Source organism: Mus musculus, chromosome 9, assembly GCF_000001635.26.
Source record: "Mus musculus strain C57BL/6J chromosome 9, GRCm38.p6 C57BL/6J".
Lineage (NCBI taxonomy): Eukaryota > Metazoa > Chordata > Mammalia > Rodentia > Muridae > Mus > Mus musculus.
The window spans coordinates 120,777,046-121,921,883 of record NC_000075.6 but is presented as its reverse complement, the minus strand read 5'-3'; the positions used below and the strand labels follow the sequence as shown (position 1 = coordinate 121,921,883).

The 1,144,838-nt window shown below is 48.6% G+C and overlaps 16 protein-coding genes, 17 long non-coding RNA genes, 1 other non-coding gene and 1 pseudogene across 118 annotated transcripts, besides 1 other annotated feature; 16 read left to right on the top strand and 19 right to left on the bottom strand.

Annotated features, from left to right (window-relative positions):
* Positions 1-5,578: 5,578 nt before the first annotated feature.
* Cyp8b1 (cytochrome P450, family 8, subfamily b, polypeptide 1) lies at positions 5,579-7,528 on the top strand. Its single transcript, NM_010012.3, has one exon. It carries the CDS (start codon positions 5,620-5,622, stop codon positions 7,120-7,122), a length of 1,503 nt encoding a protein of 500 aa, NP_034142.3. The 5' UTR covers positions 5,579-5,619; the 3' UTR covers positions 7,123-7,528.
* A 3,280-nt stretch (positions 7,529-10,808) lies between these two features.
* Positions 10,809-23,529, bottom strand: Ackr2 (atypical chemokine receptor 2). 4 transcript variants are annotated; one of them, XM_006512203.4, is made up of 5 exons: positions 23,381-23,510; positions 21,254-21,373; positions 19,736-19,847; positions 15,302-15,530; positions 10,809-13,334 (listed from the first exon to the last, which is right to left on the bottom strand). In XM_006512203.4, exon 5 carries the CDS (start codon positions 13,321-13,323, stop codon positions 12,187-12,189), a length of 1,137 nt encoding a protein of 378 aa, XP_006512266.1. In that variant the 5' UTR covers positions 13,324-13,334; positions 15,302-15,530; positions 19,736-19,847; positions 21,254-21,373; positions 23,381-23,510; the 3' UTR covers positions 10,809-12,186. The 4 variants fall into 4 exon arrangements, with proteins under 4 accessions (XP_006512266.1, XP_006512267.1, NP_001263648.1 ...); NM_001276719.1 differs by lacking the exon at positions 21,254-21,373 and having other exon boundaries at positions 10,813-13,334; positions 23,381-23,529; XM_006512204.3 differs by lacking the exons at positions 19,736-19,847; positions 21,254-21,373; positions 23,381-23,510 and adding an exon at positions 15,699-15,715.
* A 39,146-nt stretch (positions 23,530-62,675) lies between these two features.
* On the bottom strand, positions 62,676-64,137 carry Gm47112 (predicted gene, 47112). The gene has a single exon (NR_168944.1). It is a non-coding gene; the product is annotated as a predicted gene, 47112 (long non-coding RNA).
* On the top strand, positions 64,088-73,327 carry Higd1a (HIG1 domain family, member 1A). 6 transcript variants are annotated; one of them, NM_001357838.1, is made up of 6 exons: positions 64,088-64,372; positions 65,012-65,163; positions 65,299-65,434; positions 69,279-69,393; positions 71,562-71,696; positions 72,195-73,327. In NM_001357838.1, the coding sequence occupies exons 4-6, from the start codon at positions 69,297-69,299 to the stop codon at positions 72,248-72,250; spliced, it is 288 nt and encodes a 95-aa protein (NP_001344767.1). In that variant the 5' UTR covers positions 64,088-64,372; positions 65,012-65,163; positions 65,299-65,434; positions 69,279-69,296; the 3' UTR covers positions 72,251-73,327. The 6 variants fall into 6 exon arrangements, with proteins under 6 accessions (NP_001344767.1, NP_001344766.1, NP_001344769.1 ...); NM_001357837.1 differs by having other exon boundaries at positions 69,275-69,393; NM_001357840.1 differs by lacking the exon at positions 65,012-65,163 and having other exon boundaries at positions 65,299-65,446; positions 69,275-69,393.
* Positions 73,328-82,368: 9,041 nt separating this feature from the next.
* Positions 82,369-124,260, top strand: Ccdc13 (coiled-coil domain containing 13). Of its 9 annotated transcripts, none has more exons than XR_379845.2 (17): positions 82,369-82,473; positions 87,931-88,157; positions 90,859-91,007; positions 94,509-94,651; positions 96,827-96,916; positions 101,108-101,224; positions 102,285-102,389; positions 105,130-105,291; positions 107,538-107,714; positions 108,392-108,598; positions 111,663-111,790; positions 112,720-112,803; positions 113,610-113,732; positions 121,233-121,381; positions 121,769-121,921; positions 122,159-122,282; positions 122,744-122,828. XR_379845.2 is itself a non-coding variant. In XM_006511904.3 (17 exons), exons 3-17 carry the CDS (start codon positions 87,937-87,939, stop codon positions 123,802-123,804), a joined length of 2,130 nt encoding a protein of 709 aa, XP_006511967.1. In that variant the 5' UTR covers positions 82,376-82,473; positions 87,531-87,823; positions 87,931-87,936; the 3' UTR covers positions 123,805-124,260. The 9 variants fall into 9 exon arrangements, 7 of the variants coding, with proteins under 7 accessions (XP_006511968.1, XP_006511969.1, XP_011241228.1 ...); XM_006511904.3 differs by lacking the exons at positions 121,769-121,921; positions 122,159-122,282 and adding exons at positions 87,531-87,823; positions 123,645-124,260 and having other exon boundaries at positions 82,376-82,473; positions 122,744-122,858; XM_011242925.2 differs by lacking the exons at positions 121,769-121,921; positions 122,159-122,282 and adding exons at positions 87,531-87,823; positions 123,645-124,260 and having other exon boundaries at positions 82,378-84,061; positions 122,744-122,858.
* Positions 110,321-118,391, bottom strand: Gm51698. Its single transcript, XR_003948281.1, has 3 exons — positions 117,910-118,391; positions 117,188-117,280; positions 110,321-111,116 (listed from the first exon to the last, which is right to left on the bottom strand). It is a non-coding gene; the product is annotated as a predicted gene, 51698 (long non-coding RNA).
* Positions 124,261-129,376: 5,116 nt separating the features above from the next.
* Positions 129,377-137,868, top strand: Hhatl (hedgehog acyltransferase-like). 9 transcript variants are annotated; one of them, NM_029095.2, is made up of 12 exons: positions 129,377-129,621; positions 131,123-131,241; positions 131,474-131,541; positions 131,994-132,107; positions 132,238-132,432; positions 132,680-132,889; positions 133,056-133,224; positions 133,581-133,725; positions 133,835-133,870; positions 136,631-136,832; positions 137,155-137,296; positions 137,644-137,868. In NM_029095.2, the coding sequence occupies exons 2-12, from the start codon at positions 131,136-131,138 to the stop codon at positions 137,766-137,768; spliced, it is 1,512 nt and encodes a 503-aa protein (NP_083371.2). In that variant the 5' UTR covers positions 129,377-129,621; positions 131,123-131,135; the 3' UTR covers positions 137,769-137,868. The 9 variants fall into 9 exon arrangements, 7 of the variants coding, with proteins under 7 accessions (NP_083371.2, XP_030100549.1, XP_006512443.1 ...); XR_003948043.1 differs by having other exon boundaries at positions 129,382-129,621; positions 133,013-133,224; XM_030244689.1 differs by lacking the exon at positions 129,377-129,621 and adding an exon at positions 130,246-130,327.
* On the bottom strand, positions 130,684-144,385 carry Klhl40 (kelch-like 40). 2 transcript variants are annotated; one of them, XM_006512296.4, is made up of 6 exons: positions 142,957-144,385; positions 141,801-141,961; positions 141,405-141,512; positions 141,127-141,312; positions 139,208-139,354; positions 130,684-130,961 (listed from the first exon to the last, which is right to left on the bottom strand). In XM_006512296.4, exons 1-6 carry the CDS (start codon positions 144,106-144,108, stop codon positions 130,940-130,942), a joined length of 1,776 nt encoding a protein of 591 aa, XP_006512359.1. In that variant the 5' UTR covers positions 144,109-144,385; the 3' UTR covers positions 130,684-130,939. The 2 variants fall into 2 exon arrangements, with proteins under 2 accessions (XP_006512359.1, NP_082478.1); NM_028202.3 differs by lacking the exon at positions 130,684-130,961 and adding an exon at positions 138,065-138,596 and having other exon boundaries at positions 142,957-144,277.
* A 5,756-nt stretch (positions 144,386-150,141) lies between these two features.
* On the bottom strand, positions 150,142-162,565 carry Zfp651 (zinc finger protein 651). 4 transcript variants are annotated; one of them, XR_001778915.1, is made up of 7 exons: positions 161,659-161,846; positions 157,763-159,265; positions 156,254-156,401; positions 155,845-155,939; positions 155,302-155,417; positions 154,501-154,645; positions 151,630-154,389 (listed from the first exon to the last, which is right to left on the bottom strand). XR_001778915.1 is itself a non-coding variant. In NM_001166644.1 (6 exons), the coding sequence occupies exons 1-6, from the start codon at positions 161,659-161,661 to the stop codon at positions 154,115-154,117; spliced, it is 2,190 nt and encodes a 729-aa protein (NP_001160116.1). In that variant the 5' UTR covers positions 161,662-161,851; the 3' UTR covers positions 150,142-154,114. The 4 variants fall into 4 exon arrangements, 3 of the variants coding, with proteins under 3 accessions (NP_001160116.1, XP_006512208.1, XP_006512209.1); NM_001166644.1 differs by lacking the exon at positions 155,845-155,939 and having other exon boundaries at positions 150,142-154,389; positions 161,659-161,851; XM_006512145.4 differs by lacking the exons at positions 155,845-155,939; positions 161,659-161,846 and adding an exon at positions 162,446-162,565.
* Positions 161,941-165,244, top strand: E530011L22Rik (RIKEN cDNA E530011L22 gene). The gene has a single exon (NR_033503.1). It is a non-coding gene; the product is annotated as an RIKEN cDNA E530011L22 gene (long non-coding RNA).
* Positions 165,042-208,003, bottom strand: Nktr (natural killer tumor recognition sequence). Of its 21 annotated transcripts, XM_030244119.1 has the most exons (19): positions 202,589-202,628; positions 202,339-202,425; positions 194,494-194,568; positions 193,199-193,306; positions 192,204-192,248; positions 191,860-191,887; positions 190,319-190,406; positions 183,469-183,496; positions 180,733-180,762; positions 180,141-180,286; positions 179,097-179,244; positions 177,740-177,895; positions 175,896-175,983; positions 175,294-175,439; positions 170,998-173,853; positions 170,122-170,217; positions 169,421-169,477; positions 168,792-168,896; positions 167,487-167,639 (listed from the first exon to the last, which is right to left on the bottom strand). In XM_030244119.1, exons 11-19 carry the CDS (start codon positions 179,144-179,146, stop codon positions 167,552-167,554), a joined length of 3,642 nt encoding a protein of 1,213 aa, XP_030099979.1. In that variant the 5' UTR covers positions 179,147-179,244; positions 180,141-180,286; positions 180,733-180,762; positions 183,469-183,496; positions 190,319-190,406; positions 191,860-191,887; positions 192,204-192,248; positions 193,199-193,306; positions 194,494-194,568; positions 202,339-202,425; positions 202,589-202,628; the 3' UTR covers positions 167,487-167,551. The 21 variants fall into 21 exon arrangements, 17 of the variants coding, with proteins under 17 accessions (NP_035048.3, XP_030099979.1, XP_030099972.1 ...); XM_030244112.1 differs by lacking the exon at positions 183,469-183,496 and having other exon boundaries at positions 179,097-179,319; positions 202,589-202,715; XM_030244116.1 differs by lacking the exon at positions 183,469-183,496 and having other exon boundaries at positions 202,589-202,715.
* A 959-nt stretch (positions 208,004-208,962) lies between these two features.
* On the bottom strand, positions 208,963-211,495 carry Ss18l2 (SS18, nBAF chromatin remodeling complex subunit like 2). The gene is made up of 3 exons (NM_026794.2): positions 211,413-211,495; positions 211,169-211,245; positions 208,963-209,319 (listed from the first exon to the last, which is right to left on the bottom strand). The coding sequence occupies exons 1-3, from the start codon at positions 211,479-211,481 to the stop codon at positions 209,232-209,234; spliced, it is 234 nt and encodes a 77-aa protein (NP_081070.1). The 5' UTR covers positions 211,482-211,495; the 3' UTR covers positions 208,963-209,231.
* Positions 211,496-216,335: 4,840 nt separating this feature from the next.
* Positions 216,336-241,839, top strand: Sec22c (SEC22 homolog C, vesicle trafficking protein). 9 transcript variants are annotated; one of them, XM_006512042.4, is made up of 8 exons: positions 216,336-216,670; positions 221,207-221,331; positions 226,142-226,350; positions 228,811-228,974; positions 231,469-231,648; positions 233,567-233,685; positions 236,296-236,361; positions 237,026-240,243. In XM_006512042.4, the coding sequence occupies exons 3-8, from the start codon at positions 226,169-226,171 to the stop codon at positions 237,224-237,226; spliced, it is 912 nt and encodes a 303-aa protein (XP_006512105.1). In that variant the 5' UTR covers positions 216,336-216,670; positions 221,207-221,331; positions 226,142-226,168; the 3' UTR covers positions 237,227-240,243. The 9 variants fall into 9 exon arrangements, 8 of the variants coding, with proteins under 8 accessions (XP_006512105.1, XP_006512106.1, XP_030100092.1 ...); XM_030244232.1 differs by lacking the exon at positions 216,336-216,670 and adding an exon at positions 216,766-216,960 and having other exon boundaries at positions 237,049-240,243; NM_178677.4 differs by lacking the exon at positions 216,336-216,670 and adding an exon at positions 216,855-216,960 and having other exon boundaries at positions 237,026-241,839.
* Positions 241,840-248,929: 7,090 nt separating this feature from the next.
* Positions 248,930-279,168, bottom strand: Vipr1 (vasoactive intestinal peptide receptor 1). 2 transcript variants are annotated; one of them, NM_011703.4, is made up of 13 exons: positions 278,958-279,168; positions 267,980-268,085; positions 263,730-263,837; positions 261,611-261,717; positions 260,816-260,922; positions 260,356-260,488; positions 257,207-257,360; positions 256,676-256,736; positions 256,363-256,432; positions 255,984-256,075; positions 253,321-253,450; positions 253,084-253,125; positions 248,930-252,510 (listed from the first exon to the last, which is right to left on the bottom strand). In NM_011703.4, exons 1-13 carry the CDS (start codon positions 279,033-279,035, stop codon positions 252,319-252,321), a joined length of 1,380 nt encoding a protein of 459 aa, NP_035833.2. In that variant the 5' UTR covers positions 279,036-279,168; the 3' UTR covers positions 248,930-252,318. The 2 variants fall into 2 exon arrangements, with proteins under 2 accessions (NP_035833.2, XP_006512131.1); XM_006512068.4 differs by having other exon boundaries at positions 248,937-252,510; positions 260,816-260,919; positions 278,958-279,155.
* A 594-nt stretch (positions 279,169-279,762) lies between these two features.
* Positions 279,763-344,043, top strand: Lyzl4 (lysozyme-like 4). 4 transcript variants are annotated; one of them, NM_026915.4, is made up of 6 exons: positions 280,290-280,394; positions 334,894-335,081; positions 337,301-337,550; positions 337,663-337,812; positions 338,825-338,903; positions 343,790-344,035. In NM_026915.4, the coding sequence occupies exons 3-6, from the start codon at positions 337,412-337,414 to the stop codon at positions 343,857-343,859; spliced, it is 438 nt and encodes a 145-aa protein (NP_081191.1). In that variant the 5' UTR covers positions 280,290-280,394; positions 334,894-335,081; positions 337,301-337,411; the 3' UTR covers positions 343,860-344,035. The 4 variants fall into 4 exon arrangements, with proteins under 4 accessions (NP_001344275.2, NP_081191.1, XP_006512311.1 ...); NM_001357346.2 differs by lacking the exons at positions 280,290-280,394; positions 334,894-335,081 and adding an exon at positions 279,763-280,021; XM_006512248.2 differs by lacking the exons at positions 280,290-280,394; positions 334,894-335,081 and adding an exon at positions 329,873-329,897 and having other exon boundaries at positions 343,790-344,043.
* On the bottom strand, positions 307,629-334,864 carry Lyzl4os (lysozyme-like 4, opposite strand). Its single transcript, NR_040740.1, has 4 exons — positions 334,652-334,864; positions 322,831-322,950; positions 318,939-319,039; positions 307,629-307,920 (listed from the first exon to the last, which is right to left on the bottom strand). It is a non-coding gene; the product is annotated as a lysozyme-like 4, opposite strand (long non-coding RNA).
* A 49,683-nt stretch (positions 344,044-393,726) lies between the features above and the next one.
* On the bottom strand, positions 393,727-430,226 carry Gm38661. The gene is made up of 5 exons (XR_001779325.2): positions 428,107-430,226; positions 405,849-405,946; positions 398,568-398,756; positions 398,165-398,310; positions 393,727-393,842 (listed from the first exon to the last, which is right to left on the bottom strand). It is a non-coding gene; the product is annotated as a predicted gene, 38661 (long non-coding RNA).
* Positions 426,190-432,060, top strand: Cck (cholecystokinin). 3 transcript variants are annotated; one of them, NM_001284508.2, is made up of 4 exons: positions 426,190-426,286; positions 427,352-427,567; positions 428,353-428,515; positions 431,683-432,060. In NM_001284508.2, exons 2-4 carry the CDS (start codon positions 427,354-427,356, stop codon positions 431,708-431,710), a joined length of 405 nt encoding a protein of 134 aa, NP_001271437.1. In that variant the 5' UTR covers positions 426,190-426,286; positions 427,352-427,353; the 3' UTR covers positions 431,711-432,060. The 3 variants fall into 3 exon arrangements, with proteins under 3 accessions (NP_001271437.1, NP_112438.1, XP_017168605.1); NM_031161.4 differs by lacking the exon at positions 428,353-428,515; XM_017313116.2 differs by lacking the exons at positions 426,190-426,286; positions 428,353-428,515 and adding an exon at positions 426,802-427,150.
* A 14,904-nt stretch (positions 432,061-446,964) lies between these two features.
* Positions 446,965-624,382, bottom strand: Trak1 (trafficking protein, kinesin binding 1). 7 transcript variants are annotated; one of them, NR_152160.1, is made up of 18 exons: positions 624,051-624,382; positions 557,585-557,883; positions 529,833-530,027; positions 490,329-490,405; positions 481,098-481,214; positions 479,092-479,192; positions 478,150-478,258; positions 475,991-476,069; positions 475,064-475,194; positions 473,702-473,776; positions 472,931-473,062; positions 470,157-470,233; positions 468,440-468,676; positions 467,289-467,605; positions 461,307-461,525; positions 454,907-454,977; positions 452,797-452,899; positions 446,965-449,647 (listed from the first exon to the last, which is right to left on the bottom strand). NR_152160.1 is itself a non-coding variant. In NM_175114.3 (16 exons), the coding sequence occupies exons 1-16, from the start codon at positions 554,778-554,780 to the stop codon at positions 448,885-448,887; spliced, it is 2,820 nt and encodes a 939-aa protein (NP_780323.2). In that variant the 5' UTR covers positions 554,781-554,926; the 3' UTR covers positions 446,965-448,884. The 7 variants fall into 7 exon arrangements, 6 of the variants coding, with proteins under 6 accessions (NP_780323.2, NP_001344898.1, NP_001344899.1 ...); NM_175114.3 differs by lacking the exons at positions 454,907-454,977; positions 557,585-557,883; positions 624,051-624,382 and adding an exon at positions 554,693-554,926; NM_001357969.1 differs by lacking the exons at positions 454,907-454,977; positions 557,585-557,883; positions 624,051-624,382 and adding an exon at positions 538,952-539,090.
* On the top strand, positions 466,958-470,163 carry Gm51661. 2 transcript variants are annotated; one of them, XR_003948094.1, is made up of 3 exons: positions 466,958-467,997; positions 468,146-468,316; positions 468,417-470,163. It is a non-coding gene; the product is annotated as a predicted gene, 51661 (long non-coding RNA). The 2 variants fall into 2 exon arrangements; XR_003948095.1 differs by having other exon boundaries at positions 467,600-468,009; positions 468,417-468,483.
* Positions 606,937-610,170: an enhancer, noted in NCBI's record as "VISTA enhancer mm1661". NCBI's record gives its function as "enhancer in: neural tube[3/10] | forebrain[3/10]" and the evidence as "EXISTENCE:transgenic organism evidence [ECO:0001131][PMID:17130149]".
* An 11,342-nt stretch (positions 624,383-635,724) lies between the features above and the next one.
* Ulk4 (unc-51-like kinase 4) lies at positions 635,725-957,430 on the top strand. 9 transcript variants are annotated; one of them, XM_030244183.1, is made up of 37 exons: positions 635,725-636,211; positions 648,828-649,011; positions 655,271-655,370; positions 655,537-655,676; positions 658,093-658,255; positions 659,215-659,316; positions 659,893-659,976; positions 661,800-661,875; positions 663,063-663,155; positions 664,466-664,584; positions 664,736-664,805; positions 665,490-665,586; positions 666,663-666,767; positions 669,171-669,231; positions 670,841-671,022; positions 672,913-672,959; positions 677,440-677,518; positions 713,620-713,727; positions 717,077-717,160; positions 729,089-729,250; positions 733,484-733,666; positions 753,573-753,700; positions 761,481-761,614; positions 764,597-764,718; positions 764,855-764,911; positions 769,555-769,606; positions 769,700-769,794; positions 776,498-776,549; positions 776,753-776,897; positions 779,958-780,050; positions 795,386-795,434; positions 818,232-818,337; positions 840,154-840,320; positions 847,868-847,966; positions 877,013-877,198; positions 955,402-955,487; positions 957,276-957,430. In XM_030244183.1, the coding sequence occupies exons 2-37, from the start codon at positions 648,874-648,876 to the stop codon at positions 957,337-957,339; spliced, it is 3,828 nt and encodes a 1,275-aa protein (XP_030100043.1). In that variant the 5' UTR covers positions 635,725-636,211; positions 648,828-648,873; the 3' UTR covers positions 957,340-957,430. The 9 variants fall into 9 exon arrangements, with proteins under 9 accessions (XP_030100043.1, XP_006512087.1, XP_030100042.1 ...); XM_006512024.4 differs by having other exon boundaries at positions 664,463-664,584; XM_030244182.1 differs by lacking the exon at positions 635,725-636,211 and adding an exon at positions 644,196-644,269.
* Positions 641,163-644,137, bottom strand: Gm34655. 3 transcript variants are annotated; one of them, XR_380015.4, is made up of 3 exons: positions 643,918-644,130; positions 643,035-643,145; positions 641,163-642,448 (listed from the first exon to the last, which is right to left on the bottom strand). It is a non-coding gene; the product is annotated as a predicted gene, 34655 (long non-coding RNA). The 3 variants fall into 3 exon arrangements; XR_380014.4 differs by having other exon boundaries at positions 641,163-642,642; positions 643,918-644,006; XR_003948091.1 differs by having other exon boundaries at positions 641,163-643,145; positions 643,918-644,137.
* Positions 651,538-654,115, top strand: Gm34735. 3 transcript variants are annotated; one of them, XR_871376.2, is made up of 4 exons: positions 651,538-651,724; positions 651,871-652,016; positions 652,583-652,728; positions 653,043-654,115. It is a non-coding gene; the product is annotated as a predicted gene, 34735 (long non-coding RNA). The 3 variants fall into 3 exon arrangements; XR_871377.1 differs by lacking the exon at positions 653,043-654,115 and adding an exon at positions 652,844-652,892; XR_003948092.1 differs by lacking the exons at positions 652,583-652,728; positions 653,043-654,115 and adding an exon at positions 652,216-652,267.
* On the bottom strand, positions 725,836-726,973 carry Gm18229 (predicted gene, 18229; annotated as a pseudogene).
* Gm34945 lies at positions 921,663-945,030 on the bottom strand. Its single transcript, XR_003948093.1, has 2 exons — positions 940,698-945,030; positions 921,663-940,453 (listed from the first exon to the last, which is right to left on the bottom strand). It is a non-coding gene; the product is annotated as a predicted gene, 34945 (long non-coding RNA).
* Positions 957,431-961,376: 3,946 nt separating the features above from the next.
* On the bottom strand, positions 961,377-988,484 carry Ctnnb1 (catenin (cadherin associated protein), beta 1). 2 transcript variants are annotated; one of them, NM_007614.3, is made up of 15 exons: positions 988,246-988,484; positions 971,651-971,711; positions 971,135-971,362; positions 970,737-970,990; positions 970,379-970,617; positions 970,097-970,298; positions 968,881-969,025; positions 966,633-966,736; positions 966,217-966,555; positions 965,912-966,070; positions 964,658-964,777; positions 964,217-964,367; positions 964,004-964,125; positions 963,232-963,292; positions 961,377-962,575 (listed from the first exon to the last, which is right to left on the bottom strand). In NM_007614.3, the coding sequence occupies exons 2-15, from the start codon at positions 971,661-971,663 to the stop codon at positions 962,367-962,369; spliced, it is 2,346 nt and encodes a 781-aa protein (NP_031640.1). In that variant the 5' UTR covers positions 971,664-971,711; positions 988,246-988,484; the 3' UTR covers positions 961,377-962,366. The 2 variants fall into 2 exon arrangements, with proteins under 2 accessions (NP_031640.1, NP_001159374.1); NM_001165902.1 differs by having other exon boundaries at positions 988,268-988,306.
* On the bottom strand, positions 966,737-966,798 carry Mir7090 (microRNA 7090). The gene has a single exon (NR_106058.1). It is a non-coding gene; the product is annotated as a microRNA 7090 (primary transcript).
* Positions 988,485-991,081: 2,597 nt separating the features above from the next.
* On the top strand, positions 991,082-997,429 carry 4930593C16Rik (RIKEN cDNA 4930593C16 gene). The gene is made up of 3 exons (NR_040753.1): positions 991,082-991,124; positions 991,217-991,514; positions 997,188-997,429. It is a non-coding gene; the product is annotated as an RIKEN cDNA 4930593C16 gene (long non-coding RNA).
* On the bottom strand, positions 991,675-992,881 carry Gm38502. Its single transcript, XR_380012.2, has 2 exons — positions 992,528-992,881; positions 991,675-991,821 (listed from the first exon to the last, which is right to left on the bottom strand). It is a non-coding gene; the product is annotated as a predicted gene, 38502 (long non-coding RNA).
* A 9,204-nt stretch (positions 997,430-1,006,633) lies between the features above and the next one.
* 1700020M21Rik (RIKEN cDNA 1700020M21 gene) lies at positions 1,006,634-1,008,110 on the top strand. The gene is made up of 3 exons (NR_040742.1): positions 1,006,634-1,006,669; positions 1,007,414-1,007,702; positions 1,007,794-1,008,110. It is a non-coding gene; the product is annotated as an RIKEN cDNA 1700020M21 gene (long non-coding RNA).
* A 10,356-nt stretch (positions 1,008,111-1,018,466) lies between these two features.
* Gm51664 lies at positions 1,018,467-1,021,536 on the top strand. The gene is made up of 3 exons (XR_003948099.1): positions 1,018,467-1,018,520; positions 1,020,024-1,020,135; positions 1,020,722-1,021,536. It is a non-coding gene; the product is annotated as a predicted gene, 51664 (long non-coding RNA).
* Positions 1,021,537-1,039,905: 18,369 nt separating this feature from the next.
* Gm39460 lies at positions 1,039,906-1,042,101 on the top strand. The gene is made up of 3 exons (XR_871374.1): positions 1,039,906-1,040,546; positions 1,041,091-1,041,400; positions 1,041,867-1,042,101. It is a non-coding gene; the product is annotated as a predicted gene, 39460 (long non-coding RNA).
* Positions 1,042,102-1,049,338: 7,237 nt separating this feature from the next.
* On the bottom strand, positions 1,049,339-1,052,630 carry Gm34425. Of its 2 annotated transcripts, XR_380009.3 has the most exons (3): positions 1,051,830-1,051,923; positions 1,051,453-1,051,579; positions 1,049,339-1,050,179 (listed from the first exon to the last, which is right to left on the bottom strand). It is a non-coding gene; the product is annotated as a predicted gene, 34425 (long non-coding RNA). The 2 variants fall into 2 exon arrangements; XR_003948280.1 differs by having other exon boundaries at positions 1,051,453-1,052,630.
* Positions 1,052,631-1,055,338: 2,708 nt separating this feature from the next.
* Gm19385 (predicted gene, 19385) lies at positions 1,055,339-1,062,071 on the top strand. 2 transcript variants are annotated; one of them, NR_166625.1, is made up of 3 exons: positions 1,055,339-1,055,571; positions 1,058,010-1,058,239; positions 1,058,901-1,062,071. It is a non-coding gene; the product is annotated as a predicted gene, 19385 (long non-coding RNA). The 2 variants fall into 2 exon arrangements; NR_166626.1 differs by lacking the exon at positions 1,058,010-1,058,239.
* A 15,883-nt stretch (positions 1,062,072-1,077,954) lies between these two features.
* Gm39459 lies at positions 1,077,955-1,087,515 on the bottom strand. Its single transcript, XR_871371.2, has 3 exons — positions 1,087,286-1,087,515; positions 1,078,684-1,078,808; positions 1,077,955-1,078,481 (listed from the first exon to the last, which is right to left on the bottom strand). It is a non-coding gene; the product is annotated as a predicted gene, 39459 (long non-coding RNA).
* Between the last annotated feature and the right edge of the window lie 57,323 nt (positions 1,087,516-1,144,838).

Sequence of the window (1,144,838 nt, the reverse complement as noted above, 5' to 3'; positions counted from 1 at the left end):
CCCACATGAAAGAGACAAACGTGACATTTAATGTGTAAGTGTGATGGTTTGTAGATGCTTGGCCCAGGGAGTGGCACTATTAGGAGATATGGCCCTGTTAGAGTAGGTGTGCCACTGTGGGCTTTAAGACCCTCATCCTAGCTCCCTGGAAGCCAGTCTTCTCCTGATTGCCTTCAGAACAAAAGGTGAAACTCTCAGCTCCTCCAGCCCCATGTCTGGCTGGCCACTGCTATGCTACAACCTTGATAATGGACTGAACCTCTGAACCTGTAAGCCAGCCCTAATTAAATGTTGTCTTTATAAGAGTTGCCTTGGTCATGGTATCTGTTCACAACAGTAAAACCCTAAGAAAATCAACACAAGAACTGAGCAGATATCTATCCTCTATGCTATTATGTGTATTTCCCAGCCAATAATTCCATTATATAATTTGCCATGTTTCATCTAGGCTGCTATTAACTTCGATTAGCCAATCCACATGGCCATTATTTTAAGATTCTTACCTCGTGGCATTTATTTATTGAATTGGCCAATACTTTGTTGTTGGCCAACCAACAATTTGTTGGACCAGGCCAAGGTATTTGTAAATATATTTTGAGTCTGAGTTTTATTTTTTGGAGCATGGAGGTGAAAAGAAGAACCAGGGCCTAACATGAGTAAAATACACCAATATGGGCCAATCTATACTCTTAATGACTCCAAATTGTTGGACTAAAGGCATGCTATGTTGGAGAGAGGCTCTGTTTTTCCTGTGTTAAAGGAAGACAGGAAAAGATTTGTTAAAGGAAGACTCCCTGAAGATCTTGGCTGCAGACAGGAAGAAAAAAAAAATCAAGAAAACCAAACAGGACAGGTAACATGATTAGCTGACCCCTCTACATGGGAACAGCCCTGAAATTGGCTGAAACATAAAAATGTCTCTAGCCAGAACTTCAGCTATACACAACCATACTCAGGTAATATTTATTTCCTTTTCAGGCCTCTGATGGGATTGAAGACTGGATAGTCATAGTCTTTCTATAAGCTTAAGTGGTTTAGGATTTAAGAAGTTGTTCTAGGTCTAAGAAGGTGTTTTTAGCATGCTAATACAAGTTAGGATAGAAAATAATTTAGATACAAAACTCTGAACTCACCAGGATAGGATAATAAAATACTTTACTGAGTTGCCAAATGCAAACAGACTGGACTTTTTGAATGTATATCATACCTTATAGTTTTTATAATTTTTTTTCATATTGTTCCTACTGTGTGCTGTTTATTTCTATAAGAGAAGGAGCCTTTTGTAATTAGACAAAGAAAAAAATGGGGGAGGGATTCTTGAGGTTGGTCTTTTGCTTTACTGTAATGCTAAATACTGGCTCCCAAGACCTGATTGCCTCCAGGGACAGAGTCTGCACTTACCCAACAGTGTGTAACCTTGCCCTGCACCCCCAAGCTATCCCTCCCTGATTGGCAAATAAAGATGCCGCCAACAGCCAATAGTTGGGCAGAAGAGAGACAGGCAGGGTCTTGGGTTCCCAGGCTTGGGTGGGGGGGGTGAGGAGACCACAAGGAAAGAGAAGAAGGAGGGGGAAAAAGGGAGGAAGCCACCATGGGATAAGAATCTTAAAATAAACTGGGCATGGTAGTGCACGCCTTTAATCCCAGCACTCGGAAGGCAGAGGCAGGTGGATTTCTGAGTTCAAAGCCAGCCTGGTCTACAGAGTGAGTTCCAAGACAGCCAAGGCTACACAGAGAAACTCTGTCTCAGAAAAAAAAAAAAAAATCTTAAAATAATGGCCATGTAGGCCAGCTAGCTGAAGTTAAGAGCAGCCCAGACAAAACATGGCAAATTATATAATGGGATTATTAGCTGGGAAATACATATAATAGCATGGAGGATCGATATCTGCCCAGCTCTTATGCTGATTGAGGCTTATTATAAATAATAAAAATTGTGTGTCTCTTTTATCTGGAGACTGAGTAATCAAAAGCAAGGTAGAAACCCTGGAGTGAGAGTAATATTTTCAGCAACACTTTTGGAGTCTACAAGCAGAACCCTAGCCTCTACCAACCCAATAGCTAAAACTTTTTGACAGCATCTGAGGCCTATAGCAGAGAGTCCCTGCTATTTTGTAACCACCTTCTTTAGCATCTGAGGCCTATGGCAAAGAGTCCCCGCTACTCTGTAGCCACCTTCCTAAAGTTTTCTCCACAGTTTCTGAAAAGTCTCTTGAGTCATGATGACCTTTGTTCTAAAAACTCTACAAAATCATCACTATAATGCAATATTAAATTTGAGGTCATCTAGATCTGTGTTCCAGGCCCATGGACACTCACTCACTCCACTCTGAAATAAACTGTGCCGTTCACCTGGAGGTGAAAGCTGTGTTTCTTGCACTGGCACGTTAAGCTGAGCATTCACTCTGCTTCCACCGGCACCAACGCCCTTCAAAGCACAGTGTGACCTTGTCTTATCCTGCAGGCTTGACTCGGTCACATGATTGATGTGGGTGGGTCCTATCGAGTTCTGCTTTCTGCATTATTTAGCATAATTGTACTTGTATATCTGGGGCAGTGGTCTAACAGTTCTTCTCCCTCGTTAGACGCTCAAGTCCACAGCTATGGAGACTGACTGGTTCTGTCTCAGATCCAGTTAAGCTGCCAGCTCTTAGCAAATCAGCCTCAGTCAGAAAGAGCCTGTCCTAGCTAGTTTTTGTCAACCTGATCCTGCAAGAGTCATCTGGAAAGAGGAAGGAACATCAGTTGAGAAAGAGAATCCACCAGGTTGGCCTGTTGGCAAGACTATAGTGCATTTTCATGATTAATGATTGGTGTAGGAAGATTAACCACACTGCGAGCAGTACCACGCCACGCTGGTAGTCAAAGTAGACTGAGCAAGTCATGGGACGCAAACTGCAAGCAGCATTTCTTCTACTTCAGCTTCTGCTCCTAGGTCCCTGCCTCGATTCCTGCCCTGGCTTCTTGAAGCGAAGTGTGACCTGGAAGATGAGATAAACCCTTTTCTCTTCAGGTTGTTTTTGTCATGGTGTTTTATTACAGCTATAGAAATCCTAACAAATGCATGCACATATGCATCACACACACATGCAGGCACACATTCTGACTGGCTAAAGAGGCTGCTCTGGGAAGGAGAGGGTGAATGGGAAGAAATTAAAATGCTCCATGCATTAAAACTGCAGGACAGATTTCATCTTGATGTGTTTGGCTCACAGTTTATGACTCAACCCGAAGCCCCAGAGATGGGATAGTCCTAACACATTCTGCAGTTGAAATCACAGAGGACTTCCTAGAGGCAGGGTGTCCCTGCTCCTTGCTGGGGAGAACTCCTTGAGGCAGAAAAAGCTCAGTTAGCAGGACTTACAGAGTGATGCTCTAAGGAATCTAAGCCCCTATTCATGGATGAGGAAGTTAGACAATAGTTTCAGAAACTTCCAGAAAAAGAAAGGCACCTATTCTGTTGTACGACAGAAAGTATTTATTCTGTTGGACTGGCTGATGAAAAGTCCAGTGGGTATGGAAAGCTGGAATGTGGCAGATCCAAATCCAAATTCTTTTAGGGTTTGTTGGCCCCTAAGTTTGTTGCCTACAGTCCTATCAGAGTGTACAAGCAGATGCCTGAGTTTCGTCTAACCCCAAAGCTAAAATTGCCATTAGATAGCATCTAATGGCAACTAAGGAGACACCGTCTCTACTAACCCAGTCACCTGCTGCTCCTGCAGGAAACTAGCAGATGTCTGATGGAGACTCTTCAACAGCTCCTGGTTTACTTCCAAAGCCCAAGGCCAGGCAGCTGTCAGAGGGACTCATGTATTGAGTAGAGGGATGTCAGGTCTCCCCACTGGATACTGAGCCATACGGAAACAAGACAAGGGCTTGAGGTCACTGTTGCCCCTGGCAATTTATAGCACAGGATTCCATCTTTGTGTTAGAGAGTTGAACAGGCAAGGCCCTGAGGGCAAGTCCAGATGAGGGACTCTGGGACGAGGGCCTGAGCCTCTTGAAGCGTTCCCAGTCTCGGGGGTTCTCTGAGGCCCCACAGATAGATTCACTCACACCACATCCACTGCTGGAGTTATCACCCTGACAGATGCTCAGCTTCCCTCAAGCCTAAAGCTTCACCAGACACCTTGGATAGCCACCCAGCAATTGTTCACCAGCTAGAGGTAAACATGACTCAGCAAGACTCTATATCATCTGAAGGCAGCTTTAAAACCAAAAGGCAAGAAACCCCAGGAAAGGATGCACAGTTGCCATGGGCACCATGGGAAGGAGCAAAGTATGTGATAAAGCTTTACAACAAGCAATGACAAATAGAGAATGCTAACCTGAGCCAGACACTGTCCTAAGAGCTTTTTATGAATTCTCTCTTCTGCCTCCCAAAAATCACTGACATGGGTGTACTCTTTTGAATAGGAATGGCCCTCACAGGCTCATGTATTTTAATACTTGTCTATAGGGAGTAGCATTATTAGGAGGTAGCCCTGTTAGAGTGTGTGTGACCTTGTTGGAGAAAGTATGTCACTGTGGGGGGTGGGCTTTGAGGTCTGCTATGCTCAAGCTAGGCTCCCCGGTACACGCCTGTAACTCCCAGTAAAGACAGACGAATCCTAGGAGCTCAGTGGCCAGCAGATGTAGTTAGTGAGCTCCAAGTTCAGGGAGAGATCCTGACTCAAAAAAATAAGTTACAGGGACTGGAGAGGCAGTCATCAGTTAACAGCATTTCTGCTTTTCCAGAGAACCCCAAATCAGTTCTAAGCACCCACACCAGGTGGCTCACAACCATCTGTAACTCCAGTTCCAGGAGATTCGATGCCTTTTTTGGTCTCCACAGGCATGGCTATGGAACAAGTACATATATATAAGTATATATATATATATATATACACACACACACATATATATTAAATAAAAAATAATCCAGGAAGGAAGGAAGGGAGGGAAGGAGGGAGGGAGGGAGGGAGGAAAGAAGGAAGGAAGGAAGGAAGGAAGGAAGGAAGGAAGGAAGGAAGGAAGGAAGGAAGGAAGGGGTAAATTTTTAAAATCTTAAACAAAATAAGGTGAAGATTTTGCAGAGGACGATACCAAAGTCAAACATGTACCTCTCCCAACACACACACACATACACACACATACACACTCACACATCTCACATACACACAGACACGCACTTTAAAAACAATAGTTTAGAGACGAGGAAAGAGATGTGTACATTTAGTGAATGAGCTAGCCAATGAACTGAGGTGTGAATGAACAGGAATGTGAGCAGTCGGTGGGGGTGGGCTCAAGGCAGGCAAACATGGAGATAACACACCAGAGCTGAACCTGAACAGTAGCAAAGTGCACAGCTGGCACACAACCTGTGGCTTTTCTTTTCTTTCATCGTCTCTCTAGTCAGCCTTTCCTCCTTTTACCTGGCCAAACTCTGCTGTGTCATGTATTAAATTAGAATAACATTTTTCCTCCCTGTGCCAGCTAACTAGAGTTATTTACCACGTCCGAGCCTCTGAGCAAAGTCCAAGGGCAGGAACCTTTGCATTGCCAACTTATAAAGGCCACATAAAGCAATTCCAGCGCTGTAGAGCTGACAAGTGGAGCTCAGCCTGCTGGAGCCTAGCCATGACGCTGTGGTGTACAGTGCTAGGAGCCCTGCTCACGGTTGTGGGATGCCTGTGTCTGTCCTTGCTGCTCAGGCACCGCAGGCCCTGGGAGCCACCTCTGGACAAGGGTTTTGTGCCCTGGCTGGGTCACTCCATGGCTTTCCGGAAGAATATGTTTGAATTCTTGAAGGGGATGCGGGCCAAGCACGGGGATGTCTTCACGGTGCAGCTGGGAGGCCAGTACTTCACCTTTGTCATGGACCCCCTGTCCTTTGGCCCCATCATTAAGAACACAGAGAAAGCGCTGGACTTCCAGTCCTATGCAAAAGAACTGGTGCTCAAGGTGTTTGGGTACCAGTCTGTAGATGGGGATCACAGGATGATCCACTTAGCTAGTACCAAGCATCTGATGGGGCAAGGCTTGGAGGAACTCAACCAGGCCATGCTGGACAGCCTATCCTTGGTGATGCTAGGGCCTAAAGGTTCGAGTCTGGGTGCCAGCTCCTGGTGTGAAGATGGCCTCTTTCACTTCTGCTACAGAATCCTGTTTAAGGCTGGCTTCCTGAGCTTATTCGGCTACACCAAGGACAAGCAGCAAGACCTGGATGAGGCCGATGAGCTGTTCAGGAAGTTCCGTCGATTTGACTTTCTCTTCCCCAGGTTTGTCTACTCCCTACTGGGGCCCCGGGAGTGGGTGGAAGTGAGCCAGTTGCAGCGTCTCTTCCATCAGAGACTCTCTGTGAAGCAAAACCTGGAAAAAGACGGCATAAGCTGTTGGTTAGGCTACATGCTTCAGTTTCTGAGGGAGCAAGGAATAGCTTCATCCATGCAGGACAAATTTAACTTTATGATGCTCTGGGCCTCCCAGGGGAACACGGGACCCACCTGTTTCTGGGTCCTCTTATTCCTGCTGAAGCACCAGGATGCCATGAAGGCTGTGCGTGAGGAAGCCACCAGGGTCATGGGTAAGGCCAGGCTGGAAGCCAAGAAGTCGTTCACTTTCACTCCCAGTGCCCTGAAACACACTCCAGTGTTGGACAGCGTGATGGAGGAGAGTCTGCGTCTCTGTGCCACCCCCACCCTCCTCAGGGTGGTACAGGAGGATTATGTCCTGAAGATGGCCAGCGGACAAGAGTACCAGATCCGTCGCGGAGATAAGGTGGCTCTCTTCCCCTATCTCTCAGTACACATGGACCCCGACATCCACCCTGAGCCCACAGCCTTCAAGTATGATCGGTTCCTCAACCCGGATGGCACCCGGAAAGTGGACTTCTACAAGTCGGGCAAGAAGATCCACCACTACAGCATGCCTTGGGGCTCGGGTGTTTCCAAGTGCCCCGGCAGGTTCTTTGCCCTCAGCGAGATGAAGACCTTTGTCCTTCTTATGATTATGTACTTCGACTTCAAGCTGGTCGACCCCGACATACCTGTGCCCCCCATTGACCCAAGGCGCTGGGGCTTTGGCACCTCACAGCCTAGCCATGAGGTACGCTTCCTCTATCGCCTGAAGCCCGTGCAGTGAGCTCAGGTCTGAGCATACCCTGCAGCCCAGAGCAGCACTGAATACCCATCCTCTGGCTCTGAGGCACTCCTTCCTCTCCCCAGCTCTCAGAGATCTGTCATGCTCCCCATAAGACGCCATCCCTCCAGCGGTCTCTGCCTGACCCTCCTCTCAGGAGGAACACATGTGGTCAGCTCAGTTTACAACTGATGGCTCACCCACACTTGACTCATCCTGGAGGGCAGACCAGCTCCCGTGAGTCAGATGGCATCTTGCAAATGCTGCCTCAACCCATCCAGCCTGCCTTACTCGATGCCCTTACTCCAAATCCTACCAGCTCAGACTCCAGGGATGTTGCTCAATGGAATCGAGCCATGTGTGCGACTGTTAATTTCCCACTAGATATAAAAGCAAGGGATTACGTTGAGGCTTGTTTTGTGGTGTGTTTCCCTTAGCCCAGAACTTCCAGAGAACTTCCTGAACTCTTTGGTGCTTTTGAAAGTGGTCTAGCCACAGGCTACGGGCTTGGGAGCCAAGCCTGGAGAATGGCCACATTTGATACAGGAACCACTCAGAGGTGCCCCCTCTATGTCTGTGTCTGCTCTGCATCTTTTCCCCGTGGTTTGCAAGGGCACCACTGTATTGGTTCTCTCTGCCCGCATGCCTTCCATCTCCCTGTGGGATCTCGCAGCTCCTCAGATATGCTTTGTCCATGTAAAACTCAGCATCTGTCCCACGCTCTGTCGAATGGCTCCCTTTCCTACTCTCCTGCCTCTCTGCTCCAGACTGCTCTTCACCCATGACCCTGAGCATACTCCAAGCACCTCACTTCCTCCCTCACAGACAACCGACCCAGTTCTGTCCCTTCAAACCCGGTAACGCCTCTGAGATGTCACTTTCTGTCACCTCTACTGCTGTCTCACACACCAGACCCGACACCCACCCTCACCCTTTGTTCACACAGTGTCCAAGGTCTTTTTCAAAAAGGTGATCTTTCTGGAAAGCTGCCCCACAGTTGAGAGCTTCTGGTTCTGACTCAGGAGACTCGGACCCTGGGTATGAGTAGTCCGTTCACAGGCCAGGCTCCTGTTCCATGCTCCCCTGCATATGTGGTAACGGGGACGCAACAATGTAGGCCTGGCAAGGCCACAGAGATTGCCCCCTTCCTGCTCACTGAGTTGGTCCATGCGCATCTCCTCCCCTTGGGTTCCTAGCCTTGTAGAAGTGGACAGGCTCTCTCAGTGCTCCTGGCCAGCTAGGGGCTCTATCAGACCTCAGATTGACTTCATTGGAGAGAGGTGGTTCTTGGTCACACAGCTAGTCGCCCCCAGTTTGGACTTCTGCCTAGTATCAGAGCAGTGCCCAGGACAGAACAGGCAGGCTGAGAGGACGCAGAGCAAGGTCAGGGGCAGCCCTTGGCCCCGGAGGTGGTGAGGTCATCTGCGCTGCCTGGACCCCCTTCTCCAGGATCTTCTCAGCACACTTGTCCGCAGCCTGTCTTCGCCCAGCCAAGCCCTGCTACCAGCCAGCCACAGCTCATGAGCCAACCCTTGCTCATCCTCCCAACCAGGGAACCATGTCTAGCTGTGAGGTCACCTGTTTCATGTACCAGGATGCTGAGGTCATGGGAGGGCAGGAAATTGTTTGAGTACAAAGTAAATTTGCCAAGGCTGGAAAGCAAGTTTCTATCAGGTCACACACACTCAGAGGATTGGTGGGCAGGAGAAATTGGATAGGTTAGCATACCCTAGCGGGCTCACTCCTTGGCTCTGGTGGTGCTGGGACCCGTCCATGAGGACAGATGGAGACAGCCCTGGCAGAGGGTACGGCTGGTCACACTGGTCCAGCCCAGCAGTCCTGGGTCCCTTGCATCACATCTGCGTCTCTCAGCATCTTCCTTCTCAGAATCTCCAAGGAGAGAGTAGCACAGAGATACTCTCCCTGGAGACAGCTCACAAGAAAGCCAGACTAGAGGCATCTTTTCAGCTGGGGCTGATGGCACACACCAGGGACTCAGCACTCAGGAGTCCAAGGCAGGAGGATTCGTGACCAAAAGCAGCCTAGGCTTCACAGTAAGAGCTTGTCATCCCCAAAATACGTAAAGACAAAACAAAATAAAGCAAAACAACTCTCCGCAATGGCTTTTGGGTCCCTGGAAAGGAAAAGACAATCCACATCCCCGCTTTGAATACTCCAGTCTCAAAGCACAGAGCTGAGAGACCCGCAGCTTAGCTGCAGGCAGTCACTTCTGCCCTCTCTTTCAGCCACCATAGAGAACAGAACAGCAGCCCCACAGAGCCTGGAGACTGCTAACTAAGGCTGGGCGGTACCATCAGGGAGCCAGACTTGGTAGGCCTTGTAAAGACAGAGCATGGAGCAGAGCAATGCACAGGCCTGGAAGTAGGTGTGGGGGGGGGGGGGGGGGAAGAGGCTCCGTCTCAGCCTAGCCTGTGAGGACTGGTGAGCTGCTGCACAGGGTCCCTGCAACGATGAGCAGTAGTGTGTGTCTACTGCCTATTCTCCCCCAGAGCGCTGCCGACTGAGTCTGTCTCTCCCAGGTGGTGCACACCCGCGTGTACATAGACGTGTAGGAACAGTTAGAAAGCCCGTAGGCACATACCAGATGCACATTCTAAGCCAATCCACACCCACAGCGATAAGTATTTACCCAACCCACACAACATACTGTCAGGGACAGACACATGTGTGTGCGTGTCCCATACAGATACACATACATCACCAAGGCTGGTGACAAGGGCCCCTGGATGCACGTGCCTGATGTACCATGTCTCATCCCATCTGCGCACCATGGGCACAAAGCGAGGGACTCAGGAGACACTGGTCCTGTCGCCATAGCTTGGGCTGTATCTCATCCGTCTGCCTGGTGTGTGTGGTTTCCGGAGTTCTAATACCCTTCCCGCACGTCCTGAGACAAATCACCAACTGCAGATAAAGAGCTGAGGGAGGCTGGGGTCCCTCCTGACATTGAGGACCTGGGGCCTCGGACAGAGAAACCTGAAGGCACTAGAGCTGGAACCAAGCATTTCACACGTGGAACTCAGATCCAACCCAGTTTAAGACTCTGCTCTACTCAACCTCCACTCAGAGCATGGGGCAGGGTGACCTTCCCCACAGCCCGTGGGATGAGTGAGGGCTCACATGGCTAGAAGTAAGCTGTGTTAAAGGAAGGAACAGAGAAGAAGAGAGATGTCAGGATGTGCAGAGAGCAGCAGGGAGTGGTGGGTGCTGAGGAGGCCGGGGGCTGGAGCGGGGTGGGAGGGACAGGGTGCGAGAAGTCTGGAAGCTGCTGAGAAAGTGCCATGGGCTGAAGAGGAGTTGGGAAAGCACCTGGACAAAAGCCAGGACCTGAGTCTGGGCCCAGGACCTGCACAGAAAAGCCAGGCAAGGTGCATACAGGTATAACCTCTTCGTTGAACAGGGAGACAGGGTGGTCAGCCTTGCCTGCTTCGTGAGTTCAAAGCCAGAAAAACCTGACTCAAAAAACAAAGGTGGATGACACCTGGGAAATGACACATGAGGTCGTCCTCCGATTTCCACACTAGCATATACATACTCATGTGTACCTGCACTCACACGCACATGCACATGCATGTGCACACACATGCACAGCATTTTGATTACATTTCTGTGATGGGCAAGAATGCAAAATGTTTTTCATGTATTATCAGCTCTTCTTTTGAAAGACATCTGTTCAAATCACTTACCCATTTTTTTAATTGGATTATTCAACATTTTTGTCCCCTGTACAATTTGAATATTGGGCCCCGTGAGGTGAAAGCTGGCCAAGTTGTCTGTAAACAGTCTCTTCATTCTGACCCTGTCTCTGTACCACGGAGACTCTAATTTCATGTGATCTGAGTATTCCCTGGCTATGGGGGTCTCTGCTCAGAAAGACCTTGCTTCTGATGATGTTTTTAGTTGTTTCCCCTGTGTTTTTCTCTGATGGTTTCGAGGCTTCAGGTGATATGTTAGAGTCCTTGATCCAATTTTAGCTGATCTTTGTATCAGATGAGAGACAGGAATCTAGCTTTAATCTTCTACATGTGGATACCTAGTGTTCTCAGCAGGATGTTTTAAGGGGATGCCTGCTCACTGGCATGTGTTTTGTAAAGTCTAAAACTTTGAACTTGACTGATAGTCCCCAAGACCAGAGCTGAGATGGTCCCAACCTTCCTCCTGCGGGATGCACACGTCCGGGTCATTCACTGGCTAGACCTCACACAAGGGCAGAAAGTATCCTCCTGTCTGAGCTACAGAGAAAGGGGCCCTGGAGGATGGAGAACCTGTGACTGTCCCCAGAAATGCACAGTGCTAACTCACATTCCACAGCAGCTTTCCAAAGGCTTTCCACACACAAGCTTCTGTGGTAGGAGTCTGAGGAGAGCAGGGAGCTGTTCACCGAGAGCCTTACTCTGCAGCTCACCTGCGTGGGTGGGCTCGAGGCAGTCTGCAGGGAGCACGACAGGAGAAATCCCTGTACAGAGTGAAAATATTGTGTGTGCAGAAGCACATGAGCATCAGTGTATAGACAGGGCATTGAGCAGGGTGGGCACAGTGCCTCCTTCCTCACCAACAAGGTGAGATCTGAGCCATGACTCCAGGAAGTAAAGGAATGAGCCAAACTCTTCCCAAGGAGAAAGGCCGGCGAAGAAGATGTCCAGAGAGATGGCATAGCTGAACTCTCCCTACTGGAGTGAACCTGGAATGCTTCAGAAACGAGTGGAAGCCAGTGTGCCCTGAACCCAGAGACCAGGAGGGAGTACGGTGGAGATAAAGTCACAGAATGATCACATGGCCCTTGAAGGTCTGAAGGCTAAGAGTGGAGTGACCTCATTGGCTGCTGAGGGCCAGGAAGCCACAGAAGCGCTGGGGTGGAAGTGGAGGGAGATCAGTGAAGAGCTGAAGTGGTTCAGCAGAGAGGATGGGGTCCAGGAAGCAGAAGGAGGAAGAGACAGTAATGAGTAAGGCCTGCTGGTGGTTGGGAACCACTGGGGCGAGCAGCACAGTCACGCTGTCCCTCAGAGAGAGCAGTGCTGTTCCCAGACCGTGGCTGATCACTCGGGCCTAAGTATTCCCCATCTCCCCCTTGTTAAGGGAGTCCTCAGACTGCCTCTCCCCAAGGTCATTCATGCTGACCACGTCTTCCTGGGCAGTAACCCTGCTGCTCTCAGAATGGTTAGAGGAAGGGGTGCCAGGTGCCTGGTGCCATCTCAACATCACAGACAGAAATGCCTTCAGGTACCGGCGGAAGCGGTGACTGCAGAAGGCGTAGAGGACCGGGGTGAAGCAGCAGTGGGAGAAGGCCAGGCTCTCTGTCACCTGCAACGTATAGTCCAGACGGTGGCTGATCTCACAGTTCCCAAAGACATGCAGGTCCAGCAACGAGTGCAGAAACAAGGTGAGGTTATATGGGAACCACAGCATGAAGAAAACTATCACCAGGGCCGCGGCCATCCTCAGAGCCCGGCCCTGGCCTGGCGGCCTCAGCCTGACCAGAACGCAACCGATGCGGGAGTAAAAGAAGATCATGGCCAAGAGTGGGAGGAGAAACCCCAGAAGGTTCAGCTGGAAGCGCAGGTACAGCTTCCAAATGGTCGCATGTCCGCCAAAATCCGCATAGCAGTGCCACACACCATCTAAGGTCTGGTGGATCTGCACAAAGACCATTTCTGGGACAGAGATGGCCAGGGATGTGATCCACACCATGACAATGAGAAGCAGGTTCCTGAACTGGGCCTTCGGTCTGTGGAGAGGCTGAGCGTGGACAATCTCCAGGTATTTGTCCAGGCTCATGCAGGTGATGAAGAAGATACCACAGTAAAAGTTAATAGAGTAGAGAGTGCTTATCACCTTGCACAGGAAACTACCAAAAACCCAATGCCAGGCCACAGAGATGGCCCAGAAGGGCATAGTCACTACAAACAAGAGGTTGGAGACGGCCAGGTTCAGCAGGTAAAGCTCCATCGTCCGTCTTCGAGGTGCAGAGTGGAGCAACACCACCAGGAGGAGGAGGTTTCCAGCCAAGCCCAGCACGAAGATCAGGCTGTAGACGACCGGCAGAAAGACTCTTCCAAAGGACAGGACCTCGTCCTTCCTGCAAACCAAGATGGTCATATCATCTAAGTAGTCGTAGTCGTAGATGGAGCTGCTGTTCTCGGAACCGACGGTGGTGAGAGGCAGTGGGGAAGCAACGGTGGGCATGTCCTCGAGCTCTGCAGAAAACAAAAGCCGCCGCAGTGAGGGCCTGAGGAGATGGCTCAGTGGGCAGAGGAGTGTCAGCTGTACGAGCATCCTCAGAGCCACGCAAAGCCAAAGGCAGATGGCACATCTGGAATCCCAAAACTCCTACAAGGTGGAGGCAGAGGCAGAAGCAGAAGCATCAGTGGCTCGCAGGCCAGCTGGCCTGTGCTAGCGAAGAAGAAACTGAGACACGAGCCTGTCCTCTGATGTCCACACGCATGTTCCCATGTTCCCATGCTCACATACACAGAGATTAAAGAAAGGAACCTGAACCATGAAGACTGTATCCCCACAAACACCTGAGCAAAATAAGCCATCCTTCCTTAAGCTGATACCTTTCTTGACGCTGTGGCTAAATGCCTGAGGTGAGAGGCCCCCTCAGCACACACAGTGCAAGTTGAGGTGTAATGCAGGTGGATTCAACACTGTCACTGGGCAGATTAAGGGGAGCATTGTCTGACCAGGGCTGTCACCTCTCCAGAGATTGTTAATATGTGGGCTCGGGATTGCCAGCATATAGACATGGGGTGGCCAGGATTTGGCCATTGTCACCTACTGGGTTTCAATGGCCTGTGGGGTGGCATGGTTGGCACGGGAGTTTCCAGTACATGTGTCCAGGGGTGTAGCTAATGACCAAGCCGAAGCTAGCTCCAGAATGTCTCTGCTACCAGAGCAGGGCAGACGCCACTGGGTTCAGAGTTAGAGTAGGACCATCAGCCCAGCGCCTTCAAGCTTGGCCCCAAGAGACCACCAGTCTCCTCTGGGTCAGAGGCAAGCAGAAACAGCGAGTTTATGACAGGCCTGGCCGCCCCTCACTCCAGATAGTTGATCTTACCTTCTGCTAAACTGCTCACTTACTAACCGCTCCTCCTTGACCCCACTCCTGCACCTGCCAAGTGGGTTGAGGTTTTGTCTTTTACTGTCTATTGTAATGCTAAGTTCACCACCCCCCAAGACACATAGCCCTTGGGACCCTGCCCCTAAGTTAATTCTGATTGGTGAATAAAGATGTCAATAGCCAATTAGCTGGCCAGAAGAGACATAGGTGGGGTTGAGGTTTCTTGGGCTTGGAGAGGAAGAACCAGGAAGAGGGAGAAGGAGAGCTGCCATGGGAAAAAAAAAAAGAATATGCAGGAGGGAGAACGATGGACGCCATGGGCTGAGGGCCAAGAGAACAGCCCAGAGGGCTGCCCAGTTGGGTTAAGTGCAGTCCAGATGGAACACAATAAATAGTAAGAGACAACTTGGGGTTATCGAAAGTAGATTCTAACAGCATGGAGGATAGACAGCTGCCTAGCTATGGTGCTGCCTAAGGCATATTAAAAATATAAAGGCTATGTGTGTTTTTCATCCAGGAACAGTAATGGTCTAAGGTGGGGAAGAAGCCCTGGGTTGGGATAATAGATATTTTTTACTACAAAATAAGATGTCAGGATGTGGGTTTTTGCCTTCAAATACCTCTTGCCTTGGACATTCATTGCTACACTTGGGTCCCATTTTCCTGAGTGTAGTCCCAGCCAGCTGGAATAAAGATTTTCAATTGGCTATAAACAGTCTGAGTGGTCACCTATGGAGGGCTCCCCGTAACCCCGTCATAGACCAAGCCCCTAACTGCGTACCTCCTTTGTGCCATTCTCCCCAACACTATGGCATCTGGCAAGCCTTCTTCCAACCAGTCAATGCAACTGGATGTCCATAGGCACCTGACTTGTGGCTGCCCCGGGTCCATTGGTTTCCAGGGCTCCTCGGTACAGTTGCTCATCATGGAGCCTTCAGAGCTGCAACCTGGATTCCTTCTTTGCATGCTTTGCAAAGTGGGTGTCATCTTTTGAGCAGATCCCCTGAACCGTATTTAAAGCTAGGAAGGAGTGTGGACGTCTCACCCTTGATGTCTGTAGGGTAGCTATCAGCACTTGGGCTTGGTCACATCTGGGCTTACCTGATGCTTGCAGGATCTGGTCTCTGCCCCCAGCTAGAGAGCTGGGCTTAACTGGTTAGCTGCGGATTGCTGGTTTGTTGGTTCCTCTGCTCCCCTTTCCTCCAGCTCTCCTGCTGCTTTGCTTTTTCCTCTCTTCTCAGAATTCTCTCTCCTTGTTGCCCTGACTCCTCGCTTGCAGAGTTGTGGGACAAGTGCTTCTCTCCGACTCTAATGAGAATCTGTCTTCAAGCTTTTAAAAATATAATACACGGATGCATGATTATGAGCAGTCACTGCACCAAGCAGCACCCCCCAGCACCTGTTCCTCTGCTGACTCTGTCCTCACCCCCTTACCCCCTACCATCCACCCCCCACCCCCCCCACCCCCCCCAGCCCTGTCCACCAGCCTCTCTCACACCTTCCGCAGTTGCTCATCTCACAACTCCTATGAGACCTGCCTCTTAGAGCATACATATGCATATCTCTTGTGGGTGGTTCTATTCTGAAGTTATTTTGAGAATCTGCATGTTGCTTGCCTTAGTAGTGGGGCATTTTCCCTGGGCCTTTTGGCCAAACTCAAAGCATGAGGTGGCTATGTTCATTTGCCTCTGGCAGCACACAAGCCTTTCCTTTGGCTCATGGCCAAAAGGGTTTTCTGCTGTTGTTGTTTTGGTTTTGTTTGGATGGCCTGGAACTAGCCGTGTAGACCAGGCTTGCTTTGAACTGGCTCTGGCTCCCTGTCTTCTATCTTTTTGATATTAGTCATTCTTACCAGAGTGGAGTGATGCCACATAGTGGTTTGTATTTGCATTTCGCTGATGGTTACCAATGTTGACTTTTGGGGATACAGTTGCGTGTACTATTGACCACAGTGTCTTCTTTTGAGACATGTCTTCACCCTCTCTTGCCTTTTGCTTGCTTTGCTCTGTTTGCTTTAATTTGTTTTGACTTTGAGCTTGCTACATAGCAGAGGGTGACCTGATCTCCTCCTGCATCCCCCAAGCACTGAGATTCCAGGCATGTGCTACTGTGCCCAGCTAATCATTTGCTCATTTTAAAACAAGATGGGTTGGCAGGGGGCAAGTAATGGTTTAAGGCCTTTATATACACTCCTGTATTAACCCCTCATCAGATCAATAGTTTGTAAATAATTTCTAATACCCTGTAGGATCCCTGTGGGATTCTGATGAGTCTCTCCTCTGCAATGCGTGATATAATCCCATCCCTGCCCCTCTCTATTTTTGGCCTGTGCTTTTGATGTTTTATCTTGAAAGCCTCCTCACACTCCATCTCTGAATCTTATGTACTGCTATATACTAAAACATGGAAGCAGCATCGGCTATAGCATGAACCAAGCAAAAAGGTTGTGCTCAGTTCTGTACTGAGTTATGCACACGCGCACGCACGCACACACACACACACACACACACAGAGAGAGAGAGAGAGAGAAAGAGGAAGAGAGAGAGAGAGAGAGAGAGAGAGAGAGAGAGAGAGAGGAAGGGGGTGAGCTGCTTCCTTACTCCCTGCCCAGTGTCGTCTCTCACAAAGCAGCTTAGTCAAGAGGGTGACCCTCCTTCATAGAGGAAGATTGCTCTTCGATCAAGGATATAGGACTAACTTCACTCCCTGTTGGAACCCAAGGATAGGGGGACCTTTATGTTCAACATATTGCATTGTTCACCAGTGAAGAGGAGTTTTGGGGGAAGAGAGAGGAAAAGAGACAAAAATGTGGTCCAACAAGAGTTATGTTGAGCCGGACAGTAGTGGCGCACACCTTTAATCCCAGCACTTGGGAGGCAGAGGATTTCTGAGTTCGAGGCTAGCCTGGTCTACAAAGTGAGTTCTAGGACAGCCAGGGCTACACAGAGAAACCCTGTCTCAAAAAAAAACAAAAAAACAAAAACAACAACAACAACAACAAAAAGAGTTATGTTGAGCCACTACTGAGGCCTATGGGCTAGTGCCGTTAAATGCATCATAAGGTTCAAAACCCACACCAGTTCCTCCTGAACTTCTGTATTCTGTTTCCTGCTCTCCAGTTCAGCCAGTGCCAGTTTGCATATTTATTTATGCTTTTAATGGATGGGAATCTCCCTTCGTAAGAGGTTGACTGTTGCATCGATCCTCCTGCCTCAGCTCTTAGGCCTGGCATAACTCCAGGTCTGTGAGGGCTTATGTGCCTTTTACCTTCCTCACAAATGTTGCAATGTCGTCCCTGGTTCTTTCTGGTACAAGGATTGTTTTTACTTTGTAAGAAGACTTTTGAAAGAGCTGTTGGCTCAGGAGGCCCACATGGGACTTTTTGAGCATCATGAGGCTGGGTAAAATAAACTTGTCTGGGAGCATCCCTCCTCCATGGAACGCTGGGGAACTCCCTTCAGTCAGCCTCTGCCCCACCCTTGGGCTCCAATCTAATAGCATGGGGACCAGATGTTGGGGAAGTCGCATGCATGCCCGGGAAGTTTTCTCTAGGACCCAGCTATCTCCTGGCCAGTCTCAAAGGTGGCTCTGTGCCAGCCTTGCAGTGGGGGGTAGTGCCTGTTCCTCTCCTGTGCAAATGGCCTCTCCTGGCCCTGAGCATCTCCCATCCCTGGGCTGTTGTCAGGACTTGAGCTGAGGAGGGGTACCGATGAAGAGAACCCTTCTGAGGCTCAGGGCTTGTCAATCAGGATGCCAATAACAACAGCACACCCTAGCTGCTCTCTGCACCTCCAGCCCTGGCCTTGATTTTGACCTAATTTCTTAATGTCCCTGACTTTTGCTTTAGCAAATACACAACCTAACAGATGTTTTTAGATCAGAATTAGAGTCAGCAACTTTAGTCTGGTCCAGGCCACTTCTGAAGGTCTCTCTCCCCTTAGGGCACTCTGGGAAACTCTCCAGGTCCTCTGAAGCAACAGGCCTCTACCAACACTTCCATCAACACCTACCAGGTGAGTCAGCACCCGTGTACCTGTGCACACCGTGGATGGCTGGCACGTGCCTTCCTGGCCCCTGTGCAGTCCTGAAAGTCCTCGAAAGAAGGGCCCTGTGCTGGCCATTCTCACTTCCCCTACACTCATCTGGCTTCTTCATTTAGACCTTAAGAATGAGTTGTTTACACCTCAATGTAAGTCTGCAGGTGGTGACTTCGACCCTGCAGGGAAAGTTTCAGAGGATCCAGAGAATCACTTAGGGGCTTCCAGTGAGAGGTTAACTTCAGTTGGTCAAGATCCAACACCAGCTGTCAAGATCAACTCCAACTAAGCTTCCCTGTCATAAAGCTAGGGGCATTAAGAGCAATGGGGGCCTAGGGAGCCCTCCTTACTTTCTTGAATATCATCAATAAAATTTGTTGCACCCAAGAAAGTAAAAAAAGATAAATAAAAAGCTAGGGGCACAGAGGCAGATGCCATCTCTAGGCCAATAAGGGTGCTACTTTTACACTGGGGCTGTAGCAGAGCTGGTCGTGCTCACCTGCATGAGGGTTTGACCCTCAGCACTGTATGGGTGTGGCGGCATACATCTTCAACCACTCAGGAGGTTTGACAGGAGCATCTGAAGTTCAGCCATACAGCCAGTGTAAGGCTCGACTAAGATGCATTAACCCCTATCTCAAATAATATAACAAAATAAAATAAAACCTCCAGAAACAAAATCAAACCAACAAACAATAGTTCCATCCTCGAAGCACGTGGCCTCGTGGGCCGTGCCATACGACATGAGAATGCTGGAACTTCGTCACAGGATGCTCAAAGGCTAACACAATGACTTCCATGTTCCAGAGGGTGAAACAGGCATGGAGAGGTAACACCCAATTCCCGAAGCCTCCAATGAGCTGGGTGGACTGGGGAAATGCCATCGCTTAGCCTGAGGTTCCCTTCCAACAGACTAAGCTTAAATTTGAGGGACATGGCTCCCACAGTGGAGTTCTACCCTGAACAACTTAGGCCAGAGACAACTCAGGAGGCTGAGGCAGCCCCTCAGGTGTGCAACTGGCATATGGAGTTGGCAGGCTCTCACACAGTAACCAGCACTTCAGTCGGGGACAGAAGACACCAGAAGTGTGGCAGATGCCACAATGGAGGTTTCCCTATGCTTGCATACCCCCACACTCAACGCAAGTTGCCTGTTGAAACTTTACTGAGTCACAGATTCAAGCCCCAGAGTTAATGCTGGGCAAACCTCCTCCTCCCACTACCACCAGACACCAGCTAAGAGCCAAGTAGGTGGGTCCCCCAAAGGGCTGATCTCAATCCATCCCAGTAGAAAGTGCTGTGAGTTATGCAACCTGTGACATGTACAAACTGTTCAAACAAACAAGATGAGCTTCTGGAATGTAAAAGTAGCTTATCTGATCAATTCTAGTGGACAGTGCCTCTGCTGGCCTGCCCAGGACCAGGAAACCAAGCTATGATTTAAGGACCCCACAAAGCCACCCCTCCCTGCACACCCCACCAGGTCCCCAGCACTCACACAAGGTACTCCTGGACAGCTTTCCGTCACCCTCTGGACACAGAGCTGGCTCCTCCTAAGTCTGGGGGCTGCAAATGTGACAGCTGTGTCTCCAGAACTCCTCAGAACAGGACTGGAGAGGATGAAATCAGCAAAATGACAGGATTTAAATGGTGTGGCCACCTCCTCTCCTCCCTCTCCAGTCATCTTTTCCTTTCTGATCTTATTTCCTCCCAGGCACAGCTGGGCCACCTCTGCCCCCAGCAGCCTCAGGAGCCTGTGACCCAGAGCATGACCATCCCAGGACCTCCACCCACTCCACCCTCCCCCAGGAGGCTCCCCAAACCCAAAAGCCACTCTTGCTTAGCTTCAGACGGCCCCTCTAGCTCTCAGCCTACTGCTCTTGCATTCTTGACATCATTCTGGGCTCAACGGTACCTGGAGACATTGGGACAGCCCCAGAAACTAGCTAGCTGCAGAGCATCCTTTGACCTCAAAACAGCTACACACAGGCAGGCTGTGCCAGGCCCCAGAAGCCTGTCTCTAGTGTCCTGGGGGCAGTATTGGGCTCTCTCCTTCCTCCATCCATCAAGGGCGTGGGCAACCATCAGTTACTAAATTCTACCAGCACTTGTAACACCACCCAACAATTACACGAGCTTACTACAGACCAGGGTCTGTTCTCACAGCTTCTCTCCTGCCGTCATTCACTAGGGTAAGTACAGTTTTATCTCTATGAGGGGACCAGACACCGAGAGGCCAAGGGAGTTGCCAAAGTCACTCAGCCAAACCAAGCTGAGCTGGGAGTCCAAGGAAAATCAGTGTGGGGAGTTGGGTGGAAGGAACTGACTGGATATATTAAACTGCGCCTGCTTAAGCTGCCTCACTGGGAGATGCCTCAAGGGCTGATGGTTCCCGGATGGGAAAACAAGCCCAACACCCATGGGGCACAGCAAAGGCAACCACTCACTGCCTCTGACCTGAGGAGTTAGGAAGGGGACATAGAATGACCCATGCAGGGACAGGGTTTGGGGGGTGTTGGGGATGCTTTGGAAACTCCAGGCCCAGCCAGCCTGCAGGGGAAACCAGGACCCCACTAGTCAGCTTCACTGTCCAGCATAGTTGGCTTACCGGTTCAGCTTGCCATAATCCTTGCAGTCAATCCTGGGCCCTAACAAGTGTGTCCCAGAAAGGGATTTTAATGCATTAAAATCCTTAGTCATTGTCTCTTTGTGTGGCTTCCAGAGGCCTCTGTCAAGACCTCTGACTCAAACCTGAGGCACTAAGACCTGATGAGACTGCCCTCTGTGGGCTTAGGGGTGCCCCAAAACAATCAAGGAGCCTCCTGGGGAAGGGCTGAACAGAGATGGAAAGTGACATTCCCAAGGACACACAGCAAGGGCTTTGAAGACACGATGTCAGAACCCAGCTACTACCAGGCCACAGCCCTTCCTTCCCCCCACAGATAGCACAGGCTCCTACTGAGAGGCTGCCTTTCAGCCCCTAGCTAAAGGACTCACAGGTGCCAGGATCTCTCACCTAGGGAGGCGAGACAACACCAGAGGGGCACTGGTGGCCACATGTCCGACAGCCTCGGCTGCAGGTGTGTGTTGTCAAACCACCTCCATCCTCAGAACCAGACAGGAAGAGACTCCACCTCTGCAACAGGGGTTCTGGTTTCTTCACAGCCATGCTGGTGTCTGTCTGTCTGTCCACTGAGTTAAGGACTCTTCCAATAACCTCCTTACCCCACCACCACCACCACACCCTCAATGTCCCCTTAAGAAGAGCTTCACAGTAAGCCTGGATGTGCAAGGTCTACTCATACAGATTTAGAGGAAGTCTAGCTGAGAACAGTAACCCATCTCGGTAAGTCTCCATGGGGCTAGGTACTCCCCAAGGCAGTGAGGCAAGAGGTGGTGTTCCAGTTTCACAGGGCATGCAGGACCATGGCGCATCTCAGACAGAGCCACTTGGGGCTCTGGTCTCCATGCCTGGATCATGGGCTATCCTCTTAACTTTGTTAGTTGAAGCAAAGTCTCCCTCACTCGCAGTGCGAGCTGGCCACACTTGCTGTCCTCCCGTTTCTGTATCCCAGCACTGGCACTACAGGTGTGCACAATGCCAAGCTCTCCTCTTTTAGCATGTTCTTCTTCTTTTTTATTTTATGTAACTGAATATTTTGCCTGGTTTGACGGATGTGTACCACATGTGTGCCTGATGGCCACAGAGGCCATAAGAGGGTGTCAGATCCTCTGGAACTATAGTTACAGACAGTAGTAAGCTACCATTTGAGTTCCAGGAACTGAACCTGGGACGTCCAGAAGTGCCTTTAACCACTAAGCCATCTCCCTCTCCAGCCTCAAAATGTTAAGTGGGTTCTGGACCAGTGAAAGACCCTGTCTCAAAAAAAAAAAAAAAAAAGCCTAAAAAAAATGACACCGAGGTTGACCTCTGACCTCCACAAGCACACGCATACACAAATAAATAAAAGTAAAATGTCCAGTGTAGAATGTACTATATAGACACAAGAAAAGTTGGAGATGATGCTAAGTCCATAGTCCTCTCTGTTCGTGCCCAGAGCCCCGTCTGCAGCCACAGTTGGTCCTCAGCGTGATAGGACCTCTCCACCCACCCACACTCCCTGAGTCTGAATTCCTCAGGGGTTCCTGGCTTCATTGAAATGCCTGGTGCTGATAACCTCCCAGGGAGCAGCCATGATCCCAGCACAACCCTCCACATGGGAGAGCAGGCACTCGCAGGGTTTCCAGCCTCTTCCCTGTTTTTGTTTGTTTGTTTGCTTTGTTTTGTTTTGTTTTTTAAACCTCCTCCTTGCCATTTTCCTGAGTTTAAAACGAATCACCTTTATCATCCCTAGAGATAGAAAACGACTAAAGCACTTTCCCAGATGGCTACCCACTCCTCTGAGCCATAGGTTTCTCACCTGGAAAAGACCTTGCCTGGGACTGCTGAGCCATACAAGCCTCTCACCTTCTGTTCAAACCTAAGCTTCATGTCAGGACCCCAAAGATGAACTGGGGAGTGAGTCACTGGACCCCTTTACTCTGCCCCTTCCAGTGTAGCCACATTTGAATAAATCTATCTCTGCTTTTTACTCCTGCCTTCCTACCTGCCATACCGGGAAATGGAGTCTGAGCCTGGCTTAGTAGGACTGTCAAAACCCAGTTTTTTTGCCTCTAATTCCAGCAAGAAGACAGAGTGAGCTGGGCTGTGGTGGCACACGCCTTTAATCCTAGCACTTGGGAGGCAGAGGCAGGCAGATTTCGGAGTTTGAGGACAGCCTGGTCTACAAAGTAAGTTCCAAAACAGCTAGGGTTATTCAGAGAAACCCTTTCTCAAAAAACCAAAAAATAAAAAAGAAAGAAAGAAAGAAAAGAAGGAGGAGGAGGAGGAGGAGGAGAAGGAGAAGGAGAAGGCAACGACGATGACGACGATGATGACAGAGTGAATCGCAGCCCTGGGTGAGAGGCCATGGACCCTATCTGACCCTTGGAATTCACAATGCAGGGTCCCAAAGAAGGGGAGGGGGCTCTCCCTGGAGAGGAAATCGCTCCATGCCTCCCTCTCCCAGTACCCAGGTCCTGGGTACCGGGACCACTGTAGACGCCGAGCAGCACCACCCTCCCCAAGGGCTGCCAGACCTACCAGAGCCAGACTGTTTGCCCCAGGACATCCGCCGGAGTCTGAGAGGGCCCAGTGGCTGTTGTCTCTTCTTCAGGGACGTGCAGAGTGAGCAGGAGTCTCAGGACACACATCCTGGTTTCCTGGGGTTGGGGAAGTCGCTCTTCCCTGGTAAGTCCTCCCATCCGCTGCACTGAGCCAAGCTCTAATGACTCCCACCCCAGGAAGGAGTGCCCCAAGAGCAGTCCAATAACCCTGGAAAGCACAGTCCTCTATGTCCCAGCAGTGAGCCAAGCAAGCTAACTCAACCTTGCAGCTTTCTGGACACCTAGCTGATCTTCTGCACTCTACCCAGCATTCACCTTTGTCTGTCTAGGCCCCCTCAGTGGGATTCCCCACTGTGCTGTGTCTGTGCACACGGGTCAGCAAAGTGGCAGCCTCGTCTCCCAGGCTCCCTGCCCTATCCTTCCTCTCCCTTCTTCCACCATCTCAAGGTGGCTCTGCCAGCTGTTTTGTTATCTGCTCCCTCAACCAACTGGGGAACTCGCCTGCAATGAATGAATGCATGCATGCATGCATGCATGGATGGATGGATGGATGGATGGATGGATGGACCAGTGTGGGTGGGTGTGCAATATGCTGCTGGCTGTACACTCAGCAGTCTTCGGCTGACTCCTCTCTCCTGTGGTCCAGGCCACCAAGCCATGTGTCAGTGCTCTGTTTGGCAAATGCTTTGCCTTCAAAGGAGCCATAATACCTGGTAGTGCCAGAATGACTGCCCTGCTGATCACTTGGAGCTTGCCATGCACCAAGCCCACACTCCACAGTTAACACCTTAGAAGTGACTGATGTCTTCGTTGGTTGGTTGATTGGTTGGTTGGTTGGTTGGTTGGTTGGTTGGTTGGTTAATCGTCCAGACAGTCTCACATAGCCAAAGCTGTCCTCCTGCTTCCAACTCATTAATACTGGGCATATGTGTGTGCCACCACACCATATTTATGTTCTTTTATAGAAAGAATATCACTTTGTAGTCCAGTGACCTCAGACTTGGTATGTAGCTCAGGCTGCCATTTGAATTTACCATCCACCTGCCCCTGAGGTTACAGGCCCATGTCAGCACTGGGCTTAGGGCGGCTTTGGTCCTTCAGACAAGAGAAGTGAACATGAACTTAGATATTTGTCTTTCTCTTGAGTCCACAGACTATCAGACTGGAGGGCAAGACCTGATGGGTTTTCTCTCAGACAGAGGAGGACCAGACCTTTCATGACGCTAAACACCAGTTATCAGAGAATAAGGCTCAGGGAGTGTTCCACAAGAGCCCAGAGCCTGCTTCCCTCCCAGGGATCAGCTAAAGTTCTAGGGCCTCACCCACCCCTCTCTTTGCTTATTTTAAACCTAATTTTAGAAGCAGCATCCATATATAGAAGTCAGCTAGCTTTCGCAAATGCTGGTGTCGCATAAACACAGCAAGAGAGCTAATGACTGTAAAAGAACACTGACCCAGACTATCACCTAACCAATACGTGTCACAGTTTGGATGTGGTTTGTACATGCCCCATATTATATTCTGCATATTTAGTCCCCAGGGCGGCTGTGGAAAGGAGAAGGAGGGACCTTAAGAAATAGGTCTCAGGGGAGGCAGTGACCTTAGAAGGCTTTGGTGCTGGAAGGTTTCAAGCATGGGCTGTTACTGAATCAGTTCAGTTGTCTGGGCTCTTGCTCCTGCTTCCTGCCTGGCCATCTGATAAGTTCTCAGTACTTTCATGCCATCTGCCTTGAAGCCGCTCACCAGAGTGGGTCAGATGCTGGCCCCACACACTTGAACCCTCTGAACACTAAGCTAAGTCAACTTATTTCCTTTTTAAAAAATAATGTGTGTATGTTTGTGTGTGTGTATGTGTGTATATGTGTATATATGTGTGTGTATGTGTGTGCATGTATATGTATGTATGTGTGTTTGTGTGTGATGTGTTTGTGTGTATATGTGTGTATGTATGTGTGTGTATGTGTGTATGTATGTGTGTGTATGTGTGTATGTATGTGTGTATATGTGTGTATGTTTGTATATAAGTATGTGTTTATGTGTGCATTTGTGTGTGTATATGTGTGTATGTATGGGTGTGTATGTGAGTATGTATGTGTGTATATGGGTGTGTTTGTATATGTGTTCATGTGTGTGTTTGTGTGTGTATGTGTGTATATGTGTGTCTGTATGTGTATTGTGTGTTTGTATGTGTATGTGTGTGTATGTGCATGTGCATGTGCATATGTGTATGTGTGCAGGTGAGGTCAGAGGACAACTTGTGAGACTGTTTTCTCCTTCCACCATGTGGGTTCCAGAGGTCAGAATCAAGCTGTCAGGCTTGGTGGCAAGCACCCTTACCCACTGAGCTTTCCCACTGGCCATCAACCTCTTTCTTGATAAAGTATTAGCCACTGGTATTTTGTTAGCACAACATGAAATGGACTAATGAACGTATTTGATTCCAGTTTCACCAACTGTCTACTGATGGCTGAGGATCTAAACCAGGATCCCATGTGACCTTTCTTGAGTTTCCTTAGTCCCTCCATCCTAGAACACTACCATGGTCTTGCTTTGTCTTGTCTAGCCTTGGTGGTTTTAAAGAATACTGGCCAGGTCATCTGTAGAATTTTATGTTCCCACAATGGCTTAGAAGCAGAGTAGGTTCTCCTCTTTTTGTGCAGATCATTATAGACTGGGTCTTTTTTTTTTTTTTTTTTTTTTTTTGCTTCTGTGACTGTCATAATTCATCTTGTTGGCCCAGCTGTCTCCACCCCTGTTTAAATATCTCAACACATCTGTATCCTGTCCAGCTGCATGGTGGCCGGAGGCTGTCATCTGGCCTGCGTGTCCCTCCCCAGCTGTGGAACCTCAAAAGACACACTCTCTGGAGTGTAGCAAAGGTGGCTGGGGACGTTCACAGCTCTGCATGGGCAGCCAAGTTTCCATAGAACTCACCAAAGCTTCTTCCCAGCAAGGTTGGCCTTTCCCCGAAATGGGTGGGCTACAGGGAAGCGTCATCGATCCAGAGACAGGGAGGAGACGTCAGGCCAGCACAGGGGTCAGACACTGGCAGCACTGGAAGCCCATAAGGACCTGGAGGGAACTAGCTAAGGGACTCTGGCCCCGGGAGAGACCTAACATTACAGTTGGAAGGGTCAGCGACCTAGCTAGGAGGCTCAGGAAGGAGGGATGGCCTCCTGGAAGGCAGATGTACCTTAATCAACACTACAAAGGTGGGAGGACAATTAGTCCTTTAATTAGACCTCTCCTTTGCCAGAATCCCCACCTCCCTAACGTCCATCCGTCCGTCTGACGTCTGTCCGTCCTTACTGGCTGAAGCATCATGAGGTTCTCGCCTTGATAAGGTGCCAGTTTTCTGATGTCTTTGTTCTGTCTTGTTCTTCCTGACTCTGGCTGAAACCTATGTAGGCTTTCTCCATACTCTTCTCTAAAGCTGCTTCCCTGCTGGGTCTGACCCGATGTGGGCCTGAGGAGGAAGGAGGGGACAGCCTGACTTTTTCTCTTCCTGCTTCCTCCCCTTCAGGCACCTGCTGAAATTTGCAGCTTACCTGCCCTGCGAAGTTCATTTTAAACGCTAATAGAATTGTCTTTGAGCGACCATGTGACTCGCTCTAAAATTCTTTTATTAATGAAACTAAGAACCCCTCCAGAAAGCCCCGAATTTCCCCGTATCAGCCTCATGGCCCAGGCCCTTCCTCTGCCCTTGAGCCCTGCGTCCCCTCCCAGTGCCACAAGCCTTAAGCCCTGAGTCCTTTGTTTCCATCCCCTCTGCCAAGCCCCTGGAGTGATGACCAGGAAATCTACATGGACAGCTGGCAGCACTTGCCCAAATTCCTACAACACTGAGAGGAAGTGTTCTCCACCCCAGAGATGGTTACCAGCTGTTCTACGCCAGCCATTACAAGGCCAGCCAGTGAGTCCAAAATGGAGCTCAGAGCAAAGCTGTGTGGGCGTAGGCTTCGTTCTAGAGGCGTTCTGGAGACCCCCTGCTTCTCTCTTCTGCAGAGCCCAGAGTGTTAACCCAGGAACCTTTGGCTGTAGCCAACCTTCATGTCTCCTACCACACAGCTCCATCTCCCCCTTCCTGCCTCGTAAACTCTTCAGATCTTCCTGAACCCCAGTTCAGATTCCTCTCAAGGTCTAGGGCAGCCCAACTACTACTACTCAGGTGTAGATGGTTCCCTACTAAGCTACAAGTAGCTTCTAGTCAGGTGCCTTGTTCTTTGCACAGCATGCCTGACAATGTCCCCCACGTGGGGCAATCTGAAGTCTGCAACAGCTTGCCTGTGCTCAGCAAGCGAGCGTTTGGCCCAGGAGCCCTGGTTGGGCCTGCCTCATCCTCATCCTCTGCCCCTCTCTCCTTTTCCCTTCTTCCTGGAGCAAGTTCAGTCCATCCTCACTAAGCAGATGAGAGTCATCCAGTCTTCCTCCTCTCTGGGCTCCTAACCCCACAACTGTCCATCAAGAGAAGACATTGAGTGAGCACCCACTTTTATTCACACTGGTAAGATGTCTGCTGGCTACGCAGTGGCCCTCTCGGGCCTTCTGACCTCTCTCTTCAGCACATCCAGTCACTCCTGGAGCTCTGGACTGTAGGGGAAAAGGAGTTGCTTCTTCTGAGGGAAGGATATATAACCCTTCCCACAGTTCTCTTGTCTTGGTTCAATTTTTTTTCTTTTGTTTATCAAAATATCTCCCGGGACTAGGGAGACGGCTCAGTAGGTAAAGGGCCTGCCTTGAGAGCAGAGGGCCTGAGTTTGATACCTGAAACCCAGGTAAAGAAAAGGCAAATATGACAACACATGCTTGCGGGAGACAGCTGCCAAACCATGCAGCATCAGACACAGCAGCGGCCTCTCCTGGAGCCCCGGCCAGCCTAGCCTAATGGAGGCGTCTCGGGCAAATGGGAGACCCCGCCTCAAAATAAATCAGATGGTGTTCCCGATGTACACACGTGCACACGCTTACAAATGCCAATGGGAGCCCTTAGTGGGCCTTCTTTGCTAGAGCTCTTGGATAGTCCATGCTTCTCCAGGATGTGTGTTCCCAGGGATCAAGGAGAGGAAGTCACACCCAACCACTGCATCTTCTCCTCTCCCTCTCTGCGTGATTGTTTAGCTCTTTGCTCCTCCCTCTTCCCAGACCTCCTAGCTCAGATCTGGTCACTCCTCCAAGACAGAACATTCCACTTGTTCTCTTGAAGATCCAGCTGCAAAGCCCGGCCAGATGGGCGCACACTTGTAACCCTGAGGGATAATCCCATGAGGAGTTTGCCATCGTCCACACTTGTAACCCTGAGGGATAATCCCATGAGGAGTTTGCCATCGTCCTCAACTACATAGCAAGTTTGAGGCCAGCCTGGGCCCTGTCTCACGGAAAACTAAAACTTGGGGGGCGGGGCAGGGAGGGGGAGCTGGAAAGATGATAAGAGTGCTTGTTGCTCTACCAGAGGACCTGAGTTTAGTTCCCAGTGCCCACAGCTGGTGGCTCACAAACTCCAGGTGTGGAGGATCCAATGCCCTCTTCTGGGTCCCTTGGGCATGGACACTCGTTTATACAGACACTCACATTCACACATTGTTAAGAACAAAATTACAGGGGGTTGGAGAGTTGGCTCAGCGGTTAAGAGCACTGACTGCTCTTCTGGAGGTCCTGAGTTCAAATCCCAGCAACCACATGGAGGCTCACAACCATCTGTAATGGGATCCAAAACCCTCTTCTGGTGTCTGAAGACAGCTATAGTGCACTTACATATAATAAAAAATAAATATTTTTTTAAAAAAATAAAATTACAACTATTTAACAACAAACAAACAAAAAACAAGTGGTAGACATTCCAACATGTGCTACGGTGTCCACCCTGCGAGGCAAGTGTTTTGGATGCTGTTGTGTCTGGTATGCAGGGCTCCTCCGGGCATCTCTTTGTCAGTGCACCAGGGATGATGGTGTCCGTCCCTGGCAGCAGTCACATCCTGGCTTGGGCCCTGAGAACCTGTCTTTGGCAGCTGTCTGCTCTCCTGTATAGTGAGACTCCTAGGCAGCCTGACACAGGGTGGCAACCAGTGGCTGTCAGCTCTCAGCTGCCAGTTTCTTTACTCAGAAATGTTTTCAGTGCTCTCAAGGTCAATTCCCAGAGGAACTGAAGACACTAGATGCTAATGAATCATTGGGAACAAGATAAGCTCTTCACCTTCTCACCCACTGTCCACACAAACCACGGCTCCCTCCTCAAGGAGCCAAAATGTGAGCAGCTGTGGCTCAGGACCATGGATTTCTGTTGCTCGGATATGGTTTGATGAACGGCTACAAACAGTTACAGAACAAAAGAAGTCATAAAACAAGGCACTTTTCGGGGCTGGTGAGATGGCTCAGCGGGTAAGAGCACCCGACTGCTCTTCCGAAGGTCCGGAGTTCAAATCCCAGCAACCACATGGTGGCTCACAGCCACCCGTAATGAGATCTGACTTCCTCTTCTGGACTGTCAGAAGACAGCTACAGTGTACTTACATATAATAAATAAATTAAAAAAAAAAAATAAGGCACTTTTCAAACACCTTGGTAGAAACAGCAGGTAGACCTACTACTGCAGAGGAGGGAATCTCTGCTGTGGGTCTCTTTATACTAGCTGGTAACATTCTTAGCTATTAGCTATTATGTCGTTTCAAAAGGATTAACCTGACAGTCACAAAGATCATAGGTCAGCTGCAGGGGTGGGCACTGAATGGCTGCTAGGAGGCTACGAATAGCCCAAGATAAGTCGGCTCTGGATCTGCAACATCCCGACTCTCCATTAAGTTCTGATCCCCAAAGGCTTGTCATGAGCCAGAGCCCAGATGAAAAGGATGAACGGACTTTAGCCCAGTACTTGGTTGGAAGCACACTGTGTTAAGGATGTAGGCCCCTTGCCTGCTCTTCTCTCAGCTCCATTTCAGAACGAAGAAAATTACAGAGACATTAGACCATTCAGATTACAGCACTTGGATCTGGACCTGACTATTCTTATCTCACCCTTAGCCTCCACCCAGCTGGTTGTCTGCACCCTGTTCCGAATCCAAACATGTATCCTCTCCCTGCGTCTGCGTGCTGTGGATGCACGTCTGCAGGTTTTTGTTCATGTGCGGAAGCTCCAGGCTGACGTTGGGGGTCCCCCTCCACCATTCTCACCCCTGTTCATTGATGCAGGTTTCCCACTTGAGCCCAAGCTCCCCAGTGCAGGAAAGCCAGCTAGCGAGTTTACTCCTGGGAGCCTGTCTCTGCTTTCTGAGTGGAAACGTTTCCTGCTTGTAACCATTTACCTGAAAAGAAGTGACTTAAAGGAGTCTGGGCTCAGGGAGGCACAGTGGCAGGAGCCAGAAATCCCAGTGTGGTGGCAATCATGAAGAAGAGAGTCGACAAGAAATGGGACCTAGCTATCAAACCCCAGGGCCTGGCCAAAACCCGGCCTCCAGCTGGAGTCGGAGCATGAGCCCGTAGAGACATTTCATGTTCAAACCACCCCTGCAGTTCAGGACGTATGTATCCCATCAAACCTCGGGTTGCCACTCTAAAGGAGTCAGTTGAGAAAACATCCTGTCCCTTCCCACACCAAGCAGTGGGTTGCAGGAGCTCGAGCTGCGCTACCCAGATCACGTGACCCACGGGAACCGGAGAGCAGGGCAAGGAAATGGTCCGTGATAGGGAAGGCTGTGCCTGGACAGTCGACAGGCAGCTGGGAGCGGGGGCTGGGTGTGGGCTCGGAGTCTGGCAAAGGGGGGAGGACATGACAGCTGTGAGGCCGCGTGCCGGTTTATCTGACTCATCTTTCTAGAAAATACAACCTCCGGGAGTTGAAGGTTTCTTGACATTTCAAAAGGCTCTTAAGCACTTGTCCAATCAAAGCCCCCAGCAAGGACCTCACTTAACCACCCAGCTGACTTCATCTGCCCCCTGCTTCAGAGGTCAGAGAGTCTGGCACGAAGGCTACAGGCACTACAACACTACATGGACGGACGGACGGGAACAAGTGAGGGGAGGTGGCCTGCTTCACCCACGGTGGGGAAAATGCTTTTGATGCCTCCTCCCCTACCCCCTGCCCCTGTCCTGGCACACCTGGAAAAAGAAATGTTTCCCGGGGCATGGTTCCTCTGCGTTCCAGAACACACACCACTATTTTCACATTTGCAGAGCTGGCTGTGACTCTTCCCCTACTTTCCTAAGTCTCTTCTGCACAGCGGCCTAAGTTTTGAAATGCTGCCCAGGAATGAGTGAGCATTGATATGATCCCTGGGTTGTTTTGTTTTTTGTTTTTTCAAGATTCTACATGCTCTCTGCTGACCTCAGTGTCTGGTCAGGGTTACAGGCCACAGGAACCCTGAGAACTCCTAAGGTGAAGGTGGCTCCCCTCTCCTAACCTGTGACTGGACCAGCCCCTGCAATCATGGGCATGCTATGTGACAAGCTGTCATGCCACCTGTGGTGTGTGTCACTGTTTGAACTTTCTCTAACCAATCAACGTGTGACATCTTGAAACTTAAACACTCAGTCAACCTAACCCCAGCTTATGAAAGAATAGTAAAACTGCAGCTTGATGTTATCCCCCAAGGAGAAATGATAATAAAAATATGCTTGTCTATGCACCACTTTAAGTCTTCACATAGGCAGCCAATTCCCTTCACAAAAAAAAAAAAAAAAAAAAAAAGAGAGAGAGAGAGAGACTCAGCCTTGGCACAGTCCTGCTGTCCCTGGGGCTGTGGAGATGTCTCGGACAGTATTTCCCATACAAGCACACTCAGGTAAAAAGCCAAGTGTGGTGCTGCATGCTGGTAATCTTAGCTTTTGAAACAGGAGCTCATTGTGTTGGGAGCCGACTCTTAGCAGAAAGCAGCTCTCATCTCTGCAGCCATCTTGGGCTATTTACTTACAGGTGGAACTTTTCCACCCGACGAGAGACTTGTTTTTCCTAGCATGATGTTTCTGCAAGAAGCCCACCATAGCTGAACACACTCTGATAACATCTTGTTTTTCTCCTATACATCCTGGACCTGTGATTGTCTCCAGCTGCACTCCCCAGCGAGTGCATATATACCCATAGTTGCCTTCCAATAAAAAGGACTTGAGACTTGAGCAGATAGCCTGTGTTGTCTCCATTCTTCGCATCTCTTGCCCCTCAGTCCCCACATTCTCTCTCTCTTGCAGACAATGTTGACTGACCTGAGAACCAGGTCATCACTGTGTAGCCCAGGATCCTTGGAATTCACTAGACAAACCTGTGAGCTCCACCTAGGGCACTCCATCCCCCATCCTTCTCTCTCTCACACACACACACAAACACACACATACACAGGGGCATGGGGTTATCTAACCCTCTCTGTCTACCTCCCCAGTGACATTATGACTAACTTTACATGTGGGGTGTGTTAGTCACTCCTTCTTAATAATGAAAACTTGCACTAGGATTTGATAGAATCAGGTCTTCAACCTAAAACATCTTGTGACCAAGCCTGTGTGCCTAACTACTGGACTTTACCGTCCCCCAGAAGCTGCCTGTCCCCACGGTCAGCACTACAGCTTTGTCGTGAGTTATAGGGACTTCTGGGTCTCTCTTCAAAGAAAAGAATTCAATAAAACGGCACAGGTAGTATCAAGAAAACTTTTACTAAGCAAAGCAAACACCCCAAAGAGAGATTGGAGTAAGTTTTCCCAAGGTAGGGAGCTTACTCAGGGTGTTCTGTATTGTGAATTTATTTACTTCTTTAATGCTGCTGACATCTCAGGTTGACCTCGAGATAGTACTCGCAGATGGTCCTTTACCCTCCCAATTCATGGTGGACCAGGTCTCTCTTTTAGGGTATTTCTTTCCATAATCCTCTAGAGAAGCCTCCAAGAGAATATCAAAACCACAGCACAAATGACACAATGAAGTCGAGTCACAAGAGACTAGTCTGCACAGGTGAAAGTGTGGACTACAGAAGCTACACAGCTTCTGGTGCAGAGCCCATTTCGGGCTCCAGACATCCGAGCACCTTCCCTGCCAGAGGAGAGGTGTCTGCCCCGTCCAGGAGAGCTTTGCTGGAGCACCTTGGGGAGCCACCTTGGTTCCAGGATCCCTCAGAGACTAATCTGCGCAGGTGAGAGTGTGGGCTACAGAAGCTACACAGCTTCTGGGACAGGTCCTGTTTCAGGCCTTCATCTTCGGCCAGGAGGCAGGTCCGAATGCCAGATATCTGTGCACCTTCCCTGCAAGAACAGAGCTTGCCTGCAGAGAGAACTCTGACCACTGAAACTCAGGAGAGAGCTAGTCTCCCAGGTCTGCTGACAGAGGCTAACAGAATCACGGGAGGAACAAGCTCTAACCAGAGACAACTATAACAACTAACTAGAGAGATTACCAGATAGAGAAAGGCAAACGTAACAATCTTACTAACAGAAACCAAGACCACTCACCATCATCAGAACCCAGCACTCCCATCTCAGCCAGTCCTGGATACCCCAACACACCTGAAAAGCTAGACTCAGATTTAAAAGCATATCTCATGATGATGGTAGAGGACATCAAGAAGGACTTTAATAACTCACTTAAAGAAATACAGGAGAACACTGCTAAAGAGAGAGAAGTCCTTAAAGAAAAACAGGAAAACACAACCAAACAGGTGATGGAATTGAACAAAACCACACAAGACCTATAAAGGGAAGTAGACACCATAAAGAAAACCAAAAGTGAGGCAACGCTGGAGATAGAAACCCTAGGAAAGAAATCTGGAACCATAGATGCGAGCATCAGCAACAGAATACAAGAGATGGAAGAGAGAATCTCAGGTGCAGAAGATTCCATAGAGAACATCGGCACAACAATCAAAGAAAATGGAAAATGCAAAAAGATCCTAACTCAAAACATCCAGGAATTCCAGGACACAATGAGAAGACCAAACCTACGAATAATAGGAGTAGATGAGAATGAATATTTTCAACTTAAAGGGCCAACAAATATCTTCAACAAAATTATAGAAGAAAACTTCCCAAACCTGAAGAAAGAGATGCCCATGAACATACAAGAAGCCTACAGAACTCCAAATAGATTGGACCAGAAAAGAAATTCCTCCCGACACATGATAATCAAAACAACAAATGCACTAAATAAAGATAGAATATTAAAAGCAGTAAGGGAAAAAGGTCAAGTAACATATAAAGGCAAGCCTATTAGAATTACACCAGATGTCTCACCAGAGACTATGAAAGCCAGAAGATCTGGACAGATGTTATACTAAGAGAACACAAATGCCAGCCCAGGCTACTATGCCCAGCCAAATTCTCAATTACCATAGATGGAGAAATCAAAGTATTCCATGACAAAACCAAATTCACACAATATCTTTCCATGAATCCAGCCCTTCAAAGGATAATAACAGAAAAAAAACAATACAAGGATGGAAACTATGCTCTAGAAAAAGCAAGGAAGTAATCCTTCAACAAACTTAAAAGAAGACAGCCACAAGAACAGAATGCCAACTCTAACAACAAAAATAATAGGAAGCAACAATTACTTTTCCTTAATATCTCTTAATACCAATGGACTCAATTCCCCAATAAAAAGACATAGACTAACAGTCTGGCTACACTAACAGGACCCAACATTTTGCTGATTACAGGAAACCCATCTCAGAGAAAATGACACACACTACCTCAGAGTGAAAGGCTGGAAAACAATTTTCCAAGCAAACAGTCTCAAGAAACAAGCTGGAGTAGCCATTCTAATATCGAATAAAATCAACTTCCAACCCAAAGTTACCAAAAAAGACAAGGAAAGGCACTTCATACTCATCAAAGGTAAAATCTTCCAAGAGATACTCTCAATTCTGAAACTAACAGAAGTTATTAAACAAATGGATTTAACAGATATCTACAGAACATTTTATCCTAAAACAAAAGGATATGCCTTCTTCTCAGCACCTCATGGTACCTTCTCCAAAACTGACCATATAATTGGTCACAAAACAGGCCTCAACAGATACAAAAATATTGAAATTGTCCCATGCATCCTATCAGATCACCATGGACTAAGGCTGATCTTCAATAACAACATAAATAATAGAAAGCCAACATTCATGTGGAAACTGAACATCACTCTCCTCAATGATATCTTGGTCAAGGAAGAAATAAAGAAAGAAATTAAAGACTTTTTAGAGTTTAATGAAAATGAAGCCACAACATACCCAAACTTATGGGACACAATGAAAGCATTTCTAAGAGGAAAACTCACAGCTCTGAGTGCCTCCAAAAAGAAACTAGAGAGAGCACACACTAGCAGGTTGACAACACACCTAAAAGCTCTAGAACAAAAGGAAGCAAATTCACCCAAGAGGAGTAGACAGCAGGAAATAATCAAACTCAGGGGCAAAATCAATCAAGTGGAAACAAGAAAAACTATTCAAAGAATCAACCAAATGAGGAGCTGGTTCTTTGAGAAAATCAACAAGATAGATAAACCCTTATCCAGACTCGCTAGAGGGCACAGGGACAGCATCCTAATTAACAAAATTAGAAATGAAAAGGGGGACATAACAACAGATCCTGAAGAAATCCAAAACACCATCAGATCCTTCTACAAAGGGCTATACTCAACAAAACTGGAAAACCTGGATGAAATGGACAAATTTCTAGACAGATACCAGGTACCAAAGTTAAATCAGGATCAGATTAATGACCTAAACAGCCCTATATCCCCTAAAGAAATAGAATTAGTCATTAATAGTCTCCCAACCAAAAAAAAACAGCCCAAGACCAGAGGGGTTTAGTGCAGAGTTCTATCAGACCTTCAAAGAGGATCTAATTCCAGTTCTTCTCAAACTATTCCACAAAATAGAAACAGAAGGTACTCTACCCAATTCATTCTATGAAGCCACAATTACTCTGATACCTAAACAACATAAAGACCCAACAAAGATAGAGAACTTCAGACCAATTTCCCTTATGAATATCAATGCAAAAATACTCAATAAAATTCTCGCTAACCGAATCCAAGAACACATCAAAACAATCATCCATTCTGAAAAAGTAGGTTTCATTCCAGGGTTGCAGGGGTGGTTTAATATATGGAAATCCATCAACGTAATCTACTATATAAACAAACTCAAAGACAAAAACCACATGATCATCTCGTTAGATGCTGAGAAAATCATCTCACTTCATTTGACAAAATCATTTGACAAAATCCAACACCCATTCATGATAAAAGTCTTGGAAAGATCAGAAATTCAAGGCCCATACCTAAACACGATAAAAGCAATCTACAGCAATCCAGTAGCCAACATCAAAGTAAATAGTGAGAAGCTGGAAGCAATCCCACTAAAATCAGGGACTAGACAAGGCTGTCCACTTTCTCCCTACCTATTCAATATAGTACTATAAGTCCTAGCCAGAGCAATTCGACAACAAAAGAAGATCAAGGGGATACAAATTGGAAAGGAAGAAGTCAAAATATCACTATTTGCAGATGATATAATAGTATATATAAGTGACCCTAAACATTCCACCAGAAAACTCCTAAACCTGATAAACAGCTTCAGCGAAGTAGCTGGATATAAAATTAACTCAAACAAGTCAATGGCCTTTCTCTACACAAAGGATAAAGGCTGAGAAAGAAATCAGGGAAACAACACCCTTCACAATAGTCACAAATAATATAAAATACCTTGGTGTGACTCTAACTAAGGAAGTGAAAGATCTGTATGATAAGAACTTCAAGTCTCTGAAGAAAGAAATCAAAGATTTCAGAAGATGGAAAGATTTCCCATGCTCATGGATTGGCAGGATTAATATAGTAAAAATGGCTATCTTGCCAAAAGCAATCTACAGATTCAATGCAATCCCCATCAAAATTCCAACTCAATTCTTCAGCGAATTAGAAAGGGCAATTTGCAAATTCATCTGGAATAACAAAAAACCTAGGATAGCAAAACCTCTTCTCAATGATAAAAGAACCTCTGGTGGAATCACCATGCCTGACCTAAAGCTGTACTACAGAGCAATTGTGATAAAAACTGCATGGTACTGGTATAGTGACAGACAAGTAGACCAATGGAATAGAATTGAAGACCCAGAGATGAACCCACACACCTATGGTCACTTGATCTCGACAAGGGAGCTAAAATCATCCAGTGGAAAAAAGACAGCATTTTCAACAAATGGTGCTGGCACAACTGGCGGTTATCATGTAGAAGAATGTGAACTGATCCATTCTTATCTCCTTGTACAAAGGTCAAATCTAAGTGGATCAAGGAACTCCACATAAAACCAGAGACACTGAAACTTATAGAGGAGAAAGTGGGGGAAAGCCTCGAAGATATGGGCACAGGGGAAAAATTCCTGAATAGAACAGCAATGGCTTGTGCTGTAAGATTGAGAATCAACAAAAGGGACCTCATAAAATTGCAACGCTTCTGTAAGGCAAAAGACACTGTCAGTAAGACAAAAAGGCCACCAACAGATTGGGAAAGGATCTTTACCAATACTAAATCAGATAGGGGACTAATATCCAATATATATAAAGATCTCATGAAGGTAGACTCCAGAAAATCAAATAACCCCATTAAAAAATGGGGCTCAGAGCTAAACAAAGAATTCTCACCTGAGGAATACCGAATGGCTGAGAAGCACCTGAAAAAATGTTCAGCATCCTTAATCATCAGGAAAATGCAAATCAAAACAACCCTGAGATTCCACCTCACACCAGTCAGAATGGCTAAGATCAAAAATTCAGGTGACAGCAGATGCTGGCGAGGATGCGGAGAAAGAGGAACACTCCTCCATTGTTGCTGGGATTGCAAGCTTGTACAACCACTCTGGAAATCAGTCTAGTGGTTCCTCAGAAAACTGGACATAGTACTACTGGAGGATCCCGCAATACCTCTCCTGGGCATATATCCAGAAGATGTTCCATCTGGTAAGAAGGACACATGCTCCACTATGCCTTATTTATAATAGCCAGAAGCTGGAAAGAACCCAGATGCCCCTCAACAGAGGAATGGATACAGAAAATGTGGTACATTTACACAATGGAGTACTACTCAGCTATTAAAAACAATGAATTTATGAAATTCCTAGGCAAATGGATGGACCTGGAGGGTAATCATCCTGAGTGAGGTATCCCAATCACAAAAGAACTCACACAATATGTACTCAATGATAAGTGGATATTAGCCCAGAAACTTAGAATACCCAAGATACAATTTACAAAACACATGAAACTCAAGAAGAAGGAAGACCAAAGTTTGGACACTTTGCCCCTTCTTAGAATTGGGAACAAAACACCCATGGAAGGAGTTACAGAGACAAAGTTTGGAGCTGAGACGAAAGGATGGACCATCTAGAGACTGCCACACCTGGGGATCCATCCCATAATCAGCCTCCAAATGCTGACACCACTGCATACGACAGTAAGATTTTGCTGAAAGGACCCTGATATAGCTGTCTCTTGTGAGGCTATGCCGGTGCCTGACAAACACAGAAGTGGATGCTCACAGTGAGCTATTGGATGGAACACAGGGCCCCCAATGGAGGAGGGACTAATACCCAATATATATAAAGAACTCAAGAAGGTGGACTCCAGAAAATCCCAAGGAGCTGAAGAAGTCTGCAACCCTATAGGTGGAACAACAATATAGACTAACCAGTACCCCCAGAGCTTGTGTCTCTAGCTGCATATGTAGCAGAAGATGGCCTAGTCGGCCATCATTGGGAAGAGAGGCCCCTTGGTCTTGCAAACTTTATATGCCTCAGTACAGGGGAACGCCAGGGCCAAGAAGTGGGAGTGGATGGGTAGGGGAGTGGGGGGGGGGGTAATGGGGGACTTTTGGGATAGCATTTGAAATGTAAATGAAGAAAATACCTAATAAAAATAAAATAAAACCGAAAAAAGAAAAAGAAAAAAGAAGTCAAGTCACAAGGATGGGATAAGGCCTGTGGGAACATCCCAAGTGCAACCTCCAGGTTGTTTACCCACAAGAGGTTATGTGAGCATCAGGAGGCTGCCTTCAGTGCACAGCCACAGCCTCTCTTATTCATGGCTAACTGCTTGGAGATTGCTCAGGGTCTGTGGTTGATCTCATGGCTGAATGTTGGTTAGGACAGCAAGGCTGTGCCACGAAGGGTGGGGTCAGTGTTTACAAACGGCTGACAGGCTGCACAAACGGAAAAACGGGACTCACTTCCTGCCCGTGCAGCTCATTCAGAAATCCATCATGACTAAGGGACACTGCCCTTTCCAGACGGGGGCTCCTGGAAGGGAGAATTGTGTCTTGTTTTTCTGTGGTACTCTGAGTCCACAGTGGCCCATTGGATACACTGAAGCCTCAGGAAGTGTCTGGGACCTTGCTGATAAACATGAGTCCCACACTGTGTTCACTGTCTGTCGGATGATGGACCAGGTTTCCAGTGACACAGGGCAAGGGAAACAAGTTGGAGGTGACAGAGGGAATCTGGATCCACAGCTGGCATGCAAAAGGTCTGGGGACTTGGAAGCAGGATTACACCTCCTCGTCATTCCTTCATTTGGAATATGACCCCACAGTTTGTCAGCACTAAAGCTGAATTTCATATCCCGTCAACAGACATCACCCATGACTTCCTGGAAAATCTGTTTCCCAGAACTACTGGTGTATCTTGAATTTAGAACACTAGTAAACATACAAAGGGCTGGGAGATGTCTCAGTGGGTAAAGTGCTTTCTGAACAAGCGTGAGGACCTGAGTTCATACAAAGAGCTGGGTGTTGGGGGCCTGAGGGCTGCTTTAGCCGTTAAGAGCATTGGCTGCCCTTCCAAGATCCGAGACTCCCAGCATGCACACAATGGCTCACAACTGTCTGTAACTCTAGTTCCAGGGGATATGGTGCAGTTATACATGCAAGCATAAAAATTAAATTTTAAAATTAAAAAAAAAAAAAAAAAAAGATGAGTGGGTGGCACCCATCTGTAATTCTATTGCTGGAGAGAGACAGGCAGATCCCTGGAGTTTGCTGCCCTCTAGCCGAGCTGGTGAATGCCAGGTTCACCGTGGACACATGTGTACACCCACATACAAATACACATAGACACAACATACAGTGTACCACAGTTTCTTAAAGTTGTGGCGACTGAGCCAGATTCTTTTAGGATCCCTACAATTTCGACAGGCTCCCAGATTCAAACATTCCAGAGATTTGAGCCGGAACAAGGTCATGAAACCAAATGTTCCTGAAGACGAAGAGTTCTCTGTTTAAATCCGGATCACACTCCTGCTCAGACCAAGGCCCCCTGCAGAAGCCTGTTTAATTTCTTTAGGATTTTTATTTTTATATGTATGCATGTGCTTATGCACACGTGTTCACGTGCTCAGGTAACCACGGAAGCCAGAAACGAGCTTCCGCCCACCCCCGCCCCGCCCTCGCCCCAGCGGAAGCCACAGGGAGTCGTGAGCCACTTGACCTGGGTGTTAAGAGCTGAAGTCAAACCATCTGGAAGAACAGCAAGTGCGCCTAACAGCTGAGCCATCTCTCCAGCCCATCAGCCACTAGCAAGGAAGAGACCAGCGCCCTCTACTGGGAGCACGTCTAAGAATCTGTAACATCCTAATAGCATCCATTCACCAAGCGTTTGGGTTCCAGGGCCATTTTCATTTCCCCAAGGAAGTTTGCAGGCTCATTACCAGAGGCTGGGACATCTTGGGGGACACATGCCTATGCCCACATAATGGGCACACCTTAACTCAAAGTGCCTCCCTTCACGCCCCCACATCCTTCATGTTACACATTCCTTCTTGGCAGTGCAAGATTCCCTCTTCCTTGCTTACTGGGAGTCAGGGACAGCCTGACTACAGGGCAACTCTCCCTTCCACTGAGACCTAAAAGAAACCCACACTTTGCCTTGAGGGTCTGAACTCTCATTGGAGCTTCCACCACGTTCGTGGTGCTAAACTAATAAATCTCTTACTAGACAGGATAATCTGCCTTAGTGTCCCACCTCAACCCCAAACCGGAGACCTTTCACTCTGTGGCCCAAAACAGCCAACCAATACGCAATCTGTGGCAGGGAGGATTGCGTCTGAGGTAGTTTGGAAGTGAGAGAAAGTTTTATAGAGGTCACCACGTGAGGAGTTTGGGGAAGATGCTAAAGCCTGCCGCACTAGTCATCTTTGCAAAGGCCTGAAAGAGGGGAGACCTGTGGACGAGGCAGTTGCCAACAAACGACTGGGTAGTCTGAGTGGGCATTCCTGGGCTCTCTGTATGGTCAAGATCCACCCTGCAGGATCTCACTTCACCTCCTGCACCTAAGGTGACTCCTTTGGCATCTGCACACAGTGCCAGGAACCTTCTGAGTGGTTGTGCCTAGTGCACCACGGTGCCTCACAGTGCACTGCCTCTCTCTCTGCAGGCTGCAACTGCTCCAGGGCCTCGGTGCTCTCTGACGTACATCTAGGCTTGTCTTGTCCTATCCATTTGATGTGTTTGTAGTTTGTCAACTCCTCTAGAGCCGTGACTTACAAAGACATTACCAGAATTTTAGGATCAAAGCCTAGCTCTGGATGTCCCAGTAAGGTAGTTAGTTCAGCCTCCCAGCCCCAATAATGGCAATCGATCAAAGAGTCAAGTAATAGTGAAAAGCAGAGAAAAGTTTATTCAGTCTGTGGCTACACTGAGATGAGGAACAGTGAGGTGCAGGACACCCATGTCTGTATTCAGGGTCATGACATGAGGTTTAGAATGCGTGTGTGTGTTTCTGTGTGTGTGTGTCTGTGTATGTGTCTGTGTATCTGTGTGTGTCTGTCTGTGTCTGTCCTGTGTCTGTGTCTCTCTGTGTGGCTGTGTGTTTGTGTGTCTCTGTGTGTCTGTGTTGTGTATGTCTCTGTGTGTGTCTGTATGTCTATGTATGTGTCTGTATGTCTGTGTCTGTGTTGTGTCTGTATGTGTTCCTGTGTGTCTGTGTGTGTTGTGTCTGTATGTGTTTCTCTGTGTTTTTGTGTGTGTCTGTGTGAATATGTATCTCTGTGTTGTATCTGTGGATGTGTGTGTTTCTGTGTTTGTGTGTGTGCATATGTCTGGGTCTGTGTTGTGTCTGTGTGTCTTTGTGTGTGTCTGTGTCTGTAGGTGTTTCTCTCTGTGTATGTTTGTGTGTATATGTGGAAGCCAGAGTTAGATATCAGTTATCTTTCTCAGTTGCTCTCTACCTTACTCTCTGGTTCTCTCACTGATTCTGCTAGACTAGCTGGCCAGCAAGCCCAGGATCCTCCTGTGGGAAGCCACATGTGCCGTTGCAGAGTAGCGCTGGCTACTGCTGGCCACCACGCATAAGTTTGGACAAATAACCAATGTGTACATATGCAGTAAAGTTTTTTTGTCCAGTCACTGCCTGGCCCGACGCATATTAATCAGGTACTGGTAGCATAACCAATCAGGTATGGACACGTCACTCCTAGGCCTATATAAGCAGCACCATTTCTGGGCTCAGGGTCTTTCGCCTCTGCAATCAATGCTCTCCCAATAAACGTGTGCAGAAGGATCCTATTGTGGCGTCGTTCTTGCTGGCGAGTCGGGCGCGCAAGATCCTCCTGCCTCCACTTCCCTGCTCCGGGATTATGCCAACCACAAAGCCTCTGTCTTGATCACTGAGTGGTCCTTGTGACCTCAGGACCATACTTGAGTCTAGCAGACCTAAGGAGCTCCCAGAGGACTTGGGGGAGTGGCTACAGGCAAATAACACAGAAGCTGTCGTCTTGACCTCTTGTGTCCTATCCTGGCTGCAGAATACCCTGAGACATCTCTAAGACAGTGATTGTGGATGGTTACAGCCAGGTCCAGCTTTGAGCATGGGTGCTGGAGATCCAAACTCGGGCTCCTTACTGACTGAGGTAGTTCCTCAACCAGAGGCTTGGGCAAGAGATAATCCTAACTCTGCAGTCCTGGTAAAGGTATGCCCCTGCCCAGCACGTCTACACGAGTCTCTTCTGTAAGGTGATCTGACTAGTTGTCAGACCGTGTGAAATAATCTCTCTGGAGACAGGCTCCTCCTTGAGCTAGCACCAGCATGTCAAGTATTCCCTGCCCCCTGCATAGGATTTCCAGGAAATTTTTATCCTTTGGGCCATTGTTCAGTAGTCTAACAGCCAGAGGGAGGGACACAGTTGTACCTCTGCTCCTGCCAGGGTAGTTCCAGGGAGGTTCATGGTCAAAGAAAGCCAAAGACACTTCCATTTGGGTTCTTTCTTGAACTTCATCTTCACAGAGCCCGGATTTGCTACAGCATTTGTAAGGATTTAGGTGCCCAAAGGAACCCTAAACTAAAATGACTAATTATTAATACGAAAGCAGATCAAAGGGGCTAGAGAGTGGTTAAGAGCACTGACTGCTCTTCCAGAGGTCCTGAGTTCAATTCCCAGCAGCCACATGGTGGCTCACAACCATCTGTAATGGGATCTGATCCGATGCCCTCTTCTGGTATTACTGAAGATAGCTACAGTGTACTCACATAAAATAAATAAATAAATAAATCTTAGAAAGAAAGAAAGAAAGAAAGAAAGAAAGAAAGAAAGAAAGAAAGAAAAGAAAAGAAAAGAAAGAAAGAAAGAAAGAAAGAAAGAGAAAGAAAGGGAAAGGGAAAGGGAAAGGGAAAGGGAAAGGGAAAGGGAAAGGGAAAGGGAAAGGGAAAGGGAAAGGAAAGGAAAGGAAAACAAATGAAAGCAGACCAATAAGGAACATCTCGGGGCGAGCTCAGCAGTAGAGAGCTCACTTTGAGAGCTCACTGCTCTTGCAGAGGGCATGGGTCTAATTCCCAGCAACTCACAACCCCTGTAATTCCAGCCATGTGGGTTCTGATGCACTCTTCTGGTTTCCTTTGGGCACCTTATATGCATGTAGTATAAAAAACAGAGAGTCAGGCATGTGCACACACAGAGAACACACAGATAACTGTCCTGGTGGAAAGAAACTGCTGAAATGAGGGCTGGTAGCCAGGCTGATGTGGCTTGAGTCCCAGGGCTGGTGACTGCTTCCATAGGTCTAGTGTCCATCTCAAGTCTTGGAAGGGCTTCAAGCCACTTAAGGTCTGCTGATGCAACACTTTTTTAGATTTGCAGAGCACTGTCATTTAGATGTATCTCACAGAAACTTTAACGCTTGTAAGTGGTGTGTGATTTATATACATGTTGGGAAACAGTCTTTTTCAGAGAGAAAGCATTCCTGGGATATTCCTGATGTAGTAGCATGTTTCTGCCAGTAGAGGTTGCCCTTGGGTCCCCAGAAGGTAAGCAGGCCAGTCCTGCTGAGGATTCCTACCTAATAAAATGCCTATCGTCTCTTGCAGGATCGGCCCCTGCTTTTTCAGCACTGAGGAACTGGTTAAATACAAAGCCATGTGCACAACAAGAATTCTTTTTTTCACACCACCTCACCCAGACCTTCTCCTTGAGAGAGCACTGGGCTTGGATGAGCAGGGAGAGGATGAGAGGACCTGGTGGACCAGTGCCCTTTCATAGAGGCTGTGAGTGCAGAGAAGGAAGGTGTGGGTGTCCAGGCAGCCTCCCACACCAAGGTCTGGTTGGTTGTACTCAGCTAAGGATACAGCAAGTGGCAGGGATGTTCACTGTGCTGCTGTGTTATAGGACAGTTGCTCCCGGGAAGCAGATTGCTTTCTTTAACACTTTAACCAAAAATCAAGCTTCTTTCACAAACCCAATAGGCTGAGCCCATAACAAAAGTCTCCAGGAGCTTTTGTGCTGAGAGTAATGATCTCGGTCTGAACACCAATGCTGGAGGCTCTCTGCTCTCTCCCTGCAAAACCTGCTGACTGTGCTGGCCAGGGGATCAGGTTTGGGCAGTCTTCACTCTCCAACGTCCTTTCAAGTCCTGGAGACATTGGGATATAAGGGACATACCTCGACAAACTGAGGTGGTCTGTAGCAAGCGCACAGCCAACATCCACCTAAATGGAGATAAACTCAAAGCATGCCCACTAAAATCAGGAACAAGGCAAGGTTGTCCCCTCTCTCCATACCTATTCAGTGCAGTACTTGAAGTCTTTGCTAGAGCAGTAAGACAACTGAAGGAGATCAAGGGGATACAAACAAGAAGGGAAGAAGTTAAATTATCTTTATGTGAAGATGATTGTATACATAAGTGACCCTAAAAATCTCATCAGGAAATTCCTAATGAACTCTTTCTGCAAAGTAACAAGACACAAAATTAATACACAGAAATCGGTAGACTTTGCTGGAAGGTGGTGGTGCGCACCTTTAATCCCAGCACCTGGGAGGCAGAAGCAGGCTATCTCTGTGAAGCTGAGGCCTGGTCTACAGAGCAATTCTAAGACAGTGAGGGCTACCCAGAGAAACCCTGTCTCAAAAACCAAAGTGGGGGGTGGGGGGGGTGATGGTGGTGAATAAGTAAATTTCCTATATACAAATGGCAAATGAGTTGAGAAAAAAAATCAAGAAAATAATATCTTCCACAACAGCCACAAGAAATAAAAGAAAATACCTTGGATTAACTCTAATCAAGCAAGTGAAAGACTTGTATGATTAAAAAAAAAAACCTTAAGACATTGATGAAAGAAATTGAAGAAGCTATCGGAGGATGGAAAGATCTCCCATGCTCATGCATCAATAGGATTAATAAAGTAAAAACACCCATCCTACCAAAACCAACATATCTGTTCAATATAATTTCCATCAAAATCCAACACAATTCTTCACATAACTTGAAATGGCAATTCTCAACCTTGTATGAAAATACACATGCACACACACAAACCATGATAGCCAAAACAATCCTGAATAATAAAAGAACCACTGGAGGCATCGCTGTGCTACAAATCTCAAACTGCACTACAGAGCTACAGTAATAAAGACAGCATGGCACTGGCATAAAAACAAGCACATTGATCAATGGAACCGAATCAAAGACCCAGACCTATGTCCACACACCTATGGACATCTGATTTTTCATAAAGAAGCCAGAAATACACACTGGAAAAAAAGATAGCATCTTCAACAAAAGGGGCTGGTTTAATTAAATGCAAACAGATCCATACTTATCACTCTGCACAAAACTCAACTTCAAATGGATCAAAGATCTCAACATAATGCCAGATACCCTGAACCTGATCAAAGAGAGCGTGTGGGTGTGGAATAGGCTTAAGCTCATTGGCACAGGAGAAGACTCTCTGAACAGAGCACCAATAGCACAGGCACTAAGACCTGGGATTAATTAATAAATGGGACCACAGCAAACAGAAAAGCTTCTGTATGGCAAAGGACACCATCATTCATACAAAATCAGGAAACAAAATGGGGAATAAATTACCAACTACACATCATCCAGAGAGCTAAAATCTAAAATACATAAAGAACTTTAAAAGCCGGACTTCAAGAAAACAAATGAGCCAATTAAAAGATCGGGTACAGGTCTCAAAAGGATAAACACAAGTGGCTGAGAAGCACTTAAAGGACTGTTCAGCATCCCCAGGCATCAGGGAAATGCAAATCAAACGACTTTAAGATTTCATCTTAAACCACTCAGAATTGTCAAGGTCAATCAGATGGCAGCTCATTCTGGCGAGGAGGCGAGGTCAGGGCAGGTCATCTGTTCCTGGTACAAACTTGTACAGCCACTAGGGAACAAGTACGGCAGTTCCTCGGAAAGCTGGGAATAAGCCCACCTCAGATCCAGCTCTACCACTCTAGGCCATCTACCCAATGGATGCTAAGTCACACAGCAGGCACTTCCTCCTCAAGCATGCTCACTGCTGTTCTATTCATAATGGCCAGAAATTGGAAACAGACTAGATATCTGTCAGTGGGCGAGTGGATAAAGAAAATGAGGTACAGTTATTCAATGGAATATTACTCAGCTGTTTAAAAAATGACATCGTAAAGTTAGCAGGTCAATGGATGGAGCTGGGGGAGAAAAACACAGCAAAGGCATCCTGTGTGAGGTAATACAGACTCAAAAGGACAAATATGGAATGTACTCGCTTTTATGTGGATGTCAGTGCAAAGCATTTGATAAGCAAGCTGCAGTCCATATAACCAGAGGTTAGGTATAGAGTAAGGAGCTGGCAGGAGGGTTGGATCACCCTAGGAAGGGGAAATAGAATCGTTATGGATGAACAGGGGGTGGCAGGTTGGAATGGAGGCTCAAATTAGGGGTGGCCGAGAGCACGTGGAAGAACAGCTAACTAACGGCCGTTTGAGGGACTTAGGGAAACCTAAATACAGTTCCAGCTTCCTAAAACATAAACATATATGAAGGTGATGTAAACAGGGGATACAAAGCCCCAGCTGGACATCTCTCCTCACCAAATGGAGCTTCCAGTTCTGAGAATGGGTTATGTCTAATTGAGTGGTTGGCCAAAGGAGCCGGCCCTATGAGAAGCCAGGAACAACCCAGGTCACTGCCAAGGATGCTCATAGCTCTCCACAAGCTAATGGCAGGGCCCTGTTGCTGAAGTCAGGACCTACCATCGCACTGAGCATAGAGAAATCAAGCTGGTAGCTTAGAGCCTTCACCCCTGCTGTTCATGATACTGGAGTGTACCATGTAACCTACCAGAGGAGAACAGTAAATCCCAAGCCAACAACAACCCTGTGATCTACAACAGTGGCCTGTCTGCAAGCTGCACTGGAGCAAGAGTGGCCCAGAGCTTGTGGGAGTAGCCAGCCACTATCTGATTGGATGCCAGGCCCACTCCAGAGTAAACAGCCAGTGTCTGATTGGATGCCATGCTCATTACAGAGTAGCCAGCCACTATCTGATTGGATGCCAGGCCCACTCATGGGATGAAACCTGTCTTAGGGTTTCACTGCTAAGAAGAGACACTATGACCAAGGCATCTCTCATAAAGGACAACATAAAATTGGGGTTATCTTACAGGTTCAGAGGTTCAGTCCATTATCAACATGGCAGGATGTGTGGCAGCATCCAGGCAGACCCAGTACTGGAGAAGGAGACAAGAGTTCTACATCTTGATCAGAAGGCAGTCAGGGGTAGACTGGCTTCCAGGTAGCTTGGGGGAGGGTCTCAAAGTCCCACTACCCCTGCAGAGTGACACACTTCCTCCAACAAGGCCACACCTACAGCAACAAGGCCACACCTCCTAATAGTGCCAATAATCCCTGGGCAACTATATTTAAACCACCATAGAACTCATCCCTGACACTGCTCAGGTGGCCAAATACCTGAGTCTGCAGAAAACCAAACACTACTGTTCTGCTGAAGAAACACAGCAAAAAAATGACTGCTACACTCATAGATCAGTGGGGGGGGGGGGAGAGGGAGAGAGAGAGAGGAGAGAAGAGAGAGAGAGAGAGAGAGGAGAGAGAGAGGAGAGAGAGAGAGAGAGGGAGGGAGAGAGAGAGAGAGAGGGAGGGAGAGAGAGAGAGAGAGGGAGAGAGAGAGAGAGAGAGAGAGAGAGAGAGAGAGAGAGAGAGAGAGAGAGAGAGAGAGAAAGAGAAACTTGGAACCCTCAACCCTGAATGAAATGTCTTCATCAAATCCCTCTGTAGGGCAGATGCAGAGGGCTGGTGGTCAAGAGGCCTCTCTGCTGGCCACAGCTCTGAAATCCTCACACTGAGGGATCCTGGGTTTCAGGATCCCTCATGTAAAACTAAAGTCACTTCAAGCATAGAGCCTTGTGACAATAATACTTATTGACAAGTTGACAGGCTCCTAGGAGATGAAACCTTTAGGCATGTCTTGAGGAAGTTTCCTGGACTGAAAACAAAACAAAACAAAAGAGCAACAATGTTGCTCCTTCTCTGCTTCCTAACCTCAGATGGACTAGGACCACAGCCTTGCTCTCCTGCTGTCAAGCCTTCCTTGACAGGAAAGACAGGATATACCCAAAACTATGACCTCAAACAAACCCTTCCTTTCTTGAGTTGCTTCTTGTAAGGTGTTTTGTCTTAGCAACAGGAAAAGAAGGAATGAACAGGAGAGAGCTAGCTGGTGTGATGGGGGCTGAGGGGGAAGGGAAGAGAGTGAGGCACAGGAGCACATGATCCCACTTGGCCTCCCAGTTGGGCACAGGTGACTATGGCTCACACCGCCCATCCCACAATACCCACAATCATGGCTAACCTCTCCCCTGACTTCTTTGGGAAGAGAATTTCTGAGAACTCATGGGTAATTACCTTAGTCACCAGTTTAACAGGGGCTGTTGTACAGAATGTTACATGGATAATCTACTTGTACCAAGTGAGCTAATCTGTTTTGAAAGCTGACACACCCATGTGAGTATGGCCAATTTTCTTGAGCTTTGACTTCTTCCAAAGTCCAGCTCTGCCACTGCCTTGACAGTACACATGGGCAAATGTGTGCCCTACTCTTCTAGACTTCTGTAACCCTCCCACTGACCCTCCTGTCTCTCCTACTCTCCACCCAAAGCTCACCCGTTCTTTTAACCCACTCATGTCTCTCCCATCCGCGGAGACCTACCCTGAGCTATTTCTAATACTGATTCCTGAGCTCAGGTGACATCACATTCTCCTCTCCCTGGAGCAGTCTATCCTCAGCTGGTTGTCAATAAATGCAACTATGGTGTTTATATTAAAGCCCACTCGCGTCAACCACATTATAGGCTCTATGTGCCATTAATCATATTAGCCTCCTCTTTATTGAGTGTGTAACACTAAGCATGCAGGACTTGTGCTTCATAATAAAATCCATCTGCAGTGTTACCAAGAACAGCTGATGTTTTCAACGTGGTGTACACCTAATAAGAGACCTCGGGGGATTCCCTCAGGTAGCCCAGGCAATCAGTCTTTATCCTGAATTAGACATCAAGTGTTAAGTTGGCTTGTGGGATTTCACTACCGCTCTATTTCCTGCCTCCAACACTCAAGCATCTGCATAACCAGTTTGCTATCTATGAGAACAGGAAGTCTCAGAAACAATTCCTTTTGGCAGGAGTAGGTATCACACACCTGTAATCCCAGCATGCAGGAGGCTGAGGCAGGAGCATCTTGAGTTTGAGGCCAACCTAGGCTACAGAGCAATACCTTGACTCAAAAAAAAAAAAAAAAAAAAAAAAAAAGGAAAACAAGGAGGGGGAGGGAGAAGAGGTGGAGGGGGGCAAAGGGAGGAGGAGGAAGAGGAGGAGGAGACGACAGTTCTGTTTGCCTCCTCCAGAAGAGGTCCTTAGGGCCCACTGGGCTAGACATTCCTTATCTGAAAGTCAAACATAATGTCAGCCTCCTCTGATCTACCTCACTAGGATTAGAGTTTATGGCTGGAGTGATTTCCTGTCTCTATTGACTTGATATATATCCTTTCCAGCAAACGTTTTTTATGGGAAAAATATGGGTATATGGTGGCTGATGGGCAATTTACCTTTCCCTCACTGCTCATGGCTGGCACACATCAGTTCCCGATGGGAGTTCTGGGCCCTCTCTTTGTGCAGTAGAGTGTCCAAGCACAGGCCAATGAGCAGCAACGGCTGATGGGTGGGGATAGGGACTCCTGCAGCTGCTTCCAACATCACAGCTCTGTAGGTTCCCTTTCCAGGCCTAGGGAGGAGAGGCAAAGGAGACAAGCCCCAACTCCCATTGGTCAGATCCTGCCTTCTGAGTTTCCAGGACAGATATCTTCCCTAAACTAAACTGTATGTTCCATAGCACTTACAGGTATCTGGCCTCCCGAGTGTTTAGACCACAACTCAATAATCTCTTGCATCTGTCAGCTGGGATGTAAACAAAAGGCTGGAGGTGACCTGAGATGACATAGAATGCTAGGAAAAGGGGTGCCTCTACATACAAGAGCTCAGCCTATGGATCCCAGGAACCCAGAGCACGCTCTTCAGGAATGGTAGTAGACATCTGTCTCTAAGCAATAGCCCAACTTCCAAAGAAAACACAAGCCGTAGAGCACATCAGCCCAGTTTCCCTGCCTTAGGCCTAACAAGGCAGCAGGCCAAGGTTGCTAGTTCATCTTAATTTGCTGCTGTTTTGATACCTGAAATCCTTTAAACTCCTGCTCACCATGAAGCAGGACCCAGAATGTGATCTGCTCTGGTCAGAAAATGCCTCTTTTCTCGTCTTCTTTCCTGGGCCTTGGCTTCCTCTCCCAGCAAGGGCATCAGCACAAGGAGTCACTGAGGGCCACCAATCTGGGTGAAGTATCTGTTTGCATAATCCACTTTTCTCCTAGAGCTGTAAAAGCAATTGCTCATTCATCTCTGGGAAAGAAGGACCATTACTGCAATTTGGATCTAATTTAAATGTCAGCTCCATTTAGAGCCCTCAATTCATTAAGCTGTTAAGGCAAACAGATGGTGCCTCTAATGGCAGTGAGGGCAGGGCGGCTCTACCTAGGAGAGCATGGAGATCAGTCAATAAAAACGTATTTGCACAGCCATTGAGAATGGCTACCTCCTAAAAGAGGCACCTCATCCAGAGAGCCAGCAGATCATAAACAGCCCTGAAAGCCTGAGAATGGGAGAGAATGGGAGAGAATGGGAGACGCTGGCATTCTAGGTAGACTGAGATGATGGGTGATCATGGGGGTTCAAACCCAATACAGGCTGGGTGTGGTGGCACACACCTATAATTCCAGCACTTCAGAGGTTGAAGCAGAAGGCCTTGTAGGTCAAGATCAGCCTGGCCTGAAAGAAAAAAGTCTACTGTAACTCCAGGAGCTGACAAGGCGGCCAGCATCACCTTATACAGCTGCTCACCCTTGTAAAGTCAGCCTGGAGTCAGTCAGTCAGGTTTTCAGGGTTTGATGGAGCTTCTGTGTGCAGTATACCAGCAAACCTGGGGTGACAGAAACACAAAGACAGTAACAGTTGCCGTAGGACTTGTAAGGCAACACCGATGACTGGTAACCACTATCCTCAACCGGTATCAGTCCTGATGCAGGTCCCAGCCAGGAAGCCAGGGAGCAAAGCTGTTCCATTCCTTTCTTTGAGAAGTGCTGTCTTTGTGAAGACTTCAGGAAGTCTTCCGCTTCCAGAGCTGGGGTTCTTTGTGCAGCGTAGTCTCACACCTGTGCAAATGCAATTATAAACATAAGCTATTCTTTCCAGCTATGTTTATTAAATTACAAGCTTCATCAACTAAAATGTCAACATCTACAGCTGAATATTTAAAAAGAAAACTCTGCCTACTTGTTCTCTAACTGAAAATAAAGAAAAGATGTGATGAGTGTGTAAGATTGCACACACTTTTACAGCACTGAAGTGTGTGGTGTCAGGCTGCACTCACTTTCACAGTACTGGGTGCTGAGTGCAGAGCTTTGTGAATCATTGGGCAAGTGCTCTACAACTGAGCCAAATGCTCTACAACTGAGCTACAGCCCAGCCATCATCCCAGATATATTTCAGTTTTGAAAGACTTTGTCATTAATGTGTACATATTTGTGCTTATGTGACAGGAGTGGGCACACATGCCAAGGCACACAAGTAGAGGTCAGGAGACAACTCTGCGAGGTTATTTCTCTTCTCCTACCTTTACAGTGATTGGGGGGGGGGGTCCTAACTCAGGTTGACAGGCTCTCGTGGTCTCACTGTCACACTAAGACCCCATTTCAAGAGTTAAAGTGTCAGGGAGGCCTTGAACTTGCCACCTCCCTGACTCAACCTCCCAAGAAGCCAATATTATAGACTGCATGCCCAATCCAAGGAACAATGACATGAAAATGGGTGTGCATGTGCTGTCAACTCAAACCTAGATGTTTCCAAAGCCAGCAAAAGAAGCAAGAGACCTTCAGCTTAAAAAAATAGACCACATTGCTGTCACATGCCCAGTCTCCATCCTCTCCAGCATATGTTGGGGCACAGATACTGTGCCCAGCCTTCTTCCTCATGCTGGCACAGCAAGCACTTCATCTATTGAGTCATCTCTCTAGCCGCTGATGGGTCATTATGTTAACGAGAATTTTCAAGTTCCAAGAAAGTAAGGAACTTCTTTGAGGTTGTACTCCTAACGGGAGTTCTATCAATCTTCGAACACATGTCTTTTGAATCCATAAACCGTGGCCATGCTGGAACCTCGGTCATGCTGGAACAGCACCAATGCTTCCCCAAGTGAGCTCCAAACCCCATGTTTTTCCTCACTGTTAAGTACGTCAGTGAATAAATCAAGGCTAAAATATTTAAAGTATAATATTTTTGTTCATGGTTACATAAACACATAAATTCCACTGCCCTTTTTGCTACTAATGAAAACATTTTTTACATGGTTGACTGAAAGCAGGGGTATAAAAATAAGAGATTATATAAACTATAGATAAAGTTTGCCTTTCCTTCACTTCTCGGCTTGTGTACCAAACTACTTGTGAGCATCCTGCATTTACGATTTTTTATGTACATCATCAGTAATAAAAAGAAAATTTAAAGTGCAAAGCTCATGCAAATAAAGTTGTGTATTATACATTTAAGTTAGCTAGGTAGGACCTAAAGGAATACACACACACCAAAAAAGGGGGCCAGGCAGAAATGTCACAATACTGATTGTTTTATATAGCACTTATGATGCCAGACCACATGAAGATTTTGGATATCACCTAACACAGGTCAGGAGCAGCTATCACAGATGAAGAAATGGGGGTGCGCGTGTTTTTTCCGATCATATAGCTCAGAAGCAGCAAGGCAAACGCAGTCTGTGGGCCGTGTACGTTTGCACAATGTCTCACCCAAGACTGGACAGATCCAGGCTGACATTTCTTTTCCAGTCCATTTTGTGACTCTGCCAAGAACTGCAAATGTTCTCTGTTCTTGTCAACATCCTGCTTGGACACCCAGAGAAAATGCTATCCATTTTAGGAGGTGAGCCAGGGTCTCAAGTAGACCAAGCTGGTGTTCCTTAAACTTGCTGTGTAATTAAGGTGACTTTCAACTTCTGGTCCTGCTGTTTCTACCTCGTGAGTTCTAGGATTACACTTGTGCGCCATCACACCCAGTTTATGCCACGCTGGAGACTAACCCAGGACTTTGGGTGTTAGCCAAGTGATCTACCTACTGAACTACTGTCCCAGTCCCCTGTATTTTTCAGAAAGGGTCTCCAGACCCCAGACTGACCTCAAAACTTGCTATGTGGTTTTGGGTGGCTTTAGAATCCAACTCCACAGAACTAGGATTACAGACGTGTACCACCTCCCCCAACCCTGTCTACATTCTTTAATAATAAATCTAAAGCAAAGCCGGGAATGGTGACGCATGCCTTTAATCCCAGCACTTGGGAGGCAGAGGCAGGCAGATTTCTGAGTTCGAGGCCAGCCTGGTCTACAAAGTGAGTTCCAGGACAGCCAGGGCTACACAGAGAAACCCTGTCTCAACCCCCCCCCCCAAAAAATCTAAAGCAAAGTCCTCCCAGCTCTGGCTGAATCCAGCTCCCATCCTTCCAACTCTGAGTTTATCACCGTGTTTTCCCTTCCACTTGCAGGCTCTAAGACAAAGCTATCATCCCATGGTTCCTCCCTTCTCTGCCCAGTCTGCTCTGTAAGAATTGCCCTCTGGAGCTCTGCATTCCAGTCATCCGGGCCCCTTCTAAGATCTGGTCTTCCAGAGTCTTTGCTGAGACAGTCCATTCAGGATGGTATGGCCAGAGAGTCGGTGACCTTTGACACTGTTCTCTGTACTGGGTCATCCACCTAACACTCCGCCCAAAGCACTTGCAGGCTTTCTATACACCTATTTCTTCAATCTACTCTGATTAAGTTAGTTCCAGGAAGAAACTAAGTCAAGTTTAGAGTCTAGAATGTTTCCCCTGAACCATCTTCATGTCTGCATTCCCAATCACTGGAAATGGCCAGGTGCAGTTTTCTCAAAAGATCTGGCACACACTTAAAACAACAACAACAAACCAAGTATTTTTAAAGAAGGGAACCAAGAACAAGACAGTGAAACTTTAAGAGTAAAGGGACAACTGGACTCAGAAGCCACTTTCCTGAGGACCACATAGAAGCAGCTGCTTGGAACATGAGCAATGGGAGGCTCTCTGAAGGGACAAGAGCAAGGCAGGCAGGTACCTCTGCGACACCTTCCTTTCTATAAACATATAGATGAGTTGAAACGATTTATAGGAGCCTGTAAGACGCATCAGCCATAAAGGTGTTTGTAATCATGCCATGCCCAATGACCCAAGTCCCACCCCAGACCGCACACAGTGGAAGATACAGACAGGTTCTCTCTCTCTCTCTCTCTCTCTCTCTCTCTCTCTCTCCCTCCCTCCCTCCCTCCCTCTCTCCCTCCCTCCCCTTCCCTCCCTCCCCCTCTCCCTCTCTCTCCCTCCTTCTCCTCTCCCTCTCTCTCTCCCTCCTCCCCCTCTCCCTCTCTCTCTCCCTCCCTCCCTCTCCCTCCCCCCTCTCCCTCCTTCCCCCCTCTCTCTCACACACACAAATACATAAATATGTTTCTAAATATTATTTATAGTGCAGAGAGTGGGATGATGCACCTTCTATGTCTCTTATCCATCACATCTGAGTTATGATAGATGTCTGTCACTGTTGTAACATGGTATGGAGTCAAGGACAGCAGATCAACGCTATTGGATCTCCTGGGCTCTGGGTGTTCAGTGGCAATATGTCTGTTTAGCATGGGTGAAGCTCCAGATTCTGTCTCTAATACTGCAGGAGGAAGCACAAAATCTCCTGAATCACAACACTGCATCTCGCAGCCTATCAGGAGAGTCATTTATCACAGCAGGGTATAACAGGGCCTCACACAGTCTGGCACAAACAGAAGCAGTCCCTAGTCATCACAGCAGGTTTCAGTGCTAGGGGCATCTGTCCTAATTTTGGGGGAGGGTTGAGGAGGCCCAGAACAAGACTGGGGTTATTCATGATACCAAGCAAACACCACTACCTCACTGTGGAACAAATTTCACGTTCAGCTCCAGTCAGCTTAGAACAGCAAAGTTTAATTGGTTCCAAAAAAGAACAAAGGCATTCTGGACCAGAGTGGCAAGTGTCTGAATTGTGTCTCTAGAATGGATGACACAGAAGAAATGCAGTCATGTGACATTGCCAGACTAAGAGCCCTGTTTAAACAGACCAAAAGTGGGCTTGGTGATGCATGTCTGTAATCTCAGAACTTGGAAGTTGAAGCTGAAGGACTGTCCAAAATTCAAGGACAGCTTGTACTATGTAAAAGTACCAGACTATTTTGTGAAACAGATAGATAGATAGATAGATAGATAGATAGATAGATAGATAGATAGATAGATAGATAGACAGACAGACAGACAGACAGATAATAAACCCAAAACAAAACTACTATTGCACTTGGGTCAGCCTTTTGCTTTGTCTTGTTTTTTGCTTCCTTGGTTAGTATTTTGTCCCAATAGTCCTGGTGCTAAAACGACATGAAATATAAAGTTTTATTTTGTTTAACACTAACATTTGTAGCACTGTTCATGTGACAAGTGTGAACTAGAAGAAGCCTGGAAATTACCAGTCCTTTCTACCAAAGCTTTGTACTACATAGATCTGAGCGTGTGACCTTGAACTGGTTCCAGAGAGGGCTCAATTAATTACTTAGAGCCGGCCTGTATGTCATCAAAACCAGACACTTAAGTTCTCAAAACTGGCATTCCCATAAAAAGAAAAGAAATGGATTAGACAAATTTAAAGCATGTAAAAATAACTAACACAATCTAAATGTTTAGAAAAATGTAGAATGTGTCCGTTGAAACTTTTCCTAAGGTTTATATTATGTCTAATTGTATAATCCTTAAAGTATTGAATGCATGGGGAAACCTGTATCCAGTTCATGATTGTTTTAAGTGGCTGCCATAGCAAAATGCAGTCTTTATGTGTATGGGTGCTTTGTTTGTGTACCTCATGTGTACCTAGTATCCAAAGAGGCTGAAAGAGGACTTCAGATCCCCTGAAACTGGCATTATAGACAGCTGTGAGCCACCATATGGACCCTGGGACTCAAACCCAGGTCCTTTGGAAGTGTAGTTCTCAATTACGGAAGCATCTCTCTGGCCCCACAAAAAGTAGCCTTATGAGAGTGCTAGAACCAGGCCTGGTCTGTTACTCACTGTGATGCACAACCCTCAGGGAAAGGACAGGGCAGTGACATATCTGGGCCTTCTTTTAAAAGAGGGAGGATATGAAGTTGGCTTATCAACTAAATCTTTTTAATAACAGCAAAAGTTTATTTCAAAGTTATTTTCTCTTTCTTTCTTTCCTTCCCCCTTTCATTCCTTTTCTGTATGTATGTATGTATGTATGTATGTATGTATGTATGTATTATGTATTATGTATGGGTACATAGGCCTTAGTACAAATGTAGAGGTCAGAAAACAACTTTTGGGAGTCCAGGAGATTGAACTCAGGCCATTGACTTGGTGGCAAGTACTTCCATGCTCTGAGCCATGTCACCATCCCTCAGTTTGATTCTTTATTCAGTGCTTTTATCAAATACCAATAAACTTGTCTAAAAGCTACATCTATTCTGTAACCAACATTTTTTATTATTTTGTGTGTAATCTGCTGTGTGTGCGTGCGTGCGTGCGTGCGTGCGTGCGTGTGTGTGTGTGTGTGTGTGTGTGTAGGGACCATTAGACCCACTAGAGATACAATCACAGGCATTTGTAAACCATCTGATGTGGGTGCTATGATTCAAACTCCAATCCTATGATAAAGCAGTATGTGCTCTGTCTTGGTCAGTGTTCTATTACTGTGAAGAGACACTATGATCACAGCAACTCTCATAAAGGAAATCATTTCACTGGGGCTGGCTTACATTCAGAAGTTCAGTCCGTTATGATCTTGGTAGGAAGCATGATGGCACGAAGTAGACATGGTACTAGAGAAGCAGAGAGTTCTACACCTGGATCAGCTTAGCAGGCAGCAGAAAGAGAGACAATGGACCTGGATTGTGCGTTTGAAACCTCAAAGCCCCCACCCCCGTGACATACTTTCTCTAACAGTGTTACACATACTCCAGCAAGGTCACATCTCCTAATAGTGCCACTCCTTATTAGCCTGCCAGGCCATTTTCATCCAGACCACCTCATGCTCTTAACTACCAACCCATCTTTTCTATTTCCCAAAAAATGTTTTTAAAAGGATGCTTAGAATTGAGGAAGTATCTGTACATACTGCTGTCTAGTTCTTTTTCTTTTTTGCAATGCTGGAGATTGAATCCAAAGCTCTACATGAACTAGGAAAGCCAAGTCCCTATTCCTTGTTTTTAGGACAGTCTCACTAATGTAGCCCAGGCTGGCCTCCAACTCACGATTCTCCTGCTTCAGCCTTCTGAGTGCTGAGATTGCAGGTTTGAGGTACCACAGTAGCTTCTCCTCATGCTTTGTCCTTCAACCCATTTGGCAAAAGATAAGCCTTAGCTCAGAGTGGAGGCATATACCTGCAACCCTAGAATTGTGAGTTCAAGGTCAATCTATTCTAGAGTTCTAAGGCTAGCTCAGAATACAGTTAAATCTTGTCTCAAAAGACCAACAGTAACCAGATCTGGTAGTACAAGCCCACAACACAAGTTATTTAGGAGGACATCAAATTCATGGCCTCCTGGGCAATTTCATGAGATCCTGTCTCAAAAGAGAGACAGAGAGAGACAGAGACAGAGAGAGAGAGAGACAGAGAGAGACAGAGAGAGAGAGACAGAGAGAGAGACAGAGAGAGAGAGGGAGAGGGAGGAAGGAAAAAGAAAGAGAAAGAGAAAAAGAAAGAAAAAGAAAAAGAAAGGGGGCAGGGAGAATCAGATAAGTTGCTGTTTTTAAGAAGAGGGTTGTACGTATAGCTGAAACTGTCTGTCTGTCCTGTGCAAGGCTCTGGATTCAATCACCAATACCACAAAAAAAAAAAAAAATGAGACAGAGGTATGATATAGCCCAGAGGAGGGCCTGCCAAGGCTGAGGCCTTGTATTCCATCTCCAGCACTAAAGGTCAAAAATAAAATTTGAGTCTTTATCTCACCTTCGAAATTTAAACCACTTCAAAGGAGATCTGACCAAGCAAAGTCTGGCCAAGCAGAATCTAACAGTAGCCCAAAGAGAAAGAATCCAAGGACCAAATACACATAGCTATTCTTGCAAGGGTCCTACACACTAACTTTCCTTAAATTACCTGTGTCATCCCAAAATAAAAAATTTTCCTAAATGTTTAAGAGAATGAGTTGAATATGCACAAAACTGAAATTCTTTTTCTGTCTTAAAACTTACCTGCTATTGTAGCAGCTTTCCTAATTACAGAAAAAAAATGTCTATTTACAATCTTGAACTGTGCTATTTCCAAGATTTTATTTTGTTAATTACTTATTTTTATGTTATGGTGTTTTGCCTGCATGGATGTCTATACACCATGTGTGTAATGCCCAAAGATGGTGTCAGGACTCTGGAAGCTGCAGTCATAGATTGTTGTGGACCACATACACACTGGGGACAGAAGCCAGGTTCTCCGCAAAAGCTGCAAGTATTAACTGTTGAACCATCTCTAGGGGACGGAAGCCAGGTTCTCCGAAAAAGCTGCAAGTATTCTTAACTGTTGAACCATCTCTAGGAGTTCCAGGTTTGTTTGTTTTAACATTTATTTATTTTGTGTGGGGATGTGTGATGGTTTGTATATGCTTGGCCCAGGGAGTGGCACTATTAGAGGGTGTGGCCCTGTTGGAGTAGGTGTGTCACTGTGGCTTTAAGACCCTCATCCTAGCTGCCTGGACGTCAGTATTCTGCTGGCAGCCTTCAGATGAGGATGGAGAACTCTCAGCTCCTCCTATATCATTCCTGCCTGGATGTTACCATGTTTCTGCCTTAATGATAATAGACTAAACTTCTGAACCTGTAAGCCAGCCCCAATTAAATGTTGGCCTCATAAGAGTAGCCTGTTGTCTGTTCACAGCAGTAAAACCCTAAGACAGGAGGAGATATTACATGCCTGTACTGGCTAGTTTTGTGTCAGCTTGACACAGCTGGAGTTATCACAGAGAAAGGAGCTTCAGTTGAGGAAATGCCTCCATGAGATCCAACTGTAAGGCATTTTCTCAATTAGTGATCAAGGGGGAAGGGCCCCTTGTGGGTGGGACCATCTCAGGGCTGGTAGTCTTGGTTCTATAAGAAAGCAGGCTGAGCAAGCCAGGTGAGGCAAGCCAGTAAAGAACATCCCTCCATGGCCTCTGCATCAGCTCCTGCTTCCTGACCTGCATGAGTTCCAGTCCTGACTTCCTTGGTGATGAACAGCAGTATGGAAGTGTAAGCCGAATAAACCCTTTCCTCCCCAACTTGCTTCTTGGTCATGATGTTTGTGCAGGAATAGAAACCCTGACTAAGACACATGCCTCAACATACATGTGGAAGACACAGAACAACTTCCAGGAGCTGATCCACCATGTGGGTCCCAACTCAGGTCACTCAGCTTGACAGCGAGCTGAGCCTTTCACTGGCCCTGACTTCCTAGGTAATACACCAGCCCTGTTTCTGTAAGTAATTGGTTTAATAGGTACATGTACTTTCTACAGAGGCTCCAAGGAGGAGGTCTGCCTTGTCACACAAAATCTCCACTTTTCATGCCAGGTATGAGGTCCTCATTCACAACTGGTACTCATAGTTCATAAACAGAAAAGGCAAGTCACTTCTCAGGCGTGGGGAGGACCCATTTGAATCCCAACAAGAATGAGGCTGGGGCAAGAATATTGCAAGTTTGAGGCCAGCCTAAGTTATTCAATGAGATCCTGGGTTTTTTTTGTTTTGTTTTGTTTTGTTTTGTTTTTTTAAATAGTGGTATCTTTTAGAAGTCCAGGGTCACTGTTTGTATGTGTTAACTTGGGACTTCCACTCAGATCCAAAGGAGCCTATATTTCATTTTCTGGAAACTGACAAGTTAGCTAAAGTACTCTGAAGTGTACAAATTCCTTGTCAAAATGAATATGCTTTGGTCATTGTTAGTGTTGACCTTTATATTTATAGGATCAAAGGATGAATGATTTTAGGTTTATCTTCATTATTGGTTAATGAAGATAATTTTAATATTATAAGCAAGTTATACCATAATCAATCACATTTATATCTTTCCATAATGTCAAGAGTTTATTGAATAATAATAAAGCCATAGCTATGTCCATTTCATAAGCTTCAAGCACCAAGTAGTCTTGATTTCATTTGGGAACATGACCACCAGTCAATTCCTTTTATTCCATTCTAATTCTTTTCATTTTTATTTAATGTGCACTGGTGTTTGCCTGCATGTATGTCTGTGTGAGTGTGTGGGATCCTCTAGAAGTAGAGTTACAAACAGTTGTGAGCTGCCACGTGCATTCTAGGATTTGAACCCTGGTCCTCTGGAAGAACAGCCAGTGCCCCTAACCACTGAGTCATCTCTCACAGCCCTCCATTCCAATCTTAGTTACTTACTCTCAGATTCCACGTTTCATGCCACACAAAATTATACCGATCCTAGAACTACTAAGAAAAGGCTGTGACCATCCTGGGTTTCAGAGGCCCTATTACAGGGTAAGGCAGAGAGTTAGCACTCGTGTAGTATCACTACTGACGGCTAGGCATCAAGGAATCATCAATAAGCTATTCAGAGCACTAGGCTGCCTAGGTGCACAGCTGGTTTAAGGTACAGCATTCTAGACACCTATATAGTTCTAGTGGGCAAATCAGGCAGGGTGGTGTACTCAGATGAAGTTCCTGGAACAGAATCAGGAATCCATACAGTGGAAAACGTAGAGTGACTCAATGACAGGTCAGATGCCAGAGCAAGGTCCTCCTGTTTTAGTTTTACCACACAGTCTTGCTGGCTTCAAACTTGCAATTCTCTTCAGACTACCAAGTTCTGGGGCTGTAAGTGTCACTACGCCCAGCACTACCTCTTGTCCTATGACTCAGGTGAGGAAGTTCCATCATTCTTTGGTCTAGTGTGTTTGCTAAGCTTGTGGGCCTGGTTTCTCTGATATGGTTTTGGTATGTCCAAGTGTTCTGATTTAATCTGATGACTTCATAAGACGGTGCTTTTTCATTGGTGTATATACATCCATGTCTTGTGGTCTGTGCAGCACAGTTGAATGTTCTTTGTGATAAGCTGTATGTCCAACATCTGGTGGTTATCTACTTACCCAGGTAAGCATCCTGCCTTAGCAAGAGATTTTAGAAATTGAACAAAGTGTTGGTGTAGAAAACAGTTACTCCAGGCAAGGCTCAGTCAGCCTCAGCAGAAACTCAGAGCAGGGCACTGCCGATCTCCTATGGAACATGCTTTCTCTAGTCAGGTCTTTCTTCGTTTACCACCACTGACTCCTGCTCAGCAAAGCTGTGTTTAGCACACCCATACAAAGAACATACTTTCAAAGACACAAAGCTGCCACATATCCAAGGTATGGAAAGCTTTATTTCATTTTTGTTCTTTGAACCAGGGCTTCTCTGTGTAGTCCTGGCTGTCCTGGAACTTGTACTGTAGACAAGGAAGGACTTGAACTCTGAGATCCACCTGCCTCCCTCCTAAATACTAGGATTAAAGGTGTGCACCACCATAAAAGTTTTATTTTAAAAATATGTGTATCTTGCCTGCATGTATACATGTATGTGCATCATATATACATGCCTGGTGCCTGAAGCAGTCAAAAGAGGGTTTGAGTTCCACTGAGTTGGGATGGTTGGGAGCCTCACGTTGAGTGTCAGGAACTGAACCTGGATCCTCTTGTAAGAAGAGTAACAAGTGCCTTTAAATCACTGGGACAACTCTCCAGCCACAGGCATAGAGTTTTATCATGTATAACATGGAATGTTTCCTACATATGACTTAACTCAAATAATTTTTAACCTGTGTTTGATCCTTGGAACCTGTGGGCAAAGGAAACAACAGGTCCCTTCATGTTGTCCTCTGCTCTCCACACATTTGCCATAGCACATGTGCCCCTCCCCACAATAAATAAAATGGTAATACAAAATTTTAATATTCAGTCATGACACCTGTTATGTAGTTATTGGAAGGTGGCTCATAAGACTACACCAGCCTTCAGGAAATTCAAGAAACGTATTGAGGGCCCAACAAGATGGTTCACTGGGTAAAGGCCACCAAATCCCACAATCAGAGTTCTAGCCCCAGGGTCCAGACATTAGGAGGTGACTGGTGAAGGTTGTCCTCTGACCTCAGCAAATGTTCACACAAGTAAATGTAATAAAATTAGTTTACAAAGAAAAGAAACATTGAGGTATGGGGAAGTTAGAAAGTTAGCCGATTCACTGTGGTTCCTCTTGCCAGTTTATATAATCGGTGCACAAAGGGGGAAGAAGCCCTCTGCAGAGCTGCCTCTGGCGGGGCAAGGGGTGGGCAGGGTAGACAAGACGGAATCCTTTCTCTTGTCCGTGGTTGGTGCTCTATTCGGGGTGAGGAGACAATTGTTCCTCTCCCTGAAGTCACTCAAAGTTGAGTACCTACCAGTAGCCTACCTCTCTCAGAGGCCGCCATGTTCTGCTACGCTGAGAGTCTTGGACAGACACGTCCCATAGTGGGGCTGTCGGTGTCTGCCATCCCCGGAGCCCACACGAAGCCCCGCCCCGGAAGCTGCCTGCCCCATCAGACTCCTCCCCAGGCATGTGTGAGGTCACTGCTCTCCGGCCACCACCAGCTCCGGGGAGGGACCCAAAGGCGCCCCGACGGCGCATGCTCCCGCTCGGGCGGGCCGCTCGGCTCACCTAAGCCGGTCTAGCCTGCGTGCGTGGCGTTCGCGGAGCCCAGCGAACCGGTCGCGAGAACCTCGAGGCAATTGGGGTTGGGAGGCAGCGGCCGCCAGGCGGCACCGCGCCAGCACTGCCGCCCAGGCCTCACGTCTGACACGAACAGCGCGCGCCGCCACGAACCGGGCCGGCCCCCCAGCCAATGGGCGCCGCGCTACAAGTGACCACGCCCACCGCCCCTCGCACGTAAAGGGAGTCTCTGGCCCGGCCTCGCCGGCTGCTGGCTTCTGATTGGCTGGGGCGAGCAGTGGCCGCAGCAGGCGAAGCCGGTGTTCTCGCACTCGGGTGGCGGCCAGAAACCGGCAGGACTGGAAGGGACCCCGCGTCTCGGTGAGTGAAGCGGGAGCCGGGCGGGAGGCGAGGGCTGCGGGGCGGGGGGTCCCTCGGGTGGGCGGAGGACTTGGGGTCCCCGTCGGCCAGTGCATGTGGAGCCGGAGGAAGGAGGCCGGAGCTTCTGGAGCGGATCGTGGCCGAGGGAACGAGAGTCGCGGAGGAGGCAACGATGGCAAACGGGGACCGGGCTGGTGCCAGCTTCGGGGATCCCGGGAGCAGTGGGAGGAGAGGGAGAGGGAGCGCGATCGCACGGGTCTAGGAGTCTGGACAAGGTCACAAGAAGGTGGGAGGTGAGGCAGGGCGCAGCGCTCGGGCACCTCGGCCTGGCCTTCCCGGGCGCCACCCGGGGTTTGCGCAGACCTTACGTGACCCTGTGTCACCGGATGGAGGAGGGAAGGCTGTGGCGGAATGCGAATGCCCCTGACAAGGGAACGGGGTGCAGAGATCACAAAAGCACGACTAAGGTTCAGGTGTGCCAGCCGTCCGGGTGACTCGATTCTGTTCTCTGCTTCCCTCGTTTATTCCTGGGGTGGAAAGCAGTCCTCTCTTTGAGGGGGTGATCCCTACCCGGGAATCTGCTTCCCGGACTACTGAGGCCCCCTGCAAATTGACAGTTTGGATGCAAATTCTTGACAGGTTCAAAAGGTTCTCGGTGCTCCTGGAATGTGCTAGAAGGTCTTCTCTGCACAGTATAACTTGAAAGGGCTTCTTAAGATACAAATCCTAGTGTTGTGCCCCTGGCCGTTTGAATCACAATCTCAGAGAAGCCATTTTGCACAAGCTGACAGGTAACTTAGGCAAAATCAGAATTTAAAATTTACTATTTTAGGTAATAGTTCTTAGGACCAAAGGGACATGCTGGGAAGAGTCTTCAGCTGTTATATCACCTGATGCCCAACCATTTTCTTATTTACCTCTTCTAGGTTGCCATGCCTTTGGAAAAGTGTGTCAGTAGTTATGCCTGGCCTTACAGAATAATGTGCTCAGCAAACTAAGTTTGAATATCTGGTTATTGCTGACTTAAAAATAAAAATATGTTCTACTTTCTGACAGATATAGGTCAGTCATTGGGTGAGTGAGATAATAAAAAAAAATCTAGTGGGAAAAAATCTTTTTAACTTGGAATTGAAATTGTTAGATAATTTAACTGAAGAGAGAATAGCCCATTTAACTATAGGTGTAATGTACACAGTTTTTACAGTTCAAAGACAGTATGAATTTTTATATTTTCAGTTCAGATTTACACCTGTAACATAAAAATGTTCATTTAACAATAAATAAATTGTCAAACAAAACTGTGGACTGTATGTGGGGAGTCAGATTGTAATCCTACCTTCCAGAAATATATTCCTGGTGTGGAACAATCCACATGACCCTTATATTATGGTCATATAATTCAAACTCATTTATCCACCTGTAAAATAAGGATATTGATCATCATCTCTTACTTAATTTCTTACACTTAAGTTATGATTTGAGCTTATTGACCGTGAGTTTTAAAGCATGTCCTTTCCTTTTCACCTAAGTGGCTATATTTCATAAATACTACCACCACTACCACCTCTTCCTTCTCTTCTTCTTCCTCCTCCTCTTCCAGCATGGTTTTGCTGTGTAGCCCAGGCTAGCTTCAAACTTGAGATCTCCTGCTTCCCGTAGTCTGATACTGACATTACATGCAATTTCCACCACAGCACACTCTTCAGTTTCCTCATCTTTTTGTAGCCCTTTCTGGTAGCCAAATGCATATATAATTGGTACAAATTCGTACCTTTGCATTGGAGTAAATGCCTTATCCACTGGGTCATATAATTACAGTTCTATCCATGTGGCTTTCTTTGTGCTCCAGACTCATCTTCAGCTTCTTGCCTGACATCTGCCCTGTCATGCCTGATGGGCGTCTTTTGTAAATTTGATTTCATTATTTTTGTTGTTGTCTTGAGACAGAGTGTTGCTTTGCAGCCTAGGCTAGCTTTGCACTCCTGATCCTCTCCCCTCTTGAGGGCTGAAATTATAGGCACATATCACCACTCTGGCTATCATTAGTCCCCTAAAAGAAATAATGGCTACATGATGCGCCCCAATTCTTAACCGCATTATGAAATTAACAACATTCTGAAAGTGAGGTCAAATGCCCCACCCATTCCAGCTTGATAATCTATATCACATACTCGTGATGAAGGGAAGGGATGGGTGTCTTCTGTTCTTTTATATACAGTAAAGAAATAGTTCTCTCTCCCTCCCCCTCCCCCTCCCCCTTTTGCTCCATGAACCCACTGGACAATACACATAACCACCTAGGAAATGGGGAAAAGATGCCAGCCATGGTTTGTTTCCTTATTTATGGTGTGTTTGTTGACAATGCTGGGGATCTAACCTGTGACCTCAAGCAAGCTTAGCAAGTGCTCTGTCACTGAGCTGTGTCCCCAGCACAATAGAGGTGCCTCTCTCATGATGAGTTCAGGAGGCATAAACACAAAGGGAGATTTGTTTTGTTTTATATTTTCGAGATAGAGTCCCTCTATTATGTAGCTCTGGCTGTCCTGGAACACAGAGATCCATCTGCCTCTACCTCTTGAGTGCTGGGATTAAAGATGTGTATTACCCTCCCCAACCACAAAGGGATGTTTTTAAAGTAGATTGTAGTCTGATAATTTTTGTCACTTGTAACTTCAAGGAATCAAGACCCACTCAGGATATTTTCTCATTTTCATAGATGCTGTGTAAGAACAATAAAAGGAAATGGGCATAGGTGTGTGCAGCTTGGTGGTCTCACATTGCCTGATCAAACTCTGAAAGTACTCTACTCACTATGTGCAGGCCATGGGGATGTATGCAAGAGGGCAGGTCTGCACCCCAGCTTCAGGAACTCACACAGGTGTTTGTCAGTGTTCTGTAGGAGGGCGTAACCAAAGAGGACCTCCCAGAGGAGGCCAATTCAGGCACAGACCTGCAAAACCAAGAGTTAACTGGGGAAAATTGAAGTAGAGAGGCAAAGGGGAGCTGTTGCGACAGAGCACTCAGCTCTGTAAATGCTTTGAGCTGGCCTGGAACTCAAGATCCTTCTCCTTCAGACTCTGAGTGCTGGTTTTACAGCCATGTGCACCGCACCTAGTCAGTATTTGTTTTATTTTGTAAATGTAATCACATCCTGAACCTTGAGCTTACCAAGCTTTGTATGTACAAAGCTTAGTAAGATGTAATGTGTTAGGAAGTATTGGGAGTACAAGAAAAGGGAAAGTCTTAGCCCTAATCTGAATATTCTAGCTAGCTAAGTCTTCTTCTCTGTTAAGGATAGTATTTACTCCTTAGGGAGTGTACGGCTTGGAGAGGTGAGCTCACTTTTCAAACTAAACATTGCCCCATTAGAGTTGGCTTTTCTTTGAGGGCTTTGCCGCATATGAAGAGTCCAGGATTGCATGCTAATGAGTGGATAGCAGTTGTCACCACTTGAAGATTCATGTACTGTATGCTGTGTTTGCCTCCTTTATTTAATCTGTGGGTCAGGATTACAGGCAGTTCGACAGGAGACACACAGTAAAGATGACATGGATTTGTCACTCCTGCACCTTGATGAACTTGCATGAGATTAGTGATTGTAGGGAGAGAGAGCCCTTGCTCTCTGTGATGGCAGAATGAATTCTTTTGCTCCTTTACTCATATAACCATTTGCTCATCTTGGCCTTGTTTGAGTGCCACTTAAAAGGATGTTATAAAGAGGAAGCTGGGGGAACATTAGGAAGGTGTGTAAAAGAAGGCGGATCAGAAGAGAAGCATAGTAGATGTCAAATAAGACCGCCCTGAAGGACTTGTTTTTCGTTGTTTGTACTGATGTTAACACTGATAACCTCAGATAGAAAGAAAGCAGGAAGGAAGGAAGGAAGGAAGGAAGGAAGGAAGGAAGGAAGGAAGGAAAAAAAAATAAACCAGCAGCATGGTGGTGTACGCCTTTGATTCCATCTCCCATGAGGCAGAGGCAGGCAGATCTCTGAATTCAACGCTAGCCTGGTCTATATATTGAGTTCCAGGGCAGCCAGGGCTATTCAAAACAAAAAAGAAAACCCCAAAAGCTATGCAGTGGAACATGGAAGCATGTCTGTAAGTAGCTATTTCGATCTTGTCCAGGTTCAGGGATCAGCGTCTTCTGGCCTCCTCAGGCATTTGCAAGCAGATACACAAACAGACATCTACACATTCTTTTAAAAGAATATTGCTATTTTCCCAGTGTGTTAAAAGAAAAATTGTTACATGAGAGAAAAGGCAAAGTGATGGAAGAATAAATATATACAATTCTCTTTAATTGTGAAAGTTCAATTCTAAAAGTATTTTTCAAGTTCACAGATAACAGATACCATGGAAACTAGGCATAGTTGTAGCCGGACTTTGTCTACTTTGTGGCTTCTTTCTCCTACCTTTTCAACCCCCTAACACTAAATAGAGAAAAAAGTGAGGGGGGTGGGGAAGTGTGACATTATTGTTAGACTACTTCCTGCTGACTAGGGGTGTCAAGTTCCTTGGGGACAAGTTTGATCTTCGCTGTCAGGAGATCTGATTTCTTCTCATTTCTTTGCATGTGACTACTTGACGAACCATACCACCTCCTGGGACCCTAGCCTTATATACCCTCTAAAAAGTTCCCAGAATTCCAAATGTCACATAATCACAGAAACTACCTGCAGCTGCAAACCCATGCCTCTGCTAGAGCATGAGGCAAATCATAGTCAGCTGCTGCAGACATCGGAAGCAGCCCCACATCTCACTCCTGAGATTAAAACGAAAGCATATCTCTATTTCTGTTTTTAAAGAAACCAAATTTCTCACTAACCATAGTAGTTCATTCAGTATTGAATAATATTCTAGGTGCTTTTAATTACATAACCTCAAAAAAAAATTCTCTTTCAGGAAGACTCTTCAAGAAATCACAATGTCAACCAACACAGACCTTTCTCTCTCTTCATACGATGAAGGTCAGGGGTCTAAGTTTATTCGGAAAGCTAAGGAGACACCGTTTGTCCCCATTGGTAAGTTGGCTGATGCTCTGATATGCAGCCTGCTGTGAGCTTGGAGCTATGGATGCATGATAAATTTGTATATTGAGTAGATCCTGAAATACCTTTTTTCTCATTTTGTTGAAATATGGTAAGATCAATATATAAATTTCATCACAAAAGTTCTATGTATATTCAGGTTTTTGGCTGTTATTTCAGGGCCCCATGCTCTATGGGGATCCCCAGACCACCTTCTGACCCAGAGACTTACCAGGACTCAAGACAGAAAAACCCTGTTAAGGTTTCTAGCATTGAAAGGATAGAGGTGAAAGTCAGCAAAGACATCTAGGATGAAATCAGGAGAGACAAGCACAAGCCTACAGGTGCTTCCCAGAGGACACTGCATTCTTCCGCCAGTGATGGGCAGCAACACTGGCAGACGCAGACTGCCAGACTCAGAGGCATGCAGCGGCCATGAAGGCCCTACTTCCCAGGAAACAGCAATATGATCAACAATGGAAATTCTAAAGTCAGTAAATTGGGATAGTTCATTCACTTAAAGCATATAGGAGTTATAATTAGTATTAAAGCAGTAGAAACATTCCCTTTAAAGTTGGGAATTGATCAGGGATCTGTGCGGACTCTGCTGTTGTTGCCTGGAGAGACTGACACTTTGCAAATTCAGGGCAGGAGCTGTGTACATACTTTAGGAAGAAACTCTGTTGGTCTATGGGCAATGTAATTCTCTGCACAGGGAATACAAGACAGTCTAATGAGAAGCAACTAGACCAGTTAGGTGCCACCGTTCAGACTCCTTTACTTGACTCTTTTAACAGTGCTTCTCAACCTGTGAGTTTTGACCCTCTCACAGGGGTCACCTAGAACCATGGGAAAACACACATTCACATTACAATTCATAACAGTAGCATAGTTATGGTTATTAAGTAGCAACAAATACGATTTTATGGTTGGGGGTCACCATAACATGAGGACTATATTAAAGGACGGCAGCATTAGGAGGGTTAAGAACCAGTGCTCCAGAGAGTCCCGTTCACACTGAACCCAAGTAGGAAATGACGTCATTGGTGCAGCAGAAAACACCAGGGGAACGTCTAGCTGGCTTTCCATTTTCTCCGTTCTCCTACAGCTTTCTGGTTTGGGTCTGACAAATTGTATTTACTCAAGAGTAGTCCTGTTGTCCTTTGTTTCTTCCTTTTCAGTGCTAACTCAGTTATTTCCTAATCTCCTTTGCTCTGTTTTAACATCCAAGCTCAATTACAAGCTTAGCCTCTTTAGTGTGTATGTATTGCCTATTGTATATTGACTGCTAATTTTAGTTTTAGGTTATGCAGTCTAAGTATTATTAGCCTTTTTGAAAGTCAATGTTCATTGTGGCCTAATGTGTGATTATATTTTGTCAAAATTTCCTAAACGTTTGAGAGACCATATGGTCTGTTTTAAAATTAATATGTCATTTCTTTATTATTGTCTATGTGTGCTATGTGCATGTGCCACAGCGCTCATGTGGAGGTCTGAGGATGACCGTCAGGAGTTGGTTCTCTCCTTCCTCTGTGTTGAGGCAGCTCTCTCTTCCTTTCTCTTCACTATATACCACAGGCTAGCTGGCCTATGGCCTCCTGTCTCCACCTTTCATCTGCCCATAGGAGTGCTGCTGGGATTACAGATAATTACCACGTCTAGCTTTAAAAAAAAAAAGTTGGATTCCAGGAATTGGGCTCATTGTCCAGCTTGGCAGCATGTTTACCTGCTGAGACAACTCACTAACCCTGGCATTCTTAAATCTGACTACTTACTCCATAAACCCACATTTGTTCAGAAGTAATCATTAGCTGAGCATTGTGGCTTGTGCTCTAACCCAGCACTGGGAAGGTAGGGGCAGGAGAATCAGGGAGTCAAGCTCATCTACTGCTCATTGCAGATTTGAGGCCAGCCTGGGATACATAAGACCCAGTGCTTAAGAGGCAGAGCCAAGTGGAGTTCAAGGCCAGCTTACTGTTCACTGTGAATTCTAGACTTGGCTTGTAAAGCAAAAATGATTGAAAATTTAGTTCATGTGTTACTTAATGAATGGTCTGATAAAGTATCCTTACAAAAATAGCAGAAAGTACATTGGCTAACGCTCACGTTGTCTTGGCTCCTCTCCCGTGCAGCTAACACAGTCACAATTCTTTGTGTTGCAGGAATGGCGGGCTTTGCAGCGATTGTTGCCTATGGGTTGTACAAGCTGAAGAGCAGAGGAAATACAAAGATGTCCATTCACTTGATCCACATGCGTGTAGCAGCCCAGGGCTTTGTTGTGGGGGCCATGACTCTTGGTAGGTTCATCAGGACATTTCTTAAATTTCTGTTTCTCATTGATGCTTTTCCTTACAAAGCAACGTAAATACTTTCTGCTGACCTTAAAACAGTTTGAAAATACCTTTGATTCATTTTCTTATGAAAGAATAATTAGTTAGAGCAGTGAAAAAGCTTTGCCTCCTGTAATGGGAAATCCTTATTCTGTAAGTCTTCAATTTCATTGCTCAGATTCTGAGCACAGGGTAATAGTAAGTTTTCTGAGAAGGATATGACGGGATTGAGTTTGGGAGGGTAGAAAGGATCCTAAACGTGCTTGCTTTTACTGGCATCACGGTTTATTGACTTGATCTTGTCCAATGTAGTGGGTGTTTTTAAAATTTCCTGGTAAATAGTGATTGCTCATTAAAACGGTGTGACACGCACGGTGAGCTGCTCACACTGGCCTGGTCCTGTAGACTGCTGTGTTTTCTGAATGTTGAAGGAGATGTTTTAATGCTTCTCTTCTTTTTCTTTAGGTATGGGCTACTCCATGTATCAGGAATTCTGGGCCAACCCTAAGCCTAAGCCTTAGAAGAGCTGGTGGCATGGGAAGTGCTTGCTTTAGTTAGACGTCTCATATTGAGGTTACGTGTTTGTATCTACAATAAATAACATGTGGGTTTAGACAAAACACGGTATTGAATATTGGTTTACTTTCTTGCCAGCTTGATTTGCCAAATTGTTAGTGACTGATTCGCTAACTAGGTCACTCATGGGGGTTAAGGTAACACAGAAGAAATCTGTCACCTGAAAGTAGTTGGGTACAGTGTTTTCCTCACACCCTTGTGATGAAAGTCATTGTAAGAAGGGCAGCTGACAATGCAGATACACACACAATATGTGCAGACTAGGCCATGCTTTGGGAGGGTGTCAGGAAAGAATCCTGTTTGCTCTGGTTCGTTTATTTTGTCTGCTTGTGGGCTGACTTCAGAACTTCAGGTTTTAAGGTTTGTTGGCTTCTGAAAACACTTTCCAAAGAGTCCACAAAATATAACTAGCTTATAAATCCCCTATAACTAAGTAGGAGGGAGAGAGAGAAAGAGATTGTGTGTGTGTGTGTGTGTGCGTGTGTGCATGCGTGCGTGCGTGCACGTACAGCAACTTGGAAAGCTGATAAGAGCTGCAGAAAGGCAGTGTTTATTAAAATCACACTTAGAAACTGGTTGTGGGTTCTGGTTAAGCTCTTTTATAATTGCAAAGTTCTATTTTTGCTGCTTGGTAGTAGGATAATTCTTAAACATCTTAAACTATAGGTTTTTGTTTCTTTTTTGTGGTACTAGGCATTACGTGCAGGGTCTCACATAGGCCAAGCAAGTGCTGTACCATGGAGTTGAACCCCGGCAGCAGTAGGTACTGTATGTTGTAACACAAGGATAAAGGAAATACATGGCCTAGTACAGGCAGTGTGTCTACTTCGTAAGAGCCGTGTCTATCCAGGTACCAAAAGTGAGAGGTCAGCAGTGGGTGGGCTGGTGTTTTGAGACATTACACACATACTTGGACATACAGAATGTTAAGTGCACTTTGAAATCCATGTCCAACCCAAACTAATATTCCATAGAGACAAGGTGTCATATGTATTGTTATTAAAATAACTCTGAACATATCAGATGTCTTGTTTTTATTTCAGTTTTGAAAAAGTAAATCCTTCCAGCACAAAGATTAGAAAACAGAATACCTGTGGTAGTAGACGGTTAGAGGCCATCTACAGCTAGAACTGAATGCTGCCATCTGTTGGGTACTTACTGTGTGCCCCACCCTGCTCTGAGAGAGTTTGACTTTCAGTTATTTGTGGTTGTGAGCGTGTGTGTGGTTATGAGCATATGAGTGCAAGTGCCCATGAGGCTGAAGGCATAGAGTATCCCTGGAGCTGGAATTATAGGCAGTTGTACTGGGAAATGAATTTGGGTTCTCTGCAAGAGCACTTCTTGCTCTTAACCATTGAGCCGTCTTTCCAGCTCCCTCCTTTTATCTTCGTTGTTTGTGTGCAGCAGTCACGAGACAATTTTGAGGAGTCAGTTTTCTCCCACCATGGATCCTGGGTATCAACAGGTTCATAGTCTGTGTAGCAAGCACCTTTTCCTGCTGAGTCATGGTGCTGGCCCTTTAAGAACTTGAACATACAGTGTCATTAAACTAATGATATAGGAGATAGTGCCCACGCCACAGACCTGCACATTCCAGGGTCACAGGGCCTGCATTCCAGGTGCTGTGCTGTGCTGCCTACAGGACTGACCATAGGGCTTTGTTTTTCACTGTTCCCGTGTAAACTGGAACTTTAGAAGAGTCCATGATAGCATGACAGGGGCCAGCAGATGTTAGGCACTTGCTGTGGTGGCCTTTGTGACATTGGAGTGGCAGTAGTGATAGATGGTATTTCATACAGTTAAACAAGAGGCTGCAACTCTCATGGTCCTAATCACAGACTGTATAGCCCGATCCAGTCAGAGTTTTCCGTCTTCCCAGCCGTGACACGAGAGTGTGGACTAGCCGTGCTACTGCGCCCCTGTCTAGCTGCTGCTGGAAAAGTTTGAGAAAGCTTTCCAAATTTTGGCTTCCTGCTTTAACAGTGTTCTGAGTTTTGAGAACTTGTTACTAAGTGCCACCTATACTCATGGTTCGGCCACTCTGAGCAAGAGAGCTGTGACTTCCTCATCTAAGGTAGAGACACTACCTAGGATTAGAGAAAGAAAGTCCAAGGGACCTAGCCTGGCATGTCACGCTTCCGTAACCCAGTGCATGGCTGCTGCTTTATAACTGTACTGAGTATAGGGGTGAAGTCCCAGCAGGCTGGCACTAAGTGATTGCGGCAGAACATGGTGGCTGCCAATAGAAGCAGCAGCAGGAGCAGCTGGCTGGGCTTCCAAGCCCAGGGTTGGGATCGGGAGGCTCTCCAAGGCAAAAGCATTCTACTTTGCCTTCTCAGGGAACTCTCCTCCTAAGGTTGGGTATAATGGAGTGTGGGGTGACTGTGTCAGGCCTTTCTTGCCCAGTTACCTGTCAGTGTATCCCAAGTCCCTTTCACCCAAAGCACTTGGCATTAGTTCCCTGTTCAGCCAATGCCTGCTGACTTCATTAGAGTGAATCTTGGGTTTGGTTTGGGGTTTTTGGTTTTTTGTTGTTGTTGTTTTTTTTTTTTTTTTTGCGTTTATGACGTTCCAGCTGGTCCTTTGTCCGTGGGTTCCACACCCATGGAGTTCGTCCCACCACAGATCTGAAATTGTTTGTTTTTGTGTCAGTGGTGAGCATGTGTGGACTTCCTTTTCCTGTGGGGGTTCCTCAGAGTGTTGTGTACAACTGTTACACAGCGTTGTGTTGCAGTAGGCAGTGTGAGTGAGATTGAGAGACTGAAAGACTGCGGCAGAACCCTCACCCTCTTGTTAGGAGACCTGAGCGCCCATGCAGGTTTGGGTCCTTCCTGGGGGCTCTGGAACAACTGGGGATGCTGTGTCTGAGCAACGGTGACATCTAGTGTCCAGAGTTGGGTATGACTAGATTTACAAGCTCCCTGATCTTGGTGCTCATGGAAACCATGCCTCCTGTCCCACAGCTGTCCAGAGTCCCTAGGATTCACAGTTAAGGTTCCATCCCTGTGTAATTCCTCAGCCCATTCCCTCGCAGCCGCAAAGCCAAAATAAAGCGGAATGATCTGAAGTGAAGGCTACCGTGTGTCAAGCAGCAGAGCTGCCAGGACCTATGTACTCCGCCCTGTTGAGACCCAGGCCATTAGATACAATGCACGTGACCAGTGATGGCTTTACCTGGGTACGTTCAGGAAGAACCAGTTCCTGGCTCAAGAAATTTGCTCTCCCTTAGCCACCTGCACTGGGCAGAGACAAAAGAGGAGAGTTACCCGGGTCAAGCTGAGGCCATTGTTGGGCTCCACCTTTAGCAGAGGCTGCTATCCACTTCCCTGGTTTGCTTTTCTGTCAGCAACACCACCTTCTACCTCCTCTTGCTCTGAATCTTACAGGAGTCTTTCCTGCCTCTTATCTAATGGACCAATAACCAAGCCCCGTCAGCTTGTCTCACATCTGTCCCCTCCTCTCCCTGTTCCCTCTACTTTTTACCTAGGCCTGTTTCTTCTCCCAGGTGCTAGTGAGGAAGAGGCTGAAGAGACCCACACACAAACTGTTCACTCTACAAAGGATGTCTATTACTAGTAAGCATATAAGGTCAAGGGGCTAGGCAGCAGGAGAGACTGGCAATTCCTGAGATCAGACGGCCTCCACCTGCAGCTGGGGATGTGGCTCAATGGTAAAGCATTTGTCTAGCATATTTGAAGCCTTGGGTTCGATGTCCAGCACCAGAAAGAGAGAGAGAGAGAAAGAAAGAGAAAACCAGCTAGATTACAAATATCAGACAACAAAAACCTGTGAGATGGGCTGAGAATAGAATAGAGAAATCTTGGTAGGAAAATCACAGTGTATTCCCACAGTCCGTTGCGCTGCTGACTTGGTGCAGGGCTGGGTCAGATCGCATCCATTTGGGTGGTCACCTGGAACAGAGAGCCACAGGATCTTGTCAGAACACTGGGCTTTCTGAGAAAGTCAACAGGGGTCTCCAGTATGAGATCCCCATATATACCAACGCATCTTCAGTATTAGCTTAGTTGGTAGACGCAGACTTGCCTGGAGCCAAGTGACAATCCACAAGGACAATGTTCCAGGGTTACAGGAATGGGGCCAGCAAAACCCAGGGCCATCACAAGCTGAAGAGGCAGAACTAACGCCAAAAAATCTTGAATCTGAAGAAACTGAACATTTTAATCCTCTGGGGCTCCTGAGTAGGGAGCTGAATAATCAGAAAGGCTTAAATTAAAACCCTGGGCTGAGCTGGCCTGTGGTGGCGTGTGCCATTAGCCCCAGCACTTGGTATGCAGGCAGATCTCTGAATGCAAGGCCAGCCTGGGCTACCAAAGGAGTTCCAGGACTACACAGAGAAACCCTGTCTCAAAAGCCAAACCTGCCCTTATGAAGCAGGACAGCTGGGTGTGTAGGTACTACTGACATACAAGGCCATTTCACATGTTACAGACCTCTGCCACGCCTGTTAGACTCCTACAACAATGGAAACCCTTCTGCTTATGAAGAAGGAAACCGGAGAGCCAGCTCAGTGGTTAAGAGCATTGGCTGCTCTTCCAGAGGACAGAATTCTCAGGTTCAATTCAAAGCACCCATATGGCCCCTCACAGCTGTCCTGTAATTCCAGGTCCAAGGCATCTAGTGGCCTCTTCTGGTCTTGGGCACCAAGTACACACATGGTGAACAGACACACATGCTGGGAAATATTATTCACATAAAATAATTTTTACAAAAGAAAATGGAAGTCTGGCTTGGCTCATGTCAGAGTCACTTTCCTGTTCAATTTCGTTTCTCATGGAGTAGAACGACTTAATGTTCATCATTTGTAGGAGGAATATAATTTCAGTGAGGGGAGTCTACCTGACGACCCTGTTCAAGAAGATAAATATGCATGGGCTGGGACGATGGCTCAGCGTTACCTTGCAAACCTGACAACCTCAATTAGGCAAGAACTCATATATAAAACGACAAGTATAACCAGGCAGTGGTGTAACATGCCATTAACCCCAGCACGGATCTCTGAATTTGAGGGCAGCCTGGTCTACAGAGCAAGTTCCAGGACAGCCAGGGCTACACAGAGAAGCCCTGTCTCAAAAAAGTAAATAAATAAAAAATAAAAATAAAAAGGCTAGTATAGAGTTACTTACACTTGTGATTCCAGTGCCAGAGAAACAAGCAGGCAGCCAGGCTAGCCAAATTAGTGATCCTGGGGCCAGAGAAAGGCCCTGTGTTCAAGAGCACTTTCTGTTGGTATGGAAAAGTACTCTAACAAAAGCCAATTAGGAGGAAAAGTTGATTTTAGAGCACAGTTCCATCACCTCAGGGAAGTGAAACAGCCAGCTACGTCACCGTCAGGAGCAGAAAGAAGTGAATGCATTCTTCTCTACTACCCAGCTTACTCGACCCTTACACAATTCACAGCCCAACCAGGGTGCCACCCTTAAACAGTTAAAGAAGACAGTAGCCCTCCGGCTGGCCTGGTCCAGACAATCTCACCAAAACTCTCCCAGGTCAGTCTCAAGTGTGTCAGCTGACAAATGTGACCATATCCCATCTCAAAAACTGGATCAGTGAGGGGCTGGAGACATGGCTCAGTGGCTAAGAGCGCTGATTGCTCTCCCAGAGGACTCAGGTTCAATCTCCAGCACCCACATGGCAGCTCACAACTGTCTGTAACTCCAGTTCCAGGAGATGTGACACCCTCACACAGACATACAGGCATGCAAAACACCGGTGCAAATAAAATTTAAAAGTAAACACTTAAAAAAAAAAAAAAAAACTCTGGATGAATGGATTCTGAGGAAAACCCTTAAGGTTGGTGTCTGTTCTCCACATGCATGTGCACAAATAATTAGCTTTTTTTAAATGAAGTTTATTGTGAGATTGTCTCTCCCAGATATGTCAGAAGCTACACCTATGAGGTCTCACCAACATGGCTGCCAAAGCAAGACCTGAACAAAATGATACCAACAGACATGCTAACATGGAGGGGGGAAAGTTCACAAGGCCTCAACCCTGGACAAAGACCTATGGGAAACTAAGGAACACTGAGGCCAGGAGAAATGCTCCTCTTAGAGACGAGTACACCAACTGTGTGTCCAATACCCAGTGATCAGTCAGTTCTGAAAACATACATACAAGCAACATTATGCAGACTAAGCATATGGCATTCATGTATTTAGGAATACAGGAATACAGGAGTGTGCACAAACACACACCATCACCACCACCATCACCACCACCATCACCACCACCACCACCTCCTCCTCCACCACCACCACCACCAACAACAATTAAAAAGAGGGCATGAGTTTGAAAGAAAGCAGGGACAGATACATGGAAGGTTTTGGAGGAAAGAAAGAAAAGGCTGTGCTTCCGGAGGTCCTGAGTTCAATTCCCAGCACCCACATGGTGGCTCACAACCATCTGTAACAAGATCTGCTGCCCTCTTCTGGCATGCAGGCATATATGTCTGTCTGCATAATAAAACTAATTCTAAAATAAAAATCTGCTGCCCTCTTCTGGCATGCAGGCATATATGTCTGTCTACATAATAAAACTAATTCTAAAATAAAAATATGTGGCATGGCTTCCTAAAAAAAATTTTTTAAGGGAAATGTTAGATTATGTCCCACTTGCAGAATATGAAGAATCGATGGAGTAGCAAATGTTTAGAATGTTGATTTATTTCCTGTATTTAATCTGAGTATTTTATATTTCTGAAAATGTTACAAATAGTTATAATTAAAGCATGCTACACATCAAGGTCTGGTGAGATGGCTCAGCAGTAAAGGCACTTGCTGCCAATCCTGATGACCTGACCACCAGCAACTCCCACAAAGTGTCCTTGAACCACTGCACACACGCATGGCATGGGTGCCCCCCTCGATAAATAAATACATAAAGTGTAATTCTAAAAATTAGCAGTATTTTCTGGGCAGTGGTGGCACACACTTTTAATCCCAGCACTGGGAAAGCAGGGTAGACGAGTGTCTGTGAGTTCAAGGCCAGCCTAGATTACAGAGAGTTCCAGAACAGCCAGTGCTACATGGAGAAACCCTGTCTCAAAAACAAACAAAAAATTAGCAGTGTTCCACAAGTAGCTTTGGCCAGAGAAACAGAATGTGGGGGCTGGGATAACAAAAATGAAGACATGGATCCCAATTCTCTTGTCTTCCTGTATTACAGAGAATCGGGTTTATACACTATACAAATTCTTCTGACTGCAAAATGAACAAAGAGCGGCAGAAGAGCCTCAGCGGGGACAGTAGGAAGGTTTAAAAAGAATAGAAAGTAGAGAAAAATATCCCTAGACTTGTGAGAATGGGCTACTGAGTATCCTGATTAAAAGCAACGCTCAGTAGCCGGGGAGACCCCTCCACCGTGAAGAGCACTCGCTGCTCTCACAGAGGGTCTGCATGCCATTTCTGGCAGTCATGTGGCAGCTTACAACTGCCTGTGACGCAGCTTCCTGGGGACCTGAGGCTCTCTCTGGCCTTTACAGTCATAGGACATACAGAGGGTGCACAGGCATACATGCAAGCAGACACTCCTATAAAAGTTACCTGGAAAGCCATCCTGTGACGCACGCGCGTGCACAGTGTGGCGCTGGGGATAGAACCAGGGCCTCATACAAAACAGGCAAGCACTGTACTGCAGAGCTTCTCTCTGTACTTCTCCAGTCCTTAGTCTCTTAGGACAGGCAGGCTCTCTTTATGTAGCTCAGGTTGGCTTGGAACTCTGTGTAGCGCCCAGACTGGACTTGAATCTGTGGTCCTCCTACCTGTGCCTCCAAAGTGCTGGGATTGCAGTACATTCATGCCTGAAGCTTTCTAATACATACCCTAGGAGGCCAGCTGAGATTCTATATCCTCTCATGCGGTGTGCTCTCATCCTAAGGGAAGCCTGGCTTGCTTCTAGGAGCAGCACTTTTCGAGGACCTTATCAGCACATCTGGCTCCTATTCTCTCCACAGCACCCAGCTGCCTCGTGATTATGAAGTGGGTGAATGGCACATGCGCAGTGTGGAGAAGACCCTGCCGCTTTGTGGTTCTATCTACTGAATCCACTCTGCCTCTTGGCAGTCATGCAGATTTTCAGTTCTCAGCCTCGGCCCAACACATAGGCCACTGAAGACCATAAAAAAGAAAGACCTGTTGGTTTGTGCTTTCTGGTCACATAGCACATCTGGAGCATCGGGAGGAGAAAGCAGAGAGGAAGCAAGGGCCCAGGGAAACTGAGCATGCAGTGGGTGTGGAGGGAAGCGAGATGGAAAAGGATTGGTTCCCTTCAGAGTTTAAATTTACCAAACTATGCTAAAAAAGAGTTGCCCAGCTGGAGTCATGTCTGAGCAGTTAAGAATTCCTCCTCTTCCAGAGGACCCACGTCAGGAGGTTCACAACCACCAGTGACTTTGTCTTAGGGTTTTACTGCTGTGAACAGACACCACAACCAAGACAACTCTCATAAGGACACTTAATCGGGGCTGAGTAACAGATTCAGAGGTTCAATCCATTATCATCAAGGTGGGAGCATGGCAGCATCCAGGCAGGCATGGTGCAGGAGGAACTAAGAGTTCTACATCTTCATCCTCAGGCTGCATGCAGAATAATGACTTCTGAGCAGCTAGGATGAGGGTCTTAAAGCCCACACCCACAGTGACACACCTATTCCAACAAGGCTGCACCCCCTAATAGTGCCACTCCCTGGACCAAGCATATTCAAACCATCACAGACTCCAACCCTAGGGGACCCAATGCCTTCTTCTGGCCTCCATGGGCACACACACACACACACACACAAAGAGAGAGAGAGAGAAAGAAGGAGAGAGAGTTAGAGAGAGAGAAGCTTTATGAAGGAGATGCTGTGCACCTGGACACACTGTACTGTACTGCGAGGGGGTGGGCAGGTGGATGCAGGGCTGTGGGTATCCAGCCCTGTATCTTCTTCACAAGTAGTGATGTACTACTCACGTTAAGTAAATGGGAAGCAGAAAAACAGGTTTAACATAGCTGGAGACTTTCACATTATAAAGGCTAGTGAGAGCATCTGGCCTCCCTCAGCTCATTTTTCCTATGTGTTTGCCTCCCTTCAAGTCCCTGAAATACAGCAATGTCAAACTGGGAGATTTTTTTTTTAAGTATTTTCTTAAACACACACACACACACACACACACTGTTTTTTAAAATCTTCTAAAATGCAAATAAATAAATAAATTCATAAATAAGAAGACCTAAAATCCTACCATACTGATATAATTGCCTGTGTGTTGTTTCACGTCTAGGTTTTCTTAGTATGGGTGTGTGCAATTGTTTGTGTCGGTGCACATGTGCATGGGATAGACAGAGGTTGTCTTCATTATTTGTCCTCAACTGCTCTCCACCTTTTGTTTTTTGAAAAAGGGTTTTGGGGTGAACTTGAATCAGCTCCTGGACTGGACTAGACTGACTGGCGAGGGATGTGTCTTGTCATCCTGCGATGTGACCCATAAACGCTTTCAACATTCCTCTTTTAGTTCTGTGCGCTGTTTGAAAAGGAGGAAGCGTTTTGTTTTGGTTTGGTTTTGGTTTTAGCATTATTAATTTTGGCCTACTCCAATCACAATCATAACCCAACATTCTTCCCGCCTTGTTTTGTATTTCCAAAGATAATATGGTTAACTATGTTACATTTCATAAAAACCGTCCACTTTCCAAAACCCTTGGAGGCCAGTAGGATATGCATCCTACTTTTTCAAAGACACTGGAGGTCGGTTGTGCACGGTGGTGCAGCCTGTGTCATCCAGCATTCAATAAGGACAGGAGGATGAGAAGTTCAAGGTCATGCATGGCTACAGAGCGAGTTTGAGGCCAGTCTGGACTGTATGATACCCTACCTTTAAAAACAAAAACAAACAGACCCCCCAAATCCTTAAATAAAATACACTCCGGAAGAGTGGAGGCTTCGTAGGCACTTTGCATTCTCATGTCCAGCTGGTGTGTGCAGTTCTGTGGGTCTTCCCGGACCCCTCAGCACGCTCAGCTCAGACCTTTAGAGGCTCTCTCGGCCCCCGTAGACGCGCGCGACCGTGCTGGTTTCCCTGGTGACGGTTGCCAAGGCAGCACATGCCGGCGTCGGGAAGGGCGGAGGAAGTGCCCGCGGCCCTTAAGACAGACCCCGAAGCGCAGCCGCGGTAAGTGGAGGAAGGCTGAGTAGAGCGGGAGTCAAGCGAGGATCGAACCGGAGCGGATCAGGAAAAAGAACCGGGGGCTGAGCGGGGAAACTGAACCGGGAGCCGAGCGGAGCGGGAAACCGAACTAGGAACCAAGAGTGGAGCCGAGAGCGGGGAACCGAACCGGGAGCCGAGCGAGGACCGAGCCAGGGACAGAGCGGGAAACCAAACAAGGGGCCAAGTGGGGACCGGAACCGTGGCGAGAGTGAGGAACCGAATCGGAAGCCTAGAGTGGAGCCGGGAGAGGGGGATCGAACTGGGGGCCGAGCAGCGAGAAGCCAAGACTGGGAAACCAAACCATAGACCCTGCGAATGGCCTCTCCTTGGGGCCGGGCTGTTCCCACCCCTCCCTGGGCAGACTCGTGTTTTCCGCGCGAGGAGGGTTCGTGAGGCAGAGGAACGACCCAGCGACCTGCGTGGGCATGACTAGAAAGCAGGTCTTCTGCAGCTGCCACTCAGCACGTGGCTGCTGCCCTGACTTGACCCTCATTCTGGCTTGTAAAAACATACAGGATGGGGAGGTGGGATGGGCTGCGTGGGTGAGCTAGAAAGTGGCAGGCTGGTGAGAAGTGATGGGTGCTCAAGGCCCCATCCACCGTCCTGCGCACAGCTTTTCTCTTCCTTGGTCTTTTGAGTAGGGTTTCACTCTGTAGCCTGGGATGGCCTTAAAACTCACTAGAAGACCCATGCTGGTCCCAAATTGGTAATCATACTCACATTTGAAGCAGGACGGGACTGCATACCAACATCTTGTCTTAAAGAGAAAACAAAAGTTGTAAGCAATTAGGGTTATCTGTGGTTTTAAGGTAGTTTGTTGGTTACAAAGTATAGTTGTCTAAAAAAAAGGCCAAATTCTTTCATGTTTTTTTTATAAATATTCATTAAGCACCTACTGTGTCCTGTTGTAGCATGGCCATGAACAAAGTGGATGAAAATAATGATCCTGGTAGGCGTGTTGGTACATAGCCAGCATTTGAGAGACCAACACAGGAGCATTGCCAAGAGTTTGAGGCAAGCCTGGTCTACACAGCAAGTGCCAGGTCATCCGGCCAGCCCTTGCAGGACCCTGTCTCAAACAGCTAAAAATAAAGTTAAAGTGTGTGTCCTCTGGTAGTGTACGTACTAGTGGGAGGAAGCACAGTTGGTATGTAACGTGTGCTACAGGTCAGGAGCAAAGGTGAATGACCTGGGCAGGGAGATGGTGTTCTGTGAGTACAAGCAAGGGTTGGGACAGTTCATACTCACTAGCAAGTTGACTGGATTTAGAGCCATCTAGGAAACACTCCTCTGTGTGTGTGCACGAGTGCATGAGGGTGTCTCCAGAGAGGTTTAGCTGAGAAAAGAAGACCCGCCATCCCACGGAGCCCCAGACTGAAAGCAGGAGTGGAGCCTTCATCTGTCCGTGCTTCCCCACAGTGGACCCCCTGCAGCCGTCCACTTGTGGGTGCTGTCCTTCCCCAACATGGTGAGCTGTATCCTCCAAGACTGTGAGCCAACTAAGTCACCTTGAGTTGCTTTGGTCACACGTTTGCCCACAGCAATGGGAAAGGTAACTCATATACAGTGGGGACAGGGGCAGCGCTTGTCAGGAGCTCAGGGGAGTCATCCCAGTGGAAACCCATTGAATCCAGAGATGTCCAGGAGGCAACCAGAGAACACACGGAGACAAGAACTTAGAAGGAGCAGTCAGAGTGCAAGCTGTGAGCCCAAGGCACCCCTAGTGCTGACGCGGGAGGGGAGGGGCCCTGGCTTTGTGCTGAGGAGAGCATGTTGGACAGTGTCAGGGCCAAGTGTGTGAAGAACAAACAGGCTGTGGTATGGGGTGAGGCAGGAGCAGAGAGAGACATGAGTTATAAACTATGGTAATAGCCCATTGGGTGACGGTCGTTGGTCTAGGGGTTAGGTAGGTGTGTCCAGACTCCTGATGGTCTGTAGGACCAAAGGCCAAGAGCTAGTCGGTTGTGTCGGCCATGTTCTCATCTTCCCCTCAGAGCATGTTCACTACATCTGTGTGGTCAGGGCCTGTCTTCCCTGACAGACCGAGATCCACGTGGAAGAACAGATCTGTGTGCACTGCCTGTATGAGGTTAGCATCTGCTCAGTCAACCTCAGACCCTCTGTTCCCAGGAGTAAATGAGTCTGGGCCGACCGCCTGCTGTGCTGCTCTCCCAGGTGCCCCGCCCGAGCTGCTGTGGTTTCCTTACTGTTCCTGAATGGCAGCTCTCCACCAACACGGAGTCCTCCATCCCACACTGAGGCTCTGAGCAAGGGGCAGTATGTCTCAGTCAGCAGATGAGCTGAGGCTAGGCAGGGCGTAGGTGTCAGTCAATGAGGGCCCTGCGCTCTCACAGCGACTCCACTGTGCCAAAGACACTAGTTTCCCACACACGATACAGTGCTTGGCACACATTCTCACACTTAACTGCCCCATCCTCCCTGGGAAGGCCATAATTATTATCCTCCATCCTTGTACGACTGTTGCTGGGTGTCTTTGGGGTCATATTGGGCATGGGAGGGGAAGTTTTATGAGAACTTGATGTTGGCTCTGGGCCTGGGGGCCTGGCAAGATCCAATGCTTGGGCCATGGTGCCTTTGGGCTTGGACCTCTGCGTTTGCACAGGGGCTTCAAGCTCACGGCTGTGCTTCTGAGAAGCGTGTTCTGTCTGCCAGTACAGGCCAGACCGCAAGTTGGGTAAGGAGCTCCAGGGGCAGCCGGGGCCTGCCTCATCCTAAGCATCATCAGTAGCTCACCAACATCTTATCTCACTGCTGTGTGCCAGGCCCTGCTGCGAGCCTTGGGGGTGGGAGGAGGACGGGAGGGGCAGTGAGCAGCACCTGTGTGGACCTCATGGTTGGTGGGACGGAGGGAGACAGTCAGTAAGCCTGCGTACAAGAATATACAAAGACACGAAATGCTCTCAAGGCAGATGACATGGCGCGGGGGGGGGGGGTGTTGGATCTGTCTTCTCTGCTACAGGAGCATGCGAGATAGGCCTGGTGCTAAAGGGTTAGCTGAAGGCAGGTGGACAGGTTGGTCACTCAGGGAGCCAAGCAGTGAGCGTAAATGTCCTGAGGCGTTTGTGAGCCTGGGAGTATACTGAGGGGAGCAATACAGAGACAGACTCGAGGACAATTATAAAAATTAAAATGTATGGTTATTGGATGATGAGTGCTCATTTTTCTGGTTTCAGTAGGGTGGGGACTGGCCGTGGAGTATGAGAGTGGGGGCCGCGGTGGAGTGTTAGTGTCTAGCTGATAGTGGTGGTCTAACTGAGAGATCATGCTGTCAGAAAGTGGCTGTGATGTGGGGGACGATGGACTGAAGAAGCTGTACAGGGATTGATGTGTGGGCCAGGACACAATTGTGCAGGACATGCTGAACATGTCCTGGACCCCTACATGAGTGACAACAGGCCAGTGAAACAGGAGAAAGGACCAGGTGAATTGTTCAATGTGACACATGTTTCTGACTACTGGTAGGCAAGCGTCCAGGGCAGAGGGAAGCAGGAGCAGAGACTTGGCAGGCATGAGTGGGCCTAGGTACAGCAATGGCCGCCGAGATTCTGATGGGAACTGAGAGGAGGCTGGAACAGATGGCCCCTTGTCTCAAGCTCCTCCTTTGAAACTGAGTGTGAGATCTCCGAGGGGATAATAGACAGAGGTGGCTTGGCTGGTGTGCTGTGTCTCAGGGGAAATGATTGCTACAGACGGGTCCCTGTTCGGGCGCCATTCTGCCATGGACCAGGCTCAGTGGGCCCTCCTCAATCTGTGCAAATCAGAGTCTCGGACAGATGGGCATAGAGTCAGTGAGAATTGGGGGGTGACAAACAGACAGGACACAGGGAGTGTGCTGGATCTGAATGTAATTTGTCAATTCGAGCATCAAACTTTTTATACAGAAGAAAATAGGGAAGTTAGGTGACACATCGGCAAGGTACAATAAGGTTACCGGATGCTTAATGACTCTTAAACGAAACAAAGGAAATGCTAACGCAAAGACTGGCAGGAAATGGTCAATAAAACAACTGAGACAAAGTCAGCTCTATCTAAGGTCAGCTATAGTCTTAAAAGCCAGTTGTGAGGTCTTTACACTTCTAGGGCAAGGGCTTTCACACCCAAGTCATGCTTCTAATTAGGGAGTTCCACTCTAGCTAACCTTCTCATGAATAATGCAATACTCTAGTTCCTCCTTAAACCACAGCCCAATCTACTTCCTAAACCAATGTAAATTCCTGTATATGGGAGTGACTTGGCTTTTATTCTAAGTGATAGTGTGGGGGGACTTTCTACTAATAAGTAATGTAGTCTGCCATACATAACTATAATAAGAATTCTAAACTTACTTTGCTAAGCTTGCCCTGAGATTTCTAACTATGTAGTAGATAGTAATGCCTGATTTCTTTCACTATCTCTCTTACAATACTAAAGGCAATTCTGAATGTCACTGAATAGGCAACATTCTTACTGAATTCCAAGCCCAGGGTCGGCTCAAGGACTATCTAGAGCATTGGTGAAGGCCAGGAAGCAAAGTTCAATTTTGCTTAGGTATTTGGCAAGTCATTGCTTGGAGGCACCTATAACAAAACAATACTGAAAAGAAGCACACAGATCCATTCGCAAGGACAAAATTGGAGCATACGTGCTATGGGATGCCACAGTTCCAGGACACTAAGTTTTCATGAAACTCTTCACCTCGGGACTGTTTCCCGGTTTCTAAACCTGTCAAGCAAGTCACTACTGGAGTGGATGTAGCAAATGATGTTTTCCTTACATCATCATAAGCTCTTTCCTTGCCTGTGGGAAGGAAGGACAGATGGACAAGGAGGCATATGTCAGAAGCACTTGATTCCAAAGGGCTTTAGGTCTAAACCAGTACTTTGGGGCTTGTCTTCTGGGTGAATGGGTGACCTCAAAGTATGGTAGGGACATTTGCTGAGCTGTCTGTTCATGTGTTTTAATATGTGTAAATTATACCTCAAATAAACTGTATTTACTTATTTTTGGTTTTTGACACACAGCGCTCTGTAGCCCAGGCTGGCCTTTAATGCCTGGTTCTCCTGTTGAGATCCAAAGTCTGGGACTGTTCGTATGTGCCACTCACCCAGCTCTAGCCCCCAACTGTGAAGAAGAAATGATGGCTGGAGCCTATGTCCAGAGACTGGGATCTAGCTGGTCTGGAGTTGAGCTCAGACATCCTCAGCTTTGACAGCTCCCGGGAGATGCTAATGTGCAGCCAGAGTTGAAAGCTGCTGACAGAAGGGCTACTCCTGCTGCCACCTGCAGTCAGGGAGTCTGCTCTGCCCCGCTTTAGGTGAGGGTGTCCGAGTGCGAGCAAGCGCCTTCTTAGATTCACTGTTGGACATGTGCTAGTCACGTGCTAGTCAGTCGTACAGTCAGCTCTGGCTTCTCTGTTCTCAGGGCAAGATGGCGGCTGATGAGAGCTCGGCAGATACTCTGCGACTCCAGTTCAAGGCCATGCAGGAGCTACAGCACCGAAGGTTACAGAAGCAGATGGAGAAAAAGAGGGAGAAAGAGCTGAGCTGTCAAAGCAAAGCTGACAACCAGGAAGGGTTCATGGTGATCCCGGATGGCCTCAGCCTCCTCGACACAGAGGAGCAGAACCTAAAAAACATATTTGAGAAGAGGTAAGGACCCTTCGGCCACACTGCAGGCAGGTGGAGAGGGCAGGGGTGCAGTGGACACAGTGCAGGCAGGTGGAGAGGACAGGGGTGCAGTGGACACAGTGGATGCAGGTAGAGAGGGCAGGGGTGTAGTGAACTCTCTGCAGGCAGGTAGAGAGGGTAGGGATGCAATGGACACAGTGCAGGCAGGTGGAGAGGGCAGGGATGCAGTGGACACAGTGGATGCAGGTGGAGAGGGCAGGGGTGCAGTGGACACAGTGGATGCAGGTGGAGAGGGCAGGGGTGCAGTGGATGCCGTGCAGGCAGGTAGGTGGAGAAGCAGGTGGAGACAGCTGGTTCTCCTGGGCAGGTGTTTGGAAGTTCAGAGTAAGTTTGACACAGATGTCTGAGGCCTCTTGTAGCTGACAGAGCTGTGCTTTCTGGGCGAGCACTGCTAGGCTGTGTATTTAAAGGCAGACAGAGAGACTGTAAGTGCATCAAGCCATGGTTAGTCCAGCTTCTCTCTCACTTTGCTTAGACCTGTGCTTCTAAGGACTGGGGTGGACTTGATAGTTTGTAGATCCTTTGGGTTCTTTCACCTCTGCCAGCACTGGCCGCCCCCCACACACACACCCGGAGAGATATTAGCACATAAATGTCACCCTGTTCTGAAGCTCTGCAGATTTCTTTAGTCATTAGTGTGAAAGTTGGAGATATCCAAAATGTTCTCAGTGCTCTGGACCTGACAGTTGTAGGGCTATAGGGGTCCCGAGTCCGCTCTGCCACAGGACTTGAGCTGCTTGGGAAGGTGGGATGTGGGAAATTTTTACTGCGCTTACCTCACATGGGTTCTGAGTGGGTGTTGGGCTGTGGGAGGCTGCGGGACACAGCTCTGGGGTTAGGGGGTGCAGTCTGAGATTCCAAGGAAAGCCGGAGCTGGCTTGGGGGTTCCCAGGCCTACAGGGAGACCTGGGCCATCTGATTCTCAGGCTCTTGGGCACCCAGGCACCGCTGGAAACCACAGAAGAGCTGAGAACAGAGTGGGGACCTGCGGGCTGGATCTAGCCCCGGGATGAGGGAAAGTGGGGGAGAGCTCCAGCTGGGTCCCACGGGGAAGAGAGTCCTTGGTCTGTTCGGTGGGTGGTTTGGCTTGGGCTTGATGGAGGCCGTGGCTAGGAGTGCTGAAAGGCCTTCTGTGGGAGACTAGATGGCCAGCTCTTTAGGTGAAGGCCTGCTCCATTGCTCCCCACGGCGGCTCTTGATGAAAAGAGGCAGTCCATGGTTTTAAGGCATTTTTTGTCATGACGGAAAGTGGATGAGTAAAAACCATACCCCAGTTCTCAGGGTGGGCCTGAGGTAAGATACCTTTTGCAAGGAGGAGTGTCTGGGAAAGGGTATTTATTGGCTAAGCCTCCAGGCCTTTAGGTACCTCATTAAAATGGAGATCTGTCTTGAGGCTGTGTGACCACAAGTCACTCACATCTTCTACCTGTAGAGGGGCTTGGGGTATTGTCGTTACATGACTGATGGCCACAGATCTATGGAGGGCTGCGGCCTGGTGTCAGGAGCCTGGCAAAACGCCTGCCGTCCCTCAGGGTCACTGGGGTTTCCAGCCTGTGCTCGACCAGGAACCAGGCTGCCTTTCATGGTTCTACAGTGCCACAGGAGCACGCAGACCTGTGTAGGCTGCCGCAGTACCTTGTGATAGCCTTGTCCCAAAGACCACAGCCATTGATGAGTTGTCTCTTTGCTTTTGATCTTGCCCAGAATATTTTTGCTGGATTCAAACTCATTTTTTTATGGTTTCTTGGTTTTCCAAATGACCTATTGTAAAATGCCAATGGGGGGGGGGAGCTTTCTCAATAATTAAAAAGTCCTATGGCTCTTAAATTTTTACCTCAGCTTGATCCAGACCTATCTATAGTGGGCCTGGCCCCAAACCATAGACAGTGGAGCTGACCTTTGGTGGAGTGACGTCAGGCACAGCAGCGCTCACAGTGGCCCTCACCTACAATCCCTGTCTTTCATAAAGTGCTTGCTTAGCTGTTTCCAGGGCCTGCTCTGGGCTGTGTCATCTGCCCCTCCCATCACTCTGGGCATGGTCTCATGCCTTTGTAAAGACAGGAACAGCAGATCCTTGGCTATCTGACAAGCCAGTCTAACATAGTTGGTGTTTTCACACAGGCACATACATTCATACACACATGCACACACACAGACATGTTATCCTGCAAGGGTATATAGAAATTCTAAGTCTTAATTAAAAATTGAGGCTGGTGTCCAGGTTTTATGTGAACTTGGCTTCTAGGCTAGTGAGTCACCCTGTCTCAAAGAAGGTAGATGGCATGTCTGAGCATAACCTCCACAGTGTTCTCTCAGCTCCACACGCATGCACATGTGCATGTCTGCATACATGTGCATCTGCACACACACAAACACACTCGTACACATGGACACACACACATGAGGATTTTTATATAACCCATATGAAGAAATAAGCAACGCTACCTGAGTCTTCTTACATAGCACATCCACACTTAATCACCCAGCTCTGAGAACAGTATGTTTAAATCTCCTCTCTTCTCTCATAGTGTTGGTCTTATTTTGTACAGACAACTTCTTAGTGCCCCCTAGTGGCCAACTCTGATACTACAGGTGTAAGCCAGCTGCAGAGGCCTGGGCACTGTTGCCTGTGAGGAGCAGTCGGTCCACCTTTCCCTTGCAGGGTGTTGGAAGATGAAATCCAGCATCTTCGCAGTGAGCTCCGGGAGACAGTCGATGAGAATGGGCGACTATATAAGCTGCTGAAGGAGAGGGACTTTGAGATCAAACACCTCAAGAAGAAAATAGAAGAGGACAGATTCGCCTTCACAGGTAACTCAAGCGTGGCTTGGAGTCCAGGTGGGTGGGCCCAGTTGTCCTGTAAGAGAACAGTGCCGGGTCAGGTGTGCTCACAGTAGTCGATGGGGTCTCTCTCTCCTTGGTACTTGGCTTACATGCTACACACACCTGCTGTTTGCTGCAGATGGAACGTAGGCTCCTCTATGAAAGGTTTCTACAACCCAAACACCCTCGACAGATGCCACCCTCAGCAGCCCTGTAGGTCTGGGCTGCACTTTAACTCTGGTGGAGAACTTAGCACCAGAGGTGGGAGAAGGACTCTGATTCTGCAGGTCTTCACAAGGGGTAACCTTGGCCCTGTGAGTGTGGGCTAGGCACAGGCTCTGCAGTGATGCCTCTGACCCAGCATGTAAATTGGTGGGGACTGTGCCTCTGATGGCATAGTGCTCCTGTGGACCACAGCAAACCTCCCAGGTGAGTATAAACAGAGAGCCAGTGCCATCCACCAGGGGGAGCAGTGGGACTGCCCTGCTCTTTCCAGAGCCCCTCCCTCCCTTCTCCCTAAACAGGTTTGGCAAAAGTCCCATCAGGAGGACTTGAGCATCCCAAAGGCCCCCAGTAGCTGGATGCACCTCTTCCTTCTGTTCTTTGGCTTTTCCTATCTAAAACAGAAAATACAGGAAGACGAGGCTTTGGGTTGTGGGGATAGACACTCAGCTTTGCTCCCTGCTGCTCAGGGGCATGGTTGGGGGTGGGGTGTGTTGGTTAAGCCAGGGCTCCAGGGAGGGGGGGGGAGGGGGATCCATCCCCACCAACAGGAAGGGTGGGTGGGCAGGGCTTGGGGTGGTTCCTCCTCCCCAGCCTGTACTGTTGCTTCACCTCTTCCATCTGCCAACGCACACACATGTGCACACATATGTACACACACCTGTGCTTTTCCTGGGGCTGCTTTGCTCTGCTCCCCATGCTGAAACTTGGTCTGCTGGTCCTCGCTTTCTGAGTATTTTCCCTGTCCCCCTCCCCTCCCTCCCTTCATTTCTCCCCTCCCCTTCTCTTCCCTCACATCTGTCGCTCAGGCTGTTCTAGAACTTGGGATCCTTCCTCAGCTTCCAGCTCACCACCAGGCACAGCTCCATCTCTTGCTTAATTCACACTAAGCATGGCATATACTCCAGTTACAATTAGTTACTCTTTCTCCACTTGCTGAGGGCTGCAGGAACTTTAGCACCATCTAGGTCCCTTTGTGTCCTGCTTATGTATTACAGTTTTGTGGGTTTATTAATTTTTTTCCAGATAATATCTCATATAGCACGGGGCATACTCTGTTTTTCTGTGTAGCTAAATCAAGCCTTGAATTCTTGATCCTTTTGTGTCTAACTTCCTAGTATGGGGAGTGCAGCTTGCACCACACACAGCTTTTAAGTGTAGTATGCCATCTGGAAGTGTAGCTGTCTGGAAGAGTTCAGGGTGAACGCTGAGCTCTGCTCTTAGCTGCTCTGTGTGCTGTAAGGACTGTTGTCAGGTGCTGGCCTGTCTGCTCGCCTACTCTTCTGACCTGTTTATTCCCAGGGCTGCCGCTTCAGGACTGAGGCTGTCGGGGGAAGGGCTGGGAAAGGCAGGGAAAGGGTGCTGTCACTGGGTCCTCCCGCTCCCAGGGCTTCCTTGGACAGTCTTCTGCTGGCTAATTGTGGATTTTTGTTGCTTTTGAGTCCTAAGAGGAAATTAGTCCCAGGAAGACCGTCTCTAGGCCACTCACATTTCCTTTACGAGTGTTAGTGTTTTTTTTTCCTAGAAACCACCTATTGCATACATTGATCTGAGGAGTGTGCTCCATGACAACATGGAGCAGGGTGTTCACACCACAACTGACCCTGAAACTCAGCTCAAATGGAGTTTCTTTACCTGCTGGAGCGCTTCCCTGTGTGCTTGTCTCTTTCCGTGGTCTGAGGCTTAGAGGGAAGTGACGTTTATTTTGTTCTTCCAGACAGGATTTCTCTGTGTAGCCCAGGCTATCCTTGAACTCACTTGTAGACCAGGCTGGCCTCCAACTCAGAGATCTGCCTGCCTCTGCCACCTGAGAGCTGGGACTAAAGGTGTGTGCCACCACCATTTGGCAGGGAAGTTGGCAGGGAAGTGACTTCTAGTTGTGTCCTGACCGAGCTCCCGCTGATCCTGGGCGCAGCGCAGAGAGGCCAGGCTACAAGAGCTCTTGCTGCTCACCAGGTAGCCCCAGCTGGCACTCATCCTCCTGCACACACCTCCTCCCCACGCCCACCCCAGCTTCTCGGGGCTGCCTCCTATGTTGAGAGCCCCTTCCCAGCACTCTGCCTCTTGGCTGGATCCCTCCCTTTTATTAACTTAGGCCACTGTTCACACTTCCTCTTCTCTCAGAGGCCCCTCCCTGGCCATCCCTGTCTAAAATGTCATCACCTACCACAGGCACCCCTCTTCATTCCGAGCACACGTTCCTCCCACATAGTACACACTTAGTTCTGTTTATTGTCTGTTGGGACTGCTGGAGGATGCGCTCTCCATTCCTACCGAATCACTTCCACTGAATGAATCTGCTTGTCTTGGTCATGTGTTACCACAGCTCAGTGTAACTCCCAACCACGTGGATCTCAGCAATATTGAGCGCTAAGAATTTATTCATGGGGTCTAGGGAGCTAGTACCCTGGCCTTGCAAACATAAAGACCTGAGTTTGATCCCAAGTATCATGTTTTTGAAAACACATTGCACTTGTAGTGCCGTGCTGGGGAAGCAGGTGGGGCTGGGGCTCCCTGGCCAGCCAGTATAGCTTCTGCTCTAGGCCAGTGAGAGGCTGGGTCTCAAAACCAAAAGGGTGGACAGCACCCTAAGGTTGACTCTGATTTCCCTACACACCTGAACCTATGTGCATGTATGCACACATACAGCATACAGTGTACACACACATAAAACACACATCAGCATGTGCATGTGCACACACAAATAGCATACAATGTATGCACATATAAAGCATGCATCGTTATGTGTGCACACATACAGCACACAATGTGCACACACATCTGTACCTTCTTTGGGGTTTGGCTAGGGTGCCACAACTTTGTTCCATGTGTTCCTCTTTAGGAACCAGCCAGCTGACCTTGGCTAGAGATATCTTGTAAGATGGCATAAGCAAGAAACCAGTTGGACTGTCTCCCTGCACACTCTCTACCAGCCAAAGCTGGTATCGGGCAGATACAGAAAGGTCAGGGGCTATGCCCTGCTCACTGAGGTTCATAGCTCACTCTCTGTGCAGTTAAGATCCTGGTATCTGATTATTTTTCCAGGTCTTAGTGATGTAGCCCAGGCTGAGCTCCCTGTGTAGCTGAGAATGGCTTTGGACTTCCAATCCCCCTGCCTCTGGCTCCTGACTTGGGATTACAGGCATTGCGCCCAGCTGCCTTCCGATCTTATAGTTTGCCTGCAACCTGCTGATGCTCTGAACAGCTGTGCAGATTTGAGGTGCAGGTTGTGTTTTTAAATGGACCTTGCGATTTCTTTCATTTTAGGGGCGTCTGGGATGGCTGGAGATCTAGTTGCCACCAAAATTGTTGAACTGTCCAAAAAGAACCGGGGGCTGATGGCCGAGTCAGAGAGCGCAAAGGTCAGGATAAAGCAGCTGACCAATCGCATCCAGGAGCTGGAACACCAAGTAAGGGCCTGGGCTGCTCTTCCTGGGGAGTGAACTCCAGAGAGAGGCCACACTTGGAGGTCTTGGGTCCTTATGGAGGTCACAGGGCACAGCTGTTTGGAGTGAGATGCCTGGTGTCTGCCACATGCAAAGAGAGGAAGTATGTCAGGCAGCTAGGGGACACTGGCCATTGAGAAGAAGCCTGGCATGGTCTGGCTAAGGGCGATGAACACGGAGTTTCACTGTGAGATCTGCATCTGTTCGCATGCCCCACACCTGTCTTGGTTCCCCATCCAAGTGGACAGCGTTGGCCCTGCTGCCAGGCTGCCTGGGAATTGAGAGATGTTGTGTTTAACTGTGTAGGACAGAGCCTAGCATGTAGAAAGCCCTAGATAAATGTGCTCAGCCTTCTCCCAGAAACCCCCGTTCAACTGAAGCCACATCCAGAAGCAGTGACATGATGAGTTCTGTCTCCCCCATTTCGCTGTCCCTTCCTCCCACCTAGCCACAGACCTGTCTGCTCCAGCAGGGCACAGCCCCATGGTTCTGGTTCCTGAAGAGTTGGAATGGCTCCTCAGACTGGAGCCTCTGTAGCCTTTTCTGAGTGCAAAGTCTATTTTCGAGTCTCTGCATGATCCACCCTGGTCCTCAGAGCTGGCACTAAGGAAGAGTTTATTCATTCTGCGATGTGTTTCTGGAGAGTTGGCTCATGTTCTGAGCCACTCACTGGAGGGAATAGAGTAGGCATGGGTGGTTCCACTCCTGGGAGATGGTGCTGTGTGGGAGTGTGGCACAGCACAGCCAGGGCAAAGGAAAAGGAGCGACACCTTGACAGGCAACAGTGGCAGGAGCTGCTTGAAGGGGCTTTCCCAGCAGGCCCAGCCAGAGGCTGTGGGAACAACATCCACTCAAAGGGCCTTGAGACCCATAGTGCCAAATGGGCAGAAAGTACAAGAGACCAGTATGGCCAAAGCCTATATAGGATGATGTCAGGGATGTGAGAGGGGAGGCCATGCCCCAAATCAGATTGACCACCATGTATGAAGAACAATTGAAAAGTCACTAAAGGGTAGCTGCCTACAGCAGGTTCTGTCACAAGGCTGTGCCCATGTGGTAGCCACCCTCTGTCTCACCTGAAACCCAAAGTCTTTGGTTCCTTTATTCTCTGCCTTCTGGGCTGAGAGTGTCTTAATTTGAGTTTTATTGCTGTGAAGAGATGTCCTGACCATGGCAACTCCTATAAAGGGAAACGTTAACTGGGGCTGACTTATAGTTCTGAGGCTTAGTCTGTTATCATTGTGGTGGTTTGAACAGGAATGGTATCCAAAGAGTTGTGTGTGAATGCCTGGCCATAGAGAGTGGCTCTATTAAGTGTGGCCTTGTTGGAGGAGGTGTGTGTGTCACTGTGGAGGCGGGCTTTGAGATCACAGATGCTCAAGCTATGTCCAGTGTGGTATGGTCTCCTGCTGCTGCCTGCGTATCAAGCCGTAGAACTCTCAGGTCCTTCTCCAGCACCATGTCTGCCTGCATGTCACTATACTTCTTGCCAAGACAATAATGGAATGCCAGTCTAGGGGCCTGTGTGTGCCAACAATGTACAGGCACATTTACCAAGTGAATCAATAGCCAGCCCCAGTGAAATGTTTTCCTTTGTAAGAGTTGCCATGGTCATGGGGTCTCTTCACAGCGATAGAATCCTAACTAAGACAATTGTCATAGCAGGAAGCATGGCGGCACGCAGGCAGGCATGGTGCTGTAGAGGAAGTTCTGAGTTCTACAACTGGATTCACAGACAACAGGAAGAGAGAGAGTGACATCAGGCCTGGCTTGAGCTTCGGAAACCTCAGAGCTCACCCCCAGTGACACACAAGAGTGCACCTCCCAATGGTGCCATTTCCTAAGAGTCTATGGGGCCATTTTCATTCAAACTACCCTAGAAAGTATGACTGAACTGTGGTCATTTATTAAGGTCTTAACAGATCTTTGGGCTGCCCTTCCTAGGAAATAGGGTTGATTACCAGGCAAACCTCTCCTGTCACAAGTAGCTTGGAAAGGAGCATTCCTTAGTGTTCCACATGTGAGCAAGAACTCAGACACTAGGACAGGTGGCCCACACATCCAGCAGCACTGGGTGCTTCGGCTGGCTGTGCAGCTGCTGAGCAGAACCAAGTCTTAGTGCCGCGTTTGCTTTTCCAGCTGCAGATGGCGTCAGCCAAGCCACCATCCAAGGGGGCCACTGATGCAGGGGCTAAGCCACTGAAGACCCAGACGGGAGACAGAGCTTTGGTATGTGTTCTCCTTTATGCTGCGTCTGTGAGGTAGCCATGACCTGGGCCTCCCCTTCCCCAGTGTGCTCTCAGATACTCTGCCACAGTTCCCAGCCAAGGGCTCTTCTCTGCCATTGTAGCCTTAGAGCAGTCCCAAGCAACAGATCCGGTCTATGTCTTTTGCCCAGAATGCCTGGCAGGGGCCAAGGAAGGCCCAGATCTAAGCCACTTTGCATGGGGGTCAGGGGACTATACAGCTATAGCCTCTAAGCCCTGGGAACACAGACCAGGAGGAAAGGATGGTCCACTTAGATGCCTGCTCCCAGGCTGATCCGCTCTGCAGTAGTCTCTTTACAGGGTGACAGCTACTACTCCTTGCTTTGCAGACAGACAGGCTTGCTCCTGGTTGCCCAGAACAATTCTGTTCTTTTCCCTTCAGTGTGTGTGTATATGTGTGTGTGTGTGTGTATGTGTGTGTGTGTGTGTGTGTGTATGTGTGTGTGTATGTGTGTGTGTGTATGTGTGTGTGTATATGTGTGTGTGTGTGTGTGTGTGTGTGTGTGTGTGTACACATACATGTGAGGTGTGCACCTGCACATTCATACATGGAGAAGCCAGAGGACAATCTCATGGGTCATCAGGAACGTCATCCACTCCTTTGAGACAGGGTCTCTCTTTGGTCCCAAGCTCAGTACTCAGTACAGGCTGGCTGGTTGAGCTATTTAGCCGGATTAGACTGGATCTTCTGTCCCTGCCCAGCATTGGCATTACAAGCTCTTGGCATCATGCCAGCTGTTTACATGGTACTAAGACTGAATTCAGACCCTCACACTTGCAGTGTAGTGATACAGCTGTCTCCCGGCCTCCTGAGAGCGCAGTGGCCCCGAGCAGCACTGCAGCCTTACAGATCTGTGCCTCGGACCTTGTTTTGTAGCTAGTGAACATGCCACAGATGTCGGCAATGTGAATGTGGCTTTATGAGAGGAAGGTAAGCAGCCATAGATGGGTTGCCAGGGATGTAGAGCCCAAGTCATGTTAAATCTCACCTGTCTGCAGAGTGTCCCAGCATCCACATCAGGGTTTTCTCAAGAAGCCAGACCAACTGTGACAGGTGGCCAAGCCCTGGAACCCCCAGCTCAGTGCCCCTCCTGCTCCATGTTGCCTCTGGCCCATGCCTTAGGATCAGGCCACTGCTTGCTGCTCTTAACAGGAATTTAGTCCTGGGTGTGCAGTGATGGGCCTCTTGGGATGCAGGAATGGGTGTATGAACCAGTCTTCTTGCTAGGGAGGCAGCCACAGTGCTCTTAGTAGGCAGTGTTTTTCATGGCCCTTCCTGGCGAGGAATACTGCCAAGATGTCCTTGATTTATCTGGACCAGTGAGATCCCTTGACTTGAGTTACCCTGGGTGAGAAACTGTTGGGTCCCTTGTTAGCCTGATAGAATTATCTGCCTTGCCACACGGGGATTCATAACTTTGGGTCCATAGAGGGTTCTAAGAGGAAAAGGACTAGCCATGTACAGGAGGGTGTGATGGGCCTTTAGAAATGGGCTAGCCTGAACTGGCAACAGGAGCTCACCCTGCATCTGAGAAGCTGGAGTAGGAGCTATCCTTGTACTACGCTCTGGTGAAGTAGGTGGTGAAGGCCTGCCAAGAGGAACAGTACCTTCAAGGCATAGAGGCTGGGGAGCTGGAACATTGTGCACAGTTGGCTCACCTGGGTGTCAGCTGCTTAGCATTTGGTTTGAGCCCAGAGCTCACAGGCAGGAAAAGGACATGAGCCAACATAAATCAGGGATGGGGGGGGGGTGGTTTCCTGGGTCACTGGAACAGGAATCTCAGATGCATTCTGTAACCAGCTACAAGAGCAGGGATCTCTAATAGAAGAGTGTGCCAGGCTACAGTTCTCATCTTAGCCAGACCAGGTCCTTTCCCTGGTATATACTGCTCAAGGACACGACCAAACCACGTCTGCAACACTGGACCCTGAGGGGCAGCTGCACTCTAGAGGTCTGGCCCCAGTCTCCTCTGAAGCACATTCTAGAGTGCAGGGAAGGCAAGAGGCTTCAGAAGGCTGTGCTATGAGCAGTCAACAATGCCTGTTCCCAGGGCTCTGTAGCTGTCCTTCAAAGGAAACAGCCTGCAGTGGGAGCCAGGCTGGCACATAGCCCCACCTCCCCAAAGCCTGTGTGGTGGCTGGGACAGAGGGTGGGCCAGCTGCTAGGCCTCTCCAGAATGCCATATGGCGTTAGTCACTGTCACCCACCCACCCAAGTCCCTTGCCCCGCCCCAGAGCCTGCCCTAGGCAGTGCCCTTGGCACTCCTCCCGTTGAGTGCCTCTGCGGGCAGATGCGGAGCTGAGGCTGGGAGAGAGCATCAGAGCCTGGCTCCGGGCCACAGTGGCACAGGGGTGACAGGGGGCTAACATGTCCTACAGTGTCCTAAACAGGGCTACCAGGGCTCTCAGTCTCATGACAGGAGGCTCTGAGCGTCAGCAGAGGGCTTCTTAGTCCAGGGTAGATTTAAAGCTACACATAAGCAGAGAGAAGACAGGTGCCTAGCAGAAAAGGGTAGCAGGCAGCCACATGGGCAGAACTCAGAAAATGCGTAGTTTTTCAAAGATCTATTTGCGTTTTTCAGAATTCTCCATTCTGTTAATATTGTTTACATTGATTTTTGACTTTTATCCTGCCAGTGGTATTAAGTGCACCCAGACTTCTGAACCCCATGTCCGGGCCTAGTTTCTATGACTACTGCTTTATAGTAGGCTGTTCCAAGTTCCATGAACTTCCTGGACTTGGTCTGATGGACCTCTCTTTCACACTAGCATTTACAGGAGTTTCTGATTGTTCCACTAAAAAACACCCAAAAGATTCAAAAGCCCCCGTTATGACCACCCTATTCCCAAAAAGTCCAGGCCCCTGGTCCACTGGGGCAGGAACAGAGGTCTTAGCAAGGCCTGATGGGTATTTAGCTTGCTAACCAACCTCTCTGTTGCCGTGACAATCTATGGCACCATTGGCAGCAGAAGCTGAGCTTGGGAGACTTGGCCAAGACAAGGGTTCTAATCCCATTGAACCATCCCAACCCCATGCATTCCAGGGCAGCTCTGCTCTTTTCTAGACTCGATTTTTGTTGCAGATGGAAGGAGCTTGAATAGTTTGATCATGGAGGTCCCAGGAATATCTAAGACAGAGAGACAGGTAGTATAATAATCCAGCATTTGCCTTAAACATATCATCACCATCGTCACCATCATTAAAACAGCGTCTCTCTGTGTGGCCCTTGCTGGCCTGGAACTCACTCTGCAGACTAGGCTGGCCTTGAATTCATAGAGATCTGCCTGCCCTTGGCTCCCAAAGGCCACCACACCCAGCTCAGATGATTTTTTTTTTAAAGATTTATTTATACGAGTACACTGTAACTATCTTCAGACACTCTGGAAGAGGGCATCTGATTCCATTACAGATGGTTTTGAGCCACCATGTGGTTGCTAGGAATTGAACTAAGGACCTCTGGAAGAGCGGCCAGTGCTCTTAACCGCTGAGCAATCTCTCCAGCCCAGCTTAGATATGTTTTAAAGAGAGAAGACACAAGCAGACCCTGAGTCCCAGCATGCATCTTTCGAGTGAGATGGGACACTTAAGGACTGGACCAGGGCCTTATTTCCATCCAAGCAAACACACAGCGCCCACCTCTGTTAGCAGAGTCACAGCCTGTGCTGACAACCCCAAATCCAGAAGACGAGGCTCAGATTTGGGGAATCATGGTGTGCCTGCTGAACTAGTGTGGTTTTCTGCAGGTGGAAAGAGGATGCTCTTAGCACGAGCCTGTCTCTGGGCACAGCACAGAGTGGCCATGCCCAAGGAGTGTCTGGGAGATGTGGCACCTGCTGCCTCCTCTAGATGCCCCAGCTGTGGCCATGCATGTGGCCACACATGTATGTGCGACACAGAGAGCAAAGAGCTCAGCCCTGAGATTGGGCTGTGCTGATTCAGTCCATGCTTTGTCCTATACTAGCCAGGTAGCCAGGCCCCGAAGACTTAGCTCCACCCACCTCTGCTTTGCATCTCAAGTAGCTGGGGATTCTGAGAACTCCAGCCCTTGTCAGTGCCTGGAGCATACATAGAGAAATAGTAATAGATAAATGACTGATTGTCATTAATATTTAGGCCACGAGTGACCGCTTCCTCCCTGTCCTTCCCAACCAGCTGGAGACCCCAGAGGTGAAAGCTCTGCAGGACAGGCTGGCAGCCACCAACCTGAAGATGAGTGACCTGCGCAACCAGATCCAGTCTGCAAAGCAGGAGCTCCGTGTGGCCCAGAAGGTCTTCTACACTCAGGGTGTGGGACTTCTTGTGTGACCAGGGTTGGTCCCAGGAAAATCCCGATGACCCACTGGCTTCTTTTCCAAAGCAGGGCTGCTTAGTCCTGCTTGTGCTGGGTCAGTCCTGTCTGGGGTATGGGGTGGCCGGCTTCCTGGAAGGGCTGCCCACTACCCTGAGATGCCCACTACCTGCCTATGAACTGAGGAGATTAGCTCTGCCAAGCAGAGAGAGGACTGGGAGCCTTCTCTGTACCTCCCCCAGTGGCTGCCCTGTGCCCTGGTAGACCCAGTGAGCTGCCTTACCTGTGACTCAAAGGCTGCCTGGCCCACCTGCTGCCTTGCACCTGTGACCTGCAGCACAGGAACAAACAGGGAATTTGTGCACTGAAGGCCCCTTCCCAAGGAAAGTGCTCGGTGCCAGGGTTTTGGATTAACATAGTGAATTTGGCATCTGCCTTCTTTGCTGGAACCACTCAGACTGGCCAAGAATTACAAAACAGTGTTCTATTGTGGAAACAAGGGCCAGAGACTTGTCCTGCTGGATAGGGATCAGCTTGGTGACATACGGAGGGTATTATTTCATCCTCAAAACCTTGAGGTAGGCCTAGCTTCATACAGCTTTGGTGGCCACAGTGTCAGGTCTTCCTGAAGCACGGCAGCCTCAGTTGACTTCTCTGTACTTACAAGAGTCACTTGGCAGAGGCCAGCCCCTGTGGTGTGCAGCACGCCTCCTGAGCCCTCCAGAATTCTGTGATCCCAGGCGAGTCATGCAAGGAGGCAGGCACTGGTGGCTGAATGTGCAGGGAGCAGGGGGCCCTCGGGGCAAGAACAGTGTTGGAGTGTCCCAGAGAAGGGCTGGCCCGATGGGCTCACTACCTCCCAGGCAGAGCAGATCTGGACCTTTAACAGCTGAGCTTTGAGGTAGGAGGGAGGTCATGCAGATAAAGCCATCAGGACCATCAGGAACTCCACCCCAGAACTGCCTGGGAGCCATGCAGTGAGGGCTAGAAGGGCTGGGTAGCCTCTCCCCTGCCCACACTGAGCGCCTTGCTTTGTTTCAGGTTCTGGCCAATGAAGTTGGGGAAGATGTAAACATCCAGCAGCTGCTGGCCTCACCTGGGACCTGGCGGGGAAGGGCTCAACAAATTCTAGTGCTGCAGAGCAGGGTGAGTGGGCTCCTCCTGGACCCCGGAGCACACGGCACTGGCGCAGGCCTGTGGCTCCCACACCATGCCCTTGCAGAGTGAAGGGGTTTTCATTTGTTTATTGCCTGCATACGCACTTACATAACACTTTGCACATGCCCAGTCCTGGCTCTTAACCAGCCCCACAGCCTTGGGTTTCATTTCTGTCTCTGCAGGCATGCTTGCCTGAGTTCGTTTAAGTTTGCGTGACTGCTGTAATGCTTTTTCCAGTTTCATACCAGAAGCTTTTTGTTAGCCAGTAAAACAGCCTGGTCTGCCTCTTTATTTTCTAAGTATTTTGGCACACACCACAGGTAGTTAAGAGAAGCAGTTCCAGAGCTGACTGGCTTGAGTTCAAACCCTAGAGATCTCCTCACCACCTGTGGACTGGCACGCAAATTACTCTCTGTGCCTCAGTCTCTGCATCTGTGTAATGGGGATAACAACACTTGTGCCTCCCTAACCCCGAATCCTTGGTCTGTTGGCAAGATTGATTGTGTTGGCATGTGTAGGGGTGGGTTCCTCAGCAGGGAGCCATCCTGAAGAGAGCACTAGACAGGTTAGCCGAGATTTACTACCCTACTCCCACCTCCACCCTCATTTTGCCTTTAGAGTGAGAAGCTTCCAGAAGCTTCCTCGAGCATGCCACCTGCATCCCCTGGGATCAAGTCTACACCCTCCTGGGTGCCTTTTAAATTAGGGTTATCCATGAAATCCTTGAAGCCAGCGTGAAGGGAAACAACATCCCCCAAAGCTTTGGGACCCTAGAGATGTGAGCTCAAGTCTCCTCACCGTTGCTCTGGTGAAGCTGTGTGAATGACTTACCTCCTTCCGTACCACCTTGAACACGCCTGATCTCATCTGATTCTTGACAGTGGTGTAAAAGAAACACATACTAGAGAAAAGGCTGCCACTATCATGTGGCACAGCTGTGGGGAGGCATAAAACCAGAGCCTACCTCTCACCCTGAGAAGTATCAGCTCAAAAGGCATCGGAGGCCTCAGTGTTAGGCCCACAGCCTGGCGATGCTCTAGGAACAGAACACGGCCCTCTGAATAGGGACACAGGGCAAGAACTGATAGGATGGCATTAAACGGAAAGGATTAGGGAACAAAATGCCCAGCAGAGTGATGAGAACCTGCTGTGTGGGCAGCCTTTGCCACCTGTAGCTCTGAAGATTGATAATCAGAATATATAAAGAACTCCAAAACCTTAGCAAAAGAACAAACAACTCAAATTTTAAATACACAATTATTTCCACATACACTTCTGAAAAGAAGAAATACAAATGGTTACGGAATGTATATATGTGTGTGCATGTGTGAAGAGGCCAGAGTAGACATGAGGCAGTGTCTCCTACACCCAGAGCTTCAGGCCTCCCCTGTCTCTGTGTCTCAAGCTCTGGGGTTACAGGCAGGCCGCCTGTTAATAGTCAACATCCTTAGCCATTAGGGTAAGGATACACTAAGATTTCCTCTCTTCGAGCCACTGCTTTATGAACATCGTGTCTCGGTGAGGATATAGGATGTAGGGACAGAGGAATGGCTGGGACCTAGCATGGTGTGGCCACTGTGGAGATGAGTATGGGGATCTTGAGAAAACTGAAGGCAGAGCTTCCATATGACCCAGCTCTACCACCCCTGGATATACACTGAGAGGAGACTGGGTCAGCGCAGAGGATCCCAGAGATACCTGTCCACTATGTGGTCTCAGCCTGGGTGCCCATCAGTACGTAAAGTACAGACGCTGTTGGCACACGGTGGAAGAGAGATGTGTATATGAACAGTGGTATTTTAGCCATAAATAAATAAAAAAACAAAAGTATGGTATTTTCGGGAAAATGAATAGGGCATGGGCATCATTGTTTTAAGTAAAACAAGCCACACTCAAAAAAGACAAATATTTCATGTTTTTTTTTCTTATAGAGGATTTTTTTTAATTGACATGAAAGAGACAGACAAGAAGAAGAAGAAAACCAGGGGAGGGAAAGAGAGTGGGTGTGGTTCACACGAGGTTCCAGATGTGAGGAAGCACCACAGAGAAACCAGACCCCTATGTGTGCAATCACTATGAGAATATTTATAATAAAAAAGAAACATTTCTTTTTTAAAAATCACCGCCGGGCAGTGGTGGCACACGTCTTTAATCCCAGCACTCAGGAGGCAGAAGCAGGTAGATTTCTGAGTTCCAGGCCCACCTGGTCTACAGAGTGAGTTCCAGGACAGCCAGGGCTACACAGAGAAACCCTGTCTCGAAAAAACAAAAAACAAAAAACAAACAAACAAACAAAAAAACCCCAACAACAATTAAAAATTCACCAATGGCTTTTGTTAAAATACAGCTTCCAGACCCTTCCTGCTCCCCGTCCCTTGTTTTGGGGGCATGCAGGCTCGGGATGGGGGAGGTGGTTGGGTGCCGAGTCTTTAGGGCATCACTGTACCTTCAGGCGGGCCCATTTTCCTGGGAGGGGATTAACAGTGGGTACAAGGAGCCTGGCTGGGCACAGTCAGGAGGAAGGATTCTCGCTGACCCAGAATCATCTCTTCTAAACAAGCCCCTTAGATGGTTTCTCCATTTGCCTAAGATCTTCCTAGCCTGTGCCCATCCTGTGCCCACCCTGGAGGGGTGGCTCCATCTTTAGCCCAGTACAGTCTTCCATGGCACCTAGGTGGCAGGACCAATGGATGTAGACTGGTGAGACAGCCAGCTTTCCTGCCCTTAGGTCCGAGATCTTGAGAAGCAACTGGGACAGCGTCAGAACAAGCCTGCAGGTTCATCGAGCTCTGAGGTGCCTCTCAGTTCAGACTCAAGGAAGATGACAGCACAGGAGAAAAACCTACTGAGGATCCGCAGCCTGGAGAGGGACAAGCAGGAGAGCTGGGAGGTGAGGCAGGCCCGGCCCACAGGGATGGGAGACTCACACGGGGGCCTTGGGCCTCACTTCTTGTCAACCAGTTTGAGCTGCCTGGGTGGGACCCCACCACCATTCAGTGAATGCTAGGTGGTCCAACTATGGCAGTTTGAGAGGAGCTATATGTAAACCTTCCTGTAAAGAAAATATGTTGGCCAGGTGTGGTGGTGCACGCCTTTAATCCCAGCCCTTGGGAGGCAGAGGCAGGCAAATTTCTGAGTTCGAGGCCAGCCTGGTCTACAGAGTGAGTTCCAGGACAGCCAGGGCTATACAGAGAAACCCTGTCTTGAAAACCAAAAAAAAAAAAAAGTTGTCCCTGTTGTGATAAAACACAAGATAAAACTAACTTGAGGAAGGAAAGGTTGGTCTAGCTCACTGTTTGAGGGGAACCCATCCTGTCAGGGTGGGAAAGTGTGGTGGGAATGGGATCCTGAGAAAGATGAATGCCAGTGTGTGGTGGCTCCATTTTCCCCCTCTTTATTCAGTTTGGTACCTAGCCAGTGAGCTGTGCTAGCCCATGAGCATGGGTGTCTTCTCATCTGGAGATGCCCCAGTGGGGTGCCCAGGAGTGTGTCTTCTAGGTGACTCCAAATTCAGACACCTTGACAGTGATGGTGAACCCTCACACTGGATCACACTCCCAATCGTGGAATAGGGTGAAGCCTAAAGAAAGTGCCCCAAGGCTGTGAAGGGGAGGAGGGGTAGTGCTTCAGGTGTGCCTCTCAGGTGTGCCTCACTGCCGACTGGGAGTCAGTGGGAGCTGTCTCTGGCCCTCAGCACCTGACACAGGCTTCCAACAGTGAGGCCTTCCATACCTGCCCACTGGGAGACTTCATCTGTAAGTGTGTCTGCCAAGCTCCAGGCCAGGGGTGTCAGGAGCCTCCCTGTGGCCGCCTCCAGCCTCCTGCACCTTGTATACCAGCCCAGTCACCAAGGTGCTTTAACTGTGAAGAGACATGGTCATCCGATCTTAGGACAAGTAATGTGGTTTGGGGGAGAAGGAAGTGGGGAGATGTGAGAAGCAGAGATATGACCAAGGATGAACACTAAGGTAGGGAACTAACAAGAGCAGGCTGGGATAACTGAGATGGAAGGACGGACGGACGGACAGGAAAGGGAGGTGTGGGAAAACTGAAGGCTCCACGCTGAGCATGAGAAGGTGATAGGATGGAATGTCTGAGTCAGTGTCTGGTCTGTTGCTCCGCCCTTGCCTCTGTCAGCCTCTCTTGACCTCTAGCCCACAAGGAACTTTGCTCTTCTCAGCAGCTCCCGAGTGCCCTCAGTTGTCACCTTTTTAGGAAGTCCTCCTCAGACTATATTCTGTTGTGTCCCCTCCCCTACATCACAGTAAGCAGCAGTCTGTCTCTCTGCTTTACCCAAGCATGTCACAATCCCAGACACATAGTAGGCCCACAGGAAATATAAGACTGAAGAAAGGAATGAGAGGCTCTGAAAATGTATGCAGCATATGAGCTTGTAGCTTACCGTGGTTAGAGCCAGGTGCACAGTGCAGAAGGGATCTGCATCCCCACACAGTGGGGGTGTCACAGAAGCCTGCTGGCTGTGCTTACCGAGTGGTCCCTCACCGAGTGGGTTTAATTGGGAAGAGGCCAGTTGTCAGCCCCCAACAGCACTATGTTTCTATTAGAAACAATAAATAAAACACAAGTTAGGTGGACACGAGCCATTTAGGTTAAAAAATGGGGTTTGATGGACAGTGCAGCTAGTTCTGGTTATGTGCTGTGTGTGTGTGTGCTCTGTGTGTGTGTGTGTGTGTATGTATGTGTGTGTGTATGTGTGCATGTGTGTGTGTGTGTGTATGTGCATATGTGTGTATGTGTGTGTGTGTGCATGCGTAGGGGCCAGAAGACACTTGCAGGAGTCATTTTCTGCTCCTGTGTAGGTCAAGCTCAGGTCTTTATCTGCTGAGCCATCTTGCCAGTCCTGATGTTCATGTCATAAAGCATGAGGGATGCTATGTTGCCAACCCATCCCATCCCATCCTGTCCCGTCCCTCCCTGTGCCATAAAGCTGTCTACCAAGTGCCTGTCAGAAAAGCGGAGAGCTGAGTCTGCATGAGTCAGGGCCCTGGCTCCATCGCTACCTCCTGTGCCCCTCAACAACTGCTCCCCCAGCCCTGAGTCTCCCCAGAGAGAGGGACCCAGGGTGGCCTGGGCTATGAACATAGGCTGGCCCTCAGCTTTCATTTTCTAATACAGAAACTGGCCAGCGAGCGGGACACCCTCCAGACAGAGCTGGAGGAGCTGAGAAAGAAGTTCGAGGGCATGAGGTCTCGCAACAAGGTGCTGTCCAGCGAGGTGAAGACCCTCAGGAGCCAGATGACAACCCTGGTGGAGAAGGGCAGGCATGACGATGAGCTGATTGATGCCCTTATGGTATGCAGGGGCGGGAGAGCCGAGCCACCCCAGACATGCTTCCTATACAGACGCCCTGAGTGCCTGAGGGAGATGGCTATGACCCTGGTCCCGGTGACACTGGGATCCCCCAAGGAGATGTGGGTGAGAGAGGGTGTACCTCTGGGGAGCAAGCAGACTGCAGGGCAGGCCTGCCTCTGTGGACACTCACTGATGGTTCAGGTGTGATGAGCTTCCATGTTCTCCTGAGGTGAAAACAGCTGCCTTCTCCTGCCCCCAAGTCACGCTGTCCGTCCCTTTTGCCCCAAAGCAGGAAGCCTCTGTTCTTAGAGTCTCTCTGGGGACATGTTCAAGGGACTGGGCCTCAAGTTAGGTGCTGGCAGACTCCTTGTGAGACGGCCTGGATCCTAGTTCAGGCCTAGGCACCCACCACCCACTGAGTTCCTTCTGGTACCTGAAGAGCACCTTTTCGCATGATGGCCCAGGGAGGAATCTGAGACCAGAAGGGATCAGAGATGAGCCTTGCATCCTTTGGGGAAGGTGTTCCTGGCTCTCAGAGGGATAGCTAGTGTCTCCTGCTAAAGTCTTCTTGGGCTAGGCAAAGTTGCATGGCTCCAGGGAAAAGTCAACTGTCCCTGTCCTTCCCTGCCCTAAGTAGCCCAAACCTACTTCTAACTGCCCTCTGGCTTGGCCCTCAGGACCAGCTAAAGCAGCTGCAGGACATTCTGAGCAGCCTGAGTGTGCAGGAGGAATCGAGACGCACATCACAGCAGCACCTGGACCAGAAGGTCAACAGTGAGGCCCAACGAAGCAGCAGCCTTGTGGCCCAGCTGCGGGCCATGGTGGCTGATCGTGAAGCCAAGGTGCGGCAGCTGGAGCTGGAGATTGGGCAACTCAGTGTCCAGGTGAGCTGGGTGCCCCCAGGCCAGTGTGTCTGCCCACACAGCACTCCCACTCTCCACAGTCACTTCAGCTCTGGTCACTGCATCGTCCCGGCCCCATGTGGATCAGCTGCCTCCAGCAGCCTTCCTTCTAATCTGCACATACTTTCCTTCCTGAAACACAAGCCCATCTGCGGCCATCACTGATCTTGTCTAGAACACCAACCTGATCATGTCCTTGCTCAGCTTAGAAGCCACCTGGCTTTCTGTCACCCTTCTTGTCACCCTGTCCTGTCAGCTTTACCAAGATCAAGAGGATCCAGACTCCTACCAGCTCACCCTTTCCCATCTGCAGCTGTGGCCCTCATCTTGGTGATCCAATGCGGTAGCTGTGGCTCCAGCCATTGTGGTCACATTGCAGTCAGTAGGATGGCCACACTTTCTTTTATTAAAACATTTAAAAGCTTTGACAATGTCATACATGTATACATGGTATCTGGGTCATTTTCATACCCCCTTTTACCCAGTCCTACCTCTCCCACCCTCCTAATCCCTCTTTGATCCCCTCTGACTCCTCCTTCCTCACGGGTTCTCCTCTTGCTTCCATGTCTTGTGTGTGAGTGTGAGTGTGTGTGTGTGTGAGTGTGTGTGTGTGTGTGTGTGTGTGTGACCGAGTTTAATTAGAGTTGTGTTAGCATGCCAATGGGTTAGTAACTGGAGCATGGGCAACTCAGCAGTTGGGTGCACCATGAAGAAAGTGGGTGCCCCTCAGCACCCATTGGCTGTCAGGAGTTCCTCAGAGGGGTGTAGTCTTATGAGCCCCTCCCCTCCCCATACTGGAATGTTAACAGGCCCCACTTTTCTGTGGGCCTTGTCTAGGGAGCCATCGATGCTAAGACTACATATGCACAACAGTCATGCCATGTCTAAGAGACAGTGTTCCATAGCTCCCCTTCTGTCCTTGTCCTCCATATGCGCCTCTGTCCCTTGAGCACTGGGTCACTTATTCTCAGCTCTCTGACCAGTTATAAGTCCCTGTAACTATGTAACTGTCACCCACCACAAGCAGAATCTTCTCTGACCAAGGCTGAAACCAGCACAAACCTATGGGTAAAACACACTTAGGAGGCAGTTTGATACCATGTAGCAAAACAGCAACAAAAGATCCCTCCCTGTGGGTGTGACCTCCCCAGCCATAGGCTTTGTCCACGTTTACTGTATCAACACAAATTGTAGCCTGTGGAGAAGGGCTCAGATCCATCCAGAAAGCTATTGGCTCCCCAGTAAGAGTCACAGGGCTGCTGCACCAGGGGTGCATTTTGTCTGGCGGGCTGCTGGTGTATCTTACAGGGATGGCAACTAGGTGTGACCTTTGACAACTGTTCTCCTCCAGCATCCTCTCCATCACCTTCTAGCACTATGAAAGCTAGCCAGCAAATGGATACTCCCAGCTTTTCTCCAGCTGTGTGATTGATTTCTCTGTGTCCTGCAACCAAAGAGTGTGGTGTCTTCATCAGTAGGATCTTACCAGTTAATTATGGTAGACAGCTAAGAGCAATTGCTAATAACAGCAATGCTATTGACACCTGCCGGTCTCTTCAGTTTCCGTGTGTGACCTGTGGGCTCTGGTAGCCATGTTACCCACTCATGCTCTTTCCATGTGTGACCTGTGATCTCTGGTAGCCAAGTTACCCACTCATGCAGTCCTTTTTATTCTTTATTATTATATTTTTAATTAGCTTACAAAATAGCATTTCCGTCTGGCTTTTTCACAATCCTTGGTTTCTGTTGTCCCCTTCCCCAATCCCTGCTTAGAGCTGCACACTTGAGGATTCTCCTCATTTCATTCAGATCCCGGCATAAACTCCAGTTCTTGCCATCTCTCCTGAGTCTTCCCATCAACTTCCCCTTCCTGCGCTGTCAGCTCTCCCTCAAATGGCCCTGCACACCGTCCCCTTCCTCCGCCTCAGGGAGCCCTGTGCTGGGTCTTGGGCCTCTCTTAGCTTCCAGGTCTCTCCAAGCTACTCTCTCCTCACACATGTGCCCTTGTTTTCCCCTGAACTCCCCCCAAAGACACAGACTACAGGGCCTCTGTGCCTGCTGGGGGGCCACATACTCCAGTGTCTAGGGAGGGACTTGGGAGTCTGCTCAGGGCTGCTTACAGTCAGGTGCCTTTAGGAATTCCTCCTACAGGGTGCTCACAGGGACAGCAAAACCTTCTCCCTTTAGACCTATCCTGGTGGTGACATGTTACAACAGCCTTGCCCTGTGTTTCTTTTGAGAGCCCCTGGCCTCTTCCAGCTCAGGCTGCCACTGACTGACTGGTCTGCTGTGTCCAGGGTAGCCTGGGGCTGTAGGACCAGCTGAGGGAGAGGTCTGGGCATCAGGTGGTTGGGGGACACCACCTTGCAGTCTTCAGCCCTAGTATCCTGGGGCGGAGCGCATGGAGACTCTGGCATCATCACCTCACTCTGTCCTTGATCCAGCGGGATCTTGCTCCACTCACCCAGTGTAGTCGCACCTTCTGGTTTTCTCAGAATTCCTGGGGACAGTTAGAAGCCATACTCACTGTTGTCCTTTGCTGATGGCCTAACCTCCTGCTAAGGATCGTCTGGTACCCGAGAGAGGACGAGGCTAATAGAGAGGCATTTGGGACGCTCCATTTCACACAGCCACTGTCCCTGCAGGCATCTGATGGCCAGGCGTTAGCTCTGGTGCTTACACTGACCTCTAGTCACACTGTGTGTGTGTGTGTGTGTGTGTGTGTGTGTGTGTGTGTGTGTGGCTACCTAGGAAAGCGGCCCTCACAGGTGTCAGCTCCTACCTGTCTGTAGCCCTGGCCTGCACTGTCCCCATATCTCCCTGTGGCCCTGGCCTACACTGGTCTCTCTGCAGCCCCCTTCTGAACAGAGGCATTGTGTGATGTCTTTGTTATGCAAGCTGTGTCTTTGCTGCCCAGGCCAGCTTTCACCCTGAAGAGAGACTTCTTTCAAACGCTTGGAGCTGGAAACTAGCCAAGGCACCCTGCGGCCTTCCCCTGGCCTCTGCACCAATGCTCTGACATCCAACCCACATCTGTTCCCTGCAGTATCTTCACGGTAAAGGAGGGGGTGAGGGGGCCAGCCCCGCCGATGCCAGGTTCCCTGAGGACCAGACCCCGATAACCAACTCTCCAGCCTCAGCAGGCGATCATGTTGGCAGGCTTGGATCTTCCCGGTAAGGAAAACACAGGATGGAGGATGGAGGGAGGGACTGTGAGGACTTGGGTACTGTCCAGAGAAACAGTATCCCCACCTCCTCTTCTGGAAGGCCTTGAGTGAATTGTTTTGTTTTATTTATTTTGAGACAGGATCTCACTATGTAACCCTGGATGGCCTCAAACTCACAAAGGTCCTCCTGCCTCTATCTCCCGAGTGCTGAGATTAAGTCATGTGCCATCATCTCTGGCCGTTTTGTTTTTCCATACAGGGATCAAGTGTCCCAGACTGGCCTTAAAATGACTCAGAGCTCCTGATCCTTCTGCCTGATCGCATGTACACACAACACATATATACCACACATACATATACCACATACACACACCACACACATGCACACATCACACATATACACATACACCATGCATAGTCACACATACCACACACCACACACACATATACACATACCACACAGACACACACACCACACACATGCACACACACCACACACAGACACACACACCACACACATGCACACATACCACAAACTACACACCACACACATGCACACACACCACACACTACACACCACACACATGCACACACATCACACACTTTTCAGATGGCTGCCCTGCTGCTGTTCTATTTGAAATCTTCCCCTATTCTCTTGGCTCTTCATGGCAGGAAGGCACTGTCAGCATGGGTGTCATCACTTGAAGCACCTGCTGACGGCCCCTTTGCAGCCTCAGAGCCCACTTACTCCAAGGTCTGTCAGACTCACTGCTGTGGACTGCTTGGGGTTCTGTTTTATCTTGAGCAAGGAAGGGCAGTCAATCCATGGGGAAACTGTGAGGCCCATGTGGCTTGCTGCATGGGCTCCCTCGATTCCTGTCCACCGTGAGGTGCAGTGTACCCACTTCTCTGTATGTCCCTTCTGCCTGCACACAGCTCTGTGACCAGCCTGGGCCATACACTTGTGGAATCTGCTCTCACGAGGCCTTCCCTGCCTAGTCCCCATGGGACATCGCCCAGGTAGGAATGCAGAATCCCTTAGCTCTCAAACCCTGCTCAGGCCTGAGGCCAGGTAAAGCCCCAGCATGCCTCCAGGGTTGTATAAGGCCAGAGAGGCTGGTGGTGGGGCCATCTGATAGAGTTAACAGCTTCAGAGTCAGAGCTTGGCCCTGATGGCCAGGCTGGGGAGTCAGCATGAGATTCCTGGCCCAGCCCCACCTTCCACGGCCTACTCTTACCCACTGAGAGTCCTTCTCCAGAGGGAGCACCCCACATCATGTGGGTCCCCCACACTAAGTCACTGATATCCCCTCAGCTCTCTAGCTTCTCCTCGGTGGATATAACCAGACTCAGGGCTTAAATGCACCCTTTGTTCTTCTTGTGGGCTCATAGACAAAGGATGGCTTGTGCTGCCCGAGACCTACCCACTATCCACTGGAGATCCTGCTGTCATTAACCCCCTCCCTCATGGAGGTCAGCTCAGGATCCAGACCAAGCCTCCAGTGGGCCCACTCTCACTTGAGGTTTACCATGTGACTATAAAGCAAGGTGTCCTATTGTTGGGCTAAGTCTCCCAGGAGGTACCTGTGACACTTCAGGCCAGACACTGATAGTTCAGGGACCTTTAGCCAAGGGAAGTTACTTGACTCTGGCAGGGAACCATGCCCCAGAAGCCACATCCTGATAGACAGACCTAGACATGGTAGCTGGGTTTTCCTCTCCTCTAGCCATCTCAGAACCTCTGAGTTTCCCAGTGCCTCCTGCCATTGTATGGGGATATGTATGTTTGAACTTCACATGACCTCTGTCCTCCACTCTGGCCCCAGGTTCTCGGACTCCCCAGAACAAAAAGGCTGGCAGGCACAAGCTGCAGAAATGAAGGCCCTCTGGCAGGCTGCTGAGGTGGAGCGGGACCGGCTCAATGAGTTTGTCACTGTGCTGCAAAAGCGGTAACACATGGCACCTAACCAGCTCTCCTCACTGCGGGTGGGGACTGGGCTCCCTCACAATCACAACTCACGTGCCCCTCCAGGGCCCACAGCTCTGGGCTCTGTCATCCGGGGAGGACTTGTTCTCAGGGGCAGCCCTGCACACTCAGGCAAATTCAAGGAGATTAAGCTCTGTCAAATGTAACCATCTTCCCAGAGCTACCAAAGAGGCTCATGGAGGAAAAGATACAGCCTAGCCTGATGCTAGTAGTTGCTAGGAACAGGAAGGTAGCTGAGGTGAGAAGCTGGGGTTTCTGAGAGGCAATAAGGGGTGTGCAGCTGAGGTGCCCAGGAGGTCCAGCTGCCTCCAGAGAGTTGCTGACAGAGTCCACTCACTCAATCAATGCCCCTGCACAAGTGACCCAGCTGGCAAGAACTGCAGGTACCCAGGCCAGCATGTGGGCCAGCCATGTGACCTCCCTCCTGAGAAATACAAAGGATACCAGCAAGCTTCTGTCCTCACAACAGTGTCATATGTCAGTCAGAGCTCTTTGATGACAGATAATAGAAACCAGTTCTGCCAAACATAGTAGAAGGAAGACCTGGAAAGTACTGGAAAATGCCGAGGAACCAGAACTGAGAGGCAGGGAGCAGTCTCAGTAGCAAGAGCCTAAGGGTGACTGTCCTTGTGAGAGTTTTAGCTCCTTGACTACCCCCAGACTGCAGGTAGCTCCAGGTGCTCACAGAATTAGGGGAGGAGGCTTACCAAAGGAAAAACGGGCAGTGCTACCAAGGGAGCCAGGGCGACTGGTACCTAAGCAGGAAAAGGCTGTACACGCAGGGTCTCGGTACAGAAAACACCTAATCTCTGTATGATTGCATTCATGTCTGTCAAAAGGCAGCCATGCTCTCCCCCTGGGCTTTGGCCTCCATTCCCCTAAGTTATGTCTGTGATTGGAGGGGCTTTGAGCACAGTGGTTGGTGCTTTTGAAATCCTGTGCCTCACTGAGAACTGTTCGACAAGATGTCAGCTCATCATCTACTGGCACTCCCATGGTCTTCTCTGTCATAAGTGGAGCAAGGTGACTCACACCTCCCCCCCCCCCCCCCCCCGCCAAAGCCTCCACCTGAAGTGGGCTTTCCTAGGGCCTCCCTCACAGGACTAGGTCTAGGGTGAGACAGGAAATCAGCCGAACATGTATAAGGCAGGCAATCTGTGAGTCACGAGCATCTCTGTCAGCTGCTAGGAGCCCTCAGGTTCATTCTGATGCCCTGTTCCACTTGGGGGCTCTGTGAGACTGTCCTCAGACCCAGCAGCCAAGTTACGTTGTCTTCCTGAGCATCAGCAAAAGGACCCCCAAGCACTGTCCTGAAGCCAGGCCCTTCCACGTCAGCCTTTCTTGCAGGTAGCCTGGGCTTCCTCTGTGTAGCTCTCTGTCTCTTCTGAGCTCCCACAGCTTCTGGCTGCCTCAGCCTGGTGCCACCTAGTCCCCAACCTCTGGTATCCTGGAGTTGTGTGCTCAGCTGGGACCCCCACCACCACCCTGGGGTGCAGTCGAGAGGATCCCCACTGATGTATGCTGTGGAAAGTTGGGTGAGCCAGCCCACCTCTGCTGTTTTCTTCCTCTCTCAGACTTGAGTCCAGTGTCAGAAATAAGTTATTTCTTAGATTTTTATCCATTTCTCTCTATAAAAAAAGTTTTAGTTTTTATCTATTTAATTATGGATGTGTGTAGATGTGGATGTGTGTGCCTGTGCATGTGTTGATATGTGTGTGGATATGGATGTGTGTGGATATGTGTGTGTGCATGTATGTGTGTGCGTATATGTGTGTGGATGTGGATGTGTGTGGATATGTGTGTGTGAGTGTGTGTGTGTGTGTGTGTGTGTGTGGGTGTGCGTATATGTGTGTGTGTGCGTATATGTGTGTGGATGTGTGTGCGCACACATGTGTGGGATTCTGGAGACCTGACTGGGGTTGTAAGGCTTGGTTGGCAACAAGTGGCTTTACCTGCTGAGCCTTTTCTCGCAGTGCTTAGAGCGAGAGGGCCGACTTCCATGGCAATGCCACTGGTCTCATCTCTTTTTAAAAGAACACCGTTGGCTTTGGTGTTGTGTTTTGTTTTGTGATAACAGTTCAAATGTAGCTTGGGCTGGCCTTAAACTCATGGCCCTTCTGCCTCTGCCTCATGCCCCCAGCCCCAATATTGGGTATTTTCTGTGTCTTGCCCCTCATTCAGGATGAGCTGAGTTTTACCCCTTTCTCTGCAACAGGCTAGGACTCTTCTTCTTATAGTGATGTCTTTTCTAGCATAAAGCTCCCTCAGCCATTCAGTGGCTCCCATTCATACTGCATCACCCCTGGGTTCTCACTCTGCACCCCCTTTATTGTTCTGATGTTTCTCTTCCTGCAAGTGAGCATTCAAGCCCCAGTTCACTTCCTCCCCCTCCCACTGTGTACACTCCAGTCAGGGCCACTATAGAAAGAAATGTCAGCTCTCTGGGCCTTTGTTTTTAAAAATATTTTATGGTGCCTTTCTCTTGAATGAAAACCTAAGAGAAATTGAAGGCATAGAATTCTAAAAGGATGGGAGAGCCATAAAAACTATTCTATTAACTGTATTTTGTTGCTGCTGGTGGTATTTAACATCTGTTTTTTGCTTTGTTTTGTTTGTTTGTTTTTTGTAGCCCAAGCTGGCCTCCCTAGATAGGTGAGGCTGGCCCTCCTGCCTCTCGCTCCCCAGCGGCATCCATCCATGCTTGCTCACTGTCCTCTTTTAACAATGTTAAGCTTACTTAGTTCTTTAAAAGTCATTCCCATCATTGGTCACCAGAGCAGGGGAGACAAGAAATGGATGACTGAGGCAGCTGAGTCTACTTGGTCACTTCCAGGCCAGAGAGAAACCCTGCCTAAGGATGAACAACAAGGTTGACCTGTCGCCTCTGCATGGGTTAAGCACACATCAATATACACATAAACCCTCCACACACACAGACAAGCACACATGTACACACACACACACTCACACATGCACACACACTCACAACATATGCACATACACACACCTACATACACATACACATTCACAAATGCACACACACATACACACACATTCACAACATACACACATACTCACATACACATTCATACGCAGCATGGTGGTGCACGCCTTTAATCCCAGCACTTGGGAGGCAGAGACAGGCAGATTTCTGAGTTCGAGGCCAGCCTGGTCTACAAAGTGAGTTCCAGGACAGCCAGGGTTATACAGAGAAACCCTGTCTCGAAAAACAAAAAACAAAAAACAAACAAATACCCTCACATGCACACTCTCTCACTATATGCACATGCACACACACTCACACACATACACTCACACACATATTCACACACACATGACATGCACATACACACTCTCACAACATGCACACACACACACAAACACATATACACACTTACATACACTATGGAAACTCACATCATGCTTTCCCATTTTCTGTGATGCCAGCTTTTGGTTTCTTAAGTCCACGAGTGTAAATGGAACCCACAGTTAAGCAGGACACACACATTCCTGAAAGAGCAAAGCAAAGCAGAAATGCAAGGCCCTCCTTCCCTGTGAGAGTCGGCGCACATTCCTGTTTCACTCACCGACAGAGTGACAGCAGCCTTGGATTTGTTTGCTTTTACATTTTTAATTTGTCATAAATATTTAAGTTGCACCATACATTATGCATAATCTCTGCCCATTCCACTTTCTGATACCCCATGAATCTTCGCTCCTCATCGAGATGGGTTCTCTCCACGGCTGTGAGTTGATCTCACGGCTTCCCTAGTTTACTTTACATTCCTCAGTCTGAGTTACTGGTTTCTGAGATACTTTCTTGTGTTTATTTATGTCCTCAGCTTACTTAGTTTTTGTTTTGTTGGTGTTTGTTTATTTGTTTGTTTTTGAGGCAGGGCCTTACTCTGCAGCCCTGGCAAGCCTTGCGCTTGCTTACTGGGTAGACCATGCTGTCCTCAGAGTCCTGAGCCTCCCCTCCCTGCCTCCCAGGTGCTGGGATTAGCGGTGCATTTTGCTTTATTTTTTCTGTGTGCTGGGGATGAACCCAGGGCCCTGGACTTGTTAGGCAGGAGCCCCACCAGCAGCTAGCTACACCTAGCCTCTAGGAACTTGGAGGATTGCGACCAGCGGTGACTTACCTGCGTGTTTATCCCCTGCAGAGAGGATCTTACCACCATCCCTCACAGCCTTCCAGACAGCTCTGATGCTGAGGATGCTGGGTCTCCAGGGGCCACGAGGTTGTTTTGTTTCGTTTCATTTCCATATGTGGTCATCCTAGTGAGTCTGAAGTGTTATCTCAACGTGGCTTCGGCTTCCCCAGTGCTAGCAGATACCGAACGTTTCTTTCATGTGCAGACAGTAACTCTTATATCTTCTTTGAGGCATAATACGTTTTGCCTACTTTTTAATGAGGTTGTCTTGAATCCTGTTTCTGTTAAATGGCAGACATTCCTTTCTTTTCCTGGAATTCTTGTATTGTTTGAAGACAGCAAGTCTGTGGTGACTCATGAAGTCATAAGAAACTCTCTGGGCTTGAAGGCTCAGGGTTGTCCCATGACAGACATACATGTTCTCTCTCTTGCTCTCTCTCTCTCTCTCTCTCTCTCTCTCTCTCTCACACACACACACACACACACACACACACACACACACACACACACACATACACACACACACGTGTGTATGCACACATGCATACCTGGATGCATAACTGTATATGTACACACACGCACAGGCACACATATGTGTGCACACACACACAATCACACTCAGTGAGTGGCAGACCTAAGAAGCTCTGGTCTCTCATTAGTGTAGGGAATTTGCTTTGCAGCTTCTCCTGAAGGCTTTGACGTCCGCCTGGTTTCTGAACTGTCGTTGCTTGTGTAGAGGATCCTTTGACCCTGCTTGTCTGTCATTCGTGAGTTCACTCATGACCACCCTTGTTTGTAAACTCCTGCTCTGGATTCCAGAGCCGTTCCTTCCTTTATCTTCAAGACTGTGGGGTTTTGTTTCATTTAGGACTATCATATCTGTCAGGAAGGGCAAGGCCATAACTCTTACTGAAAGCCCTGGGGCATTCCTGTGTTTCCTCCAGTCAGGAGGGGAGCGTGCCTGTGCTTATCTTCTTCAGCCTGACCCTCACCTACACTTCCTGTGCTGATGCCACACGTTGCTGCTCCGCCCTGGGCACAGTGTGGGTCCTTAATTGGGTTCTTCTCTGGGGATTGTGGTAGCAGCCAGGAACAGTCTCCATTCACAGTAGCTCCTCCTGTCCCCTGATGCCACCACCTTCCTTACATGGAGACAGCGGTCTTCATGGCATCCTCCCCATTCTTCGGTGATGCTTCTGTGACAGGAAAGCCCGGTGAAGGTCCAAGCTGCTCATCTGCTACATATGTATAGGAGTCTAGGTGACTGTAGGGCCCAGAAAGCTGTGGACAGGCAGAACTCACACACCCTTTCCCCACATAGCCCCAGCAGGAAGCATGTGAGTCCTCACTGTAGGTTTTGGAGGCGGCTGAGTTTGGGGCGTGGGTATCACTCACACACCATCACTACTCTGTATACTTGCATGACTGCAGGCACCTTTCTGCCACCCAGGCGACACCCCACAGGGCAGGTCCTTGGCCTTGCTATAAACCTCTACTAGCATAGATACGGACCAGAGCCATCTTGCTACCACGGCAAACAGCAGCCAGACTAAGCTGTCTGTCATTTTCTGATCCTGACCCTCGCCACTCCATCCTGTTGTCTAGGACCTCAGTTCCATCCACTGCAGACAGGAGCAGGGCGGCTCATGGATGCCGCCATTTAGTGAGCTTACTCTTGTCATTGTGCTATCTGCTTCCTCAGGGCCGTTTTGTTTCACTGACCCTGTGCCCCACAGAGCAGACAGAGTCGATTGAGGTCTGCGGTGGCCAGCTGATAAAGCCATCAGTAGCCACAGGAGGCTTCTGTCCTCATGTGCCTTAGGAGCTGGGGGTTCACTTCGTTGTTTAGCTGCCACCATGCTGGGCAGCTCAGCTTAGCTCAACTGCGCTGGCATGAGCACAGGTCCACTCTTCCATCCAGCCTTTGAGTTCGTGTGCATCTTGCTTTTGAAGATAACATGTACCTTGTGGCTGCTGACTAGTTAAACCAACAGGCTAGTGCCCAGTTTTTGGTTGGTAATTGGATTCTTTTCAAGTTTCTTGTTCTTCCAGTCCTTCATTGTCCCCTAACCGACACAAAAGATAATTCATTCCCCACCATCTGCCACGGACTTCGGGCTGCAGCTTTGATCTGCACCTATTCCTGTAACCTTTTGCTCAGAGTAGATCTCAGATTCCTGGCCTTCTGAGTGTTTAGTGGCACAGAAACCCAAAGTGCCTCACAGAGCCACAGCGAGGCCTGTGGGGTGGAACAGGCTGCAGTGTGAGACCATTAACCAGGCTCTCCCAGGGCCTTGAGTTTGCAGCGGACGTAGAGATGTGAGAAGCCTATGACACTCACAAAGTCCAGGGAAGTCAAGAAGTAAGGATGCATTGAAGGGTCATCCCAGTGTACCTGTAGAAGGCAGGGTGTGGTGTCTCTCTCTGCCTGGGAATACTTTGTACTGCATCATGGGCCCCAGAACAAGATTATCCACTCACTTCTGCCCATGAAAGCAGGGGAATCTTTGTACCTGGGGCCTGAATTCATGGCAGCTGTGGGGAACTCTCAGGTCAGCGGGATTCAGAGGCAGCTTTGAGGATGGAGGGGACAGTCTGCCCTTTGAAGCCAGCCAGAGGCAGGGAAGAGGCAGCTCCTGGTGCCACCATGCTTTGAATGATCTTGGAAGGGGATTCCCTCCCCGCCCCCCCCACACCACCACCAAGGACTCTAGATAGAAACGCAGGTCACTGTATTTCAACCTGTAGTGCATGGAGCCTGCTGCTTCAGACTTATAGAGCCATGAGACATTAACTTTGTGTTGTCTTCAAGCAACTTTGTACTAATTTTGCTCACTAATATTTGTTGGTTTTGTGATAGGTGTGTTATAGCAGCAATAGGAAACAGATACACCGCCTTGTGTCAGCTCAGCCCAGAAGGGGAGAAGTGACTGGGTTTGATAGGGGATAGCAAAATGAAACGCAGTCATTCAGAACGACAGGAAGCTAAGACCTGTTTAAGCCTCAAAGCTAGGCACGTGGACATATGCACGGTGTGGCAGAAAGTTCTAGAGGCAACCACAGAAACACCAGAGAGGTGGTTGCTCTGGGGACAGGGGTTGGGAGCAAATGGGAGGGACACCTGCCAGGTTTGCATCACAAGCCTCAGGGAACTATGTGAGTTTTAAATGCCTGTTCTGGTCTTAGTGCCATGAACATCAAGAAAAGGGTGACAAGCTACCACCTCCATAGTGTGTCTACCACTGTGGGGTCCGAGGACTGGATATGCTGGCACCTGCCTGCAGAGTGTGCATCTTGTGTCTAACGGCCAGGGTGGAGGAGAGCAGCAGCAAGCTGCTAGAAGCTGAGCGGAGACTGCAGGAAGAGCGCCAGCGAGCTGTGCTGTTGGAACAGCACCTGGAGAAGATGCGCCTAGAGCCATCCAGGGCCTCGGTGTCCCAGAAAACTAAGAACAAGCCAGGTAGGAGCCCAGGAGGTGACATAGTCTCAGGAGCAGGCAGGCACCTGTGTTCTTCATCAGTAAGTGTGGGAGCTCTGTGTGTGTCTGCTGTGGAGGACTTCTTGCCCCATGTCCCACCGTGGCTCCCAAAGACTCGGGTCCCAAAAGGTGTCATCTAGGAGCCTTAGCATGAAACGCCAGTGTCCCTGCTGCATGCCCTCAGCTACTATCCCATGCACCGGCTGCCAGAGCCTTTGCTGGGTCCTCAGCGAGCATAATGGAGCCCGGATCGAGGTTGGTCTTGTGCAGACTTGGTCTGCTGGGCCAGATTGTAAGTAGGACTCAGGTGGACTTTCCATGGCTGGGAGGCCCAAGTTCCTCTCTTGGGTGTCTCCTGTCCTTATCTAGGTAGCTTCTATCCTGTGGTCCAAGATGCCTGAAGGGCCCATGTGGCCTCTGCCACTCACTGACCTGTTTGAGAGCACAGCTCTCCTGCTCTCTCACCTGCCCCAGGAGAGCTCACGAGACAGTCATGTTGTGAAACCACCTCCCTGAGCAGAGGTGAGAGAAGGGAGGAGGCCAAGTACACAGAGCAGGGACCAGCAAGCGTAAGGATGTGGTGGGAGCACAGCCACATTTAGAGGCTCAGGAAGGAGGCAGGAGGCTGGGGCAGCAGGGTGCAGTAGGAGATGGCTCAGAGGTTCCTAGTCGGTGACCCAGTCACACAGGCTCTGAGGACAAATGTGAGTCCATCTGTCCTCGCAGTGCCAGGGACAGTGCTGTTCCCTTGCTTTACAGGTGAGGAGGCCTGTGGTTTACCCAAGGTCACACAGCACAGATGAACGCCAGTGCTGCTAAGGCTGGAGGTTTCCTGAGGCCGTTTTAGCTCAGGATATATGATGCCTTGACATTGTCACCCAAGGTCACCAATGGCTTTGTTCTCTTCCTCTATGGCTTCTGAGCCTCATCACTCTAGTCACTTCCTAGTATAAAGCTGCTGGACTCAACAGAGTCAGTAGGGAGCCAGGGTGTGGGGGATCAGGAACAGTGGCAGCCTAAGCTTGGGCTCGGCTCTCAGGCCAGCCCTAAGGTCCTACCATCCACCCTTGGTACAAGCAAGTGACAGAAACAAGGGGCGGAGGTGGATGGCCATGTGAGGGCCACTGTGCACAAGCAGGCAAAGCCAGGGCTGGGCTGGGGCAAAGTGCAGAGGGCAAAGGGCAAAGGGCAGAGCCTGGGCTAGAGATATAGAGAGCAGCCAGGAAAGGCTTCTAAGCAGAGGCAGCCCCCGCCCCCCACCCTCTGCCCCCTGGGGAGGGGAGGGGGAGGGAGAGCTTGCATAGTTCTGACCTTACTACAGAGTGTGTCTGCTGCTCCTCACAGGGCCTCCTGCTGCCAACACCAAGCCTAACTCAGCTGGAAGTGCCAAGAAAGACTCATCCTCCACACAGCTCTGCGATATGCCCATGGAGTCCCAGATACAGGAGCTGAATGCCAGGTGCTTCCTGCCCAGCCTTCTGGAAAGGGTAGAGACTCCTGGATGGAGGCTTCCTGGGCAGAGGGACCGTGTCCCTCTCCCTTGCACTCAGGACCTCTACTTGCCGGGAAGGATGCTTGTGCTAGGACTGGCCTGTGGAGGGTTCCACAGTGCCCCGATGACCCATGGTTCCAAGGGAACCTTTATCAATCCCGGGCTGTGCTCTTGTGTTCTCCAGCAGTTACCTGTAAGGAGGAACTGAGGGGCCAGGTACAGCCCAGGCAGCTGAGGGCTGTCACAGCAAGCACAGAGCCCTGGCTCCGTTCCCAGTGCTGTGTACAAGGGTGTGGTGGTGCACACCTGTAATGTCAGCACTCAGCAGTGGTGTAGCGTGGCAGTCAGTTCAAGCTCACCCTTGGCTGCAAATGGAGCTGGAGTCCAGCCTGGGAAACATACAATCCTGTCCAAAAAAAAAATCCATATATATATATATATATATATATATATATATATATATATATATATATATATATATATATTACATACACACACACACACACACACACATATATATATATATATATATATATATATATATATATATATTACATACACATATATAGTACATATATATATATTATAGGGGAAAACAAAACAAAACTAGGAATCTGGGTAGTTGAGGTTACTGGGGGCTTCTGGGTCAGTACTGTGAATAGGCTCAGATGCGTGAGAATCTTGAATCCGCACCATAGCTTCTTCTCCAGGCCCTGGGCCCAGTGCACTCAGCCCCGTCTCCCTCTGGTCCAGGCTGGCCATCCAGATGGAAGAGAACGGAATACTGAGGGACGCCCTGGGCAGTGCCCTGAGAGGGAAGGAGGAGGACTTCCGCATGTACCACCAGACCCTGGGCCAGGTGAAAGGGGTCTTCCTGCAGGCACTACGGCAGCAGAAAGCCAACAAGCAGTAGAACACAGCTGTTAGCTCAACTCCTGGAGGACCAACACTTCAGGTTCAGGCAGCGCTCACTCGGCTCCTCCTAGAAGCGGTTTGGTGTCGTAGCAGAGCAGGCAAGCTGAGGATACCTGAGCAGGGGCGGAGCCAGCCAGGGGCGGAGCCAGCCAGGGGCGGAGCCAGCCATTCCTGCCTGGTGGCTGGTGCGTTTCCCTGAGCAGGTGCTGTTGTCCTTCCTTGCCCTAGGGCCTCTCTGGGGCCCTGGGATGCTACTACGGGCTCTCCACACATAGATGAGCCCCTCGGTGCTTCCTGATGGCTCATCCACCTGGAGCCATCTAGCCCTCCCCTGTAGCCCCTCACTCGGCCCTAGCACCCACTGGCCATCCTGCTGTGCCCAGCCTCTCTGTGTACTTACTGCACAGGGCAGAGCCCTGAGCTTGAAATAACAAGTCTACTTTCACAGTCACGACAGCTCTCGTGGAGTGTGTTTGTGCCCCTGCCAGGAAAACCTGGCCCTTGGTAGGTAGGGCTTACAAGTGAGGGCCCAGGCTTCCAAATAGAAGTTGAGTCAATAGGTCATTCTGGTGGTCCTGAGTCCAAAGCTAGGGTTTCCAGCTGAGTGAATGCCCAGAGCTCTGGATGGCCCCAAAGCTCCACAGCTCCACCCATAACTGCTCCAGAGGTATAGGTGCTAGAGTCAGAAGGCAATCTAGGCAGGGCTGGGGCATAGGGTACACAGGTGAGACAGTGGGTCTTGGGACATGGGCAGTGTGTCTTCGTGGCAATGGTGAGCTAGAGGGTGCTGCAGGAGCAGCTCAGGATACCCTCATCTCAGTGACTGTAACAGTGTCATCCCCTTGAGTGCAGTTATAGCCAGTCATACGTAGACCCAGGGAAGGTCACCCATAGCTATAACACAGAGCATCCATGCATGCTCACACACAGACACACAAGCAGTGCTGTACAAGCATTGAACAAATGGGTAGACACATGCAGGTCTATGGCTGTCAACACATTTCCTCCCATGAGACACAACCATGTGTGTAGCTTGTGACACCGTGGCAGTACTCTCTGGAAAGCCTGGGTTTCCTGAGACCCTGGGTGTTCAGTCCATTCTCGGGCCACCCAGAGAGTCCTGAAATCTCACAGACAGATGCAGCTGAGGCCATTAGGATGAGGTGGCAATTCCAGTACCATCCCAAGAGTCTTGGGGAGAAAGAGTGTTCCCCTGGATGCTTATGCAAGCAGTGGGCAGAGAGAGGACGGGAAGGCTTGTGCTCAGAAGGGACAGTATGTGACAAAAGAAGCAGGAGAGTCATGGGCACGTTCTGCAGGCACCGAGAAGCCTGAGAGAAGTCTAGACATGTGGGAGTGCAGGTGCCAGACCTCAGCAGAACCGATGGAGTGGGGAGCAGGCAGGGACCAGCCAGCCTCCCTTAGAGGGATGCATGCCTGCTGTGGCCCCTCTCCTGGGCAGCTGGAGGGAGGAGCCCTGGCTTGTGCAGGTCTGAACCATAGCTGGGAGCCATGCAGCTTCACCCCACTCAAAAGTAGCTCGGCTCTGGGCAGATCATTTACTCTCTCTACCTCAATCTCATCTACCTTCATCTCTGAAGTGGGACAGCACTAGAAACCTTGTTTGGAGGGCCATTCAGAGTAAGTCATCTTGCTAATGACTTCTGTGCAAGGACGAGTGTCCGTAGGCTGGTTTCATCCATGCCAGGGAGAGAGTGGTGTCGGGCAGTGGGAGAGAACCCACGTCCTGCCAGAGCTCTGGTACTCTGGGTGGGCGAACACAGGGGAGTGCGGCACGTTCTCTATGCCGCCCAGGTGAGCATCTGACTGTGGGAAGCCACGGAACCCCAGTCCTCCGGGGTAGAGAGTGAGCAGTCTGGGGTCTTTGGGCTTCACAGAGGCCAGAGACAACAGGTTCTCAGTCTTGGGCATCTCAGACATTTCTGTATGTTTCAGAAGAGCTGAGAACAAAGTGAGGGCCCTGGGGGCAGCTCAGTCAGCCCCAGGGCTGAAGGGAGAAGAAGGCAGGGGAAGAGGGGGTGCTGGGTGGTCCCCATGAGGGTGAGAGCGAGCCCTTGGTCCATGGCTGGAGCACAGGAAGGCCTTCCGGTGGGAGGTTAGACTCGGCTCTTTAGGGGAAGGCCTATTCCATCATTCAAGCATGGCGGGTCTTGATGAGCAGAGACTGTGTGTGATTTTAGAGCTTTATTATAGAAAGAAAGTAAGGGGGAAAGAAAGAAGGTAGAAAGAGAGAGAAGCTGTCCATGGCCTCGTGGAGAGAGAGGGGAAGGGAGGGGGAGAGAGAAAGCTAGAGATGAAAATACGAGAGGTGAGAGCTTAAGAGAGTGAGGAGGGGCCAAGCAGACCCTTTTATAGTGGGCTGGGCTATCTTGCAGTCGCAGGGTACCTGTGGGGAGGAGCATTGCCTGGTTAACTGTGGGAGTGGAGTCTAGCCAGGATATCAGGAGCTTGGGACTTTGTCTGCATGACTGATAGTCACAAGATTATGAAGTTGGGGGCTCTGTGTGTCAGGTGCCTATGTCTGTCTGGGCACATGGCTCACTGTTCTGTCCTTTATAGAGTTTCTGCTGGGTCTCTGGAATAAGTCTCACTCTACCAGAAAACAGGCTGCCTTTCACGGTTCCACAGAGTAGGAGGGGAAGAGGTCCTGCTGCCAGATGCCATAGTGGGTTTCATTTGTACCCTGTGGGGTGAGCTGGCATCTTACAGAGATTTGTCTGCATGGGCAGTCCTGACATATGCTGGCTCCTGCAGGAGCTGGACTTAAAGGCCCTTGAGTATAGTTTATAACACCTCCAGGCAACCTCAAACAATTTATATGGGGCTTTGTGCCAGGGCCCATCCCCCACCTCTGCTGGCTGAGGTAGACCAGATTCCCAGTGTCCCTCACTGCCCAGCACACACTGAGCTAGGACATTCAGTGTGTGTTGGGCAGCAACCAGTACACAGTAAACACTCAGTAAGTGCCCAGTCTCTGTATTCTCCCTCTTAAGTCAACACACACTTGCTGAGCAGTGTCTCCAGGCACAGAGGTGAGGTAAGGCAGATGAGCTCCCTGGGCACCAGCTGGGTAAGGTAGCTGTCTCCAGCTGACCCAAACAGACTCCACTGTTACCAGGCCCTTTCCCCATCCCCAGAGAGTCCAGGACAAGGTGGCTTCTAGTGGGAGTATCCCAAAGCAGCCTGTCTCACATCAAGTCCCCGTGAGCCAAAATCCCCTCCACATGTACCTCAGACTCCTACACTACATAGCATGCACATAGCTACCATACCCAGCCGCCACCCAGCATGCACTGCTCAGCACACCCAGGACACTTGCCCACATTTATGTTAGGAAGCAACATACAAAAGGCTGAGCCAAAGAGCCCTGGCCGTCCCTCTTCACAACTTTCTCATGGAGCCTTGAGGTGGCAGGAAGTAGCTCCCAGTCCAGTGCAGGCAGGTCTCGGCCCAGTCAGCTTCCAGTCCCTTGTTTGTTGGGCCAGTGCCCCACCCTACAGCCTCCGGCACAAGTGGAGGGCTCACCAGTCTCTACCCCTCTTCCTGACCTCACACAGGCCACCTTCCTGTGTGCTGCAGTGTCAGGTTCACCAGGGAGAGGGCCATTCCTGAGTGGCCCTGCCTCGGGGTCTGGCTCCCTAGCACCTCTGTGAGCAATGAGTTGTGCCCACAGGATGAGTCACTGGATCCCTCAAGAGCAAGAAACCCAGATAATAAATGAAAATCAGAGGCCCCAAAACAGTGGCTTCAACTTTTCACCCTTAGCACCTCCTGAGGGTGTCATGTTCAGTGGCACCTCTCCTGGAGAGACTCAAACATGTCTACTCGCCCCAGAGGGAACTGACCAAATAAGGACACCACCAAAGTCCAACTTGGTAAAGCAGTGAGTTTTATTGGGATTGCTTACAGGAATATGGGTGAGGGGTTACAGGAGCAGAAATGACTCAGGGACAGCTGCATCACCAAAGCCACCCCAGCACAGTGACAGCTCACAAAGCTGGAAGCCTAGAGCACATTGCACAGCCTGCAGGCCTCTCAGCGTGTTCAAGAGTTTCCCTTCCAGGTGGCTCAGTTGACCTAAGTCCCTTCCAGGTGTCTTGGTGCCCTTACAGGGCGTCTCAGCAGCCCTTACAGTTAAATTGGGAAGGGTGGGGTCTAGTGTATCTGGTCAGTTTCGGGGACTTGCTGAAGCTTCTGAGTTGTCTACTTCCTTAGTCATGAGGAGCTTCCTTCCCTGAGGATAAAATGTCTCATCTCAGAGGACACTGCTACACAGCACACCAAGTGCGTGGCCTGCTCACGGGGCCTCACCTGCTCTGCTGTGGATAGACTGAGGTCTCCCCCTGTGGGGCAGTCCCTCCCAGAGGCTACTGGATTTGACCTTGACTATTTCACCTTAGGCCTCAGTTTTCTTTCTACCAACTGGAGACAGTCCTTGTGGACTGTGGGGACATTAAAGAGAGTTACTCTTCCCACGTCCTGGCTATTATTATTTACTATCCATGATAGCTACTAGTTGTGCCTCAACACACTGCTCTGGTGTCAACCACACCTGCCCAGAAAGCCAGAACCTTGCTTAACCTCCCCTCATCCTTTGATCCCAGCCTCCTCTAGCATCCGGATCCCAGTCACAGCAGCAGACAGCCCCTCCACTGCAAACCCCTGCCCAACCCTGTTCAGGGTCGGAGGCCAGCATCATGGCTTCTCAGTCACTCAGGAGAGTATGTGTAGTGCCCTCTCAGCTGTGTCCTCTGGGCCCACGTGTCTGCATTCCTGGGAGGAAGCTCATGGCCTAACTTCCCAGGGTTTTTACAGGACCCTCCTGGGTAGAGGCATACCTTCTGCCCTGTCCATCCTCAAGTGAGCTTATATGGGAGGTCCCAGGGCCTTTCCTTGAGCCCTCGCACGTGAGAGCAGCCACACATCCTGACCCCTCTACTGTGGGGATCTCACCCCAGAGGAAGACTCAAGAGTGGAGATCTCCCGGGCCCTGCCCAGCGGGCCTCAGGTGCTTACGGATTTCACATGAGGGCTTCTTGCCTGCCACTAAGAGGACACCATCCATTCCAGGTGACCCTGATGTCACCCCTGGAGCCTCCAGCACCATGGTCCTTGCCAGTACCAATTCTACCAGAAATGCTAGCCCTGCCCTAACACCCGTGCCTGTCTAGCCCAGGCTCTTGTCAGGATGGAGGCGCAGGGTGGGAACTAGGTAGACCTGCCCTGGGCACCCTTGAGGGGTCACAGGTAAAGGCTGTGGCTGGAGTTCACAGAACCCAGGTGTGCAAGCCTGCACATACAGTATATGGGTGCCCAGGCAGTGGGAGCAGGGCTGACCAGAGTTCTGCAGAGATTGCCTGGAGGCCTTCCTGGAAGAAGAGATCCTGGCACCGCACAAAGAGAAGCACAGGCTTTCCAGGGCTGAGGAGAGGGAGGTCAAGTGAGGCCCAGGTGCCCCTGCCTGAGCCTGTGTCCCCAGAAACCTCCTCTCCCTCTCATCACCCCCACATCCTCCCTGCCACTCCCCGCAGCTCCCTGTGGCCAAGTGCACTGCAGCACTCGGCTCTGCTCCACAAACGGTCTGCTCCACTCCAGGAAGGCCACCTCCTCCCCCCCCCCCCACCTCCGGCTGTCACCACTCACCGCTCTAGCCTCCAGGGGGTGGGGACCCCAGAGCTGGACACACCCCATCGAAGCCCCACAGCTCAGCCAGCCGGACAGACTCACGGTCGGACTCAAGACCCCGGAGCCCTGAGGTGGGCAGCGCGCCAGGGTTCCTCGCAGCCTCTTCAAGGTCAGTGCAAGTTGGGTGTGCAGCCCTTTGGAGCCTTTGAGGTCTGTGGGACTCAGCTCAGAACCCTCATCCCAGACCACGAGCCCCAAGGTGGGCTTCACTCCAGGTGCACCTGAGCCAAGTGCTGGGCAAAGGGCGCCCAGGTCCACAGTCAGCACAGGTCCAGGGGTCCATCAGGAGGGGCCCCAGGCTGGGGGCCAACCCCTTGCTGAGGCCTCTTTGGGGACACTCCCCACCGGCCATGGGGAGCTAAAATTGGAAAGTGGCGAGTGGGAGGCAGCTGACACAGCTATTTTGTGCGCTCTTCATCCGCTCCGGTTTCACTCTCCTGCTCCACTAACCTGATCCTGTGCTTCCCTCCCCCACCCTGCCGATGAAGAGGTGTCTCAGCCCTCCAGCCACAGTGCAGAGGCTGCTCAGGAGGGCCAGGCCGGGAGCGAGCAGGGCCAGCGTGGTCTGGTCTGAGCCGGGACTCACCAGGAGCACCTGCCCTTCAGAGAAGCTCACTGGATGGCCTCCCGGGTCCCTGACCCTTTGTGACCCACACCTCTCTGTCAGTGTAGCAAGGAGCGGCCTCCCAGAGCCCCAACTACAGGGCTGGAGGAGACAGATCTGCAACTGGGAGATCTTGGGTTGGGAGAGATGGGGTGACCCTACCCATCTCCAAAAGGGCACTGCACCGTGTTCCCCTTTCCCTCGGTTCCAGGTCTGGACCTAAGCAACCACTGGAAGACTGGCGGCCAGGCTGAAGAGGGTGGGAGGGGCTTAGGTACTGGCCCAGACCCCAGGGATGGCCCAGCAGGGTAGCCAGAGGGAGTGACCAGACACATCCTGGACTTGATACCAGTCAGCACCTTGGACAGCAGCCAGCACCCTCCCAGTTGCTGCCTGGCCCTGCCTGGTCCAGCTCTGGCCACTCTGGGGCCTCAAAGAGCCCAACATCCAGCCTGCAGCAAGAGCTTAGACTACACAGCACTTCAAGGGGGACAGTGGGTGAACACAGGCAGGGACCTGAGATAAAACAGACTCACGGCTTGGCGGAGGAATGGAGTCAGCAGAGCCCGGAGTTGAGCGAGTCTGGGAAGTTAGTGCTAGAGGAGTTCACGGGATCTCAGGGGACCTCGTGGGCAGGGCTTTGCTGAGGTTAAGAGAGGCTCACTGTGAGACGGGAGAACTGACAGAGTCTTCCACCATGGGAAAGACCCCATGGTTGGGGAAGTCTTGCAGGAACAGTTTGGTGTCCCAAACTTGTCAGCCCATCAGAGAGGTATGAAGGAGAGGAAGCTAGTCTGTGCGAAGTCTGGGCTTTGGAGAATCTTCAAAGGAAGCAAGATTGAGAGCTGCAGAGGAAAGGAAGAAGGTGTCTGGGTGTGTTGGGGGGGGTAGATTTACTGACAGCATCCCCAGGGGATGGCTGAGTGGACCAGTCTCCTCAGAGGGTCCACCAGGGGAGGCGAGGCAAGGCTGGGACTGGGGGTTCTCACTCATGCTTCTCCTTCAGCCCTCTCCAGGCCATGGGCATCAAGACAGCACTGCCTGCAGCTGAGCTCGGCCTCTATTCACTGGTGCTGAGCGGTGCCCTGGCTTATGCCGGCCGAGGTCTCCTGGAGGCATCACAAGGTAACGGGGGGAAGAGGGGGGTCTGGGACAGGAGCTTGGAAAGCCTCAGAGTTCTGACCAACAGGCCAGAATCTTGGAGGCTGCAGACCCTGAGGATCCTCTAGGCCCCGGATTGGGCACAGTTTCAAAGACCCCTGCAGCCCAGAAAGCCCCCCTTTCTCCCTCCTCAGGTGGGGTGGCCCAGGGAAGGCATATATGCGGCCCCTACTCATAGGCTACACTTTGTTCTCAGATGGGGCCCACAGGAAGGCCTTCCGGGAGTCTGTGAGACCTGGCTGGGAGTACCTGGGCCGGAAGATGGTAAGTTTCCCGTGCCTCTCTGGTCCCTGGCCCCTGGACACACCACACCCCACGTCCTTCCCTACTCTATTCTTGCTGTTGTTCTCATGCCATATGGCAAGGAAGGCTCTGCCTTGAACTTCAAGACCTTCCGGCTCATTTTGTACAAGCTAGACCGCTGGTTCCTGCCTTCCAGAACGAGGCAATGGTGGTGGCGGTGGCGGTGGCGGTGGCGGTCAGGGGGTGGGGTGGGTGGGTGGGTAGAATGTTAGGAATGAGCTGAGTACAGGGGAGGCAGAACTTTGAGGGGTTCTTTAGGACCTTCATCCATTCCCTCTTCCCAGACATCTCCCTCAGAGTGAGGGCAGACACCACCTACAGCCACTGTCCCAGAACTTGAACAGGATCTCTGGTTGGCTCTTCCCTCTCCACTGCCCTCACCTGCCTTTCTTCTCCTTGCTTGGGCTGTCCAGGATGTGGCTGACTTCGAGTGGGTGATGTGGTTTACCAACTTCCGAAATGTCATTGTCTTTGCCCTCTCTGGACACGTGCTGTTTGCCAAACTCTGCACGATGGTGGCCCCCCAGGTAAGAGGGGCCTCGGGTATGTGGCCTGCCCCTGTCTGCCCCTTCTCTGTCCTGAATGCCATGGGACACCTATCCCAGGGTCCCCTCCCATGTGCACAGAGAAGTTAACTAAGGCCACTTATGTCCACAGCTCCGCTCCTGGATGTATGCTGTATATGGAGTCCTGGCTGTGGTGGGCACAATGGGCCCATGGTACCTGCTGCTGCTGCTTGGCCACTGTATGGTCCTCTATGTGGCCTCACTCTTGGGCCAGCGTTGGCTGTGCCTTGCCCTTGGTCTGGCCAGCTTGGCGTCCTTCAAGGTTGACCCTGGAATCTCTTGGCAGGTATGCAAGAGTAGTGGGGATAGTGCCGAGACCCCAAAGGTCTCCCCTCCAAGCCTTTGAATAAGGTAACCATTTGCACCCCAGGTTATTCCTTGCCCTATCATCCCCTGCTCTGTCATGTTGCAGAGCTAAAGCCAGCCACTGTTGCCTGACAGGGCTGGACCCAGCTCCTATGGGAAGCTGGGAAGGGGCTTTCCTCAGAAGCACAGACCTGCTAGTGAGCCGGGGGCCTGCTGTCTCCTTCCAGAGTGGGTTTGTAACAGGCACCTTTGATCTTCAAGACGTACTGTTCCACGGTGGCAGCAGCTTCACAGTTCTGCGGTGCACCAGCTTCGCCCTGGAGAGCTGCGCCCACCCCGACCGCCGCTACTCCCTTGCTGACCTGCTCAAGTACAATTTCTACTTGCCCTTCTTCTTCTTCGGACCCATCATGACCTTCGACCGCTTCCATGCTCAGGTGAGGGGAAACCCCGTGGGCTCACAGAGCGTAGTCGAGTCTCCTTTTCCTGACCTGCCGTCTTAGACGTAGCTCCCAGGCACGAGCACCCCGTCCTCAGGACGCTGTGTCTCCTCTCCCCAGGCCTTTTGTGGTTTCCCTCTCAGACAGGGCTCTGCCCCTCCAGGTGAGCCAGGAGCCAGTGAGGCCAGAGGGCGAGCTATGGCACATTCAGGCCCAGGCGGGACTCAGCGCGGCAGCCATCGTGGCTGTTGACGTCTTCTTTCACTTCTTCTACATCCTCACCATCCCCAGCGATCTCAAGTTCGCCAGCCGCCTCCCAGACAGTGCTCTTGGTGGGTCCCAAGTGCAGGGTAGAGGCAGGGCCCTCATTGGCACACTATCATGCACACAGCACCCAAGGGTGCTAGGACTCGGAACTGAGTCTGAAACGTGTAGGGACGCTCATTTCCTTCATCACACCAAACCCTTACTATCCCAAACCGCGGGTGGCACTTGAGGGCGGTGGCTGATTTTCATGGGTCACTGGGGCCTGGCACATACCTCCAGGGAGGTGCAGGGTCTCTGTGAAGGTGAGCGTGGGACAGAAACAAGACTCTCTATCCATGGGAGAGGCAAGGCTCAGAATTTGGTTGTTCATATGGGGTGTTCAGTGCACTGACCCCCAGACAGTGATGTCACCTGTCCCCAGCTGGCCTGGCGTACTCAAACCTGGTGTATGACTGGGTGAAGGCAGCGGTCCTGTTTGGTGTTGTCAACACTGTGGCACGCCTGGACCACCTGGACCCTCCTCAGCCTCCCAAGTGCATTACTGCGCTCTATGTCTTCGGGGAAACGTGAGTGAAGAGGGCCTCGTGTCTCTAGTCCCCACCCCTCCTTAGCTTCGTTGCCCATGCCCAAAAGATCTGCATCTAGCAGACTCACACTCATGTGCTCTCCCCACAGGCACTTCGACCGTGGTATCAATGATTGGCTTTGCAAGTGAGTTGGAGAACGATACCAGCCTTCCTGCTGGGGGGGGGGGGGTGTCGTTGAATGTTTTAGAGATTGGCTCTGAGCCAGAGGAAGCAGGAAGCAGTGAGGAGCCTGTGCCAGCTGCCTCGGTGACAGACAGCTTTGGAGTTTGTGAGGTCCCAGAAATGGTGGGAGTAGAGACACAGTTGGCAGCTTGGTATGAGGTCATTTAGTAGGGGTATCCGGGGAGTAGGGCAGCACCCAAATTCCTACCTGCCAACTGGGAAGCTGGACAGGACACTTTCACACAGAAAAACCTAGTTGACATTGGGAGGGCCTACTTGTAGAGACTCAAGAGCCATCTTTGTGGAGACTTGAGGGAGTATTTAGGCCTGAGAGTCTGGAGTCCAGACAAGCCTGGAGGACTGATGGTCCTCCATCCAGTAAACATTATGCCTTGGGTGAAGGGGACCAGGCTCAGAGAGTCCAAGTCCTGAGAGAGAGTGAAGTAAGGAGGGCCAAAGGGGCAGCAAGATGGGGCCACAAGAACTGAGGAAGATCCAGCAGAAAGGCATGAAGAAAGTGGTCAGCAGGAGAGGACACATGGCCATGTGAAGCCCAGAAAACAGAATGTGCAGGCACAGAGGCTCCCAAGTGGCTGCTGCCACATGCCGAGGAAGGCTAGCACTGGCAGCCACGAGCCGTGGAGAGCTAGTGCTGGCATCCACGAGCCGCAGAGGGCTAGTGCTGGCAGCACGAGGCTTCTGCTTTCCTTGGAGAGGCAGGGCAGGGGGAGGAGCAGAGGACCTGCTGGGGAGTATTGCAGGGGATCCTGAGAAACCAGAAGAGCAGCTTCAAGAAGGAGTGGGACATAGTGGGGTTCTTGAGGGAGACAGAGGGTAGCTAATAGAAGCGGGTCCCAGAGGACAGAGGTCAGCCTTGAAAAGCAGGAGGAGGAGAGGGGTGGAGGAGCGGGAGAATGGGGAAAGAGGGGGGTGACCAGGTTAGTCACAGGTGCTGAAGCAGGCAGGGGTGCCAGTGGAGAGATGCAGTGGGCCAGGTGTGTGGTAGCCATTTCAGCAGGAAGATGAAGTGAGTAGAGAGATCCCAGGAGGGACTGGAGGGAGAGCATTTAGGATCCAGTACCTGAGGAGGGACATTTTTCGTGGTGTGAGGTAGGGAGTGACCAGAGTCTCTCGGGTGGGTGAGCAGGAAGAAGCAAGAGTTTGCAATGATGGTGGTGGCTGTGAGCCTGTGGAAGGTGGTAGAGATTTGAGAACTATAAGGCCAGTGGGCATGGACAGATGAAGCTGCACTGGGCAGAGTAGGACTTTAAAAGTGGTGAGATTTCATGTTGGGGTGTGATCCTGGGAGTGTGTGGGTGAGGTAAGATGGGGAAGAAAGAAAGCCTTGTAGATGAGGTCCGGGAGTACAAGGCTGGTGTGTGGCAGGCAGTGTGGCAGGTGCTGTGTGGTAGGCAGTGTGGCAGGCACGGAGTGGCAGGCATGGGGTGGTAGGAGCTGGGTGGTAGGTGTTGTGTAGCAGGTGCTATGTGGTTGGTGCTATGTGTGGAAGGCACTGTGTGGTAGGTACTCCAGATGCAGCACAATGCAAGGACCCTGAACTCACAGAACTTATAGTTGTGAGGAAAGTGGGCCATAAGTAGATGAAGATGCACACACACGCACACACACACATCTAGAGAGTGGAAAGTGGGAGAGGAAATGGTGTGACTGGGCAAGGGCAGCCGGCCTTGGATCGAAGCTTCTTTAGATTGGAGTCTGAGCAGGCCTCTAAGAGGACATGTCTCAACTCAGGCTTGTGTGAGGTCAGAGAAGAGGAAAGTGTACACTCTGAGGTGTGAATTGTGTCTGAAGATTCAGCTCATGAGGGGAGGAATGTAGGGTACGAAGTCAGGGCAGGAGGCAGACACGTGGCCACAGAGAGACTTCATGCCACAGAGAGCGTAATTTATATCGGAGGGTGAGTCATGAACTGATGTGACTTGAGCCACACTTTGGAATAAGATTTATTATTCTCTGTGTATACGTGTGGGCCTGCATGTGTGTATGTACACCACATGCCTGCAGATTATGCCTACAGAGGCCAGAAGAGAGTGTCGAACATCCTGAAACTGAAGTTGTGAGCCACCTGATGTGGGTTCTGGAAAATAAACCCAGGTCCTGTGTAAAAGCAGTGCACACTCTTAACTGCCGAGACATCCCTCCAGCCCCATGAGCATATATGGTGAATGGAGTGGGGGTCAAAGGCAAACACAGGACTAAGAGGCCCTGAGCAGAAGTGAGAGGGACCCCTGAACTTCAGCAGTGGGGTGCAGGAGGTGGGCAGGGGTCATGACCCAGCAGAGCTGATAGAACTTGTGCCTTGGATGTTGGAGCATCCTGACTATAGCCTACAGCCTGAGTACCTGTCCACTGGTGTTCAGCTGAGGTAGGGCTGTAGGCTGGGTGCTGGGCCCTGGCTTGAGAGGAAGCAGGAGAAGCAGTCCCTGGAGTGAGATGTCTCGTAGCAGATGAATGTCTGAGTCAGGAGACTGAGCCAAAGACATAGGCTTGGGTCATCCACAAACTGTTTTTGAAAAATCTCGGGTCTAGGTGAGTCAGAGCTGGGAACTAGAGAAACCCAGCCACAGATATGGAAGTCCAGGTTCGCCCTCCAGTTTGGAGCTGGGCAGAGAAAGATGCGAGGTCCAGAGGCTGACGAAGCACACACCGCCCTGCTGTGCATCCCACGCTCCTGAAGGCTCTTCTCCCGCCTTCCCCGCAGATATGTGTATGACCACATTGGCGGGGATCACTCCACCGTGATCCCAGAGCTGGCCGCATCTGTGGCCACGTTCGTCGTCACCACTCTGTGGCTCGGGCCTTGTGACATCGTCTACCTGTGGTCTGTTCTTAACTGCTTCGGCCTCAACTTTGAGCTCTGGGTACAGAAGCTGGCAGAGCGTGGGCCACTGGCACAGATAGAGGTGGGCAGGACGTTCCAGGCCATGACTGGCTGGGAGTGGTGGGCAGGAGGTTCCAGGCTGTGATTGGCTGGGAGCGGCCTGATGACAGGAGGTGGTGGCACGGTGCTTTCTGGAGTCATCCAGGCATGCTTGGTCCCTGGTCCAGAACTTTCTCCCTAAGCCTCTTGTGTATGCCAGGACAGTGGGAGCCTGGGTCTCCCTGATCTCTGAGTGGCAGGACCCGGCTGCATTAGTCAGCTCTTATCATCCCTCTGGGCCTGAGCGACTGACTGACCATGTCTCTCTCTCCTACCCCTCTTGTTGACATATTCTTGGACGGCAGGCCCGGCTATCAGAGCAGATGTCTCGGAGGGTCCGGGCCCTCTGCGGGGCTGTAAATTTCTGGGCTATCATCATGTACAACCTCGTGAGCCTGAACAGCCTTGAATTCACAGAGCTGGTTGCCCGACGCCTGATACTTACAGGTAAGGGGCAGAGTGAGAAGACGAGGTATGTTGCCCAACCTCACATGAAGGACAAGAACCTCTTCCGATCTACTTAGCACGCAGGCAACACTCTAGCGCCCGAGGGATTCAGCAGGGGTGTGTGATGCGAGGCAGAGTCTCAAGGATGGATCTACCTAACACACGGGCAACACCCTAGCGTCCAAGGGACTCAGCAGGGGTGTGTGATGCGAGGCAGAGTCTCAAGGATAGATCTACCTAACACACAGGCAACACCCTAGCGCCCAAGGGACTCAGCAGGGGTGTGTGATGCGAAGCAGGGTCTCTAGGATGGGATGCTCCAGGTATCATGGCTCCTTCTCCCACAGGCTTCCCCCAGACCACACTGGCGGTCTTGTTTGTCACCTACTGTGGTGTCCAGCTGGTAAAGGAGCGTGAGAGATCCCTGGCACTGGAGGAGGAGCAGCGGCAGGACAGAGAGAAGCTGGAGTAGGCATGGGGACAGAGGACCGGGCTCTGCTCAGCTGCTTCTGGGCCCCAGGCCCAGGCCACGGAGCCTGACCAATAGAATAAAAGACTTTTCTACCATAGTAGTCTCTGGGCTCGTTGTCCACTCTGGGCAGGGCGTGGGCGGTTCCCGGCTTTGGGGGAAAGGGTCATACACGAGACATGATGAGATGTCCTGTGACAGGACCAGCACTTGCCAGCCCAGTGCTGGTCAATCAAGCCCTTAACCCTCAGCCCTCGGGACACTGGTTCTTTGTGGCAGTTGATTCTAGATCCTGGGCTAGATGCTCGGAAAGCACTTTATTGTTCCTGAGATTCCTACGGGAGATCTGGGTTAGCACAAGAAGGTGCCATCGACGGAGACACTCCCATCTGATCAGCACGGGTACTGAGTCCCTTGGGAGACCCTATGGCACACACAGCCAGCCAGGGTAGGGCCAGGACACAACCTGGGATGCCGGCCTATAGCTTTGCAGTCCTTGGGAAGACATGGTGTCCCCAGAGGGACATTGAGAAGCAGGCAGCAATGTCCCTTCCCTGACTGAAGTACCCTTTCTGACTCATCCTGGGAACCCAAAGGGCTCTGGCCTCTCCCAGCTCCTCCCTGGATCTCATGATGCTCCTTTTTTTTTTTTTTTTTTTTTTTCTGAAGCCACAGGACAGGAAGGAGGCTCAGTGAGGGTCCTGCACCAGTCACATCGGTCACATCTTGGTCAGGCGAAGCACATTGAGGCGCACAGGGAGGAAGGTGGCGCCAGCTGCGTAGGCGATCTCCCGTAGGACCCCCTCCCACTTTTTCTCATCCTCGTTGTATCTGAGGGGAAGGGAAGGTGGGGACAGGGGTGGGAGCTTCATCAGCTGAAACCAGGCAGGGACCCCACAGTATGCCGCTGGTGGCTGGCGTCCTAGGCCACCTCCGAGTACATCTGTTTCTAAATGGCTTTCATGTGCTTAAATGTGGAATCCCCATACAGACCCCCTAAGAAAAGACACCTTGTGGTCTAAAGCAGCTCCCTCCCAGGAAAAGCCATCTCCCGGGTCCCCACATTCCTCGAAGTTCACTGCTCTCTGGAAGACTTCCAGTTCCCAACTCAGTCCTCTTCTCCTCTCTGCAAGAAGTCCCCTGACATGGCCACACCAGGGGGAGCAAGTGGAAAACAGCTCTTGGAGCTGGATCCAGCCTCCTCCCCCTCTCCCAGACTCACTCTTCTAGACAAAGCACCTCAGAAAATGGGGAGAACAGACTCTGGGCCTAAGCTGAGGACTGGCTCCTGTCTGTGACCTGGGGGTGCTCTGCAGTGGGGTGGGCCACCACATCACCTGCCCCATGGATTGGTGAGAATCTGGGGTGCAGGAAGACTATTTGATGACCTTGCTCTGAGACTACCCAGGATTCCCCCCTCAGGTCCTCAGGGCTGGGCTCACCTCCAGATGTCATTGAGCTCCGTGGGGACCAGCTCTCCAGACTCCGTCTCCAGAGTGGCAAAGCCACCCAAGGCATAAAGAGTGCCAGCTAGGCTGACCAGGCTGAGCGAGCTTCGTTCCTGTGGGAAGGCCTCAAAGGAGGTCCACCTGGGGATGGGGTGGGAGTAGAAGTAAGCAGTCCAGGGCTTCAGAAAACCTCTGTTCCCACCCCCTGGGAATCCGAATTCTAGGTTGCAACCAACTCTGGGCAATCTCCAGTTTACTAACCTTTAATCATCTACAATGCTTGGCTCCCCACTTTCCCTTTGACCTTTAATTCCCTTCCCATGCTCCTTCCCCTCCCCACCCCTTCCTCATCACCTTGCTATTCCATCCAATCTGCATCGTGAATGGAGCCCCCACCCCCACACTGTCTCTCTCACTACACCTGTGACCTGGTATTGCTGGACCCTGGCTCAGGCTGTAGTTACCTCCAATAGCCCCATTCCTTTGCATACCCTCCGTCCCTCTTTTCCAAGGCATCCTGATGGCTCTCCTGGTGTCTTCAGTCCCTGGCATTCTGCTATGGGGAGCTCCTCCTACACACCCCCAGATACTCTGAGTCTACATTTCCTCAATAGGCTCTCAATTTGCTGCCTGATGCCAAAGGTTTTCCTAACAACTAGCCTCTGAGACTTACTTAAAAACATCCATGTCACCCTCTTTCCCATGTAACACCCAACCACCACTAAGCCCAACACCCAACCCACAACTAAGCCCAACACCCAACCCACAACTAAGCCCAACACCCAACCCACAACTAAGCCCAACACCTAACCCACAACTAAGCCCAACACTCAACCCATAACTAAGCCCAACACTCAACCCACAACTAAGCCCAACACCCAACCTACCACTAAGCCCAACCCTCAACCCACAACTAAGCCCAACACCCAACCCACAACTAAGCCCAATACCCAACTTACCACTAAGCCCAACACCCAATCTACAACTAAGCCCAACACCCAACCTACAACTAAGCCCAACACCCAACCCACAACTAAGCCCAACACCCAACCCACTACTAAGCCCAACACCCAACCGACCACTAAGCCCAACACCCAACCTACCACTAAGCCCAACACCCAACCCACAACTAAGCTCAACAAATGACCCACAACTAGGTCCCACACCCAAACCACCAATAAGCCCCCCAAAAGACCCACAACTAGGCCCAACACCAACCTACAACTAGGCCCAACTAAGGTCCCACCACTAAGCTCAAAGAATGCCTGTTGATAATGCAGCTCCTCTTCCCCACCCATTCCTAAGAAGCCATGCTCCAGTGCTTCCCCTTGACTTAATACAGCACCAGCTTTAGGACTCTGTCACCCCTTGTCACAGCTATAACCAGACCCCTCTTTCTCTGAGAAATTTCTGAGTCTTCTGTCCCGTGACAGCCAGTGAGGCATGGAGCTTCAACCCATGGAAGCCATTTCATGGGCCTTAACTAACCCTTCATCTCTCCCATCCCAGGACCTTCCCATAGCCCTTCACCCACAGACCTTCATCCTGAGCATGGCCTTTCTTCTGAGGAGCCCCACCTTTTGGTGTTGGGCACCCACTAACCACCATCTTTGCTGGGTGGGTCCCACTGGCTTCTGTTTCCAGAGCTGACTCATTGCTACAGCATCAGAGCCAATCCGTTGCCTGGTAGCAGCCCCCAGATGAGGAACCCGTCAACCCCAGATCCTACACTGGGAGCCCTTCTGCAGAGTATCCTGCAGGAAAGCCTTGGATGACAGGAGGGGCTACTTCTATGCCAATGTCCCAAATCAACATGGGGACCTGGGCCTGTGACCCTCAGCAGGGCAAACAGGGGTGAGACAGGTGCACTGCCACGGGGTGGGGGTGGGGTGGGGGCAGGGCAAAGATCATACTTGTTGTCTGCAATGCTGTACACCTCTGAAGAGCTGGTAAGTCCTGTGTCTGTCACCCCTGCGGCCACAAAGATGCGGCCGTCATGGACCGTGGCCCCAAAGAGCGATCGGGCTGTCTGCATGGGTGCTAGCTCCTTCCACTCAAACTTCTTGGGGTCGTAGACACACATCTTGTTCAGACATTTCCTGTGGGGTGAATGGGGTGAGTGATGAGAGACCCAGACAACTGCCTGCCCCTCAGCCACACAGAACCTCCTCCTTACCAGGCTGAACCTCACCTGTCTTTGCCTTTGCCACCAATGACATAGACCAGGTCCATGTGGGAAAGGACTGTGTGGCCGTACACGGCGTAGGGCAGCGGGTCTGACTCACCCCATTTGAATGACCTGGAGGAACAAGCATAGCTCAAGCTTGTGTCAAGTCCGGCTCTCTGCACTCATACCCACAAGACACATGCAGACTGCATTCAATACACTCCTGGAACCCCTCCCCTGAGCTCTCCTGCCTTTGAGCCAGCCCATCTCCCCCTCTGCTCAAGGATTATTTTCAGGTCTTCACCCAATGGCTGTGCACCCTTGCAGGCCTCCTGGTTGCTGCTGTGGTCCCAGCACCACCCTAGGGCCCCTGCCCCAGACCATCCTGTCCCCTAAGGTGGCCCCGTCCTGCCCACTCACAGCCTGTCGTAGCACAGGACTGAGTCCAGGCTGTCTTCGCTGTCCTTGAGTTCCCGGCCGCCGACCACGTAGATGGCGTTGAGAGCCTCCCCCAGGCCGAAGAGGCAGCGAGGTGAAGGGAGAGGCGGCATCCCCAGCCACTCAGAGTCCAAGTGGTCAAACTGTGGGCAGGCAGTATCCTTGGGTCAGCCACCATGAGCCTCCTGTGCTCACCTCCTGTGCTCACCTCCTGGCCCAGATCAGCCAAGTTTCCCCCTCTGAGAGGGAGGTCCCCCTGTGGCTTTGGATCTTTGGTGACCAACTGTTCAAGGCTTCCCCCCCCCGCCAGCCCCCCCCCAAGTCCCTTAAAATCTATAGCCTTCCATGCCACCCTTTTTATCTGCCTAACCGAGTGGTTATAGGCACAAAGAGCCCACCTTGGAGAGTTGTCCAACAGCTGCATTGTGTGGATGGACACTTGATACTATGCAACCTCTGAAACTTCCCCCAGCCAGCTTGGGAGAGCTGCCCCTCTCCTCCTCCAGCTGTGAGGCCTGTGGACTTGACCTTGGCCTCCAGCTGCCCATTTGCTCCTGCCTGCCTATAACTGCTCACCTGGCTCTGCTCTGTCACAGGATCGCCAGCCTGGGTTACTAACTCCCTCCCCCCCCCCCCCTTCATATCTCCAGATTTCACCCAGCCGACAAGGCTCAAAACCATGGGACCAGGCTGTAGATTCTCCCTCCCTCTGAGGTCCCACAGTCACATCCTCAACCTGGGCCTGCTTGCCTGTCTCCCAGACCCTGCTGAGACTCAGTTTCCTTCCCTGGAAACGAGAAGGCAAGGTGCTTTCTGTGTAATAATCTGTCTCCCACCCCTGACCTGGCACTTCTGTCAAAGCTCTGCTTATGATTCTTCTCCATGTCTCTGCCCCCAACCCCTGTGCTGGGCCAGGGGGCCTCCAGCTCCCCAGCTTGTTGTACACTGAGCCTAACACAGATACCAGACTCTTTGGAAACTGGCTGTAACTCTTCCCACTTCAAGCAAGTGGCTGCCAATCAAAGGTCCTAGATCCAATGACAGTCCCAGGTAGACACAGGCCCTTCCCAGGCCCTAAGTTGCCTCCTAGTACCCAGAACCCAGCACCAGTCCCTTCCTCTCAAGACTGGCCAGGCACCTGCAGGAAGTAAGCACTCATAGGGTCCTCCTTGTTGTCCTCATTGTAGAAGAGGCCACCGGCCACGAAGACTTGGTTCTCCTTGGTCACCAGACTGACATGGTTCTTGGGGATCTGGGTGGACAGGGATGCACAGTAGCACTCGTTGGCGGCTGGGTCGTAAGCCACGGCGCCTTCCTCGCTGATCATGAAGATGAGATCCTGAAGGAACATGCCGAAGCGCAGAGTGTCATTGAGGATCCCGGGCAGTACTCGTTCCTCATCGTCCTCAGCCTTGGTGTCTTCTGTGCCCTGGTTGGCCTCCTTGGCCCGAGCTGTCTGCTCACCCTTTTCCTTCTTCTTCTTGCGCAGTGTAGTGAGGCGGCCCTCATGTGCATCCTTCACCATCTGCACCTTGCGCAACAGCTCGGGCTGGGAGCGCACAAGTGGGTGGCGCTCCACGCGAGTCTCCAGGAAAGCACGAGGCAGCAGGCGGCAGCGAACGCTCTCGAAGACCGTGGGCAGCGCGCGCTGGCGCTCCGCCTGCGCCTCAGCATCTCCGCTGCTGGCCCAGCGCATCACAGCCTCAAACACTGCCTCCTCCTTCTCTACGTTGAGGCCGTCGCTGGAGATGATGGCGATCAGCTCGTCAGCCGAGAGTCCCAGGAAGTCGTTGTCCCGCGCCACCAGCGGGAAGCGCGCGCAGATGAAGTCGCGCGCGGCCACAGCCAGACGCGCGCAGTCCAGCAGGAGGCCGAGGCGGAAGACAGCCAGGCAATTGGCCAAGCACAGGCGCTTCTGCAGAAACGACACGCAGATGGTGAAGATGGACGGGATCTGGAATCGATGCGCCGCGGCAAACAGGTCTTGCACGCTTGCCTCATCCAGCGCGATCTCTGATGTGTACAGGTAGTGCAGCACCTGGGACACTACGTCTGGCGACACCTCCTCCAGGCGTACCTCTCCCGCGCTATCTGGCTCAGCCAGGAAGCGCGCGCGGAAGTAGGGGCTACAGGCGGCTAGCACCAGGCGGTGGCACGGGAACTCGCGCTCACCCACGCGCACTACACAGTCTAGGAACTTGCCGTGGTCCAGCATGTCCTTGAGGCCGTCTTGCAGGAGCGTCTGCTGGTACAGACGCTGTTCCTCCGCCTGCTCCAAGCCCAGCGTCATGGTGCGGCTCCCTGGAACTCAGCAAGTCTGTGTATCGAGGGCAGCCCTGCACACCTCTGCTGTCTTGTGGGGCTGTGCACTGACTGCGCAGCTGTCTGCCCTGGGCTATATATAGAGGATGCCCAGAACCTGTAAGAGGAGCTGCTGGCCTCCTGCACATGACGCACAGAGGACAGCTGGGCAGAGGCTTTCTCTCTGAGCAGCCTTGAGTCAGCTATGGGGGCTCATGGGGCGAGGGTGGGGTGTGTCTGGGCCTTTCCAGAACTGGAAGGTCTCTCGACCCAGAACCCAGTTGCCTCTGGATTCCTTAGTCTAGAAATGCTGCTGCCTATGAAGAGGGCTCAACTCCCTCTCCTTTCCACTGTCTTCCAGGCCTGAGTGCTCACAGCCTTCCTCACAGACCGTATCTCATGTGGCCACTCCTGGTTATAGCATGTTTGGGTGTCCTGCTTGGTGAACATGTCTTTTTCCTTGGCAATCACTCCTAAAATGGGAAGGAGTTTCCTCTGCCCAAACTCAGAGACCTTCCTTTAAACAAACTCCTTAAGTCAATAAGGGTAGCTGTTTCTCTGTTGGGCCTCAGTTTCCTCTCCCATTCAAGGAGGGAGAGGAGCTAGAATCCAAGGGTCTCAGCTCAACTCTGCTGAGGGCCAGAGACCCTGGGGTAGCATGCTCCAGGTTAGGCTCAAAGGGGTCAAGCCTGCTAGAAAATTAATTTCCTAGGGTTCTACTATTTGGGGGTGTTTAGACCTTCAAATCTCTAATATTCTAGCAGTGTTCTGAATGGTAGTGTCCAAATGGTGGAACTTCAGGGACTCTCTCCCATTGTCCTTGGTCCATTTGAGGTTTACCATGTTTCTACCTGGCCTTGGGGCCCCTGTCATTGTCTGTCTGTCTGTGATTTGAGGGTTTGAGGAGTTGAGCCAGGATACCCAGTCTCAGCCCCCACCTTGCTCTGGACTCCTGTCCACCCCTCCACTCCCCAAATCTGCACATTGGCTTCAGACTCCAAGAATAACGAATTCTCCAAGTGCCAAAAGCTGCAGCTGTGGGTTAAATTTAGCCCCGGGACACTGGTAGGAGGCATAACGGGCGCTCCCCAACCATGCCTCTGAGTCACTTGTTTATAACCTTGGGCTTGTGGGGGGATAGGAGAAAATACCTAGTGGGGAGCAGGGGCAGGGGGAGAGGACTGAGTCACACGTCCCTTCTATGATTCCAGAAACATTATTGCCTGTCCTTCCTAAGTGGTGACGGTCACTCGGTCCTAGAGGGGCACATAGCTGGACAGGCTCCAGAGGTGTGCTGCCCACCTTTCTGCAACGTCAAGGGCTAGCTTGGGGCAAGCTGGGAGGGTTTCCATGTCAGTTCTGGACAGTGGGACATTTCTAGGAAACATTGCCAGCAATTCGCTGGGTCACACGACTGCTACCTGCATGAGCCAGAGCAGATGTGCCCACTTCTGACGTCATGGGGACCTCTCCCCAAGTGAACAAAAAAATGTCTGTGATCACAGCCTCACTTTCCAAGGACCTGAGCAGAAGACAGCGACTAGAAATTAATTCATAACTGCCAGATGACTTCATGTCATATTTTGGGTTTATGACGGATTCTACAGCGCTCGTTCCCTAGCAGGATTCCCAGCAGTATGTTTAAATGTGGCTTGTTCATCCACTCAGAGCCTACTGTGTACTAGAGCTAACACAGAGTTTAGTGGCGTTTGAGTCAGTTGTGAATACTGGCCCTGTGGAGCTTACGTCTGTTGCGGTGGGCATCTCGGAGGGAGAGCAGCACATCCGAACCTCTGTGGTACAGCAGGTGATCCTGAGAGCTACAGACAGGGGAGCCAGGGGCAGCGACAGATGACAACACAGCAGAACAGTGGAGTTGGTCCACCCCTGCCTCCAGTAGAAGACAACCCAGGCCTGCCTGTTCCTGACCCTACCTAGCAACAAGGCAGTGCAGGAAGGCTCATTCCTGTCATAAAGTAATCCCACATGCCTCACAAGTCCACGCAGGGACTGCTCAGGCTGATGAAATAGAAGCCCCACCAACAGCAAGCATCCAAGGGGTGTATTAACCTTGCACACTGGGCCTGACACTCATTCTCCCACTCAGAGGCACCAAGGAGGTTGGCCCGGGGAATGCTGAGTCCCAGGCCACACTGGTAGAGTAGGATGAGAGGGGTCTGCACAGCCTCTGACAGTTGTACTGTCCTTTGAACTTGAGTTCGCAAAAACAGACCAGGGCCAGACTGGAGGGAGCTTAGACCAAAGGACTTGTCCCCGGACTGGGGAAAAAACAATTTAACAAAGACCACGAGCAAGAAGCTTAATCTGACCACTTCTTACAATAAGAGACCATAAAGACCACGAGGAGCATTAAATGCTAGAATAGTCTGGAAAGGATTTGAAAGCTACAATCACAAAATGTTTCAATCTATTAAAAGTTCTCTTAAATTTCTCAGAGCAGAAACATCTCACTGAAGAAATAGAAGTGATACAGGAAAGGCAAGTGGGAATTATAGACCTGAGAAGATACCCCAACAAGGGAAAAAGCTTCCTGAGTGGCCCTGGTAAGTGGGAGAGAACAGCCCGGCAGTCATGGCGCACACCATGATCCTAGCACTTAGAAGGCAGAGCCAGGAGGATCTCTGTGTTCAAGGACAGCTTGGTCTACAGAGTGAGTTCCAGGACAGCCAGGGCTACACAGAGAAACTGTGTCTCGAAATAAGCCAAGAAGCCAAAAAGCCAAAAAGAAAAAAGAAAAAAGAAGTGAGAGAATAACCCCACTGCAGGGAAGACGCCGAGACCCCTCCCCTTCCAGGCAACAATGAGGTGTTACGATGAGGAACGTCTACAGTTACAAAGAGGGTCTCAGGCCCATGAGGCAACAGCTGCACTGTATCCTAACCCAGAGAGAGAGAGAGAGAGACAGAGAGAGAGACAGACAGAGAGAGACAGACAGAGAGAGACAGAGAGACAGAGACAGAGACAGAGAGACAGAGAGACAGAGACAGAGACAGAGAGAGACAGAGAGACAGAGACAGAGAGACAGAGAGAGAGACAGAGAGAGAGACAGAGACAGAGAGACAGAGACAGAGACAGAGAGAAGAGAGACAGAGACACACAGAGAGGCAGAGACACAGACAGACACACAGAGACAGACTGAAAGAGACAGAGACAGACAAAGAGAGACAAAGACAAACAGAGACACAAACAGAGAAAGGCAGAGAGAGAGAGAGGCAGAGGAAGAGATGGAGAGACTGAGAGAGAGAGACAGAGAGGAGAAAGAGAGTCAGGTCTAAAGGTAAGCTAAGCAAAAATTGCTGAAAACCCCTAAAATTAGTTAAGACAAATCAGAAGAGGCAAGATGGCTCAGTGGACAAAAGTGTCTGATGACCAGAGTTGGCTCCTTGGAACCACATGACAAGAAAACAACTGTATCCCTCATGCATGCAGTGGACACATTCACACCAAATTAAAAAATTATATATATATAATTTTATATATACATAAAAATTATATATGTGTAATTATATAATTTTATATACACATAAACTTATATATATATATATGTATGGAATTTTGTTTGCCCTTTATTGCTTTTTTTGTTTTGTTTTGTTTTGTTTTGTTTTGTTTTGTTTTGTTTTTTTGAGACAGGGTTTCTCTGTGTAGCCTGGCTGTCCTGGAACTCACTCTGTAGACCAAGCTAACCTTGAAAATCAGAAATCTGTCTGCCTCTGCCTCCCAAGTGCTGGGATTAAAGGCATGTGCCACCACACCCGGCTTATTTGCTCTTTAAAAGGAAGGGAATTCTGACATCTGCTACAACATGGATCAACCTTGATGACACTGAAATAAGGCATCTATGAAATAAATACTGTGCAGCCTCATTTGTATAAGGCTCCTGAGCACTGTTAGTTCTCAGAGCAGAAAGACAGTGGCCAGGGTTCTGGAGATGAAATGATGTGGAATTTGTGTTTAGAAAGTTCAGTCTTGGAAGTTAAAAATTTCTGATGCATGTGGTAGTGAGGTTACACACAGTGCAGGTGAGTTTGCTGACACCCATCTGTGCCTTGACAGCTGTTAACTTACGGCTGTCTTCTGGCCGTCTCAGGTACACTGTGACAAAAACACACCAGCATTTGCACCTCCCCGCCCCCCCCCACACACACACACACTACAAATCTTACCAAAGCTGTCTTCTGGCCACCTCAGGTACACTGTGACACAAACACACCAGTATTTGCACACACACGCACACTACAAATCTTACCAAAGCTGTCTTCTGGCCATCTCAGGTACACTGTGACACAAACACACCAGCATTTGCACACACACACACACACACACACAATTACAAATCTTACCAAAGCTATCTTCTGGCTGTCACTGGTACACTGTGACACAAACACATCAGCATTCTCTCTCTCTCTCTCTCTCTCTCTCTCTCTCTCTCTCTCTCTCACACACACACACACACACACACACACAATTACAAATCTTACCAAAGCTGTCCTCTGACCACCTCAGGTACACTGTGACACAAACACACCAGCATTTGCTCTCTCTCTCTCTCTCTCTCTCTCACACACACACACACACACACACACACACTTATAAATCTTATGTGTTTTATTATCACTAAGCACACTTATACATGTGCATACAGAGATGAAGTGCAGAGAGAGTGCCTTGGCAGCCCTGAGACTAGATTTGACGCTTAAAGAATAAAACAAGCTGGTTTAGTAATGCAGACACAGGGCAGCTGCAGGTGTTGGGGAGATTCGGGGGAGTGAGTCCTCAGTGCCAAGGACGAGACACATAGGAGGTCAGTGTGAACTAAGCCTCAAAAACCAAACCAAAAGCCTGTGTAAGAACGAGTGGGTATGTCCTGGGCAGCAGAAAACAACGGTAAGCACACTGCAGACTCCACAGAGGGCTGAGAAGAAGCCATCTTCCCTCAGACAAGGTTAGGTCTGCTTCCAGGGGAGCTTCTGGTTCTTGTGAAGATGTAGCTAGTGCCCTTCTGTTCAGCTGCTCTCTATTTAGCTAGATGGGTTCTGACACTTTTCAACTGATACCTCTGGTCCTGCTGAATCACATCATGTGCCCAGTGGCATGTGTCCATCTCTGAGAGAGAGCAGAAGAGGCGTGTATGGTGCAGAATTTACAGAGTAAGTGGCTTGGACAGACCTGGGATCTAATTCCTGTGTCAACCAGAGTTCGCTCACGTGAGGGGCTTCAGTTGTCTGAGTTCTGTTTTCTCGTGTCCTCGACACCATAGCAGGCTGCAGGCCAAGCAGCTACAGACTGCTGCAGAGAGCTTCAGAGTACTTAGGTCATACCCAGAAGCCCCAGGAGAGCATGGAGACAGGTATGGCCACAGAGCTTCAAAAGCCCCCATCTCTAACTAGGCAAGGGTGGGGTCATGCTCAGCTGCTTTTGCAGACATATAGAAAGGTGGGGCCTGTGCCCCCCACTCCCCACAGGCTCTAAAGACCACCAACCATACAGATCAAGCAGGTCTCTCCCGCCTCCAAACACATCTTTGGGGATGCCTCTGTTGCCTTTTCATCAAGACCCTGCCTACTTTATATTTTACATTCCCTACCTTGGAAGAAGGTATATTCATAAGATCTTGGGTTGGATTCTCAGTGCTACATACAGGCCAGTGTGGTGGCACATGTCTGTAATCCCAGCTTGGGGGACATGGACACAAGAGAATGAGAGGTTCAAGATCATATTCAGCTACGCGGTATGCGTGTGTGTGTGCATGTGGTTGTGTTCCGTGCATGTGTGCATACATGAATTCATATGGGAATCCCAGCAGCTCCATGGGAAGATGGGATATGGTGATCCAAGAACCTTGAAAGCTGAGGCTCAGTTAGCCTGGCCTATGAAATAGAAAACCAAGAAACTCCACCCCACCCCCAAAATGTGAGACTTGACATTGGAGGCCCCTCACCTCTACATATTTATGTATTCACACATGAATGCACACACATGCGCTCACACATACACACACGAGTACATTTTAAAAGTTGTATTTATTTTGAGACAAGGTCTACATTGTAGACTGGCCTCAAACTCCTGGGCTTAATCAATCCTCCTGTCTCAGTTCTCATCTACCTGGGATTTCAGGCATACCCTCAGCCCAGTAGACTGCCTGGCAACCTGGCATCAGGAGACTCAGCACCAAGGTGCAGGAGAGGGTATAGTTGTCCACTCTATTTCTAGAACTCTCTATGGTTCCTTTTCCACATCACCTTGAAGTAGGGCTTGGCCATGGTACTAATGGACTAATGGCGTGGAAACATGTCACTTTTGAATGGTGGTATGCAGTTCCAACCTTAGCTCTGGAGACCCAAGTCAATATGGTTGTGCCACAGATTAAAGCAATCTGTCATTCTGGGCCACCAAAGCCTCTCCCACAGACCTCACAGGGTCACAGGTGATGTCATTGAAGCAGGGATGGCTTGTCATAGCAGTGGGATCCAGCTTCACCTGAGTTACTCTACCAAACACAGCGAACAGCCGTGTCACAGCAAGGGAGGGCCGCAGAGCATTGCTAGGCTACAGCCCATGTCTCATTCTCCTTGTATCCAGCAGGCCTCAGAACCAGGCGTGCACAGATGAGGCGTGGCCTTCCCAACCAGGCCAGTCAGCAGAACCTAAGGGGCTGGAAATGTTCTAGATGCCTGATTTCTCTCTGCCGCCCACAGCCTATTTATTACCCGGGGCCCTGTTTGAAAGCAGCAGCACTGAAGCAAAGGACAGGAGCGCAGAGGTGAGAGAAAACAACAGGATCCTCCCAAGAAGTCCTTTCCTTAGGCCTTTGTGAGACTGGGTGTCAATTCCAAATGGCAGGCTGTCCTGGAACTATGTGGCAATGGGTGGCTTTTAACTCCTAATCCTCTTGCCTCCCAAATGCTGGTGTTACAGGTATGTTCTATCCCATCTTGTTTTTGAGGGTGTGAATACAACGAGTCTTCTGAAACAGGAGGTGGCGATCACGTCCGAATCTCCACAGGCAGCCACCTCACCCACAACATCCCGCACCGGGCCTCTGGATCTGTCTGAGGCACTGGGCACCTATGGGCAGGGTGATAGATCACACCGTAGAGATCTTCCACCTATGTCCCCAGGGCCCAGAATGCCACCAAACAGAACATGAGCAGCAGGAAGTACCTATGAGAACCCTAGGTGCCCAAAAGGGCTGAGCTGGCGGATGAAAGGGGAGGGGCCTACTGTCTGGGCTCCTGTGACTGACACCCTGGATTCTCCTGGGCTCTACCCTGGGGATTACCACTTCTGCAGGCTCCAGAATTTCAGGTCTTTCTGTGACAGACCAACAGACCCACATGGAGCATGGGGCCCGTATAATCCCAGCCTTGAAGGAGAAAGACTGGTCCTATGGATACCCTAAATACTCTTGGGACTTGTGCACTGGGATGCTGGGACACCTGCCACCCTTCCTCAGGACAGCAACACATAAAGAAGAGGCTGGGCCAGGGGCCAGGAGTGGAACTGAGTTTATTCTCCACCACTCATCTCGCTCAGATGCCTACTGTCCCCACCCTGGGACCATGGGCGTGTCACACACAGGCAGGCAGTAAGGCTTCACACACCTGGGCCTGGTCTTCCTGTTATCACCCAGACCCCAGTGAGGGGATGTGGGACTGGGCATCCCTGGGTTCCAGGTCTTCTATGTCTTCATGAAGACTCCCCATCAACTGCTCCCAAGACCAGAGCAGCCTGCACCAGTTGAGAGGCACAGGCCCAGGGCTAGACCAAGTCTAGCTGGGCAAGAGATCCTAGCAAGTCTCCCCAAAGGCTACGGTCCCAAGGCTACTGTGTCTCGGGCCTGGAAAATTACCACCATGTTCCAGTTCCCTCATGCTAACATTCAGGGACTTGACCATCTCTTTAAAAATAAAGTATATAGCTGGGGAGATGAGAACCCCAATTCCACATCATGGGGATGGGGGCTTATTGCATTTGGCAGTTAGGGAGTGCAACCTTTGTGGGCAGGGCAGGGAGTGTAGCACCAGGCACACAGGGGCCTCAGAGAGAGGGCTGTGCCCCCATCCCAGACAGAGCCCAGAACCCGTCTGGCCCCTGGGGGAAAGGTGTATAAAGGTGCTGGAGACCCAACTCCTGTGACAGGGTTCCGTTCCCAGCCTCTGCCCTTCAGATTGCTGTTTACTGAGGAATGGCCAGGGTTTCTGGACCCAAGAAGTCCACAGGGCCAGCAGGTGATAAGGATTGGCGACCCCTTGAGGTGGTCAACTCTTTTTTTTTTTTTTTTCGTTTTATTTAGTATTATTATTATTATTTTTGGAAAATGTTAAGCCAGCTCTGAAGAGCTGCCAGGCACTGGGGCCAGAGGTTAGAAACAGCAAGAGGCAGGGAAGAGTCCCTGAGGACATCACGGAAGCCCAGAGATTAGGGGTACCACTGGAGGAGCCTCACTGCAGGAGCCTGGAGCCCAACCTCAGGCAGTGGGGCAGGAGTATGCAAATGGGTAACCTTCCTTTCTCAGAGAGGGAGGGTCCCACCTGTCTCCCCAGTGGACATGGGGCGGGGCTAAGGGCATGCTTGCAGCCTGCTCCTCAGGCTAGGAAAGGGTGCCTATACAGGGACAACAGCTCATTCAACCCTTCCGTGCCCAGAAGACAGCCGACTCAGCCGAGCACCTTGGGCCTGCCCACACCTGTACAGAATAAAGTGCTTCGTTTATTGATGATTAAAATGTCCCCAGCCCGCTGTCCCAGCTCAGTGGGCCTCTGAGGAGGTCAAGGGATTCGGCACCCTCTGCCAGCCCCTTGGGCACAGGCCTCTTCCAAGTGTGGCCATGCTGGGAGCGGCTGGGAGCAGCAGGGAGCGGCGGGAGGGGTGTAAGGTGCAGAGTGTGACAAAGAAGCTTATCAACAGTGGGAGATCAAACCCGGGGAAACAGAGGACATGAAATGACAACAGAGAGGGGTGGCCTATGACTGCCTGCCCCCCAAGGGCAAACGCTGAGCACTGGCTAAGCTCCCTGCTCCCACAGAGGCCTAAACACATCAGCTTCTCTCCCTGGCTGCACTGTGGCACCCCAGACTGTACAAGAGTGCAAGAGGGACCAGGGGCCAGCAAGGGGCGGTAGTGGCCTGGCCCCAAGAGGAGAGGAGGCCTCATGTGGGCTTCTGGGGGAGCAGACATAGATACGTGTCTCCTGGTGGGGCAGTCCAGCCAGATAGGCTGGTAAGGGGCAGGGATGCCCTGTGGACAGCTCCCCATCCCCTGCCCCACAGATAGCACCATGAAACCCTGAACTACTTGCCTGAGGCTCCTGTGGGGCCCCTCCCTGGGATCTCATTCTCCTGCAGGAGCCCTAGAAGCTGGGGCCGGTGAATCAGGTTTTTCTCCCCTCTGGAGGCTTGGTCTCCAGCACCCAGAGACATTCTCTCCTGGATGTGGGGCTCTTTAAAAGTCCCAGTGCAGGGTGGGGATTCCTGTACCTGCCTGGTAGGGATGTAAGAAAGGAAACCCATGGGGGCCAGCCCCCACCTGCCCCAGTCTGCCCCACACAGAGGGGCAGCCTTCACACGCTGACACTCCCCTGCCCAGTCACACATGGTATCCTGCCATGCCTCCCCGGCCACAGGCCTCTGGGGCTCCAGAACTCCTTCAACGGGGCACACCCAAATCCTCCCCTCCTAAAGAGTCAGTTAGGGGCACAGGGAAGCCAGGAATGGGCAGGTGAAACTGACCCAGGCCCTGCCTGGCTCTCTGCCATGCCTGCAGCCCAGAGCTCCTCCTGCCCTGTATCGGCTGCCTCCAGCACCCCTCGCCTGGAGGGGTGCAGCCAACCAGTCCCTCTCTGTTCTTTTACTCCCAAGCACAAGGAGTAAAATCTCCAAGAAGCTGCACCAGGACCCAGGGCCACGGGTATCCAGCTGCAGCCCAGCTCCTAGTCTGTGTCTGCTGGCCCTGGCCAAGAGGGCCTGTGCTGGGGGTCAGTTAGTGTCCAGCCTGGGAGGTGCTGTGGGGAAGAGCGGAGCTGTGGGCTGCAGATGCGTGGCAGGCAGGGTGGCGGGGTCACCGGGCAGCGGGTGGCTGACACGGAAGCACTTTTCTTTGTGTGCCTTCAGCATGTTGGAGAAGCGGAAACGCTGGCCGCACACGTCACACGGGTATGGCTTCTCTCCTGTGTGTGTGCGTCGATGCCGCTTCATATTGGGGCGGCTGGTGAAACTCTTGCCACAGATCTCACAGATATAAGGCTTCTCCCCTGCAATGGGGGGTGGGGGCAGCAGGGGTGTTCACAGCCAGCTCTAGATCCCATCCCACCCCACCAAGGAGGGACAGAGGTAAACGGAGACCCTGGGGGTAAGGCACGCACCTGTGTGTGTCTTCATGTGCTCGTCAAAGTACTGCTTCATGTTGAAGTCCTTGCCACACCACTGACACATGAACTGCTTGTGGCCAATGTGGATGCTCATGTGTGACCGCAGCTGGTACTTGTACTGGAAGCGTTCGTTGCAGTTCTGTGAAGAAGAGAAAAGCTACACCTTCAATCCTGCCTTACCCAACCTGTGTGTAGGCCAGTGTTTCCTAAGGTGCCTTCTACCTTAGCTGTTTTAAGACAGGGCCTCTCAATGGCCTCACCTCCCTGCTCAGGCTGCGCTGACCGGTCAGTGGGCTCCAGGCACCCAACTCTCTTTGCCTTCACAGCAATGCGATTGTGAGCATGTGCCATCATGCCCGATTTATTTTTTATTATTTATTTGTTTATTTACTTTGTTTTTTTTTTTGAGACAGAGTTTCTCTGTGTAGCCCTGGCTGTCCTGGAACTCACTTTGTAAACCAGGCTGGCCTGGGACTCAGAGATCCGCCTGCCTCTGCCTCCCAAGTGCTGGGATTAAAGGCAAGCACCACCACCACCCTGCTACTTTTCCTTTTTTAAACCTGGGTTGATACTCAAGTTCTCAGGCCTGCAAAGAAACATTTCCCCAACTCACCGCCTCCCCAAACCCACTGAATAGAAGCCCTGCTCCTCCTGCCTCTGTCTCTCCTGTCCCAGGATTACGGGCATACGTGTGCCGCCACGTCAGGCGTGCAGATCCTCCTGACCTCCCTTCCTCCCCCTCCCTGCAGATGGGGGTGGGTGGAGGTGGGACAGCCAGCAGCCAGCAGAGCTCACCTCACAGCGGAAAGGTTTCTCCCCCGAGTGCTGCAGCGAGTGGACCTTCAGCGACATACTGCGCTTGAAGGACTTCCCACAGGTCTCACAGGTGAAGGGCATGTCCTTGGTGTGGGCTGCGGGTGGGCACCAGACGTCACTTCTTCAGGGCACCTATCTGAACCCCCACCTCCAGACCTGCCTTCTGGCAGCCCTGCACCCCACGCTTTTCTAGAGGGTGATACTGAACTCAACAGCATAATCAGCCTTGGGCCCAGTGACACTGAAGGCCAATAAAGAAAACAAGGAGATGGTCCTCCCAGCTTAAAAAAAAAAAAATCACCAACCTGGTTACCCAGCATGCTCCTGGCCAACACCTAGATTCCAGTGTCCCCATCCCATGCAATTTACACTTTCCAGTGGAGAAAGGGAGGCATGTCTGCCAAGGACTGTCTGTCTGCCCTGACCACTCCTCCCTGGAGCTTGGAGCCCAGACAAGCAAGAAAAGGTGACCACAGGATCCAGACATTCAGCCAGGCCCACCTAGAGGCCCTGCAGCCTTGCCTGTAAGTGGGGTGGGTAGCACACTTGGGGAGGCCTCCTTACTGTGTCCAGGTCTGACCCCTGGGGGAGGTTGCACTCAGGCGATGCCTCAAGCCCTGTGAGGGCCGAAAGGTGAGAAAACATGAGAGGTCTCATGGCGGCCAGAGACAGGGCTGGGCCAGCACGTGTGGAATCGTGTGATTTGGGGAAAGCTGTTCCTGGTCTTGGGCAGACATAACACCGTGCCGGGGTCCTTGGCTTTGCCCAGCCGTGTGTCAGCTGGATTCCCATCCCAGGTTTCCCAGGCAGCCTGAAGCACTGGGCAAACTGCCCATTGGTGCATCCCCTCACCTGGATGCAGAATCCCGACACCGCCGGCAGCTGGCAGCCTGCCCATCCTCTGCCCCAACCTGCACCAGCAGGGACTCACCAACCATGTGCTTGCGCACGTGCGCCATGGTGTGAAACTTCTTCTCGCAGATCTCACAGGAGAACTTCTTCTCCGCGTAGCCGTGCACTATCTTGTTGTGCTCATGAAGAGACCACAGTTTCTTGAAGGCTTTGCCACATGTCATGCACTACGGGGAAAAGGAAGGGCGCTTTGGCTGCAACCCAGAGTTACCCTTGGCCTCTCTCTGGGGCAGGCCTGTTCCTCCACTTGAAGAGTGCTGGTAAGAAGGCTGGATCATTCCCAGACTAGGTTGACTCCTTCCACACCTGCCCACATGGCTGTTGGGGTACCTCTTCCAGGATCCCTCTTCTAAGCACCGCCCCTTTGTCTGCTTCTCTCAGCAGGAGGCTGTAGGTCAAGTTAGTTAAGGCAGCTGTGCCTGGTAGGTAGGAACTTTCAGTTCTGCAGGTTCTACAGGCTGTGAGGCTTTAGGTCCTTCAGGCAGTGGAGGGTAGTTGGACCGAAAGCTGCTCTCCTGGACTCCTGCCCTGCACATCCCAGCATGGGCTCCAGAGGCTAGAGGCTGGGGTCTGGGCAGGAAGGAGTAAAGGTTTTGCACACTCGGGGTGGCTTAAGGTACAGGAATAGCTGACAGCCAGCCCAGGGTCAGGAAACAGGTGCACAGAGTGGGTGATGGGCAGGACACCAGGCACACCTTCCCCACTGGCATCCAATTAGCAATTAGTGCAGGCAATTAGCACCCGCCTACCCGTGGCCTGAGGTTTTCTTTTTTTCTTCTTGGGTCAGAAAAGGTGAAAGGCATGCTGGTGTGTGTGTGTATGAATGCTGATGTGTATGTATGTGTACATGCATGTTGGTGTGTGCGTGTGGTATGTGTACATGCATGTTGGTGTGTATGTGCACAAATGCTGATGTATATGTGTGTCTATACGCATGCTGGTGTGTGTGCACGAATGCTGATGTGTATGTATATGTACATGCATGTTGGTGTGTGTGCATGTATGCTGGTGTGTGTGCACACATACTGGTGTGTACACACGTGCTGGTGATTATGAATGCTGGTGTGTGGGTGTGTGCACACACTGCACATGCTGGAGTGTGCTCAGACAGTGCAGACTGGCCCAAGACCTGGCAGCCACTCCAGCCTTCCCCCACTCCCATTTCTTTCCAAATTCCTCATCTAGCCTTTTTCCTCCAGATTCAGAGTAGCTGGCATGCCAGAGTTGAACCCAAGATCCCTCTTGATTGGCTATCTATTGCTCTGCACGGTGGCTCTGGGGTGGGCAAAGGGTGATGCCCTCTCCAGATAAGCCCCTTCATTTCTCTGCCGGCCTAGATTTGTTAAAAGACACATCCCTCGGCAGTTCCTACTGCCCCGGGCTTCAGATAACTCCGCTCTCCCCCACATCCCTGTTGCTCTTGCTCTTCTGGGAAAGGTGCTGCCACAATCCTCTGCTCACAACTCTGTGGGCCAGAGCCCAGCTCCACCTGTCTCCTCCTGGGGGCTGTCTGGGCAGCATGTCTCACCTGGATGTTGCGCTCACAGTCCGTCTGTCTGTGCAGCTGCAGCTCACTCTCCAGCAGGAAGCGCTTCCCACACTGGCCACAGATCTGCATCCGGCTGTGGGTCACGTTCATATGCTTTTCTAGGTACCAGCGGTTGTTGAAGACCCGAGGGCACTTCTGGCACGGATGCTGCTGTTTTTCCTCCAGCTTCACCTTGGCCCCCAGCCCGTCAGCTGCCTGGGATGCCGGAACAGCTCCAGAGGCCTTGGGCCTCTTCCCACCTCTACGTCCAGCCTCCTCTGGCTCAGGGGTGGCCCGGCGCCGGGTGTTCTGTCCCCGGGACCGTGTGGACATTCGGCTATGTGGTGGAGGGTCCACCTGGCTGCCCTGACACCCAGCGGGACCTGCGGGGTCCTGCCTGCCCTCAGCCTCCCTCTCCTCCTCAGAACTCTCTGCATCCTGCTCACTGGGCCCATCTTCTTCATCCTCATCCTCTCGATGATCGCTGGGCCCTTCCTCCTCTTCCTCCTCCTCCTCTCCCTGGCTGCCTTCCTCTTCTTCTTCCTCTTCCTCCTCTTCCTCTCCCCCTCCACTCCCTCCTCCTTCCTCCTCCTCTTCTTCCGAGTGTCCCTGCATGCCATCCTCCTGGCCGAGCACCACAGTGGCTGGATTGGCACCAGAGCCTGGCTTGCCCTCGGGTCCGGTGGACACATGCAGTGTTTGGTTGTTAAGGTTCACCTCAACAATGATTTGTGACTGCTCCTGGTGCCCATAGGTGCCCGAGGCATCCAGTTCTGGCTCCAGCCCCTCTCCACTTTCCAGTTTGCACAGGCTACCTGGGGCCTCTGCCTCTTCAGGGGCCCCTTCCTTCTCCTCCTTGAAGAGTGTCTGTGCTGGCCCAGCAGTGGCAGAGCCTACATCCCCAGCAGCCCCTGCTCCATCCTCCACACGCACAGAGTAGGGATCGGGGCCCTCCCGGGCATAGATCTTTGGGAGGCCTGGGGCATCTGCCTCCTGCTTGATGTCACAGTAGTAGGGTGGTGGAGGCACCGGAGCACAGCTGGTGGCAGGCTGTGCCAGGGCCACAGGGCCCGAGGGCGCCAAGGATCGAGCGTCCAGCAGCTCCTGGCAGGAGGCCGCGATGTCAGCCATCTGCAGCAGCGAGGCCGCGCTGAGCACCTCGTGCACGTTGGCCGCGTTCACGAGCAGCTTGGACGTGTAGATGAAGTTGAGGATCTGCTGCAGGCCGCTGGGCGCGAGTGCCTCCAGAGATAGCTCGACCCGCTGCAGCTGCTTGTTCTGTGTGAAGAGCGAGTGGAAGAACTGGCTGTAGGCGGCCAGCACACCCTTGTGTGCGGGGAACACGCTATGCTGAGGCACCAGCACTAGGTCCACATCGCACAGGTCTGGCTGGAAGAGGCGCTGCTCATTGAGGCGGCCCATCAAGCAGGCGAAGTGCAGGGCCACGTCCTCCACCAGCGAGAACTCTGCCGCCGGGGAGTCTGTCGTCTTCTCAACCAGCAACTGTGGGGCCAAGAGACAGGAGAGGTGAGGGCCAACCACTGCCCACCCCTGCCCACAATGTGGGAGGTGCCACCACCAGAAATGATCTGATCCATCCATCAAGCTGGGGGAAGGACAGACGCACAGACGTGCGCACGGGCACGCAGGGCAGGGACAGCTGCTGCTAGGGCTACGATGTCCTGGGACCTGTGCCCAGGTAGCTGCTCTGGGCACTCCCTTCGCTCTTCCTCTGTGCACACACTAGGGGCCACCCCAGGATCCCTCTTCACTGTGCCCCAACTGGACTTCCAGCTATGCCTCAGTCCGTCCTGACCTTCCCACCATGCTGAGACAGGAGCCTGCCCAACTGTGAGCACGTGAACAGCAGAAGACACAGCTTCCGCTATTGCACCTAGGCTGTAGCATCCAGGGGCCGTTTCACTTGGACAGTGGCCAACAAAGGCCTTTAAGGGGCCACAGAAGACAGCAGGCTAAAGACAGCCAGGCCCACTCAAGCTACAGCAGCTTTTTGTACACAGGGTCCTGGGGGAAGACGGGCTGTTTTCTCTGTTTGCCACACTCCGGCACCCCAGCCCAGACGCAGAAGCTCCAGGCTGGTCCTGTCTTGGAGGTCGCACCTCCTGGAGAGCCCCCTAGGGACCTTAGTGACTGACAGATCAGACTGCCAGGCCTTTAGGCCCTGCCCCACTCCCAGAACAGTCCTGTTTAGTCGGGTGGTAGAGATGGGCCTGTCTTATCCCTCACATAGGGCCTGGGGCTCAGCAGACACTGGCCAGTCCGGCCCTACAACGGCTGGCTTTGGATGCTCCATGGGCTCTGCCTGTGGAGACGAAAGCTTCCAGTGTGTGAATGCCGATGCATCCCAATGGGGGACACAACCCCACCTTCCTTAGGGGTCCCAGGATGAAGCTGTCCCCTCTAAGTCCTCTCTCCTGTCAGCAGTGGGTGGGCCAGACAGAGAGCATGGACTCTGAGCTCCCTTGTCATTCTGCTAAAGGAGAAGCTGCGGGTGAGCCCCAAGGAGCTTCGAACCTGTGCCCTCGGCCAGCAGCCCAAGACATGCCCACTCTTTGCCCTCCGCTCCACCAACAGACGTTGCCTTCCTGAAGCTCCCTCCACCCCTCACACCCCCACCAGCCACCCATTCTTGAATCTATCCCAGAACTGCTGGGCCGTCCAGCAGGGACGTGGCACGGGGCCCCGCCCATCCCTCTCTGACTCACTCTGATTCATTTTCTGGGACCAATTCCTCTTTCTTAGAGAAACTGAGGCCCAGAGAGGCTTTACTCATGGAGCTGTGGCCATCCTGCCACTCCAGCACCCTTCCCTTCTGCCTGGTACACTTCAGACAGGCAGTTGGAGAGTCCTGGAAGTGAGGTGGGTGGAAGCATGAGGTGTGAGAACCACCTAAGCATCCAGACACAGTCACCACACCCTCTGGTCCTGCCTCCTTCCCAGTCATTGCACCTGCAGGTCCTGGTGTCTGTACTACTGGGGGGTGGACGGTGGCAGGGAAAGGCCCCCCCATGGCACCACTTATTCCAGGCTTGGGGTCCCCGTTTTTCCCTTTACAAAGCTTCCCCAGGGACCTCCTGCTTGGGCAGGGCCACTTGAGCCTGGCAGAAACCCAGGCATCCCTAAAGTCACATTGCAGCCTCCCCAGCCATGGACCAGAGATGCTGCCAGCCAGTGGCAGGGCCCCTTCCGGATCAGTGCCCACCAGCTGTGTAGCCTCTGGCCAGATGCTTCCGGCTCCTTGAAGCTGAGGAGGCTTCTCAACACCTGGGTACACCAGCTGCATCGCAGCCCTCCCCCAGAGGGACACCTGCAGAGGCCACCAAGCTTTTGCCTCCCAAAGGCCATCTGGTGAAACCCCGGCGGCAGGGGTACAGGCTCATGACTTCTGGATGCTTTCTTTGGAGAGGCCTGGGAAACAGGCTCAGAGACGGCAGGGGACCGGCCCAAGGTCACACAGGAGTTTCCACTCCAGCTGTGGGCGCCCCCCGCCTATGGAGCGATCCATCCTAGTCTCCGGCAGAGCGGCTGCAGCGCCCACGTGGCCCAAGGCCCGGGCGGGAATCCGACTCCCCCTTTTCCCCCCATTACCAGCCCCGGGGCGGCGCCGTCCGGACGCAGAGAAGCTCCCCCCTCCGCCCGTGCGCAGCAAGACCTCGGCCTTTCGCGTTTGCACCCCCCACCCCAGGAATTTCACCCCTGAGCCGCGCCGCCGCGCCGCACTCTGGGCCCTGCACACCGGACAGATAGGGTCGAGGACCCCGGGGGAGGGGCCAGGTCTTCCAGACCCTGCACCGGGTCCCAAGGGGCCGTGCGCTCTGAAAGGAGGCGCTCGCAGGTGGGCGGATAAGCGGGGGGACAGGCAGGGCCCTGCGTACCATGGTGCCGCGGCGCTGGGAGCTCACAGGGCCCCGCAGGATCGCGCTGCCCCCGAGGGCCGGGCCCGGGCCGCTCCATGAAGCGCCGCGCTGGGGGCCGCCCCTGCGCAGGGCCCCGCGACCATGGCCCCGGGGGCGCGGCCGGCCGGGCGGGCGGAGGCGCAGGGCCGCGGCAAGTCCCGGCCGAGCAGCTGCGGCCCGGGAGCCTCGGGCGCGGCGGGCGGGGGGCGCGGGGCGCCGATTGGAGCCCGCGCGTCAGCTGGGGCCGCCGTCTGGACGCTTAAAGGGCCAGGCCGCCCTGCGTGCTGGCTGGGGGCGCGGACGCGCGCCGTCTCGATGCAGCTGCCCTCGGGAGAGCCTCGGGGTCCCCGGACCGACCCGGCTGGTGACGTGGGAGCGTTTGGACCGCTCGATCCCACCCTCCCGCGCGAAGTCCCTCTCTGCCCTTCTTTGCTGGGAAGTTCGTCCGGGAGTCTAACCCGGGTGTCCTCCCGCTGCTCTGCATGGGCGGGGCCAGGGTAGGCGTGAGGTCGCTGAGCAGAGCGCGCCGCCCCCCGACCCACCTGCTCCCCTGAGCCAGGCGACTCTGATGGACCCGTACCCCAGCCGCGCTCATCTCCCGCCCCCTGTGACTCCGGCTGCTCCGACTTGGGGGTGAGTCTGGGGTCTGTAGCTGCTCCGGCCTCCCACGCGTTTTGCTCTGAGTCTCCCGAACCTACCTGGGGGCCTCTGGCTGCAGAACCTCCGAGCAACCGCCGCAACGACGGAAGCCTTTCAGATGACCTACCTGGAACAGCCGGGTGGGGGCCAGAGGCCCAGGCCCGGCCGAGGGGCCCTCCGCGCAGCCTCGGCGCTGGGAAGATGCAGCTCGGCTTGCGGAACGCTGCTCTGGCACCGGCTCCGTGGGGGCAGGGGGCTGGCTGTGCTGGCAGGAGGCTGCGAAGGAACGCTGCCAGGCCGAGCGACAGCAGGGCGGGACTACGGACTACCACCGTGGTCTCTCCTTCGGACGCCCCGCACCCCTACCCACTGTTCAGCCTAGTCACTCTCCCAACACTGCTCCAGCCGGGCCATTCCACTCCAGCCATAGCAGTCTCCTTGGGTGTGCGCCTTCCTCATGGTGTGCTGTAGCTCTTTCTCTGGAGCCAAGCAGGTGTCATCAAATAGTCGAAGGTCTGTCCCCTCAGAATGCAAGGATCTCTCACTGGACATGGGCTGACTACCCCTGAGCAAGGAAGCTGAGTAGGTGAAGAAAGGTAGGGACAGTGAGGAGAGCCCCTTCCTTCACATGCGCAGGGCATGCCCCTACCTGGGTTCCCGAATCTGAGGCTCTAGGCTGAAGCTGTGAACCTGTCAATTACCGATGATGTCTCCTACACTTCCCAAAACCCAAGTTTCTCGTCTGACCCAGTTGATTGCTGCACTGACCTGGGAGGTGGGAAGGGCAGGGCTGTCTACCTACTGGGTGGACAAGGAGAGTCCCGCAGAGAGAGAAAACATGTAGACGCTGTGCTGGGAGGTTGGAAGAAGCTGGTACTGGCCTTGGCTAAGGTAAAGGAGTGACACCCCTACCCCACCCCCTGCTGTCTCATTTGGGTTCTCTGAACTCCGACTGAGGGCAAGAGGGCACACTGGGCTTGTCACTGGCAACAGCTGCAAAAGCCAGAAGCCCCGTTGTGTTCATGGCTGCAGAACTGAGTGGTCTGGACATGGGGTACAGCCAACTGGAGGGACAAGATGGGAGCAGAGGAAGGATTCTAGGCCACAACCTCAAGTTCTGTTGGTTGGTTTAGGGGCCAGAGCACTCATTACCATGATAGAGGTGGGTGCTTTAGACCCCTAAAGCTGAGTGACTCCAGGCCAAACTTCACTTTGGAGAACAAGGAGACAACCCCAGACTGCTTGGGGTTCCTGCACTTGGCTGGGGAAACTACGCTCACCAGGTAACAGAAATGCAAGTTAGGCAGTCCAAAAAGTGGGTGGTGCAGGCTGGAAGGGGAGGGTGTACAGTACGTGGCCTCCATCTCCCTCAGTTTTGGCTGCTGAGTCCAGCACTAATGGGCCACAGCTGCACAAGGGTGGGAGCCTAATGCAAACCAGCAGGTTCCCTTTCCCACACCAAGTCCAGGGCCTTACAGGAGAGCCTCCCTGTTAACTTCCAAAAGGCTCCCAGAGACCCTAGTCCTCCACAACCTTGGGCCGTGGTACTTCTTGCGGAAGCCCCCATCCCTTTAACTCAGATGTGACCAGCAGCAGTGTCAAGGCCTACGTCCATCACTGCTGTGCAGAGACCATCGGGTCCTACATGTCTGCCCAGTAGTGGGGGTTCTAGAGGTCTTCTGAGCCCTAAGTGTTTCCAGACATAGTCTTCAGGGAGGCAGACTCCTCTTAAAGTTAGGGCAGAGACAATGGTCCTCAGAATCTGCATGTGGGCAGCAGGGATCAGGGTTAGGGCTCAGTGGACATAGGTGTAGTTCTGGCCCTTTTAAAACCCACATTCTGCCTTGGTATCTCCCAGGTGCCTCAGCCTCAGGAGTTTGGTCTTACTGCTTGTATGAGGTTTGGTATTGAAGAAGACAACACCGGGCTGCTGTAAACCACAGGGAGGAAGCAGCTATGGCAAGAGGCCCAGGCCTCAGAATGCAGCCTGTGCTGTGGTGTACTGATTCCTGAATGCAGAGCTCTAACTCCTCCCTCGAGGTGCCCGAGAGACTACAGCAACCAGTAATCTGTCTCAGCTAGACATTCTGACCTGTCTTTTTAACAAGTTATGGGTATTTTGCCTGTGCCACCACGCCCGGCTTTTAATTAATTAATTAATTAATATTTTTTTTTTTTTTTTTTTTTTTTTGGTTTTTCGAGACAGGGTTTCTCTGTATAGCCCTGGCTGTCCTGCCACCACACCACAAGAGTAAAGAGTCTTACTATGCAGTTCTGTCTGGCCTTGAACTCAAGAGATCCACCCTCTTCTGCTGGGGTTAAAGATGTGCACTACCCTACCACACCTGGCATTTTCTTTAAATAAAAAATAAAACACCCACATTCGACAATTTTCAGTTTCCCAAGTTGGGGAAACACTGTTTAGCAAACCCAGTTCTCTGCAAACAAGCTAGCAGGTTCACTCTGCTTAGCCAGCAGGTCCTCACCTGTATGTTCAAATGTCACATGGTCTGTCTTAGGAGGTGAGTGATGATGGGTGCCACAGTCAGATGACTTGCAGAGGACAGCGGGAGGAGACCTGGAGTTGCATCCCACCAGAGGGTATGTTTCTGCCAGGCTCTCCCAGGTCACTCCTGCACCCCAGTAACCTGCCAATGGACAAGTCTCTTCGCTTGGCTGTATCAGAAACTGACTGGAGTTTGAGCAAAGAAAGACCAAGCAGGCAGGCTCAAACTCAGCATGTATTTTCATTTCTACAAGATCCTTTTCAAGTTGTAGAGAAATTTCATAGAAGTATATACAAATTAGACATTGCTAGTATGTACAAAAGTATTTTCTACATTTTTGAACAATATCAACTATGCCACTTGCAGTAAACAGGATGTTACAAAATCATCCAATAAAGAAAGCATTTTCTATTAAGCACATTACACAACATAATTCAATTTTATTAAAAAAATAACTTCAAAATACAGAATGATCGTGGATAAGAAGAAAAGCCATTTCTGTATTCAGTCGAGTATAAACAGCAAGGTTGACATTACTGAACATGAGTGCCTGCTGGTACAGGTTAAGCCCTGTCCATGCAGCAGTAGGTGGTAGGTGGATGCCCTTCCTCTTGCTATGCTAATCCCCAGAACCCGACAATGTCTGTAATTCCTCTGGCCACGGGACTTCGAGTAGAGATTTATCTCTGGAGTCTGATCTACTTACATGGACCCTTAAAGCAGGAGGAGGGCAGAGGTTTTGAAAAAAAGACAAGACTCAAAGGGTCCCTGCTGGTTGAAGCTGGCAAGGCCTACAGCAGGCGATGTGGGCATCCACCGAGGGCTCTAGAGGGGCCCAGCTACAAGTCACGTCTTCCCAGAGTCTTCTGAGAAATGAGCTCTTCCAGACCTTACCTTGAGACCCTGAGCAGATGAGTCAACCCTACCATTGCCTGTTTGTCAATGACACATAGGCACTCTTAGGCTGAGAAATTTGGGATAACTTGTTACACAGCAACCAAATAAGAATATATGGCCCAATAGTGACCTTTTCTTACTAATTACATTTGCCAGTTTATTTGGGCTCTGAATGCATTCTTCCTACTGAATACTAGATTCAAACACCCTTCTTTGTAGGCAACTTTAAAGGGGGGGGGGGTAGAAGGACCCACTCACTATAAACCACATGTCTAACCCGCCAAGCACTGAGTTCCGATGTTATCCTTCTAATTAACTAATTTACAGACATGGTGAACAATAGCTGGCTGGCCACCAAAATGCTGCTTACATACATCACAGAGTAACACCATTATTTATTTGTGGGGTGCTGACCTCTGATCCCAGAGCTACTTACATGCTAAGCACATGCTATATATCACTGAGCCACATGGCCCTGGAAGACTACTTTCATATATCCAGTACTTCCCCTCCATCTGGCCAGGGCTTTAGTAATTTCCTCCAGCCCAAGGCCTTTACTCTTCCCAAATGCACTAGCAAGGCCTGGGTGGGATAGGAGAGTACAGACTTCTACACCATATACCTGACAGGAAGTCTGTGAACTGGATTTAACCGGCACTAAGGTGATTAAGTACACTTGGGGAAAGAATGCAAACTAAAGAGTAAAACAAAACAAAGAAACAAACCCACACTAGTTTTTACAGGTTAGATTCTTCCTGGAGGAGCCACACAAAGCCGTAAGAACCCCTTTCTGTGCAGCAGAGCCTGTGACCCTGCTGCCCCCAACTTTTGTCCTGGGTTTCCTCCATCAGGCAGGGCTTCATGGAGTCAGGGGGCAGCGTGGGGGTGGGGGTGGGGGGTGTCTCGACACAAACAGGGAATAGGATGGTTGGGGCAGGGCTGCTACTATTGCCACAGTGAGAGTGAAGCTTGGCTGGAGTGTCTGTGGAGCTGCTTCTGAAGGACATTCTTCAGCTGGCACTTTAGCACACATGTGCAGAACAAGATGACCAGCCATACAGGTTCTGTTCCAAGGGACCTCCACCACATATCTGTGTTTGGAAGAAGCCCCTACACTCACAGTGAACCCAGCTCAGAAGAAATTATTTTTGGTGCCAGTGAATTTAAAAAAAAAAAATCACAATTCATTTTCTGGCATCAGGAAATGCAGTATGTGACAATATGACATAGGGTATACGAGGAACCAAAGGCACCAAGCACCAAAGCAGGAGCTGGGGTGGCTGGGCTGGCATTCCCTGTGAAGTGTGGGTGCTCACAGCTGGGACACAGAGGAATGAGCTACCACCCTGCACACCTGGCCATGGTCAATATGGATGTGGACAGCCTCATCTGACAGCACACACCAAGACGACAACCAGCATGGGGACATGGGGACATGGAGAACACGTGTCTTGTGACAGCTCTCCATAATTGTGTTTGGCAGCATGGATGCTAAAACCTGAAACAAAAAGAAACCTGAATTCTACAGACAATGTGATCTACAGAAAACCCTATCTACAGTGACACTGCAAATTATACTTACATCAAATTTACCATTTCTTGATTCAAGAAAATGAAAATTCCATAGTTGCCTACTGTAAAATGGGTCATAGAAATATTTCTAGGGACATCTGCACTTTAAATTCTTTTGCGCACATGTAAATAAGTGACAAGAAATATCCACTATAGGATTGAGGTCTAATACTAAAACACAACAGACTGCCATCCAGTTTCTTAAGCTTTAAGTTACCAGGTATTTACACTTAAGACACAATCTGTACAGAGACATCTCAGCTGTATCTGCTGCTCTCGCTGGGACTCCGGTGATGAGAGTAACTTCTGTCACTTTCACTGTCTGAGCCATAGGATCTACCACTCCTGTATAAGAGAACAAAACAACGCCATCAACTCCCATTTTCTGTTCTAACTATTGCAACACTATGGGTTTTTCGAGGATGTTTTAAATGGTAGTAAAATCAAGGTTAAGATAGCAATAAAGAAACCTTTTAAGAGTGGGAAATTTACTTGAAATCCATTCATAAAAATGAGCAAACTATTTTTCTACTATATCCAGTAAATGTCAATGCTAGACTAGACTGAAGCAGGAAGGGGTTAAAGGGACAGAGTCTCACTAAAGTGGGTGTAGGCTTGGTTATGGTGGTCTTTAAGCTCATTTAAAAAGCTTTTCTGAGAGCGAGGCAACTTGTCATGGTAAGTGTCGTCCATCCCACCACAAGTACACCTAGAACAAGGGCTCAAGGGCAGCTCCAGACAGTGGACAGGCAAGTTTGTTCACTGAAACCCCCAGGGTTCTAGGGTTAGTGTGATGGAGATGGGGTATTCCCTGGGCAATGGGCTGCAGTGAAGAATATGAGACGTGGGGGCTGAGGGGTGGGAGGTGACTGATCACTTCAGGACACAAAGACTAGTGACAGAGCTGTCACTTGGATTTCTGAGCAGAAGGGAAGCTCTAGAACACTGGAGGAGAGAAGTCAGAGAGAGCTGAAGCTGGAGCTAGCAGGTGGAGGGGCTCATGCACTGGCATGCCCAGCTGGCCACCCCGAAACAGTTCAGTCAAGGGGTACCCATGTGCACGGTCTGTACCAAGTTTTCTGGACTTGCAATGGATAAGGAAAGGTGACAGCATCCATCAGCAAAGGACAATTCAAGAGTTATGATAAGGTTACATCTTACTCATTAAATAACAAGATATAGGACTCAACCCTGTGGCCGAGACAATCACAGTTTAATAAAACAGCAGACTGGCCTGATTTGCAGATGTGAGCCGTGATTTGGTCTTCTCCTTACTCCTCTTCCAAAAGAAATGTTTAATTAAAGCTACATGAATAAAACTCATTTTAGTGTCAACTATAAAACAGTAACTGACAACCTTCACCTGCCAACTCTCAGTACCAAGGCCACGTTTAATAGCTGTCTGTAGGCCAATCAAACTCCAGGGGAGGTGTTCCTCTGATGGCCCACTCACACCAAGTGCCTAGTCTCTCCCAGTGCTCTAACCCAGGGACCCACCTGGACCGCCTGTTGTAACTTCTACCCCGATGGTAACTGTCACTCCTCTGGCTGCGGCTGCGGCTACGACTCCGGCTGTAGTAGCTATCGTAGGTGTAGGATCTGCTTAAATAGCAATGACACACAGTGTTCCATTCAAATACAGAAAGGCTCTTTTTTAGGGCCATCAGAGGGTGCTGGCTCACACGGGTACTCTCCGGAGGTGTGAGGACAGTTGCATAAGAAGTTCTAGGAACATCCAGCAATTGCACCCAATTGGACTTACCATGTTAAAGAGAGAAATGTTAATTTCTTTTCTGCATTGAAAAATATCACAAAATTAACATGGAGTTAGTGTGATTGAATCTTGGTTTTATTGGATAATTATATTCACAAGAAATGACAGATATTGTCATTTCTGACTGGAGTACAATGAACCAACAGATAAAAATTACAAGATCTTTTTGTGTATGTGTAATTTTAGAAAAAATATGCATTAAAGTTACTTAATTAGAAATGCATCATTTAGGCTAAAGAATAAGATCCATGGCAGTAGATGTGCTGTATTTTGTGCCAGAGGCCCTGGGATCAATCCCCAGCAGCACAAGCCAACCCCTACCCAGCACTCTGGGCCTCCCAGCAGCACTTACCTGGAGCGGCTATGGAGGTCATAAGAGCTGCTCCTGGACCGGCTCCTGCTGGACGTCCTAGTATGGACCATAGAGGGCTATCACCTTGTGCATTAGGGCACAGGCCACAGTAACAATCTAGACATTTTTGCCCATCAAAGTGAAAATACAATGAAATGCAATAAGTATTTTGTGTTTATCTCAAGTGTGCTGGGATTTCTTTTTAAAACCTTTGTATTCCATTAGAAGACTAAGCTTTAGGTAGTTTTCTGAGGAGACTCTCAGTTGGGTGGGAAGGGAGAAGGCCCACTTATATGAGTGGTCACAGCAGAAAATACCACAAGGCCAAAGAGAGCAGCAGCAGGGAAATAGAAAACTTTGCACCCAGCACTCACTTTCCTCTTGGTTTCCTTGCTATAGCCTGTCGTAACCCCTAAGTAGGTCAAAAAGAGGTGACTCTACTTGTGACCTCAGTGACATCTATGCACAGAGCAGGTAAGGAGTGGCATGGCCTCTCAATCCGACTGCTTCTATTGCCTTACGCTGCTAAGATCTTATCTACAAACAGCCAGGCAGAGTTCCAGAGCTCTCAGAGAGCTGGATGAGAAACAGTTCAGGGTGGTATTTGACAAGGACAGATCAACAGCTGTCCTGCTGTGTCCCAGAAGTGGTCCACTGCAAATGACTGGACACCACTCATCAGGGTGAGACTACAAGCTCACCTGTGACTATGGAAACTTCCATAGGAACTGCTCCGGCTGCGGGTTCGGCCTCTGCTATACCAGTCCCTGCTCCGGCTTCTAGAGTAGCTTCTTGATCTACAATGGAGTGAGTGAGAAAGCATATACTATGTGCACTCCCCACACTGTTGGGATGAACAGAGCAGGAGGGGAACACAAGCAGGAAAAGGTCTCTTACAAACTCTGCTCACTGGACACTGTCATGGATTGCAAAAGAAGCAATCCAGAAGGCACCATGGTTTAACCAATAAAATAAAGTCACAAAAGACTGCAACAGGCCTATGTACATGTTCGTGAACACAACTACTTATTTGGCTTCCTGTTACTGTGAATACCTTTTCTTAGCTTTCACTCTCAGTCTTTGAACTCTTCAAGATGACAAATGCTGGATAGGTCTCCAACAAAAATTCCACCATGATCACCAAGGTCGACTTAGCAACTCTGCCTCCATGCATGGCATCTACCTTTTACAGGTGTAACAGAGTAGTAAGTTCAATAATCTGTAAGAATTCTACAGAATCTGCTCAAAGGATTCTATCCAAAGGCATGGCAACCTGCACAAGAAGGCCAGGTACTTCACATCTTTGAATATAAAGAACTCACCACCAGTCATGGCAAGAGGTTTCATTGCCCAAGTGATAAAACTACAGGTCTCTTCAGCTGAGTCCTTTTCCTGTCCTGAAATGCCCTCTCCCTACTTATGTCCTCTATCAGTGGTTTTGGTCATGTGGAACGCTTCTTATTCTCTTGTCAGATATCTGGAAACAGTGATCACACTTCTAATGCTAATGTTTTTCTGAGCTGACAGCAGACTCTCCTTAGGGGTAAACAAAACAAAACAAAGGGATTATTTCTTACCGGTAAGATGACGTAGAGCTTCTAGATCGACTTCGTGAGTGACTGTATGAGACAGACCTTGTTCTGTGTCGAGATTTGGTTTCGGATTTGCTTCGAGATCTGTGTGGACTCCTGGACTGGCTATCACCATCCCGACTAGGTGTCTGATCATCACTGGAACTCTCTTGATTCCGTGGCCTTCGATTTAGGCGTGCCGTCTTTCTTACTTCATCAAAGAGAGACCCAGGCCGAACCTTATTTTTGCTTTTGATTTCTATCCTCAAGCCTTGTGGTTTCACTTCAGGCACAGTAGATAATGCCTTCACATCCAGAGCACTGGATGTGGTTGCAGTAGACACTGACAGATTCCCTACACCTTGCAATGGCTTCCACTTATCTGTGAGGTTCATTTGGCTCTTCTCAGCCCCCTCCTTCTTTCCAGAAGTTTCTACAGGACTGGTCACACTGGTAGAGCTGTCCTGTTTAACCCCACTTTCACCCAAGGTCTTGCTTTCAGACATGCTACTCTCTTGTTCTCCTCCTGCTCTAGGATGTGCCATACACTCATCCTGCTCTGGAATAATGTTCACCTCTGGGCTGTCTAGCCTGTGGTTTGCTAAAGGGGACACCACCTCTCCCTTTGCAGGGGAAGTCCTATCAGGCGTGCAAATCTCCATGTTGTCATCTGTCTGAAGCACGTCCTCCCCTCCACCTGGGCCATGCTCTTCAAGGTGCTGGGCGCTAGGTGGAGAGCTGGCCGTGTTGTCCTCCACTTTCAGAGGTGCAGGACAAGAGCTGGGATCATGTCCACCCTCTGCAAGTGGGTCCTGCTCTAAAGTACCCTTCTTGGGTTTACTTGGAGAACTGCCTTCATCACAGGTTTTCTCGACGTTTGGAATGCCGTCTTTCACAGCTTCACACTTCTCAGAGACATGCCTTTTCTCTTTTGGGTCCTGTGTAACTTGCTTCCCATTCATCTCCTCCTCCTCATCGTCACCAAACTCGAGTGGAGGTTGCCAGTGGAAAGCTTGCTTCCGTTTTGGAGCCTTGTGTTTTTTGTCTTTTTTAGCTTTTGACTTCTCTCTTGCCCTTTTTGTGTGATCCCCCTTAAGATCATCCTTTGAGTGTTTTTGCTTCTGGGGCTCTCCTCTAATGTTCCCCAAGTTGGAGCAGGAGCTCTCTGACTCAGAGGCTGAAGACTGTGGTCTCCTAGACTTCCAGGCACCGTCGCTGCCGGGCAGAAAAGTGCTTGTTGGAGGCTTTGCTGGGGGTTTGGCTTTGATGTGACTCTGACCAACTTCTGACTCGGAGTCTGAAGAGGCTTCACCCTCCTCCTTTTCTGAACCTCTCCGGGGATCACTTTTCCTGCTCTTAGTCACATCTTGTTCTGAGTTTGATTCCGAATCCCATTTACTCCCCGCACAATTCTTCCCTTTGGACACACTGTCATCTCTAGAGTGATCTTTCGGAGTTCTCTTTTTAGAACGAGGACATTCCCATTCAGGCTTGGGTTTTCCTTCTTCTCTGCCTTTCCCCTGCTTATCATTCAATGCTTCCACTTTTCCCTGCTTCTCCTTCTCTGGGGCTGAGTATACTTGAACATGTGACTGGTCACTGTCTGAAGAGTAATCTAAAGATGATCTACTTTCACTATACTTTCTGTGACGTGAGGATTTCTCTCTGCCTCTGACATATTTACTGTGAAGTGTCTTTTCAGAGTTGCTGCGATGTCTTTTATGTGAAGTGACACTTTTTTTCCTGTTGGATCTAAACATGGCTCGTCTTCCATCATCACTGCTAACAGAAGTATATGAAGATGACCTACTGTGCTGGGAACCATCACTGTACTTATTTGGTGAGTGAGACCTAGATGATGGAGACCTAGAGAGTGAGCGTGAAGTAGGGAGACTTCTTGACCTTGACCTTGTGTAGGACCTGGAGGATGACCTGCTCCTAGAAGACTTGCTCCCCGACCTTCCTGAGCTTCCAGAACTTCTATCACTGTACTTTGAATAAGCACTCCCATCACTTTCTGAAGGTTTTTCTCTTTTGTGATAAGATGATGAACTCACGGTTGCTTTAATATTTGTTAAGCTGTATGTGCTTTGGACAGGCAGCAAGTGGGTTGTTTTAGCTTTCATCTCCTGAATTCGCTCGTAAGAGGGCTTCCAGGGCTTCTGCCCAGGCTTCCACCTAGAAGGGGGAGGGCTGTCACTCAATGGTATTACAGGAATGTTTTCTGCTGCCACTGGTTGCACTAGCACATTTCCATTCTGTGGCACTGACGGCCTTAAAGGTTCTGTCTTAACTGGCTTATTTTCACTCAGCTGAGCAGGTTTTTTGGGGGATATTGATGTTCTTCGGGGTCCTGACCTGGAACTAGATCTAGATTTTGATCTGTTGAGAGAACGAGATGAGGACTTTGACACAGCCCTTGATCTAGAGCTCCCTCTAGAATCTGATCGTGAATGAGACTTGGATCTGTAGGAGTCTCTGCTGGAATGGGTTGAAGCACTCCCGTCATCCTGGTCTGATTTAGACCAGTCGCGCTTGGATGAGTGATGAGAGGAGGAGGAGGAGGCACGAGATCTCCTTTCTCTAACACAAGAGGACTTCATTCGGTGGGTGGGAGATCTTGAGGGTTCCAAATCAGGCATAACTATTCTCCTCTTTTTTGTCTGTCTGTGTCTTCTGCAATGTTTCTGCTTTTTAGCTTTTTTTTTATGCTTAAACTTCTTTTCCTTTCTGTGTTTCTTATGGTGACCATCAGAGTGTCTCGCTGTACTAAGATCTGAATAGTATCCATTATAGGACCATGATCTGGATCTCTGGGACAGGCTTCTTTCATCCCATCGGCTTGAACAGGGGTCACTCAGCCTGTAAGAAGAGGAGCATAACGTGCATGAGGTTATCTGTGAACACTTTCTGTGTCTTAGAAACATACTTCTGATGAAGAGTACCCAATTCCACCAACACTTTAACATAAATCAGAGCGATGACAACTATTAGCAGACTCACAAAAAAAGACCCTTTTTTTGGGTGATTTTTTTTTCTTTCTAATTTATTTTCATTTCATGTACATTGGTGTTTTGCCTGCATGTATGTCTGTGTAAGGGTGTCAGACCCTCTGTTACTGGAGTTACGGACAGTTCTGAACTGCCATGTGGGTGCTGGGAATCGAACCCAGATCCTCTAGAAGAGCAGCCAAGGCTCTTAACCACTCAGCCATCTCTCCACTCCCACGATCCTTGTTTTTAAGTGAAGCAGACTGAGTGTTTGTGAAAATCATACCAACTAACCAGAAGTTCTGTGGAGACACACAGCTCGCAATATGATCTACTAACAACCTTCTTCCTCTAAGAGCAATTTCTCAAAGAGTGTGAAACCCAGGCCCCAAGCAGTCTTGTGGCTGAGTTACTTGTTTCTGTGGTACTGGGCATCACACTCAGGACCTTATGCAAGCACTCTACTACAGAGCTAGATGCCCAACCTGGACTCAACTTTGTTTTCTTATTTCTTCTTTTTTAAAAATTCACGTACACACGAATGTTTGTATGCGTGCAGGCGCACACATGTGCACATGTGCAGAGAGCACCTCAGGTATCATTCTTAAGAACACTAATTTCTTTGAAAAAAATCTCTCATTGGCCTAAGGTTCATCAGTAGACTGCTGCACAGCATGCCGCAAGGACGCCCCAGCCCTGGGATTATGAAGTGCTTGCTGCTACACCTAGCTTTCCATGTACATTTGGGGTCCTCATGCTTGCAACGCAGACACTTTACCAACTACTATCTTCCTAATCCCTATCTTTTTGTGAAGACAATATCCTGTTATGTGGCCTAGGATGGCCTGAAACTCATTGTGTATCCAGCCTGGCCTCCACCTCCCAAATACTGGGATTACAGTGCCATTAGGTCTGGATAAAGCTGAATTTTCTTTATTCTGGAGCCTGTGCACTTTAGAAACAGACACTGTACACTGTAGGGAATCACTGTTATCTGAACATATTGCAGACACAATAGTCTTTGGAGTCAGAAATGAACTCCCATGCTTTGCAGTCTCTCCTATTTACCAATCCACGCACCTGTGAGTAGGTATCTGTCAAGTCAGACATCTAGTATGCAGTGCCTGAGGCCTTATCACTTCTACAGTTAAGAGTCCACTCACACTCTCAGCAAAAGGAAGCAGCACCTGACTGAAGAGCCTTCGTCTCAGCGGCAGCAGTGCTGCTCCTATTAGAGACTGCCAGGCAGTGACTCTCCAGCACTGAGCTCTGCTCCAGGCCGTGCTCCCACTCCAGGTGCTTAGGTGCTTACTTGTCTCCTTTGCTCCACTTCTCTCCGCTCGGGGGCCTGTAGGCTCTCAGTCTCTGCATCTCCTCCTTCCAGTGAGGAGGGGTTTCACTGCTGTCATCATCTTTGGACTCAGAGTGGGATCTTGACCTTGGAGGTGTGTGATAGCGCTTTAAACACAGAAAGCATAGTAACTGTTCTAAAAATGCCTCTTGTAGGACAGAGTCAGGCAAAAGATCTAATGCAGGCATCAATTTAAGTATCAACTGAGGAAAGTAGGAAGTTATTTCAAATATAAGACATCAAGAAGCAAAAGAGGCAAGACATTCATCTGAAATCCTCAAGTTCCCTTTGCAGTCCTAACACATTCATTAGCCTCCATTACTCAGAGACCAAAATGTCTCAATAAAATACTATTTCATGGATTATATCACTGAATAATTAAATCCATCCACAGCCGTATCTACCAATAGCAGTACCTTTGCAAAACTTTGGGAAATAAAAACAATTCCTTGAATGAGAAGAATGTTCCATCTAAAACTAAACCTCTGACTTTTAAAATAAAATGTTAAAAAAGTTAGTATTTAGGTAAATAATTTGAAATTAGAAAGTTTTAACATACGTACAATCGTGCCTCTTCCTTTGATTTTCCGTCCAGACTTTGATACAGAGGGTTTCTGATCACTTACAACAGGTGCAACATCTGGAATGTTCCTGAAAGAGTTCATAATGACAATTAAAGGTGTACAAGAGACAGAACATCCTCTCAATGTTCAAGTGCACAGCTACAGTCTTTAAAATACCAAATTTCCCACTTCATGACATGAAATTCAAATGTCAACATGCATAGAGTTTCATGGGCACAGCCACATCATCCACACACTAACACATCACCACATAGAGACACGACTATCACCTGCTACACACACATGGATGGCCCTGCAAAGAAGAGGTGTGTGAACTTTTACTGCAGACTTCAGATGACAGCTCTGACAACTATTCTAACAGAGAACACTTAACTTGAACTCTAGAGTTATTCTGAGTTCTGAGTTATTATGGAGTTATTTTGCCCCAGGAAAATTACATTCATCCCATTAATAAATATGTATTTGGAAGAAAAATAAGGGTTTTTTTTATTACTTTATTTTGCATTTTTTTAAATGAAGACGTCTAGAGGGAGCCAGGCGCATTAACACACACCTGCAATCCCAGCATGTGAAGAAGCTACAGTACCAGTCTAGGTTAGACAGCAAGACCCTGTCTCAAAAGTAAACAAGCAAAGAAAAAACAAAAAACAAAGAAACCGTTGAAAGGCCGGGCACAGCTCACTTGATTCCTTTGCTTTCTAAGTAACTCCTCACAGGAATGTACGACTTATACCACCCACTGAAGCACTTTTGCTCAACTACCATTCTTCTCTCCTCCCTCTCTACCTCCTTCTTTTGAGACTAGACCTTGTTATGGGGTTTATGACAGACATCAATCCTACAGTCAAATAATCCTATCCATCGCCAGGGCTACATGCATATGTCACCATGCCTGGCTTGTGTCCTTTTAATATTTCTAAATTTAAGTCTAATATACAAAGTACATTAAATGGTATTTTCTGATATTAAATCTCAAGCCACAATTCAGGGAAACTACAGTAATATTTATGATACTAAATTGTATCTCTCATCACCATGTAATTAACTTTGCACTATTGAAATTGAAACTGATGTCACCACTCAGTTGGATCCACAGAGCTCAATGAACTTGATAATCCATTCTGAAAAGACTCACCCCCTTTAACACATGGCCAATGCAGCAAGATCAGTAATATAACCTTCCCTGACCTCTAATAAGCACTTCCCTCCCTGCCAGGTGTGGCAGCATATACATACCTGCAACCCTAATCCTCTAAAAGATAAAGCAGAAGGATTCCAAGTTCAAGGCTAACCCTGAGGCATGATAAGATGCTGTCTTGAAAAGTAAGCAGACAAAAAACACAAACCAAAACAACAAAACACACCCTCTTCACTAACTTGCCCAATTTCTTTTACCTATTTAGGTATTCAAGTGTGGATTCTGAAAGGGAGGTCCAGGCTATTCCTTGGACTAGTGACTGACTACCCATAACATCATTTTGTGTACTCTGAGCATGAGTCATGGGGAGGGAGTGTAAAGCTGCAAGGAGCTGATGAACTTATCCATCAGAGATAGAACACACAGTGCTATCGATAGCTAACCATCACTGTCAACCTGACTGGATATCCAACCCCTACAAGACTGTGCATACTAACTACCCCATGTTCAGATTAAAAGAGGAAGGAGAAAGCCAGCTGAGTGGCAGCGCTCCCACCTTCTGCTTCCTGTCCTGTGCTGTGGGCTGCTCCGTGGTATCCCGTCTGAAATGAACCATGAGCAAGGTGCTTCTGTGAGGTACTGGACACAGTGCAGAGAAGAGGAACACGCCCACCTGCCTACTTACTGTTCAGGCTCCACAGTGATAGCAGGCATATCTCTTCTAAGTAAAAATCGGTTCTCGGGAACTGGAGGAATCTCTTCTGGGCGGACAACAGGCTTTTCTCTTTTAGTGTTTGAGTCAACTGATCTTTTTTCATTCACATCACTCCTCTCAGAATAACTAAAATAAATCAAGTCACCAATTTATACATTAATGCTAGTATTTTATAAAATAAAACAAGAGCAAAACTTACACTCACCCTCAGTGTTGATTTGATTTTCACAAATATATAAAACAACACAGTAAAAAATCCAGAGCTAAGAAATTTTTTAAAAGAAAAATTTGAAAGAGAAAAAAATCAAGCGCTAAAAATTCTGAAATGGAAGTTGTCAATGATCTTAATGTTTTCCTTCTTTAAAAACATGTTCATCTGTCTATTTCCTGTGTGTGCTACTGTGCACATACCATGATATAGATGTGAGACAACTACTTGTGGAAGATGACTGTCTCTTCACAATGTGTATCCCAGGAATCAATTCAACTTGTCAGGCTTGGTGAGAAGCCTCTGAGCCAGCTCAATGGCCCAAGTTTTGCTTTAGGGAGAATCATTTGTCTTCAGGGGTGCAGTCTGTGTCTTATGTTCTACAGGGTGGCCCTGTGCCCCTGCACATTAAGTAGGCTCAGTAGGTTATTGAAAGAAAAGCAAACAAAGAGGAGGGAGATGTAGTGGGTAGGAGAATTCAAAGGAAGAATTAGAAGGTGGAGGACCAAATTACTTTGTAGACATGCATGAAATTCTCAAAGTAAAAAATACTGTATTTTAAGAGAAAGACTTTTCAGGGTTTGGAGAGATGGCTCATCAGTTAAGAGCATTGGCTGTTCTTCTAGAGGACCTGGGTTCCCAGCACCCACACAGTATCTTATAACTAACTCTCTCTAACTCCAAGATCTGACACCCTCACACAGCATACATGCAGGCAAAACATTAATGCACATAAGATTTAAAAAATTAGTAAAAAAGATAAACACACATATGAGAGAGAGGGAGAATTTTCAGGCATTAGGGCTGGCAAGATAGTTCAGCAAGCAGAGGCCTTTGTCGAAAGGACCTATCTAGAAGAGAGAGAGAAACTGCAAGCTGTCTTCTGATTGCCACACATATCTTTGAATATACAAAATTAAAAACTTTAAAATTTAAAAACAAACAAAAAGAATTTCAAGAATTATCTTCACCTGAAAAATCACACCAACTGATGCCTACACCACTCCTCGATTGTTACAGGGATCAGTTTAAAACCCAGTGCTCCTCACCTCTACGAGTATAGTACGAGCATGGAGCTCACTGGAGTCTGTGCCCGGGCTGCAGGCTGGGTGCTCTTACCCTTCAGGGCTTACTGTGCGCTTCCTCCTCGGTTCTTCTGAACTGCTCATTTCTTTCCGTCTCTTTTTAGCATGTCTGACTTTTGGCCTCCTCTTATGTCTTCTCCTTCTGATTGTCTCTCGCTCAACTTCACTCTCTGAGGAGGACTCTGAAGAGGAAGAGGAACGGGAAGAAGAGTCCGAGCCTTCTGAACAGGTTGGTTTCTTCCTTTTTTTCTCAAAAACTTAATAGATATTAAAAAATAAATAAATAAAAAATCAGTACTTGAGCCCAGTACACACCATCCAGAGTGAAAAACTGTGACTGCTGACTATCATATAATTGCTTCATGAACAGCAAACTAAAAATAGACTCAACTAAACTGTTCCCCAGTTATGTATAATGCCCAAGCCCTTACCCATCATGAAGCCTGTATTTTAAGCAAACGTGACAAGTAATGAGAGCTAAGACAGAATAAACAAATGTCAAGGGAACAGAGAGATACATATAGATATAGGTAGCTTAAGATTACCCTGGAACAGAGACCTAAAGTATACATGAGGGCAGGCACAAAGTCCCTAGTGTCTGAATAAACATCAGTGTAGCTGGAAGGCAATGAGTATGGAAAAATGTTGAAAAGACAACAGAAAGCTGCGGCTCTGTGCTGAGAGTACCACTGTAGTGTCTGTGCGGGGTGGGGATGGGGAGTGGGGGGTGAGGGATGTGGATTACCTGTCCCTTAAGAGGATCACTCTGGTAGCTGCTGAATACAAACCAAAGTAAACCAAGGGCATGAGCAAAGAAATTAGTGAGGACATGCCTGCTGACAAACGACCATAGGGAAACAGGGAGAGAGGTAAGGTAGGCAGCTGTGAGGGTACTACAATAATCCAGGCATGAGAGGTCTTATCAGCTGACAGCTGGGTAGTAGCAGGAGGAGGAGCTGGAAACATCTGCTGGTGGAGAGGATGCAGCACAGCACAGAGGCATCAACACTCCCACTACCCACACACATGCTTTACACCTCTCTGTTCCAGACTCCCCCCATCCTCCAAAGGCTCTTACCATCTTTTGTCAACTTTGTGGCCAGCACCCCACAGTCAATAACTCGGACATCTGCATAAGGTCTGCTTGCAGCATCTGTTTTCAGATTTTCAATCTGTTCAATTACTTCAAAACCAGATATTACCAGTCCAAAAACAACATGAACCCTGTCATAATATAAATCCAAGGAATGAATTAGTCTGGTAATAATTACAGTATGAACATAATTGGGACAACGGGTATCAAAAACTATCCACACAACTACAAACAAACCAAAGTGTTATGAACCAATTATAAGGGAATGACAACTTGAAATCTACTTCCTAACAGGAAGTAGTGACAGCTCATCTCAAGACAAGGTGGGACGCAGTCTCTGCTGTCAACAGCTGCTGGCCATTTTAGGGTTAAGAATCTGCTAAGAGAGGACACTTCATACTGAGAATTCATCTCAACAAGTATATGCAAAACTCATGGGCAAAAATGAGTCAGGCTCTCAAACTCCTATACCCTGTGCCCCTTTGGGAAGAGCTTGGCTACAAAAGACTAACCCAGGCCAGCAAGTCTTTCGGGCTCATCAAACAATTCTCTGAGATTTTAACAAACCGATGCTTACCCATCCAGGTGTGGAGCAGGCTTTGTAGTTCTGTACAATAAACATCAACACAAAGATGGTATCAAAAATGACGTATTCAGATGAAGAAAGCAGAGGGTTTAAACACAGCATGTAGTGAACAAAGAAATAAAGATAAAAAGACAGAAAAATGTTAAGAATAATTAATATACATCCAACTATAAAGACCCCCAAACACCAATAGTAGCCATTTTACTAATTAAAAAAACTAGACTACAATGAATTATAAAACCAACTCTGTTAGAATGTATGTAATAAATTTGAGTTATAGAAAGAAATATAAAGCATACACACTGAAATTAAATTTACTCTCAAACCAAAAACAATAATGGCAATGAAAACAAACATTAAAAAAAAAATTCCCAGCAGGATTATGTGAGGAGGAAGCCGCGGCCTCGGTGAAGAAGTGACAGCACTGGGCTCACGCCCACTGACACCCACTGGGCTCATATTTGCTCCTGAGACTGAGACAGTCTGCGTATTCCTTTTTAAGGCAAGCAAAGGAGGAGCCTCGGAGTCCTATCTCTGGAGTTTCCTGCTCTTCTTTCACTCAAAGTGAAGCTTTTGCAACTCATATTCTGAAAATGCAATAGGGAGGGGCTTTCAGATTGCTGATGCCCTTCACAACAAGATGAAAAATGAAGGTCTATGCATTATCGACATCTTCGATTTCCATGGTCCAGAAAACACCCCTCTGGCTGCCCTGTGGATGCCCCACTGTCGCTGTTGGGACTCTGTGAGGTACACTTGGTTAAGGTATTTTGAACCCAAGTTGGTTTTCCCATAACATTTTCAAAAATCTTTATATGTGAATTGTAATGCAAAAATTCAAAAGTGGATAGCTAGATCAGTATTAGAATACCAGAACCTTAATTACTAAGGATGAAAAACAGATGATACAGACAAGGCTACTAGGCTTTCAGGCCATATTAAAATAGTCAATTGTATAAAGAAAAACCCATATGCAGTTTAATGCCACTCTAAGACACATGAACAATTTAACCTTTACAACATGTCAAAAACATTATTGTACAAGAGACTATAATGTTTATACTTACTTTAAGAATATCCAGTTCTGTATGAAGACTATATAGATAGTATTTAACTTAAAACTTTTAATGTCAACTTAAGTCTCAGAACTTTAAATGAAGATTTGAGTTTTAAAATCACAACTCTCAAATATTTCTTATAAAATTGAGTAGAAATTCAAACCAGTGTAATTTAAAAAATAAAAACAGGTTTATAATAAGGGGGAGATGGGGTGGGAAGAAACGAAGAAAATCTAATGAACCGGTGAGCTAAAGACACTATGAAGCAAGCATCCAGAAGTCATGGTAGACAACAATTGCAAACAAAACCGCTTCCTGCATTGTACATGAGCTAGACAGAAGCCCCTTCTGAGAGGGGTAAAGGTGCTTCCAGCGAGACACAACTGTCCTGCCAAGCACAAGACGAAGCCACACAGCTGTTTACTGTCTGCGTGTGTTCTTCCTTTCTCCGGCCTTGTTCAGAAGAGCCTACAGTTGTTTCTAGCACACAATTCCAATTCAGCTGCCACCTTAGCTAACAGATGCTGTAACCACCAGGTATGGCAACCCTAGGGCAAATAGAGATAGTCTATCTGGCTGCAGCAACACATACTCAGATCACCAGAGGATGGAAGAATGCTCTTGGGACATTCAAGCTTGAGACAAGATAACTTGTCTCAAGTTGAGAATGAACGCAGAAGCAGGTTCCTCATGTGTGCTAAGCACACACTCAACCACTGAGTCACACTGTACAGTCAGTCCCTAGTACTTCTTTCAAGTCTAATGAAAACTTACCAATAAACAATGTACCTAGGGCACTGAGTACTAAAGAAGCACACGACTAGAGGACAATCTGCTCATAGCATCCAAACCAAAATCAATCATTTAAGTTACTGGCACCTGCAACTTAGGTACAGAAATATCAACTTTCACCTTCACTGGGATAAAGTACATGGGAAATATTTCACAAAAAAAAGGAACTCTCTGGACCTAAGCCTACAAATCCCAGGATTCACTGTAGCACAGGCTCACTGGAACTATGCTGACAGTACACACAAACAACAGTAACAACAACAAAGGGTAACAGAAAGGCAGGAGAGACCATGTGCTCAGCCAAGTCTACTAAAACAGAGAAACCTTGCCCACCAACTCTTTGCTATATTCAACATTCTCAATAGTGCCATTAGAGGCAGCGATAGAGATGCAGTAAATTAAGACTTAGAAGACCAGAGCAAAGGAGAAACAAACACCAAAAAAACCCACAAAAAAATTTATAAAGCTTCAGTGCTCAGACATTAATTTTTCTCCCACAGTCTTTCCCACCCCCATATCTACCTAAGACACTTACTGCAAGGGTTACTTAAACCACAAACCCTACAATCTAAAAACTTTACTGTTGTTCCAAAGAATGAACTATACGTATGCCATCATCAGAGCAGCTTCAGGACCTTACCAACTCCTAAAATCCCAATGTAAAACAGTGTCATGAAGCATACAAGAGTTACTGAAATGAAACTCTATTTTCAAGGTTAACCATAAGCAATGAACATGCTTGTTTTACATATATTGCAGAAAATTTTTTTTTTCTTAAGATGTTTCAATACATGTAACATTAGGATTAAAGAAACAAAGGCAGAGAGAGAAAGAGAAAGAGAGAGAGAAAGAGAGCCTTAGAGTAATGAGACATTACCTTTGGAGCGCACGGTGTAACACTGTTTCTGCAAATTTTACACAAAAATGGCAAGAAATAAATTGTAATACACTTTTAAGACAAGACTGAATTTATGTTTTAATATCAATATAACTTTGAAATTAAAATTTTAAGAGTTTTATAGAAAGCAAGAAAGCTTCTTTAAAGAGGGCTCTAAATTTTCTTTCATAAGATATTTATGAAGAGATGAATTTTGTTTTGAAAAAGCCTTGTAGAGGTCTTCCTAGACTCATGGTATTTTAATACAGGGTTGGTAACAGCTCATAAAACATTAGAGCTCCTTTTATAATCTCAGAGATCAACTATGCCATCTTTCTCAGTAAGATAATACACCATGAGTATGGACAGATATACAAATCTAAATACTGAGAAATTGGGACTTCTGGTAGAAGGCAAATAATTTCTCCCCAAAACTAAGTTTAGATAGTTCAAAACAAAACTTGAGGAACTTAACCAATGCACTTCGTTTTCATGCCTCTGCTCTTCAGACCTTTCCTGGTTGTGCAAAACAGAGCCCTGGGTAATGATTTGGTCTGAATCTGAACTGTGCTCAGTGCTTCATGCATGCTTCAAGCTGTTATGTCACTGGACAGAATAAACACAAACAGTAATAATGGCAAAAGCAGAACTTTAAGAATCTTCTCTGCAGCTTTAGCCTTAGAGAAAAAAGTCAAATCCTGGTCAGAGGATTTTCATGTCTAATCTGATTTCCTCTTATGTGAATTTTAAACAATAAACACTGGATTTTAACAAATGAAAATTAAAAAAAATCAGTGACTACACAAACCAAAAACCCTTACACCTGAACAAAAAATTTGATAGGATTTGAGATATGTCAAATATTAAAATGTTGTAAAAGTGACTTAAAATCTCTCATACAGGCATGAGTATAAAAAAAAAGTTTGAAATCATAGTTTTCACAGTGTAAAACTCCAGGCCTAAAGAAAGAGGGCACTAAAAGCAACTATTCTAATGTCATCTTTATCACACAACTCTTTTCATCGCGGCTTAAAACTAAGCTATCATGAAGTGGGGAATCCAAACTATGAGTAACACAGATTGTCTTTAAGGCAGCGGACATCCAATGCTGTGTTACCAAGATCACTCAGAAAGAAAAGCTTTCTAAATTTCAATATTAACATAAAGGAAATATACACAAATTATAATATAAATTATATATAAATATACAAATTATAAATGTCTTTCCTGACTGATATCATGTATATCACATAAACACATAAATTGTAAACATGGGTGTTAGATGACATCTGAAATTCGGGAAAAGTGGTATTAAGGTCCAAATATCACAAACTCCTTTCCTTTCAAAAAAAATTTATGAAATCAGCATGAAGTTATTACCTTCCATAAAAACAAAACAAAACAAAATCCAAAGCAACAACAAACAAATAAAAACACAGTGACTAAGGTCACAACATTTAATACCATCTTCTCTCACACAAATTTATAAATGTGTGGGTGAGACATTTCTCTCCCAAACCTACTTCTGCTTGCCAAAGTGTCAACACAGATTTATAAACTCCTAAACATCCTAGTCTTTCCTCTGCTTGCTTCCTACCTTGGAATGAATGTTCCTCTCTCATAGATGAAGAGTTGCTTGTAAGTTGGGTCTTTAAATGATATAAAGCAATCTTAGAGCCTTTTCCCATTTATGACTTACTGCTCTTCCAGGACCAGAGTTCATTTCATTTCCTAGCACCCACATGGCAGCTCACAACCAGTTATGTAATCCAGCCTCAGGGGACCTGTCCTCCAGAGGCATTGTATCCAGGTGGTACACAGTCATACATGCAGGTAAAGCACCCATACACATAAAATAAAAATAAATGAAGGAAAAAAAGAAGACCCTCATATGTATATAATCAATAATCTCGGTATGGTAGCACATGTCTTTAATGTCTTTAATGCCAGCAGCTGGGAGGAAGAGGCAGGTAGGTGGATCTGAGAGAAATGTTGGTTAGCATTTACAAGGTCATGAGTCTGATTACCAGCACTGAGAAAAACAGAACAAATTTTGTTTAAATATTAAGTTGGGATTTTCTATATTATCTTTGTTATAAAAGATAACATAAAAATTATCATGACTAGACCTGTGGCCAATGACAGTCTATTCACCAAAGCTTTGAAGCCATAAATGGTCTACAGTGAGGCTGGAGAGATGATTGCTCTTCCAGAAGACTCAGGTTCAATGCCCAGTACCTGAGTGACACCCACCGCCCTGTTTCTGGCCTTTAACGGCACTGCATGCACATGGTAAACACACATGCAGGCAAAACACTCATAAGCAGAATATTATTTTTAAAAAGGCCCGTACTGACAAATATTTCAGTAGCAACTGAGGGAGGGATTGCTGCTGCCTCTGGTGTAGACAAAAATGAGTCCCAAGCCTTTTTGAGGTGCTTTTCAGACATGAAAATTAGGCTGCTAGAGAATAATTTTATACAGGAATGTTTGTATACAAATCATTTGATTTATTCAGAAATTTAGGATCTTTCTATAAGACGTGCTCTTTCTTCCACATTTTTGAGGGTAGGTATAGTTCAGTGGGTATTTCCTGTGTTAAGCATGAGGGACCCTAGTTTGATAGCCAGCATCCATTTAACAGTCAAGTGTAGGAGCTATCTTAGGGGAGGACAGGGAAAGGAAGGTCAGCCACCAGGGCTTCCTAGCCAGCTAGCCTAGGAGAATCAAGAGAGGTCCACATTCATTGACAGACTGTCTAAAAACATAAAGGGAATGGGGTTGACAAAGGAAAACAATTGATGCCAAATTCTAACTTCTGTTCTCATGTGCTCTGGAGAATGAACACACACACACACACACACACACACACACTTTTTTTTTTTTTAAACAAAAACTCAGGGTACAGAAAAACAGTTAAAAACAAGATTTCTTTGGTGTGTGTACATATATGTGTGGCTTTTTTTTTTTTTTTTTTTTTTGAGACAGGGTCTTCTGCTTTTGTGTGTGCCCTACAATGACTGTACTCAAAATCGTTATGGTTCGTAGTGCTGGGATCGCAGGCATGAACCACCACACCTGGCTAAAACCAAGGCTTCCTGATGATAGCTAGCTACACATTCCATCTCAGGAAAGTAATAACAAAAGTTACAAACTAATCTTTCTAATATTGTTTTATAAAATACATTCCTATCTTCTCAATAACTACAGACAATAAAAATTAGTACCAGAATTATCATTAACTATGATAGCTTTCAAAAAACCACCACCAACAAAAAAATTTCCTTAACTGCCATTTTCTCAGCAGAATGCCCCTGCCTTGGATACTTAACTACGGTGATTCAGAACACAGTGCTTATAACCCTGCAGCATGCAGCCAGCAGCTTGCTTTTCCTCCAGAATGTGAGATAAGATTCTAGAGCAACCTGGACAGGGTGTGCTTTTTCTTCCTTACTTAGCATTCATTCTCTATTGAACATGAATCTAATTCTATAGCTTTTACCTGATTCATTCTTTAACTTGTTTTTTGCAGAGCTAGTGACTAAGCCTATAGCCTTACACACAAGGCAAGCTCTCCATCACTAAACTACACTTCCTGCCCTATAGCTTTTATTGTGTTTTTTTTCTTTTTTTCATACTTGACCTAAAAAAATAAACAAAATGTCATAATGATCAAACACTAATGTACTTTGGCTTGGTCACATGCACTGCTTAGTGAGCGTGGTGCCAGAAGTCTGAGCTCCTTTAAAAGTATTTTAGTGTGAGCAAACCCTCATGTCCTTAGTAGTTTGTAAGGATGGAGCTCCTTTCCAATTCCCAAGCAGTAATATTCCAAAGACTGTCTTTTTTTCTATATAAGCTCCCAAAACAGAAGCACCACAGTTGATGCCATAGTCAATATAAGCAGTTAATGGTAAAAATTACAATTAGTTGTAAAGAAAACCTCATCTCCCCTATATACATAATAATAAAAAAATATATATATACATATATATATATATTCTTTTTTCACACACAAAGACACACAGTTATAGCCAAAGAAAACAATATGTGCACTATTATATTGAAGAAAACAGTGTCCAACTTGGAAGGGAAGTTGCTACGTGTGAGACTAAAGACAACAGTTAGAACACACATCACAAAATTTCCTGAGGGACTGCCACATATTACACTAACAGCACCAAATTACTGGCCAGGAACTGTAGAAGGTTTGTAGGACACAAACTAATTACCATTTTGTGCAGATGTTTTACAGGTCCTTGCAAGGCCAATGAAACAATCCCTAACACACATCCGAAGCTGCTCTTACATCATCCTTTCTGCTCAGAACTGCTGCCCAAGGTGCCACATGCAGTGTGTGGTGGTGACAGGACAAACCCAAAGCTTACTGGGAAGCCACTGGGTAGGTCTCAGCTGTGATTATATACATAAGCCAAAGGCAGTACAATATTCTTTTACCTCTTCCAGTGACAAAAGGACATGGGCTTACAAGATGTAGAATTTCAAAGATCTCTCCCTTTATTGGCTGCCATTTCTGTTGTATCTATCCTTTCCATAGTAATGATACATTTTGTTTAGAAATGTGAACACTAGTTTGATTTAATCTTGCAATACATGGGAACTTGAACTTTTAGCCACCATAAAACAACACATAGACATATAAGTTACTTTTTTAAAAATTAGGACAAATTTTTGTGGATGTAAAATGTTACCTCTAAGACTGCAAACTCCTTTCAAATAAATTTTAACCAAACTAAAGATTGAAATTTTTCTCTTATCATGCCTTTAGTGGTTTTAGAGCTGTCTATAGCTAATTATAGAAACTGCTTAACATTTTTATTCCTAATCTATTGATGTAAATTTTTTCATTTGGTGTTCCTCTATCAACAGCAGTCCAATGCAAAACGAGGCCACACAGAAAGCACTAATAGACTTTACTAAATGTTCCTAGAGATTTAAGTAACTATTAAATAATACCAAAGGATAGAAGATTTCATATCCTAGATTCTAACAGAGGTCTACATAAATAAGCTAACTATATGTAATAATGGCAAGAAACTACAACTACCTGAATAAGGACATTTTAAATGTAATAATATAAAAAGAAACTTTAGAACCCTCAGATGGCCCCATCCTGACCAATGAATTGTTAGTTTTTCATGTTCACAGTTCAGATAAGCTTAAAAATGGAAACAAAGAGGCTTTGACATGGAGTTACCACAAAATTTTTGAAAATTTACTTCTTTGTACTGCCCCACCCCCAACAAAGGTGAAGCATAAGAAAAGTACTCCAGTGAAAACGTGTGTAACTAATCATCTGTGGGCTCAAAACAGGGCACGGGCACTCCTGTCTCAGGTTCCCTCCCCGTGTAACTCCAGCACCAGCCCCTTCTCCACAGGCATTCCTGTCTCAGGTTCCCTTCCCGTGTAACTCCAGCACCAGCCCCTTCTCCTAACTCTCCATTTTTAGGACATCCTTAGGAACAGAATGCCCCTTATCTGAACTTCTTCAGATCATGTTGAAAATCTTTCAGACAAACTTAAAATGTGAGTTTTTTTATACGAGTAACTGACTCCTTTAAAGACAGGGAAGCGCCATTCATATTTATCCATTCAGAAAGATGTAAAAGAAAACTTGTGATAAATCACAAATAAGATATTTCTCCAATATACATAGAACAGCAGGGATTATTATTAAAAGTACCAAGCTGCACGCTGGACAATTATATTTCATATTGTACATGATGAGACAATATAAAAATAAGTTTAGATAAAAGAATGTAATTAAAAGTATGCCAAAGGTTTTCTTTAGAATTCTCACATGAGAATTTAGTTTTTGGTTGTGCATATACATATACAAACAAGATATATTCTTTAAAAAATATATTTATTATTTTGTATGACATTTGTGGTGTGGGGAGCACATGTAAAGGTTAGAAGATACCTGGGGAGTCGGTTCTCTCCGTCTACCTTTATGTAGGTTGTGAGGATCACACTCAGGCTGCCAGGCTTTTGTGTCAAGTGCTCTACCCACTGAACCTTATAGCCAGCCCAAAAGGTATTTGGCTCTTTGAAAATTTAGTACTTTAAAATTTACTAATATTTACAAAGTTTGGCAAAAAGACAGCCAATGTTGTATTACTTCATTATGCACAGAGACCTTACAAATTTTCAGTAGTTAAAAATGCTGACTAAATAGCAAATCACTTTTCTACACCTCATCAGAAAATGTTACCTCTCACAAAACTGGCTAATAGTAAGAGAGAAAACAAAAACATTCACATGATGTTTACTCAAACCAACTCCTTCTTATGCCTAGGATCCATCTGGACTTACATCATGACCAGTTTTTTTCTTTCTTTTTTTAAGACAGGATCTCTCTCTCTGGCTGTCCTGAAATCACTCTGTAGCCCAAGCTGACCTCAAACTCAAAAGATCTGCCCGCCTCTGCTTCCCACGTGTTAGATTTAAAGGCGTGCACCACACCACACCCAGTGACATCATGGACAATCTTTACATGTTCATCATGAGTTCATATTCCAGTCTAGGTAAACTGAGCCTTCAAATGAGGAAGAAGCTAAAGCCTGATTCTTTCCTCATGACAGCATATTCTGAAAACACTATGTACCTTCAGGTTATATTTTTAAGTTCAATTCTTCAAATTTAGATATGTGCTGAGTGAGTATTGAAGCAGCCAGTAGAGACTACAGTTACTATGTAATACCAGAAACACAAAAGTCAAACCAAAGCTGTCAGAGTTTGAGCAGTAAAATGAGGTTGGCTATCTCATCTTTCTCATGAACAGCGCTTCTCTGTAGGAAAAGTTCATCTCTGCATTACGCCTACTCACATGAAAAACTGGGAACCATTGGTATGTTTCCCTCGATTTGCCATTGACAAAAGGAACGCTCTGTCATGTTTGAGAATAAAGTTTTCATCTGTTTGAAGAAAACACAAATTTGTTAGTCTCCAATTATAAGAAGCTTTTAAAGTAATGCTCAAGTACTAAATTGAAAGCAAAGGATGAAACTCCTCTTCTGGTCAGTAAGATATTTGGCAATATGTAGAAAAAAAAATTAACTAATTGAATAACAAAAGCACAAAAAAGGCCGAAAAGATACTAATTAAAGCCTTGAGGAAAGAGCAGGTATTTAACACTTTGTACAAACAGCCTTAGAACAGTCACTTCCAGCAGCAACACACTTGGCTAAATGATACACAAACTACTGACTCTCCAGGAAGTCTTGCCAAGAAACTTTTAGAAAAATCTCTACAGTAAAATGTATTGCCTTCAAGTTTCCAATTAGCCTGACACATGAACTATATACATAGGTGAGTTTTAATAAGTCTAATCTTGAATGCTTAATGTTTGTATGGGAAATTATTCCACTGAAGTCAAGCTGGTCTATGAGAAAAAAATATTACATATATTTAGTTTCAGGAAAACATTAAATTAAATCAAGTATCAGTAGGATCACAAAATTACCCAAGGAAGAATATTGTATAATTAACATTTTAAAAAATATTTTAAGATTAAAAAAGCATCTGCCACAGAGAATAGCAACATTAAAGCGACCCACCGCACTAAGTGCAAGTTGCTACACGCCATCACAACCAGCTAGAAAGGCGGAAAACCATCATCACTATCACTTAGTGATGGCTCTAATCCAGCAGAAATATCTTTAAGACTGGACAGCCATATCATCCAATGTGCCTGATCTCCTCTAATACCAGAAGCTAAGCAGGGTCAGGCCTGGTAAATATTTGGAAGAGAGAAGTATCTTTAAAGCCAAATTTCCTTCTACATTCATACAAACAAATCTTTCTTTAGAACAGAAACATAGAACTTAAAAAAAAAAAAAAAAGATGATTACCTTGGGGACAGGCTTCTGAAAAATAGTGATCCAGTTTCCCCAAAGGAAATATAAAAGACCATTATACACTAAAGCTTTGATGGCATTCAAGCCCAGCAATGCTGGAGCCCACCATAAATTCCTGCAACTGACTTTTCTAAGGCTTTTTGGGGAAGTGCAATAGTTAGACTTAATGAAATGTTACTACTGTAGGAATAAAATATAACCGTATAGTTCTAGTACACAAAAGAAAATATACAAACCTTTGAGAAAGGAAAAAAATACCAATTTGTATTCAAAGAAATTGCTTGGTTTAAGGGAACAAAAACCACAACTAGCTTCTTTTTTCTCTGAGGTAGAACTAAGGACCCATTGTAAAGAAACAAAGGCACAAATGCATGTATGAAATCACAGAGATTTTCCAAGTCTTCAAACAACACAGAAATCCAGGCACAACCTGACCAGACTGTCCATGGATTTATTAGGAGGGCACAAGGGAGCAGAGTGGAGTTTGTGTTACTGAGCTTCGTTCTCTTACCTTTTCATTTTGCAAAAGACCACATTCTCTATAAACAAAAGAATATGTTGACAGTTTTAGGCAGGAAGATAGGAGTTTTCATGTATATAGTTGCCTAACCTCCATGCTGAAAGTCATGTTTAACCTTAAAGTTAGCCTTAATTAATCTTGTCAATTAAAAGTTATATATTACAATATAATTTATCCCCAAGCTCATGCAAATAAAGTATTTTCATGCAGCATTAGTTTCATGCAAACGTGAACTACAAGTAAACCTCTTCTCATTAAAGTATGCGACCAAACTTGCTTTATATCAGAACTGAAACAAAAACAAAAACAAAAGAACACAAAATACTAGGCCTTACCTTTAAAGTATCCACCATAAATTGATTCTCCACCTTTTCCATTACCTGAAAACAATGAGTTATAATAAATTTTTAAATATTCAATGCATGGTAGTAATTCTATTTTTAACATGATTTTGTGTGTGTGTGCACATGCATGCACACGTGTGAGGGTGCGTGTGTGCAACAGTGTGAATGAATGTGGAGCTCAGAGGACCATCTGCAGGAGCTGGTTCTCGCCTTCCACCATGTGAGTCCCAGGGACTGAACTCAGGTTATGAGGCTTGGTCACAAGTGCCTTTACCTACTGAGTATGAGTACCTTGCTGGCTCACGTGCTTTGGATTTAAGACACAGTCTTACCATTGTAGGTCAGGATGACCTCAAAATCCTTAAACTCAAAATCCCTGGCCTCTGCCTCCCAAGTGTTGGGATCACAGCTGTGTGCCATCACACCCACCTCTATTACTATCATTACTGTTATTGCAGTACTTGAAAGTGAAACCAAGGCCTAGGACACACCAAGCAAATGTTCCACCATTCAGCTTCATTTTCAGCCCAATAAATTATTTTTGATGGCTTCAATATGTTGAAGGAACTCTGAAACCTTTTAATTGCTACAAATAAAACAAAAACCCAAAAAGCTCTGTGACTCTAGGAACATTCACTTAATCTTTAACATATCATGAAAAATACTATCAGAAAAATGACCCCTATGACAAAACTGTTTCAAGTAACAGATAGTCACACCAAGAAATTTCTAGAATAGATGTAATTGGACAGTACTGTGGTGTACACTGTAAGGTAATCTCTCTGATAATTATGTTACTAAATTACATAAAATAAAATATTACAGTCTTTACTTTTTCACAAATTCTAGATCTGCAACATTTGTTCATCCAACAAGGATGCACTGTGGATACATGTTCTCATTATTCTGTGACATGATATTTACAATTAAAGCAATATTGAGATTCTGATGGATGGATTTATTAGGAATATAACTTTTATCTCTACCTTCACTGAAGTCCCCACCCTGAATCATAAAGTTTTTAACCACACGGTGGAATGTAGAACCTTTATAACATAACTTCTTCCCAGTTGTTTTCCCAAGGCCTTTCTCCCCTGGGGGAAAAAAAAAAGAAGTTTAGCTACAAACCCAGCACTCCCCGGGAATAACCAACCAACTAATTTGCGGTGAAATCCCTCCCATGTGCTGATACTATGAGAGATGTAAGACACAGACAGATGACACAATGTATGTAGCATATATACATAATACACACACCAAAATAAATTATGCAAAGCAGTGTATGTTTTAAATTGATCCAGAAACAATTCTATGTGCTACTGGAGGTAAGAATGAAGAGAATTATTTCACTAAAGAATGAAAACAAGAAAATTGGTTCAAACATAGGTTTTTAAAAATTAAACTTGCTATTTTAAATGTTTAGCATTAAACCCGTTTTATTCTTCTTGGCAAGGGAGTAAGCAATGATACATAATGAAAAGCAATTTTTAAAAAGTGCTAAATGTATTTAAAGAATTAAAATTTGGATAACAACATTTTCCCGGGCCAAATTAATTTTGAAATGTCTTATTTGACGAATTAATACATAAAGATTTTATTATATAAAATAGATCCTTATCATTTTAAAGATTATTTCTTTTTCATACTGTCCTCTTTTAAGAAATGTTTCCTTCATTCATATTTCATATCATATTCAAGTTTTAGCTATATAACTCACTTAACAGATCATTGTATGTATTCTTTTAATGTTTTCTTTTTATTAGATATTTTCTTCATTTACATTTCAAATGCTATCTCGAAAGTCCCCTACACCCTCCCTCCACCTTGCTCCCCAACCCACAAACTCCTGCCTCCTGGCCCTGGCATTCCCCTGTACTGGGGCATATAATCTTCGCAAGACCAAGGGCCTCTCTTCCCGAAGATGGCCTAATATTCTGCTACATATGCAGCTAGAGTCAAGAGCTCCGGGGTACTGGTTAGTTCATATTGTTGTTCCTCCTATAGAGTTGCAGACCCCTTCAGCTCCTTGGGTGCTTTCTCTAGCTCCTCCATTGGGGGCCCTGTGTTCCATCCAATAAATAAATGACTGTGAGCATCCACTTCTGTTATTTGCCAGGCACTGGCATAGCCTCACAAGAGACAGTTATATCAGGGTCCTGTCAGCAAAATCTTGCTGGCATTCATTATATATTTATGAAGGTTCTCATTCTCCTGCCTTAAAACAGATACATCTGTAAGTAGCCAGTCATTCTTATTGAAAACAAGTTAAAAACTCACTCACCTGAGCACAGGCATAGGAAGTTTTTGCATGTTTTTGGACATATGTCTGAGAAGAGCTGAAACATAATTCGACCAACTGAAACAAAATATGAGGGGAAAAAACAGTGAGCAAGTTGATAATATAACAATATTTCATATAAGAGAACTTAACTAGAAGGTACCCAACAACAGTATGGTTTTTTTTTCTTTGTTTCTTTTTTTAATTACAGTACTGGAGATCAATCCCATACAATAAAAGTGTTTAAACTTATGGCTCTAGAACAAAAATTGTAGGATCTGAAATTTTGTTGTTGTTGTTTTTTTAAATTTTTCTTTTTATCTCTGTGAGTATACTGTCAGTGTCTTCAGACACACCAGAAGAGGGCATCAGATCCCAAGATGGTTGTGAGCCACCATGTGGTTGCTGGGAATTGAACTCAGGACCTCTGGAAGAGCAGCTGGTGATCTTAACCTCTGAGCCATCTCTCCAGCCCTGAAGTGTTCTTTTAAAACAGGGTTTTGGTTTTGTTTTTTTTTAGACAGGGTTTCTCTGTGTAGCCCTGGCTATCCTGGAACTCACTCTGTAGACCAGGCTGGCCTCAAACTCAGAAATCCGCCTGCCTCTGCCTCCTGAGTGCTGGGATAAAAGGCGTGTGCCACAAAACAGGGTCTTCTTATACATTAGATCCCTTTAATACTAATGACCTTTTAAAAAATGTTTGGTTTTGCTAGGCTAAAGATCAAACTTAGTACCTCACAGGTATGCACAGCAAGTACTCTATACACATTCCCAACTCCAAGCATTCTTTTTTTAATAAAGATTTATATATTTCATTTATAGGAGTACACTGTCACTGTCTTCAGACACACCAGAAGAGGGCATCAGAGCCCACTACAGATGGTTGTGAGCTACCATGTGGTTGCTGGGAATTGAATTCATAACCTTTGGAAGAGCAGTAAGGGACTCTTAACCGCTGAACCGTCTCTCCAGCCCCCAAGTATTCTTAATAGTGTGTGGCCTGTTAGGCCCTGTCAGGGACGAATGAGCACAACCCTCTTGAGAGTCTTTTCTGATCAGTAGTTAGAAGGAAAGCTTTCCCATACTCTTTGGTGCTTTCTTTCCTGAGATAACTTGAAGCCAATCACCTAAACTCAATGCTCATGTTCTACTCCCTGAAATCTAGGGGATAACAATTTGCTCTGAAGAATCGATGCCACTTACAATAAACAGCAATGAGAAGGAACAAGTCTGCAACTGATCTCACTACACACTGGAAAACAGTTCTCAAATTCTGGTTTCAAGATTCTTTCGAACTGTTAAAAGTTACTAAGCTGTTGTTTATGGGTTACACTTGTTAATTGCATATATAAATCGAAACTTAAGACATTTTTTTATGACACAATACTCAAGCACCCATTCCATTAGTGCTCAGGTCAGTGAAGTGAGATTTCCCTGTGAGAGCAAATCCTATTTTAGTATTATAAAAACAGTTCTGACTGTATAAACCTGCTTCAAGAATTATTTAGGTTTATTACATTTCCTTTTCCTTGGGGTAGGTGGCTCCCCATGTACTACAGAATATGTGTTGAATTCAGAAGACAACTTGCCAGAATGAGTTTTCCCCTCCCACTATGTGGTACCAGGGATCACATTCAGAGGGTCAGCTCAGCAACAAGTACCTTCTCCCACTGAGCCATTTCACCTGCCCCGAAGAAATGAAGTTTCAGTTTCCAATTCTCTCCTAACTCCATTTCCTCCTTCAGTCTACAAAACCCTTTCCCTTTTAGACATTTTCCTTAAAGAGTCAGAATAAGCGCCTGGCATGGAGGCTCATGCCTTTAATCTTTAATCCCAGCAGAGACAGACTGATCTCAATGTGTTCAACTCCAGCCTGTTTACACAGTAAGACCAGGACAGTCAAGGCTGTCACACAGAGAAACCCTGCTTGAAAAACCAAAACCAAAGAGAGAAGGGGGTTGGAGGGGATAAATCAAAATTATTGTAGACCAAGCATGAGCCACGTTTAGAACAAACACAAACCAAGTTCTACTGTTATCACTAAAGTTTTGTTTTTGTTTTTGTTGTTGTTGTTGTTTTTTCGAGACAGGGTTTCTCTGTACAGCCCTGGAGCTCACTTTGTAGACCAGGCTGGCCTCGAACTCAGAAATCCACCTGCCTCTGCCTCCCAAGTGCTGGGATTAAAGGCGTGCGCCACCATGCCCGGCTTAAAGTTTTAATATATTTCTAGCTATCCTACTGTCTTCTTGGCTGCACTACAGATAACTATCATGAATAAGAGTGGGATCATTACTGCCCATCATGGAAGGAAACTTCCTTATGTCAACACTCTAAGTCTAATCTCCAACTAAATCAATTTCTAAAACAAATTCAAAGCTGTAGCTGTTTTTTGAAGAAAAGGATGGAGAAAGAAAACAAAAAAGAAAAACTTTTAGGTAATAAATGACCAATGTGCATAAATACATGTCAGAATATTTCAAGAATACCTATAACATCGGAAACATGGAAATACCAGTGCAATAAAAATATCGGCATCAATCTTTATAAACTCCTGAAATGGCTGAGGTGGGCTTCAAGGTCACAATCATATGCTTTTCTATAAACAAACACACAAAATACAAAAACAATAAAAAGTTCTTCATTAGCCTTTAAGACTAGCCAATTAGCTCCTGCCCTCTATACTTTTTGAGATGTGGTCTCCATTAAGTTGCTCAGACTGGCCATGAACTCAATTTGTAGTTCAGGAAAACCTTAAACCTACAATCTTCTAGTCCAGGCTAACTTCTTCTTCTTCTTTTTTTTTTTTTTAATTTTTATTTTTTTGGTTTTTTGAGACAAGGTTTCTCTGTATAGCCCTGGCTGTCCTGGAACTCACTTTGTAGACCAGGCTGGCCTCGAACTCAGAAATCCGCCTGCCTCTGCCTCCCGAGTGCTGGGATTAAAGGTGTGCGCCACCATGCCCGGCTTCCAGGCTAACTTCTTAAGAAACTAAAAGAGGGGCTGTTGAGATGTCTCAGCAAGTCAAAGTGCTTGCTGCCAAACCTGATAGTCTGAGTTTGATCTCCAGGTTCCACACTGTCAAAGGAGAACCCACTCCCCTACTTATTTTTTCTTCTGATCTCCACATGCATGTACTCATACACATTAAATAAGTAAACGTAATAGAAAATCCTTCTTCAATAACTGCTAGGACAGTAAACATGGGATGTTTACTCCCCCATTGGTTTCCCTGGCTGACTATGTTATAACAAGTCTGCCTAATTGTGCTGTTATTAATACATCCCACTAAATTCATGATACAAAACCATACTCTATTCTCAAAGTTATATTACTTAGTAACTCTCTTCAACACAGTTTCTACTTCATATTTAATTCACGAGCAGTTAAAGAGTGGAGATCATATATGTCTAGTAATAAGGCTGAGATGCGAGGGACATTTCTGTTCTCCTAGTACAAATCTGGTCCGACACATCTACCCTGAGTGAGTCTAACGCTTAGAGTAGATACGAAGGTGAACAAACTACCACACTACTGTCTCTAGAGCCACAGAAAGACCGATGTCATGACGAAGGTCACAAGCAACACACACACATGCCTGACATAATTACCCCTTAATTTCTTAATAAAAATTTAAAATACTTCCACTGTTTTCTACAGACAGATTTTAATTAGTATTTTGTGAATCTTAAATAGAAAAGTAGAACATCCCTTTTAATCATATCCCCATTTTTATCCATCCTGATAAACTGCCAAGGATTTATGATACTTCTCTTGGGTCCACAAAAAACAAAAAAAAAAAACCTAAAGCAAAAAAACTCGTTAAAAAAATCATCTTGGGGCTAGGATTGTAGCTGGTAGAATGCTAAACCAGTATGCACAAGGCCAGAGTAGGAACAATTGCTCTGAGCTCTGGTCCTCGTCCTCTCAGCTATTAGGGTTGTAGGACACACACCTGGCAGAATAGTCCCAGACTTAGACATGCACACTAAAGTACTTCAAAGTAAAGAGTCATGATGTAATGCCCTTGGACATACATCAGGAAAAAAAAAGATGTATATTAAGAGAACAACACATTGGCCTTAAGAAATTTAAGGCTAGCCTGAGAAACAGCGAGACCTGATCTCACAACAAAATGAAAAGGCAATTCCAAACACAGAAATAATGTCTAAAGTAGTTAAACCTAAAGGACAGAGGTGGTCCAAAAAAAAAAAAAAAAAAAGTCATTTGTGATCTTAAAGTACCTTATTTTAAAATTTGCTTTCGGCACTCAAAAGGCAGAGGATCTCTGTGAATTCAAGGCCAGCCTAGTCTACATATTGAGTTCCTGGACAGCCAGAACTTCATAGAAAGACCCTATCTCAAAAAAGAAAAAAAGGATAGGAGTGGAATAAAAAGTTAAGTATCCTATTCAAAAGAGTCCAGTTCTTTCATTTTCACATGATACCACAAGTGAAAAATTTCTACCTGATACAGTAGCAGTCACAACACCCCCCACCACCACCCCCTCCCACAGAATTTTTGCATTGGTGGTTACCAATACAAAAATTACCCTCATGTCATATGCATATTCTCCAAAACATCTTTATTTAATATATGCAAAGGTTTCCAAAATTTAAAATAAAATGTGATCTCTGAATTCTTTTTCATTTTGAGCATTCTGGATAAAAAATGTTTAATCTGTACTTAGAAATAAAAATATTTGTAAATTCATGAGTTAAAGACAATCTTGAGAAAAGTTAGATATTTTGAACTTGAAGAAAATGAGTATCAAAATTTATAGGATACATTTAAACTTCCCATGTAAACATATAATTAATCCTTTATATTAGAAAAGGAATCATGGAACTGGAGATATTTCTCAGTGGTTAAGAACACTGGCTGTGCTGGGCGTGGTGGCGCACGCCTTTAATCCCAGCACTCGGGAGGCAGAGGCAGGTGGATTTCTGAGTTCGAGGCCAGCCTGGTCTACTAAGTGAGTTCCAGGACAGCCAGGGCTACACAGAGAAACCCTGTCTCGAAAAACCAAAAAAAAAAAAAAAAGAACACTGGCTGCTCTTCCAGAGGACCTGAGTTCAATTCCCAGCAGTAACATGGTGGCTCTCAACTATCTCTAATTTCAGTCCTAGAAGACTCAACTCTTTCACACATACATTCAGGCAAAACACTAATGCACATAACATTTAAAAAAGAAATTATAATAAAAAAATAAAACCAAATCAAACATTAGAAGGAAATGATAAAAACTAACAAACAGACAAACAAACAAACAAAAATCCCTGAAATTGATAAAGCTGAAAAGAGGACAATAACAGTCTAAGACACTAAAATCTGGTTCTTAAAAAAATGATAGATTAATGGTAGATTAAGAGGAATAAAAGACAACAGGCACACATTGTCCAAATAGTGAAAGAACAGAGGGAATTATGAATGCTTGTGAGAAAAATCCAAGAAAACAAGAGTCCTGTGACCTCAGTTTCTTCAAAAGCATGGACTTGTTCCTGGAATGTGCTTTCCTGGCCCTCCCAGCTGTGGCAGTCGGACAGTTTACTTTAGCTCATTCATTACAACTGGCTGTTGTCTATATGCCTCTCTGAAAAAAATGTTTTTGCCATGTTCTGCTTGTCATTGTGACTTTAAGCAGGTGACTCTTCTTAATCCTTGGGAGTTTAAATTGTCTGATGTGTTGAATAAATCAGGAGTCAACAGCCGGGGGTGGTGGCGCACGCCTTTAATCCCAGCACTTGGGAGGCAGAGGTAAGTGGATTTCTGAGTTCGAGGCCAGCCTGGTCTACAGAGTGAGTTCCAGGACAGCCAGGGCTACACAGAGAAACCCTGTCTCGAAATAAATAAATAAATAAATAAATGCAGGAGTCTTGGCCCACTCTATTTTTAGGCCCTGCTCTCCCAAGTTCATGCTACCATTAGAGCGATAAACAACATATTTTCCATCAGGGGTGAAAGATCAGCTATCACTACATACTAGGAAAACAATCCTAGCACATAAACCTGACAAGTTAGATAAATAAATACATCAGCTTCTTAAAAGCCACAAACCACCAATAATAAATCAATTAAATAACATACATGTGAATGAATAATCCTGTATTAATCAAAGAAATTAGAGCCTATGTTAAGAACCTTAATAACCACCAAATATTACAGGATAACAACAGAATGACTTCCAATAGGAACAATTTACTGGATTCATACAGGAAACCTGTTATACAATGTAAAGGTTGTCCCCCTTTTAAATCTGCATTTGCAGTCATCCAACAGTTTTATAATTCAAAAGAAAATCTGTTTTGTATTTGTACTCATGGTAACTGAAAGTACATACTTAATCCTTAACAGTACATCTTGATTTCTGCATCACCTCTGCTTATCAAAGTAAATCTAAATCAGATACTTTTATTTGTGACGCTGGAAATTGAACTTGGAGCCAACAATACAACAGGCAAGCACTCTTCCCAGACAAGCACTCTCCCACTGCTTCTGGCTGATTCTTAAAAATAAGTGGGGCAATAGTGGTGGACACCTTTTATCCCAGCACTCGGTTCTCTTTGAGTTCTACGACAGCCTGGTCTACACAGAAAAACCCTGTCTTGAAATACAAAAACAAAACAAAATTTAAAAGGTTAAAAATAGAAGACGCCTGAAAAAAAAAAGACATTAAACGAAGATGTATAGCCATGTTAAGTACATTCTTTTCAAGACTGACATCCATCTGTGGTGTTGGGGATCAAAGTCAGGTCCTTGGTTATTCGAGGAAAATACTTCCCAGTTATATTCCTATTACTTTCTGAGTATGTTAATACATTAGTTTTGCAAAAAAAAAAAAAAAATCCGTGAAAAATCTCCAGAGTAAGTTTGGTAAATGCTAAATAAACTGCAGCTACAGTCAGGGTCGAAATGTTAGATGAGAAAAACAGAACGTTTAAGATCGCTCCAATCCTTTGTTCAGAACCGTCACCGTCTTCCTTTTATCCTAGAGCCTGAGTTTTCCTTATTCTGTTCCCTCTACTCCAGCCAGACCGGGACCTTCGCTTTCCCTCAAGAAACACAAGCGCTGTCTCAGAACCCAAGCTAACCGTTGGCTGCCACTACCAAGCACAGTTCTCAAAGGCGTCCCTCCACAGGTTCGGCTTCGCACCTACTCAAATGTCATCTTCTCAAGATGGCCTTTCTCGCTCACCGCCTGACTAAAACAGCACTACTGGAGGGAATGCGGTTTTTACCCCTTCACTTCCTGCCTCTTTCCCCCAGGACGTCAACATAAAAGAAGCAGCAGCCCTGCTTTAGTCACTGCTGCCCTTCCAGAGCCCAGGACAAGCAGCTCTCCTGCGAGTCCACTGCGACCTAAGACGTGGCGCACACCACACACCTCCAGTTAAGATCCCTGTCGGTTGAGAACCGCGCATCCGTACACATGTTCCTGCTCGATACACACGCGACCTTTACATGTGTGCGCACCGATGTGTGCAGCAGCCACCTCTCTGCACACAGAGACGTCGACGCCTCGGGATTAATGAATGGCTGCACACTGGACTTCCAAAAAAAAAAAAAAAAAAACCAAACATCGCGGCCGCAGCCTAGGAGCAATCCCGGGGCTACAGAACCCGCACAAGCCCTTCAGTCTCTCCTCTCCAGCCACGTCTCCCGGAGCCAGTACATTCTCGGGAAGGCTCCCGAGGGACAGCGGAGGGCAGCTGGCCGGCTCGTGACCGCGGCGGCTCCGCAGCTCTGGCCGGCCGAGCCCGCCCCGCCCCGCCCCCGCCCGGCTCCGGCTCCGGCTCCGCCGCGTCCACTTCCACCCCGACCCGGGCCCACAGAGGGGCCCGCCCCGCTCACCCGGTTCCCGGTTGATCTCGATGTCGAAGTGACACTGCGGCCGGTCCTGGGCGCCCATCGCGAGCGCAGCAGCGGGACGGCGGCGAGCTGCGGACAGGGAGGAGGGCGCTGAGGGCAGGCGGGCGGCCGGGCGGGGCGGGGCCCGGCCCGCCTGACAGGGACGCGGCCGACGAGAGGCCGCCCCACCCTGCCCACCCGCCCGCCCGCCCACCCCAGCCGCGGCTACCCGCGCTCCCGTCGAGCTTCTCACCTGGCCGCACAGCTCCGGAGAACGCCCTGCCGGCGCCGCCGGAGCCTAACGTCACCAACGGAACGCCACCTCTTCCCCGTGAGGGCCAGCCGGCGAGCGCCACGCCAGAGCTCGCGAGGCCGGACGCAAGCGTCGCGAGAGTTCGTCTCGCCGCCGAGCGGGGTGTGGGGTCGGAGTAGGCGGTCCGCGCCAGGGCTCTCGTGCCCCGCCCCTCAGGATCCCCTGTCCAATCCCGAGTGCGCAGACGTGTGCGAGCTGTCAACCACGGCTCACTCATGCAGCACCGCGAGATTTCTGATTGCGTGGCCAGTGGATGAACGCAGGGTGAATCCCAGGCTTCCGGCCGACGTGGCGGGTGACCTGTTCTCTCTCGTGGTTGATGCGGTCACGCTGTTTGTCTCGCGTTAAAAGAATCGAGGACCAGATGGAGCCAGATGTGCCTCCCTTGCCCGCCAGGGTGAGACGAGGCTGGCCGCCGGCTCGAGGCCAGCCTGGGTCACTTGAGGCTTTCTCAGAAATACAACGAAAGGAAACAAAAATCAAGGCAACAACAAAACCCCGAAGCAAAACACAAACCGTAGCGTTTACACCTGCGCACCAGCGCTTGGTGGGTAAAGGCAGGAGATTCAGAAGTTCAAGGTCAGCCTGAGATACCTGAGACCTGTGAAGAAACCAAACCAGTTGACAGGAGCGATGGTCTAGCAGTTAAGATGGTCTAGAGGCCGCTTTTGCATTGGACCTGGTTCAAAGCCCAGCTCAATAACCGCATGGTGGCTTACAACCATCTCGTTTCAGGGTTTCCATCGCGCTCCCCTGACCTCCGTGGACACCAAGCATGCACATGGTGCCCAGACATACATGCAGGCAAAACAGAAAGTAAAACCTTACAAAAGGAAAGTCTGTGAGCAATAATACACAGCCTTTAATCCCAGCGGCTCGAGAGGCAGAGGTAGGTGGCTCTCAGTCTGAGGTCAGTCAGTTCTACATATTGTCTTCCTGGCCAGTCAGGGCTAGGTAGATCCTGTCTCAAAACAAAAGGTACACAATAAGAATGTGCTGTTGGGGCTGGCGAGATGGCTCAGTGGTTAAGAGCGCCGACTGCTCTTCTGAAGGTCCCGAGTTCAAATCCCAGCAACCACATGGTGGCTCACAACCATCCATAATGAAATCTGATGCCCTCTTCTGGAGTGTCTGAAGACAGCTACAGTGTACTTACATATAATAAATAAATCTTTTTTAAAAAATGTGCTGTTGTAGAAAATTTTAATCACAATCAGTGTTGAGGTTGGGTCTGTTACATAAAGCAAAATTCCATATCCAAAAACCTAAACCTACGAGTGACTTACCGTCTTTCCAAGCTTTTGTACCTTGTTCCTTAATTTAAAACTGTTGGTTAAATAAAATTGGCTACAGCCAATTACTGGAGGGATTCGAGGTAGGTGGATTTTGAGTTACCTGGGTGGGAAGAGTAAGGAGAAAAGAGAGACCAAGTGTAGAAGGAGGAATGGGAGAGAGGAAGCCCCCATGGGGGGAGGCAAAGGATGAGCACACAGCCAGAAAAAACAGTCCATATCTGGGGTACACCCAAGGGAGGTAGCCAGGACAGCAGTTAGAAGAGTACATTAGGAGTTACCCTCCACTCATTTATTTATAAGCCGGGATAAGCTTAAATCGGTTCTACTATGTTGTCTCTGTGTTTGGAGAGATGGCTCAGCTGTTGAGTCCTCACTTACGATGGGTATAGTGGCACGCACCTTTAATCACAGCACCCAGCACTTAGTAGGCAAAGACAGGTTGCTCTTTGTGACTCAAAGGCCAGTCTGTCTACACAGAGAGTTCCAGGAAAGACCACAAAGAGAGACTCTATAGTGAGAATTTTGGTTTCTTAGAAAACCCAGTTATAATTGTGTGAATGTCTTTATTTAACCCCAGGTGTGGGATAAGAGACTACTCCACAGCAGGTGATTATGATTTGCCAAGTGCACTGGCAGGGGCATGCTTTTGCCAGCTGTAGATAGTTTACATTCAGAAGTCTAGGGATGCTTCCAAGGGTATGAACCAGAGTCCTGAGATGAGGTGGGGCGCTCTGGGAATGCTGCTTCTCCTGGAGTTTTGCCAAGTGTTCGTGAGCAAAGAGATGAGAAGAAATTGGAGATATCCTGACCATGAAGATTGGACTTGCCTCAAGTAACTCAACATCCCCAGTCAGCAGGAAATAATCTAAAGAGGTCTGTGCCTCATTTCCTCTCTTTCTTTCCTTCCTACCTAGCGTTGGGGAGTTGGAAGAGATCAGGGTGGAATAAGGGTTGGAAGGGAAGTAGATCTAAGACCCCAATAAAGTAACTCAAAAAAATAGTACCAACACAAATCTGTGTTTAAAATAAGAGTGCTTTCTGTTCTTGCAGAGGACTGTATTAGTTAGGGTTTTACTGCTGTGAACAGACACCATGACCAAGGCAAGTATTAATAAAACAACATTTAATTGGGGCTGGCTTACAGATTCAGAAGTTCAGTCCATCATCATCAAAGTGGGTGCATGGCAGTATCCAGGCAGGCATGGTGCAGGTAGAGCTGAGAGTTCTACTTCTTCATCCAAAGGCTGCTAGTGGAAGACTGACTTCCAGGCAACTAGGGTGAGGATCTTTTTTTTGTTGTTGTTTTTGTTTTGTTTTGTTTTGTTTTTCGAGACAGGGTTTCTCTGTATAGCTCTGGCTGTCCTGGAACTCACTCTGTAGACCCGGCTGGCCTCGAACTCAGAAATCCGCCTGCCTCTGCCTCCCGAGTGCTGGGATTAAAGGCGTGTGCCACCACCGCCCGGCTAGGGTGAGGATCTTATACCCACACCCACAGTGACACACCCATTCCAACCAGGTCACACCTATTCCAACAAGGCCACAACTTCAGATGGTGCCACTCCCTGGTCCAAGGATATACAAACCATCACAAGGACTTACATTGTTTCTAGCACCCACACCAAGTGGCACACAACCACCTCTAACCTCCAGATTCTGATGCAGTGCTCTAGCCCTCCCAGGCACAGACATGGTGCACATAAACTCATGAAAGTGCATACACAAAGTTTTAAAATAAGCAAGAAGTAAAAACAAAAACAAAAATAAATACCAAACCTAGTAGGTTTGGATTCAGTGCTGTTGGGACAACTGTTTCTGTCTTGGCCTTTCTGTCACAACCAGAATTTTGTTCACCTTTTAAATACAGCCCCTGGTCTATGAAATGTGAAGAGATCAGGATATAAATGTTTCATTAGGAAAATACATGTTCTGAACATAACTCTTGTTACATACTCTACCAAATACTTTCTCATGGTCTTGGCCCTGGCTTTTCATTGCTTTTGACTGTCTTCTGTCAAAGGTTTTTATTTCATTTTTACAAATTCTGTTATCAATGAAAGAAAATGTTACTTCCTAGAGCTGAAAATTGTTTGTAGGAATTACAATACTTCTGTAAGTCTTTAAACACTAGTTTCATTTTGGGGGATAAATGCATCGTGTCTACATGTCTATATGTATCTATACATAAATATACACCGCTAAGCACAACCTGCTCAGGCTGCATGTTCTTTGTGTGTTTCCAGGACTGGTGTTGGATGACCAATTGCTGTTCCCTGGGGAAGACTGTTTCTCCCACTCTCAACACTCCTTAGTTGCTAGTAGTTCTTTGTGTAGAGTTGAGGCCTCCAGTTTGGTATCCCTATTGTCCTTGCTCAGCTCATGGTTTAAGCATTCAAGTTGGTGAAACTTATGGGTGTAGCCTCTGACATTACTAGGAGACAAAATCTCACAGCAAACTCCCTGATTCTCTGGCTCTTGCAATCTTTTTGCCCCCTCTACAGGAAATATTCCCTGAGCTTAGGTGCAATTGTTTTGTAGATCTGTTGGGACTGGACTCTATAACCCTGAGTTTTGACAAGTTGTGGTTTTCTGTAATGGTCTCTGTTTGTTGCAAAGGCTAGCTAGCCCTGGTAAGTGTCTTATTCTGGTGGTCAGTTGATCCTACTTTTCGTGGTTACTTCCTTCAGTTTGTGCTTCTGCACTCAGAATTCCCTAGAAGCTGGGGATGTAGCTCAGTGGAACAAAACATGCCCTGGGTTCTATCTGCAACACCAGAAAACAGAGGGAGAAGGGGAGAGAGGCAGAAGAGGACAGACAAGGGAAGGGGAGAGAAACGGATGTGTAGACTTCAAGTTCATGAAAACTTTCTCTGTTTGCATCTGGGAATTTGAGTTTCTCCTTTTAAGTTTAAATCCAGTCTTCCTGTTTCAGGTGTGGTGGAATTCACATCTTGGAACCCTACCTGGGCTTAAACAAATGGCCCTTTGTTAAAGACTATCTTTTTAACCCATGAGTTGCTTGGTTCTCTGACCTCATACCATTATCCGTGCCACCCTGCCTTTATAAAACTGTAAGGTTTGCATAATATAATCTTTACCATTTAAAAATCATCTTTAAGTGCAGTTAAGTGGTATGATGTACGCTCACCTTTGGTTGTAGCTATCATCAATCAACTCCAAAAGTTTGTTATCTGGAAGAATACATCTCCCTCATTCTCTTTCTTTCTCTTTCTTTCTTTCTTTCTTTCTTTCTTTCTTTCTTTCTTTCTTTTTTTATGCATGTGAGTACACAGATGGTTGTGAGCCTTCATGTGGTTGTTGAGAATTTAATTTTAGGACCTCTGCTCACTCCAGTCAACCGGGCTTGCTCCGGTCGGCCCTGCTCACTCAGTCCCTGCTTGCTCCGGCCCAAAGATTTATTATACATAAGTACACTGTAGCTGACTTCAGACACACCAGAAGAGGGCGTCAGATCTCATTACAGGTGGTTTTTTGAGCCACCATGTGGTTGCTGGGATTTGAACTCTGGAAGTTCTGTCAGTGCTCTTAACCACTGAGCCATCTCGCCAGCCCCAATATTTTATTTATTTTTAAGGTTTATTTATTTTATATGTATGAGGACACTGTTGCTGTCTTCACACATACCAGAAGAGGGCATCAGATCCCATTACAGATGGTTGTGAGCCACCATGTGGTTGCTGGGATTTGAACTCAGGACCTCTGGAAGAGCAGTCAGTACTCTTAACTACTGAGCCATCTCTCCAGCCCCTTCCCTCATTCTTTATACCCACTTTGTACATCCACACTTACACTTCCTGTGTGTAGAATCATGGTGGTGGTCTATTCTGGTTGTCAACTTAATGCATCTGGAACCTACTAAAGTCTAAGCTGCTGGCATCCTTTTTGTATTTTCGAGACAGGGTTTCTCTTTGTGTTTCCCTGGCTGTCCTGGAACTTACTCTGTAGACCAGGCTGGCCTCAAACTCAGAAATCCGCCTGCCTCTGCCTCCCAAGTGCTGGGATAAAAGGCGTGCGCCACGACGACCGGCATGCTGCTGGCATTTTTATAAGGGGTTTTCCTGGGTTATGTGAAAGCCAAAGACTAACCCTAAACTGAGCCACACTTTCTGCTGGCACCATGGAAGGAAACCTTATTTCTGCCTGCTGTGCTCTTACTGTCAAGTTCATTCATCCTGTCCCTGAGTCATTACGGTGTTGGTTGGTATTAGAACCAACTTATCTGGGATTCCTACACAGACTGAAGACCCTCAGCTCTCCAGGAATCTCCCAGGCCTTCAGTGCAAGATTGGGATCACTGAGATATCCAGCCCCAAGGGCTGAACAATTAACAGATTTTCAATCTTTTCAACAAAGAAGAGTAAGCCAGTGTCTTCCATGGGCTCTGCTTCAGTTACAGCCCCCCCCCACCCCCCTTCTTGTCCTGACTTCCCTGCATGATGGACTGTGATCAAGACATTTAAGCCAAACAGCTCTTTCCTCTACAAGATGCTTGTCATCATGGTGTTGTATGACAGCAACTGAAAGCAAGCAGATACGGTCTTTCCTTTATGGCTGGCTGGTTTCACAGTATAAAAGCAAAGTATCTTTACATTGCATCCATGTTGTGTATCAAGATTTTAAGCAGGAAGGGAACAAGAGTGAGTAATGGGGGTGAATGTGACCAGACACATTATATACATGTGTGAAAATGTCATTAAGCTATTATATATATGCTAACAAAAACATTTTTCCTTTTTGGGGGGGCTCATGTAGCCCGATTGACTTGACGTCCTGCCTACACCTCCTAGGTGTGCCTGGGGCTGGTTGTTATTTTTTCCTTCCTTTTGCCTCTCAGCATTGAATGCACCCTTTGCGTGGGCCTCTAGCAGGAGTACTTATTTCAACTTCTCTCCCTGAAAAGAGACTTTAACAGTTTATAACTATTTAAGGAGAAGAAAAGAGGTGAAAGAAAGGAGAAAATAGGGCTGTGTGAAGATGTAATTAGTTGACATGGGACACTGAGGACGGACGTGTATCATTTATTACATGTCATCAGATAATCACTATTGTTGACAATGACACCGCTGTCATACACCTCAGGTCCTCGCAGGTCCTCAGGTTCTACCGTGGGATCTGTTTTATTAATAAATATTTATAGTCAGAATACAGTAGAGTTGGTAGCGAGTTTCTTCACAGTCTAAAATGAATGGGACTTTTTGCCCATGTTCTGAGCAGCTCTCTGATTCCCAGGAGATGGGTTCCAATCAGTCCTCATTACAGCCTTCTGGAAAACTACTCCACTGCCTTTGTGAGACTGCTTGTGTTGGCGTCTGCGATGGTAGCTAAATAAATGAGATTTCTATGTAACACATGCTGATACCTATGGGTGAAAAACAGAAATTAGATGCTTGTTTTTATTCACCAGGCAGACTAATTAAACCCACTGAGGCAGAACAGCTTTCCCTCTGACTCAGTGTCACAGGTCATCAACCAAATGGTCTTACTATAGCCTTGGCTGTCTTCAAAGTCAGGAGATCCATCTGTCTCTGGCTCCCCAAGTATACCACCACACCAGGCTTTCCCAACCTCGTTAAACTTAGAATCTCGGCCATTTTCACTCCCACATCTGCCCCTCGAGATCAAACAACTATGCCTTTTTGGCCTGGACTACAACAGCAGTCTCCTCATCTCCTATATTGCAGCCCCGCTGTATTCTACAGAGCTGGAGTGATGACAGCAGTTTAAATCAGGATCCTGGAATGTAACTGTTCTAAAACCCTTAAAGATGCCATCACATTCCTACAAGGTCTTATGTGACGGGGTCTCTAGTCACTTCTGTGTCCTCATCTCCTGTGGCTTTCCCTTCACTGAGATCTGAACACAGGGGCCTCCTCGGTATGCCTGAGGATATCCAGCACCTTTGGCCTGCCTTATTTATTTCTGGGGCTCAGGCTTCTCTCAATGTTACCTCATGAAGGACACTCTGCACCCTGTCTTCTACTTACCCTACCTGATTTCTGCAGTGCTAGAAAGTGAACCCAGGGCTTCCTATACATGACAGGCATGCCCTGCCTTTATTCCATTTAAAGCACATATTCTTACATGTCTATTTTATTTCTCCACTCTGGTACTAGAGTCTAGAATGTCAGCTCCACAGAGAGTAGGAATCTCGTGTTTCCTATTCACCATACAATGCCTCCTTGTCTGTAGTACCACTGCTGGGTGTGGTGGTACATCTTAGTCCCAGCACATGGGAGGCAGAGGCAGTGGGAATTTCTGACTTCACAGTCAACCTGGACTACAGAGCAAGTACTGGGACAGCCAGGGCTACACAGGGAAACCTTTGTGCATTTGTGGGGGGTGGGGGGGATTAGAATAAAGGAGGCCCTTGTATGACCAAAGTAAGCACATGACATAGCCACTGTCAATTGCTGCCCATTCAGGAAGTCATTAGACTTGAGAAGTTCGACCTTCACAATGTGAAGAAACAGAATAAATTTGTAGGACCTTTGTATCTTTGCACAAGAGTCAGTATACCAAAAAGCATGTCTGCAGGCATTTTCTAAACATGAGAACGTGTTTAAAATGTAAAAAGGCAAACCTCAAATGCTGGAGTCAAACATAAACACCGCAAAATGGCAATTCTGCTGTTCCATTAAGATGCTTAGAGAATGGTTGTAAGTGACTTTTTAAGAGGCAAGGGGGGGGGTGTTAAAAATACTTAAGTAACGATACCGCATTGTCTATAAGAAATGGGACCTAGTTCTTGGACCAAATTTAGAAAAGGGTCTCAGATTCTGTTTCTTCCCATTCCGACATCTGGTTTAACGTAGAAATCCCTTTTTTGGTCGTATCTCCCACAGACTGACTGAGTGCTGGTTAACAAAATGGCCTGATTACTTTTGGGGGATGGAAGTGAAATCCACGAATAAAGAGACCAAGGCTCTCACGGAGCCTAGCTTTGAGACACTTTCCTCTGTCACCAGCTGACAGGGCTTTGTGTGAAACCCTGACTAACTCCAGGTTCTTACCATAAACTGTCAATATGGATTTGAGTAGTAAGTAAATAACCTTTAGAGGGCGGAGCACAGGCCATCCTCCGGCCGCAACCTGCCCAGTGCAAAGATTACAGGCATGCAGCACCACTCAAGCCAAGTAACCTCTTCCGCACCTCCCCTTTCTCGTCGGTTTGTCACCCAAGGCTGCCGCGCGTCCCCAGTGGCACTTACTGGACGCACTCGTTCGCTCGGCCCTTATTCTGATACTCCACGATACAGCGGATCAGCTGGTCATTCTCCTCCAGGAGCTGAAAGACGGGCGAGGAAGAAATGCAGGGGGCTCTCAGCTGGAGGTCCGGGGCAGGCGCCGAGCTGACCCTGCTCCCATTCCTTCCCCGGCCCACAGGCTGTCCCCACCACGGTCCGGCCCCTGCAGGAAGCTCCTGCACCAAATCTCCGGCTCTCGGTCGCTCACCCGCTGGATTGTCTCTTGATTGACCTTGGCTTTGCCGCGTAGCCAGTCAGGAGCGAAGATGACAGACATGCTGCAAAAAAAAAAAAGCTCGGGAGCCCCCGAGTCGCGCGCTGCTGACGCAAGCCTACACCGCCCCGCGTGGAGGCGGGGGTGTTAGAGACTCGACGCTGATTGGGTGCGACGCGGGGGCGTCACCTGTGATTGGACGCGCGAGCAAGCTCTTGCTTGCTCTTGCAGAGTCTATGACGCTACTCTGGGGGCGGGACTTTGCTGATGATTGATGGCCAAGAGCTGGCTGGTTTCTCAGCCTGGCTCTCCTGTCCCAAACCCTTCTAGTTCTAGTACAGTGGGAACTGAGAGGCTCCTTCCAGTCAGATCAAACCGGAAAGCACTGATATTAGCTGTTCTCTTATCCTGAAAGATACATGAGTGTGTCTAGATTCTTTCTAGGCAATAAAAAAATTTTAAAACCAGCGTATCAGGCCGGGGTCAGTGGTTAAGAGCCCCCTTGCCTGCTCTTCCAGAGGACCAGAGTTTGATTCCCAACCTCCCCATTTCGAGTGGCTCACAACCACCTGTAACTTAAGCTCCAGCAGATCTAATGCCCTCTTCGGGCCTGCACAGGCACTCAAATACATGTGGCAAACACAGGTGTAACACAGAAGTAAACATTTACTATGAAGTCGTATTGCTTATTGCCACCCTAAAAAGTACTAGCATTTTCTCCACTTTACAGAACAGAAAATAGATGCATTTTCCCGAGTCCTATTGCCAATGATGACCATCACCTTACACCTTCATTTAGAGGGAAGATCTAGAGAACTCCCTGGAGTTCTGTTTCTCTGCCCTAGAACGGGTTTGCCCACCCTCATTTAGGTGTTTAAGGCAGCAGCTTTCCCTTCATTCTAGGCATGAAGATCCAATAAGAGAAGTTGGGGTGACCTGTCTGTGTGGGGTTGGACTCAGAGATTCTTACTTCTCAAGTTCACACATCAGTCCCTCCCAGAGATTCTACAGAAGACAGGATGGGCAGAGTGGGGTCATCAAGAGCAGGGTGCACACCTTGCTTAGTACCACTCTACCCTCAGTAATTCCCATTTAGAGTGGAGGACTGATTTCGGCAGGAGGTGGTGTCAAATAGGCACAGATGTGTGTGTGGGGGAGGTGGGGAAGAAGTCTCAGCGTATAGGTGTGGATATCAGGGGGCTGGGAGGACTCAATCCTGGACTTTCTCCAGGAGGCAGTGGGAACTACGGATGGTCTTGGGCAGAAGACTGGTAATGCCTGAAAACTTTCTTGGCAGTGATAAGATGAAGGTGGAAAGGAGGTTGGGTTCGAGGAAGAGCAGTTAGAGGATGACTGCGGGTGAGCAGCCCAGAAGAGATGGATACTGTGAGAGAAATGTACACTTGAGGAAGGAGAGCTGGTCAGCCTCAGTGACTGAATGGAGAGGAAGATGCAGGAGGAACTAGGGATGGTGAGTGGGAGTTCTGGGTTTGGCATCTGAGAGATTCATGATGCCATTTATGGAATCAGGGAACATGCTGTGGGGGAGGGGGAGCTGGACCGAAGGCAACAGAAATGTAGTCTGAGGTTATCCCATGTGAAAATACTGAAGTTCATGGGTATTTGGGTCTGGAAGCATGAATGAAGTCTGGAGGGACAGAGCTGTGATAAACATCACTTGGGCAAACTGCTTCCAATCATGTGGTAGATAAGTCTGCCCAAGGAGAGTGTGGTGGTTTCCCTTATGCAGAGGAAAAGAAGTTGCAGAAGAGATAGGAGGGGAAAGAGACTAAAACCAGGGAACTGTGTGTGTGTATGTGTTGGGGGGAGGGGGTAGGACTTAAAGAAAAGAGTGACTCAGGAGTAACCAAGTGCTGAGCAGACAAGGTAAGACTAGGTCTTTGATGCCATAGAGGCAGAAGTCAGAATTGCAGGGTGCTTAGACGTGGTGGGAAGAGGCAGTGAATATTCAGTCGTTAACTGAGTTTCCCAGGAGGTTAGGCTGCAAAGAGGATAAAGAAAATGTAGGATGCTGGGTAAAGAGTTGCCAGCAACTAACGCCTATCACTTTCATTGTTACTTGTTCTTCAATGACAGAGGTGCCTGGGAGGGCAGAGAGGGGTCAAAGAGTGGGAGGTAAGGGAAGGGCACAAGGGAGATTTGGAACTGGGTGTTGGGAAGGCTGGGTGAGAACTGACTGGGCACCTGCTGGGTGCATAAAGGACCTGACTGAGGCTGGCATTGTGTGTGTACAGATCCATGTGTGGCAGCATTTACAGCCAGGGAGGACACTGGTGGTAGACGGAAGGATGACTCGCAAGGGTGTCAGTGTGTCAGAAACAGTGTGATAGATGTGATCATCCCTGGACTTCCAACCCATGGGAAACGAAGTGGACATTTAAAAAGAATTACTGAATGGAACAAAGTAGAGGCACGGTGGACAGTGCAGGAGGGAGGAAGCAAATGAGCCGGAGGGGAGGGCAGAGATCAAATGTCTAAAGTTATAAATAACTGGACATGAAAGCTGTCTGTGGAGATGTAGAGGTAGTGGGGGTGGAGAGCTGAAAAGCTTGCTTGGAATGGAAAGCCTCCGGAGGGGACAGTGGCCATGAGTGGTCAGTGATTGTAGATGTGGGCTGGGATCTTAGGCACTACACCTTACCCATTTCCCATTATATTCTATGGTAGAGCCTAAGACTCACCAGGTGTGCCAGACAGAAGGTGAAGGAACATTCTATCTAAATCACTCACGTCTCAGATACTAATATCCCAAGGCTTCGTCACATTAAAAAAGATCTTGTTCATTTATTTTGGTTTTAAGACAGTGTCTCTCAAACGATGACCTTGTGCTTCTGATTCTCCCATCTGTATCTTTTGAGTGCTGAGGCTCCAGATGTGGTTGCGGTGCTGGGGACAGAAGTCGGTCGACGCTTCACTCATGCATGCTCCACAAACACTCCCATGCATGCATGCTTCGAAAACATCCCCTCACTGGCACCACATGCCAGCCTGAAGTTCTTTATTTTTGCTTTATAAACATTGTGTTTAGATGTATTTTTGCTTTATAAACATTTTGTTTAGATGTATGTGGATGAATGTTTTGCCTGCATATGTGTATGTGCACCACGTGCCTGTCTGGTGCCTGTGGCTATCAGGGGAGGATGTCAAGTCATCTAGGACTTACAGATGTTTGTGAGCCACTGTGTGAGCATACACAGTAAAGCCCGGGTCCTCTGCAAGAGGAACAAGGTGATCTGAATTCCTGAGCCAATTCTCCAGTCCTCTTGGTTTTTGTTGTTGTTGTTGTTGTTTTAAAATAGGGTCTCTGTTCAAGCTTGCCTAGGATTCACTATTTCGCCCAGGGTAGCCGCAGATCCATGGCAAGGCTCCTCTACCAGCCTCCTGAACACTGGTGTGAATACTGGTGTGAATACTGATAACAGGTGTGAGGCACTACACTCCTGTCTTAGTTAGGGGTTTACTGCTGTGAACAGACACCATGGCAAAGGCAAGTCTTATAAAGGACAACATTTAATTGAGGTTGGCTTACCGGTTCAGAGGTTCAGTCCATTATCATCAAGGCCGGAACATGGCAGCATCCAGGCAGGCATGGTGCAGGAGGAGGTGAGAGTTTTACATTTTCGTCTGAAGGCTGTTAGCAGAATACTGGCTTCCAGGCAGCTAGGATGAGGATCTTAAAGCCCACACCCACAGGGCCACACCTTCTAATAGTGCCACTTCCTGGGTCGAGCATATACAAACCATCACAACTGCTAAATCTAGAGTTTTCTAGGTCTAATACCAAATATCCTCTATGTAGACAGAGCACACAGTGGACAGGGTGTTGGTCTCCTTCATGTTTTTCTCCTTTGTGAATGTTATGAACTAGCCTTGTTGGGACTTGTTACAGACAAGCCCTGACTTGGTGTGGGAGGGAACCATGGCATGACTTGAATACCAGAACACAATAATGCCCAAAGGCTATCTTAGGCTGTCACAAGTCTTCCTGTGTTCGTTTTGTAATTTGTCTGTGGTTACATAAGCCCTGCTTCCATTTCCACCCACCAGAGAAGTGTCGTTTAGAAGTCTTCACTCAGCTCAGGTCTCTCCATGTACCGTGTCTATCCAGCTGCTAGGTTGGCACCCACTGTAGGCTTCTCCGCAGAGATGGAATGGATAGGCTCTCTCTGACTATATGGTGGTTTATGAGGGGAACATGCTCATGTGGTGACAGAGGCTGAGAACCAGGGGAGCCAGTTCTGGGGTTCACTGACTTGCACTTGGCCTCAGAATCAGGGGAGCTGGGACTGGGGATGTGGCCCAGTGGGTAGTGCTCTTGTCTAGAAGGCAGGAAGCCCTGGGGTTGAGCTCCAGAGCCACACAACCTTGCTGTGGAAGCACACACACATCGGTAATCCCAGCGCCCAGCAAATGGAGTTTGTAGGATAGCCTTCAGAGTCAGCCTGCTACACAGTGAATTCAAGGTCAGCTTGGGATACACAAGACCCTGTCTCAAGGGATAAAAATGAAGTATCCGTGAAGCTGATGATGTAACATTAGTGAGAAGCTGAGGTCCTGAGAACCAGAGCCGGGACGTTCCAAGGAAAGCCTGGAGTTCTGATGTATGAAGAGGGTGACAGGCCTGACCCGGGGTTTTGTAGTTCAGTTATTCTATCAACAGAGATACATCCTCAGCCCCACAGAGTTCTGTGCACAAGCAAATGTCTCTGAAACACACAAACTCTCCCTTGCCCAATGGCCTGAGACTTGGAGAAGCTTTTCCTGAGCCCCAACTCCAAGACAACTGTTCCTGTAAATTCTCTTTGGAACCCATGCTTCTGTGAAGCATAACTCGTGTTTAAACACCAGAATTCCTGCCTGGTGCCCTACCCCCTTCTCTTGATTTGGTTTCTGTGTTCACACTTCCTGTGTACGCAGTGCGCGGCAAACAGCGGTGCTCAGCACTTGTCAAAACAGTAAGGGCCTAACTGTGCTACCCAATCTCCCTCCAGCCTCATAGCGAGGTGTGTGTGGCTCAGGGATCGGACTTTGGCACCTCCTCCAGGCTGGCAGAAGGCTGTGCTCTTCGGATCCTCTATCTCGGGCCTCTTGCCCAGCTGCGTAGCCTGCAAGAACCCACGCCCAGGGAGTGTCACTCCAGTCACACGGGGCCTAGACGCCTCTGGAGAACAGCCCTGTCCGCTCCAGGCCAGGCATCGTGGGGACGTCGGAGCCTCTTCTCACCGCTCGAGGTGAGACTCGCACGTGGGCCTGGGGACCTGCGGAAGAGACGCGGGCTGAGGGGAGCAAACCCGGGCCAGCCCTGGTAGATTCACTCAATTCCCGGGTCTGAACAACTGGACAGCAGAGACGCCCCACGATTGGTCTGTTTGGCGTCGCTTAGCAGCAGCGAATGGGAGCTCACGGTGTGCGCATGAGCACCACATCCTGCCTCCTACAGCCGGGCCGCGGGTAACCTGCACCCCGCCGGCCGCCGGGGTGGGCTGCGGTGGCCGAGGCGGAGGTCGGCCGCGGGGGCGAGGTGAGGTTAGCGGGCCAGGCGGGCGTGGAGAGGTGGGGTCGGGGTCTAGGCCACCGGGCTGCAGCCCGGGCCGGTGGGACTCCGCCGAGGCCCGGCCCCCTGCACGGTGCGTACCGGCTGGGATGCGCTGCCCGCTGTGCCTGCTGCCCGGGGCGGGGCCGGGGCGTGTCTCGGGAGGGCGGGGCGGTGGTTCCCTTTATGTAGACTGAACTCTAGTCCTGTCACTTGCTTCTTTTGAGAGCAAACTTTCCTTAGTCTGCTGGTCTAGCAGAACTTGGCTTCTTCAAGGCCTGGTCACCCCTACACCAACTTTCCTGGACTTGGATAAGCCGGGACAAAGAACCTGCAGAGCAGAGCGGGGGTCAAGCTTGCAAAAAGCCAAATCCAGGGAAGGAACTGAGTTACCTCTGATGAAAGGTGCCGTTACAGTTTGCGGTCTTGTGAAACGGAGCCCCATGTAACTCGAGTTTGGCCTTGAGCTTGGGATCCTCCTGCCTCCACTCCCCGCCCCGCAAGTTCTGGGATCACAGGTGTATGGCCTCCATGCCCAGCTCGGTTGGTGTAGCGGGTGACAAGATCAGAGAAACTAAAGCAACCCTCAGTGCAGAGCCAATGCTAGAGCAACGTGTCTGTAAAAGTCTACACAGAGAGTTTATTCAGGTAAAGAACTTGTCAGGGAAATGAGAACGGGGACAGCTTTGCATAGCCTGACACTGATATACAGGATTCATTCGCACCGCAGCTTTCTCAGGAAGACAGTTGTAGACAGGTCCCTAGAGATGCCTCGTAAATGTTTAGTGGACAACAGAGAGGACATCTTGAGGTCTCATAAAGAATTTCAGATCAAGGCTGGGGTGATGGTGCACATCTTTAATCCCAGCACTCAGGTGGCAGAGATAGAGGCAGTGCATAGCCAGACAAGACAACTGACTTTAGAGTATAATACACTAGGTAAGGAGAGGTGGTTTTATTTTATTTTAGAGAGGGTCTCACTCTGTAGTCCTGGCTGGTATGAAACTTACTGTGTAGGCCATGCTGGCCTGGGTCTGCCTGCCTCTTCTAAATCCTGGGATTAACGGTGTGTGCCTCTGAGCTTTAACTCCAGCAGTTTACTCACCACTTGGTTCTGTTTTAGGCAGGCTGTCCTGCAGCCTAAACTGCCCTTTAACATGCCACTCGCCTGGGGGTGACTTTGAACTCCTGACCTTCCTGCCTCCACCCCACCCCCCAAGTGCTGATATTATGAGCTTAAGCCACCACACTCTGCATTTCAAGGGGCACTTGTAGGGACCCTTCCTCTACCAGCAAGTCTCTGATTAGAGATTGTTTTTGTTTTTAAACATAGTCTCACTATAGCCCAAGTTCTCTGGTGCTGGGATTACAGGTTTGAGACCCACACTGCCTCTGGTTAGGTGTTGGCAGTTCTGCGGTGGAGAGGGCGTCTTTAGAGAGACAATAGCTGAGAACTCGGAGGTTTGGTTTTGAGGTCCACATACTGTGGAAAGAGTATGGAACTGGGAGACTGAAGTCTGCTTCTACCTCCTGATCCTTAGTTTTCCTCACCTGCGAAGTGGGTCCAAGGAAGCTCTGAGCACTTAGTAGCATTATCCATACGAAGGTCTTAGTCCCTCTGCATCCTTGGGAGATTGGGCTCAACCCATTGCATACAGTGGCTTCGTGTTTATAGAAATCTGTGCATATTCCCCGTGTGCCTCGGACAATATCTGCATTAATTAGAACATCTACATAGTGTGCTGTGTGTGTGGTTGCTGCATATTACATTGCTTAGGGAATCGTGGCAAGTCTGTACATACTCAGTACAGAAGCAGTTGTTTTGTTTTGTTTTAAAAATATTTTCCATCTGAGGTCGGCTGCATCTGCAGGTGCAGCACCCACAAATATTGAAGAAGGTAGGTGGAGTTCTTCTCAGCCCTTTGACTAAGATCAAGTACAGAGGGACGCCATGATATTCTTCGTATCCAGCTCAGCTATCTTCTGCTCTCAGCTCTTAGCGATGCCGTAGTTGGTCCCTGTCTCCTTCTGTATCTCATCCACGAGCAGCTTGGAGCCTAGAAGATCCCAAGCTGGAAATCAGGTCTCAAATCTTGTATCAGAGAGTGAATCCATCACGGGCTTACTGTCCCCTTAGCATGCTTTCCTCAGTACTACGCCTGTGAAGGGCGCTGGTACCTGGCTGTACTAAATTCAGCTCCTTTTGCTACGTTAAATTTGTATTTTGCCCCTTGCTTGTATCCTTACGTTGGGGAGATTTGAGTGGAAGATAAAGAGTAAATGTGAGAGGAAAATAAGAATAAAAGAGTGGCTTTGGTATAGCAACAAAGTGTGTGTGTACATCAGGGACAGTCTGTGATGTATGTATGACAGGGCAGGACAGTCTGTGATGTATGTGTGACAGAGCAGGACAGTCTGTGATGTATGTATGACAGAGCAGGACAGTCAGTGATGTGTACAGAGCAGGACAGCCTGTGATGTGTACAGAGCAGGACAGTCTGTGATGTATGTATGACAGAGCAGGACAGTCTGTGATGTGTACAGAGCAGGACAGTCTGTGATGTGTGTATGACAGAGCAGGACAGTCTGTGATGTATGTATGATGGAGCAGGACAGTCTGTGATGTATGTATGACAGGGCAGGACAGTCTGTGATGTATGTATGACAGGGCAGGACAGTCTGTGATGTATGTATGACAGGGCAGGACAGTCTGTGATGTATGTATGACAGGGCAGGACAGTCTGTGATGTGTACAGAGCAGGACAGTCTGTGATGTATGTATGACAGAGCAGGACAGTCTGTGATGTGTACAGAGCAGGACAGTCTGTGATGTGTGTATGACAGAGCAGGACAGTCTGTGATGTATGTATGATGGAGCAGGACAGTCTGTGATGTATGTATGACAGGGCAGGACAGTCTGTGATGTATGTATGACAGGGCAGGACAGTCTGTGATGTATGTATGACAGGGCAGGACAGTCTGTGATGTATGTATGACAGGGCAGGACAGTCTGTGATGTGTACAGAGCAGGACAGTCTGTGATGTGTACAGAGCAGGACAGTCTGTGATGTATGTATGACAGAGCAGGACAGTCTGTGATGTGTACAGAGCAGGACAGTCTGTGATGTGTACAGAGCAGGACAGTCTGTGATGTGTACAGAGCAGGACAGTCTGTGATGTGTACAGAGCAGGACAGTCTGTGATGTGTACAGAGCAGGACAGTCTGTGATGTGTACAGAGCAGGACAGTCTGTGATGTGTACAGAGCAGGACAGTCTGTGATGTATGTATGACAGAGCAGGACAGTCTGTGATGTCTACAGAGCAGGACAGTCTGTGATGTATGTATGACAGAGCAGGACAGTCTGTGATGTCTACAGAGCATGGGTATTGCAAACCTGATAAAGAGAATTAGGAAATGTGGGAAGTGGATTAGGAAATGTATATAAGCTAGACAGTAGTGGCATACACCATTATTCCCAGCACTTGAGAGTCTGAGGCAGGCGGATCTCTGCAAGTTCAAGGCCAGCCTGATCCACAGAATGAGTTCCAATATAGTCTGGGCTGCACATCAAAACCCTGTCTCAGCCGGGCGTGGTGGCATACGCCTTTAATCCCAGCACTTGGGAGGCAGAGGCAGAGGCAGGTGGACTTCTGAGTTCGAGGCCAGCCTGGTCTACAAAGTGAGTACCAGGACAGCCAAGGCTACACAGAGAAACCCTGTCTCAAAAAAAAAAAAAAAAAAACAACCCTGTCTCAATCAAACAAAAAAAACAAAGCAAAAGCAAAAAACCAACCAACCAACAACTAAACAAACAAAAAGCCACCCCAAAACAGTGCCCCAAACAAAGAGTCGCGCCATATAAAAGGTGAACGTGGACGTTTGGTCACCTTCCGTGCTTCTGCTGACACAGAGCAGTGCCACAGAAACCTCTCTCTCTCCAGTTGTTGTGTAGAATCTTCAATGTATCGTTCAGAATTATGGCGGAGACACTGCAGAAGTACATTTCTAGTTTCGGTGAACAGAAATAAGATGACTTCCACTTTCTCCTCAGTCTGCTCAGCAGGGTTCGTTGTTGTTGTTGCTGCTGGTGGTGGTTGTTGTTTTGTTTTGTTTTGTTTTGTTTTTCTGAGACAGTGTTTCTCTGTGTAGTCCTTGGTGTCCTGGAACCCGCTCTGTTCCATCCATCACCACTACCCGGCTAAAATATTTACTTTAAATTTTGTGTGCTCCAGGTGGCCAGGCAGACAGCAAGCACCTTTACTCTGTGTGATGTGTCAGGGCTTTGTTCCAGACCAGCCTTGAACTTGTAGTCCCACCTCCGCCTCGGTGCCAGGATGGCAGGCATCATCTGACCCAGGTTTGCACTCCTGTTTTAAATTGAATGCTAGCAGTCTCTGAGGTAGCTCTGTGTAATGAACCCTGGATCTTGTCATAGTATCTTCCAATTAAAAACGCCGTCTAGGTGAGGAGCAGCCGGGGATAAAAATCTCTCTCGGCTCACAGTCATCAGCACCACAGTTGTGAGCGGAGAGGGCCGTCACGTCGATGATCACATTTACGTACGACTCTTGTAGAAAGAAGCCCACCACGGAGACCTGATGCTAATTTCTTCTTTTCTCCTTTCAGTTTCTGAAATACAGTCACAGGAAAGATGTTACAGAGACATTGCAGAGATATGACAGAGAGAGCTACCATGAGCTCTTCACATTTTACTTATTTATCTGTGGTACTAAGGATTGAATCCAAGGCCTTGTGCATCTAATTCTGACCCGCATCCTAGCTCTTTATTTTTGTGACAGGGTCTTACTGCATAGCTTAGGCTGGTCTTGAGAACATTATGTAGAGGAATTCATACAGTATGCAGCCCCTTTTTTTTACTTTTTCTTGATGATGATGATGGCAGTTCTGAAACTCAAATCTAAAGCCTCACGCCCATGTTATTCAACATTTCCACTAAATTCCCACCCAGGATGTGACCTTTAGATACCAGATTTTCTCAGTCAGCAGAATGCTCTGATTTAATGTATATTATACATATTAAAAAACCCTGTTATATATATATTAATTAAAAACAGGGTTTCTCTGTATAGCCCTGGTTGTTCTGGAGCTCGCTCTGTAGACCAGGCTGGCCTCTAACAGAGATCCACCTGCCTCTGCCTCCCACATGCACCACCACCATGTGACCCTCTTCATTCTTATTTTAGATTTATCTTATCTTTCCTTAAGTGTATATGTGCATGTCTCTGAGTATGTGCACGTGAGAGCAGAACCTGGAAAAGCCAGAAGAGGCTTAGACTACATGGGACTGGAGTTACAGCTGGTTGTGAGCCACTATGTGGGTGCTGGGAATTGAACCTGGGTCTTCTGGAAGAGGGAGGTGGTGGTTTTAACTGCTGAACCATCTCTCCAGCCTCCAGACTGGTTTTTAATGTGAAGGTTTTCTGGTTTTCAAGGCTGCACCACCCCCTGATTCTGAGTAAAGTGAGCAGGTTTTGTTTAGTGGTGGGAGATGTGCCCTCTCCCTATTGACTGCTTTGAGGTGCCAGTTCTTCCAACACTAGGCCTGAGATGTGTCACAGAAGGGATTGAATGTGATCCCACCATTTGCCTTCCTGCTTCCTTTTAGACTCTCTTTGTGATTGTTTTATAGCTGATTCCCAGGGTTTTATCTGCACTTAGTAGGGCCTGGAAACGCCTCCTCTGCACTTTGGAACAGAGCAGCCACAACTCCCTGCTCTCCCCTTTTCTTGTATGAGTCTTGGAGGTAAGGTCTCACTCTGTAGTTCCAGCTGACTTTGAACTCAAGACCCTCCCCTCTCAGCCTCTGAAGAGTAGGGATAGCTGGGCCGTAGTCACACCCTCTTATTAGGGTGTAGGTTGCCCTATGGCAGCTCATGGCCCCAAGCTTACAAACATCAGTCCCCACAAAGAGCAGCCTCCCTTTCTTACAAGCTCTTCTTCCATCCTTGGGACTGTGGTTGTTTGCTCGCTGTGCTGGATGTCCGCACTGGGAGTTTTGTCCAGAGTGCATGGATATTCTACCCCTGAGCTTTAACATCCCACCCCAGCATGCATGTCACTAAAGGAAAATAGTGTGTAAAAGCGTTGTCTCCATTTTTAAACTTGTTCCTCAGCACCTCAGGCAGCTGCGTCTCAGACCCTCAGACACGGGTGACATGTCCAATGTCACCTTTATTCATTCCTCAGAGATAGCTTGAAGGATTTAAAGGTTTCTGTCTTGGCAGCTCTCGTACAGCGGGACAGAGCTGGAGGCAGCTAGAACTTTTAGTTACCTTATTGAGGAAAAGCAGGTTTGGTCAGTAAAAGCCTTGTTGGTGAAGTCTAGGTCTTCTGGGTCCTTCAGATAGCAGCCAGACTGGTTCTTAGGATTACTGTCACCAACCAACCCATTTCCCCCTTGCAGTCTTAGTGGGCAGTTGAATACTGTGGGTGTTCTACGTCAGGGTGTGGGCCTGCCTTAACCCTTCTGCTATAGCTTTGATTCATTGACTTTTTCATTTTTCTTTCCTGTGCTACACTGACCACGTGAGGCCTCGTTAGGAGTTAGTGTTTTGAACCCTAGGGTTGTTCTGTTCTCAAACTGATCTTGTATTCTTCCTCTGTATCAGTTTAAAAACATTTCAAAAATGTTCTTAAAAACCAGTTCGGTCCTGACAGTGGTGGCGCATACCTGTAATCCCAGCACTTGGGAGGCAGAGGCAGGTGGATTTCTGAGTTCGAGGCCAGCCTGATCTACAGAGTGAGTTCCAGGGCAGCTGGGGCTACACAGAGAAACCCTGTCTCAAAAAAAAAAAAACCCAAACAAACAAACAAACAAACAACAACAACAACAACAAAAACCCCACAAAACCAACCAAACAAAAAACCAGTTAAGTTGACCTCTGCTCAGTGTGCTTCGCCCCTGGAATCAGTCTCAGCACTGGCAGTGCAAGGCTCTGAAGCCTACAGTGCCCCCTGGTGGCCACTGGCAGTGCAAGGCTCTGAAGCCTACAGTGCCCTCTGGTGGCCACTGGCAGTGCAAGGCTCTGAAGCCTACAGTGCCCTCTGGTGGCCACTGGCAGTGCAAGGCTCTGAAGCCTACAGTGCCCTCTGGTGGCCACTGGCAGTGCAAGGCTTTGAAGCCTACAGTGCCCTCTGGTGGCCACTGGCAGTGCAAGGCTCTGAAGCCTACAGTGCCCTCTGGTGGCCACTGGCAGTGCAAGGCTATGAAGCCTACAGTGCCCTCTGGTGGCTGGCCTGGCTCTGCAGGTGCTGTTGGGAATTTGAAGCCTGGCTTTTTTTCTTAACAGCTGACTAGTGGAAGTGCTAGACCAGGGGCATTAGAAGAGGTGGCTGTCTGACAGAGGGCAGGAGTCAGTCCAGTCTGGCAAGCCTGGAAGGTTTTGACATGAAGGGGTTGAGATCTTCCTTGCTCTGTGTGTGTGTGTGTGTGTAGGTATGTATGTAGGGGTCTGTTTAAGATTGTGTGTGTAGGAGTGTGTAGGGGTATAGGGTGTGTGTGTAGATATGTGTGTGTATATGTAGGTGTGTATGTGGGAGGTGTAGGTGTGTGTGCATAGGTGTGTGTGTGTAGGTGTGGGGGAGGGTGTGTAGGTGTGTATGTAGAGTTATGTGTAGGAGTGTGTGTAGATGTGTGTGTGTAGGTGTGTGGTGCATAGGTGTGTGTGTGTGTGTGTGTGTAGGTATCTATGTGGGTGTGTAGGTGTATGTGTATATAGGTGTGTGTCTACCTGCCCCTGAGAAGGGCAGACCAGAAGCCAGGAGTGGTGTTGGCGTAAGACTGTCTTCCTGGCCTGTGCCACTAGTGTATCTATGAATCCTGCTAAACAGAGGGCCCATCAGACTTGATCACAAAGAGGGATGTGTAGCATGGAAGAACTAGCCAGAGCTGTTTTGGCCACCAAGGTAACCCTCCGAGGCCAGCCCTTGCTGGGCTGAATCACACACAAATGCGTAGGCCCTGTCCTGTCCAGATGTGCAGTGAAGTCAGCGGGTAGCCCAACCCCTGCCAGCTCTGTGGCCGTGCAAACATGGTTTCCTTCTGTCCTGACAAGTACATGGCCCAGATCTATTTCCTTTTGTTTCTTAATGTGTTCACATAGCATGACCAAATGTTTAATATCGTACCACGGTGTGATTTGCTAACCCACTCCCTTCAGCCATCTGTGAGGGCTCAGCCATCATCTCGAAGACTGACTGGCTTTATATCAGAGAATAGAAATTCCGGAGGATGTGCTCCGTCAGCTCTGCAGCTGCCTTCTGCCTCTCCCTGCCACCACCACTGCCACTACAGCGCCCAGACTCCGGCACAACCCTCCATTTCTTAGTGTGGCAATTGAACTTCTTAGCGCCTTCTTCCCGGGTGTATTAGTCAGAGTTCTCTAGAGTCACAGAACTTATGGATAGTCTCTAGATAGTAAAGGAATTTATTGATGACTTACAGTCGGCAGCCCAATTCCCAACAATGGTTCAGTCGCAGCTGTGAATGGAAGTCCAAGGATCTAGCAGTTACTCAGTCTCACGCAGCAAGCAGGCGAAGGAGCAAGAGCAAAGACTATACTCCCTTCTTCCAATGTCCTTATATTGTCTCCAGCAGAAGGTGTAGCCCAGATTAAAGGTGTGTTCCACCACACCTTTAATCCCAGATGAAAGGCGTAGCCCAGATTAAAGGTGTGTTCCTTAAACTCGGAGATTCAATCTTCTGGAATCCATAGCCACTATGGCTCAAGATCTTCAAACCAAGATCCAGATAAGGATCTCTAAGCCTCCAGATAAGGGTCACTGGTGAGCCTTCCAATTCCGGATTGTAGTTCATTCCAAATATTGTAAAGTTGACAACCAGGAATAGCCACTACACCGGGGTAACCTGACACACACACCCTGCTGTTGGGGCAGGCGCTTCTGGTCCCTATAGGGCCCTCAACTCTGTAACCTGCTGCTGCTGCTATTGCTCCTGAGCCCTGCTGGCCCCACCTCTTTCTCTATCCCTTTGTCCCTCGTCCCAGTTTGCTTCGTTCTGGGAAGGGAAGTGTTCAGTAAAGAGGAGAAGAAATGTTACAGATGAGGGAGGGAAAGCATTGGAGGTGAAGTAGGACAAACTATTTGCATTTCCTGGCCTCACTGACAAAGGTCCTTCCTTTCCTCAGGTGTCCCCATGACTTCTCTCTCGGACCATGTCCATGATCCTTTTTGCCAGCATCGTACGGGTGAGGGATGGACTGCCCCTCTCAGCCTCCACTGACTTTTACTACGCCCAGGAGTTTCTGGAATGCAGGAGGCAGCTCAAGACCTTAGCCCAGAGGCTGGCCCGGCATCCAGGCCGAGGCTGTGCGGAAAGTTGTGACTTCCTTATCTAGTACGTAAACACTTCTTCAGGACCTGAACGTCGACGTGGCGCTGCTAAAGGCAGCTTGGGTAAAGGGGGGTTTGGTCTCGGCAGTCCCAGGCTGCGTACACTTGGGACAGACTAGGGGAGGAATGGTGTCCATCTTCAGAACCCCGTTGGAGCACTGGTCATTCCTCTGCAGTCAGAGAGCACCCACGTGTGTGCACCTTCTCCTGTGGGCACCCTTCAGCTGTTTTATTTTCCACTTAGGTACAGTAGAGGGAAGATGATAGGAAGCTACAGGAAAGTGCCAGTGAGGGAAAAGGAGAGACACAGGCTTTCCCTCAGTCCGCTTAGACTGTAGCTGAGGCTGCCCTTGAACTTCCCATCCTCCTTTAACGAACAGGGGAGTGAAAATGGCTGAGGGTGGGTCTCTCTCAACTCAGAGACTTAAAGTGAGACATAGATTCTTGCGTTAGTACAACAGGGGAGGCCCCACTGTAGGATGGGTGCTGGCGACGCTGCCGCTAGAGGCTGTGGGTGCTTCCTGCCCTAACAACTTTCCTGTGCTTCCAGCGGGCGCACTTGGCTGGGTCAAGCAGGTCAGGCAGGGTCACGTGTTTTCCAGAGAGGAATTGAGGTCAAGCGACTTAGCCCAGGCTCCAGCGAACGTGCAAGTGGTGGAACCAGGATTTGAGGGCAGCCAATTGGTGCCCAGGTGTGCTGCCCATGTTGTTTGGTCCTTTCTTAACGTTGAGACTTGAGGCAAGAAGCCCTCGGGGACAAGGCAGACTTAAACAGCAGAAGGGCTTGTTACAGACTTTACACCTGAGATTTTACATATGCCTTTGTTTACCAAGTCCTTCTTGTTCCCTTCTTATAATTCTTATAAGTGGTGAGAGAAGTTGGGGGTCATTTTAGGCATTCTAGGGCCACTTGGTCTCAGAATCATAAAAGAAATGGAAGGTGTCAGCTATGCTGGGTGGAAGGCTGAAGGGTGCTGGCAGGCAGGGTGGTGGCTGGAGACCTGAGCTGTCACCTGCAGAGCAGACTCCTCTGAGATGCCACTGCCGACACCTCCTCTTCTTCTTCTTCCTCTTTCTCTTCCTCCTCCTCTTCCTCATCTTCCACTTCCTCCTCCTCTTCTTTCTCTTCCTCCTCTTCTTTCTCCTCCTCCTCCTCCTCCTCCTCTTCTTCCTCCCCTTCCTCCTCTTCTTTCTCTTCCTCCTCCTCTTCCACTTCCTCTTCTTTCTCTTCCTCCTCCTCTTCTTCCTCCTTTCTCCTCCTCTTCCTCCTCTTCCTCCTCTTTCTCTTCCTCCTCCTATTCCTCATCTTCCACTTCCTCCTCCTCTTTCTCCTCCGCTTCCTCCTCTTCTTCCTCCCCTTCCTCCTCCTCCTCTTCTTTCTCTTCCTCCTCTTTCTCCTCCTCTTCCTCCTCCTCTTTTTCCTCTTTTTCTCCTCCTCTTCCTCCTCTTTCTCTTCCTCCTCCTCTTCCTCATCTTCCACTTCCTCCTCTTCTTTCTCTTCCTCCTCCTCTTTTTCCTCCTTTTCTCCTCTTCTTCCTCCTCCTCCTCTTCTTATTTCTCTTCCTCCTCCTTCTCCTCCTCCTCTGAGCACCTTCTACACGAGTTCCAAGAAGGTGGTCTGTGCAGGACATCCTTTTCCTGAAAAAAACTCTATGGTATCACAATCAAATCTAAAAAACATGATGGTAAAATGTTCTGCTCTGTTGCTTTTTCTTGTTTTGCTTGTTTTTATGGTGCCAGTGGTGGACTCCAGTGACTTGTGCACAGTAGAAAATGTGTGGTGCACATGCACAAATGTATACATAATGTGTGGTGCACATGCATGCGCACACATGAACACATAAGTGTGTGGTGCACATGCACACACGTGCACATATAAATGTGGGCACACAGGTACACATAAAGGTGGTCACTCGAATGCCATGGCATGCACGGGGAGATCTGGTTTCAACTTTTGGGACCTGCTACTGTCCCCTCACTTTGTGAGATCAGGCATCTCTTGTTTCTACTGCACTGCATATTATGGCCTAGCTCACCTACGGCCTTCTGAGCAATTCTGCCTCTATCTCCCATCTTGCTCCAGGAGCGCTTGGACTGCAGATTCTCGCCACCACATCCTTAATGTGGATTCTGGAGCTGTAACTCGGGTCGTCAGCCTTGGCCGCAAGCTCCACTACTTACTCAGGCATCTTGGCAGCTTTAGTCTTTTCTTGAAAAATAATTAAGTTAGATTTATCTTATGTGTATGAGTGCTTTTCCTGTGTGTATATGTATGCACCAAGTCTATGCCTACAATCCTAGGAGGCTGAGGCAGGAGGGGCATCAGCTAAAGGGCCAGCCTGGACTACATAGAGAGATCCTGACTTTAAAGCAAAGAAAATAAAAAGATAGACAACAGCAAAGAAGACAAGGTGGGGTTGTTTGGCCTGTTTCCTGGCAGCTCAGACGTCTCCTTCTCTTTCAGTTTTTCATCATCGGGGGACGTGGCCTGCATGGCCATCTGCTCGCGCCAGTGCCCGGCAGCCATGGCCTTCTGCTTCTTGGAGGCTCTGTGGTGGGACTTCATAGCTTCCTACGACACCACCTGCGTTGGCCTGGCCTCCCGGCCTTACGCCTTTCTTGAGTTTGGTGTGTATCTGTCTTTCATGCTTCTCTCCCCTCGTGTGGTGTCATGTGCATAGAAGATAAAGTATAGGTTTGGCCTTAACCATCCAGGAAAACCGGGGGAGGTGCGAGCACTCACCATTGATTTCATGGTAATGGGAGTGGGCATGGAACTTTCCACAGTGGCTTTCTGTGTCTTCAGAGCCTATGGAGAGGTGGCAGAAGGGTGAGGCCTGTGTAGGCTATTCACCACAGGCCCTGGAAGTTGGGGTCAGCAAACCACAGCCTGTATAGACCAGATTGTGCTATGTGAACCAGGCCATAGTCTGTATAGACCAGATTGTGCTATGTGAATCAGGCCACAGCCTGTATGGACCAGATTGTGTTATGTGAATCAGGTTTGTGATGCTTTGCCAACCAGGACCTACCAGGAGCCGGAAACGTTTACTCTCTTACACTTGGAGAAAGTTCTGCTGATGGCAGGTCTGGGTTGGAGCCTCTGAGGGAGTGTGAATGAGCCTGGAAGACAGCGAATGCTTCCAGCTTCTGTGGTGATTACAGGCACACACGTTTCTGCAGGAGTTTGTTTATTTGTTGTTTTTCCTCCATTTTGTCAAAGCATCAGGCTGTAACAGTTTGGAAATGAGAACAATGTGGTCCTTCCCTCAAGCAGGTTGACAAAGACTGCTTTGGAAGAAGACATTTTTTGTCCTAAGATCAGCCAGAAGGTTCTCTGTGATCCCAAGTCTACAGAACACAGCCCGGTAGTCATGGGGTGTGTCCAGTTTGGCCAAGAGTGGTTCATTTTGAGCTCTAGGGCAGCATTTCCCAACCTGTGGCTGGCAGCCCTTTGTGGGGAAGGGAGGGGGCTTGAACAATCCTTTTAAAGGGTTCACCTAAGACCATTGGATATAGTAAATATTTGCATTGCAATTCACAACAGTAGTTGTGAATGCTTCTATATTCACTTATTACACTTATGAAGTAGCAACAAGAATAATTTTGTGGTTGGTGGGGGATGGTCACCATAACAGGAGGAACCATATTAAAGGGCGAGAGTTGTTGGGAGAGTTGGGAACACTGCTCTAGGGAGCAAGAGAGGTGGGCAGTGGATGTGTCGTATCTGGGATGGACTAGAACAGGGATCTGGAAGTGTTTGGCACAGTCAGGTGTGAGGCCAGCATTTAGGTCATCTGGCTATGACTGCCAGAGTCTTCACTGTCCCTCAGTGACCTCCGACCTGGGGCTGTCACTTTCAGGAGCAGGAATGCCCAGGTGGGGGGGCTGTGGCAGACCTGGGAGGCTTTTGTGAAGCTGCTGCCCTGGGCCCCTCTTAATCCCTGTCTGGATGGTGCTGGCTGTCTATAAGCAGGCCACAGCTGTGGCTCCCATGGCCCCAGTTGATTTGGGGGGGAAAAGAAGCTGCCTTCATTTGCCCTTCTCTCTGCATGGGCCTTCCTTGCAAAGCAGGAGCTATATCAGACGGGAGACCTTCCCTAGCACCACCATAGCTCCTTGGAGTCAGAGAACAGTGATATTAGAAATGCGTGATTGGGCTCCTGCTTCAAAGTTTGTTAGGCCAGGCGTGGGAGTGGGCATGGTTGTGCACTGGAATCCTAGCAGTTGGGACATCAGGAGTTCAAGGCCATCACTGGCTACATAGCAAGTTTGAGGCCAGCCTGGACTACACGAGTTTTAATTTAAAACAAATCAACAAAATCGTGTTATGATTTGTTGGAGTGGATTAATAGTAATATAACTAAAAGAATCAAAGCCGACACTTCTGTCCTGGTCTGTTTCCTCTCCCTGCGGTAAACACCATGACCAAGGGCCACGTGGGAAGAAGAGGGTTATTTGACTTACAGTCTATATTCGTAGCCAACCATGAAGGGAAGTCAGGGCAGGAACTCAAGGCAGGAACCTGAATGGTACTGAGGCAGACCGTGGAGGGTGCTGCTTACAGGCTTCCTCTGCACGGATTGTTCAGTCTGCTTTCTTAGAAGCCCTGGGCCACCCCTTCAGGGGTGGCACTGAGCCCACTGTGCTTAGCCCTCCACGTCAATCATAATTTAAGAAAATGCCACATTGGTTTGTTTGGTGGCCAGTCTCATAAAAGCATTTCTCAGACATAAACTTCCTTCTTCCCAGGTGGCTCCAGCTCATGTCACATTGTGTAAAGCTCAAACGCATCCAGCACACCTTCCAGATACGCCTTCCCAGCTTGTACAACAGAGTCCCATTTATTCCTGACTCCAAGCTTAGAGACAGCCTGAAGGGGCAGGCCCAGTGCTTCCTGCCAACTCCGGGGTCCCTGAGGGCTGGCGGCTTCTCTGCAGCCACACTTTAATTATTCTTCTTTGGAGAAGTGGATCAGACTAGTGTTAATACGCAGCAGTCACCTGACCTCCGATAACTGACTCTGTTCGGAATCTGACTTACTGGTTGCTTAGCAACGGGCGCTTCGCTTCCCATCTGCACCATTCTGACGATGCTCAACTTGGCCTCTCTCTTTCTGCAGACAGTGTCATTCAGAAAACAAAGTGGCATTTTAACCACATGAGCTCCTCCCAGATGAAGAGTGGCTTAGAAAAGATCCAAGAGGAGCTCGAGTTCCAGCCTCCAGCAGTCCTGTCCCTAGAGGACACAGATGTGGCAAATGGCATGCTGAACGGCCACACCCCAGTGCACTCTGAGCCTGGTAAGTGCCCGGCGTTCTCTGACGGAGACGAGGGGATGCATGTCAAGTAGGCTAGCAAGAATCTGGATGGGCCCCATTTCCAGGCGGTTTGTTGTAAAGGACAAAACCAAATGGAGCCTTACTGTTGTGATTGAGGCTCTCTTTAAGGAAGCAATCGGTGCCATTCTGGAGTTTCCATACTGAACAGCCAGGGAGGTTGTTGAAGGTGAAGTTCACAGGTTTTAGTGTTCTCAGAACTGTGCTATTGGAAGCCATTCATTGGACTCTATGGGGTCTGCTTGACTCACCACATCACTGGAAGCCCTCACCCTCTTCTCCTGTTGGAGGAAGACTGTGGGGAAAGTAGCATCTAAGAATCCTGCAACGGGGGCAGTGACGTGGCTCCGCGTAAAGCGGAGTCGCCAAGCTCGAGCTCCTGGGTTTGATCCCTGGAGACCCCATGGTAGAGGGAGACTTCATCCAGTTGTCCTCTGACCTCTGCAGAAAGGCCAGGGTGCATCTACAGCAAGACCTGTCTACATCGTAACAATCTAATTCTTTAAAACTTCTGTACTAAACTCACGGCTTGAAATGTAAATGGCACACTAAACTTGTGTTTGTGACATATTAAATTGCCTGTGGCAAATGAAAGTGGTTTTTGGCTTAATGCATTTAAACCAGTAAATCCCAAGATTGGCTCGCCTGCCAGTGGGCAAGCTGTCCCAGTTATGTTGGAGGACACTGGGCCTTCGGAAGAGAAGACTGGATTATTGAGTCTTGAGTGAAATTTCTTCCCTGCCTTGAGTAAACGTAGGGACACCTTTGTGATGTATGTTTTTTTTTTTTTTAAACACTTAGACAAGAGGAGGAATCCTGAAAGTGCCAACTAAGCCATTTTACTGTGGTTTCCCTCACCTTACTGTCCCGAGGCTAGAGGCCTCACAGGTAGCATGTTCTGTTCTAACAGGAACTCAAAATGCTCTGTGGGAACTAACACACTAACAGTAGGTGTTAGCTGGTCTGTGGGTCACAGGGCGAGGGCGCGCGTGTGTGTGTGTGTGTGTGTGTGTGTGTGTGTGTGTGTGTGTACACGCTTGTGTTATGTGTTGGGAAATGTGTGTGTGTGTGTGTGTGTGTGTGTGTGTGTGTACACGCTTGTGTTATGTGTTGGGAAATGTCAGGACCAGAAAGGATGCTCGGGAAGGGGCAGGACAGGAGACCGGGCTAGACAGCATCTGTGAACCAGACTCCCTTTCAGTTGTGACCTTTGGGAAGACAGCGAGTCTGTTCCCATTATCAGTCTGGCCATAGCTATAGTCTAGACATTCAAACTGTTATAGATCAAATACCTCCTCTCCCTGGGTATTTTAGAATTTATTCTGCTGTGAATAATTCTGGATGCCCACATGACACTGAACAGTGTCTGTACTGGGAAAAGAGCAGACCAGTTTACAAACTGAAGACTGAGGCAGGTGGCGGGGTGCTTCTAGAGTCTTGACAGTCCCTAAAGCCTGCAGCAGCAGCTGATTCTGTGTTGGGATCTTGTGTCTGGAGGGACGATTCCCGGTGTCACTGACGCTCACGTCTCCTGCTCACAGGTGTCTCTGCACCTCACTCCAGGTACAAGTCACCCCTGGCTAAAATAAAAAGGGGATTAAGTACTGTGCTTGACACAAAAAAGACCTTTTAAAAATTATAATTATAACAATAACTATTATTATTATTACTACTTTATTTTTTCTGGAAGAAGTTTACCTCCGTTTCTGAGATCCGTTCATTTCTCGCTTGCCCTGCTAACTTCCGCCGCTTTGTAAACGTGCGCATTTGTGGTCTGCGTTTAGCATGTGAGCCCGTTAGCAGAGGTCTAGTTAGTGGTCTTGTTCACCTGTCTGTCAGAAACAATTCTCACAAGACACTCTGCTTTCTGTTCCCTGTGAAGCTCCGAACCTCCGGATGAAGCCGGTGACAGCCCTGGGTGTCCTCTCCCTTGTTCTCAACATCATGTGCGCGGCCCTGAACCTCATCCGTGGAGTTCACCTCGCAGAGCATTCTTTACAGGTGACCCTCTTCACAGGGCTTTTTGTTTGTTTTTGGTGGTGTTGGGATTGATCCTAGGACCTTATGAACACTTTGGCCTGGACCTTTTAGCCCGGAGCTACATCCCCAACTCTTTTGACAAGTGACAGGAGCTAATGATGGGAGGCACATTTTTTATCAGATTGTTTTGGTTTTGGTTTTTGTTAAATTGTTCGAGACAGGGTTTCTCTGTGTAGCTGTTCTGGAGTTCACTCTGTAGACCAGGCTAGCTGTTCTGGATCTCACTCTGTAGACCAGGCTGGCCTCATACTCTGTAGACCAGGTTAGCCTCACACTCTGTAGACTAGGCTAACCTCACACTCTGTAGACCAGGCTAGCCTCACACTCTGTAGACCAGACTAGTCTGTGTGTAGCTGTTCTGGAGCTCACTCTGTAGACCAGGCTAGCCTCACACTCTGTAGCCCAGGCTAGCCTCACACTCTTCCACCTGCCTTCACCTCCTCAGTGCTGGGTTCAGAGGCATGTGCCATCACTGTCCAGCACTGGTAGGTTTTATGAATGTTAAAAATTGAAATACGGCAGTTTAGAAATTTAAATCCAAAGCTGGACGTGGAGCTACTCCTCTGCCATCCCAGCACTGGGGGAGGTGGAGGCAGGAGGATTAGAAGTTCAAGCTCATCTTCAGCTACATAAGAGTTCTGGGCCAGTTTAGGGTATCAAATAAAAGATTAAAATAAAAGAATTTCTCTCTGTAATACGTTGAACAAATCTGGAAGGATCCCTTTTGTGACTGTCCTCGGGAGTTCTGGGGTGATGCTAAGATGCAGGCAGCTTTGCTGCAGGAACTCTGGGATGCCTCTGTGCCCTGCGGGCTGCCTCTTGCCCTTAGGAACCAAGGTTGTCTTAGCATCAGGATGCAGGTTGGATTCTGACACTGTCAGGATCTAGGTAAAGATGTTACCACCGTGTATGTCATGTGTGGCAACAGAAGCCTCTTCTCTCTGTCAGAGAGACGCACACCGCCACATCCTGAGCCCCAGTGACCATTTCTTTAGTTGGCCACCGATGGGGAGGGAAGCCACTTTCTATTTCAAGCTTTTAAAAAATATTTCTTTAAAATATATTTAGAAGTATTTCAAATACTTGACAAAGGAATTGAATTATTATTAGCTCAAGCAGGTAGTTGTTGTTTTTAAAGATAGAGCCATAATGTTTTTGTAGATTTTTTTGTCTCATCTTGCTTGTTTTTTTTTTTAATTTTTAAAAATTTTACTGGTCTTTTGCTTGTATATTATGGTTTCTTTGTGTGTATGTGTGTGTGCCTGTGTGTATGTGTGTGCATGTGTGTGCATGTGTGTGTGCATGTGTGTGTGCATGTGTATGCATGTATGTGCATATGTGTATGTGTGTGTATGTGTGTTTGCATGTGTGTGTATGTGTGTGTGCATGTGTGTGTATGTGGGTGTGCATTGTGTACATGTGTGTATATGTGCATGTGTGTATGTGTGTGTATGTGTGTTTGCATATGTGTGTATGTGGGTGTGCATGTGTGTGCATGTGTATGCCTGTGTGTATGTGTGTGTGCATGTGTGTGTATGTATGTGCATGTGTGTATGTGTGTGCATGTGTGTATGTGTGTGTGCATGTGTGTGTATGTATGTGCATGTGTGTATGTGTGTATGTGTATTTATGTGTGTGCACGTGTGTATGTGGGTGTGCATGTGTGTTTGCATGTGTGTGTGCATGTGTGTGTATGTGTGTGCGCGCATGTGTGTGTGCATGTGTGTGTATGTGTGTGTGCATGTGTGTGTATGTATGTATGTGCATGTGTGTATGTGTGTGTGTGTGTGTGTTTGCATGTGTGTGTATGTGAGTGTGCATGTGTTTATGTGTTTACTGTGCTTTTTGTTTTTTTTTTTATTCTTCCTCCTTTTTTTCTGCATGTTTGTTTTTTTAAAGAGGAAGAAAGTATGGATTTGATTGGGTGGAGAGGTAGGAGGATGTGTGAGAGGGAAACTGTGGTTAGAGTATATTAGAGTATGAACTTTCAGTGTAAAAAGAAAAGATAAGAGTCGCGGTGCTCACAGCAGTGTTCTGTGTTGACTACAGAGTAAGGGGTGGTGGCTGTGGGATTTGAACCGAGGACGCTGAGGTAGACCGGCTCCTTTGAAGAGCAGGATCAGGCCTGCTAGGAGAGTGGTAGTGGTGATGACTGTTGGACTGGTTACCACATCTCATCTTTGACCGGTGTGTGGTGGGGTCAGGCCCTTGCCAGCTGCTTGTTGTAGAACCGGTGCCTGGCTGGCAAGGTGGTTAAGATAGACCCTGCCTTGAGGTTCTCACGGCACAGGGCAGAGACAGCACCGAGGAGGAGGCAGGGCCCAGGGTGGGTGCAAAAAGAAGCTTCACATTAACAGATGAGAAGAGATAGGAACTCATTCTGTGAGGATGCACCATGGAGGCTGGGACAGGAGTGTACAAGGTCCGTCTACTCATTGAAAACGGTCACATGCCAATGCTGGCTCTGCCTAGGCACCACCGTCCTGTCAGTCACACCAGAGAGATGAGGGCAGCAAACCTGGTCCCACAGCGGTTCCTTTCAACCTTTCTTCTGTGCCCCGATCTATCCAGGTTGCCCAAGAGGAAGTTGGAAACATCCTGGCTTTCTTTATTCCTTCTGTGGCCTGCATCGTCCAGGTGGGTGCAGTCACTGACTAGGGGGCTTTTCAAGACTGCAGGCTGGTGCCTGAGGGAACTGTGACAGACACTCAGTGTGGCTGAGACTCAGGAGAAACCACAGCAGAAACCCATGGCTTCCCCCCACAGCAGGAACGCATGGCTTTCCATGCTAGTTTACTCAGCTATCATGGTCCCCAAGGAGGATCTCACAGGGAGGCCACTCAGTCCTGGGAGGGTCTCCCTACCTGGTCTGCTCGCAACTGCATCTCTCTCTTCCTTGCATCCACAATCTGGACACCTGCCTGTGTGTCTCTAACGCCTCTCTTCCTGTGACACCTGTTACATTTTCTCTTGAATCTCTTGCTCATCCAGTGACTAGCAGCAGCTGGTCCTGGCTTTGCTGCAGCAAACTCAGTTAATAAGCAAATGCATGCAGGTGTCAGTTAATAAATGCATGCAGGTGTCAGTAAGTGAATGCATGCAGCTGTCAGTTAATAAGAGAATGCATGCAGGTGTCAGTTAATAAGTAAATGCATGCAGCTGTCAGTAAGTAAATGCATGCAGCTGTCAGTTAATAAGTGAATGCATGCAGCTGTCAGTACGTGAATGCACGCAGCTGCCTGTGCCTGACATGACTTGAGGCTGCTGCTCTCTGATTGGATGTGCTGTGGTCTCATTGCAGTGTTATCTGTACCTGTTCTACAGTCCAGCCCGGACGCTGAAGGTGCTGCTGATGCTGGCCTCCATCTGCCTGGGCAATGCGTACCTGCACGGGCTGAGGAACACCTGGCAAATCCTCTTCCACGTAGGAGTGGCTTTTCTGTCTTCATATCAGATCCTGACCAGACAGCTGCAGGAGAGGCAATCTGACTATGGAGTGTGATGAGGGCATCCTGCAGTAGATGGCGCCTTTGACTTTCCCCCCTCTGGAAGGCCAGTCTGTGTCCACTCCTGCTTCTCAGCTTCACCTCAACCCTCCATCCTTGACGCTCCCAAGGTCACAGATTCTGGCAGGTGCATCGGAGGGCCCGGGCTGCTGGTTGCCAGTCCTGGTCTGTATGGAACGTTTGTGCAGAGCTGCCAGCCGAGCTAGGACAGGGCGGCTGGAGCAGGAGCTTGCTCAGAGAGCATCTGTGATGGTCAGAGTGGCGGTATCGTGTCCTCCTAAATCTAATGATAACTGCAGACCACTAGATTCCACAATGGTAGACTTAGTAACTGGCAGGGTGTCTGTGAGGAAACTCTTCAATGTTGGCGTCAGTTTGCGGGTTCAGTGTAATTCAGTTTTCCTTACGGTGTCAGCACAGGGTAAATTAAAGCTTGAGAGTACGGTTCACAAACACAAGCTAGGTAAATTTTGTTTATGTTTTTGATAACTTGGGTTCGATAAACTTTTGGAATATTTAAATATATTTTGGATATAAATTGAAGCTCATTCAGAATGAAGCAAACTTAGGCTGAGAAAATGCTAAGGAAATCCGAGTTTATTTAAATTACAGAGACCTTTTATGGTGGTGGGGCTTTATGGATACCAGTGTGGTTTATATTTATTTGCAGAGCCTATCTGAATTATGTACGTATGGATTAATAACCAGTATCACTGGATCATAAGCACATAGGCACAAGCAGATGCGGGGGCTTCAGGGTCCTCTTAGAGGGGCCGAGTGGAGAGAGAAAGGCCAGGGTTTCAGAGATCCTTAGCAGAAATGGGGGAGGCTGCTGTTCTCTGCCTTTGTTGTGGCAGCTGGGTGCTCGCCACTGTAGCATTGCTGGAGATGTGGCCCTGTGCACCTCCTCCTAGAGAGACTTCCCAAGTTAATTACTGCCCCAAACCTCTCTTGAGCACCTAATTAGAGCACGGGGCCTCATTTTATGGACAGGTATTAAGTAGGTGTTAACACTCAAAAGCTTTGTGTAACTGGCACTTCTCTGTAAAGCTGCTACGGCTTGCTTCTGGGTAAGAGCCCCCGTATCTCCAGTGTGGGTATCTGGTGGTACTCAAGAAACCATGTTGGGGTTCACCCCTCTAGCTTGTTCTTGGAATATACCCAAAATTTCATGGGTTGACTCATGAGGCTCCACAAGTGATAAACCCTGTTTTGGTAGTTTTAAAAGGAGAATCCTGTTAAAATTGTTGGCTGTTACTGGTACCCTATGTTAATCAGCCACCAGGTGTCATTTCAGGAACGAGGCTATGTGACTCAAGAACTGGATTGAAAAAGTATCTCCATTTTAATTTTCTTTCCTTATAAGAGAATTTTCTATTTTTAATCAAATCTTTATTGTCTGGGTATGAATGTCGTATTGGCAGCTTCCTCGGACGTGAACTTCAGCCTCACGTCAATGTTGATCTCACGTACGTTCGTGTCTACTGTACAGGCAAATGCTCACTCTTCCTGACACAGAATTTTGAAGTGGGAAAGAGGAAAGCAGAAGAGGAAGAAAATTCTTTTAATTCAAAGCACACATTCAAAAAAAAATTTTTTTTAAGTAATTAAAAAAAAAAAGTCAGCCTAAAACTGTATTGTTTTCCTCCTGATCCTGTGTGGTTCTCTGTTGCTCTAGATCTGGACACCGCACACACTCTAGGGTCTGAGCCTGTGGTTGTTACTGACACTTTACACTTCGTAAATGCTAGTGGGAGTGTTACCTGTGCTTGGTGACACGGCTCGGGACTTATCATCCAGACAGGGTTCCATACTGATTCTTACAAGTGGAAGGAAAAGGCGTCCTGAAGGGAAACGATGCACCGACTGACAGAGTCCAGCCTAGAGAAGCCTCACCTCCCTGGAGGAGGGCAGGGAAGACAGACGCCCCAGAGACAGACACCCTGGGGCTTCAGGTACGGTGGGTGGTTCAGGATTAGGTATTTGTAGCCCAGTGGGATTCTTGATGCCAGGACAATCTGGTTCCAAGGCAGGCGTGTTTCTTTGCCTGTCGCTGGCTGCTCTTCCGGAGGATGCTGCTTGCCCAGCAGCTCACAGGAACCGGTGCAGACAGCCTAAACGGAAGGTGCTTTCCTGTTCGGTGCCACCTGTCTGCTGTTAGCCGGTGAGCGGGCTTAGGCAGAAGGCTTTTGGGTTGGGTTGCTTTTTACTCAGCCAGCCTCACCTTGACCGGAACTCTACCTGGCACTCCCCTTTTGGAGTGGAGGCAGCTGGGCCATCTGAGGTCGACTTCCCCCTCAGTCCCAGATGCTGCACAGACCCCACCGGAGTAGTAGGGTTGTGGTTCTTGCTATCCGTGAACCCTGTCGACGTGCGTGTGGGCCTCTTCCTTTCTTTTCTAGTCACCATGTGCTCCACCTCCCCTACCTGTTTCCGCCCACCTCCTACATTCCTGCCTCCAGATGGAGATGCAGGCTAGAGTCTGTGGAGAGACAGAAGCCTCCCATCAGTGATGGAGAGGGAGGCAGCTTTGGAATCCCATCCTCTGCCCCACCTTGGCTCAGTACTCAGGGGAAGCAGCGCTTTGGTCGTCAGCACTGCTTGGGGTCAAGGGCCATAGCCAGCAGGCCGAAGCAGGTGGCTATCTGGAGCATAGGAGTTGGCCTGAGGTGGGGAAGAGAAGTGGCTGTCCGTCTGTAGGTGCCCTGGGTGTGTGGAGGGCTGCATGCCTCACTCTCATTCAGTCCTTTACTGTGCTGCTTCCCGAGGGAGCCGCCTGTAACAGCAACACTTCCAGCTCTCTACTGTGTGTTTGACAGGGATGACATGTGTCTGAGGCTGTACATGGCCAGGGGTACTGTCAGCTGTGTCCAGCAAACACTTGGCTAAACTGTTGCTTGCATCTGACTGTCTCTCCCAGGTCGGGGGGGCCACTCTGCCTGTGTGCCGTAAGAGCCCAGAATGGTGGAGAAAGAGAAACCAGGGTGCCCTTGAGAGATGAGGTGGGGGAAAGGAACACACAGGTCAGCCAACCCAGTGGACTGGAGGTCAGCTTGGTTCTTCCACTCAGGCCTGGGTTACAGTAGAAGTCCCTGCCTGCGCTCCTCAGTGCCCTTAGTGAGGATTGTGGGTGGTCACAGAGGGGACTGTTGTACATGTACAGGAAGAAAGGGTTACAAGGCCTCTGGGTGTGTGCAGCAGGCAGCAGGCTGCACTAGTGTTCGAGCATCGACACAGTGGCATTTCATGTGGCTGCAGTACGTAAGGCCCCATGCCTTCATCCCAGAAAGGAAACGGCCCCTTTCATTCCCGGGGCTGCCTCGTGGTTTCTGTGCAAGGAGCCCCTGATACAGTCAGCACCAGCAGACCTGCTTCAGGATCCAAGAAAGCTGGCTTTGTAGGCTGTCTTCAGTCTCAACAAGGAAAGGCCCTATGCCCCACCACGCCTGGCTAACAGAATGGGGCTATCACTCCTCCTCCTCCTCCTCCTCCTCCTCCTCTTCCTCCTCCTCCTCCTCCTCTTCCTCCTCTTCTTCCTCTTCCTCCTCCTCTTCTTCCTCCTCCTCCTCCTCTTCTTCTTCTTCTTCCTCTTCTTCCTCCTCTTTTTCCTCCTTTTCCTCCTCCTCCTTTTCCTCCTTTTCCTCCTCCTCCTTTTCCCCTTTTCCTTTTCCTCCTTTTCCTCCTCCTCCTCTTCCCCCTTTTCCTCTTCTTCCTCTCTCTTCTTCCTCCTCCTCCTCCTCTTCCTCCTCCTCCTCCTCTTCCTCCTCCTCCTCTTCCTCCTCTTCTTCCTCTTCTTCTTCCTCCTCTTCTTCCTCCTCCTCTTCCTCCTCTTCCTCCTCCTCTTCCTCTTCCTCCTCCTCCTCTTCCTTTTGTTTTCTTTTGTTTTGTTTTTCAATACAGGGTTTCTCCAGCCTTGGCTGTCCTGAAACTTGCTCTGTAGATCAGGCTGGCCTTGAACTCACAGAGGTCCACCTGCCTCTGCCTCCCAAGTGCTGAGATTAAAGTGGTGTGCCACCACCACCTGGCTGGCACTGTCACTCTTGCATTGCTGGGGAGATAGATGGCAGCAGGACAGCTGTGGACAGGGGCTTGGTGTTCACATCTGGGAATAGTGGGCTAGGGAAATGTCTGCACACCTGAGGGCAAGGGCAGGAGTGTGGCCCTCAGATGCCTTTTATCTTAAGGTAAAATGAAACCCGTTCTTTCTTTAACCTTTGAGCTGTGTTTGCTGCGTCTATGTGCCCTTGATCCTTACAGATCCTTTGATTGATTCAGGAATGTTATGAGTTCTTTGTATAACTCAGCCTTGGGATTTGATTTGACTTAATGGGCTTTTCTAGTAAGAACATAAAAACTGAGACTAGTTTCAAATCCAGTCACCCCCTGAGTCGCCCTCAGTATGTGCTGCCCATGTGACGAGCTACTTTTCCATTGACAACAAAGATCTATTGTGAGTCCACGATGGGCACATTCTAACTTTCACATGCTCAAACTGAAATGTATGTCAACGTGCGGATTTCATACAGCTCTTTATATACTGTGTATATTAAAACTAAAATGACATGAGGTGGCTTAAGTGTGTGGAGAATAAATCTAAAGTGTTTACTAATGTGTGTGTTTGTGTGTGTATATGTGTGAGCGGCCTGAATCAGGGTCTGTTTTTCTTGTAGGTCTGAGGTGGTCTGTGGGAGAGGTTTTGTGGGGATATGACATCCTCATCTGAACAGATCTGAGGACTCAGACTTTAAGACACGCCCTTAACCAGAAGGGCAGGGGCAAGGCTGTTCTATAGGCTGGGCAGCCTGCAGGCTCTGTGTCTGGCACCTCCTGTGTGCCCGAAAGGCACCTTAGAGTTCTGTACTAGAGACGAAGGTTTCATTTCCACAGGCCAGCTATATTAAAGAATGGCCACCAGGAGGCGCAGCAGCTGGCCACATCACCTAGTCCCACCCCAGGGCTGCTGCCCTCCTCAGAGGCTGCTTTGAAACAGCTGACAGAATTCCCAGGAACAGTGAGAAGTCCACACAACCTCTTTGGACCAGCCTCCTAAGCCTTGCCGGAGGGAGGGAAGGGAGAGGGCGTGGGGTGGTGGCAGTGGTGGTCCCGGCATCTCTCCTTTGGCTGTCCAGAGTCCCAGCCATTGCAGGAGGACAAGGTCACTTTTCCAATACGAATTTGAGTTGCTGGGTTGGGATTTGAGGGTAAACAAGTCCTGTTGCTCAGGAGAAGAAGCAGAGGCCTGGCTTAGAATGCCAGTCAGAAAGCAGCTCAGAGCCCTGTCCCCTGTCCTGGAAGAGGGACTGTCCCATCTGATAGCATCACTCATCACCACAGTCTTGGGCCATGAAGATGCCTCTGCTGTGCCAGGAAGAGTTAGGACTGAGGAGTCTCTGCCTTTTCCTCGAGTCCTTGTGGGAGGCCTGATGACAGCTGCCGAGCACCCTCACTCTGGGCCAGCAGATGGAAAGACTAAGAAGGGCCTGGCAGAGGCTCTGTGAACCAGCTCTCAGATGGAGGAGTCTGCTGAATGCCAAGGAGAAGCCCCTCAGACTTGAGGGGGGGGTTCTTTACCTAAAGTCACAGGCACAACCCTTAAAAAGATGGATGGGCGGGTTTGGGGCTGGAGAGGTGGCTCAGCAGTTAAGGGCACTGGCTGTTCTTTCAGAGGACCTAGATTTGGTTTCCAGCAGTTGCACAGCAGTCCACAAATATCTATAACACCAGTTACAGGGCATTTGAGGCCTTCTGGCCTCTGCAGGCACCAGGCACTGATACACACACGTGGGAAGCCCCCATTAATTAAAAAAAAAAAGTTAAAAGTTTTAAAAAGATCGACAAGTTTGATTACAGGAGATCCTGGGAAAGGGAAAGGAACTGGAACGTGCGGTCAGAAGTGGAAGCAGCAAGGACTGGCGCTTGAGTGGATCGGCAAGAAACCGCAGTCACAATTAAAACCCCAAGAAAAAGCAAACGACAGACTAGGCGGCCATCCAGGCATGGGTGCACGTTAAAACAGCAGGGGGTCACCGCCATTCACCTGTGAACTTTGCAAAACCGTAGGCTGAGTGGTAGGGTTGTGGTGTGGCTGAGGTGGTAGAATGACTGGCATGCCAGAAGCCCTCAGTTCAGTCCCTAACACCACACACGCCAGGTATGTGGCTCAAGACTGTGCTCCCAGCACTCAGGAAGAGGAGGCAGGAGCATCAGAAGTCGTTCTCGGTACTACTTAGGGGTTCAAGGCCAGCCTGGGCTACATGAGACCCTGTGTCAATAAAACAATGAAAAGAGTGTCCATGGCTGCTTCTGGGTCCAAAGAGGCATCAAAGCAGAGGCCAGGGGTGGGAGTGGTAAGGGTGTGTTTCTAGGGACAATGAGGGATGGGGAAAGTGGGGAGTAGAAAGTAGGACATCTCAAAGGGAGAAAAGCAGCAGTGGGCACCAGTCAGCCCCCCCATCGCTGAAGCGTCCTCCCCAGATCCGGGCCGACTGAGGTAGTTTTCTGGCTGAGACTTTCCCACAGGAGGCTGAAAGGCGTCACGAGGACACGAACAGCTGTAGGGGGACAGAGGTGTCCCAAAGCCAGCTCTCCCTCCCACCCCAGAAATAGCTTGAGCACAGAGTGTGAGTCTGAGGAAGTGAAGGCAGGGTGGTGGGGCTTGGTGAAGTGGACCAGGACCACCATGGCCCTGGGGGCTTGTTCCAGGCACATTTTCCAAGGCCCCAGGGATCAGTGTAAGGGCCAGAGGCAAGGAACGTGGGGACAGTCAGAGTGAACTTTCTCACGGGACCGTCCAGCAGGCTTCACAAAGGACAGAAGCTCACTGTCCTGGAGGTGTACACGCTGAGGGGTTGGGTGCAAGGGGACCTCGGAACATGCTGTCTCCATCAGACATCATCTTGTCTCATTGCTGGTATCTGAAGGGACATCTGCTCGTCTCCTTTTGTGTCCATCCTCGAGTGAACCAGCCACCAGCCACAGGAAACAGTCCGTGCCAGCTCCCATTTGAAGAGTAAATATTAGTCTTTTCAAGAGCTGCCTGTTCTCTGTCACTTGGCACAGAGGATGTTGAGCTTGGGGTAGGGGACCTCTCGGTCTACACATGCTTGATAGGGTCTGTGCCCTTTGGTCACTACTGCAACAGAGGGCTTAAGAAAAAGCCCTGCTTCTAGTAGCTATACCTGAGAGCCTGCAGAAGACCACCCCAGACCCTAAGCCCTCCTCCGTCCTCCTGCACCCTTCTTTACTCAGACACTGATGAAGGGGACTGGGAAATTTGACTTGACATGACCTTGAGGTATGTGGGCCCCAGTTCTGATTTATGGGCCCATGAAATGGTGCTTATCAGGAAGGGGAAGCAGCCTGCCCATGTCTTCCTGTCAGTGGCTAGAAGAGGCAGCCTCCCTGACCACGAAGCCCTAACTCCAGCTGCTAGCCTGTTTATTTCCTCTGTGATGCTCCGTATATGTCTCTGTTATCACTCCCGGGTATATAGTCTCTCACCCTCATCCTCAGCACCAGCCACTTTGCACAGGGTGAGTGTGAGCCAGTGTGATGGTGAGTGAGTGTGAGCCAGTGTGATGGTGAGTGTGAGCAAGTGTAATGGCGAGTGTGAGCCAGTGTGATGGTGAGTGAGTGTGAGCCAGTGTGATGGTGAGCGAGTGTGAGCCAGTGTGATGGTGAGTGAGTGTGAGCCAGAGTGATGGCTATCCTTCATGGCCATGACCGTGTTTGTAGTTACACGCCTTTGGGTAGATCTGTGAGGACGTTTCCAGACAGGATTAACTGAGAATGGAAAGCCCACGCAAGTCCTTTGAGTGTGGATTCCTCCATCCCATGGGCTGGGGTCTCAGGCTGAGTAAAGAGGAGAAAGCAAGCTGGGCACCAGCATCCATCTCTACGCATGTCACCAGCTGCATCGCATGCATCCTTCCCTGACTTCACTGTCATCATGAACGATGTCCCCTAACACCATGACGCTGCTGAATGTATGTGAAAGCATGGCATGACAGAGTCAGAGCTGGGATTCTAAATCCTCAATCTTGAAAGCCACTGCCCTTTTCTGTCCCCAGGGAAAGGTAGGAAGGGGGACTTCTATCTCCAGAAGACGTGGGGAAAAGATGGTGCAGAACTGCCGGGAAGGAAAGAGGGAACTCCGACACAGGCCACCCTGTCTCATGACCTGGAACATCTTGAGGGGGGAACTGAAAACCAATAAAGAGGAGTATTGCCCCCTCCCCACCCCATCCCCCGCTCCCCATCAAAACAAGAGCCCCTCCTCCAGCCCAGCAGCCTCCAGGGACAAAGGAAGCTACAGATTGAATAGAAGAGGATTTGAGTGAAGGTAAGTTTGGTGCACCACAGAAAGCCTAGCTCTTGGGAAGCTGGGCATGATGATTCAAGGTCAAGGCTAACCTTGGCTGCCTAGTCAGATCCCCTTTCCAAAAAGTTCATATTAAGATTTTGTAAATGGTGGGAGGAGGCAGCTCAGTTGGTAGACATGTTTGCCTAGCATGCCTGAAGCCCTGAGTTTGATTCCCACCACAGCATACACAGGGCGTGGTGGTGCACACCTGTTATATTAGTTAGCACCCTGGAGATAGAAGCAGGAGGTTCAAGGTCGACCTCATACGTAGTGAGTTCAAGGCCAGCCTGGGTTACATAAGATCTTTCTGATCCCCACCCCCCGTCCCCTTAAAAAGAGAGAAAAGGAGGAAAAGCCTGGCTCCATGAACATCATCTGGCCCATCAGCCCCCAGAGGAGCCCCAGAGGAGCCCCAGAGGCCTGGAGCCTCCAGACAGCCACAGCGCATGAGCAAACTGGGTCTTGTAGGTTCATGCAGGAGCTACCTGGTGCATGGTGGGGTCCACTCTAGAAGCTGTGGTAAAACAGCTCACACCTGGTTATAGAAAGAGGCAAGGCCGAGACTGAGGGGAACTGGAGTTCCCCAGAGGAGGTGGCTCAGCCAGAGCCTGTCAAAAGAACAGGCTGTGATTAATGGCCACAATTTGGGGGGGGGGTTGCTTTTTTTTTTTTTTTTTTTTGAGACAGGGTTTCTCTGTGTAGCCCTGGCTGTCCTGGAACTCACTCTGTATGTAGACCAGGCTGGCCTCGAACTCAGAAATCCGCCTGCCTCTGCCTCCCAGGGGCTGGGATTAAAGGCGTGCGCCACCACTGCCCTGCTTACGGCCACAATCTTGTATACAAAGGCTGGTGAATGCCCTCAAAGACCCCTTACTCAGTGCCAGGTTCTTTTCTGTTTAGACAGACACCTCAACGGGCTCTGCCTCGTGTCCACCTACCCACCTCTTCCTTCAGTTTCCACAGCAATGCCATGTGGAGAGCATCAGGCGCCAGGAGGGACCCGCCAGCCTCTTGTGCAGGCGGTGCTCGCTTGACCATGAACTGTCCTCCAGAGCCTTGTGCATTTGAGCACTTTGTCCCCAGCTGATGACACTGTTTGGAAGGTGTTTAAGAAGTAGGGCCTCTTGGGAGGAAGTGGGTCACAGGGGGTGACACTTGTGGGTTGAAACCTTGCACCACTTCCTGTCATCTCTTTGCTTCCTCGTGATTAACAACCAACTGCCTCCCGCTCCAGTCCTCATGCCTTCCCGGATGTGATAAACTCTATTTCTTATTTTAAAAATATATTTTTTAAAAGATTTATTTATTTTTATTTATATGAGTACACTGTTGCTGTCTTCAGACACACCAGAAGAGGACATTGGATCCCATTTCAGATGGTTGTGAGCCACCATGTGGTTGCTGGGGATTGAACTCAGGACCTCTGGAAGAGCAGTCAGTGCTCTTAACCTCTGAGCCATCTCTCCAGCCCCTTAAAAATATTTTTACGTGATTTAGTTATGTATATGTGTGTCTAAGTGAATCCCACGTGTGCGTAGATACCTGCGGAGACCAGAAAAGGGCATCAAATCTCCTTAGAACTGGACTTACAGGCAGCTGTGAGCAGCCTGTGTGAGTGCTGGGGACTGAACGCAGGACCTCTTCTGAGCAAGTGTTCTTAACTGCTGAGCTGTCTGTCTCTCCAGCCTCCTCTCCTCCCTTCTAAAACATCAAGCCAGGCTCTCTCCCTCGTTAAGTTACTTTGGTCATCTGTTTTACTGCAGCAACAGTGGAGTAATTAATCGAACCTTGGGCAACGGCAAAGACAGTCATGGCTGACACTTCTTTTCTGCCCCTCAGGCATGCTCTGCCAGCTCCTCAGAATCCCAGTCGCTCTATGGGTGGCCGGCTCCGTTAGTCTTTCTCCACTTCCAACCTTCGCTCCTGCTTCCTGGCCATAGACCTTCCTCACTTCCCTGTGGAGTATGTGTACTGTAAAGCCACCACACTGCGGCATCCTGCCTTTTCTCCAGACCCCTCTGTGGTCCTGTGTGCGGTCAGGTCTGGAAGGCTCCAGGAACGCCTCCCAGATTCTGCATCCTGGATTCTCCTAGAGAGAAGCTTTGGCGATGACTGGATGGCCCCAGGAAGGGGAAGACAGTTCTTGCTGCTGTATGGTGGCCACTGGCAGGCTCTGGCTGGTCACAGAGCTTTCTTGCTACTAGTTTAATAGATGAGCAACAGGGAAATTGGAAGGGATTTTCTGGGGTTGGGGGCGCCGTCCACAAGTCTAGAAGTGTTCCCTGACCTGCCCCCAACCATTGCCTCTCATTCTGCATAAAATGCCCAAAGCCTGTCCCCGCCCTGAGCCATGGCTGGCTCCGTGTCTTCAGCTCTAAGGCACATAAACCAAGCAACTCAAGTGAAGGCAGCCAAAGACCACACATGTCCCCAGAGAGCCACAAAAGGAGACCGAGCTAGATTTAAAAAATGAATCAACTTGCTTTATGGAAGCTTGTCTGTCCTAGTTTGCTTTCTGTGGTTGTGACAAAACACTTTACCCAAATCAAATCAACACTTTAAAATGTATCACTGAGGGAATCGGAGGCAGGAACTGAAACAGAGACCATGGAGGAATGATGTCACTGGCTTGCTCCTGCCTCTGCTCAGCTAGCTTCTGTACACAACCTAGGCCCACAGGCCCAGGGGTGACCATGGGTGGACTAGATCCTCCTCCATCAAAACAATGCCCCCACAGGCATGCATGCTCGACGGCAATCTGATGGAGGCAGTTCTAATCTGATGGAGGCAGCTCCAATCTGATGGAGGCAGTTTCTCAGTTGAGACTTTCTCTTCCTGTGTGTCTCTAGTTTATGTCAAGTTGAATTCCTCCTCTTGACACCCATTATCCCTTAGGTCCTGTGTGGACATTGACAGGGTGACCTCGTGACCCATCCTCCTCATCCTTGTGCTCGACAGAAGGTAAGTTCTAGATGGACTGTCTTTCTGGATAAGGGTGTTCTCCTTCCTTCCTGTGGATGGGCTTCTGGGAAAACGGTGCTCAAACATTGGCAGGCATCTCACAGACCAGGGAGCACTAACTGAGAAGGAAAGCGGAAACACTGGGGTCTACGCTGACATGAGCCTTTAGCCCTGGGGCTGTCCCGTCTAGTTGGCATCACCCTGGTCCTTTGTGGAAACACAAATGACCAGCCTGTATGCTCCAATGCTTGCACCACAGTGGCATCCGGGAAGTCAGGGATACTGAGACTCCTGGGCTGTGACAAGGGCTAGGGTGTGACACTATTGAGGCAGTTCTGAGGGGGGCAGCATCTAAGCGGGTAAACAAAACAGCAGCTCAGGACTCAAGGTAAATAATATTTTAATGCAGTATTTTAAAATATCAAAATTAATGCAAAAATACAGGATAAACAATATGTCAAGACGGAATCAGGACTGCTAACTGGATCGACTCTTTTTGTGTTTCCAGGTAGGGCACAGCCAAATGACCCCATCTTTGACAAGATATAGAATATCTGAGGCACGACCAGGGGTTCTGGAAAGCTGGGTTCAGCATCTGCCTCTACAATGACTTTTCCTTCTCTATTTTCTGGTTATCCCATTTGCCTTGTGTGGAGGCTGGGGCATTGCCAAGATGGCCTCCTGACGCATCCCTCTGGCCTGCTGCGGTTGCTCTGTCCTTTTCCTGGGAGGCCAAGTCTTTGGGGCCATAGACTCCCGAAGCTATTAATATCTTGGCCATCCCTGCCTAGAGCAGGGTGTTTAATGACTGCCAGCTGTGGTCCCGCCCCTTCCCCTTCCCCCAGAGAGATAAGAGCTGTTCTTGTTCCCACATGGGGGTAGGGAAGCTGGCCACTGCTCATTAAAACAGACCCTGTGTGGCAGCTAGGATGGAGGGGCTGAGTCAGTCTCCTCTCCAGACTGTGCCCAGCACACCCCATGGGGTGCCTGGGGACTTGCCCGGACACTCACTGTTCCTTCCAAAGGGACTGCTTTGGTCTTCCTGCCCTCTGTCCCTTTAGGTTGTAATTTCTAACCGCCTTAGAGGGGCTCTTCTCAGATACCCTGCAGACACAACATTCAGCACCTGGTCCCAAACCAGGCCATTGTCTCACCTCCTCTCTTTCCTGTGGATGGCCTGGCACCCTTTCCAGACCTGGGTCCTTCTCTGTGTTAACTAACCACTCCCCATCTCTCAGCCTCATCGGAAGGATAGACCTTCTCTTTGTCTCTACTGGCAAGTGCCCCCCAAACTTGGGTGTCCCTGACACCCAACACATTCCCTTGGGATTCTAGGACCACTCCCAGCCCTCAAACACCTCAGTGCTGTTCTGCTAGCCGGTAATCCAGTCTCTTCCGACAGGCTGTGTCCTGAGTGGGAGGACTGCCTGTGAACAAGCCTTTCCCACAGAACGAACCTTCTCTGGACTCAGATTTACGGATCCCTGTCCATACCCGCTTCAGCTAACTAGCCTTTGTCCTTGGAGATTGTGGGTAGGGTTCAGTTTTAAGGAGCCACCAGGGGCTGGGTTCCATCAGGTCCTTTTGGGTCAAGGCAAGACTCACAAGGGGCCAGTGGTTTGGCCTGAGGGCGAGGTGTGGGGCAAGCCTTACGTATGGTCCACACACCACTCTTGGGAGCTCAGTAATGGAGCCATGCTTTCGTTGTTGGTTGTCTCCCAGGGTGAGACCTACTTGACAATAGGAAGCCCTAAGGTGGCCAAAGTTGGTCAAGTCTTTGAAGTGCCCACTAGATGGCGATAGAGATGAGTTCGCCTGCCAAAAGGTCCTGGGTGTCCTGGAAGTCCCAGGGCTGTCACTAACCTAGGATGCCAGCACAAGTTTTCTTAGCTCCTCACCCAAGCCTCCCAAGTCTCTCTTTATTCCGAAATGCCCTCCAATTAGCCTCTCACCTCCTAACTCTGCTCGTCCTCTCTTGAACACACTTTGAGTTTTACTCACTTTGTCCTCTTGGCTGGTAACTGCTGCTCTCCCAGGGCCCTGCGCCTTACGCTGGTGCCACAACACAGCACTGCTGGGGAAATCTTGGTCCCATTCATTTAGGCAGGGGGTTGGTACTGGGTGCAGCAGCCTTTGAATGGGGTATGGCAGGCAGGTTTGAACCTCTGCTAGCCCATGCTGGCTTCTTTACACCAGCCTGACACCCACAAGTTTACACAAGTGTGTTTGCACAAACCCTTGGGAGCTAGCTGTCTCTCACTGACCAACCAATGTCACCTGCTTTGCCCCACTGCTCTGTCTACTCCTTTCCATTAGCCAGACTGGCCTCTTCTCACTTGTGCTGGGGAATCTCCATTATTGAGCCCTCTTGGTTGGCTCCTAGGCAGCAGCGACCTGGTTGCTGCATTTCCTGTTTGCTGTGTTTTCAGGAATGATGTCGAACCCTTGCTGGCTGTGACAGCTCTGTTGGCTGTTTTGATTTGGTCTGAGGCAGAATCTGTCTCCTCCCAGATGGGTTTAGGGGAGGGAGGGTCACAACGGACCCCTGTCACAACCTCTTCACATTTACATGTGAATCAAAGGCTCTTGTGTGGGGCTCCTGCCCAAAGCCAGAAGGGTCATCTCTCACTAGAGCAGAGGTGACACAGCTGCTTAGAAGAAGCAGGAGACCCACAGTGGCTAGGGGAACCAAGCCTGCTAGAGCCAATGTTTATTGTCATACAAGCCTGGTGCAGCTCTGAGAAGAGCCCGCTGACACCAGTTTGGATTAGAAGCCATTATCGCTATAAAGATGGAGGGAGGCATAAGATGCCTTGCCCCCTCCCCAGGCTTTTATGTCAGACATAATCACTCTCCACAGGAACTGGAGACTGAGGGTGGCAATAGCATCTATGGTAATGCGACCCCCAGAGAATCCAGCAGACCACAATATGTAAAAAAGGTAGTCTTTAGCAACAGGAAAGGATACCTGCTCTCACAGGACTCAGTATCACTACCAGTGATATCAGGGTGGCCCAGGATCAAGGGGCCTGTGTGCTCATGCCTCTGACCCTTGCAGCAGTGGTTGGTGTGTAGATAAGCGCCCAGAGGCGGCAGCTCGCTATTGCTTTGGTTGTACATAAGGCTAGTGGACTGGTCCTACTTGATGGACAAAGTCACTTGGTGAGCACGGGCAGGGCTGCCTTCTCCCCACCCCTCCTCCCCAGAGATAGGTCCCTGAGCTCCCAGGTCTGACGATTCACTGGGGCAATTCCATCCTGAGGGAGGACCGCAACACAGCTGTGATCCCCAAACTGAAACTCCAGGTCACAACCATATCTGCCTGAGGTAGAAGAACTCACCCACCCGGAAGAGCTGGCAGATAAACGGAGGGAGGGGGCTGCATCCTCAGAGAGGAGTCTCAATGGCAACGCTTAACCCAAAGCGACTTGAGCGCCCCAGTGGAATTCTAGGCACCGACGGGGCGGAACCTTTTGCCCTCAGAGTTCCAAAGCTTTGAGGGCAGGCGGTTTGCTTTCCAGGAGGTGAATGCAGATGTTGTGCGCATGACTGGCAGAGCAGCCTTGGGTGGTGGAGTCCGATGCTGGTTCCTCCTTGCATCCTCCAGGGTTAGACCTCCCAGCTCTCCAGCTAGCATGGACCGGGTCCTGGCTGCAGCAAAGGATTGTGTCCCTACAAAAGGCTGGAGCCAGCGGCGTCGCTGCAGACCTCTGCTCCAGGGGCTGGCGTGGGGAGGGTGCGAAGGGGCCTGGCGGCCTCTGGCGGTCAGACCAGGGAGACCTCCGCTTGGAAGCTGGAGGAGCGGCGCGCGCTCGGGCTGACGCGGGTCAGCATGGACACCTGTGTGCTGCACGAGACGCCGTTGCTGCCTCCCCACGGGTGTTGTGATTTGGAGCTCCAGCCCAGGACGCCCTGCAGATGCCAACGCCGCCACTTCCGTCGCAGCTCTGCCTGCACCTAGGGGCGGGAAGGGTGGTTAGTTAGTCTCCAGAGCAGCGTTGTTAGGCAGGCTATAGATGTTCCCTAACTTAAGTTGAAAGGCCTGGATGCTATCTTGGGAGGCTTGGGACAGGGCTGGGAGCCAGAGAATCAACTCAGGATCTTGGAGAGAGGGAAGATGGGATGCAGAAAGTCACAAAATGCAGTATAGGGAGGCAGAGGGGTGCTGCCTGTGGAGTGTACCCCAATTTTTCATCCAGGCACGCACTTGTTTGTGGCAGTAACTGCACCTTCCCTCGATGTCTTATTCCCAAATAACCCACACCCATTTAGCTGTAAGTATTCTTCACCTCTGATACGCACAGTATCCCCGCTCTAAAACCCACCCAGGGCTTGTAAAAGTGCAGGCTTTAAGTCCTCAGGTCCTAGGGTCAATCAAGGTTCATTTTAAATGAGACTGTAGGCAACTAGGGCGCTGCAATCTGAGAACCACCCTGGAGAGAGGCAAGCTTTTAACTGCCCTTGCTCTCCAGGATCCCATCGAGGTTTGTAGACCCTGAGCCTGCCCACCAGGATGTGGGAGGCACTCACCTCGCCATTGAGGAAGCAGTAGAGGATGGCCACCACAAAACCCTGAGGAGGAAGAGGAGGTGAGGCAAAAGGACTGCAGGCACTCCCAGCCCCACCCACCCCACCCCACTTCCCCACAGCCCCTTCACCCCTGCTTAAGGAAAGCACTGAGCACAATGGGGGTGCTTATCCAGAACTTATGACTGGAATCTGGGGCCCACGGCAGCTGAGGTGAATTCCTCAGGCCCACGTTCATACCTGGAAAGACCCTACGACGAGTTCAAAGACCATTTTCACCTGGGCCTTAAAGTTGTCGGGGAAGAAGGCAAACATGACATAGTGAACTCCAAACAGAGGGATGAGCAGAAGTGTGGACTTGGCCAGCCTCCTGGGGACAGGGAGAGGTAGGGTGTGGGTATGTATAGCCACATGGGGAGATGGGTGTGGGTATACCAAATGCAATAGTGACCAGACCCTGTGAGGATGAACAGTGGCTGCCCCATCCCCACGGCATGCCCACTCTATCCTGTCCCCTGTCTGTCAGTGATACCGCTCTCCTGTCCCCCTACCTCCTTGCCTGGGGAAAGCACACGAGAGAATTAAACTCCCTTCTTTCTCCCCCTTCTGGAGGAAGGCCACCAAGTATGATGTGTTACGTAAGACTCAGGAGGCAAGACTTCCCGGTCGGTCCCCCCCCCCTCTGGTCTGTGTCCCCAGCTGAAGAGTGAGGCGATGTCACGCTTCGGGGATGCTGTCTCCTCGGAAGTGCTGTGGGTGTCTCCAAGGACACTAGCTCCTAGGAATGGAGCCTTCCCAGCTCCAGGGCTGGCCACATGTGCCCGGTGTGCAGGAGGGTGAGGAGCACTCGCTGTTAGGCCTGCTCATTAGTTAGTGTGTGCACACTTGTGGCTCCTGCTCTTCCTCTGTGGCCCTGTCTCTAGGGGTTGCCTCTTTCCCTGAGACCGCTTCCCTCCCGCATCTCTAGCAGTGCAGAGTCCTGCTCCAAAAGGCCAGCTTGTCTTCCCTCTGCCCTGGTGCCAGCGGGGCCAGCACTCCCTCTATCTACTGCTAAGGCCCTCTACTGTGTATACTCAGCAGACCTCACAGCTGGTCCAGGCGGTAAGGGCCACAGTTTCCTAATTCCCTGGCAGAAAATAGGTCAGGGTGGATGTGGGTGGGATAGAAACACATTTGCCCCTGCCTCTCCTGCCTTGGTTCTGAGATCCCACCCCATGCAGATGCAACCTAGACCTTCCCTCCTTCTTGGGCCTGGCTCCCAGCCACACCTCTTTGGCCATGAACCCATCCCATACTCAGAGTCTGACAGATGGAGGCTTTCTTTAAATTGAGAGTGGGAACTGACAGCCCCTCCTTGGGGATTGCCAGCTCCAGCTCCCCCTTCTGTCTGCGACAGCTGTTCCTTTCCATCTCACCCACACAGACCTGGCCACGACCAGTTTGGGTTCTGTCCCCCAGATTCTAGCCCGTTGCAGCTGGACTTCTGGGAAACAAGGTCGCTGAGGTAAAGGACACCCGTGTGCGCGTGTGGGACAGGAGTGCTGCCTCCCGGCAGTGGGCAAGCCCCGCACGCACGTCTCCTTCTGGGAAAGAGAGGGTTGTCCTGCCCATGCAGCCTGCTAGGGACAGAATGCTGTCACACCAGGAATGGGAGGAAGCGTCAGCCTCAGGCCCGACCGTCACAGGGCTCCAGAACAGAATCCCAAATCCAGCAGCTCGTGACTCCTCCAGTGGGAAATCTTCCAACCACAGCTGAGATTCCCCTAACGGAGGCCAGGTTAAGAACATCTAGGATCCCAGGACTGGATGGCCCTTGTGGGGTGGCCTGCATGGTGGGTCTGTTCTCCATTGCCACTGTGAGTGTAAAGGTTCTTCGGGCCTTTGCAAGGGTGCCCCGGTCATGTTTTATGTTTCCTTCACGTGCCTGCAAGCTCTGATTTCCATAGAAACTTGCTGGCCTTCCCAGTGCCCCTCCTCTTTTCAAGCAGTGAATTACGGCCCTTGCAATGATTAATATCAATTACCAGCAGGACTTAGAATCACGGAGGAGACAAACCTCTGGGCATATCTGAGAGGGGATTTCTGGATGGTGTTGAGGTGGGAAGACCCACCCTGACTATCGGTGGCACCGTCCCGTGGGCTGGGGTCTCAGACTGAATAGAAAGGAGAAAGTGAGCTGAGTGCTGGTGTTCGTCTCTCACTTTCAGATCGGATGCAGGATGACTGGCTGCCTTAAGCTTTACAGCCGAGTCTCTGCCTTGACGAGTGGTGCCCTTGAGCTAGAAGCTAAAGCACGGTTTCTAATTGCTTCCTTAAATTGCCTGTCAGGCATTTTGTCACAGCATCAAGGAAAGAAAATGCCTCCTCTCTTCCTGCCCATAGTGGTGTGCTCCAACTTTGGAGGCTGAGGAAGTTCATATCTGTCTTTTGTACAGCTGGGAACATTTTACTGCGGATCCCGAGTGTGACACGGGCAGAGGCATGGAGACCTCTCAGCCTGTGCCTGATCTCTGTAAGGATGTGATAGCTATCAGTGGGGAATACTGAATGTGGTTGCCTCGATGTGGAATGGGGTCTCCCAGGACATCTCCTGCTGGGCATCTGTTGTATTCCCTTCTCTGCCAGGCATAGGTCAGACTGCACAGTGTGTGAGGCAGGCACAGGGTTTCCACTCCCTTCAAGCTCCCTAGGGCAGCAGTGTGAACCTGAAGGACATTGAGCATCAGGAGAGCAGATGTAGGTGTGGAGGGCTTGGTGATGATGGGCAGGGGATGCTGAGCCTGGCCATGGGGAAGAGTAATGTCTGGCTCTGGGTACTTGTAGGCGTGTGAGGTCATGTGTAGGGCAGTGATCTGAGGACCCGGGGTGGAAGCTTGGAGCTGGGCTGCTGGGCCCACACTCACGAGTATGGGCTGCTATCATTCTTCCCAATGTCGGGTGGCCGTAGCTTCTGAACCAGGATTCGGATGATGCAGATAAACAGGATGAAGTTCACCTGTTGGATGACAAACCCGCGATGTTGGTCACTTAGAGAGAGAAAGCTGGGGTAGGTTGTTTTCTTCTCCGGTGCTGTCCACCCCTCCATAGTACCTCTTGATGGCTCTTCCCTTTGGGGCAAATCATCTGGGACTCTCCTTTGCATCCCTGAGGACCCGCCCTCTACTTTACCCGCTCTAGGGGGAACGCTGGATGCAGGGGTGGTTGATGGAAACCTGAGGCTCCTTTCTGACCTAACCCTCATTTCCTGTGTGCTCTGGGCTCAGCAGTGAGATGACGGCTTACCAAGATGGAGATGAGGATGGGGCCCTTTATGATCCACCACAGTGAGGAGTTGATGATGGTGTCCCAGCACCTGAACGTGGAGACTTGGGTGAGAGAAGTCCTCAGCCTGAGAGTAACCCATCCCCCAGGTGCCTTTGGCTCTGCCCCCAAGCCCAGAATCTGCCACTTCCCACATCTTCCTCCAGCCTCTTACTTTGGGCTTCATGCTGTGGTCTGTCTGTCTACCTGCCAAACCTTGGTAGCAGCATCACGCCCAGGGACTCTGACCCCCAAATGATAGCAGCCAGAGGGAAGGGAAGGGACAGCAGCTCACCCGAAATCCTCAAAATGGATCCTGACAATCGTCCATATCATGATGAACACACTGGGCACTCCTGTGAGGGGCAAAGGAGAAAGGAAGAGAAGGAAATGGGAGCAGAGAGCACATGGAGAGGGTTTGGAGAAGGAACCAAAGAGAGGGGAGGAGAAGGAAGGGTAGAACACTTAGGGCTTCTACCTACAGTGTTCAAGTTGTTCATGTATACCATATAAAGACTCTCTTAGATTTAGTGACGATATATGCCTGAGGGTCTGTGACCACTTAAGTTTTTTTTGTTTTCTTTCTGATTTGAACCCCTTATAGATGGACAGTAGTCCTGTGTGTCAGGATCAGAAAGGGGGAGTAGATGGTTTTTGTTCAGGCTCTGCACTGTAAAGCAGCCGTAGGAGGCTGGGAAGGACCCCAGGGTCACGCATTCTGGGGACATTCATGAATGTCGGTGGAGAACCTCATAAGTAGGCTAGGGTTGTACCCTCCCACCTCCCAGGGAGCTTCCCCATCTTCGCCCCCTCCCTGGTACCATACCCCAGCCGATGAGTATGTACCCCCAGAAGTACTTCCGCTCAGAGAAGAAGGAGACGGCCAGCAGGGTGTGTAGGTAGAGGCCCTCGACCAGCAGCCAGAAGAAGTTGGCCATGACGCAATACTGGAAGAAAACCACTGCTGCCTTGCAGCTCACCTGTGGGGAGGAGCAGAGGGAGGTTCAGGGGTGGCAGGTCCCTCGCTGCCCAACCTCTGGTTTGGGGGGCGACAAACACAGTTGTGCCCAGCCAACTTGGATGCTGTCAGCTTGCAGCCAGGCTTTTCAAACCTGTGCAGTGGGTTTTCCTGTGATCTTGACTTTATATCCTTGGGCACTTTTGGCGGAGCTGGCTATTTAAGTTATCCATCTGTCAGTGTGTCTTCTGCACGTCTTCTGGCTATGGATCCCAGTGTCTCTGGGCATGTCCAATCCTCAGTGTGTGGCTGGCTGCATGTGGCTGAGAATAGCCATGGATGCAGTCCAACACAAAATGGTAAGCTTGTTTAAAATGTTAGGGTTTTTTTTTTTTTTTTTTTGGTCGTATTTCTGGTAACTGCATTTTGAGGTCTCCAGCATGAACCTGACTGGTAACAACATGGCGTCACAATGTCAAAGGTTCCTGTCTGCCTACCCACCTGCCCCTTTACCAGACATTTGTCTATTTGTGCTTGAGTGGGTTTTCAGTCAATCTCACACTGTAACCAGGCTGGTCTAGAACTCACTATGTAGCCCTGGCTGCCTTCCAACTCGCAGCCTTTTGCATCTGGGGTTATAGGTGTGAGCTACCATGCCTGGCCACTTATACATTTATTGACCTCCCCACTCATGACAACTCGGCCATTCATTTACCACCAAGACATCCATTCATCAACTCTATCTGCTCATCCATCAACCACCCACTTACCTAAGCTGTCTCCACACCCACTCACTTAAGCTGTCTCTCCACTCGCCCACACAGCACCCATCTATCCATTCATCTGCCCATCCACTTTTGGGCCAGCCCAGGACTCACACAGCCCTTCCTAGGTAACCACCTCCTTGCTCCCTTCAACAGCCCTGTCTTCATTCCTCTCTCCATATTGTTCTCTTCTCACCGCCCCCATCCCCCTCCTCACAGCCTGCCCACTGCTCCCTGCGCCCTGTCCTCCAGTGAGTCCTGGGAGGAGCTGGGAGCCCGAGGGTGAATTCTTGCTGGAGACTTCGAGAGCTCCCTGACCATAGGTGTGGGTTGAGGCTTTGGAGGGGACCCAGAGACAGTGTGGAGAAGGCTGGAGGGTAGAACAGGTGTGCTGCCTGGTTTCCTGTCAACTCGACACAAGCTGCTGTCTGCTTGGGAGAAGAAACCTCAATTGACAAAGTGTCCCCACCAGTCTGGCCTGTGAGTAAGGCTGTAGGGCGTTTCCTGGATGGATGACTGATGGGGGAGGGCTCAGGTCACCATAGCAGTGCCATCCCCAGGCAGGTGGTGAAGGGCACTATCAGAAGGCAGGCTGGGCAAGCCGTGAGGAGCAAACCAGTAAGTAGCATTCTGCCATGGCCTCTGCTTCTGTTCCTGCCTCAGGTTCCTGCCCTGGCTTCCCTGGATGATGGACTGTGAGCTATGCAATGAAATGACCCTTTTTCTCCTCAGTTGCTTTTGGTCATGGTGCTTATCACAGTGATAAAAAACTAAGGAGGGAGAAAGGCCAGGGTGCTCTTCCTCCTGGGAGCCATAGGAGCTGGTGAGGAGGACCACAGGAGATCCGTGAGCCACGGAGCAGAGCGATCAAGGACTCAGAGTGGTCTAGTTGACATGACCTGAGTGAAGGGTGAAGGTCTCCTCCAGGAAACACTCATTCCATAGCTTCAGGTCACCCTCTCACAGGCACCATTTATTTTCTACTTCTCCTGAACACAGAACCTGGGCTGCCCCTCCACCCCCCACACCCTCCACCCCATTCCCGCTCCCCTTTGTCTGTGAGGCATCCTCACGGAGCAACCTTCTCTCTCCTGCCTAGGATTGGGAAGTCCTTTCCTGGGTCACACTCTAGTCTCTCCAGAAGCTGGCGGGCCCTATCAGCTTTACAAGCTCTCTGGAGGTTGCAGGCCTCTCTCTCTGGTCTCCTCTTGGCTCCAGCTTGTGGGGGTCACCCTGGGATTTTCTCCCCACTTGAGACCCCATTATCCTGGGAATCCCACCGCTGATCTGGAAGCAGTGTGCTGCCTCCCTGGGCTCACTCAGAGGCCATGCGTCCTCAGAACACAGTGTAGGAGCCCCCCCTTTAATCTGTGTCCTAGGGTGGAGACCTATGAGTTCTGTGGACACTATGGTGGTTAATATTGTCAACCTGACAGAAGCTGGCATACCCGGGGCGTGACTGAGAGGGAGCTCTTGGATTTTGTTAATTCAGAGGTGGCCAGCACCGCCCTGTGGGCTGGGGACCCAGGCTGAATAGAAAGGAGAAAATGAGCTGAGCATTCTCTGCTCATCTTTCTGCTGCCCCATGGTGGGTGTCATGTGACCCGCTGCCTACTGCTCCTGCCTCCACACCTTCCCATCATGTTGGGCTGCAGCTCACACCAAACAAAACCAACAAAAGCTCTCCTTCCACTGTGCTTGTAGAGCATCTTGTCACAGCAATGAAAAAAAAAAAACAAAAAACAAAAAACCAAATACAGAGACAGAGACAGACTCCCCCGTCCATGCCTGGCAGCCTCCTCAGAGGGTCTTTGAGCCTTCTGACCCTAGGAAAGCCCAGGACAGGGCTGAGGGGGGCAGGCAGCAAGAGCAGGTAGGGAAGGACATTGGTATGGGAGCAACATCTGGGCTGTTAGGGGACAGAGGACTGAGCTGGGAGGAATGTGTGGGGAGGACTTGTACAGATGGGGAAACTGAGGCAGGGAGTGGCCTGAGGCCAGATTGGAAACTTGTGATGAGCCTCTGGGCACTGACTACAAGGAACCCACTTGCATTTCTTACTAACAAATATATGAACCCCCCAAATGGCCCAGAAACCGGAAAGGGGAGTACAGTCTGACAACCGGGCAAGGGGTGTGTGGTTCTGTCCCTAAGGAGAGAGGAGGGGCAGGGAGGGGGAGGGGAGGGGGAGGAGGAGGAGGAAGGCGAGGAACAGAAGGATAATGAGGAAGTGTGGGGTAGGTGGGTCCTCACCGAGGCCTCAGAGCAGTGGTCTGTCTCCCCGTTGTTGAAGAGGGCCATATCCTTGATGAAGACGGCGGTGGCCCTCAGGATGAAGGACATGAAGAGATGCATGTGGATGTAGTTTCGAGTACAGTGCAGCTTCCTGCAAGGGGCAGGTACACCTGGGATGCAGAGGGGCCTTGGACCACCCCATCCTGGCTGGCATGGGGCCATGCTTTAGGCAAGGAGGTGAGAGGAGATGTGGCCTCCAGGTTACAGGCCCTGCCTAACAAGATGACACATGCCCAGTCCCCAACCTCCTGTGCATCGAGAGTGTTTTGGCAGGCTCTACCTCTGGTGCCCAATGTATAGGAAAGGGGACAAAGACTGCTCTAGAGGCCACATCTTGGCCACTTGCTGTCGGGGTTGGGATGGCTGGGCTAGCAGGGGCAAGGGCAGAGACTGTGAGCTGCCTGGGGCTTGGTCTCACCTGAACAGGCTCAAGATAGCCATGGCAACCAGGAGGCTGGCAAGGGACAAGCTGTAGCCGATGGTGTAGCCGGTCTTCACTGCATCGTAGAACTCAGTCTGTTGCTGCTGTGGGAAGGCAGGCAAAGGTTTCGGGTAGGCATTCAAGGGTGGGGGGAGCTCAAAACTGGGGCTGTTGATGGGAATGGGTCAGATATATGCTCTGCCTGCTGCCCCTGCCTAACTTAAGAAAGATGAGCTTAGGACTCCCAAGAGCAGCTGAGTGGTACTCACTAAGCCCAGTTTTCATGGACAAATGGACACTGTGCCCAGAGGGTAATAGGAAGTGAACGGATTCTTCTCTCTGCTCTGCATGACGGACGTCAGCATGTCAAAGAGTGGAGATCTCACAACTCCCACCTGCCAATCACTCATTTTTTAAAATAGAATTTTGAGAGTTTCTCTGTATAGCTCAGGCTAGCCTCAAACTCATGATCTTCTTCCCCAGCCTCCCAAGTGCTGGGACTACAGATGGAGAGAGGGAGAGAGAGAGAGAGAGAGAGAGAGAGAGAGAGAGAGAGAGAGAGAGAGAGAGAGAGAGAGAGAGAGAGGAGGGGGAGGGGGAGGGGGAGAGGGAGAGAAACCAGCTTGGGAGTTCTGTTTCAGTTTTGGCTCCTCAGGGGCTAGCCCCCCTTGGGTGTGATCCTCAAGAAAAGTCCTGTGTGTACCTTGTTAGAGGAGCCAGGGATGGGTCTTGGGCGATGTGAACTTGAAGAGGGTGGACCCCAGGATTTACAGAGGCACAAGACCCCCTCACCTCATCCATACTAGATGCCCTGTCATTCAGGCCGCAGGCAATGTGGTAGGGGCCAGGTTCCAGTTGTGACCAGCCTTCTTCAGTGCAGTTACGGCTGATGTTATAGCCTGGAAGCAGGCGAAGAGAAAACTGAGTAGAGAGCCAGGAGGCAGACCAGAGCTCAGTCCCATTCTGTTTGTCCATGGTGCTGCCTGGCTCCCGTTCTATGACACTTGAGGCAGGGAGAGGCTCCTGCGGGGCCACTGAGGGCCCTGCTGTCCGGATGAGAGACTCAGCAGATGTCACTGCAACTCATTTTGCAAAACAGATTTTGGCTCCTATTTTAGCTCAAGCGCAGAGGCAGAAAGACTCTGGTCTGTGTACATAGTCACCACCTGTCCAGCACCAACTGAAGGCACAGGCAGATGAGCAACTCAGTCATGCGAACAGAAAGGTGTCACAATCTACAATGTCAGAGAACATTAGGAACATGTGGGCCTGTGGATCCATTAAGTCCATGTCAGAAGAGCCAGGCAAGAGATTGTCAAACACAGCAGACCAATGAAGGGTGCAAAACTCCCTCACCTGAACCCTGTGAAGAACGGGACGCCTAACTCTACGGTGGCCCCACTGAGCTGTCATCTGAGCCAGTGTGTATATCAGGGGATACAGAATGCCTTACTGTCTTTCCAGCTGACACTCAGCATGTTTCCCACTGCTCAGCATGGCCCATTCAAATTCCCATCTACCCATCTGCCCACTCATCAATTTGTCTGTCCGTCCATCTGTACCTGGTCCTCTGTCTTGCCTCAATGGTACCTCTGCCAGACTGGATGCTGTGTCTGGGCTCTGTACCTCCAAGTAGCTTGCCAACTGGGGTCCTTATTAACTCACCAAACCACGGGATTTTCTTTTTGCATCGGGCAGCTCTGCCTTTAACTGGAGTCTCTGTCTTGAGAATACGGGGATTACAGATGGCACCCCAAGTGTCTGTGCTTACAAGGGTGCTGATGATATGAACTCTGGGGTCCTCATGAGTACACAGCAAGAGTTTTGCCCACGGAACTCTCTCCCTAGGCTTCCTGCAGGCATTTTATCCAGCCACAATAGAATACTTCCTTCTAACCCTCTGATTTTTTTTTAATCTCTCATAGGAAACAAGACTCTTTGGGGGGGGGGCGCTCTGATTTCCTCAGCCCTGCTTCCCCAAAGCACAGGAGTGGGGGTGAGCATCAACCTTATCCACTCTTGCAAATGACCCTCTTGGGATGGAAGGCCAACTGTGTATCCCCTCCTTCACACGCTCCCGGTAGATCCAGTCACTAGTTCTAGGCTCCCATTTCTCTCCATCAAAGAGAACCCATGAACTGGACCCATGGAGTATGGCTGCTCACTTCACAAGGCCACGTGACTGTAGGGTACTGAGGGGTTAGATCTTCATACTCAGGTACACTCTGGGGTGAGGATGGCCATGCCTATGGAAGAGCTAGCCTGTTCACATTCTCTCAGGTCCTCATCTCAGAGAGCATCAGGGGCCGCCCCACCTTTTCCTGCCTCATGGGGACTCTGCCCATTTATTACACATTTGTTTATTGTCTCACTTAAAGGTGTCTCCAGCTAACACTGAGGATCCCAGAGGGCAGGCGAGTGGCAGTTTTGAATGTCCCTTCCCGCTGTTTGTGGAGCAGAGCTTGGTGCAATGGAAGCCATCGCATTCATGCTGACTGAATGTGGTCTAGAGGTCCCTTACATGTGAATGTTTGACCAGATAGAATATGGCAAGATGTGTAAGCAGAGCTGTGTGACGGTTTCCTGGGGCCCCAAAGGTCATCGGTTCCAGGCCTTGACAGACTGAGTCACAACCAAGACAACAAGAACATGGGAGCCATAACTCAATCAGACCTGCCCGTCAATCAGTTATCAATTGCTGAGCAAATATTTAGCAAGCCCTTCCCACGTGCTTATCTCTATGTGAAGAGCTAATCAAATCCCACAACTCCTCTCCAGACCCAATGCCATTCTTGGCCACGAAGTCCCCAGTTTTTTCTAGTCCCTCAGACAGCTTTCCCACTTCCTTAAGTGGCAAAGCCCCCTAGCCGGCCCCATTCACAGCTTCTGACCTTCAGCCCAGGGCTCTTACCGTGAATGGGGGAAAACAGTTGAAAGATGAGGGGGCAGTCCAGGACTACCACCTGGCCCCAAGGGGTCGTTGGCCAGCAGGTGAGGTTGTCCCACATCTTGCTGCAGCCTGTGGGGTGAAGGCAGAGGGCACGTGTCATCACATGAGCATGGTGAGGACTCTTCCTCCTCCTTTCCTTAGAGGGGCTCCTGTCTGAGTGGAGGCTGCACCTACGCAGAGGAGGCACAGGTCCTGTTCTGACAGGAAGAGTGTCCTCTCTCCATAAGGGACAGAGCTTCGCTACATGGCGTCATTTATTTGTTTATTTTAAATGGGATCTTGTGTAGCCAAGGCTGGTCCTGAAGGAGACCTTAAACTTCTGGTCCTCCTGTCTCTGTCTCTTGAGTTCTATTGAGATTACAGGTGTGCACCACGATGTCCAGTTTATATGGTGCTGGAGATTAAACCCAGGACTTGTTGTGCACACTAACTGCCAACTGAGCTACTTGCCCATTTGATGGACAAGCAGCAGAGATGCCAGGCAGGGAGCCTAGCTGGTTCTGCCCGATGGGAAACTGTCTCTCATTCTGGATGAGCACTTGTATGGGTGTCTGTCTTTTTGAATGGCAGGAGCTGAGGCTCTGGCATGCAAGTCCTCGGAGCAGTGGCTTTAGTTCTGTAGAGCGTTCCGGGAAAGCAGTCACAGAGAACAGGGAGCACACAGCCTGCACTCCACTTTGTTCTGGACGTTAATGAGAGCTGATTGAAGTTTCGGAAGCCATGTCACCTGCTGCAGTGCCTGTGGTATCTGAGTCAGAGAGGAGCACGGCTTAGACTTCAATCTACGTTTATAGCTCTCCCGTTCCCAGAGCTTGTATTTATAGGCACAACCTTCAGACCGTCGTCCCCTCTTATCTTTTACTGCCATCACGCCTGCACATGCACAGGACATTTGATTATAAACCATTCTCCTTTCTGTGCTTTCTTTTATAGAGCGTCGTATATATTTCCAGCAGCACAATGAATGGCCTTCACTTTTACGGTTTGTAAGAAAACAGACATTTAGATTTCAAAATCTTATATTACCAAATTACCAGCAGCACTTTTCAAGCAATTGAGCCCCGCAGTTTGAGCCTGCCTTCTCGACACAAACAAGGCTATTAATCCACATTCAAAAAAAAAAAAAAAGCAAGATCCATCCCAAGAGGCTCTGTTAGAGACCGTCACTGTTTAAAAACACGTGTGCACCATTTGAATTTTGTTTTATAATAGTAATGGCAGCGCTGGAGATGTTTGCTGTAGGATTCCGGGTACAGTGGAGCATACTGGTTGGCATCTGGCTCTTCACAGAGCTTGCAAAGCATTGCAGTCTGGCGGTGAGTGAAGATTTACTAGTGTTTGAGATGGGCTGGTGAGGATGCCAAGGGCTGTCTCCAGCGGTTCTAAAAAAATGGGTGCCCCTGTGGTGAGATGACGCCTCCAGACCCCCCTCTTGAGGGTGTAAGTCTCTTTGCAATGTTACCAGCCCTATATACAGATTTGCTCAGGAAACCCAACCCCAGAGTCAAAGTCACTGCCAGCTGGGCCAAGCCCAGACCAGCCCAAGTCCGAAGGTTCACAACTTCTCAAGAAGGGGGCCCGGAAGAGAAGGTGAAGGAATGCACCCACTTGGGGGAATAGCAGGCTCTCAGTACCTTGGTCAGGTGGCAGCCAAGGAAGGGAGTGAGGTGGGAGGGGGCGGCCTCCCTGTGCTGCAGCAGTCAGGTGGCACCTCCACTGAAGGCTAATAAAGTCCTGTGCCCCGCACCCTCCATTAACATTTCCCTTCAGTCTCTCCAGAGTCCCACAGTTTGCTGTGGCTGATGGTCCATCTTCTGCTGGAGGACATACAGGAGCCCCTCAGGTCCGGCAAATCTGCTCATGATTTATGGTCTGTTTCAATTAACATCAGTAAGCACCAGCTTTGGAATGTCGCAACATTGTTTCAGCCTCTAAGCCAGTCACTTATATAACCGGTCCATTTCACAGATGAGGAAATGGAGGCAATGGTAGCAGGATGAGGTGTGGCAAGTCTCTTGCCTATTCACACATTCCTCTCCTGGTTTGCAGGGCTTGGTAGCATTTCTCTGGGAATTTGGCTACCACTGGACTTTATGTACCCTTGATGACAGTGCCGGGCACACCCTGTTTTGCAGGCCAGCTATTGTGTCTGGGTCTCTGCCAGGCCTCGGCCTTTCAGAGTTGCCAGCCTGAGCTGAAAAGTTTGTGTGTGTGTGTGTGTGTGTGTGTGTGTGTGTGTGTGTGTGTGTGTGGTGGGGGATGGGGTGGTGCTGGGTCCTGTGCTCAGCTCCACCAGAGGTGGGAAAGAATAGAAGGGACTGGGCTCTGCCCTGTTGGGAGGCTGCATTTGGCCTCAAAGAAGTGCAGAACTGGCCTGAGCCAATGGCATGCTGTGAACTGTTACTGGGCCCAGGTCAGCAAGCAGGCAGGGAACCGAGGAAAAGAGGCCCGTGGGGTGTAGGTTGGGAGGCTCCTTGCAAGGGGTGCCTCAGGGCTGGTTTGCTGGGGCAGCTGGGCTGGGACACCATGGAGTAATAACAGTCATGTAAATACTTGGCTTCTAGAAATGTCTGTGCATCTGGGACATTTCCCCACTCAGGGCTAAGATCCTAGTAGGAAAACCATACTAAGACGCTGAGATGAGGGATGGAGAGGCAGGCTGGCACAAAGGCCCAAGTGAGTCAGTTTTATAGGATCTCCTATACATAATGACTTATACTCACATGTACTCGCAGGCATACTGAGCCCAGACACCCATGCAAATCTCTATGCATGGGCACAGGAAGGCAGGCCACCATGTAAGGAGTCAGAGTGACACAAATGCACAGACAGGACACACACTGGTGCACCCACACACAGATAGGCAGGGACACCGCACACCTGTCACATTCAGGTTTAAACAGATACAGGCCTCTGCCTCACAGAGACACTCAAAGGCAGGCAGAGTGATAGACTCTGGAAGGCAGGGCACAGCCTCAGTCAGACTCCGCCAGGAGTGCCCACCTGCATCCACGTGAGTGTACGTATACAAGAACCTCAGCAGCAGTCGGGGCAGACATGCAGTTTGCACATCTATGCCTGCCCTCTTCCAGGTCCCAGTCTGGTTGTTGTGTATGGGGCGTTGGCACTCCACAGGCACCCTGTGCCAGCAGTGACCTCATTGGGATCATGAGTGTGGCCAGTCCCCTCACTGGGGACCAGTTTGGAGAGAAGCTGCAATGGGCTCCAGAGTCTGGAGTCTGAGCTTCTTGGGCTTCACCCATGATCTTGAGGCCTGCTGAGGCCAGTCTGCAGTCCTGCAGCATAGGGTGGGGCACATACGCAGTAGGCAGGTCTAGTCACCCACTGACCCAGACCTCAGTCTCAGGGTCACAGGAGTTAGGGACCATCCTGCCATGAAGTGTGGCTCAGGCCAGGCCCGTCTGTGAGACCATGCGCCAGCATCCACTCATGAGCACAGGAGCTCTGTGCACCAGGGTTAAGGAGGGACCCAAAAAGATTACTTAACAGCTTCAGAGTGTTGTTGGGAGCCAGGAGCCAGCAAGCTGGACAGGTGCGCCCTGCTCCCATTATGTAACCGTAAGCCCAGCCTGGGGAGATGACCTGGAATGGAGGCCTAGCTGCCTAACTGTCTCTGCCCCACCATGCTAACTCTCTCCCAATACAGTGAGTGAGCCTTGAGCCTCCCACCCTCCTAACCCCTCTGCTTCCCTATACCTGACCACTTTTCAGATTTGCTCAACCCCGAGTAACCAAGTCAAGTAGGCAGAGCTCTCTTTCATTTGTGCTGATGGGCTGCTGCAGGGGTTCTGCCAATGGGTCTCTTCTAAGCTCTAGGTAAGCCAGGGGTTGAGGAAGTTGGTTTGGGGTGCCCCATGGTAGGCGAGGGAGAGCCTCATGGAAACCACCCGTCTCATCATGGAAAGCCTCTACCATTGAGTATCCTCTGCCTCCCTCCTTGGGTAGCCCAGCAGCCACAGCTAGACCCTTAAAGGTAGTTTCCAGATAAGAGCTGGGAACTCCCCAGATGTGGATGGGGTCAGGAAGGAGTGGCGGCCTTGTGGCCCTTCTGCTGTGTTGGAGGCCCAGAGCTCTGGGCTATGACCTGTCCCCTTGATCCCCATCCGACTGACTATTGTGGGAGCCACATGCTTTGGACTGGGCTCGTGACGTGAGGGGATTTGGGACTCCTCCGCTCGCACCCGACTCACCTGTGGTTTCATTCTCCAGCTGGGCCTCCTCCAGGCACTGCTGACGCTGTTTCTCAATCATCTGCAGGTACTCACACTCCTGGTGTGGGCTGGCTGCCCGGCTGCCCTGAGGACAAGGCAGACAGAAAGTGTCAGCCTCAACCACAGGCTTTCGGAGTAGGGGGCCAAGCTAGGTCAGTCAAAGTTGATCCAGTTCTCAGCCTGGGTATCTGAGTTCCACACTAGATACCCACTCTGGCCAAGGTCTTCATCCTAGCCTCATACTGAACCCCAACCCCAACCCAGGCTATAACCCATCCTAGGCCCAGATGAACTCTTATCCCACTTCTAAATTGTCCCCTACAAAAACCTCAGACTGAGAGCCATCCCAAACCCATACTGCACCTCTACCTCAGCCCCAGGCAGCACCCTGATCCCAACCTGTGTGGCCCAGATGTTCTCACTGAACCCCAGATTTTGCCTTGAGGGCCTTCTCAGGACTCTTGGCTCCTAAGTAGTGCAGTCGCTGTAAGGATTCTGACCCTGGAAAGAGCATTTCCCTAGGGTCTTGAGATGATCACTGGGCTCTGCTGCTCTGGCCCTGCCTCAGTCTCCCTGCATAGGTGGGCCCTTGCTAGTGATTCCTTCATAGGACGTTGGACCAGCCTCAGGCCCCTAGGGCCAAGCCCAGGCAAAACAAAGGAGCCTGGCTGTAGCACCTCCTTCATGGAAGGAGCCTCTGCTCAGTCTCTCTCATGAAGATGGGAAAGCAATGCCTGACCCTTCTTGCCAGACCTCACCATCTCCTTCACCACAGAAAAATAAAAACTAAAATGGATTCCATGAGGACCAGGGAGGCTTAAGCAAGTAAGCGGAGCCTCACAAGAAATCTGCAGACCACGAGCAGCCTCTCGAGTCTCTGAAAAGTTGGGAGAGGGGATGATGGAGAAGCCATGATTCTCCCCTGCCCTCTAGAGGCCCTGACCCAGAGGCGGGGTGAGGTGGGCAGACATCATGACAAGACATGGCACTGGGGTAGATATGAGTCTGAGACCAAGGGGGAAATGTCAAGCCTTGAGGGGTTGTGGGTGTGGAATAAGGTAAAAGCCTCTCTGTGCTGTGAGTGAGCAGTTGGGCTGGGACAGCTTCGGCCTGCCTCTGACATTAGGAAGTGGCTGCTATTCTTGGCAATCCTCTGCTAGTTTCCTCATGTCTGCCTGGATTGGCGAGCATCAGCCTCCACCAGTACCCTAGGTAAAGCTCCAGAGATCTCAGGGTTAGAAACTGGGTCCGCCTTGCAGTGTTCATACCTGGGCCTCAGTCTCTGCCTGGAAAATGGGCCTCAGTCCCCCAGCCGCCACATCCCAACTCAACGCCTTGCTGAAGTAACACAGACATGGGCCTTCCCTGTATTTCCTCCCTCTAAGGGGACCTCCTGGCTGGCAACATCAAAGAACACAGAACTGGACCAGTGGTCTATGTGAGTCAACTCCAGTGACCGACCGACCTGCACCCAGGCAGCAGGGCGCTCTCCACCACCAAGAGAAAGGTCCCTTCCACCACAATAGGTCTCCTGTTCCCGTGAGCCTTGCCATTTCCCAGGCCACCAGTGGTCCAACCAGCACTCTGGTTGTCCTAGCCTAGATCCATGAGAATCTCTGCCCCCCACACATCACTTGTCCAGGCCTGGATGTCACACGGCAAACACAGATACCCAGCCAACTGGGGTCCAGACATGTGCTGCTGCTAAGTCCTTTTCCTCTTGGCATAGGGAAAGCGCGGTGATGTCACGGAGCATCATTCAGCAGAACCGCTTAAAGACTCGGAAAGCAGAGTTCGCAGGAGACCTGGTGCCTCTGTATCCTCTTAGGGATCACGCTCCACCTTTCCAGTTAGAATACTTGGAGCGGTGTGGCTTCGGGGATCTGTGACTAGCTCATCCCCAGGTGTGGGGCGTAGGATAGTTTGGGGAGACCTCTGAAAGAGGAAGTCAGGCTGGCCAGCCAACGCTGTCCATCACCATTCCACCTTGTATGCTCCTGGGCACCAGTCTCCCAACAGCTGGATGCCTTTAGATTTGCAACCTCATCCCAGACTCTCAGGGTCCTCCTCACATTGTCACCCTGCGTCACACCATGCTTTAAAGCAGGATGGGCTGTGTGAATACTATGTCTTGTGCACATGGCACACGTAAAAAGCTTTTCTCTCTTCTGGTGCTAGGTTCTCATTTGGGAAGGACCCTCCCTCCTTGCCCACCCCACTCTGTCACTGCTCTTGGTGAACCCTCTTGCAGAAGATTGGTGTGACCAAGACTTAAGTCAGTCAGTATTCCCAGCCTCAGCGCCTGGCACCCAGCCCAAGCCAGGCTCCTCTGAGGCAGAAGGCTCGCACGCCTGGGACTTTTGATTAAGCTAGGCAAGTAGGGTTAATTCTCCCCCACTGGATTGGAAAAACCTCAAAGGATCAGAGGCTGGGGCTTCTGTGGTGATGTTATTGACAAACATGAAGAACATGAAGATGAGGCCACTGAGGGTTGGCAGGATGGACTCGGAGAAAACCCAGAGCTGCTTGACAGGGAAGGCGGGGCATGTCTGAAACCAGATCTTCCCACAACACGAGCCAATAGCCTTGTTTATAGCTCAAGCGATAATTTTCTTATCCCAGGAACCCATCATGTTCATTCTCGAAGTCTGAGTACAGAACAGTGGATGTCCCTTGCCTTTAGGGTCCCTATTAAGTCATAAAGTCTTAATGACCATAAAGACTGCCAACTGGTATTCCATACATAGATGGAAGAACAGAACCAAGGCAGCTCCCTCTGGCCCTTACCACTGAGGAATTCAGGCAGACCTTGGATCTCCTCTCCCATTTTTTTCTTTTTCTAAGCATCTAAAGATGTATGTGTATCTACATATACACATACATGCATATATACATACATTATATGTACATACATGTATATGTACACACACATGTGTGTGTATGTATGTATGTATGTATATGTGTCATGTGTGTGTGTGTGTGTATGTGTGCAAATGTGTGAATATGCATATAGAGACCAGAGATTAGCTTTAGGTACTGTTCTTCAGGTATCATCTACCTTATTTTTTGAGACAGGGGCTTTTATTGGCCTAGAACATGCCAAACAGGCTGGGCTGGCAGTCTTGCAAGCCCCAAGGATCCACCCATCTCTAACTCCTCAGCATTGAGAGTTAAAGTTTCTGCTAGCCACCCAGTTTTGTCTTCTTTCCTTCTTCCTTCCTTCTTTCTTTCCTCCCTTCCCTTCCCTCCCCTTCCCTTCCCTTCCCTTCCCTTCCCTTCCCTTCCCTTCCCTTCCCTTCCCTTCCCTTCCCCTTCCCCTTCCCCTTCTCCTTCCTTCCTTCCTTCCTTCCTTCCTTCCTTCCTTCCTTCCTTCCTTCCTTCCTTCCTTCCTTCCTTTATTCCTCCTGTTTCTTCCTCTATTTTTAGCAAGGGTTCCAGGGATCATGGATCCAGGAGTCCCCAGAGTAATCCTGAATTCTGGAAAGCTGAGAACCACAAAGAGGAATGGTATCCAGTAGTTAAACTGTTTTTGCCAAAATACCGCGCCCCCCCCTCCCCGGTCTGGAGCAATGTAGAGGAAACAGTGACCCAGATAGGGACCTGAGATCACCCAGTAAGGCATATATATCCCTAGATAGGACCCAAGTCTCTGACCCTAGTCTGTGTAGCATCAATTCCTTGACAGAGATTTGCCTTTGGCCATCTGGTCAACCAAGGCCCCTGGGAGGACAGAGCCAGGGCAGTTCCCTCTGGTCCTTATCACTGAGGAATTCAGGCAGACCTTGGACTTCCTCTCCCATTTGTTTCCTTTTTCTTTTTTTTTTTAAGATTTATTTATTTATTTTATGTAAGTACACTGTAGCTGTCTTCAGACACTCCAGAAGAGGGAGTCAGATCTCATTACAGATGGTTGTGAGCCACCATATGGTTGCTGGGATTTGAACTCCAGACCTTCGAAAGAGCAGTTGGGTGCTCTTACCCACTGAGCCATCTCACCAGCCCCCTTGTTTCCTTTATCTAAACATCCTAATTATCCTTCTGGACTTCAGACACACAGTGGATATTGGAAAATTCCTTGGCCAAATACAGCCAAGCTTGCTGATCACTGGATGAGCTCCAGGGTGGGATCTAGGTAGACAGTGAGCATCAGGGTGGGTCACAGAGAGAGTTTATACAGAATGAGGAAAGAGTCAGACAATAGGGGTGGTCAACATCCCAGGGTACACACTAACAGGCAGACATGAAATCCCCACGTTTGGGTTGCAGGAAGCCTTGGGTAGATACGGCGAGGAGTTCTAGGAATATCTTGTGAGGAGTCATGAAGATGAGTTGGGTTAGACCTGGGAAGGGCCTAGAATGCCAGTTTTGAAGTATGAGCTTTGACTCCTGAGCTATGGGGACCCTCAAAGATGTGGTCTAGAAGGATGAGGGTAGGGGACAGACACTTGGCAAAGACCTGTCACACTATAGGTAGTTGGATACAGGGACATGAGAGTTTTTGGGGGGATAGATAGCCTCTGAAGGAAGTATGAGGTAGATCGAGCCAGGGAAAGTATGCTGTCTGAAGAATTCTAAACTCTAAGAATCACTAGGAATGACTTGCGCAGTTGGGACCTGTTATAGAATTTGGGGCCTTCAAAGGAGATGGGAATCGGCAGCAGTTGGTAGAATAACCTCATCCTATTTGATGTCTTCCTATTGTAGAAACCATCACACATTCTGCTATCATTTACATGTCCTCCATCCCCCAAAACCCAAGATCACATGATGATAAGCACAGAGAGACCCGGATAACCGGAGGAAGGGAGAAGCTCTGTTGAAGATTAAATAAAGACCCCATCTTCTTGCTGAGGGATGAGAAGGCCTGGCAGACAGGTGGGAAAGTGTGGTAAGTTAACCTGTGTGGTTGTCACACCAACACAAGCACACAAGAGCATGCAAGCACACATACATACACACACCAATTTGCTGAGCTGCTACTTTAGATCTGTATGTTTTCCTAATTTAAAAAAAAAAAAGTCTTGCCAGGCAGTGGAGAGTGGCGCATGCCTTTAATCCCAGCACTTGGGAGGCAGAGGCAGGCGGATTTCTGAGTTTGAGGCCAGCCTGGTCTACAGAGTGAGTTCCAGGACAGCCAGGGCTACAGAGAGAAACCCTGTCTCAGAAAAACAAAACAAAACAAAACAAAACAAAACAAAACAAAACAAAACAAAGCAAGTCTTTGTAAGCATGGGCACAGCCACAGCCCCTGAGGAAGAAGCAGTCTTGAAGAGGTGGCAGTGCCTTGTGAGGACCACAGATTCCAGGTCAGACAGGTGGCCACCACATGGATGGGCAACTGGGTGATTTACCCAAGCACATCTGTACCTGTTCCCCAACAGCATGACCCTATCATGTCTGGCTTCCCATGCTGAGGACCCATGCCTCATGGTAGGGGATGCTGTGCGCAGGTAGCAGTTATGACAGAAGCCCTATCCCAGTTCCCATGCCAGGCCAGGCTTGTCCCTGTCATATGCCTTTCAAATATGCAGACAGTCTGACAAGTGGCAACCATGACCAAACACGGAGAGGTTTCGATCGCCTGTTCCCTCCATCTCTAGCATGCCTGATTTCTTTTCCCTTCCTGGTATTTTCATGCCTCTTTCCCAAGAACATGAATCTCCCTTTTCTGCTAATCCACAATTTGTAAATCATGGCTCCTCCTGAGGTCCATGCTCAGAGTGAGAAAAGTATAACTCAAACTGGTGTGTGTGTGTGTGTACACAGGCACACGCATGCTCGCGTGCATGTGCAAAGTGAGGAAAGCAGAGAAATCAGGTTACAGAGTTGTATTTTGGAGTTAAAAAACTTCCCAGGGGATTGTAGAGATGCCTGCATCTGTAAAGTATTTGCTGAGTAAGCACGAGGACCTGAGTTCGGATCCATAGCACCCAGGTAAAAGCCATATACAATGGTGCACATCTGGCTAGCCAGCCCAGGCATTTACCCAAGAAAACAAAATGAATGCCCCTACACAAACTTTTCTGTGAATGCATATGGCCACTTATTTACAATGGAAACCATTCTGGCAATCCTCCTGCCTCAGCCTCCTGAGTGCTGAGATTACAATCGAGTGTCACCATGCCCAGGTCATTTTAAACTCTCCTCCTGTCCCACATATGGTCTCTCATTTGTTTTTGACAGGGGCTGGTTATGGATCCAGAGCTCAGCTCTGCCTTCTGATTCTCTTGCCTCAGACTCCTCAGGCCTGAGGTTACGTGTGTGTCGCCATGCCCAGCTCTGTTCAACAACAATAACAACAACAGTACACACAGAGGCACACAGACAGACAGCACACACTTTCAAGGGCTATGATAATCAATGGAATCTCAGCCTACCCAACTTGCTCCATCTTAGTACACTTCTAGGGAAGTTTCCTCTGGAGCAGAAAACCTTTCAGGGTACATGTTCCATTTACAGCTCCTGTTATCCTGGGCACCCCTAGAGAAGAGGGACCTTCTGTGGGTGCTGCTAGTATTGATATCTATCACTGCAGAATGCTGCGCAACCACCCAAGGAGCCCAAGGCTGCAACTCTTCGATTTACAGATGCCAGCCTGTGGACTCGTCCCCTCCCCCAGTGACCTGTTATGCAGGAAGAACTTGTTTTTGAAGGTAGCTAGGAGGTGGCACTTCCTGAGAGATGCGGATCTTAGACTCTTGAGCCACATAAGATAGAATGCAGAGAGGGCTGGTCCTGCCTGGGGAAGCCCTGCCCAATACTCACTGCCAACGCACCTCACTCTCACCCCAGATACCGGCCAGCTGGCTATCTGACCCTGTCAGTCAGACAGAAGAGTCACGGCAATAAGACAACCCTCTGAGGACATCACTGCTCATCCTGTGGTGCTTAAGTGTGGTTAGAGAACATTTAAACATAGGAATGAGGAAGACCAGTGTTAGGTGTGACCAGAATATCACAGCACACAGGAAGGTGGTCTTGCATTTTTGAGATGCATTTTGAACCAAGGAGTTAAAGTCAACGTTCCTCTAATTGACTCAAATATATTCTAGCCAAAGTAAACAAATGATGTAAATATTAAACGTTGAAATGATCCAATGTCAAACCCAGGAAATGTCTGTATGTTCATTATACTATCCTTTTACAGTGATTTAAATTTTTTAATGTGCATGTGTGTGCATCTTAGTGCGTGTGTGTATACTATATACCTGCAGATGCCCAAGGAGGTCACAGGAGGATGCCCTGGAGCTGAGTATGGGTGGTGGGGAGTGTACCTGTATGGGTCCCCTGCAAGGGCCATTTCTCCCGTCCCTCATTATGTGATTCTTATTTATTTACTTATCACTGAGGAGCCCAGGTTGGTCTTGAATTCACTCCAGCAGTGCCGGAATGCAGGCAGGAGCCACCAGTCACAGCTTTATCGTAATATTCTTTCTACTTTCTTATTTTCATGTTGGGAATCCAAATTGGGGAGGCGGGCAAAGTCTGGGAGACTGAGAGAAGGGTGAGGCTCATGTCTGTCTCCAGTATCCAGCCCTCTTCTACAAACTAAGAGGCCAAGTGGAGGGTTGATAATGCCAGGAAGGTGGCCGGGTAGAGGGTGGCTGGGTAGAGGCCCTGGGCAGGTGATGTGACACCAGCTGGATGCCACCAAAGCGTCTCTCACTTGGAGATGTCCCATCAACTACTCTCCTCAGAGAGGCCTTGTCACACCCTGAATACACTTCATGACACCTCACTTACTCTGTGGATCTTGCCTTCCCTAGCTAGATAAAAGGTCCAAGCTTGGGACCAAGGAGCAGAGATGACCTGTCACATGAGCCACCCAACATATTCACTATTGTCTCCTCCTTCAGAGTCCATGAAGATCCTGTCTGGACACCCAACCCTGTCTCACTTGAGACTGGAGAAGATCAGGCCTCAGTTAAAAAGTGGGGCTGGTTCCAGCCCAACCCTGCCTTCCCAATTCTCCCTCACACTGGGCCGAGAGTTCGAGTGTCCCTCCAAAGATGAGGAAACCGGGTCCTTCTATGGATATTAAAGATGTTTCTTTCCTAAGCCAACTAGCCATGGCTGTGGGGAGGGGCAGTGTCCAAGGCTGTTGTCCCAAGCTGTGACTCCCACGAAAGCTACAGTAGCCTCAGAGGAGGCTAGATCTCCAGGCTCCAGGATGGGGAGGCAACAAATCTAGAGCGAGTTCGGTCTCTCAGAGTGCTCCGGGAGTCCTGGGCAGACATAACTGAGGTCATCTCTCTGTACCAGAAGGTATTCTGGCTCAGTAGCCACCATGTTTCCTAAAGGTCACAGTATGGTCGGCTGAGGCCAGAAGACTGGGCAGTAGTGAGCAGACCCTGGAAAGGCTGATAGTAATGTCCAGAAAGGACTCCTCTGATGAGGTGTAGCCTCCACCAGCCTGGGGAACACTCAGAGGGGCCAGCCTTGCCTTCTATTCCAGCCATCCAGGTTCTGATAGACGCCAGGCTAGCAAGAGCCGCTTTCATAGTTTGCAGTTGAAGGTTGGCCAGTGGAGCCAAACTGGAGACATCGTCCTGCTTCTTCCTCTGGGTTTCCCTGTGTGTCTGTCACAGCAGGCCTGACCCTCAGTTCTAGGAGTTTGTGACCCATGTCGATTCTGAGGTTCTGGTTGTGACATGACTCTTGCAAGGTAGGGCCTCAGACTGTCTGTAGTCTGAGTGTCCCCACCAGCCTGGCACTGGCACTGGCACCTGTCTGCTGCCCAGGGGGAGGAGCTATGGAAGGCCTTGGGATACACTTCACTTCCTCCTCTGGGACACTGCAAGTTTTCTTTCCTTTTTTTTTTTTTTTTTTTTTTTTTGGCTTCTCTGTTCAAAGATTTCCCTTCCTAGGCCAAGGCAGGGCCCCATAAACAGAGTGATAAGGCTCGGTGCCTTCACTGTGAACTCTGCAGCTGCCATTTTATGACTCTGATAACATGACCCCCCCAAGTCCGGCTGCAGCAGGAACACTGGGTGTCCGTTCCAGGAGGGAGCAACTGAGGACAGGGAGAGGAGAGCAGGGGCTGGGGTCCCCCTCCAGTCCAGAGAGAGAAGAGCAGGGGCTGGGGTCCCCTCCAGTCCAGGGAGAGAAGAGCAGGGGCTGGGGTCCCCCTCCAGTCCAGGGAGAGGAGAGCAGGGGTTGGGGTCCCCCTCCAGTCCAGAGAGAGAAGAGCAGGGGCTGGGGTCCCCCTCCAGTCCAGGGAGAGGAGAGCAGGGGCTGGGGTCTCCCTCCAGTCCAGGGAGAGGAGAGCAGGGGCTGGGGTCCCCCTCCAGTCCAGGGAGAGGAGAGCAGGGGCTGGGGTCCCCCTCCAGTCCAGAGAGAGGAGAGCAGGGGCTGGGGTCCCCTCCAGTCCAGAGAGAGAAGAGCAGGGGCTGGGGTCCCCTCCAGTCCAGGGAGAGAAGAGCAGGGGCTGGGATCCCCCTCCAGTCCAGGGAGAGAAGAGCAGGGGCTGGGGTCCCCCTCCATTCCAGGGAGAGGAGAGCAGGGGCTGGGGTCCCCCTCCAGTCCAGGCTAAGTCCCTTCCCCTCATTTTGTGGACCAAGAGGGCAGCCGAGGCTGGGAGGCTAGTGGAACTGAAGATGGGGTTGGAGTGGAAAGATCAGAGGCAACCAGGGAAGGCTCCCTGGAGGAGGAGCTAGAGTTGGCACCTCCAAATAAGAAGTAGGAAGATGGAATTGGAGGGACTGGGCTCAATCTGTTTCTAGATGGATGGTACCTGGGGCCAGAGGCCTCCAGTGGTCCAAAAACCCCTGGCTTATCCAAAATGGAGTAGCCAGGACACAGAGTTGGGGAAGTTGGAGGGCTGCTAGTGTGGTCTGTGACACTGAGGGCCAGAGTCTGATGAAGCTTGGAGTGTGGGGAGGGGCTGTAAACAGGAGGAAGGGGGCAACACTGTCCAATTCTCAGAGAGCAGCACCTTCTCCGGAAGGGGTTGGGGGGGTGGTGAGATTTTCCAGAGCAGGGTGTGCCAGACACCAGCTAGGAGGAAACAGATTCATGTCCTGATCCCTGCCCTGGGAAAGGTTGTGATTAGGGAGGGACCACGGGATAGACTGCACTAAGGTGACCGACCAAGATTCCCCACTTCCTCCAGGCAGCCCACTTGTTCCAGACCAGAATCCACTAAGGAAAAGACAATCTTGAAGCAACAGCTCCACAGACCTAGAGCAAGGGAAGGGAAGATCACCTCTGTCCAAGTGTGGCTGGCAGGGACAGGTGTGGCTCCTGTGGCCTCATTTTGCCCTTCTGTAAAATGGGTTTAGGGGGTCTCTGAGTCTTGAGGTCTTTCTTAGTCTCAGAGGAGGTGACCAGGTGTCTGCCCCATGACCCTGGTGAGTCTGTCACAGCCACAGGAGCACACCCACACACATGTCTGTGTGGGAGGAAGCCGAGGTCTAAGGTAGAGCAAGCCCCCCTGCTTTTCCCAATACATGCTTTTACCTGCCCACCATCAGCCTATAGTTAGAGGATAAAGAGCACAGAATGAAATTCTCACCAGATCCCAAGGACCCCTCCCCAGGGTACAGGCACTAAGGTCTGATGCTGTGCTGTCTTCATCGCACAAGTTCTCAAAATACCCAGAGAGGCTTCCAGACACAGCCTCCTTCCCACCCGACAGTCTACAGGATCTCCCATCTCACTCGATCGTGCCACCCACAGTTCTCCTCCCCACGTACCCCCACAGGCACTCATCGCAAGGCAAGTCTGGGGCTCCCTCTCGCCCCCAACCTCTTCATCGCTGATTGGGATCACTTCGCGGTGAGCGCTCTAAGATGAGCTAAGAGGGACCCGCCGCTACCGAGCTCCCACGCCTCTGGGCTACAGAAGAGAGAAGACGAGAACCGCGCTCCTGCTGCCCCCCGATGGCCAGATGGTCCCGGATACGCTGCCCCCGCAGTTCCCCCATCCGTGGGATCTGGGTGGAGGGGCACACACTCACCGCGGGTCCGAGGGCGCAGGCGAGGGCTCCTGCCAGCACGCAGAGCCAGCGGGCAGGCGGTAGGCTCGGAGGGCGCATGGTCCGCCCTGAGCCCGCGGCAGGCAGCCGAGAGCGCCTACGGGGTCTGTGGCTAACGCAGCGCGGGAGAGTGGCGCGGGCCAGCGGCCCGGGCGCTATGAGGCACAGCTCCAGGCTAGGGGAGGGCGGCGGGGGCTCGTCTGACGGGCGGCGGGGTTAGCCAATGGCACGGCGGAGGCGGTACCTCGGCGCAGGTAGGGGGCGGAGCCGGGGCCCCCGGGGGCGTGAGCACAGAGTCCCGCTAGAGGTGCGCGTCGTCGGGAGCTGCTAGCTAGCGAGCATCCTCTCGGCTCTCCGATGCGGGGACGCTGGGCTCAACACCGCCCAGTGTTCCCCGCGCCCGCACCTTTCTCTCTCAACCCCGGCTGCGCCCTCGGCCCCTGGCAGTGAGCTCCTCCAGTCTTCGGCTCCAGGGAGTTTAGCTGCCGGCTCCCCGGTTTCCACGTCGGCTTGCAGCCCAAATTCTTGGACTAGAAGGGCCACAGCTTTCCAGGGCTGAAGGCTGGCCTCCGATGGGGTCCAGCGGATCACGCTGTTGGAACCATCTGCGACAAGGGAGAAGCCGAGGGGGCGCAGCCGGGGTCGGGGAGTCCCAACTGGGGGTTCCTCTTGGCCGCCCAGGGCAGGGTGCACTCAGAGCTGGACACGACTTGGCCGGCGCAGCTCGTGAGGGACGAGAAGTCAATGTTCCAGCGCCCCCGCGCGGGGACCAAAGCCTGTACCCTTTCTTGGGCCCAGGCTGCCCACAGACCGGTCTTCCCGGAGTCCCCAGGGACTAGGATCAGGGTGCCAGTGTCCCGCGCTGTGTCTCCAAGATCGGGCGGGCCGGTAGCGGGTGATCTGAGGCTGCTCTCCCTCCGAAGCTTGTCTTTAGGGCTCGGATTATTCGGTGCTAGCGTGGGGCGCGGGGTTACCGACTCAGAGCCCTTCGCGCTACGTCTTAGGGAACCCGTGCAGATGACTTTCCAAGAGCTCGAGTGATCATGGTGAGAAGGTGATGTGGGGGGCTGATGGCGCGGTGGGATAGAAGGTGGGAGGAGGGGCGGAGTTGCAGAGGGCCGCGTGTCCCTGCGCGAAGTAGGGTGTGCGATCCATTTGAAGGAAGTCGCTCTCCGGGCGCTTTCTGGCCAGCAGGAGCGCGGGAATTTCCCGAGGATTCTCCAGCCTTCCCAACCTGCAACGTGGGAAACTAACGCTGTGGGCGTGGCCTTGAGGTCGGTTACAGAAAAGTCTGGAAGCAAACCCCTGGCCTTCCTCCTTCCTCTCCTTCCTAGTCTACCGCACTTCCCTTGTTCTCTCTCCCCCTGAGCCTGAGCCTGAGCCTGAGCCAGGCCTCTACTACGCACCAGGGCATAGGAGGTAAGAGGCACTCCCTGCAATTTCTGCTTCCGGATAGAGAATGGGCTAGTTGTCACAGGCCTTTCTCCAGTTATGGGGTGTCAGAAGAGGGAGCTGTTTAGTAGTTGCCATTCAGTGCTTCAGGGCTAGGATTTCGGGAGTCACTGTGAGCAGGAATAGGGGTTTGCCTCGCTTGTGACCATGGGCACACTCCTCTTAGGCCTTAGGCCTCTTAACCGGGCAGTGAGGTCTTACCAGCTCTTGAGGTGGTATGCTCAAGTCCCAGATGTGAGCTTTGGCTCTCAACCCTGCCCACCCCCATATGTCACCTAGGCAGCTGCAGAATGCTGATATGGGGCGGGGTGGCACGTGCCTGTGATCCCACTGCTCTGTATGCTTCGGGAGGAGGATTCCTGTGGATTTCAGACCAGCCTGAGCAAAATGCTACGGTGCTTCACCTCATGGTCCTGTTAGCATTTCCGTGTTCTCTGTGGACAGAGATCTGGGCATGGGGGTGGGGGTGGATGGAGGGTTTTGGGTACCGGGAAGGAAGTGGGAAGCCAGACTCCATTTTGCTATGTGACCTTCACCAGGCAGGTGAATAGATGGGAGGTAGAGGCCACCAGTGGTGATGGCTGCCCTGTCCACGCTGATCCTTCTTGGGCTGGAGGTTGGAAGGCTGGTGCTAGGCTACAGCTGAGAACATCGGCAGGATCCCCTGGTGTCTTCCCGGCCTGACCCCCAGGAGAGGAAGATGTCTTGGGGAGAATAGCTTTCTCTTCCAATTCTCTGTGAAAGCTACTCTCAGTTCTTTCTGGTTGTTCCCTGGGGACCCATCCTTCTTTACCATCAAAGGACACAAGACACGCTCAAAAAACAAAAGGAGCAGGAAAACAGCAAAAACAACCTTAAAAATGCAACCCAGCTTATTTCCTGCTGCCTCTTAAAGTCTCTGTTCTGAGACACTGGGAGGTCAACCATGCACCTACTCCTGGGGGAGCCTTGTGGAATCTGAGGAGGAGGCTACTGTTGTTTACCTAGGTAATAGGGAAGGCTTCAGGAGAGAAGGGACTTCTGAAGAGATGGGGGAAGATGGGCTTCATGAGGCTTGGGAAGCAGGTATAACTGAGACTGAGGGAACAGACATCCGAGGTGGAGGGAGCAGGTACCTGAGGTTTAAGAGAAAGCACCTGAAGCAGACGGAGATCTCCAAGGCTGAAGGAGCGGGTGCTGGTGGTGGTGTTTGTAGTTACCTTCCCCACCATATCCTGAGAAGGGATTCCCACATCACCTGCCTTTGCCTCACAAATCTATGCTGGAACAGTCGCAGGAGAGCCGGAGCCACGGTCTGCCCCCATTTCTGAAGCTGTTCTCGCTTGAGTCCTGTGCTAGCCTGATCTTTACCGGATCCCTGCAACCTGCTCCCAGATTCTGGCTCAGATTCTAGTTGCCAGAACCACAGGGGTGCAGCGGATGAAGCGGGGGAAGGGGAGACAGTCACTTGCCATTCCCCGTGACAACAAGCTCGCTCGGCAGAAAGAATCTGCCGTTACTCATCCAATCCTGTCTGGCTTCAAGCCCGCTGCATCCCTGTGCCGTGTGCCACCCTCTCCTCCTCCAGGCCTGCAGCCACCTCTCAGGATGGCTCAGTCGGCGCCTTGTGCTGAAGTTGATGAATCAGTGAGGAGGAGGAAGAGAAGGAGCAGGTTCTGGTGAACGGTGAGGGCAGCCGTGAGACATAGTGTGCCCTTGACCTGTGTAACGGGGCTAAGTCAAGGCCAGGTGGCAGACGTGGCCTGGGGAGTCACAGGAGCAGATCCAGTCACATTGCTGTCTGAGTGAAGGCAGCTTTCCCTTCCCTGAGCCTCTGAATTGAAGGGACCAATAGCTTTAGCTCTGTATCAATTCGGGGTGCTGATAGTCACTCCTACCTCCTGAGTATGTCCCTTCATTGCAGGCTAGACCTTTCTGAGTGCCAGAGAATTCCAACTCCATCCATAGGTTGGAGGGTCGCAGGGAGGCCTGAGCAGATGTTCAAAGAGTATTCTTTTGTTCTTTCTTTTGCTCACCTCTCTCTTATCTATCACCACGCCTGGCCCTGTGGTGAGGCTAGGCTTGTCACTGATGGAAACATGAACTGTACCTTAGCTTTGCTTGAGCAGAAGATAGAGGGATCTTGTAGCCCCACTTAGGAGCTAAGCTCATGGAACTCAGGGTAGGAGACGCCTTGAAATGACTCGTGGACGTAGCAGTGGAACTCAAGGCCCAGACATGAGATAGTTTCCCTGGTTCCTGAAGGCCGGGGCCTAGAGCTCTGGGGAGGGCTGGTTCCTGACATAAGTGTCATCTCAGGTGAACATTGAGTGAACAGACACTGAGATGGGTCTTGGAGAATGGAATTTTATTGCCTGGTGAACAGTAAAGGAAAGAAGGCAGGGTGTGGGTGAGCTCTTCAGGCTACACTTCAGAGACGAAAACAAGATTTCCTCTTCACTCCCCACCACCCCTTTCTTTGACAGAGTCTCATGTAGCCTAGGATGGCCTTGAACTCCTGATCTTTCTCCTTCCATTCCCAGAATACACATATCATGGCATGCCTGGATTATACAATACTAGGGGTTGAACACAGAACTTTGTGCATTCTGTGTAACCACTCTACTGACTAAGATGCATTCCCAGCCATATCAGTCCTTCCTCTAGCCAGGCCCAGTGATTCACCTCTATGTCTATAGAGAGAGAAAACTGAGGCATGGGATATAGAGGGAGTGGGGCAGGTTCAGCCTTGTCCCAAGTGACTGAGGAAAAGACTCTGGCCTGTCACTAGAGCTCCCAATCTGAACAGAGGGACGACCTGAGAACTCCCTTCCTCCAAACTCTGGGGTCAGCAGTCCATCCTCAAGTCCCCGGCATGGGGTTCATGGTATAGGAGTCTAGAGATTCTGGGGGGAGGGGCTGCCCCTCACACTTATGATCCAGTGGCAACCTCATATGTGTGCACAGAAGCACGTGTCTGTCTGTCCACCAGGCTCACTATTGCTGTGAGGAAACACCATGACCAAAAGCAAGTTGGGGAGGAAAGGATGTACATGGCTTATACTTCCACAGCACTGTTCATCCAAGAAGGAGTCAGGACAGAAACTCAAACAGGACAGAAACCTGGAGGCAGGAACTGATTCAGAGAACATGGAGGGGGCTGCTTACTGACTTGCTCCTCATGGCTTGCTCAGCCTGCTTTCTTATAGAACCCAAGACCACCAGCTCAGACATGGTCTCACCCATGATGGGTTGGTTCGTCCCTAATCAATCACTAATTAAGAACATGTCCTACAGCCAGAATTATGGAGGCATTGTCTGAATTGAGGGTCCCTCCTTTCAGATAACTCTACCTGTATCAAGTTGATGTAAGACTAGCCAGCATAGTAAATATGAATATTTTAGTAAGAAGACGTGTGGGTGGCACCAGTCCTCCCCAGAGCTCTAGGCCCCGGCCTTCAGGAACCAGGGAGGTTATCTCATGCCTGGGCCCTGAGCTTTACTGCTACGTCCACCAGTCATTGCAAGGCTTTCTCTACCCTGAGTCCCATGAAGTTAGCTCCTAAGTGGGCCTACAAGATCCCTCTGTCCCCTGCTCAAGCAATACTGTCTGAGAGAGACAGACTGGTGTGTGTGCCTGACAACAGAAGCAGACAGAGCTAGGAGTAAGGGTCTGGGGTTAGGGGTGGGTGCCCAGAACAGACAGTACTAGGTGGTCACTCAGAGCTCATTTCTGCAGCGATGGACCCCAGTTGGGGTTTCCACCCCAGGAGAGCCCAGGGTTACCCTCACTTCCGCTCCTCCAGCCCTGGGTTCTTGTGAGCTATTTCACAGGTGACTTTGGGCAGAGATTCTGGAAGAGACATATAGACTGGGTAGGATAAAGCATGCATGGAGTTTCAGCAACATAATTAATCTCACCAGAGATTAATGAGCATTAAAATGTCATAGCTGTCCACTGGGGAAATGAAAATTCCCATGTAATTCCTAAACAACCAGGAGGATGAGGAAAGAGGAGAAAGAGGATGAGGAAGAAGGGGGGAGGAGAAAGAGCAGAGGGAAGGAAGAGGAAGAAGAGGGGAGGAGAAAGAGCAGAGGGAAGGAAGAGGAAGAAGGGGGGAGGAGAAAGAGCAGAGGGAAGGAAGAGGAAGAAGAGGGGAAGGAGGAGAAGAAAGCAGATGAGGATACAAAGCTGAATGACTCTTGCAGCCCAATAAAAGACTGAATGTATTGGGAGGGTTAAACTGAGACTAAACCATCTATAGAAGATATATATATATATATATTAGAGATTTGGTATAGTTTCAAGTTTCAATCAATATAGACAATGTGAATGAATGAAAATTTAAGATGAAAAAGCAAATTTAAGAAGCACAAAGAGCACTGTAGTAGATAGGGCTCTGTAGAACAGGCAACAGAACATGCGCACACAGGAAGAGGTGATTCATTGCAATGCCTTACCCATGGGGCTGGGTGACCTAACAGTGGCCGTCCACAAGCTGCAAGTTAAGGACTACAGCTCCTCAGTGTGGAGAGTGAATCTCCCAGCTGTCTCAGGCCAGTGCTGAAAGTCTGAACGCTCCTGACTGCGCTCTGCAGTCAGAGTATGGAGGGAGCAGACTTGGGCACAGCCAAAGCCAGCAGAGCCAAAGCCCCAAGTCTCCTGTGTGCATGCCTTCTTCATGAGCACTCGCTCCACAGTCTGAGAGCAGGTTTGTCTTTGTTTTCTAAAGTTCAAGTTCACTTTGACTTCATCTTTTCAATAGGTAACAACAACAAAAAACAGCTTCAGCCTTTCTTGACCCCTGGGTGTTTTGCATAGGGTAAGTCAAACCCACCTGACCCTTGCATGGCTGGTGCCAAGACCTGTGTTATTCAGGAGTAAGATCCTGGCAAGAGCAGAGGCTGGAACTTTAGGGCCTGAGAACCGTGGTGAGGTAGAGGGCTGGTGTCCTGTGTGTGTGGCTGCTGACTTCCTGAGGCAGGGGAAGGAAGCAAGTTCGGTGCTTCTGAAGGAAGGCAGTCTGAGGGATCAGAGAAGTCCCTCTGCTCTTGCGTTCCTTGGTTTGGCACTCCCAAGTTCCTGGTCTGGACAGGAAACGTCTTTATAGCCACTTCTGCCTTTCTCCAGCTGCAGTCCTCCTCTGTGGTAGCATATTGTCTGGCCAAGACGGGAACCTTCACCTGTGGTTGCAAAGCTGACCACTACGAGCCACCCCTCCCCACTTCCTTACTCCCCTTAGGCTGTTCTGAGGGAGTACTACCCCTGGTGAGGAGAGAGCAGATCTGGGGGCCTGGTATAGGGGCACCAGGGACCTCACATTAGAGCTGCCTGGAGACCTAGCTGCTGGGTGGGGCTCCCTGTCCAGGGCTGGGAGGCAGGCCTGGAAGATGGAGGCTTCCAAGCAGAGGAAGAGAAATGAGGATGTGGTGATGGGGAGGAGGACTGTGAGCAGAGGATGGGAACTTGGGAGGGAAAAACAGCAGCAGCTGGATGCTGGAGCAAGGAGCAAGAGCAGCAGGGAAGGAGGAGGAAGCTGGATGCTGGAGCAAGGAGCATGGGGTGACTTCTCTGTCCTTCCTTCCCACTCTGCGTTCTACCCAAGCTGCCTGTCTCCATTACCTGCATCTCTGCTTTCTGAGAATCTTTAGCGTCTCTCTGTGCCCACTCTGCATTCACAGTATTGGGTTGAGTATTCATATTGACTTGTGTGTGTGCATCTGTGTGTGCATATATTTAGCATTTATTGCCGATGCCTGGCATGACAGCAGGCACAGGGCAAAGGTTTGTGTGCACGCGCACAGGCTCGCATCTTCAGAAGCAAGGTGAGTGAGCCAGAAAGACTTCAGATTCGTGACATGTTTGATTTTAAAGTAATGCTTGGGACCCTTTATGTTTTCGGCCTACCACAATCCATTCTGTGACCCGTGTGAGGTTTAAGGAGTTTTGGAGTTAAGGAGGCCCACAGTTTAAGGAGCTTTGCTCTGAAGGATGAGAGCTGCGGAGAGGCGAAAGGCAGAGGGAGATTCCTTCATAGCTCTAGATCTGTAGTCATTATCTAACCCTTAATTTTCCTTCCCTGTCTTACAATGCTTTTAAAAATGGGTTCTTTGTTTGAATAAGCTTCACCTGTTAGACAGAGCCCTGGACAGTGCCCCTTACAAGCTTTCTCTTCATCTTCTGCATCACCCGACAGAAGTTGGTGACTGCCTCCCTCAGTTGTCATTTAACATCTCTCTCTCACTCCCTCTCTCTCTGTGTCTTTTCTTCTTCTTCTTTCTTTTCTTCTTCTTCTTCTTCTTCTTCTTCTTCTTCTTCTTCTTCTTCTTCTTCTTCTTCTTCTCCTCCTCCTCCTCCTCCTCCTCCTCCTCCTCCTCATCTTCCTCCTCCTTCTCCTCCTCCTTCTCCTTCCCCTCCTCCTCCTCCTCATCTTCCTCCTCACCTTCCTCTACTTCCTCCTCCCCCCCCTCCCCCTCCTCCTGCTTTATTTATTTCAGATTGGGTTTCTCTGTGTAGCCCTGGCTGTCCCAGAACTCACTCTGTATAGACCAGGCTGGCCTCCAACTCTGAGATCCACCTGCCTCTGTCTGCCAAGTGCTGAGATTACAGGTGTGTGCCACCACGCCCAGCTTTAACATCTTCCTTTCAGACTAATTATCTTAAGACACCAGTGATGCCATCACCTTTGACCCTGAAAGAGCTCACAGACCCTGAACACCTTATCAAGACTCTTGTCTCCTGTTCCCTGACTAGCCACTCTGGCTTCCTGCTGTTCTGAGAATCTCCTAGAGTCTCCCCTAGCTTGAGTGCATCACCCAGGGGTTCCCATGCACCCCCCCCAAGCTGGAAACCTCCCTGTTTAGTATTGCAAGCTGTTTCCTCTCCCCACCCCAATTCCTAGTCTCCCTCCTACTTAAACCCTGGCCCTGGCTCTAAGATGCTTTTTAATCATTGGAGATTCAGAACTTTTTTCATTTTGCTCCATTGCTGGAGCATAAACTCCAAGAGATCACGGATGCACAAACAGCACTTGAGTTCCTAGACTGCTGCATTATCCTCAGCCAATCACATTTAAGAGATAAATGATGCATCTTAGTAGGACCCAGTGCCAACTGTCTCCATAGGTTTCTAAGGTTGCCCCAGCTCAGGGCAGTCCCCTGGCTAGCCCTCTCTTTTAGCCTTCAGAGCTTTATCCTGCCTGGGTCCTGAGGACCAGGTCCTCCCGTGAGGAAGGGGCTCGCATTCCAACTCCACTTTGCCTTGACAGGTCCTTCTGGGAGCACCCCACCCTGCCCCTGACTGCCTTGTTAAGACTGCGTAGGGATCTGTGTCAGCTTTGCCTCTGGAAGGACGGAGGGGCTTTCCCTGGGGATGGCAGACCCACAGTGGCTGTCAGTTAAGGAGGAGAAGCATGAAGAGGGGTTGGGCTGGGACTTTTTCTCAGTGTTATTCTCTTGGTGACTGGCACATGGCCAAGCCTCTCTCATGACTGCGGGCTAATCCCTGGGTCCAATCTCAGGCCTCCACCTATGATTCTGAATTCACTTCTGACCCCAGCCTGACCTTTGACCTGATTACAGGCTCCAATTTAGATGGACCCCTGATCCTGATAGTTAGCCTTTCAGTCTACATTGACCCATGATCCCAGAACCACACCTGACTATGATCCCTCTACCCACCCTGACTTCTGACCCTGGTACCCTGACTGCAGCCCAGCCCACAAGCCAGGTATGGGATCTAAGAGGGTTCAGCTGGCTCCAGCAGGCAGCAGTAGCTGAGTCTGAGCCCACCTCTCCTAGAGGGAACTAGTGACTCTGGTTAGAAAGCCCCTGGGGGCACCTAGCTACTGTTTCTCTAGCTGCTGTTTCTCTAGCTGTCCATCCTGCCTCTATGGCTCCCAACGAAGCAGGCACTGCCTACTTGGTAATGGCCCTGTAGGCCAGGTGCCAGGAGAGGGAGAAACTAGCCAGACGAGCCCGCACCTCTGTTTGCACAGGTCTTGGTAAAAATAGTCTCATCTACGCACACCTGTGTCATTTCCTCCATGACCTGGATGGCGCCCCAGGCCCAAGACACTTGCCAGCTGTTCCTCCCCCCGAGGCTTCTTTTTTTTCTAGAACAGCACAGAACACAGAGGGGCCTCTCTCAGACCTGCTCAGAGCCACCCTAAGACCTGCATCCCAGGTGTCCAGTTCTCAGACGTTAGTTCCTGCTGTTTCAGCACTCTCAATGGTCCTTCATCATACTGACTCTAGAGGGTCACCACAATGGATTCAGGTGGCATCCAAGGGGCAGTAGGCAGAACACTGAGGCCAGGCGTCTCCCTGCTGGCTCAGAAATAAAGCCCTAGCTTTAGGTCTCTGCCGCACGAGGTTGAAACTGCGTTCCAACAAATGCCGCAACTAAAAATGTCCTGTGTGTCCCCAAGGGACACAAGTCTCCCAGGCAAAGAGACAGAGGCCACACAGGGTGAGAGGAAGCACAGCATACAGAGGCCACACTGGATTCGAGGAGACACAGCGCACATATGAACACTAACACACACACACACACACACCCGCCGCCCTGCCACACTTGCTATACTTTAATTTTCTCATTTTCTTCTCCTGTGTATGTGTGCACATGGAGGCTAGAACTCAATCTTAGTTTCATTCCTCAGGACCTGTGCACCATTGGTTTTTGGCTGACACGCTCTGTCACTCATTGATTTAGCCAGGCTGACCGGACAGTAAGCCCCGAGGAGCTAGCTGCCTGTCCCTCTCCATCACTGGGATTCCCAGTGCTTAGAACCACACTTAGCTTGTTTCCTCTGGGTTCTGGGAATCAAACTCAGGTCTTTATTCTTGTCCAACAAGCACTTTACTGACGGAGCCATCTCCCTAATTCAGCAACACCCTTTTTTATAAGGTTATATTGGATTGAGGCCCACCCTATAATCTCACTTGAACTTGGTTACCTCACTAAAGGCTGTTTTTAAATGCCACCATGTTCTGAGGTTCTGGGGCTTCAAGCAAGAGTGCAACATACGAATTTTGGGAGAATACTTTTCAACCCACAATAGTTATCTGATTTAGCAAATGACCCTAAGATGGGATGGTTTTAGTAACCCATTGTAGGCTTCTGTGGGCCAAGGTGACTTCTAGCAGTGTCAGCTGGAGGTGGCTATTGGTGCTTATCTGGAGGTGAAGCGGCGTGGAAGATACATTTCCAAGGTGACTCACTCACATGCCTGTTGACAGAAGGCCTCTGTTCCCACACCACAGTGGGGGAGGAGGCACCAAAGGGTGTAAATGCTCAGAGAAGACACTTGTCCTCGTGACCACAGCTGGCTACCACTTCTGCTTTCCAGTCAGGAGAAGAAGAAGAGAGGGCAATGCCCTTTCCTAGGAACGAGATGGCTTGGAAGTTCACAGTGACCTCTTTTCTTGTCTTACTTGCTGGGAGTGCTCACATGGCCCCCATGTGGCTGGAGTCACAGCCTTTGTAGGGGACTGAAAACTCTCTTGCCTGAGGAAGTCACAGGTCCCACTGGCATAGCTACTGCTGTTGTTTCACTGAATAGACATAATGTGCTGATCAAATTGCCTTCCAAACACCTATGCTCACGCCCATGGGTTGGTGCGCTCGCTCGCTGTCGGCTTCGGCCAGAGAGGCTTGTTTTTCCAATGGGCAGCAGTTCCTGGAGGGATACGGAACTGGCCAGATTGCTGAGAATAAGTGTAGTCAGTGGTGCTCAGCCATAAATAGGACAGATATGTTTATCACCCCTCCGAGACTCGGGGGACACTGTAGAAGGGAGGAAAATGTCAGAGCTGGAGGGAGGGGTGGCATGTTGTGGAACACTGTCTTCTGGGCATGGCCTCGCTGTTGCACTCTTGAAGTCAAAAGGTGGTGACTAGCTGAACAAGACGGTCAAAAGTCCCTCTCGGATTGAGAAGGGGCTGCCCCTCCTTGAGGCATTATAGGTAACTGGTGTTTGCTGGAAGGAATGTTTTCAGGAGTGTAGCCACTGTAAGCTGCCTGCACTCTTGCTCCGATTTCTCTGATGGCAGAAGTTGGGACAGAGGACTAGAGTCAAAGTTCACAGTGGGCTTTGGGCTTCAGAGGACATGGAGGGGGCTGTGGAGTCTATCTGGGAGACGTTCAGCAAGGGTTGCAGAAATCTCCCAGAAAGAGCTGGGATCTGAGACGTCAACCCACGTTCTTCTGTGTAGGGACATCTTCCTAGCACTTGCCAGTCACAGCCCACCTCTACCAGCTGACTACGTGAGATGGACGAGTGGAGAACCCCATTTTCTTTTGCAACAGGACCCCCAAAAGAATGTCTCACATCCCATGGCTGTCACAGCAGGGCCACAAAGCACCTACCTGCTGGGCCACTGAAGAATTAAGGGCCACCTGGCATCTCAATATAAAGTTGAGCAGTAGGATGTGTCAGCCTTTGTCTTTCTGGAACAGGTACCATAAATTTACATTAGTGGATGCCAAAGGGCAAGTCTACACCCTTTCACCAGCCCGAAGTACAACCAATGTGCTTGCTCTCCAGACTTGTCCTCTGGGAGACTGAGGGCTGCTGTGTGGTTCCCAGACACTACCAGACCCAATTCAGAGAGAAGGAGCAGTGTGTGCATGCAAAGCTCTTCTTCCTACTGTTCCCATGCCAGGAACCCTTCTGTTCAACTGAATGCTGGGCCAAGAAGAAACATGCAAAAACTGGAGCTATACTATACATATAGGCTCCTTAAAAAGGGAGTGAGAACACAGAATGCAATAGAGTTCTTTTCTAGACTTCCCATACAGACTTGCCCCCAAGTCCCCAGCTACCACTGGGTGAGGCTCCATCTTAGCTACAGGGTGTCTCCTTCCCTTTTCTTGGGGGATATCTCTCCATGGCAGAAACTTCAACCTGCTCACGGCCACGGGTCTTCTGAAGCCTGAGGATTCATGTTAGTTCTGTCAGGAATCAAACTTTGGACAAGTGCTCCATCCCAGAGATGCATCCCCAGCCCAGCATGTTTTTAAGGACACAACAAACCAGACATAAAGGATAGCAATTGATTGAAAGATAGCTAATAAAAAACATTAAAGACAGGGCTGGAGAGGTGGCTCAGAAGTTAGGAGCACTGGCTGTTCTTGTAGAGGACCTGATTCAATTCCCAACACCCACGTGTTGGCTCACAACCATCTGCAACTCTCTAGTTCCAGGGGATCTGATGCCCTCTTCTGGTTTCTATGAGTGCTGTACACATGTAGTGCACAGACATACATGAAGGTAAAACACTCATACATAAATTATAAAATAAAAGTTTTAAAAATTTAAAAATAATGAAAAGTAAAATTTGATCTTGTAGGTGTTTGGGGAGTTCCACACTCCAAAGTGACTTCTAAAGAAGCTGTGGGGAGCTGGAGAGATGGCTCAGAGGTTAAGAGCACTGGCTGCTCTTCCAGAGGTCCTTAGTTCAATCCCCAGCAACCACATGGTGGCTCGCAGCCATCTATAATGAGATTAGGTGCCCTCTTCTGGTGTACATGTATATATGAGGCAGAACACTATAAATAATAAAGACATTTAAGAAAAAAAAGAAAGGAAGGAAGGAGGGAGGGAGGGAGGAAGGAAGGAAAGAAAGAAAAAAAGAAAGAAAGAAAGAAAGAAAGAAAGGAAGAAAGAAAGAAAGAAAAGAAAAGAAGGAAGGAAGGAAGGGAGAGAGAGAAAAGAAAAGAAAAGAAAAGAGAAGAGAAGAGAAGAGAAGAGAAGAGAAGAGAAGAGAAGAGAAGAGGAAAGGAAAGGAAAGGAAAGGAAAGGAAAGGAAAGGAAAGGAAAGGAAAAGAAGCTGTGGACTCAGGGTGACTGAATTTGAGCCCAAGAGCACAGGGGGCTTTTCATACTTTACAGTGACTTCAGCCAACGCTGCAACCCAGGATGGAGCCCATCCTTAGCCTGGGCCAGTGTTTTTGGTGCTGGCAGGTTTCACATCCTGCACAGCTTCAGAGAAGCTGCAGAGACTGGGTGGGGACTGTCTCTGACTCTGGGTAAGGCCCACAGCATATAGAGTTCCACAACTCTAGAAAAAGCTGCAGACCTAGGCAAGTGGCCCTCAGTGTTGAGGCAGTGTTTGACCCACAGAGGAAGACTTGAGGCAGAGCCTCAGGGCCTAAATACCAGCACAGGGGGGAAGTGGCAGCTCAACCTTACACTCAAGATGGCAAAAGCCACTATTGAAAAGAAAAAGGTATCCAGAAGATGTTCTAACTGTAATAAGGTAATAAGGACACATGCTCCACTATGTTCAAAGCAACCCTATTTATAATATCCAGAAGCTGGAAAGAACCCGGATGTCTCTTAACAGAGGAATGGATACAGAAAATGTGATACATTTACACAATGGAGTACTACTCAGCTATTAAAAACAATGAATTTATGAAATTCTTGGGCAAATGGATGTATCTGGAGGATATCATCCTGAGTAAGGTAACCCAATCACAAAAGAAGTCACTTGATATGAACTCACTGATAAGTGGATATTAGCCCAGAAACCTAGAATACCCAAGATACAACTTCCAAAACACAAGAAAATCAAGAAGGAAGACCAACGTGTGGATACTTTATTCCTCCCTAGAATAGGAAATAAAATATCCATGGAAGGAGTTGCAGAGAAAAAGTTTGGAGCTAAGACAAAAGGATAGACCATCCAGAGACTGCCCCACCCGGGGGTCCATCCCATAATCAGCCACCAAACACAGACACTATTGCATACGCCAGCAAGATTTTGCTGAAAGGACCCTGATATAGCTGTCTTGTATGAGGCTATACCAGTGCCTGGCAAATACAGAAGTGGATGCTCACAGTCATCTATAGGATGGAACACAGGGCTCCCAATGGAGGAGCTAGAGAAAGTACCCAAGAGCTGAAGGGGTCTTCAACCCTATAGGTGGAACAACAATATAATCTAACCAGTACCCCCCAGAGCTCGTGTCTCTAGCTGCATATGTAGCAGAAGATGGCCTAGTTGGCCATCATTGGGAAGAGAGGCCCCTTGGTCTAGCAAACTTTATATGCCCCAGTACAGGGGAACACCAGGGCCAAGAAGTGGGAGTGAGTCGGTAGAGGAGCAGGGTGGGGGGAGGGTATAGGGGACTTTTGGGATAGCATTTGAAATGTAAATCAAGAAAATATCTAATAAAAATGTGGGGGGGAAAAAGAAAAAGGGACTCAAAATTTAAAACTATAGAGTATAAAAGAGAAACTCAACCAGCTAACTTCAGATGTGCAAGTCTTAGCACAGAATATATAAACAATATGAAAAACTAAGACCAGTCTCCTCTACAAACAACAACACTCTAATGACCACATCCATGAAAATGACCCAGAAAAGCTATCAGACAAAGAATTCAAAAGACTGATTATAAGTATAGTCAGAAAACTCAAAGAAGTCATAAGTATATTCCAAGAGAATGAAAACAAAAAGAGGAATAAAATAAAGCAACCAATCCAAAATAGGAAAATAGAATTCTACAAAGTATATGGACTTGCTGAAGATAGCCCAAACTGAAAAGATGCTAGAAGTGAAAATTTCAACAAGACAGATAAAACCCTCAGCAGAAAGCCTTGCCGACAGAGTGGGTCATGCCGAAAACAGAACCTGAGGTGTAACTGGGTCACTGGGTAAAGATGATCACTCTTAAATATATACAAAACACACATTTCACGAAATATGAACAGAAAGTAGGAGGACTCTGGGATGCCAGGAAAAGCTTTGAGTTATGGGCAACACACACACACACACACACACACACACACACACACACACACACACACACACACACATCATATATATATATATCATAGCAAAGGCATAAAGACTATTTTCAATAAAATTATAGAAGAAAAATTTCCAAACAAAGAAAAAGATGCCTGTCTAGGCTTAAGAGGTCTATGATCACACCAAATAGAAAAGAACATGAAAGGAACTCTCCATGACACCATCAAAACATTAAAGACACAGAATAAAGAAAGGGTATTAAAGCCTCAAGGAGGAGGCGAGGCTGGAGAGATGGATCACCCTTATAGAAAGAAGACTGGAGATCTATTCCTAGCACCAATATGGTGACTCACTACTGTCTGTAACACTAATTCCAGGGGAATTCAACACCCTTTACTGGCCTCTGCAGGTACTGCATGCATGTGGTGCTCTTACATATATCCAGGAACACTTACATACATAAGATTAAATAAATTTTAAAAAATGTAAATGTTTCAGGAGAGAAAGTTCAAGTAAGTAATAAAGGTGGTCTTGTCAGACTACCATTCGATAATGTGGCATAAACCTTTAAAACCTGAAGGACCTGGAAAGATGTGTTCAAAGTTCTAGAAGACTATAACTGTCAACCCAGACCATTATACCCAGCAAAATTATCTATTAAAGTGGAAGGAGAAATGATAACTTTGTGTGATAAAAATACGTTAAAGGAATTCACAACAACTAACCCAGTTCTACTTATAGAAATATATTCAGTCTGAAGAAAAGAATAAACACATCAAAGAGGTCACAGGGAATAAATAAATAAATCCAGACCAGTTGATCTAAAGAGATCTAAGAAAACACCACAAGATAACAGGAATTAGTATAGATAGTTCAATTATAACTCTAATAGTCTCAATTCCCCAACAAAGAGACACAAACTAGCCGATTGGGTTAGAAAATACTATTTATTTGTTTGCTACCTCCAAGAAGCACACACCTTCATGACCAACTAACTACAAACCTACCATAGAGTGAAGAATAGGAAAATGTATCCCAGGCAAATGGAACTAGAAAACAGGCAGACAGAGCATTCTAAGATCTGACAAAATAGGTCTCAAGCCAAAACTAGTCAGAAGAGATAGGGAGGGTCACTTCACACTCAAAAAGGGAAAAGTCCATCAGTGGGATATTGCAATCCTAAACATATATACCCTAAACACGGGGACACCCAATTCATATGAGACACTGAAAGATAGAACCACACAACACAGATTGCCCCCAGCGCAATGAGAGTAGATGAGTTCAATAACCCGCTCTCATCAGTAGACTGTTCATCTGGGCAAAAACTAAGCATAGAAATATTGGGTTTAAATGGCATCATCAATCAAATAGACTTAACAGACATCTCTCAGTTACTTTTCTATTGCTGTGATAAAACACCATGACCAAGGCAATTTATAGAAGAAAACATTTAATTTGGCCTATGCTTGCTGATAGATAGAGTCCATGATGGAGGAAGGAAGGAACAGCCAGGAGCTCACATCTTGATCCATAGCCAAGAGGCAGAGAGAGCAAGCTGGAAATTCCAGGAGTCTTTTGAAATCTCAAAACACACTCCCAGTAATAGCCCTCCTCAAGCAAGGCCATGCCTAATCCATTCCAAACAGTTCCACCAACTGGGGACCAAGTATTCAAACATATGAGCCCATGGGGCCATTCTCACTCAAATCACTACAACATCTATATAACATTCCTCTCAAAGACCAAAGAATACACATTCTTCTAGCAGCCTACAGAAATTTCTCCAAAACTGGCCACATATTAGAACTCAACGCAAGCCTCAACAAATATAATCCTACACCTACACACATACAGACAGCACTGAGTCGACTCAGTGACTTTAAAAAACAAAACAGAAGAATGTGAGGTTAGGGTGTACAGGGAAGGCGTTGGAGGAGATGGAATGGGGGCAGGGATTTGATCCAAGCACATTATATACATGTAAGAAAATCTCAAACAATCACATTAAAAATTTTGGTTATATCTGTGTTTCTTTTCCACGTGGCACATAGCAGGACTCAGCAGCAGGGTAAGAACGCAGTGATTTCCAGGCAAGGTGGCCCCTCCTTTTACGTTCTGCGGTTTTGGTTACCTGACTGTGTCATGCCTCTGGTTCAGTGATCCTTCCTCTGACTTAGCACCAGGCCAACAGCCGCTCGAGGCTGTGTCATGACATCCACATGATCCACCTCGTTTCCTCTTCTGGTGGGCATGTTGCCATCTCGCACCACCTGAGAAGGAGAAAGAGCCAAAGTATGGAGGAATGAGACAGACAGACAAGCGTCCGGTGATGTTTACTACAGCTCTTTGTACTATTATTATTGCTAATGTCTTACTGTGATTTATAAATTAAACCTTACCAGGGGTATGTGAGATCAGGTGTGCATGGCTCTAGTCATTCCATATTGAAATTCCATATTGAGTCCCTCTTGCCTGGAGGGACTTCACTTGCCACACCCCTTCTGTGTTGACTGCCGTTGCAGAGGTACATGACTTTGCACCCTGCTCTGCATATAGACACCACCACCTGTCCAGCAGTACCCAGGAGGCACAGATTGCTAACCTTTGCCTAAAAAGGGAAAGGTGACACCCATAAATCGATCAAAGCAGATTGGGACATGGTGAGCATACTGTTGGCTTACAACCATAATAGAAAACAAGGCCTGAGAATTTACCCCACACACCAGACCTTAAGGAGTGCAGTGACTCACCTATGTCCAATAAGGAGAAGGACACTACCATTGTGGAATGGTCTCATTTCGGCCCTCTGACCTCACAGTGTGCATGTCAAGAGACCAACAGGCATAGAACTCCCAATGGCCCCTGCAGCTCTGTTTCTCACCTCGAATCCACAGCTTAGGGTATGATCTGAGAGTTAATATTAGCAATTAAGATGGGGATAAAATAAAATGTGATTTCCAGTGGCCACACATCAAGGGAAATCTGGACTACTTGGTCAGTCTCAGCCAATGAAATCAACATAGCTTAAGTGTTTACTGTCATTCACTGAGTGTTGACACTGTGGAATGTCTGCGGCTCAGCATGCTCCTTACAATGTGTGTTTGGCTCTCTCTATGGGGAGCCTTGGACTGTACCCCTGTAGAATAGAGGTGCTGCTGGAGGGATAATAGCAAAGGACTCTGAGATACCCTCATTAGTGATAATGAGGTGAAGCTATTTGAGATCGCCACTGGTCACAAGGTCCCAGCTCTGGCTGATGTCATCTTTCAAGTAGGAGAAAATGATAAAGTGGCCATTTTCCCACTCAAACATAGGAACCCCCTTCATTTTATTTGGGTGTTTCACGAGGTTGGTGGACCAGGGCTAAAAATCTTATGTATGGGAATGTGACTTAAGGTTGGCTGCTTTCTCAGGCCTCAGAGTCTCAGTTAGAGAGCCTTCCCCTGCCAGGTCTGGTTGCTGCTGAGCCCAGTAGGTTGTGAACCTGACCTGCCAGCACGTGGAATTCATCTACAGACGTTCTATGAGATCTTGGAGAACAACAGGGTATATCAGCCTTAACAAAAGAGCATTGGCTTCAGGGAAAAGGTGGGGTAGGGTTGGCAGGAAGGAGCTGTCTCTTGAGCGGGACTGGGAGGTCCCTAACTCTGCCTGGAAGCAGGGATCTCATCCTGAAAGACAGAGCGCAGCAGCCTCTTGCTGGCTGGTCTAGCCCTGGATGGCTGAGAATGGTTTGGTGGAAGCTCTGCAGCCCAAATGGAGAAGAGACAGAATAGGTCCTTGTATGGCAGAGCTCTTTGTACTGATTGAAGGTGGAATCACCCAGGCAGGAGCCATGAGGGCAAAGACAGCTCCCAATATCAGTGATGTCCAGGTTTCAGAACACTCCACAGAAGCTCCAGCTTCTACACTGCACTGCTCATAGGGGTGTGCATGGAGGTGCTTCACCCTTCCCTCTGCCAACTTGCTTTCCTCACATGCCAAGTTTCCGCATCACCCATAGAAGGTCTTACTCTGTTCCATTCTCCTGCCTCAGTCCTAGGCAGCCTGGTAATGACTTGAAGGAGAAAAAGGAGGATAGAAAGTGCATTCAGTGGCCGTGACTGTCCCGTACACTCAGCTCCGTTGTCAATCCTGGGCCTTTGTCCCAACTGCTGTGAAATCCTGCTGGTTTCCTAGGCTGGATGTCTATGGTGGACTTGAGACTCTGAGGGCTGGTGATGCCCAGCACGGAGGGTGTCCTGAACTCTGTCCTCCAGGAATGACATGGCATTGCTGTTTGACAGTCAGAGTTGCCAGGATTACCCACAGGAACTCTTACTCAACTGAGACTATTAACATTCCCCTTGGGGCTGGTGATGTGGCTCCATTGGTAGAGTGCTTGCTTAGCATGCTTGAAGCTCTGGGTTTGATGTTAGCACTCATAAACTGGGCATGATAATGCATGCTTGTTATCCAACTCTGGATAGGTGGAGGCAGAAGGGTCAGGCATCAAGGATCATCCTTGGATGCATATTGAGTTCAAGGCCAGTCTGGGCTACATGAAACTCTGCCTATAAAACCAATGAGTGGAGGCTGATGTGAGATGATAACCCAGTGGTTAAAAGCATTTGCTGCTCTTGTAGAGGACCTAGGTTCAATTCCCAGCAGCCACGTGGCAGCTCACAACTGTATACATTGACATGACTGCTTCATGGTGTGTTAAGGGGAAGGTTTTTATTGCAGATATACGAGAGAGAACAGCCAGAGGCATCTGGAAGAGTCCAGGGGAGAGACGGAAAGTAGACTGAACATGGCCAGCAGCCTGGACCTGGGCATGAGAGAAGCAGGAGCAGCAAAGATGAGCAGCAGAGAGAGGAAGAAAGAGGGGGAGGAGCTAGGGAGATAAAAATAGAGAGCAAGAGAGAGAACGAGAGAGGGACACAGAGAGACAGACAGACAGACAGGGACAGAGAGAGAGAGAGAGACAGAGAGAGGCACAGAGGGACAGAGATACACAGAAAGAGAAAGAGACACACAGAGAGGGTGGGACACACAGAGAGACATACAGACACACACACACAGACACATACAGAGAAAGAGAGACAGGCAGACATACACACACAGAGACACACAGAGAGATAGAGACACACACACAGACAGACAGACACACACACAGAGACAGACACACACAGAGGGAAAGGGACAGAGAGAGACACACACAAAGAGATAGAGACACACATACACACAGAGACAGACAGACAGACAGACAGAAAGACAGACACTCACACACAGAGACAGACACACACATACACACAGAGGGAGAGAGAGAGAGGGAGAGAGAAGGGAGAAAGAGAAAGGTGGAGGGACTGAGAGAGTCCAAAATAGCAGGCTTCTAAGGAGAATGAATAGTCAGGAGGCCATGAGCTGGGGAAGTTTAAGGAAGGGCGGGCCAGGACCAGCATGGGCTCTGAAATGTGTAGCAGGTACTTGTGGTACTAAGGGAGCCTGGAGGCCAGCATACGCTTTGGTGCACCACAGATAAGCTTTTGTCCCTTCTGCCAGTGAACAGCTCCCTTTGGTAGAGGGGAACCCGCGTCACAAGTCTCTGAGGAATGCTGACATTTGTCTAACTGCTAGAATTCAGGAAATGGAGATTCACTTGGACCTAACAATAACCATCTGCAATTCCAGTTCCAGGAGATCCGTGCCCTCTTCTGACCTCTGTGAGCACCAGGCACACATGTGGTGCACCTACATACGTGCATGCAAAACACCCAAGCACATAGAGTAAAACAAATACAAAAACAAAAAAAAAAAAACCAAAAGAAACAAACAAACAACAACAAAAAAACCAAGCAAGCCAAAAAGACGTTGCCTTGTAGAAAGTGGGGAGAGCCATTAGACTGTCCCCAGAGAGTCCAGCCTCTACCACGCCATCTATCACAGCGAGTAACGCCCCCCCCCCTCTCGCAAGCTGCGTGCTGTCTTTCCTGCCGGGGTGGACATTGTGGAGATGCGGCTGTCCCAGACTGTTTGCTCTTGTAAGCCGTGCCTGAGGAATGGGCTCACTGCGGGCAGGTAGAGTTCCTTGGGCATGGCTGCTTCAGGGTTCTTCTCACGTCTGTACAGCCATGTTTGGGAACTGACCCTTGGCTCCTCAGAGACCTCTGCTGTCACCTCTGAGTCAGCGAGACCTGAGGTGTTTCCCTGTTTCTACTGCCTCCGTCAGCCCCCAGGAAACACTCTGGAGGGTTTTCAGTGAAAACAGCTGGAAGTGGCCTCAGGAAGCAGAGAGGAAACAGGGAAGACAGCATGGGTAGTTACAGGGCAAATCAGCATCGTGGGTAACCTGTACCCACTCCCCTGGTTCCCTGGGGCCTCTAGAAGACTTCTTTAGTATGGAAATTAAAAGGCCCCAAATAAAGCTAAGCCTCAAAAAGACCAAAGATGAAAATCAAAAAATTCTTCACTCTTAGCCATCAGAACCTGACTGCTTGGATCAAAACCCAGTGATCGTGATGTCCCCAAACCCAACTGCTAATGGCTCCTGGTGTCTCCCCACAAATGGCCTTAGAAGATTTACCTCAAGACAGTGAGTGCCACCTCTTATCTGTCCAAGTAGGACTCTACATGACAGCCAGGAGACAAGGCCAGGAAACAATGATTGTAAAAGGTCTCTCTCTCTCTCTCTCTCTCTCTCTCTCTCTCTCTCTCTCTAGCATGTGAGGGTCATATGTGTATGGTGTGTGTGTGTGTGGTGTATGGCATGTGTATTATGGTATGTGACTGGTGTGTGGAGTATGTGTATTTGTGTGATATGTATGTGTGATGTGTGTGCTATGGCTATGTAAAGGTTATGTGATGTGTATGTGTGCTGTGGTACTATGTGTGTTATGGTATGTGTATGGTGTTTGATGTGTATATGTGTATTGTGGTATGTGGTATGTGTATGATGTGAGTGTGTGTGTGTATGTGTGTGCACACACACGTGTGTGAGAGAGTACAGGCACATGCCTGCCATGTGCAGCAATGGAGGTCAGAGGATAACTTCTGATGTTGTTCCTCCCCTTCCACATTGAGATAGGGAATCTTGTTGTTGACTGCTGTGTGCACCAACCTGGCTGGCCCACAGGTGCTGGGAGTTTGCCTGTCTCCACTTCCCAGGTGTGGGGGAATCCTGAGATTATATGTACAACATCCTCAGGCTTGGTGTGGTGGTCTGGGGCTGTAGACTCGGTCCTCACACTTGTGTGGCAAGTGCCTTATCCACTGAGCCACTTCTCCAGAGACCTGCAGTTTCTACTCTTCATTAAAATGTTTAGGTCAATTCTGGTCTGATCGATACTTTTATCTCCATACACTGGACTTGCTCTAGGCAGGATTCCCTTTGGAAGACTGAACAATGCGACGGGTGGGGGTGGCTGTGTCATCTTATATACAGGTTGAGGAAGCTGAGTTTTCTCTCACGGTCTCCCATCATCTTGAAGGCTGATCCCAGGAGGAAACTCCCTAGCTTCCTGTTCTCTGCATGGTTTTTGATGTCCTGGGGCCAGGAAGAAGCACAGGTCCTTGGCAGTAAAAGTTACAGGGCTGTCTTGATAGGGGTGGTGGCTGCATAGGAGATGTGGATGGGGGTTCACCCTCATCATTCTCCCACAATCCCTTCCTGTGTTCCCATGTCTGTGCTTTTGTGTGTGTGTGTGGGGGGGTGGTATCCCCAAGTACACCTCTGTGGGCAGGTCAGGGGACAGGTAGCTCCCTCAAGGAAGAAAGGAAACCGAGGAAGACTGCCGTGAGCAGCATCAGAAGGGGCTGGCAGGCTGAGGAGCATGAGAGAGAGGAGAGAGCCAGTCTCTGGTGGGACTGAGGTAACATGGGAGCTGAGTGGGATGGAGGAGGACAGCCAGGGTGTCCCATAGGTGGTATGGGAAGAGGTGGGCACCGTGGCTGGACAGGCCAGGTAGGACACAGTCAGGGCATGGAGACAAGAGTTTGGGCAGGCTGGCAAAGCCCCAGATCTGCTCCCCTGAAGCCTGGGGCATTTCCTCCTGTGGAGGCCACTGGGTGAGCCGGTCCATCCAGCAGTCTTGGCTATGGGACATTGTGCCACAGCAGCCAGGCACTCGAGCAGGAAGCCATTGCCCTTACTAATTCAAGAGGGATTAGCCACTCGAGGCTCAGAGCCCTGGCGTCGCAGAACCTGAGGGTTGTAAATCATCAGATATAAAAACCCCAACTGCAGCATTTCCCCTGCGCCTGGCTCACCCTGCTCAATGCCCAGCTTTGTTTAATTCTGCTGGAGAGCGTAGAAGTTGTGGAGAGGCACAGCCGGAGCCTGGGCAAGCCTGAGCCTCGAGGCTTGGAAGGTGTTCTGCCCTGGAGATGCAGAGGACGATTCTCGTTGTGCCTGTGCCCACTTGCCCCCACCCCCCTATCTGCTAGACAGCCAATCACATTCACTCTTTGATGTTTTTTAAAGCAGGGTTTCTCTGCATAGCTCTGGCTGTTTTGGAACACATTCTGTAGACCAGGCTGGCCCCAGACTCACGGGGGCCTGATTGACCTGCCTCTGCTGAAGGCTCACTTTAATGTATCCCTGCCTCTGTGTGTGTGCGTGTGTGTGTGTGTGTGTGTGTGTGTGTACTCAGAGAGGCCAGAGGTTGACACCAGGTGTGTCTGTCAGTCTGTGCTTTGGTTTTGGGGACAGATCTCTCGCTGAACCCTAGAACTTGATGATTTAGTGGGCAAAGCTGGCCAGCAAGCTTCAGAGATCCTCTGCTGCTCCAGGGTTGGTGTTGTAGAAGTGTGCAGGCTCTCACAGCCTCCAAATCTCCCCACGGCGCAGCTTCCCTTTCCCCACACTGCAGCACAGAGGGAGCTTTCCTACCCTCACAATGACCTGTGCAATTCATTCTCTTGTCTCCTGTCTACAAGAGCTACCACGGACTCATGCACACAGCTCCTCTGATACCCTGCTCCACTGCTCTTGGAGAATCGCCACAAAACTTCTTTAAAGGGCAGAGCATGTAAGAAGACGTCATTGCTTGTGGATCAGTTCTTGGGCATCTGACTTTGTGTAAGGGGCTTAACTTCTCTGCACCCAGTTTTCCTGTCTATAAAATAGGGATAAATTTGGGTGTGGTGTCTCACATTGTCAGTCTCAGCACTTGGGAGTTACAGACAGGAGAGTCAAGAGTTCAAAGTCAGCCTAGGATGCTTAGTGAGTTTAAGAGAATCCTATGCTATATGAGACCCTGTCAGGAGAAGAGGAAGAGAAAGAGGAGTGGGAGGAGGAGGGAAAAAAAGAGGAGGGAGAGGAGGAGGAGGAGGAGGAGGAGGAGGAGGAAGAGGAGGAGGAGGAGGAGGAGGAGGAGGAGGAGGAGGAGGAGGAGGAGGAGGAGGAGGAGAAAGAGTACAATAACAGTCTCCACATTCTTGTAACTGAATGAAATAGATGTGGAGAGTGCTTAGCAGAGTGGCTGGGTGCTTAGCATGGTACTTCTTTCCCAGCCAAAGACTGATGAGGAGAGGCTTGCTCAGCAACATACAGAGGTATCTGCTTGGCATTCCCCTCCCGTGCTCTGCCTCTGCCACTGCTGTCCAATATTTTGGCATCTGACAGCCATCCTGATGACCTGAAGTTCTATCAAAACTTCCCAGTACAACCCTGCATTGTCTGCCCACTATTGTGTAACAGATGGCCGTGAGTTTAACAGCCTAAGACAACCATCCATGTGAACTGGTTCTCGGGGTTCTGGAGCCTGTCGTGACTGCAACAGGCTCTGGGCAGATAGTCAAGGTATCCATCAAGCCCAGCCTCACCTGAAGCTCACTTGGGAAGGGTCTGCTCCAGGGCCCCACAACTGTAGACAGTTAAGTTCTGTGTGGCTAGAGGACTCAGGGCCCCATCTTATTGCCAACTGCAGGCCAATAGCTGGGGGCCCCTTGAGTTCCTTGCTGTGTGGGGTTCCCCAACATGGCTGCATGCTTCCTTAGTGCCAGGGAGAGCAGGAGACACTAGCAAGAAGGTGCCACAGTCTTATGTAACAAGCACAGGGAGGGCCTTGTTTGCACAAGCTCACTTTCCTTGTTACCTTTCTGTATTCTGTTTGTTAGAAGCAAGGGGCAGAAACTGCCCAAGCTCAGGAGAATGGATGGTAGGAGGGGTCAACTCAGGTGATCCACACAAGCTGCCAGCACCAGGAAGCAGGGGTGGTGGGGTGACCTGTCTGCCACAGCCCCCAGCTCTCTATTTCTACCTGGGAGGCTTTCTGTGTTACAAGATCTTCTCCCTCTGCTCTTCCTCCCCTTTCTCTTCTCCCCCTTCCTCTCCCTCCCCATCCCCCTCTTTCTTCTTTTTGTGGCTTGGAACACTGTCTTACTACGCAGCCTGGACTAGACTATAATTCCATCCTCTTGGTTCAGCCTCCCAAGTACTGGGCTAACATGCGCAGCATTCAAGGTCCACTTTGTGCTACCCCCATGATTCTGGAGCCTTGCTTGCCCCAGTCCTGTGCTGGTTGGTCTCTTGGGCTACTGACATAAGTAACACAGACCAGTCCACCAAGTCATCATTTCCAAAGAGCTGCCCAGCAGCGCCCATGATTCTTAGCTTGTCTGTAAAACATGACACCTTGCGTTGTTATTTCCACAATAGCACTGTTTGTATAAACACTGTCTCAATGGGATCCCAGCCTCCACACAGGCAGGGTAAGTCTAGGTCAAAGTCAACACTTGCTTTGAGTCTAGGCCTGAGAACAGAGCCCTGATTACTTGCCACGTCGGAACTGGACATTTGGAGCGGGGAGGGGGGTTGCATCAGTGAGAAATGATTAGTTTGTTTTTAGAAGCAGGCAATGAATACAGAATGACCAGAGCCTAGTTCTCTCTGTGATATGATGCTTGCCCTGGGTGCAGGAAGCAACAGCTGGCAGCAGAGCTTTAATTTCCCACTCAAAGATGCTCTGTTGGGGGGGGGGGCGAGGGAAGGTAGGAATTATAGCTGTAGCTGCTCACCCCTACTTCCCTTTTGGCCCAGAAGGGGGCGCCCTGTCCTCCACTGGCCAGGCTGTGCCTGGGCCTGGTTACCATTCACCTGCAGTGAATGGTATAAACAGATCTTGTGTAACTGAAGACTGCCTGATCTCCCAGAAAGGAGGGAGGGGAAGGGGGCTGGGGCTTTCTTGCAAGGTGACCTTAAGTGAAAGTGACAGAGGACTGTTATGCAGGCAGAGGACCTACCCCAGACTGTAGGACTCACGCATGTGTCCACTGGAAGAGGCAAGGGGAACTGGGGAAGGTCACATGGTAAATCAGGGTAGAAGGTCCTCACAGCTTGGTTCTCCCTGGTGCTGTTGTATAGCCATCTTAAGGCTCTGCACGAAGAGTCTCTGGTTTTACATCCTCCTTGAAGAGTGAGATGAAGCTGAGAGATCTGGGGTGGGGGCAGGGCTGAGTTCAGCAACCTTCTGGAGTTGTTAGATGTGCTTGGGACAGGTTGGGACCATAGGTATCTAGTGGAGAGTAGGCTAGCCTTCTACCCCTGCCCATAGATGCAAAGGATAGAGTGGGATAATGCATGGGGACCTACCGGTGACATTCTAGTTAGAAATGGGACACAGTCCCTATGCTATGGTTCCAGTCAGAGCCTGGGCTCTGGTGAAAGAAAATAAAAAAATTGAGATCTGTGATTCATGTAATGTATGTCAAATAGCCCAAAGAGTTGCTTGTGAGCTCTGAAACCTGGGGCTGAGAAAATAGCAGAACAGGCTGGGACATGCCCAGGCAGGCCCATCGTTACCTGTCCTGACTGGCCTGGTACCTCCCTATCTCCCGCCCTTCTGACAGTCTGTTGATGTTTAAATGAACCAATCATGTGAAACCGCGCCAATTCCTCCCCCAGCCCCACCCCTTTTCTATAAAAACCCCTAGCTTCCAAGCCTCGTGGTCGAAACCACTGTCTCCTGCATGAGATACGCTTCGACTTGGAGCTCTGCCATTAAACTACCTCGTGTTCGTTCTTACATCAAGTTGGTCGTCTGTTCATGATTCTTGGGTGTACGTCGAATCGGGAATTGAGTGGGGGGTTCCCCACTAGGTTCTTTCACTGGCAGCCATGCCAAGCAAGGCTCAGCCTTTTGTCCTTCATAGACCAGTTAAACAAAGTAGTGCGTAAAAGCTGATATACTCTATGAGACTACATTGGGAAGAGAATCAAATAATGGGGCCTAGTTCACCTTCAGTGCCCTGACGTCTGTGAAGTTTAGATTTAAATAAATGGCCAGAGGTGTGCGCAACTGAGCAGTGCTGGTCGAAGCATGGTCGGCTCATCGCTGACACATTAATCTTGGCTCTGGTCTGCCTACAAGGTGGTCTGAGAAGTTGTCAGGGCTCTGTGTGATCTTTCAGGGAGACAAGATTCCCCTCTGGCTGGCTCCGGAGATTTAGGTCTTTCTTTCTCTCAGTATGACTCCTGGAGAAAGTCCATTTCCTGTCTCTACCATCTGATAGCCAAACAGAGGCTCAGTGTCTCTTTAGAATAGCTCCATTCTTATCAGGACAGCCACACCTAGGATGGTGGAAAAGTTTGTTTGGCTCACCTCTGCAGACCTTCAAATATCGTGATTCCAAAGCCACACAATCCTCACTTCTAATGGCCTCTCCAGAAGTACAGGGACCCAGGACACAGCTACAAACCCATCTTCCCGAGAAGGATGCTCCCCATTGAAGCCAGAGGTTTTCTTGGTAGCCAGTGTCTGGTTAACAGGGAATTATTGTTTAAGCTGCAGCTGGACTTAAAGTCCCCCATCCTGTGGCCCTGGAGGAGGGCTGGCCTTCCTGTGAGATGGTGAGGGTCCCCATGACACCTGGGATCCCACAATGAGACACGCCGTCTGGCTGACATGTTAGAGCAGAGGCAGACCCTAACCTCTTGGGCTGTAGGCTGAGGCCCAGGTTATCTGCCCTGGACAATGGGCACCCATATTTGGCCTTGCTGAGCAGTGTCCTGGCATGTCACCTGCAAAGGAACAAAGTGTTTGTAATTGCATAATGGATCATCCTTGGAGCCTGAGGGAGCTGGCTGAAAGTAGCAGGTATGATTCAGGTGTGTCATGGGGGTGAGGGGCTGTGTCTTGCTGCCAAAGGCCCATCTGGGAGGAGGGAGAGGCAGGTCCACCTTCCCAGGAACTTCCTCCCAAGGTCAGAGTGTTCCTCACTGCCAGGGAGGAGTCAACAGCCTCTTTGTATTCCACAATGGGAGAGAGGATGATGGCTGGGAGGGATGGCTGCCCCAAGGTGCCTTTAAAAGGTTCCTTGTAGAAACTGGATGACACTGGTTTGTCTAGGAATGGAGGAGGCAGAGCTTTGTTCTGAGTCTTGGAGTGCAGGTTAGCAGACCAGGTCCCTGGGAGGATTGAACTGGAGTCTGAAGCAGTTGGAGTTTGCATCACTTTTCCCAATAACCAGCCAGTTCTAGGTGCAGGTGAGGGATTTTATTCAAGGAGCAAGCAGAGAAGAGGAGCTCACACTTGAAGGACAAACACACAGGCTCAGCCACAGTCCTCAACAGGACAGCTAAACAGATGAAGCAGAGGAAGGAGAATCATTCAACGTGGCCATGTTCCTGTTGATGTCTGTGGTCTGTTCTGCCACCGGAGGCTATGCTGACACCAGAAACCACGTGGAAGTCCAGGATCAGGGCTCCCCCTGACTGTGAAGGACAAGGAAGCTACTTTTGTGGTGGTTTTGATTGATGACTACAGACTCCCTGTTGAAAAAGAGGGACACAGAAGGATTCTGTGACAACCCCTATTGGCATTTGTCTAGGCTCTGCCCCACAGTTACCTGGCAACAGCCAGATATGCCCAGATCACTATAAAAGGGGCTGTTTGTCCCCCCTCTCTTGCTCTGTCCCCTGCTCCGATTTTTCCTCTTCCCATTCCCCTCCCCTATCTCTCCACCTGTTCATGGCCGGCCTCTCTTCCTCCTCCTCCTCCTCCTCCTCCTCCTCCTCCTCCTCCTCCTCCTCCTCTTCCTCCTTCTTCCTCTTCCCCCCCTCTCTCTCTTTCTCTTTCTCTGCCTCTCTCCCTTTCTCTGTCTCTGCTACCTTCGCTGCTTCCCTTCCCATGCCCTGAATAAACTCTATTCTATACTATACCTTCCTGCGGCTGGTCCCTCAGGGGGAAGGGACACCTCAGCATGGGCCCACAGAGGCACCCCCTTCTCCCCCACCTGACTGCACATCCACCAGGCACATTCCTTCTCTCCTTATCGTTTATAAAACACAGCACCCTTATCACTCCCCCCTCCCCAAAGCAACAGTCTAGACAGGAAACCACGAAAGAGAACACTTTAAACAACTGTGATAGGAATGCTGAAGTGTGGCTCTCCACAGCTGATGGCTTTTGACAGGGTTGCGGGTGGGGAAGGACTCAGCTCTCCTAAGGGGCTGGCTACGGGGAGTCTGTCTGACCATACTCCAGTGAGCATATGGGCAACACAAATTGGACTTGTGGTTTTTCTTTTTTCTTCTTTTTCAGTAGGGATAGTTTGTAAGACAGGGGTGGGGGCGAGGAGCAGAACTGGGAGGATCGAGAAGTGAGTGTGAGCATGATGTGAAGCCCCAAGTAATAAGAGTATTACGAGGTCGGGCATAGTGGCGCACATGTTTAATCCCAGCACTCGGGAGGCAGAGGCAGGCGGATTTCTGAGTTCAAGGCCAGCCTGCTCTACAAAGTGAGTTCCAGGACAGCCAGGGCTATACAGAGAAACCCTGTCTTGAAAAACCAAATATATATTATGCTGGGAAAAATTGTGGCCACACTGAGAAGGGAACACAGGTGTAGGCATGAATTTTTTGCAACCTACTTCTAATAAGGTTCAACTTCTCCTCTTGCCCACCACCCAGCAGAGGTAGTGGAAGAGAAAAGTATTCAGGAGCTGGGGGAAGTAGATTGCTGTTCAGCAATAGTTCTTTCGGGATGAGCTCGATCTTCTTTGACAGTTTAGTCCCATAGCAAATACCAAATACAATTCAGAAGCTGCAGACCAGTCCTCCAGGAAGGCAGGCACCAGGCACACACTGGCAGCTACTGAATAGTTCTTTCACTAAGCAGATACCAGGCAGCTGTAGTTCAATCCTGATGAAACCACCAGGATCACCAATCATCCTAAGGCAAGGCCGCAGGAGCTGCAATCTGTCGCAGGAACCTCAGGAGCAGTTCTTGGGCGAGCTTCTCTCAATGGCGACATCACCACAAGTTGAACTCAACACCACCATGTAAGGCGAACCAATACATGTGTGTCTTTATTGAAGAATAGTGAGGAGGAGCAAACCAAACCAAGGCCCAGTGCTCATCTCCCACTGTCTGTGGGGTCAGATTTATACTCCTTTATCAAGCATCCTTTCACATGTTTGCTATATCAAAACATCCTTTCACCCATGTCTGCTTCAGGAAAACAGTCTTTTATGTGTTTGCTTTAGCAAGACATCCTTTCACCTGTGTGCCTAGCAAAACATCATTTGTCATAACTAACGTTACAAAGAACCAGAAGTTTTTACTTCATAGAAGTCCAGTGGATGCCCCTGCCCCCAAGTCCATCTGCAGGAGCCTGACAGGAGGTTCAGGTTTAAATAGAGTGCCAGAGGTATGCATAACCCAACAGACCAGGTCAAGGTGTTCACACCCATGGAGGTGTGTTCACACCACTCATCAAGGGGCATTCACAGCCATCCCCAGCCCATCTTTGTCCACATTCTACTCTGCAGGACCATGTGAGATCTCTTCCTCCTCTGGCTGGCACCTGGCACTCAGGCTTTTTCTCCCCCTGCCTCCAGCATGAGATTCTTGGGTAACAATAATTTCTTGGGTCCATGTTTCAAAAGTCTGATAGCCAAAGGCTAGGTTATCCTTGCTTCAGCCAGGACAGTTGCACTGTTCAAGTATGTGTGTGTGTTCATATAATGTTATAAAAAAGAGCCCAAAGTCATCAGAAGTGTCAGCATGGCTTAGAAAGCAGATGGAGTCAGTCTAGAGCTCTGTTTGGCTCTAGGAAGTGTATGGTCTCAGTGGTCTACAGCTGGGAGTACCAGCTGCTTCCAGCATCCAACTTTTAACTTTGCAAGCCAACAGCCCATCAGAAAAGACAATGGAAACCTGACTACCACATAAAACTATTGGTACTGGCATTGGTGTAACATAGGAGAGGTGATAATGGAATGGCAGTGTGCAGAAGGGTCCATGCCTGTGAGTAGTCTCACTTTGTATAAACTCCTCCTTGTGAGAACTAACCCAGGCCTGAGAGTACTTTCTCAATCCCTAGAGATGGTGCTTGCCTGCCCCAGTCTCTCCCCCCTCTGCCCTACCTCTTAAAGTCCCTCTACCCCTCAGTATTGATATATGGAGAACCATCTTTCTAGCACACAAATCTTTTGATACAGACTACATTCTGACCCTAACTATGGATGGTGTAACCTTTAGCCCACTGACAGCTAGCCAAGGGAAAGTTTGCTACTGTGGTGGTTTGAATGAGAGTGTTCTTCATACATTTATGTATTTAAAGACTTGGTCCTGAGTTATTGGTGCTTGTGGTGTTTTGAAGGAGAATGGCTCCTATAGGCTCATATGATTGCATGCTTGGTCTCCAGTTAGTGGAACTTTTGAGGAAGGATTAGGAGGTGTGGCCTCATTGGAGGAGTGGCCTCATTGGAGGGGGTGTGGCTTTGTTGGAAGTGTGTTACTGGACTTTGAGGTTTCAAAAGCCTATGCTAGGCCCAATATCTCCTCTCTCTCTCTCTCTCTCTCTCTCTCTCTCTCTCTCTCTCTCTCCCTCTCCCTCTTCCCCTCTCCCCCCATCCCCTCTCTCCCTCCTCTTCCCCCCTCCCCTCTCTCCTCCCTCTCCCCCCTCTCTCCCTTTCTCCCCCTCTTCCCCTCTCCCTCTCTCCCCCTTCTCCTTCCTCTCCCTCCCTGATGCTTATGGATCAGGGTGCAAAGTTCTCAGCTACTGCTGCAGCATCCTAATGGTCACCATAATGATCATGGACTTGTCCTCTGAAACTGTGGACAAGCCCCCAGTGAAATGCTTTCTTTTGTAGGAGTTGCCTTGGCCATGGTGTCTCCTCACAACACTAGAACAGTAACAGCGACAGTGAGTGTTGTTTGGGGGATGTTTAGGTATGGAGGTATGTCCCTGGGAGAAGGATTCTGAGCTGTAATATTCCCACCATTTCCAGTGGCTCTCTCTCTGCTTCATGCTTCTGGTAAAAGGTGTGAGCTCTCATTATCCTGCCCCAGCTGCCAAGCCTGCTGTTTGCTGCCACATCTCATCATCGTGAGTCCTTGTAAGTCAAAATGAACACTTTCTTCTATAAGGTGCCTCGGCCATAGCGTGTTGATCACAGAATAGAAAGTAATTGCTATAGGTACCAGCTCATGCTGCCTTGCCCTGAGTGAGGGCTTGAACTCAGTTCCCCACTGAATCAGAACAAGCCAGTTTTCCCTTTCCCTCTTCCCCTATCTCTCCCTTGTCTCTTGCCATGCTAGGAACTGAACCAAAGACCTTGCCCGTGTGAGATAGGTATCCTATCAAACTATACCCTAGCCCCACTGGTGGTATTTTCTGGCTGCAGGAAACAGGTGATGCTCACTCTGAGGAGGCACACAGTGCTAACTTGTTTCTTGCTCTCCTTCGCACGGCCTCATTCAGTCTTATTGCTACTGGGCACACATGGACATTCCACTCTCAAGTGAGGTCTCACTGACTCCAGCAAGGGAAGGGAAGCTCAATGGTGACCATGTCTATCTTTTGATGCCTTGATGGGTTTCACTGACTTGAGTGAGGGCTGACATCAGAAGAGTTGAACTGAACCAGTTGGGTTCAGTGCCTCTCTGGACCTGGCTGACATCAGAAGAGGAAGTGAAGCCTCCTGGTGTCAAGTCTCACTCTGTACCCGTATCTCGTTTAGTCTTGCTGTTTGTTGTATGGCAGCTGAGGTTCAGTTCCCTGCTGGATGCTACCTTGTAGGGAAGTTGGAGTGCTGCCTGTTTCTGCCAGGCAGAGAGGGAACCATTAGCTCCCTGTTCAATCTTACTAATGTCACCTAACATGATGACCCAATTGTGTCTGACTTCCATGAAAGGAGAGCTGGGTGTAACACCCCCACCCCCACTGGCAAGGGCAAGTTGTGTTTGGCTGGAGTAAGGAAGTATTGCTAAAGTTTTCTATTGTTAAGCCGCTTTTAGCCCTGGTCCTCAGGCTACCGAGATCAGGCTTTTCTTAGAATTGTATGCCTGTGCCTGTTAACAGTTCTGGGTTAGAAATGCGTGTAGTACCCAGTCCAGGAGAGGCGAGAGGCAGAGATAGGAAGCAGAGGACACATTGTGGGTATGTTCCTCAAGTCCACCTTTCAGAATCCTCTGAGTCTTGCATTTTTGTTCACATTTTCTATCATCAAGGAGAACACTAGAGGGTTGGAGAGATGGTACAGCATTTAAGAGCACTGGCTGATTTTCCAGAGAACCTGGGTTTAACCTTCACATCCATATGATGGCTTATAGTTGTCTATAACTCCATTTCCAGGGGATCTGATTCCTTCTTCTGGCTTCTGCAGGTATCAGGTGTGTATGTGGTACATAAACATACATTCAGTCAAAACACCCATGCACATAAATAAAAGTTTTAAAAAAGGCTTGGGGGGGGAACTGGTAGGCTCCATCCAAGTGGAGTTATAAAACTGCACAATTGTTTTCAAATGAAATAGCATCCTCAACCTCAGTCAGAAAAGCTTTCCCTGCAGGGACTCAGAACTGGCCAGAGAGAATAGCAGCTGCCCCTGCCTCGACCACCAAGGCTCAGCAAACACCATGGGGGTAAGAGTTGGAGGATGGGGAGGAGGGCGGTAGAATACGGTGTTCTGGACCTAACATAGCTACTGCTCTCATGAACTCAGGAGCAGCTATGGTTACCAGCACGGCAACAGACTAGACAACATTCCAGCAGGCAGCATGTGGACCCATGGAGGTAGGACAGGGGCATGCTGGTGGTCCTTGGGTAAATGTGGGAGTTCTAGGTGAATATGATCAAGTGCGTGATCACTCCCTGGTTCAATCATTTGATGGAAGGACCCCAAAGCTGTTATATTCATGGCTGCAGTTCTTCACAGCGAAGGGATACAGGAAGATATATCATGGATACCACTCTGGAGGTGTCAGGTCCTCTCAGACACCCCACAAAGGAACCCATCAGCCTTCATTGACTGCCTGTTTCACAAAGACACATGGCTTCCTTGAGCATTGAAAATTGCTCAACTGAAAGTTGTCCGTCCTACCCCAAACGAAAACCCAACACTAGACCCACATTATCCTAGTGAGTTTTGCTTTACAAATTTTACCTTTGTCCTGTTGTGACAACTTCAACATAGCTGTTGTGTGACTTTTCCTGGGGAACAGAGTAGGCTGGGCCCTCTTCTATCAATTAGCAATTAGGAAGACACCCATATACATGCCCAGAGGCCCGTCTGATGGAGGCAGCTTCACAATTGAGATTCTCTCTTCCCAGGAATGTCGTGGTTTGTGTCAAGGCAACAAAACTAATTATGACACAGTTTAAGAGCACAGCCTGGTATGGTGGGGAAGGCATGTTGGCAGAGCTCTGAGGTCAGTCACACTGTGCCCATATTCAGAGAGGAGAGAGCATTGTACACTGCTGTTCAGGTAGAAGTCTTTTGAGCAGTCCAGATTCCCAGCCCAGGGAATGCTAACATGCACTATTAGTGTGACTCCTCCTACCTCAAAAGTCTAGTCAAGACAACCCCTCACAGGCATGCACAGAAGCTAACCTAGTCTAGATCATCCAATATGGAGCCCAGAAGTCAGTCTCCTGGGTGACTCTAGATGTTGCCAAGTTGCTAACCAATGTTAACTGTCATTAGCCCTTCGTCAGAGGTTGTGGAGTGTGAATCATGGCTGAGTTGTCTTGATGATGGGTTTTTGGTCACCTGGTGACTGTTGAGGCTGGGGTGCCTGGGAGAGATTCTGTGTTGTATATTTTCCAGTAAAGGGACAGCCTGGCCATGGTGGCATAGAGCCTAGGGGATAGATGCATCCACTGTACAAGGGGATCAGGCTGGGATACTCATAGATCTGACCCTGATCTGACACTTTGTGTGTCTGCAGACTTCGCATCTGGCTTAGAATTGCTTAAATCACCTTCATCTCTTGCAGGTAGAAAACCGCTTAGTTGTATGCAATTTAAAGTGCACCATCTTGCCAACTTTGTCCTGGAGGCCAGGTCCACCTGCATTCACGTGGATGGAATGAAGCAGTAGATGATTTGTTCAGTTGTACAACCCGACGAGGTACTATCCAAGTGGCAATCTGCAGGCTGTGCCCCAGAGACCCTGTTTGTACGAGGGCTGAATGCAAGGTTTCTTTGCAGTGTGTACCACAGGGATAAGTAGAGGGTAAAGTATTGTGAGATGAAAACCAAGTGACTGTGAACCCCCAGTGAGACACTGTCCTAGGTATGAGGTAGGCAGGTGTGCACTCCCAGTGTGGCTGGGTGTGAGGTGAGCAGGTGTGAACACCAGTGTGGCACACAGTCCTAGGTGTGAGGTAAGCAGGTGTGAACCCCCAGTGTGGCACTGTCCTAGGTGTGAGGTAGGCAGGTGTGTACCCACAGTGTGGCTGGGTGTGAGGTAAGCAGGTGTGAACACCAGTGTGGCACACAGTCCTAGGTGTGAGGTAAGCAGGTGTGAACCCCCAGTGTGGCACTGTCCTAGGTGTGAGGTGAGGAAGTGTGAACACCCAGTGTGGCACTGTGTTAGGTGTGAGGTGTGCAGGTATGTACCCCCAGTGTGGCTGGGTATGAGGTGAGCAGGTGTGAACCCCGAGTGTGGCACTGTTCTAGGTGTGAGGTAGGCAGGTGTGCACCCCCAGTGTGTCTGGGTGTGAGGTGAGCAGGTGTGCACACCCAGTGTGTCTGGGTGTGAGGTGAGCAGGTGCATACCCCCAGTGTGGCACAGTCCTAGGTGTGAGTGGGCAGGTGTGTACCCCCAGTTTGGCTGGGTGAGAGGTGGACAGATGTGAACTCCCAGTGTGGCACAGTCCTAGGTGTGAGTGGGCAGGTGTGTACCCCCAGTTTGGCTGGGTGTGAGGTGGGCAGGTGTGAACTCCCAGTGTGGCACAGTCCTAGGTGTGAGCTGGGCAGGTGTGAACCCCCAGTGTGGCTGGGTGTGAGGTAAGCAGGTGTATACCCTTAATGTGGCACTGTTCTAGGTGTGAGCCGGGCAGGGGAGATATGAGTCTAAGCATATCGGCAGGACCTAGAGGGTCATGGTCCTCCTTAGAGTCTCTCTTCCATATTATCCCAAGTTGGAGAGTTGATGTAGAAGAGCCAGAGGTGACAACATAAGAGAGGGGCTGTCAGTCACTTCAGTGCCCTGAGCTAGTTTCTCCTCATTATCTGATGGACTAGGTTTGGAATCACCTAGGAGATATGCCTGATGAGGCTGCTTAGCTGAGGAAGATCCACCCTGTATGTGGGTGGCACCTCCCATGGGCCAGGGCATGGATAAAAAGCAGGAGCTGGTGGGATGCCAACATCCATCTCTCTGCTTCCTGACTATGGAAACAGTCTGACTCTGTACCTCACAGCCCCGCCTCCATGCCTCCCTCTTCCATGGTAGACTAAGCTCAAACCATGAGCCCAAACACACCCTCTTTGTAAGCTTTTGCCAGGCGTTTGTCACGGCGGTGAGGAGAGTAATTAGTACAGGCTCTATATTTCAAGTTCCTCTATTCCATCCTCCTCAACATGCGCCTATCCCGTGCCTCATCTCCGTGTCCTGCACCAGAGCTGATGGGTCTGGTGAACAGCTACACGCAGACGTACTAGTGACGTGTACAACTCTTTGCAAACCCTGACCTCAGGTTTCTTCTCTTTGAAGAGGACGCCCTCACTTTAGAATCATGAGCTCTCTGGGACCAGGTTTCCAGGGAATATTCTATGAGTGTGTCTGTCCTATGGTGGTCCTGGGTTCTCTGGACATCATTGTGTGGTTGACCCCAGAGGAAGCCCTGGGCTGTGTGGCAGAGTCCCCACTAGATGGCAGTGTCATCTTGCTCATAATTCCCTCATCAAGTTCGCCTGAACACAGAAAAGCCAGGCTCTGCAGCCACCACCAGGAAGTGTCAATCACTGCTTTGTCCCTTAGTGGCTCTGGGCCTGGGGCAAGACATTGGGATTGTGGATTTCCTCTTGTGTAATGTAGTGGTGTCTCTGTGGGTCTCCAGATGCAAAACCAGTTGAGTTACCACTACAGCAGGCAAGCTGTCTGGCACTCTTGGGGTCATATTGTATTTTTCTTTGCATTTCTTTAAAGCTAAGATTTGTTAAGAAATGATAAATAGAAGACGTCACACAGCAAGGTTAGCCAGGTCCACATCTCAGTGACGTTCTCTAAAACTAGAGTGGCCATGCTAGAGGTATAGAATGCCACATTCCATATGTCTAGTATCCATTCTACTTTTATGTACTTATCCACCACCAGAAAACAAAGACTCCATTACAGAGCTAAAACTAGAAAAGCATTAGCTCACTATTGTCTTTCATGACCCAATTATCCATTAGCTGCAGTCAGCCCTTCATCTCCTAGTGTTCATCCTGTTTCTCCTTTCTACATGCTATGCTGTACATGTACATTTGTTTATATATGTACTGTCAGAGACCATCCCGTGAGAAAGTGAGCCCTTCACAATCTCCCTAACAGGCCAAATGGCATTGTACTAAGAGCTGGTTATCACCCCCCTTCCTCCCTATTCCTTTCTTGGCACCTGAGGCTGTAAAGCTGAATTATAGTCCCCTCTTCCCTATCTCTTCCTGAGTTCCCATGCCATCCAAGGACACGAGTTACGCCTGAGCCCAGCCTGACCCCCAAGGCTGTCAAGGAGGATCTATGTTCCAGAGATAAGATCCAGAGTGCCCGCTGCCTGGCGCCTGATTTCGGCCCCCATGTCAGCAGATGCCCACTTCTTTGTTCTTTGTATAATTCTCCCTCGACCCCTCCCATATTCCCCGCGATGTATGCTTTAAAAAGAAGGCACCTCAGCCTAATAAACGAGACCTTGATAGGTTGACATATCTACTTGGTCCTCCGACTTTCTTTCTTTTATTCCCATTTCCTTCCAGGTTCTCGGTCCCCCTCGCACCCACGAATAACTGAATCCCGCGGGACGGGATAATGTACACATAGTATTGCCCATATACTTACATGCATATATTTTATTCATAGATATATGTGTATATTATGTTTATGTATGTACATGTATCAATTTCACATCATATTATACTTACATGCGTATATTATTGTATTCACAGATATATGTATATATTATTTATGTACATACATGTATAAATTACATATTCAGGCTCATACTTTATTGAGGGCTTGTTATGGTTTAGATACATTCTAAAGGCTTCTAAAATAGTGCATATATGTGTGTGGGTTTGTGCATATGGATACAGTACCTGAATTTAAAAAAAACTGGGGTTACAGGTGGTTGTAAGACACCCAATGTGAATACTGGGAACTGAACTTGGGTCCTCCACAAGGGCAGTGTACATTGTTAACCAATTGAGGCACCTCTCCAGTCTGTCTAGATTTATCCTAAGGACTTGGAAGGCATCCTAGTAGGTAAAGTACTTGATACAAGGGCATAGTTGCCTGAAATGAGGACATAACTCTCCAAGGTATGGTTAAGGGGGAGGTTTTATTGTAGATGTCAGGGAAAGCACAGCCAGAGGCACTGGGAAGAGTCTAGAACAGGGAGAGAGAGAGTAGTGGATTAGCATGACCAGTAGACTGAACTGGGCCATGGGGGTGGTGGTGGCAGAGAGTAAATGTGGAGGACCAAGGGGGTGCAAGTGGATGAAGAGAGAGGGGCCCAAGAACAGAGGACCATGAGAGCAAAGCCAAGAGAACTAAAAGAGAAAGTATGTCTGAGGTGGTAGGGTTATATAGAAATGAGAAGCTGGAGAAAGCAAAGCCCATGGGCAGGAAAAGAGGTTTGGGACATGGTGAGAAGAGCTGAGGAGCCACAGGTACTCAGTGAGCCTGGAGGCCTGCAAGAGAGTCCAGCGCTGCAAGAGAGTCCAGCGCTGAGCCTGCCCTCTCCAGAGATGAATGTTCCCAGCATGCTCTGCACTGCTCTGCTGCTCTGTGGGCTCTGAGGCTCTACCTGCTGATCTTGCCAAGGCTTGGCATTCAAGGTCCAGGGAGGGCATCCTAGTTTGCTTTTTGTTTCCGTGATAAACTCCATGACCCAAAGCAACTTGGGGAGGAGAGGGTTTATTTTTGTAGGATAACTAAGCTAAGATGGACAGGTTTACAGTCCATCACTGAGTGAAAACAAGGTAGACACTCAAGGCAGGAGCTTGAAGCAGGAACCACAGAGGAATGCTTACTGGATTCCCCTACCCCTGGGCTCCTGCTCAGATAGCTTTCTTATATAGCCTAGGGATGGCACTGCCCACAAAGGTCAGGACCCTCCCACACCAGTCATTAATCAAGAAGATGCCCCACAGACAATCTAGTGGAAACAGTTTCTTTAACTGAGGCTCCCTCTCCCCAGATGACTCTCGTTTGTGTCAAGTTGACTGTAAAAGTCAAGTTGTGTCTAAAGGCAATTGTGGCACCCTTATACTCCTACCCAGAACTTGGGTGGTACCCCATAGACTCCCCCAACCCCCAGTGTGGTTCACATCCAGGCTGGAGTTCCATTTACTCACCTGGCCAGGCCTGGGCCCTCCAGGTCCAGAGGTGGACCTGGGCTACTCTCAGCTCTTCCCAGAGCTCCTCATGTAAGCAGCTGGACATCTGCATACTGCCTCTGGGAGTGAGAAATGCAAAGCCACACTTTACAAAATGATCCTGCAATTACATAGGAAGTTGAATGTCTCTGTGCCCCACTACTCAGGTCTATCTGCCCTGAGGTTCTAATTGGGGTTCAACCAAGAGTGTTGGAAAGCAATGAGCAGAACACAAGAGCAGCCTGAACCTGGAGATGGTGCAGATGCCTCTCAGTATATGAACGGATCTGCAAACTGTGGTTTAGCAGCAACAGGCAACAGGCTGCGGGTGCTGGGGCAGAATGCCAAGGGAGATGACATTTTGTTTCTAATTCTTTGAAGTCCTAAAACATGAAAGCCCAACCTCTGTGATAGAATCCACACAGTGGGGCCACTGGGTAAAGGCCTGGCCACCAGGCCTGACAGCACTGGTTCAATCCCCAGACACACATGGTGGAGGGGGAGAACCAGCTCTTTTAAGCTGTCCCTGATCTCCAGGTGTGGGCCTTGGTTTACCCGTGGTCCTACTCACAGTAAGTAAATGTAATAAAACATTAAGGATAAAAAAAGAAGTCATGTGGAGGTTGCTTCAGAGTTGGGGGAGGGGTGGGAAGAGACCTTGCAACTTTGTGTGTGTGTGTATATGTGTGTGTGTGTGTGTGTGTGTGTGTGTGTGAGAGAGAGAGAGAGAGAGAGAGAGAGAGAGAGAGAGAGAGAGAGAGGATTTTACTGTGTAAATCAGACTGGCCTCAGACTTAAGATCCTCCCTCCCTCCTTTTTAAAGACAGGGTCTCATGTAGCCCAGCATGACTCCAAACTTTCTACCTAGCTAAGGATGACTTTGAGCCTCCCCTCCCCCAACCCTCAACCTCCTCGCTCAGATGCTGGTTGACAGACTTGAGTCATCACACCTGATTTTACTCCACGCAAGGGATCAAACCCAGGTGTTCTGTGTATGCTAGGCAAGCAGTCTACCAACGTAGCCACATCCCAGTCCCTCATGTCAGCTTTGTGAGGAATCCTTGGGAAGCCATTCTGATTCTTTGCTGATTCTACCCATGACAAGCCCAGTGAAAGGATCTGGGGTGCAGGGAATCTACGAGAAGCTTCCTGCAATGCTGAGGCACTCTGCAATGGACTCTCGAGCTGCCACATCAGCTGTGCCGGCTCGCCAACAAATTCAAAATCTATGTGTCTCAGCCACCAATTGGGATTTTCTATTACCTACAGATACTTGGCAAGTACAGCCCAGGGATTCCTCGTACTAACTCAGTGCTTGCTTAGCACGCATGGAACACCTGGGTTTGATTCCCTGCATTGGATAAGACTAGTCAGGGCACAGACCTGTAACAGTGCTCAGTTGGTAGACTCAGGAGGATCAACTATTAAAACCATCCTTGGCTACATGGCAAGTTAGAGGCCAGCCTAGGCTTGAGACACTGGCAACATAAAATAAGTTAATTCAAAAGCCGGGTCAAGCTTTGGCTCCTGGTCCTGTTCAGATTCCCTGCAGGGTTTCTCAGCTGTTGGAGCTGAGCTGTGTCCTCAGACACAGAAGGAAACGTCCCATCAGGTCTCAGCATGTTCCTCAGCTGCCAAGGGGGGTGGGGGAGGGTGGGGGTGTTCTGTTACATCTCCAACACTTGTCCTTCCTGCTCCAGCTTGTTTCCATGGCCACTGGGCATTGCTTGTCGCTGCTGTCAGATTGCAAAGGACAGGGGAACCTGGGCCATTTACAGCTTCCTCCCCCATCCTCTGCCAGAAAATTGGCTTCCCGGAGGGGGGCTGTCATTGTGTCAGCTCCACCTGTTGATGCCAAGTGTGGGTGTTGGAGAATCCCAGTCTGTCTTCCAATGCTGGTGGATCAGCCCTGAGATGTGGGGAAGGCTCTGACGCTTGCCTGCTTCAGCCATCTCACTTCTGAGAGATTTCGCTGCAATGTGCCCTTGTCTTCCTAAGGGAGGAGCTACTGACTTGGAAGTCACAGCCTGACATGTGCAGATGAGGTCAGGGGGCTGAAGAGACCCAAGTATGCCTTAACCTCTGAGGTATCCTGCCTGGAGCCTGTGAAGCAAGGGAGATAGCGTGTAATTCTGGCAAGTGTTTCTCCTCAGCCATCAGGCTAAATATGTACCCGTTTGTGCAAACCACGGGTCTCAGTCACGAAAGGATGTGAAGGACTGAAAGAAGAGAAGCGTCCCACACTTGGCAAACTTGCAACGAATTTGCACTTCCTGATTCAAAGTCTCTGACATTTTTGGAAAATCCAAATTTAATCAAGGCGTTTTAAAAGATCTAAACTGAATCAGAGAGACTTGAGGGCCATTAGCATAAATCTCAACTAGATCGCATACATTTTCCTGGGAGGATCGGCTTTCACCAGAGGCAAAGGAAGACTCATTTTCACAGAGCTGGGGAAGGGGACAAGTTTAAAGTCACATGATTCAGACAGGGAAGGAAGGTGACACTCTGGGTGCCATAGCCATCTCGACGTGGAGCTCACAGTCTGGAGTGGATTTTAACACATGGTATGAGAGCCTTGAGGACTGTGAGCACAAAGCAAACCTTATTTAAAAGCCAAGTGAGCAGCGTAGGAAAGCCGGCTGCTTGTTTCTCAGAAACCAGTGGCTGCCTGAGCCCTGCCATGTTTGTCTGCTTTGGCTGCAGTTCTCCTCTGACTTGGCTGGTGTTCACTATTCTCCCCCAAGCTGAGTATGCTCAGACTGGTACCTGGTCTCTGCTGTGTACTGGTTGAGGCTGTGGAAGACATACCTTCATTACCGGACATTCACTGTTCTTAGGTTTGGGGAGAGAGAGGAGTAGCTAGCAGAGAGAGGAGGTCCCGGTTCACTGTTCAGCTAAGAGCTTTATGAACACCCCACACCTCAGGGCGTGGACCTGTTTATCAGGGCGCTCTTCTGTCTCTGCCTCCAGTCTTGCTGTAAAAATGCTGGGATTATAGGGGTGTGTTACCATGTATGGCTTTTAGTGGGTTCTAGGAATCCGAATTCAGGTCTTCATGCTTTCAGAACAACCCCATTTTTCACTGATCCACCTCCTTAACCCTCTAGGAATCTACTCTTACAGATCGCCAAGGGAGGTGGGTGTCCTATAAGGGAGAGAAGCAGGCTTAGTGATCACCTGACCCATGCCACGTGACTGACCACCTGACCCTGTGCTGCATGACTGCAGTCAGGCTGCCTGCAGTCCCCAGGAGGTAGGGGTGGGTGGTGGTGGTGAGGACTTGGCAGTTCATTAAAACTATGAGCCGGAAGAGTTTCAGGAGCTGGGTGATCGTCAGCTCTCCACAGCAGCGTCTGACACTGTTATAAGAGATGGTTTCCCGTGTCCCTGACATGGGCTCAGACATGTAACTTCACCACAACCCTGCACAGTGGGGTACAGGCTGTTCAGATCTTGACCTCCCTCACTGACTTCTGGCTTTCTAGTCCTTTAACTTAGTATCAACGACAGTTTCTGTGTTTAAGGAGAGTCCCTAGGCTGGCAGATGGGGTCGAGCTGTCTTTGGGATCAAGGTTTCTGGCTGGAACTGAGAGTTCTTCCCTGTTTTTCCTGTTACCCACACCTGGTGCCTAGAAGCCCTACCCCACTCCCTCCCTATCTCTCCCACCCTCCCTTTACTCCCATACCATTTATGTATACATGTGTGTGTATTTAGCAGTGCTGGGGATTGAACCCAGGACTTTGCAAATGCTGGGCTACTGATCTATCACTGAGCTGTATATAGCCCCAGTCATATTTTATTTTATTTTATTTTATTTTATTTTACTTTATTTTTGAGACAGAGTCACACTACATTGACCAAACTGACCTTGGACTCTCTGTCCTCTTGTGCCAGGTGTGTGGGATGGCAGGTCTGTCCAGCAGCCTGGCTAGTATCCCATAAACCCACAAAGATGGGTCTTGTGGGCTTGTCTAATATGCTCAGGGCCTGTAGGGAGGAAAAGTAAGTAAGTAGGCTTTAAAGGGGAGGTTTAATTAACTCACAGTCCCTAGGAAGGGCTATTTCCAAAGCGTCCTCTGCTCTGCAGAGTTTATGATTCTTTTATCCCTGCATGTGCCCATGCACACATACACATACATGCATGCACACACATATACACCTGCACAAAATGTAAACATGTGTGCTTGCACACACATGTGCCCAAACACACCTGCAAAACACATAAATACATGTGCTTGCACACACATGCACATACATGTGCACACAAACATATGCTGGAACACACAGACATACAAACACATGTAAGAACATGCATGCATTCACATGTGCACTCATACATACATGCACATACTCAGGTGTTTGATGTTCCTACATCCAGAACCTTCAGCATGTCTCCAGTTGTGATCACAGCTGTACTGAGCTCTGGCTGGACTGGGTTTCAGCACGACATTTCATGATAAATTTATCAAAGCCACAGAAGCTGTTTCTTTATAAATAACCCTGGCACTTGAGATCCTTCATTTTTTGCTAATAATCTGTTGGCTGCAGTTAGTGTCTGCAATAAGTGGAGGACTCCGTCCACATCACTGAGCCCAGGCCCTGGTCATGAGTTCTTACTCATTTCCTCTGAGTCCTGATTCATCTTGAAGTGTAGGAGGCTTTTCCCATTGTGAAACCCTCACACAAAGTAGCAGAGAGAGAGAGACAGACAGACACAGAGAGAGAGACAGAGAGAGAAAGAGAGACAGAGAGACAGAGAGACAGAGAGCCAGGACTCAATAATTCAATTTCTTCCTTTCTCCCTCTTTCTTTGACAGGGCCTTGTCCCATGGCCTGGGGTGCTCCCACCCCACCTCAGTTAATTCTCTCTGGACACCTAAAGGTGTTCATCACTAATACTATGGGTGCTTTTAAATCTGATTACATGACAGTGAAGACTGACCTCACATGTAATACAGTGTTTTCATAATGGCTAGTGCCAACCTGACAGGCTCTAGATCACCTAGGAGACCAGCTTCTGGGCTTGCCTGTGAGGGGTGGTCTTGATTTGGTCAAATGAGGTGGGAAGAACGACCATAAAAGTCAACAGTGCTATTCTCTGGTCTGGTTCCTGAATTGCAAGATGAGGAAGTGAAGCTGAGTGTCAGCAGCCTTGGGTCTCTGCTCCCAACTGTGAGCCAGACAATCCTTTCTCCCTTACATTGGGTATTTTTATCACACCAGTAGAAAAAGCACTGAGCACAGTCCTCTAAGCCCAGCATGGTGGGACCCAGAGAATTAATGCCATGTATCAAGGACACATGGAAGACACGCTTGAAGAGCTGTGCTCAAACATCCTTGAAGCAGCATCCTTTGGAAAGTCAGTTGTGATGGATGGTGTTTTGCTGGGCAAACACATGAAGGAGTGTTTTCCTGAAGCAGACACAGGTGAAAGGATATTTCTAAAGCAAGCATGTGAAAGGACACATGGTGAAGAATTCTTTGCTAACAACACGCATGTATTGGTCCGCCTTTCATTGTGCCATTGAGCTCCATTTGTCAGAACTCCATAGAAAGAAACACACCATAAACTTCTGGTGGCAGCTTCTTGCCGCTTTCTTGGACTCCGACTGATTGGCAGAGTGATGTCAGCTGACACAGGGTGAGACACTTGGAGGTCACGTGATGTTTGGAGGGAGTATAAACAGGACTCAACGGACTGTGAGAGGAGCTTGCTTATAGTGCTAGCCTTTGCAATGCTTCTTGATCTCCAGTCTTTGCTGATCTTCACTTTGTTGAGAGAGGCACAGCCGAGAACTTCTCCTGTCATCCCCGATGGTCCTGGCTCCTCCTGTTGACTCCTGCAGATTCGACTGAGGGTTGGATGTTCCTGCTAGGCTGTGCCACCGATGGACTGCTGGTATAGTCATGAAGTGTTTGCAAGTGGATGAAGCTGCCGCTGCTGATCTGTAAGCTGAACTGCTGGCTTCCTGACTGCACAGATGGGATTTGCTCCAAAGTACCATTTCTAAACAGGTCCACTTCCCCCATATACTCCTTTCTTTTCCACTACCTCTGGTGGGTTGTAGCCTCCCCCAGCCTTGAGCAGGCTGGCTCAGACCTGTTCCACCTCTGTGAATGAGACCACCTAGGGTAGAGTCTTCCGACCTAGATAGGTCTATTGCTCTGCCGCCTCAGCACTTTTCTCCAAGATGCTGCCTACCAGCCGAGAGGCTGAACCTGTCTTCCTGAGACCTTCATGAATAAGCAACAGCCTGGTGACCAAGTGCTGACAGCCTGGCGACAAAGCATCAAGAACTTGGCATGGTGGCGGATGGGCCTTCCCCCTTTATAAGCTCAGACTCTTAAGTAAACTTTGGGCCTTGATCAGTTTCTTTGTCTTGGTCTCATATTTCTCTCGCCATCTTTCATTCAGCTTCCCCTTCAGGAACCCAGTTCGTGTAGCTGTGGGTGGCTCCAGTGGGTAACGGGTTCTAGGTCCTTCATTAGCACATGGGTGGGAAGATACCTTCTAAGGGAGGTCATTGCGTTTAAGAACCATCATTAAAAATGGGGATTGAAAAATTAAAGTTACAGGTAGGCTGTTCCCAGTGCATCAGCACATGGGTATCTTCCCACCCATGTGCTAATGAAGGACCTGAGCCCTCAGAAGACCTGGTGCCTCTCATTGCCGGGCTCTGCTTATTTTGTGTTAAATACAGACTCATCCCAAGATGGCAATCCTCACTTTCTAATTCCTTAGCTGTGGCATTCCAGACTGGAGCAAAAGATTATACAGCGTTCACAGGATTTTCCTTGAGTCGTATTGGTCCCAGGGAGATCACGTGTCTGTCCCAGAACTGATCCTTTAGCTAGGGGAATGCAAGGCACTGATTGGCTCATCTTGAGGTCATGTGCACTCCAACCTTGAGTGAGAGGCTGAAGTGGAAAGCGTGTCATCTAGAGAAGAGCGAGGGGTGTGGGAAGCCAGGCCAACAGAATTCCACCTTAGGCTTGTCAAGGAAAGGATTAGAGCTGAAACTGTAGACATAAGTCCTCATGTTTATGTCCTCTCCAGGGAGAAGATTCATGGCTTTGGTTTGTCACCAGATCCTGACCTGAGGAAATGGTCATTCTAAGATAATGGCAGGGGGTAGGCTAGACAGAATTGTTTTTCTCAAACTGATATATACTGTCATTTTTAGTATTTTTCATATAAGAAGTAGAATTTGCTGTTTAACAATCCCCACCTCTTGGAGGGGGGTCAGGGTATGGGTCTCTAGCCTAGGCTGGTCTCGAACTTACTGTGTAAGCAGAGTATGGCTTTGAACACCCAATCTTCCTGCCTCTATCTGCAATTGAGCAGCTGCTGGGCTTATGGGCGTGCACCAGTGCACTCAGTTGGTGTTCTTGCTGATCGTCACCAGTCTCCAGAATTCCACAAAGTATGGAGAAAGCATCTTCTTGTGTTTCATGTCACCTTGGTTTGACCATTAAAGGGCTGACTCCTGCCTACCTGAAGAGCCAGCTCCTGCCTTAGCAGCCCCAGTTTGTCTACAACTGCTTGTGTTAGGCAAGAAAATGCCCTTTGGGAACTGTTCCTCACAGTGGCTCTGAGGAGTCTCACAAGCTGATATTTTCCTGCTAATCCCCAGCCAGGGCTCAGTGTGGGCACTGTAGACACCATATGATGTCAATCTGGTTGATACCGTGAATGGTGAGCAAACACAGGCTGGTGGCAGAATCCTCAACTTCCTGCGCATCCACAGTGCAAACATGGGCTGGAGGCAGAATCCCTGACTTCTTGTGCATCCACAGTCAGAGACACATTGAAGTTGAAACGCACGAAGGCCTACGTCCTTGCTCTTTGCACATGCTGGGAGATGAGGTCATCCCTGATCGACCATGGTAAACAGCCACCCCTCATCTCCCCCTCAGCCTGCACTGTGGATTTTAATTGGGCCCCAAACCTGCCTGGCATTTGGCTCAGTTTCCTGATCTACAGAACTCAAAGGCTAGTCCAGAGCTGCTTACAGTTCTGTGTGAACACAAACCACTCTGATTGCTCTGGGGTGTGTGTGTGTGTGTGTCTGTGTGTGTGTGAGTCTGTGTTTGTGTCTGTCTGTCTGTCTTTGTGTCTCTGTGTGTTTGTCTGTCTTTGTGTCTGTGTGTCTGTTTGTGTGTGTCTGTGTGTGTTTCTGAGTGTGTCTGTGTATGTCTGAGTGTGTGTCTGTGTATGTCTGAGTGTGTGCCTGTGTATGTGCTTCTGTGAGTGTATGTCTCTGTGTGTGAGTTGTGTATATGTCTGTCTGTCTGTGTCTGTGTGTGTGTCTGTGTAAGAGAGAGTGAGGTTGAAGTCTTGTGTCATTCTTGGCTGTTGTCCACTTTATTTTGTGAGAGATGAGGTCTCTCATCAAGCCTGGTGCTCATCAGTTTTCCCAGAAAGCCCCAGGGATCCCCCTGTATCCATCTCCCAGTATTGGGTTTCAGCTTTTACATGGGGGCTGGGCATCCCAAAGCAGGTCCTCGTGTGCAAGGCAAGCACTTTACTGAATGAGCACAGAAGCAGCGGTGGGTGTGGGTTCCAGCGGATACCCTTGTGGATCAGACAGAAGAAGGGCCCACTGCTTATGTTCTGGGTGACATGGGTGAGTAACTGGATCCTGCAACCATTAGGTCCTTACAAAGTGGTGTAGTGGGAGTTGCAAGTTCTCAGGTCCCCCAGGAAAGACTGTCACCACCCAGTGCCCCCGTGCATGCCTGTTTTCAAGGCTCATGTTAACTTTTCAGAACAAAAGGTCCAAACGTGAAACAGTGTAAATCTGATTTCTAAAGTTGTGTTTTTAAGTGTGTGTGTGTGTGTGTGCGTGTAGGTGAGTGTGTGGGGTGCGGGTGCTTGCACATATGGCACACATATGGAGGTCAGAGGACAATCTCTGGCTGTTGGACCTTAGACTCCTTCCACCTCTTGCTTGAGACAGGGTCTCTCACTGGCCTGGAATTTTGCAGTCTAAGCCAGTTTAGTTGGGTCACAAGTTTCCAGAGAGCTGCCTGTCTCTCACTGGCCTGGAATTTTGCAGTCTAGGCCAGTTTAGTTGGGCCACAAGTTTCCAGAGAGCTGCCTGTCTCTCACTGGCCTGGAATTTTGCAGTCTAGGCCAGTTTAGTTGGGCCACAAGTTTCCAGAGAGCTGCCTGTCTCCCATCGTGTAACATTGGAACTATGGGTGTTTTCTGGCTTTCTCAAACTCCGCCCCTCAGGCTTGTATGGCAAGGGCTTTACTGACTGTCCCCCGGGTCTTCAATGTGTTATATATATATATTTGACTCATGGCCTGTGTGTTTCTCTCCTGTTGTGGGTCATCACAGCGGGAGGTAGCTGAATTTAGGTTTTAGTCTTTGGAAGATGATTGTATTAGAACAGAGGCATCTGGTAAAGGCAACTGTTCCTCACTCAGAGTCAGTTCATTCATTCATTCTCCATTCATTAATCCTTTAATCACTGGTGTAGGGACTCAAAGTAACTGACAGTCCTTCTCCTGCTCCTCCAACTGCCTGCCAGCTGCTATTTATTCCATGACAGGGGTGCGAGGGTTGCAGAGGGGGAGCTGTAACTCAAGTGTATCTCACATGGATCCGAGACGCCTTTTCAGTGGCACCGTGATCAAGCCTATCATCCCACAGCCTGCTGCCTCAATGCCTTCGGTGCACCTCGGAGGGCTCTCGGGGGGAGGTGGCCCTATGCTTTTTGCTCATCCGTTTTTGTGATGTCAGCTCCTAAGACTTCAGGGACCAGAATAGCATTTCTGCCTCCCGCCATGCCAAGTCGTGACAGGCCCTCTGCCCGTTCCCTGTGCAGGATTTTTCTTGGCACAGCCTGAGGTCTTTCTCCTTCTTGGCACTGCATTGTGGGTAGCCGAGGGAAGCTTTGTTCCCACACGGGTAGCAAGAAGAGTGTTCATAAAAGATACTATCTCCACCTCCCTCTGACTTCAGTGGCCTTTTTTCTGGCTGTGAACACATTTCCCTTCAGCACAACCCTTACTGAGGGCTCAGACATGGAGTGGCCTTCCTGATGCCAGCTTGATATTTTAAGCATGGCACACAACACCACAGCCAAGAGTGTTTTGATTTGAAAAGAAAGGTGTGGCGACCAACTCGGATCCCACAGAACCCTTAGGGGCTCTCAGCGACGAACAGTGTCTGACTAAAGGGGGTTCGTGAGGTTCTGGAGGTGGTGGGTGCTGACTGATGCCAGGCTCTGGATGGCGCTGTCGTGGCCTCTGGGTCCCTTCATTGGCAAGGCAAACACCTTGCTTTACATAGCTGGGTTTGCAGAAGAAGCAAAGAAGCTTAGAAGGGACCCCTTCTCAGTCTCTCTCACGAGGATGTCCTTGTCAGACTCTTTGTTCCTTCTGCCAGAGTAGGTCTAGATACCAGCTAAGGACAGGTTCCACCTTCCTTGGAGTGGACCTCTGTCCTACACCTGAATAGCATTGGGGTTCACTTAAGGCGGTTTTAGCTGCATGCCTAACCGACCTCTTTCTTTTGGAACTCTGAGTTCTGGTTTGGGCCTGTCCCAGTCTTGGCATGTGGGAATGCCCTGTTCTGAGTGTGCTTGCCCATCACGCTCCAGCTCTGCTAGGATCCCTTGGGCCACTGGGGAGAGAAGCAGTGTGAGGTTGCTGTGAAGGGTGCCGTGCTGCGTGAGATGGCTGTGACTGACAGCTGCACAGAGGAAATGACTTTGCAAACAGGGAAGCCAGAAATAATGTTCTCATCGTGATCTTAGAGTGGAATGGGCTGACTGGCACACTTTCTGGGCATGGGTTGATACTATATAGATACTGATGCAGATAACAGCCCAGATACAGATACAATTATAGGCTGTGGTACCCAAGGAGTTCAGTTCATCAGACACTGGCCATCTGTCAGGGGAGATTCTGGAGATTGTCTGGTGAGTGCCCAGTGCTGGGTCACAGTGAGGGGCTTCTATTCTGTAACAACGACTGCCAGTCAGGGGCTTGAGGCAGGGTCCTCAGCAGCCAGGTCTAGATTCCAGGTTCCCAATTTCTAGAAGGAACTCCGGGTTTAAAATTCCTGCTTTGTGTCCCTCCCACCTCTGTTCTAGACAGACCCTCTGAAAACCAGCTGTAGACACTGATATTTTGCTCCTAAATACTTGGATTGGGCTCTCAAGAGCAAGGACAGCACCTTCCCAACAACTGCCCCCCAGGTCCTAATCTGAAGTACCACACGTGTCCTCTTCAGCTCCTTAATCTTCTTTAGTTTTATGTGCATGTGTGTGTGCTTGCAGGTGCATACATGTGGAAGCTAGCAGTTGTTCTATGTGCATGTGTGTGTGTGTGTGTGCTTGCAGGTGCATACATGTGGAAGCTAGCTGTTGTTTTATGTGCATGTGTGTGTGCTTTTAAGTGCCTACATGTGGAAGCCAGCAGTTGACACTGGTTACCTTCCTCAGTTTCTCTCCAAAATTTGGAGCTCACTGATTGGCTAGGCTGGCCAGCCAATCAGCTCTGGGGATCCACTTGTGTGGGCCATCTCTGCCCTGTGCCCATTGTTAGGGTTACAGATGTGTGCTTCAGGGTCTGGTTCTTACAAAGGTACTGGAGATTGAATCCAGGCCTTCATGCTTGCATGGGAGGTACTTTATCAACGGAACCATCTCCGCAGCCCAGAACCCAGCCAAAGATTACAAACGACCTTCGACTTTCATGAAGCTTTAGTCTACCCAGTGAAGTGTGGGTTCCAGTTCCAGCCACTCTTCCTGACTCTTCTGTTTTCAGTACATTGACATTCAGCTGCGTATCTTCATGATAATTTAGGTTAAACATTTCTGCTAAGAGTGACCTCAGGTGCTGCTGTGCTCTGTTCCGGTTGCAGAATATTGAGCTGGGTTCTACTGCTGTGGGTGCCACGACTCCACCCTGGCCACGCCCCACCCCAGCACAGCTCCACCCTGGCCACGCCCCCATCCTCCGTGATGGTGTGCTGGGGTATGCTTGGCGCACTGTGTGTTCGAGTGCTGATTTCAGCGCCTGAGATCTGCTTGCTGTCCATACTTAGTGTTGTCATTATTGTGGGGCATTTCTTGAAAAGGCATTGTGTGAAGCATTGTTCTTCCTCGTCTCTTGGTTGGTCAGTAAAGGGCTGAGCACCCTATGGCTGGGCAGGACAAGAAGGGGCGGGACTTCTGAGCCAGGCAGGAGGAAGGGGGTCTTAGGTAGAACTCTGGGGAATTGCTATCTGGATGTGGAAGGAGGAAGAGACCATGGTGAGACCAAGATGGCAGGTAACTGGCCACGTGGCTGGGAAGTAGACTGCAAAGTAGACTAAGTCCATCATTGTGCTATCCTGCAAGAAGCTTATAATAAATAAAAAGTCTCTATGTCATTATTCAGGAGCAAGGGAGGGCGTAGAAAAACCCATTCTTTTAAAGATGGTTTCCTGTATTGTATCTAACAAACCCAGAGGGAAAGATGCTGCATCAAAATGAATCGGAAGAGCCCCCACACAAGTGAGGTCTGAGTGTCTCACGTAGCCAGCAAGCGATATTTTCTAGATTTAATTGCTGATCCTAGGTTGGATATCATATCATCATGTATAGATGATTTTATCATCTTTGTTTCTCTCTTTGTGTAGTCAGAGATGATTTCAAACTGCTGATCCTCCTGTCTCTCTCATTTGACAAATTACCAGCTGAGCCTCGCTCACTCCCACCCCATTCCCTCCACCCTTTGCTGCTTCTCCTTTTGTGTGATTTCTTCTCCAGAAATCTCCTTCTAGCCGAAGGCTCACTGACCTTAGAGTCAACCACACCAGAAAGGGAGCACTCATCCTGAAGGATGGTTTGGTTTCCAAGGCCCAGGGATGACCCGCTGGGTTCCTTTGTTACAGATTGGCAAGGCCTGAACTGCTTCCTCTCCTTGAAGCTGGAGTCAGCCTGTGGCCTCAGTCCTCCTTGCACTTTGCTTACAAGGGAGCACTACATAAAAAGCCCTGGAGCAACATCCTGGCACCAGAAACCTGCTGAGCAGGAGCCTAGGGCACCAGGACCTGGGGGTTGAGGGTGGGGGTGCGCTGCTGGCTTCTGCTTGGAGGAGGTGGAGCCATGGAGCCATCCAATGGCAGTTGAGCACTGTGGTACTGGTGGGAAGAGGACAGAGGCAGAAGCCAGTTTGACTGCATTCCTATCTTCATGGTGACTTTTGTCCATTTTCTGAGACTTGCTATCAACACCCACTCCCTGTGCAGGCTCTGAGCAGTGTCCACACCGTGTCTTTAGCCTCACATAGAGGAGGAGCAGCTGTCTTGAGGAGGAGCAGCTGTCTTGAGGAGGAGCAGCTGTCTTGAGGCCACACAGATGGTTAGTGGCAAATGCAAAACCAAGGTGGTCCAGTCAAATCCATGTTCCAGGGGAGGATATTATTTTAAAAAATAATAAAAGACTTTAAAAAGCCTTTTAACCCCACTGCAGTTCTACCACTACAGCCCAAAGCAGTCCTAAGATAGCATGGAAATGATTGGCATGGCTTCTTTCCAAAAGAAACATTGCAATAACAGCTGCTATATTTAGTTCCTATGCTGTGTCTACCAGTCTTTGCCCTCAACCAGTAATGGTAATGGTAGCATGGGGCCTGTTTCTCTGGATGCTCCACTAACCCTCTCTGTGTGAACTGTTTTCCACAGACAAATAAGCCTGCACAAACAGCAGTGGGGCATATGAGGAGGCAGAGGTTCAGGAAGCCAGCCAACCAGAATGTCTCTCTCCCGAGGAGATATGTCTCTTGACTTGAGAGAGTCTTTAGGGGTGTGCTAACCCGAGTTGATCCTCAAAAGCTATTTAGAAGTTCATCAAGTTACATGATGCTCTCTGGTGTGAGTAACAATGAATACTCTGTCACCCAGGTGTCCCTCAGAGCTGACCTGCCGGCTTAGGTGGGTGTAAGGCTGAGGTAGGTGACTAACCACACTGGGCACAGTCTGTCACTCCAGCTTGAGGTCATGATAAACATAAGTTGAGTACTTTGAGAAACTTGAAAAGTGGGAGTCATCAAAAAGCATTTTGCTGAAGGAGTAAATGTAGGGTAAGTTTTTAACATCTTGTGAAGTGGAAACTTAAGGGTTCTTTGGAAAGTCAGTTGGATGGTGTTTTCCTGGGGTAAACACGTGAAGGGACGTTTCAATGAAGGAGACACAGGATGTTCTGCTAAAGCAAGCGCATGAAAGGACACGTGATGAAGGATTCTTTGCTAACAATGGGCATGTATCGGTTCGCCTTACATTTCGTAGTTTAGCTGCATTTCTCAGGACTTTGCTGAGGCAAAACCCATGCTGAGACAAGACACATGGACGAACGTGATGTTTGGAGGTTATAAACAGGACTCCACGGAGTGATGGCGACAGAGCTAGACTTGCAGGTACAGCTAGCTGTGTAATGCTTGTGGGTCTTGTGTCTTTGCTGATCTTTGCCTCCCTGAGAGAGGCACAACTGAGAACATCTCCTGGCGTTCCTCCCTGGTCCATCCTCAAGCCAGGGCTGAGGCCTGGTTGTCTCTGCTAGGTTGTGCCACTGCTGTTGTTAACCCAACTTTACTGAACTGGACTGCTGGTCTATCCGTGAAGTGTTTGCGAGTGGATCGAGCTGCCACTGCCTGCTGACTTGTGAACCAAACTTTTGATTTCTAGGCAACACAGATGGGAGTTGCTCCAAAGAACCTTTCTAAACAGGTCCACTTCCTCTGTATCCTTTCTTTTCCACTACCTCTGAGTGGTAGGTTACAAGGAAGGTTAAAGCATTTACGGACCATCATTAAAAATAGGATTTGAAAAAATTAAAGTTATAATCGTGACAGCATAGAGGGGAGAGAGGTTTAGAGGATGGCAGTTTGCCTGCTTCTAAATCATTGTTCTACTTTAAAGCAATGGAAACTGTAAGTGATACACAGTGTAGTATATACTACACAACATACATGCACACACATAGTCATACATGCACACTCATACATGCCACACACACGCACACACACACGCACACACACATGCACACACACACACACACAGTCATACATGAACACTCATACACCACACACACACACTCACACACACACACACACACACACTGGTTGATAATTCTTAAAGACCAACACTGAATTTTGCTGATGCACTCATGGGTCTAAGCAGAAGTGTTTGTAGCTGGTTTAGTTTTTTTTCTTTTGTGTGTTTCCACTCTTATTTTAAATCAATCATGCAATTACCAGTTTTAACTGAGCTGGCTGGAACTACTTCCATGTTCCTACAAGTCAACATATCCTCTCCTATCTTAAGGTCTCTTATCATTTGAGACCTAATAATAACCCAAGGTGACATTTTCATGTCTCAGATTAGGTGGCCTAGATCCAAAAAGAGAGAATCCTTGATCCCGGGCCTTGCGATGGTTATGCTATGGCTGACAGAGCACTTCCCTGGCAAATGTGTCCCTGACATGACCCTTGGGACATCAGAATGTGTTACTAGCAAAATGGATTTTCAGATATGATTAAGGCTGAGTACCTCAAGAGGAGATTGCCTGAAGTCTGGGTGGACCAATCTAGTGACAAAAATCCTCAGAATAGTGGAAGAGAAAGCCTGAGGAGTTGACCTGAGGGACAGAGGTAGGACAGAGTCCTGGTGGGAGGGATTTGGACTCACCCTTGATGTCTTTGATGACCAGGAAGGGGAACAGAGTGAGGAGGGTGGGCAGCCCTCAGCAGTTAGGGTAACCTTCAGCCAACACTGCTGTATGAACAAGAAGTGGGCCATCTTTACTGTCTCCAGAAGGAGCCTGGCCCTGCCGGCACCCTGAGGCCCACGTCAGACTTCTCACACATCTGTCGCAGTGGCGGAAAGCTAATGTGGTCTCAGTGGTGATGATGGATTCCTTCTCCTTTCAGAACATTCTGGCTCACAGATGTCATAGAGAAGGTTCTAGAAGAGTTTCTCATGGAGCAGGATCGATGGTGTAGAAACTCTTGGGTGAAGACAAATGGGTTATTAAGAAAGTGGCATCTGAGAAAGTGCAGGGGACCCAGTGCCGGCAGAGTACCCAGCCTGCAAGCAACGTGGACTCCCTGCCGGGCTGGTAGGTGGGCCTTTGTGGGCAGAAGCAGAGACAGGCAAACGACATCTGGCTATAGAGCACATTTGTCAGCAAAGTCCCCTTTTGGTCATCTGGAGACACATTTTGGAAGGGTAAGCTTGCTTATTCTTTCAACAAGATCATCGAGAACCAGCAAGGTATTGGGTACTGGCCTCTGGGGAGGAGACGGCGTCATGCAAGCTTTCTGTATGAGACCAAGGTTATAAGCAAGAGAGCAAAACAACACAGTGACTGCTATTAGAATGTATTACAAAGACAACCAAGCCACCTTCCTCGACGAATCAGTGGCCATGGTTAAAACTGTGGTCATTGGAGTAGTCATGTAGGTGGAGGGAACAGCTGGCACAAAGGTGGCGGGAGTGGCGTGGTCCAGGGAACACGTGCAGGGAGCCTGTGGAAGAACAAAGTGGGAGGAAGGGTCTGGAGTGGCCTGAGGTCAGACTGAAGAGGGGCACAGGGGCCAGATCAGGAGGAATTGGACAAATGGTATGTGGAGGATGTTGTTAGAAACCCATAATTAGTCAGAGATGGTGATGACCTGGGCCAGAACAGTGGCAGGCAGGCAGATGAGGGGTGGGTAGGCCTTAGAACAGCATCCATGTTCCTGCTGAATTGGCTGCTGGAGGGAGGGAAGAGCTGAGACAGTGCCTAGCCTGGGAAAGACTAATGGTTCCCAAAATACTGTTTGCACAGCTAGAAAATGTCAATATGGTCTCTCTCCCCATGCATAGAAATTCAGTTATTAATGAGGACCAAGGGTGTACAACCAGGACTCAGAACGAGGCTGCCCCGAGCATGTAGTGCTTTCTATACTAAAATCATTTTCTCAGCACAATTAGGCAAGGAGTATTTTCCTCTGTGTGACAGGAAAGAGCTCTGAAGCACAGAGAAGTTGAATAACTTGTTAAGGTCACTGCTGGGGTCACTGCCATCCCAACTGCTGAGAGCAAAGCAGCTATTAAGGCCCAGGCTATCTGAGAACCAAGATACCACCTCCTGAGACGTGGTCAGGTGTACAACTAACCACGCAGCAGAATTAAACATGTCTGCCACCTTTGCCCCACTTAGAGGTTTCATCTAAGCTAAGTTCATGGCAGAGAGCAATTTTATTCTTCAGAGGACACTTTGCTTGTTACAGAGGGGACCAAATACCCAACAACCTAAAAATGGAAAGATTTATTTGTGGCTCTGGTTTGGTGGCACTGCCCAGTGTGGTAACAAGGCCACTAGGTGACGACTCACATTTATAAAAGCTCAAGGTGACTTGTCACATCGTATCTGCAATCAGGAAGCAGAGACCAGGAAGTGGGGCTGGTGTCACCTCTTAAAGGCTCGAAACCTTCCAGAAACAGCATCAGCAACTTGGGCCAACGGGTCAAACCAGAGAGTCTAAGGGCAACAGTTCATGCCTAAGCCACCCTCTATGTGTGTACCAGATCTCCAATACACAGAATAACCCCCCAAAAAGGACTTTCTAAGCCCAAGCCATGGCTGCAGGCTCCAGGAGGAAGAGACTGTCACTGGGAGAGTATACATATGTTTGAATGGCAACACAGTAGCATGAGGTGATTGTCACTGGTCTATAGTGACAGAGTGTGAGGCACACTGGAAGGAGGCTACACCCTGCTTTCCAGTCAATTATTCTGGTTTAAAGCATGGTTTAAAGCATGGGACAACAACCAAAAACAGGATTATCATTCCCTAGGGATCAGGGAAGGGACTGTGGGCAGCAAAGCCTGGGCAAGGGGAGGGAGACCTCAGGCAGGGTCGGTCAGTCTTCAGGAGTTGCACCAGGGGTGGGGGCCAGAAGATGGAGAGTGACGTGTGTGGGAATGGTGTGTGGGGGCCCTGTGGATAGGGAAGGCACCAAGGTGAGACCAGTAGGTGTATAGTGAAAGGGCGTGGCTCTTGCAGACAGGCCCAAGCAGGGAGTTTTGTTATGGTTTTCAGGGGCAGAGCTGATTCCTCTTGATGGAAAGACTCTCAGCTGGGTCTCTCAGTTATCCGAGAGACTGCAGGCTAAAAGGCAGCAGTGGAAGTAACTCACCATAAGCAGGAATGGCTTGCTCAGCAATGTACATGCAGTGAGCTGTCTTCCTCCCCCTCCTCCTCTTCCTCTGTTTCCTCTTCCGCTTTCTCATCCCCTTTCCTTCCATCTCTTCCTTCTTTCCTCCATCTTCCTGACCTCCCCCCACTCCCAGTGCCTCTCCTTTCCCTGGAAAGTCCAGTGTCCCTATGACCTTGGAAGGAGCTGCCTGAGACTCTCTGTTCAGCCGGCATCCACAGCTTCGAGCCACCAGAGCTTGGCGACGATGCAGCTGTACCTGGTGCTTCTCCTCATCAGCTACTTGCTGACTCCGATCGGTGCTTCCATCTTGGGGCGCTGCACAGTGGCTAAGATGCTCTATGATGGGGGCTTGAATTATTTTGAGGGCTACAGCCTTGAAAACTGTGAGTAGGACCCTTTCGGGCCATCTCTCTCTCACCTCCTTGATCTCCACCCCCACTGTCTCATCCCCTACCACCAGCATCTTCTTACCCCACACGCTGTTCCACCTCTTAGGGGTGTGCCTGGCTTATTTTGAGAGCAAGTTCAACCCCTCAGCTGTCTATGAGGACCCACAAGATGGCTCCACCGGTTTCGGCCTCTTTCAGATTCGTGACAATGAATGGTGCGGCCACGGCAAGAACCTCTGCAGTGTGTCCTGCACTGGTGGGTCCCTTTCTCTCCACTCCCTCTGCAGTGTGTCTTGCACTGGTGGGTCCCTTTCTCTCCACTCCCTCTGCAGTGTGTCCTGCACTGGTGGGTCCCTTCCTCTCCAGTCCTTCAGGGCACAGGAGCCTACAGACCTTCATGTTTGGAGGAGACAGGGAGAGGGAACTGGCTGTGCTTGAAGCTCATCTCTGGGAGGTGGAGTGCTAGCTAGTCTGACAGGAGCTTGAGAGAAAGGGTGTGTTAGTCTGAGAAGGATAAAAGATAAAAGCCAATGGGCCCAGAGATGCTGGGATGTCTGGGATGTTGGGAGCAGGGGCAGGGCACAGAGCTCAGGCAGCTCGAGAGTAGGAAAAGATTGCTCTGTCTGGTCCTATGTCACCCATGCATGTCCACTAGTTCCCTAAGGGGACCATACTGTCACCATGACAGATTAGAAGTAGTTATAAGGAGGAGACAGAAAAAGCCCAAAGAGGACATGTTGTCTGTCTCTTCTAAGGCACCTAAGAATCTCTGGCTAAGAGGAAGCAGCTGGCCAGGGTCCTTTCCTGTGTTCTGTGAGCTTCAGAGAGCTTTGTCAAGAGTTTTCCTAAGCCCTTGGCAGGTATCAGTTCAGTTAGTGCTCACAGCAGCCTCTCAGCCACTCTATAAACAGGCAAATTGGGGCCCAGATACAGCAAACCCATACCCAAGACCTCATGGCTATTGAGTGGAACTGGAGGCAGACACAAATGAAAAGTGGGTCACGAGTCAGGGCTACACCAAGAGGCTAGGCAAGGTGTCCCTGCCACCCGAGGTGTCTCTGCAGCAGAGGGTCTAGGTCCCAGCAGCCTCAGGCCTCATTAAAGAGAGCATTTCCCTCTACCGTGGTTGATGAGGAGAGTCCAGTGTTTTCAGCCTCTGTTAATGACAGGCCATGAGGGCAAGCAGTAGGAAGGGAGATTGTAGAATGGAGAGATACGCTTGCTGTCATCAGATGCTACAACATCAATCTATTTCCCTTCCCTCATAGCTTTACTGAATCCAAACTTAAAGGATACGATCCAGTGTGCCAAGAAAATCGTGAAAGGAAAACATGGGATGGGAGCGTGGTAAGTGGGTGACTGCAGCTCACACTGGAGGCTGGAGGGATGGGAGTGTGGTACGTGGGTGTCTTCAGCTCACACTGGAGGCTGAACAAGGCTGTGACCAAATCCCTGGCAGAAGCAACTGAGGACAGAAGGGAACCCATGCATCCTGGCTCACAGTTTGAGGGTCACAGTCTGTCCGTGGCAGGGCAGTTGGTGTGGCAGGAGTGTGCGAGGTGTCTGGCTCATGAGAGTCACAGTCAAGGAGTGACAAGAGGTGACTGATGGTTTTCAGCTGTATTTTCCTTTTGGTCAACCTGTAAGCTGGTGCTGCCCATGTTCAGGGTGGTCCGTCCCTGCTCAGTGGAACCTTCCTGGGAACATTCCCATGAAGACACTCAGGTGTGTTTTCTAGGTAAGGTTAAATGTCTGTGATTCACCATCATAGCTCACATCAATAACACACACTCTGTCTGTTTATTAGTTATCTGTTGTCTGTACATTTGTGCATGTGAAAGCTCGGCATTGATGTAAGCCTTCCTCACTTGCCCTTTCCTTCATTTTTGTGAGACAGGGTTTCTCATGGAACCTGAAGTCTGCTGATTCAGTTGTATTGACTGGCCAATGAGCTCCATGGATCCCCTCCTTTTGTGTCCGCTCCTCGTTTCTGGAATTTGCCACTATGTTTGCCTTTTCACTTGGTTCTGAACTTGGATTCTCATGGTTGCACTGTAAGCATGCCTTTACTGGCTTAGCCTGTCTCAGAGATCAGCATTTTTATCTTTTAGATCTTTTAGGAAATTTTATTTTATGTGTGAATGTTTTGCTTGCATACATGTGTGTGTCCATTATGTGTGCTTCGTACCCAAGGAGATCAAAAGAAGTGATCGAAGCTCCTGGAACTAGAGTTATGGATGGTTATGAATCTCCACGTGGGTTCTGGGAACTGAACTCAGGTCTTCTGAAAGAGCAACCATTGGTCTAAACTGCTGATCTATATCTCTCCAGCCCTCTGAGATCAGATCTTTTTATTATTGCTTTTAAAAAGTCATTTTTGTGTTTGCAATGTGATGTTGAATTTAAACTGCAGCCTATATCCCTGTATCTAGTACTTATGTGACACTATACTGGGACAGTGTGAACAAATATCTACTTACCCAAACACATCAAAGTAACAATTCTGTCTAAGTCCAGCTTGGCAAAATAATTAGTGTTTCTTCAGGCACAGGGATAGCTCAAAGACACTGTAACATCAAGAAGCCCACCCTAATTTTAGTGTAGACTCATTAAAACCTGAAATGATGTATGCCTTGTAGGCAGATGGATAGGTTGGAATCTCCTCCCCCAAAATGCTGTTCATGACTTCTGTAACCTTGGAAAAGGAGAAGCCTTTGAGAGTCTTGTAAGTTTCAGGGACTTTCTGAGACTTGTGAATTGTTCACTTCCTGGATCTTAAGAAGCCTCCCTCTGAGAATGGAAATGTTTTAATTCAGAGGATGATCATTGAAAACTGCCATATTATACATTATACTATTTTGAATTTTAACGTATGTATCTATCTGGCCATTGTTGCTATTTTAAAAAATTCTGTTGCAAACATTCAGTATTTTAGAACTCGCACATTCTTTCGAGTGTCTGCTTGGGAAATCTGCAGGGAACATTTTAGGATATTTGGTGTATTAAGAAGCCGAAGAGAAATTGGGCTTGGTGTTGCATAAAGAAAACCCCAACTTTCAGGAGGTGGAGGCAGTAGGATCATGAGCTTTAGTTCAGCCTCAGCAACATAGTGGGTTTGAGGTCAGCCTGGGCTATGTGAGACCCTACTTAAAAATAAAGCAGAATAAAAATAAATGAATAAATACAAGCTGGAGAGGCATGGTAAACTGCCATTTGGGTATTGTCTCACCCCACCAGGATGCTTGCATCTCCTCTGCTCAGCAGCCTAGAAAAACACAAACTCTGGCACTGTCTTGGGAAACAGCAAAGTGTGAGACTGTTGTTTTGCACTTTGTGTTTTTAGTCACATGAAAAAGTGATCATCCTTTCATGTGTCCTTGTTACTTTTCTGTAAGGTGCTTATTCATTCTTTTGTTAGTGCTTGCAGTCAAATCCCTGTCAGGAACTAGCTTAAGGAGAAAAAGCTTATTTTGGAGACTCTGTCCATCATAGTAGGAGGGGTAAGGAGGTATGGGTGATGTTGTCCGCAGATCAGGAAACTGAGTGGGGAGAAATGTAGGTACTCTGCTAACTGGCTCCTCCCCTCCTCTGCTTTTTCTGTTGTGTACACCAGCCTGTAGGGTGGCATCACCTGTGTCCAAGGCAGGACGTACCACAGTCAGTTAAAGCAATCTGGAAAGCCCTTCACAGGCGCTCTATGTGTGTCTTAAGATGATTCTAAACCCAGTCAGATGGACAATCAATATTATCCACTATCTTATGTTTTCTTTTATTCCTACCAACTATTTTAAGATGAAGAAATATTTTTAAGTGTATGTGTGCAGTTCCTGCAGGGGTTAGAAGAGGGCATTGCATTCCCTGGAGCTAGAGTTCCAGGGGGTTGTGAGCGGCCTTGTGGTTGCTGGAAACTGAACTCTAATCCAGTAGAGGCTTTTAACTACTGAGACATCTCTCTTCAGCCTCCTCGTATGTAAGCAATGCATTCTTTATAGACGAGGGCTCTGAAATCTTCATCAACTACATCTGTGTGAGTTGTTGTCTTGGGTTTGTCATTTGTGTTTTCACTTTGTTTATGGTGTCTCCATCCTAAAGGAGACCTAACAGTTTCTTAGAGTCAAATACCTCTATCTTTTCTCTTGTGGCTTCTGGGTCTATAGGAAGCCCCTTCTGTGAAATGTCTTTAAGAATGGAAGAGATGGCTCAGTTGGTAAAGTTTGCCTCGAAAGCATGAGGACGTGACTTTGATCCCCAGAACCCTTTTTTAAAGATCAGTTAAGTATGGTGCCAGGCATTTGTAATCCCAGGTCTGGGGAGGTAGAGACGGGTGGAGTACTGGGCCTCACAGGCCAGCTGCTCAAGACCAATAGGAGACCCTATCTCAAAAAACAAAGTGGACTGTGCCTGAGAAACAACACCTGATTGCATCATTTGGCTTCCATATGCATGTGCACACACACACACACACACACACACACACATGCATACACACACGTGCACCACACACACATATACATCTGCACATTCATGCACACACAAGTACACACAAATTAAAGGTATTTTATCCTAAAGACTCCAGAGAACTCCATCCATGTTTTCTCATATCGCAACTCTGCAGACACCAAGTAAGCCCTAGGTATTTTTACTAAATTAAAAAATAGAATTTTTAAATGATTTTTATCTTTTTATATGTAAAGTTTGGGTTCCTCTGGAGTTGGTTTGGTTGTGAAAGTGAGGGCGGCGATGAGGGTCTTTAGTGTTTGCTGTGTGTACTCGTTGTTGTCAACATCACGAATCCATCAAAGCAGCCTCATTGCTAACAGAACAGACTGCACGCGGTGGTGGGAATCTTGTTAATGATACCTGTCTCCTGCAAGTCCGAGGTTCCTTTCACACGTGGTCTGGGCTTTCTGATTAATTGGTCAGCGTGGCTGAGTCTCTACAATAAGCACTAATGAGCTAAGTCAGATTTGTTGTGTGGCACTAGGAAGCAGTATACTGGGCCATGCTGGCCGAGGGACCTTATTCTCCAGACTCCTGGGAAGGGAGGATCTTGGTAAGCTGACCAACAGCCTTGAATCCTCTACAGCTCAGACCGAGTCGCCCTGCTGTGCTGGGCGGACAAGGTCCTTACAGTGGAATGGGAGCCCCTTCCACACCATCTGCCCTGAAACTTTATGCTTTTTCTCTCAGCCATTTAATTCCCAGAAATAATGACTCTGAGACTAATTATTTATTAGTAAATTCCAAGGTCATAAACTTTGCCTTTTGTTCACTGACTTGCTCCTAACTTGTCCCCTTTATCCTAACCTGAGTTCAGCGACGGGACTGGTTTCCTCTCCTTGTCTTCTTATGTCTGTGTCCCCAGAGTTATTGGTGTGAATCTCTTTTTATTCTAGCCTGACTTCAGCCACCTGCTGGCTTATGTCCATCTTCTCTGTGTTCCGAGTGAATCTCTCACACTTCTATATCCCAGAATCCTCTCTCTTCCTGCCGGATGTCCCACCTCCTGTTTTCTTCCTCAGCTCATTGGCCATAAGCTGTTTTATTGACAGACAATGCTTATAAGATATTCTCTCTACACTGTCCCGAGCTATGAAGAGCCTTGGGTTTTCTGAGAATGTGGGTGTGTGTGTGTATTTTCTTGAGCTTCATAGCTTTAAGGGACCAGGAAACCTGTCTACTATGAGTCCCCCATCCTGCTAGTTTAAGGAGCAGGACTGCAAATGGGGATACGGACTGTAGCTATCTTCAGACACACCAGAAAAGGGCATCAGGTCACATTGTAGATGACTGTGAGCCATCATGTGGTTGCTAGGATTTGAACTCAGGACCTTTGGAAGCATAGTCAGTGCTCTTAACCACTGAGCCATCTTTCCAGCCTGGGAGAAGAATTTTAAATGCTATAGAATGAAGGCTGTACACAGAGGGGTGGAAGGAGCCCAAGGCCATCGACACTCCTTGGGGCCTTGTGCTAGTCAAAGAACTCTGAAGCTGTCTTAGAGGACTGACTAATACATCACAGGGCAGAGGTGCCCTGGTTGGGTGGGATTACGGTGTGAGGCAGGGACAGCGGGGGCATATCATGGAGGAAGCACCTGCCTCCGCACCAGGTTGAGTGCTAAGAACTTCAAAAGCCTGAGGTCCACATGAGAGAGACTCAGATGTCAGGTCTGAGCAGCACGGTCCTGAGGGAGAAGGATCTGCTGCTGACCACTCTGGCCTTTCCTCTGCAGGCCCATCTGGTCCAAGAACTGCCAGCTGTCTGACGTTCTGGACCGGTGGCTGGACGGCTGTGATCTGTAGGCACCCGAGTGGCCCTGCCTCACTTGCCAGCCTCGTCTTGGGACTGAGGATGCTCTCCTGTTTGCTGCTTCAATCCACCCAGTTACCTCACCACTGGCCAGCTCCAGGTGGAAAAGGACGGCAGTCCTCACTTCATCCAGGGGTGCAAGGTGCAGAATAAACCAGCTAATTACTCAGCCTGGGCCTGAAGCCTCTGCCTGTGTTATTCTATCAGGAGCAGTGCGGCCATGATCGTTCATTATTTACCACTTTGATGACTTACTGTTTCTGGTTCTCAAGGGAAGGGTGTGAGAGTGGGGGCGTCCCTAAAGCAGGATAAGGGGGAGGAGACGGAGTAGAAGCTGAGCGGAGCCACCGAAGTGGGAATGAGAGGCTGCGCAATGGCTTCTTCAAAGCCAGCTTGGCTGGACTTGGAGTCACCTAGGAGACACATGTCTGCATGTGCCTTTGTGGGGTTAGGGCTACTGTGCCTGTTCTGGGGCCCACCCTTCTCACATTTAAAGATGACACAAGTAATACACCTTTAGGTGAAGAATGCTGGCAATACTAACAAAGGAGGTTATGAAAACTACTCCCCCAACACACAGTAAGCAGGTTATCCTTGCTGCAGTTTGTATTGCTCTGCAGCCCATGTTGAGAAAGCCTGAGGACCATTAACCCTTGCGTGTGTCTCATTCCTGGCTTTGAGGATCCTTGTGCACATGCCCGTGGCCTTTTTTTCCACTTACGAGCATGAGCCACTATTAAATAGACAGCACTCTATCTTGCTTTTTCTGCTAATGATTTGTGGCCTAATATTTTCAGGTCTATATCAGGATCCTTCCTAGGTCCCATTAGATGAGCAAGCTTTAATGCCCATAATCCTGAATTGCTTAACCTACAGATAAATTAAGCAGGCTGAACAGATGGCGGCCACCTTAAAGGCGGGCCACATAAAGCAGTGAGTCGGAACTTCTGGAGCAAGCTTTCAGTCAAGCTCGGTGCTGATGGAGCGGCTCGGTCTCGTGCTTCCACATGAATCTCAAACACAGAACACGAGTTCCTGCTAACTGATGTCAGTAACTGTGGTCCCTGGGTTCAGAAGCAGCTTTTGGGATATCGAGGGAAACGTTATTATTGAGATTTGGACCTGGCATTGTTTCCACGGGTGGACTCAAGAGCAACAGTGTCTGATCCCAGCCCAAAGCTGGTGTAGACATTAGGGACGCCTGGAATTATCAGAACACTATCATCTCAGGAGGAAACCCAGCTGCCGCCTCCTTCCAGCCCATTACTTCCAAGGATGTTCATCGGTTCCCTAATGGGCTCTGTGTCAATAAGGATGTGAGGCTCAAGGGCAAAGCAAATGTTAGGTTATTGATGGGACCAGAGTTTCCCCACATCAACTCCTGGCTTGGTGCCCTCCAGCCGGCTGGTCACAGTGAACACTGATACCTCAGCCAGGTCCCTGCTCCCGCATCTATTGTCCATGCTGGGTGAAGAAATGTCACTCTCACAGAGCTATGTATGTCATTATGACTTCTAGTACCAGCAATTACTATAGAAATCCTGATTTCACACAAGGCACGTGACTCTTCCCTCAACCACATCTCCAAACTTCTGTAAACCTTAGATGCTAAATTTGAATTATAGCAGTCTAACAGGTGACAAAACAGCTCTGGAGAGGTGGCATAACTTGGCTTTAATCCGGTAAATAACAGGTCTGAGTTGGGTATCTCCTTAGATCCCACACCTCCATACACCCCTATTATTGAAAATCTCAATCTGGGGTTTCCATCCTGGCTTTGATTACTGAGTTCCCAGATAAAAGTCACACATGACACTTATAATAAGCCTTCATTAAGCAGATATCTATCTTCTATGCTATTAAAATCTATTTTCTATCGATAACCCCAAATTTTTACCATGTTTCATTTGGGCTGCTCGTAACTCCAGCTGCCAGGCCTCATGGCTATGCTTTCTTGATTCCTAACCCATAGCGTCTTTCTCCTCTCTCCATCTTTTTCCTCTCCTCATGGTCTTCTCTGACCCCAACCTAGAACACCAAGCTCTGCCTATCTCAATTCTGCCCAGCTATAAGCTGTAGGCATCTTTGTTTACCAGTCAGAAATAATATGGGGGCAAGGTCACTCGAGTCTACATGTAGGTAGACTCTCATCTCTGAGGAGCCAGACCTTAGGGGCCTGCACTTAGCAATACATAGCAACAGCCTGAACCTTAACACACCTCTCCCCCAAACCATGCAATTATATTGGTGTTAATTGTCTCCCCCCATCTCTCTCTCTCTCTGTGTGTGTGTGTGTGTATGTGTGTGTGTGCCCATGAGTGTTCATGTGAATGCACACGTGTGCGTGTGATTGTTCCTGAGGGTACACGTGTGTGCCTGTGCCTATGAGTTCATGTGTGTGCATGTAGAGGTTAGGGACAGCCTTGGATATCTATCTTTGAGGCACTGTTGTCTTTTTTTCAAGGGTTTCTCATTGGCTCAGAACTTGGCAAGTAGACTAGGCTGGATGGTCACTGAGCCTCAATTCCCAGGCAGAGCAGCTGGCATCAAAACACCATTTTGAAGCAAGATGTGATTTTTATCTTTAAGTTTCAAAAGTACTGTCAACAGCGCAGACTGTCATTTCTATGAGACACCCCGTTTATGTGTCTACATCTCAAAACTAAGGGCTTGCACAACTTGGAGGCATTTACAGCTGCAGTTTGTGCTGGTTTCTAGGAAGCTGCTTTTCTCTGACCTTGTCAGGTGCCAGCAAGGGGCTGCTGTGTTCACAGCGTGTGGCTCCCTGTGGGCAGTCTCCTCTCAGCCTGTTCAGCTTCCAAGAGAGAGTGAAGGCTTGTCTCACTCAGCCCTGGAAAACCAGGTGAGCCTGAGGTCCCTGCACGGAAGCTAGGCTCTGACTGGAGGCAACATGTTTCTAGTTGTTTCTTTTCATCGAATGTAGAGCAGTCTGCACTGAGATGTACAATGTTTCTTTGTATGAGATACTTTATGGAACCTATGTCAATAAATCTCTTACCAGGCCCTTGTGAAGCAAGCATTTGGAGTCCAGCATTTCCCGACCTGGGGAAGGGCATTTAATCTCTCTAAATATAGCTTCTACCTTCTGCAAGATGAGAATAATAACAACATCCCATTGGGTGTGAAGATTGATGAAGCACCACACTATGACCTCCAGACAAACTCCCAAGACATCCATCTCGTCACCTTGACTGGATTTAGAACCACCTAGAAGATATAGCTCTGGGCATGCCTGTGAGGGTGTTTGTAGGGAGGTTAACAGAAGGGAAGGGCTGCGCTTTCCCATGAACTGGAGTCTTGAACTAAATAAACAGGAAGGAAGCAGGAGCAGTCGAGCCCAGAGTTTCTTTCTCTATGGTTCCTGGTTCCTCAGGAAGTGAGGTGAGGGTCAGCAAGTGTTACTTCTGCCACCAAGAGAAGCTGTACCCTCAAGCCATGAGTCACAACAAACCTTGCAGCTGTACGCTGCTTTTAGTCACAGAAACCAGAAAGTAATTAGCAGAATGATGGGAAGAGAGACTTTAGAGACAGGACGAAAAAGGGACCTGTGTGCAGGCAAACTAGGCAGGACTATGGCTGGTGGGAGGGGTTGTTATGTGCCTGTGGCAGCAGCGATCTGAATGTCTCCCACCCCCGGACAAACTGGCAATGGCTTCTCTCCAAGAGCATGCACCAAGGGCACTGACCTGATGGATCAAGCCTTCTGGCATCTCACCTCCAGAACAGAAGAGTGTATTCCTGACTGCCAGTGGGCGCAGCAACAGAAGGCAGCACAGGCCCAATGCTGGTTCTCAGTGTCTTAAAACTGCCACTTAGTAGGCGCCTCTTGAAGTCAGACTCAAAATGCAGACTTGGTGACACAATCCTGCCACGGTTCTAAGACCTCCCCAGTGTCCTTGTGCTGAGAAATCTACCCCTAAAGCAAGGAGATGAGTCGTGGGGACTTCTGTTCTGCTATTGTGAATGCACAGTGCAGTGTTAAGAGCGGATTTTCCTGGAAGCAGGTTTGGGACAAAAGCAAGCCCTCCTTCACCTCCATGCATGTACACTGATCCTCCCTCCTCCTGAGCAAGAAGGGCCTAGGCAGGCTTGGGATTCCCTACCTAACAAATTCCTCTTCAGTGAAACACCACACCTCAAATGTTCTGTCACTGTAGAATAAGCAGGCTGAGCTGTTTTCAGAAGTGGGGAGGGAGGCTCTTAGTACTTGGAGGCTCTGAATGCAAAATGTCTCCATGCTTGGTCCTCAGCTGCCGTGCTGTTCTGGAAGTTGGTGGAAGCTTTAGGGAAGAGCTTAGTTTCTGGGATGTATGTTTCTGGGAGGGGGTGTCTTGGGAAGTTACAAATGGTCCCTTCCTGTCTACCCATCATGAGGTGGGTAGCCTCGGCCACATGTTCCACTATCGTCATGTTCAGCCTCATTGTGAGTCTGTAATCAATGGAGCCACGGACTATGGGCTGACATTCCTGAAAGCATGAGCCAAAATAATCCCCCCCCCTTAAATTATTTCTGTCTGATATTTGTCACAGTGACAGGACACGATGCTATGTCACAGCTGGGGAGCCCTGGGTTCAGAGTTCTAACAACTGAGTTCACACAGCTAGTGAGTCAGGAGAAGAACTAAAGATCAAGTCTCTGTCTGTCCCCTCCCCTTCCCTTTGTCCCCTCCCCTTCCCTTCCCCAGGGCCTCCCACAGTGCTGTGAAAAGAACAAGATTTCACCCTCCTAGGAAGGGGATTCATAGACTTGGAAAGTGACAAGAAAAGACTGTTCGAACCCAGTTTAATTAAGTTAATTTGTTAAGGACTTACTGTAGTGAGGGACACTTAAATTAGTACACTTTGTTTTCTTTAATTATTAATTTTTTTCTACTGAGTTGTAGAAGCTCATAATGAAGGACAAAATGGGTTTGGCGGTGGAAATCAGAACCTTTTCATCTATTTCTTTCTCCTCAGTAGAAGAACAGTCCACATCTGCCTCTTCTGCAACAGTTTAAGTTTGTTTCCAGTTGCAGCCCTCATCCCTGTTGGATTAGCAACACCCAAGTTAAGCAACTGAAGCGATGCCATGCCAGCGGTACAGAGCACATTGCTCTTGCAGAGGAGCTGAGCTTGGTTCCCAGCACCCACTGGTCAGTTCTTCTGACCTCCTGGCCTCCTGCACCACCACCACCACACTTTCCTGCTCAGATGGATTGCACCAGTAACACAATAAACCTTCCATCACTTCTGTCACAGCAAAGTAGAAGTGACTACAGTTGGGAACATGGCAGGGGAGTAGGGAAAAAAGAAATGCAGGCCTGAGGGTCAGAGGCCCTTAAGTAGAGAGGTCTCCAAGTAGATGCAGTGGAAGAAACCCTCACATGAGCAGCCTACCTGGCGAGAAGTTCAGGAAGTGACATTGGACCACTGTCACCCTCACCCTCACCCTGTCCTGGATAGAGCCTGTGCCTTCTTTCTACTTAGGTGACAATTTTGCGTTTTCATTTGTTTGTGTTTTACTTTTTGGCTTTTATGAGACTAGCCCTGGCTGTCCTGGAGCTAGCTCTGTAAACCAGGATGACCTTAAACTCACAGAGAGCCTCCTGTCTCTGCCTCCCAGTTGGTGGGACATCAGCCATGTAGCACGTGATTTTCCTTGCACTTAGGGATGGTGGTGCATGCCTGTAACCTTGCTGTGTTCTGTCTACTTGGAGTTTTCATAGTTTGATGGAAACAAATGAATAATCAAAGGAAACAAAGTACACCAACCCCAGCTTTCCTGCAATTCTGTGTAACAAACTCACCTAACTAAAGCACTCAGGACATTGGTGTACTCTTTTATGTCTCTTTTAAAGTAACTTAGTTCTACTTCCTGTTAAGGAACAGATACCAGACAGGGACAAGATCATCACAGCTCTAACTGAATTGGAGGCCAGTATGAATTTACAAATCTACGAGATGGGAAGCAGGAAGTATGACTCACTGAGAGAGTACTTGTCATTGTACACAAAGTTCCAAACCCAGGACCACACAAACAATCAAAGAGTTCCCTTGCCTTAAGTTGTATCTAATGTCTCAAAGTTCAGAGAAGCCTCTCTTGGACTTCTGGGATAGCAGAGTGCATCTGGCTTTGTAGAGTGGCAAAAAGGGCCAAGGTCTAGACTTTGAGCCACACTGTCAGATACAATTGCTGTCAGGCATCCAGGAACCCCTGCGGGCTCCAATAGGTGACTCAGTTGCATCTGGGGTACAGCTAGCAGAGAAGCAGCTTCCTGGCAACAGTAAGTCAGTTGATACACATATGTCATTTCCTTAATTCCAGCATACTGCTGGGTATCACCTCACCTTGTCCTTAAACATCTGGGTATTAAAAGAATTCCTTTATGGCTCAATGGCTGAAAGCACTGGCTGTTCTTTCAGAGGACCCAGGTTTGAGTCCCAGTACCCACTTGGTGGCACACAACCACCTGTAGCTCCAGTTCCTGGGTATCCAGTGCTCTCTTATGGCCTCCATGAACACTGCATGGTAAATGTCACTTTTATTTCCTCAAAGTGATAAGATGATACCCAAGCTGTGCAAATACATGGTTTGGGCTAATCCCAGAGCATTTCTTTCTCTGTTCTAACTATCTATAGACCTAGACCTAGAAGCTTCTAGCCTCCATACAATCTAATCTTCCAAATTGATTGATTCAATCTGGCTTGTCTTGGTTTCTGACTGAATTATTCTGTTTGGCCTCTGTCTTAGTCAGGGTTTGACTGCTGTGAACAGACACCATGACCAAGGCAAGTCTTATAGAAACAACATTTAATTGGGGCTGGCTTATAGATTCAGAGGTTCAGTCCATTATCATCAAGGTGGGATCATGGCAGTATCCAGGCAGGCATGGTGCAGGCAGAGCTGAAAGTTCTACGTCTTCATCCAAAGGCTGCTAGTGGAAGACTGACTTCCAGGCAACTGAGGTGAGAGTCTTAAGCCCACACCCACAATGACACACCTATTCCAGCAAGGCCACACCTCCAGATGGTGCCATTCACTGGTCCAAGAATATACAAACCATCACAGCCTCATACTAACTTTGGCAATATGTTCTAATCTTCTGGCTCCTTTTCATTCTCTGACTTGTTTTGTCTTCACCTGTGTCTAGCTTGTTCTCTCTGAAACTTGTCTCTGTAAAACTGTCCCGGCAAAACTGCCATGCACACATACACCACACACACACACACACACACACACACACACACACACACACACTATACATCACACACCCACCACATAACACAACACACATATACCACATATCACATACATACATCACCCACCATGCCACACCCACCCACAGATACACACATACCACATACCAAACCCACCACATACCATACACCCACCACCCATCACACACCACTCACCACCCACCACCTACCCAGACACATGCATACCACATACCATACACAGACCACACACAAAACACACATACCACACAACACCACACACACACACACAACACACACATCACACCATACCACATATACACACCACACACCATACATATACCACATACACCATGCACCACACCACACACATACACACCCACATACACCATGTACCACACACACACCACACCACCCACCACAACACACACACACACACACACACACACACACACACACACCACATTATACCCTTTTCTCTCTCCCTGCACTGCTCTTAAGTAGCTTCTCTTTCCTGTGCTGTCCTCATGAGAGTGGGTGTATCCTACCTCTGACTCATCCTGTCAAATCTTTCTCTGACTCATCACTTTGTCTGTCCCTCAATTAGATGTTATTTTCAAACATGGCTGCTTCCTTCTACAAACTAACCTTATCTCCACTGTTAGAAATGAAAGGTATATACTAAGGGCATGTCTGATCCAGCCAGATCATATATTTGGATGTGATCCCTTGCTAGAGCAGCCATGTTTCTGGATTAAAATTCTTCTCCATCTTCCCCCTTTCTGTTTAAGCTAAAAATTATACACAGTTTAACTGTTACAACAGAAACATTATCAGTCCCACAAATGTAACAGTCTTTGTCCTCATGAAGATCCGTTGGTACAATGATCCTTCTTAACTGCAGTCCTAACCATCCATCCTTTAGCAAATGTCCACTTCAGCATCAAGGTTTTCAAATCTGCCATCCTGATGCGCAATCTACAGGTCTCTGAAGTGTTCGAGGACCACCTATCTATCTAAAGCATCTAAATAGACAGATGTTGCTTGTTTCTCGCTACTTACTTTCTGCTTAACTTTGAAGACATATACAGGAGGCCAAATAAAGCTTAATTCTGCAATTAAACTAAATCAGCACCCAACATGACTACAAATTATATATAATAGGTGACTATTAACTTGCATTTCTTAATTGCCCTAAACAATTTATAATATTAACTTTCATAAGACTAGAACTTTACATTATATTTTTTAGTGAGTTATATGTATACAGTACCTTAAACAAGAGTTGGATCCTATATACAGTATATAATTATAGCAAATATAACCTTACATTTCTATCAACATACAAAAAATCTATGGCAATCTAAAATATTTGAGACTTGTTTTTTTTCTAGTCTAAAAGAAGGTACAATAATCCATCTTTCTTTTCCTACCAAGTATCCACCATTTTTGTTCTTACACCCCCTCTTCCTCTTTCTCTACCTAACATTAGATAGGAGAGACAGTAAGAGGGGGAAAGAGAGAGAGAGAGATCCTTAAATTAACCTCCTTTATTTTCTTTCCCCCCTGACCATGACTAATAACAACTTGCAACCAGCTCTCTGCAAACAATAAATATCCGTAGCCCACCAAAGGACCCAAACCACCCTCTGGGAATGAGTGCATTGTGTTCTGAAGATTGCTTCCCGCTGTTGGGGTCAAAGGCGTCTTTGGGAGACCCTAGGAAAGTTGGGTATGGGCAAGTCCTGGGAGAGCTGGTGGTTAACTTGCAGTCCAGGCTGTGTGGGCTAGGACAGTGAAGGGCTTAACTGAAGTCCTGGCTGAAGCAGGCTGCTTTGAAGTGGTCCTGGATGCAGTTTTTGAGGAAACAGCAGCGGAGGCAGTCTGTGAGGCTGGATCACCTCAGCTGCTTGCTTTGTCTTCACTGGTCAGTCTGGTCCTTTTGCTCTAAAAATGCACAAACTTTTAAAAGTAATATTGTAGGTGCATTTCTGCATTAATATAGCATATGTATGGAATGTACAGTATGCACACATCAGCTAATAATGAATCCCTGCTCTGTGCTTGAGCAGATGAAAGGCATTTGTCAATTTTTATGAGTCCATTTGGATTGCATAACCAAACTGTAAACCTCCAACCTTGCCATAAGAAATGAGGCAAGCTCATGAGGATTAAGTAGCCAAAAAAGATTTATTGCCTAGGGCAGAGACATTCATGTCTTATCCAGTCTCTGAGCTGTTTCCACGGAAGGGATCAGCATACTTGTTAACTGTTTTGTTGCCAGACCAGCCATGTTGCTGGATTAAAATTCTTCTCCTCTGCATGCAAGTGGTGCATAGATATCAATGCAGGCAGAACACTCATAATATTTTTTAAATGTTTTAAATTGTAGGTAGTGTCTTAATGTTCTTATTGTTCTGAAGAGACACCAGGACCACAGCAACTCTTAAAAAGAAAAACATTTAACTAGGGCTGGCTTACAGTTTCAGAGGTTTAGTCCATTATCATTATGGCGGGAAGCATGGCAGCATGCAGGCAGACATGGTACTGAAGAAGGAGTCGAGAGTTCTACATCTTGATCCACAGGCAGCAGAAGAGGACTGTCTTCCACACTGAGTGCAGCTTGAGCATAAGGGACCTCAAAGCCTGTCCCCACAGTGACATACCTCCTCCAACAAGGCCACAGCTCCTAACAGTGCCACTCCCCTTGGGCCAAGCATTCAAATTCATGAGTCTACCGGGGCCATTCCTATTCAAACCCCTCAATAGTAACAACAATGATATTGATGTTGATATGAGTATAACATGTGATCTTGAGCCAACTGCAAGCCTGATAAATGACGGTCTGCGGACAGCCATCTCCACCTGAACCAAGACAACTCATCTGTAACAGCACAGGCACAGGCAAGGGCACACACACGATCCCCACACTGCTCGGATAACATATATTAACAGCAGATTATGGAATCTCTTTCTAAAACTGTTGAACAGGGGAAGAGAGACATCAGGATCTGACACAGCTGGAGAAGCCAGCCATGAATACTAGCTACCGCTCTCAATTAGAATCTGGGGGCCTCAGCACTGGGCATCATTCAATGCTTTATGATTCTGAGGGAGATGAGACATGTATATGACTCAGATGGAGCTGGGTCTGAATGCTTTCGTCTCTCTTGTTGTTTTTATTTAGATCTATATTGGTATTTCTTTTCCCCTGTAGACCCTAACGGTCACAGTCTGCTTTGCTGCATTTGGACAGTCTAAAGTGCTTGTTAGAAAGCAACATGGTAGTCTCACGGGCACTTTCTCTCTTCACAGAAAGACCCAATTTCAGCTTTATGTGCTTTGGTTGAGGATGCTCAAGTCCATGTGGGCTCCAGGGTAAAGCAAGAACTGGGCTGAGCCTCTGAGTCTCCGCAGAGGTCAAAGGTCCTGGGCGGAGCAGACTCCTGCAGAACGTTCCCCCACGCTCTCCACACAGTAGCAAGGACCCTGCAAAGGAGTCAGAGATCCAGAGCCATCCTTTTAAATGCTTTCAATTTTAGGTAACTTTGGGCAGTGTCGGATTCCCTTCTAGAACATTCCAATTTGTCTCAGCAGTAAATTCTTGCCCCTTCCAGATGTGCTGCCATTTTAGTGTTGAATTTTGTTTTCTTCTGGAGTCATTGGCTTTGAGCGCTTAACGGCGCCAGCAAGGAAAATGGCCTGGTTCATCCCTTCATTATTTCTAAGTGAAATTCTGAAATAATATGCTGGTTTTAGTTAATCCCTTTGAAGGGAAAGTTTTCTTTACATGGATTAATATTAGATTGAAATCTGGCAGAGACGGATTTGGGGATGTACTCAGGATGGACGTGTATAAAATGAATGGGGTCAACGGACACTGTGTGAATCAGAAGAGTGAGCCACCTTCTGAGCCTTCCTCCCAAGCTAGCTCCCTGCGTCCCCTATCTGGATGACTCCAGATAGGGGACGCAGGGTCATACAATCAGCTGTAGAAGACATCAACAATGCCAGACAGCCCTGTGGCAAACCTCACTGTTCCCAAAAGAACCCACCAATGGCCTTGAGTTCCCCAGTGGCTTTTCAGTGTCCCTTTCAATGTTGTTACACAACGGCAGGCATTTGTTTTTATCTCTCAAGTCTGTAGGTCACTGGATCCGACCTGTGTTTAGCTGGAAATTGGGTTTGACTCTGCTCCAAGGAGCAAAGTTCATTCCACGGCAGAGGCAAGAAGGCCAGCCAATCACATACACACGTATTCAAGCCACTGTTCATGCTGCACCCACTGACAGCCCACTGCCCGGAGTCAACAACATGGCCAGATACAAAGCTGAGGAGAAGAAGCAGTTTACATGACAGAAGGACCAAGACAAGTAACATGGCCTATCCAGGGGTTGCACCCGATCGGTCCCACTCAAGCAACAAATGCTATTTCTCACAGTTCTGGAGATGGACACCAGGACACTGGTGTCTGTGGAAGCTTCCTGGCTTTCTGTGTCTTTATATGGCAGAGTGTGTGTGCTCACCTACCACAGTACACCCAAGAGAGAGACAGGGACAAGTGAGGGGAGAGAGAGGAGGGGAGAATTCATGTAGCAGAGTGTGTGTGCTCGCCCACCTGAGAGAGACAGGGACAAGAGAAAGGGGAGAGAGAATTCACATGGCAGGGGTTGTGTGCTCATTCTTTGAATGGGATTTTTTTTCTTGATTTCTTTTCAGATAATTCACCTCATTTAAAAGGAAAGAGTTTATCTTTTCAGCTCCACTGGGATATCAGCCATGGGCTTGTTACCTGGAGCCTTTATGGGGTGAAGGACATTTCAGAGATTTTCTTTAAATTATTTTTATTTTATTTTACATGTTAGGGTGTTTTGGTTGCATGCATGTAGTGCTTGAGGAAGCCAGAAGAGGGCGTCAGATCTCCTGGAACTAGAGTTACAGACTATTGTGAGATGCCATATGGGTGCTGGGAGTCAAGCCTAAGTGTTCGGGAGCGGACAGTGATCTTAATCTCGGAGCCATTAATTTATGCGGGACTTTGCTGAATACCTTTAGTCTCTGCTAGATTCCCCTGTGGTCTTGGCCCTTTGGTTAACACTAATTTTACCTCTTAAACTCTTGGTCGTGGGATGAGAAACACTTGATCAGGGAAAAGGTCTGTTTACTGTACAGTGCTGCTGGGTTTGCCTTGCTGGGATTTAGTTGTTGATTTTTGCATCTGGGTCAATCAGGGTTATCATCCTACAATTTTGTTTTATGTTTTTATAGCATCCTTCCCTGGCTTTGATATCAAAGCCATTTCCCTGATAACAGATATTTTCAGATTCTTTTGCAGGGGAATTTTAAGACTTTGGAAAATGTATTTGATCAGACCCAGCAACACAAGCACTGAGTTCTGGGCCTTTCCCTTCTCTCTCTCTCTCTCTCTCTCTCTCTCTCTCTCTCTCTCTCTCTCTCTCTCTCCTTGCTTTTTGTCAGTCCATTCAGACTTTCCATTTCTTTGATCTGTCTTGGCTGAGAACACACTTCTAGGGATTTATCCATTTTTTTTTCTTGGCTTTCTAATTTGTTATTGTGTACCTGGGTGTGATTTTGGGGGCCTGCTGCATATTCTGTCTACACTTGCGTTTCCTCACTTGTGAAATGAGGACATAGCCAAAGCCAGTAGTTTTGCATCATGCTGTTGCAGGAACTGAGTCTGAACCTCAGAGTGTTTAGTGCAGGGAACAATGAATCTGCTTGCTCGTGGTAGAAGCCGTTGTTCTAACTAGTGTAGACAGGGCTTTCAGAAATAAATGGCCCAGCTTAACCCACAAGAAAGATGTAGTCCTTGACCTCAGCATGGGGTGCTGGCCAGCCTTTTGCACAGAGATAGCCCTTAAGGGACCTCTTATCGTCCTAGGAACCAAGAGACAGGGTTAGTGGTGACACACTTGGGGATAGGTCTGCAAAATGTCAGAATATTTTATGGACTGGAGATCACCTACAAGTCTCAATAAAAGTTGTGAGAAGGCAGAGTGCAGGCTGGATCAGCCTAACTCGGGGAGGAGCTCAGAGGGTAAGAGAGTTGGGCTGGGGAGGTGGGTAAGAGCGCTTGCTGTGCAAGCATGAGAGCCCAAGCTCAGACCCCAGCTCCCACATAAATACCCTATAACAGCACATCTATAACCGCAATACAATGGGGGTTAAAGACAGGAGGCACATTGGGACTCACTAGCTGCTAGCCTAGCTCTGGGTTCTGTGACATACGCTGCCTCAAGAGAAAAAGGTGGAGAGGGATAGAGAAGGACACCTGGTGTTATCTCATACACCACACAAACACACACACACACATACATCACACTAACACACATATCACACATATGCACACACAATTCATGCATACCAGGCACACACACATACACACACACCACCACCATAAATGACACAGATACAAGTACACATTGGAAAAATGGGGTCTTTGAGAGATGAGTCACTGATTAAGAGGACTTGCTGCTCTTGCATAGGACCCAGGTTTTGAAAGACCCACAACGTGAGGACTCCCCCATGTTCGACTCAGGAGAGGCAACACCCCAAATCACGAGAAATGGTCTTGATTCAAACTACAAGAGGTTTATTCAGGAAAGACCAGTGCACTGGGGACGACTCATATCCCATGCAGGGGTAGAGGAGTCGACCACGAGCTCAGGGGTAAGGGGTTTATAAAGACAGAAAAACCACAAACACCTGGCATCCTGGAACAATGGGCTATTTTGGACACAGGTCTAGGGGCTTAAATAATTTTTTACTCTCTGTCAGGATCTTTTAGTTTGATTCTCAGCACTCGTATCAGGCAGCTTACACCTGCCTATAACTCCAGTTTCAGGGAATCTGGCACTTTTTTGGCCTCTATGGTCACCTGCATGTATGTGGTACACATGTAAAACAGTGGATGAACATCCATACGAATACAATAGTAATATTTAAATATTTCCTTTAAAGTCAAGTGGTGGCAGCAGATGGTATATTTTTTGGCAAGAGACATAACACCCTTGCTGCCACAGGGCATCAGGCATTTGTATTTGGCTAAATTTCAGAGTTCTTTGCAGGCTTGATGTGAGTTATCATGATAAATGCTCATGGCCCCTGGAATTGACGCTCCAGGAGCCGGGTGCACTGCTGCCTCAACAACCAGCTGCTGGGACCCCGGATCTCCCGAGGTCCGTGTGGCTCAGTCTCTCATGTGCACAGGCTCATGTGGGTGGCTTTGTCTATGTCATTCATTCCTAGGTATGTGTCACATTCTCTATCCTTAAACTGAGAGACACAGGCATATTGGAGCTGAGTCAGTACAGAAGAGGGGGGATGGCAAGCCTGAGGCGTCCTGGGTGTCCTCCAGGACTGTGAAGATGGCTCAAACAACAAAGTACATTTAGACCAGAGTTTAACTCCCAGAACCAAGTAAAAAGTGTGTGGCTGTGCACACTTGCAATCCCAGCGTGGAGGAGGCAGGCACAGGCAATGCTGGGGCTTGCTGGCCAGTCAGCCTGGTCTACCTGATAAGCTCCTGCCTAGTGAGAGACCCTGTCTGAGAAAACAAGGTGGAGGCTGGAGAGATTGCTCAGTGATTAGGAGCAGCCATTGACTTGAGATCAATTCCCAGAACCTATGTCCAGCAGTTCCCAAGAGCCTGTAACTATAGCTCCAGGGGATCTGACATCCTCTCCTATCCTCCACAGTAACTGTAACAATAACTACACACACACACACACACACACACACACACACACACACAATTTAAAAAGAAAACCCTATACATGTATGCACCTGAACACGTATGAACACACATGTGCATGCACACACAAACACATCAGGAAGATACCTGATGTTGACCTCTGGCCTTCCCACAGGCATGTACATGAACACACACACACATATATGCACACACAGAGGCACACACATGCATACACACACAGACACACACACACACCTGGAAATAATCTGTCCAATAAACACACTATGGCTAACACAATCTCTGAGATCAAAGCAACTCCTCAGCAGCCCCCAGCACACCTCCATGCCATTCTGCTCTGCCTCTTGGGCATGGGTGCTTGCCACCAGCCTGCCCTGGGATGTTGCCATACAGCTTCAGGCTCCTCTAGCCCTTCACCACCTCATTTGCATTCCTAACACAATTGCAAGGCATGATACACAGGGAGCCGTGGCTGAAAACTCCCAAGATTTATGCTAGCCCATAGTTCTGGAGGTTGGGGGCATTTTTAATACATCCTTACTGTCACCGAACAATTCAATACACCATTGTCTAGGCAACCGAATTCTGCTCAATTAGATTTTAAAACTAATATTGGAAAGAACTTTCCCCTTCCTCTCCAGTGATATTAGGTAAGGAAGACCTGATTGAGAGCAAAGCTTGCTGATGTTTCATGGAGCTTCAAGTCAGATTCTCTCTCTTGTAGCAGTTCCATGTCCTGCCTTTTGTGGTGTGTGTGCTGTGTGTGCCTGTGCCTGTGCTGTGTGTGTGTGTGCCTGTGCCTGTGTTGTGTGTGTGTGTGTGCCTGTGCTGTGGTGTGTGTGTATGTACATGTGCCTGTGTGTGTATGTGTGCAGGTGCATGCAGGTACATGTGTGTGTGTGTGTGCATGTGTGCACGTGTGTGTGTTCATCTGCGTGCATATGTGTGTTCATGTGCATGCCTATGGGAAGGCCAGAGGTCAACATCAAGCATCTTCCTCGGCTGCTTTCCTCCTCCTTACTTTTGAGACAGGGTCTCTCACTGAACTCAGAATTCAGGTTATCAGCCAGACAAGTGAATGAGCTTAGTTAGGGTCCTGTCTACCCTCTCTCACCCTCTGTACCTCCTCCTGGTTCTGGGGCTACAGGTATGTACCCTGTTCCCAGGTTTTTCATGAATGTTAGATATCTGAACTCAATTCCTCATGCTTGCCAGGCAGCAAATTTCTGAGCCATCTCTCAAGCCCACTGGACACTCCCTGAAACTGCTCATGGGAAGATGCCACAGCCACAGAGGGAAGGACCCACAGCCACAGTGGGAAGAGCCACGGACACAGAGGGAAGAGCCATGGCCACAGAGGGAAGATCCACAGCCACAGAGGGATGAGCCATGGCCACAGAGGGAAGAGCCATGGCCACTGTGGGAAGAGCCACAGCCACAGAGGGAAGAGCCACAGCCACAGTGGGAAGAGCCACAGCCCAGAGGGAAGAGCCACAGCCACAGAGGGAAGAGCCACAGCCACAGTGGGAAGAGCCACAGCCACAGTGGGAAGAGCCTACATCCATAGTAGGGCAGGTCCAGAGCCACAAAGAAGGGCCCACAGCCATAGTGGGATTGGGTATGAATTTTACAAAGGAAAATATTATTTCTTTCCCAACTGGTCTGGCTCTCAAATGTGAAAGCTCAGAAAGTCTATCTTCGAAATCCCAGAAGTTACTTGATGCTTGACATCACATAACCTGTGAGAAGGGGCTGAGAACAAGCCAGAAGGAAGTTGAGTCATTCTGGACATCTTGGAGGTTCTAGTCAGCCAGACACTCTCATCTCACTTCCAGAGGCTCCCACAGCAACAGACTAAGCACGAGCTTGGATGCTGGCTCTTACTGTGCAGTGTAGAGTTTGATGGCGTCCAGCTTCCCACAGGCAGGGGCACAGGCAGCCTCTGCCTCTACCCCTTTAGGGGTTAATTTGTTTGTAGCCCAGGGCTTGTTCTTGGGTCTACTCTTTGAGCCCTGTCATGAGCAGATTTCATGACTTAAATTTCAGGAGTTTTTAGTTCCTTTCCACACTCTTGGGGGCTCATTTAATCACCCCTGTGTGGTTAGAAAGTTGATTGTGGCTGAACTTCGGGTGGGAAAGAGAAGAGTCAGGTTGGCTCAGGTTGTGGGTGAGAGCTGGATCGAGATATTGTAATGACAACATTCACTCCTGACTGAGTTTTCCGCTCAACCTCCAGGCCCTGCCCTCATTAAATCTTTCCAACAATCCAGTGAGGAAAGCATTCGCGTGTCTCCCAGTTGGCTCAGTGGAGAGTGTGATCAGTGTGTTTTGTCTAATTGGTCTTAATTGGCCGAGTTTTTTTTTTTTTTTTTTTTTTTTTTTTTTTTTTTGTTCTGTCTTTATAACAGTGCTGAATAAGAACATTCGCTCGTGGCTGCATAAGGTGCTGAGGAAAAGTGACAGCTGAGGACTCAGCCCTAAGTAATACACTTACATCATCCCTTCAGGGCTCAGGGAACATTCTGGAAGAGGGAGCAGAAAGAATGTAAGAACTAGAATGCTGGGAGATGGGTTGTGAATGTCATAGTGATCGTGACCTTCCCTGGGTCTGTGTCAGATCGGGCCTGTCCACTGCTGGGGCTCAGGCAACTAACCAGTATTATGTACAAGTGTGAATATGTCCAAGATCTAACGTAATAAAAAATAAAACTTGTAAATGCAAAAGAAAGCATCCAATGCCTTTGCTCACACTTCTATCGTTGCTGATGGAGGGAGGAGAAGCTGAAGACCCAGCATGCTTCTGTGAGCATCCACAGTTCACTTCCCTGCTTCCAAAGGTTGTGTGTGTGGGAGATCATGTTACATGGCACAACCTCATGACTGTGATGCCGACCCTACAACCCTGCTCGAATCTCACTGGCTCCTGAAGCTCCTTGTCTCTACCCACACATCTCCATTTCTCACGCTCCAATCTCTGGCCATAAGAGAGACAGGGAGACAGTTGCACATTCTATAAAAGCCTGCTGTGGAGACTCAGGAAGCTGGAAAACAAAACCAGAATCTACAAGGATCACATGGACTCCTCATTTGACAGACTGGCTTTTGGCCCTCAAGGCAAAGCAGCCTTTTGGTGTGGCTTTTGGTACCTATGTTGTCAGTGGGTACCCCTGTACCTACTCTGCAGATGAAGAAACTGAAGAAGCTGCCTGAGGTTACAATAACAAGCCAGAGACACACAATCTGAGGTTACAATAACAAGCCAGAGACGCACAATCTGAGGTTACAATAACAAGCCAGAGACACACAATCTGAGGTTATAATAACAAGCCAGAGACGCACAATCTGAGGTTACAATAACAAGCCAGAGACACACAATCTGAGGTTACAATAACAAGCCAGAGACACACAATCTGAGGTTACAATAACAAGCCAGAGACACACAATCTGAGGTTACAATAACAAGCCAGAGACACACAATCTGAGGTTACAATAACAAGTCAGAGATGCACAATCTGAGGTTACAACAACAAGCTGGAGATGCACAATGTTTTTGCTTGGCTTGAGACTCTGTTTCACTTTCAGCCCAGACTGGCCTAAGATTTAAAAACTTACAGGTTGGTCTCAAACTCACAATGATCCTCCTGCCTCAGCCTCCATCCCATGTGCTGGGATTCCAGGTGAGCAGTGCTTTACTGGATTTAGATAAAAGATTTTAAAAACTTTCTTATGCACATGCATATGTGTGTGTGTGTGTGTGTGTGTGTGTGTGTGTGTGTGTGTGTGTGTGTGAGTACAGGTGCCACTGGGGCCAGAAGAGGGAGTCAGGTCCCTGGAGACAGAGTTGCAGGTGGATGTGAACTGTCTGAGGTGGGTGCTGGGAACTGGGCTCAGGTCTTCTGCAAGAGCAGCATGCACTCTTGACCACTGAGCCATCCTTCCAGTCTGAATCGTTTTTTTTTTTTTTTTTTTTTTTTGTTACTTGCATACTAACAGGAGCATCTCCTGTATAGACTGGGGACATGACCACTCCAAGGTACGCTTAAGGGGAAGGTTTGTATTGTAGATGCAAGGGAGAGAACAGCCAGAGGCATCTGGGAGAGTTCAGAGCAGACAGAGAATGTAGTAGACAGAACATGGCCAGAGGCTTGGACCTGAGAGGCAGAAAGAGGGACAGAGAAAGTGTGGACAGAGGAGACAGAGAGAGCATGAGAGAGAGAACTAAGAATGGTGAAGGAGAGAGAGAGAGAAAACAAAATAGCAGGCTTATAAGGAGAATGAGTAGTCAAGAGAGGGTAGCCTGTGAGCTGGGGAAGTTTAAGGAAGGGCAGGCCAGGACCAGCATGAGCTCTAAAATGTGTAGCAGGTACTTGTGTTACCGAGGGAGCCTGGAGGCCAGCATGTGCTTTGGTGTGCTTATAGGCAACGGCAGGTAAGCTTTTGTCCCTTCTGCCAGTGAACAGCTCCCTTTGGTAGAGAGGAACCCATGTCACAAGTCTCTGAGGAGTGCTGACTTTTGTCTAACTGCCAGAATTTGGTGAAGTGGGGTTTCCTTTGGCCCTGACATCTCCCAGCTCCTCCACTGGGAGGGGCATGTTGCGTACCTCCCCCACTCCCTTGGGAATGTTGAAGGGATGTTGTGTAGGTGTCCATAGCTGCCTGTTCATGATCGCCACCACCATACTCTGTCCAGATGGCAGCATCTCACAGGGCTCCTTCCCAGCCCGAGGCTCTTACATTCCTTCCATCCCCTGAGAACATTCTGGAGAGTGCCCTGAGCCTTGGAGAGCAGCTCTCTCTTGCTTGCTTGGCAACCCTGAGCCAGTGAAGGCGCCTCTGAGTACCTCTGTCTCAGTGTGGTTTTGGTTCAAACAGACATAAGTCGCAGGTTGAACATGGATGCGCTGCTCTCAAGACAAGGGACTTGTTTAATAGCAGTAATGAGAATTATCATTACAATAATGATAGCTATTATTATCAGTTAACACATTTATAAACCCCAGGAAAGCCCTGAGGGGAATGTCAGAACTTCCTCTCCTGGGTGATTTTCTGTAAAGATGATGGCAGGCTGGTGTCTCATCTCATTATACGAAGCCACGAAGCCACAAAGCCCAACCTTTTCTCTTTTTGTAAGTTTTGTCTGTTTAATCTGGGGAGGAACACCAGTGAACCATTCAGACCCTACTGCAGCAGGAATTCCAATACTTGACTTGCTCAGCCTGAGTCCTGCCTGATGCTCTATCCTCTGGCCTTTATAAAGTCCCTTGTGCCTTGAAAAGAGTGAGTAAGTCTCACCCACACAGTCCCAGGTTGGCCCAGGTCATCTAGACACAGGGAAAACTGACTTCCCACATGATAGCTGGAACCCAGGAACCAACCCAGGGTCTGGGGGATCCAGAACAGCTGATGACAGATGTCTAGAGCCTGACCTACTTCTCTGGATTCCAAGGGATACTTGTGCCAGCTCCCAGCATTTAGGTTTGATGTCCTAATTCTAGCCCAGAATCAACCAGAAGATTGTGAAAGCTGCATCCTAGACCTCCCAGGACCGCTGCCGCCTCCACCCGTGTAGCTCTGGGGAGAGGCCCTGAGAGTCTCCTGGGTTTTTACAGCTTCCTCATTGGGTTTGCTTCCTACCTGGGACTTAAGTTTTATTCACTTCCTGAGTCCTCTGGTCTTCCCTCCTCTCTCCAGAAGAGAGTGCTTCAAGTTGGAGGAACCAGCTATATAACACTGTATGTAAAAGGCAATTATCACTATAAGTCAAGATGCTGTAACTCTCGGGTTGATTATACCATGACAGCCAGCTCAGCCCACAGAGGCCAGCAGCACCAGTATTTTAAGACTCCTCCTGGGCAGGGACCAGCAGTCTGTGTGAATGTGGAGGTTGGCACACGAATGGTGTGCTGTCCTCACCACCAGGCTGTGTAGGAAGTTGGAATGCAGATATTCAGCTTGCAGGCTGTCCTGCTGGCTAGCCACGATCCCCCAAACTGTTGTCTCCCGATAAAGATTAGAGAACTCACCAGCTGAAGGTTTGACTTTGAGTCCCTCCCCTCCCCTCTGGTGACCTCATGGGCTTGGCTTCCTGTGTTCTCATGCTGGCCTTCAGCTTCACGGGTTGTATGTACTGAATCCAGGAACATGGGCTGACATGATCCTGTCACTTACACAGAAAGACGGACAGATGTTTCATTTGAAGATTTTCCCAGTGATCGTTGATCCATGGCCGAGTCCAGACCCACCTTCATTCTTGGACGGAGCAAATAAAACAGTGGTCATGTCCCATCCAAGGTCAAGGAAACAGAAGACCAATTACAAATGTTCCTATTAGGAGGGCCCACTTTGATGGGAAAGGGTGTAGGACTCCCTCCCCTTGTTCTGTGGGGAGCCAGTGTTCATCCCACCCTGGGACTTCCCCTCTGGTTTATTTGCAGTTACTTGAATAAAAAAAAGTAGCCTTTAAAAAATGTTTCTATTATACATTCTTCTTCTTTAAGATTCTAGGAGAGATGGCTATTAATCTGTCCATTGAATAGTTAGCAACCCTTTAAAGCTCAGTTTGGTTCTAGATCCCAAGTTGGTGCCATGGCCACAGAGTAGACCATACAGGGACCTGCATCCTCAAAGTCAGGAAATGTCACTGGAAAGTAACAAACACTGGTGGTGTGGCCAATAAAACAAAAACAACAACAAACAGCTCTCCGCCTCACCTGAGCTAGAGCTGGCCTTGTGGACCTAGAGTTGGCCTTGCTGGGTTCCTATAGTGTGGGAGGGAACCACCGTAACACTAGAGAAAAAAACAAATAGCATCCAACCTTGGGGCAGCTACTGCAGTACTGCAGGGGCCAGTGCAGAGCCCTGGGGAGAACCCTCAGTGGCTCCAACTAGTCCCCGCCTCTATCTGCCCCCTCACCCCATCGTGATTGACAGAAGCAGAACACCTCTGGTTGGGTCACTCACCAACCTCACACTGTGGGACCTCTTGGGTGGCTTTACATATTACTTCTCAGACCCCATCACCTGTTAGTATGGGGAGCAGGGGATTCAAAAGTCCTCCCCTTAGCTCTGTATCCAGCGCCTGCCCCCACCGAGAACCTGGGGTTCCCTGGGAGGACACGTAAGCTACTGCATCTCAGCAGCTCACTTGGGACTGTGCTTTTGGCTGCTCCATGGTTCAAAGCTAAAACTTTTCATTCCGACTGGTGATTTTCCTCTTGGCCAGAGCTGAGGTTTCTGTTTCTATAAGCAGAGCCCTGGTTGCTAAGAGACCGCTTCACTCTGCATCCTGGAGGCAGCCTAGGCAGCAAGGAGCCAAAGAGGCTTGAAGCTTCCACAAGAAGAGTAAAGTATGAAATCAAGAGAAAGCAAGACCCTACATTAATTGGAGAGTTACATAACAGCCAGACACAAAATGTCTTCCCGCCACTTGGCCAAGACCAGTAGGATGATATATTTGAAAGCAGTTATTAAAATAGGGGAGGAAGGGGGCGGAGCTGGGAGTCAAGCAGACAAATATAGCTGGCCCTTTTGATCTGGAGAGGAAACTTCTAATTACGCAGCTCTTCTGGGCTTCATCCATCAGATCTGTATCTTCATTAGCTTCTGGTCGTTAGCAGAACTTATTAAAACAATTAGCTCTGCAGAGAACTGCAGCCACCAGCATCTCTGACAGCTGCACCAGGAATTTAAACTTTTCATTAAAACAGAACAGAGACTTTGCAAATTGGTAAAAAAATAGATGAACGGGCAAGGAATCAGAGACGATTCACAAAGGGACCAGCAAGGGGGGGGGGCACTGGAAGGATTCAATAAACCATAAGGAAGACATTACTTATGCTTTAAAAAAGAATACACAGGACAGCAAGTGAATACGTGTCTAAACTGATATTTTTGGTACACTTATTGGAGGATGGAAGATCTTTCTAGAAAGAAATTTGCTCCAACCTGAAAAGTCTTAAACACACCCACACCTTTTGACTGAACTATCGTGCCACCTTCATTTACAAAGAGGTCCTCCAAATTATTGACAAAGGGAGAGAAATTTGAAGGAAAACCCCTCATAATAAGAAGATACTATCTAAATAAAATAAAATTCTTTATTATGTACTTATGCATTTTCTTATTTATGTAACGTGTGCATGTGTGTGTGGCACGTGCATGTGTACCTGTACATTTTTGCACATGCGCATATTTGTACTCGTATGTGTGGAGGTCAGAGGTCAGTGTCAACTATTCCACTATCTCTCTCCACCTTGTCTTCTGAGGCTGCATCTCTCACTGAACCCAGAGTTCAGGGATTGTCTAGACAGGCTTGGGGATTACCTGTCTCTGTACCCAGGGCTAGAGTTACAGACGTGGGCGACCGACCCTCCAGGCTTTTACATTAGTATGTGGGATCTGAACTCAGGTCTTCAGGGCTGTGCTGCAAGCTTTCCTCCAGCTGAGCCATGGACTCATCCCCTGGGAATCATTTACTACATGTACAAGTATTCTCAAGGTTACAGAAGGAAAGCAGCAGGCTAAAAAAACTGCAGACTGTTGTGGGTCTTCTCTGTAAAGATGAGAGAAGCATAATAAACACTGTAGGGAACACGTATGCTGGAGGCGCCCAAACTTTCTCAGTTTGTGGCATGTTCATTTTCTCAGTGATCCTCAGATGGAGCCCTTATCCTACCCTCCTTCCCCTGACACAGAACATAAACCTGGCACTTCGTTAGCTAGTTAATAGCAGGTCCGAGGGTATCCTACAGATGGTGTTCCAGCCCCTCTCATTATTGCGGCCACAAACCAAAACACAATGGAACACAAAAGAAGGTTCTGGAATTCACTGTTCCAGTGTTCTGCTGGAATATGCATTCCACTCTTTGTAGGAAGTGGTCTTATGCAAACTCTTTACCTGTTTGGTTCCTCTGTTTGCCCACACTGTAAATGGAAATGTGCCTAGGTCTTAGGATTCTTGTGCTCTGTGCCTTTGAGGAGAGCGCAGTTAAATCCCAGGGGACTGTAGGTAATCCAGGTTGGTTTGTTTGACTGATTGATTTTATAAATGTTACACACTGAACAGGCAATACTTTTTGTAAAAATATTTTCATATTGAAGGGAAAGAAACAGCTGGACCCCCTGGACAGTGTCTAGTGACCTGCTCTGCTCCACCCCCATCCCCCACATGTAGTGGTCACTTTATTGTTTACTTTCTTGCTGTCACTGCGGCTCAGTGGTCTCTGAGACACCACAGACGGCCACAGTCAGTGGAGATAGCTAGACCCTGTCCTTCCTTCCTCTGGCTCCTACATTCTTTCTTGTCCCTTTTCTATGAGCTTTGGAGGGGTGCGGCATGCACAGGCACAGAGATGCTGTGCTGCAGCAACAATCACTTATTCTTGCAATTTGGTCAGTTATGAGTCTCTGCGGCACCCTCCTATTAGAAAACACTTCCCTCGACTAAGGCAATAGCAGCGGTAATGTGAGATTACAAGCATAAGTGCCGAGGAGGGAATGTCCATTTAATAAGATATCATCATCAGCTTCTCCTTGAGGCCTGGGATTTCTGAACCACAAAGCTCTGCCCTGGCCTACAGTTCCAAGCTTGGGTTCCCGTCTCTGGAGCCTCAAATTGTTGCACTCTCACACTTCTGCTGCTGTTGCACCAGTGATCACACCTGGCCTGGCATGCCGATCTCCAGTGAAACAGAGGGTGGCAGCCAAGCAGGAGTCAGCCTGCCCTGACACACAGGTGGTTTCCCCTGTCTTTTCTGCGTTCAGCCTGAAGAAACATTTCAAAAGGCAGCGTTCCTCAGCTGTGTTCACAGATATTTGTTACACTGTTCTCTCTACTCTCAGATTTTTAAAAACAGTAGTTTTGGGCTGGGACTGTAGCTTAGTGGTTCAACACCCAGTGACATAAAAACAAACAAACCAACAAACAAACTTTCTAGACATGGTGGCACACTTATTTAATTAATTATTTAATTCCAGTATTCATGAGGCAAAGTCAGGTGGATCTCTGTGAGTTCAAGGCCAGCCTGGTCTACATAGTGAGTTCCAGGCCAGCTAGAGCAAAGTTACATAGTGCAACCCTTTCTGTCTCTCTGTCTCTGTCTCTCTGTCTCTGTCTCTGTCTGTCTCTCACATACACACTATACATAGTCACATACACACACACATACATATACATACATATGTTCCCCATTTCTGTGAAGAGTTCAGATACTCCTGTACCCACGAGTATCTGAATCCATTGATATTCAATTCTCTTTTATAAACTTGTACTGTGTTTACACAGAACCTTCCTAGCTCTCTTCCGTGTGTCATCGCCTCTGGACTGCTCCTTGTCTACTGTGATGTAAATATCGATAGGTAAGCAATCATTAAGCTGTATTGCTTAGGAAATAAAGACAAGGGGAAAAGGATACATTTCTTGGTAACATGTATGCTACTTTTCACATTTTTATGGCAAACACTTAACAAAGTAACTTAACGAAGTGTTTATTTTGGCTCATGGTTTCAGGTACAATCTCTTTTGGAGACTAAGGATGGCAGGAGCATGAGGCAGCTGGTCAAACGCTATGGCAGTCAGGACGCTGAGTGAGATGCATGCTGGTGCTCAGCTTGCTTTCCACCACAGCCCATGGCATGGTGCCGTCACCACCCACACTCAGGGTGGCTCTTGTCACCTCAACTATCCTAACCTAGGTAATCCCTCGCAGGCACTTGGTCTTAAAGTCCATCAATGTGACGATCAAGATTAGCCAGCACGTAGCATGCTCGCATACACGCATGCTTGTGTGTGTTCAGTAGGATATTATTTACAAAATACTTCCCATCTGTGTCTTGTTGGCTCCCAGGGATACAGACCACTGATTGCATTCAGAGTTTATCTGTCTGCATGTATGTTTTAAAGAGTTGGAAGAGAGAACACAGATGCATGAGAGCAGTGTTGTGGGAACAGACTGGAGACGTGTCTAAAGCCTATAGATGATGAAGAGGAGGAGGCAGAGGAAGAGGGAGAGGACCAGGGGCAGGGAATCAGTTTACAAGCACCTGACTTTCAGTGGTCATCGGCACTATTTACTGTTTTACACTGAGAATATATTCCTATGTGGCTTTGAAATGACAGCCATTTAAGGTGGTGTACTGGCTGGTTTTGTGTGTCAACTTGACACAAGCTGGAGTTATCACAGAGAAAGCAGCCTCGCTTGAGGAAATGCCTCCATGAGATCCAGCTGTAAGGCATTTTCTCAATTAGTGATCAAGGGTGGGAGGGTCCCTTGTGCGGGAAGCGGGTGCTGCCACATGGGCCAAGATGGCGCTCTGGCCCATTGCCAGGCCCCGTGAACCCCACATGTTTACTGCCTTGCCCGAGCATGCGCAGTGAAAAAGCATGCGTATTCCTCAAGATCCAGATCTGTCAGCCTATCGGTGACTTACCTGAGCTCGTGCCTGGAGCTTGTGTGATTTCTGATTGGATGAGGTGGTATAGAGCGAGATGAGGTCAGTTGCCCGAGTTAGGAGAATAGGCTTGCTGCAAGAAGGGCAGAGGAAGAAGAAGCTGCTGGGGGAGAGAGCTGTAAAAGAGAAAGCTGCAAGTAAAAGAAGAAGCTGTTGCGTGAACCCGACTTGGTGTCCTTGTTGTTCTTGTCTCCGCGGGCGGCAAGGACTGTAGAAACCTTGTAGGTGGTACCATCTCTGGGCTGGTAGTCTTGGGTCCTATAAGAAAGCAAGCTGAGCAAGCCAGGAGAAGCAAGCCAGTAAGAAACATCCCTGACTCTGCATCAGCTCCTGCCCCCAAGTTCCTGCCCTGTGTGAATTCCTGTCCTGACCTCCTTTGGTGATGAACAGCAATGTGGACGTGTAAGCTGAATAAATCCTTTCCTTCCTAACTTGCTTCTTGGTCATATCTGTACAAGAATAGAAACCCTGACAGGGAGGGTGAGTATGGGGGACTTTTGGGATAGCATTGGGAAATGTAAATGAGGAAAATACCTAATAAAAAAAAAGAAAAAAAAACCACAATAAAATATGTGCAAAACTATAAAAAAAAAGAAAGAAAGAAAGAAACCCTGACAAAGACAGGCAGTGAGGGTCATGAGCTAAGCTCAGGCAAGGGGCTTTAAATGAGACAAAAAAGATTTTATGGAGGGAGTGGTGTGATGGACATGGAGTAGAGGTGCTGTGGTAGATCAGGGTGAAGGTCTTCCTGGAGAAATGGATGAATGGGAGTGTAAGCAGAGGCCGATTTAAGCTAGATTTAATTTTTTTCATTTCCACCTCTACTGGCCAAACAAGTATCTACCCAAGGGTCTGAGGCTGCCCCCCAACCCCCGGTGCCGAGCCCCACAGACAGGAATGAGGTCACCCAGAGGCTGCTGGGAAATGGCTAAGGCAGGACGAGCCTGATGACTTGTTTCTGAAAGCAGTGAGTTGGAGGAGGAAGGAGGGCAGGGTGAGAGCATCCTCACCCAGCTCTGATCTGCTGCTGGGCCCAGGCTTGGGGACTGAGATGATATTATAATCTGCTAATTAAGCCAACTGTCTGAAAAGCAGGATTTTTTTTCTGATGTAGTCATCAGAAAGAGCACATAATGAGCACAAAACAAAGGAGCTTTATTTTTTCATTCACGCCTTAATCATCATTTGAAGCACCACGGCTGCTTGGTGTAATTACAGGCTCTTGCTACTGACTAAGGCTGCTTTCCAGGGGACTTGGAAGCCACTTCCCTGCTCAGCCAGAAAGCTGGCCCAGCTCTGTGAGAGGCTTTCTGAACGAGGAATACCTCTCTCAAGCCTAGGTTTACCTGGATGGCTTTGATCACTTGGCAATGTGCAGGTGTGAATAACCCAACTTCATTCCAATGAGTCCCCACTTGCCAGCTCCAGTAGCCTGGTGCAGTGGCTGGCTAAGCTGTGTGTCTTTCTCCAGTGCCTCCCCTTACCCAAGTATCTTTCCCTTATAGCCACCATGTTCCTTCCAAGTAAACTTCTTGTGTTCAAATCCTCTCAAACTCTGACCATCTGTGTAACTGCTCTTTGACCCTTTGAGACAACCTACAATCCCCTGCTCAGTACTCAGCCTTCAGGGCCTGGCTTTAGGTTGCCCCACTGGATTCATGTTCTTTGAAACTTTGGGAGTCTTAACAGGTAGAGAAGCAGGGAGTCAGAGGCCTTCTTGCTGTGTATCAACTATAACATGTTCTGATTTAATCTGTGGCTTTATTTTTAAAAAGGGTTCTGCTACCATGCTGCTGGGACTGAGTGGGCCCTAAACTAACTGCCCTCAAGTGGGATTCTAGTTTCAGTGAACTGTGTTTCTTGGGATTCTGGGCTGCACCATGGCCTCTCCAGAAAGCCTCATGGAAGATGTCTACTGGATTTGTCCTTTGGCCCCAATCAGCACAAAAGCTGCTTCCATATCCTGCTGCCTGAGTGAGGAATTCATTACTATATTTATGACCTCTAATGAGGTCTACATTTTGTCTGCTTCCTGTTGTATTCCTGGTTAACTGTGGTGTCTGTCATTCCCTCCATTTTACCTTGCCTATGCTCATGGGGCCAGACAACCAGGGCCTCTGACACTGTGAGCCAGGACAAACCTTCTCCCCTTTGAGTCACTCTCCCACCCAATATTTTGTCACAACAACAAAGATCTAACTATAGGGTGTTTTTGGACACGAGGGTGTTGATGGACATGAGGGTGTTGATGAACATGAAGGGTGTTGATGGACATGAAGGCAGATGGGTATCAGGTCTCTCTGAGGTCATGGAGCACTGCTTTCCCGATCATGGTTTTATCTTTTGCTAAGAAACCAAGTGGAGTGATAACCCAAGGCAGAGTTTCCATCCCCAGCCTCACCCTTGCCCGGAAGCCCTGAGATAAGCCTGCTTCTTATCACACCTTTAAAACCCTGTCTCCGAAGCCAGAGGCAACAGCTGTTCACAGATAGTGGTTGGTCTGACCAATGATTTTTCTTAGGAAGTACCAAAGTACTCACAATTTGCTCTTTGCCAGGCTTCAGCCACAAATCACGAGTCTGGAGACCCAGCATAGGCTTCATTTACCCAAAGGCCTGTGGGAGCTGATTGTCTGTCTACCCAGGGAACGGTTTCATCTGTGAGAATTGGCATTTATCATTGACACTACTCTGGACTATTTATTACAATTCCCATGCAGTCTGCACCCTGATACATGTCAGAATTAGAAAGGAATCAAATTATCTCATCAAAACAACTAGAAGAAATAGTGCACTCCCAAGGTTCTGAGGTTGGGAGAGCACCATTCAAGAAAGGGAGGACCCTCACTCGTCTCCAGTTCTCTGTCCACTGACAGCTCTGGGTCTCACACTGGCTCGTTTGCATTTCAAGCTGTAACAAAAGCATCTGGGAAATTAAGCTCAGTTGGTAAAGCTGTTGTTCAAGTCTGAGGATCCAAATCATATGCACAGAAGCCACGTTTAAAAGTTGGACTTGGTAGTGTGTACGTTTCTAATTGCAGCCCTGGGGAGATGGAGACAGGTAGATTCCTGGGGCTTTCTGGCCAGCCAGTCTTTGCAAACTGATGAGCTCCTGGTCAGTGACAACTCCCTGTCTTCAAAGCAGAGGTATATGGCATTTGAGGTTGATCTCCAGCCCCTCTGTACACATACACAAGTACCTACATGCAGGCACACACAGGCACACATGCACACACACATGTTTGCACAAATACATACATGTGCACACATGCATGCATACACAGGCTTGTATCCCTGCATGCATACACACAAACATGCACATGCATAGGCTTGCATGTATGTATAGACACATACAGTGACTTGCATGAACATACACACACAGGCTTGTATGCACACACACAAGCACACACAAGCACACACAAGCACACACAAGCACACACAAACACAAACTTGCATGCATGCTCATACATAGAGGCTTGTATGCACATACAAACACACACAGAGACTTGGATGCACATGCACACACATACAGAGTCTTGCATACATGCACATACACATACAAACACACACAGAGACTTGGATGCATATACACACACATGTACACAGAGTCTTGCATGCACACACACACACACAGGCTTGGATACACACAGAGGCTTACATGTACATACACATACAAGCACAAGCACACACACAGGCTTACATGTGTGCATGCACTCACACACAGCACACATTGAATGCATCTTTCCTTCAAGTAATTTCTCTGCAAGGCCATAAAACATGTTTACCAATCTAAGGTAATTCTGCCTCTTCTCATTTGAGTCTTTTTTATATAAACAGTCAATTAATTACACGTTTTTCTTTGGTCTCAATGATAACTCCCAAGGAGACTTGCTGCCCCCCCTCTTTCCCTCCCTCTCATCAGTGCTGAAGGAAGCACACACTTTATACTTTTATGATATGGCAATGAGGAAGGGCTGGGCCCTGCCAGCCTCTCAGAGCTGCTCCCAGCGCCCCCCCCCCCCATTGCTGCTTTCCCAGTACTGAGTCTGTTGACTGAGCTATGGCTGCCACTGCCTGCTGTGAGTGCAGGGGCTGCAGTGGTGTTCCTGATGTGGGCTATGTCCTTACGGCTGTCCCTGATCAGAAGGCCTCTGGGTTAGAGGTGTTGTGGTTTTTATCTGAAATGCACCCGTGTTCTGTGGAGAAAATGACTTATGAGAGACATTTAGTTTCAAATGAATGACTTTATTAAGAACAAGAAAGCAGATAGACACCACCATCAAACTGGGCCCTTACAATATCCAGCAGGAAGAGCTGGGGAAGGTGACATCTGGGGCTGGGGACATGGCTCAACTGGAAAAGTGTTTGCTGTGCAGGCAAGGGGACCTGTGTAATGAGCTGTTTCCCTCCTGGCCCTAAGTTTCCCAGAATAACAACTCAGGCTCAAAATATATTTACAAATAGCTAGGCCCTATAGCTAGGCTCTTTCCCTGACTACTTAATAATTTAAAATAACCCATTTATACTAATCTACACTCTGCCACATGGCTGGTTACCTCTGCTCAAGTACCAAGTGTCACATCTTCCTGAGCTACTCTTCCCACGCCTCTCTCTATCCCAGAATCCTTTATGCCTGGATGTTCTGCCTTCTACTCTACCCTTTCCTGTAATCCATAGTTTATTTTTTAATTGACCTGTGATGCTTCCATACAATACATAAGATATTCTCTCTATAATTCTCCCTTTTAGTCCAATAAAAACCTCTTTCCCTTACAAAAATAAACTATATACAATAATAACAATTATGAAAACTACTAGGTAAGATTTATATTCACAACTTCCAGTCTATATGTATTTGGAAACCTAGGAAAAAGTTTTCTATTATCAACCCCATCTTAATGAGAATAGAGTTCTGTACCTAAATACAGAACTCTGTCCTAACTTGAATTGCTAACCTAGACATTTTAGACCTAAAACATATTCTTAAATTCTAAACAACTTAAGCTTAATTGTGAGGCTGTAACTATCTAGTCATCAACCCCATCAGAGACTTGAGAAGGAATAAATATTACCTGAGTATGTAGGACTTGCCCGCAAGCAGCTTCCAAAACTACAGAAATGACCGACATAGTTGGCTGCCTGAACAGTCCCCAGAATTCTTCTAAGTTGTAAGAGCATCATCTTCAACTTTCTGGCCCAAAATATCTGACAGACCTTTTGTGAAACTGAAGAGCAAAAACTTATAATTTTGGGTCTTATAGCATTGTGGTATCTAAGTTCAAGAAATTCAGGGCTAAAGAATAGACCCAGGTGGGTCCAGGCACAGCCAAACCCACCCTGTAGCTAAGAATGTCCGGCCATAAAAGATAAAAAAGAGAATGCAGGAACTAGCCAGGGCTATCAGGACGGACCAAATGGCCATCTGGCAGGATGGCACCTCCCGGGCGGCACCTCCCTATAGCCCCCCATAAATCATACAGTGACCAGGTGTCCTGCTGGCCTCGAGAAGTCCCAAGCCCTTGTGCCTCCCTACACCTTAGCCTGCACGTATTACCCTGTTAATTTGTAATCACCCCGCCGACATTTAAATAAGCCAATCATGTGTAACTGCACAAATTCTTTCGGCTCCCCCCTTTTGGTTTGTGGTTTTTACCTTTATAAGCCTGTAAAAAGTTTGGGCTGGCTTGAGCGCTCCTTTGTTGTTTGTGTGTTTGTGTGCCATTAAAGCCTCGTGTAGTTACAGCAAGTAAGGTCTCAGCGTCCTACTGGGTGCGTGCCTCCCCGAGGAGGGACTCCCCGCGGGAGTCTTTCAAAACAGGAACGATGAAGGCCTCCTATACCTAGTTTCCTCCTGGATAAAGACCATTTAATAACTTGTATGTAACCCCCTTTTAAGGACAAGCATCCATCAACCATAGAACAACGAAAAGAAAAGAAAAGAAAAGAAAAGAAAAGAAAAGAAAAGAAAAGAAAAGAAAAGAAAAGAAAAGGAAAGAAAAGAAAACCCCTGTGGTGGTTTGAATATGCTTGACCCAGGGAGTGGCACTGATAGGAGGTATAGCCTTGTTCAAGAAGGTGTGGCCTTGTTGGAGGAAGTGTGTCACTGTTTGGGTGGGCCTTGAGGTCCTATGCTCAGGCTCTATCCTGTGCAGAAGAAAGCTTCCTCCTAGCCACCTGAAGGGACAGTCTTCTTCTGTTTGCCTTTGGATCAAGATGTAGAACTTCTCCAACACCATGCTTGCCTGGATGCTGCCATGCTTCCTACCATGATAATAATGGCCAGAACCTCTGAACCTGTAAGCCAGACCAATTAAATGTTGTCCCTTATAAGAGTTGCCTTGGTCATGATGTCTCTGGGCAGCAATAAAACCCAAACTAAGACACCTCGTACCCCATCTTTTGAGATTGGGGCATCGTTCTCCTAAAATTGCTTCCTGCTGATTTTGGATGTAGTATTTCTCTTTAGTGGCCCAGGAAAATTGGAAACATTGCTAAGTCTTAAGAAAGTCAGCTGCGAAAATACAAGCTTTAATGAAGTCTTGACTGGAACAGTCTGAAAGGTTGGACCAAGTGAGCTTCTTTACGGTTTTCCTGGAGGCCAGTTTTAATGAAACAGCATCTGAGGTTGTCCGAGGCTGGATTGAGCAGTATGTTGGAATAAATATGTTTTAGTATCTCAGCATCCTGGAGGGTCACTCTTGTTAAGGCCACCTCCATTCCATTGGCATCTGATCCTTTTGTTCTGTAAACATATATACTCTCAGAAGTAATATACATTACTGGAATGACATGTGTGAATGCGTAAGGTGAACAGGTCAGTTAAAGGTAACTCTTTGCTTTTGTTGGAGTAGGTAAAAGACATCTGTCTTACTTTATAAACTATTTTTCATTATATAACAAAACTGCAATATAAATCTCCATTTATGCCATATGAAAAGATGGCGTGGCAAGTCCTGAGGGGTCTGTCACCGACAAGATTTATTATCTATGTGTTTATTTTATTACAAGATTTATTATCGAAGTCTCAGACGGTCTTATAGCTGTGCCCATGTAGAGGGATCGGCATATGCCTTACCTACCTTGTTGGTTTTCCTGATTTCTTTTTTCTTGTCTGAAGCTAAGATCTTCATACATTGTCCTCCTGTCAAATCCAATTTCCAATACATGGAATACATTGCTTTTCTTTTCATTTGGAAAGAAATGCAAAATCTTTCCTCCAACCTAACATATTTCCTTTCGTCCATTCTGAGGTTATTACACATATATGCTGATCGAATTCATCCGTTTTCTAAATTTCAGTGTATTTTAGCAGCTACACTGTCTCTTTGACATTTAAAAAAATTAAATAATTCATTATTCAATCTATCTTTGAGAGATTTCATACCCCACTCTGTTCTATTAGCATTTGCTTTAAAGTTCTGCTAGATCTCTCCATAACTGCTTGTCCGGTAAGACTGTAAGATATAACAGTAACGCGTTCTATGTCATAATGACCAGAAAGTTGTTGCATTCTGCTGGGTACATACGCTTAAGCCTCATCAGCTTTAATTTGCCAGGGCATCTCCAAGATAACCATCCTCTCTAATTAGTGTGCAGCCTCAGAATTATCTTTTTCAAAATTCAAAGCAAAACCCCATTGGAATTCTGCAGGGGCATCAACTGTATGATGCATCAATGTGTGTACAAACTTTATTTCTCCAAACTCTACAAAATGAAACACAGAACCTATTAAATGGCATTGCCCTAAGTTAACATCAATAAGCACAACCTGGATTCTAAACTCAATACATTGTATCTATATGGGTTGCTGCTAAAATTCCTCATGCCTGTGTGGAATTTTCTTATCTGGGACTATCTCTTTTGATGTTCTTGTTAAGTTCCAGATTGGATTCCTCTGCGGGTTCCCTATTTTGATTCAAAGACTCTTTCAACCTCTGTTCTATGACCTCTAATCTAAAATCTAATTTTTCAGTCTCTTCTTAGTCTCTAAGTTTGCCTTATTCTGACCTCTACTAGAGAGGAAATACAAAATTATAATTGCCAGTGAAAAAAACAAGCATTCATATGCTGATAAGAGAAGCGAGGCCATAAGAATCCATGTCCATGTGTCATTCTGTTTTCCTCCATTTTCAACACAGAAAGTAATTTTTTTCAATCTCCAATTCCCTCTCCAAGGACTTCACTTTCCTATTTTCAAACTGAATATTTCTTCCCATAAACTTTTATAGCCAGATTTCCTTCTCTTTTATTGTTTTCCAAACTCAAAAGCTTGTGGCTTTCAGTTTGTACCTCATGCTGCCATTAACCTAGCCCCAGCCACTCTCTGCTGAGTTTTGAAGGCCCAGCCTTCCACCATGAACAACCATACAGGAAGGGGCAGTCCTTTGTCAGCTTTTCAGTGGTATCTGCTAGCAGCCCAATGCAGTGCCTGGCCCAGGGAACGGAAGTACCCTCCCTGCCTTGCTGCAAGTGCTTGGATTTTCCTGAGAGATTGCTGCAAAGCACCAGTCTCTGCATTAACTGTCCATAGACCCCTGTTCTTCCCAGTGGCAGCCTCATAATAAGTAAGGCTCCCTTAACAAATAAACAAACAAAAAAGCTGAGTTCCGCACTGCCTCTCTGTGGTTTCCTGCTCTCTGTAACTCTTTGGCTATTAAAACCTCCTTCCCAGCTGCGTTCCTAAACTCATTACAGGCCACAGTTATTCTGGGTTGCTTTTTGCCTTGGGGCATGCCTGAGGCTCTGGTCTTCGTTCTCCTCTCTTTTAAACAGACCAGACCTCTTGTCCTGCAAGCAAATTGTGCCAGGCTCCAGTTCCCCATTCTATCTGCCATTTACCAGCCTCTACTTTGTCAAATGCTTGGATCACCACCATGGTGGTTCTTAAAGGGGTCTGTGGCTGGCTTTTTGGTCTGGCTCCTGTGTCCGAACTTCTGGCTAAAGCCGGAATCTAGTGTCCTAATCTAGGATTGCATGCCCTGTGTTGGGCGCCATTTGTAACAGGCTGTTTTCCTTGCCCCAAGTTCCCTGGAATAACAACTCATATTCAAAATATATTTACAAATACGTAGGCCATATAGCTAGGCTCTTTCTCTGCTTAGCTAATAATTTAAAGTAACCCATTTATACTAATCTACATTCTGCCACATGGCTGGTTACCTCTGCTCAGGTACCAAGTTGTCCTCCTCACATCTCCCCTGGTGGCTCTCCCCATGTCTCTCTCTATCCCAGAATCCTTTCTGCCTTTGGGATCTCCCACCTTCTATTCTGCCCTTTCCTATAGGCCATAGGTTTGTTTTTGTTTTTGTTTTTGTTTTAACTGACAGGTAATGCATTCAAACAGCACACAAGACATTCTCTCTACAGACCTGAGTTCTATTCTCAGGACCTGCAAAAGAGCTAGTGGTGGTGGTTGTCACCAATAATCCAAGAATATCCTGGAGGTTTGTGAGTTAGCTAGTGCAGCCTATTCAGTGAGCTGAAGATTCAGAGAGAAACCCTGTCTCACGGTGTAAGATGAAGGGCGACGCTGGACATTGAACTCTTGACCCCACTTGAATGTACATAGTTCACAGTGAGCCTCAGGATTCTCCCTGTACCCTGAAGCCAGGGGACATACTCAGACTGTCTCAATTCCTAGAGTGGAGTGGGAGTTGGTCATCTAATTGGGCAGTCTTATCTGCTGATCAAGCTGTGAAGTCCCTGGGAAACTCTCTTGGTTACTCCAGTACAGCATCAACTGTACCTGCCCTTAATGCACAGTACATGATTCCATTCAGTGAATGAGGCTGCCAGGTAGTTCTGCCCCAGCTGCCCCTCAGCTGCCTCCCCAGCTGCCTCCCAGCTGCCCCTCAGCTGCTTCCCTAGCTGCCTCCCAGCTGCCCCTCAGCTGCTTCTCCAGCTGCCTCCCAGCTGCCCCTCAGCTGCTTCCCCAGCTGCCTCCCAGCTGCCCCTCAGCTGCCCCTCAGCTGCCCCTCAGCTGCCCCTCAGCTGCCTCCCAGCTGCCCTTCAGCTGCCCCTCAGCTGCCTCCCAGCTGCATTGCAAGGGGCATTTACTAACAAGCTCTTCTGATCCTGCAGGTTTTGCATCTCAGTACTTAGAATTGCCTTTAGGCTGTTGACACAAACAAAACCCAATAAAATGACCACCCTGGAGGAATTTTGAAATCAGGGCTCAGTCTCAAATTTGTCACAGTTATTTTCCACCCAGCCTGAGAACTACAGGGCAGCTCAGAATCCCATTTACACATAGCTAGTAAACAACTTCCAATAAGGGAGTAAAGGACGGTCCCAGGCCCTGAGTCAGTGGGCAGAAGGGAGTAAACAAGGCTATCACCCACAGCTGGGGAAGGAGTGTCTCCTCCGCCATGAGCTGACGCTGAGCCAGAGAAGGGGTGGGAGACAACACACATGGAAATGAGATCCTGATGAACAAGATAATCACATATACTAACTAATTCATAATATTAGATCGTTATTGAGAAATTTGAGGTACGATAATGGCATTATGACTATGCTCAAAGAATGACACACACTTTGTGACTTATGGAGTCATAACCGTCCTGGAATTTTCTGTAAAATAGAAACGGATGTGGGTGATGGTGAGGAAGACTTCTAACATCGCTTTCTCTTCTTTTGTAAATGTTAGGAATTTTCCATAGTGGAGCATTAAGTAGAACAATAAAATATCCATAAACTATCTCAGCTAGCTGGCTGCTGTGGCTCCTTCTGTTTTTTTTAGTCAGCTTCAAAATGTTATCACACAGGTCAGGAAGACCATCAATCTCGTCTCCCCAAAACAGAGAGGCGCCACTAAGGAACGCTTATGAGGTGACTCCTACAGATCGTGTGGCATGATGAAGGGCTAACAGACTTCAGGAGACCCAACGTCTCCAAAGGTAGCCCCATTCTGGGGTTGGAAATTTGACCTTCTCCTGTGGATATTCAGGTTAAGGGCATGGCTTGTGTCCATGGTCCAGAGTGGTCTCATGAGAGTACCCAATTCTCAGTACCCAATGAGAATTTGATTGATCCGAAAATTGATTGGCTAATCAGCTGATGGTCCCCAGCTAGTTATTGAGAGGCTTGCTTGAGACCCACAAATAGTTTGATGCTCGGCAAGTTCTCTAGAAGTCCATCTCTTCCCTGTGACATGCCCCCAGCCCACACACACACACTCACACCAGAAAGGCAGATCTGTCAAGAATTTGAGGCCATCTTGGACTACAAAATGAGTGTGTTTGATGCCAGCTGGGGCTACAGAATAAAACAAACCAGAGTTGAGGATGTACTTAGTTGGTGGTGCACTTTCCTGGCATGCATGCAGCCCTAGGTTCAGTCTCCAGCACTGAGTGAAACTGGGTGAGGGAGCTCACAGCTATAAACTCAGCACTCAGAAGGTGGAGGTAGGAGGGTCAAAAGTTCAAAGTCTTCCTCAGCTCCACGGTGAAAGAAAATGAGGACATGGCCGCTCAAAGGCAAGGCTGAGGAGAAGGGTTTAATTGTGGATATGAAGGAACACAGCCAGAGGCATCGGGAAGGGTCTAGACTGAATCGAGCCATTAGAGGAGGGGGAGAAGGGAGGGCAGAGCAAGAGAGAAAGAGAAGAGAGAGGGAAGAGAGCCAGGATGGCAAAGGGGCCAACACTAGCCAACCAGGAACCAAGGGAGTGCACAGCGGAACTGGCAGGTTTATGTAGGAGAGAGAGACTGGGGAAAGGGCAGCCCAACTCTGAGTTGGAAACGTTTAGTAGACGTGAGAGGAGCCACAGGTACTGAGAGAGACTTGATGTTTTTGTTTTGTTTTGTTTTGTTTTGTTTTGTTTTGTTTTTGAGATATCCCAGCAAGAGAACACAAGGCCCTTGATTGAGGGAGGAACATCAGGGCCTTGTCCCAGAGATCACAAAGGAAGGACCAGGCTGCCAGGAATCTCAGATATGTACCGTGACTCCATCCCGAAGAATCCAGGAACCCTTGCTCCAGAGAAGTCTGGGAGGTATAATGTGTGGCTGTAACACGGGAAGGAAAGCTGAGGGGCAGTACCAGGACAGAGGAGGGCTGTGTCTGTCTGTCTGTCTGTCTGTTCCTATGAAGGCTTTTCTCAGCCCTCCAAGTGAAACATCCAGAAGGAAAGGTAACAATGGACTCAAGTAAGTAAATATTACAAGCGTAACAGTGGAATCAAGTAAACACGTACTACAAACGTCACTCTGCTTTTGATATTTATTTGACATTTCATATTGGATTTTAAAATTTTTCCTCTGTGTGTGTATGTTGACGTGTGTATATGTGTAGGTATGTGTGTGTTTCTATGTTGGTATATGTTTGTATGTATGCAGGTACATGTGTGTATATGTTGATGTGTGTTTGTAGGTATGTAGGTGCATGTGTGTGTGTTTGTATGTGTGCAGCTTCATGTGTGTGTGCGCGTGCATGTGTGTGTGTCTATGCATGTGTGTGTGTATGTGTGTGTGTGCAGGCCAGAGGACAGTCTTGGTTGTTTCTCCAGCACTATCCTTACTTTCTTGGGACAGTGTCTGTCATGGGCCTAAAGCTCCCCCGAGTAGGCAGGCTCTGCTGGGTGGCAGGGAGCTCCAGAGATCCACTGGCTTGTCTCTACCTCTCCAATGCTGGGATTGCAAGTGTTTACATAGGTTCTGGGCATTTACTTGAGACCTAACGCTTGCATAGTAAACACAATCCTGGTGGAGCCATCTCCCCAGCTTTCACATTTGAACCTTAGCATCAATGACACTCTTGCCACCTAGTCAACAATGTGTTTTATCTATAAACGATTGTGGGCATTTTGCTTTGAAATTGTTTAGGAAAATTGATTTTCCAGAAGAGAACAAAACCATCAATGGTGGTTTTCTGTACCCCTAGAAAGCCATGGTGTCCCACCTGGTCTACTTTGAGATGCACGGATTGAAGCTGGAATGACAGAGCTGATAGCATGAGGGACTGACAGATGCCACCAGGGACTGAGTCAAGACTTCTTAGCTGTAAAGGTTTCCTCTCTTACCTTCAGGGTCAGAGCAGACAGGAGGAGCCCATGTGTGGCAGGGGATGGCTGGGCATCGGCCCTTCTCAGAGGAGCACAGAGACAGAGCAGTGAGCAACTGTCATCTCTAGTGGTTTTCACACTATCTATCATGCAGCTCCTTGTTGTACAGATTCACTCTCTTTCCAAAGCAATGAAAGTTTTCCTTTGTAATCGTCAAGCCTCTACATGCAAAGTGTTTAGTATTCTTGGGAAAGCCTGGTGAAAGACATCTTTGATAAAGTGGCAATCACTAGGCACTCAGCTTGTGCCTCGGGATCATTTATCACCTTACAATCAATGGGATTGATTTCATCTCTGAGCATTGTGACTCAGAGTGTTCCAGAGGCAACAGTTGCATTACTAAGTGTGACCAAGTTATTACTGTGAGAGGTGACAGATGGAATCTTGACAAGAATGGGGTTCAAGAACATCATGATCCCTGGATTCTTTCTGACCAGCCTCAAGACTGATGGAAAACAGCTCAAACCCCAAATTTACTGTCGTGTCTGTATCTCTCTTCTTGGAACTTAAGAACAGCCTTATTGACATTCTAATGGCCCAGTCACACTTTGTAGAAAGTGTGTATCTTCAGTTAAGATGACCAAGTATACTTTCTTGTCCCCACAAAACCTCTAGAAAGTGAGAAAAGTAAATCTTAAGCAAATCCATTGAAGTTCTGAGAAAAACCCAAAAGTCAGAAAGCAAATGGGACTAGGATGAGAATGCTAAAGCCCAGATCATGTAAGAGAGGGCTCTCAGAAAGGATGGTGCACAGTTAGAGGAACTCCATGTTTGAAGAAGCAGCTCTGGATGGGAAATGACGAAGGGAACATCCTTCCTTCTTATGCTAGGAGGGTGACAGTGCAGGGATGTGGATGCTAAGAAACACAAGTGTCCTTTGCAGTTGCTGATCCAGTAACAAGTTGTCGCCCATACTACCACAGACATGGAAATTCCTCACTACACAACCTCATCACCAATTATGGGCTGTGGTAAGGCAGACAGGCTTTCAGAACAAACTCAAATAAAACATGAACACTAAATCTCAATTTACAAAATATCTGGGGAAAAAATCTAGATTGTATGAATAAGACTTGTAAAACAGAGGAACAAACATCTAAGGAAGCCCAGACAACCAAACTGAATGTCACATGAAGATAGGAGAATTGGGGGCTGGAGAGGTGACTCAGTGGTTAAGAGCACTGACTGCTCTTCCAGGGAACCCGGGTTCAATTCCCAGCAACCATATGGCAGCTCAGAACTTTCTATAACTCCAGTTCCAGGGCATCCGACTCCCTCACACAGACATACATGCAGTCAAAACACCAATGTACATTTTTTTTTAATTGAAACATTTGTATCAAGCCTGTGGAGGTTTGAATGAGAATGGACCCCATAGGCTCATATGTTTGAATGTTTGGTCTTTAGTTAGAGGAGCTCTTTGGAAAGGATTAACAAGAGTAGCTTTGTTGGAGTAGGTGTGTTACTGGGGATAGGCTGTAAGGGTTCAGAAGCTCATTCCAGGCTCAATGTCTCTCCCAGTCTACAACTTGTGGATGAGGTGTTCGCTCTCAGCTACTTCTCCAGCAACATGCCTGACTTCTGTCACTCTCCCTGCCATGATGATGATCCACTGATCCACTGTAACTGTAAACAAGCCTCCAATTAAATGCTTTTCCTTGGCCATGGTGTTTCATGACAACCATAGAACAGTAATGAAGACAAAAATCAGTACCAGGAGTGGGGTGTTACTGTGACAGGTCTGACTATTCTACTTGTGGGTGGAATGTAGACACTGGGACTTTGTATTTAGGGAGTATTTGAATGTTATAAGTGGGACTTAATGGGCCATCCTAGTAGGAGCCTGGAAGATAGTAATGCTGAGAGTAATGTGGACTGTGCAGGCTGCTCAGCTCAAAGGGTTTCAGAAGGAAATATTATTAATATTTGCAGCTGGACTGCAGACCATTCTTGTAATATTTTGGCAAAGAATCTGGCTGCTTTTTGCTCTTCTAAAAATCTTCCTGAGGCTAAATTGAAGAGTTTTGAACTAATAATTGCCAGAGATTTCAAGACAGCCTTGTATTGATTGTGTCACATGGTTATTAGTGATCATTCTTACACAGACCTATAATGAAAAGAAGCAAATGGGGCAAAAGAAATATAAAATGCAGTCTGAGAAGAAAAGAAATTCCAGGAAATATAATGTTGTAGCCAAGACTTGTGCTCAAGGAAAGGAGAAGTTTACAGAGAAGTCTGATGATGCAAAATGAGATAAAAGGGAAGTAACCCCAGAGCAAGGCCATACTTGCCAAGGCCTGAGGGATTTCTCAGGCTTAAACAATAGTGGAAAGCTTATTGTAAATATAACTCAGAGGCGGGAGGAGCAGACATTAGTCCAAGCAGGCAGAAGAACTTGGCAGCTTGAGCAACCGTGTTTCTAGATTTAGAGTCAAGAAGAATATAGGTAAGGAGATGTACAATCATCCTCCAAAGCTCAGGAAAGCCCTTGGGTCCAGGTAAGTATCAGATGAGCGTCTACATGGAGGCCTGGAGAGGCCATTTTGTGAAGTTGTGAAGGTGAAGCCTGGATTGTGCTGGAGATCCCCAAGAAGTTAGAGATGCCAGAGTCATGGGATGGAGATTCCTAAGATGTTAGAGATGCCAGAGTCATGGATGCCTATCAAGGAGAGCAGCAGACCATCTGTGGAAACAAGGGAGAGAAGTGTGCTGCAGTCAACTAAGGTAAAGGAGTTGGAGATCTAAAGAGCAGTTTGACACCAGACACAGAGATGTAGAATGTAGAGTTTGTCTGCTGCTTTTTGGTCTTGTTTTGGTAAAATATCTGCTCATTTTACCCGTTCCCTCCATTTTGGAATGGTAACGAATAGTCTGATCATTGTAGGTTGGAAGTATATAATTTGCTTTTTATAAAATGATTCATTTATTTGCCTGGATGTATGTCTGTGTGAGTGCCAGGTCCCTTGGAGCTGTAGTTACAAACAGTTGTGAACTGCCATGTGGGTGCTGGGAATTGAACCAGGGTTCTGTGGAAGAATAGCAACCAGTACTCTTAACCACTGAGCCATCTCTCCAGCTTCATTTTTGTTTTTTAAGATTTTGTTTTTTTATTTTTAATCCATATGTATATGTTTGGGGTGGGTGGGTGTTAATGCAATGCCCATAGAAGCCAGAAGAGGTTGTCAGATCATCCCAAAACTGGAGTTACATGTGGTGTGAGCTAGCCCAAGTGAGTGCAGAGACTAAACTTATATCCTCTGTAATAGCAGCCGTCAGTGGTCTTAACCACAGAGCTATCTCTTCAGATCATCGTAATTTGCTTTTTGATTTTACATGGGGTTACAGTTATGAGATTGACTTGAAGAAGAAGCTTTGAAGTATGGACTTTTAAGCAGTGTTGAAACTGTTACAGACTGCTGGGGACTTTTGAAGTTGGACTGAACGTATTTTTGCGTTGTGATATGGCTAGGACCCTATGATGGCCAGGGAGTAGAATGTGGTGATTTGAATGAGAATGCTCCCCCTCCCCCAAGATCATCTGTTTGAATGCTTGGTCACCAATTAGTGGAACTGCTTGGGAAGGATTAAGAGGCGTGGCCCTATTGGAGTAGGTTTGGCCTTGTTAAAGGAGGCGTGTCACAAGAAATGGGCTTTGAGGTTTCAAAAGCACATACACACATACACATACACATACACACACACACACACACACACAGAGAGAGAGGGAGGGGGAAGAAGGGAGGGAGAGGAAGAGGGAGAGAGGGAGAGAGAATACAACCAAGTGTTTAGCAGAAGAGAAACATGGCTAAAGGGCAGACCATTGAGGTAGGAAATTATGCAAGAGAGTCTATCATCATATAGGGCAAACCGAGTAAGAGATGAACATGAAAGAGAAATTGAGATGTGAATTGTGGTATCAGTGGGTCATCATCATTAATGCGAGCTCTGGCTCATGGCATTACAGATACAGAGAATATGGACAGACAACTGAGTCAGCTCTCACTCAGTGCATAGCAAAACAGAAACCTTGCTGCATCTAAACCTGACCGTGAGTAAACTAGTCTACAGGAGGGATTTAGACTAAAGCCGTCTAAACGCTGAGTAAAGATGGGGGAATCGCCTAACGGACAATTCTGGCAGGAGGACAGAAGACCAGCACACTGAGAAGACTGTTTTAGCTTCCGTTCAGTCGCTCTGATAAAACTCGGGGACAAAAGTGGCTTGGGGGGGGGGGGGGGGGACAGGCTTATTCCACTTACAGATCTAGGTCACAGCCCATCATGGAAAGAAGCCAGGGCAGGACCTTGAAGGAAGGCCTTCACGCTATTCTACACAGCATTACCTCTGGCCAGGAACCTCAGAAGCCAAAGAACCATGCAACCACCAGGTTAGATGGACTGGTAGTAACCAGTCAGCTGTTTGCTGACTGGCTCAAGGAAGCTCACACCCAGTTATCTTTCTTATACATCCCTGGCCCTCCTGCCCAGGGAATGGTGCTGACCACAGTGGGCTGAATTCTCTCCCACAGTAATTAACAGTCCTGACAATCTTCCACAGACATGTCCTCAGGCCAGTTTTGATCTTGGGATTTCATCTGAGACTCATCTACTGACCAATTTCTAGGTTGTATCAAATTGGCAATTTAAGATAGAAGGGACAGGATATGCATATTAAAGATTGCACTCATGTAGGATCAAGTAGGGGCCAGCACTCTGCTGGAAGCTGAACTAAAGGCCATTTATGTTACTCGTTGTCAAAGAACTTGTCAACATTTTCCCTGTGTCCTGGAAATTTGAGTGAAGCTGAGTTTTAAAAAATGGGATAATTAATTTGGCAGAGCAGTGTTCACGACATTGGGGGTGTGGCGTGGTTATTCCTCGGCTGCTTTTATCTTGCCTTACAGTGAGACTTGGGACTAAAGAGCAGAGCAGAAGGATTTGAAAAACACCCAGTCGAGCTAAGGAGAGGAATGAGTTAAAGTTTGCATACATTGTGTGTGGTCATCAAAGAGACTGAAGCCATTAAAATGAGGCCTGGCGCTTTCCATGGAGGAAATAGGAAAGAAATCAGCCCCATCTGCTGTAGGCTCCCGAGTGTAATAAGAAGTTCATTGTAGCCCAGGCTGGCCTTGAACTCATGATCCTCCTGCCTCAGTCTCCTGAGTGTTGGGATTACAGATGTGTACCACTGCATCTGCCACCGCCGAATGTTTCTTGTTAGTTGAAGGATGATTCCTGTCTTGGGAGAAATTGCCTGCTCTGACAGACAGGAGCAGTCTGAGTTCCCTGAAGGGCAGATCATGAAGCCCTCACAGGGGGATGAGAGAACTTGGCCTCACTGAAGAGGAAGCCACAAGAAAGTGTAAGATGGAAGGGTTGAATTTGACACTAGTACAACTCTAGGGCAATGGCCAATGGATGTCATTGGGAAAGTGTTTCAAATACAGCGGTGGCTCAGTCCAGAGGCTGCCAACCAAACCAGCCCAGAGAAAAGCAATTCCAGCAATGTCACTGCATACTTCATTGTTCAAGTGGCTTAAAATGTATGGAGTCCCAAACCAACACTCTGGAGAGTGCTTGAGATCTCCAGCCTCCATAGGTGTGGAGGGCATCCTCGAGCAAGCACACACAATTGCTTCAAGTCGGTCTTCTCTTCCTCTCTGTTCTCCTGAGCAGAGTGCTGGGGAGAGTCAAGCGCAAAGCCTGGTCTGGTGGACAAAGAAAACGATGTTTACACTCATAAAAAATTCAGCCCTAATTATACCCCTGGAAGCCAGCAGGCATTGTGAGATCATGTGCCCAGGGTGTTCATCTTGTTAATAGTTGCTGGCCACGGGTACTTATTTTCCGTGCCATTCATAAAGCCTTTGTGACGGGCAGAAACTGCTTGCGTCAGTCCACGAAATTATAAGATAGAAAGAACATTATGGTAATACTTTGGGAATATTTTTATTTAGCATTCGGTCATAAGAATGTCTTTCCTCGGGGCTGGTGAGATGGCTCAGTGGGTAAGAGCACCCGACTGCTCTTCCAAAGGTCCAGAGTTCAAATCCCAGCAACCACATGGTGGCTCACAACCATCCGTAACAAGATCTGACTCCCTCTTCTGGAGTGTTTGAAGACAGCTACAGTGTACTTACATATAATAAATAAATAAATCTTAAAAAAAAAAAAAAAAAAAAAAAAAAAAAAAAAAAAAAAAGAATGTCTTTCCTCTCGTTAGCGATGTATCCTAGCAGATAAATGAAGCAGGGATCGTAGCAGGGCCCTTAGAATTGTGTGACCCAGCGCTGGAGAAACAGCTTGATCCAAAACCAAGTGTTAGCAGGGCCAAGCTCCTTTGAAGACTCCAGGGCGCAGAGTCCTTCTTTGCTTCTTAAGTCTCTGGTGCTTCCCAGAGTTTGCTGGCTGCTACTGAGACACACACTTCCTGTTTTCATGTGTACTGTCCCCCACATACCCTCCCCAGTCCCCTGCACCTCTGTGGTGTGATGTCCTCTCCTCTTCCTGTAAAGATGTTAATCATGGGAAGGTTCGAACTTGAAACTCTTAGATAATTACATCTGCGAGTTGTGTTCCATCCTGAGGCGTCTGGTGTGCACTAGCTTTGAGGGACACTCACTATCTAACCAGGAGGCAACTCCTGCCCCACACGTGCTCTCTGATATGTTGCATTTCCTCACAGAGAGTCTGGAGTCTGGATTTCTGGCTTTTGTACATCCAGAGTTTTGGGTTTGTTTGGTTTTATTTTGTTTGATTTCCGGACTCTTTGGTTTTCCTCACGGGGCACACAAAGCAGGCACTGAGTCTCTGAGGCACCACCTCACCTCCTGGATGCTGTTCATACTTCCCGTTCATCTGGTCCATCTCCACAGTCACCACTTCAGTTCATGCTCTCTTCCCCATGATTGGCTCACAGCAGATTTCCTCACTTCCAGCCTTTAGCATCTAGAATGTTCTCTGTAAGTCTGACAAGTCTTTCTCCTACATACAAACTTTTGATGAACTGATTAACTACAAACTTCATCATGATCTATACTTCTCAACTCCATCTTCCCAGAACAAAAAAAAAAAAAAAAAGACTTCCCTGATCAGCCCAGGCTAGCCTTTCTTCACCAGACTTCCCTGATCAGCCCAGGCTAGCCTTTCTTCACCAGACTTCCCTGATCAGCCCAGGCTAGCCTTTCTTCACCACACTTCCCTGATCAGCCCAGGCTAGCCTTTCTTCACCAGACTTCCCTGATCAGCCCAGGCTAGCCTTCCTTCCCCAGACTTCCCTGATCAGCTCAGGCTAGCCTTCCTTCCCCAGACTTCCCTGATCAGCCCAGGCTAGCCTTCCTTCCCCAGACTTCCCTGATCAGCCCAGGCTAGGCTTTCTTCCCCAGAACTCCAGCTTGTCATTAGTGTTACTGTGCTATAACAGAAGAAAAGGAAGATAGGTTTGTGACTTATGTCAGAATTTATTGAATAACAATAAATTCACAACCCATGTTGGCTTAGTTATAGTCCTAATTTTCCTTAATAACGAACTATTGGCAATCACAGGTTCTAACCTTAATTATTTAATTCTAATTTTAGTTATTAGACTTGGCTCTCAGGTCAGACACTACATTTCATATTGTAATATGCTACCTACATAATATAGGTTGCTAAACTTATAGATGCAACTATTGCCATCTAGGAGTCTTGATTCTGGTAATTTTCTCTGTCAAAGAACAGAAAGGTAGGAAAATGCCCAGTTGCAATAAGTAACAGTGGGGGAATCTCAGACACAGCAGACAGAATAAACCAGTAAAGAAAGGCTTTTATTAGAAGTGAGGATGGACAGACCGACAGACAGACAGACACACACACACGGAATGGACAGGTGGCTCTATGACAGAGCTATCAGTCTTCATTGTCCTCTAAATGGAGCCACATGTTGCCCTGAAAAATGAAGTGTAAAATGGGAGAGGGGCATAGTCTGGGCATCACAGTAACTGAACTGTTCAAGGGGTGATTTTTAGCATTTCATCTTTCCTGCTAACTAGTCTTCTACCCAGAGGAGACTGGTTTAAGGTTTGTGGGCAGGAGAGTAGCAATGACTAGGGTCTCTGGGAGGGACAATATCAGAAACTGTCCCGATCATTACTCGAATGCCAGTCTACTGGGAAGGTTGGCATGAGCACCCTTCTCTGTGGGTTAGCTGGGTCATAGACTTGGCATGAGGGACTCTTCTCCCACAGACCAGCTAAGCAACAGGCACGTAGACAGCGTCATCAGACCTCTGTTTGGAACAGGCAAGGGTGTCTTCTCTCATAGCAGGTGGCAGCCTCCATGTCCCAGAGGGCATTTCCAGGTCATGCCTGGTTCCCACAGGTGCATCTGGGGCTGCCTTTCCAAAAAGACAAGCTTCCAGCGGTTTTCCACACGCAACAGCCACACCCTCTACAGAGAAGGGCCACAAAGAACAGCCGAGTACGGCCATCTGGCAGGAGTGAAGATACTCTAAGGAGACACTTGTGTCCCCCCTCCATTGGCTATCAGACTACTGAAACAAAAGACCCCAAGAAATTAGGATTTTCCTGGAATCTCATGCTAGGAGAAAGAAAAGTCAGAAATGCTAATGGCTGGTACCAACTGGAGGGGAATCCTGACCTGAAGGAAGAAATTTCATACGGTTTGGCCTGTAAGACACTTAACAGGAAGGAGAGGAACTAAAACAATATGGTGGGCTGGTTAGGAAACCCCCCTTGACCAGGGCCTCTTAGCTATACACACCCCTGCTCCCTGTTTAAACCTAAACTCTGTCAGGATCCCTAAATGGTGGGGTCAGGGTCCCTAAGGATACGGAAGCAGCATCTCTGGACTTCTTAGCTTATCTTTCCCATGACTCAAACAAGCATTGGCGAAACCTCTCTTCTCTGCTTCGCAGAAGTAATTCTCTTGCTAATTGGCCTTGAGGATGGGTGGTTGGGCTTCCCAGGTCCAGGCTCTGACACCAAAAACTTCAGAGAAAGTGGCTTGAAGAGCACAGAGACCTGAGCGTCTGAAAGACCAGCAGAAAGGACCATGAATGAGCCTGATGCTGAGGCAGGGACTCAGATGCCAGCCTCAGGGAGCACTGGGACAGAAAGAGCACGGTGGCGTGAGGAACATATGAGGCAGTGGTTGTAACATGTCAGGAAGGGGGAAAAGACTGACAGAAAAGCTGGGCTGGGCAGAGGTCAGGTCCTCAGTGTCTCTGCATCTGCCCCTGGGACTCATGGGGATGAGCATTACCCAGCTGCCCCAATAAGGATGACCTCAATGGCTGATCTTTTCCTGAGCAGAGCATAGCTACCCTTCCTGAGCACAGCAGGGAGGAGTCAGGTCCGTAGATCATGTCTGCAGTGACAACCTCCTACAGTGGAGGAGATCTTCAAGGGGAGGCCTGGCCTGGCTTCCCGTTGCCCCTAACAACACTATGTTGAGGATTTCCAGCTGTTCTTCTGAGTAAGGTCTTCAGTCCCCATGAGGGAGGCCATGGTTCCCCTTGCTTTGTAGCCTAGCTCCTCTTTCTTTCTTTTTCCTTAGCTGTCTCCCCTACATCGATAACTCCAACTAGACAATACACCACAGGCAAATGAAATTCATTCTTGGGCGCCACTATTCTGCTGGTCTATGGTGGTACCAAGGACCTTGATCAGTTGTGTGAAAAAAGAAAGACCTCCTGTCAGAAATCAGCGTTAATGTGGAAAGTGACCTAGGCCACGCCCCAGTCCCTGCCTTGCGCTCTCCCATAGACTGCTTTGATCTGGAGGCCATCTGACCTCATGCACTCTCTGAAGTGTTTCAGTTGACTGACGTCTTTATTCTCTATTTCAGTGTACCCAAAATAACTTCCCTTTGATACCTGCTTCTCAGGGGGGAAAAGTAAAAAAGTCTAGAATGTTATTTGGGTTGTCTACCCCTAAGGCATCTTTTGTGTCTAGTGGCAGTTGGATAGGGAAGGTCGAGGGACATGGGACAGTCAGAGCCAGCATCTTTCTATAACAGTGAATGTTGTGAGATTTATTTTTTATAGATATGGCCAAAGATAGCCTCAGACTCCCATCCTCCTGTCTCTACATCTCCAGTGCTAGGATTATAGGTCTGGGCTGCTGTGCCCAGCATGGTCTGACTTCTTTGAAGTAATGCACACCCATCCTATTTAATGAGAATAAGGAGGGGTGCTCTTTTTCTTAGTTGCGTTCTGCATGCTCCATGCTGAGAGTAGCAACCTGGAATTTGAATTTACTGATTTGTTTACATTCCCTGGGGCCAATGGTGGGGTCACTCCCTATCCACTGGCTTGGATAGGAATGGAGGACAGGTTGCTGTTGGCATTAGGGAGTACTTGGCAAGCTTTTGTGACATTTTTGTATGCCACAATGATTGGCCCTTTCTTCTCTGTGCTCCAAGAACACAGTCTACTCTGTACCCACCTCTACGCTTTCCTCTCGGCAGACAGAATGCTTCTGAGCTGAGAGTCCTATTTATCCATTTCTGCACTTCCAGCCCTGAAAGACAGAAGCCGAATGAAGAGAGATCCAGTGAGTCACTCCCAGGGGCATTACGGACTCTCCACACCTGTCATGGGTGAACTGCCCACCAAGGTGACCGAGGCCTATGTACAAAAATGGGGTTGACACCGACCTGTGCAGCGCAACAACATTAAAACAGCTGAATTCAATGCAGGAGCCAGAGCGAATCGAAAACCACTGATTCTCAGAGTGTAAAGCCACAGGCTGAGCTGCAGAATCAGCAGAGACTCACTGATGAAAATTTACAGTTGAAGCCTTTTCAAAGAAGTAAAAGCTAACGTTCTGTGAAGAGTGTAACCTGTCACCAGTCACTCTTCCTCCTATGACAAAATGCCTGACAAGAAGCAACCCATGGGAAGATTTACTTTTGCTCACGGTCTGAGAGGACACAGTCTGTCTTAACCAGAGTTTCTATTCCTTCACAAAACATAATGACAAAGAAGCAAGCTGGGGAGGAAAGGGTTTATTAGGCTTACTCTTCCACATTGCTGCTCATCACCAAGGGAAGTCAGGACAGGAACTCACACAGGGCAGGAACTTAGAGGCAGGAGCTGATGCAGAAGCTGTGGAGGGTGCTGCTTACTGGCTTGCTTCCCCTGGCTTGCTCAGCTTGCTCTCTTATAGAACCCAGGACTACCAGTCCAGGGATGGCACCACCCACAATGGGCCCCTCGACCCTTGATCACTAATTGAGAAAATGATCTTATGGAGGCAGTTCCTCAAGGGAGGCTCCTTTCTCTGTGATAACTCCAGCTTGTGTCAAGTTGACACACAAAACCAGCCAGTACACAGTCCATCTGGGCAGGAAGGCTTGGTGGTTGGTTCCACTCCTCAGCCCCCTTCATCTTGGTGGGACAGAAGCAGAGAGGAATGCTGGCATTCATTTCTTTCTCTTTTTCCCTCTTTTATTCAGTCGAGGAGCCCAGCCCATGCGGTGGTTCAGCTGACATTCAGCATGGGACTTCCTTCCTCAGTCAAACCCCTCTGGGAACACTCTCCCAGAAAAACCCAGAAGTGTGTCTCCCAGGTGACTCCAAATCCAATCAAGCTGACAATGCAAGTTACCCATCAGGAGTCCCCCCCCTCCCCTTTGTCACCACCCAACATTAGCAAAAGAAGAAATCCTTTTGAAGTAGGGGGTTGGGAAGATACCTCAGGGGTTAAGAATGCTCTTGGCTCTTCCAGGGGACAAGTTTGGTTCCCAGCACCCACCATCTCCTGTAACTCAAGCTCCAGGGGAACTGATGCTGTATTCTGGCTCCCTTAAGCACTCACATGACAAGCAGCATATACGCATGTGCACACACACACACACACACACACACATATATATATATAATGTTAAAGTTGTGAATTTTACCAGTACATCATCCCACACGCTGAGCCTGAAAGAGAAGGACTTGGAACAGCAGAGGATAACTTCTCTGTGGTTGGTGAGGACGAAGGATGGGATGCAGGAACTTGCCAATCAAATCTCTATTTCATGCACACTTGTCATTTAAAAAAAATTCATCAGTGCTAATAATACGAAACTCCTTGAATTTTAAAACCAATAACACAGCAGAACAGATGTGGTGTTAATTAGACATGGTAGTAATTAGCATTTCTATAATGGCGTCTCCAGAGAAGATGTGGCAACGAATATGAATACAAGAGAGTAATAGAGTAATCAGCCCTTCCACTGAATTAATTGACACTCTGGGCTTCATCCTGCAAGCAGAGTGTGAGACACGTCCACACAGTAACATCAGAGCCAACCTAAAAATGCCAGGACATCATGAAACAACGTGGCAGGACCCATATCTACTTCTTCAAAATGACGTGGTAGTTACTGCTGTGCCTCAGAAGCGCAGCCACGGGTCTTCGTGCCCAGCCCACAGACACTGTCAATATAAGAGCAGGTATTGAACGAGGAAGTGGGAACATTGTTAAGTGAACAGAGGCTAAGGATACATAAAACAGAATTCTGCTTCTTTTCTAAAAGGTGATGTATTGACTTCAGGTATATTTATTTTTCATATCTGTATAAACAAAAAATATCTGATGCCAAACTGCAACTGTGATTCCTGCTGACGAAAGGACAGAGAAGATGGGCAGGGAATTTCCACTCCAGAAAAAGAGCGACCCACGCCCCAGAAGGAGAGCAGCTCAAAGCGCAGAAGACACAGTCAATACATAGACCTTCACATCAGCACAACTAGACTCTTAGAAGATAATTAGCTAACATGTTTATTTAAGAGACAAGATGATTCTGTGGCTAATAGCGTCTGCTCCCAGCCTGACAACCTGTGTTTAATACCTGGGACCCATTCAGTAAGAGGGAAAAGACTCAGCTAGGTTGCTGTCTCCTGACTTCCATGTGTGTGCTATGGCCTGTGTGCCCACAAACACATACACAGGCATACGCAAATATATAAAACACATAGTTTTGTAAGTCAAAGAATATGTGAAGCCTTCAAACGGGTTATGGCTGATTTTTGCTCTTGTTTGTTCATGACAAGTTCTCATGTATCCCAGGCAGACGATACAAGCTGGATACATAGCTGCGGATGGCCTTGAACTCCTCATCCTCCTGCCTCCACCTCTCCAGGGTGGAGGTGACAGGTACGTACTGCCACACCCAGAGTTCTGGGTCTGAGGTTCTGAGTGTTATTCTCTCTCTCTCTCTCTCTCTCTCTCTCTCTCTCTCTCCCTCTCTCTCTGCATTTTTCAAGGTATCAAAATGCAGATGTATTACTTTATCATATAAGTTTACACCCACACTTACTTCCTATTATTAGAATGGGGAAACATTGTCAGCTCTGGGAAGCTTCTTAGCTGTGGAGGTATGTTCCCTTTATCAGCAACTGAAGGGAGGTTGCCTGGACCCCCTGTCTATACAGAAAGAAAAACGCTCCCAGTAACGGGTAGTCTCACCCAGCAATTCAGTTCTTTGTCACTGATGCTCTTGATCCCCAGACCACATGAGAATGTATCTCTCAACGAATCTCTTCTGAGGTCAGCCACGATATCCTCTCTTCATTTGTGGAACTCATATGCCAAGGCTCAGTGTGTGTGCAGGCCTCCCCACAGCTCCACGGGTCCCTGTGGCTAGGCTCTCCTCAACAGACTGAAAAGGCCTAGCACCCGACCTCAGACCAGTTTTGAGCAAATAAACAAACAGCACACAGTGGGTGTACATTTGAGGAATCCCGGTGCATATCCCAGAATGCCTGGGGAGAAGACCAACAGCATGTTCAACTATCAGGAATGCTGGTTCCTGCCAGGCAGGAAGCCTCTTTGGACAGCTTTTCAGGCAACAGATGAGACAGACAGGAAGAGAGAGAAGTCAAAGGAACGAGCCATGTGTTAGATTCTGAACAAATTAGGCAACATGTTGGAAGTGTCGCTGGGGATTTTAAAAAAATATATTTATTTATTCCATTTTATGTGTATAAATATTTCACCTATATGTGTGTGTATGTACCACATGCATGCAGGGTGCCTACAGAGGTCAAAGGAGAGCATCAGATCCCCTGAAAATGGAGTTACAGAACTGTGAGTGTCATGTGTATGCTGGGAACCAAACTTAGATTCTCTGCAGTGGCAGAACGCCATCTTTCCAGCCCTGGTTTGTGATGGCTGCAATAAAAAGTGTCCTCCATGGGCTCATGGCCCCAGGCAGCGGAGCTGCTCAGGGAGGAAAGAGCTTATTTTGCTTTATACTTTCAGGCCATTGCTGGAAGTCATGGCAGGTAAATCAGGAGTTGAAGCAGAAACCACAGAGGATCTCTGTTTACTGGCTTGCTCAGACACCTTTTTTATATGCTGAACCACCAGCCTAGGGTAGTTACCGCCCACAGTGGGCTGGCCACTCCTACATCAATTAACAACTTAGAAAATGTCTCACACATAAGTCCACGGGATAATCCAATGGAGGCAATCCTCCAGTTGAGGTTACCTTTACCAAGGAGATTCAGTTGCCAATTGAAGCTAACTATGGCATCATAAAAAGTAAACAGGGTTCCTTTTGAGAGATAAATTCTAATCCTCTTTGTTTAAGAAGCCAATGGGCATTTTATCCCAATGAAGCTAAATCCTTGAGTAGCAAGAATAAGTCACTAGAAACAAAACTGTCTAACCTCTTCAGAGCATCTCTCTCCCAAAGGCCAGGGGTCGTTTCTTCATTGCTTGGGGGAAAGTGGGGTGGCCCAACAACACTGTACCTGACAGTTTTGGTTTTTGTAAGCAGAGAGCACAGAAGTATTCTCATCAAAGCTTGAATCTACAGCAGACAGGCAGGAGGCTAGAACACAGACCTGGGTTCAGGGACTGGTGGAGGCTCAGCCATTAAGATCACTGGGGTGTTCTTCCAAAGGATCCAGGTTCAATTCTGAGCACCCATGGTAGCTCACGACCATCTGTAACTCCAGTCCCATGGCATTTGATGCCTTCTTCTGGTATCCTAGGGCATCAGACACAAATGTGGGGCATAGACACACATACAGTCTCTATATATTATATATAAATAATTTTACTAGCAAGAAGTCCTGAGCGTGGCCAGGCAGTTGGCTCAGGGGACAGAGTGCTTGCTACACAAGGGTGGGGGCCTGAGTTTGGATCCCTATCGCCACCTTAAAGCCAGGCATGACGGTGCACGCTTATGGCCCTAGTGTTGGGGGTGGGGGGACCTAGAGGGGCAGGGAGGTTCCGGGGATTCACCTGTTTCCCGTCATCCATCTCGCTGTAGTGGAAGTGCAGGCAGGTGTGCCACTGAGTCTGGAGGAGATTCTGGAGACCTGAACATGGGTGCTCACACTTGAGTAGCAAACGCTTCACTCGCTGAGCCATCTCCCTAGGCTCCTGGTACAGTTTTCATCGTATCTGCTGTCCCCTCCGTTACATAGAACTCTGGTGTTTATAAATATGGCAAAGATAGATATGTTTATCATTCCTAATTCTGTTTGATGATTTTCCCCTCGTTTATTCTTGATTGAAGTTGTCACAGCTTCTTTGTGTGTGTGTGTGCTTCTCCAAAAAAAAAAAAAAAAAAAAAAAAGAGAAATAAGAGAGGAATCTGGGAACATAACTTCTCAGTCAGACGCTTGCTGAGTAGTATGTGCAAAGCCCCAGACTCAATCCCAACTCCTCAAGAAAGGAGGCAGGAGAGAGTAAGAAGACTGTATTTATAGTCGGCGTGGTGGCGCTCGCCTTTAATCCCAGCACTTGGGAGGCAGAGGCAGGTGGATTTCTGAGTTGGAGGCCAGCCTGGTCTACAAAGTGAGTTCCAGGATAGCCAGGGCTACACAGAGAAACCCTGTCTCAAAAATACAAGAAAGAAAGAAAGAAAGAGAGAGAGAGAGAGAGAGAGAGAGAGAGAGAGAGAAAGGGAGGGAGGGAGGGAGGGGGGGAGGGAGGGAAAAGAAGGAAGAGAAAAAGATAAGAGATAAAAGAAAAGAAAACTGTATTTACATGAGTCTTGGTTCTGTGTCATCCATGCCTTCTTGATATTCATTTTATTTACTTCTGGGATTCGTTTGAAGTTCCTTTTTAGAATTTTCATTTGAAAGCTCCATTCACTTAAAGCATAGAAACCCTAATAAGCATGCTAAAGGTATGTCATTCATTTATGATCCGTCCATAGCCCCACCCCCTTAGAGCAGCAGACAGAGTAGCCACCTCACAGTGAGGCTGTAGGTCCAGTTTGATGTTTTTCCTCCTTAACTGGGAGATTTTGGAAGGACTATTTCTATCCTGGATGAATGAGTGGTTCTGGGAAGTGGTGAATTTTATTTCCTCTTAATTTTCTCCCTGTGAGGTTTTCCTTTCATCAAGTTTGAAATCTAAAATTCTCTGTTTCTCTCTGTGTGTCTGTCTCTCTATCTCTGTCTCTCTCTGTGTCTCTCTCTGTGTCTCTCTCTGTGTCTCTCTCTGTCTGTTTCTCTGTCTCTCTGCCTCTGTCTTTCTGTCTCTCTCTCTCTCTCTCTCTCTCTCTCTCTCTCTCTCTCTCTCTCTCTCGCTCTCTCTCTCTCACACACACACCTGTTTAGAAGAAATGCCTCTTTTTAAGTTGGATGCAGAGGTTGTAATATTAACAGTTAATTAATCAAACTCCAGGACTGTGAGCCAAATGCCTCTAGATCTTGTGATCTGCATATTAACACCAGACAGAGATAAGTTAATCTTTATGTTAAAAGCTATTGCTGTAAAGCAGAGAACCTTCAAAGCCCAGAGCTTATAACAGCTGTGTCTGTTATCAATGCCTTATCTGTGGTCAACAGGAGTTGCGTTGATCTAGGAAGGCCTTGGCTGAGAGTAAGTGGTGGCCAGGAGGCTGGTGGTCCTGTTTCTAGCTATAGGTCTAAAGGTCAGCTGAGGTGCCTGGTTAATTCTGGACCTTGAAAGGTTGGAGTTCAAGGGAGACCATGAGGCAGATTGTCCTTTGGGGCTAAGAGAGTTATTGGAAGAGTTTTTAACACTGCAGGCAGACAGACAGACAGCAGTATGCTGGGGGCTCTGATGAGAGTTCATTCAGGCTCACATGCAGACTGGGGTCCTTCTTATAGGTCTCAGAGGCAGCGAGGAGGAGGAGCACACCTGGGGAGGTGCACCCACTATGCGGAGGAGGTGTGGCCTTCACAGCCCTCTGAGGTCCCACAGTCTGGCAGCCTGAGATCTTGGGGAAGCAGGAGTAGCACCTGTCATTCTGCTGGGATCGGAGCACCTGTGGGGGGGGGGGTCTCTTAGGAGTTAGAGGTTCCCAGGTGGCCTCTCTTCACAGGGAGCTTACAGAACAGATCACACAGTAGGACTACAGCTCACACTGATCTGGGAGAGAAGGAACTGCTGTTCTTATCTCCCTCTAGCCTGTTTTTACCAGTCAAACCCCACTCAGAAACTATCCCCAGTCTTTCTCTTCCATGCCATCTGGCTCCTCCTTAATTATTTGAGAACCCTGATCTCATTTTTCAAAGGGTGGCAGAGGAAGTGCAGGCAGAGTAACCAACTGAAGCAATCCAGTGGGATACTCGAGTTTGGTGTCCCACACAAGAGAGGGACCCCGAGGACACAGCAGGTCTGGAAGTAATGGTAGGGATGAGACCGATCTACAGAGAGAGTCCAGGAGAATCCAGGCCAGAGCTGTCTTCTGAGTGGACTGGAAGGTAGAGAGAGAGAAAGGGATGCCACAGGGGGAGGACGGACAGAAGGAGAGTGGGGACAGAGTTCTCCTGCCTGGCAGTTATGAAACCATCCACAGATCTGCTCTAGCACATAAATATGACCCCAGGGGAGAGGAATCGGCAGAGGTCAGTGGGATCCAGCTCCTACAGATGGTGTGGGGGGGGGGGCGGTGAGAGAGAGGCAGGGACAGGAGGCTGTAGACACCAGAGAGAGAAAGGGCAAGGGTTTACTGAGGCGAGGATCTCACTGGCTGTACTCAGTGCAGGGAGAGAGGACCTTTCCCGAATGGGAAGATGGGAACCAGACTCAGAGAAGCTGCCGGTGTAGGGTCACACCCTCCATCATGGGAGAGCACACAATGGGACCAGCCTCCTTGCATTCTGATGCACATACAATGAAGATGAAATCAGGGCAGCAGGTAGAGACAGCCTGGGAGCCAAGAGGAGATGCTGAAGAAAGCTTTGGGACCACTTCAGCAGTGAGTGCAGAGGAGACATGGCCAGAGACACCTGTAGCTCAGGAGTCCCTTTATTTCCAGTGTCTAAAGGAGCAAATAGCTCTCAGGCTGCTTTCCCCAGAAACTGGGTCATGTTGCTCACCAAAATAGCGTCGGCCTGGAGGAGCATGAGCAGGAGGGCGCAGCGGCCTCTTATTCACAGGTCCCAGCCTGAAATATTTCTCTCTAGGGATAAAAACTTATATAATAAACAAGAGATAGAAGCTCGGCTCTGGAAGTGGAAAAAGACTGTTAAAGAAGTTTCTTTCCCTTGTCTATAGTTTTGGTTTGGTTTGGTTCAGTTGTTTTGTTTTGTTTTCTGGACAGGAGTTCTCTGTGTAGCTAAGTCTATCCTAGACTCTATAGACCAGGCCAGCCTCAAACTCACAGAGATCTTCTTGCTGCTGCCTCATGAGTGCAGGGATGAAAAGCATGCACCACCACCACTCAGCTTGTCTACAGATTTTTAACTTTGTATCTTGGAATAGCTACAGGTACATAAGAATGCCAATAAAGAAAATGCTTAAATGAGACATTTCCCCACCATCAGGCAAGGAAACAATGTTTCTGGGCTTGCGGCTCAGGAGGCTGAGAAAACAGAATTGTTATGAGTTAAAGACCAGCCTGCTCCACAAAGTGAGGCTTTGTCTCAAGAAATAACATTAAAAAAAAAAAAAAAAAGGCTGGGAAGATGGCCCAGGAAGTAAAGTGCTTGCTGAACAGACATAAAAATCTGAGTTTGATCCCCTAGAGTCACGTTTAAAATAATAATAATAATCTGGACGTGGTGATGCACACCTGTAATTCCAATGTGGATGAGGATCCCTGGGGCAGTCTGAATAGCTAAGGGCTGTGCCTTCATGATTGCATGTTCGTATGCACTTTGACCTGGTCCTTGCAGATGTGGGAGAAGTACACATCTGTACAAGGGGAGAGCCGTCCAGTGACTGGGAGATGTCATGCTGCTAAGTTGAATTCTATTGAACTACAAAATAAAGTGGATAAACGTGTGTGTTCCCCCCAACCTACAAATAACCAAGAGTGATCAGGTTGAGAAACCACACATGTAGCATATGCTGTGACATCATTACTAAAAGTTAAAGCAGACCCAGAGTGCGGTATGCCTGTGTTTATAGCTGCACCCAAGTTGAAGGAAAGAAAGGGGGTCATACATAGGTCATGGGATAACAGAAGATAGGGAATGCTGACTTTGCAGTGAGCCTGGATTCCGTGTCATTTATGTGTTAGCTTTCTATCGAAACCCTGAAGCAGTCAGCTTGTAATGACAAAAGGTAGCTTTTGGCTATCCAGCCTGAGGTTCCAGACTAACTGGTGGGCCCTCCCTCTTGTTTTGGGTCTGAGACTAAGCAGCACACCTCAGGAGAAGATGTGAGGGACTCACACTACAAGCAAAAGGAAGACCAACGGGGCATGGGGTCCAGTAATACCTTGAAGACAGGACTGGCCCAGCCACTTAAGCATCTACCACTGGGTCCCGCCTCTCATAGGCTCCTCCTCCTGATACTCTTGACCCAACTTGGAACTCTGCAGAAAAGGGAAATTTTAGGTAGGCTGACAAAATAGGGTTTGAAATGAGGGAAGCTGTGGTCTGGTTTAGGCATCAATGGTGGTGGTGGCGGCAGTGCATGTGTGTGTGCGTGCATGCGTGCATGCGTGCATGCGTGCATGCGTGTATGTGTGTGTGGTCAATCTCAACTGTCATTCCTCCGATGCCTTTTTTTTTTTTTAAGACAGGGTCTCCCATTGGCCTGAAGCTCTCAAATTTGGCTAAGCTATCTGACAGCAAGCCCCAGGGATCTACCGATATCCACTTCTCCAGTTCTGAGATTGTCAACAGGTGCCACCATACCTGGCTTTTTTTAAACTGAGAACTGAATCCATATCCTCATGTAGTGAGTTACAGGCACTGAGGAGCTGGCTGGCCTATGCTGACATCGGTGGAAAGCAAGCACTTTATCAACTTTTCCTAACCGAGTCTTCTCCTCAGCTGCCACATCCGTCATCCACCCCACCTTCCTTTAGATACTTAATTTCAGGCTCAGTTATCAAGAGTGCCCACCCCTACCCCCACCCCACCCCCAGACTAAAATTCAGCTCTAAGTGTAGGTGAAACAATCTCCGAAAAAGCCTGCTATGGACATCATTATTTCCAATAGCACAGTATCAGGAGGGACAAAAAGTCTAGTTGTGCTGTGGTGGCCAATGCCCAAAATGTAAGCTGGCTTTAAAATCACTTTATAAAGCAGATAAGACAGAGGAAGAAGATGCTAAAAATATATTAGTGTGTTATTATCTAAACTTTTAACTCCAGGAGTTACACTTTAAGGGGATAATGAGCTTATTTATGGAGATATTAGTCACTCATTCAAATGTCCAACAGTAATAATGTGGGTTATCCGCTCTGTATAATAAGCATCTGATTAGCTCTTAATGTGTGTGAAACCCTGGGTTAGGTATGGGAACAACAGAGCAGTACGATATCTGCCTCTCACTGAGGGAAAGTCACTCTGCTGCCCATTTCCCATCATTAATGATGTCCGGGTCTCCCACCCTCCTCCGCGTCTATCCCCTCATCAGATGAAGATACACTCATAAATGCATTTCCAATTCATTTGACATTAGTTTCTGATACAATTGCTGTGTGACCTTATGAAAGATAAGCAAAGTGGGCAGCGCAAATTGATCCCCGTAGCCCTGAAGCATGGAAGAGCCCCAAGATAGGAGAGACAGTGTTTGCTCAATGACAGAATTACATCCATCACATTTTATTGCCTGATAGAGGATTTAGGAGCATGGAGCATGATTTATTTGAACTTGTAAATAACACCGGTATTGATGAAGCCGTCTTGTAAGAGAGATAGCCTGAGATTATGGCCACGGAAGGTCGTGTCTGTCCAGATGTCGCCCCAGACTACTGTTGAACAAGGTGAAGGTGTGTGACATAGATATGTCAATCACTGCCTGTCCCTCTCAGCACAGGCACCCCTGACATCTCCAGACAGAACTTCTTCACAACTGAGCCTGATCTGGAGGACAATTTGGGGTGTCTGTAGTTTATCGTTCTGCCTTTAGATTAAATCACAGCTAATTCAAACCACAGTGTTAAGAATCTACCTTTGGTTTTTGAGGCAACGCCCTAGAGGTGATCCCACCATCTTTGCCATTCTTTTGCTTCACTGTTTAAAGCATTTTAATGGAGACACTGCCATTTAAAACATCCTTAAATGCCTGGTGTTTCCATTTAAACTTAGTCTCCTTTTTTTTCTTTTCTTGCAGATGGGTGTCCAGAGTCAATCCCTGTCCAGTTTCTCCCTCTGCCTCAACCACCCACCTCCATAACACATCAGCTCTTGTTGGCTAGTTGTCTATCTCAGTTTCCCAGTCCCCAGGGAGCACGAGACTCACTCCTCAAAGACACAAGGAGAGATGCTCATGGGACGTCAGAGCTGGGTAAGGACCCCACTGCCGGGCTCCGTGAGCTCAGGAAGCTCTCCCCACCCACTCCTGAGAGGCAGCCTCTCATGTAGGCACCATCTGTAACCCACAGCAACATTCTCACTAGCGATGAGGAGAAGAAAGCAAGCCTACGGTAAGAGGGGAGAGCTGGTGCAGACAGTGGTGTTGGAAAGAAGAGAGGAGCCCCGAGGAGTTCATGGAGAGACTGCCCATGTTCCTCACTGTGCCAATGGTTCCAATGGTGTGCACAAGTATCAGAGAGAGCCAAATGCAGCACTGTACATCTGAGCAATTTATTGCCCTTTAAACCTTGGCGAAGTGGTCTTTGAGAATGATGAACTCTTAATTCAACTTCCATCAGGCCTGGCTTGGTCTCAGAACCCACCGAGGGGGTTTCCTCACACAAGCCTTGCTCTGTAACTCAGTCCCCTGTGGTCATGAGCCTCTACACAGAAGTGGCACTCCTTCTGCTGTATGTGGGTCACACTGTGACCTTGATGAGAGGCTCAGGACAACGGACATTCCTCAGGTGAGAGCTCCAATGAGAGAATTCAACTTGCTTCGTTGGACTGTCAACCCACCCAGAGCTCTCCAAAGCCATGACTAAGTCTTGTTCATTCATTTATTGAGGTGAGTTGGGGTTACCAAGTGTTTCCTTCCTGGCAGAACCTCAGCTGTGTTTTAAAGGGAAGCTCTCATAACCCAAATGAACCCCCGTTAATCATCTTCCTCCACCCTCTTCCGCAGGCACTGGTGAAGACAACTATGACAGAGGACACCATAGCTTCCAGGACCCCCCAGAGCAAGGGCTCAGATCACATTTAGCTCCAGATGATGAAGGTGAATACCTGTGCCCCTATCTGTGTAGTCTTCTGACCATGTGTCAGGTTCAGGTTTTCTTCAGGATGATCCTGTCCACCCAGGAAGGAATTCTTCGTTCACCAGCCTGTACGGACAAGGCAGGACAGACCTTGGAGAAGTCAGTGGGAATCTGGTCTAAACAAGATGCACAATATTAGAAGTGATTGAACCATTGAGAATGTGGGTCTGCATCCAGGTACAGCTGGATCTGGGTTTTGAGGGATGCTGTCTCCCTCCTGCCTCTTCCCATCCACGGTCCTCTGTAATGTCCACTCTCACTTTTTGTGTTAGAGAGATTGATGACAAAAGTCTCTATTCCCCTCCCCTCAGGGTTGACATAAGAAATTTTAGACAAGAACTCTGATTGGCTCTGCTCTGGTTATGGGCTGACCGACCACCCAGCTCCTTGTAACCAGGGGAATGGGATGTTATGAATGGATAAAACCAAGTTCTGGTCCTCCCTGTGGTGGAGCCAATCACTAAGGGGAAGTGGATGGGGTGGACACACTCCAGTCACACGGATCGCTTTTCCCAGATTGAAATAGAATCTTCTAACAAAAGGAGACCAAGGTGGGGGAGAGATAGCTCAGTCAGGAAAGTGTGGAGACCCGAATTCAAATCCCAGCCAGAACCCTCGTAAGAAGAAGAAAATGAAGCACCAGACACCTGCTTATGATCCCACACTGGGAAGGTAGACACAGGTGGATGCCGGGGACTCCAGGTCCTGACACACACACACACACACACACACACACACACACACACACACACGCAGACACAATTTTAAAAAGGAGAAGAACAGAATGCATGCTGGGAAGCTTTACAGAGTCCATTAAAGCAGAGAAGACAAAGCAACTCCAACCAGCCAGGCTGCTATCTGAAGAAAAGGCAGTTTTGCTGTCACGGGGAGGGTCACAGGGCTAGCCTTCCCTCAACTGGTGGCTTTTACTCCCCTGCTGTAGGTCACTGACCAGCTTCTGGTGCACTATCGTGTTTGGGCAGCAGAAGAAAAGGCCTAAAGGCTGCCTTCCCCATCAGCAGCAAAACCACCAGGCTGGCTTTTAATATATTCAAAGTGGAAAGACACTTGACCTTCTCAGAGAAGAAAGCAGCTCACTCCAAGTGGGGAGGGGCATTAGCGAGCAGGAAGCCACCATCCTGTCCTTGGCCTGGGAAGCCTGGGAAGGGGTGATAGACTGTCATGGTGGAAAAGAGCACCTTCCTCGCTTTCCACCAGGGTGCAGGGCTCTGTCCTCTGAAAGTCCACAGTCTGAGGTCCCTGCACCTCCTTCCTGTTCAGGGCTATTTTGCCCAAGAGAAAGGACACTTGGGCTAGTCCATTAGGACTCAGAAGACAGTCTGACGTCTAGCACTGCTCTTTGGTCTCCCATGTTCTGCCAGTGAGGCTCTGCGCGAGCATTTTAATTTCTTGGAGTCTCTATTCCAAAGGGCAAATGAAGATAACCAGCCCTGAAGCTGCTGGGAAACACACCAGAAAATGACCTCACACTTTATTCCCTGTTCGATGAAAAAAAAAAAAATCTGAGACAATCTTTGAGAACCTCTTATTCAATTGTTCTTAACAGTACTCCATACCAAGGAGAGCGTGTGAAGAACTGTCCCACTGACCACACGCAGTCATATCCCATTTCTCCTCACGTTGGCGCATGCCCTGCCTGCTTCTTCATTAATAGCATCATGGAGATAATGAACAAAGAGAAAGAGAAATAACAGTGGTTTAGTGTGTTGGTTGGCATTTAGGGAATCCTATTTTTTCCCCAGAACTCACAAGCTGAAGGAAAGAATTGAATGCTGAATGTTGCCCTCTAATCTCTAACTGTGGCTCCCACTTCAAGAAATAAACATAATTTAAAAAAACACTATTTTTAAAGAGCCCTGAGAGATGATGTAACAGTCAAGAGAGCACGCATAAGACCTGAGTGAGGCTCTTATTATCCACCAGGCCAGGAGCTCACAGCTGCCTGTAACTCCAGATCTGGGGAATCGGTCGGCCTCTTCTGACTCCTCCAATACCCCTCACAGATGTAGATGTGGGGAGTGCATGACGTGGTGTGTACATCCTGCCATGAAGGACTTGCTCTGGGCCCGTACCCTCAGAGAAGATGGATTCTTACTTCTCACCTAGCAATTCATGCCATGGTTTGGGAGGATGTTCAGTGTCTTCTAGCCCCCTTACCTAGGGGATAAGAACATGGCTTCCTGCCTTTATTCTGCTATAAGAAGTAGCACCCCAGCACCCATATGCTGGGGTGCTTCCCTCTGCCCACTCTGAATCCTGATTGCAGGTTGAGGTGTGAATTCTCCTCTTGATGCTGACTGGATTGAATTAGCAGTTCAGCTTCCTTAGTTTCCCCAGCCTATTGTTCCGCTTATTTGGAATTGGCCTCTATACTGGATACACTCAGCCTTAGCTTTCCAGTATATGTTGCTGATCTGTAAATATGCAGACTTTGTGGGTCTTTGGTTTTAGCTATATATTTTATTTTTCTTTTTATATTTTACCTATCACTCTTTGAAGACGAAGGAACTCAGTAAAGTAACATTTTATAGAAGAAAATAGAAACCTGATTTCCCTAAGATCTTATAGGTAAGAAACACAGTGAGACCACCAGCCAGGAGCACAAAGTGGATGCTCCAACCATGGCATCAGAATGCCCTTCCTTTCAAAAAGATTTGCTGTGAGCTCCTCTGCAAGAGCAACAGTATTCATAACTACTGAGCTATTTCTCCAGCCCAGACAATGGTCTCTTTTTTACTCTGGAGAATCTAGAGGTTCTTTTATGGCTGCTTAAACAGAGAATCTCATCCTGTATGTATAAAATGAATCAATAGTCAAGGTAACAGTTAATCAGGAGTTGAAAACCTGCAACATTCACTTCTTTTGTGAATGACATTGATTTCAAGTATTGGCGACGACAATATTCACAAAGAGCTTTTAATGCTCAAGTAGCAGCAAAGATGTAAGCTATACACCACTGTCTGGGGCACAAGACACAACGGGATTTACAACATAGATCCTACTCCGAGCTGGCCCCGGAATATCTGTTTTTAAAAATACAATATACGAAATGACAACTCAAAGGATTGGGGGCTGTTGTAGAAAGCTATCTTCCAAGCTAACAGAGGATCATCATGACTGCGGGACTACTCAGTGACGCGGGTGCTTTGGGAGGGGATCACTCAAACTCTTATAATTGAGAGACAGACAGACAGACAGACAGGGAAGGAGGGAGGGAGGGAGGACAGCTACAGGTGTCTCCTCAGGCACCTTCCACCTTTGGTTTGAGAAGGGCGTCTCTTACTGAGGCCCAGATCTTCTCCCTGCAGGCTATAGCTTGTCTGACCAGAGAGCCCTGGGAGATACTGCTGCTCCCTCCCCAGCACTGAGACTGTAGGTCTATCACACTTCTTAGCCTTGTGCTTGAGCTTGAGCTCAGACCGTCATTCTCATAAGGCAAGCTCTGAAACTTCCTTCACTTAATCCAAGGGACGGGCAGGTTCTCCGCTTCAGTAGCCTGGCACAGTGGGTCCGGGCAGTCCTGCGGTAACTAACTGTGAAGCACAGCACACCCTCACCTTCGTTTTTTTATAACCTGTAAAACGTCACTTAGCTATTACGTGGTCTGAGAAAATGTGGGATTGTGGGCACTTCTGCAGTGATACATATTCACATCACTAAGGACAGCTGCAGGCTCTTACCGTGGTGTCCATTTCCACCAAACTGAACTCAACTGATGGAGCTTCATACATTTCAGTGTTAAATAACAAAGTAACCTTCATGGATGCAGATTAGACAGCACCTCGGGGTAATGTGCATAAAACCAAGCACGTATCCATAGGGGTAATATCAGTATATCAGCATGAACAGCCAAGGTGGCCGTGTGATGACTCATCTTGGCTGTCAACTTGACTGCATCTGGAACCAACTAAAACACAAGCTGCTGGCACTTCTGTGAAGGATTTTTAAAAAAAATATGTATTTATTTATTTATTTATTTTATTTAACACTGTAGTTGTACTCATGGTTGTGAGCCACCATGTGGTTGCTGGGATTTGAACTCAGGACTTTTGGAACAGCAGTCAGTGCTCTTAACCACTGAGCCATCTCTCCAGCCCCTGTGAAGGATTTTCTTAATCACATTATTTGAAGCAGGAAGATGCACCCTAAATCTGAGCAGCACCTTCTGGTGGCACCCAGATCAAAGGACTTGGAAGAAGGAATCTGCTTTCTGCCTGCTTGCCCTGACTCTCGCTGGCTGATATTCCTTCACTGATATTAGAAAGTGCTAGCTTCTTTGTGATTCCAAGGTAGACTAAAGACCAGAAGCTCTTCAGGAATTTTCTAGGCCTTCAGTGCCAGATTGAGACCATGGACTGAACAACGTCTGATTCTTTACCTATCCAGTGTGAGACAGCCATTGTTGGACTATACAGACCGTATCATATAAGTCACTCTTATAAATTCTTATATATGTATACATATGAAAGAGAGTGTGTGTGTGTTTGTATATACTTGGCCCAGAGAGTGGCACTACTTAGAGGTGTGGCCTTGTTGAAGTAGGTGTGTCACTGTGGGCATGGGCTTAAGACCCTTATCCTAGCTGCCTGGAAAGTTAGTGTTCCACTAGCAGCTTTCAGATAAAGATGTAGAACTCTCAGCTCCTCCTACACCATGTCTACCTGGATGCTGCCATGCTCCTGCCTTGATGATAATGGACTGAACCCCTGAACCTGTAAGCCAGCCCCAATTAAATGTTGTTTATAAGACTTGCTTTGGTCATGGTGTCTGTTCACAGCAGTAAAACCCTAAGACAGAAGTTGGTACCAGGGACTGGGGTATTGCTTGATACACCTGACCATGCTTTTGTTTAGAAAAATGTGGGTTTTGGGACTTTGGATTTGGAAAGCAGTGGGATGCTTTAAATGGGGCTTAATGGGCTATCCTAGTAGGAATATGGAAGACTTTGTTGCTGTGAGTGATTTGAATTGTGCAGACTTGGCCCAAGAGGTTTCAGTGAAGAATTTCAATATGTGGTCTAGAGACTGTTTTTGTGCTATTTTTGGTGAAGAATGTGGCTACTTTTTGCCCTTGTCTGAAGAATCTGCCTGAGGCTAAGGGGAAGAGACTCAGATTAATTGCATTGACAAAGGAAGTCTCAGAAACGCGCGCCATAAACTTTGTTCTCTGGTTAAGTCTCATGAAGAACATTTCAAACAAGCATAGTGAGCTGAGAAAGGGAAAATATAAAATATATGGTTCAAGTATTAAAGGGGCACCAGGAAGGGAAAAGGAGCTGAATCCTGTGTTCCAGGATTAAATTGAATTAAGGGAGTTGTGACCTTGGGGCAAGATTCCACCCAACTAAATTTAGGTCCAGGCATGTTAGTATAAACCTTTAATTCCAGAAGGCAAAGACAAGCAGATCTCTGAGTTCAAGGCCAACCTAGAACAGAGCAAGTTCTAGGTGAAGAAAAACTTAAAATATGGGCTTGGTGGATCACACCTTTAATTCCAGTGCTCAGGGCATGCAGATCTCTGAGTTCAAGGTCAGTCTACAGAGCAAGATCCAGGGCAGCCAAGCTTAGGCAGTGAAGGAGCTGGAAAAGAGGAAGCTGGTGATAATGTAATAGAACGAGGGGGCCATGTTCCAGCCCCAGCAAGCAGCAGAACTCAGCCACTTTGGCCATGTGGCTCTGGCTTTAGAGTCAAAAATAAAAGGGACTACTGGGATATTGATGCTGGTTAGCTGGAGCTAAGAAATTAGTAGTGATTAAGAACAGACCAGCATCACTGAGGTGAAATCTGGGAGGTGTTTTCTAAGAGCACAGAGGTTGTGTTCCAGAGATAGCGAGGTTTTACCTTGTGCTGGACTCTACTTAGTAATGTATAAGAGTCACCCAGGTGGTACTGGTTTTGAAGGCATGAAGGGGTCATGAAGAGCAGCTGAGGCTCGGCACTGTGAGAGGCCATAGAAGGTCAATGGTGAAGGTGCAGCCTCAGTTGCAGCTGATGGCCCAGGACTGAAGGGATCATGCAAAGGAGTTGAGGCTTGGCACCATGAAGCGAACCTATGAAAGACTATTGGTGAAGCCTATTTGGAGTGGAACACCCCAGAATTTTGGAGACACCAGTACCACAGGATGATCACTAAGAACAGCAGCAGCAGTGGCGTGGATCAACCTGAGCTTAGAGTGCTACAGAGGGCAGAGCTAGAGAAGTGACACCAGCCCTTTGGAGGTCCCCCGGAAGATCTTGTGTAGATCCCAGACATTGAAACAAGCTGTAACATTGAAATTGCTGTGGAGACCCCAAGATGTTCAAGATGCCAGAGCTGTGGGATATCTGGTAAGGAATGCTGCAAACAAGAGTGGAACCAGCCCAGGAGAAAGAAGTTTGTTGCAGTCAACAAAGATGAAAAAGGAGTTGGAGACCTGAAAACCACTTTGACATCAGACATGGAGATGCAGAGTTTGGAGTTTGCCCAGCTGATTTCTTGTCTTGCTTTGGGGATTACAGTTAAGTGACTGGATGGATCTTAGAAGAGACTTTGAACTTTGGACTTTTAACATTGTTGAGACTACTAAAGACTATGTGGACTTTGGAAGTTGAACTAAATGTACTTTTTTAAATTGTGCTATGGTTATATATGGCCCCCATAGACTCATATGTTTGAACAGGCGTATGGGGGCCAGGGAGTGGAATATGATGGTTTGTACATGCTTGGCCCAGGAGTGGCACTATTTAGAGGTGTGGCCTTGTTGAAGTAGGTGTGTCACTGTGGGTGTGGGCTTAAGACCCTCACCTTAGCTGCCTGGAAGTCAGTCTCCCACTAGCAATCTTCAGATGAAGATGTAGAACTCTCAGCTCCTCCTGCACCATGTCTACCTGGATGCTGCCATGCTCCTGCCTTGATGATAATGGACTGAACCCCTGAACCTATAAGCCAGCCCCTATTAAATACTTATAATACTTGCCTTGATCATGGTGTCTGTTCACAGCAGTAAAACTCTAACTAAGACAAATAAATATGGATATATTCACATATACACAAACATATATATATGGTTGGATCAGTTTCCAATCAATTGATTTCCTCTGGATACAGTTTTATGGCATAGGAGTGTGTGTGTGTGTGTGTGTGTGTGTGTGTGTGTGTGTGTGAGTGAAAGAGAGAGAGAGAGTGTACCAGATTTTTGTCATTTAAAAAATGTCACATTTAGCATTTTTAAAGGACCCAGACTAATACAAGCCCCCAGCTGAAGGGACACCAGTCTGAATAGGCAAGATCAAGACAAAGACAATCACAGGCCAGCTAGTTTCCAGCAACTGTGAAGTGTCATATTGTAGAACATGTCCTTGCTTCAAAAATGCTAAATGTGACATTTTTTAAATGACAAAAATCTGGTACACACACACACACACACACACACGTACTCCCATGCCATAAAACTGTATCCAGAGGAAATCAATTCTCACAAAAGGTCTTGTGATTGCTGTTCCCATCCTGACAACCTCGAGCACACTCCACAGTGGGATCACCATCAGTCGGCTACTTGACCTAGTTTTACAAACTGTGCTGTCCCCAAAGCACACTTCTCATAAATGGAAATAATTAAAGTGTGGGCACTCTGAAGGACTCCCCTTCCACTCAGCACACACCCTGCTGGGGAGTTGAGAGCATCCTGGACCTATGTCCTTTCCATCCGGGTGAGGTAGCGCAGGCTCATTGTCTCAGACTGACTGCTGGAAGTGTCTGCACTGCCAGGGTGAAGCCAATACCTGAACTCTCTTAGAAACAAGAACAGGGCAATCATTGGACTCTAGGTGGGTCCTGTGGGATCCACACTTCAGGTCAGCATAATATCTCCTGACTCTGAGCACTGGAAACACGCACCAATGATCCAGGCTTCTTAACTCTAGTCAAAGCTGAGGATGCAGGCTCGTCTGCAGAGTGCTTGCCTAACGTGCAGAAAGCCCAGGTTCAACTTTATAGAAACCAGTGATGGTGTTGCACATCTACAATCCCAGCCCTCTGGAGGTAGAGGCCAGAGGACAAACGTTCAAGGCCATCCTGAAATAGACTCCCAGACCTTAGCATATCTGTTGCCATTGGAGATACCATTCTGACCTTAGAACCCAGCACCTGCCAAAATGGAAACCAAGACCTAATCCATCAAAGACCTGGTGGATAGCTACAAGTTCCAGGAAAACATCTGAATGTGTTAACCTTGCCTATTGGTTTCTGTAGCTTTGCTTCTTGCTAACAGAAGTACGCCAAACAGAATGTGGTTTTGTTCATAAAAGACAAAGACCATGAGGCTTGGAACTGCATGATTTGGGCAAGTTCTCCAAGCAGTTGCTGGCCAGCAATACACACTTTCTATTTGACTCTTTTTTTTTTTTTTAACTTGTCTTACACGTAGAGTTTGAGGCTAGCCTGGGCTTCATAAGATCCTGTTTATGAACAAACCAACCCTTTTTTTTTTTAATTTAATTTTTCTAAAGTGCCACCAGCTGGGATCGAGTGTTCAAGCACATTAGCCTACAAAGGACACTTCACACTCAAAGTTCAAGTCTAGCCTACAACACGGTCTCAGGTAGTGCCCAAGAAGAAAGGGAGGTTTCCACCATGGGGAAGGTGGAAGGGTATCAATTCCCCAAAGCTGAAATTTACCTCTATGTATAGTATGTTGGGCTCCTCCCAACAAAGAGCACACTGGGAGTCACGGGGCCATAGAAGTCAGGCCAACCTATAGGGGAGAGCTGTGGTAGGGCACTCATGGGCTCCGAAGCCTCTAGGGTCGTGAATGCAGGCCTGCATGTGACCACCATTTTCTCCCACTCACAGTGTGGTGAGGTTCTTTCTAAAGCCTGGAAGCAAATATCCAGGAAAAAGAAATATAACCACATCTCTGAAGACAGCAGCACCTTCTCTCGGGTTCTTTAGGCCCATCTGTGTCCTCTCCAGGCAGGCAGACTGCCTGTAAATCCCAGGGCTCCGGCTGCAAACTCACCCACTCCTGGCTCTGGATCTTCTCGGCTGTAGCACAGCACATGCGTCTCCTTTTGCAGCCTGGCACCTCTTGCAGTAACAAGACTTGCCAAGAAGTAGCTACACTCCCTTTCCTGCTCTTTACATCCATAATTTCGCTTTTAAAATAGCATCTTATTATACAAAGGGTCGTCCACCAGGAGCCTGAAATAGCCAGAGAGTTTAGAGCTCTGGTGGACTTGAGGGGTTTGTGTAGTATCCCTCTCTTCCTTTACCTCAACTGAGTCAGAATGGAGGATGAGTGGCTGGGAGCCTTGGGATGCCTTTCTAAACTGAGAGCTTCCAGAGAGCCTCTGTGCTCTTCTCCCTCCCCTGAGCATTGTTTTGACATCAGACTTTGTTCAGAGAACGGCAGTACTTGGGGAAATGGCAGAAAATGCAAATTCTCCCATCCTCAGGGCTTCTGATCCACTAAAGATTTATCCTGTCAATGAAAGACACAGCTCTCACCTCGTGAGTGGCCATGGCTTGGGAACAGGGACTCAGGTTTCCCTAACTCTCTCAACATGAGACTCTGGGAACATTCAGATTTCTTGGGGTCCATTATTTCAAAACTTAAGAGCTAAAGGGAGAGGGCCAGGTCTCCCTTTAGAGCACTGTCATTCCTGCCAGCCCAGGTCCCCCTTTAGAGCACTGTCATTCCTGCCAGCCCAGGTCTCCCTTAGAGCACTGTCATTCCTGCCAGCCCAGGTCCCCCATTAGAGCACTGTCATTCCTGCCAGCCCAGGTCCCCCTTTAGAGAACTGTCGTTCCTGCCAGCCCAGGTCTCCCTTTAGAGCACTGTCATTCCTGCCAGCCCAGGTCTCCCTTAGAGCACTGTTATTCCTGCCAGCCCAGGTCCCCCTTTAGAGCATTGTCATTCCTGCCAGCCCAGGTCCCCCTTTAGAGCACTGTCATTCCTGCCAGCCCAGGTCTCCCTTAGAGCACTGTCATTCCTGCCAGCCCAGGTCTCCCTTAGAGCACTGTCATTCTTGCCAGCCCAGGTCCCCCTTTAGAGCACTGTCATTCCTGCCAGCCCAGGTCTCCCTTAGAGCACTGTCATTCCTGCCAGCCCAGGTCCCCCTTTAGAGCACTCTCATTCCTGCCAGCCCAGGTCTCCCTTAGAGCACTCTCATTCATGCCAGCCCAGGTCTCCCTTAGAGCACTGTCATTCCTGCCAACCCAGGTCTCCCTTAGAGCACTGTCATTCCTGCCAGCAGGCAGCGAAGCTCTCCAGGATTCTGACCTCCTCCCCAGCCGCAGGTCTGCTTGACAAACTGAGGCAGGGAGCAAGACTATAAAACCAAGATTCTTAATCAAAGGCTGAGCTTCTCCTTTTCCTCTTGACTCCAAGCTCCAAACTCTTACATAAGCAACACAATCTGGCAGACAAAAATCATTCTCTCACTCCTCTGCAAGTCCTTGGCAGCCCTGGGTACGGCAGCCGGAAGTTCCTCACCCATCTGGAGGCAGGATGCTGCCAGCCATCCCCACAGAAGCTAATAAACTCCTTCCTTCACCCATGTCCCAGGTGAAAGTATTGCCTAGATGCACATGTGCATACACACACACACATGCACACGCGCGCACGCATGTACACACACACATACACATACATGCACACCCACTCGAGCACACACATGTACAGGTATGCACACTCATGTGCACATTCTTCTCCAGCTGCTGGTTTGTAACAGTGTGTGGCTCTGTGCAGTTTCAGGCCTGCCCTAAAGAGCAGCCTAGGTTGTTAAGTTTAGGACTAATCAGGCCATGCCTACCCGTCCTAACCTTTCTTTCGGGCACTGTAAAATAATTGCAAATCCCTCACCTGTGAGCCTCAAACACCCTAACATGTCCCCCCAGTTCCAGGAGAATAATAGGCCCTTATTTAATTTTCACTTCCCTAAGGAAGTTTCCAGGCTGGGGCTGCCTGTCTGGACACCTGAGTGCTGCCGACAGAGGGTGTCTTAGTCCCTGTCCTACAGCGGTGAAGAGACACCACAACCAAGGCAGCTCTTATAAACAAGAGCACTTTACTGTGTATTGCTCACAGTTTCAGAGGTTTAGTCCATTGTCATCGTGGTAAGGAGCTTAGCAGTACACAGGTGGGTGCTGTGGAGCAGTAACTGAGTTATAATCCAATCCATTGGTGAAGGAAGACACTGAGCCTACCATGGGCTTCTGAAACTTCAATGGCCACTCACAGTGACACACTTTCTCCAACAAGATCACACTTTCTAATCCTTGTGATCCTTTCAAATGGTCCCACTTCCTATACTGACGAAGATTTCAAATGTATCAGCCTGTGGGGACCATTCTTATTCAAACCACCACACATGGGTCCATCTCTTCCTTACTTCCCTACGTGTCAGCCAAGTATTTGTTCCCAGAATGGAGATGCCACCTATGAATCAGAGATAGCCAGGCTGAAGCAGAGCTAGGCTGGAACCTCTCCCTTCCTCTGAGACCTGTAATCAGGGAGCCCTACTCTGCACTGGGGCCTGACCACTCCTCAGAGCCCCTACCCTCCTGCTGTCTGCCTTTGGCTTTAATAACTCTTCTACTAAATGTCTTATTCAGAAGGACACAAGCCTTACAATGGATAACTGTTCCAGTTTCATTCTGATGCTGTGAATATATATATATATATATATATATATATATATATATATATATATATACACCCTAATGATAAGCAGCTTAGGGAGAAAGGGGTTCATTTGGCATGCAATTTCAGGTTATGGTCCATTGTGGAGGGGTGTGGAGGGGAAGTTAAGACAGGAGCCTGAAGCAGGTCACAGCTCATCCACAGTCAAGAGCAGAGATCAATGCACACACCATTGCTTGCTTGTGCTCGGCTCAATTTCTTCATGCTTACGCTGTTCAGGATCCCTGCCTAGGGAATGGTGCCACCCATGGTGGACTTGGTCTTCCCATATCCGTTAATAACCAATACAATCCCCACAGACATAGCAACAGATCAACCTGCTCTAGATAATTCTTCAGTTGAGGTTCCCTTCCCAAGTGACTTGAGGTTGTACCAAGCTGATGGCTAAAAATTAACCCACAGAATGGTTAAGTCACTGTTCCTGTATTGGGACACATTGGTGAAACACTTCTATAAAAGAAATAGGTACTGAGGACATTCTATACATTAAGCTCTATGGGAAATTAAGGTAAAATCTGATAAACACTGCATTTACAGTGTCAGACAGGTGAGGCTGTTCTGCCCCGGGTCCCTCGGATGCCCCTCAGGCCTTAGAATGGCAATGTCTGTGCCTCCTCCCAGTTGTTTGCAGCCATGGGTCTCTCAGAAGAGCTGGATCATGGACACCCTAGAGACTGCTCTCAGAGGGGGCAGGCTGGAGACGGTGAGCACCCCGGCTCTCTCTTTCCCTCAAGGACATAAAAAACATTTACATATTGCCCTCCCTGTACCCCAGCACAACAAGCCTCACATATGTGTCCCCTTCTCACTGTCCGTTACACCTGTGGGTGTAAAAACACTGTTCTGTCCTCAAGGACGTGAGAGAGGGTTTATTCTGGAGCAAAGATGAATGACCACGGGCTCTGGGCTCTGTCTAGGGAATGCAGATTCAGATCACAGTGTCAGAACAAACACTGCAGACGCATTGCTGGGGAACACTGGGTAGGCAGTTCAGAGCCAAGCAGGAAAGTTTCTGCATAGACCTCGGCTGCTACCTGATGGCATCCTTAGCCTTTGGTTGGTGGAAGCTAGAAGTCGGTCAGGTTAATATACCCCAAGTATTTTTACCTGTCAGTCACAAGGACGTTAGGTCAGATGCAGGGAGGTGGGTGAGATGAATGGGGCTCTGAATGATGGCCTAGCGGAAACATAACAGGGCTCTGGACCTTCAACACCATCACTGTCATCCTGCTCAGGTGTCAGCTTGGCAGAAGGTTTGGTGGAAGGTACCGCTCTCCCAGGAACTTGTTCACAGGCTCTCCCTGGGGTTTTCCCCATTCACTGTTGCTTGAATGAACTGGATTCTCTTCAAAGTCTCCCCAGATTGAGGATTCCTCGCTTCCACACCAGCTTCATAGAAATCCCAGGGAAACAACAAAATAAGCTTCTGTGGTTGTTTTTGTTTGAGACGGGTTTCATGTAACCCAGGCTGTGTAACCCAGGCTGGCCACACACATGTACATGATCACACACATACGCACACACACACACATGCTATATAGGCAAGGAAGACCTTGAACCCCCGATCTTCCCAGCTTCGTCTCTCTAATGCTGGGGCTGTGGGTGTCCATCAGCACACCTGGCATGAACAACTGAAAGCTTTTCTAACTTGTGGGAGTTTTCTATGTCAAGCACTGACCATGTTTTAAAATTCCCTCCCCACTGACATACTGAGTGGGGGGGGGCACTTTGGAAGTGACCAGGTCACGGATGCTTCTGCTAATGTGAAATGTGCCCTTTAAGAATAGACTATCTTGGGCCAGAGAGATGGCGCAGCTGTCAAGAGCACTCGTTGCTTTTGCAGAGGACCTGTGTTTGATTCCTACATGGCGGTTCACAACCATCTGTAACTTCGGTTCCAGACCATATGACATCCTGTCCTGACCTCCTTAACCACCAGGCACTCACGTGGCACACAGATATACCTGCAGGCAAAATACTCATAATCATAAAACAAAAATAAAAAAATAAAAAAACAGACTTCCATCTGTCACCTGAGGTACAGCAGGTAGCTGTAGCCAAGCAGAGTCCTCAGCAGGTCCCACACCTTTCTGGTCCTGGAATTCCCAGCCTCTGGCTTCCAGGAACTCACTTTCTGCTCAGCCACTGGTCTATGGTGTTTTGTCCTACCAGCTTAGATGACTAACAGACAAGGCTGCCTTCCTGGCTGTCAAGGAGGTGGCTGTGAGCTACTTTCCAAGGGGAATGTCAGAGTCCAGAAGCAAAGAACTCACTATTCACGTGTACTGGTTCTTTCTCCCTTGCCTCTTCCCTCAGTCCTGATTTCTGGGATCCATCCAAGGTCATCTTCCACCCCTAGATGTCTGTCCTGGGTTCTGCCTCTGTAGGAACCCAAATGGAGGCAAAGTATCCTAAGGGAGCTCTCACAGGAAAAGTGGGCACTGCCCCCAAAGCCAGGACTGCTCCCTTCTTTCTTGTTAAGTTATTTCAGATAAAGTCTGATGACCATGCCCAAGGATCTTATAAAAGTGTCAGGGTATAGTCAGGCCAGTATTCTGAATCGTGGCCAGAGGAACTCTGCCTTGCAGCAAAGGTGGCAGAGCATACCTTTCCACACTAGGCATTTTTTCCTGAGGTGAACAGAAACCCTGATAAGGACTGAGTACACGAAAGTGTAACTGTCTCTGAGTCCTACTAGGTTGTGTGAGCCTGTGCTCACATCCACCACTATGACACTGGACAACTCTCTGGGCCCAGGTTTATGTCAATGTGGCTGCAGATGTAGGGCAGGATAAAACAAGAGCCTGCTGGGCAGGGTCATGCAGCCACTCCGAGTCACCCACACTCTCAATAAACCCAATAACTTCAGTTATTTCGCCAAGCTGGACTGGACAGAGGCTCTCTTTGGTCGGTCTGCACCCCCTTTACTGGGATGAATATGAGACTCACCAGACAGGGGTTTGGATGTGAATGACCGAGGTAAACCTGAACCTGTAGTCAGCAGCCAAATCTCCCCCAGAGGTCAGCACATCCCCTGTTAAGTGCCTCGAAGCTGCAGTTGGGTTGTGACTAAGCTCCATCAGAAAGGACGGACCAGTTGCTCAGTCAGCACAGGTGTGTGCTGACCAAAGGTCGCCACCCTTGTTATAATATCTTTTACATCACAGTTTAGACCTCTATCCCTTGTGGGGTTTTCTAGAGAATCATGAGAAGAAATATCCTACAAAACAGATCTTGTTTACATGATTTGGGAGAGGAAGGGGGTCATTTTCCTCCATACACATGACACTTACATCATAAATATTCATTAAAAAACACCTTTGAAAGCCATGGTGGAAAAGTCACTGTGCTCTGCCTACTCGTGGCACAGCCCAGCCCAGTAAACATTTCCCTCAGCTTCACTAAGTACGCTTCTTACACTGTCTCTTTTTCCAACTGGATCCCTTCCCTCTAGAAGATAGGAGTTGGAAGACCCACGTAATAAACAGACACTTGATTTGTGTCCCAGGAAACCACACAACAAATTACCATTTCTAAAATACGTTCAGGAGAAAAGAAGCCCTCAAGACCTAAAACAGACGCCTTTCCTAAAACCGATGCCTTCGTGGATACAGCAGACAGCTTCTTGACCTCCACTAAACAGGATGAGCGGTGGCAAGCAGAAATCCAATGAATAATAAATCAGGTTCCTGCTTGTCCCTCGATGCCTCACTAAGCTTCCTACACTGTGAAATGGACTCGTGTTGTTGAGAGGCCTCTCATGACTGGAAAAGCCCTTTGTTGAAAATGTCATGAATTTCCCAGCACTGAATGAGATATCATTTAACATTATAATTTTTTAAAGATCCATTTGTCTTATTTTATGTATGCAGGTGTTCTGCATGGATGGATGGATGGATGGGTGGGTGGATGGAAGGATGGATGGATGGATGGGTGGATGGATGGATGGATGGATGGGTGGGTGGCACATGCATGCAGTGCCTGAGGAATCAGAAGAGGGTGTCAGATCCCCTGCAACTGGGGTAACAGTTGGCTGTGAGCCACCATGTGGATTCTGGGAAGCAAACCTGGCTCCTCTGTAAGAGCAACAAGCACTCTTAACTGCTCAGCCATCTCTCCAGTTTGTCCTTCAACATTTTAATCACCAAAACCAGAATTAAATTCCTAGATTCCCAAATCGGCCAACAGTCAGATTTCTCCTCGTCACTTCTTCCTTTTTTAATTAGATATTTTCTTTATTTTCACTTCAAATATTATCCCCTTTCCTAGTTTCCCCCCTGAAAATCCCCTATCTCCTCCCCCCTCCCCCTGCTCCCCAGCCCACCTACCCACTCCCATTCCCAGTCCTGGCCTTCCCCTATACTGGAGCATAGAACCTTCACAGGACCAAGGGCCTCTCCTCCCATCGATGACCGAATAGGCCATCCTCAGCTACATATGCAGCTAGAGCCACAAGTTCCACCATGTGTTTTCTTTGATTGGTGGTTTTGGTTCCAAGGAGCTCTGGGGGTACTGGTTAGTTCATATTGTTGTTCCTCCTATGGGGCTTCAGACCCCTTCAACTCCTTGGGTACTTTCTCTAGCTCCTTCATTGGGGACCTTGTGCTCCTGGCAAATACAGAAGTGAATGCTCACAATCGTCCATTGGACGGACAGAGCACAAGGTTACTTTTTCCTTTCAAATATAACATCCGGACAAGATGTTGGCAGTCCTCCATTGGGGACAGAAAGGGTCCACCAAGGAGGAGTTCTGGGCTCTTAATGTGGAGTCTGGGGCAGGGGTGGGGCGCAGTGGAGACTACATAGTGGACACTACCTTTTTCATCCTGTTCCAGAGAGCAACTCGAGGGAGGACTTATTTTGGTTTGTGGTTAAAGGGAGACAGGCCATCATGGTGGGGAAGACTAACAGCAGGGAGCTTTGTGACAGCAGCAGAATAGGGCTGGACCTCCTACCTGCTCACACCTCCGTGGGACAGGAAGCCAAGACAGCAAGTGAGGCCTGGCAATCAACCTCCAGGCCTGCTCCAATGAGCCACTTTCTCCCATAAGGCTGTAGCTTCTAAGGGTTCCACAACCTCTCAGAACAACCCCACTAGCTGGGACCAAGTGTTCTAACATGAGAGAGAATCTCACATTCAAACAAATCTGCTACCATCTCTCAGCAGATGAAACACAATACAACCCACAACCAAGACACAACCCCTTCTTTATGTGGGCAGATAAGCTATCCCCCTTCCCTTCTAAGCATACAGGGAGCTCACACACCAAAGATCCCCGAGAAGGGTCCTCCAGCAGGCCTTCCTATGCATTCAAGCAAACTTGCCACCCAGCCATCTCCAACCTCTGCCCACTTCCGTGTACCCATCCAGGACCATCACACATGCAACTTATCTTCCCTGCTTGCTGTCTTTCTCTTCCACATCTCTCCTGCTACAGTGGATGTGTATATTGTTCACCGTGACCCTCTACGGCACCTGCAGACAGCTGGTGTTCTCAGCATGGTTATACTGAGATGAGACTGATGGGGCGAGAGGTGATCTCAGGGAACAGAAGTGAGGAAGTGAGGACCAGGAGAAGCTAGTTAGAGATGCTATCAGGGTTACTGCTGGAGCAAAGGACCTTTGAGAAGTTTCCAGAAGTTTCTAGAATGTTCCATTGCAGAACTGGGTTTTTCCATCCTTACTGGCTTAGGTTAGGCCTCTGGGGAGCAACATCGTCATTTATAGGAATAAAGCTTGAAGGAAGAGAAGTGGAGTTCCAGTGTATATGTGTGTGTGTGTGTGTGTGTGTGTGTGTGTGTGTGTGTGTAAAATTAGAGTGGGGAGAGGAACATAGAGCAAGGACATTGTCTCAAAAATCAACTGCTTCAGGGGCATTAAACTAATACAAGAGAAACGCAAGCCCCAGCCTCTCTTGCTGCTAAAGGTCATACTCAGAATTACTGTTCCTGCCGGGCATGGTGGTGCACGCCTTTAATCCCAGCACTCGGGAGGCAGAGGCAGGTAGATTTCTGAGTTCGAGGCCAGCCTGGTCTACAAAGTGAGTTCCAGGACAGCCAGGGCTATACAGAGAAAACCTGTCTCGAAAAACAAAACAAAACAAAACAAAACAAAACAAAATTACTGTTCTTGCCTCAGCTGCTTGGAGGAACCTCACTGAATCACTATGGCCATAGAATCCAGGCTCCACCTATTTTCCATCAGTCCTACCCAGAATTCCCAGGGAAGATGAAGAAACCATGGCTACAATATTTTATTAAATAAAGAGTCCATTGTGCCACCTTCTTCCAGCTTCTAACTGTCCTTGACACCTTTGGCTTCTCCTGGTGGCTTTTCTACTCTGGCCTTTGACCCTGCCTGTGGTCAGGTGCTGGACCCTTCTCCCGTTCCTTCCTCTGGCTGTCACACCTGGGAATCTGGGCAGAGATGCCTTTTCTCTTCCCTCGCTTCCCACCTTTTGAGTCTCTTCCTACAGCTTCCAGGTGGGAAGCCACCATCTACAGAAAGAGTCTTGGGTTGTACCTCCAGTGTCCCTCTGTCCAGGACTTGAGATCACAACCTTCTCTAGCTGTCCACCCATAACCTGGATTCATCCCCCACGCCCCGCCAGACACACACCAGTTGGTGTGTTTTCTTCTGAACTCCCCCTGTGGCCAATACACTCCCACCCACCCTTGTCTCTCAGCCCAGAACTTCACAGTCAGCCCCAGACACGGAGTACCTTTGGGTTTCTTGAAGAGCAAGATGCTGCTTCCATGCCTGGAAGTTTCTGCTTATGTCTACTGTTCTAGCTATTCGGATGTTCTATTGTAGGCACTTAGGACTCGTATAGTGTCTGCTACATTTCATGATAGTGAATAAATTTCACAAAAGCATATTAGGCTTCCTATAAATCTGTCCTCATTCCTCAATGGCCCTCCCATCTCCTGTCTTCCTAACCTGTCCTGGTCTCCCGTGTCTGCCCTAGGGACACCTCCATGTCACCACCAGACTCAGTGGAAATCCTTACTCCGCCCTTGGCTATTAGTGCAGATCTGAACTCAGTTCCTTGTACTTGCAGGCAAGCACTTCACTGGCTGAGCCGCCTCCCAGTTCCAGCTCCAGGCCCCCGGCTCCCAAAGGTGTTTATTTGTGTGGGTATTTATTTTGTCCAGTCTTGGTCACACCGCATCCTCAGGGGCTGGGCACAGTTCATAAATCTTGAGGCAAGCGATGGAGGGAAGGAGGCAGCTAAGCGTCCATATCTCAGCCACCGACCCAGGGAAGTCAGCGCCTGTGGATTCTGACCATATCGAACAGCCTTGTGCCCAGCTGCTTTATCCACAATTCCGGACATGCTCGATCTGTCACAGATACATTCCCACAACCTGAGCTGTCTTGTGCGGGAAATCACCCCACAGCATTTAATCTGTTGCTGTTTAAAACATGTTGCCTCTAGGTTGCAGACACCGCTAGAGCCACAACCATGAACCTAAACTCTTGGCATCACTTGCTGTTTCTCATAGTCCCCCTCAGCCGGAAGTCCCCAAACTGTGTGCCTTTTCTATTTAGAAAGAGTTTCTAACCCTTTCTCCATTCACCCTAGCTTGACAGGGTTGAGGGCATGGTTGCCCTGGCTGGTGGTGACCCCAAGTTACAAGCTAGCAGCAAGGAGGTTGCTGTGGGGCTTCCTCAGTATGTGTTCTGTGGAATGGGGTTAGAGGGATTCAGCAAATTCTAGCACCCTGGGCATAGATAATCACTTTGTTATGTGAGAACTGGGGGTTGCAGGATTGTGCGCACTACAGCAGAGAGAGCCCCCTCTCTCCTTCTTGCTTGGTAAGAGTCTTTTTCTCAGCCAAGATCCTCATCACCCAGCGAAATCCCATAACTTTAGAGGGACTAGACTGGAAAGGGTGATCTGAGCTCTTGGGAAGGTGCGAGCCCAGCCCGCATGGCTCAGCCAGCCAGAGCTTGGGAGTGCCTGAGACACTCTCTGGCGCCACTTCACGACCAAAAGCATCAGTAGATGATAGGCCCCTGGGAAGTCGTCGTGGAAAGAAATTACAAATCTTTTTCCCAGAGGCTTTTCGCAGAAAGGCAGGAGCTGCACCCGATCTTACAATTGTGTAAGAATAGAATCCAGGATGCCAACTGCAATTGAGTTCTGAAAAATTGGGAGCCCGATTTCCCTCTCTTACTTGTGAGAGCCCACTCAGGTCTGAGGTGGTCCCAGAGAACACACCAGGATTACATCTGCTGACACCCAGCCTGTGAGGGTCCCCCAGTTTCCTTGAAGGATTTGATCCCCAAAGCTCACTGAACTTGGTCAGCTTCTCCATTGCAGATAAACTCCTGTTTTTCACCGAGAGTGGAGGTGGCACCCTCCCTGAGGTGGACTCTGCACAGGCGCCGAACAGGTGGGAAGGAAGCTCTTTAGATAAAGAGTAAGACCCATGCAAAGTGCCCCCCTGGGAGGGGCTATCCTCATTCACTGGGACGCTTCCCTTCTCTCCGGAGGGCCACATCAATCGGTGGTCCCTCCAGTGGCTGCCTCTGAGCACGTGTCCTGCTGGACTGCGTCAGCACTGGGTAAACAGATGACTGGCTGCGAACCGGGAGGAGCTATTTAAGAGCAGTCACCCTCCCGCCTGCCCTCAACTTAGCTGGACTGCAGCCTTCTCCGCTGGAACTCGCCAAGCCAGCTGATTTCCCCATCCAAAGGTAAGTAGCTGGCTGATCCAACAATCTTGAGTGTGAAGAATATTGGCCTGCAGCTTTGCACCTCTTGCTGTTTAGTCTTTCCTTTTTCTGTGCCTTCCCTCCCTTGACAGCTAGAAAGATTTCCTGAAGTCAGAAATAGCCTTAAAATGCATCTGGGTGGGTACTGCTGCGGAGAGACTTGTTGTATGTTCTGTTTACAGCAAGGCTGGGAATAGCCACTCTTAGGGTTTCTCTGCTGTTCGGAGCACTTTGCAATCATTTAAAAGAAACTACCTAGAGGTTTAAAGATTTATGCCCATTTTCTAAATGCTGCATTAAAAAAATTTTAAGGCTTTGGGGAATAAAAACACATCATTATGATACAGCACCCATCTGCTCAGTTCTCAAGTGTAGCAGGGCTTTGGCCACATCTGAGGACTGGGCACAGATTTCTGGCTTTTGCTTTGTATAGTGACTTCCCGTAAAACGCAGAAGAATCTATATAAATACAGCTTCTTTTTATGGGCCCACACTTAAAACGGCGTTTCCCAGTGTCCTGACATTTTTAATGTAGTGAATAAATTTAATCTCTCACATTTCTCTCCAGAAGTATCCTCCCCGTGTTTGTCTGTCCGTTTGTCTTTCTGTGTCTCTCTCTGTCTCTCTGACTCTCTCTCTCTCTCTCTCTCTCTCTCTCTCTCTCTCTCTCACACACACACACACACACACACACACACACACACACACACACACGCTTCATTCTGCTTTTCTGGTTAGAAGAGAGATGAGCTACAAAGGCGTCCTGGAACTTCAGGAAAGCAAGAGGAAACGCTGCTTCTGATCAGGGCAGAAAAATCGGGACTCTGCGGGATTCCCAGGTCCCAGGTGTGGATAACACAAAAGCCAGGCAGAAATTATCGCGGTGGCCAGGGCGCATCTAGGAACTTCGCTTGGCTACGGTTGAGCCAGTCTGACCCGGCTGCAGCCCCCATGTTCAGCCTCAGCCGACTTCTGTGTGCGGGACTTTGGGCTGGAGCACGCTGAGGCCAGTCTTTGGTTCACTCTCCTCGCCTTTGCTTCCCATAGCCATGAAGAGCGGCGTATGTCTGTGCGTGGTGATGGCAGTCCTAGCTGCTGGCGCCCTGGCGCAGCCGGTAGTCCCTGCAGAAGCTACGGACCCCGTGGAGCAGCGGGCGCAAGAGGCGCCCCGAAGGCAGCTGCGGGCTGTGCTCCGGACGGACGGCGAGCCCCGAGCGCGCCTGGGCGCACTGCTAGCGCGATACATCCAGCAGGTCCGCAAAGGTAAGGGTGTCCGCTCCCCGTCAGGCTTCTGCTGCGGCTCCAATCTTGATCCTTTCAGCACTGGCAGGGAGGAGGAAACAGAGGACGCACAAGGAGCAAAATTTTCACTTTTCTTCCCTGAGGTACGCTGCACAGCGCTGAGCAGTAGACAGGCGGTGTTCACAGGGGAGGTGGGCGGAGGGCTTACCTCGTTGGTAAGGGAAGCCGGCTAACAGACCCTTTTCTGAACTGATTTTGACACTGTCTTCGGATGAAATATAAAACCGTTTTAGGACAACATTAAAAAATAATAATAATCAAGTGCTGGTAAGATTCCTTAGATCCGCCCTATCGCTTCTGCTGGGGGCCACCAGGCTCTGACCTTGGGAACCCCTCAGGCAGGAAGTGGGTCGGCGCTGAGACAGCCTGAGATCTGAAAAGAGCCGGAGGCCTTGTGCACCTCTCCCCCAGTACAGAGCAGGAGGAAAGGGTCAAAGGGCCAAGAGCGTCCCCTTGACTGCAAGCAGGGGGCTGACCTCACAGGGAGAGTTCTATCTTACCTTTCTGTAGCTGTTGGAACGCTGAGCTTCTCCGCTTTGGAAGGCCTTTCCCATGAATCCCATGGGCGATTCTGCGCCTTGCCCTTTGAATGTTTCTTTCTGTGCCCAAACCTCTCATTGTAGAGAAAAGATGAGAGCAGAGCGAACCAGATCCCCTCCCAGCTCTGGAATTCCGAGGGTAGCCTTCAGGAGTCGTGGCTCGTGGCTGGCCCCTGAGACAGCTTTCATCTCTGACTTTATTCGCAGTGGCATGGATGGTGACCTCTGGTTGGGTGTTAACCTGGACCAGTAGAGCTGGATTAAAACACAGGAGGTGGGCATCCTTTCTGTGGAGCTCACGAACCCAATTTTTCCTGCCCGCATTTGAACAGCCCATGGCTTGTCGACCTGTCTGCATTTGGCTTGACTGGTGAGGGAAAACTGGACCTCCTGGTTGAGTCTCCTAGAATTTCACATGAAGATAATACCAGAGGAAATCAAACGATTTCTTACTTTTCTTCCTGTTTAGGAACTCCCACTACAGCTTCCCCTTTCTAGGTTATTTTCTTGCTAATTCAACAGAGAGGAGAAAGAGGAGGATGGAGGGATAGAGGGAGGAAGGAAAGGAGGGAGATTAGATAGACAGATAGATAGACAGACAGACAGAGATGGATGGACAAATAGATAGATGGACAGATAGATAATTGAATAATGAGAAAACCTGGAAACATGGGATGCCCCTCTCCATTCCCTCTGATCACTCATGTAGGATCCACTCTCTGGTGTAGACCACCAGCAGCCCCTTCTGAAGTATTCTAGACTTCACTGAGCAGTCAGTCTAGAGCCCATTTGCCTAAGTTTAGGACTATTCCAAACAGTTCTAGCAACAGAAAGCCTGGTTGCTGAATTATTGCCTAGAACCCACACATGACAGTGGAGAGGGGGTGTTTTTGTTTTCCAGCCGAGGTCCTAGCTGAAAGCTCCTCTGAGCTCTCTTCTTTGACCACTCAGGAAAGAGTTGGATTCCTTACCTCACCCTATGACTTGGTTCTAAGTCCTTCACTATGCAGTGCTGGGGAAGGATGCCAGGAAAGGTGGTAGCGCCACACCTGAGGACAGATCTGTGTAGCTTATGAGAACCGAGGCATGTTCCAAACACAGCATCCATGACTGGTTGCATGGCCATGCACTGGCCAGGCTGCTGGCTTGACAGAAGCTGGTAGCTCAGAGCCCTCAAAGTGAATACTAATCCCTCAGCAGGCAGGACGATAGGCTGTGTTTCCATGTGACTGTACAGGGACCCAGGCTGCATACATGCTGGTTATTTTTAATCCGAAAGGTGATGAACAGTTACATAGCTGAAGCTTCTTTGCACGGGCCAGGCTATCTACCCCCAAAACCTCACTGAATGGATTCTCAGTTCCCAAACAGGGAGGGAAGGCATGGGGCCAGAGAGGAAACACAGTTGCTGATCATTGTGGTGGTTTTCTTAAGATTATCTGGTTAAATTCATTATACAGTTAGTCTGGATAACTGACTCTGTGGTGTCTTTTGAAAAAAAAAGTTTTATTAATGTGTATTAATTATGCCATAACGGTGAGTTTCATGATGACGTTTAGTACACCGTATATCACATTCAAATCAATACCCTACAACCTTCATCTATTCTCTCCCCCGCCCCTGCTCCCGAGCCTCTTGCCAAGTAACCTCTCCTCTACTTCTCTACATTCTTTTCAATGACCCAAGAGGTCTCATTAGGGCTGCTTACTGGAGCATGGGCAAAGATGTATCAGTAAGTAATCCTTCTGGCTGTGCTCGCCTGTGGGCAGGAGCTGGCCGGGAAGCTGCCTGCAAAGCACCCAAAAGGTAGAAACATTGTAGCCCTAGCTCAGTGGGAGCCATGGAGAGGTTTCCACTTTTCCACGGAGGTCCCGAGGGACCACTCTTTACCCTTAGTCAGCATAGAAGGTGCTATACTGGTTACAAGCCCAGGAGGCCATTGACAAACAGTGTGGGGTGGGACCATGCCATCTGCCTTCAGAGGGAGGAGTCTTGTCACCACACCCCTCCTTGCCCAGATCACACAGTTGCCACACAGTTGCTGGAACACATTGTTGGTTATAGCATTGTGCTTTGGTCAAAATGGCTGATTTAAGTTTCGTCTTTTGTGACTTTTCATTCCGGTTTTTTTTTTTTAATGTTGTCAAAATGCCAGTATTTTAATCTGACAGGATTTATTCTTCTGGTTATTATTTTTAAAAGAATGTAGCTTTCTAATCATTTATAAACAATATTCATATATAGAGAGAGACCTTGATTCTATTACTTTAAAAAAATTTTTTTTTTACTTATTCACTTTACACCCTGCTCACTGCCCCCCTCCCAGTCACCTCCTCCCATAATCCTCCCTCCATTCCCCTTCCCCTTCTCCTCTGAATGGGTGGAGACCCCTGAGTACCCTACACACACACACACACACACACACACACACACACACACACCCTGGCACATCAAGTCGCTTCAACACTCTCCCACTGAGGCCAGACAAGGCAGTCCCACTGGTAGAACATATCCCACAGACAGACAAAAGCTTTTGGGATAGTCCCTGCTCCAGTTGTTCAGACCACATGAAGGTCAAGCTGCACATCTGCTCCATATGAGCATGGAGGCCTTGGTCCAGTCCATGCATATTCTTTGGTTGGTGGTTCAGACTCTGAGAGCCCCAGAATCCAGATTAGTTGACTCTCTTGGCTCCTATTACATTTTAAATATTTATTCATGAGGAGGAGCTGTGCCAGGGTAATCCTGTGGAGCTCAGAAGACTCGGACTCAGGAGTCTGCTCTCATCTTCCACTGTGAGGGTCCAAGGACTCAAACTCTCGCTGTCAAGCTAAACACTAAGCATCTTTACCCACTGAGCTGTCTGACTGGTCCTCATTCTAAAAGTTTTTTCTTCTCTCTCTCTCTCTCTCTCTCTCTCTCTCTCTCTCTCTCTCTGTGTGTGTGTGTGTGTGTGTGTGTATGTGTGTGTGTGTCTCGTGTGTGTGTGTGTGTGTGTGTGTGTGTATCACAAGGTGTGTACTTGGCACAGTGCACGGTGGAGGTCAGAGGTCAACCCTGGGTGTTGGTTGGTCCTTACCTCCCCCTGGTTTGAGGCCGGGTCCTTTTTGTTACTTGCTGATATACTTTGTACTCCAGGCTACTTGACCCATGAGCTTCTAGGGGATTCTCCTGTCTCCACCTTTCATCTCAGCACAAAGACCTGAGTTTGATACCCAAGAAACCACACGAAAAAGCTGGGTGTGGTCTGTTCCTACAACCCAGGGATGGGGAGGCAGATAGGATCACAGAGGCTTGCAGCTGGAGTAGCCCAGCCAGTGAGCTCCAGGTACATTAAGAGGCTCTGTCTCGGCAAGATGGGAAAGAGACTGAGGTACACACAAATGTTCATATGCCTATGTATATGCTTTTATGCGCATACATGCATGCACACAGGCACACATGAGAGCCCTAGCTTTCCCCCACTGCTTTAGTCCTGACTTACACTGGTCATATTCTCAGATCTAAGGCTCTCCTCTCCTTCTCTTCTCCCTGCAGCTCCTTCTGGCCGCATGTCCGTTCTTAAGAACCTGCAGAGCCTGGACCCCAGCCATAGAATAAGTGACCGGGACTACATGGGCTGGATGGATTTTGGCCGGCGCAGTGCCGAGGACTACGAATACCCATCGTAGTGGGCCAGCGTCTTGGCCCTGCTTGGAGGAGGTGGAATGAGGAAACAACCACACATACGACCCCTCGCCTCTAATGTCTGACGTTTTGAGTATCTATTTATTAAGTCCCCAATGTGAAATCTGTCCAGAGTGTGCAATGCAGCCACATCTCAGCCTAGCTGTGTGGTCGGAAGGCAGTGTTTCCTTCAGTGACTCCCAGACCTAATGTTGCTATGCTATTAAAGAGATTTCCTTCTGCCCCTCATTCATTGTGTCCAGTGGGAGTTCCCAGACCGGACAAGGAGGGGAGCCTGGTACATGATATCAACAGGTAAAGCCTTGCAATAGATGGCTTCAGAAATGGTTTGGGGCATGAGTGCAGGGCACAGAGCTGGCCTCCAGTAAATGCAAGGTGGCCTGTGGGACCCTTGGGTTCAGCTCCAGGGCCCACCCTTGGCTATACTGATGCTGATCTCTTCTTACACCCCTCCTACCCCAAGATCTCTCTAGGGTTCTCTCAGCTTTTAATAAGTTACAGGGCAATGGTCACCCCATAGTTTGTCTTCTACAGACCAGGGGTGAGCCCTGAAAGGTAGAAATGGATGACCCCATACCCCAGCTGGTGAGTCGCAGATTTGAAGGCTGGTGCACCCAGATGAGTAGGATTCCATTACCCAACACCCTCAATCTACAGAGAGGAGGGCATCACCAGGGGATAGTGATGAACCGCACACCTCCAAGCCGACTCTCAGGAGACTCCTACTGGCCACAGACTATTCTTAGGCTTCTACTGATGTAGCACCAAGCCTGGGCTGTGTCACCTGTCCTGGGAAATCCATACCTCTTCTGCCACAATCAAAAAGGACACTGATGTATTAGAGAAATGATTCCATCCTCGCCTAGCTTGCTGGCTTTATCAGGTTTACCTAAGGCAGCACAGACCAACATGGGCGGCAGCTCACGAAAGCCGCGTCTTCAGAGCTCCCTGCACAACTTGCAGGCAACTCCACGGAAGAGTCTCCTCTTCCATTTATAAAAACCATTGACCAGTTTTATAATCGGGGTTGGGGGCTTGTTTCCTGTGAGTTTCATAAGCCTGGTGAGTCTCCCTGTCCCCTTGAGGAGGAAATGTTTAATCTAGAGGAAACAGTTACACAACAGCCTGTGACGGCTTGCCTTCAGCCCTGTCACACTGCAGTCAGTCAGGCATGCTGGGAAGACTCCTGCCATCCAGAGCAGAATCTGTTCATTCTCTGTGGGCATCAGCAAAGGGATCTAAGAACCACCACCCGCAGTGCAGCTCCTCCCGACCAAGGCCTGCAGGACAGAGTGGCACAAATGGGACATATATTGAAAGCAACATTTTCCAATCTATGTCATGTTCAGCAAGCCCACCCTGGCCCACCTTCACCTGCTGGGATCTTCAGTGTTTCTTCAGTTGTAGAAAAGGGATCCCTAGTCTTCCTGGTGACCCCAGGGAAACACGGTCAGAGAAATCTTTAACCTGAGCACACGTTAGAATTCCGTGTAAAATTAAGATGCCAAGTAGATATCAGAATGCACTGTCTCCTCCTTGGGTTCTCACTCCATTTGGTCTGACAATCTGCTCTCTGAGACTGCCCCGGATATGAGGTATCTGATTGCCATTTGTGATAGTAACTTGGTAACTTGATAACTTGACTGGATATAGGTCAGCCAGGAGACACATCTCTAGCTGTGTATTTCCAGAGAAGAGAAACTGAAGACGAAAGAACCACCTAAACATGTGGCACCATCCGTGGGCTAGGATCCCAAGCTGAATAAAGGGAGAGAGCGAGCTGGACACCAGCATCCACTTCTCTGCTTCCTGATGCTCCCATCATCCTCTCTGTCCAACACGGTAGACCGTATCCCTCTAAACCTCGAGCCGATCTAAATCCTCCCTCCCTGAAGTTGTTCTGGTCGCAGAGAGGGGACTAGTAACTAACGTACCATAAGTCATTTGAAAACATCTGTAGGTCTGTGTTTTTAGCATACCACCAAGCGTGGGGTGGGTGGGGTGGGGTGGGAGAGTATACCCTGTGTGCAAATGTGCGTGGGGGTAGGGATGGGGTGGGCGAAGGACTCAGAATTGAACACAAAGCCAACAGTACCCAAGGAATGAAGAACAGATCTGAATTAGTGGCTTTTGAATCGCCAGGCATGTGGGCACTAAGTTTTTTCAAGGACTCCTAGAAATATAAAACCCATGCACCTTGGTGATGCTGTTCAACTTATTCTTTAATAAAGAACCTGTAGGAAACACAGGCATCTAAAGGGACAAGAGACACACAGACGATGAGGGGTGGCTCTCGTGTCAATAAGATCAACAAAGTCAATAATCCATCCCCAGAACAGAGATTAGTTGTCTTTTTGAATATTTCCCCTTATGCCTCTCCAGACACATCAGTAGGCTCTAACAGAGAGCTGACAGTGTCTGGATTCAAGGACTGGTGCTGGTGGTACCAAACAGGGGTGAGCTCCACAGAAGGACTCCGTATACTGGTGTCTTTTCTCCCAATTCAAGGACTTAGCTCCTTGGGTGGAGTAGCCATGGTAGCAGGCAGCAGGAGGTGGCTGGTCACGTGGTATCTACAGTCAGGAAGCAGAGAGACAAGGGCCCATGTTCAGCTTTCTCCTTTTTATTCATTCGGGGCCATGGTCTGTGGGATGATGCCACCCACAGTTAGGATGGATTGTCTCTCCTCCGTTCAGTCTTTCTAAAAACATCCTCAGAGACATAGCAGAGCTGTCTCTTCTAGGCGGCTTTTTTCTCATCAAACTGACAAGAGCAGACGCCTCATGTGCCAAAGGAAAGACTCTTAGTCTCTCAACTTCATTCCTAGGAGCGTTCAATATTTTTCCCTGGCACCTTTGAATCATTGCTCATCCTGGAGGTAAATACAGCAGGAACCAGGCAAAGAGAGAGCTGCGGCCTCACTAATTTCCCCTGGGCTCTAGATTCGACAAATATTTGTTATCAAATGTGAAAAGCATTTGTTGTGTCTTTCTTCAGCTCTGAGCTACAGCATCTGCTCCAGATTCCCCATCACTTCCTGGATCCCACTGGGCAAAGCTCTGCTCCCCTCCCCAGTAGTATCACCTCCACTCACTCCTGAGTCTGATCTCACCCCTCACCCCTCACCCCCTCGCCTCCCTGAAAACACTAAACTCAGTTCTGACTTATCTTCCCTGAAAAGCACGGCTGGATCTTCCTGATCCTTGGGCTCTGCCTCACCCGCTGACCCATCCTCTAACTTCTCTGCTTTGCCTCTTTCCTTATTACCTCTCAGAATTACACTGTATATTAAATGCTTGCTTGTTCTTTCTCGCCTACTAGGACATCGGTCCCATAAGGGCAGGGTTTTGTCTGTTTCATTTAATTTCCACACTTACCATAGTGTCTGGACTCAATAAATATTTGTATAATGGATTAGTCAGCAAAGGAAAGTGTCTCGGATCCCTTCCAACAAGGTTGCAGATGGGTTCTAGAAGCAATTTCATTAAGAAAGTAAAACATGCACAAGGGCATGGTCGAGTCCTTCCAAGCCAGCACAGGAAGCCGAAAGGCAGGCTGTCACACAGATGTCATGCATGAGGGACATGCACAGAGTGACAGAGTATTAAAGTACACCCACCCCTCCCCCTCACACACTCAGCCTCAGTTCTTTTTCTCCAGTCAAAACCCAGACAGGGAGCCAGTGAGATTGCTCAGGAAGTAAGGTTGCTTGCCACTAAACCTGATGGCATGGATTCCATATCTAGGGGCCCACAGGTGGACAGAGAGAATTGATTCCCATGAGCTGTTCTCCACATACACACTGTACCAGGTGTGCACCCCCAAAATAATAAGCTAAGGAATTCCTATTGTACAGTTGACTTTTTAAAGCTTAGAAAATACTGATAATATTAGAGGGAGAAAGGGGACACATGGTGATTTTTCAGTGGGCTTTCTCAAGTGTGTCAAAGACGTGAAAACTGTCCAGATAGCTGCTGGCACGGGTCTGAAATCCTAGCTACTTGGGAGGCTGAGGCAGGAGGACTGTGAGTTCAAGGCAACTTAGCAGCAAAACTGTGTCTCAAAATAAAAAGTAAAGAGAAAGCCAGAGATGTAGCTAAGCAATAGAGCAGCTAGCATAGGTAAGGCCTGGAATCCATTCTCAACACCACCAACACACACACACACACACCATTCTCGCACACTCACACACAGACATATGCACAATCACACACACCCCACTCACACAATACATTCACACACTTAACACACAAACATACAAACACACACACCACTCACACAAACACTCACACTCATTCACACAGGCACACACAATGCATTCACACATTCACACACACACAGTCACATACACAACACACAACACTCACACTCATGCAAACACTCACACTCATTCACACAGATACACACACAATACATTCACACACTCACACACACAGAGTCACATACACAACACTCACACTCATTCACACAGATACACACACAATACATTCACACACTCACATACACAGTCACATACACAATACTCACACTCATGCAAACACTCACACTCATTCACACAGACACACAATACATTCACACGCTCACACACACACTCATACTCTGAGGGGTGCATTTGCACATGAGATAGATCACTTTAAAGTTCTTTTTTAAGGCCTTCAGAGTTCCAGCATCTCTGAAATCTGACCAGCTGAATCTGTTGCGTTTCTTTTCCTAGGAGAAGTGACCACTTCACGGTACTTTGTATTCTGGGGGCATTTGCTGTGTGCCCTGGACAACGTGAGCATTCCCCTGAGGCCCTGAACCTTGTTGGCATCTTAGAATGTGTTGGCATTTTTGCTTTAGTGGGTTATCAGCCCAGTTAAGTCTGCACAAGTTTCACCACCTTTTGGCCATGCCCACAGCAGTCTGTTTGAAGAGAGTAAAGGCTGCCCCTGGGCCTCCTTTCTGGCAGGTGCCCAGTGGCCAACCTGGGAACTGATTCATCCGAGACCACAGCCATCAGAGCCTTCAGTGGGGGAGTGAGAGTGACTGGCAAACATTGTGCACATGTGCAAAATTATCTATAGACAAGCTTAAATGATGATAATGATGACAATATTAATAAAAGGACTTTCCAAAGAGTATTAACTTAACGTTGAAGAGAACCTACCCTGAATGTTGTGGTATTCGCACATGCACTGGGATTCCAGGCTGAGTAAGAGAGGAAGAAGGAAGCCAGTCAGGCACTACATACCCCTTCCTTGCTCCACCAGGATGAGAGCCACCAGCCCGCTAACCCCCTCCACCACCTTGCTTTCTTCACTGCAACAGACGATCACCTGTCTTCTTCTTGTACTCAGCAACTTATCAGGCATTCAGCACTGAGAAGCGACTGTGGTGGTTTGAATAGAAACGGCCCCCATGGGCCCTTACATATGAATTCTTGATCATGGGGAATGACACTATTAGGAGGTGTGGCCTTATTGGAGAAAATGTGTCACTGGAGTGGGCTTTGGGGTTTCAAAAGCTCAAGCCAGGCCCCGTGTCTTGCTCTTTCCTGCTGCCTGCTTACCCAGATGAAGAACTCCCAGCTACGGAGTCTGCCTGTGAGCGGTCACGCTCCCCCACCATGATGAAAATGAGCTGAACCTCTGAAACTGTAGGCAAGTCACAATGAAAACTTTCTTTCCTAAGAGTTGTTGTGGTCACGGTGTCTCTTCATAGCAGTAGAACGCGGACTAAGACAGTGACCAATGCAGTATCCAGCAACTGCTGCGTGAACCATATCCCTGATGGGGAAGCTTCAGGCACAGTAACTTACCCATGAGCCCCCAGTGGGTGCTTACGCATTCTGTTCAGGTTGCTGAAGTCTCTCTGTGAGGCCATGTTGAAATCTGTAGGACTTTTCCTCCTTTGTTATTCAACCAACTGAAAATTTGAGATGATTAAATTATCTTATAAGGTTGCGGAATTATATTTTTAATGAGTGATTTTTCATTCTGTCCCTGAGCTTTTAAAGTGACCACCAAAAGGAATGAATTCGGAAGACCACCCAATCACCAGAAAGAAAATAAAGATGGCTGTCAAATAAAATGCTTTCTGTATAATTAAAACCAAAAGGGGGGGGGCAAAAATCCAAACAACTCTTCAAGATATTTTAAAGACAACTTGGTAACCATGGTTACTTCTAATTAGCGAGCCAGCTTCCTCTGCCTTCCAGATCTGAGTAGAGGAAAAGTGGAAGGAAAAACAATTCCAGAAAAGTGAAAATGTTAAGTTCTGCCCAGCGCATCCACGGTTGTGTTTAGAGCATAAAAACTGGAGAATTTGCTGCTGGCAAGCTGGCTGCTCCCACCTTCACCTTTGCCCTGTCTCACAGGGAGCTGTAACCACAACCACAGCCCGGGATGTCTACAAAGTCTCCTTGGAAGAAGTAACACCAGGGGCAGAGCCTGAACCGGCAGAATTAAGGTGCTTCATAGTCAACTTTAGGTGTCAACCTCACACAAACCTAGAGTCGCCATGGAGGAGGGAGCATCAGTCATGAGATTGGACTGTGGGCAGTCTGGGAGGCTTTTGACTGAGGACTGATGTAAGAGAGCCCAGTCCACTGTGGGTGGTGCCAGCCCTGAGTGGGTACTTCTGGTCTATATAACAAAGCAAGCCATAGAGGGATCCAGTAAGCAGTGTTTCCCCTATCTGCTTCAGGTCCTGTCTCCAGCCTCCTGTCTCGGCATCCCTCAGTGGTGGACTGTAACGTTAAACAGACCCTTTCCTCCCCAAGTGGCTTAGGTCACGTTGTCTTTCACCCCAACAGAAAGAAAACTTGAACAGGGTAAGTCTTAAGTGCTCGGGATCCTCCTTCTGTAGTAGGTTCGGTAGTGTTCTGGACAGTAGGAAAATGACACAGCTGGCTGTCACAAGCACCCAGCAGGAACTTTTTAAAAAAAAATTTTATTAGGTATTTTCCTCATTCACATTTCCCAAAAGTCCCCCATACCCCCCCCCAACTCCCCTACCCCTTTTTGGCCCTGGCGTTCCCCTGTACTGGGGCATATAAAGTTTGCAAGTCCAATGGGCCTCTCTTTCCAGTGATGGCCGACTAGGCCATCTTTTGATACATATGCAGCTAGAGACAAGAGCTCTGGGGTACTGGTTAGTTCATATTGTTGTTCCATCTATACAGCAGGAACTTCTTGATTACCTGGATTGGGACTTGAGCAGAGAGGAACTCTGGGAAACTGTCCCAGAGTCTGATCCAGATTTCCTAAGGGATAGGAGTAACACATACACACACAGGCACACACATAAGCACACACACACACATGCACTCAAACTCACACTCTCAAGCATACAAGCACACATGCACATCATGTCCACACATAAAACACACACTGCACACGCCTGTCCCTGGAGTCTTTTTTCTTTTTTCTTCTTTTTGGTTTTTCAAGACAGGGTTTCTGTATATAGCCCTGGCTGTCCTGGAACTCACTTTGTAGACCAGGCTGACCTCAAACTCAGAAATCCACCTGCCTCTGCCTCCCAAGTGCTGGGATTAAAGGCATGCGCCACTCAGACCTTCTTAAAGCCCCATCTTCCACCTGAACGAGCCCACAGCTGAGTCCAGGAGTGTGCAAGGCTCCTGAGTCTCTGGGGCTTTCTCTACATCCAGGAAGAAAGATTTCATTTACAATGAATGAAAGAATGAGCCAGGTTTACAGTCCACACTGGCCATAGCAGACAGACAACACAGCTATTGTCAGCCTCTGTCTGGGAAAGAAACCTGAGGTGGAAGCTGGGCACTGTGACCTTTGGCCTGAATGGCAACCTTCTGAGGCTGTTATTTATTCTTCCCACCTATTTACTCAAATGCTATTTACTGGTCTGGGGGTCTAGGGCCTGTCTTACAAGGATGAGGGACTGAGTTCAAATCCTCAGCTCCCATATAAAAGCTGAGCATGACAGCAAGAGTCTAACCTCAGTGTTCTGAGGATGGAGCCAGAGAGATCCCACAGCTCACTCTGCAGTCAGTCTAGCGAGCTGGTGAGCTTCAGCGTCAGCAAAGAAACCCTGTGCCTAAGTATAAGGTGGAGATTGGTTGAAGAAGACATCTACATTGATCTCTGGCCTCTACATGCATGTGATCATGCTTTAACATGTAATACACATGTGTATTACATACACAACAACAACAACAGAGAAGGATTTCCTGGGTTGACCTGGTGCAGGCGCACACTAGGATACAATGTGTGAGACAGAGGCTTAGTGCCCCAGCTTTCTCTGTCTTGGGCGACAAGTCAAGTTCAGAGGCAGAGAGGTAGACTGGTTCCATCTGGATGCCTGCCTCTGGGGACATGTAAACACAGCACGTGCCAACTTGAGCTCCTGACTACCCCCTGCTCTACAGGAGGCAACTCCATCGTCCCCGCAGGTGCTTTAGGCATCCTGATCCTTGGCGTCTGATTATTCTCCACATCTGCCACCTAAACTGTTGACAGATCTTGTTGAATTGACTATAAGATGTGTTCAGAACCTACCCTGTAGGGTGCAAAGTCGGCTCAGTGGTTTAAGTACTTACTGGGAAGTCTAAGGACAGAATCTGAATCCTCAGAACCCACGTAAGTTCCTGGTCGGCAGAGTTTCAGCCTCTGAAGGTGACACAGGGGATCCCAAAGCTCACTATTGAGACCAGCCACATCGATGAGCTCTGGGTTGGCTTGATAGGCCCTGCCTCAAGGAATAAGGTTTAAAAGCGATGGAGGATAAGTCTGACACCAACCTCTGGCCTCTACATGTGCGCATACACACTACTGCACACACACTCACACACTTGTGAATGTGCATACACGTATGCACATGCCATACATGTGGGGTTTCTTTTTTAAAGATTTATTTATTTATTATATATATATGAGTACACAGTAGCTGTCTTCACACACACCAGAAGAGGGCATCAGATCCCATTACAGATGGTTTTGAGTCACGGTGTGGTTGCTGGGAATTGAATCCAGGACCTCTGGACAAGCATTCAGTGCTCTTAACTGCTGAGCCATCTCTTCAGGCCATCACATACGGGGTTTTAATAATTTTTTTTTTAAATTGCTTGCTCTGCACTGCTTGCAGACTTGCCACCTTGCAGGATGGCAGCCCACCAGTGTCCTTGCTTCCGAGGAGGCTTCGGGTCTGCAGCCCTGACTCCTGGGCTTCACTGTGCATCTGTATCATGCTGGGACGTGCATGTGGCTCAGCTCTTTTTGAAATGAAAATTGTTCTACTCCCAACAAGGAAAGAGATCAGGTCAGCTAAAGACAAAGAGGTGGGTGTGACCCCGGTGGCAGAGAAATTAAGTCATAACCGCTAACCAGTTAACAAGGCTCTGTTTTCAAAAGATGGAATGTACAGAGTTGGGATTTGATTATTGCCACCCTGGGGATTAAATCTAGGACCACACACACACACACACACACACACACACACACACACACACAGGCAAGCACTGAGACGCTCCCCTAGCTAGAGAACATGGGTTCTGTACCTGTGGCAGGAATCAGAGAATCTCTCTTCTGCAGGATTTGGGAAGAGGTGTGGAGTTGATAAAACTGAGATGGGTGATGTAGCTGTCTTGAGAAGCGCTCCAAGGAGAGTGCTGCCTGGATGCTATTCCTGCAAGGAGGGCTGTGGCCACTGTTGTTTGATACTACTCCTGGAGCGATATGAACAAATAAATGTCCACTAACCTCAGATAGAAGATAGGGAACCGGGCTGGTGAGATGGCTCAGTGGGTAAGAGCACCCGACTGCTCTTCCAAAGGTCAGGAGTTCAAATCCCAGCAACCACATGGTGGCTCACAACCATCCCTAACGAGGTCTGACTCCCTCTTCTGGAGTGTCTGAGGACAGCTACAGTGTACTTACATATAATAAATAAATAAATTAAAAAAAAAAAAAAAAGAAGATAGGGAACCAACGACAAACAGTAGTATGGGAGAGCCAAAGTCCAGCTTGGCGAACCAATGAGACTTATTGGAATATGGGTGAGGGGTTACTTACAGGAGCAGAAATGACTCAGGGACAGCTGCATCACCAAAGCCCACTCTAACAGTGACAGCTCACGAAGCTGGGAGCCTGGAGCACACTGCACAGCCTGCAGGCCTCTCTGCAGGTGGAGAACAGTCCTTTCCAGGTGGCTCCCAGGTGGCTCAGCTGGTCCCAGCCTCTCCTGAGCAGCTTGTGTACCCTTGGGGAGGGAGAAGTCTACTAATTCTGGTCAGTTTCAGGGACTTCCTGAAGCTACACTGAGTTGTTTGCTTCCTGTCCTAACTAGCTTCCCTTCAGGATGGGGTATATCCCTTCCTTTTAGGACACCCTATTGTTTTACCTCCGAATAAACAGGCTTCAATCTGATGCAACTGCTACACAACAGTGACACCTTGTGGTGGGGACAGGGGAAAACGACATACTGTAGCAGGGAGACAGCAAATTCATAATCAGTGCAACCGCGGTCCCCTTGTTTCCCATGCTGGGTGTGTTGTTGCGGTTCACATGTCAAAGCACCCACAGGTTGCTGAGCCCCCAGACAGGGTTTAGAAGGAACAAAACACAGGCTGAGTGTCTCCCATATGCCCTGAACCTCCCCTTGGGGGACAAGCGTGAGGGTTTGTTTGTTTTGTTTTGTTTTGTTTTGTTTTTCTTTTTGGAAGAGCTTCCCCACTCCACCTACGCTTCTCTTGCAGCTAAGCCATAGGCTCATACAAGCCGCCCCACACCCCCAGCCTCTCGTGGGCTATAGGTTTATGACGGTGGACTCCATTGTCAGCAGTGTGGACCACATGGACAATGGTCTCCTGGTGATGGCATCGGCTGGCATGCTCCTTCCTCCCTGGCCACTAAGTCTGATTCTCTGACTTTAGGGAGGCTCCCCTATGTAATCACTATCCTTCAATAAACCTTAAAAAAAATCTCTAACCCAGCAGTTCTCAGTCTTCCTGATGCTGTGACCCTTTAATGCAGTTCCTCATGTTGTGGTGACCCCCCCACACCATAAAATTATTTTTGTTGCTATGCATAACTATAATTTTGACACTGTAATGAACTATAATGTGAATATCTGTGTTTTCAACAGTCTTAAATGATCCACGTGAAAGGGTTGACATGGAAGGGTCACGACCCACAGGTTGAGAAGCAGTGCTCTAACCCACCCAGAGTCAATTTCTTGCATTCACAACTAAGAGGCTTAGCTTGTGTGAATGCCAAGAATATCCTGTTTGTTGTCTTACTCTTACATTAACGTTGAATGCTTCATAAAGAATCTTTTAAAGGGCAGGGAAATCAAGGCACAGTGGTTGAAATAAGGTGGGTCCCAAGAGAGGGGGGAGGAGGAGACCCTCAGAATTTATGCAGAAATGGGTCAGAATCTTGAAGGAGAACCTGCTTCCTTCATGAAAAACAAAACCAAAAAAAATCAAAGACAGCTGACAGCAAGCTTGTGAGTCTGTGAGTCTGGACACAGGAAGCAGGGAGCTCTCCTGTGCAGTGTCTCTGTTTTCGCTGTAAGAGAGGGCAAAGGTGTTTGTTAGCAGAGTAAGGTGAACATAGAACACAGAAACAGGAAGGCCTGTTGTAGTGTCTAGAGAGCCAGCAAGCCTGGCATGAGTTGTCCGTAAAACCATCCGGCCTTAATGAAGCCTAGCTGAGGTAGATAAGGCAGACCAGCACCTGCACTCCTGGCTTATCCTCTCCACTCTTAATCATTTCAGGACCCCTGCTTAGGGAACGCTGCTGCCCACAGTGAGTTGGATCATGCTATATTGACTACCTTAATTAAGATACACATGCACTCACACTCATGAACACACACACACACACACACACACACACACACACACACACACGCACATGCACACTCCCAAAGGCCAACCCAAATGTAGACAATCCCTTAATGAGACTCTCTTCCCAGGTGATTCTAAGTTGTGTCAAGTTGACAATTAATAAAGCTGACATTAGATGGGCCTATGTCCAAGCCCATCTGAAGGAACATCTTAATAACACATAACATTTTCATAATTATCCCTAAGATGCTTTCTGGATGGTCAAGGTGTGGTATCGAGTGTGTGTGTGTGTGTGTGTGTGTGTGTGTGTGTGTGTGTGTGTGTGTGTATGTGTGTGTGAAGTGTTTCCTCTCCCATTGGATGCTGAGTTTTGCTATTCTTCATTGCTGTGCCTCTCTAGCCCCATGACTTCCTGATGCCCCAAGCACAGGGACTCAGTTCCCTGCATTCATGACCACGTCTGCTGCCCCCTCACAACCTCCACTCAAGCCTGTCTGGATCCTCAGAGCAGTCTGAGGCAGCCGCTAAGTGGGTGCATGGAGCTTCTAAGAGGGAGAGCCAATCCCCCGCTAGAGAGGCCCCTGAGAAGCCAGGCCTGCTCCCTGGGCGTTTTTCCCAACCTTAACCCCAAGCAAAGCCCCGTTGCAAGTGATGGCCCGAGTGGGGTTAAGAGTGAGACAGAAACCAGCACTCAACTGCTTTTCAGGGGCGAGCAAAAGTCCCATCTGGCGATCGCTTATCCAGGGCCCAGTGCCAACAGGCCTTCTTTTATCTCTGAGCGCCCTCTACTGGCCGTGAAAACAAACTCCTCTTGGGCTATGATCGAACCAGGAGCTCACGCATCATTTTCTTCTTCAACCCCCTTTATACGCTTCGGGGAATTCATATTGATGCCTCCCTCTGTCTGCCTTCTCCAAGATGGTATCAAGCTCTGAATGCAGTACTGCTAGACCTGAAGGGGAGGCTTCTGCTATTCTCTTTGGTCCCATCCACAAGGCTCCTGGATTCACCTCCCTTCCTGCTCCCGGACTGTGCGTGGTAGTGAGTCCTCACATCTACGTACGGCTGGACACCTTTCTGCTGAGACCCATCTGCTGCCATTTCTCCTTCCCCATTGCTCAAGGGAATCGTAACCCTGTGGTGGAAGTGAGCCTTAGGGTGGGGCTGTGTAACGCCTTCCTTCCTAGCCCCTGTAAAACTGGATCCTCTGTCCTTGGCTCCTAAGACTCATTCCAGGCTTTTCCCATAACCTGGAATTCAGACCACTAGAAAAGGGGAATCAAATGCATAATGAATATTGCGAACCTCCAACCCCTCCCTTTCCTTGTCTGCTGCAAGAACTTCCAACCACTCAGTTCTTGACATAGTAATTGACTAGTGAACCTAGGAGCCGGTAGGGTGAAGATTACACCGGACTGGGAGAGAAATGAAAAGAAAGAAAGAAAGAGAGAGAGAGAGAGAGAGAGAGAAAGAGAGAGAGAGAGAGAGAGAGAGAGAGAGAGAGAGAGAGAGAGAGAGAGAAAGCAAGTAAGCAATGGTCCAGCAAGCTTCCTCTCCAGGTCTGGTTTCACATCAAACTGTGTACTTAGCCTTTTCTTCCCTCATAGTTCAAAGCCAAGAACTTGACATCTTTGTTTCCTGATTCTCCTACTGGCCTTTTTAGGGACTCTTGTCCTTGGGTTGGACAACCTGAGCTGGGCGTGAGGCGTGAATTTGGGAGGGTGGGGAGAGGGAAGTGGATATGGGAGGAGTTATGAAGTTGCCAGTGAATAGGATTAAGATACATTGTATGACATTCTCAAAGAATTGAGAAAATAATGTTTTTAAGATAAGACGCGGGGTCCTAACTCAGAGGGTCCCTTGTAGCATCCACAAGCCACATCGACTTAGCATAAACAGTTTCTTTCCCTGCAAGTTGTAGCTTAGCAGAGAACTTCCTGTTCCGCAACCTTGGGATGCTGAGGGTGAACCCCTCTTGCATCAGTATGTGAAGGAAGAGAGGAACCCAGGGTGACACCAGGGCCTGCCACCCCTTCTATGGTTGTTCTCCTCTCTGTCTGAACACTCGGTCCCTGGCTGTTTGGAACGGTTTCGGAGGAGCCTTAAGTATGCCACGGCTCACTGGAAGAAGTGGTCGATGTGGCTGGCCTTGCCTTGCGGTTTGCTGGCCCAGCCTCCCTCCCTGTCTGGCAGTGCAATGTGACCAGATGTCTCCCATGCTCCTGCCCCCATCCTTGCCCACTGTGATAGACAGATTGTATTCTCTTGAGCTGCAAGCTAAAACAGTATCTCCTCACCTTTAACTGCTTCCTGTCAGGTACTGGGTCACAGCAATGAAAAAGTAAATTCTCTCTCACCGCCTTTACCTGCCAGTGGGCTGCCTCACTGGCTGTCCCTACTCAAAACACACTCTGCCCCTCACCAGCTGCTTTCTCTGTTCTCACGTGGTAGAGCTATCGCCCCCTCCTTACAGATTAAAAGGGTGGAGGCCTCCAAAGACAGTGAGTGGCTTGCTTGAGGTCATCATTACGAAATGGTTGAACCTGGCAATTTGCTCAACACCAGTGTCCCTGACATTCATGCCACGACCCCAATGTCCAACACTCATGCCACATGCCAGCATCCCTGGCACTCATGATGCCACGCTCCCCCCAGCATCTACCTCCAGAGGCAGCACAGTGAGTTTAGTCTTCCCTCTTCACACTTCTGCTGGTAGCCTTTACCACTCTTGGTTCCTAAGAGTATCAGCAGCATTCTATGGGAGGAAATTTGACACTACCTCTCTGGTGATTCTCTTTGTGACGTCATACCCATGTGGGGAATCTCTTACACAAGGCGGCTTTGATTACTGTGTTTTAGTCATAAAAGATGAGAATCAGCTCTGTGACTGCCTGTAGGGGACTGGCTCATAGAAGGACCAGTATGTTCACAGGATTGAATTTGTGTTCAGTGGAGCAGCATACAGCCCTGAAGAGTGCATCAGGGTCCTGCAGGGAACTTGTCCATGGAATGCTATTATGTTGGGAAAGGATGGAGGGATGAGAGACTGGGGGGTATATACCTTTCATTTACCATGCCCCCCAAAACAATGCCTTCAACTCTTAAAGAGGTGAATTTCCTGATGAGAAGCTATGTACACACCAAGGCTAGAGAGATAGCTCAGGTGGAAGAGCACATCCTGCCTTTGCAGAGGACCTGAGTTTGGTTCCTGATACCCTGCTAAAAATGACCGGTGATTCCAGCTCTAGGGGATCCACTGCCCTCTTCTGGCTTCTGAGGGCAATTGCATTCAGGTGGACACAGACATACTAAAAAAAGACAAAAGCTTTCCATCTTTGAGCTTGTTTTATTGATATTCGTTAGTGAATGAAATCTTGTGGCTGATCCTGACGCATCACAACACGATTTTTTTGGTAGTGTTGCTTAATGTTGATCACCGGTTTGCTAACAATCCTATCACCACCTCTAAAGTGCCGGTTCTTAACACTGGCGCTTCCAGTGTGGACGGGAGGGAGGCCCCTCTGAACACGTGACGTGGTCCATCCAAGCCAAAGTTGTCACCCTCCTTTCCTCTTCTACCTACCGCTTTAAAATACATTCAAATAAAGTGTAAGTGACTGCACGTATTTGCAGCAGCCAGGAGAGCAGAGAACGTGATGAACCAGCACTCTGTTTGGAGAATAAATAGTTTGAAATCGTGGGACTGACGCTGGCTGCTTGGGGACCTTCTCAAAGCATCCTTGGTGGGCATAAGGTGACCCGCCTCCATTCAAGGACACATCTTTTGCTGAGGGTGGGGGAGTTGTTCATGTGACAATTTCTTGTACACAGGATGCTATCCTTCCACCGATGTCTGGGGCAGGTGACCATGTGACACACAGACATACAGCCATCCTCAGACAAAAGTAAATAAATAATATACCTGGGCTGGATTCTCTCTCTCTCTCTCTCTCTCTCTCACACACACACACACACACACACAGAGGCTTGAGCTGGAAGCGGAGACGGCATCTGATTAAAATACAGCACACATGGATAATAAATAAAAATTCATAACTGCACAGGTGACAGCAGCAGGCCCAGGCCACGCTCACTTGCTCACACTTCTTCCACTCATAAGCACCTCTGATCTTTTCCTATGGGCAGAAATGGGATGAGGGGACAATGGACTTGGGGGATGAGGAGGAAATTTAATTCTAGTTTTGAAATGAGGGGACTAAAAACTGCAGCCACTGAGGACCACAGAGCTCTACGATGTGGCCTGAGCTCCCTTCAGAGTGAAAAGGGGCCAGCAGCCATCACGCTTGACACACCTTGGCTCAGGATGCCCTGAGGTGTGCTGTGACTTCGGCCCTTCCCCTCCACCGTGTATAGGTTTAACAGTCCTGTCCCCTTCCCCATGATCCTATTGTTACAGTGAGAACTGGTCATACATCACCCTGGCTGTGACATTGGGTCCCAGAAATAAGCTCTGTCATTAGAGAGTTAGCGTGTGTGCCGTCTGCACTTTGGTGTCAGAACCAAGAGAAACTGCCAGTACTGAGACTTCCCTGCAAATAAAAATTTTAGAAATGGGAAGGAAAAAAAGAAAAAATCAATCACTCAGAACACGGAGGGGCCGCCTGATTGCGCATCAGAGTGTAAATACATTCTTTTCGCGTCAGGCTCTAACCCTGACAGCTTGTGACAAAATGCAAGGTAACTTCAAGTCAGAGACGTGAAAAGAAGTCTGGAGAACAGACAGTCCATTGGGGCAGGATAGTGCAGACCTTGATGAAGCTGGGTCACCTACAACTGAAAGGACAGCTCTCCGATGGCGAGCAGCCCTGTGTGTCGGCTGTCATAGGTGAGCGAGGAGACCTGTGCCACACGGCGGCTCTGTGTGCACCCTGACAGTCTTATGCAGAATTCACCAGATTCCTATCCATGGGATAAGAACAGCCTTGGGAATTTCAGTGCTTCTTTAAAGTAAGGAAGAAAGGACGCCACCTTCCCCCAAATGAGCTCAGGTGACATCCTCACGAGATTGTGACCTTGTAGGGTTATTACTTCCTGTGGATTGGATGAGAGAGCAGATGCAAGGTCCCCAAGTCCTGTATACACACCATATGGAGTTCCACTCTCCCCCCAAGAGGCACACAATTGATCTCTCTAACTCAGAAGGAGTGGACCTCAGAGGAGACAGGGGTGTGAGTGCTCTGTCGGGGACAGGAGGCAGGAAGCAGACAGGACAGCAATCCCCAGCCTCACCGCAAGCTAGTCTGTTTGGGGAGCTTAGCACCCATCAAGATGCCCGAGGTGAGGATCACGGGGGCTCTCATCTGCACGCTGGACCCGACCATAGTGGGGAAGCTGCGATTCCGTCGGATGCCACTGGGGCACCCCAGAGGCAGGCCCTCGGGGACCAGGCCCCCAGGGACAAGAGCCTGTGCTGGCCCTGTGGGTCCACAGAGGAGAGGTCCCTGTTCCTCAGTCAAGGTGGGGATACGGGCACGTCCTGAGTTCACCACTCTGGCCACCCCAAACCTCCTGACTTTGTCCACAAGGTTGAGGTTGGAGACAGACACATCTGTTTGGCTCTCGCTGCTCCGCACGGGCCTCTTTTCCCTCACCTCCCTCAGGATAGAGCTGGCCGGCTTGGAAGCCAGGAAGTTGTTGTAGGGAGGGCTCGTGCACTTGAACTCGAAGGAGGGCGGGGAGGCCGAAGGTGTCTGCATAGGGGAGTTTGGTGGGGTGGACGGGATCACAGCCATCCTAGGGGTGTAGGAGTGGAGGAGGGAGCCCCTGCCGGCTCTGTCCCAACTCTGGGGGTCGTACACGGCCGCCGAGATGCCTCGCTCCTTCAGCAACCATACCAGCCCCAGGGACGTGCTCATGGTTGTCGTGGACTCACGGACATTTGTGAAAGACTCAGCCAGGCTCAGTCTCCGGGGGGTGCATGGCGTGGCCACTGGTGTGGATTTCAAGTGGCTGGTACTGCTACAAGCCGGAGCTGGGGCAGAGTTAAGGCTGAAAGAAAGGGGGGGGGGCTGGTTATTAGTGAGAAAGAACCATCAGTGGCCCAGTCGCCTGCAGGGAGTGCAGAAGCAGCTTGGGGTAGGAGAAGACACTCCCTGCTGTGCCCTGTGGAGCCCTCTGCTCCTCATTTTGTAGGGGGGGGGGGTCTCTTACTGTGCTTCAAGTTAACAGGAAGCTACGCATGGTCCCTTGCTTACCCCAGAGCCGTCTGTCTCCTCTGTACATGGAGATGCAGACTCTAAGGTCAGTGGGCGTACTCAGGGCTGTACTTGGCTAGTGAGTGGACAATCCTGGACTTGAACCCACATGCGAAGCGGCCCCACGGCTGTCAGGTCATGACAGGAAGCAGACCCTTCAGCAACCAAATTACCCCAAATAGTTCTTTTTCCAAACCTTGATCTTTCAAACCTGGGCCGCGAGTTACGGGAGAACTTGTTACAGGAACAGCAAAAACGCAGCCAAGGCACAGGACTCAGCCTCAGCCTCAGCCTCAGCCCCGTGCTGTTCCTGCTCCCACTTCCCACTGTGCAAACACCTTGGGATGCAGTGGACTGGGATGCAGTGGACTGGTCAGGGCAGGGGAAGGAAACCACATCTAACATGATCAATCTGTCTAGGATTTGTAAGGTTCAAAGCCCATCAGAGTGTGTAGCGAAGCCATATTCGTCCATCTACCACGGCCTGATGACTGGGGAGACCTGGGAGGTCCCAGTATCTGTGATCCAGCTGGGAAAGCCACCAGAATGCAGGCAGCAGGGAGAAGTAGCAGTCTGTGCTCACAAAGCTGGCTTTCAGGGAGGTCTGCTCTGCTTCTGAGAGGGTGCAGAGGGACAAAAGAAAACCTACTGCCACTGCCTCGTGGGACTTCAGCCGGAGTGGTCAGCTTCCCTAGCAATAGGCCAGCTGAGCAGTCCCCAGAACTCAGTCATAGACCCCTCTCCCCAGGCTGCTCACGGGAGGCCCAGGCACCTTGGGCAGGCACCAACTAGAAACAGAAAGGGAACCGGGACCATCTGGAGAAGGCCCTTGGAATGATGAGAGACGGGCCCCTCCCTCCCTAGACAGAGAGAGATAGAGGTGCCATGTGACCCCACATTTAGGTAGTCTCCCCACCTAACACTGGCGGGCATGGGGTGGGAGCCACAGAAACAGCTCATCACACACAAGCTTGAGAGAGGAGATTCTGCAGAGTTGGGAGTACCTGGAGAGAGCACAGCAGATCTGGGGATAAGAAGGGGAGACTCGCAAAAGGCGCAGGAAAGGTTTTTATAAATGCTGAGAGTTGCTAGAAGGTATGAATGTTCTAGACAAGAAGGGAAATGAGTGTGGCCATTCCTATGAAGATTTTTAAGACTTCCCCCCACCCCACCCCCACCCGAGCTACATTTCTTCCCACCTCAGGCAAGACAGTCCCCTACCCCCTTACCCCTTGTAGCTCCCCTTACACCTGACTTCCAAGGTCTTTCTGCCCCGCCCCCCACATAGCTACTTCTGGGGTAAGACATACTTGGGGGCAGTCTGAGGCCTGTGGCTTCAACCCAAAGCATACATTTAGTTATTTGGCTTCACAAGGGACATCAACGTTCTGTGGCCTTTTAAAACAACCTCTTCTAAACAAAGTCACAGGCTGGGAAGCCAGCATCTCCCAGGGGCAGCAAGGGACAGAAACAAAGCGGAAATCCAGGGACCCCATTGGGTGAAACCTTCTGTTATGCCTTCATTAGTGTTGACATTCAGCTGGTCTGGGGGTTTAGCTGGGTTAGAATAATGGTCAGGACCATGTTAACCAGGCACAACCACAGAGACACATGGAAGCCTCCGTCCCCGGGTTAGTGGCAGCCACAGTTGCACACACAGCTCCTTGGGCGTGGCCCTGCAGGAGCAGGCTCCATTGGCCGTGTGCTCACCCCCTGCCTTGCCCGTGGGCTCAGACTCTCTGCCCTATATCTCCTCTCAGCTCAACGGGGCATATTGCTGCTTCGTCGTCATCCTCACAAGACCTGTGGAGAATTATTCATAGTTTAAGGTGCTCCCAGGGGTGGCCGCCCCGGCTGAGCTGGCCCTCCTCACCTCCCTCCCTGACTCCATCCATCAACTCTAGGATCTAATTTGACTGTGTCACAGAGAAAGTGGGGGTGGGGTGGGGTGGGGTAGGGGGTGGATGTCACTCTTCTGTGTTCTAAGATACCATTCTCCCTTTTCCCTGGAAGGCAAGGAGGGAAGCCAGATGGCTGACATCAGGTCAAACAGACCAGCATCATTCCAGATGGTACACGGGACAGAGACAAGCCACCACACTGGGCATGTGGCTTCGCCATACTGTGTTTGACACTGGCCATTAGAGTTTGGCTGTGACGTGTGGTTCCTGGAGTCTGCTCCAGGGAGATGAAAAGCTTCTACAGAGCTCAGTAACTCTACCGTGAAAGAACTCCACTCTCCGTTGGCAAGCTCAGAGAGAACACCACCAACTCAGCCCCAGGGCCTGCGGAGATGGTGGCTTCAGCCATCTAAGGAGAACCCAAAGAATCGACATCACAGCTACATACAGAGGGGGCAGTGAAAAGAGGTTTCCCAGCCCCCATCTACCCTATCTGAACAAACAAGGCCTAGGTTCAGAAAGAAAGATGGGACCCAGAACAGGTGTCCACAGATGCCTGTAAGATGCTTAAGCCTGTTGGGTTTGGCTCTCTGTGTGCATCTGTGTATGCATATGCGTGCACACATGCGTGCGGTGCCAGAGGTCAACCTTAGGTATTGCCCCTTATCTACCTTGTGTTTGAGACAGGATAGTCTCTCTCACCAAGCAGGTTAGGCTGGCTAGCCAGTTAACGCTAAGGAGTCTATCCACAGGTGAATACAAGGCCTAGCTTTTTTTTTTTTTATGAGTGATGGTATTCAAACTCAGGTCCCTATGTCTGTAATTGTCTGCTTTTTTTTTTCCTTGACAAAAGTCTCACTATGTAGTCCTGGAACTCATTACGTAGATCAGGCTGGCCTACAGAGATTAAAGGTGTGCAGCACCACACCTGGCTTGGAATCAGCCTTTGAATGAACCTCCTGACCTTCATCATGAGGTCTTGTGAGAAAGGCGGGTCCTGGACTTGCCCCATTCCCACCCACTCTGGGGCCACAGTCCTTACCTTGGCGTGACCCGAGTGAGCTCGTCTGAAGGGTGCAGGATGCGGCAAGTGGTAAAGGTGAAAGTTGAGTTGGTCTGTGACATGCACTTCCCAGGGTGGTGCGCTAGATGGGGAGAAGAAGGAGAACAAACTATTCCTCGAACCCATTATAAACCACAAGGGGGACTAATATCCAGCAGGACCCTCCACAGGTGAGTGGCGATGGGCTACCTTGTCAACTGGATCTGGGCGTGGAAGTCGAGACACCAATGTTCTGGACTGAAGGTGGCCTCTCAAAAATAACCATGTTTTTGAGCACTGGTCTGCAGAGCATCAAATCCCAGCTTCCGGCCCAATCCAGACAGGGTTCCTCATCAGACTTCTCGGACCAGTAGTGGATCCAGTTCTCGGGGGACCGGGGAGTGCCAAGGAGGCTTAAATTTAGTTTTTCACCACAGAGCTCAGATCTGCCTTCTTCTAGCACGCTTGTTGTGTATTTCTTTACAGTGGCAAGCTGGTGCCAATGCTCTGCCCAGAGGAAGGGGGAGTGGGCAGGGAGAGGTACTTAGCTCCTGAAAGCAGGCAAGGTTCACACAGCTCCCTTTTCTGTTCACACAAAAGGGGCTCAGGGAAGCTGGCTCCACTACTGTCCAGACACCTGTGATGATCGTGGTGGGACATGTCCTCAGCAGCCTTAACAACAACAAGTAGGAGTTCCCAGGCCCAGTCTGGTCTGGCTACGCCCTCATCACTGCCCCGCACGCTGGCAGCTTTCTTTAGCACGGTCTCTAAGACACCCATTTTTACTAGAACTGAGATAAGATGGTGTCCTTTGAATGCTCCAAGATGTAGTTGTTAAGGCAGCTGATGACCAAGGTTGGAGCAAAGCAAATCAGGGGAGTATCAGGACCATGCACCAGAGAATTAATGAAGGAGCAGGGAGAGAATCTAAGATGACGTCATGATTGTCAAGGTCATCCTAACTCATAACTTGAGCATCAAGGGAAAAGAAAAAGCAAGTGGGTATTGTGGGAGGGACGGGGGGTGTGCATCAAATCCCATGCAAGATAAAACCATGAGACGAGGTACCCAACCCACTGCCCAGCCCTGCAGCAGCTCAGCCCACAGAGACCTGGCAAAAGTCTCCAGACCCCAGAGGCCAGGAAACTCAAAGGTTATGAAGATTCAACTATGGGAATCTTCTTACGAAAGTTTTCTCTTAGGTTTGAAAATTAAAAAAAAAAAAAAATCTGGCTTTGTGTTAAAATAAAACTAAAAACTAAAAGAAGCAAACAAGAAAAAAAAAAACAAAAAACAAAACAAAGGAGTGGGTGGAGAGTCGGCTAGAAACACACCACAGGGGGACAAAGTCGGAGCACAAAATAGTGATGGTGTCCAGAAGAGAAGGGGAGCTTGGCCGCGTGCCTGCTGGTGGTGTGACCCAGCTGTGTGTCCCATGAGGGCTGGGTGACAGACACCTGGGGTGGCAGCCAGCCCTGGGACCACAAGCAGAGGCTTGGCGGGAGGCACAGAAAGACACACAAGCAAATGAAGCACGGGAACTGCTTCTGTGAACCATGGCTTTAGCATTGGATCTGAGCGGAGGCTCCTGAGCTCGGGTAACCGAGAAGGTGCTGCGGGGCGCCAACAAAAAAGGACCAAGCTATGAAGAAAAGGTCAGCCAGACAATCACAAGTCTTGGACAGCGACAAAGTCCAGGAACAAAACCAACAGGAAGCCTGGGAGGAAGGGTTATTGGGAAAGACAGAGAGGGAAAGGGGCAGGCAGATCATTAAGACAATGGCTGTAGCAGGAACACTAACAATAACAACCCAACAAGGCAAGGCGGGATTAGAATCAGAAGTGCAGCCCCCATCTGGACACATGGAGAGGATATGCAGCTGCCCCTCCCTAACCCATCGGGTGTGCAATCTCCGAGGAGGTCATTTTAGAGATGGAGTTGAATCATCAGAAGGAAAACCCATCCCATCCAAATGGGTTTGGGAGAGAGGAGAAGGCTGCTAAAAATTCACACCCCCCCACTCCCCAGGAACAACGGGCAGCTTTGAAGACCAAGAGGATTGATTGTCCGAAGAGCCAAAGCCAGAGAGATTCGGCCCCTCCACAATACCACTGGGATGCCTGGGTGCTCGAACTCTCGGTGTCACCACGGACTGCCGGGACGCAGCTGTGCCTCCCTTCCTTGGGACACAATATAGAGACAGTGAGTTTCACTGGGAAGGACTCCCCACAGCCCCTCCTGTTTGTCCCAGAAGAAGCAAAACATTGAATCCTCAAGCCACCAAGCTTTGACAGTGAGAGACATGAAACACCCTTTGCAGAGCTGGGGCTTGGGTTCAGAACCGGAGTCACCAAGACCATGCTGCACACCGAAGCACAATGCCCGGCTCAACTGCAAGTCCACATTGTGTTTACCTCGCAGGCCTCAGGTTGGGGGTACAAAGGGCAGGGCTCCTTGGAATGACTACCCCAAATTCCTGGTGAAGTCCTTGTTCTTGTCTGAGCCTGACTGGAGGGCTTCCAGCTCAAGGGGGATGGATGGATGGACAGACACCACACTTGATCACAGCCTAGGGCTTCGTGGCAGGTGTCAAGCAGGTTCAAGGTCACTGTGATTGAGCCAGCCAGGCACTTCCAGAAGTCCAGTCCTGCGCTAATTTGGGCTTTGTGCTCAATAAGATGAGAGCCCACTCTGTTCGATCACCTGACCACTAAGAGTGCGCTGATCGTTTTATATAGAGATGGATTTTTCTTTAACAACCCTAAACCTTTTGTTTAGTTCTTCTTTCTCCTGATGCTGCTGTAAGCACTGGCAAGCTTTAAAATCAACTAAACCCTGGTTATCAGAGATCTACAGGGGTGGAGCACAGGTGAGTACCACAGGCCAACACTCCCTTCCTCCAGCTGTGTTGGAAGGCATGGGAAAGGTGAGGCCCACTCTGTTCCTGGTTTGCTGATGTAGCCTGAGTGTTTCTGCTTGGAATGGAGGCACCTAGGAAATGACACTGCCTTCTCACCCATGGCCAGAACCCAGGATGGGTCTCTGACACATCCCTGAGTCTCTAACAGAGTTGGGAGGTGTCTGCATAAACCAGGGGGGCTACTGCACTACAGAGTGTGTAGGCTTCCCAGGATAAAACGCAGAGAGGAGAGGGACCCTGGCGTGGCTCAGGTGCTCTGCTAAGCTCAGGGACCCTGCAGGGACTGACAGATGATGGGCCTCTGCCCACTTGGGCAGCCACATTCAAACACACGCTTTGTGCAGTCCTTAGTAATTTTTATCCTCTGCGAGGGAGGGCAAGCTGACGTGCTCTGGAGTAACCATTTTCCCCTCTGAATGACACCCTAGAAGCCAGTCGTTAAAGGAACGCCCAAGGGGGCTGCTCAGAGGCACTGAAGCCTGCTAGGTCTTGTTTTGAGACAAGGGCTCATGTGTCCCAGAATCCCCAGAGCTCACTATGTAGCCAAGGATGGCCTTGAACATCTGACCTTCCTGACTCTACCTCCCAAGAGTTAGGATTATAAGTGTACACCACTCCTGGTTTATACAGTGCTAGGGATGGAATCCAGGGCTTCATGCACACTAAACAAGTGTTCTACCCACCGAAAAACAGTCAGTCTAAGCTATGCTTATTTAAGATCACATAAATAATTTCTAAAAATGTCAAAAAAATTTTTTTATCTTGCAAAAGGGACCTCATCTTTACAGGGCACAGAGTGCATGCTATACTCACTCTGTGGGGAGCAGACAACTGAATGAAAGAAGGAGGTTACCCCTACTTCCCTGACTTGACCATGGGGGTGTGAAGCAGCTGTCATGTGAGCTGGACCTGCTGTGCACTTTCTATGATCTCACACATACACACACACACACACACACACACACACACACACACACACACACAGAGAGCCACTGTATCAATAGTGGCACCCAGGAGCAGCCTTTCCTACCAAACAAAGCAAAGGTGCCATCTTCAGAACTGAAAGGCTTGGCTTGAGTCGAGCCTAAGAACACGAGCAGGTTTCTGGGTTTTGTCTTTAAGGATGCCCAGCGGATGACGACTGTGTCCTGCTCAGGGACAGAAAGCTGCCTTCCCAATACATGAGATTCATTTTCATGACCCAGATGAAGGCAATCTTATAGAATTCTTCCTAAAAAGACAAGCACTGGGGCACAGAAAGATGTTTCATAATGTATCAGTGCCTTGAAAGATCACAGACAGAGAGCCCTGCACAGCCATGTGCCCAACAGTCATGTCCCGGAAAGCAGAGGGAAGGACCTGCATGGTTACCTTGTACTTACTTGCCTTGGCACAGGGACACTGTCACACTGGCTTCAAAGGAGACTTATACAAAATGTCTTATTTTGACAGTCTTGTTATGTAGCTCAGGCTAGCCTCTGAAATCATCATCCTCCTGTCTCACATGCCTAAGTGCCTGGATGACAGATGTTTGTCCCACCCTTAAGCTAAGAGTGGTTTTCAACTATTCATTGTTATACCTTTATTGGCAAAGCTTCCTAAGGTCTTAGCTTCTGGCTTCCCCATTTTTCTCTGCTCCCTGAGAGTTTCTTTGATTAGCCCTAGTCAGGTCCTGTAGCTCTGTGAAGGCCCCCGGCTTCCCGCCCATTAGACCTCGGTCTGGTAGATTTTTCTGGAAGGTTCCAATGTGGAGACTGAATAGAATCAGGATCATAAGATCATTTTTCTGATTTGGCACAACTGATATTTATAGTTCTTGCGAACTTAAACATTCTATTCACATCACAGCAAACTGTTGTCTGTTTCATTACAAAAAAATATATATGTGTGTGTGTGTGTGTGTGTGTGTGTGTGTGTGTGTGTGTGTGTGCATTAAGAGACAACCCACTTCGTTGCATCCTGCAGAGAGGGCAGGAAAAGCTGCTTCGTGACTCTGAGGTATCCTCTTGAGGAAAGAAAGTTTCAGAACACAGTGGAACTGTCAACGGGGTAAATGCAAAACTCTTCTCTGGATCTTTTTGTACCATCGAGGCCTAACTCCATGGCCCTCGCTGCTCATCCTTCCTTCTGGGGCTGACACAGAGAGGCCAGAGAGCCTCTTTACCTGCTTGGGGAGGTTGGAGAGCATGTCTCCCATTGTTCTCAAGGTGGTGGCTGCCTGTCTGTACATCTCTCATAAATGTCTGCTCATAAAGGCTTCTCCGCACAGATCTCTCTAGAGCCTGCTCTGTCCAGTTTGGAGGAATCAGCTCTTCCTCTGCCCTCCTTCCAGGTTGCAGCTGGCCTGTTCTCAGTTCACCAAATGCACTTAGAAAGAGGCTGGGGGGCTGGTGAGATGGCTCAGTGGGTAAGAGCACCCGACTGCTCTTCCAAAGGTCCAGAGTTCAAATCCCAGCAACCACATGGTGGCTCACAACCATCCATAACGAGATCTGACTCCCTCTTCTGGAGTGTCTGAAGACAGCTACAGTGTACTTACATATAATCAATAAATAAATCTTTAAAAAAAAAAAAAAAAAAAAGAAAGAGGCTGGGACTTTCTTAGCCTGTCTTAACCAGGTGGGTGTGAGCAGAGCATTGACTCTGTATGGACGTAGGGATGCAAAGCCGGGGCCTGGAAAATGTTCCCGTCCCATGTGGAACATGGGAAGGAAGTTCCTTCTGCCAAAGATACCAGAAGGTCTATGAACCAATTGTCCCGCCCATTAGGTCTATGAACCAATTGTACCTACCTTCCCTTCCAGACCCATGGGGTCACTTGTCCAGCTCCTACATACATACAAGCCCATCTGTACCCTCTTCTGTGGATAGTGGTGAGGCTGGGTGGGACACAGAATCAAGGAGTAGAGCTTTGCTCCCTCAGGGCACTGCTGTGTGACAGAGCAGGAGCTGGGCTTCCCTGGCCGGGCCTCCTCCTTTCTGTGGAGGGCTTTTCTTTTTATTCCTTCACCCTGAGCACAGCTCGGATCTCTGTGTTGGTGAAGACGCAGCAAAAAGCTATTTCTTGGCTTCTGCCTCTGGCATTCTGGGGCTTGAGATACAAGAGACCTTCAGTGGCCTGTTTTGAATGAGTGCAGTTTTCATAGTCTACACTGGTGTCAGGGTCTTGGGACCAGTTGTGAGCCATGTGCACTGCAGGGGACAGAGGTGGATACAGCCCAGGGGTCTTCATGAGCCAGTCTCCATGACAGACAAGCCAATCTTTTAGTTCATCTCTGGTGCCAGCTTAATCTCATCTTTCCTTCCACTTTGAATCTTCAGGAGAATTTAACTGAGCTAAATCCTGTAGTGCATTCCGCCAACAAGCTACCAATAGAGCTTAATCAATAGAGCTTAACCAACCACTCCCCACATGCCGGTTGTCCCTGGCCCCAGCCATAAATTAAAATACAGGGTCCTGGCAGGACCAGGTGGTGACTATCCTGAAAAATATGTTTCCTGTGTAAATCCAGAACATAAGCAATCATTAAAATAAAGTAAAACTAGGACCTAAAAGTTGTTTTCAACCATCCGTTTTAATCTTCTAGGTAATTTACAACACAATAGCATAGGGCCATCCTCCATCAGACATGGGATTAAAGAGAAAAAAAATCAAATGGTGCTTCAAAAGACACACTCAAACACACTAATAAAAATGTCTACGGGGCGAGTCTTCCCACTCTTCAGCCCTGCTCAGTGTCAGCTGTAATCCTAACTGCCTTCGGATTCAAACTTCTTTCCTCTGACCCCTTCCCAGGTACACAGCAGCTCTTGGGAGCACAGGGACCAGGCCATTGGGACAAATCCCAAGACCAGAGCTCCAGGTCTTCCCATGGAGACTCACCAGCCTTTAGCCACCCCCTCCCAGGACTGTGCATAAAGAGCATTTGGGGTATCCAGTGTAACTTGGGGTGTCTTAGACTTCTACTCCTGACAGCAGATGGTTCTGTCACTCATCGGAGAAAAGGAGCCATCCTGCTCTGCCACCCTGCCACTGTGTGGCTCTGCAGCCCCTCCCTCCTCGTGGCGCTTCTAGAAAAGAGCTCCCTCCTGGGAAAACAAGCGTTACAGAGCTCTCCCCTCAGCGGGGAGGTGCTGTCTGCCTTCGGATGGACCCAGTACTGATAACAATGGGAGATTTGAAACTGCAGGCTGCGGTCCAGTCCTTTGGTATTGAGCCTGAGATCCTCCTGCCTCAGCTTCCTGGGAATTCTGCGTCTATCCCACCAGGCCTAATTGAGTCTGTGGGCCTCACAGGACAAACGTTCTCGTTTCCTCCGCATCACTTGCTAACTTACTTGTAAAAACTCAAAACATAAACTCTGTGATGACACCTCTAAGGCTGACATTAAAAGAAACAGTTGGTCCAGGTTGGGCCCTTAGACCATGGCTGCCTGTAATTAACCTGGGGGGGTGGTATGAGACACCACCGAAACCTTCATTCTACCTCAGATTTCACAACAAGCCAAGTGTCAGGGCCTCTTAAAATTATGAGGGAGAAAGAGGAATATCCTTTCCTTGCATTTAGTGACCTGGGGATGGCCTGTGCATCGGTCCATTCATTTTTCCTGACACCCGAGTTCTTCCATGTCCCAGCACAATGAGCCAGGAGCTCCAGCAGGCAGATGAAACATCTGGATACAGAGTAACCACATAACTAACTCCCCAGAGGTCCCAGGAGCCTCAAGCATAAACTTCCCATCCCAGTGCAAGGTTTACGGGTCACCTGTGGTCACACTGTGTATAGGTGGGATGGGGGCTAGCCTAGTGTGCATAGGTGAGAGGTGGGATGGGGGCTAGCCTGAGCACCTAGCATCCACCTTGTAAGAGCTGAATGACACCTCTGAGTGTGTACCTGGTTAAAGAGTATCACTAAACACTTAGATAGCGCATGCGCCTTCACTGAGGCTAAGGCACGTCACAGAGCTGACATGCTTTCAAGCATTCTGACCTCTCTCTGCACTTCTTTCCCTCTGGTTTCCGCACATTCTATGTCTTCTCAGTCATTGCCTTTTCCCTAAGACTTCCCCCAGCTTGCTCAGGCTGGAAATCCAGAGAGGACATGGGAGACACCAGATCCAGGGTAGGATGGCTGTAACAGAACCCTCGGGTGTCCCCGTTCTCAGGGCCCCATATCCCGCTTTTTAGCAGCCTTTCCTGCTCCCGCTTGCAGGGCCCCAGGGCTCCATGACGGGCAGAGGGACCCACTCCCGTCACAAGGGGAGGATCTGGTCTCTGTTTTCAAAACAGAGCCTGACAACGGGAAAGCTTTTTCCTGTCATCCACACAGACGAGCAGAAGCTACGGACACAGAGTTACTACGGGTGGTGCCAGGAACAGAGACGAGCAAGGCCCAGAGCTCTGCCTCCGGTAAAGGTGTCAGGTTTACAGGACTAATCGAGGCGCCCTCACCAGACCCCTCCTCCTCCTCCTCCTCCTCCTCCAGGCCCGCTTGTGCTGGCGGCTGGTGCATCTCCTCTGGGGAAGCCTGAGGCTGGCTGGAGTAACTTCTGCTGCCTGAGACAGTCACACGTGCTCGAGACCTCTCACCTGAGGTCTCCGGGTGCTGAATTGGCGTGGAGGTAGCTAGGCCCGCCAGAGAAATGTGGTCACCTGTGTCATCTTCCTCAAAGTCGTTAAGGCAGTACACTTCATCCAGGTCAACATCCAAAGTCCGGAAGCCCTTGGTGACCACACCAGGACGGGGGTCCAGGATGCCCCCAAGATGAGGCTGGGCCAATTGCTGCCAGTGGTGAAGCGTGGCTGAACCTTGTGGGGGAAAGAGAGTGGATACCAAGAGAAGGGAGAGTTAGCATGGCAGCTAGAGCAAATGTTTCCCACCCTCAGAGCTCAATGTGAATACCTGAGCTTGCACAGGACTGTGGGAGGGACTGAGGTCACCCGAGCTTGCAAAGGATTGTGGGAGGGGCTGGGGTCACCTGAGCTTGCACAGGACTAAGGGAGGGACTGAGGTCACCTGAGCTTGCACAGGACTATGGGAGGGATTGAGGTCACCCGAGCTTGCAAAGGATTGTGGGAGGGACTGGGGTTACCTGAGCTTGCATAGGACTATGGGAGGGACTGGGGTCACCTGAGCTTGCACAGGACTGACTGTGGGAAGGACTGGGGTAGAACTGGCTTGACCTAACTGGACAACAGTGTGTCCCTGTCACACCAGGAGGGAGTGGCACTGTAAAGAACCAATACTTTCAAAAGTAAAATTACACTATATATTGTGTGCCAATGATGTCTGGTAACAAAGTATTTTAAACCACCAGGTGCTAACACCCAAACTTAACACATTATCACTTTGCTGACAGAAGAGGGTGAAATGGTGAGCAAGGGCCACAGGAAACTTGTGAAGCCATCAGGAGAACAACCGGGGATCAGAAAGACACCCGGATGCTCTGGTACAAGTCTGCTGCCGACCATACCAGACTCACCTGCAAACGGAAGCTAAGGAAGGAGAATGGAGGAGCCACCAGGTGAGGCAGGGAGGACGTAAGGTAAATAAGTCACAGAAGCCTAGAGCAGAGGTGCCATCTCCAGGGTGACACCAAACCCTAGGACTCAGGTGTCAGCCAGAGGGTTTGTAATAACACCGGAGTGTGTCCCTGATGACCTCATGTGTCCCAGGTGCTCTACCAAGAAAGGTGTCACAAGGCCAGGAGTGTCTGCGAGCCTGGATGTGGAGGAGCCAAGCGGCATCTCATGAGTGTGCTGTGGTGCTCCATGCTTCTGCCCAGCCTCTGGGCACCTGACACACCATGCAGGATGCCACGTCTGGCAGAAGGCCCAGAAGGCTGGGACCCGAAGCCCTCTTCTACAGACAAAAGTTTAGACACTCAAATGTACATGGCCAGAAATAAACAGGCCTCATGCTGCAGACAGAGAAGCCCTCAGAGACAGGAGACTGCCTGCACCATGGCTCACAGCATCCAGGACTACTTTCTAGCTGAGTAAAAACTCCTTAACAGGGAGTGGGGGAGGGGGAGGGGTGGAGTGGAAGCTGCTTGCCGCCAGTGCCTTGTACCTTGAGAGGAGAGACAGAAAGGTGGTTGGGGTGGGTGAGGGGCAGCCCCGGCTGGACACCGGGTAAGGGGTGACATGGAGGTCTTAGAAGGATTCTGAAAACGGACTACTTCAATTCTGCTTAAAATTAAAGAGAAAAACTAAACACACTGAAAACCCCAACACCCTCAGCCCTTCACGGGCCACACCAGGTTTAAGGACACACGTTATATCCTCCTTGATAGACTTGGGCCTAATGAATGGGGTAAAAAATACTTTCTACAAACAAAAGGAAAAAGAAAAACAACAAAACAAAACAACAAAGAGGTTGTTAAAAATGGAATCCACCCTATAAAGATTTTATAACGAGTCCTCAACTTGGGACAAAGCACAGGTATTTTTGTGACCATGATTGTGGGAGAAGACTAGGCTGCTAGCGCCACCCAGTGGCCGAGCTGAACATCCCAGCGATGCTCTGAGGCCCCACAGGCTCAGGCACTGACCATAGAGGGAAATGCACGAACTGGTGGGGCATGCAGGCATCTGTGGGATCCTGAGCTCCCAGATGCCACACACAACTGTTTCCTAAGGCTAGCTCACGTCGGACACGGCAGTATGGTGTGCCTTGACAGAGGACAGGAGGGACAGGCAGGAACACTTTTAGTCTGTACTCTACATTCTTTTGTTTTCTAAGCCAGGGTTTCTCTGTGTAGCCCTGGCTGCCCTGGAACTTACTCTGTATTCAAGGATGGCCTCGAACTTAGAGATCTGCCTGCCTCTGTCTCCTAGTGTTGGTATAAGCCACATTCTAACTTTGTGCTGTCTGCAGGGGTACTTACGGTGTGCCTCTGCACACATACATTGTAAGGATTTCTTTGACCTGGTTGCAATCCAAATGAGACTTGGGGAGGAATTCAAGACATGGTAGTCATAGTAGACCCCCACAGAGAGACCACGCAGGAAGACTATCAGCAGCAACAGGACAACGTAGCAGCACCGTGAAACTCAGAGACAGGCTAACTCTCTGACTGGAGGGGCAAGGCTAAACTATGGGATGACTGGCTGCCTCTGCTTCCTCTCCCTGGATAACTTTCTGGCCAGGGATGATGGAAGGCAGATCTCTGGTGGGCTAACCCTTTGTCTTCTCCACTAACTGAAGACAGCCTGAAGACTCCACCCCTGCCTCTGTTTACTGGTGTGTGAAATCATGGTGGCACATGCTCCATATTCCAATAAAAACTCGCTGTGCTCTACACATAAGCACTACTATGCACTCCTCAAACTTCCTCATAGGGAGTGTCACTCACTGCACAAATGGGAATGGAAGGTTCCTGACGCTAAGTGACTGGGGTCAGATCATGAGTGCTTCAGGCAAGTGGGCTCAGTGGCAGCAGGGGCTGGCCACCAGGTATATACATGGTGCCAGTGACCCACAGCAGAACTTCCAGGTGGATGTCCAGGGCCTAGCAGGAGGGCCAGACACTCATGCACTGAGGGAACCTCTGTCACCTCTGACAGTCCCCATCACAATGTCCATGTGCTTTCTCACGGAAGGTCACGGGGAGAGCCTGGCAGAAGCCATTATCAAGGACAACCTGGATGTCCGTATGTCAGGACACCGTTTTACCATCACTCAGCACTGAGTGTGGGCCTCACCACACGCCTGACTCCTTTAGTTTCGGGATCACCCTGTTGTCTCTCCTCCTCACAGACAAAAACACTGAGTGTGGGAGAGAGACACCAGAGGCTGCGTTAGAGCAAGCAGCCACCTCTGGCATCTGTCCCCGGAAGCTCTCAGCAGAAGAGAATGCCTTCCCCTGGCTGAGCGTCAGGGATCCAGCAATAGCAAGCCCAGGCAACGGCTCTGCCCATGGGACAGGTGTTTTCAATCCCTCAGACCCGAAAGCTGCCTCAACCTTAGCTCTGATGTTTGGTTTGTCAACAGTGGACCTCAAGAACACTTCCCCCTGGCTGGGTAGGAGGCTCCAGGTATTCAAGAAGCCTAGCACTGAGCAGAAGCCCCCACCATGACACTCCCATACCCCAAGCCCTTACCTAGGAATTCCACCCAGCTCCAGGCTGGCTGCCTGAAATCCTCTCCTTGATATGGAGAGCAAAGGTGAAAGTGACTGTGAAGCAGGCCAGAGCACAAGGGCCTCACCCTGTCCTTTCTTTCTGTGTCACTCCCCATCCCAGCCTCGTTCCCTTATCCAGCAGGAAGCAGGACATGACCACCACACCCTGCCACCCACCTGAGAACACAGATGGACTACTGCCTGCCTCGGTTGGTCTCTCTGCGATAGATAACTCTCTCTATCTTGAATATTCTGTCCTTCACTTGCCTAACCTTGAAAGGCCTGGTGAGAACGTGAGAGCATCTGCCGCACCTAGCTCCGCTGGGCTGGCAGACACATGAGGAGATGGCAGGACGGTTGGCATGAAGAAGGAGATCTAGACAGAGGACACTGTTGGCTTCTACGATGCTCCCAGACAGTGGTCTCCGGGGACCTCACCCCAGGTGCCTTTCCCTGGACTGCTGGTGATCGAGGGCACTCCTATCAGTGTCTCACTGGGCCAGGTGAGAACATGACCTCAGGGTAATGACAGTCCAGATCTGGTAACTGGGCCCTACAGATCTATGTGGCTGAATCAGACAAATCTGATAATCTTGTTTGACAGCTATTTGCCTATGTTACAAATAAGGAAGATGGCTCAAGAGGGAAGCTAACTCGGCAGGCACGGTGACAGTGTTCAGAGGCTGTAGCTAGGAAGCCAGACTATACTCACACCCCATCTTAGAGTAAACATGGCAACACAGATATTGACTGTGGAGGGGAAGGAAGGAAGAAAATATCAGTTGTCTTTTGAACGGCTGGGGAAGAAGTCTGAGAAACACAAAATGAAGCCAAAAGGATCCTTATCACAAGGCTTTGTTACAGGCCATAGTGATAAGAAGGACGAGGGTGCCACAGGCAAAATCCATCTTACAAATGAATGGGGTCTCCTCTGACTCTTGTCATAAAAATATTGCCACCCAGGGCACAAGGTCAGAGAAATAGAGATGAATTGGTCAAAATAAAATGTTCAAAATCTCATCCTGCAATGCACTTGAAAAAAATGAGCCCAAGACGTAACATAGGTGACCCAACGAAACACGATAAAGAATGGGAAGCTGAGAGGTGGTGTCTAATGGTCTTTGAGAGACAGAAGAAGAAAAGAAAAGAAAGGCGGAAATAAACTGCAGAAATGGAAGGTTTTATTGAAGGAAAACCAGACATAATTGCAGGTCAGAAAACAATCCCCAAGATTACAACTGAACAAACAATTAAAAAGGAGAGAGCCTCCCTGTCCTGAGAACTAGGGAGGACCGAAATGACACAAACCATAATCACTAAATGAAAACAGAAAGAAAGAAAGAAAATAGTCCTTCCTCCTTCTTGGGGACACTGGGACCATGGTGCAGGCGTGACCTCAGCTTTGCAGGCTGCCTGCCCAGTAAGGCTGCCTCGGTCCCCTCCTGGGATGAAAACAGTTATTTGCTCTCTATAAGCACGGAGCACAAGTCTGTACCTGTGTGACAGAAACCATCTGTGGCACCGAGACGTTGCAGCGAGTGTGGGGTGTAACTAGATTAAAGCATCAAAGATGCCCCCGAGAAGGGATAACGATAAAAGCTCAGAACAGTGCAGACATACAGACGTCTGACTTCACATCAAAAATACACTACGTGGTTCTAAAGCAGGGCTCCCAACTCACACGGGCTTCAGACTAAAGTGTGTATGTGGGGGGCGGGGGTGGGGGCGGGGTGTACACAAAACCAGTACACACTAGGTGGCTCCTGACAAGGCAGGGGGACAGAGGAAACAGTGAGGTCTTCTAGGAACTAGAAGTACTATGGGGGAGGGGGGTTAGTGGAGTCTAAACAGGCTGGCCTCCATCCCTCCCTCCCTCCTGCCTCCATACTTCAGACTGGGGGTTGGGGTGGGGGGACCTAGTTCACAGCAAAACACACCTCCAGAAAGCCACATCCTCTCTATGAAAAACAGGTTGGAACATGTGATTGATCACACACACACATACGACACTTCCACATGCCTGGGGGTCGGGGGTCACAATGTACACTTTGCGTTATTTGACAGTAAAATCTCTGAGAAGCCAATGTATCCCTTCCCCACCCCTCTCAGACCCTGGGTTATCCAGAAGTAGCTTGTTGTCACACAGCTACCATTGAGGGTCTGAAGCTATGCCACTGCCACTACATTTGGGTCCTAAAGTGTTAAGGACAAAAGTGAGAGACCTGCACCTGTGGGAGTTTCACCCAGGAGTGTACTGCTCAAGCCACGACAGAGACTGCCGAAACAGAGGGCACACCTCAGAGGAACTCAAACCAACAGCGTGGGTGGCTATCTCGAAAGAAAAATGAATAGGTGTGACACTGGTGGCTGGCTTTCCTGTGGTGGATCAGGGCCCAGAGAGAGTCGCAGAGGAGGACAGAGAGGGGCCGAGGCCCCTGGTGGTCACCTTCGAGTGGCTTCACGATCTGCAGCTTCTCGGGCAGGTAGGAGCGGCTGCTGAAGGACATGCCAGAGAAGCCCGTGAACTCGGAGAAGCGTGAGTGTGTTCCCAGGGACATGATGCTCTCGGTGGGCGTGAGCGAGCCACTGTGCAGCTCCCCCTTCTCAGCCAGCTCTCGCAGCTTCCTCTCCTGCTCCTCCTCGAAGAACCTCCGCTCAGACAGGTAGTTCTCCCGGCGTAGGGATAGCCGCCTAAGTGCCGTCTCCAGGTCATGGGAGCCTGGCGTGCCTGGAGTGCCCGGCTTCTTATTGTGGTCCTCGTTCCTGGGAAGACATGGATAAGTATCTACAACCAGGAAAGGATAGTGAGACCCCACCACCACCACCCAGGGCAAAGAGACAGGAAATGGTCTGAGGAGAGCAGGGCCAGCCAGCCACTGAAGGAGTTCCCTCTGTGGGTCTCAACTGACTATTCTTAGAGGCAGGTGGTTGTACGAGGATGGACTGAAAATTTGCAAAAATGTGTCTTCATAAGCATCTCTCTCCAGGTTGTTCTGGAAGAAACCTTTTGCAGGTGGCTGGCTGTACGTAGGTCCTGAGGGAGAACCGACTCAACCCTCTCGTCTCTTAAACGAAGGGGCCTGTGCTCTCCGTTCTGAGTAAAACCTGCTCTGATCTCGGAGAAAGAACCCTTCTGATGGCTTAACTGGTCCCAGGTATCTGTTTTAGTAAGTCAGAGGGCCAGGGCGCACAGGAGGATGATGGGAGTGGGGCTGGGGTTCTACGGGGCATTAGGGTGGAGAGGAACTGACCATAACTAAGGGGAACACACAACTGAGAACCCCTACATTCCACCTTCTGAAGCAAACCAGAGAGCCTGGGATCTCCTACGCTTGCCGGCACCCAGGCTCCCGAGGGGTCACGGTGATGATCTGTGGGAAATGTGTTAGTTCTCCCTCCATGATGTTATGGTAAAGCACACCGTGGACATCAGCTCGAGATACTACCCCAGAAAAGACCAGTGTCATGGATAAGGTGGGTAACTGGGACGTGGCGGCTCTCATCCACCTCTCTCCGATGGTGTCTGAGCCCATGTTCAAGGTGTATCTCCTCCCCCAACCACCCCTTCCAACAGAAGGAGAGGAGCCCGCCGCTCACCCCAGGTCGGCTGCCTCGGTCTCCAGGAGGATGCTGTTGGTTTTGTTATCGAGGACCACGTTGCTGACGTCGCTGCCGTAGAAGCTGGAGCGAGGGGTGCTGACGCAGCTGGACAGGAGGGAGTTCATGGCTGAGGACTGGTTGGAGCCCGGGATGTTCATGGGAGAAGGGGTTAGTGATCTCTGCTTGACCACTTGATTGACGTTCCTCACCGTCTCGAAGACACGCTTCTGGTGGCTGCGGAGGACAGGGCAGCCGTGAGCCAGCATATCAGGATGAACCTGGAGCTAGCTCCTCCACAGATGCCTACCGTGGGTGGCCCGCTGTCTGGGGGCCTCACATGCTCCTTAGGGAATGGGGTGCCTGCATCATAGCATGCTAGTGCCAACCGCACCTAAGGCTCAGTAGCACAGCTCAGCACTGATGAGCTAAGGCTAGCCCACATGGCTCTGTTTATCACGACCTGAAGCCTGAGCTACAAATGCTAGTGCTTTGGGGTTGCTTTCTCCCTGGCAGGCCAGCTTCTTTCAGACATACAATGAGAGCCACAGGAGGGCCGTGCTCGCTCCATTGTAACCACTCACATAAAGTGAAACAGCAGAGCTCCACGGCAGTCTGGAGTTTCTGCCTTGAGAAGATAAAACCCCACTGGGCTATTCTTAGAAACTGCCATTTCTAAGCACGGAGCCCACAGTTTGATTTCTCCTTTTAAGGGGAAGAGGGTTGGGCATATGCTCGGACTAGCTGCTTCCTCTGGGGATGCCGGAGCTGTACATACACCAAAGCCACCAGGACGCTAGTCATTCAGGAGGAGACGTGGTCCCCAGATCTCTCAGTGTTCCATGAAGGTTATAATGGCTTGTATATGCTCGGCCCAGGGAGTGGCACTATTAGAAGGTGTGGCCTTGTTAGAGTAGGTGTGTCACTGTGGGTGTGGGCTTTAAGATCCTCATCCTAGCTGCCTGGAAGCCAGTATTCTGCTAACAGCCTTCAGCTAGGAAGACAGTATTCTGCTAGCAGCCTTCAGATGAAGATGTAGAACTCCCAGCTCCTCCTGTACCATGCCTGCCTGGATGCTGCCATGTTCCCACCTTGATGATAATGGACTGAACCTCTAAACCTGTAAGCCAGCCCCAGTTAAATGTTGTTCTTTATAATACTTGCATTGGTCGTGGTGTCTGTTCACAGCAGTAGGGGAGATGTAGGGGCCGAGACCCCAGGAGTAGCCAGAGGATCAGAAGCCTGGCTCACAGCACTGAAGAGCCCGTGTTTTTCTTTTCTTAGCAAACATGAACACTTTTTAGCGTAATGCTTTCCATTAAGGGAAAAGGTGGAGGGTGGGAGATGGGAAACCCAGCATCCTCCCCACTCCCTGGAAATTCATCAGGTAACCTCCTTTGTTGGTTTGGGTTGTTTTTCCGAGATGGGACCCAAGAATCCCAGCTATAAAGAGGGCCTTGAACGCCTGAGCCTCCTTCCTCTACTTTACCACAAGGTGCTATGAGGGACACAACCCAGGGCCCTGCATGCCAGGAAACTATGCTACCTAGTGAGCTCCAGCCTTAGAGAGATGTCACTGTATCGTCTACTTCCCTTAACCTGACAGGGAAGGACCATGGCTGGCCGGTGGTGTCTAAGGTCCATACACGCTAGGTTATGAGCACCGGTTCTGAGTCAGTTTGAGGGGACTTGAAATATAAAGGCCACAAGGTCATACGTGATGTCTGGAGACTCCAGCTCTTCCAGCTGCAGCTCCTTGCGCATAGTTCCCTCGATTTCTGCAGCCAACGAGTCCTGGGGAAAGACAGAAGACATGCGTGGACTGAGCAGGGGCTCAAGGCTTCCATTTCTAGATGAGGTCTGTGGCCAGAAGAGCCAGGAGGAGACCAGGCACCCAGCAGTCTCCAGACTTCATGCCATACAACACAAGGCTAAAAGCAATCCCTACACAGAGAGAATCTGCCAAGCCATGGCCAGGGCAAGTTCTGAGCACACAGCACCTTTGGGTTTAAGTGAACAGCCCCTGACTCTCACGTAGCTGAGTGTCTGACAGCCAGGCACTCTTTGACCAAATGACAGAGCTAAAATTGTGGCTACGATGTGGGATGGAGAAATCAGGGGGCACAGGAGAGTGTGTTCAGAACAGTGGGAACAAGTCCAAATATCTCTAAACTTCCAAAAGGTCCCACACAGTCCAGTTTATGGTCCCAGTGACTCAGGATTATGACACACAGGAGGCCAAGGCTTTCACCTGACTCCTAGGTAGACAATCACCTGCTGAAAGCTCTCTGGTTCTGCTTGCTGGGGAAAGGTCCCTGCCTGCATGGACTGTGGTCGACATGTTGCCACTGCTGTACTTTCTCTGCAAGCTCCTTGCTCCACCAGCTAGCCATGGCAACCGCCTGTGTTCTCAGGTGACAGGACTGCTGCTTCCAGTAAAAAACTGTACTCCCTCTTTGCAGACATTCCCTGCCCACCCTGACCCCACCGCACCCCATCTTCCACACAGTGCACCAGTTAGCTCTTTAATTCCTACTAACTTTCTGGACTACACTGCTGCCCTTTTCTGAGGGGACGAGGGAGTGTAAGCTTTAGGGTCAGGGGAAGGCTGGTCCTGGAGTGCTAACTACCCAGGTGTACTGAGGTTGACCCCCACCCCCACCCATCCCCACCATGTGAGGAAGGTTTATGAAAACAGAGGACAAATTTCCCCAACAAGGTTCAAGGGGCACCCGAGTCTGCCTGTGGACTGCAGATTGAAAAATCCCACCACAAGGCAATGGAATTGAAAACGCTGATGAGGAAAGCTGCTCCTGGCAGCTGGAGTGGCAGAGAGCAGACGCAGATCTGGGCGCTCAGCTCCAGCCACATGGGCACGCTGCAGCCTTTAGACTTTCAGAACAATCCTCTCTAAAACCTGAGCTTGCAAGAGTCTCGAAACGGGCAAACAAAAGCTTTCAGTAAGCATGAAAGTGGAGACTCCAGGGTGTGTGCTAGCCAGGATGGTTTGATTTTTTTTCCTTCTTTTTAAATTATATATATTTTTAATTGTGTGTGTGTACATACATACACACAGGGACACAATGACAGTGCTTGTGCACTACGGTGGACCTGCTGAGGTCAGAGGACAATTTGGGGGCGTTAGTTCTTTCCTGTCTTATTGAGATGGGGATCTTTCCGGTTTCTGTCACTCCTCACAGTATTCCAGGCTAGTTGGCCTGTAAATTTCTGGCAGGTTCCCTGTCTCCACTTCCCATGTCACAGCATGAATGCAGAGATTACAGATGTATGCCACCAGATCTGGCTTTTCTTATGGTCTCTGGAGATCAACCTCAGTCTGTCAGGCTTGCACATCCTAGTGTTTTTAACGTGCTGAGCCTGACATCTCCCCAGCCTGGGTTTGTGACAGTTTTAAGGCCTTGGCCGTTCTCCTCTAAGTTACCCAGTAAACTTACAGGCTCACCAAGCAGGACTTGGGAGAAACTGTTTAACTGGGCTGTCTGGGGTGGATAGAAACTGCCTTCTCTGTCTGGGGTGACTAGAAACAGACTTCCCAGGAAAAGTATTTCTGCAAGAGACTCCTCCCTCAATCCCTTCTCAGCTGCTGAGACAGCTCAGAGAGTGAAGATCAGATCCCTGGGACCCAAAGAACTGACTCCACAAAGTTGCCCTCTGACCTCCATGCATGAACCAACTCTAATCACACATACAAACACAAAAATAGTAAATAAACATTTTTAAAATTTAAAAAATTGACCCTTTTCTCGCCTTGCAGAGAATCTGTTATTCTGCAGACGAATGGAACAACGCCTGGACCCACAGGAGCTCTTGGGGGCTTGTTCTCGGGCTGCCTGTCATCCACGTGCAGTTGCTGCTTGGCTGGCTACAGCTCTACACTGTCTTGTGCTAACACCCACAGTGCTGTAGGACACAGCCAATGTGTGGCTTCCCCAGCTTAGGAAGCTATGGTCTGGTAGAACATACAATGAGCACGCTCACTTCCTTCTAAGTAGATATCACAGGGAAATGACTGGAGACTAAACTGGAAACCCCTTTGTCCGTCACCAAAGCCCTTCAGAGCCTTGATATCAAACAAGCCACACCAGGACTAACAAAATAAGATCATGGGGGAATGCTATTCCTAAAAAAGTTGGTTCAAATCCCTGACACCAACAAAAGGGTTAATAAACACACAAGGAACCAGGAGAAGTTCAGGCTCTTTAAGGCATGGGTAATAGCTGCCCAGACTAACATCTAACTAAATCAAGTTCTTTGTAAAAATCTCCTAACAGCTGCAGGGAGAGCAGCCTATAAAGAGCTAGTCCATCTCAAGGAATCAGGAGCCCCCAGCTGGCAGGTCCAGTGCAAACTTTAAAGAAGCAAGCAGCTCGCAGGAAAGATGTAGGACCAGGGATCAGAAGGGGACACGAAGCCCTGGGCGCTAAAGTCTGAGGATGGTCTGGGGAGAGGCGCACAGGAGAACCCACTCACCATGGGGAACAGGCCCAGAGAGTGGTAGCGCCGGGACGTGGGCATCGTCTTGTTCCGCAGGTTCTTCAACTCCTCCTGAGCCTCATGAAGCATCTCCATGCACTCCGCGTACTTATCCTCCAGCTCTCGGAGCTGTGGGGAGAGGCAGAGGGTCTCAGACAGCACCAGTGAGCACCCAGGAGCCAACACACCCACCAGCCCTCCCGCCTGAGAGGCAGAACCTGTGGCCCTGTGGGCCCACGGCAAAGCGGGTTGGATCCACAAGGCTGGCTTTTCACAGACTCGGAAAGCTGCTCACACGCTCACAGTGGGCAAGCCAAAGAAAACGCCCAGACAAAACATTAAAGAGGCTAAGAGGCAAACCCTCTTCTCCAGCTGCATCTTTCACTTTTGTTTGATACAGGGTCGGTTTATGTAGCCTAGGCTGTCCTTAAACTCATAGCCATCCTCCTGCCTCAGCCACTTGTGGACTGGGATATATGTACTACAATGCCCAGATTCAAGTTGTATCTTTGAACAGGCTCTTTACAAGTCTGTGGCACATCTTGTTCACCTATCTAGTGTCTATCAGGAGTTAGAATATGTCAGGCCCTGAGGTACTGAATCCAGCCTCCTTACGCTTACACCAAACGGCAGGCACAGAACCCAGGCAAAGCAGTATTATGCTAATTCAAGAGTGAAGTGTTTGGTATGAGGGGAAGGACCCGGGCCTATGGGGGAGTGGCTTCACTGGAACCCGAGGCCCGAGAGAGTTCAGGCAGGGACACCCACCTCGGCTGTGAGTTGACGCTGGGCGTCCTTGGCAGCGCCCAGGTGCTGGACAAGCTCTTCATTTTCCACCGCGCACTAAACATGGTAAAGAAAAGTCACCTCTGTTAAGACACTCAGGAGCCCGACTGTCCCCTCCTGTTACCTGTCTGTGAGAAGCTCAGCACTGTCTAGAGAGAAGCGTGCACCCGACGCTATGGCAGAGCACTGCCTTCCATATAATTAAAAAAAAAGACAGGCTTTTAAAAATGTTCTCATTCGTGTGTGTGTGTGTGTGTGTGTGTGTGTGTGTGTGAGAGAGAGAGAGTAAATGTGTGTGCACACGTGAGCACGTGTGTGTGTATGTGAGTGTACATGAGTGAGCATGTGTGAAAGAATGTGTATATGTGAGGGTGTGAGAGTGTGTATATATAGAGTGTGTATGAGTATGAGCATGTGTGAAAGAATGTGTATGTGTGTGAATGTGTGTATTCATGTGTGAGGGTATGTGTGAGTGCGTATAAGTGTGAGCATGTGTGTATATATGTGTGTGTATGAATATGTATGTATGGATATGTGTGTATATAAGAGAATTTGTATGTCTGTGTATGTATGTGTGTGTGAGCATGTGTGTGTATATGTGTGTGTGTGTGTGTATGACTGTATATGTGTATGAGTGTGTGTAAGGATGTGTATGAGAGAATGTGTATGTGTGTGTATGTATGTGTGTGAGTGTGTATAAGCATGTATAAGTATGTATGTGAGTATGCGTGCCTACAGTGCACGTGGAGGTCAGAGGTCACCTTATGAGCATTGGATGAACTCAGGACTTGGCAGCAGGCGCCTTTCTCCACTGAACCATCTCGCTGAGCCCGCCAGGTAATTTTGAAGGTAAAGTCTTCCCTGGGCACTTGGCACTTGATTATTCTCCATAGCCCAACCCCCACCTCCAGAGTCTGAGTGCTTTCTGGGAGTCTGTCCTCCCTCCCCTCCCCTTTCTGTCTATTTTCCCTTCCTTCTTTTCCAGAGGCACCTCCTCTCTTCCTCCCAGTCAGAGCCCAAGGGACACCAGTCAGACACACCACTCTCCCACAGACAATATCTGAAGGGACAACAAACAGCAGACTCCATGGTTTGTCAGATAAATCCCAAGGCTCCGTATCTACAGCACTTCTCTATGAACTCCACTATAGATCACCCTTAGGAGCAACATCATCATAAATAACGCCTCGGCCAACCTGGGCCGGTGGGGTTAGTGCCTGAGCTCACTAAGCCTCCTCCAGGAAAAAGTATGCATGGCTCAGGTGGGGAACGGGCCTCCCACTAACCACCTGTCCCATCCCCGCATGGCCACTGCCTCGTCACCCAGAGACACAGAAGCCTTACAGATTTTGCCTTCTTCTGTAAGTCCACGATTTGCGACAGCAGGTGGGTGATCTCCTCCTGCTGGCGGGCGGCATCTTCCGTCTTCTTAGCCAGCTCCTCAGAGATGCTCGCAATCTGGACGTTGGCATCCCCTGTGACGAAGTAATGACAAGCAGGTGGCTGAGTTGGAAAGCCACACACAGACCAAAGAGGGAACACCGTCTTTACGGGGAGGAGTGGGGATGGGGAGCACGGAGGGAGTGGAAGAGGACATCTTTCCAAGTGGTGATGTGGTCCCTGCGGGGGGGGGCTGGAAAGAGAAGGAACCCAGCCTTCTCATTGGCTGTCTCTCCTGTGAGGGCTGACTCTACTAACCAAGGCTGTCCTCAGGGCAGGACGGCAGGCTCCAGGAAGAGATCTGGAAGTGATACCCCAAAGATGGCTGCACTTGGCTGAACCCCAGTGCTCCACTGTGAACAGATCACAACAGGAACTCTGCACATGGAGCACTTTGCCTGTGGCTTTCCGTGGCATTTGGAGCTGCAGCCCATTTTACTAGACATGAATGTGAGTTGTGTTTCACTTCGCTGAACGCCCTTTCTCTTATCTTACCTGGAAACTCATAACGGAGGGCATGGGGAAGGTCACTGATTTGAATAGCAAAGCTGAGAGTCAGGCCTTCATTGTTGTAAATCAGATCATTGATCTGGGCCGACCGACCTTGAGCATCATCAAATGATTACAATATTCCAATACTGAGTAGACATTAAAATTAAATATCCACCTCACTGAGAGCATGGCTCTCGACTCACAAACAAGCAAAGGTTGCCATACAGGCTGGCAGAGGCCTTCTGCTTTCAGAGAATGCCACGGAGCCGTTGGCTGCTGGGGAGGTGGTGGGAGCATCTTAGAGGAGGAGGGGCAGCCGGGCAGGAGGGGCAGACATACTCAGCTCCTTCACGCAGTCGTTCACCAGCTGCTGCTCCTTCTCCTCATAGGTGATGGTCTCTGTCTTCAGCTGACAGGCCTGTGGATGTAGATGAATGACGCTCAGTCAGGGGACAGTGTCCACACAGTCAGGACTATCAGGTGGACCAGGGTCTGGGCACAGAGCTGGGCAGTCTCAGGCTCTGGTATGATCCCTTTCAACATCTCTGTCCCTGCACCATCACACACCACGCAGAGACATACCTCACCTGCATTCCCTGCCTAGGCCATGGGCGAGGCCCTAAAGCAGAGACCTGAAGGCTAGGCACCACCAGGGGGTGCCACACAGAGATGGGAGCACAAGTTCTACCACTGAAAGGCCATGGCATGTTAGTCTGTTTGCTACTTGCCTGTGTGCATCCAGCTCTCATAGATATAACACTTCTGTGGCCTTTATCATGCCTAAGACACTGCCCTGACCACAGCAGCTACTCTGTGAACAGCCACACAGGAATAGAACTGTTGCCATACCAGACACAGGTTCTGAAGTGCCATTAACTCTGTCTGACCCAGTCTACTAAGAACAAACTCAACATGTTAAAGACAGCGTTATGACATGGTCTCAAGAGTCTTTCCAAAATGGTGGGCCTGGGGGCTTATCCCTGTAACCCTACCTCTTGGAAGACTAAGGCAGAAAAACTGGTCTGGCCATGAATTTGGGGCCAGCCTGGGCTACACAGTAAGCTATAAGCCAGCCTGGGATACAGAGACCCTGACCCAAACAAACAAAAGCCCCACAAACCAAATAGTCTGGAAGTGATGGTGCACACCTTTAATCCCAGCACTTAGGAGGTGAAGGAAAGCATATCTCTGAGAGTTCAAAACTAGCCTGGTCTACAGAGTGAGTTCCAGGACAGCCAGAGCTATATAGTGAGACCTGCTCCCAAAACAAAACTGGAAAAGAGAGAAGGCACACATAGCTATTTGTAGGACTTTAGACAGCTTGCTCTGGCTGAAAAGAAGAGAGAAGAATGAGACAGCTGGCTCCAAGAGTGTGGTAGGCCCTGACCACAGGCAGAGATGAAAATTCTGAGGGCACACATGGGGCCACCAAGAAACCACACCTGGATCAGAGCCCTTGTGTTCTATCTTGGGATGGAGGGGCTGGGTGCCTGGGACTGAGGCAGTCACCTGCGCCAGATGCCAGGAGACTGCAGCTAGGAAGCATGGGCTTGCCCTTCTTCAGCCATGGGTCTGTAAGACCAAGCCTGGGTGACATTGTCAGTCACCCTAAATCGCTGACTAGTGTGGGGTCTGCAAAGATAGGCCGTGGGAAAGAGTTCCTTGTGCCTTGACAGGAGGCTCTTTCCAGTGTGTGGCAAATTCAAAGTGACAGATGGTCTGCCCTCCTGGGGTGTCTCTGGAAGTCTAGAGCCAGCTAAGGTAGGCTCACAGCCCAAATCTGATAGACAAGGGCCATCCCTTTGCCTACAGACAAGCTCAATGCTAATAAAGACAAAAAAAAAAAAAAAACACTAAATCTACTCGAATCAGAGGTTTTAGAGAGTGGTGGTGGGTGAGGGGGGAAAAAGCTTGGGTTTAGAGCCAGAGGCTGCGGATCCGGCCTTTGTCATTTATTAACTCTGACATCTTCAAACACCCAACAGCCTGGCACCTGAGTCTCACTGCAAATGAGACTCAAAGTAAGCAGCTGTAGGCCCCGCTGTGAAGACTAACAGCAGTGATGCTAATAACAGTAATGTAACAATCGTTAACAACGTCGGGAAGGCGCCTAGTACAGTGCCTTCCAGGTTCCCAGGCTGCCTCGGCCCAGCCTTTCCAAGTTCACCATGGCAGACCTGTCTCTGAGACCTGGTACTGAGACCTGGTACGTCGTCCTCTTGGTGCATCTCTACTCCTTAACAATCACCCTAGCCTTCGGGCCAGCGCTCGGCTCGCGTGCCTGTACCCGACTCAGTCTCCACCCACTGCGACAGCCGCCCCGCCCCGGAAGCCACGCCCACACAAGGCGGAGCCTGCAGCCGAGCACCCTGACTGGAGAGTGCAAGCTCAATCAGGATGTCTTCAGATGGGCGCTAAGCAGATGGCACTGTCACTGAAGCTGTCGCTGCCAGAGGGACACCCCCACCCAAGGGGCGAGAGCGGGGTACACTTGTCACCTCGGATCGAAGTACAACGTTCTCCTCTTCGAGGTCCTTGAGCTTCTTCTGAAGAGAGTCCAGGTGGAAGTAATTCTGGACGGAGGAGGAGGACTCGTTCCTCTTCAGCCTAGGAGAGAAGCAAGCTCAAAATCAGAGAGGCGAGGCCCTTGTCACCTGAGCCACCTTAGCTCACAACAGGGGGCCAGAGGGCCAGGGTCATTTAACCAATGCAATTTCGAGATGCGCATCTATTCACAAGGAAGGCTTTTGTGGGCTGCTGAAGCGGCTCAGAAGGGAAAACTCTTGCTGCCACACCTGACAACCAGCCCAGGACCAACAAGGTAAAAGGAGAACACTTAACTCCCGAAAGCTGTCCCCGACCTCCACATGTAAGCCATGTCACGGCCGTGGCCCCACCCACCCACCCACCGCAATGTACACAAATAAATAAATTAAAAATTAAGTGTTCTATATCTGCCTCATATGTGAACTCAGTGCTCATGACCCTGTGACCTACATGTTCTTAAGAGCTCCATGCTACAATGAGGAAATCAACATGGGGTGAGGTCACAACACAGCTGTGTCCCTACAGCAGGCCACTAAGCTCCCAAGAGCAAGGGTCTCCTGGCTTTCACAGAAGCATCCAGACTTCTGTCCCAAGGACCTGAGGCTCCGGGATCTATGTTTTCATCCACCATTGAGCACACCCCATTCCCACGGATGTGCCAGGGCAAAGGGCCACTCTGACAAGCCAGGATTGACACCTTGTAAGAGAGAAACTGCCCTCCACTCAGCAGCTCACTTGAAGCAGTGAGGTGGTGTCATTTGAGGCCTTCAGATGGCCGTTCTGGGAAAGACTATCCCCAAGACGCTAGTGGCCCTGCCTAGGGGCCTCCAAGGGCACCCATTGCACATCAGCCCGCCTGCCCTCAGCTCTGGGCACCTGTGCTGGAGACTTACGGGGTTGAGCAGACGGACTCAGGCTCGCTCTCCTCAGCGGCACTGGTGTAGAATTGAAGCAGCTCGTCTTTCATGGACAGCTCATGTCGGAGCTGAGACACCTGTGCGGACAGCAAGGGGGCAGATCGATGCTTGCTGGAAGGTGGCAACGTCTTTCTGTGCTCGAACGCCAGAGAGGGGTGGCATCCCAAGTGAAGGCTGGTTTGCTACTCAGAGTCTCAAAGCCTTGAGTTTGACAATGTTTAAGAAAAGCCCAGTCCATCAGTTCTGGGTTGGAAACGGTCTATGTCCTCACATTTGGTCAGAAGAGCAGAGAGGGGAGCAAGCAGAAGGCTCTGGAATGATCAGGGGGTTGATGCTTGTTGGCTCTGGAAGCAGCCAGGTGACCAGCTGGGCAAGTGGCCAGAACAGTGGGCCATGATACTAAATAAAATGAGAGGCCACTCACTTTGTCAGAACCCACCCAGTGCCATCTCAGAGCAGATCTATGGCTGTGCTGCCTCTGGGTGGGCTGCCAGACTCCACCCCTCTTAGAAAACCACACAGCCCTCCATGTGACCAGCACACCTCAGTGTCCCTCAACAAGCTGGTCAGACCCTCTGCTGCATTTAGAGGTTACTGGGCAGAAACTCAGGGTATGGGAAGAAAGACAAGACTTGAGGAAAGCCACGCTGCTGACTGATGAGGTGGCTCTGCCATGTGGCTGGTGTGGGCTTTCAGACAAGGCAGTAGCTACCATAAAACTTCTCACCTGCCTTTCCAGCACTCAGTGCTGGTAAGTGAGGGACCAGGGCTGTGAGGGAGAACTGAAGTCTGTTTTCTGATGTGGCTAGGGGTTTGTTCCAACTTTCCCACACCACGCAGGGCGTGGACTTGGCCATCCTTGGCGAGTCCACTTGTTTTATATGCTGCATAAAGGTTCTCCCTACCTAGAGGGGCCACTTGATGATTCCCCAAAGGGAAGCATGACATCATAGCTTTCCAGTTCAAAGCTTCCCCTGAGAAGCAGGCCATCTCCACTCCCATGGAGTAGAATGCTCTCTGTACACACCCAAAAAGTCTCACACCAGATGGCCACTGAAGGAGGCCAGTAGACGACCACTCGCTGACACCTAGGTGATGTCTCCCTCTACTCAGAAAGCCGACCTGCTTCCTTACCTAACTGAGGCCATTTCCCTGAACCAGGGACAGCAAGAACATTATTTCTCCCCGCAACACTACAGCATTCCAGCTTACCATTGTTGAGAGCAAGCTGGGGGCGACACACTTTCTTACAAGTGGATTGAAAACATTAAGCCCAGATCTGAAATAGCTTTAATGAGAAAAGGGAGTAAGACTGGCTACATCTTAGGGTCTTTGGTGAGGGCATCCTTTCCCACTAAGGAAGTTAATGATGGACAGAAAGGAAGAAAAGGTGGGAAGGAAGAGTCCTCAGAGTTAAAACTTACTGCTGGGAGAACAGCACGAGAGGAGAGAAGCCTCCATGGACAGCTGGGCTCTGACCTCCAAATCCCTGTTCTGGCAACCCCAGCTGACTGTTATGTCTCCATGCAGTTTAAACATCACTTCCAGGGAGTCAGCATCCTTCCTCCTGACTCTAGGCTCCCCTTGGTGATGGTGAAATAGTCCACAGCTGTCCTCTCCCCTGACAGCCTGAGCACCATGAAATGAAGAGTTTATACAATGAAGACTGCAGGCCACAATGTTGCACCGAGTTTATACAATGAAGACTGCGGGCCACAATGTTGCACCGAGTTTATACAATGAAGACTGCAGGCCACAACGTTGCACCGAGCTTATACAATGAAGACTGCAGGCCACAATGTTGCACCGCTCCTGTACTTAACACAGTGTAAGAAGGGCAGCTGCTCCTGCACCTGCTAGTTCTAAGGACCCAGCAGAGAAGGTCTACATGTCAAGTCTGGGTTCTCTTGAGTACAAGTCTTGCCACACCTGCCCGTACTCCCACCCATCTCCCTGACTACTTCCAGGCCAGCAGTCCTCACCTCCTCCCGGATGTGCTCCACCTGCTCTTCCAGCAGTTCATTCCTCTCAGTTAGGGTCTTGTTCTTCTTCAACAATGACTGACCGATCCTCGCAGCCAGCTCCAAATCCCGCTCTTTCTATGAAAGGCAAGAGGGAGAATGCAGACTTAACCCTGTGCATCCTGGAGGAGCCAACAGGGTTCAGTGTCAGATGGGCATGCCCAGAAACAGTAAGAGTATTAACAGTTCGCCATCCAGGTACTAGATGCCTGTTAAAGAGCAATAACCTTGGCCACACATGTGCAGGAGCCACGCAGGAAAAGTTGATGAAAACCAGGCACATGGAGGCAAAAATGCTTTATTTGTTAAATCGTTGGTAATATTTCTCCCTACTTGAGAGCCAGCACATGGAAACACCATTGACTCGGATGGATGGATGGATGGATGGATGGATGGATGGATGACTGGATGGATGAATAGGTAGGTGAATTGGTAGACAATAGATGAATCTATAAATGGATGGATGGATGAGTGAGTAGGTGAATGGGTGGGTAGGTAGATGGATGGATGGATGAATAGATGGATGGATGAATGGGTGGATAGATGAATGTGTGTGGGAACTAAAAGGGGTCCAGGGGAAGGGGGGGGAGGGAGGATAGCCCATGTCTGGCCAGAGTTCCTCCTATGCTCTGGACAGACGAACAGATGCTTTCCACTCAGCCCCAAGTGGGCATCCAAGCCTCTGACCCACTCGACGGGGGATGGACAAGGGGTAGCCCCCGACCTGGGGGCCCGGGGCCACACCCTGTAGCCCCAGGGTTATGGGAGAGAGGACTGAGGGAAGAGAGGTTCCCACACAGGCAAAAGTAAGAAAAGTAAGTGCAGCTAAACAGAGACAGTCTATGGGCTTAGAGCTTGATTACAGAAAGGCAGGGGAAAGAGAAAAGGTAAAGAGAGAGAGACTGGCCATGGCCAAGAGGAGAGAAGGAGGAAAAGGAGAGAGAGAGAGAGAGAGAGAGAGAGAGAGAGAGAGAGAGAGAGAGAGAGAAAGGCTAGAGAATAAGAGGGAGAGAGTGGGAGAGGAGAGAGGAGAGAAAAGACAAAAAGAGAGAGGAGCAAGAGAGTGAGGAGAGGCCAAACAGACCCTTTTAAAGTATGCTGCTACCTTTTCTGTTGCTAGGTAACTGGGGAGGAGTTTAGCCTGAAGGTCAGAAGCTTGGGACATTGCCTACATGACTGCTAGCCACACACTTCTCCTGTGGGGGCTGAGGGGAGAGGTAACTTTGACAGGAGCCAGGGTTCCAAGAAACATGAGAGAACTCCTTCTATCCCATGTAGATGAATTATCAGCACCGGTCCCAGGGTTCAACATCTCAGCTGGAGACCAGGCCATCTGTGTATAGCCCAATGCCCAACAAATGTGTAGGTGAATAAGTAGATGACAGATGAATAAATGGATAGATGGGTGGATGGATGAATGGGTGGGTGAATGGGTGGGTGGATGGATAGATGAATGGGTAGATGAATGAGCAGGTGGATGGATGGATGAATGGGTGGGTGGATGGGTAGGTGAATGGGTGGGCGGATGGATAAATGGATGGATGGGCAGGTGAGTGACTATGCTCCTGAATAAAGCAAAGAGCTTGCGTAGGAAGACAGGCATCTTTAGCTCATATCAGGAGGACTGAACTAGAACATGCTGAGTTCCGCATTGTAACCAAGGAAGAAACAATGTTTAAAATAAATTAGATAGGACTCTATTTGTTTTGCTTTTTTCAGTTTCTTCTTATTATTTTATTTATTTACAAGAATAATTCTGTAAGGGCAGAGAACCTGTATCAGCTGCTCATACTTTAGAGGCTTTGTACGTGTAGGAACAGGCTGTTCTGACAATTCAGCCATGACAACAGGCAGACAGAGTGGGCCACACAAAGGCACGGCTGCCTCAGTGGGAAGAAAGATGTCCCAGGTAGGGGACAGGTGCCAACTCCAAATCCATCCCAGTAAGCTCCACCTACTTGCATTAGATAGGCTGGTAAGGTAGAGGACATTCTAGGAGACCTCACCACTTCAGAGTCTACGCCAACTGCCCTCTTCACTTACTCTACGAAGAAGCTGGATGGGCCGGCTGGAGCAGAGACAGTTGAAGGCTCCGATTCCACACTGGGTACTAACTACCCTCATAGCCTGAGTGTTCCTTTTCCCCAGAACCAGCAGCACTATAGTCTTGTTCAAGCCACAGAGGTGAGAAATCACTAATCACAGTTGGTAACTTGCATGACAGAAATGAGATCATAAAAAGATGAAGAGGCACAGGAAAGCAGGTGAGCTTTTCACGCAGCATTGTACAGAAAGGGATGCCAACGTGGAGAAGGCAAGCATGGCTGGAGTGCTGATCTGTGAGAAACAGTCGTTCTAAAGGCCTCGGGTTATGAGAAACCCCCATCCTCTCCCCCCACAGCCCGGGACTTGCTCCTTCACAAACTCCCCACCTCATTGGTTTGGGACACTCAGCCTTGTGTAATGAACAGTCCGGGGCTTCAGATGGCTGCCTGTTCTGACCATGGGCTCCGTCATGTAGCAGACTGCTATGTAAGAGCACTGATTGCTCTTCTAGAGGGTCCAGGTTCTGGTCCCGGCACCCCCACGGCAGCTCATGACCTTCTGTAATTTCCCAGAGGATTTGATGCCCTCTTCTGGTCTCTGTGGGCACCGGGCACACGGTGCACAGATGTGCACACGGGCAAAACCTTCATACACATAAAAATAAGCCTTTTTAAAAATTAGAGAAAAATCAAAACTGCTCCTCACAGACAGGCTGGGTTATCTGTAATTTTCTAACTCGGATTATTTGTAACTTTCTACTTTGGATTATTTGTAACTTTCTAACTCCGGGTTTTGAGACCAGCACACACCAGTCACCGAGGAGAGAGGGGCTTAGTGCCACCTGCTTGTCGGTGACTTCTGATGTACGCCTAAGTACACTTCACACACCATTAAAATCCACTCCTGACACTGTTTTAGGTGAAAAATGACAGCTCAAAAATGAAAATATCACAATGCCTCCCACAAAGCACGGGCGTTATTCTGTGCTCAGGCTTTGGCTGTGTGTCTACAGAAGTGAGCCATAGACACCCACTACATAGTCGGACCTTACATGCTTTCCCACCATCCCTTATCACACAAAAGCTCAGCACGCATGGAAAGGGAGCTTCACGTAGCCACGGGATACGCTGGCAGCCACGGGACACACTGGCAGTCCCAGCAATCAGAGATGTTCAACCCTGACTTTATCCTCAAGGGCCATGGGGAGACACCTGTGGCCCTTTGTCATCCTCAGACTCTGGCCGTGTCTCACTTGAGGGGAGGGACAGGAAGAATGGTGTGGCAAGGCTGCCTGGGATGTGAGTACCCAGAGGCAAACTCAAGATTAGCATTAAGTCAAAATGGTTCCAGTCCTCTCACCTGTGGCTAAAAATGCTCTAGCAGCAATGTTCACTTCTCTGCAGAAGCCTGGCCTCCCTCAGCCTCCCTCAGCCTCCCTCGGCCTCCCTCAGGCCTGTTAAATCCCCTGCCAGGACAAGCACCCAGTCAGGCGGGGTGCTCGGCAGAAGCTTAACATTCTCTGCTCACTTCCTGACCACGTTCCTTGATGGTTTCACCCCATCAAAGGTGCTAATTTCCAACAAGCACAGATGTGAGTTCTCAATGCAAGGAGCACCTCGGGCACTGAGGCAAGGAGCACTACAGAGCAAGGAGCACTACAAGGCCAGGAGCACCAGGAGCACTACAGTCAGTGAGGCAAAGAGCACCTCAGACAGTAAGGCAAGGAGCACCTCAGGCACTGAGGCCAGGAGCACTATAAGGCAAGGAGCACTACAAGGCAGGGAGCACTACCAGGTAAAAAGCACTACAGTCAGTGAGGCAAAGAGCACCTCAGGCAGTGCTGCAAGGAACACCATAGTCAGAGAGGCAAGGAGCACTACAGCCAGTGAGGCAAGGTGCACTACAAAGCAAGCTGCAGCTGGAGGACATGAAGGGCAAGGCTTCCCAAGGGGCAGGGAGGGCTGGCACCTCAGAGGGACAAGGACAGAGAACAGAACAGGAACAAACACACAAGGTCAGAAAGCCCTTTGCCCCTGACCACACCTCACAGCTACAGGGCCTCTGGCCTCTTGCTCTCTGCCCACCCAGCTGGGAGCAGCTATCACAAGCCTACGCTGGAAATCTAATCTTTATAGTAATTACCCAGGGCATGTCTGCAGGATGAAAAGCAGGAAGGGATGAAAAACTGCTTATGAGAAACAGGAAAACCCGAATCCTGTACTGCCTCCAGTCTATCTTGTCTAGCTTGTTTCTGGCTTTTGGGTGTCTGATAGTGTTGTCTGAGAGAGGGTCTAGGAGTTCAGCCAAGGCTCAGCTTGAATCCTTGGTCCTCCTGCCTTAGTCCCTGTACTGCCACACCTGGCTCTGTCCAGGTTTATCAAGGCAACAAGATTCTTAGTTTCTTTTGAGAATCACAGATATAGGGCAAGATGTATGTGTGGGTGTGCCTACGTGTCTCTCTCTGTGTCTGTCTGTATGCCTGCATGTATGAGTATGTGTGTCTATATGTTGCCTGCATGTTTGAGTGTGTCTGCATGTATGTGTGTACATGCCTGCACACATGTGTGCATGTGTGAGTGTATATATGTGCACATGTCTGCCATGTGTGAGTGTGTATCTGTCTCTGTGTGTGAGTGGGGGGACGGGGGACGGGGAGGAGTCACCTCCCATTTCTTGTTGCCAGTCAACATAAATTGAACATTTAGTTCTAAAATCAAGAAAACAGTCAGGAAATTAGTTTGGCTTTAACCTTATTGGTCACCACAGACTATAAATAACTAACTCAGGCCCTGGAACAAGCCAGTCAAAACCATTTCTTTACTCTCTGAGAAATGAATCAAGGTGGCTTGAAAGCCTACAACCTGATGTTGGCCCTTGTCACCAACACACACTGGGCTGGCTGGCACTCTCCGTGGAGATGCTTAGCCTACACCCACGCTCAGCAGTGACTCATCCCATTCACCAATTTTAGGATAAAAAGTGTAACTATGGGCCAGCAGAAGGCATGCTCTAACTGGGGCAGAAGCAGTGAACTCTTAGGTACATTTCAATACAGTCAAGGCAGGCAAGCCTAAAGATCACACACACACACACACACACACACACACACACACACACACACACGGCTTGCAGCTGTGCTTGAGTGACCTGAGAAAATCCTGCAGCACACAGTATGCAGTTGGTATGTACACCAGCATTCCTGAACAGAGGCACAGAACCCAAGCAAGAATGGTGTAAGGTGGCTGTAGCAGTCAGACTATGAGCTATCCAGTTCCAGAGAAAGGCAGGGACTTCCCTGTGATATCTTATCAGGATCAAGGACAAAGGGGACAGCAGCTATTTATAAAACAGGGAGGTGCAGGCATGATTGCCTATCAAAAATAAAACAAGAAAGCAGTAACTAAGAAGGGGGAAGGGGAGAAACTGCTCTAAGGAGATGTGATTTTCCTTTTTAAAGCTAGGATTTCATATGGCCATGTTTAGTCAGAAAATTAACCAAGGAAAAGAGAATTCTTTAAAACAAAAATTTTGAGACAAATCTCATGAAGTTCAAGCAACCCTCAAACTCCCTAGCTAGCTGGGGATGACCTTCAACTCTTTGCCCTCCTCCTTTGTCCTTCCAGGGGCTGAGACTGCAGGCAAGCACTACCAGCCTGGCCAAAGCGGGGAGTTCTTCATACAGGGACTCTGTATAAAGGGATGGAGACCTTGGGAGGGGTCTGGAAGGGACTTTGGATGTTAAAGCAGAGAGCAAGGTGGTAGGTACCCCATGGAATAACACCCACAATGAGGCCTCATCTATCACAGCCAAGGACTACAGGCTGTGGATGCCCAGAGCCACAAGGGCACAGGGCCTGTAAGTGATTGTCTTGACAACCAAGAAGCCATATTGCCAGAGACTCAAGTGTTGTCAAATGCAATGGGCAAAGCTCTGAGTCCCATCAGGGAGTGGTTACGAGGCAGAGCCAAAGTCACTGGGATCCTGGTGTCTGTCCTTCAGACTTAGGTCCCTCCACGGTGACAATATCTACCATCAGGAGCAGCTGTAGAATTAATGTAAGACAGATGGACAACTGTTGAGGTTTGGTCTGTTGCTATGAATTGTAATGCCAAATCCTGCATCCTAAGGTCGAGTTGCCTTAAGACAGAGTGAATGCTCACATATGCCAGCTTTGGTTGTGCAAGCCCTGCTCCTTAATTTAAAACTATTCGTTGAATAGAGATGCCTCCAGCCTGTAGCTGTGCAGAAGACAGGTAAATAGGCTTCGGCTCTGAGGCAAAGACCACAGAGAGAGGACGGAGTCAGAAGTAGAAGTCACCACGGGGTGGGTGGATTGTGCACACATGGCCACAAGGGTCAGCCTGTTGGAGTAAGAGCAGCTTAGGCGAAACACAGCACGTGATAGCTTGGGATTATTGACAAGAAAGCAGGCAAAATAGCACAGAGGGCTGATATCTGCCCAGCTCTAGTGTTGAAGGCTTATAATAAATATAAAGGTTTTGTGTCCTTTATTTGGGAACTAAATGATCTAGGGTGGAGCAGAAACCCCCAATTAATATCTACAGCAGTTAGCTGCTTGCCAGATTTCACCCCTACAAGTGCAACTAGAGACAGATATCCCACAGAAGGGACGGAATCTCACGGCAGGAGTTCAGACACAAGACTGACCAACACAAAGGCTCCCGTGCTACCGTGGCCAGGTTCCAGAGCAGCCTCACAGGCCCTTACAGCATGAGAGTGAGGCAGGTCAGTGCAGACTGACGGACTTGACCTGTGGGCCGCTCTGGATGCAGGCCAGGAAGTGGGTAAGGCAACCATGGAGAGTGTGGGATGAGAGCAGAGGCCAAGGACTTAGAGCAGGGAGAGGGTGACGCTCAACACCGAGGCTCAGGAGTCCAGAATCCCCCACAAAGGCCTAGAGAAATGGTCCTAAGAAAAGGGCCCTCAAACGGGGGAGAAATCCCACACAGGGAAAGGTCAGCAGGTCCAATTCCAAACCCAATATGCAGCCAAGAGAGCCTGAAGCTGGGCCCACACCAGCCTCAAGATGGTGACAACCTAGTGTCACCAGAAGGCAGGAGGACCACCACAGAGTCCCAAATCCTGGTATCACCTACGTGGAGCTGAGGGGTTCTCGTCTCCTCCTTCAGAATAGAACAGATGTGTGCCAGGGTGAGTGGAAATGTCACATACACCGAAGGACGAAACAATGCAAGGGAGAGGAAGACGTGAGGGGCAGAGGGTTGGGGGCTGCAGGAACCACAATCCCACCACACTGTCGGGACCTGCCCGTACTGCAGTCTCACCCACCGCTGCCTGCAACAGTCACTGTGCCTTCAGTGTCTCCCCCAAGATTCCCACCCTCTTCCTGGGGAGCTGCTAATGGAAAGTGACTGGACACAGAGTCATCCTAGATTCTAGAATCAAGGCCCAGAGCTGCCTGTGCACTGAAGGCCAGGTTTGTGGTGGGGCCATTGCTGAAGGGCGGGCACTGTATACATACATACATACACACACACACACACTCTCTCTCTCTCTCTCTCTCTCTCTCTCTCTCTCTCACACACACACACACACACTCACACTCACACACTCACACACACACTCACACACACACACTCACACACACTCTCACACACACACACACACTCTCACACACACACACACACACACACACTCTCACACACACACACACACACACACACACACACACACACACACACCCCTATCCCCTTAGTCCCATCCCCATCTGGCAGTGAGGTTTTGGGAGGCTGTATCATGTTGAGGAGGCGGATCCTGGCTGCAGGCAGTAGGTCAGCAGGGGCCAGCTTTTGCAGGTTATAATCTGACACTGGGTTCCAGCCACCTTCTGTTTCCTTGCAACCCCATGAACTGAGCAACCACGCCCTCCTGCTCTCACTTCCACAGGGGAAGCCTTCCTACCACCCCTTCCCCTAATATAATGTGCTGAAATCCCCGAAACCGTGGGCCCAAAATAGCACCCTCTTCCCGACCCCCACAAGCTGTTTCTGTCAGGTTTGGTCACAGGCATAAAAAAAAAAAAAAAATTACCAGTATTTCTCCTGGGGCCTGTCCCACCCTGGCCTTCAGGTACCCAGGGCATACCCATGTGTCCTCAGGGGGCGTCACAGTCCCCTATTCCCAAATGAAAACAGGACACTAAGACCAGCTGAGAATGTCAGTCTCTCAAGGGCATGCCATCCGCCTGATCTGACTTGCTTTCCCCAGATCAGCCATGGCATGCACTCCTGCTGCTTTGTATTTCTATGTTGATGCTGCGCTCCGCTCCACCAGCCAGCTGAACAAAGTTCCTGAACTACGTTCCGAAACCACAGGCAAGAACATACTCTTCTCCTGATAGGACTCTCTGATCAGAAGCTGGGTGTCCCGACAAGTACTTAAATGACACTTTTTTTTTAATGCCATCAATTCAGAATATCAAAACCAAACAGGTGTATCTGGTCTGCAGCTTGCTAACTGTTTACATCCCACAGGTATATCTGATCTATACCCTGCTGACTGTATACACCCCACAGGTGTATCCAGCCTGAGGCCTGACGACTGTGTACATCCCAAGATGGCTACGAATGTGGGCTCACATATGTGTAAATGGCAATGTCACACTGCAATGTCACAAGCTGGATAACTCCAATCTCATATATCAGCTGGGCATGACAGTATGTTTCTGTAATCCCAGCCCTTGGGAGGCAGAGGTCAAAGTATCAGGAATATGAGGCCGGTGTCAGCTACACAGCAAATCTGAGGGCAGCCTTCATAAGACTTTGCTGTAAACGGTAACAACAAATCTAATTCATGTATACAAAACCAACAGCTGCAAAGGCCTAGGGATAAAGCTCCTCGGTGTAATGGTGAATATCTTTAATCCCAGCCCTTGGGAGGCAGCGGCAGGCAGATCTCTATGAGTTCTAGCTCAGCCTGGTCTACATAGCAAGTTCCAGGCCAGCCAGGGCTACACAGTGAGATCCTGTCTCAAAATAAACAAAGTAGCAAAATGAAAACACTAAATTGTATACTACAAGGCACAGCGTGAGGGTCCCTCCTGAAACAGCCGAGGTGCCCACACGAACCCACTCTAAAGGCCCTCACCTCCCCCAGACACTCACCTCCTCAAGAAGCCTCGTGACAGCATCAATGTCATTGTATGTCTTAGTCATCTGGCCAACTCTTTCGGCACATAGAACTGCAAGAGACAGAAAAGGCAGTGAGATCGCTAACAGCAGAGAGCTGGCTACAGGTGGGCATCTAACTCGGCTCCTCAGACCGAGACATCAGGGATTCAACCCACACCATCCTCACCATCACCAGGCTCTGCCCCCAGTGACGCTGGGCTGTGAGTTACCCACTGACCACAGAGACAAGGGCACGGTAGGTCGGAGCTTTCAGAAAGCAGCCGTCTGTATAACTATTAAACAACAGTCCAAAACCTACAAGTTCACAGTGACACACACCCTTCTTCCTGACTGGCCTAGACTCTAAAACTTCTGTATCAGCAGCATTAGAGTGCTGTCCTTTGAAAATCTACTGCACAGCCATTACCACCATGGCTGCTGCACACACACACATACACATGCACATACATGCATGCACCCAAACAGGCACTCACACATGCCTCCATGTACACATATGCACACATGCATATATGCATAAGCATGCACACATACACACCCATGCACACACATGCACTCACACCCATGCACACATGACCTCCATGAGCATCCCCTACATGCACACACACACACACTCGGGCACACAACTTCACAGCGATGTTATGTAACACAACCCTGGAGAATAATCCTATTAACAGTGAAAGCTTTCATAATGACCCACATCCAACGACAGCCGATGAGAGGCACCTGGGACACAAAGTCTCTCACCAAGTCACACCCGGAGCCTTGCTAGAGAGCTGTCACTGGAATTCGGCAGCCTGTAAATATTTTAGTGTGCAAGCAGAGCTGATCCTAGAGATGAGCTCAGAGAAACCTGATCTTCTGGAATGATTTCCTAGCTCAGGCCCAGCCTGAAATCTGGCTTTCAATCTGAAGCACAGGAAACCTGGAAGCGAGAGCCTGTCCTCTGCCTCCTCCCCTTCCACGGCAGCCATTTCCCCCACAGGGTCCTCTGCCTTCTGGCAGCAGACACCACCTGGCTCTTTAGCCTTCCTCCTTGCCTTCACGTTGGCCGGCAAGGGAATGGCAGGGAGGTGTATAAAGGGGTAGTCTAATCTGCTATCCATGGAATCTAGCTCAAATGCTCTGCACAGTTCAGTGGCTCAAGGTCAACAAGTTGTCTCTATGAGGACGGCTGGGCTACTACGAGCACTTGTTTTTCTCCTGAGCAGCTGTGAGGTTCCACGCGGAGGAAAGGCTCCAGGCTCTTACTCCAGCCCTGCACTCATCAGAGGTCACACAATTTAAAAATTCTAGGATAGGACACATCAGTTGATGGAGCTGACCCAGCATGCATGAAGCCCTGGTTCCTTCCCCAGTACCACATGAACCACACACAGTTGTGCACACCTGCAATCCCAGCAGGAGGGAGGCAGAGGCAAGAGAAACCAAAACTCAAAAACCAAGCCGGGATCTCTGCCGTGTTCCTGTAACCACAGACAGACAGTGATGTGCGGTCTTAATAAAATGGGAGATGGATCCTTCTGTGCCCTAACCCAAATCCTAAAATGGCTTTAATCTATAGAAATATCGCATGTCAGACCCGAGTCCCAAATGGCTTTATTCTATAGAAATGTCGCATGTGCATGTCAGAACTGAATGCTGCCTCAGCCTTCTCTGGTTCATTGATCGTCATCTGTGTGTCCCCCATGGCATGATGCTCATTTGCATACACACATGTTGACGGCAGAGCTGGCAGTCCTTCCAGTCTCTTCTCAAGCCCACACTGTCACCAGGCACAGACTGTAAAGAGGCTGGGCATGCCCCCTTCATGTTCTCAAGACTGACAACCTCACTAGAGGCTCCGGGGTGGAAGGACATTCCACAAGACGCAGTCTATTGCCTGAGCCCAAACATCCAGGTAAAAAAACACTGCTTGCTCTAAGCAAGGCTTATGTGAAATATTTCAGTATGTATGCTTTTAACTATATATACTATCACAATTTAAGGAGAGATATGTGCGTGTGTGTATGTGTGTGTGTGTATACACACACATATACACACATACATACATATACACACGTACACTAATAGTATACAGAAAATAAAAAGCAAAGCAACCACAAAAATATGAACATTTGGATAGGATCACAGATTTTAATTTTGCTTGTGCTTTAAAAATGATTCTAAGCTAGGCGTGGTGGCACACGCCTTTGATCCCAGCACTCGGGAGGCAGAGGCAGATGGATTTCTGAGTTTGAGGCCAGCCTGGTCTACAAAGTGAGTTCTAGGACAGCCAGGGCTATACAGAGAAACCCTGTCTCGAAAAATTAAAAAAAAAAAAGATTCTAAAAGAGCAGAGTCTGAAGGAATGACCATCCAGAGGCTGCCCCACCTGGGGATCCATCCCATAAACAACCACTAAAACCAGACACTATGGTGGATGCCAACAAGAGCTTGCTGACAGGAGCCTGATATCGCTGTCTCCTGAGAGGCCCTGCCAATGCCTGACAAATACAGAAGTGGATGCTCACAGCCATCCATTAGATGGATCACAGGGTCCCCAATGAAGAAGCTAGAGAAAGGACCCAAAGAGCTGCAGGGGTTTGTAGCCTCGTAGGAGGAACAACAATATGAACTAACCAATACCCCCAGAGCTCCCTGGGACTAAACCACCAACCAAAGAAAACACATGGTGGGACTCATGACTCTAGCTGCATATGTAGCAGAGGATGGCCTAGTTGGTCATCAATAGGAGGAGAGGCCCGTGGTCCTGTGAAGGTTCTATGCCCCAGTATAGGGGAATGTCAAGGCCAGGAATTGGGAGTGGGTGGGTTGGTGAGCAAGGGGGGGTGGGGGGATAGGGAATTTTCGGAGTGGAAACTAGGAAAGGCGATAACATTTGAAATGCAAATAAAGAAAATATCTAATAAAAAATTTTAAAAATAAGGGGAAATGATTCTAAAAAATAACTATAGCAACACTACACTAGCGAGGGAAATTATTTAAAATATTTTACAGGAAATAGACAGTTGACTAATATAAGGTCACAGGATCTCTCTGGCTGACCTTTAAGATAAATTAGTAACAGCAGAAGCCTTCTCTTAGTTAACAGATGACAGAGATGCATCTTATGGGGCACAGGAAGATGCTGACCTCATCTGAACATCATGCAGCAATTGATCCAGGCTGCTTCTATCGAGCATGCTCACTGAGGTCAGTTACTGACCACACAGCCCATGCAACCCTCAGAGCACTTCAGAGTGGTTTCTCACACCCTTTCACAAGTCAGAAGATCAGGCCCAGCCGGGGTGGGGGGGGCTGCAGAACTCAAGGTCAGACAGACTAAGCAGGGCAGCAGGTAACCTCTGTGTCTGGGAAGCTTCTGACGCTTTCCCATCGACTCTTCCCAGCAAACCTTCAGGGCACTTCAACATGGAAGCTGCGACCTGACACGGACAGTACTGCAGAGGTCAGGGCACCGCAGGGGTGAGTTTATGAAGTATACACCAAGCTGAAGTGAACGCACAAGCAGCAGAGATGACATCATCAAACTGGACCCTTACCACAACCAGCAGAAAACACGGGGGGAAGCTGAGGTACAGCTGGAGCTCCTGACAGAGCTTCTCCCATGGACGGTCTTCCCGGGGCCGAGCTTTGGCCTCTCCCTTCCCACTTGTAGGCATTTTTATATCATGGGCCTAAGGAGAGCAGCGTCTATTGGAAACAGCTTACCTCCTAGCTGTCGGCAACAACACAATGCATTAGCTCTTGGGCTATTTAGTTTTCCTCTTCCCTTCCTGTCAGAGCTGGGGCTCAACTCATCCTCAGTCAAAGGGCCTTGGAGGACACAAACACACTTAGGTCTGAAGTGGGACGAGCAGCCCGGCTTCCAGGGGCTGCTTCACTGTGAGCTCCCACAGCACAGGATAGTTTCCCCACATAACAAGCGTTGTAGGTCAAAGAGACTGAAGCTACACTGTAGGAGCTGAACCTCACCAGTCTGACTCCTGAACTCAAACAGGACAGGGCACCATAAAGGGCAGAGCAACGTTTTGAACCTGCACAACAGAGAAAAGAATCCTTGACCTTGGAGAGGTTTTCACAGAAGGTGGGGTCGGGAACCCAGGCCCCAGGCGGGCTCCCTAACTGCTGGGTTTTAGGTTCCCTCTTTCAAAAGATGAGGTGGTAGAAAGGAACAAGCCTGCCTTTCAACTACAAGGCGAGTAAACCAGACTCTGCTTCTCACGTTTGGCTTTCTACCACAGAGCTCGGCTATGTCCTCTCTCCACAGGGACCCAGGCCATGCTATCAAATCCACCCCAAAATGTGTCCTGAGAGAAAGCAGCTACAAATCTCTAGAATTCAGAAACATTATGGTCCATATGCTAACAAAGGCATTAAATGCATCCTGCCTCAGACAGCAGATCCACAGGGCACACTCTCAGCCTTCTGCACCACCCGTGACTCTAAGGGATGCGGTCATCCTGCACCCTTGGGGTGCACAGGAAATAGGTCAATGCAGGAGACACTTCAGAAATAAACAGCTTGAAGGGCTGAAGGGTGCAAAGCCCTTCAAAGAGCTGGGATTGTTAGTTAGACATAGAAGCACGCACCAGGGATCCGAGTGTACAGGTTAGCCAGGTCTACATAGTGAGACCCTGTCCCCAAAAGCTAAGGATTCAGGCTTTTGTCATAGGCCTATAGAAAACCACTAGAGGGTTTTCACAGGATAGCATTGGTGTGTGGTTTATATCTCACAAAACATTTTGGCCCAGTGTGGAGTGACTGGGTATGATGCACATAGCAAGCCTGGTGACATGGGTTGTTAATAAATGTGCTAGATTCTTCCAGAGGGCTCCTCCCTGAGTGACACTGTGAGATAAGGACTTAGTAGGAGGTAGAACATAGCGTAGGCTCAGACACAGCCAACAAGAGCAATCACCCTCCCCCCACACCCCACCTCCAAAGCCAGATCAGTAGCAAGATAGGCTGCAAATGAAACCATGACTTTGGGACAGTCACAGCGTTGTAGAGTGAGCTCTGAACATCACTACCAGCGCCTTTGTCACAGAAGGCCTGGTGACAGAGATGCTCTCCTGGGAACTGGCTGGCTGGGCTGCACTGCAGTTTGGGAGCTCCCACTTTGAGTAGCTGGAAGGGACTAAGACTTTCTTCTTGGGGAACAAGCCTAGACTAGCTGACCAGAGAAAGGGACACCTAGCACTAGGCTGAGGTTCTGAGGGGTGCTTGGATCCGAAAACCAATGTGTGATATTTATGCAAGTTAAACCACACCCCCAAATAATTTTGAGAATACATACTGGCAGACCCCAGCTTCCCCCCCAATCAGGAGTGACCTTGACTGAGGACTCAGACACAAACCCTACTAGGGAAGGAGATGATGGTGGTTAGGGTCATGGGGTCATGGGGTCAGGCTGGCAGGGGTAGAAGGAATGAGGAAGGGAATAAACTAAATGCTGACTGGCAAAGGCTAGAGCAGACAGCAGAAAGTCGGAGTGCTGGGCCGAAAGAGCAGAGAGGAGATGCACTGAGGGTGGGGTAGGCGGTGAGGAACTGCACAGCTCCATGGCTGCCACCTGCTCTTCCGAGGGTCCCTGTGCCACCATGTCACAGTAACAGGCGTGTAAGCTCCTTGACACTGTGGCCTGATTGGCCATCTTAGAGCTTGAAGACCACACTCTTCATCCATTTTGGTGGAATAGATGCATAGCTGCTGTGAGGACACCCAGTCAACGTCAGCATAAACACATGAAAGAGTATCTTACAGCTCTGCAATATATGTATGTGCACACTTGTGGGCATGTGAACATAAACAAAGGCATGGCTATCCCTCAAGAAAACGCTGTTTGCTCGTAACTCAAAGGCCACACAGCCAACTTCCATGGCTGAGGGCATCCAGGACTGTAGGTTTTCAACAAAGTGTGCTTTAAAAGTCAGGCTCTGAAGTCAGGTGGTAGTGGTAGTGCACATTTTTAGTCCCAGCACTCAGGAGGCAGAGGCTGGCAGACCTCTGAGTTCTAGGCCAGCCTGGTCTATGGAGGGAGTTCCAGACAACTGGGGCTACACAGAGAATCCGCCTTGAAAAACCAAGAAAAAATAAATAAAAAGGTTCTAACTGCCCCCCCCAAGGAATTTTTCCTCTTGTCGCTTGTAGCTTATTATCCACTTATAACTTGTATTATAAGAAGTTCAGGCCAGCCAGCAAAGATGGCTCAATGGGTAAAGAGGCTGGATGCCAAACCTGATAACTGGAGTTCAATTCCCATGACACACTTTAGTGGAAGGAGAGAGTCAATTCCAGGAAGTTGTCCCTGACCTGCACACTCACGCCAAGGCATGTGCATGCACACACACAAATGTATTCATGTAAGAAAACATTTGGAAATATACTGACTAAGCAGACATGTACCCCAGAAATACCAGCATGCCCGTGGAGGCAACAGCAGGTGTCAGGACAAGAAGCATCGCTCCAGTCTGGCCCTTGATCCACAGGAAGCAAGCGTAATAAATCCTACTGTCTGCCCTGTTCACACAGCAGTGGGTGGAGGCCCAGGACCTGTGAGCCACAGCCTAAAGGCTCCCTATCAAATCCTGGTTGAGTCACCTCACAGACCAGGTTTCCAGGCCTCACAGGACAAGCATCTTGTAAAGCTAGTCTACATTACATGCCTTTGATTTAACACGTTCATGTCCCGCTTTAAAATGTACCCAGCGCTGCCACTTCCTGCAACAAGCAGCCTGCAGACATGGGACGTCCAGGACCATCCGCCTCTGGAGCAGGCAGCTGTCCACCTCCTTGCGGGTGCTCATGCCCACTCTCCACCAGGTTCAGGCACGCCCAGTGATGCCACGCTCGGTGTCTACCCTGGCCTCCGCACCTGCTATTTCCTTGGGGAGACTGTCTTTCTCTCACGTCTCCACCTGGGAATTTCCTGCTCTTTCCACAGCCCAGCAAGAAGGAAGTCCCTATGAGCAGCTGACACCCTAGACACATCTCTCCTCTCCAGCCCACATCTGTGAAATGGACCAAGGAGGTCTGGCAAAGAACCAATGGCAACTTGTCATTGCATGGCTCTTGTGAATGCCGAACAGGAGCAACCCCACAGAGACACAGGGCTGAGTAAACTGAACATGTTGCCAGGGAAACCAAGGCTCTAAGAAGGGTAAGCTGGATTACCTAAGGTCACAGAGCCTTTTGAGCATCCTAAGTATCTGCCGGTGGGAAATGAAGACAAGCCTCTGCCTAAACTGAGCATGAATGCTCATGGAAATCGTTACAGGCAAAAAGTAGAAACAAGATACATTAACTGTTGGATGAACAGAGCGTGATGTATCCATACCGTGGAATATTGCTTACACATAAAAAAGGAACTCGGAACAAATACATACCACAACATAAACAAACCTCAAAATCCTTATCCTTGGGGGGCGGGAAGACATAAAATGTTGTTCTAGGATTCTACTCATAGAGAAGGTGCCTTAGCATTTGTTTAGGACTGGAGCTAAGTGCAAAGACTGTGAGGTTCTTACTAGGGAGAAAAGGAAGCAGAATCTACGTGCAAATTGCAGGAAGGGTTGCACAATTCAGGGCATTCATACAAATCATGAAACCGCCTGGTAACAATGGATGACTTTTATAGAATACAGATTACATCCTGGTATTTTCAGTAACCAAATACGTGCAAACGAGGACCACTAAACCACATCACATCCCTACCACTTCCCTATAGCAATGTGTGAAAACGTTCTTTTGTTCCCTCAGCCCTGACTATGCCTTGTCTGGGCTGCAATGGTGTTGCCAGGCAGGGAACCATCCAGGAACAACTGCAGAGGAACCAGGAGGCTGCCTCGCCCTGCACAGGATACAGGTGATAACAGTTTCCAGAAGAAAACTGGAGAGATCTTTTTGCTTGCAAAGAACAGTCCATTACTACCTAGTGTTCCAGAGAGGAGGTGAACACACGTCACCACCCCAAAAATGCAACTGAGTCCCCTCACCTGGCCCTGAAACTTCCTGCAAACAAGCTGACAAGAAATGAAGAGGGGAAAGTGGCAGAGACCTGGGACCTTAGCAAGCAGGAGGAGGTGGACACTCCTCCCACACCACAGAAGCTTCTGGCCTGCTGGCTTCCAGACAAAGGCACACTATGTCCCTGAAATAGCAGCATGGGCAAAGGCTAGCCCAGAGCCAGGTTCACCACACAGCAATCCAGGAAGCCCTGGCCATGTCTATGTGGCGACCAAGCGGAGAGAAGGTGGCAAGGGCAGCTCGCAAGCCAGTTCTGAAGCCCTGGGACTGCTTTATTGACTCGCTGCCCCTCAGCCCAGTCAGTAGCCCAAGAGGCTGAGGGTACCTAGCAAGTCACTAAAGTCACAGGAGAGGGAGGGCTGGGGACCTGACTCAATGAGCAAAGTGCTTGCCAGGCAAGTCTGATCCCCAGAAACCTGGTGAAAAGCTGGACAGTCCTCATGCTGGGTGGGGTGGGGACAGGACCTGAGTGTTGCTGGACGGACAGACCAGGCTACTCAGGGAGCTCCGGGTTCAGGGAGAGAGCCCGTGCCAAAAAATAAGGGAAAACTGATAGATGAAGACACTTGATGTCAATTTCTGGCCTCTACATAAACTTGCACATGCACCTGGGTGTGTATGCATGTGCACTTACACACACACACACACACACACACACACACACACACACACACACACGGCAGAGAGGAAAAACAGACTCTGACCATTACTGAGATTAACAACATGTTCCCTGGGCACTTTATAAACACTATTCCACTTATAGCCAGAACAAGCCTGCAATGCAAACAGGAGTCCCATATAACAAATCAAACAGAGAGCGAGGCCAAGTTTCAAGGACAGGTGAGGTGTAACTACGGACTTAACACAGTAATCGCAGACCTCACCCCAGACTGGAACTCTAGGTGTTGACCTATGGTGGCCACTTATCCCCAAGGCTTTTAGTGAGGAATGAATCAAGTTGCTCATTCCTGGGAATGCACCATTGCCCTGGCCCTTGGCCAAGTGTGTATGCATACCCTCGCCTTCATAGCTGATATCCACCCTAGGAGAAGAGCCCACCCCAGTGTCTTTAGAGCTATTACGGGTGGTGGGGGGACTGACCTGTTTTCCCCATGAACTGCCAGAGACCACTATCTTTTAAGCTAACAGATGGACCCCTCAAAGAATTCTTGACCTAGCTGAAAAGGTAAGACACACATACACTACACAGCACAGAGCAGCTGCCAGGCAGGCAGGCAGGCAGGCAGTGCCAGGCAAAGATGCCATTGGGGAGTTAGATAGGATCTGTCAAAGGACTCTAACATAAAGACTATGGATGATCTCTGCACGGGGCTGGCTAAGGGGTGACGCTGGTGCCCCACAGTTGCTCTGGGCTAATTTGTTTCTTGCCTGTGATGCTACAGTGACGTCCAAGCACCCATGCATTCTGCTGTTCACACAATGTTATATTCCATAGCCAGCAGGACCCAAGGCTTCTCAGCTCTGTATACAGACCCATCCATTTTCTGATGGGCTGAGCCACCCTGCCTTGCAGCCCAGGAGTCCCTTTGAACTGGAAGAAAATGTTCAGTTTATACTATCTTCCAAGCTGCCCCTTAGAGGCTCGACTGGAGACCGTGGCTATCCAGCAGATACCGCCCTGGATGCTGACGTGGGAGCTAGCTCAAGGTTCTCCATTGGGCTCTGGGTTTCCAGGAGTAGCTGCCATGTCATCCCGTCTCTGTTTGTCCGGATTCTAACTTCTGGCTAGTGCTCACAACTGAAAACTTCCTGCAAGTGGTTGCTAACACCTACTCTCTGACACAGGGGGCTACTCTGGGGATAGCAGGACGCATAGGCTGTCGCTCGGGGACCCTGAACCTGTTAGTTCTTGTTAGAACCAGAGCTGCTAGAGTCAGGGCCTGGACCTCAACAGCCTGATACACCAAGTTCAGCTACATGTCCTCAATAGGTCACTTAAACAAGGAACAGCAGAAAGCAGAGAAAGGGGCCATAATCAATGTGGCCACTCTAGGGAGGGAACTAAAGGGGTCCAATGACCTCTGAATCTACCTTAGGGTCCTGACATAAAGATGAGATTTAAACAGGGGACAAGAGGCATGCCTTAGCTAAGCATCCAAGGTCAAGGTTTGGTCTCACTACCATCGCTGTCCCAAAGCCAGTCTCCCTGGTGGTCTGACTCGCTATCAACCTCCTTCCTCTGACCAGCACTTCCACCCTTTCCTTCTCCCCATGATACTCTGGGGAAATCCCCACTTTTGGGGGCCCACAGTCTATACCCATAAGAAGGGACCCACTGTCTCTTTGGAGTATCTTGCTATTGGCATGGTTACACTCTCATCTGGCCTCTCCGTTCACTCCGGCCCATTCTGCATCCTCTTTCCAAATCCTGGTTTCTGAGCAATCTCGGAAAACACCTGCCTAACTTTCACAACTCCTTTTGTAACTGGGGAGAGGCCAGGCGAGAGAAGAGGCGAAGGTGCCAGGCTTAGGCAGGTATTTCCTTGAGAAAGCATGAGACCTGCCAGGCAGGCAGCACACCACAGCCTCTGTTCCTCTCTCACTGTGCCTTCCTCATACCAGTGTGATCCTCAGGCATGCAGAGGCTGTGAACACTCCCTTCACACCGTTCAGCTCTGCTTGATGTCATCCCTGGTGTTGGTAGAGCATTGATCATCTGAGCAGGCCACCCAGTACTGGATATCACCTATGCCTGCTGCAGCTTCATAGTGGCCTGAGATAAAATGAGCATAGGGTCTACAAAGGCCTGAAACCATATGAGGAAGAGCCTGGGTGTATAGCTGAAGGACTCACAAGGCCCTGCTAGGTCGGCCTCTCTGGGGTCTGTGGTAGAGCACTATCCTCCCAGTCAGACAGACTCCATCTTCAGGAGCTCAGCTGTGCCTGTTTGCAAGACATCACCAGAGAGGAGCTTGCTGACTGCCGATGCTCCCTCACAGGATGTGGAGTGGGGTCCGGGACCCTTTCATGACTGTCTAGCTCCTCTTTCTAACCAGCTGCATGCAATTCTAACTGCATATTGCCCTGGGGTCTCAGGTAGGGGCTAAAGTACACTGGCTGGGGAGAACATGAGAATGGGGCTCCTTCTGTGCAGTCATGGGGAGCCACCATCCATGCTGGGTGCAGACCATCGAGTGTGGCTGCTCTGGGGTCATTCATGCCTGTGATCAATGTCCCTCATCCATGCTCCCAGAACATTAACCAGTGTCCCAGGGTGTACCCTGGAGGAATTGAACTTTGGCTTGTCACTGGGACCTTAGCAAGAAGGGGTAGACCTTGTATCATCCCCCTAAGGGTCCTTCAGCTGTAAACACAGGCAGGATCTTCACCCACCCCAGGATAATAGTTGGGGAAGCCCCAGGACAGGGCCAACCTGGTTGAGTCTCTTGTGTTCTGACTGCAAAATGGAGATGTCTATCTCAACCTTGGATAATTTTTTTCTTCACATGATTCAGTGAGTGTATCAGATGCACTGAAATACCATACTGCACACCAAGTCTCTGTATTGAAGAGTAACCAGCTGAGGTCAGAAAGTGTGCCTTGCAGCCACAGGCCACTCAGGGGGAACCACAAACTAAGGCGCACAGCATCCACCATGATCAGTCAGATCATTAGCTCCCTGCTTCCGTCTCTGACCAGAAGTGCTTCCTTTTAGAGTAGCTAACATTGCAGCTAAGACCTCGGCAGCCACTTCCCTCTGCCCCCACCAATCACTGAAGGCTTCTCTTGCCCTCCTAGACCTGTAGCCGGGAAACAAGAAAAGCAGTAGAGCTGGGGCCTACCTGGTCCGGCCCATTGGCTCTGGGTGATATCACAGCTTCCCGGCAAAACTGACCAGGAAGCCACACCTTGCCGATCTGAACCACAGAGTTCTGTTGAGCCAAAAGCAAGCCTCAAAGATCTGCTTGCTGTATTTCAGTGGCAACTGAGTGTCATTTGTCTTTTGAAGTTACTATCCATAAAAATATACTGTCTGAACATTATCAACTGGGCAGCCAGGAAGACCTTACTGGAGAAATGAGGAGACTGAAGAGGCAGACAAGAAAAGGTGACTGTAATTGTCTGTGGTAAGACTGAAAGGACAGCAGCAGCCCCCAACCCAGCTCCCCAGCAGCCTCACTAGTCTCAGGAGACTCGGGTGAGCACTGTGCATAGAGCCCCCCGGACTGCTGGGCTCACCCCTACGTTCTGAGCAGGAGTTTGAGGTCTGGGGTAAGGCCAAGAATGGTCATGCCTTAGAAGGGCCTGGAAGATGCTTGGAATTGGAAAGGCAGCTAGCCAGCAGCACAGGTGGGTGCAGACTATAACATATTTTTAACCCCACAGGGTTCTTTTAAAAGCTTAAGATATGAATCCATACAGGGCTGGAAGGATGGTTCAGTGGTTAGGAGTGCCTGCCAATCTTGCAGAGGTCCTGAACCTCCCAGAACCCACACAAAATGGCTCACAGCTGTCTCTAACTTCAGCCACAGGGGATCCAATATCCTTTTCTGACTTCAGTGGTCACGGTAATCACACACACACACACACACCAAAACCAAAATGAGAAAGAAACCTCAGAACAAAAATTAATTTTTAAGCCGGGCGTGGTGGAGCACGCCTTTAATCCCAGTGCTTGGGAGGCAGAGGCAGGCGGATTTCTGAGTTCGAGGCCAGCCTGGTCTACAGAGTGAGTTCCAGGACAGCCAGGACTACACAGAGAAACCCTGTCTCGAAAAACCAAAAAAAAAAAAAAAAAAAAAAAAATTTTAAGTTGAATGTGGTGGCACACACCTTTAATCCGGCTACTGGAGAGGCAGAGGGAGACAAATCTCTGTGAGTTCAAGGGCAGCCTGGTCTAGATAGCAAGTTCCAGGACAGCCAGGGCTACACAGTAACATGCTGCCTCAAAAAACAGAAACAAATAGTAAATCTATACAAAAATAACTCTACATAAAGTACTTCAAATGGCCCTTGGCACAAAACAATACCCCATGATCATCTGCAGTTATCAACTGAAAAATATCAATGTGGGCATAGAAAGATAAATTGTATATGTGTATATGCATCTGTGTATTTATACATGTATGCATGTACATAAGTATGCATGTGTGTGTGCGCATCCATGTGTGTGCCTCTGTTTGTATCAATGTGTACATGTGTGTGAATGTGTATGAATGTGCATATGTGTGTGAATGTGCACATGTGTGTGAATGTGCATGTGTGTGTGAATGTGCATGTGTGTGTGAATGTACATGTGTGTGAATGTGCATATATGTGTGAATGTGCACATGTGTGTGAATGTGCACATGTGTGTGAATGTGCATATATGTGTGAATGTGCACATGTGTGTGAATGTGCACATGTGTGTGAATGTGCATGTGTGTGTGAATGTGCATGTGTGTGTGAATGTACATGTGTGTGTGAATGTGCATATATGTGTGAATGTGCACATGTGTGTGAATGTGCACATGTGTGTGAATGTGCATATATGTGTGAATGTGCACATGTGTGTGAATGTGCACATGTGTGTGAATGTGCATGTGTGTGTGAATGTGCATGTGTGTGTGAATGTGCATATATGTGTGAATGTGTATGTGTGTATCAATGTACACATGTGTGTGAATGTGCATGTGTGTGAATGTGCATATGTGTATCAATGTGCACATGTGTGTGAATGTGCATATGTGTGTGAACGTGCATGTGTGTGGAGTGTTCCATGCACCTATCCTCCACTCTGACAGTATCTGGCACCACTCCAGAGTCCTGTGTACCCTCTGACTTAGAACCACATGAATCATGGCTTAAAAAGTCTCCTGTGCCACCCTGGAGCACAGAGCTTTAAAGGACAGGAAAAAGAGCCAATGCTGTCTGGGCTGGACCTAGTTCCACGGCACAGACCATGCCTTCTCTTAATCAGGACCCAGGAACCTGACAACTGCTGACTCCATCAGTATCTAGAGACCAGACTGTCGTCCCCCACCTCACCCCACACTACCACCCATCAGCCTGGCACTCCTCCCCCAACACTATCCCTGTCAGTCAGTCCGCTGTGCCTTCCCTCCCACGGTCTGGTGAGACAGCAGACAAGCTCCTGGCCTCATCGGATTCTCAGTTCTCTGGCTGCCCCACTACTCTTCTCTGCAATCAAGAGCTTGCAGCGCTCTGGGAGTGAGGCAGCAACAACACCCTCAGGACGCTATCTTCAAAAGAAGAGACCTTGAGCTCTTGGGGTGGTTTTGGTACTTCTGAAAAGTTAGCCTGAGCCATAAGCAGTTGACAGCTATCACTCACTAGGCTCAAGGGTACTGCTGTAGCCATTGTTTAACTACCTGCTTCACCTCCAAAACCATTTTTCTCAAGCTTGCCAGTGAAACCCAGAAGTCTGGCTAGAGTTAACTTGTATCAATATTTGGGCATGCTGCAGGGAACCTGTTTTCCCCATCCAAGAATGCTCAGAAGCAGCCCTCCCAGTCTCAGGTGGTTACCATGTTACCCTGAGATATCTCTGAAGTACTTCAAAGTTCAAAAAAAAAAAAAAAAAAAATCCCATCTGGGTGAGACAGCACAGCCCTGTAATCTCAGGACTCAGGAGGCTGAAGCAGGATGATGAACAATCCTAGGATAGCCTGGGCTACATAGACAAGACTCTGTCTCCCAAAAAGAAAACAAAATCCACATTTGAAACCAGTTATTAAAATCTGATTCACTCTGCTTGGTAGAAAATGTGTAGCCATCAACTTACTAAAGACCATTTAGTTACCAAACAATTGTCACTCTTTAAACCAGTGCTGGGCAAACAGGGATCCAGACCTTGTGAACTGGAGGGATTTCAAAACCAAAAGCATACAGTGAGCCACAGAGGCGGGATGCAGAACCACACACACACTGCTTAACTGTCCTTATGTGATCAAAACGGGCTGAGGCAGATCCGAGCGGGCAAGAGTCAGAGTTATGGTTTCTGGGGAGGTTGCAGAAGCAAAAAAGGGATGCTGAGATGTTCTAGAAGCCCCGGGGTGCTGCACTACCTGGGCAGCAGTCCTACTTGGACATCAAGCCATTTGTACACCTGTTCCTTTAAGAACTAAGAGAATATGGCAACATCAGTGGCCAATCTTGCCTGGCTGGACACTAACAGGAAAAGCCTCAAGTAGTCTATGCAGCTCAAGGTAAAGCGTAGCATTTACCATCCTCCAAAATGTCCATGGTATCGTTCTGCTCATGGGTGGCTGCCAAGATGTCCAGGGTATCATGCTGCTCGGGGATGGCCGCCTTCTCTTCATCCTGGTAGTTGTATTCAAAACATTCCTCTTCCCCTCCCACGTCTCTCAGGGACATTGTTGAAGTCGCCCCAAATTTGAAACATTGTCCTAAGGGACTGTCCTTGGGAGAGCCTTTGGCCACCTGCCCAGAGGAGCCATCGGGGCCCAAAGCGCACATGCTGGGCTCCAGCCAGGGTCGCAGACATGCCCTGGCTTGGCAGGAGTGGACGGGTGTGCACAGGGCCACCCGCCCAGCATCACTGGGAGAAGGAAGGACAGAGTGGCTCACAGGACCTCGGAGGCGGAGCACGGCAGGCAGAGCACCTGTTGGAATAGCAGCACCCTGCCAATTGCCCTGCACACAGAGGGGAGCCAGGCAGGAATGTACGGTGCCCTGAGGTACGCTCTTGGCCTTTCTCCCCCTTGAGAAGAACAGGAATGGTAGCGTCCTGAAAGTTTCATAGCAACTGCAAAAGAAAACACCAGCCACGCCTCAAGCAGGTGCACCTGTCTGTAGGAAGGCGCTGCGGCTGGGGCTGGAGGAGTTGCCCTGATGAAGCATTGCTCAACACCTCTGAGCTGAGAGACTTCCTGTAGGTGTGCTCGTAGGAATCTGAGGAGACTGTGAGGAGCCAAGGACTACAGGGACCCAGGGGCAGGGATCCTGACTTCTCTCACAAATGAAGAAGGATGTGCAGGGACCATCACCTGACTAAACACCACCACCCAGACCTTCTCGGCACAAGAGCCATGTTATTTTCCTCATTAATCTGTGTTTTATACACGTTCCCCTTCAAGCTCTGTCTACAAATCCAGGAAGAATTCTCTCACTGCTAGAGCAAGACAAGGGAAAAACTGACCGCCTAATAGCTTACAATGGTGCCCCAAGGAAGAGCCACAGTTGATGGTGTACCTTGCTAGCCATTCCCTGCATTGCTTGAGTTTGCCTGTCACAGATAACAACACAGGTGCTCCTATCCGATTCTCTGTGAGTTGGCCCTGACCAAGCACCGCAACTGGACATCATAGCTCATTCTGTGGTCCCCAGGTTCCAGCCTTCCCCCGGCTGCATGCAAATCCACACCTGCGACTTCCATCTCTCTGGCCGCTGTCCCCTGCCACGTAGCCAGGAAGGGAAGCCCAGCAGCGAGATCTTGGGAAGAGCAGTAGGCAAGGCGGAGGACTGGGTTTTACTAAGCCTGGAGGCTGAGGGCTGAGGACTCCACACTGAGTTGCTACCTTTATAAAGACTAGTATAAAATCATGTGCCACAGCAGGATGCCACAGAAGGATAAAGATTTTACTTAAAAATTCCAACTAGAGGCAGATTATTATACTTCCGTTAAAATTTTAGAACGTCAAAATGATTGCTCCATTTTAACACATTAAGATTGTGTTTGGAAAAGACAATGTTGCAGAAAATCACAGGCAGATTTCAAGATTAGAATTTCAAATTTTTCTGAAAAATTATGTATCCACAGGGTTTAAACACAATGCTTCCAAGATTCAGGCATGGTACCACATGCCTGGATTCCCAGCACCAAGGAGTTCAACGCCAGCCTGGGTTACACAGCAAGGTGGTATCTCAAACACACACATTCAGTTAAAAACATAGTTTAATCTTAATAAACATTATCAAATCATGCTTACTGATTAACTTTAAGAGATAGTGAGCCAGGGTATCAGGGCTTTTCCAGATGAGAAAACTGGTTGGTTACTCCAAAAGTGTAGGAGGGACGTGCTGGGCGGGGGACCTCCCCACGCAGAATGTGACTCATCGCCACGTAGCTGGACTGACTGCTGGACGTGTAGGATGCGGTACGCGGAAGATAAAGGACAACAAAGGCTCATTTCACTCGTTCAGAAAAACTCGAGCAATTTCACCCATCAGTGAGTTATTCACGTTTCATCTTTTGGTTTAAATTGAGGGTGTTTTTAGCAATGCTGTCCAAGTCACATGTCTAACTACATGTCTACACACACACACACACACACACAGAGAGAGCTTAGGGTATCACCATTTAAAAATCTTCCCCCCAAGCCAGGTGTGGCTCATGTCAGCAATCCCAGCACTCAGCAGGGTGACACAGGGGTGTCACTTAAAGTGGGCTCAAGAAAGACTACACCTACAAAAATCAAAACAAACCAAAGTTCCTGTAGTCTTGCTTATGAAAGCTCTTAAAGGCACAGTGCACCGCCCCAGAACTAAGCAGAGGCTCTGCGAATTTCTCTGGACATAGCTGTGTTTACAGAAAAGCCGCGTGAAAAGGAACCAAAATCCCTGTGTATTTTCATCCAGGGTCCCAGACGCTAAGACTTGCTCCATCTGCCTTTCCCTCTCCACAGAGAGGTGCTGTCCTCTGGCCCTCCTTGTAGTGGCTGACGGGACTCATCCTCCTTCAGCTTGGGTCTGATTCAGTCTGGCTGCCATGCTCTCTGGTGTCACAGAGCACCGTTGGCCCATCATGGAGGGTCATTTCCTGGTGACCTCACTTATGACATTGGCACTGTAGTCTTAGCCCTCTGTAGGTGGAGGCAGGAGGACCAGGTTCAAGGTCTTCCTTGACTACAAAGCAAATTTAAGGCCAGCCTGGACTACAAGAGAATCTGTCAAAAATTAAAAAAAAAAAAAAAAAGAAGAAGCTACTAACAAAACTTTACCCAATGAAAGTGAATAACACTGCTTAGCTCAGAGTTTAGACTGTGAAATCTGGGTACGCGTGGATGCATTCTGTGGGAAGCCGCCCCCACATTCGCCGTCACAAGATGGCGCTGACATCCTGTGTTCTAAGTTGGTAAACAAATAATCTGCGCATGTGCCAAGGGTATTTACGACTACTTGTACTCTGTTTTTCCCGTGAACGTCAGCTCGGCCATGGGCTGCAGCCAATCAGGGAGTGATGCGTCCTAGGCAATTGTTGTTCTCTTTAAAGAGGAAAGGGGTTTCGTTTTCTCTCTCTCTTGCTTCTTACACTCTGGCCCCATAAGATGTAAGCAATAAAGCTTTGCCGTAGAAGATTCTGGTTGTTGTGTTCTTCCTGGCCGGTCGTGAGAACGCATCGAATAACAATTGGTGCCGAAAACCCGGGACGAGAAAAAACTCCGGACTGGCGCAGGAGGGATACTTCATTTCAGAACCAGAACTGCGGATCACGTTTATAAAGGTTCCCGTAACACAGACTGTTGAGAAGGATTCAACTGCCGAATTCAGAACTCATCAGCTGGGGAACGACGGTGATAAAGGTTCCCGTAAAGCAGACTGTTAAGAAGGATTCAACTGTATGAATTCAGAACTTTTCAGCTGGGGAACGAGAGTACCAGTGAGTATGTTTGGCCTTGAATTTTTTCTGGTGTTAGGAGCCCTTTTGTTCTTTTTCACATGCTATCAAGTGATTAAGATAGGGCTGAAAATTCTAGAGGAAATTCAGGACAAGCTATCAGAAGTAAAGCGGGAAGAAAGAGTAGGAACAAAGAGGAAGTATGGTACACAAAATAAGTATACAGGCCTTTCCAAGGGTCTTGAACCCGAGGAAAAGTTAAGGTTAGGTAGGAATACCTGGAGAGAGATTAGAAGAAAAAGAGGAAAAAGGGAGAAGAAAAAAGATCGATTAGCGGAGGTCTCTAGGAGATACTCGTCACTAGATGAGCTCAGGAAGCCAGCTCTTAGTAGCTCTGAAGCAAGTGAAGAATCCTCCTCTGAGGAAACAGACTGGGAGGAAGAAGCAGCCCATTACCAGCCAGCTAATTGGTCAAGAAAAAAGCCAAAAGCGGCTGGCGAAAGTCAGCGTACTGTTCAACCTCCCGGCAGTCGGTTTCAAGGTCCGCCCTATGCGGAGCCCCCGCCCTGCGTAGTGCGTCAGCAATGCGCAGAGAGGCAGTGCGCAGAGAGATGCGCAGAGAGGCAGTGCGCAGAGAGGCAGTGCGCAGAGAGGCAGTGCGCAGACTCATTCATTCCCCGAGAGGAACAAAAGAAAATACAACAGGCATTTCCAGTCTTTGAAGGAGCCGAGGGTGGGCGTGTCCACGCTCCGGTAGAATACGTACAGATTAAGGAAATTGCCGAGTCGGTTCGTAAATACGGAACCAATGCTAATTTTACCTTGGCGCAGTTAGACAGGCTCGCTGGCATGGCACTAACTCCTGCCGACTGGCAAACGGTTGTAAAAGCCGCTCTCCCTAGTATGGGCAAATATATGGAATGGAAAGCGCTTTGGCACGAAGCTGCACAGGCGCAGGCCCGAGCAAACGCAGCTGCTTTGACTCCAGAGCAGAGAGATTGGACTTTTGACTTGTTAACGGGTCAGGGAGCTTATTCTGCTGATCAGACAAACTACCATTGGGGAGCTTATGCCCAGATTTCTTCCACGGCTATTAGGGCCTGGAAGGCGCTCTCTCGAGCAGGTGAAACCACTGGTCAGTTAACAAAGATAATCCAGGGACCTCAGGAATCTTTCTCAGATTTTGTGGCCAGAATGACAGAGGCAGCAGAGCGTATTTTTGGAGAGTCAGAGCAAGCTGCGCCTCTCATAGAACAGCTAATCTACGAGCAAGCCACAAAGGAGTGCCGAGCGGCCATAGCCCCAAGAAAGAACAAAGGCTTACAAGACTGGCTCAGGGTCTGTCGAGAGCTTGGGGGACCTCTCAGCAATGCAGGTTTAGCGGCTGCCATCCTTCAATCTCAGAACCGCTCCATGAGCAGAAATAATCAGAGGACATGTTTTAATTGCGGAAAGCCTGGGCATTTTAAGAAAGATTGCAGAGCTCCAGATAAACAGGGAGGGACTCTCACTCTTTGCTCTAAGTGTGGCAAGGGTTATCATAGAGCTGACCAGTGTCGCTCTGTGAGGGATATAAAGGGCAGAATTCTTCCCCCACCTGATAGTCAATCAACTGATGTGCCAAAAAACGGGTCATCGGGCCCTCGGTCCCAGGGCCCTCAAAGATATGGGAACCGGTTTGTCAGGACCCAGGAAGCAGTCAGAGAGACGACCCAGGAAGACCCACAAGGGTGGACCTGCGTGCCGCCTCCGACTTCCTACTAATGCCTCAAATGAGTATTCAGCCGGTGCCGGTGGAGCCTATACCATCCTTGCCCCCGGGAACCATGGGCCTTATTCTCGGCCGAGGTTCACTCACCTTGCAGGGCTTAGTAGTCCACCCTGGAGTTATGGATTGTCAACATTCCCCTGAAATACAGGTCCTGTGCTCAAGCCCTAAAGGCGTTTTTTCTATTAGTAAAGGAGATAGGATAGCTCAGCTGCTGCTCCTCCCTGATAATACCAGGGAGAAATCTGCAGGACCTGAGATAAAGAAAATGGGCTCCTCAGGAAATGATTCTGCCTATTTGGTTGTATCTTTAAATGATAGACCTAAGCTCCGCCTTAAGATTAATGGAAAAGAGTTTGAAGGCATCCTTGATACCGGAGCAGATAAAAGTATAATTTCTACACATTGGTGGCCCAAAGCATGGCCCACCACAGAGTCATCTCATTCATTACAGGGCCTAGGATATCAATCATGTCCCACTATAAGCTCCGTTGCCTTGACGTGGGAATCCTCTGAAGGGCAGCAAGGGAAATTCATACCTTATGTGCTCCCACTCCCGGTTAACCTCTGGGGAAGGGATATTATGCAGCATTTGGGCCTTATTTTGTCCAATGAAAACGCCCCATCAGGAGGGTATTCAGCTAAAGCAAAAAATATCATGGCAAAGATGGGTTATAAAGAAGGAAAAGGGTTAGGACATCAAGAACAGGGAAGGATAGAGCCCATCTCACCTAATGGAAACCAAGACAGACAGGGTCTGGGTTTTTCCTTAGCGGCCATTGGGGCAGCACGACCCATACCATGGAAAACAGGGGACCCAGTGTGGGTTCCTCAATGGCACCTATCCTCTGAAAAACTAGAAGCTGTGATTCAACTGGTAGAGGAACAATTAAAACTAGGCCATATTGAACCCTCTACCTCACCTTGGAATACTCCAATTTTTGTAATTAAGAAAAAGTCAGGAAAGTGGAGACTGCTCCATGACCTCAGAGCCATTAATGAGCAAATGAACTTATTTGGCCCAGTACAGAGGGGTCTCCCTGTACTTTCCGCCTTACCACGTGGCTGGAATTTAATCATTATAGATATTAAAGATTGTTTCTTTTCTATACCTTTGTGTCCAAGGGATAGGCCCAGATTTGCCTTTACCATCCCCTCTATTAATCACATGGAACCTGATAAGAGGTATCAATGGAAGGTCTTACCACAGGGAATGTCCAATAGTCCTACTATGTGTCAACTTTATGTACAAGAAGCTCTTTTGCCAGTGAGGGAACAATTCCCCTCTTTAATTTTGCTCCTTTACATGGATGACATCCTCCTGTGCCATAAAGACCTTACCATGCTACAAAAGGCATATCCTTTTCTACTTAAAACTTTAAGTCAGTGGGGTCTACAGATAGCCACAGAAAAGGTCCAAATTTCTGATACAGGACAATTCTTGGGCTCTGTGGTGTCCCCAGATAAGATTGTGCCCCAAAAGGTAGAGATAAGAAGAGATCACCTCCATACCTTAAATGATTTTCAAAAGCTGTTGGGAGATATTAATTGGCTCAGACCTTTTTTAAAGATTCCTTCCGCTGAGTTAAGGCCTTTGTTTAGTATTTTAGAAGGAGATCCTCATATCTCCTCCCCTAGGACTCTTACTCTAGCTGCTAACCAGGCCTTACAAAAAGTGGAAAAGGCCTTACAGAATGCACAATTACAACGTATTGAGGATTCGCAGCCTTTCAGTTTGTGTGTCTTTAAGACAGCACAATTGCCAACTGCAGTTTTGTGGCAAAATGGGCCATTGTTGTGGATCCATCCAAACGTATCCCCAGCTAAAATAATAGATTGGTATCCTGATGCAATTGCACAGCTTGCCCTTAAAGGTCTAAAAGCAGCAATCACCCACTTTGGGCAAAGTCCATATCTTTTAATTGTACCTTATACCGCTGCACAGGTTCAAACCTTGGCAGCCGCATCTAATGATTGGGCAGTTTTAGTTACCTCCTTTTCAGGAAAAATAGATAACCATTATCCAAAACATCCAATCTTACAGTTTGCCCAAAATCAATCTGTTGTGTTTCCACAAATAACAGTAAGAAACCCACTTAAAAATGGGATTGTGGTATATACTGATGGATCAAAAACTGGCATAGGTGCCTATGTGGCTAATGGTAAAGTGGTATCCAAACAATATAATGAAAATTCACCTCAAGTGGTAGAATGTTTAGTGGTCTTAGAAGTTTTAAAAACCTTTTTAGAACCCCTTAATATTGTGTCAGATTCCTGTTATGTGGTAAATGCAGTAAATCTTTTAGAAGTGGCTGGAGTGATTAAGCCTTCCAGTAGAGTTGCCAATATTTTTCAGCAGATACAATTAGTTTTGTTATCTAGAAGATCTCCTGTTTATATTACTCATGTTAGAGCCCATTCAGGCCTACCTGGCCCCATGGCTCTGGGAAATGATTTGGCAGATAAGGCCACTAAAGTGGTGGCTGCTGCCCTATCATCCCCGGTAGAGGCTGCAAGAAATTTTCATAATAATTTTCATGTGACGGCTGAAACATTACGCAGTCGTTTCTCCTTGACAAGAAAAGAAGCCCGTGACATTGTTACTCAATGTCAAAGCTGCTGTGAGTTCTTGCCAGTTCCTCATGTGGGAATTAACCCACGCGGTATTCGACCTCTACAGGTCTGGCAAATGGATGTTACACATGTTTCTTCCTTTGGAAAACTTCAATATCTCCATGTGTCCATTGACACATGTTCTGGCATCATGTTTGCCTCTCCGTTAACCGGAGAAAAAGCCTCACATGTGATTCAACATTGTCTTGAGGCATGGAGTGCTTGGGGGAAACCCAGACTCCTTAAGACTGATAATGGACCAGCTTATACGTCTCAAAAATTCCAACAGTTCTGCCGTCAGATGGACGTAACCCACCTGACTGGACTTCCATACAACCCTCAAGGACAGGGTATTGTTGAGCGTGCGCATCGCACCCTCAAAGCCTATCTTATAAAACAGAAGAGGGGAACTTTTGAGGAGACTGTACCCCGAGCACCAAGAGTGTCGGTGTCTTTGGCACTCTTTACACTCAATTTTTTAAATATTGATGCTCATGGCCATACTGCGGCTGAACGTCATTGTTCAGAGCCAGATAGGCCCAATGAGATGGTTAAATGGAAAAATGTTCTTGATAATAAATGGTATGGCCCGGATCCTATTTTGATAAGATCCAGGGGAGCTATCTGTGTTTTCCCACAGAATGAAGACAACCCATTTTGGGTACCAGAAAGACTCACCCGAAAAATCCAGACTGACCAAGGGAATACTAATGTCCCTCGTCTTGGTGATGTCCAGGGCGTCAATAATAAAGAGAGAGCAGCGTTGGGGGATAATGTCGACATTTCCACTCCCAATGACGGTGATGTATAATGCTCAAGTATTCTCCTGCCTTTTTACCACTAACTGGGAACTGGGTTTGGCCTTAATTCAGACAGCCTTGGTTCTGTCTGGACAGGTCCAGATGACTGACACCATTAACACTTTGTCAGCCTCAGTGACTACAGTCATAGATGAACAGGCCTCAGCTAATGTCAAGATACAGAGAGGTCTCATGCTGGTTAATCAACGCATAGATCTTGTCCAGATACAACTAGATGTATTATGACAAATAACTCAGCAGGGATGTGAACAAAAGTTTCCGGGATTGTGTGTTATTTCCATTCAGTATGTTAAATTTACTAGGGCAGCTAATTTGTCAAAAAGTCTTTTCAGTATATGTTACAGAATTGGATGGCTGAATTTGAACAGATCCCTTCGAGAATTGAGACTTCAGGTCAACTCCACGCGCTTGGACCTGTCCCTGACCAAAGGATTACCCAATTGGATCTCCTCAGCATTTTCTTTCTTTAAAAAATTGGGTGGGATTAATATTATTTGGAGATACACTTTGCTGTGGATTAGTGTTGCTTCTTTGATTGGTCTGTAAGCTTAAGGCCCAAACTAAGAGAGACAAGGTGGTTATTGCCCAGGCGCTTGCAGGACTAGAACATGGAGCTCCCCCTGATATATGGTTATCTATGCTTAGGCAATAGGTCGCTGGCCACTCAGCTCTTATATCTCACGAGGCTAGACTCATTGCACGAGATAGAGTGAGTGTGCTTCAGCAGCCCGAGAGAGTTGCAAGGCTAAGCACTGCAATGGAAAGGCTCTGCGGCATATATGAGCCTATTCTAGGGAGACATGTCATCTTTCATGAAGGTTCAGTGTCCTAGTTCCCTTCCCCCAGGCAAAACGACACGGGAGCAGGTCAGGGTTGCTCTGGGTAAAAGCCTGTGAGCCTAAGAGCTAATCCTGTACATGGTTCCTTTACCTACACACTGGGGATTTGACCTCTATCTCCACTCTCATTAATATGGGTGGCCTATTTGCTCTTATTAATAGAAAAGGGGGAACTGTGGGAAGCCGCCCCCACATTCGCCGTCACAAGATGGCGCTGACATCCTGTGTTCTAAGTTGGTAAACAAATAATCTGCGCATGTGCCAAGGGTATTTACGACTACTTGTACTCTGTTTTTCCCGTGAACGTCAGCTCGGCCATGGGCTGCAGCCAATCAGGGAGTGATGCGTCCTAGGCAATTGTTGTTCTCTTTAAAGAGGAAAGGGGTTTCGTTTTCTCTCTCTCTTGCTTCTTACACTCTGGCCCCATAAGATGTAAGCAATAAAGCTTTGCCGTAGAAGATTCTGGTTGTTGTGTTCTTCCTGGCCGGTCGTGAGAACGCGTCGAATAACAGCATTCTGCAAAGACTCACAATGCTGTGTGCACTGTGTTGATGGGGGCTGCAAATTACTCTAAGGCCCTGAACAATGAGCCTCCTCTGACTCTTATGATGAGCTCCTGCCCTGAGACCCTCCCCACACCCTTTAATGTCTTACGTGATCGAGCAAGGCCAGCACATCTGAAACTGAGGTGGGAAATGGACCCAGTAACTCAGCACCAGGGGAGGCTCTCCTAGCAGTCGGAGATCAGGAGGAAACACACCGGGTTCCTGACAACACTTTGTCGAGTGGGGTGCAGGGTGGATAGGGAGGTGGAGGAGGGGGTGTCTGTCCTCACTGCCCTGAGTTGCACATTCCCATCTTCAGTGCAACTGACCATCTCAAAGAGTCAGAACCTCTGGCATAAATGATGACTTCGTAGATTTCAAAACACTTGACTCACCCTTTGCTATTATCATGGAAAGTTCCTTTAAGCTTCCCCCAGTATTGATTCAGAGGCCAACTGATAAGGCCAGAAAAGGCAAGTGTCTAATGATCTGCTGTTTGAAAGATCCATCTAAGCCAAGTAAATGTGATTTGCAGGGGGTTAGGACCCAAGTAGTTAGAAACTGCAGAGGAGCAGGGGGGTGGGTGGGGGTGCTCAGTAAGGACACAGTACTCACTGCACAAGGCTGGCAACCTGAACTCAGTCCCCAGGAGCTACACCATGGTGGAAGGAGAACCAGTTCCACAAAGCGGCCCTTTGACTTCATACACATACAAGAAGAAGGAAGAAAACTGGGGACTGGAAACCAGCATTTGTGGGGTACCTAGACAGGTCATTTCTAGGTCCCAGATACTGTTCTCCTATTTTGCTATCTTCTTAGAACCCGCCACTTGTCCCAGGACCAAAGGTACAAAGGTCGAAGATCTTGCTCTCCACGTCCTCAGATGGCAAAGGCAGTCAATATCAACTAGCAATCAATCCTGGGGCAAAGAGCCATCCCCTCTTCTATTTCTCTTGCTCTTGGAAAGGACCCATCAGAATGCCTAGAGCCAAGTGACTCCTCTGAGACTGTGAAGTAAGAGCATCCTGGTGGATGCCAGATAAGAACAGGTCTCCTGTGCCTCTCCAGACAGGCACTGAGCCACGGGCTTCACTGAGAATCAGACAGTACACGGGGTCCAGACACTACACCCTGCTCCCCAACCTCTAGGATGGCTCAGGGTCATGCCCAACTCACCCACTGTCACCCAAGCTCTCTAAGCCAATGAGACACAGGGGATGAAATGAATGGCGTCATAGAGCATCCTGTCACCAAGGAGGCCAGAAGGGGTCAACGGTGGCTTCCGAAAAGCAGAACCCAAGCATCGTAGCAGGATGGAAACTTGATTCAAAACAGTATTTAGCCAGAAAAAGACTTCATCTACCCTTCCCCTCAACTCTACACCATACTCTCCTTGTCACCCAGAATCTCTGAAAATCAGACAGACCTACGTGCCAGCACTACATACTGCCAGGGGCCAGGGTAAAGTTGCTCTATGCCTTTTAAGAGCATGTCCCAAGAAAACCTCTTGGCCACCCTGTTGCAGCCAAATGTTTGAAGACAAGGAGATAGTCCCACGGCTCTCTACTAACTAGGCCAGCCTCCGGCCTGTTACATCACCCAGATGTTCAAACGTAGTCACGCCTGAAGCAATCAGAAACTTCTGAGTCAATTAATAAGCACTCACCTCACCTATTAACGAGCTTGAGAAGAGCTGAGAGGACTTCGCCACTGAAGAACACACCTCCGAAGTGGACGTTAATTTAATTGTCTCCTTTTTTTGGTAAAGGCTGGTGATTTAAGGGTCATTTGCAAAGAGCAACTAAGGACGGCAGAGGACTACAACCCACAACAGTACCTCCCAACACAGCCCTTCCTTGGCAATCCCTCCCAGAATTCCTCTCAACACTGTCCTCCCTGTACGAAACCTGCTGACACCTGTCCAGCCACACACCCCAGCCACCAAGCAGCATCCTCTCAAGTGAGCCACACCCTCCTTACAAACCTTGATGGCCCCAGAAGGGTATATTCTCTCTCTGTGTCCCATCCATCCTCACCCGGGACCCCTCTGTGCTGAACGCAGCCAGCAAAATTCATTTGAATCACCCGCTGCTGGAGAAGCTGTTTCTGCCTTCCTCAGGCTCCACGAGACCCCAGCCCCAAGGTCTGAGCTCTGGAAAGGGCAGATTCTTCTAGGCCTTCCAACTGCTGACTCCTGAACACAGGCATCCAGCCTCTAGTACCCTGAGCAGAACACAGGGAAACACACACACACACACACACACACACACACACAAAGATTCAGTCCTACAGAAGTCCCATGCTTGCAAGCTCAGAACCCAGCACACCAAAAGCCATCTATCTCCCATTCTAAACAAATGACTATGCACGACAAGAGTCACCCTCTGTCAAGAGCCCTGCCCACCTGCCATCCCCTCTGTCATGCTTGCGGTGCCTTCTGGTGATCCCAGTTCCTGTGCTCCCATCTCCCCGGGGAGGACTGTACCCCCCCCCACACACACACACACACACACATCCCCAGAGATACAATGTCCCCGCTCATCCAGCTCTCCCGAAGAGGCCTTAATTACCGTCTGAGCATTCTTCATAATACCAATCCAGTTCATAATAGTCCGTGTCGGTGAATTTCTGCATAGTCAGGATTCTTGCAGAGGAAGGAACGGACTTCACGGCGCCATGAATTGTCAAGTCAAACGCTGCCATGCCTCCCGGCCCTTCCAGAACACCCGGCAGAAGAGCATCCCCAAACACTGCAGAATTTGGCTGTGCATTCTTAACGATAGTCTGGAGCCAGGATGGGCGAGGGGGCAGAGGAAAGGAAGACTCTACAGGGGCGGAGGGGTTGGGGAGTAGAGGCAGAGGAAAGGAAGGCTGTTTGCAGGGCACTGAGAGACCCCGCAGGCACAGCTGATGAAGCTCACTGGACAGCAGCCCTGAAAGGGAGTAGCTGGAATCATCCTATCCAGACGCCCGGAGGGTGACGTCAGAGCCACACACCACCACCCGCTGGCTCGCTCAAGCCTCGCCCCCTGATCGCTGCTCAGCTTTCAATCTAACTGTTGCCATAGAAACTGACCAGCTCTTTTTAAAAAAAAAAATGACACAGAGATGAAGGAAATGTCTTCCAAGGATGCTGGGAGCAGAGGTGCCGTTCAAGGAGATGGACGGATGTGGGCGTGGCTTAGAGGCACCACCCCCTCTCTCAGGTGAAAGGCCTGGTTCCTGAGCCTCTGCCTGGACCACTTCAGAATGGTTTTTTTTTTCCCTCCTGCAGCTAAAAGACGGTGACCTTTTAAAGTTTGCAAATGATTGTCTTTTGGTTCTCTTTCCTTAAGACATTTAACGGCGCTTCCTAATTTTTTAAGGAGACTGAATGAATGACCCAGAAAACGAAAACATTTTCACTTACATCCTGTACTATTTATGCTTGTGTCTTTATTCAAACTTCTCAAAAAGTAGCAACGTAGGAATTGAGGGAAATGTCAACCTAAAGGGCCCCGTGTCATAAGTGTCATTGAATTTACTGTCCCTTAGGTGTGTGATCCAGAACAGCTACCAAGAGGTAGATGCCCCTGGTGACGGAGTTAAAGACTGGGGCTTTGAGAGTCCTTACAAAAGCACACGGAATCCATTAAAGCAAGCAAGCAAACAAACAAATAAACAAAACAGTTTATTCTAAGTGGGCTTAATTCTAAAGCACTTGGCAAGCTTAAAATGTTTCATTATAAAACGGAAACACTGGACAAGGGACAGATCTATTTAGACTTACTGTAGATTTAAACTCCAGCCCAGAAACATATTCTCCCCCCGCCATCCCCCCCATCCCCTTGGCACTCAGAGAATTCTTTCTGGAAGACTGTCTTTGGCATTCCAGAACATTCTGCAGCACTCTGACCTTAAGGTACTAGATGCCAAGCAGCTCCATCCTCTGACCTCCAAAACTGACCATCAAAAACGTTTTCCCACAACAACAATAAATGCTTTTCCATGAAAATTCTAAAATTGTAAACGTATATTTTAATATCTTTGGGGGACCCTGTTTCCCAAAATAAGGCAGAGAAAAAGGGTAAATCTTCCAGACATCTGCACATGCACACACATAACTAAAAAAAAAAAAATAAATAAAGAAATGAGTAAAGGAAGCTCCTTAGAGCAACTGAGAAATCTCCAAGAAGGCACGCGTCCTTTCCCTGTGGCTGGGCACACTTGTCTCGTAGTGTACAAACTGCATCAATATTTTATCTAAGCCCCACCACACACACAAGCGAAAGCTAACAGGAGGGTGAACACAGTGCTATTTGACAGAGAAGAGCCTGGGCTTGTGGAGTCAGCTGGAGGTTGGGTTCAGGCACTGGGTCATTGTCTCAGACATATCAGTGTCATCTGCTAAGTGGAGGAGATGCCAATACCTGTTACAGAGATGGGGCGGGGCTTGCTCCGGGTGATGGGTGTTCTGTTTGGCTTGAGTTTAAGGTAAGGCAAGATAGCAAGAAATGCTAGTTTCAAGCATCCTCATTACTACCTCTCTAAAGAGGGGAATGGCCCAGCATGAACAATCAGAGTGCAGATCCCCAGCTATGATTAGAGAGATGAGGAAGACACACCATTCCGAAGCACACACTGCAACAACAGAGAGGATGTGGCGGGCTAGCTGTGGCCAGCAAAAACTGCCGGACAGCAAAGCAAGGCCGCCCTGACCACAATGTGCACCAATTCCAAATCATTTTAATGTTTAAGGAACTGGTAACAAGGTGTCTGTGGCTTTAAGGTACCTGTGGTATAAAAATGAGGACCAGAGTTTGGGTTCCCAGCACACAGCTGGAAGCCAGGCATCGGCCCACCTCTGACCCCAGCACTCTGAAGGCAGAGAAAGGGGATCCTTAGAGCAAGACTAGCGAGCAGGTGAGCTCCCGATCCAGTGAAAGACCCTGACTCAGTATTAAGTGAAGACTGATCCAGGATGACAACCAGTGTCAACTTCTGGCTTTCACATGTATGCATGTGCATCTATCATATGTGCACACACTTGTTAACATTCGTGCACGTACCACATCACACACATGTGCATACACAGACACACACACACATACAGACACACAAACAGACACACAGTGGGAGAGCACAGAAGAGAGAGAGAGAGCACAGAGAGAAAGAGAAAGAAAGAAAAGTGGGAGCGAGGGTGGGGGGAGTGAGGTCTGGCAAGGATGCCTCTCTCCTATAGCAACGCAGTGTATGGCCCTTCAGTACCCATGCTGGGATCAGGGAACACACAGGGTCCCTGCAGGATCCGGAGCATGGAGGAACCATGACAGTAGACAAGTCCAGGTTCTGAGGACGCAAAAGCCACTCCCAACGATCTCAGATGAAAAGATGGACAAAAAAGCCAGCTTAGAAGAGCTGAACTGAGTTGTGACAATTTAAGCATTGTACCGAAAATACAGTTAATTATACCTAAAAGGAACAGGTGGTGTGTTCGAAAGCCATGACGCCACAGTGAATATCCAAAGCAAGGCAGGCAGGGAATGCGCCAGCTCTCACACACAGGGCAGAGACTAACGGAGCTATTTTAATCTGCCTTAGGAAGTTGGGTAGGTGTGCCTCGCTGCTCTGTTCCTGCCACCCAACCTTCTGGAGGCATTGTTCGATGTGCCTCTGTGCAGGGTGGCTATGACTACATCAGCCGGATGTGGATTGCACACAGGTACCAAGAACAGAAAAGCTTGGAATTGTGGGTATAAATCACACCCAGACAGGAGGAGGGTCAGACCCAGGGCAAGATGATGGACTACCCAGAAGGCTCCAGAAGAGAGCAAAATGCCCTACCTAGGGGGGAGAGGGGGTGAATTCTTGAGGTCAAAGTGCAGTAGACCCTGTTAACAGTCGCAGCAACACTGGCAGACCTTGCTGTATGTGGATTCCAGGACGGGGTATCTTGAGGTTGGGATCCAGGTGCAAACCCTGTGTCACTTCAGGGAACACCAGGTTGAGGGTTGAAGATCCGTCTGAAGATTTACCTCCTGGGCCAGCAAGACAGCTCAGTGAGTAAAAGCCTCTTAGCCTGGCAGCAGAGTTCAATCAGTGGGACACACATGGTGGAGGGAGAGAGCTGGTTCCTGCAGGTAGTAGCACACATACACCCCTACCCAGAAAGAGAAAATGTGATTTAAAAAAAAAAATTTACCACCAGAAGCTATGGGCCTAAATTAAACATTCAAGGTGGTGTCACCCTAAATTAAAGGGGATCAAAGACTCCTTAAGGAGAAAGTGGCAAGTCACATGAGGGTAAAGTGGAGCATGTCCTCAAACCCAGGATTCACGGGAACAGTAAGCCCCAAGGTCTCCCTCAGAGGGCCCTGAAGGAGCAAACATGGACCCCTGGACTCTGGGCTCCTGACCTTCAGAACCGGAACTGAACCCAGGTCACCGATGTGTGGCCAGCTGCTCAGAGCACTGGAGAGCTAAGGTAACCAGGTAACTAACTACTAGAGCACTGGAGAGCTAAGGTAACCAGGTAACTAACTACTAGAGCACTGGAGAGCTAAGGTAACCAGGTAACTAACTAACTACTAGAGAACAGCAACTTCCTTAACAGCTAAAAGACTCCTGAGAGGTGGGAGAGCTGGGGTGAAAGCTCAGGTTGTGAGGTCCTTACTGAGCGAGTACAGGACCCACATTCGATCCCCAGAACCCGTGCTTAAAAAGTAGGGTGAGTGCGTTGGAGAGAGGCTCCCAGAGGATCTGGGTTCAATTCCATGCAGTTAAATGGTGGCTCACAATTGTCTGTAAGTCCAGTTCCAGGGGCTCTGATGACCTCTTCTGGCCTCTACAGGTGCCAAGTATGCACGGTGCACAGACATACATGCAAGTAAGTATAACAACCAAACACATGAAATCATCTTATAAGCCGTGTATGGTGGCCTGCACTCCTAGTCCCAGGGAGAAGGAAGTAGGCAGGTCCCTGGGGCTCGTTGCTCAGCCAGTCTAGTACATATGGTGAGTTCCAGGCCAGTGAGAGACCATGTCTCAAACAAAAATATGAACAGAGCCTGAGGAAGGATGCCTGAAATCGTCTTCTTAGCTCCCCACCACACAGGCAGGTGTAGCAACACAAAACGAACACGTATATAAACACACACGTGCACAGAGAGGAAACACGCTTAGACAGGAGCCCTGCTGCAGCCCTCTCTGAAACACATTCCCAGCCCTCGAAAAGCACCACCACCTTTTCCCACAAGGCTGGAGGCAGAAGGGAGGGAGGACCTGGCTAGAGAGCAGGCGTGCCATCACTCTGCCTGACGTTCCAGCTTTCTCTTTCCAATCTTCGCTGCTGAGACTGTCAATGCCAGCCAGTGAGAGCTCATGACAGCAGGCAGTCTGCAAGGAACAGCTTGATGCCAACTGTCCCTTCTCACTCCAGGCACAGGCAGCCCCGCCACCAGGGGAGGGAAGGGTGGAAGCCGCCATTCATAAGAGCACCTGCAAGCAAAGAAAGGGCAAAGCCCAGTGGCAGCTGCCATCAGTATCAACCGCCTCTCTGGAAGGGCAGGAAGAGGATGTATCTTGGCATCAGTAAGACACCTGAGCGGGTCTGAGGTCACCACCTGCCAGCACAGAAGGTCTGCAGGGGGGGCGGGGAGGGGGGAATCTCAGGCTCATGACTAGCAGGGCACACAGATGACTCCACCACTTCAGAACCACGGGCTCAAAAGTCCCCTAATTCTGCTCCCGCACAAACCCTGCCAAACAGCGGCAGCCCGTGGGGATCGAGAGTGAGAGCTGAGCTGTCATGTCAGTTTCCTGGCTGAGCTGGGTCCAGTTCTGTCTCAAACTTGCTGAATTAACACAAGAAGAAAACAATCTGTACAGAACAGCTTGCCGGCCGTGTTGTTCATGAGCAGAAAAAGATAATGTTGAAATCTGGTTTGATCAAAAAATGGTGAAAGATGCCAGACGACGACACGGGACCTCAAGGATGTGCTACGCCCCAGAATCCCTGCCTGGGGGTCCAAGGGCAGCCAGGCGCTTTCTCTCACATGCCCCTCCCTGAGAGGCCACTCCACTCCTTCAGCACCAGTGCCCAGACCTGCAGCTGGGTGTGGCTGCAGCTACTTCAGTGGCTCAGTCGTGGAGTAAGACGCAGCCTGGCCACACTGCTCTCACTTCCAACTCCCACAGACATCTGAGCCAGCTAATACGGAGAAACGTGGAAGGGGCTTTGCTGATGGGAGGAGTTTGCAAGGCCTCTTCACTGACCACTCCCCCCCCCCCCCCCCCCCGTCGCCACCAAGGTCTGTGTGCACATGCGTGCAGGTGCGTGCGTGTGTACATTTGTGAGAACGCACTCCTGTGTGCACACACACTCTTGGTTAACTGTACACACTCACACACATCCTAAAACGACTGACCCCTCTCTGAGCATTCCCTCCTAGGTAACGGTTGGTCAGCTGTACAAACAACAGTAAAGGAAAAAATCCCTGCCTCTGATACCTTGTAAGACTTCTGAAAACTCCAAATCTGGTGGCTGCGGGGCAAACTGCTTACATATGCTACGCTGCTGGGTCTGATACCCAGAAGCATGAGGCTCTGGTGGTGGGGGAAGAGGAAGAGGAAGAGGAAGAGGAAGAGGACAAGAAAGAGGAAGAAAGCCTAGATTTTATCAAGCAATGTGCTAAATAAACAAACAAACAAACAAACAAACAAAGCACCTTCAGATTTTTAAAAAGGTAAGAGCCTGTCTGGAGACAAGAAAAAGTCTACGTATGAAATGCATGCTTAAGCCGGGCATGGCGGCACAGGCCTGGAGTCCCAGCCCAGCGTGGAGGTGGGAAGACCATAGTTAAAGGCCAGCCTACACTACGGTGAGTTCAAGGAGCAGACAGGTTCTGAACAGGCAGAGCCAGTGTGGGAGGAGAGATAGATGGTGGATGAGGAGGAGCATGCAGAGAAAGAAGAGGGGAGAGGACGAGGAGGCAAAGGGGGAGGAAGAAGAAGGGAAAGGAGGAGGAGACGGGGGGGGGGGGGGGAGAAGAGGAGGAGACAAAGGGGGAGGAAGAAGAGGTGGGAAGACAAGAAAAGGAGAGAGGGACCAATGCTGCAGACAGTTTAACTGCACAATTGACTAAGCTCTCAACGGGAATACCTTGAATAAGGCTCCTCATACTTAACCAGCATCCTGGTACCCTCCCCAGTAAGAGCTCTCTCGATACCGAGGCTCCTCAGTATGTGAGATCAGCTGTGTGTGTGTGTGGGGGGGGGGGGGGTGCAGGGCTGGAATGGAAGGGCACAGCAGACCGTGTGTTCCCACAACCAGCCAACACAGGGCCAGAGGCTGCCTGTACCTCTGTCAGGAGAGTTGAAGCTGACAGGACCTGATCCAAGGTACTCCCTACTGAAAGAGCATGGCAGTCCGGTCAAGGTGTCGGGGTGGGAACCCTCACAGAGGAAAGAATGATGTCCCAGAGGAGAGGTCACTGTCCTTACTACCCTCAGCACGAGCCTGCACATGCCACAGTCCTGGGTTAGGATGGGAAGAAGATCTAAACAATAGAGATGTGTCCACCTTCTTAGTAAATCTCAGGCAAGAACTCTGGTGCTGAAAGGAACGCCATGCCTGCCTGATCCTGCACATACTGGCTGGCTGGATTACTGCACACCGAAAGCAAAGGCTGGGGTGACATTCCAAAACCTGTTTGCTTCAGGGCCTGCTCTTTCCCAGATGACCTCTGAGGTGTGGTGGTCAGCAGATCTGGGTGTGACACAAAGAATTACTTCTTGGATCAATTGGTGTCAACCATAAAAGGCCGGGGAAGAAGGACCAACAGGAGCATGGTCACCCAAGAACAAACATGGTGACCTTGCTGCTTGGTGTGCGCTGAGTGTCACATGACTGGTCTACTGCACACAGGTCACCGTCAGACCACATGAGGCAGCTGGATGTCACAGAGCAGGAAGCGGTTTCAGGTAGTGCAGCACATACTCTGTGAGCCATGGAAATGAATTCTCTGAATGAATGAAGTGACTCTGGAAAGGTTGATGTAGAAGGAGGTCTGACTCAAAAAAAGCAGATGGGGAAGTGTTCCCTCTCATCAGCCAGGCAACTGAGGGCCAGGTTCAGGGGCAGAGCCTGGCTGTCCACCCAGGAGGGGGACTGGGGGGGAGTGTCAGTGGGGTCTTACCCCCAAACACGGTGGCCAGGATGTACCTACCCTGGTTTTACCCCTTCTGGTTTCTCACCTTAGGGAGCCCTGTATCCCCAACTCCACCAGCCACAGTGGGCACCGCCCTACACAATGCCCACAGTGGACCTAGAAGGGAAGCAGTGGACAATGTCTTCTCAGCCACCCACAGTGGCCTGGCACTGGTGATTCACTCTACTGAGTCATGTGTCTCCCGGGTTACAGATATGTAAACACATAGACAAAACCCAACCAGGGCAGGGATGAAGCACAGTGGAAACCTGCCTGCTGTGCAGACATGAAGATCTGGAGATCTATCCCTGGCATACACTAAAGAAGCCAGGTATGCTGGTGTGCCCCTCCGATCCCAACTCCGGTTCCTGGGGGCTCCTGACCAGCCAGTCAAGCTGAGTCATTGATCTCCAAGTCCACTGAGAGAGCCTGTCTTAAAATGTAAGGTGAGCCAGCATGGTGGAGAACACCTTTAATGCTAGCACTTTAGAGGCCAGTGAAGCTCTGCTTTCGAGGCCAGTCAGGGATAGATAGTGAGACCCTAGCTCAGAAACAACAACAAAACACCAACAAACATACATTGGTGATGTATAGAAGACAATGCCATCCTCTGGTCTCTACATATATATATATATATATATATATATATATATATATATACATATACATATATGAACACAGATATATAACACACACACAAGATACATAAATAAGTAGTAGGGCCAGGCACAGTGGTGCACACCTTCAATCCCCAGACTCAGAAGGCAGAGGCAGATGGATCTCTTTGAGTTCTAGGCCAGCCAGTGTTACATAGTGAAACCCTGTCTTGAGACATAAACAAATAAACAAGCAAACAAAAAATCCAGGACACCAGGCACAGAGCAGGCCCCTAGGTTGCTCTCTACACATCACCTGCACTTCTATCCCTCAAACAGCAATGCTGTGTTTTGCAGTTCAGAAAGCCCAAGGAAAACCAAATCTGCTGATGTAAGAGCTGCTTAACGAAGATCTTTCCAAAAAAAAAAGGTTCACAGTGCTGTAGCAACGCCCAGCATCTGCTCCCAGTGATGGGCAGAGGCAGGTTTTACAGTGTGTAGCCACTGCTGTGGGTGTGCAGCACCCAGGCATCTCTGCTCTCCACTGGTAACAAAGTTGCATGCCCTGCAGCTGACATCCAGCCTAGTCTTCCAGTCTGATCACAGAAGACAATGTTACATCTCTGTTGGAAGTTAAGGGAAATAACTAAATTCATAAAACTCTTAAATTCTCTTTACTGACCATTTGGGTGGGGTGTGTCACAGAACTTCACTTTAAATCTTTAATTTCAATTAGCAGATAGTTAAGTTCTTTTTCTTTTTAAAAGATTCTATGTATTTGTATGTATGAGGTGGATGCACATGTGAGTGCAGTGCTCCCAGAGTCCAGAAGAGGACATCACTCCTGTGGAGCACCTGTGAGCCTCCTGATGTGGCTGCTGAGGCCTGAACTCAGGTCCTCTGCAAGAGAAGTCAGTGTTGTAACTGCTGAGCCATCTCTCCAGCTCCAATTAACAGACATTAATAAAGAGCCACCCAGCTCTAAGCACAGAATCCACAGAAGGAAATAATACACAAGAAGACTTGGATGCACCCAACCTTAAGCTCATTCCAGCTCCTCCACTTGTAATTTACTCTGTGGTACCCACCTGTGATTCTAACAGGGCTTCCTTTGCATTTTCCTACATGTATAACTGAAAACAAATGATGAATCTCTGTTTGAGTCTCCTGTTAAAGAGACCTTAGGAACTGGGCACTGGTGGGCCTTGCCTATCTGTAGATGTTTTATAGGGATTCAACGAGTCACTTCTGTGGCCATCCTATAAAATGGTCTGATGCTGTGGTGACCACCACACCAATTACACTACGCATGTGCAGGTCCATGGCCAATCGATGCTTGTGAGAAGGAACCAGGAGCCTCCCACGGCAGAGACAACAGCGAGGCTCCAATAGAAGAACAAGTTGCATGACAGACTTTCTTACAACTGATTGTTTCAAAGTATACTGTGGACTTACATCCACAAGAGAAAAATACGAAACCTACGTGGTAAGTGACTTGGCTTTCCATGCACAATCCCACACTCACTCCTCGCTGGTACAGACACCCTGGCTAAACAAAACTGACTCACCAAGGAGTTCTGATCCACTATGAGGCACGCCAGATACTCTAGGCCTGGATTATTCTATTTTCGTTCTTATTGACACAGGCTATCAGGGAAGCCTATGGAAGATACACTCAACAGGTCAAACAGAATTCCTTCTTACTCATATCTAATACAGAGAACCTGAGAATTGCCCCGCACACACCCTAAAGCACCAGCTTATAGCTGCAATTTGTTTTATTATAAATGATCTCAGAAATTGGAAAGACTGGTTTATGCTAGTGAACTGGTTTCTAACTGCAGAAAGTTCAAGAATGTACCACAAGCTGGTTCTCAGTGACCCTAACCCTAACCCTAACCACTAACCCTAACCCTAACCACTAACCACTAACCACTAACCCTAACCACTAACCCTAACCACTAACCCTAACCACTAACCCTAACCACTAACCCTAACCACTAACCCTAACCCTAACCACTAACCACTAACCCTAACCACTAACCACTAACCCTAACCACTAACCCCTAACCCTAACCTTCTTCTGTTACTGTCAGAGAAGCAGGAATATCTTTAAAAGGGATACTGTAATGACATGAATATGCAAATGAGAAATACATGGATATGTATTGACAGAGAGTAAATTAATTTTGTCTTAAGGTTTTTTAAAAGTATGGATATATGTGTACATCTGGTCTTAGGCACGTGCGTGAGTGCAGTGCCCATAAGTGCCAGAAGGTGGCATCAGATTCCCCAACACTGGAGTTACAGATGGATGTGAGCTGCCCAGCGTGGATGCTGGGAACTGAACTCAGCTCTCCTAGGAAAGCAGCAATCTCTCTTAACTGCTCAACCATCTCTCCAGACCCAGAACGTGTGAATTTCTAAAGAACAGAACTCCAGGGATGGTGGCCACTCAAGGGAAGAGCATTTGCCTAGCATGTTGGAGCCTCTGGACTCAGTCTTACTGTGGAAAAAAATAAAGCAACATGTACTGCCTGGTGTGGTGGTACCCCTCCTGTAATCTCAGCATTTGGGAGGCTGAGGCAGGAGGATCAGCATGAATCTGAAGCCAGTCTAGACTACATAGAAAATTCCAAGCTACCTAGTGAGACTCTGTCCAAAAAAAAAAAAATTAAGAAGCATCCTTTTAAGGACTGAGTCCATTGCAAACTGTTAGAATAGCTGCCTAACGCCTAACATGTACAAGACCCTGGGTTCAAATCCTAGCATTGAAAGAATAAAAGAGAAGGAGAAAGGAAGAAGGAATGAAAAACAACTGTCATTTGAGTAAACATAAGCAACAGTAAATATTAATGTTTAAATCATTCTCCTGTCAGCAGTACACGTCAGCACACAGCACACAGCACTCTCGATCGCCCTCCCTGCCTTGGAGTCGCCTCCAAGCCTAAGCTTAAGCTCACCCGACAGGAAGCAGCTCTGCCACCTAGAGGTATAACTCCATACTGCAGCAAGGATTTGGCTCCTGGAATTCCAGCTTAACCAGCTTCCACAGTCAGGCTTTGCTGTCTACACTGACAGAAGCTGCCTAGATTTCCTTGCAATCTTTGTTTTTTAAATGCAAACAGATTCACTCTCAATGGGGATTTATAAGGGAAATGATGGGGCTGGAGAGAAAGTTCAGCAGTTAAGAGACTAGTTGCTCTTACAGAAGTGGGTTCAATTCCCAGCACCCACACAGTGGCTCACAACCAACAGGATGCACATACTTACAGGCAGGCAGACACACATATAAAATACACAATAAATACAAGTCATTATTTAAACCAGAAAAGAAGAGACATGAGAATAATTTGAAGTTATTCTGCATGTTTCAAATGAAAATGCTTGGTCCCCACTACTCATCCAGACCAAGAAGACCCCTAACATGGCTAACCCCCAAGATCACATCCCTCTTGGCTGCCGCTCCACAGATGGCGGGCCCACAACACAGGACTTGGCATCGCACGGCTGTGCCCACAGATGGCGCCAGCTACTTACGGAAGTATTTCAGCGTCTCTTCGATCTGCTCAGTTGTGAGGTCGATGTTGGCATCTGGGGAGATGAGGGGCGTATGCAGCCAGTCATCGTGGTCGTAACCATAGATGGTGTCCGCTCTTAGCTTGTAATGGGGCAGCTGTTCCTCCAGCAGGCTAATGATCTCAACTTCTGGAAGGTTGGTGCTGTTGCACACGTCTGGGGAGAAGACGACTGAGTGAGAACCTACCATGGCTGTCACTTTCCGAGAGCTAAGCTTGAGGCCTACCCCTTCTGCACCCGTCTGCAGCATGCAAAATCCAGGCAAGGACATATCCATCAGGGGTCTTTACTAATTTGAATCCTACTCTCAAAACATAGAATTTCTGAGGTGGGAGCTGTCTGATGGGCACAGTGGCACAGGTAGGTACCAAACATATATCTTAGAACACTGTATAGCCAAGTATGGTGTCTCCATTAGGGTACCTACCGCTGTGATGAAATGTCACAACCAAAAGCAAGCTGGGAGGAAAGTGTTTATTTCATTCACAGTTCCATGTAACCGTTTATCATCAAAAGCAGTGAGGCAGGAACTCAAGCAAGGCAGGAGCTGGTGCAGAGGCCATGGAGGGTGATGTTTACTGGCTTGCTTCCCCAGGCTTGTTCAGCCTGCTTTCTTATAGAACCCAGGACCACCAGCCCAGGGCTGGCCCCACCCACAATGAACCCGTTCCCAAATAATCACTAATTGAGAAAACACTCTACAGGCCTGTCTACAGCCCAATCCTATGGAGGCATTTCGTTAATTGAGGTTAATCATCCTCTCAGATGATTTTAGCTGTATCAAATTAACATAAACCCAGCCAGGACATACAGCCACTGTGACTGATAGCCATTAAGTAAACACTTCCAAATAACCAGTACTGAGGGTTTTGAAGGATCCCAACACCATGAGATAAATGGCACATGTTTAAAGTGATGGATAATCCAGCGGCGTGACTGGGTCACTATACAGTATATACATGTACTGAACTGTGACACTGTACCCCATAAACATGAAAACTATTATGAGTCCACAGAGACTAGTATTTTAAGCTTAGAACTCTGCGTGCTGACTGCAAAGACCTCCCCAGAGTAGCGCCTCCTGTTGAGTGCCTACTATCTAGGGAGGGAAATTGGCTTCTCAAACCTTCATCTTCCAAGTCTTTCACCCTCTCTTCACTCAGTCACTCTGGAGCTGACCCGGTTACCATTCAACCAAGGCATTCAATTGCTTAAGCTATCCCCTCCCCTAGAATCTAGGCTACATTTAATTTATTGATCCATCCTTCCTTCCTTCCTTCTATCCATCATTCCATCCATCTACCCTTCTTTTCATCCATCTCTTTCCTCCCTTCTACCTTTCCATCCATTCATTATCCTTCATCCATCCATCCTTCCTTCCATCCATCCAGCCAGCCAGCCAGCCATCTATCCATCCAGCCATCCATCTATCCATACAGCCATCTATCCATCCTTCCTTTCATCCATCCATTATTTCTTCCTTCCATCCTCCATTCCATCCATCCATTCTTCCACCTGTCCCTCCATCCATTATTCCTTCCAACCTTCATTCCACTCATCCAGCCAGCCAGCCATCCGCTCTACCACCCATCCACCCACCCACTCATCCATCCATCCATCCATCATCCAGCCATCCACTCTCCCACCCACCCACCCATCCACTCATCCATCCACCACCCACCTTCCCACCCACATCCTGAATACCAGAGGCATAGTAGATGCCTGCGAGCACAACCATCACACAGCAGTGTTTCACAGTCCTGACCTCACCACAGCAGTGCTTGTTCCTGTGTAGAGTCAGCAGATGCAGAAGCAGGGCCATCCTCCCAGCCGCAGCTGGAACATAGCCCCTTCCCTGACCACACCCCCAAGCAGAGTTACTCTCTCTGTCCCCCTCATACCCACAGTGCCCTGTCAGAACTCCTGTCTTCTGAGCACTGCAGCACATGACCCATCTGACCCTGAGATAGCAATCTTTCACACACAGATGTCCTTGATTCACCCCTGGACTCCACAGCTCTGGGTCCAGGCTGTGCTCGTAGCCTGAGATGCTGTGGTGGGTGCTTCTCCTGCCGCTGTGACCAAACCTGATCAGAGTCAGCTTACAGAGGAGGGCTCACTTTGGTTCACCGTTTGAAGGCACACAGTCCATCGTGGTAGGGAAGGTGTACTGGCAAGAACACAGAATGGCCGGCGGCACCGCACCCCCAGTCAGGAAGCAGAGCTAAAGGAGCCCTGGTGCAGGGCTCGATTTCTGCGTTTTATTCAGCTCCGGAGTCCAGGAAGAAAACGGTGCTCCCCACGTCCAATACTGGTCTTGCCGCTTCAGTGAAACCTCTCTGGAAACCACAGGATACTGCAGAACACCTGGAGGTGTGCTTCCATGGTGATTCTAAGCAGCCAAGGTGACGGTGAACCACTCCCACACAATCCACCCAAGCAGGCTTTTTATTTAGTTAAACTGAAGCATGGCAGGATGACACCCAGGATGGGGACACCCCACAGTGCCCTGCAGGCTATGATTAAATCAACATGACGGGTTTCTGACGTCACCATGAGCTCAGCCCCCTTCAGCAAGGAGCCTACAGCAGTAAACCACTGTGGGAGTGGCTTGAGTCTCCTCAACCAGGAAGCCGACTACGCTCCATGTGGGCCTAGCTGGATAAGAGAAGATGATGGAGCTGGGCGTGGTGGCGCACGCCTTTAATCCCAGCACTCGGGAGGCAGAGACTGGCGGATTTCTGAGTTCTAGGCCAGCCTGATCTACAAAGTGAGTTCCAGGATAGCCAGGGCTATACAGAGAAACCCTGTCTCGGGGAAAAAGAGAGAGAGAGAGAGAGAGAGAGAGAGAGAGAGAGAGAGAGAGAGAGAGGGAGGATGATGGATTCTGCCTTTGGTGCTAAGAATTGGTCCTCGGCTAGGAAAAAAACAATCAGAAAGTTAGCAGGGCAGATGGTTGAGGAAACTGGGAACACAGATGAAGGCAAGGATGAGGCCGGTTCACTCTGAAATGTGGAATGTGGCAGGGGGACCACGTGGGGAAATGCAGATGCTGGGGGGTGGGGGGTGGGGGGTTCCCCCTTCCTCTCCCTGGATGAGCAGAGGCAAGAAGGCAGGAGGTGGTAACCCAGGTGGGACGGTAGGGATGCAGGTGCCTGCACGACCAGGTCAGGCTAACCCGCATCCTGTTCCTCTGTAAACTGTCACTCTCTGCGCGGAAACCCAGCGATCCACACCCATCCCAAGATTCCCAGGAGCCTGCACTGGCCCACCACACTCAGTTTGTAAAGTCTCACTGCGGAACGTTCCCAGGCAGGAAGCCAGCGTGGGCTCTCAGAGTGCCAAGAAGAGGGCAAATGATTGAATGTAAGGTGTGGCCTCTGGGGATTTCAAGGTGCTTTAGGGCCACAGTTCAGTCCCCAGAAGGGGCAATGTGTGCATCTGAGCATAGGGGCTTCTCTGCCTAAGATGGGAAGGATCAGGGCAGGCATATTCAGTATCTCAGCTAGCAAAGCCTAGGCAAGACAGAAGCCGTGACCACCCACAGAGAGCTATGACAGAAGCCGTAACTGCCCACAGAGAGCTATGAGAGAAGCCGTGACTGCCCGCAGAGAGCCATGGCTCAATGTCCCCAAGACAAGGACCTTCTCTTCCCACTCAGTCCCCAAGGAAACACCCTCCACTGCAGGCCTACTACAAGGTGAGCAGCCAGTCCCCACCTCTGTAGAACCCTCAGCTACTGCATGGCCACTACCTGAGAAACCTGAGGAAGAGGACTGGGGCTCAAGACAGCTGCTGCCAGTCAGTGGCATCTTTTGGCTAAATAGAGATCTGACCAAACCAGCTCTGTACAGCTGCCCCACCCCCACTCCCCAAAGGCAGCGGCAGCCTGTCTGCAGGAGAGTGGGCAGGGGACCAACACATTCCCACAGGAACACCCACACAACAGGCTGCCATTCTCTGGTGTCTCTGTGGTGTTTGACAGTAGGGAAGAGAACAGAGCCCAGGGTAGGTGGAGTGTGGAAATCCCTTCTAAGAATAACATGTCACTTGTGACCATACTGTCACTTGCTCAGCCACTGGGACTCGACCTGTTCTTCCAAGACTGGACCAAAATGCATTCTCAAACATCAGAGTATTTGAACTTTTCATAATGCGGCCAACCATCTATACATAAGCAATGTTGCAGTTGCTTTCACAGCACAGAAAGTTAGGACATAGGACAGGCAGCCAAGGAGCTCGTTCCTTGACCTCAGGGACAAAGGCTCTGGGAACTCCTGTAAGAATGAACATGAGCACGCTGGGCTGAGAAGACACATGGAAGTCTGAGGCTGGGTAAAAGTGGCATAAAGAACCATGACGAGGCTGGGCCTGGTAGCGCACGCCTTTAATCCCAGCACTTGGGAGGCAGAGGCTGGCAGATTTCTGAGTTCGAGGCCAGCCTGGTCTACAGAGTGAGTTCCAGGACAGCCAGGGCTACACAGAGAAACACTGTCTTGAAAAAACAAAACAAAAAAAAAAAACAAAAAAAGAACTATGACGACTCGTGGGACTGAGGCTGGGGAGAAACCCAGTCAGTAAAGTGCTTGCCAGGCATGCATGAGGATACCCGAGTTCCATCAACAGAAAACACATAAAAAGGCTGGACGTGGTGATACACACTTGTAATCCCAGCCCTGGGGAGGCAGAGATAGGTGGATCCCGGAGGCTCGATGGCCAGCTGGCATAGTCCTCCTGGGAATTGCCAGGCTAGGGACCCTGCCTCAACGAACAAAATGGACAGTGTCCGAGGTAAGCGACATCCAGGGTTGTTCTCTATCCTCGGTACACGTTTTCATACACTCATGCACCTATATACGAATGAAGAGAGAGCTCACACACTGAAAGAACCTGTAGAAATGTTGCCAACACTGGAGACCCACAGACAGGTGCTTGCGGACTGTCCCAGCTGGAAACGAAGGACGAGGTTTTCTTTGCTCAGCTTCACAGGTGAGGAAGGAGCATGGGTGATCTTGTTAGTCAAGGCCAGGCAGCTAAGCAGGTGCAGGTTTAGTCTGAGGAGCCCTCAGTGACTAACTGGCCATCCCTCTGCTACCACTGTCCATCTCTGGAAGCCTGTGTGTGGAACTTAGGGTGTCCCATGACATCACACCAGGAGACGGGTGGACGCCTCCACATATGGGCGAAGGGAGGTTTGTTCTTAACAAGGCTCTAACCCTAACCCTAACCCTTGTCACCTGCCCAGCTTGCAGGTGCTAGCCATCTTTAGTCACACAGGCAATGCCAAGGGCTGTATCAGCCCTGGGTGCCTGGACAAGCTAAAAAGAGCACACACATGGTGACTTCCATGTAGACCAAAGAGCACACACATGATGCCTTCCATGTAGACTAAAGAGAACACACATGGCACCTTCCATGTAGACACATGAACACCTGCCTTATGGGAGCCATGATTCGCAAACAGCCCTGCCTCTTATGAAGCAGCCAAGCCCACAGCTGAACCACGTTTCCCAGCCCGGCCCCTGCTGTTTTCTCTCGCTTCCCTTACATCAGGACACACAAACCTCCTGCCATTCTCCACAGCTCCCCACCCCCAACACACACAGAAATCTTTTTTTTTTTAATCAGCTATTTTAGACACCTCTAGAATATTCGCTACCCATACCGCTGCACCCTAAAATGTCACTCAAATGTCAGCTTGAGTTTGTGAACCTTGCCTGACCAATTCCCCCAGGCTTCTCACAGGCCTCGGCACATACACAATTACACAACAGCGCCAGGCAAGGCTTTCTCCGTATCTCCTCCCCACTAACCGAGAGCCACTCAGGAGAAAGGGCTCAAGAGTCCCAGCCCAGCCTCAAACCCAGCCCGCAGACCTCTTCATCCTCCAGGAAGAGCTGCCGCCAGCTTCAGCATGCAGGAGGTGCCGCCATCCCATGACGGGGTCATTTCATGGCCCTAGCTCTCTGTCTAGCAGTACAGAAAAGTGTCACAGGACAGCAGAAGTCCCCCCACATCCCAGGCAGAGGCCAATATAACGCCTGCCATGGAAGTCTACTCCCAGGATCCCCTAGGAACTGCCCAAGCCCTGAGGTCTGGAATGACCCCCTTCTAAGATGAAGGCACCTCTCGGGAGCTGCCTGGGAGGGAGGGGACAATACAGGGAGCCCCAGGGATCTCGGAATATAGAGGTGGCTCTCTCCATTCCCACAGACTCAGACTGGATGCTTTGAGGAGGCCCCTCCACCTGAGAATTTGTTCTGTGCTGATTTGTATTTTAATCTACCAGGTTTTCTTCCTTACAGCAGAGACGATGACTCTAGTGTTCAAATTTAAAACTCAGGGAATCTCAGAAGTCAGGCTCCCTGGGAGGAGGTCTCCTCTTCCGCAGGGTACATAACTGCTCTGAGGTGGCTGTCGCCAGATGGAGAAGGGATGCACCCCCAGGATTCTGGGCCTGCTGCTTCAGGACCACGCAGAAGCCCAGGGTTCTGGTCCCAGAGAACAGAGCACTAACTGCACAACTGTCAGGGGACAGAGGACACAAACACCCCTGACCACTCTGCAGATCTGGAGACACGGGGAAGCCATCAGGGAAGGAAAGGATAAAAGAGAGCGAAACAAGAAGGCAAAAGGAAAGAACAGAGGGAGTCAGAAGGCGGCTTTGGAGAACCAGGGAGAGGAAGCCGGCGCCACACTGCCACCTTCTGGACAGACAGTGCATAGCAAGGCTTCAAGAATACCCAAACCAAACTAACCATGTGACCAGCTTCTCCCAAGACTCCCAAGTCAGCGCATCCCTGAGATCTTTGCACCTGAGAGATGGAACCAGCCCGGGTGTCCGGCCTCAGAGCAAGGGAGAAGGAAAGCGTGATCTATATAAACACAGTGGAACGCTTTCAGCCTTACGGAGGAAGTCACGTCACCAGATGCATCTGGAGGCTACTGTACTAAGCAAATGAAGGTGGTCTCAAAGAGGCAAACGCCATGCGTTCTCTTCCATTTGTAGCTCCTAGATTTTGTAGATACATAAAACCAGGGAGGCATGGGTGATGTGAAAGGGAAAACTGTCTAGGCCCTAGACTGTAGGGGAACGAAGCTGGTGGAAAGAGGTAGGAGGGCTCAGAGAGGGAGGGGAGGGGAGTACAGAGTGAGCATGCTCAAAGCGCACTATTTGGCTGCGTGAAAATGGCCCATGTGACTTTGTAGAAGTGGGCAAAACAGTCTGGAGAAAGGGGCCCCAGCCCCGTCCTGCCCACGCTGCGCCTTGTAACTCCCACACAAGCCTCATCGTTATCTCTCTGGACTCAGTTCCTCTGTGTGTGGGACAGTAGCAGGAGGAAGGCACTCTCTGCCCACCAGCAAGCTCTCTGAAAAGATACAGGGAGGGCCACAGGCTTGCGGAGCCTCTTCTGGGGCAGCACCCACCTTCTCTGTCCTCCAATGCTGACTTCGCTAAGACTCAGGATCTGAATGGTTACACAAAATCCCCTGATTTCTTTAACGTTTAAAATCACATTTACTAACTTTACTTATCTATCTATCTATTTATTTATTTATTTGGGGACCTAGATGCCACGGTGCACCTGTGTAGAAATCAGTTCTCTCCCACCACATTGATCATGGTGACCAAACGCATGTCATCCTGCTTGGTGGCAGGTGCCTTTTCCCGCTGAGCCATCTTGCTAGTCCCTCAAATCCCTTGATTTCTACATGCTAGACTAATTCAGAAGTTTTTAAGTAGACAAAGGCCACATGAAACAAGTCTGTATGCTGGGATTTCCCACCCTGCCTGTCACTGCAGGCCTTGGGAGTACATTGTGGCTACATTAACAGAGACAAGCAAGGGCCCATACGAGAGCCACTCATCAAACAGGGCCAAACTGCCAGCTCCCCCCATCTTCACCTTTCCTCCTAGTCCCTCTCCAACCCACTGCTCAGCCACCAAGTATCCCCACCCTGGCCCCAGTCTAATCCTGGCTCCCAAGAGGAGCTGATTGGAGGGAGCAATCCTCTCTCTGTCCTGTCACCCTTGGCAGCAACTGTGAGTGGTCACGCTGTGTCAAAGCTGCGCAGGGCTCCTCACCTTCTCTGTAGAGACCTGGACCCCATTACAACTTCCTGGACATTATGAGGATTGAAGGGTACAGACCCAAAGACACTCATATGCCATGCAGCACAGGAGACACTTGGCCATCTACAGCTAGCTGACAGACGACTTAGAACACTCTTCCCTCGGGACCAGGATGGTTGGGAACTAGCCTAAACTTCTCTGGGGAACGCTGTCACAATCACTTATTTTTGCCTGTTGTGAAGGGTTTGCACTACGGAGCACAGTGCTGGGGCACACCATCTTCCTGTTCTCTGTGTTGCAGGCTGAAGCCACTGGCACTTAATCTTCTCTAGCACAGATGCTTTAACTCCACAGATTACAGGAGACTCACAGAACCATCTGCTGTTTCAAACACGTCAGTGGATGCAGGCAAGCAGGGTCAGAGAGGCTGTGGCGCCACAGAGCCAAGCATGCGCATTGAGCATGGCCGGCCGGAAACTGGCACATGCGCGTTGGGCATGGCTCCTACGCTGTCTGAAAAGCTTCTAGACCCTGGTAACCAAGACCTTGCAGATCCTCTGCAAGGCTCTGCTGGCCTCAGCCAGAACACACTGTACTGGCTCTAAGCACCACCCAGAGGATGGAAGACTTGGGAGGGCGTGTTATGGGCTAAGCCAATAGACTGGAAGGCCTCAGGGTACTGGGTGAACTTTGGGCTGAGGAGGCACAAGACAGAAGGTAGGGCTCTGTGTCTGAGGTCCCCCATACTCTCAGCAGCCAAAGAGGGTCTCCGGGAGCACAAGGCAGGCAGACAAGCATGTAGGAAACTGGAGAGCAAAAGCCAACAGAGCTAAGCTTCAGAGAAACAAACAACGCTGGAGATTCTCTAGAATGGTTGAAGCCTTAAGCACCTGAAGAACTCGGTATCCAAAAAGCAACCAGTTCAGGGGTACGGATATGCCCACCACCCCGACACACACATGCACACACACATACAAGCCCTCACACAGGCTCCTAAGATACATACCCCTGACAAGCAGCTGTGCTGAGGCAGCCAGTCCACCCACTCGGTTACAGAAACAGGGTTTCCAGTGTGAGGCTAAAGGGCAACCTTGAGCAACTGAATGTGGCGTGGTTCAAGTGGGCATGCTGGCTTGTTGTGCAACAGAGCGGGCAGCAAAAAGCGGGGCAAAGCGAAGGAGGAGGGACCTGCCGAGACGCCTCCAAAATGCCCATAGCAAAGCAGATGGTCTCATGCTGGTGACGTCGTGGCTGCCTTACTGTGGGCAAAAACGCCCAGGAATGCCCACACATCGATGCAATCGGCTATCGATATATCTCCCTGGACGCAATCCTGTCCCTAGGTAATGGGTGGTGTGTGGCTTTTACAACAACCAAAATGTTAAACCTACGTGGAGGAGACGTTGTTAAGAACACTCAGAGGGGTGAGACAGTGACCACCACCAGAAAAGGCAGCTGGGAAGAAAGCCACTCCCCTCAGGTTAGCCAGAGCCTGAAGCTCCGCTGGCATCGTTAATGCTGCCCTCTGCCTAGCACAGGTGTGGCCCTGAGAAACAGTTCAATAGCTCCTCAGTAAATGAGAGCTGCCACATGCCACAGCAATCTCTACTGCTGGCTCCCAGGCTGAAAAAAGTTGTTCTGAGGGAACCATACGAACATACTCGCAGCGAGCTATTCACAGGACTAAAAGGCAAAAAAGCCCAGATGTCGCCAGACTTAAGAACTGATAAATGAATACAGTACACCCGGACAATGGAACAGTAGTCAGCCATAAAGACAGAATGCAGTGTTGACAGGCACTCCAACGTGAATGTCCCCTGAAATCAGAGGATGTGAAAGAAGCCAGCCACAGAGACCACAAGCGGCATGGCTTTTTTTTTTTTCCTTCAAAGCGCCTAGAGACTGTCCACCCACCACGGAAAGGAAGACTGGGCACTGCCAGGGGCTAAGGAAGATCGACTATTAATAGAGATCGCTTCCTTTGGGTGAAAATGTCCAGAGCCAGGCAGTGGTGAGTGTGCAGTATGTAAATGCACTAGCGGTACAAAAGTTCACTGGTAGAGAGCTTGCCTAGCATGCATGAAGCTAAGTTCAAACCGCAGAACTGCCCATGTAAAGGAGCGGTGCTCAGGTGCTCAACAGTCCAGAACGATGTGCTTTAAATGTGTTCTTTGACAACTGTTATGTGTATTTTAACACAACTTGTGAAAAGTGTTGTTGTTTAAGACGATAATGAACCACAAACGTATACAAATACAATGTCTAGAATCCAATGGCAAACAAGGGATGGGGAAAGCCCCTGGCTCAGGGGCAAAAAGAAGACAGGAGATCCCAAGGCAAGCTGACTAGTAAGACTAGCCACATCAGTGAGCTCTTGGTTTGATTCAGAGACCTATCTCAATAATTAAGGTGAAAGATCAATAGAGGATGATTCCCCACATCAGCCTTGGGCTTCTACGTGAGTGTGTACACGTGTGCAAGTGCACCCCCACACATGTGTGCCTATACATGCCAACATGAATACAAATACACAATGCACCACACACAGAGAGATACGCATGCACACAGATACACACAACAAGAGGAAGATAATGTTAGGCATTTGAGAGTATACACTGGCAAGACAAGTGGGAAATGACAAAGGCTTTGACAGCACACGAGTCTGTAATACACTAAAGGTCTATTCCACTGACGTCTACATTCAGAACAGGTGGGCTCATGGTAAACATGAACTCAGGCTGTTTGGGTCTGGTTCTGTCGAGTGACCCTAGCTCGGTCCAATTACGAGACAATCTAAAATCAAAACTAAAGGTGATCCCGCTGATACAGAAAAAAAACCTACTCTCTGGCACACCCCTCCCCCCCACTGGCTCACAGGAACCCCTTCCGGCCCAGGGTCTCTCCCCACACTACAACCCAAGCCTCAGCCAGTATCACTGGGGGCCCTGGATTTAGTTCAAGTCTCCACTGCCTAGGGACAGTGTCAGATCCCACACAACACAGGCTTGATCCCCAAAATGCACCCCTTGAGTTCAGCAGCAAGCCTCAGAATCCTACCTGTGCTTTTGACCGAGGGTCTATGCATCTAGGTTCCCACAGTCCACTCGGTAGATTCAATTAATCTGCCTAAATGGCTCACAGGATTCACAGGAACTCCCTTCCGCTTACGACAGACACGGTTGAGGCTACGTACAGGGCAAGCTTGGTTCTGGTCTCACGCCTTCTCTGAGGTGTTACCTTCCTTGAACTCCATGTCCTCAGGAAGTGCAGAAAACATCAAAAAAAAAAAAAAAAAAAAAAAGCGTGGCCAGCCGTGTGGAAACATGGACGGGTCTGGAGATCAGTGGAGACTGGCAGAGCCAGTCTGCTAGGATTCCTCAACCTTTGCTCTGGGGGGGGGGGGGGGGGCAGAATCCCTCATGAAACAGGTTATGTGTCCTCTACTGTGCAACAACAGGTACAGGAGGGAGATCTGGTCACAGGCCAGGCAAGAAGTGAGGTAAAGGCACTTGCTGCCAAGCCTGGTATCCTGAATTTAACCCCTGAACCCACACTGTAGAAGGAGAAGCCACACACACACACACACACACACACACACGTCATCCTTTGATCTCTGCTCACAGGCCAGGCACACGTGTGCACATGTGTACATATACAATAAATATGCATACATTTATACGTATTTCTTTCTGGCCAAGGGTCTATGCATCTGGGTTCCCACAGTCCACTCTGTGGGTTAAGTTAATCTGCCTAAGTGGCTCACAGAACTCACCTCTGCTTATGAATTCTTTCTTAAAAGAAGTGAGGGTGCTCACCTCTGAGTGTATCAGGCAGAAGATGACTCGGGAGACCTTATGAAGGCCGAGGGACTGGGGAGGAGACTGGAACTCCATAGCCGAAGAGAAAAGGGCTTATTATAAACAACGGGACTTTTGACATTCTCTCTCTCTCTCTCTCTCTCTCTGTCTCTCCTTTCCTTCTTCCTTTATTTCTGACAGTGTCTCCCGTAGCCCAGACTAGCCTTGAACTCCCAATGGAGCCAAAGCTGACCATGGACTCCTGCCTCTACCTCCCACATGCTGGGATAACCGTTGGTACGGGCCACAGCACCTGGTTTACACTTGACATTGATTGCTGCATGCTAGGTAAGCAACCATGTGAGCTTCAGGCCAAGCCCAGGTGTTGTATTTCTTTGGAAGTAGGCTTTCACATTAAATCCATTACACCACTCAATAAAAATTACTCTACACTAAAGTCCTAAAGGATCTTATAAAAACCTGATGACATTTCCTTTCATGTGTTTTGGTTTGATTATGTAGAGTTAGGAGTGGCCTTGGGAAGCACTGTAATAATTTTTAATGGCTTTGGTAGCTGGATATGGTGGTGACCATCTGGAGCTCCCGCTCTTGGGAAACCGAGGCAGAAGGCCGTTAAGTTCTACACAGTAAGTGTACCACCCTGTCTCACTGAGAAGAATGCTCACTGAGGGGAGGTGCCTTGGAGGCCAGGGACACTTAGGTCAGGCAAGCCTCATGAAACAAAGAAACAGGCTCAGAAACGTGGAAGCCCTTTGCTAAGTGGTTTGGAAAAGCACAAGACATTTTGTAAGACTGTGCAACGTGTCCGGTCCTCCTGCTTGACTTTCTGGGCTGGGTTGCAGTGTGAAATCACCTGACAGAAAGCACACCACACAGTCAAGGACAAGACCACCCACAGAGCCCAGAGTCCTAAGGCCGAGGCCTGAGGGAGAAAGGACTCTCACGCTGCTGCCCAGACAAGACTACCAACAGTCTGCAGCAACGATTCCCAGGACAGGCTAGGACAGAGCACATCTCCCAACAAAGCTGTCAGCTGGTCTGTGTCCATGTTTGTTTGTTTTGAGACAGGGTCTTACCCTGGATGGGTTGGAGTTTGATATGTAGCTCAAGTTCCTTGAACTCACAGAGATCCTCCTGCCTCTGCCTCTGCCTCTGCCTCTGCCTCTGCCTCTGCCTCTGCCTCTGCCTCTGCCTCTGCCTCTGCCTCTGCCTCTGCCTCTGCCTCTGCCTCCTGGGGGCTGGAATTAAAGGCCTGTGCCATCATCCTTTGAGTTGCCAACCTTTTTATCTGTCCATCCATCCCTCTATCTATCCATTGTCTATTTGTTCATCGTCTATCTATATTTATTATCTGTCTGTCTGTCATCTACTAGTCAGTCAACGTATATCTATCACCTGTCTGCTTGTCACCTACCCCACTATCAACCCTTATCTATACGTAATCCTGGCAATGCTAGTAATGTAGAACAAGGGCTTTGCTCACAGTTGACATTTAGAATTCTGCATTTGTGCCCACCCAGACCCTTCCCACCCTCACTCTCTTTCATGAGACAGAAAATCATGAAGCAAAGGACCCCGAGTCCTCCCTTCCAGTTCTAGATCCTTCAGAGACTCATCCCAGCATCCCTCCCACTGTGGAAGGTGTAGGGAGTGGGTCTGATGCTAAGGTCCTGTTCCTCAATTGGTTCTTGAGCTATCAGTAAAGATGCCAGGGGCCAATTACTGGGCAGAAGGAAAGAGGTGGGACTTCCGGGTCCCTGTAGGAGAGCTGAGGAGATGCAGAGGAGGAAGGGTTTTCACCATGCTTCGGAGGGAGAAAAGGTGACCAGCCATGTGAGATCTTGGGTGGAGCAGCCATAGGCTGCTTCTCCAAGCAGAAGGTTAGGGTGTTGAGCTGGGACTAAAGGTAACTGAGCAGCTGAAGCTGAGGGCAGATTGAAAGGTGCTGAGGAAAGAGTATTGGGAAGGGCACGCTAGCCGAGGGAGATCAGAAATGCCCAGCAACTGAGTCAAGAGGGCAGATTGAAAGTGTGTGTCCTTCATCCAAGGATCCAAGGGAACATGGGCGGGGCTGGTAGTGTGGTCCGCCTGGAGCTTATAGCTTGTAGCAAAAAGTACACACTACAGAAGGCACCAGCTTCAGCACTGTCACCCAGACGTGACAAACCTGCTGGCGCCAGCTAGAACCAACCTGGAGCCAGCTATGCATCCAAGGATGACTTTGAATTCTTGATAGTTCCACCTCCACCTTTTAAATAGCTAAGATTATCAATGTGTACCCCCACACCCAGTCTCTGTATTGTTCGTGTTTGGTTTGGTTTTGACACAGGGTCCCATGTATGCCAGGTGGCCTAGGACTTCAAAGACTCCAGTCTCTGCCTGTTGAGGCATCTGCTACCCTACCTCCTGCCTCATAGAAGTTTAAATGAAGCCGTTTGCTTCAAGGCTCTGCTTGAAGAGAGTTGCCTGTCTTGGTTTGTCCACTGGCTCTGGGAGATCCACCTTCCCATGTACCTGCTCTTCCTGTGCCTCTGTGGCTCCAGCCAGGCCAGGATGGCTGCCTGCCAATCTGTGTGTCTTCTGGTTGTGTGTCATATAACTCCTATAAATCTGAGTGTCGGATTTGTAGAATGCACACAATTTTCAGGAACAGGTAAACATCACTGTGTTAAAGTTTAATTCTGCACACTCACATCGATCAATCTGCCTGTCTGTGTTGCTGGGGATGGAACGGCGGGCTCTGCTTGCTGATCACCCCTGCCTCCCCACCCCCCCCATCCCCCCCCACCCCACCCCCCCCACCCCCCACCCCCCCCACCCCCGCTTACGTTCTCCATACTGTTGCTCGGACCTTCCCAGATCAAGAGTATCAACATATTCAGGAATATTTTCTTCCAGAGCAAGGATGGCTTCATTTCCATATTCATTCTATCTTTAAACCGTCTGAATTTCACTGGACCTTAAGGAATTCAGTAGGGAATCCAGTATACTTTCCAGAATAAGCTCAAAGGCTGGAACAGCTGACAACAGCTCTAAATTCTTTAATTTTTAAAAACGATTTTATGTGTATGGGTGTTTCGTCTGCATGTATGTCTATGTGTTTCCCTGGTACCCATGGAAGCCAGGAAAGGGAGTCAGGTCCCCTGGGACCATGGCTGTGAGCTACCATGTGAGTGCTGGAAACTGAAACCAGGACCTCTAGAAGGGCAGCCAGCCACTAAGCCATCTCTCCAGCCCTAAGAGTCAAGATACTTTTTTGGTTTTTTCGAGGCAGGGTTTCTCTGTGTAGCCCTGGCTGTCCTGGAACTCATTTTGTGGACCAGGCTGGCCTCGAACTCAGAAATCCGCTGCCTCTGCCTCCCGAGTGCTGGGATTAACCACCCGGCTCAAGATTCTTAATGTCCCTGGTGACACCAGCACACAGAGAGGTTAAGTAAGTAGAGAAAGGTCACACAGCGGGAGACAACAGACTCTGCTTTTCCTAAAAGAGACTGGCCCCAGAGGGCACTGTCATAAGTAACTACTACCCGTGCTACTCCTGCCTCCATGGCCCTAAAGCTTTATTTTAACTTGTGTCCAACTTCCCAGAGTCTCTGGGTCTTTGAGAGTCCCTTACACACAGTTAAAGTCTCTCTGGGGACATTCTGAGACTGTCTCCATCCAGGAACCCCACAGTCACCTCAGACACAAAGGGTCTGTTGTGCTCTGTGCCTCAGCTTCTGAAGGCTAGGTCCTTTCTGGCACCTCAGATTACAGAGGCCGCATCCCTTGGCTGTCTTTCGCCTCATAAAATATGTGCTTCCAGATTCCAGAACTCTCCCACGCTATGCCCAGAATACAAGGTGCCAGCCAGAGTCCAGCATGGCCAGAGTCCAGCATGGCCTCCAGCTACAAATGACCTCTACCTTTTACCCATCATGCTTTGCAAGCACCATTACATTCTTGCACAGGTGTGAAAGATGAAGAAACCCTGCTATAGAAAGTTCACGTCACGATTTGACTCCTGGTGGAGGTGGCCTGATGGACATCATTGTCTAAAAGCCCTGGAGCCTGGCACAAGAACTTCTCAGCCACCCATTTCCACCTCCACAGCGAAGCATGACCATGAGGCTTACATTCGGACACCACCACAGAAGTGACGGTCCATCGGTACAGACTAGCTGGTCAGGGATGGCCTGAGCTTTTGGACCTTCCTAGGAATGCGGTAACATTAAAGGTGGTGGCCATAGTGAAAATGGTAAAACCAAAGGAGAGGAGGAGCCTGGGGCCCTAAGGAATCAGGGTCTTACCAGCTCTTTCGGCAAAGCCTCTTTCTGAGCGTGTGTGTGTGTGTGTGTGTGTGTGTGTGTGTGTGTGCACATGTATGTGAGTGTGTGTGTGTGTGTGTGTGTGTGTGTGTGCACGCATGCGCATGTACATGTGTGCACATGGCTATAGGGGCTGTGTGTGTGCATACGCGTGCACATGTGTGCACACGGCTATGGAGGCTAGAGGTCCCACCTTGGGTGTCTTTCTCGTTTGTTCCCCTTGTTTTCTGAGAGAGTCTCTCCCCTTTTCTTGGCTCCCACAGGTTAGGCTCAGCTGGCTGCCAGCAATCCCTGGAGGTCTGCTTGTCTCTGTCCTAAGTGCTAGGATTACAGGCAGAGAATAACACCCCTGGATTTTTTTTTTAAATGTGATTCCAGGTCTTCATCCTTGCTCAGGCATCTCCCGGCCCTCAAGTTCTTTAATTCAGAGAAAAATTAGTGGTATCAGGTGAAGCTGTTGTCCAAAACAGACAAACTTCATCTTTTCCTTATAGCTGTTAAGTGACTAGATGTGAACTGATGTTTCCCTAGCCCAGAACAAATTAGGACAAGCATTTGTGAGTCACTTTGCTGACCCCAGCCTCTTCTTGGGCTTCACAGGGATAATGTGGGGCTTAAGGTCAAGTTTACCATTTGCAAATCACGTACGTTCTGTGCAGAATCATTCAGACCTGATACCCGTGGCATGGCTCCAAGCATGTCAGAAAGCTTGGGCAGGGCAGGGACAGGACATAGCTCAGTTGGCAGTGCAGCCTAACATGCTGGAAGCCCTGGGCTCAATCCCCAGCACCGCAAACAGAGTGCAGCACCAATAGATAAGGTCTGTCCCAGGGAACGCAGGCAAGGAACATGAGATTAACTTGACTCTGGTCACACCCTCCACTACAAGGCCAATTTCCAGGATAGTCTCCAGTGCTCAGAATGGCCAGGGAGCAAAGCCAAGAAGAGGTGAATAAAGAAGGTTTCCCACAATCTACACAGCTACAATAACAGACCCCTCTGGGAGATGGAAACACAGGGTGTGGGGGAATAGGGCAGCTGCTGTAGTGCTCTATATGTCCACTAGGTGGTGGTACAACACCACACTCCCAGCCTCACGGGTCCTCCTGCCAATCACAGGCCTAGGAAGGACATGAGCCCAGAAACTTCCAAGACTGCTACATGGCATGCATGCTCTTGTTCTTCTACGTGCACGAACACCGAAGAGCAAAAAAAAAAAAAACTGCCTGCTGTCAGGCTCCTCTCAGATCTCACTCTGCCCCGTGCCCTCCTTCCACAGCTTGTCATTAGGCCATTGCGCTCTTGGTTCTCCTGTTTCTCTTCCTCTTTGGCCTTCTGTCTTCTTGATCCTCTCTTCCTCCCTCCAGCCCCACACCCACTCCCATGCCCAAGTCCAATCTGCTGGCCATGTTCACTACTTTCTCCCCTGTTCTAGACTCTTCCAGATGCCTACAGCTCTACTCTCCCTCATATCCACAATAAAAACCTCCTCAGCCATCCCTTGGAGGGCCTGTGTCCTCAGTTTATAAGCTAACAGCTGTTAAAGTCGCGCTGAGCCGTGAGATTCAAACCAGAACAGATGCACACAAGGGGGAACAGCCCTGGCATTAGCTGCCTTTCAGGCTCATGTTCCTGGGAGGGGTTGCAGGAAGGGTCCTACCCATGGGGCCTGTCCTTGTCCTTAGAATGGACCCTGGACTGAGGTGGCTCACTTTAAGTGCACAAAGCCCTGAGCTCCTTCCCCAGAACTCCAAAGAGCCTTAGAAATAAAGCCTACCTCCCTCCCTCTGGGAGCTTAGTCTGTCTTGGGCTTTTATAGAAACACCTGGGTCCGTCCAGCTGGGACTGAGCCTGGAGGTGAGAGTTAGGGTGTGGGTCTGGGTGGCTCCCTTAGGATCTGCATTCCTCGGGCATCTCAGGTCCACTGGCCCACTGAAGAAGGTCTTACTTGCTAGAGACTCAAACCATCTCATAGACCCAGATCCCAGACTCCCCATGACTACCCATCCCCGTCCAATTCCTCTACCTATGCACAAGTACAGGTGGTGTGTTCTACCAAGTCCAGCCACTCGTGCAGGCAGTGGCCACCACACACTCCCTACCTCCCAGTTCCTGGTTCTCCTCAGCTGCAGTGGGAATCACACATGGCCTCTGCCAGCCACACAATGACCAGTCCTGAAATCTGGACCTTCATGCCCTTGTCTCCAGCCTCCCCTCTGTTTCTCCCAGGATTCCACATCCAGACCAAGGGTCAGACAGCCTGCTCAGCCTCAGTTTGCAATGGGTCCTGGGGTCGAATTCACCCTAAGGTATCCGCAGAGCTCTCACTGGGCGAAAACCAAAAGTCTGTGGAAAACCGGTTTTAATTTGTTTCCCCAGCTGCTGTGATAGAACTCTGACCAAAGGCGGCTTGCAGGAGGGGAGGCTTTGCATGGCTTCAGTCCATGGTGCAGGCATGGTGCAGGCGCGGCACTGGCCATCACAAAGGGAACTGACAGCGGGAACCTGGAGGCGGGAGATGAAACAGAGGCTGCGGGGGGGGCACTGCTCCTGGCTCGCTGGCCACGGCTTGTTCAGATTGCTTTCTTTTCTCTTCTGTTTTTAGTTTATGTGTAGGGTTCTACGCCCACAGAGGACAGAAGTGGGTGTCAGATACCCTAGAACTGGAGTTTGAGACCACTGTTCGCTGCCATGTGTGGTGCTTGGAGTTGAACCCACATCCTCTAGAAGAGCAGATAAACCCACAGTTTGCTTTCTTACACAATCCAGAATCACCTGTCCAGGGGCGACACCACAGTCATGGGCTAGGCCCTCCCTCTGCAATCATTAATCATGCAAATGCCCACAGAGTTGTCCACAGGAAAATCTGATGGAGTCTCAACTCTTCTCCCCACATGACTCCAGTTTGTGTCAAATTGACAATAATAACAACAACAATAATAATAGTAACAACAACAACAAACAGAACTGAGAGCAGTTCTCAGTGAATGAACTCAAGTGTCCCCAGACTTCCTTGAAAATGGGGCTGAGTCCTGGGATGCTGTGGCCTGCACTCATTTTTCTAAAGGAGACCGAGGAGGAGGAGGAAGAGGAGGAGGAGGAGGAGGAGGAGGAGATGGGGTAGATGGAAGGAGGAGGGGAGGAGGAGGAGGAACAGAGACAGGAAGGAGGGGAGGGAAGGGGGAGCTTGGGGGTGGTGGGGAAGAGCAGGGAGAGAGAAGAGCTGGAAACAGGAGCTGCCCAGGGTCCCTCTGTAAACAGTGCGGGGGGGGGGGGGGGGGGGGCCGGCTGCTGCCACTCTCAGGGTGATAGCTCACAGCCCTGCCAGCCCTGCAACCCCATCTGTTTGAGCCGTCTGTGAAGTCTCAGGGCCAAAAAAAATAAGAAGGCCGGTGGGGTGGTCACTGCTGCGTTTATGTAAAGAGCATCTGGCACCTGTGGTAAGGAGGCTCTGTCCCTCCATCCCTGCTGAGCTTTTTGACCAACAGTCAGTGAAGCGCAGTGAGCCGCAGAGGCTGGGTGCTGAGCTGGGCCAGACAGGAAACCTTCACTACCGTTGATCACAGGACACATCACAACTTTACACATCAGCACAGTGACAGGCACTTAACAGATGCCAAGGGAACCCCAAGGATGTCACCATCATGACAGCTTTAGAGATGGGGAACAGGCTGGTAAGTAGACACCGGCCTAGGGCGGATGGGAGGGCCACAGCCACCACTATGAACAGTCCAGACTAGCCAGCCTTAAGCTCTAGATCCAAGCTCATCACAAAGCTGTGCAGCCCCTCCCTTGGGAACGCAGACTACGCCTGCCCCAGCAGGAGCTGAGATAATGCAGGACGGACCCAGAACCCAGAAGGACAGTCAGCCGGTGTCCACGCATACATCAGATAAAGAGCTCACAGAACCCTTAAAAATCACTGTGAAGAAAGATCAGTCCATATACTCCTTTAAAAGGCGGGGCTACCCAGAAGAGTTTGCCAGAGTTTACCCGATGGACGCCAAGGAGAACAGAAGGGAGAGGGGGAAGGGAAGGGAGGGAGCCGCTCTGGGGAAATCCTGCTCCCAGAACAGCTCAGGAAGCTTCTGTCCAGCCCCGCCCCGGCCCCGCCCAGGCCCCGGGCCCAGCCCCGCCCCGGCCCCGCCCAGCCTCTCTGGGAACCGCCGCCAGCGCAGCTGCTCCCAGCAGGGCTCATAGGAAGAGCGGCAGCCTCTGGAAAGAGCAGTGTAGCTCAGCAAGTGAAACGGACCGAGCTGTTGGGTGGGGGTTAACACATTTCTCAGTGTCACAGGTGTGCTGACGAAGGACAAAGGCCAGACACATCTGCAAGTGAGAATTCAAAGCAGTTGGTTGAGGGATCTGGGGCTGGTGTCACCATGGGGGACAGGAACTGAGAAAGGGTCTGTAAATGGAGGCTGGCTGCAGGGCTACCTGTCTTAACTGCTCTGCCAGCCAGGCCCCTTCCTTCCCTCTACCTCCCTCGGCTTCCCTCCAGACCAGCAGCAGCCACCAGGGTTTTTCTCCAAGCCAGTCAGACAAATGGACAGGCAGACAAATGACAGAAACACAAGAGGCAGGCAGACAAATTAGACAAAAGGCTGTAGCAGGCGACAGAGTGAACTGGTTAATCATGAGGCAGGAACGATAAAGAAGCTAAGTGAGCGCTGACTGCATACTAAGCCTTACTAAGGATTCTGCGCCTTATGTATGCCCTTGCTTAATCCCTTCAGCAGTCTTACACGAGGTAAAGAAAGGAAGGGGACTTTAAAGGTATTTCATGAAAAAACGGAAGCAACCCACTGTGTGAGCTACAGGCAGAACTGATAATAATGTGAACAATACATGTTCATACAACACCTCCATCAAAGTCCACCAAAACTCAGGTCCGACTCCAGGCAATCCCTCTCAGACATTAGAGACATTGCTGGGTGGACGCACAGATCTTCCCAATCCTGGAGAACAGATCTGCAAAGCTTAGCAGCCCACACAGCAGTCTATGGAGAGGGAATTAATGACGTAGTTGGTGGCTAGGGAGACAACAAGTAACTTACTGACACAGGCTACAAAGTAACACAGATGATTACAAGGAGAGTGTGCACTGAGACATCTTGCGGAGAGGAGAGCTAAAGCAGGGGTTCTCAGCCTTCCTGATGCTGCTCCTTTAACACAGTTCCTCCCGTTGTCATGACCTTCCACCCACAAAATTATTTTCATTGCTACTTCATAACTACAACTTTGCTATTGTTATGAATCGTAGTGTAAACATTTTTTGGAGATAGAGGGTTGCCAAAGGGGTGGAGACCCACAGGTTGAGGACCACTGGACTAACGGGTCACTCTGCGGCAGTAGGAACTCACTCCACTTTTTCTGCTGCACACTTTTTTACGTGAGGCGCCTCACGGAGAGCTTCAGAAAGTGGGATTGGCTCTAGCGGAAGCAGTGGGTGTACATTTCTGTGAAGACAGGCAAGAATGCAGCAGAAAGACCGAATGTTTTCAGCCACAAGGAAGTGAGGAACAGCCTGGTGAATCCCGGCTCTCGCTCCTTACCTAGGACAGAACAGGTCCCAGGAAGTGCCAGGGACTGGCGAGGGTGGTCCTGGGATGCATAAGTCACTACGCAACATGACTTTTCCTGTGGGTCTCGGTGCAGAAAGCTCGGATGGTGGATAAAAAGCAAACCCATAGACAGACCTCCCAGACTGAAGCCTGCTCCGCAGGAATCGATATCTTCACTTAACCTCCCTCAGCCTCAATTTTTCCATCTATAGAATGGAAAGCATGGCCAAAGGTTGCCATACTGCGTGATGATCGTGAGCTTCTGAGAAGGCCTTGGTGACCCTTGCCTTAGAACACCCATCATCAGGAACACAGCATCACAGTTGCCCACGGGTCCCCTGGGTGTGTGTCTCATGGCTTTTGGGGTGCCGACAGAAACACTGAGTGTCTACCTAGTCTTGTCCTGAATCTTGCTCCTGTGGCCTGGTGTACCCTGCACCTCCCCTCCTTCGCTCCCGGGTGCACCCCTGCTGAGTAGGGAGAACCAGGTGCCAGGGCTGAAGGCCAGGCCTGGCTCTCAATGAAATGCTCCTCCATTATAATTTATTGCTTGCTTGCTTGCCTCCAAAGTGGCTTGGGGTGGGTGAAGGCTGTAACAAGAGACGTGCTAATGAGAGCCACCACCGACTACATTAAGAGCCTGCTTCTGAGGAAAGCAAACAAGCAAACAAACAAACCAGGAGGAAGATAAAAACTACACCAAGCACCTGGGAACTACAGTCACAGTTATAGGTCAAGACTCTGATTTACGGGTCGGCTAGAGGCACTCAGAGAACAAAGGTGTCTGCGGCCAAGCCTGACGGCCTGAGTTCAATCCCTGGGACCCACACAGGGGAAGAGAACTGACTCCCACATGTCCTCTGACAAATGCAAAATATATATATAAAATCGTCTACCTGCAGGATCTCCACTGTTAGGCCAGAGAGATCCAGAGGGAAGGGGCAGGAACTGATCCTTTTTTTTTTTTTTTTTTTTTTAAAGATTTATTTATTTATTATATGTTAGTACACTGTAGCTGTCTTCAGCCACTCCAGAAGAGGGCGCCAGATCTTGTTACAGATGGTTGTGAACCACCATGTGGTTGCTGGGATTTGAACTCTGGACCTTCGGAAGAGCAGTCGGGTGCTCTTACCCACTGAGCCATCTCACCAGCCCCAGCAGGAACTGATCCTAATGTAGGACTTTGAAAATCCTAGCAATTCCCTAGATTTAGTCTAAGCTGCAGCTTCTCACTGTGCCCCACTAACCCACTGTCCACTCCTTCCTGTTTCCTTCATGGTCCAGTAAATATCACTTAGATTATAACTTGTCAAAGGGAAGTATTAAAAATACATTCCTAGAATTACTAAACCATACTTTAAGCTAAATGAATGAAATGTTCAAGAAGGGCCTCATGTTTTATTTAAGCCTGAGGAGGCTAAGATGCCCCATTTGGTGATTAAGTGTTTGTGATAAGGGACGGATTCCTCGTGTGGCGACTTTGGGGTGAAGGCGGGGGGGGGGGGGCAGAGGGGTGTGGAGTTCTGGTTGTTTTGCTTTAATGTGTTCATGTATGTGTATTTCTGTAAACATGCATGTATGTATATGTTCCCATGATGGCCAGAAGTCAGCCTGTGTCTTTTCTCATTTGCTCTCCATCCTTGTGTTTGAGAGAGGGCCTCTCATTGGCCTGGGGCTCACCGATTTATCTATATGGGCCAGCAAGCCCAGGGGTGTTCCTGTCTGCCTCCCTAGGGCTGAGAAAATAACCATGCGCCAGCACACCTGGCTTCAACATGCAGGTCTAGGGCTGGAACTCGTGCCCTGGTGCTTGTGTGGCAGGCACTTGCTGGGCTGAGCTGTCTCCCAACCCAAGCATGGTCTCCCTCGGGCAGGGCAGATGCCAGGAGTCTCCATGCCCTGAGAATTCCTTGCTTGTTTTCCAAGGTTTACAGGGGCTCACTTACACCCATGTTCACCTCTGGGCTTTGTGCAGGACCAGATTACTGAGAAACCCCAGAAATTAACAGATATCGCATCAAGAACTTGGTCCTGAACATCCAGGGGCTCCGTGCACCTTCATCAGTTAAGACTGCAGGTTTGGAGTCATCAGCTTAGGAATAAGACTTAAAAGTCTACAAGCCTGAATTTGTTAGTAGGGGACAGGAAGAGGCCACTGTGGAACTCAGTAGGCTTTGGACTACAGACAGGAAACTAGATGGGTCATCCCATCGTCAGACTTGAATCCGATCCACTCAGAGGAACTGAGAAGCCCACAGCAAGCAACAAGCCAGAGCAGGCCGACATAAAGCTCTCGTCAGGGGTGTGGGGACCACAATCACAGGGCCAAGCTTTGGGCAAAGAAGACACAAGAATGTGGGGGAGGGGGAGGGGTGCTGAGTAGTTCTGCTCTTCACATGTGAAAATCCCTTGCTGACCCACACACCAGTCTGGGCGCTGACTGATTAAATGAGGCGGAGGCAGGGGTATCGAAAATTCAAGGCCTTGCCTGACCTACAGAGCGAGTTCAAGATCGTCCTGAACAAGGCAGTGAGCAAAAACCACAAAATAAAAAGGTTTAAAAATGGGGAGGGTGGGCTCAGGTGTCGCTCACTTATCTAGAAAGCATAGTCCTCAGTACTGAAAAAAGAAGAGGACGAGGAGGAGGGGAAAGAGGAAGAAGAGGGGGGAGGAAGAGCGGAAGAAGGGGAGGAGGAAGAGGAGGAAGAGGAAGGAGAGAAGGAACAGGGGGCAGCAGATAGTACTGATTTGGAAACAGGGGTTTTAGAGGCAGACTCTACCAAGGCCAGCAAAAATCTGACCTACATCTTACACCTGGCTATTGCTGGTCTCCCCTGAACCCAGTACAGGAGATGTGAGAGTAAGTAGCGTCCAGCTCCCCTCCATCCCAGCTGCCCATCATTCAACACGGTAATTCCTCAACCAACCAGCAACCCGACCCCCAGCTCAGAGCAAGGTTGAAGGCACGACCCTCTCTGCTCTTCCCTCCCTTCTGGCCACACCACAAAGTAAACTTACAGCGGACAGACGGACGGACAGACGTTCCCATGAAAACACTCACCACATGAGTCTGTCCCAGCCAGTGTGTGGCTGAGTCCTGGCAGAGGTTGGGCCCTGGAGGGCTGCCTGAGCTGAATTGCCAATGCCATGGGCAGACACAAACTCCAAAGAGGACTTGGAGAGAGAGCGGTCCTCCATGCAAGCTTGGCCACAGCTCTGAGCCTTCCTCAGCAGTTTTCCCAAGCTTGCTTGTTGGGGCAGAGCTGAAGATCCCCACGCTGCCCCGGGACGCACAGTGGATTACGTAACTCCGGCAACCAGGAGCCCTATCACCTCATCTTATGAAACCACCCCAAAGAGAAAAAAAAGGCGCACCCACAACACGACACCTCTCTAGGGTGGGGCGGGTGGGGGTGGGAAGGCAGGGAGAGAAGCCTTTCTGATGGGCAGCTAGTTTTGCCTAAACTGTAGCGTAGAACAGAAAGCCACTGTTCTTCTCAGGACTCCCTGGGAAGTGAGGGTGGAGGCACAGTGCCAGGTGGCGTCCCAGGGCTTAGCTTGGCAGAGCCCTCAGAATCCACAAAGAGCTCCCGGGCATATTCAAGGTCTCCGGAGAACGCGTTTGCATTTTATGTCTTTGTTGCACTGACCTCCTGATAGGACTTTCTTTGGCGGGGAGGGATTACAGGGGTTGAATACCCAGCTCTTTGCCTGAGTTGGCAAAGCTGTATCTGTGGCTGCTGGGCATCATGGACATGAACGTGTCTCTCTGGTGTCCCCTGGGGCATCCTAACCAAAAGCCTGGGATTCTGCATCCCATGGGACTGGACGACGCTCCAAACTCTACACTGCCATTCCCTCGCCCTTGGTTGTCACGATTTGAGAAAGGAAACTGGTTGAACAGGCTGAGGTTCCCAAGATTTCACTGGCAGAATCAGGGCTGGGATCCCAGCTCCGTGTTTGGAGTGTTCTGGCCTCACCTCATCTCGTCCCCTCCATATGGAGCGGATGATGCTTAACACCCTCTGTGTGCCCTGCTCGTCCTGCATCCGTGTGCAGCCAACTTCTTCATAGTCCTCTGTCTCCCCAGTCAGCTTAGCTTCCTGGATGATGCCTCCCTACTCAGGACTCTGACAAGGATGATGCTCCAATTCAGCTCAAAAGCAGACACCATTCCCTCTCACTCAGGGCTCAGAGCCAGAAGACACTTGCCACTATATTCAAGGACTCAAAAGGAGTCCCCACAAGGAGGCCCATGTGCCCAGAGGGGACATATAAAGGAGATGTGCCCAGAGGGGACATATAAAGGAGATGGGCCTGAGAGGCCTAGGGGTCCTATTAGAGATTTTTAGAGGTCACTGTAAGAAGGAACCTCCAGAATCTGAATGGAGTGAAGCCATTCCCCCCTCCACAGTCAAGCATCAGCTCTTGCAGGAACTGGAGTGAACTGAGCTGTCCTGCAGAGACAAGAACATGGGCCTGCAGGGCCCACTGGGATTCTCCCAAGAAGGAGTTCCCAACATGTTCCTGCACTGAGAAGAAAGATGGATTGTGTCATATGTGGGTGTTTGACACCATGCCCTCAAGTAATATAGACAAGGGCGAGGGATCAGGGGCACAGGGGAGGGAATCAGGGGCACAGGGCAGGGAGGGCAGCAAAGGGGCTACACTAGAGGGAGCAGGAGAGACAGGTGTACAGGCCCAGGCAGGGACGAAGCACACTGGCACACCAAGGAACTACAGCTGTTTCTGTGCCCCTCAGCAGTCAGGCAACTCTTAATACACAGGGTATCCTGTGTGTAACTCTACGGGTAACCCAGAACAAAAAGAAGCTGCTAGAAGCCATTGTGCACAGGCAAAGTGTCCTGATGTGTGCAGCAAAGTGTCCTGATGTGTGCAGCAGTGTCCTGATGTGTGCAGCACAGTGTCCTGATGTGTGCAGCAGTCTCCTGATGTGTGCAGCAGTGTCCTGATGTGTGCAGCACAGTGTCCTGATGTGTGCAGCAGTGTCCTGATGTGTGCAGCAGTCTCCTGATGTGTGCAGCAGTCTCCTGATGTGTGCAGCAAAGTGTCCTGATGTGTGCAGCAGTCTCCTGATGTGTGCAGCACAGTGTCCTGATGTGTGCAGCACAGTGTCCTGATGTGTGCAGCACAGTGTCCTGATGTGTGCAGCAGTGTCCTGATGTGTGCAGCAGTCTCCTGATGTGTGTGGGCAAAGTGTAATATGACAGAGTGCTGAGGCACACACAGCGTTGGAACCCTTTCTGTGAACATAGCGTGTGGAGCCTTTCCTGCATCTAAAACTGACACTACATGTCACTGCCATGACGCCCATGCCAGTCTGGAGAAATACAACCCAAGAGAGAATCAAACTACACTGAACACCCATGATGCTGCCTGGGGCCCAGTGCTACTGTCTTCAGCCTCTGTGACAATTCTGTGACACGCTGACCCAAGCCACGGAATGACACCAATGAAGCAGGTTCTGAACGGAAGGTCCCTGATCTCAGATGGTGACTGCATCCACCCTGTGATGGTTCATGCTGTCACCCTGACAGGCTCGAGAACCATTTAGGAGACAAACCTCTGGACATGTCTGCCAAGAAGTTTCTCAACCGTGCTAACTCAGGTGGGAAAACCAACCTTGAGTGTGGGCTGCACTATCCCATGGGTCCTAGGCTGCGTAACTCGTTCGTCTCCTTGACAACTGTGGATGCAGTGAGACCAGCAAGCTCACAATCCTGCACTAACTTTTCCCCAACCATGACAGACTGCACCCTAAACTGTGAGCCAAAATAGGCCCACCTTCCCTACAAACTGCTTTAGCCAGTTAGGCTGCCATGGCAACATGAAAATGCATACACTCCCAGGCCTTCTCCTGGGGCTGCATACCTCTCCCAGTCTTGATGGCTGAAGCCCCATCCCCATCCCCAGCAGGGTAAGGTCAGCATACCGGTGATGGTGCAGGCATCCCGGTGCTCTCTGTAGCTGGGAGCATCTTCCACAGCCTCGCTCACATAGTACTCTTCAGGGATGCCCGGGCCGCAGGCGAGGACCGCATGGCTGCAAGCCTCAGAGATGGGCGTGGAGCTGGCCGAGGTGTCGTCGTGCAGGGCTGTGGCGTCCAGCTTGGCAGGTTTCAAGGGGAGGTGCCCACTGCCATGGGGGGTCCCCGCTGCCGGAGTCAGGGGCAGTCGGGCGGATGGCCCCCCGGGAGATTCAGTGTACCAGAAGGTGCGGCTCACAGAGAATCTGTGGAACAACCCAGAGAGAAGGACACCGTCATGAGGGTCTGTGGATACATCTAGACAAAAGCTTTAAGATCAAGGCAGGGGAGATTAGGGTCTTGTCACAACACTGCAGAGATGGTTCTCCGGCTAACCAGGCCTCAGTCCCAACACAGAAATCAGCCTTGGCTTGTACTAAGACATTAACAAAGTGGCCTCAGCTAGAAGGGCATGGCCATCCTCAAAGGGAGAAGCCAGGGCGGGCATGGAGCAAGTCATCGTGGGCAGAGCACGAGTGTACGCTCTGAGGAAGATGCAAACTGACACTGCGAGGCGATATGGTCATCTGTACATTCAGTTATAAATGACACCATTAAATTCTGCTAAACGCAAGTCCACAAAGAACTTTAAGGTCGGTGCCCACTTTAAGCTACAGTGAGATAGGAGTGAACTCCTTTGAGAACCTGGTAAGTTAAGACCTTATTTAAAAAAACAAAAACAAAACACATCAGGCCCATTCACAGGCTCCTGGGGAGGGCCAAAGACAATGAACGAGAGCCCTGGGAATGGTAAGTGATAAGCGGGCTACAGCAACATCAGTCCCATTGGGCAACTCAGACTGCCATTGAAATCTGACTATAGGAAAAGAGTTGCTCTGTTTCAACAGCAACCTACATGCTACCTCTCAGGACAGTGTTAGCCCCTGAGAAGTTATCCTTTTATTCAGTAAGGGTCCTCTCCCTCCCACCCACCTCTACACACACACACACACACACACACACACACACACACACACACACGCACGCACGCGCGCGCGCGCGCAAATGGCAAAAGTGTATAATAGGGGTGTGTTGAATGACAAAGGCTCAGTGGATAAAGTGCTTGCCACTCAAGGACCTGAGTTCAAATCCCCAGCACCATGTCAAAGCCAGGCACAGTAGTTCATGTCTATAATCCGGCATTTCTACAGCAAGATGGACGGTGGAAGAGGCTCACGTGCCAGACAGCCTAGTGAACAGAGGGCAACAAACAGATCCTCCACCAACACAGTAGAAGGTGAGGTCTGACATCCAAGGTGTCCTTTAACCTCTATCTCTGTGCCATGGCACACACACTTGCACACCCACTTGCACATGCATGCACACACACACAGAGTATACATAGGGACAGAAGTTCAAAGAGAGTGGAAATGTGGCTTAGCCATTAAGAGTGTGTACCGCTCTTCCCGGAACTCATGCTGGGTGGGTCACAGGCATCTATTACATCACTCCAGCCCTAGGATTTCTGGTGTCTTTTTTTTCTGGCCTCCATGGGCACCCACACACATGTGCACGGACACAGAGATGATGCGGCCGTTAAGAGTATCTACTGCTCTTGCAGAGGTCCTGCGCTCTTTCCAGCACCCGTGTCAGGATACTCACAGCTTCCTATAACTCTAGCTCCAGGGGATCGGACGTGGCTTCCACAGAAACTTCAGGCACATGGGCACATCATCTGACACAGGTACACACACATAAGCAGAAAGAATTTAAGTGGACAGAAAGTATGAAATGGGAAGAGGCGGAGGTTCTGCGTACACTAAGGAAACAGAAGCAAGAGAGGCCTGGAACATGGGTGCTTTCTGTAGGATGACATGTGGAACCCAACTGACCCATCACACCTGCTCGGCAGAGATGCACAGAAAAGTGGAGAAGCAGCCTCGTGAGAAAGCACAAAGCATTCTGGGTACTAGGGCTGGAAGTCGGCGTGCCAGAAGTCCTCCACAGGTTGCCAGCCATGCTCGGTGCTTTAGTTTGAGAATTCTTTAGATGAGGCTAAGGGACGCTGGCGCTACCCTGGCAGTCTTGAGCGAGTAATGGCTTCCTCTGTGTGTCGGCTGTGTTCTGACTCTGGTCTGGACACTGACTGGCCAGGAACAGTCTAACAAATGACACATGTCTGTATACATCTTCACAGGAGTGGGAGAAGGAAAGGCTGAGCTCCCACTCTGGGAACCTGTGTTAACCTGAAATGATCCACCACCAGGTTAGTTCTGAAGAGTTCCAGAAAAACAAACAAACAAAGAAAGAAAAAAAATCCAAAAATCATAAAAGTGAGATTAAAGGGAACAAAATACAAAAAAAAAAAAAGTATGGTGTTTCAAAAAGATGTTTAAAGATGTATTTATTTCATGTGTACGGGTGTTTTTTGCCACATGTCTCTCTGCAGGGTGATCAGTGCCGGGGGAGGCCAGAAGATGTATCCCACAGATCTGGAGTTACAGGTCTCAGTGAGCAGCTATGTGAGTGCTGAGAATCAAACCTGGGTCCTCTGGAAGAGCAGCCTTAACCTTAACCTCCTAACGACCGGAATGAGCCTCACTCAGCCACCCAATGACCCATGTGACTCCCCCATCTAATTTCTGACTTGAATAGAGTCCCAGGCTGGGGAAAACGGGGGGGGGGGGGGGGGATGCAGAAGAAGGGGAAATAGCCCACCTCAGGGTGTGAGTCTGCGGAAACCCTTACTACAGTATTTCTAACTGTGCTTTCTGCCAACGACTCAAGATGTCTACAAACTCTAAAAGCAAAAATAAACAAACAGCCAGGATGGTACACCAGAAGAGGCCAAGGGCTGGGGAAGCAGCCCAGTGGGTTGGGAGGGTCTCAGTTCTATGGCCAGCACTCATCTAACAAGAGTCGGGTGGTGGAGCCTGTAAGCTAGTGCTGAGGAGGCGGGGATGGGTAGCTCACACACATGTACACACACGCAAAGCAGAAAACTGGTCAGAGGCTGCATAGTGCACACGTTCCAACAGCCCCAGGCACCATCTGTGGAGACAGGAAGAGGACGCTAAGCTTCCGGCTGCTGAGACATGGGCTGGATCCCTGCAGGTGGCTGAGCCCAGCCCTCCTGTGCCCACGCCCGAGACAGAGACCGTGTAGCAGATGATAACAAAGCAGTGATCAAGGCATATCAACCCTGTGTTCTGCATACAGCAAACTCATATGCCAGTCACCACTCTCAAAATTACTCAGACTGCCCAAGAAAGCGAGCCTTGTATGTCCCTAAAATTACATTTGAAATGGCTCTCTACGGCAGCACACAGTTACACAAGTGTGCCACTACTGGCCCTTCTGAGGCTGGCAGGGAGCACGGGGAGCTGCCCACCGTTGCTAACCTCCCTGTGTGGCCAACTCTTCTTAGCTGAACGTTTAGCAACCCCACTTAGAAGTAAGGAAATAAGGGGCCACACAGAGTCAGCGGAGGGGACCAGTGTGAAGCCGTTTCCTGCCACTGAGTGCTGCGTCTCCCAGCTTCCCCTCACGCAAACAGGCTCAGGAGAAGATCCTGGATGTCTCTGGCCCCAGCAAAGCCTGGCACACACAAAGCCAGGGCTTTCTTCCAGATAGAGGAAACAAACGGGCTTTTGAAAAGCCTGCCCATGGGTGAAGGCAGCACACTGTGGGCTGTGCGGTTGACTGGCTGCAGCCTGGGGAGCCAGGGGAAGACGGGACCCCAGTCAGCAGAGGAGTGAGAGGTTCTGCAGCCTGGCCATTTTGGCAGACAAAGGGGTGCCAGAAAGATAACAATGGGGATGGGGGCAGGCCAAGAGCATACACCAGGGGGAGGAGCATACACCAGGGGGAGGCGTGCACACCAGGGGGAGGAGTGCACACCAGGGGGGAGTGCACACCAGGGGGAGGAGCACACCAGGGGGAAGAGCACACACACACACACACACACACACACACACACACACACACACACACACGGGGGGGGGGGGGTGCACACCCCAGGGGGTGAAGGCGCAAAGGCACAAATGTCCCTTTCTGTTCTAGAATATCATACAATGGATTTCTCCATTTCTCTGGTTTCTGCTCCCTCAACTCCAAACTTTACCTCAGAGAAACCTCTTTTTTTTGTTTCGTTTTTTTCTTTTTCAAGACAGGGTTTCTCTGTGTATCCCTGGCTGTCCTGGAACTCACTCTGTAGATCAAGCTGGCCTCGAACTCAGAAATCCACCTACCTCTGCCTCCCAAGTGCTGGGATTAAAGGTGTTGCCACCACTGCCAGGACAGAAAAAAAACCTCTTATGTTTTTGTAGCCAATATCTGTTTCCTGTGTTTTCTGTCCATTTCCCTCCTAACCTTCACTGGGGTGAAGTCTCCCCTCAGCTACCACCTCCTGGCTGGAGCCCTGGGCTTCTCAGGGGTCTCTACAATGTAGGGGTGCCACCTGCATTTGTGAAGCCATGGGCATAAGGACAGGAGGTGGTCCCAATCTGAGAGTGTGGAAAGGCCCAGAGTCGCCTGGGCATAAGCACAAGAGGCTGAACACACAGAGCCTGTGTTCTCCTTTCTAGTTTAGGAACAAGCTCCTAAGAAGGCCAGCCAGTCTTCAGGCTGGGCATGGAGGGCAGTCACTGGAAGCCCTGGTTCCATATGGGATATGCATATGCCTGGGATGAGGCAGGATCATGACAGGGGAAATGGAGGGACAAGGGTAGAGGAACAGTCCTTCACCCTGGGATCTAGGTCACCCTTCCTGCAGGCTAGGCCAGGAAACCTCAGCACAGTCAGCCGAAAAGGCCAAAATCACCAGCGATAACATGTGTCTCCCTAAAGACACCTCAGACAGGGACACTGAAATGAACAAGCTGTGCTGACTTTGGGCCATGGTGTGTCTGTGACCTTTGTTTGCCCTCCTGTCACCCTGAATCTAAACAACATGCTCCCTAAGACCACCTTACAGTTCCAGTTACAACTGGAGGCTTTTAAGGGAAGTAAGCCAGTTCATAGAGGTTTTACATACTTTTCATACTTGGCTTCATCTTTAAACCTCGTTGTAAACTGAATCCTTTGAATAACATAAACACACACACATACACACACACACAAAATGTAAAGACACCTAGGTGTAGCTTTCTTGGGAAGTTTACAGCTATGTATATATATGTATATATTCATTCACACATACACACACATAAAGGTGTGTGTGTATATATATATATATATATATATATATATATATATATATGAATTATAAAGGCATGCTTTTCCTAAGCACATTGCTCCCATCTCCCTCCCTCCCCCCTCCCCTCCCCCTCCCTTCCCCTTCTCCTCCCCCCCCCCCATCCCATTTCATTTTTCCCTTGAAGCGTATGTTCTCTCTGATTCCTTCACTTGCTTCACCCTGATTCATGCTCAGATTCCTTTCTGCTAAGTAGCCAGGAACCTGACTTTATCTCAGCGGATGTCCCTGGGGGTACTGGACTCTTGGGGCCTCCAGCAGCAATGCTGGCTGTGTCTGCAGCTGACAAAGGGACTGTGTGGGGTGCTGGTGCCTCCCTCTCCACCATGACAAACCTTCGGTTGCCACTGTTACTGTCAGCTGCTCAGAAGGTGCTGAGGCTAACTTGTACTATTTTAAAGTCCAGGCAACCCTGGCACGGCCAGGACTGGAAGCTGAGCTACTGCCCGGAATGGAAGGTGTGGCCTTGTTTAAGGCTCGTAACTTACACGAAGCGAGCAGCATTAGCATCTGCTTTCCTCGGGAGAATCTGGGCTCAGGGAAGCCAAACAACCTGGCCAGAAGCATAGCCTTGCTTGAATGGCTCCAGATATGTTACTGCTCAGGGTGAGTGGTGCTGGACTTAAGGAGAGTCAGGCACACCATGTGGCCACTCACGACAAACCATTCCCTCCACCCTGGATCTATAAGATGGCATTCCCACCATAGCAGAATCAAAGGAACTCCATGAAGACACACGGGCCTACACCTGTCCAGTCAGCAGAGATGTGGGGCTCCAGTAGCCAAAGCCTCCCAAAACTCCCCATCTTAGCGCTCTCTGACCTTCGATGCCCTTCCTGTCACTCCCATGAGTCCACTGGCTCTATAACAAGTGGCTAGTGGGAGCTGCATGCCAACACTGAACAGTGGAACAGGAGATGAGTTTCAGCCAGGTGGGGTAAAGAGCACCGTGGCCAAGAAGTCAACAACCAACAAGCCGCTCGCGCTACCCAAGATTCACTCCAGGGTCACTCCAGGATAGAACCATCCTCTTGATGAGAGGGTGTAGAAAGGCGTGGGGAATTCAGGGGTGCATTCACGGTTCATCCTGAGTCACTGCAGGTGGGGGGCTAACAAGAGTTTCTCTTCAGGAAACGTCAGCCTGTGCAGACACCACCAAGGTTAACAGCACCTTGGCGGGGCATCCTGTAACCAAGTTGTGAGGACCCCCACATCAGATGACACCCTCTGAACGTCAACGTGGCTGGCGGGTGCCCTGCTGCAGGCCTGTCCTGTAATCCCAGCACCTAGAGAACGGAAGCAGGAGGATAAACTGGAGCCCGGCTTGGGTCACACACAGCAAAGCTCTACCTAGAGAACAGAGCTACTGATCTAGCTCAGTAGGTAGAGGACTTGCCCACCATTGCCAGAGTCCTGGTCCTCTGTTCCCCAACCCCCACCATACACACACAGAAGCAGGGATGCGAGGGAGAGAGGAAGGGAGAGAAAGAAGGTTGAAGCATCATCATGGTAACCGAGGCACAGAAATGGAGATGACAGTTTCAGTAACCGTTCCTGGAGCTGTTGTGACTTCTTATGACTGTTGTGAGGGTCCCTGGGTCCCTTGAAGGAACAAAGGAGGACAGCAGAGGTCAGGTGGACACTGTTACAGGTTCTGCTAGGAGGACTTCAGGACAGCCTTGCACAGGGACAGACAGCCACGCGCAGCAGCTGTCCTGAGTGCCTTGCCCCACCCTTACACCAGAGATTCCAGGCTCTGGCTGGCCTGGAATCCATAATCCCCTTGTCTCAGCCCTCCGAGTGCTGAGGTGGCAGGCCTACACCACCACACCAGGCTCAATGCCATTTATTTATCTCCTGTGAAGGGACAGGAAAGGTCTCTTGCTGAACTTAGAGCTCATCATTGCAGCTAGACTGGGTAGCCAGAGACTGCCAGGAATCCATCTGTGGCTGGCTCTCACATGGGCTCTGTGAATCTGAACTCAGGGCCTCATGACAATCAGAGAACACTACTGGGCTCCCCAGCACCTCGAAGCAGTTATTTTTAAATTATGCATGTGTGTGTACATGGTTTTGTGTAGAAACACATGTGTGCATACATGTGGAGGTCAGGGGTCAATTCTGGGTGTCGTCCTGAGAAATGCCACCTGCCTCCTTGACATGGAGTCTCTTTCACCGACTTGGAGCTTGTGGTGCGGCTGGCTGGCCGCCCCACTGTCTACTGTCTCCGTCTCCCTGGGTTGGGACTGGAATACCATGCCACCATATATACCCAGCTTTTGTACCTGGTTTCTGGTGATCAAACTCTGGTCCTCAAGTGTGTATGGCATGCACTTTGCTGGCTGGGTCACCTCCCCAGCCCTTAGTGCCACCTTAAAGCCATGCCTTCTTCTAGCTCTGGAGAGCCTACCTCCCCCAATAATAACACAACCAACATCACTTAAAGAAAGTTCTGGGCTGAAGAGATGGCTCAATGGTTAAGAGCGCTGACTGCTCTGCCAGAGGTCCTGAGTTCAATTCCCACAACCACATGGTGGCTCACAACCATCTGTAATGAGATCCAATGCCCTCTTCTGGTGTGTCTGAAGAGAGCTGCAGTATACTAATATAAATAAAAAACAAACAAACAAACAAACAAACAAACAAATAAATAAAAAGAAAGTTCCCCAAACTCAAGAATAACAAAGGAATGACTGTGGCCCAATCCAACCCAGGCCAGACCCCTTTAGATCCTTCTGTAGCAAAGAAGCAATGTCCCCAACACACACGGTGACACCGGACAGGCCCGCAAAGTAAGGAAGGCTGATCCACTGATGCATCAAGGTTTCATGAATGAGAGGCGCTGTCACATGACCAACCCCCATGTCCAAGAATAATTCTGTTGCAGCTGAGAGGCAGCCCAGCCTCGACTCTGTCTCCTAGAATTAGGGAGAAAATGAGACCAGACCCAGAGCAGCTCAGCCTTACGTAACAGTCCCAACCCTCTTTTAGCTGTAGCAGCAGATTTTTTAAAGCACCATAAATAGCTCCCTCTCCTGCAGGGAGGCCATCCAGCCACAGAGCCTGAGGCAGCCAGCTTCTCCTCTTTCTTCTGCAGTGGAACCTTCACAAGCCTTCCAACACCTAGCAAGGTTAGTGAGGCAAGCGTGCCTGGCCCAGGACAGACATGTGTCACTGACCCCTAGAAGCTAGGCAGGAGATTCAAACTTTGGCCATTGACCGCCAAGAGTCAGCACTCACAGACTGGCACAGGCAGCAGAGACTACATTCGGGGACCCCACAGAGGGGCTTCTCTTGCAAGGTGGCACTGTGGGGGACAAGAGTAGCCGTCAGACATTTAATCCTGCCAATCGAGGGGCACAAGGCCAGCCTGGCAGGCAGCAGGAGGGAGGAGGTTTACAAGGCCCAGCAAAGTGATACTATGCCAGGCCCAACTGCAAGCTGCGTACAGAAAGCCACATCCTAAACCCTTCACATCCCAGGATTGGAGGAGGAACCTGGAGGCTGGCCAGAGCTGGGAGGGAGATGGCAAGAATGACTACCTCGTCCACAGATCCCTGCAAAGTGCTCATGGAATTCCTGAGATGCTAGGCTGGAAAGCCCTTACCTTGAAAACAAAAGTTCTGCCCAAGAAGGGCTCAGGGACCTGGGCTGCGGAATACTGCAGTCTACCTAGTAGGAATCATTTTTTGGAAGGGACACTGCATCCCTGGGGAGGATGCAGGCCAAGATCTACGGGAGGCTGGCATGGCAGGGAGGGGGTGTCACATCGGCCCTCTGAATATGGGCCTAAAGTTAATCATCAACCACACCCAGTGGCTACTTAGCCTCAAGTCCCAGGACAAAAGAATCAACTCCAAAGGGTGGACACCTAGGATCATGGGGTGGGGCTAGGAGAGGGTAGGAGCAGATGTCCATGGTGCAGCCTTTAATGTACTCAAACTATCAACAACAACAACAACACAAGGGCCCTACCAACAAAAAAGGGCATACAGGCTGCATGCATCATGTCATGACTGGGTTCTGCCAGGTGGGGGCACTGCCAACCCTAATTAATTCACAGCAGCCAGAGGATGGCAAGCCCATTCATTCTCTTCCCATTGGCTGTAGGGGGAAAAACTGAGGTTTGAAGTCATAAGTTCTATAGCCCAGGGAGGGCAAGAGGGTTCGGCAGATAAAGGAGCTTGCTGCCAAGCCTGAAGACCTGAGTTCAATCCCTTGAACCCATATGGTAGAAGGAGAGAAGAGATTCCTCCAAGTTGTCCTGAGTGTACTACACACAAAGACACACACATGCGCACCAGCACATGTGTACTACAAAAGTGTGCATGTGTGCTTAGTAAATTTTTTTAAAATCACTAATAAAACCATAGCCTGAGGTGTATCCAGGAAACGTCAAGTATCTCATTCCTCCTTACAGTGTGTGTAGGATCTTAGCTTTTCAGAACATGCTGGGACAACAAAAAGAACCACTGTACGAGGAAAACAGCTTTCTCAAGTGAGCACGTGCAAGGAAATTATGATCTTCTCACACCCAAAAGCTAAAGGCAAACAGTATAAAACGTTGCTAAAGCTGATTCAACGACAGAAGTTACCAGGAAAAATTATATAGGCTGGCAAGACGGCTCAGCTCACAGAGGACCTGTGGCAGAGCCTCATGGCCTGGGACTATATTGGAGAAGAGAAGCAAGTCCCACGAGTTGGTCTATGAGCTCCACACATGTCACATGCTCTGCATGCTCCCTCCACACATAGATGCACACACAAGAAAATAAATAAATAAGCAAGCAGGCTTTAGGTTACCGGGAAAATGGCAATGATAATCAGAACCGTCACCCTGGCATCTTTCCATTCCTAACTGACCTGTGCTGCTCACTTCAGTGATGTTCAGGAACTTAGATCAAAGCAATCCCAAAGGGATAGAGAGAGAGTTCCATCAGTTAAGAGCACTGGCTGCTCTTCCAGAGAACCTGGGTGTGATAGTTTGTATAAGTTCAGTCCAGGGAGTGGTACTATTAGAAGGTGTATCCCCATTGGAGTAGGTGTGGCCTTTTTTGTTGGAGTAGGTGTGTCACTGTGGGTGTGGACTTTAAGACCCTCATTTAAACTGCCTGGAAGACAGTATTCTGCTAGCAGCCTTCAGATGAAGATGTAGAACTCTCAGCTCCTCCTACTCCATGCCTGCCTGGATGCTGTCATGTTCCCACCTTGATGATAATGGACTGAACCTCTGAACCTGTAAGCCAGCCCCAATTAAACATTGTCCAAAGAGTAGCCTTGGTCATGATGTCTGTTCACAGCAGTAAAACCCTAACTAAGACAAAGGTGACTGCCTGTAACTCCAGTCTCAGTGAAGAGACCCTCTTCTGATCTCCAAGGCCATCACATGCACACATGCATATGCACACATGCACACACACAATATACAAACACACATACATACATACATACATACATACAAACAAAGCACTCATATACATAAAATAAGTCTTACAAAATTTAAAAGTAATTCCACAGCTAGTTGTTCTCTAAGGAAAAGCAGAAGTTCGTTCTAAGACCTAACTTTCCTCGAAGCACATATGAAGACAGAGAAACCTGTTATCTATTACAGATGTCAATTAAATAAGACACAGTCGGGCCACACAACACAACTTGTCCCCCTCATTCCTGTGCCTTACGATAGCAACACAGAGAAACTGGGTCACCAAGAACAGATGTCAAACACGGGCTCAGTGTGAAATCACAGCTCACAACCCATTGCAGGGCATGGTGTGTCTATCTGCATTAGAAGATGCAGAACTTCGCCACACGCACCACCAGGTCAGAGCCTCTCTCAACCCTCATCTGAGATGCTTCTATCTGCAGCAGGCAGGGATTAACACAGGGACACAACTACCCAGAGAATAAGAGACTGTTGAGAGCTCAGCCCTAAGAGAACACATATATGGCACACATACCCCAGTATCCAAGGCGTAGGGTCGCTGGGGAGCTGGAAGAATGTGCCAGCCAAAAGCAGTGTGGCTACAAGTCAGTCTCCGGATACGGCATGCAAATGGACTTGTGAGCTCACGGCAGTGGAAGAAACATGTACAAACCTACACAAGTCCAAGCCGGACAACATCCCAGCACGGAGAGGGGAGTCGGGCACATGATCCCACCCCTTAGCCACAGAGCTATTAGCAACTGCTAGCTGCTGGGAGTTGGGGGGGATAGGTTTCTCTAATTGTTTCGCTCTTGTTAAGTTGACTATGTGCCCAATGGAAGACCACACACCTCAGCTGGTTGGGTAGCACAAAGTAATCTTGAAGGTTTTTATAAAAAAAGCATCAAGTTGGGTGGGCTAGGAAGGGTCACTGTGATCACAACAGGCTGCATGAAAATCTCAAAGAACTAACACTTAGTAAAACCTAAATGGTGTAACTCACCATCTGCCAGGCAGAGTTACATCACCACTATCCCCGCCCACAGAGCCCCACGCGGCGGCCTCTGTGACCCTTCCTTATTATTGGCAGCTTCCAACCCCACACTTCAGCCCATTCCTCTCTCCTGCTGAGTCACCTGACTTGTCTACACCCACACCATCCCAACAACCTGGCCGTGAGCAGGGCTCCTCTCCGAGGGCACGGGACGCACACTAATTTCCCAAGGTGTTTCCTCTCAGTGCTAAGCACTAATCCCAGGGAAGCCACTGAACCTAGTTCCTCTCGACAAAGCAAGGAGCAGTAATGATGCCAAACAGTAGGGGGCGCTACGAGGACTAAGTGAGATAAGTATACAGTAGGTGCTCCATAAATGACAGCTTTGCAGTTACCCCAGAGATAAAACCCTCACAAGGCAGAGGGAAAACAGAACCTGAGGGGAAAACAGACCATGATATTTTAATGGGCATTTTCCTAAAATCAGGGACTACAGACTTCAGAGAGCTCTGTATGAAACAGCTAAGAGTGGGTTATATAAGGCTCGCTTCCATCCGATTAGGTCGCCATTGGACCCTCAGAGCTTAGAACACAGTAAACTCAATGTTTATAGAACAACTTCAGTGATTCATCCTTATGCCTGCCCCTGTGGAAAAAGAGACACCCTGGCCTCCCTGCCTTACCAGAGTGTGACAGGTCAATTACAATCCCAGCAATCAATGGTGCATACATTGTCACAGCAGGAAATGTCCGAGGGGCTTCCTGAGTAACAGGCTTGCTACCTCCACACTCAACTCCTCACAGAATTCTACACAATTCAAGACTTGAAAACAGGAGGGAGAGAGGGAGGGAGGGAGAGTCCCCCACATAGCTATCCCAAAGGGACTGCGAGTTTGTTTTAAAACTCATATCTATTTGCACATTGGCCCTCAATGTGCCTGAACTACAGTGGAATCCCAGCCTGGTGTTTTTCAAAACAGATTCCACAGCTATGGAAACACAAGTTGCCCTCAGCTATGACTTCAGTGTCGGATACAGAGAGAGGAAGCAACCCAACGTAGCTACACCACCTTCCCACAGACAGTGGACACCCAGTAAACTACGCCTCCCCCGCTGAGCACACAGACCCCTTACCTCTCTGATTTATAGGCAAACACCACACAAAAGTTCCCCTGGTGAGTGTGTGGTGGTTGGGTGTGGAGATAATTATCTTCCTGATCTACTAGCTCTAAATGAAGCCCCTGGAGAAGCCAGGAAGCCTTCTCCGTGGATTGCAGGAACAGATTCTGGACTTGATCCTGCCTGATGGCAAAGGAGGAACATTCGAGAGCCCCCATCAAAGGTGTCCTGGAAGAAGGCGAGCCAGCAGCTTCGGGTTTTTCAGCCACTTTCAGCATTTTATCTAAAGCAGAGCTTGGGACCATTCAGAAACCCTGAACCTCGGCACAGGAAAACCCAGGAAACAGGCAAAGACTGAGGCTTCCAAGGGCAAAGGAGGCACCAGGCTCAGCTCAGTCCCCAGGAAGAAATTACTTTCTTACTGAGATGAGCAGCAGGGCTAGGGACCAACAGCTCAGACCCACACAGTAAACAGTGGCCCTCTGGCCTCAATCACACACTTCCAGGACAGCGTGATTGCCTTGGGGTGTGCAGTCTGAGCCAGCACAGAACAGACTATGGTGAGCTAGGAAAAAAAAAAAAAAAAAAAAAAAAAAAAAACGGCAGGGAGAAACAATGTTTCAATGGAAAGGAGGGATGCTGAGCAGGGAGGACTTAGTCATCCCTAGGCAAGAGTGCTCCTGGCACAAGCACTCCCCAGACATCAGACAGGGAGCCGCCCACTCTGACCCCTGCTCAGAGAAACTGCAGCCACACTCAGCTGCTCAGTTTTTACAAACCCAGATGCTCTACCCCCACACCTCCATGAAATGCTAAATGTTGAAGATGAAGAACTTAGGGCTTGGGATGCAGCTCTGTGGCAGAGCAGTAGCCCAGCCCTGAGGCTCTGGGTTCAATGTCCAGCACTGGAACAACTGGACTTGGTGGCGCACACCTACCATCCCAGGACTAGAGAGGTGGGGGGCAGGAAGATCAAGAGTTCAAGGTCATCCTCCGCTAAAGAGCAGGGGCCAGCTTGGGCTACATGAAAACATGTCTCAAGAAACGAAAAACAAGACAGAAGAAGAAGAGGAGAAGGAGGAGGAAGTAGTAGTAGTAACAATCCACAGATACAACCACGGACCTGGAAACACAGAGATAAAACAAAGTAGCACAGATGGCAAGGTCCTTTAATGTCCGTGAACAATAGCCAGGTAGAAGATACATGAAAAAATTAAATTCTGCATGTTACTACCAAATTAAGATACTAAGAAGCAGAATGAGATATGTTAATAAATAAAAAGGCAGAAAACTTTGGACCTAGTGGTGCATGCTTTCAATCCCAGCACTTGGGAGGCAGAGGCAGGTGGATTTCTGAGTTCAAGGCCAGCCTGGTCTACAGAGTGAGTTCCAGAACAGCAAGGGCTACACAGAGAAACCCTGTCTCGAAAAACCAAAAAAAAAAAAAAAAAAGGCAGAAAACATTCTTAACCTTTCGACCATGTTACTAGCTGTGTCCTGGGTTTAAAGAGCACAATTTTGAGCCACTGAAGATCCATTTGGGGAAAAAAAAAAAAAAAACCTGTTTAAGGGCTGGAGAGATGGCTCAGAGGTTAAAGGCATTGGCCAAGTGGGCCCAAGTTTGATTCTCAGCTCACATCCATCTGTAACTCTGGTCCCAGATCTGAGGCCCTCATCTGGCCTGTGGTACACATATATCCAGCAGGCAAAATATTCCTACACATAAAGTAGATAAATCTAAAAACATATTTTTCCCTGATCATTTCCCACTGATGGAAAAGTCCTGTGACCTGCTGCTAAGTTAATAATGAAGGTATAAAAAGCTGGCTGTCGGGCCAGAGAGACTGACTGCTCAGCCTGTAGAGTCTGCCAAGCTTGATCCTTGGGAGCCACACGGTGGAAGGAGAGACCTGACCCCTGCGAGTTGTCCTCTGTGCAAGAAAACTAAAAAACACTAACACATAAGCAGCAATGATGCTAATAAGCAAAGAGCGATGCTAACACGTCGCAACAATGTAAGCAGCAATGCTGACACATAAGCAATGATGTAAGCAATGATGCCAACATGTAACAACAATGCTGACACGTAAACAACAGTGCTAACACATAAGCAGCAATGCTGGCACGGAAGCAATGAAGATAACGCATAAGCAATGATGCTAACATGTAAGGATGACGTAATCAGCAATGCAACACATATGCAACAGAGAACTGACAACTGGGCGGAGTTAGAGTGGAGGGATGAACAGGGTATGGGGTCACCTCTTTTACTACTCTGGACTTTAGATCATATTCATGTTTCATATGATCTCAAAATTAAAATAAGTCACCCTGAAATCAGGAGCAGCAAGAGACCAACTTAATCATCAAAGCAGTGAGCTATTCAGAAGGACTAACCTAGCCTAGATGCTTAAACCTGTGATTCTGTGTGCCCGTGCTAAGAGATTTCTAAAGAAGAAATAAACTTCAAATTCCTAAGTTCAGTAGAGGGAAGGAGCTGATGCTGAAATCATGGACACACTCAGTGAATATATATACTCAGTAGTATACATGTACACTAATGTACATATTATATATACATTTACAAGCTATGCTGTATACAATGCAAATATGCTGCTTACAAACAGGCTTTTCTTTTTCTGTTCAGCAGGAGGCATTAGTTGGAGAGGCAGGGGGTGTGTTTTGGGCGGGAGTAAGCAAATCCTTTAACTGTGAATGCAAACAGTCCCTCACACCAGGAAGGGGCAGGCGGGGCAGATCTCAGCAGGCTGGTCACCTCTGGAAGGCAATACTGCACTGTGTGATCTGCCCAAGGCAGCTGGGACTGCCTCTGTTAAAAAGACTTTGGTCTTTACCAAGTAGGCCAATAACCCACCATGGAAATGCTGCCTGAGACAAAGCCCTCAGGAGAAGCTCAGTGAATTACAGGAAAGCTCGGGCTCTGACACAAGAAAGCTGCAACCCGTGGGGCCGGGATCACTCAGAGCAACAGGGCTGAGAAGACACAGCTTCGTCACCTCCACGATTCAGACATCTCCAATCAGAATCAAACACCAAAAAACGCAGGGCACTTAACCCTAAAAACGCACACCTAATTTTTTTTTTTTTAACGCGTCCTTAGATCATTTTCAGAAGAGTCTTTCACCTCCAGGAAGTCTAGTGCAAACACTTCAGCTTTGTTATTTTAGGAAGTCCCCAAACTGCCTGAACCGTTTGCCTCTGCCAGGGCCTGTTTCCCGGGATGACATCACCATCAGGCAACCATCCTCTGAGCCTGTGAGTCTAGAATCACAAATCAGCTCTTCAGATTCCGGCCAGGAACATTCTAGAGCCCTCAGGAATTACCTCTGGGTAATCCAGCATGTCCAAACATCTGTTTCATGGGCCTGTCTGCGAGCGGATCACATTTTTGCGGCCTAACACTCCTGACCCTCCAGGAGGCATGCTGGACCTTCCTTAGGTCTCGGAACCCTAAAGCCTTGCTGCGAAAATGAGTGTTTTGCTACTCCCAAAGCCCTTCAGGAGGGCGGCCCACCCCTTCAGCCACTGACAAATACATCAGTGGGTATGGCTGTCCCTGTTAGCATTATGTACAACAGAGGGTGGGACAAGTCTGGCTCAATGGTAAATTTGCTGAGCCCTGGTCAGTGGGAAACCCTGCCTCAGCATGACCTCACTACTCATGACCAGTGTGGCCTTGATTGAGTTTCTTAATCGTAAAATGTATCTTCTAGCTCTAAAACCAGGCAAGTTGTGTGTGGTGGTGCACACCTATAGTCAATCTCAGCACTTAGGATGCTGAGGCAGGAGGATCATGAATTTGAAGCCAGCCTGGGCAACACCACAAGACCCTGTCTCCACAGTCACTCAATAAGCCAATCAAGGAACAACGTCAACTATCTCCCAAGGTGGTTATGAGAGTTGAGAGTCCAGAGGTGAGCGTGCACTACACACCCCTATCTCCAACTGCAAGGTTTGAAGGACATAGAACTCCTCGGGAGGGACTGCAATGAAGTCCAGGCAGGGCAAGGGACAAGGGATAACTATCACGCACTGTTTTCTTGTAAAGCAACCCTTCATTGGGGGAAATTATATTTTGCAGCAGACTGGGCGGTCTTTGTTAAAGTCTGGAATTGGACGGACCACACTTTCTCAGCAGCAAAATACCTTGTTTAAAGCCACAGAGACAAGATGGACACAACTAACAAGGGTGGGTGGTCAGTGACGTCATCCTAAGCAAGCCTCAGAAGGGCTGTTCCTCAGCGTCACACGCTGTATGTGAGCTGGTGCGTAACTTACGACAGTGCCACCATCATGCCTGGCATTTTATGTGGGTGCCGGGTGGGAAAGAACTCAAGTGCTCATATTTGAGCAGAAAGCACATTATAGAATGAAAATATTAATTTCAATGTATCCTCAGCCAAATGGGCCCAAAGCCCTGGCACCTCTATCACCGGTACCTCTCTGTCACACCAAGGAATCAAGAGATGTCCACAGAATGAATGTGTCTGCTCGCAACTTCAGGAGAGTCCATGTCAACCATGGCAAGTGGGCATCCTAACAGCTGAGCCACAGCCTGCTGTCCAAACCTCACCCGACAACACAGGGTTCCTGCCACGCCCAGGGCAGGGCCCCCCTCGGCTCTGACTTTGCCTGAAGCTCCACCTTCTGCCAGCTGAGCAGCCTCAGCCAGGAGCAGCTGTTTTACCCTCTCACAGAGAGAGCAGCATTCTCCAAAGATGGAGTCACAGAGCCCTGGAAGTGGGGAGTTCCCTCCAGAGCAACAAGGGCAGCCATCATTGGAATTCAATAACCCCTTTCCAGGGAAACTGAGCAATTTCTAAAAGAAAGCATTACTGAGCAAAACAACAAGAAGATTGGCAGAGGGATAGAGGGTGTGAGCTGAGGATAGCAGGATGAATGGGGAAGGTGAAAGGATGGACTGATGGACAGACGGATGGATGGATGGACACACAGACCCAGAAGGTGGTAGGTGGGTGGGCGTCTTAGTGTTAATTGTTGTGATGAAACATCATGACCAAAGCAACTTGGGGAGGAAAGGGTTTATTTGGCTTACACTTCCACATCCCTGTTCATCACTGAAGGAAGCCAGGACAGGAACTCAAACCAGGCAGGAACCTGGAGGCAGGAGCTGATGCAGGAGCCATGGACACTACAGGACAGAGCAGTGTTCCTCAACGTTCCTAACGCTGTGACCCTTTAATATAGTCTCTCATATTGTGGTGACCCCCGAACATAACAGTTTTGTTGTTATTTCGTAATTGTAATTTTGCTACTGTCATGAGTCATTAATGTAAATATTTTTGGAGAAAGAAGTTTGCCAAACGGGTCTTGACCCATAGGTTGAGAACCGCTGCCCTAGAGACTTGCCTGAAGCCCAATCTTACAGAGGCATTTCCTCAGTTGAGGTTCCTTCCTCAGATGGCTCTAACTTGTATCAAGTTGACATCAAACTATCCAGCACAGTGGGTAAGTGGGTGGACAGATGGGATGTATGAATGGGTGGGTATGGGGTGTGGAGACAGATGGACAGCCTGGTTGCTCCTGAGTCAGATGAACAATCTGGCATTTACCGTTGATGCTGTTCTGGTCCACGAAGGAGATGGAACACAAGTGATTCTGCTGGACACCAGCAGAGGAGCGCATTTCTAACCTCCCTGATGTCCTTGTGCTGGGGCCGAGTGGAATTCTCACATGATTGCCGGGAGGTCTATATTAAGCATCTCAGGCCAATTATTCACTAAATAAAGTTCAAGTGGCACTGGGTTCACATGACCCCGGGCTCTCCAGACAGCTGACTGTCCTCGTATCTCCCGCCTGCACCACTGGCTCCAAAGCGGCTCCCTGACAGACTTCTCCTTGGTCACAGTCCACGCTGGACCCTCGAGGTGAAGCGTGAGTACTTCCAAAGGGCTGGCAATGCCAGGGCTGCGGGCCTCACACTCAGTGTGCATGTCTGAGAACACCCATGGCTCTCACAAGGCTGAGGTCCGTGGTTATACTGGATGTTAGCATTACAGGAGGCTGCTGGGTAATGGGTCCATGGGAACTGTCTGTACTCTTGACTTTTCTATTAAACCAAAATTACACCATAATAAAGAGTTTAACAAATACAATAAACTTTAGGTCAACCTCCAAGCCTTCTGAAGCAAGCACTCCAGTTTTCACAGGGTCCATCCACATAAGTCCAGAAATCCACTGAGATGGTCTTATTGTATTTTAGTCCTGATGAGATTGCCCTGGAAGGGGTGACGGGCAGACGGACCAGTGGTGTGACTGTGTTCATGGTAATATGCATTTCCAGGGCCAGGCATGGTGGCGCATGCCTTTAATCCCAGCACTCGGGAGGCAGAAGCAGGCGGATTTCTGAGTTCGAGGCCAGCCTGGTCTACAAAATGAGTTCCAGGACAGGCAGGGCTATACAAAGAAACCCTGTCTCGAAAAACCAAAGAGGAAAAAAAAAAAAAAAGATGCCTTTCCAGAGGGCTGGAGAGTTAGCTAGTCTTGCAAAGGACCTGAGCTCAGGTCCCAGCACCCACATCAGGCAGATCACCTGCAACTCCAGCTACAGTGGGTCTTCTGGCTTCTGTGGCGCTGCATTCATGTGCAAGCAAGCACATACAGACATAAATAAAAATAAAAACTAAGTCTTAAAGACTTCATCCTGCTGTTCTCACTTTCTCCCTTAGGAGATCTTCTCTATTCTCAGATCTTAGCAGGCACATCTGCCCCTCAGTGAACCTGGACTAACCCTGTCTAATTAAACAGGCACACCCTTCCCACAAGTAGGATCCAGTTCCCTGCTTAGCCTTTCTTCTTAGAAGTTAATTCCTCCAACACACAACAATCCACAATTGCAAATGCAAAGCCCTGCACAGGTGGAGCCTGCCTGTGTTTTGTTCTCTGCCAGTGGGATTTCTTCAAAAGCCTCCATTGGCATCTTTCTCCTTGGCTTGGTTCCCTGGGATGCCAAGACCGGAATTCTGTTTGTTCAGCTGGGGACCGGGTCTCCTGTAACCCAGGCTGGCCTTCAACTAATGGAATGGCCAAGGATGGCCTTGACCTGATCCTCCTGAGTCCCTGGATAACAGGCGTGCAACACTACACCAGCTAAAACAGAGAACTTTAAAGAAACCGTATTCCTCATAGAAGGTTGCGTGTGTGTGTGTGTGTGTGTGTGTGTGTGTGTCTGTGTGTGTGCATGTGTGCGTGTGCATGTGTGCGTGTGCACGTGTGTATGTACATGTACACTTTGTGTCACAAGGAATTAGCTGGTTTGTCCCTCCCAAATCCATGGCCTTGATGTGGGGACTCAGGGTGACCCCAGAATAGTAACCCAAGCCACTCAACACCCTGCCCACCGTGTTCCCACCACAGGGAGACTCTGAAACCACAACCTTTCCTGAGAGAATGCTAAGCTTTCTGAGTAGGGTGTCTCTTTAAAATGTGACACAAACAGTAAAGGAGATTGTCCCGAGTTATCTCGTACCCCACCGCTAAAAACACAGAAACAGACAGAAACATGTTTCCTGGAAACTACTGACAGGACCACACAGGAACAGCCCTGTGATTTTACTAGAATCTATAAAGACCACCCACCAGAAATCCTACTGGTAAAGACAAGTTGTATCTTTTTAAACTCAAGCCTTACTCAGGTGGAAGAACTGGACGGGAGTCTCTCACAACTGTCAGAGGCACAGAAGGGCCAACTTGTCCCCAGACTTGAGCAAAGACAGAACAATACAAAAGACCCAGAAACAACAGGCAAGAGCCGGTCAGATGCTAGTCAAGTCATGTGCTGCTGAGCCCGATGACAGAGGTTCAGTTTCCGGGAACCCAAAGAGTAGGAGAGAACCGACTCACACAAGGTGTCCTCTGACTTCCACACTTGCACTTAACACACATGTGATTGTGTACCTTTATAGACATACAAACATAAATACATGTATATGCTTTTTAAATAAACAAGGCTATACTTAGGAGTCTCCTCCCTCAGCGTGCAGATAGGACAAAGCGATTTCATAGGCTATGCCCAGTTCCCAGTCACCACAATAAAGACAAGCACGGGGACTGGAGAGACCGCTCAGGCTTGCGGAGGACTTAAATTTGGCTCTCAGCAACTACAGGGCAGCTCGCAACTGTCTTATCACTCCAGTTCCAGGGGATCTGACGCCCTCTTCTGGCCTCTGCAGGCATCAACACACCCATGACATTCACTCACAAGCTCACAAGGCACATACACATGTGTGCTCACACACACACACACACACACACACGCACTCACTCACACATGCATACACACACATACAATCACACAAATATTTAAAAACGAAAGACAAACTTGGTAAGAAAAGCTACACCTCCCCCTCTCACAAAGCCAGGGAGATGAGGACAGAGGCCCTAAAACTGGACACTGCCCAACTCTCTAACCAAACTGCTGTGTCTCTGCCCATGTGGCAGAGACACAGCAGAGCCCAGAAAGAGCAAAGGTGGCTGGGTAACCAACTAGGGGCAAAGGGCAGCTCCAGGAAGGTGGAGGACGAGGTGAGGCTGGACCTCAGCTTTGAAAGGAGGCTCAGGGAACACCATGTTCAGTTTTATTGGCGTGTAAGGTGAACTTTTCTTTGGGTTGGTTATATTCTGATTCATTAGCATACACAAACCGCCCAGCTGAGGGTGAGGCGGCTCAGTGAAGTGCTAAGGTTTCAGGTGACTTTATGGAGGGAAGATACAGAATCTGCCCAGGATGGAGCCAGCAAAGAGTCCATGTTCGCCCCTCCCTTCCCTCAGGCCACAAGCAGCAGTCAGGGTTCACCTTGAAGCAGGTTCTTCTCAGGTCAGAGGGAAGGAAGCTGACAGAACATCACCCACAGTCCTGTGAGAATCTCCTTACAGCTCCCTCTCATGGGGGGGGGGGGGGGGGGTCTTCAGCACCCCTCACCTAATCACCATGGCCCAAGCCAAAACCATGGGCCAGCCTGGGCTAAGGAAAGACCCAGCCCCCACGTTGTTCAACCTACACTCCAGCAAGCTGCAAAAAATGCCGAGGGAACAAAATCTGGCTTCCATACAGGAAGGAAAACACATGGCAGAAAATGGACAGGGGTATACAATCAGTGTGGGACACTGCCATTCATTCATTCATTCATTCATTCATTCAGCCAAGCATGCATCCATTCAGGGAACATGCCTGTCAGCCAACTATTGTCTCTGTGGTGAATATGACCATCTACATTGACAAAAGAATATTCTATTTCTCCTGAGATCCCAAGTAGCACTGGGAATCCCAGGTGTTCTTGAAGTCAGGGACAGTGGGAGCACTCTGAATTACTGTATGGTACTGTGCCTCGCTGTTCCAGTCTTCAGGAGCATGGCTTGCCAGGACCCAGCTGGGCCCAGTGGACAGAAGGTGCCCTTCAGCTGGCTCCGCACTATATTAATAGCAGCTGTGTGGGTCTCAGGTTACAGGTTGGTTCAAATCCACACGACACTGGCTCCGACAAGGAAGGCGATTCCAGTACTTACCTCTGCCTCTCATACCCGATTTTTATTTTTAAAATGCTGGTATTATAAATGGAAAGGCTGCGGTTAAAAAGGATTAAAGGGATAGGGTTCCATCCATGGTGGCAACTGGGTCTCGGGGGTGGGAGGGGTGGGGAGCGAGGGCTGTGAATTCAAGGACTGGAGATGTGACTCAGGGATGGAGAACCTGGCTAGCAAGTGAGAAGTACCTCAAAACAAACAAAACCCCACAAACATGAATTTCAACTATCTGATATGGTGTCCTAAAGACTCAGTGGCCACACCAACTCACTTGGTGAGTTGGAGGCCAGGGAAAGACCCTGCCTCAAAAAGAAAAAGAGAAGGAAGGAGAGAGAAGGGGGAGGAGATGGGGGAAAGGAAGGGAGGGAGTGGTAGAGGAAGGGGGGTTGAGTTGGACGGTGCTTTAGGGAGAACATTGTCCTCTGACTGTCACATGCTAAGGCACACATGTGTCCCCACACACAGGTACTCACACACACACACACACACACACACACACACACACGTACCCACACACACTTTTTTTTTGTTTTTGTTTTTTGTTTTTTGTTTTTCAAGACAGGGTTTCTCTGTATAGCCCTGGCTGTCCTGGAACTCACTTTGTAGACCAGGCTGGCTTCGAACTCAGAAATCTGCCTGCCTCTGCCTCCTGAGCGCTGAGATTAAAGGCGTGTGCCACCACACCCGGCTACACACAGTTTTTTATGACTGTATGTTACTACTCCATTTGGGACAGTGTTAAAACATGGGAATTTTTACTCTTTTCCTACATATCTCAATGATGAGAACAAAAAAGACAACATTTTAAACTTTGTAATTTCTAGCTGGGCAGTGGTGGCACACATCTTTAGTCCCAGCACTTGGGAGGCAGAGGCAGGTGGATCTCTGAATTCAAAGCCAGCCTGGTCTATAGAGTGAGTTCCAGGACAGCCATGGCTACACAGAGAAACTCAGTCTAAAAAAACTAGAGAAATAAATGGATGGACGGACAGAGGAATGGATGGACAGACAGACAGACTTTGTAATTTCTAATTTTGCCCATGTGAAATAACCTGGTATCAACTAGTCTTGGTCAATACAACTTAGAAGTCAGCAAGAAGGGGAAAGCCTGTAACTTGCTCTGACTGAAGCATTTACAGAAGGGAGATTGTAGAATGCTACTTACTCAGATTCTAAGTCAGTGAGTGCCAAGGAAAGAGGCTCAAAGCCCACGTGGTCCTCTCACACAATCCCAGCATTGAGAGGCTGAGTCAGGAGGACCCAGGCCAGCCTGGGCTACAGTGGTGAAGAAGCTAAAGGGAAGAAGAGAGAGGGAGAAACGTCGGTGGGTAGATGCCCGGCTTCTTACAGAGAAACCAAAATAAAAATCCTAAAACTCCACTTCACCCTGAAGGATGGGCCTGATCAGTGAGATGGATAACACAAGTGTCGGCGGGGAAGCAGGCAGCACACAGCTCTCTCCCTCACGCTGCCCGTCAGGACGGCAGGGCATGCTTGGCATAGCCAGCCATTTTGGAAAACACCATAGCAGTTCTTCAAAGCCTGGGCAGAATGAGGTCACCCCACAAATACTCTCATTCCAAGAGGAAGATGTGTCAGACAAAGCTTGTCACAGTAGACAAAAAAAGAGAAACAGCTAAAAGATGCCATGTCACACTCACAGTGGAATACTCCTCTGTAAAGACATGATGGACACACACACACACACACACACACACACCACAACATGGACCAACCCTGAGAACACCACACTAAGCAAGAACTCAGGCTTACAGGAGGGTCTATGTCACGACTCCATCTCTAGGAAGTATCTCTGTGAATGGACTAAAAGCCACCAAATCCGTCTTTTTGAAATATCTCTCCACTATGTGATGTGTATGCACACATACTCATGTGTGCATGGGGCGAGGTAAGCATGTCCCAGCATGCATCTGGAGTCAAAAGACAATCTCAGGAGTCAGTTTACGTGATCCAAGGATCTAAGCTGAGACCCTCACAGTTGCACAGCAAGCATCTTACCCAGTGACCGTCCATCCACACAGCCTGAATGATGTACTCTAGCAAATGAACTACACGGTACAGCAACTATGTCTCAATTAAACTGTCTTTTTTCCTTCCAAAACTTTTCTTGCACCTATGGGAAAAGTTAGGCAGTTTCCCTGGGGTATATTCTGCTTGTTTGGGGTGGTTACAAGAGATGGACAGGAGAGGAGAGGAGAGGAGAGGAGAGGAGAGGAGAGGAGAGGAGAGGAGAGGAGAGGAGAGGAGAGGGACAGGGACAGACAGAGATAGATACACACAGACACACATGAAGACGAGGAGGAGGAGGAGGAGGAGGAAGAGGTCTTCATCATCTGTCCTTCTGTGAGATCATCTGAAGAAAGTTCCCGGCGTCTCTGGTTCTGGGCTCACCTCTGATACATTATTAACAAATGTCCAGAGAGATTCCTGACGATAATCAATCTCAAACCTGGGATGACTCATCTCTGGCTGACTTACCTTTATCTATTCAAGCGAATAAAATGTCCCCCGCTGTTTCCACTTTCCACAATACACAGAATTCCTGCCGTATAACACACTCAACATTTTCAACTACACTGAGAAGTACAGCAGTAATAAAGACTAGGAAGTCATTTTGTCAATTTATTTAAAAAAAAAAAAAAAGCAAGCCGGGCGTGGTGGCGCACGCCTTTAATCCCAGCACTTGGGAGGCAGAGGCAGGTGGATTTCTGAGTTCGAGGCCAGCCTGGTCTACAAAGTGAGTTCCAGGACAGCCAGGGCTATACAGAGAAACCCTGTCTCGAAAAACCCCAAAAAAAAAAAAAAAAGAAAAACAAAAACAAAAACAAAAACAAAAACAAATACTAAGGAGGCTGGAGAAGCTCAGCTGGCAAAGGGCTCACTTTGCAAGGTCCTGAATTCAATCCCCAGTGCCCATGTAAAAAGCCAGACACCATGGCACACATGGTGAGAGAGCCCAGGAATGGTGAGTCCCTGAAGCTCAGTCCAGCCTGCTTGATGAGCTCTGGACCAATGAGAGATCTTCTCTGCAAAACAAGATAGAGAGGGACCAAGGAACAACAGCTGAGGGTGAGATCTGGTCTCTACACACATGTGCACACATGGTCTCTACACACACGTGTGCACATATGAATTAGGGATCAACTTTTCTGTGGAACATTTCTTCTGCCAGGAAGCAGGTGAGGTCTGTGAAATCCCAGGCTCGGGCAGCAGGTGGCCTGAGGTACTAGTCCATATTTGGTTACCACAATGAAACACTCGAGGCTGGGCAGCTTATAAAGAAACAAGCTCCCTGTGGGCCACAGTTCTCAAGGCTCTATGTCCCAGATTGGACATGTTGTGGCTACCCAAAATGCTCAAGGGTCCCACAATGCTGCTCTGGGTTCTTTTCACACATTCCATAGGCCACACCTTTAAATATCCCATCCCCACCTCTCCACACACCCCCACCCCAACCCCGTGCACATCAACCTATATCCAAACTACACAGGGGCCAGGTTATTCCTCAATAACCCATGGCTACCCATGATGCTAGAATAAAATAGAAGTTGCTTGCTATCCAGCGTGCACCTGCCCTTTCTTGCCTCAGTTTCCTGGGCCGGGACACCAGATAAGTCAAAGGATCAAACTGAGACTCTCTAGTCAAAGGGTGGACTAAAACTAAATTATCCCACGATCATGCCAAAGTGCTTAGCACAGTACTTGGTACAGAGCAAACGCCACCTGCCATCACTGCTATAGCAGCACACCACTTCAGTGTGCTCCAGGACGGACACACACACACACACACCCACACACACCCACACACCCACACACACACACATCCTACCCACACCACCAATCCCATCCCTTATTCTGGGCCTGGCATTCTCTCAGAGTGAATCTTAGGGATGGTAGACAGATTGTTTCCCTTTATCCCCACAATGAAAAGCCCAGCCAGGCTATCACAGTATAATAACAGTCAACATGAGATAAAATCAGGCAGACAGCACCCATAAGGCCCACGGGGCAGACTCCAATGGAGAAGAAAGAGCCCCATTGTTTGAGCACAGCCTCGGGGAACAAGAATGCAGAGAAGCAGGCATTGTTTGGAGGAAAGAATCTGCAGGCTCAGAGCCAACTGTGAAAGAGCAACTCGGCCTTGGAGAGGCCTCAGGGGAGTTCTCCACACCTTCCTTCCAGACTTGAGTAGAACCCACCTACCCTAGAAGCTCCACCCTGCACCCACCTTCAAGTCCATGGAAGCCAGGAAGTAAGCACTGGACACACATACACATACACACACACACACACACACACACACACACACCACCCTAGGAGGCTTATAAAACACAGATGCTGAGTCCTACCCAGGTCAAGGAAGTTTGAGTGAAGGCAAAACACTCCTTTGTGTTAGTTTTTGACAGTTTCTCGTGTAGCTCAAGCTGGTCTCAAACCCCTAAGTAACCTTGAACTTCTGGCCCTCTTGCCTCTACCTCCCAAGTGCCAGGATGTTGTTGGTCCGTGAAAGGCAGCCTGGTTCCTGGTCGAGCACAGGCTTGAAATCCCGGTGACCCTGTAGGGATGGTACTAGGACGCACTCCAGGACACTAGGCTCCTAACATGAGGCCGCAGCCCTCCATAGATTGGTGTCCTTCAGTCACATAAGGGCAATGCCCCAAGCCCCTCCACAGGTAGAAGATGTGACTGACTTGTGGTCACACAGCCTCAAGACAGATCTCCATTTTAGTGAGGTACCTAAAGGCCTGGAGCCAATAAACTCCCCTTCCCAGACACTCCTCCCTGCAAAAGGTATTTAACCTCAGGCCCGCCCTGAGAAGTACGGTATGGTTTTCAGTCATCCACTTTCCACCATTGACAATGAATGTCTTAAAACCATGGACACTCTTTTTCATCAGGATCCACCATGGGGAGCAATGGAACAGGCCTTTGCCTAAAGAGCCGGCTGCCTAATCTCCCACAGAAGGTTTCTCAGTGCTCCCAGCCTCCGTCCCCACCAAGCCAAGCCAAACAAGCCAAGGGCTCTCTCCTCCCCGCAGGACCTAGCAAGGAGTTCTCCCCTCTTTTCCCCTTCAGCTCCAGGCTAGATCCAGCCCCTGGGACCCCACTCCGTTCTCAGCTCTTCTGTGGCTCCCAGTGGTGCTTGGATATCCAAGAGCCTGAGAACCAGACAGCCCAGTCCTCCACACAGGCCCGGAGATCCCCTAGCCAGCTCCGGCTGTCCCCTGGACTGCGCTCCCCCACCCCCAAAAGGGGTGTCCTGAAGCTTCCCATAGCCTGACACCCGCCCGGCGCCAGCGTGGGGTAAGCACAATCAAAACTCCTGTGTCCCACCTCCACCCATGTCCCGAGCCCTGTGGCGGAGTGGATGTGGGACACCCCATAACCCGACATCAGGATCACAGGCACTAGGATACCTCATCTGGTTTATATGGAACTGTTGACCCGGGGCCTCATGCGTGCCAGGCAGGTGCTCTACCAACTGAGCTGCATGCCTAACTCAAGAATCTGACAGTCTCTTGAGGTGGTGCTGAGGATCCTGGGACCACACAGAGAAGGCTGAAACAGTCAGCCCTCACCCAAATTCCAACACAGGTTGGACACCACACCCCTAATGCACCCCACTTCCCAGAGGGGTCTGCTATTATTTTTACACATCTTTGACTCCTTGTGTGCTTGGACTACACTGATGTTCCTTGTGGCTTCCGGAGGCTCTAATACCAATCTCCTCAAGCCAGGGCTGCTCTAAGTATCATATTGCAAAGGCACAAGGTGGCTGTAATCACAGAACAGGGTTAGAAAGGGGAGACGTTTAATAAGAAAACAGTCTCAGCTACACATACTTGGACAGCCACATGGGCTGTGTTCTGAAAGCAGAATGAAGCGCCCAGACCCCTCGTCTTTTGTGCTCCCATTTCTCAGGTCAACCTACACCTTTCATCCTTTCTCGAAACAGCAGCGGCCGAGGGTGTCCTCCTCTAAAGGATCGTCCAGCTCATGAACCCTTGACCTTGGCACAGCCCCAAGGCCAAGGCCTTCTTAGTAGAAGGTGAGACAGACAGGATCCCCAGGGCCGGCTGCCTTCCCCAATGCATTGTCAAAGGAAACAATAAGTAAAGACACACACCCTGGCTTTCACAAAGACCAATGCAGCAAGGCCAGGGAAAGCCTTTGGCAAAACAGAGCTAGGATGGGTGGGGAGAGTTGCCTGGGGCCTAAGGCCTGGGGCTCACGTGGCCAAGTCATACAAGGTAAAGGGCGGTAGCTGTCATGAACCCAGCTAAGTTAACTTCCTTAGCTCTTCTGTGTGTGTGTATGTGTGTGTGTGTGTGTGTGTGTGTGTGAGAGAGAGAGAGACAGACAGACAGACAGACAGAGAATATGTGTGTGTGTGTGTGTGTGTGTGTATGTATATGTATATAAATAGAGAGGGGAGTGGGGGAGGAACAAAAGGGGGAGGGGGACAGAGAGGGTGGAGGAAGGAGAGAAAGGGAGCGGGGAGAGAGAAAGAGGGAGAGAGGGAGAAATAGAGAGAATGTGTGTATATACATATATATGTAAATATAGACAGGAGAGAGGGGAATGGGGGAGGGAGAGAAGGGGGAAGGGGCAGAGAGGGTGGGGGAGGGAGAGGAAGGGGGTAGGGAAGAAAGAGGGAGAGCGGGGGGGGGGGGGGGGGGGGGAATATTGCACAGGCATGGGGACTTCAGAACCACAGCACCTCGGAGGAAAAAGGTTAGGCACAGAAGTGCAAACCTGCAGCCCCAACGCTATGAAGACGGAGGTGGGCAGATCCCAGGGCCTCTACAAAGTTACAAAGTTACTGAGTTCCACGTTCAGGTGGAGGGCAGAACAATAAGAAAGACACCTGGCATTGATCTCTGACTGGCTGTCCCCTGCACCTGTGAGCATGTGTATACACACTCTCATGCAGAGAGAGAGACAGAGAAAGATAAGAGACAGACAGACAAATACACAAGCCAGCCAAGTGGTCCCTCATCGTCCCTTAACTCTCAGGAGACCTTGAGAGAGAGAAGCGTTTAAAGAGTTAAAGCCTGTAAGAGAGGACAAAACCTTTGATTAATTTGGAAGCATGCAAAGCCACTAAGGAGACAAAGCCTGAGGCTGCCTGGGAGGAGCGAGAAAGTTGAGAACCCGTGGGACTGCACTATGGAGATGCTGAGAACTGGTCTGCGGTCTACAGGAAGGAGGACTGTGCCCCCATTCCAGCTCCTCATCGCTTCCACAAACACCCACCCGGGCAGTGGTCCAGCAGAGACTGGAGATGAATCTGAAATGGAGTCTGTGGGCTCTGCAGTGGCACAGACACAAAAGAAGGCAAGGGGGCTGGGGAGAGGACTGGTGGACAGGACACGGGGCTTGAGGAAGGTACTGGAAGGGGTGGAGCTGAGGGGCTGGATCCCCAGCACTGAAAAAATACAATTAAAGAGTAAAATAAGTAAAAGGGCAGGTCTGACAATATACTATAGACAGGGTTACATGTAAATCTATACACTTAACATGTGAGACCAGGTCGTCTCTCCCTACACACCCGCACACACCCTCCCTTGCTCAAATCAAATGACAGGATACAGGCAGCATCCTTCAAGGGAACCCAACAGCCCAAGACAAAGGAACTACCAGCCACTGACTCCCAGAATCCCCAGTGAAAACCTGTCCAGTACCCTGTCACTTAAGGTCCAGCCTGCAGCCACCCATGCTGTTCCCACAGCCTCCAACAGCCCCCTGGGAAGAGGCCTATCAGACATGAGAGGAAAACCTCCCCTCCAGATTCTAGACACGGAGACAATGGAATGGCAGAACTGAAGAATCAGGGACAATACGGGCAACAGAAAAGAGCTTCAAAGAAGGAGACTGTAACAGGAAAACCCAGCTGAACACTATTCCCAAATAGAAGAAGAGAAGGATTAGGAAGATGCGACAGAGCTTGTAGAAACTCACAGTTTGAAGGTCTGGAGATCCCCAGCAACCACATAGAAAGGCCAGTGGTGGCTTTGTGTGCCTGTTACCTCACACTGAGGGACAGAGAAAGGTGGATCCAGGCAGTCACCTAGCCAGGCAGTGAGTTTCTAGATCAGTGAGAGCCTGCCATGGGCCAGTGAGTGACAGAAGACATCTTTCTCCCCAGTGCTGGACTTCGGGTGGCACTGGGTGTGGGGCACAGGCCTCATGCATGCCGGGCAAGCATCAGCCAACTGGTTTATCCCTCCAGCCCCTGCCAAAGCAAGTCTTACCGAGTCTACCATTTTACCTTCTGGGACGGACTACACAGTTGGCTTTTATGAGCACAATTATCTCTGAAGCACCTGAAGATAATTCCGATATAACACTTTTCAAACGGTTTTGCTTTGTTGAAAGAATGACCTAATATTTGGCTGCAGTTAACGAATGTATCTGACTCTGAAGTATTGTTATCCTGGGTTATGTGTGTGTACATGGGCGCACGTGCGCGCGCACACACACACACACACACACACACACACACACACACACACACACATTGAACTTCTACTATCTGTTTTAAGGTCCAAGCTCTGAGCAAGCTCAGGTCCAGGCACTAGGATTTCTCTCCGGGCCATGGGAGCTGGATGATTTTATCTGTGATCCATTCAAAACTAGTTCTAGCTAGGTCTGCTGACACACACCTAATCTCACAAGGCTAAATTCATGACAAACCTGGGCTACATGTCTCAAGACAACAACCAGCGGGGCAGTGGTGGCACACGCCTATAATCCTAGCGCTTGGGAGGCAGAGGCAGGTGGATTTCTGAGTTCGAGGCCAGCCTGGTCTACAGAGTGAGTTCCAGGACAGCCAGGGCTACACAGAGAAACCCTGTCTCGAAAAACCAAACCAAAACAAAACAAAAAACAAACAACAACCAAAAATAATAGGAGGACTTTCAGCCAGGTATAGGGTTACACTGTAGTGTAGCACTCAAGAGGCTGAGGTAGGAGAACTGTTGCTAGTGTGAGGCCAGCCTAGGCTAAGTAGTAGATAGGCCAACCACAGCTACATAGGGCAAAAATAAAGTAACTGTAATAATTTTTAAAAGTAAAAGTTGTCTTCCTACCAAGCAAAAGGCATTTATTTGAAAATGGTAGGGGAGGCTCTCTGTAACACACCAACCACTCTCAACAGGCAGAACAGCTGTGTTCTTTGAAACAGTGGCTCCCTGTTGCCCTAAGCCAAATGCTATAGACAAACTGCCTGTATCATGAAAATAGGAGTTCCTGTACTTTCCACCAAAAAGACAAAAACCAAAACCTGGAGTCTGGTCAAGAGAAAGGCACAGACAGGAGCCAAATCGCATCCATTAGGAGCTGTGAGGTCTGTTAAGGGAACTGAGTGAGAGGGGTGTGTGTGTGTGTGTGTGTGTGTGTGTGTGTGTGTGCAGAACAGGGGTCATAGCAAGGACAAAGGGCTCCCAAGACAGGGGGAAAGAGAGGGGACTAGAGGAGAAAAGGAGAAACAGGAGGCGGTGTGTGGAGAAACAAGAGGGAGGGACCAGAGGAAAAGAAGTGGGGGTGAGAGAGACGGGGCAGGGGAAGGGAGGAATGGGGGAGGGGAGAGCGACAAGCTGGGCAGACAGCTGCATGCCTGCCAGAGTTGCTAAGCTGCGGTCTGCTGTCCACAACAACCGCACTTTCTCCAGGAGCAGGCTGAAGTTTTAATCCTTCCCCAAGGGAAGTGAGAGAGAGAGAGCTCTCAAAGCCCAAGGTCCAGCTTGAATGACACAGAGGGGGTTTCCTATTGGATTTAAAAGTCTGACCGCTGCAGAGTATGGTAACATGAAGCCAAGCCCAGACAGGGGGACAGACAGCCCACTGAGCCAACTACAGTTAGAGCTGTACCCTGGCTTGATCCCCAACACTAACAAGGCCGTGTGTGTGTGTGTGTGTGTGTGTGTGTGTGTGTGTGTGTCTGTCTGTCTGTCTGTCTAACTGTCTTCCTTTGGAAGGAACATATTTTGGAAGGCCAGGTTCAGAAACAATATTTCAAAAACAAGCAATCGAGAAACAACTCAAAAGCATCATTAATAAAATTAAAACAACACAAGTGTATGACCATCTCAGTGATAAAGCAGTTGACAAAATTCAACACCAGAATCAGAAAGCCACATTTTCCCACCCTTAACGGGACTTCTGCAACATCACAGCTGACAGAACATCTGCTCCTAAGATCAGGAACAAGACAAGGCTGTCTGCACTCGCCCAAGCCACTCAGCATCCAACCATGGTTCCTGCCATAATCTAGTAGTGACGTAAAAGGAAAAAAAGACGCTCAGACTGTAAAGATAAGGACTAGATCCACACAGAAAAGCCATGGTGCAGTGCATGCTGGTCATGGCAGTGTTCAGGAAGCAGGGACGGGGAGGTTGCAAGTCAGGTCAGTCAAGATGAGCAGGGGCTACTTAGAAACCCTGTCTCAAAAGTCCACGGCTATGCTAGGCATGGAGGCACACACATTTTAATCCCAATGTTCAGGAGTCAGAGGCAGGTGGATCTCTGTGAATTCCAGGCCATCCAGAGATACACAGTGAGCCCGGGTCTCAAAAATTAAGTAAAGAAGCCGGGCAGTTGTAGCACATGCCTTTAATCTCAACACTTGAGAGGCAGAGGTGGGTGGATTTCTGAGTTCGAAACCAGCCTGGTCTACAGAGTGAGTTCCAGGTCAGCCAGGGCTATACAGAGAAACCCTGTCTCGGAAAAAAAAAAAAAGAAAAAGAAAAAGAAAAAGAAAAAAGAAAAAAGCACTGGTCTATTAGCTCTTCCAGAGGACCTGGGTTCGATTCCCAGAATCCACATGGTAACTGAAAGCTATCTGTAACTCCAGTTCCAGGTGGCTGACCTCCCTCTTTTGGGTGCAATGGGCCCTGTATGCACGTAGTGCACAGACATACATGCAGACGAAACACTAATACACATAAAAATAGCAAACCTTTAAAAATAAAAATAAATAAATTGAAGGGCCGGGGATGTGCCTTAGGACAGAGTATTCACAAAGGTAAGACTCTCTGTTCTCTTCTCACACAGGGCAGAAAGGGACATTTAAAGAAAAGAAAAAAAAAAAGGAAGAGAGAAAGCCTTAGGCAACCCACAAATGTTTTCAGAGAAAAGGCAGGGTTGTCAGACCCGAAGAACAGCCGGTTGTGCTGCTAATAGCAGCAATAAGCATTTCAAAACTTAGGAAACTGTCTCCTCCATAATATTCCTCAAAAGAAGAAACTCCTTAGATACAAACACAGCAAAAATGCAATGCTCAGGGACTGGAGAGATGGCTCAGTGGTTAGGAGCACTGCTTGCTCTTCCGGAGGTCCTGAGTTCAATTCCCAGCACCCACATGGTGGCTCACAACCATCTATCATGGGATATGTCTGAAGACAGGTACAGTATACTCATATGCTTTTTAAAAATGCAACGCTTCAGTGTCCGAATAACCAGGAATTTCTCCCACACAAGCTGAGGGAGAAATGGGAAGATGACAGTCCTGTCAGGGCCTTGTAAGCGGGTTCTGCAGACTGCATGCGACTCCTACAGTAGCTCACAGTGGAAATGTGGTGTAGAGAGATGGCTTGGTCAGCAAAATTCTGCCATGTAAACACAAGACCTGAGTTCATTCAACCCCCAGAACCCACATTTTTAAGGAAGCTGATGTGCTGGAAACTAATCTCAATGGTGGAGCTGGGGGTGGAGATAGGAGGCCCCTGGGCTCTCTGAACAACTAGCATAGGGGACTCTAAGCCAGAGAGAGATTCTGGGTGGCACCCGAACAGAAAAGCACCTGAAGGGGACTGGAAACACAAGTGCATGCACACCTACCTTCTTGAGCATGAACACATACACACACACACACACACACACACACACACACACACACACACGCACGCACACGCACATTCATATGGAAATGTGAGGATTAGAACAGGCTCACCAACCTTGATGGACAAAGAGGACTCATCCTGCGCAACTCTGTGCCTACTCCATAGCCGCAGCACCCGTGCAGCACCCGTGCAGCGTGCTACATCTGCCTTGTGTACATCAATGGGACTACACCGACTGCTGCAAATAATCTCTCATTTTTAGCTTTCCAGCAAGACAATCACCATGGAAAGAAAAAACTTTTCAACCTAAGGAGCTAGGACCATCAGCAGTGTGTGGAGCTGGGGGTGTTGTGCAGGCCTGCAAGGCCGACAGTCTGGTGTGTGCCCCTTTGGGAGCTGTGTCTGCTCATCACTCCCAGACTCACCCCACCCTGCCCCCACGCTCCTTCAACATCTGGGGCACCAGACACTGCAGTGAGAGCTGGGGAGGGCAGGACCCTGACCTCCAGGAGCTTATGGAAGAAAGAGGGAGGATCCGTGTAGTCGTCAGAGAGAATGGGTATGAAGCAGCCAGCCATACGCCTGGGCCAGCATTACTCAAGTCCCGACACTCCCAGAGCAGCTAACTCTGTATCACAATGTACGAACAGAATGTGTCTGGAATTCCACAGAGATATCTCCGGCAATGGCTGGGCTACACTCAAAGAGGAATGAACTCCCTACAAGGCTAAAGGACACAGCAGCGCTGTGTACACAGGCAGCCCTGGCAGGCCTCTAGCTCTCAGAAGCCGTCTCTAAAGCTCAGTCAGTAGTAACATGTCTGCCACACAAACACCCACATAAAACTCCCCAGAACCCACATAAAAAATCTAAGTGCACACCTGTAATGCCACACTGAAGAGGTGGAGACAGGAGAATCACCTGAGCCATTGCGCTGAGTCAGGGGGCTCTGTGAGAGATCCTGCATCAGGGGTGGTGTAATGGTGCTCATGGTGGGGTGCCTCCACAGATAAAGGCGCCTGACACCAAACCCGACAACCTGAATCCAATGCTCAGACCCCAGTGGTGGAAGAAGAGACCTTCCATAAGAAGTTTTCAGATCTCCAGTGGTGCTGTGGCACCCCCTCCTCCCCACATATACACAAAAAAATAAAAGCAAAAGAAAAATCCTTTAAATACTTAGGTGGAGAAGAACTTGAGAAGACACCCAATGTTGAGGCCCTCAGTCTGCACACATGTGCACACACAGGCCATGTGCACACACAGGCGCGCGCGCACTCGGGGAAGATGCTGAGATCGCTTGTTCTGGCGGGATGCCCCCACTCCACAGAGTGTGCCCACTCACCACAGCAGAATAAGAATAACTCATACCAACGACGGTGTTGCGCTTTGAGCGTTGTGAAAATCAAAGGCCATGGGAAAGTGTTGACTGAGTACCCCCACCCGCACACCCTGTACAGGCTCCACCGTGAACCACGGCTACTGCTGAGAACCCACAGCACGTGAGCCAGTCACAGCTGGCCTGCATGAAACGTATACGCTTCAGTCCCATAGGACAAGGGCAGCTGTTGGGAGCCGCGCCCACATTCGCCGTTACAAGATGGCGCTGACAGCTGTGTTCTAAGTGGTAAACAAATAATCTGCGCATGTGCCAAGGGTATCTTATGACTACTTGTGCTCTGCCTTCCCCGTGACGTCAACTCGGCCGATGGGCTGCAGCCAATCAAGGAGTGACACGTCCGAGGCGAAGGAGAATGCTCCTTAAGAGGGACGGGGTTTCGTTTTCTCTCTCTCTTGCCTCTCTCTCTTGCTTTTCTCTCTCTCTTGCTTCTTGCTCTCTTGCTTCTTGCTCTCTTGCTTCTTACACTCTTGCTCCTGAAGATGTAAGAATAAAGCTTTGCCGCAGAAGATTCTGGTCTGTGGTGTTCTTCCTGGCCGGTCGTGAGAACGCGTCTAATAACAATTGGTGCCGAATTCCGGGACGAGAAAAAAACTCGGGACTGGCGCAAGGAAGATCCCTCATTCCAGAACCAGAACTGCGGGTCGCGGTAATAAAGGTTCCCGTAAAGCAGACTGTTAAGAAGGATTCAACTGTATGAATTCAGAACTTTTCAGCTGGGGAACGAGAGTACCAGTGAGTACAGCTTTACGAGGTAAGCCTGGCCTTGAACTTTCTAACGAAATTCAAGACAGTCTATCAGAAGTAAAGTGGAATATGTTTGGCCTTGAATTTTTTCTGGTGTTAGGAGCCCTTTTGTTCCTTTTCACATGTTATCAAGTGGTTAAGATAGGGCGGATTCTAGATGAAATTCAGGACAAGCTATCAGAAGTAAAGCGGGGAGAGAGAGTAGGAACAAAGAGAAAATATGGTACACAAAATAAGTATACAGGCCTTTCCAAGGGTCTTGAACCCGAGGAAAAGTTAAGGTTAGGTAAGAATACCTGGAGAGAGATTAGAAGAAAAAGAGGAAAAAGGGAAAAGAAGAAAGATCAATTAGCGGAGGTCTCTAGGAGATACTCGTCACTAGATGAGCTCAGGAAGCCAGCTCTTAGTAGTTCTGAAGCAGATGAAGAATCCTCCTCTGAGGAAACAGACTGGGAGGAAGAAGCGGCTCATTATGAAAGAAAAGGATACCAGCCGCCAAGTAAAGTGCTAACTAGTCATTTAAGGAAAAAGCCAAAAGCGGCTGGCGAAGGCCAGTTTGCTGATTGGCCTCAGGGCAATCGGCTACCAGGTGCACTCCCGCCCTATGCGGAGTCCCCGCCCTGCGTAGTGCGTCAGCCCGTAGTGCGTCAGCAATGCGCAGAGAGGCAGTGCGCAGAGAGGCAGTGCGCAGACTCATTCATTCCCCGAGAGGAACAAAGGAAAATAGAACAGGCATTTCCAGTCTTTGAAGGAGCCGAGGGTGGGCGTGTCCACGCTCCGGTAGAATACTTACAAATTAAAGAAATTGCCGAGTCGGTTCGTAAATACGGAACCAATGCTAATTTTACCTTGGTGCAGTTAGACAGGCTCGCTGGCATGGCACTAACTCCTGCTGACTGGCAAACGGTTGTAAAAGCCGCTCTCCCTAGTATGGGCAAATATATGGAATGGAAAGCGCTTTGGCACGAAGCTGCACAGGCGCAGGCCCGAGCAAACGCAGCTGCTTTGACTCCAGAGCAGAGAGATTGGACTTTTGACTTGTTAACGGGTCAGGGAGCTTATTCTGCTGATCAGACAAACTACCATTGGGGAGCTTATGCCCAGATTTCTTCCACGGCTATTAGGGCCTGGAAGGCGCTCTCTCGAGCAGGTGAAACCACTGGTCAGTTAACAAAGATAATCCAGGGACCTCAGGAATCCTTCTCAGATTTTGTGGCCAGAATGACAGAGGCAGCAGAGCGTATTTTTGGAGAGTCAGAGCAAGCTGCGCCTCTAATAGAACAGCTAATCTATGAGCAAGCCACAAAGGAGTGCCGAGCGGCCATAGCCCCAAGAAAGAACAAAGGCTTACAAGACTGGCTCAGGGTCTGTCGAGAGCTTGGGGGACCTCTCACCAATGCAGGCTTAGCGGCCGCCATCCTCCAATCTCAGAACCGCTCCATGAGCAGAAATGATCAGAGGACATGTTTTAATTGCGGAAAGCCTGGACATTTTAAAAAAGATTGCAGAGCTCCAGGTAAACAGGGAGGGACTCTCACTCTTTGCTCTAAGTGTGGCAAGGGTTATCATAGAGCTGACCAGTGTCGCTCTGTGAGGGATATAAAGGGCAGAATTCTTCCCCCACCTGATAGTCAATCAACTGATGTGCCAAAAAACGGGTCATCGGGCCCTCGGTCCCAGGGCCCTCAAAGATATGGGAACCGGTTTGTCAGGACCCAGGAAGCAGTCAGAGAGGCGACCCAGGAAGACCCACAAGGGTGGACCTGCGTGCCGCCTCCGACTTCCTACTAATGCCTCAAATGAGTATTCAGCCGGTGCCGGTGGAGCCTATACCATCCTTGCCCCCGGGAACCATGGGCCTTATTCTCGGCCGGGGTTCACTCACCTTGCAGGGCTTAGTAGTCCACCCTGGAGTTATGGATTGTCAACATTCCCCTGAAATACAGGTCCTGTGCTCAAGCCCTAAAGGCGTTTTTTCTATTAGTAAAGGAGATAGGATAGCTCAGCTGCTGCTCCTCCCTGATAATACCAGGGAGAAATCTGCAGGACCTGAGATAAAGAAAATGGGCTCCTCAGGAAATGATTCTGCCTATTTGGTTGTATCTTTAAATGATAGACCTAAGCTCCGCCTTAAGATTAATGGAAAAGAGTTTGAAGGCATCCTTGATACCGGAGCAGATAAAAGTATAATTTCTACACATTGGTGGCCCAAAGCATGGCCCACCACAGAGTCATCTCATTCATTACAGGGCCTAGGATATCAATCATGTCCCACTATAAGCTCCATTGCCTTGACGTGGGAATCCTCTGAAGGGCAGCAAGGGAAATTCATACCTTATGTGCTCCCACTCCCGGTTAACCTCTGGGGAAGGGATATTATGCAGCATTTGGGCCTTATTTTGTCCAATGAAAACGCCCCATCAGGAGGGTATTCAGCTAAAGCAAAAAATATCATGGCAAAGATGGGTTATAAAGAAGGAAAAGGGTTAGGACATCAAGAACAGGGAAGGATAGAGCCCATCTCACCTAATGGAAACCAAGACAGACAGGGTCTGGGTTTTCCTTAGCGGCCATTGGGGCAGCACGACCCATACCATGGAAAACAGGGGACCCAGTGTGGGTTCCTCAATGGCACCTATCCTCTGAAAAACTGGAAGCTGTGATTCAACTGGTAGAGGAACAATTAAAACTAGGCCATATTGAGCCATCTACCTCACCTTGGAATACTCCAATTTTTGTAATTAAGAAAAAGTCAGGAAAGTGGAGACTGCTCCATGACCTCAGAGCCATTAATGAGCAAATGAACTTATTTGGCCCAGTACAGAGGGGTCTCCCTGTACTTTCCGCCTTACCACGTGGCTGGAATTTAATTATTATAGATATTAAAGATTGTTTCTTTTCTATACCTTTGTGTCCAAGAGATAGGCCCAGATTTGCCTTTACCATCCCCTCTATTAATCACATGGAACCTGATAAGAGGTATCAATGGAAGGTCTTACCACAGGGAATGTCCAATAGTCCTACTATGTGTCAACTTTATGTGCAAGAAGCTCTTTTGCCAGTGAGGGAACAATTCCCCTCTTTAATTTTGCTCCTTTACATGGATGACATCCTCCTGTGCCATAAAGACCTTACCATGCTACAAAAGGCATGTCCTTTTCTACTTAAAACTTTAAGTCAGTGGGGTTTACAGATAGCCACAGAAAAGGTCCAAATTTCTGATACAGGACAATTCTTGGGCTCTGTGGTGTCCCCAGATAAGATTGTGCCCCAAAAGGTAGAGATAAGAAGAGATCACCTCCATACCTTAAATGATTTTCAAAAGCTGTTGGGAGATATTAATTGGCTCAGACCTTTTTTAAAGATTCCTTCCGCTGAGTTAAGGCCTTTGTTTGGTATTTTAGAAGGAGATCCTCATATCTCCTCCCCTAGGACTCTTACTCTAGCTGCTAACCAGGCCTTACAAAAAGTGGAAAAAGCCTCACATGTGATTCAACATTGTCTTGAGGCATGGAGTGCTTGGGGGAAACCCAGACTCCTTAAGACTGATAATGGACCAGCTTATACGTCTCAAAAATTCCAACAGTTCTGCCGTCAGATGGACGTGACCCACCTGACTGGACTTCCATACAACCCTCAAGGACAGGGTATTGTTGAGCGTGCGCATCGCACCCTCAAAGCCTATCTTATAAAACAGAAGAGGGGAACTTTTGAGGAGACTGTACCCCGAGCACCAAGAGTGTCTGTGTCTTTGGCACTCTTTACACTCAATTTTTTAAATATTGATGCTCATGGCCATACTGCGGCTGAACGTCATTGTTCAGAGCCAGATAGGCCCAATGAGATGGTTAAATGGAAAAATGTCCTTGATAATAAATGGTATGGCCCGGATCCTATTTTGATAAGATCCAGGGGAGCTATCTGTGTTTTCCCACAGAATGAAGACAACCCATTTTGGATACCAAAAAGACTCACCCGAAAAATCCAGACTGACCAAGGGAATACTGATGTCCCTCGTCTTGGTGATGTCCAGGGCGTCAATAATAAAGAGAGAGCAGCGTTGGGGGATAATGTCGACATTTCCACTCCCAATGACGGTGATGTATAATGCTCAAGTATTCTCCTGCTTTTTTACCACTAACTAGGAACTGGGTTTAGCCTTGATTCAGACAGCCTTGGCTCTGTCTGGACAGGTCCAGACGACTGACACCATTAACACTTTGTCAGCCTCAGTGACTACAGTCATAGATGAACAGGCCTCAGCTAATGTCAAGATACAGAGAGGTCTCATGCTGGTTAATCAACGCATAGATCTTGTCCAGATACAACTAGATGTATTATGACAAATAACTCAGCAGGGTTGTGAACAAAAGTTTCCGGGATTGTGTGTTATTTCCATTCAGTATGTTAAATTTACTAGGGCAGCTAAATTGTCAAAAAGTCTTTTTCAGTATATGTTACAGAATTGGATGGCTGAATTTGAACAGATCCTTCGGGAATTGAGACTTCAGGTCAACTCCACGCGCTTGGACCTGTCGCTGACCAAAGGATTACCCAATTGGATCTCCTCAGCATTTTCTTTCTTTAAAAAATGGGTGGGATTAATATTATTTGGAGATACACTTTGCTGTGGATTAGTGTTGCTTCTTTGATTGGTCTGTAAGCTTAAGGCCTAAACTAGGAGAGACAAGGTGGTTATTGCCCAGGCGCTTGCAGGACTAGAACATGGAGCTCCCCCTGATATATGGTTATCTATGCTTAGGCAATAGGTCGCTGGCCACTCAGCTCTTATATCCCATGAGGCTAGACTCATTGCACGGGATAGAGTGAGTGTGCTTCAGCAGCCCGAGAGAGTTGCAAGGCTAAGCACTGCAATGGAAAGGCTCTGCGGCATATATGAGCCTATTCTAGGGAGACATGTCATCTTTCAAGAAGGTTCAGTGTCCTAGTTCCCTTCCCCCAGGCAAAACGACACGGGAGCAGGTCAGGGTTGCTCTGGGTAAAAGCCTGTAAGCCTAAGAGCTAATCCTGTACATGGCTCCTTTACCTACACACTGGGGATTTGACCTCTATCTCCACTCTCATTAATATGGGTGGCCTATTTGCTCTTATTAAAAGGATAGGGGGAGATGTTGGGAGCCGCGCCCACATTCGCCGTTACAAGATGGCGCTGACAGCTGTGTTCTAAGTGGTAAACAAATAATCTGCGCATGTGCCAAGGGTATCTTATGACTACTTGTGCTCTGCCTTCCCCGTGACGTCAACTCGGCCGATGGGCTGCAGCCAATCAAGGAGTGACACGTCCGAGGCGAAGGAGAATGCTCCTTAAGAGGGACGGGGTTTCGTTTTCTCTCTCTCTTGCCTCTCTCTCTTGCTTTTCTCTCTCTCTTGCTTCTTGCTCTCTTGCTTCTTGCTCTCTTGCTTCTTACACTCTTGCTCCTGAAGATGTAAGAATAAAGCTTTGCCGCAGAAGATTCTGGTCTGTGGTGTTCTTCCTGGCCGGTCGTGAGAACGCGTCTAATAACAGGCAGCAGTGGCTCTTCCAGCGCCGTCCAAGACGCTGGGTCGTGTCCCCTGTTGACCAGTGACATCTCTTACAATATTCTTTACCTTCAAGTGGCCACAGACAAAAATAGCAGCTGAGCCACTGTCGAAATGCTGATACAGACAGGCCACCTAGGGTCAGAGAGGGCTTCCCTGGCCAACTGTAGGCCAGGCCTCAAAGGTGAGCAGGAGTTGCCAGATTAGGGTGTGCTGAGGAAAAGAGCAGGAGCCACGGGCAGGAGCCACGGGCAGGAGCCACAGGCAGGAGCCATGGGCAGGAGCCACAGGCAGGAGCCACGGGCAGGAGCCGCGGGCAGGAGCCACAGGCAGGAGCCACGGGCAGGAGTAACAGAAAGGAAAGTCTGTGGGACTGGATGCATCCAGGGGGAAGCTGAAAAAGCCTGCACAGCTTCAGCAAGAGGAGATGGCAGCCTTTTGAGCCCACTGGGGAGTCCCTGAGCTTGTTTGAAGCACAGGAATGATGGGGCTCTGTTTGTACTGCAAGGTGTCCATATCCTATCCGGGACACCTGGGAGATGGTGGGGTGTAATAGGAAGACTTGGGTCATGAGGAGTATGAAATCAAGTGGGACCAGGCCTCTTCTCTACACAAGTTCCCACCGTCCGGCACTGCACTGCACTGCACTGCACTGGCTAAATGACCATAAACCGAAGGCCCCTTATTATGAACCAGAAGAAATCTTCCCCACCCCACCCTCTTTTTTTTTTTGAAATAGGGCTTCTCTGTGTAGCCTGATTGTAAACCAGGTTGGCCTTGAACTCACAGAGATTAATCTGTCATTCCCTCCCAAGTGCTGGAATTAAAGGCATGTGCTACGGCCTAGCCAAATCTTCCTTCTTGATAAATTGATTGTTTCAGACACTTTGATATAAGTTGATTATTTCAGACACTTTGTTACAGCCACAGGAGGCTGATAACAGGAGGATAAACTACAGTAAAACTCAAGGATCAGGAGTGAGTCAGAAACTAGATACTAACAACAAAGACACTGGCCTGGGGACAGCTCAGGGGCAATGTGCTGGATAACTGGCTGGATAACCAGCAGGAGCCACAGCAGGAGCAGCAGTTGAAGGCTGCCTGGAGAGAGGAGGCTTCAGCCCACAGGAACAGTCAAGGCAAGGGTGGAAAAAAGGACAGGAGGGAGCCCAGGGGAAAAGTACATCTCAAGAAGGAAAGAGCCGGCTCAGCGGGTAAGAGCACTGACTGCTCTTCTGAAGGTCCTGAGTTCAAATCCCAGCAACCATATGGTGGCTCACAACCACCTGTAATGGGACCTGATGCCCTCTTCTGGTGTGACTGAAGATAGTTACAGTGTACTCCTATAAAATAAAATAAAATAAAATAATCTTTAAAAAAAAATGAAGAAAAGAACTCTTAAGGCAGGCAAGGTGCTGCGACCTTAGAGCCCTGTGCTCAGGGTGGAGGGAGGCCTAGCCAGCCTAGCTGGCCTGAGAGAGACCCTGTCCCAAAACACCAGGTAGACAGGACATAAATGACAGCCCAGGGCTTCCTCTGATCTCTGTGTGCACACCCACACACCTACATGTGTACATGTACTTACACACATGTACACAGACACAGAATTTGTATAACTCTGACCATGCAGTCAGAGGTCAAGAATGTCAGCCTGGAAGGCGTGTCCTGGTGGAGTAATGGCTCCTCTGTCTGCTGCTGACTGGGTTAGAGAGAGGAGGCAGAGGGCCTCTCTGGAGAGACAGGAAGTGAAGGAGGGAAACAGCTGAGGCTTGGAGAAGCTATGAGGTCTGGAAAGCCAGCAGTGGGGTGAGTCCAAGACATCTTACAGAACAAGGCTGGCTCAGGGTGGGAAGAAGTTGGGGGAAAGGGGCCAGCGACATGGCTAAGCTGGTGAAGCCTCATGAGCTGAGTTCAATCCCCAGAGCTCACAGTAGAGGGACACAAACTCCCAAACCACCGGGCAGTGGTGGCAGTGGTGGCACACACCTTTAATCCCAGCACTTGGGAGGCAGAGGCAGGTGGATTTCTGAGTTCGAGGCCAGCCTGGTCTACAGAGTGAGTTCCAGGACAGAGAAACCCTGTCTCGGAAAAACAAAAACAAAAAACAAAACAAAACACCCATACAAACTCCCAAACCTTGTCCTCTGGCTTTCACCTCTGGCCATCCTGTCTGTGGCATGCACGTGTCCCACCCACACCCATTCGCTAACAATAAAGTTAATTGGCAATTTTTTATTGATTCCTCTAAGGCCCTGGGCTCCATCCCCAGGGTGCAGGATGCAAACGGTGCACAGTGGGAAATCCAAATAATCCAAGGTGGCTGATCCTAACCCTGATCCTCATTCCTGCCAATGAGCACACAGGAGGCAGACTCCTGCTTCTCCCTGTCTAACCGCTGCAAGCACATTACCTGTACTGCCTTAGTCTGTAGATTGGAATGCTGCTGAGGCTCACTGGCTAAGAACTCCATGAGATCACACAGCCTACACCAGCTGCACGGAGGACAGAGGGCCAGGTTTCCAAACTAAAAGCCGTGTGACCGTGGCAGCTTCAGTCACTGCGAGACAGGGTAGATTGCATTATTTATGGCCCAGCAGTCAGTTATCCCCATTCCAAAGCCCCTAATTGCAGCTCACACCACTTCTAAGGAGGAGGGTCAGGGCCCTGGTGGCTGGGTAATGAGTCCCTTTGCCCCTTGGAAAGCCTTCCTCTAACTGGCTGAGATGGACCAATGAGGCTGCAGTAATTACCTCGCTGTTCATAGTACCCAGAGCTGGGTAAGCTAATACTTCCAGAACAAGCATGGCTGTCAGCTTCTAAGGAAAACCTGCATCTCTAGCAGGCCCCACACTCAGCCGCTCACTGCCATCTGGCTCTCGGATGTAAGAAAGGTGGAGGCTGGCTGTCACATTTAGACTGAGTTAGAATGTTGCTGGAACAATCTTGGGAACAACAAAACCCAGGACTGGGGCTGGTGAGATGGCTCAGCGGTTAAGAGCGCCGACTGCTCTTCCAAAGGTCCTGAGTTCAAATCCCAGCAACCACATGGTGGCTCACAACCACCACGAAATCTGATGCCCTCTTCTGGAGTGTCTGAAGACAGCTACAGTGTACTTACATATAACAAATAAATAAATAATAAAATTATTAAATAACTGGAACTCATAAATAAAATAAAATTTAACAAATAAATAAATAATAAAAACTCCAGGACTGAGTAAGAGGAGACAGGTAGCTTTTCTTCTACTGTTCTGAGATGGGGGTCTGATGCAGCCAGGGAAGGCCTCCAGCTTACTGAGGCCAGCCCTGAGGATCCTGTGTCTCCCACACCCCATTTCACACTGCTAGGGACGAAATCCAGGACCTCTGATGTGCTAGGCCAAGGTGTATCAGCAGCACCCCAGGAAGAAATAAAAATGGAGACAGCAGTCCACACCCGACACTAAACACACAAGGTGCGTAGTTTTTGGTAATTTGGGAGCTATTTGGTTATCAGGAAAACAAAGGACCTAAACTTCTTGAGTGTTTTCTTAAATTTATTTGAGCAACACCTTAGCAAGCCCTGGATTGAAGAAGGATGCGGTGAGGATGGTTAACAGGACAGAGGAAAGGAGAGAAAATCCCCCACGTTCCTACAGGGCAGGTGACTTTGAATGACGACAACTAACTGCAAGTTTAGAAAGAACTGGTTGAGAAAATTCCGAATGTTCCCAACTGTTCCATGTGCTTTCTGTCTGACCCAGCACAACTTAACAAAGGAAAGGGGTCATTTCAGGTTAAATATCCAGCACTGGGGAAAGTTAGGGCAGGAACTGAAGCAGAAACCATGGAAGGACTCCGCTCGCTGGCTCTGAGGCTCATGCTCAGCTAAGCCTTCATATACAGCCCAGGCCTAAGGATGGTGCCGCCCACAGTGGGCTGTGCCCTTCCGCCCACATCAATCACCAACCAAGACGATATCTCACAAATGTGCCTACAGGCCAACCCAGTGGAGGCTAGCCTTCACCCGAGGCTCCCTCTTTCCAGGTGACTCTAGTTTGTGACACGGTGATAACAAAAACAAAGCAGGACACCCGAAGATGAAGTGGAGCTCAAGCATGGCGGTTATGATGGCCGTTCTCATCTGCATATGCGGATTAAAAGCAGGGGTGGGAGACAGAAGGAGGAGTGGGGAGGGCAAGCATGGTATCACGTTTTTAATCTCAGAAGGTAGGAGTCAGAGGCAACCAGATCTCTAAGAATTTGAGTCCAGACTGACCTACAAAGTAAATAAATAAATAAATAAATTAATTAATTAATTAATACCCAGGTATATTTTAAAAATAAAATTGACAATCCACATACACATCACAGGGCATGGGTAGTCCTTCAACCTAGAGAGAACAGGACTCCCTACCTCCACCCCTGGGCCTGTCTGGGAAACCACAGAACATTCTGGAATGAGCAGGTACAACCCTAATTCATTCCCCAAGGAGCTCATCGCCATGGAGCGTCCCCCACCAGTGTCCACAGGAAAGCACGGGGCACCTTTCTCTCCCACAGCTTCATGCTATGCTACCAGCCAGCCATGCCCCCACCCCACCCCTCCCAACCCCTCCTCCCACCCCTGAACCTGCAGATGGAGCTGCCAGTGCCCCCTCCTTGGCCTCTCAAGAAGTCTTACAAAGTAGGAATGAATCCCACCCTGCTTGCTGAGGTGAAGCAGCTTCAAGAGAGCTGGCTAAGCTGGCCTCAGTCTTCCTGGAATCTACTATCACCTTGCTGTGAGGAAGGAGGGGGCACACCCCAGGCAACCAGGCTCTAATTCACAGAATAATTTTTAACACAGTGATTTTTTTTGGCTGTTTGTTTGTTTGTTTTGTTTTGTTTTTGAGGCAGGCTCCCAGGGATCTCAGGCTGGCCTTGAACTCAGTGTACTAAAGAATGACCTTCAACTGAAAAATCCTCCTGCCTCCACTTCCTGAGTGCCAGGGTTACAGGCTTGTACCGACCGCCACACCCAGTTTGTGTGGTGGCTGGGGATCAAACTCAGGGCTGCATGCTAAGCAGGCACACTAAGACAGGTCACATTCCCCGCCCCCAGGGTGAGGCTCGGATGAGACACTGTATCCATTCTAGGCACAGACACAGTACTCATGAGAAACCATTACGGAGCAAGCCACTGAGAATCTCTGGAAAGCTTTCGACTCAGGAGACAGTCAGTGAGGTTGGCTGACACCAGCTGTCATGCTAATGCCCTTGGCAGCAGTATGCCCTTCTCCTCAGTGATTTGGTCAGCAGTAGCCTCGTGATCATCAAGGAAGGAGGAAGTCTAACGTTTTTTTCTTCTTCCTTCAAGAAAACATTTTTTGTATGTTTGTGTTCTAGTTTCATTCCACTGCTGTGATAAAATACCATGACCAAAAGCATCTTGGGAGAGAAAAGAGCTGACTTGGCTTATACTTCCAGGACCCAGTCCATTGCTGAGAGAAGATAAGGCAGGAATTCAAGCAGAGGCCACGGAGGGACGCTGTTAGCTGGCCTGCTCTCTGGCTCATGCTCAGCTAGCCTTACACAATCCAGGACTACCAACCAGGGAACGGTGCTGCCCACAGTGGGCTGGGCCCTCTAGCATCAATTGATAATCCACATGGCCCCACCACAGGCCAATCTGAGAGTGGTAATCCCTCTACAAGGCTTTCTCCCAGGTGGCTCTTCAAACTGACAATTAGAGAAAGCCAGAATAATCTGGCTGCCGTGTGACCTGGGCTAGACTAGAACCCTCTTTATGACCCAGGCTGCCCTCAAAATCTTCCTGCCTTGGCCTCCAGGATACTGCTGGGCTGGGATCCCCTACTGGAACTATCACATCCAGTGAGAAAAGTAATTGCTTAGCTACAAAATAAAATGTGGCTCTCAACGTCCTTGTGTTCCAAGTCTACCCTGGGATAAAGACACCATATGCTTCTTAGATGCATCTGTCACTAAGCCTTCTTTGCTAAATGCCTGATTAGCAATTACACAGAACACCTACTGTCAAACCACCATCACCACTAAAGGTAAACACGCTCTGACATCACAAACTCCATTAAGAAGGTACATGGATCCGGTCCTCACATTAGGCTCTCGGTGTCCACAGCCAGATGCCCTGAGTCCCCACAGCCTGCAGTATGACCCTCCCTCTGAAGTCCTCCTCCTGGAGCCTGTTCTGCCTCACTCTCCTGGCTCTCCATAGCAACAGGGCCATGGTGCTCCCCTGAGCAACTTCCTATCATACTCTGATCATAATCTAAGTTCTCACCAGGCAAGTCAAAGTGGGATGTGGGTGTCTATTTGCCCTGACCACCACCAGGTCCCTCTGCCTCCATATCACCTCCCTAGGGACTCCAGGCCTCAGCCAGTCACAATGGCCCTGCCTAGTCCTGCCACTTACTATTTGCTGGCTCTGGGAACCTCTCCCTGCACAGTTCCCATGATCCACTTCCATTATTCAGTCTCTGCTTACTCCTACCCTTCCCAAAGACACCTGTGTCACCTGCCCACTACTCTCTTCTCCCTAGATGCTGAGTAGCTCTGTCCTTGACACTCAGCAACTCACAGTTAAACCACTTTACACCAGCCTGGACCCCTCTCCATTCTGCCAGGAATCCCCTAGCTCCAACACACATGTGTGTGCACCCACGTATGTATATGTGATGTGTGGGCAATGTGTGTGGAATGTATATTAGTGTGTGTGTGTGTGTGTGTGTGTGTGTGTGTGTGTATGATGTGTATGTGTGGGATCTGTGTGTGAATGTATGTGGTATGAGTGTGTGTGTAATGTGTATTTATGTGTGGTATGTATATGTGATATGCATATAATCATATGTGTGAGTGTGGGTGGTATGCGTGTGTGTGACGTGTATGTGTTGTAGGTCCTATGGGGGAGCAGCCAGTGCTCTGAATTGTTGAGCCATTTCTCTGGTCCAGCTCACGGATGTTAAGAAGAGGAGGAGCAACTTCAAGCAGAAGCCTTATAATCTATGATCCAGACACAGGAAAGTTAGGAAAGGCAAAGACTCGGTCCCCAAATGAAAAGGAACGGACCACAGAATTCAGTTGCTGGGCTCAGTATTTGTTCATCTCACCACATAGTCAGGTCTGGGGCTTCCTCCTAACCCCAAATCTTTGATTTTTATTTTAACAATTCAACAATAATTTTAAATCCATAAGTATTTTTCTAAGCAGATATACTGACTTGTCTTTGAAATTCTCCTTTAAAATTGTCTTCGGGCAGCTGTGACCACAATTAGTCAGAAACGCCCCTCATTTGTACACAGACCACTTCCTTATGTTGTGTGTATAATCAGGAAGTTCTGCTACAGTTACAAACTTAAACCGATCAAGACTCCTGCACTTTGAAATAAATGTTAGGGAGCGTCCACGGAGAGGCCACGCCCGGGATATGTTGCCTCAAAGCCTCCGACAGTGAGAACAGTGTAACAGCGAGTCTGTCCTGTGGAGGCTGTGATTGGACCCAGGACAGCAGCAGAAAATATGACCAGCTGGCTAATGTCACACAAGCTTGTCCCCTCTGCCCCAGGCTTACTTCTCAGCCTGCTGCCACACTCTGAGGACAGGAAGATACCAACCTGCAATTCAAACCAGGCTCCTGTAACTTAACAGCTCTCACCCAGGGTGACCCCCAGACCTCCCAGCACACCTGACACTATCTAAGCAAGGCTGAGGTTCACAGTTGATCAGGACGGACAGGCTTTGTGTCCCGCAGCGACCAAGTTTCACACGGAAGTGGGAGGGATGGGGAAGAAGGACAGACAGAAAGAGAACTTGGAAAATAGGGTCGAGAGAGAGGGAGAGGTGGAGAAGGACAGGGAAGAGAAAACAGAGAAAAGTAACGGAGAGAAAGACAGGAAAAATAAAAAGACGGAAAAGGGAAAACTCTGTGGTTAAAAAAAAAAGGCACTGTTGCCTGGGCAAACTATCTACCAGAGTGAACCCCGACTTTTCCACACCCTGTATTATACCATTTGCGGGAAGTGAGCTTGGCTGGAACCGCGCCTAAGAACATCTGTCCACGACTGGAAACCGCCCTAAGAATAGCGCAGCTGGTGTCCCAGGACTAATGAGCTCACCCCCACGTGACCACGTCTGCCTCCTTCCTCTGCCGCCCCTCCTCCAGGGAGGTGGGAAAGTCCAGCCCTCCCCCACACTTAGTCTTTATTTCCCTCGGGGCCTTCTTTCTTCCTTCCAGAAGCCACTCCTGCCGCTTTCCTGAGCTGAGACGCTCAGACCCAACAATTCCCCTGAATAGACACGGCCTTAGCATGAAAGGCAAGTGTGGGGAGAAAGGTGGGCCCATCGCTTCAGGGCTCGATGCCATCTAGAGGGTTACGATATGCTGGCGAATGGATCAATTCCTTGAAATAGCCAACTTCTCAAAGTAACAGCCACATGGTATATCCAAATAGCTGTGTGCACGTCTACAAGTAAGGATGAAAGTGCTGAGACTGGAGAGTGCTCAACGAGTACAGTGCTTCACAAACACGATGACCTGAGTCTGAGTCCCAGCACCCACAGGGACAGTGTTGGCATTTTGTCTAGGCTCCGCCCCACAGTTGCCTGGCAACAGCTTGGTGTGCCTGATTCACTATAAAAGGGGCTGCTTGCTTGCCCCCCTCCTCACTCTCTTGCTCTCTTCTCCTCTTGCTCTTCCCCCTCTCACCCCATTCCCTCCCCCCCCCCTCCACGCGCTCATGGTCGGCCTCTACTCCCCCCCCACCTTTCTCTGTCTTTACTACCCCATCAACTCCCCTCCCCATGCCCTACATAAACTATGCGGTAGTGTGGATGGTACCTTGGGGCAGGAGTGGGGGTGGGAGGTGGACTGGGGGGAGGAGCAAGAAAGTAATGCCTCAGCATGGGCCCTCAGAGGCACCCCCTTCCCCCACATTATACCACGACTCCACCAAACATATCCCTGCCTTCTTTTCCTTTTATAAAGCACAACAGGATATCCCAGGTCTAATGAAAGACCCTGTCTCAAAAAATAAAGCAGAAACCCCTTGAGATAGCTCAGCCAGTAAAGGCATTTGCCCAGCCTGATGACCTGAGTTTGATTCCTGGGACCCACATGATAAAAGGCAAGGGCCCCCGTGATGAGCACACATGCACATGAGTGAGTGAATTAATGAATGAATAAATGAATGAGGTAGAGACTGAGAAAGGCATTGATACAGGCTTGTTTTTTTCTGCCAGTTAAAGTTAATCTGCCTAGACATCAGCCCCTAACTGCCACAGACAGACACACACACACTCAAGAGTATGTACACACAACTTAAAGAACAAAGAAAGGACAGAGGGAAGGAGGCAATTCCTAACTGATTAGGAAAGGGCAGAAAGTCCTGTGGCATAGTGAACAGCCCCTCCAGGAGCCCCTGTGACTGGGTCTGGCCAGCCCAGAGCTCATTTCCCATAGACCAGGAATACTGCTAGAGTGTAAGCCCTCCAGACCTGGGAAGGGGGCAGAGCGGTGAACAGACCAATGAGGGTATAAGCCTGGGAGGTTTCACCCTGACTAGTATCTGCTCTGGAAACTGACCCCACCACCCTGCACTTTGAAAGACCTTCCAGCATTTTCAGAAACTGCACCTAGGCACAGGATCGGGAACCCTAGCAGGAATCCATAGGAGGGGATGCCTAGTGGTGCTGAGGTTGTCTCTATGGCAACCGGAAGAGGTGCTGACTCTGGGGCAACAGATCCAGACTGCCAGATGGGCATCTCTCACTCACTAGAGAAAGACAAAAGGCCCTTTGCAAAACCACACTCAGTAACACACAATAGCACGCATGCAGTCTTGAGGTTAACAAATTACCAAATTCCACCCCTGTCTACCAGGTAATTATACCCATAGCAATTACACAGCTAGCTGAAAGGTGGGTAATGATTAACCATCAAACAGCACTCTACACCAAGACCTGGTGGTGCTGCCGTCTTCGTTTAAGTCATACATGAGTTACACAAGTCTTGACAAGCTCATATTTTTGATTTATAACGCCAGGGCAGCCCACGGGTTAACGCTGACAAACACGCAAACAAATGGAACATCAGCAAGACAATCATTGCAGGCTTGGGGAGAGGCTGGGCTGAGGAGCGCGTGCCTAACACTTGTGATGTCCTGGGTGGGAGCCTTTAAACTGACAAACCTTTGTTTAATTACTTTAAGGAATATCATACTTTGTCTCCTTTTGTGGAATATTCAGCACCCTGAACAGAACCTGCTGCCAGACCCAACTCAGGCGACTTCCCTCACAGGACACCGCGGGCCTGAACCTGGAACATGGCTATTTTCATCTTTGTCCTTTTGCTCTTTGTAGGTCACATATCCAGGGCGAGCTGCTCTTTCTCATGCCTTACAGACTCTTCCTGGCTCCATCCTCAGTTCCTACTGAGCTATACTGGAAACTGAGCCAAGAGGAAAACCAACAGTGCTGATCCTGTCTTGAATTAATCTTTTCTTATTTTGCCTCTCATGCCCCTCCACCCCCACCCCCCCGCCCCCATCATCATTTGGAGTCTTTAAAGAACTACATTAAAATAACCACTTATACTGAGCTGAGGATCTGGCTCAGTGGTCAACTGCATGCTTATGGTGGGCTGGAGGTACTGAGTTCAATTCCTGACTCAAAAGAAAAAAAGACTGATCGTAATTCCTGAGATTTTTTTTTTTCACTCTCCTTTAAATTCTGAACCCCCAAGCAAGTGCTCGAGTCAGAAGAATAAAACACCCTTAGGAAACGGGGAAAAAAATAAACAACAAAACACTCAAGTTCCATCACCCACCCTGAAGACTGGATAACTGTCAGTCACCTTAAGGACCACCTGACAAAGTGTGTGTAGGTGTGTGCTTTGTGTGTGTGCGTGTGTCAGCCATGACACATATATGGAGGTTACAGGACAATTTCAGGAGTTGGCTCTCTCCTTCCACCTGTGGGTGCCAGGGATAGAACTCAGGTCCTCAGACTTGGCCACAAGCACCTTCACTTCCTGAGCCACCCTGCCGGGTCCCATTTATTTCATTTTACTGCCTGATGAGTTCCCACCTGAGAGCAGACAAATTAACTAGAACTCCTTCACAGGTTTTAATTACGGCTCACACTGGCAGTGTCCCTTTGTGTACTACTTTGCGGGACACATCCACATCTCTGGTGTGAAAAAAAATTATTCTGCAATCCTCCGGAATGGCCTTGTGCATCGGCCTCTTTTGCTCAACATTCTGTCTGCAACGTTCAGGTGTTTGTTGAATGCATTCATGCCTCATTCTTTCTCCTGGCTGAGTAATACTCCATTGTGTGGTTTGTCCCTGTTCCCACTGAATGGCATTTGGGGGTTTCAGTTTGGGGAGGGGGGGTCTCATGAGTGAAGCTGCTATGGAATAGGTACCAAAGCACCCACTGAGGAGATGCGTAGGCCCAGCCAGCCTCTGGGCACCAGGTGATGTTTAGGTTTTGTTGTTCTTCTTTAAAGATGGGGTCTCATGTGTAGCCCAGGTCGTGTAGTCCAATCTGACAGACTCCAGACTCCATCTCCAGAGTGCCTGTGCCACCACGCCCACCCCAGCTGCTCTTTCTGTGGGGTGATCGACACACATTCTTATACCTTCAGCACTCAGCACTGTCAAGTGTCTCACCCGGCTGCCAGCTGCCGAGGAATCTTTGCTAACTGAAGCAGCTTCTGATTGGCTCCGATTTAACACAATTCACAGCTCCAACAGTCAAGCTCTCCACCCCCATGTCACAGAAAAGGATGGAAATGTCCCTTATGCAGGCTCACTCGCTCTTGGCACCAGACAAGTATGGATGATGTCCTAAAGGGAGCCTGCAGAGGGTCACCAGCAATACCAGTGCCACGTGCTGGTGTAGGGTGTCCACATGGCTGTTTGTCTGGCTAGCACGCAGGGAGCCATGGCTAGCATGCAGGGTGTCCTGGACTTGATTCTGAGCACCACATAAACTGGGTGTGGTGGGGACGGCCTGCAACTCCAGAACTTCAGAGGTGGAGGCAGGAGGACCAGAAATTCAAGGTCACCCTTGACTACTACATAGTGTGTTTGAGGCCGGACTAGGACACCTGAGATCCTCTCTCAGGAACAAACAAGAAAATAATAACAAATAGAGGTGGCTAGGTGTTTCAGCTCTGACTGCCAATCCTGATGACTGGGCTCCATGCCCACATGGTGGAAAGAGAAAACTTCCTTTGCCAAGCTGAACTACACACAGGCGTACACATGTATATACATACGTGTACACACACACACACACACACACACACACACACACACACTATAAAATAAAGACTTCCTTGGAGCATTTGAACAAAAGTCCTCCACAAAAATCAATAACTACATAGTGTCTCCAAAGTTTAATGTCTCTGTTGAAGTACAGGAAACCAGGTGGCATGAGAGCAAATTTCTGCTCTCATAGGTACTGTGTACAAACACACCCTTGGCCTCCCACAGACCCCATCACAGTCACCATGAAAACTCTCCTTCCGGCTCCTTCCCCCTCCTTCCCCAGCTCTCCTCCCTTTCATGACCTCTTTTGCAACCATGCTGGATTCCTTCTACCTAAGACATCTCTCCCCAGATGGGCCCCAAACCCTTACCTGTTGCCAACATTGACCTGAAGACTTCACTGTCCCAAACATGTCAGCCTGGAGATCTGAGGAGCACATCACATCATGCCTGCCCCATTTGGGAGCACTCCCATCAGGATGCCTCCAGGGCCAACTGTGATGGCTTACCTTCTTCACACAGGCTCAGCCTTGACCCTGCCCCTCCCCCACCCTCTAGGCCCTCCTCCACCCCCAGCCTTCCCCTTTCCCCTACACATCACCCAAACTTGCCAGCTTCTTTCCACTCAGACAGGACCTACCATGCAAACAGAAGTCACCTCCCCTCAGGCTGAGAAAAAGCTTTCTCAGCAGGTCTCAGGCGCCATGGAGACCGAGGGGGCCCTAGACACTCACACTGACTCGGATCCTTTTACCACAGCAAAGTCAGACTCCCCACTCTGCCATGAGGCTTCTTTTTAGAAAATCGGCAGATTCAACCCTTTTCTGCCCTAGGGACCAAGTGGGGATCCTTGGGGTTCCTGGGGGTGACGAGTAGTCCTCACATTTGCTTCTGAGGGATGCTGTCTGCTGTCCTTGGCCAAACAGAATTCGACATGTAGAAAAATAACCAAACTCAGAGGGATATTTATAAAGTTATTTTTTTGAATTTTCGAGACAGGGTTTCTCTGTGTAGTCCTGGCTGTCCTGGAACTCACTTTGTAGACCAGGCTGGACTCGAACTCAGAAATCCACCTGCCTCTGCCTCCCAAGAGCTGGGATTAAAGGCGTGCACCACCATGCCACAGCTGCAAATGCAATTCTTGTCCCTTTTATATGTGCATCATTTCTTTCTGTCCAATCCCGCTGGGTTAGCTGGGGAGGGAGGGGGCGTGGGGGCGTGGCGGGGGGGGGGGCTCCCATGTGTAAAGCACTGACTATGACACCCTTTAGAACAGAGTTCAAATCCCAAGACCTACGTGACACAGAGCCCTGTGCTCTCTCAGTGAGCTCCCTAACCAGCTAGCCCAGGTACACAGTAGCAAACAACAAAAGAGAGACCTTGTCCCAAATAAGGTGACAGGTGAAGACCAATGCCCAAGGCTGTCTTCTGACCTCCACATGCGCATCATGGCGGCTACAAGTTTCCCCAGGTACCTACCATTCAGTATCTAAAGCATTCCCACCTATCCTTTTTATCTTATTCGGTTGATTTATAGATGTATTCACTTTTGGTTTTTTAAAGGTCTTACTTGCTATGTAGCTCAGGCTAGCCTCAAACTTGAGTCAATCCTCCTGCTCTCTGCCATCATGAGAGAAACCATGAACAAAAGCAACGTAGGGAGGAGAGGCATATTCATCTCACACTCCCAGGTCTCAGTTCATCATTGAGGGAAGCTGGGCAGGAATCTGGGGCAGGAACTGAAGCAGAGGCCATGAAAGGACAGTACTTGCTAGCTTGCTCTCTATGGCATACTCAGCCTGTTTTCTTATAACACCCAGGACCTGCCCAAAGGCAGCACTGCTAACAGCCATCTGGGCACTCCCACATCAGTCACTGGTCAAGAAAACGCCCCACAGACTTCCCACAGGCCAACCTGATGGAGGCAATTCCTCAGTTAAGGTTCCCTCTTCCCAGGTGCCCTAGGCAAGCTGACAACACTAACCAGCACAGCCACTATGCACAGCTTAATAACCTTTTTTTTTTTTTTTTTGGTTTTTTTTTTGGTTTTTTCGAGACAGGGTTTCTCTGTGTAGCTCTGGCTGTCCTGGAACTCACTCTGTAGACCAGGCTGGCCTCGAACTCAGAAATCCACCTGCCTCTGCCTCCCAAGTGCTGGGATTAAAGGCGTGTGCCACCACGCCCGGCTTAACCTTTTTTTTTTTTTTTTAAAGATTTATTTATTTATTTATTATATGTAAGTACACTGTAGCTGTCTTCAGACACTCCAGAAGAGGGAGTCAGATCTCATTACGGATGGTTGTGAGCCACCATGTGGTTGCTGGGATTTGAACTCTGGACCTTCGGAAGAACAGTCGGGTGCTCTTACCCACTGAGCCATCTCACCAGCCCCCTTAACCTTTTTTTAAATACAAGCAACTCTCCCAACTCTCATATACGGTACAGACACATCTATGGCAAAGGATGACATCTTGTATTTTGTTCTGTTTTCCCAGTGTGTGTCTGGGACCTTCATTGGCTTTGCAATCACAAAAACATCCTGCTTGTTTTCTCAAATAGCCAAGCTGTTTCCTTAAATACACAACAACAAACAGTAGGTTTCCCACAAGTGATCTCTGGAATGCCTGTATCCAAGCATCCAAGCATCCAAGCATGGGTCCAGAGGGATTTTCCTAATGTCATGGGACTATGGCAAAGTTAACTCTTTCTCCTCAAAGCCTAAACAGGGAAGCTGTCAAGGACACAAAAAAACACAGCCTACACCAATGCTTGATGGTGCTGAGGCCTCTCCCTGCTGTTGCTGTCCTGGGAAGACAGCAAACTGGCCAGGGCAGGTGGCCCACAGTGTGTAGGTACCATAGGTACCAACTCCTGCATTCCCTAACCACCCTCAGAGGTCACCACACCATTCAGGTGCAAAGAATACCTGGTGTTGTGTGACAAGACTTTCCTTGGGGGGATGCAACACACACAGCTACTCACCCCAAATAGGGAGGGAGCCCATGGCAGACCAAAGTGTGAATGCCACGAGTTTATTGGGGTTACTTACAGGAATATGGGTGAGAGATTACTTTCAGGAATGTGGGTGAAGGGTTACTTACGGAAGCAGAAATGATTCAGACAATGGCATCTACAATCCTGCCCCAGCATGGGTGACGGCTCACAGGCTGAGAACCTGGAGCATGCTGCACAGCCTGCAGACAGCTCAGCCAGCAGGTTGGAAAGGAACTTTTCCAGGTGCCTGGGTTGGTCTAAACCTCATCTCAGACAGTTTCTGCTTCTTTCAGGTCTGGCCTCTGAGTTGCCTCTGCAGCTCAACTTTATCCAACCTGAGTGGAAAGCTCAACTTTTAATGTTTACTCGTAGAGGGAGGGACCTAGTGAACTTGGTCTGTTTCAGGGACTTCCTAAAGCTATTTTGAGTAGTCTACCTTCTTGCAGGAGGGAATGCTTTAATGTCTGAGGAAACTGTTATACCAACACCAGAGGCAGAGGTGGGGAGGGGTGAGGCTGCAGAGGTGGGGTGGGGTAAGGTCTGGGAGGTGGGAGTGGGGGTGGGGATGGGGGTGGGGTGATGAAATGGTCAAATACTAGCACAGTGTGAATGAAGCCCTGCCTGAGTTTGATCCTCAAAGAAAAAGAAGAGAGGGTTTTATGCTAGGTTCAACGTTTCTAAGCACCGGTCTCCAAAGGGGAAAGGAAGGTTCAGTGCGCACGACATTTCCCCCAGACCATTAGATCCAAAGGCTTTTACGTCAGTCATCATGGTACACCTGTTATGCTAGCCCTTAGGAGGCAGAGGCTAGTGGATCTCTGTGAGTTCAAAGACACAAGTTCTCAGCTGAATGAATGAATGAATGAATGAATGAAAAATGGTTAACAAGAAGGTAAAGACCTTTCTTTTAACTAATAGATGAAAACATTCGTGTCCATAAAGCAGAATTATCTGATATCTACAGTATTTGGCATCTCATTTAAGACACAACATGCCCTGAGCCATCTCAGGACATCTGTCCCCACCCCAGGCTCACAGATACAACCCCATGAGTCACACATAACGATCCCTTCCTGTTCTCTTTCACACTTTGCTCTAAAACCACTATGGGGTCCCCTGAATCACAGGTCATGGGCTTGCGTTTCTGTTTGTTTGCCTGCGTTTTTAATCCTCTGGCACAAAGTTCACCAATTCCATCCATACAGGATGGCACGCAACTGCCCATCCCTGTAGTTGAAGCACGGCCTCAATTTTCTTCCCCAGTTTTAGCAGTAGCGAAAGGTGGCTAAGTGGACCCATTGAAAATGAATGACCCTTGATATCATGGCCATCTCCAAAGTTCTCAACTCAGAGTCACAAGCTAACAAGCTAGCCCTATTTACCATGAGACACCCCCACACCCAGTATACAGAATGTGGCTCACCGGTAAAGCAGAAGTTGGCCTGTGCAAAGCTGTGGCTTCCATTCCCAGCACTACAAAATGAAACAGCACACGTCATTTCAATCTGGTTAAGACTTCTTTCTCTCCTAGATCCACCAACTGTAATTCTGGGTACACACCCAAAAGAAATGAATGTAGGGACCCAGTGTATTATTTGTATGGCAAAGGTCGCAGCAATGTGAGCCACAGTGGCCAATGATGGAAACCCTGGTGTTCAGTAATGGACAAAATATTATTCAGGCCGGGGATGGTGGCACGTGCCTTTAATCCCAGCACTCAGGAGGCAAAGGCAGGCAGATTTCTGAGTTCGAGGCCAGCCTGGTCTACAGAGTGAGTTCCAGGACAGCCAGGGCTATACAGAGAAACCCTGTCTCAAAAAACAAAAAACAAAAAAATTAAAAAACAAAACCAAAAATATTATTCAGCCTTACAAAAGAAATTTGACACATGCTTCAACAATAACAGCAACAAAAACACACAAACAAACAAACCAGCAAAATGAGCCAGTCACCGAGGACAAGATGGCTTGTTTGGCATTTCTGGTGTGGCCAAGTTTAGAGACAGGAATTTGGGGTGGGGGGTCATCAAGAGCTGGGATGGAGAGATATGTTTAATGGGTAGTGAGTGTTTCAGTTGGGGACAATAAAGAAGGTCCTGGAAATGTAGGTGAAGGTCTCTACACAACGCAGACATATTTAATGCTACACACTGAAAGCAGTTAAAATGATATATTTATGTAATATATATTTCACGGATATTTTTAAGTGAAATAAAAAATGATCGTTCTTAGAAAAATCTAGGTTTTCTGTTACCTCACGTTAAGGGACTTGTGTAGCTATGGGGAAGGACATGAATAATTTGCCAAGGATTGGCTGCCTGCTCTCCTCTGTATACAAGACCGTTGGGGAGCCAGAGGCCCGAGGGGTCCGTGGCTTCGTGAAAGGCAGGCAAGAGCAGGTGGCACACACGGGCCTTGGATCTTACACGCCAGCTGCCACTCGGCCACTGTGCCTTGTGACACTTCTGCTTGGTGTGAATGACCCAAAACTTTAGACCCACTGAACAACAAAACAAGAGTAGATGGGTGAGTGTGTAAAAGATCCAACTAAGAACTGGGCAGATTGGTGGGTGAATTCTAACTCAGCAAGACTGGGCTGGAGCTGGGCTCACTTGATGGAGTGCTTCTCCAGCACACACGGAGGCCTGATTTGGTCCCCAAGCACTAAAACCTGACGTGGTGGTGGACTCCTATAATCTCAGCACTCAGGAGGGTCAGAAGTGCAGTCATCTTTAGCCACATGACAAGTCTGAGGCCAGCCTGGGCTACATGAGACCGATCATAAACCAGCAGTCATCCATCTTTGCATATATGTGTCTGTGCGAACATATGCATATGTATATGTGTACAGTCATATATACATAAGCATATTCATGTCTGTGTATATGTGCATATACGTGAGTGGGTATACGCATATATGTGTATGTATACGTATATGCCTGCATACCTATGTATACATAAACAATACCTATCTTGCTGATGTCTTAGCTCCCTGTAGAGGCAGGCGGGGAGTGTTCCCGGCTGACTACACTTGGGGCTGTTCTCTTGGCTGCTGATAGAGAATAGCAAGTCAGTCCTTCCTCTCTTCAGCCCCTCCCACTTTACAGTTCATTGCCCAGGATTAAAGGAAAATGGGGTTGGGGGAGGAGTGGACTCGACGATCTTTCCTAAAAAACACTAAGCCCTTTCCTTTCACTGCCTGGCAGGGGCGAATGCAAGGAACACTGAGCCCCAGCTCTATCCAGCAGGGAAGGGACTTACTCCGCCCAATGTCCACAAGGTCTGGTCAGCTCAGAAAAGAACCTGTCTGCGTAAGCACATGGCGATGATGGCGATGGCTCTGTGCACACTGCCTGGAGACGTGCTGAAAATGCAGGCTCGGATTTAGCAGGGCTAATATTCTGCAGATCTAAGAAGTCTCCAGGTTGACAGGATGAAGGTGATGGTGGTGGTGGTGGTGATGGTGGTGATGGCAGTGGTAACAGCGGCAATCGAGGACAACTATGACCAAGATGCCCCCCGCCCTGGCCCCATTCTGAGAAATGAACCCTCTATGTTCCTGAGGTCTGCCTGTGCCACTACAACAGGGACCGAAATTTACACAGAAAACAGTGGAGGCTAAGTTCCCCCCATTAAGTACTACCCTCTTAAGCTGCTCCTCCTCAGGACACAACCGCCTCCTGCCACCGTGAAGCAGAGCTCTTAGCTTCTTGGCACAGATGAGGTCTCTCAGCTTGGACTTATCCCTGGGAAGACGGCTGACACTCCTGCAGCTTAGAAGACTCTGTCCCTACTCCCAGAGAAGTCTCCTGAGATCTTCAGACAAGCAAGTCTGGGACAGCTCCCACACCCCCACATAAACACCTCAGCCAAGTGAGGCCAAACTACATCTAGCATTAGAGAGACTTCTTCTCTTTGGCCACATCCCAAACCGGAAATAATTTCTTCAGGATAGAGGTGAGCCTGTATGAGGCCAACGGGCTGTACTGTTTTCTAAAAGCCGGTGCTGGAGAGATGGCTCAGCAGTTAAGAACAAATGTTGCTCTTACAGAAGACTAGGTCTAGCCAGGCAATGGTTGCACATGCCTTTAATCCCAGCACTTGGGAGGCAGAGGCAGGCGGATTTCTGAGTTTGAGGCCAGCCTGGTCTACAGAGTGAGTTCCAAGATAGTCAGGGCTACACAGAGAAACCCTGTCTCGAAAAACTGAAAAAAAAAAGAGGAGGAGGAGGAGGAGGAGGAGGAGGAGGAGGAGGAGGAGGAGGAGGAGGAGGAGACTAGGTCTCTCAGACCCCAGCATCCACATCAAATGGCCAAGACACTTCAGCTCTGGGGGGACTCTAACGCCCTCTTCTGACCACCTCAGGTACTGCATTCATGAGCAAGTTCACAGAGATAAACATACACACATAGCTTTTAAAACTAAATAAGACCCTGACCTCTCCCAGAATGTTCGATGGAGCAAATTGTCGGGTCCCACCACACATATTCTTGCTTAGAAAGAGCTGCCTAGCCGGGCGTGGTGGCTCACGCCTTTAATCCCAGCACTCGGGAGGCAGAGGCAGGCGGATTTCTGAGTTCAAGGCCAGCCTGGTCTACAGAGTGAGTTCCAGGACAGCCAGGGCTATACAGAGAAACCATGTCTCGAAAAACCAAAAAAAAGAAAAAAGAAAAAAGAAAGAGCTGCCTAAAAGGGCTCCCTTATTCCACCAACCAACCGGGAAAGTCAGAGTCTATAACACAGTGGCTCCTCCTGTGTAGACAGGCTCTTCAAATCCAAAGTCTGACTAATAGTGATATTACAGATATAAATCGCTTTGAAGCAACACAGTGAGTGTGGGATTCCCGTCAGCTCGTCCCCGTAAACCTGCCAGAGGATGGAGGCATATTTCAATCAACATGATCGGGTTATCTAGAACTAAAGTCCAGGAATCAAGGCTGAGAACAGTGACACTGAGGTACCGGGAAGAGTGGGTAAGGTGAGGGCACAAAGTTCAGAAGATACGGTCAAGTCGTACAGTTCTCACATTCGGGGCTATCTCCAACTGACTCTCTCTCTCTTTTTTTTTTTTAATGTTAGTGTATGGATGATGTGCATATGTGTGTTCACGTGGGTACATGCGTGTGCATATGGAGGCCAGATGACGACCTCAAGGGTCATTCCTTAGAAACTGTCTGCCTCGCGTCTTGACACAAGGGTCTCTCACTAGTGTGGAGCTCAACAACTGAGCTGAACTGATTGGCCAGAGAGCCCCAGGGATCCATTTATCTATCCTGCCTCAGTGCCAGAATGACCCAGGTGACCCAAAATGACCCAGATGACCCAGAATGATCATCTGAGGCCACCACGCGTGGATGAAGCACGAGTCGCACTTTACTGATCTCAGCCATCTACTCATCCCTGATTCTTAAGAAAGACGAGAAGGAGAAGGAGAGAGAAGATGAGAGGAAGCAGAGAGACAGAGAGAAGCCAAGACTGAGCAGGGGGAAAGGTTGGTTTACAGTCTCCCGGACACACGCAGCACGGTCTAACTCGGCAATCCAGGTCATTTATATTGTGGTGGCTACTCTGACATCCCTAGTTATTCACAGTGTCCACTTCCGGCTTGGCACAACACTCTCTCTGGTGAACTCTCTTCTGCTCTTGAATGTCCTGATGCGCCAGACATCTAGAGCCCGAGGACGGCCTGGAAATGAGCCGCCTCTGGGCCTCTCAGGCTGGGAGTGTGCATGCATCACTCTCCAGGGTCAACGTAGGAAGGAAGACTGACACACAGGAGGCTAAGAATCCCATCCCTGACGGGGAGGTGAGTGGGGAAGGGCAAGCATGGTGGGAGATGGGGACCCCGAGAGGCCACGTTTTCAACCGTAAGCACAAAACAGGGAAGGAACCGGATGAAGTGGGACACAGAGCCCACCCCTAGTGACACATTTCCTCCTGCAAGGCCTCACTGAGTAAACTTCCCCAAACAGCACCACCACCTGGGAACCAGTGTGCAAATGCCTGAGCCTCCAGGGCACAGCTTTCAGGTGTTGGGGAAGGCAGGATGCATTTTCTGTAAGCCCTTCTCAATTCAGATGTTAAAGTACCTTTACTTCAAAGCAAGAAGAGTCCTGGCTGGGTGCAGTGGCTCTGGCCTGTGGTCCCTGCAGCGGGGAGGCTGAGGCTGGAGCACCTTGAGTCCAGGAGTGACAACTAGCTTAGAGCAACATAATGACATTCTCAAATAGCAAGCAGGACAAATCCACACAGTGTGCTGGCATATGCCTGTATCCCAGCCCTTGGGAGGTGGAGGCAGAGGGATTAGGAGTTCAAGATTAACCTTGGCTCCATAGCAAGTCTGCTGTCAGCCTGGACTGCACAAGACCCTCCCTACCCCTCAGACCCACCAAAAAAAAAAAAAAAAAAAAAAAAAAAAAAAAAAAAAACCCTGAATTCTATTTTCTGGTCTTCATCACAGTAATCATTAACTCAGAAAAGCATCAGAGGCCACGGCTAAGCTCCCAGACCCTCTGCCAACTTCTTGAGCCTTGAAGGCCACAGGAATGAATTAGAAGCATCAAGATAAGCCACTTTGCAGTGTGACACTGTTTATAGCCAGCAGCCACCTGAGAAGCCACTGCCCCCAGCAGTCAGAAAGCTGCACCTTGTAAAGTTCTTAGAACGATGAGGCCTTTGGAACAGGTGGCCTGGGAGCTTTCCGGCTGGCCCAAAGCCTGGACAAGGATTCTGAGATGCCCACACACCATCTCACCTGGTCTCTGGTGCACTAGCCGCAGCGCTCTAAGTAAGCAAGCTTCCCCATCAGCGGTGCCACACAGCCATTCAGAGAAAGCAAAGTCCGGCCTAGACCTTCAGATAAACGTGCTGGCGCTCACGTACACCACATGCTTAGACGGACCTTTTCAAGACTGAAAGCGACCCCCACTTGGATACCCACCCCCCAAGAGGGCAAGCTGGATCGAGGATCATTGTTCAGAAAGAAAGAAGACAGAGGCGGAGCCAGGACACTCATTCATCCCACCCGGCAGACTTAACCCCAGACGGCAAAGTGAAGTTGACGATCCCTGCGGCCCTTCCCGTGGAGACGGGTCTTCTAATATCTCTGAAAAAGAGCATCCTTTGTCCCTCCGTTTTCAAACACATGGGGCATAGGCTCAGCCTGGAGACGCCGGCCACTGCAATGTCCTCGAGTTTGTCAAGCTTGTAGGGCAGAGACCAAAAGTGCTTCAAAGGCCTGTGTGTGGAGGGCTCCATCTGGGGAGCCCTCAAGAAGGTGAGAGGGAAGACTCACCACTCTGTGGAGTTGACCTCTGACCTCTAGACATTGTCATACACACGGTAATAAGAGAAAACGAAAAAGGTCTGATTGTGTGTCTACAACCTATAGTGAGTTTAAAAGAGTGCCTCACCATCCAAGCCTCCCTTACGGAACCTGCCCGCTCACCCACTGTCTTATCAGATGCCTGGAGTAACTCAACAATTAGGCCTTTATAAAGTGCCCAAGCCTAGAGGAGCAGGAGGCCTGCTCTGCACCTGGGAGCTGGAGGTCAAGGTCGGGGAGCGCAGGTGGCTTGTGCCAGAACCATCCAGCAACGAAGAGGATGCCGGGTGTGCAAGACCAGAGGCAGCCTCAGACTGGTGAGAAAGAAGTCTTCATTCAACGGCTCACCGACAAACAGAGGCAGCCATTTGGAAACTGAAAGTTTGAAACCCCTTTCACTGTGAATCATGAGCCATGTCACTGTCAAAACCTGACTTGACACAGACTATAAACCTATAAAAGTTATCATTACCATAATATGTCTTAATTATTCCCACCAGGACTTTTCAAAAGTTACAACACTACAAGCTCAGTCAGACCTGAGAGCCCTCCATTGACCTATAAACTTTCATAGCAAACAAACTAACAAACAAAACCACTAACTCTGTATTCCTTCCATTGGTCCAGTTGAGTTTGAGGGACCAGGATACATGGGACAGGCAGGTAAGACTGGCTAAGGTAGGGGCAAGGTCACACAGTCTGCAGAGGCTGTGAATCTCATCTTTTCCACTCCAAGACCAGCGTCCTTACCTCAGGAGGGTGGAGCTCAGCTCTGCGCAGGAAATCAGACCCCAACCGTCCCAGGGGCATCAAACAGGAAATGGACCTGGTGCCTTGCCAAGCGGCCAACGGCAACCCAGCCCTTGGCAAACCCTTGGCAAACCTGCTATGCCTCCACCTGAGCGTTGAAAGTCAGTTTAGCATCCCCCTGGGCCCAGCTCTGATCTGCAGCTGTTTCTCCACTTGGCCTGGGCTTCTCTGTGAGCAAGCTGGAGTCAGAGGTCACAGAGGCTGCAGCCTTTAGTGAGAGACCAAAGGGGAAGGCAGCTGTCTGTCGCCCAGGTCCACCTCCACCTGTCATCTCCACCCCAACAGGGAGACCGCCCCACTGCACCCATGCGCGCGCGGGCTCACACACAAACACATACACACATACACAGGGGCGCTGGAGGCTGCTCAGAGCTCAAGCTGCCCTCCTCCCTCTTGACCGTTCTGGTAGTTAGAAATTGGAAAGGACCCTGTGCCTAGTCTGTTTCCTTATGGCTTCCTTCCACCTTCCCAAGACTAGAAAACCATGCAGGAAAAGAACATGTATCCTGGCTACCCTCTACAGACAGTACGGTCAACCTTACACAGAGTTTCAAAGTTTGCGAAGCAAATCGGGAAACAACAAGAAAAAACCCCCAGAGGCCTCAGCATCCATTCTTCTGCTCAAAGTGGGCAGTAAAAAGTCTGTCTGAGCAAGCACAGGCAACTGCTTCTAAGGCTGAGGCTTTGCTGGGGGAGCGCCAGGGAACTTAAAAAAATCTTCCCTTAACAAAACCGAAAATTTTGTTTGTCCTGACATTTGCTTTTTACCCTCAAGAGGCTGACCTTGGAGACGACACAGAATTGTACAACAGAAGTAAAAGAAGTGACCCAAAGTGAACTCCTTCACTCTCAAGGATAGAAAGGGGGGGTCCCTAGGCGCACGACGTCATTTACATGAAGTTCGGGCGGCGAGTGGGAATGTGGGTGCTGCGCGCGCTCCGGCCCCGGGCTCTCTGAAGGTCGCCAGACTGTCACCGAGGCTGCCGGGGCCCAGAACTGGAGTACATGCGGCGCGGCGGGACACGGTGCCCTTAGGGCACCTTTCCGGGTGTCCCGGATCCTGCAGGTGCCACCGGGGAGCAGCTGAGCCGGGGGCCCTCCCCAGCCGCAGGCCCGGAGCTCGAGCGACTTACCCGCAGGAGGCGCGGGGGCGGCGGGCGCGGTCCCGGGGCCGGTGTCGCTGCTCCGATTCGTTGTCGGCCCGGCCCCGGCCGCCAGTGGCTCACGTTCCCGGGACTGCGAGGCTCAGCGTAGGCGGGTGCCCGGCGATCCGGGATGCTCCGGGGCTCTTCACGCGCGTGTCACGGGCCGGGGGCGCGCGGGGGCGGGGGCCGAGTGGGCCCCGGGGTGGCGAGTGGGGGCGCGGCCGGGGACAGGGACGGGGCCGGGGATCGTGTCGCGGGCGCCGCAGCGCGGCCTCTCGCCATGGCTCCGCGCGGCCCAGCCTCGCGCCTCCCCTCGCGCTGCCGTCACCGCCCGACGCGCGCCGGGCCCTCCCCGTCCGTCCCCGCCCCGCCCCGCCCTCCTCGCCCGGCCGCCACCTGCGCGACAGTCCTCGAGCGCTACCGTCCTCGGTCCCCGCAGCGAGAGGCTCCGAGACCCCCAAAGCTCTGACCCACTTGGCACCCCGGAGCGTGCGCCGGGACCGCTCGCTGGGGCGGCTTGGGGACCCCACTGCCAGCGCTGTGGTCTTGGGGTATCAACCCCGGAGTCAAGCACAGAGTTAACGACGCAGGAGGGGGCCATGGACCAGCCATGAGGGCAATGCCATCAAATGAGGAGCTGGTGGAGGTGGCAGAAAGGACAAAGAAACCCTCCCGGAAGCAAATAACATGCAGACTGGTTAACATGGCCCAGCATACGCGGTCTGCCTACGGGTCACAGGGGACACTGGACGCACTTGGAGAGACCCAACCTGAACCGAAGATGAGGAGAAAATAAACCCCTCCAGACCCTCCACATTTCAGGACTAGATAGGAACTGAACAGGAAAATTGTCCAGGCAAAATCTTCCTTGAATGCTCACTGAGAGTTGGGGGAGGGGGGCATTGGTCACTAGATATTTGCTTGAGCTAGCCCATTTCTCCACAGACTTTCTCTCAGCGACACCTGGACAGGGGGAGTGAGAATGCCCATTCAAAGCACAGTAGGGGGGACACGTTGACCTCTGGTGAGAGGTGGGCATCGTCCTTAGAACCCTACTCTACCCGGTACTCCTAGGAGACTTAAGTTTCAGTAAACCCATTATGAGCTACATTTATTAAAGAGGGATGAGCTGTGTCCCAAAATCCCCATGCCATAAAAAACACACACATGAAACTTAAAGATATGAAACCTGTCGGGAATGGGAGGGCTGACTGACTGCGGCTAAATGGTGTGCCTTTGCTGCACTGGGTGGTGTGCAGAACATTCCAGCTGACCAGACTGAAATCTGCACTGTACGGCCTAAAATACTGGGTTGAATTTATTATGTGCAGTCAAGACTGTCATCATTAGGACTTAAGGGGCAAAAGCTTCAGATGATTTGGGAAGGAAGAGGCATCCTGATGGGAGCAAGGGAGAAACTGGATGGGCCAAACATTATCAACGAGTCTCAGTGCTGGGTTCTAGAGTATCTTTCTCTTGTCTTGTCTTGTCTTTTCTTGTCTTCTCTTCTCTTCTCTTCTCTTCTCTTCTCTTCTCTTCTCTTCTCTTCTCTCCTTTCCTTTTCTTCTTTTCTTTTTTTATGTGAGTACACTGTTGCTGTCTTCAGACACACCAGAAGAGGACATAGGATCCCATTACAGATGGTTGTGAGCCACCATGTGGTTGCTGGGAATTGAACTCAGGACCTCTGGAAGAGCAGTCAGTGCTCCTAACCGCTGAGCCATCTCTCCAGCCTCTAGAGTATCTTTTATGGGTTTGAAGTTCTTTCTAAATAGAAGAGTTCTCCAAAACATCAAATAAGAGCTGAGGCCAGGTGGACAGTGTGAGTGTGTGTCTGTGTGTGTGTCTGTGTCTCTGTGTGTGTCTGGGTCTCTGTGTGTGTCTGTGTCTGTGTGTGTGTGTGTGTCTCTGTGTGTGTCTGTGTCTCTGTGTGTCTGTGTGTGTGTGTCTGTCTGTGTGTGTCTGTCTGTGTGTCTGTGTCTGTGTGTCTCTGTGTGTGTCTGTGCGCACATGTGTGTGTGTACACCTATGTGCTTGTGAGTGTGTGTATGCACGTGTGTGCATGTGTGTTTGGAGAATGCCCATTGTATGTATGTGTACATGTCTGGGCGTGTACTCATGGCCCCACTGGGAGGCTAGGAGTTGACATTAGGTGTCTTCTATTGCTCTCCACCTTACTCTTTCTGCCTTGAGAATTTTATACATGTAAACAATGTACTATGGTTGTGCCCATTTCACACTTCCTACCCGACATGGCCACCCAGCACATTCCCCTCAGGACCTCATGTCTTTTCCCCCAGCAACCCAGTTAATGCATCGGGGCTGCTCTATGTCCTGGGTGTGAAGCATCCACTGGAGCATGGTACCATTTGCACTCCCCAGCAACTATCAACTGCCGGAGGCTCCTACATAAGGGGTGGGGCCTGGATTTAATCTGTCCCATCTCTGCCCACTTCTGTCCATCTTCGTCTTGTGCTGGTGACCAGAGCCGGTGCAAGTCCCTGTGAGTGACAGTCGTGCCACGTGCAGAAGACAATGTTTCACAGCCAGCCCCCTCTCCATCCTCCAGCTCTTACATCCTGTCTGCCCCTCTTCTGGGATGTCCCCTGAGCCTTGGAGGGTGGGGTCACTCACTGATGAAGCTAGACTGCCTAGCTAGCTAGCCTTCAGAATGAGCCCATCTCTGCCCTTCCCTGCCCCCAGCACTGTTATGACAGTCACATGCCATCATGCCTGACCTTTTAGGGAGTACTGGGATCTGGGCTCAGGTTATAGGTTTACATAGTCTACACTTGACCACTGAGAGTCATCTCTCAGCCCAGTTTTGGGTTTGAGGTGGTTGGGTGGTTTTGGATTTTAGAGACCATCTCATACAGCCCAAGCTGGCCTTGAAGTGGTCACTCTGCCCCTGCTTCCCAAGTGCTGGAGTTACAGATGCATACCACAGCAGCAGGTAACAAAACATTATATTTTTTATGATAGAATGTAAATGTGCAATTATATCAATGGGATTTCAGTCACACAGATTAAATCATCAGATATATGCCAGGTTTGATAGACTATGGCAGGCTGGCAGGATCTAGAACAAGCAATCTGAGAGGGACCAGCTTCAGTACCCAGTATTCAGTAGGAATGGTCCTGCATACAACCTGAAGTCTTAAAGGGGCAGGGGCAGATTGTCTGAGGTAAAACCAGTAGATCCAACGCCTTCTGGTTCTGGAAGTTAAGAACCGTCATCTGGCCTAATCCATCTCCTTTCCCTTGGGACGTGATCGCAGTTTGAGGTGTGGAACCAGGGCCCCCCTAGTTTTTTCCCACTGCCATTTCAGCCATTCCTGACTCCCCTTCACTGTAGGATGACTCTCTCTGTCAGGAATCCCACAGCCACCACGCCTGACTGGGATCCAGGGTAGCACCCTGCTCGACCCTCATCAGAGAAGGTCCTTCTTGCAGTGGATGGAAACTAACACGGAGACCATAGCTGGACAGTGTGCAGAGAGCAAGAGACTTCAGAGCACTCGGTCCTGCGTGGGATTTCTGTGTCATATCCTCTCCTGGAGGCTCAAGGGTTTGTGTGACAGAGAAGGGGAGAGAGATTGTTAAGAGCCAGCATGATGGGTGGCTCTGAGGAAACGGTGTCTTCCAGACATGATGGGACTGGTGTACATATGAGCTCACGGAGACCGTGGCAGGAAGCACAAGACCTGCACAGGCTCAAGCCTGAAACAGTCCCGACGCCCAGAGAGGGAAGCAAACACAGGCTCCCATCCCGATCAAGAAGCAAGTAGTCCGTACCCGCTGGCAAAGGGAACCTCGGTTTTCTCATCTGGAGTGTCGCTGCGTATATCAACCACACTCCAGGGCAGGATGCTTGATCAGAAGCAGTTAGCCAGCACAAAACTGGCTCCGCGTGTGTGCACACGAGCGTGCCGCACACACTGTCAGTGTGAGTGTGTGTGGACATGTGTGTGGTTTGGTTTGAGAGAGAAAAAGAATATGAAATTGGGTGGGTGGGGAGAAGGATCTTGGAGGAGTCCAAGGGGGGAGAATATGACCAAAATATATGAAAATAAAATAAACCCTAGACTTAAAAACATACAGCCAGTTGGGGAGAGGTGTTCTTTCAGCCCCTTCTGGTGTGTACACGCCTCTTCATTGTGGACCTGTGCAGCTGAGGGTAGCCTTGACTGTGGCCAACACAAAGTGGTGAACTTACTTTAAAATAAGGCATCTTTACCATTTTTTTCAGTTTAATTTTTTTTTTAAGTTGGTTGTGCTAGAGCACAAACTTTGTAGATGACAACATCATGTCACAAGTCTGGACACCTCTCATTTGCAGGAAACTGCGGGCAGAAAAGTGGCGTAGAACCACAGAAGCATCAAATTAGTGGTCAGCCCATAACTGCAGCTGTCCTATGTTCCTGCATTTTTACCAGCTGTCTGAGACTTGCTTCCTACAGTCACGAGACGCCAAGCTGGTACAGATCCATGAGGTCGGCCACTCAGTCCCGGTCACTGTCTGCAGCCTTGAGGTTGGTCACTCAGTCCTGGCCATTGTCTGCAGCCTTGAGGTTGGTCACTCAGTCCTGGCCATTGTCTGCAACCTTGTTCTACGGGCAGGGCCCTGACATCTGGTTCCCAGCGCCAAAGTACACACAAGGATCCTGTCCCTGATGAGAAGGAGCTGGTGTCCCTTCCCCAGCATGGAGGAAGCAGGTGGCAGGTGGAAATGGTAATTGTCCTGGTAGGTCTCAGCTTTGCAGAACACCGGGCAGACCTTAATCCCAGCACTCAGGAGGCAGAGGCCAGAGGATCTTTCTGAGTTAGAGACCACTTGGCTTTTTGTAGTTCTGGGCTAGCCAGGGCTATATAGTAAGATCCTGTTTCGAAAGAAATCAGCACATTTGATACTTTCCAGGATCTGAGGTAGTAACTCAGATAAAATGCAAAAAAAAAAAAAAAAAAAAAAAGTACCTGCTCTATATTAGTTAAAAACCTGCAGTACAACCTGGGACCCCAGGTAAAAATGCAGAAAATGACTTAATAAGGCTGCCCCTGTGTTAGCCTGAGCCCCAGAATCAGGACTGAAGAACAGTTAACGATAAGTTGTTTCTTTAAGAAAGTGACCCCATAGGAGGGAAGGAAGAGTTAGGAATAGAAAGAATGAGACAAGGAGGGGGAAGCCACCCCAGCATACAGAACCCCTCCAAGCACCTGGGGCTCTGTTCTATCAAACAGGCTGATGAACTGGACCAGGTGAAACATGGAGTCTTTCATCTCCCAGTTCCCATCTCCTAGGATCAAAGAGATGCCAGGAGAAGTAAGAGAACAAGATGAAGTGTGGTGTAGAGGTAAGACACTGGGATTCCTGTTTGTGTGTTCATTTAATTCCCAGCACCCAAAACGGCACCTGACTCACAGCCAATGGGAGTTCTGTTTGCTGATTTGCAGCCCATGGGAGAGCAGTTTGAACTGACAGCTGAAGAGATGAAAAGAAATAGGTGCAGCTGGGCTTGGAACTCTCAGGGCCGAGGTTTCAGGGCCAGAAAGACCAAAGCATAGGCTTACTTGATGCCAGGAGCCGGAGACCAGCCTAGACAGTACTGTGGGCTCCCATCCCACAATGTTCTGTTTGGTGTGTGTGTGCCTGCTTGTAGCACATATTAGATCAGGCTAGTGCATAGCTGTGCGCTCCTGCTTGGAAATTCCTCTTGTGGAGCAAAGAAGGAAGCTCAGAGGACTCAGGAAATCAATGATGCTTACAAGCCTCAGGACGATCACAGAGTTAGGGCAAGATGGCTGTGCTGGTTTGAATATGCTTGGCCCAGGGAGTGGCACTATTTGGAGGTGTGGCCTTGTTGGAGTAGGAAGTGTGTCTTTGTGGCTGTAAGACTGTTTGCCTTCAGAACAAGATGTAGAACTCTCAGCTCCTCCTGCGCCATACCTGCTTAGATATTGCCTTGCGGGCTGGTGAGATGGCTCAGCAGGTAAGAGCACCCGATTGCTCTTCCAAAAGTCCTGAGTTCAAATCCCAGCAACCACATGGTGGCTCACAACCATCCGTAATGAGATCTGACTGTCTCTTCTGATATGTCTGAAGACAGCTACAGTGTACTTACATATAATAAATAAATAAATCTTTAAATAAAAAGATATTGCCTTGCTTCTACCTTGATAATGGACTGAACCTCTGGACCTGTAAGCCAGCCCCAATTAAATGTTGTCCTTATAAGATTTGCCTTGTCCAGGACAGCCAGGGCTAAAAGAGAAACCCAGTCTCGAAAAAGAAAAAAAAAAAAAAAAAAAAAAAAAAAAAGACTTGCCTTGGTCATGGTATCTCTTCACAGCAGTAAAACCCTAAGACAAGGACTCAATTAGAAAGGGATTTCCTTCCAAGTCTGACTGTGCGAGTTCAGTTCCCAGGAACTCATATGTGGAAGGAATGAAACAATTCCAGAAAGCTGTCCTCTGACTTACACACACACCAATGCACAAGCACAAATATATACATACAGTCACACAAAAATGCACACAGACAGACACACATATATACACGGACATTACATACAAATATTTGTGTGTGTGTATATATGGCACAGGGACACACATATACACACACATATATACACAGATACACACACATATATGTGTATATATACATAGACACACACAGGCATAGGCAAACATATATATGTATAGACATACAATTTTATACACACACACACACACATATATATATATATATATATATATATATATATATATATACACACACACACACACAGGCACACATATTATACATACAGACACACAAAAATGCACTCACACACATATATACACAAATGTGTATATACACATATATACACACAGACATATACATATATATGTATATGTATGTATATATATATATATATATATATAGAGAGAGAGACACACACACACAGATGCAGGCAAACATATACATACATATATACAGACATACACACACATACAGACACATGTACACACATACATACAGACATACAAACTTTCATACACATGTGCACACATACATATATACACACAGACACACACATGTACACACAGACATACTCATATAGATAGACAGACAGACACAATAAACAAACAAACAAACAGTTTTTCTTTAAGTTAAAAATGGGCTGGTGAGATGGATCAGTGGTTTAAAGCACTTGGTCTTCCAGAAGACTTAGGTTTGATTCCCAGGACCTACACAGGCTCACAACCATCTGTAACTCCGGTTCAGGGCATCCAACACCCTTCTAGACTCTGCAAGCACTGCATGCATGTGGTCCACAACCCTATCTGCATGCAAAGCATTCACACACATAAAACAAATAAATGTAAATAATAAAGGTTTTGTTTTGTTTTTTTCGAGACAGGATTTCTCTGTGTAGCCCTGGCTGTCCTGGAACTCACTCTGTAGACCAGGCTGGCCTCGAACTCAGAAATCCACCTGCCTCTGACTCCCAAGTGCTAGGATCAAAGGCGTGAGCCACACTGCCCAGCTAAAGTTTTTTTGTTTTTGTTTTTTTGTTATTTTGGTTTTTTTTTTTTAAACAACCCAAGGTTCTATAAGAAGAAATAGTTGCTGGAAAAAGGAGACTCTTCAGTGGGATTGGCTGCATGTTGGGCAGGATTGCAGGGATACAGCTTTTGTGAGTCCACACCCAGGCTAAGGTAGGTGTTCCAGTGAGGCAGCTGTCTTTAGTGACTTACTCTCCTGCAAGCATCCCCATAAAAGTTCACTGGCTTTGCAAGTTAGACTCTTTGATTTGTCTTCCATGTCCTGTCTTCTGTGTCCTGTCTTCCATGTCCTGTCTTCTGTGTCCTGTCTTCTGTGTCCTGTCTTCTGTGTCCTGCCTTCCATGTCTTGTCTTCTGTGTCCTGTCTTCTGTGTCCTGTCTTCTGTGTCCTGTCTTCCATGTCCTGTCTTCTGTGTCCTGTCTTCTGTGTCCTGTCTTCTGTGTCCTGTCTTCTGTGTCCTGTCTTCTATGTGCTGTCTGAAGTGAGCTGATGTTTGCTCACATCTTCCTAGGAAGTCATGCAACAGCTGTCTGAATGATGACCCCAACAGGTACAGTCCTGCCTCTTATGGTCCTTTCATTCTCAGAGAGGAGGCAGATAATGTGATACACACAAGGCTAACCTATGATTGGTTCGGGAAATGGGACATGAAGTGGATGCAGGATTATCAGGATGTATGATGAATTAGTTAGATGGGAGGCTCTACCTAAGGAGCTAATACATGGAGATGCAGAAGTGCCAACCTTGTAGATGGGATGAACATCAGACCCACCAAAGCGCATCTCAATAACTGGAAGCGGAACTGGGTTTCAGAAAGGGTCTTGGGATGTGGAGAGAGAGTGAAGAGCTTTAGGTTGGGAACTGACGTGCTGTTGGACAGGTCTATTCTCAGACAAACACTGCTCACTAAGGATTATCTCAGCTGGGTGTGCTGAGTAGAAGGACCTTCCCCTGAGTTGTAGGTAATTCTGCCCTGATTGTACATAGTCTTGGGCTCTCGGGGAGGGCCTGGAGGACATAGGCTGGGAAGACTAGGAGAGCCATCCACACAACCATGGTAACCTGTAAGGTGGCTCCTTTAAGGTCATTCCCACTCCTGGCAGTAACCCCTGCCCATGGTCTGTAAGTAATCCTGATAAACACACTTGCTTCCTGGCGTAAACTTTGGTGAGATCAATTTTGTTTTGATATCAGGAAGAGAACAGATGTTGTCTAACCTCTTCTTTCCAGGGAGAAAATTCTGGAAACATATCTGTGTAGTCATAGGGATGTGATGAAACAGAGCTGAATTTAGAGAACCTTGATAGGTTTTTTTTTTTTTTTTTTTTTTGCTAGGCATGGTGGGACAGACAACTGAGAGCATCTGCAGAGAAAACTGGGACATGGTTGTCCATCTCCCTGTAGTGGGAAGCTGAGATGGCTGTCCAGAGGATAATAGTGGGTTTAAGGGTGTGGTGTGTGTGTGTGTGTGTGTGTGTGTGTGTGTGTGTGTGTGACTTCAGCAAGAAAGATAGGAACTTCTGTGTTAGCCTATGAGCTGAGAGAAAACTTGGACGAGTGGAGGAAGAGACAGAGCTGTTGACTTGCAGTATCCTAGGGCTGGAGGGCCAGAGGGAAGAGAGAACACCTACGGGAACCTTCCTTGAGGGAAGCATTAAATAGTACAGGAAAAAGATCCGAGGTAAAGGTGGTTGTGAGAGGACGGGAGAAGAGGTGACATATGATGCCACCATCATGGGTCAAGGTAGGATGTCCAGAGGGCGGAGAGAGCCAAGGCTGGGGAAGGATGGGATTGTAGAAGAGCCTGCCTGTGCCCGATGCTACTGAGGAGGCAGTGTGTACTGGGTGGAAACCCCAACAACTGTTCCCTTAATGTGGCAGCCAGGGCACCCTTGGGGTAACTAGATACCCCACATTAAATGATAAAATCGCTGGTTCTCTAAACACTCAGGCTTGTGTGGACTCTGGGACCAAGTGAGCTCTCTGTTCTCCACCCCAGTCTATGCAGGAGCAAATGATCATTGAAAGCAGGGGCTGGGGATGCAGCTGGTGGTAGAGTGCTTGCCTGGCATACATGGAGCCCAAGGTTTGGTTCCTAGCACCGGGTAAAACCTGAGCACGGAGCCTCACCTGCAGTCTCAGCACTTGGCAGGTAGAAACAGGAGGATTGTTGGCTCTACAGCAAGTTAGAGATCAGCATGAGCTATATAAGATTCTGTCAGGTGGAAGGAAAGAAGGGAGGGAGGGAGGGAGGGAAATGTGAAAGAAAGCATGGGTAACATGATCAATACAGAGAGGGAAGAATAGATTCGGTGTTTGGCTAACATGTCCACCATAAGGAGTCTAAGAACTAGGCATAACCTATTTTAATTTGATTTATTTTGAAACTTTTATTTTATATGTATGGGTGGTTTTTCCTGCACGTGTGTCTGTGTACCCACATGTGTGCAATGTCCATGGAGGTCAGGAGAGGTCATTAGATTCCCTGGCACCTGAGTCATAGACAGTAGTGAACCATCATGTGGGTGTTAGGAATCTAACTCAGGTCCTCTGAAAGAGCAGCAAGGGTCTTAAAGGCTATTATTTCTCCAACCCCTGGCAATGCACTATAAAAGAAAAAAAATGTCCTAGGCATGGCAACACATACCTTTAATACCAGCACTTGGAGTGGGAGATAGAGGGAAGCATATCTCTGTGAGTTCAAGGCCAGCCTGATCTACATGGTGAGCTACCCAGGAGCCAGGGTTACATAGTGAGACTGCCTTAAAAGAAAGTTCTGTTGGTTCAAATGGTAAGGTCACAGTTTTACAATGGTGCATAAGGATATATGGTTGTCAAGTAGAACTGGGAGCTGGAAGCCTGATCCCAAGGGAAGACACCATTTATATATGGCCAGGGTGGGACACTGTCTTAGTCAGGGTTCTATTCCTGCACAAACATCATGACCAAGAAGCAAGTAGGGGAGGAAAGGGTTTATTCAGCTTACACTTCCACACTGCTGTTCATCACCAAAGGAAGTCAGGACTGGAACTCAAGCAGGTCAGGAAGCAGGAGCTGATGCAGAGGCCATGGAGGGATGTTACTTACTGGCTTGCTTCCTCTGGTTTGCTCAGCTTGCTTTCGTATAGAACCCAAGACTACCAGCCCAGGGATGGCACCACCCCCAATGGGCCCTCGTTTCCTGATCACTAATTGAGAAAATGCCTTACAGCTGGATCTCATGGAGGCATTTCCTCAACTGAAGCTCCTTTCTCTGTGATAACTCCAGCTGTGTCAAGTTGACACCCAAAACCAGCCAGTACAGACAGGCATCATCACACCATGTTGATCTGAGCTGGGGAAAGCCTATGGAGGGGACACTGCTGGGGCTCTGCTCCTGTCCCCTCTCTAGCCTGGTGGTCACACCTCCTCTGGCCTTGTCCTCTGTCCAATAAAACATACTCCGTTCTACCAGTAGCTGGATGTTCCTGGAAACAGGAGGTTCTATTTGAGAAGTTTCCATCCCTTGTTCCCTTGGATAATATATGATCTGCGCAGACTTCTGGACTGCCTTCATTGATTAGACATCCACATGACATGTTATGTGCTGATAAAACACCCTTCAGTGGTGACCTTCTTCTTCCCTCACACTGATCTTCTGGTCTTGTCAGGCTTTTTTCCTGCCCAGCTTCTTATCACCATTCACAAATAAACTGCATAGCCCCTGGGAAGTTCAAGGCCAGCCTCAGCTACATAGTGAGCCCATATCTCCAAACAAGCAAAGACACACTGGGAACTCAGCTCAACTATAATCCCAGCACTCAGGGAGTAGAGGCAGGAGGATCCGATATTCAGGGTCATGCTTGACTTCATAGCAAGTTTGAAGCCAACTGGGCTACATGAGACCCCTGTCTCCACCCCAAAAAACCCTTTTCCTCTGTATATTTCAGGGGCTACTCTGGGAGAAAGCCTATGCTCCAAGGCAGTATATTGTGCTTAATCTTGTGCTAGTTCATGCTTGAGAGGTCAGCACAGGGAGACAGCGAGGAAACCGCTGAGACTGTGATTACGTCACTCCGAGGAGAGGCGGGGCCAGCAGTTTCTGAACTGTGAGGAAAGCCTAGCCATGTTGGGCTCAGCACCAGCACGGAGAAATTTCTTCCTCCTGGGACCTCTAAATTTATCACTTTTAGCAAATGAAGTGGTGACCCAAGATGAATATCCTCCTGTATCTCTTGCTAAGATTTATGAATATATCAGCCAATGAGAAGCAGCCTCTGGAGATCAGAGACAAATTAGCCAATGAGAAGCAGCCTCACTGCGTAGCCCGGGCAGTAATAAAGGCGACTTCTTAGGCCGAATGTGACTAGTGAACTTGGTTTACTTTATCCTGCATCACCCCACGCAGGGCATGCTGACATCACAGCAGACAGGGAAGGACGGACCGGTTAGCTGTAGCGATAACTTTAGGACTTCGGGAACCGGCCACCCTCGATGCCTTTCAGAAGGTGATGAAAAGACGGCAGGGCACGACCCGTCCACAGAAGAGCACACAGTTAACGATAAAAGCGTGAAGTCCAGAACCAAGGGCCGGCTCTCCAAGTATTCCGGGATGCTGTTAACAGGTGGGTCTTTTCCGTAATACTGAGTCCAGCTTGGCTTTCCATCCAAGCGGCTTCATCCTGTAATCCTAGCTCTTGGAGGCAGAGGCAGAAGGACTCAATGAGTTCAAGGCCAGCCTGGGCTACGAGAAATGGCTCGGTGGGTAAAGGAGCTTCCTTCCAGGCCTGAAGACCTGAGTTTGGTCCCTGAGACCCACGTGGTGAAAAGAGAGGAAAAATCCTCCTGCAAGTTGTCCTGACTCACTCTCTCTCTCTCTCTCTCTCTCTCTCTCTCTCTCTCACACACACACACACACTAATATGATGTTTTTTTTTTTATTTTAAGATATAATTCATTGTTATGTCTCCCTTTTCATTTCTGATTTTATTAATTTGATACTGTGTCCCTCTCATTAGTCTGGCTAAGGGTTTATCTATCTTACTGATTTTCTCCAAGAACCAGATCCTGGGTTTGTTGAGTCTTTGTATAGTTCTTTTTGTTTCTACTTGGTTGATTTCAGCCCTGAGTTTGATTATTTCCTGCCCTCTACTTCTCTTGGGTGAATTTGCTTCTTTGTCCTAGAGCTTTCAGGTGTGCTGTCAAGCTGCTAGTGTAAGCTCTCTTCAGTTTCTTTTTGAGGCGCTTAGAGCTATGAGTTTTCCTCTTACCACTGCTTTCATTGTGTCCCATAAGTTTTGGTATGATGTGTCTTCATATTCATTAAATTCTAAGAAGCCTTTAATTTCTGATGTATTTTTAAAAGATACTAAACTTCTTCCAAGTAACTATACAGATCTCTATTCTCAAGAGGTAAAGTTAAAAAAAAAAAATAGCCAGAATGGTGCTCGGGAGGAAGAGAAAGAGGATCAGAAGTCCAAGGCTATTCTCAGCTATATAACACGTTCAAAGCCAGCCTGGACTACATGCATCTGTCTCAAAAAGAGAGAGCACAAATCACCATTCTCTGTGGACCACACTAGTAAGAGTAGAAAGTAGACTTTGCAGACAGATGCCCACACTGAGTGAAGTACCTAAGGAGGCCAGTAGAGGGCACCAGATCTCCCGGAACTGAAATTACAGACTTTCCTGAGCCACTATGTCAGTGCTGGGAACTGAACCCAGGTGCCCTGCAAGAGCATACAGGGCTATCAACTGATGAACCATCTCCCCAGCCCGCAACCAGTAAAATTTAAACCACAAACTTTTTTTTTAAGTAAAATAAAAAAAAATCCAATATACTTTGAAATGATTTCTTGTTTTTTTTTTGTTTGTTTGTTTTGTTTTTTGTTTTTTTTTTTTTAGACCCTCTTGTGTTATGTTTTTTGAAAACTGTCTTATGAGAGGATGTTTTACTGAGGACACCCATAGCATTTTTCTGGAAGTTGCCTAAAAAAGGGCATACGATGTTTTTGCTGGAATGGACACTTGAGAGAACACATAATGTTTGAAAGGGTATAAATATAACCAAACAGACAGTGGATGGCATTGTATGGTATTGATTTACCTTTCTGCTCTTGACTGATCATCATTTGTCATGACTTCCTAAAGAGAAACACACCTAAAACTTCTGGTGGCATTCCAGCGGCTTCTTGCCGCTTCCACGGACTCAAGCTGATTGGGAGAACCTCACATTTTCTTCTAGATCGAACTGCCACTGCTGATTAATGAATGGTGTTTGTGAGTGGCGCGAACTATGGCTACTAATTCATATAAATTAAACTGCTAATATCCTGACAACACAGATTGGATTTGCCCCCCCCAAAATATTTCTGGGGCTGGAAAGATGGCTCAGTATTTAGAACTACTGGAAGTGTACTCTTCCAGTGATCCTGAGTTTAATTCCCAGCAACCACATGGTGGCTCACAACTATCTATCTATAATGAGCTCTGATGCCCTCTTCTGGCATGCAGGTGAACATGCAGATAGAGCACTCACAAATTAAATAAAAATTAAAATAAAACTATTTCTAAACAGGTCTACAGTCTCTTTTTTCCTATTAACCTTACTTTCCACAACCTCTGGTGGATGATGGGCTAGAAGGGAGGTCAAAATATTTAAGTATACTTAATAAATAATATAAATATTAAAAATATAAGCCTACAGGACTTACTAGTAAAGCATTAAATATAAAAATAATAATTTGAGCCGGGCGGTGGTGGCGCACGCCTTTAATCCCAGCACTTGGGAGGCAGAGGCAGGCGGATTTCTGAGTTCGAGGCCAGCCTGGTCTACAAAGTGAGTTCCAGGGCAGCCAGGACTATACATAGAAACCCTGTCTCGAAAACAAAACAAAGCAAAAAAAAAAAAAAAACCAAAAAAACAAAAAACAAAACAAAAAAAATTTTGAGGGGGGAGGGTATGGGGGACTTTTGGCATAGCATTTGAAATGTAAACGAAGAAAATACCTAATTAAAAAACAAACAAACAAAAAAACCCCAAAAACTGATTTGGCACGTTGAAATTTGACATGTTACTTCATACCTATATTATTAAATAAATAGATAAATAAATCAAAATAGCATGTGAAAAAAGGAAAAAAATAATAATTTGAAAGTATATTGCTTTTTAAAAATTTGGAAAAGTCTAGGAGATGTGGATGGAAAAAGAAGATAGTTCTGATTGTCTGGGGAAATACATGTTTTTAGCTGTTGGGAGTGTACAAGAAGTAATGTATTCTTGTTGCAACTAAACATACTTCAAAACACAACTGAAGGGAGAAAGGACCCATCTGGGCTCATGGTTTCAAGGTGCTGTCCACTGTGAGGGACATGGGAGAAGCTGCTCATGGCCAAGGAGGCAATGGTGGCAGGTTAGGAAGCAGATATGGGACAAGAAGTAAGGTCAGACTATAGGCCTCAAGGGCCATTCCACGTTGTTCAGCTTCCTCCAAGCTGGTGCCACTTCTCACAAGTTCTACAAGCTCCAAAAACAACGGTACTTCTGATGGCTACATGAGCCTGTGGGACACTTGACATCCAAACCATTAGAAAAAGCTAAAATAGATAGCTGCAAGAGATCCCATCAATAAAGCAGGACAAAGTCAGAGCAGACCCAGCAATGTGACAAGGCCAATCCTGCTCCCAGGGTTACAGAAAACAGAAGTCTAAACAGTATATTAGAAGACTCCTGAGGCTTGAGAGATGTTCGGAGGCTAAGAGAGCTTGTTGCTCTTCTAGAGGACTCCTTCCCAGAGCCACACCTGGCAGCTCATAATTGCCTGTAACTCCAGCTACAATGGATCTGAGGTCCTCTTCTGGCCTCCATAGGCACTGCACTCACATGTGGTATACACACACACACACACACACACACACACACACACATGAAAAGAAAGCGGCCTCAGTGTGCCTCATGTGTCTTCCCTCAGCACATGTTTCCCTTTCCCTTTTGTAGTAAAATGAAGAGACTCAGGAATCACCAATGTCTTGCAGAGATATTTGTCCTCACTGTCTCCTGGGCTGGACCTCTAGCAATGCAGGTGTGCCTCTGACCCGACAGTCTTCCTTCCCCGGCTCTGCCACACTGTGCCCTCTGACTGTCCGTCCCAGCCCAGCTGATAGGAGGCTATCCAGGCTAATTAGAGTTGATTCAGACCAAGGATGGTGACGGGATGCTAGCCAAGGTAGCCAGATGGAAAGATGTGGTGTTGATCTCTCTCTCATCTGTGGCAGCTCCACTCAGATGCCCATCCAGAGGGAATAAAATCATAAAAACGTTTAAGACAAACACCTGTGAAATGCCAGACTGAAGCCATGCTTTCCCAGATCACTTAAACACTGATAATAGAGCTGGAGAGTTGGTTCGGCAGTTGAGAGCACTCGCTGCTCCTGCAGAGGACCCGTGCTCCACTCCCAGCCTTCACACAGCAGCTCACAGCTGCTGTAGCTCAGCTTCAGGGGGTCCAGTTCCCTTTTCTGTCCTCTCTGGATACCAGGCACTTAAAAAATGGTGAAACCATGATGTAAAACCAACGAAGAGAGATACAGAGTATGCAGAATTTAGGAGTGAAGTCAAGATATCTGAACAACCGGTCTTGATCAGCAAGCAAAACCTATAGTCATATGCACCAGGGGCCATTCCTGTCACAGCAATGGACAGGCTCTAAACACCTTAAAACGAGAGGACTCTGAGACAGTCCTGAGAATGCGGATTTGTGGCAAGCAGGAGGCTAGTCACCCTCCTTTTCATAGCAGTCAGGATTCTGTGGGCCCTTGGGTAAATCAGATAGAAACTCTTTTAGTGCAAGAAAACTCCAAGAAGTTTCACGAGATAAGTGGGTTAGGGTTCAATTCACAGAAAATACTTTTCCATGGAATTCTTTTTCTTCATTACTCCCTAACACCTGCCCAGCTCTTCCTGTGGTAAGGAGACAATCCTAGCATGGTCTGTCTAGGGAATGTGACTCATCCTTTGGTGTCCTGAGATTAACATCATCGCATTCAGCATTTTATGGGATTGCAGTCATGTAGACCAAACCTATGGCCTAATGTATGCTAGATAAACACCCTACTTCTGAGTTATATCCCTAGATATTTGATAGTTTAAAAAATATATTTTGACAGATCTCAAATATGTATGTATATATGTATGTATGTATGTATGTATGCATGTATGTATCTCAAGACTCCTACTGTGTCACACTCAATTCCGTATCACCAGCTTCAAATGTCCATTGGATGCAGTCTTCTATCTCAACAGTTCCCTCCCCGACCCTGTGCAGCAATGCTCCAGCACATACTAACTGCAGACACCAGTTTCATTCGTGGCATTTCAGTGTCTCTAGACCGTAGTAAGTCCTTTAAGGCCATGCTGTCATCACAGACCCAGGTTGAGAAGAGTCACCATGAGCTGGTAAGTGGTCACACATAATTTCCTTCTTTGCTTGTTGAGTTCATAATCTCTTTTTCAAGGCTACATGGTCAGTTTGCATTTTGCTAAAGATATGTCACCTTTATCAGATTTTCTCATTATTATTTTTTTTTTGGAAAGTGACATTTAGCAGGAAAAAAACACCCAGTAGAGCAGATTATCAGGGCTCAGAGGCTCGGAACATAATCCCAGCCCCCTGGATTGCAAGACAGAGGAGCAGAAACTGATTCGCCTGTGGGAACTAAAGGCTTTCTCTCCTCAGACTTACTTCATGCTGTCTGAGGTATTAATAACTCTCTTCAAAAAGCCTATCTCTGTAGATAATTAAAAAAAAAGAGAGAGAGACAAGGTCTTATATTGCTTAGGCGGGATCTAACTTAGGGGCTCAATCAATACTTGTCTCCTAGCTCCCCCAAATATAAGGGTATCATTGAAGATAATTTTTCTTCCTTTTTTATTATAAATATTTAAAACTAAAATTATGAACTTTCTCCTATAAGTACAAAAATAGCCCAAGGGAGAAAGAGTGATAACATGGAAATAGACTTTAATGCATATATTAAAATTTAGAGCTGTAATGAGGGAGAGAGGTAGAATCTTACTGCTAGTATAATTGCCTAATTATTCTTAGAAGTAATAAAGTTACATTCTAACTCCCTGTGTTTGCCAAACTAAATCCTAGGTGGATTAAGTAATTCAATATAGGAAGGAAACAATAATAAGTAGAAAGATACAAATCTACTATGTAAGAAGATACCCATAAGCTTGAAAAGAATTTAAAAAATAAGGTATGTTCGTTTTTATTACCACTGTGACAGATACATGAGAGAAATAATTTTTTTTTGTTTTTTTTGTTTTGTTTTGTTTTGTTTTTTGGTTTTTCAAGACAGGGTTTCTCTTTAGAGCTCTGGCTGTCCTGGAACTCTCTTTGTAGACCAGGCTGGCCTCGAACTCAGAAATCCGCCTGCCTCTGCCTCCCGAGTGCTGGAATTAAAGGCGTGCGCCACCACGCCCGACGAGAGAAATAATTTAAAGGGAGAAATTCAGGGATGGAGAGATGGCTCAGCAGTTGAGAGCACTGGCTGGTTTTCCATAGGTCCTGAGTTCAATTCTCAGCAATCACAACCATCTATAAAAGGATGTGATGCCCTCTTCTGGCATGCAGGTGTACATGCAGGCAGAACACTCATACACAAAATCAATCGAGAGAGAGAGAGAGAGAGAGAGAGAGAGAGAGAGAGAGAGAGAGAGAGAGAGAGAGACTGATTGATCATGATGCACAGTTTCAGTCTGTGGACCCACTGTTTCTGGCTCCCAGCCAGGTGGATCGGTAGAACGTGGCAGGAGGGTCTGGTGGGACAGGGCTGTTCATTTCACGGGAGCCAGAAAGCTGAGAAAGTACACAAGACAAGATACCTCACAGGCCTGCCTCCAAAGACCCACTTACCTCAGCCAGTCCCCACTTTCATAACTACTTCTCAAAGCTAGAACAACTGTCCTGGTACACGTGGTTAAATCGAGGAGGATCACCAGCTGCAGAGAAAGCCTTCACCATGAGTCTATGGGGACACTTTTTATCCTACTCTGTAACACAGAAATGAGGTAAAATGTCGATGTCACCTACCATGAAGGAATTTATCCTCAGACACAAAAACAGAAACAGAGATGCTTGCCAAGTCTGATGTGCAATATAGTGTTCCTTAGATTAGGTGGCTCAGCTGGTAAGGTGCTCACCACAGGGGCTTGAGGACCTGAGTTCAAGCCCTAGCAACCACCTAAAACCTAAGTGTGATGGTGCATGCTCATTACTCTAGGGCTGGGATGGTGGGGACCAGTGGATCCCTGGGACTTGGAGGTCAGTCAGCCTGCCTTAACCAGCCATTCCCAGGTGCCAGTGAGAGACCTTGTGTCAAAAATAAAACCAAGGAACAGCTCTAGAGGACAACACCCAAGGCTCACATCTGGCATTTACTCACATGCTCTCACAAACACAACGGCCTTCTAAGTCAGACAAATGCCATCTCCAACTGCTGAGTTGCAGGCCAAGGATCGTCACAGCAGGTCCAGTTGACTATTGGCATTCCGTCCTAGGAGAGGACAGGAGGGTCTTTGGATCTTTACTTGGGTTTCCGACCGCTCCTCCCAGCCATTTATATTTTCTCCTAATTACTTGTGGAGCAGGGAGTATTGGAGAGGTCCTAGATAGTCAGGCTGAAGAAGCGAGGGTGGGAGGGGAGGGCCACCCCTGTGGCTATGGGGAAGCCATCTTCCACACTGGGTGAAGACTTTTCCAGTGCTTTGGGTTTGCAGTGCTTCTGTCTGTAAGCCCTCATCCGGGCTCTGTATGTAAGCCTAACAAATTCATTGGTTCCCTCGCATGAGCTGTGGTGGAATTATACCTTGGTTTATCCTTAGAAACTTGGGGTCCGCCGGGCAGTGGTGGCGCACGCCTTTAATCCCAGCACTTGGGAGGCAGAGGCAGGCGGATTTCTGAGTTCGAGGCCAGGCTGGTCTACAAAGTGAGTTCCAGGACAGCCATGGCTACACAGAGAAACGCTGTCTCGAAAAAACAAAACAAAACAAGAAACGTAGGGTCCTATCTCCCCACCGCCACACCCCACCTAGAAAAGGAACTTTAGCCCCATCTCTAGCCCGATTCTGGTCAACTGAGTTGGGCTTTCTTCCTTCCATAGATACTGTCAGCCTGCTCTCACATCAGAATGGAAGTTGGAGGACTCCAGTTGGAGGCCAACCTGGGCTACAGCGTGAAACCCTGTTTAAGAAGGAAACACAGCAAAACAGCTAAAGCTGTGACGCTCTGGGACCAGGCAGACGTGAAAGACTTTAAGTCCCACCCACCAAGATGTGCGGCGCAGGCAGCTTGAAGGCTGGGACCACGCGATTATGCTGCCTTCCCGGTGGGATCTGATCACCACTGCACGCTCTGACTAGAGAGGCCGATCCGTCCTAACCTCGGTCCGCTGAGCCTGCAGTGACCAACGGGCTCCAGACCGAGAAGTTTCCTGAGGAGGCTCAGAGGCATCGGCGCGCAGATGGGGAGGGGACTGGCTCTAGCCACGCCAATCTCCGGCCACTTCCGGTCCATGCCTCCTAATCTCAGCCAATCAGCGCCCTGCATCGCCGGCGTCCTATTGCTGTCATGGAGACGAGGGGGCGTGTAAACGCCAAGCAGGGCCTGCAGTGGGGCTGTGTGAGTCTCGCCATCTCTCCCACCTCTTTCTAGAAAGGATGCACTGGCTTTAGAGTGCCCAAGGCCACTTAGGTGTACTCAAAGATTCTCATTTCCGGCCCCAGCCCACAGCGCCGGAAGCGCTCAACCAGGCAGCATCCGGGTCTTTTCCGGCCGTCCTTGTGTTGCCATGGAGATGGGATGGCGGCTTTCAAATACCGAGGGATGCTCGCCGGGCAAACCTGAGAACTGCCCACGATTCCGGTCTCTTTCCAGTTTCCAGTGTCCCCTTAGGCCAGCGAGATCATGTTCGAAGTGGCGTGGGGTCCTTAGTGTCGCTGGATGGGCGCGCAAACTCGCTCACTTCCGGGTTCTTCTGGGTAGCGATCAGCCAATCAAAGTCCCGCTCTTTTTCCCCCCCGCGTCTCGCAGGTTGTCATGGTGACGCAGAGGGCTCACCCACGCGTCCAGGGGAGTTGGCCAGGTCTTCGGGTGCCTCGGTTTCCTCTGTCCAAGCTGTGGCCTCGCCGTGGCAAGGCAGAGCGCGTGCAACTCGGGTCCCCCACCATCGTGCAGGTGGGTGGGCAGCTGCGGCTCCATTCCTGGTTACATCTCTGACCCGCTTCATCCTCCTCAGAGGCGCGACCACTTCCCCCAGGACAGCAACTTATCTAAAGTCTTATTTAAAAAAAAAAAAAAAAAAGTTTATTTACGTGCGTGTGCACATGTTGAGTGTTTGCGGAAGCCAGAAGATGGTGTTGGATTTCCTCGAGCTGGAGTTACAGGTAGTTGTGAGCCACCCGGAGTGGGTGCTGGGAACAGAACTCAGATCCTCTGCAAGAGCAGTATGTATTCTTAATGGCTGAGCCATCTCTCTGTCCACTGATAGTTTTGACAAGGTTTCTTGCACATGTGAGAGAGTGTGCGCGCATGCATGTGAGTGTACTGGTGGATGCTCCTGTGTGTGCAGGCAGAGAAGGGTGTTGAGTGTCTTCCTCTGGCCTGTCTGCCTTTTGCCTAGAGACAAGGTCTTTTTCCCCTGCCCGAGGCTGGTTGTTGAGACTAGACTAGCCTGCCAGTGAGCTCCTGGGGTTCTCCCGTGTAGGCCCTTCAAAGCTGGGATTACTGGGTTTCTATGTGTGTGTTGAGTATTTGAACTCAAGTCCTCAGGCTTGCAGAGTAAACACTTAACCAGGTGAACCGTCTTCTCAGCCCCATGTTCTTTTGTAACAATGACATCTTAAGCTATCATACAGTTTCAGGGCTTCACTACGACATTTTCCTATATGTCTGTCTTTGTGTTTTCCTTATGTCTGCCCCTCACTATCTTCCTCTGCTCTTCTTACCCCCTCCTGCTTGTCCTCTTTCTCATCCTCTCATAGTTGTCTTGTGGCTTCACAGGACCTACTTTTATGTCTTGATTTTGCATGAGAGGAAACATGGTGTTGTGTCGTTACTGCCTCCCGTGACCCTTTGTTCCTGCCTCTCCTCCCTTTAGGCTCATTTTTCTTCCCTGTAGTCCTCTGTTTACTCCCGTTCCTCATATATGATATATGTTTAAATCTAGGTTATATACTATTTTGTATATTCCCACTCAATTTTGCCAGAGAGAGATAATGTAGTGTTTGTCTGCCTGGCTCTGGCTTACCTCATAGCATCACCGCAATGACTTTGACTCAATTCATCTTCCTGAAAATGATGTAATTCCACTCTTCCTGACAGCTGAGTGGCGCTCTGAGAGATGCCAAGTATCCCTGTGTATGCTGCCTGAGCTGCCTTTGGATGTTCATGTGCATGTATGTGCATGTGTGTGTGTGTGTGTGTGTGTGTGTGTGTGTGTCTGTGAACACAGGAGTAGCATGACTGGACATGTAGGCGATTCTATTTGACTTTTGAGAATGCTCCATGTTGATGTCCTATGGTTTACTGTAAAACACAAGAGCCTGGCCTTTGTCTGCCTATCTGTGACTCTTTGCCCACTTCTAGGTGCAGTTTATAAACCAGAACTTCCTCCTTTCTCCTCCCTCCCTCCCTCCCTCCCTCCTTCCCTCCCTCCCTCCCTCCCTCCCTCCCTTCTCCTTCTTTTCTTTTGTCCTCCTACTCCTCCTTCTGTTTGTTTGTTTGTTTGTTTGTTGAGCCAAGATTTCTCAGTTTAGCCCTGGATGTTCCAAAACTCACTCCATAGATCAGGTTGGCTTCGAATGCAGAGATTTGTCTGCCTCTGCCTCCTGAGTGCTGGGATTACAGGTGTGCGCCACCACTGATGGACCAGAATGTTTCTTACACTACCTTCTCTGCACAAGCTTATACTACCTTCTCTGCACAAGTCTCCTTCTTTGCACATGTCCTCACCAGTGCTTCCTTGATGGCAGCTGTTCAGACTGGGATGAGTACCCGTGTTTTGAGTTTGCATTTCCCTGATGGCTGATGGTAGGAACATATTCTCACTCATTTATAAGCTGTCTGTCTTTCTGCTTTTGAGAACTATCTGTTCTTTTCCTTTTCTCATTTGTTCGCTGGTAGTTTATATTCTTGGTGCCCTTTTGAGCGTGTGTGTGTGTGTGTGTGTGTGTGTGTGTTAGACATTAATCTTCTATGAGATGCATTGATAGCAAGGACCGTCCTTCTATTCTGTGAGCTGCCTTCACTCTGACTGGTTCCTTTGCTGTGAGGAAGGGTTTCAGCTGATGTCATTTGTTAGTTCACATGGTTATACCCTGAGTTCTTTCCGGACATTACTGCTTCTGCCTGTAACTTAGAATGCTCTCCCTGAACATTCCTGGAGTTGCTGCTTCAGGTCTTTGATTTGTTTGGGGTTAAAAATTTTCACACTTTTTGTACAGGGTGAAAAATTAGGATCCATGCGTGTGCTGGCTAGTTTCATGTCAGCCCGACATGAGTTAGAGTCATTAGAGAGGAAAATGCCTCTGTAAGATTGGGAGTTACCCAGTGTGGTGCTGGGAACTGCACTTAGCTCCTCTGGAACAGCTGTTTGTGCTTTTAAAGCTCTGAGCCATCTCTTCAGGCCTGACTTGTAAGCATACAACACATTTTGCACCTCTGGATTGCAGCCAGCTTGGTCATGGTTTTAATGTATTCCTGCATTCAGTTTGTAAGTATTTTATTTAAAAATTTTGAGTCTATATCAATAAAATTGGTCTGTATGTCGTCTCTCTCTCCCTCTTTCCCCCTCCCTCTCTGTCTGTCTGTCTCTCCTCTCCACCTCTGTCAATCTCTCTCTCTCTGTTTCCCTCTCCTCCTCTCTGTCTCTCATCTGCTTTCTCTTTCTGCCATCTAGCTTCTGTCTGCATCTCTGCCCTCCTGGTGTGTGTGTGTGTGTGAGTGTGTGTGTGTGTGTGTGTGTGTGTGTGTATGAGTGTGTGTGAGTGTGTGTGTGTGTTACTTAGCTTTGGTGTCGGGTGTCCATGCTTTCTTGACTTAATTCAGTGAGTTCACAGGTGATAATATTTTATTTGCTGAAATAAATGACCCAGCAGTCTGTGCGCCATGACTGACACTGGGCAGATGTCGAGTCATCCGGATGTGGCAGCTCAAATGGAGCAAACTCCTGTTTTTCATTATGGAGTCATTTCTGGCAAGGCGTAGCCTGACCATTGGTCTATACAGCGTGGAGCAGTTGACCCGACCTGCACTGTCACGGCCACACGCACAGGCTGTTTCTTTGCTTCTCTTTGTTGTGAAGTCAAGGGCTTGCATGCTGCTCTCTCAGGCCAGGCTCTTTCCATTGTGATGGGGAGAGCAACAGAATCCTGGCACTGTGAGTCCTAGGCCAACAGCTGGCTGTGGTGAGTCCTAGGCCAGCAGGTAGTGTCACTGGAGAGGAGGGAACCTCAACTGAGAAAATGCATCCGTAAGATTAAGCTGCAGGCCAGCCTGTAGAGCATTTTCTTAATTAGTGATTGATGGGAGAGGGCCCAGTTCATCGTGGGTGGGGCCATCCCTGGGCTGGTGGTCTTGGCTTCTGTAAGATAGCAAGTCAAGGAAGCCATGGGGAATAAACTATAAGCAGCTCCTGCCCCCAGGTTCCTCCCCTGACTTCCTTCCATGATGAACAGTGATGTGGGAGTGTAAGCCAGATAAACCCTTTCCTCCTTAACTTGCTTTTGGTCATGATGTTTCATCGCAGCAATAGTGACCCTGACTAAGACACGGGGCTACATAGCAAGATGCCCTGTTTTTAAAAAAGGTGGGAGAGAGACTGGAGACATGGTTCAGTGGTTAAGAGCACTAGTTGTTCTTCCAGAGGACCTGTGTTTGGTCCCCAGCACCCACCTAGTGGCTCACCGCGGTCTGTAACTCCAGTTAGAGGGGATACGAAGCCCTCATCAGACCTCACTGGACGCCAGGCACACATATGGTGCACAGATGTAAATGCAGGCAAAACACCCATATGCATAAACTAAAAACAAACTCATCTTGTTCTCTTATTTACAAACACAGCACAGTGGCCCTCTGCGGCTGTGGTGGAGCTGAGTTTGCGGCGTTGTTTACGAGTCCTAGGTTGACTCCTGGAGCTGTTGGCTTGCATCTGTCATCCTCTTTTCCGTTTGCTCCCCAGGAGCTAGACATGCTGTTTTACCGTATATGAGCAGTCGATCCCAGATATGGAAAACTTCGTCTTGTATGAGGAGATTGGCAGAGGAAGCAGGACTGTCGTATATAAGGGGCGCCGGAAAGGAACCATCAACTTTGTAGCCATCCTTTGTACTGAGAAGTGCAAACGGCCTGAAATAACCAACTGGGTAAGTCCTGGGGGGTTCTACCCTCCTGGAGGCTGCAGGATGCCAGGTGATGGTGAACATAACCCCGAGAGTCTGGGTGCAGAGAGAAGGACAGACAGGTTAAGGCCAACTTGGGCTACATAGGATGGTGTAGAATGCTTGCCTACTGTGTGCAAGGCCCAGCATTTCATCCCCAGTACTCAAATAAATAGGTAACAAGATAACAGAGGCCTTTAGGCTTCCGTACCCACAGTCAGTGTTTTCACCCTGCAATGAGGGCCCCATCAAGGGCCGTTGCTGTCAGCCTTGAGTAATGAGCTAGCCTAGGTGGTGGTCAGCTCTTGTGGTTTTGATGCAAGGGGATCTATGATAGACATTTGTTTTAAGAGTTGGTGTATAATGGTTGGCAAGATAGCTTGGTGGGGAAGCACCTGCCACCATGGCTGACGAACCCGAGTTCCACCCCTGGAACCTCGCAGCTCGGAAAAGCTGTTCCCTGACCTCCATACACACCCTCCAGCGTGCAGCCCCCATGCACAGGCAGCGATTCCCGCAGAGGCCAGAGAACAACTTCCGGGTTCCTGGGGCTCCTGGGGACTGAGCTGAGCATCAGGCTCGGCGGTCTGCCCGCTGAGCTAACTTGCTGGCCCGGTACGTATCACGCTCTAGGACCACATTTACACTTCATTCTGCAGGGAGGCGTCCACTCTCACTGCCCATAGACTGTTCTGAGTTAACTGTGAGCCTGGAGGCTGAGAAGGAGCTGCCAGCTGTGGTGTGCATCTTCTGCAGACACAGGGTTGGGGGGACGATGACAGAAGATATCACCTGACCAGCAGGACAAGCCAGGGCTTGGAAACGCTTGCTGTGGCTTCCCAGATTGCCGGCTGTGTGAATAGAGCACAGATTACACTCTCAGCACCTGGGTCCAGCGTGGCAGAGTGGGCTGCTCACATGCCCACCACTCTGTCATTGATGGAGGTCAGCTTTGCTCGGTGGTGTCCACTCAGGTAACACAGGCTGTATTCTAGTTGCCTGCCTGCAGCCTTCCAGGCCCTTTCCCTCCTGGCCTGCAGACACTCCCTCTGCACAGTACAGATTAGCCTTGTGGGTTTTGAGTGTTGTGTAAACAGAGCCTGGATCCCTCTGTGAAGTAGAGCTCGTGTTTCAAACACTAATAGAACACATGGATTGGAGGAGAGCAGTGGTTTTGTTGGGTGTCCAGCTAGGTGGATGGCGATGCCAGTCACTGAGAGGGGAGACAGCCCAGAGATGGGCAGACCTGATTTTGGTTTCAGGGAGCCCGTTGTCCATCCAGTGGACTGTCAGGAAAGCGTGGGTGTCTGAGTCTGGTTGAGAATTACATCTAAAACAGAAATGTAAATTGGGAGCACTGTTGTACTTATCAATGTTATGTCGCAGTGAGGGACAGTTCAAGAGGCCTGGCTTTCTCCATTACAGCATGTAGAATGTATAGAGGGATAGAGCCAGCAGGGGAGAGCAGAAGACAACACTCAGCAGCAGACTGGAGAGAGGAAGTGGGCTAGCCACACTGAGAGTGGCTTCTCCACCCCTCTGAGACCAGTGAGGCAGGCACTGGGTCACTGACTACCCCTGAGTTCTTTGCTGGTGTTCTAGCTTCCACTTTGCTGCTGTTAACTACTTTTGCTGAGAGGAGACTCTTTGCACACTTATACAACTGAGGGGGACAGGCCCAAAATGCTCACAGTGAACCTAGCTATAGGCAGAAGCAGCAACCTAGAGCGGACAGCTGTGATGGGGGGTGGGGTGGGGAAGGGTTTGTCAGAGAAAGAAAGATACAGGGCAAAGAAAGAGATCAGCTGTGCTGTGCAGCTGAGAAGAGAAAGGCCAGCCGTACTGTGCAGTGAGGAGAGAGAGGTCAGCCATGCTGTGCAGCTGAGGAGAGAGGACAGCTGTACTGTGCAGTGAGGAGAGAGAGGTCAGCCATGCTGTGCAGCTGAGGAGAGAGGTCAGCTGTGCTGTGCAGTGAGGAGAGAGAGGTCAGCATTGCTGTGCAGTGAGGAGAGAGAGGTCAGCATTGCTGTGCAGCTGAGGAGAGAGTGCTGTGCAGTGAGGAGAGAGAGGTCAGCATTGCTGTGCAGCTGAGGAGAGAGTGCTGTGTAGTGAGGAGAGAGAGGTCAGCATTGCTGTGCAGTGAGGAGAGAGAGGTCAGCCATGCTGTGCAGCTGAGGAGAGAGTGCTGTGCAGTGAGGAGAGAGAGGTCAGCATTGCTGTGCAGCTGAGGAGAGAGAGGTCAGCAGTGCTGTACAGTGAGGAGAGAGAGGTCAGCATTGCTGTGCAGTGAGGAGAGAGAGGTCAGCCATGCTGTGCAGCTGAGGAGAGAGTGCTGTGCAGTGAGGAGAGAGAGGTCAGCATTGCTGTGCAGCTGAGGAGAGAGTGCTGTGCAGTGAGGAGAGAGAGGTCAGCAGTGCTGTACAGTGAGGAGAGAGAGGTCAGCATTGCTGTGCAGTGAGGAGAGAGAGGTCAGCCATGCTGTGCAGCTGAGGAGAGAGTGCTGTGCAGTGAGGAGAGAGAGGTCAGCAATGCTGTGCAGTGAGGAGAGAGAGGTCAGCATTGCTGTGCAGTGAGGAGAGAGAGGTCAGCCATGCTGTGCAGCTGAGGAGAGAGGTCAGCTGTGCTGTGCAGCTGAGGAGAGAGAAGTCAGCCATGCTGTGCAGCTGAGGAGAGAGTGCTGTGCAGTGAGGAGAGAGAGGTCAGCAGTGCTGTGCAGTGAGGAGAGAGAGGTCAGCCATGCTGTGCAGCTGAGGAGAGAGTGCTGTGCAGTGAGGAGAGAGAGGTCAGCAATGCTGTGCAGTGAGGAGAGAGAGGTCAGCATTGCTGTGCAGTGAGGAGAGAGAGGTCAGCATTGCTGTGCAGTGAGGAGAGAGAGGTCAGCCATGCTGTGCAGCTGAGGAGAGAGGTCAGCTGTGCTGTGCAGCTGAGGAGAGAGAAGTCAGCCATGCTGTGCAGCTGAGGAGAGAGTGCTGTGCAGTGAGGAGAGAGAGGTCAGCATTGCTGTGCAGTGAGGAGAGAGAGGTCAGCATTGCTGTGCAGTGAGGAGAGAGAGGTCAGCCATGCTGTGCAGCTGAGGAGAGAGTGCTGTGCAGTGAGGAGAGAGAGGTCAGCATTGCTGTGCAGTGAGGAGAGAGAGGTCAGCCATGCTGTGCAGCTGAGGAGAGAGTGCTGTGCAGTGAGGAGAGAGAGGTCAGCATTGCTGTGCAGCTGAGGAGAGAGTGCTGTGCAGTGAGGAGAGAGAGGTCAGCAGTGCTGTACAGTGAGGAGAGAGAGGTCAGCATTGCTGTGCAGTGAGGAGAGAGAGGTCAGCCATGCTGTGCAGCTGAGGAGAGAGTGCTGTGCAGTGAGGAGAGAGAGGTCAGCATTGCTGTGCAGCTGAGGAGAGAGTGCTGTGCAGTGAGGAGAGAGAGGTCAGCAGTGCTGTACAGTGAGGAGAGAGAGGTCAGCATTGCTGTGCAGTGAGGAGAGAGAGGTCAGCCATGCTGTGCAGCTGAGGAGAGAGTGCTGTGCAGTGAGGAGAGAGAGGTCAGCAATGCTGTGCAGTGAGGAGAGAGAGGTCAGCATTGCTGTGCAGTGAGGAGAGAGAGGTCAGCCATGCTGTGCAGCTGAGGAGAGAGGTCAGCTGTGCTGTGCAGCTGCGGAGAGAGAAGTCAGCCATGCTGTGCAGCTGAGGAGAGAGTGCTGTGCAGTGAGGAGAGAGAGGTCAGCAGTGCTGTACAGTGAGGAGAGAGAGGTCAGCATTGCTGTGCAGTGAGGAGAGAGAGGTCAGCCATGCTGTGCAGCTGAGGAGAGAGTGCTGTGCAGTGAGGAGAGAGAGGTCAGCATTGCTGTGCAGCTGAGGAGAGAGTGCTGTGCAGTGAGGAGAGAGAGGTCAGCAGTGCTGTACAGTGAGGAGAGAGAGGTCAGCATTGCTGTGCAGTGAGGAGAGAGAGGTCAGCCATGCTGTGCAGCTGAGGAGAGAGTGCTGTGCAGTGAGGAGAGAGAGGTCAGCAATGCTGTGCAGTGAGGAGAGAGAGGTCAGCATTGCTGTGCAGTGAGGAGAGAGAGGTCAGCCATGCTGTGCAGCTGAGGAGAGAGGTCAGCTGTGCTGTGCAGCTGAGGAGAGAGAAGTCAGCCATGCTGTGCAGCTGAGGAGAGAGTGCTGTGCAGTGAGGAGAGAGAGGTCAGCAGTGCTGTGCAGTGAGGAGAGAGAGGTCAGCATTGCTGTGCAGTGAGGAGAGAGAGGTCAGCCATGCTGTGCAGCTAAGGAGAGAGGTCAGCAATGCTGTGCAGCTGAGGAGGTAAAGGTTGAGGACTTAGGGATGGATGGAGAGGTGACCAACCAATGGCCTCCAAGGTGAGACTTCAGTGGAGACAAAAACTGGAGCTGGGTGTTCACAGAGGAGAAGGTAGACGCCGCTCCAGCTTTCTGCCGTGTGAGGAGGGAACAAAGGGAGGGTGGTGGCTTCGTGAGCATCTGAGGTTAGGATATTACCTCAGGCGGAGTGTTTATTCTTGTCCTGTGGAAGGGTCCAACCTGTGTAAGCTGGTCACCATCAGCTCCATCGTCCTTCTTGCCTGGCTGTGCTCCAGGCCCTTTTGGAGCCTCTTCAGCTTCACCTGCCCTGGCAGTTTACTGGGAGTGGAGGAGGAAGAGGTCTGCTGGGGGTGACCTGGTTTCTTGACTGAAAGCCCTTTGGAAGTTCCCTAGGAAATGTCTGCCAGTGACGTTCCGTAACACTGCTGGTATCTACAGAAGTGGAGTGCGGGGCTGTGGGTGTGGGGGAAAAAGGGGAGTGGGAGAGAACCCACATTCCACCAGAGTTCCTGTGCTCTGGGCAGGTGGACTCGGGAGGAGTGTGCACACTTTCCACGTGGCCCCGGGTGGGCATCAGGCTGTGTTAAGCCACTGACCCCACACGGTGGGTGGTGGACAAAGGGCAGTCCCAGGTACCAGGTTCTCAATCTCCAGCATCCCATGCTGGATACTGCGGGGGAGCTGAGAGCAGAATAGGGGCCCTGGGGTGGCACTTGGCCCCAGGGAGGAAAAGAAGAGAGGGCAGGGAGAAAGGAGGGAAGGTAGAAAGAGAGAGGCTGGCCACGGCCACGTGGAGAGAGGCAGGAAGAGAGAGAGAGAAAGAGGGCTAGAGAGTAAGAAAGGTAAAAGCTTAAAAAGAGAGAGTGGTGGGGCCAAGCAGCCCCTCTTATAGTGGGCTGGGCTATCTTGCTGTTGCCAGGTAACCTTGGGGAGGAGCACACCTGGCTACAGTCAGGTAACTGTGGGGAGGAGTCTAGCAGAATGCCAGGCTCTTGGGACATTGTCTGCGAGACTGATAGCCACAGACCTTCCCTGTGGGGGCTGTGGGGGTGGTAACTTCGACAGGAGCCAGGGGTCCAGGAGACATGATCGAACACATTCTGTCCTAAGTAGAAATTACCACCCACCGGGTCCCACCTGGGTTCAAGACCTAAGCTTGACTGGAGCCCAGGCTGTCAGTGCATAGCGCATTGCCCCACAGTGGAGGAAATGGTTTCTGGCTAGGCATGAGGCTGCTTTAGGTGTTGGGTCAGCCACCAGGAGCCTTTTGGCAGGGACTGACGAGCAACTCTACAGGGATAGATGATAGAGGTGGGTGGGGAGTACCGATAGCTGAGGCAGGTGGGGCTGGGGTGGTCTGTCCTGGGTGGCCAAGCCGAGGCTAGACCCACCACAGCTCTCAGTCGGCTGGGCAGTCATGGACAGAGGGTGGGAGGGGAGGGATATCCAGCGCACCTTTTGGGCTTTGTGTTTGGTTCTTTTCTTATTTCACCATGCATACAAAATACCAGTTTTGTATGTGAGCTATGAGACTGGTGACTGTAGAGCAGACCCTGTGCCCGAGTGTCCTTAGGGCTGGGGAGGCTGAGCCATGTTTGTGGGTGAGGTGCATACACCAAGTACATCTTCAGGTTATGGCGTTCTCAACCTCCATCAGATATACTGGGACTCAAGGCCATCACAGCACCACAGGACACCCGTGGTTCCTCGGTAGCAGTGGACATTTTGATGTGACTTTCAGCCATTTACCATAAGTAGTTTTCTTCGCTGTTAGCAATTGCACACTCACTCGTACACTCATACTCACACGCACATGGTGTTTGTTAAAGTCTCACATCATTAGCCTTTCATGTGAGTCCTTGAGAACCAGCGCTTACTTCTGATGGCCGTAAACAAACCCTACAGTTAGTGTGTTTTCCCAGTTGCAAATGCTGTGTGTTTTTGTAGGTCCGCCTCACCCATGAAATAAAACACAAGAACATTGTAACTTTTCACGAGTGGTACGAGACCAGCAATCATCTCTGGTTGGTGGTGGAGCTTTGCACAGGTAGGACTGTGAGTGTGTGCATGCAGACACGGGGCTGGCTGGAGGGCAGCGGCGGTGGGCGGTAGGTGGTGGGCTGTGAATGGTGGACCGTGGATGGTGGGTGGTGGGAGGTGAATGGTGGACCGTGGATGGTGGATGTTGGCTGATCCGAGCTCAATTCCTGTAGGTGGTTCTCTAGAAACCGTGATTGCTCAGGACGAAAACCTCCCAGAAGATGTCGTGAGAGAGTTTGGGGTGGACCTGGTCACAGGGCTGCACCATCTCCACAGGCTGGGCATCCTCTTTTGTGACCTTTCTCCTGGGAAGGTAACTTGTGGGCTCTGACTTGGTGGTACCTCACGTCTCAATCCTGAAGACTTTCTCAGGGCTATTTTTTTTTTTTAAATAAAAGGAAATCTATGCCATCTATGTAAACTGTCTATGGAAATCTACATATATATAAGCTGTCATATATGTAAGCTGTCTGTTTAAGTTGCTTTTGGGACAGAGTCCCTCCTCACTGTGGAGGTCTCTGAGTTTTCAGTTCTTGCGTTGTGTGCTGTGAGTGGTGAGCCACTGCAGTCTGCTTAGCACTGGAGCATGGGTGCGCCTGGTCTGACAGTGGCATACCAGACTGTCCTTTTCCTGGTCTGACAGTGGCATACCAGATTGTCCTTTTCCTGACAGCACAGACCTCACTTCGTTTTCATTACACTGCTGGCCACAGGTGGATGCCTCTGTGTACTATTCAAGGGTCACCGGCCTGTTCAGCTTCCCAGCTGTCCCCAGGCAGACTTGGAAGCTGTGTGTGTGTGTGTGTGTGTGTGTGTGTGTGTGTGTGTGTGTGTGTGCGCGCGTGCGTGTGCTTCCTTCTCTGCAGTGTTTGGGTGTGTTCAAGCAACCCGCACTGCTACAGAAGCGACGCACTTAGCAATGGCAGCAACACTAGTCTGAGCTTTTCTTGTCCTTTATGCTGCAATGTGAAGGCTGAGCGTTTAGTTTGTGGTTTGCTCTGTCAGCAATCTGTACGTGAAGACAACTCTGGAGAAAGGGGTGGGAACCAAAACAAGGAAGACGGAAAGGAACACTGTGGAGATCTTACAAATGATGTAATAGTTCTTGCTTGAAACATTCATAGACCTAACCCAGGTCTCAGCTTTAAAAAAAGCAGAAAGCAGGTAGGTACAATGTGCAAATGTATGGGTGTTATCTATAGACTTTGAAATTTGAATTTTATAGATTTTTCACATATCAGGAAATGCCATTAAGAGCTGGGCACAGTGGCTTGTGCTTATAATCCTATCACTTGAGAGTTGAGGCAGGAGGGTTGCCTGGTATATGTAGTTCCAGAACATAGCCTGGATAACAGAATGAGACCCTGTCTCAAACAACTAAAACCTAAAATGACTCCCTCCCTAAACATACTGTTTTTTATTTATTTTTGAAAACAATTTAAAAATATTTAGTTTACAGCTGAAAACAGGTGAGGGTGTGGCTTTTGGGTCTGAGGCTATAGTTTGCTTAGTGTTGTGTGGAACATTTAACATTTAAGACTTGACAGGAGGGTCTGTGATGTAAACTGCTTTAGAAAACTAGTATTGGAAAGAGCTGAGCAAGGTTCCTGTTTCTGCCAATAAAGTTTTATTGAAATACTGCTGCACCTGTGGCCTGAGTGTTACCAGTGGCTATTGTTTAGAATAGCTTTGGAGCTGTAGAGTTAGGACATGCTGAGTGGTAGTCCATGTTTGAGCAGGTCTCCAGGGGATGCTGATGGTGCCAGTCTCGGCCACTGTGGTGGGTTAGCTGACATCCTTAGTGAGTGTCTGTGAGTTAGGCCAACTTTAAACTGCTCTCACCAGAAGGTCGCCAGCCCTGTTACTGTTGTCTAGACATTTTCAGTGACGTGGCTGGAAGTGATGTAGCTTCCTGGGCTGGTTCAGCAAACTACAGCCAACTTCTGATCACACAGGGTGTTGGCCAACTTGAGTCAGTCCCAGCCCTTTGTCTGTGAGACTTCCATGAATCCCCACTGAGCAGAAAGAGCGGGTCTCAGGACACCAAGGACTGCCAAGGTCAGGCAGTAGGTAGGCGATGACTTGGGCCTACCTCTTATGTCCAGCACTAGTTATGGTCCCTCAGTTCAAAACCCTGCACTACCTTTCTTGAGTAAATGACACACAGGCAGGTGGGTCTTTAAACCCCCAGTCACCTCTGTGTGTTCTTGGGGCCTTGAGCTCTGTCAAATATCCACTTCCCACAATGCTCCAGGCCCACATGGTGTGGTAACCGCATACAATCCCTGCACATCAGAAAAATCTTCCCCCAAACGACTTTGACCCACAGACTGTGGGCTTAGAGATCGAGGGTACAGAGGACCAGCCATTTAATCTTTATTCTTTATCTTCGTAATGCAACCTGTGTGTTCTTATCTTTCCCACAGCCCAGGCTCCCTGCTGGCTCTCTGGTGTCTGAGCCAGCTTTGATTCTGCTGTTCCTAGAATGTCATGTTGGCTGTTGGGGGTGGGGGCAGTAAAGCTCCCCCCCCCCACAGTTTTATTTATACCACATCTTTCAGGACCATTTCTATAGTTCATTGGCTTTCTTTCGCAAGTTCAGTGTCATACTTCTTCTGAGCCGTGACAGAACAAGGGAGCCGCAAAGCCCTGGGCACAGTTTGCAGGGTCCCTGTGAGGCCTGAATTGGGCTCTGAGGCCTCTGATGCTCTCTCTTTCCACCTTTGCAGATTCTCTTGGAAGGGCCTGGAACACTGAAGTTCAGCAATTTCTGCCTGGCCAAGGTGGCAGGGGAGAGTCTGGAGGAGTTCTTTGCTTTGGTGGCAGCAGAAGAAGGAGGTGGTGACAGTGGAGAGAACGCACTGAAGAAAAGCATGAAGACCCGAGTCAGAGGTACTCGGGAGCCCGTGCTGAGGAGATGGCATGGTTTCTGCTTCACTGCTCACACGTATGTGGGGAAACATGACAGAGGGTCATAGCTGCATCCTGGGCAGCTTGAAGTGTTCCTGCAGCTCTGAGGGTGTGTCAGCACAAGAGGTCTTGGACAATGTGGGCACCTTCTCATCACCCACCGGAGCAGAGCTGGCTCACTCAGCTCTCAGAACAGGCCTGGCACACACCAGTGGTTCTCCAGTGCGCTCAGCCCCGTGGCCAGGCCGATCTTTGTGGTCCAGGCAGATCTCGTGGGGTGTATTCTTGGCAGGTGGGCTTGACAGTGAGGGGCTGCCAGCAGTGTCAGGGTTACTGAGCTTAGGGCTGGGGGTGGCTCAGTGACTAAGTGCTTGCTGAATGATCAGGGGGTCCTGGGTTTGATCCCCTAAAGCCCATGTAGAAAGAGCCAGGTGTGGCTGCACACATACGTTCTGGGGAGCAGAGACAGGAAGATCCCTGGGGCTTGCAGTGCAGACACTCTAGTCAAACTAGCGAGTTCCAGGTTCAGTGAGGGACCCTGTCTCAAAAAATAAGGTGGAGATCTATAGAGGAAGTTATCCAGAGTCAAGTCAAGCCCTAGCTTCCACCTGCATTTGGTGCACATGCATCCACACATGCATGCACATACCAAACACACACAGTGGATGTGGGTATGTGGATATGTGGGCATGTCTGTGCCATAGAGAGTGGAGGTCAGAGGGCAGCTTGGGAGTCTGTTCTCTTCTATTGTGTGGGTCTAGGGGATCGAACGCAGGCCATCAGGCTGGTGGCTAGCAGCTCTGCTCTACTGAGCCATCTCACTGGCTCTAGCAGTTCTACCCTCTGGTGCATGCTCTTCCCCGTGTCTTTCTATCTCAGTAGCTCCTGTGCTGGGAGTAGTTCAGATGCCCAACCCAGCCACTCTTGGCTTTGGTTTTCAGGCTCTCTGATCTATGCGGCTCCGGAAATCGTGAAGGGGACTGAATTCTCCGTTACCAGTGACCTCTGGTCTTTGGGCTGTCTACTTTATGAAATGTTTTCAGGTGATTGCTTTTTGCTTCATTATAAAACTAAATCATACTAGAACAAAGAGCAAACGGTGCCTTTAGTGTTTGCAAGTGCCTGATCTAGCAGGTGTCACAAAATTGGTTTTAACACATTTTTGTGTACGCCAGACTCAGCTTTGGTTTTAGGCTGCCAGGTGCTCTTGGAGCATTCTGACATGTAGTGATTTTCATAACTATCTGCAATGTTGAAATGCACTGGACCCCTGGAGATTATGTAGAAGGTCTCCTGCAGCCCATGGGCGAGTGGCTCAGAGGCACGGAGGGACTGACCCCGTGTGAACTTGAATATTGATTTGGAGAATTAACTTTGCATTTGCGAAGGCTGGAAGTGTGCAGCCTGGACACTTGCCAGGCATGTAGTAGTCAGCAACTGCCCATTCCCTAGAACTTGTGTAAGTCTTGCATTTATGAATGTGTACTTCTCCTGGAATACTTCCCTAGAACTTGTGTAAGTCTTGCATTTATGAATGTGTACTTCTCCTGGAATACCTGTAGTTAAGTTTGGGATTAGTGTGGATGACAAACTGATTCTGGAAATTCATGTGATTTCAGGGAAACCCCCATTCTTCTCAGAAACGGTGTCAGAACTCGTTGAGAAGATTCTGTATGAAGACCCATTGCCACCAATCCCAAAAGGTAGGTGAGTGCAGCCAAACATCTTACCTGAGCTTTCGAAGGCCCACCTTCACCCCAGCTCTTCACAGCCCACCAAAGTTATGTGTGGCAGCAGCATCAAATCAGAACACTTTTACTCCTATTTTCAGCCATACTAGCAGCTTCCCTCATTTAAAATATGAATTACCACAAGAAGTCTGTTGTAAAGATTCACGTGTGTATGTGCACGTGTGTGTGTGTGTGTGTGTGTGTGTGTGTGTGTGTGTAAAACTGTTTCTAGTGCTAGTTGTGGTGAGGCTTAGCACATACCTTTAATCCCTCTGGCTGGAATACACACACGCCTTTAGTACACATCTTTAATCTGAAACAATGAAGGAAGTTAGTTTGTAGAAGGAAGCACCCATCTTCAAGTTATGTCCATTTGAGTGGCAGACAAAGTGATGAATCAGAGGAAGATTTGACAGAATAGGATATGCCCAACTCTCACGAGAACAGAGTGGGGGAGGCCAGGCAGTTTTACCAAGAGAGTTGTGCAGAGAGAGACCCATGAGATGAACCAGGCAGCCAGAGATCTGAAAGAACTAGAATGGGTGAGCTCATTCAACAGCAGGTCTCAGAAGCTGAGAATATTCTAGGCCAGCTAAGACTGTACAGAGGCTGGAAGCTTCCAGAACGAGGCCTAGGTTAGCAGATGGAGGCAAAAGCCTCCAAGACACGATTATGTCAGGTGAATAAAAGATTCTGTAACCATTGCATACACTAGCAAGATTTTATTGAAAGGACCCAGATGTAGCTGTCTCTTGTGAGACTATGCCGGGGCCTAGCAAACACAGAAGTGGATGCTCACAGTCAGCTAATGGATGGATCATAGGGCTCCCAATGGAGGAGCTAGAGAAAGTAGCCAAGGAGCTAAAGGGATCTGCAACCCTATAGGTGGAACAACATTATGAACTAACCAGTACCCCGGAGCTCTTGACTCTAGCTGCATATATATCAAAAGATGGCCTAGTCGGCCATCACTGGAAAGAGAGGCCCATTGGACTTGCAAACTTTATATGCCCCAGTACAGGGGAACACCAGGGCCAAAAAGGGGGAGTGGGTGGGCAGGGGAGTGGGGGTGGGTGGATATGGGGGACTTTTGGTATAGCATTGGAAATGTAAATGAGTTAAATACCTAATAAAAAATGGAAAAAAAAAAAAAAGATTCTGTAACACCGTGGTGCCCAGCTTTCTGTGCATCGACTCCCAGTTGAAGGGTGCTCAGCTGTTTCTTAGGTCACTGTTGTCCAGGCCACTTCTTCCAGCCGCAGACTGGCTGTGGCCACAGTGCATACATACCCTTCTAAGTGCTGTGAGGTCTGAAGGATGGGGCAGCGGCCCTATCATGTGGTTATGCTCAGTTTTGTTAATTCTCTGTTGAAATCTGTCTGAAGAAAGGAGGGGCCGCCAGGATCAGAATTACAGTGCATTATAGGGCAAAGATGGGAAAATTAGGACTGCTTCAGAGAGAAAGGTCCAGCTAGGCACTGAGGTGTTGTGTGAGTGGTGCGGGCTGGCGGCCCTCCGTGTGGTTATTTCAGGGAAAGGACAGTCCTAGGGTAGGGAAGACCAAGCCGTTGGGATGCCCGCATGTGAGTTCCAGTTAAAGGTCTGCGTGCCTGCTCTGCACGCTGGTCCTGCTCAGTGCAGGCTGTGACGTGGCTAAAGGGCCCAGTGCCGCCTGGGAACATAACCCCAGCGCATCAGTGTCGGTGCATTAGATGCTGCTGAGGGACAGTAACACAATGTCCCTGTCTATAGCTTCCTCCTACCCCATCTCCATTTGGGAAAATCTTTGTTCACAGACTCTTCATTCCCCAAAGCATCCTCAGATTTCCTTAACTTGCTGGACGGATTGCTGCAGAAGGATCCTCAGAAAAGGTACGGACCAAAAGGCTGTGAGGAGGAGGAGTGGAGGCCTCTTTCCTATCACGTGGGTACAAAGATTTTCCCTCCCTCCCTCCCTCCCTCCCTGTCTGTCTGTCTGTCTCTCTCTCTCTCTCTCTCTCTCTCTCTCTCTCTGTCTGTCTGTCTCTCTCTCTCGATGAGGATTTCACTGCATGGCTCAGGTGGAGCCCTTCTCAGCCTCCTGCACTGCGATTACAGATCAATACCACCTATACGTCCCGCTCTCTCTCCCTCTACTTCCCAGTCCTTTCATCCTCTTCTCAGGCTCCTCTTTCTCCTTCCTGCAGCCTTTGGATGTTGGAGGGAGCGAGTTCTCATTGAGCTCAGTTCCTCTCAGTGCAGTGTGTGCACCTCAACAGTAATGAGCTGTCTTCAATGCAGTGAGCATGCCTACACGGTAATGAGGTACAGCTCCCTTCAGAGCAGTGAGCACATCTACACAATAATGGGGTTCAGCTCCCTTCGGTGCAGTGTGCATATCTACACAGTAGTGGGGTCCAGCTCCCTTTGGTGCAGTGTGCACACCTACACAGAAATGGGGTCCAGCTCCCTTCGGTGCAGTGTGCACACCTAGATACTAATGGGGCCCCGCTGTGTGGGATGCTTCCTGCCACAGTAACAGAAGCCTGCCAAAGCAAGTAGAGGAGGAAGGCTGATTTCGGCTCACACTTGAGAAAGGGACAGAGGCCCTCGTGGTGGGTGAGACAAAGCACCCAGAGCATGAGGCGGCTGGTTACATTGTCTCCTCAGTCAGGAAGCAGAGAGCAGACATGGAGTGGGGCAAGGTTATGGGATGTCTGGCCTGTCCCCACCTCCCATGATGCACCTCCTTTCAGCCAGTCCCCTCTTACTAAAGGCTCCACAACCTCCCTCAGCAACCACTAGCACAGAATGAGTGCACACACACACATCTGTGTCAGCTCACATCAGAGCCACACAACCGACCAAAACAGTCGTGCTCGTTTTGTAAGACATTAGGCTTGTTGGATTGTGAACTTGAAACTTCAGATTCTCTGGCTGCTATGGCTTCTGACCTTTGGTGTTTGCTAAGGAAGAGTGATATGTAAATCAGCTGATACTCACAGATGGAGGGATGTGATGCCACGCGTGTGGGTCAGGTCGGAATCTCCTTAACGAGCTGCGCCATGTGTTTCCTAAAGATTCTCCTGGGAGGGAGTTCTGCAGCACCCATTCTGGAAAGACGCCCTGCGGGGAGAAGACTCAGGCTGGGCCTCCGAGGACTCCCCCTTCAGGTAGTGTGCCCCAGCCTCTGTGCCACCCAGGCCCAGGGTGGTCCTAGCCTTGGGGGCCACTTGGGGCTTCACCAGAACAGGTTTAGTCTTGATGTGGTTGTTATCTTGTTCATTTTCTGATCAGGGTTTTTTTTCCCACCCCCCATCAACCCCCCCCCCCCCCCCCCCAGTCAACATCTTGTGTGGAAGCCACAGTCTGGCTTGCTTGGCACACCTGGGTGCCTGTCTTCTGAACACAAGGCAGGATGCATTGACCCCAGGTCTGTTAGGTGTGGTCACAAAGTGTAGGTAGAAGTGACATGGGCTACTGTTGTGTGGGAATCATAGGATCAGTGTCTGAATCACCAGCATTTATTCCTCTAAAGATCATGTGATGGAGAAGGGAAGGGAAGGGAAGGGAAGGGAAGGGAAGGGAAGGGAAGGGAAGGGAAATGTTGTCACTGAGTTGCTGTCAGCCTCAGAGTAGAGGGCTTGAGATGAACTTGGCTTTCCTGCCGGCCTTCTATGGCTGTGTGTACAAGCAACTCCAAAATTAGGAGGTCAAAGCTCAGGATATGGCGGTCATGTGTGCCTAAAGACTCATCTAAGTGTGTCCTGCCCTGGCATTTTGTTGTTAGTATAAAATCTCTCAGTCTTGGACACTGGGCACAGTTGTGGTATTGCTAACTTTCCCCGTTTGCTCCCTGGTAAATGACTGTTTCTGTTTTTAATTTTGCCAAATGCAGTGTGTTGTGTAGAGAAGTCAGAGTTTGTTAATCGTGATCGTCTGTGCTGCAGCCATGGTCTCGTTATGTCCTCCTGTCAGTGGGGCTTCAGAGCTGGGCTGGCGCTTTCCCCCTTCTGGGTGTTTCTAACCCAGCACAGAGTGAGCATCACTTAGACTCCAAGTCTTAGAGAAGCTGAGGTGATGTCAGGGTTACCTGGCAAGAGGATGATCAGGGAGCTCTCTGGAGAATTCCTCTGCCCTCTCACCTCTAGAGACCGCTTACTCCTGTTCCTTGGGACAGCGACAGACCAATGGCCCTTACAGTTAGTTTTCATGGGCCCCAGGGAGACAGGGAGAGAAACTTTCTGGTTTTTGTGGTACTCCAGACTCTGGTGTCTGCTTGTCTGTCTGCTTTTGTCCGTTTGTCAGAGAAAGGGTTTTTAGACCTCTAGGTGTAGATAGAGCTCAGTAGAAAACTGTGCTTGCCCAGTTCCGGGACCTCATAGGGTAAGACACACAGAGCAGCTACACCCTGATACCTTTTGCGCTATTTCAAAACCCCAGGGAGTCTGAGGCTTGTTTGTGTTGATCTCCTGTTAAGCAGCAGAAACGTCATGGAGTGTTCTGGACCGCATGATTCCAGAGAGCTTTTGCAGAGCCCTAAGAATGGACAAGCCAAAGGGCAGAAGGCAGCTCATCGGCTCAGCCAGTCTTTCAGGCTAGGTAAGGCTTGGTTTGAGCAGTTTGTGGACTGAGGCCCGTCGAGAGGAGCCCGCAGCCCCATGTCTGTTTTCTTTTCCATGCCTCCCCGTACTTCATTCTGCTCATGGTGGTGTCTGTTCCTCCTGGGTTACCTATTACTCTTCGACCACAGAAAACCCAACTGAGCTGAGGCCCAAGAGCATCATGGGAGGCCAGCTGAATGAATCCATATTTCTCCTCAGGTATGTAAAACCCAGCTGCACCACCAACCGGTCAGAAGATAACAAAATTCATATTTTAAAGTTCCTGGCTAGAAAAGAAAACACTAATCCATGCTTCTACCACAAGCCTTGAAGAGAGTCAGTGCTCATCCCCAGGTGGACATGAACACAGAGAATGAAGCGTCTGGGAAGAAGGACATGAGAGTGGGAGGGAGACAAGGGGGTGGATGCGTGTGTGTGCGTGTGCAGAACACATCGTCATGAGTGCCATTGCTGAGTATGGTCAATAGATGCTGGTGACACAAAATGTCACAAATGGAAAAGGCTGTGTGTGTAGCATGCAGTTTAGACATAAGTAACTGATTACCCAGGAAACTATCCACGGAGCAGTTGCAGGGCCAGCGGGAGGCTCCGTAGGTAAAGGCCTTGGCCACACACCCGGGAGACCAAGGGTTGGGGAGCGCCAGATGTGCAGAGACATCCTCGGACTTCCACTTGCATGGGCACATGTACCAACACTCTTTAAAAGGAGCAGCTGCAAAAATTACAGTCACTAAAAGTTAGGCCTCAAGCTGTTTATACGCTGAGGACCTGTGCAAGAGGCGTGGAGCCCTTCCTCCCGGCTCCCCTCCACTCTCCCTGCTAGGAGACAGGGAACGGACAGGATCGCTTCTGCAGCCTGTTAAGTTGTTGTGTGTTTTCCAGTTCACGGCCCACTCCAAGGACTAGTGCCATGGTGGAATTAAATCCTGGTGAGGGTGAGGACCCCAGCTCACCTCAGAAGACTTCTCCCTTATCCAAGGTGAGCAGCCATGGGATTTATGACACATTAGAGACACTTGTGGAGAAAATTATCAGTTGATGTGTGAACCCTGCTGTGAGGATGGCATTGACCATGGTGTGAACCCTGATCAATGCTGGTTTTCCTAGCAAGCACAAGGCCCTGGTTGTTGCTTAGAGGTAGGCTTTCAGTGGTGATTATATTGAGGTATAATGGACATGAAATACAATTTACCCATTTAAAGTAGATGTTTCATGGGCTTTAATGGGATTCACAGGCTGTGTGACTGTTATTCCAGCCAATCAGAGAGCTGTTTTTATTATCCTGTAAAAAAACACTGTAACTGTTTGCTGTCACACTTGGCCTTCTCCACGTCCCTACTCTAGTCCATGGGTCTTCCTAGATAGCCTGTTTTACACATTTCATGTAAATAGAATTACAGAATATGTAGTCATTAATCATTGCATTACAGTTTGTGTGTATGCATAATGTGTGTGTACCCCCACTGACACAAAGCAATATGTGTGTGCATGTTTAATTCTTTAGAAGCAAGGCAGCATGCTAGCCAGAACTTTTAAAATCCAAGAATTTAATTTCATGAGGAAGATAGAAGTAGTTGCATGTTTTGTGGATAAAAGATGGGGCAAGGCTCATCTTAAGAAACAAGACCAAGCCAAACCCTGGACAGTGCTAAGTCACCTTTACCTCACAGTGTGGGAGGATAGCAGTGTGATCCTGGTTGGCCTAGTGGTGAGAACTGTTAGTGTGATTGACCAGGCAGCAGTGAGAACTGTTGGTGTGACCAGTCAGTGGTGAGAACTGTTGGTGTGACCAGTCAGTGGTGAGAACTGTTGGTGTGACCAGTCAGTGGTGAGAACTGTTGGTATGACCAGTCAGTGGTGAGAACTGTTGGTGTGACCAGTCAATGGTGAGAACTGTTGGTGTGACCAGGCACACACAGTTCAGTATTTATGTGAAGACCCATCAGGCTGACGGTACGTTCATCACACTTGAAGTTCATTGACACAGGCATCCAGGACCACTGATCTGTTGCTCTCCTTTGTAAATGTGAAGTGTGACTTTTGCTCTTGTTCCAGATGACAAGCGGGCACCTGAGCCAGGGGGCCCTGGAGTCCCAGATGAGAGAGCTGATCTACACGGACTCGGATCTTGTGATCACCCCAATTATAGACAATCCGAAGGTGCAGAGGGACACCCACTGCGTGGGGGAGGGGAGGTCAGCGCATTCTCTGCCTCACTGTGTCTCCTCTCCTCGGCTGCTTGGCCTGTGTGCCTCATTGCCACAGGCCATAGCCCTTCTCTTCCCTTCACTTACACGTCAGTGCAGTGGGTACGCTTCATCCTGCTTGATCTCACTTGTTGCACGCCGTGGAGGTCCACCAACCTCTAGACCCCAGGCCTCAACTCCCACTCCCATCCTGATTCCAGCTGTGCTTACAAAGCGCAGGGCTCAGTGACGGGGAAGGACGGGCTGGTCACACAGAGCCAGTCTCTTGCATGGTGTCCAGACTGATGTGGAGGACAGTGTGACCCTCCTCCTCTTCCTCCTCCTCCTCCTTCTTCTTTCTTCTTCTTCTTTTAAAAGATTTATTTCTAGCCGGGCGTGGTGGCACACACCTTTAATCCCAGCACTCAGGAGGCAGAGGCAGGCAGATTTCTGAGCTCGAGGCCAGCCTGGTCTACAAAGTGAGTTCCAGGACAGCCAGGGCGATACAGAGAAACCCTATCTCAAAAAACAAAAAACAAAACCAACCAACCAAACAAACAAAAGAAGATTTATTTATTTATTTTATGTATTTATTTTCTGACACACCAGAAGAAGGAATCACATTCCATTATGGATGGTTGTGAGCCACCATGTGGTTGCTGGGAATTGAACTCAGGACCTCTAGAGGAACAGTCAGTGCTCTTAACCACAGAGCCATCTCTCCAGCCCCCTTTGTTTTAGTCTTCCAGCTTTGTATTTTTAAAAATCTTTTCCACATTCATCTGTGGCAGTTTCCCCTGCTCTCATCTGGGAACGTGCTGATTTCCTAGACAGGCAGTCTTTGCCTTACATGACCATCTCCTATAAAGGACTGAGTCTTTCCATGAGTCAGAGTCTGGCAGAGAGACTGGATTGTGCTAGGCTTCATGGGTAATGCAGTGTTGTCCCCATGGGCTTTGTAGAGCAGCATGTGATTCCATTGGTTGGAGTCTCGTCCTTTATTTCCTTACTTAAGGTTACTGGAAAACTTTAGCAAGCAGAAATTTTGGTTTTTAAACTATTTTTATCTAAGCAATTGTCAGTTATATTTTTAAAACAAGTTTTAGATTCAGGAAAAGGCTTGAGGTTAGAGAAAGCCTTGCTTGCCTTTGCTCTGCCTGGCCTGATGTGGTCGCCATAGGCTCAGGGTGGCAGGCCAAAGACTTAGTGACCCCAGTCTCCACTGACTCCACCCACTGACTCTCTGATGTCTTTATTTCTGCTCAAGGCCCACATCACACTTGCAAACCCCCCCCCCCCCATCCGTCTACTGTACTCTGTCCCTGGCTGTCATGGCCTGTGACACTTCGTGACTGTAGCCCTTTGCTGAGTGACCATCAGGTGTTTTGTGGAGTGTCTTTAGTTTAGATTTTTGCAAGGATTTAGAGCATCAGATTTGAGTAAGAACTTTTGTTTTGTTCATTTTGTCATTTTGTCAAGAATGCTGTCTGTCTGTGAGGGCTAAAGACAGCAACACACAGTTCTGCAGACATTAGACACAGGGGTGGCTAATCACCTCTGGAGGCGAGGGGCCCATGCTCTAAACTCCTAGACCAGCCACTGGTTTCTTCATCACAGGATTTCTTAGATGAAGTGCAGGTGCGTGATGAAGTATATATGTGTTAGTGCCCTCAGCAATAGCCATTCCCTTCTCAAAGACAGCCATCAAGGCCCTCCTGTCTTTCTTCACTGCCCATGCCACATCAAGACCTCAGCCCGCCTTCCACCCCCACTGACACTGTCCACACCACACCACACTAGTCTAACAACTTGCTTCTTTATTATTTTTAAGAAGTTTCTCTCTGTGAAGATCTGTCTATAATTTTGTCCTGCCTGTTTCTAATTGTTAAATACTAAAGATTTTATTGTTTAACAGGTGTTTGTCTTGTTTTCCCAGTCAGATGTCAATGTCTGACAGTAGAGTCATGTGTTTAATGGCTTGGCTCCTCCTCAGCTCAGTGGCTCACTGTGGCAGGACCTGAGCACTCTGTGAGGCTCTGTCTTACTGAAGATATTGGTGGAAATGGATTTTAAAAGGAAACACTCTATCTATATTTATATCTTTGAATCTCACATGGCACCATTGAATTATTTTTGTTTGCTGGTGCTTTGAGACAGGGTCTTGCTCTGCAGCCTAGGTGAACCCTTAGCTCTCCTGCCTGTACCTCCCAGGGCTGGGACCACAGGGTTATGCCCTACACCCAGCCTGAATCCTTTTGATGACAGACCAGAGGGTTAAGTGTCAGATGGTTCTTTTCTGACTTTGTTGGTCTGTGTTTGGATACAGGGACAGCTATTGAGTTTAAAAGGTTTCTCAAAAGTGGCTTTCCTACCACAGATAATGAAACAACCTGCAATCAAGTTTGATCCAAAAATCTTGCACCTACCAGCATATTCTGGTAAGTCACAGACCCATCGAACACGCAGGCCTTTGTACACAGATTGCATATGAACCTTCTTTACTTACATTAGCTGCTTGGTTTGTGAGAGGAATAGCTAATGACCTGTTTTCTTGTTAATGCTTTCGGCCCACCTCCTGCACACCAGGGGTCAACTGCAGATGTCTCTGTCCTTGCCAGCTTTTGATTTTCCTCTGGGCTGATGTCTTTTTGTGGGTGGGGAAGCCTCTGGGGTGCTGGGCCTGTTTTCTTGCTGAGTGAATGGAGAGTCTCTGCCCTTCCCTGGTAAAGCCAGCGAGATGTCAGTCTTGCATGTTGCTGCTGTGAGTGCCAACAGTCCAAAGGTTTGGGATTGTGTTAGGAGGACCAGGACAGTGGAGAGCGAAGTTGGGTGGCTCACCCCTGTGGGGATGTGATTCCCCTCATGGGGATGGTGTCTGAGAAGAGATAGCTAATGGCTGCTGATCATTACCCTTCAGCCCATGAAAGTCTTTCCTGGAGTGAACCTCAGGAATTTTGCTGTTCATCTTTTTAGTGGGCCAGTTCTCCTCTGTGGCTAGGTCACTCGGTGATTGGGACTAAATTAGAGATAACAAAACGGATGCACAGTTAAGAAGACACTGACTTACATGAGTGCAGGCCAAGCTCATACATGGATACAAGCTAAGAGCAAAGCCTCCAAGAGGGACGCTTCTGAGGGACCAAAGTGACAGAGTCATAGTGTGGCTAGTATCGAGAACCCTTACCCGTGAAACCCAGGAAATCACTCAGTCCTTCCCCTGAGAGTTAGAGAACAGTTGCAGTTTTTATAAACGAGTCTGTCTATGGATAGAGATAAGGTAAGATCTGTGCTGTTAGACGCCATTTCTGGCGTTTGTCGTGTGGTTAGATGCCACTTCTGCCGTTTGTCCTGCAGTTAGATGCCATTTCTGGCATTTGTCGTGCGGTTAGACGCCATTTTTGATGTCTTTGGTTTGTGCGGGAAGCTGGAGGCTGGAGTTCCAGGTTTTGCCAGCCACCCTACCGACCTGGATGTGTCTAACAGTCATTTTACCAGACTTGTAAAAGTGTGTGTAGATGTGAGTGGATGTAGCTGTATGTGGTTGGATCTGTACACATGCAAGTGTGAGCATGTGTGTCAGAGCATGGCCCCAGTGTTATCCTTAGACACACTGTCTATCTCTTCAGAGGGAGGTCCCTTGATCTGAGCTCATTGACTAGACTAGACTGGCTGGCCACGGAGCCCCAGGAAGCCTCAGCCGTCACTTGCTGAGGGTCAGGATTGCATGTGTGGCTTCAGACTCACGTCCTCATGCTTGCAAGGCTCCCTGTCTCCCCAGCTCTTGACCCGAAAAGATTATTATTATGGTCATTGTCATTACTGTTCTTATTGTAGCAGTTGTTCACTGACATGGTTATGTCTCCCTGGGTAGAGGCCAGCCAAGTAGCGCATCGCCTCAGAGCCGAGGTGGGGTGCCTTTTTGTTAACTGTCATGTAGTGTTTCCTCCTCATCCCGGCCCTGAGTTCTCTGTTCCTCTGCTTCTCACTGGATGTCTGCTCAGCCCTCTCCACCTCACACGTGCTCCCTCTGCTTCCTTCCCTCCACAGTGGAGAAGTTGCTGGTCCTCAAGGACCAAGACTGGAATGACTTCCTGCAGCAGGTGTGCTCCCAGATCGACTCCAGCGAGAAGAGCACAGGGGCGCTGCGGGCCAAGCTGAACCTCCTGTGCTACCTGTGTGTGGTGGCCACGCACAAGGAGGTGGCCACCAGGCTGCTTCACTCCCCGCTGGTAGGTACTGCAGGGTAGATGGGCCTCCCAGGGCCCCACCACCTACTCTGTGTGGTTGGCCTCTGTATTTCAAAGACATGTGAACAAGAGCTTGGGGCCGAGTGATGATCAGCTCAGTAGTAGAACAGAACAGGCAATAAAAACAATAGACCAAGGATATGTGTGTGTGTGTGTGTGTGTGTGTGTATGTGTGTGTGTGCATGTTAGTGTGTGTATGTGTGTATATGTGTGTGTATGTGTGTATGTGTGTGTGAATATATGTGTGTGTGTATGTGTGTGTATGTGTGTGTGTGTGTGTGTGTGTGTGTGTGTGTGTGTGGTGGTAGAACAGGGGATCCCAGAGCCTTACCCAGGCCAGGCAAGGGCTCTGCCACTGAGCCACATCCCTGACCCTAGTTTTTATTTTGAGCCACCGTCTCTGAGTTCCCCAGGCCTTGAACATGTTCTGTAGCTTAGTTAGATCTTGATCATATGATCCTCCTGCCTCAGCTTCCCAAGTTGCTGGGATTATAGGTCTGTGCCACCATGTCCAGATGGATACAATCGTAATCTGATTTAATTACAAAGAATAAAGTGATTTATTTTTTTATGAAAAATTTTCTCATGAAGGTTTTGGAATCATCATCAACTTCCTTGAAGCAGTTGTGTGGATGGTGGTTTCGAACTGTGGACATTTTTGTTAAGTGTTGGCCGGGAGCCATTGTACCTGTCTGTAATCAGGAGATGGAGCTCTGTGCTGGAGTAAACTCGGGTGGCTCCTGCTCCAGGCCACCTGGACAAATGCGAGGGTTTCCGATGTGTGAAAGGACAGAAAGCCGTACAGCATTCGCTTCCTGTTCTCCTTGGCGGGCCTCACTGGTGACTGACTGGCCAGGGTCGGCAGAGCTCCTCAGGCCAGCCGCTGGAAGCTGCGACTATGGCACTTCCTCAGGCGGGCCGCTGGAAGCTGCGACTGTGGCACTTTCTGCTGAGCCCCTGAAGTCAGCCTGGAGGAGTTTCAGTTCATTTTGTTCCCTCCCTGTGAAGGTTGCTGTGTGTCTGTGGGGGGTGGGGAGAGTAGTTAGTAGGACAAATCGAGAACATCTTGCTCTTAATTTTTTAAAGATTCATTTTATCTTTTTTTTTTTTTTTTTGGTTTTTCGAGACAGGGTTTCTCTGTGTAGCCCTGGCTGTCCTGGAACTCACTTTGTAGACCAGGCTGGCCTTGAACTCAGAAATCCGCCTGCCTCTGCCTCCCGAGGGCTGGGATTAAAGGCGTGCACCACCATGCCCGGCTGGATTCATTTTATCTTTAAATTGTGTGTGTGTGTGTGCACATGTGCATGTTACATCAGGTGCTCTTGGATGCCAAAAAGAGGGGGTCAGTTCCCCTGGAGCTGAAGTTACAGGTGATTGGTGCTTATAAACCTCTATGTGGGTGCTGGGAATTGAACCTGGATCCTCTGCAGAAGTAGCACCTGCTCTTACCTGCTAAGCTGTCCCCTCCATTGCTCGGTTCTTACCACTTCTTCTTCTTCTTCTATTTATTTTTTTATTTTATGCATATGAGTACAATGTAGTTCTCCTCAGACACATCAGAAGAGGGCATTGGATCCCATTACAGATGGTTGTGAGCCACCATGTGGTTGCTGGGAACTGAACTCAGGACCTTTGGAAGAGCAGTCAGTGCTCTTAACCCCTGAGCCATCTCTCCAGCCCCCAGTTCTTACTTCTTATTTATGTTTATTTTGCTGGCACACTGGCTGAGGTTCCATGTCTGTCAGTGGTCACCTCCCTGGAGGGAGTCTCACTTACCCCAGCTGTGTAAGTTTCCCTGCTAATTCACCGATTGCTTTGGATGTTGTTCTGAATAAAACTTACATTTTGATGTTTTTCTTTTTTAAATTCTAGTTCCAGTTGCTAATCCAGCACCTGCGGATAGCTCCTAACTGGGATATGTAAGTAACCTTCGTATTTTAAAGCACATTCTTTGTGATTTTGTAGTTATTGCCAGATACCTCATCATAAGCACAGTCCTAAGTCATCCGAAGTGAGCCTGCGGTAACCATGAGACACTCGCAGCCACTGCCTGTTGTCCCAATGTGGAAGGCTGTCCCTTCTCTGGGTGTCTATTGTGAGATCGGCCCACCTTTGGGTTTTTCATCTTGTGCCTGCCTCCGACACCTCTGTCTTCCTCCGGTGGCAGGAGTTTCCCCACGGTATTATGGAAACTGATGGGACAATCATGCACGGTGCTCATGTATGGGAGCTGCAGGCTCTAGGCTCCTCTTGCTGGGGCTTGATCACATGATGGAACTGTTTTCTGGGAGGAGTCTATGTGGGATGCAGAAGTGTAGAGTTGGGATCCCAGGTCAGCCCTACCTCACCCGCAGGGAAATCACGTTCACTGAGCCTCAGTGCTCGCATCTGTAGAATGGGGCTGTGTCCTCACCTACTCAGTAGATCCTTGGCAGACTGTGGGGCCAGAAGAGAGGTCTGGTGCACCATGGTGGGGGGGAGGGGGGAGGGGAGGTGGGGGAGGGATTATCTGTGTCATCTTGGAGACTCAGGATGGAATGCTGAGGTTGACAGAGGTGTGACAGCAGTTTCTCCTCATGGTGAAATACGAGGGCATCCGTGGAGTTTTCGAAAGGCTTTGGAAGGAAGTTTTTCTTGTATCTCAGTGCTGTTCTTGCAGCAGACAGAACTGGGCTGCTGTTTGTCAGATGTCATTTCCTGGTCTGCAGCGCCCCCTGCTGACTTGAAAGTGCTTCTATTCCTTTCTATTTTTTTTTTTTGTCTGCAGGATTTTAATGCTCAGTTTTCACAAACACAATTATCTATCTAATTTTATGACTTACAGTAAAATGTGCTAGCCTCTAAAATGTGTATTATTTAACTGTCTTTTATACTCCTTTTCAATCTTTTAAAATTGATCACTGGGAGTTTTTACACAAGTAACACTCTAATGTATTTACTTGAATTGCATGTCCTAAGAACAAATGAAATCCATGATATTTGGATAATGAATGAAAATCTCAACCAAAATACTTTTCACTGGAGAACAAGGGATCTGCACCAAACACGTGAACTTTGTAGACTTCAGTGTAGGACAGTGTAACAAGGGTATTTGCCCGTATTCCCCAGCCAATCAGCTTCGAAGCTAGCTGTTAAATCATTTTAAACTGAGAGTTATCTGTCATGTTGCTGGCTCATGCTACACCATCTTCAGCCAGGTTCTGAGCACTTGCAAGTTTCTGACTCATGGGTGGAAGTTTGGTCAGAAGCGTCTGGAACGCTGGTCCATGCCTGCAGCGGCTGCTGAGACTGTGTGCACACGGCGATTGCGCTTGTCAGGTGGTCTGCACCCTTCTCGTAGTCACCTTGCGGTAGTAACTCTTCACCAAGCTGTGTCTCTTCAGGGAAGAGTTCTGGACAGCGTCAGCATCTTTTAAGTCAGGGAACTGGGAAAGACCGGCTCTCCTTAGCAAGCTTGTTCTTCCTCGTTCTTGAAGCCTGTTCTTAAAGTTGGGGCCACTCTGGCTTTTGTGGTGGAAGTAGATGCATGAAGACAGCAACATGCCTGTGGTCATGGTGCTGTTCTGGTCTGCCCTCTTCACTCGGCTGGGGCGTGTGCCAGGGCACAGAGTGCCAGGCAGTGGTTAGCGCCAAGACTGACCACAGCACTCAGGCCACTTGGGTTTTTTCTAGCACTGTTTAAAACCCCTTTACTATTTAAATTGAATTAAATTTGCAAAAAAAAGAGTTTTTGTTTTTAATCAGTTAAAAACATTTTACTGAGGTAGTGTCTTACTGTATAGCCCAGGCTGGCTTGGACCTCCTGGCCTTATGCCTTCCTGAGTGTTGGAGTTAGAGGTGTACACCACCCTGCCCACCGCTCTCCGATACTTGTTGTTTTCTTTCAAATGCTGCTTTTAGGTCTTAACGTTTTCCTGTCTCCATTTTCCAAGTTTGCTCTACGTATAGGAAACCAAATTTAGTAAGGCATCGCATGATCTTATGTGTCTTAGTAGGACAGGCATGAGTTTATGTGTCTTGGTAAGGCATGGCATGATCTTATGTGTCTTGGTAAGGCATGGCATGATCTTATGTGTCTTGGTAAGGCATGGCATGATCTTATGTGTCTTAGTAAGACAGGCATGAGTTTATGTGTCTTGGTAAGGCATGGCATGATCTTATGTGTCTTGGTAAGGCATGGCATGATCTTATGTGTCTTAGTAAGACAGGCATGAGTTTATGTGTCTTGGTAAGGCATGACATCATCATATGTGTCTTTTCTCCCCACAACACATGTGATTTTAATATTATTGACAACTCAAGGCCATTTCCCACACTCCCATCTCTGCCTGCCAAGCACTTGGGGTGCAGGTGCACACATCACCACATCTGGCTTTTAAATGGTCGCTGGAGCTTTGACCTCTCCAGTGGCTTGGTTGGGCTTCCCTCTGAAGCTGGCATCTCTCTTTTGGTCTTAGTTACTTTTCTATTGCTGTGCTGAGACACCAGAATCAAGGCAACTTATAGAAAAGAGTTTATTTGGGGCTTCCATCAGCACAGGGTTAGAACCTATGAGCATCATGGCAGGGAACATGGCATCAAGCCAGCAGGCATGCAGCAAGACCAGCTGAGAGCTCACATCTTCATCTGTAGGTTAGAGGCAGACCTGGCATGGGTTTTTGAAACCTTAAAGCCCACCCCTGTGACACACCTCCTCAGAGGCCTTCCCAAACAATTCCACCAACTAGGGACAAAGTATTTAAACATATGAGCATAAGGGACCCATTGTTATCCAGACACAGCCCCTCCCCCCCCCCCCCCCAGCTCCAGGATAGGAAACCAGGCTTGGGTTCCTCACCTGTCCCATGTCCTCCTCAGTATGGATCATCTGCTGTGGGGATATCTCAGCCTTCCCTGAAGGCCTGCTCATCCCAGTGGCTCTCAGGAGGTTATTTTCCACCACTCTCTGTCAGCTTCATCTCTCTGGGTCCCCTGGGGTTTCTGTTCCACTTCCAGCTTCTTTTGGTTTCTGGTTATCTTGCAGGTCAGCAAATCTTCCATGCCCGTAGACTCCTGAGGATCTGTGTTTAGTCAGCTTTCATCAAGGAGAGGGGATTTCTTATACATTTCCTTTTGTGGGACTTACTTGATGTGGTTTAAAGTTTTTATTTGATGTGCAAGACACACAGAAGTAGCCAGGCATGGCAACATTCACCTACAATCCCCAGGAAGCTAAGGCAGGAGAATCAGGAGTTGAAGGCCAGCCTGAGAACCATGTCATGAGATTCCCATCTCAAAGAACCAGCAGAGAATTGAGGCCTGTCGGGGCTGGCTCTGCTTCCGGGGGGACGGGGGGGGGGGGGACACGGGGGGGCGGACACATGTCCCTGGCCACACTTCTGAGTCTCACTTGTTTCCTCACTTGAATCCTATAAAGGTTTTTTTTTTAATCAAGAAATCAAGACCAATGAGAGTTTGGATCTCACTCCTTACCATGTTAGTTTTCAATGAGAAAAAGGTTTTCAAATTTTGTTTATTATTTCACAATTTCATAGATGTGTAATGTACTTTGCTCATACCCCCTTCATTGTTCTCTCCCCACTCTTATCCTCCCCCCCCCCCACTATCTCCCCTTCACCCTCAAACCCTTAGTTCCCATCCTACCTTTGTGTCTTTTTTTCCCAATGAAAGTTTTATCAACATGACTTTTCTACATGACGTTTTTCAAGTCACTCTGAAGCACTACTTAGTAATTTATCAATGTCCAGTGAGGTCATCAGAGCCACCTCATTAAAGCTAGTGTTTATTAAAATAGAAGAATAGAGGCTGGAGAGATGGCTCGGTGGTTACAAAAGCACCAGCAGTTCTCACAGAGGCCTTGGGGATTGAACCAGCTGTAACTCCAGTTCCAGGGAGTCAGACGCCCTCTTCTACCCTCCATGAGCACGGTGTGCCTGCGTGCACATGCCTGCGTGCAGGCAAAGCACAGATACATATAAAATAAAATAAAGGAGAAAATTTCAGCCAAAGAGAAAGGCGTTCATAAGATTAATAATTTATATTCTCCAGGTTTTTAAAAATCACAAACTGTCTAAACTTCGACACTGTGATTCGTGTCCTGTGTGTACGTGACAGGGAGTTTCCCTGCACGGGGCCGGCACTGTCATAGTTTATGTATGCGAGTGTGCGTGTGCATGCTCCAGTGTGCATGTGGAGGTCCGAGAACAACCTTCAGGCGTCAGTTCTCTCCTTCCACCGTGTGGGTTCCAGGGTTGAACTCAGGTCATCACACTTGGTGGCAAGCTCCTTTACCCATTGAGCCCTCTTGCCAGCCCCACTTCCCCATCTTACAGCTGACTCAGGTCATCAGTACGTAGTGGCTGGTAGTGATGACTGATGCCCGTGTTTCTCTCTCTCTAGACGGTCCAAGGTTGCTCGGGTGGTCGGCATGCTGGCCTTGCACACAACCGAACTTCAGGAAAATGTGCCTGTTATCGAGGTGATTTCTTTCATTACTGATATGTTATATATGGCAGGAAAGATTGCTTCTGATTTTATAACTTAGCACACTCAGCTTTCATTGGTCTCCACTTAATTTTGATTTGGGGGAATTGTGCAGTTATAAGACGTGGCCCTTGGGACCCTCTGTGGGCTCTAACTTACAGTTCAGCTTCATGTGGAGTTTGGCCTCTTGGAAGCCGCAGAGACCCAGACAGCTTTAAAGCCCGGCTTGTACTTAAGTTGGTTCCTTCTGGGTTTTCACACTGAATTCACTATTTCCCCACTTGTCCCGGGACAGCAGTTCCCTGACAGGTGAGCCCTGTGCTTGGAGGTTCTCTGTCCTGAAGACCTTTTTTGGAATCAGCGTCACCCTCCCCTGCCTTATTTTGGTGCTGGGAGTCTCACTGAGGGTCCACACGTGCTAGGCACGCACTGGCATTAGCAAGGGTTTTGCTGGGTGTGGTGGTGCCTTTCATCCCAGCAGGGCAGACCTGGTCTACACAGGAGCTCCAGGCCAACCAAGGCTACATAGTGAGACCTTTTCTCAAAGAACTGAAAATGGGAAGAAGAAAGGAACTTATGTGGCTACCCAGCGACTCTCTGCCTGTGCAGTGAATGTCACCACCATGTGCACACCCCGGCTGTGTGCAGTCTGTGATGTAACTTAACAGTCAGGGCAGGCTCAGAGTGGCTGATGTGAGCCCAGGATGGTGGCAGCAGCAGCAACAGGGTGGATGAACCGGCAGGTCATGGGGATGAGCAGGCAAAAAGTAAACGCTTTTTTGAGGGCCTCGTGGCTGGGCTGCCTGGGGAAGATGTCATTAAGGTGGATCTTCCTACAGTTAATTGAGAGAGACCCTCACGGATCTTCCTCGAGGCTCATATCATAATTTGTACCAGATCCAGCTAGGTGGACAACCTAGGCTAGCCATCGCTCACCTACACAGACATACCCATACCTAGCCTTGTTTCCTGGTTGCACTTTGATGACTGTTGACAGATTTGCTAATTGCTATGATAATATTTGAAAGCAAAGGCTGGCAGAATGAATTCTGTTTTTTGTTTTTTTTGTTTTTATTAAAGATTTATTTATTTATTATATGTAAGTACACTGTAGCTGTCTTCAGACACTCCAGAAGAGGGTGTCAGATCTTGTTACAGATGGTTGTGAGCCACCATGTGGTTGCTGGGATTTGAACTCCGGACCTTCGGAAGAGCAGTCGGGTGCTCTTACCCACTGAGCCATCTCACCAGCCCGAATTCTATGTTTAATATTCAAACTACTGTATCATCACAGACCTGCAAATGAAAGCCAGAATGATGTGCCCAGTAGTCACCATGTTGTGGGAACTCAAAACTCCACACAACTATAAATGTTGCGGGGAGCACTGGGGAGCAGTGGCTCCCACGGACTGCTGGTGGGAATGCAAGTGGGTGTGGCTGTTCTGGAAGACCTGCTATTTCTCCCAGGGCTGAAGACATCTTTCCCTGCGATCCCATAGCCTCTGTCTGCTATCCCCCTGCTCTGGGTCCCTCGTGGCATGTGAAGGCACGTGCACTCGTGGCCTGTGGAGGCATGTGTACCTGCAGTGTTGTCTGTACCAACCTCACACTTATCAGAATGGATAGAGTGGGGATGCTCACTCCACGAGGCACCAGCAGCACTGACAAGAACAAGCCACAGTCTGGGCTGGAGTGAAGCTCGTGGGTAGTGCTCGTCATGGACATGAGTGGGCAGAACCATGAAGTGACCCATCTGGGTACCGAGGAGTGCCCAGAGGCTGTGGCTGCTCTTGCCCACAGGCCCAGCTCCTCTAGAGAGCTTGTTTCAGGGTTCCATCTGGGAGCTCAGCTATCCACACACTTGCCTGAAGCCTGGTCCTTTTCTATGGGGAAGGTCCTCTCCTTTGACAGAGGCTTCAGGAGGGAGGAAGGGGAAGGGGGCACCCTCCTTGCCAGCCAGGTCAGCCAAATCAACCCTAGCCATCAGTGAGGTGACAGATGCCGCAGCCAGGTCCGTCCTCACATCTCAGTTCCCCTTTGAGATGTCTGCAGGTAGATGTCACAGGAATCTGAAGACGAGGACCCCCTTGTGACATGATTGGGGGAAACTAGGAAGCTTCCTTTATTCCCATGGAGTCTTGTGCTAGGGACTTCCTGGGTCTTGGTTATCAGAAGTTCCCCACTGAAGGGATTCCCTGGGGTCTGTTCAGGGAACATCTTGAGTCACCTGGGACCTGGCCATCATCACCCCTGTGATGGGCTTGCCTCACTCCTCCTCCATACACGTGGCTTGTCATCTCAGTGCTTGCTCTTGCCATTGCCTATGAGAAGCCCTTGGCCATCAGTTCCTGGGCCACACTGTGGCCACTCCCCCAGGCTTAGGCCACGCCCCCGAGGTGCAGGCTGCGCCCCAGGCTCCTCCTCCTTCAGCTCTGCAGCTTTGCTTTTCTGCGTTTATTAGGATGAGATGCAGGGACCTGGGAAACACTGTTTTTCTCACTTCCTGTTTTACAACTTTATTTTTGTGTGTAGTGTATGTGTTTGTACATGTACATGTTATGTACACATGTGTGTGTGTGTAAGGGCCAGGGGTTGATGTCCTGTATCTTCCACTGTCCCGCCCTACCTTACCTTCGCAGACGGGGGTCTCTCACTGACTGTCTGGACCGGTTGGCCAGTAGCTTGGGAGTTTATACCTGTGGGGGTTTGAATAGGTTTGGCCCCATAGATTCATGTGTTTGAATGCTTGGCCATAGAGAGTGGCACTATCAGGAGGTGTGGCCTTACTGGAGGAAGTGTGTCCCTATGTACGTGGGCTTTGAGGCCTTCTATGCTCAGGCTCCGCCCAGTGTGGAAGATGGTCTCCTCCTGGCTGCCTTAGGATCAAGATATAGACCTACCTCTCTACTCCTCCAGCCCCAAGTCTGCCCGGAAACTGCCATGTTTCCTGCCATGACAATAGCGAACTAAACATCAGAAACTATAAGCCAGCCTCAATTAAATGTTTTCCTTTATAAGAGTCACTTGGCCATGGGGTCTCTTCACAGCATTGGCCACCCTACCTAAGACAGGACCCAAGCCTGACTTTGTACCTCCAGTGCTAGGGTCGCAGAAATGCGTGACTGTGTTTAACTCTTATGTGGGTGTTATGGATCTGATCTCGGGTCCACACCCTTGTGTAGCAGATAATTTTCTCATTGAGCTGTCTCTCCTCCCCCCATATTTTACAACTTTGGCAAAAATAAAAAATACTGTATGCAGTTACAATGTGTTACAAGGTCAGGCTGAGCACACTCCATACCTGGTCACTGTGACACAGCTGTCCCCAGTTGTCAGAGACAACCCAGGAAACCTCAGTGCTCCTGACCTGCCATGTGCCCTGCAGATCAGCTGTTTCTAGGGAACAGCTTCCCTAAGGAGCTGTTTCTAAGGCTCTCTTGCTCTCTACTTTCACAGGCTCAGAATGGTAGTGTTCATGGGAGGGTCTTTGTGCTGTAATTTTTAGATGATTACAATATCCAAGAGACACAGCTTTAATAACATGACAAAGTTAACTTGTCTGATTATAGTCCTGAACTTGACAGAAAGAAATTGTGAATTGTGTGTGTGTGTGTGTGTGTGTGTGTGTGTGTGTGTACCTGTACTTTAAAAAAAAAAAAAAAGACAGTCTCTCTATGTATCCCTGGCTCACCTGGAGCTTCTATGTAGACGAGGCTGGCCTCGAACTCACAGAGATCTGCCTGCCTTCTCCTTCCAAGTGCAGGGATTAAAGATTTGTGCCATTATGCCAGGTTCTGTGTACATTTTAAATTTTATTTCTTTCATGTACTTTAAAATACTTTTGTTATAAGAAATTGGCTATGTCAATTTCAATAGCCACTAGGTGGCAGTCAAACACTGAAGAAAACGTGGTAGATTTGGCAGTCTGTCTTCAGCCTGGTGGCCTCTGGCTTGGCAGGCACAGGTACGGGGTGTTTGTTTGTTTTTGTTTTGGTTTTTTTTTTTTTTTTTTTTTTTTTTTTTGGTTTTTGGTTTTTGGAGACAGGGTTTCTCTGTATAGCCCTGGCTGTCCTGGAACTCACTCTGTAGACCAGGCTGGCCTCGAACTCAGAAATCCGCCTGCCTCTGCCTCCCAAGTGCTGGGATTAAAGGTGTACACCACCACGCCCGGCTACAGGTACGGGTTTTGTCTTCTCACAGTGTCTGGAAGTTTCTCCTCAGTATCATCTGGCAGTTGCACTGGTCACAGTTTCCATTTGAAGGTTAATTCCTGGCGGCCTTTCTAGAAAAGGGCAGACGGCGGCTGGTGTGATTTGTGGGGATGCTGCTGCTGGACCTCAGACTTAGAACTCCTGGGTCAGGTCTCTAGAACTCGCTCTGACCTACCTGGCTTCCTCTTACCTCATCTTTGCTGCCAGCACAGCGCTGGCCGAGCTTCCACTGTGAATGTACGAGCATTTTTCTTTGGTGTTTTAATTGAATTTCCTCAGAATACAACTGTTTAATATGCTGACAGGGTGAGTCCTTGGGGGTCTCATGTGTAACAGCTCTCAGTCCTGGGGTGCCTTCCATGGGTTTAGTCCCAGGAAAGCAGTGGATGCCTTAGGATGCTGAAAATGTATGTGACTGTGAGCCTCTAAACCAACGGCCCAGGCTAACCCTTTCACTGACGTTTTTCTACACTGGAAGATGTCAAACATAAGAGTCAGGTGTGTAGGCTGGCGCTGTTCTCTCAGTCATGGTCAGTTCTTGGCCAACCTTTGATCCCTTCTCCCTGCTGCTGCTTCTCCTCTGTCTCCCTGCTTCTCCTTTGTCTCCCTGCTGGTCCTTCTCCTCTGTCTCCCAGCTGCTGCTTCTCCTCTGTCTCCCTGCTGCTCCTACACTTTCCCTGCTGCTTCTTCTCCTGTCTCCCTGCTTCTCCTCTGTCTCCCTGCTGCTCCTTCTCCTCTGTCTCCCAGCTGCTGCTTCTCCTCTGTCTCCCTGCTGCTCCTACTGTTTCCCTGCTGCTTCTTCTCCGGTCTCCCTGCTTCTCCACTGTCTCCCTGCTGTTCCTTCTCCTCTGTCTCCCAGCTGCTGCTTCTCCTCTGTCTCCCTGCTGCTCCTACTGTTTCCCTGCTGCTTCTTCTCCTGTCTCCCTGCTTCTCCTCTGTCTCCCTGCTGTTCCTTCTCCTCTGTCTCCCAGCTGCTGCTTCTCCTCTGTCTCCCTGCTGCTCCTACTGTTTCCCTGCTGCTTCTTCTCCTGTCTCCCTGCTGCTCCTTCTCCTCTGTCTTCCAGCTGCTGTCTCCCTGCTGCTCCTTCTCCTCTGTCTCCCAGCTGCTGCTTCTCCTCTGTCTCCCTGCTGCTCCTACTGTTTCCCTGCGGCTTCTTCTCCTGTCTCCCTGCTTCTCCTCTGTCTCCCTGCTGCTCCTTCTCCTCTGTCTCCCAGCTGCTGCTTCTCCTCTGTCTCCCTGCTGCTCCTACTGTTTCCCTGCTGCTTCTTCTCCTGTCTCCCTGCTTCTCCTCTGTCTCCCTGCTGCTCCTTCTCCTCTGTCTCCCAGCTGCTGCTTCTCCTCTGTCTCCCTGCTGCTCCTACTGTTTCCCTGCTGCTGCTTCTCCTGTCTCCCTGCTTCTCCTCTGTCTCCCTGCTGCTCCTACTGTTTCCCTGCTGCTTCTTCTCCTGTCTCCCTGCTTCTCCTCTGTCTCCCAGCTGCTGCTTCTCCTCTGTCTCCCAGCTGCTGCTTCTCCTCTGTCTCCCTGCTGCTCCTACTGTTTCGCTGCTGCTTCTTCTCCTGTCTCCCTGCTTCTCCTCTGTCTCCCTGCTGCTCCTTCTCCTCTGTCTCCCAGCTGCTGTTTCTCCTCTGTCTCCCTGCTGCTCCTTCTGTTTCCTTGCTGCTTCTTCTCCTGTCTCCCTGCTGCTCCTACTGTTTCCCTGCTGCTTCTTCTCCTGTCTCCCTGCTTCTCCTCTGTCTCCCTGCTGCTCCTTCTCCTCTGTCTCCCAGCTGCTGCTTCTCTTCTGTCTCCCTGCTGCTCCTACTGTTTCCCTGCTGCTTCTTCTCCTGTCTCCCTGCTTCTCCTCTGTCTCCCTGCTGCTCCTACACTTTCCCTGCTGCTTCTTCTCCTGTCTCCCTGCTTCTCCTCTGTCTCCCTGCTGCTCCTTCTCCTCTGTCTCCCAGCTGCTGCTTCTCCTCTGTCTCCCTGCTGCTCCTACTGTTTCCCTGCTGCTTCTTCTCCGGTCTCCCTGCTTCTCCACTGTCTCCCTGCTGTTCCTTCTCCTCTGTCTTCCAGCTGCTGCTTCTCCTCTGTCTCCCTGCTGCTCCTACTGTTTCCCTGCTGCTTCTTCTCCTGTCTCCCTGCTTCTCCTCTGTCTCCCTGCTGCTCCTACTGTTTCCCTGCTGCTTCTTCTCCTGTCTCCCTGCTTCTCCTCTGTCTCCCTGCTGCTCCTACTATTTCCCTGCTGCTTCTTCTCCTGTCTCCCTGCTTCTCCTCTGTCTCCCTGCTGTTCCTTCTCCTCTGTCTCCCAGCTGCTCCTTCTCCTCTGTCTCCCAGCTGCTCCTACTGTTTCCCTGCTGCTTTTTCTCCTGTCTCCCTGCTGCTCCTTCTCCTCTGTCTCCCAGCTGCTCCTTCTCCTCTGTCTCCCAGCTGCTCCTACTGTTTCCCTGCTGCTTCTTCTCCTGTCTCCCTGCTTCTCCACTGTCTCCCTGCTGTTCCTTATCCTCTGTCTCCCAGCTGCTGCTTCTCCTCTGTCTCCCTGCTGCTCCTACTGTTTCCCTGCTGCTTCTTCTCCGGTCTCACTGCTACTCCACTGTCTCCCTGCTGTTCCTTCTCCTCTGTCTCCCAGCTGCTCCTTCTCCTCTGTCTCCCAGCTGCTCCTACTGTTTCCCTGCTGCTTTTTCTCCTGTCTCCCTGCTGCTCCTTCTCCTCTGTCTCCCAGCTGCACCTTCTCCTCTGTCTCCCAGCTGCTCCTACTGTTTCCCTGCTGCTTCTTCTCCTGTCTCCCTGCTTCTCCACTGTCTCCCTGCTGTTCCTTCTCCTCTGTCTCCCAGCTGCTGCTTCTCCTCTGTCTCCCTGCTGTTCCTACTGTTTCCCTGCTGCTTCTTCTCCTGTCTCCCTGCTTCTCCTCTGTCTCCCTGCTGTTCCTTCTCCTCTGTCTCCCAGCTGCTGCTTCTCCTCTGTCTCCCTGCTACTCCTACTGTTTCCCTGCTGCTTCTTCTCCTATCTCCCTGCTGCTCCTTCTCCTCTGTCTCCCAGCTGCTGCTTCTCCTGTCTCCCTGCTGCTCCTTCTCCTCTGTCTCCCAGCTGCTGCTTCTCCTCTGTCTCCCTCCTGCTCCTACTGTTTCCCTGCTGCTTCTTCTCCTGTCTCCCTGCTTCTCCTCTGTCTCCCTGCTGCTCCTTCTCCTCTGTCTCCCAGCTGCTGCTTCTCCCTTGTCTCCCTGCTGCTTCTACTGTTTCCCTGCTGCTTCTTCTCCTGTCTCCCTGCTTCTCCTCTGTCTCCCTGCTGCTCCTTCTCCTCTGTCTCCCAGCTGCTGCTTCTCCTCTGTCTCCCTGCTGCTCCTACTGTTTCCCTGCTGCTTCTTCTCCTGTCTCCCTGCTTCTCCTCTGTCTCCCTGCTGCTCCTACTGTTTCCCTGCTGCTTCTTCTCCTGTCTCCCTGCTTCTCCTCTGTCTCCCTGCTGCTCCTTCTCCTCTGTCTCCCAGCTGCTGCTTCTCCTCTGTCTCCCTGCTGCTCCTACTGTTTCCTTGCTGCTTCTTCTCCTGTCTCCCTGCTTCTCCTCTGTCTCCCTGCTGCTCCTTCTCCTCTGTCTCCCAGCTGCTGCTTCTCCTCTGTCTCCCTGCTGCTTCTATTGTTTCCCTGCTGCTTCTTCTCTGGTCTTCCTGCTTCTCCACTGTCTCCCTGCTGTTCCTTCTCCTCTGTCTCCCAGCTGCTGCTTCTCCTCTGTCTCCCTGCTGCTCCTACTGTTTCCCTGCTGCTTCTTCTCCTGTCTCCCTGCTTCTCCTCTGTCTCCCTGCTGCTCCTACTGTTTCCCTGCTGCTTCTTCTCCTGTCTCCCTGCTTCTCCTCTGTCTCCCTGCTGTTCCTTCTCCTCTGTCTTCCAGCTGCTCCTTCTCCTCTGTCTCCCAGCTGCTCCTACTGTTTCCCTGCTGCTTCTTCTCCTGTCTCCCTGCTGCTCCTTCTCCTCTGTTTCCCAGCTGCTCCTTCTCCTGTGTCTCCCAGCTGCTCCTACTGTTTCCCTGCTGCTTCTTCTCCTGTCTCCCTGCTTCTCCTCTGTCTCCCAGCTGTTCCTTCTCCTCTGTCTCCCAGCTGCTGCTTCTCCTCTGTCTCCCTGCTGCTCCTACTGTTTCCCTGCTGCTTCTTCTCCTGTCTCCCTGCTTCTCCTCTGTCTCCCTGCTGTTCCTTCTCCTCTGTCTCCCAGCTGCTGCTTCTCCTCTGTCTCCCTGCTGCTCCTACTGTTTCCCTGCTTCTTCTTCTCCTGTCTCCCTGCTTCTCCTCTGTCTCCCTGCTGCTCCTACTATTTCCCTGCTGCTTCTTCTCCTGTCTCCCTGCTTCTCCTCTGTCTCCCTGCTGTTCCTTCTCCTCTGTCTCCCAGCTGCTGCTTCTCCTCTGTCTCCCTGCTGCTCCTACTGTTTCCCTGCTGCTTCTTCTCCTGTCTCCCTGCTGCTCCTTCTCCTCTGTCTCCCTGCTGCTCCTACTATTTCCCTGCTGCTTCTTCTCCTGTCTCCCTGCTTCTCCTCTGTCTCCCTGCTGTTCCTTCTCCTCTGTCTCCCAGCTGCTCTTTCTCCTCTGTCTCCCAGCTGCTCCTACTGTTTCCCTGCTGCTTTTTCTCCTGTCTCCCTGCTGCTCCTTCTCCTCTGTCTCCCAGCTGCTCCTTCTCCTCTGTCTCCCAGCTGCTCCTACTGTTTCCCTGCTGCTTCTTCTCCTGTCTCCCTGCTTCTCCACTGTCTCCCTGCTGTTCCTTCTCCTATGTCTCCCAGCTGCTGCTTCTCCTCTGTCTCCCTGCTGCTCCTACTGTTTCCCTGCTGCTTCTTCTCCGGTCTACCTGCTTCTCCACTGTCTCCCTGCTGTTCCTTCTCCTCTGTCTCCCAGCTGCTGCTTCTCCTCTGTCTCCCTGCTGCTCCTACTGTTTCCGTGCTTCTTCTTCTCCTGTCTCCCTGCTTCTCCTCTGTCTCCCTGCTGCTCCTACTATTTCCCTGCTGCTTCTTCTCCTGTCTCCCTGCTTCTCCTCTGTCTCCCTGCTGTTCCTTCTCCTCTGTCTCCCAGCTGCTGCTTCTCCTCTGTCTCCCTGCTGCTCCTACTGTTTCCCTGCTGCTTCTTCTCCTGTCTCCCTGCTGCTCCTTCTCCTCTGTCTCCCTGCTGCTCCTACTATTTCCCTGCTGCTTCTTCTCCTGTCTCCCTGCTTCTCCTCTGTCTCCCTGCTGTTCCTTCTCCTCTGTCTCCCAGCTGCTCTTTCTCCTCTGTCTCCCAGCTGCTCCTACTGTTTCCCTGCTGCTTTTTTTCCTGTCTCCCTGCTGCTCCTTCTCCTCTGTCTCCCAGCTGCTCCTTCTCCTCTGTCTCCCAGCTGCTCCTACTGTTTCCCTGCTGCTTCTTCTCCTGTCTCCCTGCTTCTCCACTGTCTCCCTGCTGTTCCTTCTCCTATGTCTCCCAGCTGCTGCTTCTCCTCTGTCTCCCTGCTGCTCCTACTGTTTCCCTGCTGCTTCTTCTCCGGTCTACCTGCTTCTCCACTGTCTCCCTGCTGTTCCTTCTCCTCTGTCTACCAGCTGCTGCTTCTCCTCTGTCTCCCTGCTGCTCCTACTGTTTCCCTGCTGCTTCATCTCCTGTCCCTGCTTCTCCATTGTCTCCCAGCTGCATCTTCTCCTCTGTCTCCCAGTTGCTGCTTCTCCTCTGTCTCCCTGCTGCTCCTACTGTTTCCCTGCTGCTTCTTCTCCTGTCTCCCTGCTTCTCCTCTGTCTCCCTGCTGCTCCTTCTCCTCTGTCTCCCAGCTGCTGCTTCTCCTCTGTCTCCCTGCTGCTCCTACTGTTTCCCTGCTGCTTCTTCTCCTGTCTCCCTGCTTCTCCTCTGTCTCCCTGCTGCTCCTACTGTTTCCCTGCTGCTTCTTCTCCTGTCTCCCTGCTTCTCCTCTGTCTCCCTGCTGCTCCTTCTCCTCTGTCTCCCAGCTGCTGCTTCTCCTCTGTCTCCCTGCTGCTCCTACTGTTTCCCTGCTGCTGCTTCTCCTGTCTCCCTGCTTCTCCATTGTCTCCCAGCTGCTGCTTCTCCTCTGTCTCCCAGCTGCTGCTTCTCCTCTGTCTCCCTGCTGCTCCTACTGTTTCCCTGCTGCTTCTTCTCCTGTCTCCCTGCTTCTCCTCTGTCTCCCTGCTGCTCCTTCTCCTCTGTCTCCCAGCTGCTGTTTTTCCTCTGTCTCCCTGCTGCTCCTACTGTTTCCCTGCTGCTTCTTCTCCTGTCTCCCTGCTGCTCCTTCTCCTCTGTCTCCCAGCTGCTGCTTCTCCTCTGTCTCCCTGCTGCTCCTTCTCCTCTGTCTCCCAGCTGCTGCTTCTCCTCTGTCTCCCTGCTGCTCCTACTGTTTCCCTGCTGCTTCTTCTCCTGTCTCCCTGCTTCTCCACTGTCTCCCTGCTGTTCCTTCTCCTCTGTCTCCCAGCTGCTGCTTCTCCTCTGTCTCCCTGCTGCTCCTACTGTTTCCCTGCTGCTTCTTCTCCTGTCTCCCTGCTGCTCCTTCTCCTCTGTCTCCCAGCTGCTGCTTCTCCTCTGTCTCCCTGCTGCTCCTTCTCCTCTGTCTCCCAGCTGCTGCTTCTCCTCTGTCTCCCTGCTGCTCCTTCTCCTCTGTCTCCCAGCTGCTGCTTCTCCTCTGTCTCCCTGCTGCTGCTTCTCCTCTGTCTCCCAGCTGCTCCTTCTCCTCTGTCTCCCAGCTGCTGCTTCTCCTAGCTGCTCTTTCTTCTCTGTCTCCCTGCTGTTCCTTCTCCTCTGTCTCCCAGCTGCTCCTTCTCCTCTGTCTCCCTGCTGCTCCTACTGTTTCCCTGCTTCTTCTTCTCCTGTCTCCCTGCTTCTCCTCTGTCTCCCAGCTGCTCCTACTGTTTCCCTGCTGCTTCTTCTCCTGTCTCCCTGCTTCTCCTCTGTCTCCCTGCTGTTCCTTCTCCTCTGTCTCCCAGCTGCTGCTTCTCCTCTGTCTCCCTGCTGCTCCTACTGTTTCCCTGCTGCTTCTTCTCCTGTCTCCCTGCTGCTCCTTCTCCTCTGTCTCCCAGCTGCTCCTACTGTTTCCCTGCTGCTTCTTCTCCTGTCTCCCTGCTTCTCCACTGTCTCCCTGCTGTTCCTTCTCCTCTGTCTCCCTGCTGCTGCTTCTCCTCTGTCTCCCTGCTGCTCCTACTGTTTCCCTGCGGCTTCTTCTCCTGTCTCCCTGCTTCTCCTCTGTCTCCCTGCTGTTCCTTCTCCTCTGTTTCCCAGCTGCTGCTTCTCCTCTGTCTCCCTGATACTCCTACTGTTTCCCTGCTGCTTCTTCTCCTGTCTCCCTGCTGCTCCTTCTCCTCTGTCTCCCAGCTGCTGCTTCTCCTCTGTCTCCCTGCTGCTCCTACTGTTTCCCTGCTGCTTCTTCTCCTGTCTCCCTGCTTCTCCTCTGTCTCCCTGCTGCTCCTTCTCCTCTGTCTCCCAGCTGCTGCTTCTCCTCTGTCTCCCTGCTGCTCCTACTGTTTCCCTGCTGCTTCTTCTCCTGTCTCCCTGCTTCTCCTCTGTCTCCCTGCTGCTCCTTCTCCTCTGTCTCCCAGCTGCTGCTTCTCTTCTGTCTCCCTGCTGCTTCTTCTCCTGTCTCCCTGCTTCTCCTCTGTCTCCCTGCTGCTCCTACACTTTCCCTGCTGCTTCTTCTCCTGTCTCCCTGCTTCTCCTCTGTCTCCCTGCTGCTCCTTCTCCTCTGTCTCCCAGCTGCTGCTTCTCCTCTGTCTCCCTGCTGCTCCTACTGTTTCCCTGCTGCTTCTTCTCCGGTCTCCCTGCTGCTCCTACTGATTCCCTGCTGCTTCTTCTCCTGTCTCCCTGCTTCTCCTCTGTCTCCCTGCTGCTCCTACACTTTCCCTGCTGCTTCTTCTCCAGTCTCCCTGCTTCTCCTCAGTCTCCCTGCTGCTCCTTCTCCTCTGTCTCCCAGCTGCTGCTTCTCCTCTGTCTCCCTGCTGCTCCTACTGTTTCCCTGCTGCTTCTTCTCCTGTCTCCCTGCTTCTCCTCTGTCTCCCTGCTGCTCCTACTGTTTCCCTGCTGCTTCTTCTCCTGTCTCCCTGCTTCTCCTCTGTCTCCCTGCTGCTCCTACTATTTCCCTGCTGCTTCTTCTCCTGTCTCCCTGCTTCTCCTCTGTCTCCCTGCTGCTCCTTCTCCTCTGTCTCCCAGCTGCTGCTTCTCCTCTGTCTCCCTGCTGCTCCTACTGTTTCCCTGCTGCTTCTTCTCCGGTCTCCCTGCTTCTCCACTGTCTCCCTGCTGTTCCTTCTCCTCTGTCTCCCAGCTGCTCCTTCTCCTCTGTCTCCCAGCTGCTCCTACTGTTTCCCTGCTGCTTTTTCTCCTGTCTCCCTGCTGCTCCTTCTCCTCTGTCTCCCAGCTGCTCCTTCTCCTCTGTCTCCCAGCTGCTCCTACTGTTTCCCTGCTGCTTCTTCTCCTGTCTCCCTGCTTCTCCACTGTCTCCCTGCTGTTCCTTCTCCTCTGTCTCCCAGCTGCTGCTTCTCCTCTGTCTCCCTGCTGCTCCTACTGTTTCCCTGCTGCTTCTTCTCCTGTCTCCCTGCTTCTCCTCTGTCTCCCTGCTGTTCCTTCTCCTCTGTCTCCCAGCTGCTGCTTCTCCTCTGTCTCCCTGCTACTCCTACTGTTTCCCTGCTGCTTCTTCTCCTGTCTCCCTGCTTCTCCTCTGTCTCCCTTGCTGTTCCTTCTCCTCTGTCTCCCAGCTGCTGCTTCTCCTCTGTCTCCCTGCTACTCCTACTGTTTCCCTGCTGCTTCTTCTCCTGTCTCCCTGCTGCTCCTTCTCCTCTGTCTCCCAGCTGCTGCTTCTCCTGTCTCCCTGCTGCTCCTTCTCCTCTGTCTCCCAGCTGCTGCTTCTCCTCTGTCTCCCTCCTGCTCCTACTGTTTCCCTGCTGCTTCTTCTCCTGTCTCCCTGCTTCTCCTCTGTCTCCCTGCTGCTCCTTCTCCTCTGTCTCCCAGCTGCTGCTTCTCCCTTGTCTCCCTGCTGCTCCTACTGTTTCCCTGCTGCTTCTTCTCCTGTCTCCCTGCTTCTCCTCTGTCTCCCTGCTGCTCCTTCTCCTCTGTCTCCCAGCTGCTGCTTCTCCTCTGTCTCCCTGCTGCTCCTACTGTTTCCTTGCTGCTTCTTCTCCTGTCTCCCTGCTTCTCCTCTGTCTCCCTGCTGCTCCTTCTCCTCTGTCTCCCAGCTGCTGCTTCTCCTCTGTCTCCCTGCTGCTCCTATTGTTTCCCTGCTGCTTCTTCTCTGGTCTTCCTGCTTCTCCACTGTCTCCCTGCTGTTCCTTCTCCTCTGTCTCCCAGCTGCTGCTTCTCCTCTGTCTCCCTGCTGCTCCTACTGTTTCCCAGCTGCTTCTTCTCCTGTCTCCCTGCTTCTCCACTGTCTCCCTGCTGTTCCTTCTCCTCTGTCTCCCTGCTGCTGCTTCTCCTCTGTCTCCCTGCTGCTCCTACTGTTTCCTGCGGCTTCTTCTCCTGTCTCCCTGCTTCTCCTCTGTCTCCCTGCTGTTCCTTCTCCTCTGTCTCCCAGCTGCTGCTTCTCCTCTGTCTCCCTGATACTCCTACTGTTTCCCTGCTGCTTCTTCTCCTGTCTCCCTGCTGCTCCTTCTCCTCTGTCTCCCAGCTGCTGCTTCTCCTGTCTCCCTGCTGCTCCTTCTCCTCTGTCTCCCAGCTGCTGCTTCTCCTCTGTCTCCCTGCTGCTCCTACTGTTTCCCTGCTGCTTCTTCTCCTGTCTCCCTGCTTCTCCTCTGTCTCCCTGCTGCTCCTTCTCCTCTGTCTCCCAGCTGCTGCTTCTCCTCTGTCTCCCTGCTGCTCCTACTGTTTCCCTGCTGCTTCTTCTCCTATCTCCCTGCTTCTCCTCTGTCTCCCTGCTGCTCCTTCTCCTCTGTCTCCCAGCTGCTGCTTCTCTTCTGTCTCCCTGCTTCTTCTTCTCCTGTCTCCCTGCTTCTCCTCTGTCTCCCTGCTGCTCCTACACTTTCCCTGCTGCTTCTTCTCCTGTCTCCCTGCTTCTCCTCCGTCTCCCTGCTGCTCCTTCTCCTCTGTCTCCCAGCTGCTGCTTCTTCTCCTGTCTCCCTGCTGCTCCTTCTCCTCTGTTTCCCAGCTGCTCCTTCTCCTGTGTCTCCCAGCTGCTCCTACTGTTTCCCTGCTGCTTCTTCTCCTGTCTCCCTGCTTCTCCTCTGTCTCCCTGCTGTTCCTTCTCCTCTGTCTCCCAGCTGCTGCTTCTCCTCTGTCTCCCTGCTGCTCCTACTCTTTCCCTGCTGCTTCTTCTCCTGTCTCCCTGCTTCTCCTCTGTCTCCCTGCTGTTCCTTCTCCTCTGTCTCCCAGCTGCTGCTTCTCCTCTGTCTCCCTGCTGCTCCTACTGTTTCCCTGCTGCTTCTTCTCCGGTCTCCCTGCTTATCCACTGTCTCCCTGCTGTTCCTTCTCCTCTGTCTCCCAGCTGCTGCTTCTCCTCTGTCTCCCTGCTGCTCCTACTGTTTCCCTGCTGCTTCTTCTCCTGTCTCCCTGCTTCTCCTCTGTCTCCCTGCTGCTCCTACTATTTCCCTGCTGCTTCTTCTCCTGTCTCCCTGCTTCTCCTCTGTCTCCCTGCTGTTCCTTCTCCTCTGTCTCCCAGCTGCTGCTTCTCCTCTGTCTCCCTGCTGCTCCTACTGTTTCCCTGCTGCTTCTTATACAGAGCTGCTCTTTCTTCTCTGTCTCCCTCTGCTTCTCACCGGTCTCCAGGCGGTTGATATCCAGTCTCCCTGCTTCTCCTCTGTCTCCCTGCTGTTCCTTCTCCTCTGTCTTCCAGCTGCTCCTTCTCCTCTGTCTCCCAGCTGCTCCTACTGTTTCCCTGCTGCTTCTTCTCCTGTCTCCCTGCTGCTCCTTCTCCTCTGTTTCCCAGCTGCTCCTTCTCCTGTGTCTCCCAGCTGCTCCTACTGTTTCCCTGCTGCTTCTTCTCCTGTCTCCCTGCTTCTCCTCTGTCTCCCTGCTGTTCCTTCTCCTCTGTCTCCCAGCTGCTGCTTCTCCTCTGTCTCCCTGCTGCTCCTACTCTTTCCCTGCTGCTTCTTCTCCAGTCTCCCTGCTTCTCCTCTGTCTCCCTGCTGTTCCTTATCCTCTGTCTCCCAGCTGCTGCTTCTCCTCTGTCTCCCTGCTACTCCTACTGTTTCCCTGCTGCTTCTTCTCCTGTCTCCCTGCTGCTCCTTCTCCTCTGTCTCCCAGCTGCTGCTTCTCCTGTCTCCCTGCTGCTCCTTCTCCTCTGTCTCCCAGCTGCTGCTTCTCCTCTGTCTCCCTGCTGCTCCTACTGTTTCCCTGCTGCTTCTTCTCCTGTCTCCCTGCTTCTCCTCTGTCTCCCTGCTGCTCCTTCTCCTCTGTCTCCCAGCTGCTGCTTCTCCTCTGTCTCCCTGCTGCTCCTACTGTTTCCCTGCTGCTTCTTCTCCTGTCTCCCTGCTTCTCCTCTGTCTCCCTGCTGCTCCTTCTCCTCTGTCTCCCAGCTGCTGCTTCTCTTCTGTCTCCCTGCTGCTTCTTCTCCTGTCTCCCTGCTTCTCCTCTGTCTCCCTGCTGCTCCTACACTTTCCCTGCTGCTTCTTCTCCTGTCTCCCTGCTTCTCCACTGTCTCCCTGCTGCTCCTTCTCCTCTGTCTCCCTGCTTCTCCACTGTCTCCCTGCTGTTCCTTCTCCTCTGTCTCCCAGCTGCTGCTTCTCCTCTGTCTCCCTGCTGCTCCTACTGTTTCCCTGCTGCTTCTTCTCCTGTCTCCCTGCTTCTCCTCTGTCTCCCTGCTGTTCCTTCTCCTCTGTCTCCCAGCTGCTGCTTCTCCTCTGTCTCCCTGCTACTCCTACTGTTTCCCTGCTGCTTCTTCTCCTGTCTCCCTGCTGCTCCTTCTCCTCTGTCTCCCAGCTGCTGCTTCTCCTGTCTCCCTGCTGCTCCTTCTCCTCTGTCTCCCAGCTGCTGCTTCTCCTCTGTCTCCCTCCTGCTCCTACTGTTTCCCTGCTGCTTCTTCTCCTGTCTCCCTGCTTCTCCTCTGTCTCCCTGCTGCTCCTTCTCCCCTGTCTCCCAGCTGCTGCTTCTCCCTTGTCTCCCTGCTGCTCCTACTGTTTCCCTGCTGCTTCTTCTCCTGTCTCCCTGCTTCTCCTCTGTCTCCCTGCTGCTCCTTCTCCTCTGTCTCCCAGCTGCTGCTTCTCCTCTGTCTCCCTGCTGCTCCTACTGTTTCCTTGCTGCTTCTTCTCCTGTCTCCCTGCTTCTCCTCTGTCTCCCTGCTGCTCCTTCTCCTCTGTCTCCCAGCTGCTGCTTCTCCTCTGTCTCCCTGCTGCTCCTATTGTTTCCCTGCTGCTTCTTCTCTGGTCTTCCTGCTTCTCCACTGTCTCCCTGCTGTTCCTTCTCCTCTGTCTCCCAGCTGCTGCTTCTCCTCTGTCTCCCTGCTGCTCCTACTGTTTCCCTGCTGCTTCTTCTCCTGTCTCCCTGCTTCTCCTCTGTCTCCCTGCTGCTCCTACTGTTTCCCTGCTGCTTCTTCTCCTGTCTCCCTGCTTCTCCTCTGTCTCCCTGCTGTTCCTTCTCCTCTGTCTTCCAGCTGCTCCTTCTCCTCTGTCTCCCAGCTGCTCCTACTGTTTCCCTGCTGCTTCTTCTCCTGTCTCCCTGCTGCTCCTTCTCCTCTGTTTCCCAGCTGCTCCTTCTCCTGTGTCTCCCAGCTGCTCCTACTGTTTCCCTGCTGCTTCTTCTCCTGTCTCCCTGCTTCTCCTCTGTCTCCCAGCTGTTCCTTCTCCTCTGTCTCCCAGCTGCTGCTTCTCCTCTGTCTCCCTGCTGCTCCTACTGTTTCCCTGCTGCTTCTTCTCCTGTCTCCCTGCTTCTCCTCTGTCTCCCTGCTGTTCCTTCTCCTCTGTCTCCCAGCTGCTGCTTCTCCTCTGTCTCCCTGCTGCTCCTACTGTTTCCCTGCTGCTTCTTCTCCTGTCTCCCTGCTTCTCCTCTGTCTCCCTGCTGCTCCTACACTTTCCCTGCTGCTTCTTCTCCTGTCTCCCTGCTTCTCCTCTGTCTCCCTGCTGCTCCTTCTCCTCTGTCTCCCAGCTGCTGCTTCTCCTCTGTCTCCCTGCTGCTCCTACTGTTTCCCTGCTGCTTCTTCTCCGGTCTCCCTGCTTATCCACTGTCTCCCTGCTGTTCCTTCTCCTCTGTCTCCCAGCTGCTGCTTCTCCTCTGTCTCCCTGCTGCTCCTACTGTTTCCCTGCTGCTTCTTCTCCTGTCTCCCTGCTTCTCCTCTGTCTCCCTGCTGCTCCTACTGTTTCCCTGCTGCTTCTTCTCCTGTCTCCCTGCTTCTCCTCTGTCTCCCTGCTGCTCCTACTATTTCCCTGCTGCTTCTTCTCCTGTCTCCCTGCTTCTCCTCTGTCTCCCTGCTGCTCCTTCTCCTCTGTCTCCCAGCTGCTGCTTCTCCTCTGTCTCCCTGCTGCTCCTACTGTTTCCCTGCTGCTTCTTCTCCGGTCTCCCTGCTTCTCCACTGTCTCCCTGCTGTTCCTTCTCCTCTGTCTCCCAGCTGCTCCTTCTCCTCTGTCTCCCAGCTGCTCCTACTGTTTCCCTGCTGCTTTTTCTCCTGTCTCCCTGCTGCTCCTTCTCCTCTGTCTCCCAGCTGCTCCTTCTCCTCTGTCTCCCAGCGGCTCCTACTGTTTCCCTGCTGCTTCTTCTCCTGTCTCCCTGCTTCTCCACTGTCTCCCTGCTGTTCCTTCTCGTCTGTCTCCCAGCTGCTGCTTCTCCTCTGTCTCCCAGCTGCTCCTACTGTTTCCCTGCTGCTTCTTCTCCTGTCTCCCTGCTTCTCCACTGTCTCCCTGCTGTTCCTTCTCGTCTGTCTCCCAGCTGCTGCTTCTCCTCTGTCTCCCTGCTGCTCCTACTGTTTCCCTGCTGCTTCTTCTCCTGTCTCCCTGCTTCTCCTCTGTCTCCCTGCTGTTCCTTCTCCTCTGTCTCCCAGCTGCTGCTTCTCCTCTGTCTCCCTGCTACTCCTACTGTTTCCCTGCTGCTTCTTCTCCTGTCTCCCTGCTGCTCCTTCTCCTCTGTCTCCCAGCTGCTGCTTCTCCTGTCTCCCTGCTGCTCCTTCTCCTCTGTCTCCCAGCTGCTGCTTCTCCTCTGTCTCCCTCCTGCTCCTACTGTTTCCCTGCTGCTTCTTCTCCTGTCTCCCTGCTTCTCCTCTGTCTCCCTGCTGCTCCTTCTCCTCTGTCTCCCAGCTGCTGCTTCTCCCTTGTCTCCCTGCTGCTCCTACTGTTTCCCTGCTGCTTCTTCTCCTGTCTCCCTGCTTCTCCTCTGTCTCCCTGCTGCTCCTTCTCCTCTGTCTCCCAGCTGCTGCTTCTCCTCTGTCTCCCTGCTGCTCCTACTGTTTCCCTGCTGCTTCTTCTCCTGTCTCCCTGCTTCTCCTCTGTCTCCCTGCTGCTCCTACTGTTTCCCTGCTGCTTCTTCTCCTGTCTCCCTGCTTCTCCTCTGTCTCCCTGCTGCTCCTTCTCCTCTGTCTCCCAGCTGCTGCTTCTCCTCTGTCTCCCTGCTGCTCCTACTGTTTCCTTGCTGCTTCTTCTCCTGTCTCCCTGCTTCTCCTCTGTCTCCCTGCTGCTCCTTCTCCTGTCTCCCAGCTGCTGCTTCTCCTCTGTCTCCCTGCTGCTCCTATTGTTTCCCTGCTGCTTCTTCTCTGGTCTTCCTGCTTCTCCACTGTCTCCCTGCTGTTCCTTCTCCTCTGTCTCCCAGCTGCTGCTTCTCTTCTGTCTCCCTGCTGCTCCTACTGTTTCCCTGCTGCTTCTTCTCCTGTCTCCCTGCTTCTCCTCTGTCTCCCTGCTGCTCCTACTGTTTCCCTGCTGCTTCTTCTCCTGTCTCCCTGCTTCTCCTCTGTCTCCCTGCTGTTCCTTCTCCTCTGTCTTCCAGCTGCTCCTTCTCCTCTGTCTCCCAGCTGCTCCTACTGTTTCCCTGCTGCTTCTTCTCCTGTCTCCCTGCTGCTCCTTCTCCTCTGTTTCCCAGCTGCTCCTTCTCCTGTGTCTCCCAGCTGCTCCTACTGTTTCCCTGCTGCTTCTTCTCCTGTCTCCCTGCTTCTCCTCTGTCTCCCAGCTGTTCCTTCTCCTCTGTCTCCCAGCTGCTGCTTCTCCTCTGTCTCCCTGCTGCTCCTACTGTTTCCCTGCTGCTTCTTCTCCTGTCTCCCTGCTTCTCCTCTGTCTACCTGCTGTTCCTTCTCCTCTGTCTCCCAGCTGCTGCTTCTCCTCTGTCTCCCTGCTGCTCCTACTGTTTCCCTGCTGCTTCTTCTCCGGTCTCCCTGCTTATCCACTGTCTCCCTGCTGTTCCTTCTCCTCTGTCTCCCAGCTGCTGCTTCTCCTCTGTCTCCCTGCTGCTCCTACTGTTTCCCTGCTGCTTCTTCTCCTGTCTCCCTGCTTCTCCTCTGTCTCCCTGCTGCTCCTACTATTTCCCTGCTGCTTCTTCTCCTGTCTCCCTGCTTCTCCTCTGTCTCCCTGCTGTTCCTTCTCCTCTGTCTCCCAGCTGCTGCTTCTCCTCTGTCTCCCTGCTGCTCCTACTGTTTCCCTGCTGCTGCTTCTCCTGTCTCCCTGGTGCTCCTTCTCCTCTGTCTCCCAGCTGCTCCTACTGTTTCCCTGCTGCTTCTTCTCCTGTCTCCCTGCTTCTCTACTGTCTCCCTGCTGTTCCTTCTCCTCTGTCTCCCAGCTGCTGCTTCTCCTTTCTCTCCCTGCTGCTCCTACTGTTTCCCTGCTGCTTCTTCTCCTGTCTCCCTGCTTCTCCTCTGTCTCCCCGCTGTTCCTTCTCCTCTGTCTCCCAGCTGCTGCTTCTCCTCTGTCTCCCTGCTGCTCCTACTGTTTCCCTGCTGCTTCTTCTCCTGTCTCCCTGCTTCTCCTCTGTCTCCCTGCTGCTCCTTCTCCTCTGTCTCCCAGCTGCTGCTTCTCCTCTGTCTCCCTGCTGCTCCTACTGTTTCCCCGCTGCTTCTTCTCCTGTCTCCCTGCCTCTCCTCTGTCTCCCTGCTGCTCCTTCTCCTCTGTCTCCCAGCTGCTGCTTCTCCTCTGTCTCCCTGCTGCTCCTACTGTTTCCCTGCTGCTTCTTCTCCTGTCTCCCTGCTTCTCCTCTGTCTCCCTGCTGCTCCTACTGTTTCCCTGCTGCTTCTTCTCCTGTCTCCCTGCTTCTCCTCTGTCTCCCTGCTGCTCCTTCTCCTCTGTCTCCCAGCTGCTGCTTCTCCTCTGTCTCCCTGCTGCTCCTACTGTTTCCCTGCTGCTTCTTCTCCTGTCCCTGCTTCTCCATTGTCTCCCAGCTGCTTCTTCTCCTCTGTCTCCCAGCTGCTGCTTCTCCTCTGTCTCCCTGCTGCTCCTACTGTTTCCCTGCTGCTTCTTCTCCTGTCTCCCTGCTTCTCCTCTGTCTCCCTGCTGCTCCTACACTTTCCCTGCTGCTTCTTCTCCTGTCTCCCTGCTTCTCCTCTGTCTCCCCGCTGTTCCTTCTCCTCTGTCTCCCAGCTGCTGCTTCTCCTCTGTCTCCCTGCTGCTCCTACTGTTTCCCTGCTGCTTCTTCTCCTGTCTCCCTGCTTCTCCTCTGTCTCCCTGCTGCTCCTTCTCCTCTGTCTCCCAGCTGCTGCTTCTCCTCTGTCTCCCTGCTGCTCCTACTGTTTCCCCGCTGCTTCTTCTCCTGTCTCCCTGCCTCTCCTCTGTCTCCCTGCTGCTCCTTCTCCTCTGTCTCCCAGCTGCTGCTTCTCCTCTGTCTCCCTGCTGCTCCTACTGTTTCCCTGCTGCTTCTTCTCCTGTCTCCCTGCTTCTCCTCTGTCTCCCTGCTGCTCCTACTGTTTCCCTGCTGCTTCTTCTCCTGTATCCCTGCTTCTTCTCTGTCTCCCTGCTGCTCCTTCTCCTCTGTCTCCCAGCTGCTGCTTCTCCTCTGTCTCCCTGCTGCTCCTACTGTTTCCCTGCTGCTTCTTCTCCTGTCCCTGCTTCTCCATTGTCTCCCAGCTGCTTCTTCTCCTCTGTCTCCCAGTTGCTGCTTCTCCTCTGTCTCCCTGCTGCTCCTACTGTTTCCCTGCTGCTTCTTCTCCTGTCTCCCTGCTTCTCCTCTGTCTCCCTGCTGCTCCTTCTCCTCTGTCTCCCAGCTGCTGCTTCTCCTCTGTCTCCCTGCTGCTCCTACTGTTTCCCTGCTGCTTCTTCTCCTGTCTCCCTGCTTCTCCTCTGTCTCCCTGCTGCTCCTACTGTTTCCCTGCTGCTTCTTCTCCTGTCTCCCTGCTTCTCCTCTGTCTCCCTGGCTGCTCCTTCTCCTCTGTCTCCAAGCTGCTGCTTCTCCTCTGTCTCCTTGCTGCTCTAACTGTTTCCCTGCTGCTGCTTCTCCTGTCTCCCTGCTTTCTCATTGGTCTCCCAGCTGCTGCTTCTCCTCTGTCTCCCAGCTGCTGCTTCTCCTCTGTCTCCCTGCTGCTCCTACTGTTTCCCTGCTGCTTCTTCTCCTGTCCCTGCTTCTCCATTGTCTCCCAGCTGCTTCTTCTCCTCTGTCTCCCAGTTGCTGCTTCTCCTCTGTCTCCCTGCTGCTCCTACTGTTTCCCTGCTGCTTCTTCTCCTGTCTCCCTGCTTCTCCTCTGTCTCCCTGCTGCTCCTTCTCCTCTGTCTCCCAGCTGCTGCTTCTCCTCTGTCTCCCTGCTGCTCCTACTGTTTCCCTGCTGCTTCTTCTCCTGTCTCCCTGCATCTCCTCTGTCTCCCTGCTGCTCCTACTGTTTCCCCTGCTGCTTCTTCTCCTGTCTCCCTGCTTCTCCTCTGTCTCCCTGCTGCTCCTTCTCCTCTGTCTCCCAGCTGCTGCTTCTCTTCTGTCTCCCTGCTGCTTCTTATCATGTCTCCCAGATTCTCCTCAGTATCCCTGATGCTAATACAAATACCCTGCTGCTTATTCTCCTGTCTCCCTGCTTATCAAAATCTACCAGATGCTCCTTCTCCTCTGTCTCCCAGCTGCAGCTTCTCATCAGTCTCCCTGCTGCTCCTACTGTTTCCCTGCTGCTTCTTCTCCGGTCTCCCTGCTTATCCACTGTCTCCCTGCTGTTCCTTCTCCTCTGTCTCCCAGCTGCTGCTTCTCCTCTGTCTCCCTGCTGCTCCTACTGTTTCCCTGCTGCTTCTTCTCCTGTCTCCCTGCTTCTCCTCTGTCTACCTGCTGTTCCTACTCCTCTGTCTCCCAGCTGCTGCTTCTCCTCTGTCTCCCTGCTGCTCCTACTCTTGCCCTGCTGCTTCTTCTCAGGACTCCCTGCTTATCCACTGTCTCCCTGCTGCTCCTTCTCCTCTGTCTCCCACCTGCTGCCTCTCCTCTGTCTCCCTGCTGCTCCTACTGTTTCCCTGCTGCTTCTTCTCCTGTCTCCCTGCTTCTCCTCTGTCTCCCTGCTGCTCCTACTATTTCCCTGCTGCTTCTTCTCCTGTCTCCCTGCTTCTCCTCTGTCTCCCTGCTGCTCCTTCTCCTCTGTATCCCAGCTGCTGCTTCTCCTCTGTCTCCCTGCTGCTCCTACTGTTTTCCTGCTGCTTCTTCTCCTGTCTCCCTGCTTCTCCTCTGTCTCCCTGCTGCTCCTACTATTTCCCTGCTGCTTCTTCTCCTGTCTCCCTGCTTCTCCTCTGTCTCCCTGCTGTTCCTTCTCCTCTGTCTCCCAGCTGCTGCTTCTCCTCTGTCTCCCTGCTGCTCCTACTGTTTCCCTGCTGCTGCTTCTCCTGTCTCCCTGGTGCTCCTTCTCCTCTGTCTCCCAGCTGCTCCTACTGTTTCCCTGCTGCTTCTTCTCCTGTCTCCCTGCTTCTCTACTGTCTCCCTGCTGTTCCTTCTCCTCTGTCTCCCAGCTGCTGCTTCTCCTCTCTCTCCCTGCTGCTCCTACTGTTTCCCTGCTGCTTCTTCTCCTGTCTCCCTGCTTCTCCTCTGTCTCCCCGCTGTTCCTTCTCCTCTGTCTCCCAGCTGCTGCTTCTCCTCTGTCTCCCTGCTGCTCCTACTGTTTCCCTGCTGCTTCTTCTCCTGTCTCCCTGCTTCTCCTCTGTCTCCCTGCTGCTCCTTCTCCTCTGTCTCCCAGCTGCTGCTTCTCCTCTGTCTCCCTGCTGCTCCTACTGTTTCCCCGCTGCTTCTTCTCCTGTCTCCCTGCCTCTCCTCTGTCTCCCTGCTGCTCCTTCTCCTCTGTCTCCCAGCTGCTGCTTCTCCTCTGTCTCCCTGCTGCTCCTACTGTTTCCCTGCTGCTTCTTCTCCTGTCTCCCTGCTTCTCCTCTGTCTCCCTGATGCTCCTACTGTTTCCCTGCTGCTTCTTCTCCTGTCTCCCTGCATCTCCTCTGTCTCCCTGCTGCTCCTTCTCCTCTGTCTCCCAGCTGCTGCTTCTCCTCTGTCTCCCAGCTGCTCATACTGTTTCCCTGCTGCTTCTTCTCCTGTCTCCATGCTTCTCCATTGTCTCCCTGCTGTTCCTTCTCCTCTGTCTCCCTGCTGCTGCTTCTCCTCTGTCTCCCTGCTGCTCCTACTGTTTCCTGCGGCTTCTTCTCCTGTCTCCCTGCTTCTCCTCTGTCTCCCTGCTGTTCCTTCTCCTCTGTCTCCCAGCTGCTGCTTCTCCTCTGTCTCCCTGATACTCCTACTGTTTCCCTGCTGCTTCTTCTCCTGTCTCCCTGCTGCTCCTTCTCCTCTGTCTCCCAGCTGCTGCTTCTCCTGTCTCCCTGCTGCTCCTTCTCCTCTGTCTCCCAGCTGCTGCTTCTCCTCTGTCTCCCTGCTGCTCCTACTGTTTCCCTGCTGCTTCTTCTCCTGTCTCCCTGCTTCTCCTCTGTCTCCCTGCTGCTCCTTCTCCTCTGTCTCCCAGCTGCTGCTTCTCCTCTGTCTCCCTGCTGCTCCTACTGTTTCCCTGCTGCTTCTTCTCCTGTCTCCCTGCTTCTCCTCTGTCTCCCTGCTGCTCCTTCTCCTCTGTCTCCCAGCTGCTGCTTCTCTTCTGTCTCCCTGCTGCTTCTTCTCCTGTCTCCCTGCTTCTCCTCTGTCTCCCTGCTGCTCCTACACTTTCCCTGCTGCTTCTTCTCCTGTCTCCCTGCTTCTCCTCTGTCTCCCTGCTGCTCCTTCTCCTCTGTCTCCCAGCTGCTGCTTCTCCTCTGTCTCCCTGCTGCTGCTTCTCCTCTGTCTCCCAGCTGCTCCTTCTCCTCTGTCTCCCAGCTGCTGCTTCTCCTAGCTGCTCTTTCTTCTCTGTCTCCCTCTGCTTCTCCCCTGTCTCCTGGCTGTTCCTTCTCTCCTCTTTTTCTTTGTTCTGACTTTCTTTCTTGCTGGAATATTTTTAAGAAAATAATAAATAATATTAGTTTACTCATAGTTATGATTTATGTAATATTATTTTTATGTATGTGTTTTTGTGTATCTGTGTCTGAGTAGAGTTGTCCTTGCAGGTCAGAAGAGGCCTTTGGGTCTCCTGGGGCTGGCACTGCGGGTGGTTGTGAGGCACTTGGTGTGGGTAGTGGGGGCCAAACCTGAAGCTTTTACAAGAGCAGTGGCTGTGTTCAAGCGCCGAGCCTTCTCTTAACCCATGCTTGGGCCCCACCTTCTCTTTGCACAGATCCACCTAATTTCCTGCCTCATACTCCTTTGGGGCCTGAGTGGTGTCACACTTTTGGGGATACCTGCACTTCATATATATGCATGAACCTGGTTTCCTCTACAGTTTTTCTATATAGCATTTATTATTATAGATATTTTGATTATAATTTATTTTTCTAATTATAGCAGTGTAGCTATATAAATCTCCTAACATCTCCCTACAGTAAAACCAAAAAAAGACATTTGGAAGTGCAGGCTAAATGTGACAAAAAGACTAAAAATGCACAAGAAAGGGAAGAAAATTCTCAAAAGTCACAGTGGACCTTACATGTTGGCCTGAAGGTTCCTGGCATAGGCCTGGCTTGTAGCCTGACCTCGGATGTGATTGTTTACAGCCCCTGATGTGGCTAATTTCAGTGAACTTGTTCTTGGATTTTTTTTTCTAGTTAACAAGCTTTTGTTTATTTTCTGTTGAAAATGTGTGCAATTAGTTAATCATATTTCAGTGAATCTGGTGGGGTCAGGACACAAAGGTATTGAAGCCCAAAAAAGTGTGAACTAAACAGACAATAATGTATTTCATTAGTTCTTTGAGAGTGTCATAGCTTTCTGCCTCAGCTTTCTTCCCCACCCCCCAAGTTCCATAAAGGACATTTTGTGAGTTGTGGGGTAGGGGCTGCCTCCCGCTCCAAGCCAGAATGCTAACAGGCTTGGCCCTGTGCGGACAGGCACAGGTGCTGTGAGTCCATGAGAGAGTCCTGTTCCTTTCTGTCCTGTTTCGTTCCTGGCTCTTACAAACTCCCCGTCCTGTCCTCCACCATGAGCCTTAGTGTGTTGGGGTGTGGGATGATGCAGCAGCTATTTTGGGTGGAATACTTCACAGTCACATGCCTTCTCCACTTTGGCCAATCGTGAGCCTCGGAATTTAGCACCGCCCACTGCACAAAGAAGCTTCTCCAGTGAAGGCAAGAGCGGTCAAGAGCCGCACTAATGCGCATGGCTACAGCGTTAAGGATTGAGAACAAGAGCCGCACTAATGCACAGCTAGAGTTAAGTATTTAGAAGGCAATTGGGCCCTGTGTCCATTAGCAAACTAATAGTAGCAGGCTCCCTCTAAGGGCCTGTGAGCTCCCCACTTCGGGTTCTTGTCCAGCCATGCAGAGGTAGGCGTGTAATTTCCTCTGTGTGAGGGATCAGGCCTGGAAGCCAATGAGAGGGCGGTTGGTTGCACTCATGGGTGTAGCTCACCATGCCGGTTATTACAGTCCAAGTGTGCCCAGCTGGGTGAGATTGTGTCCACCTCCTCCCCAGCGGCCTGTGTGGTACTTCTCAGTACCATGAGAGCGACATAGCAGGAGGAAGTGTCCCAATCAGCACCAGTCTGATTTCTTCATGGCCTATGACCCGTGTGTGCAGTGTCTTCAGCCACAGGGTCTGATGGGCAAGCGAGAGCAGGGCTAAACAGACACTTTATCGTGTGAAAGGTCTCAGGAACATGGACAGGAACGTTTCTAATGCATGTGTGCATATATTAATTTCAATACTCATGAGACTTCTGACCTTCTTTTTGGATTTTCTGGGAAATGATAAGTAAGAATTGAATCATCACATTTTTGTTTATGTACACAAACATTCTTGGTCTGTCTGTGTTGAGCCCCAGTGTTCCTGTCACCGGGGGACTGCCACATCCAGAGTCACTTTTTGCTAAATATCTCACAGCAGGTAATTTTTACAGGATGCACTTTCTAACTTCTCACGTGAACCGTGAGTTCCTCTCCTGTGTTTGTGGCTCTGCCCGACTCTGCTGTCCACGGTTGCTTGGGCAGGCGGGCACCTGGACTCCGTTCTCAGAGCATCGGAAGGCGTGGGAGTCTGAATGCAGTGTCTCCAGAGCCTCGCCAGCCATTGTATTCAATGCTCTATTAGATGAAGAAATGCAGAGAGAGACTTGGGGATTGAAGGATCTGCCCAGGCACTGTAAGAGCAGGTTCCTGAAGCAGAAAAAAAAATGCAATTTAAAACAAGCCTCTTTTGTAGTGCCACTGTTTGAGGGAGAGTTGAAGGTCCAGTCTTTAAGAATATGCTAACAAGTGGGTAATAAGGCTCTCTTGCTCTCTATTTTCATAGGCTCAGAATTGTAGTATTCATGTGAGGGTCTTTGTGCTGTAATTTTTAGATGATTACAATATCCAAGAGACCCAGCTTTAATAACATGACAAAGTTAACTTGGCTTCATTGAGAAACATTTCTCGGATGAGCAGGTGTGTGCTGTTCCCACGAGTATCACTGGGGTAGGCAAGATGGCTGAGCAGGAAGAGGTGCTTGCTACCAAGACTGACAACCCGAGTTTAATGCCCAGGACCCGTGTAGTGGAAAGAGAGAGCTGATTCCTGAAAGTTGTCCTTTGGCCCCCACTTGTACACTTGTACACTTGCACTTGTATGTGCACCCCTGATATATAGTAAATAGATGTAAAATAAATACGTATCATTTATACCCCCGTAGGGCTCTCCACAGCCCTGTGGCAGCCTGGAATCTGGGTGAGGCAATAGATTTCCCTCCATCCTCCTCAAGTTCTCTGTGTGCTGGGGAGAGAGGGAGGAAAGGCCGACGGTTCCGTGTCTGGGGAGAGGGGGAGGAAAGGTCGACGGTTCCATGTCTGGGGAGAGGGGGAGGAAAGGCCGACGGTTCCATGTCTGGGGAGAGAGGGAGGAAAGGCAGAAGGTTCCGTGTCTGGGGAGCGAGGGAGGAAAGGCAGAAGGTTCTGTGTCTGGGGAGAGGGGGAGGAAAGGCAGAAGGTTCCGTGTCTGGGGAGAGAGGGAGGAAAGGCAGAAGGTTCCGTGTCTGGGGAGAGGGGGAGGAAAGGCAGAAGGTTCTGTGTCTTTTTTGGCCACAGGGTCCTGCCCTGGCATAAGGCAGCCGATGCAGCAGTAGAAATGGCTCCCTGCTGGGCTCTGCAGGGTGTGAGGCTCCATGTGTGGTCAGGAAGGGGGGACCAGAGGCCAGGCCTGCAGTGTGGACATGACACATGGATACGTTGTCCTTGGGGACTCCAACATTTTCACACGCATGCACGCGCACACACACACATGCACACAGACACACACACATGCACACACGCATGTATGTGCACACACGTGCATGTGTGTATCTGTGTGGGTTCACAGGTATGGAGGTCAGAGGAAAACTTGCTGGAGTTAGCTCTCTCCACTACTGGGGATCTAGTGCAGCTCATCAGACCTAGTAGCCGCTGAGCCATCTTGCCAGTCCTCTTTGACTTGAGGAGAGCTAACTGAAATTAAAATGGTAAAACCAATACTTTGGGGAGTTGTGAAAAACCTCAGTCATTCAAAGCAAAGGAACCCATTCTCAGTTAGGCGGAGTGCATGGAGCAAGTGTTCCTAGCAAGAAAGGCCGGACGCGGCGCAGGTGCAGGTGGACACCACCCTTCCCTTTCTGTGGCTCTCGGGCTGATAAGGGAGAAGCCAGGAAGCAAACGTTCCTGAAGGGGACCATCTTAGTCAGAGCCTCCCAGCCATGGTGCGGTGGGAATGAGACTGACCTGCCAGGGCAGTGCACTGAGGGCCGCTGGGGGCTGCGTGGAGGTGGATTGCAATTACTTCCTGGTCCATTGGGGGGTGTGGTGGGATGGGAATAGTGGAGATGGCCATCTGGATGACAGAACTGGCTTAAACTCTACCAGCACAGTTGTCTGATCCATTTGTTCCCTCCAGCAACAGAGGGCTCTGATGTCATTAGCCTGCTACCTGCTGGCCCAGTGGAGCCCCAGAGGTTCTGGGTGGCCTCTGCTCTTGGTGGCCTTGGCTCTTGAGTGTCAGTTAGACACTCAACAGAGGCAGTTTCCAGGGAGCATGAGCAGAGAGGCCAGTGCTGCTGAGCACAGACTTGTTTCCCATCTCACAGAGGCAGCCCAGGCTCCTCATGACCACGCCTGCCCTCTGGTGGCCACTCAGGGGAAGCACTGGAGTCTGGACAATGTGTTCTCATTGAAGAGCTCCATCCACCCTGCTTCCATTTGCTGTCTATTTAAATATTCAAATGCAGGTCTGCTGTAAGCTTCTGACCCACTGGCACGGCTCTGTCCCACAGTCCATTTCTGTCTAATGTAATATATGTGTGTTATTCCAAGGTTGTGGGTCTCAAGGATTCCTCTCTCCATGGTCTTTGAGGGCCCCCTTGTGGGAGGTTAGCCAAGATGCAACCTCCATGCACACAGGCAGAGAGGTACTCTGCTTGGCTTGGTTTTATGAATACATTATTTTTGAAAAACAATTATCTGTAATTGGTGCTTGGATCGACCCAGTTCCTGGGCACTTGAGGTGAGTGGCATGCTTATGAGCTGTGTCCTGGACTCCCACACCATTCCAGCTGTGCAGAGGTCACTGCTGCACCTTGCCCCATGTTATATAACAGTGTATATACTATTATATATTACATGCTGCACCCTGCCCCATGTTATACAACAGTATTTATACCATTACATATTATATGCTGCACCCTGTCCCTTGTTATGTAACAGTATATATACCATTACATATTATATGCTGCACCCTGCCCCTTGTTATGTAACAGTATATATACCATTATATATTATACATAATAGTAACGGCCAGTGCATTGCTGCATTTCATTTTATCCCAGTGTCAACCATGCAGCTTGCTTCTGATTGCCACATGGAGAAGGGCTGTGGAAGGATGATTGACAAGGCCTGGGCTGGCTCCTGACATTAGAACTCTCCACAGGCCATATGCAATATATCCCTTGTCGGAAGTCAGTTCTAGTAGCATCTTGGCACTCATCAGTGATCAGCAGGCGGATGGGGTGGGGTCTCCAAAACCCAAAGGGTTGGACATCCGTATTGTGGTAGGCAGTACATGGTGCAATAAGTTCTTTTACTTTAAATTTTTTTGTTATTTAGTTTTATTTGTGTGTTCATCTCCCTGTTTGTATGTGGACCACCTGCATGCAATGCCATCTTAGGCCAGAAGAGGGCATCAGATTCCATGGACTGGAGTTACAGGTAGCTATGAGCCACCTGATGTGGGTGCTGAGAACCAAACCTGGGTCCTCTGCAAAAGCAACAAGTGTTTTTAACCACTGAGCCATCTCTCCAGCCACCTCCCTTTATTTGGAAGGAAGATTCTTGTGTACTCCATACTGTGGGTCTCTTGAGGTTACTGCCAGTGCCACACAACATGAGCCTTTTCAAGGTCTGCCTCTCACTGTCTGCCATGTGGCAGAGTCCGGCTCAGGTGCAGCTAGCAGAGCATCACCAACACAATGGGACAGATTGGTGTCCTGTGTGTGACCAGACAATCCAGGGTCCTTCTGGGTAGGCACAGCAGGAGACCTGACAGGGAGGCAACCGGGAAGTTTACTGTCAGTATCTCCCACTTCATCTCTGGCCTGAAAAGGCTGGGCCCTTCAGAGCCCTTCAGGCTGGTGCCCCCCAGGCCCACTTCTGTAGGATGCGTCTGAGGGTGGCACAGAAGGCTGCACCCAGGGGCAGCCCAGCATTTCCAGCTGCCTCAACTTCCAGGCCAGTGTTTCTTCACTTTGGTGGCTTGTTAGAGTTCTGGGTACTCAGAACAATTCTGTCAAGGATGTTCCCAGACTAGGACAGACTCCTTGGAAGTAGATGCAGGCACTTACAGATTTGAAAACTCATGGTCCTACTACGTGGGCCAAATGAGCCCAGCACAGTGCCCTAGGAGCCCGGGATCACCAGACAGCTGGCTACAGTGCACATTATCACACCTTAAGACAGGATGTGGTTTTGTGAATTTTTGGTGACTCCCATGTGGGCTGAGGGAGGCTCTGGAGATCTGAGCCTCTGACCCCAGGAACCGGCCAGCCTCACTGTCCCTTGTCCCTGGCTCAGTCCCGGTCATGGAGGGAGAGGTTCTAAGTGTGCATGTGCATTTGCTGTTGACTCCTGTTTGGTTATATTCTCAGGGGGGTGGGGAGGGACGATGACAGACAGCAGACAGACGGACATTTCCTCACTGTTTCCTTTAACACCGAAGAGCCCTTGTTTCTTGGTGCCCTCTCTTACACACTGGCCCTTTTCTTATGGACATCTTGATGTGGACGGTCCATTTGATAGCACACTAAGGACAAGCCCTGGGGTTTGTCTCTGGTTCCCTTTCAGAAGCCATTTCAAAGTCAGTCACCAAGATTCACCACCATTCACCTGAGTTAAAGCTTGCTGTGTGTGCTAAGTTGCCTGGTTTCCTATTTTTTCTCTCTCTGTCTGTCTGCCCCATTTTGGTCTTTGAAACTTCTTTCTTTTTTTTTCTTTTTCTTTTTTCTTTTTACCAGCTCTGTCATGAGTCTATCAGATTTATCTAACATTAAATAATCCCAATAGGAGGACATTTAAATTATTTTGCCTGGAAATGGGCAAAGGGATTTCAACACAGCCAGTCTCTTCATTTACATGGCAAGGTTCAGCACTACACAGTGTTCAAAAGGTGTTTTTATTATTTATTTTGCTATGTGGTCTCAGATGTGAATTCAAGAGGACCCTGAGACAGACTGCTGGGGGTTTGGAGTTTATTAGAAGTTATTAATGGCATGGGCAGACAGACAGACAGACAGGCAGACAGACAGCAGTGTGTTGACACTCTGAGAACAGTTTAGCCCTAGCACCAGAGACATAGCTGTGGCTTTGAGGAGAGGAATTAGGACCCACATGACAGAGTGGGTCTCTTCCCATCTGGTTCTGAGGGTGGGGAGGCTTGATAGCACAAGCCTGCTGCGGGGCTCTCAGATTTCCAGGTAGGGAAAAGGGGGCTGGAGGCAGCATGTGTGGCCACCAGTGCCCCTTGGTGTTGTCTCAGTAGGAGCCTGTGCTGTCTGTCTGTGAGGGGAAGTGCTGTGGCCAGGGCAGCAGCTGGGCTCTGACATCGCCTTCTTTCCTGTATGTGTGTGAGCCCGTGTGGCATGAGCGCAGAGGGCCCCTTCAGGGGTCACGTGACGTGCAGGCAGGCAGGTGTGAGAGCGGCTCACCCATCTCACCTCTCTACTCTGCTTTGTGATTGTACCTCCGTTAATAGGAACATGTTTTCCTCCTTGTTACTGTCCATTCACGCCCTCCATTTGTTCCTTTTTAAAAAAAGAACTGACTGTTTTATGTGTTGGGCTGTTTTGCTGTATATATGCATATACACCATGTGCTTGCAGTGCATGAAGAGGACAGAAGAGGGCGCCAGATCTCCCTGGGGCTGCTCTTACAGACAGTTGTGAGCTGCCATGTGGATGCTGGGAATTTAATTCCTGTCCTCTGGAAGAACAGCCAGTGCTTTTAACCAGCTCTCCTTTAACCACTGAGTCACCTCTTCAGTCCCTTTCCTTGCCTTTTATATGTATATATATATATATATATATACATATATATATATATATAAAATTTAAAGATAAGTTGAAAACCAATAACTTGATATTGCAGAGATGATATTAAATGCTACCTACCCATGTTAACTTTTTTTTTTAAAGATTTATTTTATTATTTTATGTAAATACACTGTAGCTGTCTTCACACACTTCAGAAGAGGGAGTCAGATCTCATTACGGATGGTTGTGAGCCACCATGTGGTTGCTGGGATTTGAACTCTGGACCTTCAGAAGAACAGTCGGGTGCTCTTACCCACTGAGCCATCTCACCAGCCCCCATGTTAACTTTTTGTAGGTGGGATGCGAGGTTGCCAGAGTAACTTATCTGCTGTGTATCTGTTTACAAGATACTAAACTCAGGTTTATGGTTTTAAAGGCTCACAGCATTAAAATGGTCTCAGTCCCTGGTGTCGCTTCACCACAAACACCAGAGAATTATGAAAGAGAAATTCTGTAAGTTCCAGCAGCAAGCTTTGGGACCAGAAAGCCTACCCTGATATTTGAGTATAGGATACCTTTGACTTTATGAAAATGAATCTTTTAATTTGAGGGTGTTGTTGACTTTCATGCAGAAGTTCTATAAACACTGGATACACTCCATCTGGCATTCCCCAGTGGTAGCACCTTGGGACGTTGACCTAGCGACCACTAAGGAAAGAACACTCTGTGCCTTGAGGGTCCCCAGGTCCTTATGACCATGTCTGTCTGCCCATGCGTGCTCGTGTGCTGTGGCCACCAGGCTTGTCCCCTCTCTCCGCAAGTACTGCACAGAGAGCGAGCACACAGCCGGCAGCCCGCAGCCCGCAGCCCGCAGCCCGCAGCCGGCAGCCCGCAGCCGGCAGCACGCAGCCCGCAGCCCGCAGCCCGCAGCCCGCAGCCCGCAGCACGCAGCACGCAGCACGCAGCACGCAGCCTTTGGCTTCTTTCCTGCAGTGTAGTATTCCTGTGCTCTATCTCCCCCTTTGTGTTTTGAAGCAGTTTTCATGCACTCTGTGCACAGTGTATTTAACCATTAACTCTTTGACAGACATCTGGGTCCTTTCCAGTTTTAAGAATTACAAATAAAATTGCTATAATCAGGCTTGTTTCTTTTTGTACAAATAACTCTTTATAAACTCTTCCCTAGGGTAAATGTTCAGGACAATAATTGCTATGTTGTGAGATTTTTTTTTCTCAGTTTATTTATTTATTTATTTTTTGCAGTGCTGGGAGTGGCACCTGCCACCTTTGCATGCCAGGGAAAGGTCTTACCACTGTGCTACAGCCTCAGCCCTTGGCTATTGAGGTGATGTTTTACATGTAGCACAGGCTGGCTTTGAACTCATGAAAGTCCTGCTTCTGCCCCTACACGTGTGCTGCAGTACACTATCTTAAAGGTACACTATCTCAGCTGGTTTATTGCATCGGAGGGCTGCCCCATTCACACTTCACTGTCACAGGGTGGATGATGTGGCCTCTCACCACCCAGGGCTTTCCAGGCTCCCTCTGGGTTTTAGTTGTGATAGGCATGGGGCAGGGCCTCATTGGGGGTTAATTTGCATTTCCTGATTTCTATGGTGCTGAATTTGCTGACTGCCCATCCGTTTTGGAGCATTGTCTCTATGCCTTCAACGTTAGATCAGCCTTTCCTAGCCCTGGATGGTAAAGCACCACATCATGACTGTTCCCTGGATGGCTCGTAGTTTAAGTTCATTTGGGCTAACTGTTTGTTCAGAGTGTTGGTCTGAGGTTGAGGCTCACCTGTGTTTCCTGGTAGCTGGTGGCTGTCTTGTCTCTCAGGCTGACTGCATGAGAGTGGGTCACCATGTGGGTTTGTCACATTGGTCAGGCATACTCTTGTGGATGCCTTTCTGTCCTACTGTGAACAGCTGCTCTCCTACAATGCGCTCTCCTTAAGTCGTGGAGGGCCAATCCCAGCCTCTGTTAACCCCCATGCTAGTCTGTGTCTAGCAGTCTCACATCAGAGAGACTATGGTGCATTTTGTCTTCTGTGTCTAAGACCTGGGAGTCGAAGTCCAGGACTGTGGCTGTGGATTTTCCTTTATTCTTCTTATTTATTTATCTATCTATTTATTTATTTATTTATTTATTTATTTTTGATACAGGGTTTCTCTGTGTAGCACCGGCTATACTGAAACTCACTCTGTAGACCAGACTGGCCTCAAACTCACAGAGATCCACCTGCCTTTGTCTCCCAAGTGCTGGAACTAAAGGTGTGTGCCACCATGCCTGGCTTGTCTTTATGTTTGGTAAGTTTTCTGGGGTTTTGCTTTACATTGCTTACAGCTCTTTTAGTGGGGATTCACATTTAGGATTGGTGTGTGTATCTGTGTGTGTGATAGGTAAATATACATGTATATGTATATATGTGAGCAGTTATGTGTATATATATCTGTATATCTGTATATAATATATGTTGCATATATATATATATATATATATATATATATATATATATATATAAACATGTCTGTGTATCCATGTCTGTGTATATATATATGGCATATTGCATATGTCTATGTCTACATGTATGCATGTAAACAGTATGTGTGTATATGTCTGTGTATATGCATGCACTTGATGAGTGGACTTCTTTACTATCATGTAGAAGTTTCCCTTGGTCTCTAGCAGACTTTGTTTTGTTCTGAAGTCTCTGTTTTTAATACAGCCGGCTTGGCTTTCCATTCACCCCTGCTGCTACATAGTTTTTCATCTTTCACAGCCAACCAAACAGTTTCACCAAACTTTATGTGAGTTTCTTGTAGGCAGCTTCTAGTTGGGTCAGCTCTGTTTTAATGCTACTCTTGCAGTCTCTGCCTTTTAATTGCTGTATTTATGCCATTTATACTTAATTATTAAAATATTTGCTCCTATGTTTGATGACTGGCTTTTGTTTTCTGTTTGCCTTAACTTTTTGTTTCTACTACCTTCTTGGAATTTGCTGAACATGCAACTCCATTTTGTTTTTAGTAGTTGCTCTTAGGTTTTTATATCAGCATATCATAGTGTCATTTTACTAATTCAAGTGAGGTGTAGAAAATTCCTCCCTTTTTAAACTCTGTCTATCATGTAACTATCTAAAATATGTTCTCTAAATATATCAGAGCCAAGTTGTAATTTTTAAATTTTTGCCTTTGCATCAAACATAATTTATAAGGTATGACAGGAGGAAAGCATGCTCGCTTCTCTTCTGTTTTGTCCCCTTTCTCTTATTTTCTTCCCTACATCACAAACTGCCTTATTGCGCCCTTTGCTCTCTCTTTAGAATTATGTACTCTCACTATTTAAAAGTGTAATTTGTTAGTGACCAACTTGCTGACTTTGTAGAAAACAAACTTCTGAGTGCTGGCAGAGTCAGAGCACTGAATGTGACTTCATGGCAATCAGTGATGATGAAGGACATCCCGTTGGGTTGAGCACTACAGCCCGGTGATTCCCTTTAACAAGCACTTCAGTTACAGAGTACACTTCTTGGCACACCCTTGAGAGCAGGAAAGAATGGACCATCAACAGTACAATAACACGGGAAATTCTCAACTATAAGAAAAAGACCCAGGATATGGCCATCTGTACATAGACTTTAGAGACTATGAACCACAGACTAGTTGCAAAGAGAAGACCATTGTCTGGGACTACCAAAGGACTGTCAAAGAAACTCTGGGAACTGAGGAGTTCTCAGATGTACACACATTCCAAACATCACAGGAGCCAGCGAGATGGCCCAGTGGGTCAAGGAGTTTGCCACCAAACCTGATAAACCTGAGTTATATCCCAGAACCCACAATGGAGGGGGAGAAACAGTTTGCCACCAAACCTGATAAACCTGAGTTATATCCCAGAACCCACAATGGAGGGGGAGAAACAGAAGCTTCCATCTTCCTCATGTGCCATGGGATGTGCATGCCTGCATAAGTACACTGATGAAATAGAAATATGAATGCAGTTTATTGTTCATCAGTTGTCATTTGGGGTGGCTGTCTAAAGGTGTCTTGCTAGCCAGTGTTCCCACGATACAGATGAACCACTTCAAGGTACCCTGAAGTGATGTAATTTTTTTTTTTCCTGTTGCAGGCGATCACACTCTTAACTGAATTAATCCGGGAAAATTTCAGGAGTGGCAAACTGAAGCAGTGCCTCCTGCCCACCCTTGGACAGCTTCTCTACCTTGTAGCCACCCAGGTGAGACTGTCTGATGAACCTTGGGATGTCTGAAGGGCTCTGACACTCCCTACTGAGCCCTGATAACCTCCACAGATCCCACCTCACTTCCCTTTCGCATAACTTAGGGCCTTAGGATGCTGTCCAGTCCTGAGCAGAGAGCATCTGCAATCCTTTTTTTTTTTTTTAAGATTTATTTATTTATTTATTATATGTGAGTACACTGTAGCTGTCTTCAGACACGCCAGAAGAGGACATCAGATCTCATTAAGGATGGTTGTGAACCACTATGTGGTTGCTGAGATATGAACTCAGTACTTTTGGAAGCACAGTTAGTGCTCTTAACCGCTGAGCCATCTCTCCAGCCCCCCCGAGCTTCTGCAATCCTTTTGTGGCTCTCATCTCACCTCACTCCCAGTGCGTTTGTTCCTTTGGCTTAGCAGAGTATCAGCTACTAAAGTCCTCAAAGCTCTCGGTGGGTTCTTGGTGGTTAGAGCCCTTCAAGCAGGAGATGATGTTGATCTTCCACTGTAAGAACTCTGCCTGGTTTAAATGAGACTCTACCTTGTACAGATACAAACCTTGTGATGACAGACGGTGAAGGACAGCTGAAGTTAGCCATGAGTAATTGCTGTTCACCGAGTGTTTTACAGACTATTACTGAGTGGACATTGATAGATTATGGGCTAGTCATATCTCACCCTTGTGAGCTTTAGATATTCTTACAGGTTTCAAAAGGCAACATTCTTTCTCTGTATTTTTAAAGTTTTGTCTCTTCAACTTCCCTCCATCTTTAGCCTACCTTGCCCTGCTGCACCCCTGTACCTTAGCACTCCCTCCCCATATCTGTGTACTGTACCCCCGCACCTGTGCAACTGTACCCCCATACTTATACACTGTACCCCCACACCTGTGCACTTTACCCCACACTTGTGCACTGTACCCCACACCTGTGCACTGCACCCCCTCCCCCACGCACCTGTGAACTGCACCCTCCAGCCCCGCTTCCCGCACCTGTGGAGTGCATCCCCGCACCTGTACTTCCCTCTGCTTGTGCCATTTTCTCCCATGATATCAGCTGTGGTGAGGCATCCTGTCTGTAGTTCCTGCACTTCTTCCCCTCCTGGACATTTTTTTTTTTTTGGAGGGGGGGGTTTGAGACAGGGTTTCTCTGTATAGCCCTGGCTGTCCTGGAACTCACTTTATAGACCAGGCTGGCCTCAAACTCAGAAATCTGCCTGCCTCTGCCTCCCAAGTGCCGGGATTAAAGGCGTACGCCACCATGCCCGGCTCCTCCTGGACTTGTTTTGTAGCATCCAACTCCATGTGATTCATTTATGTTCTTTAGTATATGTTTTTCTCTCTGTTCTTTATTTAGCAGTGTTTCATCATGACCGCATGACTGTTGTTTAGAAGTTTTGGTTCGAAGTACATGTTAGTTAAGTGTCCTGTTGGGTGTTGGGATATAGCCTAGCACCTGTGAGACCCCAGGTTCAATCCACAAGACCAGAAATGAATTACTGGTAAGCCAGTGAGCCCACAAGTAAGTAAAGAAATGCAGGTTGTGTTTGTAGGCCCCTGAGGGGAGCAGGGAAGGAGTGAGGAAGCTAGAGAGACGTGGTGGAGAAGTGTCCCTCTGCCCAGATGTGTCTCGATCCTAAGGGAGCGAGGACAAGTCCCTAAGGTGTAAGATGGACTCTTAGTCCACTCTGGGTTAAGTGAAGGGACTAGATGGAGATCCCCCAGGGATCCCCAGATTCATGAGGACAAGCCAGGGACAAACAATGCGGACACAGCCATGGGTCTCTGAGGAAAGGTAACATCACTGGGGCCTGGTGATGCTGAAGTCTAAGGCACGCAACTAAAGAGAACACACTGGGTGGTGACAGAAGTCACTGGTGACCTGGGGCTGGGGAAAAGGAGAGGTGGCTCAGTGGGCCCAGGACTACCAGGAAAAGTAAGGACCAGAACGTGGATCCTCAGAAGCCATAAATGTCAGGTGGGCAAGCTGGGTCTGTGAGCTCTGGTTGCAGTGAGAGACTCATCCTTAGTGTAGAAGGTGCAGACATGAAAGATGGCGGTGTCACCCTCTGGCTGACACATACACCTGAATGTATGTGAACACAAACACGCCGGTGACACACTCCACACACACACAGCAGTAGCTGGTGGCTCAGCCCTGCCTGGCTTACACGTCTTTACTTGGAGTGGGAATGCAGAGCCAGGTAGCGTTGGCCGAGGAGACCCAGAAGCCGTCGATGGTTGTATGAGGGAAGAGGCGACAGGAGACGGCGCCCTCTGTAGCCCAGGCTGGACCTTCTGGAGTGGGAGACAGAGAACCCACTGAGGTGGAGACGAGATTTAGTGGAGAGAAGACACATTGTGTCTAGGAGTGGTAGAGGACAGGTTGTTGTTTGTTACCTGTGGGCCCAGAGAAGGCAGGATGGGAATGAAGCCAAGTGGGAGGAGTGTGTGGGGCTGTCCTGTCAGGACACTGGGCATCGGTAAGATTGATGCCTCCCAGCCTGTGTGGACTTGGTTATTTCTTTCTCACAGATTCTCTAAGGAGGGGGAGAGTTCACGAAGTGGCAGGAGGGTCACAGGTTAGAGAGAGAGAAATAGAGATGGCTGGTTAGAGAAGCAGAACAGCCAGAGACTGGAGTTGACAGTGCCACAGGGCACTAGTGGGTCATGCGTTACCCGTGCCTCTGTGACCTGTGACTTTCTCCAGGGACCCTGTTGTTTGACCTCAGGACTGGAGAAAGCAAGTGACTGGCTGCCCGCAGTCTTAGGCTTCCCAGCAAGGGCAAAACTACTGCCAGAAAGGGAAGGTATTTCAGGCTTTTGGTGGAGTGGAGAATTTTAGGCCAAGTGATTCAATTGCTGGCGCAGGAGCTCTGGGGAAGGAGGAGGGAGGGCTGGGGGCGATGGACTGTGGTCCCCAGGGACTCCATCTCCATGTTCCCAGCACATGTTTCCCTCCCTCTGCATTTCGCTGCTTCTTGTCTGTTTAAGGGTTGTCCACTCTAGCCTGAGGCTGCCAGAGCCCGGGCTTCTGCCGCGGTAAGAGTTGAGAGTTCTGCATCTTCCCCCTCACACAAGATAACTGATGCTGCTCTGTGGGCTGAGGGCACAGCCAGCCTGCAGCAGGAGGGCCTGCTCATCACGCTATGCAAATACTGTGTGCGCACATGGCAGTAAGAGGCCCCAGGTCAGGTCCGAACGTCAGATGCAAGTTGTAAGTTCCACGAGACCTGGAAAGCTTCAGATGTTGTCTGCTTGAAAGTTTCTTTCTCAAATGATGACCTTTTGTGGCACTGCCTTCACTGTCTTCCCTACCTTCTTCTTCTTCTTCTTTTTTTTTTTTAAGGAAGAAAAAAATCAGCACTCCAGGGATTGCTGGGCCGTCCCCCTGGCTGCATACACTGTGCTTATGAGGTGCCTCCGGGAAGGGGTAAGGAGCCTTTGTTGTCCTCTGTAGACCGAGTCACTGCAGTCACCCTCCAGGCTAGGAGCGTAGCCTGAAGCAGTGCAGGCTGCTTGTCAGCCCAGCGTTGCTCCTGAATTTAAATAATCTGCGCAAGCTGGCGTCCCTATTCATTTAAGCGCCTGGTTTAAAAGATGTTGGGAAATGTGAACAGTGTGGCCTGCCTGTCTCTTATATGATGCTATTAATTACCCTGCCTCTGCCCAAGATTTTGCTATGGCAGCCCAGCAGGCAGAGTGTGTGCAGAGCTCTCTGAGAGCCTGCCTGCCCCGTGATGAGCTTGTAGCTGCTGTTCTGTGACCCATGCTGATGGCTGTCCCATGACCCCTTGTCGTGGAGTGAGCATCTGTGTTACCACGAAGCGTGCTAATAACTGGCCTTGCAGGGTGGTGGTCTCTGTTTCCTTGGTGTTTTCTGACGTGGTTCCACCTAAGGAAAAGCCACAGGGATTTCCTTACTGCAAGAATGAAAAAGGCCGCAGTGGAGGCAGCAAGCAGTCTTGGCCAGTGTCCCATGTCTGTAAAGGGACATCATGACCATGGTGACTCTTATGAAGGAAAACATTTAACTGGGGCTGGCCTACAGTGGAGAGGTTTAGTGCATTATTGTCATAGCAGGAAACAGGGCAGCTCTCAGGCAGACATGGTGCTGGAGGAGCTGAGAGTTCTACATCACAGTCTGTAGGCAACAGGAAGAGAGAGTGACCATGGGCCTGGCTTGAGCATTTGAAACCACAGAACCCACCCCCTAGTGACATACTTCCTCCAACAAGGCCACACCTCCTAGTAGTGCCACTCCCTGGTGACTAAGCATTCAGATCTATGAGCCTCTGGGGCCATGCAAACCACCATAGTGTGTAAATAAAATCTGAGCACTTCTTAGCCTGTAGGTCCTTTGCCATGATGGTGCATGTGACATAGGTGTGGCATGGGTGTGATGTGGGATGTGACAGAGGTTGTGATAAATCATCATTTATCAGTAGGGTGAAAGCGTGGTCCTAGGCTATAGCCAGGACCCATGCTCAGCCTCCCCAGTCAAGGCTTAGGTCAGGACCTTGGAGGACACTGGGAACACAGATGGAGAAGGTGACAGTCCTGTCGACACACTGGCCTGACCTGGCCTTTTGGGGAGACAGGATGAAGCATGAATGAATAAACTTGTCAGGGATGTAAGGGCCCGAGGGCAGGTGTGAGAGCTGAGGTCCAGGGTCCTCTGCTGACGGTAAGCAGGAGGCCTTGGGTTTCCTCTCCTTCTCTCCTGAGTTGAGACTATTGGCTCCCAGGAGATTTTTCTCCAGACTTTTCTCACTACTTTATTGCTGAGGTGGGAACAATGGACCCAAGGCTAGGGTGGCAAGGATTTAAGTATTTACAAAGCAAACAAGATACAGGCACTGGTCTCATGGAGAGTAGCCATGGTCGAGGCACTGGTCTCATGGAGAGTAGCCATGGTGGAGGCACTGGTCTCATGGAGAGTAGCCATTGGAGTGGAGGATTCTGGGGCTGTTAAGATCAGGCTTTGTTTGGTGGGCACTGCAGGGTCTGAGTCGGACTCTGTCTGTCTGTCCATCTGTCCATGAGGGACTGGGTGCTCTGCTTATTTTTGCCTTTGGTCACTGTGTGCAAGCTTTGCAGATGATACAACATGGAGAACCATGTTTGATCACTAAATTATTACCATTTTTAAATATAGTTTTATGTATTAGTAGCATGCTTACTTTTATACCATGAGTTATATATATTATGTGTGCATGTATGTATACATGTGTACACACGTGTATTTGAGTTATATGTGTGTGCCCATATGTGTATATACATGTACTTGTTGAATTATGTTTTCATAAAGGGGGAAGGTTCAAGTTTTGTTATAATTTATGAAGATTCTTTGCAGAAGCAATTGAGTGTGGTCTTGGTAGTGTGCTCACCACCACCACCAAATTGCAGAACATGGTGTAGGATGTGAGTATTCCCCCTAAGGAGAGATTGCTGTGCTTACGGCTCACATCCAGTGGTCCTGGGGCTGACAGAACTGCCTGATGCATCCAGGACTTGCTTCAAGGTGGAATCATTTCTAAAGCATTTTACTCTCACCTGCTGTGGCTCTCAGCATGACTGGTGTTTCTGGTGCAGTTCATTTTCTTAGGAAAAGCAGAAGATTTGGAATCTGTGTGAAGCTGAACCCACATGCCCTTCGTGGGTGGGGAGTTTCCAACCTGAGAATTTTCTTCCCCTCTGGGATTACACCTTACCTATTCTTTTTTTTTTTTTTCTTTCTGTTTTGTTTTGTTTTTCTTCTCATTGTTTTATTTTTTATTTTTTAACATATATAAATAAATTTAATAAACCAAATACATGGACAAAAATACAAGAATTATATGATCATCTCAATGGAAGCAAAAAAAATTTTTTCTGGAAAGATTAAAGATTAAACATGCCTTCTTTTTTTTTTTTTCGAGACAGGGTTTCTTTGTATAGCCCTGGCTGTCCTGGAACTCACTTTGGAGACTAGGCTGGCCTTGAACTCAGAAATCCGCCTGCTTCTACCTCCCAAGTGCTGGGATCAAAGGCGTGCGCCACCACCGCCCGGCAAAACATGCCTTCTTAATAAAAGTCCTAGAACAAGTAGGACTGTAGGAAACATATTCCAATATAATAAAGGTTATGTATGACAAACCCATGGCCAATATCATCCTAAATGAATAAAACCATTAGTAAGCTCCATTAAAATCAGGACTGGGAGAGGACTGCCCACTGTCCCTACTGCTCATCCATAACGTGATTGAAGCATTAGCTGGAGCAATAAGGCAAGAGAAGGGATACAAACAGTAGAATATTAAGTCAAATTATTTTCAATTAAAGATTATATTATCCTATACCCAATGTTCCCAAAATTTGACTAGAAAAATTGTAGAAATTATCAATAATTTCAGCAAAGTGTTATGATATATAATTGGCTTACAAAATGTACCAGTCTTAATACATATGACTACATGCCTGCTGAGAGAGAGAGATCATGGGCACACTCCTCTTCCCAGTTTCTCAGATAAAATAAAATATTTAGAATATACATAACGAGAGAGGTAAAAAAAAAAAAAAACCTCTACAATGAAAACTTTAAATGTATGAAGAAAGAGATTAAGAAACACACTAGAATTTGAAGACCTCCCAAGTGTGCAGCTTGGTAGAATTAACATTGTGAAAAAAGACCTTCCTACCAAAACAATTTACAGATTCAATGAAATTACAATCAACATCCTCATCTCATTCTTCACATAAATAGAAAGAAAATCCTCAATTTGACATGGAACAACAAAAGACCCAGAATAGCCAATTACTCCTAAATAGGTGTTTTTTTTTTCTATGCATTCTGCTCGTTTTAAGTGCTAAATGCATCTGTCTATGACCCCAACTTTTATACATCTGTTTCTATTGAGTTGATTTTATTTGATATTAGAATGGCTACTTCAGCTTGTTTCTTGGGACCATTTGCTTGGAAAATTGTTTTCCAACCTTTTACTCTGAGGTAGTGTCTGTCTTTGTCACTGAGGTGTGTTTCCTGTATGCAGCAAAATGCTGGGTCCTGTTTACATATCCAGTCTGTTAGTCTATGTCTTTTTATTAGGGAATTGAGTCCATTGATTTTTAAGAGATATTAAGGAAAAGTGATTGTTACTTCTTGTTATTTTTGTTGTTAGAGGTAGAATCGTGTTTGTGTGGCTACCTTCTTTTGGAGTTTGTTGAAAGATGATTACTTTCTTGCTTTTTCTAGGGTGTAGTTTCCGTCCTTGTGTTGGTGTTTTCCATCTATTATCCTTAGTAGGGCTGGATTTGTGGATAGTTATTATGTAAATTTGGTTTTGTCATGGAATATCTTGGATTCTCTGTCTATGGTAATTGAGAGTTTTGCTGGGTATATTGGCCTGGGCTGGCATTTGTGTTCTCTTAGGGTCTGCATGATATCTGCCCAGGATCTTCTAGCTTTCATAGTCTCTGGTAAGAAGTCTGATGTAATTCTGGTAAGTCTGCCTTTATATGTTACTTGAGCTTTTTCTCTTATTGCTTTTAATATTCTTTCTTTGTTTAGTGCATTTGGTGTTTTGATTATTATGTGACAGGAGGAACTTCTTTTCTGGTCCAGTCTATTTGGAGTTCTGTAGGCTTCTTGTATGTTCATGGGCATCTCTTTCTTTAGGTTAAGGAAGTTTTCTTCTATAATTTTGTTGAAGATATCTAGTGGCTCTTTAAGCTGGGAATCTTCACTCTCTTCTATACCTATTATCTTTAGGTTTGGTCTTCTCATTGTGTCCTGGATTTCCTGAATGTTTTGGTTTAGGAGCTTTTTGCCTTTTGCGTTTTCTCTGATTGTTGTGTCAGTGTTTTCTGTGGTATCTTCTGCACTTGAGATTCTCTCTTCTATCTCTTGCATTCTGTTGGTGATGATTGCATCTATGACTCCTGATCTCTTTCCTAGGTTTTCTAACTCCATGGCTGTCTCCCTTTGTGATTTCTTTATTATTTCTATTTCCATTTTTAGATCTTGGATGGTTTTGTTCATTTCCTTTGCCTGTTTGATTGTGTTTTCCTGTCATTCTTTAAGGGATTTTTGTGTTTCCTCTTTAAGGGCTTCTACCTGTTTAACTGTGTTCTCCTGTATTTCTTTTCTTTCTTTTTCTTTTTTTTTTTTTCCAGTTTTTCGAGACAGGGTTTCTCTGTGTAGCTCTGGTTGTCCTGGAACTCACTCTGTAGACCAGGCTGGCCTTGAACTCAGAAATCCACCCGCCTCTGCCTCCCAAGTGCTGGGATTAAAGGTGTGTGCCACCACTGCCCGGCTTTTCCTGTATTTCTTTATGGGAGTTATTTATGTCCTTCTTAAAGTTCTCTATCACCATCATGAGAAGTGATTTTAGATCCAATCTTGCTTTTCCAGTGTGATGGTGTATCCAGGACTTGCTATGGTGGGAGAATGGGCTTCTGATGATGCCAAGTAACCTTGGTTTCTGTTGCCTATGTTCTTACGCTTGCCTCCCGCCATCTGGTTATCTCTAGTGCTACCTGCCCTGGCTATGTCTGACTGGAGCCTGACCTTCCTGTGATTCTGGTTGTGTCAGAACTCCTGAGTTCAGCTGTCTCTGTGATCCTGTGATCCTGAGAGCCTGGATGTGTCAGAGCTCCTGGAAGTAAAGTTGCCTCTGGGACCTGAGATTCTGGTGTGACCAAGCCCCTGGGATCCTGTGATCCTGGGTGTGTTAGAACACCTGGGAGTGGAGCTTCCTCTGGGTGTTGTGGGACTGGCTGCAGAGTTTGGGCCCAATGTCTGCTCAGGACACCAGCCCAGACCGGAAGGAACCTGTGCCACTGGTCGGGTGGGGTTCCTGCATCCTTGGATCCCACTGGTCCCAGTTACTCCCAGTGGTGTTGGGACAGATGTTGTGTCCTACTCACCTCTATCCTATGATCCTGGGCGTTTTAGAGTGCCTGGGAGTGGAGCTTCCTCTGGGTGTTGTGGGACTCCATCTTATCTATTCTTTTGATATTTATTTATGTATGCTATGGCACAAGTCAGAGAAGAACTTGGGGAAGTCAGTTCTTTCTTCCCCCATATGAGTCCTGGAATCTAACTCATACCATCAGGCTTGGCTGCAAGCTCCTTTACCTGCTGAGCCCTCTCACTGGCCCTTATCCTCTTTTGTGGAATAAGGGCTGCTATGACTTTGATCAAGTTACCAGTTGAATGCATAGCTACGCACAAAGTTCATTGGTCCTCAGTGCTGACCTCTGGAAGGGAGGGCACAGTATTTCTCCTGACACTTTTTGATGGAAGGAATCGAATCCAGGACATGTGCATGTTGAGCAGGGGGTTGATGGTGCACCCTCTGCTGCCACCTCTGAGCTGCATGCCCCGTTCAACAATTCTGTTGTTTACAGCTAGTCTGGGGCTGGCGAATGTTTGTCTACACCACAGCTCCTCTCAGCCCCCAGAATGTGCTGGGAAGTGGATTTGCCCTCCCACCAGCAGGGTGTGAAGAGCCTGAGCCCACAGCTCATCAAACACATGCTATCCTCAGGTATTTTGTTGTTAGGCAGGATGGGCAGATCTCCCGACAGTTGGTTCGTGAGGATGGCCAGCCTTCCTGTCACCTGCTTGCTTTGCTTTCTTCTCAGGACACTTGTCTTCCCTTAGATCCGACTTACCTTTTGCTTTGTAGGGAGCTGTGCTGTTGTGCTCCACTGCTGGAAACTATCGCAGCCATCCGTAAGGGGGAGAATCACAGTGGGAGCCCTTTCCTCACCTCCACTGGGCAGCTGTCACTATTTCGCCCCACCTAAGTTATGGCACTGAATTTAAAACCCAGGCATTTGTGCCTTTATTTTCTGAACTGTTGGGAAAACTTCACACGGGGTGCCACTCAAAGAAATTCATGTTTGTCTCCTTCAATTGTGTGTTGCTGGTTCTTTAAAAAGATTTATTTTTAACTAAGTGTGTGTGTGTGTGTGTCTTTGTGCACATGAGTACAGGTGCCCACTAGCCAGAAGAGGGCATCAGATCCCTTGGAGCTGGACATACAGACATGTCTGCCACCCAGCATAGGAACACATGTGCTCTTAACAGCTGAACCATGTTGTGGGTACTTGTAGTTGGTAGCCAGCCCTCCCACTTTCTTTACAGTGCCTGCCTGACAGCCGAAAGTCTTAAATCAAGGTCAGGTGAGTTGGCCAAGAGGCAGCAGCCTTGCCGCCAAACCCAAGTCTGCATGTGATTTCTGCATGTGATTAACATGCACTCCACACGTACTCCCTAAGGAAATAAACATAAGACATGAAGTCCCTGTAGTTAATGCAGATGCTTTTATGTATTCATTATAAACTTTTTCTTTTATCTGTTCATATTTGTATGTTTTTTTGTTTTGTTGGTTTTAGAGATGATTTCATGTAGTGTGTAGCCTTGGTTGGCCTGGAACTTCCTGTATAGCCTAGGTTGGTCTTAAAATCCCAGTGTCTCCAGTACCCACCAGTCCCATCAGCCCCCCCCCCCCCAGTCCCCTCAGCCCCCTCAGCCCCTCAGCCCCCCAGTCTCCCCCAGCCCCCCCAGTTCCCACAGTCTTTGGTCTCTATTCTCCAGGTGCTGGTTTCACAGGCACGTGCCACATCTGGCCCCTCATATGGCTGTTTGGGGCCCTTTGTGGTTCCATATGAGTTTTAGACTTTCTTCTTGTTCCTTTAATAACAGTGTTGGAACTTTGATAGGAAAGCCATCGCATTTTTTGGCAGTGTTAATCCCTCTAGGTGATGAACCTGGGCATCTTTCTGTTCATCCACACCATCTTCAGTTTCTTTCCTCATTATTTTATAGTTTCAAGTCTTTGATCTTACAGTTCTTTGGTCAAATTTATCCCCCAAGTTTGTATTATAGGTTTTTTTTTTTCCTGAATTTTACTGTCAATTTTACTGAGGAACACTGGGCCTTTCTCTGCCCCTACTACCCTCTTGACTCCCTTCACCATGCCCTAAATAAACTCTACTCTGTGACAGAGAGAGAGAGAGAGAGAGAGAGAGAGAGAGAAGAGAGAGAGACTGAACAACAGTGAGAAAACATGAGGGGACTATCAGGTTTTGTTTGGTGACCAGTGAGTGAGCTCGTGGGGCTCTGACCGAAGTGGGGGAGGGGGATTCCCAAGGAAGGCTCATCCCTTAGAGTCCCACACCAGCAGCCTTTAGTTCTTGGTTATTTTCCGTCACCACTGAGCACCCTAATCATTCTGTACATTTTTCTTTCTTCAGTTCAGAATTAGTAGTTCATGTTTTGTGCCTTAAAGGGCGCCTAGGTCTTCTCTGAAGATTGTGAAGTCAACCAGTCACTGAGTAATTATGTGAAGCCTCTTGTAAGCCCTGATGTTCACCACTCTAATGGTGGTGCGACTCCAGAGAGGAGACCTGGGAATAAAGTCTCAGGCAATAGCCAACCCACGCAGAGCACCAGACATCTTACACTCGAGGAGTGGGAGGAATCACGAAAGTAAAGTGAACAAGTACAAGGACAAGCTGCGGGCGGCAAGATCACGGTTTCCATGGAAACATAGAAACAAATAGCAATAGCCAACTGTGATCAATACTCTAACATAAACTCACTCCTCACATGCATCTGGGAGGGGTTTGGAAGCACATTTCAAGAATAATTCAGTGTTTCTGAAGAAGCGGAGGTCGAGAGACTCTTGGCTTGTTTTCTTGGAGTTTCTCACAAGCACTCAGAATCTCCCTCACATGACTCCATTCTTGGACCGTGTTCTGACATCTGTCCAACACTCCATCTAGATAAAAGAAGTATATTTCTGGTTAGAATGGCATTGCGGGCGTGAGGCTTCCTCTGTACTGCAGTGCAGGCGTTCATCACTGTGGTTGGTGAAATCTGCCTCACCTCACTCTCCACAGGCACAGTCCCCATGCGAGGAGTCCCCATGGGCCATGTGTGTGTGTGTGTGTGTGTGTGTGTGTGTGTGTGTGTGCTTCCCCCTTCCTTATCAGTAAGATTTCTCCTAAAGGAAGATTTTATTTTAACAAAGAAAGGTTTTACTGATCTCTTTAGCTTTGTTTTGCATGTTGTCAAATGTACAACAATGCAAGAACCTCTAAACAAATCAAATTTGGTTTTTCTTCATTATGACTTTCCTGGTGTTGAAGATGGGGCCAAGCACCTACAAGGGCCTACATAGTTGGTTCATATGCAGTCTTCCACTGTGCAGCCTCTGATGGATAGCCAGGGAAGAATTCTTACAGAAGGGTTTCCCACGGTGATTACATTGATAGGGTTTTCTGCTTCTGTGGTCTCGCTGCTGTAAGGACAAGGAAAGAACTCTCTTTAAATGCTGTCCCACGCTCATGACCCCTGTATGGGTTTTTGTCTCCAGCATGAGTTCTGTATGAGTTGAGAGAGCTACAGTGGATCCCATGTGATAAATTGAGATCTGCAGTGGATCGCATGTAGCCACTGTAGCCCTCTGAAGAGCAGCGAGGAGACCACTCTGAATGAAGGGCCACTCACATTTGCTTAATTCATGATTTTATTAGAGCATTCTTTGTTGTCTGAGTAGCTGAGCCCTCTGGTAATGGAGTTTTCCATGTTTCTTACGTTCACTGATATTAACTTCAACATCTGCTTAGTGAGGACTGTGCAGTCTTTGAGTGTTCTGCACACTCCAGCCTTTGAAGGGTCTCTCCTGTGTGTGGGATCTCAGAAATGCAGTAAGGAGGAGCATGCCAAGGCTTCCCCACATTCAGCATATTGCTGTGGGTTTATTCCAGTCTGGGTTCTCTGTGCTGTGCTGTGCTGTGACAGAATCCCCAGCCCATGCAGCCTGAGGGGGGAAGGGCTTATTTTGCCCCTGGTGTTCAGGTGCACAGTCCACCAAAGCAGAGAAGGTGTGGTGGCTGCAGCTCCGAGGCTGGGTTTCCTTGCGTCCTCTCTTCGCAGTGCCCAGGGAGCAGAGGAAGGAGAGCCGGGGGCTTTTCCTCTCTCCTCCAGTGTTTTCTTTTCAGCTTTTTCATTCAGCCTAAGATCTCAAATCCTGGGTTGGTCACCCATATTTCCCAGTGTACTTACCTCCTTAGTTATCTGTCTCTGGAAATGTCCTCACAGACTTGCTCAAGGGCGTGTGTCTCCTAGGTGATTCTAAACTCAGCCAAGTCGATAGAGAAAATTAGCTGTCATATGTACTTAGGGTTGAATGACCCTAAAGACCTTTTCATATTTGTTGTCTTTAAAGGGTTTCTCTCCAGCATGCCTTCCCTAACATGGGAGTCCCAGCGGCAGCATGCCCCACACTCAGTGCATTTCAGAATGTATTTTCAGTATGTCTTAGTTAGGGTTTCTATTCCTGCACAAACATCATGACAAAAAGCAGTTGGGAAAGAAAGGGTTTATTCAGCTTATACTTCCATACTGCTGTTCATCACCAAGGAAGTCAGGACTGGATCTCAAGCAGGTCAGAAAGCAGGAGCTGATGCAGAGGCCATGGAGGGATGTTCTTTACTGGCTTGCTTCCCCTGGCTTGCTCAGCCTGCTCTCTTATAGAACCAAGACTACCAGCCCAGGGATGGCACCACCCACAAGGGGACCTCCCCACTTGATCACTAATTGAGAAAATGCTTTACAGCTGGATCTCATGGAGGCATTTCCTCAACTGAAGCTCCTTTCTCTGTGATAACTCCAGCTGTGTCAAGTTGACACACAAAACTAGTCAGTACACAGTATGAGTTCTCTATAATCCTAAAGGGGAGTGCTCCAGCAGAGACGTGTTCCGTCTGCTGCCTGCTGGATTCTCTTGTGTGATGAATCCCAGCTGGAGACCTTCCCACATCTGCTACATCCGGAGGGTCTTTTGCACTTTGAGTCTATTCATGTTCTAGGTAAGGGGTGAATACTTCCGACAAACATGTCTACTCTGTCATTGCCACAGGATGTCTGCTGCATCAGTTTTTCTTTAGATTGAATGGGACGTAAACTCTCACAGAGAGATCCTCCACAGGCACTGGACCTACGGGGCTAATGCTTGTCTGCTTGCTAAGGAATGTATTACTCACAGAGGCCTTCCCCAGCCATTGTATTGTGCATTTTCTCAGCAGAATTGATTTGTGATGTTCCATCAAAGATGACTAGAAGAACATAGTCTCATATTTTTTGTGACCCTACTGGTTTTTAATTGTTTAAAATTACTTTCAAGTGTGTGTGAGAGTATGTGTGTGTGTGTGTGTGTGTGTGTGTAGAGGCTAAAGGACAACCTTAGCTGTCTTGCCTGGGGCATCTCACACACACACACACACACACACACACACACACACACACACACACACACACAAACACAGTTTTGAGCCTGAAACTTGCCTCGCAGGCTACATGGCTGGAGAGCTGGCCTCAGGGATCCACCTGTTTCCAGCTCCCCAGCAGTGTGATTACAAAGCCTCCACTGCCTACCGGGATCTTTTTATATGAGTTCTGAGAATCAAACTCCTCTTGCTTGCAAGCCAAGCACCTCACCGTCGTCGCTCCCCCAGCCTTGCGTTTTCCTCTGTAGAGCTGTGCTCTCCTGTCTGCTGGGGAAGAGTTAATGAGGGAGGGGTCAGAGCCAATGACCTTTCTACATCATCGAGTGCCAAAGTTCCGTAGACCTTTTAAGCACTTAAAGAGGCTTTACATTCACTCACTCACTGTGTGTGTGTGTGCACACATCTGGGCACATATGTGCTATGGTGTGCATTCAGAGATTCAGAGGACAATTTGTGAGATTTGGTTCTCTCTTTCCACCATATGGGTCCTGGGGATCAAACAGGCCTTTGGGATCGGCAGAAAGCACCCTTATCCACTGAGCCATTCCCCCCCCCCCCCCAGCCCTCCTTAAGAACATTTCTGCTTCCTGAAAGCAGTTTGATGTGTTGATGTTTGTTTTAGCCCCCGGGTGATCTGGTTACCCTTGTGGGTATGTCTGTCTCAGGACTGTCTGATCCTGTGTCTGAGTGCCTGTGTGTTGCTGCTGGTTGCCACCTGATCGTCCTTAGCGAGGGTTGAGCTGGGGCTGTGCTGGCAAACTCTCCGTACTTTGACAGTTGCATCTGGTTTTCACACTGCTCATGTGCCTTATGTTAGTTATTTTCTGGGTCATTTTCCCATTTTGATTTTATTTAAAGCAGGTGAGGTTGTGTTTTGCTTCCTGTTTAGTACGCAGAGGGCTGTGTTCTCCCTGCTCGCTGGTGAGGAGACCGCTGGCTCCTTGTAGCAGCCTCAGAACAACCAGAACGTTATCCCCAGGAGCTATGAAGAGACCACACGCACATGTTCCTCACACCGAAGAGCCTTTGCTTGGGGAAGCGGCACTTTTTGAATTCCTGCTTTCTGTTTATTCTCTAGGAGGAACGGGTTGTCAATCACATGGCTGCGAAGATTATCGAGAATGTTTGCACGACGTTTTCTGCCCAGGCGCAGGGCTTCACAACCGGGGAGATTGGGCCTGTCCTGTGGCACCTCTTTAGACACTCCACCGTGGACGCCCTGCGGATAACCGCGATATCGGTGAGTCCAGCATCTCCGGAGGATGGAACCAGGGACTCGAGCACTCTGACTGAGGAAATACCCCTGAACAGTAAATTTAATGGAAAGAGTAGAGATGTTGGTCAGAGGGATATCTCAAGAGGTGTACTAGAGCAGAATTCTAAAAATTGGCCTGGAAGAGTTTGGGACTTTGTGGGATGTGGCGTTTATCACAGGTTAAAAGTAGATGGAGCTGAGTATGAGAGTTCATGGCAGACGGTGGGATCTGGGGGATGTGCGCTTGAGTGACCACGGTAGAGGTCCTCCCACCATGTGCATCCCAGGGGTCAGGGGTCAAACCCAGGTCATCAGCTTGGCAGCCACTGCCTTAAAGCCTGTGACGCCATCTTAACCCCCTTCTCTCCTCCTTGCCACTGGGGGGTGAGCCCGGGGCCTCACATGCCAGGAAGTGTTCCACCACTGAGCAGTATCCATAGCCCCCCTTTTGCCTTCAGGAAGGTTGTCTGTCTCCTCCCTCCTTTCTTTCCTTCCTTCCTTCTTTCCTTCCTTCCTTCTTTCCTTCCTTCCTTCCATTCATCCTTTTTTGTCAGAGTAAGTTGTCCAGGTTGACTCCTGTAACCCACGCAGACCTTGAGGATCCGCTTCTCCTGCCTCAGCTCAGCTTCCTGACCACTGAGCTTGCAGGCCTGGGCCTCCAGGCTGAGAGCGTATCTTCTTGTTAGTCCAGGTTTTCAGATTCTGAGCTAAAAGGTCGCATCCCATGCGAGTGAGATGAAGCCACTTTAGTGTTCGGGCCTCCGCAACTCTGTCGCTCCCTTGCTGTTGATGGGTGGCCTGCTGACTGAGTGAAGGTTAATGGTGTGTGAAGAAGTGTCATTAGTCTGTTGGACCAATGGGAAGTGTTCTCTTGTCATCGTCTCTGGATTCCTGGTTGTAGGGTGCTCAGGCTGTGTTTCTCAGCTCCTCCTCATACCACCCTGGGGGGCAGTTTCACACCTCACCTTCCAGCCTGAGGCTTCCCATCTCCTGTCATCCTCAGTTCCACCCAGCTGCCCAGAGGAAGATGGAGGCATGCTGGCAGCTGCCCTGGCTCCCAGCAGCTGCCCCTTGTGCTTACCTCTCCTTTTGACCATTATCCCAGTGAGAGAGCAGCTGAGCGCAGCTTCTGTTAGAGCCCTTCTGCCTCTGGGTCTTTTGGTTCCTTCTTGGGAAACTCACTCAAGTGCTTGACTCTGCACTTCCCTAAGTGAAGGTGTGGTGGTTTGAGTATGCTTGGTCCATGGGTTGTGGCACTATTAGGGGGTATGGCCTTGTTGGAGGAAGTGTGTCACGGAGGTGGGGGGTGGGTGGGAGGGTGGGGAGGATGGGAGGGTAGACTCTGAGGTCGAGGTGCTCAAGCTCCACCCAGTGTGGGAGACAGTCCCCTTCTGCTGCTCTCAGCTCCTTCTCCGGCATTGTGTCTGCCTGGACACTGCCATGTTTTCCACCACAGTGATAATGGACTGAGCCTCTGAACCTGTAAGCCAGCCCCAATTCAGTTTTCCTTTGTAAGTGTTGCCTTGGTCATGGTGTCTCTTCACAGTAATGGAAACCCTAACTAAGACAGTGGAATTTTTCTTTTCTTCTCTTTTCTTTCTTTCTTTCTTTCTTTCTTTCTTTCTTTCTTTCTTTCTTTCTTTCTCTCTCTCTCTCTCTCTCTCTCTCCCTTCTTTCCTTCCTTTCTTCCTTTCTTCCTTTCTTTCTTTCTTTCTTTCTTTCTTTCTTTCTTTCTTTCTTCCTTTCTTCCTTTCTTCCTTTCTTCCTTTCTTCCTTTCTTCCTTTCTTTCTAAAGATTTATTTATGTATGTAAGTACACTGTAGCTGTCTTCAGACACATCAGAAGAGGGCATCAGATCTCATTACAGATGGTTTGTGAGCCACCATGTGGTTGCTGGGAATTGAACTCAGGACCTCTGGAAGAACAGTCGGTGCTCTTAACTGCTGAGCCATCTCTCCAGCCCCGAAATTTTTCTTTTATTCTTCGATCCTTGTAGCTAGGATTTAAGGAATCTTTAATTAGCTCCATTTTCCAAAAAGCAAATGCTGACATGCTAGCAAGTCCCCAGTCTGCATGTCCACTCTTCACAAAGCCACTTCTGTAGGGAGCTATTGGGGCATAAGCTCCTTTATAGCCAGCACACTGGGCTTTCCCAACTGCTGCTGAAACTGACTGGAAGTGCTGTCCCCCACTGGAGTCTGAGAACCAGCATACTGGGCACTGAGGCTCTTAGAGAACGCCAGCGCCAGCGGGGCTTGGAGCAGAGGTTGGATCGTGTTGTTCTGCGAGGGAGTCAGCATCCTGGCTGTGGGGAGTGGAGCTGGGGAATGGGTGGGAGAGAAAAAGTGCTCTGAGCAGGCAGGTTGTAGAGCATGTTCAAGTTCTCAGCAATTTTACTTATTTACTCGCTGCAGAAATGACAAAATCTTTCTTTCTTTCTTTCTTTCTTTCTTTCTTTCTTTCTTTCTTTCTTTCTTTCTCTTTCTCTCTCTCTCTCTCTCTCTCTCTCTCTCTCTCTTTCTCTCTCTTTCTTTTTTTTCTTGTATTTTCGAGACAGGGTTTCTCTGTATAGCCCTGGCTGTCCTGGAACTCACTTTGTAGACCAGGCTGGCCTTGAACTCAGAAATCCACCTGCCTCTGCCTCCCAAGTGCTGGGATTAAAGGCGTGCACCACCATGCCCGGCTCAACAAAATATTTCTAAGGTACATTTTTCTGAAAATGTTTACTTCATATACTTAAACAGCCGTGCATGAGTGTAGGGAGTCTCTGAGCCGCGCCTCTGACCATCTGTGAGAGCTTCCTGAACACTCTGGGCCATAGCCTGTCATCTGTGAAACAGGAACACTTGTCAGATATTCCGAGACAGTGTCCTGCGCACACTGAAAACAATGTGTGCCTTCAGCAAGGTGCCTCTAGTTGAAAGGGAAGACCATGTGTGAGGCCCGGTTTGTGGAGCAGAGTCAAGACTAGACATATTTTCAATTGATAGCATTAAATGTTTAAGTATCTGTACGTCTTTTTCAACATGAAGGGGCTAGGTAGTATTCTATGTTACATAGTGAGAGCTTGTTCTGTGAAAGCTTGTGAGTTGTTAGCCCATCAATGTAATTATTATTATCACACCTCCCAGTGTTTGAGAGCAACTTTCAAATGTTATGTGTACGTACGTATGTTAGCTTGTCTGGTAGTATATAGCACCATGTGTGTGCAGTACCTGTGGGGATCAGAAAGAGGTGTTTGTCTTAGTTAGGGTTTTACTACTGTGAAGAGACAGCATGACCAAAGTCACTCTTAGAAAGGACAACATTTAATTGGGGCTGGCTTACAGGTCCAGAGGTTTAGACCACTATTGTCAGGGCAAGAAACATGACAGTGTCCAGGTAGACATGATGCTGGAGGGGCTGAGAATTCTATATCTTGATCCAAAGGCAGCCAGAAGGAACTCTCCCTTTCACACTTGAGCATATATATTACCTCAAAGCGCTGCCTGCACGGTGACATACTTCCTCTAACAAGGCCACAATTTTACCAATAAGGCCACACCTCCTAAAGTGCCACTTCCCATGGGCCAAGCATATTCAAACCACCACAGTGCTGGATCCATGAAACTAGAGTTATAGTTATGAGTCACCATGTGGGTTCTGGGAATCAAACCAGAGTGCTCTGCAGGAGCAGTTGGTGCCTTAACTATCGAGACACCTCTCCAGCCCCTTTGCCTCAGTCATGTTAGCAGCTGGATCTTTATCTCATGCTTGTTGGAAATGTCTGAGTCTATGGCTTTAAAACAAGTGACAAAGCTGCAGGTTTGTGCCCTCTCTGTTGAGCAGAGGTGAGGGGTGTGTGTAGGTGTTGAGCAGAGACCTGAGGTGTGTGTGGGTGTTGAGCAGAGGTGTGGGGTGTGTGTGGGTGTTGAGCAGAGGCGAGGGGCGTGTGTGGGTGTTGAGCAGAAGTGTGGGGCATGTGTAGGCTTTGAGCAGAGGTAAGGGGTGTGTGTGGGTGTTGAGCAGAGGTGTGGGGTGTGTGTGGGTGTTGAGCAGAGACCTGAGGTGTGTGTGGGTGTTGAGCAGAGGTGTGGGGTGTGTGTGGGTGTTGAGCAGAGGCGAGGGGCGTGTGTGGGTGTTGAGCAGAGGTGTGGGGTGTGGGTGTTGAGCAGAGGTGTGGGGAGTGTGTGGGTGCCCTCAGAGTCTGTGAAAGATCTGTGCTCCTGCTCTCACAGGCCCTGTGCAGGATCACACGGCAGTCTCCCACCGCCTTCCAGAATGTCATCGAGAAGGTGGGTCTCAATGCAGTCATCAGCTCCCTGGCCTCTGCCATCTGCAAAGTGCAGCAGTACATGCTGACCCTGTTCACAGCCATGCTGTCCTGTGGGATTCATCTCCAGCGGCTGATCCAAGAGAAGGTAGGACTCTTCCTCCTGGAGTGGTGCATGCTACATAGGATGCCATCGCTGCAGGCCCAGGCAGGCCTTTTGACCCTGTCAGCCTCCCAGATGTACCACAGAGCTTTCCCTGGAAGATGCCAGGAGCTGCTTTTGAAGACTAGCACTAGCATGTGGCTTCTGCTGTCTCCTGGTAACGAGGAGAAATAGTAACACCCGTGAGCCGCCTCCTCACTGGCCTTCCTTACACTGTCTTCACAGCTCAGCTTGGTCCCATTGTGCCCTGTCTTCCTCAAGGGAGAGGGCTGGGCTCCGTTTCTCTGGTTCCTGTGACCCATGTCCATTCCTCCCCTGGTCTAAATCTCCGTAACGCATGTCATCTCTTGCATCTTCTTTCTCCGTTTTTTGACTTTGTCTCCTTCCAGGCTCTTGATACCTTTATCTGATTCCCAGCAGTTTCTAGTCTGCACAGTGGCTCTGACGGCATCTCTATACCATCGTTTTTCCAAGTGTTAATTCTTGCCCCCGCTGAGGAACGGTGTGTACTATCACCACTGCCACGACTGAGCCACGCCAGGAATGCTGCCCTTCAGGCCTCCTGCATGCCTGCTGCATCAAAGCCCACATGTGAATGTTGCCTCTGATGAGTGATTTGAACCTAATGGTTTCAGAAGCCACCACATTTAAAAAAGACCATGTTTGTATATAAGTTGTTTAAGTGTCACCTTAATGGTTGCCATAGTTTGGGTCAAAGTTAGCCGTGTTTCCAGCTTTTCTGGTTGCTGGGACTCTTCCTAAGAGAACTTACCAAGCAGTGCTCTGTACACCTGCCATGGTGGTGTGGGGTACACTTTAAAATCAGAGCCTCTGCTTTATTTGTCTGTCCACTCTGCCAGCAATGGATCCAGGTACTCGCACATATGGGGCACACCCCCTGACACTGGGCAGCACCCTGCTCTCAAACCAGAGTTCTACAAATCTCAGTGGAGGATTGTGGATGCAGCCATTGAAACCCACTGTGTTGGCTGTGGTCCTACTGTATCAAATGCTGTCTGGTGTTTCTTATATTTAAAGCTAGAATTTTGTTATGTTAATAATATACTTGCATGGTATCGTAGTTGCTGTTGTTGTGATAACTACTCTTATGAGGCAACTCAAGGAAAGGGGGTTTATTTTAGCTCACAGTTCAGTCCATCATGACAGGGATATCAAAGCTATGGGGGCTTGAGGCAGCTGGTCACATCCATCCACAGTCAGGAAGCAGAGAGCCGTGACCACAGGCTGCTCAGCTCCTTTCTTGGCCTGTACAGACCAGGATCCTAGCCAAGGGAGTGGAGCCACCCACAGTGGGCAGGTCCTTCCACCTCAGTGACCATAATCAGATACACCCCCACCCAACTCTGCCCACCCTACCTACCCACCCCAATCCATGTTCCCAAAGGCCTGTCTCTTAGGCAACCCCAGACTTTCAAGGTGGCTCTCAAACAGCTTGGTACATGAAAATCTAAAGCACAGCACTTTGTCTTCACTCCAGTGTGATGTTACTCAGATGGCAGTGGCTGCAAGCAAGAATTGTTCAGTAATCTGTGTGAATATTCCCTATTCAGTCTTCCAAGCATTCTACCATCATTGTACAGTCACTCTTATGGCTGTATGGCTTGGTCTTCTTGTGGGACTCCTAACAGTGGGAGTGCAGCTGTCTCTGACTCTCTTGCCTGCTCGTGGGACACGGGACACTTTTCCTCTAACCAAGTTATGTCATCCAGCTTTAATATGAGTGGAGGTGCCTAGCCTTACTGCGACTCATATCCTTGATATCTATGCTTGATATCCATGGGAGGCCTGCCCTCTGCTGAAGGGAAATAAGGAGAGGATCTGGGGAAGAAGGGAAGGAGGAGGGATGGATGGGAGGACAGGAGGAGAGGGCAAACTGTGGTCAGAATGTAACATCTGAGAAAGGAATACATTTTAAAAAGAAAAAAAACAAACCAGTTGCCCTTGGGCAGCTTTACTGAGTTGTAGTAGAGAGGTGGAGAGTTTTAACAGAATTACTTTTAAATGTTGATACACTATTGTATTATATTTTACAAAGTCATAAAAATTAGATTCTGTGGTTCTGTTTTTAGTTTCTTCCCTTGGCTGTCCAGGTGCTGCTGCACACCAACGGGGAAGGATGGAGCCGAGCCAAGTTTCACAGTCAGTGCCTTCCCTTGGTGTGTCCAGACTGGATGAGTCCAGAGCCGGTGAGGCAGCAGGATCCTGGCAGGGCAGTGAATGCAGGGGGGAGGGGTCTCCTCGGCTCTGCTCTGTTCTGCAGTGTTACAGCTATCTTAGATGATAGTCAACAAAGCCGCTTGTGTTGTTTATTGGGGTGAACTAGGGCTATATAAGCCTTGGAAAGTGCGAAGGGGCTCTTCTTAGGGTGAAGTTTCATTGGCTGAAGTTTAAGGTTCTGCTGATACCTCATTTACACAGAGAGGCCTCCTAGAAAGTTGAACCTGAAGCTCAACTAATTGTACCAAGGATTATGTGACATTCCTCAGGTAGAGTGTTGGGGGTTGGGACTCCCCAGATAAGGTAGAGTAGAGGAAGCCCTGCTGGGGAAGGGAACCCTCCATTTTGCACCTAGCTCGGGAGCTCTCCAGACATGTTATCTCCAGATAAAAGAGGGATGATTATTCACTTTTAATTCATATCGGCTCTTGTTCCCACCCAAGTATGTACCAGATCCAACTCTGCTTGGCTTCTGAGACCAGATGACTTAAAGTGCTGTGGCTAAGGCAGGACCCGCCCTTTCCTTTCTTTAAACTTTATTACTGTGTGTATGTGATTGTGTGAGCACATGTGCCATGGTGTGTGTGTGGAACTTTGTGTAGCTGGTCTTCGCCTTCATGAAGGATCTAGTGACTGAACTGCGGGCCTTGAGTTCCATGGCAAGTGCTTTACTGACAGAGCTGTACACTCAGGATGTCATCATGCAGAAATGCATCCTGAGTGCACAGCTCAGGCAGAAATGCATCCTGAGTGCACAGCTCAGGCAGAAATGCATCCTGAGTGCACAGCTCAGGCAGAAATGCATCCTGAGTGCACAGCTCAGGCAGAAATGCATCCTGAGTGCACAGCTCAGGCAGAAATGCATCCTGAGTGCACAGCTCAGGCAGAAATGCATCCTGAGTGCCCAGCTCTGGCAGAAATGCATCCTGAGTGCCCAGCTCTGGCAGAAATGCATCTTGAGTGCACAGCTCAGGCAGAAGTGCATCCTGAGTGCATAGCTCAGGCAGAAGTGCATCCTGAGTGCATAGCTCAGGCAGAAGTGCATCCTGAGTGCATGGCTCAGGGCATCACATTTGCCCACACTGGTGCTGACTCACAGCCAAGGTGCTTTCATCTTGAAAACTGAAACTCAGTATGCAGACAACAACTTGTGTGGCAAGTCATAAGGCTCTGAGAATAGTTAGATCTCGTACTTTTGTAGGCTATCTGACACTACACTGGCACGGGGAAGGAGACATGGTCTCTCTAGTGCTGGTTTGGGCAGGCATCCAAGTTCCTTGTTGAGTTCTTTGATACTGAAGTTGAAGGATGAGTGAGCTCCTATGGCACTCGTCAGAGGGGGTTCTGACTATCTTCCTTGCCTTCTATGATGGTCACCTGCCTGGCAGGTGGGCAGCTGGACCCTGGACACTTTCTGCACTAATGCTAGTGTAGTGGCTATTCCTGGTTGTCAACTTGACAATATTTGGAATGAACTACAATCCGGAATTGGAAGGCTCACCAGTGACCCTTATCTGGAGGCTTGGAGATCCTTATCTGGATCTTGGTTTGAAGATCTTGAGCCATATTGGCTATGGATTCCAGAAGATTGAATCTCCGAGTTTAAGGAACACACCTTTAATCTGGGCTACGCCTTTCATCTGGGATTAAAGGTGTGGTGGAACACACCTTTAATCTGGGCTACACCTTCTGCTGGAGACAATATAAGGACATTGGAAGAAGGGAGTCTAGCTCTTGCTCTTGCTCCTTCGCCTGCTTGCCGTGTGAGACTGAGTAACTGCTAAATCCTTGGACTTCCATTCACAGCTGTGACTGAACGATTGTTGGGAATTGAGCTGCCGACTGTAAGTCATCAATAAATTCCTTTATTATCTAGAGACTATCCATAAGTTCTGTGACTCTAGAGAACCCTGACTAATACAGAAGTTGGTACCAGGAGTGGTTCTAGAGTAACAGAAGTACAAGGATGAATCTTTTAAAATTCTGGAATTGGCTTGTTGATCCACCAGCACTTTCAACTATTGAAACCTCTCCAGATTCTCTCCCTCCTGGGAGCTCAGAGAATTTTGAAGACCCATGGTTGAAACTATATTCCGAACTTAAAGAAGCTAATGCCCTTGATTTTCTTAATGAATTAGGTGATTCAGTGCACAAAGCTTTCTACAAGATGGGGAAAAAATCGAAAAATGATTTTACTGGCTGGCTGCTCTTAGTATCTGTGGAAAAAATGATGAATGAAAGGAAGGAGTTGTGTGATAAAATCGAAAGGCTCCAGACACAAGTAAACGATCTAAAAGTTGCTAAGTGTGTCCTTGAGGAGAATCTTCTCTCTTGTAGCAATAGAGCTCAAGTTGCAGAAAATCAAACAGAAACTCTCATTGTAAGGTTGGCTGAACTACAGCGAAAATTCAAGTCTCAGCCTCAGAGTGTGTCGACAGTTAAAGTAAGGGCTCTAATTGGCAAAGAATGGGATCCTACAACATGGGATGGGGATGTGTGGGAAGACCATGTTGAAGCTGAGAATTTTGAATCCTCAGATTCTCAAGGGTTTGCCCCACCTGAGGAAGTAGTACCCTCAGCCCCACCTCTTGAAATAATGCCTTCCCCACATGAGGAAATTAATTTTGCAGAGTCTGCTCACGGCCCACCAATAGTTTCTTCTAGACCTGTAACCAGACTCAAAGCAAAACAGGCTCCTAGAGGGGAGGTAGAAAGTGTAGTCCATGAGGAAATTCGCTACACTACTAAGGAGCTTAATGAGTTTGCTAATTCATTCAAGCAGAAACCTGGTGAATATGTGTGGGAATGGATTTTAAGGGTGTGGGATAAGGGTGGAAGGAACATAAAACTAGAGCAGGCTGAGTTTATTGACATGGGTCCTCTGAGTAGAGATTCTAGGTTTAATACGGAAGCTCGCATAGTTAAAAAAGGTGTCAAAAGTTTGTTTGAATGGTTGGCTGAGGTGTTTATCAAAAGATGGCCTACTGGAAATGACTTGGAGATGCCTGATATTCCATGGCTTAGTGTTGATGAAGGGATTTTAAGACTTAGGGAAATTGCAATGCTAGAGTGGATATATTGTGTAAAGCATAATTGTCCACAATGGGAAGGTCCAGAAGATATGCCTTTCACCAGCTCTATAAGACGCAAATTGGTGAGAGGGGCACCAGCACATTTGAAGGGTTTTGTTCTTTCCCTTTTCCTTGTGCCAGATCTTAGCATTGGAGATGCTTCTGCTCAATTAGATGAATTAAATTCACTGGGTTTAGTTGGATTCCGAGGTAACAAGGGCCAGGTGGCAGCATTGAATCGCCCGAGACAAGGTGATTCTAGTTATTATAATGGACAGCGTAGACAAAAGAATGTTTATAATAACATACCCAGTAATGGTCAGCACAGGAGAGGTGAAATTTATAATGGCATGACTCGGTTGGACCTTTGGTACTGGCTAACCAATCATGGTGTTTCCAGGAATGAAATACATAGGAAGCCTACTGCATATTTGTTTGATCTGTATAAGCAGAAAAATTCTCAAACAAATGAAAGAAAGGCTACATTAGATCGTGGTAAACAGCCAAATGAAAGAAAGGCTACATTAGATCGTGGTAAACAGCAATCTCGGCCAGTGAATCAATTTCCAGACTTGAGACAGTTTGCAGATCCAGAACCCCTTGAATGAAGGGGTGGCCAGGTTCCGCTGAGGAAGGATCTTGATAAGACACTCAAAGGTTTTGCTGTTACCCTTTCTCCAGTTCTTCCCCAGAGGGACCTACGGCCTTTTACAAGGGTAACTGTACACTGGGGAAAAGGAAATAATCAGACTTTTCGGGGTCTGCTGGATACTGGTTCTGAGTTGACACTGATCCCAGGGGATCCCAAGAAACATTGTGGCCCTCCAGTTAAAGTAGGGGCTTATGGAGGGCAGGTGATTAATGGAGTTTTGACTGATGTCCGACTCACAGTAGGTCCAGTAGGTCCCCGGACACATCCTGTGGTGATTTCCCCAGTTCCAGAATGTATAATTGGGATAGATATACTCAGAAATTGGCAGAATTCTCATATTGGTTCCCTGAACTGTAGAGTGAGGGCTATTATGGTTGGAAAGGCCAAATGGAAGCCTTTAGAGTTGCCTTTGCCAAAGAAAATAGTGAATCAAAAACAGTATCGTATTCCTGGAGGCATTGCAGAAATTACTGCCACTATCAAGGACTTGAAAGACGCAGGGGTGGTGGTTCCCACCACATCTCCGTTTAACTCTCCTATCTGGCCAGTGCAGAAAACAGATGGATCATGGAGAATGACAGTTGATTATCGAAAACTAAATCAGGTAGTAACTCCAATTGCAGCTGCTGTACCAGATGTAGTTTCGTTACTTGAGCAAATTAACACATCTCCTGGCACCTGGTATGCGGCTATTGATCTGGCAAATGCCTTCTTCTCAGTACCTGTCCATAAGGACCACCAGAAGCAATTTGCTTTCAGTTGGCAAGGCCAACAGTATACCTTCACAGTTTTGCCTCAAGGATATATTAACTCTCCTGCCCTGTGTCATAATTTAGTTAGAAGGGATCTTGATCGTTTGGATCTTCCACAAAATATCACATTGGTGCACTATATTGATGACATTATGCTGATTGGACCAAGTGACTCGGAAAGCTGCTAGCTTTGTGTGGGGCCTGGAACAGGAGAAGGCCCTTCAACAGGTCCAGGCTGCTGTGCAGGCTGCTCTACCACTTGGACCATATGACCCAGCAGACCCGATGGTACTTGAGGTATCTGTGGCTGATAGAGATGCTGTTTGGAGCCTCTGGCAGGCCCCTGTAGGTGAATCACAGAAAAGACCTTTGGGATTTTGGAGCAAAGCTCTACCATCATCTGCAGACAACTATTCTCCCTTTGAAAAACAGCTCTTGGCCTGCTATTGGGCCTTAGTGGAAACTGAACGTTTGACAATAGGACACCAAGTTACTATGCGACCTGAACTACCCATCATGAGCTGGGTACTATCAGACCCTGCAAGTCATAAAGTGGGACGCGCACAGCAGCAGTCTATTATCAAATGGAAGTGGTATATACGTGATCGGGCCAGAGCAGGTCCTGAAGGCACAAGCAAGTTACATGAAGAAGTTGCTCAAATGCCTATGGTTTCTACTCCTGTTACAATGCCATCTGCTGCCAAGCATGCACCTATAGCCTCATGGGGTGTTCCCTATGATCAACTGACCGAAGAGGAGAAGACTAGAGCCTGGTTTACTGATGGCTCTGCACGTTATGCAGGCACCACCCAGAAGTGGACAGCTGCAGCATTACAACCCCTTTCTGGGACAACCTTGAAAGACACAGGTGAAGGGAAATCTTCACAGTGGGCAGAACTTCGGGCAGTACACATGGTATTACAGTTTGTTTGCAAGAAGAAATGGCCAGATGTACGATTATACACTGACTCATGGGCTGTAGCCAATGGATTGGCTGGATGGTCAGGGACTTGGAAAGATCACAATTGGAAAATTGGTGAGAAAGACATCTGGGGAAGAAGTATGTGGATAGATCTCTCCAAATGGGCAAAGGATGTGAAGATATTTGTGTCCCATGTAAATGCTCACCAAAAGGTGACTTCAGCTGAGGAGGAGTTCAATAATCAAGTGGATAAGATGACCCGTTCTGTGGACAATCAGCCTCTCTCCCCAGCCATCCCTGTCATTGCTCAATGGGCACATGAACAAAGTGGCCATGGTGGTCGAGATGGAGGTTATGCTTGGGCTCAGCAACATGGACTTCCACTCACCAAGGCTGACCTGGCTACAGCTGCTGCTGATTGCCAGATCTGCCAACAGCAGAAACCAACACTGAGCCCCAGATATGGCACCATTCCTCGAGGTGACCAGCCAGCAACCTGGTGGCAGGTTGACTACATTGGACCACTTCCTTCGTGGAAAGGACAGCGTTTTGTTCTTACTGGAGTAGATACTTATTCTGGTTATGGATTTGCCTTTCCTGCACGTAATGCCTCTGCTAAAACCACCATTCACGGACTGACAGAATGCCTCATCTATTGTCATGGTATTCCACACAGTATTGCTTCTGACCAAGGAACTCATTTCACAGCCAGAGAAGTACGACAGTGGGCTCACGATCATGGAATTCACTGGTCTTACCACATTCCCCATCATCCTGAAGCAGCTGGGCTGATAGAAAGATGGAATGGCCTTTTGAAGACGCAGTTACAGCGCCAATTAGGTGGTAACAGCTTGGAAGGCTGGGGCAGAGTTCTTCAGAAGGCAGTATATGCTTTGAATCAGCGCTCGATATATGGTACAGTTTCACCCATAGCCAGGATTCATGGGTCCAGGAATCAAGGGGTGGAAAACGGAATAGTTCCACTTACTATCACTCCTAGTGACCCTCTAGGAAAATTTTTGCTTCCTGTCCCCATAACTCTAGGTTCTGCTGGCTTAGAAGTTTTGGCTCCAGAGAGGGGAGTGCTCCTACCAGGAGCTACAACAAACATTCCATTGAACTGGAAGCTCAGACTTCCCCCTGGTCATTTTGGGCTTCTAATGCCCTTAAACCAACAGGCTAAAAAAGGAATAACAGTGTTAGGAGGGGTGATAGATCCAGATTACCATGGAGAAATTGGATTACCTCTTCACAATGGTGGTAAGCAAGATTATGTCTGGAGTGTAGGAGATCCCTTAGGGCGCCTCTTAGTACTACCATGTCCTGTGATTAAAGTCAATGGGAAACTACAACAGCCTAATCCAAGCAGGATGACAAAGAACGCAGATCCATCAGGAATGAAGGTATGGGTCAATCCTCCAGGAAAAGAGCCAAGACCTGCTGAGGTGCTGGCTGAAGGAGAAGGAAATACAGAATGGGTAGTAGAGGAAGGTAGTTATAAATACCAATTAAGGCCACGTAACCAGTTGCAGAAACGAGGATTATAAAGTAATATGAATGCCCATTGTAAATTTACTAATGCGTTTGCGATTGTACGAGGGATAGTTATATCATGTTAGGCGTATTTACAACCTTGTTATTGTTTCATGTGAACATGAGATATTATTTGTGTCAAGTTGACAAGGGGTGGATTGTAGTGGCTATTCCTGGTTGTCAACTTGACAATATTTGGAATGAACTACAATCCGGAATTGGAAGGCTCACCAGTGACCCTTATCTGGAGGCTTGGAGATCCTTATCTGGATCTTGGTTTGAAGATCTTGAGCCATATTGGCTATGGATTCCAGAAGATTGAATCTCCGAGTTTAAGGAACACACCTTTAATCTGGGCTACGCCTTTCATCTGGGATTAAAGGTGTGGTGGAACACACCTTTAATCTGGGCTACACCTTCTGCTGGAGACAATATAAGGACATTGGAAGAAGGGAGTCTAGCTCTTGCTCTTGCTCCTTCGCCTGCTTGCCGTGTGAGACTGAGTAACTGCTAAATCCTTGGACTTCCATTCACAGCTGTGACTGAACGATTGTTGGGAATTGAGCTGCCGACTGTAAGTCATCAATAAATTCCTTTATTATCTAGAGACTATCCATAAGTTCTGTGACTCTAGAGAACCCTGACTAATACAGCTAGTGTCTGGGAATGGTGCTTTCATCACTGACGGGAGGATATGAAGATGTGGGCTTCCTGCTCTGCCTCTCCTGGTGACAACCACAGGGGAAGGGAGAAAGATTACTACTGCTGCATGTGAGCAAGCTGCAGACTCCATATGGTATGCTCTGACAACAAGGCTGGGAAGGGGGACCCAGCTGGGGAAAGGGACCCACTGGAGAAAAGTTCCTGGGTTTTGCAGAGTTGTGATGGAAGCTCCAGCTTTCAATGAGTCTTTATTGACACTGCTCTGTCAGGGGATGGTATTGGGGTACCCTACCATGATCAGATGAGGTCTAGGACCCCACAGCCCCTTTGTTGATGGAGCCAGAGATGTGTTTTTCATGGTATTTGGCTGAAACCGAGTAGTTGGTATCTAGTAGTTTTCTGTGTTGCAGACTTAACCTGTTCCTTTGGCTTTGCATAGTCATGCTTGATTATTTTCTTGTGCATTTGTGCATGTTTTGTATGCACATGTGTGTTTGGTGGGCTCACCTGTGCATGCACAGGTGGGGATATTTTGTAGCAATTTCCTGGGATTTGCAGCTTTGATCCTGGAGATTGGCTGGTTCTGACTCAGAAGCTGAACAACTCACAAGTCTCAGAAAGTCCCTGAAACAGACCAGACTTACACGGCTCCTCTCTTCCCAAGGTTATATAAGTGGTAAGGATGGCTGAGGAGAGGTGACCCTCCAGCCTGTTGAGTTGCAAAGATGGCAACTTTTCTAAGTCCACACTCAGGCTGGGTGGGCATTTTGTTGATGCAGTTGTCTTTGAGTTACCCATGTTCCTGTGAGTAATTCTTCACTCATGCTTTTGTAAGTAACTGCAACAAACCCACTGCTTCCCCAAGTGTGGCTTTGATAGAGTCATATCTTTGGTCTGTCCTCACTGCCCTATTTGAGGTGAGCAGATTTTTGTTTATATCTCCTCAGGAAAAGGCAGGAAGGCCTCTACTCCTTTCCACCTTATTAATTTTTGAGAGAGTATCTTACCGAACATAGTGTTTGCAGTTTTGGCTTGGTTACCTGACTGGTCAGCACATTCCCAGGGTCCTCCTGTCTCTGTCTCCCTCCACTTAGTCCTGAGGTTACAGGTGCAGGCTGCCAGGCCTGGCTTTGGCCTTTGTGGTGGGGATCCAATGCTTGTTCAGCAAGTGCTTTACCCCAGAGCTGTCTCTCTGGCTCCTTATTTTCTTGTGATAAACTTTTAAGTAAAATTGCTGGGTTTCTTTTATTTTTAAAAGGCCCCTTTCCTGAGTAGTTTACCTGTAATAGTGTGGTTTAGTATGTTGGAAACAGCTGTCCTGCTGCTGAAAGGCCCAAGTGCCGTGTGGCAAAAGTGCTGTGTCTCAGAGCTGTCCTGAGTTCATGGTCAAAGCCCCTTTTCTTTCTGTCAGTCTGTTTGTCTATCTTCCAAATCTTAGCCTAGACACATAGAGGCCCTATGGTAAATTCCTTTTTTCTTCTCTTCGTACTTTCACCTTTGGGGCTTCAGTAAGTCATGGGAGTTAGTTTCACTTGTTGACAGTTGTAGTTCTAGCTGGAATCTATGCCCTGAACTCACACAGGTTGCAAACTCCACTTTGTCCTTTGACATGAGCACATGGGCAGCTGGTGGCTGCTCTTGGAACTCAGAACCTCTAAGCATATGAGGAGTCGGGTCCAGAAGACTGTGCAGCTCAGTGCAGCACCCAGCCTCAGAGAACCTTGGCATTGGGTAGTTGTCGCAGAGACATACCCTGACTGCAGAAACAAAGCCACCTAGAAAAGACTCCCTAGGAGCTAACTGGAATGAGGAACTGAGAGTTGGCTCCGAGAGTAGCCAGAGTGAAGGAGGCTTGGGGCATGCATGTGTAATGAAAAGGTTCAAACGCCCCACGTTGTGTACCTGTCACCAGTGGTAGCACACACAGCTAATTTCATTTGACTCAAGTACATCAAGGACACTCACGTCGTCTTTCAGTTACTACCTGCTTCATCATGTCACAAAACTAACAATTTAGGTCTTCTAAACATGTATTTGTATGGTGCATGCCTGTACTTACATCTAAATATGAGATTGCACACACCAGCATGCCTGTAGAGGCCATCAGACAACTTGCAGGAGTCCAGTCTCTACTGCTATCATGTGGTTCCTGGGGATTGAACTCAGATCATCAGGGTTGGCTGCAGGCACCTTTGACGTCTTGATGGCCCTGTCAGTTCGTGATATCCTGTCAGGTTCACAGTTTTCTCATTGTCTTGTACGTGACTTTGATAGATTATTTGACCTGGGATCTAACTACTCCTTCTGCCTCAGGTCGGCTGGTCTGTTCACCTCCGCAGCACAGAGGCCCTCTGCATCCTTTTCCATCTTCAAAGTAGATTTTGAGCAGAGACTTCAGAGTTCTGTGGACTTTTCCCCACCTGGATTTGGCTGATCGAATCCAGCAAACACTATAAAACACACAGCATCTTTTAACATGATATGTGTGTTTCTTGTAATGTGTGCTTACAGGTTTGACTAGATCCTGGTTTGGAGTCCCAGGGGAGGGTAAAGTCCACCAGGGAATGGATTCCTCCCAGAAGAAGAGAGACCGTGGGCCATTCACCTGCCTCCTCTCTGCTGTGTGGAGCTGTGGTGGCGTGGGACACGCACAGAACAAGTGGCACTGGGTCTTCCTGGGGCCACAGCAGCTTTGCTTTGGTGGCATTTGCCGAGGCTGGGCCCTGCCAGCATCAGAATCTTGTCATTTCTCTTTATTACTTGGATTCCTCTGTTGGGAAGATGTCTGAGGAGCGATCTGGTGCATTTTACCCCAGCAAAGGCAGGGCAAACGCTTTGTACATTTGTTTACTGGTTTGCAGAATAATGAGTTGGTTGCTTAGCAGTCTCCAAAGACAGTTTCTTTGAATATTCTTACGTGTTCGCTTTCTGTGTAAGTCAGCGCAGCGCAGCACAGAACAGCTTTTTTTCCTAACGGCTTCGAGTCGCCTCCTGGGCTTTTCCGTCTTGACTCTTGTGGTCTTTGCATCTTGCTGTGTGATATGACAATGGTTTCCGGCTTGGATGTCTTGTCTCAGGATCTGGAGCTGTCTGTCTCTCTAAGGAGTCTGGCAGGGGCTCTCCCTGGGTTTGGGCTGCTATCATCTCCAGTCTTTTTGACTGACAGAGCCAGCGAACATCTATTTAAAAATATGTCACCCGCTCGTGGTAGCATTTATAGTTTTATATTTAGTGGGTTTTTTTTTTTTTTTTTGGTTTGTTTTTTAAATTTAAGCTGGAAATCTTGGTTTCCAATGTGATAGAATTTTACTGTTTTATAGTGTTTGGTCAGGATGGCAACAAAAACATTCTGATTTTAAGTACAATTCTTATTTTTTTGTCAGTGTTTTTGTGCTTGGGACACATAGGCATGTGCAGGCAGGTTAATTAGTGTGCTTCATTCGCTTATGCTGGACTCTCTGACACTGCTAATCCCATAGGCACTTAGGTATTTACTTGATTTTTTTTTAATTGAAGTATATTAAAAATAGTTCAATTTGATTTTCTTTTGAGGCAGGGATACTAGTATCCCAGGCTGGTCTTAATCTCCCTATGATAGTCTCTCTCTGTCTCTCTCCTTGAATGATGAGTCCGTTAAAGAAAACAATGACCTGGATCCTGTGGATAACTCAGTGGTTAAAGACACTTGTTGCCAAACTGATGACCTAACCTGAGTGTGATGTCTACACCCACAGAGGAAGGAGGGAACCAGCTTGCAAAAGTTGTTCTCTGACTTGTACATATGTGCTGTGGCAACACACACATACACACTCAAACACACTCTCACACACACTCATATACACTCTCGCACACATTCTCACACACACGTACACACTCACATATACACACATTCACGTACATACTCTTACACAATTCACACATTCACACACATACTTTCACACACTCTTATACACACAGTTCTTTGTTTTTGTTTTGTCAATTTGATACAAATCTAGACATATCTGAGAAGAGGGACTCTTAGCTGAGAAAATGCCTCCATCAGACTGGCATGTAGGCAAGTCTGTGCAGTGTTTCCTTGGTTAATGATGGCTGTGGCAGAGCCGCTCACTAGGGGCAGGGCCACCCTTGGACAGATGGTCCTCGGAGCTCTAAGCAAGCGGCTGAGTGAGCCTGGAGAGCAGCGCATGCCCATCGCCCGGCTTCAGTCCCAGCCTCCAGGTCCCTGCTTCAGTTCCTGCCCTGACTCCCCTTCGTGGTGGTCTGTGTATCACAGCAGCAGAAACCAACCCTAAGTTACTTGCCTTCCTTCTTATGCATAAAGTTCTCTGATGGATAACCTGCTTTGATCTTCTGTTAAGAATATAAGCAAATGTGCTTGCTTGCCTGCCTGTCTGTCTTTCTGTCTGCTTGTCCTCTGCATAGTCGTATAACTGCTATCTTCTCTCTCCCTGCCTCATCTGTTGTGGGGAGGATGTTAGTGACTCTCCCCTCTTCTGACTGGGAACAAGTCAAGCACCGAGTCTTAGGGAACCCAGCAGAACCAAGCTGCCTTACTTAAGGAAAATGGCCCCTGATAGTAAGTTCCACTGGGCTGGAAGAAGAATAATCTTTGTGGGAAGACACAGCTTTATACAGTGTGGACCCTTGCCCCTGGAAACTCTTCATATCTGTGTGGCATCTATCTATGCCTTGGTACCCAGTGGCTCGGCACCCACTTCACACAGGGCTCTGTAGTGAGAGTCATCTAATGCGGACTCTCCACAAGCCCTGGATCCTGACCTAACTGGCAGAGAAGGTGACCAGGCTTGCATTTTGGACCAGTGTTTAGTTGACACTAAAAACTGGAAGGGGCTGTGATGTTCTTTTCTCCCAAGGTTAAGAGGTGGCACAGGCTACCCCAAAGGTGCCATTTGTATGTTCTTGATGGGTAACGGGTGAGGAAGAGTCTCATTCAAAAATCTGCCTTTATTAAAAGTTCACTAAGTTTACATTAAACAGTTTTGAGTTCAGAGTTCATATTAATCAATATTTAGAGCCATTTGAGATTTTTGTTTTTTTATTTTATTTGTTGTTGGTTTTGTGAGTCAGTTTTTCTATGTAGCTCTGCCTGTATTGGAATTTACTTTGCAAACTAGGCTGTCCTGGAACTCACAGAGATCTACCTGCCTCTGCTTCCTGAGTGCTGTGATTAAAGGCTTGTGGCACCACACCTACCCAATTTTTGTTTTTAATAAATGGATTTAAAGATGGAAATTCTCTACTGTTCCATTTCTTCTTTAAGTTTTTCTGAAATCCTAGTATTTATTAGATTTTAGGAGCCCAGTCCCTCATTGAAAATCATGTGGATTATTACAGTAACTGACTTTGAATATCCATGCATGTTTATGGGAACACTGTGACAGGCTAATTAGTGTCATGGCAGTCTGACCAGCATCGACAGACAGTGTGGTCCAGTCCCAAGGGGAGCCCATAGGGAGCCCCAGGAGAGCCTGCAGTGAGGCAGCTTTCTTAGCGACAGGTGTGTTCCTTTCCCTTTAAAGATTTATTTATCTTATGTGCATGAGTGTTTTGTGAGCATGTATGTCTGTGAGCATGTATATATCTGATGGACACAGAGGCCAAGGGCATCAGATCCCCTGTAACTGGAGTTACAGATGGTTGTGAGCAATGATGTGGGCTCGGGAATCGAACCTGTGTCCTTTGGAAGAGCAGCCAGTCTCTTAACCACTGAGCCACCTTGGCAGCCCCCAAGGTGTTTTTCTTGCAATGTCACTAGATGTACTGGTTTAGAAGTTGCTAATGAAGGATTTATGAAATGGCAACAGATCCCCAAGTGCTAATCAGATGATGAGTTTGCATCTTGCCATGACAAACTTCATTGGAGTGAGTGTGCGTCCTCCCCACAAATGCCTTGGCAGTGCTTCCCAGGTTGGATGTGAGGTCAGCTTGTGTTCTCGCTCCTACCAGCAGGGAGCAAGAGTGCAATGTCATCATGATCACCTGAGTGCCCTTGGTGATCTCAAGAATATTACCACACCAGGTAATGTCGTCAGGCTGCTCTCATTGGCTGTCGGCTGTGATGCTGCGGGGGAAGCAGCCTGGCTTTGCCCGCCCATGCTTATCACTCATCAGCTAATCTGATCTTTATGATGTGTGTGTGTAAGCAAGGACAGCTTTCCTCAGGGTCTGTTCACCTTACTTTTGTGCAACAGGGCTTTTCACTGGCATGAACTCTTGGAGAAGGCCAGTCTCAAGCAGTCACCAGTGTCTGTCAGCTCCTGTGACCCCCCCTTTCTGCCTGCCCAGATGTCTGTCATGAAGCTGGCTGTGCACTGAAAAGTGGTGTGTTTGCTTTGGTTCTGTGTCATCTAACAGATTTCCTATTTCATATGCTGATTGCTCCGGTTTTATTTGCTGTGCTGTTACACCACTGCAAGGACGTGAATGTGGGATTCATCTGTTTTCCAGTCTGAGGATAAATTCCTTCAGATTAGCAGCTGTGTCAGAAGAAAGGGGCAGGATTTTGAGCCGAGGTCATTTCCAGTCAGCTGTAGGCAGGGCGGAGCCCTCACCAGCTGTCAGCTGTATTGAAGGTTGATCTGTGTGCAGGGACACCTTCATCGTTGCTGGTCTGCTTTTCATAAAGTGAATAAGTATTTTTCGTGACTTTATATTTCTTTGACTATTAATGATGACAACTTGAGTGTCATAGTCAGCTTCAGCTGTCATGGTGACACAACCCTAGAGACCTCTGGGAAGAGGGAACCTCAACTGAGGAATTTCCACCATCTGACTGGCCTAGAGATATGTCTGTAGGGAGTTTCTTGATTAATGATTGATGTGTGAGGACCTAGCCCACTATGGGCAGTACCATTCCCTAGTCAGGTGGGACTGGGCTGTATAGGAAATGTAGCTGGTCTTGAGGAAGAGAGCCAGCGAGTAAACAGTATTCTCTCATGGTCTCTGCTTCAGTTCCTGCCTCCAGGTTCCATGCTTGAGTTTCTGCTCTGGCTTCCCTCAGTAATGGACTGTGACCTGTAAGCCAAATAAACCCTTTCCTCTCCAAGTTGCTTTTGATCACAGTGTTTACCAGCACAGCAGAAAGCAAACCAGTACATTGGATGCTGTGCTGAAGTCATGCTGTGCCTACAGGATTGTGTAGAGGATGCTGAAGGGGCTCCACTGTTTCGAGGGCCCAGTGTTATAGGTCTTGTTTTTTTAATGGATCTTTGTCCATCGGGAGAATTCTCCTTTACCCACATAAAGTGTGCTGTGGGTGCAATATTTTCATGCTTTCATTTCCATGAATTGAGCACCTTCTCTGCATGTACTAGAGTGTTTCCTCGGTCTGAGATTTAAATCAGCCCCCGTCTCTCCTCTCCTCTTCTTCCTTCCAATCTTCCCTCCCTCCCCCCACCTTGGCCTCTTTTCGCATTTACTTCTCCAAGGTTTATTTCCACTGGGACACGGCAGCTGCTCCTAGTGTGTCACTCCTGGCTCTCCCATCACTCACTGTCCCAGTGTCCTCCACGTGTGTCAGCTATTTTCTCAGGGTTTTCTTTCTCCATGAAGAGACCTGTCCTGGAGTCTCTGACAAGTTCCAGTGTGGACAGGCGGCCCTCAGAGCTGGTCACAGCCAGCACCGTGCAGTCATGCAGGGAATTCCTTCACTTTTCCTGGGTTCAGTGTTCTTGTCTTGCCTTATTTCTACCTGGTGACTAAGCAGGCATCGGGAAGAGGAGCTGTGTGTGTGTGTGTGTGTGTGTGTGTGTGTGTGTGTGTGTGTGTGTATGCCTGTGCGTTCATGTGTGTGTGTATGTGTGTGTGCGTGCACATGTGTGCTTGGTGTAGAGGGCCTGTGTGTCCCACACCTGTTCTAGTGGACATCACTACTTACAAGTGTTTGTGTGTCTGTCTTTAACCATGCCGGCAGTTTTCTGACCTGTCTAAAGTGTGAGCACTATGTCTCTTTCATTTCAATTACTTAACCGAATTTCCATTAAAAACAAACCAGGAACTTTAAAAGGAGAAACAGACATGGATTCAGTCTCCAGACTGCAGGCTGAATCCAGGTTTGCATTCAGCCTAATGATGTTCCCTATGGGAAAAACCTCTGGGTCACTCTTGGTGCCCCTATGCCATGCAGCCATCATTCTGGACAGGGCCTGGTGGGAGCTCGACTGCTTGGAGTGTGTGTGAGCATGCGGGCATGCAAGTGTAATTTTAATTTTTCAAGCCCCATTTTAATGATGGTTCTTAAGCACTTTAACCTCTCTTGAAGCCCACCACCCACCAGAGGTAGCGGGAAAGAAAGGATACGGGGGAAGTGGACCTGTTTAGAATGGTTCTTTGGAGCAACTCCCATCTGTGTTGTCTGGAAATTGGCAGTTCAGTTCACAGGTCAGCAGCAGTAATTTGATCCACTTACAAACACTATGGATACACCAGCAGTCCAGTTTGGTAGAGTCGGGACAGCAAATGTGATAGTAGCAGTGGTACAACCTAGCAGAGACAGCCAGACAGCAAGAGGGACCTGGAGGAACACCAGGAGTTCTTGGTTGTGCCTCTCAGGGAAGCAAAGATCAGTGACGACGTGAGACCCACAAGCATGGCACAGCTAGCTGTCCCTTCAAGCCTAGCCCTGTCTCTGTCACTGTCCGTTAAGTCCTATTTATACCCTCCAAACATCAGGTGTTCTCCACGGGCCTTGCCTTAGCATGTGCTTCTGTCTAAGCTGACGTCACTCCGCCAATCAGCCAGACTCCAAGGAAGCCACCAGCACACCACCAGAAGTTTGTTGGTTTGGTTTTGTGTGTTTCTCTCTATGGAGTTCTGACAAATGCAGCTCAACTAAGCAATGTAAGGAGGACCAATACCTGCGTGTTGTTAGCGAAGACTCCTCCATCATACGGTCTTTCACGTACTTGCCTTGGCAGAACATCCTCTCCTGTGTCTGCTTCAGTGAAATGTTCCTTCACAAATGTGCCTTTCTCCTACGTCCACTTCAGGGAATCACCCGTTCATGTGTTTACCCCAGCAAAACACTATGCAACACAACTGACTTTCCAAAGAACCCTGAAGTTTCCACCTTGTGTGTGTGTGTGTGGGTGTGTGTGCCTCTTCTGTTTGCATATGACCTAGTCTGGCCCTTGCTCAGTGTTGTCAGGAGAATGGAGGGTTTTCATTCATGTCTGTCATCAGGGTGGCTCTTAGGTTTTATTTATTAAGCCCCACAGAGCTCTGTGAGTTCAATGTAAGAAGTGTTTCTGTACAGACATGTTTGCTTCTGCTGAGACTCAGATCTGCATGTTCCTCCCGCCTCTAGCTGGTCCATCTACTCCCTGCCACACTTCCTGTCTGAGCTGAGTACTTTCTGCCACACTCCCTGTTAGTAGTTCCTGCCACACTTACAGTTTATACTCGAGTACTTTGTAGTTTTCAAGTGGGCTGGATTTGAATTCAGCTCAGAATTTGAGCAAATCACTCACCATTTGAAAAATTATCTTCTTTAAGAATTTAAATGTTTTTTTTTTTTAAAGATTTATTTATTTATTATATGTAAGTACATTGTAGCTGTCTTCAGACACTCCAGAAGAGGGAGTCAGATCTCGTTACGGATGGTTGTGAGCCACCATGTGGTTGCTGGGATTTGAACTCTGGACCTTCGGAAGAGCAGTCGGGTGCTCTTACCCACTGAGCCATCTCACCAGCCCCTAGAATTTAAATGTTTTTAATGAAAATATAATCAAATAACTTCTTCATCCCTTTCCTACTCCCAGCCCCTCCCATGTCCCCTCCCTTCAACCCCTCTCATAGCCTCCTGCAAGATATAGGTGTAGGAATCAGGGTTCCATTTGCCCAGGAATTAAGGCCAACAATCAACGGGGGGTGGGGGGGTGCTCTTGTCAGCACTCACTGGCTAATTTCCGGTTTAAGTAAGATAGTGGTACATGTGGGTTTGGACAAACTAAGGACACAACGTGGCTGAGGAGATTTTATCTCCTGGGCCTGTCTGCTCGTTGCAGGCTATGAGCTGACCTGTCTACCATGTCTTCCACAGGACTTCGTCTCTACAGTCATCCGCTTACTTGATAGTCCGTCCACTCCCATCAGAGCCAAAGCCTTCCTGGTGCTGCTGTACATCTTGATTCATAACCGGGACATGCTGCTGCTGAGCTGCCAAGCCAGGTACGGTGGCCCCGGGAGGCTCTGTCAGGGGCCTGTCTGATTGCTGGTTTGTATGTGTGATTGTCGTGGAGACTAGTTATCAGCCTTTATGTACCTCCTATTGAAAACCCTGGCTAAAGTTTATCAAGCCTTTAATCTATCTCCTCAGGAGTTTAATACATCCCAGGGAGGACCCTGAGGCAAGCAGGCTTCAGCCTTCCCAAGAGCTGGGATTACAGATGCCCTGGAGACCCTGAGGCCATGGTCAGTCAGGGCTCTGCTGGGTACATAAAAGTGGGAAAGGCACTATAGCTGGGCAGCTTCTGAGCTATTCCTACCTGACAATGCTGGCCTGGCCTCCTTCCCAGCCTTGTGGCTGGCCAGTCACCTGCCATCTTAGCCTCACCCTGGCCTCCTTCTCCATTAGCATCGCAAGGTCCCACCTGAGACACCTCTCTCTCCCTCCCTCTCCCCCTCTCCTCTCCCTCCTTCTCCCCCTCTCCCTCTCCCTCCCTCTCCCCCTCTCCCTTCCTCTCCCTCTCTCCCTTGCCTGGAATTTCAGCCTTCTCCTCTCCTGCCCATCCAGCTCTTTATTTAACCAATCAGGAGGTAATGGAGAACCGTGCTTTACAGGATGCTTAGTCATGTCAAAGCCTGAGCTGCAGCCAGATCTCTGGGTATAGGAGTCAGCATATGAACACACAGTGCACAGAAACATCCCCAGCACAGCGGGAAAGAAGTGTCTAAGGCACTTGACTGTGTGTGAGGGGGGATGCAGACAGGAGTCTGGGGAGGCTGGAATGGGGTACCAGGTGCTCAGAGGGCGGAGCTGTGAGTGTCCCTGGAGGTTGGGTTCCCAGCTGCTGCAGAGAACATCTCGGGGCTCCTGGTCTCAAGGACTGAGGTGGATAGTCTCAGGGGAACAACACCGAGGCTGATGTCTGGCCTCCATGGACAAGGACAGACAAGCACACAAACACACGGGTGTATACATAGGCACCCTACAGCTACGTTTGCACACACAGGCAAAGACAGAGGTCACTTTTGCTGTGGGCAGGACCTCTTCCCGTCCCCGAAGCTCCTTCCACTGCCCTTGTTACCTGAGGTTGATTACTTGGGATCCACCCCTCTTCTGTCTGTCCTGGTCTCAGTCTGTCTTGGCTGGCCACCACTCCTTCTTATACAGTGTGCCCGGTCTCTCTGCCATTTAAAGATACTTTCTTCCCATTAAGGTTTAGAAGAATTGTATATTCTCTGGGGAGTACTTCTTGAATCTGTAGATTCCCATCTTTTGAGTAAGTCTGATTTTCACCCATGACTTTTTTGCCTACTTTTTCAAGCCCCTAAGCCTCGACTCCCCTTGTTTGAGCAAATCTCCTTTTTGTTTTATGTAGTTTTTGTTCCCTCTGGGGTTTAAGGTTTATAATTTCCAATGTTCTCTCCTCAGGTCTCCTGGTGCAACTTGTCCTTTTGGGTACTGTTGAGAATATCTAGTGAGGTTTTGCATTTTTCATTTAAGACTTTAAATTCTTTCCTTGGATTTAAGAACATTTTCAGGGCTTTTTGAAAAATTTTATTTTTTACTACGCTTTTTTTGAGTCTTGGGGCCGTGCATGCCCCTAACACACATGTCGGGGTCAGAAGGTAATTTTTAGGAACCTGTTTCCTCTGTCCTCGTAGGAGTCCTGACGATGGGACCTAGTCATCAAGTGTGGCAGCAGCCAGCTCTCCTTGCTGGCCCCATTACAGAAGCTTGTGTGTGGTGTCTGTGTCTGGCTGGTTCTTCCCAGCATGGGACTCTTGCTGCTGCTTGCTCCTGTCCAGCTTGGTGTCCAGCTTGGAGTCTAGCTTGGTGTCAGTGCGCTGTGATCTCCCAGGTCTATGGTGGGCAGTGTTAGATGCTATTCTGCAGGTTTTGCTTCCCAGGAGGTTTGAGTCGTTCTTCACTCTGCATTAGGTCCGGGGTGTGGAGGAGGTGTTGCCGATCACTGGACCTCTGACACTTCCCTTGTATGGGGATCAGGCCATTACCATCCGGAACGGTAGATGGCTCCCTCCTGCCCCAGAGATCGGGGCCACAGTTGTCAGCGGTGTCCTTGCAGGGGGAAGAGGTGCTGCTCCCAGCTCCCAGCCTGGAACGTGGAGTGGGTTCTTCAGTGAAAGCCCAATGCCCGTGGGCCACCAGAACTCTGGAGGAGAAGGGAGAGGGCATGTGTGGCTTCCCTTTGATCTGTCAGACATCTTTGTACGTGAGGTTCAGGAAGGCATGCTTCTAGGGAATATGTTGGGACTGTTCTGGGGTGGAGGTCTTGGAAGCGCTCAGGACTATGATGACGAAGGAGACCCTGGCCATACTGGTCCTCCCGTCCATGTGATTGGCCTTGGGGGTGTTTACTAGGTGTAGGTAGGGGAGAAGGGAAGGGCTGGTTCTGTATTCACTGTGACCATAATCCGCAGTGGCAGAACCCATGTATTTTCATGTTTCTGCATAGCGCTCATCAAAAATAGGAACTAAGAACGACACCAAATTAGTGTCTGAGGCCAGTGGGACCGAGGGGTTGCCTGTCCTGATTCAGTCATTATACTAAGCATGATGGGTGGAGTGTGATGTGACCTAGTGCCTCAGGGGTCTGACACTCGTCCCCAGGTATGGTGCTAGTTTGAAGGTTGTGGCAGGTGGAGCCCAGGAGGGGTGGCCTTTGAAGTCTTTCCTCTGCTTCCAGCCCAGCTTTTGTCTGCCTGCTCCTGCTGCCCTGAACCCTGCTGAGCCTTCTCTGCTGTGTAGACAGACTCTTCTCTCTGAAACCAGCCCTGGGGGCAAGGGGGGGGGGGCGCTGAGCTGTGAGTGGGTCTCACTCCTGTCACTAAAAACAAAGCAAAACAAACAAGAATCCAGAGGAGAGCATTTGAGGGGCTCAGCAGGTAAAGGCGATGGCTACCAAGCCTGCTGACCTTCTGAAAGCTGTCCTCTGACCTCTACACATGTGCTGTGGCGTGTGCAGATCCATATGCCCCTCCCATGAACAAACAAACAAACAAAATAAATAAGTAAACATTATAAAAGATGAAAACGATCATTGGTTTTTTTTTTTTCCCCTAGACTTGGGAATTTGACCTGGTGGTGTAAGTTGTTCTCAGAGAATATAGAGGCCCCTGTTCCCTTCTGCCCTGCAGCCCAGGTGCTAAGTCACTGTGTCTACAGCAGATACCAAGCTGAATAGGACAAGGCACAAACAGGGCTGATCAGCTGCCTGTGCTGACTGCCCATGTGGCAGTTCCCAGCCTTTCCTGGCCCTGCTCTCTGCCATAGCGGAGTCCCTAGCACATCATCCTGTCGCCTGGCAGCCACTGATGGACGTCCCTGGCCCTCAGCCCGTGATAACCTTTATGGTATTCTGTGGATATTTTTCTGCCTCCTGTCATCTCTGCCATCCATTGATTGTCTATACTTCAGCACATTTTGTGTGATGTCAGCTCTCCCATCCATCTGCTGTGAGAACTGGCCGTGGATCTGAGCCGTCAGCATCAGATAGAAAGGATGTGACAGCCCCCAAATGTCCACCCATTTCTCCAAATGGCTGTGTGCTCAGACTGCGTGTGAAGGATGGTGAAATGGGGCCTTCAGCGTCTCTGGGGAGGACTCTTCCTCCTGAGGACGGATGGTCTACAGTTCCACTGTGAGGTGTGCTGCTAGTGAGCACAGTGTGAGAGCCCTGGGGGGTGAGTGGGGGAGTCAGGTTTCTCTCCCCTCCTCTCCTGGCATCTCGGTTAATATGGAAATCAGCGAAATAAAGGGAAAAAAACCTGCTTTGATCTTAAAAGGAAGATTTTCTTAAAGAAATATTTACTCTGGATAATTGGTTAACTGTGTGGGAAAATTTTATTTTCTCTGCTTACACAAAAGTTAATTCCTGGTGGATTAAAGAATTATATACCCCAAAGAAACCAAAAACAGCTGGAAGGAACTATGTTTACACCTGGGGGAGAGAAGAAGCACAGAAGCAAATACTCATCTTGGCTCTGTTTAATCTGGAAACTTTTCTTTCCCTTAGAAATCACAGGTAAAGCACTGGCTGCTCTTGCAGAAGACCCGGGTTCAGTTCCCGGCACCCACACCGTGGCTCACAACAGCCTGGAGCTCCAGTTCCAAGGGTTGTGCTGCCCTCTTCAGGCCTCTCTGAGTGTTGCACACATGTGGTGCATGTATGTGAAGGCATAACATCTATATACAGAAATAAAATAGAAGTTGTAGGTAAACCTTACGTGCTTACAAAACTTCTAAGGTTTTGTATTATACATAATCTCTCTGCTTTAAAGAGATTTCTAATGACAGGGATAGACACTTTGCATCATTAATAATTAAAGAAATGGCTGGAGAGATGGTACAGTGTGTGGTGATTGCTATGCAAGTCTGGAGAACTGAGCTCAGGCCCTGGAACCCTTGCAGATGTGTATGGAAAGAACACCTTCTAAAGGTCAGCCTGGCTTCCACGTGTGTGCTGGGACACATGAGACTACACATGACGATGTATGTGCTGGGACACATGAGCCTACACATGACGATGCATGTGCTGGGACACATGAGCCTACACATGATCACACAAAAAATGAAAACTATGGCTAAGGATGACTGTAAGTGGTAATCATTGCCATCTTACATCTGAAATGAAGACGGAGGGGGAGGGGCATTTGTTGCTCTGCTAAGGCCACCTTTGCATGGGTAATTTTGGGATGTGTCTTAGGAACTCAATTGGGTATTTCCAGTATGTGGCTGAACCTGCACAGGTGTGTGCTTCTTTAGTGACCCTAAGCAGCTCACAGAGCAAACAACCCTGCGGCTCTCTCACTAACTCTCCTCTTGCTGAGCCCCTGAGTAGCCTCCGTCTTTGCCTCTGTGCCCTTGTCATACCCAGGCCTGTGTGGAAGCACAGCTAAAGGACTCTGGTGATGGAGAGCACTGGCTGGATTGGATTCTGTCAGTGAATGTTGCAATCCTGTGGAAACATACATTTTCATATGATCTCATTTTTTTCCGTAGAACTTCCCTCTCTTGTTTATTATGTTAGTTACTTTTCTGTTGGTGTGGTAAAACAACGTGTGCAGAAACGGTGAAGCCACAGGATGTGGGGCGAGGCTATGCACTCTCAAAGTTGCCCCCAGTGATAGACTTTCCTCCAGCCAGACCTCATGTCCTAAGGGTTCTATGATGCCTCTAAACAGTGCCACCCAGTGGTGGCAAAGAACCCAAGTACTCGAGCCCTGGGAGACTTCATTTAAACCATTTCATATCTATACATGTGTGTGATGTGAGTGTGTGGGTGCATATATACATATGGGCACAAGTGCAAATGTGGGTGTATTATGTATGTGTGTGTGTACAATGTATATGTGTGCACATGCATTGTGTGTGTGTGTGTCCAAGGCTGAAGTTGAGAATTATTTCAGTCTCTTGTCTACCTTATTCTTTGATCCAGGTTGTTTCAATGAAACCCAGAGCTCATTGGACGGAGCTAGTCTTTGGAGCTAGCTTGCTCTGGGGATCCCTTCTTGGCCTTTTGAGGCTGTAATTGCAGGTGGGTCACCATGCCCACTTGGCCTCTCTGTGTGTGGGATCTGCACTCTGATCTTCTTGCTTCCACAGCAAGTGCTTTGCTCGCTGAGCTGTCTCCCACTTTTCTTTCCTGGAGCCTCTTCTCCATAATCGTAAGCCCCGAGTGGGTTCCGCCATCCACCGAGTGGGTTCCGCCATCCACTGAGTGGGTTCCGCCATCCACTGAGCTGCTGTCTGTGCTCCCTGGCAGCACGCCCTGCACTCTTAGCCATGCTCAGTTGAAAGGCAGGATGCAGCCAACTCTTGTTTGACACCATGCTCACTGGACAGTTTTCCCCAAGGGGCGAGTTTGATTAGTTCAGTAGTGCATTGTAGCTGCCCATTCAACACACGGGCTCTGTTTTTCTCTGCCAGTCCACTGCCATTGTCCCCAGTCAGAGTTAGGACTGGCAGTACATGGAGATCTGAACCTCCTCCACACATGGTGGACACTCTGGACTTACAGAATCATAAATGATGGCTCACTACTGTGTGCCCAGCCTACCAGATAACGGCAGGCAACTTGGCCTCAAAATGCATTGGCCCTACCAGTGACAGCATGGCTTTGCTCTAAAAGCCCAAAGATTTATGCTGCGACTCACTGTGTTGGCATGGTCCTGGGCCCCACTCACTGCAGGCTCTAAGTAGCTAGTAGCTCCAGCAAAAGGCTCCAAGGAACATTCTAGATTCCTGTTTTTCCTTTCTGCTCATATGAACTCTTATGTTTCAGGTCAATTAGTCAGTGTATGGGTTCTGAGAGTTGTTAAGTATGTCCCTCCCAGTTACAGATTTCAGAAGTAAAGAACCAACCAGAGTAGCCCATAGATATGCTGGAGTTGCTGGGATTTGAATCTGAGTTGAAAGTCCATTTATCACCTGGCCTCCAGAGCTGACTCAAAGTTTTGGTCAGAAATGAAGGTGTGGGATTGGAGGGGGAGGAGGTCGCCTAGGACCCTGGCAGGGATGGGGGAAGAGAGGAAAGACACATCTGGTAAATATTTAAGGGAAATTATTCCTGAATAAGGAGAAACAAGGGCTACATGAACAGTGTATGCAGTGAACACATAATGGGCTCAGCATGGAAGGAGCTAGAAGGAGCTGAGGGAAGTGAGCACGAGTGAGGCTGTCTGGTCAGTGTCATGCTCCAGCAGAGGACAAGGTCACAGCCAAGGGGGCAAAGAGAAGCTGAGACGATGGTGGAGTGTGACCTCTTCCTCCTCTCCTGGTAACAGTTAGAGTAACTTGTGTAGGGAAGGAGGGTTGGATCAGCTCACAGCTGAGGACCGTATGGTTCACCATGGCAGTTGTGGCAGGAGTGTGGACCTGGGCCATCTCAGGTGTGAGCCACTCAGGAAGCAGAGAGCAGGGAGTGTCAGTGCACATCTGCCGGTGCACATGTGTGTGGTACATATCTGTGTGATGTATTTCTGCCAGTTCACATCTGGTACCAATCTGCTGGTACACATCTGCCAGTTCACACCTGCCAGTGCACACATCTGTGTGGTACACATCTGTGTGGTGCACACCTGCCAGTGCACATCTGGCTCCTCTTTTTCCTTTTTCATTCAGCTCAGAACCCCAGCCTGTGAGCCTCTGCCTCTCACATTCCAGGTGGATCCTCTCTGGTGACACCCTCACAAACACATCCAGAGGTGCATCTACTAGGAGGTCCTACGTCCAGTCAGGACTCCTGATTATCCTGTAGTAGGACTATCTTGGACCAACCAACAGTGCAAATAATGACACAGAGACTTTTTAATATTTTAAAGCGGCTGGGCAGTCTCCTGACTGCACTTAGCACGCTTCTCTCACACATATGCACGGTGCATGCGTGCATGGTGAATCCGTGTCCATAGTTTAATATTAATCACCAACAGAAGGGCTGGGACCAGTGGTTCTCCTCTGATCCTGGGAGACTGAGAGTCCTTGGTGTGCAAATGTCTTTGTTGGTGACCATCAGTCACTTAGAAAATGTGTCTTTTCATTGACCAAAGGCTAATGAAATCGGGGTGCTGTTTGTAACATGGGGAGAGACTTAATGCAGCCTTCTTTTCTTCTGCATGAATGTCTGAGCTTGTAAAGTGAGGTTGACTGCCTGACTGGTCAGCACCACTGGGACTCCACCTCTGCAAACACGTGACTCAGTGGCACTTGAGGACGGACTCTGCATCTGTCTTATGAGCAGTAATCTTTGCTGTGTGCTCTTTGCAGGCTGGTGATGTACATCGAGAGAGACAGCAGAAAGACCTCCCCAGGCAAGGAGCAGCAGAGTGGGAATGAGTACCTGGCCAGGTGCCTGGACCTCCTCATCCAGCACATGGTACAGGAGCCACCTCGGATCCTAGGTAAATGGCAGCCGTTTACCCTTCTCGGGGCCCAGGGCTGCTTGCTTGTCTGTGGGCAGCTTCTGCATCATCTCTTGGTATCACCTCTTGTTCACTCTTGTTTCTCTGCTCTATTTTAAAAATTAATTATTAGGAATTTTACCTGTGTTTTGAATATGTTCATCCCCCTAGGCTCTCCCTCTTCCTATCCAGCTTTGATTTCTTCTTCTTCTTCTTCTTCTTCTTCTTCTTCTTCTTCTTCTTCTTCTTCTTCTTCTTCTTCTTCTTCTTCTTCTTCTTCTTCTTCTTCTTCTTCTTCATCTCCTCCTCCTCTTCTTCCTCCTCCTCTTCCTCCTCTTCCCCCTTCCTCTTCCTCCTCCTCTCCCTCCTCTTCCTCCTCTCCCTCTTCCTCCTCTCCCTCTTCCTCCTCTCCCTCCTCTGCTCCCTCCTCCTCCTCTTCCTCCTCCTCCTCTTCCTCTTCCCCTTCCTCTTCCTCTTCCTCCTCCTCCTCTTCCTTTTCCTCCTCTTCCTCCTCTTCTTTTGGTCCCTGTCCAGTCCAGTGTTGCCCAGCTAGTCTTGGCATTGGGGACCGCTCTGAGGTGTGATCATTAGGCACCTCAGGGGCAGAGCATTAAAACAAAAGAAGACAAAGCTATTTGACTCTTCCTCTCTTAGCAGCCACCACGTGTTGGCCTCACACATCAGTCCTGTGGTTGTCTGGCTGGAGCTCCCACAGGCCTTGTGCTTGCTGTCTTAAGTCTCTCTGTCTGTTTTTGCAGGGCAGTGTGAGACACTCTGCTTGAATCTGTCGCTTTAAGACTTAAATTTGTCTTGTTTACTTTATGATTGTTTCGTGTCAGTCACAGGATTGAGATGTGTTACACTGGGGTGTTACCTGAGGTAGATGGCAATTAAAAAATAAAAAGGAAACTGGAATGGAGTTGAGTTGGTACTTGGGTCCCATACATGAAGCCGTGGGTTCCATCCCCAGCCCCACATCATCCAGTGTGGTGATGTCTTCCTGCACTCCAGCATTTGTGGGTTAAAGGCAGGAGGGTCAAAAGTTCACAGCTATCCTCAGCTACATAGTGAGCTTCAGATCCTACCCTCCCACAGCCCCAGCTCTCAAAATAGAAAAAACAAAACCTCCCAAAGCAAGAGCCATGCCCAACAACAGTAATTTAATATTGAGTTTATATGGTCATTTTGAGTTAATTTTCTCAACATTTTTCTTCATCTACATATGCACTTAATCCTAATTAAAAGGCTGAGAAATGATCTGCCCATATCTTAAAATTAGGGCCACACATATATTTATTATTAAAATGTATATTTGTTTAATGGGTTGGTTTTGTTGTTGTTATTGTTTGAGACACGATCTCATTATGTAGCTCAGGCTGGCCTGGAACACAGAGCTCTGCCTGCTGCTGCCTCTTGAGTACTGGGATTAAAGGTGTGCACCATCATGCCTATTTTTGTTTTTTATTGATATTGTTTGTTTTTTGTTTCCTTTGTTAAGACAAAGTTTGGATTGGAATTGAACTCACTGTGTAGCACAGGCTGGTTTTGAACTCTGATCCTCCAACCTCAGTCCCTCAAATGCTAAGAATTCAGATATACAGCACCACGTCTGGTATACCACATCATATACAGGTTTAAGTTTCTAACCTGTTAAAATTTGATGTCATGGATTTTGATGGTTCAGCATCCGAGAACCTGGGTGGTTTGGAGAAGTGTTGTTGGTAAGGACACAAGGACACGTATCCACATCAGCAGAGGACACTGCCTGCATGGGAGGAAATGCCTTGCTTTGTTAAAGTGATTCGAGGAGGGATGGGTTTCTTCCCCTGGTTTTCCCAGCAGGTTTGCTCTAGGGTAGAAGTGTTTACTTAGCACATTGAGCTAGATTCTAGCCGCCACGTTGAAGACTCAGCTCTGCAGCTGTGGGAATAAGGCAATGTGGCCCTAACTGTCAGCAACTCTTTCTTACTTGTAAATTAGGAACATTCTCACCTAATGATTGAAAACTGAGCGCCTTACAATTCAGCCAGAAAAATGCTGGAAATTGGGCTAGAGAGATGGCTCAGCAGGTAAGAGCTCTGGCGGCTCATCCAGAACACATGGTTCAATTCCCAGCACCCACATGGCAGCTCACAACTGTCTGCACTCCAGTTCCCGGGGATCTGATGCCCTCTTCTGGGCACCTGCACTTATGTGTATACACACACACAAATAAATAAATAAAAATAAAAAAAATCCTAAAAGTTTTAAGCATTATTTTCATTTTTTCTTTGTTTTCTTTTTCAAATTGTGTTTTGTAATCTCTTTACTTGTAATTTTAAATTAGTTTTCCAAAGCAATAAGCAATGATAATCAATATGAATAATACAAATAAATCTCTCAGACCACTACTGTACCCTATCTCTTTATAAATTATGTCTAGGCTAGAAGTCGGTTGATAGTGGCAATGCAGACCGTCATACTCTGTCCCTAGAGGCCACAAGTGTCCTGTGTTACCAGCATGTGTGTGTGTTGGGGGAGAGTTGGGGATGTGGCTCAGTTGGTAGAGCTGCTGCCCAGGATGCTCAAAGCCCTGGGTTTGGTTCCCAGCACTGCATAGAACCAGACATAGTGGCACACAGAGAAAACATCAGCACTTGCCTGTAGATCCAGCATCTGGGAGGTGGAGGCAGGAGAATTGTCTTGAGCTACAAACTGACTTGGAGGCCAGCCTGAGCTGCATGAGGTCCTCTCTCTCTCTCTCTCTCTCTCTCTCTCTCTCTCTCTCTCACACACACACACACACACACACACTCACACACACACACACACACACACACACACACACACATACACACAAGTGAACGGAAGGCTTGGTGGCTGCCCAGTGCTGTAGGTTGAAGGCGAATCACCTCACCGGCTGGGTTGTGATGGACCAATGGCCAGAGGCTCCTGCCCCTCTGTGGTCTCTTACCACCATACCTCTCCTGCTGTACTTCTCAGGCGACATTCTCAACGCCCTGGCAAACGTGTCCGGCCGGAAGCACCCATCCACGGTCCAGGGGAAGCAGCTGAAGATGTGTCTCCCCATGATGCCTGTGGTGCTTCACCTGGTGATGTCACAGGTAACACATGCTACCCCTATGCTCGTCCCCAGAGCAGAGCCACCTCCACTGAGACCAGACCCTTCCATTCATTTGTCTTGGACCAGATTTGCTCATGGCTTTGGAGATCTAATCCGTAGGGAATCTCGTCCCACAGGTATTTCGACCTCAAGTTGTGACAGAAGAGTTTCTCTTCAGCTACGGAACTATTCTTGTGAGTAGCAGGAGTCATGTGTGGCCAGCACCACTGCCATGGCTGCAGCACGGGTGCGAGAAGGGAGGAATTGAAAGGCTCAGTGGTATTTGTTTGTAGGGAAGTGACCTTTTTATATTTTTATCTGTTCTCTGTAATAAAATTTGACATTTGGGAAAAATACATTCTCTCCTGATAATGTATTTTGTTCAGAGACAGCCCCTAATAGGGTAACAAGCCCACATAAACACTCAGTAGATACCGAGTTAGGCATTTGAACAGACATGGGTGGGAGTTGGGGGGCTGAGAATTCCGTGCTACTAACTGGCTTGGTGCCAGCCACACACACGTCTCTCTAGGATGATGTTTTCTTTGCTAAGTTAGACTCAGTTGTGCTCTGTTTTTTCTTTTTCACTTATTTTTGACAATGTGGGAAGACGTGAAAACCAGCTGGCCTGTTACTTTCATTCTGGGTCTGCACACACAGATTTTCCTGATGATGCTGTGCCCAGGAAGTGACAGTGTGTGTTGTGAGCGTGCTGAGGCAGGACACGCTAAGTCCTGTCACTCGCCACCTGGAGCCTGACCTTGCTGTCTACACTAAGCCCAGGAGGCTTGAGGGTGTCACAGTGGCACAGATAGCACGGTGACATTTTGGCATCATTGTTTCTGGGAAAACATTGTTGCTGCTGCTCGTGAGTGAGGTTGTTTTCTAGAAGGTTCTTCCTGGAGGAGAAGGTGATGTTTCTAGGACACACATCCGAAGAGAGGAGTCTGAGGTCAAAGTGTTGGGGCTCTGTTTCAACTTTGTTCTCATGGTATGAATCCTTAAGTCTAGGAAGTTTGTGCAGTGGGCCGTGAATTCTCCTGCGTCTGTGAGCACCACCCCGGTCATCTGCCATCCCTGTAACTAGCTCTTTGTCTCTCTCCTACCAAGACTGCTGTAAGGACATGGCATACATGTCAGGGTCTAGAATAGTCTTGTCTCCTGTAGCCTGCCGTGGAGTTTCACACAGTGTTGAGTAGACAGGTGTGGCCTGTGTTTCTGTGTGTTCTTCTCCCTCTGCCCCAGTATCCCTGCCCTCCCTTCCTCTGTCCTCCCTCCCCTCCCTTCCTCCCTTCCTTTCCTCCCTCCCCTTCCCTCCCTCCCTTCTCCACCTCTTTTCCTGTCTGGTCTTTTCTCTGCTTGCAATGAGCACACTTTATAGTTTCAACAACCAGGGAAGCCACTGTGAATTTTCAGGAGTGAATTGTTTGCACCTATTTCAGGGACAGAGCACCACATGGGCTCAGAGACCAGAATGGAGGCCACATCAAGGAAGGGCCTCTTTCTTCTCCAGGAACAGGTCTGCTCTCTGCTGGTCTTCTGTAGGTTTGCCTCTATACAGGTGTTGGTTGAGAATTAAAACCAACCTGCTTAGTTTATTATGGTGTGGAAAAAACCCCTTTACACTGCTGGGTCTTGGTTCTCAGTAGGGAGTTTAGATGAATACAATGACAAACATCTTATTTTGAGGCTGGCAAGATGGGCTCAGTGGTTAGAGGTGCTTGTCACTAAGCCTGATGACCTGGGTTTGAGCCCTAGACCCATCCAATAGAAGGAGAGGCCTAACTCTTGAAAGTTGTCTAAGGGCACCACGCGTGCATACACGCATGTAAACATACACACACACACACACACACACACACGCACACGCACGCACATGCACACACAGGCACACACAGGCACACAGGCACCCACGCACTCATGCACACAGTCACGCAAGAATGAGATGGTCTTTGGGCAATCTTCCAAGTTGAGGCAGCGTTCTCAGTGTGCATCATGGCTGCTCCTAGAACACCTTCATGGCTTTCTCATGGTATCTGTTTGTACCGTCTTGGTGTTGAGTGACATTGGAAAGCACAGGTCACTGTCTAATCCACAACCTGGTTCAGTTATCTGTGCATTTGTCGTGAGCTATTGAGTCAGATGTTGCTTCTCTGAGTTAAATCTTCCTAGAAATTAGCAAAAATATTCTTCCAGTTCCTGTGCTCTTCTTATGTCATCGGAGGGAACCAGCCAGCCTCATGCCTTCCAGCCCCCGGAAATGGGAACTGGAGGCCAAAATCTAAAGCTTTGAAAACATTTGTTTTTCTCTTTGGTTAGAAAAAGTTTGCTAAATGTCATACATACATGGAGCAATGTGTACAACTACATACATGTGTGCCAGTGTGCCAGTGTGCCTGCCTTCTGGACATGTCAGGGCTGGAAGTTGACCTTGGATCTTTTCTCCACTTTATCCTTTGAGACATGGTCTGTTCTGGAGCCCCGAGTTTGCTGCTTGGCAGAGAGTGTCTAGGTCTCCCTGTCTCTACCTTCCAGTCTTTCACAGTAAGCTCCAGGTGTCAGCTTGACACAACCCAGCTCCACTGGTGAGAGGGAATCTCAGCTGACAAATAGCCTGGAATAGATTGGACTGTGGGCATGTCTGTGATGTAGGAGTCCCAGCCCACTGTGGGCAGTGCAGTCCCTGGGCAGGTGAGCCTGTTGGATAAGTGAGTTAGCTGAGCAAGCCAGAGGAAGCAAGCCAGTAAGCAGTGTTCCTCCATGGTTTCTGTTTCAAGCTCCTGGCCTGCCGTCTTTCTTCAGTGATGGACTGTGACCTGTAAGCTAAAACAAGCCCTTTCTCCCCACAATTTGCTGTTGGTCATGGTGTTTATCACAGCAACAGAAAGGACACTGTTGCTGCGGGGTTACAGGTGCGCACTGCCAATGCTGTGCCCACTGCTACTGCTGTGCCCAGCTTTGGTGTGGGTGCTGGGCTTTGAACTTGGGTCCTTGTGCCTGTTCAGCAAGCACCTGTCCCACTGGACTGCCTCCCTGACTCAGCTTTGTGAAGAAATGCTCTACTTGTTCCATCTGGAGCTCAACATTCTTGTCAGTATTCTCTATAACATGTACAAGTAGTCTCCACCACACCAGGCTTACTATAGTTTAGCTGTCAAAAACTGTGCCTAAAGCCGGGCGTGGTGGTGCACGCCTTTAATCCCAGCACTTGGGAGGCAGAGGCAGGCGAATTTCTGAGTTCCAGGCCAGCCTGGTCTACAAAGTGAGTTCCAGGACAGCCAGGGCTACACAGAGAAACCCTGTCTCGAAAAACCAAAAAAAAAAAAAAAAAAAAAAAAAAAAAAAAAAAAAAAAACAACAAAACAAAACAAAAAACAAAACAAAACAAAAAACAAAACAAAACAAAACAAAAAACAAAAAAAAAAAAACCCACAACTGTGCCTAGATTTGAGGTATTCAGTTCCTGCTGTATCCAGGAACAGCACACACCAGAACTCGTTGGATTTAGGTAAAGCGGGTATAAAGAAGGCTCACAGTTGCTGTGTCTTCACTTATCACAAGGGTCCTTAAAGCAGGGACCTGGAGGTCAGTGGCCCTGTGTGTCTTTAATGGCACCAGGCCACGGCTTGCTGTGTCATGTAAGGGGTAGTACCATCTTCATCAGGGCAGCTGTGACAACTTGAGAGATTCCCTTCCAGCTGCATGCAATTCTGCTTCAGTTGCACTGGGTCCTGTGGTCTGAGGAGGCTCTAAAGCATTGTTTCTCAACCTCAGGGGTTACATAGCAGATAGTTATATTACGATTCATAACAGCAGCAGTACAGTTCTGACGTAGCAACAAAATAATTTTATGGTTGTGGTCACCACAGCATGAGGAACTGTGTAAAGGGTCGCAGTACTAGGAAGGCTGAGAACCACTGCTCTAGAGTGTATGTGGCTCTGCTTGACCATACATACACATAAAATAAATCTTTTTTTAAAAAAAAACCAACACCTTTCTTTTAAATTATGTGTATGTATATATCTCTGTGTGGGGTTTGTGCACATGTGAGTGCAATACCTGTGGCATCCAGGAGGAGGTGTCAGAGGTCCTGGAGCTGAAGTTACAGTTCTGACCCATCCAACTTGGGTGCTAGGAACTGAACTCCTAACCACTGAGCCACCTTCTCATATATATGAGTAGTATATGGATATACTACATATATCTATATAAGCACATTTTAAACTATGATTACAAAGTGTATAATATATATATATATATATATATATATATATATATATATATATATATGTATATATATATATATTTAGGCTTTTTAAGATTTATTTATTTTATGTATATGAGTACACTATAGCAGTCTTCAGACACACCAGAAGAAGGCATCAGATTCCATTAGAGATGGTTGTGAGCCACCATGTGGTTGCTGGGAGTTGAACTCAGGACCTCTGGAAGAGCAGTCAATGCTCTTAACTGCTGAGCCACCACTCTAGCCCTAAATTTAGTTTTTTTCCCATGAACTTAAGAATCAGAGGTGTGGGGGGCTGGTGAGATGGCTCAGTGGGTAAGAGCACTCGACTGCTCTTCCGAAGGTCAGGAGTTCAAATCCCAGCAACCACATGGTGGCTCACAACCATCCGATCACGAGATCTGACTCCCTCTTCTGGAGTGTCTGAAGACAGCTACAGTGTACTTCCATATAATAAATAAATAAATAAATCTTTAAAAAAAAAAAAAAGAATCAGAGGTGTGGATTCAGACAAAATGCTACCTACCTAAATTTTATTTCAGAGTTATTTTGAACTCCTCATTTATTGAATACTTGTTTTTTTTTTCCAGAGTCACATTAAGTCAATTGACTTGGGGGAAACGAACATAGACGGAGCCATAGGTGAGCAGCCCGGGCCTTTGACACCCGTGCATCATGAAGGGCCTGGGTGGCGGACACCTGCGGTAACCACCTCTGTGGTCTTGCTCATCCTAGGCATCGTGGCATCTGAGGAGTTTATCAAGGTCACCCTGTCGGCATTCGAAGCAGTGATCCAGTACCCGGTTCTGCTGGCCGACTACCGCTCGACGGTCAGTTTCTCGGGAAGCCCTCCATGATTTGCTTGATAATCCTGTGTACACGTGTGTCGGGCTGACAGGTGTTCATCCCATGGAGAAACCATTCAGAAAAGTGGAGAAAGCCCTAGAAAGCTGCTTCCAGTTTTGATTTGGGGGGGGGGGGTGAGTTTCTCCGACTGTCCCTTTGCTTTCTACCTGCTTCTCCTGTGGTAGCACACGCCTGTGGTAGCACACGCCTGTAGAAGAGGGCTTTGCAGACATTGGGGGTGTTGCCCCCGCCTCGATAGTGCTGGGATTTCAGGCTGCATGCACAAGTCAATCTGTGACTTGTGACTTCCCAAGCCCCTCGAGGGTTCTGGCTCCCGCTGTGGCTGCCCACTCAGCCACTGCTCATGACTTTGGTTGTTTTTCTTCTGTTGTAGGAAGACATCTTGTAGACGTTTTGTATGTGTTTTCTCTCCACATCTACATTGCTGTTGTATTTTCCTGGTCCCTGCAGATGTGCTTGTTTATGTGCATTTCATGCAATTGCTAATCAGAAGACAGCCATGTGCCTTTCTGTGGCATCTGCCACGCTGTGCTCCTGGCTCGGTCGTCCTGTGTCCTCTCTGAAGCCTCTGTGTGCGTTCCTTTCTCCTCAGATGCTCATTCTGGGCTCTGCTAGGAACCTCATTTTCTTTTACTGAGACCCTGTCATGCCACGGCCTTCTATGTTCAGGAGACATCGCAGGCCATGACTTCTAGGGACACACTTCTCTGTGTTCTAGGAGTGGATAAGTGGCCAGGCCTTGGTGGCAGAGCTGATATTGCCCAACGTGGAGAGTGGGATCCCTTTACCTGCACAGAGCCATGAACCAGGAGGCTCACTGGACACCTGTACTGCCAGGAGCCAGCGATTCCCAAGGGTCCTGCCGTGTGTAGCTGGTGGTGAATGCCTCCTGCCAGAGTCCATCCTTTCTACCGCAGTCTTTCATCCAGAACTAGCTCTCGAAGCTCCCCGATGTCTTCCCAGGCTTGAATAATGTTAGGATTTGGGGGTTTCATACCTCATCACGGTGTGCAGGGATGGAGTTGGTCCACATTCCTCTGTACGCCTAACAGGAAGGAAGGAGCCAGTCACCGCCATGGCGCTGGGCCAGTGCGTCCCAGGTCTCTGATTGAGATGTTACTTATTGATCCTGTTGCTTGACGAACAATAACCTCATGGCTTATTTGTTCAGATCCAGTGTTTATAAATATCTGTATTGCATTTAAATAGAAATTTAATTAGCGTGTTTTCTAATCATGAAACACAAGTGTGCTAATTATTGCCACGACAGCCTCAATTATGATAGAAAAGGCATAGTCACCACGTTACTGCTTCATAAAAATGATCTCTAATGCTGAGGCTCATGGGAAATCTTCTAATTATCCCTTCTTGGGCATGAGTGGAATGCATGAGGAGAAGAATGCACATCCCAGGGAGCCTCTATTGTCTTAGATTTCAGCACTTACCGTGTTCAAGGCTCCTGATGGATACCTGCCTAGCTAACTGCATTTAATTCTTGGTAAGCAGGGAGCCAGCCCAGCTGCTGCTTTGGGTTGTCAGGCCATTTAGTTCCAGTGGGCACACGGAGTTCAGCTCCACCCAGCACAGGCACCTCTGAGTCACCTTACATTGTGTGGGGAGACCTGACAATGGAGGGAGGTGTAAGGCAACACAAGTTCACTTTAATTGCCAACTTGCTACAATGTAGCATCGCAGTGGGAGGGAGCAAGTCTCCGTGGGGAACTGTCTAGATCAGGTTGCTCTTGGGCATGTCTGCAGGGAACTGTCTTGGTTATGGTAACTGATGGTAGGGGGGTTGGTGCATTGGTAGGTGTGAGAAGCACAGAGCTAGCCCACGGTGGGTGGCCCCATTCCTGGGGTTTGTGTCCTAGACTGTATAAAAGGAGAGACAGTGAGTGTGAGCTATAAAAGGAGAGACAGTGAGTGTGAGCATCAGGTAGCAGAGGGGAATGGCCTCACTGGCCCCATGGAAGAATGTTTCTTTGACTTTCCAAGAAGAGGAAGCACTGTTTAGTTTGAATCTGTCAAGTGTGCAAAGCTGGGACAACCAGACCTCCGTAGAGGAGGGAAAGTGTTCCTGCTTCTGGTAATTTCTGTCAGCATCCAGAAATTGGTGTCACATGGGGTGAAGCGCCCTTCCTGGGCACACAGATGGGAGTTAGGCAAAGATTAAGTGTAACTAGGGTTTTTCTTCCCTTATCTCTCCCCCCTCCTTTCTGGCCTCAGTAACTTGAAACAATGTGGAGATTTTTGTGTGTGTGTGTGTGTGTGTGTGTGTGAACCAGCTCTTAAAGGAAGGCTAGAGAATGCAGGGCGTACTGTGGATAGGAGATCCTCAGGATACGGCAGTCCTGAGCAGTCTGCTGGTTTGTGCCTGATTGTGTAAGGACTGGTTTCTTGAGCTGAGTGTGTATGGGGACTTAATTGGGATGAGAAGTGTCTGCTAGAGGCAGAGGGTGTGTGTGGCTCTGCTTGACCAGGCCTAGAGCTGAGCAGGCATCCTCTGTCTGGGGGAAGATGGTTAGGAAAGGATGCCTGAAGGGATTGTCCTAAAGTCAGGCTCCCTTGGCCAGGGAGACCTTGCTGGGAACTGACAGTGTTGGGAGGAGGTGGGAGGAAGAATGGAGTTTGCAGTCAGAGAGAAGTGAGGAATGGCTTCCTGGGCACTGTGAGGTGCTTGGGGCTGTTGTTTCTAGGATGCCATTATAGAGATGTGCAGTTATGTGCCCGGGTCACTTTTATTCTCTGCCCAAGAGAGGCACCGTTACCGGTGAGGCATACTGTGGTCAGAGAAACCCCTCCAGCCGGTGGTGGATTAGCATTTGAACCACTCAGGTCTGAATGTCGCCTTAGGGAGACAGCTTTATCTCACCGATCCTTTGCTAGCTCCCCACTTTGTTGGAACCAGTCCTTTTCTAAACTACCTGGATGGATTCGATGTATTATCTGGTGCCCCACCCTTGTATTCTCCACCCAGAGCCCGGTCACCCCTGCAGAGTGGACATGGATTTTTTTTCCCAGTGTGATTACAGAGTTCTGCCTACGTTCAGGGGAATGTAATTAACCCCCTGCTGTGAGAACCTTGGGTTGGTGTTGCTGAGGCCTGTAGATTCCATTTTCAGTGTTGCTTTAAATACACAAACTGAAGTGCATGCAGTTTTATGGAAAAGCCTTCATACTGAAATATCAACTGATAACACATTTGCCCTGGCGCTGGCTGGGCCCTGTGCCACGCACTGAGTTTGTTTGTCTGAACAGCTCCCTCTGACCTCAGCCCCCTTGTGGCACTGTCTGTTCCCCTTCAGCCCTCCTTCAGCTGCTGAGGAGGGGGTGGGGGAGTGGGAGCGAGAGCATCAGGGGTGTGGGGCAGACCAGAAAGGCCAGCCTGCCCTCAGGATTTAGACCTTCACCTGCCCACTGTCTCTAGATGGTTTGATTCTTTCTAGGTCATTTTCAGGTGAGCATACTTGGCCTCCCCATCTGCAAATTCAGGTCTGTAGCACTAAAAGCAAGCGAGGGAGGTCTGCAAAGGCAGAGAAGCAGCGCCCAGCATGCCTGTGAAGGCATCACAGGGTCGAACATTTGATACCCAGTGGCTGTGTCAAACATACTTCCTCTCCCCAGAAATCCTGGCTCACCAACCTTTATGGTTATGTCTGTGTATGCACACATCTGTAAATGTGTGTGTGCGCGCGCGCACGTCTGTAAATGTTTGTGTGCGCATGTCTGTAAATGTGTGTGTGTGCACACGTCTGTAAATGTGTGTATGTGTGCATGTCTATAAATGTGTGTGTGCGCACGTCTGTAAATGTTTGTGTGTGCGCACGTCTGTAAATGTGTGTGTGTGCACACGTCTGTAAATGTGTGTATGTGTGCATGTCTATAAATGTGTGTGTGCGCACGTCTGTAAATGTTTGTGTGTGCGCACGTCTGTAAATGTGTGTGTGTGTGCGCACGTCTGTAAATGATGTGTGTGTGTGCACACGTTTGTAGATGTGTGTGTGTGCACGTCTATAAATGTTTGTGTGTGCGCATGTCTATAAATGTTTGTGTGTGCGCATGTCTATAAATGTGTGTGCACACATCTGTAAATGTGTGTGTGTGCACGTCTGTAAATGTTTGTGTGTGCGCACGTCTGTAAATGTTTGTGTGTGTGCACGTCTGTAAATGTTTGTGTGTGCGCACGTCTGTAAATGTGTGTGTGTGCACACGTCTATAAATGTGTGTGTGCGCACACGTCTGTAAATGATGTGTGTGTGTGCACACGTTTGTAAATGTGTGTGTGCGCACACGTCTGTAAATGTGTGTGTGTGCACGTCTGTAAATGTTTGTGTGTGCGCATGTCTATAAATGTGTGTGCACACATCTGTAAATGTGTGTGTGTGCACACGTCTATACATGTGTGTGCGCACGTCTGTAAATGTGTGTGTGCGCGCACGTCTGTAAATGTGTGTGCACACATCTATAAATGTGTGTGTGCACACGACTGTAAATGTGTGTGTGCACATGTCTATAAATGTGTGTGTGCACACATCTGTAATGTGTGTGTGCGCACACGACTGTAAATGTGTGTGTGCACACATCTGTAATGTGTGTGCACACATCTATAAATGTGTGTGTGTGCACACATCTGTAAATGTCTGTGTGTGCACATGTCTATAAATGTGTGTGTGTGCACAGATCTGTAAATGTCTGTGTGTATACTGTAAATGTGTGTGTGCACACGTCTGTAAATGTGTGTGTGCACACGTCTGTAAATGTCTGTATGCACACATCTGTAAATGTGTGTGTATGCACACGTTTGTAAATGTGTGTGTGCACAGATCTGTAAATGTGTGTGTGTGCACAGATCTGTAAATGTGTGTGTGTGCACACGTCTGTAAGTGATCACTCTTAACACTGAAGGAACTGCTGTGCTTTGATAGCAGTGTGACGAGACCCCTGTGGACACTGTCAGCTCATCTATGTAATTTATTTTCTGTTTGTATAAGCTCTGTACCTGATAGTGTTGGCATAGGAGTCACATGTGTGTTGATATTAGGCTGTGCCAGTTACACATATCCCTCAGCCAGTAAAGCACAGGCAGTCACCCTTGAGACGTCTGTGGGCAGGGAGAGAAAAGTCTGCAAAGTTGCTTGTAGAGCGGCCGGCGCCGCTGCCTCCTCCTCCTCCTCCTCCTCTTCCTTCTCTTCCTCCTCCTCTTAATAAGTCCAGGAACCAAAAACATGTCTTGACCCTGTACCCTGAAGACGGTAATTACTTAATATTTTCAATTGTATTTTCTGTTTTCCTTTCGCTAGGGTCGCTATATATTCAGGGGCATATTCTGCCAAGGGAGTGGTGGTCTTCTTTCCCTTACTAGGAGCTGAAAGACAGTACCCGGTTTTGAAAAACAGTTAATAAAAAGTATCAGATGGGTTTTCTACTGTTTGTTTCCTTTCTGTTTTTGTTTTTCAGTTCATTTATTCTCTTGAATAACACACCCTGACCACGGCCTCACTACTTCTCATATAACACACCCTGACCACGGCCTCCCCACTTCTCTACTATTCCATCCTTTAGTGTGTGTGAATTGCTGAATGGACACTAATGCTCACATAATACATTTTTATGTATTTTCTTACTTTATTGATGTGTAGGTGTGTGCATCTTGCCAGGGTGTACACTTGTGTGCAGGTGCCACAGAGGCCAGAAGAGGGCACTGGATCCTCGGAGCTTGACTTACAGGTAGTTGCACGCCATTCAACTTTGTGCTAGGAACCAAGCTCTGGTCCTCTGGAGCAGAGGGTGCGCTTAACTGCCAAGCCATCTCTTCAGCTCTCCTGTGTTTCTTATTGAAAAGCCTCTGATAAAGACATCAGTGCTGGTGAGCTAAACGGGAGCAGTCTTTTCTTTGCTAGCACTTGGGTTACATTTTTAAACTCCCGCGCTCTGGAGGTTACTTCTGAAAGTAGAATTTGTCACTGTGGACACTGTTGTGGTTACCTTGAGGCAGTGAGGAGAAGCAGCATTAACTAAAGCCAAAATGGCAGTATAGTTCTGAAGGTCTCTGAACATGTGTGCAGGGTTGCACATGTATGCAGGGTTGCACATGTATGCAGGGTTGCACAACGCCTTCCTTCAAATGCGAACCGTCATGCTGTCTGCATTCTTTTGTGAGTTGACCACCCCCTAACACTAAGTACAACTGTGAGATTTCCCCAGGCTATTCATGTAATCAGTCACAGAGAAGTGGAATTGTTGAGTCTTTGTGGTGTGGGTGGTGGTGTGGAATTGGCTTTCTAACTTACTGTGTTATTGAAGTTATTATTAATTTGTTGTAGTGTCTGAATCCTTTCTCGACACAGACTTGCAGACCCTGACTGTTTTGTTTGGTTTTATCTGGGTGTAAAGGGCTCTCTCTTTTAGGTTCTGTGTACCTGGCCCTGGATACAATGTGACCAGATGCCTCACTCTCCTGCCTGCCCCCCCCCATGCCTTCCCTATCACTGCACCCTCAAGTTGCTAGCCCAGATGGTGTCTTTCACCCCCCCCCCCCCCAAGTCACCTCAGGCTCTCCTCTCCCTCCTCTGATAGCGACTCTGCCTATGGACGTATTAGGGCTGGTGCCCAACACCTGTTTTCTGTGCAGAGTTCCTAGCTACAGCCTCCTGTCCTTTCTTCCAGGTCATGGATTATATTTTGCCGCCCTTGGTCTCCTTGGTTCAAAGCCAGAATGGTGAGTAAGACTATCTCACTGAGAATCAACTACTCAGTCTGGGCGCTGCTGGGGACCTGGGGTGACCTGCCTGGTCCTCACCACCGTCCTGCCTTGCAAGTGTGTACCACCTTGATGAGCATACATTCTCTCTCTCTCTCTCTCTCTCTCTCTCTCTCTCTCTGCATGGACTCATGGTCTTTGAACTTTTTTCTTCATTCCAGTGGAATGGAGACTCTTCAGCTTGCGGTTGCTCTCAGAGACCACAACCCTGCTGGTGAGCCAGGAGCCGGAGGACGGTGATGAAGAGGCCAGTTGCGATTCTGACAGCAGTCTTCTGGCGCTCATCAGAGATGAGCTGCTACCCCAGTAAGTACCATGCTGCCCACTCGCACAGGCGTGTGTATCGTGCAAGGGAGCTTCTGTCCAGCTGGCCCCATGATAGGCTGGGCTCTTGATGCCCCTGTGTCTTTGCACATGGTTTCATGTTATTCCACTGTGGAGGAGCTGGAAGTCTCAGTCCCTCTTCACAAGTCTCTGGCGGGCATTTTTTGCTGGGTACAGTGCTCTGATACAAATTGAAAGATGTTCCTAGCTGCGGGTAGGGGTAGGGTTATGATTCAGGACTAGTGGAACATGGAATTGTGGCTTCTTGTGGCACAACTCAGAAGTAAGAGGGATGACAGCCAATCGCCCTTTTCCCCAGACTCCTTGGGGAGGGGAGTTGGTAGCCTAGGTGATGAATATGATCATGGAGGGGGTCTCTTTTCTGGTTGCCATGTTGCTCACACAGCAAGGATGGAGCACTAAGATTCCCAGGAGCTCCCAGGGAGGATGGGGACTCTAAGTAGCATCCCCATAGTGTAGAGAACCCTCTATTGGATCACAGAGCACTTTCTGTTTATCTTGAGAGGGTCTCTCTCTGTAACCTAAGCTTTCCTGGAACTTGCTATGTGGCCCAGGCAGGCCTTGAGTTGACAATCCTCCCTCATCCTTATGCTGATGTTACAGGCATACAGACCACACCTTCACAGAGTGTTGTTAAAAAGAGTGCCTCTTCTCCCTATACAGTCATCTTTCACGATTAAATTCGAGGTTGTATGTTTTGCATTACTGTGCATGAAAGCCAGATTGTGGCTTTCCTCAGGGCTGGGCTGCAGTCAGTCAGGTGAGCAGGCCTTCTGGAATAGCAGCCTTGCCTGAAACCTCCCTTAGTCTGCGGCATGGAAGATGGAATTGCCACAGAGGAGGAGACAGGTCTAACCATGCTACGACTTTGCCAGTGGTGAGTTTAAAATGCCTTACCTAGAACTAGATCCACTTTGAAACATAAAATCAAAGTCTAACATTTCAGGTGGCTTTGGTCCTGACAAACTGGCTGACCAAAGGGCATGATGTTTGTCAAATCCCATGCTTAGACTCTCTGTGATGACTCTGTCACCATGTCCAGGGGACTAAGGCTAGCTGTTGGTTACTTCTGTCCTGTAGTTCTCGTGTCTGTCTGTTGGTCCATCCACCCATGTGTGCATGCCCTTGCTTGTTGGTTCCGGCCCTTCCTTCAGTTCTCGTTGTCTTCTGATGTTGGGGTAACACTTCCTCTTTACTAACGGGAGGGGATTCCTCTTTGGGGAGACAGATCTCACATCTTCTAGAAAATCATCCTGGTTTTTAGTCAGTGGACAGACAAAGTTGGATTTTAAAGGTTCCTGCTGAAAGGAAACAGTATTTAATGAAGCTTAAGCCCAAATCGGGTCCTCTCAGGAGTTTAGTAACCAAATCACCATCAATGGTGGCTGAGAGGTGAGAATGGTCGTATGTTCTCAAGGTTGACTGTGCATACGTGATGAGTACAGGTGCCCAGAGAGACCAGAAGACTTCTTTTCCCCCTTGAGATGTATCTGGCTCTCCCATGAGGTACAGCCATGACATTCTCACAGATAAGCAGCCTCACACAGTGGGGGTGTGGGGTGGGGTGGAGTGGGGTGGGTGTGTCCTGAAGGGTTTTAATCTTTCAAGATGGCTCCAACGAAAGGTGCTGGGCAGAGCCTGCTCTCTGGGCCTTCAGCAGAAGTGAAGGGGCTGACAGAGAGAGGATGCCAGGGCTCGTTCTCCACGTGAGGAGTGTGCTTCCAACCCTGTTGCAACCTCATTTATTGATGAGGACTACAGAGAAGATGACACACAGTGCCCTGGGAAGATGCAGAGAATGACAGTAAAGGTCAGGGGAGGTATTACAGGGGCTGAACAGGCCTCGAAAGTCACCTATGACAACTACCAACATATATTTGAGCTTCGCAGTGTATTTATGTATTCATTTTTTCAGATGAGTGTTTGGCATTGGAAGGATCATGCTGATAAAATGTTTTGCCATGTCATTATGACAGAGTGACACCTGGCGTCCCTCTCCTGGGGAACATAAACATAGCCTCTCTTTCCCTTTTATTAAAAAAGAAAATTCTCTGGTTACCTGTAAAATCATCAGGGCCATAATGACTTCATAAATTACTAGGGATTCATCCTTTAGAATCTGGGGGAGGAACATATTCCTCTTCCTCCTCCTCCTCACAGGTTGCAAGGCATTTCCTTTGAGCATTTGGGCTTTAGATGTTTCAGTGACAACACACTGTAGGCTCTAGGAACATTGCCTAGGAACAAGTGTCACTCAGACTTTGTAATTTCCATTCCTGTGGCTCAATAGATGTCTGGAAGTTTGTTTCCTTCAGGCACAGGATTCTGGGCCAGAGTTCCCTGTGTAGGCACACTTGTCCAGCAGTGCAAGGCCCTGGCTTACGTTTCTAGTAAAACACACACACATGCACACACATACAGTCATACCCACACTCACACCCATTCTCATACACACTCACTCACACTCACACCCACTCTCACCCACACTTACACCCACACCCCCCCTCTCTCTGTCACACACACACACACACACACACACAGAGTGGGGTGGGATGGGCATGAGAACGCACAATGTTACAGTGAGCAGACAAACCCCTCACGTGTCTGCGCTTGCCTGCCAAAGGGAATGAGAATGTGGAATTCTTTCTTCATCCGGCGTCTGTCCCCTTGTGATTGACCACGTGTCCACTGCCACTGTGCTCTGTTTTAGCCATGAATGTCACTGTGGGCACAGCTGTGGGTGCAACACTGGGCCTCATGTCCACCACAGGACCCAAATGTGGAGTGGCTTGGAGACACTAGCATGGTCAACCCGTGCCCAGGTCTCTTGCTGGCTGCACAGCTCAGCGCTGGCTGGCTTTCCCTTGTGCTTTATGCAGTGGGCGTTGGCTTCACCAAGAGAGTAATCTGTGCGAGTGCTATGCTCATAGCCAGATGTTGGCATGTACCAATCTGTCACTCCCTAACATCGGGCCGTCTGAGGAGGGAGACTGAGGCGTGACGGGTGGTTTCGTTTCTCAGGTATGAGCACATCCTCATGGAGCCTGACCCCGTTCCTGCCTATGCGCTGAAGCTGCTCGTCGCCATGACGGAACACAACCCCGCTTTCACCAGGTACTGGGAGGCCAGCGTTGTAGCTGCCAAGGGGCAGGGTCACTGTTCAGTCTCCCACTTTGTGTCGCTGACACTGTGTTGGCCCAAGTTCACATGTTTTAACCCCTTACTTGAGTTTGCACCCCATGGAATGGGTGATACTTCAAACTGAGGAAGTGTGGAGTTAGGGAGCTAGCCCGGAGGCCTGAGTTAGATTCTCAGAAGTCACACAATGCTTGGGTAAGCAGTGTGAGCATCTGTAGTTGCTGCATTCCTAGAGACAGGAGAATCCTCAGATGCCAGCAGGCCAGCTAACTAGAACATAGAGACCTTGCTTCGAAACAGGCAACAGAAGCTGGGACCAACAGACAACAGATGACAACAGATGTTATCTATTTATGACTGACATGTGTGGCCTTGTGTGAGCACACTGGCACACACATAAGTGTATACATACACATGTCTGTCTTACACATACAGCCTGAATGATAAACACTTTAAAGGGGAAAAAACCCTCAACACATAACAGTATTTTATGTGTGTATGAGCGTGTGACAGAGTGTGTACGTGTGTGTGTGTGTGTGTGTGTGTAGTGGATTTTGTTTTTCCTTTTCTGAGACAGTCTTATCATACAGTAGAAGCTGGTCCTAATTCACTGTGTCCCACCGGCTGGCCTCATATGGTACCAATCCTCCTGCCTCAGCTTCCTCAGTGTCAAGATTGCAGGTATGTGCCACTGTGTCCAGGACACATGTGGTTTTAGAACACCAGCCAGTGCCCTGCTTCACAGTGAGGGAGCCGGTAAGTCCTGGCCAGGCTGGTGGGCTGTGCGGCATCTGGCTTAGCTAAAGCGACTTTGAGCAGTGGAGAGCTTTTGTCTACTCAGAGTACCGCAGCCGAGGCCCCGTCTTAGGAATTCACTGCTGGGGCACTTTGATTCTGCAGGGGACAGTGTGATACGCACTGTACCCAGCCATGACAACTCAGGTGCACCAAGCCCACACCCCTTTCCTTTGTCCATTCTGAAGCTGCGTTTTCACAGTTGTTAGAATCTTCAGACTGAGCGTTCTGACCTTTCTTCTTAAAGGAGTTCTAAAGTTTCTTCCAACAAGAGAGCCATGTTGTTGTGTGGAAATTCAAGAGTGACATGCCTAGACATCGCAAATCGAGAACTTTCTTAGCGTCAGCTACCAACACACCTCAACACACCTAGAATCGTGGGAAGCAGGACCCTCAGATGAGAACTTGCCTCCATTCTGTTAGCCTGTGGGCACATCTGTGGGGTGTTTCTGTTGTGTCAGGAAGTGTTTGTGACCCCCAAAAGACCACCAAGGAGCCGATTCCAATGTAATTGCATTAGGGTCTCTTTATTACAAGCTCAGGCTTGGGCTCACCTTCAACCCAATCCTGACACAGCAGGATGGGAAGGGAAGGGGGAGCAGCCTCAAACCCCCAGCAGGACAAGGTTTTAATAGGAAATGGGGGCAAGTGAGGGAGTGTCCGGCCTGGCGAGTATCTATTGCAAGCCAACAGGAGGGTGTTGTATAGCAAGACCGTGAACAATCATGAATGGCCTGAAAGTACATCTGAGACAGTCCTACTAATCCTTGGTTAACTGTTGCTAGGAAGTAGCTAGGGAGTGATTCTTTAGTATGGACCAAGGACAGGCCGTGGGTCCTTCTTGGGTACAGCTTGGATTCAGCTGCAAGTTAAGTTCGCAGGCTTTTTTTCTTTTAAGATGGAGGCTTGTCCCAAGATGGAGTAGGTTTGGCCTCTCATTTCTTGATTGCTAATTGGTGTGCGAGGTCCCAGCCCTCTGTGGGCAGTGCCATCCCCAGCAGGTGGCCTGGGCTGAGGTAGCCAAGCTCCTGCTCCAATTCTGACCCTGGCTTCCCTCCTTGATGGGCTGTGAATTAACCCTTTCCCACTCGAGTTGCTTTGGTTATGGTGTTTATCAACAAGAGAAGGATATAGGACAAGACTGGTGTGGCTGTGTCTGTCCAGGTCATCAAGCTTTGGCCAGTTCATTAGTTGTTGCCTTCTTCTGTGCTGGGATGAAGGCAGGCAAGCACCCTTTCACTGAGCTGAATGCACGGCTCTCACTTCCACGAACTCGAGTCTCTTCCTGTCCTTCAGGCTGTGCTGAGACTCATGTCCTCCTGGAAGGTAGCTGCTGCTCTGTCCTTTTATTTAATAACAGCTGAGCTCACTCCTGAGGCAGGTGCTCTGGACTCTAATTCTTCCGTTCCTATGAATCTCCCCACCCTAGAGAAGTGAGAACATAAAGAGCCTCCTCAGAATAGTCTTGTTTTGAAAATGATTACATCCAGGCTTGGGAGTTAGCTCACTGTAGTTTTTACCCTTAAGCATTTAAGAACGGGAGCCAGTGCACTGATTCTTAGAAGCATTTTGTTTTGGTCTGAACAAGTAAATGTTAGAATATATTATCTCTGTCTTAAAGTCTAACAGTAAAGCCACAGGCTCTGTGGCCACCGCATCCCCTCACTGTCTGAGTCTGTCCTCCCCAACCAGGAAAGCTAGAACTGTGGCAGTTATACACATACACACACCCTCAGGGAGGTGTGTGTGTGTGTGTGTGTGTGTGTGTGTGTGTTTTGAAGTACTATAGCTTTGTATCGTGGTAGTTGATTTTTAAAAATTGAGATTATCACTCCCTGGCTCTGTGATAATTGATTTTTTTTTTTTGATTTATCAAGCGACCTTGGTGCTCCTTTAGACTTGTGTGCACTTATGTGTACTCTGGGTGACTGCTTTGCTGAACTAATATATGAAAACTAGATTTCATTTCATTTAGCATTCACCCAACTACTCACAACATTGAATCTCTTCAGTGTTGATTCTCTGTGCGTAATAAAAATAAGAGCTACATTGCAGACTGGGTGTGGTGGCGCTCATCAGTAGCCCCAGCATTCTGGAGGCAGAAGCAGGTGGGTCTTTGTGAATTCCAGAGGAACACCATAACCCAAAGCAAACCGGGGAGGAAAGGGTCTATGTAGCTTACACTTCCACAGGACCGTTCATCACAGGAGGAGTCAGAATAGGAACTCAAGCAAGGCTGGGACCTGGAGGCAGGAGCTGATGCAGAGGGCATGGAGGGGTGCTGCTTGCTGGCTTGCTCCTCATGACCTGCTCAGCCTGCTTTCTTACAGAACCCAGGACCACCAGTCCAGGCATGGCACTGCCCACAGGACCCTCCCCCATCAATCAGTAATTAGGTAAAATGTCCTATAGGCTTTCCCATAGCGCTCTTAAGAGGCATTTTCTCAACTGGGGATCCCCACTCTATGATAACTCTAGCATATGTCAAGTCAATAGAAAACTATCCAGTACAAGCCCTATGAGACTGGAGAGTTGTTCCAGTGGTTAAGAGCACAGGCTGCTCTTCCAGAGGACCCAGGTTCAATTCCCAGCACCCACATGGTGGATCACAACCATCTGTAACTTCAGTTTCAAGGGATCTAATACTTTCTTTGGGCTTCTTTGGGCACTGCATGCATGCACATGGTACTCAGACATACCTGCAGACAAAACACCCATATACATAAAATAAAAAATAAAAATTTTAAAAGAAAAAAAAAAAAAGAGTCATATCCCCTTCAGCCTTCACTTTATCTAAGAATATGTTCCTCAGAAAAATCCACATGGACTTATGGGGTAGCATTGGAAATGTAAATGAAGAAAATACCTAATTAATAATAAAAAAAAACTAAAAAAAAAGTCCACATGTTTTTCCTGTGATTTAATATACTTCACAAGACTGTATATAAATATAAAAGTAACTTATGGTTTACCCGCAGTATGGGATGGTATATAATATCCTAAAGGAGTAAGGAATATTCTAAATACTAATACTAAAACTAGCCGAATCATTTGTTAAAGGTAGTAAGTTATTTACCTCACTTTTCATTTGCCGATTGTTGACTGACTGACCGATTCATTCATTCATTCACTCACTCATTTATTCATTCATCCATCAACTCTGCTAGAGAGAGGATCTCACTGTGTGGCCTGGACTTGGCCTTAGAGCTCTGCGCCCATTCTGCCTCAGGTGGCCTCTAGGCTTATGTATGGTTCATGAGTGATAAGAAATGATTTGTTCTGGAACCAAATCTGAGTGACCATGTCCAGAACCAGGGATTAGCTAATCCCCAAAAGACCAAGTTCCAATGTGGTTCCGTGTCAGCAGTTTCACATAAAAAACAAGAGCTGTCAAAGACAAGGGATTTTTCACATGCTTCGGTGGAAACGTCGGGTGGACATGTGAGGTGGCAGATCTCCGCTCCAGGCATTGGAGCCTTTGGTGGTAGAAGCTAGGGGTCTGCATGCCCAAAGGATTTACCTCATGGTCCCAGGACGTTAGGGCAGACAGTCTGTGTCATAATAAGAATGGGCTTTGTGCTGCTTTGATGTATGATGCTGACAACTGGTTCACGGGCTGCCTGTCTGTCTGTCCCTGACTAGGCCATGGACTTCTAACGTTTCCCAAGGCCTGTCAGCCTGTGTGCACTCAACAGATTTAGTTTTGTCTTGAGTATAGGAAACGATTGCTGGGGCCAGTCCCAGCATTCGGAATCTGAGGTGGGACAGAGCCGCAGACTAAGGCCAAAGGCTGATGACATCTGGCTCTGTAACTCTCTCTTACTGTCTTGGGGCCAGAAGCTGATGGCCTCTGGCAATTTAACTCTCTTGCTATTTTGTGGCTAAAAGCTGCTGGTTTCTGGCAATTAGCTCCTGCTGATAGCAGTAGGGTATTAAGGAAAGAGGTTAGTTGCTTGAGCTGTTTTCTCTCTGACTGGTGGACATCTCTGCAGAGTTCATTAACTCTTTGTGAGCCAGAGGAAAAGGAAAAGGAAAAGGAAAAGGAAGAAAGCCAGGCATGTAGAAAAAAACCACATGCTCTGGATGAAGCAGAGAAAGAAAAGCTCCAACAACCTTTATTGCTGTTCTCAGCTGTTGTATTTTCTCTAAAATATTACCTCATACAGCTATCAGGTAAAACCATTACAGCCCGATAATTGATCACATGGTTGTCTAAGCACTTTTACATCTGTAAGTTCATAGTAAGTTTAAGGTAACAGTTCATGTCATAGATCGATGAGGTTTTAAGGAGTTGCCGCAGAATCGTTTACATGTCTTTCCATTAACCTGACTAAGCATTCATTTCCCTGACTAAACCTGACTAGACGTCACTAGCTCCATAAGTTCGTTATAAGTTCAAAGCAACAATTTTTATGTCATAGAGACAAATGATCTGCCTTATATCTTATTATTTTAAGTTTTATATAGATAAACAAATTAATATTTTACTTTCTGTCCTTGAACCTACAATAAATTGTCCATTCCCAGTTTATATGACCTTGAGTTACCAGATAGTGGTCTCACAGCTAACCTAGTTACAGATAGTGGTCTCCCAGCTAACCTAGTTACAGATAGTGGTCTCCTAGCTAACCTAGCTACAGATAGTGGTCTCACAGCTAACCTAGTTACAGATAGTGGTCTCCCAGCTAACCTAGAAGGAATGTTTTCCTTGGTCATAAATTTGTTCCAAGCCTGCTTTCTTTTCTTAGTGGAATTAGCCAGTGACACATGAGGGTTTACAGGACTCTATTTATAGCTTTTATTCTATAGAGGGCTTGAAATTGTATCAATTTAGGAATTCTATAAAATCATTATCAGGAATTATGGAATCATCAGTTCATCTAAACCACGTCATCACATGCAAGTTCATCTTCATATTGATTCTGCAGGAGATTTGCTCAATAGGGTGGGCTGATGCCTAGGAACCATTAGGCTGTGCAATCGTGACAGGAAAGACAGATCAGCAGTGAGAAGCAATACTGGGATGAAGTCTCTGAGGACCTTGCCTCTCAGAGCGCACCCATCACAGCCATGCAAAACGGTGGGCCATCTCAAAAAAAACCTCACTTGCTTGCCGTAGCCTTTCCTGGATTGCTTTTGACAGATGATTATTTTAAAATTCCTTATACAAAATATTTAGACAAGCACAAAGATGCTTTATTTTTGTTGACTTTGTCACATCTGGGCTCAGCCCATGTCACACAGGGAGGAACCTTGCAGGACCATGAAGTGATCTTCTCACATCTACTCTCAAAGCCAAGAGCAGACCAGGTTAGAAGTGTAGTCAGCTTCACCCACAATCCTGCCAGATGTATCCCGTCAAACATGGATGGGAGAAAAGGATAGAAGGAGAGAACCATCTCCCGGATGTTGTCATCTGACTTCATGCACACGTAGCAACTGCAAGTGTATTCACACACACACACACACACACACACACACACACACACACACACACAAACACACGCACACAGATGCACACACATATACAGACACACACACAGGCACACACAGACACACTGCCATACACACACACAGATGCACACACATATACAGACACACACACAGGCACACACAGACACACTGCCATACACAGACACACACAGATACAGACAGACAGACAGACAGACACACACACACAGGCACACACAAACAGACACTGCTATACACAGACAAACAGACACACACACACAGGTGTGATGACAGCCAACAGACAGAGGAGATGTAATCATTGATGGGAAGAAGAAGAGATGAAGGGATGTGTGGCTCCAAGCTGGCCTTCAGGTCCCACCATGAGCTTTAGGTTTCAGTGGAGAAAGAATTAGAGCCGAGGCAAGAGGCACCTGAGTAGGTCGGTGGCAGGGTCTCCATGTTTAAGCTCTGTTCCTTCAGGGTGAGCACGTTTAGAATCTGCCTCGTGGTGGATTCCCTGCACTGGGGACCAGCCTGGCCAGCAGTGTCTCTGTCTCTATCTCTGTCTCTGCCTGTCTCTCTGTCTCTCTCTCTCTCCCCCTCCCCTGCTCTCTCCCCCTCTCCTTCTTCCCCCACCCCTCTCTTTGGATTGATGGAGAGGCCAGCACTGGCTCTCAGGAACCTGGATGGGTGAGTAGCTCACTGTGTGGCCATGCTCTGGTCAAGCCGTGGTGTCCCCTCCCTGGCTCTCTCCTACAGCCGATGGTATCTCTATCTGCTGACAGCGCATTGTTAATGCATCTCTGCTCACCCCTTCCCGTGGATCCTTGCTTTGACCTTAGCACTTTTTTCCCTTCCTTGTGGTCACGGTGATACCTGGACTGTGCAGATGCTAGGCAAGTGCTTCCGCTCAGCTGTGTCCCAGCCCCGATTTTAACCCTCCTGAGAACAGCCGAGGTTTTCTGATGGAACATTTGGCTCCCACGTGCTTTTCCTGTTTCTGCCGTTCTCACCATAGCCCAAATCTTGGATATAAAGATGGGGGGTTGTGACTGACAGCAGGCTTCCTAAGCCTCACACCTACAGACTTTGCTGCGTGATGACTGTGTCCTCTGCTGCATTCTCCATCCCCACCCCTCAGGTGTACAATGTGGAGTGCCCTGCATGCAGGCTGGGTTTTCCTGCAATGTTTATGCATAGATATTGAAAATTGAATTTCATGTAATTTTCACATGTTAAAAAATAGTCATCTTTTGATGTCCTTCAGTCCTTTAAAAAGCTTAACAACAATTTCCAGCCAATGGGTCATACCAATGCAGGCTGCTGGTAAGGAGCTTGGCCAGTGGGCATCCTTGTCCACCCTGAGGCAAGGTGAAGGCCAAGCTCACCAGCCTGGCTCACCCCCGAGCCTGGCCTCCTCACCACAGTTAGTGAACCTGTGTTTTAAACAAAGAATTTAAAAAAGTGTGTGTGTGTGTGAGAGAGAGAGAGAGACAGAGACAGAGACAGAGACAGACAGACAGACAGAGACACAGACACAGACAAAGATGATAGTGTGGTATGTGTGTGTGTGTGTGTGTGTGTGTTTGTGTTTGCATGAGTTTACATTCACTGTGTGAGTGTAGCACCCTCAGAAGAGGGCATTGGAGCCTCTGGTGCTGGAGTTACAGGCAGTGGTGCACAAACGAGTGTGGGTGCTGGGAACAGAACCTTGTCCTCTGCAAAAATGGTGCAAGCTCTTAACCACACTGATCTGCCTTTCCAGTTCCATGAACGTGTGCCTTCTTACTCTGAGGCATGGGTGATCTGCAATGGGTCCCTGGGAGTATAGTCCCTGCTGCAGAGAGTGAAATAGAGTCACAGAGCCACCAGAGACAGGTGCCTGCGGCAGAGCTCAGGGTTCACAAAGAGGATGAACGTGGAGCTTAGAAAGAGTGTGCTCCAGCCCCAGACGGCACAGTGCAGCAGGATGCATGGGACGCGTGAGCCAGGCGCTTGGCTAATGACCTGTGTGGGCATGGTTCCTGGAGAACCCTTCAAGGTGTGTCATGGCATCCGATGTCTAAGGGCTATTGCCAGTGCCTATATGAGTGAGTGTGTGTGTGAGAGAGACAGAGACAGAGACAGAGAGACGGAGAGAACTGCTACTGTGCAGACGCCATCTTGTATACAGCTTCCCTTTCTCGCTCAGTGTGTGTGTGTGTGTGATGAAAGTTTGCTAAGCAGATGTGGGTTAGGACTGTGTTACTGGGTTGTGAACAGAATTCCTGTTTCCGCTCAAGTGTCCCTCCTTAGACACTTAACCTGACCAGACTTTACTGTGTGAAAATTGTTACCCTTTCCATGACCGTCTTGGGCAATGGGAGAGCTCTGGGTGAAAAGACTGATACTGTAACTTAGTTCTAAGGCTTCCTCAGAGGGTGGAGCAGTCAAGCCTATGACCTGAGCAAGTCATGTCTCTGTGTTTTTGTCCACTGGGGTGAGAATTTCCTCAGGGAAGAAGTGTCCTGCTTGGTCAGAATTCTTTGGGTTTTTGGAAGATAAAAGTGTGTTAAAACTGTGGGAACTTCAACCCTGGCATCTTTGTGTAAGTATGTGAAAAATATATTACACACTCAGGTGCACACAAACACACACACACTTCCACACATGCACACGTATGTATATACACACACACACTTCTTGGTGAAGTGCATGCACACACATGCACACACTCCCACACATACACACATGTACACACACACACACACAACTTGGCGAGACTCTTGCAGTCCTCTGTAAGTGCATTAGGAAGCGTGGCAGGAAAGAGCAGATGTTTGAAGGAGAAACCCCACCACCACCACTGCTTTCGGGTCGATGACACATCATCCTGTAACTAAACATTAGAAAGCCATTTCATTGTGAAGCTGACTCACTGAACAAATAATTTGAAATGCAGCTTGATGTTGGAGATTTTTAATTTAAAATGACTGTCACTGGCTCACTAGACTGGTAAATTATATAAACGAAAAAGCTTTGTTTATAGTCAACTACTCATTCAGTCAGAATAAATATAAAATCTAAAACTCCTAGCCAGTATTTTTGGGAGGCTAAGCAAGTGTGCCCTTGGCTGGGTGTGTACCCCCAGTTCAGTGTGTGCACCCCCAGTTCAGTGTGTGCACCCCCAGTTCAGGGTGTGCACCCCAGTTCAGTGTGTGCACTTCCAGCCCAGTGTGTGCACCCCTAGCTCAGTGTGTGCACCTCTAGCTCTGTGTATGCACCCCAGCTCAGTATGTGCACCCCCAGCTCAGGGTGTGCACCCCAGTTCAGTGTGTGCACCTCCAGCCCAGTGTGTGCACCCCTAGCTCAGTGTGTGCACCTCTAGCTCTGTGTATGCACCCCAGCTCAGTATGTGCACCCTCAGCTCAGTGTGCGCACCTCCAGCTCAGTGTATGCCCCCCAGCCCAGTGTGTGCACCCTCAGCTCAGTGTGTGCACCTCCAGCTCAGTGTATGCACCCCAGCTCAGTATGTGCACCCTCAGCTCAGTGTGTGCACCCTCAGCTCAGTGTGTGCACCTCCAGCTCTGTGTGTGCCCCCCCAGCTCAGTGTGTGCACCCTCAGCTCAGTGTGTGCACCCTCAGCTCAGTGTGTGCACCTCCAGCTCTGTGTGTGCACCTCCAGCTCAGTGTGTGCACCTCCAGCTCTGTGTGTGCACCCTCAGCTCAGTGTGTGCACCTCCAGCTCAGTGTGTGCACCCTCAGCTCAGTGTGTGCACCTCCAGCTCTGTGTGTGCACCCTCAGCTCAGTGTGTGCACCTCCAGCTCAGTGTGTGCACCCTCAGCTCAGTGTGTGCTCCCCCAGCTCAGTGTGTGCACCTCCAGCTCTGTGTGTGCACCCTCAGCTCAGTGTGTGCACCTCCAGCTCAGTGTGTGCACCCCAGCTCAGTATGTGCACCCTCAGCTCAGTGTGTGCACCCTCAGCTCAGTGTGTGTACCTCCAGCTCAGTGTGTGCACCTCCAGCTCTGTGTGTGCACCCTCAGCTCAGTGTGTGCACCTCCAGCTCAGTGTGTGCACCCTCAGCTCAGTGTGTGCACCTCCAGCTCTGTGTGTGCACCCTCAGCTCAGTGTGTGCACCTCCAGCTCAGTGTGTGCACCCTCAGCTCAGTGTGTGCACCCTCAGCTCAGTGTGTGCACCCTCAGCTCAGTGTGTGCACCTCCAGCTCTGTGTGTGCACCTCCAGCTCAGTGTGTGCACCTCCAGCTCTGTGTGTGCTCCCCCAGCTCAGTGTGTGCACCCTCAGCTCAGTGTGTGCACCCTCAGCTCAGTGTGTGCACCTCCAGCTCTGTGTGTGCATCCTCAGCTCAGTGTGTGCACCTCCAGCTCAGTGTGTGCACCCTCAGCTCAGTGTGTGCTCCCCCAGCTCAGTGTGTGCACCTCCAGCTCTGTGTGTGCACCCTCAGCTCAGTGTGTGCACCCTCAGCTCAGTGTGTGCACCTCCAGGTCAGTGTGTGCACCTCCAGCTCTGTGTGTGCACCCCCAGCCCAGTGTGTGCACCTCCAGCTCTGTGTGTGTACCCTCAGCCCAGTGTGTGCGCAGATGGACTAGAAGCAGAAGATGAACTTCTCCAGAGGATGGATGCGCCTGACCAGGACCGCTTAGCTTTGCATATGGCTTGCCGTTTATTTAAACCCAGGTCTTGTGTCAGGACCCTAAAGATGGACATGGGAATCTCTAGATCACTTTATTTGTTCCTCTTCCCAGTGTAGCCACATTGAATAAATCACCTTTCTTTGCTTTTCACTATTAATTATCTCTTTGATTGGCATATGGGGGAGGGGTGGGCGAACCTATTGAAAGTGTTTGGGCCCAGACTCTGACCCTAAATTAAACCTCAGTTATGGTAGGAGCTGAGTGAGTCTGGTAGTGAGTTAGCTGATAGCCAGCAAGCATATGGGAACCTGAGTCCTCCTGTAGAGACCTGACCTCTGCTAACAGCGAGATGATCAGAAATGGATCTTCCCTGTTCTCGGCCTCCAGACCAGAGCACTTCCTGGCACAGCTCTGAGAGGCTGCCCTAGGCATGCATAGCCAACTACACATCCAGAGGACATTGAGCCCACACCTGGACATCTGTAAGCTGTTAGTTGGTGACCACAGCTCCTCACGGGCCATTGGTCTGTTTCTGTGAACTGCTGCTACTCAGACTGAGGGATTTCTCGACTTGTCGCAGATGGGTACCGTAGAAGCTTGTGTTCTACAGACGTCAACGTAGAAATTTCCCACTTGGAGTCCACTGTAACAGGCTATGTCCTTCCGCCAGCAAGAGATCTTCTCTGGCTTCTCCCATTCAGTCTGTGATGAGTCCATCTGATGTCCACCAATGTCTTTTGAACACTCCTCACCCAGGCTCACTGACTGGACATTGGCTCTTGGTTCTCAGCCACCATGCTGGGAATGTCCAAGTCACGTGGATGGGGTGGGGGGGGGGTAATGGTAGATGCCCCAGCAAACAGAATTAACCAAGGGTTTTAAAAATTGCCCCAGGTATAAAGGCTTGTGAGTGTGGTTCCTTCCCATGCCTTCAACTCTCTTAGATACCCCATGCCCTGTCTTCCCAGCTGTGACCTCAGTCACTGGGGGCCAAAGGCAAGACCAAATTTCTGGCTCACAGAGTCTGTGGACTTTGGAAAATGGTTGTTTTATGGAACCACATTTGAAGTAGTTACATGTTTCCCTAAAATACCGCAGCACTGACATCATTATAACAAAATCCTGAAAAAACACATGGACAGAAGCAGAAATTGTAGATTATCAGTCCCATGCCATCTCGTGAGTCAAAGCAGTCACTACCCTGTCAAGGGAATGGACTGGAGCAGGTGTCAGGGCAGATGGCAGAGAGAGAGAGAGAGAGACAGAGAGAGAGAGACAGAGAGAGAGAGAGAGAGAGAGACAGAGAGAGAGAGAGAGAGAGAGAGGGGGGGGGGGGGGAAAGGGAAAAGGAAAAAGGGGAGAGAGGGGGAGGGGAAAAAGAGGGGGAGAGAGGGGAGAGAGAAGGGGGCAGAGAGAAGGGGGGCAAGGGAGAGGGGGAGGGGGGAGAGGGAGTTGAGTTGGCAGGAGTTGGTTTGTGGACCCAGGCCTTTGCCTCATGATTTTTCCTCTGCTCTCATTGTTGACATAGCCCCTGACAGAGTCAATTTAAGGAAGGAGGGATTAATTTTAGGAACTTTTTTATTTTGAGATTTGTTGTTTGTTTTGCTTTTGGTATAGCAATTGGCACTTCTGTAATGTATCTTGATCATATCCACCCCCGTTCCTCCTCCCCCTCCTGTATCCCCCGCCCCTCAGTACACCCCCTCTCACCTCACATCCTCTTCTTCTGTGTAATACACTGATTCCGATCAGTGATGCGTGCCGGGGGTGTGGGGTTGTCTACCAGAGCATGGCCATACTGGACAGAACAGGGGGTCCTCCTTCCCAGCAGGTCTCATTTGCTGCTAGTGCCTCAGCCCAGGGGAGGACCCTTGTGAGCCTCTCCCAGCCCATGCTGGAAGTTGACCCAGCTTGGTCTTGTGCCGATAACCATGGCTGCAGTGGGTTCATAAGTGCATAGTCCCTGGCACATCTGGAAGACGACGTTTCACAGGGTTCCATCCATGCTCCACTTCTGACCAGTCCCACCCGCCTCATCTGCTATCTTCTCTGAGTTTGGGGGCTTTGATATAGATGTCCGAACTCAACAATCACTCCTTGGATTCATTAATACTCATGAATCTGTATTAATGGCTGCCCACTGCGGAGAGAAGCCTCTCTGGCCAAGACTGGGAGCAGCGCCCCGTGAATATAAACATAAAGGTTTAGAAGGCATTAGACACCATGGTCTTTTAGCAAAACAGTGAGAGTGGGTTTCTTCTTCGAGGGCCTGGGACCTCTCCAGCCATAGGCCTGGGACCATGATCACAGTCCTGGCATGAATTTCCTTGTGTGAAGCTGGCTTCCCATCCAATCACAAAGTGGTTGGTTAGCTTGGCCCCTGCTCTATCTGACTTTACATTTGACTCCTTAGAGTCCATGTATAAGTGGGATCTCCTAATGTCTTCTTTTCTTTATTGAATATGGCATCTTTCTCTGTAGTTCAGGCTGGCCTTGAATTCACTGTGTGGATCCGAGTGGCCTTGAACTCATGAGCCTCCAAATTCAGCCTCCCCAGATCTGGGATTCTGTGTGTGCGTGCGTGCGTGCGTGCGTGCGTGCGTGTGTGTGTGCGTGCGTGTGCGTGTGCGTGTGTGTGTGTGCGTGCGTGTGCATGTGTGTGCGCGTGTGCGTGTGTGTGTGCGTGCGTGCATGCGTGTGTGCGTGCGTGTGTGTGTGTGTGCGTGCGTGTGCATGTGTGTGCGCGTGTGCGTGTGTGTGTGCGTGCGTGCATGCGTGTGTGCGTGCGTGCGTGTGCGTGCGTGTGTGTGTGTGTGTGCGTGCGTGCGTGTGCGTGTGTGTGTGCGTGCGTGCATGTGTGTGTGTGTGCGTGTGTGTGTGCGTGTGTGCGTGTACGTGTGCGCGTGCGCATGTGTGTGTGCGCGTGTGCGTGTACGTGTGCGCGTGCGCATGTGTGTGTGCGCGTGTGTGTGTGCATGCACGCGCCACCATATCTAGCCTGCTTAATTTTATTTAGAATGACAACCAGCGATCATCATCTCCAGTGATGGCTTCTGTCCTGCCCTTTGCTGACTGGCATTCCATTGCATGCCAAGGCCACACTTCTGGGCTCCCGTTCTCTGAAGGGCACTCAGGCAGTTGCCGCTCAGGACTACAGACGCCTCGTGGGGAGTGGTGGTCATCCTCGGTCTTTTCTGTGTTTCTGTCCGGGAAGCCCATGTCTCCCATTCCCTTCGCAAGTGTCTGTGAGCACCATGATGCTCTCTTTTATCTGTGTGTTATCAGAGACAGACAAGCTCCTGGGAGGCCAGGTGCTACAGCCCCGTTTCTGTCTGCCTGGTGTCTGAGACAGACATCTCCAACAGAGGCAATGTGCTCGTCTTATCCTACAGAACCGACTCTAACAAGATATTTAAAAAGAACATGCTTTTTGAGATTTCTTCAGAGAGATGCCTTCAGAGGCCAGAAAGAGGGGATTGAATCTCCTGAAGTTGGAGTTAAAGATGGTTGTGAGCTGCTCATTGTAGGTGCTGAGAAGTGAACTTGCCTCCTCTGCCAGAGTAGTGTGTGCTCTCAACGACTGAACCACCTCTCCAGCAGCCAAATGTGATCATTGTTAACCAAACCCATTTGGAGAATAAAGTTTTATTGCTACACAGCCATGCCTGTCCACCTTGGCATCCTTACAGCTGCCTGCCACATCACTGCAGCTCAGCTGTGGTTGCCATAGAGACCGAGAGGCTGTGTAGAGCCCAGTATTTGCTACTCTCTGGCCTGTCACTGTTTGTCTTATTTGTCCTTAATATTACTTTTTGTGGCACTGGGGTGAAGTTTCTCCCACTGAGCTGTGTCCCACCCCCAGATTATCAAGCTTAATAAAAACTGGCTTACTTGGATGATTCTGGTTTCATCAAGGCGATTTTTCTCTAAAATTTCATGAAATAATCATTGTGATAACTGATGATAATTTATAACCAGATTTGAAGAAAGAAAGTGCCAAGAGTAGACTGGGTGATTGGTGTCCAATTTTTTAAAAATTAAAGGCCATTAAAATTCATTGTGCATTAATTTATTTATGCCGGGAAGAAGCTAACGAGGCAGAGATAGAAAAAAGTGACGGTACCACATGCCGGTGGTCCTGTGCGCAGTGTGCTCTGGTTACAGCATTTAACCTGGCATTACCTTGGTTGGTTGTCTTTAGAATAATTGTGAATTTTAATTAATTTTCACGTTAAAATATCAATTAGGCTGAGCTGATCATTGTGAAGATGTCTCATATTTGTGTTTAATTGCTGGCGTTGAGTGTATCCACTTAGATGTTCTCCAGCAGAGATTAAGCAGTTAGACATGGGGGTTTCAGTCCACCCTATTAGGGTAGCGGTTTAAATTCATATCATCATACATGAGCTAATCCTCCTTTTCCCTCCCCTTACAGGCTTGTGGAAGAAAGCAAACTGGTCCCGCTCATTTTTGAAGTAATTTTGGTAAGTTTGCAAGTATGTCTTTTGGAATTCAAGTGACCATTTCAAGTTTTAAAGTTTTGGGGTGAATTGCATGGTTGTCCCTCTAGCCTCCTTCCTCCCTCCCTCTCCCTCCCCTCCCTCCCTCTCTCTCTCCCTCCCTCCCTTCCTGTTGCACTTGTGTGCAGATCTTCTCTTCAGCATGACCGTCAGGGGGCTTCAGATCAGCCATCACACAGTTGTCTTCGTCAGAACTCAGAACAGCTTAGCTTCCTTCCCCCAGCAAAGGTCGTGTGTCTTAAATGAACACTACCATCAAACCAAATTTTTGCTCTGTGGTTCCTGTGTGAGGAGAATGAAATGGAGTCCAGGACTGGCTTCCTTTCCCTTGAAAATCTCCTCCTCAGCCTCTAGTGATCTGAGATTTGAGTTGCAGCTCAGAGTACAGGAGTGTCGCCAGCCAAGACAAAGTTTCCCTTTTACCAGCACCCTATCCCGCATAGCTCAGTGACAGTGAGACTCGAGACTCAGAGAGGGAGGGAGCTTCCCTCGTTCATCTCAAATATGCCTGCAAACTGTGTGCCTGTATAGGAAAAGCAAAGGCCAGTCAAATGTGCCTCAGACCAAGCTCCCTGTCTTGGATGCTAAAGCAGACACCACACGCTGTCCACGTCTTACTGTTCTGAAGGCTGAGGCTTGTGGAGGGTCTTGCTGTGACCACAGGACAGAAGGCGGGAAGGCAGGGAGCAGGCTTTGTGGAGCCACCCAGGGGGAGGGAGAGATGGGGATGCTCCACCTCCTAGCTGTGTTTTCAAGCACCTGGGGGGCCAGATATCAAGATGCACATGCTGAATGTGGTGTACAAGGTCAGAGGGATTGTTCAGAGTGCGGGAAGGGGGTCTAGAGGTGGCATCAGGAGGAAGAGCTGCTGAGCGGGACTTGTCTGGGTTGCCACAGCCCCGCGCATGCCTCTTGCGATGGCTACTATTGATTGACAGCCTGCTTGGGCCGAGTCAGTGAGTGTGTCTACCTCTGAGTGTGTCTGTGAGGTATGCAGACGCAGGTAGGTCATGGGGTCTGTGGCATAGCAGACAGCACAATCCATCGATGGATTCAGAACTTGGGAAGACCACTGGGAGGTGTGAGGGGGTGCATTGGGAGTGTGCGTGTCATCCTGGCCTCCAAGTCTGTGTCCTGCCAACCCTGGTGGAGTTCCCACTATGGTGGACAAAAACCTGAAACTGTGAAAAGAGAGATGCCCCTCCTTTGAGTCAGTTTCCTCGGTCACTGGGTCACCAGGTTGGCATCTCTCCACCCTCAAGAGTACAGGCGTTCACTGTTACTTGTTACACACTTGGACTGGTCTTGCTTTGGAGGACAGTAGATGCAGAAAACTGCTGGGTTGGGCTGTAAAAGTTGGTCACAGTGTGGGAAGCAAAGCGTTCCAGAGTCACGTTTGGTGTGTGAAGAATGCAGTGACACAGAGGCCCCAGAGCTAGGCAGGCCTTCCTGGTAGATGCTGTGATGACTGTGGGTCTGCCTGCTGTGGGTGGCTCAGTTCCCTGGGTGACTGGCAAAAAGTTCTCATCCTCCATGAAACCGTGTGCCGTGTGGGAGAGCCCCACTTGTTTAACATTTGGAAATGTCAACATCCCGCCTCAAGAGCATGCCGTGGGAGACTGGGAGGTCGGCACGGTTGGCTTCTCCAGTAAGTGTGGTGGAGGGGTCCCTGCTGGGGGTGGGGCTGGGGGTGGCAGGAGCATCACCTCAGCTCCTCTCTCACGTGCAAGTGTGTGTGAGAGTCTTGTGCTACCATCTGTTTGAGAATGCATTCCAGATTAAAACCAGGGGCCATGAAAGCAAAATGCCCATTCCCTCACACATGAGAGAGTGCTTTCTCTTTGAGAATTTCGCGCCTGTATGCAGCACACTGTGATCTTGTTCACCCCTAACTGCACCTATCCTCACCTCCCAATCCCCACACTCTCCCAGCTTCACGTTTTTGTTTCTGTTTCACTCAAGAATCCTCTGGGTCTAGTTCATACTGGCCATACGCTCGTGGGTTTGGGACCATTGATGGGGCATGGTCAACCGACAAGGTACTTCCTTCCTCTTCCAGCAGCCATCCGCTGCAGCTAGCTCCTTCCTGCCCATGCTGCAGCGCTGACTGGCTTGCTCTTGCACATGTCTTGTGCAGGCGAGCACAACTGTAGTGAATTAGTGAGCACAGTGGCTTTGTCAAGTTCTGAAAACACTTTTACCCAGTTCCCCACCTCTGGCTTTTTCGGTCTGTAAGCCCCTCCACCATGATGGTCTCTGAGGCTTGGGGGCAGGGGGCAGGCACCATAGACATGTCCCTTTGCGGCTTGAAGGGGCCACAGATACTCTCTGCCCCTTGACAGTTCTGAGTTTCTGCTTTAACCACCATCCACTGTGCAAAGGAACTTCTCCGACAAGGTCAGAGAGAGGCACAGGCTTGTGGGCAGAGAGAGAGATGGATCTAAAGGGCAGTTCACTACTGTGTTCAGTCAGAGTGATGGTTACTGTCATTCTGTCTGTTCATGGCCATCTCCACGTCTGAAATCCCGGCAGGAAGTTCTTTCTGGCAGGTGATGTGCTGCATCTTCATGATCAGCAGCGGTGAGCACTTAGTGAATGTCACACCACCATTTAAGCCATGCTGTCCCACCCTCTCAGCCACAGGGACTGAGGGTGGAGCCTGCTCTTCACGCCAGGAACCGAGTCCTGCACCCTGCACCACTGCTAGTGTGATGCTCTGTATCCAAGAGGACATCCTGTGTTAGGTTCCTTGCTGGATATTATTTGTTACTTTCATATTTACTTGTTGTGTGTGTGTGTGGGGGGGGGGGCACCTACATTCCAAACACGTGTGTGGAGGTCAAATGACAACTTTCTATCATGTTGGTTCTGGGGACCAAACTCAGGTCATCAGGCTTGGCCACAAGCACCTTCCCCACTGAGCCATCTTGCTGGCCCGTGGTGTTATCTACAGCTGCTGAGTAAAGAATGCACGAGTGAAATCAGCTGCTTTTACAAGGTCAGACTTTGATGTCCTCGAAGGACATTAATCAATTCCTACTCTGCTTCTGTCTGTCTTTAGTCAAATAACCTGTGTCCTCCTCATTAGTACACGTATTAACCAGTGCCGTGTCTGTAGCAATCTTTGTGGACACACCTCTTCCCCTTGGAATTCCCCTCAGCAGCTATCCCTGTTCTGTGAAGCACACTTCTGTATCCTCATGTCTCTGAACTGAAGCAAACTTTCCAAACCTATGGAAACCCTTCACAGTTGCTGTCAGCCTGGTGACCTGGGTGTCACAGCGATAAACAATTTATCTCACGTTTATTCCCTTTGCATAAATGTATTATAGATGTCTCTGTCTACGAAAGTCTGAAAAGAAGTGAAAAATAAGAATTCTGGGTTGAATTGTGATATTTTTCTCTCTGAGTGTCTGATAAAATACCTGTGCACTTTACAACTGGCCTGTTCCTGAAGTTAAGGAAACAGCACATACCTCAGAGAGGGTTAACATCTGAGTCTGAGGGCCTGTGTGTGGCATGTGACATGTGTGTGGCATGTGTGTGGCATGTGACATGTGTATGGAATATGGTATGTGTGGCATGTGCATGGCATGTGGCATGTGTGTGCCATGTAGCATGTGCATGGCATGTGTGTGGCACATGTGGCATTTGGAGTATGTGGCATGTAGCATATGGTATGTGTGGCATGTTCATGACATGTGGCATGTGTGTGGCATGTGCATAGTATGTACATAGCATGTGACATGTATGTGGCATATGTGTGTGGCAACCTCTGTCAGTTGACTCTGAACGAGGCCCAGTAGGAAGATGCTAAGGGACCCTGTTCAAGTGTGGTTACCTGTCACCAAGACAGCAGCACACGCTTGATTCGTAGCATGGCAGCCTACAGTGACCTCTGGGTGACCCTTCTCTTCACTCTACCCAAAGCTGTTTGTGGTTAAAGCCTGTGTATGGGCTTATAGCTTTTTTCTTCCTTCCGAGTGTTCCTTGTACCCACAGTGCATGTTTTTCTTGGTAAACACTGCTCCTGAAAAGGGTTTTCTGGTGCAAGGTTATCTCAGCAGTCGGGAGACAAGGACCAAAAAGTCACACCGTGCAACAGACCTCACACAGGAAATGTATTGGAGAGAAACACAGAACGGTGGCTGCCTTGAGCAGGAACAGAGCCAGCTGGGGCTGGGAGGAAGGGGAAGAGCTTTGATAGGGTCTTAGGAGCATGGCCAGTGAGCTAGTGGAATAGTACTGCTTCACCATTGACCCCAAGACATGGAGTGGGGATTTCCAAGTCCTTGTTCTGGGACAAGCCAGAGGCAGGGTGATTTTTCCACCCGCCTATTACCCCTCCATCCCCCTCTTCTGGTGGGCAAGAGTTGCTGGCTTCTTCTCTATGGCAGGCATCCAGGACCAAGATGGAGGGAGCAGTCTGAGAGCTGGCACGCATGCTTTGCTGTCCTCTCTCTGGGTGCCATGTGACCAACTGCATCCTAGTCCACTTTCTTAGAACTATGAGCTGCCCCTCCTTGAGGTTCCTGTGTCCCAGGATTTCACTGTACACAGAAATAAAGCCAAACCATTGGTGAGAGAGAAGCTTCCCACCCCAGCAGAGAGGGTGTGCTCTCCTGTGTATGTGTGTGTGTGCCTCTGTGTGTGCATTTGACAGGGTATCTCTCAGAGTGTGCGCTCCTCTGTGTGTGTGTGTGTGTGTGTGTGTGTGTGTGTGTGTATCTCTCAAACTGACCTTGGCAGGGATTCAGGGGTGAAAGAAGAGCTGTCCTGGGGAAGGAGAGAAATTCTAGGTGGAGAGTGGGAGGGTCAGCTGCACAGGGCGAGTGGAATGTGCAGAGACACGGGCTGGTGTGAAGTGGTAGCTCTGGAGACTGCTAGGCAGGCCTTTCTGCTGTTTGCCTAATACTGGTTTTTGGGAAGCCACTCTTAAAACGCGCATGACAGCATCCTCCTGAGTAGAACAGTCTGTGCTGCAGGAGGCATGTGTGGCAGACACAGATCACTCACCTTAGGCTCAACTCGGTAAGACAGCTTCAGGTCATAGGCATCTGCTGGGAAGGAATCGCCGTGGCCCTCCTTCACTGGAGGATACAGACAGTGCTGGCTGTAGGTCTCCATTAGTGGTGCTCTAAGATTGGCCACAGGGACCTTAGGAGGGAAGCACAGATGATGGCTGGTCTCTGAGGTCCTGTGTAGGGTCCCAGCTGGTCAAGGACAACAGAGAAAGAGCATCAGCTGCCGGGCCCTATACACAGGTCACACCACAGAGATTGAGGTGGGGGTGGGTAGGGAGCTGCTCACCAATGGCTGCCTTCTGCTGCTGGGTACTGCTGCCCTGGCACGGCCTACCCATGGGAGAACCACCTCCTACTTCCCACCCCCCCACCTATGTACCTGGGTATATGTGTTGATACCAGAGGAGGGTGTCCTTGTTTTTTCACTGTCTGCCAGACTGCCCTGGGACAGGGCCTCTCACTGAGTCTGGAGCTGGGCTGGCAGCCACAAGCCACAGTCTCCCTCCTGTCTCTGTCCCACGGGTTCCAGGTGTGCATAGCTACACTGTTGTTTCTATGTGGGCTCTAAGGATTCGAATCTTGGTCCTCTTGCTTGGCCTGCCCTGCATTTTCACTGTCAGCACCATGCAGCCATGTTGGGTGATGTCGGAGGACCAGCCTGCATCAGTGTGTGTGAGGTTGGACCAGCCTGCATCAGTGTGTGTGAGCCTGGACCAGCCTGCATCAGTGTGTGTGAGGCTGGACTTGGTCCCATCGACCCCATCTTCTGATCCCACATCTCTAAGGCCCCTGGATGGCACTGGTAAGCATGGCTTCCCTAAGGCTGTGAGCCAGCACTCGCCTGACTGTGGAGTGTAGAACAGATGAAGAACAGGGTGGAGGCTGTTCTTTTTCTACTTTGCCTCTTTGCAAAGCATTACAAGTTGCACTAAAGTGTGTTTTAAATGTGAATTTGGATATAGCAGCCTTTGAACATTCCTGTAACTCTAATCTCTCATTTTATTTCTATGGTTTATGTTGTGGCTACTTCAATAAATCATTTTAATGCCAAGTGATATAGGCAAACTCTATTTTATTGGAAGAAAAATCTTTATTCATGGCAGATTTTCCAATATGTGCCAAAATACTGCTGTCGTGATATTTTATGCTCCTGTTTCAAAACAAACAGTTGCAAAGCAATTTCAGTGGCGAATGTGAACAATAAAAATGTGATTAGCAGTTCACGAGCCTGGCGGCCATGTTGTTCTAACGGCTCTCCAGCACAGAAAGGAGCTACAGTAAATCTCTGGAGTCATCTCTGTCTTCAGAAAGGCGTTTCTTTATGGGTCCTTGGTGCCTATAGGATTTCATCCCCCGGATGTTAAGGTGGCCCAGCCGCAGCCCTACCACGTGTTAGGAATAGTTTGGGTCCTGCACACTCGGGTTCATCTCTGCATCTCTCAGCTCTGGTTGTCCTAATTCATGTGATTGCTTCTTGGGGTTTGTGTACAGGTTCCTTAGAAGGTTAGAAACTCGGATGCTGTGTACCATGCTCTTGACGGGGTCTTCTATGCAGATAGGCAGATCTGCAGGAAGCAAAAGTGCTATTAACATTCCAGAAGGCTTAGGAATGAGCCCTTGGAGGGTACCCCAAATGGATGAGCCTTTGGAGGGCACCCCAAATGGATGAGCCCTTGGAGGGCACCCCCAAATGGATGAGCCCTTGGAGGGCACCCCAAATGGATGAGCCCTTGGAGGGCACCCCAAATGGATGAGCCCTTGGAGGGCACCCCAAATGGATGCCAGTAATACCTGGGGCACAGTAGGTTCGTCTCATTCTAAACCCACTTGTGCTGCTCAGGGCTTCTGTGGCTCATAGAAAGGGGCTATGTATAGTCCATTGCTGTTGGCCACACACAGGACTCCACCACTGCTTATGTCCTGTTACTGATGTGAAAGTGGACTGGCCAGATAGCTCACAGGTAAAAGCACTCCCCATGGCAGCCTGACTATGTGAGCATGGTCCCTGGAGGCCATGTGAAAAAGCCTGATGCAGGCTTTCATCTGTAATCCTAGCACTCCTGAGGCAGGATGGGAGACAGACAGAATCACCCAGAAGCTCTTACGGCACTTAGCCTGGAGTTTGTACATGGGGTCAGAAAGAACAAGAGAGACCCTGTCTCAAAACAGAGTGGGTGGAAGAAGCTGAGTCCCAAAAGTTGTCCTCTGACATGGACAGGTGTGGTATGTGTGCCCACATCACACATCCCATACACACAGCAGTAATTTAAAAGTGAAATTCGAAGGTGGGTTTGCACAGACAGGTTCAGGCTTGGTTCTTTAGGCTATACGTGGTAAGGGACATTCAGTTGGTCACAACAGCAACAGAGCGTATTACTGAGTAGGGCCACATTAGCAGAGCAGATGGGCCAAAGCAAACAGGATTAGGAAACTGACTTCCCTGCGATCAGTCAGCTGCTTTAGAGAAGATATCCTTAAACAAAATAAAATCTTGTATCATACACAATTTAGAAAAGCGGGGAGTTTAATATGCCTTTGGCCGTTCACAGAGAACATATAAATGGTGTCCTTTTCCATCTCTAGTTTAAAAAAAAAAATCCTATTTTCCCATTGCTATAATTTGGATCTGAAACATCCCCAAAAGCTTGGATGACACTGATGGGTGGTAGGACCTCTGAGATGTAGGCCCACACCAGCCTTCCCTCCCTTTAGGTTATGTTGTCTCAGGTATTTGATAATAGCCGTGAAAGGCCAGCCCGCTGCCATCCATCATTCCTACGTGTCCTAAGTGTTGGGCATGACTTTGAGTTAAAATGCAGGATTCTCTTTTCACCCCCTCTAAACTAGCTGAAAAGCACCAGGGAGCAGTAGGCCGGTGATGTCACATGCTTCTCAGGACAGCTGTCTGCTGTCTGCATTGTTGACTCTTGAGGGGTTGGGAGATGAAATCTAGGAAGTTGTTCTTCAGCATGGCGTCCTCACACACGGGGTCAGGTCAGCACGGTGTCCTCACACAGGGGGTCAGGTCAGCATGGTGTCCTCACACAGGGGGTCAGGTCAGCATGGTGTCCTCACACAGGAGGTCAGGTCAGCATGGTGTCCTCACACAGGAGGTCAGGTCAGCATGGTGTCCATCTTCACACATGGGCACAAGCCTGGCATGTGCTGTTCCTTGCTTCTACCCTGACTTTCTACCATTTGGGAATGCCCAGGGGTTGGCCACTGGCCACGTTGGTTTCAGACACGTGATAAAGTGTTTGCTGTGCTGAGGCGTGGCTGAGCCACAGGCCCCATGGAACTGTGGGTGTCTGCAGCCCTTTGAGACATAGAACAAGTTAACTGACTCGTGGCCAGTTCAGACTTCTGGAAGGAAAGTGTAGTGTAAAACTGCAAATTCTTCAGATGTGACCACCAAATGTTGCTGTCTCCCAGAATTCCTCAGGACACCAGATCCCAGAGAGCGAGAAAGCCAGAGCACCTGCCTTTTCATTTGTTAAAAAATGTGCATTTAGTGTTTTGCCTGCCTGTGTGTCCCAGTGAGGGTGTGAGGGCCCCTGGGACGGAGGTTACAGACAGTTGTGAGCTGCCATGTGGCTGCAGGGGATTGAACTCAGCTCCCCTGGAAGAAAGGCCATTGCTGAGTCATCTCTCTTGCCCAAGAGCGCTCACCGCCTCTTAGGTGATAGCTCGGCAGTGAAAAGCCACTTTGGTGAATGAAAGCAGCCATTCCTGGCTCTGCATTTCTGTGCTCTCTGCCTGTTTTCCTGGCTGAGCAGTGGAGGCAGAATTGATGCACTTACCAAGAGCCGCAAGGATCCTCAGAAGGAGCCCAAAAACCGAGGCCTTAAATCAGTGTAGGTTTATGGGAAAGTGAAGATTCCCAAGTGGCTCCAGCCAGTGGAATTGTGCTTGGGATTTATTAGAGACACCAGAGTGGAGCAGAGATGCGGTGCAAAGCCTCTCAGGCCAGCTACAACAGGGGACTGTTTGACTCAATTGGCCATTTACGTTTAATAGTAAAAGACTGGTTAATGGTAACAATGCACTGTAAAACCCTCAGAAGGAAAGAATGTTTTGTGGACCGTGTGTGTGTGTGTGTGTGTGTGTGTGTGTGTGTGTGTGTGTGTGTGGCAGTTTTAAGTTATTAGTTTTCAAAATAAGTACTTCTTAATGGAAACAACTTGACCAAAAATCTGTCACAGGAGTTTGAGACCCATTAAAACAGTTTAATGAGAGAAAAAGAAAAGAAAGGAAAAGAAAAGAAAAGAAAAGAAAAGAAAAGAAAAGAAAGTTCTACCTGGGAGTCTTCTGTGTGGGGAGAGTGTGTCGGAGCGTGTGAGTTAGCCAGTGGTTATTATCCAGCCTCTGTCCCTTCATGGCCCCCTTTCCTGGAAGTTCTTTTTTCTTTTCCTTTTAACATGTGTGGATAGACTCTCTCCCCTGTGGTAGGGGAGAAATGGATTTCAGAGTTTGTAGCTGTATAAGGAAGAATATTGCTGTCCTTCTCCAACATGTCCATGTCCTAGCTTCTGTGTCGACGTTACAGGAGCTAAGACTATGGGACTGGAGCAAGGGTGGGCATGGACCAGGGCTGTGAGTCAGCTGACCATGAGATGGGGAGGTTGCTCTGGATGATCCCGAGAGTCCTGAATCAAGGAAGGTCCTGAAAACATGGAGGGAATTTCTGAGTTTTGCATGAGAGAGACGGATCTGGCCAGCGCAAGCTTTGGCTGTGATAAAATGGCTAGTACCAGCATGGAGGGGAGAGAACCTACTTTGTCTGCTTGTTTGAGCAGACATAGTCTATCAAGGCAGGGAAGGCTTGATGGTGGAATGTGTCCTGCTGTGGTGGAGGATCCGTCATGTGGATCATGAGGCTGAGAGGGGACAGGAAGTGGAGCTAGGAGATAACCCTCAAGACCCTTCCCCATGACCTTCCCACTTCAGTGGGGCCTCATTTCCTAAAGGTCCCACAGACTTCCAAACTGTTCCACTAGCGAGGGTCGGGTGTTCAGGAACCTGTGGAGACAGTTCACATTCAGAGTGCAACAGATGGAGGAATACAGCCACCTCGAGAAGCTGGAAACCATGAAGGGGTGAGGGTTCCCCAGATGCTCCAAAATGTCACTCAGGCCTGTGGACAGCACTGGGCGTGTCTCTCACCGTCTAGAACTGTAAGGATGAGTTGTATCATTTCCAGCTGTGAGGCTTCTTACTCTTCTTGATGTCAGTAGTGAGGAGAACCTCACCACTTCCTCTTATTTAAAAATTTTTATTTTGTGCACATGGGTATGTTGTCTCCATCTATGTCTATGCACCGTGTGTACCCGGTGCCTGCAGAGACCAGAGGTGGCCATTGGATCCTCTGGAACTGGACGTACCGACGCTTTTGAAGCTACCACAGAAAAGCAGCAGCTTATGCTCTTAACAAGGAGCCGTCTCTCCAGACCCCATCTCTCCAGCTGCATGCACACACATGCACACATACACACACACACGCACATGCATGCACATGCATACACACGCGCACACACACACACATACACACGCATGCACACGCATGCACATGCACACACACACACACACACACACACACACACGCATGCACACACACATGCGCACAGAGTAAGTAGACCACGGAGGACTCTTGAGAGGGAATAGAAACAGTCTCAGAAGAAGCCTCAGCTAAGGTGCGACACAAACCTCCCTGGCTCATGCTGTGTGTCTTTCTGTGGGATATGAAAACACCACACGTGTTTGATGTTTGATGATGATTCTGAAATTGAAATCCCTGGTGTGACGTTCGATCCGCAATGGGCAAAGCAGAGCTGATGTGGTTACCCGTGTTGCCCCCACAGCATGGGTCAGGAACTTCTATGCCGTGTAGCAGGGCAGTTTCTGTTGTGCGGTAAGAAGTGATTCATTGGCTCGCTAAGATAGGCTTTCTTTTGAAATCCATCACTTGTATGTATGGAAATGGTGACTGCTTCCCGTGTCTGTCTGTCTGTCTCCTGAGATGTTCCCTATTCTCCTGAAACTCTGGATTTTAACTTTATTTTACTGTAAAACGTTCACGAGCATTTTCACAGCTCCAACCCAGCTCCTTTAACCTCCCCAGAGGGTTCCTTGTAAGCCTGTCACGGCCTGTTTAGAGAGCTGAGCTGATACACTGGGGCTGAAGCGAAGTCCAGCCTTGATGGCTGCTCAGGGAGCAATGGGCACTGTGAGGCAGGGTCTGGGCATCTCCGCTCTTCTCAGTCATTTTGCAACTGGGGATTGTAAAATGAGTTGTTATTCTAGCTGTCGTGCGTAAAGGACACACAATCCTGGTACTTTATTTATAAGCTGTAAGCCTAGATTCGGCAGGGTGTGAGCTTTTGTAACTTATGTCCCAGGCATGTGTTCCTTGTTGCTTGCTGTTTGAATCTCACCCAGCTACTCTTGTGGTCATTTCCACTCCTGGTGGCGGCCGCCTCCCTTCCTCTCCTGTCTCCTCTTTTTTTAGTCTCTCCCGAGACCCCTCACTCAATCCTCAAATTCTGCTTTATCCTCTCTACTACCCAATCACAGGCTTAGGCTTTTATTAACCAGTTCACTTTAAACTGGGAGCAGGGCTCAGGTAGCACCACTTGCTGTACGTGAGGATCTGCTCGCCAGGGGCAACCAGGACTGGGGGCCAGGATTTAGCCTTTGACTACACAGTAGCACCAGACCAAGCCTGACAGGGGATTCTCAGAGTCCTGTGTCCTGTGTCCACTTGTCCCTCAGAACTTGTCCAGAAAGGCGGGATTGGCTGTATTGAAATGATGTGACAGAAATAAGGTTTGTGTTTTTAATCAAAAAGTCATTCTTTAATTAACACGCCTCAGAAAGATTCACTGAAGGCGAAGGTTGTTGGTGACAAAATTTAAAGGCCATGGAGCAATCTAAGTCTCCATGTAGGTTTCAGTGTCTCCTGGCTTGGGTTCTGCTTGTAGGTCTACCCTGTAAACCTGCCATCAGATGGAATCTGGTGAAATCTGCACATTTTTATTTGGGGGGATGAAAATAACTTGTGGTCTGCATCCTGTGGCTGGATATTTGCATATACCCGTCTTACTTCCATGTATACCACAATGCATACTTCTGCATACCACACATATCCACGTCTATCCATCATGTGTCTAGTTTTACTTTATCCAGGATCTCACTGTGTAGCCCAGGCTGTCCTGCACAGCTTCTGGCCACCTCACCAGCTCCTTCAACCCGGCCACTTCCCCATCCCACTAAAGAAGTCGATATATGGTCTTTTCATAATGCATGTGTACGTGTGAGAAATTCTTTTGGATCTCTAACCCTCTCACATCGCCATTCCCCTCTCTTTCTGCCCACCTCTTTCCCATGAGAGGGATTGAACCCAGGGCAGGGCAGCACACATGCTGGGCTAGCCCTCCGCTGCTGGGCTACGTTCACCTTTTATTTTGAGATGGCATCTGGCTAAGTCACTTGCATCGTTTTATTTTTGGAGACCAGCAGGCTTTGTTAACTGTAGTCTGCCCTCCTCCGTCTTTTGAGTGCTGGGCTTGCAGGCATGCAGGCTTGCAGGCACGCAGCAGCTCCCTGTCTGCTTACCTTCTTTAAAGGGAGTCTTCACACACTAACACCTCATTCAGCCTTGTTTGTTTTACTAGAGCAAGCCCACTGTTCCAGTGTCCCAGGGCTAGGAGGCTGAGGGCAAGCCTGGTCTCATGGTGGCCTTGTTCTTGTCTAAGTAGTGCTCCGCTCTCTTCTCTTTCTCCTTCCCTTCCTCCCCCTCCTTTTCTCCCCTCTCCTTATTCTTTTAGAGATTGCAATCCTTGGATTTTGATAGGAGTTGTATCTTTACCTCCTTGCGCATAGTGAAATTTGACAATTTCAGATCTAAATAAGAACATAGTTCATTTCTAGTTGTGGTGTGGCTCAGCCCTTTGCACATACCTTTAATCCCTCTGGCTAGAGTACAGACATGTCCTTAGTGCACACCTTTAATCCCAAACAATGAAGATAAAGTTAGTTTGTAGGAGGAAGCACCAATGCGTGAAAGTGATGTCTAATTGAGTAGGAGACAAAGTGATGAATCAGAGAAAGATTCGACAGAATAGGATGTGCCAGATCTCTGGAGAAGAGAGAGGAAAGGGAAGCTATTTTAGAGAGAGAGAGAGACAGCACAGGGTACAGTAGAGCTTGTGGAGAGCAGTGCAGTAGAGAGGGAGAGTCGAGCAGCATAGAGAGGGAGAAGGAGGGAATTCTGCTGGGAGAGTTTAACAGAGACAGATGGAAGAGAGAACAAGCTAGACCAGGTGAAGACAGAATGAGCCAGAGAGCAAGGAACCAGAAGATTAGACATATTGCCAGATTTAGTTTGAGGCGAAGTGAAGGAATTCAGTAAGATGCTAAGAGAAACTAGATCAAATCAGTCAGTTTGAAGAAGAGGTTTGAGCAAGAACAGCTGAGTTGGTCCAGCCAGCCAGAGTGCAGAAAAAACAAAGGGTCTCAGACTAGATTGTACGGAGGCTAGATGCTTCCAGGACTAGACCTAGGTTAGCAGGCTGAGGCTATAAGCCTCCAGACAACATTTATATCAGTGCTGGGAGCCTGCCTGACCTGGAATGGTTTGAAGTGGAACACAGTGTTGGACATAGAAGTAGCTTTAAAGACTGATAGTCTCTGGCCTTCTAGCTCTCTAACTACACTGAATGCTGAAGCTGCTAGCGTCTAAAAAAAAATCTAAATATTTTTTTGCTTATTCTCTGGTTGAAAACCACTGACTTGGGTGATTAACACCTACAGCCTATCAGAGGGGGAGGGGGGCCTAAGTAAAGGGTTAATCGCCAGAGCTCCTTTCTCTGTGGTCCAGAAGCCTCTCCTCTCACTTGTCAGAGGGGGAGGCTTGGAACAATACATTTTTTGAACCAGGAGAAGAGAGTCACCCTGGCAGAAGGAAAGGCTTTTACACAAGCAAATATGCATAAACACACATACATTCATACACATTTGTTAGCACATACTATTTGTTGGGCCCAACAATCTGTCTAACCAGCTTACATATTACACACACACAGCCATACTTACATATCATATGGAGCAAAGCCCAAGCTCCTGCACAGGAAGAACTCACTCATCCTGGCTGAAAAATGAGCTCCAGTATTTACTGCATAGAGCAAGAAAAAGCTTCTACCCTTCTATTGCTAAGTGAGTTAAACCCAGGTCGGTAAGAAAAAAGCTTTATCCTATTTAGTAAGACCAAGCCTGCCTTGCTGTTAAGAAAAGACCTGTCCCATGGTAAGGAAGCCTGCCTGTTCTTTCTGCTCTCTTTGTAGTTTCTTCTTTCTTTCTTCCTCTTTCTCAATATGTTCCTTCTGCCATTGCTCAAATGTTACCATTCCTAGTTTTTTTGTACCTTTTAAGACAATAGATCACATGGGTTTCCCAAGCATCCTTTTTTTTTTAAAAACAAAAGTTCACCAAAAGTTCTAACATAAATCAAATCATAAATTGAGTAAGTTTACAGCAGAGATGTTTACATATGTTTCCATTAAGACTAGTTATCTAGCTAGACATTCATTACCTGTCACTAGCTCCACAGGTTCATTGAGAGTTAAAAATCATAATTCTTGTGACTAAGTTATCATTGAAGTTTTGTCTAGATAAACTCAGTCAATATTTTATCATCTTCCTTAAACCTACAATAAATTGTTAGTTCCTTTTTATGACCTTTGGTTGTTTTACAACCTCTTGTAATGTGCTCTAACTTGTAAATGCCTGCTTTCTATCTTAGAAGCAATTAACTCGTGACACTTGACTGGCAGAGTTCTCAATGCAGTTTTGACATCAGAAAGGATTTAATAACAGTTCTATTATAAAGGGCTTAATAATTACTAGTATAATCTTAGGAATTCTTATAGGATCATCATTATGAATTAAGAAATAATCTATTTGTCTATACAGCATCACTACAAGATAGTACTACATCTTCAGTGATGTGCAGAAATCTGCCCAAAAGGGTGGGCTGGTACACAAAGTTCATCCATTCTCTTAACTGGCATCCCCTATAAAGTCAAAATCAAAATACTGCCAACATCTCAGGATATGTATTACCATTCTAAAACATCATAGTGAGGAAACACTGGACCAACGCAAAGCCAAAATCCATCAGGGCAAACTCCAAACTCTGCATCTCCATGCCTGCACTACCAGGTCTCCAACTCCTTTCTGCATCGATGACTGCGACACACTTCTTTCTCTTGGGCTGGTTCCACTCCCTGATGTCAGCTTTCCTCAGCAGGTATCCCGCAGCTCTGCCCTCTGTAGCATTCTAGGCTCTGGTTGATTCTACTCCACTGCTGCAGTTCTTGATGATCAACCCATAGTACCGACATCTCTCTTCCAATGCAACTAGGTTTCGTCATAAACCTCTCATAGGCTCTCTTCATGATGCTAAGCCTCAGCTTCTTTGCATGACCCCTTCAGTCCTGGGCCATCAACTGCAACTGAGGCTGCACCTTCACCTATGGTCTTCTCTGGCTTCTGTCTGTGTGTATGTCTTTTAGTGCCAAGCCTCAGCTGCTCTCCATGACCCCTTCCTACTTTCAAAACCAGTGCCACCAGGGTGACCAATGCACATTAACAAGTCCAGTTGCTGCAGGAGGTACAACTTTGCTAGGAGTCTTAGTCAAGGTCACCCTGGATTTCTAGAGTCCTCTGGTCTTTTAATAGCTTCAACTAGGATTGGTTTGGAGAGCCATTTGCCTGGCGAATCGTTGGTCCAGTTAAGCTTCTCTAGAGTTCTCTCTCTGGGATGCTTTTCTGGAAGCACTGGGCGCAGTGAAGAATCTTTAAGTCACCTGCCTGCTTGGTGGGTGCTGGGAGGGAGCCTGTGCTGGCTGTGGAGCAAAGAGTAAACTACAGACCGTTTTAGATTTGCCCCGACACAGTGCGTGGCTGCTAGCCGTGCATCTCGCTGGCTGCTAGCCGTGCACCTCGCTGTCCTTGGGGGTGTGCATCTAGATGGCTCCGCTGCAGCATCCTGCTGGGTATGGACAGCTTAGCCGTCTGTCAGTCACACAAAGCACTAAACATGATTGACATCCATGAGACAGCAGCTGGACTGAGGCTAAGGGCTGAGGTGAGGTGATGGATAACACAGGACAGCAACACAGGGAGGGTGGAAGGTGCTGCCTGGCTGATTCCGGTCTTTCCAGCAGGTTTGGCGTGACTGCAAGCCTGTAACTACAACATAATGCTCATCTCACAGACACAAATATAAAATGAGACTCCCCCCCCCGCCAAATTGCAGAATGGCGAGATCTTAGATGGTCCATCTCTTATTAATCTCACAGGGGGCTCATATTGGAATATAAATGGACCTTATTTGTGCTTGCAAATCAAATCACCATGAAAGGTTATTTCACGAGACAGAGGCAAAATCATAATAAAATAATTTAGTGAAAACTGGAGCTGAGAATGTGCTTAATGGAACATGATGGGGTTTAATTTCCTTACTATTTCCATCATTAAAGCTCCATTATCTTTCCCGAGACCTCATTTAGGCATCCTGTCACAACGCGTCTCCGAGATGTTTCTGGGGCACACAGGAGGCTGGGGTGCCATTAGGACAGAAACCACTAATGCTGTCCCTCCTTTCATTTCTGTGCTTTGATGGCCGTGCCTGTCATCTGAGCTACATGCCTGCTCACTCTCACCTCATCTCCCGAAAGCCGTGCGTGCGTGCGTGCGTGCGTGCGTGCGTGTGGTCTTCAAAGGAGAGAAGTGTGGCTCGTAAGTCCAGATCAGAACCAAGTCTTATCGCTCAGAGAGTCCCAAGGTGCAGAGGCTCCACGGACTCCAGCAGGTCCACCTTGAGTCCCCATCTTAATCATAACCACAGCTGAGTGAGACTTGACCACAAGACCGCATCCGGTCATCAACAGTCACAGCAGACCTTTCCATTTCACACTTTGGTGGTGGGTGGTGTGTTTCTTGTTGGTCTTGAACTCCATCGAGTCCTAAAGTAATTGATACCTTAGGCATTGATTGTACATGTGTGTGCATGCACACATGTGATCATTCTTATGTCTGTGTGTATGTGTGTTTGTGTGAGTGTTGGCATTGAGTAAGGCTCACTGCTTTCCACCTTGCTGGATCTCCACGGGGTCTCCATTGACCTGAGGCTTGCTTCCAGCTAGGCTGGCTGCCTCGCTCCCCATGTCTGCCCATGCATGCTAGTCCCAGCTTTTAAGAAGGTGCTGGGGGGTTGATCTAGGTCCTCTTGCTTTCACGGGAAGTGATCATACCCACTGAGCGTCTTCCAAGCCCTAGGCGTTCATTCATTTTTACCCACAGTTTCATGTGGTAAGGTTGAATGTCTTTCTGCTGCAAACACCCCGGTGCTCGGTCTGTGGAGCCATGCCTGGTGCTGTTCCCTAGAGTCCCTTTCTTTTCTGCGTCTGCAGTTTCCACTGCCTGCTTGTTCCAGCTCTCACTGGCCTCACCTGGCCAAATCCTCGGTACTTCGTCCCATGACCCTGCAGGGTGTGGCCTGGCCATCCTTCAGATAGGACCCTACCCCCACCCCCCCAAGGAACTTGATTGGGGCCTGAGCCCAGAGTGAGGCAGGCAGGCAGGAGCTGGAATAAAGTGTTGCTTCCTTTGGCATTTTCTAGTCTAGGTCAGTCACAGGTGGCTGTTTACTTTTTCAGGTTGGTGACAATCCCAGCTGAAAAGCAACCTGGAAAAGATGGCTGGCAGTGTTGCCTTGAATCTGCCACCATGGTCCTTGATGGTGTAGGCCTTGATCCACGAACAATAAAACCAAAGTGTTTCTACATCTGGGTGCAGGTTTGGGGTTCTCGTGTGGAGTCTCAAGAGAATCTGCCACACTCTGCTTGTCTCACAGACTGTAGCGAGCAGGGCAGGTGACTCGGGGTGATGGTCGGTGAAGAGATGGCTGAGCAGCTACAGCATGAACGCCCCCCCCACCCCCAAGGACTTGTGCGCAGATCCCAGGACCTACCCTGGGCAGCTGCCAAGCTTTTGTAAATCCCAGTCCCAGGGGATCTGGCGCCATCTTCTGGACTGTCCAGGTACTGCATGCATGTGTCTGTCTCCCTGAACGAGCCTGAGCCTGTCTCCCTGAGGCAGAGTTCACACTGAGCATCCGCAGCTCACCAGAATTCACAGGCAGACAGTGCCCTCATGGCGGCGGTGGGCAACAGTACAGTAGGAAAGAAGCAGTTTTGGCACATGTGATACACCAATCAAGAGACAATCATGTGTGCACGCTTGCATTTTTTCTGGTTCATCTTTCCTGCTTCAGGCTGGTCTTTTGCTCAGCACATTGCAGGACAGGTCGATCTGTCAACACTCCAAGAAGATACATAAATGAGATGGCATCCATCTCCAGGGACGCTGGCAGCTTCCCTTGGGCTCCATTGCCAGGGTTCTCTGCCTAAGCAGACTTGGCAGTGGTCCACCATGCTGCCTCGAGGCACACCCCATCAGGAGCCAGGACCATGGAAGCATGTTGCTGGAACTCCAAATGACATGGATATGCCAGGCTAGCAGCCAAGCAACACAGTTAGCCTGCCAGAAGGGCCTGCTCAGCACTGCCACTACTGTGGAGCCAGGGCTAGCATTCTAAGGATGAGCCCAGCAGTGGCTTGGCATCAGTACCTGCTGATTCCGGCCTGCTGCTCTGCCAGGTAGAGAGCTTCCCTCGAGCCCCTGTGGTGCCTGTCAGTCGGATTTAACAGTAGCATTTACTCCCTTCTCTACTGTAATCAGAAATGGGGATGATGTCCACTCTGGCTTCCATCCATACTCTTAGGTTGCTTGCACCATGCACCTTGCTCCAGATGAGAGGAAAGCCTGGGCCCAGGTCTCCTTAGCGCTCGCCCAGCTGTGTCAGAGCTCGCTCAGCACCTGCCAGCTGTCCGCCTCCATCAGCAGAGGAGCTGCTCAGCTTCACCATTCCTGACACAGCAGGTGCCACGGCAGGCACTCCAGCCTCTGCCAGCACGCAGACAGCCTCGAAAGGGGCCCTAATCTTGCCCTTTATTCCCAGGAGTTCCTTGCCTCTCTCCGTGAGGCAAATGGCAAGGCTGATTTTAAACTAGCGGGTGACCTTTGAGTCTCACCGAGCTTGCCTCCTTCCTATCGCCCCTCCCCAAGGGTTGGTGTGTGACTCAACCACAGAATAGTTTCCAAGTTCTTCAGAAGAAAGTTGCCTGGAGTTGAGGGTTGTTGGAGCATTGTCCTGCATCTCCCTGATGCCCCAGCCTTCTGTCTTGGGGTTTCAAGCCGCATCACGGCTCTGGACACAAACAGATCTGTAGAAACAATCTCCCTGGGCTCTCTGTAGATAGATGGGAGTGTTTCATCCCAGCTCTAGCTTCTGTGATAGAAGCTGTGGGAATGATGTGGGAGATTGCATCCTAGACAGTATGGATGGAGAGGGGGATGGATGCTGAGTCTGGTGCGGGAGGAAGCAGAGTCGTACGCTATGCAACTGCGTGGGTTGTATGTAATAGCAGCTACTAGTGGATGAAAGGACCTCATAAAAAGTCACCCGTTGAAAGCAAAGTGTCTTCCCCTCGTGTGTGTTTACCATTGCTGTAAAGACCACCAGCTTCTCAGGGCTCTGACAAGAAGCAAGATGTTTGCAAAGGGAAGTGAGTGTGCACTGTCACACCCCAGAGCCTCGCTTTGAACCCACTGTGGAAGTGTGTGGTCCTAGGTGATTCCAAATCCAGCCAGGTTGACAGTGGAAGTGAACCATCACATTGTGGCATTTTCTTTCCGTCAGACTTCTTGTGCTGACCGCAATGTCTTCTGGGTCTGCTATGGTGGAGTCCCTCCTTTTTAAAGACTGAATACTATCCATTGAAGAAAGGACTTTGGCAAGGACCAATGCTAGCTCACAGCTCAGAAAAGCCTCCAGTGCTGGTCTCTGAAGGATCAGGAGTTTCAGAGAGATTTCAGCCCCTCTTGGGGGGGGGGGTTCCCTCCTACCCAGAATCCCAGCAAGGAGGGCCATAGTCTGAGCACTGCTGTGACTTCCAGGCCAAAAGTGATTCCCTGGCTAACAATGAGACAATGTCTTTGAAAATAAAAAACAGGGAAAAGGGTAATTGCATCATGATTACCTAGGTATCAATAGATTTGTCTCCAGTGAGATTGGGCTGCATTTGCCAATGCTGTGGCCTGTGAGCAGGGGGTGCTGTGTCATTTCCAAGAAGGACCTAAATCAAAGATGGATTGGCCCTGCTCTCTTCAGAGAACAACTTTGCTATGTATCATTAGTTACTTATCAAGAGCAGCATGTTGTGTCGTCTAGTCTCTTATTAATCACCCCTTTCTTCCACCATCGAACTGTGAGCATAATTGGATGAAGTTGGTGGCTTGTAGCCGCCCTCACATCCATCTTCCTAAGCCAGTGTCACGGAAACACTGGATTGTGGACATCCACCCAGGAGTGCGCTGTGCACGTCTGATTCTGAAATCGGTGTTAGACACTGGTACTCTGGAAAGCTCACACCTTGTCTTGTGTGTGTGTGTGTGTGTGTGTGTGTGTGTGTGTGTGAGAGAGAGAGAGAGAGAGAGAGAGAGAGAGAGACCCAACCAGCATGGTGTCAGGGGAACTCTCCACAGCAGGATCCCCAGTCACAGGCACTGCTCTCTGTCTACCCTGGAGCGCCTGGCCTCTCTGCCCATGGATTTTCTCTGTTCCCAGGCAGTTGGACGTCACAGCCAGGGTGATGACCACCTGCTGGCTCTTAAAGCTTTTGGCCAAGTGCAGTTGGCCAGGGGATGGTCACAAGTCATGCCTAGTCAGTGGACAGGGGAATGTCAGCATACTGTGGGCTGGGGGAACATGTATTCACATGACTCAGAGCAGAAATGGGAAGCTGGCTCACAGATCAGGCCTGTGGCTCAGACAAGGCTCTGCTGCGCCTGGCCAAGGTGAGCGTTGGAAGTAAACAAGGACCAGGTAAGTAAGGCAGAGGGGACTCTCCAGGAGGCTGGAGAGAGGGTTCCATGAGATGTGAGAGCAGCGAGTTTCAAAACGTGGGCTTGTAGATCGTCTCCTAAGAAAACTCAAAGTCACAAACTTGGACCAAGGTGTAGATGCCCCAGCACAGGAGTGAGAGGGGCAGATGATAAAGTTCTGCTTACTCTCACCCAGCCCATGGCCGTCACGGTCAGTGCTTCCAGAAACAGACACTCAGTAGCACGGCATTTGTGGGATAGAATGGTGAGCCTGGGAGGGGCAAGGTCCATGCTGCTTACAGCCATTATCACCCTCTGCCACAGATGCCACAGTCCAAGGAACCCAGTGAGCAGAACACAGACTCATGCTGTTTCTGGAGATCATGGCTCACAGGACACCTCCCATTCCTGCAGCTCTCCCTCACCCCTGCATCTCTCCCTCACCCCTGCATCTCTCCCTCACTCCTGCAGCTCTCCCTCGCCCCTGCATCTTTTTCACCCCTGCAGCTCTCCCTCACCCCTGCAGCTCCCACCCACCCCTGCAGCTCTCCCTCACCCCTGCAGCTCTCCCTCACCCCTGCAGCTCCCACCCACCCCTGCAGCTCTCCCTCACCCCTGCAGCTCTCCCTCACCCCTGCAGCTCTCCCTCACCCCTGCAGCTCTCTCTCACCCCTGCAGCTCTCCCTCACCCCTGCAGCTCTCTTTCACCCCTGCAGCTCTCCCTCACCCCTGCAGCTCTCTCTCACCCCTGCAGCTCTCCCTCACCCCTGCAGCTCTCCCTCGCCCCTGCATCTTTTTCACCCCTGCAGCTCTCCCTCGCCCCTGCAGCTCCCACCCACCCCTGCAGCTCTCCCTCACCCCTGCAGCTCTCCCTCGCCCCTGCAGCTCTCCCTCACCCCTGCATCTCTCCCTCACCCCTGCATCTCTCTCTCACCCCTGCATCTCTCCCTCGCCCCTGCATCTTTCCTTCACCCCTGCAGCTCTCTCTCACCCCTGCAGCTCTCTCTCACCCCTGCATCTCTCCCTCGCCCCTGCATCTTTCCTTCACCCCTGCAGCTCTCCCTCGCCCCTGCAGCTCTCCCTCACCCCTGCATCTTTCCTTCACCCTCTCCCTCACACCTGCAGCTCCCACCCACCCCTGCAGCTCTCCCTCACACCTGCATCTCTCCCATCTACCCCTGCAGCTCCCACCCACCCCTGCAGCTCCCACCCACCCCTGCAGCTCTCCCTCACCCCACCCTCAGACCATGGTTTCCTGCTCTTTGCTGTCCATGAGTTGCTGCCTTCTGCACTCATGTCGTTCTTTAGTATGCTTATGGTACATTGCCTTCTGCCTCTGCTGAGAGGTAGGCTTTATCACAGCAGGATTTTACTTACCCCACCCCCATCTTTATTTCCAAGTGAATATTTGGGGCACAGTGAATATTTGTTGCAAAAACTGAAATGATTCTAAATGCAACACAGTTGCATTGGGATCCTGGAACTGAGAAAGACAGCAGTGGCACTTGGGAACATTTAACTAAGGCCTTGTTTAGTTACTTCCCAGTTGGTAACCGTGCTGCGCTCTGGTAAGATGCTGGCAAGGGGAGTGGGGCTGGGAGTTTAACTCCATCTCTGCGGTGCTTCTGTTTCAGAAGAGAAGGGACCCAACCCTTCAGCCTCGGTTTGGAGAAGGAAGGAGAAAGGTTGTCTGTCTTGAGGATGATGTAATGTTCTGCCTGGTCTGTTGCAGGAGCATCAGGAGAGCATTCTGGGTAATACCATGCAGAGTGTGATTGCGTTGCTCAACAATCTGGTTGCCTACAAAGACTCAAACATGCAGCTGCTTTATGAACAAGGTAAGCTGGGAATTGAACCTGGACCCTCTGGAAGAGCAGCCATTGTTCTTAAGCACTTATTGATGCTGGACCAGCCCCTAATAGATAGTTAATACTAATACTAATAATTGATCTCCAAAGTAAGTCTTAGCCATCAACTGACGTCACCAGCCGCGGTTTTGACATTTCGGTCCCGGGCGTTGGAGCTCTGCTTTATGTGCAAGCTGTGCACTTAGAGCTTCAGTATTCCTCCATCCCGAGGAAATTGTGCATTATTCTCTAATGAGAAATATCGGCAAAGGCTGTGGGGCTTGGGTGCACGACTGTGCAGTTCCAGCTCGGTCTGTTTTTTGTGGGCTATATCCGGAGTGAGGCAGTGGGAGGCAAAGGAACGTACAGAGGAGAGAAACAATCTGAGCTTCAAGTTCCATGATGAAAGGCTCATGAATCGGAGTGGGGTGTGGCCTCTGGCCTGTCCAGCCTGTGGTGGTGATGGTGACCCAGAATCCCTTGCTCCCTGCTACAACAACAGTAGAAGCAAGAGCATGATGAGTCCAGATCTCGTTAGGGAATAGAACTAGGCAGGCTGTGAGTGTCACTGGCCACAGCCTGGGTGTTCGGGGACACAGAGGCCTGGCATTCCATGGAGCTTGAGAACCATCTGACCTCAAAGACCAGAGCAGTCCTATCCCTTGGTGTTCTTGTAGCTAAGAATGACCTTGAACTCCTGACCCTCGCACCCCCACCACTCAGGGGCTGGCATCTGCCGTGTGCCAGTGGTTTGGGTATTGGTTTGTTTGTTTTATTAAACATTTTTATTTTTAAAATAGGGGTGAGATGACAAAACAGAGTGAGACTGCTTGCTTCTTTCTGAAAACTATCAGGGTTATTAACATTTCGGAGCTGAGATTGGGCTCATCCAGCACCCTGACATTTCCCTAATGGATCTGAGTGCCAACCTGGCTTTCCCAGCAGAGCTTGTCAGGGTGACAGATTTACACAGCATGGCACAGTACCACAGACCAAAAAAAAAAAAAAAAAAAAAAAAAAAAAGCAAAACAGAGCACCTCCAGAGAAGCATTTAAAGGAACTAGCTCTCTTTGTCTTCGATGGTTCATAGAGTGTCAGGAATCAAGACACTGATTTTTTTTTTTGTCAAGTTTATATTAATCTGTCTAAATCAGCATTTATTCAAGAGACCAGAAAATCACTTTGAGAGTAATCTGTGCTCTAAGAATAAAGAAGCCACATTTGACAGCCTTCTCAAACTCCTTGAAGAATAACTTTCAAAGCTGGGTGGCACATGCCTGTTATCCCAGCACTAAGGAGGCAAAGGCAGGGGCATCAAGAGCTCAGGGCCAGCCTGAGCTATATAGTGAGGTCCCAGACATCCTGGGTTGCATGATAAATTCCAGTCCAGCCTGGGTTACATGAAACCCTGTTTCAAAAAACAAACTCACTAGACAAGTTGGCAAACCTGTTACCTGGAGATGCATTAAGCAGCATTTGGGGACACATGCAGTGTTTGCCATGTGGCTTTGGCCATTCAAACCTGAAGCAATCCTCCTGCCTCAGCCTCTTTAGGACAAGGACTACAATTGTGGCCAGAAGGCCTGGTTTTGGTCTCATGGTTTAAAAACATTTATTTATTTTATTTCAAATTCTGTCCGTCTGTCTGTGTGTGAAGGTGTACACGCAGTGCAGGTGCCTTCAAGTGAGGCATTGCCTGCTGTGGAGCTGGACTGACGGGTGACTGCGAGCTGCCTGGGGTGAGTGCCAGGAACCGAACTCAGGCTAGAGCAGAGCGTGCTCCAGCCACTGAGCCGTGTCTCCAGCTCCAACTCTCGTTTCCGTAGTAACTGTCATGCACACGCTTACCTTGGTGATGGAGCTGTAGAGGATGGAGCTGTGCAGGCAGCCACATGCTTAGTGAAATCTGAGAAAAATTCCTGAGTGTTCTAAAACATGTTCTCTGGAAACTTCTACAAGTCTCAGTTATGCAGAGACTGGGTCAGTTAGAGTTGACCTGGTTACAGCTCTCCTTAAACCTTCGCAAAAGCGCTAACTATGGGAGGGGTGCAGTGGTTCTGTGGATAAGGGGCTTCATCTGCACAGCCTCGCGAGTGTGTACGGCTGATGCTGAGCGAGTCCTCGCCTAGGCCCCCTGGCGGGAACTGGTAGAGCAGCAAGGGCTGGAGTGAAGACCCCTTCAGTCACTTGTATACCTGAGGTGTCTAATTAGTGTCTCTGGTTCTGTAATGGAGATGATGACATCACACCCACCCACCCACCCGCCTGTAGGGGGCTGGTGAGGGCGAAGCTGGCTAATGGGCATGAACCATTGGAGAAGGGCCCAGAACACAGTAAAGCCACCAGAAACAGCAGCCACTTTCCATAAACTAGGCAGGCTCCCCGGGGAGACTTCCCAGCCTTGCTTTACTCCTGGTGCCTTTAGACACTTCCTGGCCTCAGCCTTTCTGGTACCCTGTCGGTAAAGGATGGGTATGGAGCATGCGCCAGGCACCGCATGCAAGGCTGTGCACAAGGTCGGCAGGATTTAAGGTAAGATGACTCTGAAGCAGTTAAGAGACAAATGCTTAAGAGCAGCTGTGGTACCCGGCACTCCCCAGCTATCCATCCCAAGCCCCTGAGTCCCAGGGCTCAGCCTCATCCCCCTCCCCATTTTGCTGGTGGCACTGGGACAATGACATCCCAAAATCTCTCAGCCAGAACCTTCCCTGTCAGGAGACTCTGGTGAGCTGTGCTTGTGTTCTGTATAGCTCACCCAGGTGATGTGTGCAAGTGCACCAACGCTGGCACTACCTTCCCGTCCTCCCTTTTATGTGTACCTTCTGTGTGTAGTGTAAGACATTATGTATTTGAAAGCTTTGAGACCATCAAGATTGGTAATAGCTGACGTGTTCATTGTTTTGACCCTCCTGACCCAATTTTATCTCTGCTGCCATGGGACCCAGCTGGGATTTTATGCATCCATGTTTGGGAGCTAAAACATTGCATGCAATGTTTGTCTGGCTTCCTCTGGCACCCACTTCCTCAGTGTTCGGTGAGGATTCCTCAGACCTCAAATGCTCTGAAACGACAAGCCATTTTACCAGCCACCCAAAAGGGTTCCAGTAAGAGACAGTTAACAAGCTTCCTCCTCTCTCTCCAAACTTCTTTTAAGATTTGAGACAGGGTCTCACTATGTAGTCCTAGATGTCTGGGAACTCACTGTGTAGATCAGGCTGGTTTTGAACTCATAGAAATCCACCTGCCTCAGCCTCCTGAGTGCCGGGACTAAAGGGGCATGCCACGGTACCTTGCCCAGATTCGATTTTGAAACATGAATATTGGTGAGGAAAATACTCACTGGAAAGTGAGTCTGAGACCCTGGTGGAAGAGTTCAGGCAGCTGTGTGCCTTCAGTGGGTGCTCAGGAGCTCCGGAGAGCCTGGCCTTTGTCTTCCCTCAGAGAGCGCACACCCACAAGCATTTGGAGAAGGGAGCATGGCCTGGCGGTTGGTGGTTGGCGGTTGGTGGTTGGTGTAGGTTTGAATCTGGGACTGCAGCTTACTCCTTGAGATGCCGAGGCTCATCTCTTCTAGAGATAACGGAGCCACTTCCAAGTGTTTGTTTTGAAAGTCAAATGATAATATATGTAAATTTTCATGCATAATCACCAAAATTAGCATAAGCATTTAAGGTAAGTAGTAAAAGCCAATGAGCCTGCCATCTTGACATCTGACCATGTGCAGATCCTGCGGTGGGAAGGGAGCCGCAGCTGAGTGACAAGAAGAGACAGTGTGGGTCCCAGTTCTAATTGAGTTCGTCTTCACCAACCAGCAAAGCGCCACCAGCGCGCCAGAGCCCCTGCTGTTAATAAGTGGAAAATGACTCATTTTCAAAATGGGTGACTGCAGGATTCTGAACAAAGGGACACTTCTCTTAGGAGGTGATAATTGAAGAGGAAGGCTTCATCAGGGGGGATCTAGGGCCGTGTGTAAAAAGTGCTAATGGAGGCGAGGCCCAGAGGAGACCTGCAGCCGCCGCCCAGGAGGCAGAACTAAGCTGACAGCTGCACAGAGCACTCTGTCTGGCCTGATCACAGCTTATGGAGGAAATGAACCACACTTCTGGTGGATTAGCGCCACAGATGTGGCTTTAGCATTCACTTAATGATAGTTTGTTTCGTAAACACTTCTGATCCGTGGTTGGCTTTCTTCTTCACTGTACCTGGTGCTTTCTGTCATGGCCTGTCATTCCCCAGGGTCTTACAATTCCTTGTCAACTGAAGAGTAGAGAAGATAATCCTCTTATTCCAGCAGAGAAATAAATGTCTGCACACCTTATATCTGAAGAGAAACTAGTATCCATAATATATAAAGAGCATCTACAACTCAATGATGGGTAAACACAGGATGTAGCACAAATGCAGAGAAGACTTGAATAGACACGCCGCCGCTCCCCCCACCCCACCCCCCAAGAAGAAGCACAAGTAATGGCATTTGTGGAGCCTGGGCATCTCTTCCCCATCTCCTCAGCGTTCTCCCGGGCTTCTCTGAAGGAAAAACTAGTGTCCCTACTGTGGGGAATCAGTTGTCTCTTCTTCAAGAGGGAGAGCGCCTAAGTGAATCACAGATGAAATGTTAGGAAGAAGCCTGAGAGGAGCACAGGCAGAGCACAGTGCACAGGCACAGGCTCACGCAGGCGCAGGCTCACATCTGCCTGTCAGACTTGAGTGGCTCTGGGAGGCTGGACCCTGAGGTGTTTTGTGATCGATTATCTTTGGTTGGCATTGTTTTTGTTTATCCTGTGGTATATGCAGGGCATCAGTTCCAGCCCCCCTGGTGAACACTACCGTTTCTCAGCTAGGATGGCAGATGGTCTGCCCATAGCTTAGTCTCGTCTTCCTGGGCATCTCAAATCTTCTGTCAGGCCCTTAGTTCCTAATACAAGAGTGATGTCATGGAACTGTGGGACTGAGTTCTATTCAAGTCCCCAGGCGGCCACTTCACATTCAACAGGCTGGAGAATGGGGGACATGGAGGTCAGCTCTGGGCCTGGGGACACAGGCCTGGGGTTGGCCTCTGGGCTGCTGAGCTCCTGGACTGTGAGTCGCTGATTCGTGCTCACATCATGTTTACTGAGCAGCCTCGCTGAAGTGCAGGGGAGAAGTTAATGTGAAGAAATCAGGCTATTAGGATGTAAATTGTTTTGTGTGTAAGCGCTTTCCTGATGTGTGGTGCAGCACATTCACTTTTATTCCCTTCTGTCGAGGCTGCCACATTTGAGAACTGAAGACGGAAATGTGGAAGGAGCAGGTTAGACTCCAGCAGAAGTGGTGCCGGCATCTGCCTCTCCTCTTTCCTTTGATGGCGTCAGCGCTGCCAAGCTCTCTGGTGCCTTCTCTTTTATATCCTTAGAGGGAAAACAAATCTCATGCAGGCAGCAGTTACTGCAGCTCATTGCTACAGGACTCAGCAAGCGGGACATTAAAGCAAAGATGGTTATTAATGGGATTAAAACAGTAATAAAACTTTATGGAGGCATTTAATAACTCCTCCACACACCATGAAACAAGGCTAATCCTTACCCTTCACGGGTGAAGTGTGCTATCTGTCTCAGGGTCCACTGCTCTGACTCTAAGCTGAATGTCAAGAGATCACTTAGACTTGAGACTTCCTCATGTGCATTTTATTGTCAAAGTGCTTAGGATCCCAAACACTTATGAGGTGAGACACCCAGAGAGCAGTGATCTAGAGGAAGGTTTTGATAGAGTAGAGCACGGACCCCTTCCACTTGCAGATAGGAAAGAAACCAAGTACTGGCAGACCATGAGTCTTGTCCACCTGAGCACTGAACTGTGAGCTGAATCGGGCTTCCTCTCTTACCTGTCTCAGTTCCTCACTAGTAGTTGAGTGCACACAGGCCATTGTTCGCCACCTGATGGACACTTTCCCATAAGTGGTTATTTCTGGATCTTTCTTCCAGTATCTCCCTTCTTTCTCTGGTCCTTGCCTGGGAGTCCCTCTCCTGTTGCACAGGTTGTTCACTCTGTTTGTTTCCTTCACTTTCATTGAACAGACTATTTGTTGTTGTTTTTAATTTGTGTATATTATGTGCATTCACATATGTGTGAATGCATGCATGGAGGTCAGAGGACAATCTTAGGCGTGGTCCCCACTTCTCATCTCTTGCTATTCGCCACTGCGAATGGTCATTTGTCTCTCTGACCTGTGAGTTTCAGGGGATGGATTCTCTTGCCACAGCCTTCCCTCTCACCAAGAGTGCCAGGGTTATAGACATTTACCATTGTCCTAGCTTTACCTGGGTTCGGATCCCCTGAACCCACCCTTGTGTGGCAGGTGTCCTGTCTTCTGAGTGCTTCCTTCAGCTGGGAGCTACTGTCTTTGGATCAGAACAGTTGGAGTCACAGTAGTTCTGTCCTGTTGATGCTCTTCATTGCTCAGATGACCAAAAGTGGATAGTGGGGTCCAGATGCTCACTCAGGACCCACAGCTCCCCCAGGAAGGACTGAAGACGATCAGAGATGAGAGGCCTAGCCCAGGCCCCTTCTCTCTGGATGCTTGCCCAGCCAGTTCTTAGGTGAGGCATGGCTTAGCTGAGGTGCCACTGGGCTCTCTCTTCCACCTCCCATCTGGCCCTGGCGTTTGCTTCAGATTTTGTGGATTGATCTGGGACAGTTGCTTCTTTGAAAGCTGATGTTAGTGACAACCCAGGTGCTTCCTGTATAGATGCTCATTAGCTCTCAGTATGTTTGGAGATTAATAACATGCTTAAAAATGTATAGACCTGGCTAGTTTCTAGAAAAGCACCATGTAGTCAGAGAATAAAGTCCTGCTAATCCACTATGAACTGAAGGTCCCTAAGAAAGCTGCTCCTACAGTAAAGTTTCCACAGACTGGCTGCCGAGAGCGTCCTGACTGCTGGGGTGGGGGTTGGGGGTGTTGCTGATGGCTGTGGTTTGAACGTGAAATGACCCCAGCTCATGGGTTTGCACACTTGGGCCTGGTCGGTAATTCTCTGGGGAAAGATTATATAACTGTAGGCAGTAGAGCCTTGTTGGAGGATGTATATCATTAGGGCTGGACTTTGAGGCTTTGTAGCCTGGCCCTACTTCCTGTTCTTGCTCACTACTTCCTGTGTGTGGATGAACTATGATCAGTCTGCTTCCTGACTGCTGGGCCAGCCTCACACTCCTGCAGCCTTGCCTTCCCCATTGCGAGGGACTGTGTCCCTCTGAAACTGAAAGCCAAGATAAACCATGCTTAATTGCTTTTGGTTGGGGTATTTTATCACAGTAACAGAAATTAAATAGTACATAGATAAAGAGCCAAAATCATGTGAGCTTCCGTTAGCCCCTTTACTGGAGCATTACGTAGTATTCTGGTTGTGATAGAATACCAGACAAAAGCAATAGAAGTGGGGCTCACGTGGCCCACAGTGTAGGGGTGCCGTCCATCACAGCAGAAAGACGTGGAGCTGGCACATGAGACAGCTGATCATGAGGTGGTGCTGGGCTCTGCTAACTCTCTTCCATTCACCGCCCGTGGGGTAGGGCTGCCCATATGTAGGGCATGGATCATTCCACCGTTGTTAAGTTGGTTAGAGAATCCCTCCCAGATGTGCCAGATCCCAGAAGCTGACAGTCGAAGTATAACCATCACAGAGCCACTTGGCCGAGACTGTTGGTGAGGATTTCAGAAAGTGGTAGACATCAGAGATTCCCTGCTGTGCTGTAACCTGCCTCCCTGATGACTGCAGCCAGGTGTTTGGATAGGTGACAGTTCGTGACTTTTAGTCTCGGAGGAGCGTGTCACTGGGGCAACCCAAATGCATGGTCACCCATCTTCTGCTCAGGACAATCTGTACCGCTCCCCTTGAAGCAACAGTGTTTCGTGTTGAAGTTGACCCTCCTTCTTGGAGGACTTCCTTAGTTCTGCCCTCCCATGGGCACTGTCAGCTGGAGACTCTATCTGGTGCTCTGGCGTGTCCCTGCCGTGGGACACTTGAGTGCCTGTTTCCACGGTCGATCTCATAAATTACTCTGAAAAAGGGAGGATTTGTTATGTTTGAAATTCCTCGGTAGGCAGGAACCTCTTAGACTGACACAGTAAACAGGTGGGCGCCACCAACTCAGCTCATCCCTTCTCATCCATCTCCACAGAATGGTCGCCAAGTGCTGCTCAGTAAAGCCTGTTCAGGAGCAGAAGCCTTGATAGATGTTAGTGTTGGGGCTGGTAAGATGGTTCAGCGGTTAAAAGCTGAGCTGTTCTTCCAGAGCTACTGAGTTCAATTCCCAGCAACCAGATGGTGGCTCACAATCATTTGTAATAGAATCTGATGCCCTCTATGGTGTGTCTGAAGACAGCTACAATGTGTGTGTGTGTGTGTGTGTGTGTGTGTGTGTGTGTGTGTGTATGTATATTAGTGTTGGTGCAAGACCCTCCTGCAACCTTTGCCTCAGGGATAGCTGCACAATTCACTCTTTATGCATGGAAGATACTTCCACAGGGCCTAGGAGACAAGGGGCAAGGCACCTCAGTGTCCACCTTTATCATAACAACAAAGCAAGACTCCGTGAGGAAGCCAAAGAAGGGAGAGTGGCCTGTACCACCTCTCCTCCAACCCCAAGAATTCAAATAAAGTATGCAGACAGGAACAAGCTGAAGGAGAAAGGGCTTGACAAGTTCAGCACCAAAGGTGGAAAGCATGGTGGCCGGCAGGCGGCACGGCGCTGGGACAATGGGTGAGAGCTTACATCTTATTTAGAAGATGCAGGCAGAGAGAGAGTAGGTGAGATAGAGCCTGGTGAAGGCTTTTGAAATCTCAAAGCCCACCCTCCCCACCCCCCAGTGGCACACCTCTGACAAGGCCACACCTCCTAATCCTTCCCAAACAGTTCCATTAGCTAGGGACCAAGCATTCAAACGTAGGAGCCTATGGAGCTATTTATTCTCTGCCAAACCCTGCAGCCTGCCCACCTCAGTTAACCCAGTTAACTACACAGTCCCTCACAGGCATGCGGAGAAGCTAAATGATCCCACACAGACATGCCTAGAGATTTGTCTACTAGGGAAGTTAAGACTCCACCAACTTGACAGTTGGGAGGAAGCGGGAATTAATGCCAGGTGGTAGACTCAGTCAGTGTCTATGGACAGAAGTGTAGGCTCACACTGGCCTGGGTGCCCAGGCACAGCCTCCTCTCTTCTCTGTCTGTGGGGAGTCAGTATAGGACTTTGCCTTGACACTCAGCACCACACCAGGGAAGCCCAGCCCTGGGTGGGTGATCAGTGTCCCCTATGCTTGGCTAGTGCCTACGGATGGAGCTTCAGGACCTGTTCTGTGACTGGTGGGAACCCTTGGCTCCAGTCACACATGCTAGCATCTCTTGAGGCCAGCTGTACTGACATCAGGCTGTCCATGGAAATGTGGCTTTGTTTCTGCCGCTGTGTTGGTTAGCGTGGATCTGCACTCTGGGTAGGCCCTGTGCTACAGTATGGCTGGCCGTGGGCTTACTTGCCCCTCCCACTCTCAGTCCCAGGAGTCATGTGCTCATCGACTCCTTGTAGAGAGAAGAGGGTGGTAGCCATAAAACTGTTCTGTAGTGATTCAGGGACAGTGCCTCCCTGCTAAGTCCTAGGCCGGCCTCCCACAGTGACTGATCACAGGCTGGTGACTCAGGGTGTCAGTGCTAGGCCACTTTGGTTCCTGCTACTCAGTAGTACGACGTGAAATCAAGAATGTGAAGGTTCTGGCTTTTCTCTTCTCAAGATTGCTCTGGCCCTTTCAGTCTTTGTACATCTGTGAATTTTAGGATTTCTTTCTAACTCTGTAAGGAAAGCCATTGGTATTTGCTTGTGAAACTAAATGAGCTTCCTAGCATGAATGTCAGGAACAGAACTGGGCTCTCTGCTAGAACACCAAGCTCTCCTAACCTCTGGGCCATCTGCAGCCCCACGTGAGCTTTGTTCGCTGCTGGATTTGACTGGCTGACAGTCCGTGGAGTGGATTTTTGTCCATGTTTGTCTAGACATGGTGCTGTAGCCTCCATGTATCCACTGTTCCCTCCTCAGGGTTTGGTAGCGGTCATGATTGTCTCACGGGGTGTTGGTTTCAGGGAGGCTATTGTCCCATTGGATGGGGGCGGGGGATGATGCTTCTTTCTTTACTTGTTTGTTTATACTGATAATTAATATTGTCACAGACAACCTTGTCAATATCCCCCTTCCTCTGCCTTCAGGGCCAGTGTATCTCTCTCTATGTGTGTTTGTGTGCAATGACATAAAAGCACCCAGTGTCTCTGTGGTTTGTGTGTGTGTGTGTGTGTGTGTGTGTGTGTGTGAGAGAGAGAGAGAGAGAGAGAGAGAGAGAGAGAGAGAGAGAGAGCTGTACAGGTGCCAATGGAAGCCAAAAGAGAGCATCGGAGCCTCTGAACTGGAGTTGCAGGTGGTTGTGAGCCACCATGTGAGAGTTGGGAACTGGGGGCTTCTGCAAACACAGCCATTGCTTTTAACAAGTGAGCCGTCTCCCCAGCTCAATGCTAGTTCATTTTAAATTACAACTTTTGATTAGACTGAAAATTACTAGACATAAAATGTTATCTCTAAATATATGTTTACGGTTTGCATTTCTAGACTTAAGTATAACTCTGAGTCAATCTGATGTATTCAAATATGGGGCAAAGTTAAACTGAGCATTTCTGCAGGGAGACGATGGCTATGTATTTCCCCTCTGAGAGCCATCATGTATAAGGAGACGTGACTAGTTCTTCTCTGGCCACTGGGGGGTGGTGTGGAGGCTGGGGGGCGTGGAGTCTACAACTGTTGGGCTTAATCAGCAGCTGATCGGACACTGGTGGGAAATGAGTTCAGAATATCTGTGTCAATCAGGAGGACTAAGCTTCTCAGACTGGAAGCAGGACTGGCTCTTATTTCCAGTTGTTCATCATTCACATTTAGTTGTTGTGAGCTGACCAGTTGCAGCCACTGATAGAGACTGGTCACAACTGGATAAATCAAAAGCCACTTCCTAACTGCTTGTGCTGTCTGAAGAAGACTCGCGGTCTCTGGCTTGTGTGGTGGGAAGATTGGGGCAGTTTGAGCAGGTGGGCCAGCATGGTGAGATGTGGTGCTGTAAACAGGGCCAGTGTTGAGCCTTTCTTCTCCTGAGCACATTTCAGCATAAACACAGAGGATAGGAGGGAGGGAGAGGAAGAAAGGGGCAGCCATGCCATCCTGAAAGTGACAGGTGTTCTTTAGCCATATGAGTGTTTCTGTCTTAATTAAAAATAAGTGGAATATTTCATACTCTTCATTTTCATGTTTTCATGGACTCAGCCATGAATGTTTTTGCTATTGCTGAAAGCAGAAACAACAAAGCCACAGATCCCGTTGGCATTTCTAAGACTTTAAGGTCTACTGAGTATTTCTAATACAGGTTCGTTTTCATTTCTAAGTAAAATTCAGACTCCACACAGTGGCTCTCTGTGTCCATTTCAGGATGTTGAAATATCAGATAATAATGACCAGGCTCACCTTTCTTCAGAAAGCCATGAAGGTGTCTAAGTGGGATCCTACAGTTTTCTGTTTGTGTTTGCCAAACTCCTTGTGCTTACCTTTTGTTTTGAGATGTGTGTGTGTGTGTGTGTGTGTGTGTATACCCACACATACCACATCACATTGGAAAGGGGCTAGAGAGATAGCTCAGCAGTTAAGATGGCCTTGTTCTTATAGATGAACTGAGTTTGGTTCCCAATATCTATGTGGGTAGCTTACAACCACGTATAACTCCAGTACCAGAAATCAAACACCCTCTTCTGGTCTCTGTGGGCACTGCATTCATGTATGCCTACACACACACACACACACACACACACACACACACACATACCTCAAGTCTTAAAAATAAACTTTGGCAAACTCTGAACAATTAGAATATTTTCCACCCCAACACTTTCCCATTCTCTGCTGAATCTCCAGTTATGATTCACATCACACACACACACACACACACACACACACACACGTACTTACATACATAATTGAGTCTCATCCAGCCAACCATGGTCTCTGTCTCTCCAAGTTAACCATCTTTCTGCTTTTCTTTTGACTGAGTCACTTCGACAGCTCTATCTTCAGGTGTGCGAGCCCCACTCACAATCATTTCTAATCCTTTCCTCCCACCAGGAATGCATAATGCACCTTTTGTTTTAGAACGTCCATGAATTTTTGCCTGAGGGCCTGATGTTAATTTGCTGTGACCAAGCCTTCTCCATCTGTCCCCACACTGTCCTTGGCTACTTAGGAAAGCCGCACCAGCTCTGTGCCTCCCCCGGCTCTCCCCATCCTCTCTTGGCTGCGGATTGTGTCTCATGTTCTTGGGGACTGTACTCACCTTGTGACGTAGGTGGCCACGGCGGGCCAGTACTGCACATCTCAGTTCTGCTCTGTAGACAGAATGCCAAATCTTCTCTAGCTGTCATTTAATTTACAGGAGGCTCAGCTTGTTTCTTTCAAGGCTTATTTTGAATTCCTGTTGCCTCACCTGGGTTAATAAGGAATGGCGTCTGGGTCTTAGTTAAACACTCAGGACTCCTTAGCGAGGCGGCCTCCGCTCTGGGTTGTCAGACTTGTCTCCCTGCTGTGTGAGCCTATCAGGCTTGCAGGAGCCATCTCGGCATACCTCCCTCAGCTTCAAGCAGGGAGCATCAGAGAACTTTAGGTGGAGGCTTTGGGGAGCACCATGCACACTTCTGAGTGGCCCTTCATTCCTCTACCTTTAACCCTTCACTTCCTGAGCTCCAGCCCAGCTCCCCTCTCAGAGGAAGACACTCTGCTCAGGCCTGTCACCCTAGACTTGTCCCGGAAAGTTCAACTACATCTGAAGCTGCAGGAGTGAGGGAGCTGCATCAAAGTTTCCCCTTCCTGGGGTCAGAGCCCTGACAGGTTCCTGTCTCATGTCTGAGGAACCGTTCTCTCTGGTACTTGATCTAGAGGCTAGCGTCATGTATGACAGAGGTCTGGTGTGTGGCAGGCATGTTTGTCACTGATTTTTTTTTTCTCTTTGGGAAAACACTCTTTTTTGCCACAGTCATAATGTTGCTCCCCTATCTATCATCCCTGTCCTTTGTCTTCTGTTTTTCCTGCCGTCAGCTTCATAGACATTTACCTTACATGGGTGTCAGCTGTTGAGAGGATGAAAGAAGCCGCTGCCCTTGCCCATCCAGGAACACAGTCCTGCGCCCCTCTCTTTTCCTAGGCCAACTTCCTACTGATGAAGTCCTTCTGTGTTCTAAAGCCATGGACCTCATTATAGATCGCAGACAGGACCTTGCTTGGTTTGAGTACATGTTCTACATTTAAAGGTGTGCTTGCTTCCGTAGATATCCGTGAGGAGCTTGCGGTCCAGCTGGGAAGACATCCTTGTCTGAGAGGATGGTGTCACTGACTTGGAAAATAAATATACACAGATTCCCTTAAAGGGAAATGTTGATTGCAGAGGGATGGGTTGAGTGGAGCCAGGGCTGTGGTAGCATATGCTGGTGAGCCTATGCCTGCTGCACTGAGGAGTGGGAACAGGGCACCTCAGTGTGATGGATGGCTGCTGGAGGCAGTGGCTATGTACTGTGGCTGGAAACTGGAGATGTTCAGCTAGCCAGAGTGGAGTGGAGAGAGCTGACTGTGGGGCTGGGCTCATTCTTAACCATGTGGTTGGTGGCTGATGCTCAGGCTATGGCCGTAGCCATGTGGTTGGTGGCTGACGCTCAGGCTATGGCCGTAGCCATGTGGTTGGTGGCTGACGCTCAGGCTATGGCCGTAGCCATGTGGTTGGTGGCTGACGCTCAGGCTATGGCCGTAGCCATGTGGTTGGTGGCTGACGCTCAGGCTATGGCCGTAGCCATGTGGTTGGTGGCTGACGCTCAGGCTATGGCCGTAGCCATGTGGTTGGTGGCTGACGCTCAGGCTATGGCCGTAGCCATGTGGTTGGTGGCTGACGCTCAGGCTATGGCCGTAGCCATGTGATTGGTGGCTAATGCTCAGGCTATGGCCGTAACCATGTGGTTGGTGGCTGATGCTCAGGCTATGGCCGTAACCATGTGGTTGGTGGCTGACGCTCAGGCTATGGCCGTAGCCATGTGATTGGTGGCTAATGCTCAGGCTATGGCCGTAACCATGTGGTTGGTGGCTGATGCTCAGGCTATGGCCGTAACCATGTGGTTGGTGGCTGATGCTCAGGCTATGGCCGTAGCCATGTGGTTGGCGGCTGATGCTCAGGCTATGGCCGTAGCCATGTGGTTGGTGGCTGACGCTCAGGCTATGGCCGTAGCCATGTGGTTGGTGGCTGATGCTCAGGCTATGGCCGTAACCATGTGGTTGGTGGCTGATGCTCAGGCTATGGCCGTAGCCATGTGGTTGGCGGCTGACGCTCAGGCTATGGCCGTAGCCATGTGGTTGGCGGCTGACGCTCAGGCTATGGCCGTAGCCATGTGGTTGGTGGCTGATGCTCAGGCTATGGCCGTAGCAGAGGGTGGTCTGCTGTGGTGGTAAATGCAGTACTGTACCAGGAGTCGGGATGCATAGCCCTCTGACCTACTGAGCTGTTTGTAGGACTTGGCTCTGTGATTAGAGATTCACTTAATGACCATGAGGCACCAGCACAAGTGTGTTAGGTCATAGCAAATAAGGTCATCACTGCCCCTAAATGCTCTCAGTCTTCTGAAGTCCCCATGGCTGTCCCTCTGCTTCCAGTCCAGGGTGGTTTCCCCGGGCAGTTAGTACTAACATCAGAAAGCCTAGCAGAACATAGCCAGGTACGGAGAATTCTTCTGCTAGAGGCCTTATCAACACAGCATCCTTGGGAATCACAGCCATGGACTGAAAAGGAGCAGGCTGTGTGCTTGGTCAGAATCAAGGGAGGGTGGTGGATTTTTCTTCTTCCAGGAGGGGCTGCTAAGCATCTCACCCAGAGCCTTTCTCACACTGGACAGGCGTCCCTCCACTGAGTCACATGCACCACCTGAGATGGTGCTGTAAAGCCAAGCCCCAAGGCTGAAAGGCACGGCTGGCAGAAGACAGAAGAGAGGGGAGGTGAAGGAGACTTACAGGGGAGGAGCTCCTGGACTGAGATGGGGCAGAGCTGTGAGGAGAGGGCATGGGGCCCCTCCTGCCCAGAGGCCTCCAGGAAGGATGGGTGGGTGGTGCTCTCTTGCAACTCCATCTTCTCCACCTGGCTAATCCAGCTGTGGAAGCCAGCACTATGGAGTCCCGCCGGCAGCCGGGCAGCCCGGCAGCCCTTCTCCTGTATCTGTCTTTCAGTGCCAACTCTGAAACTTTCTTTTAAAAGTGGGACAGACCAGGAGAAAGTGTGAGCAGGTAGGAAGAATTTCTCTTGCTCTGGGAAATCAAACTAAAGCCTTGCAGTGAGCTAATTAAGCTTCCAGTCACAGATTTAAAAATTGCTTCAAGTTCTGTCAATCATTCCTTTTGATTTTTTGAAAGATGTAAAATATCTGTATGTTTTCTGATCACCCAAGCAATGCATATTCATTATAAAAATTTAAATAATGCAGAAGGTACATGAAGGTAGAAGTGAGTCAGTCCTAGAGGTGATGCTATGTATCCACAAGAGCCGAGCTTGCCAAGTGAGTTACTGCTAGAGGTGACCCACACAGTGTATCCACACTCGAAGAGCTCGCCAAGCAGCCTGAGGGCGTGAAGAACGGGAGACTGGGTAGGACTGAGCAAACTTTGCTGGCTCAGGTCCCACATGAGCCCTCTGCAAAGTCGGCTTCTCAGCATGGTGGGAATAAGGGCTGCCTGGCCGGAGCAGATCCTGGCTGTGCCTAGATAACGTGTGTAAAGCACATGACATGTCTGGTTATAAAAGTCACACTCTGTGCTTGGCAGGAAGTTGTGAAAAGGCTAGGGAGGCTGTTCTCAGTGCCTTGTCCTCTGCTGTTTTTTCCCATGTTGGGTGCCAGAGAAGTGTCTCTCTGAGTCTAAGTTGGTTGGTTGGTTGTTGTTTAATTTCTTAAAGCGATTTCCAGTCTCTCCACTCTTCCTAAGTTTCTTTAATCGTCCCTGGATCACTCTCCATGGAATTATTCTTCCTGATTCTGTCCTTTCCTTAAGAGTAGCCCATCTGTATTCTCCTTGATGGTTTGTAAGGACTCTGGTGTTTGGGGATATGAACACACGTCACATACAGGAGTTATTCTTCTCACCTCTTGAAATGTCGTCATCTGAAACGTCCTTGTCAAGTCCGCTCTGTTTTCTTGCACTTGCTGTGGCCTCCCCACCCAAGGGCTTGGTGCTTTCTGTCTAAGGCTTCTATCAGGTGGGGCTAGTTCTAAGAGTTTTATGCGAGCTGCAGAGACTTACCCCATGAGGTGATTTTTTTTTTTTTAAGTGATGAAGTAGTTACTCAGTACTCTTAGTTCCTAAAAGGGCTTAGAATCCATCTGCTGATGTCCTTGCTTGTGCGCTAACTCACCTTTGCGTGCCTGGCTCCTGGGACACCTGTCTGGACTCTGTCCCCTGCTGTAGCTTTTCATGCCTATGTTAGCATCACAGCATTTTAATTATCATCTCCTGTAAGAGTTTCATGGGGTGGTGACTTGAGCTATCATTTTGCTCTTAATGTTTCAAGCAAACCTGAAAGCCTGTTTGATAAGTCCCTAAAAATCCCAGTAAGTTTTAAGCCCTGTCATAATTATATGGGCATTGGATTTGGTTTTATCTACATTTTCCATTGAAACTTGTCTGCCTTAGTCAAGGCTGTTGATTCAAGCCTCATCTGCCTTTTGGTGATACATCTGATCTTACATCGTTCTGTGTTTCTCCTCAAATGCACTCCTGAGACATTGATTGGGGTTACGTGTCACTAGGCCATGACAGGGGTTTTTGGATTGTGTGTGAAGCTTTATACACTGACTGGTAATGGACATTTCTCAAAGACTCACCTTACCCATAACTAGTGATAAGATACTGTTTTTATTTCTGATATTTTCAACTTATTTGCTGCCTGACTGTCTTGGTCATCCCAAACAGAATCGAGAAATGCAGTCAGGACTGTGGGCCTCTTTCTTACTTCTGGCTTCTGGGGATTGGACGTGCCTCTAGAGTTCCCCCAAGAGGGGTCCATGCAAGATTGTGTGCACAAGACATGCACAGATCTGATCACACAGAACTATGGCCCATAGCTTCTGCTCTGCTGTCCCGGGGAGCCAGACCACCTCACAGTCACCTAAGTCAATCAGGACATGGCCCATGAATGCCAGACTCTCTTGTTTCAGCCTCAGGTTCAAACTCAGGCCAGCTACAGGAGGCCAGATGTGTGTGGGACCCTAACTAGAAGGAAGGTACCCTGTGTTCTCTACATCCCTCATGCCCCCATCCTTAGTGAGGTATCTTAGGCCTCTCTGACTCTGCCTTTATGGCCCTCCAGCCTCTGGCTGCCCTGAGACTTGGCTTCCTCACTACAGCAAGCTCTAGTGCTGCCTCTGCAGGTCCCCTCAGGTGACCTTGGTTTGTTCTAACGCAGCCACTAACTGATGTGGTCAGTAACGAGTTTGCTAATGAACAGCAATGAATTTCTGGACTGCTCAGGCCCGGAGTCACAGTATAGTGTCAGGACTCAGCACCTGCTGGGAGGCGGGGCTGTGCTGTGCTACCCCGGGGCTTCGGGGCTTCGTGTCCTGCCGCAGTGGAAAGGTGGGTTCCAGAGGTCAGGAGTCGCCAGAGCCCCACACCAACTCTTCTGCTTTCTGCTACGTGTCCCCATTTCTGGTTATTTCTGTGGTGTCACGGGTTCATTTAGGCGTAAATGAACATATAGTGTAAGTGAACATATAGAAGTTTCTTCATGACTTGAATTGATTTTTATTGTAGCTTCAGATTCTTCAGAAATCTGATATGTCAAGACTGCCTGTCAGTTTTTTCCTAAATAAAATTTCTCCACAAAACAACAACAACCCCCAAGTGTTGTGCATTCGCCACCGAGTGTCTCATTGCAGAGTCTGACGATGCTCTGCAGATGCTGCCAGCTGGAGTGGCTCCTGCTGTTGAGTGGCACCAGTTAATTAACTGTTGCTTTCGATGTCACCGAAGTGACAACTGCTGTGAGATTACAGACTACAGAGGCAAAACTAAGACCTGCAAACTGTGACTCCAAAACAGGCTTGTTTCACTGTGTGTAATGTGTGTGTGTGTGTGTGTGTGTGTGCCTGTATATGTGTATGTGCGTGTGCGTGTGTCACTTGGAGACCAGAAGAGGGCCTAGAGCTAGAGTTACACATAATTGTGAGCAGACATGTGGGTGCTAAGAGCTAATTTTGGGTCTTCTAGAAGAGCCATGTGAGCTTTTAACTGCTAGCCCCAAGTTTAGTTCAAATGTTATCCTAGAGTGATGGAAGAGATTGGGCATCATACACGAAGCCCCTCCCTGTCCCTGCCACCCCCTCCTGGCCTACTAACATATTCAAACAACACATATTATTTGTACTCAGACTTTGGACTTACAGGTCACCCCTGTCTCCCTCTTTCTGCGTTTCCAGTTGCTTTAGTCACAGGAAAACAGCTGACAGGGGGTGGGGCCTCATGGCCCTTTCTCAGCATCAGTTTGCCATCTGTGACGTGGCTGCTGGGATATGGGTCAGCTGTTGGCTGAGGCTCTGAGGGCAACAATGGGAAAGAACCCTATAGACCTTTGGTGGTACAGTTCCCTCAAGCTGGGATATCACGATGACTAGCTTTAGGTATGGGTGAACATTGACTGTAATCGACAGTCAAAGTTTAATGTCCATTTATATTGAAAATGTATGGAAATAACGTTCTGTATAGACTGCTGGTTCAGAAACAGCAATTCATAGGAGTTTCTTTCCTCTGGTCAAGTGCGTAGGGCTATTGTTTGGGTCTTGGTTACCCTCCCCAGCCCCTTGTGTTAAAGGCTTTGTCCCAGCCTGTGACACTGTTGAGAAACTTTTAGGGCCTTTAGAAGCTGCACCCACTTAGCTATGACTCCATCTGAGGACTGACTGGGGTATTCACAGCCCTCAGGACTCAGTCACCACTCAGGGCCCAGCTTCTGAATACTGCTACATGCACGCCAAGGCATCAAGGGCTTTCCTTACACACCTCCTAATATTGTTTGCTGTTGTCATGGCGATCATGGTACCACATGGAGTGTGTAAAGCAACACAGTGGGTTATTCTTTTGTGCTTCTGCAGGCCGGAAATCTGAAGTTTTGGGCAAGCTCCCTTCCTTCTAGAGACTGGGTCCTAGGCCTTGCGAGAGCAAGCTGGAAAACTTCTGGCAGCCCCAGCACTGCTGAGCTGTGATCCACTCTTGCCAAATTCCAGCATTTTCTTTTGCAGGTCACACACACCCATGACTTAAATGTCTCAGGAGGCCCTGGGACTCACTGGGTTCACCTGGGCCACCCAGGATACTGCCCCATGCTGTGTTGATTAATTCCATCGTGTCAGCAGAACCCTCTTGCCTTATGGAGTCAGTGCACAGGTCAGGACAGGTGTGGGATGACACTGTTAACCTCGGTGAAATGTAGACTTGGGTTCACGTGGCGCCATTGCTCGTTTGTAGAAAGAACAACTTCCCCTCACTGAGTCGTACACTCCGGCCACCTCTTCCTGCAGAGGCCGATGTTAATAAGCCTCAAGAGAGTGAACTCTCCCTGAAGGCGGCCTCTGTTTGGACGGGGTCACATTTGGATTTAGAGTTCTGTTCACACAGAACGGCAAAGCGCTTCTTGCACAGGCTCAGGCGCTCAGGCTCTGAATCTGCTTTCCTCTCCAGCAGACACAACAGAGTGAGTAAGGAACTACTGTGACCGGAGCGAGGACAGCTCATGCACATTAATATTCCCAGAACACAGAACACTTGGAAATGACCTGTGAGGAGAGAGAGCTCCTTGAGGGGTTTGCTCATAATTAACACAAAATTATTCTCAAAGTATCTTGATGAATTGGTTATAATGAATGCAGAATAATTCCAGGGTTCTTTGACTTAATGAAGTTTAGTTTCTTTTAGATATTTTAGGATGGAGCATTAAGCCGTTATGATTGGGAGTGGAGAGGAGGCTCAGTGGGTAAGAGCACTGGCTGCTCTTGCAGAGGGCCTGGGTCAATTCCCAGAACACAAGGTGACTTACAACTTACTACTCATAACTTCAGTCCCAGGGCATCTGAAGCCAGGGCATTGCAAGCACACGATGCACATGGCTACATGCAAGTAAAACTCCCCACGCATAAATGTAAAAATGAAAATAAAAAATAATAGTTACGCTAGCACATAACCTGAAGGCTGGAAAATGCTAAACTGCTTTTGAAATGCCTTCCCAGAGTAACCTGGAGAGAGAGGGACAGAGACAGAGACAGACAGAGACAGAGAGACAATGTGTGTGTATATGTGTGTGTATATATATATGTGTGTATATATGTGCATGTGTATGTGTGTATATGTGTGTATGTATGTATGTATATGTGTGTATATATATTTGTATATTTTTTAATGAAGCTTCTTGGCAGTTATACCTGGTTTTGCCACAGAGCTACAACCCTGAATGAAGCCTGTGTGGTTTGGATAGTATTTATCCAAATTTTGTTCATCTTTAGTGATAAAATTGTTGCCTTTGTATTTGTCACGGAAACTTGATGTGCATCCCGGGGCAGTAGCTTACACTGTGTGGAAGAGACTAGGGCAAGTCTGCTGTGGGTCCAGTAGAGCAGGCCTTCAAGGCACCCTGTGCTTCTTACCAGATGCTCCAACATGGGTAAGATTTTTCAAGATTGACCTTCTTCATTAAGAACATGGTGGGTCTGAATTACACTAGTGTCTGCTGTCCTATCCATGATTTACATTTGCAAGATTATTGTCTCATGTTGCTTCTGACTCAGTCATATTAACTTATAGAATAATGCTAAATATAGTAATGGTGAAAATATCAAAATAGTGTGCACAGAAGCACAATGTGAAATGTTTACATCCACTACACTGCACTAAGGGTTGGCAGTGCGTCTGTTAGGTGCAGCCATATGAGTAGGCCAAACCCACACGTCATTTCTCTACATTGTAATTGATTGCATTGTTTAAATGCACGAGACAAATTTGCTTGTGTTATCTCCTGGAAATGCCCAATTGTCCATCGCCCTGAGAGACTTGGCTTCTGAATCCATCCTGGTCCCCAGTTGGTTGGACTGAAGAACCTGACTTCTAGCAGCTTGTATGTAGTATGTTTTGTTTGGTCAAGCCTACTTGTGTGGATGTGTTTCTGAGCGTGGTTTGGGGGAGCTTTGCCTTAAGAGACAACATAGTGTGAGCTGACCACGTCTCATGATGGAGAGGGGAAATGGGCATAGAACCCACCCCCACGCCCAGCTAAGAAGCAATGGGCATGGTGGAAGGCCACATGTCCAGGAGTGTATGAACAGCAGGACACATTGGGCTTGATCACTTAAAACAAAAAGACACAAAGTTGGGTGGGCATTGGGGGGGGGCGGCGGGGGCTGAGGGGGGAGCGGTGACCATGACCAAAACACAGTGTATGAAGTTCTCAAAGAACTTAACAAAAAAGAAAAAAAAAAAAAAAAAAAGAAAAGAAAAGCCTCTTGGCCCATTCCAGGCTCCTGAGCAGACACTGAGGGCTTGAGGCTTGGAAACCTTCATTTTAAGTGACTTCCCCAAATAAACATCATAAGCACCTTGCACAGCTTGTGCCACACTGAGTCCCAGAGCCCCTGCCAGCTCACACATTATTTTTATAGCCTCATCACAAATCCTTTTCCTTTCTCTACCGTCAGGACTCGTTGGTCATGTCTGTAACATGTTCACAGAAACTGCCACTCTGTGCTTGGACAGGGACAATAAAACCAACACGGAGCCGGCGTCCACACTGCTGGCCTCCCTGCTCGACATCCTACTGGGCATGCTGACCTACACTTCTCGAATCGTCCGGCAGGCTTTGCAGGTGAGCGGCTGCCTCTCTGTCCCCTGCTCTGTGACACTCTGCTGACGTGGCTGTGGTGTTTTCAAGGGATGTACGCTACGGACGCAGCCTGCCTGGGCCATGTGAGGCAGGGGCATGACCAAGGAGAGCTGGGTAACTGGGTCACAGAATCTTCAGGGAGGGCGGGAAAGGCTTGTTGGGCATCGCCTAGGAACACATGAGAACAGGTTTTGCCTTGGGTACATCTGGAGTTGGCTAGGTAGTGAGCAGCGGGAGGCTGAGCATGCTGGGAGCAATGGATGGCTACACCCATGTTTTATATATATATATATATATATGCTGGGAACGACAGATTGGATGGTTATGCACATGTTACATATGTGTCTAAATCGATAGTTATTTCATTCTTCTCACAGAATACCTGGTGAAAAGCTACTTTTGGTAGTGTTTATTTTGGCTTTCAGTTAGAAGAATATAGTCTGTCGCAGTGGGTAGGCTTGGGTGCAGGAGTGTGTGTGAGGTGATGACTGTCCCCATTACGTCAGCAGGAAGGTGACAGACAGACATAAATACCAGCACCCATCTGTCTCCTCTTTGTTCAGTGTTGGCTCCCAGCTCTTGAGATACCTTGCTGTCCAAGGCAATTTAAGGCATCAAGTTGTCAAGGAAGGTTAACTACCACAGATATGTCTGTCTGTCTGTCTGTCTCTGCATGTACTCTACTTTCACTCACTCACTTGCTTCCCTTTATATCTGATAATAAATATTCAGTACTGTGAGATGAGTCTGGGGGTCTGTAATGTGTTCTTACAGCCACAGGCAGTGCAAATCAGCCACGAATATGACCCGTGTTACTGTGCTCTGTGACAGGGAGGGGGCAGTTTTACTGGGTATTTCCCTGTGATAGGTGCTTCCCCAGGCCCGTTTCATTTGATGCTCACTGACCACCCGAGTCATGTGATACTTAGATCAGGAGGATGTCACACGCCAAGGTCAGGTCACTGTCACGTTTACAGTCCTGTTGAGATGACTGAGTCCTGTATCAGATGGTCCCTCTCTGCTGGGATAGAAGCAGTGTCATGGCGGCGCGTTGCTGCTACTCTCCTGCCCCACCCCGTAAGTCTCTCTTTAAACAACACTGTTCTCTCTGCTGTTTCACCATTCTGGCTTTGTGACGTTCTTTAAGATGTAGCCTCTGGCCGCTCCAAGCACCTTGATGACCAGTCTGTGGGTCAAGCACAAAGGCTGTAGATTAAAGAAAAAGATCGAGAGTTTACAAACTCCAGGACAGGAGAGAAACTCTCTAATTCCAGGTGATTAAGGAGATGAGAAACCAGGACTTTAAAACCTAAAACTCCTTAACACAAACTGCTAATTCTCCTCAGGCTCCCTGCACTCCAGCGCACCACTGCTTGGTCTGTCCTTCCGTAGCCTTCCACCCCATGGCACTCACTGTCATCTGTCTCAGTCCTGACAGTCTGAGCCAGGAGTTGTTTTCCAAGGTGGCTGCTGACTTTGATCTCCATCTGTAGAAGTGCAGCCTCCAGGCTGAGTTAGAGGAAGGAGCTGGGAAAAGAAGCAGAGTGCTCTTGAGAGACAGCTCTGCCCATTTCCTGCTTGGATGCCTGCACACTTGAGAGTCGCCTCTACTGCTTTTAAAACCCTCCACACGGGGGCTGTGCGGAAGCCCGTGTCTGCATCTAATGGAGCCTCTTTACAGGGGCCAGTGGAAGGACATCAGTGAAGGTTAGAGTCTCAGCCAGACACAGAGCAGCTTTGCTTCCTAGGGAGGACAGAGAGGAGCCCAGAGCAGGAGTGGGGGTGAGCGGGTGAGGGAGGGGGGTGGTAGCAGCAGCTGGAATCTCCAGCAGAAGTTCTGCTCCCAGCCCCACAGTCCTGTCATTCAGAATCAGCCCCAGCTCATCTCCCCAAGCGCGGGTGTGAGGGACAGGGAGGCACAGAGAACTCATGGGTATAGTGAGAGACTGGGATCTCCAGAGCACCTCCTTTGCCTCTGTGGCTCTGAGCCAGTTCCCCCAGCTGTCTGCCTGCTGGGTTTCTCATTCTGTGTAGTACTGTTGTGAAATCTAAAAGAGAGAATAGAGCATATACCACTGTCATGGATAAGCCCAGCATCCTCCGTCACCTGATCCCGGGCAGTCACCAGTGGCCACTGCTTGGATCATGGACACCATTGTGGAAGGAAGCACCCACCACCTTGTTGGCAGGAGGCGTTGCTGACTAAACCAGCCCCTGGGAAGCCAGCGCACCATGGTGCTTCTTTGATGGACTTAGGATCCCAGTGTAGACTGAGTGAACCACAGGCTCCTATACTCTGTGTGTTAATCGCCATCTACTGTAAGAAGTAGATTCTCTGATGAGGCTTCAGAGATGCACTGATTTGTGGGTACAAGAGTTGTCAGGACTTGTTTCATACTGATAGCAGTAGTGGGTCCTTCATACCCACCTCCAAGGCTCAGGAAGCATTAAGGTCTGAGAGCCAGAGGCAGAGGTTGAATTCAAGGAGACTGCCTTCCAGACACAGCAGGACAGATGCTCTTGGAACTCACAGTGATGGTGACAGCATGCAAAACCTATACAACCTAGGTGACGAAAATCCCAGCATGGAGAAAGGGTGTGGTCATGAGTCCCACCTCTAGCTGAGGAGGTATTGGCAAGTGAGAGCTGCCTGGAGAGAGTCAGCTTTTCCTTCAGAATGTGCCTCCTGGCAAGTCAACTGCTATCCAGGACCAGCCCCCACTCCCCAGAGAATTTGGACAGAATAAATTGGATGGGTTTTAAAAAAATAGAGAGAGCAAGAAAGAGCATGAGGCTGGGTGGGTAGAGAGGTGTGGGAGTGGATAGGGTCGTGGGCAGCTGTAGGAGGAAGGGTGAGTGTGATCTAAGCACAGAGTGTAACATTCTCCAAGCATTGATACACTTGTTTATTTTAAAGAAAGGGAAGTTAGTTTTCAGGGACCATCCAGGTTAGTCAGGGAAGGCTGCCAGCTACAGATGCCCACACTCATCTTGTACACATGGCCATGCCATGCTCTGGAGGGCAGCGAGCTCTCAGATGGATAGCTGGAGGGGTTCTGAATCCAGTTTTGAGATTGGGCCAGACTTACTGTTTACCAGACTTCCCAGTTAGGGCCCTGTCTCTCAGTGCTGAGGAGGGGAAGAAAGCTCGCTACAGCCTTCTGCTGGTGGGACAGTCGGGCCCTGTGGTCTTGTGTCAGTATGGTCTACACACTGAACTGTTCATGGTGGGGCTGGCCTCTGTGCTTGTGGTGCGTGGTAGACTTTCTCACCTTTGGTCTCCAGGGTCTTCCCTTGTGGCTCTTCTCATGAGTCACCTTCTGGCTACATCTTGAACTTGTGTGAAGTTTTTTGCCATCATCCCGTCTAAGTCTTTTGAGAACAGCAATGGGCCATCATTCCCTGTGGCATGACTTTCTGACTCTAAGAGAGACATGCTAGACCTTCAAGCTCCACTCCAGGGTGCATCTACATTCTCACCGGCCCCCTCTCTGCCAGCCCAGCTCCAAGCACCTTCATCCTGCTTTCTTCCCCCACCTCCTCAGTGCTGGGTAACACTAAGGTCTTGGGTGTCTTAAGCAAGGGCTCCACCACGGGGCTATATCTTCAGCCTTAAAACATGTCTAGTCACATGATACTAGCATGTCTGTCCCACTCACTATTTGTGGAACCTTTCTGAGGTGCTGGGATTTGAACCTGGGGCCTCATACGTGCAAGGCATGTTATATGACTGCGTTTGAGATGCATCCTGGGCAGACCTCAGTATATCTGACAGTCTTCTTGCTGCCTCTCCTTCTACACAGATACCTCACGTCTGCTCCCTTGGCACACCTGTGCGGAGTGGCCAACGCCATGCATGAGACTCAGGTGGCGAGACTGGAAGTGATAGTTTTATATTCAGTGTTGGGCTTTTTTATACTGAGAAACTACACGTGTGTGTGTTTTTTTTTAATTCTATTTAAGATCATGTCATATTGCCATTTACTGTCAAATGTGGCTCATAAGTTGACAGTCCCAGGTTGAGGGACTATTCTGTATATATTTCTCAAAGAGTTCTCTGAGTTCCATGCTCATATATCTAGCAGTTTGCTTAGTGTGACCACCAGATGCCCTGGAACCTAATGCTGAACAAACCATTTGTCCCCTAAGACCATTCCCCCACCACAAATCATGCCAGCCTCCCCCTGCAGCAAGCCATGCCTCCCCCTGCAGCAAGCCATGCCTGTCCCTTCCTGCTGCACAAACAAGGAACCTTTAAGTCTTATTTTCTTCCTTTTTATTTCTTCACCCTGTCTGCCACCAAGCGATGTGGAATTCTACCTCAGATGTCTAGCAAATATAATTACTTTTCTCCAAACCTGATCAGGCTTCTGTCGTCTCTTGCCTGGACTACAGCACCTAGGCAGGTCTAAGACACTGGGTGGTAAGAAAGGGTCAAGTTATAGCCCAGCAGTGACAAGGGACACTGTCTTCTTAGGAAGGAGTCTGTGGGTCAGAGGTAGAGGTGGAAGACCTGGTTGGAAGGACAGTGCTGTGTCATGTAGGGACAGGAGCTCCAGAGTAGCCAGGGGGCCACAGAGCTGGATGTCCGGAGGCCAACCTAGAGAGCGAGATGCCGAGGTGGGGGCACAGGCAGTTCTGGGCTTCTGCAGTTTCTCTGAGCCTCTTGGGAGGCCGCCACATCCACACAAAGTCTTTCACTATACAGGGCTTCCACTACAGACTGGGTGAGTCCTTGCTCTGAGTTTTAATGTGTTCCTCTCATAAGCTGCCAAGTTATGCAAAGTTGAGGTCTCTGGAGTCCCTGACACTGTAGAGAGGTGGCACATAGCTGCCACGGCAGGGTCTAGGCACTGCTTGATGACCCACCGGGTGTCCTGAGGGCAAGTGTTCTGTGGCCTCACCTGCCAGCTCAGAAGCCTTGGGACCGAAGCGCTGGCCCCACCGCCCCTGCTGCAGCCCACATCCTAATTTGCAAGCCTGTCTTAGCCTTAGCAGGAAACATCAGCGCGAGCTCCGCGAGCTCCGGGATAATGTGTTAATGTTTAATGTGCAAAGGCTGCTTCTCCACATCAGCCTGTGCCTCCGAAGGGAAGGCGGGGGATCAACAGCCAAGATGCAGAGAGGCCCAGGTCTCCAGGAGAAAACTGCTTTTCTTAGAAAGGTAGATGAGGAGGAGGCAGAGGGGAGCAAGCTAACAGTTGCTATTCTTCCCCTCAGCCAGGAAAGGTGTCGGATTCTCAACAAAGTCCTTCTGTTCCAATAGTAGCAGTAAGAGAAGCAGGCAGGTGAAATTCCGTTTGTAGGCCTGAAGTGTCGGGGGAGGGGGGGAGTCTTGGCTTTCTACGGATGGACCCTGGAGTCCAGGTTCATGATCTAGGGCAGAGAGGCCTGCTCTGCAAGGTCAGGCTGAGGTCATGTTCTAAAAGCAAAGACAGAGAAGCATCTGAACAAACTGTGCATTCTAAAGCGAAGGCGGTATCGAACCTGTTCTGAATATAAAGCTGTTCATTTCTGTGGTAAAACCCCTTGCAATTAGTTCTATGAAGGCCCATGGGGTATAGCCCAGATCAGAAGGACTTGACTCTTATCCTGGTACAGTTGAAGCCTATGCATAGTGGCTAAAGTTCTCAGGTCCACAGGATCTGGACTGACCTGGAAGACAAGCCTCTAGGCAAAACTGGGAGGAGTTACCTCAACTGTGTTTACTGAGGTGGGGAGACCTGTCTTGACTGGGCAGGACCTTCTGTGGGCAGAGATCCCAGACTAGAAATGAAGAAAGCTAGCTGAACAGGCATGCATCCATGGCTTTCTGCCTCCAGACCTTGGATGCAGTGCTACAGGCTGCTTCAAGCTTCCCTCCGTCTGTCCGGACTTCCCTGCCTCAGGAGATGGTACCCTTGAACTCCGAGCCAGAATAAAGCCCTTCTTCTTCAGCTGCTCTTGTCAGGGTAATTTAATCATAGCAACAGGAAGGTAACCCAGACAGAGTCTCAAGTTGTGGAGAGCCATCCCTGGAGCCTGGCCATGTAGCATGGGATGGGCAGATGCTCTGCGTGGGCGTTACTTGAGCATGTGGTTGCCATTGGAGATCCAACTGAGAATGTGGTAGTGTGCACAGAGACACGGTGTGTGTGTGTGTGTGTGTGTGTGTGAGTGAGTGGTGTGAACTGGGAGTGTAGGGGTGTGCACAGAGACATCCATGGGGATGAGTGGTGTGACTTGGTGTTGGATAGCCTTGGTTTGACCTCTGGCCCAGTTACTTATATGTGACTTTAGATAACTAAATTCAAGTTTCCTTTCATCCCCTCCCCCAATGTTTTTGGTGTGTGTGTGTGTGTGTGTGTGTGTGTGTGTGTGTGTGTGTGGTATATGGCATGCATACATTCAGGTGCACTCAGAGGCCAGAGCGAGTGGTCAGGTGTCTCCCTCCTTCACTCTCTGCTTCCTTCCCTGAGGCAGAGCCTTTCAATAAACCTGAAGCTAAGACGGAGGGCAGTGAGCTTCAGAGAGTCTCCTATCTCCTCCCACACAGCCTTGTCTGGCTCTTCATTTGAGTGCAGGGAATCCGAATTTAGGTCCCTTATTTTAAGTAACAAACACTGTAGCCCACTGAGACATCTCTCTGGCTGTCACCCACAATAAGAGTTTCTACACTTCAATTTTCTCACTTGGAAAGTAGGGCCAGAAGTCTGGAGATAAGGCGCTCACCCAGTGCAGGGAAGATGGGTGCTCACCCACTGCAGGCTATAGAATGTGTGAGCTTTGAATAGGAAATGTCCCCCACTGGGTGTGTGGTTTTGAACTTGTGGTCCCCACCTGGTGGTACTGTTTGGGAAGGTCATGGAACCTCTAGGAGGTGGAGCCTCATTGGAGGAAGAAGGTTGCTGAGTGTGGAGCTTGAGGTTTCCTGATCCACTGAGACATGAGCAGGTGGCCTCAGGCTCCCACCCCCACCCCCTTCACTGACCAGACCCCCAAAGTGTGGCCAGAGTGAGTCCCTCCTCCCCACAGCTCCTCCTTTGCTGTGACCAGAGTGAGTCCCTCCTCCCCACAGCTCCTCCTTTGTTGTGGGATTTGTTTTGAGTCAGGATCCCATTGTGTACTCTTGGCTGGCCTGACATGATTTGTGTCCTAGGCTGGCCTTGAATTCACAAAGCACCATGTTTCACAGAGTTGCACCTTTGAGAGTTTTGGTCTCGGTGATGAGATGAGGAAAGTAACTAACAAAGTGTTCCTCCACAAAGTGTCCCCCCACAAAGTACCCCACCACAAAGTGTCCCACCACCCTTCCTACAGCAGCCCCTCCCCCCTCCTTGTTGTGTTGCCTAGGACTCTTCAGGTCTGCACTGCTGTCACAGTGTCCTGAAGCACAGTGTCCCTTCCAGGGCCTCCATCCTTCCAGCACTTGGGGACAGGGCAGCCCTGCCCTCCTCAGCCCCTCTCATCGTGTCCCCGAGTGCACAGGCCTCACACAGTCAAGCTGACGAACCACCTGGATTCCATGCATTTCCTTTCCTTTGTTCCAGGTCCAGAAGTCAGGCTCAAGAGGGGACACACAGGCTGCAGAGGACCTGCTGCTTCTCAGCAAACCACTCACAGACCTCATCAGCCTGCTTATCCCACTGGTAAGGGCTCACCTGTGTGCATCTGCAGAAGTGCAGAGACTGAAACAATTTTATCTGAATTTCACAAATGCGTGAGCTCCTGTTATTTTGATTCCCTTCAGAACTGGAACCAAAGGAGCCCCCAGCGGCCACTTGTTTTATAAAATACTAAATTTATACTTGACTTTAGGCCAGGTGGCTTATCACTGAGATAATATTTAATGTCCAAGTAAAATGCTGTACATATATTAAATGAGCTCTTGAGAGACAGATGTGTAATAGTGGGTATGAACTACACAGTGAGACCCTGTCTCAAGATGGGTAGATTAATCTATACATACATGCATACAATTAATAAATAGGGCAGAATCAAATCCAATTAGTTCTTAATGAAAGTATGATAAAAACGCAGTGACTTTCCCTAAGAAAGGACAAATCCACTGCCTTCCAAGAGTCATCTAGACACAAGCCCCTCACCCTGGATAGGGCAGGGGGAAAACAAGCAGGATTATACAAAGCCACTGAACTTCTGGGTGAGACCAGGGCTTACCTGGAACTCCAGCCAGCTCAACGGTTTCAACCACACTGAAACAGGGAGCTGGGTGGCTCCCCTTAGACAGCAGCCAGCTGGAGCCCACTGGTAAAACTCCATAACTTATAGAAAGCAAAAGGCCTCATGGAGATCCATGAAAGTGGGCCTGTTCGTGCCTCCAGAACCAGACGAGCAAGCGCTGTGTGCCTCTGGCCCCTGCCTCTGTGAGCCCGGCAGCTCACTGGTGAGGTCAGGACAGCATTTGGTGTTTACTGCCCTGTGGCTTCAGGGACCACCAATGTAATTTGGGTGAATAATTGTATGAATTTGGGTGCATCCAGGAAGTTAAGGTAAGGTGTGTGGTCACCTGTAATCCCAGAACTCAAGAAGCTGAGGCAGGAGGATTACCTGAAGCTTGACTCCAGCCTGGACTACATGGTAAGTTCCAAGTCAACTGTGTTACAAAGTGCGAACTTGTCTTACCAGTAAAAACACCAAATAAACAGACAGATGAAAACCACCCTAAAGGTTCAACCAGAGAAGCACAATTAGCAGTGGGTTTCTTTCATAAATTAGAAATGACAGCGAGAGTATAGGAAGTGTGAAGTAGGCTCAATGAACTAACCAAGGAGCCACAGCAATCACGAAAGACCTTACTGCACTGTGTCCACGAACATGGGCTTGCTCTAGCTCTGTGCTCAGCATCGGCAGCAAGGGCATGGCAGACATTACTTACATAGCAGTATGTGACCTTATTGGTTGGTTCCACCGATAGTAATGAGGTCATGTGATGGCTGTGGACATTCAGCCAGCTGGCCTTGGCTCCATAGGCACCAGGTGGTCAGGCAGTGTTGGAATAGCAAAGCTCTCCTTGTGCCTCAGCAAGGATCGCACTTAATCCCTTCTTTTCTCTGATGTGGGGCCCACCTTTACTTTACAAAGAAGGCCCCTGGAGCTGCTGAAGCTAGAAACACAAAACTTCAGAGCTTAGTCTGATCTCAACACCCACGTGTACCTCACCAAAGTTCCCATTGGCCTCTGGATTAGCTTTGAACCCTTGAAACCCTAAACGCAACCGGGTTCAGAAATAGGTGGTAGGGGCAGGCTGGGGTAGAGGGCTGCTCTGTGTTTTCTGGTATTGTTTTAAGTGGGAGAGGTTTCCATGACAGTCAGTCTTTACAGCAGGGGGAGGGGGGCTCTGGTGGCTTCAGGAGATGTGCTGAAGGGAGGGTGTGACAGACAGACACATGGACAAGAAACGGTCTTGCCAACCTCACCAAGCGTTTTTTGTTTAGAATAATGAAAGGAGCTGTCCTGTGCCCTGCTATGCAGTCATATCCAGCTCCTTACAGAGGTGACTAGGGAACATAAATGGTTTCAGAATGCAGGCTTCAGTCTCTCCCAGCCACTGTTGCCAGCCCTGCCTGCCACAGCTGCTGGGGCCTCTCAACTTTATTTTCTGCGCTATATGGCTTTGGGTAACAGACTCAAATCTCAGGGGAGGGGAACAATCAGCCTTCTTCCGGAGAGCTCTGCCTCTTCCAGAATTGTTCTTTCAACAGGTGTCTGTCCCGAGTGGCCGGGAATAAAACATAAACAGGCTATAATGACATGTGTCACACTGGGGCAGAGCAGACCACATTTAAAAGGCCTTGACTGCGAACTCGGAAGACGGCCCTGTGTTTTGTGTTCTGAGCTGATCTCTCCTTTAAGCCTGCAGTTCCTGGAGTCAGTCATCAGGTGGATCTTTGAAGTGGGCAGATGTGGCCCACCCTGCCTCTCACACCTGTGCTGCCTGCAGAGCCTGCCCTGTCAGCTCTGATCTTGGGTGTCTCCACCAGCACCTCAGGCCTCCAGAAAGTTCCAAGGATGGCGCAGAGGCTCCTGTGGAAGTACCTTTCCTATTTGTCTAAAATTCCTTTATATGTTACATTGAACGACTTAAAACAGCCCATGTCTGCCCTGGTCGGCAATGGCCATGCCTTTCACTTGTGTTGAGCTTTTATGAGCAATAGAAGACAAGTCACTGGCTAACGTAACACAGGCTTCCTTACTTGAGTTGGAGTCATATGTGCCTTGAGGACAGGCAAGGGACAGGGCCACCCAGACTCTGTCTCTGAGGCCTCCTAGGACTGACAAGAGGAGCAGGCGATGGAGCCCAGCTCAGCGATGCTGCGTCAGAGCCTTGGCTTCCATCCAAACTCTGCTAACGTTGTCATGTGCGGCCGAGTTTCGCCGCCTCATCTTATTGGTTTGGTTGGAACTGTGTCTCCTGCCTGGAGCAAGGACTTCTCTCAGCCCCCAAACCCTAACTACCCGAGATGTGGTCTTCTGTTCAGACCAGAGTCCTGGGACACAGATTCTAGAGTCCTCTTTGCAGATAGCTCTTGTCTTCAAAGACAAATTCTTTTACAAATTGTTCAGATTCTTCCCAGAGCGCCCCCTGCACCCCCTTTTACAGATTTCCTTCTGGACACGGGTTGCATGCTCAGTCTTCCAGCCCTCTACTCCCAAGACCTCCTCTCATTGACCGCTTCAGAGTGCTGGTGCCGCCGGGCGTGGTGGCGCACGCCTTTAATCCCAGCACTCAGGAGGCAGAGGCAGGCGAATTTCTGAGTTCGAGGCCAGCCTGGTCTACAAAGTGAGTTCCAGGACAGCCAGGGCTACACAGAGAAACCCTGTCTCGAAAAAACCAAAAAAAAAAAAAAAAAAAAAAAAAAAAAACCAGAGTGCTGGTGCCTCAATGGTGCCTTGGCCTGTACTGGGTGTGCATGAATTACCCCAGTGCTGTCCCCTAAGTGAGCCCAGCTCACTGAGATGCTGGCTTCTGGCCTGAGGCTCTAATGGATTGGTAGATATTTGCCTAATCTATGTGAAGTAGATCATACCCCTCCAGGTTCTTACTGAAGCCTTGAGTTTCAGCAATGGCCATGACAAGAGTGTTGTCCTGTGTCTTTTCTGGGAAAGATTAGCACACATTTATAGCTTTGCATAAAGTGACAGCATAGGAGAATCACGGTGAAAGGCACGTGAAAAGCATCAATCCCTGGTCTGTTCCAACAATCTTGTGACTCCAAGTCCCCTTTGCATGAAAATGTTGGGGTTCATGTGTATGTAGTGCTTTGCTCCCCATTTGTTCCCACGGGTGCTGTTGGGCCATTTATATTTCTGAAACCATTTGAGCCCTACCTCTGATTGACCAGAAAGGACACAATAGCACTGACAAGGGCCTTGTAGAAGATTACTGTACTTGCAATTTACACAAACAAAACAGAACAACCCTAGCAACCAGGCAGCTCTAGTGAGCACAGAGGCTCTGAGTGTTGACTCTGGATACCGTTGTCTGTGGCCATACCATCCTGAATGTGCCCTGCCTCGTCAAAATAGGAGCTATGCACTGTCACCTTCTTCTACAAGGAGAGACCCAGAATGTGGCAGTTGGTGTTTAGATGTGTGTAGTTTTAGGAAAGGAAGATTCCAGTGCTACAGGTGTGCCCCCTCCCATTACTCTATGGATGTTTTTAATGATGTAGTTTTATTTTAGCTTTTAAACAGCATTTTGTTCTTGGCTGTGGTGCCCTAAATTAAGAAGGCATTCCCTGATGGGATAAAAAGGGTCCTGATGAGCTCCCAGAACGCCTCTCACCCATGGAGGACCCACAGTGCAGCACTCATTGTTCCCTCAAGCCAACTCTCCTGTTCTAGTGTTCTGCGATCTTCCCGGGGGAAACGTGAACAAGTATCTGTCCACCTCACAGGACACGGAGGGAAGACTACCAAGGTGACTCCGCCAAAATCTAGCTTAGGGAACCAATGAGTTAGTTGTGTTTTCTTACTATAGCGTAACTAACTCAAAGGCAGATACATATCCAAAGAGCCCAAGCATGGTTGACAGTTCAAGAGAGCTGGATTTGCTCTGCCCACGTTGCAGACAGTTCCACCAAAGGGTCTCCTCTTTCCTAGAAACTGTTGCTAGTTATAAAACATTTCGGAGGGGCCTTGTGAGTTTGAAAGGCTTCCTCTTCTTCCTCCCTCCTCCTCCTAAAGGAGTAGACAGTGGGACACACTGAGGAAAATGGGGAGTGAGAGGGACAGAAGGGCTGGGACTCTGAGATACAGGTCCTATCTAAGCTGTTGATGGAAAGGTTTGTTAGCTAGCCCTTTGTTCCATGTTCCCTGTACTCCTGCCTTGACTTAAAAAGCATAAGAACACAGTATTTCTGCAGAGTTATGCTTGGGTTTGTATGTTCTCTGTGAGGACAGAGCCTTAGTAGTTTGACTCACAAGTTGGGTTGAAAGATTGACTTCAGAGCCAGGTCCCGTGGTCAGAACTTTACTGTGACTTTTCTATTTACATATCTCCCATCTTGTGATCAGGATGATAATGATCTGTGCATTTAGGGGATACAGAACTAATGACTTCACTTTATTTAGTGGGATCAAAAAGTGATCAAACAAGTACAAATAGCCCCAAGAGAGCTGGTCAAAGCAGTCAGGAGAGAGCAAAAAACCAATTATTTAGACTGGGGCTGTGGCCCCATGGTAAAGCTCTTGGTTACCATAAAGACTTGGCCTCAGCCCCAGCAGGGGTTGTGGGTGGGGTGGGGAACCACAACAAAACACTTCCCTGTGTTAGCTTCACCATGTGTACTGAAGCTCATTAAATAATGCAGGAAATTAAATTAAACTAAACAGTAAACACACGTTTTCACTTTTCAGTCTTTGGAGTGGGAAACTGATTATGGACTCTTAATTGGCAAATTAAAATGTAAATAGGTATGTGTCAAAAGCTTTGGAAATATCCCTGCCTTTAATCCCACTTCCAGAAGTGAGACTGCATAGGAAATAGTTGGAAGTGTGGGGTGTATTTGTATAAATACATAAACTCATGACATTATTTTCAACATCAAAATACTTCTTAACAACTTGCAGATTGCTCAATTGGAAATTATGTTCTGTTTTTGATTTTTTTTTTATTTGTGTATGAACATTAGTGAGGGGATCAGGGGTGACTTCTGGCAGTGTCATTACCTTTGCTGAGGTAGTGCCTGGCTTCTGCTGCAACACTGGGTACTCTAGGCTAGCTCACTCTTGAATTTCCGGGCGGTTCTACTGTCTCGGCTCCCATGTCACCAGAGAAGCATTGCAGACGCGAGACCACTGTTCTGGGCTTTTAGGTAGACTCTGGGAACTCTTGCACAGGTCATCAGCCTGGGTGGCAAGTGCTTTTCTCCAGTGAGCCTTCTCTCTGGCCCTAAATTCTGGTTTTAAGGTAGAATTCTATATCACTGAATATGATTTTTAAAGCATATTTAACAATGTAGGAAAATAATCTAACATGACATTAATCAATGCCAGGGTGCTATGAGATGATAATTCAATGTATATTTTTTAAATGTATATATAATTGAAAGATCTTATGCATATAGTTTAACCTATGTTTAGAATAAACAATGTTTATATTTATTTAACTATTTTGTGTGCATGTGTCTATTAACAATGTCAAAATACCAATGTGGAGGCCAGAGGACAGCTTGCAGAAGTCAGCCCTCCTTCTACCATGCAGGCCTTGGGGATCAAACTCAGGTCATCACGCTTGGCTCCTTCACCTGCTGCTCCTACTGATCCATCGCCCCAGCCCTTAAAATGAGCATCTCCTAATGTAATGATGGGCACGCACGCAGCATCCTTCAGGACTGATGCACACACACAGGCTGCCCAGTCCTGACTGCACAAAGGCTCCCTTTGCTATCTGAACAAGGGTGTTAAGCCTTGAACGTGGAGAAATGGAGTTCTTAGCTCCCACCTAGAACTACCTTAGCCGCTGCAGACGCCCATCAGGTTGGCCAGACATTAGCTGCTTATGTCATCATGGCAGCCTGTACCTCATCTGAGGAAGGCACAGGGGAGTCCCCAGGCAAAAGGGTCCCAGCACCTGCCAAGGACAAGGCAGCTGGTCATGAGCCGCTGTCCTCCTGGCTAACAGTGGTTGCTAGATTCCGGTGCAGCTGCTTTTCCCATAAGGCATTGAGGCAAGGTACCGAAGTTAGCAGAGCTGGCCGGTCTGGAAGCTGGAAGGCTCCATCCACCTTACATCCTGTGAGGTTGCCTACTCAGGAGTAGTTTGTGTGCACAGATGGTGATCCATCCCAGGCTGGCAGGAGCCTGCTCACAGCAGGTGTGCCTGATGACATATGGCTCTTGCCGGTCATCTGCTCGGTTCCGTAAGGCCCAAGAAAAGCAGACGTTGCTGTTTTCTGATGGTTTGCACATTTGCAGTTCCTGGCACTGTACACAGTGGTCAGGCCATAGGATGCCACTGCGCTGGGAGATGGGGTCGGGTGGAGGTAGAGAGGAGTCCCAGCGTTGCCTCCAAACGCATGCTGCAGCAGAATTATGGGAGGCTGCCATGACCCTCACAGAGAAGAGAGCTTGACACTCTTGTTAGAAAAATGCATCGAAGGGAGCCAGTCAGTGAACTCGGGCTGCTGCCCCCAGACTCAGGGAGCCGAGCAGCCAAACCAGAGTCAGCAGAGGTAACAGTGAGGACCGGGATCAGACTCACCACACACAGGAAGAAGGCCGAAGGGCTCTCTGTGTGGAATTTAAGGAAGCATTTAGAAACATCACACAGGTCAGGCATGATGGCTCAGCAAGGGAGGGCAATTTTTCCAAATTTAAATTATTAGTACTCTCTTTTGGAGACAATATCTCACTATGAAGCTCTGGCTGACTTGGAACTCACAGAGAGTGAGTTCAGAGTGCTGGGACCTGAGTTCGATTCCTCCCAGCCCAAAGCCCACATGGTGGGGAGAGAGACCTGACTCCCACACGTTATCCTCTGAGCACACATGCACCTTGGCATGAGCATGCTTGCTTTGGAGTGCGCATCTCTCTTGGCTTCTGAGACACTGACCTGAGCTGTGAGAAACATTGTCTGCTTCACGAATCTGATTCTTCCAGCCAAGGGCAGTGTGCTGGTGCACTGTCTGTGGGCTAAGAACAGTTGGGTTGGCCTCCTGTGGCCATAAAATGTCTCATGGTACTATAATACCCAGTTCAATATGACTAAGATGAACATGAAACCTTGTGTTGAATTTAAAAATAATACTTTTCTACTTTTAGACAGAGCAAATCTCATGTCTTGTACCTAGTATTGTATCTGTGAGATGAAAATAGTGATTTCTTTACAAAAGAGAGAGAGGGTGCACATTCCATTCATTCTTGCTGTCCCAAAGTATCCTTCTGCAGAGGACACATGCTTCCTAACAGGTCTACTTTTTAGTCACCATTAAAGAACACAGCTCCTGCCTCCTCTCCAGCAGGCTGTTGTGGGTGGGGTCCCTAACTCTGTGTGTACCGCAGGTGACACCCACAGGAAGGCACCTTTCTCTGGGTCAGCTCCATGTACCACTTCAGCTTGCATTGCTATAAGATTCACTTATGAAACAGTAAGATAGAGATAATTAAAAATAACCAGCATGAGGTTTGCAATGAGACTCAGCAATAGTCGGTGGGATAGGAGTTACAAAGTATTCCCTGGGACTGTTCTTAAAGACTGTTCTTACAGGCAGTTTTCAGAGTAGCTGAGCATGTGTTTCTACTTATCGCCATTTATCCTCACACAGGTTGTTTTTTAGAATTTTTGAGGCTCTTTGCCATGGACTCTGATGCTTTGGCCCTTGCCTTGTAGGAATCACTTTTCCCTGGCTACACTACGAAGTAACAAGACAGTAACAAAAGCAGCCTGCGAGAGAAGGCTTGGTTGGGCTCATAGCCGACTGGTGCAGCCTGTCCTGGTAGACAGTCCTGGCCTCAGAGCTCAGGGCGCTGGCCAGGTTGCATCTGTGGTCAGGAAGCGGCGAGGGATGAATCCTTGTGCTTGGTTCACTCTCCCCTTTCAGGACCAAAGTCCATGGAATGGAACCCCCCCCCACCCCCGCCCCCGGGATTAGAGTGGCCTGTCCAGCATCAGTTAACCTAATCAAGACAGTAACTCAGCCAAGCTAATCCCCTCATAAACACAGGCATAGAATAACTTAATCAAGGCAATTCCTGACAGACATGGCCATATACTATTCTAATCTCGATAATGCCTAATGAGAGTACCTGGTAGCCTTTGTTCAAGGCAACTCCAGACCTGGCTGGGTGATCGTCAGCCCTGATCATCACAAGCATAGGTTGCTAGAAAAAGCCACATGGTGGTGTGGATGCTCAGCCTGGAGTGGGCGTCTTCATTTTCTGTTTGGTCAGCTTAGCTGTGGTTGGTTGCCACATTCCCTTGGGAGGGAGCTGGGCTCAGGAACAGAGGTCATGGGGTGCGCTACCTCTTCCTGATCCTTCTTCCACGGGGCCTGTGGAGGCAGCACACAGTCAAGGCCCGCAGACAGACACTCATCTTCTGAGACACTCAGTTATAGATACCTTCAGACTATTCCTTCCCATCTTCCTTTACATATGCATAGTTTGTAAGGGAAATATTTTTCAACTCAGAACTATTTCTGTAATTATGGCTAGCTCATAACGTAAGATTCTCTTGAGGCAAAAATAAGAAACTCATATTTCATGTAAATGAAGTCTCACAGCTGTCAGATGGGCGGAGGCCATGGTCATTACAGAATCCTCCTTGCAGAAACACTGCAAATACGGGAAATGCCATGTTTAACTCAGTCATCAGCACAAGGGAGGTGGAAGGCCTGACCCTGTGTCCCGCAGGCTCCTGTTCTAGAGTCGGCTCAGACCTAACGAACATCTTACCACGATGAACAGAGATGCTCTGACCAGTGATGCCGAGCACAGGCATCAGTCCTGAGGAAGGCTGACAGGCTAGGTGGCTGTCACATCCATGCTAGGACAGCATGTGGCCTGCGTGTGCAGATGGAGGTCCATGCCCTCTCCCTGAAGCTGAAGTTACAAGCTATTGAGCCTCCATGTGGCTTCTGGGAATCGAACTCAGGTCCTCTGCAAGAGCAGCAAGTGCTTTTAATCACTGGGTCGTCTCTCCATGCCCTGCTGTTGCTTTTTGAGATAGGGCCCTATAGCCCGGGCTGGCCTAGAACTTAGGGTGATCCCCCTGTCTCATCACCCAAATCCTGGAATTATAGGCATGAACTACCACCACACCCAGCTGCCATGTATGGCTTATGTGCTACTGTTCTCTATTAAGTTAAAACACTTACATACATGTATGTTTCATATATATGCATCATGCCTTCCGTAAGCAGAATTCAAAATACTTAGAATGCAGAGGTTGGCCTCCTACTCACAGAGCTCTGCCTGCCTCTGCCTCCCCAGTGCCGAGATTAAAGGCATTGCCATGATTAATTACCTTAATGTCAGTCTCTCTGATCACTTGCTGTGACTTCTGCCTGCTTTTTCTGCTTCATCTGCCTTGGTACAGCACCTTTGAATATTAATAAGTGCATCTTGTTGTCACAGCAAATGGATCTTTCATTTTCTTCTTGCTATTTCTTATTTTGTAGATATTTTAATTACAAAGATGGCATTTTACAGATAAATGTATCGGTTCCTTTATACTTTGGGGGCTTTACATCTGGTTTTTAAGGGTCCTTCCATCTGAGATGACAGATGTAATCAGACATGGTCACTTGTGCTTTCTTCTAATGCCTGCATGGTCTTGCTTCTGTGTGTTGCCTTTGGGTTTTGTCCAGTGCCATTTTTCTGTGAAGAGTGAGGTGGACATGTATTGGTAAAAGTTTTCAGGGATCAAGTGCTGTATAGATTCTGTGCCCAGAGTCACACCTGCAAGGTCACACCTGCAAGGTCACACCTGCAAGGTCACACCTGCAAGGTCACACCTGCAAGCCTCCATCTATATTTCACCCAATACAGTTAGTTTTGTTACCAAACAGTTGGAAATATCACACATTCTTGTAGATGACAGCCAAGCATCATCCTATGAAACTTTTGTCTCCCTGGCCTAAGTGAATGTCTGATAGAGATAAATGCAGGGGCTGGGTGTCAGGGATCTCTTATGACACAGAAACGGAGGGGAGCTCTGTTAGCCTGATTCTCTGACTGTTCTGCAGTCTTGGATCCAGCCAACCATGAGCTGGATCATTTGTAAAGAAGATCACGTCTGTTTCAAATATCTAGAAGGTCACGTCTGTTATGAGTGTGTAGAAGATCATGTGTGATAAGCATGTGGAAGATCACCTCTGTAGTGAGCATGTACGGATGATTTTCTCACCATTCTCTGATCAGTATAGCACAGCAATGATTTGCATCATGTTTACATTGTGCTTGATCCTATGGTGTCCCAGACATGATCTGAAGTCCACCCAAGGCTGCATAGAGGCTATATGCCCTTCCACTTTGGTTAGCATCTGCAGGTTTCAGTGGCCTTTGCAGGTTCCTTTGTGTACTTAGGATGACAAGGGAGACCACTTGAAGCTGAGTCCCACTGATTTGCCCCTCCCCCACCCCCGGCCACCAGCAGAGCCACTGGAAGTCAGGTCTCCAGGAAGCGCTGCTATCCTTGTCATCCGACATTCCACTCAAGGGTCAGGCCCTTGACAGGAGACAGTGGTGTTGCCAGAGTCAGCTGGGTCAGCTCTGAACTCTTCAGCTATGGTTGCAAGGGCTTCATTGTGATCAGACATGTGACAGCAGTGGGCAACTTAGTACAAGCTCTCTACCTCCAAAGCCAGATACAAGGCTGGCAAAGGTGGCTCAGCAGGGGAAGGGGCTTGCTGCCAAGGTTGACAACTGAGTTTTATATCTGGGACTCACATGGTACATAGAACCCACAAGTTACACTCTAAGTAAAAGTAACTTTAAAAGGGGACAGGATAATACACACTAGAGTCATTTGGAGATCAGAAGGGTTAGGTACTGCAGGGTCTTGGCAAGGCCTTGGAGCAGAGTCCACACCCCACCCTACTTCCTCTGCTCCGTGTTGTGTAGTCCCTGAGTTATAATACTGTGTGGTGAAACCCACGGTGGTGACAGATTTCTCCAGAGTCTAGGGCTGTGTGTGCTCTGTTGTAGTTTTGCCTCTGCCTGAAGCCATGCGATTGTAGATGCTCTCTGAAAGGCCAGCTCTTTGTCAAGTTTGAAGCCACTGAATAGCGTGGCTATTCACCCGTAACCGTGATGCAGTGGGTTAGCTGTTTTGATAACAATGTTTGGCTTTTTGTTCTGGCCTTATGCCTGCAGCATTACCCTGTCTATGGGTCTCAGGGGTTTTCCCATGCTGCATGCCCTGTAATCATATTACCCCCATCTGATAAACAGCTAGCTCGTATTGTAACAAACCTCTCTGCACACAGCCTTGTTAATGTGCTAAAATAATGGACCCGGGGGCATTTCCAAAGAGTGTGACTCTACAATTAGCCGACCTGGAGGCTCACAGCATGCTGATTGAGTTCTACTATGCTGCAATCACAGGGGTCCTCAGAGCACACCAACCATACTGCAGAGGCGCCTCTGGGCCCTCAGAGTCCTTCAGTCCCAGCTTAGATAAACAGTCTTATTTCATTCAGTCTGGATACGTCTCTTGGATAAATGAACCATGTCCTTTGGAAGCTGTGACTTTGAGTTAAAGAATTCACGCTAAACATCCAGACGGTAAAGGCTTAACTATGCTCCATCAGTGTCTCTCAGACTTGATTCTGCTGTAAATCACTTGGTTGGTTTAGTGTTAGGCACAATTTTTGTAGAATTGGCCTTGCAGTTTTTTTGTTTTTTTTTTTAAAGGACAGCCATTGCCTCCTCGGAACTCACACTTTTAAAGAAAGCCTGTATCACCTCTTATTTTCTTTGAGGGCATACCTTCTACTTCATACCTATATTCATTAGATCTGAACTCTTCAGAAAGGAATTATTTTAATACAAGGGAGGATTTTCACAGTCTTTGATTCAGTCAACAGCCTTTTTTTTCTGTGTGTGTGTACATATACTTGTGTGTGTGTGTGTGTGTGTACATATGCTTATGTGCATGTATGTATGCATGCTCATGTGTGCTGGGCACACATGTGTTAGGTGTGGGTGTATGTCTGTGAGCATGTGCAAGTCCAAGGTCAGCATCAGATGGCTTCCTCCATTGCTCTCTACCTTATTCCCTGATGCAGGGTTTCTCAGTTGAACTCAGATTGATTGCTTACTCCCAGAATCCTCTTCTCTCATCTTCATGTGCTGGGATGACAGGTGGGTCACCACACCCACTGTCTTTTACACATGATCTGGGATCTGAACTGCTGTCTTCATACTTGTGTCCACACACTCTGACGTCCCCAGTCCCCCAGTCAAGAGTCATTCCAGCTTCTGGACTCTAGTTCTGCGGGCACTTTCCACAACAAACCCAAACATTTGTGCATTTTTGGTTCCTTTCTGATGGTCCTAACACACTGAGTCTTTTGGAAGCTGTTAGCAGTATCCCAAGCCCCTACTGTATGGAGAGGTTAGTATATAACTCATGACACATGGAGGCCATTTACCCGAGTGTCTGAGAAATTTTCCTTTCCTTTTTTTAACTGTAGGGATAGGATTTTTAATTGCAATAGGAATGATCATCACAAGAAGCCAAGCAATGTAGAAGTGAGTAGTAAAACTACCCACCCCACCCCCAACACACACACATACACACACACACACACACACACACACACACACACACACACACACACACACACACACTGTGGCATTTGGCCTATTACATTTGATCTGCCTCTGTCATTCCCTTTGCAGTCACAAGCTCCTGGGTCATGGGTATGGGCACACTCTTCTCTGTACTTGCTCTGTATTTGAGTATTATGAGCTCTTTGACATCTGCATCTGGCTGCCAGTCTTGTGCTTCTCAGTGGCTGAATGGCATCAGTGTGAACTTCAGACGCTCCTAGGGTCGTGTGCAGCACATGCTCTTCTGAATGCCCGCAGTAACTTTCTGGTGCTGCCTTCAGGCTTCGGCACACTCCGCGTTTGCATCAGCTCCCACAGTAAGACAACTGGCAATCAGTGCTTTTAATGACTACTGATCTGGTGGGGCTCAGTTTCTGCTCGAAGTCTGCAGTGCCCCCATTTTTCTACTTTCCTCCCCTAACTGCAGCTTCCGACTCTTCTTAGCTCTGCTATTTATGGATGAAGATTCAGCTCAGGAAGCTGCAGTTTGGATTTGTTGTTCTTCATGTTGTTGTTGTTGTTTTGTTGTTTTTGTTGTTGGCTGTAGCATTAGGAAGGAGCACACAAACTCAAAATACACAAAATTCAAGGCATTAAATTTGACAATGTGGAAAATAGATGAAAATAATAGAAAAATATAAATTGCCAAATTTGGCTTCAAAGTAAGTAAATATCAAACTCCAGAAGGCCGGTCTGTGAACGGCACCTACTCCATCTAGATCATGTGGCTTGTGATATAAGGATCTTTATCTACTGAGCCCTCTCACAGGTCCCAGTCAAAACAGTTTGAAAAGTTAAATGTTGGTTTCTCGGTACACAATCACCCTGTCTGTGTTCTAGAGGTCCTTTTTTCTTAGAAATCACCTTTCTAAGGACGGTCTGTGATAGGAAACAGAGTATGATTTTCCCTGGCTGAGGAACAGAGAGGTGAGAAGCAGTTAGAGCCGCTGCGCTTCAGAAGAGTTAAACACTAGCATCCCCTGAGTCACGACTCAGGAAACACGACTGTATGACCTTGGTGTGTCAGGGGGGCTCTGGTGCTCAGGTTCCTGAGACACCTGAGGAGGAGAGTCTTCCTGGAGGAGGGGAAGCAGAGAGCAAGATTAGGGGAGATAAAGGGCAGTGACCCTAAGAACTGTGCCACCCCCCTCACACCTCTTACTTGATCTGGCCCAGCCCTGTCTCCTACAGGGTGCACACTCCTGCAATAGCACCACCTACTGGGGACTAAGTGTTCAACACAGGAGCCCTTGGGGACAGATTCCAATGGGGCATTTTGCATTGTAAGTGCTGATGTTCAAATATTGCCATGTGGTTTACAAATGAATCCTAGATACTAAAGAGACAGGCACCCCCTGTGTAGCCCTGGTGATCCAGAACACAGAGCCAGTGGCAAGGCTCCCAGCTCATTGTGCTAAAGTGATAGCGAGTTTCCTAGCCTACTTACAAACGTCTCTCAACTGACGACCATTTGCATTTAGGATGAAGATGAGAAAACTTTAAAAAGAAAATCTAACCCAACAGAATAGTGAGGGACCAGTGTCAACAGGGAAGGAAAGTTTAATCCAAGAGCTCAAGAGTAACGTAAGCCCTGTGATCATGAGCTAGGATTTTGTGGAAATGAGAGAGAATAGAAATAAGATCAAAGTCGATGCCACTCTTCATTTTCCTTAACAACAACAACCACCAGCATATGTTTTCTCTGTTTTATATCCATGGGTGGTTTGCCTGATGTTTGTCTAAGTCTTTCTTCTGATACACATCTGCAGCCTGTGGGTGAGGCTGGGGACGTTTTCACATGGTTTGTCAAGAGTGTCACAGCACCTAAGGCCTCTGTAGACTGTCCTTCAAATTCTACATAGTAAGGACCAGGCTTCCTGAATTGTGTATGTGTGTTGTAGTGGCCTGTGTCAATCTCACACCCCTGACCTACACCGTACCACATTCTTCCCTAAGGATCCGGAGCTGAGAAGAAGCCAGAAGGTCCCACAGAGCAAAGCATTCCTCATTCCTGCCCCTTGTGGTGACACGCTGTTGAGGACCCATGACAATAACTGTGACATGTGACACTATGATAGGAAGGAAGGGTTTGTTTTGTTCACAGTTTGAGGGTGGAATTTGTCATGACAGGGAGCAGCGTAGTCACACTGTAGTAGAGCAATGGATGCTGTCGATGCCGACAGATGCCCATGGACGCCTTTTTGTTCCACTCGCCTCCTTTTTATTCAGCTCAGGACCCCAGCCTAGTTGGTCGGTCCGAGGATCCTGGCCTGTCCAGTCCCCAGTGCGCCTTCAGGAATGCCGGCCTCTGTTCGTGCTTTCTCTGCCAGGCCGGAAGGATGTCACGTCTGGACAAATCCTTTCCCTTTCTTCCTGGTGATGAGTTTCAGGGATGCAAGCTAATTGCAGTCTCTTTCCTTACCACTTCCCTGTTAGGACCCTGTCCTTCCTGCTCCTCCCAGCATCCCTCACTTCCTTTGCAGGCTGTGTTCCTGAGGATGTGTGTCTGGGCTCTGTCTCCTCCTCTTCCTTTCTGTGTCAACCTGGGTGGAGCCAGTGAGTGTTCTATTGTCTGTGCCATTCTGGAAAGTGTTCAAAGGACTAATTAGAAGCCAGTAATTGTGTCATTTCAAGAGAGGATACAGAGATCAGTTGACAGGCAGCTTAAGAAGTGCATGTCACCCAGACGTGAGGACCGTGGGTTATAGCCTCGGGAGCGCTCACAGGAGCCATGATTACTGTGAGGATGAGGATCGTGGCAAATACTTGTAAAGTGGGGGGAAAATAAAATAAAAACGCCAAACCCAGTTAATCCAGGTTTTCGCGTGGAAACTTCTTTGTTATAAGTCAGTGTTTGATCTTTAAAATAACTGTTGACAGGCTCATCCCTGAAGCTCCAACCCTTCTGTGTTAAGGATCTTTCAAAGGAGTTGTGTTTCCCCACCATTCCACAGTTGGCAGTGACTCTGAATGCTACCCAGGGCAAGCTGGGACCCATCTGTGCCACCTGTGCCTTCCGATTTGTCTTTGAGATGTTTTCAGAATCTGTGTCGTGTAGACTTAGAGTCACCGTCCCTCTAAGGATGTGCTGGGGTGGAGGTCCGGCACTCCCTCGCCTCTGGGGAGGGAGCAACGCTAGGATTTGGGGCTGGGGTGGGGCATTTCCACCACAACCTCACTGCCGATGGGGGTGGGCGGGGCAGGATGTGATGGATGGAGGCAAGGCAAGCAGCAGGCCTGCCAGCCTTGGGTGGAATCCTGTAAAAGATGTCCTAACAGTGCAGAGATCTGTCTCCAGGCACGGTTAGCAACATCAAAGGGACAGGAAAGGCTGCTGTGAAGTGGTTATTTTTGTTCTTTCTTTGCTAATGTATTATCTTCTCTGGAACTAAGTATCCCCATATAACGGCTGACAAAGCACTGTGGTAGGTAATGGAACTAAGTATCCCCATATAATGTCTGACAAAGCACTGTGGTAGGTAATAGTTTTAAAATAGAATACACAATGAGAAAGAGTTTTGATTACATTGTGTTGGATGTGTTGATTAAAGAGAAACAAATCCGCCACAACTGTGATTTTTAAGTTTAAAACAGTTCTTAAAATTCAAGTGTATGTGTCCTTAGAATCATATCCACGCTGCATGCGTATATCTGTTTACATCTCTTCCCACAAAGTATTCAAGGTGGCCAGTAAGAGCACTTCCAAGAAATGAGGCTGGCAGACTGAAAACAAGATGTCAAATGGGCGTAATGATAACATGTTTATCTTAAGTTCAAATCTAATTGGACATGGCTGAGTCTATAACTAAAGCTAGGAAGCAGTAAACAATGGCCATAAACCAGTTTCTGCATAGAATAAGCATTTGCAAAGGTGAGTGTTAATTGTCAAGGTGATAGAGCCTAGCAGCACTTGGAAGATGGTCCCTGGCACATGCCTGTGGGGTTATCATGATTGCATTAACAGAGGGGAGACTGCACACTGTGGGCGGCACCATCCCCTGGCTGGGATCCTGGACCTTGTAAATGGAGAAGGGATTTCAACAGCAGCAGCAGCCCTCTCTGCCTCCAGATTGTAGGTGTTGGTGAGCAGCTGCTTCAAGCCCTGACTGCTCTGACATCCGCCCTGATGGACTGGACCCCTGAGCTGTGAGCCAGAGCTCACAGAGCAAGTCTTCCTCCTAGAGTCATCTCCTTGACCACAACGGAGCCAGGCTAGACACCAGTAATAAAAGGATTACAGGAAAGAAGTCTGACATCTGAAAAGCAAGTGCACTTAAAATAATTCACAGGTCAAAGATGAATTCTCACAGGAAGTTTTAATACATAGAAGTGAATTAAAATGAAAATATATCAAAACTTGTAGAATGTAGCTAAAAGCATCACTTAAAGAAAAATTTATAATTTCAAAACCTTATGTGAGAAGAAAGGAAAAGCCCAGCCAGGCGTGGTGGTGCCGAGTCTGACCCGGCACTCAGCACTCAGGAGCTTTGAGGCCAGCCTGGGTTCCGCAGTAAGGATGCTTTGGAGAGTGAGCAGGGCCTGCCAGGCATTCCTAAGGCCCAGGGCTCAGTCCCCACTGCTACCAAGCAAGCAAAAAATTAACAAGAAGAGAGGGAGGAAATGAAACTATTTGGGGGAGGGAGGGGATCAGCAAGCAGAGTGGGGGAGGGTGGAGGAAGATGGAGGTGGGGGAGGGTGAAGGAGGGTGCGGGTAGGGGAGGGTAATGAGTGGGAACAAGCACAATGGCATGTACTTATGATGCTGCACTGAAGCCTTACTGCTACTTTAGGAAATAGGTAAAGAATAGAAAATTAACTCAAAGCAAATCAAAAGAGGAAAACCAATTAAATGAAAAATTAACTCTTTGGGGGTGGATTTGAAAGCTAACAAGAAACTGAAAAGGATCAGAGAAGCAGAAATGACTGCTGTGGGATGGAATGGAAGGCCCGGGCACAGCTCTGGAGAGGAGCCTGGGGTGCTCCCAACAGCTCCTGAGAGGAGCCCTGGGTGCTCCCAACAGCCCCTGAGAGGAGCCCTGGGTGCTCCCAACAGCCTCTGAGAGGAGCCTGGGTGCTCCCAACAGCTTCTGAGAGGAGCCCTGGGTGCTCCCAACAACATTGTGCTCATGAAGAAGTTATTCCATTCCTTTATAACTACAAAACTTCAACCAAGATGAGCATTGAATTGTTTTGCAGTCATCAGGGAAATTAAATTTCTAATCTCTCGAAACCCAGATAATTTCACCAGATTATACCAACGAGAAAAGGCTTAGCAACAGCCTTACATAATTTCTTACATAAGATACAAGAGGAAAGTATTTCCCAGTCCACTCCCTGCGGATGGCGTCACTGTTATTGATTTCAAAGAATGATCAGGAAAGCAAAATACCAAAACATACACACACGCACACGCGCATGCACACAAACCACCACTAACCAGACCACAGACCAGGATCTCTCCTGACTTCAGAGTCTCGGGGCCTGTGGATTGAGCACACCTGTGGCAACAGATAGCAGCAGGATCCCCTCCAGATTTGTTCAGAAAATATCAGTTAATATATCCTACACCTACACAGTATTATGAAGAAATTGGATATACAGTGAGGCTATACTGAGAGTCGTAGACAATGTCTCGCACTAGTTTCTGATAAAAATTCTCATCAAACGAGGATTAGATGGGAAGGCTTCTCAAGCTGGTAAAACGTCAATAAGAACTACAAACAACATAGTATTGAAGAGTGAGCGGCTCAATCCCATTTCTCTAAGAGCAGGAGAGTCATGACGTCATGGCTGCCATTCTTAGAGAGAAGAAAAGTGCACATTCTCTCAGGGAGCCAGCCATGCTTGGAGGTGACTCTGTAGACCATTCTCAGGGTTGAGACATTCCATCCAGGCTACAAGATACAGACACAATAAAGAAAACACAAACTCATCAAAATGTGTCATCATGTACCTGTCTGTGGCTTTTGTGCTAATTATACCTGAAAATTCATCTTAAAAAATCCTGTCTGTGTGAACAAAGAGTGAGTGAGTGTGCAGAGACTCAAACTAAAAAATAAAACAGTATGTAAAATTGCTCCAAAGAGTAAAGTGCACCACGGCACACAGGAGCAGGTGTGTCCAGGACACTGCAGAAGAATTCAAAGATGGTGGAAATAGATGCAGAGAGCCGCTCCCACTTAGGCGCACCACGGTGAGAACATTTGCTCTACCCAAGAGGAGTCAGGCAATTCCTGAAGAAGTCAACAGGTTTCTGGAGACAGGCAAGCTAGTTCTAGAATTTATAAAGAAAACCCGACATCCTAAAATGGCTGACGTAATTTTGAAGAGAAAAAAAGCCATGGGAGGGAAGTTCTCAATGGGAATGAGGAAGACGGCACGTGACCACAGTGAGCACGTGACCACGGTGGGCTAGCCCAGATGGACCAATCCGAGTAGAGAATGCAGGTCAGGTAAACACATTTGGATGAATTTTTTTTTTTTTAAACAGAGATTAAACGGCTCTGGCCCTGCCCTCCTAGGTCTTCTTTTTTTTTTATTATTCTTTATATACATTACATTCCAACTGCAGTTTCCCCAACCTCTACTTCTCTCAGCTCCACCTCCCAATCCACTAAGGTAGGGCTTTGAAGCCTTGAATTTAGTTTTCTTTCTTTCAACTCCTCCTCAGTTTTCCTTTAAGAAAAAGAAAGAAAGAAAGAAAGAAAGGAAGGAAGGAAGGAAGGAAGGAAGGAAGGAAGGAAGGAAGGAAGAAAGAAAGAAAGAAAGAAAGAAAGAAAGAAAGAAAGAAAGAAAGAAAGAAAGAAAGAAGAAAGAGTGGGCTTACCAGGGATATCAACCAAACAGCATCACAAGTTGCGGTAGGACTAGGCACAAACCCTCACACCAAGTAGGAGGAAACAGGTCCCAAGAACAGGGTAAGAGGCAGAGATATCCCACTCCCACTATTAGGGGTCCCTCAAGCTACACAACTGAAACATATGCAGAGCACCTAGCTCAGACAACACCAGCTGTGTTTGTCACATCAGTCTCAGTGGGCCATGTTCTCATGGTGTCCTCAACCCCTCTAACTCCTACAGTCCTTCCTTCCCATCCTCTTCAGGGTTCCCCTGGCTTTGCCTAGTGTTTGACTGTGGGCTCTGTGTCTGCTCCCATCACTTGCTGGACAAAGCCTCTGTCATGACAGTTGGCTGAGGCACTGATCTATGCGTACAGCAGAATACCACTAGGAATCATTTCATTGACTTTTTTTCCTGGTCATGTTTGGTTTTATTACATGTCTCTGGACATCTAGCCTCTGGTTCCTGGCCCTCCACGCAGTGTTAAGTATGGGCTCTCTCTTGGCACTGGTTTCAAGTTGGACCAGTCATTAGTTGGCTACTACCGTAAGTTCCATGACACCATCACCCCAGCACATCCTGCAGACAGGGGAAGCTGGAGGTTGAAGGTTTGGTGGCTGAGTTGATGTCCCAGTCCTACTGCTGGGAGACTTGTCTGGTTGTAGAGAATGGCTGGTGGGGGCTCCATATCCACCAATGACTAGGAGACTTCTCTAGGTTCACCCTCGGAGAATTCAGGGAGCTTCCACGGCCCTGCATTTCTTTATCACAGCTGAATGCTCCCAATTCCAGTCATTCCTCCATACCCTTCCCCAACACCTGAACGCTCCTGTTCCCATCCTCACCTTTCCACCAGTCTGCCTGCAAAATCTATTTCCCCTTTGCAGGGAGATACATGACACCCACCATCCGCAAACCTCATTGTTACTTTGTCTCTCCCGGGCTGTGGATTGTACCATGATAATCCTTTACTTAACCACTAATGTCCCTTATAAGTGAGTGCGTACCATGTTTGTCCTTCTGGGTCTGGGCACTTCACTCAGGATGATTTGTTTCTAGTTCCATCCATTTGCTTGCAAGTTTCAGGATATCATTGTTTTTAACAGCTGAGTAATACTCCATTGTGTAGATGTACCACATTTTCTTTATCTATTATTCAGTTGAGGGAGTTCTAGTTTGTTTCCAGTTTCTAGCTATTATGAATAAATCTGCTATGGACATAGTTGAGCAAGTGGTAGAATGGGCACCCTTTTGGTATATGCCTGTACTGGCTGGTTTTCGGTCAACTTGACACATGGTGGAGTTATCACAGAGAAAGGAGCTTCAGTTGAGGAAATGCCTCTATGAGATACAACTGTAAGGCATTTTCTCAATTAGTGATCAAGTGTGGAGGGCCCATTGTGGGTGGTGCCATCCCTGGGCTGGTAGTCCTGGGTTCTATAAGAAAGCAAGCTGAGCAAGGCAGGGGAAGCAAGCCAGTAAGTAACATCCGTCCATGGCCTCTGCATCAGCTCCTGCTTCCTGACCTGTTTGAGTTCCAGTCCTGACTTCCTTGGTGATGAACAGCTATGTGGAAGTGTAAGCTGAATAAACCCTTTCCTCCCCAATTTGCTTCTTGTTCATGATGTTTTGTGCAGGAGTAGAAACCCTGACTAAGACAATGCCCAAGAGTAGTGTAGTTGGGTCTTGACTTAGATGGAATCCCAAATGTCTGAGGGATTTCCAGGCTGATTTCTATAATGGCTGTAAAGTTTGCACTCCCACCAGCAATGGAGGAGCGCTCCCCTTACTCTACATCCTCATCAGTATGAGCTATCACTTGCAATTTTTTTATCTTAACCATTCTGACAGGTGCAAGATGGAATCTCAGAGTTGTTTTGATTTGCATTTCCCTGATCACTAAGGACGTTGAGCATTTCTTTACTCTCTTAATTAGAGATTCCTCTGTTGAGAATTCTTTGTTTAAATCTGTACCCCATCTTAAAATTGGGTTATTTGGTTTATTGATGTCTCAAGTTCTTTATATATTTTGGACATTAGCTCTCTATCTGATGTTGAGTTAGTGAAAATCTTTTCCCAATCTGTAGGCTGCCATTCTGTCCCGTTGACATTGTCCTTTGCCTCACCGAAGCTTTTCAGTTTAATGAGGTCCCATTTATTAATTGTTGATCTTAGTGCCTGAGCTATGGGTGTTCTATTTAGGAAGTTGTCTCCCTTGCCAGTGCATTCAAGGCTATTCCCTAATTTCTCTTCTCCTCTGTTAGGTTCTGTATTAGGGTTTTCTAGAGTCACAGAACTTATAGAATGAATCTCTCTCTCTCTCTCTCTAACACACACACACACATACATATATATGTGTGTATATATATATACATATATATGTACATATATATACTCTTTCATATATGTGCACACACATGTGTGTGTGTGTGTGTGTGTGTGTGTGTGTGTGTGTATGAATTTATTGGAATGACGTACAGGCTGCAGTCTACCTAGTCCAACAATGGCCAGCTGTGAATGGAAAGTCCCAAGAATCTAGCCATTGCTCAGTCCCAGTTCCACGAGGCTGGATGTCTTATCTTCTGTATAAGATGGAATCATGAAGAAGTAGGCTCCAATGGATGTGCTGGCAAAGTGAGGGCAGTAGACAGGGAACCTTATACAGGCTTCCAGCAGAAGGTATGGCCCAGATTAAATGTATGCCTCAAGATCCAGATCACAGGTGTGCCCTCCATTTCTGGATTGTAATTCATTCCATATATAGTCAAGTTATAAGCAAGAACAGCCATTACATATTCAGTGTATCTAGTTTCATACTAAAGTCTTTGGTCCACTTGGACTTGAGTTTTGAGCAGAGTGATAGATGTGGATCTATTTCCATTCTTCTACATGCCAACATCCAGCTAGACCAGCACCATTTGTTGAAGATGCTTTCTTTTTTCTGTTGTGCATCTCAGGCTTTGTACTGGCTAGTTTTGTGTCAACTTGACACAGCTGGAGTTATCACAGAGAAAGGAGCTTCAGTTGAGGAAATGCCTCCATGAGATCCAGCTGTAAGGCATTTTCTCAATTAGTGATCAAGCTGAGAGGACCCATTGTGGGTGGTACCACACCTGGGTTGGTGGTCCTGGGTTCTATACGAAAGCAAGCTGAGCAAGCCAGAGGAAGCAAGCCAGTAAGTAACATCCGTCCATGGCCTCTGCATCAGCTCCTGCTTCGTGACCTGCTTGAGTTCCAGTCCTGACTTCCTTTGGTGATGAACAGCAATGTGGAAAGTGTAAGCTGAATAAACCCTTTCCTCCCCAACTGGCTTCTTGGTCATGATGTTTGTGCAGGAGTAGAAACCCTGACTAAGAGAGGCTTCTTTACCAAGCACCAGGTGGCCATAGGTGTGTGGATTTACATCTGGGCCTTTGATTTGACCCCATTGATCAACCTGTCTGTTTTTATGCCAATACTATGCAGTTTTCGTTACCATAGCTCCTTAGTATAGCTTGAAATCGGGGATGGCGATACATCCAGATGTTCTTTTATTGTAGAGAATTGTTTTAGCTATTCTGGGGTTTTTGTTTCTTCATATGAAGTTAAGTATTGTTCTTTCAAGGCCTATAAAGAATTGTGTTGGAATTTTAATGGGGATTGAATTGAATCTACAGATTGCTTTTGGTAGGATGGCCATTTTCACTATGTCTGTCCTACCAATCCCATCGTCTGGTATCTTCTTCAGTTTCTTTTCTCAAAGATTTGAAATTTTTGTCATACAAGTCTTTCACTTGCTTGGTTAGAGTTACTACAAGATATTTTATATTATTTGTGGCCATTGTGAAAGGTTTTGTTTCCCTGATTGCTTTCTCAGCCCATTTGCCATTAGTATATAGGAGGGCTACTGATTTTTTTCTTTTGAGTTTTTCGTCTATCCAGCCACTTCACTAAAGCTGTTTATCAGCGATAGGAGTTCCCTGGTAGAATTTTTGGGGCCACTTGTATATACTATCATATAATCTGTACATAATGATCTTTCTTCTTTTTTTAAATGTATGAGTGCTCTGTCTGCATGTACACCTGCGTGCCAGGAGAGGGCATTGGATCCCATTACAGATGGTTGTGAGCCACCATGTGGTAATTGACCTGGGAATTGAACTCAGGACCTCTGGAAGAGCAGCCAGTGCCCTTAACCACTGAGCAACCTCTCCAGCCCCAACATCTTTCTTTCCACTTTGTATCCCCTTGATCTCCTTCTGTTGTCTTATTGCTCCAGCTAGAACTTCAAGTACTGTATGGAATAGACATGGAAAGGGTGGACAGCCTCGTCTTGGCCCCAACTTTAGTTAGCTTGCTTTAAGTTTCTCTTCATTGAATTTGATGTTGGCTATCAGCTTGCTGTATATTGCCTTTATTATATTTGGGCATGCACCTTGTTTCCCTGGTCTCTCCAAGACTTTTAACACAAAGGGGTGTTAGGTTTTGTCAGAGGCTTTTTCAGCATCTAAAGAGATGATTGTGTGGGGTTCTTTCAGTTTGTTATATGGTAGACTGTGTCAACAGATTTTCATATGTTGAACCATCCTTGTGTCTCAAAGATGAAGCCTACTTGACCATGGTGGATGATCTTTTTGATGTGTTCTTGGATTCAGTTTGCAAGTATTTTATTGAGTATTTTTTGCATCTGTGTTTATGAGGAAAATTGGTCTGTAATTATCTTTCTTTGTTGAATTTTTATGTGGTTTGAGTGTCAGGGTGACTGTGGCCTCATAAAATGAATTTCACAATGTTCCTTCTGTTTCTATTTTGAGGAATAATTTGAGAAATATTAGCATTAGCTCTTCTTTGAAAGTCTGGTAGAATTCTGCACTAAATCTGTCTACCCCAGGACTATTATTGTGGTTGGGAGACTTTTAATAACTGCTTTTATCTCCTTTGAGGTTATAGTTCTATTTAAAATGTTTGTCTGATCTTGATTTAATTTTGGTTAAAAAAAACTTTATGTATCTATCAAGAAAATTATCTATTTTAAATTTTCCAATTTTGTAGAGTACAGGTTTTAAAATGAAGACTAATGATTCTTTGGATTTCTTCAATGTCCGATATTATGTCCACTTTTTTGTTTCTGTTTTTGTTAATTTGGATATTTTCTTCCTTCTATGTGGTTTGGATAAGGGTTTATCTATCTTGTTGATTTTCTCAAAGAACCAGCTCTTTATTTCATCAATTATTATACTGTTCTCTTTGTTTCTGTTTTATTTATTTCAGCCCTCAGTTTATTTCCTGCCATCTGCTCCTCCCTGGTGTGTTTTCTTCCTTTTGTTCTAGAGCTTTTAGGTATCCTGTTAAGTCACTAGTATGAGATCTCTCCAGTTTCTTTATGTAGGAACGTTCTGCTATAACCTTCCTCTCAGCAATACTTTCCCTGTGTCCCATAACTTTGGGTATGTTGTATGTTCATTTTCATTGAACCCTAGAAAGTCTTTCATTTCTTTATTTCTGCTTTGACCCAGTGATCACTGAATAGAGAGTTGTTCAGTTTCCATGAGTTGTAGGCTTTCTGTTGTTTCTGTTGTCATTGAAATCCAGCTTTAATCCGTGCTGGTCTAACACGATGCAGGAGGTTTTTTTGATTCTATTAAGACTTGTTTTGTAACCAAGTATGTGGTCAATTTACAGAATGTTCCATGAGGTGCTGAGAAGAAGGTATATTCTTTTGTGTTTGGGTGAAATGTGTTAATTCCTGTTAGGTCCATTTGGTTCATAATATCTGTGAGCTCTAGTATTATTTTTTTCCTGTTTAGTTTTTGTCTGGATGACCTGTCAATTGGTAAGGATGGGGTATTGAAGTCTCTCACTATCAATGTATGAAAATCAATGTGTTATTTAGGCTTTAGTAGTGTTTCTTTTACAAACATGGGTACCCTTGTCTTGGAGGCATAGGTATTAAGAACTGAAGGATTGTTTTGTTGTATTTCTTTCCTTTAATGAGTGTGAAGTGTCCTTCCCTGTCTCTTTTGCTTAACTATGATTTGAAGACTATTTTGTTGAAGATATTAGAATGGCTATACCACCTTGTTTCTTGCTTGAAAAACCTTTTTCCAACCTTTTATTCTGATGAAATGTCTATCTTTGAAATTGAGGTATGTTTCTTGGCTGCAGCAGCAGGATGATCCTGCCTTCCCATCCATTCTGTAAGTATGTGTATTTTTACTGGGGAGTTGAGTCCACTGATACTGAGACAGATCAGTGACCAATGATTGTGAATTCCTGTTATTTGGGGAGGGGAGTGTGCACATGTGCGTGTGTGCACATGTCCTTCTTTCAGTTTTGCTGCTGTGAGATTATTTATTGCTTGTGTTTTCATGGGTGTAGTTAATCTCCTTGGGTTGGAGTTTTCCTTCTAATACCTTCTGTATGGGTAGATTTATGAATAGATATTGTTTAGGTTTGACTTTGTCATAGAATATCTTGTTTTCACCTTCTGTGGTGATTGCGAGTGTTGCTGGGTACAGTTAGGAGTCTACGCTGGCATCCGTGTTCTCAGAGTCTGAAGGACTTCCTTTCAGGTCCTTCCAGCTTTGTTGTTTCCAGTGAGAAGTCCGGTGTAATTCTGATATGTCTGCCTTTACATGTGACTTGGCTTTTTCCCGTGCATCTTTTAGTATTCCTTCTTTGTTGAATATTTAGTTTTGATTGTTATGTGGAGGGGGAGTGCTTTCTTTTCTGATCTAATCTGTTTGGTATTCTGTAAGCTTCTGGTATGTTTACAGGCATCTCCTTCTTAGGCTAGGAAATTTTTTCTTCTTCCATGATTTTGTTGAAAATATTTGAGCTGGAAATCTTCTCCTTCTTCCATTCCTAGTATTCTTATATTTGGTCTTTCATAGTGTCCCAAATTTCCTCGATGTTTTGTGTCAGGACCTTTTTATATTTAACATTTTCTTTGACAGATGTGTCTGTTTCTTCTAATCTGTTCCACCTGAGATTCTCTCTTCCCTCTCCTGTGTTCTGCTGGGGATGGTTGTGTCTGTAGTCCCTGTTCTCTTGCCTGGGATTTTCTTCTCCAGGATTCCCCAGTCTGTGGCTTCTTTATTGCTTCTATTTCCATTTTCAGGTCTGGAACAGTTTCAGTTGTCTCCTTCAGTTCCTCAAGTTGTTTGTTTGTATTTTCCTGAATGTCTTTAAGGGATTTGGTCATTTTCTCTTTAAGGATCTCTATCATCGTCATAAAGTTGGTTTTAAGGTCTTATTCTTGTGCTTCGGCTATGTTGGAATGTTCAGGGTTTTCTGTGGTGTGGCTGGGCTCTGGGGGTGACATATTGCATTGGCTGTGGTGTGTGCTTACACTGGCCTCTAGGCACTGCTTTGGAGTGATTAGAGGCCTAGATGCTAATTTCTGAGTTTGTCTTACTGGTTGGGTGTTTTGATCCTTGATTTCTGTTTCCTCTCTGGTCTTCTTGTCAGTCTGTGTTGTCTTTAGCAGAGCGGGAAGTCTCCATCCCAGTTGGACACTGGGGCATGGCAACCAGGGGGGCACTGAACTGGGGATAGGATAGGGGAAGCTGCAAGAGTGAGAGAGTGCAGGAGGTTGGTGGGCGGAGCCTGCCTGGGCTGTCTGCCTTTCTTAGGACTGTTAACTAAGGCATTTTCAGGAACAGTGCTGGAGCAACAGAAAGTTCAGGGGGCTGGGGCTCATTCCTCCCCCACCCCCAATTTACACCCCAGCCTCACAATTTACATACAAGTTAACTCCAAATTAAGTGAAATTTAAGTATAAAATATAAAACTATAATAAATTTAGAAAAAAAAACATAAACACAACCTTCAGGACTGAAGGTGTAGCCAAGAAGTTTCGGTGCTGTTTTGACACCACAGCACCATTCCGAGGAATGGAAAACCAACCATTCATTGGATTTCATCAGCTTTTTTTTTTTTTTTTTTTAATGCCAAAGATTTTGTGAGGTTGACAAAAAAGGTCGTGTTCCTACATAGAGGCCATACTTGGAAAATATAGAGCCAGACACCAGGGGCTGCACTGGGGATGATTAAGGAAGTGAGTGAGACGAGGCTGAACCACACCCATACGTCAGAGGGAAGACACATCACTACTGTTGGGGGGGTTAGGGTTGGTTTCCTTAAAGATAAACCTGAGGCCGGGTGTGGTGGCGCACGCCTTTAATTCCAGCACTCGGGAGGCAGAGGCAGGTGGATTTCTGAGTTCGAGGTCAGCCTGGTCTACAAAGTGAGTTCCAGGACAGCCAGGGCTACACAGAGAAACCCTGTCTCGAAAAACCAAAAAAAAAAAAAAGAAATAAAGAAATAAATAAACCTGAGTCCCCCTGGCACAGCCTGGCAGCTCCCCAGAGAGTAAACACTGGTGTTTATTTTTAGGGCCTATTTGGTATCTGCAGGAGCTTTATAGCTTTAGAAACGGGGCACGTTTTCCTTAATGGGCATATAAACACTCTGGAATATTCCTCAGCAGTGGAAAGTGAGGCTCAGCTAAGTAGCAGGAATTACTCCACAAAAGCCAGTTCTCTACACAACAGTGACCTTGCGGAGAAGAAAATAAGCAACGTCCCCTGTTCATAAGGTTTTAGAAACACCTTAGGCTAATTAGCCTCGGAGTCTTTTATGTAGCAGAGGTTTCCTAAACAAGTTCCTAGCAAGTATGTGCCTAAAGAGGCAGACAAGGTCACATCTGTGACCCGGCATGAAGGAGGCTGAGGCCAGCCTGGGCTGCACAGCCTGGGCTTCCTGTCTCATGGAAGAAAGCAAAGAGGGCGAGGAGGGAGGCTCAGAAAGCAAAGGCTGCCGGTGCTCAGTGGTGCAGCCCACCATTCAGACATTAGCACGTGTGTGCTGCTGGCTGTGGGCCATTCTCTTCTGAGGGGTGTAGGAAGGAGCACAGGTGCCTGGAATTGGTGTGAATAGCCTTCAGTAAAGCATCGTAGTGTATGAATGATGTAGCCACTAGAGTGTCTGTCACCTTCTCGCTCCCATGATTCATTGTGACGCCGGTCTGCACTGCACAGCAGCAGAGCTTACACAACCCTCTCTGCCCGCTTCCAGCTTCCCAGCGAGGACCCTGAGATCTCCGAGGTCTCATCCAAGTGCCTGTCCATCCTGGTGCAGCTGTATGGAGGCGAGAACCCCGAGAGCTTGTCCCCAGAGAACATGGTGACCTTTGCCAACCTCCTGATGACCAAGGAGGACCCCAAGGACCAGAAGCTTCTGCTGAGGATCCTCAAGAGGATGGTGAGTCAGCCAGGGCGCGCCACGGCCACCACAGCAGGACTGGGCAGGGACCTTATTTCAGATTTCCAAAATGTCTCATGTGTGGCGTGGGCCCCCCAGTTGCCTCTGTGTGCAGTCATAGGTGGCTGACATTGGTCATATTCTGCATGTTGACGTTGGTTATACTCTATATGTGTTACATTGTCTTCCTGAACCACATGAGAAATGCAAGACATCATTCTTTAAAAACGAAAGAAAGGGAAAGAAGACAGAGAGAGAGAGACATAGAAACTGGTTCTCTGGCTGAAGTGTCCTAATTAGTAATTTAGCACTGGTGTGATTCTTTGGCACCCTTGCCATATCTATTCTGCTTCAGCCAGCTGCCCCAGTTTGTGACTTAAATGGCTTTCTTTCTGGTCTGGGATACCTTCCAGTGTGCTCTGTCTTAGTCTGGGATGGACTCACACTGTTTCTTTTACCATGTTTTTTTTTTTTAAGATTTTATTTATTATTATATGTAAGTACACTGTAGCCGTCCTCAGACACCCCAGAAGAAGGCGTCAGATCTCACTACAGATGGTTGTGAGCCACCATATGGTTGCTGGGATTTGAACTCAGGACCTCTGGAAGCGCAGTCAGTACTCTTAACCGCTGAGCCATCTCACCAGCCCCCACCCTACCCCACCCCCCGACCCCTTTTTTCCTACTGATGGAGTTAGGAGGCCTGGCACACTTGTGAGTTCTTTGAGTTGTAAGAAGTTACAGAGGGAAGAGCTTCCCTCAAGGGCCTACCTCAGACACAATCATTAGATGTACGCGCTGGCCAGGGGCACGTGGACATGGCTTTTAGTGTCCTGAAGGTCAGTGTGCCCCACCCCATGGCTCCTGAGGCTGGAAGCCTGGGTGGATTCAGAGAAGGTAACCCTGAAGTGTAAAAGGCCCTGTAGCATGCCATGACTGGGATACGGTGCTATCCATCATCTAAAAGGTTGTGGGGATATGTGGTCCCCAGAAGAAATACCCTGGCATTTCTGTTTAGGGTCTCAGTCTTGGGACAGAATCCTTCTGAAGCCATAATTGTCACTAACAAAGGATCGGACTGTTCAGCTCTGCTGATGGACCCGAGCATGTCCCCCAGGTCCTCTTCCTGATCCCTCTGTATTTAGGGAGTTCGGAGAACAGTGTGGAGCCTGATGACCGACTTACCTGTTTCATTTACGGGAAAGTTGGGAGATTTTTAATCATACTTCATGCTTTTGCTATAAAAACATGGTGGGCATCTTCAAGTCCCTCCCGAGCCTGTTTATTACTCATAGTGTTCCCAGGAGGACTGCAGACGAGCCTGCATGTCTGTTAATTAAAGCTAGCTTACTCCCAACACTCAGTGCTGATGGCTTATCGAGTACTGCAGAACTGTCTGGGGCCTAAGAGTGGCTGAAGTAAAGCTGCCAACTACTCTGGGAAAGCAGGTGGCATCCAGGACAAGGTGGCACCTGTCATCTTCAGGCCCATATGTCAGGGACAGTGAAGGTGTCAGCTGGGCAGTAGGTAATTCCAGTAGCCATGTCATGGCTGACTCTGAAAGCGATATGATTGGGATGTCTGACAAGCACCCACCCCTTGAAAGGTCTCTGCTCTGTGTCCTCACCTGCAGGGGAGGGGGCAGGAAGCCCTGGGTGAATGTGCACCTTGTCGAGGGCATAGGCTTGTCATGGACACCAATGACTTCAGCCATGGCAACTGGCAAAGCCGTCCTCCGGGCAAGGCTTCGAGGTATGGTGACACCTTCCTCTGATCTAAGTGTTTAGGAAGGATTAACAGTGTGCACAAACACTAGCAGTCCCAGGTCTCGGCTCCTGGGTGACTGATGACACTTCCCCTGGTGGTGTACATATGAACATTGCTCTGCAGTGGATGCCTGCCCTCAGACGGAGCCCTACCCACCCAATCATAAATCTGTGTTCTGTTCTTCCTTCGTTCCCTCCTTGCCTGAGTCTGGCTAAGTCTCTGAGCAGAGTAGGGTACGGCAAGCGCCAGCTGTCATTTCCTATCTAAGTTCTGACATTGGTCACCGGATGTTCTTCTGTGAATATAAGTGTCACATGGCATTTCCTTGTGTGCTGAGCCCATATGGGCACGTCCAGGCCCCATGCATCCCACGATGGCTGTGAATGGGGCTCAGACATTGCAGGCGATCGCATCCCTGGCCAGCGTTATCAAGCAGACAACACAGTAGGTGCCCACGATGGCTGTGAATGGGGCTCAGACATTGCAGACGATCGCATCCCTGGCCAGCGTTATCGAGCAGACAACACAGTAGGTGCCCACGATGGCTGTGAATGGGGCTCAGACATTGCAGGCGATCGCATCCCTGGCCAGCGTTATCGAGCAGACAACACAGTAGGTGCCCACGATGGCTGTGAATGGGGCTCAGACATTGCAGGCGATCGCATCCCTGGCCAGCGTTATCGAGCAGACAACACAGTAGGTGCCCACGATGGCTGTGAATGGGGCTCAGACATTGCAGACGATCGCATCCCTGGCCAGCGTTATCGAGCAGACAACACAGTAGGTGCCCACGATGGCTGTGAATGGGGCTCAGACATTGCAGGCGATCGCATCCCTGGCCAGCGTTATCGAGCAGACAACACAGTAGGTGCCCACGATGGCTGTGAATGGGGCTCAGACATTGCAGGCGATCGCATCCCTGGCCAGCGTTATCGAGCAGACAACACAGTAGGTGCCCACGATGGCTGTGAATGGGGCTCAGACATTGCAGACGATCGCATCCCTGGCCAGCGTTATCGAGCAGACAACACAGTAGGTGCCCACGATGGCTGTGAATGGGGCTCAGACATTGCAGGCGATCGCATCCCTGGCCAGCGTTATCGAGCAGACAACACAGTAGGTGCCCACGATGGCTGTGAATGGGGCTCAGACATTGCAGGCGATCGCATCCCTGGCCAGCGTTATCGAGCAGACAACACAGTAGGTGCCCACGATGGCTGTGAATGGGGCTCAGACATTGCAGGCGATCGCATCCCTGGCCAGCGTTATCGAGCAGACAACACAGTAGGTGCCCACGATGGCTGTGAATGGGGCTCAGACATTGCAGGCGATCGCATCCCTGGCCAGCGTTATCGAGCAGACAACACAGTAGGTGCCCACGATGGCTGTGAATGGGGCTCAGACATTGCAGGCGATCGCATCCCTGGCCAGCGTTATCGAGCAGACAACACAGTAGGTGCCCACGATGGCTGTGAATGGGGCTCAGACATTGCAGGCGATCGCATCCCTGGCCAGCGTTATCGAGCAGACAACACAGTAGGTGCCCACGATGGCTGTGAATGGGGCTCAGACATTGCAGGCGATCGCATCCCTGGCCAGCGTTATCGAGCAGACAACACAGTAGGTGCCCACGATGGCTGTGAATGGGGCTCAGACATTGCAGACGATCGCATCCCTGGCCAGCGTTATCAAGCAGACAACACAGTAGGTGCCCACGATGGCTGTGAATGGGGCTCAGACATTGCAGGCGATCGCATCCCTGGCCAGCGTTATCGAGCAGACAACACAGTAGGTGCCCACGATGGCTGTGAATGGGGCTCAGACATTGCAGGCGATCGCATCCCTGGCCAGCGTTATCAAGCAGACAACACAGTAGGTGCCCACGATGGCTGTGAATGGGGCTCAGACATTGCAGGCGATCGCATCCCTGGCCAGCGTTATCGAGCAGACAACACAGTAGGTGCCCACGATGGCTGTGAATGGGGCTCAGACATTGCAGGCGATCGCATCCCTGGCCAGCGTTATCGAGCAGACAACACAGTAGGTGCCCACGATGGCTGTGAATGGGGCTCAGACATTGCAGGCGATCGCATCCCTGGCCAGCGTTATCGAGCAGACAACACAGTAGGTTCTATGACTGCAGGTCTGGGATTGCTTGCTTGTTCTTATTCTTCTATTTTATGACCATGTTGAGTCGCAGAACTCAGACTGGACCTGATTTTGACCACAAAAAGTAAAGAAATATTCTTGGTATAAAAATATACCTCAGGAGGTCCCCCTCTCCTGACTTAAGTTTCTCAAGATTGCAACCTTCTGTTTTTATTTTTGTCTTCTCTCTCTGTCTCTGTCTCTGTCTCTCTCTTTCTCTCGCCCCATTTCTCTCCTTTCTGTCTTTTTTCCCTTCTTCCCTTCCCCTCTCTCTCTCTCTCTCTCTCTCTCTCTCTCCCTCCCTCCCTCCATCCCTCTCTCTCTTCTTCTCTTTCTTTCTTTTTTCTGTCTGTCTGTCTGTCTTTTGAGACAGGGTCTCTCTAGTCCTAGCTGTCCTTTAGACCAGGCTGGCCTTTGAACTTACAGAGATCCACCACCTCTGTCTGCCTCCCAAGTGCTGGGATTAATTGTGTGCAGCACCAGGGGTGAGTGTGAGGGGTGAGTGTGAGTCTAAGGAAACTGTTAAGAGCAGCAGAGTTACCCAAGTTAGCACACAATAACTGTAAGTGTTGTGTACTAACTCCCGCAGTTCTGTTAGAAGGGCCTGGAGAGTCTCCTGGGGAGCGCCCTCTGGGGCCCACGGTCACCTGATTATGGTTGTTCTGGGTGCATCTTCCTGCCTGTGACTGCCGAAGTCTGCAGATTACCTTGGGAACTCCCCCGAATGAGTTCCATATATCTTTCCAACAAACAAAAGAAAGGAAATATCTTACCTAGAACTCTTAATTATCACAGGAGAACATGTCCTGAGGACCATGTATGTACGTCTGCATGTGTGAGAATTTGTAAACCTTTTCTGCATGTAATGACTCCTTTTTATGAGAGAAATTTCTATGCAGCCCTGGGTATATAGGTATAAATAGGAACAGAAAACATTTAGTGATAATAGAGCACAAGGAAATTTATTTTAAGACAATTCTCTGGCATACATGTAGCCTTAACTACAATAAGTGCACTTATTAAAAACAGCAGTGTATTTGCATACCAATGAGATACATGGGCATTGCCTGAGGAGTTAAATCTCAGCTGGATGCAACTGCAGGACCAAGAGCGATTTCCATATTGGTTGGGCTCCGTCTGCACCTTGGTTTTGTTACTGTGGATCTGAGCACCCTTTGGATATACATTGCATAGCAGATATGTGTTTAGCGTCATTTCAGAAATTCTGTCCTAATCTTAAGCTAGAATTCATTAAAGAATTGTGTTTGAAGCTCAAACAGCAATTTTAAAAGCCAAATATTCTAATGTAAGACAATCCCAAGATGGGCCAATTTGATCCTGACACGCTGAGTCTGTGTTTGCCGTGGCTTTTCCCAGGAGCTCCATGCAGCACAAGAGGCTGTGTGACGAGACAGTGTGCACACTGCACACATTCACACTGCACATGGCACACGGCACAGCCAAGGCCTCAGCATCGGCAGCGATGCGCCACAGGCAGTGCTGCAAACGCCCCATTCCTGAGGCACTGCATGGTGTGTTTGGTTTGGTTTTTTGAGATTGTAATAATTTGATTTTAACACTTCTCCCTTTCCTCCCCCTGAATCCTCGCGTGTACCCCTCCCTACTCTCCCCCAAATTCTTGGCCTCTTTTTCACTGTATTGCATGCATACATTTTTGTATTACATATATATTCCCAAACATAACCTGTTGAATCCATAGCATGTTACCTGCACGTATGTTTTCAGAACTGACCACTTGGCAAGGGACATCCAGTTGGTGTGCTCTTTCCTGGGGAAGACCCCTACCCCACTCCCAGCTTCACTCCGTACGGGATTCGAGACAATTTGGCATCAAGCCTCAGGAAGCCAGTTCCTCACCAGCTTTCCTCTGACCTCTGACTTCCAGTTCCACGGCTCCATGTGCTCTCAGGACCCATAGTTGAAGGGCTTGGGATAAACATAGATCAAGTCAGATATCCAGGCCCAGCCTTCTAGGGATAGCACTCTTAAAGTCATTGCTAGGACCCCACTGAAGCTGCCCTGCTTTGGGAGTTAGCTCCTCCAAATGTCCTCCTAAAGGGTCCATTTCCAGAGTGTTCCAAGACTGTGCCCCATGGCACCATGGCTTCTATCCCAGCTGAGCGACTGCTGCTCCCCACTCCTTCCTGACTCACTCAATGGTGCTGGGCCCTTGCCCCATGTCACCTGTGCCTCTCCCTCTGCTTTATTCATGGCGTATGTTCATCCCTGCTTCAAAGAGGCTCTCAAAGTGCCACTCAACACGGGTTTTGTTCAGGACACTACTTTTATTTATGCTAAACCAGTAGCACTTGCTGTCTCTCTAGGAGCAGGAGCTAGAAACAGATCGTATTAATCGCAGCTCTAGAATATTTGATTTTTAAGTACCACAGAAGTTTTGATGCCACTTAAAAAAAAATCACTATTATGTCCAGAACCCAAGGCTGGTTATGAACTCCTAAAAGGCCTTTTGTGTGATGGGTATGGGCAGGTTTTAATGAAATTTGAGTGTCTCTAGAGATCACAGATACTTGGGCCTTTAACATTGTGGCGTTGCTTAGCAACCTGGAAGTCATTACCTCCCAGGCACTGTAACAACAGGCTGCACTTTCCTTGCTGGTCTCTGATGAAAATGTAATGGAGACAATCCCTTTCTAAGGGCTCCACTCCAGAGCAGGCGGCAAAGTGGATTTTTTAATTCTCTTTACAGCCTGGGCAGTTTTTAATCCAGTATAAAAAGCATTGTCTCCTGACTGCCACGGTAACCGAACGAAGCATATTCTCAGGTGTTCTTAAGAGCAAGACTCCTGTTGTGACTCTGTAGAAACTGCTCACAGATGCGGCCTCAGCACGTTGTCAAGACCATCATATTTACTGTCGACTGTCAGTTAACACAGGGTGTCTCCTTAGTTCATTCCACCAAGATGTTTGAAGATCTTAGGCCGGTCTGAAGAATATACCAATGTCATACACTTTAGAGGTATAAGAGTAACGTTAACCTGAATTACTGAAAAGTTGGATTTACGGAAAAATACGTTTTTCAAAGTTCTTATAGAAGAGTCTTGTGTTGTGCAATAAGCAGACACTCTGTGCATTAAGTCCCCAGATGCACTGTTCAGGAGCCCAAAGGACACAGCACACAACACAAACCTGTTGGCGGATGGGTAGATGCAGCATGGTATGTCCACGTAGTAGCCCATCAGTTGGCCGTCGGAAGTGAAAAGCTTTATAGATGGATCTCGGAAGCAGTAGGTGGTTAATTAAAGTCAAACTCAGAAGCCCGACTGCCTGGCTCTTGTCACATAGAAGGTGGGGGCTGGGTAACAATATCCTGAAAAATCTATAAAGCTGCAGAACGAGATACCAGGAGCTGCAGTATGGGCGCTGTATCTGCCCGCTGGTGGGCGTGCCTGGCTTTCTGAGCTGATGGGGTTTTCTGGAATTGATGTGGAGACGGTGGAAAGAGCGTGGAGTTCCTGGGCAGCATTAAGTTGTATACTGTGAGATGTTAAGTTTAATGACACATGGGGTTTTTGGCTTGTTTGTTTTTTGTTTTTAACAAATTGAAACGCCAAAAAGAAAAAGAGAAAAGAGCTTAGCTAACTTGGGAAGCCTGGCAAGGAGATGAGGGGAATGTGTGTGTCAAGGGTGAGGAGGGCAAAAGGGATAAGAGGGTGTGGTGTCCTGCTGCATGTCCAAATACACACATGCACACATCACAAACTAATATAGCTATAAAAATGAGTCAGAGTGTGAAACGACACTGACAACAGGAAAGCACCAGGTTGAGAGGTCTCTAATAGACAGCACTGGCCTGAGAGAGTGTTTAGGACTGAGGAGCCTAGTCCACCACAGGCAGGAAACAGGTGCCCCAGGAAGCTTCCGAGGAGTCTCAGCCCTGGACCACGAGACTCTCAGCAGCTAAAGTAGCCGCCTTCACGCCTGGCAGGCTGAGTTTGGTCCTGGGACCCATGGAAGAATGGAGAGAGTGTGTTCCATAACATTGTCCTCTGACCTCCACAGGTGTACCCTGCCATGTGCTCAGAAACATACATTATACATGTGCATAGTAATAACAGTTTTCAAAAGAAGCCTAGCCTTAGGACAGCAGGGCTCAGAGGACGCACAGCATGAGCCTAGCCCTGCAGGAGAGCTGCTTGCTTCCCTGCTCTCAGCATCCCCATGGTCCCCTGCAGGTGGACACAAGAGTCACTGAGCTCTGGGCCTGGTTTCTAGGCTCCCAGAATCACCACACCCATAAATGGGCAAGTTTATCCTCCACCTGGGATGCCTCACTGGGATGCTGTGAGGCAAGGCTGCCTGGCTTTCAGCAGGCTCATGGCGTGACGATGTCCTTTTGAAATCAAAGTCAGATCTCCCAAGCCACTGAATGGTTTACCAGGCAACCAGTCCCCACTCTTATCTTCAGTTATAGCCATGACCAAGCCAGACATATTGCTGGACTTTTAGGAAGGTCCAGACCCAGCACAAGATAATCTAAGGAACAAGATGGGCTGGTAAGAGGGCTCAGTTGCTAACAGGGCTTGCCACCGAAGAGAAAGACCTGAGTCCAATCCCTGGAACCCACACGATGAGAGAGAACTGGCTCCCTAAAGTTGTCCTCAGACCCTCACACATATACCATGGCTTGCAAGCACACACATGCACAATAAATAGATGCAAAAACAAAAAAAATATGGGTAAGAAGTGCAAAGAGTTTTTCCATGTGGATTCAGACAACCTGACACCCCTCATGGGAACAGTATGTTCACCACAGGTCTGGTGACCCAGAAAAACTAAACACCCACCCAATGATGTGAAAAAGGGCAGGTACCTTCCCACATTCCTCACGTGGGTTCATTTGCATATTATATGCATAAATACATCTGTTTACTTAGCATATGATAATGGTCACAGTGAGTCACGAGTATTCTAAAGACAGGTATGCTGATATCTAATAATCAGCTGACCTGTAAATACTCTAGCTGTTGATGTACCTACAGTATACACCTTTGACAGAGACAAAGACACACACACACACACACACACACACACACACACACACGGGGTGGTGGCGAGAGATATTCAGTCATATTTTCCAGAGATGTGCAACATCAGACTGTCCTCAGCTTCTGATGATGTTGCATCCCATAAAGACACAGAAAGTTGAAACTATCTTAGATCCAAAAGGCACTTCCTACATAGCTGACCTGCTACACCTTACAGCAGCTACACCCTAGAGTGTGGGCTGCTTGCATGTGTTTGGGTGACTGGCTAGGAGCTTGGAGCATACCACTGCCCGTGTATCAGTGTTACACCACGGAAAGACCCAGAGCTTAGGAAGAATGAGTGTAAGTCAGAGCCCATCTGTGTTTACTCAGACCAAACGTATGTGCCCCTTTTTAATTGCTTTTATTTCACGTGTGTGCTTGTGTGTGAGTGTTTTTCTGTGTGTATATCTGCACCTCATTTATACATTGCCTGTGGAGGTCAGAAGAAGGGGGTCAGATCTCCTGGAGCTGGAGTTACAGATGGTTGTGAGCTGCCACGTGGATGCAGGGGACTGAGCCCAGGTCTTCTGCAAGAACAGCCAGTGCTCTTTATCTTTTGAGCAGTCTCTCCAGCCACCATATGACCATTTTATTCTGCTCCCCAAAACATACGATTTCTTGGAAAAATACCTTACATTTCCAATACTATAATAAGCAAACAAATGACTAGACCATCCCACACTGAACCCAGAGGTCAGTCACCCTTCTGTTGGGGAACTGCTGTGAATTCCTTGGTCTTGACTCCCCCCGCTGAGTGAATCTTGTGGGGGGGTTTAAAGAGTGAAGTGTTCCTGTGTGGAAACTGGTGCTGCCGTGTGGCCGAGACTCCTCCGTGTCGCTGAGGCTGGTCACACTGAGATGTGGGGAGTCTGCTGGTGGTTCCCGGGCTCTGTGACTGTGGAGCTGTGCAGTGTCTGGCATGCATACTGGCTTTTCTCTGGGTGGAGGCTAAGCTTGTGCAGCGTGCGACGTGGACAGTGCACCTTGTTGACGTGACACCTTCCAGGTGGCACCTGAGAAACTCACCTGGTAATAGGATGGTTGGGAGGTGATTACATCTTGAACTGGGAAGTTCAGCCTTAATTTAGCTGATGTTTTTAGTTTATTTGGCATGGCCATATGATTCCGTTGTCTCTCCGTTGGCATAGGTAAAAATTAAATTCCTTGGTGTGTGCACCGGGGAGGAGGCCTGTGTGTCCATGTGGAGGCTGGAATTGATGCTGGATGTCTTACTTTGTTGCTCTCTTGAGACAGCCTCTCGCTGAACCTGGAACTCACTGTTTCCTACCACCCCCATCGTCTACCTCAGCACCAGCACTGAGGTCATGGGCACATACTGCCATTCCCAGTTTCTGCACTGGGGAATGCCATGTACAGCCAGTCTTTTACCCCTGAGCTGGCTCTTCAGCCCCTGTTCCTATAGGCAAATTTTGTAGTTGCAAGAGAAACTTTAGCAGTCTTATTTTCCAGACCCACAGGACTTTCTGCCATCTCACTGTAGAACACATTAGGATGTGAGATGTGTCTCAAATACAGGAAGGAGATTTTAAATTTGCTTCATTGAGTTTTGATCAAAATTCTAAACTATGGAGGATGCCACATCTTGTCAAATCTTAGTTTCTTCTTTCTCTCAAATGAGGTGTTATCATGAACCATGACCTGGAGAAACGTCCCTCACGGGCTCCCATAGGAAACTTAGACTTTGTACCTGTTGGTAACTCAGCACAAGGAGCCTAGGGGTTCGGGTGCCAGAGTGCAGGAGATGCTGGGTGGCCCTGCCTCTGGCATTGTTCATGGTGTTGCTGACTGACAGGACCCCAGTCCTTTCTTCCTCAGAACTGCTCCTGGCCCATAACTGTGCAGCTACCAGGGTGCCTCAGGCGTCATCCCTGCATTTTAACATGGTCCCCTGGTGTCTGCTGTGCCTACACTTTCAGCATTGCAGAGTAGGTGCTAATACAGATGGGTGTGAGGGAAAGAAACATAAGGGAGGAGCCCAGGCTATCTCATCCTCCCACTCAACACCCATGGCTTGGCGCAGGGAGGAAGGCAGGACTCAAGTTGACACTGCCAGCACCAGCTATTAGAAATGATCAGCACGTTTCAAATGAATGTTTCTGATAGGGTCTTCTGTCTCTAAAGTCTGTCTGATCCAGCAGAGATCTACACATAGAAAGTCTTGGAGCAGGGCTGGAGATATCTCAGGAAAGGAGTAAATTAATAAGCCAGAGAGACATGCTGGTCCCCAGTACATTTCCTCAGCTGTCCTGAGGATGTTGTGTGCCTGCTGATGCGTGTACTGAGCAAGCTGTCCTTGCTATTGGTCAGGTCAGGGGTGAATACGGGGGGGGGGGGGGAATGAGGGTAGGGGGAGTGCCTTCACTGAACCCAAGCAAGTCCTTCTGGATGCAGAAAAGAGAACCCAGGCTGCACCCTGTCCCTCACCCACTGTGCGTCTTTGGGGTTACCAGTGACCATCTCAAGACAGAGTGCTTTGCCGTGTGGAGCCTTCTGAGTGCCAGGGGACCGGATGATCAGAGTGTCTGTCACAGAGTTTAAAGTGGAGCAGTCACGCAGGAGGACAGAGACTCACACATGTATGCAGGTAGCAGTTGAACTGTGAAATGGCAGTGATGTGACCCACACGGGTCCCATGCTTCCATCCATTGTCTCTCTCAGTAGAGGGCTAGTTCTGTCTGCACACCCCCTCTGCCCAGGGTTCAGTGACAGGGGAGCTAAACATACCTGGGCAAGGTAAGATCCCACATCATACCTGTGCCCTGTGCGTGTGATTGCTGACATAGAGCCATGTGGAGAAGAGGTATGGGCTAGCAGGTGCTTCACAGCCCAGAGGAGGCTGCCAACCTTCTCCAAACCAGGGATGCGATCAGTCTCACTGTACCTGGCTCGGGAGAGCTCAGTGACTCTGCATGGCCAGCTCATGACTTATGCATAAGCATGGGTGACCCCATGTGGCCTCCCTCAAGGTCCTGACCCTTCCCCGGCCCTTCCCTGCTGCCAGTAGATAATCCCCTGCAACAGGGGAACCAGAGCCTGTTACCAATTACTGTGGGCATCTCTGTGCACCCCCCAGAGAGTACCTTGTGCCTTGTTAGGCCTAATTGCATGGCCACAGAGAGCTAGAGCCTCTGGCATTGTATCATCCATGGCCCTGGGGCATCCCAAGGATGGGCAGCTTGGTGACGGGAGTCCACTGCTCACTGGAGCACAGGCTGACTGAGTCCATTACCACTACAAAGGCTGGAGAAGGGTAGGCTGCACCAGGGCCTCCTCTGCAGGGAGTGACACCAGGAAGCTCTGCCGAGCTGCAGTGCGGTGCAGGTGAGTATTCCTTCCCGGTACAGCCTCGACGATGCTGTACACAACAGAGTGTGTAGAGCTGCACCCACAATGGACGTGGAGCCAAGTCGATGGGGTGCTAGCCCCAGAGAAACCCCAAGTGGAAGGATAGAGCCAGCTCCATTTTATATTTCAGAGAAGTGTGTGTGCAGGAGGCCAGAGAGGCATGTTCTAAAGGCAGGGTTTAAACCCAGAGTATGTGAGTGTGTGAGTGTATGTGTATGAGTGTTTGTGTTTGTGTATACATGTTTGAGTGTATGTAAGGATGACTGTGTATGTTTGTGAGTGTGTGTGTATGTGAGTATGACTGTGTATGTTTGTGTGTGTATGTGAGGATGACTGTATATGTTTGTGAGTGTGTGTATATGTGAGTATGACTGTGTATGTGTGAGTGTGTGTTTGTGAGTATATATGACTCTGTGTGTTTGTGAGTATATGTGTGTGTTTGTGTCTGTGCATGTGTGAGCATATGTATGTGAGTATGACTGTGTATGTTTGTGTATATATGTGTGTGTGCATCTGTGAGTGTATTGAGTATGAGTGTGTGTGAGAGTGTGTGTTTGTGAGTATATGTGTGTTTGTGTGTGCATGTGTGTGCATGCATGTGTGTGTGCATATGACTGTGTGTGTATGTATGTATGTGTGTTTTGAAACAAGATGTATGTGTGTTTATAGCCCAGCTCGCCTTGAATTCACTCTGTAACCCCAGCTTGCTTCAGAGTCACTATGTAGCCTAGGCTGGTCCCTGACTTCTGTGATCCCCCTGCCTCTGTGTCCTGAGCAGAAGCTATAGCTTAACATGTAGCCATCACTCATAGTGTGTGATGTAATTTTTACCCCAGAGTGGAGAGCTGGTTATTTCCTGGAGTGTTCTTGAGCACAGTCTGCTTTACCCAGGCAGGACTGTCACCTGTAGTCTGTTACAAGTGAGGTTTCCTCAGAGAGAGGGAGGGAGGGAGGGAGACAGAGACAGAGAGAGACACAGAGAGAGAGACAAACAGACAGAGACAGAGAGAGAGACAGACAGAGAGAGTGAGTCAGAGACAGAGAAGAAACTCTCTGAGAACTTTGTATTGCACACAGCCGTCAGCTTCACGTGCTGTGGTCTGCACCGCTTGCCCTTCTCAGCCTCCTACTCTAGGCCTGTGACTTTCACAGCTGGTGTCCTATCAGCCAACAGGCCAGGCCGGGAGAGTGGGCCCCTCTATTAATCAAGGCAGCAGCCCTGCGGCCCTCACAGGAGCAGCACCGCAGAGTGGTCTGCAGAAGTCCTCTGAGCATGGCTGACCTTGGCCTGGCTGACAGCAAGCCATGAGTAGCAGGAGCCTCGAGCGAACGCAGGCACGTTCAATTACAGTGCTCTACAAACTGGCTGAAGCCCTTACTTATATTGATGTAAATACAAAAATAGCTACTTTCCTGAAAACATCAAAACAGAGTTGGTCCTCATAAATATTTCATGGTGGGAACCTGCATCTAATGTAAATCCATTAAGTCACAATGGGGAAGGCACTCAACCATCTATGAATATTTCACACTCAAAAGAGATAATTAACATTGATGAGCCCACTATCCAGTAAAATTCTGTTTTAAACAATGTCCCTGTGAGCTATGGCACCAGTATACACCTGTAACCCCAGCTCCTGGGAGGTGCTTCCAGGAGGATCTACTCAGAGTTATTCATCCCTGCATAATAACCTGTGATTTCAGGGCCAGCCTGGGCTACATGAGACCCTGTCTTAAAAAAAAAAAACCAAACAGCAAAAAGAAAAGTTCTAGCTAGAACAAAATAATAAATACATATAACCTGCTACCTAATGAGGTGTGTGCAATATATGTCCTCATTAATTGTATGCAGGTATGAAACTTGGTCCTGCTGTGACTCAGAAATGTACTTAGACAGGACTTAGTACACCAGCGATGGTGTACTTAGAACTTAGTACACTAGCAATGGTGTACTTTGAGCAGAGTACCTTTGGACCTTCCCACAGTTTGGTCTGGATCCCACTGCCTGCTTCCCCAGAGAATAGCCCATGTCGGGTCTAATCCCACTCAAAAGAATCCTCTCCAACAACCCATCGGTTGACACTTCTGGTAACTTCCCAAGTCCATCTTTTCCTGAATTTTGCTTACTGCATCAGCTCTTCATCAAATCAAGTTTATAGTTTTCTAATCTTTAAAAATGTGTCCAAGCTTCCTGCCGGCTTCCCTCAGTCAGTGCCTCTCTGTCTGTCTCACAGCGGCCAGGCCCCCTCCTCTGTGTCAGCTTCTCTCAGTAGGCCTTGCTGTCTCACTCCTCCCCCGCCACTCTGGTCTCATGTGCCTCTGGGAGGCGCAGCAGCTGCATGCTTCTAAGTCACTTTCAACCTTGGGGCTCACTTTTGTTCCCTTGGGCCTTTCGGGCTGGCACCCTGCAGTCTGATGCAGCTGGTGACGCTGCAGATCTCCCTGCCGACTGACTGCCCACGTTCCCACAGCCTTTCCCAGCCTGATGTGGGTGAGAGCAGGCGAAGTGTTCCTTACCTCTCCCCTCACTCACCTGCTCACCTGGAAATCATGACAGCCCTTCCTCCAATGTACTGAGACTCTGATCATTCTCCCATCTCTTCTGTCAGCTTCTGACCTGTCACTTCCCAGTGGCCCCCCTGTCACTTCCCACCGGTCCCCCGTCCTTTTCTGTTGCTCCTGTTCCTCTGCCCTGCCATCTCTTCTCGCAGGCCCTTTAAGTCCTATGTAAGACTGTACTGCTCAAATGTCCCATTGACTCTTGTCTACAGAGAGAATGCAGACATCCTGTCCCACAGGGCCCCACGGTTTGCCACCATCTATGCGGCTCACCTCTGCAGGGGTTCTGTCATCCCCATGTGTTATTAGACGCGTTCTCACGACCGGCCAGGAAGAACACCACAGACCAGAATCTTCTGCGGCAAAGCTTTATTCTTACATCTTCAGGAACAGAGTGCAAGAAGCAAGAGAGCAAGAAGCAAGAGAGAGAGAAAAGCAAGAGAGAGAAGCAAGAGAGCGAAAAAGCAAGAGAGAGAGAAAAGCAAGAGAGCGAAAAAACGAAACCCCGTCCCTCTTAAGGAGCATTCTCCTTCGCCTCGGACGTGTCACTCCCTGATTGGCTGCAGCCCATCGGCCGAGTTGACGTCACGGGGAAGGCAGAGCACAAGTAGTCATAAGATACCCTTGGCACATGCGCAGATTATTTGTTTACCACTTAGAACACAGGATGTCAGCGCCATCTTGTAACGGCGAATGTGGGCGCGGCTCCCAACATCTCCCCCTTTTTCTTTTAATAAGAGCAAATAGGCCACCCATATTAATGAGAGTGGAGATAGAGGTCAAATCCCCAGTGTGTAGGTAAAGGAGCCATGTACAGGATTAGCTCTTAGGCTCACAAGCTTTTACCCAGAGCAACCCTGACCTGCTCCCGTGTCGTTTTGCCTGGGGGAAGGGAACTAGGACACTGAACCTTCATGAAAGATGACATGTCTCCCTAGAATAGGCTCATATATGCCGCAGAGCCTTTCCATTGCAGTGCTTAGCCTTGCAACTCTCTCGGGCTGCTGAAGCACACTCACTCTATCCCGTGCAATGAGACTAGCCTCGTGGGATATAAGAGCTGAGTGGTCAGCGACCTATTGCCTAAGCATAGATAACCATATATCAGGGGGAGCTCCATGTTCTAGTCCTGCAAGCGCCTGGGCAATAACCACCTTGTCTCTCCTAGTTTAGGCCTTAAGCTTACAGACCAATCAAAGAAGCAACACTAATCCACAGCAAAGTGTATCTCCAAATAATATTAATCCCACCCATTTTTTAAAGAAAGAAAATGCTGAGGAGATCCAATTGGGTAATCCTTTGGTCAGGGACAGGTCCAAGCGCGTGGAGTTGACCTGAAGTCTCAATTCCCGAAGGATCTGTTCAAATTCAGCCATCCAATTCTGTAACATATACTGAAAAAGACTTTTTGACAAATTAGCTGCCCTAGTAAATTTAACATACTGAATGGAAATAACACACAATCCCGGAAACTTTTGTTCACATCCCTGCTGAGTTATTTGTCATAATACATCTAGTTGTATCTGGACAAGATCTATGAGTTGATTAACCAGCATGAGACCTCTCTGTATCTTGACATTAGCTGAGGCCTGTTCATCTATGACTGTAGTCACTGAGGCTGACAAAGTGTTAATGGTGTCAGTCATCTGGACCTGTCCAGACAGAGCCAAGGCTGTCTGAATTAAGGCCAAACCCAGTTCCCAGTTAGTGGTAAAAAAGCAGGAGAATACTTGAGCATTATACATCACCGTCATTGGGAGTGGAAATGTCGACATTATCCCCCAACGCTGCTCTCTCTTTATTATTGACGCCCTGGACATCACCAAGACGAGGGACATTAGTATTCCCTTGGTCAGTCTGGATTTTTCGGGTGAGTCTTTCTGGTATCCAAAATGGGTTGTTTTCATTCTGTGGGAAAACACAGATAGCTCCCCTGGATCTTATCAAGATAGGATCCGGGCCATACCATTTATTATCAAGGACATTTTTCCATTTAACCATCTCATTGGGCCTATCTGGCTCTGAACAATGACGTTCAGCCGCAGTATGGCCATGAGCATCAATATTTAAAAAATTGAGTGTAAAGAGTGCCAAAGACACCGACACTCTTGGTGCTCGGGGTAAAATCTCTTCAATTCCCCTCTTCTGTTTTATAAGATAGGCTTTGAGGGTGCGATGCGCACGCTCAACAATACCCTGTCCTTGAGGGTTGTATGGAAGTCCAGTCAGGTGGGTTACGTCCATCTGACGGCAGAACTGCTGGAATTTTTGAGACGTATAAGCTGGTCCATTATCAGTCTTAAGGAGTCTGGGTTTCCCCCAAGCACTCCATGCCTCAAGACAATGTTGAATCACATGTGAGGCTTTTTCTCCGGTTAACGGAGAGGCAAACATGATGCCAGAACATGTGTCAATGGACACATGGAGATATTGAAGTTTTCCAAAGGAAGAAACATGTGTAACATCCATTTGCCAGACCTGTAGAGGTCGAATACCGCGTGGGTTAATTCCCACATGAGGAACTGGCAAGAACTCACAGCAGCTTTGACATTGAGTAACAATGTCACGGGCTTCTTTTCTTGTCAAGGAGAAACGACTGCGTAATGTTTCAGCCGTCACATGAAAATTGTTATGAAAATTTCTTGCAGCCTCTACCGGGGATGATAGGGCAGCAGCCACCACTTTAGTGGCCTTATCTGCCAAATCATTTCCCAGAGCCATGGGGCCAGGTAGGCCTGAGTGGGCTCTAACATGAGTAATATAAACAGGAGATCTTCTAGATAACAAAACTAATTGTATCTGCTGAAAAATATTGGCAACTCTACTGGAAGGCTTAATCACTCCAGCCACTTCTAAAAGATTTACTGCATTAACCACATAATAGGAATCTGACACAATATTGAGGGGTTTTAAAAAGGTTTTTAAAACTTCTAAGACCACTAAACATTCTACCACTTGAGGTGAATTTTCATTATATTGTTTGGATACCACTTTACCATTAGCCACATAGGCACCTATGCCAGTTTTTGATCCATCAGTATATACCACAATCCCATTTTTAAGTGGGTTTCTTACTGTTATTTGTGGAAACACAACAGATTGATTTTGGGCAAACTGTAAGATTGGATGTTTTGGATAATGGTTATCTATTTTTCCTGAAAAGGAGGTAACTAAAACTGCCCAATCATTAGATGCGGCTGCCAAGGTTTGAACCTGTGCAGCGGTATAAGGTACAATTAAAAGATATGGACTTTGCCCAAAGTGGGTGATTGCTGCTTTTAGGCCTTTAAGGGCAAGCTGTGCAATTGCATCAGGATACCAATCTATTATTTTAGCTGGGGATACGTTTGGATGGATCCACAACAATGGCCCATTCTGCCACAAAACTGCAGTTGGCAATTGTGCTGTCTTAAAGACACACAAACTGAAAGGTTGCGAATCCTCAATACGTTGTAATTGTGCATTCTGTAAGGCCTTTTCCACTTTTTGTAAGGCCTGGTTAGCAGCTAGAGTAAGAGTCCTAGGGGAGGAGATATGAGGATCTCCTTCTAAAATACCAAACAAAGGCCTTAACTCAGCAGAAGGAATCTTTAAAAAAGGTCTGAGCCAATTAATATCTCCCAACAGCTTTTGAAAATCATTTAAGGTATGGAGGTGATCTCTTATTTTCCTTTGTTCCTCTCTGGGAATGAATGAGTCTGCGCACTGCCTCTCTGCGCACTGCCTCTCTGCGCATTGCTGACGCACTACGCAGGGCGGGGACTCCGCATAGGGCGGACCTTGAAGCCGACTGCCCTGAGGCCAATCAGCAAACTGGCCTTCGCCAGCCGCTTTTGGCTTTTTTCTTGACCAATTAGCTGGCTGGTAATGGGCTGCTTCTTCCTCCCAGTCTGTTTCCTCAGAGGAGAATTCTTCATCTGCTTCAGAACTACTAAGAGCTGGCTCCCCGAGCCCATCCAGCGATGAGCACAGGCTCCTTTTCCTAGAGACCTCCGCTAATTGATCTTTCTTCTTTTCCCTTTTTCCTCTTTTTCTTCTAATCTCTCTCCAGGTATTCTTACCTGACCTAAACTTTTCCTCGGGTTCAAGACCCTTGGAAAGGCCTGTATACTTACCGTTTCTCCTTGCTCCTACTCTCTCTCCCCGCTTTACTTCTGATAGACTGCCCTGAATTTCCTCTAGAATTTTCAGCCCTATCTTAATCACTTGATAACATGTGAAAAGGAACAAAAGGGCTCCTAACACCAGAAAAAATTCAAGGCCAAACATATTCCACTTTACTTCTGATAGACTGTCTTGAATTTCGTTAGAAAGTTCAAGGCCAGGCTTACCTCGTGAAGCTGTACTCACTGGTACTCTCGTTCCCCAGCTGAAAAGTTCTGAATTCATACAGTTGAATCCTTCTTAACAGTCTGCTTTACGGGAACCTTTATCACCGTCGTTCCCCAGCTGATGAGTTCTGAATTCGGCAGTTGAATCCTTCTCAACAGTCTGTTTTATGGGAACACTTTATCACCGTCGTTCCCCAGCTGATGAGTTCTGAATTCGGCAGTTGAATCCTTCTCAACAGTCTGTGTTACGGGAACCTTTATAAACGTGATCCGCAGTTCTGGTTCCGGAATGAGGGATCCTCCTTGCGCCAGTCCCGAGTTTTTTTCTCGTCCCGGGTTTCGGCACCAATTGTTATTAGACGCGTTCTCACGACCGGCCAGGAAGAACACCACAGACCAGAATCTTCTGCGGCAAAGCTTTATTCTTACATCTTCAGGAACAGAGTGCAAGAAGCAAGAGAGCAAGAAGCAAGAGAGAGAGAAAAGCAAGAGAGAGAAGCAAGAGAGCGAAAAAGCAAGAGAGAGAGAAAAGCAAGAGAGCGAAAAAACGAAACCCCGTCCCTCTTAAGGAGCATTCTCCTTCGCCTCGGACGTGTCACTCCCTGATTGGCTGCAGCCCATCGGCCGAGTTGACGTCACGGGGAAGGCAGAGCACAAGTAGTCATAAGATACCCTTGGCACATGCGCAGATTATTTGTTTACCACTTAGAACACAGGATGTCAGCGCCATCTTGTAACGGCGAATGTGGGCGCGGCTCCCAACACCCATGTGTACAAATGTGTGCCTGGGACAAATGTGCAGCGTCCTCTCCCTGGAAGATCCTGTGCCACAGCCCCACATGCTGCCTCTCTTTAAGTTCTTCAGGTGTTCCGTTGGGTGTCACCAGTCAGCCGTTCCCTGGTGCAGAGCAGCTGGCAAGACAGTGATGCCCATCGCCTGCCTCACAGCTCCCTTCCCTTCTCATTTTCTGGGTTTGCTTTTTTCCCCCCTCCAAGACTGTCGACACTGTGAGGATAAGAAACCTGTCCCCTGTGCCTCCCTATCCTGTTCTCTCCAGCACAGACTTGTTCAGAGCGTATTGATGGTTTAAAACAACAAACCGTCTCTGTGGAGTAAGACCTGCCCCTCACTGGATGGACTCAAGCACTGAACTGTCTTCAAAGCCCACAGCCCACGGGACAGCCACCCACACTCAGGCTGGGTCTCCCTCTGGGCAGCCCCTCGGGAAACCCTGTCAGAGAGAGCTCAGTGCGATCTCTCCGAGTGGCTCATGGCTGCGGGTTGTGAGGGGCGCTGCATCATTTGGAATGAGAGGCTGTGCAGCCACACAGCAGACCTGGCTCCCGTGTGCAGACAGACGGGTTGTTTGCCTGTCTGCACCTCCAGTCTCTCACCTGTCAAGCAGACCAGGGCTCTAACAGACTTCTTGTGTCACACTGTGGACAGCATGTGAGGGTTAAACACCATCATCATCGTTGTCAACTTTATAGAATCTAGACAGGCCTGGGATTTCAGCATCTGTCCCATGGGCTAGGGGCCCAGCTAAGTGAAACAGAGAGCAAGCTGAGCATTGCTTTTTGCTCAGCTGACTTTTTTTTTTTTTTTTTTTTTGCTTCCTGACTGTGGATGTCATGTGACTAGCTGCCCCTGCTGCCATGCCAGCCCTGGCGTCTGTCATGATAAGCCTTCAAACTCTGAGCTTCCTCATGTTGCTTTTGTGAGAACAAAGAGTGGTGTAAAAGCCGGAGTGTCACAGCTGTGGCCGCAGTTGGGCAGAGTCCGGGACCTGGCAGGGGCTGATTGCCATTTGTGTTGGCCTCATTGCTGGCTCTGTGGCACCCACTATAGCAGGCCTCTTCAGCAGGCACACTGCAGACCCGTGTCTCTCGTAAGCAGCAGACTCCTGCAGCCATTTTCAGTGACAAATTCCAGCACTGGGTTTGAGTCCTACTATGTGCTAGGCTCTGTCCTGGGTGTGTGAGGGATGAGCAAGCTGATGACAGTCTCCAGACTCGGAGGAGGCCAACAGTGGCCTGGTTAGTGTTAGGCTCTTGCTGTCACACTCTGAGGAGCTGACAGGTAAGGAAGCAGACTCCCTATAAGCTACAGTTGTGTCTTGCAGTTCCCGCTCCTTCCTGCCAGCCCAGCTCAGTGCCAGTGACCTCGGAGGTTTGTCATGCCCACGGCCTATGAGATATTTTCAGACTTGGACAGCACTGTGATGGAGATGCTTAGCCCTGAGGCCTTCATGACAGGATCACTGCTCACACCAGCCCCAGGCCTGAGACTCAGCTCTAGCCAGGAAGGCCTGGACAAGCCGCCTTTACCCCCTCAGTGACTCTTCGTCAGTGAGATACAGGGGCAGCATCTGCCCTCACGTCCTCCGGGCTGCGGGGACATGTGTCCTCTGACTTCCAGGTTGAGTGTCCTCTGTGTACAGGTGCTGTCAGGTCGGGGTTTCTACTGCTGTGATAAACACCATGACCAAAAGCAACTTCAGAGGAAAGCATTTATGTCATCCTACGGCTTGAGTTCATTGGGAAGCAGGGCAGGAGCTGAAGACCATGGAGGAGTGCTGCTTACTAACTCGCTTTTTATGGCTTGCTCATTCTGCAATCTTACCCAGGACACTACCCAGGGCAGCCTGAGTCCTCCCATATCAATCACTAATGGAGAAAAAGCAGCACAGGCTTGCCCACAGGTCAGTCACTACAGGCTTGCCCACAGGTCAGTCTGGCGGGGACATTTTGATAACAGAGAATCTCTTCCCAAGTGACCCCAGCTTATGTCAAGTTGACACAAAACTAGCCAATACTGATGTGACATGGTTGGGTGAGCATGGGGCACCATACCTGACACATGGAAGGGCCTTAAATCGTCTTGGCCATGTGTATCCAAGATCCTTACTGCTCACTGTCACACCCCCAACTGCTGTGACCCCCCTGTGTCTCTGCTCTCCCCAGAGCCTGGAGCCAACTTGCTCCACCTGAGTCCAGCCTCACTGTGTTTGGGGAGGGTGTTTCATCTGCTGCCTTTCCTTCACTTTCAGGCTCCCAGGACTCATGGCTCTGACGTTGCCTTCCCTCCCTCCTTCCCTCCCGTTCCTGTCAGCTTAGACCTGAAGAGCATTTGTTATTTTAGCAAAGTTAATTTCAGATGGTTGACTAAATAGCCAGCATTTGACCTTTGTGTGCAAGTCGGGTCCTACAGAAATGACTGAAAAGTGAAAAGTATCCTCACAAACCGCTGGAAATAAAATGGGATTCTCACAGTTCACACTGCCCTTCACACAGGACTCTCACAGTTCACACTGCCCTTCACACAGGACTCTCACAGTTCACACTACCCTACCCCAGGACTCTCACATTTCACACTAGCTCTACCCCAGGACTCTCAGTAATCGCACCGCCCCTTCACACAGGACTTTCACAGTTCACACTAGCCCTACCCCAGGACTCTCAGTAGTCATACTGCCCCTTCACACAGGACTCTCACAGTTCACACTGCCCTACCCCAGGACTCTCAGTAGTCACACCGCCCCTTCACACAGGACTCTCACAGTTCACACTGCCCTACCCCAGGACTCTCAGTAGTCATACTGCCCCTTCACACAGGACTCTCACAGTTCACACTGCCCTACCCCAGGACTCTCAGTAGTCACACCGCCCCTTCACACAGGACTCTCACAGTTCACACTAGCCCTACCCCAGGACTCTCAGTAGTCACACCGCCCCTTCACACAGGACTCTCACAGTTCACACTGCCCTACCCCAGGACTCTCAGTAGTCACGCCGCCCCTTCACACAGGCTCTCACAGTTCACACTAGCCCTACCCCAGGACTCTCAGTAGTCACACTGCCCCTTCACACAGGACTCTCACAGTTCACACTGCCCTACACCAGGACTCTCAGTAGTCACTCTGCCCCTTCACACAGGACTCTCACAGTTCACACTGCCCTACACCAGGACTCTCAGTAGTCACACCGCCCCTTCACACAGGACTCTCACAGTTCACACTAGCCTACCCCAGGACTCTGACTAGTCACACTGCCCCTTCACACAGGACTCTCACTAATGACACTACCACTCAGGACTCTTGACTGACTAGTCACACTGCCCCTCACAGGACACTCACTATCCAAGCAGGGCTCTTACTACTCACACTGCCTCCCTGCCTGCCTCCTACTATTCACACTGTGAATCCCAACACAAGATTCACTATTCACACTGCCCCTCACGGGACTCTTAGTCCCACTGCCCCTCAGGACTCCCACTATTGACACATACCCCAATACAAGATTCACACTATTCACACTGCCCCCCCCAGGACTCTGACTAGTCATACAGGACTCTCACTATTCACACTGCTCCTCCACAGGACTCTCATTATTCATACTGTACACCCACAGGACTCTCAGTAGTCACACTGCCCTTCCCAACAGGACTCTCACTAGTCACACAGCTGTCTTTTGCTACAGTTTAAATGGCATAGGGCTTATGCCTACTTATTCTAACATTAATAATAAAAAAAAGAGTAAGCCTGTGTTTTGGGGTGCTACAGTTTAGGTCCTCTGAGAAAATTTGTCAAAAGAGAACCACCATGCTCACTGAATATTGGGAGCTGGGGGAAGTTATTAAGAGATAGGCAGTAAATGACACAGTTGACAATAGCAAATCAAATGTATTCCTCACAGGAGGCTTCAGGCCTCATTTGTGTGTCTGAAACATCCCAATGATTGCCACACCTCACCTCGTCCTAATAAGGCTCGATGGGTCTTAGATGATCCCCGTTCCTTATAGGAAAGCATGTAACATCACCAGCAGTTAGGCACAGAGCCCAAGGGGACAGCCTTGTCCCCGGGGTGGCCTTAAATGTGGAAACACACTGAATTTTAAAGCATGCATTTTTCATCTTACCAAGGTCAAAATGATAAGCAATTTAAATTACGTGTAAGGGGAGAAAGTACGGGAAAGTTAAATGAGATCCAGGTGTTTATCTGCAAGAAGCCGCTGGATCGCCGTAGGGCTAGAGGAGGGTTTGCGGAGGGCGTCTGTTCCCTAGTCTTCTGCTCTGATTTTCATGACATCTTCGGCTTGCCGTTTCATTTCCACATACCCAGTAACGAGATAAACAAAGCGTGGACTACGGGACAATGCTAGTTAAACATTTATACAATCTATCCTGTCATTCCCAGAAACTATTAAAATGTAATGTTCTTATACAAAATCATTCATTATACATTTATAAGTAGCCTGACGAGCGGGGAGGTGCCGTCCTGTGGCCTGTGGCTGACTGCTATGGATTCGGGTGGCAGCTGCTCTCTGAGTCCTAGTTCTTCGGTGATTAGATGCCATGGTGCCCTGGGACACGCTGCATTTCGTTTGCATGAAGCACGAGGCTGATTATGCGTTTGGGTTTGAGACCTTCTGAAATGATCCCACACACAACCGTCTTGACAGCTCTCCTACAGAAGGAAGGTGACTGTGAAGACCTCTCTACCTTAAAGTCTCTATTAAGAAAGTATCCAGAGAGGGGATACAAGGAAGGAAGTCACTCAGTTTCCAGGAGTGTGTGTCCCTCCATGGCTCCAGTCTACAGCACACACTGTACAAGGAAGTGGGGTGGGGGAAGACAAGGAAGTGGGGTGGGGGAAGACAAGGAATTGGGGTGGGGGAAACAAGGAAGTGGGGTGGGGGAAGACAAAGAAGTGGGGTAGGGGAAGACAAGGAAGTCAGGTCGGGGAAGGCAAGGAAGTGGGGGAAGGCGTGAAAGTGGGGTAGAAGACATGGAAGGAAGTAGGGGTGGGGATTGGGGTAGCTAGCCTTTGTAGTGTAAAAGGAACCTCGCAGGAGTGTGGCTATAATCTCTGTAGGACCGCCCAAACTTGACTGGTGTTTGAGGCTTTCTTTCTCTTCTGAACCCTAAGTCTTTTCTCATTTGAACAGTAAATACTACGGTCAGGCTGGTTCTCGGTGCCCTGGGATGTGGCATGGGAACTGTGTACATCCTTGGCAGGCAGCATAGAGATTCTGTAGCTATGGTGGCAGTTGAACTATTATGCCCAAGTCCCAGGGACCCCAAAGACCACCAGAAGAGCCAATTCTGATGCAAACACATAAGGGTCTTCATTAAGAACTCCTGAGCAAGGTCTCTCACCATCCCATTGCAGCAGGTCAGAAGTGAGAGCCCTGAGTCTAGGGGCACAGGGTTTTATTGTGGTTACAGCAAGCTGGGAGAATTTTCATATGAGTCAGCAAGTTAATATTTTGAAAACTGCATCTCTGGTGTAATCTGCAGGAACCCTACATGGGGGCAAACCCACCTGACACACAGGATGGCTAAGTTATCTATTCTCTGCAGGGTGTCTTAGGTTATCTCTGTGTACCTTGACCCTACTGTTGCAATGTTTGTTCAAGTGGGCTTTGTGGTTTTCTTCCTGAAATTGGAGTTTAGCCCCTGGTCTCACACAAAATGAAGTTTCTTTAAAAACAGCATTGGCTGGGCTTTCCAGTACCACTTTGCAGGGTGGGCAGTCAGTAGTTTCTGAGACCAGGTGGTTACCAGGAGGCAAATCAGAGGAAAGGGACAGCCATGGCCATTATCTCAGGCTGTGCCCCTTCTAGACATTTTCCCCCCTCATTCTTAGAAAGGCCAGTTACTCAGAAATCAAGCAAAACAAAGCCAGAAACAACAGGTGTGGACTGTGCCGCCCTTGTTGGTGACAGAGAAAGACAGCTCTGTTACTATCAGTCTGTGTGAAGAGCGGGGAGGTAAATTTGATGAATAGTGAGCTTGCATGAAACATGGGCATGAGTTGTGCTTGTGGAGAAATGGCTTTCACAGATAACATTTATCATAGTGTAGTGTTAAATGAAGTACATACCATGAGTATGGGAAATACACTAGGATATAGCCTGGTACATTTATGTCCATATCAATAATGGCAAAATGGACAACCTGATCTACATTTGACTCTTCAGAAAGGTTGTGTGGCTTTGGGAGTGCCGCTGTGGGGAAAGAAGAACATAAAGAAAAAGGATGCTGTTCCATCAAGAGATAGAGCCTGGTGCCTTGGGCCCTGAATTCTGTAGAGAGACTCCTCCAATGAGAAACCACGTGCAAGGAAATCGGAGTTCTGTGCAGGCTGGATGAGGTGCCAGTGGGTGGGAAAGGCTGGCGTGGCCTTTCCTAGAGCCCAGTTATAAAGGAGGTAAAGGTACCCTCCAGCTGACTTTATGCTATGGGAGTCAAAAGTAGTGACACTGGCTGCTTTACCCCAGGGCCACAAAGGGCAGGTGGTGGTAGGTAGACACATTTCATGCTGCCAAATACAGGCTAGAGGGAACATGAGTTCAAGCTGTCCCAAGTCAAAGGGACCCAGATAGAGGCTGTCAGGAGCCAACCTAGATAGTCAGGTCTCCTTAAGACTGTCCCCAGAGCAGGGTTAGGAGGCATGTGCCATCCAGCTGGTTCCCATGCCTGTCCTGAGCCATGACTGAGTGTGTGACTGGCCTGCAGGAATTGTACTGGATATGAATAAGGAGGAGTGCTGGATTTGTCTTTACTGTGAGAACTGTGTCGATGACTTTCCATTTGCAGTGGCCTTTAAGGTGGTCTGAGCCCTAAGGTGCTGTGCCATAAAAGACTCTGACCAAAACCACTTGAGGAAGAAAGGGTTTATTTCAGCTCACAGCTCAAGGCTATGGTCCACAATGGCAGGGAAGCCGGCTGGTCCCATGTCATCCACAGTAAGGAAGCAGAGAGTGATGAGTGCCGGCACTCAGCTCACTTTCTCCCTCTTAGTCCAGGATCTCTGTCTAGGGAATGGTGCTGCTCATAATGGGCTGGTCTCCCACCTCCATTAACCTGATCAGCATTGCCCCTTCCCAAGAATGCTCATCTCCTAGGAGAGCAGTGCAGTAAGAGCTCTCTGGCATAGCCGCCCTGAAGGACCTCAAGTGATACGAGAGCGTGAAGGTGACAACTGACCCTGATGAGACAGTGCAACTGACCCTTAGCTCTAGAGACAATGAGACAAGCGACTTAGAGAAAGGGACACTGAGATCCATTAGTGTGAAATGTAACGGGACTGGATCCTGGAGCCGCCGTTAACTGCAGCATGGAGCCAGAGTGGGGAACGCATGACAGGAAGGGGATTCTAGAGTGGAGCGTGACATGTTGGTGGAACAGGGAGGAAGGAATGAAGTAGACAAGGTCATGCAGAGCCTGCCCTAGGAGGGCCTTGGTACACCTCAAGTGTTGAAAGCTGGGGACAGGGGCCTGCCTTTATGTGTTTGCTGAGGCGTGGGCTGTATGTTTCTGCCTGGGCTCTAAACCGGGAACATTCAAGACGGGGATTCCTTATTTTATAGTTTTTCCATTTTGCATGCTGAAGCAGTGTGCACATGTGCAGCCAACTCACGCAGACATAGCTCGGAACTGAGTTGATTATTGGGACAAACTTTGAAGCCGTGAGATGGAGCCTTTGAACTCAGCTGGGGCCCTGACGATGTTGCTTTTCTTTCGTGCCTGCTCGATTTAGAGAAAGGGATAAATCTTGTGAATCTTTTTTTTCCCCTTAAAAATCCTTTCCTCTGTCTAAAGGGGGATTCCAGTTACCATGTTCTGTAATTGGCATTCTTTGAAGATAAATCCTGGGTAATAACTCATGTGTTATTTTTAAATCATTAGAGAAGTTTGAAACTTCAGAGACCCTGTGCCTGAGGCCTTAGGTCCAAGACAGTACTGCACCCTCTCCTTGTGCTAAGTATAGCGTCCCTAAAATACTTGGGAAAAGATTTCTCCAATGAATTTAAACTTTTCTTTATCATTTCTGACAATGTCATGCTTGTATGCAATAGATGGATTTTCTATTCTTTTCAAAACCAAGAACCCAGCGTCTTCTCGCAGTTACCTTTTGTCAGTTATTTTATTTCAGATTTGCTTCCTGCAAACAACAGCTACGATCCTTTCTCCTGTATTCTTTTCCTAAGCAGTAGCTCCTGGCAAAGGCTAACAGCCCACAAGTCCACAGTCGGACCCACCGTAAGCCAGCCCCCAAGGCAGCTCAGCTCTACTCCCACCTGATCTCGCCTGCCACACTCCCAGTCTTTGGCTTCCACCTCACAGGCTCTGTCCTCTGTCCATCCAGGCTGGGCCCTACCGGGGGTGGGGCGCTGAGTCAGGGCTGGCTTGACTAATTGTTGCAAAGAATGGGACCAGGAACATTGCTGTCAGGAGCTCTCCCACCAGAGCTATCCCCATGGTGCTCCTAGACCCAAAATAGAGAGCAAAAAGCATCCAAACTCACCACACCTGAGCCCAGCTGAGTGTAATCTTGTTTGAATTCCTAAAAGTACAGAGCCAGGCATGGCTGCAGTTCTAACACATTGTACAGGCATGTAGTCGCATTCCTGTAGTTCTCACACTTGGAGGGTGGGGCAGGAGGGTCCTTGTGAGTTCGTAGTCAGCCTGACCACACAGTGTGATCCAGCCCAGTCTATGCTACATAGTAAGTACGGCCTGCCTCCAAATTAAAAACAAACAGAAAGATAGTGTTGTTGAAGTGGATGTTTTTCCCCTTCAAATAAATTGTATGCAACTAAGAGAAGACAGGCCGACCGCTGTGACTCCTGGTCCCGTGTCATCCCCATCAGTAATGGCTGTGGAGCTTGGTGGGGAGGAGAAGCCGCTACAGCACAAGCTCGCCCACCCACCATTGTGTTTGCTGGACTGTGAGGATTCAAGTGAAAAGGAGACAGCATCAGAGGCACACTCTGTCCTTCACTGTCCCCTAGGCAGCAGGTGCCTGGGCGTTCCTCACCCAGCGTCTGTCCGTTCACCAACCCCAGCAGGCTGTCGTTCTCAGAGGCTCTCAGCTTTGGCTTGCATTGTAGACAGGAGAAGCCCCCGACTGACAGACACTCAGATGGAAGCATCAGTCGCTCCTTCCAAATGCTCTCTTCTTTCCTGGATGTGAAGTGGCTGCTGTGGGGGATTCTGTTCCTACTGGAGGCTTCTGCTGCTTCCCCACGGAAGAGATGCTTCGTTCTGAACTTCTGTCCCCTTCGCTTCCTCACCCAGCCCCAGGCCAGGGCTCTGGAGGAGGGAGAGGGAGAAACTTGCCCATCAAGGTAGATTACTTTGCCTGCCTCCTATCCTGAACCTTATTATGGTGATTTCCTATAATACCAGTTCCAAAACAACATCACTTAATACATGTTGAGATCTTATGCTGCCTTCACTTTTAACATGGACAAAATTACCAATAATTATAATGGCCCAGGAAACTTCTAAATTATAAAACCATTTATGGGAGCTTCATATTACATTTCATTTTTTAAACAACATGAGAAGGAAGATCTAAAATGCAGTGTGTGTGTGTGTGTGTGTGTGTGCCAGAGGACAATCTCCAGTGTCATTCCTCAGGGACACTGGACACTGCCATGGAGGCTAGACTGGGTGCCCACCTGTCCCCAGCTCCCAGGCTGCAGTCACAAGCATTCGCTGCTCTACCTGTTTTGTTGGATTTTATTCATAACTTTTTTTTGTTTTGGTTCTGGTTTTGGTTTTTCGAGACAGGGTTTCTCTGTATAGCTCTGGTTGTCCTGGAACTCACTTTGTAGACCAGGTATTTATAACTTTTGCATTTTATTTATTTAGTGTGCAGGGTGGATCCTGTGTATGACACAGTGTGGAGACCAGAGGACACCCGGAAGGGTGTTCCCTCCTTCCAGCATGTGGGTCTTGAGGGTCAGGCTTATTGGCAGGTGTCTGTCCCCTCTTGAATCATCTTATTGACCCTCTATTGATTTGTTTATTATTTTCGACTCTTGGGGATTGAAATTGTGTCCTTGTGCAAAAAGTGAGCACTTTACTAACTGAGCCACCTCCACGGCCCTTAAACTGCTGTGCATTGTCTTTTGTTTTGGTGTTGTTGTTTGCTTTTTCTGAGCATGTAGGTATCTCTGTTTCTTTTCTGAAAGGTAATGCGCAAGAACACAAAACTTCTCTGAGATACTTGACCATATATATCTGCCTCCTCCGAGTCAGCCTCAAGCCCTGAGCTGTTTTCCCGCTCCTTTGTTACTGGTCACCTGTAGTGACCAGCCACCAGCCAGGCACGCATCATCAGGAGGATGTGCACCTTGTAGTTCCAACTGGTCTAGACCATAGCTTCCTAACTGGGGCTCAGTTTGCGTAATAATGTGGGGGTCACAAAGAATTGCTGGCAGTAAAAGGTTTCTGAGACAAAAACTAATTCAAAATCTAGTAGTGTCACAGGGAGTCTCAGTGTTCCTGGCATTGTTTGTGCTGTGTGCCATGTGTGTGTGTGTGTGTGTGTGTGTGTGTGTGTGTCTGCATGCATGCATGCATTGCATTGTGTGACTTCCCTGCAGCCTTGGCTTTGACCTCTCTCTCTCTCTCTCTCTCTCTCTCTCTCACACACACACACACACACACACACACACTCTCTCTCGCTCCTGGAAAGCCTCCACTCAGCCCTCAGCCTGATGACTGTGTGTTTTTTCTAAACACAAGATTTCCTATGCTGTTGAACCTGAAATTTTCGAGGTGAAATTGTCTAATTGAAGCAAACTTTATTTTGAGAGCATCCCTGGATGTGAAGAACACAGACTTTTATAGCTCAGGGGTAGGGATTCCCAAAAGGGGGCTTTGGCAGGTAAAATAGACAGAGTTACAGGAACAGAACATAAGCATACCACATTAGTCCCTCCTGAAAGAAGGCTGCCATCTCCTGGAACAGGCAGTACAGAATCATTTGTACTTAAGGTCACAGGTGGGGCACAGCCCACTACTTGAGAGACCGAGGTTTGATCATAAACAGGAATGAACCTAGTTTGTCTTTATTGTGAGATGGCTTCGAAGCCAAAGATGGAGACAGGCTGGTTCTTCAACACAGACACATTGGCTCAGTTTTAGAAAACAGTGTGCATTTCCCTGTTGGCCCTCCCTAGGAAGTATCCAATCAGGATAGCCTTGGAATGTACTTGTTCAGGCTCTTTGCTTTTTGGAAACCATGACTTAGGTTGTTGACTTAAGTTTCATGAAGAAAACAAAAGAACAGAGTATTCAATAATCTCTGCTGTCCGTCCGGCTCAGTGGCGTTCTGAGCTTTTTATGCTAAAGGGTGTGTTCTCTCTGTCTGCTCCTGCAGTGGCCATTAAGAACTTTAGATATGGCTAACACTGCTGAGGTCTGGGAGTGTAGTGTCATTTAATTTTAATTAACTTAAACTTAAAGTTCCATGCCACATGCTGCCAGCTGCTATTACATCAGACCCTGCCATCCAGTTAACCCCATCCTAGCCAAGAGCACTGATCAAATATGTTCCCTGTCTATTCATTGCTAGCAATAGAGCGAGCCCAGGGACCTGTGTGTGTTAGCAAAGCACCCTGCCACTGAGCCACTCCTCCCCCAGCTCAGCAGTGACTGACTGACTGAATGAATGAATGAATGAATGAATTGGAGTAAATGGCCCTACGCAAGCTCATACAGTAGCCCAAGACCCCGAGACTATGCATAGGCGGATCCATCACCTCCTGCCTGGCTCTCTGGTATTTGCATTGGTTTGGCCGTAATCTTGTCATTGAAACCTCACACCTGAACACTTTGTGGTCAAGTAGATTTGAGGGAGAGAAAAAAGAAAAGAAAAACAAAGCTATTTTTCCATCATTTGTAATTTGAAGAGTAAACAATAAAAAAAAAAAACCCAATCAAACATCAAATAAGTATTACACAGTAGAAACTATATATATAGCCACCCAAATGAAAACACGTGATCCCAGCAATTTGATTATACAAATGTGACACAACAATTTTAATTATGCAAATATGACCCAAGCAGCAGAGGTCTGAGGTTAAAGGGCAGAGAGAAGGCTGATAGGCTTATGTATCTGGTGACATTTTCCTTGTTCATTTCCTCTGTGGGTTAGACTGATCTGCTTCCTCACACTGTGTAGGCAGGTACCATATTTCTTTATGATCCTGGCCCCACATCAGTGTGCAAATACTAAAAGTCGCTGTATAAAACATTACATCGCCTCTTCTGCCCACATGCTGGGCAACAAGGCCAGATGGATCCCCAGTAAGCAAAGCTGCATGCACAAGTTTGACATCTAGTTCCTGTTTCTGCTAGAGAAGGCCAAGTCAAAAGCCTGAAGGTTTTCTTGGATACACCTTGTCACGTCTCCTCCAGATCAGAGGCACCCTGCACGCCCTGACCCGTGGTAGTCAGGAGCTCCATCTAGGAATGGCCTTTTGAGTGTGGGTCCCAAGAGAAAGGCTCAGATGCAAGGTGGACACACACTGAGCAGGTGTTTGGGGAAACCAGGGCCAGTGGGTAAAGCAGGGCCAGCCAAGCAATAGTGGACGGCAACCACGGGTGCAACCTCCAGGTCTTGGATCCCAGGGTCAATACTAGGCAGACATTAGGTCTGAAACTATGACTTCACTAGAAACAAGGGAACTGTGTGTCAGGCTTGGCAAGGGCTACACTGTAGGACCTTAATCCCTATGTGCTTGAGGGTCTCTGGGAGGGCAGACATGGTTGGCAAGCCAAGAGCAGTCTCTGACTAAAGTCCCTGTGTCCCTGAGAAGGGTGCAGACTAAGGCGACTGGGGGCCTGTGTGGACTCTGGCCATGCCCACTAAGGTCTTCCTCTAGGCCCTGCCCCTGTCTAGCCCCACCCTCGTCCCACCTAGGCTCCGCCCCTTCTAAGTCCCACCCCCAGGCACTTCCCATCATCTGGCTTGGGGTTGATACTTCTGTGTGTTTGAAGATGCTTCTGTTGAACCACCAGACTGGCGAATGGGTATCACCAAGCCAGTGAGGGCCTGCAGGGACAGAAGGAGGGCTCTCTCTCTGCCTGGTGGCTTTACAGATCTGTAAGTGGGTTTACAGATCTGGGTCAGCCGCCCTGTTCCTTAGCCATCACACCTGAACTAGAACCTGAGCAGTCAGCTCTCTGGCTCTCAGGCTTCAAGCCCCACCCCCAGCCCCACCCCCACCGGCATTCCCAGGTCTGAAGCTCACAGCAGCAGATCAGTGGCATCTCCTGCTTCCACAGTTGCCTGAGCCTGTTCTTCACAAAAATCTCTACGTGTAAAGAAACATGCATTGAATGTGTATTCACAGACAGACAGACAGACACACAGACACATACAATATCCTGCCAGCTCTTTATTACCCAGGTCCTGACCGTCACCCAGTTCCACCCTACTCAGCACACTAGGTCCCTCCCCTGGTGGCTTCCAGGAGAACTGGAAGTGTCCTGGTAAATTAGGTGCAGGCAAATGGATTTCCCCCCAAACAGTTCTTATTCCAGTGATCTCAAGAGTCTGAAAGGAAAGGATGAATGAGGGAGGGACCTGTGGCCAGGCCAGTGGGAAACTAGAGCCACCCTGAGGGAGGCCGATGAGGAATACACCAGATGCACACACTGAATGTATGACTCTCCATCTTGGAGTTCGTTTCTCAAGATCCAAAATGTTGTGGGCACGCCTACCTTCTCCAGGCAGGGGCAGGGGTGCTGGGATCCTAGGAGCCAGGCTCCTTTATGTTGAGGCTGGTGATCCCAGTGACAGGAATGGCTGCAGCCCCTTCTCTTTGTGTCCTTATTTACTTCCTGCCTTTCAAAGCAAGCACCCCTGTCTCCCCGCTCTGTGTGGGCACAGGTGCTATTCTGAAGGAGACATAAAAGCTTCCTTGGTAAAGAAATTGCTTTGTTCCACCCAGAGGCTCTCAGCCTTTGAGAGAAGAGAGTTTGATAAGCTCTCATCATCTCCGGTTTTCAGAGAGGAGGCCAGACAAAAAGGTGTTCCCTGCCCCTCTGTTCCAAGGACACCAGCCCAGCCCAGCCCAGAGAGAGGGACTTCAAGGGTCACCACACCTGCAGTTGCCTGACATTCCAGCACTGCTACCGGGATGAGAAGCCCAAAGGGGTGTCCTGGGGTGCACGCAGGGGGAGAAGGAGTCCAGAAGGCTGGCCTGGGGTCCATGCAAAAGGACAGGAAACAAAGTGGGCAGTAGCCTGTGGCTGAGGCTGGCTCTGCTGCTACAAGACTGTAGGTTTGCCAGTAAATGGTGGTGAGATCAGGGCGCACGCGTGCACTTGTGTATGTGCTGCATTTGTGTCTGTGCACTTGCCAGTGTATCTATGTGTGTGTGTGTGTGTGTCTATGTACATTTGTGCAGAAACTTTTTTCTATCTTACCAGGGGTGTGTGTGTGTGTGTGTGTGTATGTATGTACATTTGTGCAGAAACTTTTTTCTATCTTACCAGGGGTGTGTGTGTGTGTGTGTCTATGTACATTTGTGCAGAAACTTTTTTCTATCTTACCAGGGGTGTGTGTGTGTGTGTGTCTATGTACATTTGTGCAGAAACTTTTTTCTATCTTACCAGGGGTGTGTGTGTGTTTGTGTGTGTGTGTGTGTGTGTGTGTGTGTGTAAGAGAGAACACGTACTTTCTGCCTTCTAGTGTCACCCCTCCCCTCTCCCCTGACCCCTCAGACAGGTAGGGTTTCACTTCCCTCTTGACAGTGACAGGAACAAGGTGACTTTTAGTCTAGAACTCCACTTTCACCTCACACAAGGGACCTGTCAAAACAATGTAAACTTTAATGTATCCAAATAGTCTAAACTTCTTGTTTTTATACATTAAGTACACACAGCTGTCCCCTGGCATCTGTGGAGGGCTGCTGCCAAGGTACAGAACACTCCCCTGCAAGTCACAGTCCTTCAGTGCTCAGTCCTCACATATAATGGCATGGGCCTGGTGTGTAGCCATCACATCTCCCTGTGGACCTTACATCATCTCTGGTTTATTTATGATACTTGGTGTAGCTAAAGTACATATTATACCATATTGTTCTGGGAATAATGACAAGAATAAAAACCCTGTCTCCTGTCCCCATTCAGTACACACACAACCAGGCCTAAGGACATAGTTTCTAAAATGAAGGTGCAAGGTAGCTTCACAGGAGAAGCCCTGAGAGCAAAGACAGACAAAGGGAGAGGCCAGGCAGGATGTCTGTCTGTCCCAGGGATGCCTCCCAGTGTCCCACTCAAGCACATTCAGTAAGGTGGTTGACAAACTCACGATTTGCTTCTAGGGAGGTTTGGCAGAACGTCCTGTGTGTCCTTCTGAAGAGGGGCCCAGGCTGGGGTGGAGAATGCGGTCACCCCCACACTTGCCAGTGTCCGTGTGTCCTGCCCCCTTAGCTCCTGCCGTACCTAGCCTGAAAGCTGTGGGGCAGCCTGCTCCAGGGCAAGCATAGAGCGTCTGCCGATGACACAGAGGCAGAGACCACTCTCCTTGTTCTCTGACTTTCCTTAAAAGAGCATAGGTGGCTTTCTGCTGGGGCTGTCTCCTCTCCTCTTGACATCTTCCATCTTCAGGAGCCCCTTAGAGACTTGGGGTGGAACTTTCTTATCCAAAATAAGAAATGGCCTGAGGTGAGACTCTGGGTGATAGTCAAAGACCAAGTGTGCCCCTGTCTTCCTGTTCCCCTGCCTGTGGCACCCAGCTCCCTTTACCTGCTTGTACCCCAGACACTGGTTTGGTAACTGTCAGTTTCCTGTATATCGGCATGGCGGCACTGGGTTCTTTAGCAGAGTATCGTGTGCTTGCTCACGACACAGGCCATGTCCCCAGCCTGTGTCATTAGTGGGTAGGGAGTAGTTAAGGAAATCAAACTTTATCTCAGTGTTTCTTCTCTTCTATTCCTGAGAAGCGCTGAGAAATCCTTCAGTCTCCAGCTTTCCCACTGAGCCAGACAAACACAGACAGAACGTTTTCTCTAAAAATCTTAACATTTGTTTGGTGTTGAGATAAGGGCTGATTTTGTAGTCACAGGTTGGCCTCAAACTCAAGGCCATCTCCCCCCCCCCCCCACCTCCCGCCCCAATCCACGATCAAGGGAGACTGAAACCAAGGAATCCCGGGTTTGTGGTGGGAAGGGTGTGGTAGCTCCATCTGTGACAGCAGGAGCTGGCCACACAGCATGTTCCACCTCAGCAAACCTGGCTGTAGCCTTCCAGGCTGCCTCGGCCCTCAAGTCCTCCAGAGAGCACCGCATGGCTGCCCTCCTCCTCACTGAACCTCCACTCCTGCTACTTCACAGACCAAGTTACACTTGAGTTAATTAAGCAGGAAACGTTCAAAAGTATTTATAGTTAACTCTCCCTACCACAAGTCATGCTTTCCCATACAATAATCATAGCGCAGATATTCTTGAGGCAAGATGTTTCAGTGACCACAGACCCACAGCGTCTCTTTGTTTCAATGGTATGTGGCCTCATAAGTGGCCTTTCTGTGGCCACCTTTGGAGGACCGCTGAGTTAGAGGGGTAGAAAGGAAGAAAGAGGCAGCCTCTGGCAACACCAGTGTGTGTGTGTGTGTGTGTGTGTGTGTGTGTGTGTGTGTGTGTAAGAGAGAGAGGAGAGAGAAAGAAGGTATGTGAGAGTGTATATGTGCACATGTGTGTAGATGTGGATGTGTGTAGGAGTGTGTGTGCAAGTGTTTATATACATGTGGGGGGTGTGCACATGTGCCCTTTAAAGTTTGAAAGTTAGTGTAGTGAACTTTGTTTTGTTTTTGTTTGTTTTTTTCTTTGCGGTCTAACAGTCACCTAAAATCATCCTGGAAGCCCCAAAATTTCAACTAGAAAGAATATAGGACGTTAGGGTGGGGCACCCTCTCTGCATCCATTGCCCTGAGTCGCCAAAGCACAGCAATTAGCAAAAACCTGAATGGCTACTACACCACCCGTAACCCAACAGGCCTCCCACTGATGGGGACAGAATTGAGTCCTCCGATTGGATTGGCGGAGAGGCAGCCGCACCACCTAGTCTGTGGAAATCCTAACAATGCTTTCTGTGGGTTAAGCCATCTTCATTTTCAAACTCCCTATGTCCAGCCCTCTTCCTGTTACCATAGCAACACAGATTTCATGATAAACAGTTGTGGATGAAGACCTCCACCTGCCCTCAGATGTCGCTGCATGCTTTCCTTGGTCAGGCTGTCATGGGAACATTATCCTCCTCCCCAGATCTTGATGCAGCAAATAACACCCGACCATTAAGTACGTGGGTATGTTATTAATATGGCACCAACTGTCTTACTCTAGCACCCATGGTAGCCAACAGCGCAGGGCCGTTGACAGACTCGTCTCTAGTCCTGGGGCCTCTGCATCTTTCCACCCTGGACTGGCACTGCCAGTTTGGATGTTCATGGCTTATTTTCCGCACCCTTCCTGAACATCCAGAATGTCAGCCCTGTTTCACCACCCCCAACCCCTGCAGAAAATCGAAAGGCAAAATAGCTTGCCTAGGTCCCCAGAGGAAACCCCAGAAAATATCCACCTGAGAAAGCAGAAGGCCTCTTGAAGGTGGTACCACCCTTGGTCACTCTCATGTGAGAGTCTCTGAGCTGCAGAGGGCAGTTCCAGACACCATGGTGGCGGAGCGTTGAGGGCCAGTGTGGGTTGCAGACATCATGAGCTCTAGTTACTGCCAAGTGGACTGGTCCACTCCATGATGCAGAACTGTTATGGCCATGCTCACTGGGCAGGTTTTGCCCTCACAGAGATGACTGCATAGCTGGTGGCATGTACCTGTCTAGATGGTGTTTGTCTGTGTGGTCTGGTCTAGTGGCCCTATGTGGAGTATCTATTCAGGATGTCTTTGTGGCTTATTCTGCCTCTGACAGTGTCAGAGGTGACGCCTTTGGAGAATGGCTCTTCTCATGATGTGAAGTAGCCATCACCCTGGCCCACCTGGCTCCCGGCCCACCATTTGGTGCTTGAGGAGAAAGTGTCAGAGATCCAGATGAGAAACTGGAAGCATTTTTAAAAACTGGGTGAGGCTGTCTAGGGATATTAAAGGTCAGTTCTAACTCCTGAAGAAAGAACATTTCTTTTCTAAGGCAGGGTTTCTCTGTGTAGCCCTTGCTGTCCTGGAACTCACTCTGTAGATCAGGCTAGCCTCAAACTGAGAGATCTGCCCAGCTTTGCCGCCCGAGTGCTGTGTTTATGGTGTATGGATTAAGATGTAAGGATTAAAGGTGTGTGCCGCTACACCCAGGCTTTGAAGAAAGGATCTTACTGTACTTTTCTGTCTGCCCCTGCACCATTGTCTGCATGAGCAGTTCATGAGCCGTGTGGTGCAGACCCTGCCCACTGCACAGCTCAGACCTCTGCCTCCCACCTTGACTGCCCCAAGAAAACCGGGAATGTGGGCGTGCATTCCCCTAGTAGGGGCCACGATGAAATCAGGCTGACTCACGTTTGGAGTTGACTCACGCTGAAGTTGATGGCTTTCTAGAGATTTCCTAAAGTCATGAGAATGCTTGATAAAAATCACAGAGCAAACTTGAACTGGCTCTAGATCTACTTTGCAATTACTGACTTTGGAGCATATTAGCTTTGGAGATATAGGTGTGTGTGTTGGGATCTGATTTTTCTTCTGGAAATATCTCTGCTCATTTGAAGAACTGTAGACCATATCCTATAGACTACATGTTGCTAGGAACTATCCAGTGGGTTCTAAAGAAAGGCTTGGAAACTTTTAAGATCTGACATCACAAGATCTGTATGTAACAGTGATTTTGTGTTGGCATAGCATTAAGTCTTGCTCATTTTATTTTATTTTTAACATTTACTATCTTAACTTGGAAAGAACTGAGTAGAAAGAAAAGTTACACAGAAATCCCAGATGACACACCCATTACAATTATCGTATATTTTCTTGTTATTTTGAGACAGTGTGCCTATGTAGACCAGGCTGGCCTTGAACTCACAGAGGTCCACCTACAGTTCCCACAGTGCTGGGTTTAAAGGTGTGTGCCTCCATACCTGGCCATTTCTTTCTAATTCTGTATTTACTCATTCTCTGCTGGCATATATTGATAATTTTTTTCTGAAAGGTGCCAAGACAGAGTGAGACCTTCTTCATGGGTAGACAAAGGGTACTGAGTTACTGGCGAAGATCCATGAAATCACCCAAAGGGATAAAACAGTGTGCTGAGCAGTTAGCCTGAAACATCCTGAGAGGTTCAGTTTGCTGTACAAAGATGCGTGACGATTCTGACTGACTGTACAAGTCAGCATGGAAAGATATTTGAGAGTGCATCTTGTACTGTAGCCCAGGTTAGCCACCTTGGATTTGAACCAATCTGCCTGCCTTTGAATCCCAAATGCCAAGATTAAAGATGTGGCCCACACTCTAACGCTGGTGTGCTCTGTCAAGAGAGAAAGGCAGATTGCTGACAGAGAAAAATGTGAGCGCCCCCGGCCCGGGGACCCCAGGTGGCATCGTGGCACTGTGACACCTTAGTTACACATGCGACGGGGGAGATGTTGGATTTCCCTGAGAGCCAGACCCGGGGACCTGGTGTCAGTGAGTGGTGTTTTACTCTGCAGTTGCCCTTCGTTGCCCTCAAACCTTGGGGCCCCTCAGTGCTTGCACACCTGCAGCCTAGTCCAGTGTACCCACTTGCCTGGGTTTCCACCTCCACCATGATGGACTGTATCCCCTTAAAGCCCGAGTCTGTGTCTTTAAACATCTGGGGTTTCAGTAGCCATGGGTTATATCTCTAGAATTAAAATTAAACACCAGATAAAAGACAAAGAGACAAATGATTCCAAGTGCCTGAAACTGGATCCCTAACTCCCCAGATGGAGCCACTGAAAACTGAGGACCCTGGGAGAGCTTGTTCCCCAGAACCCACTTCACAGTTGAACTGTGGATAAGCGCGGCACCTTGGGGGCTCTCAAGGTGTCTTGCTGGGTGTGGGAAGCAGTTGCCAAAGGTGGCATAGGGCATGGCTCCCTGTATCTGGTGCTCCCCAAACCACACAACCACAGAGATAGAAACGAGACTAGGGATTGTCAATGTTTGGGGAAAGAGGCTGTGGGAGGAACTGGTCTCAGGAATGAAGATCTGAGCCCTGGCTACGGTAGTGAATGAGAGATTGCCATGTTAAACTTCACGGGCATTTGTACACAGGAAGAGGTCATTTTTGCTGAAAGCTAATTTAAAACAATAACAACTTTCAAGAGAAGAAGAAGGAAAAAAAGGAGGTGAAATGAGCCAAGAAAGATTACATGTCTGAAGCCACATGAGAACAGGGCTGTGGTTTTCCGGTCGACGAGCAGATGTCCACCCCACGCTGTAGGGCTCGCTATCCTGGCCGAGCCCCGGGAGCTACCTCAGCATCGCCTCTGCCCAGGGCCTCATTTCCTCCCCAGAAGGACTGTAAGGGATTGTCCAGTCTGTGTGAGTGCATTCGATGCCTTCCTCAGTGCTGAGACCAATACCCGCTGGGAATGATTTAAAGACATAGACTCGTGGTTTGAGGGAGACAGTTCATCACGGTGAGGAAGTCACTGCGCTGTTAATGATGGTAGAAATGTGTGACTGGGGTTGTTCATGTCTCAGTGGATCAAGACTAGGGGGATATCCTTGCTCCCCTAGCTTCCTCCCTTTCCCTTCTTATTCAGTCTTTAACTCCAACCCATGGCATGGTCCTTCCACATTCAGGATGGGTCTTCCCTCATCATTAAGCCGCTGTGGAAAGGTCACCTTTGCACGCCAATACTCAGTGTCTCTGAATCCAGTCAAGCAGACAGTTGAAATTAACAGTCACAAACAAATCCTGAATCAGGAATCCCTGCAAATTTTAAAACTGGGCTTCCACTTATGCCTTTATGGAGATGGAGCTTCCACTGATCTCGCTTTGCCTGGTGCCTCCACACTGCATCAACCCCGCTTCTGTAACTCACCTCTGTAGTTTGATTTGAATTGGCCCCTGTACTGGCTAGTTTTGTGTCAGCTTGACACAGCTGGAGTTATCACAGAGAAAGGAGCTTCAGTTGAGGAAATGCCTCCATGAGATCCAACTGTAAGGCATTTTCTCAATTAGTGATCAAGGGGGAAGGTTCCCTTGTGAGTGGGACCATCTCTGGGCTGGTAGTCTTGGTTCTATAAGAGAGCAGGCTGAGCAAGCCAGGGGAAGCAAGCCAGTAAGTAACATCCCTCCATGGCCTCTGCATGCTTCCTGACCTGCTTGAGTTCCAGTCCTGACCTCCTTGGTGATGAACAGCACGGTGGAAGTGTAAGCTGAATAAACCCTTTCCTCCCCAACTTGCTTCTTGGTCATGATGTTTGTGCAGGAATAGAAACCCTGACTAAGACAGCCCCTAAAGGCCTGTGTGCTGTGGGTGTGGTCCCTGATGTTGTTATTGAGATGTGACACGGTCCTTTGAGCCCTGGGGCCTGGTGGGAAGGTCTTTGGAAGCCTGCCTCCAAAGGGGCCAGTCCAGCTCAAGCCCCTCCTATGTTTTCACTTCCCTCCGTGACTGGCCATTAGTTCTGCCCCTTACTGTCAGGGTGCATGTACTACCATCCCCAGCCCTAGGAACAATGCAGCCTGCAGCCAGGGACGGTGAGAACTCTGAAACCAGGAGCCAAATCGACCCTTCCTCTCCATGCTGATCATCTCTGGCATTTGTTGTAGCGACGGGGAGCTGACTGACACACCCCTGTCCCCTGCCTCTCTCTCTTCTCATCTCGGTGTCCACACCTTCCCCTCTGTCTGGGGAAGGTTCTGACCTCTTGCCCTCTGTCTCACTTGCCAGCATCCCTCTGAAAATGCACTATCTAGGTATGTGTGGGTTCCCTGCGATGTTCTGCCACAGAGCACAGGCTGCCCTTCCATGGGCCTGACCCAGGTTTTCTGTTGCCGATCACACCCCACCTCTAACCCTCCAGACTCCAAGCTTTTAGATACTGTAGTCACACATGCTGTGTAGCGCCCTCTCTTCCTCCTGTTCCCAGGAGCGGAGGGGGGGGGGGAGGTCATTCTTCACCCTCACTGTGGAGTACTCCAACCCTCCTACTCCCTATGTCTTCCTAGGGTTGACCATCCCAGTCTGTCCGGATCCCCCACACCCCCAGGGTTCTGACATCGGCATGCCTTGCTCTTCTGGCTTCAAGCTCAGGCATGCTGAGTCTTCTTCACTCAAGTTGGCAGTTGGGTCCGGTCTGACTTCACAAAGGCCTTGAGGATGGGAGATGCTCAGATTTCAGTGTGCCCCTCAGCTCTGACTCACCCGTACAGCCTGTTCCCTGAGGAAAGAAGAGCCGCCATGCCATGCCATGCCATGCGTTAAGCTTGGCCCTGGTCCCTTTCTGAAAACTCCTCTTAGCTATTGCTCTTTATACTCAATGGTTAATTGCATGCCTTGGTGCTCATGGAGGTGGCTGGGGCAGGATGGCGCCACATAAACACACGTTATCACGGTAATTAGCACCACCAGTACTTAAGCAGGCTGGCAACCCTGGGCAGCCTCTGGCACAGAATGGGTGTGTATTGAGATGCAACCACCACACATCTGGATTCTGGTTTCCATAATGGCTGTACTTGAAAGCGATGCAAAGGCGTTAATTACATTAATAGGGGTCCTAGGGCCGCTTCTGTCCTCGGTGGAGGGGGTGTGGCTTCTGGAGACCACAGAGGAGGCAGGAAGCCAAACTATCCCAGGGAGAAGGAGGACACAGGGTGTAGGAACTCTGCCAAGGAAAGTGGGGGATGGGGCCTAAGTGGCCGAGATCTGCTGCGACTGAGGTATACTTGGAACAGTGAGGTAAACCTAACAGGGTGGAATTTGCTGCAATTTGCTCTTGGACAAAGTGCCCTGGGGACTTTGTCCAGCAGGACATTTCCCAGGATGCACTGAGCAAGAAGGTAAATGGAAGCTGCCAAGACTGACCTTGCCTTCTCTGCACAGAAACCTCCCTCTCCTTCCAAACTTCTTTTTCCTTTTCCTTCTATTTATTCTCTGTTCATCTCCCCAAAGGAAATAAACCGAATCACCCTTAAAGCTAAGATCCTGCGCCATTCACCTCATTAAAAACCTGTAAACGGCAGGCAGGCACCCAGCACCTATGCGCAGTGATAGCTTTCTTACAGTGTCTCTCCTGGTCCACCTGTTAGAGCTCCCACCCACAGCATCTGCCAGGGCCCTGCCACCCTCTCTTGGGAGGTGGGAAGGGGGCTTGCCTGCTCTGACTGAGTGCTGTCTGGTTATGTTATCCCTGTCTTCTGGGCCTTTTACCATGTCTATCCTCAACCCAAAACACATGCTCTCTCAGAAGCCTTTCTGAATAGCTTGAAATAAACCGTCCAAATTTTCCTTTGCCTGGGAAACATCTACGTTGTATCCTGTCAGCTGCCTTGGCCTTGAGACAGACTCTACCCAGTATCTTTCCTTGACTCTTAACAAAGAGGGTAGTGTGGTGACGTCACCCTACCAAGAGTATAAACATCCTTCCTGGAATGAGTACCCTTGCCAGCCACTGTGGGCCGATGAAGCAAAGAGCTGGGGACTGCCGTGCAGACTGCTCCATCAGCACTCTTAACTTGCACATTAGTTAATAATGAATTAACTGCAAACCTGTATTCAGGAATCAAATATGAAGAATAGTCTGTATTGATTTGTGAGACATGATTGTGTTCTCAGTACCAGAATACTGGATCTGCTGCCTGCAGAGAGAGCTGTGTGGAGCATCTCTTTCAGGGAGCCTGAGCTGCAAACACCTCCCACACTCCCAGCCCACACACGCTGAGGCCTGTAGTGGCAGCTACACCAATGCCCTGTGCCATGACTCTGCCCAGAAGATGATAAAGACCGTGTTCTGCTCTGTTACATATGTGTAAATGGATTATGCATATGTATAAGTTAATTTATAAATATACATGCATGAATACATATGCATAGAATTCGTTCATACTGTGGGTGTTTTGTTTATAAGAATAAAATTCTTTCTTCAGGACCAGGAATACCTCACCTGAGATTTCCATGTCTGGATGTTTTTTGTTAGAGGCCCAGACTCATGTAGAGACTGGCTTCAAACTCCCTTTGTAGCCTAGGATGGCCTTGAACTCCTGATCCCCCTGCCTCTAACTCCTTAGCCCTGGGATCATGGGTATGTTCAGCCACACATGGCTTATGCAGTGTGTCATGGGTTCAAAGCCAGGCCTTCATGCATGCTAGGCCAGCACTGAGCTCCCGCTCTGGCTTCGATGGTGGTGTATCTGGAAACTGTTTCCAACCAGGACAGTGGCGCATATTCTGGAATTTGCCAAATGAATAAGCATTGGATTAAAAAAATCTGTGTAATTTACAGACCAACACGAACTCCTCTTCCTTTTCACTTTAATAAATTCCTCTTTGTTTTTATTACTGTGTCTGCACACACATGTGCACAGGTGCACACATGCTATGACACACATGCAGATGTCACAGGTGTTCTGCCTCCCACCATGGACTGGGGGGAGGTGGGCAGGCTGTCAGAGTTGCACAGCTTACACTTATCCGATGACCCCCATTCCAGTTTATATTAGAGCTTAGCTTGCCTTTGAAGAGTTGATGTTTGGGCACTGGGCGGGGGGGGGGGGGGTATCTCCTGTAAGCTTACTCGTGGCTCACCTTGGTTCCTCAGGCTTCCTGTGACACCCCAGCTTCAAGCTTACTTTTGAGGCCTCGTTTCTCTGAGTGACCAGATTGGCATCATCATTAGCTAGGAGAGGACAGCTTCCCCTTGGGAATTCCAGGGAATGGTCTCATCCCTCCTGTTTTGTCATTTCTGGACCCCGAATGTATGAGGTCAAGCTGGGCTGAATGAAAAAACACATCTTTTCAACCATCAGATGATGGTAGGCTGTGCCTAATGACCCTAGAGGTGTTTCCTTGGATGGAATGGGCCTCCCTGCCCCAGCCCAGGTCTCTGCTGCTGAATATGATGCTGTGGGGCTAGGTACGTTGCAGGCACCAAAGGTTTCAGAGGTAATAGCGCTTTTCTGAGGAGACATCTGAGTGCATCATTCCCCCTCAACCACTGACAGATGCTGGGTGGAAGCAAGAAAGCCAAATGAGATTCTCCCAGGGACCACAGTGTACAAAATGCCTGTATGAAATGGAGGGAGAGAAAACCACTTGTCAGCAGAGGCACAGAGAGCAGCCACCTCCCTCAGAGCTGAGTCAGCCCTGTTCTGTCAGCCGCTCCCTGATCGGTCCGTTTCCCCTCTACCTGCAGAGGTCCTCTGTCCTTGTGTTAGGACTGGACTGTTGCTTTTTACTGACCTTCCCCCTGACTATCAAAACAGGGCTCAGTCACTTTCTGCAGCTCCGGGGAGTGAGCCTGCAGACCCTGTGCAGTATCTCAGCCTTGTGCACAGAGCAGACACTCCATAATCGCACTGAATCTGGAAAAGTCCAAACTCGAGGAAGCAGGTGTTCAACAGCCCTCTCGGGGGATTCAGCTTCCTTACTCTGCAGACACTGACTAATGTCCGCTGCTGGGGCATTCTCTTCAAGGCCTACATCTTTTCAGTCCCTTGTATACTCTTGAGTTCAGCAGAGTCCCAGAGCCTTCTTGTTGAATTAGAGGGAGAGGAAGGACTGGCTTCGAGAGCTGAGGTCCCAGCTGAAGCAGCTGTGCTGTGGGAAGCCTGTGTCTGGGCTCACACTGCAGTGACAGCCGTTCCTCAGAGCAACCCGTGATGATGCTGCCGGATCCGGGGGCAGCTCGGCCGAATCCCTGTTCTGTGAACCCAGACAATGATTCTACTATTCTTCTCACACAGGAAATATTTCAAAACCATGCCTTCTACTTTTCTCTTTTCCCGTCCTAAAAGTCTCTCCATTCCACGGTTCTTTCAAACGGCAGTAATTGTGAGGTCACTTGCTATTGGCTCTGCCCTCCTCTCTGTAGCCTCCTCCTACCTCCTCTACCCTCAACCCTGGGTACAGATGCCCATGGGAGTGGCACGCACAAGGGGCTGGGAAGAACCAGTGAATGCTCAGATGTGTTTACAGCCTGTCGTAGCTGCTGAGCATAGACTACAGTGATAGAGAGTACGACAGGTATAGATACTATAGGATAGCTGGGTAGTGCTGAGACCACTGGCATGTAGTCAGAAATTTGCTTTTAATTAGAAAATACTCTTTTGCCTTGAGCTGCATGTAAATTTCTTTCTTTAGAGAGACCAACCTTGCTCCTGTGCTTTGCAGCTTGGCTGTTCTGCTAGTCTCTTTTCAAGATCGCTTCCCATGCTAGTGTGTTTAATGTATGTTGTCTACTCTCTGATGTGCACAGGCTCAAATGTGTAAACATGCATCCATACATATTACCATGTGAGTGGAGTTTAGAAGATATGCATGCCGCTGTCACACGTGTCTTCTTGTGTAGACTCCAGAGAGAGAGCACAGCTTTTCTATACGTCCTGTTTGTAGTTTAACTTGTTGAAACCTTGTCTTTTTTTAACTTTGTTCTACCAAGCATTGCACTTTGGCACTCTGCCCCTGTTGCTACGTGCCTCAGCCATCTCTGTCTCTAGAAATCCATGCGCAGGCTTGTGTGGCCTCGGGGCAGGGATGCGGGTCCTCCAGTTCCTGTCAGATTGTTTTGCTGAGCACTTCTGCCAGGTTAAATTCTCTACTGTGGCTCTAGAGGGTCTTAGGCCCATCACCAGCAAGCATTTGTATCGCTGTGATGGATGCAAATAACAGAGTCAATGTAACTTGCCTTCTCTGTAAGCTGCTGTGTGGCTCTGGAGTTACCTCTGCATCTCTTGCCCTCCCTCTGTTGCTTTTTAGTTGCTCCTGGCTGACTAGCAGGCACACTTCTGTGTTACAGATATCAATGCCTCAACCCAAAGATGGCGGGTATCATCTTGATGATGAATGTGTCTGTTTGCTTTACCCACAGCATATCCTTCAGTCTCTGGAAAGATCTCAACCTTGGGTGTTTAGTTTCTATTTTAGGGCCTGGCTGATCAGTCTCCCTGAACCCTGTCACAGGCTAGCCCCAACCACAGGCTAGCCCCGACCATACTTTGTTTTCACCTCAGGTCTGGCATGCAAATCCTCGACTCTCAACTGTACTTGGCCTTGCCTAATTTGAGGGAAGCAGTTGTTAGCAATACATCCTTAATATTTCTGAGATGTGTGTGGCAAAGTGTACTCCATATGCTTGACCACTTGACCAAGTATCATTTCTGTGCCCGTGGCTCCGAAGCCCTGGTGCTCACATGGACCACAGGAAACTTTGTGAGCCCACAGGACCAAGAGGAGCTTTGTGAGTTCACAGGGACCAAAGGGAGGCTTTATAAGTCCCTGGGGACTATGGGGACTTTTGTAAGTTCTTGGGTACCACAGAGAGCTTTGCGAGCCTACCGAGGCTTCAGAGAGCTTTGTAGAAGAGCAGATTTTTGGTCCCGTGGGAGATTCTAACTCCTTGGTCTAGAACAGAGCTGGGGGCTTTTCCTCCCTGTGCAGTCCAGGCAGCCAGCCATTTGTGTGACAAGAAGTTCTAATCATGGCCTGGTGATATTGAACAAAGTGTTTCATGGAAGACTGGTACCCGCAGTACCAGTCCAGCCTCACTGAGTGCTGTGGGCCTAAGACAGAGCTGAGTGGAGATTTTAAACCCTGGGGTCTTCTCACATTCTTGTTGAGCTTCCAGCAGCACCGAGTGTTCCAAGAACTATCTGTTGTTTCGGGGGCACTACACCCTAATTAACACCTTCTTCTTTCTAGAAACACCATGAAGTGGTTAGTGAACAGCCAAGATCTGGGGAGAAACCATCTTTCTGGGGGGTTGTTGTAAGAGAGAAAGAGAAAAGTAAGAACCAAGAAGACCTGGCGATTAATTTCCAGGCTTTAGAAGTAGCAGCAATACATACCTGCATGGATTTGTTCAGTCTGAAGACTTGTCCCTGGGCAGCCTGAACCTTACTTCAAGGAGGGCATCTCCAGGGTCACTTCAGGAGGATATTCCCAGCTGAGGACTCGTGTCCAGGGTCGGCGAAGCAGCCAGACTTGTTCTCAGTGCCTGGCCCAGGCTCTGGACAAGGCAAGCTCGCAGTTCCTTCGCTCCATAGACTCTGGAGAGGAAATGCAAGCAGACCAGGCTCCAGGGGGCCACAGTGACACGCACCTGCAGTCAAGGTACTTGGGAGGTGCAGGTGAAAGAATTGTGAATCCAAAACTAGCCTGGCTACATAGTGAGACAGTATCTCTGGAAAGAAACGAAAGTGTGTGACCTGACAGTTGACAGCCATGAGTGGCCATGTTCACGGTGGTGGTCCTAGGTATTTCTGTAGGAAACCACAGGGCTCCCTAGATGATGTCACAATGATGGCTTCCCTCAGTGAGGGCTCAGGAGCCAAATACATGCTTCAAGTACATTCCCTTAATCTTTCTGAGAAATCTGCCCACCCCACCCCTGTGTGTGCATCTGTGTGCACGTGTGCTCGTGGGTATGTATCTGGAGGCCTGAGTCTACTCTATCATTCTCTGTCTTATTCTATGAAGAGAGGGTCTTTTGCTGAACCCAGAACTAGACTGGTGGCCAGAAAGCCCCAGTGATGTTCTTGTCCCTTCTCCACAGTTCTGGGTCACAGGTGTGTGGCTACACCCAGGCCAGTTGGGTTGTTTTGGTGGTGGTGGTGGTGGTTGTTAGGTTTTCTTTATTTTTAAGAATCCCTTACACATATACACTGAAATTTGAATCTGGAGCCAGTCTAGGCTATGAGAGACCCTGTCTCTAATGACAACATAGACAGCTCATGTGGTTCTTGTATTACTTGACGTAATGCACAGCATCTAGGAGGGTGGCAGATAAGAACCATGAGGTCAGATGCTAGTAAATGAATGTGGGGGCATAGTAACTCTCTCCTTAGACAGAGACAGTATGGGGGCATACCAGCCCTCCCCTAGACAGATGGAGACAGTGTGAGGGCAAAGTGGCCCTCCCCTTAGACAGACGGAGACAGTGTGGGGGGCATAGCACCCCCCAGACAGACAGAGACAGTGTGGGGGCATAGTGCCCCTCCAGACAGACAGAGACACTGTGGGGGCATAGTGCTCTCCCCAGACAGAAAGAGACAGTGTGGGGGCATAGCGGCCCTCCCTTAGACAGACAGAGACAGTGGTGTCTTGCTTCGACCATGTGCCTAAAGCCAGCAGGGACTGCAGGCCCAGGTCTGTCTTCCACTCATCTGTGGTGGCACACTCCCAGAGGTGCTACATAGGCAGTAGAAGAATGGAGCCTGCAAACGCACTCCATAAGTCCGTGCTGACTTCAGCTCCAGCCTTCATTTCTACAACCTGTTGTTGTCGCTCGGAACCGTTCAGACTTTCTTCCTCAGAATCCACCCTGGTGTAACTCGCAGTACTGCCATCACCACAGCACAGCACTTTAAAAATCTGGATTAGTGGTCCTTGAACACTGGGTATGAGTCTTCTCCATGTTGTGGGAACATCACCATTCGGATCTCAGCATTGAAAGCCCAGTTCGTTTGCTCAGCCAGCCATGGTGGGCTGCAGTGCCCCAGCTGTTCACTGGAGATGACCTCAGGAAGTGTGATTGCCTCTTCCTGTCCCTCAGGAGTGACCCCTGTAACCGGCCCCAGCCCTCGAGATTTCCCTTGGCCAAAGGCCCTAGATAGCCACATTGTATTCTAACTCCAGAGATGCTCTGTGGCCAAACACAAAACTCCACTGAGACATTTCTTCCAAAAATCCCGATAAGACTTCTCCTGAATTAAAGCCAAAACCAGCTCCCTGTTTTTATTTAAAAATACAGTTCCTAAAGGCTAATTTGAGTGCTTGGTTCAAAGCAATAGGACACTGAAGTGTGGGAGCTGGACTTAGGAAGAGAAATGTAAGCCATTTATACCAGAGAAAAGGGCCCACCTGTTACCGTCTGTCGTGCAACACCATGGGAGGGAAGCACTTAAAAAGTCATTTTCTCTGTGTGTTATCTTTTTTCTCCCCTGCACTAACCCCCTTAGGGTTTTCTCAAGAGAAGGGTATTGGAAAGTGAAGAGCTATGTCTGCCTTTTAACTCATTAATAATTCACCTTCCTCCTGGCACAGCAGTGTCGGCTGGACCCATTAGCTGTAAGGTCAATACAGTGCCATTGGCAGCGGGAGGAGATCGGTGAGATCGGTGAGCTAACACTGAGCACACGGGCCAGGGCACTTGACCGCAGCTGCATCAGCCCAGGAGCCCGACCCACAGCCTGCTCATCATTGGTGCTGTTGTAAATAAGCCCTCAATGTCTCTGTGTGTGCTTCATTTACTTGGGCACACACCAGTGATTGGGCCGCTGGACAGTTTGGAAACTAGCCTAACGATTGCTAGGCAAGGGCCCGGCCTCTAAGGCGTCCTCCCTAAGCCCTGATAACCTGACAGGCTCCCTGTGCTGTAAGAATGACCCCCTAAGCTATTTCTTTAGTTCTTGTTGGTAAGGAGCTTGAGCTATGGTTTTGTCTTGTCTGGAGAGCCTTCTCTGTCTTCAGCCTAAGACTGTTGCAAGTGATGGACATCCCTCTGGGGTTTGTATTCTTTTTAAAAGTGAGGTCTGGGGAGCTACATCTCTCAGACTGGCCCTGCTCATAGGTGACTCTTCCTGCCTCAGATATTACAGGCATAAACTAGCACGCCTGGCTTGCAGTTTCTGTTCTCAGGAGCTGCCCCTTCCCCGGCACAGAGTCTGAGTGTTTCAGCTCAGGAATGGTGGAAAGACACTGTGGTCCATTCAAAGTGCTGTCCTTGCCTGAGAAGGCGTGAGGGAGAGGTGGGAACTTCTGGCCTTGCTAGTTAACTTCTGGCCTTGCTAGTTTGCCTCATCCATAATGCACCGATGCTTTGAGAGTGAACAGGGCGAGGGCTGTGAGAGCCACGCCACCATCCTCAGCACGGGCTGGGCAGAGGAAGGAGGCTCTTGCCACCTGTCTGAACTTGGTCTGCAATGCATTTCCTCTTCATGTTGTGAGGAGTCTTGGGGAGCCTTGAGCATCTCCCATCTCTATATCTTGCAGCTCCCAATTTCAATCCCAGTCAGTCTTCTCGGCTTGTCCTCACATAGCTGAGGCTGACGCACAGGTGTATTCCCAGGACTGGCTCCCTGTATTCCTTAAGGCCTGGAGCATCAGAAGGAGACTGCCATGCAGAGAGAGAATGTGCAGCGAGATCCTCAAGCTATGCATGTCACACACACACACACACACACACACACACACACACACACACACACACACCGCTCCAGGAAGCCCCTCATCTCAGAGGACCCTGCCGACAGTCATGCCGAAGCCCACGTCCACTGTGCATAATTGACAGTTAGCTGTCTGTATTTTCCTGTGTGGAGACAGACAGAGGAACCTCGCTGGGTCCTTGGGGAGGTTCGCCTGTTATTCCTGGCATGCCTGTGCAGATGTCACATGCACGGCTGCGGCCACAAGATCTTAATTTGAATGAACACCACTTCTCTTGTTTCTCTGGAAAGTGGAATTAGCACTCCCGCACAAGCTGGAAATGCTAAATTGTTAATATCCTCCCTGGAGTCTTACTTCTCACACCGACTCTTTCAATGATTTAATCTTAATTTAGGCAGACTACAATATCCCTGATCAGCTCATGAGCTGGAAGCCCTTTAAATGTTATTAAAAATAAGGCAGATTTTTGAGCTCTGAGAAATTTGTCAAAATCATTGAAGAGCAAGCTTACTAACAGCAAAGCTGTATTTTTAAAAATGTAGATAATGACTTAAAAATACTACTCGCTCTTTGGTATTTGGGCATTTGGAGCCTTGTCCCATTTGAATATGATGTTGGTTATGTTCTGACATAAATGCAGAGCTGTATCTTCTAGTCTTAGTTGTGGGTTCTTTCAGCATATTCTGTTTTTACGAAAAACTCACTCACTTTTTAAATATTTTAAAAAAATCCTCTGCATTGAGTTAGTTAGGCATAGCTTATTGAGTTTTTTTGTTTTTTTAAAACATTTAGGCTTGTTTATTTAAAATTTGATGTGCATAGACCCATAGGCAGATGCTCTCTAACAAGGACCACAAAATGATTAAATTTTCCCTAATCCCCCAGCAGATGCTCAGTCTAAGTTCTTTACTGGAATCAAAACTTTACACTGCCTTCTTTCATTTAAAGATTGGGTGATCGCTTTCATCCGTGCTGTTTGCAGCTTGGAGTCTGAACTTTTGGAAGAATAGTTGGGGAGAAAATAAATGAGAGCCAAAACCCAACACTACTCCAAATATTCATGAACTTTGCAGGTAGCTACTACAGTGGGTCATTACAGCATACTAACCTTAAAAAATCCACAAAGCAGCTGTTTTCTATCCTGGTTAGCTACAATTGTCAACTTGACTTAGCTGGAGTTCCCTGCGGAGGGTTTCATCAAGGGATTGCCCAGATCAGACTGGCCTGAGGGTATGTCTGTGGGGTTTGTTTTGAATATTAATTAATTCAAGAGGGCCCAGCCCACTGTGGGCAGCATCATCCTCTAAGGAAGCTCGCTAAGCATGGGCTTGAGAGCAAAGCCAGCCAGCCAGCCAGCCAGCCAGCCAGCCAGCCAGCCAGCCAGCCAGCCAGCCAGCAAGCCAGCAAGCTAGCAAGCCAGCAAGTTCCTCCATGGTTTCTGCTTCAAGCTCCTGAGTGAGTTCCTGCCCTGACTCCCTCCATGATGGACTGTGACCTGAAAGTATAAAACAGATAAATCCCTTTATCCCCTAAGTTGCTTTGGGTCAGAGTGGGTTTTTGTATTGGTTTGGTTTGGTTTTTATCACACCAACAGAGGCAAACAGATGTCTTCTGCAGGGCTGGGTCAGTGGTCATGACCTGTCTTGGTCTGTGCTTGTCATGAAAGGTCCTTATCCCTCCTTCTGTTTTTGAAGATAGTTTGCTGGGCACAGCAGTCTTGGCTTTATTTTATTTATTTTCAAGGCTTGAGATGCATCCACGCACGCTCTGCTCGCTTTTAGGGATCGACTGCTATTCTGCCATTTCTGACCGTTAGATGAGTTGAGGTTTCCCGCTTACAGTGTTGGGCATTGTTTCTTGTATTTGTGCTGTGGAGAAATGTCTCTTGCGTCATGTCTGTTCTAGATGCCCCTGGAGTTTGAGTGTCTGACTTTCTCTCAACCTGGGAAATTGTGTGTCCACAGTTTCACTAGTTTTCACATTCTGTGCTCCTTCTTCTGCCCCATGGATTCTGCAGGTTCTCTGGACTGTATCCCGGAGTTTGGGGGGGCATTGTGGCTGTGCCTACATAATTTCTTGTTGGTTTTCAAGTGCAAAGCTTCAGCACCTCGACTTCCATCCCTCTGATGCTTCTCTTTGGTGCCTGGCTACGCCATCTCCGTAACTTTTATCTCATTGTCTGAAGCTTTCATTTCCAACCTTGGTGTTTGATATTCAGAAATCTGTTTCCTTGCTGAATTCCTTCAGTTCCGTAGTTTTTTACTGACTTTCTGTGGGGCAGGGGGCTGTGCTCAGCTTATCTGTTGCCAGAGGTTTCAAAAAGAAAAGAGAGAGAGAGAGAGAGAGAGAGAGAGAGAGAGAGAGAGAGAGGGAAAGAAAGAAAGAAAGAAAGAAAGAAAGAAAGAAAGAAAGAAAGAAAGAAAGAAAGAAAGAAAGAAAATCACAGAAATGTTTGGAAATCAAGAGGACAAATGCATTTGAGAAATGTAAACTAAGTTTTACTGCCAGCAACCAGGGCCAATCCTGCAGAATTAAGCGCAAAGGACATAATGGATTCAAATAGACTTCTTTTTTTGTGGGCAGGCCTTGTCCTTGTTAGCATCAGCACCTCACAGCAACTGGCTCATCTGGCAAGGTCATTGAATGGTGGTCCCCACCCCTCACCCCCTGCCTTGAGTCCATGGTGAGACTTTTTCTCTAATTTCTTTGTACTGGCTGGGTTTTTAAGTCGAGAAGCTTCGATTGCCTCACTTAAAGTAAACGCATGGACTCACGGCTCACCAGAGATCGTTTCCATGGGAAGCAGCGATGATTCCCAGCTCATCGCACAGCTACCACCCGGCTGAAATTTAAATAAACCAGGATGGTGTGAAATCTTTTCAGCTCCCTACACAGTTCAAGTCCTATCTACTCATGGTGTGCAGCTTAGCGCTAATTAGAGGGTCCGTGGGCTCTAGAAACATTCTGGCTACTGCTATTATGTCATTGTACCCAAATGCACATTTCCCCCTAATCTGGAAAGATTGAACAGGGTTTCATTTAAAATGAAAGAAATACAATGCTGTCCGGTTACGTTAGTCTAACATTCTTCCCACAGGCAGATCTGCCCTCAGCATACCAACTGCTTCCCATCTGCTGGGCTCTGCCCTCACTAATGAAGGCAACAGGCAGCAGGCAGCAGGCATGGCCCTCAGGAAATAGATGACCCCGAAATCAGACCTTTTCTTGTTGCATGAAATGCAAGTCTTCCCCAACCCTTTGAACCTTGTCCTGCTCCGTCCAGGACTATGAAGTCTTGGGTGAATCCATGTCTGAGGAGCTCAGCTGGACAGACAGCCATGTTTGACATGTGCCATCTGGACTTAACTTCTTGCCCCTGTGGCTTCGAGGTCCAGCTGCTATAGCTCAGGCAGAAATCCAAAACATGAGACACAGTTGAGCTTTAGTTATCATGCATAAAGGAAAATGGTCCCTTGTCAACTGAAAGGCTTGACTTGGTCTCAGCCACAAATCCTGTCCACAGTGCTCTTATTACAGTGTGTGTGTGTGTGTGTGTGTCTGTGTGCATATGTGTGTGTGCGCGCATGCGTGCACTCGTGTGTATCATGTGCATGGAGGTCAGAGGAGAACCTCAGGTTCTCATCTTCCACTGTGTTTGCCACAGGCTAGCTGACCTGAAAGTTTCTAGGGATCCTCCTGCCTGCATGTCTTTTCTCACCATAGGAGCTCTGTCTTGGGATTAGAGACACACCATGTCACCATATCTGGCTTTTACATGGGCTCTGGGGACTCAAAGTCAGGTCCTCATCTTGTGCAGGAAGCTCCTTAGCTCCTGAGATGTCTCCCCGGTCCCATCTGTCCAAGCTTTTGTGTAGTGATCTCTTGTGTGTCCTGGGATGCCGGGGCCTCACCAGACTGTGCAGTGACTGTGAATGTCCATCACTAGGCCACAAGATGAAGGGTCACTTAGGTATGGTCACTTGCATACAGACACTAAGGGCTTTTGGTAGAGAGCTGTGAAGTGTATTTACTGCTAAGTGTTGCTCTCCTTCAGGTGGTTCTATAGCCCTTAGTCTAAGTATACATTAAGCTGTAAGTTACAGACATAGATTAATGTCTGGACTTAACTTCTTGCCCCTGTGGCTTCAAGGTCCAGCCGCTATAGCTCAGGCAGAAACCCAAAACATGAGACACAGTATAGCCCCTTGCTGGCCCAGGCCACCTGAACAGAAGGCCAAGGCACAATGGCCTTTGCAAAGCAGTATCATCTCTGCATGTGGGTTCTCTCTAGCACAGGCACCCTCTGTCCTCTTTTGCCTTCTGTGGTCACTCCCTCCCAGCCTCTCTCTGACTTTTGCTTACCCTTACCCACTTCTTCATCTATCCATTGTTTATTCTTAGTCTAGTGTTTCCTCACCTAAGGCCTGGGTGGTCTATCCTTGTCTCCTATACCACCTCCTGGGAGCCTTAGCTGCCTCCACTGGCCCTGAGTCATCTGAGAACCCCTCTGCCTGGAGTGGAGGCCCTACTCACTTGTACATCTCCTTCTATCCCTTCCAAAGGCCCCTGGTGCATCTGGAATCACACATGCACATGTTCAGGCACACGCTTGAAAACACAGTCACACATACATGTGCGCACACAGATGGTCTCACACACACAGTCAAGCACATGGTCTCTCACATATACATAACACAGTCATACACCCACATACACATACAATCACATATGCACATACACATCTAATCGCACACAACAGTATGCAGGCACACATGCATTCACTAGCACTTATAGCGAGCAACCTTCTGCCTGACCCCTGTGTGGTAGGCAGTCTTCCTGCCGGGAAGACAGAGCTCCCTTCCTCTCAGCTTCTGCGGGTCTGGGGTCTGTGCTCTGAGTGTCCACCAGGCTGATGCTAACCCTGCCCACCCTTGGGACAGACACCCTGGCTGAGAGCTCCTGCAGCTCCTGTGCCCAGACTGCTGTCTGCCCCCCTCGAGGCTCCTTTCTTTCACACTAAGTCATGCGGATCCTCTTCTGTTTTTATTAGAGTCTATTTTTAGATCCACTTTATATTCACGGCAACATTAAAGGGAAAGTGCTGAGATTTCTCAGTGCCCACCCATATGTAGCCTCCCACTCTGGGAGAACATCCCTTCTTGGTCACCGCTGGAGTCCAGGCGTCCAGCTGTGAACGTCTTGGAGACTTTCTCCGGCCTGTAATTATCCATTCTCCACAGCTGATGAACCCGACTAGCACCATGCTGTTTGTAATTCACACTGGGGTTCACACTTACCATGGGGCGTCCTGTAGGTTTGGACAAATGTGCAATTGTGCAATGTCACACACAAGTGGGTGGAGCTCAGAGCATCACACTATCCCAGACATCTGTCCATCTGTACCGTACTGTCCCTTTCTCGTTCCATAGACCCGACCAGCCAATGATCATTTTCACTGCCCCGTGCATGCTTCTTTGTTCTCTACAGTGGCAGAGTTAGTGTTGAAAGCCTTCTGGGTTGGTTCCGATCACTCATCACATTGCAATGACATTTCCCTTGTGTCCTGCCACTGCTTGGCGACTCACCCCTGTGGGCACAGAACAGTATTCCGTACTCTGGATGGACTACCCATTATTCACCCCTCTGCCTTCAGGAAGGTGCTGGGTTTGGTTGCTTCCAAATTTTAGCAATTTTCTGTAAGCACCCTGAGGAGGCTTCTGTGCAAACGTACATTTCTGCTCTTCTTGGTGATCACCCAGGAGTGTGGTCCCTGGAGCACATAGGGAAGCACTGTCATGGGCTATAACAAACTCTCTTAAGAATCTTCGCAAGCAAGTACTCATTTCTTCATCCCTAGCAACAGGGACCACAGTTCCTGATCCCCCACACTCTAGTCAGTGTTCAAATGACCTCAGCCCCTTAGAGCCCCACCATCCCAGAGCGGATGTAGCAGCTTTTCAGAGTCAAAGCAATTGCAGCAAAGGTCCCGGCAAGCTATTCTGCAGTTGTTGACAGACTCATCATCAAACATATTTGGAGAGGCACTAGACCCCGAGTAGCCAGCACACTTTGCAACCAGCCTGTGAGTGCCTGCTCCCAGCCCTTGACTTCATAGCTGGGTTGAAGTGATTCACCCTCTGTCTTGTTTTCCTCCCTGTCAAGGACAATGCCCTCCTGAACATGTCTGCACCACGAGCCTTCAGGAGGCAGCTGCCCTCATCTTATATAATCACACCTTAGCAACCCAGAGGTGTAATGAGGAGATGCAGAGTCCCATTCCACTCCCTAGTAACCTCAGCTCCCTGTGTCTCCTCTGCTCCAGTCAGTACCGAGCTGTGAGTTCCCCATGTAGTGGGAAGTTAGGTGGCAATGCCCCCAAGATTCCTCCTGTGCTACTCTCTGTGGCATCTGAGAGCAGACAGAGTGTCAGAGGGGACTCTAGGCTCTCACTGTAGAACGCAGCCTCCACCTTTGCAGCATAAGATGTACGTGTTCTGGCATCATGGAGGTAGGTGCCTTCAGGAGGAGGAACTTCTCAGCGGGGTGGGGAGGTTTTGGCTTTGTTTATTATGATTGTAGAGAGATGTTGAGTCCAAATGACTGTGAAATCTACGTGAGAATTTGAAGCATGTAGAGTTGCCCTTAGTCCCATTGTGTCCTGTGTCTCCTCAACGAATACCTGAACCAGCGAGCCTGGCAAGCACTGGCTGTAATTAATGAGTTCACTAATGACAAGTTAATCTCAAGTTAGGGATATGTTTGTTGGGTATGTAGCTTATGATGTCACAGTAGCAGCACCAACAAAACCAATAGGCCATCTGCAAGGTTCTGAGTAGGAAAGCAGATGGGATGGCCCAGGAGTGGACAGCTGCGCTCACTGCCCAACCCCCAGCACTGTTGCAGAGATAACTGCACAGCCGCAGTCACATGGGGAACCCGGTGTGGGAACCAGAGCACAGTGGGACTCTGTAACTCACTGTCTTCAACCAATCTATGCTACTGGGCACCTTGACCATTCAAATAATGGCCTCAAAGAAGGCCAAGATGTTCCACAAGTGCACTGGACACACTTTTTTCCTGCTGGGCCCATCAGGAGTCTGGGAATGGAGGCTCCTACAGAATTCTGAGGGCCGTGTAGTAGTTACTCTACATTATCAACAGGAAGTAGGTCTTCCATGTCAGATTGGTGGAGACAGTGGGCATATTGTCTAGCACAGAGGGCCTGGAGGCACTGGAGGGTACGTACCTGCCTGGCCTGTTAGTTGTAGGTGCCTATGAGGGTTCTCCGAGACATATTGAGGCCTTTTCCCGAGGCCTCAGCACACACCCCTCTGGTGTTTACCTTCCCTGGGGCGAGCTGTGTGGAGAGAATTGCTTGGACAGAATGGTGTTGGAAAGGACGGTAAAGCCAGAGCCAGGTCCACTGACTGCTGAATGGACACCAGACTCACACTGAAATTTAACAGTTTTCTTCTCCTCAAAGAAGTCTCTGTGTTCTCCGTAAGTCATCTCTCACCTGCCTCAGACACTGGCAGCTTGAAAGTAACTCCTAGACATTTAAGCCTCTGATAGTACTTACGCAGACTCATGGGATCAAGGTCCAAAAAACTTCCCAGCCAAGCCTAAGAAAACAGACTCCATGCGCCCTGTCCTCACAGGACCCTGTGTGTAACCTTGGTAAGTAAGGAGGAACACAGAAGTAAACATGGGTGACTAAATGTGACTTCCCCTTAAGTGACTGGAATGACTGTCACTCACTCACATGTATGCTCACCTGTGTGCTCACATGTACACACAACTGTGCACCCGCCTGTACATTCACCTGTGCGCTCACCTGTGCACTCACTTGTACACTCACATGAACACTCACATGTACACTCACCTGTGCACTCACCTGTTCACTCACCTGTGCACTCACCTGCGCAGTTACCTGTACACTTATCTGTGCACTCACCTGTGTACTCACCTGCGCACTCACATGTACACTCGCCTTTACATTCACCTGTGCACTCACATGTACACTCTCATGTACACTCACCTGCGCACTAACAAGTACACTCACACCTGCATGGACTCTAGAAAATGACAGCGTCATCTTAGGAGGAGGTGAGGCTCCTCTGTGATTGAAACTAGCTCTCCTGGCTTGGACCTTGTCCCCAGAGCTCAGGAGGTATTTCATTCCCAAGTCAGCAGTGTTAGGGGCCGGATCCTTTGAGAGGTGTTTGGGTCATGAAGAGTCTGCCCTTGGGAAGGGCTTTATCACAGAGGGCTCCTGGGACACAGATAAGTGTTCCCTGCCTCCCTTTTCTTCTCCCTCCCTCTCAGTCTTCTCTCTCCTTCCACCCCTTCCATCTTTCACTGAGAGTAACAGCAGGAAGGGCTGTTGCATGCAGCCTTGGCACTTCCAGATTCCAGAGCTGAGAGACACAAGCCTTGGTGCTCCATAACTCACCTATGCTCCGCATTTTGTCTTACCAACATCACATGAGCTAAGATGCCCAGAGCATCCATGCCCTAGGGGCGAGAGGAGAGCTGAGACTGCCCTTCATTGGTCCTGGCCTAAGCCCTGCTCTTTGCAGATCAAAGTCACACAACCAAATTTCACCCCTTGGAGGCCCTATTTGATCTGATTTTGTTTCTGAATTTTGGACCAAGACAAATCAATATAAAGATAACAATCTAGCTCCGTTCACAGCTGAAGTCCATACCCCAAGGGCACAACCATGGAAGCTGAACCCTCACAACACCTCAGTTCTCTAGCCAGCAGGAAACCGGATCCCTCTGTCTGCCCCGAGTTCTGTTTTCCTTCCTTTTACCAAACTAAGCAGAAATGACTTATTCCTGCTTGTTAGAAGGGGGGTCCCCTAAATCCTGTGCTTGCTTGGCCTTCAGGCAACCCAGGTCCTGCCTGTTGGGTAGCAGTCCCCATATCAGCATGTGTGTGCATGTGTGTGCATGTGTGTGTGTGTGTGTGTGTGTGTGTGAGAGAGAGAGAGAGAGAGAGAGAATGTGTGTGTACACCATAAGACAACTTACGTATTCATCCTCCTTAGACACCACCCACCTTGTCTTTTGAGACAGGATCTCTCACTGAACCTGGAGCTTGCTGCTTAGGTTAGACTGCCTGGACAGCACGCCCAGTATCCACTTGCTTTTGCCTCCCCGATGCAGGGATTACAGGCACAAACTACCATACCCACCCCCTTTTATGTGGTTCCTCAGGGTCAAAGTTAGGCCTCCATGCCAACAAGGCTATCATATCAGTTCACCAGCTGAGCCCTCTGCAGGCCCCTGCTCCTGCTCTGGGCACGCCCTCGGCCTCCTAACCGTCAGGCCCCGCCTGGACATCTTCACCTCTTAGCTCCATCGGTTGCTGCCAGGCACCCTAGGCTCAGGATTACTGATGTAAGAGGGGATGTCTCAAAGCCTTCTGGACCATCCCCTCTGCCAGCCTCAGTGAGCACTCCGCAGCACAGTGCACAGCACAGCATCCTACCACCAGGAAGGTGTGGTGTGGCCCTTGTGAAGAGCAATTGTGGGGAGATGGCAGATGTCCACTGGGAGGTAGGCTGCCTGTCTCCTGGACACCTGTCACTGTTATCCCTGTCGTGTGAAAGTGTTGTGGAGAGAAAGCAAGAGGCAGGCTGGAGAGTTGACGGAAGGAGTCTTCACGTGGGAGTACTGGAGCATGGAGTCGAAGGAAGGAGCCCTGAGTGTCAGCAGAAAGCCATGTCCCTGGCCCATTCCTGAGCCCCACTCCACCTGTGTTCCCAGCCCCTGGCCTCCCTTCTCCTAAGCCATGGCTATGCCAGCACCCTTGGGTGTTCCTGGGCTCTGAAGAAATGTCTTCCCTATCTTGACCTTTGCTGTGCCCTGCCTCCTCCTCTGTTTGCTCCTAGATGGACGCTGGGGGCCCTGCTGTAGCTGACAGCAGGTTTGTAGCCTTGGTATCAAGCCTGGACAGACCGAAAGATCCAGGCCTAGCTCACTGAGCTGCCAGCCTCATCCACGAGACTTCACTCTGCATCCTAACTCACCCCACTTCTGAAAAGAAGAGACCCAAAGATCACCCACCTCTCGGGGTCACACAAGGGTACAGGTATTAATGCCTGGAGGAGTCCCCAAGCTGTAACACACCCTCATTAGCCTACAGGGCATTGTTAGTCATTTATCTCTGAAAATGTCTGGCAAACCAAGGTCCCAAGACTTCTAGGATTTGACAGGATTCCAGCTTTAAGGCAATCGCTCAAGTTTCAGTCAGTAGTAAGACTGTTGTGTGCACAGCCCCGTCATGGCTGCTCTCTGGCTGTTCTGCTTTGTTGAGTTGATCTCATTCTCTATATTTCTGTGATCACTTTGTGCAGGAAGGGGACCTTTGTGACAGCCATTGCAACCGCCCTGTTGGCCTTTGGTTCTATGCACACTGGCTGATTCCACGTGTGATTTGACTTTATGGTATCAGGTTTCTGTCTGTCTGATTTAGAAGAAGAGCTGCTAAGCTCAGAGGTCAGCCTCAGACCAGTGTGCCTTAACCTTTCCCGCCTCTGCCACTTGCAATCAGCGTCTGTCATCCTCCAGCAGACACACACACTCACACACACACACACACACACACACACACACCTCAGCCAAATGACGGACCCAACAGCAAGAGCTCTGGCCTGAGATGACCAAGCAAGCACCAGCCACCAGAGATCAGCTCTGAAGTGAGGAGCTTCCTTCAAAGGGAACTAAATCACTGAACTCCCCCAGGCTCTGGAAAAGGAGTTACAAGCCTAGCGTACCCCCAGCCCCACCAGCAACCACGAGACTGCGAAGGTCTAACCTGGTCAGAGGATAGAAACCACTGCCTGATGCCAGCTGCTATGGTAAACCTGGGGTGCCCAGCCGCTGTGGTAGACCTGGGGTGCCCAGCCGCTGTGGTAGACCTGGGGTGCCCAGCCGCTGTGGTAGACCTGAGGTGCCCAGCCGCTGTGGTAGACCTGAGGTGCCCAGCCACTGTGGTAGACCTGGGGTGCCCAGCCACTGTGGTAGACCTGGGGTGCCCAGCCACTGTGGTAGACCTGGGGTGCCCAGCCACTGTAGTAGACCTGGGGTGCCCAGCCGCTGTGGTAGACCTGGGGTGCCCAGCCGCTGTGGTAGACCTGGGGTGCATGAGCACATCTCCAGCCCCCCTTCCCTTTTGGGAGGCTCCTAAGTTGGGCCGACGTGGCCCAGCAAGGGTGTCCCTGCCACACAGTGTCCCAAGAAATGGCGCAGAGTCTCCTTCCTCTGGGCTGACGTCCCTCTCTGCCATTGCATTCATCCTTGGACAAGGTCCAGGCCCAGTTGGGACTGTGCACGTGCTGCCTGCTCCTCCCAGGTACCCACAGTGGCAGCTGTGCCAGTCTTAGTGAGGAGCGTGTCAGATCTGTGGTCACCTCAGCCCCTGCACATGTGAGGAAAGAGTCTGACCACACTTATAAGCCAGTGGATGCTCCCTGGAACACCAGAGCATCTGACCTTCACGCCTTGACTTGTCAGGACAAGAACCCCAAAGCTTGCTGTTGCCATCACTCCTTCCTCCCCCACTCCCCCCCCCCCGCGCCATTCCTTAGGGGTGGGTTCTCATTTTTCTTTGAAAAGGGTATTTCTCAAAAGACATACTTTCTGCCGCTGCCAGACACTCCCTGCAGCCAGCGATGAGAGAGGCTTTGATCCTGTGGGCGTTCTTTAAAGTTTGATCTTTTGATCTAATGTTTTGTTTCTCTATTCTTAATGGCCTGCTTTGGAATCACCTGAGTGGTGGGTCAGATAAGACAAATACTTTTTAAAGCAGAATCCATGTGCAAATGTTGCCACCAAGTCCCTCACAAGGTGCCATACTGTCACCCTTGAAAGCCGGCAGGGACTGCGTGCAGGACGCCTCCTCGCTGTCCTCTTGGTCTGTATAGAGATTAATAAAGAGCCTTTCCAGGGCATTTGCTAAGCACCATGGGCTGGGCAGAGATCCCTCTCCCTCTCCCCCTCCCTCTCTCTTCCCCTCCCCCTTCCCCACCCTTCTCTCTCCCTTCCTCTCTCTCCCCCCACTCCTAGGATACCACACTTCTCTTTGCTCTGGCTCCCCAGGCCAAGCTGAGGGGCAGTGCAGGGAGCAACCATAGCCTACTAGAAATTCATGTAGTCTTACCCAGAGTTCTTAGCAGGCAAAGCCCTGAGCCCAGGGTACCCAAGCCATGTGGCTGTGACAGGGGCAGCTTGTCATATGAGCCTTTGTGTCTTTGCTATTACACAAGTAGAAGCCCAGGGTGGAGATGACCACACTGCTCATTATCAATCCTAGCAGCCCACGAGAGCTAGTCACTCAGATCTGTGATTTTTTTTTCCTTCTGGGCCACTGTTGTTATAGCCGTGGGTTCTAGGCCAAGGCTTGACATTAATTTGGACTTGTTGGTGGCAAAGATCTCATGAATAATTTAAATCAGAATTCTGAGGGTGCTACCAGCTTTCAAGAGTTGGTCCTTAGGCCTTTTAGGGAAGTTAATTAATCCTTATCTCTGGAAGAAAAACACAACCTCTGTGGCGGGGTTGGGTACTATTGTCTGTGTGTTTCTGGGTAACATTAAAATATACCATAAGCTGAAGACTGCTCACAGAACCAAAGATCTGACACCTCCCAGGTGGCAGGTACAGGGAAAATCTTACAGGGGAGACATCAGGTGGGCATGGGGACATGGAATGTTATAAATTGATATTAGAATTTCTGCTTCTGGTCAACATGGACTTACACAGCCAAGAGGAAGGCTGGAGCAGGGAGAGGAATTAACATGACGCTAGACACTGACAGTGACAGCCAGTAGCCACCAAGAGGTGACAGGCAAAGGCCACAGATTTTGGGAAACTATAGCAGAGCTCCTGAGCAGAGCACACAGTCTAGAGCAGAGGGTCGCCAAGGCAGCCAGGACTCAGGACACAGCTGTGGACAGGAAGTTTAGGGTCCACTGCTGCCCACTAAGCACTGAGCAGGACTCATGTACACCTGTGTGGCACGCTAGGGACTATGGGATGGGTTCACAGGAAACTTGTTCAAGTGTCCACCTAGAACCAGGTCTCCTGTAGTGCTGACTGGTGTCAAATAGAACACACAGCACTTCTGGCCACTGGTGAGGAGAAATTCATCCTAGACAGAGACCTAGCAAAGCAGAGAAGCAGCAAGGCCCTAGAGAATCCAAATGCTTCCAGTGAGTCAGCTGCATCCATCCCCCAGACAGACAGTGCAAGAGAAGTGTCAGGAGCTACGTCCTCGTCACCTGGCAACAAACGTCATTAAAGATGCAGAAAGGAGGAAAACCAAGCCAGCACCGACTGACTCGGACTTCAGAGTGGTCAGACAAGGTAGCACCATGCATATGTGCAAAAGGTCTGGAGAGTCGCACAAGATGATTTTAAAATAAGAACTTCCAGAAATAAAAACTATGGTGTTTGAGTTGAAAAACACACAGGTTAGGGTTGTCAGCAAATTATACATCAAAAGAGAAAAAAAAAATAGTGAGTTTGAACAGTATAAAGGTTAATCAAAGCAGGACGCACAGAGTGCTCAGACATCTGTCCTGCCACCTTTGCTGGGACCTGGAGCTCCTCAGACAGCTTTTACATTTGAACCCAAGTGCAAACTGATGCTCAGTCAGGCCGAGCCTGGACGTCTTCTTTAGGACCCCACTCTGAGGCTGTCAAGAAGGCTGACCTTTATTAACCCTATGCCACTAAGACACGTGAAGGAACCATGGAACAGATAGTCGGCCACCCCTCCTTCCCAGATATCCCACTTAGGTCAAGAGGGAGTCCCCCTTCCTCCTGTCAGAGTGCTGGGACTCCACCTGTCACATCCTCCTCCCAGTCCCTCTGTGTAACAAAGCAGAGCTTCTCCAGAGCCTTGACTCTGCCCACTGAAGGAGACTCAGCTCGGGACAGCTTGTATGTCTCTCTCTGTTCAAGTGTCAAGTGTCTAGTGCTCCCCAAGAGGACATGTAGTTGACAGACCACCTGGTGATCACAGGTCCCGAGTCCAGACCCCAAGCCCTGTCATGACAGGGACACCAGCATCCCCACCTCTTCCCCCTGCTACTCTTCAGCTAGATCCTCTTGAGGACCGACCCAACAGGCACAGGCCAAAGGACACTGGTCAGTTTAACACCCCCACATCATTGCGGAGGCCGAGATGCTCCCTAGAGGCTCCAAGCCTTTCGTTCAATAACACTGTGTATACGGAGACCACTCTAACTGTTTCTCAGGAAATTCTGACCCTGTGAGCCTCTGGAGCCTCACATCCCACCATAGTTTCTTGTCTCCCTCAGTCACATAGGATGCATGTTCAGTCAGCTGACACCTGCCCTGTTGCTCTGAGCTGGAAACCCCTCTTCTTCAGACAACCTTCCTCAAAGGCACCCCCAAAGAAAGTCCTCCATGTGTAGTCCTGGCTAAGGGAGGGAGGGTAAGTCTCACATAAGTTCTGTTCGTTTGGGTCATTTGTCAGAAATTTCCAAAGAGGCTGTAAGCATTTGATCAAGACCCTTGACCAAAATCACAGGGCGCATGGGAACTTTGGCAGTCCAGTAGTCAGAACCAGGCTTAAATCTTGACTAATGGGTACCTGACGACTTTAATTATGTAAACCAAAAAATACTTGAATTCCAATTTTCCTTTCTAATTTCCTCCAAGTTTTGCTAATGGGAAGAAATTCCAATGCCCCTTAGAGACACAGACTTTTAAGGTGACATTTGTAGGACAGAACAGTCCTGGAGAGGACTTGAGTCGCTATGGGCTCTCATGGCTTCCCTGGCTCCTATTTTGGTGGCTGCCCAAGGATCTAGCCAGTTTCTGAGCAGGTCTCTGAAGTGAAGGTGAGCCTCATGGAAGTGCCTGCCTCCTGCTGCACCCAGGAAGCACTCAGGCCACTTCCCGGGCCCGTGTGTTGCTGTCTCTGGCTTCCCGTGGCTGTGCACCTACCCGCTGGTCTTACAGCAGCTTCTCACCTGCCTCCCTGAATGAGGGTGGGGCCTGACCCACACTGAGAAGGGCAGGACATGGGCTCAGTCACCAGCTTGGCCACTGTGGCCTACTCTCCTGTCTCTCTGACCCAAGAACTTCTATTCTGTATTAAAATCCAACTATGTTCAGAGTTCCATGCATGTAGGCTCCTCTAAGAAGTTTGGAAACCAGGCCCACCCTGTAATGTCCTCTCTGTATCCCTTCCTCACTTGTGGGTGCCATGTATTCCCACTAGCAAAGATGGTTCTGCTCAACACCTTTGTTATGAGCAAAACCCACTGCTAGTCACAACTGCTGTCTTGTCACAGCAGTTGTCTTGGGTAACATGGCTCCAAAGGCTCACTGGGGTGACAGTTTTGTAATGCGCTGGAAAGTGGTCACTCACCAAAATGTTCATATAGTGAGCCTATTGGTAAGATCATGAAAATTGTCAATTAACTGATGTCCCCTCTACCCAGAGTCAATATCCAGACACACTTCCCATCTTCAAATGCAAGCCCCAAGCCCCACTCTGGCCTTATCTGAAGAGTGCACAGAGCTACTCGGGAGTCAGAAATGGAGCTCTCTGCTTCTATACCATGAAGGACTCAGATTTGCTTCCTCCCTCCCTAAGGTCTATCTAGATGTTTAACCCCACAAGACAGAGGGCTACAAGATATTTGGTGATGTCTTAGTCAATGTTCTGTTGCTGTGAAGAGACACCATCACCACCACAACTCTTACAAAATCAAACATTTGTTTGGGACTAGCTTACAATTCAGAGGTTTAGTCCATTGCCATCATGGTGGGAAGCATGATGGCAGGCACGGTGCTGGTCAGGAAGCTGAGAGCTCTGCATCTGGATTGGCAGGCAGCAAGAAGAGACCGTGAACTACTAAGCCTGGCTTGGGCTTCTGAGACCTTCAAGCCTGCTCCCACAAGGCCAGACCTAATAGTGCCAGTCTGTGAGTCTATAGGGCTATTTTCTTTCAAGTCACCACAGTGACTTCACTGACTAGGACATATCCATGTCTGCATACAAAGTTACTCTGACCTCAGAGTTCTGTTACATTAGAGCCCCTGAAGGTCCAGTCACATTGCCCACCTCACCCATGCAGTGCCCATCTCTGATACACTGAGGGCCTTGGACTTGAGAACTTGCTGCAAATGCATGTAGGGACTCACATTATAACCGGGGCTCTGTAAGGACTTCCTCTCTGCTCTTACAGTGGCCAAACAGCACAGCACCATAAGTGGCCAACACTTCGTAGAGTGGTGAGCTGAACAAAGGAGGAGGCTTTGCGGTTAACTTAGCCTGATGACCTGGCATAGTTCCACTTAGCTTCCCTCCCTCCACAGGTAAGTCCAGAGAGAAATGGCTGCTAGGTTACTCTCTCCCTCCAAGTCTCCTCCTTGCCCTCCCCACATACACATGCATACACATGCATACACACATACATACACATGCATGACACATAGACACACGCATATATACGTGCACAAATATATATACACACAGACAAGCAGAAAGGTATATACATACACATGTACCCACATATATATAAGCATGACATGTGCATACACACATGCATATACATATATATGTACACACATGCACAAATATACAATGCACACAGACAAGGAGAAAGACATACACATGCATGTGCACACACATACATATGCATGACACATGCATACACCCATGCATATACATACCTATGTATACATACATGCACAAATACATACATACATACATACATATACAAACAGAAAGACATATTCATACACATATTCACATATATCCCCTTGACTCTGATCAGAGAGGCAATTCCTTCATTGTCATAGGAACAGCTTGCTATAATACTGTGGCTCAAGTATACAGTGCCTACCCAGTAGAGCCTTACTTCTGAGCCAAGTCCTCACACTTGCCAGGTCACATGACAACTACTACTGGAATGTTCTTTCTTGGCAGGAATTACTCCAGCCATATCCCACGGTCAGCTGCTGTCTCACGTGCTGTCGCCGTGGAGACCCTTGCTTTAGTCTCTAAGCACTTAGTGAAGTCTCTTGGCAATTGTGCACCTTAACCCTGTATCTCACTAGATCTTTCTCTGGGTAGGCTCTAGTCTATGCCTAATCCCACAAGAGGTCCATAACACTCATTTCTTGCCAATTAAACCCGTTCCTTCCCTTCACTTACTTTGGGCCTGGCTCTTGTAGATAGTTCCATCAGGCCTAAAAGGTTTCCCAAACCAGCTCTCTTACATTCAACACTTCAAACATACTGGCTTTAATGGCTGGAAACAGATGTAATTATGAACAGCTGCTAAGCAATAAGGGCGTTTTACCTGCCCTGTGGAGAGCTGAGAGACCTGGCCAGCCTCAAGTGAAGGAGGAAGCAACTGTGGATAAATTTCATCCAGAAAATAATTGTGTCTTACGGGTGGAAAGAAAAACACTGAGGCCCCCATCTTGCCATCTATGGCTTCTGGTCAAGCAGATTCAGTGCAGCCCCGACTCCGAGAAGCAGGAATCCAGTTAGGCTGAGCAGTGAGGCCAGGAGAGGCCAGAAGAAGGAAGGGAAGTACCTAGCTAAACCAGAGCTTGCTCTCCCAGCCTGCTGCCTGCAGATCTGCAGAGCCATGCAGGGCTGGCTGTGTCCCTTGTCCCCTTTGGCCCCAGTGCTAGGAGCCACTGTCTTGAGCTTTATCCTTCCTCCTCACACAGCTCCACCTCTGCCTTCGTGTCAGATCCCACAAATGGGAGAAAATGCCATAGTTGTCTTTCGGAGGCCAACTTACTTCACTCAACATGGTGAGCTCTCTGCCCATTCTCCTGCCAACTATCCTCTCCTTCTTCCTCTCAGCCCAAGTTGCCATGGTCATGGTGTCTTTTCACAGTGACAGAGCCCTCACTCAGACATGGGTGATTCCCTTTTTGAGGCATCTCCAGATTTCTTTCAGCTCATTTCCTTATTTAGGGGCCTCACATGCTTTTGTGAGGAGATAAACCTCTAAATGAACTCGGAGGAGCCTCACATGCACCCAGTTCCCAGTGCAGCTCAGTAAGACTGTGTGAAAAATCTCTGTCCATCCATCTGAGATGTGCTCAGTCAGCATCCTGTGGAGGTCATGAGGCACACAGGAGTCTTACATGGAACAGTGTGGGCTAACATGAGGTGAGACCTTCACAGCTGCCAGAGACGTCTGGGAAGACCCACAATGCACCCCACAACACATGATAGAAGGCAGGAGAGGAACTGGTCCATGGTGGCTCTCCTCAGATCCTGCCCTGGCGACAGACAGCAGAGGGAGGGCGACGGTGTCTTGAGAAGCATTCAAGAGAAACAGCTTTGAAGACACATTAAACACACACACACACACACACACACACACACACACACACACACACACACACAGCTGAGAAGACAGAGCATGTAAGAGGCCGGCAAAAGGGCTGAATGGCAAATCTGTTTTTGAAACTGAACTCTGTGAAGTTGAGTTGTCATAGTTACTTGCTTGTTTTTACTTGTACCTGTGAGATCTGAAGCCCAAAGAATTAAAAATAATCCTCCTGTGTGATGTGTGTGTCTGGAACAAGTGCCACGGAGCACCTGGGCTGCCTCTGGTGCATCCTGTCTATCGGCACTGCCCGGGCCTGTCAGGGATGCTCAAGTGCCTCAGCTTCGCTTTGCCACACAGGCTCAGCAAAGATATTAACAGTCATAAACAAACACCACAGCCAGGGCCTGTACACACACATACACACCACAGCCGGGTAGAAGCAGGTTTCCCCAAGCTTCATGAGGGCTCCTAGGAATCATGTTTCTTGACAATTTCCTGAAGCCTGTGGAGATGAGCAACATAGTCCATTCTGATATGCAGGCTTGGAGCTGTCTCTGAATGGCCAGCAAACCAGTCATTGGCTCTCACAGCCCTGGCTGCACACTGATTGAAGGTCAGTGCCACCTTCAAGGTCCTGCCACTGCTAGAGGGCCCAGGGTTGTTCCTCATGCTGGGCTGCCATGTGAGAAGCTGAAGTTGAGATTAGAGGACCAGAACCTTCCACAGAGTAGTCTGTACAAAGAATCTGCCTTACCTGTGAGCCCGGGAAGACCTGAGGGCCAGTCTGTGGGATGGCTGTGTCTCTCACCAACATTCAGGCTATTTCAAGTGTTCCGTGCATGCTGAGTGGATGGATGCTGCCTCAATGCACCGTGTTAACAGAGCCATAGCAGAGGGCTGAGGAGTCACGCTAGGTGTTACTCAAAGCATGTTTCCAGGTTTTATGTATTTATATAGACTGTATGTATAATATGTACATACATGTGTATAAGCACACACATATGCATGTGTATATGTACATATTAAACTACAGCCCCAGAATTATGTCCAAACTTTCCATTCACTAGACACAAAGTTTAGGTTAACTAGACACAAACTTTTGGTTAACTAAACTTTTGTGTCTATAACTATAGACAGAACATAGAATCACCTCATAAGAGTCTCAATGACGGGATTGTCTATGTTTGCTTGACCTGTGAGCATGTCTGTGGGACTTGTCTTAATTATGTCTGCTGATATGGGAAGGCCTGGCCTGCCGTGGGCAGTACCATTTCCTAGGCAGGGCATTCTCTACTGTTTAGGGTTAGGTGAATTGGGCTAAGCACTGGCTGCCAAGCAAGCAAGCAAGTTTTCTTTTCTTTCTTTTTCCCCTGCTGTGGGTGTGCTGTGACTTTACGTTTGAAGTTCCTGCCTTGCCTTCCCCACAGCGATGGGCATAAGCTAGAATAACCTCTTTCTCCTCTAAGCAGTTGTTTGTCAGAGTTTTTACACAGCCGCAGAAATGAAACTGGATAAAACTCACCTTAATACTAAGGTCAAATTCCCCAGCTCTAATGATTGGTGAGCTCCGTGTATTCAGTGTAATTTTTGTTTCTGTTTTGGTTTGATGTTAGCCAAACACTGCCTATCAGATTATCATGACTGGGACCAAGGAGCCACAGCTAAGTGTCCTTGACATCTTAGACTGCCCCCCTCTAGCCTTTACCACATTGCAAGGTCACTCCAGCCCCAGAGGAGACTTCAAGACTGAGCTCTTCAGACTTATTCTGCTTCCCCGGCTTCCTTTCCACTTAGTCATCTCTCTGGAGAAACTCTTCCCCGGATTTCCATAATCATTTTATTAAACTTTCTGGATGCTGGCAGGGTGGTATGTTGCTGGGTTATTTTAAAGCTCACCTAGAAGCCAGCTTGCTGCTGTATGTTATTGACGCTGTGGGGTCCTGACAGGATCTCGCCTTTTTATGGGACTTGTTTATCCTGATGCCCCCACTTCCTCCTCTCCAGCCTTCTTTTGATCTACGTGAGCATGTGTAGTGTTGCACCTCAGTCAATCTGTTATGTCTTTTTTTTGTTTTGTCAGGGAGAAAGGGTGTATTCTGGGTCACAGTTCATAGTAGGGAAGGCATGGTGGCAGCAACCTGAGGTGGCTGGTCACGTCACATCCACAGTCAGCTCAGCTCACGTTCTCCATCTTACTCAGTCTGGGACCCCAGCCTGGAATGGTGCTGTGCCCCCTTTAATTAATCAATCAATCAACTTTACATCCTGACTCCAGCTCCCCTTCCCTCCCACCCCATTCCCTCCACTCCTCTTCCCTCTTTCTTCAGAAGAGGGAGGTCTCCCATGGGTATCAACCAAGTCCCAGTAAGACGTGGCACATCTTCTCCTACTGATGTAAGATGAGGCAGCCCAGCAAGAGGAAAGGGTTCTCAAGGCAGGCAGCGTTGTCGGAGACAGCCTCCACTCCTACTGTCAGGAATCCTACAGGAAGACCAAGCTGTAACATCTGTGCAGAGGGCCTAGGTCAGTCCTGAGCATGATCCCTGGTCTCTGTGAGCCCCTATGGGCCCAGGTTAGTTGATCCTGTGGGGGTTTTTTGTGGAGTACTTGACTCCTCTGGCTCCTTCAATCCTCCCTCCCTCTCTTCCTCAGGATTCCCCAAGTCCTGCCTAATATCATCAGTTTCTATCAGTTGTTGGGTGAAGCCTCTCTGATGATGGTTATACTAGGCTCCTGTCTGCAAGTACAGCAGAGTATCATTACCAGTGTCAGGGGTGGGTTCCCTCTCATGGCGCGGGTCTCAATCTGGGAAGGCATTGGTTGGCCACTCCCCCAATTTCTGCCCCATCTTTACCCCTGCACATCTTGTAGGCAGGACAAATTGTAGGTTGAAGGTTTTGTGGTTGGGTTAGTATTCCAGTTCCTCCCCTGGGAGTCTTGCCTGGTTACAGGAGCTGGCCACACCCCACCCTACCCTCATTGCTAGGAATCTTAGCTAGGATCACCCTCATAGATTCCTGGGAGTTTTCCATTTACGTTGTTTCTCTCAGTCCTCTCCATCTGTCCTCTCACCTGATCTGTCCTGTTACCATCCCCACCCCCACTTCTGTTCAGTTCCTTCCCCTTGTCTACCTACAATGCCTATTCTATTTCCCCTTCTCAGTGAGATTCGCATGTCACTTCTTGAGCCCTCCTTGTTACTTGGCATCTTTGGTCTGTGAATTGTAGCATGGCTGTCCTGTACTTTATGACTAATACCCATTTATAACTGAGTACATATCATGTTTGTCTTTCTGTATCTGGGTTACTTCAGGATGATCTTGTCTAGCTCCATCCATTTGTCTGCAAATTTCATGATGTCATTGTTTTTTAACAACGGAGTAATATTCCATTGTGTAAATGTACCACATTTTCTTTATCCATTCTTTGATTGAGGGATATCTAGGTTGTTTCCAATTACTGGCTATTACGAATAAAGATGCTATGAACATAATTGAACAGGTGCCCTTGTGGCACAGTAGAGAATCTTTTGGGTGTATGCCCAGGAACAGTGTAGCTGGGTCTTGAGGTAAAACTATTCCTAACTTTTTGAGAAATTGCCAAATTGATTTCCAAAGTGGCTGTACAAGTTTGCACTCCCACCAGCAATGGAGGAGCGTTCCCCTTGCTCCACATCCTCACTAGCATGTGCTGTCAATTGAGTTTTTGATCTTAGCCATTCTGCTGGGTGTAAGATGGAATCTCAGAGTACTTTATGACTAATACCCAGAATCTCGATTGTTTGGTTTTTTCCCTTGATGAGTATGAAGTATCCTCCCTCATCTCTTTTGATTAATTTTGGTTGAAAGCCTATTTTGTTAGATATTAGAATGTCTATAGCAGCTCGCTTCTTGGGTTCATTTGCTTGAAAAGCCTTTTTCCAGCCCTTGATGTTGAGGTAGTGTCTCTCTTTGATGTCGAGGTATATTTCTTGCATGAAGGATGGATTGTTTTTGCATTCATTCTGTTAGCTTGTGTCCTTTTATTTGGGAATTGAGTTCACTGATGTTGAGAGTTATTAATGACCAGTGGTTATTAATTCCTGGGTTTGTGTGTGTGTGTTGGTTGTGTGTGTGTGCATGTGTTTCCTTTCTTTAGGTTTTGCTGGTGTGAAGTTATTTATTTCTTGTGTTTTCTAACCTCCTTAGGCTGAAGTTTTCCTTCTAGAATCTTCTGTAGGGCTGGCTTTGTGGATAGATTAGTTTAAATTTGGTTTTGTCATGGAGTTTCTTGCTTTCTCCCTCTATGGTGATTGAAAGGTATAGTAGTCTGGGCTGGATTTGTGGTCTCTTAGAGTCTGCCCAGTCTCTTCTGGCTTTTAGAGTCTCAGTTGAGCAGTTGGGTATAATTCTAACAGTCTGACTTTATATGTTACTTGACCTTTTCTCTTGCAGGTTTTAGTATTCTTTCCTTGTTGGATATTTAATTTTATTATGTGGCAAGGGAATTTTCTTTTCTGTGCCAACCTATTTTGTGTTCTGTAAGCTTCTTGTATGTTTATAGGTATTACTTTATTTGAGTTAGGAAAATTTTCTTCTATGATTTTGCTGAAAATAGTTTCTAGTCCTTTGAGTTTGGAATCTTCTCCTTCCTCGATTCCTATTATTCTTAGTTTGATCTTTCATAGTGTCCCAGATTTCCTGGATGTTTTGTGTCAGTAACTTTACATTAACATTTTTCTTTCACTGGTGTATCAATTTCCTCTATGCCTCAGATTCTCTCTTCCATCTCCTATGTTCTGTTGGTGATGCTTGCATCTATAGTTCTTGTTCTCTTCCCTGGGTTTTCCCTCTCCAAGATTCCCTTGGTCTGTGTTTTCTTTATTGCTTTTTATCCTGTTTTCAGGTCTTGAACAGTTTCATTCATTTCCTTCACCTTTCGATTGTATTTCCTGTACTTAATTAAGGGATTTATTCATTTCCTCTTTACGGGCATCTATCATCTTCCTAAGATTGGATTCAGCAGTGATGGAATAGCCAGGGCTTGCTGTAGTAAGATTAGCTGGGCTCTGGTGGTGCCATCCTGCCCTGGCTGTTGTGTTCTTATGCTCTAGTCCTCTGGGTTTGGGGTTGTTATAGGTTTAGGTGCTGATTTCTGAGTTTATCTTTGTTAGATTGGGCGGGCAGGGGCAGGGGCGAGGAGAGGTTGTTGTTGTTTGCATGTTTCCCCCTTAGTTTTGTTACTTTTCTGGTCTTCTGGCATGAGTGGCCTGGGTTTCTGGTCTTCGAGTCTGATAGGTGTCTCTACTGGACTTTTTTGTGGCCTGTGTTAATTTTGGGTTTTGGGTACCAACATTGCCTCTGGGGTCCCAAGAACCTGTTATGGCTTCCAGAAAAGCACAGGTCTTTTGTTCAAGTTGTGGGTCAGAATATGTAGCCAAGATACTGGGGTGCAGTTGATGGCTGTTGAGTGTGCTTTAAGGGGAGCTGATAGACATAGGCTGGGTCTTACCTGGGGTCCCTGGTGTCAGCGTGGCCTCCAGGAAAGCAGGCAGAGTTATGGGCCAGAATATAGAGCCCAGAGGCTGGGGTACAGTTTACAGCTACTGAGTGTGCTGTAAGGGGAGTTAGGAGGCATAAGGCAGGATCTTACCTGGGGTCCCCAGTACTGGCCTGGCCTCTGGGAACACAGGTGAACTTGTGGGGCCTGTATGTCTTTTATTTTGTCTCTGCTAGCTTTAGTGGTAGCAGTGAGATTGTAAATACTTTCCACAGGAGGCTGCAGAAATGGCTCAATGGTTGAGAGTCCTCTATTCTCTCCCACAGGACTGGTATTCAGTCCTCAGCACCCAGAATGGATGGCTGAACAGCCACCTGAAATGTCAGTTCCAGGAGACCCAGTGCCATCTTTTGGCCTCTACAGGCACCAGCACTCACGAACACAGGCCTGCTCTGTTTTGATGCAGGGCCTCAGGTAGCCCATGCTGACCTTGAACTCCTCATACTTCTGTCTGCCTCCCAAGTGCTGTGATAACAAGCCAGTGCCACAGGCCTGGCTCGGTTATGGGGTAATGGGGCTGTGACCTGGGGAAGTGTCTCACTGCACACATCTGGACAGCTGCAGCTGTGACTTCTAACATTTGCACACACTTTTTCTCCATCCTCCTACTCTGCAGCTCCAGCAACACAAACCTGTCCCGGCTACACTCCCTGCTCACGTGGAGGTCGTCTTTCCTGTGTGTTCCAACTGATGTTCTGTTCAACTTCACTGACCTTTCATTTTGTTATTGAACCAGTCCTGCTGTGTTGTTTTTTTCTTCCATTTAAAAAAATATTTATTAGCATGTGTGCATGAGAGTATGCGTGTGACCACCTGTGGGAATCCATTCTCTGCCACCGTTGGTTCCTTCTTATCCTATTTTTAGAGTGTCAGTAACTGACGGTTCATTTTGGGTCAGAGGATGTTGGTTTTGATGCTCTTGGCTGTTTGTTTGCATGCTAATTTCACATTTCATCCTGGTTGTCATGCAGTTCTATCTGGTTGGAAACACTAATATTTTTGTTCTAGCAGCCAAAATGGCTCTGTAGATTCAGCCACAAGTTGAGACTCGTGCTTCAGACCTGGTCAAAGGTTCCCAAGTGCTGGGTGACTCCCTGGTGTGTCCCTGCCCCGGGGGCCTAGGTTGGGATAGGAGACTTCGAGGTCTTTGGTATGCAGTCAGATCATCCCATGTCTGCACAGCGAGGTGGGTGAGCAGAGCCCGGGCATGGCCTCCCATTTTCTGTCTGTTGTGAAGCTGTCTATGTGAAGCTGCACGTCAAAAGTCAACACTATTAGAACAGAAGGAGTTTCAACTGTGGGTTGCAGTTAATGGCTGCTGTCACGCCCACTGAGGGGCTATGGGGCTGGGGCTGAGGCTGAGGGCACACCAGAAAGAAAGCTAAGGAGTAGGAGACTTTACGCCCTCCGAGCTCAGGAACTTTCTGCTCCCCACATCTCCTGGACATCTCTCTCTCTGTCCACTTCTCTGTGTAGACTCGTGGAGCTGGGGCTTTGGGGCAGACTGCAGCCCAGGTGTCTGTGGCCTTCTGCCCAGACCTGCCTGCTGTTCTTGCCTGGACAGTGTGCTTGAGAGCAGGTCTTACATCCTGCCCTCCATGGAACCCAGCAGCTCTGAAACTTTCCATAGTTGTAACATCTAACGCACTCCTCCTTACAAGTCAGCAACGGCTATTAAAGTCCAGGAGTGCCCCAACTCTCATTGATTTTAGTAAGCTCTTTCAGTTTGCTTAAGAAAATTGTACTATGGGCTGGAGAGATGGCTCAGAGGTTAAGAGCACTGACTGCTCTTCCGAAGGTCCCGGGTTCAAATCCCAGCAACCACATGGTGGCTCACAACCATCTGTAATGAGATCTGTCACCCTCTTCTGGAGTGTCTGAAGATAGCTATAGTGTACTTACATATAATAAATAAATAAATAAATAAATAAATAAATAAATATGACAGCATTTACTTCCTCCTCCATCCAACTTCTCCCACATCCCCCAGCATAGTCCCTGCCCAACTCTATCCTTTAAAAACCCATTAGGTCACGTTAGTGCTGTCCTTATGTGCTCAGGTGTGCGACCATCCACTGGTTCATAGGACATAAAGAATGTTTCTCCCTCCCACAGCAGCCATCCCGTCCCCTCTCTATGGAGCACCTTCCCCTCTCTATGGAGCACTGAGAGCACCTCCCCTCTTCTATGGAGCACTGAGCACCTCCCCTCTCTACCCTGTCCTTGCCCAGGTGACAAGTGCTGAGAATTGATGGCTGCAGTGTCATGTCCTAAAGACAGCATGTCACAGCCTCTCCACCCTCCACAAAGGCTGGCATCATGGTCCTCTCTCCTGGGCACTTAGTTGTCCCTGTAGTTTCCCATTTGTGCTTCCTAGGCAGGCTTGGGGGTAAAGGCAATTTCATTGCAGCTTATGGTGTGACTTCAGGAAGCAGCACAGCCTCTGCGTGCACCACATGTGTATGCAGCCCCCCTCGAGGCTGTGGGTGGCTGTGTGAGCAGTGAGCAGACCTGGACAGGTCACAGACTGTAAGCCTGTGCTTACTCTCACCACCAGGATGCCACAATCGCCATTTGAGACAGCCATCCTTATGTGCGGTTCTCTAAGTAACCACGTTTCTGACACACCAGGAAGAGGGTCTCAGTGGAGGCGCCAGATCCAGCTTAGGATCCATGTACCCCCAAGTCCTCAGGCTCCTCCTGAAAATGAGGGACACGAATCCCACCTTAGTTGCCACAATCAAGTGGAAAGGCATGGAATTCTTTTGTAGTGGCGGTGACCTGAGGCTGGCTAGCCTCAGCTTCCTGAGGCCAGGAGCGGGGGAGCTGGGCTTTGTGGGGCTCACTATCCTCCAGTGTTACCTAGAACATACTAAATGCTTATCTTGCAAAGTGACTATGTATGGACTACTGTATGGGCCTGACCCTCATCTAACAGCAACAAGTCAGGGACGGGCCAACTGAGGCTGTCTTCTTGCGTTTTAGGTAACGTCCAATGAGAGGCTCTTGGAAAGCCTCAAGAACACCGGCAGCCTTCTGCAGGCCCTGGAGCGCCTGGCTCCAGCTCACAGGTATGAGGAGCCAAGTGACTGACTGCTTGCTCAGAGCAAATGCTCTGAACCATTTTTGCCCCTCTCTCCCTCCTCACTTATCAGGGCCAATATCTTGTGGCCTGTCAATATACAACTGGGCTCCTCCTACTGGAGAAGGAACACACGCCTGATGGTAGAAGACCGTGGGAGTCAGCAGAGGTAGCCTTGACCCTGACAGCATCATCAGGCTGCCTTCCTTAGCCCTTCTTTGCCAGGTGATCTAACACCCAGCAGCTGACAGTGGAGGGATAGCTTCACCTCTCCCCCTCCCCCACTAAACAGTCTGTTGAGACCATCTGAGTGAGACCTATGGACTAGGGGTCACCCAAGGAGTATGTCATCCACACTGGAGACAGACATGGTTATCTCAGCAATGACACTTGGTGGACTGACAGCCTCTGAGTGGTAGGTACCTAATCTGGAAAGCAGGGTTACTGCTGACAACCCCACCAGTCAGTTCAGTGCTGCAGCCTGGCTAGGGTGAGGCTTGGTGAGCACAGAGCCCAGGGAGATGGCTCTGGTCCCTGCATCCCCTACTCTGGGGAAGAGCCACTTCTAAAGGGAGCCCAGCCTTCACTGGTATCTGGCATTCCATTGTTTGGTTTCACACACAGTATCTGGGGTTTGTATCCATATGAAGGAAGCTGTAGCTGTGGCCTGTGAGGTTGATGCTATGCAGCAGCTCACATCCAGTCCTGTGGGGTTAGGAAGAGAGGCTGGCTTGGATAGTGCCGTCCTTCTCATCTGCTGGGCCCCTTGGTGTGAGGCAGAGGCCAGGGACAGCCACCAGTGCTGACCAGTGCTCAGGATGGCTGAGCCACTGAAGAGGGAGGTGGTCAGCTAGCTCCCTAAAGCCCTTCCTTGCCAGCCATCTGGGTCTCTACACCTGCTGGGGCTCTTTGCCCTGAGACCAAAGGTAGCTTATTTTTGTGTTGGACCTAAATTTGGATCAAATGTGTCCAAACGAGGCTTAACGTTCTGCAAGGCAGTGTGTAACCTTTCCGCCCACCCCCAGGACATAGGCAGACCTTGCCTTGTCTCTCAGGGTTTGTTCAGATGTCCCCACCTGCAAAGGCCGGATGAGTGGGTGGCACTGCTCTGCTCAGACTGCCCTGCCAGGAGGCTGGCCTTCCATCCATGCCAGCCCTTCTGGGGCTTTGGTGGGCAGCGTGGCACCACAGGACTGTCCCGGACTCTGCCAGAAGCAGGCCAAGTTCAAAGACATTCCACCACCCCTCAGGGCCTTTGATGCGCAGAACAGGAATTCATGGCACTGTCCCTCGGTGGCAGCCCTGTCCGATGGACTGCAGCTTTCATGCGGCACCCCACCACCCACCCCATTACGCACAAACAGCTATTTCCTTGCCTTGGGGGTGCCACCCGTGGTCTAACGTTCTCTTCAGGGGCTGCCGAGTGCCATGTTTTTCTTTGTTCCTAGCCAGGTTTACATGCATTCTCAAACAAAACAAAGTTTCTGTTTTAAGCTCCTAATTGCCCACTTGCAGTCTCCTAGTATTATCCCACAGTGCATGGAGGTGAGAGCCCACAGTGGACAGGAGCTGGCAGTGCAGAGAGGAAGGGGTTAGAGTCAGGGTGGAGAGAGAGATTTAGGAACCAGGGGCTGGGCAGGCTGGCTACACCTGTCCACCAACTCGCACAGGCAGACTCAAATGGCTGGTGGTGCCCAGGGCCTGGGCTGAGGTGCAGTGGAGAGGCCCAGCCTCATTAGGAGGTTTGACCCCTATACATTACTTTTCTCTTCCACAGCTCACCCGTCGACACTATCGTGGCTTCCTTGGCCCTGGAACTCCTCCAGGCAGTTGGGCATTAGACACGGCCATCCTGTGGCACAGTGTGGTCAGATCCCACACCATCCTTTCTCACCAGTCTCAAGTGGAGCTAATAAAATCAATGGGCCAGAACCTCATGTGTCAAACCCTCTCACTGACTGACCTATTCCTCTCTATGTGGAGGTCAAGTGGCCTCCACTCAGGTGAGCCACAGCCCTTAGCAGCAGCTAGGGAGCAGGCCTGTCTAAGCCCCACTTTCCTCTGGTGTTGCATGGCCACTTCCTTTTCAAGGACAGAGAATTCCAAGAATCCTAGGGAGGCCTGGGTGAGACTTGCACGCACAGCAAGTTCAGTTTGCATGCAGGAGTGCAGGACACTAGAGTCCAGCAGTTGTGGGGATGCTGGTGTCAGGGCACATTTGCTTCTCCCAACTGGCCCTCATTCCTTACAATCTATGCCATGTGCCAAGTGACAATTCTGGGGAGGAGTGTGCACACATGAGCCATGTCCAGAAGCAGCTGGCCCAGGTTGGGCCAGTGGGCAGAGGGCCCCTTCTGTAGTAGGGAAGCTGGTCCTACTGCTAGCAGCAGCCTTGCCTTGACACGGACACGGTGATATGGAGAGCCTGCCAGCTCCCATTTAGCCCCATGATGAAAACAGCCATACCATGCCCAACCAACCGCAAAGGCCTCAGCTTCCTGGGCCAGGCAGGCCCTCCTCTTGCCTACAAGGCCCCTTGGTATGACTGGACTCAGGGCTCCACTGTCCTGAGCAGGAATTGGATGAGGTGACAGACACAGAAGCACTAAGGATTCCATGCAGCTAAGAGTGGTCTTTCACCAAGCTGTGTGCCCATGTGGACCTGGCCTGGCTGCATTATGCAGTGATTGTGGCTAAGTGTCCTAAGGAAGCAGGTTCGGGTCTTAGCTCCCCTTTCTGCCCAGTGCTTGAGTTCTGGAATCTTGCTAGAAGCTGCTTCAAAACAACAAGACATTCCTCTTCCTCTCCCCTTTTCAGAAGAACATAGAACAATCTAAACCAGGAAGGCTTTAACATTCCAGGACATTCTGCCAGGTGATTTTACAGGCAAGGGGCCTGGGGTGTGAAGCAGGGTTGCTGTCTTGCTAGACACTAGGCCTGGCAGCCACCGCCCACGCCTCCCATTCCCTGCTTCTCCCACTCAAGGTGATATGGCTTGCTCCCCAAGCTTATAAACTACTGTGGAATAGATGAACACACTGGCTAGTGGGGGGAAGGAGGCAAGCACAGCTCCTCCTCTGCCCCGCCTCCCTGCCCTGTGCTGGCCCAGGCTCCAGCCTGCACTGCAGCCTCACTCCCTAACTCCAGCAGCCACTAAGCACACCAGGCACAGACAGAAGCAGAGCACCAGGCAGGCGGCTGGCCCCAGCTCAAGCCTTTGCCCTAAACCATAGCCTGAAAGTAGGGGCTGGTTGTGCTGCCCTCAAGAAATACCAGAAAGTAAGTGGCCACAGCTGCCCTGAGGATACCTAGGTAGCTGTGGTGGCCATCTTTTGTTTTCTGTGTGCACTCACAGACTCCGGGGACCCTGGGCTGGCATATCCTGTGCTCTATTCCAGCAGAGAGCTGCTGCACAAGGTGAGTGGAGGGTTTGCTCCCCCATCCCAGCCAGCTCACAAACGGCCTTTACTCCCTTCCCCAGACACTGAAAAACCAGCCACAGTCCGGGTGGCTCAGCTGTGGTAACCTCAAAGGCAGCACAAGAAGGCAAAGAATCATTGGCCTCTTGTGACTTTCTTGGTCATATGGTTGGCCTAGGCAGAAGCTTGGGACCCCAGTGGTAGAGGATGTGACTAGCAGCTTTAACCAAGAGGCAACAGGCCCAGAATCACAGATGCTACTCAACCTTGTGCAGCAGGTAGTCTCTTTGTTTTTGTAGTGGCTCTGTTCAAGACCCCATATGCCCCAAGGGCAGCAGCCATGTTCTACTTTTCTATTGATGCACTCAGCCACACTGGAGTCTTTTACTGAATGCTCACTAAAATGGCCATGTGACAGCTTATTTAGCTGTTGGGAGTTTCTATTACCCACAATGCTCTGCCTTTGACAGCACCTCAAGCTCTTGAGAATATCTGGCTTACAGTCTGCTGGCCCCACCCCAAACAGACACAGGGTGTGGTTTCTATTGTTCATGAAGATCTCTTGGAAATACAAATGGCACTCTTCCCAGTCTAAGAGGTCTTTGCCTCTCCTTTTGAAAAATTGTGTGCCTGTCCACCCCAGTGCACTGCTCTCTGGGGTCCGTTGCCTTCCACTTTGTGAAGACAGTGCCTTTTTAAAAACACAATCTCACTTTCATTTACTGGGTACCACTGCTGCTTGTGGAATGGGGAAGTTGGCTTCCCCTCTGCTACCTGGATCAACTCTGACCCGCTGAGTCATCTCACCAGCCTGAGGCAGGGTTTCTCTTGCCACATCTGGCTTTTTAAAAATACAGGCTCCAGAACTCCAACTAGGATGACCAGGTTTTCGCCTGCTGAGCCAGCCCTCTCTGGGGCTGCTTGCTTGGCCTCACCACTGACTGAAGAGACCTATAACTTCTTCTAATGTTGGCAGTTGAGGAGTCAGGGGTAGGAGAATGGACAGACCACATTCCACAATGCTGCCTTCTCCTTCAGATCTCACCAGTTTATAATTGTACTCAGGATACTACTTTCAGGAGGCAGTGTGGTAGAAGATCTCTCTCTAGAGAACAGACAGCCATCAGACCTGTCAGATCAAGAGCAGCTGCTTATCTTGCCAGCACCTTTCACTATCAGGACCCAGATCAAAGTACCTCATCTGTGCCCTTGGCGTGGTGGCTGCTGCAGAGGAAGGAGTCAGGTGTCTAGCTCCCAAGGACAGCTCAAAACTGGAGCTGCAGTCAGAAAGCTGCTCTGGAAGCCCCATCTTCCCTTCCCTTCACCTGCACCTGTGTCAGAACCAGGACAGCTGCTTAGGAGCTCCCACCTACAGCATTGCTTCAGACGTGTGGGTGCCTGCCAGCATCCTGTGCACCTCACCCCTCCAGGCATGCCTCTGTGAATGCTGCCCTACCGAGTGTGCTAAAGTGCTAGTAGAGTATGGTGTTTGCTTTCCTACAAGCCTCCAACCACTGCCCGTGAGGCATGCCTACATCTCAGACAGCACCCATCTGCACTTCTGTCCCTTTGCCACCTCTGCAGGTAGGACTTGGCTCTGTATCATCCTTGTGCTTCTAGGTATTCCAGAACTACCACCATACGGAATACCCTGCTGCGGTCCCTCACATAAAAGGGTGACTGGAGTAAAGCTCTACCCCTGTTAGCCGGACCCCACCAAGGTATCTCTGAGGACTTCCTCACAGGACCCTCTTCCTCCTGTGAATTTAACAGGCACAATCTTAAGACTCAGGAAAGCACAACACAAATTCTCACTTTTTAGAAAACCCAACCACGAGTTGTAACACATCTTTCTTTGTAGGAAATGTGTACAAAGTCTGCTTGACAGACCTACCACCAAAATGACAGATCATCTGGCAGGCCACAGGGAAGGAGCCCATTTTGGTTTTAAGATCAGATAAACACGGTTACTGGTTGAAATGACTAGAAGGGTTGTCCTCTCCAAGTGAGCCTCACTAGCAATGATGTTTAAGTTCAAACCCAGGCAGAGCCTCACTCCTGCAGTGGGACGGCAGCAGCCTAAGGAGGCTTAGTCAGCTTAGTCAGCTCCAGCTCTAGCTGCTGCTCAGTGTAGCACAGAGACTACTGCAGGAAGCCTGCCTGCTCCTGGGCGAGAGGGTGAGCTGAAGGGCTGGTTACACAGGCTTCCTCAGCCCTTTGGTCAGAAGTGCAGTCAGCCAGTGACAATATTCAAGGCCTACAAAGGCTTCCTTCCTGTGGTTTGCCTGGGTTTTGATGTGACACTGCTAAGGGTCACCGAGCACTCCCATCCAGACTTGGTCCTTCTCTACCCAGACAGCCCGGGTACCCCGACAGCGCCCCTTCCTTCCCCTGGGCAAGCTGGGCGCCTTCATCACCCTGAGCAACCATCTCACGACAAACAAACAAAATGACACAAGTGAATGAATTAAAAGTTTAATTCTGAACCATTTCTATAACCGCATCTGTTGAAGCATTGTATCACAGCAGGTTACAACAACTTTGGGATAAAAGGCAACTGGTATACTGTCCAAAACAAGGCTCAAATAACACCTCTTACTGATTTACCCTACCGCACGTATCCCCGATAAAGTTTTTGTTCAAAAACATGAAATAGATCCACCTGCTTATTTTAAGCATATTAAAAAGGAAACTAATCGGACCATTTCTATCTGTCTATTTATACAAAAGGCTACACAATGTTACACGTCTCCAGATTACAATTAGCGTGATTATGAATTAGTGTTCTACACCATTACTCGGTTCTTAGAAATCAGAAATTGCTGTAGCAGGTTCACTAGAACATAACACTACTTAAAAACTAACAGTTACTGCAAAAAATAAAAGCAAGCAAAGTCAGCACCACTACAGATATTAAAACAAAGAACAAGCAAGGCTAGGGTTTGATAACGCCATCTTGTGATCCATTCGTGTGCATTCTTCACTGCGTGAGTCACTCCCCAAATCCATTTGTATTGTTACTCCTCGACCAAAAAGGACCAGAACAAAAAGCGTACTTCGACTGTTCCCATAGGAAACTCAGCTTGGTTAGTGTGTCAGGCACTTTCTGAGATACCAGCCCACCCCTCGAGCCCTCTCAGCAACTCTACAGGCCAATCACAATGCACGTTCAGACACTACAGCTGTATAGAGAGAAAGGCTGCTATTAATGTTGAAAACAGCAAATGTTACTCATCTGAGTATAACGCTGCAAAAGCTGTGGCAAAAACATCAACGTGAGAAACTTCCACACATGAACATCTCCTTCCAAGGTATGTATCTGTTTGGTGGCAGATTTACAAACAGGCCTAAAACCATTCCCACCCTACCAAGTCTTTCTGGAGTTCTGCAGGCAGAGTAAAGTATTCACCCACACTGGCTTTTATAAGCTTTCTTACCTAAAGGACGATTTACAGGTCAGTATCAAACCAGGCCAGCTGATTGCTATCACCTGGGGGCAGCCCATCCATGAGGTCCTGGGCGTGTCCCAGATCAGGCAGCCCATCAACTGGATAGTCAGCACCAGGGTGGTGGCCACCCATCTCATGCTCCATCATAGGGTCCATCCCCAAGGCATCCTGGCCGTATCCACCAGAGTGAAAAGAACGGTAGCTGGGATCTGTAGGAGTCAGGGTGTCCACAAGATGGGCAAAGGAAAGAGGAGAGACTGATTAACTGTGGTAAGGACATCTTGCCAGGAACACTGCTTTCTAGGCTTCTCTTCTAAGTAATTACACAAAGCCAGGCCTCACACAGTTCCTGAGACTATCTACCACACACCAGCAGCAGTGTGCCTTCACACTTGATTCTGATCCCGGCAGAGCATGCAGCAGTGGCAGCAGCTTACTGTGCCTGACCTCCTGAGAATGAAAGTCTGATCTGCCTGTCACAGATCAGATGAGAAGCCAAGGTGTTGCACAGCTCCTTGGATAAAGCCTCTGGGATAGAGTGATGATAGCAACAGCACCTTATGCAGCTCAAATTTGGTAATTTCCCAAAAAACTCTGATAGATCAGCTATGAATCACCCATCCTAGACCACCGTACTCCCATACCCTCCCTGTTCCTTCTCCAAGACAAAAGGTATGATGAAGGGTTGTGTGACCAACGAAAAGCCAGGCGACGGCTGGCAGGAGTATGCATTGGCAGCAGGCCATGGCCAAGCTCCCTGTGCTCCACACTGCTGCTGACTCTGGAATTCAGACTGCATGTTTAAGTGCAGCCACCACTTCTTCCAACCCAGGTTCCAGGCGTGGACAAGGGCTTTATGACATACCATCCTGGCGATATCCAAGGGCTTCTCCCTGGGCACCAATGTCCAGTCCAAGATCTGCAGTCTATATAAATGGGTACAAGAAGGACATAAAATTTCAAAACCACACCTGAGTGTTTATAAACATAAGATCACAGAAGACAAACACCTCAAACTGCATGTAGCATTGAAGCACTCACTCTCTGAATGAATATCTACAGTATGAGAGACAATGGCTGTTCCAAGGATACAGGTGCAGGAATAAACACTGACAGATGCTCCATCACTGAGTACAGTGGGAAATGGCAGTCTGAGCATGAGTAGCTGGACTAGCAAAGCCGCCATTACCCAGACAGAGGCAGTTGTGGGAACAGGCTTCCAGATGCGATGGGTAGGGAAATGGCAAGGGCTCAGGTCAGAACACGTTACGATGCCTACTGACTCGCTCCCACATGACTCACTCTCTGAAACCCAAGACTGCACTCAGGGTGCATCACACTGAGACCTGGGCTCTAGCTGACTGTGGGGTTTAAAATATACTTCTAGGGAGGACTACTAGAAAGTGATTCAAAGACTTTCTGTACTGAGGACAAATTACTAACAAATTCAAAGAAAAGCAGACTGTATAAACAGCATATTGATAAACCAACTCTCAACTAACTGCCCTCCCTCTCACCCTTGGAAGACTCAGAGCCCTATCTCACCTATGCTCCTTTGAGTGCTGAGGGAGACGGTGCTCATGCTAGCTGGAGTTAAGAGCGCAGTGAACGCACTGACTTGTGCAATGCTGGCCTACCTCATTCCAAGCCATTGGCTCTGTCCTGAAGAGGGAACTGGTCAGCTCGACTGAAAGCCGCTTCTTGTAATCCTGTGGCTTGTCCTCAGACATTCGGAATAGGACAGCAGCTGCGTATGTTGCTGGAATAAAAAAAGAAACTAGCCCTTGAGGCCAGGCCCATGCCTAGGCCCAGTGCACAGGCAACTAATGGGACTGGGCTCCTCAGCTTACCCACGCCTTCATTCCTGGAGTGGAGTAACTCTGTCAGGGGAGCTGTGGCTCCCTCAGCTTCAATGGCCTCTGCAGCCTCCTTGTCCTGAGCAAGTTCACAGAGGACCCCTGCAGCTACTCTTTGGATATTTTCAATGGGAGAATAAAGCAACTATGGAGAAAACACAGAAACAAGACCTAATTAAACCCAATGTAAAGCATGACGTGTGCACACTGTGGTGCACACTTGCCCAATCTGGAGTGTCAGCAGCACCTACATGGCTATGTGCCCAGGAGAAGGCTGCTCTGGCATATAGGATTTCTAGAATTGTCCTCTGGCCCGCCCTTCTCCTCAGGCTATAGTACCAATGCTCTTGACTAAAAAGTCAAGGCTTCTGGTCTCCAATCCTCTCAATGTCTAGGGACTCAAGTCTGGAGAGCAGTCACCTGAAGCCGACGTACCTGCACAAACAATGGAATGGTATTGAGTCCTCGGATTACAATCCGGTTGTGAACGTCCCGAGCAAGGATGTGGAGAGCTCCAGTACACCCTTCTACTATCTCCTCCATGCGCACGCCCTCCTAGGAGGAGAAAAGCAGTTAAGCTGGCACTCTCTGAGCAGCAGTTGTAGCCACTTATGTGCACTGTCTCCAAAGATCCTCACAGCTTGCCCAGTGCTCTGTAATGGAGGGTCCCTTCCGCTGAGTATAACGGAAGGCTCCTAGCAACAGGCCTTCTCCCTGCAGTGTGAGCAGCTTCCCTGTGCTGTGACTTCCAGCCTCCACCTGTGCCAAGCGCAGCGTGCCATTACTCACCCAGACTCACTCTCGCCATGCACCCTACGGGATCAGCAAGTCCCAAGGGTGACCACAGGCACAATGTAACGTCAAGAATTTTGGCACGAGAGACTTGAGCTTCTGCAGATATAAACCCCACAGGCACTGAGGACAGCGGCTGTCCAGCTTCCTTACCCTTCCAATCCCAAAGTTGGCTTTGTCACTACATGGAAGAGCATCAACCTTTCTGGTAAAGGTAGGTGAGTGTGGGCCATTCCTTCCCACTTGTCCTCTATTTCTTACACGTTATCTGGTGAAAAGATTCCCAGCTTTATCCTACAGTTAAACCCCACTGAGCTGCCAGGGGATTGCCCAGAGACCCATCAGCAGCCTGTGTATTTGCTTTCTAATCTATGTTTTAACTCTATTACTTTTATAGTCAACTTGATTTCTTTTTTTTTTTTCCCAACCTGATTTCTATAAGGACACAGAATTTCGTTCATAGACTATAAGGCACAGCACCTTAACTATGAGGCCATCCTATGGAAAGGGGCCAGAAACAATAATAGTAAGCAAACACACAAAACCACCAGCAGTATGGGGTTCTAAAACCTATTGTAACAGGCTTCCTCTTGATTTTTGATGTGGAGAAGAACCTGATAGAGTGGATACAAATATGGCTGTGGTAGATTTTCTACTTTGGCACATGCATGCAAGATCTAACCCACAACAGTACATTACACTCCATGTCCCTTTTTAAGGTTGACCAGGGAAACATTACCAGAGCTTGTCACACAGTGTCTCTAGAAACCAGACAGTCTAGTCTTTTTCAGTCATTAGCAGCCCTTCACCAAAAGATGGGAAGGTAGAGACAGCACATGGAGATTGCATTTACCCCACCCCATTTACAACAGCCATGTTTCATAAAGATCTACCTACCACAAACTGCTGCTGCGTTCCACCCATGGAGGTGCGCCGTTGGGTGTCCTGATGTGCTCGTACAAGCAGCTGAACTAGTCGTGGAATAGCACCCTGTTCCCGCAAAGGCGCATGATTTGCTGGGCAAAGGGCAAGGTTTCGAATCAATCCAACAGTTGCCTACAGAGGAAAGAATCAGTAGACAACACAACAAAGCACAAGCAGTGTTGAGTGAAATGGACGCTTCGGGTCCCACCACCTATTCCCAGCCATCCATCCCAGCAGACCATCTCTATGCCCAACAGAGCTCCCTGCTAACAGTTCACCTTTATCAGAGGCCAGTGGGATGGTGGGTGCAGGAGTTTAACCACAACAGGCAGTCCATAATGAAGGCGAACGGCATTCTGGGCCATCTCGGCTTCCTGATGCCGGCTGGTCAGATGACGAAGAGCACAGATGGCAGGCTCAGTGATGTCTTCCCTGTCACCAGCACGAAGGACGGTGCGTACAAGAGCCTCTATGCCACCCACTTGGCACACCATCATCTTGTTTTTGTAATTATTGCAAGTGAGGTTAGAGAGAATTCCAGCTGCACAGGTGACCACATTTATATCATCGGAACCCAGAAGCTGCACTAGAGTCCCAAGGAGGCCTTCCATCCCTTCCTGTTGAGAGAAAAACATGATGAGCTCAGAGCTCATGCAGACCCTAGTGCCAAGGCAGCAACTTGTGTACAATATACCTGCTTAGTCGCTGCATCTGAAAGGTTTCTGAGAGTCCAAAGACAGTTTTGAACAAGTCGCTGACTTGGGTCTGTCAGATGAAGCCCCAGTGCCTGCATCCCACCTGCAAAGTCAGACATCAAAGGCAGGCCTGTTAGCCCTCATGGTGTCCCAACTCTGAGAACTTTATTTCCTTCAGTTTTTTAGAATGTCACACAGCTTTTCTAATCTACCTTGCCAGTGATAACTCATGTCAAATGGCTGCTATACCCTTCTATTGTTTATGGACAGTTTCACCATCTGTAACATTCCTACCAACTCCTTTCATTCAGCTACTTCCAGAATGACCCTCAGCACCAGGGACAGTGTTGACCACCACATGGTGTGCGCAAAGGGCAACACTGCAGTCCTCAAGTCAAGAGGTCATGTGAGTGGGAAGGCAACGCCTGCAAGTCTTGCAGTACAGATGTAAACAGACAAGTAGACACCCTGGGACTCAGGAGTCAGGTAAGCTGCACTGCGGTGCTCAGTCAGTCAGGACTACTTAAGTCTGAGTTCCAGGATAGCCTGGGCAACAATGACAAGCCATATAACAAGTCACTTAAAATATACCTCTTTCAACTGAAATCACTTCTGAGTTAGACACACATTCTTACCTCCTTGTTTGTCCCTCATACTTAGTGTCCTCAAACTTGACACAAATTTGTCACAACTATAATTTAGTCCACCTTCCTGACTTGATGGCAATGGTCTCTCAAATAATTCCTTCCTCACAGCTTGCTTCCAGCTGCCGGCAGTGACCTCCATTGAGGCTGATGCTCCGCCTTTGGTAAATGGCTGGCTACTCTCTTTATGCAACTTGCCCCAAATGCTCATCAGAATAGCTAAGGAGACAGCAGGTCTGAATGCTAACAGCCCATTAGGCTCTTCTAAGACACTCCTCTTCTTTACTGTCATAAACTCGGGCAGCTTCCCAGCCTTAACCTGCCTTTCCCCATGTCCTTCTAGCTGAATGTCACCTTAAGGACTAGGACTGTTCCTCTATTTACTTGCTAGGTTTTCTAAGCTCGCTGTTTCCTTCAGTGGTCCCCACTGTGCAGCTATTCTCCTGCTCAGCAAAGCTGCACAGCACACGGCTGCCTCTAATACTACCTCCTCAGTTATCAACCTTGAGGACATTAAGCAGTGTTCTCCATATGTGTTACCAAAACAGCACAGTCACCTGTGCACCAGGGCCCTGCCTAGCTCATTAACTGCTCAAGTTGTATTTGTACCACCATCCTCCTTGCTTTAAGACATGGCCCACACAATGCTCTACACTCAGAGAGCATGTAAGCTCCCAGGTCTCATGCAAAATCAAGGTTGCTGCTTCCCCCGAAGTGCTATGCAGCACTCCTTTTCTGGGACGGCCTCCTCAGTAGCTGTCATTGTTTTGTGCTGTCCACTCCTGTCGTAACATTCCTCTGTTCTATTCTGAGACAAGGCCTTGCTAATACCCAGGAAGTCCCAGACCTCGACTCTGCCCCTGCTTAAGGCTGGGGCTCCAGGCCTATGCACTGAGCTCAGCACCTGCCTTTGTGTGTTGTGCTCATCTTCACAAGACACAGTAGGAACCAGTTCCCCACTGCTCTACAGACGGATGCATGGTAATGGTATCAATTACACTGCTTCAAGTATATATATTCAAGATAAACACATCCATATCAGAATGACCTCGGGCATCCACACACATCCATTTCCAACTATCCCGGCTACCTATGGACTTTATCAATCTATAAACTTTACATTTAAACAAGCCACCATGTGTCTCTCTCAGGCCCATGGTTTCTGTTAGCAACTACCTCAGTAACCTGAAGTGTTCCCAACGGCCCAAAGATGGTTGGTTGCTACAACCCTGTGTCTCACCCTCAGCACCGTCCTCTACATGATGCCTTCATCATTTTCCGCTTCTACTTGGTTCTGAAGCCTAGGCAGATATTAGTTGCTTACTGAAAGGAAGCCTGGACATAAACCATGTATTTTCTCTTCTATCACTGGGGAGAACACCTTAACAACAAACCTCAAACCAAACGAAACCACTTCTCTGGTACTAAGCTGTTGTCTAGATTCACAGGGCTGCTAGTGAGGCCCAGCCTCACCTTTACCAGAATCAAAGTCAGAAACAAGCTTTATGGAGCAGGGTGTTTTTGTTGTCTCTGACAAAAAAATTTAAGTAACATGGGGCAAGCAAACAAGTACTGTGAGTGATCTCAGAATGTGTGTACTCACCAGCTTCTACAATGGCCGGCTTGTTGCTAGAGCAGACAGACAGCACCTTCAGCACTCTGCTTGTGGTCCACAGAAGCTTCTCATAAGTGTAGGTCCTCATTATGTTTACTAAGGCTTGGGGTCCACCACTGGCCAGAATGATGAGCTAGAGAGAGATGGAACTGTAAGTCATGAGGCTAGAGAACAGTGCCATTCATCACTGAGTTACCGGACATGTAAGAACTTTAGCCAGCTTGCAATTAAATGTATCTCTCTGGACCCTTCTGATCCACAGTCTCCAAGTGGGGTCCCAGGTATGTGACTCCTGTGCTACAATTCTGCTCAAATCCAGGCACACCACCTTTCTCAAGAATACACCACCTCGAGCTAGAGCGATGGCTCAGCTGTTAAAGAGTGCTGGCTACTCTTCCAGCAGACCCAGGTTCAAGTCTCAGCAGCAGCTCATAACTGTCTGCAAATCCAGTCCCAGTGGAACTAACACCCTCAGACATACAGACATACATGCAGGCGAAACAACAATGTATGAAAAAAAATCACTAAAAAATAAAACAAAACTCTGGCTACCTCTCCACAATAAACACAGAGGAAAACACCATGAAAAGCAAGCAGGGTTGCTTGTAGAAGTGATCAAAGTTCTGTCGAAACAGCCAGTTGAAAATGGGCACTAAGAGCCCCTAGCTTCTGACTCTGAGCTTCTATGTTACTTGCCTTAGGAGACACTGCAGAATATCCACTCCCTCACCCTTAAGGTCCTTGAACATTTCCATAGGCAGGTCTCACCCCATGCCTGTGTTTAAGATCTTATCTCCTGGACTTTGGTATGGCCAACAAAGAAAGCCTCACAGGATCCACCCGGCCCAGCCTTAGCCCAACTCTAACACTGTGTCTCCAGCACACCATCCCTCTTCCTCCTCGGGACTGTGGACGGCATCCTCTCACTGCCTCCTCCTAGGTAACACCTCACTTCTTCTCAAAGATTGCCACAAGACCTCAAAACACCATGTCCTCTGTCTATCCAGCCCCTCCTCTCTGCCCAAGTGTAAACTTATGAGGCCTGCTCCCCATCCCTTCAATGCTTAGCACCGTACTGTACACACAGATTCAATGTCTAAAGACACAAATCTTTGAGCCTGTGTGTGTGTGCGCGCGCGCGCGCACATGCATACTAAGAACTTAGTAACTCCACACTCTGTACAAACAACTTTCATCACTCTACCTTGCTCTCTTGATTGCCATAAGCTAAGATCTGAAGGCAGTCTGTTGTAATAGCCAAGAATTTCACGTTTGTTTTGTTGAGCAAAGCAACCATTTTCTGCAGTCCACCAGCTAGGCGCACTGCCATTTTAGCTCCTTCCTGATGGAGCAGGAGATTATGCAGTGTCGTGATGGCGTAGAACAGTACAGAATCCACTGGTGACCTGGGAAGAGGAGAGCCTTTGTTAGCCATGCCAGCACCCTTCTACTTCCTACCCTTCAAGTTCCCTGGCCATTCTCTTACCCAAGCATTTTCACCAGCGCTGGGATGCCACCAGACTTAAAGATGGCCAGCAAGCCCTCGCGGTGGTGAGAAAGGTTGTGCAGAGTCCCAGCAGTACAACGAGCTGTCTCTACATCATTTGTATTCTGCATGGTGCGTACAATGGCAGACACCATCTGAGGGGAGCGCATGATGGCATGTCTGGAAGCTTCCTTTTTGGAAAGCTGATGGACCATAACAGCAGCTTTATTAACTACCACCTAGAATAAAGGATGAAGAGGCACCATTAGTTTCCAAAACTTAGTGTGAGGCAGCCATTGGCATCCCCTTGAGAACTTCCCTCAAAGTAAACTGAAAAGCAAGTTACATCACTGCTTACCTGGTCCTCATCGTTTAGCAGTTTTGTCAGCTCAGGAATTGCACGTGTGGCAAGTTCCGCGTCATCCTGATAGTTAATCAAATTGACAACTGCATGTTTCAACATCTGTGATGGTTCAGCCAAGCGCTGGACATTAGTGGGATGAGCAGCGTCAAACTGCGTGGATGGGATCTGCATGCCCTCATCTAGCGTCTCAGGGAACATGGCAGCTCGGACCCTCTGAGCCCTAGTCATTGCATACTGCCCGTCAATATCTGAAAAAGGTAAATCCAACACTCACTAGGCATGTGGGACTCCGCTACCCTCCGCCCTTCCTTCAACCCACTTGTGCTGTGGCTGAGCTGTCACACAGCCCTGTCAAGAAACTTAATGCTAGCTTCCAAACACAAATGCTTTACCAGCTACTTGCTCTTGCGTGAAGGACTGGGAAAAGCCTTGCTCCCATTCATAAAGGACTTGGGAGGTGTCAACATCTTCTTCCTCAGGGTTGCCCTTGCCACTCAGGGAAGGAGCTGTGGTGGTGGCACCAGAATGGATTCCAGAATCCAAGTAAGACTGCTGCTGCCAGTGGCTGACAGCAGCTTTTCTGTCCGGCTCCATGGCCATGTCCAACTCCATCAGGTCAGCTGTAAAAACAGAGTATGTTAGTGAACTGAAAATGCTACCTGAAGAAGCCATCTACGACAATGACCCATTGAAATACTGTTAGAAAGGCAGCCAAGGAGAGCAGGTGAGGGTCAGTATGAGCTCCATGGGACAGGGGTGGCCTGAGAGCACTCATTAGATCCCATCGGTGGCTTGCTGATTATTTCACCAAGCCAGTGGTAGTGTGCAGAAGGGAAGAGAACAAAGGCAGTCTGGCCAGGCAGCAGGGCTATGAGGCAGATCCTCAGACAGGCATCTGAATCACAAACCTTGAGTAGCCATTGTCCACGCAGCGGTGTCACAGCAGCTGTGCGCTGAGCTTCAGGTACCCTGAAAAATTCCATCAAGTCATTAAAACTTAAGTTTGTTTTTAACCCAGGTCACCGTGATTCTGCTACCTATACTAGGCTATGTGCCCCGACACCAAAAGCCAGTTCACCATGGCATACACTAAAAATACACAGCAGCCACGGTGTCAGGAAGCTCTTCTCAGTAGAAACAGATTGTAGGCATACGGTGCTTCTAGAGAATGTCCCCTCTCTAGGGAAAGCCAGCCACCTGAAGGCCGCGCATGCCTTCAGGATACCTGGAAATCCCAATAGCCAGGAGGCAATGGAGGTTTTTAAAAAGAGAAACACCAAATTTTTATTAAACAAATCCAATGTTTTTCCTGATATAACACAATTACCAGATCAGAATGGTGATTTATGCAATTTAAGAAGCAAAATTACTTGAAGTCAAAGTTTGAAGCACAAATAAAAGTACACTTGTGAATAAGATTTGTCTAAGTTCCAACAATGTTGTACATACCATGTCAACTGGTATGGAAGTCCCTGTGATTCAATAGTGTAACATCTCCCACTGGTGAACTTTAGTCTAAATTATGTCTTCATTTTGGTTTTACTGTATAATATTCAAGAAAACTACCAAATCACCAAAGATAAAATGGGAGCCTAAGGCTCATGACCTCTAGGTACTCTATAAACAGATTCCATTAATGTCTATCCCAAGCAGGCCACACTACAGCTCACATAATGAGTACTTACAATCAACAGTAAATGGATAAGGAATGACTGCATTTTCAATTCATGCAAAGGTGTTTTTCACCATTTAATGAAGTTAGAAACCTCAAATACTGACCAATGTTTATTTAGGTAGAGGGAACAAACACACTTATCTTCTCCTATTTTCTGAGAAACTGTTCCCTCTAAAGCCCAGGCTGGCACTCCTGCCTTCCTCACCACCTTCCTGAGATGGGACCACATCTGGATTCCATCATTCCTCTGAGGCTAAAGCTGGTAAGCTCAAGTTGGGCCCTTGCTTCATGGTCCACAGTTCAAAGTGACACACAGGTGTCAAGGGCAGGGACCACTACCTCAAGAACCTTCTACCCTAAAGTGAAAAGCACAACTGTGCAGTGAGCACAGAAACTCTCCATCTTTAATCAACAATGATGCCCATTCCTGTGTGGAGAAATGGGTGTGCCCCCCCCCCTTGCTCACCTTGGGTAGAGCAGAGCTGCTGCCCCCAGCCCTCATGAACATGCAGGCCCACTGCAGCTCTGCAGAGGGGGACTTGAACCCTGTCTGTATCTAGCTCCTTATGTGGCCCACACAGACAGGTCAGGAGACCAGGCACTGCCACTGCTACACACAGGCTGCACACCGCCATGCTACCTCCTTGTGGTGCACGACCCAAATGGCTGACCTGGTTATTTGGAACACAATATTTAATAATTTTATGGGGGAAAAGCTCATGTTCTAAACTCAGTATCTGCACGTTAGAGTTCTGAACACACAATCCATTAACATACAGTATTAACACCTAACAAACACCCTACAGAGTCCATGAAACCATCCCCCTGCTCCACACAGCAGCCCTGGAGGGTGGAGACCAAATGTCCGTCAAAAGGCAGAATGAAAACAGGATGAAAGAGAGCTGGACAGTTTTAAGCAGCAACATGCAGGTCAAAGAATTTTTTTGCAGAAAGATCAAAAACTGAAAGAATTCTAAGCACTGTTCACCAAAACAACAACAACACCCTGGCAAGTCCACCCAGAAGTGGAGAAGGGCCCTGTCCAAAAGGAAACTTTTTCTCATCAGAGACTTCAAGCTGAGGGCTGCTCGCTCTCTTCCAAGCACACCCTGCCAGTTTCTTAAGGGACCAATCGTATAACTCCTAAAACTGCCACTGTGGGAGATTATTTAATATCAAAAGAAAAAGCTCAAGAAAAGCAAACTCAGCAAAAGCAGAAAGTGCCTTTAAAATGGGGTATGGGGTACCACAAATACTCTACCCTGGTATTCCCATGAAACTTAAACCAAAACCAATAAGCTAAGTATTAACCAAAGTTGCAAAATACTCCTGAAACACCATAGGGAAAGACCTCAGACCTTAAAGAGAAGAAAATGGTGATGGATCCAGGAACCAAATCAAAGTTTCAGAAAACCCACAGCTGCATGAGGAGAACTTGCCTAAGTTAAGTGCTCATCCTGTGCCAGTGACCACAGGCCATACACAGCACAGTGTCTGCTGACAAGGAGCATGTGGGGCTCACAGCTTCTCTTGCATCTCCTTCACATCTGCTTCTGCCTGGTTGAAACCTAAACACTTGTTCTGTCTTGTCTGTCAGATTTTTTAATGTGGCACTTTATTTTTATGAAGCACATAGATACACTATACTTAAGTTCTTTGAATATGCATATTTAGGACAAGTGTTCACACACTTCAATTTTACAATTATAACTTTGCATTTATTGTCAGCCTCACCAACGAGTACTCAAGGTAGTATCAACCCTTCCTAACGTAAACATATGTTAAGATGGTACTTTATGAGCATCGGCAACAAGGGCTGGCAAGATGGCTGAATGGGTAAAGGCACTTGGTACCAAGCCTGGCAACCTGAGTTCCATCTCTAGGACCCAGGAAAGAACCAACTTCCCCAAGTTGTCCTCTGATGTCCACCACATGTGTACAGGCACACGTGTGCGTGCGCGCGCGCACACACACACACACACACACACACACACACACGTGTAAAGAAAAATACAACACATTCTTTTTAAAAACAGACACTAGCACAAGATGAAGCCAGCAAGCACTTCAGCATGGGAGGTAGGGCCCCTATAGCCCCAGCCCAGAGCTGAGGAGCTGATGAATGCTCAGGGAGACAGAGTGGGGTTTCTGAAAGGATGTGTTCCAATGGATGGCCCCACACCCATGAGCATATGAGTGTCATAAACTGGAACCTGTGGGTCATTAACAAAAGGAGGACATGAAAACGAGTTTTCTGAGGTGGTAGCTAGGACTGGGAGGAGTGAAGAGAAGGCCTGAGGGTGAACAGGATCAAAGTACATTATATACACGTAGGAAATTCTCAACAACAAAAATCTCTTAAGCATCTTTCCCCTCCAGCTCCTCAGTGCTCACTAGCACTGCCATCACAGACATGCAACAGCAGGCATCACACCAGCTGCTTCAGTGAGGACAGTGCCAGCTTTTTAGCAGGTTTTAGGTTTTATTTTTAATAATCATGTACAGTTACAGTATCACCTACAAAATGCTTATTAATCTGTCATGTGTACATGGGTGTTTTGGTGCAGTATTATCTATACCTTACATAGAACTAAATACAAACAAAAAACAGGTATTAGCATTTCAAATAAAGCTCAGTTATTTTGAAGCTTAATCTCTGTACTTCTAAACCTTTGCAATTATTAAAATGGAGCCATCCTGAGGGGAAAACCCAGTTCTTTCAACAAGTAACTGCATGTTTTTAAGGTGGGCAATACCTGTAACTCTCAAGGCTCTTATGCCCATCAAGTATGTTTTGTAATAAGGATTCAATATAATAATAATTTTAAAAGTAATCATTACAATTATATGCAAAAACAATATCAAGAGAAAAAAACCACGCATGGGAGGGGGTGTCAGTCTGTGCACTGGGAGGTCTTGCTTTCTAACTAGAAAGGGGTCGTGTCAGATGGGAGTGCCAGCTCTGGAACCTGGTTAGTTCAATACACTCATCAAATTCTAGGCTGATTTCTTTATCTAAATAAAACCACTTTACTCCGACTCCTGAAGTTGATGTAGGGAAGCCACTCCAACACTTGTCCCACCCTGCTCTACGAGCCTCCCTGAGCTCCCTCAGCGTTAGCATGGCTGTGCTTCATGAAGGTGAGACTTACACGCTCATGTTTCTGAGGCACTGAAAGTTTATTCTCATTTTTCCACAAAGCAGACAGAAATGGGAAGCAAGTCTTGCAACCACCTGGAAAGAGCTAGAAGACTTGACGAAGCGTTCAAGAAACTGCCTCGTCATGCTAAAAGCTGACCTTACCTGTATCTCTCTACAGTAAACCCACCCCTACATTCCAGCAGACACCACTAAAAAGTAAAAATCAAACTAATGTAGCCATTAGATTTGTGTTAAAACTGAAGCCCATCAGAAAGCATAAAGGATGTGGCACACCCTCACACATTTTACACACACACACACACACACACACACACCCCAGTTAAAATGCTAGGTAGTGCCACACTACCTACATGGTCATTTTTAAAATAGCATACAAGAAACATGATTAAAGGCAAAAATACACAGCACACAGGAACAGGACAAAAAAAAACTTTACAAAGGCACACCACAGAGAACAAGAAACAGTATTTCAAAGAAAAAATAGAATTGAGCAATAAGTACAGTGAGCCTCACTCACTCACATTTAAGGCCGTTCTGTCTCAGCCGACCACAGTTGGAAAAGTAGATGACAACCACAGCCAAGAAGGCTCAGTAAACCTAAACTGGCTGGAAGCAGAGCTAGCCCCACCTAGCTATCACTAACACCTGTAAGTTAAAGCCTCAGTTGTTAATGGCAAAGAAAGCCAAGGTATTCCACCTGGATGTATAGGGTAACAAAAAAGGCTGTAAACTACAACCCAGGACTGAAAATAATCTATATGTTAATATTCACCCAGTGGACAAACTAAGTGCTTTTTGTTACTTACTGGTACTACAATATTGAAGAAAAAAGTCAAGTTAACCCATATAGCTAAAAAAGCCTCCATATTTATTAAAGAATGTTTAAGGACAATATATTTTGACCATGCTTTTTCCCTCCCCCAACTCCTCCCCACCCAATAAGAGAAGGGAGAACTGAGCTGCGAAGTGCACCTTAGCATCTTAGAAACAAGGAGTCACCATAGTGAGGTGTCCTCCCCAAGGCAGCATCAGCCAGATGGACAAAGTCAGGGCAAAACACTCTGCAAGTGGACAGACACAAAGGGTTAGGGGTTAGGGTTACTCTCTCTCTCTGGAAAAGGCACTATATGGTGACCAACTTAATGCAGGCAGGGAACTATTTAGCAGCCTGGGGATCAATGAAGATGCAGAATAAAACTCAAAGTGAACCAGGAGCTACTGAACATGTAGTGTGACTTTTGAGTAAGAATTTCCCAAGCTCTCTAGGGGCTGGAGCCTAGCTGAGACTCCACCTGAGTTCACATGGGAGATGAAGTTGTAAGAAGACAGCAGGTTAACCAGCAAAGTAGTTACTGTAGCCAGTCAGACAAGACTCCCCCTGCAAGTTTTCAACATTACCAAGCATGTAAACACATAGGTTTTGCATACAACCTTCAGAACCAATACAGACAAGTTTGAAACAGTGTCCTGCATGTTAATATAGGAGAAAGTAGGAATAAATTCTTGTATTGGACATCCTATTCTATGTTGGCCAAATACTGAGACATTATAAAAGCCTAAAAGCTAAGGGGCCTACCACATGGCCTCTTTGCAGATGCAGAAATCACTACTATCTTGGTTCAAAAGGCAAAACTGCTAAAACATAAAGTAAAAGTTGTATTCTCTCGGGGTTTGGGAAGATCACTGTTTTTCTTAAAGCCAGTTCTTATTGATGTAACCAAGTTCTGAACTCTCGAGTTTCCCAACTAATGAACTATGCTTTTCAGTTCAAGTTCTAATCTGTCTGTAGCCTAAGTCAGGTGCCCAGCCTTGTCAATTCAAACCTACTTCTTGCTTCTCCAGATAAAGAAATCCTACCCAACTCTCCATTCCCCACAGTAACTGCAGCCATACCCACGGCCCAGTGTTTCTCAGGTCTGCATACTCCACACTCCACTGTGGCTCTACCACGCCCAGGAAAGGCAAAACTGCATTTCAAGATGGTCTCCACATCCAGAATATAGGCAGTTAGTGGCAGGACTCCAGAAGTAATTTAGTATTTTACTTTCCCTCCCTTATGAAAAAAATCTTCCTCATCTACACTTGTTATAAGTTTCTCTTCCCCATCAAGCAAACCAGAACTCTGGCTTTCAGAACTTCAAAACATGTACTCAGGGGACTGAAACTTCACCTTCAGTTTCTAAGTCTACAAAATACTCAGCATATATTAAACCCAAATATTTAATAGACTAACATGCTTATCAGAAAATAAAATGTTGTGCTCTGTAAGTATGGGTAACACCATACTAAGGCGGTAGATAAGCAGCCAAAGAACTTCATTTCTCTCCTTCACTTTCTGTGTGTCCAACACAGCTCTGACCTCATCAAACAGAAGCAAACAGGAGTCAACCTGAAACTGTACCACACTCTCACTGAGGACAACAGCATGTGAAATTTTTTGTTGTTGTTTTGACTAAACAGACTAAGCCACAAGAGGAAGAAAGGGTTTTTAAGTGAGTTAACTGGTTACATGAACATAAAACTGGACAAAATGACCTAGGAAAGCCACACAGTTTTATTTGAGAAAAAGTCTTTCAGGCTATCAAGAATTTAATAAACACAGTATTTAATTGAACTCGTTTTCAATACCACAAAGATCTGCAAGTGTGCTCAGGTGTCCCCACACGCTAGCCGAGCTTGTGCTTGCTAACCAAGAACTGCCACAGCCAGGAGGAGATGATACAGGACTCTGCCATGGCACTTGTAGTATCACATGGAACTGATGTTAACTCCTAAAGGATTATAAAGACAAACCATCAGAGCCCAAACTTCACAAACAGCATCAGCTAGTAATACACAAGGTTAACAAGCAAAGGACCCAAAAAAGGAACTCGGAGTGCGCTGGCAAGAGACCTCAGGCAGCAGCTGCTCCTTAAGACAGGACTCACTCTTTACACACTTGCCCCAGCAGCCATGTCCAATTGAACTGACATGTCACTGTCTAGTAGTCTTCCAGAACAGCAAGCCTTACAGCTATGAAGTTCCCTATATTTAGAGTATTTCAGAAAGCGAATATTTTACTGAGAATGTAACTACATTTTATTATTTTGAAAAAGAGAACTTCAAGAATAGCCCCTCATCTTTGTCGTATTTTGAGTCCCAAAGCACAGTGAGTGGTTACCTGGAGCTACACATCAACAAACACCCACTGGTGTTTCATTTGGTCAATCTTGTGATCTAAAAGGAATAATAGTTTCAAGACACAAACATCATAAATATGAAACACAGATTCCCTTCACCTATTCACCAAACATTTCAGCATCCACCACAGGTTCTGGGGATGGTCCCACTTTGGACGAGCTTCCAAAGCTTTCTGAAGGGTAGCTTTCAAGCTAGGACCAGGTTTCAGGAAGAGAGGCACTATGAAGGAGCAGAGCAGGCCCACACACATTAGCAGGATCTGTTACCCTTTAGTAACCATACTTTGAGCTTAGTAGTTTAATTTGAAAAGAGATGGGTGAAGTGTAACAAAATGGCGCTGAAAGCTCAATCACTGAAGTTCTTCAGTCTGTAGTAGGAAGCGGGTGGTTGGTTTGCTGGATAATTGGAGTTTTATTTTTCTTTTAGACAGGGTCTCACTGTGTGACCTGAACTTGCTATATAGCCTGACCAGCCTCTGCCCCCCCCACCCCCCACCCCCACTTGTGCTGGTTCTCAGCACTGATGGTAACACTAGGCCCTAACACAGCTTGCAGGAGCAATTCTTTATAGAGTCAGTAACAAAACTGAGTATAGGGAAGAAAACCGTGTCAAGAGGGATGAAAGATGAGTACTGGAGCTTAAGCAACGAGGTCTGGTAGGGAAATGGTGTCCATCTAAAGCCACACCTGGGGGGGGGGGCTATCACTTATCAGTGGCTGTGGACATTTAAGATTAACTTTTTAAGATTTTAGTTTTTCAGTGATGCAGCTACACTCTAAGTGTCTACCAGCCACGGGTAGCTGAAGCTCCATCAAGACAACATAAACACTGTTCCCAGTACCACAAATCATGGGTCTAAGTAGGAGCTGAGGCAGTGTTAACTGGAGGATGGCTCAACAGTGAGGTATTTGTAGATCTCCTTGTCAGGAGCATTGGCTGAAAGCAAACAAAGGGCAAGGGATCTCAAAGTCGCTGCCCATCCAGTTCAGATACAGAGAGCAGGAAGGCCTGTGAGGGCAAGAGAGCAATACAGACTACTTGACAGGCCATTTTCAAACAAATAAGGGAGGGTGGTTTGGTACTTTTTTCAAAACAGGGTAAACAGGTGACAAGGGGAAGGAATGATGTGAGCCCATAGTGTTTCCTCAGTCTGAAGGAGACCCAGGGAAGACAGGACGGTCAGCACAGGAGGTCATGCTATTGGTGCAGCTGATGTACCACCTCTGGCTAGGGCACTGAGTCCATTTAAGGGGAACAAAGGCATCAACCACAAGGCCTCAGCAGCCAGAAAGCCCCATAATAAGGTGGTAGAGCTACAGCAAGAAAATGATGAATATACCTGAGAGAAAAGTGGGTAAGACTTGCAGAGAATTTGAGCACGTTATGAAAGGAGAGAGAACAGCTCAGCTCTAACAGTGAGTTGGGAATGGGAGCAGGTGGGGTCAGCTTCCAACTCACTGCTTGGGGTGTCTTCCAGCACTCATGCACTATGGAGAAAAATCAAGAATTTACAGGAGAGAAATCAAGGCTAGATTTGCAAATCAGAGTATCTATTTAAAGCTGGATCCTGGGTGAGTAGGAACCAGACAGGGAGGATCAATGACTAGCCCTTCATTCACCTCAGACATGCAACATAGATAGGTCAGAGAAAGGAAACAGCCAAGGAGCTGCCAAGGCTAAGAGTGTAGAAAGCTTGCCCAGGTATAGTAGACTCTTAAGTCAAGTTCCAAGCAATTGTAGGAACTGGGCTGATGCTACAATATCTTAAAGGGGGCCTAAGCCATGAAACATGGTGGCCACTGACATGAGTTGGGGGTTTGGGTGGACTTAAAAAAAATCATTAGTGCTTTAAGTCACATCATGTCCATATGCAGACAGCAAGAGCCAGGCAGGTCTCAGAGAAGCATTGAAGAACAGGAGGGAGAAGGATGAGCAATGATGCTCTTGTTCTGGCCACATCCACAATGATCATCCATCCAAGGGAGTTCTTCCAATTCACTATTCTTAGCAATGACAAAGCAAGAACAAAGCTAAGTGGGGATGGAGGAAGTGGTGTGGGTCAGAGGGGAGAAGAGTGAAGTGAAGCACCACAAGGAAGGTGAAGAAGCAGAGGCAGCACTGGGCATGAAGTCGCAAGGGGCAGGCTGTGGGGTCCACAGACTGAGGAGCAGGGAAGCCTGTGACACCATACGGCCCCATAAACTGAGTCTTCGCTAGAGGATTGGGAGGCTGGGTGCTTGGAATGAGATGAGGAAGGCAAAGTTCTGAGTATGTAACAACAGGACTGTGGGGCTGAACTGAAGGAGAAAACAGTATTACTAGAGGAGTCAAGGAACTATAAGATCAAAATCCCAAACACAACCCTATAAACAACCTTTTGTAAGAACATAAAACAAGATGTCATCACAAAGTCGTGCTGGGGACAGGGTAGCTGAACTACACAGTGCAAACAATGCCATGAATCGTTTATGTTCTAGAATTACCCAACAGAACCCACACTACCAGGAAACAATTCATAGGCCAGACCACACGAGTTGACACAATTCTAAATGTGTATTACAAGGAATTATGACTGGTCTAAAGGAGATCAAGACAGTGAATCCAGTGCTGATGAAGAGTTCCAGGCAGAAACCTGAAATATAGACCATCTGCAGGGCGATGTATAATTTGAAGGCATCATCAAAGTTTGGAGTCTGACACAATGATCAATGCCAAGTTACAAGACCCTTGAGTCCAGTGGCCAGAAGTATGTAAGAAGAGGCCACACCTCAACTAAAAGTCACAAGAAACTGCTACAGACACCTTGACAGGCTTGCTGGTGATCAGCGGCAAAAGGATGGCAATAGGTTATCCCTGCCGAGGCAGAGTGACAAGAGTGACAGTTGTCAAGAAAGCAATATGCCCCTTACTGTCAAAATGGACCCTTGATGCAATGGATCAGGTCATGGGTTCCAACTGTGCCTCTAGTTGAAGAGAAAAGGGTAGGTAACCAGTCTTCATAGAAATTTCAGAGAGAAATATGAACTGTGACACAATGGCAATTAAGGAAAAACCCAAGCCTTTCAGCACACAGGCAATCTCTAAGCACCCCCTCAGAAGACCACTTTTCTTCTGTTAAGTGATTACAGCACCCTTACTCAGTCAGCCTCCATGGTGGTAGGTAAAATTGCCTCCAGCATTAACACCACCACTTTTTGCCCTCCAGAGTGTCTGCAGCTCTTCTTGTATTCCTAGATTTCAACTGCAATTTCCTAGACAAGAACAGAATCAGACAATGTCCAGAACTTTAGGACCCAGGAAATGTAACAACACAACTAAAGGTAGGTAATAAAGGCCTCTAGCAGATAGTTATCAGGCATGGAGTCACAATTTGGCTAAGTAAAAACCTAAAATACTCCTGCCATGGCGGACCTCCTCCTTCCTCCCAAGCCCAGGGAGTTCTCAAGTTCTGCCTCTGTCTCTCCTACCCAGCCATTGGCTACTGGCATCTTAATTTACCAATCAGACTAACTGGGGGCAGGATCCCTCAGTGTCTTCCACGCAGACACAATAAGCAGTTTTGGGGACCAAAATTAACATTTTAATGCAAGCAGCAATAAGTCAAACCCACTACAGTGGGTCAACAGTGTTTAAAAACCATTCAAGAAACCCTGTGGTGTACACTTGTTTACAACAGTACATCCAAACCATGAGGGAACTCATTCCTGAGCCCTTGCCGCTCTAGTTCTGGAAGGGGGCACAGCTCTTCACCTGCTTAATCTGTATTAAGGAAATGTTGGAGACCATTTGCAGCCACCACCCTGTAACAAATTCTTACTCCAACCTAAATATGAGATCCTCAAACTGCACTTCCAAGACATCTCGCAGTGAACTCCATTCCTTATGTTTTATGTGACTAACGCCCATAAGCATATATTCACTTATGGGTACACAGCACCCATCTCTTCAGCTATTGGAAAGTCTGATACTACACATTTTTAAGTTAGTCCCAACTCCATCTTTTGTACTCTTCCTTCCCCTTCCAACCAACCAGCAGCAATCAAATCCACTGACTCCAGATAAGGTCTCTGATGGGAGGACTTAACATGGAATAAAGGTTATAAATCACAGCCTCTTTAAAACTGTTAATATATCTGTTATAGATCAATTTTTAAAAAGACTATCAATGCGAAAACTGAGTTAAATCCCAAATAAAACCAGAAGAAAAAATGGGAAGTGCTTGAGGCAGCTTCCAACAGAATCTAGACCAGTGGTTCTCATCCTGGGGGTCGTGACCCCTTTAGTGTCCAATGACACTTTCACAGGGACCACTCAAGACCATCCAAAAACAGATACTTACAATTCATACCATTAGCAAAACTACAGTATGAAGTAGTGACAAAATACTTTTATGTTTGGGGACACTACAACATAAAGAGCTATGTTAAAAGGTCACAGCATTGGGAAGGTTGAGAAGCGCTGCTCTAGATGGTCATGGCTTTCTTATGGCACTGCATGGTAGGAAGTGGAAACGCATAGCCTTCTGAACCAACGCTGATAAACCACAACCAGAAAAGACCCTGGAATACTACAAGACCCTAGCTAGGTGCAGTGTTGCATAGTCTCAGCACCTTTACAGCAGCTGCAGAAGAGACACAGGACTGTGGGACAGGTGAGTGTTCTAGGACAGATGTACAGACCCATGTTGTGCACATGGTTATCACAGCTACAGCGCTGTATTCAGACATACTTTTGTTGTTTGTTTTGACATGGTCTCATTCTGTACTGCAGGCTGTCCTCCTGCCTCAGCCTTTTGCTGTGACTTGCAGAGCGAGCCACATCAGGCTTCGATGATGCTTTTGAATACCAGCTGGCTGTATCAAGTTCAGCCAAACTCTGCCACATAAACAAAGACCACTTCCACACAAACATAAATTGATCAAGAACAATGCTCTGCTAAAATAAAACACTCACCTGACCTCCACCTCAGCACTGTTTCTAAGTTTGGGACTAGCCTAATACTACACTCAGCTTAGAGCCTTCTAAGTGAAACTATGGAAATGGTTTAAAGGAGCCGGTGAACTGACAGACTATGCACACAGCATCTGTGGGGCTTCTGTAACATTCACCTAGCACGTTGAGTCTGGACATTTAAGACCATGTAGAGCTGGACTTAAGCTACTTCTCCACCAAGACCCATGGGTTCACTAGCCCTGGGTAGTTGGCCAGGTTTCCAGCACCAGGCATTTCCCCCTTGTTGAACTGGTTCTATATCCAACTAGAAATGGTTACCCCGAAATATGCAATCCCATTACTGCACCCTTAGGGTTTATCATGCCACGTTTGTCATGGTTGTGGTTTGAAGGCATCATAAGCTGCAAAGGACTGTTGGTTGCCTCCCTCCTTTGGAGGCTTGTGCTGTGTCTTCTGGTTCCAAGAGAACTAGTAATCAGGTAGAGAGCATCCTCTAGGCCTTGGTATAAACAGGGACTTACCTTCTACTTCTTGGGGGCAACCAAGGGTAACAGCAATAGGCTATTAGCTATGTTCTGGAGTCTAGTGGACAGACCTGGCAACATTTCAAAAGAGGGCTTTTCCTGCCTACTAGTGGGGTTTTTGTAGTCTCCCGTATTTGAAGGGAGCATTGTCAGTTCAGATGAGTAGAGGGGCAGACCGTGAGACACAAGGAACTACAGGCAACTAAGAAATGCTGAGAGTCTTCCCTAGAAAATAGTACAATTGTTATCCAATACCAAATGGTCAGCTCTAAAAACATATAAACCAAATAGGTTGTAGTTAGAGGTGTGGGTGTGTGCGCGCGTGTGTGCCACACACGCGCACATACGTAACAATGATTTACAAGAGGCCATGAATTTGAATGAGAGCAAGGGTATATGGGCAGGTCCGGAGGAATGGAAGGGGAAATGATACAATTATTTTAAAAAATAAGAGAAGTAATTCTTAAAGTCACATTCAAATGTGACAATGCTCCCTTAAAGCAAGAAATTTCTATTCATGTTTCCATGAGTTCTGAAGGCTAAATGGATCGCCATCTCTACATTTGATTTTAGCTTGTTTCTGAAAAGCAGAATCCAAAAACAAAATTTAAACTCTCAAGAATCCTTCATAAACTGACCATTTCACTTCAAAAACTAATTCAGAATATGCTTCACTCTATTATCCTGGCTGATTTGAAATGGTATTTTCAGAAGGGACTGAACGTCACTACAGGGGTGGAAATGAAGGTCTATAAGAACGAAAGCACTCTGAGTGTGCAGCAGAAAACCTTCCCACTACCAGTACTGCTCTGACTTCACCCGAGGGAAATACACTTGTGTTTTACAGTGACAGATCTTCACTGGGAACTTAAGAATTTCACCTCTATTCGTCATCCTTTACTCCGAGAAGCCTGAGCATTTGGTGTCTCACACTGTAAGCAGATGTGCCCTAGACCACCTGTTCTCTCACAGACGCTCCTACCCTCCCAGGCCAGTCTTTTAACTGTACTGAGTACTGTACGACTGGTTCTCCTTACAGAGTAACCAGGATCCATTCCACACAAACTTGCAGAGATCGAGGAAAAGTGACCTGTGTTCTGTCCACCGGAGGGCGCTCGGCATGACTAGAGCACTGCCGTCTCAATTGAAACTGGGAAATGTGTCTTAAGAGACACAACTAAGTCCTAGCAGGACTGCCTACTTCCTTTAAAGGCCTTCTCCCCATGGAAGATTAGATGCTTTCTTCCAGAATTATACCCCAGCAGAAAAATCAGGGTTCTTAGTCAAGGGAAGCTTGATTTTACATTAAATACAAAGGAAGATTTCTTAGGTAAACAGAGGAAAAAAAGACCTTTCTCCGGAAAGTTCTGATTCACTTTCAATTGACACAAAACACTTTTCCTTTTATAAAACTTGTAGCTAACCTAGGAACCACACCATGACCGGTGTTGCTGAAGAGCAAGCATCGCAGGGCTGCCTAACATTCCTCAAGCTGCGTCCTCTCAGGACAGAGGCTGCCTCCACAGGCCTCAGAACTGTAGCTGCTCATCTACTTTACTCTCTGTGGCATGAAGATGTCTTCAGTGAGATTGTTTTAAATAAAAAGGAGTTGACAGGGGCCACAAAACAACAAAAGAAAATGGAGTTAAAATGTTTGTACGTTTGCAAGGTTTTTACGAGTTTGTGAACACCGTTTCAGGAGTTTGTCCCTCGGGTTTGCTTCTGGCCAAGGACACTAAAAATTTACCACTAGGTGATGGGCAGAGACCACGACCTGGCCTCACCTCACCTCACCTCAGCACTGATATTTCAGTTGACTCCATCTACTTTCACTGTCCACTTCCTGCTTAGAAGTACAGCAACAAACGACTGTAAATATACCACTCCACTCCACTCGCCACCTGCAGTGTGCACAGGCTCTTGTCCATGCTCTGCCCTGAGTTTATTTGCAAAAGGGCTCCACCAGTTTTCCTGAGCACACATTTCAAAATACACTCCGACTAAGAAAGTTCCCCATCCTCCACCTTGGCGGTGGGATTCTGGGATTCTGAGACTCGTGAGCTAAGGCTTCACTCACAGTCTCTAGTCCCATCGTCACTACAGCAGTAGATACTTCCCTTCAAGCTGGAGACATAGATACCCAATATACAGTCTCTAAACTAGTGTTCTCAATCTGGGGGTTCAACAACCCTTTCACAGGGGTCACCTAAGACCGTGGGAAAACATTTACATTATGGTTCACAACAGTAGCAAAGTCAGTTGTGAAGTAGCAAGGAAAGTTTTACGGTTGGGGTCACCATAACAGTTGAGAAACTATTTTAACAGGTCACAACATCAGGAAGACTGACTGAGAAGCACTGCTCTAGACTATGAGAAATGATCACATGACAGTTAAACTCTATTTCTTCACGCCTGCATTCGATTAAATGTTTCCCTATCTGAAGATAGTCTTTTTACAGACTGTGAGGCCCAGGACTCTGTCCCAGGCAAGCTAAGCTTTCCAGATAGCCTGCTTCCTTAATTAAGGACTTCAGCCTGGGAGGGTTTGTTGTAGAGAAACATCTGCAAGTTTCCAACTTCCTTGCCACCACTAAAGGCCTTGTCCAGACTCGGCCTTGAGGACAAAGGTTAGGTAGGTCACAGAATGACTATCCCCAGTACCATCAACAATGTTGTCCGCTGTGAAAGGGCGTTCTCAAACAAACCTTGGAGGCACTTCATTTTAATTTCGGGGATTTCTGAATGTTTAAGGTGAAAGTGAACTAAATGTAACTGCGGGCCTTAACTCAAAGTTTGAGCCGGACATACAAAACCGAAATACAAAGGCCACAAGCTTAAGCAACATTAAATTAGAACCAAGAAAGCAAGCTCTTTCCCGGGACGAGGAGAGACTGCACTGAGACATCTGCAAACCTCAAGTAAATAGCGAAATGGCTTCCTAAATCCCAGACAAAACGCTTCACAACTTGGCCATGTGAAAAACATGAGGCAGACTTTATCAAAGGCAAAGCTGCCGTCTCCTCAGCTTGCTGTCTGGTCTAAGCCACCATTATTCATGGCACAAAGCTCTCGTTTCACTAAAACCACTCCTCGATTTCCTCTCGCCGACCTCCGCATACCAGCAGCCCAGCCGCTCTCCATTCAGAGCTCAGGCCCCGGGAGGGGGGCTGCGGGGGGCGCGGGGGAGGGGAGCCCACAGATGTCTGGAGACCCGAGCCCGAGACAAAGCTGCCCCGCAGCCAGCGGGCTCACCGGAGCGGGCCTGGGGTACCGAACTTGGGAGCGTCGGTTCCAAGTCTGGTCCCCCAAACAACACTCAGAACAAGTCGCCAGGCTCCCACGCCCTGGCGGTCCGCGCTCCGGCCACTCCGTCTCGCTCAGAAAGCAAACGCGCTGGGGAGAAACACTTGGAGCGGACCCCACACTTACTGGCTAAGGGCAAGTCCCCCTCCCCCAAGCCCAGGTTTCGGATCCCGCGCACCTCCCCCCCCCCCCGCCTCCAACACCAGGAGTGGCCGGTGACTCGTCCACGGTCCCAAATTCCCGCCAGGACCTCGGCCCCGCAGCCACCAACCCCACGCGAGTCCAAGAAGCCACCCTCCGAGAACACGCTCCTGACGCATCCCGCCCGCTGCATCCAAGTTTGGCGACTCCACGGCTTAAAGTTGTTTGGATTCAAACTCACAGTCAGGTCGTTGCAGGGAGAAAAAAAAATTTGTCTGTGCGTGCTCCACGAGGGACAGAGGGGACGAGCGCCAGGTCTCGCGTCCCCCCGGCTCCGCGGGCCACGGAGGCGAGGCCCCCGCCCACCCCGCCCCCGCGGCGGCCCCAGCCCGGACGCGAACCGCGGTCCCCACCCCCCACGGCGGCCAGCCGTCCATCCGGGCTCCCGGCGCGCGCCCGCCCGGCCCCGGCCCCAGCCCGCGCGTCCCCGCGGCCTCCCGCCGCCACCCGGCCCGCGAAGTTTCCCGCTGGCGCGGCGCGAGCCGGCCCGCCGCGGCGCCGCACCTCAGGCCCGCGCGCTGCTCACTCGCGGCCGCCCGCTCGGCCTCGGCCTCCTGCACTGACGGCTCGGCGCCCACCGTGCTCCGTCTCCGCCTCCCCGGGCCGCGGGCTTCACAGGACACGAGCTGACGCGGCCGCCACCGAGCGAGGGCTTAAGATGGCGCCGCACAAGGAGCGATTTATAAGCGGCGCGGCACCGTGTATCCTGCCGCTGCCGCTCCGCGCGGAGCGTTCCGCCGCGCGAGGACGAGGGGCGGGGCGCGGGCGGGCCGGGGAAAGTAGTCCCCGCCAGTCCGAGTCGCTCTGCGCGTGCGCCGCCGGGAGGGGCCGAGCCGGGGCGGGGCGTCCAGACGCCGCTCCATTGGAAACTAAAGGAATCGAGAGCGGGCCGCCGCCGCGGGCCGGGTGGAGTGCGGCCTCGGACGGCGCAGGTTCGAGGCTGCCATCACCGGTGCACCGGCCGCCACACCCCTGAACCACCATTGGACCCCACCACACTTTACCGCTCCCAGGAGTGTCCCGCTTCCCTTCCCGCTGTGCCTCTGGAATCCGGACAGGGAACCTGGGGCCCAGCCACCTTTCCTCCCCACCCCAGGAGGCCTTGGAGTCCCCAAGAGTGTCTGCGAACATCTATTAACAAGTGATTCAGCTCCACCACTGCGTTCACCAGCGTGATTCCTAGAAACCCCATCTTACCCAGACTCACTGGGTCAGTAGAACCAGGCGTGGGGACCAAGGACAGCGATTTTTCTGTATTGTTTGAGAAACTCGAGTGTGTTGCTGAGAGGACCTGTGGGTAACCTCTTAAATTTTCAAAACTAATTTTGTATCCTTCGAGAGCTCCCCCCCCCCCAAATCATGACAATAGGGTGAAGTTGGATCTTCTCTTGGAAATGGCCCCATTGTTGTCCTTCACGATTGGCACTTGTCAAAACTGGAGCAGTTGGGGTGAATTGGCTGTCTCCAGCCTATTATTCTGAGCTCACGTCTCTTCCCAAACAATGGCAACAGGGAAAGTTGCCCCACTGCCTTCTTTCATCCCAGCGCTGTAATTAACGCAAGTAAACAATAGGTCCTTATGTACAGGTACTGGCAGGAAGCCCATGCATCACTGAGGCAGGGCCGGTGCTGTAGGGCCAGCTTAGTTTTTAAATGACTCAATTTTCTATCTTAAAGACATATCACCGTAACTCTGTGAACCACCACAGTCCACCATGCTGGAGCTGCTCAGTGAGGGCCTTTGTCTAGACCTTTCCCCTCTGCAGCTCTGCTCGGATTTCCGGAGAGTAAACTCTGCTGCTGGCTGGGGCTGACTTGGCCTGCCATAACTCAGAGAGATAGAGCAGGAAAAGGTATTTTACCAAAGCCCTACCAGTGGTGGTTGCAGCTACCAACCCCTAATTTTAATTGTCACATGCAGAGTTAAAGAATATTTGGTCGATTCGTTTAAAATTAGATAGCTGACTTCACCTCTGTCCGGGGTTTCCTTTCTTTTCTTTTCTTTTTCTTTTTTTTTTTGGGGGGGGGGGGGGTTCCTTTCTTTTCTTTTTCTTTTTTTTTTCTTTTTGACACTTGCTTCTTTTTCTGTGTCCCAATTTTGCTTCTTTTTTAAAGGGCACACTATTAAAACTCGTTAAGAAGCGCCTGCACCACTGACAAATCTAAAAGATAAAGACAGCCTTGTATTCATATTCCTCTAGCCAGACGCCAAGACAGAGCACATAATTCTGGCATTTTAACCCCAGCGTAGAATTAAAAGTCTCAATCCCTATTGATAATTCAGAGAATATGTTTCAGAGAAAAGGCAGATTTTACCACAACGCAAACACTCCTCTTCCTATCAGTGTAACTCGGCAGGAGACATAACCAGGTGACTGGCCTTGAAACCAGTGAGCTGAATTTTACATTTTCTCTAGATTTCTGTTCACTTCGTTCATGAAACAAGACTATTCCATAATTTTGTCACCAAAAACAGATGACAATTTCTGTGAAATTAAGACAAATATTGTCATTACACCAGAAAGAAACACGTCATCAACATACCTGATGAATAAAGAAACCTGCTGGTTTTATGAGCTAATTTGAAAATAACATAAGCAGCTAAGGAGGAGGTGGTTTTATAAAATTAGTTGCTAAAATAATTGACCCCAGGTAACACACTTCACATAGATGGCAATTGGTGTCTCTTCTACACCCCTTCTCCTCAAGATCAGCCCAATGGGTTCGACATAAAGTAATTCATTTTGAGAAATGGGATGGGGGTGTGTTTGTCCTGTAATCAGACCACCTGCAGATCAAGCTTTGCCTACACTGAATAGTGTAGAATAATAGTGAGCAGAGAGGATGTTCACTAAAACACACACACCACACACACACACACACACACACACACACATGCTCAGTCTGTGTTTGCACTTTGTGCAGAAGTAAGTATTAATAAGCCAGCATTGGTCCTTCTGCTCTAAAAAATCCATTAGTCAAACATTTACTGCATACCTAAAACAATGAGCCTCCTTTTGAGGACAGCCGACGTCTTTTGATTAACACCTTCATCGTTTAAAGTAAAACTGTAATTGTCAGCCAAGTCCATTTGACAATAGGCACAAAAGATGGAAAAACACACTGGAATTAGGGTGTGGTCCACTTTGGATCCTATCCCAATAACCCTGGGAAGGAAGACTCCTTTCCCAGCAGAGCCATACACTCAGAAACAGCCAATACTGACTCTCTAAGACCTGTTAAAAATAATTTCTTTATGATAACGTGGAAACACCAGGCAAAAAAAAAAAAAAAAAAAATCACAATCCGCTTTCCGTTCTAACGTTCGTCAAGTGGGCTATTTATGGATCCAGACTTTTGATTTGTAAAACACCGTGTCAGGGGTATGTCATCTTTTTGTTGATTTCCAGTTGAACAGGCTAAGCAGTTGTAAATACCTCTTGTCAGACTACGTGTGGCTTTTTCTCCCACACAGAGGCCGTCTAGTAACCCACTGGGCAGATTCCGCAGAGAGCCTCCGTGGAAAGCTCTCGCACGCAGCCCATGAACGGCTCCAGAGCAAAGGAGGGACCGTGAAGGAAGCGGGAGGTGATGGGTACGGAGGTGGCTGTGGCCTGGGCCTTTAGTTATGCTGGCACCAACCTTCACGCTTGCAGTTGCGTGTTCTCCGGGCCTTCCTTGGATTATGTTCTAAAGATGTGTTTTAACGGCTACCGTACAGAGCGAGATGAGGAAGCAATGGAGACTCATCGTGACAGGCAAAGGGCACAGAGGTATATATGTTTCTTCATATTTCTCAGAACAGATACCAATGCGGTCCTAGGAAAGCATGCTTTGACACGCATACTCCCCAATACTATACGCGTGCAAAAATACACACACACACACACACATGCACTCACACACACAGCCCCTCTATTAAAAATTTCAAAATGGTTGCAGGTATTTTATTCACAAGAAGGTTCAAGGCGTTTCCCATCGCAAGAAGGATTAACTTACCGGAGGATTCTGGGACTGCAGATGAACACTGCGGCAAAATCCTAAATTCGTCGAAAAAAAATCATTTCTGGACTCCAGCTGCTAAAAATAATAGAATTATAGAAAATCATGAGGGAGATGAAAACAAGCCATTTTCACATCCCAAAGAGTTTGGGGTGGGGGGGTGCGAGCCTTTTCTTCTAAAAGATGTCTTTAAACAATGCAAATGTTAAAGTAGCTTTTCTTTTCCAGAGCACACAGCGCCATGAAATCGATAATTTTTGATCTTTCGGTTAGTAGGCAACATGGTGAGCTATTGCAGGGACTGCAGGCAGCAGACATGTTCTTGTCAGCTGAAAATTTTCATATTGTTTTTGAATCTATTGAGATTTATAGAAGAGGATATCACCCCGGTTTTTGTTCAGCTTGCACCAGGCTACGGTGGGGGCGACGCGAACCCTCAGTTTATCGACATATACATGTCTATTGCTTTAGATATATTAAAAAAACAGGGGGTCTTACTGGATCTTAAACAAAAAATTATGTAAAAGGAGTGGCTGGTGTGATTATAATCCCATCATGCAGGGTCCACGGTTCCCATTTAGTGAAATTTCTCAGAGGGCAACTTCTTAAGAACATCCCTGCTGTGCTGAATGAAAAGCATGAACCAACCAAAGACAGAACTCATCTGTGTTTATATTTTACAGACAATGAAAAACCCACTCTTTGCATTGCTTCTCTCTCCCCCACCTTATTATTTCATGGAAACTGCAGCATACCCCCCCCCCGCCCCCTCGCAAACACTCACCACCCAGCACTGCAGTGTTCCGTCCCCACTTGCCTGTCCTTCCTTCCACACCCCTTTCCGCTCTCACAAATTCTGCACGCGCCATCTTTGTGTGGGGGATGACGCTCTGCTAACTTCACTCAGCCATTCTCTCACAAATCCGTTCAGAAATAGAAAATTACAGTGCGCTTTGGGGGCTCAATTTGCCCGATTTTCTTACAGTCTTCCCTTCTGACATCGAAACATGGAAATGACAAGGGGGGACCCCCCCCAAAGAGATATTTCTATTCTTCCCATAACCTGTTGTATACAGTGGTGATAAAAATTATTATTAACATAATAGCAACAGCTGCAGCCTAAATAGAAGCTATGAGATAATTAATGTGCTACAACAAATTAATTTGGTGCAGGTGTTTCTGTTGTGAGCTGGGTAACCCAGGCCATATAAAGTCTAAATACAAGGACCGTCACCGCCACTAAAACAAAATGAAGAACAATATGTCCTGTTCAACAAATGTGGTTATTATTAAAAAAAAAATCCTCCCCAACTCAACCCCAATGGTTTAGTTACAGTGGATATAATGTCCTGTGGTTGTTGTTGTTGTTGGTGGTGGTGGTGTGTGTGTGTACACCACAGTCCACAGTATGGCATGTTGAAACATATGGAGGTTTTATGCTGTCTCAGTTGGAAAACATATGGACCAGTTATACGGGTTTTTTAAAAATTATTATTAAACACAGACCACCATATTTAAGGACAACATCAGTTTAACAGCAAAAATTATGTGTAGCTGAGAAGAAAATAGTTCCTTATCTGAAGGAACAATTTTTAAAGACCATGACGTTCACCCACCTTAGAGGAGCCTCGTTTTTAGGGTGATCCTTTTCAGTGATGTGACCCTCACCTGCCACCAAGGGGGAAGGCTTTAGGGAGAGCTGCTGCAGCCAGACCACAAGCTTGTGCCAAAGCCACTCTGAATCCGAGTAGCACCAGCAGGGGCCTGGAAGAAGGTCGCGATGCCACAAGTAAGCGTTTGCTTCCTATTTTATACCTACCGTTCAGAAAAAAAAAAAAAAAGAGAGAGAGACTTTGGGCATGGAAAAACAGAGGGATATACTAATTGATTTTTTTCTAACTAGGCTAAAAAATTTTACTTAAAGATATAGTCCCTTCTGATTTTTCTCCTAGTAATGCTACAGTTAGCATGACAACCTAAATTGTGTTTGTTAAAAAGCAGCATGCATGCACACACACACACACACACACACATACACACACACACACACACACACACACACACACACACACACATAATCAAGGGCAAAATGTGAAGGTTTTTAATCATTCAATTTTACTCTATTTGATGATTTTTACCATTAATTATAAGCCTTCAATGGAATAAATTGATTTCTTATAGGATCCATGCATTTTAATATTTTGATAAACTTTTGCAGACATATTAGCTCTAACAGATCCAAAGTTATTCAAACCACAGTTTTCCACATACACACCTACGGAGTGCTGCATTGGTATATTATTTCTTTAAAATGTGCCTTCTTTGTAATGCTCCTTCAGTGAGCTGGAGGGATGGTCTGAGCCACTTGCCTTCTACACAGAGCACTGAACATTCACCACAGAATAGTCAGATACACGCCTTTTTCATTCTTTTGTTTTTATCAAAGCCTTTTTCTTCGCGATCTCTGTTTCAATCTACTCAGATTTCGGGTTTACAAATTTGTAATTTGTACTGGGGAATGGGAGAGAGAGAAAGAAGACCATGATGGGTTTTTTGTTTTGTTGTTGTTGTTGTTGTTTTTATAGAGAGGGAAATAGCTAGTTCTTTGAGAGACATAAGAAAAGTTGGGCAGTTTGAAAGCACCCACGTTTGCTGGGGTTTCCCTGTGCTTCCTACCCTAGCCTGAGCCAATTCAGGCTGAGGCTCTGACTCCAGGGAAGTGGTGTGATTATGAAATCTATGTGGGGAAACACACAGCGCTCTCATGTCTGTTGTCGGGAAGAACTGCCCACAGTAAATATTTCTCCTTCCACTCTAAGTTTCACGAGAAACTTGTCTGAAGCCCACACAGTCAGTGCTACTCACTCCAAACATCCGACCCCTGCTCCAGGAACCCCTCCTCTTAGCCTTAGAGGTGACCCTGCTCAGGTTTGAAACAATGTTTTCTAAAGCGATGGTTACTGTTAGTCAGTTTGTGGCCGGGTGTCTTGTTACAGGGAAAAGCAAACAGAGCTAAGGCGATTTGAGTGCTGGCTTGATTGTGACAGTCACACCACACTGCAGCTTCCTCCTGAGTGTGCCTTAACATTTCTAAATATTTTTTTATTTTACAGTGTACATAGTAATCCTATATACGGAGCCCCTGGATGTATATTTATTTGAATGGCACACAATTTACTGCTGCTGATACTTAGACTAAATATCAATGAAGCTTAACTCACTTTAAGATTATAAAATGTAAATACAACTGCTGTATTTTACCTCTGGATCCTCCAGCTGCTTATGGGAACATTTTGGATTCTATTTGCTCCAGTCACCCATTGTTCGAGAACTCTGAAATCATTTGCTTAATCTGTTAAGCTAACTTTTTACCCATTCATAACTTGGGTAATTTGTAGCTTGACTTATTGTCATTGCTGATCTTTGCAGAGTCCTTTAGAGACTCCCACCTTGATCCTCTCTACTGGCAGATTCAAATAAACCTCCATCCATACTGTCCAATGTAACCAGAATATACAGTATATATACAATGTAATCAGAATATACACTGTGTGTGTATACAGTATAACCAGAATATACACAGTCACTTGCATTACCAATTTTTTTATATACTTAACTCCTTCATGTATATCTAAATATCCTGTGTCTTTTTCAACCTTACTATTGTTTTTAAAAGGAAGTGAGCAATGAGCACAAAGGGTGTCTTTTAAGGTCAAAAGATTTTGAAATATCTTACTTAAAAGTAGTTGCCTTTGGGAGCTGGAGAGGCAACTCGGTAGTTAAAAGCACTTGCAGCTCTTTCAGAGGGCTGGGGACCAGCACATACCTAAGGTGTTTCACAAGTGCCTACAACTCAAGCCCAGGGTATTCAGTGTCCTCTTCTGGCCTCTGTGGACTCTACATTCATATACACATACCTACATACATGCACATGAAAAAGAAGAAGAATGTTTGCCTTTGGAAGCTGGAGAGATGGCTCAGTTGGTAAAGTGCTTGCCATTTAAGCATGAAGACATAGGTTTAATCCCTCAAACCCACATAACAAAATCAGGCATGGTGAGTATACTTATAAGCCCAGGACTGAAATAGGCAAGTCCCTGGGGCTCACAGGCAGTGTAGCCTGTTTGGTGAGGAACAGATCATGTCCCCAAAAACAAGATGGATCTATCTATGTATCTATCTATCTATCCATCTATCTATCCATCCATCCATCCATCCATCCATCCACCTACCTACCTACCTACCTACCTACCTACCATGTATGTACCTACTCACCTACCTATCTATCCAAATATGTGGAGAACTTTCCAAAAGCTTCCATATAGGGCCAGGGATGCAGCTCAGTGATAGAATAGATGCTTAGCATGTACAGGCCCTAGAGTCAGTTTCATGCAACATGTACCATAGACCCCAAGAAGAATCCCAATGACACTATCAACAGACAGTATATACTAGGTAGGCACAGTTACCTTGGGTGTTGTAATAGTTTCCATTTTCATCAGCCATGTCTGAATGTCTAGTCTCTGACAGTTTCATCATGGGAATGTGTGTGAATGACTCTGCTGAGGCCCATCCACACCCCAGACAGTCACATTCTAACTACAACTGAATGAGGCTACCCAGGGCTTTCTTCTGATATCTCAAAGCAGGGCTTGCCTTGGGGGTGGGGGTAGGAAGGTGGGCAAACAGACATGCCTGAGAGTTAATTCCTTACAAGCCCCACCAACCACCAGTGTTTGGGCAGAGGCTTGGTGGGTAAGTGCCATGGTTTTCTTACTTGAAAATCCTGGAAAGCTCCCCACACTGCCTCCCTCAACCCACACCTGAGCTCTACAAACTCATGAGGGGCCCCGGCTGGTCATCTATGTCTTCGCTTTCTCTTCTCCGCCCTCCATTCCTCTGTTGGTCTTCCTGCTATCATCTCTAAATAAACCCTTTGTACAAAGATGGACCCCGTGGGACAATATGTCATCAAACTTTTAGTTTGTGAGTGACACTTTGCAGTTTGAATTTGCATTTCTCTTTCAAATAAAGCCGAGCACATTTTCACACATCTGAATATTTTTCACTGTGTTCCCTTGACTATATATTTTGCTCGTGGTCTCTTCCATTCCTATAAGATCTCAACATTAGCACATCTGGTCTACGTCTGTAATAGGATTTTTTCCCACAGTTTATTTGTGCTTGTCTGGTTTTGTTTCCTTTACTATTTTTTAATCTCTCCTCACTCGAGCACATTTTTTTTTTTTTGGCCATTTGGGAGATTTTTATATTTGTTCATTAATTTAATATTTGTTTGGTTAGTTGGTTCTGACTATTGAACCCTCATATTGAAGGCCTCATGAATACTAAGCAACCGCATTCTCAGCCCACGGTTTTATTTTTATGTAGACAAATTAATGAACCTTTCCTTCCATCTCTTCTGCATTTTATGTTTTAATCAGAAGCACTTGGCAAGATGGCTCAGCAGGTAAAGGTACTTGCTGCCAAATCTGACAACCTGGATTGGGTCCTGGGACTCACACGGAGGAAGAAGTGAACAGGTGCCTCTGGATGGTCCTCTCACCTTTACCACATGCCTTGGCTGGCACATGTCCATCTACCAACCCAAAGTATAAGTAGAAAGTGTAAAAAGAATCACTTTCCTACACTCCAACTAATAAAAAGGATCCAGTGTTTTAGAATGAAACCATGTCTGTTTTATATATATATATATATATTTGGTTTTTTGGTTTGTTTGTTTTTTGTTTTTGTTTTTCAAGACAGGGTTTCTCTGTATAGCCCTGGCTATCCTGGAACTCACTTTGTAGACCAGGCTGGCCTTGAACTCAGAAATCACCTGCCTCTGCCTCCCAAGTGCTGGGATTAAAGGCGTGCACCACCACACCTGGCTCTGTTTTTATATTTTTATTAGAAATGTATCCTATGAGATATTCTCCAGCTCACACTGACTATAGGAGTCTAGTCTGTGGTCTCTTCCAGAACCACCCACCACTGTGAAAACTATCCTTGGATTGATTTGGGTCTGATGTCATGTCACCTAAATGTATTTCTGGACTTCCTGTTTCTTCTTGCCAGGGACTGTGGGTCTCTCAGCTTCTCTCCTCGCTCCGCCTCCACTTCACCTGCAGCAGAGATATTTCCTCTGCATCGTGTCAACCTACAGTAGGCGCTTGGCATTGTTTTCTTTATCGAGTTCACGTTTCATCTCTGAAAGTGTACATTCTCCCCATTTCTCCCTGCTCTCTCTGTTTTGTTCTGTGCAGAGCAATGGGTCAAGTCGTGTGCCCTCTCCCTATGTCTTTGACATTATCACCCCAAAAATAGCAGCGTTTTTTTTTATGTCAAGTTAAGAACTAACAAAAAACATTGAGAAGTCTCTTAAAATTCTTTAAAACCTGATTTCTATAGCTCACCCCTCTGCTGTTTGTATTTTAGATCTATTTTATCTTAATAATTGTTCACTCAGAAAAAGAGAAGGGTAGAGAAGAGGAGAGGGAGAGGGAGAGGAGGAGGGAGGGGGAGAGAAGGAGGAGTAAGTGGGGAGGAAGGAAGAATGAAAGAGAGAGGGAGGAGGAAGAAAGGAAAGAAAGAAGAAAGAAAGGGGGGGAGGGAGGACGGAAGGAGGAAGAAGGGAAGGAAGGGAAGGAAGGGAAGAGGGAAGGAAGGGAGGGAGGGAGGGGAAGAGGGAGGGAAGAAGAAAGAAGGAGGAAAGGAAGGAGGGAGGGAAAGAAGGAGGCAGGCATGATTTTTATTTACTTCTTAAATGTTGTAAATTACTCATGAACTGGATTAAACTTCGTTGTTTTCACCGAACCAGACTAGGCAGAAGAATTAAAACCAATGTTTTAATTGATTGCTAGCTGTCTGTGAGCAGCTACAAACATTTCTCTGGCACTTGTGGTGCTTTTTATGTCGGAGCCCACTGTGCTGCTGACCTCATTCATATCACACCCGAGGGGATCGTTCTGGAGCTAATGCCACTTACTGGTCTTTGCCTTCTCCACAGAGGCGTAGCCTCCTCTCAGAAGGAAGGAACGAGGCCTGCCACATTCTGTAGATCTGCTTAGCCATCTTACTCTTGAACGTGAGGCAAGGAAGGCAACTCAAGCCCTCACCCTCTCGGGAGTCCGAGGCTCCGTCGCCATTGTCTCAAGCAGCTCACTAGACTTTGTGCGTCAGTCTCTGCTCACCTCAACTGGGAAGAAATTGTGATGGTTAATATGGCCAACTTGACAGATCTAACTCACCCAAGAGACAAGCCTCTGGGCAAGTCTGTGAGGAAGTTTGCAGACCGTGTTCACCGAGGTGTGAAGACCTAACCCCCATCCTCACCCCCCAGGGTGTGGGCCGCACCATTCCGTGAACAAAAGCTGACTAAAAAGGAAACAGCGAGCTGAGCACCAGCGTCCATCTCTCTCTGCTTCCTGACAATGGGTGCCACTGCCCCACACTTCTGCAATCATGTCTTCCCCGCCATGACAGATGGTGCCATGAGCCAAAATCAGCCTCCCTTCCTGGATTTAGTTTTGTCACAGCAACAGGAAGAGCGACTGATACAATTTCATTTCTGCTGTTAGACAAGCATAGCTGCAGATTCCGCCTGGGGAGCTAGCAACCTTCATGGTTTTTCTTGAATGAGACCAGGAACTTGACCATCCCCTCATCCCTCCATAGGGTTCTGCTCTCTGAAAATTCCACTGTCACCACCCACCTGCTCAGCAGGATAGTCCTCCCTAGGTCTCGGGCTGTGGTGCCATTATAATATAGGTGACCATAACAGATTCCAGGAAGTGGGGCTCGAAGTGAAGGAGGCACATCTGAGGGACTGGGCTTGTCTGGCTGCTAATGAACACACAGGATTTTTCCTACTTAGGGGTAAAAATGATGGAAGTCTATTTGAAGACCAGGCACAAGATAAACCCATCATAGAGCCTCCTGATGGGACTGGTGTGCTATGAGCTCGTTGTACATCCGTGTTCTTGTATACCAGGAGACAGAGGTGTTTAGGTGAGCGTTTACTGAATGCATTCAACTCGGTAAGAACACAGGCTAGCCAAGACTCCTACATAGCAGAAGTGTGTTCAGGGTGATTACATTTAATTGACTTAATTGCTCTGAGTTTCATGGATAAGGTTTTCTGGGTTTCCTGCTTCAGTTGAAAGAATAAAGATCCTTCAGTATCACTGTCAATTCACTTCTAAAGGCTGCCAGCATGCAGGGTGCCCCTTAGATTCTCTTTTCTTAAGAGGTAGGGGTTGTCTATAGACGGAGGGAGGGAGGGAGGGAGGGAGGGAGGGGGGAGGGAGGGAGGGAGGGGGGAGATCGAGCAAGAGAGAAAGGGAGAGACAGAGGGAGAGGGAGAGGGAAAGGAAGAGGGAGGGGAAGGAGAAGGAGAGAGACAGAGAGAGAGAGAGAGACTGTATGTCTCTACCTCTCAAGCTGGGATTGCTAGCAAAAGTGGCCATGTTGGTCCTCTTTGGACTGGACTCAGGGTCCTGACCTCATTCTTTCGTTGGTAAGAGAAGATCCTCACTGGCTCAGCTCTTTCCCCAGCACCGTTGATGGAGGTATGAACTTGGCTCTTTTATCCACAGCCCTGTCAATTCCTTCTGTAAATAATACTGTTTTCCATCTTGACTGTGAAGGTGTGGCTCTCAGCAGGGAGACACCGGGATTCACTCGTTGCTATCCAGAATGAAATCAGGCCATCGTCTAGCCTTGGGTGCTCAACATAGCTACTGAATTCCCCTAGGCCTGAGCCCGGGATGGAATCACCAGCCTGGCTCTCTGGGTCAATAAGATCTTCCCTTCCCTTTCTGTGGTCCCATGGTTGTTCTGAAGCCCGGCAGTCAGAATGGCAGTGACACTCCCAGTGCCATGGGAGGCTTTCCAGAAGGCTCACTGGAAGGTTATTGTGTGAGGAATAAGAAGGAAGGCTTCTGTTCTTATCTAGTGTCTGGTTAGAATCGGGGACTTTGGAGAAATGAGAAATGACCACTGATGGATGAGGGATTTCTCTTCGATGGGATGAAAGAGTCTACACCAACACAGCAGAGAATATACTGTCATCCACTGAGCTGCAGGCTTTAAAATGGGAATTACATAGTAAACAAACTCTACCTCAATGAACTGTATTTTGTTTTGTTTTGAGACAGTGTCTTAGTTTGGGTTTCATTGCTATGAAGAGACACCATGGCAAAGGCAACCATTATAAAGGACAACATTTAATTGAGACTAGCTTATAGGTTCAGCCCATTGTCATCAAGGTGGGAAACATGGCAGCATGCAGGCAGACATGATGCTAGAGAGGAGCTGAGAGTTCTACATCTTGTACTGAAGTCAAACAGAAGACTGACTTCCAGGAAGCTAGAAGTGTCTCAAAGCCCAACCCCACAGTGATACACTTCCTCCAACAAGGCCACACTCACACCAACAGGGCCACACCTCCCATTAGTGCCACTCCCTGGGCCAAGCATATTCTAAACCACCACAGACATGTTATCTTTATGTTGCCACAGCTGGCCTGGGACTTTCTAGGTAGATCTGGCTGGCTTTGAACTCACAAAGGTCCTCCTGCCTCTGCCTCCTAAGTCCTGGAATTGAAGGAATACACCACCACACCTGGCTCTCAATAAAACTGTATAAAATTACTCATCTATTTTATCATTAACAACTCTCTTTCCTTGAGTCACTCCATAGATGAACCGAGATACGCACCTTTCAAGGGCAGCATGTAGTTCCTGTGACTAAGTGCACATATCAAAGGCATAAACTGAATCTGGGCAAAGGTTGTTTGTACCAGCTTTAGAGACACTTAGAGTTCTTTTTGAGGCATAGTATCATTTAGGCTAGGTTGGCTTTGAACTTGGTACATAGGGGATGGTATGAACTTCGGATCCTCCTGCCTCTGGCTCTCAAGTGCTGGGAATGAGCTACAGGGTCCTGAACATGCTAGGCAAACACACCCCACCAACCCAGTTAAACCCCAACCTCAGTTCTCAGACACTGTAATTCCTTCACCATACAACAGGAATCCGATTTGTACCTCAACTGTAGCTGATAATCTAACAGCTTCGTTTTCAAATGGTACATTTATTTATATGTGGAGGTCAGACGACAAGTTGGAGAAATTGGTTTCCTCTTTCTACCATGTTGGTTTGTCAGGCTTGGCAGCAATCACCTTTATCCTCAAAGCCCACTCACCGACCCCTGATGTTCCCTTTTAAAGCATTAGATGAATGAAAGGTCAGAAATGCTGGCCTTGTAGCTCTTCCCTCTCACACCTGGTGTGCAATGACTGAAAGGTCTCCAGACATCTCCAGGAGAACTCTGGAGATCCATTCTTCAGCATTTTATCAGAACTGCTGAGGGAAGCTCTAAACCTGAGGCACGAGTCACCTGATTAGGTTACCATCTTGCCCACCCCCCACCCCCAACCCCCCCACCCACGTGCCTCTGGTGTCTATCTCCCAGAATCAGCTCCTGAATTCTCCAGGCTGCTGGAATCTATTTTTGAACAGATACCCATTGGTGCTTGGGAGTGCATGTACCACACACATGGGATGGGTCCTTAATCAGTGATGTCGGGGAGGGGACAACACCAAACTCAGGCTCCCTGGTCTCAGGTCCAACCAACTCTGAGCTGTCAGTCACACTCCAGAGCCTCCTGTGGGTGGAGGCTGAAGCCACTCCCCAGGTGACACACCCTTCCTGGTTTCTTCGCCTTCTCTGTCTTCTTTTGTTTTGCTCCCAGGTCTCCTAGGCAGCACCTCTTTCATAAATCAAGGCACGCTGGGCCAGCCTTTATCTCAGAGTTGGCTTCAGAGCGCTTAAGACCACAGTCAACATGTATGACCAATCCATGTGCTCAGTGCGGTCAGCATGCCCAGGCATGCAGAGGGTGTGACTGTTTGGTGCAGCCAGGCCTGCTGTGGGAATCTGGGCAAGCCTGATCCTTAGAGCGCTGGAGTACTGGGCCAGTAGGGAACACCTGAGACCTGACTTTTTTCCCTGTATATTTTAGAAGGTTCGATGAAACTCAGCTTTGGACTCTCAGGTTGGGGCTCTCTAAGCCGAAGGAGAGTGGGGCTACCTCTGCCTCCCCCATTCAGCAGGCTCCATAACATTTAAAGCATAAATGTTTTAGAGAGAGTCGCAAAAGAGATCTGTCTTTACTTCAGCTCCAACCTGGGTGCCAGCTGAGTTTTGGCAAACTTCCAACCTCCCAGTTCCGACCCAGGTTTTCTAAGTCTCCAGAGCCTTTAACTTTAGATAAACATGACATCCCCCACACACTATATATGAGGTTTTCTACCAGCAGATCGTGGCCAGTGTGGGTGTATGATTCAGGCAGTTTAGGCTCGCTCACCCTTGGTCACTTGCTAGCTGCAGAGAATGCTCACTGCCTTCCAGGGTAGCTGCAACAAAGAAATGGACTGCATGGGATCGGCAACATTGTGTCTAGCACAGAAAACCACCGGGGAACACCAAGCCTAGTGACCTAAGTTTGATCCCCAGGACTCAGGTGGTGGAAAGAGAAAACCACCTCACACAAGTTGTCCTCTGACCCCCGTGTGTTCCACAGCATTTGCTCACCACCCACACATGCCCACACACACACAAAATAGATAAGTGTAATTTTAAAGAATTAAAAAAATACTAGTGACTAATTTTTTTTTTAACTTAAGGACATTTCTATTCCTGTTGGCGTCCAGCTGGACACATGTGGAGTAGCTAGGTTTTGCGCATGCGTGCTCTGTGCAATGAAGCACATCCTGCCCACAGGGTTTAAACAGAACCTGCCTTGGGGATTAGGATTAGGAGGTACTTCATAAAGAGTAATTGCCTTCCAGAGCAGGAGACACAGAAACTTTGTGCAGCCTGGAGACAGCAAGCCGATGGAGAGACACATGCCAGGAAAGGTAGTGATAGTTCAAACTTCCAGGCTGTGACAAAAGCCTGGGAGCTGATGGGCAAGTGAGTTCCAGGCACAGTGGTCATTCCATAATGTGGACATGTGGTACCAGGGAAGAAAAATCAAGATGAAGGCAGTAACATCCAGAACCTAACACACAGAAACAGCAGCTGCAATAGTAAAATCTCTCTCTGCTCTTTGTTTTCAAACTGAAGTATATGTTACTTATGCAGAATACTATCTCACTGTGATATCTTCATACACATGTAAATGTATATTTGGGGGGGCTGGAGAGATGACTCAGCAGTTAAGAACACTGACTGCTCTTCCAGAGGATCCAGGTTCAATTGCCAGAACCCACATGGTGGCTCATAACCATCTCTAGCTCCAGTTCCAGGGGAACTGATACTGCCCTCCTCTGGCCTCTGAGGACACTGCACACATGTGCTGCACATACCTATGTGTTGTGTCCGGCCAGCAGATCACAGCCTGGGTTCTAGCCTGGAAAGGCATTTGGAAACCTGGAAGAGAAGAGGGGCTAGGTGGCGAGATAAAGAAATGCAGCTAAGACAGTCATTCTGATCAAAGCTCAATTTTACTGTTCCACACGCAGTTATAAAGCAGGGGAAGGGGCCCGATTCCCGCCAATTAATCTTGGAGTCCAATAGCAGGGTGACCACGTGCACGGCTCCGAACAGCAAAGCGGCAGGTTCCAGCAGTGGGCACGGCAGAACGATTGAGCGGGAAACTCCACCCCTGAGCAAGCAGGTTTCAGGCTGGGGGAGGGGAGACTACACCTATGTGCAGCCCAAACACCCATACACATAAAATAAAATAATCGAAATCAATTGAATGTATTTTCTTATTACTTGCTTGTCTCCTCCCCTGCAGGTCTCCTTCTTCTCATGAATGAGCTCCACCCCCACCCGTTTAACCTATATGTTCTTTTTTCTTTAAACTAGATTCTACATATGAAAGGAAGTGTGGTATTTGTCTTTCTGAGGCTGGCTTATTTCACTTAACATGATGATCACTAGTCCCATACAATTCCCTACAAACAACATAATTTTATTCTCTATGACTGAGTAAAACTCCGTTGTGTCAATAAGCCACATTTTCTCTATCAATTCATTCTTGATGGGCAGCTAGACTGAGTACATAACTTGTCTATTGTGAACAGTGGATGCAATGATACACACAGGCATATTCATATCTCTGTGGTATGTTGACTTAGAATCCTTCAGGTATATATCTAGGGGTAGTCTGAATTAATTCACATGGCGGTGCTCTCCCTCTTTCTGTCTTCCCCATCCCTTCACTTCACACTTTCCATACTGATTTCCATAGAGCTATACCATTTGTAACATTCCTACTTTCAGGCCATAAACCCCACCTCCGCTCTGGCTGCCCAGGCCCCACCCCTTCCCCTCACCATCATTTGTCACTTGTTTTCTCAGTGATGATTTGTGATGTCAACTTAATGGGATGTAGAAGCAGCTAGAAGATATGCTCCGGATGCCTGGGAGGGCATTTTTGGTGATTTACCCATAAAGGAAAAACCCACCCCAAATGTGGGCAGCACCATAGCATGATCTGCATAAAAAAGGAGAAAGCAAGCATTCATCTCTCTGCTTCTTCCCTCAAGATGAATGTGACCAGTGGCCATGGACCGTCCTTGAGCCAAACCTTCTTCCTGGAGTTGCTCTTGTCATGGCGATGAGGAAATTTACTTGAGAACACAGTGGCCATTCTGACTGTGGAGAAATGGAACCTCGATGCTTGATTTGTGTTTTCCTGGTATATAAATATGTTGAATATTTTTCACACACTTACTGGCTATTGCAATAAAATATCTGGATGCAGGTTGGCTATATTTGGAAGGGGAAAGTAGCAGACCTTGTTTACCAACCCAGTAACGGCTCCTATCTGCCACTTGAGCCCACACTGAGCAAGGCCCACCTCCCTTGAGCTATGACATAGTTAGACCAGCAAGACAAAAAGGTTGCTTACTGGAGAACTCCATTTAAGCCACAGAGAAAACCGGCACTGTGTTTGTAGTCCTCAGCCCACCTTTAACAGGGGCGTGACACCAGGAACCTCAGGAGCTACATTATAACCGCAAGGCAGAGGACAAGAGAAAGCCAAAAGCATTGGCCTCGAATCTGAAAATTTGTCACTGGAGTAACCAGTTTCTATTTGCTTGAGAAACATCGGACTTCAAGATCCCGCTCCTGGTACTCTTGGGGAAGAGCGCTCCAAGATGGTTGGTTGGTGGGGATTTTTCCTCCCCTCCCCCTTTCTTCTTGTTTGATTCGAGATTTAGCCCAGAACAAGCAGCAAGGTATCTGAGAATTGACTGAAACTATCTTTGTGGCTCTATAGTGCCTGAGAGACCTAAAGCAGACACTTAACATATATACTATTGTGTTACCTTCGACCTTTCTGCTAGACAGAGCGCCACAGTGGTGTACCGTCACACTGTTACGGCAAAAGGGGGTATTGAGGTCTAATCAGTTCAGAAAATACACACAGCTAACAAGATTTCATTACTGTGGGAATCCTCACAGCCTTTAGTGGGCAGGCGGGCTGGAGAGAGAGCCATACTCCCAGGCCTATATGACCTGCAGCTAGCTAGTGCTCTCCCAGAGGACCAGAATTCCAATCCCAGCACCCATTTTGGGTAGATTCAAACCATTTGTAACTCTAGCTCCAGGGAATCCAATGCCCTCTTCTGGCCTCTGAGGGTACTACACTCATGGGCACACACAAACAGATAGAACATCTTTTTTTTTTTAATGGAAAAAATAAGCAACGCATTTATTGCTAATTGTTATGGTGTTAAAAACACACTTCTGAGATGTCTAATGTTTAAGCATTTGCTTCCCAGCAGGTGGCGCTGTTTGGGGGGGGTTAATGGAACCTGCAGGAGGCGGGGCCTCCTTGAAGGAAGTGAGTCCTTGGGAGCTTGGCCCTGTTTCCTGTCTGGTATCTGCTTCCTGTTCCATCGGGGTATGAGGAGGGGAGGTGTACTATCTACACACTCCAGCTGCCACAGAGCTCTCTCTCACACACACACCATGCGGTCCCTGCCGTGATTGGCTATATCGTAGAGGGTGATCCTGAATAAATCCTCATTCACCCGCCCTCCCTGCCCCCAGTTGTTTTTGTCTGGCATTTTGTCACAGTGTCAAGGAAAGTGGCTCTCACGGATGTCTGTGTGAAGCAAGGCACACCAGGCCCTTCCCCGCGGGCTTAGGATGCTTCCAGAACATGTAGCTTCCGGTGGGTGGAGAACAGCGGAGGAGAAGCGCATTAGCTCCTGGCTGTGTTGGCCCACCACACAGACTTTGCCTGGCTTACTATGCGGAGACTGGAAACAAGAAGAAGGTGATCTGCCTGTGAGCTGTGTTGGTGCAGTAGTGGCATAAAGCTCGTGGGAGAAACCAGCCAACATCTGACTGGATTTAAGGCCACTCTGTGAGATGGAACCCATCCCTGATGCTGCTTGGCTGGCCAAGAACCTGAGACTGGACAGGCCAGGGACCTAAGGGAAAATCAAACACTACAGTTCTCCTTAAGGAGCATACCGATGAAATGACTCCTAACAGCATTCCACCATGCTCTTTCCTTGTATAGCCACCACTTGCAGCAGATGGGGCTAAATACAGACACGCACAGTCTCACCTTATGCAGAGAGTGAGAGACCTTAGAACACTCAGCCCTAACCATGGCGTCTATGTTTTCAACCCTCAGGGCTCAAGGAACCCTGCACAGGGGACAGTGCAAAGAGTGTAGGAGCCAGAGGGGACAGAGGACACCAAGGAAGCAACACGGCAAGACCCCGAATGTATGAACTCACAGAAACCGTGACAAAAGGCACAGGGCCAGCATAGTCTGCACCAAGCAGTCCTGGAGCCGAAGGGACAAGTGGCTACAGCCACCATCCCTAACCCAGCAACGATCTCCAGCTGATAACCACTTGCAGATGAAAATATGCCTTTCTCCAAGGGAGTCTCACTGGGGACACAAACCACTCTTAAGGGTAGGGTTCATGTCCACAAACTCAGTGGTGTCTTTAGAGGTTGTCTCCTAAGGTTGAGTCTTTTTAAAAAATATTTTATTTTACTTTGCAGGTCCTTTACATATATGCTACGGCTTCCAGTTTTGTGTTAATGTGTGCCAATGTGTGTGTGTCTGTGTGTTTCTTGTGTTTTTTTCTTGGGCTTTTTCTTCTGTTTGTGTTTGTCCTGTTCTGATTTGTTATTGTTATTTTATTTTAACCATTCCTTAGATTCCTGCTTGCTTTCTAAGGAGAGACAAAAAAGATGTGAATGGAAGGAGAGGTGAGGAGGGGTTTGGAGGAGTGGGGGGAAGGGAGAGCAAGAGGAAACCATAATCAAAATGTATGAAAAAAATCTATTTTCAATAAAAGGGGGGAAAAGGAGAGAGTATTGAAGGTTGTTCACGGTACCACCCTTTTTTTACAAGGTCACATTTCCCACTGAGTTATAAGTATCTCAGCAGTCACTTGTGCTGCCTGCCCCCCCCCCCATTCACTGTATGGCAGTCACCTGTGTTGCCTGCGCCCCATCACCCTCCCTTTGATAACGGAGCTCACTGACACACATCCCACCTTCCACTCTCAGGTCACATAGTGACCGACCTGCCCAGTCACAGCTGTGTAGCTTTCCTCTTGAGTCTCACGTAAACATTTCCTAGCATTGAATCGCAAGCCACCTTTCCACCCTACATCATCATCATCGTCATCATTGTCGTCGTCATCGTCATGCCCTTCCCTGAAGACAGGAAGGCCACCGGAAGCTCTCAGGAAGCACAGGAAAGAGACAGTGGCCGCTGCTTCTATATATTTACATTTTACTGAGGACTGCGTGTCTCGGTGAGTCAGTCGAGGCACACCCAATCCTGCTATTCTAAAGGACTACTGGGTTTCCCACTGGGTCACCCCAATTAAACCTTCCGTACTTACCCCTTCCTGTCACTCTTGATACTTTCCTGGGCCCATACTCTGATTTCTCTTCCCTAGTCGTCCATTATCTTCCACCAGGACTCCCAGATGGGACAAACTGAGACCTATTCTACAAAGCCTTTATGGTATAGGGTATCCAGCTACCTGTGAACAGGTGGGAAGGCTGTGACTATACCTATCCACAGCTGGCAGGTGATAGCCTCACCTCTATGCAAAAGCATCCTGTGTACTCTAATATTTTTTTATGCCAGTTGCCAGCCCATTCCTAAGGAGTATATTTCAGAATCAGGTGTTAACAAAATAATGAACAAAATCAAGTATACAGTCAGCAATTATCAGTTTCCTTTGATGAATCTGCCCTAGAGTTTACTATCACCAATCTGATGTAAAATTAAACAGAACAAAAGAGCGCCTTTGGGAGGGGTATAAATCAGCATTTTAAAACAACCGTTTCATCTACTCTGGGCCTTTACTCTGAATGCATTTACTCTGAGAACGGTGGAGCTCAGAGAGTGACCCTGGCCTGGAGGTTTGGTCGATGCTATCTGGGTTTGGTGAAAGGATCCAGGCGGCCTGTGGGAAGAAGCATGTCTTGGTCTCAGAGAGGTAGCTTGAATCCACACCAGCTGGTCCCAAATCATGTCTGCAGCACTCTTGTGGCTTTTCCAGGGACTTGGAAGAGCTTGGGAAAGAGCCAAGAGCAGTTCCGCGTCTCCGCACCTCTGCCCTGGGCCGGCTACAGGGCTCTCTTGTGCTGCTTCTTGGAGAAGGGTCAGCATGGACTGAGGCTCTTTCGCATATTGGGTTTTGTTCCTCAGTTGAAGGGATGGTAGCCCAATAAGATGTTGCAACAACCTTAAGAACAGGTGGCACATTCCTCTGTGTTGCTGAGATAAAACCCAGTCTAGGCCACAGTCCATCACAGAGTGAAGTTGGGGCGGGTCCAAATAGGACCTTAAATCAGAAACCACAGAGGAGTGCTGCTGGCTGGGTCAGTCACGGGTTTAGTTAGCTTTCTTCTACAACACAGAACCACCTGCCCAGGTGATGCTGCTGTCTGTAGTGGGTGGGTCCTCCCATGCTGATTAACAATCAAGCAATCCTGCAAGCATGCCTAGAAATGAAATGATTGTGAGAACCAGCTAGAAGCACTCCTGGACTCACTCTTAAAGTCAGCAGACCACAAGCACACTCACAAACACATTCACTGCGGCACCGTTCTTAATGGCCAAGATTAGGAATCCGTTCAAATGTCCATCGAGGAATGACTGAATGAAGAAGTTACAGAATATATGTACAACATAGCTTTGTTCTTCCACAAAGAAAAACGACATCACATCACGTGGAAAAAAATGGATGGAAAAAAAGATCATCATGCTAAGTGAAATAAGCCAGGTTATGAAATTCAAGTCTTCTTTTTCACATGTGGAAGCTGCATTTAAAAAAAAAAAAAAAAAAAGGCCCCCAATGGAGGAGCTAGAGAAATTACCCAAGGAGCTAAAGGGAACTGCAACCCTATAGGTGGAACAACAATATGAACTAACCAGTACCCCGGAGCTCTTGTCTCTAGCTGCATATGTATCAAAAGATGGCCTAGTCGGCCATCACTGCAGAGAGAGGCCCATTGGACTTGCAAACTTTATATGCCCCAGTACAGGGGAACACCAGGGCCAAAAAGGGGGAGTAGGTGGGTAGGGGATTGGGGGGGTGGGTATGGGAGACCTTTGGGATAGCATTGAAAATGTAAAAAAACCCGGGGGCTGGAGAGATGGCTCAGCGGTTAAGAGCACCGACTGCTCTTCCAAAGGTACTGAGTTCAAATCCCAGCAACCACATGGTGGCTCACAATCATCCGTAACAAGATCTGATGTCCTCTTCTGGAGTGTCTGAGGACAGCTACAGTGTACTACATATAATAAATAAATAAATCTTAGAAAAAAAAAAGTACCTTTAAAAAAAAAATCCCGCAGGTATGAACATAGGATGGGGACTCTGGGAAGAGAAGATGAAGAGGATGGAGGAGGGGGCGGGGCCATTGGGGGCGGGGCCGTTGGAAGAGGGCAGAGAGAGTATTAGAGGGATGATGTTGCTAAAACTCCTTCTTCAGGTGGAGACATGAACCGAGTCTCCTCATCATCACCCAGGATTCTAATAACAAACAGGGATAGGGATTCCTTCAAAATTCATTCCTAGGAACCAATGAGTTTATTGTGCTCATATCAGAGCCTGAATGAAGGGTTCCTGACAGGGGCGTGGGTGGCCTCGCTCAAAGCAGCCACACTGGAAGGTTTGTACCGGCATATGATGACTCCCCAGGGCCGTGAGGATGGAGCCCCTTCCCCAGTCTACCCTCGCCGGTGTACTCTAGCTCCTCTTAAGACCCGGGATGACGTGCAATTAGGGCAGAATTGCACACAACTGGCTAGGAAAGAGGCTGACTCCTCAGGAGAGCGTCCACTGACCCCCTCCACTTCCTCCTCCCTGCTGTGACACTATTCTTCAGGATACACAGCTGATCTGACGGAAATGGTGTCAGTTTGGCTTGGAGGATAGTCCTGTATGGCAAGTGTGGATGCGATCAAAGTACAAGATCTGTATGTGTGAAAACGTCACGATGCCACCTCATGAAAGCATTCTTCAGAATACTTAATTAAACTGTCTTTAAAAAAGACTTAACTCTGGTCACTTACACCAGCCATCAATTCCTATAACGTGTCCCTGTCATGAGAACAGTCTGATGAGCATCTGCAATTGGAACCCCATGGAGAAAGCCCTGTGTCACGTGGTTTAAAATCATTTCTTCTTCTTCTTCTTCTTCTTCTTCTTCTTCTTCTTCTTCTTCTTCTTCTTCTTCTTCTTCTTCTTCCTCTTCTTCCTCCTCCTCCTTTCCTCCTCCTCCTCCTTCCTTCCTCCTCCTTCTTTCTTCCTCCTCTTCTTCTTCCTCCTCCTCCTTCTTTCTTCCTCCTCTTCCTCCTCTTCCTCCTCCTTCTTCTTTCTTTCCATATGATCATTTTAAAAAGGGACCACTTCCTTGTGTTGTGGATATTGAGACCCTCAGAAAAAGACCTCCAGACTCAGTTTACATTATAAACTGATTAGCCAAATTTATTAAAACTGCTAGCAGGACCACAGTCTCTAAGCCAAATTATGTGCTTTTGACATAGTACTTAACACAATGTATAATATATGTAATATTACCTGACAACTAAAATCCTCTCCCATTGCTTCTCTGTGCTACTGCAGGCTCCTGTATTATAAACTGGTTAAAAGATTAGCCTTACAAGCTCAAGACTAACTTGTACCTCAACACGCATCAATGATTTGATCATGCAGTAGAGAGCCAGTGGAAATGTGATGGCTAAGGAAACTTCGTTTTATGCTAAAGCGTCCATCTTGGTACCTCATAGCCATGTGTCTCTGACTCAGGTTCCTAGACGATAAGTTATCTGTAACTCTGACTCTTTGACACCTTCCCCCCCAACCCCACAGAATATACAGCTGTGAACATCTGTTTTGTTATAACTAATTGCTGCTTCGAGCAGGACAGTGCTCTGGAACTGGCCCTTAATGACATACAGGTATTCAAGGACTCCTCTAAGAGACAGAGTTTAGCCCTGACAATCCTGCAACTAACTCTGTAGGCAAGGCTGTCCTCAAACTCAGAGATCCACCTGCCTCTGCCTCCTGAGTGCTTGGATTAAAGGCGGACCCCACCACTGCCCAGCTGTGGGGTTCGTTTTTTGTTTGTTTGTTTGTTTGTTTGTTTGCCTTTAAAAGCTCTTCCTATATGTGCCTCTGTACTCTAGTCTCTGATTTGGCTTAGAGACTGTGATCCTGCCAGCAGTTTTAATAAATTTGGCTAATTATAATCTAAACTGAGTCTGGAGGTCTCTTTCTGGTGTCTCAAACCTCAGAACACAAGGAAGCCATTGCTTGTTAGAATGACTGTATGTTATAATAATTATATACTTTCAAATAATTTGATCTGGATATTAATCAAACATTTACGTACAGTAACTGTTCAGTCAGCCTCTTGGGCAGCGCTTGTCCTGCGTCCGCAGCCTTCACTCATGCTGTTTCTATTTCTTGGAGTATCTGCCCCCATTGCTTGCTGCCCATCAGTCATGAGGCCACATGGAATTTTGACAGGAACCATTAAAACATAAAATGAAGTCCATAAATCTTAAGAGGTCATTCTTTGCTGAAGGCCAGGAGTGTTCATCTTCTCCCTGTGGACAACCTGGGCCAAGTCCACCTCCACCAGTTCCCAGGCATGCCCTCCCCCCCCTCCCCTGCCCATCGGGGCAGGGAGAGGGTAACTCACACACCTTATCCCACCTTACTGTGTCACTGCGTTGAAACAATTGGTGGCGCATCCTTGGGGGGGGGGGTCTTGGGTAACCTATGTTGGATACATTTGCAAACCTTGAAATGAATCTGAAAGGGATCAAGCGCAGTTTGAGGCACTCGCTCTTCAAGAAACCACTCGATTCTGGGAAATCCACCTTCCAGGTTTTGTAAATCTCCAGATCAGACACTTGCACAGCGTCCTGCAGTGTCTTGGCTTGTGTTGTTGCCTTGACAAACACTCAACAGAAGCCACTTATGGAAGGAACATCTGGGCTCACAGTGAGGCAGGGAAGCAGGGCTGCAGCAGTGTGAGGTAGGTGGTCCCACTGCATCCAGACTCAGAGTAGAAAATGAAGTAAAGTGGGATCAGGCTACAAAGCCTCAAGACCCACCCCCAATGACCACTTCCTCCAGCTCGGCTCCGCCTCCTTAAGGTTTCACAACCTTCCCAAATAGTCCACTCTCTGTTCAAATGTTCAAGCATGCATATCTGTGATGGAGGTTTCACATTAAAAACATAACACTATGTTCTTGGTGCCTTGCTTTCCTGGAAGGCAATGAGGGCTCCTCCATCAGAGGATATACAAACGGCATGAGGCCTCTCCCATCTCTGAGATGCCAGGACACCCACTGAGCTTGAGTCTTCACAAAAACAAACAAACAACAACAAGAACTCAAACAAACAGCTTCCAACTCCTCTGTGGTAAATTGGACACACAAACCCTCAAAGTGGGCTGAAGCCTCCTTAAACCCGAGGCTGCGCAGACGAATTTATAGAGTATCAAGTCCACCCATTCCGACTTGCAGCTCTGGATCCCATCTGAATCTGGAAACAGGATGGCCAGGGGCTTAGGGTATTATCAGAAAACTCTAAAAAATATGTGCAGTCTTCCAGTTACTCACCTTTGGGTCTCAGTTTGTTCATGTGTAAAATGGGGTTAATAATGGAGAAGTCAGAATGACACAGAACACGGTGCTGAAAACGCACAGTTGGAGCTGGAGGAACCTCAGTCAATGTTGCTCGGAGGTCACTTGGGGAGAGAATGGGAGGGAGGCTAGAGTCCTGAAATGTGCTCTTCTGAGGGACACAAGGAGGATGGAATAGAGCCGTGGTCCTTAACCTTCCTGATACCGAGACCCTTTAACACAGTTCCTCAAGTTGTGGTGACCCCAAACCATAAGATTATTTTTGTTGCTACTTCACAACTGTAATTTTGCTACTGTTAGGAATCGTAATGTAAGTATTTTTGGAGCTAGAGGGTTAGCAAAGGGGTGGAGACCCACAGAATGAGAATCGCTGGACTAGAAACATTGTTGCTTTTGAGAGTCCGGAGCTGGGCTTCTAACTCTGCCAGGCTCCTCTGGGCTGTGCATGGCTGCCTTGGCTGGCTGGGTTGGCCTTTACAATAAGCAGAGATTAGGGTCTGGGGAAGAAAGGATGTGCCAGTATGAGGACTTCAGTTAGATTCCAAGCACCCATGTAAAAAGTGAGGTGCAGGGGTGCATGCCTGAAATTCAGAGTTAGGGCGGTAGAGGCAAGGAAGGTCCCTGGTTCTCACTGGCTGTCCAGCTTAGCTGAATCAGTGAGGTCCAGGTCCAGCGAGAGACCCTGTCTGAAGAAGTAAGGTAAAACCAACCAAAGAACGTATACAGGCTGGACCTAGGCCTCCCCACTCATATGTAGCAGATGTGCAGCTTGGCCTTCACGTGGATCCAGAACAACTGGAGCAGGGACTACCCCAAAAGCTGTTGGCTGAACATGGGATGTGTTCTACCAGCAGGGCTGCATTGTCTGGCCTCAGTGGGAGAGGAAGTGCCTAGCCTGGAAGAGACTTGAAGTGCCAGGGTCAGGGGTGGGGGTGGGGATACCCAGGGGGCTACCCACCCTCTCAGAGGAGAAAGGGAGGGGGAATGACTGTGGATGGCAGTGACAGGGAGGGGGGCTGTGAGCAGGATGTAAAGTGAATAGTAAAAAAATAAATAAAATTTTAAAAAAGAAGTAAGGTAGAGTCTGAGGAAGATGCTGGAGATTGTTATTCTCTCTCTCTCTCTCTCTCTCTCTCTCTCTCTCTCTCTCTCTCTCTCTCTCTCTCTCTCTCGTTGACTCATCCAGTCATCTTTCCCCAGGGCTGACTGGCCAGAGATAAGCTAAGAAGGGACTGGATTCCAGACCTTTTGTCTAGCACTGAGGAATTTGCAGTCTTCTAGAAGCAAAGGTAAGCATTCCAAGGGCTTTAAGAGGGCTTTGATCAGGGCTACTTCTTAAGGATCACAAGAGGGACTGGGGCTGTAATGTTCATTTGGCCCAGTGCTTGCTTAATGCAGGAAGTCAGCCCTGGGCTCGAACCCTAGCACTAGGGTGGAGGGTCAGAGTTCAGGACCATCATATAGCTTGTTTGAGGCCAGCCTGTCATACACAAGACCCTGCTCCCTGGGGGGAGGGGGAGGGAGGGAGGGAGGGAGGGAGGGAGGGAGAGAGAGAGAGAGAAAGAGAGAGAGAGAGAGAGAGAGAGAGAGAGAGAGAGAGAGAGAGAGAGATTATACTTACACAGGTCTAGGCAGAGGGCCCAGAGTGGAGCAAGATTCCAGTTATTTCAGTTATTTCTGTGATCTTCCAGAAAAGAGATCTATCCAGATCTCTCTCTCTCTCTCTCTCTCTCTCTCTCTCTCTCTCTCACTCACACACACACACACACACACACACACACACACACACACACAAATGGGGCTGGGGGGTAGAGTCTGGAGTGAGGAGAATAGTTCTGAGTTCAATCCAGGAGTTGGATCAGCTGAGGTTGGTGGCCACCAGATTTTCACACTAATCTGGTTATCTCCCTGTGTAGATAAGCCACACAGGGGGAGAAGGCATAGATAAGCCACACAGGGGGAGAAGGCATGCCACCATATGGCAGAAGCCTTGATGCCACTGGGCTGAGTGAATGTGAGACCTGACCTAGCATGGGTGAGTGCTGCCCACCCTGGTTGTGCTTGGCCAATTCACACTACATCAGCTTCCTGAGAGCTCTGAGGAGGTCCTGTGAAGGGCCAGAGGCTGGAAGATCTGTTTTCTGGGAAGACTGGGAGCCTTGTATTTTTCCCGTACAGTGTACATGGCTGCCCCACCCCTACCGCACAACTTTCACCCATGGGGATAGCTGCAGAGGTGCTGCTTTTGAGAGAATCCACTGCCTGCCTTCATCCCCAGGGATGCCAGCCAGGGAGCAAGCAACCTCCAGGAGGTCTGATTTCTGTTCTCAAAGGCTCTCAGAGCCCTGCTCCCAACAGGAAGGAGAGCCTCTTCCCTGGGGCTAGAGTGAAGGACCGTCCATAGCCCTAGGAGGCTCCACTCTGGCAAAGGACAAGGCGAGGGTGATTGTTGTGCCTCCAGTAGCTCATGCGTGAGGGCGGGAGGGCTTCAGTGCAGGTGCAGGGGATTGGCCCTGTATGACCAAGTAAAGCAGAGGTGGGTAAGGGGACACTGCCACCCTTAGAACTCGTTTATAACACAAGATTGCCAGTGGTGCAGGCACAGATGAGAGATGGCTCAGACGGCTGTGCAGGCAAGAGAGGCTCAGGTTAGAGTCTCAGCATCTTTGTATAAACCCTAGCACTTGGAGCAGGGGTTGGGGGGGGGACAGAAACAAGCTGATACCTAGAGCTTGCTATTGGGTCTGTCTACCAGTGACTGCCAGGTTCAGGGAGAGAGCCTGTCTCAAAAGCTAAGGTGGAGAGAGATAAAGGAAGACACCTGCCTCCAAATGTGTGTGTGTTTGTGCACCTCCCCCCTGTACACATGTGAACACACACACACACACACACACACACACACACACACACACAGACATGTCTCTGCAGAAGTGCACACACACTCCGAAGACTGATTCCACTGTAGGGTGGACTCCTGCTGGTGACCTCCAGCCTTAGTGTGTGTGTGTGTGTGTGTGTGTGTGTGTGTGTCCATGGGGAGAGGGCAGGGAGGAGAATGCACACACCCCAACACACCTCTGTGCTTAAGTGCACACTCAGATCCATTGCAGGGTTGTGATTAGTTCTCCGGGAAGCCCAGTTTTTCAGTCTTGGTCCTATTGAGTTTGGGGACTGTCTTAGTCAGGGTTTCTATTCCTGCACAAAACATCATGGCCAAGAAGCAAGTTGGGGAGGAAAGGGTTTATTCAGCTTACACTTCCATGCTGCTGTTCATCACCAAAGGAAGTCAGGACTGGAACTCAAGCAGGTCAGAAAGCAGGAGCTGATGCAGAAGCCATGGAGGGATGTTCCTTGCTGGCTTGCTTCCCCTGGCTTGCTCAGCCTGCTCTCTTATAGAATCCAAGACTACCAGCCCAGAGATGGTCCCACCCACAAGGGGACCTCCCCCTTGATCACTAATTGAGAAAATGCCCCACAGCTGGATCTCATGGAGGCACTTCCTCAACTGAAGCTCCTTTCCCTGTGATAACTCCAGCTTGTGTCAAGCTGACACAAAACTAGCCAGTACAGGGACCATATTATTTTTGGGGTGTTGAGTGATATCATTGTGATCCAAGTACTGGCAGCAGCTTCCCCTCTCCAATAACCAGAATTGTCTTGGGTATTTCAAATGCCCCTTGGAGGGGCAACACCACCTCATCATAGGAAGGCTTCTGGTTTTTGGGGATTCTAGTTCTTTATGTTGAGCCCCAACCCTGCTCTAACAATGACCTCATGAGCAAAAGGAGGAGGCCAGCAGGGCAGCTGTAGAGAGTGGTGAGAGGTGACAAGGGACACTATCCCTGGGTGGAGGGTTGCAAGGGAACATTATCACTGGCTTTTCCATAGTCCAGGCTCCTGGGCCAGCTTTGTGAGGCCAGGACTTTAAAATTCCACTGTACTGAAACCCCGCCCTTTGCCCCTCCTCCATCCATCTGAGACCCCTCCCCTTGCCCTGCTCCCATTTTCAGTCACTGCTTATTCTTCTGCTCTCTTCTTCCTTTGCCTGTGCACCCACACAGTTGGGTAGGGCACCTACTACTCATCAAGTGAGAACCCCAAATGTCCACAATTGCAAGCTGGCTGAGACTGGAAAGGAAGCACTACTCCCTGGATGGTTGGTTGGTTGTTTGGTTGGATGGTTGGTTGGTTGGATGGGTTGGTTGGTTGGTTGGTTGGTTGGTTGGTTGGTTGGATGGTTGGATGGTTGGATGGTTGGTTAGATGGTTGGTTGGTTGGTTGGTTGGTTGGTTGGATGGGTGGGTGGGTGGGTTGGTTGGTTGGATGGTTGGTTGGTTGGTTGGATGGTTGGATGGTTGGATGGTTGGTTGGTTGGTTGGATGGTTGGTTAGATGGTTGGTTGGTTGGTTGGTTGGTTGGATGTTTGGTTGGTTGGTTTGCTTATTTATGAAACATAGTCTGATGTGTTCCAGGATGACCTCAAACTCATATATAGCCAAGAATAACCTTGATCTTTCATCCCCTGCATACAGGCATGTGCTACCATGCTTAAACTATGTGTGGTGGGGATTGAACCCATGGACTCATGCAAGCTGGGTAAGTGTTCTACCAACAGAGCTATATATTCCAATCCCTTGGCAGAGCTTCTCATCATTACAATTAGTTACCCATTGTAACTTATTGTTTGTTTTTTTTTTCTATTGTGTAAAATGCCTTCATCTTTGGGGAGAGAGGGTTCATTTGGTTCACAACTCCAAGTTAGACTCCATCATTTCTGAGAAGTCAAGATGGCAGGATCTTGAAGCAGCTGGTCATACATACTACAGCCACTGTCACGAGCAGAGAGTCTTGAATCAGTGCACATTAATGTTACCTGCCTTGCACAGTCTAAGGTTCCCCAGCCCAGGGAATGGTGCTGCCCTCAGTGGGAGGTCCTTCCCACATCAATTAACATAATCAAGACTCACCCCCACAGATCCTCTCAGAGGCTTTTTCCAAACCCAGGTGGTTCTAGGCTGTGTCACACTGGCAGGTAAAATCAACCATCACGCTCAGGAATCCACTGGGCCAGTACCTGACGGCTGTAATCTTATCAGGCTGTATTGTCTGCCTTGCTTATGTATTGATGTGTGACTTAAGTGAGGGGCAGAGCCAGGAACTCAGCGGGTGCTTGGCAGACTGAATGAATCGATGAACCTCTCCCAGTCTCAGTTTCCTGTCACGTGACGTTAATGAGGTTTCAGCATGGGTTCACACAAGCAGTCACCCACATGGAAAGCACAGGCCGTTCAGTGTAGCAAGCTCTTCGTGCTGTTCTGACCCCCACCCCCACCCCACCTACCTGAAAGTGCCTGCTTTCTTGGCCTTTAAACATTTTTTTCTAAGTTTTTTTTTTTTTTTTTGGTCCAAATTTCTATGACCACCTGCCTTAAACTGAGTCAGCCCCAAACCCTTTGTTCTTCCCCCAAGCTACTTCTAGAAGGTTCTGCACCAAGCAGGTGTCCAGTTTCATTCAGAGCCTTAGGGAAGACTTTTCCTGTGTTCTCAGGAAGGCATTTACACATTTGTGAGTGTTTTTACAGGCCACTTGAGCTGACCCCAACCACAGGCATAGGACATCCACTCTCAAAATCACCTAGGATTAAGATAAGCGTTAAGGAACTCACCTTATCCTCACCAAAATGAAATTAGACATCATGTACCCTTGCGTGTGTGTGACAGACCAGTGGAGATAGTCTTAGGTGTCATTCCTCAGGCGCATCCATCTTGATTTTGGAGACAGGGTCTCTCTCTGGTCTGGAGCTCACTGTCTACCCAGTGAGCCCCAGAGATCTGCCAACTCCCTGGCACTGGAATTACAAACCCCATGCCCACCTTTCCTCATGTCAGAGATTTCCTCATGTGTCAGAGATTGGACTCAGGACCTCCAGTTCACCCAGTAAGCTCTTTGCCTCTGAGCTGTCTCCTGAGCCCACCCATACACTTTTAGGAAAAGAAGACTCACATGCCACAAGTCAAAGGACTGGCTGGGGGCTGCCATACGGAGACGTACAATGGCCACTGAGTACACACAACCAATACTGCACTTCCATTGTACAGGTAAACAAACATTGGCCCAGGGAGCACACAGAATCCACAGCAGGGCCCAGACAGCATCAGGACAGTGGAACTGACATCTCATGACAAACATCCCTGTTGTCCACACCAACAGGTAAATGCCTTCCTGGGCAATTATCCTGTCTCCTCCTATGGCTGGCTGGGGATTAGTTAATTAACGCAACAATATTTGCCAAACACAAACTTTGCTTTAAACCAAGTAAGGGGCAAGGTGAGTGATGACAGCTAAGACAACCAAGAGGGGACTGATGAGTCCTTTGTTTTCATTTTGAGATAGGGTCTCATGTGCCCCTGGCTGGCCTTGAACTCCTGATTCTCCTGCCTCCATCTCTCACTACCTTGCCTGGTTCAGAGTAATTCTGGGGATTGAACCCAGAGCTTTTTTGCTTGCTCAGCAAGCACTCTCCCACTTTGTTCACAGCCTCAGCCTGACACATTTAGTAAGAGAACTATCTGGAGTAGGTTTCTAGACCTTGATTTTCTAGGTTTCATTTCCCGCAAAAAAATTTACGAAAAAGGAAGGGATTCTGCAGAAACGATGTCCTAAATGGTGTCTGTCTATCTGTCCCATCCTCCCTGCTTTCTTTGTGGCCCCCACCCCTCAAGTTTGGACTGGGTGGGAGAGGTTTCTCCCTGGGAATGTCAGGCACAGTGCAGATCTGTTCTTGTTGTGTTTCCAGCAGCTGCACCTGCGTAAGGCCTCCAAAGATAGACTTTGCCCCCGGAAAGAAGCAGCTGTGGGAATCGGGAAGCTCTGTCGCACCGACCTGGAGCCAGGAATGTCCTGAAGCAGTTTCTGTAGGAATCATACTCTCTGCTAAACGGCTTTGCCCTCTGACAGAGTCCCTCCTGGTTCTGCCTTGTGATCAGCAACCAGTTTTTAGTTCATTCTGCTGGTACTCTTGGCCTTTGTTAAGCATCTAAACTACAGCTGTCCAAGACTTGCCACAAAAATGGTTTGTAAATAAGCTTGAACAGGCAGACTTTGTAACCATTTTATTGTTCTGGTGTGGGGGAGGGTAGTAGTGTGAGTGTGTGTGTATCACTGGGAGGTAAGGATGGCAGAACTCTCAGGAGGGAGAGCCTGAACGATGGAGATTACATCCACTCTCTCATAATTTAATTCTGTAAAAGGGGAAATTTAAAAGCCCCGCATGATTTAAATGACCTTTAAGCCTGTAGATCAACAGGAATGTCAAGACGTCAGAATGAAAGCTGGAATCCTTGAAGACCTGCTTTAGGAACCTGTGGGTCCGGGTCAGAGGTCATGTATGGTCTGTGTACTGCAGCCCTCTCCACCTTTGCTCTGGTACCTCTGCAATTCCAAACATGGCTGGGCAGGGGCAGTCACAGGTCAGGTCTCATGCGGATCATGGCTGATCAACACCCTCCTTTGAGACTTTTCAGGGGCAGCTGGGGAAAGGCCTGTCCTTAGTCAGGGCCTTCAGGGAGACCTGAAAATGGAGGGGATCAGAGCCCGTGTTCAGCCAACCCACCCAGCACCTCCTCAATGAGGCAGACAGACAGAAGCAGGCAGAGAGGACAGCCCCTGGACTTATTTTTTCAGCACTATAAGGACACATAAGAATGAGCTCTGAGAAGCTAAAAGGATTTTAGAGAAAATAGGTCAATTAAGAGAATCAAATGTGAACGTTCCACTTAGGACACTCAAGTAGCTGAGATAGAAACAAGAGGTATTTTTCCCCAGTCAGGGCTGTGCTCTGTGGGATCTGCCTTCCTCTGTCTTTAATTTGTCTTGGCAGATTCTGCTATTCTCTGACCACTTCTAATGGTTAAACATAGTCAGCTCCTGTTACAAGTAGCAATCTTGAATCTATTGCCGTTCCTCCCACCATTTCTGTGTAGACTGGTAGCTCCAAGGAGACGCATCAAGAGAAAGAGGAGGTTGTCTTTTCCCTTCGGCTCCCTCCCTCTTCTGTCCCCAGCTTGTTTACACACTGGGGTGGATGGTGGAAGACCTGGAAGCCAGACCAGCTTATATGACTGTCTTGTGGTGGGGTGGCTTTGCAATGCAGTATGGTCACTTTGGCAATCTATGGTAGAAGAGGTGGAAAAAATAATGCCACCTTTTAAGGCGGTGGCTGGTTTTAGTTTAGTTTTGGTTTGGTTTGGATTTTTGTTTGTTTGTTTTTGTTTTTTGAGACAGAATCATGTTATGTAGACTACACTGCCCTCAATCGTGTGTTCTTCTTGCCCCAACTTTCCAAGTGCACAGTTATTAATTAGTGTGCCCTCTTACATTGGCTTTCCTTATTCTCCTTAACATTCTTGATATGTTGGGGGAGGGAGGGAGGGAGAGGTAGAGAGAGAGCTGTTAAAATTTAAAAAGTTGGATTTTATTCTTTACCTCACTTTAAACTTATTTTTATGTTGTGTGTATGAGTGCTTGCCTGCATGTACATATATGTAACACACATGTGCAGTGCTCTTAGAGACCAGAAAAGGGCATAAGATTCCCTGGAACTAGAGTTAAGGACAGTTATGAACCGTCATGTGGGTTCTGGGAACCAAATCCAGGTCCTCTGCATGAGCCCCGAGTGCTCTTAGCCACTGAATCACCTCTCTCTCCAGGCCCTGCTTTGGTTTATGTCACTTCTGTATTCTTGACGATTAGGAGAGCAGTGCTTGCCGCAGAGCAACCTGTAGTAATCACGGTTGAAGAGGATAGATGAGCGGGACTATGCCGCTCCGGAGGCTCAGGCGTGAGGGCTTAGGAGAGAGAGTCAAACGATGTGCCACATGTGGCCTCTGGTATAACTGAGTGGGGGGAGATACTGAGAGAGGACCTCAAGGATGCTGTGCTTTCTGCCTCCTGGGGAGGGAGCCCGGGGTGGTGGTGGTGGGGGGGGCAGTGGAGGCTCAGAGGAGGAGCTTAAAAGACAGATAAGCATTTGTTCCACAGGCTGGGGAAGAAGATTGCACTGGTTTCTGTTGGGCACTCGTTCTTGGACTCCGCTGCCTGCTACACATTCACAGAACTTGACCCAGACTTTCCATCCACAGAGCGGTGGGCAGCGAGCACAGCCCTCAGCCTGGGCTGGGGGGATGCCAGGGGAAACTGCACTTCTGCCCTTGAATGGGCACCTCAAGAGTGAGTCCTGAGGTCTCCTTGGTCCCCAGCAACTTCCTTCCTTTCCTATCTTGTTTCCTCCTTAGCAGTTTTCCTGAGAATATTTTCCAGTCAGTGTCCTCTTGAATATTTGAGCTCTACTCTGAGGAGAACCCTCTAAGAGCTATGGTCCTGGAAGCAGCAAGAACATGGATCAAGACAGAGGAGTAACCCTTCTGGCAGCTGAGTAGATATTCTAAAGCATTGGTTCTTCTTTCTTTCTTTCTTTCTTTCTTTCTTTCTTTCTTTCTTTCTTTTTCTCTCTCTCTCTCTCTCTCTCTCTCTCTCTCTCTCTCTCCCTCCTTCCTTCCTTCCTTCCTTCCTTCCTTTCTTTCTTTCCTTTTTTTTTTTTTTTTTCGAGACAGGGTTTCTCTGTATAGCCCTGGCTGTCCTGGAACTCACTCTGTAGACCAGGCTGGCCTCGAACTCAGAAATCCACCTGCCTCTGCCTCCTGAGTGCTGGGATTAAAAGCGTGCACCACCACTGCCCTGCTAAAGCATTGGTTTTTAACCTTCCTGATGCTGCAATCCTTGAATACAGCTCCACACGTTGTGGTGAGCCCCAACCATAAAATTATTTTTGTTGCTACAGCATAACTGTAATTTGCTACTGTTATGGGTTGTACTGTAAATATCTGTGTTTTCCAGTGGTCTTAGGTGACCCCTTACTTGATCCCCAAAGGGTCTGTGACCCACAAGTTGAGAACTGCAGATGTAAAGAGACACTGTCTCTCTCCCTATTGGTTGTCAAGCTAGTAAGACATTGCACTCCATGATATTGGTATTTCCCCCACAAAAGCCTAATGTTGGGAGAATAAATAAAGGCTGAGATCTTGGTGCAACTGGAAGTGTGTGTGTGTGTGTGTGTGTGTGTGTGTGTAGGCCTCCCATGAAAACATGTCTGAGAACATGTCAGAACACCTTGCTGGAAAGCAGAGCCAGGATAATAGTGACGGACAGGACCCTACCTTGGCCAGGACTGCTCACCCATGCGTGCCTCTTGCCTTCGAGTTAATGTAAACGTCCAGTCAGGATCGTGAGGATGGACTTGGGTTGCTGGACCTCTTTGTTTCTCTTCCCAGTGTAGCTGCAGCGATTAAATTTCTCTTCTCTGCTTTTCACTATTGCTTGTCTGATTTCCTATTGAAGATGGGTGACTGAGCCTGGCTTGTTAGATCTGCCTGGGCCCAGCCTTTGACCCTAACGACTCTATTAAGGAAGGGCCTAAACCGTGCCTGGCAGTCTGTCGGTGATAGGGAGGCAGGAGCACAAGTTAAACTGGGTAGCCTGAAGCTGAAAGATAAGGTTCATCTATGTGGGAGATTTTAATACTAAAAAGATTGAGCTCACTAGCAAGGGGTTGGGGTATTGGAAGGGGAATCAGCTTGGAGCCAATTTGTGGTCAGTTTTTATTGTCAACTTGATGCAACCTAGAGACACCAGGAAGAAGGAGTCCTTACAGAGGAATTGAGGGGATCAGATTAACCTGTGGCCATATCTGTGGGAGATTGTCTCGATCGATGCCCACTGTGGTCGGCACCATCCCTAGACAGCATGGGGTGCATAAGAAAACTAGTGAGCAATTTAGCGAGTGAGCCAGGGAGCAGCTGCCCTCTGTAGGTCCTGCTTCAAGTTCCTGCCTTGATTTCCTGCCCTGACTTCCCTCAGTGATGGAGTGTGACCTGTGAGTGTGAACCAGATGAAGCCTTCCCTTCCCACGTTGTTCAGAGAGTTTCCTCACAGCATGTTTTTCTAGCTTGAAGGACTTAAGCACTTCATTTTTTCAACAGTCCTTTTACCACCCTTTCTTTCATTCCACAATTTCCTTCTCCCTCAGACACCAGAAGAGAGAGAACACTCCTTTTATGGGAGGCAAATTGTGTGGAGTTTGCTCTGGAAACTGCCACCAGAGACCAATTCCAAGGGACAGAGTGTGTCACACAAGAATGTTCCCTAGCCAGCACATAATCTACTGGCTGTGGGTGGACATAACAGTGGGTGGTACAGGCGAAGAGAAGGAAGTCCGGGTTCAGGAAATAGGACTAGTGTCCCTTTATGCTGGGCACATCCAAGATCACTGTCACGCCAGCGAAGTCTCCTTGACTGAGTGCTCAATTGTTTCAGAGATAATTAACTTCTACCCAAAGCAGGAGCAATCAATACGAGGATGGCCTCTGAATGAGGTGACAAGAGAAGTGAGTGTTTTGAGAAACAAAGCCACCGTCATGGGGCAGCAAATCTTCCCTGGAGAAGGATGCTGAGGTCTTAAAGGCTCCAGCATGCTGCCTTCCTTAGATAAGTGACCACTGGACCTGCTGGGTCATGGGGAGACTGAGAGGAAATTGAGCTGCCAAACTACATAAAGCTGGAGCTGGAGATCCGGAGGAAGATGAATGTTACTAAGTAACAAGAAGAGTGTGAAATCAACTATTAAGAAACAATTTTCAGACCGGTCAACTCCTCTCACCTGTGAGAAAGCCCCTCCCCCAGGGGGTTGGGGATGGTCCCTTTGATCTTGCTCAGGTTAGCTGTTGGCTTTCAGACTGCTTGCTTTGTGTAACCAGACAGAAGCTCCTGGGGTTGGGAAATGCTGTCTCTGGAGGGAAGCGCTTCACCTCCTTCAATTTTTTTTCCCTAAGAAGTTACTTCATCCAAACCAAGCTCTCTGTCACTCTCTACCTGCCCCCTCAACCACCATCACCGCAGGACAGGATGAACTTGGGTTAGTTATGGTCCACACACAGTTGTCCTAAAACCTGACACTGATCATGGCGGTGATGGTGGTGGTGACAGGAGATCCCCAGATGTCATACATTTATTTTGTCAGGAGGGCTCATCTGTTCTTTTAGTTAAATTTTAAATGAAATTAGATCTTTTAGATTAAATTTTAGCTTTAATCATATGAATGATAGCTACGCTGTTGCCGGCAAACACAAAACGGAGCATTATATAATGTTGAAGGGCAGGTCAGCCGGCATCCTTCACTTCTGTCCTCCCTAGAAGAATAACTGGACAGACCCGAATCCTCTAGTCTTCTCTCTCATTAGCATGCAGGGTATCTTTTATGTAAACAGTGTGTGTTTATATTAGTCAAAAGAATTTTTTTATACATTACTCTAGAACCTGTTTGTCCATTCAGCAGAATTCTCTGATTGGTAGGACAAGACTTTCAGCTGCTCCTGGTCACAGAGAGGAGCGTGGGTGAGAGATGTTGAAACTGAATCCAGGTCCGATATATCTCGCCCAGGGACTGACTTTCTCTGATTGCATCACCCAAAGGGGACCATCTTTTTTTCTAATTAATGTAAAGACCCTCGGTGTGCTATGGTGGCTTTATCTGGTTGCTTCCTTCCATTCTGTAGTTTGAGTATGTGCACTCTGCATATGCATCCCTGCATTTGGATACGTAAGTCATTCTAGTGTATCCCGATAGTATGTGATGATGCAGTGAGCAGCCTAATCCTTGGGTCAGTGCATACACATACAAATGTTTCTCTAGGTAAGTACTGGGGTCACTGAGCCATACTAAGACACATTTTAAAAACCCCTAGACCATTCTAAATTGCCCTTGGGAGAACCCCTCCCATAGGCAGTCCCACTGTGGCTTCCCCATAGCTGTATAGATAAAGCCTTCCTCCCCCGTCTTCTCAGACCTATATATATTCAGTTGCCCTCCCCTGAGGCCACATGAAATTAAGGCATAGTTGCACCCCATAGGTGATAGGGATACTCAGGAGATACTGAGATCACTGGATACTCAGGAGAGGGTCTTGTGACCCTCCCACCCCACTCCTCCATGAGGAGATGTAAATGGCCAAGAATCTCAGCTAGGATGATTATTTTGCAAGGGGCACAAGTGAATTTCCCAAGATGGCAGTTGCTTGGCTTGGAGGATACTCATGCACAAGGGACTCACTCTCATTCATGAAGGCTCCATCTTTTTGACATTCACACTCTTTCCACAAGGCCCTGTCTATTGGTGTCGTCACCTTGTCCATAGATGCTCAGCATGTGAGTTTTGGTAGGACACACATATTCAGACCGTGATAGCTTTTCCTTCTCACCGGAAGCCTGGTTGGTTTCTACTGCTCTTAACATACTGTTGAACTTCGCTTCTGGTTTTTCATTAACTTGTCCTCAATTTGGCTCTCTGGTCACCCAAGCTTCCCATTCCCAGAATTGTCCGCTCTCCTTCCGAACTGAATTCTAGGTGGCAAGAGAATGTTAGGGCCAGATTGCTCCTGCCTGGCTGTGTGACCAAGGGGCAGGTACTAACTAGCATAGCCCTCAGTTTCCCCATACGCGCTGCGAGGGAACTGGATTGCAGAAACTCCAGGCTCCCAGTTCTAAAGCTTTGGCCATTTCATTTTGAAAGACACTCTTTTCCTCCCCCTCACTGAACAGCCTTCTGGTGCAGCTGAATTGTCTCACTGTGAATGCCTGGACACACGAGTCATGCATGGGAAGGGGCCACGGGTGGGGATGGACTTTCATCCATTCCGTACATCCTGTCACCATTCATTTCTTTGTTTTCAAGGGCACGGGCAGGTGACAGAGGAAGGGCGTTTTGTTCTACGAAAGCTCTCTACCAGCTAGCAAACGTTCCTGTAATAAATCACAGCCCCTTCCATCTCTGCAGCCACTTCCTTCTTGCCCCCACACTTTCCTCGCTGACGCAGGAACTATGCACGAACACTGCAATGAATACTTACTGTTGGCCACTTTCAGAAGGGGCTAGGGTGACAGGTGGAGGAAAGGTGTCTCCATGGCCTGCCGACTCTGAGGATTTAGCTCCTTGTGACCTAAGAGACCCGTCTGTGGAGCTGGAAAGGTTCCAGAAAAATCTATGCCATCCAATACTGGAAGAGTACAAGCACCTACTGAGCACTTGCTAACTGAAAGCGAGGCTTGAGGTTCCACAGGGCTTTAAGCTATAGGAGGTGGGAGGTTCTCAGCAACAAATTCCCAGGATTCAGCCCTCACTACCCTCTGAGACTGATGTCTATTTAAGGTCAGGGAAGCATTCAGCCCGCCCCCCAGGAGGCGGGGCTAGAGTCTTGGTGGGAGGAGCCATCTGGGGAGGCAGCTTTCTCCTGCAAACACCTCAGTGACTCAGACAGATTCGCTCAGTGGACTTGTGCAACTTGTGGACACCGCACATTGTATAACTCCCAAACTGAAGGCAGGGACACCGCCCACCCGCACAGGTGTGCACCATAACGGATGTGGATGGATTCATACCCAGCGTCCGAGTCGTTGAGTAGAAGCCAGGACTTGCAGGTTTGGGAGGTTCCCATTCAGCCTCTCCAGGAAAAACAAAAAAACAAAAACAAAAACAAAAAACAACCAACCAAACAAAAAAAAACCCCACAGAAAACCGAGGGCTTAGGGCAAACAAATGCGTGAGTACTAGCTCCCCCTTTGCCTGGGGTCCTGGCAAGTACTGCTGGTTGATCCTGCTTGGTGCTTCAGTTTCCCCCATTTACCCAGTGGGACCTTAAGGCTCTATAACCGGAAAACAAGAGTTCACATTAGTTCGATAAGTCCTGAGGCTGAGCATAGACTGTGGATACTCATTTCTCCACACTGGGGTTAGCCCAGGTTGGCCAGTTGGGCTCCCACAGCCGTCCCTGACTCCACAAAATAGGATCTCTCTCCATAGTTGGTTTCCTGCGGCTTCAGGTGTGTGTGTGTGTGTGTGTGTGTGTGTGTGTGTGTGTGTAGAGTTTTCACCTTTGCTCTCTTGATCTTATCCAACAAGCATCACAGAGGTGGTCGGAGCAAGCGTGAACCTGAGCAGTTAGGGATCCAGAACAAACGACAGCTTTTATTTTATTTTATTTAATTTTAAATGCAGCTGTTTGCTTTTGCCGGATGATACATTTTAACAATAATAACTTTTTTTAAAAAAAATCCTGAAATGGAAGAAATGTAGCATAAATTTCATAAGACTTGGAAGAATTTGGACCATCAATTTTATTTCTTTATTCAAGTAACATGATGACTTTTGTGCCAAGTCTGTTCAACTATGATTGCTGAGTGGCGTTGAAGATGTAGAGCCTGACCTTTCAAGAGTCCATAGTTTAGAATAAAAATAAGAAGCCAGGAGCCTGGAGTGTTGCCTGTCATCCCAGCACTAGGGAGGTTGAAGCCTAAAAGGTGTAGGATGGAAGGGGTTCAAGGTCAGCATGGACCATGTAGCAATACCACGTCTCAAAAACAGACAGACAGACAGACAGACAGACAAAGAAAAAGACTAGGTGTGTAGTTCAGTTGGTAGAGTGCTTGCCAAGTGTGCTGGAAGCCCTGGGTTCATTCCTAGCTCCACATCAGCTGGACATGGCGGTACAAGCCTGTAATTTTAACACCCAGGGGACAGAGGCCCTAGGATGGCTAGGAATTCAAGGACATCTTTGGCTACCTATCAAGTTTGAGGCTAGCCCAGGCTATATGAGACACTGGGTTGAAAAAAAAAAAACAAAACAAAATCAAAAACCAAGAAGAGCAAACAAAACAAGCACATTCACACACACACACACACACACTTCCATTGCTGTGATAAAACACCCTGACAAGCACGGGTGGTGAAAGGAAGAGTTTATTTGGGCTCACTGTTTCAGGATCCAGTCCATCCTGGCAGGGAAGGCCTGGTGGCCTGAGGCTGAGGTGGCTGGCCACATTGTAGCCATATTGGGAAGCAGAGAGAGATGAGTAGTGGTTCTCTGCTCTTAATTCCCCCTTTTCCCCAGTCTGGCAGTAGGGTATGTCTTCCTACCTCAGTTAACTACACAGTTAGGGTGTGTGTTCCCACTTCAATTACCCAGACATTAGGATATGTCTTCCTACCTCAGTTAATCACACAGTTAGGGTGTGTGTTCCCACTTCAATTACCCAGACATTAGGGTGGATCTTTCCACCTCAATCAGACAGTTAGGGTGTCTTTTCCCACCTCAGTTAATCAGACATTAGGGTGAGTCTTCCCACCTCAGTTAACCAGACTGGTAGGGTGTGTGTTCCCACCTCAGTTGACCAGATCCAGACAATTGCTCCCAGACATACCCAGAGGCTGACCTCATCTAGATAACCTGTCACAAATGTACCTGAAATCTTGCCTGCTGGGTGATTCTAGACCTTGCCTGCCAATATTAACCATCACAGCAATGGCTGTTTTACTCTTCTTCGTACACTATGACTTCATATGTAGCTATGAATCAGACTGGATTAGCACGCAGCATACACTCACCCCTCTGTCGCTTTAGCATCTCTCTGTGTATATGTGTACATGCACACCCCCAACACAGAGGGGGGGGCAGGGAGGGAGGGAGGAAGGGAGGGAGGGAGGGAGGGAGGGAGGGAGGGAGAAAGAGAGAAGGGATTTCTTTCCCTTTGTCATCTTATTTTGAATGTTAGCTTGGACCATCGAAGTTCTTGATGGGTCTCGGGTCCTCAGCTGGCAGAGATGTTTTGGGGAGGTTTAGGTGGTACAGTCTTGCTGGGAGGGCTTTGGCTGGTGGGGGAGGGCTTTGAGAGGGAAAGGCCTTGCCTACTTTGTGTTTGCGGGCTGTCTTCCCTACTTACTTTGAAGATGCACGCTTAGCATCCTGCCCCTGCCCCCATGGTCTTCTCTTGCAGCCATCCATCCATCTCCTCCACCCTCATGGACTCTCCCCCTGGACCAAAAACAAAGAGAAACACTTTCTTCCTCAAGTTGCAGTTGGTAACAATGTTTTGTTACAGCAACTACAAAGTAGCTAATAGTGGGTGGAGCTTGATGTTTTACTGAGTGGCCCGGGAGCTTTCTTTACTCTCGCTGTATCCTGACTATGAATATAGTTTGAAGCACTGCCTCAGTCCTTCCACTGTGTCTACCTTTCACAGTGGACTGTCTCTTCATAAACTATGAAGCCAAAATAAACCCTTTCTTCCTTGAGTTCCTTCTTGAATTTTGTCACAGCAAAGAGCAAATTAACACAAAGCCGAATGAGGAGAAAACTATCACCAATCCCCACAGGCAACTCTTACCCCAAGCCATTTGTGTCTCTGGCTGCTGCCATCTAGCATGGGCACCAGACTCCAGCTTCTTCATTGCTTCAGTGCTGGCCCACAGCAGCAGGTTTCCAGGATATTTACAGGCTTCAGTCTCTCCCTGGAACCGTCATAAGTTAGTTCCATCCTGTTCTGAGACTCCCGGTGCCTCCCACTAAACAGTTACTACGTTCCTTGGCTCTTCTGTGTACAGAGGGACACTGTGGACTCCCCAGGCTCTGGGACCCTAAGCTCCATTTATATAGTTACATACAATCTATTGGTTTTATTCTTCTGTACACCCTAACATTGCCCTTAGCTACAAGTCTAAAATCCTTCTTATTCTATATTCTTGTCTATACCCATTTTCTAAAAGCTATATATATATATACACACACGTGTGTGTGTGTGTATGTGTGTGTGTGTGTGTGTGTGTGTGTGTTGGTTAAGTGGCAAGGCAAGTCCTGTAGCTGTTGGACTGTTGGAGATGGTGAGGCCTGGAAACCTTCTCTGTTTCAGTACTGTGGAATGTGTATTGAAGTCAGGGATGCCACCTGGGTCCAGGGGCAGGGGTAACCCATTGCTGGTGTCCCAGAGCATGCTCTTGAACCCCATGGTGTGCTCATCTTTCTCTTGCCTTGAGACTTCACCTTTCCTCCACACTGCCTCATGTTCCCTTCTAAAAATTACTTTATTTTTAACTATATGCAGGTGAGTGTCTGTGTGTAGGTATGTGCACATGAGTAAAGATGCCCTTGAAGCCCATAAGAGGGTACCAGATCCCCTAGAGCTGGAGTTGGAGGTGCCTGTAAGCTGTGGGTGCTAGGAACTGGACTCATGTTCTCCGAAAGAGCAGCACATGCCCTTGACTGCTAAGCTATCTCCTCACAGGCCATGTTCACTTTATTAACCAGAAGAAATGATAGATTCACTTTGGTCTGGTTATTAGAACTTGGTGGTTGGTAATAACGTCTTGAATTCACTATTTTCTATAATAAACTGTCCAGGCACATGATCAAAGGCTTTTTATCCTTCATCTGATATGTTGCTATTAATAACCTTCCCTAGTAGTGATGAAACAAAAGTAATAATGGCTTACATTAGCTGAGTGCAACAACACTCTTTCATGTTTCTTTACATATAAGACCCTTTCTAACTTTGATAACCCCACTTCATGGATGAGAAAGTCAGGTAGCTATCTGCAGCCGTGGAGCTGAATATCAAACTCACTCATGTAGCTTAAAAACCACTGCAATTTTCCATGTGCAGAAATACCTATTCATCCCATTGGCCCTCTCTCTCTCTCTCTCTCTCTCTCTCTCTCTCTATATATATATATATATATATATATATATATATATATATATATATACACATCCCTCCCTCATCTCTCCATGAGTCCATGAGTGGAGTGGGAGAATTCACCATTGCAGAAGCAGAGACCAGAGAAGGATGCTACCTGACCTGCTTTATGGCTCTGTCTTACTCCTGTGAGTCAGGGTCTCTCAGTGAACTTGAGTTAAACTGGCAAACAGCCCTAGTGAGTCTCCTGTCTCCACCTCCAACAGTGCTGGATTTTTTTTTAAGTGTAGGTACTGAAATCTACATTATACTTAAGTCATCTCTCCACTCACCCCCAATTCCCTCAACCTTCTTAAGAAACCTGGGGTGTCCAGAGACTCTGCTTGACTCCACACTGGGCATCATCTCAGGGGTCCTTCTGTACCAAACCTCACCAGTGAACACAGCCGAGTCTAAGATACCAGGGACACCTTTTGCCAGGCCCAGACATCCTTCCCCAGACTGGAGTGCCATTCTGTGAGGAGTCTTCCTGTATGCATTCCCTCTTGCTATGCTCCTGAGTCCTTGGCCCAGCTAGTGCATCCAGGGACTGGGCTGGATTTGGGGATCTGCAAATGTTAGCTAGAGGTCGGTCTCAGTTTAAAAGACTTCGGCAGGCATAGTCATGCTCCTCCATGTCCACGGAAGATGTGACAGTCTATGAGTGCAGGCATAGCTGCAGCGGACCTGGTGTGTGTTTGTGTGTGTGTGCATTTGTGCATGTGTGTAGTGTGTGTGTGTGTGTGTGTGTGTGTGATGGGTGTAATATATATGTAAGTTTGTGTGTAATGTGAGTGCACATGTGTATAATATGTGTGTAAAGTGTGTTCATGTGTGTGAGTGTACTGTGTGTGCATGTATGCAATGTGTGTGTAATGTGAATGTGTATGTAATATGTGCACATGTGTGCATGTTATATGCCTGTAAGTGCACATAAATAGGGTGTGCAGGTGGATGCCATGTGTATGCAGGTGGAGGCCAGAAGAAAGTTCAGGCGTCTTTGTCAGCTGCCATCCACCTTGATTTGTGAAACAGGGTCTCTCTCTAGCCTGGGATTTTGCCAATTTGGCTAAACTAGCTGGCATTACTTTCCCTGTATGGGGACTACAAGCATGTGCCACTACACTGTAGCTATGAGGGTCCTTGTGATAGTAACACAAGCACTGAGCTACCTCTCCAGACTCTGATGACATATCTCCATTCTTGGTGCCTCCCCCAGGTATTTCCACGTCACTCAACCTGTCAGGTGTCCAATCATCATTTGACCCAATGGTACCAGGTGGTGTTGCTGAGTCTAGATTGCTGAGCCATTCTTCCTGAATGGTTTTATTTTGAATTCCATGGTCACTTTAACTCACAAAATGACAGTGGTAGCAAAAGTAATCCCACGGGTGAATGGTTCTCCAGGTGGTTGGCCCCATTGGTGTGGCTCATGTGCAACAAACTCATCCTGACCCAGCATTCTCCTCCAGGGTCCTGCCCTAGACACAATCAGTAGGAATGTCTCTGCCCTGGGGCTATCATGCCTTCCCTCAGCTCAGTGCCAGGATGTTAGAAGAGAATGGTGTCCTCATCTACTGAAAGGGAGAACTGGAGACCAAGGAACAAGGGGTGAGGGAGAGACTGTGTGTGTGTGTGTGTAGTGTGTGAGGAGTGTGTGTGTGTGTGTGTGTGTGAGGGAACAGTCTGCGCCAAAGAGTCAGAGGTCCAAAGGCCCCCAAAAGCAGCTGGAATCAAGGGTTCTGAGCTATTGCCAGGCTCAGTAAGGAGAGAGTCAATTGGTGAGACATCTCAGAAGTATTCATCTCACATATCACTCTGACAAATGTGAAAATAATGCACAGAGAACCTACTGCCTAGGACATTACTGAGCACTGGTCCACAATCACTTATCAGAAATCCTGGAGTCCATCTTGTGTTGGAGTTTGGAACTTTCTGACTAGATAGTGAATGTGATGTGCACACTGTACATGTGTAGCCTTCCAGTGAGTGTGATGTGCACACTGTATATACTTAACCTTCCTTTTAGGAGGAGGGCACTCTTCCTGCTGAAATGCTTTCATGCATCTGCAGTGGTATGCAAAAACATTCATACAAATTGAGATTAGAAGATGGACAGCCTTGTGCTCACTGTGTCAGGGTTAACTGCACCATGAATGTAGGTACTAAGTATCAGAAAGCATTTCCAGTTGTCAGAGTCTGGTGAAGAAGGGAGCACAGGCCTGGCAGCCTTTGTAGAGGACACTCTGGCAGTGTGTATTAAGAATCCTAGCGTGTACCTACCCTTCCACCCCACAGTTTTGCTCCTAGGAATTACTTTGAAAATAACTGTGGTGACAGCCACAGTCTAGCAGTCTGGAAGCTCATCACAGAGCTTATTTTTGCTTGCATAGCAAAACAGAAACAATCCAAATTTCTACTATGAGGCAGTTGGTTACAGAAATATCATATGCCCATAGAGTGGAACAAGAGATGGTCTTAGCAATATAATGTTTGGAGGCTTTGAAGGCTGGTTATATGGCTCAGCAGATGGAAAGTAAGAGCTGACTCCCACAGTTGTCCTCTGATATGTGCGCAGTCCACATATGCACTGAAGTATGTGTGTACATATATGTACATGTATGTGTATATATTAACTTTATTTATATATAAAATGTCTGGAAAATTGAATTGAAAAGCTATACATGGTTCTTGAGAGATTCATTTGAACTACAAACCACTTAATACAGGTCTTACTCCTGAAGGAACCCTGGAAAGTACACAGTGTATCCGTGGGGTGAGCCCAGCCATTAGTCTTCTGTGTGGTTCTAATTTATGTATTGCTTATGTAGATTTTTCTTATTGCAACTTTAAGAGGCAAAACTTAGTCATCAGCTATTTCCAAGAGTTATGGTGTACATAAGCTAGAACAAAGGTTTCTGCTCCTCCCCCATCCCTTCTCCCTCTTCCCTTTGTCTCTCCCCCCTTCTCCCTCTTCCCTTTGTCTCTCCCCCCTTCTCTCTCTTCCCTTTGTCTCTCCCCCCTTCTCCCTCTTCCCTTTGTCTCTCCCCCCCTTCTCCCTCTTCCCTTTGTCTCTCCCCCTTCTCCTTCTTCCCTTTGTCTCTCCCCCCTTCTCCCTCTTCCCTTTGTCTCTCCCCCCCTTCTCCCTCTTCCCTTTGTCTCTCCCCCCTTCTCCCTCTTCCCTTTGTCTCTCCCCCCTTCTCCCTCTTCCCTTTGTCTCTCCCCCTCTTCTTCCTCTTCCCTTTGTCTCTCCCCCCTTCTCCCTCTTCCCTTTGTCTCTCCCCCCTTCTCCCTCTTCCCTTTGTCTCTCCCCCCCTTCTCCCTCTTCCCTTTGTCTCTCCCCCCTTCTTCCTCCCCTCCCTTCCCCCTCCTCTCCTCGGAGGTGGTGCTCACCAGTTCTCAAATGTTCTGTGTATAATTGTGTGCAGACTTTCAGAGCAACCTTTTCCACACCGTCGGCCATTTTTGTTTCTGTTTATTTGTATTCTCAAATAGGGTTGCAGTAAAGACCCTAATATCTGGGATTTGTGGTCTAGTGAACCCATTGGTGCAAAAGGGTTCTTAATTCTGAGTTTTCTGGTTCTTAATTATGACTTTCCTGTCATGACGCACTGAAAGATTCGAGTAGTCCACCATTCAGTCTGAGCCTCTTAGTTGGCTTGTTTCTCGGAGTGAACAAACTATTCATTCTCACTACCTCATAAATAAATTCCACATATTTTTGGACCACACATACTTTGTTCTCCTTAGGAGCATCTGCTTGCCCGCAGCACCCAAGACCTGAAATGTCCTCCCGAGGTAGGTGGCTGAGCTGCCACAGCTGAGGAAAGGGTAGCTTGTCCCCTTTTCACAGACTCTCTGGAGTTTGACCTGAGGGTTTGCTCCTGGCAGGTAGGCACTGCTGACTCCCCTGAGGGCCCCATCACTGCTCTCAGCCGCCAGTGGCCCTGGCACAGAGGTACAGGTAGAATGTCTCCTGTATAGCTTGGTCCTGGTGGATGTTCTGCAGGGACACAGGGCAGCCTGTTTCAGATCCAGGAACTCCTGGTACGGGATAAGAGGAGTCACGAATCTCCTTGGCTTAGGACCAGTCTCCAGCTTCTAAGTCTTCTTAGCTTCCCTCTTTTGTGCTTGCAAAATAGATGTTACATTTCCTCAATATCCAGATTTCTGTTTCTCTTTGACATTAAAATATCCCAGAGCTGGGCGGAAGGCATTGACGGTTAGTGTTCCTCCCTTGGCTGTTTGGAAACCTATTATTAAATAGCTGGGGCCTTGTACAGCTTGGGGGAGGGGGAGCCTTGATTGGGGAGTACAAGCATGCTCATCTTTCACTCCCTTCAGGCCCCATTACACATCCAGCCCCAGATGGCCCACCAGATCGAGCACGCAAAACTCCACCCTTTGTGCGGATAGTAAGGAAGACAGGCCGCTGACTGTTTCCTGGGATTCCAACAGACTTGAGTGGGAGGTAGAGACTGAGCTCACCGCTTCTTCCCGTGGCTGCTCCGGGCCCCTTCCAATAAAGCTGCTGATCCTGTCTATGTAATTAGTGGGTGCATCATTAACACGAGAGGAGCTCCTAGCTTTACAGGCTCCTACACGTCAGACAGAAACGTCCAGGCAGACACTTGGCTTCTCCTGCTTGCCTGTCGCCTTTCTTGATGCAGCATTAAATACTTGACAAGAGCAGCTCAGGGAAGACAAGATTTACCTGGGCTCACAGTATGAGAATATACCTCCCTCCTGTCAGGGGAGGAAGGCAGCAGGCACGTGAGGCAGCTGGTCATGATGCATCAGTAGTCAGGAAGCAGAGAGAGGCGAACGCTGGTGCCCAGCTTGCTTTCCCTTTTCTCCCAGTCCAGGACCCCAGTCCACAGGGTGGTGCTGCCCACAGGCAGGGCAGGCCTTCCCACCTCAGTTAACTGACTCTCTCTCTCAAAGACATGCTCACAGGTTTGTCTCCTAGGTGGTCCTAGATCCTGTCAAGTTGACAATTAAGACTAGCCACCACTGGGGCTAGAGAGATGGTTCAGCAGTTAAGAGCACTGGCTGCTCTTGCAGAAAACACGGGTTCAGTTCCCCGAACCCATGTGCTGGCTCACAACTGTCTGTAACTCTGGTTCCATGGGGTCCTTGCACTCTCTTGATATCTGAGGGGACCACACACACATAGTGTACTTGTATGCATGCACCCAATACTTATACACATAAACTAAGAATAACTCCTATGATTGACCACCTCAGCCATGCATGTGTATTAGTTCTGAGGATGGGCTGGTGCTGTGCAGGAGAGGAAAGCTAGACAGACTTCCAAGCAGCTGTTCCAGGAACTGGAGGGGGTGAGTCTCCAGAGTGTAGGAGTCAGCGGATGAATTTTCAGTTCCAGTAAGAGAATCTTGGGGAAGTAATGGGTTGCGAGGCTGCAGAAGACGCAAATAAACTAATATTTACTGAGCATGGACTGTGTGTCAGGCACTGAGGCTGGCTGTCTTGTTGAGTTTCTGAGACTCGGGATTGGATCTTCTCACATGGGCAGTGATTGATGGCTGTCCACCACACAACCCAGGCTCACCACTGTCTGAGTCTTGAGGATTAAAGGAAAACTCCACAGGATGGCAACCTGAAGTGACTCTGTTCCTTGAATCTTTTCTCCACTCTCTTCTCCGCTGGTCCAGACTACCACAGTGTCCTGGCTGGCTCTTTGTAAACTTGACACAAGCTAGAGCTATCAGAGAGGACGGAGCATTAGTTGAGAAATGTCCCCATAAGATCTGGCTGTAGCAAGCCCATGGGGTTATTTTCTTAATCAGTGATTGATGGGGGAGTGCCCAGACCATGTGGGTGATGCTACCCGTGGGCAGGTGGTCCTGAGTGCTATAAGGAAACTGGCTGAGCAAGCCTTTGGGAGCAAGCCAGCAAAGCAACACTCTTCTATGGCCTCTGCATCCACTCCTGCCGCCAGGTTCCAGCCCTGTGCGAGTTCCTGTCTTGACTTCTTTCAATGACTACAATGTGAAAGTATAAGCCAAATAAATCCTTTCCTCCACAACTTGCTTTTGGTTATGGTGTTTTATCACAGCAATAATAACCTTAACATGGCCAGGACAAACCTTCTGTAATCCTAGTGCAGATTGTTCCCTCCGCAGCCTGGCTGGATTCTGCCTCCGCAGCCTTGTTGACTGTAGAGGCGGAAGTGCTTTGCTCCGGGATTCCTGCTTGCATAATGGGGAGAAACCTGAAGCCCCCTGAAACCTCTCTGGGTCTCATGGTCCCCCTGAAGCTTCTCTGGGTCTCATGGTCCCGGCCTTGGAGATACTTTCACAAGCAAGGCCCTGCTCCATTTGTCCTTTGAGCTTCTGTCTCCAACAGGGCACACAGTGGTGTCCTTGTCCCCAACCACACCTGCTTTTCTCCTCTTTTGCTTGTGGCATTTAAGTAGGAGCCGGGTCTCTACGCTCCTGTTTCCCACCCCCATCTTCTCTCACCCAGGCACTCACTGAACCCTAAGTGTAGCTCCAGCTCTTTCCCCCACTTCTGTCTGTCTGTCTGTCTGTCTGTCTGTCTGTCATCTCTGTGGCCCTCACTCCCTGCTGGTGATGTAGTGTCCCACCTCTGTGAGCCGCATTCCCTACTGGTGACCTGGCCTCCCCACCTTTTTCCCTGCTTGGTTTCCACCTTCTGCTTTGGAGCCCTGGATTCCCACCTTGTAGCCCAGTGATCTTTCTAGAATACAGAGCTGACCACATGGCATCCTTTCCAGCTTCTGTGATCCTTAACAAGACTCAGGACATTGCCAGCTGGCTGCTAAGGCTTCCCCGGCTTTGTTTCACACATTTTTTTTCCCAGTCAGTTAAGACCTGCCTCCTCTGTGTGTGTATGTGTGTGTGTGTATACATACATGTACATGTGCGCACTGGGGAGGGGTAGTATATAGTCCCTGAACTCAGCTGTGAGGAAATTGCAATTTTCCCATAGTTGAACTCCTACTATCACAGTTTTTGCTCTATAGTTTAAAAAAAATAAAAATAAAAACAAAACACGTTTCCAATTCAAGGTACTGCTATTTTTAAAATTACAGTGATGAAAAAAATATAAAAATTTTAACCATTTTAAATATGTAGTTTATTGGTATTAAGTGCATTCACATGTTTGTACGACCATCACTGTCCATTTCTTGAATATTTCTGTCTTCCCAAATGGAAACTCTACACAGTAAACCAAACAGCACCCGAAACCAAGCCCCACCTGGAGTCATGTCCCTTTGAAGTTGACAGGTCAATGATGGTTTAATAATTAACCTTTTGGTCACTATTTGCAATTTGCCCTCTCTCCTGAGGGCTTTCCTCTTCTCTCTGGGGAGGTGTAAGTCTGCTGGGACAAAGCTACACGCCCAAGGTTGCTTGTGTTAGTCTATTCCCTGAAGTTTCTCTGATGGGAACTTAAATTTCCACTGGAAAGAAGTCGTTTTTTTGCCATTTGAATATGAAATGGCTTTATATGTTGAACTTTTGAGCCCTCCATGGTTTCAAATTTTTGGAAAGTTCTGTAAACTTTGAAGATGATATCTGGTTCCCAGTCTCTTCTTCCGTCCATCACAAGATGAATGGCCACCTCCTGCACAGGCTCCAGCTGCCACAGAGTCTCAGCAGACTGGAAGAGGCCACAGTCCATGGACCCAGGAGCTAAAATAAACCAGTTTTTCTCAGAAAGCAAAGGTGATGGTTAGCATTAATTGTCAAGTTGACCGGATCTAGAGTCAAGCCTCTGGCGGTGCCTGAGACGATTATCTAGATCCACCCCGAATATCACTCGACCATAGCATGGGCCGGATGCTGAATTGCATAAAACGGAGAAGCGAGAGGAGCACCAGCAGTCATCACTAGTCATCACTCTCTGTTACCGGACCAGCCGATGCCACGTGACCAGCCACCTCACGCTCTGGCCACCATGCCTTCCTGCCTGCTGCCAAGTCATCCCCACCAGGCTGGAAGATCTCCCAGAACCCTGTGAGCAGAATAAGCCCTCCCTTCCTCCTGTTGCTTTCCTCGGGCATTTTATCTCAGCACTTGGGAAAGGAACTAACATCAAGTGTGTAGGAAGTCAAACCAGGTCAGGGACTACTTAGAGCGGCTTGCTGGCTGCAACGGCCCTTCGGCCCTTCCCTGTACATTTCCGGCATGAGGGCCCTTCGTTCCCAGTCTGGCGTGAGAGCGGTGGATGAGGAGGTGGGGGGGAAAAGCCTTTCTCACATTCCCCAGACCCTGCCCGTGTTCCTGTTAGCCTCGGGTCTCCCATGTCCCCTGGCCAGTGGATTTCTACTCTCCCTTCGGATGTCACGGTGTAGACAGCCCTTTCACAAGCCCTTAGAGTCTCTAGGCTGGAGTTGTTGATGTGCTGTAGTTCAACCTCAGAACAATGTCTTGCCTCAGAGTCTTCTTGTGCCCAGGAAGCAGCACTGGGGAGGGCCGCGAGGTGAGGCTTAGGTTCTCTGTGTGTCCCTCCCTCATGGGCAGCCTCTCTTAGCACAGTCATCTCTTCTTCCCTCTGCAGGTCCTGTGACAAACCCTCGCCATCACTTAGTTTAATTCCCATTTAATATAATGTCAAGATAAAGACTGGGAATTCATGGGCTTGACCTGTGGACAGTGCCGTGCAAATGTGGGAGAATAAAATATCCCTGAGCTCGCCCTCAGTGGCAAAGATTTTATTTATTTTCTTCAGAGTGGGTGTCTGGTGATTTTTTTTTCTTTCCGGTTGTTGTTATTGTACTCGTTGGAGCATTAAATTTAGAAAGCAGTGTGACCTGTCACAGCTGGAGCCAGCAGGATCATGAGATGATGTAACCTGGACACACAGGCCTGTGAGTACCCAATAAATCTGGAGCCCTGAGGGAAGGCTCCAGGCCTGCTCCACCTGAGCAGACGTGTGGAGTCATAGCAACCGAATCATAACAGACATGGACAGTGCGTCTTGAGGCCTTGGTATGAGATATCTACAAACAGACCCCAGGAAGCACATGGAGCGGGGCAGGGGCAAGGACGATTAGGAAGTCCGGTCCTGTCAGTTAGAGCACAGATTTGCCTTTGCTGCCAGTGCGGCAGGACCCTGGAGAGTCCGTCCTGACTGAAATCCAGAGGCGTCTTTGTGAACTCACTGGTGGAGGAGCTTCTAGAAGGCCTGATTCAGCTCTGGGGCACAGCCTTGCTGGCTTCTCTTGGTTTTCGGTTTATTCTGGGGTCCACTTGCTCTATGGTTGCTTGTTTTCTCAGCTACCTACACTCTCATCGGGCCTTGCTCATCCACTTCCTTGTTTGTTTGTCTTTTAGTTCTGCCTGTATGTTCAAGACCCATTACTTGGGCTGGAGAGATGGCCCAGTGGTAGGGTGCTTGCCGCTTGTGCACAGGACCAGAGTTTGGTTGCCAGCACCCACATCAGACGGCTCACAACTGCCTGAAACTCCAGCCCTGGGAGACCTGATGCTCTCCTCTAGCCTCTGAGGGCACCTGCATGCATATGCACACTAGTACACACACATACACACTAATAAACATATGCACACTAATATACAACATGCACACTAATACACATATGCACACTAATACACACATGCACACTAATACACACATGCACACTAATACACACACATGTACACTAAATACACATGCATGCATACTAATATACAAACACACACATGCACATAATAATAAAAATTGGGGGGATGGGAGGTAGATATCATATTTCAATTGTATATGCACAATGTTCTTTAAAATAAAAATAAAAACATTTTGAAATTAAAATGTTACAAACATGCACATGAGCTGCTGGGCTGGGTGGACGGCTCCTTGTCTGCCTGTGTCTCTTCTCCCTATTTTCCATGTTAGCAGACTCTCAATCAGACCTTGCACTTCCCAGTGTCTCTTGGGCAGCTTTGGGGCTTGGCGAAGTCCAAGCCATATTGAACATGTGAGTCAATTGTTTGTGTGACTCGGAGTTAATTTCCAACTGAGAAGCCAAGCCACTTGCTTCAGTCCCTCTTTTCTTCCTCCCTGAGGACTGGGATACAGGCTGAGTGCTTCCTCTGCTTCACCAGGTAGGGTGGGAGGAGATGATGAGGCAGGCCTGGCTCCTAGTTACTGCTCAGAACAGCAATCCCACAGCAAAAGTCCATTCATTATTTAGAGCCTCTTTGTCACATCATTGCATCTTAGCCTATTAATTAATTAACCAGCACAGACAGCTACTCTTTTGAGGTCTTGACTATTTGCCCAAATTCAACCTCATTTTTCTACTTGGATGACCCTAGGGTCCTAGATTAAAACAGGCAATATTTACTTCCTCTTTCCTCTAAGAGAACTCCACAACATTCACTTTTCTCTTAAGTGCTATGCCAGCTGGACGGCTTCTTTAAGAGGATAATAGGATTTCTTTTTCAGATTTCTCTCTCTGTCTCTGTCTCTGTCTCTCTCTGTCTCTCTCTCTCTCTCTCTGTGTGTGTGTGTGTGTGTGTGTGTGTGCGCGCGCGCACGCGCACGTGTGTGTGCACACATGCCCCTGGAGCTGGAGTACAGATAGTTACGAGTTTCCTAACATGGTGACTTTCCTATGCCTTTAATCCTTTCCCCAACTTTTCCATTAGAGTCCCCAAGCTCCATCCACTGTTTGGCTCTGGGTCTCTGCATTCATCTGAGTCAGCTGCTGGGTGGAGCCTCTCAGAGGACAGCCATGCTAGGCTCCTGTCTGTAAGCATAACAGAGTATCATTAATATTATCAGGGATTGGTGCTTGTCCATGGGATGTGTCTCAAGTGGGGCAGTTATTGCTTGGTCATTCCCTCAGTCTCTGCTTCATCCCCCGTCCCTGCATTTCTTGTAGGCAGGAAAAATTTAGGGTTGCTACTTTTGCAGTTATGTTGGTGTCCCTAGCACTCCACTGGGGTTCCTGTCTGGCTACAGGAGGTAACCTCTTCATGTTCCATAGCCCCACTGCTGTGAGTCTCAGCTAAGGTTACCTTCATTAATTCTTGGGAGCCTCCCTTATCCCAGGTCTCTGTCATTTCCTTGAGATGCCCCTGCCAGAGGCAGATTTGCATTCCTGGTCATCTGGCCATCCCCTGTCTTTCCCCACACCTGATCCTGAAAACCCCCATTTCCTACTTCATCCACACTCCCACCCAGTTCCTTCCCTCCAACTATTTTATTCTGCCTTCTAAGTGAGATTCAACATCCTCACTGTGCCTTCCTTCTCATTTAGCTTTTTTGGATCTGTGGAGTGAACTATTCAGCTATTGAAAAGAAAGACATGAATTTTGCAGGTGAATGGATGGAACTTGAGAATCATGCTGATTAGGGTAACCCAGTCCCAAAAGGACATGCATGGTATGTATTCAATTATAAGTGGATATTAGTTATAAAATACAGGATACCCATGCTACACTCCACAGACCCAAAGACACTAAACAGTACAAGCTTTTTTGTTTTTGGTTTTTTTTTTTTTTTTTTTTTTTTTTGGTTTTTCGAGACAGGGTTTCTCTGTGTAACCCTGGCTGTCCTGGAACTCACTCTGTAGACCAGGCTGGCCTCGAACTCAGAAATCCGCCTGCCTCTGCCTCCCGAGTGCTGGGATCAAAGGCGTGCGCCACCACACCCGGCCAGTACAAGCTTTTAAGCCTGGGCCATCTCTCCAGCCCCTGGTACTATTTTACACTTACCTATTCATTTAATGATCAACACTTCATTTACCACAAAATCCTTCAAGGTTCTAAGCATGAGTATGCATTCTCTCTCTCTGTCTCCATCTCCATCTCTGTCTCCATCTCCATCTCTGTCTCCGGCTCCCTCTCCTGTTTCTCTCTCTCTCTCCCCCTCCTTCCCTCCCTCTCTCTCCCATCTACTATCTAGCTTAGACTGACCTGGAATGAACAGTCCTATTCCTTCTGCCTCAGTCTCCAGAGTGCTGCATTACAGGTGTGTACCACCACAGCTGTCTTATGTGGGTGGGATTTCTCACCTGCCCCACCCCAGACACACCCGCTGTCACTAAGAAACTTCAGGTCGCTCCTCACCCTGGCCACACCCAGTCTTATTGCTCAGCACTTCTGCATGAAGGTTCTTTCCACCCAAATGGTTGCCCATTATAACCAAGATCCTTTTGCTAATTTTATACATAGAGAGCAGAGTCTCATAATTATTTTAATTGGTCATTGAATTAATTATATCATTGTGGGTATCAATTCCCCTGTTAGTTAGTTAGTAACTTTGCACATCTCCCCTCCTGTGAGCCCCCCCCCCCGCCCCCATTCTTGGTTGGCAGGGAGGTATTCCCCTCATGAGAATGTTCAATCCTGTTTACATTTATATTAATCGGCATGTAGATGCCAACTGAATCTCAAACAAACCCCCAGCAGGTCACCTGCAGAGGAGAGAGGGGGTCAAGTTGTCACCCACACATGGCAGCGCAGAATTCAGACTCTAGAGCATCAGTGGTAGCTGGACTCACCCTCGAAGCGGCTCTGTAGCACAAATGGGCTTCTTTGTGCAAACCAGCCTTGCACAGCTCATTAACAATGGGGCATTAGTAATTACACACCAAGGAGGGCTTCGCTCAATGGTGCTTTAAAGTTTTCAGCACTTTATTTCAGGGTGCACCATTAAATTGATTGACCCATTAAAATCAGTACTTAAAAAATATTTCATTGTTCAAAAGGAAAAATATAGTGATGGTGATACTGACAGTGACAGAAGCGAGGGACCGTCTCAAGAGGGATCGTCTTGTGAGGGGCCATCCCGCACACGGTCAAAAGAATCAGACCATTAACACGTGGGATGTAAAACTCGAAAGGGAATTTTCCTACTATTAGGTCCAACATTGGTAATTTACGTTAAACAAAACAGTGTCATTAATCATGCTAATGACATATTGGTCTGAATCTCATTAGTTTTAGAGTTTTGCTTGGGTTTAATTTGCAAATTAATTTTTATAGTTTTTTAAACAGATTTTTTTGGTAACCATGGGAATTTTATAGCTATTTTTATGCTTTCTATATTTTAAATAACATTATAATAAAAACAGCTTCCACAAATAGCGACTCTGAAGTCAATTCTACCGTAAGCATTGAGAGCTGCTGGCTCGGTATATGGAGACACCTACCTGCAGATTATTAACATTCGTTGTGTGACAGAGTTAAGGTGAGCCGGAGATCACCAAGAAGTCTAAGCAACAGTTACCCCAGATAATTCAAACTTGGTTGAAATGAAGGGAACCTCAGAGTCATGGGGAATGCATCTACAGATGTGAGGCAGGGATGTGATGTTTCTTAGCCATTACCACCCTTCTGGTGTCTTCCCTCCACAGAGACTGGGAAAACCAAGAGTTACATTTCCAAGATTTCCTAGAGGCTTAAGTTCTGACCAGTCCTTAGACTCCATTGACGTGTCCTCTACTGAGTGTGGAGAAGCTGAAGGGGGCAGGTGCCTCAGACGGCTCTTTCCGTTGCTTGTGGAGTCATTTGATTGAATTCCAAAGCCCCTCCACTGCTTATGAGGATGCCAAGAGACAAGGTGTGGCAGGTGTGCTTCCCATGATGTGAGGGTGACAGTTCCATGGTAATGGCACTGATGGTTGAGTTTCTGCCTCCAGGGGCTCCCTGGCTACAGGAGAGGCAGTTGCTCTTCTGGTGACCCATCCTTTTTTTGTGACGCTGAGGTATATTGTAGAAAGCTCAGCCATGTTCTTGTGATCCAGAATGTTCTGATGATTCAGGAAGCTGGAAACTCACAGCCAGTTATCTTGTCCAGTGGCTGGTGCCTTTCCACATACTCAAGCGGAGGGAGGTAGAACTTTGCATTGTGGAGCTCACTGTCCAGACACTCATTACTTTCCATCACTGTCCTAACAGAAGGCACTCCATGCACCAAGCCAAAGGTAGGGAGGGGAAGCAAGCAGGCAAGGACTGGCAGGCATTGCAGAGAACTCTTCCTGGAATTCTGGGTGGTCCTGGTCACTCCTGCTGACTCGTGCCAATTCAGTGGAGGCCTGGCTGTTTCTGCTGGATTGTGCCACTGCGGCTAATTTGTGTATCCTGACATTACTGAACTGGGCTGTTAGGATTCCTGACAAACTGAAATTAAAATTGCATCAAAAAACTGCTTCTAAACAGGTCCACATCCCCTTTACCTATTTACCCCTATTTACCATCTTTTCTCCTCTACCTTTGGATGGTGGGCTAGAAGAGGGGTCAAAACATATGAGAGCCCTTATTAAAACTGGGCTTTAAGAAGTCTAAGCCTATGGAGTGGGCAGCAAGAAGTCAAGGACTGGCAGCATCGAGACAAGTAAGGCTGACAGCCAGAACAGATAAAGGAAAATGGACAGGGCTTCAGGTTGGTGGGAAAAGCCAGTCCCAGGAGGAGTGTGCAAACAATATGGTCAGAAGTTAGAGGCAAGGGGATACCTGAAAAGAAAAACGATACAGATAATAGGGAAAGAAAAGGCTAAAGTAAAAAATATATATATATATGGTTATCAAAAACAAGAGTTTGAGAAAATTGTGAGGAAAAGATAAGACTTGAAAACTCTACTGTTGGCATAATTTTTCTTCCTCCTGGAGGGTGTTGCATCATTTAGAGAAATCAATTAGCCAGTGGAAATGGAGTGTTTCTGAAAGCTAAATGATGGACAATTCAGCCGCTCTAAGACCTGTGATCTTGAGATCTTGAGATGTGTGAGCTCATGTGTGTCCCATGGTTCTTCCTGCCTCCTCCTGGGTTGTCCAAAAAAAAAAAAAAAAAATCCCACCTGGTACCGGACACTTAGCTAGCTATCCAGGGCTATCGAAGTCACGGATCTTGGAGGAGAACTTCCAGCCATCACATTATCAAACCATGATAATCCCTAACTAACAATTCTAAAATAATTGTCCTTAACCCACAGATGAGTGTAGTCTCACCCCTCATCAAGGAAATGTCTCTTTGGAAACCAGATGGAGACGATTACAGAAACCACAACCTACTGAAATACAGAGTTGCAGAGTCCGGCCTAATGGATACAATTGTAACATAACTCTTGTACCAAAGGCTCAGGGAACATTTCAGAAGAGTGGGCGGAAAGATCGTAAGGGTGGAAGGATCAGGGAGCTTGCTGTGAGACTGTCTCCTAGTAATGTCAGAATCAATAACAATAAAGTCTCACCAACATGACTGCCAAACATAAACTAAACAAAGACAACAATAGATATCCAAAGTGAATGGAAGAACGCCTGTGAGACCTCAGCCCCATTCAAAGAACTACAGACAACCAAGGGGTGCTGAGAGCAAGGGAAATAGTCTTCCCCGGAAGAGCACACCCACTAGTTATCCAGTAGAAAATGGTCAGCCCTGGAATATACAAATAACATTACCCAGGCTGAGCAGGTTATATTTAGGAATATATATGTATATACATACATACATACATACATATGAATACAATAACAATTAATGAAGAAAGAGGCTGTGAGTTTGAGAGGTACAAGGAAAGGAGAAAAGGAAGGGGGGATGGTGAAATTATAATCTCAAAAAATAAGTTTTTAAAAAGATCCTGAGATGGGGACTCAGGAAGTACGTTCTTCGGGTGAGAATGGAGGACAGGATTGGGTTGCAGCAGGGGAGGTGAGAGGCCTATACAGTGACCAGGATTTGAGTCCCCTTTACTCTGTAGGAGGCAGATGGCACCTCAGCATGCCCTCTGGAAGAGGATGCTTCAATGTGTCCTCAGAACTGTCCTCCCCACTCTGCCTCACTCACTGGAAGATGCTGTGTGAGTGACCCTACTCCTGTGAGCTAGAGCGAGGAGATGAGGAGATTGAAGGAATGCAGCCTGCAGGATGATCTGGGCATGAGGCTTGAGGCAGGACAAGGCTACCTGGAGTGCATCCAAGTCTATGGGACTCTCCAGTGCAGCCAAGGCTACTACAGCAGGGATGAGGTTCCTAGACAACGCACAGCTCAGACTTGGCTTCGGGACCCTGTGCTGTGTGTGTCAACAGTACATTATGCCAGTGCTGGTACTGAGGTGCATCAGATGGGCAAACTGGACTTGAAAACCTGCCATGGACCCATGCTAGCCCTCAGCCTCTCCACCTTGGATGCCTGAATGGTCCCATGATTCAGAACAAGAAGGGTTAATTCCGAACCTAGGAGACCCCTGCAAAAACTCTATTCTGATTGGCCAGTGTCTGAACCCTGTTTATTTTCATTTTTAATATCATTCTTAATTAAATGTTGTCATCATCTCTCCATGTGTCTGGCTCTTTCGTTTTTTAATATGAGCGTGTGCTTGTGCATGGGCCATGGTGCATGTTTGGAGGTCAGTGGGCAACTGTGAGCGTTGGTCTTCACCTCCCACTTTGACTGAGGCAAGGTGTCTTGTTTTTGTGCTGCATACCCCATGCTAGCTCTCCCTCGAACTTCCAGGAATGCTATCTCAGTTCCCACCTCATCACAGGAGAGCTGGGGTCACAGCTCCCAGTCTGGCTATAGTGGGCATTGGGTTTCTGCCCTCAGGTCCTCCCACGGGTGTGGTGGATGCTCTACTCTCTGAGTTGTCTCCATAATTGATAATTTTAAACCCAAAAGCATGTGTTCCCACAATTCTCTGTGTTGTCCTTGTTTGCGCTATCTTACAGTTTATCTTTGTTGTTTTTGAGATGAATTTCTTATAGGCCAGGCTAGCCTCAAGCAGGGCTAGTCCCCACACATCTGCTTCTGTCATCAAATTGGTGTGACTTTCATTGCTATAAAGAGACATCATAACTAAGGCAACTCATATAAAGAAAGACATTTAATTGGGGTTGGCTTACAGTTTAAAGGGTCAGTCCATTGACATCATGGCAGCTTCCAGGCAGCCATGGCGCTGGAGGAGCCAAGAGAGTTCTACATCTTGATCCAAAGGCAGCCAAGAGACTTTCTTCCCTGGGCAGAGCTTAAGCAGAGGATCTCAAAGCCTCCCCGCCCCATCCTCCTGCTCTTGCCCCCCAGTGATGCACTTCCTCCAACTAGGCCACACCTCCTAATAGTAGCACTTCCCATGGGCCAAGCATATTCAAATTATATAACATTCATATTCAAATTCAAATTCATATTCAAATTAATATAACAGAGATGTTCACTCTACATGGAGTGCCGTGAGGAGATGTGACTCATTTCCTCACTCGTACATTATGCAACCTTGGGCAAGTCTCTCGATCCCTTGATCTCTTTACACACACACACACACACACACACGCACACGCACACGCACACGCACACGCACACGCACACGCACACGCACACACTGTAAGCCCACCAGCTTTACAGGCAGCTGATAGCATTTCTGACTCTGGAGTCTCTGTACAAAAGGATGGTAGGTATATAGACACTGGATCAGAGGTAGGATGTGTGGAGGGATGTACAGGTAGAGGAAGAAACCACGAAAATCAGCATATCAGGAATTCGCAATGGAGGTGAAGGTGTCTGGATGGCATGAAGAGGTCCTCTGAGGTCAGAAGCAAGCAGTGAAACCTCAGCGGTTAGTAGAGGGTCCAGCCTGGCCATGAAGCGTGGTGTCAAGATCGCCAGACATTCAAGGTGATGGACAGATTCACACAGGATCCACAGAGCCTGCACTGAATAGAGAGACCCACAGAGTGATAAAAGCATCCCCATTTCATTTCAGGCTCTCACTGATCATACGAGAGGAAGCCTGGGCTCGGCCAGGTGGTGCATCGGTCTCTTTTTAATCTCACTTTGCAGTAAAGAGTTGACAGGCCTCGGGCTCAGAGCTGGAAGCAGGTGGAATTTGCAGATGGGATTTAATAACCTTATTTTGTTTTATCTGAAATTAGTGTGTGCGCTTACCTTTTCTCCTGGATTCTGGTTTCTTCCCAGAGATGGATGGCCTAGCAAGCACAGGTCACAATTCCCTAGGATTGAGAGCTGGTCCCTGGGCATTCCCCAGAGTCACCCTCACTCCTCCTATGTCCCAGCTGCCACCTCATCCACTCTATGGGCATGTCACATAGGATTTACGGAGGAACAGAACAGACAGAGCCCCAGTCACTGAGAAGTCAAAAGGACATTTGTGGAGGTTCAGGTAAAAGTGGAGATGCTCTTTATCAGGACTCATAATCGCAATGAATGATAGGGTCATTGACATTTGCATGGGTATCATGTCCATATTCCCTCTAGCTTATCCAAGAGTCAGCACCAAGGTGATGTCTCCTGGCATCTGGTAACTGTGTTGTCCGCCCAGTGGCAAGCCACCACTGTGACATCTGTCCAGTGACCAGCTTTCCGATGATGTCTATCCACTTGATGGGTGGTCCTCCCTGTGGCCAGCATCACAGTGGTATTCCTCCTGTTGGTACCACGGTGACAACCTTCCAGTGGCCAGCTCCCCAGTTACATCCACCCGGTGGCCAATGCCCACACATCTATCCTGGAGTTGTTCTCTGCGGCTGTAGAAGCTCAAAGGGTCAGAGGATATCCACCTTCCTCCCAGCAGCCTTGACCAAGGGCAGGACCAGTGTGTGAGGATGCTAAGGTTCCCTGACCCTTCCTCAATAGATGCTGCTCTGAGCATTTACTCTGAGGCACACCCCACACTGACTTTTGCAGTTCTCCAGGGATTAAACTCAATACCATGCCCTGGATTGGCTCCTTGCCCTCTGTCTCACATCCTCTAAGATACTTGCTAGGTTTCCTTCCAGATAAACTCATTCTCCTAGAATCCTGGTCTAGGACCTGCTCCTGAGGGACCTACATGGAGATGCATGGTGTGTGGAAAGAGAGAGAGAGAGAGAGAGAGAGAGAGAGAGAGAGAGAGAGAGAGAGAGAGAGAGAGAAAGGATCTTGCCCTTTGCACAGGGTGAGACACTATAGCTTACCCTGCTGGCTTACCTGTCTTGATGAGAATAAACTGTCAACAGTAGACACACTGTTAGCTGGGCAACAGCCACAGAGCCCTTTCACCTTCTGCTGCCATGTTCATCCCTCCACATTTGTTCACACTCCTGATTTCTGGGGCCTGGGGAGAGGGAGGCAAGGCAGGCATCAGAGGCTGAGCGCAGGCAGGGTCTGCTGCAAGCCTGTGAGGTCCAGGAAGAGCAGGAGGAGCTATGCTCAGCTCGTTCAGTCTTTTTCCGAGTAAATATCAAGCATAGCTTCTCTTTCTCCCCTGGCAGGCTGATCACTCAGAACTCCCCTCTGGTGGGTACTTTTTTTTCCTTCCAGAACACAATAGAAGGTGTGATGTCTTGTGAGAAGCAAGAGCTCACTTGGAGGAGGCAGCTGTGGGCCTGAAGGAAGAGGTGACAAGTTCTTGGGAATATTAAAGATTAACACCAAATGCTTGGCTGCTGTTAACTCTCTGACGGTTGGTTCACGTTGTTGCCGGAGCCGGAACAGAACGCCGCTTTCCCTCCCTTCTATTTATTCCTTCCCAGCTCTGTTCTGGGGATCCAGGAGCTGGCGATGTCAGATGCCAACTCCTTAAGGGCTGCAATGGTTTTATATAATAACAGAGAGGGGGAGCCTACGAGAGGAAGAAAGAGTCTAATTCAGCTCCAAGGCTGAAATGGGAGCTGGAATGAAGGGGCGGGGGTTGGGGGGAGCGTTGGTAAAAATAGCTCACTCAGAGAGAAGAATACGGCTGGTCTCCTGCGGCAGGCGCAGCCCTTGGGTGAATTATAGCAACCTACTGTACGCCTCACGCACTTGCTTTTGAAATGTTGATCGTGGCAAACAGGGGCCCTTGAATGGAAGGCTGTTGGTGACTGACACTTTGAGTAGAGCTTGGCAATGGACGAGCCTGTCAGGCCTCCTGCTGCCGCCAGCACAGGCAGCATGCCACTGGGACACATATGCTCCTCTCCCCATCGCTCCTTATTTATGCAGCTTCAGTGGCTGAAAGTCCAGACCCTCCCTGGAGGTGCACAGTAGTCTCTGGAAGAGGTTGGAAGGAGCTTTGGGGATCCTGGGGAAGATATGATGGAGAAGAGTATGATGGGGGATATTACTGGGGTCTCCTAGACATGTAGTGGCCTAGAGAGACACAAAGAGAGGATGCCAAGAGGAACAGGGAGAGAGGGAGGGAGGGAAGGAGGGATGGGTGGGAGGAAGTTAGGAAGGAGGAAGGGAGGGAAGGAGACAGAAAGAGATAGATTAGATACATAGATAGATTAGATAGATAGATAATAGATAGATAGATAGATAGATAGATAGATAGATAGATAGATAGATAGACAGATAGACAGATAGACAGATAGATCGAACAGACAGAGACAGAAGAAACCCATGGGACCAGCAGGGGGAATCATACCATCAGAGGGGCAAGAGGCAGTTGGTCCATTACTGTATAATGGGAGGAAATGGAGCTGAGCATCCTCCCCCAAGCTGCAAGGGATCCCCCCACCCCTGCATCTCAAACTTCCTTGCCTTTCCGAGAGGAGTCACATTTGATTTTGCTTTGTGGTCACCTTGGCTTCTACCGGGTAACTCCCTGCAAGAGCGTGAAGACACTTTCGTCGCTGCTCCAGGCTTCCTCTGCCCTCTGTCTCCATGGCTGTCTGTCTTGGATGCTGTAGCTCATAGACCTGGTGCACTGAGAAGTCTCAGGAATGACCCCCTTCTCCTTCCTGCTCAGCTTCCTCTGACTCATGGATTGATTTCAAGGCGATGTGACTCTCTACCTCCCCTGAGATTCCTGCACTCTGGGGAGTGACTTCTGGTTCTTTACTCCCTGGTCTGGGGTGGCTGAGGAGGTGGGACTGCTATGGGTAAGGCTACCCAGGGTCCCCATTTTGTATCTTCCCAATCGAAACCACAGAGGAGGAAGTGGTAAGAGGGAAGATCTTTGTCTTCTTTTCCCAGAATACAGCATGAGAGCACCGTGGGGGCTGGGGGTACACTTGTGGTACCCCACCTGTGATGCTTTGATGTCTGATGATACAGTTGATGTCCACGTGTCTGTCTAAGACAGCAGTTTTCAACCTGTGGGTCTCAACCCCTTTGGGAGTCAAGTATCAGGCATTTACATTATGATTCATAATCATAGCAAAATTACAGTTATGAAATAGCAACAAAAATAATCTTATGGTTGGGTGTCACAACAGCATGAGGGACTGTGGTAGAGGGTCTCAGTACTAGGGAGGTTGAGAACCACTGGTCTGAGAACTTCTATCCCATGTGTGTTTGAGTGTTTGGGGTATCGTGGAGCAGGTGGACAGAGGCCCCAGTGTTCTTGTCCTGTGGGTGGTCCTTCTCTCAGGCATGCTCTGTGTGCTGTCCCAGACAGGCCTGATGGGACTGGGCTCCAGTTTTCTACTGAAGCAAACTGATTGTTAGCACCTTAACATATTGTCTTTTTCTGTCTCATTTCCCAATGACTATTCTAGAACTTTCTCAAATTAACTTTCAAATAAACGACTACTTCCTTCAAATGCTATATGCAGGGGCAGGGGCTAGCCCAACAGGACAGCTTTCTTTCAGTTTCTACATGTCTCTACCAGTGGGGTGTGTGGCCATTCTGCTTTGGGATTCATAGGGACCACCCAGGGAACTTGAGGAACAGAGCAGCTGTCACTCATAAGCAACAGGAAAATCAGAAAATCATGGGACCGGGGACACATTGTGTGAATTAAATTCCCCCAATCAAATTGAAAACCCTCAAAGCAAACCATGAGGAACAGGGTGAGCCTGTTCTACTTGGGCTCTTCCAAACTCTAAGTGGCCATGGTCACTTACAAGATGGGGTATAGATGGCAGAAATGCAGATGGATGGCTGAGAGCTGGGATCTTTAAAAAAAATAATTAATTAATTAGTTAATTAATTAATTAATGTGTGTGTGTGGTTGAGCATGTGCTTTGAGACACATCTGGAGGGCTGAGGACACTTTCAGGAGTCAGGTCTCTCTTATACCATGTGGGGATCAGAGATCAAACTCAAGTCACCGGGTTTGTATCAAGCATCTTTACCTACTGAGCCATCTCACCAGCCTGACCCTGAGGTCTTATGAAAGGGTTTGGGAGAGTCTAATTGTTGAAGAAGAGACGCTGGGGTCAGGTCCCTATTTTCCCACATCCTATGTGTGTCATTCTGAGCCACATGGCTTAACTTCTCTGAGCCTCATTTTACACAATACGTAAATGGAGACTGACACTAGGTATATTCTCCTTCTGTCTCTGTCCTCCAAGGACCCACTGAAACCTGACAGAGGCCAGGATTAGGGTAAAGAGAATCTGAGAGCGACAGTCACTCCAGTCAGGCTGCTGCAGCCCATCACATATAGCCAGTCTGCCTCTGTGGGCGTGAGAAGGAGACATAAATGCTGCTGGCCATTAAGCACGAGTTAGACATGCCATCCTGCCAACACATTTCAAAAGTGCATATCACAAGGCCCTTGTTGAGCCCTGGCAGTCAGCCAGGCCAGACCACAAAAGGATGTTGTTTCTCTGCTGGAGCTCCTGGGTGGCCAGACGGGCCAAGGCACTGCATTTCTGTAGTGTATAGGGCTCTTTGGTGGCTTCCTGCCTCCCAGCCATCCCTTTTCCTGGTGGCCCTGTCACAGACATCCCAGTAGCAATGCCTGAGTCAGCCAGGAAAGCCCCCCTTTACCTGGCCCTTCCCTGCATCACCAGAAACAGCAAGCAGAGTGACTTCACACAAAGCTTTCACTGTGGGTTCGGCAGCCATTTCTCTCCCCCCCCCCCCCCAGTTTGGCGTTTTCTCCCCTTGAAGGACTCAGGAAAAGGTTCTTTTATCTACAGTTGGTAGAAATCAGCTTCTGTCTGTGTCACAGAAGTCTGACAGACAGCCACAGTCAAGAGATGGCAGCAGGCATGTGATGCGACCAGCTGAAGCAGGCCTCCTTCCCAGCAGACCATCTGCAAATATTTATGGAGGCTCTACTGTGTGCCAGCTCTGTGCCCAGGTCTGCGGGGCACACAGGCGTCCTGTGTGAAACAAGGAATGTATGTTAGGAATGGGAAGACTAGTGGACATGCAGGAAATGGAGAAAGGTAAGCCCTATGGCCCCTGACTATGCTCTTAATGCTTGGGTTTTCAGGGTAGAACAAGTCAGCACACAGAACACTGCCACGGTGCCTCGGTAACTGGGTGTGCTCTGGGAGTCTGTAGGAACTGGGGAGTGTGTGTGTGTGTGTGTGTGTGTGTGTGTGTGTGTGTGTGTGTGCACGCACAAGTGTATATTGATGGGTGTGAATACAGATGCATACACACCACAGTGTAAGAGGGGAGGTCATAGGACAACCTCAATGTCAATTTTCCTCTTCCTTGTTTGAGACAGGAAGTCATATAGTTTGAAGCTTTGTGGTCCAGGCTGTTTGGCCTGTGGGCTTCGAGGAACCTCCCGTCTTGCAGTCAGAACTCAGGGTTACAGACACACACACCACTGCCCCTGGTTCCTGTGGGTTCAGGGGATCTGAGCTCAGGCCCCTCACCCTGGCACTGTGAGCACTTTCCCGACCGAGCTATCTCACCAGCTGCTTTTCCAAAGTTCCATGACTACTGGAACTTCATCTCCCAAGAGGTGTCTGCTCATCTCACCTGGCTACCTGCTGACTGGATCACGTGGTTATTTGTGTCTGATTTTTGAAGTTCTTCATATATTCTACAAATATGACCAACTGTGACTCCATAGACCACAGGCCCAGCTGTCTTGGAGATGGGTTCGTGGGTTGAGAGTGGATTTGTTGGCGTTCCTTGGAAGGGGTGAAGAGCCTGATGTCGGTTACATCTTTTTCTACTGAGAGCCTCTCTCAGGTTTCCTCTTCTTCCCTTTCCTTACCTCTCTCCCTGTCTCCCCCTCCTTCGCTTCTTCTCTCTAACACCCAAACCCTGCCCTCCCTAATTGGATTAGACCTCGGCCTTGGACCCCTCACTTGAGGCTTTTTTTCAGGCACTGGAAGGCAGCCCTTCTTACTCTGTTGTGATGTTATTTTCGACAAAACTGCCTTTTGGTAAATACTTTTTGAGCCAATCTCACTGAATTAAGTATCTGGGTCATTTGAATTTCTTCTCCAGGAAATAATTACGGCCTTTGGGAAATGGAAAGTGTGCTTCAGTCTTGTGAGCTGTGAGAAAAGATCAGCCCACTCTCCTGTGCTACCATCTTCCATCTCTATGTGACCTAGGGAACTGAACTAACAGTAACCCCCCTCTCAGGGTCCAGAGATGCTGTCAGTCTCTAGGGAGGTCCCTTGGCACTCAAGGTGGCTGTAGAGAAGGAATGTGACATTCCCTGCCTGTGAGAGTTGTGACTTTCTTCCATGTGGCCAAGTTCCTTCTCTCTCTCTCTCTCTCTCTCTCTCTCTCTCTCTTTCTCTCTCTTCCTTTCTTTGTAATAACATTCTGTGTATCTCTGTCCCACCTTTAGAAGATGAGTTATCCAATAAGTGGCATCATTACCATGAGAAGGACCAGTGCTTGCTTCACAGGGCAAGCTGGGTGTCTCATCTGTGCAAACTGAGGCACTGACAAGAGAGCTAAAGGGATGCTGAGCCCACAGCAGCCTGTGCAAGGGAGGCTGCTGTGTGTGCACTTGTGCAAATCACAGACACCACGCCAGTATCCTGCAGTTATTGGGCAGTGTATGAGAACAGCAGCCTGGCAGCTGGGTTGCAGCCGGTGTGTCAGAACAGCTCAGTGCCCTCTATGCAATTCTGTGTGACCAGCTGTTAATGTAGTGGCAAGAGAAGACATAGAGGAGGTGGCAGCTGGGCCTGCTCCTTTAAAAAAAAAAAAAAAAAAAGATGTGCGTGTGTATATGTATGTATGTGTGTGTGTGTGTGTGTGTGTGTGTGTGCTGTGTGTATGCAGCTGTTCAAAGAGGCCAGACAGGGTATCAGATCTCCTGGAGCTGGACTTAGTTGTCAGCCATCAGATGTGGGAGCTGGGAACTAAATGCTGGTATTCTACAAGAAGAGCAAGTGCTCTTAAGCACTCAGCCACCTCTCCAGCCTCAGGAGCAGACTCTTCAGTGAGACTCAGGGACACTGAGAGATGAGGGGGCAGGGAAGGGGACACTTTCCTTCCAGATAAGGACAGAATTAAATGTTGGAACAGAAGGGACTCCTGACTCACCCAAGGTGGGTGCAGGGACCTCATCAAAGACTTGGTTTTTGCACGTGTGAGGGATCAATAAGACTGGAAATGTCTACTGCGGTGGTTTGAATGTTTCCCACCTGGTCCCCACTGGTGCTGTTTGGGGAGGTTGAGGCAGGCTAGGGAGAAGTAGCTCTCCCAGACATAGTCCTTGCAGCCCAGCTCTGCTTCCTGCCTGGCTCTGACTCCCAGTCCAGAGGTTGCAGCATGGTTTCTCTCCTTGCTGCCATAGCCCCCAGGCTGTGACTCCAGGCTCTTCCATATGTTGCTTCTGTCTTGAGAAAGTCAACTAATACATCTAAGTTTCTGCTTTGGTTTTGATGATGATCTACAGGTTTTACCAGCAGGGAAGAGAGTCAGATGCTAGGCCCAGAAAGACAACGCTTGGCCTCCAGCTACTTGTTCATGGAGGAGGAGAGAGGGGCCGGTGCCATGCCGTCTGATCTGTCTTAGCTACAAGGCCTTCACAATGGAAGTTTGTCTTTGCATGGGCTCCACAGAAGCAACAGCTGAGTAGGACATGCGTGGGAAACAGAGTCGCCAGAGAGACGCTTCCAGAAGGAAGTAAGAATGGAGCAAAGTAGAAGGGTGGATGGAGAGACAAACTCAGCGAGGGTGATCAGAAGCAGAGTGTGGGGCTAGTGTGTGCTTGTTCCCACAGTGTGCTCTGTGTCACACCTCACACCGATGTCCTCAGCCAAGGCCACATGGCAGGGCTTCCTATTCCCAATCAGTCCCTGCCTAAGGGGAAACAGCAAAGGCTGGCACTTCCAGACTTCTGCTCTTGTGAGAGCATACAGTGGGAGCCCTTCTACACAGACAGTTCTCCTGATGGGGATACTAGACATGAAGAGGCTTGGCAGCTGGAACGGGGGTACATGGGAAGGAAAGGGGATTCTTGGGGGCTGGGCAGAGCTCTGGCCACAGTCCCTTCCCTACACTATAGCTTGTGCTTCCTCAAGCCGACACATTCCTCCTCCTCCTCCTCTTCTTCCTCCTCCTCCTCTTCTTCTTCTTCTTCTTCTTCTTCTCTCTCTCTCTCTCTCTCTCTCTCTCTCTCTCATATCTGTGTGTGCATGTGCACGTATTCATGCCTGTTAGTATGTGTGAAGGTCATTTGAACACATGGGTACATGTGAATGCGGATGTGTGTACAGGAGTCAAAGGGCAAACTCAGGAGCTATTCATCTTTTCTTTCTTTTTCTTTTTTCTCTTTTTTTGACAGAGTCTGTCACTAGGTCCTGGAGCTGGCCAGGTAGCCTAGGGTAGCTGACCCCGCAAAGCCCAGGAGCCTCCTGTCTGCAGCTCTTCACAGTTGAGCCCACAACCTCACCTCACATCACCACTGCTTATGTGGGTTCTGAGACTCAAACTCACATCCTCATGCTTTCGAACCAAGCAGTGTGCCAACAGATCCAGCCCCCAGTTCTGGAACTCTTTCAGGACCCAATTCAGTGGTCAGAAACCAAAGCTGAAGATACCTTCTGACTCCAGGAGCTTGGTGACCAATGACTCTGAACTTCAGGATCTTGGTAATTCTGTGACGCTCCAAGGAGCTGTCTCCCTGCTTGGCACAGAAAGGGCAATGTCGGGAGTGGGCTGCCATGCCTGTTGAAAAGTCCCCGTGACCTGCTCCTCTTGTTTATGTACTGTCCTGGGGAAGGTAACAATTTAGATGGCAAATGTCGCTGCCAGGGCTGGGAGTCACAGTCTTAATTCCCGGGTATTTACTGTGACAGGTTTAATGTTCTAATATCTCAGGGAGACCCAGGCTCCACTCCAGAGCAGACAAGATAGGAATGGCCAAGACGCCTCACTTGGCTTTTTATCCTGACAATTTATGAAACCTGATGCTTCCGTTAGCTCTTAGGCTCAGGGGCCCTGGAGCAAGATCTGGGGAGCATCCCAGCTCTGACTGACTGCTGCCTGTCTCTCATCCCTGAGTGAGCCCCTGGCACTGGCCTTCCTGCGGGGGATCCCTGGCAGGCCCCTCCTTGATGGCCTGTAGCTCCACATTACTTGGCAGCGGACGGCGATGCCTGCTTCAGTCAGGCTGTGGGGGACCTGAGGCAGCATCGGTGACATAGCAACCTCGCTTCCAAATTCAGCCTCAAGCAAACATCCGCATTAGTGATTCGTTTCCACACTGGGATCATCAGTGTGCGGTGGCTCAGACAGCCTCCTCCGCTAGCAGAGCAGATGCTCCAGCACTGGGTCGAAGCATTCCTAAGTCCAGTGGACAAAACCAGGCCACACTATCTCCCTCCATTCCTCCCCCCATTCCTGCCCATAGGTCTGTGTGGACAGAAGGAGCTGAGGGACCTTCCTACCTTATATAAGGGGAGGGGGGGAGAAGGGGAGAAAGAATCACTCTGTAGCCGAGGCTGGCTTTAAACTTGTAACAGCCCTCTTGCCTCAGCCTCCTGAATTCTGAGGTGACAGGTGCGAACCATCTCCAGCAAAATAATTGTTACAAAGAAATTTGCTGGGAGCCTTTTAGTTCTTGACCATGAGCTGGCTTCCTACTCCCTAATTTGAGCTTCTATTTCTTCCCCACAAATTATTCTAGTGAAAGGGAGAATATTTTATTTACCTAAATCTTCACTGTGTCTAAAGTGGTCTCCAGGACTGGGGCTTGTGGGAAAGCAGCTGTTTTTAGCGAAGGGCCTGGCACCTGGTAAATCCTCAAAGGTCATTCACGACTGTAATTACTGTCAGCCTCTTTAGGTGGGATGCCTCTTTGTGTCTTCCATGAACAGAATCATCTCAGGCCTGAATTGGTTTGTGGGGAGGTAATTATGAAACAAAGGGGTCTGGTGACAGCTGGGTCTCAGAGGAATCATTCTGCTCACGTGGTCCAATCGAACTTTCTGTCATGGTGGAGATTTTCTAATCCTCACAGTTCAACACAATAGCCAAGGGGTGCACGGGGCAAGGCAGCACCTGAGGGGCAGCAAGTACAAATGAGAATGTAAATTTTTAATTTGAGTTCATTTAAATGTAGATAGCTACATGTGGCTGGTGCCTACTGGTCTGGTGGGATGGTGAGGCCCAGGCTGTGGCTACTGAGTATGTCGTGCAGCATATGAGGGACTAGGAGCAGGCTCAGGAGGTAGAGTGCCTGCCCTACAGCGAAAGGATCTGTTTGGATCCCTAAGACCCGTGTGAAATGGGGCACTGTGCTGCTTGCCTGCAACCCCAGAGCTGAGGAATGGGGACAGGGATTCCCAGGGTCTTCCTTGCTGGTCAGCAAATGTAGCTAAAACAGAGTTTCCAGTTCAGAGTGAAGCCGTCTCAAGAAAAAAAAAAAAAAAAAAAAAGGGGCAGGAAAGTGATTGAGGAAAGATAACTTGCTGAAAAATCTCTAGTCTTCACACATACACACACTCTCACATATGCACACACACCACACACATATAATACTAATATACACACTTATATACACATATACATACATATACACACACATACATACTCCACAGACACACACATATGCACACTTACACATATGCACACACACCACACACATATACATACTCACACATACACACACTTATACACACACACATATATATATATACATACATACACACATACACACTCCACAGACACACACATATACATACTCACAAATATGCACACATACCACACACATATGCATGCTTACACATACACACGCTTACACACACATACACACACTTATACATACATACACACATGCACACACAATCACACACACATATCACTAAATGAGTGAACAATTATAAACTAGTGACTGGCACAGTTGTAGCTCTCATGCCACAGGCAGTTAGAGAGACTGAAAACTTTGACCATATTATACACAAATGTTCTAACATAAGCAGTCACTAGAATATTTGTCCTAAGGAGGCAACAATCCTCAGTCCTGTGCATTAAAGAATTTGTTGGACATTTCTGGGAGATGATGTGCCTGAAACTTGAGCTCTGGCTTGCAGGTTGGCCATAGACCCTGCCAGAGGACCATGAAGTCACATCTGTTCAAATTGAGCTGGTGATGTCCTCGACTAGGGAATGAAAGTCAAACACTACACAGGGGTTTCTGTCAATGTTTTCTTAGACATATTCCAAATCTTCCAAACAGTGCACAATATAATATTCTTAGCTTTGGACTCTGCCACTCCACATCTAGAAATGATACTTTCAAATATAGAAATACACTAAGATGCTAATAACAACGGGACTTACGTTAGCATCTCCTTGGAAACAGGCCACAGATTTATTAAGGGACAGGCCAAAGGAACAACACAATAAAACACTGGAAGTAATTCAAGTGGTTATAGAGAAATGGCTAAGAAAATACTTGATATAAATGTGATAGAATATCCTATAGCCATTAAAAATCATATTTACATTAAAATGGAAGTTTTTTTTAAACAAGGGTTTTATGTAGGGAATATTATCAAGTATTTAAAAATACATAGAATGGATAGAAAGAAATGTGCCCAGCGGACCCTTTCATCTGGGGAGATGGAGTGAAAATACTTTGTCTTCCCATTGAACGTGGCTAAAAGCGTGATCATTTCAGCAAGAAACAAATAGAAGACCGAGGTAGGAAGGAAGGCAGACCAACCAGAGCCTTGCAGACTCACACATGGGCATGGTAGCGGACTTTCCCGTTTTTGTTTTTACTTCATATATACCAAATACAGAGCTGAAAGAGAAGATGAGCTCCCACCAAAACTCCGGTTTCTTTAGGCAAAGGATCGGCAAGTTGTAGATTAGCAAGACAAAAAAAAAAAGTTTTAGATGACAGTTGCTCGGCTCCAGCCAAACCCCACAGACTCACATCACCCTAAGATACAAGAGCAAAACAAAAGCAAGTGGGATCTTGAATTCTAGTCTTGTGGGAACACCCTCAGCCTGGCGGTGGTCATCTGCCTGCCTGTGGTACACACCTGCTCTTCCAAGGCAGCGAAAACGGACGGTTTCAGTAAGGGCCGCGGGCTTATACTATGACTGTTTTGTGCTGTGATAGAACATCACTCAGGAAGCAAGTTTCCTGCTCAGAGAATGCTGTGTAGAAGAGCAAGCAGGCTTGCTTTCAATTTCCTGCCTTGATGTCCCTCAGTGATGGACCATGTCCTGGAATCATAAGCCACATGAAGCACTTCTTCTCCAAAGTTGCTTTTGGTCTGGACGTTTTATCCCAGCAACAAAAGCGAGACTAGAACAGAAGAGACGGAGGCAAGGGGAGGGGGCTTTGGCAGGGAGAGTGAGATGGAGGAGGGCTTGCAGGCCATTGCGGGGGTTCTAGCTTTGGCTCTTGACTGGAGATGAAAGGAGCTGGGAATTGTGACCTGAAAGGCATCAGGCTCTGGTGTCGCAGGAACTCTGACTGCTGTGTTGAAAGCAGAAGTGTAGACGGGAAAACCTGCAGGCATTGGAAGGTGACCTAGGAAAGGCTGGACGGCGGCTTGGGTGTGTGGTGGACATGGTGGTAAACGGTCAGCTCCTGAGCGGCCAGGGAAGAAGTCTCAGAATTTTCTGATGTCTTGGACTTGCTGTGTGTGAGGAAGAAGCCACAGGTGACCTCTCTCTGCAAGGGCATTTGCTCTATGTTGACTGTGAAGACGAGCGAAGGAAGGGGTTCCCTTGACACATTCCGTAAGAGCGCATAGCCCAGCCCCACTTCCTGTCTGCTCTTTGCTTCCAGAATGTGGCTGCAATGTGACCAGCTGCCCCAGGGTCCTGCCACCAGGTCTTCCTCAGCATGATGGACTGGACAGTCGAAATGTAGCCAAAAAAAAAAAAAAAAAACCCCTTCCTATTTTAAGTTGTTTCTTGTTGGATAATTGTATGTCTGTGCATCATGTGTGTACAGTGCCCATGAAGGCCAGAAGGAGGAGAAAATGAAGAGGAAGAGGAAGAAGAGGAGGAGGAAGGGAAGAGGAGAAAAAAGAAGGGGAAGAAGAGGAAGACAAAGAGGAAGTAGAAGAAGAGGAAGAAGAGGTACAGGGAGGAGGAGGAGGAGGAGGAAGAGGAGGAGAAGGAGCCAGAGTCACTGGAGCTGGAGTTACAGGCAGTTGTGAGCCGCCATGAGCATGCTGGGAATGGAGCCAAAGTCCTCTGCAAGATTCGATAGTGCTCTTAACCACTGACCCATCTCTCTGGTCCTGGAAGATTATCTCTTAATACTGTTTCATTCTCAGAAGTGTGGTTCAGGAGGCACTAACCAAGGGCAGTTAGTTATTCAAAGGAGTGTCATATATACCAGCATTTCGCCCCTCTCCTTTCCATGAAGCTCTAGGACCGAACGTGGGTCATGTCCCAAGCTGAGCTGAGGGGTAAACTCCCAGGTGGTTGTTAAGACAGAAAAGCCACGTTCTGTTCCTAACCCAGACGCCAGAGTTACCCACAGTCTGCCTTTGGCCACACTGATGAAGAAGGCTGTGGAGGGACCCGATGAAGGAGACTGGGGGTTCTGGGTTTCTCGGGAGACCTCTCATGGTAGCAGCTCACCTATCTTCCTAACTGATAGAGAAGCAATTCTAAAGCGAACCCACAAAGGAGAGAGCCTCAGATCAAAGGAGGAAGGAAGCCTTGGGGACAGGCACAGCATGGGGACCACCCGCGGAGGGGACCCTGGCAGGCACTGCAGAGGTGGGCAGGATCGACCCAGGAGACTTTCAGAGACTGTGTCTTTTACTGGTCATGCACGGATCTTGATCTACAACAGGGGTGTGTGGGGAGACACTTAACAACGTTCCCCATTAAAGTTAATGGGGAATCCCTTATAAAATCTCAGGGCGGAAGGTGGCATGATGGACCTGTATGGTTATTTCATGAAGCTTCCAGAAGATAAATAAGGCTCTTGGGGGACATGTTTATTGGTGAACAATTTATACAAGTATATGTACCACCAGCCTGAATGTAATTGCTGAGAGTAAGGTGGGGAACCATTACGAAGCTTGACTCCAGCTGGCGCGGCACCCCTGGGAATGCTGTAAATAATCGCCCAATCACAATGAGTATAAATTGGTGTGCTGCACACTTCCAGCAAGCCAACATAACACCTTCTCATGCTAAAAGAAGCTGGGTTCCCTGGCGCTTGGGAGAAGCTGCAAGATTGCCCCCAAGGACCACTTAGAAGTCAAGGACAATGTGCTCCACAGAACAGAGGGACCCAGCAGTCTTTCTCCATAGCTAGTTCCGAGCCATCCCTACCACTTTCTCACAACTTGCACGTGGATGGGCTATAGCCCTGAGCTCATCTGGGCTACACTGACCTCCCCGCCTGTGGCAGCAAGCTTTTTCTCTTGTGTTTGGACTTCTGTTGGAGAGTAGACCCAAGTAGATCAAATCACCTACATTGGAATGTCAACCCCGTGCCATCCTCCTTCAGCCTTTCTTGCCAATTGAGCTACAAATGCTGCGACTGTTACATATGAGGGAACTTACCAGAAACAACACCAAGCATGCTCATGGCCGTTGTCCCAAGTCCAGGCCACCCTGCTCATGACAAAACTACCACCTCAGTGACACGCAGCCAGGATGATATAAAGTTAATACCAATCCATCTCCACCCTATGCCTCTCAGCGCCATTGCTCAGCGCAAAGCTCAACATTATTTACAGAGCTCACAAGGCCCATGGCTCCCACTGCCACGATTGCTCTCCTGGGCTCCAGTGGGCTTCCGAGTCCAGCCCACACAGTTCACTGTCGCAAGACTGGATGAAAACTGTTAGGCACGGGGCCTGGGGAAGAGATGATGGCGGTCGGGGAATCAGCACTCACCCTGTTGCTGAGCTAGGTTGGGAGAGATACTAGTGAGGGGCGCCTTGGAGGAAGCAGGAAGTGAAGTCAGCAGCGGAATATTGTGTGCAAGAGGATATGTAACTATGCCTCTCTGCAGTAAGGCTGCACAGCGCTGCCCATCAGGAGCAGGTGTCTAGTTTCCCACTCATGAAACTGGGTTGGCTTTATATCGGGCTCTGTCTGATACAAAGTGTCAAAGTAAAAGGAACAGTTCTGAATCTAGGCCTCAAGAAGCCCTGTGGATTTTTCTCCCTTAAAACTTCATCCGCGCCAGACAGCGCCTTTAATCCGAGCACTTGCAGGCAGATTGCTGAGTGTGAGGCCAGCCTGGTCTACAGAAAGAGTTTCAGGACAGCCAGGGCTACACAGAGAAACTCTGTCTCAAAAAACCTAAAAAAACCAAAAAAAAAAAAAAAAAAAAACCAAAACAACAACAACAACAACAAAACTTGATATGTTTGCCTGGCTGAGGTGAGGCCACTGGAAACAAGAGGCTAAGTGGAGCTAAGACAGCTGTGCCCAGTTGTCAGGGCAGACCTCAGAATTGAGAAAGCTCAGGGACTAGAGCCAAGGCCAACCCACAGCTGATGTGACTGACAGCAGATGCAGGCAGGAGCCTAGCCAAGAGCAGAAGGAAGGAGCACCAGCCAGGGCCCCTGGAAACTGCCAATTAACTGTGGCAAAAACTGAACAGAGGGACCCTTAGGCTACTCAGCTTGGGGTTGTTTGTTATGCAGCGGCAGATGGCTGGTAACTAATGCTATCAATTGACAAAGTTGGAGAGGGACACCCCTCTCCTTAAAGCAAATGTATTTGCCTTTTCAGGGACAGCTGATATTTCAGACTGGCCATCTCGGTATCCTGTCTTCAAGGACCAGTTCCAGGGCCCCTTGAGTCTTTAGAAATGAGCCTCATAGAGAGTCAGCTGTCATGTTTACCACCTCAACATCTGTCAACGTTTGGAGGTGTTCAATGCTGGGAAGGTAGACTGTGACAGATCTAGATTAAACCTGACACTGATCAACTGTGGGACTTAACCTCTTTGAGCCCCAGATGTGTGTGTGTGTGTGTGTGTGTGTGTGTGTGTGTGTGTGGTGTGTGAGAGTGTGGTATATTGCACATGTGTATGGAGAACAGAGGAAATCTGGTGTACTGCTTACCAGGTTCTGTCCATTTCTCTTTTTGAGACAGGGTCTTACTGAAACTCACTGACTAGGCTAGGCTGGCTGGCCAGTGGGCCTCAGGGACCTGCCTTCACCTCCCTAGTGCCGGGATAACAAACATGTGCCACCAAGCCTAAGCTTTTCTGTGTGGTTCTGGAGGCTGAACTCAGGTTCATGTGCATGCATGGCAAGCACGTCACTATTTCCCAAGCCCAAGCCTCGATTTCTTCATTAGTGAAATGGGTATAATTTTGTTTCATAATATCTTTTAGGATTGAATGCAGTTGTAAGGGGCTCAGCTCATGACAGGGTTGCCAGGAAGAGAATGGAAATCTGACGGAAGTGTAGGCATTAGTACACCAGGGGAACTTAATGAAAGTCTCCATCTTCCCACACAAATGGGGGCTGCAATTCTAAACTGACGTCATCTGTGAGTCATCTGAAGAGGTCAATGACAAACTAGCTTCCCCATGCTCATGAATCTCGCTGTGGGTCTTGCTTCGGAAGACTTGTACCATAACCCAGTCGGGCCAGAGTTTTGGCAAAGCCGCTTTGTGCTGTGGTGTAGTGTTTAGTGAATTTCTTCCTGCTTCTGAGCCCAGAGATGATTGTCTTGGCAGCCAGAGCACATGTTTCTCTCCCAGAAGAACACTGGAGTAGAGAATGGTTTGCTCCTTTTTAGCTAGTTCCCTCCTGTTCCCCACCCAGTCCATACCGCACCCCTCAGCATGGCTCCAATTCCTGCGGATCTGCACGCAGAGCCCAGGGGTGAGGAGTGGCTTCCACTCCAGGTCTGACTGAAGAGTAGAACAATGGTCGGGACCCCATGACAGTTGTTGTGGCTGCTGTTTCTTTTCTTAGACTCTTCCCAGGGGGCTGCAGCCTCCAGTACTTGCCAGTAATGCCCAGGAGCTGCCTGTCTCCTCATGGCTGGAGAAAGTGTTAAAGGGGAACCCGTGAGCTTTGGGTCATCTCATTTTGCTCACCCCAAATCATACTCCATATACTTCTATGAGTTTTGCATGCGTGCACACAAACACATAGATTGTGTCTCTCTGCTTATATATGGGAAGAGAGAACATGTGTGTGCAAAACTAGGTCATAATGATTAATTCATTTAATATGGCATCGATCTTCTCAGTAAACCTTTGCTAAAACGCCACAATCTAGGGCCAGAGAGATGGCTCAGCGGTGGAGAGTGCTCACTGCTCTTGCAGAGGAACTGAGTTCGGTTGCTAGCACCCTCGTTAGATATCTCGCAACAGCTTCTGTCTCCAGCTCCAGCAAGTCCCATGCCTTCTCCTGCCTACTTGGCTACTGCACTCATACATACACAGGCACACACACTCACTCACAATTTTAAAGAAGAATCTTACAAATAAAGAGCCGTACCCTAGAGGTCAATAGTCAAGCCAGCGCAGGCACGGTATGCATGTCAGTTTTAAAAATTTTTTACTTTTAATTTGACCTTGAAGAATGACCTGTGCAAACTCCGGCTGTTCCTGGAGGAATTTGAGGCCATCTTCCTGAGTTTTATGTTATTATTGATCATACCACCACCCCTACAAAATGACACTTCTCAGTGGAGAATTTTTTTTTTCCATTTTAGTTCAGAACATTCCTCTATTAGTTGGGACTATTTTGTATGCTGCAGACATGTTGTGTCTTTGGCCCTTGTCAGCTCAGGACTGGGAATTGAGTCTAAGTCTATATGACTAAAACACAACCTGACTCAGTTAGTGGCCAGAATGAACCATCCACTCTTGACTTAAGCTAATGATGAAATGATCGCAGACTGTTCTGCACCGATAGGCTGGAGTATGATAGCTGTGTGTCCAGGCTGGCCTTGGACGGCCCTGGGGAGTGCTGCGTGTTTACTCGCGGTCTTCTCTCACAGCCAGGAGTATGCTTGCTTACATGATGAATCTGCCAAGTTACAGTGTGAAGCCCTGCTGCAGAGCAGTTACTGTCCACATTCAGCTCAAAAAATATTGATGAGATAAAGGTGCTGTGTGTCCAAGAGAACCTGATCCGCCCACAAGGCTGAAGGCCACCTGGCACTGAAGGCCTGGAGGACCCCTGGAGAGCCGGTGGCCTTCAATTGAGAGGCTGACAAAGCTGGAGTCTGATGTCAGTAAAGGGTGGTGGCCCAGCAGCAGTGGCAATCAAGGCATTCCCAGGAAAAAGCAAAGACAGGCAGACAGCCTCAATGCCTTGTCCTCAGAGCTCTGTATATGGGAGCCACCTACTGAAGAGTCCTTCATCCTTAACAAAGAAGGTCTTCTCTCTTGGCACTTTCTGGAAGTATTTTCAGAGGTCTGCCCAGAGGTGTGTCTCTTAAGTTAGGCCCATGAGCCCTCACAGTCCTGCAAAGGTCATTCCTTCTGTGCATCAGCGCATGGAAGGACTCCTGCAGGAGCCGAGCCTGGGCAGCGGCGGGAATCTGGGCCTCAGCCTTTCCACCTCAGGCCTGCAGCATTGAACGTGGCTTCAGCTGACCCCCACGAATGCCAAATGCTGTTTCTAGATGGATTTTTCAAGTGTTCTGAGCAGGAAGTGTGTCCTGTGTTGAAAGCCAAGATTCTTGCTATTGTTTTGTTGTTATTTTTGGCTCTTTATGGGATTGGGGCTCCTTTCTGGGTAGCTGTGTCTCAGCACATAGCTTTCTCTGTGTTGGCTGCACACAAAGCGCTTGGATCCAACCATCTGGAAGACCAAGAGATTCACAAGGTGTCACTGTCCCTTCCTCCGAACCCTTTACTGTCATTCTGACCCTGCTCACCAGACCTCACAGTGGACAGAAGTTCTTCACGAGGAGTGGCGTTTGGTTTCACATATTTAAAATCAAAACTATTCTGAACAGATGGGACTGGAAGTATGTCAGAGATCAATACAAGCTACTGTAGAGAATTAATCTAAACAGTAGTACAATTTATTGGGTGCTCTCTCTGTGTTAGGTCTGTGCTGGGCATTTTCACGGATAAACTCCATATTGATGTAACTATCATTAGCTCCCTCATTGTAGAGACATAAAACTAACACTTGGTAAGAAGTCCGTAGCTGCTGAGGCTGGGGAGATTGCTCACTCAGTAAAGAGCTTGTCGTGTAGTCATGGTGACCTGAGTTTGGATCACTAGCACCCATGTAAAAAGCTAGGCACAGCAGTGGATGCCTGTGAGCATTGCACTGAGGTGCAGAGACAGGAGGATCATTGGGGCGGTTGGACAGCGAGGCTGGCTGAACTAGATCAGAGACCTTGTCTCAAAAATCAGATAGGAAAGTGACTGAGGAAGGCATCTAATGTTGACACATCCACAGTCATAAAGCACACAGACACTGACCATCTGAGGTAAGATTCAAACTTAAGTTGGCCTATGCAGAGCCTGATGCTACAGCATCGCAGCGTCACAGAACACAGGAAGCTGTCCCCCTTCCCTCCTGTGAGGTGTATAGCCTCCTAGTGGCTCTGCTTGCCAGAGGTTCCACGTGGGTCACAGGTACACTGGGCTCCTGCCTGAAGTCAGAAAGTCTGGATATGAACAGCTTATTATGCCCTGCCTTTATTAAGTTTATTGGGATGTTTGAATGCTACGATGCTCATGACTAAGGTCTTCATAATTGTAGGGTCTGGTGGCTTTTATTGTGGATACATGCCTGTTTCTATGTGCCTATACACAGCATGGACACAAACACACACACACACACACACACACACACACACACACACACACACGGAAAAGCTCATGCTGGGTGTATAAGCTAGTCTTAGGACTAGGACTTCTGAATTGAACGGGACCTGAGAGATCATCATTACAGATGAAGAAATGGAAGGCTGATGGAAGGCTTCTTGTTCTTCCCAGGATAAGCAAGATGGCTTTGGGGTTTAAGACAAAACTCAAGGGCAGACAAGGGCCCAACAGGTCACAATATTTTAAGGTACTATTGGAAAGCTGGAGTGATCTGGTTAGACCTAGTTTGGACATGGAGCCAGACAGGAGGAGAAGGTTCCAGATGGCTGAACAAGGCTGGCAGGAAGGGTCAGCATCTGAGAGCTTCGGGATGCGAGACAACCTGGTACTGTTCCTCGTTGGATGGCCACCATTTTCTTCCTCATGGCCCAGTGTTTTGTGGCTTCTTACTTGTGGGTCATTGGGCTTTGCTGTGTTCAAGGAGGATGGTCTAAAAGCATGTATTTGACATTCCCCTAAAGGAGGAGATGGTCTAGTGGGGAGGCTGTACTCACTCCACCAGTCTGGGTGAAAAAAAGGCCAACGTAGGATTTTGTCCTCTGTGTCGCCTGAGACCTGATGGCTGGGGAGACACTTGGTGGGCAGGTGCTGGCTATGTAAGCATGAGGCTCCGAATCCTCACAAGAGATGGGCATAGCCCCACTGCTAGGGGAAAGAAGACAGATTCTGGGGCTTGCTGGCCAGCTGGCCTAGCCACTCAGGGAGCTCCTGGTTCAGTGAGAGATCTTGTCTCAACAACATAGTAAGATTGAAAAGAGGGGGGGGGGTGGAGAGGAAGAGAGGGAATCACTAAGCATCCACTTCTGGTCTCCAAAAGCATGCATGGGTGAGTACACCCACAGACATGGCATGTGTACAAGCATGCATGTAACACACATGCATTTGCACACACGTACACACACACACATGCATGCATAAACACACAGATGCATAAGCACAAGCATGTGCACAAGCACACACATGTATACACACACACACACACACACACACACACACACGAGTGACTTGAGTGCAGTTCTATCCTGCTTTTGATGTCTTCAGACTTCCCATCCATCAGCTCTTCCCTGATGGTCTAGTTGACCCCTTGCTCACTTTTTTTGATCGTCCTGCAAACGCTGGGCCCCAATCCACACAGGATGAGAAGGTCGTGGTGGACAGTCTAAGTCCACAGCTGAGAAAACAACTCACAGCACACGATGGGGATGGGGGTCAACTGTGTCACCTGGCTTTATGGAAGGGAACATGCTATTATGTTAATTACAGTGTCCCGGCTTTACTGGGAGCTGAAAATAGATGTATGTGGCTTCTAGGGACAGCCACTGACATTCCTTTGGCTTTTTCTGCTATGTGATTTTTTTTTTTTGAGCAATCTTTGCTTTGATTTAAAATGCTAAAAGGCTACCAAAAGCTGTGCTGTCTCAAGCATGTTGGAGGACAGCTTCCTGGGTCACTCCAAAGTCACCTTTGTCATGTCCATGGCTCTGTGCTCAACCATGAAGTGCAGTGGAAGAGAGAACAGAAGAGGTGGCCCCACCCTGCGGACCTTTATTCCAGCCTTTTTCTTCTCTGAGCTCTTCACATCTGTTAATGAGGAATCATGCACCACAGCCTGGCGTAGATGGGCCCAGGAGAGCTGTTCCCTGGAGGAGGCATTGGGAGAGCTTCAGGCTGACTCTGCAAGGAGGAGAGAGGAATTAGTGTGTACTGAGTTCCTGCCTGGAGCTCCTCTGAGCCCCAGACTTTTGCTGATCACAGCAGAAACTCTGGAAGGCAAACCTGGATGAGGAAGGATTTGTGAGCTAGAAACTGATCCACATCTGTCCATCCCCAGTTCCCAGCTTCCTGTTATATCAACATACAATCGGTGCCAGCCAGGAAGGATGACTTTCCCCTTTCTCAGGGAGAACATCTTGGGAGAGGGTAAGGTGAAGGGGAAAGGACAAGGCCACCTTTGTGACAGCCGACCTCCCGCAGGCCTCTTGTGCTTATATTCATGGACTCTAACACCTTTGGTGACATCACCATGTATGTGAGGTGTGATGTCCAGGAGCTGGACTCTGTGGACATGTGTCTGTGGGTCTAAGGCAAAGGGATTGGAGTAGGTTCTCTCCTATCCCAACTGGCTTCGATCTAAATGTGACTTGAAGAGAAGGGGGTGGCCAGGGATCACACGGCTGGTGGGTGGGTGGCATCCCTACATCCCTGCAGCAGCTGAACAAGGACTTTACCTCTGGTCATTATGGAGGAACTGAAGATTTTAGATGCTTCAGCATAAAACAGACAGGGCTGATTCATGTTCATTCAGGTGATAAACAGCCTCTCCCAATCAGTGGAGGAGAGATTAGAGCGTGCCTGAAGCTCACAAGCTGGTTTCATGGAGAGACTGTTTCTCTAGAGCTAGATAAAAAGGAATGAGCTAATGGGTCACAGTGGGCCAGACCAGTCTTGCTAAGAACTGTGGTGCCCCTAAAAGGCAACATGACCAGGAAAACCACAGCTCCCAAAACCACCCTACAAAGTAAAAACTTGTGAATGGTCTGGGGATAGAGGGATAGCGTTGGTAGGTCTAAAAAACGGCATGGACATGCAAACAAACAAAATCCCAGAGAATACCATGTTGGGTCCTCAACATTGCTCAGCTAGTAAGATGCTTTCTGCCAAACTCAGCGACCTGAGTTCAGTCCCTGGCAGTCCATGGTAGGAGAGAGAACTGACTCCCACAAACTGTCTTTCGACTTCCACACACCTTCACACACATAGATACACACAGACACAGACACATACACACAGAGAGAGAAACAGAGAGAAACAGAGACAGAGACAGACATACCTTCACACACACATAGACACACACAGATACACACAGAGAGAAACAAACAGACCTTCAGACACACACACACCTTCAAACATACATACACACACCTTCATATATACACACACACATACCTTCACACACAGATACACACACAGACACACACACAGAGACCTTCACACACATCTTTATATACACGTGCACCCCTTTACACACAGAGACACAGACACACACACACACAGACAGACCTTCACACACATCTTTACATACACACACACACCTTCACACACATACACAGACACACACACACTTTCACACACACACAGACACACACATTCACACACAGAGACACACATACACAGACACACATACAGAGACAGACACATACATAGAGACACAGACATACACACCTTCACACACAGGCAAACACACACAAGCACACACAGAGACACACATACACAAACATACAAACAAGCAAGCAAACCATATACTGAGGAGGAAAGAAGTTGGTGTTTATTCGTTTATTTCTCTAAGACAGAGTCTCACATTGGATCTCTGGTTGGCCTAGAACTCGATATGTGTGCCAGGCTGTCCCTGTAAATCAGGATCCTTCTGCCTCATCCTCCTGGATGCTGGGTTGCAGGCATGAGCCACTATGCCTGCTTGCCATCTATAGTCTTAGACGCTGTTGGCCTGGCACAGTTGCACTTGGGGCGCTAGCATTTACTGATGATAAGCATGTGCCTCTGGAGACCCCACGTGCTCCCTGTCTCTGTCTCCTCCTCTATTTCTGTCTGGGCCTCTATATCATTCCAACAGAAATACCAACATATGTTCACCAAGAGATAGTTCTAGATTTTTCATTGCATCCCTATTCATAGCAGCAAGAACTGGATGTCTTCCAAGAGCCCAGCGCTGATAGGATGAGGAACTGTGGGGCATTTAGACCACGAGATGCAATCAGTAGAAGGACTGGACTACTGTCAAGTACCTGCAGCTATGCCAGTGAGCCTCACCTGATGCTGGCAAAAGGAAACAGACACAGACACAGACACACAGACACACAGACAGACACAGACACACAGACACACACAAAGACACACAGACACACAGACACACAGACACACAGACACACACACACACACACACACACGGTACATGGGTGAATTCACAAAGACTAAACAAACCCAAAGGCCAGCCAAGGCAATCATGACTAGAGAAGCTAATATCATAGTTATCCTATGGTAGAGACAAGAGCATGAATGAGCATGAAGGGAGATTCAGAGGCACTGTGGGTGCCAGTGAGAACCTGTGTTCAATTTGCAGAAGACTCACACAGTATCTATGACGTGCAATTTTCTATACAGAGGTGTGCTAGCTAATTTAGGTTGTCGACATGGTGGGATCTGGACCCAGCTACAGACACGCTTCTCAGTGGGTCTGTGAGAATATTGCCAGGAAGGAATGAATGAGAAGACCATACCTCTTTGTGGACAGTACTCTCTGGTAGCTCAGTTATAAGGAAGCAGAGGGAAAAGCAGGTCTGCTTTGCCTATTCACCTTCACCTTCTACTGGTAAGCGCGCCTGCTCTGAAGACTCCAGCTTCTCTGGCTTGCCAAAAGATTGAAGACTGGTGGCTCTCTCTGAGTCCTCTGGCCCTTGGCAGCAGACCAGAATGGTTGAGATATGTAGCCTTGTGGACCAGGCAGCTCCTGACTCTCATCCTGTGTGTGGGCAACCACCATTGGACTACCCAGCCTGCCTAATGCAATCATTCTTTATCCTGTTGGTTCTTCTCTTCTGAAGAATCCTGGCTAACAGCATGGTGACACTTAAGAAATGAGTTAAAAGAGGGAAGCCTCACGTTTACACTCACAACTCATCTTCTCCTCTGACTAAATATTGAAGTCGGGGCTCAAGAATGTGGATCTGAGCCGGGCGGTGGTGGCGCACGCCTTTAATCCCAGCACTTGGGAGGCAGAGACAGGCGGATTTCTGAGTTCGAGGCCAGCCTGGTCTACAAAGTGAGTTCCAGGACAGCCAAGACTATACAGAGAAACCCTGTCTCGAAAAACAAAAAACAAAAAAACAAAAACAAAAGAATGTGGATCTGAAGTTAAGTGATCCCCTTTCTGGAATCTTCCCATGTGTTTCCTCTGGCCATTGTCCTGCCCTCACTTATGAGGCGGCCTCCATGTGTTCTTCCCTCACTGAGGCACTGGCTAAGGCCAGCTGCTCCATGCCTCAGATGTGTCTCTCCATGAGCATCCAGTGGGGTTGTCTCCCTCAGTGCTATGGGCTAGAACGTAGAGTGTTTGTAAACATGCTTTGGCCACAGTCCACACTATGGCCAAGCACCTTCTCTTTCCTCTTCCCCTCCCCCTCCATTCTCCCGGGCTCATTTCTCCTTTTCTCTCTTCCTTTCATCCCCTTCTTCTTTTACTTTACCCTTGGGCTATCTGGGATATTCTGGGGATGTTCTCAGGCTCCCATGATGCTCTGGGATTCATTCCAGACTCTGATTTGTCCAAGAAGGCACACCTGAGTGTGAAAAGTGGCAAGCTCCCAGCAAAGATCATGGTAAGATTATTTATTTTGTCTTCAGTTTTTCTATCTCAATAAAAAAGAAATAATAATGTCTTACCAAAAAAGAAACTCAACTCCCAACATACAATAGATGTTTAATGCATACACACAGTATGCCAACACACAGTAAACGTTTTTTAAAAATATCTTTACTTTGAGTGTGTTGCCTGCATGTATGTATGTGCATGTGTGTATGCATGCACGCCTGGCGCCTATGGATCCAGAAGCCCTGGAACTAGCGTTGCAGGTGGTTGCAAGCTACAGTGAGTGTACTGGGAATGAAAGCTGGGTTTCACGGAGGAGCAGCCGCTGCTGTTAACCGCGGAGCTGCCTCTTCATCCCCACAATAGATGCTGCTGACATCATCATGTGTCTGTGGCATGCTAACACTGGGTGGGCTGAGAGAAGCACCAAACTCCTACGTTAAAATTCCGCACCATCTGAAGCTTTCAGCAGTTTTGTTTTCTACAGCTGGTTATTGGTAACAGTATCATGCTGGCTCTGGGTAGGGACAGGAGAAGTGACTGATTTCTGTGGGCATGAGGTTCACGAGAGGAGACCACATAGCAGCCGAGGTAGGATTCTCAGCTAGACTCAACCTTATCAACTAATTAATCAGTTGGGTAGCGGAGGGTTCCAGAGGAGCCACGCCCATGGACAACGTTGAGCTTCTCCCATTGAACGTCTGCCTCAACTCCAGAGAAAAGTGGCATGCATGTGCTGAACGGTGGGAAGCTCTGACCTTGGAGACTCGCTTGTGAATCCCATTGTTGTGGGCTTTTGCTTTGCTCTTGACACAGGGTCTCATTACGTAGCCCAGGTCATCCTGGAACTTGTGATCCACCTGTCTCGTAGTGCTGGGACTGACAGGCAGGCACTGTCACACCCAGTTCAAAAGACAACCCTCCTCCTTCTCTTTCTCCTCCTCTTCCTCCTCTCCTTCCTCCTTCTCTCCCTCTTCCTCCTCCTCCCCATCCATTTTCCTCTTCTCTTTCTCCCTTTCCTCCTGGAATGCTAAGATGCATCACCACAGGTGACAGAGCCTTTTTATGGAGCAGATGGACAGGGCCGTAACTTATTTTTCAGTTCAGAGTTTTCTTTTTTTTTTTATTTATTATTTATTATATGTAAGTACACTGTAGCTGTCTTCAGACACACCAGAAGAGGGCGTCAGATCTCATTACGGATGGTTGTGAGCCACCATGTGGTTGCTGGGATTTGAACTCTGGACCTTCGGAAGAGCAGTCGGGTGCTCTTACCCACTGAGCCATCTCTCCAGCCCCAGTTCAGAGTTTTCTTTCTTCACTTTGGAGGGGGCACTGCTCCCAACGGCAAAGGCTGCCCCAACTCAACACAAGATGTTCCTGGGAGGGCAAGAGGTGGTGGTGTGGGGGGTGCAAAATAAATCAATTCCCACCAACTGGATGTTTGTTTTCTAATGTCCAGAGAAAGTTGTTCAGACATCTGCTTCACTTTTCCTGGGCAGAATAATCTCTGGTTTAACTCTGGACAGAGGGAGTGTGGTCCCATCTGGCCACTGGCTTCCAGAAGGGTTAGAATTTTGATCCTTTTTTGGTTACATGAAAAGCTCTATCTTTAGCTCCCATAATATTCCCCAAGCCCACTGATTTTGGGGGAGAGGCATAAAGAGCCTAGAATTTTCCCTAGACACGAACACTGGCTCTGTTCCCAAGGAGATGAGGATGGAAAATGGGAGAAAATGATACAGGGAGTTGAACACACAGATGGGTCCACGTGAAGAATGCAAAGACAAGTCCATGTGAAGAATAAGATGGGTCCACATGACGAATACTGGGGAAATAGAAACATCAAGATTTAGGGCAGAGAGAAACCCATGCCAAAGGACAAATAACAGCAAATTTAGTTTTGCAGCCTCAACAGGCTTTGTTTGTGAGCCTAGAGTCGGGGCTATAGATCCAGAATGGCTCACACTGCTGGATCCCCCAGGCTCATTTGAGGGGATCTGAACAGACAGTTGCTTGGGATTTCCTGGCTTCAAACCCGTGCCCCTCCACCTCTGCCTCCCGAGTGTAAGGCTTGCATGTGGACCGGGGTTTCATCCCAGATGGAGTCTGTGGTTTGGGTTATTGCAGCATTACCAAGTGGACGAGTTCTTAATGGGGATGTGACTCACAGATGTGTAGCTTGGTTCTTGGTGCCCCAAGCACGACCTCACTCCTTGAGGAGGAGTCGGTATGCATCAATGCTTTGCTCAGTCTCCCAGGCCCCAGGAGCCTCAGGACTATGGGCAGCTGCAACATTCATTGTCCAGTATTGAACCTGTTTATGACCGAAACGCTTAGCAAGGAAGGGATTGGTTACTTTGTTGCTAACTGATTGTTTCTTTATGCTCTATGACAGGTGTGGCCCTGGGACCCATTCTCCAAGCCTGGGAGAATTACTGCTGCAGTCACAAACTCAATTGTTCTCATTGCTGACATTTTTTACTTAGCTGCAGGCAGACTCCACTCTCTTACAGGTGCTCACCCCTCCAGGGCTACTGCAGTACTGTGAGCCTCAGGCTGACAGGTTACCAGGGTTGGAGTCACCTTCCATGGGATGTAGCTTACAGTGTTGGAACGGCCACCTCATTACCGGCTTTACAAAAGAAGTACCACGGATCCCGTTTCACAGATGGATAGGTTGAAGTGTATGTAACCTGTCAAGTGACAGGCACGTCCTACAAGAGAAGAGAGATCAGGGGAAAAGTCAGGCAGAGGATAGGAAATGGAACTGTTTCCAAGTGGGATACAATGGAGATGCTGGGACTTGTGTACTAGGATGGTGGTGACTCGGGTGCAATGAGAAGGGAGGGCTGCTGAGGACAGGGACTGTTTATCTAAAACTGCTTTGGAGCGAAGGCCCTAGCCATCTACACACACCTCTTCATAGGCACCCTGCAGAGCGCTGGGTGCAGGCTGCTGCTGTCTTCTTTTTCTAGTTTAAATTGTTTTCCTGAGAAATGGCCGAGCTGGATCTGTATGTGGAGACAGGCTGGACCAGAAACCTTAAGAAAAGGAGACAGGAACTCTCATCGGTTAGAGCAAGAATTGCTAGAGCCCTGGCACCCTCTTCTGGGAAACTCAGCTCTACTGAACACACGTGTGGCCTCTTTGGAGGATCCTGGAAAGGTCTGATAACACTCTGAGTCACTAAAACAGATGGTGAACATCTCAGAATGGTTTTGGGAGCCCCAGCTGGCAGGGTCATTCTCAATGGATGTTGGCTGCTGGCTCACCTTGTCAGCTCAGGTAGGACCCATCCACAGTCATGGGTCACTCTGCTTAAAGGTGGAGTGGCCATATTACCAATCATGAGTCACAAGCTTGTTATGTATTGGTTCTAATGATCTTTGTGTTAATTTGGCTCCCGAAACCACCCAGGAACCCTCGAGTCTGTGCTGAGCGTCCCTACCCCCAGTTGGCTCTGAGAAATAAAGCTGCCAACAGACAATGGCTGGCCATTTCCAAACCTCCCTGTGGCTAGCACACTCTTCCCTTCAATATTTCTGAATTAGTACTTTCTAAAATCTATATTTCATCTCTGTCACCCCAGACCCAATTGAGGGAGTGGTCCCTGGGGTCACTCTACCCCAATTCTTACATGTTGTATGCTGTCTTCCCTGCAGCACCTGGGGTCACTCTACCCCAATTCTTACATGTTGTATGCTGTCTTCCCTGCAGCCCCTGGGGTCACTCTACCCCAATTCTTACATGTTGTATGCTGTCTTCCCTGCAGCCCCTGGGGTCACTCTACCCCAATTCTTACATGTTGTATGCTTTCTTCCCTGTAGCCCCTGGGGTCTCTCTACCCCAATTCTTACATGTTGTATGCTTTCTTCTCTGCTTGATCTTTCTGATTCTGCCTTTCTCCCTCTCCTGCATTTCTTGCTGGGGAATCCTAAAAGTCCCACCTCTGTCTCCCTGACCAGCCATTGGCCGAAATCCCTTTCAAAATTCCAAAGATGTTCATCACCAAAATTAAAAAAGAATCCTAAAATTCACATAAAACTAAAGAAAGACCCTAGATGCCAAAAAGAATTTCAAGCAAAAAGAATACTGCCAGAGGTATGGGGGAACCATATCTCAAGCTGTACCACAGAGCCATAGTGACAGGACGGTGTGCCATCAGCACCAAAATAGACATCGGGATGGATGGAGACGACTGGAGGGCCACATATAAACCAACTGAGTATGGCCACCTGGCTTTTGACCTACAAAAATAAATAATAAATAAAAGCAAGCCTGTGCTCCTTAGGTATTGTTCATTAGACACAAACTAGAGTCACCTAGCAAGAGGAGCCTCAGCTGAGAAATTGCCTCCATCAGATTGGCCAATGGTTAATGATTGATGGGGGAAGCCCAGCCCACGGTGGGTGGTGCCATTGCTGGGCAGGTGGTCCTGGGTTATTTAGAAAGCAGGTGAGAAAGCCATGAGGAGCAAGCCAGTGAGCAGCACTCTTTGTGGCCTCTGCCTCAGTTCCTGCCCTGCCTGAGTTCCTGCCTTTGGTGATGGACTAAACTGTAAACCAAATAAACCCCTTTCTTCCACAGGTTGCTTTTTGGTCAGCAAAAAAGAAACCAGACATTGCCAAAACAAGCCACAAAAAAATGCCAGCCTCCCTGGGAACATCCAATGCCTCCATGAGGAGGAAGGCGTTTGCCCTGCCCTCATATATAGAGCCAACACTTCAAGATATGGGCGTTGGCAAGGAATTTCTGAAAAGGAACCCAATAGAAAAATACTAACAGAGATTGGTAAATAGGATCACATAAATTGCATCTAGCTGAAGAAGCTGCTGAATGGGACTGACGACAGAAAGAAGGAGAGGGGATCTCCCAAAGCTTTATGCCCAGCAGATGAGTGATATCTAGATTGTAGGGAGACCATGAAAGCAGCAAAGCTCCAAGCAACCCAGTAGATAAATGAGATCACGACACAAAGACAGCTCACAAAGGACAAAGCACAAATGGCCAACGGACACCCTTAGGAGTCCTTAGCAATGACAGAAATGCGACTGGGAACTACATGAAGATCCGGTTAGAATGTTATCATAGAGAAAGTGACAAAAAACAAAAACAAAACCCCAACAACAACAACAACAACAAAACAGACAAAAATGTGAAAATATGAAGACACACACAGTCTTGAAAAAGGAAACCTTCCAGACTGTGAGTAGCCCGAGGGGACTAGGAGGGAAGACACTGTAGGTAACAACTTGTATGAGTTTGAGTTTAGCTGCTCTGACAGAACACTCCTCCCAAAGCGGCTTGGGAGAGGACAGTGTTTATTAGGCTTACACGTCACAGTCCATCATCAAGGGTAGCCAGGCAGGAAATGAAGCAGAGGCCGGAGAAAAGTGTGCTTGGCTTCGTACTACATGGCTTGCTCAGCATGCTTTCTGTTTGTCTGTTTTGTTTCTCAAGACTGGATTTCTGTTTAGCCCCCCCCCCCCCCGCCCCGATATCCTGGAACTCACTATGTAGACCAGGCTGGCCTTGAACTCAGAGATCCTCTTGTCTCTGCCTCCTGAGTGCTGGAATTAAAGGCATGTGCCACCACTGATATGGGGTGGGGGCGGGGGGGAGGAGTGAGTCTGCTTTCTTATTCAACCCAGGACCACCTTCCCTTGGGGATATCAGGATGTTGTTGCCCATGTCCCCACAGGCCAATCTGATGGAGGCACTCCGTCAACTGAGGCTCCCTTCCCATAGGACTCCAGCTGGTATTGAGTTGACCAAAACAAACTGAACCATTGCATTCTTCTTTCTGCAATCCAGCAGACGATGAGCCAAACATAGTCCTCAGCACCAGAGACTCAAGGGACAGGTCTACAAGAGCTCAGATTAATTAATTAGCAATTATAATTTTTGTTGCTAAGTATATGCCCAGAGAACACCTAGTTCTTCCCTGTGTGGGAGGGGAAGGCTTCCTGGAGGAAGATGTGACTTTTGAGTGTCTCCTGATGGATGGATAAGTAGACCTCAGGGTTCAGCATGTCTAGCCAGATACAAGCAGTCTGAGGTGGTCTATGTGTACAGGTGGGCTTTTGTGGGTTGGTGATACAGGCTGGGTAGGGACAAGCAACATGCCTGAGAAGCCATGGCATACTTAATGCCTTTTATGTTATTTTGTATCTGTGTATGCATGTGTGTTTGCATGGTGCATGTGTGTGTTCGTGTGCATGTATGTGTTTGCATGTTTGTGCATATGTGTGTATGTGCATGTGTGCCTATTCATATGTATATACTTGTGTTTGTCCGTGTGTGCCTGTTCATATGTATGTACTTGTGTATGTGCGCCTGTTCATATGTGTGTATGTGCATGTGTGCCTATTCATATGTATATACTTGTGTATGTCCATGTGTGCCTGTTCATATGTGTGTATGTGCAGTGTGCCTATTCATATGTATGTACTTGTGTATGTGTGCCTGTTCATATGTATGTACATGTCACAGTGCAGGTGAAAAATTCAGAGGATAGCCTCAAGAGTCAGTTCTTGTCTTCCACCTCAAGAAGGGTCTCCTGTTCATTCACTGTGTATGCCAAGCTAGCTAGACTATAAGCTTCTTGAGGCTCTCCAGCCTCAGGTCCCCTCCCCATCTTACCTCGGGAACACTAGGATGTAAGACACAAACCTGGCTTTTCATTCTGGTATTGAACTTAGTTGCTCACATTTCCATAGCAGGCAATGTATCTATGGAGCCATCTCCCTAGCCTACCTTTCACGTTTTGGAGGCTCTAAGGAGCTGAAGAGAGGGGGTGTGGGTTCCCATCTGTGTCCTCAGAGCTTCACTATAGCATGGCCACTGGGCTGAGCTGTGTCTGGGACAAGAGAAGCTGAGAGAACTTCGTGAGTCACGGCTCACACTGGCCTCAGATTTAGAAGTCCAAGCTTGCTGGAGCTCTGGGAAGTTGCTCACAGGTAGCGGCTTGTGAGTTTCAGGCAGTGGCTCACCTCCATGATGGTGATGTAGCTGTGTCTACTGTGGCTCTTTAAAAACAGCATAAGACCCCAACACCAGCTGACTGAAGCAGAGAAGGCCTGAGGGAAAGGATACGGGCAGCTGGGGTGGGAGACAGGTATCCAGAGTCACATGTCAAAGGGCCTGGAGAAACATCCACTGCTTAGGTAACTGGACCCTGGCTGTCACGGCCACCATCACAGCCACCATCTTTGAGATATGAACTTGAATCTGAAGAGAGGAGGTGGTGGAGCCCCATTACTTCTACGACTGTATCCTGAGCCTCAGCCAGTGTGGCTCAGAGTTGGTGGGTCCAATGTTAGTCTGTGCTCAGGCTGCAAAGGGTCCTGGGACAGTGGATCCTGCCACTTGGAAGTCTTTAATAGGAAGAGGCACCAAAGAAATGAAGGTACATAAACTACAGAACCTGGGCTGGAGAGGTGCCTCAGTGGTTAGGAGCACTAGTTGCTCTTCCAGAGGACGTGGGCTCAGTTCCCAGCGCTCACATGTGTTGGCTCACAACTGTAACACTCTAGTTCCAGGAGATCTGATGCCCTCTTCTGGCCCCCAAGAGCACTTGGTACACAAATGGTTCACAGATACACATTCATGCAAAACACCCATGTATATAAAATAATATGAAGAGAAAATTTAAATACATTGAAAATATAACTTGTTTTTTAAAAAAATTAAACACACAGAACTTGCAAATAGAAAGTTCATTCAGATAGGGGGTCAGCACTCACTTACAGATGCCTCGGCTGAGGACGGAGAAGCTGTCAGGTTTCGAACCTTTCCTGTCTATGATGAGACAACAGAATAATGTCTCACTGAAACCTCTGAGCAAATATCCCAGCACTGAACCTTTTGACAGAGAGGTGACTATGCTATAGACATGTCCATGCCACAGCCCGGGGTGGCACAGCAGAGATCTGAGCACAGGCAGCCTGACTTCTGAGATCATGGTGATAGGCTGATGGATGAGAAATGGTGGTTGACACTAAGCATCAATCCAACAGGATGTAGAACCCCAGGGAGACGCACCTCTGGCCGTGCCTGTGAGGCAGCTTCTATGTTGGGTTAACTTTCACCCTGAAAGGGAGTGGTGCCATCCTGTGAGGTGAGGGCCTGGACTAAACAGAAAAGAGAAACCTGGCTAAGTGCCAGCATTCATCTCCACCTCCTGCCTGTGGGTGCCATGTGAACTGCTGCTTCACTGTCTGGCTGCCATGATGTCCCCAGCATGGTGAACTGTACCTCAAACCATGAACCTTGACAAACCTTTCCTCAGGTTCTTGTCAGGTTTGTCACAGCAACAAATACCAGAACTGAGACACCAGGTATATTTTAAAAATCTAGAGTATTTAACCAGATCTCCGTGGGCCTCATCGTATACAGACAGAAGGTCACAAGGATTGACCATGTGACAAAAAAAATCCACGGTGAGGTATTTTTGGAAGTCTCCAAGAACAACTCATGCAAGTTATGAGTCAGACCAAGCTACCAGAGGCCGTCACGCTGTCATCTTGCTCTGACAAGGGCAGGTCTGCTACAGGAGCTGACGACCATGGTGGGAATCTCTATGGTAACCACTCTGGTGGGTGGGCAGTCTCACATTTGAGCAGACTAAAGATACCCTACCTTCTAGCTCAGTCATTTGTGGCAAATGGTCTCTGCTGGCCAGGCCTGAGAATTTCCATAATGAACTGCATCATCACCCAGAAAAGGCCTTTAAGCTCTAGATTGCTCGGCTCAGTCTGGCCCTTGATTCACTAGCTGAAAGGAACCCTACTGTGTGCCCCGGAGAACAGAGAAGGTTTGCTCACTTGGCCACATGTGTGAGAGGAAAGCTACAGGGCTGCTTGTGCCCCCAGGAGTCTCCAGGGCACTGGGAAGCTGTAGCCATGTCTGCTCCAGGCCTGCATAGACCATCCATATAAGGAAGTAAGATGCCCTTCAGAGCCGGAGATGGGAACAACTAGCTGTGACATCCTCTTTCCTCTGCTTTGTTTAAGGAAATGTTCCTTTCCTCCCTCCTTTTCTCCCTCATTCCTTTAGTGTGTGTGCACACACAATTGTGTGTATGGGCATGTCTTAGGGTTTTACTGCTGTGAACAGACACCATGACCAAGGCAATTCTTTTTTTTTTTGGTTTTTGTTTGTTTGTTTGTTTCGAGACAGGGTTTCTCTTGTGTAGCCCTGGCTGTCCTGGAACTCACTTTGTAGACCAGGCTGGCCTCGAACTCAGAAAACCACCTGCCTCTGCCTCCCAAGTACTAGAATTAAAGGTGTGCGCCACCACCGCCCGGCAAGGCAATTCTTGTAAGGACAATATTTAACTGGGGCTGGCTTACAGGTTCAGAGGTTCAGTCCATTATCATCAAGGTGGGAACATGGCAGCATCCAGGCAGGCATTGTGCAGGAGGTAAGAGTTCTGCATCTTCATCTGGAGTCTGCTAGCAGAATACTGACTTCCAGGAAGCTAGGATGAGGGTCTTAAAGCCCACACCCACAGCGACACACCTAGTCCAATAGGGCCACACCTTCTAATAGTGCCACTCCCTGGGCTGAGCATATACAAACCATCATAGGGTACATGCACATGTAAGTCAGAGAGGAGACTGGGCACCTTCCTCTTTCCCTCTCTTGCTTCCCTGAGACATGGCCACACCCATACTATGTGAGTGCAGGGGGTCCTCATGATTGTGTAGCAGGCACTCTTACGGTTGAGCCATCTCCCCAGTGCAGGAAACTTTAATTTTTAATTGACTTATATTATGTCCCTTCCATCCCAACTTTGAGTTCAGCAATTCATCTGGCCAACATTGGCCAATTAGCTGTAAGCTGGAAGTGGGGAGGGAGGGCTCTCTGTCTGGTCTGCATCTCCCTGGGGCAGAGCTTTGGTTGCAGTACACTGTTTGGAAAGTGATCCCAGGATGCAGAAACAAGGGAGTAGGAAGGAAGAATGGAGAAGGAGGAAGACGGTGACTCGGGGTGCATTGTGGGATACTCCTGCTGGCAGTGGGACACCCTGCTCTAAATCTCTAAGATGGGCACAGACAGAACCTCCAGGACCGAGCCAAAGGAAAGAAGGTGGGAAATTCTACCCATAACTCCCTGCCCTTGGGGGAACTCAGCCATGGAAGTTTATGTGGCTGTTCAAGAGGGCTTGCTTGCCTTGCCCTTCACAGGGCTGAGCTGGACTCTCCCAGGCAGAGAGTAACAAGAGTTCTGCCTAAGAAGGAAGCTCTCCATTACAGGTAGACTGAAGCCAAGGGTGGGCCGAAAGCCATGGCACAGTACCAAACCACTTCATGCGGTTGTTACAGTCAGGTGGATTCCTTTGAGTCGGATGCCTGGCACAGTGTCTGCCGAGATGTGTCTGTGGTTGCTGATGTTGTTTGTATGGCTTTTGTGCTGTGTGCAGCACTGTTCTGGAACTCTGTGGGCACACACTGAAGGGATTGGGTTCAGCCCATCAACTGTGCTGTGCTTTTCAGAACCCCGGTGTGTGATGCCATGCAAGTCTTTTCGCCTGTAGATAACCCCCCTCCACTGTGCAAATGCCCCAATTTAGGGAACTGTCAGGTATCAGGACCTCATCCTGAGTCATTCCATCATGGAAGCCTGCTTTGTCAGATGCCTCAGAAGGATGCAGGAGCTAAGGCGTAAAGCTGAGAGTGGACTAATTGAGCCATGCCTGTCTGCTCCCTACTGTTACTCTCCCATGGAAGATCCAGGCAGACCCAGGCCACCTGGCTCTTGAGTAACTGATGGACAGAAGGTTGCACCATGTGGGAAAATGTGTCTCCCACCCAGACAGTCGGAGGAAGAAAATGCTCTTCCAGACTGCCCTCAGCTGAAATGTGCCTCAGATGAGTGTGCCTTTCAAGGGCTCCTTTGAAGGGCAGCTCTGTGTGTCTGTCCTTGTCCACCCAACCTCCCAGTCCTGTTCCTGTGCATAGGCCAGTCTCTTACCCTTCCATGCCCAGGCTAAGCCTTGAGTCTTCTGACGTCGCATTCCTATGACTTCACAGCCAGTCTTAAGCTCTTGGGGACCTAGATAGTGGTTCCCAACCTGTGGGTCATGACCCCTTTGGGAGTCCAACAACCTTTTCACAGGGGTCACCTAAGACCATCAGAAAACACAGATATTTACTATAGTTTTGAAGTAGCAACAAAAATAATTTTATGGCTGGGGTTTGTAGCATTAGGAAGGTTGAGAACCAGTGTCCTACAAGCTGTTCTCAACCCATCTTTACTCTTATAAAAGGGAAATGGTGAGGGCTTAACCAGGCTGAGGGCTAGGATTCACTCTCATTCTAAATGTTAATATATTGATGGGAAAATATGTGGCTATAGGATCACAATCTTTTATCCATAATCTCAAGACTCAATCACTCTGTGATGATTAATATCTACTGTAAACTTGAGAGGATCTTGAGTCGCTGAAGAGCCGACCCTGGGTATGCATCCAATGGAGTTTGTGGGTCAGGTTATCAGAGATCCAAAGCCTCACCTTAAAAGTGGTGGCACCGTTCCACACCTTCCCATGGGCTGACGTCTTCGGTTCCTTTCTGTTGCTGCGATAAACTCTTCTTAAGCAATTAAGGGTAAGAAAGGGTTTATGTTGGCTTACAGTTGCAAAGGATACAAAAGGAAGGCACAATAGGCACAGAACGCATCACAGCAGTAGCAGGAAGTTGGCTCATCACATTCTATCCGTGCACAGGAAGCAGAGAGTGGGGAAGGCTGTAAAACATCAGCGCTCACAGCCAATGACGCATTTCCTCCAGAGGCTCCACCCCCAGTCGGTTCTGTAATCTTTCTGAACAGTGATGCCAATGGAGTAACAAGAGTTCAAATACAGAGCTTGCGTGGGACATTTCTCACCAAACCACCACAGCCAGGATTTCAGACCACATTTGAAGAAAGAGGAGGAGGAGGAAGACGGACAAATGAAGGAAGTCAGCTGCGCCCAGCGCTCACTACTTGGTCGCTACTTTCTGCTTGTTGGTGCAATGTGGCAAGCGTCTCACACCCCTACGACCATATTCCTCACCACGATGAGCTACAGCTCCTTGAGGAGCCAAATAAACCTTAAGATTCTTGTGTTGCTTCTTATCAGACGTGTTGTCCCAGCGATGAGAAGAATAACTGATAGAAACTTTGCGAACCAGAGCAACGTTTCTGACCTGACCAGCGTTGGTTCTGCACAGGTGGAGAGAGACTGCCGAGGGGCGCTACTAAGTTCATGCTGCGGCTATACCCACTCACTGCTCCTAGATATTAATTCCATTGTTTAAAGTATCTCTCAGAAGCCACGGAGGGCTTATATATGATATGGCCCGTGTATCAATTACCCTTCCAAAATGCATCCAGAATTTTGGAGTGTCTCTAGCCCCGGGAATCTTAGAGGAGGGGTTGAGAGATTTACCATACTGAGCACCTGGGGCAAGTGACCACTAGTGGCCTTTGTTCTCCATGCTTGAGAAGGGGAAAACATAAACATAAATGAAGTCAGAGAAAAGAGCCACAGACCTTTAACTCTGAAATCAGTGAAATGCCCGCGGATGCAATAATATCGCTTCCAAAATAGGAACAGAAACCCTGCTGCCTTTAACCCAGGCCATGAATTCAGCAGCCCCTGCAGCAGCTTGAACCCCTTCAGAAAGGCTAAAACATGATCTAGATGATGCTTTTGGGTCTTTGCCCTTTTCTGTACCTTCCTCTCCTTCTTTTGCCACTATACCCTCCAAGCTTTGCTATCCCTTACCCTTAAGAGAACAGTTTGAGAAGTTCGAAGCACCGTCAGGCTCTTTGGGTAAATTCTGGTTAGGATACAGCAACTGAGCTGACATGACAGCATTCACTTCATCCTGCCTGGACACTCTCTCAGACACCCTTCTGGGAATTATGGGGCATTCCCAGAATCCTCAGTTAACCATTTATCAAGTCCCTCACAGCCATTGTGTGTAAGATGATCTTGGAAAACAGTCTCACTTCCAAGTTCATGGGGGTCTCGTTATTCCATCTCCACATATCACCCTTAGATGGCAGGAGCTTAGCTATCCTTCTCATAGTGCCTAAAATCCAAGTTCTGTGAAATAAATTTCAGAGTTGGCTGTGAGAAAAATGCTAAAGGAGGTGATAGCAAAATGGGAAAGGAAGAATTGTCTGATATACCCTCCATTCCAGACCTCCTTGGCTATCTAGACCAACCTATATTAACAGGATGGTGAGGGTGGGACAAAACCCATGTTACTACTAACAGCTCTAGATGTAGGGGTTGGGACAGTCATACAAATCTGAAATTAGGCACTGACCATCCACAGAAAGTTCACCTGAAGATCTGTAGGAAGCCAAAGTGCAGATGCCATCTCTTGCTGGGGAGGATGCCCCATTAGCTTTGGGAGTCAGGCTACCCTAGGATGTGAACATTTTGTTCTGTGGAAAAGAATCTGCCCAGGCTGTCAAAACCAATGAATAGCTCTGCACACTGACACCAGCTGTTATTGGTGATGCTTTGGTCATGATTTAAAATCAGCAATTCAGCAAAACCAGGCTCATCTAGCAATTTCTTAGAATTCCTGCCAGAGTTCTAGTGGGGCCTCTCCCACGATTTGGACACAGGAATCAGGGGTTGAAGGATACACAAACCATTAAGAAGAGACCCTTTTGGGTTTGTCCAACCTGAGGCCCCAGAGCCACATGTACCCCAAGATGAGTACAGCCCAATAAAAAACTTACTGAAGATAAATGTTTGTTTGTTTGTTTTCCATTGGCACTGTTTGGAATGTGAATTCTGTGGCTGACGATGCCTGTTGCAATATGAAAAAATCGGACGGGCCTGCAAGGTATCTGAGTTCCCCAACTGAGTGCCTGCAATCTTATGACACAAACAAAGGAAGGCCTTGGGAAGCTTGGTGGCTGGTCATCCTGGCCTGGGAGTTCTGATTGTGGTTTGCTTTTTAGATCTATTTTATGTTTTAAACCCTATGTCTGTGTGTGTATGTGCACATGAGTACCAGACCCTCAGAGGCCAGAAGATGATATCAGACTCCCCGAACTGGAGTTACAGGTGCTTGTGAAACACAGGTGGCTGCTGGGAATTAAACCCGGTTCTCTGCACAAGAGGCCAGAACTAGAAACCACAGATCAATGGCGCTTTTGTTGTTCTCTTATTACTTAATTTTTTAAACTCACATTACATCCCAATAGTGCCCCCCACTACCTTCCTCCCAATCTCACCCCCACAGATCTCCTCATGAACCCCTCTTCAGAAAAAGTGAAGTCTCCACTGGGTACCATCCCACCCTGAGATACCCAGTTGGGGTATCCTGAAGCTTATTCTTGGCTTTGGCAGGAGCCTGGGGGTGTCTTTGTTACTTCACACACACCAGCACTGAAGGAAACCATAGCGGTGGGGAGTTTGGTAAAACTGGACTAAGGGGAGCTTTATTCACTCTGAGGCACATCCTTCCTCCGTGCTCTCCCACAGCAGCTCAGGGCCATAGAAGGGCTTTGTGCTTTCCTCTCTCCCTACGTACGGTTCATACCAGGCGACGGGAGGCGACCGCTCTGTAGTCCGTCCACACACAGCCTCACCAGCTTAAAAGATTGAGAGAAAGAATTATGAGCAAATAAATCTAGTGTCGACTCTGTGCCCAGTTCTTGAGGTGTAAGATGTGAAATGAAGACCCCTGGCCATCTCCTGAAAAGCCTGGCTGTTTGACTCTCCTCACTGTTACAGGGAAGTGGGAATTAGTGTCAGTGGGACAGAAAATCAATGCGGAAAATCAGAAGGTGCACAGAAGGTCTACAGTTGTGGTGGGTGACAATATGGTTATATTTAATAATTAAAACTGTACACACAAAAGTGTCTGAATGGTAGAATTTATGTGGTCTATTCATACACACACACACAGAGTGGGGGCAGGTCCCTAGTGAGCACAAGACACTACTGCAAGGATTGCTCCCACCTCCCACCTCTGATTTTCCACGGTGTGACAGTGACATCTGTTAGTTTTGGGGCCACTTTCTGCTGAAAGCCGTGACAGTCCCTAAGAATCTGCATGAATAAAGCTAGAGGTCTCTTTCCTCCAGATTTGGGTGACGACAGAGGGCTCCCTGCTTTGGTAACATCTGCCAACGTGAGGTATTTTAACCACAATCCACTCAAACAAGTGTCTCCTTCCACTCTGATGCCTCCATGCTTCATGTCCCTAGGGCTGGGGACAGTTGGAGCACCCGACAAACTCTTGGTGCCTGGCCAAAATGGAGGTGGTCGTTTTGCCTCTTCAGACACACAAGGAAGGGCAGAGTTGATTACATTGGACTTTGCTAACTCACGATGAATGTCTGAGTTTATTGTCACTAGCCCAGCTGACTCATCTGGCACTACGCCCATGTGACAGCTGCTCCTTGGCCCTTATGCATTAGCTGTCTCCCTACCTACCCTACTGGTATCTTCTGGAATCATTCCTCAAGTGAACTCGGGCATTGGATTCAGTCCTAGTCTCAGAGTCATTGGCTGGGGATCAGAGTATGAGGCTGTCCCATGGCTGGGGATGCCAACATAAGGCAGTTCCATGGCTGAGAGTCCTAGTGCAAGGCAATCCCATGGTTGGGGATCCTGGTGGAAGGCAGTCAATCCCACTAGCTGCTTACCTTAGGGAAGATTTTGAAAAGATGGGTGAAGAGTCCTTTGTTCACGCTCTAAAGGGAAGCCTATGCCACAACACTGTCCCCTCATGCTATTGGCCTGCTTTTCCAGGGTGGAGCTTGGTTCAACCTGCAGTCTCGAGTAAGCAACATGGTGGCTGTGAACGAGGAAACATCTGCAGGACACATTTGCAGTTCATCCCCAGCACCCACCCTCCACCTTTCCAGCCAATGCCCTCCTTCTCTTGACAGAACCCATCTTTTTCTCTTTCCAAGTCTTTTGTGATGGATTGACAGACACACCCACTGCAGCTCCATATCCCATCCCCCTGGTTGCAGTGACTGCTACACAGATGAGCACATGACCCATTTCGAGACAGTAAGACTATGTCTCAAGTATGGATGGTCCATCATTTAGTTACTTAGTGACTTAGTGTCTTAGTGACTTAGTTACTTAGTTACTTAATTTTCTCTTTGCTTTCACAAAGTATCTGACAAAAGTAATCTGAGGGGTTTGAGGATACTGTGCATCATGGAGGGGAGGCATGGTGGCAAAGGCAAGAGAAGAGGCAGCTCATCATACTGTATGGTGACTGGATTGATCTTGCACAGATCTTGTACAGGTAGCCACAACAGCTGTGGCTCCATGAGTGTGGTGGTACCGTCACATCCAGAGAATATTGCTTTGCCCTATCCTTCCCAACCTCTGGCTCTTAGAATCTTTTTTCTGGATGTTTACCCTCTTGAAGCCCTTACAGACATATATAAAACTAAGTTTCTGCCCAAGGGCTTGGAACACTATGGTTGGCTGGTTCTATATTTCAGCCCTGGCTCTGCCACTGGCTTCCTGTGATCATGGAAAACACTTGGACCTCTTTGAATATCCCTGAACCCACAGAACAGGGCTCATGACATCCACATTGGAGGTCATCATAAGGATAAAACATGGAACTCATGCAAATACTCTGCTTGCTATAAGAACTCAATGAGAAAATACTAATATCAGACCTAGGGAGGGGGTTATCTCCTGCTCATGAGGTGTCAGCCAAGGAGAGGTGACAGAGAGGTATGCTCTGGCCACACAGGGTACACTCAGAGGTGAAGCTAGACAAGAGGGCATGGTATGGCCTACGGCAAAATGGACAGTGTGGCCAGGCGGTGGTGGCACACGCCTTTAATCCCAGCACTTGGGAGGCAGAGGCAGGCGAATTTCTGAGTTCGAGGCCAGCCTGGTCTACAGAGTGAGTTCCAGGACAGCCAGGGCTATAGAGAGAAACCCTCTCACGAAAAATTAAAAAAAAAAAAAAAAAAAAAAAAGGACAGTGTGGTGCCTGCCAAAGACAGCAGATGTTTTGGGGGCTAGCCAATGGATTCCAGGCAACAAGGGTTTGAGTGATGTCACTTTTTAAAGTGAAGCTAGAAGTCCAGATCTCCTCTTACTCCAATCCTCCTGATTATTAAATGAATTCAAGTAAGTAAAAGAACATTGAAATCTCTATATCCAAGCAAGATCACTGTCAGAGCCTACTTGGGGAACAGCATCTGTTCATTGCATTTGCTTTCAAGTTTGGAGGGCTGCAATGTGGGACAAATGCCAAGGCCATGCAGCTTTGCCCTCATCTTCATGCACTCATCCATCTATTCATCCATGCATCCATTCACTCATTCATCCATCTATCCACCCATCCATCCATCCATGCATCCATCTACCCATTCATCCACCCACCCACCTATCCATCCATCTATCCATCCCTGCATCCATCCATCCATCCACCCATCCATCCACCCATCCTGATCAGTGTTGCAAGACAGAAGCTTGCTTAGACAGGGTAGGATCTTCCCATGTGTAGAGAGCTGATGGCATGCTACAAAAACCATCAAGGACAAGAGGACAGCAGGCAGAGTGCGAGATCATGGTGTCCTAACCTTCTTTCTTTTCATCCACTCAGTCTGTCTCCTGGGGGCCTGAAGGCCAAACTTAACTCAATTGTCTCAGTTACATTTTGTAAATGTCAGCACATGTATAGCATCAAGTTAGTCTGTGAAGATACATTTTTGCATGTCTACTGTGGGCATGGCACATGTTGGGGGCTTTCAATACTTTGTCTCATAATACCATTGCTAATTATACCCATGTCATAGTCAGGGTTTCTATTCCTGCACAAAACATCATGACCAAGAAGCAAATTGGGGAGGAAAGCTTATTCAGCTTACACTTCCATATTGCTGTTCATCACCAAAGGAAGTCAGGACTAGAATTCACACAAGGTAGGAACCTGGAGGCAGGAGCTGATGCAGAACCCATGGAGGGATGCTGCTCACTGGATGCTTCCCCTGGCTTGTTCAGCTTGCTCTTTTTTTTTTTTTTAATAGAACTCAGGACTACCAACCCAGGGATGGCACTACCCACAATGGACCCTCCCATCTTTGATCACTAATTGAGAAAATGCCTTACAGCTGGATCTCATGGAGGCATTTCCTCAAGGGAGGTTCATTTCTCTGTGATAATTCCAGCTTGTGTCAAGTTGACACAAAAGCACTCATTACAATCCATAAAGAAAGGCCTGCAGGGTGAGAATATTTGCCCCCAGCTCCCAGTTAGCTGATCCTAAACTGACTTTCCATAAGCCGGGCTAAGTGTCTTTGGGCTTGATGTTGTCTTTAGGTTCCCACTCTTTTCTTGACATACACACGATAAAAGGAAGTTGGAGAAGTCACAGCCAGTGTGATATGCAAGGCAGTGTGGGACAGTGGAGGCCAAGCAAGCTCATACTTCAGTGTGCCCAGCATGGGGTCATTACTCTGGCTCCGAGTTAGCAAGTGGCATGCATTGGGTCTGGAATGTTCTGTGTTCAGTGTACTGGAGGCATCATTTGCAGTCCATTGGATGGTGGGATTTGAACCCTTTCTTCCTCTCTTCTGACCAGGCACATACGAAGTTTGATTCTACTGTGACAGTCTGCCTCACCACAAAGCAAAGAGGCCAGTTTACCACAGACTGAAACCTACCAAGCACCAAGACAACCTTTCCTCACGGCAACAGGAAACACTAACCATGCGCAGGTCTGCTGGGCTCCAGAGCTGCATTTGGAAGAATCTGCCACCCACCCTGGGGTGTGGGGGTGAGGCTGCCTGCCAGCCTCACCTGCTGCTCTATGCTGCTTTCTTAGAGAAGCAAAGCTGTATTCCACCGTTGTAGACGGACCTTCCTCAGCCTTTTGAGAAGAGCCACCTGGTCAGAGTGGTCAGCTTGAGGAGGGCATGGCTGGCCAGGTGTTACTGTTCCTGGCAAAGCAATCCTGCACCTTGTAAGATCCAAATGAGGCACCCAGGACAAAGCTGTGGGTGTGACCTGGGATGAGGCTGCAGGTGAGAAGCGGCCATTAGTGCTTTGTGATAAATCTCCAAGTAGCTCCAGATTGAAGAACATCTGTGCCCACTGAGCAAGGAAGGTGGTCCACTGCTCAAACTGCAGCCCCTCCCTCCACATTGTTCCCAGCCCAGAACTTTTGGAATGCTTGAAACTAGATCGTACCGATGGCTGAGTTCACTGAGTTTTTATACACACACACACACACACACACACACACACACCTATGATTAAAGTTTAATGTGTGAATCAAGCACAGTGAGAGATGACCAGCAGCAACCATACAACAGTCAGGGAAACAATACACAGAAGTGGATGTTACGCTTCTGCTCTTTGCTGTGTCTCAATATCCTGTATTTACCCCTCCACCTCCACCTCCACCTCCACCTCCACCTCCACCTCCACCTCCACCTCCACCTCCACCTCCACCTCCACCTCCACCTCCACCATGCTGTGACTCATAGGTCAGACCCTGGTTGACCGTGCGTAACTGAAACCACAGATAAGATGGGTGATTGTGCCAGAGGAAGGAGGGCGGGTACAGGGACAGCCCTACCCAGAGCCCCTTGACAGAGGGGTTCCTGACCAGAGGCTGTAAATGTTGGTCATAAAGTGCTGTCCCTGGAGAATTACCCTCAGCCATATGACCCCAGAGGGCTGTCCTGTGACACTCTTTTCCTCCCAGGGATGGTGTCTGTGTTGTAATCTGGGCTCCAGTGTGCTGAACACTTCCTTGTTCCCTTCCTGCTAAGGACACTCCCCAGAGTACTCAATACAGGATTTGCTCGTGGGAACCTTACTTGAGAGGAAAGGTCCTTCAGGTGACTTTTGAGCCCTCACTAAGACTGTATGGAGTGGGCTCCCAGGGGGATAAACTGGGGATCTGAGAGAGTCACTGGTTAGATGACAAACAGTTGGGTCAGGACTGGTATGTATGTCCAGGGACGCCTCTGTCCAGCTTTTGCCAGGGCCTCTACTTCCACACAGGCTTACACACGGTTAGCATTCTGCCAGGCACATGATTTGCCAGGAGGTGAGGCCTCTGTAAGAGCCAGAGACAGTGGAGGCCATGAAGGTGGCCCCTCTGTGGTCCTGCTCATAGGCTACTCACACACGCAAACCCTGGGGCGCACCAAGTCCCATGATAAATGCACCCAAATTTCTCCGCTCAGCGGAGAGGCCATTCTTGTATGCAGCTTTCTCACTTTTAGTTCTCCAGACACATTTCCACAAGAGGGGACAGAGTCTGGGTCCTAGTCTAGATTCTAAAGGACATTGGGCAAAACAAGACTCAGAGAGAGACAACAAACAGATTCCCAAGCTCATGGTTAGCCCTGTTCAACCTCATCTTCTGGTATTACTGTGCACATTTGTGTGAGGTGCGTGTGTGTGTGTGTGTGTGTGTGTGTGAAGGCCAAAGATTGGTGTGTATGTCTTCTCTAATTGGATTGTACACTAGTTTTTAAGACAGTGTCTATCATTGAACCTAGATTGGCTGCCCAGCCCATGAGCTGCAGATGTCTGCCTGTCTCCTCCTCTCCAGTACTGGGATTGAAGATGAGTCACCATGCCTAACTTCAACACAAGTTCTTGGGAACTGAACTTAGGACCTCATGTTTGTGTGGCAAGCACCTTATCACCTGAGCCATCTTCTCTGCCCCTCACTGTGCACATTTAAAAGAGGTTCCCTGGTCCCTTTGTGTGTCTGGGAGATGCAAGATCCCTTGACTTTGGGCAATGGTGTGGGACTGAAACCACAGCAGGGACAAGTCCGTGAGGTCAGCAGTGAGCCTGCAGAAGATGATCAGAGTATGAGCTGGAGTGTGTGCAGGAAGTGTGGTGTGCAGGGTATGTGTAGTGTTTAGTGCACATGGTGTGCAGCATGTGTGGTATGAGGTATGAGTGGTGTGTGTGTGTGTGTGTGCTGTGTGTGGTGTGTGGGATGTGCGCTGGGTCGTATGATGGTGAGTCTCTCAGGAAGCTTGGACACTTGCATCAGGCTTCTGAATGCAGGGTTGGGGGTGGGGCAGAGGCCGCTCTCCTGGCTTTAGTTCTGTATGTGTTGTTTCATTCATTCCTCAGCTCCAACACTGTTAGTGGAACCCGTGGGCCTCAGAACCCAGTCCCCATGACACCTTTAGAGATGCTTGTATTTACCTGCAGTGACATCCTGCCCTGGGTGTTTGTTTGTTTGTTTGTTTTTAAGGATATGAAGACAGTTCAGGAAGGAGCACGTTGGAACTTTTGGGATTACATTTTTAGATCCACTATTTTGAGAAGTTCTCTCAGTGGGTCTTTTAGGAGGGTCATAGGAATGGTGACTCCTCGTGTCAACTTGGCTGGGTGTAAAACAGCCTAGGAGACACAGCCCTGGATGGAGCATTTCCAGATAGGTTCAGTGAGGAAGGAGAACCTATCCCTGACCCCATGGACAGGAGCTCTGCGCTGAACCAAAGGGAGAAAGCCAGCACTTGTCTCTCTGCTTCCTGGCTGCAGATACATCTAACCATTCCCCTCATCCTCTCCTCCTCATCACCCTCTTTATGAGGCTGTATCCCTTACAGCAGGAGCCCAAACAAACCTCCCTGGAGAGGCTTTTGCAGGAACTTTGTCACAGCAATGTAACAAGTGACTAATTCATTGCCTCCTTCCCCTCTCACTAGCTTTTGGGGTTGCCCCATAGGCGTGGTCTCCAGACCTGCTGGCATGTCCTTCCGGGAAAAGGAAGAAAGGAGAGCTTTGTGTTCTAGTCAGGGCTTGTGCTTTAGAGAATGAAGATCTAGTCAGCTCACATCACAATAGAAGATCTTGAAAAGAGGTGTGGGAAAGGATAAAGAAGGTTTGGTCAATGGGTACCAAGCTTTGCTTAGACAGGGAAAACAGGTTCTACTATTCTATTGCACGATGCTGTGGCTATAGAAAGCAGGGTGTGCTGAGTATTTCAAGAAAATGTTTGAAGAAATGTTGCAGGAAATATTAAAAAAATGAACCCACCAACTCTCCATGGGGTCAGACCACGCTCCTGCGCTCCTGCCCCTGTCGCCAACTCTCTCCAGCTAGCCCCCGCTGCGCCAATAGCTGTGTACCCAGCTTGTCCCTGGCGCCGCTACTTCTTCCTCAGCCATAAACCCATGTAGTCAGGGATCTCACATTCCAGTAACTAAATGGAACCGCCAACCTCGTGGTTGCATATCACGACAACCCAGTAAACCCAGTAAAATCAAGACTCTTAAAGCTTAATTAACCAATCAGATTTACGTATCAATAGTATCACAATTTGCACAAGATGCCAATAATTTCAGAGCCATTTTGATAATGATAAAAGCTGTATCCCAATTAACCTAACCTTGTGATATCATCACATCAGCCTCCATTCTCCTCTCTCCCTCTCTCCTGAGCTGCTCTCTGTCTCTGCAACTCTTAGCTCCGCCTCCCTCTTCCCTGTCCAATCACAGGCCTCCTCTGCACTGATGTAATTGGACAGAGAAAATCCTGCAACAAAGAAAAAACTTGGAGTGCCTCCATCAAAGAGTGATGGCAGATGTCTAGTCAGCGTTAGTCTCCCTTCAACATCACATGGTGTCTGGGTGCATCAAAACGTTATTCGGTGCTCCACAAATACTTATAATTTTCTCGTGTCAATTAAAAATAGACTGGGGATGGTGCTGGAGAGATGATTCCGTGGTTAAGAGCACTTGCTGTTCTTTTAGAGGATCCAGGATCAATTCAGTTCTCAGCACCTACATGGCAGTGCGCAACCTCCGACAACTCAAGTCTCTGGGGGACCTGCTGCTTTCCTCTGGCTCCTGCAGGCACCAGGCATCTCACGGTGCATAAATATATATGTAGACAAAACATCCACACACATTAAAAAAAAAAAAAAAAGGAGGCTGGTGACAGGGCTGGATTGGTAAACTGTAAGAACTACAAGCACGGGGACCTGCCTTTGGATTCCCAGCACTATATAAGAGCCAACTGTGCTAGTGTATGTGTGTAGCTCCAGCACGGAGGGTAGAGGGTAGAGAAAGGAGGGTCCTGGAGCTCACTGGCCAGCCACTGTAGGCAAACTGCAAGCTTCAGGTTCAGAGAGAGGCCCTATCCCAAAGATTAAGTGTAGATTGACAGAGAAAGACACTCTGGCCTCCACATATACATGCACAGGTGATCACAACTCCTTACATACCACACACACATACATGTGCACAGGTACACACATGCACACACACATACATGCACTCACACATGCATGCACACACATGTGCACACAATGCATATGCACACTCATGCACACACACATGTGCACATGAACACACATGCACGCACTCATACATCCATGCACCACATATGTGCACACACATGCATGCATACACTCATACACACACACACACACACACACACACACACGATAATAAAGACATGAAGGAAACAAGCAGTGGGAATCCTGCTTGTGTCACGTTACCTGCCTTTCCATGGTAACTGAAGCTGAGCTCTCTTGCCCATGCGAGTACCCATAAGCGCATACATTTCCCTCAGCATCTCTGGACCTCTTTCCCAGAAGGCAGAAGAAGCAAAAATGTCTTTCAAACTTCAGGCAATTAGAGCGACCCGACAGAACCCCTGACATGAGAGGACTTGTATGGATCTTATGGAATGTCAGGGCACCCGACTTTGTCAGGAAAGCTATGGCTTGGGGGCTAATGAACACACACATGATGATGCTTTGGGTCCAGATTCTGCCAAGAATATATACTCAGGAAATAAAAGAGCCCCCAAATTAGCACCTATGACTCCTATTTTAAATGCAGGTGCTGAAGACAGCCCTTAGACAGTGGGAGGCTACACAAAGAGCTGCCTTCTCAGGGGCCCTTGAAGAGGAGAGCACAGCCCTTCTCTCAAGCCAGCAGGACATCATTGGGACAGAAGTCTGGGAGAGCCACATGGTCACCAGAGGCACTGAATATCAGCATGTGGCCCTAGGACCAAGCCTGCCTTTGTCTCCAGGGAACTCCTTAGAAATGCAATTTCTAGATTGAGCATGTGGCTCAGCCTGTAGGGTTAGCATGCAAGAAGCCGCGGGTTTGATCCCCATCACTATGCAAAACCAGGTACAATGAGGCACAATTATAATCCCTACAGTCAGAAGGTAGATGCAGGAGGCTCAGAAGTTAAAGCCACCCTTGACTACTTGGTCATCTTGGGCTACAGGAGACCTTGTCTTAGAAAAAGAAAGAAACAAAAGCATGTCCCTGATCCCTACCTCCAGGTGGGGCCATGCTGGATGTCCCTAAGTTCTGCTGATCTTTGGATGTCTATTCACGTTTGAGGACCTATTTTATTCCAACCCGGGACTAGATCCAGCCTGGAGCTGTGGTTTGATTGACTGACACACTGCTAGAAATATTTCTGAACTGTTTTCCAATATTTCAAAATCTTTTTCCCCCCATGGAGAAAATCTACATTTCTGGCTTTTCTTGGGAGAAAATAGGAACAGGATGTCCCAAGGGACCCACAAGCCTGCTTGGCAATAATGGTCTGTAGCTGAGGAGAGGCTCCCGACTGTAGAACAGACATGGGCCTCCTGGGAGCAGGGTCCCTTGTTATCAACCTGGCTTGTTCACACATTTCCAACTGGAGGCACCTGGGCCACTGGATGACGATAAGTATAAGATCTAGTGTCAGCAAAGGTTTAAGGTCATTCAAAGTGCACTTTCAGAACCCCTGGAATTCCTGCACCTAGCTACCCTCCTCTGTCCTTGACTTTTAGTGCACCTCCCACCCAAACCTCCACCTCTTCCACTCTTCACCGAGATGGAAAGAATGTCCAGTGATAACCAGAGTACAGCCCTGCCAATCTCTTCCTTTGTTAGCTGGGGCTTCCCTCAGCTCTCACCCAAGAAAGTGATTCATGAGCACCTTGAGAAGGCTTTGATCTGCACTTTGAGGTCATCTGAGGTGGTGACCGAGCTGAGGATTTCTTGGACAGTTGATGTCTGTGAACAGGTGTCTCTCTACCCCGGGCACCGGGTTGGGCCGAGACACAGGCAGATCATGGAGCCTCCTGCTTTGTTTGGAGAACAGGCTGAGTCAGTAGACGAAGGTCATTGTACACTCTCAACCCAAAACCCATGGTCCTATCACTTGTGGCAGACAATTGATCTGCTATTCTGGGTTCCTTTTTTTCAAAGGTTGAGACATCCATCTGAGGACCCCTGGATCAGTCGGACAAGTGAGTGTAGGTTCCAGGGAAGGAATGAACAAATTGAGGGGTGTGGTGGGCTTAGCAGAGTATTGTGTTTGGGTAGTGAGGAAAATAAAATGTCTTTGCCCTAGATATGAGAAGTCTGAGACATCCCCACCTGAAAATAACCTTTATCTCTGGATTCTCATCTCTGAAGCCAGCTCCTGAGCCCTGCACCCACTGGGGTCTGATGTCCTATGGGGATTGCATTGCTCGGGTTCTTCCCCAGAGACAGAGCCAAGTGGCTATACCCTAGCTATCTATTATCTGTCAGTCCCACTGTCTATCCACCCATCATTTAGCTGTCATTTATCCACCTCTATTATCTATCATCTATCATCTTCCTCTATCATTTATTCTCTATCAATCAATCAAAATTATCTGTGTCTGTCAATTATTTATCTATTTATCTATCTATCATCTATCAGTCATCTATCTATCATTTATTTATTTCTCCATCTATCATTGATCTATTTATCTACCTATCAATCATATGCTTATCTATCTATCTATCTATCTATCCATTATCTACCTATTTATCATGTCTATCACATATATGTATCATCTGTCTACCAACTACCTATCATCTATCTATCTACCTGCCCACCTACCTATCTCTATTTCCACCCATCATTCTATCTATCAATCAGTGAGTGGGAAGGCTCATTAGGGGACCTGCTCAAATTGTTATGATGTCTCAGAAGTCCCATAATGGGCTGTCTGCAAACTGGTGTCCAAGCCTTGACAGGAAGCTTCAGAACTCTATACTAATGCTGTAACTCTTGGTCTGAGGACAAAACTCTGAGGAGCCGGGGGTTAGTAGTGCAACCACAGAGTCTATAGGCCCAAAGCTTGGAGTTTTGATACTCCAGCAGAGAAAATGAGGTAGCGTGTACTGTGAGCAGGAAGCAGAGAGAATAGACTAGACATGGTGGGAGTCTTTTAAACTCCTAAAGTCCACCTTTAGTGACACACTTCCTTTAACAAGGCCATATCTCCCGATCTTCCTCTAATGGTGTCACTAGCTGGGGACCAAGCACTCAGATGTCTGAGACTGGAGGACATCTCATTCAAACTACCACATAAAGTCTCTCACAATACTGGGTCTTAATAGGCTAGGCTGCCTCGCCGGTAAGCCCCGAAGACCCATCTGTGTTTCTACTTCCCCAGTGTTGGGGTTACAAGTATACACCACATAACTGGCTCTTTTATATGGTTCTGGGGATCAGTTTGGTCCTCATACATGCATAGCATACATTTGAAGGATGGAGATTTCTCCCCAGCAGCTCCTTGCAGTTTTTATCTTCTTCATGCCAATATTGCTAACTGGCACTTTTTACTGCATCCTTGTGGACCATTCTCTGGGCCTCCCACCCTCATTAGTCAGAGTCCCATCAAAGTAATTTCTTGGACAAAAATATGGAAGACACTGTTGCCAGCCAAAATGATGCTTTCCTTTCTCGCTACAGCATCTTACAGTCGAAGACCTGGGCTCTAAAAGATTAAGCACCCTTCCTAGATAGCGTTTCTGAGTTATTTGTGGAGATTTCTAATGCTATTTTAAATTCTTTATTGATCTGTGTGTGTGTGTGTGTGTGTGTGTGCGTGTGCGTGTGCGTGTGCGTGTGCGTGTGTGTGTGTGTGTATGTGTGTGTGTGTGTTGGGAGGTGTGTATACACATTGGTGTCATGCCTGCAGAGGCCAGAAGAGGGCGTAGGATTCACTGGAGCCGCAAGCTTTGGCTACTAGGGATAAAACTTGGGTCCTCTGGAAAAGCGGCAAGCTCTTTTGACCACAGAGCCTCCCTCTACCTTCCTGGGGTGAAGTTCTTTAAGGATGAGTTTGCGGTCCAGGAAGCTGGAGCTATGAGAGGCCTTGGCTTTCTGCTTCCACCAAGGTCCTTCTGTTGCTTGTTCGTTTCAGGCAAGGTCGTGGCGTGAAGGCTTCGCTGCGCCCAACAGACATTCTATTAATTTGCTCTTTGGGGAGAACAGCCATGCGTGTTGGGCAGGGCCAAAGCACCGCAGTCAGCAAGTTCCATCCCTGCAGAGACAGCTGGCCGGGCGCAGCGCACTTTCCCCAGTTTAACACACGGCGGTCCGCTGTACCTCATAGCTCAGAATCAATAAAGCCAAGGCAATTTCCTTAACATCCCATCAATAAGGGATTATGGGAGGGGGAGGGTTTTCTTTAGAAGCTAATGCCTTACTAAAGTTCAAATGAGGCAATATATAGTAAAATAAATTCAATCTCTATTTTCACTCCTTGGCGATTTTAGCGAGGACTAACTGAAATGGAGCCGTGTTGATCCTAGCCCGCTCAATCTATCTTCACTTCCTAAGAACCAAGGTCATTCTTACCTTCATGGGAAGAGAGGAAATATAAAATACTCACCCACGCCTATCGGAAATGCATTTTGCTGGTTTTTTTTTCTTTAGAGCCAGGTAGATGACTGATATATTATGTAATTCATTTTATGGCCCAGTCGAATGTGTATTATAGATAGTGTTTAACCTTGCCAATTCTGCTCTGAGATAATCCCCCTTCTGAGAATAAAAATCATATATTTAACATAAAAGGGGGCTTGGAGGGAGGACAGCAGGCAGCACAGTGTGTCCTGTACAGCCGGTTGCCCTAAGTGGCTCACACGGAGCGTCTGGTGCACGTGGTGGGTAGCCTTTGGCTACAGACCACAGCAGACAAGACCCCCAGGCAGGTCCTCTGTTCTGCCCTGAAGATATACTGTGATTGAGATGATTTATTTAATCCTACCCATGGTCTCCCTCACCCCAGATTCAACTCCTTTCTTTGTGGCATGAAGAATTATGGTCCTTCCTGTAGTTCACAGTACTGGAGGCTTGTACTTCATTCACCGTCCTCTTCCTCCTTTCTAATAGAAATGTGATTCAGTTAATCACATTTCTAATCAAATGTGATTAAGGTGTTTTTGAATGCGAGCGTGTTTGTTTGCACGGGTGCATGTGTATGCGTGTGCATGTTTTAGTGTGAAGGTGCATACCTGCACATATGTATACATGCATGTAGAGGTCAGAGGACAACCCCACGTGTCCTTGTCAGCTAGGCTAACCCAGTGCGTGTGAAGGATCTGCCCATCTCTGCTTCCCTGGAGCTGGAATTACAAGTGCCTGCCCATCACACCAGGCTTTTCCTGAATGGGTTCTGGATATTAACTCTGGTTGTCATGCTCACAAGTCAAGTGTTTTTCAGACAGAGCCAGCTCCCCAGTACCTACTTAGTTTTTCTAGTCCCCTCCTTTCTCAGAGAATTTTGATCCAACTGAGCAATTTAGAGATGTCTCTGGCACCCATCGTTGGGTCAGGGAAGGGCACGTGACCCCAGTTATTCCAATCAGATTACAAGAAGGATATAAATGAGGACACCCAGAGTTCCAAGTGCCCCAGGTCACCATCCTACAGTCACATGGGAAGATAAGCTTGATGGTCAGGCACTATCGAGACTGACATACATGGAAGCAAAAGATGCTGGGAACTTGCAGACCCTACCACCACCACCATGGCCACATTGTACCTGGTACCACCCCTCATCCAGACTTCCAGCCACAAATGGATATGACTCATCAAAATGTGATGATAAAGTTATTCTAAGCTGGGACTTTCTGTTAAGGGTAGTTCAGCATTTAAACTAAATGTGATGATAAAGTTATTCTAAGCTGGGACTTTCTGTTAAGGGTAGTTCAGCATTTAAACTAAATGTGCTGATAAAGTTATTCTAAGCTGGGACTTTCTGTTAAGGGTAGTTCAGCATTTAAACTGATGTTACCTAGTAGGACTGTGGCAGGGGTTACAGGGAAGACACACTACATCTGGCTTGTCCAGTGGAAATTACTGTGCCATTCCCTATTACATTGTCCGATACAGCATCCATTACCAGTGTGTGACTATTGGGGACTTGGGATGCAGCTAATGGGGCAGTTGCCACACTAAAATTTAAGTGTTTCAAGTTTTGTTTTGTTTTTCAACTAATTAAGAGAAATTTAAAATGCTACATGTGGCTGGTGGCTACTGTGATACACCACAGATCCATCAAAACATCTGGCCCAGCACTGAGAACCCAATGCCAGCCAATAAACACCGCCTTTCTCTGCACTCTTTCCACATCACCAGAGTTCTGTTTTTGTTGCTGTAATAAAAATATCCTGAAAGAAGTTATTCAGCTTACAGTTCCAGGCTATAGTCTGTCACAGTGGGAAGTCAAGGCAGGACCTTGAAGCAACTGGTTACACCTGCAGTCAAGAGCAGACAATGAATGTGTGTCTGCCTCCTTGGTTCGGCTCCCTCTCTACACCTATACAATCCAGGAGCAAGCTCAGGGAATGGTGCCGCCCACAATGGACAGGTCTTTCACCTCAGTTTATACAATTAAGGCAATTCCCCAAGGGCATGCCCACAGGTCAACCCAATCTACACAGCCCCTCATCAAGAATCATTCCAGGTGGTTCTATATTATACCACAGTGGTGATTAAAACCACCATGAACATTGTTCTGAAAACTCATTTGACCACTAGCTTCCAAAATGCTGACAAGGAGAAGAGGGGAAGGTTGGAGCCAAGAACTGGAAAGGGAGCTGAAGTCCAGGATCTAACTGAAACAGTGTTTTTTAATAATATGCTTGAATTTTGATCTTAGCCTAGTAACTCCAAGAAGCCAGGGCCCAGGGTTTGTTGGCAGACTAAAGGAAAGCCAGTTCTTACCACTGTGTAACTGTGAGCAGGGTTAGATGTTGTACACACACACACACACACACACACACACACACACACACACACTGTGCTGGGTAGTTTATGACAACCTGACACAAGCTACAGTCATCTGAGAGGAGGGAACCTCAATTAAGAAAATGCCTCCTCCATAAGATCAAGCTGTAGGCAAGCCTGTAGGGCATTTTCTTAATTAGTGATCAATGGGGGAGGGCTCAGCCCATTGTGAGTGGTACCACTCCTGGGCTGGTAGTTCTGGGTTCTTTCAGAAAGCAGGATGAGCAAGCCATGGGGGCGGGGCAAGCCAGTAAGCAGCACCCCTCTATGACCTCTGCATCAGCTCCCATCTCCAGGATCCTACCCTATTTGAGATCCTGTCCTGACTTCCTTTGATGATGTGGAAGTATAAGCCAAATAAACTTTTCTCCGCGACTTGCTTTTTGGTCATAGTATTTATTTCATCATGGCAATAGTCTCTCTCTCTCTCTCTCTCTCTCTCTCTCTCTCTCTCTCTCTCTCTCTTTCCCTCTCTCCCTCCCTCTCTCTCTCTTTCTCTCTCTCAAAAATATAATAGATATATAATAAAACACACATATAATAAAAAGACTCTGGCAAAGTATGACCTATGGAAATAATCTAGCCCTCTGAACACTTTATGTATCCAGTTTTATTGAACTCCAGCAAGTTGGCTTAATGGGCAAAGGTGCTTGATCTCTGAGACCCTCCTCTGACTCTCACATGTGCTCAAAGGGACAGGTGCCCACCCCCAAAAAATGAATAAATGAATGTAGTAAACCTTTTTTAAAGATTTACATTCAGCAACCACTTGGCTTATCCCAAAAGCAGCAGCAATCGCTGTAGCCTTCAGACTGGCAGGGTCCCTTGACCCCTCTGTGCTTCCTACCAAGTGCTTTGGCGACGGTAGAATGAATGGTTGTGAACATTTGTTTACCCGTGTGTGGGCTGTGTATGCACATGCATGCAGCACACCTAACGTATGGATGTTGGAGGATAACCTGCAGGAGTTGATTTTCTCCTCCCACTATGTCCCAAGAACCAAATTTAGGCCACCAGGCTTGCCAGTGAGCACCTTTAGCCACTGAGGCATCTCGCTGACCCAAATGAATGAATCCGGAGCTTGTCCTAAGGTGGCATCCAGTCTCTGCTTGTGGAGTTCAGAGGCGTCTGTGGAAGCTGCAAGGATCCCCATATTCCGGGAGGATTTCTCCGGTAGCAAGAGGAGGCTGAGAGACCGCCTTCCTCTCAAGTGCCAAGTAATCAAACCCAAGGAAAGTCTGAAAAGTTGTCACCGTCAAAGGGAACCCGAGGAGACATAACATTCCGGTGGGGTCCGGGGCAGGAAACAGGGGGTTCTGGGTAGGGTCCTGGGCAGGAAACAGGGGCAAAGGAAGTATGCGTGAGAAAATAAAAAGAAGTACAGGAACCAAAAAAAAAATGCCCTTGTCACCTGAGGAGCTCCACGGGTCCTGAGGACCCTCCCACTCCCACTTCTCCAGACAATCATAAAGTAGATGCTGCCTGTGTCTGCTGTGATTGCCATCTGCCCTCTGTCTCACAGCTCATTTCTGGGATGGGTGCCCATGAAGATCCGGCTGAATGACAAAGATCATCAGATCATCCCACAAGACCTTGTCACTGAGGGCCGATGAAGTACCAGCATAATTCTCATGGGACCTTCCACCAGAGCCCTGATGCCATCAGCTTTGTGGTCCTAGGTGTGCGTCTCATCTGATGCTCCCTCCTGTGAAGTCATTGTTACTGGAGAGTGAGGAGCAGGCAGAGAGCATGCTCAGCACCTAGAAGAGGATGCCTTCCTTAAGAAGCTCTGGTCAAGAATTTATGGTTTCAAAGGAGGCCATGCTGGGGCCTCTCAGGACCTCTGCCTCCAAATTGTTTTCTAAGACGAGCACTCATCCACCCCTCCCCCCATCTCCAGCCCCACAGCTCAGACTTCTAGTTCCTTATACATGGAACGATTATTATCTCTCTTGGCCTCAGGTGTCATTTTTATTGATATATAAAAATAAAAAATAATAGTAATTTCCTGACTGTGAGCCAGCCCGAGCTTTCTGTCTGGGATGTGCTGTGGAAATCCATTCCCACCAATCCAGATGGCAGACCTCTAACCCACCAGCCTCCCTAATGCCAGTGTGAGAGGAGGAGAGAAACAAGCCAGCAGCCCAAGGAGGGAAGGAGCCTCTAGCCTGTGTCCAGCCTGTGTCCACCTGGTGTCCAGCCAGTGTCCAGCCTGTGCCTGGCTCCTCTTCTAACTAGCCTTCTCCTTGAATACTGGGGAGGGACACTGAGGGAAAGAAGGGGGAGGAAAAGTAGAGGGGAGGAAGAAGGGAGAGAGGGGGAGGGAAGAAGGAGAGAAAGAGGAGGGTAGGAGAGGAGAATGAAGAGATAGCAGACCCTAAGAGCTTCACAGGGAAAGAGGCCATACACATGAGAAGGCATGAATCTCCTGTGCAAAGCTGTACACTTAGCATCACCCTGAAGCATTCTGATGCAACCATGCCAAACGGTGGAGATTTAATTCTGAAGAGTCTGTGCCTGAGAGCTACATCATCTCTGCCCCAGCATCTGGCCAGGCGGGTAGTTAAGTATTGTGCATTTTAAAACCTTCCATAGGTCATTTTGGACACCTCCTGATGAACACACAGGCATGGGAATGGGCCGGTGGGGGTGGGGCTGTGCTGGTAGATTCTTGTTGAACACAACCCTTTCTGGGTGGCCTAGGGCCCCTCACTCAAGCAGAGACTCTAGGATCCTCTTGGCATAATCATGGCTCAGGAGACCTGGATTCCCGGGAGCTGATGTGTGGTCTTAAACCATTTAATTATGTAAGTAACACCTGGTTGCATCCTCCTTACTAAAACGGAATTAAAGCAGAGCGCTATAGTCCCGCGCATGCGTCATCAGACCCTCCCCGAGCCCAGGCAATAGCGGCGATTTGCAGGAAGACTTTTCCAGAACTTCCAATGTGTTTCTATCTGCACACAAAAATGTATGGAAAAGTAAACATTCTGTAGATTAGCGAGCTCGCCTCCACAATCCCCTCCCCCTCTCTATGTCTCCTCGGCTCCTCCTCCTCCACCTCCTCCCTCCCTTTCCAGAATCAACATGGCCATCTGCAGGAGTGCCTGCCTCCTTGGGCAGAGATAGCCAGATTGTTCATATGCCAGTCACCTTCAGCCTTTGACGTGAGACTCCAGAAAGAGCAAGGTCACAACTGGAACAGTGTAGTGGCTTCACGGTGCTCTGAAGCAAGAGATGTCAGCTCCCTGAACTTCTGATGGCTGAATGGGTAGTTCTCTCTTGACTGGACACCTGAGTGGCATGTCGCCACGGCTGTCTTCTGGGTCTCAGAATCTCTTTATGTGACACGTGTCTTTTTCTTGAAGCGTGCTCCTCAGAATGAAGTTGTTATGATGGATTTGGCCATTTTCCTCCTAACAGGCTGCTATTTTCCTCTTTGCTTTATGAGTAATACGGCCACTGCCAATCCCTTCCCAGTGGACACACGAGTTGTTTCCCTCCTTCAGTCATTACCATCATTATGAATTCACATATTCTAGGCAAACTACACTCAAGGGTCACACACACACACACACACACACACACACATCCTGCCACAGAAGTGCAGGGGACTGACATGTCTTGCTTCAGAGCTTTTTGGAGTCACTGCCCTATTCCAAACACCTGTGCTTCTTCTGGGAGTCCCCTAGTCAAATATCAAAGATGGCTGGCATATGAATGTCTGCCTATTACTGCCTGAGGAGACAGGCACTTCCATTTAGAAGTATTAACTCTGGCGACCCTGTACCCCAGAGGTCAGGGTGGATAAGGGGTCTCAGCTCTTCAGGTCAGCCTTCCTCTCCAGGCCCCTAACTCTGCTGGGCTGTGTTTCATCTCTTGACATCTGCTACTGCATCCTCAGAAGGTCCTGGTTCCTTAGCCTCACCTGGGTCTTCGTCTTCTGTTTGTCTCGCTGAGCTTCGGGCAAAGGGGCAAATGTAGACCTTGTGAGGACAGATTCTGGGAACAATCATAACTGGGTGTCAGGACCCCTTGCTGGCTCACACGTTTCAACACGTGGTCCCCTAGAGAAGCCAAGCAAGTCTGGCATCTCAGGCCCTGTTTCCTTTTCTCTGTACCCGCGCACACACCTTTAACAAACCACCAGCCCTTGTCTTGCCATCAGTCCCGAGTGCCTTTTCCCACTCTGTTTTCTTGGTTAGGCTGCAGGTCTTAGGCAACATCTTCACAGGCACACGAGGCCTCTGAGGCTCCAGGCAACCATCTGATTGGCCTGTGGTCACATTCTCTTCCCTGCTTCAGATTATTTGAAGGAAGCACAACTCTCCAGCTGGCACTTGACTTGGGAGGGACTCTGTTTCCTTGGAAATTCAGGCCCAAGAGAGAGACCAAGTATGTAGGAAGGCCCAGCTAAAGACTGCTATGCCTGGGGTGGTAGTGGTGGTGGTGGGACTGTGTCTTTCTTTGGGGCAGAGTGGCAGCTTCTTTGGGGCCCCTGCCAGCCGGAGTTCTCACAGCAATCTCCTCCTTTGATGCGGTCATTGTTCCCATCTCAAAATCGGATGTTCATTAGGAGTTTGGGGATGTGTCTTTCAAACTTTTGATGAATAGCTTCCTTTATGAATCCAAATTATGGCCAGTGCCCTGTCCTTAGCTCTACTAAGTAGCATGGCAGGGAAATGGATTTTTCTGCAAGGTTCTTCGCCTGCCTGGCTCTGCTGTGGGAGGTATACCTTTCCTTTGAGTGGCAGAAGCCTCAATACCCACAAGCCCCAGCGGGAAACCTCACTGTGTGTACCTGCAGATCCGGGCCACATCATTTTGTATGTAGCTTGCTACTGCCTATGAACTTGACCAAATGAGAGTGTAGGACGCCTCTGGCTATGGAGTAACCATGGAACCTCAGTGGAGGGGTGAATCTGTGCTTGCTGGCCTTGCCCACTTGACTACAGAGCCACGGCCTGAAGGCAAGCATGAGGATGTAATTTGGACAAGCAAGAAAATAGGTCACCCTTCCTGTTTGTAGGCTATACTTTTTAAAATTAAAAAGAAAAGTCAGTACAAACTTCCTACAGCCCCCACAGGAAGTGTTAAGACAACAGTGGTAAGTCCAGGGTAGGGTCCCTTGTCATTAGACAAAGCATCCCTAGCCCTCTAGGCCCACAGCTGTCTGGTCCTGCCTCCATACTTGTGAAAAGTGATGGAGAAACGGAGAGCTTGATCTCCAGAACTCACTTTCTAAAAAGTCAAGTGTGTGGACTCGGGGAGGTGGGCACAGGTGGATCCCTTGGTTTGCTGTTCAACCAGACTAACCTAATTAGTGAGTTCCGGAGAGTGAGAGACCCTGTCTCAAACTATTAAACAAACTAACAAAAGACCATGGGTGGTACCTAAGGAACATTGTCATTGGCTACTTTTACATCAACTTGATACAAGCTAGCATCCTCAGAGAGGAAGTATCGTTGACTGAGAAAATGCCTCATCTGGCTGGCTGTGGGCACTCTTTTAATAAGTGATTGATGGAGAAGAGGCAGGACCTTCTCTGGGCTAGTGGTCCTGGGTTCTTTAAGAAAGCATGCTGAGCAAGCCATGGAGAGCAAGCCAGTAAGCAGCACCCTCCACAGCCTCTGTATCAGCTCCTGCTTCCTGGTTACTGCCTTGCTTGAGTTCCTGTCCTGACTTCTTCCTCCAGTGATGAACAGTGATGTGTGGGCCAAATAGGCCTTTTCCTCCCCTAAGCTTTGGTCATGGTGTTTTATCATAGCAATAGTGACCCTAACTAAGACAAGCATTGCCCTATGGCCTTTAGATGCACACATGTGTGCACCACATGCACATATGCACTGCACACACGTGTGCACACTCACCCAAAGTGGTGAGGACTAGATTTCCCTTCTCCACTCACCACTGGTCTCTTGGGTGATCCTGCCAACACATCTGATCTTTGAGTTCCTGTGACCATCCACTCCAGCTGCCAAGCCTTACTTGGTGACATTGCCACCATCCCCAGAGCTGTTACTGACTCTGTCTGCCTCCTGAGAAGTCTCTGGTCCATTCAGGTTTCCTGATCTCTGATATTCCCCCATCATACTCTCTTCTTTTTGTTTTGCTTTCTGTTCTTTCTGGTTGAGGACTCTGTCAGTCCACCCATGATGAGGAGGCATCCCATCTCCTGTCTTTGGGCAGCACATCTATCTCCACAGCCTGTAGCCTGGAAACCTTGTCTGTGGTCTCCAATCTTGTGTGTGTTTGTGTGTGTCTTCACAGCGACCTTGCCTGTGCTCTCGGGACCTCAGCACGAGCATGCATGCAGTTCTTTCTGACCTCCCATCACATCTGTCCTGAAGCTAGATATCTTCCCACAACACAGAAGCATTTCCAGCAGGAGTTCCTTCTTTGTTTCTCCCTTTTCTGCAAGCCCAGTGTGCATTCTCTCCTCTTCTTCCTTCCTCCATCACTTGTCTCCTGTTTAGAAAAACCAGCAAGGCAGCCAAGGCTGGTTAGGATCCCTCTTGCACTTCCATAAAGCCCTGATTCACCTCCACCCTCCCACAAGGAGTGGATCTCTGTCTTTTGCTGTGAACTCCTTGAAGGCAGATAGCATTTTCTTTCACATTTATTTAATGTGCATGTGTGTGTATGTACTGTGTTCATGCATGCATATGTGCATGCATGTGAGTGTGTGCACCTGTGTATACATGCCACAGAGTATGTGTGGAGGGCAGAGGACATCTTGTTCTGCTCTCTCCTTTCACCATGTGGGGCTCAGGGCTCCAAATTGGGTCACCAGGTTTAGTGGCAGATGTCTTGGGTCATTATCAGGTTTGGTAGCAGGTCTTTTTGGATCACCAGGTTTGGTGGCAGGTGTCTTGAGTTATCACCAAGTTTGGTGGCAGGTGTCTTGGGTCATCATTATGTTTGATTGCAGGTGTCTTGGGTTACCAGGTTGGTGGCAGGTGTCTTTGGGTTATCTGGTTTGGTAGCAGGTATCTTTGCCCACTTAGCTACCCTCCTGGCCTAGAGTTTCTCTTGTTTCACTTTCTACTCCTCATAACTGGCAGAGGGCCTGGAGCCCCGTAGGAGCTCTGCACATGCTGATGGCACATGCTGATGAACACTCGGATCTCATTTCTTTACACTGTTAGCCCGCCCACCTGCACCCTGAGTCCTTCTCTTGCTTCCAGTGCCAACTGCTCATTCCTTGTTTCAGCTGGGTCTCCCGCCCCCAGCTTACACCCCCAGCTTACACTTGTTTTCTCATTATTAACAGTCTAAGGTCACTCCAGGTGCATTTATCATACTCTTACTGTGTGTGGTCTAAGTATTTTGCTAAGCACTTTCATCACAGGCTCTAGGTCAATCCGCACAGCCCTAACCCTGTGTTCTAGTTAACCCTTACAGCCCTGTGAGGACAGGGTTAGGACCCGGTGTCTGATAACTTTATTTCGAGCAGTTCCCAGCAATCAAACCTTCCAATATGATACTGCTGGTTGCAAACGTGGTGTATTGCATCAGTGCTATTCCTGGAACGTATTGTCCCAGGGCACAGGTGGGATGCTTCAGCCGTAAAGCAGAGCCCCCTGAGACTCTGCCCCAGCTCCACCCAGGTTTGCCCTGCCTCCTGCCTGTGCCTGCCCCCCTCCTCTCACCCCCTGCCCCTGCCCCTGCCCATCATTCTTGCCTCTCTGGCACCCAGCTCTGACGACGGCAGCCTCAATGGTGCTATGGATGTCCTCAGTAGACTCGACAGTGACTTTTCTGGGCTTACCTGCTCAGTCCACTGCTCTCCTTCCAGGCATTGTGCTCCCTGGGGCTTTGTTCTTAACTCTTTCCTCTCTTGCTCCATGAGGGATCTCCAAGCATCTCTGTTTTACCTTAACCACAAATCCCACTGGTGCCTCAGTTTCTCCACAACACCCAGGTGCTCTGTGGCCAAGGCGTTTTTTCCACCTCAGTGACTTCCATAAAGGCCAATTCAGTGCGACCTTTGGGATTTACTGACCATACAGACCTGTCCCAGCATCCCCTTCTCTTTTGAATGGAGATCTTGTCACCTGCTCCGTGGCCCAAATGAAAACACAATCAAAAGTTTCATTCATCAACAAATAAATGGATAAAGAAAATGTGGCACCTACATACAGTGAAATTTTATATTGCCATAAAGAAGAAAAATAAAGTCATAGTGTTTGTGGGAAAACGGACACAAATGGAAATGACTATGTTAGGGGAAATAAACCAGGCTTGAAAAGACAAGCAACATATGTTTTCTCTCACATTTAGAACCTAAATTAAAGTTATAAGTGTGTATTTTAATTTACATTTATTTAATTACTCTTTGTGTGTATTTTTAAAAATTACATCTATTGTGTTTGTGCACAATGGAGTTCCTGTGGTGGTGAGGAGTCGGGGCCTCCTTTCACTTTGTGGGTTCCTGTGATCAAGTTCAGGCTGGATGCCAAGCACCTGTACCCACTGAATCACATCACCAGCTCGTGTGTGTGTGTGTGTGTGTGAGTGTGTATATGTGTGAATGTGTGTGAGTGTATATGTGTGTGAGTATATATGTGTGTGAGTGTGTGTGAATGCATGTGTATGAGTGTGTGTGTATGTGTGTGTGTGTCAGTGTGTTTAAGTGTGTATATGTGTGAACGTGTGTGTATGTGTGAATGTGTTTATGTATGTATATGTGCATGTGTGTGTGAGAGTGTATGTGTGTGAGTGTGTGTGAATGCATTCGTATGAGTATGTGTGTGAGTGTGTGTGGCCAAGAAGAGACTGGTGTGACCTGCACAAAGGGGACGATGTTTGTGAGGTGTGCGGAGCCTGAAGCAAATGTCTCCTCTCTGACTGTACAAGCACCTGTTCAGGTCCCTGGGTGAGTTGGCAGGAGACGCTCTACTGTCTGGACTTGCCTGGCCTTGTAGCATGAGGTCAAGTGAAAGACTACTCTGATTTTTGTTTTGTTTTTTCTTGTCTAGTCTCAGTATGGCAGGCTAGAGATAACACGGAGAACAAGCAGCAGCAGAGCAGCAGCAGCAGCAGCAGCAGCAGCAGCAGCAGCAGCAGCGGTAGTGGCTGAACCATGAAAGCAGCAAGAAAACCGGCTGCTTCTGCTGAAGGAATTGTTGAACATTTCAAGGCAGCATCCCTTGGTAAGAACAGGGAAGATGGCTGAGTTGCTCAGGATGAACATCTATAAAGAGCCAGGAAGGAGAAATGACAGGGCACGGGCACGGGCACGGGCACGGGCACAGGCACAGGCACGGAGAGCTAGCAGACATTTGGGGCTGAGGGTCTCAGATGCTCCTGGCTCAGGAGATGCAGGGCTATATGGGGACTTATGACTCCTATGCCTACACCAAGGTCTCCAGATCCGAGGCTTGCCAGGGAGCTGTGAGACCAGGAGGTACCATCTGCTGCTGCTCTCAGCTGAGTGCCCCGCCCCGCCCTGCCACCCACTGCTGTAGAACCCTGGGGGATGCCCGAGCTGCTGAAGAGCGGCCACAGGAACTTCTTGCTTGTTTGTGATTCTTGTCTGAATAGAGCAAAAGGGCTAGAAACTTAACCCGGTGCCTTTCACTCCCAAACCCCGCCTCCTCTTCTTCCTTCACCATCCTTGACAGGTCCCAGCTAGCTGACAGAATGGCTTCCCTTTCCCTACTTTTTGAGGAAGGATTCTGTAGCTGTAGGAAATGCAGCCATCGGCATTTGAGGCATAGGGAAGGCTAGCATGATGTACCCAAAAGGCAACTGTGTCTCTTGTCTACCAAGTATCTTAAGACCTTTGGCTTCTGGCAGGAAGTTGAGGCCTATGAAGTGGCCTTGAACGTTACTATCCAGACTGTGAGTAGATCCGATTTCCGGGTGTATTTCCTGCAACACCAAAGGATCCCGATCCTAGACTCTCTCTCTCGGGGAATGGGATCCTGACCACACAGCCTGTGTAACTGGAGCGGGTTCCATCTGAGAAGGACAGACTGTACAGCAGCTGCCACGTGTGACTCTGTCTAGGCTGGACTGCTGGAGGGTGAAAGATAATTTGTCCAAAACAGTCCTGTCACCTAGATGGTCACAAACTCATCCCCCAAAGAGGAGCCACTCACCTACAAGCTCACATGGAAACACCAGATTGATTACATCGTCAATCCCAGGCTAGAGGGTTTGCAGCCGCTAAACAGATGCTGAGGGCAGAGGATAAGAGAGCAGAACTCTCAGCCCTGAGTGGAATGTACCAGGTGTACCCTCTCCTCCAAAGACTCGGGGATCATTGCCGAAGAGGGGGTGGAAAGAGTGTATGCGCCAGAGGCAGTGAACACAGCAGAGGGGCTGTTGTGTGAACTCTCAGAGGCTGTGACAGCACACCAGACCTGAGCAAGCTGGAACCAGACCAAATAAATATGGGGAGAAGAGGTGGGCACAAAACTCCACACCTGAGGAGCTACTGGCAATTGTCAGCAGCTCCCAGCACCCCCTGAGGAAGTGGGTGAAAGGGGTACAAAGTTGAGCAAGGAGGGAAGAAAGTGGTATTTGGGGAGAGTTGGGGAGAGGTCAATATGATCGGAACACTGTGTATGCATTTGTCAAAGAACTAATTATGTTTTTCAAAGCTAAGAAACTAATCAACAAGAAAAACCACACACAAAACCAGCGGCAGCATCAATACTCAGATTTCCATGCAGCACATTGGAAGTCAAAGACACGAGGCAACAGGGCTCCCAAAGGCTGGCTCACAGGTCAGCCAGCCAGAGCAGGAACCAGGTGTGGAACAAAGACGTGGACTGTTACCATTGATGGACTCAGAGCCGAGTGTGATGATAACCAGGTGTGGTCCTGCCTGCCAAAACTCCAAACCTACCTCCATTTCCTTACCGGCTCCAATCCTACCTCCACTCCCTCGCAGGCTCCTGGTCCACCCACTCCTTTAGCCCTGTTCTGGGTAAAACAACAAACAGGGGTTTGTTTTGCACTCAGAGAGGAAGTTCACATTTTACAAGACGGCAGCCTGTGTCTGAACACAGAAATGCTTGCTCAACTTGGAGTTTAAGGGGCCAAGAGGGAACAGTGACAGACAATGACAGGAAAGAAAAGTGGTGTTGGAGCGAACCCACGCAGAGGTTACATGCCTCCCGCTTTCAGGGGCAGAGCAGGAAAAGTAATAATTTGCTCTGGCAAGGCCAGGGGACAGAATGTTAAATATAAACAGTGCCTGCTTTGTAATGGTCTGGCCGGGAAGGCTCCACGGCAGGGATAAGTCACAAAATTTTGTGTCTGGCATGCATCTTAGTGGGTTGTCTTATGGGAAATCTCTGTTCTCCACTTGAGTACCTCATTTTGTGTTTATAGTTACACTTCACTATAGGAGTAACACCTGGATGTATTCTTGATGCAAAACAGTCAGAAGACAGCCATGTGGCCTCCCTCTCTGCAGAAACAGCCAGTGAACATCCTCACAGACTGGCTTCCGTCTGTTTACCAACAGCCACCCAAGAAAGTGACCTGTGTTCACAGACTGACCTCCCTTCATATGCCACGTGCTCCTAGATTATTTTCTGTGACTAAGTATATCTGAGAGAGCTTTGTGCATCAGCACACAATGGGCAAACCTCAGCATCTTCAACTGCTTGTCACTCAGTAGTCTCAGCCTTCCTGAGTCCAAAGGGACCCACTGGTTACCAGTCACCCACCATCCACTCTAACCCTGCCCCATCATCCCCTCTAACCCCATCCCATCATCCCCTCTAATCCCCCATCCACTCTAACCCCGCCCCATCATCCACTCTAACCCTGCCCTTCCATTCTCTCTAACCCCGCCCCACCATCCCCTCTAACCCCGCCCCACCATCCCCTCTAACCCCGCCCCATCATCCCCTCTAATCCTGCCCTTCCTTCCATTCTCTCTAACCCTGCTCTGTGGCACTTCATCTCAGTACCACTTCGAAGTTTCTACTGCCAAGCCCTTGGTTAATTCTTTTCTCTTTCTCGCCCTTTTTCTCCTTATGTGCAGGTTTTGTTGGATTCATCTCAAATATCTAAATTATGTCAACTTCTTGATAACTACACTACCATTATTTTAGTCCAGTTTACCTTTGTCTCCCCCAGATAACATTAATGACTTCCTTCAAGGTCTTACTGCGTTGCGTCTATCATGACCTCGTCAGGACTTAGGATAAAATGCATTCTGACTCACAGAAAGGTCCTAGCAGGAGAGAATTCTACGTGTCTAAAACCCAACAGAGCATAACGTTATCGATAGGGGTGGTGTTTCCATGAGACTCTCTCTGATGCCTCTTGCCCCCTCTGTAAGTTGTCCCTATCTTTAATATGAGGTTGTTACCATCACCACACATCTTTATGCATTTATACTGTAAACACACACAAACAGAGCATGTGTGTGTGCACGTGTGCCTGTGTGTGATGGCTAATAGTCACTATCAACTTGATTGAATTTAGAACCAACCAGAAGGCACATGTCTGAGCACATCTGTGAGACCATTTCCAGAGACATTTAACTGGGGAAGGAAGACCCCACTTTGAGTGTGGTGGCAGTATACCATGGGCTGGGGTCCTAGGCTACATTTTGAAAAGGGAAAAGGAAAGAGTGAGCTGAGAAGGCGTGTTCTCACCCCCTGCTTCCTGACTGAGGTGCAGTGCGGCCAGACGCCTCACATTCTCAGCTCCATGATTTCCCTGTCACAATGGACTGTACCCACAAACTGTGAGCCAAGGTAAACTATTCCTTCCACATATTGCTGCTAGGGATTTGATCAAGCAGATGCACAGGGGTATGTAATATACACACGTGTCACATGTGCGAACACCACACACACACACATACACTCACACACACACTCATACACCACACACACACACCACACACTCACACACTCACACACTCACACACACATACACTCATACACCACACACAAACACATACACACCACACACACACACAACACACACACACACACACACACACACACATCATTTTGGTTTCTGTGCATTACAACTTTGTGTACACCACGTACCCCAGTTGGGCCTGACTTTACAGGAGTTGGGATTCCCAAGGTTAGACCATTGTTTAGACCAACCTCACTCTTTCGCCTGATATTTTCTTGTGCTTTGCCCTTGGCTTCCATGAGTTGCTGTGTGCTCTGCTCACTAGCCCTGAGACTTCGCCTATGACATCATCAGTGGCACAGGTCCTTTGGGGACTCACTCTGGGTTGACCTTGTTCTGGGCTCTCTCGCTTTCCCCTTTGATCTTCCTCCCCAGTGCCTTCTCTCTGACAATATATAAACTCATGTTCATGTTTCTGTAAATTATTGCACTTTAAAATAATTGGGCAAGGCCTAGGTCAATAAATGAATAAACATCACTTCCCAGAGATAAGAGGGAGAGTGACCCAGACTCCTCACATGGCTGGTGGTAAATTTAACTCTTTCTGCATTCAGGATTTTCTGCAACAACTGGCCAGGTCACCTTGGACTATCACAGAGGCTAATCTGATGTTTTAATAACATTTTAGGATTAACTGCATTATTCAAAACTGCTTTAAAGGAGCGTGAACCATAAACCAGCTGCAAAACACCTTATCGCGCAATGTCATCATAAAGACGTCCCTGCTCTCCATTGCACTGTGGTGACAGGTGGGACGGAGAGGCGGAAAGTTGCTCTCAGGATTCGTATTTAGGACGTAAGGTTTTTAAAGCCATCTCTCTAAAACCATTAGTCACTTCAAAGGGTCTCAGCTTTGATCTTCAAGGAGAAAAAGGCACCATGTTGAGCTGAATCAGAAGACAGTTCCTCCACGGAATGACAGAGGATATAATAATAGGTTTTTGACAGACAGAGGCCAATATGAAGGCTTTATCTCTGAGCTGCTCCAAGCCTCAGGGCTGGGCCAGAGGGCTCGCTTCAGTGACAGGAGGAACCTGCTCACGGCCATATTTGGGCAAAGAAGGAGTTTTTGGCTGAACCAGGTACTTTGTGATCCATCCAGTCTTTTCCTTCAGCAAGGGATTCCCATGCCATGTCTGTGAAGTCTCTGCCTTGGGCCTCGCTCTGGCCATAGGCCAGAGCCTTATACACAGCCTTATACACGCACCAGAAGTGGAAGGAACCAACGGTCCCAGAAATTTTACAACGAAGATTGCACAAATGAACACCCATGTGCATATACCACACGTGGACACACATAATAAATAATAAATAAATCATGGTAAATTGATAAATTGCTGGCTGCATAAACATGAGGGCTTGAGGTAGGGCCCCTAGTACAGGTGTTAAAACCAGGAGCAGGAGCAGTGTCTACAATCCCAGAGCTGGGGAGGTGAAGGCGGGTGGATTCCCACAGCTCACTTGCTCTGCTGAATGGTGGACTCCAGGTTCATTTGAAAATGTTTATTTATTTATTTATTTATTTTTGGTTTTTTGAAACAGGATTTCTCTGTGTAGCCCTGGCTGTCCTGGAACTCACTCTGTAGACCAGGCTGGCCTTGAACTCAGAAATCTGCCTGCCTCTGCCTCCCAAGTACTGGGATTAAAGGCATGCACCACCATTGCCCCATTTGAAAGAGCTTGTCTAAAAAAAATAAAGTAGAGAGTGATTCGGGAAGACACATACACATATACATACACATACACACACTTACAAACATACACTACACATACATACACATACAAACATTCATATACATGTACATACATATACAAACATACACATACATACAAACACACACATGCATACAAACATACACACACATATATACACACATACAAATATACATACACATGCATACACACACATACAAGCATACATATGCATACACATATACATTCACACACATAGAAACATACACACATATACACACCAATAGACAAATAAATATTAGAAAATAATAAATAGAATAAAATGTGCCTAGAATTGGTGAGTAAGCACACTATCTTTCTTGCGCTAGCGCTGGCACAAAGCTGAAGTGCACGTTGCTACATAACACTGCCATCTACGAAGTTCACGCTCCATGTAACACGAGTTACACAAACAATCAGATAATGCTGTAAGTATGTCTACCATCTTGTCATAGGCTGCATTCACAGCCTGCAGGCCACAGGTTGGACATGCCTGGATCCTTCTCCGGAGGTCCCCAGCAGGACCACGTGCTAGTAGCCATAGCAGGAACACTCCTACTCTCAAGTCACTGGCCTCTCCTTCCCTGTCTCACATCCTCACCTCTCCCCCTTCTGAATCCCAGGTTCACCTCCCAGCTAAACTTCTGCACTAGAACTCTCTTCTTACCGTCTATTTCTGGAAGGAGTTACACCTGTGCACACTCCTGCCCAGATGCTAGTTTTTTGTAACCTGTTTGTTTAGTCACCGTTCCAGCACTTCAAAGAGGCACCATGACCAACTCAACTCTTATAAAGGAAAACATGTAACTGGGAGCTTACTTACAGTTTCAAAGGGTTAATCCATTATCACCAGGTCAGGGAACAGGGCAGCAGGTGGGAGGGCATGGTGCTGAAGGAGTAGCTGAGAGCTACATCCTGATCCACAGGAGGAGAGAGAGAGAGAGAGAGAGAGAGAGAGAGAGAGAGAGAGAGAGAGAGAAACACCACATGCATGTGTGGTGCCCCTTGAGGCCAGAAGAGGGCATCAGATCCCCTGGACCGGTTTCAGATGGTTGTGAGTCACCATGTGGGCGCTTGGATCCAGGCTCCGGTCCTCTGCCAGAGCAGCCCTTAACCTCTGAGCCATATCTCCAGCGCGTGTTTGAATTTCTTTCTAAAAGAATAGAGGCAGAGTCTGTGATACTAATAAGGGAGTCACAACCTAGCAAATTTGAGCCTCTTTGTAGGCTCTCAGCCCTACTCTTGAATGTGTCTGTGGAAGGACCATTCTGGTATCTAAAGTGTTAATTAGAGCAACATTCACAAGTAATGAGCTAAGCATCTCAGCATCTGAGATACTAGATGGCTGACTGCTGCCGATACAGTCCGTTCTGCCTTTCACATTAAAAGTTAGATATGCACCATTTCCTTCCCAGTCCTGAGATTCTGCCAGTCCCATTTGAAAGGGGATGTTTTATAGCAGGCATGAGTTTGGATTCCCCAGTCTAACCTGCCTTTCCTTCCTTACACAGAACTCCAGTGAGCTCAGCTTCCCACTGGCCAGCGATGATCAGAGAGGAAGACGTCCTGTAGGAATGTCTTACAACCTTGTCTCCTTGCCCACCAGACTGCATATCCTGAGAGTGTATGTGTGGGTCACATATTTTATTTTCCTCCGTGTTCTTAGATACAGGACTGTGTTCAAGGCTTAATGAGAACTCAGGGAACTTGGGTTAGGTTTACTGACTTCTCGCACATTCATCAGCCATGTGCAGAGGGAGTCAGAGTCCCTGAAAGAGAGGGCACTTCTTGAAGGGACAGGAGAATTCTGTTTGGGTCTGAAGAACCCAAAGTCAAACATGTGGCCAATGGTGAACACCTACAGATGTCCTTGCGCTTAGTAATTTATTCCCGAGAGATCTCTTACGCAGCAAGAAGCCATGGAAAGCCGTAGGGTGTCCTCTTGGCTCATGTTAGTATGTGTTCAACTCTGTGGATCTTAATGCTAGCAGCCTGGGGTAGCTCTCGTGCTAGTAGGATGCAGCCTGTGTGCTCAACACCCTTCAGTCCCTTTTCCAGCCCGCTTCAACACTGGGAATGCTGGGAAGGCAATGGCAGAGTTGCTGCAGAGTTGATGAGGGCGGTAACCACTTGGACCTCGCCACCTCTGTGGGGATGCTGGGCGGAGTCCGCCTGAGGGGTCAGTTGGGAAACAGAAATTGTTGCCCCGGAGCTGACTACATAGGATTGCTTTTCATTTGGAACGACTGAAGAATGGGGCAGATGCCCAGGTGTGCTGGCCCTTTCATGTTCACATCAAATGCTACCGGTGAGTTCCGGGATGCGGGTTGGGGGAGGGGGGAGGAGAAGGGGGGCAGGCAGTTGCTGCTCCAAAGCAGGGGTAGGGCTTATCATCCGAGACACAGTTCAGCCTGTCCAAAACACAGCTGGCTGTAAATTCTAGGCTGCGATTTCCTGGGGCGGACAGGTAAGAGTGTTCCTAGATGAAAGAGCCAGGGCTGATGAGACAGGGGGAAGAAACGCCGTGGGTGTGCCTGTTCTTTATTTATTCGTTCATCCGTTATCTTCACAAGCATCTACTGCCTTGTCCAGGAAGCATCGCTCATGGGCCTGTAGAAGGATCTTCACCTGGCAAGCTTACAGACCCTGAGGCCCACCCCAGTCCTGCCGAAGCACTTATCACCTTAACTACAAAGCTTGGGGGCTCTCATCCACATGAAAGGCAGAAGGCCTGATCTATAGGAGAGCTCCGACCCCCTAAGTAGGGCTGCCCACAGGGATGCTGTGAAGGAGCACCTGGCAGGCACTGCATCCCACTGTGAGGTGCTGGAGAGGGCTGGGCAAGGTGCCTCCTACAGGTGCAGTCTCTTAGGAAGCGGCAGCAACAGATGGCTTATTATTGCTTTCAGTGTTCCACTTACATCTGCCCACACTGGGACTCACGACAACAGTCCGTGCATTGGCAATGTTGCCAGGGAGATCTGAGGAGTCCCTTTCCTCGGAGTCATGAGAAATGAAGCAGCGACGGGCACAGTCCCGTCCCTGGTGGCCTCTCCTCACCCTTACTGAATCTTCTAGGCTCAAAGAGAAGGGATGGCCCCTTCTCTTTCTGAAGGGACTCTTCCAGGAATGTTCTGTCCCTGGGTATGCAAAAGAGCAGCTGTCCAGAAGTGGAGCAGGGCCTGACAAAAACCCTCCCGATATGGAGCTCTGAGAGTCTGCAAGTCACTCGGCAAGTCTCCTGCACCCGCCTCCTGGATGAGGAGGGTGCCTACTAGCTGCTGCCAGTGTGTGTGTGTGTGTGTGTGTGTGTGTGTGTGTGTGAATCCTTAGCTGCCCTAGCAGCCCCAAGCTCCTTTTCCCAGCCCTTTCCATGAATTCAATCAGAATGCTATTTCTGGGGTGCCTCACTCCCTTTTGGCATGTGCATACAATAAGCATGTATGTTTGCATATGTGTTTGCATGTCTGGCAGCCCATGTATGTGCACATACGTGTTTGTGCTTGTGGGGGCAGCTGAGGATGGCACCGAATGTCTTCCTTGATAGCTTCCACATTCCTCACTGAGGAATGGTGTCTTGCTGGACCTCAAAGCTCCCTGACTTTGCTGGTCTAGCCACCCAGCTTGACCCCAAGGACGCCCTGTCTCTGCCTGCTCAGCTCCAGGACTACAGACAGGTTGCCACACCGCTTCACCTTCATATGAACCTTGGGTTGGAACTCCAGCCCTCACACTTTTGCAGCAAGCCCTTTATCTGCTGAGCCATATCTCCAGGCCCCACAGCATCTTCTTCATATTTGAAACTAAGGAGAGAAACTTCTGGAGTGAGGAAATATTTTTCTTCTCTCTCTGCCCAACTGCTAGTTCCAACCTCTGGAACAGCACAGGGTTTTGGTAAAGGAAAAGCAGGCTGGGAGAAGCACAAGGCCCCGCCCCTCCCCTAGGGCTCACCCTTGGCTTTCCACTCAACTTCTTGACTCCATAACACATTCTGTTCTCCAGTGGCCAGTGCTAATTTCCCCAGCATGCCTCTTTTCTGGGACACACAGGACAGGGCCATTTCACCTGTATAGAAAGTCTACAGGATGGGGCTTGTGAGATGGCTCAGCAGTTAAGAGCACTGACTGCTCTTCCAAAGATCCTGAGTCCAAATCCCAGCACCCACATGGCGGCTCACAACCACCTGTAACAAAATCTGATGCCCTCTTCTGGAGTGTCTGAAGACAGCTACAGTCTACTTACATATAATAAATAAATAAGTCTTTTTTTTTTTTTAAAAGAAAGAAGGAAGTCTACAGGAACCAAGCATTTTTTAGTGGTGGCCATGCATCAAAGGCTGAGGGTCACAGTGTAGCATAGCCATTGGGGGTGACCCTCTCATCCCCCGGGAATCCTGCTCACCTACCCTCCCCCACTCTGGAAGGTTCCAGCCAGCCCTCCCCCCTGAGAGGTACACCCCCCCCCCCCCCCCGTTAAGCCATCTCCTCAGCTTGACTGGTTATTCAACCAAAAGTGTCAGATGTTTAGGACAGAGGAAATGCTCCCTGTGCCTTTTAGAGACTTCAGGCTGCAGTTGCTATTTTGCCTTTGAATAAGCTATTTTTATCGACAGAGTGCACACTGACACAAAGCGCGTACCTAAGCGACACAATGTATGATGACTTCACAAAGTGCACACACCTCATGGACCAGCAGCCAAGCTGAGGAATAGATTATCCACTGTCTTGGCAGGGCAGGAGGCTCCATGCTCAGTGATGCCTCAGGCCAGGGATGCAGAGACCACGAACGGTGCCGGTATCCTCCAGATGCAAGAATCCTCCGAACTGGGCCATGGGTTTAGGCTGCGACACCACCCACTGCCATGTCCTTCCTGCTGCCTGGAAGAACCTACTCAGGGTGGAGAGATCAGAAGCCCACTCCTACTTCCCACCCATTTACTCTTTGAAGTCTCTTTTCTGTGTTCTCAGAGCCCCTGTCATCTCTAATCTGACAGTCTGTCCTTCCCCACTGGCACTGGCCCCAAGTGTTCTAGATGGAAACTGTACTCCTTTGATAACCCCCACATGAAAAGGACCACAGGAGTGAAGGTTGGGGGGTGAGACAGTGACAAATGTTCAACCAAGAGTGTCCCTAGGATCAAATGGCAGCTAGAAGAGCAGAACGGCAGAGTGTTTGCCTAACATACATGAGGTCACATGTTCCATCCCCAGTGCCCCACAGGCTGAGGGTAGAGGCACACACCTGAGATCCTAGCAGTACAGAGGTGGGGGCAGGAAGTTCAAGAGTTCAAGATCACCTTCTGCTACATAGAGAGTTTGAATCTAGCCTGAGATCCACAGAAGCCTGTCTCAAACAACAAAGAGAGTGGGAGAGAGACAGATAGACAGAGACAGACAGATACACGGACACATGGGTGGGGGGGGGAGAGAGCTAGAGAGCGAGCAGAATGTGGAGGGAGGGGCTTGGGAGTCTTTCCTCTCCCTGAGGGAGGATATTATATAAGCAGTAAGAGTCTTCTCTAGGGAGGAGACCCCTCAGTAGTGTGGCTCTCCGGAGCCTTTGAGAAGCTGAATACCACAGCTGTCTGAGCATCTCCATGCTCCCTGCCGTGTTTCTGCAGGTAACTGGGCATAGATGGGGTGACTTCTTTGTCTGGAGTGAATAGGCATTCCGAATGTCCCCTGGGGAAAGTCACACATGCTGTGTCATCAGAGAAGTTGGCTGAAAGACACACCTCAGAACCATTGGACCCCATCATGGATGCCTTCCTGGCTCCTTCGGTTTCTCCCTAGGTAGAGTATGAAGACAGCATCTTGCATTGAGTCAGGCCGAGCCCTCTCACAGGAGGGCTTGCAGTCTGGTCTACTGTGTATTCCTCCCTGCTTCCCCCCCCCCCTTTTTTTTTCTGAAAAAAAAAAAAGTTTATCTTACTTTACTTATTTGGGGACAGAGGTATTCACATGTCACAGGACACTTGTTGCGTCTGCTCTCGACCAGCAAGAACGACACGACCACCAGTCCTTCTAATAGCAGTTTATTCAATCCTGTTTCTTCTTGTTTATATCTCCCCTGAACCCTGGGCCTCTCACTCTTTTATACTCTCAGTCCCCATCCACGCACAGCAGGCCACGCCACCTCACCAGGCACGCAGCTTCAGCTAATCAGGGCAGCAGGGGCATATCTCCATCAAAATGGATTCACCGGTATCCTGGTACACCTGTGCAGCTCTCAAGATGTTTGTGGCTTATATGAGGAAGTCAGGTGCAAGTCATACGACTTAGCTGCAGTCCCTGGCGCCTTTGGGACTGCCGCCACACCTGCTCCTCACAGACACTCATAAAGTTAAGAGGATAGCTTAAAGGAGTCAGTTCTCTTCTTCCACCTCGTGGGTCCTGAGGATTGAATTCAGGTTGTCAGGCTTGGCAGCAAGCCCCTTTAAGCACTGAGCCTTATCGCCAGCCCTTCCCCATTTTCTTATATATCTTCCATTAGTATTGGAATCACTACTTCCAAGTAGTCAAGATGTTACTTTTTTTAAGGTTTATTTATTTATTATATGTAATACACTGTAGCTGTTTTTCAGACACACCAGAAGAAGGCATCTGATCTCATTACAGATGGTTGTGAGCCACCATATGGTTGCTGAATTTGAACTCAGGACCTTCAGAAGAACATTCAGTGCTCTTAATCGCTGAGCCATCTCTCGCCAGCCCAAGATGTTATTTTTAAGTTTTTTTGTTTTTTTTTTAAAAAGCATTAAATGAAAAATAAAATCTGACACATACAATGGTTTCATTCCTGAGATACAATGGTGGATTCTCACAGCCGTGTAGGTAGGTCAAGATCTAGCCTGAATCCAAACACAAATGCTGTCAGAGCCCAAGCCACTGGCTACCATCTGGGAGAGGAAGTGGCTGGATATTTCCAGGGATTCCCTTGGCGAATCCTGCAGAGGCATCGCCTGGAGGAGACTGACCCCAAATATAGCAGGTGCAGCTGGCCCCAGGCTGAAATGTGTTCCGCACCTGTTCCTCACCCCAGGCCAAGAGGGGCTCTGCCTGACAGCCTTCTTTTCTGCTTTCTGGATCATCAGGGTGACATATTCCAAATCATCTCTCCCACCTTGTTAAAGAAAATTTCTGAGTGACCTCACTGTCCACCTCCCCTGACAATTGCCAAGGACACTCTGGGCTCTTTCTCCGTAAGTCTGATCCATGCTAAATACACTAAAAATCCAAGCAGAAAGCTGCTGTCCTGAGAGCCCACCAATTAAAGTCTGTACCCAGGGCCTCTGAGGATAACTGTCACCAAAGAGCTCTGCTGTGCAGATGAAGAAGGACAGAGAAGCTCCCCACAGACGTCCTTCCCATCGCTTCTGTGGCACCTTGGGCATGAACCTTAATACACGAAGAGGCGAGAACTCGAGGTCAGTTACCCATCAACGTAGTTGACATTGACGTGTGTGCTGGAAGTTCAGAAGCAAGACTAGAGCAGGGCAGTAGGACTCCATGCGCGTACCCTGCTTAACAGCCTTCCCTGAGAAATAGAGAAAGATGGATCAGGTCCAGAAAGGATAATAGAGATAAATGGCTTTGTATGTTTACGTCACACATGCATATATGCACACTGGCGAATACACACACACACACAGAGGGGGAGAGAGGGAGGAGGGAGACAGGAGAGGTGGAGAGAAAGACAGAGAAACAATTGGGAAGACATACACACTGACAGAGGTGTAAAATGAAGGAGGAGGGAGAGAGGCAGAGAGACAGACAGACAGACAAAGAACCTAAATCACAGAATTGTAAAGACAGTACCACCAAACACAGGATGGTCCACTCTAATAACAGCTACACTTCTTTAGATGGGTTCAGAGACATCACAAGACACAGGTTCTCTGTTGTCTACATGCAAACCGGTCTGACATTTGACATTTGACGGCTGCTTGGGAGGACTGGCTGTACAAAATGACCCACGACATTTGGACATGCCTGGCATTTGTGACTTTATCCTCTTGTGAGCCTTGCCTGGCTCTTTAATCTGATTTTCACTTTTATAATATTGGATAAACTACAGGAGATGCTCAGTGTCTCACCCAGCTGCCGGCTAAAATAAACACCTGAGCATATTGCCCAGAGCCAGCTGTGCTGTTTGGTGGCATAAATGTATTCCATTAAATTTTAATGTGAGAGCAGGAGAATTGCTAGGAGTTAGAGCTTGCTGCTCTTGCAGAGGACCTGAGTTCAGTTCCCAGCACCCAGATTGGCAGCTCTCAATCTGTAAATCCAGCTCCAGGGGTTCTAACGCCCTCTTCTGGTTGCTTCAGGCACTGCATACATGTATGTTATATACCAATGGTTCTCAATCCTTTAATCAATTCCTAATGATGCAACCCTTTAGTACAGTTGCTTGTGTTGTGGTGACCCTAACGATAAAATTATTTTTGTTGCTTCTTTACAGCTGTAATGTTGCTACTGTTATGAACTGCAACGTGAATATCTGTTTTTCAGGTGGTTTTAGGTGACTCGTGTGAAAAGATCATTTGACCCCTCCCCCAAAGGGGTTGTGACCCACCGGTTGAGAACCACTGGCATATACAGACACACAGTGTGCACATAAAATTAAAATATTTAAGAAGAAAATTTCAACTTAAGAGTATTTCAAGTTTAAAAGATGGTTGTTCAGTATGTAGCCCATTGTAAGCCAAGGAACATCTTCAAAAGTCATAGACAATTGAAACTGAAAGCAGCATTTTAAAGCCAGGGAGTAGCAGTGTACACCTTTTAGTCCTAGCAACCAGAATGGAGAAGTAGGCAGATCTCTGAGTACAAGGCCAGCTTGGTCTACAGAAAGAGTTCTAGGACAGCCAGGGCTACACAGAGAAACCCTGTCTCAAAACAACAACAAACAAAACAAAAAAGAAGCATTTTAAATACCAAAATGTAAAAAATTTTAGGTACCAATTACAAAATATATACAAAATATATCCAGAATATGTATGTTAAAAAAACACAAGACACCAACAAAAATAAAGAATTGTAAATAGATACATCATGCTCATGAGCTGAGAAAGCTGGATTTAATCTACACAAAAATTCTCTCCAAATTGATCTATGCATGCAATGCAATCCCAGCTAACAAAAATTATCTCAAACTGTATTTTTAAATGTAAGAGACTAGAAAAGCCAAAATGATTTTTGCAGAGGAGTGAGACCTGCCAATCCGCCCACCAGATCCTAGCACCACTGCAGCTCTGTTCTTCTGCTGTAATAAAACACTCGGACCAAAAGCATAGGACACAAGGGCTTATGTCAGCTCAGCTCACAGCTCATCACTGGGGGAAGCCATGGCAGGAACCTCAGACAGGAGCCACGCAGGAACTGCTGACTGCCTCCCTCATAGACAACAGCTTCCTTGTAGAGAGCCCAGGATCACTGGCTAGGGGCTGGAGCTACCAGAGTGGAAAGGGCCCTCCTGCCTCAATTAACAATCAAGACAATTACCCACAGACAGGCCTGCAGGCTGATCTGGGCAGTCCCTCAGCTGAGACTCCCTTCTCAGCAAACTTCATGAAGCATCAAGTCAACAGGTAAAGCTAATTAGGACAAATTGTGATTATGAAACCGAAGTGTCGGATGTGAGGGCGATCTGGCTGCGACATCTGTCACCCCATTGATCGCCAGGGTTGATTCAGCTGATCTGGCTGGCTAGGTGGGTGTCCCCCTCCTTCCTCACAGCTCCACGTGCATCCTTCCTGAAGCTGTGTGCACTCAGTCGAAGAGGACAACCTTCCCCAAATAGAGGACAACCAGCCTTCGGTCAATGGTATACAAGGAGCTGTGCTCCCCTGCTAGAACCTCCAAACAAGCTCTCAAGGAAACCGCAGTATATGTCTGGGAATATATAATATAAGCGTGAAGATCGGGGGAACAGAAATATATCCAAACGTGATTTTCAAAATGCTTAGCAGTCTTCTCAGCAAAGAATGCCGAACCACTAGGCATTCATAAGCAAACCATTAGAGCCTGTGATCCACACCTCACACCATAAATGAAGGAATAGGAAATAGATCACTGATCTCAACTGTAAAAGCTAAAACTGTAAAAAGCTCTAGGAATAAAGTACAGGATCATGAAGTATATGCAAATGAATCTATTCCTGGACATTTTTGGGGGGGGGGGGGGAAGGAACATGTGGGCTAGACAAATACTTCTTAAATCCAAATCCAACCCAGGTCTAAAAAGATGAAGGGTTGTACTGTTCTTGTGGAGGACCCATGTTCTCCTCGGGTACTTGCACACACATGCATTCCTACATACAAACACACACATATACATATAATTAAGAATAAAAATCCTGTTTTTAAAGTGAGAGACAAAACAGGTGGGGAACAGGACATAGCAGACACGCTATAGCAGTCACTCACCAACTACATGCTATAATAAACACGGTTAGTCACTCATCAAACAGGCATGCTGCAGGGGTTTTGTCAGCTCTGCACACCAGAGTCAGTTGAGTCTGGTGAGGAGCTGCCTCCATCAGATTGGCCTGCGGCATGTCTGTGCAGCGTTTTCTTGATTGTCAGTTGATGTGAGGGCTTTGCGTGGGATGTGGGTGTGTAAGCAAGCAGGCAGACTGATCGAGCCAGTAAAGAGTGTTCTACAACCTCTGCTTCTGTTCCTGCTGCCATGTTCCTGCCTTGAATTCCTGTCTTGGCTTCTCTTTATGAAGGACTACAACTGTAAGATGAAATAAGCATTTTCCTTCCAAGCCTCTTCTAGTCATGATGTTTATCACAATAGAAACTAGGACACAGGGTAAAAGGAATCCAGGGGGACTATGGGTACTACGGGGCAATTTGGCAAGGTATGCAAAACACAAACAAAAGATGTGCATTGTCTTAAAACAGGCAATTCCATGTCTGGGAAGGTGTCTTGTGGGCACCCACCCAAGAGCACATACATGAAGGTAGCTGGGAGTTTGCAGACAGCCATGGGTGTCACATTTGCTGTGGATATTGGTGACAGACACCACAGGTGGCCTTCATGTCCTCTTGCTATGTGTACACCTGCCAGACCAGGTTTTCTCCAGCCTTAAATAAGATGCAACTTTGAAATGTGCCCTCTCTACTTGTCCCTTATTGGGTCTGACTCTGGGTTCCTTATTGGGATTAAAGTTCAGCTGGCAAGAATGGTGGTAGGCTATATGACACAGGTTTCATTCCGTTCTTTCCGGTAGAACGTAGTTTTCATTATCAGATTGGTTTTGGAATTACCCAGGAGACAGAGGTCTTGGTATAGATGTGAAGGTGTTTCCAGCAAGGTTTAACAAATTGGGGCAGACTGCTGGATGGTTCCTTCCAGTGGTTAGCTCTGAGACACAGAGGTCTGAAATCAACATGACCGTACTGGCAGGTTTTGTGTATCAACTTAACACAAGCTAGAGGCATCAGCGAGGAAGGAGCCTCAGTTGAGAAAATGCCTCCATGAAATCCAGATGTAAGGCATTTTCTCAATTTGCGATCAATGGGGGCGGGCTCACTGTGGGTGGTGCCATCCCTGAGCTGGAAGTCCCGGGATCTATAAGAAAGTAGGCTGAGCAAGCAATGGGGAGTAGGTCACTAAGCTGCACCCCTCCATGGCCTCTGCATCAGCTCCTGCCTCCTGGTTCCATCCCTGCTTGAGCTCCTGTCCTGACTTCCTTTAATGATGGATCTGGTAGGGTAAGCTGAATAAACCCTTTCCTTCCCCACTTGCTTTTGGTCATGGTGTTTCCTCACTTCAATAGAAACCATGACTAAGACAAGTTGGTACCAGCATAGTGGGGTATTGCTGTGACAGACCTGATTATGTTTTGGTTAAGGTTGTGAAAGATTGTAGTGCCACTGAGTGTTGAGACCTCCATGTGATGTTCTGTAGGAGCTTTGAAGATAAGAATATTGTATGAGTAGTGCACAAGACAGAGGCCTGGCTTGTAAAATTTCAGAGTGAAGATTATATATAGACTTTATCAGGGATGTTGCTATTTTGATTTAAGATTCTGTGGTTCTGGTTTGCAGGGGCTGAACACTCCACTGCGATTAATAAGATACAAGAACTACTGCAGTGAAATCTTTATATTACTGGAACATTTGCTGCTAGCTAGCTGGAACCAAGAAATTAGTGGTGATTAAGAAGAGACCAGAATCACTGAGGTAAAATCTTCTGGAAAGTGTTTTCTGAAAGCACAAAGAAGCTGTGTTCCGGAGATGGCCAAGGTTGTACCTCAGGCTGGCAGCCGGACTTGGTAATGTATAAGAGTCGCCCAGGTGGTACTGGTTTTGAAGGCATGAACGCATCATGGAAAACAGCTGATTCTCGGCACTGTGAGAGGCCAGGGAAGACCATTGGTGAAGGTGCAGCCTCAGTTGTAGCTGATGGCCCAGGACTGAAGGGATCATGCAAAAAAATTGAGGCTTGGCACCAGGAAGAGAGGCTATTGGAGAAAGTACAGCCCAGTTGTAGCAGAAGATCCGAGCAGTGTTAGAGGTGCCAGTACTGTGGGATGGCCACCCAGAACAGCAGCAGCAGGGGTGTGGAGCCAAGCAGAACCTAGAAGTCAAGCTGTGTGGTGCAGAGGGCAGAGCTGCAGAAGTGACCCAAGCCCTTTGGAGGAGCCCGGATGATCGTGAGTGGATCCCTGAAACCAGACATTGGTTATTTACACTGTTGGAGTTTGGGTTTGCTTTGTTCAGATTGTGACCGCCCTGGTTCTTCCCCCTCGAAGAAAGGATTTAATTCAATTTTGATTTTTTTTTTCTTTTACAAGTGCTCACAGCTGAAAGACCTTGAGGTTTTAAGAGATTTTTGCATTTTTAGAGACTGTATATTTTAAAGAGGTTGAAATTTTAATGTGTTTGAATTTGTAAAGACTGAGACTTCTAACACTATTTATGTTTTTAATGTGAGATCTTGGGGAGAAATAAGAAAGGAAGGGTTGCAGCTTAATTGTGATGTGTTTGTCAAATTGACAAGGGGCCCGTTGTACTGGCTGGTTCTGTGTGTCAACGTGACACAAGTTATAGTCCTCAAAGAAGAAACCTTGGTGTCTTCTCAGATGAAGAAAATGACTCCAAAAGATCTAGCTGTATCGCATTTTCTTAACTAGTGATCAATGTGGGGAGAGCCCAGCTCATTGGCGGTTCCAGGTTCTAAAAGAAAGTCAGCTGAGCAAGCCATGAGGAGCCAGCCAGTAAGCAAAGCCTCTCCATGGCCTCTATGTCAGCTCCTGGTTCCAGGTTCCATCCCTGGTCAGGTTCCTGTCCTGACTTCCTCCAAGGATGGAGGAAGTGTAGCAGGGAAAACCCTTCCCTCCCCAACCTGTTTATTTATTTATTTTTTTTTTTGTCATGGTATTTTTTTGAAGTAATAGAAACCTAATTAAGACAATCACTGTCTTGGGGTTCCTATTGCCTCAGTGAAACATCATGACCAGAAGTAAGTTAGGGAGGAAAGGGTTTATTTGGTTTACACTTCCGTATTTCTCTTCATCTTTGGGAGAAGTCAGGACAAGAACTCAAGCAGGGCGGGAACCTGGAAGTAGGAGCTGATGTAGAGGCCATGGAGGGGCTCTGCTTACTGGATTGCTCATCTTACCTTGCTCAGTCTGTTTTCTTCTATACCTCATGCCTACCTATCCAAGGATAGTCCCATCCACAATGGACTGAGCTCCCCCCGACCCCCATCAGTCACTAGTTAAGAAAATGCCCCACAGCTGGATCTTATGGAGGTGTTCTCTCAACTGAGGTTCCCTCTACTCGAGAGAACTAGCTTGTGTCCGTTTGACATGGTCATCAGCCCAGTCACCTGCTGGCCTTTACTTCTTCACCAAATGTGTTTGTTGCTACTGCTGCTGAAGCTGCTGCAGCACCATCCTTTCCCGATATCTTCAGTCTTCCGCTGTGGAATGAAGACCAGAGATTCCCTAGGAATTTTTCAAGCCTTCCGTGCCAGGTTGGGACTACAGAGGCATCCAGATTTGTGGACAGAGCAGCTACAGTATTCTTGTCACATCATGTGTATATCCACTGTTGGACTGATTATCTTCTATTGTATGAGCCAGTCTAGTAAATTCCCTTTAAGTATATAATTATTAAATATAGAATATATATTCAAATGCCCACTATTGCTTCTGTTCTAGAAAACCTTCTCTAAGCTAATACTTTCTTCCCTGCTTGATTCTTTACTCCTGGGATTCTATCTTTGAGGCAGTTTTGCTTGAATCCAGGTCTTGGGGGATTGCTTCTGTGAAAGAAAGACACATCAAAACAATTGATTCTCCCTTGAAGGTGTTGATTCTCGAGGGACCTGATAAGAACCACCATGTAAGAGTTTCCTCTTCTGTGACCATCAGTCATGGGTCTTGCTAAATGTAATGTCTGACTGTGATAAAATACCCAAAAAAAAAGTGACTTAGAGGTAATTATTTCAGCTTATAATGTGAGGTTCCATTATTGTGAGGAAGTCAAGGCCGTTGCTTCAAGGTGCTAAAACATCACATCCATAGTCAGGAGCAAGAATGTATACGTGCACTCACTTGTATGTGCTCAGCTCATTTTCTTGACTTTTATACAGCTCAAGACCCTCTTGCCTAGGGAATGGTGCTTCCCACAGTGGGCTGGATTTTCCCATATCAGTTAACCTAAAGCAGTGTCCTACAGACACACTTAAAGGCCAACTGAAGGTAGACAATCCCTCACTGAGGCTGTCTTCCCAGGCCATCCTACATTGTGCCAAGATGACAAAGCTAACTATCACAGAGCCATAGATGGGGAAAATAACTGTGCAGGCATGTATGTGGAAGATCAGAGTGTAAGCAGGTCTTGCCACTGGGATGTCAATCATTGTCAGAGTACCTACTCTGTTTTCATTGCTGGTGGTTCTCACTGTGCCTGCCCTACATTAGACAAAGACCTGTCGGCTCCCTCAGGCACCAGCAGTCCTTGCTCTGGGATTGAATTTTCACGTTGGGATCTGCAGCTTGTGAGCATCTGCCTCATAAGGTGGATATTAATAATTTGTGCCCCTTCTATGACCACAAAAAGAAACCTGAGGAATTGCTTGCTTAGGATGTGAATTTTAGAACATGGTGGGTCCATTTATCTTCTTGAGATACTTGGTCAGAGCAGCTGCTGTTTGCAACTTGGAAGATAAGATTTTTCTTTCATAACCCATAACAAACCTGCTCCAAAGACACACCACAAGTTCTTAGCATATGTGGATCTTGATTTCAAACATCATTTTTCCCAGACCCTGTAGGGTTGGTTTAACATGGGCTGTGGAGATCCTGTATTAGGAGGGTATGTCAAGTTTAGTGTTATAGGGACATGTATTGGCTCAGGATACCCCAAGACTGAGTTCTCAATACAAAGACTTATTTGCCCCAGAGGGACAAAGGGCAGGGAATAAGAGACAAAGACAGGAAATAGAGAAGTTAGAAGGGGAAGGGAATGGGGACGCAGGAGTGGGGGAAGGCATATTTGTCTCAGGGGACAAAGGACTGCCTCTGGATAGAGAGGAGACAAATGTGGCCCATAGGAAAATGGCAGTTTATAAAGGGGAAACCCCATGTTAGAATGAGGTTTAATTTTAACTGGGCATGTTAATTGGGTGAGCCAATGGGGCTTTTGATTACTAGGCTCAATGCTTTGATAGCTGGACCTTGGTGGTCAGCCTCAGGAAGAGGAAGTGGCCAAATAAGGGACTAGACCTTGGTGGCTAGCTTTAGGAAGGTAATCTAAAAGTTTCTTAGCAAGTCAGAGGGAATGGGGGGTGAGGTCAAGTCTTCCAGAGCCATATTTGCCAAGCTCTGTCCTGCTAGAGTCCCTTCAAGTGTGGTCATGGAAGACGCACCACTGTGTTGACACGGTGCACTTACCACCAGCCACTTGTAGAGGAGAGGCCTGTCAGGGGCTGTCTATTAGAGGTGAACTTGTCCCAGTTGAATGGAATGTCGCCAAACTACCTGCCATGCCATCCCCACAGTTCACCTGAGACATAGCCCGTGGAACAATTAATGAACGCCGTTAACTGTGCGGCTTGACACTGGAGGCTGTGAGGGCTGAAGGCAGCTGTCACAAGGTTGGGGTGGGTGGCAAACACTTGTCTCAGACACTCAGTTTATTCATGAGAGCTACGGTAACGAGTTGTCCTAAAGAATTAACATGAAAGAGAAACACTGATTATAGGAGATCATTTCTGTGACACATTGGCCCTATGTTACCCAGCTGTGGGCCACCTGATAACAAGCTCAGAGTTTGGAATAATTTTTGCAACATGTGTCTTGAAAGAGTCTTGGTCACGGGTCCACACATGTTTTTGCAGAGTGAGTCCCTGTAGAAAGCTGATTGACACAAATCCTTGCACATGTAGCAGTTGCTGTGGTTTGAGCACATCCTCTCACTCATCCCAATGTTGGAAACAATCTCAGAAGTAAATGTGTTGGTGGTGGGAGGGTGTCTCTGATTGACAGGTGGGGCCTCTGATTGACAGATGAGGCCTCTGATTGACAGGCGGGGCCTCCGAGAGGTGCTTAGCTCTCTTGGGCTCTGCCCACATGGATATATGAATGTTGGTGTTCTGAAAGTGAGTGAACTTGCTAGAGAAGTCGATTCAACTGTGTCTCACTCTCTTCTGCTCCTTGCCATCCCTACATCTGTGCAGGATCCTAAGGCAGGAAGGCTTCCCTAGTGCCATTTCTGTTGTTGTGATAGAATATCCAAATACAATTCAAGGGAGAGAGGGTTGATTTTAGCTCACAGCTCCAGGAGCTTCGGATAGTCACATCCCATCCCCAGTCAATAGCAGAGAGGCTGTTAGCTTTCAGCTAGCTTTCTCTACTCCTCTGCAGTCCAGGGTTCAAAACAAGGGAGTGGTGCCCCTCACGCCCCCTCCCCGAAGTGGGCCTCGTCTTCCCACATCAATTAATGTAATCAAAATGTGCTCCCCGCCCCCAGGTCAACCTGGTCTAGACAATCCCTCACTGAGACTCTTCCCAGGTGAGTCTAGGTTATGTCCTCGGTCTTCTACTTGCCAGCTTGTGAGACAAACTTCTATTGTCTTTAAGCTACCCAGTCTGTGGTATTCTGTTACAGAATCAGACTAACCACTAAGACTTCATCTGTTTAGCCTGAGAAAGGGTTTAGGTTCTTATAAAAGATGTTGCCAATTAAACATCAGAGTTACAATGTTGCATGGTGTATCCATGTGATATAAACTAAAGCGTTCTGGAAGACTGGGCCTTTAAGAAGGACCCCCTCAGTGTACCCGATCTATCTAGGTAGCAGATAGCTAATGCCAGCTACTATTAAGTCCCCTTCACAGATGACCTTTTCCCAGATGACTCTGGGAAACCCTTGCTGCTGAGTGTGAAGGGAGATGTGCACTGAGTGAGCCACCAGCTGGGCCTCTCCCCAGCTGGTTCTCATCTCCTGAGATGGTGACAGCCGTGATGACAGAAGCACCCAGACCTCTAGCAGAGGGTCCCAGGTGAGTCTCCATCTTGGGGACTTTCCCCCTTCAGGACTCTGCCCTTCAGGGAAGAGGAGCTCAGCTTTCTCGCTCACGGCCTCTGTCGTTACCTGAGAGATATTTGCGTGGCTCCAGATACACAGGTACATAAAATATCAGCCAAACACTCACCAATAATAAGTTTTAAATTTATCTCAAAAGGATTCTTTAGTACAAGTATAATCTTATCATTTATTAAAGATGAAATCAGGTTTGCATACTAATGAGATGGATGGGCTAGGTTCTTTTTTATGTAGGATTTAAATCTTGACCCTGCAGAACGTAGTATATCTTCAGTGTTCAGAGTTAATCAATAATTTGATTTTTTAACTGTCAAGGCCAAGAACGTTTGTTCACATAAACCCCACAGTACAAAATGTTTGAAGTATATTTAGGGTCATTTTAGAAATGGTTGGAAATTCTGTCATCTCAAGCCAAATTTCATTTAACAATTAAAAAAAAAAATCAAACTCAAATCATTAAACAAATTTGAACAGAAAATTTAAAAGCCAAACGGTCTAACTCAACCCAATCCAAAATGGACTAATTTGATATGTGTTGAGGGCCGGTGGTGGAAAGATAAAAGCCTTAGCTTTTCTGTAACTAAGTCATTGTTTCCATAAAAGCAGAAAACTGTATCGTGAAAACACTGCTGCTGGAGACCTGAATGAGCCCAGGTTTCCCCAGCAGGATGTGAAGGGAATGCGCAGGACAAAGTGCATGCGCTGCAGTGAGGCCACATGGGTGAGCACGGCCAGAAGCGCTTTGTGTGTCTGATTCTGAGTTAGCTTTAGTCATTGCACATCCAGAAACCTTTTTCGGTACTACATTTTTTGTGAGTCCTGCATTCAGTCACCTGTGGGTCCTACCCCATAGTTGAAGAATCTTGGATTTAGGAAGCCATCGTGACGAGTGTGAATGGCGGCTGCAGCAAAGGTATGAAGAAGCTATCTGAATGTGAAGGTAATGGCTTGGTGAGTTGTTGGAGAACTTGGAAATGTAAATTCTGCTTATAATTATAAGGATGGGAAGCCGAAACCATCAGGAGCAAAAAGGATCAGTCGTGAAAAATGGAATCAGGGAGTGAAATTAAACCCGCTGTTACACGTAGGAAAACAAAACAAAACAAAACAAAACAAAACAAAACACCATTAATATGGAGAAGGTCATACAGAGCTGACTATGTATGCACTATGTGCCTAAGCTAGGCATGTTAGAGGCTGAGGTGGAGGATAAGGATTTTTGAGGTCACTTTGAGTCACTTAGTCCCTGTTTCAACAACAACAACAACAACAACAAATTAAATAAACACAAATTAACAAACAAAAAGAAAAAGGCACACACTCAGAAATATCCTGTCAAATTCAGATTATTTTTAAGAACAAGGGAGGAAATTGCAAGTCATTACACGGATAAAAATAAACAAAGTTGATCACAGCGACAGCTTGCTTTTTTTCTACCAACTCTAAGGATCAGAGGGAAATGGAACATGGTTACAGACAAGTACTGCTTCCAGGAAAGGTAAATGAAGAGAAGTTTCCAGAAAGACAAGGCTTTCTGAAGAATAGCGCCCACTTCTGTTCTTCATCCTGGTTTCTGAGATCCACAGTCTCAGAACACCATAGTTAGATGTACTGACTCACACCTGTACTCTCAGTACTTGGGAGGTTGAGGCAGGAGGATTGCTTTGAATTTGAGGCACACCTAGGCTAAGCTTGGGTACAAAGTAAGACCCTGTCTCAGTCACTCAGCCCTACCCAGGGAGGAGCAGATGCGGACAATGAAGGCCACTGGGACATTTCCCTCCCATTGTATTCTGTACAATAAGGATCCCTGGATCGGAGGTATCTGGACATTCAAAAGGGCCCTGTGCTGTTTGGTTTTGTGTGTCAACTAGACACAAGCTGGAATTATCACAGAGAAAGGAACTTCAGTTGAGGAAATACCTCCATGAGATCCATCTATAAGACATTTTCTCAATTAGTGATCAAGCAGGGAGGGCCCATTGTAGGTGGTGCCATCCCTGGGCTGGTTGTCTTGGTTTTTATAAGAAAGCAAGCTGAGCAAGCCAGGAGAAGCAAGCCAGTAAGAAACATCCCTCCATGGCCTCTGCATCAGCTCCTGCTTCCTGCCCTGCTTGAGTTCCAGTCCTGACTTCCTTTGGTGATGAACAGCAATGTGGAAAGTGTAAGCTGAATAAACCCTTTCCTCCCCAACTTGCTTCTAGGTCCTGATGTTTATGCATGAATAGAAATGTGCTTGAGTGAGTATGCCCTAAGGTCTCCATATCTGCACAGTCATTGTGTCACATCTGCATGGGACCTGGGTGCGTTTTCTTCAACCAGTAGTGACCATCAGCTATGTGCCAACCATTTATAGCATATGCTTCAAATCAGGACTCTGTGTATATACATCTGTGTATGTGTGTGTATACATAGAGAGTGTATATGTGTACATATTCAGAGTGTATGTGTATATATATATACATTGGATGTGTGTATACATGCACAAAGTATATGTATATGTGAATGTACATATACAGAGTATATGTGTGGGGTGTATATATACAGAGTGTATTGTGTATATATACAGTATATGTGTACATACAGAGTGTATGTGTGTGTACATACAGAGTGTATGTGTGTGTACATACACAGTGTTTGTGTATGTGTGTGTACATATGCAGAATGTATGTATATATGTGTACATAGGCAGCGTATATGTGTATTCATGTATGCATACAGTGTATGTCTGTATATATAAAGAGTATATGTGTATGTGTGTACATATACAAAGTATATATCTGTGCACATGTACAGTATGTATGTGTGTATATATAAAGAGCATAGATTTGTCTGTACATTTAAGAGTATATGTCTGTTGGATAGTTTCATACTAATTTTGATCACGTTTGTCCTTGTAACTCCTCCCAGATCCCCCCGTACCTTCTTCCTCCCCCCTCAACTTTCTGTCCTCATTTTTCCCCCATCAACTCCAGTTTGTGCTGTCCATATCCTCCTGTGTGTGGGGCCATCCCTGGAGTGGGTACACCTACTCAGGGACATACCCTTAAGGGAAACTGACTTTCCTCTGGAAGCCATCAACTGTCCATAGCTTCTTTGTCAGGGTGGGGGCTCATGAGCCCCTTCACCAGAATGGTGAGTGGGCTAGAATGTAGACTGGCTTTATCCTGTTCGGGTGACCTCAGCTGCTGTGAGTTTACCAGTACAGTGGCCCTGCCGTGTCCAAAAGACACTGTTTCCACCCTGTCTTCCTCCCAGCCTCTGGCTCTTACAGTCCTACCCACCTCTCCCTTGAGAGTCCCTGAACCTTGGGTTATATGATGGGGGGTTTGAGGGATGGGGGTATGGAGGGTGAGGGGGTTTAGAGGTATGGGTGGGCAGGGTTAAGAGGAGTGGAGGGTGAGGGGTGTAGGAGATGAGGGTTGGGGGATGTAGAGTAGAGGGTGGGGTGGGGGATGAGAAGTGGGTTTTGGGGTGTGGGAGGGTAAGGAGTGTGGGACTGTGGGTGGGAGGAGTTGGAGGGTAGGGGGTGGGGGCCGGTAGGGGTATGGGGTGGGGGTGTGATGGGGTGAGAGGGTGGAGGTGAGGGGTGGGAGGGTAGGGCTGGGGATGGGAGGGTAGGGGTTGGGGAGTGGGAGGCTCGGGGTGAGAGGAGATTAAGACTTCTTGAAGTTCTCCCCCTGGTGATTTCTCGTCTCCCAAGAACTTCTCTGTGACCCCACATTGATACATACATGAAGTAGATATATAAATGAAACATTTACTGATAATAAACCACAAAGCGATTTATTTTAAAGCAACTTGTTGTCATACATTTAATCTAATATATTTGGAGAGGAGAGCAAATTTGCATATTAATGAGACAGAGGGCCTGCTTGTCTAATACAATGCAATCTAAAAATGTGCTTCTCTGCTTAGGAATGATGATCAGAAAACTCCATAAGCTGGGTGTGGTGACGCACGCCTTTAATCCCAGCACTTGGGAGGCAGAGGCAGGCGGATTTCTGAGTTCCAGGCCAGCCTGGTCTACAGAGTGAGTTCCAGGACAGCCAGGGCTACACAGAGAAACCCTGTCTTGAAAAACCTAAAAAAAAAAAAAAAAAAAAAAAAGAAAAGAAAAGGGGGTGGGTGGGTATGGGGGACTTTTGGTATTGCATTGGAAATGTAAATGAGCTAAATACCTAATAAAAAATGGAAAAAAAAAAAAAAGAAAAGAAAAAAGAAAAGAAAACTCCTTAAGTCCTTGTTCTCCACTTGCAGACGTTTCTGTGAGGGCAGAGAACTTTGTGTGTAAAGTATAAACCCCTTAGCTCATAATATGCAACCATCTTAGACCTGAGCTGAGGCGATTCAGGCTGCATTCTTGGTGCTGTGTGGTGTGAAGGTGTCCAATGTTCATGTCACGTGTTCAAGGCTGCTGTGACTTCACACAGAGCAACACTGAATGAGCTGCCGGGTGCACCCTGGATTTACAGTAGATTTTGAGTTAATGTTTGTTTGTTGGGCACTCTGTTTTGTGACCCACCACAGTCCTCTCGCAAACCCAAGTTTAAGGGGTTTGTGTCAGACCAGGAATCAGCAAACCTTTTCTACAAAGAGCCAGATAGGAGATATTTTGGCTTGAGGGCCATGCAGTCTGTCGTAGCTACAGAGTTCTGCTGCAGCAAGAAGTTACAGAAGACATGTAAACAAGGGGTGTGGCTGTATCTCCACAAAACTTTATTTAAACAAGTAGTGGCTTGGATTTGACCCATGCACCATCCACTGTTGCAGCTGAACCCTATCGGTTGGAGATTCTGAAGAAGTTCACTTCCCAGGCTCCTATAGGGAGCCTCCTGTTACCCTCCACAATTCAAAATATCTCCTCTTATTTTAATTCAATGCCTATACATTTTGTGGGGTGGATGCTGGTATTTAGGGCCAGCATTCACACAGCTGGGTTTCAGCCATCGGCAGTAGCACTGCTGGCTGCAGACAGGACCTGTGTCTTGAAGCCTGTGCCCACAGGCGTACAATGCCCCTCACAGGACCACAAGCATACATGGTTCTCTCACAGCACCTTCTGCTAATGACAATCTTCTGGTACAGTGCTGGTGGGAATGTGTGCCCGGCTGCCTGACCACATTTCAGACATTCCCCAGGGAGCAAAGCTCCTGCAACTGGGCAGTAACACAAACATCAGCTCATTTAACACATTTCCTGCGCACACAACAGCCAGCTTCAAATTGTGGGTGGGAAAGGAAGGTGTAGACAATTGGAGGAAAACAGAGAGGCATGAGGCTGGGAGGAATCCCACAGTAGAATAGCCTAATTATAGTCTCCTCTCCAGGCCTGAGAATCCAGTGAGGCAGGAAGTTAGAGATGCCAGACTGGTTGTAGGGAAGAACAGTGCACCCCTGTAGCAAGGTTCCCTAATGTGACCCCACTGAGGCTCCATTAACTCTGGAATCTCAGTGGTGCCAGAGATTCTGAGTTAGGCAGATTGCACTGGGTCGCCTAGCCTGAGGGACGTGACAGACCACCGCCTACCTACCCTACCGCTAAGCTCAGGCCCCTGGGTTCCATGGTGGGGTTAAGTGATGTGTTGCCACACACAGCATCTTAGGCAAACCCCGAGGATGCACCTGGTCCTCACGCTCCACTCGGGCAGCAAGCACCTTAGGACCTGACTCCTCTGCCCAGTCCCTCCCACTTGTTTTACATGGTGAGTGTCCTGAGACCACGCTTGAGAGAAGTGGAGACCAAGCAGCTGCTTTGGGCTATGAGGAGGTCTAGGGTTGTGGCAGTTTGTTCCTGTGGACACTTCATGTCATCATACTCTCCAGGAAATGCAGCAGACATTTCCATTTCTGTCCCTTGGCTCCTGAGGTGGAATACACCAGTGACACTCTGTCACTGACATGGATGAGGGTTGGTAAGACAGGCGCTGGCAAAGGGGGAAAGGACGCAAAAGGCAGGAGGGGAAGAGACGTGGTATCAGAACAATCATGGTTTGGTTGGTTGGTTGGTTTTTTTAATCCCAATACTGAAGAAAAACAAAAACAAAAAAAGCAGCGGGCTAGCTTCCTCTCACTGCTCTCCCTGCATCCTCTGTTAGGCCAGCCCTGCTCTGGAAAGGATGTGGCCAGTCCTCCAGTCGTCCTCGCCTACGCCTTCAGGTTGATGTAAGAATAGCTGTGCCGAGTCTGGACTCTGATCCCAGAGCTCCTCCTTTCCCGTGTAAGCCTTCTTGGAACGCTTTAGGGAGGACCTTTGCAGTCGGCCCAGAGGGCACCGGCTTCTGGCCTCCTGCTCCTGCTCCTGCTCCTGCTCCTGCTCCTGCTCCTGCTCCTGCTCCTGCTCCTCCTGCTCCTCCTGCTCCTCCTGCTCCTCCTGCTCCTGCTCCTCCTGCTCCTGCTCCTGCTCCTGCTCCTGCTCCTGCTCCTGCTCCTGCTCCTGCTCCTCCTCCTCCTCCTCCTCCTCCTCCTCCTCCTCCTCCTCCTGCTCCTCCCTTGGCCTGAAATAGAGAAGTTTCTGAAAGAGGACCGTTTGGACTGCGAGGTTGGCGGGATGCAGTGAGGCACGCACTGGCGGGACAAGTCTAAAACACTCCTTGCTGTGTTTGGCACTGCTCTCCAGGGTCATTTTGAGCACTCACCTCACAATACAGCGGCTACCTCCCTTTCTCTGTGGGTTATCAAAGCTGGTAGCCTTTAGCCCAGACCTGGTTTGTTTGTTTTTAAACAAAATAAACAACAAAACACATCTTGAAGGGCTTGCAAAGGTAAATGCTGTACTATATGATTTAAAAAAAAAAGAAAAAAG

Bases quoted from the DNA above. Each gene is read 5' to 3' on its own strand.
- Cyp8b1 (NM_010012.3), top strand. From the start codon at position 5,620: ATGACGCTGTGGTGTACAGTGCTAGGAGCCCTGCTCACGGTTGTGGGA.
- Ackr2 (NM_001276719.1), bottom strand. From the start codon at position 13,323: ATGCCCACCGTTGCTTCCCCACTGCCTCTCACCACCGTCGGTTCCGAG.
- Higd1a (NM_001357841.1), top strand. From the start codon at position 69,297: ATGTCAACCAACACAGACCTTTCTCTCTCTTCATACGATGAAGGTCAG. The intron at 69,394-71,561 runs GTAAGTTGGCTG...TTTGTGTTGCAG, and splicing joins GACACCGTTTGTCCCCATTG to GAATGGCGGGCTTTGCAGCG. The intron at 71,697-72,194 runs GTAGGTTCATCA...CTTTTTCTTTAG, and splicing joins TGTGGGGGCCATGACTCTTG to GTATGGGCTACTCCATGTAT.
- Ccdc13 (XM_006511904.3), top strand. From the start codon at position 87,937: ATGGCGGCTGATGAGAGCTCGGCAGATACTCTGCGACTCCAGTTCAAG. The intron at 105,292-107,537 runs GTGAGGCAGGCC...TTTCTAATACAG, and splicing joins ACAAGCAGGAGAGCTGGGAG to AAACTGGCCAGCGAGCGGGA. The intron at 121,382-122,743 runs GTAGGAGCCCAG...TGCTCCTCACAG, and splicing joins GAAAACTAAGAACAAGCCAG to GGCCTCCTGCTGCCAACACC.
- Hhatl (NM_029095.2), top strand. From the start codon at position 131,136: ATGGGCATCAAGACAGCACTGCCTGCAGCTGAGCTCGGCCTCTATTCA. The intron at 132,433-132,679 runs GTATGCAAGAGT...GTCTCCTTCCAG, and splicing joins ACCCTGGAATCTCTTGGCAG to AGTGGGTTTGTAACAGGCAC. The intron at 133,225-133,580 runs GTGGGTCCCAAG...ACCTGTCCCCAG, and splicing joins CCTCCCAGACAGTGCTCTTG to CTGGCCTGGCGTACTCAAAC.
- Klhl40 (NM_028202.3), bottom strand. From the start codon at position 144,108: ATGACGCTGGGCTTGGAGCAGGCGGAGGAACAGCGTCTGTACCAGCAG. The intron at 141,513-141,800 runs GTGAGTGGGCAG...TTGTTCCTCCAG, and splicing joins GTCCTGTGCTACGACAGGCT to GTCATTCAAATGGGGTGAGT. The intron at 141,313-141,404 runs GTGAGGTTCAGC...TTCACCCCACAG, and splicing joins GGTGGCAAAGGCAAAGACAG to GAAATGTCTGAACAAGATGT.
- Zfp651 (NM_001166644.1), bottom strand. The intron at 156,402-157,762 runs GTGAGACATGCT...TTTTCCCCGTAG, and splicing joins ACTGTGAGCGCAACATCCAG to TGCATGACATGTGGCAAAGC. The intron at 155,418-156,253 runs GTGAGTCCCTGC...GCCCACCCGCAG, and splicing joins CGTGCGCAAGCACATGGTTG to CCCACACCAAGGACATGCCC.
- Nktr (XM_030244109.1), bottom strand. From the start codon at position 202,865: ATGAGTGAGCCGTGGTTGACAGCTCGCACACGTCTGCGCACTCGGGAT. The intron at 177,896-179,096 runs GTAAGAGCACCC...GATTTATTTTAG, and splicing joins CGCACAGTAAGCCCTGAAGG to TTATTCTGAGAGGAGTGATG. The intron at 168,897-169,420 runs GTAAGTGCTGCT...TTGCTATTTAAG, and splicing joins GACCTCCATAGCCGCTCCAG to CAGATCCTACACCTACGATA.
- Ss18l2 (NM_026794.2), bottom strand. From the start codon at position 211,481: ATGTCTGTCATCTTCGCTCCTGACTGGCTACGCGGCAAAGCCAAGGTC. The intron at 211,246-211,412 runs GTGAGCGACCGA...CCCGTCTTTCAG, and splicing joins ATCAAGAGACAATCCAGCGG to CTCCTGGAGGAGAATGACCA. The intron at 209,320-211,168 runs GTAAGTGCCACT...TTTCACCCATAG, and splicing joins CGAGCGAACGAGTGCGTCCA to GTATCAGCATGTGTTACATA.
- Sec22c (NM_001164562.1), top strand. From the start codon at position 226,169: ATGTCCATGATCCTTTTTGCCAGCATCGTACGGGTGAGGGATGGACTG. The intron at 231,649-233,566 runs GTAAGTGCCCGG...TTCCCTGTGAAG, and splicing joins CCCAGTGCACTCTGAGCCTG to CTCCGAACCTCCGGATGAAG. The intron at 233,686-236,295 runs GTGACCCTCTTC...CGATCTATCCAG, and splicing joins TCGCAGAGCATTCTTTACAG to GTTGCCCAAGAGGAAGTTGG.
- Vipr1 (NM_011703.4), bottom strand. From the start codon at position 279,035: ATGCGCCCTCCGAGCCTACCGCCTGCCCGCTGGCTCTGCGTGCTGGCA. The intron at 263,838-267,979 runs GTGAGTCGGGTG...TTCACCCCACAG, and splicing joins GCTGGAGAATGAAACCACAG to GCTGCAGCAAGATGTGGGAC. The intron at 256,433-256,675 runs GTGAGCTGCTGT...CTCCACGTTCAG, and splicing joins ATCCATTTTGAGGATTTCGG to GTGCTGGGACACCATCATCA.
- Lyzl4 (XM_006512248.2), top strand. From the start codon at position 337,412: ATGCAGCTGTACCTGGTGCTTCTCCTCATCAGCTACTTGCTGACTCCG. The intron at 337,551-337,662 runs GTGAGTAGGACC...TCCACCTCTTAG, and splicing joins GGGCTACAGCCTTGAAAACT to GGGTGTGCCTGGCTTATTTT. The intron at 337,813-338,824 runs GTGGGTCCCTTT...CTTCCCTCATAG, and splicing joins CTGCAGTGTGTCCTGCACTG to CTTTACTGAATCCAAACTTA.
- Cck (NM_001284508.2), top strand. From the start codon at position 427,354: ATGAAGAGCGGCGTATGTCTGTGCGTGGTGATGGCAGTCCTAGCTGCT. The intron at 427,568-428,352 runs GTAAGGGTGTCC...CTTTATTCGCAG, and splicing joins CATCCAGCAGGTCCGCAAAG to TGGCATGGATGGTGACCTCT. The intron at 428,516-431,682 runs GTGAGGGAAAAC...TTCTCCCTGCAG, and splicing joins GTCTGCATTTGGCTTGACTG to CTCCTTCTGGCCGCATGTCC.
- Trak1 (NM_175114.3), bottom strand. From the start codon at position 554,780: ATGGCATTGGCAATTCAGCTCAGGCAGCCCTCCAGGGCCCAACCTCTG. The intron at 479,193-481,097 runs GTGAGGACTGCT...CTGTCCGCACAG, and splicing joins TGGAGCACATCCGGGAGGAG to GTGTCTCAGCTCCGACATGA. The intron at 452,900-461,306 runs GTGAGAGGTCTC...CTCCCCATCTAG, and splicing joins TCAGCACCCGGAGACCTCAG to CGCACCACCCTGGGAAGTGC.
- Ulk4 (XM_006512024.4), top strand. From the start codon at position 648,874: ATGGAAAACTTCGTCTTGTATGAGGAGATTGGCAGAGGAAGCAGGACT. The intron at 733,667-753,572 runs GTAGGACTCTTC...TGTCTTCCACAG, and splicing joins AGCGGCTGATCCAAGAGAAG to GACTTCGTCTCTACAGTCAT. The intron at 877,199-955,401 runs GTGAGTCAGCCA...CTTGCGTTTTAG, and splicing joins TGAGGATCCTCAAGAGGATG to GTAACGTCCAATGAGAGGCT.
- Ctnnb1 (NM_007614.3), bottom strand. The intron at 966,071-966,216 runs GTGAACTGTTAG...TTTCCTCTGTAG, and splicing joins CCCACTGGCCTCTGATAAAG to GCAACTGTTGGATTGATTCG. The intron at 962,576-963,231 runs GTATGTCATAAA...TGACTCCTACAG, and splicing joins CCTTGGATATCGCCAGGATG to ATCCCAGCTACCGTTCTTTT.